The sequence below is a fragment of the Manis javanica genome, chromosome 5 (genome assembly GCF_040802235.1).
Source record: "Manis javanica isolate MJ-LG chromosome 5, MJ_LKY, whole genome shotgun sequence".
Lineage (NCBI taxonomy): Eukaryota > Metazoa > Chordata > Mammalia > Pholidota > Manidae > Manis > Manis javanica.
The window spans coordinates 82736902-83890334 of NC_133160.1; the positions used below are offsets into that span (position 1 = coordinate 82736902).

General features: G+C 37.8%; 5 protein-coding genes, 5 long non-coding RNA genes, 3 other non-coding genes and 2 pseudogenes across 27 annotated transcripts; 8 read left to right on the top strand and 7 right to left on the bottom strand.

Annotated features, from left to right (window-relative positions):
- Positions 1-8635: 8635 nt before the first annotated feature.
- On the top strand, positions 8636-9906 carry LOC118967425 (uncharacterized). Its single transcript, XR_005054445.2, has 2 exons — positions 8636-8716; positions 9360-9906. It is a non-coding gene; the product is annotated as an uncharacterized lncRNA (long non-coding RNA).
- Positions 9907-10533: 627 nt separating this feature from the next.
- LOC140849726 (N(6)-adenosine-methyltransferase non-catalytic subunit METTL14-like) lies at positions 10534-35050 on the top strand (annotated as a pseudogene).
- A 23707-nt stretch (positions 35051-58757) lies between these two features.
- Positions 58758-170039, bottom strand: SEC24B (SEC24 homolog B, COPII coat complex component). Of its 7 annotated transcripts, none has more exons than XM_073237179.1 (24): positions 169742-170039; positions 148793-149539; positions 133761-133937; positions 119746-119850; positions 106656-106736; positions 100985-101208; positions 85624-85805; positions 82513-82615; positions 78736-78862; positions 77921-78030; positions 76099-76211; positions 71570-71688; positions 71164-71219; positions 70716-70922; positions 68603-68726; positions 68052-68210; positions 67180-67353; positions 66379-66489; positions 64742-64917; positions 64013-64150; positions 63180-63284; positions 62271-62363; positions 59863-59966; positions 58758-59642 (listed from the first exon to the last, which is right to left on the bottom strand). In XM_073237179.1, exons 1-24 carry the CDS (start codon positions 169866-169868, stop codon positions 59528-59530), a joined length of 3777 nt encoding a protein of 1258 aa, XP_073093280.1. In that variant the 5' UTR covers positions 169869-170039; the 3' UTR covers positions 58758-59527. The 7 variants fall into 7 exon arrangements, 6 of the variants coding, with proteins under 6 accessions (XP_073093280.1, XP_073093279.1, XP_073093284.1 ...); XM_073237178.1 differs by having other exon boundaries at positions 85624-85808; XM_073237183.1 differs by lacking the exon at positions 169742-170039 and adding an exon at positions 169516-169616 and having other exon boundaries at positions 85624-85808.
- A 205-nt stretch (positions 170040-170244) lies between these two features.
- LOC140849579 (uncharacterized) lies at positions 170245-183331 on the top strand. Its single transcript, XR_012131627.1, has 2 exons — positions 170245-170930; positions 175755-183331. It is a non-coding gene; the product is annotated as an uncharacterized lncRNA (long non-coding RNA).
- Positions 183332-207421: 24090 nt separating this feature from the next.
- Positions 207422-207529, top strand: LOC118972729 (U6 spliceosomal RNA). Its single transcript, XR_005061811.2, has one exon. It is a non-coding gene; the product is annotated as a U6 spliceosomal RNA (small nuclear RNA).
- A 71858-nt stretch (positions 207530-279387) lies between these two features.
- COL25A1 (collagen type XXV alpha 1 chain) lies at positions 279388-736837 on the top strand. Its single transcript, XM_037020206.2, has 37 exons — positions 279388-279684; positions 280759-280828; positions 510496-510540; positions 512574-512581; positions 553852-553869; positions 577737-577763; positions 577905-577931; positions 613227-613298; positions 614036-614143; positions 616642-616677; positions 631636-631662; positions 633729-633773; positions 650475-650528; positions 652491-652517; positions 654802-654846; positions 661338-661370; positions 661792-661827; positions 666478-666522; positions 678261-678323; positions 682205-682273; positions 683390-683434; positions 684865-684909; positions 685860-685937; positions 691455-691478; positions 692096-692140; positions 695531-695575; positions 697001-697081; positions 697936-697998; positions 698621-698671; positions 707576-707602; positions 715290-715343; positions 719844-719897; positions 721329-721355; positions 722305-722358; positions 726345-726422; positions 728247-728285; positions 731718-736837. The coding sequence occupies exons 1-37, from the start codon at positions 279388-279390 to the stop codon at positions 731718-731720; spliced, it is 1965 nt and encodes a 654-aa protein (XP_036876101.1). The 3' UTR covers positions 731721-736837.
- LOC108405553 (small ribosomal subunit protein eS1-like) lies at positions 299778-300545 on the bottom strand (annotated as a pseudogene).
- Positions 668018-751534, bottom strand: LOC118972722 (uncharacterized). Of its 2 annotated transcripts, none has more exons than XR_005061799.2 (3): positions 750913-751534; positions 688421-688492; positions 668018-670785 (listed from the first exon to the last, which is right to left on the bottom strand). It is a non-coding gene; the product is annotated as an uncharacterized lncRNA (long non-coding RNA). The 2 variants fall into 2 exon arrangements; XR_012131628.1 differs by lacking the exon at positions 668018-670785 and adding an exon at positions 682461-683380.
- Positions 751535-762011: 10477 nt separating this feature from the next.
- Positions 762012-827927, top strand: ETNPPL (ethanolamine-phosphate phospho-lyase). Of its 8 annotated transcripts, none has more exons than XR_012131630.1 (15): positions 762012-762231; positions 764630-764748; positions 764991-765150; positions 766964-767038; positions 769797-769887; positions 770796-770912; positions 772819-772901; positions 773509-773734; positions 774575-774729; positions 775388-775477; positions 775699-775829; positions 777038-777105; positions 778938-779115; positions 781137-781293; positions 826162-827927. XR_012131630.1 is itself a non-coding variant. In XM_017660770.3 (14 exons), the coding sequence occupies exons 1-13, from the start codon at positions 762176-762178 to the stop codon at positions 779097-779099; spliced, it is 1533 nt and encodes a 510-aa protein (XP_017516259.1). In that variant the 5' UTR covers positions 762012-762175; the 3' UTR covers positions 779100-779115; positions 779292-779572. The 8 variants fall into 8 exon arrangements, 4 of the variants coding, with proteins under 4 accessions (XP_017516259.1, XP_073093299.1, XP_017516261.1 ...); XR_012131629.1 differs by lacking the exon at positions 826162-827927 and adding an exon at positions 782327-783178; XR_012131631.1 differs by lacking the exon at positions 826162-827927 and adding an exon at positions 782327-783178 and having other exon boundaries at positions 762013-762231; positions 778949-779115.
- A 10581-nt stretch (positions 827928-838508) lies between these two features.
- On the bottom strand, positions 838509-847771 carry OSTC (oligosaccharyltransferase complex non-catalytic subunit). Its single transcript, XM_017660768.3, has 4 exons — positions 847571-847771; positions 843969-844062; positions 842264-842461; positions 838509-839044 (listed from the first exon to the last, which is right to left on the bottom strand). Exons 1-4 carry the CDS (start codon positions 847707-847709, stop codon positions 839026-839028), a joined length of 450 nt encoding a protein of 149 aa, XP_017516257.1. The 5' UTR covers positions 847710-847771; the 3' UTR covers positions 838509-839025.
- Positions 847772-868779: 21008 nt separating this feature from the next.
- Positions 868780-873345, bottom strand: RPL34 (ribosomal protein L34). Its single transcript, XM_017660767.3, has 5 exons — positions 873278-873345; positions 871889-871962; positions 871707-871806; positions 871281-871384; positions 868780-868915 (listed from the first exon to the last, which is right to left on the bottom strand). Exons 2-5 carry the CDS (start codon positions 871951-871953, stop codon positions 868831-868833), a joined length of 354 nt encoding a protein of 117 aa, XP_017516256.1. The 5' UTR covers positions 871954-871962; positions 873278-873345; the 3' UTR covers positions 868780-868830.
- On the top strand, positions 873325-884765 carry LOC140849580 (uncharacterized). Its single transcript, XR_012131632.1, has 3 exons — positions 873325-873593; positions 876994-877095; positions 883868-884765. It is a non-coding gene; the product is annotated as an uncharacterized lncRNA (long non-coding RNA).
- Positions 884766-946944: 62179 nt separating this feature from the next.
- LOC108397374 (uncharacterized) lies at positions 946945-959764 on the top strand. Its single transcript, XR_001853172.3, has 4 exons — positions 946945-947002; positions 957768-958054; positions 959276-959365; positions 959468-959764. It is a non-coding gene; the product is annotated as an uncharacterized lncRNA (long non-coding RNA).
- Positions 959765-1058093: 98329 nt separating this feature from the next.
- Positions 1058094-1058231, bottom strand: LOC140849808 (U4 spliceosomal RNA). The gene has a single exon (XR_012131998.1). It is a non-coding gene; the product is annotated as a U4 spliceosomal RNA (small nuclear RNA).
- Positions 1058232-1076963: 18732 nt separating this feature from the next.
- Positions 1076964-1077092, bottom strand: LOC118972732 (small nucleolar RNA SNORA31). The gene has a single exon (XR_005061813.1). It is a non-coding gene; the product is annotated as a small nucleolar RNA SNORA31 (small nucleolar RNA).
- Positions 1077093-1153433: the final 76341 nt, after the last annotated feature.

Here is a 1153433-nt window from a genome sequence, read left to right on the forward strand (position 1 = left end):
AAACGAGATCCCTCCCACTTTATTCTTCCTTCTCAGGTTTGCTTGGGCTATTCGGGTTCTTTCGTGTTTCCATATGAATTTTTGAACTATTTGTTCCAGTTTGTTGGTAATTTCATAGGGATTGCATCAAATCTGTACATTGCTTTGGGCAGGATGGCCATTTTGACGATATAAATTCTTCCTAGCCAGGAGCATGGGATGTGTTTTATTTGTTAGTGTCCTCTTTAATTTCTCTTAAGAGTGTCTTATAGTTTTCAGGGTATAGGTCTTTCACTTCTTTGGTTAGGTTTATTCCTAGGTATTTTATTCTTTTTGATGCAATTGTGAATGGAATTGTTTTCCTGATTTCTGCTTCTATTGGTTCATTGTTACTGTATAGGAAAGCCACAGATTTCTGTGTGTTAATTTTGTATCCTGCAACTTGGCTGTATTCTGATATCAGTTCCAGTAGTTCTGGAGTGGAGTCTTTGGGGTTTTTTATGTACAATATCATGTCATCAGCAAATAGTGACTGTTTAACTTCTTCTTGACAATGTGGATTCCTTGTATTTCTTTGTTTTGTCTAGTTGCTGTGGCTAGGACCTCCAATACTACGTTGAATAACAGTGGGGAGAGTGGGCATCCCTGTCTTGTTCCCCATCTCAGAGGAAAAGCTTTCAGCTTCTCGCTTCAGTATGATGTTAGCTGTGGGTTTATCATATATAGCCTTTATTATGTTGAGGTAGTTGCCCTCTATACTCATTTTGTTGAGAGTTTTTATCATGAATGGACTTTGGATTTTGTCGAATGCTTTTTCATCTATGGAGATGATCATGTGGTTTTTGTCCTTCTTTTTGTTGATGTGGTGGATGATGTTGATGGGTTTTCGAATGTTGTACCGTCTTTGCATCCCTAGGATGAATCCCACTTGGTCAAGGTGTATTATCCTTTTGATGTATTTTTGAATTCAGTTTGCTAATATTTTGTTGAGTATTTTTGCATCTACATTCATCAGGGATATTGGTCTGTAATTTTCTTTTTTGGTGGGGTCTTTGCCTGGTTTTGGTATTAGGTTGATGTTGGCTTCATAGAACGAGTTTGGGAGTATTCCCTCCTCTTCTATTTTTTTGGAAAACTTTAAGGAGAGTGGGTTTTATGTCTTCTCTGTAGGTATGATAAAATTCTCTGGTGACATCTATTTAGTCTTCGGACTGCTCCCATCTAAAGCAGTACCTCTAAAACACCCTGTAGAGGTGGTTTATATGAGGCAAATTCCCTCAACTTTTGCTTTACTGGGAATTGTTTAATCCCTACTTCATATTTAAATGATAATTGTGCTGGATACAGTATCTTTTGTTTCATTCTATTTCATTGCATTAAATATATGATGCCATTCTCTTCTGGCCTGATGATAGCCTGATGGGTTTTCCTTTGTAGGTGACCTTTTTCCTCTCTCTAGCTGCCTTTGAAACTCTGTCCTTGTCCTGATCTTTGCCATTTTAATTATTATGTGTCTTGGTGTAGTCCTCCTTGGGTCCCTTCTGTTGGGAGTTCTGTGTACTTCTGTGGTCTGATCAATTATTTCCTCCCCCAGTTAGGGTAAGTTTTCAGCAATTATTTCTTCAAATACACTTTCTATCCCTTTTTTCCACTCTTCTTCTGGTACCCTTATAATGCGGATATTGTTCCTTTTGGATTGGTCACACAATTCTCTTAACATTATTTCATTGCTGGAGATCCTTTTATCTCTCTCTGCGTCATCTTCTCTGTGTTCCTGTTCTCTGACTTCTATTCTGTTAATGGCCTCTTGCACCTCATCCAGTCTGCTCTTAAGTCCTTCCAGAGATTGTTGCATTTCTGTAAACTCCCTCCAGACTTCATCCCTGAGCTCTTGCATATTTCTCTGACTATCCATCAGCATGGTTATGACCTTTATTTTGAATTCTTTTTCAGGGAGATTGGTTAGGTCTATCTCCCCAGATTCCTTCTCAGGGAGGATGTCTGGGTTAGTCTGGTTTGTATCAAATTCTTCTGCCTTTTCATGGCGATAGAGGTAGTTGTGGGGACCTGGCGTGTGTGTCAGCTGGGAGAACATCCCTTCTTGCTGGTTTGTGGCCTTCCTCTCTTGGGAGAACAGCAACTCCTAGAGGCTTGTGATGGGCAGCTGTGCGCAGACGGGGTCTCTGATTCTTGCCCAGCTGCTGTGGAGCTCTGCAGTTGCTGTGGGCATGGCCATCCTCAGGCTCCTGCTCCAATATGGCAGAGCCACGTCAGAGGGGATGCAGGCTGGAGGCTGTTTATCGCTGTGAGGGGCCTCCGAGCTGCGGTGCTGCTCAGGAGGTTTGGGCGTCTGGAGTTCCCTGGGATTCCCATCTGCTAGGCTAAGTGTCCCGGGACACTTCCATCCAGCTGTGGGGTCACTGTCCCTTTAAGACTTTCAAAACGCACTTGCTTTTCTTTGTCCCAGGGGCACCGGCTGCGGGGACCTGCTCACAGGTTTTACTGTCCTGTCTCCCTAGTATCCAGCACACCACACACTCTGTCTGCACTCTGGTGTGGATGGCTAGGGCTGGGTATTTAGCAGTCCTGGGCTCCCTCTCCCTCCTTGCTCCGATTCCTCTTCTCCTGACTGGAAGCTGTGGTGAGGGGCGCTTGGGTCCCACCTGGCCGTGGCTTGCATGTTACCCCCTTCACGATGTGCTGGGTTCTTGCAGGTGTAGATGTAGTCTGGCTCTTGTCCTGTGTCTTCTGGTCTCTGTTTTAGGAATAGTTGTGTTTGTTGTATTTTCAAAAATATATGTGGTTTTGGGAGGAGATTTCCACTGCTCTACTCATGCCAGCGTCTTGTCTCCACCCCCACATACATTTCAACTGCTCAGTAGTCTACATAGCTAGCCCCTACCAAATTAGTGCAGGTAGCTCATTTCTATTATTGAAGAAAGTTCTTTTGATAGAGATGCCCTGGAGTGGGTGAGGACTTGATAATATAACAACATAACACAGTTGAGCCACTGTGTTGTGTATTTGAAACCATCATAATTTTATGGTTATATATTTGTACACTATGGTTGACTGTGTATATCAATGATACTTTAATAAATTTAAAAGAAAGGGAAGTTCTGTTGGACTTAAGGAAACATGTAAAAATTTTAAGCAGAGTTGGAAATAATAAAATTATAATTTTCCACAAATCTCTAGGAAGAATTTGATAGACTGAAAAAATGGTAGGGCAATTAGGATATAAATCAGGATCCATCCACAGGTTGTGGTTGAAGAAATGAAGAATGGCATCTGTGTGTGTGTGGCAGGGTGGATCAAGGGCAGAGCTACAGTCACAGAGTAGGTACCAAGAGGATGTGCGTGGAGATGAATTTAGGTCATATCCATGTGAAGTCTGATCTTGTGAGGGACATTCTAATAGAATGTACAATAGGCAATGGGATATTTAGGTTTACAAGATATTTACAAGGTCATTCTCAAGGAGATTAGGGAAAAATGCGTAAATAGTTACGTGGATTCCTTGAAGTGCTGAGAAGTGAAATTGCTTTTCCAAAAAATATGAAATACACGTGGGTCTTCCCAAATGTCTTCTACTCACCACTGACACCCCCTAGTGGCCCTTACGTAGCTGTAATGAATAGATGTTACTGATAGGAATGTATAGCACTCTACAGGTGTGCTGATGTGGTTTGAAGTTTATAATTCATTGGTTGGGAGACAGATTTCAGAGTTATATTCCACCCCACTCCTGTGTGTGTGTGTGTGTGTGTGTGTGTGTGTGTGTAACCTGTAACAACTCTCTGGGGGTTTCCAGTGGTTTTATAAATACTATAAAGTAGTCCACATGTGCATCCTGTGTGTGTGTGTGTGTGCATGTGTGTGTGTGTGTGTGTGTAACCTGCAACAACTCTCTGGGGGTTTCCAGTGGTTTTATAAATACTATAAAGTAGTCCACATTTGCATCTTTATCAATCCATGTTCCAGGTAGGAAAGCAGAAATTATTTAGAGTTCTAAATGGATAGCGTTTGCTATGCAGAAATGTTTACATGGATGTTTAAGGCTAGAAAAGCAAAAAGAGAATGGTGAGATTAAATGAGAAATGCGTAACTGCAGAAAGTGGCTGTCAGTCCTGGAGCTGGCAGAACAGAGAGTGGGAGTGGTACTACCAGGGCCTGAGAGGAAACTCACTGCTGGGGATGCCACACAAGTGTGTAGAAAGGGACGGGAGCCCCAGGGAGGGGCTGCAGCAGCTGGCTCTGGGACTTTGTAAAGACCACAGACAGAGTAAGACAGAAGGACAATAGCTTTCCTGCGCTTTGCCTTCCAATTCCTGCTTGTGCCTCCTCTTGGCAGCATCTTACAGGAAGCCATTTGACAAGGAAGGCTAGGAAATGTTTGCAGACTCCCAAGCCAACCATCACCACAGAGCAGTTTAGGTGAGTATGGGACTCAAAGACAGCAGACTGATAACCTGCACTACACTTTACCACGAAAAATATGTTCCTCCTTCAGATAGTAAACTGCACAGAGAAAAACTGACTTGGTTTTGGTCTTTGGTAGACTTGAAAGACTCTAAAGTCTATGACAGTGACTGCCATATAAAATACTCAATATATACCAATCAATATTTGAGTGCACAAATACCTAGTCCTTCATTGAAAAATAGTTCACATCAGTAGTCAAGTTACATGATTAGCAGGTGATGCAACAGACTTTTAAAGAAACATATTTTATATCATATGTATAAATTAGCATTGTCCTTAATTATAGGCTCCTTGGATATTAATATGCCTTTTCAAATAGTGCTGTTACTCAAGGGATTTTTACAACTCTTTCCTATTTACCTTTCAGAGCTAATTCTTGAGAAATACATGATAATTAGTAGAATCTAGTTCTGCCCACTTTGGCCTAGCCCGACTCACCTGGTTTTGATCTGGAGAGTTTAATAGTATTTTCAAAAATTAATCCATTCTCAAAGAATAAAAACCTGTACTAATGATGGTAAGTACTTGCCACAATTTCTAATTAAACTTGAGGCAACATTATTTCATTAATCTACTTCTGCCACTTTGAATTTGGAATAAGATGACAAATACGGTGGAAAAATACTGGTAAGAACAAGACTCTGGTCTTTGCTGCCTTCCTATGAAGAGAGGAGGATCACCCGGGTACTTTGAATAGGCTGTTTCCACATCCAAGGGTTATTTCCCGCTAAGACAAAAGTACAAGCACAAAAAAGGGGTCCCCTACCCTCTGACTTCTAGGGCATGAACCAGACACATTTTACTATCACCCGTCCACTTCCCTAAAGGGAAGAAGCCATAAAATGCATTACGGTTAAAAGTAGGAAACTTCCCAAGGTTCAGTTAAGTGCAGCGGTTGATCCCTGCCTGAAGGGAAGAGTAGGTAATAGTGAAAACCCTAATGAACACTTCCACGGCGCTGTGTGCCAAACTGCTTATGCTCAGTCTTAACAACTCTGTGAGGTAGGCACTCGTGTTGTGCCCATTTTAGAAATGAGAAAAGAGGCTCACGGAGGTGATTATTTAGCCAAGGCCACTCAGGTAGTAAAAGGCAGTCCAGGGGTCAAGCTGACAATCAGGCTCGAATTTGCGGTTTAGTAAAAAAAAAAAAAAAAGAAAAAAAATGGTGTTTGGCAATTTTTGAAACTTCAGGACTGGCAACTGGGGAATTAATAGAAAAGGGAATCAACAAAGTCCACACCTCGGAGACACCGCAGGAGCCTGATTTCTTCAGAACGAGAGCGAGAGCCAGACGCCAGGCGCCGGGTGGGCCCCGCACGGCCACGGCGGAGGGGTTCCCGACACTCTCCGCGGCCCGGCGCCGCAGCCTCCCTCCTTGGGCCCCTTCCAGGCGGTGTCAGATCGCGAGCGTCCAGGAGGGGGCGGGACTTCCGGGCGCTGTCGAGCCAATTATTGCCGCGCCGAAATAACTATTGAAGAAAGGATTAAGGATAGAGGCAACCTCAAGTTCCTGACGGATCTTGTGTTCCACACCTGGGAAGGAAAACTGCGCTGGGGTCATCTGTTCACTGCCAAGTTTTCGGGGTAGTGGAAACCAGTTGGGACATGGACAGCCGCTTGCAGGAGTGAAGCTACGGCGACATCTGGCGCTGCAGGTCTGCGACCCAGCGAGAGATCGCGAACGCGCGTGCGCGCCCGCCCTCTTCCCTCCGATTGCCCTTCTCTTTTCCCTCCCTCCCTTCCTGCCTGCCGTTCCTACGGCAGTCGTCTGCCCTGGACCTACCCACACATATCGCTAAAAATTCCTTAGTGTCCCGAGTTTTTTCCATTTCGTGCCGCGGTTATTGAGGTAGCGCTAAGCCGAGCGCCTCCACTGGTCTTCAGCACCCTTTCTGGAATACCCGCCAGTGCCTAGCACCATGCTCAGTGATGGGGATGCAGAGAGGAGGTCTTTGGGAATAAGGTACCTCAGTTCACGCAGGCAAAAGTGACTTCTTGTCCTCTAAACCTCGCTTCACTGTTTAAAAGGTCTTCTGTGCCTTGCCTTGCCTTGTTGTCAGCGCTCATTTCTGGAGTTTGTGGCTTTGTTGCGAAAAGGTTTACAGTATTTTCTTTGGGATCGTGCCTCAAGACTGCATTGGGAGTAGCTTGAGTATAAATTTTAGATGCTTCATCTTGTGTGTTACAGTCCACTTGCTATGTATAGTATTCTCGTCATCACCTAAAGCTAATATTTGACTTCTTGGTATCAGTCACCTCAAACCTCTGAGAAAGGCAGTATTATTTACACTTACCGGAGAATGAAACAGAGGTTCTAGAGGTTAAGTAAATTTTTCCCCAAGTCACTTACCCCAGCGCCAGAAAATTGAACCCAGGTTTGTCTCACTAAAGCTTGTCTGCTTCATGTGTATGAATGAAAACATTTTCAGATCAGTAGAGTCACATGCGAATTTGCGGATACCTTCAAGTCAGAGGCTGTATTTTCCATTCTACCATTAAGATCAGTTAAAGTGATGGAGGTAATGTTACTGCTATTTTTCCCATAATAAATCTTGTTGTAAATAAAAATCTGAAATGTATCCTCTTTTATGACTTGATGAAAAGTTCTATGTTGTAGTGTTAAAAATGTGGGAATTTGGAATCATCTGTTTTGTCCCTTTGGCATTCTGATCTTACGCAAATCAAGAATCTTTTCCAAGCCTTTTTGCTCACTCACTTTACTATATTACCTTCAAAAATGTTCATTTTTTTTACCATCAAGTAAATACTCTTAAGTTTTGAATTCAAACCTCTATTTGACTCAACATAACTTATAAACAATTATTTGTTGAGTGTCTTACTATGTGCTAGGGGCTCTGATAGGCATTGGCAATTCAACTATGAATAATAGGTAGTCCCTACCCTCAAAAACCATAGAAAGTACATAAAATTTAATAATGGCTGTCATTTTAAAGTCCCTTGTATGTGTCAAGACTCTGGTAAGCTTTTTATGTTCTGTCTTCACTTGTGTAAGTCAGATGCTATCTGCATTTTATAGATGAAGAAAATAGAGCTCCAAGAATTTAGCTAACATTATGAAGGCCACAAAGCTGGTAAGTTTGCATGCTGCAGTTTTAGGTCTGTGTTCTTTCCAGTATACCTCGCTGCCTACTGGTCTTCTAATTGGATAAGTAAGGATGTCTGAAATCAGTGACAGGCTTCCACTTTACCAACTAAGGTTTTCTTTCTCTTACTTTTTCCCATATGAATGAGACAAACTGGTTCATTTCCCTCCAGAATGTGGTTTGTGCAATATATACTTCATGATTTTTTAAAAAAATTGTCTTCCTTCCTTTCTGATTTCTGTTTATCCTGTATGGCACAACTCAGGTTAAAACTTAGTGATGAAACCTATTCTGATCTCCCTGGCCTAGGTACTTCTTCCTCTGAGCTTTGATTGTCCTTGCAATCTGCAACTTATTGTCATACCAGATATAAGCATTCTGAGTGCATTATTTGCATTTAATTCCTGTTGGGTTAATCTTCTACCCTAATTTTGTTTTTTCCTAAAGTAAGCTTTAAATAAACATTTATTGATCGATGAACTACCAGACTAGAACACAACTCAGTCAGTGTGTATAATTTGGTTGATTTGCCTTTATGTGGCGGATGATTGTATTTTGCAGAATAATTCCTGTTGGGTCAATCTTCGACCCTAACTTTGTAGAACTGTCAACTAGAATTTGCATTACCATTTTTTAGGTATTAGTAAAGTTCAAATTGTGTGTATAATAACTGTATAAAGACTTGGCTTGATAAAACTGGATAGATACTTATTAAAGCATGGGAGAAGGTATAAGGCACAGGCTGATGGACATGGTGTTTGACATAGTGCCTGCCACATTATAAATGCTACACAGTAGCTGCTTTTTTTTTTGTTACTGCTACTACTAAATTGTTTTATTATTTACTTTAAAACTAGAGGATTGACTAGTGTCTTAATTTCAAATATAACTGAAACTGTAAGATGTTTTTCAGCTGCCAAAATCATTATTAACATGGTTTTGTTCTAAGGTATTTACCACTTTTCCTGCAAGGTAATTAATCCATTTGCCTGCTGAGGTAAAACTGGAAAGCTGGAAAGGCTGTCCCATTGCATTGTTACTTAAGTTTTGGTTTTTGCTTTTTCTCCATTGGGAGCTGAAAGTGCTGACAGCATTGGTGCTGTGTTAAACAGTAAAGATGAGCAGAGAGAAATTGGTGAAACGTACAGGTCTGTTGAACAGGTTTTTTTAGTGACAGGACAATATTGTGAAATGATTGTTGTTTTAATATATAATCCTATGTATGAAGTATGTTGTTGTAACAAGCATCAAAATAAAGATCTCAGAAACACTGGTTCTTACTGTTCATCAATCAGAAAATACTTATTTCCTGAATAGTAAGTTCTCATTTATAAAGTAGTTAGGAAATGAAAAATTAGAGTAAGAATTCACTTATATACCACAAATAATTATATTTTAAAATTTCTTATAAAACACATTTTACCCTAAAAATTGTATTCATAATTAGTTCATAAAGCATTTCATAGTTTTTCAGTATTCTAGTAATCAATTTGATTATCAGTTTTGCTTAAGACTGATTAGAATGATAGATAATATAGGAGTTTCTTTTTGCCATATAGCCATTATGAAAGCTTATTTTCTCATTTGGTTGCTTACTAATAAAAATAAAATGCAGAATTATCAATCAGGTTTTTTGATATTAAGATTTGTAAACTGAGTGAATAGATGCTGTTTAATCAAGAAACAAGTGCCTTGTTCTGTTTTTATAACCTGTTATTTAATATTGTTAATAGATGAATGTCTATATCTTATATAAATATTTCAGTGTGATAGTTTAGCTTTAATTTTCAGGGCTTCCTATGATACTTCTGCTCCAAATGCAAAAATGCAAGTATCAGGTTGAAGAAGAGACAGAAGAAGACAAAGTGGGAGAATATAATGCAAGTAGAGAGTGAGGCGATTTTATGGTCATGAAAAATAAGTCCTTACAATAATAGATTCTTATGCAGGAAAAAAATTTAATGGAAAGCTGAATTTTAAAATGTCTAAAATAATTGTCAGTAGCATATGTATAATTTTCATGTAAGAGGTGTGTGGATTAAATTAGGCAACATATAAAAAGCACTTAACATAATGCCTACTCAGCAGTGGGCAATAATATTCTTAAATAAAAGTAATGAGGAGTTAGGTGTATCAGACAGTGGATAATTGGATTAACTTTCAAGAGGCTACAATACTATCTTTTTTGAGTTGTGTTATTCACATAGGGTAATTCAATTAAACTATTTTAAGAATTCATGGGCCAGACAACTGTAGAACCATTCTGAAAGAGGCCCAAGGAAGAAACCCAACTTCTAAACTTGTAACTGTAGTATTTAGTTGAAAAGAAAGTACTGTGGACAAAAAAACTAATCTCCATATTTTCAAATTAATTACTGTACAACTGTAGTTAATAGAGAAGAAAATACATAGTTCCAGTAATCTCTAGGAAGTTCAATGATGTAATTACCTAATCCAATGAACACTGTTTTGTGTAGTGCATTTTGATATATGCTAATATGTAACTTAAATATTTATGATTATTTTAGGTCAAACCATGTACAGTTCCTGATACTTTAACATTTTTGACCTATAAAGATGAACAGTTTCATGATTTGATCTGACAGAAGTAAAATTTTCCCCTTGATGGTCATAGCTTTTATGATTTGAGCTAAGTTCGAATATTTATGGTACTCGATATATGAGATAATTCGCAACATCTCAGTCAACAAAATTAGTAGTTATAGGCATTATTAATGAGAATGAAATGGAAATTTTTATTTTAGATATAAGTAGATCAAATGATGAGAAAGCAAAGACTTCAGTGTTTGACTTTAATGGTAATTTGAAAAAATGATGTCTTAGGGAAATAAAATATTTATAAGGAGACTTAAAAACTCAAGATAACAAAATACATAAGAGATTCCTCCTCTACATATATGTAAAATGTCTACTTAATCTTCCTTTTTGAATGGATGAACTAGAAATGCAACAAGAAGAGAATTTGAAGAAGAGATTTACAAAGATTTTAGAACTTTTCTAAAGGTAAATAATTTTCAAATCTTAAAACTTCACATTTCAGCTCTGTGCCTAAAAACATTCTAAATACTTGTTTTCAAGATTTTTTCAGTTATTGAGGGATCATTATTATAAGATACAGATCATTTAAAATTATTTGTGAACTCTTCTTCAGATACTTGGCTATTTAGGATGAGACAATACTGTACTAATGTCTAGCTGCTAAAGAGTAATACTATCATTTTAGTTGTGGTGTTTTCAAATATTACTAACTTTTTAAATCTATCAATCAACATTTCTTTTGTATGACCTCATAATAAGAAAGTAAAGAGTTAGTGTATCTGCCATCAGAGTGAATGCTATTAATTTAATTTTGACTTCTTTTTTAGGGAACAGAGAGTTTAAATGCCCATAATAATTACTGCCAACATTTTGTAGACCCTGGACATAGATCTCAGAATTTTATCAGAGATGTAGGTATGTCTGATTTGTTGGGAATATGCTGTTGCTAACTCTCTATTATGTACATTGTATTTATTCATTTTTGTGGATTATTTCTATCAAAGTTATTTTTGGGGGCTTGGCTTCCCCTTTTCACTCTCAATAGTTCTAGTACATCCTCCTTTTCCCTCAAGCAAGGTTACTCTTTTCCTTCCTTTCTTCCCTTCCTTCTCCAGTTTGATTCTGTGACTGTCCCTGTATTTCTATTTTACCTTTACTTATTCCTTCTTTGCTGTTCTTCCTTTCTTTATGTAGATCTGACTTTCTGACCTATATTAATTTCATCCTCTCTAGAGAATTTCTTTTAACAGTCTTTCAAGTCAGGTCTATTGGCAACAAATTGCCTCAATTTTTGTTTAAGAAAGTCTTTGTTTCTCTTTCACTTTTGAAGGATAATTTTGTAGAGTACAGAAATGTTGTGGTTTTTCTCTTTAAATATTTCATTCCACTCTCTTCTTGCTTTTGTGTTTCTAAGAAATTGGGTATATAATTCTTTTTTCCTTTATAGGTATAATGTTCTTTTCCTCTGGTTTCTTTCTGGATTTTTTCTTTATCTTTGATTTTTGTGGTTTGAAAATGATATGCCTAGGTGTAGTGTTTTTTTTTGGCATCATCTTCTTTGGTGTTTTCTGAGTTTCCCAGATCTGTGGTTTGGTGTCTGATGTTAATTTGGGGAAATTCTCAGGCATTATTGTTTCAAATATTTTTTCTGTTATTCTCTTTCTTCTCCTGGTACTTCCTTTACATATGTTACATCTTTTGTGGTTGTCTCACAGTCCCTGGATAGTCTGGCTTTTTTTTTTTTTTTTTTTTTGAAAGTTGATATTTGGAGCTTTATTACAAAAGTAGTGCATGAGGAAAAAGAATCTAGACTTTCTTGTATACATTTCTCTTCTCCAATAATAAACAGTTACCTTTCATTTATATTTTCTTGATAAACTGTGTTTTAATTTTTTTTTTTTTTTTTTTTTTTTTTTTTTTTTTCCGCAACATGGCCTTCTTTTATTTATCAAAACTTAAATGATTTAAATTGTTATTTTATAGTGGATGCATTAAATAAATTATGGTATATGCCACTTAATATGGGGAAATGTTTGCAAAGTAATGGAAAAACTTTGTAAAATAAGATGCATAGCGATGCTAATTACAAATACGATTGAAAGAAAATACATCAAAATAAGTGGTTATTTTGTGATGGTATCATGAATTTTTTGCTTTTTAAATATTTTCTGATTTTCTACAATGTCTTATCATTGGGAAAAAAATTTTTAAAGTCCATGCATGCTATTTGATCTAATAATTTCTCTTCTAGCATTCTATTCTGAGATAACAAATGTAAATAAAGATCTTACACAAAGATATCCATTACAGATTTGTAATAGTGAAAATGGAAAACAACAGTGCAATATTGTAGGAATGTTAAATACATTAAATATATGGGCTATATTATAGACACTAATAATATTTTGGAGGAAACTTTAAAGACATGGAAAAATATTTCCATGGCTAAATGAATACAGCAGAATCTAAGATTGCTTACACAGTATAATCTCAGCTATTCAACACAGTTTCTGTTTGATTCAGTGCTAACTACTATGTCACATTAAAGTATATTCTCTAGGACAGTTCTTCTCAAACTATAGTAAAAAATTACTTTAAAAAATTTCCATTGTATTGATATACCACCTTTTGTTTATCCATTCATTCTGGATGGACATTTGTATTATTTCTGCTTTTTGGCTGTTATGAATAATGCTATGAATATTTGTTTTTTTTTTTTTTTTTTTTTGAGAGGGCATCTCTCATATTTATTGATCAAATGGTTGTTAACAACAATAAAATTCAGTATAGGGGGGTCAATGCTCAATGTACAATCATTAATCCATCTCAAGCCTAATTCTCGTCAGTCTCCAATCTTCTGAAGCATAACGAACAAGTTCTTACATGGTGAACGAATTCTTACAGAGTGAATAAATTCTTACATGGTGAACAGTACAAGGGCAGTCATCACAGAAACTTTCGGTTTTGATCATGCAATATGACCTATAAACCATCAGGTCAAATATGAATATTCATTTGATTTTTGTACTTGATTTATATGTTGATCCCACATTTCTCCTATTATTATTATTATTTTTATTTTTAATAAAATGCTGAAGTGGTAGGTAGATGCAAGATAAAGGTAGAAAACATAGTTTAGTGCTGTAAGAAGGCAAATGTAGATGATCAGATGATCAGGTGTGTGCCTATGGACTAAGTATTAATCCAGGCTAGACAAGGGCAGCAAAACATCCACGGATGCAGAAGATTTCTCTCAAAACAGGGGGGGTGAGGTTCTGAGCCTCACCTCTGTTGATCCCCAAATTCTCACCTGATGGCCCCCCTGCGACTGTGCCTGTCTTAGGTTGTTCCTCCCTTGAGGAATCTTACCCGTCTCTGGCTAACCAGTCATCTTCCGGGGCCATACAGGGAAATGTAAAGTTGGTAAGTGAGAGAGAAGCCATATTGTTTGCAAAGGTTAGCTTTTTACTTCTTTGCAGATTTATGCCCTGTGGCTTCTATGCCCAGCACTTGTCTCGAGGTATCTTTACCACCTGGAGGAATTATGATACTCGGTAAATTCGATATGAGGCACGAATTCTATTTAAAGTTTGTAATTAGGAAGGAAGAAGAAAAGCTATAGATGTAGCATATGAAGGAAACTTGGGAGGATTGATTATTTCTTTGACATATCTTCTTGTATAGTACCTTAAGTATGTATAGGTTTTAAACTACTAACTAATTTGCACACACATATTGACATAATAGGAATACGGTGACATAAACAAAGCAAATCTATAATTACCAGCCATCTCCAGTGAAGCCAAGAAAACCATTTAGGCACCCTAGGCATTTGTGAAAATTTATCTATGATATGATGGATATTTTCCAACTGTACTTGAACCATCAGACAAATTAAAGCAGCCCATTTCTGGGATCTGTTCACATCCCATATGTTCTTTTAACCATAGATAGTCTATAGTCATGAGATTTTGGGGTGCTACAACTTGCACCCCTCCCAACTCCTGGTTGAGTTCCAACAGACAGATCCGGTCAAATTCGTTGTCTCACTGTATGCACATGCCAGCCTAGACATCTCCCTCCTCCTTCTCATGGCAAGTCCAGGAGATGGTGGGCTGGATGCAGCCACAACCGCAGCATCGTCCGGATCCCTGTGGAGGCTTTTTGATGATCATCCCCCGGCACGAGTCCTCCAGAGAGTGCTGATGCCGGAAGCTCCTCCTCATATCGTATCTTAGTTCATTTTCTGGGTATCCAAGCTAGGCCTTGATCTTCTGCGTAGAAACAAACAGACCCTTTGCCCACACTTTGACATGCCCTCTATACCACTGTGCAGAACTCATTGGAGGTCAGCACACAGTAACTGCTTTTTTTTTTTTTTTTTTAATTAAGAGAAAGGAATATTATCAGAAAAGAGTACCTCCATAGCTGATCATCTGACACCCTTTAAGTGATCAACATTAAGGATATTTAAAGCATGCGTTGATCTTTGATTTACCAATAGTTTTATCCTGTTAAGGAGTAATCCCCCTTTTCTTTCTTTCTTTCTTTTTTTTTTTTTTTTTAAATTTTTAATCTACACTTACCTGAAGAATACTATGTTTACTATGCTCTCCCCTATATCAGGTCCCCCCTAACAACCACATTACGGTTACTGTCCATCAGCTTAGCAAAATGTTGTAGAGTCACTACTTGTCCTCTCTGTGTTGTGCAGCCCACCCTCCCCTTTCTCCCTCCCCCCCATGCATGCTAATCTTAATACCCCCCTTCTTCTTCCCCCCCCTTATCCCTCCCTGCCCACCCATCCTCCCCAGTTCCTTTCCCTTTGGTACCTGTTAGTCCATTTTTGGGTTCTGTAATTCTGCTGCTGTTTTGTTCCTTCAGTTTTTCCTTTGTTCCTATACTCCTCAGATGAGTGAAATCATTTGGTATTTCTCTTTCTCCGCTTGGCTTATTTCACTGAGCATAATACTCTCCAGCTCCATCCATGTTGCTGCAAATGGTTGGATTTTTCCACTTCTTATGGCTGAGTAGTATTCCATTGTGTATATGTACCACATCTTCTTTATCCATTCATCTACAGATGGACATTTAGGTTGCTTCCAATTCTTGGCTATTGTAAATAGTGCTGCGATAAACATAGGAGTGCATCTGTCTTTCTCAAACTTGATTGCTGCGTTCTTAGGGTAAATTCCTAGGAGTGGAATTCCTGGGTCAAATGGTAGGTCTGTTTTGAGCATTTTGATGCACCTCCATACTGCTTTCCACAATGGTTGAACTAATTTACATTCCCACCAGCAGTGTAGGAGGGTTCCCCTTTCTCCACAGCCTCGCCAACATTTGTTGTTGTTTGTCTTTTGGATGGCAGCTATCCTTACTGGTGTGAGGTGATACCTCATTGTAGTTTTAATTTGCATTTCTCTGATAATTAGCGATGTGGAGCATCTTTTCATGTGTCTCTTGGCCATCTGTATTTCTTTTTTGGAGAACTGTCTGTTCAGTTCCTCTGCCCATTTTTTAATTGGGTTATTTGTTTTTTGTTTGTTGAGGCGTGTGAGCTCTTTATATATTCTGGACGTCAAGCCTTTATCAGATCTGTCATTTTCAAATATATTCTCCCATACTGTAGGGTTCCTTTTTGTTCTATTGATGGTGTCTTTCGCTGTACAGAAGCTTTTCAGCTTAATGTAGTCCCACTTGCTCATTTTTGCTGTTGTTTTCCTTGCCCGGGGAGATATGTTCAAGAAGAGATCACTCATGTTTATGTCTAAGAGGTTTTTGCCTATGTTTTTTTCCAAGAGTTTAATGGTTTCGTGACTTACATTCAGGTCTTTGATCCATTTTGAGTTTACCTTTGTATATGGGGTTAGACAATGGTCCAGTTTCATTCTCCTACATGTAGCTGTCCAGTTTTGCCAGCACCATCTGTTGAAGAGACTGTCATTTTGCCATTGTATGTCCATGGCTCCTTTATCAAATATTAATTGACCATATATGTTTGGGTTAATTTCTGGGGTCTCTAATCTGTTCCACTGGTCTGTGGCTCTGTTCTTGTGCCAGTACCAAATTGTCTTGATTACTATGGCTTTGTAGTAGAGCTTGAAGTTGGGGAGTGAGATCCCCCCTACTTTATTCTTCTTTTTCAGGATTGCTTTGGCTATTCGGGGTCTTTGGTGTTTCCATATGAATTTTTGAATTATTTGTTCCAATTCATTGAAGAATGTTGCTGGTAATTTGAGAGGGATTGCATCAAATTTGTATATTGCTTTTGGCAGGATGGCCATTTTGACGATATTAATTCTTCCTAGCCATGAGCATGGGATGAGTTTCCATTTATTAGTGTCCCCTTTAATTTCTCTTAAGAGTGACTTGTAGTTTTCAGAGTATAAGTCTTTCACTTCCTTGGTTAGGTTTATTCCTAGGTATTTTATTCTTTTTGATGCAATGGTGAATGGAATTGTTTTCCTGATTTCTCTTTCTACTGATTCGTTGTTAGTGTATAGGAAAGCTACAGATTTCTGTGTGTTGATTTTGTATCCTGCAACTTTGCTGTATTCCGATATCAGTTCTAGTAGTTTTGGAGTGGAGTCTTTAGGGTTTTTTATGTACAGTATCATATCATCTGCAAATAGTGACAGTTTAACTTGTTCTTTACCAATCTGGATTCCTTGTATTTCTTTGTTTTGTCTGATTGCCGTGGCTAGGACCTCCAGTACTATGTTAAATAACAGTGGGGAGAGTGGGCATCCCTGTCTGGTTCCCGATCTCAGTGGAAATGCTTTCAGCTTCTCGCTGTTCAGTATAATGCTGGCTGTGGGTTTATCATATATGGCCTTTATTATGTTGAGGTACTTGCCCTCTATTCCCATTTTGCTGAGAGTTTTTATCATGAATGGATGTTGAATTTTGTCAAATGCTTTTTCAGCATCTATGGAGATGATCATGTGGTTTTTGTCTTTCTTTTTGTTGATGTGGTGGATGATGTTGATGGATTTTCGAATGTTGTACCATCCTTGCATCCCTGGGATGAACCCCACTTGGTCATGGTGTATGATCCTTTTGATATACTGTTGAATTCTGTTTGCTAATATTTTATTGAGTATTTTTGCATCTACGTTCATCAGGGATATTGGTCTGTAATTTTCTTTTTTGGTGGGGTCTTTGCCTGGTTTTGGTATTAGGGTGATGTTGGCTTCATAGAATGAGTTTGGGAGTATTCCCTCTTCTTCTATTTTGTGGAACACTTTAAGGAGAATGGGTATTATGTCTTCTCTGTGTGTCTGATAAAATTCCGAGGTAAATCCGTCCGGCCCCGGGGTTTTGTTCTTGGGTAGTTTTTTGATTACTGTTTCAATTTCTTTGCTTGTAATTGGTTTGTTTAACTTTTGTGTTTCTTCCTTGGTCAGTCTTGGGAGGTTGTATTTTTCTAGGAAGTTGTCCATTTCTTCTAGGTTTTCCAGCTTGTTGGCATATAGGTTTTCATAGTAGTCTTTAATAATTCTTTGTATTTCTGTGGAGTCTGTCGTGATTTTTCCATTCTCATTTCTGATTATGTTGATTTGTGTTGACTCTCTTTTTCTCTTAATAAGTTGGGCTAGAGGCTTATCTATTTTGTTTATTTTCTCAAAGAACCAGCTCTTGGTTTCGTTGATTTTTGCTATTGTTTTATTCTTCTCAATTTTGTTTATTTCTTCTCTGATCTTTATTATGTCGCTCCTTCTGCTGACTTTAGGCCTCATTTGTTCTTCTTTTTCCAGTTTTAATAATTGTGATGTTAGACTATTCATTTGGGATTGTTCTTCCTTCTTCAAGTGTGCCTGGATTGCTATATACTTTCCTCTTAAGACTGCTTTCGCTGCATCCCACAGAAGTTGGGGCTTAGTGTTGTTGTTGTCATTTGTTTCTATATATTCCTTGATCTCTATTTTGATTTGTTCATTGATCCATTGATTATTTAGTAGCATGTTGTTAAGCCTCCATGTGTTTGTGAGCCTTTTTGTTTTCTTTGTAGAATTTATTTCTACTTTCATACCTTTGTGGTCTGAAAAATTGGTTGGTAGAATTTCAATATTGTGGAATTTACTGAGGCTCTTTTTGTGAGCTAGTATGTGGTCTATTCTAGAGAATGTTCCATGTGCACTTGAGAAGAATGTATATCCTGTTGCTTTTGGATGTAAAGTTCTATAGATGTCTATTAGGTCCATCTGTTCTAGTGTGTTGTTCAGTGCCTGTGTGTCTTTACTTATTTTCTGCCCGGTGGATCTATCCTTTGGGGTGAGTGGTGTGTTGAAGTCTCCTACAATGAATGCATTGCAGTCTATTTCCCTCTTTAGTTCTGTTAGTATTTGCTTCACATATGCTGGTGCTCCTGTATTGGGTGCATATATATTTAGAATGGTTATATCCTCTTGTTGGACTAAGCCCTTTATCATTATGTAGTGGCCTTCTTTATCTCTTGTTACTTTCTTTGTTTTGAAGTCTATTTTGTCTGATATTAGTACTGCAACCCCTGCTTTCTTCTCACTGTTGTTTGCCTGAAATATGTTTTTCCATCCCTTGACTTTTAGTCTATGCTTATCTTTGGGTTTAAGGTGAGTTTCTTGTAAGCAGCATATAGATGGGTCTTGCTTTTTTATCCATTCTATTACTCTATGTCTTTTGATTGGTGCATTAAGTCCATTTACATTTAGGGTGACTATTGAAAGATATGTACTTATTGCCATTGCAGGCTTTAGATTCGTGGTTACCAAAGGTTCAAGGTTAGCTTCTTTAGTATCTTACTGCCTAACTTAGCTCGCTTATTGAGCTGTTATATACACTGTCTGGAGAGTCTTTTCTTCTCTCCCTTCTTATTCCTCCTCCTCCCTTCTTCATATGTTGTGTGTTTTGTTCTGTGCTCTTTTTAGGGGTGCTCCCATCTAGAGCAGTCCCTGTAGGATGCCCTGTAGAGGTGGTTTGTGGGAAGCAAATTCCCTCAGCTTTTGCTTGTCTGGGAATTGTTTGATCCCACCATCATATTTAAATGATAGTCGTGCTGGATACAGTATCCTTGGTTCAAGGCCCTTCTGTTTCATTGCATTAAGTATATCATGCCATTCTCTTCTGGCCTGTAGGGTTTCTGTTGAGAAGTCTGATGTTAGCCTGATTGGTTTTCCTTTATAGGTGACCTTTTTCTCTCTAGCTGCCTTTAAAACTCTTTCCTTGTCCTTGATCCTTGCCATTTTAATTATTATGTGTCTTGGTGTTGTCCTCCTTGGATCCTTTCTGTTGGGGGTTCTGTATAATTCCATGGTCTGTTCGATTATTTCCTCCCCCAGTTTGGGGAAGTTTTCAGCAATTATTTCTTCAAAGACCCTTTCTATCCCTTTTCCTCTTTCTTCCTCTTCTGGTATCCCTATAATACGAATGTTTTTCCTTTTGTATTGGTCACATATTTCTCTTAGTGTTGTTTCATTCCTGGAGATCCTTTTATCTCTCTCTATGTCAGCTTCTATACGTTCCTGTTCTCTGGCTTCTATTCCTTCAATGGCCTCTTGCATCTTATCCATTCTGCTTATAAATCCTTCCAGGGATTGTTTCACTTCTGTGATCTCTTTCCTGACATCTGTGATCTCCTTCCGGACTTCATCCCACTGCTCTTGCATTTTTCTCTGCATCTCATCCCACTGCTCTTGCATTTTTCTCTGCATCTCATCCCATTGCTCTTGCATTTTTTTCTGCATCTCTGTCAGCATGTTCATGATTTTTATTTTGAATTCTTTTTCAGGAGGACTAGTTAGGTCTGTCTCCTTCTCAGGTGTTGTCTCTGTGATCTTTGTCTGCCTGTAGTTTTGCCTTTTCATGGTGATAGAGATAGTCTGCAGAGCTGGTACAAGTGACCGCTGGAAGAGCTTCCCTTCTTGTTGGTTTGTAGCCTTTTCCTGGGAGAATAGCGACCTCTAGTGGCTTGTGCTGGGCAGCTGTGCGCAGACAGGGCTTCTGCTTCCTGCCCAGTTGCTTTGGGGTTTATCTCCACTGTTGCTGTGGGCTTGGCCTGGCTGGGGCTGTTCCTCCAAAATGGTGGAGCCCCGTTAGAGGGGGAGCAGCCAGGAGACTATTTATCTCCGTAAGGGGCCTCTGTGCTCCCTGCTGCCCAGGGGGTTAGAGTGCCCAGAGATCCCCAGATTCCCTGCTTCTGGTCTAAGTGACCTGTCCTGCCCCTTTAAGATTTCCAAAAAGCACTCTCCAAACCAAAACAACAACAGCAACAATGAGAGAGGGAACAGAAAGGAAAAAAAAAAGAAAAAACACGCGATTTTTTTTTTTTTTCCTCAGGTGCCGGTCCCAGGCACCCGCGCACTGGTCCTGCTGCCCTGTCTCCCTAGCACCAGGGTCCCTGTCCTTTCAAGGCTTCCAAAAAGCACCCACCCACCGGTCCCGCAGGGAAGGAACGCTCAATATTCTTTGTCCTCAGGCACTGGTCCCACGCACCCGCTCACCAGTCCTGCCGCCCTGCCTCCCTAGCACCGGGGTCCCTGTCCCTTCAAGGCTTCCAAAAAGCACTTGGCAAAAAGAGAGAAAAAAAAGGGGAAAAACGCGCGATTTCTTCCGTCCTCAGGTGCTGGTCTCAGGCACCCACCCACCGGTCCCACAGGGAAAAATGCGGGATATTCTTTGTCCTCAGGTGCCGGTCCCAGGCACCCGCTCACCCGTCCCGCCGCCCTGCCTCCCTAGCACCGGGGTCCCTGTCCCTTTTAGGCTTCCAAAAAGCACTCGCAGAAAAGAGAAAAAAAAAAGGGGAAAAACGCGCGATTTCCTCTGTCCTCAAGTGCCGGTCTCAGGCACCCGCCCACCGGTCCCGCAGGGAAAAACGGGGGATATTCTTTGTCCTCAGGCGCCGGTCCCAGCCACCCGCTCACCAGTCCCGCCACCGTGCCTCCCTAGCACTGGGGTCCCCGTCCCTTCAAGGCTTCCAAAAAGCGCTTGCCATAAAGAGAAAAAAAAAAAGGGGAAAAACGCGCGACCTCCTCCGTCCTCAGGCACCGGTCTCAGGCACCCGCCCTCAGGTCTCGCAGGGAGAAACGCGGGATATTCTTTGTCCTCCGGCGCTGTTCCCAGGCACCTCCTCACCGGTCCCGCCACCCTGCCTCCCCAGCAACGGGGGCCCGTCCCTCTAAGGCTTCCAAAAAGCGCTCGCCAAAAAAAAAAACTGCTCCGGTTTCTCTCCACCCGCCGGGAGCCGGGGGAGGGGCGCTCGGGTCCCGCCGGGCTGGGGCTTGTATCTTACCCCCTTCACAAGGCGCTGGGTTCTTGCAGGTGTGGATGTGGTCTGGATGTTGTCCTGTGTCCTGTGGTCTCTATTTTAGGAAGATTTTTCTTTGTTATATTTTCATAGCTCTATGTGTTTTTGGGAGGAGATTTCCACTGCTCTACTCACGCCGCCATCTTGGCTCCCGCCTCAGTCTGGCTTTTTTTAAATTCAGTTTTTGCTCATTGCTTTTCAGTGTCTGAGTTTTGTTTTCAATTGAGATTTCCTCAGGTTCAGAAAGTCTTTCCTCAGCTGTGTCCAGTCTACTAATAAAACCAACAAAGATATCCCTGCATGTCTAAAAATAGCTTTTTTAAGATAATATATATACTGTACAATTAACCAATCTAAAGGGTAGAGTTCAACTTTTTTTTAGTATAGCCACAGGTTTGTGCAACCATTACCACACTAATTGTAGAATATTTTCATCTCCCCTGAAGAAACCCAGTACTCATTAGCAGTTAATTACCATTCCTTCCACTTGGGCTTCCACCCCTTGCCCTTCTGTAACCACTGACTGATTTCCTGTCTCTACCATTTTTCCTAGACATTTCACATAAATGGAGTCATACAATATGTGGTATTTTTATGACTGGCTTCTTTGACTTAGTGTAATGTTTTCAAGGGTCATGGATGTTGTAGTACGTGTCAGTACTTCATTTCTTTTGTGTATACATACCACATTTTGTTTATTCATTCATTTGGATTGTTTCCACTTTTTGGCTGTTACAAACAATGCTTCTGTGAATATTCATGTAAAGTTTTTGTGTGGACATATGCTTTCATTTTTCTTGAATATATACCTACGAGTGGAATTGCTGGGTCATGTGATTCTGTGTTTAACTTTTTGAGGAACTGCAAAACTGTTTTTCAAAGCAGCTGTGCCATTTTACATTCCTACCAACAGTATATGAGGATCCCAGTTTCTTCTCATCCTTGACTCATTATTATCTGTCTATTTGATTATAGCCATCCTAGTGGGTATGAAGCGTTCTTTCATTGTAGTTTTGATTTGTATTTCCCTAGTGACTAATGGTATTAAACATCCTTCATATGCTTATTAGCCATGTAAATACCTGTTTTGGAGAGATGTCCAAACCCTTTGCTTATTTTTTAATTGGTTATTTGTCTTTTTATTATTACATTGTAAGAGTTTTTTTAATCTATTCTCAGTTCAATTCTCAACACATGTATGATTGGTAAATATTTTCTTCCATTCTATGGGTTGTCTCTTCACTTTCTTGATGGTATCATTGGCAACACTAAACTTGAGCTTTGACATAATCCAGTTTATTTCTTCTTGTTGCTTGTTAGTGACATTACTCTTAAAGTAGAAATTGATCTTCATGTTTTCCTGAGCAAAATTTAGATGTAGCATTTAAAGTTATGATAATGCTAAGTGAAATAAGCCAGTTACAGGACAAATATGCATGCACTAATAGAGGCTCCTAAAATAGTATATGTAATATGAATACATGCATTCTCATGAGGTACCTAAAATAGTTAAATTCATATAGCAGAGAAAAGAAGTTGTTACCATGGGCGGAAGGGAGGAGAAAATAGGGAGTTATTGTCCAATTGGTACAAAGTTTCAGTTATGCAAGATAAATTGTTTCTAGAGATCTGTATAGCATAGTGCCTATAGTCAGCAATACTGTTGACTATAGTCAGCAGTACTTAAAAAATTTGTTAAGGGGGTATATATCTCATTTTATGTGTTGTTACCATACACACCAGAGAAGCACAAGGAAACTAGAGGTGATGGTACGTCTATTACCCTGAATGGTGATGTTTCCATAGGAGTATGCATATGTCCAAACTCATCAAATTATATACATTAAATATGTCAGTTTTTTGTGTATCAGTTATACTTGAATAAAGCTGGCTTTCAAAAAAAGTTACTGAGTTTTATAACTGTATTTTGATATGAACTTTTCTGCTTTTAAGACACCTACTTCTCCAAGGCGAAGAAAATGTACTGGGGAAACAATTATGGATTGAGAAAAAGTTGAATCTTCTATTTTGTAGATGATTGAGAGCTGACTCCACTGTAATTGAAACCTGACTATAATGAATTCTTCAAACTTGTTTTATTTGAAACTTGACATATAACCACTCATTGAGGCACTACAAATAAAATCTTTCCCTTAAATTTTTGATATTAAAGTTATTAATATTTGTACTTTTGGTTTTTAAATTAAGATGTTTATGTACAAAAAACACATGATCATCTCCATAGATACTGAAAAAGCATTTGACAAAATTCAACATCCATTCATGGTAAAAACTCTCAACAAAATGGGTATAGAGGGCAAGTACCTCAACATAATAAAGGCCATATATGATAAACCCACAGCCAACATTATACGTAATAGGGAGAAGCTAAAGGCTTTTCCTTTAAGATCAGGAAGAAGACAAGGATGCCCACTCTCCCCACTTCTGTTCAACATAGTACTGGAGGTCCTAGCCATGACAATCAGACAACACAAAGAAATAAAAGGCATCTACATAGGCAAGGAAGAAGTTAAACTGTCCCTGTTTGCAGATGACATGATATTGTACATAAAAACCCTAAAGAATCCACTCCAAAACTACTTGATCTAGTATCTGAATTCAGCAAAGTTGCAGGATACAAAATTAATACAGAGAAATCTGTGGCATTCCTGTACACTAACAATGAACTAAAAAAGAGAGAGATCAGAAAAAACATTTCCATTCACAGTTTCATCAAAAAGAATAAAATACCTAGGAATAAACCTAACCAAGGAAGTAAAAGACCTATACTGTGAAAACTACAAGACACACATGAGAGAAACTAGAGAAGATACCAATTATTGGAAACACATCCCATGCTCATTGATAGGAAGAATTAATATTGTCAAAATGGCCATCCTGCCTAACGCAATCTACAGATTCAATGCAATTCCTATCAAAATACCAACAGAATTCTTCAACGAACTAGAGAAAATCATTCTAAAATTCATATGGAACCACTAAAGACCCCGAATAGCCACAGCAATATCCTTCCCTGAGAAGGAAGAATAAAGCTGGGGGGATTATGCTCTCCAACTTCAAGCACTATCTACTACAAAGTCAAATCAAGACAATTTGGTACTGGCACAAGAACAGACCCATAGACCAATGGAACAGACTAGAGAGCCCTGATATAAACCCAATCATATGTGGTCAATTAATATATGATAAAGGAGCCATGGACATACAGTAGGGAAATGACAGCCTCTTCAACAGCAGGTGTTGGCAAAACTGGACAGCTACATGCAGGAGAATGAAACTGGATATTTGTTTAACCCCATACAGAAAAGTAAACTTGAAATGGATCAAAGATGTGAATGTAAGTCATGAAACCATAAAACTCTTAGAAGACAACATAAGCAAAAATCTCCTGAATATAAGCATGAGCAATTTCTGAACACATCTCCTTGAGCAAGGGAAACAAAAGCAAAAATGAACACATGGTAGTACATGAAACTAAAAAGTTTCTGTACAGCAAAGGACACCATTAACAGAACAAAAAGGCATCCTACAGTATGGGAGAATATATTTGTAAATGACATATCCAACAAGCGGTTAACATCCAAAATATATAAAGAACTTACACGCCTCAACACCCAAAAAGCAAATAACCTGATTAAAAAATGGGCAGAGGATATGAAGAGACAGTTCTCCAAAGAAGAAATTCAGATGACCAACAGACACTTGAAAAGATGCTCCACATCACTAATCATCAGGGAAATGCAAATTAAAACCACAATGAGATATCACCTCACACCAGTAAGGATGGCCAGCATCAAAAAGACTAAAAACAACAAATGCTGGTGAGAATGCAGAGAAAGGGCAACCCTCCTACACTGCTGGTGGGAATGTAAGCTAGTTCAACCATTGTGGAAAGCGATATGGAGGTTCCTTAAAAAACTAAAAATAGAAATACCATTTGACCCTGGAATCCCACTCCTTGGAATTTACCCAAAGAATGCAACTTCTCAGGTTCACAAAGACATATGCACCCCAATGTTTATCGCAGCAATATTTACAATAGCCAAGATATGGAAGCAACCTAAGTGTCCGTCAGTAGATGAATGGATAAAGAAGAGGTGGTACATATACACAATGGAATATTATTCAGCCATAAGAAAGAAACAAATCCTACCATTTGCAACAACATGGATGGAGCTGGAGGATATTGTGCTCAGTGAAATAAGCCAGGTGGAGAAAGACAAGTGCCAAATAATTTCGCTCATTTGTGGAGTATAACAAGGAAGCAAAACTGAAGGAACAAAATAGCTGCAGACTCAGAGACTCCAAGAAGGGACTAGTGGTTACCAAAGGGGTGGGGTGTGGGGGGGTGGGAGGTGAGGGAGGGAAAAGGTTTGAGGGGTTTTATGTTTAGTACACATGGTGTGAGGGATCACGGGGAAACCAGTGTAACACATAGAAGGAAAACAGTGAATCTGTGGCATCTTACTACACTGAAGGACAGTGACTGCACTGGGGTATGGGTGGGGACTTAATAATACGGGTAAATGTAGTAACCACATTGTTTTTTCATGTGAAACCTTCATAAGAGTGTATGTCAATAATCCTTTAATAAAAAATTAAAAATAAAAATTCTTTTTCAAAAGACCAATTTCCACTGGAATACTTAAAGTAAGCCCATATTTTGCAAAAAGAAACAAGTGGGACTCCATCAAATTAAAAAGCTTCTGTACAGCAAAGGAAATAATCAACAAAATGAAAGGCAATGGGAGAAAATATTTGCAAATCATATACCAGGTAAGGGGTTAACATCCAAAATATATAAGGAATATACAAAACTCTATAGTAAAAATGGAGACAATCCAGTGAAAAAAAAGAGCAGAGGAGCTGAATACACATTTTTCCCAAGAAGACACACCCATGGCCAACAAGTATGTGAAAAGGTGCTCAACACCACTAATCCACAGGGAAATGCAAACCAAAATTACAGTGAGATATCACCTCACATCAGTCTGAATGGCTATCATCAAAAGAAAAAAAGAGAGAGAAATAGGTGTTGGCAAGGATGTGAAGAAAAGGGAACAATCATACACTGTTGGTGGGAATAAAAATTAATTCAGCCTCTACGGAAAACATCATGGCAGTTTCCTCAAAAGTTCAATAGCAAACTACCATATGATACAGCAATCCTACATCTGGGTTTGTAGCCAAAGGAAAAGGAAATGTAATCAATATTTTGAAGAGATATCTGCACTCCTGTCTTCACTGTGGCATTATTCACTATAGCCAAGATATGGAAACAACCTAAGTGTCTGTCAACAACGAATGTATAAAGAAGGTATATGCAATGAAATATTATTCAGCCATGAGAAAGAAAGAAATCCTGTCATTTGCGGCAACATAGATGAGCCTTGTGGGCATTGTGCTAAGTTAAATAAATCAGATAAAGAAATACAAAAAAAAAAGATGTTTATGTAATTTACATTGTTATGGCTATGTTTCATATGGGGGAAAATACCAAATAAGAACTTTTAGTACTCTTTTAATATTCAGACCTACTTATCCCTGAAGTTGGTTAAACAGGCATTTTGCTGTTTTACCTAAAATTTCCCCTGAGTCTTAAAGATCAAAATATTTTTGAGAACATGGGAACCATGAGTCTACTGATGTTAAGTAACCTTTGTTGGATTTGTAGATGTTTTTCAAGGTCCTAAGTGTAATAAAAAAATAAAATATGCGGGCTTGGTTTATATAGTAATGTGGAGGTGTGAGATCTTTAAGACTATAAATATTAATACAGGAAATTTTCTTAGAGAAAGCAACTTGTCTTGGAATTAATAGTGCAATTTAGATAAGTTATCAGAGTGAGTGAGGTCAGAACTAATCTATTAGGGACTCATTATTTCTTAACTAAATTTGTTCTGGGATTGTGTCTATAAGGCATAGCCAATCAATTTAAAATCATCAGCAATATTTCTCTCACCTCTAACTATTCTTTGTCTCTTTCTCTACCTAATTCACAAAAAAAGGAAATACTCATATCCTCTTGCTTTAGATAACTAAGAAGCTAAATAAAAATATCAGCAATCACTAGATTCTTCAGGAGAACAATTTTTTTTAGCTAAAGAAAGAAAACAGTATGATAGAAAGGCAACTGTTTTTTCTTTTCCTGAGAACAGAATGGGTGAACTTGATGCAATGAGCTGATTATTTAACTTAATAAATATGCAAAATTAAATGGTTTATTGAAGTGGACTTTAGAACCTCTGGGTTTTTGCATGCATGCAGGGTAAGGGTCATTGGGTATGAAATGTATATATGAAATGTTTAAAAACACTCAAAATTAACTTTTTTTAAAAAGACGTGAGAATAAAGTGGTTGTAGTGTAATGCTTTGTTTTCCTGAGAGGGCTTATAATCTTTGAATTCATTGATACGAGCGTCAGTTATATTGAAATTATAATTTCTGTTTTTCACTTAGGTCTGGCTGACAGATTTGAAGAATACCCTAAACTGAGGGAGCTCATCAGGCTGAAAGACAAATTAATAGCTAAATCTATAACACTCCTCCTATGTAAGTGTTTTTTTTTTTTTCCAATTACTTTTATTCCCAATTCAGGCTTAAAATATCAATCTCTTTAATCCTGTAACCTGTCTGTTTGAAAAAATTTCAGCACCATTATAAAGTTAAATACTCTTATTTCTTCATACAGTAAAATATATTTGTTTGAAACTTCAGTGCTGAGTACACAGTAGTATATTCTCATTTAATTTTTTCAGTTTTCCAGATAATTTGCTTATAGTGCCTTGAAATATTCTTTTCTTAGGAAATCATTCATGTTTGTTGTATTGTTGAGCTTCTTAAAATGTTTTTAGATAAGTTCTCAAAAATAATTTATTTATTGGAGAAAGTTTAGAAAACTTAGATGAAGGAAAATGAGCAAATAAAAATTAATCATAACTCAGCATCCAGGGACACTACTCTTCACATTTTGGAATATGAAAATTCAAGCAGAATTCTCTTCCCCTAAACAGAGTAATGTTTTCCTTAAAAATGTGAATTAGTTCTTTGAAATTAGAGAATCTATTTCACATTTAGCTTGTTTGAATATTTTGTACATTTAACTGTTTGCCAAAATATATACTGTTAGTAATTAGAAGAATCACAAGAAAGTCTGAGTATGTGGGGAAAAATATTAACAGGCTCTATTCATCCTATTTATAAATACTCTTACTCATATGGAAGTAACCTTTCAGTAAAGGCTAGTAGTAATCGACATTAAGTAGCCAGAAAAGAATGTTAATATAAACAATTTTACTAATGAACTAATAAAAGAAAAAAATTTAAACTATTTTTTGAGAAGGAGGAATTTAAAACCTACAAATAGATTTCCTAACCCCACTGAACAATTGAGAAGAAAGTAATGTGATGTTCCTTAAAAAATTGAGATGATGTTGGAAAGGGGCTCAAAGACTTACCATCTGGGTACGGCGTTTCAATGAAAGAACATGAGTAGTTTATAGTCCGGAAGTAAATGGGAGAATATTATTTTAGTTTGTAGTGTGCTCATGTCCATGTCCTGGAATAGAATATCGGTAAATGGTTTATTGTCTATACTAAAGAAAGATGCCTTCCTATAAAAAGATTATATTCAGTAATTAGCTTATGATTACTTTGTAATATTTAAGAAATTTCTTTCATTACCATCTGTAAGGTATTTAAAAATCTCTCTTCATGCTTTGATCAAATAGGAACTTACAAGCAGATATAGAAGCCTTTGACATCAGAGAGCTGACACCCAAATTTGATGTGATTCTTCTGGAGCCACCTTTAGAAGAATATTACAGAGAGACTGGTATCATGCTAATGAGAAATGCTGGGCTTGGGATGATGTATGATGAGTTTTTTTTCATCATAATGAATTATTTATTTTTCAAATAAATATATATTTGATCAGAAAGTAAGATGATATATATCATCCCTGCCTTTTTAGGAATCAGAGATAATAGATGTATAGTATATATTGTGGCTAAAGGTCCAAGGTACATTAACAGATATTATAATATCTTTGGTCTGATTTTTCTTTTTGAGGCAAAAGTTGAGCAGATAGTGTGTAAATAGTCTGTAGAAGACTCATAATTCCAGTCTAAGATACCTTAGATGTATGGCTAGAAAAGAGTAAAAACAGAAGGAACAATTAATAACTTTTTTGTATTTAGTTAGTGTTAGTGCAGATCAATGTATAAATACATATATATATGAAACATGGTTTCTACTCTTCAAGGAAATTAGAAGATAATGGATAAAAATGATATATAATTTCAGCATTATATAATTGTGATAAAGTTGTATTTTCCCAAACAAAATTAAGCAAACTGATAACTTCAGTTACATAAAGTCATCTGTTTTTACTGATTAGTAACAAAAATAAATATTTATCGAGTCACTGTACTAGGTCCTGTGCTAGGTACTAAAAATGTAAAGCTGAATAAGAAGACTTAGTACTTAGCCTTAAGGAGCATATTTTGTCATTTTCTTAGTTCATTAGGAGGACTGCATAAGATGGTCTGAAGAAAAGCTGACTAAGCCTTGGAAGCTGGGGCACGTGAGCAAAGAGGAAGTGGTGATGCATGAACAATATGAATGAATTAGTTGAGGTTGTTCAGATAAAGAAGGGTTGGGACAGGGACTCAAAGCATAAGGAACAGTAAGAGCATAAGTGTTGAAGGCAAAAATAATCTGATTTGGGGTGCGGTGGAAGAGGGTGTCCTATGCTCATTGATATTGTTAGAACACAGATTGGAACTGTCTTGAGATGTCTTCTTAGAAGCTTGGAGTTTTATCCTAAAGACATTAAGGAGTCTTTGAAGGGCTTTAATCAGTAGTGAAATGGTCAGATTAGTGTGTGGAGGATGGACTAGAGGAAGAGGTCTGGAGAAGGGACAGCAGATAGAAGACTTGCAGTAGCCTAGCTACGAGATGAAGGGATCCTGAGTTGGGGTGATGGTAGTAAGAATAGAAGGGAGGGGATTATTTAGTAATGTTCAGTAAGTACTTTCGGTGAGATCTAGTGATTGAGTGAGGGTACAAATTAAGGATGACTCAAAGATTTGAGTCTTGGGATAAGTGGGTTATCACCAGTTGAGAAGAGTAGATTTAAGAAGCAGGATTAGAGGGATTAGATAATATCGAACACGTTGATTTTGAGGTGTATGTGAGACATGCAAGTGGAGACTGTGATAGGAATGTGAAACTTAATGGACAGATAGATCTGGTCCTAAAATATGGATTAGCATAATAAACCTATGAGAATAGAGGAATTTGTCCTGAGATAGTGTCTCAAGATAAAATGTGGATTGACAGTAAAGCCTCAAAAAACTTGCACATTTCAGAGGCACATGTGAAAGATGTGAAAAGAATGGAAAGAAGACTAAGAGGGTATGCATGTCCTAGAAGCCAAGGGAATAGGGAGTTTCAGGGAGAGAGTAATCAGGAGTGTTGAGCACAGAAGAGAAGTAGGGAAAGCAAAGATGGGAGTGTTTTGGAAAAGTGCTTTCAAACCTCCCCTGTCCTCCTATTCTTGTTAACAATATTCATTCTTCAAGGTGAACCTCCAGTTTTTCTTCCTTAAATCTTTCCTACAGGTTTCAATACATCTGGTACTTTTATTTACATTGTTTATGGCTCTTACCACTTAAAAAAATTTTTCCTCTCTGATGATATATGTGATCTGTGCTTATGGTTGAAATTTAGAAAAGTACACAATATATAGTCTTCCCAGAACTTAATGTTAAATACACAATGCTGTTGATAATTAATGCTGATATATTTTCCAAATAGGTTGTATGAATTTGTTCCCTCAGTAGTGTGTAAGACATATCCATTTCACCAGATCTCATCAAAATTGATTAATAACATAAAAGCAATCTTGGTCAGTTTAGTCAAAAGAAAAGCAAACTGAAAAAATAAATCTCATTATGTCTTTGATTAGTAGTTAGGTTGAACTTTATTTTCTTTAGCCAATCTCTGAGGTTTGGTCAGTGAAGCACAAGATCTTCAATTATATGTAACAAACCAAGAGTTTTCAAATACAGGAATTTCATTTTATATGTATATTCTTGATTTCAGTTTAATTTCACTGAACAGCTCTGGCTGGCATATTTAAAAGTTTTGTCTGGCCCCATAGCCCTAAGCTCTTAATCTTTATGTGATAATATCCTAAAGAAAGTACCAATAGTTAATATAATAAATAAAATGTAAGTAAGAAAAGTGTTTGGATTTCACAAGTATTCTTTTTCACATTAGAGACCCAGTAGTGGTCAGTGTGTTTTGGTTAAGAATATAAGCACTTACTTAAAATACCAACACTTAGCATTTAAAATTGCAGTCAAGGGAGAGTACCTTGTTTAATGTTCTTCACTAAATGTGGGTCATCGTGTATCTTTATCTCTATCACATAAATGTATTTAAGAATACATGTGTGTATTGTGTATTTATTCATATTGCTATGAGAATATTAGATAAGGAGAGATTGAAGACTTAAAGAGTCAGAAGTATAAAATAGGTTTGCATATATTGTAACATTTCCATCATTACTGCCAAATAATGTTTCTACCTAGATTCAGTTAAAGATGATCTAGTTATAACTCAAAAGGATTTCTTAGTCAGGTAGATGTTAAGATTATCTTACTAAATGAAACTTGAAAATACTTGGCTGAACTGTGGCCTCTGAAACTTCTTAACTGTGACAGACAGCTGAAAGAAAAAGAATACCATATAAAATTTCTTTTACATTCATTTATATGAGTATATGGTATTCCCAAAATTTAGAGATGTAATTATTCAAGAGCTTTTTTTTTTTTTAATGTGACACACTCAACACATAAAAGGCAAACAAAATTACAGACTATATTTTTTTGGCATTTCAGAGTTAAGGTAGTCTGAAATTTTATTTTATAATAAAATGTGTTGTTTTGTAGATACTGGAAATCAAGTCCTCCCTAGTTGTTTTATTTCATTTTAATTTTGCCCCTAACTTTGGAATAATTTAATCTCTCTTATTTGAGTTTCTTTTTCTCTAAATGGCTAAAGGGTTTCTCTCAAGCTACATCTTATAAAATTCCATAATTCTATAAATAAGGTTTCCTATAATTTCTTTCCCTGTACATGTACATGTATAGTGTCTTAAAACAGAATATGAAAACAATAGTAGAACAAGTTTTAAGGATAAAACTTATTTTCCATTATATTTCCTAATGAAAATTAGTACATTTACAGAAGACATCTACAAAATGTCCTGATAAATCTCTGGTTGTTCTTTTAGATTTAGGATGAATGGGAAACAAATACTTTTGTGCAATATTGTTTTGGTTTCTTATAGATTATGAAGCTAGAAATTGATGAGATTGCAGCACCTCGATTATTTATTTTTCTCTGGTTCTGGGGAGGGACTGGACCTTGGAAGAGTGGTAAGATGATGTTTTCTAAAGTGGATTTTTAAACTCATAAGAAAAATAAGTAACACAGTATGTTGCATAAGAAGTTTGAAGATAAATGTTATTAATATGTCCTTTGTTTCTTAAATAATACTAAAATATTCAGGTGAAAAAACTGTCCAGGAAAGAATTGGCAAAAGGCAGCACCCCTTGTTCACCAGTACTCGGGATGAGTAATTCAAAGTGTTATGTAGTACAAGGGCAGGAAGAAAACAGTTTAGAGATTTGAAACCAAATTAAAGCTCAAAAACCAGTTGCTTCGTGTCACTTACTATGCATGAGTAGTATTCTTCTGAATAACATTAACATCTGAATTCCAAATAGAAGCCAAATCAACTTGGAAAAATAACAGCATCTGGAGCATAACAGTTTGAATGAAAGAGAGTGAGAAAGTTGTAACACTTCAATTTATTTTAAGTACCTTACACTTACTGTATTTTAGAACTTGGCTCTTTTTGATTGGAACATTTAGATTTCTAATAGGAAATAAAATAACATACTTTCCTATCCAGAAATAATGGGAGCATTGTGGCTAGGTATTAGAAGTCTTCACTTCTGGTCTCAGTTTTGGTGTCCAACAGTGAAAGTTTGGGTGAAGAGATACTTAACTCTACTGGGTTTCAGTCTCCTCACTTGTTACTGGGTGATACTTTCCATTTTTAGGACATGCTGCTTGCTATGTTGCTATGCAGCAAATGATCTCATTTAATCCTGGTAATTTTAGAAAGTGTCCATTTGACAGGTAAAGAATTCAAGTAGGATTATATTGAGATAAATTTGTGCTCAAATCTTGAAATTCTACAGTTACTTTGTATTCTTTGTATCTATAGTAAATTTGAAACTGTTGAGTGAAATCATTGTTACTTTCATTTATTAACTTCTCTTTTTTTGCTGCTGCCTCCCTTAGATGCTTTTCAAAAGCTAAGAAAATGGAAACATACTGTATGTTTTTATAGGTATGTTGGTATTTACCTTTATTAGCTCTAATGTGTGTCTTTGGGCTTTCTTCCCACCCCCAATTTAGGTTGAAAGTTGATCAGGAGGTTTTATTTTATTTATTTATTTATACACTCATACTGGTGAAAGCAGATTTTGGCCAGAAATGATTATAAGAATAATTCAACGTGAGAATACTCATGAGCTTTTGGTAGATTGATTAGGGCATGTAGGGTTTAAGCCCTTGTGACGTTTAATGAACATCAAGTACAAAACAAATATTTGGCAACAGGAATAGATACTGATCTTGATTTTCAAGATTTTAAAATAAAAATCTAAGTCTCATTTTGATGTGTAGCTCAGTTCACACATTGAGAGCATTCCTGAATATTGCCTGCGTTTCATGCTCTATTTTTCTATGTACTTGATCATATTACCAACAATATTGTACTGCACAATTTATTTATTTCTCCCTTCTTTGCTCTTAAGTCAGTTGGGGTAAGTAGGGTATTTTTTTCATGTTTTTTTTTTCCAGCATGTAGCCAGCACCTACAAATGGTAGGCCTTCAAAATGCTATTCTGAGCATTGTAGATTACATAAAGATAAAAACAAAGCTTTATACAATAAAGAGACATATATAACCATTTTAAGTCTGATTTTTTTGAGGTTGTTAATATTAAATACATAAAAATAACAAGACTCTTTTGAAGTTGGTAAGTGGAACATTCTCAAAAGTTTTTAGTTTTGTGAGAGTATAGGAAATTGCGGTGGCAAGAATCAAATTATCTTTTGACTTGTTTTATGAAAAAGGGACTGATTTAAAAACTCATTTTCTATTGAGGACAATGGAAGGTACTATTAAAGAATTAGAGTATTATATAATCCTTTCTGTGTTTTGATATTTAACTCTATATATTATATTAATATCCAAAAGGTATCTGTATTTCACTTAATGACTATATAAAGACTAAAATTTCTTTTTTTTCCATTTCTTCACTAAAACAAAATTACCATGACACCTTGGAATTTAGTGTCTCAAACCTTCAGAAAGCTTTTAAATGCTGGCTGGTTAAAGTATTGTTAACTTCTTTTAGCTAACAATTTCTTTTTTTCTTTCATTTTTAGGTTTTACCAAAGTGGGGTTACAGAAGATGTGAAGATACTTGTTGGATTAAAACCAATAAAAACAAGACTAAGGGGGGAAGACTAAGACTTCAGATGCAAAGGCTGTCTTCCAGAGAACAAAGGTATTACCTTTGCTCTTTTGTTTTCTTTTTGTTTTCATTATTTTCTCTCAGGCTTTTCCAAATGTCTGTTTATTGTTTAATTATGGTGGAAAGGTCCTTTTCTTAGACTTACAAATGGCATTGAGCATTACAGTAATACATCCAAATGAACTTTAAAATATTCAGTATGTTAGATCAACCTCCACTGTGCTGGAGAAGGTATTCCTATATGGCCTAAATTGCCATAATTTTATCAGATATGAGGTTTTGGTACTCTTGATCCACCGCCAGATTTTTTCCTTTTGTCCGAGCCCAAAAAAAGAGATGAAAACCAGACACATAGCTGGCCAGCTTAGAGGCAAGTTTCTCTTCTCTTTCCTTCTTTTTCCTGCATAAGAACCCCTGAGAACCTCTGCATCATACAACTGCCCTGCTAGTATCAGGATTTAACAGTCTATCCTTCAGTCTTTTACTCTTTAGGGAGCCCTAGTAGGAGGGTCTTTCTTACTAATTTATTTCTTGGACTGGTTCTTTTGAAGGGGACAACCTAAGCTATCCTTGCCGCTATTGGTTTATGGAGTCAAGTGAGGGATTAAATTTATTTAATCCATACCCCTCCATCCGAGGTAAATAGAGAAGGTAAAAAAAAACAAAAAAGGAAAATTGTTTGACTTTCACATTTACTTACGTTGAGTGTTGAGAAGTCTATATCCAGGCTTTAAGTCCCCTCTCTATATAAAAATGCTTACCCTTATATATATATAGTTTTGATCTTAGATCATATGAGGCCTCATAGAACAACATTTTTTTCTTTTTTTAATTTATTTTGTTATCATTAATCTACAAATACATGAAGAACATTATGTTTACTAGGCTCTCCCCTTCACCAAGTCCCCCCAACAAACCCCATTACAGTCACTGTCCATCAGCGTAGTAAGATGTTGTAGAATCACTACTTGTCTTCTCTGTGTTGCACAGCCCTCCGCTTTCCTCCCCCCACATTATACATGCTAATCGTAATACCCCTTTCTTCTTCCCCGCCCTTATTCCTCCCTACCCTCCCATTCTCCCCAGTCCCTTTCCCTTTCGTAACTGTTAGTCCATTCTTGGGTTCTGTGATTCAGCTGCTGTTTCGTTCCTTCAGTTTTTCTTTGTTCTTATACTCCACATATGAATGAAATCCTTTGGTACTTGTCTTTCTCTGCCTGGCTTATTTCACTGAGCATAATACCCTCTAGCTCCAACCTTGTTGTTGCAAATGGTAGGATATGTTTTCTTCTTATGGCTGAATAATATTCCATTGTGTATATGTACCACGTCTTCTTTATCCATTCATCTACTGATGGACACTTAGGTTGCTTCCATTTCGTGGCTATTGTAAATAGTGCAGCGATAAACATAGCGGTGCATCTGTCTTTTTCAAACTGGGATGCTGCATTCCTAGGGTAAAATCCTAGAAGTGGAATTCCTGGGTCAAATGGTAAGTCTATTTTGAGCATTCTGAGGAACCTCCATACTGCTTTCCACAATGGTTGAACTAATTTACATTCCGACCAGCAGTGTAGGAGGGTTAACCTTTCTCCACAACCTCACCAACATTTGTTGTTGTTTGTCTTTTGGATGGTAGCCATCCTTACTGGTGTGAGGTGATATCTCACTGTCGTCTAAATTTGCATTTCTCTGATAACTAGCGATGTGGAGCATCTTTTCATGTGTCTGTTGGCCATCTGAATTTCTTCTATGGAGAAGTGTCTGTTCAAATCCTCTGCCCATTTTTCAATTGGATTATTTGCTTTTTGTTTGTTGAGGTGCGTGAGCTCTTTATATATTTTGGATGTCAAGCCTTTATCGGATCTGTCATTTACAGATATATTCTCCTATACTGTAAGGTACCTTTTTGTTCTATTGATCGTGTCCTTTGCTGTACAGAAGCTTTTCAGCTTGATATAGTCCTGCTTGTTCATTTTTGCTTTTATTTTCCTTGCTCAGGGGAGATATGTTCATGAAGAAGTGACTAATGTTTATGTCCAAGAGATTTTTGCCTATGTTTTTTTCTAAGAGTTTTATGGATTCATGACTTACATTAAGGTCTTTGATCCATTTCTAATTTACTTTTGTGTATGTGGTTAGACAGTGATCCAGTTTCATTCTCTTACACGTAGCTGTCCAGTTTTGCCAGCACCATCTCTTGAAGACACTGTCATTTCCCCATTGTATGTCCATGGCTCCTTTATCATTAAATAATTGACCATATATGTTTGGGTTAATGTGTGGAGTCTCTAATCTGTTCCACTGGTCTGTGGCTCTGTTCTTGTGCCAATACCAAATTGTCTTGATTACTATGGCTTTGTAGTAGAGCTTGAAGTTGGGGAGTGAGATTCCCCCCCACTTTATTCTTCTTTCTCAGGATTGCTTTGGCTATTCAGGGTCTTTGGTATTTCCATATGAATTTTTTTAAATTAATTTTATTTTGGTATCATTAATCTACAACTAAATGAAGGACATTATGTTTACTAGGCTCCCCCTTCACCAAGTCCCCCCCACATCCCCGTTCACAGTCACTGTCCATCAACATAGTAAGATGCTGTAAAATCACTACTTGTCTTCTCTGTGTTGCACAGCCCTCCCCGTGTCCCCCCGCCCACACACACTATACATGCTAATTGTAATGCCCCCTTTCTTTTTTTCCTGCCCTTATCCCTCCCTTCCCACCTGTCCTCCCCAGTCCCTTTCCCTTTGGTAACTATTAGTCCATTCTTGGGTTCTGTGCTTCTGCTGCTGTTTTGTTCCTTTGGTTTTCTTTTGTTCTTATACTCCACATATGAGTGAAATGCTTTGGTACTTGTCTTTCTCTGCCTGGCTTATTTCACTGAGCATAATACCCTCTAGCTCCAACCATGTTGTTGCGAATGCTATGATTTGTTTTTTTCTCATGGCTGAGTAATATTCCATTGTGTATATATACCACATCTTCTTTATCCATTCATCTACTGATGGACATTTAGGTTGCTTCCATATCTTGGCTATTGTAAATAGTGCAGCAATAAACATAGGGGTGCATCTGTCTTTTCCAAACTGGAGTGCTGCATTCTTAGGGTAAATTCCTAGAAGTGGAATTCCTGGGTCAAATGGTATTTCTATTTTGAGCATTCTGAGGAACCTCCATACTGCTTTCCACAATGGTTGAACTAATTTACATTCCCACCAGCAGTGTAGGAGGGTTCCCCTTTCTCCACAACCTCGCCAACATTTGTTGTTGTTTGTCTTTTGGATGGTAGCCATCCTTACTGGTGTGAGATGATATCTCATTGTGGTTGTAATTTGCATTTCTCTGATGACAAGCGATGTGGAGCATCTTTTCATGTGTCTGTTGGCCATCTGAATTTCTTCTTTAGAGAACTGTCTATTCAGCTCCTCTGCCCATTTTTAATTGGATTATTTGCTTTTTGTTTGTTGAGGTGTGTGAGCTCTTTATATATTTTGGATGTCAACCCTTTATTGGATCTGTCATTTACGAATATATTCTCCCATATTGTAGGATACCTTTTTGTTCTATTGATGGTGTCCTTTGATGTACAGAAGCTTTTCAGCTTGATATAGTCCCATTTGCTCACTTTTGTGTTTGTTTCCCTTGCCTGGGAAGATATGTTCAATAAGACATCACTCATGTTTATGCCTAAGAGATTTTTGCCTATGTTTTTTTCTAAGAGTTTTATGATTTCATGACTTATATTCAAGTCTTTGATCCATTTCGAATTTACTTTTGTATATGGGGTTAGACAGTGATCCAGTTTCATTCTCTTACATGTAGCTGTCCAGTTATGCCAGCACCATCTGTTGAAGAGACTGTCATTTCCCCATTATATGTCCATGGCCCCTTTATCAAATATTAGCTGACCATATATGTTTGGGTTAATGTTTGGAGTCTCTATTCTGTTCCATTGGTCTGTGGCTCTGTTCTTGTGCCAGTACCAAATTGTCTTGATTACTGTGGCTTTGTTGTAGTGCTTGAAGTTGGAGAGTGAGATCCACCCCACTTTATTCTTCCTTCTCAGGATTGCTTTAGCTATTCGGGGTCTTTGGTGTTCCCATATGAATTTTTGAACTATTTGTTCCAGTTCATTGAAGAAAGCTGTTGGTAATTTGATAGGGATTGCATCGAATCTGTATATTGCTTTGGGCAGGATGGCCATTTTGACGATATTCATTCTTCCTAGCCAAGAGCATGGGATGAGTTTCCATTTGTTAATGACCTCTTTAATTTCTCTTAAGAGTGTCTTATAGTTTTCAGGGTATAGGTCTTTCACTTCCTTGGTTAGGTTTATTCCTAGGTATTTTATTCTTTTTGATGCAATTGTGAATGGAATTGTCTTTCTGATTTCTCTATTAGTTTACTGTTAGTGTATAGGAAAGCCACAGATTTCTGTGTGTTCATTTTGTATCCTGCAACTTTGCTGAATTCTGATATTAGCTCTAGTAGTTTCAGAGTGGAGTCTTTGGGGTTTTTTATGTACAATATCATGTCATCTGCAAATAGTGACAATTTAACTTCTTCTTTACCAATCTGGATTCCTTGTATTTCTTTGTTTTGTCTAATTGCCGTGGCTAGGACCTCCAGTACTATGTTGAATAACAGTGGGGATAGTGGGCATCCCTGTCTTGTTCCCTATCGCAGAGGAAAAGCTTTCAGCTTCTCGTTGCTCAGTATGATGTTGGCTGTGGGTTTATGATATATGGCCTTTATTATGTTGAGGTACTTGCCCTCTAGACCCATTTTGTTGAGAGTTTTTATCATGAATGTATGTTGAATATTATCGAATGCTTTTTCAGCATCTATGGAGATGATCATGTGGTTTTTGTCTTTCTTTTTGTTGATGTGGGGGATGATGTTGATGGATTTTCGAATGTTGTACCATCCTTGCGTCCCTGGGATGTATCCCACTTGGTCATGGTGTACGATCCTTTTGATGTATTTTTGAATTCTCTTTGCTAATATTTTGTTGAGTATTTTTGCATCTACGTTCATCAGAGATATTGGTCTGTAGTTTTCTTTTTTGGTGGGGTCTTTGTCTGGTTTTGGTATTAGGTTGATGTTGGCTTCATAGAATGAGTTTGGGAGTATTCCCTCCTCTTCTATTTTTTGGAACACTTTAAGGAGAATGGGTATTATGTCTTCTCTGTATGTCTGATAAAATTCCGAGGTAAATCCATCTGGCCCAGGGGTTTTGTTCTTGGGTAGTTTTTTGATTACCGCTTCAATTTCTTTGCTGGTAATTGGTCTGTTTAGATTTTCTGTTTCTTTCTGGGTCAGTCTTGGAAGGTTGTATTTTTCTAGGAAGTTGTCCATTTCCCCTAGGTTTTCCAGCTTGTTAGCATATAGATTTTCATAGTACTCTCTAATAATTCTTCGTATTTCTGTGGGGTCTGTTGTGATTTTTCCTTTCTCGTTTCTGATTCTGTTGATTTGTGTTGACTCTCTTTTCCTCTTTATAAGTCTGGCTAGAGGCTTATCTATTTTGTTTATTTTCTCAAAGAAGCAGCTCTTGGTTTCATTGATTTTTGCTATTGTTTTATTCTTCTCAATTTTATTTATTTTTTCTCTGATCTTTATTATGTCCCTCCTTCTGCTGACCATAGGCCTCTTTTGTTCTTCTTTTTCCAATTTTAATAATTGTGACATTAGACCATTCATTTGGGATTGTTTTTCCTTCTTTAAATATGCCTGGATTGCTATATACTTTCCTCATATGACTGCTTTTGCTGTATCCCACAGTAGTTGGGGCTTTGTGTTGTTGTTGTCATTTGTTTCCATGTATTGCTGGATCTCCATTTTGATTTGGTCATTGATCCATTGTTTATTTAGGAGCGTGTTGTTAAGCCTCCATGCGTTTGTGAGCCTTTTTGCTTTCTTTGTAGTTTATTTCTAGTTTCATGCCTTTGTGATCTGAAAAGTTGGCTGGTAGGATTTCAATCTTTTGGAATTTACTGAGGCTCTTTTTGTGGCATAGTATGGGGTCTGTTCTGGAGAATGTTCCATGTGCACTTGAGAAGAATGTGTATCCTATTGCTTTTGGATGTAGAGTTCTGTAGATGTCTATTAGGTCCATCTGTTCTAGTGTGTTGTTCAGTGCCTCTGTGTCCTTACTTATTTTCTGTCTGGTGGATCTGTGCTTTGGAGTGAGTTGTGTGTTGAAGTCTCCCAAAATGAATGCATTGCATTCTATTTCCTCCTTTAATTCTGTTAGTATTTGTTTCACATATGTTGGTGCTCCTGTATTGGGTGCATATATGTTTATAATGGTTATATCCTCCTGTTGGACTGAGCCCTTTATCATTATGTAATGTCCTTCTTTATCTCTTGTTACTCTCTTTATTTTGAAGTCTATTTTGTCTGATACTAGTATTGCAACACCTGCTTTTTTCTCTCTGTTGTTTGCATGAAATATCTTTTTCCATCCCTTGACTTTAAGTCTGTGCATGTTTTTGGGTTTCAGGTGAGTTTCTTGTAAGCAGCATATAGATGGGTCTTGCTTTTTTATCCATTCTATTACTCTGTGTCTTTTGATTGATGCATTCAGTCCATTTACATTTAGGGTGATTATGGAAAGTTATATACTTATTGCCATTGCAGGCTTTAAGTTTGTGGTTACCAAAGGTTCAAGGTTAGCTTATTTACTATCTTACTGTCTAAGTTAACTTGCTTATTGAGCTATTATAAACATGGTCTGATGATTCTTTATTTCTCTCCCTTCTTATTCCTCCTCCTCCCTTCTTCACATGTTCGGTGTTTTGTTCTGTGCTCTTTTTAGGAGTGCTCCCATCTAGAGTAGTCCCTGTAAGATGCCCTGTAGAGGTGGTTTGTGGGAGGCAAATTCCCTCAACTTTTGCTTGTCTGGGAATTGTTTAATCCCTCGTTCATATTTAAATGATAATCGTGCTGGATACAGTATTCTTGGTTCGAGTCCCTTCTGTTTCATTGCATTAAGTATATCATGCCATTCTCTTCTGGCCTGTAGGGTTCCTGTTGAGAACGCTGATGATAGCCTGATGGGTTTTCCTTTGTAGGTGACCTTTTTTTACTCTCTGGCTGCCTTTAATACTTTGTCCTTGTCTTTGATCTTGGCATTTTAATTATTATGTGTCTTGGTGTTGCCCTCCTTGGATCCCTTGTCATGGGAGTTGTGTGTACCTCTGCGGTCTGAGAGGACATTTCCTCCCCTAGTTTGGGGAAGTTTTCAGCAATTATTTCTTCAAAGGCACTTTGTATCCCTTTTTCTCTCTCTCCTTCTTCTGGTACCCCTATAATGCGGATATTGTTCCATTTCGTTAGGTCACACAGTTCTCTTAAAATTCTTTCATTTCTGGAGATCCTTTTATCTCTCTCTGCATCAGCTTCTCTGCGTTCCTGTTCTCTGTTTTCTAGTTCATTAATGGTCTCTTGCATCTCATCCATTCTGTTTTGAAGTCCTTCCAGAGCTTGTTTTATTTCTGTCTTCTCCCTCCTTAGTTCTTGCATATTTCAGTGCAAGTCCATCAGCATTGTTATGTCTTTTGTTTTGAATTCTTTTTCAGGAAGCCTGGTTAAATCTATCTCCCCAGGTTCCTTCTCAGGGGAAGATGTAGAAGATGTCGAAGCTGTCTGGGTTAGTCTTGTCTGGATCAATTTTTTTTGCCTTTTCATGTTGATAGCTGCAATGATGAGGTATTGACTCGTCTGTCAGCTGGCAGAGCCAAGACTTTCCACTTGCTCCTGGCCTTTCTTTACTGGGACAACTGCAACCCCTAGTGGCTTGTGTTGGGCAATTGCATGTAGACTGGGTCTCTGTATCTTGCCCGGCCAGTATGGAGGAAGCTCCCTTGCTGTGGGCGTGGCCAGCCTCAGGCTGCTTCTCTGCTATGGCGGAGCCCCGGAGGGGTAATGGACAGGGGGCTGTTTGGCTGTTTACCTCTTTGAGGGGTCTCAGAGCTGTTGCCCAGGGGTTTAGTGCGCCCGGAGTTCCGTGGAATTTCCAGCGGCTGGACTGTGACCCGGGATGCTTCCGTCCAGCGGTGGGGTCCCAGTCCCTTTAAGACTTTCAAAAAGCACTCACTTTTCTTTGTCACAGGGGTGCCAGCTACGGGACCCGCTCAAAGGTCTTACTGTCCTGTTTCCCTAGTATCCAGGACCCCACGCATACACTGTGTGTGCGCTCTGGTGCGGATGGCTGTGGCTTGGTGTTTAGCAGTCCTGTGCTCACTCTCCCTCCTGGCTCCGACTCCTCTCCTCCTGCCAGGAGCTGGGGTGAGGGGCCTCAAGTCCCACTGGGCTGCGGCTTGTATCTTACCCCTTTCACCAGGCGCTGGGTTCTCACATGTGTGGATGTAGTTGGGCTGTTGGCCTGTGTCTTCTGGTCTCTCTTTTAGGGATAGTTGTATTTGTTGTATTTTCAAAAATATATATGTTTTTGGGAGGAGATTCCCACTCTCCTACTCACACTGCCATCTTGGCTCTGCCTCCTCCGTATGAATTTTTGAACTCTTTGTTCTAGTTCTTTGAAGAATGTTGTTGGTAATTTGATACGGATTGCATCAGACCTATGTATTGCTTTGGGAAGGATGGCCATTTTAACGATATTAATTCTTCCTAGCCAAGTGCATGGGATGAGTTTCCATTTGTTAGTGCCCTCTTTAATTTCTCTTAAGAATGTCTTATAGTTTTCAGGGTATAGGTCTTTCACTTCTTTGGTTAGGTTTATTCCTAAGTATTTTATTCTTTTTGATGCTATTGTGAATGGAATTGTTTTCCTGATTTCTGTTTCTATTGGTTCATTGTTAGTGTATAGGAAAGCCACAGATTTCTGTGTGTTCATTTTGTATTCTGCAACTTTGCTGTATTCTGATATCAGTTCTAGTAGTTTTGGAGTGGAGTCTTTAGGTTTTTTTATGTACAATATCATGTCATCTGCAAATAGTGACAGTTTAACTTCTTCTTTACCAATCTAGATCCCTTGTATTTCTGTTTTGTCTAATTGCCGTGGCTAGGACCTCCAGTACTATGTTAAATAACAGTGTGGAGAGTGGGCATTGCTGTCTTGTTCCCAATCTCAGAGGAAAAACTTTCAGCTTCTCGCTGTTCAGTATGATGTTAGCTGTGGGTTTATCATATATGGCTTTTATTATGTTGAGGTACTTGCCCTCTAGACCCATTTTGGTGAGAATTTTTATCATGAATGGACTTTGGAGTTTGTCGAATGCTTTTTCAGCATCTATGGAGACGATCATGTGGTTTTTGTCCTTCTTTTTGTTGATGTGGTGGATGATGTTGATGGATTTTCGAATGTTGTACCATTCTTGCATCCCTGCGATGAATCCCACTTGGTCGTGGTATATGCTCCTTTGATGTATTTTTGAATTCTGTTTGCTAATATTTTGTTGAGTATTTTTGCATCTATGTTCATCAGGGATATTGGTCTGTAGTTTTCTTTTTTGGTGGGGTCTTTGTCTGGTTTTGCTATTAGGTTGATGTTGGCTTCATAGAATGAGTTTGGGAGTACTCCCTCCTCTTCTATTTTTTGGAAAACTTTAAGAAGAATGGGTATTATGTCTTCTGTGTATGTCTGATAAAATTCCGAGGTAAATCCATCTGGGGGTTTTGTTGTTGTGTAGTTTTTTGATGACCTCTTCAATTTCCTTGCGGGTAATTGGTTTGTTTCTTTAGATTTTGTATTTCTTCCTTGATCAGTCTTGGAAGGTTGTATTTTTCCAGTAAGTTGTCCATTTTCTTCTAGGTTTTCCAGCTTCTTAGCATATAGGTTTTCATAGTATTCTCTAATAATTCTTTGTATTTCTGTGGAGTCTGTTGTGATTTTTCCATTTTTGTTTCTGATTCTGTTGATGTGTGTTGATTCTCCTTTTCTGTTAATGTTTGGCTGGAGGCTTATCTATTTTGATTATTTTCTCAAAGAACCAGCTTTTGGTTTCATTGATTTTTTTCTATTGTTTCATTCTTCTCAATTTTGTTTATTTTTTCTCTGATCTTTATTATGTCCATCCTTCTGATGACTTTAGGCCCCGTTTGTTCTTCTTTTTCCAATTCCGATAATTGTGATGTTAGACAGACTATTTATTTGGGATTCTTCTTCCTTCTTTAAATATGCCTGGATTGCTATATACTTTCCTCTTAAGACTGCTTTTGCTGCATCCCACAGAGGTTGGTGCTTTGTGTTGTTGTTGTCATTTGTTTCCATATATTGCTGGATCTCCATTTTAATTTGCTCATTGATCCATTGATTATTTAGGAGTATGTTGTTAAGCCTCCATGTGTTTGTGTGCCTTTTTGCTTTCTTTGTTCAATTTATTTCTAGTTTTATACCTTTGTAGTCTGAAAAGTTGGTTGGTAAAATTTCAATCTTTTGGAATTTACTAAGGCTCTTTTTGTGGCCTAGTATGGGGTCTATTCTGGAGGATGTTCCATGTGCACTTGAGAAGAATGTGTATCCTGTTGCTTTTGGATGTAGAGTTCTATAGATGTCTATTAGGTCCATCTGTTCTAGTGTGTTGTTCAGTGCCTTCATGTCCTTACTTATTTTCTGTCCAGTGGATCTGTCTTTTGGAGTGAGTGGCATGTTGAAGTCTATTAAAATGAATGCATTACATTCTATTTCCTCCTTTAGTTCTGTTAGTATTTGTTTCACATATGCTGGTGCTCCTGTGTTGGATGCATATATATTTATAATGGTTATATCCTACTGTTGGACTGAGTCCTTTATCATTATGTAATGTCCTTCTTTATCTCTTGTTACTTTCTTTATTTTGAAGTCTATCTTGTCTGATACTAGTACTGTAACACCTGCTTTTTTCTCTCTGTTGTTTGCATGAAATATCTTTTTCCATCCCTTGACTTTTAGTCTGTGCATGTCTTTGGGTTTGAGGTGAGTTTCTTGTAAGCAGCATATAGATGGGTGTTGCTTTTTTATCCATTCTATTACTCTGTGTCTTTTGATTGGTGCATTCAGTCCATTTGCATTTAGGGTGATTATTGAAAGATATGTACTTATTGCCATTGCAGGCTTTAGATTCGTGGTTACTGAAGGTTCAAGGTTACATTGTTTACTACCTTACTGTCTGACTTACCTCACTTACTGAGCTGTTACAAACAGTGTCTGGTGATTCTTTATTTCTCTCCCTTCTTATTCCTCCTTCTCCATTCTTTGTATATTAGTTGTTTTATTCTGTGCTCTTTTGTGTTTCCTTTAAATGCTTTTGTGTGTAGTTGATTTTATTTTTTGGCTTTAGTTAGTATTTGGTTGGTCTGCTTTCTTTGTTGTGATTTTATTTTCTCTGGTGACATCTATTTAGTCTTAGGAGTGCTCTCATCTAGAGCATTCCCTCTAAAATACCCTGTAGAGGTGGTTTGTGTGAGTCAAATTGTCTCAACTTTTGCTTGTCTGGGAAGTGTTTGATCCATCCTTCATATTTAAATGATAATCGTGCTGGATACAGTATTCTCGGTTCAAGGCCCTTCTGTGTCATTGCATTAAATATATCATGCCATTCTCTTTTGGCCTGTAAGGTTTCTATTGAGAAATCTTATGATAGCGTGATGGGTTTTCCTTTGTACGTGACCTTTTTCCTCTCTCTGGCTGCCTTTAAAACTCTGTGCTTGTCCTTGATCTTCACCATTTTAATTATTATGTGTCTTCGTTTTGTCCTCCTTGGGTCCCTTCTGTTGGGAGTTCTGTGTACTTCCATGGTCTGATTATTTCCTCCCCCAGTTTGGGGAAGTTTTCAGGAATTATTTCTTCAAATACTCTTTCTATCCCTTTTTCTCTCTCTTCTTCTTCTGGTACCGCTATAATGCGGGTATTGTTCCTTTTGGATTGGTCACACCGTTCTCTTAATATTGTTTCATTCCTGGAGATCCTTTTATCTCTCTCTGCGTCAGTTTTTATGCGTTCCTGTTCTCTGGATTCTATTCCATCAATGGCCTCTTGCATCGTATTCAATATGCTTATAAATCCTTCCATAGGTTTGTTTCATTTCTGTAATCTCCCTCCGGACATTATCCCTTTGCTCTTGTATATTTCTCTGCAGCTCCGTCAGCATGGTTATGACCTTTATTTTGAATTCTTTTTCAGGAATATTGGTTAGGTCTATCTCCTTCTCAGGGGTCGACTCTGTGATGTTGGTCTGTATCAAATTCTTCTGCCTTTTCATGGTGATAGAGATAGTTTGTGGAACTGGCATGTGTGATGACTGGGAGAACGTCCCTTCTTGCTGGTTTGTGGCCTTCCTCCCCTGGTAGAACAGTGACCTCTAGCGGCTTGTGCTGGGGAGCTGTGCACAGACAGGGCTTCTGATGCTTGCCCGGCCGCTATGGAGTTAAGCTCCACGGTTGCTATGGGTGTGGCCTGCCTCAGGCTGCTCCTCTGATATGGCAGAGCTGCGTCAGAAGGGAAATGGCCGGGAGGCTGTTTATCTCTGTGAGGGGCCTCCGAGCTGTGCTGCCGCCCAGGGGTTTAGGGCGCCCGGAGTTCCCTGCAATTCCCAGCTGTTGGGCTTAGTGTCCCAGGATGCTTCCGTCCAGCTGTAGGGTCACTGTCCCTTTAAAACTTTCAAAAAGCACTCGCTTTTCTTTGTCCCAGGTGTGCTGGCTGTGGGGACCCGCTCACAGGTCTTACTGTCCTGTTTCCCTAGTTTCCAGCACTCCATGCACGCACTGTGTGTCTGCGTTCTCAGTGCGGATGTCTAGGGCTGGGTGTTTAGCAGTCCTGGGCTCCCACTTCCTCCCCGCTCTGACGCCTCTCCTCCCACCGGGAGCTGGGGTGAGGGGCGCTCAGGTCCTGCCGGGCCGCGGCTTGTATCTTACCCCCTTCATGAGGTGCTGGGTTTTTGCTGGTGTGGATGTAGTCTGGCAGTTGTCCTGTGTCTTCTGGTCTCCCTTTTAGGAAGAGTTGTATTTGTTGCATTTTCAAAAATATATATGGTTTTGGGAGGAGATTTCTACTGCTCTACTTGCGCCGCCATGTTGGCTCCACCTCTGATATAACAACATTTTAAGACTCCATGGAAGTGCCATGTTTCCATTACTGGTGAAAAGTTATTATCAAGTGTTGCAGAGGAAAAGAGTCCATGTTGACCTCATTCTAAAATGACACGGCTTCAAGTTTAATACTCTTGTGTCTAGCTCCCCTTGTAACCTTCCCACATTCCAAGATCCAGGTCTTCCTGATGTGGTTTTTGCCCATAGAAATATATCCCAAAGATTCAGAGAAATGAAGACTGTTTTGGAATTGGGAAGATTAGAAATGTAAAATGGTATGAATATGACTGTTGATGAAAAGAGGCATTGGTCTGCTCTCATTGTTACTCAGGAACACTGCCTTATGGGGATCAAAGGAACTGTTAAGCGTAGCACAGATGGGGACTTCATTCATGGTAATGTTGACATTGACTTGTTTATCACAGAAGAATCCAAAATTGGCAATACAGAAAAACCTGTAGAAAATTTTCATATAATTGAACATTTTTGTCTCGGTAGAAGATGCCTTAATCTGTTTGGAAGAGACAGTACAATTTGACTAGTAGGTCAAGAACATTTTTAAATTTTATGCTTGTTTGGCATGTAGGTGTCACAAAGAACAGTACACAGTGCTGTGTAAAATAAAATTCTTCTGATGTGTTTAATTCTTCTTGCTGTATTTCAAATATGCCAGGCTTATTTTTGTCTCATTATTCTTCCATGGTCCTCTCTCCTTTCATTCAAGTATCAGACAGGCCTTTTTTCACAACCCTGTGTAAACTAGCCAACTTCCACTCCAGTCCCTCCTACTGAAACTCTTTTCCCCCTTTATCTGCTTTCTTTTTCTTCATACTACCCATCATCTGAATTACAGATTCATCTGGGCATATGTTTATAGCTAGTCTCTCTAGCATGCAGTCTCATAGAAGGAAAAGATTGTCTTATGCCTTTCTACCCAGTATTCAGATCATTCAGTAAATAATTGTGTTGAGTGAAGAAATGCATAAATGAATGATTGAATAATCCTGCAGAAAACGACCATACATTTGTGAAGTACAGATCTTGCCCTTATTAGCAATTAAAATACCTATCTTGTTTCCTTACATGTACAGTGATGTTGTTTTTTCAAAATTTTAACTTCTTGCTAAATCAGTGTAATGTGAATTTACTGTTTTCAAAATACTGGAGTAGAAAATAATTAGGCTATTGAGGAATAGGATTTTCTTTTAGAGGGCACATCTTTTATTTACAAAGTATTGTTGAATTATCAGTACATTCTGTTTATTACGTTCCTCAGAAAACATCAGAGTAACTTTTAACATTGCATCACTTTAGTCACAATACATAAAATCAGTGTGTTTGGCCTTACCACGTCAGCGGTACTGTTTAAATATGGAAGAGCCAGAATCTTGTTTATTTTAAACAATCTGCAATTTTAATAAAAAAGTAAGAGAAGTTGAAGAAGTTACAGTAGAATAGTTGGCTTTGAACGTACCTAAGAATTTAGAAGAAACTCTGATGTTCATTCTAAAAAAAGCAGTCTTTAAAGTTGTCTAAATTTTATGTACAATATAACCCATTCCTCTTTGGCTTCCACCACCCACCAGGTATTTCTTTGTGGGTGTGCTTTGATGAACACCATAACTTGAAAATGTTTCAGTTGTAGAAACTGATACTCTCAAATTTCATAAAATTATGTAAAATAATAAAGAGAAAAGTAAAACTGAAGTCCCTTTACCAATATATTTTTTTCATGTGAAATGTATATGCTGTACATTAGGCATTTATACATTGGCTTTAGAGAAAATGTTCCCTGTATTTAAGTGTTTTTTTCTCAAGGCAGTTTTTTATTCAGCATTGTTACTTAAGTTATCATTTTATTGCCTGTTGGCTTAACGTTATAGTCAAATAACATACACTATAATATTTCACTCATTTGTAATTTGTTGGTTTGCTTTTGACCCAGTTTAGATAAATGTTCCAGGTCCAGTTGAGAAGAATGTGTATTATTTTGTGGTTGGTTTTGATATTTTTTAATTGTGTGCTGTTTATGTCAGCCATGTGTTCGCACTTTTAACTACTTGTTCATGAGAAAGGTCTGTTAAAGTCTTTTATGATATGGGTTTTTAGCTTAGTTGTCAGTTTATTTATATCTGAGGTCAGTTGTTAGGTGCATATAAAACAGAATTTTTATTCCTTCCTGGTAGATGACACTCTTAATATTATGAAACATCCTTCTTTAGCCAGTGATTTTTACCTTAATTTCTACTTCATCTGATACTATGGTAGCCATTCCAGCTTTCTTTTGGTGTGTGTGTATATGGTTTGTTATTTCCATCCTTGTACTTTCAGTCTTTCATATCCTTATATTTAAGGTGTATGTCTTGTGAACGAATGTGTGGTTTTTTCTTCCAGTTTATCTTTATCTTTTAATTGAACTGTTTAGTTAATCTACTTTTAATCTAGTCTTGATGTATTTGGGCATAAATGACCATTGTACTGTTTGCTTTACATTGGAGTACCACCTGTTCAGTGTTCCTTTTTTTCTCATTTCTTTTGGATTATTTTATTCCATTTTTCCTTTTTAATTAGCTTGAGCTTGTAAGTTAGATATTCTCTTCTTGTTCCTTCAGTGGTTATCTTAGAGATTGCAGCATTCATCGTTGAATTATTTAAAGTCTAAATTAAAATAATATATTGATTTTTGAAGGGCGGGAATGCTCTGGTTTTACATTATATTTCCTTAACTTTTTAAACAAGTTTTTCTTAATATACATGTAGTTCATGCATATATATGTATTTATAGAATGAGCTTTGAGTTTAAACTTCTGCACATATACAGGAGCATCTTCTTTAGAAGTTTTGTGGATGATTTTGCTTTCTTATCAAAGTAAGAATATTTTGGCAGTAGAGCTTGTGGCAAGCAAATGTTTCCTCTTCACTGGCTCGAAAAAAGTAACATCGTCAGATAAAAACACTGGCAGGTATGTTTTTTAGAAAGTGTGTATGTCCATATATATTGAATATCAAGATTATGGCTCCAGTGTTTGAGGAAATAAGGGACATATTTTTCTTCCATCATTAACCTGTCCTACCCAAAAATAGCTCCAAATCTGGAAACAATCTCCAGTGGCAACAGGTCTTCAAAGGATGTAGAAAACCTTAAAGGAAAAGGAGAACCTTTTGAAAAGTAAAAGCAAACATCAAACAGATAGTAGTCTTAACAATAATTGAAAAATCAGTAATAACAAAGAAAATTTTGAAGGGGAAAAATTTATTATCACTATCTTTAAGAATTATTTACATCTTTTACAAAGTAATTTCCGGTCCTTCTGTGCACACAAGTCTTTACCTTATAATTATAGTTATCATTTTGTATTTTTCTCAGTATTATGTCAAATATACTTCTATATTTGAAGCAATTATTTATAATTATTTCAATTTCATTTTTATAACATTCTTTTAATTAATGTTTTTTAACACAAGTAGATGAACCTAAGGAATAGAGCAGATGACTGTTAAGTGTGGTTATAGGAATAAGCATAAACCACAACTAAAATAGAGATTTTGCCTGATACCAACTTTTATTTATAACTGTAATATTCAGTGGGGTTTCCATCCGTGTAGCTGTGACACTTTACCCACTTGAGATTATACATTACACCTTTCATACAGGATATCCTTCTATTTCTGTCTATACCAGTTGAACACAGGCTTAGAGGCACAAATTTTATTTTTTTCTTGTAAACTACATCTGATTCTTTACTCTTGCCCATTCTTGCAAATGTTATTTTTATATTAACTATACATAGTAAAATACAATTTAGGAAGGAAAATCTGCTTGGGGAAATTATAGATAATTAATATACATGGTTAACCACCAACTAAGAGTAGGAACAATGGAGAGAGGTCTCCTCTACTCAAGAGGCTTCATTTTGGGGGGTTGAATCCTCACATAAACTTCTTCCTCAAGGAGGTAGTCTAAGGTATATTAATAGTACTTGCCATTGTTTTGAAAGGTTTAAAAATTGCTATATGTGTCAAATACACTGAGGCTCAGCTATTTTAAACTTACTTGGTTCTTTGAAATACCTTTAGAAATTATGATAAAACATTGTTGGAATTAAGAATTTGTATAGGGGAGGCAGAGTCCCTTATAGTTTAGTGTGTAAAGATTTGAATGTGTTAGGTATGTAAAAGGTAGTAAGGCATGAAAGAGGCATGAAAGAGACAGCATTAGCTATTTTTCATCTTTAAATTTTCTTCTTTCCCTTTGTTGGTGTGTTGTGTCCCACAATACCACACACATGCCATAAAACTAGAAGGGTGCAAGTTAGAAATCTTACAAATTAAGTTGTTGATGAGACCGCACAGGTGTCTAATGTGCTCTTTACTCTGAATAGGTACTTCTCTACTTATCAGGGTATCCACTAGATAATATAAAAAAGACCCAGAATGATTAATCTGTTAGTTTTTTCTTCAAATATTAAAAATTCTGTTGTAATCAATGCACTGTAAGATACTGATTTTTTAAAAGGATGAACAAAGTATTGTGCAGAAATGGCTACTACATTTTAGAATGTGATCCTAGTAAAATATTTTGCATTTTATGACGGATCTAACATTGTAATAAATAACCTTGAGGATGATAAAGCAGAATATTTTGAACCGAATTTTTCAGTTGAAGAGCCTGATTCTTGGAGATTATATGACCTGTCCTAAAGCAGCCCTTGTCTCTTAGCGCACTCCATACACGTTTCCAGTGTCTCCCCCAAAAATGTGTCAGTTAAAAGAATCAGCACACCCAGGATACTCCAAAGCATAATGTCTCTGTTGGGCATTTACAGATAATCCATGGTTCCTCCCATTTCAGACACAGTTTAATCAGTAAGAAACAATCCTCATTATAAGCAAAGTTGTCTAGTAATGTAGTTCACAAAAATACCTTTTTACCTATAGAAATACAATGTTCAGTGGAAATTCTGAGAAATTATTTTTATTTCATGCAGGATGTATATTTAAGTTCGATATTGAAGGGTGGAATTTTCATCATGTTGACTGGATAAAAAAGAAAACAGGCTCAGAGGTGGAAATTAATGTGGAAACACTTTTTGTAGTGGTTTACTCAAATGCAGGTGTCATGAAAAGTGAGAAATGTGATTGGAAAGTTAGTTCAAGCTTCATTATAAAAGACCTTAGATTCCATATTTATGAACTTGGGCTTTGTGGAAGGTGCTAGATGGCTGCTCAGAGAAGTACCATGTATGAAGCTTTGCTTTAGGCTTTTCACTTTTAGAGTGAGGATAGGTTGGGAGAGCATTTCAGTATGTATGTACATCTGTTACATGTGTAGGGCACTGGCCTAATAAAAGAAGTAAAGAAATTTAAGGGTGGTAGTGGAAATGGCAAGATGGGGTGAATGGGCGCAGCATTGTAGTTAGGGGTTGGATTTCTGGGACCTATCAACTGGGTTATTGTGATTGGAGAGTACAGGTAAAAGTTGGTACCATTGCCACGAGTAGGAAGGTTACGTAACATTAAATTTTCACTGAGCCAAAACTCAGTGTACTGCATACTTTTTTTTTTAAGTGCTATTCTCACAGATTGTGAAACATGGATAGAGTCAATAAGAAAGATATATTACAAAAGTTACAGTTTAGGAAGAAAAATAAGATAAATACATAAGAAATCTTTATGACCATGATTAAATGTCTTGCATTCTATAAAAAAGATCAATATTGTTGATAGGGACATCTTTAAGATTTGAAATTGGTCCTAATGGACAAATAAGAGAGAATTGAGAAAAAAAAACGATAATGCTTCTTTCCCCCTTCAGGCTGGCTTACAGTTGAATAGGGGTCTAACAAATAGCAACTACAATGCGGAAACATAGGCATCGTACTTCAGTCCCCCTGATTCCTACTTGGCTGGATGTACAGAAAAAATTGACAGAATTCGACCAAAATCACCTCGCCCCAAATCTAAGTCTGACCGGGGAGGTGGTGCTCCCAGGGGTGGAAGAAGAGGTGGAACTTCTACTAGTCGTGGACGGGAAAGAAATCGATCTAACTTCCAAGGAGAAAGAGGTAGATTCAGGGGGGGCCGAGGAGGAACACACAGAGGTGGCTTTCCACCTCGATAATTTTTTAATTCACTGGCCCTGTTAATGCCCCGTATCATCTTTATTGTAGTTTGAATTTCAGTTAGGAGACTTAGTTTACAACTCAGTTTCAGCTTGCACTTAGATTTAATTTCTCTAAGCTGCAGAATTATCTTAGCCAACCTGCCTTGTTGTTATGCACACTATCTAGTTTTGTTCCAGGATAAACAAATCATCCTGCCTTTTGTCTGTCATGTGCATGTAACCAAACAGAATGGAACAGTACAGATAACTTCACTTTCAGAGACTGACTTTATTCTGATTGATTCCAGCTAATCAGAAAGGCTCTTAGATTTTAGAAAAAAAATAGTATTCCAGTGCTGACCGTAATGGGCATCCTGACACTGCTGTCAGAGCAAATCGGAACCTGTTGGGGAGCCCTGATAGAGTGGAACTGGGACAGATGGTAAATTTCTCTCAGGGTTTTAACATTTTCTTGAAACAGTAATAAACAAATCGTATATAAACTCAGATATAATTTGACCTCAGAAGAAATTGAGAGACTTTAAACAAAAATCACCTCCCAAATCCAGATCTGACAGGGGGAGATGGAGCTCCCAGAGATGGGTAGAGAGAGAGGTGTAGCACTTAGTAGACAGACTTAAAGAAAAAGCTCATCATAATCTCAGGTGTGACCACAGATGAGTCTTCATCATGCTTCCTAAGAAGCAAAGGAGGACAGATTACTCCAGTGCTAAAACTTTGGTATGGATTGAACTTGGATTTACCTTCAAAGCAGTTTCATATTCCTCAGCAAACTAAAGGTGACAACATGACAACATAGACACCTGGTTTAAAGATTTTGGGGAATAAAGTACTTGGTGATGAGGAAATGTCATACATCTTAAATTTGTTGTGAAGAACACAATGTAAAAACCATTTACAGAAAATCTTCTCTTAACATGCACTTTGCTGTGTTCTTTATAGCCTCACAAACTGGCAATAGCAGATTCATACAAATAGCTTTCAAATAATTTTCAACAAATATACATTAACGTATGACTAAAAAATAAAATTCTTTGTTCTTCCACTGATGGCCCTTCATTTGTGCTATAGATGCATTCCTTAAAAGTAGTATGTAAAAAAACATTTCTACAAATTAAATTATATGTTCCTATTAAACAGTGGTTCTAATAGGATACTAGGAGGTTTTTCACATCATCTGGAATCCTTTGTAAAGTACATCTTTCTGGTGAACCTCTGCTCAGGTGCTGAATATCAGATTTGAGGGTGAAGAGATATTAGAGAAGCTCTGCGAGGAAATTCTCATCCCATCCCCACTGTAAACAGTAAGAACCACCTAAACAACAGTTTCAATTAATTGAAGAGGAGCTCACAGAACTCCTGGTAAACATTCTCCCTCCTCCTGTCATTTCCTGCCTCCCAACACCAATCGCCAGAGACTCGTCCCATAAGGAAGCAATTAAGAATTGGTCATACATCTCTGTAAGGATTAATCTTAATCATGCCTACACTTTGGTTGATGTCAGTCTCTACATACTCTAACTGAAACTTGGCTGTCTTCTGAAAACACTACCTCCCTTGCAGACCCCTCAGGAAGTGGCTGTTTTTTATCTCAAACCTCAGGTAGGCATTCCCCCTGTCTCTCATTTGTAGACATCCAGATTTCTTCTCTTTGCCTAACCCAGGTCCTCTGAGCTCATGCCATCACACCAGAGCAGGTGCCAAGCCACCCTTATTTACAGCCCCTATGTCTCCATTACTATTTGTTTTTCTCAGCAATTTGAATAGCCAAATAAATGATCCATCTAAAACCCTGGATTCTAAGTTCTGACTTCACCTCCAGTCGTCTTTTACACCACCTCAACCTACTCCCACAGACATCCTAGATGTTGACATTACTAATATCTAAACTTCCTCCTAATCCCAGTTTCAAGCATCCCATAGCCTGACCACCAGTTCCTATCTTTCCAACTCATTCCCTCTAGTATCCATACTCTTAACAGCTCTTTGACCACAACAGAACCTCCACACTAAGCCCACTACCTTTTTTCTAACTATCATCCATGTTGTGCACGTTTTGCTTAAATGACAGGTGCTCCCTTGTATACATCCTCAATTGTCTCTGCTCCTCGTACCTATGCTGCTTAAATCCAACTTTCCACCAAGCACCTGAATGTGGCCAGAGCAGAGAGGCACAACTATGCTAACTGGTTTCTCGTTAAGTTCATGGCTCACATCCCAGGATGGGCCATCAGTGCTGCCTGACAATTCAGTATCTAAAGCTCCTAGGCGACTATTTCTTGAAACCTCTCACACTCTCTCCCCATTCTCAGCTGGTAAGTCTGGTACTTCTTTTACAGAGAAAACAAACAATCAGAAAGTAACTTCCACATTCACTTACTGCATGTTCCCTTACTTGAATGGCTCTTCTGGATATCCACATGGCTTTAGGTCTCTGCTCAACTGTCACCTTTTCAGAAGGGTCTTCCCTAATTACAATCAAAAACAACATTCTTTATTCCCTATAAAGCTTAATTTTTCTTCATAGCATGACACAGATATATGTATTGTCTCTTACCCAGTCCTTGACCCTCACATGATGCTGTTGAGGTTTTATCTGTCTTGTTCCTAGAACAGTATCTGGAAGAAACCATCAACAAAAGGAAAAGGCAGCATACTGTATGGAAAAATATATTCATAAATGATACATCCAGTAACAGGATGATAGATATGATACACGAAGAACTCAACACTAAAAAGACAACTCAATTATAAATTAGGCAGAGGATCTGAGTAGATATTTTTCCCAAGAAGACATACAGATGGCACATGAAAAGATGTTCCACATCACTAATCATCAGGGAAATGCAAATCAAAACCACAATGAGATATCACCTCACAGCAGTCAGAATGGCTGCTACCCAAAAGAGAAGAAATAAAAAGTGTCGGTAAGGATATGGAGGAAAGGGAACCCTCCTGCACTGTTGGAAATGCAAATAGGTGCAGCCACTATGGAAAGCAGTATGGAAGTTCCTCAAAAAATAGAAATACCATATGACCCACTACACTCCTAGGAATTTGCCTGAAGAAAACAAACTCTCTGATTTGGATATATGCACCCCTATGTTTACTGTTGCATTATTTACAGTAGCCAAGATATGGAAGCAACCAAAATGTCCATCGATACATGAATGGGTAAAGAAGATACAGTACATAACACAATGGAGTATCACCCAGCCATAAAACAGAAAGAAATCCTACCATTTGTGACAACATGGATGGACCTAGAGGGTATCTATCCTGCTCAGTGAAATAAGCCAGGCAGAGATATACAGCTACCACATGATTTCACTTATTTGTGGAGCCTAACAACAAAACAAAACAGAATGAACAGAACAGCAGTAGACTCATCAACACTGAGAAGTGACTGATGGTTACCATGGGGGAGGGTTTGGGGTGGGTGGGCAAAATAAGTGTAGGGAATAAAGAGGCACAGCAACTTAATCATAATATAAATTAGTCACAGGGATACTGTAGTCAAAATTCTGTAACATCATTCTGTACTGACAGAACTACACTAGTTGTGGTGAGCATCTAATAATGTAGACAACTGCTGAATCACTGTGTTGTATTGAAACCAATATAATATTGTATGTCAACTATACTTCAATAAAAAAAATCTGGCAGTAAGTGCTCATAAATATCTACTAAATAAAAACAAAATAACCAAACACAAAAATTTTTGTCTTTCTCAAAGTAGAAAGTATTTAGTTGCCCTTAGAGCACTGCAGTTTTTCGTAATGTTCTGTAAGCTCCTTCCTTGCTGGAGTGGCGTGGTATAGGGACAAGTAGAGTCCTGTCGGGTGGCAGTGGGATGGGAGTAGATGGGGGTTGGGAGAACATTGGGCTTTTACTATTAGCTTTGTCATTAATTAGTAATGTCATTTAGGGTGAGTCATTGAAACTCTCATTTCCATTAGGGAATATGAGAGAATATTTTAATTTTTATGTAAGGAAAACAGATCCACCAAGCACTAAAGCAGTAAAAATCACTTACAACACACACATAAGAGTCTTTTTCCTTACAAAGTTTTCTGATGGGACTTTTATAGTGTATCAAATAAAATCCTACTCCAAATCTCATGGAATATGAATAGTTTCTACAGTAAACAAGCTTCAGTGAGTGAGATTCTTTTCATCAGAATAAAACCCCTCTCAAAATTTAAACTGGTAATATTAAGGTCAATTACATAGGATAGTCACATATGTTAGTTACAGAAGTTTCCTTGTTATCAATGTGCAGAAAAAAATGCCTAGTTTAACTGAGAAAGACAAATTAAGATTACACCTAGTCAATAAACATTTTTATTTCGAAAGGGGCATGTGTATGAATAAGTACAAACAGAATAAGTACTTGGTAATGTCCACAAACTAATGAAAACGTATTCATATGTTACTAACTGAAATGTAATCACTGCATTTCTCAAAGTAATAAATTCAGTATATCCTATATGTAAAAATACTACCAACTCCCCTCCCCCCACACAAAAAACACCAAATCATACTGTCAAGCAAAATATTTTTAATTAGTAGGCTGATCATAAATAAATCCACATAAAAGATTTAACAGGATTACAAAGAGTTGTATTTCTTTTGTGGACTCAATTCATAATATGCAATTAGCCAACCTCATTCTCTAACTGCGACAGAAAGTTGTCATCTGACACGGCAGCACAGTTTAAGCAATTCATATTCTGTAGTTACATTTTTACATTCTCTACAAATGTAACATTTATGTACATCATATATATTTTTTTCTATAGTTCATGTGCTGAAACGCTATTGTTTTTACAGGGAAAATATTGAATTCATTTAATGAATACAAATCATTCCTTGTTAAAAAGTAATTCATATAAACAAATAACATGGTACCACTGCCTTTTGGCATCTCTTGTCAGAGTTCAAGTCCAAAATTAATTCTAAGAAAAAGGGATTTATCTAGTTTTACATTACATCTCATTCCACAGAGCTATTTTGCCAGCTTGCAATGAACAGAGCACTGTACTGCTGCACTACTAGAAATGTGTAGAAACCAATTCAAAATATACTTGGTAAAACAGCATCATCATAACCATTAATTTAGACTGAAGAAAATCTGTCACGTTCTTTCTTCCCCTTTACCTTTTGCCAAAGCCTCAGGCAGGGTGCTATATGTTACAGGCAGGGTGCTGTGTCTTGTAACAACAAATCCATCACTTTAAATTTCCTGTGTGCATCTCTGACATATGCTTTACCTAGGTTGTGGACCTTTTTCTTCTTATTCAACTTTACTCCACTTCACTTACAAATCTGCTGCTGAATGTGAAGCAAAAATTCATAGTAAGAGAGAGCGGCTTCCGTCCTGTCTTCAATCAAATGCTGAAAAAATTCCGTTTTGGCAGGACTCTCATCTCTGAAAAAGAGAAAAGAATATTTATCTAAAAACGTATATTACTTAAAAGAATAATTATACATTTAAAAAATTACTAATACACAGGGATATTATTCAAGTAACAGCATTCTACTACTAGCATATATTTTGGTATTATTTAAAATTTGCTTTGAAGACAGGCAATTTCAGAAAGATTGCACAGGGTAAGCAGTTTTCATAAATAAGTTACAGAAGTACTTACTTTACCACATGAAGAATTGGACTTAACGGTCTGTTGTCTCTAAGCCAAGTTACGAAGGATCTGGCTCTTTCTGATGAAAGTGTGTCTAGCTCTGGAAGATGTGTCTGGTAAAAGAAACGTAACTAGGAAATTACTTTCTTTCTCATAGACTTTAACAGAATTAGAACTAAATCATGACGCTCACTGCCGCCATCAACCAGCTGCAGACCTGCACTCCCAGCTCCGACATCAGCGACCAAACAAACCAAATTTAAACTGTCAACGAATGTTTACATTTTCCTGAATAAGTCAGTGGAACATGTTTAATGACAATATGTCACTGATATTTTACCTGAATATTGTACTTTTTATGGATTAATCAATAAAACATTGCCAGTGATATATTAGTTACTGTGTCTGTGCTACACTTTAATGTTTCGTCTAAGGGAAATACTCAAATGAAGGCAACTACCACTAAGTACAAAATTCACTTAACAATTATACACAATGACCTAATCTAATAATAGCCCTTCCCTGAAAATTATGCATTTCCTTCAGTCCTTAAAATATAAGGGCAAGGAATTTTAAAGTACAAGTGTAAATTACACGTGGATGTGTAAATATATTTAAAAACCGTATGTAAGACTGTTTTTAAAAGACCTAAAGTCTACTCTTATACATATATAAAAACTCATACACATACGAGTTTTATTTATATATACATATATATATATATATCTGAAAACTTTTGGGAAAAATTTTTTTCAAAGCCAACATAACAGTAAACTAAATAGCTCATGGCATATTAAAAAATTTAAATGGAAAGATTTGGGTTAATCAGTAGTATTTGACAGGCATGTTGTCCTATACCCTGTGCAATTATTGTCTATTACCAAAAAAACAGCTTTGCCAATCTGATAAATGAAAGAAATGCTAAGCAGTTATTTTGTTTTCCTAATTATGAGTGAAGCTGACATTGTTTCACATGACCACTACTTTATTTTGCCCTATAAACTGCCTATGCAAATCCTTTGTCTATTTTTCTTTTCCTTTTTTTTTGAGGAAACAGGGGTGCCTTTTCCTTAAAGATTTGTGAGAACTTTTTATATGAGAGAAATTAGCCCTTTCCAGTCATATTAGCTACAGATGATCTTCCAATTTTGTTGTCTTTTGGCTTTATTTACCTTACCAGATAAAGAAATGCTTTCTTTTTATACTCTCAGATTTATCAGTCTTTTGCATCACTGACTTACAAAGGCATTATTTTTCTAATATTCCTTCTTTTTTCACAGTGATTGGAAATGCAATTTTAACACCACATTCTCTTTTTCATGAATTAGAGCCATTTTTGAATCCTTTTCTGTCACTAATGATATACTGGGCCAATATCACAGTGCTTAAATAACTATAGCTTTAAAATAAAGTTTACTATTTTATTTAGTGGGACTGATTTTTCATATGCTTTTCCTGTTAGCTGATATTATTCTTTCTTTTCAAGCTTTTCCTTATTTTCCTCATTTGTTGAGTCTTAGAAATGAACTCAAGGATTGATATGTCAAATTCAAAGGAAAAAACCCATAAATCAATCAAACAGCAGAATGTGGTAAAAATAACATTGACTTTAATTTCACAGGACAGGACATATTTACAATATCCTAGAATAAGGTAAGCCTTTCTATTAATTTGAGAACTGTTTTCAAAATTTTCTTTGGTATTGGTTAACAGACAGTAGAGGCCAACTGAAAAAAAATGTTTATTATCAGCAAAGTAACTTACATCACAAGTTAAAATTATTGGAAAACAGTTTTGGCAGGTCCTCAAAAAGTTAAACACAGAGTTGACCATCAGACCCAGCACTCCTTGGTATGTACCCAAGAGGGACTAAATGCGTATGTTTGCACAAACGCTTGTACACAAACTGTTCATAGTAACACTATCCACAGCAGCCCAAAAGTGGAAACAACCCCAAACTTTCATGAATAGATGGCCAGATAAACAAAATGTGATATAACCACACAACAATGGACTACTATTCAGTCATAAAAAGAGAATGACGTACTGATACATGCTATAACATGGGTGAACCTGGAAAACACTGCAAGTGAAAGAAGCCAAACACAGAAGGCCATATATTGTGTGATTCCATTTATATGAAATATCCAGAACAGGCAAATCCACAGAGATAGAGTAGATTAGTGGTTGCCAGGGGAAGGCAGGAGGGGAGAATTGGGGAGACATGTTTCTTTTTGGGGTGATGGAAACACTCTGAAATTAGACGCTGGTGATGGTTGTACAACACTGTGAATATACTAAAAACTAATCATACATTTTAAAATGATTAAAATGGTGAATCTTACGAGAATTTTCACTTAAAAAAATTTTAAACAAACAAGCACATAAGAAGTTAAAGCTGTATAAGAGCTACTGACCATTTTCTCTGGTATTGATGCAAAATTAGGGTACCCAAGTACATCCTCTATGAAGTTATTGTTGCAGCTTTTTCCAATCCAAATGTAAAAAGTCTAAAAACAAAAACAAAATATTAAAGCTCCCTAATCAGAAACCCACTATAGCTAATATTCTCAAAATTATTAAGCATAAAAGAGGTAAAATACACTACCTCAAATTAGGAACAAACATAAAAGTAAAAAACTTGCAATTGGAAAAACCTACATTTCAATTACATTTGGAAAAAATCTACCTTCAGAAATCCAGAGCAGTTCGTATCTTCTTTGCTTAAATTTCAAGGCTTCGTATAAAATAGATTTTTTCCCAATAGGAATGTGATGCTTTAACCAGGACAAATGACTGATACATTCCTATCCACTTTAAATTACTCTGTTTTAACTAGTGAGCTCTTCCCACCCCCATACTGTGGCTTATCCAAATCCTTTTTCCGCTCACAACATTTATGAAGCCGTCTGGACCATATGAAATCCTTCCTCCACCCTGTCCAGTGACTTCTCCTGGACTCCTAATCATCAGGAGCATTTCAGACAATGGATAAAAGTTGAACTACATAAATGCTTGAGGTTCCTTTGAATTTTATGATTCTGGATGGTTAAAGTCCTTCAAGACAGGAATTTATCTCTTTACTTCCTTTACCAAATGTGCATAATCTATGACAACAAATACTCCACAATAAAATTCATTACGTCTATGACAGTACAATGATGTCCATCTAGAAAAGTTTAAATTGACCTCTGGTGTAGGTACCAATTTATTGCCTCTTAGCTCATAATCCACCTTTCACTGCTTGATCAGTGATAATGTAGCTAGATCCTGTAAGGGTTTTCCTTTTGCCGGATGGAACAGTGTTAAGCTTTGTTAGTGCTTACAGAGCCACAGTCCATAAGGAAAGCACCTTCTCTTGTCAGTTTCTCTGCAGACAGTTTTTGAAGAGGTGGTTGAGGTACAACTCTGTCATTAACATGTATTGCACCCTGGAAAGAAAAAGATGGAATGTAAGTAAGCTTACATTACTATCATTACAATTTGGAACCTAATGGCCCTAGCTCTTGATGAAATACTGAAAGAGGACACTTATGAATTTGTAGGATGCAAAAAATTATTGACAAAATACATTGCCACCTTGATGGTAGAATCATGACATTTAAACATACTCAAATTAAAAAGATAAAAACATGAATACATAAAACATTATAACCATATCCTTCCCTTCTGGGATTAATATGTATTAAAAGTATGACTATTAAATTTCCTGCAAAGCAAGCTACTTTTTTACGTTTCTCTAATAACAAAACAGAAGATTCCAAAGAGTAAGAGTTTTAATACAAGGACGAAAGAAAAGACACATATTTGCATATTAAAAATACTGTTGGATACCAAATTTGATTTACTATATAATCAAAAATACACTCTAATCACATCAGTACAGTCAGTATCTACAAGATATAAATGGAAACATCCACCCTATATCTTTGCTTGTAATAAATAGTATAACCAAACCCACATGGTGAATTATTGCCCATATGAAACTATTTTTTAAAACTATAACCTACATAGTATCTAATAGTTCTATCATCTAATCAAACACATAGCTAGTATCCTTACTGGTGTTAATAATACATTACTATCCTCGCTACAGAATCAAGAATATTTAAAATATATTTAAATTTAAAAATGTCAAAGGCTCTAAAAGAGATCATACCTCATCTGTCAATCTGTCTATCCTGTATAAGTTGGGATGAATCATTTTCATTAGATGAACAAGTGGCTGACACTTTATCTGACACATAGCATACACACGATCGTCGAGGCGTGTGCTTGTACCGGTTCTAAATGCTTTCTAAATGAAAAAAGATAAACGTTTTTCAAGTAAAACAAATATACTAGACAATATTAAACAGATGTATACCATCAGTCATGGAAAGACCTTGACCTTCAAATCAGACGGACATGCATTCAGTTTTCAGCTCTGACATTTAATAGATACGTATGTGAGCAAGTCACTTAGTTTCTCAAAGCTATATTGTCATCATAAGAAAAACAGAAGAATACTACTTCCCTAGGCTGTTATAAGGATTAAATTAGATGATACGTATATCTATATAACACCTATAACAGTGCCTGAAACTTGGAAAGATGTTCAACTAACAGTGGGTCCTTTCCCATAGCACACATTGAGAGTGCGCTGTCTGAACAGCATTACTCAAGCTGCTCCCACATATTAAAGAGGGCATATGCTTCCACAAGAGTCATCACGTATTCGTATAACTTCATTTTCCATTAACCTTTACCATTCTTCAAAACTCTTCCTGTTACTTGCAAGTCACCTAAATATTTTTTTTTAATCCAGAAAACCTAGATTTCATCTCTTCACCTATGTATCAAGAATTGTAAAAGAAGTTATTAAATGTAACAGTGTATAAAAAGCTACCTGTTTGAGAAGGGCCAAAACATAGAGAGGGAACAACTTGAGGGAGCTGGGTGCGACCAATGCAGAGTGCTGCGCATTTGAGACAGCTGTGCCATATGCAGACAGCGAATCCACCACAGCATTCACTAAAGCATCTCTTGCGTCTGAGAGACTTGATGACATAGATCGATCCACAGCTGGGAAGCAACCAAAATGACAATGTATTTAACCACTAGATCCTAATGAAAGCTATAACAGATAAAATTTGTATGCATTATTTAAGAAATCAACAAAAGCTACATTTTGAGGACAGAAATATATATGTCCCCTGCTCCCTCATTTTTAAAAGTATCAGCTCATTACATAATTTTTCTGACCTGATCTGATTAAATTTGATAATCAGAACAAATCTAGACTGTTCTGCACCTTTTTGTTTTAATCTTGTTAAGTCTAAAAACACTTAACCACTATTGGTCTTAGAGAATGTATATAATCCATCTACTTCCGAGAAAGCTCTGGGAATGTTTCCAATATCCAAGTAGAAGTCACATGTATAAAGTACCATTTTTTTCTTCATCAACAATATAAATTATGCAATCTGAGTAATCCTTGGTGATCCTCCAAAATCTTCTTTGGCAAAGCAATCCCATGTCAATAAAAAAAGAGGCAAACTGCACACAGGTTCTCATGCAGACACTGAACAGCCAGATATTAATGTGAAACTTAATTCTTCCAAGTACATATTTTATTAAAATAGAGATCACTTTATACATATGCCCAAGTATTAAAAATAAAATTATGTTGAAAACTATCAGTAATGGTATAATTAATTTGAAATACAGACATAAAATGATAATAAAAACACTGGGAACCTTTAGTAAATATAATTTTTCCCAAAAAGAGTAATAGTGAGTATTTTCCCCAGGACTACATGGTAAAAAGAAAGGTTCATTTCATGTCTAAATCATCTAAAAGATAAACTCATTAAAAACAAAACACTCAGCACTATATTAATTCCCCAAAGAATTTTTTTAAACTTACATAGGGTAAAATTTACTTTTTTGACTTTAGTTCTATGGTGGCTATACATTAAATGTACAGATAGCCCTGTAATTACGACCACAATCAAGATACACAATAGTTCCATCAACCCAAAAATATCTACTTGTGCTGCCCCCTTTACAGTAAAATCCCCCCCTGCCCTAAACTCAGATAATCACTGATTTATTGTTCATTCCTATAATTTTTTCTTTTCCAGGATGTCATATATGTAGAATCATATAGGTAGGGAGCTTTTGCATCCAGCTTCTTTTCACTTAGCATAATGCCTTTGAGAGCTATCATGTCTGTTTACATATCAACAGTTCATTCCTTTTTGTTGCTGAGTTGTATTTCATTGTATGGATGAACCAGTTTGCTCATACATTCATCAGCTGAAGGACATTTGGGTTGTTATCAGCTTTTAGTGATTATGAACCCCCTCCAAAAGATTTTTAAAGTAAAGAATGAATAAGAATTGTAATAGTCAAACACACTGCTGTAAATGAAAATGTAAAGCATACACTTTTTAAATAAGGTATTCTAGGGTAAAAATGCTAAGGCTTCCGTTTTTAGGATAGAAAAGTACATTTCACCTGCTCCTTCACTTTTTTACTCACCCATGTTTGCCAGAAGGCAGATGGCAGCTTGTACATCCACTCCTGCATAAACATCTGCTAGTGAAATTACTACAGGCAAACAGAGAGTATGCACTCGAATTCTCCGCTCACCTAAATGAAATGATGAGTAACTGTCACTGCAAAATACGTTAGACCAAGAAAAAAAAAAGCAAACATATTTTTTATGATTTTTCATTTTGATTTTTAAATTTTTTTAGTATTTTAAAAATATTTTTAAACATTCAAGTTGTTATTTTGATTGGATTTAATCACTAACAGGACTTTGAAGTGCAAAAACGAAGTTTCACAATTAACATGCTTTAAGGAAAATTAAATACTCTTGAAATCTGAAGACAGACTCAATATATATTTTGTATGCAGTTGAATATTAGGCTTTATTTTTTATTTTAATATAACTCATTTTAAATTATATCCAACATAGTAAAATGTTAAAAAACTTAAAGACTGTCAAATAATAAATGCAGGCTTTAAGTGCTTTGCAGAATTTTTTATTTTTTATAGGGGCAAGAAATAATTCTAAGGATGGCATGGCACAGCTGGATTTAACATGAGTTGTTTACAGGACACATACGATTCTAGGAATATAAGTCTTCCATGAGTCAAAAAAAGGTATTATTTAGAGATTGAAAAAATGAGTTAAAAAAGAATGGAACACATATTTGATTAATGCAAATTCCATTACTTCAAAACCGTACGTTCCTTCTTTCCCCCATTTTCTCCAGCATGTGAAAGGAGAGGGAATTACTGCTGCAGGTTGTATCTCATTTCTGTAAACATTACCTTTGCTTGATGTATATAGTAGGGCTGTTTGGAAGCACACTAAGGAAGTATCTGTCAAACTTTCTTCAATTGACAGCTGTACTGCAAATCCAGCATCAGGATTGATGTTGGCGAGAGATAACAAATCAGTGGAACGGACAAAGAAGTTTCCATGAAAAGTGTGCATTGAAAGACCTAGGGATGAGAAAACTTGTTATAGAAGATGGGGTAACAGTAGCATCTTCACTTCAGGCTAAAGCTACATTTCAAAGTAAGAAAAAGTCTCTGATCCTGAATCACAAGGATAACGAGAGAGTAGATTGGGGTTTTGGCAGGTGTTCTAAAATACTGATTTAAAAAAACCAATGCAGGTTATATAAAAGGAAGACTACATGTTTCACAAATTGGTATTAGTATTGATAACTAATCTTATAATTTTCCCATGTGATTTGAAGTCAGACAAACATACAAAATTAAATGAGGGATACTGTTCCACCATTTAAGAATTAAAATGAGGGATCCAAATCTCTCCAGCAAACATTCACAGAAAACAGAGGTAATGTAAATTGAAGACTATTTGAATGATTATGAAGGTGAAGATTAGTAATTTGACCATTTTCACTTAAGATCTCTCGTAGTCCTCTAATTCTCCTTCTAAAATCACCCCCAATGTGGCCTTTTCTTAAGTTCTTCCTCATAAATCACAATATTACTTTTGCCCATTTATTCAGATTACTTTAAAAAATTGGTGTTGATTATTTAATACCTGTACATATTTAAAACAGGTTACAGCTAACTGAATCAAGCAAAAAGTCCTTTATGGTGAATGATCTTTATAGGTAATCACAGGAAGTTAATTTTGATGAAAGCATATAATTTCTATAATTTCATACCTTTAGTGCACCTTATTCTCATTACAGCTTCAAATCCAATTTTTCTTGTGAGATATCGCTTTAAGTCTTTTTGTAACTTTTCTGCTTGTGAAGGATTGTGGGTGTAGTGGAAAGATGGATAATAATAGATGCAACCTGCAGAATACTTGGACATGCAAGCTTGAGAGAGAAATATAAAAAGTATCAGCTACAGAAATAATAATATTCTACTTGTCCAACAGTAGTACAGATTCTATATTATGATGCAATCTTAGTCATAATGGGAAAACCTAACCTGTCAAAATAAGAATATATAAATCTGAGAAAACATTTATAAAATATAATGTATGATAAGGTCTATTGTGGAGGAGAATAAAGGGAATTGGATTTAAAAACAAATAGTAAAAGAATTTTATATTTGCATAGTGTTTTAAAGTGTACTGGTAATTTCCATAGATATGATGTATATAATTCACGTGCCTTTCTCCCTCAAGTGTTGAGAGCTATTACTAAAGAGTTCAGATTTAATTATATACTAAAAATATTTATGTAAACAGATAAAGACTCCTTACCTAGAGAAGCAAGATCAGAATACTGTGAACTCAAAAGGAACAGATCCACTGCCGTCTGCTGCCCTGAGCAATCTAAAGCAAGTTTCTTATAAAAATCAGTTGCAGGGCCAAGATGCTGTATAACCTAAGTCAACAGGTCATTAAATAAGAGAGAGAAAATTTTAATTATGCACATATTCCTACAGCTCTCCTAGAATGAGGAGGAGGATATCCTCTGCCCCTATCAAGCTGAAAGTTTTAAAAAAAACTAGGCAGGAAAAAAAAATCTAGGCAGTTGGTACAGATTTCCTATAAGAGTAATATTTGCTTACATTTATAAAGTGCTTAATGTGCTAGCATTGCTCAAGTGTCTTATATACATTAAATTATTTAACCCTCATAAAAACATGTATCTCATAGTGTTATCTACATTTTACAGATTAGGAAACTGAGGCAAAAAATTAAGTAATTTAACCCATATTTATTGGTGGTGTCTGAAATAGAAACCCAAGAAGTCGGGCTCCAGAGTGAGCTATTAAGTATTATTATTTACTATTATATAGCAGCATCAGCGTTCAATAGATTAAGGAAGGTTTTTCCTATTGGTGTGAGAACACTTGAGCTGAGAAGGTGCCACTGGAGATCACGTTAAAATTCTAAGAACCAGGCTCCAAGTTCTTAATCACTGTGCTGCATTGCACAGCAAAAGGTTTCAATACTCTTCATTATAGAATTTAATTATTATACTAGTTTACTGAGATTCAAAAGAACACATAAACCAGAACAAATACTTAAGCTTTTGAGTCCCAGCAGGATAGAGAATATTTCTGATGATTAAAGGAGAGAAAAACAAAACTATCAAAGAATTCACTAAACATAAAACACCGTCCTGTGTACAAAAACACCTGAGTATTCTATAAAGGACTGCAATGGATCAATGAACAGAATGCTAGCTGTACTTTTTGATGAATTTAAAAACTATCATGCCCCAATTTATTTTAAAATTGGTTTCTCAAAAGTACCTTAAAAATACAGTTTCTATAAAAAGTAAAATAATACCGCTATTTTTCTCCAGCAAACTGGTGAAGAATAAAGCAACAATACTTAATGGTGGCTAGAAGATCAAAGTCCTTAAGAGAACAGGTTGATAAAAAAACTCCAATAAGTAAAAAACATTAATATCTGAATAAAAATATGCTTTTTGACCCAATAATTTCACTTCTAGGGATTTATCCTGATGAAAAACTGAGTATGTTGCTAAAGGTTCATGACGGTATTAAAATTGTTTAATGCATACTCATTATTAGTTGTAGCATTTTCTTATATCTAAGTTGAGGGCAGACAAAACATATACAGAACAAAAATGATTGTTCTATTTCATTTATTATTTGAAATAAGAGATTAAAATACCCTGACCAAATCTTCATATAAGACCCAAATAATATTCAGCCTCATATTCTTTTCTTTTAAATAGTGAAAACACTTGTGATAATTATTCAGTAGCTAGACGGTGATTAATTAAATCAAGTACTTAACACATTTACAGAAAAATATTTTTTAAAGATAATTTTTAGGAATCTCAGAAAATGTTCACACTAAACTCTCCAATGAAAAGTCAGTTAAAAAATAAAGTATCTATGTATGATGCCCAATTATGCTTATTTGTGTGTGTTTGTATAACTAAATGCTCTTATCTTGAGGTTAAGATTTGTTTTATTTATTTATATACACGTTTACAGTTTGTATTGCCTGTATAACTTAAAAGTTTATTAGTACAAGCATGTTAAATTATAGTATCTCAGATTTACTAAGTATTATCACTTGTGTAATAGAAAAAAGCACCAAAAACAGAAAATCAAGTTACATCTCTACCACTGAAGTTATTTAACCTTTGGCACGACAGTTTAATCTGTTTCCTCATCTCTAAAATGGAGTTAGATGATATCCAAATTTCTGCCCTACAAATAAGGTAATGAAGAGAACACACTGCAATACAAAGCCAAAGCAATAATTCAAGTTAAATTCTTACTAAGCTTTTTGCTATTAATGAAATAGAAAAGTCGAATAATTACACAATTTATAGAAATACAAAATACCACTCTGAATATTTTGACAGAGAAATAAAACAGAATACCTTTGTGCTCGACCTCTGATTAGGATCTTCTCTAGACTGCAGAAGCCCTGCACCCAAGGAAGGTAACTGTGTCTGAAATACAGACACACGGCCGCCTGTTGGAGACATTAACTTAAAGGCAGCCTGAAGTGCGGGACCAAGGGCACTGTGTGTTTCTCTTGTGTTGGTGAACATATTTGGTAATGCATTCAGTAGGTCCTTTATAAGCTGGGAAAACAAAGATTAAAAGTTGAATTACTGAGAAGTCAAGACAATACTCTTCTTCAAAACACTGCAGAGTATAAGATGTGCCACTACATTTTAGGGGACTATAAACTGAGAAGTCCACAGATATGTTACCTATACTGTCTACTGCTATATTATTATACTAAGTAAAGAAACATTAAGCATTTTAGTAAACAGATGAAATAACATATATTTTACAACTTTAAGAAAAGATCAATCTCACCTCTTTACTTTCATATAGATTCACAAGTAAGCTATCCGGTGTAGGTAGAAAAACATCTATAGGGAAAACATATTTTAATCAACAGATAAGTCAAAAGAATATAATAAATTAAAAAATCTTAGCTTTTATCAAGCCATACATATAATGGGTACTATAATATTGCTTTATTAATTATATATACTCTGTATGTATTATACACATGTGTATGCCTGTGTGTGTGTGTGCATACAGAAGCACACACAGGTGTAAAAATCTTAGAATCAAGTGTCTTTAAGTAAGCTATTATTTTTTTAAAAAAACAAAGTGAACTAAATTATCGTTACAGCATTATGATATATATTGTCAAATAAAGTTGTCTCAATTCCAAAGTCCACAGCTAGAAAGTCTTATTTTATTCACTGCTTACCATCTATATCAGATACAATCAACATTTGAGGCTGTGATACTCCTTCTTGTAAATTGTAGAAATGAACAGTGCTATCAAAGGTCATGAATCCTATTCTTGTTCGTGAATCTCCAGGGAGCCTAAAGATAAAAAATGACAATTTTAAATTCAAAGTGCTCAGTCAACACATTTACAAAAATAATGAAATAGTAAACTAAGTCTAAGAATAATTACAAATGCTTTAATATAGAAGACAGTGAAGTTATCCCTATCAAAACCAGTATATATCTGAGAAGAACAAAAATGGAGCATTACATTTTCAGATAAAACCGCTGACGTGTTTGGAGTTGATACTTCAGAAAACTTAAGTAGTAAGACAAAACTAAAAATGATGATTAAAAAAAAATCTGTGCTTAACTTTCCTTTGAAACACACTCCTTTAAGTGAAAAAAGACACATATTTTCAGTCAGTATTACAAAAATAGTGTATCTCATTTAAGAATTTTAAGGACAGAGTAACAAATGAAAGACTGTTATATAAATCAGATTTTAATGTGCAGAATTTTAAATAAAACTGCACTTAGAAAGTGGAGACATTTTATCAATCATCAAGGTTTATTTTTGAACTCAAGTATAGTTGACATTAATACCTTCAGGTATACAACAGTGAGTCAACATTAGTATATATTACAAAATGCTGATCATGATATATGTAGTTACCACCTGTCACCATACCAAGTTACTAAAATATTATTGACTATATTCCCCATTCAGTACCTTCATCCCAGTGACTTATTTATTTTGTAACTGGAAGTATGTCTCTTAATTCCCTTGCCCTATTTTGCCTATACAGCCATCTCCCACCTCTCTGGCAACCGCCGGTTTAGTCTCTGTATTTATGAGTCTGTTTCTAGGTTATTTATTTGTTGTTTTGCATTTCAGAATCCACATATAAGTAAAGCCATATGGTATCTGTCTTTCACTGACTAATTTCACATAGCGTAATACCCTATAGTTCAAGCCATGTTTTGCAAATGGCAAGATTTCATTCTGTTTTATGGCTGAGTTAATTAATACTCCATTGTGCAGACATGCCATATCTTTCTTATCCATTCATCTGCCGATGGACACTTAGGTTGCTTCTATATCTTGGCTATCCAACTTTGCTCTTATTTCTCAAGATGGCTTTGGCTATTCTGGGTCATCAGTGGTTCCATACACATTTTAGGGTTATTTGATTTAGTTCTGTAAAAAAATGCCATTTTGATAGAAAGTGCACTGTACCTGTAGATTGCTTTGGGTAGTATGGACATTTTCACAAAATTAATTCTTCTCATCCATTAGGAGAGTGTATTTTTCCACTTACTTGTGTCATCCTCAGATTCTTTTATCAATGTCTCAGTTTTCAGGGTATACACCTTTCACTTTCCTGATTAAGTTTATTCCTGGTATTTTAATCTATCTGGTACAATTGTAAATAGGATTGTTTTTCGAATTTCTCTTTCTGCTAGTTCATTTTTAGTATATAGAAATGCTACAGATTTATGTATAAAGATTTGGTATCCTGTAGTTTTATTTAATTCATTTATAAGTTTTGGTGGATTCTATTTGAGATACTTTCTACAACTAGTATCATGTCATCTGCAAACAGTGACAGTTTCCCCTTTTCCTTCCCAATTCGGATGCCTTTTCTTTCTTTTTCTTTGATTGCTCCCAGTACTGTGTTGAGTAAGACTGTTGACAGTGGGCATCCTTTTCTAATTCCTAACCTTAGAGTTTTACCGTTGAGTGTGATGTTAGCCATCGGTTTGTCACATATGGCCTTCATTATATTACATTCTGTGCCCTCTATAACCACTTCTTTGGGAGTTTTGATCATGAATGGATGTTGAATTTTGTCAAATGCTTTTTCTGCATCTATTTAAGAGGATCATATGGTTTTTATCCTTCCTTTTGTTAATATGGTGTCACAATGATTGATTTGAAGATGCTGAACCATCCTTGCCTTCCTGGAATAAATCCTACTTGATTGTGTTAAATGATCTTTTCAATGTATTTTTGAAATCAGTTTGCTAATATTTTGTTGAAGATTCTTATACCTATGTTCATTAGGGATATTTTTCTGTAAATTTCTTTTTCTGTAGAGTCTTTGCCTGTTTTTGGTATGAAAGCAATGCTGGCTTTGTAAAATTAGTTTGGAAGCATTCCTTCCTCTTCAATTCAAACTGCTGCTTTTGTTGTAAAAGCTCACACAGACTGACACAGCATGCCAGTCCTCCAAGAGTAGAGATTTGGCCTCCCACAGACCCTCCGGCTCTCTCGGAGTTAAGCCCCAATGATTTTCAAAGCCACGTATTATAGAAACTCATGTTTCTGGCATATCCCAGGGCTGGGTGTTTTAATATCCCACCCTCCATACCTCACATACTCCCACTTATGGGTTGGGATGTGGGATGGGGGAAGAATTTGGATTCCAAAAGAGGAGGCTCTGTCCTCTTTACCCTTCTCAACATGGCCTCTTTGTTGAAAGGTTTGTGAAAGGTCTGTTCTGCTGGTGGTCAGGTCTTTTTCAGAGTTTACCGGTTTACATGTAGTTGCTGCCTTGGTGTACATGGGAGGGAGGTTATCACAATGACCTCCTCTTCTGCCATCTTCCCTGTCTATTCTGTCATCATTTTAAACAAATTTCCTGCTAGAGTTAGGTATTGAGAAGAACTGAACATTCATTGCCCATCAAGCATTCCTTATTGATAAGATGGATGCCTCATCTTACAAAAGTGTGTTTCTAAGTACCACCAACTATGTCAACTGCTGTTATGTAATGTACTATTTTAGCAATGCCTGTAAAATATTTTTGAGTATTATAGCATTATAACTATTAGGCATGATCGATCAAGCTGTTCAGACACAGTCTGCAAGCTAAGTCCAAAAGCATTTCAGGGTACAGAATGCAACAAATTATGTGGGTATTTAGCTTACCAATACTGGTCAATATTTACAACGTTTCTACAGAGTACTCCTCACTCTTTGAGATTTCTCAGGCTCCATTAGAATGGAGACTATTACTGACTCTCTGAAGCTCAAAATAGAGCTGATCTGAAACTGCTCCAGTATTAAATTCCTCTTTCTCAAAGTTATATCCATAGAGCTGTTTCCAAAAAACATGTTACTATATTGCTGCTATCCTATCACCTTTACTTTGTTTGACTTTCCTAATGCTTCTATTTTCTGCTGTAATCAAATATATATATTTTTAAAAAATGACTTTCTGTTCCCAATTTCATCCCTTTGCTTTGGCATAGTCTATTTAATTTACAAACAGTCACCCAACTTTGTTGGACTGTCCTATCTGTAGGGCTATATCCGCACACTCCTCAAGTAAACTAACCCTTCTGCCTTACAAATGACTTCTTTGCAGAGGATCTTCCATTGCCATTCACTGCTAAAGCTGAATCTGAATTAAGCTTTTATGACTAAAAACAGGCAAATGCTTCCGTTAAGAATAAAAATATGAAAACTCTAAGTTACCAACAAAAACCAAGAGCAAATCATTTATTATCTCTGGATGTTTTTATCTCAAATGTCTCAATGTTATCCGTTTATTCGCAGGCCAAAATCAATGATACACACATTATGGTGACTAGAGCTAACATTTATCAGCAAGGACTTTCATACTCAAATGGAAGATGTGGGGGAATGTTACAGAGTCACCAAGAGTACTTCTAACAAAGTATTCACACAGACTCAACCACCCCCACACCTCTATACACATCATGAACCACTGCAAAAGTGAACCGCTCCTGCTAACAAGCTTAAGTCACATCTCCTGTGGGTGGTGGTGTGGAAAAACTAATATACACACAACTTTATTTTCCAGAGATTTGTAAGGTTCCATTTTAAAAACAGTTGAGGGTCTCCTTCAAGACTAACATTGGTAGACACATAGGCAGGACTTAGATTCAGCTATACTATATAAGCAACCAATCCTATACTTTATTCTCACCTCCACAGCACAGCTAATTATTAATGTGCCAAAACGAAGAGTTCAGTTTCTGGCGTCCTCCAATATTCAGCACCAAATCAACTCCCCTCTTTCCCTTTATTTGGCTATTTCTCTCATTAGCACATTTAAAATTATCTTATGAAAAACTCCGTGCTCAGGAATTACAGCTAAATTTTTCTCACCTAAAGTCTTGATACCCTAGCTCTGATACCCTGGCCAAGTCAGGTTTTCTGGGCCCCAGTGCTCACATCTGTTAAGTCAGAGGAATAGTGAGGTTAGATCTAAATTCCCTACCAAGTATTAAAACTTTTATGATTTTATGATTCACATACCAAGTCATAAATCATAAATCATAATAATCCAAGTAGCAGGATCCTTATTCTAAGGTGGACAGCAAGAACTTTTTTAGTAATAGATGAATGAAATCAAACTTAATAAGAACCAAATATGCTGTTAATAAACACTTCATGTTTACATAAATATACATGTATATGTATACACACACACACACACACACACATATAATAAATTTTAAAAAAATTCTTACTTGTCCAGATTTTCTAACAATGACTGGCACAAAATTGTCAAATATCCAGCTTCCACTGCATTATGAGACACATCTAAAACAAACAAGTAAACTGCAGGTTGAGGAGGACGAAGCTGAAAAGAATAAACATAATGTAATTTATTTTGTAGGTATAATTTATTCTTTTCATACCTCCCTTTCTGCTGTATATTAACTAAGTATATTACACCAAAAAATATACACAAACAGTATTAATGTTTTCTAAGACCTTATGTGGTAAAGAAAATGACATTCTTTTCACCTTTTTCATATAAAGCTGTTGTGGATCAAGCATGGTAAGGCAGCTACTATACAGTAATGGTTAAATAGATGGGCTTAATGTTTCCCTGATAGAAGGTTGGCTGACATTTTTCAAAGGAAATTACGCTTATTTATTATTTAACACTCACCTCCACATCCCTTCCCTACTCCTAAGAAAATTCTTTTTATATTTATTTTTTTTAACCTAACAACCATTAGTACTAGCTATTAGGTCACCTGCTGGTGGCTAAATCTCCAGGGTTAAATGATAACTGTAAACAAAGTCCCTGAGATGGTGTTCTATGTATGCTGTGTCCTTATCTGCTAGACATACATATGGAAGTATGGGTTAAATGATATGATGCTGGGATTAGCATTTAATAAACTCCAGGGTGAGTGAGGGGGAAGGGGGATAGGATGGAATGGGAACAGATGAAGTACATTTAGCAAAGTGTTGTTAACTGATGAAACTCAGTGATGGGTAAATGATGGCTCATTACACTGTTTTCTACTTTGAAGTGTGCTTGAAAATTATTGTTATAGCAACTTAAAATGAAAGGATATATAAAGTCTTTTGTATTAAACATGCTAACCAAGGATCATACAGCAAAAATTAAAGATTACTTCTTGCTTCACTGCTTCAGTTAGCTTTAGACTCCTAAGGAGCCAGAACAGAGTTGGGAACATAGTAAATTCTAAAGCAGGCAAGAAGTTGAGAGCAAAAGTGACCAAATGCAAATTCACTGTAGTTGATACAGAAACAGGAAAATAGTAGGTAAGTGGGCAGTTACTAACATGGACATAAGGGACCATAAACATTACAAAAATTAAGAAATGGGCCAAACACCAGGAATTTAATACACATTAGCTATCTCTGTTTACCTTTCCCTACAAGCAACACTACATTTTTGCAGGTAACAAAGATTAGAAATGAGGATACAGAAGAAATGTAAGTTATTATAAATATATTTAAAGTAAGTAGATGTGATCAAGAAGATAAGCAGAACTTAGGCCAAGAATTCATTTTTGTTAAGTGGAAAAGACGAATGAGATCTTACAGTCCGTATATCTAAAGAACAGGCAGAATTTTATGATGACTGGAAAGAGAAAAGTTAGAGTGCAGTCAGTATCCATTTGTCTTGCATCTGTACCAGGTAAACCAGTAAGATGGTGGTCTCTTTAAGAGCCTGAAAACTGCAGTTTTGGTAGAAATATAAATTTTTCTGTTTGAGGGTCTTAAATAATACATGGTAAAAGAATATGTTCATTCCATGCAAGTATTCAAATCAAAATATAGCAACCAACTGTATATGTTATTAGTGATTATCATAGAACATTACTGAAGTTTCTCAGTAATGTAACATTTTTCTTGGTCAAGTAACCTTTACAAAGAGTTTTTTATTTGTTAAGGTTAAACTCTCAGCATTATTTTCAAAAATTCATACTATAAACAATTTCAAGATTTTGACACTTCACTTAACAACAAATTACAAATGATCAATACAACTGCATTCCATGACTGATTTCAACGCTGAATAGTTACCATGTAATCTGAAGAAGCAATGAACTCCACGGTTGAATTCTGAACTTCTGGTCGTTTATGAGGCTCTCCGTAAGATCGAGTAAGGGGGTTATACATAAATTCTTCAGGAACTAGGCAGGAATTAGGAATCCAGTACAAATTTAGTAATATGATTTGCAACTAAATACACATACACATGCCTAGAAATAAACACCTGTATCATCAATATTTATATGAGGTTTATAATCTCATCTGTGAACATTTCATGGAAAAACTAATACCTTAAGAGCTCTTCAAAAATATATCAGAAGCATAAAAAGACTTATTTTCTGAAATCAGGAGAGAAAAGCAAGTAAACTTGCTTCTTAGGCTTGTTTTTCCTAGTGTATCACATGAAATGGATGATAGAAACACAAATTTGAAAGCAATTACATTAAAAGGATCTAAGAAACGACCAAAGGGGACAATAGATAGATACACACACACCTTAAGTGTCCATACTGGCAAAGGTCTACACTTAGTTGAGTGAACTAAATGTACAAACAGAAGACAACCTTAACATGTCAGGGTCACGCAGAATTAGTCTGCACGACCTATACTGCTTGTTTTATGAATACTGAATACTTTTTTCACTTGGCCCTTGTCACTCTCCTCATTATCAATCATCTTCCTGCCCAGCCAAAATTAAGTATCTGTAACCTAATTCTATTCATTAAATTCATTAAGAGGGCCATGAAAGTTTTAAAAGCCATGCGGGGAGAGAATAGATAATGCCAAAAGTGTCAAAATGTTTAAACTAATATTAAACACACTTATTTTAAGAATCTGAAACTTACCATCATTAACTCTATAGCACAAATTGCATTTCCACCTACGTTGATCAATGAAGGATACAAAAGGATTGATATATGTTCGACAAGATCGGCACCTCACAATGGTATTTGATGTTATCACTGGTAATTGCTAGGAAATAAAATAAAGATACTGTAGAAGAAACAGCACTTCAGGGAATAATAAAATACATACTGCTCTGCTTGTATACAGAATAGAACCTCTAACTGAGCTTTGAAATTAAAGCATTTTAACAAAATCCAGTGATGTGCTGAGCAACACAAGTAGCTACCACAGTTTCTTCTTCTTTCGTCACAAACTTTAACACTAAAATAAAGTCAAACCAAATGTAATGAGACTTACTGGCTGAAAAAAGGCCTAGTTGGAAAAGAAAATAATGTAACTCAGAGCTCATCAACAAGACACATGAAATAATAGTGAGATAGAAACATCTACCATGTAAAAATGCCATTGTCTTTGTTCCTGCCTGCGCCTAATCCTAGACTATAGGGCCCTGCTCACAGACAGTCACAACAGTCCTGATGGGAACCGAGGCCATAGGAAACCAAACACAATATGCCTTTAAAAAGCATACGTCTCTCTTTATGCTTAGTTTGGGAAAGAAATTTTAATTCAATTTTAAGAAATTTAGAAAATATGAAAAAAGAAATCACATATTATTCTATTTCTCTAAATTAACCCCTGATATTTTGGTATGCTTCCTCTGGTTTTTTCCCCCTTTCTATAATATACATAAACAGTTACATCTTTGTATTTAATTTTTCTCACACATTTAATCTTCATCACATAGTACATATCATTTGTGAAAAAAATCAGAAAAAAGCTATATGAAAATGAGAAAATAAAAAATTACTTGGAATTTTACATCCCAGAGGAAGCTACTGTTGCCAATTTAGTGTACATGCTTCTAGAAGATAATCATATATATATCCTAGTAGGAAACTAGGCTCTACGAGAGAGCCTACTGACCTTGGTATCTCCACCATCTAGCATGACAGGTAGTCAATAAGTATTTTTCAGATGAATGAGAATAAAAGAAACTCAGTAATAATAAGAGAATTAGAAAACCACAGTAGTAAAAAGGTGTGAGGGAGAAATGCAACTCACAAAGTATAAATAAAATGTGCCTGGATAAACCTTCTGAAGTCTGGAAATTTTAGTTTAAATATAATATACTTACATGAAATACCATAAGTATGTGTAAAATTCCTGCAAACTATGTATTAGGCCACACAGACTATGGAATCTTAAGCAAGTAATATTTTAATTCAACAGACTTGAAGCATTTGAACTGCATTATTACAAAGGTTATTATTTGTTTAATACAGTTAGGAACAATCATATAGTTTTCCTTCCTAACTGGCATCGTGGTTGGTGTTTGCTTTATATTTAATAAAGGAATCTTCAAGTTTATCTATCCTCCATAGCATTTTCAACTTCCAAAACTATTAATCTTTCAAAACCCAACTTAGACCTAATTAGACTGGTAGAAAACTTCTGCTACTGAACCCAGAGGGGATCACTTCCCATACTGCACTCAATACCTAAGTACCACACAGAATTTTGTTAGTTACATGTATTAGTTATCTTTCCCTGTAATTATTTTTTATATCTTTATCCTGTTAGATAAAAACTTCTTAGGGACAAGGTCAATGACTTAGTCAACTCTGTATTTACTAGTGCTTAGTTTATGGTCTTCCACAGAGCAGGTGCTCAGAAAATGTTTAGTGAATTGAATTTGAAATAAATGATTGCTTCTAATTTCAAATAAAATTCCAATTAATACACAGCAATCTGTTGTGTTCCTATGTACTAAAACAATGAACTAGCAGAAAGAGAAAACAAGAAAACAATTCCATTTACAATCGCACCAAAAAAGAATAAAGTACCTGGGGATAAACTTAACCCATGAGAGATATTAAAGACACAAATTAATGGTAATCTATCTCATGCTCATGGATAGGAAGAATACTGTCAAAATGGCCACACTGCCCAAAGCAATATACAGATTCAATGCAATCCCTATCAAAATACCAATGGCATTTGTCAATGATCTAGAGCAAATCATCATAAAATTCATACGGAATCACAAAAGACCCTGAATAGCCAAAGCAATCCTGAGAAAGAAGAAGAAAACTGTTGGATTACACTCCCTTACTTCAAGCTCTATTACCAAGCTACAGCAATCAAAACAGTATGGTACTGGCACAAGAACTGACCTATAGATCAACGGAACAGAACAGACAGCCCAGAAACAAAACACAGGCATTTATGGTCAATTACATACAATAAAGGAGCATGACTATACAATGGAGAAAAGACAGTTTCTTCAATAACTGGTGTTGGCAAAACTGGACAGCTACATGCAAGAGAATGAAACTGCATTACTGTCTAACTCCACACACAAAAGTAAACTTGAAATGGATCAAAGGCCTAAATGTAAGACATAAAACCATAAAACTGGTAAAGAAAACATAGGCAAAAACCTCTCGAAGATAAGCATGAGCAACTGATCTCCTCGAGCAAGGGAAACAAAATAAAATAATGAGTAAGTGGGACTACAACAAGTTAAAAAGCTTCTGTACAACAAAGAACACCAACAACAGAACAGAACAAAAAGGCAACCTATAGTATGGGACAATATATTCATAAATGATTTATCCAATAAGGGGCTAATGCCCAAAATATATGAAGAACTCATATGCGTCAACACCAAAAAACCAAATAAGCCAATTAAAAAGAGGTGGAGGACCCCAATACACATTTTCCCAAGAAGAAATACAGATGGCCAACAGGCACATAAAAAGATGCTCCACAATGCTAATCATCAGGGAAATATTAATCAAAGCCACAATGGGATATCACCTCACACCAGTTAGAATAGCCACTACTCAAAAGACAGGAAATAACCAGTATTGGCAACGATGTGGAGAAATGAGAACCCTCCTACAGTTGATGGGATTGTAAACTGGTGAAGCCACTGTGGAAAGCAGTATGGAGGTTCCTCAAAAAACTATGCATAGCAATACCATGTGACCCAGTAACTCCACTTCTAGAAAGTTACCTGAAGAAAACAAAATCCCTGATTTGAAAATATATGTGCACCCCTATGTTTACTGCCATATTATTTACAAGAGCCAAGATATGGGAGCAACCAAAAGGTCCATCAGTAGATTAATGGATAAGGAAAATATGGTAAAAATATACAATGGAACATTATTCAGCCATAAAAAAGAAAGAAAACCTGCCATTTGCAACAACATGGATGGATCTAGAGCGTATTATGCTCAGTGAAAAGCCAGGTGGAGAAAGACAAATACCATATGATTTCACTTATTTGTGGAATCTAAAAACAAAGCAAAACAGAATGAACAAAACAGCAGTAGACCCACAGACACTGAGAAGTGACTGTGGTTACCATGGGGGAGGGGGTGGGTAGGTGGGGAGCGTGAGGGAGACAATAGGAACAAAAATTCTCAATTGCAACATAAGTTGGTCACAGGGAGAATACAGCCAATGATTCAATTAAAATCTTCCTATGTTGATAGACAGTAACTGTACTAGTGGGTGGTAAGGATTTAATTATATGGGTAACTGTTGAACCACTGCGTTATCTATTTGAAACCAATAGAAGATTGTATATTAACAATACTTCAGTTAAAAACACAAGATGAAAAAATTCTAAGAAAATATATGATCTAAACCCTGTACATAAGCACACATATCAGTACTCACAAATATTTTAAAATATGTCACTTTACCGTTAAGTCTCTGAAGGGATGTAACAACAATCCTAAAGGAAGCTTAGCTTTATTCAGTAAAGCCTGTGTCTGTGGAATATTTGTCAAAGTACACCGAAATGAGCTGCAAAAAATGCAAACACAAACTATGTCAACTATCATGAAAATACACTAAAGTAGGTATTTGTTGTAGATAATTAAGAACACTCAGGACAAAAGTAAAAATCATTTGGCTATGTTAACTATAATCGGAAAGTCCTGATTACTTTAAGCACCCATATATGTAATATATGTCACAAGATCTAAATTAAGGGCACAACATTTTTATGGTCGAAAAGTACAACATATTTCAGGGAAAAACATTATCCCATTAGGACCAGCATGTACAGCATGAACAGGGGAGTAGAAAACATGAGTCAAAATGCATACATTTGCATCTTTAATGATGCTGTTCCTGCTTTACTGCCCATTTTTCACCTGTCGAGCTCCTTCTCTGAGACTCATCAAAGTTATTGCTGCTTCTGAAACCAACTCATCTCTGATCCTAAGTCAGAAGGAATGGCTTCTTTCTCTGTGCTCTGAGATCTGTTTATGTTTCTATGGCATCAGTCTGCTTTGCTTTAGTTGGCATGTACCTTGCCTGTCTTTTCCATTTAAAATCAGAGATCATTTTGTCCTTGTGCAACTTTAGCACCATTCCTTTCACAGAGAAAGTGCTTATAATTTATTAAGTTATATGTTAATGTCAGTAGACACAGAATCAATAAAGGAGCAACCAAAGAGGTAACAAGCAGAAGTACTGAAAACCATGAAAGGAAAGTTTTAAAGAGTGGTTGACTAGAAATATCCCGATATGTATGGGCTCTAAGCTGGTGGTGTTCCTTGAATGCACCAGTCTGATTCCAGCTTCAGGACTTCTACATTTACTGTTCCTTCAGCTTGGCATACCCTTCCTAGGGAGTCACATGGCTTTCTCTCTCACTTCAGATTTCTACTCAGATGTTAACTGCTTGGCAAAATCTGTCTTGATTCCTCCATTAAAAATAGTCAAGCTCCACCCCTTTTACTCCCTACTTCATAGTAATAATCAAACACTGTATTATATAGACGATCCCTGACCTACGATGGTTCAGCTTACGATTTTCAACATTACGATGGTATGAAAGAGATACGCATTCAGTAGAAAATAAATTGAATTTTGATCTTTCCCCAGGCTGTTATATGTGGTATGATACTGTGTCATGATGTGAGCTACAGCTCCCAGTCAGCCACACCATCACAACAGTAAACAACCAATACAGTTACAACCATTCTGCACCCATACAACCATTATGTTTTTCACTTTAAGTACAAGTATTCCATAAATTACATAAGACAGCCAACACCTTCTTACAAAATAGGCTTTGCATTAGATGCCTTTGTCCAACTGTAGACTCTAAGTGTTCTGGACCCGTTTAACGTAGGCTAGGCTAAGCTATGAAGCTCTGTAGTTTAGATGTATTAAATGCATTTTCAAGTTAATGATATTTTCAACTTACAATGACCAGACATAAGTCAAGGAAGATCTGTAACTCATTGGTTTGACTTTCAGCTAGAATGTGTTCTCTATTATGATATATACTGCATGAGATTGGGAACTTTATTTTGCTTCCTTCTTCATTCTCAGCACCTACAAATAGTGCCTGGCACTTAGAAGGCATTCACTAAATATTTATTGAATAAATTATTTACCTTAATATGCAGGCACCAATTGTTTCTGTTTTACAGTTGGCAATACTGAAAATTTGAAAGGTTCTAATGATTTGCACAAGTGTTAAAGTTACTTATCAGTAGAACCATGGGAATAACCTAGGTTTGTCCAACTCTAAAGCCTGTACTCCTAATTATTCTGCTTTGCTATTTTGATAAGAGAGATTTTAACAGAAAACACATAACTGAGAAGAAACATATATACCATTTCCTATCTATGGGATCTCTTTATACATACACATAAAACTATAGTCACCTCCTTATAGGGCACCTAACCATGTATAGTACAAGGCTGGAATCCACACTTACTGACCTAACAGGGGTTTATACTCAGAAGGATGAGGAGCTGTTTCCAACCTAGAATCAATAATTATACATTTTTATGGAAATGATCTTGGCACTGCCTTAAGCAGTGATGGGGAGGGGGCAAGGGTTGTTGGTGGTGTGTAGCAGAAGGGGGCAGCTCCATTTTCCGTTTCTGTATTAAAATCTTTAAAAAATTTTGACTGAACAAAGAGGACCTTAAAGTTTTTCAAGAGCTAAAACACTATTTTAAAAAAGGAAAATATTAGTTCTAAAGAAGAACACTAATTCTCCTAATGTAAGAAAGAAGACTCTCTTGCTCTGTGAATCAGAGCTTACTTTATGAGGAGGAGAGATTTCAGCAGTAGGAAGGTGTCTTCCAGAAGCACCTGGGTGCAGAGGAATATCCTATTCTTAGGAAGTACTGAGAGCAGGTAAGAACAAATAAATTTTGGTTTTGGAAGCACTGTGAGGTGAGTAACAGAGCTCATCCACCCAGAGGACACACAAGAGGTTGGTGGCTACCAGACACAGGCTGCCAGCTAAACTTCTCCATGAAGTGAGTAGATACTCAAAAAATGAGAACCAAACCAAAATACAGTCTGGATGAATAAGCTGGGGGTTAGGGGTTTCACATTCTCTCGTGAGTGGGAAAAGAAGACCTGTTCTTGGGAATACATACATGAAGTCTGTATCGTTTTCAAGCAAAGACTGAAGGGTAAAAACTTGAAAGATTCCACCTAATTTAGAAGACATCACAAATTATTACTGGTGAAAAGTGGGGAAGAGAAATGTAAGAAAAATACAGTTAGATTTGGGTTTTTGAAACCGTTCCCTCAAACAAGAGAAAAATCTCCAAAGTATGAGGTGACAGTGAATGAGACTGGATGGAGACGGGAACAGGTGAGCTGAATTGAATTTTACATCTGGAATTTCCATACAAATTAAAATAGAAAAGTCCATGATAATAAAACTTCCAATCAAGGTATTACTATCATAATACTTCTTTTATTTTTTAAAGTCATTCAATGTTTTTGACAAAGTGTATTACTTACTAAAGATTATAAAATAAATACTTACTCTGGGCTACAGTTTAATTTCTTGAGGTCTAAATTCAAGTTAGGTACAGGTGCCCAAACAGGAGTCATGGGTAAAATATTCCTCTCCTGTGTTAGGTTTACCGGTCTCAGGCTTTCTGGTTGTGGAGAACTCTGAAGACTCAGTCCTCCCAGACTGGAGGACAACTGGTTCACACTAGGATACTGCTGAAAGAACAGAACAAAACACACACACAACGAACATTAGTAAAATTTATTATACTATATATAGGATTTTAACATACAGTTAAGCAAGAAGAAAATTTTAAACTGGCTTGAAAATAGCAGAATGACTTCACAGTGCAGCTGAATATAAAGCATTCTCAAAAAAGCAAAATAATGAATAATAAATTTAAATCTCATTATTACCATTAAACCTCACAACAAAATTTCAGCAACAATAAATACTTTTTAACATCAAGATTTTGATTTCTCTGGATAGAGTTCATACTGGAAAGGCCCAATAAATGCTCTTATTTCGGGGGTTTTTAATTATGAATTTTCAGAATAATGATCCATAGAAATGAACAATGATGTTTAATGAGTTTCGATTTGCTTGTATTTTGTTCCTTTTGCTGTTTTTTTAGTGTTAAGAATTGGAGGCTTTTTATTAACTCAAATGATACAATGAATTATAGTTATTACTCATTTTGATGCTCAAACTATACAGTCTTTGGCCAGGGAGAGCCCCTTCAAGGTGGCCCAAGTGTCCTTTTGATGTGAACCGACCAGTCTTAGTTAGCTTCCTTTCTGAGTATTCTACTTTTCCTTCAGACCTCAAATTAGTCATTGATCCAAAAAGGAGTCTTGGTTCCTTTCAGGTAAGGATGGCATCTAGAGACCGAAATTTGGTTAATAAGAGTGTCCATGCTAGTGTGGTGTTATTATTCCCAGACTTTTAAAATACATAGAGATAGAAAATGTGTATTTTTAAATAGAGGAGGGGGAAACTGAGTTCACATTGACATTTCCAATACAAATTTAAGATGATGATATACAAATTTAACTTCTTTGTTGTTCTACCTGTGTATTTCTTTTTTCTTTTGCTGAAAATCTTGATTCTTAATGGTAACAGCATTACTTGTTTCATCTTACAATACCCTAGTGTCAAAATAACAATACCAATACCATTATAAAGGTAAGATAATTAAATTAAATGTAAGATTTCTTTGTAGTTCATATTGTCCTTATATCGTAATGAGAATGTACAAAATACTGGGTTTTAAGATTACCTAGAACCATCTTTTTCTCTGTATAAGAATATATGCAACTTGATAAACAGGTTTATTCATTTTTGTTTGCTTTTAATTTTTAAGGATTATTTTTTTTGACTTAATGTTTTTTGAGTAAATATAACATTTATATAATTCTAATGTCAAACCTTCACAACAAGGAATATTTAAAGGGACTGTGTTTCACTCTCCATCCCTCCACCTAGAGTTAACTATTTATATTAGTTTTTAGGTTAATCCTTCCATTTTTAAAATTTATATATATAAATTAATACATATAGTTCTCTAAACATGACCCTTACTTTCACCTAAAGAAGTCCTGCTATAATAACTCTATATCTACATAGAGATTTTACACATTCTTTTTCAGTTACTGAGCACTCCATTACATGAATGTATTGAAGAATTCCAGCTAATAAATGCAGAATGATACTTTCAGGAAAATCAACATTTTACAACCCATAGTGAAATAAATGATTCAGGTAATTAATGGTCATATGGAATAGATAACAAATAGCTATCCACAGATGACAAAGCTACTAGTGGAAAGCTTAATGAGAAACTTCACAATGAAGGGATGAGGCCATTACCATATGAATACACTAATCAACCATAGCACAATTAAAGTGAGACAACCACACATTATAAGGTGGAAATATATATTGTTTTGATTATAAAATTTTTATAAGCCGAGGGCCTCAAAATGGCGGTGTAAGTAGCGGCGGAAATCTCCTCCCAAAACCATCTATATTTTCGAAAGTACAACAAATACAACTATTCCTAAAAGAGAGACCAGTTGATACAGTACAACAGCCAGGCTACCTCTACATCCGCAAGAACTCAGCATCTCATGAAAAGGGTAAGGTACAAAGCCATGACCTGGCGGGACCCGATCATAGCCCCCACCTCAGCTCACGGGTGGGAGGAAAAGAATCAGAGTGGGGAGGGAGTGGAAGCACAGGACTGCTAAATAGCCAGCCCTAGTAATCTGCACTGGGAGCAGAGACACACACTGCATGGTGTACCGGATATGAGAGAAATGAAAAAGTAAAATCTGAGATGGAGACTGTGGAGCGGGTCCCCACAGCCAGCTCCCCTGGGACAAAACTTTTTAAAAGTCTTAAAGTGACAAGGCTTTAACAGCTGGACAAAATTGTCCTGGCATACTCAGCCCAGCAGGCTGGGAATCATAAGGAACTTCAGGTGCCCCAACCCCCTGGGAGGTAACGCAGCCCCGAAGCCCCTCACAGCAATAAGCAGTCTGCCATTCATTCCTCCCAGCTGGTGCAGCAAGCAAACTGGCTGACCCACCACAACTGCAGAGCAGCTGGAGAACTGCCCCACCCACAGCAACCACACAGTGTCTTCTCCCACCACGCAGCTAATGGGGACAGACCCAGAGGCTGCCACTGGCGTACAGATACCCGACACAGAGGAAGTCGGAGAATGGTCCAGAAGGCACAAAGGGGCACCATTCTTGCAGGAGAACACACCTGGTGCATCTGCAACCCCCTGCAGGGCCTTGGCTATCCGGAGGGACACCGAGCCCATGGCAGCTCAGGAGATTATCCTAGATTGTTCCCTGTGTGCAGGTAACTGAGAGAGGCAGGGGAGAAGGGCAAGGTGACCAGCAAGCAGGAAGGGAGTTTGTTCTCCAAGCTGACACATGCGCCCCCTGCCAGCGACTACTTCTATCACCATGAAAGGCAGAAGAATCTGGTCCAGTCAAGAATCACTCAGACAATGCCAGAGAGAGGCCTTGGGGAGATAGATATAACCAATCTTCCTGAAAAAGAATTCAACATAAAAGTCATAACCATGCTAATGGACCTACACAGAAATGTGCAAGACCTAAGGGATGAAGTCCAGAGGGACATAACAGAAATGAAATAATCAACAGAAGGTCTTAAGAGCAGACTGGACGAAGTGAAAGAGACTGTAAATGGAATAGAAATCACAGAGCAGGAATACAGAGAAGCTGAGGCAGAGAGAGAGAAAAAAATCTCCAGGAATGAGAGAATGTTAAGAGAACTGTGTGACCAATCCAAACACAACAATATTAACATTATAGGGGTACCAGAAGAAGAAGAGAGAGAAAAATGGATAGAAAGTATCTTTGAAGAAATAAGTGCTGTAAACTTCACTAGCTGGGAAAGGAAATAGTCTCTCAGACCATGGAAGCCCACAGATCTCCCAACACAAGGGACCCAAGGAGGACAACACCAAGGCATATAATAATTAAAATGACAAAGATCAAAGACAAGGACAGAGTATTAAAGGCATCCAGAGAGAGAAAAAATATCACCTACAAAGGAAAACCCATCAGGCTATCATCAGACTTCTCAACAGAAACCTTACAGGCCAGAAGAGAATGGCATGATATATTTAATGCAATGAAACAGAAGGGCCTTGAACCAAGAATACAGCATCCAGCATGAATGTCATTTAAATATGAAGGAGGGATAAAACAATTCCCAGACAAGAAAAAACTGAAGGAATTTGCATCCCTCAAATCACCTCTACAGGATATTTTACAGGCAGTGCTCTAGATGGAAGCACTCCTAAGGATAAATAGGTGTCAATAGAAAAAATAATATCACAGCAGAGAATGCAGACCAAACGAAAGCTAACTAAAGGCAAAAAATAAAATCAACTATCCACAAAAGCAGTCAAAGGAAATACAAAAAAGTACAGAATAAAACACGTAATATATTAAGAATGGAGGATGAAGAATAAGAAGGTAGAGACAGAATCACCAGACTGTGTTTATAATTGCTTAATAAGAGAGCTAAGTTACATGGTTAGATAGTAAAGAAGCTACCCATGAACTGTTAATAACCATGAATCCAAAGCCTGCAATGGCAATAAGTACATATCTATTGATAATCACCCTGAATGTAAATGGACTGAATGCACCAATAAAAAGACACAGAGTAACAGAATGGATAAAAAGCAAGACCTATCTATGTATTGCTTACAAGAGACTCACCTCAAACCCAAAGACATTCACAGACTAAAAGTGAAGGGATGGAAAAAGATACTTTTCGCAAATAATAGGGAGAAAAAAGCAGGTGTTGTAGCACTTGCATCAGACAAAATAGACTTCAAAACAAAGACAGTAACAAGAGATAAAGAAGGACATTACATAATGATAAAGGGGTCCATCCAACAACAGGATATAACCATTATAAATTTATATGCACCCAACACAGGAGCACTGACATATGTGAAACAAATACTAACAGAATTAAAGGAGGAAATAGAATACAATGCATTCATTTTAGGAGACATCAACACAGTACTCACTTCAAAGGACAGATCCACCAGATAGAAAGTAAGTAAGGACACAGAGGCACTGAACAACACACTAGAACAGGTGGACCTAACAGACATCTACAGAACTCTACACTCAAAAGCAGCAGGATACACATTCTTCTCAAGTGCACATGGAACATTTTCCAGAATAGACCACATACTAGGCCACAAAAAGAGACTCAGTAAATTAAAAAAGATTGAAATTCTACAAAACAACATCAAGCTCTACTACAAAGCCACAGTAATCAAGACAATTTGGTACTGGCAAAAGAACAGACCCACAGAACAGTGGAAGAGAATAGAGAGGCCAGATATTAACCCAAATATTTATGGTCAATTAATATACAATAAAGGAGCCATGGATATACAATGGGGGAAATGAGAGCCTCTTCAACTGCTGGTGGTGGCAAAACTGGACAGCTACGTGTAAGAGAATGAAACTGGATCATTGTCTAACCTCATACACAAAAGTAAATTCAAAAGGGATCAAAGACCTAAATATAAGTCATGAAACCATGAAACCTTAGAAAAAAATACAGGCAAAATCTCTTGGACATAAACATGAGCAACTTCCTCATGAACGTATCTTCCCGGAGAAGGGAAACAAACGCAAAAATGAACAAGTGGGACAACATCAGGCTGAAAAGCTTCTGTACAGCAAAGGACACCATCAACAGAACAAAAAGACATCTTACAGTATGGCAGAATATTTTCATAAGCAACATATCTGATAAAAGGTTGACATACAAAATATATAATGACCTCACGCACCTCAACAAACAAAAAGTAAATAATCCAATTAAAAAATGGGCAGAGGAGCTGAACAGACACTTCTCCAAAGAAGAAATTGAGATGGCCAACAGGCACATGAAAAGATGCTCCTCATCGCTAATCATCAGAGAAATGTAAATTAAAACCACAATGAGATAACACCTCACATGACTAAGGATGGCCAACATCCAAAAGACAAACAACAAGAAATGTCGGTGAGGATGTGGAGAAAGGGGAACCCTCCTACACTGCTGGTGGGAATGTAAATTAGTTCAATGACTGTGGAAGGCAGTATGGAGGTTCCTCAAAAAACTCAAAATAGAAATACCATTTGACCTAGGAATTTACCCTAAGAATGCAGCAGCCCAGTTTGAAAGATATATGCACCCCTATTATTATTGCAGCACTATTTACAATAGCCAAGAAATGGAAGTAACCTAAGTGTCCATCAGTAGATGAATAGATAAAGAAGAAGTGGTACATATACACAATGGAATATTACTCAGCCATAAGAAGAAAACAGATACTACCATTTGCAACAACATGGATGCAGCTAGAGGGTATTATGCTCAGTGAAATAAGCCAGGTGGAGAAAGACAAGTATCAAATGATTTCACTCATCTGTGGAGTATAAGAACAAAGAAAAAAACTGAAGGAACAAAATAGCAGCAGACTTACAGAACCCAAGAATGGACTAACAGTTACCAAAGGGAAAAGGACTGGGGAAGATGGGTATGAAGGGAGGGATAAAGGGGAAAAAGGGGCATTAAGATTAGCAGACATAATGTAGTGAGGCAGGTGCATGGGGAGGGCTGTACAACACAGAGAAGACAAGTAGTAACTCTATAGCATCTTACTACACTGATTAAGTGACTGTAATGGGGTATGTGGTAGAGACTTGATGATGGGGGGAGTCTAGTAACCATGTTGCTCACGTAAGGGTAGATTAATGATACCAAAAAAATACATATAAGCAAATTTTACTTATAAAAACAATATAAGGTATATTATATTTTGGCTTATTTTGGCTTAGGTAAATAAATAAAGTAATAAACGTGAAAATAATCAAAGCACTAGATCTAATTTCCAATTCACAGAAATAGAACAGAGGAACAAGGTAAATGACACCACAAGAAGCAATGAGCCAAATGTGGGGTATTCTATAGGACAAGAGACCCAGTTTTTTCAAAAGGTCAAAGGCATGAAAAAATGGGGATGGAGGTTTCTTTGAAAATTAAAGAGAGAATTAAAAGAATATAACTAAACACAATTCATAAATTTGAATCTGATTTGAACAACTGTAAAAGAGAAATTCTGAAACAATCGAGCAAAACAAAATTTGGGCTAAATTTCGAGTGACATTTAAAAACTATTAATTTTTGTTGGAGATGATAGTGGTATTGTGATTATGGAAGTAATGCTTTTTCCCCTACTCCCCTCAATTTCCCCTTGCCTAGGATTAACTTTAAAATCCTCAGCAAGAAAAGCTGGAGGGAAAGGCAGGATAGCTGAAAACAAGTAGCAAACTGCTGACAGTAACTGAAGCTGGTGATGTTAACAAAAAAACAACTGAATAAAGAGGAGTCTTTGGAATACAAAGGAGCCAAGATGGCAGCATGAGTAGAGCAGCAGAAATCTCCTCTCAAAACCACATATATTTTTGAAAATACAACAAATATAACTCTTCCTAAAAGAGAGACCAGAAGACACAGGACAACAGCCAGGCTACATACACACCTGCGAGAACCTAGCACCTCGCAGAGAGGGTAAGGTACAAGCCCTGGCCCGGCAAGAACCGAGAGCCCCTCACCCCAGCTCCCGGCGGGAGGAGAGGAGTTGGAGCAGGGAGGGAGAAGGAGCCCAGGACTGCTAAACACCCAGCCCTAGCCATACGCACCAGAGCGCAGACATAGTGCATGCGTGGGGTGCTGGAAACTAGGGAAACAGGACAGTAAGACCTGTGAGTGGGTCCCTCTAGCCGGCGCCCAGTGAACAAAAAAAAGCAAGTACTTTTTGAAAGTCTTAAAGGGACAGGGACTCCACAGCTGGAACGGAGCGTCCTGGGACACTTAGCCTAGCAGCTGGGAATCCCAGGGAACTCTGGGCACCCTAACCCCCTATGCAGCAGGGCGGCTCAGAGGCCCCTAATGGAGATAAACAGCCTCCCAGTCGTTTCCCTTCCGACACGGCTCTGCCATATCGGAACAGCAGCCCGAGGAAGGCCATGCCCACAGCAACTGCGGAGCTAAATTACACAGCAGCCAGGCAAGAATCAGAGGCACAGTCTGTGCTCAGCTGCCCAGCACAAGCCCTTAGAGGTCGCTGTTGTCCCAGGAGAGGAAGGCCACAAACCAAAAAGAAGAGACGTTCTCCCAGCCATCACTCACCCCAGCTCCGCAAACTATCTCTATCGCCATGAAAAGGCAAAATATGAGACAGACAAAAATCACAGAGACAACACCTGAGGAGATAGACCTAATCAGTCTCCCTGAAAAAGAATTCAAAATAAAAATCATAAACACGCTGACAGAGCTGCAGAGAAATATGCAAGAGCTAAGAGATGAAGCCCAGAGAGAGATTGCAGACGTCCGGAGGGAGATTACAAAAGTGAAAGAAAGTCTGGAAGGATTTATAAGCAGAATGGATAAGATGCAAGAGGCCATTGATGGAATAGAAACCAGAGAACAGGAACGCATAGAAGCTGATGCACAGAGAGATAAAAGGGTCTCCAGGAATGAAACAATATTAAGAGAACTGTGTGACCAATCCAAAAGGAACAATATCTGCATTATAGGGGAACCAGAAGAAGAGAGAGAAAAAGGGATAGAAAGTATCTTTACAGAAATAATTGCTGAGAACTTCCCCCAAACTGGGGGAGGGAATAGTTGCTCAGACTATGTAAGTACACAGAACTCCCAAAAGAAAGGACCCAAAGAGGACAACATCAAGACACATAATAATTAAAATGACAAAGATCAAGGACATGGACAGAGTATTAAAGGCAGCCAGAGAGAAAAAAAAGGTCACCTACAAAGGAAAACCCATCAGGCTATCATCGAACTTTTCAACAGAAACATTAAAGGCCAGAAGAGAATGGCATGATATATTTAATGCAATGAAACAGAAGGGCCTTGAACCAAGGATACTGTAATCAGCACAATTATCATTTAAATATGAAGGAGGGATTAAACACTTCCCAGGCAAGCAAAAGTTGAGGGAATTTGCCTCCCACAAACCACCTCCACAGGGCATCTTACAGGGACTGCTCTAGATGGGAGTACTCCTAAAAAGAGCACAGAACAAAACACCCAACATATGAAGAAGGGAGGAGAAGGAATAAGAAGGGAGAGAAATAGTCATCAGACTGTGTTTATAATAGCTCAATAAGCAAGTTAAGTTAGACAGTAAGGTAGTAAAGAAGCTAACCTTGAACCTTTGGTAACCACAAATCTAAAGACTGCAATGGCAATAAGTACGTATCTTTCAATAATCACCCTAAATGCAAATGGACTGAATGCACCAATCAAAAGACACAGAGTAATAGAATGGATAAAAAAGCAAGACCCATCTATATGCTGCTTACAAGAGACTCATGTCAAACCCAAAGACATGCACAGATTAAAAGTCAAGGGATGGAAAAAGATATTTCATGCAAAAAAATAGGGAGAAAAAAGCAGGTGTTGCAGCACTAGTATCAGACAAAATAGACTTTAAAACAAAGAAAGTAACAAGAGATAAAAAAGGACACTACATAATGATAAAGGGCGCAGTCCAACAAGAGGATATAACCATTATACACATATATGCACCCAATACAGGAGCACCAATATATGTGAAACAAATACTAACAGAATTAAAGGAGGAAATAGAATGCAATGCATTCATTTTGGGAGACTTTAACACACCACTCACTCCAAAGGACAGATCCACCAGACAGAAAATAAGGACACAGAGGCACTGAACAACACACTAGAACAGATGGACCTAACAGACATCTATAGAACTCTACATCCAAAAGCAACAGGATACACATTCTTCTCTAGTGCACATGGAACATTCTTCAGAATAGACCACATACTAGGCCACCATAAGAGCCTCAGTAAATTCCAAAAGACTGAAATCCTACCAAGCAACTTTTCAGACCACAAAGGTATAAAACTAGAACTAAATTGTACAAAGAAAGCAAAAAGGCTCACAAACACATGGAGGCTTAACAACATGCTCCTAAATAATCAATGGATCAATGAACAAATTAAAATAGAGATCAAGGAATATATGGAAACAAATGACAACAACAACACAAAGCTCCAACTTCTGGGGGACACAGCAAAAGCAGTCTTAAGAGGAAAGTATATAGCAATCCAGGCATAGTTAAAGAAGGAAGAACAATCCCAAATGAATAGTCTAATATCACAATTATCGAAATTGGAAAAGGAAGAACAAAAGAGGCCTAAGGTCAGCAGATGGAGTGACATTATAAAGATGAGAGAAGAAATAAATAAAATCGAGAAGAATAAAACAATAGCAAAAATCAATGAAACCAAGAGCTGGTTCTTCAAGAAAATAAACCAAATAGATAAGCCTCTAGCCAGACTTACCAAGAGTAAAAGAGAGTCAACACACATCAACAGAATCAGAAATGAGAAAGGAAAAATCATGACGGACCCCACAGAAACACAAAGAATTATTAGAGAATACTATGAAAACCTATATGCTAACAAGCTGGAAAACCTAGGAGAAATGGACAACTTCCTAGAAAAATACAACCTTCCAAGACTGACCCAGAAAGAAACAGAAAATCTAAACAGACCAATTACCAGCAACAAAATTGAATTGGTAATCAAAACACTACCCAAGAACAAAACCCCTGGGCTAGATGGATTTACTTCAGAATTTTATCAGACATACAGAGAAGACATAATACCCATTCTCCTTAAAGTTTTCCAAAAAATAGAAGAGGAGGGAATATAACCAAACTCATTCTATGAAGCCAACATTACCCTAATACCAAAACCAGGCAAAGACTTCACCAAAAAAGAAAACTACAGACCAATATCCCTGATGAACGTAGATGCAAAAATACTCAACAAAATATTAGGAAACCGAATTCAAAAATACATCAAGAGGATCATACACCATGTGGGATTCATCTCGGGGATGCAAGGATGGTACAACATTCGAAAATCCATCAACATCATCCACCACATCAACAAAAAGAAGGACAAAAACCACATAATCATTTCCATAGATGCTGAAAAAGCATTTGACAAAATTCAACATCCATTCATGATAAAAACTCTCAACAAAATGGGCATAGAGGGCAAGTGCCTCAACATAATAAAGGCCATATATGATAAACCCACAGCTAACATCATACTGAACTGCGAGAAGCTGAAAGCTTTTCCTCTGAGATCAGGAACAAGACAGGGATGCCCACTCTCCCCACTGTTATTCAAGATAGTACTGCAGGTACTAGCCACGACATTTAGACAAAACAAAGAAATAGAAGAAATCCAGATTGGTAAAGAAGAAGTCAAGCTATCACTATTTGCAGATGACATGATATTGTACATAAAAAATCCTAAAGACTCCACTGCAAAACTACTAGAACTAATATCTGAATTCAGCAAAGGTGCAGGATACAAAATTAACACACAGAAATCTGTGGCTTTCCTATACACCAACAATGAACTAATAGAAAGAGAAATCAGGAAAAAACAATTCCATTCACAATAGCATCAAAAAGAATAAAATACCTAGGAATAAACCTAACCAAGGATGTGAAAGACCTATACCCTGAAAACTGTAAGACACTCTTAAGAGAAATTAAAGAGGACACTAACATATGAAAACTCATCCCATGCTCCTGGCTAGGAAGAATTAATATCGTCAAAATGGCCGTCCTGCCCAAAGCAATATACATATTCGATGCAATCCCTATCAAATTACCAACAGCATTCTTCAATGACTGGAACAAATAGTTCAACAATTCATTTGGAACCACCAAAGACCCTGAATAGCCAAAGCAATCCTGAGAAGGAAGAATAAAGTGGGGGGGATCTTGCTCCCCAACTTCAAGCTCTACTACAAAGTCACAGTAATCAAGACAATTTGGTATTGGCACAGGAACAGAGCCACAGACCAGTGGAACAGAATAGAGACTCCAAACATTAACCCAAACATATAAGGTCAATTAATATACGATAAAGGAGCCATGGACATAACAATGGGGAAATGACAGTGTATTCAACAGATGGTGCTGGCAAAACTGGGCAGCTACATGTAAGAGAATGATACTGGATCACTGTCTAACCCCATACACAAAAGTAAATTCAAAATGGATCAAAGACCTGAATGTAAGTCATGAAACAATAAAACTCTTAGAAAAAAACATAGGCAAAAATATCACGGACATAAGCATGAGTGACTTCTTCATGAACATATCTCCCCAGGCAAGGGAAACAAAAGCGAAAATGAAGAAGTGGGACTATATCAAGCTAAAAAGCTTCTGTACAGCAAAGGACACCATCAATAGAACAAAAAGGTACCCTACAGTATGGGAGAATATATTCATAAATGATAGATCCGATAAAGGGTTGACATCCAAAATATATAAAGAGCTCACACACCTCAACAAACAAAAAGCAAATGATCCAATTAAGAAATGGGCAGAGGAGCTGAAAAAACAGTTCTCTAAAGAAGAAATTCAGATGGCCAACAGACACATGAAAAGATGCTCCACATCGCTTGTCATCAGAGAAATGCAAATTAAAACCACAATGAGATATCACCTCACACCAGTAAGGATCGCCATCATCAAAAAGACAATCAACAACAAATGTTGGCGAGGTTGTGGAGAAAGGGGAACCCTCCTACACTGCTGGTGGGAATGTAAATTAGTTCAACCATTGTGGAAAGCAGTATGGAGGTTCCTCAGAATGCTCAAAATAGAAATACCATTTGACCCAGGAATTCCACTTCTAGGAATTTACCCTAAGAATGCAGCACTCCAGTTTGGAAAAGACAGATGCACCCCTATGTTTATCGCTGCACTATTTACAATAGCCAAGATATGGAAGCAACCTAAATGTCCATCAGTAGATGAATGGATAAAGAAGATGTGGTACGTATACACAATGGAATATTACTCAGCCATAAGAAAAAAACAAATCATACCATTCGCAACAACATAGATAGAGCTAGAGGGTATTATGCTCAGTGAAATAAGCCAGGCGGAGAAAGACAAGTACCAAATGATCTCACTCATATGTGGAGTATAAGAACAAAGGAAAACTTAAGGGAGAGAACAGCAGCAGAAGCACAGAACCCAGGAATGGACTAATAGTTACCAAAGGGAAAGGGACTGGGGAGGATGGGTGGGAAGGGAGGTATAAGGGCAGGGAAAAGAAAGGGAAAAAAAAATCATAATGATAAAGGAAAGTTGTACCAGCTGTGCTAAAGGATGTAATAATTATCTGTGGTCATTATTTCACAATCTTTGTGTAAGTATATATATAATTCATATGTATATCTCTATATAAGTTGTATACATTAAACATGTATATTTGCCAAGAAAAAGAAAAAAAAAGAGGAGTCTTTGGATTTTCAGTAGAGTTGTAAAGGATAAGAGAAAAATGATTGTATGTATCACTAACAGTATATAACAGAAAACTAAACACAGACCCAAGTTTATGAAAATTTAGGATATTTAATAAAGGTGGGATATTTAATGAGCAAAGATAGATTATTTAAGAAATGACAGTGAACTTGTAGCTAATTATTATTAAGAAAATGAGATTTATTAATTTGCACTATGTACCAAAATAAAATCTTAAGTGGCTTAAGGATGCAAAACTGAAATCACCAAAGAACTAAAAAAACAAGAGCTAAATATTTTCCTAAACTTAAGGCTGAAAAAAACCTTTTAAAGACTACCAAAAAAGGTAAAGACAAATTATAATATGACTATATAAAATTTAAACATTTGTCCAGTATGAAAGTAACACCATTAAAATTGAAAATGAATGTCAATTTGGGAAAAAACCGCAATATATATAGATAAAAGGTTAATATACTTATTACACACAGCTTTTACAAAACAGAAGGATCTGAGCAGAAAAATGGTGAAACAGTATGAAAAGGGACTCCAGTAAAGGAACACAAATGACTAAAAATTATGAAAAAGTTTTGCTTATAAAAAATAATTCTTGGTATACTTCATAATATAGAGAAATGACAGTCATATATACTTTGCTGGGAATATAAATTATGGCATTATTTCTCCATACCTGATCAGCAAATATTGACCTGTCTGACATCTCCACTTAGATGTCTATTAGGTATTTTAATTTAACATGGCCAACTCAATTTCCATTATCACAGCTATTCCTTTGTCTTCATCAAGTAAGTGAATATACTACCTTCTACCCAGTTGTTCTGCCAAAAACCTAAGAGCTATTCTGGATGCCTCCCTTCTCTTACTTACCACAGCCATTCCATCAGCAAGTCAAAAGATAGCCCTTATCCATCCACTCTTCACTACCTCCACTGGTAGGACCACTTTAGAACAAAGCATAACTACCTATTTCTGGCAAAGCTCTTTGTCTCTCTCCCTGTTTCCATTTTTGTCTATCCAAATACTTCCATCCCTTATCCATTCTTCACACAGCAGCCAAAATGATTCTCTAAAAATGTAAATTAGATATCATCCCATTACATAAAATCTCCAAAGCCTACCCTTTGCACTCGCGGTAAAATCCAAGCTTCTGACTATGGTGTTTACTTAACTCTCGAATCTCATTCTGCTATTTTCCATTGCTGAGGTCCAGACACACTAGGACTTTATTCCTAAACATGTCAAGGAAACCAAGTAGGCCAAAAAAACCTTTGCCTTATAGACCACACACTATTTCAAAAAATTCCTTCCTTGCCCAACACTTCATCCAAAAACTAGATTCTTTCTTTGAACTTGGTTTTCTTCTCATTAAAATGTAGAAATAAATTATATATTATGATCCCAAGTAGCAATTTGCCTAAACACAAGAGTCAGACAAGAATGACTTAAAATACGAGTTTCATGAGGACCTTTAAAGCCATAAAGAAAATCTAATAAAATGGAAGGCAGGGAAATCTGTACTAACCAACCATATTTCTCCAGTACCTCTCCTAGCTTCCAGAAACAAACAATTTTCCTATTGTCCTCTAATTTTCATTCTTAGTTTAGCAGATGTTGTCTATAAGCTTAGTCTATAAGAGCACTTTTATTATAAGTAGAATGGTTTTGCCATTTTAATCACTTGCTTCTATTTTATTTTCTTATCAATAAATGTAAAATACTTACCATTCTGTATTATTAAATTGATGTGGTATTTAAGAGATGACTTCAAAAAACGTCATGTCAGAACAGGTCATAGATTTAGTGAATGAACGTAAGTACTGATGAGCATTTATGTGTGTGAAGGCTATGACCCATTTCAGTCACATGTCATGCTGATTTCTTCAAGTTAAGAGTTAGAACAAAAATCACAAACCACATTTATATCATGCCATATTTTTTGAAGTGAAGCCAGCTTAGTAATACAGAATTTTAAAGTAACTTAACATTTATTTTACTTTCCTAACTATAAAATACCTGCAATTGGAGAGACTGTGAAAAATGAAGTACAATGAGGAAAAGAAAAATCACAGCTAATATCTCCCAACCCTTCAGCAAGGTTTTACTGTAAAGGCCTAGATAGTAAATACTTTGAGCTTTGTGGGCCTCATATGGGTCTCTGTCTCACCTACTCAGCTCTACACAGCAAATATCTTGATTCAAGTTTAACCTCTTTAAATATATGATACTTATATTTTCTTTTACCTTTTTCTATGCACACATAAAAAAACTAGAACAAATTCATGTATGTTTGATCTAGGCTTATCTGTATTTGTACCAATGATCCTCCTGAATCACCAGGATATGTTCGAATTGACAATGATTTTCATAATTTTTAGAAATGCAGTTTCTTTATATGACTAAATACATACTTGAGCATACTGCTGGAATCCAGAATACGCTGGGCTACTGGATGGTACTCCAGAATTAAGTGGTGCTGTAGCATTCTGATAACCAGGCTGAAGAATTGGATAACCATATCCAAATGGCTTAGCCATTTTTGAAGGCTGAGGAGCAGTGGGAACTGGAGCCGGGGCAGGGTCAGGTTCAGGAGTGGGATCAGGAGCAGGACTGCTTGCTGATGAAGAAAGCATATCTAACAAAGGGAAAACACGGTGTTAACACCTGCAAATCAGGACTTTCTAAAGACTTGGCTCCTGGATGAGCTGTAACGTTTGGCATTTTTTTTCTTTTTTTACCTTTTTATCACTAGAAAATTTGAATATACACAAAAGTAGACAGAATAATGAACCCCTATACCCATCACTCAGCTTTAATAATCATCAACATTTTGTTAATCTTGTTTCACATGTTCCCTTTCTTATCTTTTGTTTACAGAAGTACTAATAAGAAAACCCCACATTCTGTATCATTTCACTGACAAATACTCAGTATTTCTAACAGACAAGGTCTTGATATAATATAAATATTCACAAACATATATATAATAATTTTCCCTTTTATTCATTCAATAGGAATGAGGCTAAGAAGCAGAAAACAAAGCAGAGCAATAAAAAGAAGTCAACTGCTCTTTTCTAACTTGCCTTTTGTCTGTCATCTATTTAAAAAGCTCACAGAAAAATACGGTATTGCCACAGTCCCTTGGAAGTCTGCATTATTTGCAGAGGCAAAACCATGAACGTATGAAAGACAGTGCCCAGAATACTGTCCAGCTCCTAAGGCAAGTCTGCTATGTAACAGATGCCAAATAAAATTTAATGAATGAATGTTCTGCTTTCATTTAAATTTAAAACTAAACACTGATTGAAACTGTGAAAAACACTGAAGAAAACTGAATCGTAAGATTAACAACAAAAATTAGTCCAGTACACATAACTAGGATTAACATTTTTATATACGATTAATATATTTTTCATATAAAATATTATAATTCTTCACCAGCAATCAGACTCTGCAAAAAATGTTCTTAAAAGCATGTGACTTAATAAAATTTATTTTTAAAAAGTATCTGGAGGAATCGAGTATTTCTGACTCTATTGCTTCTCATTTGGAGATATGTACCTAGATATTCTGCTATCATCTTGTGCTAATTAGTCAAGGACTGGCTTACTTAAAAGGACTAGGGCTTCAATGCAGTGTCATATCCTTACATCTCCTGCTTGTCCTTCCTCAGGAATGTAAATGGAAAGGTCTCCTTACATTCCTTACACGCTCCTTACAACAGTCATCAGCGTACGGAAGAAGAAACTGGAGTCATAAATATGGAGGTCTAAATCTTCTCGCCTTCTTTAGGAAAGGGGTATTATTTACATTTCTATAAATCTAAGATTTATCCTACTACCTGCCATGTAGTGACTTTCAATTCATTTAATTTTACTGCTATGGATATTCACACCTTTCCTTGATTTTGGTGTAGTATATAAAGTTAAAAAACTTGCCCAAGGTCACTCACTTACTGTCAAAGCACAGTTGATAATAATATTAGGATTAGTTGATTAAATGAATTCAGAGAAAGCCAGGTCTAACTCCAAGGCCATTTTAACTATAACAGAGAGGACATTTCACTTTAGGTTAATTTGAAGCTTCTGAAGTACTGTATAGTTGTTTTATTCATGTTTTAGTGAATTTTTATTTATTTATTTTTATTAAGGTATCATTGATATACACTCTTATGAAGGTTTCACATGAAAAAGATTGTGGTTACTACATTCAACCACATTATCGAGACCCCCCTCCACCCACTGTAGTCACTGCCCATCAGTATAGTAAGATGAACAGAGTCACAATTTGACTTCTCTGTGCTACACTGTCTTCCCCATGATCCCCCCTACACCATGCGTGCTAATCATAATACCCCTCAATCCCCTTCTCCCTCCCTCCCCACCCACCCTCCTCCACCCCTCCCCTTTGGTAACTGCTAGTCCCTTCTTGGAGTCTGTGAGTCTGTTGTTTTGTTCCTTCAGTTTTGCGTCATTCTTACAGTTCACAAATGAAGGAAATCACTTGGGATTGGTCTTTCTCCACCTGGCTTATTTCACTAAGCATAATACCCTGTAGCTCCATCCATGTTGCTGCAAATGGTAGGATTTGTTTTCTTCTTATGGCTGAATAATATTCCATTGTGTACATGGACCACACCTTCTTTATCCATTCATCCAATGATGGACACTTAGGTTGCTCCCATTACTTGGCTATTGTAAATAGTGCTGCGATAAACACTGGAATGCATATGTCTTTCTGAATCTGGGATCTTGTTTTCTTTGGGTAAATTCCTAGGGTGGAATTCCCAAGTCAAATTATATTTCTGCTTTTTGTTTTCTGAGGAACCTCCATATTGCTTTCCATATGGTTGAACTAATTTACATTCCCACGAGCAGTGTAGGAGGGTTCCCCTTTCTCTGCATTCTTGCCAGCATTTATTGTTCTTAGTCTTTTCAATGTTGGCCATGCTAACTGGTGTGAGGTGATATCTCATTGTGGTTTTAATTTGCATTTCCCTGATAATTAGCAATGTGGAGCATCTTTGCATGTGCCTTTTGGTCATCTGAGTTTCTTCTTTAGAGAAGTGTATGTTCATATGCTCTGCCCATTTTTTAATAGGGTTATTTGCTTTCTGGATGTTAAGGCATGTGAATTCTTTATATATTTTGGATGTTAACCCCTTGTCAGATCTGTTATTTTCAAATATATTCTCCCATACTGTAGGATGGCTTTTTGTTTAGTGATGGTGTCCTTTGCTGTACAGAAGCTTTTTAGTTTGATGTAGTCCTATTTGTTCATTTTTGCTTTTGTTTCCCTTGCCTGAGAGGATGTGTTCATGAAAAAGTTGCTCATTTATATTCAAGAGGTTTTTCCTGTTTTCTTCTAAGAGTTTTATGGTTTCATGACTTACATTCAGGTCTTTGATCCATTTTGAGTTTACTTTTGTGTATGGAGTTAGACAGTAATACAGTTTCATTCTCTTACATGTAGCTGTCCAGTTTTGCCAACACCAGCTATTGAAGAGGCTGTCATTTCTCCATCGTATGTCCATGGCTTCTTTATTGTATATTAATTGACATATATGCTTGGGTTTATATCTGGGCTCTCAATTTGTTCCATTGATATCTAGGTCTGTTCTTGTGCCAGTACCAAATTGTCTTAATTACTGTGGCTTTGTGGTAGAGCCTGAAGTCAGGAAATGTAGTCCCTGCAGCTTCTTTCTTCTTTCTCAGGATTGCTTTGGCTATTCAGTGTCTTTGTGGTTCCATATGAATTCTAGAACTATTTGTTCTAGTTGTTGAAGAATCCCATTGGTATCTTGATAGGGATTGCATTGAATCTGTACACTGCTTTAGGCAGGATGGCCATTTTCATAATATTAATTCTTCCTACCCAAGAGCATGGGATGTATTTCCATTTATTGGTGTCCTCTTTAATTTCTCTTAAGAGTGTCTTGTAGTTTTCAGGTATAGGTCTTTCACCCCTTTGGTTAGGTTTATTCCTACGTATTTTTATTCTTTTTGATGCAATTGTAAATGGAATTGTTTTCCTGATTTCTCTTTCTTCTAGTTTGTTAGTGTATAGGAATGTAACAGATTTCTGTGTGTTGATTTTTTATCTGAAACTTTGCTGAATTCAGGTATTAGTTCTAGTAGTTTTGGGGTGGATTCTTTAGGGTTATTATATACAATATCATGTCACCTGCAAATAGTGACAGTTTATGTTCTTCCTTACTCATCTGGATGCCTTTACTTCCTTGTGTTGTCTGATTGTCATAGCTAGGACCCCCAGTACTATGTTGAATAAAAGTGGGGAGAGTGGGCATCCTTGTCTTGTTCCCAATCTTGGAGGGAAAGATTTCAGCCTTTTGCTGTTAAGTATGATGTTGGCTGTGGGTTTGTCATACATGGCCTTTATTATGTTGAGGTACTTGCCCTCTATAACCATTTTATTGAGAGTTTTTATCATGAATGGATGTTAAATTTTGTCAAATGCTTTTTCACCATCTATAGAGATGATCATGTAATGTTTGTCCTTCTTTTTGTTGATGTAGTGTATGATGTTAATGAATTTTTGAATATTGTACCATCCTTGCACTCTGGAATAAATCCTATTTGATCATCATGGATGCTCTTTTTGATGTATTTATCTTTAAGTGAATTAAGTCACTATTCCAGAATATTTTCATAATAGTGATTGCTTTTGGAATGGTCCACAACTTCTCTCACACACACACACACATATACATGTCCCTAGGAAAATAGTCCATATAACAAAAGACTGAGTAGCTTATTCAAGTATTCTTGAAATATTAAATGGGAATTCTATACTAAGCTGAGAAGATTAAAGTTTTCTACTAATTCATAGCCTATGATAGCAAGAGAGTGGATTAATGTTAAGGCTAGCACACTGACACTTTAAGTAAGCTCCATCCTGGATTATTACTAATATGATAAAAAATAAAGAGAAAGGCAAGACTACTTGTTCTGCTAGTTCTAAAATTTGGAATCTTCAGGAAAAGGGAGAGAAAGGGGGAAGTCAGGTGTTGCTGTCAGGTTATTGGTAATAAGAGATAGGCAAATAAGGAAGATCACAGTACAATTACAATGAAATTATTATTAATTATAAAAGTTAAGTTTGTGTTTTTTAAAAATACTATCCACTACTCCTACTCCTATGTAACAACCAAAGTTATTTTCCAATATGGTTGTAAGTAATGCCTCCAGAACCTATGACCAAACTGGTTAATCTATCTACTGGTGGAAGCAGCCAGGAGTCATGAGGGGAATAAATAGTCAAATACTATTCATATGCAGAGGCTAGCTAGAAGGAATTGAAGGACCTAAGCATGAGAACAGAAATATAAAATTTACTTACGTAGTTATTAGCATAAAAAAGGGAAAAGAAATAAAAAATGTTTCAGTCTTAGAAAGTCTTTCAGAATGAGGAAAAAGGTATAGTGTGATAAAAATAATAAATTTCCTTAGGCCTCCCAGAAACAATGTTCACAGTTGTGTGACTAAAGGAAACCTCATTTAAACAGAGTTGGGAGACCAGAAAGGGAAGCTCTCACACCGTACCACTCCTGGTCAAATGTAGGCCCCAACAAGAAGCCTATACTTTACTAACACAACAGAGGGAAGAAAGATTTTCTCCTTGTCTGGCAACACTATCACAACTCAGCCAAGGAAAAGCCACTGCACTTTTAAGCTCCCACTTTAATTCAATGGACATGTAGTTTATAACAGCCCCTCTAAACTCCCCACTTTCCTCTATAGTAAGTTTACCTCTCTTGTTCTCTGGACTTGCTTATAGTTTGCCATAGTTTGCATATCCAGAGTTGCAATTCCTCTGCTATTCCTGAATAAAACCATTTTGCTAGTAAAATAACTGGCTGTTTTATTTTTGGGTCAACATTTGTTACATGACACTTAACTCCATTACGTAAATAAAGGCTGAGAAATACCAGGAAATACCAGAAAAAAAAGTCCCTTCTTGCAAATAAAAAATAGTCTGCCAATCATGTATAATATATTTTTATATTTGAAAGCAATTATGGTGACTTTTCAAATAAATATGAAGAAGCAGAAAACAAATTACCTGGGTAGCTGCCTCCTTCTAGGGCCTCGTAACTGTTAGGCACTGGAGAAGCACTGCTTGTGGTAGAAGAGCTGTCAACACCTACAAGGAAAACCAAAATATCCACTGAGTTTAAAATGACAATTTATCTTAGAACAGCCTTTGGCAATTCTGAAAAAGACTTTTGCTGAGCTAAGAAAATGCCTTACTTCAGTAAAAATATAAAATGACATTTTAAAAGTCATACATAAATTTGTTAATAAGAATAAGGATAAGAGTGGGGAAAATATGGAGCTGATGAGTGGAATAAAATTTAATAAAACACATATTCATATTACATGTCTTAAAGAACAAGAGATATCAAAGTACTACAAGTAGTCAAACACACAACTATTAATTCTAGATTGACAGACATGTTAATATAATCACACCTCAAAGACTGCATCTACCAAATCTCAAGTTATTAAGTACATTTTATCAGTATTTTTTAAGATAAATTTTAGCGACTTTTGTAACATACCTTCCTAAAAGAGGAGTCTACTGCTTGGATTGCTACCTAGGATGTTACTAAGCTTTTCTATGCCTCAGTTTATCCATTTGCAGAGCAGAGATTAAATAGTACCTGCCATATTTAATAGGGTAACATAAATGAAGGCACACTAATAAATATAAAGACTATAGGCATATTATGTGTGTTCATTCAAAACCTGTTAAGATTAATAGTAATATTCAATTTCAATTTATGGTAAAATTTAGTGAAAGTTCACATGGATAGGGGAGCATACAATGTATTTCTTTAATTCATTTATTCAACATATATTTTATTGAGAGTCTACAGTCACCCTAGGTATATATGCTAGAGTACATACCGATGAATAAAAATAAATATGCACATGGGTCCTCTCTTACATAGAGATCTTGGTCTTTTTCACAGTAAGACAACATTTTATGTATAGAGGTCACTGATCCCTTGCTCTTAACACCAGTATTATAACTGGGGCTTGAACTACATTTTAGGTTAATTTTCAACTCTGATATCAAAGGGATAGGTATGCATAATTATCTTTCACTGAATACTTTTGGGTAACCATGAGAATTGGGTATATTGACTAAGGCCGTAACAGCCAAAGCTTTTTGCATAGGAACATTTTACTATCAGCAAAGAACTTGATTTGGAGGCAAAAGATTGCAGTTACATTAGACTCTGTTATTTACTTGTTATATAACTTCTTAAGTGACAGTTACCAACTTGTCTTCTGCAAAATAAGAGCAATTTTTAAAATGCCCTCTGTGTGCTAAGATCTTAATGTTCTTGTGAGGCTTAGATGAGACCGTGGATATGAAGCAACTTATAAAATATGAGGGCTATAAAATAAGTAACAGGTGGAAGACACTATTAATTTGCTAAGTGCTTTCTTTGTAATAAATAGAAAATTTTGTATATATTATGTCATTACTCTTAATTAAGAATGGGAAAGTGATGGCTCTTCCTTTTTTGTTTCTTCTATTTGTGAATTTATGAAAAGAATACTGTAACATAAAGTCAAAGTCTTGAATAGCACTAAAAACAATATACCAAACCCAAATACTATACAATGGGTTATTATTCAAATACAATGGGATAATATACAAAAAGGAATGAAGTACTGACTTATGCTACAATGTGAATGATCCTTGAAAAAACATGCTAAGTGGAAGGGGGTGAAGGGCTATTATGACTGGCACATATAATGTAGTGGGAGCATGAGGAAGGCAGTATAGCACAGAGAAGACAAGTAGTGACTCTGTAGCATCTTATGCTGATGGACAGTGACTGCAATGGGGTATGTGGGGGGACTCTGATAATAGGGGTGAATGTAGTAAGCACAATGTTGCCCAGGTGAAACCTTCATAAGATTATGTATCAATGATACCTTAATAAAAAATAAAACATGCTAAGTGAAAAAAGCCAGACACAAAAGGTCACACATTGTATCATTCCATTTATATGACATATCCAGAATAGGTAAATCTATAAAGACAGAAAGTAGACTGGTGGTTGCAAAAGGAAATGGGAAATTACTGCTTAATGGGCACAAGGTTTTCTTCTGGGACAAGGAAAATATTCACTTCTATCTAGTTCAGGACACTCATAGTTAGAACTAGATGAAGTGGTGATGACACAACCAAAATGATAGCATTAGAGGTGGTAGCTGCACAACTAAACACCACTGAATTGTATACTTTAAAATGGTTAACTGTATGTTATGTGAATTTTACCTCAAAACAAAACAATACAAGAAGACATTTCAATGGGAAAAGAATATTCTTTTCAACAATTAGTGCTAGAACAACTAGATATCCATTTGCAGAAGAATGAAGTTAGACCCCTTCCTTAAACTTTATACTAAAATTAACTCAAAAAAGATCACAGACCTAAATATAAGCATTAAAATTCCTAGAATATAGGAATAAATCTTTATGACCTTTGATTAGGCAATGGATTCTTAAGTATGACTTCAAAGGTATAAGCAATAAAAGAGAAAAATATGTAAACTGGACTTCATCAAAATGAAAAATTTTTGTGCTCTAAATGATCCTAGCAAGAAAGTGGAGACAAATCTACAGAAAAGGAGAATGTAATTGTAATTCATATATCTAATTAGGGTACTATAGTACCCAAAATATATAAAGAACTATTACTCAACAATAAAAAGACAAAACCAAATTCCAAATGGGCTAATGATTTAAACAGACATTTCTCCAAAGAAGATAAACAAATGTCCAATAAGCACAGGAAAAGATGCCCAGCATCACTAGCCATTATGGAAATGAAAATCAAAACCACAATTAGATACCACCTCACATCCACTAGGATGGTTATAATCAAAAAGACAGATAACAGCAAGCTTTCACAAGGATGTGGAGAAATTGGACTCTTCCTGATATTTTAAAATAGTGCAGCCACATCAGAAAACAGTATGATGGTTTCTTAAAATGTTAAACATAAGAGTTACTCTATGACCCAGCAATTCCACTCAAGATGAATGAAAACATTTCCCCCATAAAAAGCTATACATGAATTTTCATACTACCATCATTCGTAATAGCCAAATAGTGGAAATAATTCCAATGTCTATCAACTTATGAATGGATAAAATGTGATATATCCACACAATGGAGTATTACTCAGCAATACAAAGGAATGAAGTGCTGATACATGTTACAGTAAGGATGAACCTTGAAAACATCAGGCTAAAAAAAGCCAGTCACAAAAAACCCCACTTTATGTGATCTATTTATGCGAAATGTTCAAAACAGACAAATCCATAGAGATAAAACACAGATTAGTTATTGCCTAGAGCGTTGTGTGTGTGTGTGTGTGTGTGTGTGTGTGTGAACAGTAAATGACTGTTAACAAAAGGTTATGGAATTTCTATTTTGCAGTACGTTCTGAAATTACATAGTAATGGTTGAAGAACTTTATTAATGTAGTGTTTATGCCAAATAGTACAATTTATATGAATGAATTTTATGGCATGTGAATTTAAAAAGCTATAATTAAAAAAAAATATCATAGCACACTCTCTGATCAAGATTTCCAAATGTAAATATCAAGAAATAGTTATTGAAAAAAACTTAAGACCAAAGATAAAAGGTTCTTATATACATCAAATTATCTGTAAGAACATAACACTACTTAATTATGCTGCTTAGCTTCTTTCATGTAAAATCAAATATTAATGCTTAAAAATATTGCCCATTTTAATAATGCTATAGCTAAAAATTTTTGACTCATTTTATAGAAATGTGCTATGTATTTATTCAACAATTTGAAACTTGCTAGTTTACTTTAAAGTTCACTTTTAGAAAAAAAGAAAAGTCAAGTCTCTGTTTTGGACTTGTTAAAATATCAAAATAATAATAAAAGTTATAAATCCAGATGAACCACTAAACTAAACACACAGACTGAAACTTCGTTAAAATTTACTGTTCAGATTTATTCTAATGAGGTCATGACATCATTGCTGACACAAATCAAAAAACTTTTTCTAAAAAAGGAGTGTTATGAAACTTGTTAATATTCTGAACATGCTTAAAAGCGCCTTACAGAATAAAGCCTAAATGCCTTTGTAGTATCATAAAAGGAACTTCAAAATTTGGCTTCCATTTGTCCTTTTCACCTCCACTTCTTACCTGTTCTTGTACAATCTTCCCTCTTTTATCATATGATAGTCACACTAAACCCCTAATTCTTTACCCAACACACCATTTTTTCTTGTGTTTATTATGCACTATACATATTGAATCTGTTCACCTTAATTTCCTTCCTTCACGTGGCAAATTCCTTCTCATCTTTCACACTGCAAATCCTCCATAGCATGAGCATATCAGAAAGGTTTCCTTTCCCATGTAGGGACATTTTCTCAATCCTGAAATACCGCACTTTTCAAGTTGTATTGTAGTCATATATGGTATCTGCTTTCCAATGGAGACAGCTATGCTATTGTATTGAGATTTGGAATGATAAAGCAGGCAAAATACTGCTTTCTGCTTAAAAGCTAGTATTAGTTGAATGAATAGCTTTGATATTTGTTTCCACTCTTAAAGCTTAGATAGGTCCAGTTTGCCTCTGTCACTTCACACTACAATCTGAGATAATAAATACGCTGAGATCAAATGTACTTAGGAAGCATTTTCGCTCCTTTTACTAGCTCTATGTCATAGGTTGAGAGAAGAAAAGAGGAAGGAGGAAAAGACGGGGAATAGAAACTGAGGAAGTAAGGAGAACAGATCAAAAGAAGAGCCCAGAATCTGTGAAACTGGAGAAGAATATAAGCATGCATTTAAGCCTTCTAAAAAACACTTAAGTTGTTCTCTCTCTCTAAAAGACAAGCAACATGGGTCAACAAAGTATAATGCATTCTAATTGCTCAAATGGAAATTAACCAGATAATTTGAAATTTTACTTCCTCTTATATTACACAGAAAATGGATTAAGAATAGGTCAAATTCCATCTCCATCACTTACCAGTTAAGAGAAAATGGACAAGACGCCTAACATCTCTGGGCCACTCCTTATTTGGAACAACAGATTTTATAGCACCTACTTTATAAGGGCTACTGTTAAAATTAAATAGATATAACAAATATAAACCAAACAGACACTAGCTGGAGACTCAAGAAATGTTAATTTTCTCTCTTCCCTCTCTATATCCTCAAACAGTACTACAGATAGAGGGAAAAAGAAAAAAGACAAGAACCTCCTGACTGAAAAGCCAACTGTTCTGAGACATAAACTAACCTTTCCTTAACATCTGTCACTGCTGACCCAATTACTTTTGATTTGCAAACTAGTTTCATTTTTTTGCTAATACTATGCTACACTCCCCCTCTCCAATCTACCTGCTATCTCAGTCTAAGAAGTTATTTTTCTAACCACATTATTCCAATAGCTTCTAGTTTCAATACGCTCCAATCAATTCTTCTGTAAAGGACCCTTCTAAAATGCACATTTGGTTATGTTATTTTCCCATGTAAATTCCATCAGTAACTTGCTACCTTCAAGACATAATCCAAACTCATTAGTATGAAACACAAGGTTCTTAAACATCTCATCCAGCCATCCTACCCAACCTCACTCAACTCAATTCTTCTTAGTACTATTCTTTGCAGATAATGTCCCAAACTCACTAAAGTTCTCCAATTGTGCCATCTCTTCTCAAGCTTCCTGCTTTGTTTTAAAAGTGCCTCTGTCCATAAGCAAAAATCTCTTGGACATAAACATAAGCAACTTCTTCATGAACATATCACCCTGGGAAAGGGAAACTTAAGCAAAAAAGAACAAGTGGGACTATATCAAACTAAAAGGCTTCTGTACAGCAAAGAACACCATCAGTAGAACAAAAAGACATCCTACAGTATGGGAGAATATATTCATAAATGACATATTCGATATGGGGTTGACATTCAAATTATATAAAGAGCTCACATACCTCAACAAACAAAAAGCAAATAATCCAATTAAAAAATGGGCAGAGGAGCTGAACAGACACTTCTCCAAAGAAGAAATCGAGATGGCCAACAGGCACATGAAAAGATGCTCCACATCCCTAATCATCAGAGAAATGCAAATTAAAACCACAATGAGATATAACCTCACACCAGCTAGGATGGCCAACATCCAAAAGACAAACAACAAATGTTGGTGAGGATGTGGAGAAAAGGGAAACTTCCTACACTGCTGGTGGGAATGTAAATTAGTTCAACCATTGTGGAAAGCAGTATGGAGGTTCCTCAAAAAACTCAAAATAGAAATACCATTTGACTCAGGAATTCCACTCCTAGGAACTTACCCTAAGAATGCAGCAGCCCAGTTTGAAAAAGACATATGCAACCCTATGTTTACTGTAGCACTATTTACAACAGACAAGAAATGGAAGCAACAAAAGTGTCCATCAGTAGATGAATGGATGAAGAAGAGGTGGTACATATACACAATGGAATATTATTCAGCCATAAGAAGAAAACAAATCCTACCATTTGCAACAACATGGATGGAGCTAGAGGGTATTATGCTCAGTGAAATAAGCCAGGCGGAGAAAGATGATTTCACTCATCTGTGGAGTATAAGAAAGAAAGAAACTGAAGGAACAAAACAGCAGCACACTCACAGAACCCAAGAATGGACTAACAGTTACCAAAGGGAAAGGGTTTGGGGAGGATGGGTGGGAAGGGAGGGATAAGGGGGAAAAAGGGGCATTTCGATTAGCACACATAATGTAGCAGGGTGGGACACAGGGAAGGCAGTATAATGCAGAGAGGACTAGTGATTCTATAGAATCTTACTACACTGATGGGCAGTGACTGTAATGGGGTATGTGGTGGGGACTTGATAATAGGGGAAGTCTAGTAACCATAATGTTGTTCATGTAATTGAACATTAATGATACCAAAATAAATAAATAAATAAATAAAAAAGGTTACTCTGATGACAGGATCTGGGAGGGAAAGTTATACTAACACAAGGCAAGGGACTGGTGTTTTCACTCTAAGTCTTATAATACAATTTTCTTTTTAACTGCACAGTTGTATTATTTAAAGTAAAAAAATGTTTTTTTTTTGAAAGAAAAAAAGAAAAAAGTGCCCCTGCCCATCTCCAGATCCTCTGCCTGCCTAATTCAAAGTTCTCCTTTCATATTCAGTTCAGATCCCCCGCCACAACCACCTTGGGACTTTTTTCTGTCATCCCACCCTGTCTGATTCAAGATTCTCTTATGTTTTCCTATAAGGCACTATGACTAACATAGGACTTACTGTAATTTTGTTCTATATTCCAAGCTTAATTGTAAGCTTCTTGGGTTTTTAATGAAGTTTACAAAAGAGGCATTATTAAACAATGCGTCTATAAATTTTTCAGAACTCAGAATACTTTTTTTCAGAGAAATAATGAAATAATTGTACTGATTTATACCAAGTTAGTTTACAGACATTTACAAAACCCACAATCCATATTACTGATTAAATGGTATATACTTGGAACAGGTTGGAGAAAACAGAGTATTTATAAATTTAGAATTGCAGTTAATTAGATTTGGGGCTAGCCTACCAATTCAATCACCATTTGAACACTATTTCTATTGAAAATACCTTGTGAATTCTAACTCTTGGACACTGGTACCAAATCATCTTCCATTGTCCTAAACTGCCTCCTCTCACCGTATAGGAAGCTGGAGTTCAGCTGTAGCAATCATGTATACAGGATGTTTGCAAGCTGATGTTCACGTAATGGGTACTACCTACACGTACATTACCATATTTTCTTTTAATGTGTATGAATACTTAATACCCCAAACTAATGTTTTTCTTGATGGCATTATCTTTTTATATCCTTCACAGACCCAGGACATTGTTCAACTTAAACATTTAAAAACTGTATTAAAAATGTATTGAATTGAGTTGAAAGATATTTAATTGATGGATTATCTTATTATTTTAATAAGTAAAGATACATTTGAATCCTTTTAAGGATTCTGTTTGGAGAGGTATGGGAAAAAGGGAGAAGCTGGTCAGAATACAATCATCCAGTTTTAAGATGAGTAAGTTTGAGGGATCTAATGTATAGCATAGTGATTATAGTTAAAAATACTGTTAATAATTATACTTAATACTTTTAATTTAAAAAGAGAATTCTTTTTGGGAGTTAGAGCTAAGTGGCCAGTACTGTCTTGTTATCTACAGGAGTTGACTTAACTTGTTTTCTGTGTCAAAATACGTTACCTTTTAAAATACTCAAGCAAACCATAAACATATCACTATTTCTGATGCAATGCCTGTATGAAAGTCAAACATGAACTGACTAGCACCTTAAAACTCATTATGAAGAACTCAAGTTTTTTCCCAACAAGACTTACAAAATATAGTATTAAGCTATCACATTACCAAAGCCATGGGAGAAAGCTTCCTGTTGTCCTCTGGCCTCTTCCCAATGTGAAAATTCCCTGGAGGAGAGGAGACTGGGTATATGTGTAACACGGAGAGAACACTAGCGGACAGTGTCTTCCAGGGCCTGGGGCTGATGGCAGCCTGCAGTCAGAATCGTTCTTTTCTTTTTTCCCCTTTCACTTTATTTCACACATCAATTTTTATTTCACTGCTTATTCACTTTTACTCCCATTTTCAAGTCAGTAGTCCTTACTCATACAACGATGACAGTACTTGTGTGCAGTACTGTTTTTAAAACTAATGAAATGTCCACTCCAGCACTAACTGAAGAAGTGAGTATTTGTGACTGAATACACGTAGGGAGAATAATTGAAGGTATAACCAGGAGAGGACCTGATTGCTTGCTATTTGCTCATGTTTTCTTTAAGGTTTTTATCTAACAATTCTGAACTTTGAGACGCTTCCAACAAAATATAATACTGCCCCTCGCACAAAATCCTATTTCAGTCTCCAAGTATACATTTAATGAGGACTTTTAAAAAGGAAAGCCTATATATGTAGCATGTAATTTAAAAAAACATAGATAGTTTAACATAAAATTGGAACTGAAATCAAATAGTTTTCTTTTAAAACTTTCTGAAAGTTTGAAATAGGTATTCCTGTGTTTGACTGTTGGATAGAGATGCCACCAAGGAAACCATAGGCTTTAATAAATGAAGATCTAGACAGTGACTGTAATATGGGGGTGGTGGTGAGGACCTGATAATATGGGTGAATGTTGAAACCACAATGCTGTTCATGTGAAACCTTCATAAGATTGTGTATCAATGATACTTTAAAACAAAACAAAACAAAACTGAAGGAACAAACTAGTAGCAGACTCACAGACTCCAAGAAGGGACTAGCAGTTACCAAAGGGAAGGGGCTGGGGACAGTGGGTGGGGAGGGAGGGAGAAGGAGATAAAGGGGCACTATAATTAGCACTCACAATATAGGTAGGTCACAGAGAAGGTGGTATAGAATGGAAAATACAAGTATTGACTCTATACTATAGCATCTTACTACACTAATGGACAGTGACTGCAATGGGGGGGCAAGGACTTGATAATATGGGTGAATGTTGAAACCACAATGTTGTTCATGTGAAACCTTCATTAAGACTGTGTATCAATGATACTTTAAATAAATGAAGAGCTAGAACAGGTAGGTAAGTTACTTTAAGTATAAAGAGGAATATTACTGATTTACAAACCTATTAGCTGATATTTCATTATTTGAAATTAGAAAACAGTTCCATATAAACTTAACACACTAAAATCTTATGAACATACGGAATGAATACCACTGGAATGCTTAAAAAGTAGAACACTGCAAATCTCTACTTTATAGAAGATACTTACATGCAATCCTCACAATTTGGGCCCCTTTCTTTTACCTCTTTACATATGAGAAAACTACTGTAACTGAGCACATTTTAAAAAGCAAAACTAAATAAAATTCTTTTCTTTCCCAGTTTTTTCTTCTCCCTCACTCAGAAAATTCCTTTACTTTACAATCAAAGACATCATTATTTTTTTAACAAACTAAGAACACCAGGATTCTAGTAAAAATGTCCACAGAATATTCTTATTATTCTGCTGCACAGTAAGAAAGACACAGGAGGAAGATTTCATCTAAGTAATACTTTAGTGCCTATTGCCACACACCCTTTGGTTCCCTTCTACTGCAGTGCTGTTTTCATTAGGAGATGGAGACTTCCTTTTCATAACTTTCTGCAAAGACCTCAGTTTGAATCCCCACTCTCCTACTTAGTAGTTGTGTAGCCACAGACAAATGTTAGTTAACTTATTCACAATTTGTAAAAATCAAGCCAATTATCTTCACAGGATTACTGAGTTAACACTGAGATAAGAGCACAGTCTCAATGTTAGTAATAACAGCTAATCTTTTTGAGTGTTTACTATTTGCTAGATACTGTTCTAAGCTTTTTACAAAGAATATCTTCAATCCTCAAAACCACCATATATAATTATTATTATTATTCCCATTTTACAAATGAGCAAATTGTGACTCAAAGAGTTTAAGAAACTTGTCTAAGGTCACAAAGTTAGTAAGTGACAAAGTCAGGGTTTGAATCTAAAAACACTGGCACAAAAATCCAGGGAGACATGTTAGTTCTTCAGCCAGTATCTATAGCAGAGATACTGCCACACAGTAAGTCCTCAAAATGGTCAGGTATTTTAATATCTAAATGCCATGACTAAAGAACTCAGAAATTTTTAATCTGTAATATATTTTAAAAAAACGTAGTCAGTTAACCAGATAACCCAACAGGAGAAAAGTCAGTAACACTACATCTTTCTGATTTCCCAATTTTTTTTTCAGTCTAAGGAAATAAGACTGAATAGAACTACACTAACTGCAAGCAGAACAAAAATAAAAGCAGTTTAGGCTGACAGGTAACATTATACACAGTAACACATTCTTGAAATGTATAAAATAAGGATCATGAGATAAAAAAAGTAGATGTATCTAAGGATCAGAATAATATACACATTAAATAATAATAATAATTGAGGGCCTGGGAACAATGGCCCATCAGTAGCATTATAATCACATTACAATCAGATCTTGGTTTCTAAAATACTCTTCTCCATTAAAGGAACCAGGACTCCTTGAAGAAATGGCTCAGTCCAGGGTTGCAGCAGTACAGATACAAGATGAGCTAGGAACAGCTTACTGAGGACTCAAGGTACTTAAAATATTTAAAGATCCATGGGAATATTTTAAAAACATAGTTTGAAGGAATTACCAATGGCCAAGTAGTACAAGTTTCTATCAAAATAACTAATGAGAGCAATGGATTATTATCCACTGAATAAAATAAGAACCCATGAGTCAATATGAACCTAAAGAAATCAACACAGGAGAAGGAAAAGCTCTTCTTTACAATGAAACATCAACTTATAGAAGGAATGCTGGAATTAGAAAATCATCAATAAATGCTAAATAAAACTAATGAGTAACAGTTTAATAAAGAACAGGATACTTACACAGTATCAAAAAATCTCCCCATAAATTACTAATTTTAAGGGGAAAAGTAGTAACTTTACAGCATAGATACATGGCAGACACCATCTAATCAAGTCATCAGTTTTCATTTCGTCAGTACAGGAACAAATGAACATCATGTGCGTCAAACAGGATGCACTGAGCACACATTACTTCAGTGGTAGTCTTACCAAAAATGCATGATTTGAATCTGATCACAAGGATATATCAGATAAACCATAGGGACAAACCCAGAGGGACATACTACAAAATAACTGGACTGTATTTTTCAAAAATGTCAAAGTCAAGAAAGAGAAAGACAGGTTAAGGGACTGAAGGATACTGAAGGAGTCTAATAGAAATGATGACTGATTTCAATGCATGACTCTGGACTGGATCCTAGACCATAAAAACAACTATAAAAGATCTTATTGAGACAACTATTGAGATTTGACTATGGATTGTGTAGTAAATATTATTGCATCAGTGTTCAATCTCCTGGTAACTGTACTGTGTTTATACTATGTAAGAGATCATCCTTATAATCAGGAAATACTTACTGAAGTATTTGGGGTAAATGTTCAGGCTATCTCCAATTTATTTTAAATGATGTATGAAAAAAAAATACATACATAGAGAATTATAAAGGAAGCAGGGCAAAGTGGTTTACCTGGATAAAGTGAACATAGGAGTTTCTTGTACTCTTCTTACAACTTTTCTATAAGATTGAAATTATATAAAATAATTACAAAAAATTCAGGAAGATAGGATGGGTATTTTACATTTTTTAAGTATGAAAAATTAACCATCTAGAGCCCTTTAACCCTCTCAGAAATCATGCATAAGGATTTGAGTATTTTAGAAATGCACAGGAAACAGAAACTTTTAGTTAAACAGATTGTTTATAGAGCAAATCCTTCCACTCAATAAAAAAGATAACAGAAGGAGAACCATGGTCACATATAACGTGAAAGATCATCACTTCTTACTGGTTGTCTTAAACTAGTAGAATTAGTGGAGGAACTTAATGTTCAGCAGTTCAAAGGCAGAAAAAGATATCAAACAGACTGCAATACATGATCATATGCACAACTTCTTCAACTAGCAAGATGTGAACTATTACTTCATGAAGCAGGAAAATAACTACAAATTTCGGGCCTTCTAAATATGTAACAACAAGGGCCAAAAAGACCTGAAAGAAACATCGTCCTATTTCTCTACCACTATTACAAAATCCACATGGTTCACTTTATTAGACTAAAGTAACATGCAAAGCAGGAAAATAAAACATTACTCCTAAAAGGGTGCTAGAGTAATCATCAGCCAAAAGCTTCGGTCAGGGCTTATTCTTTCGCATGTGACATAAGAAATGCATTTCTGAAAGAACGTATTCTATCATCATCAAAGACACAGTGTTACTTACAAAACGGTAAAGATGTTTAGAAAAGGAAAAACAAAACAGACAAGCACAACACCTCATATCAAGTGAACCAACCTTCTGTAACCCAAACCAGACAAGTTCATTCAGCTAAATCTGCAAAGACACTTTTTGTAAAGGCTCGTAAGTAAGATTGTGGACACATATTGAAAACTTGAGTAGGAAAAGATCAAGAACTGGTGTAAAGCTAAAGCAGACCTGCTTCCTCATCCTCCTCCTCCTCTTCCTCATCATCGGAAGTTGATGACAAGGGAGTTGGTGCGGAGCTAGCTTGATTATTAACATATTCACCATACTGCATGCCTGTAAAGTGGAAAGCACAAACATAAGAGTCAAACCAACAGGAAAGATGAGAAATAAATTTTGACATTGCATTAAAAGTGAGAAAGAACTCTGATATTCCAAAGAACATCCCAGCATGCATTATTAATATTAGCAAATTTATTATCAAATATTAGAAAATCTCTGCAAAGCAGTTTAGTAAAAGCAGCTTTAATATGAACTAGTTTAAGTGTGAAAAAAATACCATGTATTATACTGATTATGAACATTAAGGAAATTATAATGATATTCTCTGAAAATTTTTCTGAGCTCTATACATGTTTACCTCCTTTGACCTTAGGGCCGTTGTGGTATACTTCCTTTGGGACTGTGCATTCTTGGTGAGCAGTGATCATTTCTACTGAAGTGAATTTATACAGTAGAAAACACACATATAAACACTTAGTACTTTCCTTCTGCTAAGGCCTTGATGGTAACTCAGTTCTCATATTGGAAAAAGAATGACAGTTAAAAGAATTATATTCAGCATTGTTCTCTGCTTACAGCAGATGTTACAGGAAAAAAAAAACTTATTAACTGTAGCCCTATCACCATAACAATCACAGAAAAGTGAATTTTCTGAGATGGCACATCATCTCGGCTTCAGCCTATTGTCTACATGAGTCTAAAGTAGGTGAGTGAGACTGGTCCTCTGTATGAGATACACCAAGAGAAGGCAGATTCTGTGGAAAAGGCACAACTGGTAACTGTATAATATTGCCTTTAAGAAAAAAGTTGACTGAGCATTTTTATTATTTAATTAATCTGGTAAAATCAATGCTTAAAAAAAACCACAATATTTTTAAGAGGGAAAATAAAATAATCTTAATTAAAAATGAAAACACTAAGAATAAACATCCCTATAAGAAAATTTTAGGGCTCAACTTGAAAAAAAAAAAACAAGAGAAAGAAAGAAAAACCCAGAAACACAGTGTGGATTTCCAGGAACATTTCACAATACTGGAGGCACAATGAAGCCTTGCCTCACCAAAATCAAACGGTAGTCCTCTCATGCTCTCTTCATTGTTTTTTTTCAAGGAACTTTTTGAATTAGCATGGATAGACACAACTGATATTTATAGTAAGAAAAAAGGTATTAAAGAGTAAAATTTGAGCTTAGAAGAGAGGAAAGGTTAAACTGTAGATGAGTGAAGCTTTGATCTTCCTACTATGACTAAAGAAATCAGGGAAAAATCTGCAAGCTTTGCTGAAACATCTTTTAAATATAAGTAAAAGAGCATTTATCACAAATTCATCTTAGAAAGTAAAAATCAATGTAAAATAAGTACAGGTAATACAAGAAATAAACTTGATACCTTGAAAGACCAAATTCAGAGTGGCATGTTCCTCTAACAAAAGCCTAGTTAAAATGAAAATTTGACTAGTATTAGAGCTTAAGTTTAATATACTAGTAAGTTTACAATTAAACATTGATAGTAAAAAGATTTTATAGAAAAGAAAATTTCAATTTAAGGAGTTCTTTAAAAATGAAGTACTTTCTCAAAATGCAATTAGCATTGCACTTTAAAAAGTACATATATGTGCATGTATATAATAAGAAGAAACAAAGAGAAGAAATGAAATTCCACTTATTGTGCTAAGAAGCCAACATACAGGAAAAAAAATCAGAAAAGAATCCATCCTTTTCATGACTGACTCAATATGCAGATTTCTGACTCTGTAACTAATCAAAGGACCAAAGTACAGGGTGAAACTATTAAGTATTATAAATATTTCCCTCTCTCCAGATTTAATGAATAAAAACAGACTCACTTATTGGAAAAATATCCAATGATCAATTGGAAGCAAATGAGATGACTATACAATGATTCAAAAAATTATAGAGCAACTAATTAACGCACTGAAAGAAACCTATGAGTAAGACAGAACACAGTGATATTACTTATTACAGTACCATTTTAGATTACACTATGGTTGTCAATGTACTATATTAATAGAATGTCACTCAACATACTCAAATTTTGCCTGAAAAAAAAAAAAATACAATCCTTTTTTGAGAAATGCTGGAGATGAGTGTTAAGCCCTTCCCCAACTGTGACTCTCAATATGCTCAGAATTTAGCCTTCCTTTGCTTGTTCAAGTAAACTTTGTAAAAGCTTGGAAATGTTAATGCCACAAGAAAATAACATTTTAATTAATTCAAGAGGATTAGTAAGGGTCCAGGAATAACAATCAATCCATATTTAAATGCCCTGTTCTAGGTTAGGTAAATACAAACTGCAACAAATGGGAAGTTATGGCCCAAAAGGGTTTGACAGCCAAGTCATCTTCTCTATATGTGAATGATTATGAGAACTTCGTGAGTACCTTTACTCAGACCCTTTTTAAGAGCCAGAACCTAGGTATGAATACACAGATTCCATAGATGAGTTGGTAGAATGTAACATATTCCAGAGCTCAGCTTGAAACCCACTGTAGAAATGTACATACATGGAGTGTCTCCCACCCCAACGACACCACCCCACACCAATAAATGGAATGCTACATCCTAACTTAATCTGTCTTAATCAGTACTTTCAAGGTATGAATTTAATAAACCAAGAGGCAAGACACACTTTGTAGACAGAATCTGACATAATGAAGCACTCTGTTATTAACAGGGCCCCATATTTTTAAAAAGGATGTTCAGTTTAAACTACCTATCATTAAAGTACCATCAGGCAAGTCTCCAGGAAATCAAATCCTTTGAACTGCTTAACAAAAGACATCTTCACTGTTCTCTAGAAACATCTACATTGGGAATAAATAAACCTAGTCGTAAGAGAACAAATCCCTTGTAGGTGACAGCTTTTTTAAGTTCAGACATTAAACAACTGTTATCTTTTCTAATCCGGTCTTTAAATTAGGTACATATACTAAAAGACTTTCCAAACGTTCCCACAAAAGAGAATGGTTTTAAGGGAATCAATTTCCATAATGCTCTCTTTTCTAAAACTTACCCACCTAAGAAAGTAGCCGTGTTAACGGCTTTTCTCTCAATTTACAAAGAAAACACACATCCTTAACTTACCCTGAATCTTAATATACGTTGCCCTGATGTAAAACAATGTGTCTAGCACTAAAAGGAAAGCCACCTACTTACTGAATGATTGATGAAGTTACCCTAAATCTACAGCCTTTCTTTTATTTTGCCATACATGTTTCAATTAAAGATGAAATATGTCAGAAATAAGACTGGTTCTCACCAAAACATTCTTAATTCAGAAATACTGAAAAGCAGAGTGGTAGAAATGGCAAATTTTTTTTTTTTTTTTGAGAGGGCATCTCTCATATTTATTGATCAAATGGTTGTTAACAACAATAAAATTCAGTATAGGGGGGTCAATGCTCAATGTACAATCATTAATCCATCTCAAGTCTAATTCTCGTCAGTCTCCAATCTTCTGAAGCATAACGAACAAGTTCTTACATGGTGAACGAATTCTTACATAGTGAATAAATTCTTACGTGGTGAACAGTACAAGGGCATTCATCACAGAAACTTTCGGTTTTGATCACGCATTATGACCTATAAACAATCAGGTCAAATATGAATATTCGTTTGATTTTTGTACTTGATTTATATGTGGATCCCACATTTCTCCCTTTATTATTATTATTATTATTTTTATTTTTAATAAAATGCTGAAGTGGTAGGTAGATGCATGATAAAGGTAGAAAACATAGTTTAGTGCTGTAAGAGGGCAAATGTAGATGATCAGATGATCAGGTGTGTGCCTATGGACTAAGTATTAATCCAGGCTAGACAAGGGCAGCAAAACATCCACGGATGCAGAAGATTTCTCTCAAAGCAGGGGGGGTGAGGTTCTGAGCCTCACCTCTGTTGATCCCCAAATTCTCACCTGATGGCCCCCCTGCGACTGTGCCTGTAGAAATGACAAATTTTTAAAGTAAGTTTGTATTTATGCAGTCCCCAACCACTACTGTCAAAGAACTCACTCCTTTCGACAGAGTCCCATGAAAACAAAGCAAAAACAGTAAGAAACATTGAATAGACAAGCAGCAGGATGCTGTGGATAAAGATGGGAACTCAAGGTTCAAGTCTAGGTTCTAACACTTACTATTTCTTTGCCCTTGGGCAAGTTACTAAACTCTCTGTTCTTCATTTATATCATATGTAAAATGGGATGGTAACTACCTCAAATTATTGTGTATGAGGATTAAATTAATAGATTTCAGAGCTTAGAAGGGTGCCTGAAATATACTACTTTTAAGCATTAGCTATTACTATATTGAACTTTGAAAATATGTTTTTGTGTATATTTAATTAAAAACAATTATTTTCAGCTATTCTTATTACTTCTCCCTAGGGTAAGTTATTGGTTAGAAAAAAATAACCTTCCATCAACCTGAATAGTAGTCTTAGTAATGTTAAATCTTTTAAAGAAAAGTAGAATGTTTTCTAGGACTATCAGTTTTTTTCAAGAGACACCGGGAAAAACCCACAGATAAAAATTACACATGACTTCTTTCAGTCAATATGAAATGTTCAATGAAATATTTTATAACCAATTTTATCATAAAATATTTATAATTGTTTCTCACCTATTTCACACAATATTTAGTTCTTTATATCTCCTTTAAACAAAAATAAATTTACAAGCAAGTGAACCTATTAGTACTTAGCAGTATACGTTTTTCTTTTTTTTATTAAATACATGGGAATAATTTTTATTATTACATCTGATGAAATTGGTTTTTGAACTTTATTTCTGTTTAAATATATATTTTTTTATTTTGGTATCAGTGATCTACAATTACATGAGGGGCATTATGTTTACTAGACTCCTCCCACCACCAAGTCCCCCCCCCACATACCCCATTACAGTCACTTTCCATCAGCGTAGTAAGATGCTGTAGAATCACTACTTCTCTTCTCTCTGTTGCACAGCCCTCCCTGTGCTCCCCCACATTATACACGCTAATCGTTATGCCCCCTTCCTTTTCCCACCCCTTATCCCTCCTTTCCCACCCATCCTCCCAAAACTCTATCCCTTTGGTGACTATTAGTCCATTCTTGGGTTCTGTGATTCTGCTGCTGTTTTGTTGCTTCAGTTTTTTCTTTGTTCTTTTACTCCACATATGAGTGAAATCATTTGGTAATTGCCTTTCTCTGCCTGGCTTATTTCCCTGAGCATAATACCCTCTGGCTCCATCCATGTTGTTGCAAATGGTAGGACTTGTTTTCTTCTTATGGCTGAATAATATTCCATTTTGTATATGTATCACATCTTCCTTATCCATTCATCTACTGTTGGACACTTAGGTTGCTTCCACTACTTCACTATTGTAAATACTGCTGTGATAAACATAGGGGTGCATCTGTCTTTTTCAAACTGGGCTGCAGTATTCTTAGGGTAAATTCCTAGAAGTGCAATTCCTGGGTCAAATGGTAAGTCTATTTTGAGCTTCTTGAGGAACTTCCATATTGCTTTCCATATGGTTGAACTAATTTATATTCCCACCAGCAGTGGAGGAGGATTCCCCTTTCTCCACAACCTCGCCAACATTTGTTGTTGTTTGTCTCTTGGATGGTGGCCATCCTAACTGGTGTGAGGTGATATTTCATTGTGGTTTTAATTTGCATTTCTCTAATGATTAGTGATGGGGAGCATCTTTTCATGGGCCTGTTGCCATCTGAATTTCTTCTTTGGAGAAGTGTCTGTTCAGGTCCTCTGCCCATTTCTTAATTGGATTATTTGCTTTTTGTTTGTTGAGGGTGCATGAGCTCTTTATATATTTTGAATGTCAACCCTTTATCAGATCTGTCATTTATGAATATTTTCTCCCATACTGTAGGACACCTTTTTGTTCTGTTGATGATGTCCTTTGCTGTTCAGAAGTTTTTCAGCTTGATATAGTCCACTTGTTCATTTTTGCTTTTGTTTCCTATGACCGGGAGATATGTTCATGAAGAAGTCGCTCATGTTTATGTCCAAGAGACTTTTGCCTATGTTTTTTTGTAAGAGTTTTATGGTTTCATGACTTACATTCAGGTCTTTGAACCATTTTGAATTTACTTTTGTGTATAGGGTTAGACAATGATCCAGTTTCATTCTCTTACCTGTAGCTGTCCAGTTTTGCCAACACTAGCTGTGGAAGAGGCTGTCATTTCCCCATTGTATGTCCATGGCTCCTTTATTGTATATTAATTGACCATATATGTTTGGGTTAATGTCTGGAGACTCTATTCTGTTCCACTGGTCTGTGGCTCTGTTCTTGTGCCAGTACCAAATCGTCTTGATTATTGTGGCTTTGTAGTAGAGCTTGAAGTTGGGGAGTGAGATGCCCCTCACTTTATTCTTCCTTCTTAGGATTGCTTTGGCTATTCGGGGTGTCTTGTGGTTCCATATGAATTTTAGAACTATTTGATCCAGTTTCTTTGAAGAATGCTGTTGGTATTTTGATAGGGATTGCATTGAATCTGTAGATTGCTTTAGGCAGGATGGCCATTTTGACAATATTAATTCTTCCTAGCCAAGACCATGGGATGAATTTCCATTTATTAGTGCCCTCTTTAATTTCTCTCAAGAGTGTCTTGTAGATTTCAGGTTATGGATCTTTCACTTCCTTGGTTAGGTTTATTCCTAGGAATTGTATTCTTTTTGATGAAATTGTGAATGGAATTGTTTTCCTGATTTCTCTTTCTGCTAGTTCATTGTTAGTGTACAGGAAAGCAACAGATTTCTGTGTATTAATTTTGTATCCTGCAACTTTGCTGAATTCCGATATTAGTTCTAGTAGTTTTGGAGTGGAGTCTTTAGGGTTTTTTATGTACAATATAATGTCATCTGCAAACAGGGACAATTTGACAACTTCTTTACCAATCTGGATACCTTGTATTTCTTTGTTTTGTCTGTTTGCTGTGGCTAGGACCTCCAGCACTATGTTGAGTAAAAGTGGGGAGAATCGGCATTACTGTCTTGTTCCTGAACTTAGGTGAAAAGCTTTCAGTTTCTCGCTGTTACGTATGATGTGGGCTGTGGGTATGTCATATATGGCCTTTATTATGTTGAGGTACTTGCCCTCTATACCCATTTTTTTTGAGAGTTTTTATCATGAATGCATGATGAATTTTGTCGAATGCTTTTTCAGCATCTATGGAGATGACCATGTGGTTTTTTTCCTTTTTTGTTGATGTGGTGGATGATGTTGATGGATTTTCGAATGTTGTACCACCCTTGCATCCCTGAGATGAATCCCACATGGTGTATGATCCTTTTGATGTATTTTTGAATTCGGTTTGCTAATATTTTGTTGAGTATTTTTGCATCTATGTTCATCAGGGATATTGGTCTGTAATTTTCTTTTCTGGTGGGGTCTTTGCCTGGTTTTGGTATTAGAGTGATGAGTTCATAGAATGAGTTTGGAAGTATTCCCTCCTCTTCTATTTTTTGGAAAACTTTAAGGAGAAAGGATATTATGTCTTCTCTGTATATCTGATAAAATTCAGCGGTGAATCCCTCTGGCTTGGGAGTTTTGTTCTTGGGTAGTTTTTTGATTACCGATTCAATTTTATTGCTGGTAATTGGTCTGTTTAGATTTTCTGTTTCTTCCTTGGTCAGTCTTGGAAGGTTGTACTTTTCTAGGAAGTTGTCCATTTCTTCTAGGTTTTCCATCTTGTTACCATATTGATTTTCATTGTATTCTCTGATAATTCTTTGTACTCCTGTGCGGTCCATCATGATTTTTCTTTTCTCGTTTCTGATTCTGTTGATGCATGTAGATTCTCTTCTTCTCTTAATAAATCTGGCTAGGGGCTTATCTATTTTGTTTATTTTCTCAAAGAACCAGCTCTTGGTTTCATTGATTTTTTCTATTGTTTTATTCTTCTCAATTTTATTTATTTCTTCTCTCATTTTTATTATGTCCCTCCTTCTGCTGACTTTAGGCTTCACTTGTTCTTTTTCCAGTTTCGATAATTGTGACGTTAGACTATTCATTTGCGATTGTTCTTCCTTCTTTAAATATGCCTGGATTGCTATATACTTTCCTCTGAGAACTGCTTTCACTGCATCCCACAGAAGTTGGGACTTTCTGTTGTTGCTGTCATTTGTCTCCATATATTGCTTTATCTCTACTTTAATATGGTCATTGACCCATTGATTATTTAGGAGCATGTTGTTAAGCCTCCATGTGTTTGTGTGCCTTTTTGCTTTCTTTGTACAATTTATTTCTAGTTTTATATCTTTGTGGTCCGAGAAGTTGGTTGGTAGAATTTCAATCATTTTGTATTTACTGAGGCTCTTTTTGTGGCCTAGTATGTGGTCTATTCTGGAGAATGTTCCATGTGCACTTGAGAAGAATGTGTATCCTGCTGCTTTTCAGCGTAGAGTTCTGTAGATGTCTGTTAGGTCCATCTGTTCTAGTGTGTTGTTCAGTGCCTCTGTGTCCTTACTTATTTTCTGTCTGGTGGATCTGTCCTTTGGAGTGAGTGGTGTGTTGAAGTCTCCCAAAATGAATGCATTGCATTCTATTTCCTCCTTTAATTCTTTAGTATTTGTTTCACATATGTTGGTGCTCCTGTATTGGGTGCATATAAATTTATAATGGTTATATCCTCTTGTTGGACTAACCCCTTTATCATTATGTAATGTCCTTCTTTATCTCGTTACTTTCTTTGTTTTGAAGTCTATTTTGTCTGATACTAGTACTGCAACACCTGCTTTTTTCCTCCTTGTTGTTTGCATGAAATATCTTTTTCCATCCCTTGACTTTTAGTCTGTGTATGTCTTTGGGTTTGAGGTGAGTCTCTTGTAGGCAGCATATAGATGGGTTTTGCTTTTTTATCCATTCTATTACTCTGAGTCTTTTGATTAGTGCATTCAGTCCATTTACATTTAGGGTGATTATCGAAAGATATGTACTTTTTGCCATTGCAGGCTTTAAGTTTGTGGTTACCAAACATTCAAGGTTCACTTTTTTACTATCTAACTGTCTAATTTAACTCGCTTATTGAGCTATTATAAACACAGTCTGAGGATTCTGTTCTTCAAAGACACTTTCTATTTCTTTTTCTCTCTCTTCTTCTTCTGCTACCCCTATAGTGTGGATATTGTTCCATCTGGATTGGTCACACAGTTCTCTTAATATTATTTCATTCCTGGAGATCCTTTTATCTCTCTCTGCATCAGCTTTTCTGCATTCCTGTTCTCTTATTTCTATTACATTAATGGCCTCTTGTACCTCATCCAGTCTGCTCTTAAGTCCTTCCAGAGATTGTTTTATTTCTGTATTCTCCCTCTGAACTTTATTCGTTAGGTCTTGCAAATTTCTCTGCAGCTCCATCAGCATGGTTATGACCTTTATTTTGAATTCTTTTTCAGGAAGATTGGTTAAATCTATCTCCCCAGTTTCCCTCTCAGGGGTTGTCTGGATTATTTTTGACTATCAAATTCTTCTGCCTTTTCATAGCGATAGAGGTAGTCATGAGCAGTTGGCACGTGTGTCAGCTGGGAGAACAAAGTCCCTTCCTGTTTGTTGGTTGCCTTCCTTTCCTGTGAGAACGGCAACCCCCAGCGGCTTGTGCTGGGCAGCTGCACCCCAACAGGGCCTCTGAGTCTGGCTCAGGCAGCTGCAGAGGAGGCTCTGGGTGGTTACTGTGGGCGTGGCCTCTCTCATGCTGCTCCCCTGCTATGGCAGGGATGCGCCAGAGGGGGAATGGACAGGTGGTTGTTTATCGCCTGAGGGGCCTCATAGCTGCACTGCCTCCCAAGGGGCTGGAGCCCCTGAATTTCCCCGGGATTCCCAGCTGCTGGGCTGAGTGTGCTGGGATGATTCCGTCCAGCTGTGAGGCCCCTGTCCCTTTAAGACTTTCAAAAAGTACTCGCTTTTCTTTTGTCCCAGGGGTGCTGGCTGCAGGGACCCGCTCACAGGTTTTACTGTTTCCCTAAAATCCAGCACTCCACGCAATGTGTCTGCGCTCCCAGTGCGGATGACTAGGGCTGGGTATTTAGCAGTCCTGGGTTTCCACTCCCTTCCCACTCCGACTCCTCTCCTCCCACTGGGGAGCTGGGGTGTCAAGGGCGCTCGGGTCCCGCTGGGCCGCGGCTGGTATCTTACCCCCTTCATGAGGCGCTGAGTTCTCGCAGATGTGGATGTAGCCTGGCTGTTGTACTGTATCTTTTAGTCTCTCTTTCAGGAATAGTTGTATATGTTGTATTTTCAAAAATAAATGTGGTTTTGGGAGGAGATTTCCACTGCCCTACTCATGCTGCCATCTTGGCTCCTCCCATAGTGTCTGTTTAAATATTTTTAAACAATCAAATACAGAGTTTGATACACAAAATGCATATACTTGCCAAAGAAATATAATGCTTTTCAAGATAATTCTTGCTTCCTAAGTAGAATATTAGTGGGCACATATTGAACCACTTCATTTCATATTGGCAATGAGAAACAGTATACTAACTCGTTGCCTAGGTTTTATAATCTAGTATAAAAAAGGATAAATGTATCTTTCACACAAATTTGACTCCTTTTAGTAATTTGTCTTAGAAAATATAAGGTGCAATTTATTTCTCAATGGATTTACAATACCCCTTGAAACTATAGGAACACATATCCTTGGATGAAAAAAATTAGACTTTCTGACAAATAATAAAGTTTGTCTCTGTGTTATTAAGGACTGACTTTGCCAATTAGGTTATATGGAGTTACCATCCATAAAATAAATGACCTACATAACAGCTTGAAGTTTTTGATAAAAATAAATTTTAGATGTGATAAGATGGCATTAGTAATGATATAATGAAATTCACAATATTTTAAACAATTGCTGATTCAGCAGAACAAGCACTAGGTTTGGAAGCAGAAGATCTATGCTGGGACTTGGCACCCCTCCTAAGGAGTTTGCATGCCTTTGGGTAAGACAGTTAACCTCTCTAAACTTCAATTTTCTCATTTATAAAAGGTAGAAGAAATATGGTGATCACAAGGTGCTCAACTGTGACAATAAAAGTTAAAGGTATTTTAAAGTTGTCAACTACTACATGAAGGGAGTAATAATGTTACCAACTATCTATGACCAGGAAAATAAAATTTTAAAACTACAATAAAAATTTCTGACCTATAACTTGAAAGGTTATAAAGGTTAAAATACCCAAATAAAACTTCAATAAACTGTTCCAACACCATTTCTATGTACATTATGTGAACAAAGTTTCTCAGAAATGTATGTATGAAAATAAAAACTCTGAATGAAATTTATCTAACAATTGTATTATTCTAATAATGAATCAACTGCAACTCAGGTACAAAAGCTATGGTGGGATGTGGGGGAGAGCCACTCAATTCACTGAAAGATGTATTTCCAATAAAAATGTACTTTCCATAAAAAAAAAATTCATGATGCTTATGTTGTTTTGACCAACTTAAATACTAATAATAAATGTACTGATAGCTCAATCCAGAAGAAAAAATTTTACTGCTTAGACACTTATGGTCACAGACAGTAAAACAAATTTTAAAATTTCAATTTATTTGATTATGACAGAAAAGTACAGAAGAATATACTATATTAGTACATTCAGGGGAGAGGGATGACATTTAAGAGAAAAAGGAAAACTGTAAACTTTCTAAATGTTAAAGAAATGCTCATTTGGGTATTTTTTAAAAGGATGATAGTAGGTATCACTCCAGTGGATATAAAGAGTAACGTAACATCTTTGTTTTAAAAGTCAACATAAGCAATATATAGAAAATTACATAATTGCAACTACTTAAACTTTTGGTGCAAAACTTTAGATGTCAGTCTAAAAAGTGATCAGGTAATTAAGAGTTTTTTCAAAAAATTCTTAGTAGATATAGAAGCAAAAATTTGAAGCCTCCTCTCTAAAACCCAATAAAAAATGCTGAGTCCTTGAGAGAATAATTATCTTGGAAGCTGGGAGAAAAAGACTAATCTTTTTTATGTATTAATATTTTAGTAGTCATATCAGACCCACAGCATACCCTAAGCAGGTCGTACACTGCACAGCTACAAGAAGCACCATCCACACAGACTACAGCTTACACAACATACATGGTAGCTGTAACTCACACAAATAATCAAGTTGTGTACCACAGATCTATCCAAAAGCAAAGAGGCTGCCACAAGGCCAATCTCCTAGTTAAGAAAAAGGAGTAATAAAACCTACAGTTCAAGTATCTCCCGTAGTATCTTTTTTGTTACTTATTTAAGGAGTGTATCTGAGGAGAATCAAGAGTTTAACAGCCAATAACAACGACAAATCAGCCTCTCTTCATAGAAAGAACACCAGATAGAAAGCTCTGAGTTGAAAATCCTTCACACTGCTACTTACTAATTTATAATCTTGGGCAAGTTATCTAATCTTTGTGAATCTCACTGTTCTCGTCTGTAAAACAGGGATAATGTCTCCCTTATAGAACTGACATGGGGATTAGATAATAACTACAAAGTACCTGGCATATTGTAAGTGTTCAATAATCACAGCTACTTCTCTTTTCAAATCTATCTTATTAGGAAAAAAGGAAAAAATTATGATTCCTTAGTGGAAAAGTGTTTACAAAAACGTTACTTATAGTAAGATGGCAGGATAGTATTTAAAGTAAAATGGCTGAAAAGAAAATATAATTGGAAGAAAGAAATTAGCAGGGGCAATATAAAGGGTCAAAACAAGCAAGATATGTAATGAAAGGCAGCTATCAATGTAAAGGAAAAATATGAAAAGACACTGTTCATTTAGTTAAGCCTCCTAGCTACCTTTAAGTTTTTTCTACTCATGATAAGCAAAACCTACCTACCAGCCCTCACTTTGAAGGCAAATGCTAACAACTAGATTCATTCCCAATATACCCACTGGCTTGTTGGGAATCAATGGACACCCCTTGTTGCAGCAGTTGGTTTTTCCATAAAAACCAAGCAAGAAAATTTATAAAGTCTGAGCATATGATATAGGAAGCCTCTGTGTACCACATAAACACTCAATAGATACAAGCAGTGAGATCAGCCTTAGGATTTATGTTTTTTCTGAGTGTTAGAACATGAGAGAGAGAGTTCTTTATACTCAGGGTCAGGAGCTATCATTACATAGTGAGTATGGTCCCTGAAATATTACTAATGGTTGCTCTGAAAATACAGACTATATATTCCTAAAACCAATTACCTCTCATCAAATGAAAAATACAATATATTAACCTAAAATATGAATAGATTTGGAATGTTAGCTAGACAGAAAATAACCAAGAATACTGAAAAAACAAAAGGGAATGTGGGGAAAACAGGGTCAAAACAACACATTTTAGTTACCTGTCACTTATTTAACACACAGAGAACATTAAACAAACAAGCCATTATTGTTTGTCAACACTGCAAGAGTATAGGTTACTATTTCATTTTCACCCATTCGTTCCCAAAACAGGGTCAAAAGTTACTTTCCATTAACAATAATGACAAGCAAAGAAATAATCAAACAGGATATAGACATTCACTAAATAAGGAAATTCTGGGCGCTTTAATCCTAAAAAAACACTTCAATAAGCTGCAAAAAATAGGGAATAAATGTTTCATAATAAAGAAAGATTAATTACATTGATACAATGAATTATTAGCCATGAAATGAGCAGACTATGTAGATACATGAAGAACTGTATATAATTTAATAAATGTAAAAGCAAAATACAAAATGGTATGTAAACTATAATTTTAATCATGTAAGTTATATAATCAGAGACTATATAAGTTAACATAGGTAAAAAAAATTCATCTTTAAGATTATAAATTATTTTCACATTTTCTATAAATTATAATTACACAGTTGGACTTTTCAAAATCAGCTGTCTGAATTGGCATATCTATGTACATATATATATGTGTGCTACATATACACTAAAATGAATTTCTCAAATACCTTTCTGCAGTAGGAGCTCTGACGGCTGCGTTCCTGAGGCCACAGGCTGAATGGGGGCTTGATTTGCAGCAGGAGGCATTCTGGCCAATGAGGCTCCTGACAAAACAGTGGATACTACTGCGCTGGACTTGGGAGGCTGAACATTTTGTATAACAGGACAGGATAAAGACTCTGCAACTGAAGACAAGAAACAATTTTATCCATAGCAACAAACTTGAAATATGTCAAAATACATTAAGCTTGAAATACATTAACATCATACAGTTTGAGGTTCTTATAAAAACACCAATACCACCATATTTATCTACTATATCTATACACAGAAAATAGTGGCCCAAATAAAACATTTTCCAAAAAAGTGAACAGTTACTCACCAAATGTTTTAATAATTTTTAATGGCAATTTTTCCTGAAACATTTCATAAGCTTCCTTTTTTCAGTGATGAATAATTCTTTTTAATTAAAGTATCATTGATATACAATCTTAATAAGGTTTTGCATGAACAACATTTTGCTTTCAACATTCACCAATATTATCAAGTCCCCTCCACCCCACTGCAATCACTGTTCATCAGCATAGTAAGATGCTAGAGTCATTACGCTTCTTCTCCGTGCTGTACTGTCTTCCCTGTGACCTGCCTATATTATGCATATTAATCATAATGCTCCTTAATCCCCTTTTCCTTCCCTCCCCACCCACCCTTCCCAAAGGCAACCACTTGTCCCTTTTGGGATTCTGTGAGTCTGCTGCTGTTTTGTTCCTTCAGTTTTGCTTTGTTGTTATACTCCACAAATGAATGAAATTATGTTAAGGTAATGGATATATTAACTGACTCTACTATAGTAATCATTTTGCAATATATATGTTTATCTAATTATCACATTGTATACCTTAAATTTACACAATATTACATGTCAATTACATATCAATAAAGCTGGGGAGGGAATCTATGGCAAAAGACAGTAGTAAGTAGCAAATAGTACTGAACATATACATACATGTATGTGTATGTACATATACAGAAACATGTGTATGTGTATAAATGTATTATGTGTTTGTGCATGTGTATATATATATAAAAAAAACCTTAGGTCTAAGACCAAAACAAATGTAGGAATATGGTGATAGAACAAAATGTGTTATATGTCCTATAGTGTACAAATGATATAAACATGGGAAATGAGAAAGAAGGTGTATCATAGTCTAAACATGCTGATTACATCATCATTTTTTGGAAGGACAAACATCACTGTGGAAGACAGTCACAACAATTTGCAGTTCTTCTCATTAAGAAGCTGAATCTATTTTCCCACCCCTTGAATCAGTGCTAACCTTGTGACTGGCTTTAATCAACAAAATGTGGCAGAAGTAACGGTGCAAGTCCCAGACATCAAGTCTCAAGAGGCCCTGCTGCTTCCGCCTTTCTGCTCCTGAAATGCTGTCCTGAGATGATCATGAGAGGAAGTTAGTGTAGTCAAGTGGAAAAACACTTGGGTACCCCATGTAACAGTCTGCAGTAACTACTAGACATGTGAGTGAAGCCCTTGGATCTTTCAACACAGTGCAGTCAAGTCATATGAGTCAGTCCAGGGAAAACTGGCAGGGGAACTGCCAACCAACCCATAGAACCATGAGAAACAATACATCATTTTTTATTTAAACCAGAATTAGATAGTTGACAAAGTCATTAAAACTGTTAATGTAACAGAATGATAAGGATATTTAACAGTATAAAAACTATGTAAGACATACTCACTTAAAATTGAGTGTTAGAGAAGAGGGAAGGGGAGTGGAGATAAATATACTAATTTTATCTCTGCTCATAATAGGAAATTAAAAGCCACTGTCTAAAATACAGAGGTTATTTCTGCCTGTGGTGATGATGGGTTAGGTAAGTAGGACCAAACCTCTTACTAATGATAACTTTAAAAGCTGTATTTAAAAGCATCTTCTTAAAATCATCAAAGACCTAACACAATATTAATAAATTTCTGGGCCAATATCTATAAGAAATTGAAAACTCTGAGAAACAAGCTCAACATTCAGAGTTGCTTTCACCCCCTAGGTATCTGCTGCAAACCTGATCTGCTGTTTTCTGTCACCTTGAAGGGCATGGGAAACAGAAGGCACAGCCCAGGACACACCTAGGATGGGGAACCTGATAGGGCACCCCATATCTCCACTTTTAAGATGGTACCCTGAAGGGTTATAACCTCAGGATAAAGATAAAAGAGGAAACTAATCCTTACAAATACCAGCAGCTTAGGTTCAGAACATCTACACAGTCCAATAAATCTGGAGTCTTGGACTTGGACTAATGTGACTACAAGCTGGTAGCACCTGGAGGCAACGAGAAGAAACATAAAACCTCTTTGGAGAACAATGCCATTATCCTACACCTTAAACTATTCCCACACTGTTTCAAAAACAGTTCCAAACACAAAGGCAAAAGATAAGTAGTTTAGTTCTGAACAGGGTCTCTCTCTGTTCTAGAACATTACAGCCAACCTCCAATCTGATAAACAGCATCATCATTCTGCTTATAACCCTTCAATATTCTGCCAGTGCTTGATGGTGCAGACAAAACACCAGATCCTCAAAACTTCTTAGTACTGTCAGTAAGGTCCTGGACAACCCGAAGTCCCTCGAAGTCCCTATCCTCATCCTAGCCCAAGGTTTTCCTCTAGCTTCACTGGTCTTTTTTCAATCCCTTGAATTTACTGTTCTCCCCATCAAGGGTGAACGTACCAACTCCCCCTTTGATGTAATGAACTTTTCTCTTTGATAAAGTAATTGAAACAAGAGAGTTTATATGATACATATGTGTATGACCATAGATATACCTATGTCAAAGCATAATAGAAGAAATACTCATGAACTCAGCATCCAATGGTGAAAATATGTCCAATACTGCTGAAGCTGAGCATATTCCTCACAGAAGGCATTCCCTTGCCTCCCTCCTGAATTGTGTTTATTACTTCTTTTGGTTTTTAAATCGCTGACTACATATAGAAGTATTTCTAAATGCTATTTTTACTTGTATTTTAAGTTTACAACAATAACATACTGCGTGTATTCTTCCATGACTTCCTACACGACACGTCTGGGATTCATCTGTGGAAATGAATACAGCCCTATTTCATCATTTTCACTGCTGTTCAGCAGTTCATTGGATGGATGCAATTTATCCATTCTACTGTAAGTAGACTTTGGGTTGCCAATTTTTTATTTTCACAAACAGTGCTGCCATGAGTATTCAAATATATGCCCCTGGTGCATATGTGCAAGTTTCTCCAGGGCAGAGCTTCTCAATGTGTGTGCCACAGCTCAAATGGGTACAGGTACACAGCAAGGGATGCAGAATCCCCTTAGCCCTGGGACAGCCTGTAGAAAGTAAGCTCTTTGGCTAGGACACAGAGTAGTCCCTTTAGCCTAGAATCCCAAACAAACAGCACTAGTTGCTGTAAATGTGAATTATCTCAAACAGGAAGTGGTGCTCTGGGGCCTTCAGATTTGAAGTGTTGTCTATGGGCTAACAAGGCCTCATGCAAACACTTGATAAAAATGTAATCAGGCCAAGCCATAATAGACCTGGTCAATCAGAACCTACATGAAGAACCCAGGACAAAATTTGAGAAGGACTTCTTAAGAGTATATAGACCTAGGATAGCTGCATTTTAGAGTATGGTTATCTTCAATTGCACTATGCCAAATTTTCTTAAAATACTGAACAAATACAGCCTCCTATCAACAGTGTCTAAGTTTCCTGTTCCTCCACATTCTCACCATCCCTCGGTACGGTCACTTTCAAATTGTTACTAATCTGATGCTGGGTATAAAAAGATATCCCATAATCAGGAAGACGCTCTTCCCTGATTATTAATAAGGCTGAGTGTATTTTCATTTTATCCTCTGTGAGATGCCTGTTCATGTATTTTTTTCTTGGGTTGTTAGTCTTCTCCTTATTAATTTGTGTTATTTGTATATTCTGAATAAATACTGTAAATATTTTTTCTCCCAGTTCAAGCTTGTCTTTTTGTTTCCTTTATGTTGTCTTTCAATAAAGAAGTTCTTAATTAGAAGTTAGTTAAGTTTATTATGCTTATCCTTTAAAGTGAGTGCTGTGCATGTTGTCCTTAAATCCTTCCTTACTCAAAGGTTCTGGATAGTCTTCCATATTTTCTCTGAAAAGTTTTAAAGTTTCACCTTTTTGCGTTTAAATATTTGTTGCACCTGCAATTTATTTTATACATGGAGGACTCATCCTTTAGATTGCAGCTCTACTATCAAATATTAGGAAAAACTTCCCTAAGCTTCATGATTAACAAGAGTATACTTGCCAAGAATCATATATCTCTGCTTCATGATACTTAAAAAAAAACACTGCCCCTTTCACAGGAGAATTTGACAGAAAAGTAATATACAAAACTGGCACTGTGCAAAATGAACTGCTGTTCTACTGTTTAGTTTATGGGAAGTTTAGAAGGAGAACCCACAATTCAAGAATTACTCTTTTTTTTTTCATTAACACAGTTCACTAGTTAGTTCTTAGTAGCTCCTTAGTAATTGTTTATACAATTCTTTTGGAACTAGGAAGATCAAATAAATTAAACCCATTCAAGTTGTTCTAGTTGGAAAATTTTGAAGTCATCTTTTATTCTTCCATTTTCTTCATAAACTATAACAACAAATCCTTGATTTCTGTTATCTGTCTTCTGCTTAAATGAATCCCAGCCCACATCATCTTCCTTAATCTAAATAACTGTAGTAATTCCTTCCTAACTAGTCTTCTTGCATCCCAAGTTCTTCCTCCAGTCTATCTTCCACGATGCTCACAGAAGAAAATTCTGAATCATCAATCTGTTAATGTCACCACCTTGCTTAAAAACTTGTAATGGCTGCTCATGATATATAAGAACAAGCTTTTGCTTTCCCTTCACCTCTCCCCTTTCTAATGCCACGGGCCCAACAGAAACTGGGAAACTGACATGCTGGAACAGGGATAACTGATAAAGTTCTGATAAAGTTTCAAAGGAAGTGATCACAAAGATGACACCTTATCTTCTAAGTTTGGAGAAAGAGTAAGCGTAGAAAAATTTACAAGTGGGAAGTTCAAAGTAGAGAAAAGACAATAAGGTTCAATTGTTGCTTTGGAAAAACTGAAGGAGTAGGACAGTAATAGAGCAAAATCATGTTACTCCCATCTTACAAATCGGCAATCACAGAAGTTTCCAAAACTGAAAATAATCTCTTTAGTATACTATTTGTACTTTCAATGTAGTTTTCTATTTATTTCTAACTTATATTTATTGGCCTAGATAATAATTTCCTATGGAGTATTTTATATTGCTTTTCTTCAGACACATCAGCAACCTGAGATGATCCTGATGTCATATAAAGTCATAGATTTTTATACAGGATTATACAAGTGATTATGATTTTTTAAAATATAAGTAGCTTTTTAAATGCTTCCTGTTTTATAAAACTGTACATAGTATGACAACATTAACCAGATGGTTTATATAATATGCTATTAATATGTAATTCTTAATAAGCAAAAAGAGTAAAAATAATTTGGATAAAAATAATTAATTTTTCTGGCAAAATTCTACATCTTGGCAAGAAGATTTATCTTGTTAATTTAAAAAATTACCTGCTTTTCAAAACAAAGGAATAGCGAAAAAAAATTTTTTTTAAGAAAATAACTTTAGTGAATCTCAGTACTGATCTTGCCATCACAAATGGGTATCTATAGTATCCCGAAGTCACACATTCAAATCAATTTCACATCAATTAAAAATGAGTTCCTAGGAGATCACGGGAAGATGGCAGTGTGAGTAGTTCAGTGGAAATCTCCTCCCAAAAACATATATATATTTATGACAATATAATAAATACAACTATTCCTAAAAGAGACACCAGTGGATGCAGTACAACAGCCAGGATACATCTACATCTGCGAGAACTCAACATTACATGAAGGGGGTAAGATACAAGCCATGGCCAGGCAGGAACTGAACGCTCCCCTACCCCGGAAACCAGTGGGAAGAAAGGAGTCAGAACGGGGAGGGAGTGAAAGCCCAGGACTGCTAAATAACCAGCTCTAGAAATCTGCACCTGGAGCGAGCACAGACACAAAGTGCATGGGGTGCTGGATATTACAGAAACAGAAAAGCAAAACCTGCGGGCAGGTCCCCAAAACTGGCACCCCTGAGACAAAAGAAAAATGAGTGCTCTTTGCAAGTCTTAAAGTGACAGGGACCCCACAGCTGGACGAAGATGTCCTGGTACACTTAGCCAGCAGCTGGGAATCCCAGGGAACTTTAGACGCCCTAAGCCCCTGGGTGGCAGCACAGCTCTGAAGCCCCTCAAAGCACTAAGCAGCCTGCCAGTCGTTCCCCCAAATGGCACAGACCCCGACACACGGGCCCAGTAGTGGGAGAGTGGCAGCGCACGCCGCAGGGGACCAGGACCGGCCCGTGCGAGACCACTGCAGCGGCGACTGAGCAGCCTGGGAGTGGCCCACACGTGCCAGTGGCAGTGGCACCAGAGGAGCTCGGGAGAGGTCCATGCAGGAGAGGCCCATGTGCACCTGCAGCGGTGCCAGAGGAAGCAGCTGCAATCCCAGCAGCCGACTGGAATCCCAGCCCAACGCACAGCCGCCCGGGCAAGACCCAAAGGCTGCTGCTGGCACACAGGGGCATCGCTATTGTGGAGGAGCACATATAGGGTGCCTGCCACTCCCTGCAGGGCTCTGTGCTGCTTTGACAGAAACCCCGCCCACAGCAGCTTAGAGGATTAACCCGGTGGCTGCTTCAGGAGTGCGGGTCTAACACAGGCAGCAGAAAAGGGCAAGGCATCCAGCAAACAGGAAAGGACTTTCTTCTCCCAGCTGACACACCTGCAACCTGCCTACAGCCACTGCTATCACCACGAAAAGGCAAAAAAATTTAGTCCAGTCCAATATAGTTCAGAAAACCCCAGAGAGAGGATCTGCAGAGACAGACCTAACCAGTCTATCTGACAAAGAACTCAAAATAAAAATCATAAACATGCTGACAGAGCTGCACAGAAATATGCAAAAGCTAAGGGATGACGTCCGGAGGGAGAATACAAAAATGAAACAATCTCCGGAAGGCTTTTTAAGCAGAATGGATAAGATGCAAGAGGACATTGATGGAATAGAAACCAAAGAACAGGAATGCATAGAAGCAGATGCAGAGAGAGATAAAAGGATCTCCAGGAATGAAACAATATTAAGAGAACTGTGTGACCAATCCAAAAGGAACAATATCCGCATTATAGGGGTACCAAAGGAAGAAGAGGGAGAAAAATGGATAGAAAGTGTCTTTGAAGAAATAATTGCTGAGAATTTCCCCAAACTGGGAGAGGAAATAGTAGCTCAGACTACGGAAGCACAGAGAACTCCCAACAGAAGGGACCCAAAGAGGACAACACCAAGACACATAATAATTAAAATAGCAAAGATCAAGGACAAGGACAGAGTATTACAGGTAGCCAGAGAGAGAAAAAAGGTCACCTACAAAGGAAAACCCATCAGGCTATCATCACATTTTTCAACAGAAACCTTCAGGCCGAAAAGAATGGCATGATATATTTAATGCAATGAAACAGAAGGGCTTGAACCAAGGATACTGTATCCAGCACAATTATCATTTAAACATGAAGGATGGATTAAACAATTCCCAGACAAGCAAAAGTTGAGGGAATATGCCTACTACAAACCACCTCTACAGGGTATTTTAGAGGGACTGCTTTAGATGGGCACTTCTAAAAACAGCACAGAACAAAACACCCAACATATGAAGAAGGGAGGAGGAGGAATAAGAAGGGAGAGAAATAATCATCAGACTGTGTTTATAATAGCTCAATAGGCAAGTTAAGTTAGACAGTAAGGTAGCAAAGAAGCTAACCTTGAACCTTTGGTAACCACAAACTTAAAGCCTGCAATGGCAATAAGTACATATCTTTCAAGAATCACCCTAAATGTAAATGGGCTGAATGCATCAATCAAAAGACACAGTGTAATAGAATGGATAAAAAAGCAAGACCCATCTATATGCTGCCTACAAGAGACTCACCTCAAACCCAAAGACATGCACAGATTAAAAGTCAAGGGATGGAAAAAGATATTTCATGCAAACAACAAGGAGGAAAAAGCACATGTTGCAATACTAGTATCAGACAAAATAGACTTCAAAATAAAGAAAGTAACAAGAGATAAAGAAGGACATTACATAATGATAAAGGGCTCAGTCTAACAAGAGGATATAACCATTATACACATATATGCACCCAACACAGGAGCACCAATATACGTGAAATAAATACTAACAGAATTAAAGGAGGAAATAGAATGCAATGCATTCATTTTGGGAGACTTTAACACACCACTCACTCCAAAGGACAGATCCACAAGACAGAAAACAAGGACACAGAGGCACTGAACAACACACTAGAACAGATGGACCTAATAGACATCCACACAACTCTACATCCAAAAGCAATAGGATACACATTCTTCTCAAGTGCACATGGAACATTCTTCAGAATAGACCACATACTAGGCCACAAAAAGAGCCTCAGTAAATTCCAAAAGAGATTGAAATCCTACCAACCAACTTTTCAGACCACAAAGGTATAAAACTAGAAATAAATTCTACAAAGAAATCAAAAAGGCTCACAAACACATGGAGGCTTAACAACATGCTCCTAAATAATCAATGGATCAATGAACAAATTAAAATAGAGATCAAAGAATATATGGAAACAAATGACAACAACAACACAAAGACCCAACTTCTGTGGGAAGCAGCGAAAGTAGTCTTAAGAGAAAAGTATATAGCAATCCAGGCACACTTAAAGAAGGAAGAACAATCCCAAATGAATAGTCTAACATCCCAATTATCGAAACTGGAAAAAGAAGAACAAATGAGGCCTAAAGTCAGCAGACAGAGGGACATAATAAAAATGAGAGAAGAAATAAATGAAATTGAGAAGAATAAAACAACAGAAAAAAAAATCAATGAAACCAAGAGCTGGTTCTTCAAGAAAATAAACCAAATAGATAAGCCTCTAGCCAGACTTACCAAGAGTAAAAGAGAGTCAACACACATCAACAGAATCAGAAATGAGAAAGGAAAAATCATGACGGACCCCACAGAAATACAAAGAATTATTAGAGAATACTATGAAAACCTATATGCTAACAAGCTGGAAAACCTAGGAGAAATGGACAACTTCCTAGAAAAATACAACCTTCCAAGACTGACCCAGAAAGAAACAGAAAATCTAAACAGACCAATTACCAGCGACAAAATGGAATCAGTAATCAAAAAACTATCCAACAAAAATACCCCCGGGCAAGATGGATTTACCTCAGAATTTTATCAGACATACAGAGAAGACATAATACCCATTCTCCTTAAAGTTTTCCAAGAAATAGAGGAGGAGGGAATACTCCCAAACTCATTCTATGAAGCCAACATCACCCTAATACCAAAACCAGGCAAAGACTTCACCAAAAAAGAAAACTACAGACCAATATCCCTGATGAACGTAGATGCAAAAATTCTCAACAAAATATTAGCAAACCAAATTCAAAAACACATCAAAAGGATCATACACCATGACCAAGTGGGATTCATCGCTGGGATGCAAGGATGGTACAACATTCGAAAATCCATCAACATCATCCACCACATCAACAAAAAGAAGGACAAAAACCACATGATCATCTCCATAGATGCTGAAAAAGCATTTAACAAAATTCAACATCCATTCATGATAAAAACTCTCAGCAGAATGGGAATAGAGGGCAAGTACCTCAACATAATAAAGGCCATATATGATAAAACCACAGCTAACATCATACTGAACTGCGAGAGGCTGAAAACTTCTCCTCTGACATCGGGAACAAGACAGGGATGCCCACTCTCCCACTGTTATTCAACATAGTACTGGAGGACCTAGCCATGGCAATTAGACAAAAGAAAAGAAATACAAGGAATCCAGATTGGTAAAGAAGAAGTCAAACTGTCATTATTTGCAGATGACATGATATTGTACATAAAAAACTCTAAAGACTCCACTCCAAAACTAATTGAACTAATATTGGAATTCAGCAAAGCTGCAGGATACCAAATTAACACACAGTAGTCTGTGGCTTTCCTATACACCAACAATGAACTAATAGAAAGAGAAATCAGGAAAACAATTCCATTCACAATAGCATCAAAAAGAATAAAATACCTAGGAAAAAACCTAACCAAGGAAGTGAAAGACCTATACCTGTAAACTACAAAACACTCTTAAGAGAAATTAAAGAGGATACTAACAAATGGAAACTCATCCCATGCTCCTGGCTAGGAAGAATTAATATCATCAAAATGGCCATCCTGCCCAAAGCAATATAAAGATTCAATGCAATCCCTATCAAACTACCGACAGCATTCTTCAATGAACTGGAACAAATAGTTCAAAAATTCATATGGAACCACCAAAACCCCGAATAGCCAAAGCAATCCTGAGAACAAGAATAAAGTGGGAGGGATCTCACTCCCCAACTTCAAGCTCTACTACAAAGCCACAGTAATCAAGACAATTTGGTACTGGCACAAGAACAGAGCCACAGACCAGTGGAACAGAATAGAGACTCCAAACATTAACCCTAACATATACTGCCAGTTAATATACGATAATGGATCCATGGACATACAATGGGGAAATGACAGTCTCTTCAATAGATGCTGCTGGCAAAACTGGACAGCTACATGTAAGAGAATGAAACTGGATCACTGCCTAACCCCATACACAAAAGTAAATTCAAAATGGATCAAAGACCTGAATGTAAGTCATGAAACCATAAAACTCTTAGAAAAAAACATAGGCAAAAATCTCATGGACAAAAGCATGAGTGACTTCTTCATGAACATTTCTCCCTGGGCAAGGGAAACAAAAGCAAAAATGAACAAGTGGGACTATATCAAGCTGAAAAGCTTCTGTACAGCAAAGGACACCATCAATAGAACAAAAAAGGTACCCTACAGTATGGGAGAATATATTCATAAATGACAGATCCGATAAAGGGTTGACATCCAAAATATATAAAGAGCTCACACACCTCAACAAACAAAAAGCAAATAATCCAATTAAAAAAAGGGGAGAGGAGCTGAATAGACAGTTCTCTAAAGAATAAATTTAGATGGCCAACAGACACATGAAAAGATGCTCCACATTGCTTGTCATCAGAGAAATGCAAATTAAAACCACACTGAGATATTACCTCACACAAGTAAGGATCACCATCATCGAAAAGACAAACAACAACAAATGTTGGCGAGGTTGTGGAGAAAGGGGAACCCTCCTACACTGCTGGTGGGAATGTAAATTAGTTCAACCATTGTGGAAAGCAGTATGGAGGTTCCTCAAAATGCTCAAAATAGAAATACCATTTGACCCAAGAATTCCACTCCTAGGAATTTACCCTAAGAATGCAGCACTCCAGTTTGAAAAAGACAGATGCACCCCTATGTTTATCGCTGCACTATTTACAATAGCCAATGATATGGAAGCAACCTAAATGTCCATCAGTAGATGAATGGATAAAGAAGATGTCATACATATACACAATGGAATATTACTCAAGCCATCAGAAAAAAACAGATCCTACCATTTGCAACAACATGGATGGTACTAGAGGGTATTATGCTCAGTGAAATAAGCCAGGTGGAGAAAGACAAGTACCAAATGATTTCATTCATATGTGGAGTATAAGAACAAAGGAAAACTGAAGGAATAAAACAGGAACAGAATCACAGAACCCAAGAATGGACTAACAGTTACCAAAGGGAAAGGGACTGGGGAGGATGGGTGGGAAGGGAGGGATAAGGGCAGGGAAAAGAAAGGGGGCATTACAATTAGTATGTATAGTGTGGGGGGAGCACAGGGAGCACTGTGCAACAGAGAAGACAAGCAGTGATTTTAGAGCATCTTACTACACTGATGGACAGTGACTGTGAAGGGGTATGTGGGGGGGACTTGGTGAAGGGGGAAGCCTAGTAAACATAATATTCTTCATGTAATTGTGGATTAATATTACCAAAAAAAAAAAAGGGCTTCTAATCCTTGAGAAATTTACATACAGTAGTTTAAAAAGATTTTAATGACCCAGAAAACAATACCTTTTAAACATCAGTCAAAACTTTACTCTGAGTTAGCAATTAAAGACAGCACCCAAGATATACATACTTGCGGCAGACTTTTAAATAAAATAATCTGAAGTTCTAGTGCTGAAATATGCTGACATCTTTTTCTAAAATAAAATATTTAAAGGTCTCTTTTGTTCCAAGTTTCTGAATATGAACGCATCACTGCCTAAAAATAACAGTCTGTGGACATCACTGTATTTTTGGTAATCAAAAATCAAAACTTAACTCACGTTTATGCTTTTGGATCTCCTACCCTTTACAAATTGTCTGAGAACTTTTACTATACCCAAAAATAAAAGTAGTATAATTAAGTCATAAGAATGTAATTATTTTTGCCAATTACTCCATGGCTGAATTTCACACAAAACTGTTTAATACCTAAGGTTCTCATTTTAATGTTACAACATAATTTATCAGTGTCCAACTGTCTGTCTCTCTAGAAAATTTCAATCAACACTCCATGGTTCCCAAACCTTGTACCTAACATCCAAGTTACCCCTGCAACAAATGCACAACAAAAGGTAAAGGGATGTTTTAAATTTTCAAAAGAAACACAGTGATATCTGTCAAATGCCTTATGAAGTAACTACTAAGTTGCTTGGGGTATCATGAAAAAGTATTGACAAACATCAACCTGACTGAGAAAGCTTGAGAATTTCTGTAATATTTAATTTCAAAGTAGGTTTTAAAGGTAACATTCATTTCTTTTGAAATGGTGGAGCACATGTATCAAATTCACCTGAGAAGTATTTAATTTGTTAATCTTTGAACTGTAATTAAAAAGTAATGTACCAATAAAAAGACAAACAAAAACAAAAAAAACCCACTTCTTAACATTAATTAATTTCATAAATTAATTAAAAGAATGGACATATACCCCATCTCTCTATGAAGAGGACCAATTACCAGTTATTCAAATAGAAGGTCATTTTGTAATTATTCTTACTTTTTATTCAATGTTTTTTCAGTGAAAAACCCTTCCCAATTAGGTGTTCTGTTCATTAGCCAAGTAGCCCCATATTTCCCTGATCCTACATCTGAGCATAAATTGGTTCCATATAGAGTTCCAGTCCCATCTCAGAAATAAGATAGGAATTCCCTGTATTTCTTCTTTTTTTGCTCATGAAAGCCATAAAATCCTTAAATCAGAGGAACCTTAGGATAAGCTGATCTGTAAAAGGACGACTGAACAAGGAGAGAAAGAAAAAAGAGTTTCTAGGGAACAAAGAGCCCTGCTTCTGGAAAAGGTAGACTGAAGGTCAGAAGAAACAGCTCCAGGACAAGCTCTGTTTCTAACACTAAGGACCACAGGCAACCCAACCTGGACAGCTTTCCTTATCTGTAAAACCAAAGAACTACAGTAGAATTTCAATCTGTTACTAGGTATCATGAGATCAAGTCAGAAACCCAGATTCTCAACACCATTCTGGAGAGTCTATTCTAGCTTAGTAAAGTGGGGTTGAAGATTACAATCCATGCAAGTGACTCGGGTGCACAGATTTGGGAACTATGACAGATGCTTTAAGTTGACATACCCAAGACCCAGGCAATGCTAACCCCCTTCTTTCTTGCCTGCCTCTACCATGGAGGCTACAAAGCTAAACATACATTTTCTAGACTTCCCTAAAATTAGGGATGGTCTTTTAAAACAGCTATGGCAAATGATATGAGAAGTCTGTGAATACCACCACCCATCTCCTTTCCTCTCCCTTCTTCCTGATTTTAACTCTGACTTCATATCTGCAGGGACAGAAATTACCTTGTTGCTATAAACCGACATGTTAAAGATGGCTGAACGGAAAGAGAAAAAGACACTGAGGACATCTGATCTACTGAATCTACGTAGGTTTCTTGTTATGAGAGAAAAATACCACCTTGTTTAAACACTTAGTTGTTTATAGCTAAAGTGTTTCTAAATAACATAGCAATGACAGAAAATATCTCAAATGTACAGTTCAAGTCTAATATTCTAAAATCCAATTTTATATAATCTAATTGTCCAGAGAAGGATACTTTTCTACAACATCCTTGATCTATGGCTATCCAGACTCTGATACATAATCCAAAGACTTCATTCAGAATACTACTATAGCTTTACCAATTCCTGTTCTCTACATACATTTTCATTTAGTTTAAGGGCATATTTTGTTAAGTTTATGTCCACAGGTTGAATTAAAATGAGTACATCCTATGGAAACCCCACACTAAAAGACATATACCTTTATACAAAATTTTTAAACCAATAAATTAACCACATTTTAGTTTTGGAAGGTCAGAAATACTAACTTCAAGGGTATTCTTCATGCATCTTTCTTCTCTTTCCCCATCTCTTTCTCATTCCAATTTGGGAATGAGAAAATGTCAGCTTTAATAGGTCAGAAATCTCTTTTATCTATTCTGTGAAAGTCTATGAAATATACCTTCTGTAAAAAGGGTTCACTTAGAGAAACCAGTGGGCATTGCAGGTCATCATCTTTTCTACAATGCCCTATACTTCATGCACATTAAAACAACTATTGAAGAGGCATAAAACACATCAATAAATATTGTCCGAGATCCCAACGATGGCAAGAAACCAGGCTATCCAAGGCAGATGTTTGGGTGACTAACTGTGAATAGGGGAAAGGTTCAGAGAGATGCTGCAAAATACCACAATAAATAAAGCAAACAAACTGCAAAGGTAGGCTAATTTCCAATTTATCTATTAGGCAATTATCATCTTTAACCTTCATGCAAATAAAAACCCACTTGGAAATGCACTGATTTTCCACCATGCTTTGGTGAACTTTTCATTCAACCTACCAGTATTTGTTGGGTTGCTGTTGGCTGTGGCTAGAGAGCGAGGGTGGTTTCTGATGAAACTGTCTTGGGTTGATGGAATGCCTGAAGCCGGCCACGAGGGAGCACTGTACCCTGAAAGGCTTTGCTGCTGGTGGTACTGGTGTGACAGCAGAGGCGGAAGTGGTGATGGATGGCTGACAGCTATATTTTGACCAGAAAATGAATTATCTCTAACCGGCCTTAAAGTTGGAGCATTCTGTGAGGTAAGCATTTGTTGCCCAAATGGATCACCAGCAGGCAAAGGATATGAAACAGTAGGATATGCAGTATTAGAAACAGTTGACATAGCATAGTGACCACATCTAGAGGGAAATCCCTGAGAAGCAACGGAAGGGTTGGCAGAGTACAAGACTGGACTATTGTAGTGATTCACAAAAGAGGAGTATGGCTGGGAGGCACTTGTATGCAAACAGGATGCTGATGACGTGGCACCCTGGAAAGATCCTGGGGCAGATCCCACAACCTGAGGGGCAGGAGGATCCGTGCCATACATCTGCTGTGCTCCTGATTGTTGGTTGGCTGTGTTAGGAGTTACCACATTCTGTGCTGGTACTGTACACAAACCAAAGTAGTAATCAACACTCTGGCCACCCAATGGCAATGAGGTCACTTTCGCAGGTCCTTGAGAGTACTGTCCTGAGGAAGCAATATAGTTTTGAGGATGCAATCCATACCCGGATGGAACTTGCATTTGATTCTGTGCTGGACCTGAAAAAGAAAACCAAGTATTTTTAGGGATTGGCAAGAAGGTAAACTAACTTCTAAGCATAGTTCCCATATAAATGTTGCCCAATTTAATTCTCTAGAATCCCAAATTGTCACAAAGGATAATATACTGTTATAAACCCCCTGTGGTAGTTAGCTTCCAAAGATCCCCACCTCCTGGTTACTGATACCCTCCCACAATAAAACAGCATTAGTCTCTGTGACCAATGGCATATAGCAGAGGTAAGGATACATCACTTTCAAGACTAGCCCTATTTTGCATGCTGGTTCTCTTAGATCATTCAGTCTGGAAGAACAAAGCTGCCAAGTTATGAAGAGCCCTATGGAAAAGCCCATGAAGTAAGGAACTGAAATTTCCGGTCAAAGCCAAAGAGAAACTGAGGATTGCCAAAAAGCACATGAGTGAGCTTGGAAGCCAATCCTTCACACTCAGCACAGACTTGAGATAACAAGGGCCCAGAGGACAGCCTGAATACAATGTCATGAGTCCCTAAGCCAGAAAGACCCAGCTAGGCTGCTTCAAGTGCAAATCCCTCAGAAACTATGAGATTAAACATGTGTTGTTTAAATTGCTAAATTTTTAAAATTTTGTTATGCAGCAATAGATAACTAAGATACATACCTAGCATAGAAGTTCAAACCTTTTTTATTAGCTTTTTTTTAAACAATAAAAGTAACAGTATACTCATTAAAAAAATTTATACAATGAAGAAAAGAAAGTGAGAAGTATAAGTCCCCTTCCATCCCTGGTAGCTGACATACCTCTTACCAAATAAAGACAGAAGTTAGTTTTTTGTGTGTCCTTTGTGTGTGTATACACACACAAGATATACATAAGCACATATATGCATTTTTTCAATACACAAGGATCCCTAATACCGTTCTGAAACTTTTCTTTTTTTTACTTGATATATCCTGGATATAGTTCTGCTAGCAAATATAAAACTTCACTATTTTTAATAAAAGTCTATATAGTATTTCATTGTAGAGATGTAACATTATCAAATCTTCATTGATGAATATATATTTCAGGGAGTGAACTACTTTACATTTATAAGATCGGCTCTATGATGGCTCTGTGGAATAAATTCCTAGAAGTGAAAATTGAGGTTCAAAGGGTTTTTTAAATTGACCATTATTAAAGAGGGGTCCAAGATGGCAGTGTAGGAATAGCCTGAACTCACCTTCTCCCATATACACACAGAATCTACATATACATATAGAGCAATTGCTCCTAAAGAAGAACTAATTAAATAACTTCTGCGCAACAAAAAACAGACCACATGGAGAACAGCAAGAGAGATGGAGACAGGGTACAAGAGGAACCCTGTCCCCGATTACTACAGTAAGGAAGGCTATCCCTGCGGGATCCCTGCACAGATTTGCCTGCCAGAAAAAAAACAAACTGTGGCTTAAAGGGCAATTAACATATAAATGAAGTAAATAAATGTTGCTATTTACTAATACCAAGACATCCGAAAAACAGCAGGGGCACTGGAGGAACTCCTGGGATCAGAGGTGATGTGAGTACCATCACTCATGTTCTCCCTTCACCTTGAGAATGTTGAAAGGAGCATACTATGTGCATGCTAACTGGACTGACACTTCAGCGAACCCTGGGCCCCTAACCCACACCAGCTCCAAATGACCCCCAACAACATGCTCAATGGAGCTTCAGCAGTCCCCAAGTGACACCAATGCAGCACACACCATGACAACCCTAGGAACCCCCACCACCGGCCACAGCCAGCTTTTGCTACAGCTGTCCCACCAGAGCACCCTCTGCCCAGAGCACCCCAGGAAACCTCAGGCTGTATCTGCTTCAACTCCAGCTGTTCCACATGCACAACCCTGGTGCAGAATGCCCAGGGACCCCAAGCCCACATCTGTTATAGCTCCAGTCAGACAGCCAACCCACACTGCCAGGCACATGCACTCTACCCAGGAGCTTTCCTACACAAGGCCACTCATTCAAGACTGAGAAAGCTAGCTATTTTGTCAAATTCATAAAAACAAACACAGAAAAAGTAAAAATGAGGAGCCAGAAGACTATGCTCCAAACAAACAAAAAAGACAAAACTTCGGAAAAAGAATTAAACAAAAGAGAATTAATAAATCTACTTGCCAAAGAATTCAAAGTAATGGTTGTAAAGATGCTCATCAGACTTGAGAGAAGAATGGATGAACTCAGTGAGAATTTCAACAAAGGGACATAAATTATTTAAAAAATCAATCAGACTTGAAGAATACAATAACAGAAATGAAAAATACACTAGAGAGAATCAACAGCAAATTAGAGGATGCAGAAGATCAAATCAGTGATCTGGAAGACAGTGTAATGGAAAATACTCAAGGTGAACAGCAAAAAGAAAAAATCTTTTTTAAAAATTAGGATAGTTTAAGGGACCTATGGGACATCAAGTATACCAATGTTCACATTCTAGGGATCCAAGGAGAAGAGAGAGAGAAAGGTGAAGGAAACTTGTTTTAAGAAATAATAGCTGAAAACTTCCCTAGCCTGAGGAAGAAACAGACATCCAGGTCCAGGAAGCACCAAGAGCCCCAAACAAGATGAACCCAAGGAGGTCCACAAGAAATACATGATAATTAAGATATCAAAGATTAAAGGTAAGAGAGAATCTTAAAAGCAGTGAGAGAAGAGCAACTAGTTACATACAAAAGAAACCCCACAAAGCTATCAGCTGATTTTTTAGCAGAAACTCTACAGGTCAGAAAGGAGTAGTATATTCAAAGTGCTGAAAGGAAAAAAAAAAAGCACAATCAAGAATACTCTACCCAGCAAAGTCACTATTCAAAACTGAGGGAGAAAAAGTTTCTCAAACAAAAGTTAAAGGAGTTAATTACCAATAAACCAGCTTCACAAAAATGTTAAAGGGGAAATGCAAATTAAAACCAAAATGATATATCACCTCACACCAGTAAGGATGGCTACCATGCAAAAGACAAATGACAACAAATGTTGGCGAGGCTGTGGAGAAAGGGGAACCCTCCTACACTGCTGGTGGGAATGTAAATTAGTTCAACCATTGTGGAAAGCAGTATGGAGGTTCATCAAAATGCTCAAAACAGACCTACCATTTGACCCAGGAATTCCACTCCTAGGAATTTACCCTAAGAATGCAGCAATCAAGTTTGAGAAAGACAGATGCACCCCTATGTTTATCGCAGCACTATTTACAATAGCCAAGAATTGGAAGCAACCTAAATGTCCATTGGTAGATGAATGGATAAAGAAGATGTGTACATATACACAATGGAATACTACTCAGCCATAAGAAGAGGAAAAATCCTACCATTTGCAGCAACATGCATGGAGCTGGAGAGTATTATGCTCAGTGAAATAAGCCAAGCGGAGAAAGAGAAATACCGAATGATTTCACTCATCTGAGGAGTATAAGAACAAAGAGAAAACTGAAGGAACAAAACAGCAGCAGAATCACAGAACCCAAGAATGGACTAACAGGTACCAAAGGAAAAGTAATTGGGGAGGATGGGTGGGCAGGGGGGGATAAGAGGGAGGGAGAAGAAGGGGGTATTAAGATTAGCATGCATAGTGGGGGGAGGGAGAAAGGGGAGGGAGGGCTGTACAACACAGAGAGGACAAGTAGTGATTCTACATTTTGCTATGCTGATGGACAGTGACCGTAATGTGGTTTTTAGGGGGGACCTGATATAGGGGATATAGGGGAGAGCATAGTAAACATAGTATTCTTCATGTCAGTGTAGATTAAAGATTAAAAAAAAAATCAGTTCCTGTGTGCTGACCTCCAATGAGTTCTACACAGTGGTATAGAGGGCATGTCAAAGTGTGGGCAAAGGGTCTGTTTGTTTCTATGCAGAAGATCAAGGCCTAGCTTGGCTACCCAGAAAATGAACTAAGATACGATATGAGGAGGAGCTTCCGGCATCAGCACTCTCTGAAGGACTCGTGCCGGGGGATGATCATCAAAAAGCCTCCACAGGGATCCGGGCGATGCTGCGGTTGTGGCTGCGTCCACCCCACCATTTCCTGGAGTTGCCATTGGAATGAGGAGGGAGATGTCTAGGCTGGCATGTGCATACAGTGAGACAACGAATTTGACCGGATCTGTACTGTTGGAACTCAATCAGGAGTTGGGAGGGGTGCAAGTTGTAGCGCTCCAAAATCTTATGACTATAGACTATCTACGGTTAAAAGAACATATGGGATGTGAACAGATCCCAGAAATGGGTTGCTTTAATTTGTCTGACTTCTCTCAGACTGTTCAAGTACAGTTGGACAATATCCATCATATCATAGACAAATTTTCACAAATGCCTAGGGTGCCTAACTGGTTTTCTTGGCTTCACTGGAGATGGCTGGTAATTATAGATGTTTTGGTTATGTAACTGTATTCCTATTATGTTAATGTGTGTGCGCAATATAATTAGTAGTTTAAAACCTATACAGGCTTAAGTTACTCTACAAGAAGATATGTCAAAGAAATAATCAATCCTCCCATGTTTTCTTCCGTCTGCTACTTCTATAGCGTTTCTTCTTCCTTCCTAATTACAACACTTAAGTAGAATTTGTGCCGCATATCGAAAATTACCAAGTATCATAATTCTTCCAAGTGGTAAAGATACCTCAAGACAAATGCTGGGCATAGAAGCCACAGGGCATAAATCTGCAAAGAATTAAAAAGCTAACCTTTTCAAAGAATATTGCTTCTCTCTCACTTACCAACTTTACATTTCCCTGTATGGCCCCAGAAGATGACTGGTTAGCCAGAGACGGGTAAGATTCCTCAAGGGAGGAACAACCTAAGACAGGCACAGTCACAGGGGGGCCATCAGATGAGAAATTGGGGATCAACAGAGGTGAGGCTTAGAACCTCACCCCCCCTGTTTTGAGAGAAATCTTCTGCATCCGTGGATGTTTTGTTGCCCTTGTCTAGCTTGGATTAATACTTAGTCTACAGGCACACACCTGATCATCACTTTAGTGCCCTCTTACAGCACTAAACTATGTTTTCTACCTTTATCTTGCATCTACCTACCACTTCACCATTTTATTTAAAAAAATAATAATAATAAGGGAGATATGTGGGATTCACATATAAATCAAGTATAAAAATCAAATGAATAATCATATCTGACTTGACTGTTTATAGTTCATGATGCGTGATCAAAACCGAAAGTTTCTGTGATATGACTGCCCTTGCACTGTTCACCATGTAAGAACTTATTCACTATGTAAGAATTTGTTCACCATGTAAGAACTTGTTCATTATGCTTCAGAAGATTGGAGACTGTTGAGAATTAGGCTTGGGGTTGGTTAATGATTGCGCATTGAGTCCCCTATACAGAATTTTATTGTTGTTAACAACCATTTGATCAATAAATATGAGAGATGCCCTTTAAAAAAAAATGTTAAAGGGATGTCTTTAGTGGAAGAAAAAGGCTTTAGCTAGAAATAAGAAAGTTATGAAAGGAAAAAACTTCACTAGTAAAAGCAAACGTAGGAAAGGTTGTAGATAAATCATTTCAAAGCTAACATGAAGGTTAGACAAAGGTAGTATAATCAGTTATATCTTAAAAATTAGCTAAGGGAAACACAGAAAGATCTAAATTATATCATATACATAAAACACAGAGGACAAGTAAAAATGTAGTGCTGCTAAATGTATTTGAACTTAAGTGACCATTACCTTGATAAAGACTGCTAGACAGTAACAGAGTGATAGTAGGGTACTTTAACACCCCCACTTACATCAATGAATAGATGGTCAGCCAGAAAATCAGTAAGGAAACAGCAGCATTGAACGATATATTAGATCTGATAGATTTAATGGATATACACAAAACAATCCACCCAAAAAAGTAGAATTCACATTCTTTTCAAGAGTACATTGAACATTTCCCAGGATAGGTCACATCATTGGCCACAATGCAATTATCAGTAAATTTAAGAAGACTGAAATCATACCTAGCATCTTTTCCAACCACACACTATGACACTAGAAATCAATTATAAGAAAAAAATATGAGAAAAAACACAAACACATGGAGGCTTTAACATTTAGTAACATTAGTCACTAAATAACCAATGGGTCAACAAACAAATCAAGAAGAAATTTTAAAAAATACCGGGAGACAAATCAAAACAGAAACAAAATGGTTCAAAATATTTGGGGTGCAGGAAAAGCAGTTCTAAGAGGGAAGTTTATAGTGATACAGACTTACTTCAAAAAAACAAGAAAATCTCAAATAAACAATGTAACTTTACATTTAAAGGAACTAGGAAAAGAAGATAAAAACAAGGCCCAAAGTTCCTAAAAGCAAGGAAATAATAAAGATCAGAATGGAAATAAATGAGATAAAAACTACATAAAAGAGAAAAGATCAATTAAGAGCTGGTTTTTTGAAAGATAAAACAAAATTGATAAACCTTTAGCCAGACACAACAAGGAAAAAAAAGAGAACTCAAATCAGAAATGAAAGTTACAATCAACACCACAGAAATACAGAGAATTATAAATGATCACTATGAAAAATTGTTTCCCAAAAAATTGAACAAATGAAGAAATGAATAAATTCCTAGAACTATAGAATCATTAAAGACTGATTCAAGAAGAAATAAAATATCTGAGCAGACCAACTGCTAGCAACAAACTGAACCAGTAATCAAAAAACTCCCAACAAACTAGTCTCCAGGACCAGATGATTTCATAGGTAAATACTACTAAACTGTACTTCTCAAGCTACTCCAAAAGACTGAAGAAGGAATGCTTCCAAATTCAAATTACAAGGCCAACATTACCCTGATATTAAAATGAGACAAAGACACTGCAAAAGGAAAATAAGATCAATGTCCGTGATGAACAGAGATGCAAAAATCCTCAACATATTAGCAAACAAAATTCAAAATACATTAAAAGGATCATTTCACCACAATCAAAAGGGATTTATTCCAGGGATGCTAGCATGGCTCAGTATCTGCAAAGCAACTGATGTGACACATCATATTAACATAAAGAAAAATTAAGACCATATAATCATTTCAATAGATGTGGAAAACACATGACAAAATTCAATATCCACTTATATGATAAAAATTCTCCATTAAGTTGGTACACAGAGAATAAACATCAACATAATAAATGCCATATATGACAAGCTCAGAACTAATATCATACTCAGTAGTGAAAAGTTTTCAGCTAAGATACTCTAAGATCTTTTATCTAAGATCCAGAACTAGACAAGAATGTCTATGCTCACCACTTTTATTCAACTTAGTTTGAAAGCCCTATCAATAGCAATCAGACAAGAAAAAGAAACAAAAGGAATTCAAACTGGTAAGGAAGAAATGAAACTGTCACTATTTGCAGATGACATGATACATAGAAAGCCCTAGAAACTCTACCAAAAAAACTATTAAAATACATAAATGAATTCAGTGAAGTTGCAGGAGACAAAACCAATAATCAGAAATCTGTTGTGTTTCTATACACTAAAAATGAACTAGCAGAAAGAGAAATTAAGAAAACAATCCTATTTACAATTGCACCAAATAGAATAAAAGAACCAGGAATAAATTAAACCAAGGAGGTGAAAGACCTGTTCTCGGAAAACTATGAGACACTGACAAAAGAAACTGAAGACGACACAGATAAATGGAAAGATATACTGTGCTAACAGATTAGAAGAATTAATATTGTTAGAATGTCCTTACTACCCAAAGCTATCTACAGGTTTAGTACAATCCCTATTGAAATACCAATGACATTTTTTTACAGAACCAGATCAAAATAGTCCTAACATGTGTAAGAAACCACTAAAGACCCAGAGTAGCCAAAACTATCTTGAGAAAGAACAATGGAGTCTTAATTTCAAACTATCGTACAAAGCTACAGTAATCAAACATCATGATACTGGCACAAAAATAGACACATATATCAGTGGTACAGAAAAAGGAGACCAGAAATAAAATCATTCATATATGATCAGTTTGTCTATGACAAAGAAGGAAAGAATAAACAATGGGGAAAACAGAGTTCTTCAATAAATGATGGGGGGGAAACTGCACCACTTTCTTACACCATACACAAAAGTAAACTCAAAATATATCAAAGGCCTAAATGTAAAGCCTAATATCATAAAACTCTTAAAAGAAAATATAGATGTTAAACTCATGGACGTCTTCCTGAGCAATCTTCTGGATATGTCTCCCCAGGCAAGCGAAACAAAAGCAAAAATAAACTAGTGGGACTAGGTCAAACTAAAAATTTCTGCACCGCAAAGGAAACCATCAACAAAATGAAAAGGCAACCTACTGAAAGGGAGAATATATTTGCAAATGATACATCTGATAAGGGTTGATATCAAAAATATATGAGCTCATACAACTCAACACCAAAAATAATAATCATCACCATCTACTTAAATAATGGGCAGAGGAACTGAAGAGACATTTTTTCTTAGAAAAGAGACAACAGACAAATGAAAAGATGCTCAACATCACTGATGATCAGGGAAATCAAATCAAAACTATGAAATACCACCTCATACCAGCCACAATGGCCAAGTTACAAAAAGATAAATAACAAGTGTTGGTGAGAATCTAGAGAAAAGGGAACCCTCGTGTACTGTTGCTGAGAATATAAACTGATGCTGCCATTATGAAAAGCACTATGGTGGTTTCTGAAAAAATGAGAAACAGAAATACCATATGACCCAGTAATTCCACTTCTGGGAATTTACCCAAAGAAACAAAATCACAAATTCGAAAAGATATATTCACTTCTATGTTTATCGGAGTAGTATTTACAATGATCAAGATATGGAAGCAACCTAAGTGTCTACCAACAGATGAATGGATAATGAAGATATGATATCTATGTATATGATGGACTACTACTCAGACATAAAAAAGAATGTAGTCTTGCCATTTGCAACAACATGAATGTAACCTAGAAGTTATTATGCTAAGTGAAATAAGTCAGAAAGAGAAAGACAAATACCATGATTTCACTTATATGTGGAATCCAAAAAGAAAAAAGAAAAAACAGAAATAGACTCATAAATATAGAGAACAAACTGGTGGTTGCCATAGGGATGGGGGGATAGGTAAAATAGGTGAAGGAAACAAAGAGAAACTTTAAAAACTTTCAATTATAAAATAAGTAAGTTTAACAGTTGAAAAGTATAGCATAGACCATATATGAATGGTTTTATTTCTGGTCTCTTCTGTACCACTGATCTATTTATTTCTTTGTTCAATTGTTTCACAATTTTTCAGAGTGATCATTTGTAATCCTTTGTATTTCTGTGGTGTTGACTGTAACTTTCATTTCTGATCTAAGTCTTTTTTTCCTCCCTTGATGTGTCTAGCTAAAGGTTTATCAATTTTATCTTTCAAAGAACCAGCTCTTAATTGATCTTTTCTCTTTTATTTAGTTTTTATCTCAATTATTTCTGCTCTGACCTTGATTATTTCCTTTCTTTTAGTAACTTTGCACCTTGTGTTTTCTTCTTTTTAAGAAGTAACAGGGCTAGGATTTGAATCAAGTAATCTGGTTCATGTTCATGCTTTTCAGCGAAGATCTGCTGCCCCTCACGACCTTAATATCTGGCTGGCTTTCTTTAGCCCAGCAAACAGCTAACTGTCTCAATGTAATTCATCTTGGTTCTAGCTAAGGGCAAAACTTTATCCTAGAATATAATTCCCTACCTAACTTGTGGAAGGGAATAGGTATCTGTGCCATACCTCAAATGAAAGGATAAGAACAACAAAAATATACACACATACACACACACACACACACACAGACATATTCACAATCTGTTTCAAGTTCACTGACACAAAAGTACCATTGTATTCCTTATCATAATTTATAAAAATCAAAATCAAAAAAGGTTTATAAAAGATGAATAAAGCTTCTATTCCTTTACTGTTTCCAATTTCAATTAAGTAATGTAGTGGAATCTTAATTTTTGCTCATATAAATACATACTCAATAGCAGGCACAAAGGGAATTTACACAATCAAGCTGTAAGGGAAAAAATAAACCCACACTTCTGTAATTCCAAGAAGTATACAAAGAACGAGTACTTGGGGAACACTGTTTTACCAGGTGTATAATTACCTTTTTTATAGGACATTTTACATGGTCATAGTTTACCTGATTTATTTACCAAAGTTCACAGAATTTAGTTACTAAATGTATTTATAGTTTACAATTTATATAGTTATAAATTTATTTATAGTTCCCAGAATTTATTTACTAAAAAGGAAAAAAGTCTAATAGGAATCTTTCATTAACATGCCAAAAGAATGTAAAATGTTCTTGTACAAGTTGATATTGTGGACCCATGATACAATATAATAAGGGCACTTCGCCTCTGTGGTATTCTTCTTAAGTCTTAACTCCAGTCTAATAATTATTAGAGAAAGTATCAGTAAACCCAAAGTGAGGAACTGTTTGCAAATAACTAACCAGGCCTATCAAGATCCTAAAAAATGAAAACAAAAACAAAACTAAGAAACTGTCAGAGACCAGAGGAGCCTAAGCAGACACGACAACTAAAAGCAACATCACATCCTGGACTGGATCTGGGAAAGAAAAAAGGTTACTGGAAAAACTGGTAAAAAATAAACAAATCCGTAGTTTAATTAATTTTATTTCACCAATGTTAATTTCTCAGTTTTGATATGTGTACCATAGTTATAAGGTGCTAAGACATGAGAGAAACATGTAGTAAGACTTTAGAGGAAGCTGAGTGAAGGGTATTATTGCATTTTCTCTGCTATCTCTGAATCACTTCTGCAAATCTAAAATTATTGCAAAATAAGACATTCTTAAAACATCAATAGAAAAAGATATTGGAAATGACCTACTAAACTGATTATATGACACAATTTTTTTGACAAATGAGTATAGCACACAAAGCCAGAATGTTTTTCCTAAAAAGCAAATCTGATTATGTTATGTCATTGTTTAAAGCGCTAATGGTTTCTCCTGCCATCAAAAAAAAATTCAAGTTCATGTCTCACATCACCTGTGAGACAGTGGATGGCTGAATAGGCCTTCTCCCACCCCATATGTCCATGTCCTAATGCTTGGAACCTGTGACTATGTTAAGTTACATGGCAAAAGGAAGCTATGGTTGCAGATAATATTAGGGTTGTTAATCAGCTGACCTTAAAATAGAGACCGTATGCTCTATTATCCAGATTGAGTGCAACATAATCATAAGAGTCCTTAAAAAAGGAAGAGGGAGGTGGAATAGAGTCAAAGAGAAATGTGACTATACAGAAGACTCCTCTGAGAGATGTAATGCTGCCAGCTTTGAAGATGGAAAGACGGGGCCATGAACAAAGGAATAAGGGCAGCCTCTAGAATCTGGAAAGGCAGAGAAATGGAATTTCTTCTAAAGATTCTACAAGGGAATGCAGCCTTACTGTATTTTAGCTCTAAACTACAGATAATAAATTCATGTTGTTTTAAGCCACCAATTTGTAGTAATTTGTTACAGCAGCAAAGAGAAAACTAATGCAAATGCCCTTCATGGTCTGACCTCTCCTTACTTCTCCTGCTTCATTGCTCAGGACTCCCCTTTCTAATGATTTTCAACAGTTATGCCTTCCTACTGCTATACATTAAGTCTTTCATGCAGGTCTGCCAAGTTTGATTGTACAAAGTACAACTACGGATGCCTATTGTTATTGTTATAGAGAAGTGGGACTATGACCTGGTAGGAAGAGGTAGACTTGCCACAAAAAAAGAAGCCACAGCACATCAGGACAGATTCTATGCTGGAGTTCTGCATCCAGAGGCCATCAAAGAGGTTGGTTAAGGCAGAATACAGTTAGGCTGCCTTGTAAAGGCTTCTGAGGGAGTTGGGTAAAAATATGTGATACTTTCTTTACACACAACTGTTCAGTTTAATTCCTTTAAGAATGCCACCAAAACTTAGCACTGAAGTAGCCACGAGTATGAAAAGGCTGAGAATTACACCATTCCACACACACTCTAACTTACCATGCTAAATTTTCCTCAAGCCATGCTGCTTGTTCCCCTATGGCCCTTCATATAGGCTCTTCCTTGTACCTAGCATTTGGAAACATCCCCTCAGCCCCTTCATCTGACTTATTCCTACTCGTTCTTTGGATTTCAGCTCAGCTCTTCCTCTAGAAAACATTCCCTAACCCTGCAAGTAAATCCCTGCTTAATGTTGCACCTCCAGTATCTTGGACCACTATGACAGCACTTTTCACAAGGAGTTCTAATTGTAAGCTCTGTATAAGTGAAAAACATGGGTCTAGTGTGCCTCAGTTCTATTATATCCCTAAGGCTTAGCATACAGTGCCTGGCTCAGTGTGAACTATGACCATATTTGAAAAAATTAAGCCTAGTAAATAATCATAAAATATTTTTGTACCAGGCATTTACCTCATCACTATGTATCAACAGGCCAATATATTAAAAGAGACAAACACAAAACTTTAGAAGCTTCTACTATATAATTTAAACCCTAGTACAAGAACAAATAAAGGTTATAAAGGTATGAATTTTTTTTACTTTGGTTTTTTACACATTTTACTCTGTAGTATTTAAATATAAGAGCAGCATTTAATACAAAAGGGATGTAAAAATCTACTGTATTTCATTACATCTAAGTTGTTTTGATGACATTTTTAAAAAAATCATACTAGATGTATTAGTTTCCTATTACTACTGTAACAAATTACCACACACTTAGTGGTTGAACACTGTGACACAAACTCAATCCTTTATAGCTTTGCAGGTCAGAAGTTCATAATAATTTCACCGGCCTAATGTCAAGGTGCCAGACAGGGCTGGCTACTTCTGAGGTTCTGAGGACAGACTCTATTTCCTTACCTTTTTCAGCTTCCGGGGGAATGCCTGCATGCCTCAGCTAGTGGCCCCTTCCTCAAAGATATGTGTGATGTCAAGCACATCACTCCAACCTCTGTTTCCAGGGTCACATTACTTTCTCTGCTGGCTGACTCCTCAGGTTTCCCTTTAATAAGGACTGCTGTGATTATATCAGGCCTACCCAGATCTAGGATAATTTCCCCAATTCTTAATCACAGCTGCAAAAGTTTCATAGATAAGGATGGGGACCTATTCAGGGGACATTTCTTCTGCCTATCAAATTGATTGTCAATGGCAGCTTCCACACAACTGTATCATGACTTCCACTTCACTGAAATCAGTTCTAAAATTCCACCAATTCTAAGAGGCACCCCAATTTCAGAGGTAAAATGTGAAAAAAGTGTCTTAAAATCAATAAAGTAATTACTGCATCCACCAAATAGTCAAATATAGTGCCTCACAAAAAAGCTTCAACAAATAAACCATCAAAAACAAAAATTCAGGGTAAATACAATCTCTGAAAGAATTTTACATTCTTAGTTTAAGTGAGGTATGTCTGTAAAAAGTAAAAAAGAGGGAAACAGATTACTCCAACACATTATCAACTCATTTGACCTAAGCTACCAACGTGACTTAAGTAAAAGATTTTTAACAGATACTGTATATACCTTTGCAATGGAGCTACTTAGCTGTTTGAGCTAGTATCATCATATACCAGCTAGAGGTAGTCTCTAATTTTCTATAAGCATCTATGCCTTCCTTAGTGAGACTATTATCACAAAATCTACCCAAAGGACTTATCTGCCTCAGAAACATAACCTCCTTCCAGAGACTAGATTCCCACCAAAAGAAAACTGATTCCATAACTGCTTTATGCAAATGTAAATTGAAAATCAAAATGTACAAAGCAAGTATCTTATGCAATGTCTACTCATTATACAAAAGATTAATTATAGGCTCTCTTTAATAAATTAGTTTCCTTATTACCCTGGCCCTCATGACAGAGAAGCAAAATTTTTAATATCAAGCGTATTTGTTTCAAAACAGAAGTAGATTTGAACACAGAGTACAAACTGGTAGCTGCCATAGAGGAAAGAAGGGAGAGGGATGGGTGAAACAGATGAAGGGGGGAAAATGAATGAGAATGTTTGATGGTTATCTGTATGATGGGCACAAAAGACTAATGAAACAAATATTTTCTTTATTTTTAGTGTACAGCCCAATGAATTTTGATGTGTATACACTCATATACCCATCATACAGATAACCATTAGCTTTCATTCAGATTAGCTTTCATTATCTTAAAAAGATCATCAATAATATGAGTAAATGTATGAGTAACCACATTGTTTTCTCATGTGAAACCTTCATAAAAGTGTATATCAATACCTTAATTAAAAAATTAGTAAATACTTTTTAAAAAAGATAATCAAGGCCAGCAAAGTACAATTTCCTTATCTTATTCAGATACATTCACACTAACTTGGAAAGGCAGATTAAGATCTAAGAACGTAATTCATTCATCACTGAACTACCAAGATGTGGGTTGATATCCAGTTAGTGTGCATTGTAACAATCATCCTTGTTGGAAATAATAAAATACTTCTGAACCAGTTGGTAAATAGTCATCCCAGACACTGCTTCTGTATTACACCCCACTATGCTGGCCCCTTGCCCCAGACCACCAGGACCTCCTCATGATCCAGCAATTAAAGGACTAATGCCGATCAATGCCTGGCACATTACTGTTGGCTTACAGAATCCTGCTCTAATGTCAAGGTGGTTATCCATTCAGTGGTCAATATGAGTAGTACTTGTTAAATACAGTACTTATTAACTGAACATTTTGAATATGCCACCCCTGCCAATAAAATATCAGTAATATTGCTAAAGTACAGATTTTTTTATGAACATAAAAAAAATACATATACACATACAAAGAGACAAACACACCCCTAAGGAAATCTCCAATTAGAAATCTTAGTAATTTAAAAAATGGAAAGTCCCAATCACATCTGGATACCCAGATTATTCTTTTCAAACGGATGGAAGTCTAATAGCTACAAAGGTAACTTCCCAATCACTCCTGGCAGACATAGCCTACAGACACAGCCTATGCAACCATTTGGGTGCAATTTCACTGCAGTAAGTACGGATTATTCCTGCAACTACATCAGTTGTCCTCTTCGGATGCCATCATAATGATTGTTGAGAGTGAAGGGGCAAAAAGAAAACCAGTATTAGTTGAAAAGCTACGACTTTGCCAAATACTTTGCTTTTCTGTATATAATCTTATATAATTTTCACAACAATCCTATGAAATATCACTGCCATCATTTTACAGACATAAAAGGTCACTAATTCATACGAATTCAAATAGCTGGTAAGTACTGAAGTCAGGCAGTGCAGGTTCCAAAGTTCATTTCACAGTACCCATTTCTCAGAAATACTAGGAAAAACAAGCAGGTTAAGACATGGCCACTGCCTAGGCAAGGCATTTTACTATCTTCACCTTCCTACTTCATCCTGCATTCCCTTAGCTCCCATTATGAGCAGCTTTTGGCATACAATTTTAGAAAACTTGAAACTGATTAAATCCACCTTCCAGCAAGCCAGCTGGCTGAGGTAGAGGGCCTATTACAGGAAACCTTCCAAGAGTGCGGGAAGGAGAGAGGGAGGGCTGGTCAGTGTAAGAAAATAATAAGAAGACTAAAATAGTGGTTGAGCCATAAGTACAAGAAAGGGGCAAGGATTGCTGGCTATACACAGATCCTTTCATGGCTAGTCTTCAAAAGCAGAATGAATATGAAGCCAAGTTCACTTACGCGCGCCTAAGGCAGGCTCCCACTGGGAACTGTTAGTACCAGGAAGGGTGATGACCAGAAGTCAGAAAAGAAAATTAGTGAAAAGTTAAAGCTATTGTCATTGTGAGAAGGAAAACTCACATGGGCTCTGGTGTCCTAAGCATTTATATCCTGGTGTTCTGCAGGAAATGGGACTCATTTTGCTAAGCATCTCATTTTGCTAAGTACCAGGTGCTTTAAAAGTAGTACCTCATTTACTGTAATTCTCTCAACCCTACAAGGAAAGTAAAATTATCCCCTGAAGCTCAGCGATATGTAACTTTCTCCACAGAACCCCAGGCCTACAACCTTTTCATTAGCCCCTACCTTCTGACAATTCTGAGTTTGCTTAGCCTACTGGAAGCAGTGGCTTCCCCAAGGCCTGAATATATATAACATGACTGTGAAGATGCTCCCATTTCTAGGAAAGTCCACTGAAAATTGACTCAAAATCTGTTCTATTTCAACATCTTTAGCATCAAAACCTCAGGGTTTACGGATGAATTAGAAAGATGAAGTTAGCTGAAATTCTAGATCAGTGGCTATGAATGTGGTTTGTAAAAATTATTACAGATAATCTCAGAAACCTGGGGAGGGGAGAAGGGAGTGGAGTAGGAGACACTTTAAATTACTAAGCAATACATACAGCAACAAAAAATTAAATTTACAGCCAGATAAAAGATACTTATTTATATAGGAGTGAATATTTTTTAAGATCTTTGAGATAACTAATCAGGTTAGAAGGAAATTATGGATCCAGATACTTTTACCACACCACGGTGATATTTTCACAGGAGGACCTGATGTTTCTGGTTAACTATAAAGGCAGGCTTGAAACCTGAGACACTGATGCAGCTCTGATCAAAAGGAACTTAATTCAGACACACTAGAGATAGTTGTATCATTCTAAAATTTGCATGTGCTCTCACAGTTGAAGGGTTTCTATAACTGATCAGATAGCATTGCTTAGTGGATGACATATTTGTTTACATCTTCCACTACAAATGCTAATAATTCCCATTACTATCTCATCTTTCTTGTATTGTTGACAATTAAAATAAAACAGCTAGTAGTATTATTCTTGGAAAAGACACATGAAAGGAAGAAAACACACTTCCAAAATAAGTACTATTTGCTTCCCAAAAGGAGTATTAAAAAGCAGCTGTTTGCTGTTAAATCTGGGCAACCCCCAGGAAAAAAAAAAAACTTTAGAAATACCCCTTTCAATTTAAGTCAACTAGGAAAAATTCTGGAGTTACACGTCATTACCAGGATATTATTTCACTCAATTTTCTCAGTTTTGGAAAGACTCTCAAAAGGCAGAGTAAAAGTTGAAAAATACTTAACTAATGCTTCATCTGGAAATACAAATAATTCTAAAAGCCCATATGCTACTCAATAAAAAAACTGAAGTATAGAAATACAACTCCAAGGAAGGAAGTTTAAAGGAAATATTTCACACTCAAAGACGTCAAACTGTATTTTCAAATAAGCGGGAAAAGCATGTTAAACCTAGAGACAAGAAAAAGTGATAATGAAGTCTTAATTTTCTGCCTTGAACCTTTCTATTCCCTAACCCTTTTCAAACAATGTCGAAATTAGTGTCTGTTAACAGAAAAAGAATTGGACATGGAATTAGGAAGACTGAATTGGGCTTCACTTAATAAATGTTTACTGAACACCTGTAACTTGTTCCAGGCCCTGAATATATAGCAATGAACAAGAAGCACACAAAACTGTACCGCTCACAAAGCTCACACAGGAATAGTTGAAAACATACCCTCTTAACCTTTCTGGATCTTGATTTTATCTGTAAAACTGGAGAAGTGAACTAAGTATTTTTCAGACTGCGTTCCAAAAACACCAGGACCTCCATCTCTGTTTTAGCCTCTCTGCTTTTTTTCCCCACTATTTCTCTAATGGGGCTCTATACACAACTTTTTTGGAAAAATGTTTGATAGCCACTGAAGTAAGAGATCTCAAGGTGCCATTTCAATTTTACAATTCTGTCTTCTGTGATGTTTCATACTAATACTTCTGACCTGTATCTTTTTCACCATTTATGGAATTCCCCAAAGATACATTAAAAAGGCAAACTAGTTTACGTAGGGTTAAAGAATAAATCACAAACCCAAATGACTGCTCAGTCTTTATCTACAAATGCTATTACCATGTAGCAAAAAATCTTTTTTTCTAAAATTAGCAAATGAAATAAAACAGATTTAATCTTAATTCTCTACTTAAGCTATTTCCTCCCACAAAAACAACAAAGAAACTGACCTTAATTCTTTATCTTTTTTGATAAAAAGATATATTTGATAAAAATAGGTACATTATATTAGTTTCAAGTGTACAACTTAATGATTTGTTATTTGTATTTCTTTAACATCTGTCACCACACATAGAGCTTTTTCTTTTCTTGTGATGAGAACTTTTAAGATATATACTCTTACCCTAGCTCTTTATCTTAATTTCCAAATTCCTTAGCATGACATGTAAGGCCTTTTGGCCACCGAGTCCCTTTTAAGTATTCCTTTCCGATTCAGTACTTGGATTTTCCCTCCACCAGCACACTTACTGCTTCTTGACTGCTTAGTTTCTGAAAATGCCTTGCATTTTCACACTACAAGACATTTGTTCATGCTTATAACCTCTGACCCAAGACAGTCTTACCTTCCTACCCCTACACACCAAATCCTTCAAGGTCGAACCAACTCGAAAGTCACCAAAATACAGGTCAACCTAGGAGAAAGGTAGGGATTCTGTCCTATCTACCAGGATAATGAAGCACCCAAATGGTTAAGTATGCAACAAATGTTGAAATGAATTGGTTATGTTAAAGGCAAGTAATAAACTGAGGAAATCGGGCTTCATCTGTATTTGGCTTTGAAGTGTATTAACTGATTTGTTCTTACTCATTTAACATCCTTATTATAACTGATATTCTGGCATTCTTTGGGCATTCACTACATTTCTAAGGCTAAGATAAATATTCGCCACTTTAAAAATTGTTCACTGAGACAATGCATACTTAGAAAATCAAGACAACAAGATCTTTGGACCACTGTTAAACATGGGTTTATGATATTCTTAAACACTTGGGATGGCTTCCTAAGTTGTGTGTGTTCTAGTTCCTTCACACACAAAGCTGTTAAAAAACAAGAATTTACGGTACGTTTACAAGAACAAAAACTGCTAACAAATAAAATCTTTATATATGTTCAGGACACAAGTGTAAAACCAATAACACTACTGACATTCAAAACCCATTACAAAAACAATGACTATTGGGAATAAAGCATGCAATACTGACAAGCATGGCTGATCCAAAGGATACTAAGCTGGGACTTATGAACAAATTCAAACTCTGATTCTCAGGATTAAACGATAAACTTCATGTTTGAAACGCATCAGTTTTAAAAATTCGACGTTATCTGAACTGATTTATTAAGCCCAGTAAGTTTTCAGGACAAACTAGATAAAACAGGTCGGTCCGACAATCGAATGAAAAGTACTAGTGTAGTTTTGTTCTCTTATAAACACAGGACAGACATAATTTTCTCAAGTAGTCAGTTACTTCTGAGGGCTCTCAATTGAAATATTATCAAGTCTACGAAGAGAGACCCCCACCTCTACCCCGCGGCCCCATCCACAAACATTCTGAATCCCAAGATTAGGGAATAGATAGATATCCTGGAGATGATCATTTTTCAACTGAAACTCCTGCATACTCAAAGACTGCGACCTTTGTATGAAAGCGGCCTGCTTGCCTGTAAAAGGCCTTGCCTCAAATCAGGGTTATCTCCGGCACGTTTTTTTATTTCTGAAAGTGAAGCTGGAATAAAGAGCCACAGAGATCTAAAGGAATTCGTTTAAATCCGTTTGACATCTGCTCCCTTTCAAACACGACAAGCAAACTCCAAACGCTCGAGCAGCCGCCGCAGCAGCAATGGCAGATCTTGAGGCCAAACTGGGTCAGGGTTACAGTTACACTTACGTTGCATATCGACACCCTTTTGTCTACAAACTTGAGCACTAACTTAAGTTCCCTTCAAGGCAGCGTGCTCGCTGGGCCGCAGAAATCAAAGCAATCTTCCCAAGACGGGAAGGGCACTGCCCACCCGTGCACAGCAGCCCTCCCCAGACCTCGCGCTCCGCGCCCCGGCTTCCTGCCTGTCTCTCGGCGCAGGGGCTGCCGGCGCCCCGGCAGGACCGCAGGGGTTTCAGACGGCACCTGGGCTCCCGTCCGCCGCCCCCGCGCCCCCAGCGACCTCGGGCCTCGGGTCCACCACAGAACCAGCCCCAGCCGCGCTGCCCCCGGCCGGCGCCTCCCATTGCGCCTGCACCCGCCCGGCCCCGGCACGCCCCCACCCAGCCGCCCCTCCCGGCCCGCCCCGAACGACCGCGGAGGCTCCCCGCCGGCACTAGGCCCCGCGCTACGCCCGGGCCGCCTGCCTCACCATTCTGCTGGTGCGGCGCCGAGCACGGGGCCGCGGGCGCGGCGGCTCCCGAGGAGGCGGCTCCGCCAAGCTTGGGCGGGATGCGGGCGCTGGCGGCCGGATGAGGGGATCCGGCGGGGACCGACATGACGGCGCTGCTGGCGGCGGCGGCTCCGCTTCGGGGAGGTGGGCGGAGGGAAGGGAAGGCGGGGCCGGGGCGGCGAGAGGAAGAGGAAGGAGCGGGCCTGGCGTCACTGAGGGAGTCACCCGGGATCGCGGCTGGAGTGCCCGCGCTCCCCCGCCGAGCGCCGGGACCCTAGCCCGCCCGGCCGGCCCCTACCGCGCGCCGCGCGCCCCGAGCTGCCAGACTCCCACCGGGTCGCTCCCCGCACGCGCGAAGCCCGCGCCGCCGCCTCAACGCCCCCTGCAGGCCGAAACCGGCGGTCAGGCCGGAGGCGGGGCCGGGGGCCGCGGCCTGGCTGCCAGCCCCTGACCACGGCTCCGGCCCAGGAGGAGCCATCGTCTCTTCGAGGCGAGAGGCATGGACCTCGGTAGGAGAAGGGAACCTGGGGCCCGCTCCCCGCCGCGGCGGAGGCCGGACACGCGGCGGGCCTGGGCCGGCGGTTCTGGAAGGAGATTCTACGGCTGTGATGACATCCGGAGCCCAGGGCAAGGCCCGACCGGACTCATCTCGCCCTTAGATACTGGGTTTTGTTTTGTGTTTTAATATTAAATTTGTCGCCCTTTAATATTCATTCCAAAGGAAATACGGCATTCAGCCTTCCAGTCTGTAGGGAAATTATAATCCTAGATAAAGGAAGAACATTTCTGTACGTTTAACACAAGAATTGCATTATCCAGAACTTTTCCCACTGACTTAAATCTAGGGAAGGGGACAGAGAAAATGGAGGAATGGAGACTGGAAAACAAACTTCATCTTCCTCATGAATTTTGCCAAGGGTTGGCCCGTCCTGTTGGTATTTAGAACAAAAACAATAACATCCAAAGCAAAAAACTCAGCTTGCTTTGTCTACATTAGCGAAATGTTTGACTCTCTGACGTGTCCCAGCAGTCTAATTGGCTATCAAGTCCTGGACTATATTGCTGAAGTCGTTTTGCCATCTTGGAATCCTGAGTGTGCCACAGTCACTCTGTGTTAGCAGTGAAGTTGTTCAAGAACATTGAATTCGGATTGGCATCTCACAAGATGGTATTTCTGGAGCGATACTTCTACTTTGAATGAGTTCATAGCATAAACTGCGTTACTGCGTTGTGGAATAATGCAATGCTTTTAGGGGTTTTTTTTCTTTTTCTTTTTTTGGTATCATTAGTCTACAATTGCATGAGGAACATTATGCTTAATAGACTGCCCCATTGTCAAGTCGCCTGCACAAACCCCATTCAGTCACTGTCCATCAGCATAGTAAGATGCTATGGAATCACTACTTGTCTTCTGGCCTCCCCGTGCCCCCACTACATTAGGTCTACTAATAGTAATGCCCGTTTTTTTCCCCCTTATCTCTCCCTTCCCACCCATCCTCCCCAGTCCCCTTCCCTTTGGAAACTGTTAGTCCATTCTTGGGTTCTCTGAGTCTGCTGCTATTTTGTTCCTTCAGCTTTTTTCTTTGTTCTTATACTCCACAGATGAGCGAAAGCATTTGATAGTTGTCTTTTTCCACCTGGCTTACTTCACTGAGCATAGTACTCTGTAGCTCCATTCAAGTTGTTGCAAATGGTAGGATCTGTTTTCTTCTTATGGCTGAATAATATTCCATTGTGTATATGTACCACATCTTCTTTATCCATTCATCCACTGATGGACACTTAGGTTGCTTCCATTTTGTGGCTATTGTAAATAATACTGCAATAAACATAGGGTTGCATATGTCTTTTTCAAACTGGGCTCCTGTATTCTTAGGGTAAATTCCTAGGAGTGGAATTTCCAGGTCAAATGGTATTTCTATTTTGAGTTTTTTGAGGAACCTCCATACTGCTTTCAACAATGGTTGAACTAATTTACATTCCCACCAGCAGTGTAGGAGGGTTCCCCTTTCTCCACATCCTCACCAACATTTGTTGTTTATCTTTTGGATGGTGGCCATCCTACCTGGTGTGAGGTGATATCTCATTGTGGTTTTAATTTGCATTTCTCTGATGATTAGCAATGTGGAGCATCTTTTCATGTGTCTATTGGCCATGTGAATTTCGTCTTTGGAGAAGTGTCTGTTCACATCCTCTGCCCATTTTTTAATTGGATTATTTGCTTTTTGTTTGTTGAGATGTGTGAGTTCTTTATATATTTTGGATGACAACCCTTTATCAGATATGTCATTTATGAATTTATTCTCCCATACAGTAGGATGTCTTTTGTTCTATTGATGGTGTCCTTTGCTATACAGAAGCTTTTCAGCTTGATATAGTCCCACTTGTTCATTTTTGCTTTTGTTTCCCTTGCCTGGGGAGATACGTTCATGAAGAAGTTGCTTATGTTTATGTTCAACAGATTTTTTCCTATGTTTTTTTCTAAGAGTTTTATAGTTTCATAACTTACATTCAGGTCTTTGATCCCTTTTGAATTTACTTTTGTGTATGGGGTTAGACAATGATCCACTTTCATTCAGTTACATGTAGCTGTCCAGTTTTGCCAACACCAGCTGTTGAAGAGGCTGTTATTTCCCCCTTGTATATATATGGCTCCTTTATCATATGTTCATTGACGGTATTATGTTTGGGTTGATATCTGGACTCTCTATTCTGTTCCACTGGTCGGTGGTCTGTTCTTGTACCAGTACCAAATTGTCTTGATTACTGTGGCTTTGTAGTAGAGCTTAAAGTTGGGAAGCAAGATTCCCCCTGCTTTATTCTTCCTTCTCAGGATTGCCTTGGCTATTCAGGGTGTTTTGTGGTTCCATATGAATTTTAGAACTATTTGATCCAGTTTCTTTGAAGAATGCTGTTGGTATTTTGATAGGGATTGCATTGAATCTGTAGATTGCTTTAGGCAGGATGGCCATTTTGACAATATTAATTCTTCCTAGCCAAGACCATGGGATGAATTTCCATTTATTAGTGCCCTCTTTAATTTCTCTCAAGAGTGTCTTGTAGATTTCAGGTTATGGATCTTTCACTTCCTTGGTTAGGTTTATTCCTAGGAATTGTATTCTTTTTGATGAAATTGTGAATGGAATTGTTTTCCTGATTTCTCTTTCTGCTAGTTCATTGTTAGTGTACAGGAAAGCAACAGATTTCTGTGTATTAATTTTGTATCCTGCAACTTTGCTGAATTCCGATATTAGTTCTAGTAGTTTTGGAGTGGAGTCTTTAGGGTTTTTTATGTACAATATAATGTCATCTGCAAACAGGGACAGTTTGACAACTTCTTTACCAATCTGGATACCTTGTATTTCTTTGTTTTGTCTGTTTGCTGTGGCTAGGACCTCCAGCACTATGTTGAATAAAAGTGGTGAGAATGGGCATTCCTGTCTTGTTCCCAAACTTGGGTGAAAAGCTTTCAGCTCGCTGTTATGTATGATGTGGGCTGTGGGTATGTCATATATGGCGCTGAATTTTGTCGAATGCTTTTTCAGCATCTATGGAGATGATCATGTGGTTTTTGTCCTTCTTTTTGTTGATGTGGTGGATGATGTTAATGGATTTTCGAATGTTATACCATCCTTGCATCCCTGAGATGAATCCCACTTGATCATGCTGTATGATCCTCCTGATGTACTTTGAATTCAGTTTGCTAATATTTTGTTGAGTATTTTTACATCTATGTTCATCAGGGATATTGGTCTGTAATTTTCTTTTTTGATGGGGTCTTTGCCTGGTTTTGGTATTAGAGTGATGCTGCTTTCATAGAATGAGTTTGAAAGTATTCCCTCCTCTTCTATTTTTTCGAAAACTTTAAGGAGAATGGATATTATGTCTTCTCTGTATGTCTGATAAAATTCAGCAGTGAATCCCTCTGGCTTGGGAGTTTTGTTCTTGGGTAGTTTTTTGATTACCAATGCAATTTTATTGCTGGTAATTGGTCTGTTTAGATTTTCTGTTTCTTCCTCGGTCAGTACTGGAAGATTGTATTTTTCTAGGAAGTTGCCATTTCTTCTTGGTTATCCAGTTTGTTAGCACATAGATTTTCATAGTATTCTCTAATAATTCTTCATATTTCTGTGGAGTCCATTGTGATTTATCGTTTCTCATTTCTGATTCTGTTGATGTTTGTAGATTCTCTATTTCTCTTAATAAGTCTGGTTAGGGGTTTATCTATTTTGTATATTTTCTCAAAGAACCTCTTGGTTTCACTGATTTTTTTTCTATTGTTTTATTCATCTCAATTTTATTTATTTCTTCTCTCATCTTTATTATGTCCCTCCTTCTGCCTACTTTGGGCCTCATTTGTTCTTCCTTTTCCAATTTCAATAATTGTGACTTTAGACTATTCATTTGGGATTGTTCTTCCTTCTTTAAATATGCCTGGATTGCTATATACTTTCCTCTTAGAACTGCTTTCACTGCGTCCCACGGATATTGGGGCTTTATGCTGTTGTTGTTGTCATTTGTCTCCATATATTGCTTGATCTCTGTTTTAATATGGTCATTGATCCATTGATTTTTTAGGAGCATGTTGGTAAGCCTCCATGTGTTTGTGAGCGTTTTTGTTTTCTTTGTATAGTTAAATTCTAGTTTTAAACATTTGTCATCTGAAAAGTTGGTTGGTAGAATTTCAATCTTTTTTAATTTACTGAGGCTCTTTGTGGCCTAGTATGTGGTCTATTCTGTAAAATATTCCATGTGTACTTGAGAAGAATGTGTATCCTGCTGCTTTTCAGTGTAGAGTTCTGTAGATGTCTGTTAGGTCCATCTGTTCTAGTGTGTTGTTCAGTGCCTCTGTGTCCTTATATTCTGTATGGTGGATCTGTCCTTTGGAGTGAGTGGTGTGTTGAAGTCTCCTAGAATGAATGCATTGCACTCTATTTTCTCCTTTAATTCTTTTAGTATTTGTTTCACATATGTTGGTGCTCCGTGTTGGATACATATAAATTTATAAGGGTTATACACTCTTGTTGGACTGACCCCTTTATCATTATGTAATGTCTTTCTTTGTCTCCTTTTACTTTCTTTGTTTTGAAGTCTATTTTGTCTGATACAAGTACTGTAACACCTGCTTTTTTCTCTCTATTGTTTGCATGAAATATCTTTTTCCATCCCTTCACTTTTAGTCTGTGTATGTCTTTGGGTTTGAGGTGAGTTTCTTATAGGCAGCATAGAGATGTGTCTTGCTTTTTTATCCATTCTGTTTCTCTGTGTCTTTTGATTGATGCAGTCAGTCCATTTACATTTAGGGTGATTATCGAAAGATATGTACTTATTGCCATTGCAGGCTTTGGATTTGTGGTTACCAAAGGTTCAAGGGTAGCTTCTTTATTATCTAACTATCTAACTTAGCTCTCTTATTAAGCTATTATAAACACAGTCTGATGATTCTTTATTTCTCTCCCTTCTTATTCTTCCTCCTCCATTCTTTGTATGTTAGGTGTTTTATTTTGTACTCTTTTGTGTATCCTTTGACTGCTTTTATGAATAGCTGATTTTATTTTTTGCCTTTAGTTAGTATTTGGTTGGTCTGTTTTCTTTGCTGTGATTTTATTTTCTCTGGTGACATCTATTTAGCCTTAGGAGGAGTGCTTCCATCTAGAGCATTCCCTTTAAAATATCCTGTCAAGGTCGTTTGTTGTAGGGAAATTCCCTGAACTTTTGCTTGCCTGGAAATTGTTTAATCCCTCCTTCAAATTTAAATGATAATCGTGCTGGATTCAGTATTCTTGGTTCAAGGCCCTTCTGTTTCATTGCATGAAACATATCATGCCAATCTCTTCTGGCCTGTACGGTTTTTGTTGAGAAGTCTGATGATAACCTGATGGGTTTTCCTTTGTAGGTAATCTTTGTTCTCTCTCTGGCTGCCTTTAATACTCTGTCCTTGTCTTTGATCTTTGCCATTTTAATTATTTTATGTCTTGGTGTTGTCCTCCAGGTTAGAAACCATCACAAAGCAGGAGAAGAAAATTCTGTTGATAAAGGCATGCTGAAAGCAGCAATCACTATTAGTTGGCAGAACAAACAAAGGAAAGACAAGAAAACTGGAAAAATGGAGGAACTGAAAATGCACAGCAGCTTGAAGCAATTAGCTAAATTGAACAGCCCTATATATTCCACTAGGAATATGATAAACAGCTCACAAGTCTCTGCCATCTGAGAATTTCTAATCTGGTATTCTGAAGAGAACTGGATTTCAGGGAGCTCTCATTTACTGAGCACCTACTGTGCAACTTGAAAACTCTTAAGGAAATACCTGTCTGTATATATGCCTATAAGTATATAAATATATAAGCACATACATACATACAGATAGTCATAGCCTTGACTCTCTCAATTACAAAGAAAAACCAAATTATGCCCTTCATTCTGTTTTAGGAGACAGTGAGGATATACAACCCGTTTTTGGAACCTTAGAAACCCTTAACGCACGAGGAACAAGTTATGTTCCCAAAGCTCCATTGTTCTTTAAGTCCCAATATTTGCAAGTCCAGAATAAGTAGATAAACCTACCCTCCTAAGCCACATAAGCAAGTTCACAAACAAAGGTGAGCCAGTTTTTTGAAGCTTTAGAACCAAGCTTGCCCTTCTCTTTTTTGCTTACCTTTAGTTGTGAAGTCATGCCTCTCAAATTTTAATATGCATGTGAATTATCCAAGGAGCCAGTAAAGTGCGTTTGTTTCTGATTTGGCAGGTCTGGGATGTTCCCAGATTCTGCAGTTCTAATGAGCTCCCAGGCGATGCTGATGCCTGATTCATGGGCCACATGTTGAGTAATGAGGTTCCAAAGGGCACCTTGTTATTTACATTTGAAAGTCCACTGAAGGAAAGAATCAGCCTTCATGACCCTATGGGGACCACTCAGCTGCTGCAGTGGACCCACCTGCCGCCACGACTCCTGTCGAGGTGGCACAGACTGAAGTGGGCCTGGCCTTCCCTGACTTTCTGCAGCAGCAGGGCTTTCTTAGGCCTTTAAGGTACTGACCCACGTCCTACCAATGGTTGATGGGTGCCCAGTGTTGACACTGATCACCTTGCCACACATTCAGCAATGTTTCCATTTTGTCAATTACCTTTCCTCTTGCTGATTATTGTTTGCTGTAGAAAAATAGGGTATTAGCTGTGACAAGATACTATAGACTGGCCGTTTAGATAACAATTACTTTCTCTCAGTCTGGAGACTGGAAGCCCAAGATCAGGGTGCTAGCACAGTCAGGTTCTGGCGACAGCCTCTTCTGGTCTGCAGACCACCCCCTCCTCACTGTGCTCACACTGCGGAGAGAGGGGCAGCTCTCTGGTGTCTCTTAGAAGGCTGCCATTTCAGTCAGATCAGAGTCCCACCCTTACGACTTCATTTACCCTTCATCACCTCCCGAAAGGCCTATCTCGGAGACAGTCACATGGAGGGGTAGGGCTTCAAAGTAGGATACAGTTCAGTTCATTGCAAGTGGCATCTTCATTGCAGCATGGTTGACTCTTTTCCCATTAGAATTGTTTCTACTTTCAAATGCTGTGTCCCATTTCACAGTATATCTCATGATTATGTTTCCAGTCTTAAATCTCTGCTTTTACCATCTTCTCATTCAAAATGCCTTCAAAATTCTCACTGCTTTTTCACTGAAATAAATGTTGGAATTAATTTGTATAAGATACATTTAAAAATTAAGGTAATAATAGGTTACAAATTAGTAAGAAGATGACCCAGATCAGAATTTCCCCACCTGCATGGTAGGCCCCCAGTGGGCTGCAATGCATTAAAAGAGGTGACAAAATATCAGTCCTCCTTAGATGGTGGGACAGCTGAGGGGGCCTTTGGGTGATCCCCAGGCTAGGCAACTTTGGCAACAACACCTTTGCCTATTTACCCCACAAAAATACTCATATTCTAGCGTGCCATGACATGAAAGCTGGGAAGCACCCATCTAGACTAAAATTACTACTCACAGTCTTCAGTGCCATCTGCTGGCAGCAGGCAAAGTTGATATAGGAAATAGATTTATTTTTGTTTATGAAACTGTTAAGTTCAAATATTCTAAAAAGGATGTTTCTGCATTACAGAGGATTTAGTTACTTTTTTTTTTACTAGTTGAAAAAATAAATTTTCAATCACATGAAAAAATCAACTGTGTGAAAACAATTCTCTCCCCCAAAAATGCCAGATTTAAAAAAAGTCAAACATAGGAATTCAGTTAGGGATGACACTGTGATGACAAGATATTTAAAAAACTTGTCATAAAAAAAAGTCCAGAAATTTGAGGGGTTTTGAACTAGAGAAGATAACACCATGAGAAATGGTAAACTCCCTAAAATATTTGAAAACTTTCTACTGAAGAGTGGTAGCTCTGTTGTTTCAGATGTTAGAATAAGTACAAATGAGTTTAATTAGATACATGAGATATGTTCAAGTATCAGATTCTGGGAATCCTGAAAAAGGCTTCCTCACATTGAGAGGGAAGTTCAACTACACACGCTCTACACTTTCTCTCAATTCCAGATTCCATAACTTGTCATTTTATTTGCCATTTGGATTTCATTTGTTGTGATATTTTTAATAACTATAAAAATTTTATTAATATCCCTAATGTCTTTAAAGGCACATCCAACTAAAATGCCAATAAAATGTAAATCTCTGTTCAGGGCTGAACTGTGTCCCTTCATAATTGGCATGTTGAAGTTCTAACCCCTAATAACTCCGTGGTGTCTTTGGAGACAGGACCTTCAAAGAGGCAATTAAGGTACAAGGAGTTCATATGGATAGGCCCTAACCCAGTGTGACTGGTGTCCTTGTAAGAGAGGGTATTAGGATGCGCACATATGTTCTCAGAGGAAAGACCTTGTGAGGGTATATCTAGAGGGCGCCATCTGCAGCCTGAGAGAGATGATTTGGAGGACCCCAAACCTGCTGACACTTTTTCTTGGGCTTTTAGGCCCAAAGACTATGAGAAAATGAATTTCTATTGTCTAAGCCATCCAGTCTGTGGTATTTTGTTATTGCAGCCCTAGTCAACTAATACAATGTCCTTCCTGTGGAATTCTTTTCTTTCCTCTACATTTTGTTCAAGGACTGAAGAAGATTTTCTTCATTTTCTTGGTTCACAGTCTCTTTCAAAAAGGTTTTTTCTTACAACAACTTTCTCCTTCACTAATGAAAAGTAGAAATCAAGTTGATTCTTGTACACAGTTATTATGTAATAAACTAAAACCAGCCCTTATCATTACTCTCACAGACTTATACAACATTATGGAGCTTGAACTATAGGAAATTGTTATGGGAGAGGGTTATTTTAAACAGGAATTTCTCCCATGAGATTTTCTCCTTTTAAGTATAACAAAGTAGGGAGTAGTATTCTGTGGAAATTCCCTCTGAGAAAATTTCTCTGGAGAAAAAAATGCAGGAAGAGAGGTATACATTCTAAGGGTCGGCACATGCTTCTTACCAAAGAGAGAAAGGGTAGCCTTTGGTGTCCTCTATATGTGGTTGGTGTGCAGGGACACAAGAATGGATAGCTTTTCAACTTTTACACCACGTGGGATGAAGATGATGAACAAAGTAGAAGCAAAACTGTGACAGAACAACAGGGACTGGGAGATGGAAAGAAGAGGTGGGGAATTTTAGCTCTGAGTAGGGAACTTGGGAGAGAGGAAGGGTAATATAGAGGTATTATAGGAAGCTTTACTTCTGACTTTTTCTGTGAAAGACCTCTGTATTACATCTTTAAGGCAACTCATAATAGAATATTGTTTATCAAATTAGTCTCATAATCACTGAACGGGGCCCCCCTGAGACACCGGATCCCATGGTGCCCAGCTGTAGATTACACAAACAACCTGAAAGGCATCTCTAGGCCCATTGGTTCTTGTTTCTTGCATCTGGGAGATTTATGATATATAAGCAAAGTCGGGATTTCTTGTCTACTTTCCAAGACAAAAAGAATTCTTCCTTTGTTTTCCATGGAACTCCAACGGAGCTGTAACTTGTGGAGCTGAAACCAGGTCATATAATCCATATATTTTCTCTATAACTAAGGGCAGAGAAAGTTAGCAAGTTTGGTATCTATTAATTTCTCCCTACAACTAGAATTTGGAAAATATGTGTTTTGAGGCTTACTCTGGATTTAGGTAACATTTCTTGTGTGTGTGTGTGTGTGTGTGTGTGTGTGTGTGTGTGTCTGTGTGCATGTGTGTATTATGCTGTAATCAGCCAACCAGGTTAAAGCAGCTAAAAACTTGAATGGTTGCAAATACATGAGTTCTTCATAGATAAAAAATAAAGACATTTTCATAGTTTATTTGCACGTGTATAAACTAATGTGTATTGTTATAATTTTGTTCATGATCAATTAAGCACAAATATTAGGAACTGTACAGAAACCACTATAATTAATAACATGTTCACCTTTAAAATAAGGTAAAAGTTGGAGGTAAAAATAATAATTGTTGCCATTTTTTGATCACCTCCTGTGTGCCTGGAATTGTTTTAGGTACGTTTTGTTCTCACAGAATCGTAGGTATTTAAAAAATAATTCACTGCATGAGAACTCTGAAATGCAAAAAGATTGAAACCCCCAAGATCCCAGTTATCTCAGTAATTCAGTGAATAGGATGAGAAATAGGGGCAGTCATAGAGGAAGATGAGAGGGTTACCTAAAAGACTCCAGAATCTAGGAGTAAAGGTATGTGGTCCAGTCTCCAGCAGTTGATGATCTCCACTAAGCATTTTCCTTCGTATGCCTTAGCTGGATTCCAAAAAGTGTAAGACCTTTTAGCACATTGAATGAAGAAGGCCACTTTGTGTTTCTTCCCCAAGTTAAAAAACTTCAATAAGCAGATTACTGAGAACTTAAAAAAACATAGCAAACTCAACCCAGGCAGTGGTCTTTCACTGCCATTTTGTTTCATTAAAAAAATATCACCAGAAAATGTAGTCTAATTAGATTACTAAAAACACTTTGTCATTAACGTGTCTTTCTGAAAGTTTTTTTTATTGGGCTTTTTAAAAGCCCAATATCCGAGGCTGTAAAATGCAACTGTCCTTTTCCAATTAACACTGGTTTAAAAACATTAGGAAGTCCCACCTCCCTCTTCCATCCTGACTAATTTTTCCTCCTCCTTTGTGGCGCGGGTGGGCTTCCATCGCCATCTTGTGGACAACGTGAAGATGTGCTCCGACTTGAGAAGACTACAGGACATGAAGAGGAGTGTGATTAATGAGAAGAGTTTTATAATGGTGCAATTAATCTGAAAGGAATGCATGGGAGTATAAAAATTAAATGGATGAAATATGGTTTATTTCTTAGTAGTTAGAAAAAGCAAGATATTTTAAGTGTTAGTTTACAAACTAGGATGATTTGGAACCAAAGTAATTAAAATATTCCTTAACCAATTCTAGAATCCTTCCGGTCCACACTCCCAGTATATAACATTTCACAGACAACTCCAGCACGGTGCGCCAACTTAAATAAAGACGTTTATCCATCGGTCTCATTTGAGGGGACAGGGAGTTCTGTATCTACATCTGATGGTAGTCGACAGGGTTCCTCTGAACCTGAAATCTGTCATAATGGATGCAACCTTTGGGAGGGCTGCCCCTAGAAATGATGGAGAGAAGTGGCGCTCACGCTGAGGGATGTGTATCTACACTCATGTGGTAATGGAGGCACCACCACAGCTGCTGGCCACGTCGACCCCGACCCGTGGCCTGAACCAAAGGCTGCTGCTGCTGCCACTGCTGTTGCTCGTGCTGCCAGCTGGAGCCTGGTCACAACTATGGAAAGGAGCAGAGGTCTGGGTCACCTTGATAGAAGAGCAACTGGCTGCTGTGTACCATGCCTTGTTGGCTACGGAGCCCATCAACCAGCTCTGACCAAGGTGATAACTACCTATCCCATCACAGGGTGCAAGACTGGACCCAAAGGCCATGGAGTGGCATGGCACAGACACCTGAGTATCATGTGACTGCCCATTTGCTTTAGGCATCCCCAGGGAGTAATGAAGCAGATGCATTGGCCCAGGTGTGTTGGCTAGAAGGAAAGCCTGCCTCTGATGTGGCCCAATGGCTTCATCAGTGTTTGTTGCACATAGGGCAAAAGACAATGTGGACTGTAGCCCGTCGGTGGGGCTTGCCATTGACCTTTGAAGAAGTCAGCCAAGTCCAGAAGGAGTGCCCTGCATGTTGTGCAGATCAGCAAACTACCAAGAGGAGCCTAGAGCATCTCTTTGCAGCCTATGGCCGACTGCAGGTGATTGAGAGCAATCAAGGCACCCACTTTACTGGACATGGGTGCAGCAGTTAGGAATAAAGTGGAAATTGCATGTACCATATAATCCTACTGAGACAGGCATAACAGAGAGGTACAATGGTTTGTTGAAATCTGGCCTTAAGTTGGACACCAATAGTCTACAGGGTTGGTCAGTTCACCTATGGACAGTGCTGCAGCGTTTGAATGAGAAGCCACCTAAAGGAGCTTTGAACCCTGTGGATATGCCTCTCCTATACAATTGTATGTCCAAACCAAAGAAAAGTTATTGAAGCCAGGATATGGCCAGCAGAGTAACATCCTGCTGCCAGCCCCTACTGCATTAAACTCTGGAGACACTATTGAATGGACGTGGCCCTGGACATTTCGACACATGGACCAGCAATGGCTGGCACTTCTGGCACCTTCGGGAAAAGGCCTGGAAACTGGCTTTGTGTGTATTCCTGGAGTAACAGCAGTGGCCCCCAAAGATCACGGTAGTGTACCCAAAATGTCCAGGAGCTAAGAGCATCTTGCAAGGAAGTTTTGTTTTATATTTATGGCCAGTGCATGTACCTCTCGACCCATCTGTAACTCCCACAGAGAGAGGGGTGAGAGTCTGGTATGCTAGACCAGGATGAGATCCCATTCCTGCCACTGTTGTATCACAGGACCACTCTTTGCATGTATTCTACCTGATGGACAAGATTTGCCTATGCTGGTGTTATTAAAACGTGTCTTATTGCCCTTAAGGTTATTTTCCCCTGTAGTCCTTGTGGCCTGAATGCACCCCCTGGCTACAGCTGCCGCATGATGGTTGCTCTGAACCCTCAGCTGCTGCCTGCCTTGGAATGGACGAGCTATGGACTTAATCTGCGTAAGACTTTGAACCTAGCTGAATCCTCTGGCTTGAGGATTATCATTATTTTATTGCTGTTGCTACTGTATGTCATTAGTCTGGTCGCAATGCTCCAGTTTTCTAGCCCAGGGACCATTGCAGAAGAGGGGGAACGAGTAGATTGTAAGGCAAGATTTCTGGAGTGATGGGCTGTGGGTAAAATTTCAATATTTACAGAATATCTCTCCTGGCTTTAGTGCATTTGCATATCCTCAAGGGTGGAGAGAAGTTCATCTCCATGTCAATAGGTAATTACCTGGGCAATGGAGGGCTTATTTGTATCTGAGAAGTGAGGGGAAGAGCTGGTTTTGGTTCTGCTGGAGCAGGAAAGAGAAATGGCCCTGGACTGGTTTGTAAGCAATAAATGGATTTTAAACTTTATTTCTCCCTTTGACTGATTTTGGTTTTAGAGGTATTTTGCCCCAGGATTTCCTTTCCCCAGACTTACAAAATCCTTTTCAATTTCTGTAATCCCACTTCTACAACCAAAATTTCAACATTAAGGATCTATTACTTCCTGATAAGATTGTCCTATTTTCTTTAATTTTGAAATATAGGTGATTCTCATTGGAATAACACATCCCTGAAGTGTTAAGGTGGAGATGTGTTTGGGGAATGTGAATGGCAGAGGAAAAGCAGTCTGTAGTTCTGGTCACCAAGTAGCTCCAACTCTCCATCCAGCATGTGGTTAGGTTACCCTTGGTGGTTAGATGGCCATGGGACCCTTTCTAGTCAATAAGTTTTTGGTTAAGATTTTAAAAGTCCATATGATTATGTGAGAGTAAGCAGTTGACAATAGACAGCAGAGAGATCAGAAAATTCAGGGATCTTCATAGGAGGGAAGGGGGTCTAATTTCCTTTGTCATTTTCTACTAGTAAGACAAATGAGGCATTTAATATACAGCTTGCTCAATGTCATCTACAATAAATATATAACAAATGGTATGAGATGTAATGAAATATAATGAAATGAAATTTTTTCATACTTACCAAAACATATTTAGCTACATAAAAAATGCTTTCAAAACAGTCAGTTTGGTTAAAGATATGCTACCAGTACACAAAACACTGGAAAACATGAGCCTCCATGTGTCCACAGCCCCAATGCCTCCACCTGCTGGCCAGGCCTCACGCATTAGTAAGCCAGTACCAAGAAGAATGGAGCTGCCTAAAGAGCCTCAGCCCCGTAAGTGGTCGTAGCTGATGTGACTAGGGATGAGTTCTAGGCCCTTCATGTCTGCCAAGTCCTATCAAACCTGACCCTACCCAGTCTACATTGTATTACTGACTATTACATTGAGGCCAGCCCCTCAAGACATTTAAGAAGGTTTCCTCCTTCTAAAATGCTGGCCAGTGGCTCTGTGTAGTGGACATTGTATTAAGTTCCTTCTAAGTTTATTTAGTTTCCATTCCTTCCTAACCTGTCCTCTACTCCCCTACCCTCATAGTTACAGGGATGACTGTTAGCCATGCTCTTGCCACATGACCCTACAGTTGCCTGAACTAGGAATAGGCACTTGACAGAAGTTGGGTAAATCAGTCCCTTCATTCTCATTTAGGGACTGAATAAAAGAATCTAGTCTCCGTGGGGAATCTCTCTTGAATGCCTCCATTCACGCTGTAAATTCTGGAGCTCTAGGGAGCTATCTTCAACCTTAGGGAATGTTTATCAACAGAGCTTTCCTCTGCCTGTAATCCATCATTGTTACCAGGCAAGAAAAGAAAGGAGGAAAAGGATGCAGGCCACTCTGATGGGGGAGCTAAAGCAGAGAGGTCGTGCAGAGGGAGCAACAGAACACTCCTACCAGTGAGGAAGGGCCTGATTCCACTCATTCCAGAGTTTCAACAGCCGCCCTACTCCTTGCAATAAGAAATTGCCCTATCAAAGCTAATTTGTTTCTTGCAGCCAAGGTTTGTTCATGCCTCTAGATAAAGTTATTAAAGGAAATGTCCTCAGAATCAGTTCACATGCCGATCGCTGAATCTGTTTGAATGCATTATAATGGGCTTTCATGAGTTTGTTGACATTTAATACAGCAAATGTGAAAATGCCTATTCTGTGCAGTGCACAGTACTTGTCAGCATAGGAATGCAAAGATTAGTAGCCAATACTTTCTTTGGGAGATGAAACAACACAGACAATAATAGGTAATAAATTCAGTGACAGAAGTGTGAGTAAGTGGTTTGTAACAGAGCAGAGTGATTTACTCAGATTGAAAAATAGCTTTATCAAAGGCTTCAGAGCTAACAACCTGCTGAGTAGTGTGTTAGATCTGGAGAAGTGATGCGGAGGAAACATGACCTCTTGCTTCAAGGAACTCTGCTGTCTTCACAGGGTGGGCGCCAGCGCCTTTGGCAGCAAAGGGCCGCCTAACCACACTCTGCGGTTTGAGAAGGAAATTGGAAGAAGTGCCATCTGAGCTGGTACTGGAAGGTATAAAGCTTAAGTAGGATTTGATGAAGATGGGCTAAAAGAAGAAAAATCTCAAACCACGAACAACAAAAAACTGGTGTAGAGACAGTTCTCTTAAGAGCAGTAGACATTAACTCGCAGATTCTGTTGCGCTCTGTTTTCCTGGTTTTCCTCTTTACTTGTCTGGCTCCTCAGTGTTTTTGGTGCTGAATTCCCTCCCATGCAAGGAGTGTTCTGACAAATGCGGATCATGAGTCCTGAGCTGTAGTAGGTGAGTCCTGTAGACCAGCTGAGGTCTATGGCCTCCATCCAGTTTCTCTCTCACCTCCTGGGGGGCTGCTGTGGCTCATGTCCCCCAGCCATTCCATTGTGTCCCCAGCCAGCAATGGGCTCCTGTGACAGCCACATCTCCCTGGAGGACTGAATCTCAGGCTTGGTGGGAGAGATGCCTCCATATTTTGAAATTTCCTTCCTTGTTCGCCATCCCTTGGCTTTAGGGGTCATTGCTGCCATCTGTAGTTGCTATTTCTGTATCTCTTAGGATTCTCTTAGAATCTTTTTTAGTAGTTCACTACACTTTACTATTTAAGTGTTTCTATTAAACTTTTCTGGTGAAGTATCTGGTGTGGTTTTTGTCTCCTAATCAGACCTTGGCTACTATGAGGAGGCAGAGTGAGGGGCTGGGAATGACTCCACAATAAGCACAAATCTCACCAAAAAAAATGACATAATTTGACTTCATGAAATAAAAGACTTCTGTTCTTTGATAGACACCATTAAGAAAATGAAAAGGCAAGTGAGTCGAGTAGAAAAATATTTGCAATAGATATTTGTGACAAAAGACTTACATACAGAATATAATAAAGCATCTCAAAAATAGAAGATTGTTTTAGTCTACTAGGACTACCATAACAAAATGCCACAGACTGGGTGACTTAAACAACAGAAATGTATTTTCTAACGGAATTCCAAGAGCAAGGTGTCAGCAGGTTCGGTGCCTGCGAGGCCTCTCTCCTTGGCTTCAGATGGTGCCTTCTCCGTGTGTCCTCATGTGGGCTTTCCTGTGCATTCACATGTCTGCATCCAGATCTTCTGTTCTTATAAAGGCCATGGAGACACTTACAGATCATAAGGTCAGAGCAGTCTCTGTATTGTAATAGTCCTCTCCTCCTAATATAATAATCCTTTCAAATACAGCCTCTCCTTCCTCATGTCCAGATTTATTTTTATTTGGCATTTCCATCTGCTTACCATGCATTTAGCAGTGGGGCAATCTAGTAGGAATTAAGCAAGTAAAAAAAAAAAAAGGCAATTACAAGCCAGTAAGAAATGTATTATGCAGGGCCTGCTACATAATTTTTGGGATCCACTGCAAAATGAAAATGTAGGATGTCTTGTTCAAAAAAGCAGGGGAAAAGTGCCTCCTGGAGGTGTTGCTCCAGAAGGAGGGGGTTCCCTGCCCTGGCAAGTTCCCTATGAATTCAGTGGAACCAGTTCATAAAGGTAAGGGCAAGAACTTGAGCTTTAAAGGGGGTTTTATTCTCAAGGCAGTAGTTCTCAGTCTCTCGTCTTCTCTGGCTTCCCCCCACCAGCCCTGTTCTCTCATAGTCTTCCCTCCAGGCTTCCCTGCTCCGCTTTCCAAGCTCCCTGCTCTCAAGCTCACACCACTCGCTCCTGAGCCCTCTACTTCCCCGCCCCTAGCACTGTGAGGAATGCTGTGGGCGGGTCTCTGGTGACTGACAGACGCCTGACCAATTACATACCAGGAACTCTGGAGAGGTGAGAATGGGTGTTTCCTCTCCACCTCCTTCCCTCCATGACTATCCAACCCCTCTGTCGATGGTAAACATCCCATAGATGTGCAAACAAGCTTTTATATATATATATATACAGTGGGTGCTATTAAGGCCAGGCAGAAATCCTGGTCAGAAATTCCCATTTTCTCCACAGAAGAACTAAGAGGAAAAGTAACTATGGGTTTCCCTGTATTTTCCTCTCCTTTTATGTCATCATTTTCATCAATAAGTAATTGGCCAAAACCACAAATTTATGTGACTAAGAAAGGACATGATAGGGCTCCTTGGTTGTTTGTGTTTCTTAAAATGCCATTGTCATTTTTTCTGCATCCTGCAAAGCAAATTCTTGTTTGAAAAAAGAATGTAGCTTTTTGGGACTGTAAGCACCTCCCCTGCCCAATCAAAGACCTAACGTGTTTCCTGCATACTGGCTTTGCGTCTTGTTGAAACCCCGTCTCTTCCACCATCACCAACTCTCTAATGCAAGCTATGGTCTCCCACGACCTGAACTGCTACAGCAGCCTACTGACTGACCTATCTGCATCCGTTCTTGTTCCTGTAAACCATTTTACTCACTGCAGCCAGGGGGAGCCTCTCAAGACCAAATCTGATGATATTATCTCCAAGAAAAAAACCCTTTAATGATTTGAGAGTAAAGATAAATATGATTTATAGACTCCTGCGTATCTTGCGCTTACATTTTTTTCCAGTCTCAGTTTGCAGCATACTCTATACAAACACTCTCCATTCCTCAACACTGGCCTTGCAGCTGTTTGATCACTCCATTTATCTTGACCTTTTCCTAGAGAACTCTTCCCCACTCCATCCCAGCCCCTCCTTCACCTAATTACCCGTCTGTTAGGCAGAAAGATGGCATGAGCATCTGGGGAAGGGAATGATAAGGTTCAAGGGGAAAAAACTGCCCAGACTGCCCACGTGGGGGTCCCAGTGAAGAGTACAGGCTTTGCAGGGAGATGACTTCGGGACCAGGCCAAAGTGGTCCCAGCCAGGTCCCAAAGTGACACAATGGACCAAAATTAAGAACCACCAAACTACACCTCCTCATATTCCCATTAAAATAAAAAGCCACGGGCTTTTCTGTGCACTAAGAGGACTAGATTTCTAAGTAGAACTGTCATCAAATGGTCTCACCCTGTCAAGCAAAGGAAAAGCCTCCCCTCTAGATCAGGGTAATAGACGCTCCCCTTAAAGTTCAAACTTTCCCTCTGTTTCACTATGTCTCTGCCTTTAAATTCTTTGTTGCAGGGCAACCCTTACCAATTCCATTCAGCTTTCAGGTGAAACTTCAAATATCCCTTCCTCAAGGAAGCCATCTCTTATCTCTGACAAGTTCTGATCTTCTAGTGATTCTGTCATAGAACCATCTACCTCTCCTTTGCAGCATGCATAACAGTTGCAATTTTATGTTTGTTTTCGCAGTTATTTGATCATTATCTTTTCCAGTGTATAAAGGAAGGAGAGGAAACCCTTTCATTACATATCTTTTGTTTGTGTTCATAACTCTTATATAGGTATGATTGATCATTTATTCATGAGGTTATCAAAATAGTGTGTCTTTCATGCAGACCTTGTGTGTTTTGTCTACTGATATACTCCGTACACCATCCTCACCTAAAAGCTTTCCTGTTACATAGTAAGGAGTTTAACAACGAATCATTGAATGAATGGTAGCAAAATTGATCAGATTTTTCCTTTTAAATTCCAAAGAACTGCTGATTTCAATAAGTGCTTATGTACCATTGCAAATAAGCACATTCTCCTGGTATCTGAACACTCCCTCCTTTTCCTTTGCCTCAGAATTTCACCTTAGTCTCTTTCAAAATCTCATTTGCAGATGGAGGTGATCCGCTGATCCTCTAAGGCATGGAGTTTGAAGGAGTGGCATGATTTCGCTTTAGCGAGCTCATCAGTTTCTCTCCTTGTCCCCTCACTTAGGGGGCCTTCTTTTCCTCTCTGTTACTGACCATCCTTGCTGATATCTCCTCCTCCTTTTCTTTCTCTACCAGTCATGTAGTGTTTCCAACATCTGTTATGATTCAGGGGACTCTTGCCTGGAAATAGAAGTTCTTTCCAGGCCATGATATAAAATTCTAGTAAGAGCAAATGAATGCATATATAGCAAGAAACATTTCACAAAAAGTTGCCCTGGCAGTGGACTGTTGTAGTAAAAAGAGGCATTTGCCTGTTATTTAGTCCCCGTAGCCTGATCATTCCTACCCAATCAGGACTTTTCATTATGCGGTTTGCTGCTCAGGCCTCAGCAGACTGTGGGGATTACAATATGTACATTGGCACTTGTTATAGAGCAAGTGCAAACAGCTGGGTTTCTTGCTGTTCCTCCAGTGCCAAGATATTATTCCTCATAAGGCCTTTTAACTGCTTTTGCATTTAGTAACATCAGTGACTGGGAAATCAAACATTTTATCTAGTGGTTTGTTAACTTAATACTATTTTCCAGATGTTTTCTAGAGCTGTTCCTCAGATGTTGATTTGCAGTGGCATTCATATTTTCTTTCTTTAGCATTTTATTATTTTTGAGCAGTGATACTTAATTTACTTACGGGAAATGTCTTTTCCCAACTCTGTTTCTGATGACACACAGATATTTTGTGCCTCCTGTTAATCCCACAAACTAAAGGTCTTGGCTCGATTATAGACATGACTAGACAATAGAAGCCTTAGAAGCACCGCTGCACCAGACATTCACTTCTGTCAAGGCTACTAGATACACTGAGAGAGTACAGGCCAAGAGCATTTTAGGGCTGGGGGATTACTTACTCTGATCCCCTCTTCATTCATAAAACATAATGAACTCGTAGATGCTAAGTGAATTTACTCTAGGCCAATCAGTGGGTTGTTAGTAAAATCTGTACTAGAACCCAGAACTCCCAGATAGAGGGAGAGGAAACAGTTTTTTCTGTGCATCTCACCTGGAGATGTACATGTGGTTTTGCTTGCCACCTTCATTGACCCAAGAAGTTGGCAAAGGCGGCTCAAGACAGCATTCTTGAAGAGACTGCAAATTCCTGCTGCCTGTCTACAGGAACAATCACTCTTCCTTGGTGAATAGCCCGCAGTGTGGCACTCTGCCAGCCCTCTCTTCTTACAGGCTTGCCCAGAGCCATGTGGTTGCAGCGACTCTCAAGTAAAGCCATTTTGCCAGGAACCATTTCTGTGTCTCTATTGTCCAATCCCTCCTTTCTCCCCACAGGCTCCCTCCTACCACACAAGTCCACCAAGGGCCTCTTAAAGCTTTATGATCATTTGTCCTCTCCATAAGGAGAGACAGAAAGAAAGAATCAAGTTCAGTATGCTGTAAGACAGAAAAGTTTTGAGAATTTGACAGCAGTTTATAAATAACTCAGGATAGTTGCTGCTGATGATGGGAAGTATATAAGGGAAGTGCCATCACAGAAAAATGTATTCTGTGAAGATGCAGAATGACAGCATACAGTCCAAACCCCCAAAAGCTTAACAGAAATTCTCATGAAACTGTAGGTAGGCCTATATTATATTACATAAGTTTTAATTCTGGATCTGGGCTGAAAACATCACCTGCTTTAGGTCTTCAGATAGACACTTCAGCTACAGAATAAAACACTTGACCAGCAAGCCACTTAAAGATTTGGTTGTAATCTATGGACTGTCAACTTGAGGGTAACTGGTAAAGTAATTTGTGGTCTCTTTTTGTCGGTTTTAATTTGTGATATTTCTCTGCAGTGAGCTTTACAAGAGAAATTGAAACACAGCTGTGCCATTGTAAATCCACAAAGTAAAATAATCAGCGTCTGGTGAACAACCAGAAGGCCCTCAGCATAGCTGCTCTACCATCCTGCTTGCTTCCTTTGCTGGAGTCCTTCCTTGTGGGCTCAGTGATGACTTATGCACTGAAGACCGTAGGACCTGGGATTCAAAGGCACAGGAGGACAGAGGGAGGCCATCAGCTCAGCTGGGAATTGGGGCAGATCACTCAGCAGCAACAAAGAAGTCCTGGAATAAGAGCCCCCAAATCTGAGTCAAAACTCACCCCCTTCGGAATATACCTGGTGATTCTTACTTGATTAGGTTGGCTCTTTTACTGTTAGGTATTCTTTCAGCATGTATGCATTTAGATTTGTTAGTATCGTTACCCTGAAACATCTACCAATCCAGTTTTTTGGGATTTATGGCCAGTTGACTGTGGCTTTTCAAACTGGTGTCACCCTTTAAGGGGCTCCTCTCCCACTGGCAGGCCGGGTCAGATGTCATCTCCCCAAGGACCTACTCCCCCAGCTCAGCAGCCCAACTCACCAGCTCCAGAGCCTGCACATTCTCTCACCCCAGGGCTTTTAACCCAGTGCCTCTCTGGGCTTGGGTCCTCGCCCTACACTCTCAGCTCAGGGCTTCCTAGGACCTTTCCGGGCTTTTGCGTGTGTTTTCCCTCCAGCCCTATTTTCACCCCTCTTCTTTGTCTTCAAGCATTCACAGACCATCTCCGGGTAACAGTGGCCTTCCATGCTTGGTGTCACTCTTCAAGATTTACCAAACCATATCCTACCCTTTGGGACAGCCTCATTTCAGTGAAGTCCAGATATCTTAAGAAGTGGTGGTAGTGATAGCATATTTTTTAAAAAGTTTCCTACTTGAATTGGTTGAAATAAAGAGAGCTTGGATATATAAAGGGAGAGTGAAAGAGTGGGCACCTGTCTCACCTGAGGGCTTCAGCCCCAGGCAAGTTCACTATGTATTCAGTGAGACAGGAAATGACAACAGATGTTGGTGTAAAAAGGAACTCCTTCAAGACACATGCTGGGCATAGAAGCCACAGGGCATAAATCTGCAAAGAAGTAAAAAGCTAACCTTTTCAAACAATATGGCTTCTCTCTCACTTACCAACTTTACATCTCCCTGTATGGCCCCAGAAGATGACTGGTTAGCCAGAGACGGGTAAGATTCCTCAAGGGAGGAACAACCCAAGACAGGCACAGTCGCAGGGGGGCCATCAGGTGAGAAATTGGGGATCAACAGAGGTGAGGCTTAGAACCTCACCCCCGCTGTTTTGAGAGAAATCTTCTGCATCCGTGGATGTTTTATTGCCCTTGTCTAGCTTGGGTTAACACATAGTCTACAGGCACACACCTGATCATCTACATTTGCTCTCTTACAACACTAAACTATGTTTTCTACCTTTATCTTGCATCTACCTACCACTTCAGCATTTTATTAAAAATAATAACAATAATAATAATAAAGGGAGAAATGTGGGATCTACATATAAATCAAGTATAAAAATCAAACGAATATTCATATTTGACCTGATTGTTTATAGTTCATAATGCGTGATCAAAACCGAAAGTTTCTGTGATGACTGCCCTTGTACTGTTCACCATGTAAGAATTTATTCACTATGTAAGAATTTGTTCACCATGTAAGAACTTGTTTGTTATGCTTCAGAAGACTGGAGACTGACGAGTATTAGGCTTGGGGTGGATTAATGATTATGCATTGAGCATTGAGTCCCCTATACAGAATTTTATTGTTGTTAACAACCATTTGATCAATAAAAATGAGAGATGCCCTCTCAAAACAAAAAACAAAAAACAAAAAACAAAAAACAAACAAACAAAAAAAAGGAACTCCTACCAAACTTTATTCTCACCATGGCAGGTCAAGCTCTAGAATCACGTCCGCCCATGCACAGCAAGCCTGTCTCAGTCTCTGCCTTGGCTGCAGCCTGTGCCCCAGGTGCTGCCTCCACTCCAGGCTCTGCCTCTGCTCCCCAGCTTCTGCTCTATTCTCTAGGCTCCACTCTTAGCACCAGAGGAACTCTTTTCATAGTAAAATCCTCAGTAATGGCTGATTGCCAACGGGTACGCAAGCATGCGCCTGCTCAGTAGGCTAAGTACTGCCTCATTGCATGTGCACAATGGTATCAGGTGAGGATCCTGGCCATGGAACTTCTAATTTTTTCTACACTCACCAACTCATATCATATTACTAAGCTATTAAAAAAAATTCATTCCTCAAGTGTTCTGAAGGAATATAATTTGGTAATGTTAATATGTAGCTATATTAGAATGTTCTGTATTCATTTGCTATATATATTACATTTACCTATTAAACTCTTAGCTTCTTAAGGGCAGTGAGTGAATTTTCATTTCTTAATTTCCTTGATGAATAGGCCCTCATTTTTTTTTTTATCTTTTTTTTTTTTTTTTGAGAGGGCATCTCTCATATTTATTGATCAAATGGTTGTTAACAACAATAAAATTCAGTATATGGGGGACAACGCTCAATGTACAATCATTAATCCATCTCAAGCCTAATTCTCGTCAGTCTCCAATCTTCTGAAGCATAACAAACAAGTTCTTACATGGTGAACGAATTCTTACGTAGTGAATAAATTCTTACATGGTGAACCGTACAAGGGCATTCATCACAGAAACTTTCGGTTTTGATCATGCATTATGACCTATAAACAATCAGGTCAAATATGAATATTCGTTTGATTTTTGTACTTGATTTATATGTTGATCCCACATTTCTCCTATTATTATTATTATTTTTATTTTAAATAAAATGCTGAAGTGGTAGGTAGATGCAAGATAAAGGTAGAAAACATAGTTTAGTGCTGTAAGAAGGCAAATGTAGATGATCAGATGATCAGGTGTGTGCCTATGGACTAAGTATTAATCCAGGCTAGACAAGGGCAGCAAGACATCCACGGATGCAGAAGATTTCTCTCAAAGCAGGGGGGGTGAGGTTCTGAGCCTCACCTCTGTTGATCCCCAAATTCTCACCTGATGGCCCCCCTGCGACTGTGCCTGTCTTAGGTTGTTCCTCCCTTGAGGAATCTTACCCGTCTCTGGCTAACCAGTCATCTTCCAGTAGGCCCTCAATTTTTTTACATGATTAACTGACAGATTGACCAAGCCAAGGCCTGCATGCCAGGAGGGTGAGCTGTTGAACTGTGCACAGATGTCATCATCCACAGGAGGACAATGCCTGTGGATTATAGATCTGGTAAATCACACTTTGTGCACATTATTCCGTCCACCTCTCCACTCAACCCCCAAACGTTGACATTTTTATTCATATCAAAGAGCAACTTCGTCAAAAGAACAAAAATGGGGAACTTCAGTCAGTAAAACAGATGCGTGTGTGCATGTGTGTGTTGGCACAAAGCTGGGAAAATATTAGAGTCACAATGTCAAGAAAAGGGAATATTTAGCCTGAAGGGCCTGTGGAAGCTGGAGGGACTGTGGTTGGCTGACCATTTACCCTTCCTGAGCAAGCATGGGCGTTGCTTGGTTAACAGGGAAGGAATGTCGGGTGGAGACCTAAACAGGACTCTACATTTCTGTCTACTACTCCGTTCTCACTGTCTTCTCTCTAGTTTAGATCATTATCATCTGGATCATTGTTAATAGTCTCTTAATTTATTTTCCTCCCCTAACTCTCCATTGTCTAATCCATGCAATACATCCTTGTCAGATGAATCTCCCCAGAGTATCTGATTGTGCCAATTATGAATCACAAATGCTCGGTCACATTTATTTCCATTCTCTTCTTCCCTTAGTTCAGCACTGGGCACCATCCACAGCCTCCCTCTAACTGGGGTTTCCTGCCAATCCCCCAGGACTCCCAGCATGCACACTCTCTTGCTCCAACACCCCCGAGGCTTCTGCCTCCAAGCTGCTTCATAGCTGGGCCTTCACCACTGTGACATGGTCTAAATCTTTCCCATCTTTCAAGAGCCAGTTTAAAAGCTGCCTTGTCCATGAAATGTTCCCTGAACATCCTTCTAGAACCCTAACCCTCTCTTTTTCCACAGCATGTTGTGTTTTTATGTTCTGTTGCTTGAGAAACCTACCACTTTCTGCCTTATGTTATCTCATCCACATACCTGAACTGAGTGATTAAGGGCTCTGGGTCAGACAGCTTAGGTTTGAATTCTAGGGCTGTCATTTATGTGATCTTGGTTATTAACCTTTTTAAGCCTTAGGTTCTTCATTGGAAAAATTGATGATACTCATAACTATCTCATAGGTATTTTGATGAAAATTAAATGAGATAATGAATGTGATACACTTAACTCAGGGCTTAACACACAGTAAATGCTCAAAAAGTGTATTGTGTTTGTTATTATTGTCATTATTTTACATTCCTTTCTAGATCCTAACTTCTCTGAGTCTTAAGTCCCTTTATAGAGCAGGCATTAGTAGGCTTTTTCTGCGAAAGACCTGAAACCTTTCTAATTTCCTGTGTGGCAGGAGTGTCTTTTTTCTAATGAGGTGACTGAGTAGGCTCCTGGACGGTGCCTGGATGGGGGCTGTTCACCAGAAAGACCCAGCCATTGGTTGAAGTTTTCAGCCCCACCAAGCCTTCCTCAGAGAGGGCAGAGGGGCTGGAAGTAGAGATAATGATTGGTAGTGCCTGTGTGAAGAAGCCACCATAAAATCCCAGTAGTGTGGGGTTTGGATTGCTTTCTGGTTGGTAAACACATCCACATGCCAGTAGGTGACACAGCCCAACTACAGAGGAACAGAAGCTCCTGAGCTCAGGACTCTCCCAGACCTCGCCCTGTGGAGCTCTTCATCCGGCTATTAGCCTGTATCCTTGATTACATCCTTCAATAATTTGGTAAACAGAGGTAAGCATTTCCCTGAGTTGTGTGAGCTGCTCTAGCAAACTCATTGAACCTGAGGAGCGGGTTGTGGAAACCTCTGACTTGCAGACCAGCTGCCCAGAAGTTGAGGTAACCTGGGGCCTACCCACTGTGATCTACGTCTGAAGTGGAGCAGTCTCCTGGGACCGAGCCCTTACATGTGGGGACTCTGATGCTATCTCCAGGCAGATAGTGTCACAACTGAGTTAAACCACAGGACACTCAGCTGGTATCAGGGGGAAAAAACACCCTAAGTATCTGGTGTCAGAGGTGTTGCAAGTATGATAGTAGTGTGATAGTAAAGGAGACTCCTAGGGAAAAAATTGAGTTTTCCTAATACACATTTTTTATTTCATTTTTTTCTCTTTTAATAACCTTTGAAAATACAAAACTCATCCTTAGCTCACAGGCTGTTCAAAAACAGGCCACATGTTGGCTGTATAGTCCACAGTGCTTAGACTAGTTCTTTGTGGACATAGAAGCACACTGCAAAATGATTAATTAGATGAGTGATTACATGACTGAGCTCTATAGGAATGCCTCTGGATTTTTTTTTTTATGTTTTGCAAATGACTCCATTTTGTCCCTTCCTCCTGCACCATTCATTCTAAATCCTAAATTTTCCTTGTGAGTCTGATCCTAGGAACAAGCTGATGGCGCCCCATGGAGCAGGGATGGGATGCCCTTCCCTACAGCTGTGCCCCTCTGGGTCTCTAATCCCATCCAGCAGGAGAGCTAGAGGCGTGAGATTAAATTATTGCAGGGAGGAAAGTGGTGAGAGTAGTAGAACAATATTAACTACTGTATACTTGCATTTAAATGGCAGCTATTTATGTTTCTCCATGAATGTGTAAAATCCTCTCTCCCATGCTGGTTTTAATTGGATGTCTGACAAATCCAGCTTCACTGTGCTAAAAGAAAACAAGAATGTTGGTATTAGCATCGGGCTTTTCCTTGTTAACGGTATTTACATATCAACTCCTGGGACAGCATACACTATTTTCTCCTTTGTGCCTTGGTTTTATCACAACAGCATCCCTTACCTCTATTAAGCATCTTTCCATAGACCTATAGGAATGTGAACAAGAATGAGTGGTTTAACTCTGAGAATTTTTATTACTTGCAATTCAGGCATTGGCTCTGCTTCACTTATGAAGTCTATTTTAGAAAACAATTAGTACGACATTCTAAATTTGAAACAGAATAAATGTGTATCTTCACACATTTTAAATACTCTTAACCTTAAATACTCAATAATTGCGAGGCTGATTGTCGTTCTTTACATTAGGTGAACTCTATAAGGGCAAACTTTTGCTTGCCAGAGCAGTATGAAGGAATAGAATCATCAGTAATATCTGTACAAATTCCATTCCTTAGCCAATTTCACTACCTTGCATACTTTCAAAGGTAGTGAAAAGGTACTTCTCTGAGAACAAAAACGTCCACTAGGTGTTACTGTTGTACACTGAATGAGCCTAAATAAATACAAAGTCATAATTCCAACTACAAATTTATCATACTAGTTTAAGCAATTATCATTGGGAAGACAAGTACGAAAATAAAAGGTATATAACTTATTTCTATAGATTCTTGAAGATGCTGTCATTTGCAACTTTTGTTTCATGTATGGAAAGAAAATGTCTTAGGAGAAAAGCAAGAAAGTCAATACTAACATTTATTTTTTAGTTAAACAACCAAGAAGGACATATAAACAGAGAAATTTTAGGGAATGCAAAAAAAAATCTGAGATTAACTTCACACATAGGCTTTTGACAATGTTATGTTGTTAGCAATATTGAAACGTTTTTGATTAATATAACAATTATTAATATGGAAACTGGGTAAAATTCCATAGCAATCAAGCTAAGTCTTGAAACAAAGAGAAAACCTTAATTTTGATTATGGTTCAAAATTCAAGCCCCATTCATTTTATTTCCAGACTTATAGAGAAGTGATAGTTGCCAAAATATCAACCATAAACTGTACAATTTATGAACCATGCTTTAATTTACCTTTAGGATTGAGATGTTAAAGTTCTGTGGTGGTGCTGGTTATGGCCATACTACCCAAGACTAGCTCAAGAAGGCTAGGAGGCAAAAGATCTTGCCTTTTCTTAGCACAGACCCTACAGTTGTCATAGAAAGGTAAAGTTGAAACCATGTGGAATATTTCTCTTTTAACATTAGTTTCCATTTTGTGCCACCTATGGGGAGGGGGAGTTATCCAAACTTCAGACTGGGCGCCTTTTCCCTTCAGAGTAGCAAAGCCCACAGTGAGAGTATTTCAGCCGCTTTGGTACTTTGCTCTTATGGAACAAATGTGCAAGGTCTGTGGCAGTGATTCATAGTTCAGGAAAGACACACCTTTCAGAAGCAAAGATGAAGAAAGAAGGATATTATATGTTTAGTCTTTGCTATTTTTACCCTCTTGGTTTTCAGAAATTGTGACTTAAAATCATTTGGTTATGGTGACCCATTAATTCTTAATTCACCAAACAGAAGTTCCATTTGAGTCAAAGACTCCTTTTTTTCCAACTTAAAAGAAAATGAGTCTCTATGTTCTCATACTTTCCCTATAGTATGTGCAAAGTCTTACCAATAGGCCTGGATCATCTTGAGTAAAAATTTAGTTTCACATGAATAGATAAATAATGGTTAATATTTTCATTAAAGATGAAAATTAGAAAATTGTTTTTTTTTCTGGTCTTTTCAATAATATTCACTAAAAATTACTATTGTGCTTATGAAATATTTTGAAGATTGAAGCTGACCTTATTTGCACCTTCTGGTTGTATCATATGGCAGGGACCTGTGCCATATAAATATACCATTTATATATTTAATTATGCAGAATTTCTTTAACATCTGCCTGCCTCTCCCACTGAACTATGAATACCCCAAGAACTGTTTTGTATGAACAATATCTATGCAATGGGTGCTTAAACATTTCTGCAGAATGAACTAGTAAATGAGTAAATGTAAATATTGCTGAGTTAAACAAATATCAGCCAAGGCTAAATGCTAGTTCAAAAATAATTTGTGAACCCTGAGTCAACCAGAATATTCCTAAATCTGTCTGCAGGGGAGGCATTTAAGATGCTAAGGAACTTACCGTCTTGGTTGTTTCCTAAAATTTCCAGATCCTCCACACCTCTTCCAGAATACAGTTTTCAGCACCTTGTTTCTTCACTCTGCTATTTCATGATGATTAACCTAACACTTGGATAACAGAGAGCTGCATAATACTTTCTGGTTTAATCTCTGGCCTTCAGTCACACTAGATAAGCCAAACCCATGAAAAATCTGAATGGTTTAAGTAATGTCAAGTAAGTATTTATTACACACTTTCTTGTGCTTGGTTCTATGCTATATTCTATTCACACCATGATGTTTTATTCCTTTGTGCCTTTGCTAATGGCAATCTTTTTATCTGGAATATTTGCCCTTCCTTCTTCATTTGTGTAACCATTACTCATTTGTTTAAGTCATCACAGGCATCATACACCCTACAAAGTCTTTCCTGAGCCATAAAGCTGGGATCCCATAAGATACAATGAATATCTGTATTAAAAGAAGTTAGTCCATTTTATTTTAGTATAAATAAACATTATCTGTTTATGTATCCATATTCGCCAATGAGCTCCTCAAAGTAAAGCAATCAAAAGTAATCTGAAGAGAACTAGCTCTTATTTCTATTATCATATATATCAGTTACTTATATCTGTACCCAAATACTCTGTCTTACTTCCTAGTAAAATGACTGGACTGCCATTGATGTATCTAAGGCCAATTCATCTACTTTGGGCACTTCCTTTGCACTTGATTTATAGTTTGTCTAAACATAAAATTCTAGTTTGGAAACAATTTCTTTTAGAATTTTGAAGTCATTCCTCCATTGTCTTTTTGTTTCCAGTGTTGCTGAGGAATCCAAACCATTCCTACCACTCTTTTTTTTTTAAATTTCTGTATTACAGAAAATGTTATATCTCTATGAGAGAGAATAATATAATGAATCCCCACATACCTATCACTGGGCTTCCACATTATCAACTCATAGCTGATCTTGTTTCATCTACAACCCATCCCACACTTCCTATCCAACTTCCAGTTATTTTGAATCAAAATTCAGACATCATACCATTGCATTTGTGAATATTCAGTATTTATCTCTACAAGATAAATATATTTCTGATCCTTTGTATGTCTTTTGTTTTATTTCCTTTGAAAGTTTTTAGGAAATTCCTTTTCTTCCCAGAGTTCTGAAATTTTACAATGATACGCCCATTGTGCCTGTTTCTGTGGGCCCTTCTGCCTGTGAGCTCCTGTTCTCCAGTTCCAAGAAATGTTCTTAAATTGTTTCATTGATAATTTCTTTGCTTCATTGCTCAGATGCTAGACCTGGAATGGCTCTCTAGCTTTCTTTTCTTTTTTGTTTCTCATTTACTTTTTGTTCTATTTTCTGAGAGATTTTTCTCAACTTGATTTTCCTATCTACCTATCAAAGGTTTTCATTTCTGCTATTGTATTTTTAATGTCTTAGAGTTCTTTTCTAAGTTCTCTGAATGTTTCCTTTTAATGACATCTTGCTTTTGTTTCATGGGTATGATATAATCTCCCTCCCTTTTTCTTTAATGAGACAGTTTTGAGGATTTTCTCTCCTCCACACTTGTCTTTTTTTCTGTTTGCTGATTTGGGTTCCATCTTCTGTGGTAGAGGCTTTCTGTATTGGACTTGTAGGCCCTTGATGCTCTGCTCAAGATCAAGAAACCACAAGACTGAAAAACTGAATTACCCACTGAGACTGTGGAAAGGACTTTTCAACTTTGAGCTTCACTGAGTTGGAAACTGGGTGGACCATTTATAGGGGGAACTTCTGAGGTCAATGTCTTCAGATCTCGTTCTTGGACAGGTCAGATTCTGTGGGAAAGAATTTTTCACTTTCTTTTCTGGAGGATCAATATCTGGCTGCTGGCCTGTTAGGAGTTGTGTTGGGGAAGATGGCCAGGGATGTCTGCATTCAGCAGTTTACTGGACATGTGGCTCATGGCATCCCTCTTTCTTTTCTAGGTTGGAGTAAGGGACCTGAGATCTTACTGTTTCTCAAACAGCTTTTACCCACAGCTTCTTATGTAGGAACTCTCTTTCACACTTTATTTCAGATTTTACTGGTGTTGCCAATATCTGATCCTTTTGAGATATGGTGCAAATTATGTAGATTTTGAACTTTCCTTGCTGCTAGCTTGGGATTTGGATTTCTCAGGGATGCTAAAGCAGTTATCACACATCCATCTGCTTTCCAACTTCCAAAATTTTGTCAGTTATTTCCTCTATTTTCCCCACACTAGTAGGTTTAGATATTAAATAAAACTAATCTATTATACTTCCATGGGTTTAAGCATATAGAAAAATTGAGTGTGTATTCACATCATCTTAACCTGGAAGAGTAGCTCCCTTCCCCTTTTTTTTAACTTTTTTTTTTGGACCATTAATCTACAATTATATGAGCAACATTATGGTTACTAGACTTCCCCCATCGTCAAGTCCCCACCATATACCCCATTATAGTCACTGTCCATCAGCGTAGTAAGATGCTATAGAATCACTACTTGTCTTCTCTGTGTTGTACAGCCCTCCCTGTGCCCCCCACCCCCTACATTATGTCTGCTAATCATAATGTCCCCTTTTCCCCCTTATCTCTCCCTTCCCACCCACCCTCCCCAGTCCCTTTCCCTTTGGTAACTGTTAGCCCATTCTTGGATTCTGTGAATCTGCTGCTATTTTCTTCCTTCAGTTTTTTCCCTTGTTCTTATACCCCACAGATGAGTGAAATAATTTGATACTTGTCTTTCTCTGCCTGCTTATTTCACTGAGCATAATACCCTGTAGCTCCATCCATGTTGTTGCAAATGGTAGGATTTGTTTTCTTCTTATGGCTGAATAATATTCCATTGTGTATATGTACCACCTCTTCTTTATCTATTCATCTACTGATGGACACTTAGGTTGCTTCCATTTCATGGCTATTGTAAATAGTGCTACGATAAACATAGGGTTGTATATGTCTTTTTCAAACTGGGCTCCTGTACTCTTAGGGTAAATTCCTTGGAGTGAAATTCCTGGGTCAAATGGTATTTCTATTTTGAGTTTTTTGAAACCATACTGCTTTCCACAATGGTTGAACTATTTTAAATTCTCACCAGCAGTGCAGGAGGGTTCCCCTTTCTCCACAACCTCACCAACATTTGTTGTTGTTTGTCTTTTGGATGTTGGCCATCCTAACTGGTGTGAGGTGATATCTCATTGTGGTTTTAATTTGCATTTCTCCGATGATTAGCGATGTAGAGCATCTTTTCATGTACCTGTTGGCCATCTGAATTTCCTCTTTGGGGAAGTGTCTGTTCAGATCCTCTGCCCATTTTTTAATTGGATTATTTGCTTTTTGTTTGTTGAGGTGTGTGAGCTCATTATATATTTTGGATGTCAACCCTTTATCGGATCTGTCATTTATGAATATATTTTCCCATTCTGTAGGATGCCTTTTTTTTCTATTGATGGTGTCCTTTGCTGTACAGAAGCTTTTCAGCTTGATATAATCCCACTTGTTCATTTTTGCTTTTGTTTCCCTTGCCCGGAGATATATTTTCATGAAGAAGTTGCTCATGTTTATGTCCAAGAGATCTTTTCTTATGTTTTTTTCTAAGAGTTTTATGGTTTCATGATTTACATTTAGGTCTTTGATCCATTTCTAATTTACTTTTGTGTATGGGGTTAGACAGTGATCCTCCCCCCTTTTTTTATAATCCTTAATATTTTACAGCCATAGTTTAATGTAAAGGCAAAGCCTGCTCATTGCAGTGGGCTTATTGGTAGAATTTCTGGCAGCCAGAACATACTCCAATGCCTCTCAGTTTTTTGGATTTGCAGTGACCTAGGTCGGTTACAAGCAGAGTCTGATCATACTAGATGAGATGCTTTTGGTCTCTTTCTTGAAGCCTCATCCATATATTTCTGGTAATAGACTACCAGGACTTCGGAGATGGATTGGCAGAATGCACAAATGTGACAACCTTCCTCCCAAGGGCACAGAATTCTACACAGGGGGAGCTCTCTTTGAGCAGAAGCAGAATGGACTCCAGGAGTTTATGTCACAGTGTATGGCTCAGTCACCTCCAGGGGTGGTGTGTTCACCTTGATGAGGCAGTTGACCCAGCTGTGGTACACCCAGGATATGGCCATCTTCTTGCACCCCAGAACCTGCATGGAGTGCAGCAGGCTCTTGGACAGCATGGCTACTGGGGCAGATAAGAGCTCCTCAACATGCACCTCCCAGCTGGAAAGGAAGAGTTTCCTTTTGAAAATATCTTCTTCACTTCAATTCTGGAATACTCACTTCCTCATTTTTGTTTTTTCCTTACTTTGCCATCCAACCAATGAAAAGCATTATTTGAAAAATGTTTTTTGGAGTGTTTTCTAAATACTGGGCACTGTTTAAGATGATGGCAAACAATATTGAACAAAACAGAACAGGTTCTGTCCTCATGGGGCATCTATTTCCATTTTCTTTTGGGGGGATAATCCTTTTTCTGACCTCTAAGTTATGTAGGACCCCAGACTTGTTCCTTAGACCTCTTTTGTTTTTCCTAAGTGATCTCATTCAGCTCCATAGCTTTGAAAACATCTATAAAATGGTAACTCCAAATTTACATTGCCAGCCCTGACATTTCCCTGAATTCTAATCTTAGATACCACTGTCCACTCAACCTTATCTCTTGATGTTTCAAGTGGGCTGAACAGTGGCCCTCAAAAATATATCTATGTCTAATTCCTGGAACCTATTACTTTTACCTCATTTGAAAAAACAGTCTTTGTAGATTTAGTTAATGTTGAGGAGATCATCCTGCATTATCTGGATGGAGCTTAGATCCAATATTAAGTGTTTTTACAAGAGACATACAAGAAGATAGACACAGAGGAGGGGACAATGTGATGATGGAGGCAGAGCCTGGAGTGATGTGACTACAAGTGAGGGAGTGCCAACATCCACCACCAGTTGGAAAAGGCAAGGAATACATCTTTCCCTAGAGATTTCAGAAGGTGTGTGACTCTATTGAACCCTTGATTTTGTACTCTGGCCTCTAAAACTGTGAGAGAATATATTTCTGTTGTCTTAAGCCACCAAGTTTGTGCTAATTTACTATGGAGGCCTTAGGAAACTGATGTAATGTCTAATAGGCCAACAAACAAATATCCAAAATAGAATTTTTGGTTTTGTATAGCTTCTTGATTTCAGCCCTATTTTCCTTCCTGGTTCCTTTTGAATTCTTCTCCATTCAACAAATTGGGTATTCCCTCATGATTTTGATTTTGAAGATGTTATTCCATTGATTTTTTTAAAAAGAATTTTTATTTAATTTCAAATTTATAGTCTTGCAAAAAATAAAAACACACAGAGAGAAAGACATCAAAAAAACTATAGACCAATGTTTGTTATGAATATAGATGCAAAAATTCTCCACAAAATAATACCAAATTCAGAAATAAATATAAATGAATATACCATGCCCAAAAGGGATTTATCCAAGGAATGCAAGGTTGGTCCAACATAATGAAAATCAGAGTAATATATTGTATCAATACAATAAAAAATCTGCATAATCATCTGAATTTATATAGAAAGAGCATTTGACAAAAACCAATATCCTTTTATGATAAAAACACTCAACAAAACAGGAATAGACAGGAAATTCTTCAACCTAATAAAAGGCATCTATGAAAGACCCACACCTAAGATCATACTTAATGGTGAAAGACTGACTGCTCTCTCCCTAATATTAGGAACAGTGTAAGATTTCATTTGCCATTTCTGTTCAACATTGTACCAGCAGTTCTAACCGGAGCAGTTAGACAAAGCAAAGAATTAAAAGGCATCCAGATTAGAAAGGAAGAAGTAAGACTTTATTTGTGGGTGACATGATCTTGTATATAGGAAATTCTAAGGTCTCTACTAAAAACTACTGTAGTTAATACAATTCAAGAAAATTCAAGAAGTTCTCAGTATATAAAATCCATTATATTTGTATATCCTAGCAATAACACTCTAAAAATGATAGTATGAAAACAATTCTATTTATAATAGCATCAAAAAGATGCAGAGAAAGGGGAACCCTCCTAAGTACTGTTAGTGGTAATGTAATTAGTTCAGCCATTGTGGAAAGCAATATGGAGTTTCCTCAAAAATCTAAAAATAGAAATGCTATTTGACTCAGTAATTATACTCCTAGGAATTTACCTGAAGAAAACAAGATCCCTGATTCAAAAAGACATATGCACCCCTATGTTAATTGCAGCACTATTTACAATACCAAGATATGGAAGCAACCTAAGGGTCCATTAATAGATGAATGGAAAAAGAAGAGGTGGTACATATACACAATGGAATATTATTTAGATGTAAAAAGAAAACAAATCTTACCATTTGCAACAATGTGGATGGAACTAGAGGGTGTTATGTTCAGTGAAATAAATCAGGCGGAGAAAGACAAGCACCAAATGATTTCACTCATTTGTGGAGTATAACAACAAAGCAAAACTGAAGGAACAAAACAGCAGCAGGCCGACTCACAGACTCTAAGAAGGCACTAGAGGTTACCAAAGGGAAGGGGTTGGGGAGGGTGGAAGGGGATGGAGGGAGAGGGGCTGAAGGGACATTATGATTAGCACACACAATGTAGCTATGTCACGGGGAAAGCAGTATAGCACAGAGAAGACAAGTAATGACTCTACAGCATCTTACTATGCTGATGGACAGTGACTGCAATGGGGTGGCGGGGACTTGGTAATATGGCTGAATGTTGAAACCACAATGTTGCTTATGTGAAACCTTCATAAAATTTTAAATTAATACCTTAATTAAAGCAAACAAGCAAAAACAAACCCTCAAACAGAAAAAAAAGAATAAAATACTTAGATATACATTTAACAAAAGAAGAGCAAGCCATGTACACTGAAAACTATAAAACATTATAGAAAGAGAGTTGTTTAAATGGAAACACATCCCTTGTTCACAGATTGGAAGGTGACATTATTTTTAAGGTCACATTATTCTCCAAATTGTTCTATAGATTGAAGGCAATTTTAACCAAAATCTTAGCTGTTTTTTTCTTTTTTTTGTAAAAAATTGATAGGCCAATTTAAAATTCATATGTAAATGAAAGGGAGTCTGAATAGCCAATCTTGAAAAGAAGAATAAAGTTGGAGGACTCACATTTCCTGGTTTCAAAACTTACTGCAAAGCTACAGTAATTAAGATGTATAGTCCTGGCATAAGGATAAATATATACATAAACAAAATAGAATTGAGAATCCAGAAATAAACCCTTATGTTTATGGTCATTTGATTTTTGACAAGGGTATCAAGACCATTCAATGGGAAAAAATAATTATTTTCAACAAATGGTGTTAGGACAACTGAATATCCACATGAAAAAGAGTTAAATTAGATCTTTATCTCTTACTATAAATAAAAATTAACTAAAAATGGAACACTTACATGTAAGAGCTAAACTGATAAAACTTTTAAAAGAAAACAGCATAAATTTTCATTACCTTGGGTTAGGCAATGCACAAACAACAAAGAAAAAGTAGATAAATTGGACTTCATTAAAATGTAAAACTTCTCTGCTTCAAAAGACTCCATCAAGAAAATGAAAAGACCATCCACTGAATGGGAGAAAATAAGTGCAAACATATATCTGATAAGGGACTTGCATCCAGAATATATAAAGAACAACTCAATAATAAAAAGACAAATAAGAATATTAAATGGACAGAAGATTTGAATAGACATTCTGCTAGGCAAAATAGTGACCCCCTAAATATGCTCATGTCTCAATTCCTGGAACCTGTGAATATACTAGAAAATCTTGAATTGTACATTTTAAATGGGCAAGTTGTAGAGTATGTGAGTTTGAACTCAGAAAGCTGTTTTTCTTTAAAAGAATAGTTCAAATAACTTCCATATATTCTTCACCAGTGTTTTATATTTTGCTCCATTTGCTTTGTCATACTTTCTTTCTATTTCTGAATGTAAATATATATGTATGTATATATATATGTATATGCATATATTTTTTCTAATGCATTTGAAAATCATTTGATTTGATTGTTGGAATTCTACTCAGCAATAAAAAAAGTGAACTTTTTGGACATATACAGCATACGTGAATTTCATAATAATTATGCAGAGTGAAAGAAGCCAGGCAAAAAAATAATATGTGTGGTATGTTTCCATTTACATGTAACTACAGAAATATAAACCAATCAATAGTGACAGAAAGCAGATCTCTTGTCTGGGGGATGGGATGGGAGGCTGAGAAGGGTAAGAAAGAGGGATTACAAAAGAGCTCAAGAAAACTTTTTGAGGGTGATGTGTATATTCATTATCTTGATTGTGGTAATTATTTCATGAAGGTATACATAGGTAAATATTTATCAGATCACATACGTTAAATACGTACAGCTTATTGCATGCCAAGTGTACCTCAATAGAGCAATTAAAAACTTTTCATGTTGTACACTTTAAATAGAAGCAATTTAGTGGTCACTTCTGCAGCACATATACTAAAAATTGGAATGAAGCAGAGAAGATTATCAAGGCCCCTGCTCAAGGATAGCTTGCAAATTCATGAAGCAGCCCATATTAAAAATAAATAAATAAATATAAGCAGTTATTATGTCAATTATATCTCAGCAAATCTGTGAAAAGAATCAGAAGACAAATGAAAACTAAAAAAAAAACTTTTCAATCATAAGCAAAGGTCTAATTTCCTTAATATAACATCTCCACTAAATCAATAACAAAAAGAACAAAACACAACTGAAAAATGACTTAGGATATGAGCAGTTCATGAAAAAAATAAATATACCTGGCTCTTTACCTAAAGAAAGGTATTCAACTTCACTCATGAACAGAAAAATTCAAATTAGAGTACCACTGACACTATTTTCCACTCTTAAGTGAGCAAATATCCAAAAATTTCATAGAACACTGTATTGTCATAAATGTGGGGAGACAGGTGCTCCTCACATAGATGGTAAGTGTATGGATTGGTGCCAACAGTTAAGAAGGATAATTTGATAATATGGATCTCATTGGTGTATCATTCTAATATAATAGCTCCACTTGTTGGGATTTTTTCTACAGATACACTTGTGTGAGTGCAAAATGACCTTTGTTCAGTGTTATTAAAGCTTTATTTGTAGTAGTTGAAGATTGACAACAATCTAAGTGCTTGTCTATAGGAAACTGGTGACATAATTCAACTATTAAATGGAGTACTGTGCATTGGTAAAGATAAAGAAGAAAGTTCTTTATAAGTAGGAATGAAATAATCTTAAGTGATAAAAGCAAGGTCCAGAATAGTGTGTATAGTGTGTACTACCATATGAGTTAAAAATAAGTCTACAAATGCATATTTGCTACCATAAACATAAAACCTTGGAAGAGCACAAAAGAAATTGGTTAACAATCATTGCCTCTGCGGAGTGGTTTGAGGAAAGGTTTGGGAATAAGTCTTTCCCCTACCTCTTTTTTTTTTTTTTTTGGTAACACTTGACTTTTGAATCAGTTGAATGTATTTCCCGTGTTTTAAAAAAGCCTCTTGATTACTGATCCTAGAACCCCTCCTTAGGACTGCTGATGCTGTAGCTCATTAACGAATTTTTGTTTTACAGTTCTTCTCACTCCTTTCTTTCCCCCCATCCCCAGTGTTTAAAAAGTAAGCTTATTTTTCAGTCCAACATTTCTGGGTGTTTTGCAGAAGAAAAATATTTTGTATTTTCAGGTTACAGAGTTCATAAAATTTCTAGATATTAAGTCCTCATTATTTCTCAACATATTTCTGGAGGTGGAAGCTGGGTGAAAAAGGTCTAACATTTTCAACACTTTGGAGGCATATTGTTAAATTGCTCCTTGGAAGATTATACCTATTTACATTCTCACCTAGAAGGTAACAGAAGTACCCCTCTTTAACTCTGATTGGTGCTTGTGCTATCATTTTCTAAAAATTCCAATCTGCTCAGCTAGACTTGTGTCTCATTGTTTTAATTTGCACATTCTAAATTGTAATGAGTTTGAACACTTTCAAATTTATATTGTTCATTTGAGTTCTTTTTTTACTTTTTAAAAATTATGTAAGTAATACATTGCATTTTCACAATATATGAGTCAAGCCATATTGAAATATATAAATGTATGTTAATATATGGTGTAAGACAAGGAATCTAACCATATTTTTCCAGAGTTAACAACTTTTTAAAGCAGTCATTTATTAAAAGTCCACTCATTCTGTATTGATTACAAAAGTGCTCCACACATTTTAAATCCTTCTATGTTCTTGGGAGTGTCACAGAATTCAGAAACTATTTCACTGACCTATGTGTTTAGCAACATGCCAGAACTACATTGTTTAGCTTAAGTGTTTTAGTTCCAGTCTTTATTGTTTTGCTACATAATTTTGGAATTGGAACTTTAAGTGGAATTACATTAAACTTGTAAATGAAATTTAGGAGATTTGAAATGTCACAATGTTAATTTTTCTATCTGAGAAAAAGGTATTTTACTCTATTTAGGACCACTTTTATATTCTCTAGTAAAATTTTGTATTTTTCTTTATGTCAGCACTGAAAATTTCTTGTTGAGTTTACTCCAAGGTATTTGAAATTTATTACCCCTTCCCAATGATTAGATTACTTTATTGTGTTCTTTTGAGTGTGTCATATTATATCACTCAGCATCTCTGCAGCTCCCGCAGTCCCCTGCTTTCAGAGTAGTTGACAGGTGCTTTGAATGCCATAGGTCTGGTGGATATTATTTATTCTTCTTGTGCTTGAACTGGCCATCTCTTAGTCTCCTTTTATGGCCTGTAGAGAGTTTACACTGACCCACTGCTGGATCAAGAACCAGAATGTGTAGTAGCCCCGCTTCATTAACATAAACAGCTAACTGGATGACCGTCAGCTTTTTTAGTGCCACCCCACAGAGAGTACACCACTTGGGCTTCTGATTCCTGCTTGGATATCTGATTCCAGGCACTTCCTTCCTTACAGGGCTTATACCCACCCAGGGCCTCCTGAACAGCCCTAGAAAAAAGCCAATTGCTTGTTTCCATTTAAACCCAAATAATTGTTCCTGTATTTCTTAAATACCTATATGAGATTGCAAAACATATAAGAACCTAGTCCTGAATCTGACAATTTTAAAAAGAAAAAGACAATGATAATAACTCTTTCTAATATAGCTCTCTGCGCTTTGCACTTTCAAGTGTTTTTTATTGTAAAATAAAAATATTTTGTTAAAAAATTCCATTTCTATTTTTTCATTTTTTTTATTATTGTAAAATACAGATAACAAAATTTACCACCTTAAACATTTTTAAGTGTTCAGTTCAGTAGTGTTAAATAATGCACACTGTTGTGCAATCCATCTCCAGAAATTTTTCATTTCACAGAACTGAAACTATACAGCTGTTAAACAACAGCTCCTCATCTCCCCTTCCCCAGTCCCTGGCCACCACAGGTCTACTTTGTTTCTATGATTGACTGCTCTTGATACTTAGTAGAATATCCTCAAGGTTCATCTGTGTTTTAGTATGTGTTAGAATTTCCATCCTTTTTTAGACTGCATAATATTTCACTGTGTGTATATATGACATTTTGCTTATCCATTCCTTGACATTGGTTCTACCTTTTGGTTCTTCTGAAAAATTCTGCTGTGAACATGAATATTACAAATATCTCTTTGAGATCCTGCTTTCAATTACTTTTTAAGCACTTCATTTGGTTTATCTAATTTGATCCTTACTACACCTTTATTAATCAAGTACTATGAATATTAATATCCCAGTTTTACAGAGGTTATGTAACTAAGTAACTCTGATTCCAGAACCCTCATATTTAACCCCACATGATACTGTTTTTCAAGAGAGACATTTAGGTGTCTTGCACAGGAAATGGAAAATTAAAAAAAAAATCATGTTTGCATTGGCTGTCCATGAAAAGTAAAAGCAGACATTAATTTTTATCATTCACTGTATTCAAAGAATAGTATAGTAAAAATTATACTCAGGCTATTTCTATTCTGAGAGACAGAATGAATTATAAAGTGAAGAGTGGATAGCTGCTTTTATGTGAGTAATCTCATAAGGCTATTTCATATTTTCAAAAGTAAATGAACTCTCAAGTTCCTGTTTGTATAATACAGCCATAATGAGCTAGATAAGATAAAAATTAAGAAAGAGGATGACTTGTCTGTGAAAATCCCATGAACTGTTAATATCCATAAGTATTACTTTTAAGGAATATCTTATACACTAAAATAGCTTATATAATGATTTGAAATTTTACTCTAGGAAGGAACTTTTCATAGTTAAATAGCCAGTGTGGGAGTGGAAAAACTGGTGATGGTGGTTATCCTATGTTCTACATTCCTGGACCACTGATTTGACTGTGGAATAACTCGCATATATTACATTTTCGCTTTGCAGTATAAATTCCAAAATCTCATGACAAATGTAAAAATGTGTTTTGAGGAATGTTTTTCAATGGGCTGTCTTTATGGTAAGTGTGTGTGTTGCATATATCTTGATTTTTTTCCCCATTTTTCTCAACTTAGCTGTACATTAAAATCATCCATCTTTCTTAGGTCTCAAAACACTGCTCTATTCTCAGGATCAGGAAATAAATTTATTTTTATTTCCTGCCCACCCCAAATACATTATTTGAGTTGTTATTTTTTAAGCAAAATTGTATTTTACTTCTTTTGAGACTTTTTTTTACCACCAGACATCTTTTCCGTTAGTGTAAAATTTATACCTAACAAACACGTATTTTTCAGAAAATATAAAGTCCTCCCTGGAGATAGAAATCATTGAGTACTTTTTTTCACAAGATTATCATCAAGATAGATGGAAAATATTTTAAGTTTGATGAGTTTTGGTTGTACAAAGATATATGTAGTATTCGATAAATAAAGGACATTTTGAGGAAGTGACCTCAATTTAAAAATAAATAAAGCAATACCCTGCCACGGAGGGAAATACAGAGGTTCCAACTGAAGTTTTTGTGATTGTTACCATACTTTGATCATATTTATATGATGGGATTTTAGGGTGAAAGTATTGCTATCTCATTATAGGGATAGAGATGATAATATCTCAGTAAGTTTAATAGTCAGATTTCTTTTGTTTTCCATGAGACTTCTAGATGTTTTACACCAGGGAATGGGAAATAAAGAAAATATCATATTTGCATTGGTTGTACGTAAAGTAAGAGGCAGGCATTACTTCTTACCATTCACCATATTCAAAGAGCAACATGATAAGTCATGTTCAACTCAGATTTGTTGAAATGAACAGGTGATTTTAACTGCTCACTGAATCCAAGAAAAGGTTGAAGAGGCAGAGCTGGGGCCTGGGCCTCAGAAGAGCTGGACCTAGAGCTTCTATTGCTGCTACTCTCCTCCTCTCTGCAAGGCTGCTTCCTTCTCATTTGCCCTATACCAGACCCTTCCACGTGGCAGGAAGCTCAGGCCACTGCAAGTCCTTTAATTTTCCGCCATTAGCTGCTGTACCAGATGCTGCTACCCTGGCCATGTCCCTGCAGCCCATCCACAAGGCCCCTACAGCCGGAGAATTGCTCTCCTGTGTGTCCCAGGCTTCTTACGTCAAGCACCTGCATCTTTCAGCCTGAGGCCATTGACTGGGATAACGGGCTGGATAGCAGGTAGGACAGGCCACAAATGCCAGGTGGTTAGTATACCCAGGAGTAAGCTTCAGCCAAAGAGGGATGGGAATTGGTACATAAATACCTCACTTCCTTCATTCTTCAGAGGAATAATTCTGAGTTTTGTACTGTGGGTCTCTGAGAGGGTCCCCAGGAGGATTCCACAACTTTTATTACTGTTTTCTTCCTTTCCCTGTCTCACTTCCACACTCTCCTAACATGACTCCTGGATCATCTCCCAAATAAACTACTTGTACCGAATCCTTGTTTTAGAATCTTTTGGGAAGAATCCAAACAAAAACAATCATCAAAGAGTAATTGAATAAGTTTCCTTTGTGACCCAGTGCAAAAATCATGGAGAAATTCTTAGATTGGCCCATCTTGGGTCAAATGCCTACCCATGGCCAATCATTTGCAGTCACGGGGACAGGGACATGGCAACTGTCATATAGCTAGTAGAGCACACAAACTACACAGAGTCAGGGCTAAAGAGAGTGGAGAGAAGGAACAGGTCTAAGACTCAGGTGAGTATTATTCACAGAAGATAGGGTATATGTTGGGATGATGCATTTGTTAGGTCTATAAAGCAATAGTTCTTTACCTGTAAAGTGGCTAATAGCATACTTTATAAAATGCTTGTTCTGGGACAATTTCTTTTGTAATTTTTGTTTTAAAATAATTTCAAACTTACGGAAAAGCTACAAGGATACAATGAGGAACTCTCATATACTTATTGCCCAGATTTGCCAATAGTTTCCTTTTTGTCCCATTGTTTTTATAATATTATCTCTCTGTATTTTTATATATATATATATCTTTGTATGTATAGGTACATATATGTATGTACATAGGTATAGATACATACTCTATATGTATGAGTATATACATTCACATATTTTTTTCTCTGAACCATGTGAGATAACATTAGAGATACCATGCCTCTTTACTCCTAAATACTTCCCTGTATAATTACTAAGCACAAGGAGTTCTCTTATATCATTCAAGTGCAGTCATAAACTCAGGAAATTTATAATTGATTTTATACTATTATCTAATCTATAGCTCATATTTAAATTGTATCAATTATTTCAATATTATTCTTAATAGCTACTTTCTTTCTAGTTCTGGATCTAATCCAGGAGTATACATTGCATTTAACTCTCAAATCTCTTTACTCTCCCTTAATCTCCAGCAGTTTCCTTAACATTTCTTTGACTGTGGCATTTCTGAAGGGTACAAACCAGGTATTTTACACAATATCTCTCAATTGTGAAACCAATATATTTTTAACTGGTGGGTATGTAGGAAATAGAGAAAGAGAAAGCAGTGAACAGGGCCTCCACCGACAGCCTTGACGGTCAGCTCATTAACTTTGAAGTGGTTCCCATTCTACTTTACATCTTGCTCTGGAGAACCTAAAACATGAGAGAGAATGGTCATTGATTTCAGCTAGACAGTGCTGTCTTATTGGAACACGCTGGAACATGTGGATGTAATCAAAGTGTTTATGATGAATTCTTTGAATCATTTTTTTAAAATAATACTGTTTGAAGGTGGTCTTTAACCAAAGCTTCTGTACAGCAAGTGGATATGTTGCGCATATCATGGAAATTTATAGCTGAATGGAGCTAGATATTATTTATTGCATTTCACAGAACAAGAACTTTAGATTTACTGAGCTTAAGAAATGTGACTATGGTTGTCGGTGGAAAGCCAAGAGTCGAGCCCACATCATCCTGGCTCCTTGGCCAGGGCTTTTTTCTGTTCTGCCCCAAGTGATCAAATGCTGCTGCTCACCACAGTTGTCATCTCGAAAGCCATTTGTGATTTGGTGGCAATCCAAATTTTAGTATATTTGATTTGTCTCATTATGAGATAAAACAAATGATGCTTTATCAGGAAAGTTCTCATGTTAAGGGCTAACATCTAAGAATTGTTATTAAAATGAAGTAGCAATTTTGTACCTCAAAAATTCATTCTGCCAAAAAAAATGCCTCTATAGCTAAATGAACAACTGTCTTAATATATTAATTTAGATGCTTAGACATTTATGTTTTAGTTACTGTTTTTAAGTAGAAGAGTCTCCATTTGTTGTTTTAAGAAAAACACACCTAATGGAGTAGAGGCTCATTCCTCACATTAGTGCCAAAACAATTTTTTTTTGACAGAGCTCTCCCTTCAGTGATGAGGAATGTGTGAAAGGCTGTCTGGTGTAGTGGGAAGAGCATGGAATTTCAAATTCTGCAGCATTCAATACTAGCAGTATGGCTTGGTTATGGCAAGTGATCTTTCTGAGATTTCAATTTCTCATCTGTTTAAAGGGAAAAGTAGTATCAATTATTTGGCTCTCTGGTATTGTAAGTACTTACTCTTCAGGATGACAGAAATGTATTTTAAAATGTCTGATGTGGTGGAAGTGCTCAGTTGTGGTTATTTTCCACTGGGTAATTGCCCAAGTCTTGTGCTGTGAGTAGGTACTAAGGGGTATCATTCATGATAGGGTGAGGAAGCTCACCCGACCAGCCGGAGCTAAAAATAATCTGAGATGGCCATAAACAGCCCATACAGTTATCCTTTAAACTTGCTTTGCCCCATGTTTGAAGCTAGCGGTTAGCAATAATTTTACCCTTTTCCATCCCACTTTTCTGGAGGTTAAGTACCATTTTTAAAAAAGGCAACTTCTTTCTCTCTTCAAGTCTGCCCCAGATTTTTATTTTCATCAGGTTTCACCAGCATAAAAATGTGTTGGGCTGGGGTTCATATAGTAGGACTTTGGCACTCCCCTTGGGGGTCAGGGAACACTGCTGTATTTATGTATCCTTTTCTTGATGATAGGATCACTCATCCATAGTATGTCAATGAAACTAGACATGGTAAAGAGATTTCTAGAAATTGTAAATAATCTCTATGTCTTTTGTTTTTCTATTAGTTTTCTCATCTCTAAAGCAAATTGTTAAATAAATTGCCTTGTCTTCCATAGGAATATTTCTTTCCCCATTAGTTAGTAATGTCAAGTTAGGCATGCATTACAGAGTCTGAAAATGGGACTTATAATGGAAACTGCAACTCAACCATGTAACGACAGTATTACAAATGTGAAGCTGATAGAGGCTCGGCCTCCGCCTGAATGGATTTCTCTTCTTTCAAGTCCCTGGGATTGTGCCTCCCCTTTCTTCTCTTCCTGTTTGAACAAAAAAGATACCATAGTAATAGTGGTTATCTTTATGAATTAACTGCCACTGAGTCTGCCAATTTAAAAGCAATTTGCCCAGCACATGAAGATCGTAGAACTGCTAATTTGAGAGAAACAGAGGAGGAGATCACGAGTCCAACTTCACAGTGCACAGATGGCCTACCAGGCTTTTTATCATTCAAAATGATAAAAAAAGTCATCCTAAGGCAAAAGGTGAATTTCTGTGTTTTGTGCTCCATAGTCTTTTCCATTTCATTTCAATCATTGTCTTCCAGAAACACAAAAATGAAAGCAAACTAGAATACTATATTAAAAAATCTATATCTATCTGTACAGTTGGAAGAAGACATGGTATTTCTTCTTTTTTTATTGCATTACTTTTTATTCTGTATTTTAATGGCATATAAAAACAAACACACACACATGCCAGTAAAGAATACACACACCATTCAGATACATTACTTCAGGCCACCTCAAATTATTTTTGTAAGAGCAAGTAAAATAGTAAATAAACCATGGTGGTGAGACTTCTGAGCCTGTTAATGAGGACAGGATGTTTTACATTTGGTGGTCATGCACTAGCCCCAACAGCGTCTCATCCCCAGGTGAGTTCTGCCTGCTCTTGCAGGGAGCTCTCAATCACCAGCTTCCCTCTCCTGGTGTCTCTGTTCCAAAAAGAGCCCAGCAGATGAAGGGAAAGCTGTAACAGCTGAAAATAGAAATAAACATGATAAAAAAAAGAGTACAAGCAGATTGCTGGTGGCATATTTTATGTTTTATTTCTTGGTAGAATTATAGAGTAGGAAATTTTCTTTTCTGCCTGCTTTTTCATCTGTCCCTTGGGAGACCCTTTGGTGCTCAGTCCTCATCTGACGCTTGGCCTGCCGTTTCTGTAAGTGCCTCCTTGTACACAGAGATGGTGTGTGTGGTGGACAGCGGGGAGGGAACAGCTGTCTATCACATAGTAAACAAGGGCGGCTGCAGATCAAGGCCAAGCCGGATCACATGGCACGCTGCAGGGACAGAACAGAGCTGCTGAAAATTGAATCCTTCCTCTGAGCTCCTCAGCCTTTCAAATCACAGAGCCGGGGTTATTCTTACGAAGTTAGAGTGCCTAACTTTTATTTTACTCCACAAGTTTGCTTATGATTTTACTAATAGTAGCCAAAAGAAGGCCAGAAAAGCAGAGATTAATATTTCAGGAATCTGAGTGCAAAAGTCTCCACTGAAACCTTACTTGTGCTAAGTGATGGGTGACATGGAATTCAGTTATATTTTCTACAGCTTGAGTCTTTTAGTGCTTGCCTCTAGAATGAATGCTCTAAGGCTACCTTGTACTAAACATTGAGCCTACCTTACAGTTTATTATATACCAGTGGGTCATAAAAATGAAAGATTAAGGTCACTACATGTTTACTTGCTTTTGGAGATGACTTTTTAAAGAAAGCAAACTCGGTGGCTACAGAAATGAAATGTTTAGTCATTCCTGAGCGCTGATGTGATCAAGGCAGCGTGTTTTCCAGGTTTTAGACACTAACTACTTTCAGGACTCAAGAAATTTTAGCTATTAATGCTTGCTTAGGGTTTTTCCACCTACTCACAGGGCGATTCTATCCATCAGTCATGGTTTATTAATGAATTTTTATGTGCCAAGCACTCTACCAGGTACTTGGGAGAATTACAAAAGAAGCAGAAGACGCACATTACATTGTAAACTCAGTTTGAGAGAACCAGAGAAAACAAAAATAGAAACCTGTAAATATAATGGACAAAACAAAAATCAGCCCTATTCCCTGTAGTGTAGTGGGTATCTGTATCAATAGATGTATTACTCCTGTGCCGAGGGCCCTAGTAACACATACTATTGGGTGTTCAGGAAGTAAAGCCTTCTTAGTATTTTTTTCTCCCTTGCCCTAAAGGTGGTAAATGTAGTACCAGAGTTCCATAGCTCCTAATTCAGAAAGTGTGCAACACAGCTTTGACTGAGAAATGCTAATGTTCTCAAGTATCAGAAATGATGCTTGAATTTGGCAGTGTTCAGTTCTAGGCAGGCAGTGAGCATACTCTGTTTTAGGACTATGACCAGACTTGCACATGTGGGGTTATGAGGCTAGACTTTCTGATTCTATGGATCCAAACTAGGCTTGTCAGTTCAGTTAATTCATTCAAGAAATATCTGAGTGCCAACTACCTGCCCAATATATTCTTCTAGATGTTGGGGATTTATGAATGAGCAACAAGGACGCCTTTCTCTCAGTGAGCTCATAGGGTGGGTGGGTGGGTGGGAAGGAAGTGTGGGTGGAGAACAAGTAAGCAGAAAATTACATTAGCATTTGGCAATTGCTATAATGATTTTTATTTTCTATTTTTGGATTTTGTAATGGGGTACAGGCAGTTAGTAACCGTATTGGTACTAAAATGTCTGGGGGAGGGGGATTGTGAGATGGTGGTGTTGCTGCATATGGGTGTTGAGGGTCAGCAAAGTAAGGAACCAAATAGAATTATGCTTACTGATGGAATTCTGCTTTTCTGAGGGTAATGATTTCTTGGGTATGACTATAAGGTGGAAGAGAGTCTGTAACAACCATTTGACAGTTTGTCTGCCTTACCATTGTAGTAACTATTGTGTCTGAATCCCAGTGATATGAATGAAGGTTTTCTCTTCAGTGTGGGCAGGCTTGGCTATACCAAAGAATTAATGCCCTCTTCTCCTGACACCCCACCAATACCTCACAGGAGGAGCACCATAAATACCCCAGTGCCATCACTGCCCCAGTGGCCTGACGGAGACTTGACTCAGAGTTCTACAGAGTGATTAACTGGTGGAACCTTTTAGGTGATTCTAGATAGTTGGTGAAGGTACTTGCATTAACCCATCTCCATCTCTCAAACCTCTTTAACCAATCCCATTTTTCTTTCCTCCACTGGACCCAAACGGAATCAGGATCTTCCACTGGTGGATGTCTACTGATGAATATTCATGTTCTGAGGGCTAGCCTACAGACTCCTGCTGAGCAAAACTGATGTTCAATCTTTTTCCACACCAGAGGAGTCTTCTCGTTCCCAGACTCCATCTTCTTGAAAGCTGGCTTTGCTGTGGGTCCTGTCTGTCCATGTCTTTGGAGTCTAACCTGATTTCTTCTCTCCTGGTGTTTTACCGTTATTGCTAGTATTTTACAGCAAACCTTCATTAATTAATTAAGGAAACTCATGATGAATTTTTTTCATTTTAAAGGTAACACAGAGATGGGAACATGGAGTTAAAATTTCATTTTTAACAGATAAAGAACCTGAGAGCTAGTGAATAAAAGTGACGTTTTTAACAGATAAAGAACCTGAGAGCTAGTGAATAAAAGTGACGTTTTTAACAGATAAAGAACCTGAGAGCTAGTGAATAAAAGTGATGTTCTGGTGAAGAGCAAATCCTGATTCCAAACTCACACTTTAGACCCCTCCAGAGCAAACACTAGTAACCTCACTTAAAAAAGACAGTATATCCTTTTTAAAATTAATCTGTTTGATGTTTATTAGGCCTATTTTTTTGCTGTTGTCATTAACGACAATGTGTGTTTGTATCTGTTTTTATTTCAGTTCTAGGTACATCAGTTCTGCTGATGTGCTGGTAAATGTTTAACAACCTGCTGTCGGGAAAAAAAGGAAAGCTCTTATTTATAGGATTTGCTAATTCCTATGATGTGAATACGTACTGATGTGCATCACTGAAAATGGGGCTGGGAAGAAATATGGAGTCAGGAAGAGTGAGCAGCGTTGATTCACAAGCCAGTACCGGTACCATTGATCCATTTTGATTCTACACATTTAAGCACAAAGCCCAGGACATAGCTGTACTTATATGTTTGCTGAATGAATTCTGAGAGAATAAACTAAGGCTGGAATTTTATCTATTGGAAAAGAAAAATTTAATGTGATTGAAGACTTTAATTAGCATCTCCTCCCATTGCTCCATGATTTTAATGACTTTCATAAAAGAAACAACAGAAAGAAAACAAATTAAATATGTATTTATTTAAAATATATCCTTTAAATAGCTCTCTTTATTACATAGTGCAACTAATCAGGCTATTTAAATACAGGCCATTTTCAACATAGCATTTTATGGCAATAAAACACTTTGCAAATCAATTTTATTGTTCCTTTCTGCAACCTCAAGAGGTAACAGATATGAATTCCCTATTTTTACAGATGAAGAAAGTAAGGCACAAAGAGATCTTCAACATTCACATAGCGCTTTAATAGAAAAACTGGGATTAGACTCGAGTCCTGGAATTTCCCAGCCATGGTTTATTAGGTTATATTTTCTGAAATGTGAATAATTTACAATGAGACTCTAATTGGCTTTGGTCTACAGGGGTGGCTATGATTTCTGCTGGTACAATGCCCCAGCCTGAAGTTCACCTTGATGCTTGCTATGCCTCTTCTTGCCCTCCAGGACCTGCCCATGGTCTCTGCCAAGAAGAACCTCGGAGGGCCAGGTTTCCTACCACATTCCTAAACCCATCCATCCCCCAAACCATAGCTGCCTGGATTGGGGGTGGACACCAGGCCCAGGGGTGGCCAACTAATAGTGACCTGTGGCCTAAACAAAGCAGGACAATCATCCTCGTTCTCTCCAGAGCTTGGAATAACAAAGGATAAGAAAATGAGCATGGAAACTAGAAGTTAAAAGGTATGATATAAAGACATGCTGGAAAGGCTGAGGTGATTTGTGGGTATGTAAAGTTATGGTAGCAACAATTACTAGTAAGTAAAATGTTTGGCTTAGAGGATGGATGTAGTGATCAGATAAGGAAGCAAATAGAGAAAGGAAAATAAATACATGTTCGGGAAAAAAATACACCATGAAATACAGAGCATGTAGCCACTGCGAGAAGAGGAGAGGGGGCAAGAGCAGCCAGCTTCTAGGCCTGCTCTGGTGACTGGCAGCTTTCTGGCTTCTATCCATATATGTGTGTAAGTTCTGCCACGTGGAACAGGAACTCTGCATTAGTAGCTTAGACTCAAGAGGGTTTTGTCGTCTTTACACAACAAGAAGTCTGGAGGCAGGCAGTTCAGGGCTGGAGCAGTGGCTGCACATCATGACATATGAGGCTTCTCTAGCCTTCCTATTCACCATCCTTGCCATGCAGCTTCACCCTCACCTTTGCCATCTCATGGCCTCCAGTATCACACTCATTTCCATGGCAGAAGAAGGAAATGATGAAGAGAAATGTGTTTTCCACACACAAATATCAAAGCTTCTGCTTTTGTCTCACTGGCCTGAACATGGACTCCCAGCAGCAAAAAGGATAGAAAATACAGCCTTTCTTTCCCCTCCCTCCCTTCCTTCCTTCCTTCCTCCCTTCCGTCCTTCCTTCCAGCTGAGCACATTGCAGCAATGTGCTAAATCCAAGTCATAAGGAGGAAGGGAGAACTGGGTAAGCACCTAGCAAAAGTTTGCCCCAGAATCCCCATACTTAGACCCCTACCAATTGGGTAACTTGATTCAGTCTTGAACTAAACTGGGACAAGCATGGAGGTAAGAGATGCTTAGTTGGCCCAGGGGAAGCATTTTGGCCATCAGCCATCATAATTCTCTGTCTCCCACTCCAAGCTGGCCCCTCTAGGAGAGTGCTATCTTGATTTAAGGTACTTAGGAAAAACCCAAAATGTGAATTGTTAATGACAGTATGGATTTGTTCCCAAGTCTTATAAAACTAATTACATGACTTAACAAACATTTTTTAATTGAAGAGAGAAATTCTGTAGATACAGAGTGTCTAGCTTTTATCAAGGCATTTAGTAAACTCTTTTGCTGTCATTGCAAAAAGATGGAGAAATTTAACTTGATGGTGGTATCTAAACTTAAAGCTGTTTAAATATATTTACAATATATCTAAATATATTTAAATAACATTACATTTGTATGTTGACAAATGGATTAAATTTAATCTGCAAGAAGCATTTAGAGGTGAGCCAATAGACTCTGCCCTTGACTTTGCCCTGTTCAGTATTTTTGGTGGTGGCTGGAAAAAGAAAGAGATGTTCACTGACCCAAAGTTGGAAGGATAGCTATTATGATGGATGATGGAATGAAAATACATGGATAGAATGGCCTTGTGTTCAGAAAAAAATCAATCGTACAAATGTAGCAGAGAGGGGATCTGATCTAATAGAACTGTGGGAGGAAAAAATGAGGACAACATTCAATCCAAGTTGACTGTGACGATGCATGGCTTGTGTGCCCCGCCTCCCTTTCTCTCCCTCACTGAACAATCCACAGCCCAGGTGAAACCCAGTCCTTGCCACCTAACTCTTGCACTTGTGTAGCTGAAAGTGGCTGGAAAAAGGTGCAGCCACACTGGGAGTCCTCACTTCAAGCTCGGGACCAAATAGGCCCTGAATGCTGCCAGTCGGTGGGACCATATAAACACTCGGGGTGCACTAGGACTTGTCACTGTTTCAATCTGCTGAAGGACCATCTCACCCACTGTCTTCTCTCCTCAAGTCCTCAGCATCTCCTCCCTAATCCTCCTGAGCTGATGCCTGTGCCCCCTACTTAACTGGGAAAACTGAAAAATCAGGAAAACGTCCAGGGTGCTAACTCCTTAGCATCGCCAGTACAGGCCTCTGTTTGTGCCCTGGACCCAAGTCCTGTCTCCACAGAGACCCGGCCTGAGCAATTCTCCCTTCCTCACCTGCATCACCCACTGTCCCCTCCTTTTGGCTGACTGCCAGCAGCAGAGACAAGCTTTTATTACCCTGTGAACATTTCTGGCCTTGTGTGATCTGAGAGTCGTTCGTTCCTCTTCTCCCTTCTGTGGTTCCTCCCCAGGCCGTGGCGAGTTTCCTCTTTGCAGGCACGTGCTGCGCGGCCCCCAGCGGAAGCCCCCTGGCAGGAAGCCCGGCTGACCACCACAGCCCTTCTCCCGGCAGCCTCTGCGCTGCGCTTCCGCCCGGAGCGGCCTTACCCTGCCTTGGGGCTCGCTGGATTCTCAACACTGTCTCCACCGCTCAGGGGCCTGTGAACTCCGGGCTCCCCCTTCCTATGTTCTGCCGGACACGGTCTTTAGGCAGTAAACTAGGGCAGGACAGTGACTGCTCTCCTGTGTTGCCTGTTTTCCAATGTTTGGAAAAGTGTTAGTTCACATATGTTCTTTTAGGCATTGAAGGCGGAAGGTAAATCCAGGCCCTAGTGCTTCGACATGATGGAAGCAGAGTGAGACTTCTGGCCCAGCACGTCTTCGGAACCGCCTCGTCTGGGTCATCGCTGATCTCTAGGTGGTCAAATCCAGTTCTCAGCCCCCACTCCCCTGGGCCTGTCGCAGCCTCCGGTACATCTGACTGCTGTCTTCCACTGGCTGCCAGGGCTGGCGTTTCCTGACCTTCCCCGACTGCACCGGTGCTCCTCTCAGTCTCCTTTTGGATTCCCGCCGCTTCTCTCCAAGCCAGCTCCACCAGCAGCCTGCCTCCATTGCTGACAGCAGTCCCGCCCTAGCAGTTGTTCAGGCTAAGAACTTCACTGTAGATGACTCCTGCCTTTTTCTCACACCTCATAGCTCATCCACCAGAAAATCCTCATGACTCTGCCCTTGAAATATACCCAGAGTCTGACAACTTCTCATCTCCCCAACTGCTGCCAACCTGGTCTGTGTCACCATTGTCTTTCTCCCACAAGATGGCAATAATCTCCTACTTGCTTTCTTTTCAGCTTGAGGGAAGGGAATCAATATTTAAGTCTTTCAAATCAGCATTCAGAATAATTTATTTAAAATACAACGCAGATCACTGACTGTATTGGATGACCACCTCTTGGCGACAAAGTTCTTAAGATGCAAGTTTAGACTTGCCTTTTTACATTGCAGATTTTGAAACCTGCAAGGCTACAGGTTTCCCTCAAAGTAAAGCCGCCCCCTCATGGCTCTAACTGATCTGCCCTGGTGGCTCTGGACTTCCTCTGTTACGGCTCTCCCCTCATTCACAGGCTCCAGCCACAGCGACCTTTTGTTCTGGAACATGCCCTGTGGGCCCACCTTAGTATCTGTGCACTGTGCTGCTCGAACACTTTTGGCTGATATACCTACGCCCAGTTACCTCCCTCGCTTCAAATCTTTGTTCAGACATCACCTTCTCAAAGAAGTCTGCCCTGAGGAGCCTACTTAGTACAGCACCCTCCAAACCGCCTGTCCCTCCACAAGCTCACAGTAGGAACGTGATAAATAGTTGTTGAATGAAAGAGTGAATAATGTCTGTTAAGAAAGCAAATGGAATTTTTGCCTACTTTAGTAGAGTCATAATGTCCAAACAAGGAATGTATACTCTTGCTATGATCTGGATTACTGATAAGAGTTTGACTCTTTGAACACTTCCTATGTGCTTTATATACATTAGCACACCACATATTAATAGCAATAGTATAAAGTAGTCCTCTGTTTTGCTGATGAAGAAAATGGGACACAAAATGGTTGAACAAATTCTCCCATTCATACAGCTAAGAAATGATGGAACCAGGATTCACACTCTGACTTTAGAACCCTATTTTTTTAAATTTTTTTATTAAGGTATGATTGATATATACTCTTATGAAGGTTTCACATGAAAAAACAATGTGGTTACTACATTTACCCATATTATCAAGTTCCCCATACCCCATACCCCAAAGCAGTCACTGATTTTGGCAGCAAGTTGCCAGAGATCCACTATGTCCCTTCTCTGTGATACACTGTTCTCCCTGTGATCCCCCACACCGTATGTACTAAACATAATACCCCTCAGTCCCCTTCTCCCTCCCTCCCCACCCACCCTCCCACACCCCTCCCCTCCCACACCCCTCCCCTTTGGTAACCACTAGTTCATTCTTGGAGTCTCTGAGTCTGCTGCCATTTTGTTCCTTCAGTTTTGCTTCATTGTTATACTCCACGAATGAGGGAAATCATTTTGGCATTTGTCTTTCTCCACCTGGCTTATTTCACTGAGCATAATGTCCTCCAGCTCCATCCATGTTGTTGCAAATGGTAGGATTTGTTTCTTTCTTATGGCTGAATAGTATTCCATTGTATATATGTACCACATCTTCTTTATCCATTCATCCACTGATGGACACTTAGATTGCTTCCATATCTTGGCTATTGTAAAAAGTACTGCGAAAATATAGGGGTGCATATGTCTTTTTGAACCTGAGAAGTTGTATTCTTTGGGTATATTCCAAGGAGTGGGATTCTGGGGTCAAATGGTATTTCTATTTTTAGTTTTTAGAGGAACCTCCATATTGCTTTCCATAATGGTTGAACTAGCTTACATTCCTACTAGCAGTGTAGGAGGGTTCCCCTTTCTCTGCATCCTCGCCAGCATTTGTTGTTCTTAGTCTTTTCAATGCTGGCCATCCTTACTGGTGTGAGGTGATATCTCATTGTGGTTTTAATTTGCATTTCCCTGATGATTAGTGATGTGGAGCATCTTCTCATGTGTCTGTTGGCCATCTGAATTTCCTCTTTGGAGAACTGTCTCTTCATATCCTCTGCCCATTTGTTAATCGGATTATTTGCTTTTTGGGTGTTGAGGTGTGTAAGTTCTTTATATATTTTGGATGTTAAACCCTTGTTGGATATGTCATTTACAAATATATTCTCCCATACTGTAGGATGCCTTTTTGTTTTGTTGATGATGTCCTTTACAGTACAAAAACTTTTTAGTTTGATGTAGTCCCATGAGTTCATTTTTGCTTTTGTTTCCCTTTCTCGAGGAGATGGGTTCAGGAAGAAGTTGCTCATGCTTATATTCTGGAGATGTTTGCCTATGTTGTCTTCTAAGAGTTTTATGGTTTCATGACTTACATTCAAGTCTTTAATCCATTTCGAGTTTACTTTTGTATATGGGGTAAAACAATAATCCAGTTTCGTTCTCTTGCATGTAGCTGTCCAGTTTTGCCAACACCAGCTGTTGAAGAGGCTGTCATTTCCCCATTGTATATCCATGGCTCCTTTATTGTATATCAATTCACCATATATGTTTGGGTTAATATCTGGTCTCTCTATTCTATTCCATTGGTCTGTGGGTCTGTTCTTGTGCCAGTACCAAATTGTCTTGATTACTGTGGCTTTGTTGGCCTTGAAGTTGGGAAGCATAATTCCCCTGCTTTATTCTTCCTTCTCAGGATTGCTTTGGCTATTTGAGGTCTTTTGTGGTTCCATATGAATTTTAGGACAATTTTCTCTAGTTTGTTGAAGAATGCTGTTGGTATTTTGATAGGAATTTCATTGAATCTATAGATTGCTTTAGGCAGGATGACCATTTTGACAATATTAATTCTTCCTATCCATGAGCATGGGATGTGTTTCCATTTATTGGTATCTTCTTTAATTTCTCCCATGAGTGTCTTGTAGTTTTCAGAGTATAAGTCTTTCACTTCCTTGGTTAGGTTTATTCCTAGGTATTTTATTCTTTTTGATGCAATTGTGAATGGAATTGTTTTCCTGATTTCTCTCTCTGCTAGTTCATTGTTACTGTATAGGAATGCCACAGATTTCTGTGTATTAATTTTGTATCCTGCAACTTTGCTGAATTCAGATATTAGATCTAGTAGTTTTGGAGTGGATTCTTTAGGGTTTTTTATGTACAATATCATGTCATCTGCAAACAGGGACAGTTTAACTTCTTCCTTGCCAATCTGGATGCCTTTTATTTCTTTGTGTTGTCTGATTGCCACAGCTAGGACCTCCAGTACTATGTTGAATAGAAGTGGGGAGAGTGGGCATCCTTGTCTTGCAGAACCCCTGTTCTTAACCACTCCCTAGAGCAGGAGTGTACCTAGGGCAAAGTGACTGGATTCTAGAAACCATGTCATGTGATTGAAGACTGAAGGAACTAGCATTTTCCTCAGGAAAAAAAAAAACACTTGTGGGGACATGACAATTTTCCAGTGTGTGAAGGGATGAGGTGGGAAGAGGATGACATTTTTATATTGCTATAGAAAGGGAAACCAGAGTTTATGATAGAGACAATACAGGGAAGCAGATTTTAGCCTAATATTAAGAAAGAACATCACAACTACTAAAGCTGTACAAAATTAATATGGTTTGCTATTAATAGTGACTTCTTCTCTATCACAAAAGTTCATGCAGACCTTGGATGACCACCTCTCAGGGACAAAGTTCTTCATGTGCAAGTTTAGATTTGCCTTTTCAACTTGCAGATTTTGGGATTTACCTGTCCTTTACCTGGTGGCTTCCTTAGATGCCCAAGGAAGGGCAAAGAAGAGACCAGTGTGAGCCCAGAACTGCTTCCCTAAGGTAGAGAAGAGAATCAATTGATTAGTTCAGATACACTTGCATTCCACAGGCACCCTGGAGACAGGGAAGGGACTGTCTCAATTTCCTAAAGGTAAAATTGTGTTCCCAATATAATGCAATGAGATATAAACTTACATCACATTGTACCTTGTCCATATTTGGAAGCAGGAAATATGTTAACCGGACCCACAAGAAGGCTTGCCATTGCTTAGACTGGAGGAAGCTTGATTAAACAAATCATCTAGTTTATTTGAAAGGAACCCAAGGAATCACTGCTGACTGAATATCTCCAGAGGGTGAATGGTAGGAAAGGGGTGGAAGGATGATGGGGGAACAAGAATGGGAAGCTCAGAGCACCAAACACCAAATTTTCCTATGTCACATATATTCCAGATCCTGGGACCTGCTTTATTCCTTATCCTTAGTCTAGCATGACATAATCAGCAATTTGTTTGGGTACCAGTCAGATCTGAGTTCTAACCCTGCTATTCCATGTCCTAGTGGTGAGACTGTGGATTAGACTCTTTATTAACCCGAGTCTCAGTTTTGGCATGTTGATTAGCACCTACCTCAAAGGGTTGATTTCAGAATCAATTGGAGAGAATATGGACAAAGCTAAGGATGGTTTTGTTGCCTAAAAATGTTAGTTCCAATCTTTCTTCTGGAGCCAGGAAGCAGAATCTTCTATAGTCATGCTGCTCAAAAGGTAATTCAGTCTAGTCCATGACTGTTACAGCTAGAGATGGGCTCACACCTTAAGCCAGGATGTAAATCAGGTGCACTACATCAATTTTTCAGAGAAGAGAAAGAGGTTCTGTGGTTTCCCTAAAGGAAGCAGATCTGTTGACCTCTCTCATCCCTGTTGATTAGAACCAGTGATCTCTGGTCCTTTGACACTGCTTATCTGCCACCTGGTCCTCTCTCTACACATAAACACCACCAGGGACAATCTTTTGTGAATTGGTTTCCAGAATAATTAATACATTTTCACACTTGTAAAATACTAACATAAGAACAATGAGTTAAACACTTTTGTTTTAAAGTAAACACACACTGGTGAATGCTTTTTCCTATTCTACAAATAATTCTTCCAAAGAGTGAAATGTTGATTCTTCAATTATTTATTAAGTGAAATCAAGAAAGAATTAAAATTTAGGGCACTGTCATCCATGTGGCCCCCACACACAGGAAAACCAAACCTGTAGTTTTTCAGGGCAGTCAGAATGTGTAGCCATTTGGATCTGTGTACATTTCTGCTAGATAATCCACCTTGCTAGTCCCATATGCTTCTACATGGTCAGCATGAATAATATCCATCTTTGCCTATGTAGTCAGTGTCTTAGACAATCTGTTTTTGTATATTGTCCTTTTGGTACAGTACTTCATTTACTTGGCTTGGTTTGGTTTTCCTGTGTGTGTGGGCTATGTGGATGACAGTGCCCTAAATTTTAATTCTTTTTTGATTTCACTTAACAAATAATTGAAGAATCAACATTTCACTCTTTGGAGGAATTATTTGTAGAATAAGAAAAAGCATTCACCAGTGTGTGCCCTCTCCAAACATATCTTTTCCTCATCATTTAAGGCAGGAACTTGAACTCTATTCTGGGTTCTCACAAATGACTCAAGCCTTAAAATATTACTAGAATTGACAACAGACATCATCAATCCATCTTAAAAATGACTTTTTGTATATTTTTAGAGAAAATGGGGTTGTTGATGTCCCAGATGTCACTCTTTCACTTTATTTTCTCTACTTCCACATCTGAGCTATAGGAACTTTTACCTACAATCAAATGAAATGACACGTTGTCCTATTAAAAAGTGTGCTTTGTGGGGTCACTTCTTTCTTGTCCCACCAGTCCCTTGGGATTGCAGGGCTAAGTTTTAGGAGCTGACAAGATATTATTGGGCTAGATTTTTGCTGGTTTTTGTAACAGGCTCTGCTGGCTTCTCATCGACTTTAGCTTTTATGATGTTACGAACATGATCACTAAGTAACTAAATAGAGTTGATCCTTGGACAATGTGGGGGTTAGGGCGCCAACCCTCTGTGCTGTTGAAAATCGATGTGTAGCATTGAATTCCCCCAAAACTTTACTATTAGCTTACTGTTGACCTTACTGAAACATAAACTATTAATTAACACATACTTTGTATATATATTCTATACTATAGTCTTACGATAAACTTAAAGAAAATTATTTTTCAAATTGTCACAAATTTTCCAATATTTTTATTGAAAAACTGTGCATATAAGTGGACCCATGCCATTCAAACCCATGTTGTTGAAGAGTCAACTGTACTTTTTACAAATCTGTTCACTGGACTCACAAAATCATGTATTTCTGTGATTCCCAGTAATATTTCAAACTAACATTCGAACCCAGAATGCCTGAGAAGCAAAACAAGACAATTTTAATGATGAAGTCTGACATTAGGAATACATACTCATTTGGAAGTTGGGTCTAAACTTCCATTCATGCCCTCACCAAAGGTTCAGATGATACCAAGGAAAGAAGTACAGATAATCCTTTCTTGTAAAATATGTTTTTTTCCCATGTGTGTAATGTAGAAAGTGCTTTGAGTCTTCCTCATATCTGTCACCCAAATGGAAAACTAAGATAACTGAGACACAACATTGAAGACAATATTGGCTGTGTTTTGAGTGGAATAACCTCTCTTCCACAATTATACCTATGAGACAATTGTTGAGACCTGGAGTCTTCTCTCTCCTATATATCTCCCCTACTCTAAGTCCACCACAGTTCAGTCTATCCCCAAGTCCTCATAACACCACCAGAGTAAATTCTTGACTCCCTCCCGTTTGCTCCTCTGCATTTCTGCACTTCAGTCCAGGTCATTTTTATCTCCAGACTGGTTCTTGCAATGGCTTCTGACTGATCTCTTTGTCTCTAATCCTTGCTCCATACTGAGGCAAGAGTAATCTTAGGAAATGAAGATCTGATGGTAACATCAGCCTGCTTTATTCCCCCGATGCCTTCTTACTGTCTTTAGGGTAAAGTCCAAATTCCTTAGTGTGTTTAAAAATCCGTTGCAGGCCTGGCCACTGTCCATCCCACAGCATCACCACCTACCACTCTCCTCCTTACACTTGAGGTTTGTTACTTTCTCAAATTCACTTCATTCTCACATACTGTTTCCTCTGATAGGACCATTCACCTTCAGCTTTCACTTTGAACTGCCCTTCAGGTCTCGGCCTAAATGTTTCTTTATCATGCATGCAGACACTGTAGATATCTTGCTATAGTGTTTTCATAAATGTTTGTCTTCTCTACTAAACCATAAATTTCATGAGGATAAGGGCCATCTTTGCCTTTTTAGCTCCTACTTACCTAGAACTGAACCCATGTGCCTGACACACCAGAGGTGTTAAAAAATACTTGGGAAATGAATGAATAAAGTGATTAGCACATTGCCTGGCATATAGTAAGTTTTAATGAATGGCAACTATCTGCATCTACCTCTATATCTATATCAATGCACACATTTACACACATCTGATCAATATTAATAGTCTTGTTGTATGTAATAATAGACTTACAATGAAGACTGTGATAGGAAGGGTACAGTCTATTTATTTATTGAAATTATCAAAAGTGTATAAATTGGCTTTCCACCCAAACTGGAAAATAATCTTATAAATAAACATGTGCCAGTGCTGCTAAGACTTAAATTTGAATGAGCTTTCTGTGCAGTAGAGGTGGTAGAAAAGTACATGTGTAGTGAAGTTTTAGTAGCCTGTATTATTTGAACACACAGAGTTACAATGAACAAATGTTTAAGCTATTACTGTTTAACGTGGTCATGTAGTGATGAGTGCTCACACTGTAGCAGGGTACAGTGTATAATTTAAAAGTGGATGCGCTTCCTTGCCAGGTGGAATTACTATGTTTACTATGTTCTGATATAGGAAAGGATATAACAGTTTTGGGTTTTGTTAACTCTAAGCTTTACTACAAAGCTCCTCCTAGCTTCCTGGCATATGTTAGAACTTCGTGGCATTAGAGGTGAAGGCGATGGTGAAGGGAGAGGTGATGGGGAGTGTGAAGTGAGGGAAGTAGTGGAAAAGACTCACCTTCAGTGGCTGGCTCCCAGGGATGACTTCCTCTCCAAGGGAAACATTGGTATATGCATGAGGAAAAACAAATTAGGGGGTTAGAAAAATCACAGCTGGTGACATTTCCATCATTTTCCATGACTAAAATGTTGAGAACTGAAAAGTGACTTTCTTTAGCTGAGTTCTCATTGATAAGCTCTGTTTTAGGAATACATAAACTCTGTGGGTCAATGAATCTAATTGCTTTCCTTTATTACTTTCTGATCTCAGTGTCAGCAGAATAAAAGTGTGTATTGAGAGGCTCTCTAAGTCTACAGTTTGTTTTCACCAAGGGACACCCACTTTGAACCTCTGAAAATATGCAAATATATGTTTTCCTTCCTAAAAATTAGAATTTTAAAGATCTCTAAAGATAATGTGTATCCAAACTGGTGCCTATGCCCTGTTTAAGTATCTGCTCCCCACAACTCTATGCCATAGTACTTCTGTGTTAGTAGGCATGATATGTCTCGTTTTAGTCTGTCTACTGGTTCTTACTGTTCTCTTGTATTTAAACTATTCCAGTGACATGGTATACTGCCCTTATTATATGTGGCTTGAGCATTGTTAAGAGATGTGAGAAGGATGTCCTTTCAGGAATCCATATATGTATGATCAAAATTAATAAATTTAGCAAATGCAATACCCAAGAGCCACATGGTGTTGTAGTATAAAAGACAACTTTCTCTTTTCTTCTTGAAAGTGTTTGACCAGATAATTGTTTTGCAAAGTTGTTTTTTTAAGAAATGCACATGACAGTATTTGTTTACAACAGGGGCAGTCATAGAACAAGGAAAGTGTGAAAGTATTCCAAAATGTGTGCCTGACTTGCTCACTGTACCCCAGCAGTGACACAGTGGCATTGCATGCTGATCCACAGCTGAAGTAAGGTTGATTCTCCGTTCCCCAGGGGCAGTTTTTAGATTCCAAAGGAATTTTGCCTTATGAGTGTAAATAAGTCCATTCTTTGATTTTAGACACAAGGTTTGAGGTTATGTAAAATATCTTTATACAAGTATTTTTCTTCCAAAGAGTTAGTTCTTTTTTTTTTTTTTGGCATATGTCATAATCATTTTCTCCTATTAATGATCTGATAAAAAGATAGATATGTTTTAAAATATAATTTAAAATTAAACCAAATCCACTAAGGATTTATATATTTTCAAAAAATATTAGTTATTAAATTAATGGTGTATGAATATGCATTTTATACAAAAGCATTTTATTTCCTACTCTAGGAAAAAAAAGTCTATATTAATGACATATGTAATTGTACATATTTACTTCTTATTCATGAGACTAGACTTAATTTACTAATATGATGCTTGCATAATTATGACTGTGACTATCTCTCTTCTTTTTTCATTTTTTTTTTCGGGAGAGCATTACTTAAAAAATGAAAACCATACCCAGTGATTTGAATAAGAAAGCAATTCCTAAGAATATGTGTAATGGCTGTTCATAGTCCTGCACAGCTGTTATTTTATTTAAATATCACAATTTTAAAGAGACGCTGTCATCCTGAGACATATGATGCATGCACACGTAGTGTATAGCTGCTCTAGAAAGAAGCAAGGCAAATCCCATTTTTATGGCTTTAGTTTTTAAATCCCAGAAAGACTTTACAGAGAGAGACTGACACGAGGGACAGGTGGATATTGGCTCCAACTTGGTGACAAGTTTTCAACCTCAGCTGCATTCTTACAACAGGGGAGTGAAGAGCAGCTGGCAGCCTGGGAGCCACTGTTCTACAGATGGAATTCTTGTGGCAGAGAGAAGAATGTTCTATCTGGCTCCCCATGCTCTGTGAACAAAGAGCACAATTTAAGAGATTGAAACTACTGTTTGATCTAAATGGTGAAGCTTTAGTCCCCTTCTCTCCCTCACATATTTTATATTATAATCCTAGTGATTTATGTTTAGAAAATAACATAAAATTTCCCGGTTTATTGTTAGTGATTTCTCTGAACTCAATATATTCTTGTAAAGGCCCACCACTCACATTTGTGAGGCTTGGGGCAAGAATATAAAGGCTCACACATCTTATATCCAAATATTTATAAGCTATAAATCAAGTTAGCTTAACTTGGACTTTCCCACCAGAGCAGGGAGGTGTGAAGGGCACCAATCCTTCCTCTTCTTCCATTGCTGCCTCCGTCCCACAGAGCAAATGGCTTCACGCCACCTGTGTGGACACCCCAACTCACATTTCCCTGCTTCATCCACAACCCCTTGCTGAGAGCTGCTGGCTGGTCACCTTTAGGCCTAGAAACTCTGAAATCAGATTGAAGATGATTTGGATGAGGAATTCTGTGGTCTTAGAATTCAGGAGGTGGTCCAGAAGGGAACTGCAGGCTCTGAGTAGGCACATCCCCTTCACTTGCAACACAGAGAAGGGTTGGGCTGGAAGAGAGCCCCAGTGGGGTCCTTACCAGCATGAGGTTCAGGACAAGGGTCCTTTTACCTGAGTTTAAAGACCCTACTTTCCTTTCAAACCACAAAGTATATAATATTGTTCCTTGTATGGCTAAATAGGAAGATTTTGTGGTTAACTTCTAAGTTCTCCATTTAATTAAGAATAGTTAAAGCCAGTAATTATTTACCTGGTGTTTATGGGAATGATTTCAATAAGGGCAAGGTAAACTCTTTACTGCTGCACATAAAATATGAAACCTGATGGTTCAACGTGGAGATCATTCTTCCCGTGCATTTCCATAGCCTTTGTAAGGATGACTGCAAATGTGTAATGACCTCCTTCTAGTCAGTTATATTTGAACAGGATTTGGTCTGAAAGGTAAAAGGCAACCATTATTCTAATCCTATAAATAAGGGAACTTGGAAAAGCCTTTCACTTTATGGTTACTACAAATACACAATAAACTACGAGAGGAGACGGCAGCAGATACAAAAGTTTTACCTGTGCTTAGAAATCAGTGAAATACAGTTTGAGATAGAACACAGAACCAAAAAGATCCACATAATACTGCCTTTTGGTAAATCTAATAGAAATGTAAAAGAGCCAAGTAAGAAATCTACATTTGCATTATTCACAGAATCACCCATAAATTAGTGGCACAATATAGGTGGAAAACCCCACATAGTGTTAGTCAGAAAGCTAATGTTACATAGATTTTACTTTAAGCTCTAGGGGGACCCAGCCAAGTGGAAAAATAGCTGCGTTATGGTGGAAACCAGTCACCTTGTTAAAACTGAACAACCAGGTGTTTAGGAAAAGAATGGTATGAGAGACTGGTTTCTTTCCTGCTGAACACAACCATTCACTGTGAACGCAGAGTAAAGGAATCTTTGTTACAAGCATAGAGGAAGATAAAAATGTGTGTGTGTGAATGTTTAAACACTAGCCTGTGTCACAAGTCCATGTTGGGTTTTACAAAATAGTCAAGGAGAGCTACATTTTTGAGATATATAATTATGCTCTTTTCCCTGGACCAGCTTCAGTTGGGGTATTTGTTTCAGCATGTAGCTTTTTTAGCAATTTAAATTAAATTTAGCAAATTAAACTGGGATTAATTTGTGTGTAGTTCTAGGATACATTCACTTTCCCTAGGTGATTTTTTTCCTTAAAGAAAAGTGAATTTAAACAAGTGAATGGATACACAGATCATTCTCATTCCAATATAAAAACGTTTGGTGAATATTGTGACAGTGGAAGAGAGGTTCAGAGTAAAAGAACACATATCTTGGCTTTTAAAAAACAGTATTACCAAAAATACTACTAATAAAATTTGATCTGAAAAATATAAAGAATATTTATTTCATAAATATAAAGTAAGTGCTCTTGAGTGGCTTCCTGTTGTGTTGGGTGGGGATAAAACCCTGCATGATCTGGCCCTCTCTGCCTACCCAGCTTTGTTCCCTAGGGCTCTCCTTGCTCTGCACCAACCACCCTGGCCTTCTCTTTGTCCCTCCAACGTGTGCTCTCTCTCATTCACAGGGCCTGATACTCTCCCAATTATTGGCTAACCCCTTCTCCTTCTTAACTTAAATGCTATTTTTCCAGGAACCTGTCTCCATTTTACCAGACTAGTTAGGCCTTTTTCTTAAACACTTCCATTAAACACGGCACTTCTCCTTCTGTGCAGAAATAAAAGTTTATGTCATAGGGTGATTCTGGCCTTTTCCCTGTCCACTGCTAAAGAGTGTGCTAATTTGTTTATTCTACTGTCCCGCCTTCCAGGAGGATTTTGGGATACAGGCAGAAAGAGGAAGTGGTGAAGAATCCAGGCAGATGGAAAGTGGGGAACAAATAGAAATAAAGGGAGCTATGTGCCCTCAGGCTAGAGGATGAGAGGTTCTGTGGCTCGGAGGAGTGAGGGAAGTAACAGAGGCAGTCTGTGGAAGTGCTGCAGAGGGTCAGTGTTTCTGTCCCCTTGTTGGGCAGAAGGACCTGTTGGTCCCCGGAGGGCATTCCAGGCAGCAGCTCTGAGGCTGGGTCACATGTGTCCTGGGGTGAACGATACTTCTTGAACGGTACTAAAAAACCACATTTTCTAATTGCGCAGTTGTTTGTGTAATTGTTTCATACTCTTCTTCCCCTCTCCCAAGGTCAAGGGCAGGACTCATGTCTGTGTTGTTTATAGCTAAGTCCCCAGGATCTGGCCCATGGAAAACACCCAGTAAGTGATTACTAAGAGGATGAAAGAATAAATGGCTGTGTCATTCCATTCCGTTTTAGGTTTCTAATCTCTAAATATCCTCTTTGGCCTCAGTGGCAAACTTAGGCTCTCCTCAGCCAAAATTCTCTTAAAGAAGGTGGTCTGAGCTGGTTTCCAAATGCCTATAATTAGAAACTCTTAAAATAGGTTATTTTTGTTTTCACCATATTCCTGTGATATTAAGTAGTATAAGGATAAAATATTGATATGATTCTTAAAATTGAAATGAGACTCATTAAATATCTGTACTCTTTTCAACTCTTGTTAAAATACTTGCTGAAATAACCATACACATGTTAGCTGGGAGTTTCTCTCTATTGAAGGGAAAGATAAAGCCAAATAATTGCTGCCAACTATTGAGAATTACTGTAGTTCGAGCAGTGTGTTGTTGCCTACACACAGAGGGCATCATTTAAACACATAAAGGAATAAATAATATTTCGAGGGAGGAATTAGTTTCTTATTTTACTGATCAGAAGCTAAGGTTGAGTGGCTTGCCTGGGGCTCCAAAGTTAAGAAGTGGAGCTGGGGTTCAAACCTAGGTCTGCTGAGTCCCAGTGTTGGTGAGCAATGTTTATTTTCTAATTTTGATGAATAAGCTGCCTAGTTTATTAAGAGTTTATTTAACATAAATTTAACTGAGCTCACAGTTCTACTCTGCCTCTCTTTCCCAGGAATCACCTGCCCTCATCCTGCCTCCTGTCTGCAGTAAGTTCTGGATCCTTTCTATTATTTATTACATTGTTACATAAAGACCATGCATAGCTAATATATTTCACAAGGAGTCTTATGTTGGTTGAGCAACTTGACAGAAAAAACCCACTTTAATCCAAGAATTTCTGCTTGCCACTTCAGTCTAGCAGCTGCTCCTCTGAATCAATTACCTGTTGAGGTTTATTTTCACTAAAAATCCATTTTGGCTTTTGCTATTGCATCTCTGTGTTCATCTAGACCATCTAGAAAATTTTTTCCACATGGAAAGGATCACCCCATCCTCCTTATAAAGGTTCATGGAACAAAATATATAAATCGAAGGATGCCATAAATTGGTCCCAAGAAAGAAAGAAAATTCTTCATTATGTACACACACACACACACACACACGGTGAATTCTTATCATTTGTGGTAGTTATGTTCCATAAAGTCACAATAAGCACTGAGTCACTGAATACTGAACCCAAGGGAAAAAAAGTGTTAGGATTCTGTGAGCCTTTGGTCACAACATTCTCACCAACCAATCAATACATAACCTTGTTTACGTGGCTTTCTATTTATAGATACTTTATTTTATATGTAATTGGCTCATTAACATTGAATTCATGGCCAACATCGCTGTCATTTATGCCTGAATAAAGCTTCTTTAAAACACATATTTCCTCTGCAAGGCACATGGTCTGCCTGCACTTAGGAAGACTCGGCAGCTCTTCATCATGATGCCTGGGGGCTGTTAATCAGCAAAAGCACCAGCAAACTGCACCAACATGTGAAAGAGCCTGAGAAAAGGAGACTTGTTTGCAGTCCGAGAGCTAACACTTGAAGGCAGGGCGTCACTCTGTCCAACTCAACAGGGAACGTGCGCAGTTGGCGATTTAGAACGCCCCCGCTCTGCCTGTCGGCAAGAAGTGACTTTGGGTTACAAATAAGACGACGTGAATTTGCAAATATGGAATCAATGAATGAAGAAGATTGACTGTATACATATTTCATATTAGTTAACAATGGCTGAGTGCTTGCTTTTTAAAATGTTGAAAATCAGCTTTACTTCTCATTAAAGTTCTGTAAGGTAGGTATTATTTTCTCTTGTTTTACATATTACAGAGAGAAGGGAATTTTCCCAATCCACAGCTGGGAGGTATCAAAGCAGGCACTGGACCTAGGCAGAGTGGTTCCAGAACCCACAAGTTTGTCCACAATGCTATGCTTCCTCCTTTTGGGAAACATTACCCAATTAATAATATTTTTTTTTAAAAGAGGGTGTTTTTACCATGGCTCATACATTCATTTCTTTACTTAGAAAATGTTTTTTTCTGTACCCATTCTGTGCCAAGCCCTGTAAAGATTCAGCAGTGAAGAAAGACATGATCTCTGCTCTCATAGAATTTATAACTCAGTTTATAATTTGAAAAGATAATAAACAATATAGTTAGGACTATTATTAGCTTCATATAATTTTTAAAAATACAAATTAACAGTGATTTAAGCAGGATGAAGTTTATTTCTCTTTCACATGAGCAAAGCCTGAAGGTAGATGGCCCAGGGCTGGTATGAAGACCCCACGGCCATTAGTGAGCCAGGCTTCTTCTATACGGCTGCTCTGTCACCTTGCATGCTGCTTATGGTCCAAGACAGCTGGTCCAAGTTCCAGGCATCCTTCCTGCATTCCAGCCAACAGAAAGGAGGGAAAAGAAAGAAGGCACTCCTGCCTTGTCTTAAGGAGACTTTCTGTACACTTTGCACTTAACTCACATCACATTTACCAAGACTTAGTCACCTGCCTATACTTAACTGCAAAGGAGGCTGGGAAGTGTACTCTGTTAGCCTAGTGACTACATCCTTAGCTATAAATCATATTTCTAGCCCTATTTCTAAGGTAAAAGAGGAGAATTATACTTGGGAAACAATTATCAAGCTCCCATGTATATGAAAATATTTTCTAAACTGCAAAAAGCTTTATATGAGTAAAGACTTATTCAATAGAGTTGGATTATAGTTGCTTCTCCTTGATGTTGAATCTATTGTCTAATAGTCTTCAGTCTTCTGTCTTGGTGATTTTTTTGTTCTTTAGAGCCTCAGGTTTTCCTTTGGTTTCTTCTGCAACTCAAATATTCTTGAATTTCTGCTCATCTTCTTTTATGTGTTTTGGAAATAGGAAAGCTAGATGCCTTCATATATTTTAGCTAAATTTTTTAAATGTAATGTTTTCTTTTGGCATTATACCAAAATGAAATCTTTCAGAACGCCCTCAAGAGTTGAAAATAATCTTTTGGAGGCTAGTTAAAAATTTAATATTATAATTAAGATATTTTTAAGAGCTTGTATAAAAAAGCTGGGAAAAATAAAGCAACTGTTTTGAATGGAATTTATTCTTGAACTGTTTAAGCATAAAAGAAGTAAGAATTAAGGTACTTTAATTACATGAACATTTTGAATAGAAATCTCTTCTTATTTTTTATTCTTTTTAAGCTGTATAAACCAGAGGTTGCCTTACTTCATGATTTTATCACTTGTACATGTATCAGTTATTGTCCTGGCAGGGAGCAGATAATACACTCAAAGGATTAATTCAAGAAAGTTTAATGGAGACTATAGAGACATGGATGCATTATGGATGGAATGTTTGTGTCCCGCTGAATCCATATATTGAAGCTCTAACCTCCAGTGTGACTATATTTGGAGACAGGGCCTATCAGGAGTAAAAGATTAAATGAGATCATAAGGGTGGGCTCTGATTCTATTGGCTCTGTGTCCTTATGAGAGACACCAGAGCTCTTACATTTCTCCCTTGCTTCCCCAGAAAAAGACAAGATCACGTGAGCACACAGCAAGATGGTGACCCTCTGCAGCCAACAGGGAGAGCCCTTACTAGAAGTCGAACCCTTTTGGCCCTTGATCTTGGAGTTCCCAGCCTCCAAAAATGTGAAAAAATGAATTTCTGTTGTTGAAGCCACTCAGTCTGTGGTACTTTGTTAGGGCAGCCCTAGAAAACTAACACAGCATGGTGGAGAGCCAGCAAGGAATGGTGATGACCCAGGGACTGTCGTCAGTGGGAAGCTATTACAGGGGCAGGTGGAGGAAGTGATTTTACTAGAAGCTGATGTGAGCTGTAGTCATGACACAAGGACCACTCAGTAGGAGCTGTGGTCTTCCACAGAGTAACACAGTCATTGTCAAAGAAGAGCATGGCAGAGAGGAAGAGGGAGTAGGTTAGGAGGGGATGTGGAATGTATACCCTCTGGTTTTTCCAATCCTCCAGCTCTCTCTGATCTCCTCCTATTACAAAATGGATCTGTAAGGAAAATGAAGAATAACTAGCACAATGTAAAAGGTGATTGCAGTTATTTGAATAGACCCACATCTCAGTCATTCACATGAATTAACTAATGCTTGCTGACATCAGTGTTATGCACTAATATTCCCAACCTGCCTGCTGTTTAGCTTTTCAACTGAAGATTTCAGATACTTATTTCTAATTTTAGGATATGCTGTTTTCATTCTTCTGATATTGGCTATACTTGACCCTGAAAATGGCCAGTTTTAAAAGAATCTCATGCCAGTATACAAACTTGCTAGAAGTAGAACAAAACTCACCTGATCTTTTCAACTTGACTATTAGGTTCAGTTAGGTTTCTAGTTTTGAGCCCTTCTTCTGTCACTTCAGGATGTTAACTAGGAGTTGGAAAAAATAGTGACAGTTGACTTAATGCCATTTCAGAAAATTCTCTAAAATTCTGCTTTCAAATAGTTGTCCTGTCTCTTTTTTGCCATCATCTCCTACTGGTGTGATCCTCCCATCATTAGATACCACCATTCTGGACCAGAAAATGTAGAAGGAAGCCCTTGATATGAAAAAGGAGGAAAGAGAGACCTGTTTACCTTCTTCCATTAGCCAAGGGTTTGAGTTCTTTTCCTATTACTTGGTTTTCTTTTGATATGAACAATGAAACAAATACCAAGGAATTTTGGACAGGCACGTTTTAACGTTTGGGATAGAGAAAATAAGCATAGGCCTAGGCCAAAATGAGCTGGCAGTGTGAGTGGCCTGGAGAATTGGAGAAAAGAGATCTGAGTAGGGATTTTTTTCACATGAATTATCACACTTTCTTTATTTGATCCCCATCACAACTCATTGGGTTAGCTAGAAAATAGACGATCTCTTTTTGAAAAGATTAAAGATTAAAAAACAAACAAAACAAAATGGAGGCCCAGATAGCTTTAAATAACTTAGCAAGACAAAATGGCTCAGGAGGTCAGGCCAAGAACAGGAAGCTATAGATCTTCACCATAATTATTATATGGCCAAGCGCAGACCATGCTATCTGTGGTTCATTTCCTTTTCTTCTTCATGGTATCAAGAAGTCTGAGAAATACAGTGAAAAGTTCTAGAAATCCCTTTTAAAAACAACTTTGTATCAAATATTAATAACCCAGCTTTCCAGTCCTTTGGCTTGAGTCAGGACTCAGCTAAGGCTTATTTTTCTTTCCCTTACTTACCCTTGGCAAAAGCAGCAAGAAATGCAGAACTGGGAGAGAGTGATGGTAAGGAAGAACATGGAACCTGGGAGAGAGTGTGCTTACACACTCTTCCAAGGACCTCTGCACCTTCTGACTCCTGGACTCTACTGGTGGGGTGGTCAATCATTCCTATTTTGCCAGGACAGGGAGTCTCCCCAGGATATAGAACTTTCAGTGCTAAGACCAGGAAAGTCCTGAGCAAACTATGGTGATTTGGTTGCCCTATTCTTGTTCTCCCACTTTTTTTTTTACACAAGCTAATTTTCAGTGTTCTCTCCATTTCTAGGAAGATCAGTGTTCCTTCATTAAGAACCACATGCAATAGTTGACATACATTTAGGGGTCTGTATGAAAAACAGGTATCTTTTAGTAATAGACTTGTGCCCAGTATGTGCCCGCTTACAGTATGTGCAGAGAGAGGGTCAGAAACAGAGTATATCCTAGGAAATAGCAAATCCCACTAGAGCTCACGCTTGCACTGGGTCGTAGATTCACTGACAGGCATGCCATGCAACTGCAGGCATTGTTTAAATTGTTTATCTTTTCATGACCCCACCCCTCGCTCCATAGGCATGTGAAATTAAATTCACATAAATTAAATACATCTACTGAAAGGGGCATTATATGCAGAAGACTGCTCCAGCAGTTAAAGACTTAAGGGTATGTGGAAAGTGGCTTGGAAGTAAGCAGTTTTTACAAACAAGTGTGACAGAATATCAAGTAGGACACTTGAAATCATAATTTTGTCTAAGGCTCCAAAGGCTGGGGATGAAACAATACATGCCAGTCAATACCATGTGCCAAGGAGGTGCTGGATTGCCCCATCAGGATATGCTACTTGACGCAGATCAAAGAAGCTGGGAGAGAAGATTCTTTGGGAAGACTTGTGGTATGAGTAACCAGTCCTTCCACGAGAGAAGAATGAGAAGGAGGTGAAGCTACAAGGGAGAGCAAAAGCTGACACTTCTCATCCCCTTCCTCTTTGTCCAACACACAAAGCTCTCTGGTTCTCAGGATTTCAAACTGGGATAGAGAGAAATCTCTGCATTAGATGAAAGTTGGAAATTTTGATGATTTAATACTACTGGATATTTTAATTGCTCAAAAATACAACTTCTTGGGACGGAGTGATAACCAGGAAAATTTGGAAAAGTCACAGGACCAGTTCATGATTTCATCTGTGGGAAAGGAATAAACAAATTCTTAGATTCTGAGTTTAAAGGGTGTGTGTGTGTGTGTGTGTGTGTGTGTGTGTGTGTGATTTCATCTGTGGGAAAGGAATAAACAAATTCTTAGATTCTGAGTTTAAAGGGTGTGTGTATCTTTGTGTTTGTGTGACAGTGAGACAGACAGAGACCTTACTGAGTTCAGCCTGTTTAACAGGCTGTGTAACTGGCATTTACATAATGCTTACTATGTGCTTGGCACTGTTTCATCTGATAAGTCACTGAATGCTCACAGCAACCCGAGAAACAGGTATTAATACCCTCATTTTACAGATGGAGAAATTGAGACCCAGGGAAGTTAAATAATTTGCCAAGGTCACACACCCAGTAAGTATAGAGACTAGAGTTTAAACCTAGGATATAGCTCAGGAGATCTACTCCTAATCACACTGTTTTTGCTTCTTCTCTGAGAAAATGGGTACAAAAGGATGCTGTGAGACTTGTAGGAAAAGGGTTTTTGAATGAGCTAATTAGAACAGTGGTCTGCAAACAGCCATTATATGGTAGGAGGCTGCCAAGTGTCATCACTTCCAAACGCCCCCTGGAACTTGGGTGCTTATTCTGGGGCTGCCGTAGATTTTCACCCCCAGCAGACCCAGGATGGTAGTTAGACATGGATTCACTGGGGGGCTTTCTTTCTGAATATTAGCCAATCTGTTTTTTTTTCTCCTTTTTAAGTATTTTGCTTCTACTCTGGCCCTCACTATCCAGGCTCCTTTCTCTTCTTAGTTATTAAAGGGCTCAGGCTAAAAGCCATTACCTATCATGGTCCTCCTTCAACTCCAAGACTGAACCTAAAAGCTTTTCTGATTAGATGAGTATTAAGTAAGTATCATTTCATGTATAACACTCACCTTTGTATGCAAGGACTCCAGACATCACAGCTCCAGAATGTGCTCTAAACTATTTGATCTGATTAATTATTATAACTAAGCTTAATTTCTGTAATAAATAAGACATCATGGGGAATATATCTACAAAATGTGTAGATACATTATTGCAGAGCTAAAAATTTCCAACCTTGAAAGTCAGAGAATTCAAAGTCATAGTTTCCATGAGCTCTATTACCTTCTCACACTTTTTGTATCACCACAATACAATGAAGTGATTTTATTGCACATTTTAAAGCCCAAATAATCAGGTTGCATTGGAGCTCACAGCAGGAAAACTAAGGAACTTGTATGCTTTTTCGTATTCCAGTCATTCTTGTCATACTACCTAAAGTTCCCCAACGCATCCTGCCAGTCAGCTGTGAGAGAGGGTGGAAATAGTGAGGGATCAGGGAAAGAAAGGGAAGATTGGGAGGTCATCTTAAAGTCCCCTAGGATGGAGCTGAGTTCGCCTCTTTCTCCTTATAATCTCTTATCTTCCAACTCAGAGCTGAGTTCTTAAAAAAGAAAAACTTGGATTAATTCAACCTGAAATTCAAGTTCTAAATTAATTTTTATTTTTATCAAATTAAAACATGTACATAGTTAAGATGCAAATCATTCAATTCCATGTAACACTCTAAACTGAGTCCAAAAAAATTCAACTGGGCATACTATGGGGTGGCAGTATTGTGAAATTACCAGAATAACTAGAGTGAGTCTAGTACAGAGCATAGGAATCAATCACTAATTCATTCAGTTGCACTGGAATTCACTGTGGGATGTGTCACTGGGGAGTTTCTGTAGTTCTAACACTCATGATAAAAACAGCAACCGCCCCCTTGCCCTTTCATATCCCTACTTCCAGGCCCCAGACAAAACCTCCTTCAACATTGTGAGTTGTTCCTGCTGGTACTGGCATTTACATTTTTAGGTAATATTGGGATCAATGTTACATTATTGTGATATTTAAATATTATTCACTGAACAGTTAAGTAATAGACTCTGGTTCCTTTTGCCTATTTTTTAAATGAACTTTTACTTATTTAGTTTTTTGTGTTTATCTTCAGTTCTTTCCACATGCACCATCAGATCTGTCATATATAGATTTCATTTCTAAGTGCTCTAATATATCGGAATATCGTCTCTTTATGACGTCAGGTTTAAGCTTCCCTTTCGAGAGGTGATAAATCAACAGCAGACTTGCTGTCTTCTGGCATCACACCAAACACCGAGTGGGGAAACAACAGAGACCAGTCAGGTGGAGAGTTTTATTCCATTAGACGATTGGAAAAGGTCCATTGCTTGATGTATATTTTTACTACCTTTGAATAATTACTCTTTATTTTTTATTTTTTGAAAATAGAGTAAAAATTAAATTCTTGACCTGAAAGAGACTTTTTTCACTCATTTATTTTTTTTCTGGTATCATTAATCTACAATTACATGAGGAACATTATGTTTACTAGAGTCCCCCCATCACCAAGTCCCCCACACATACCCCATTACAGTCACTATACATCAACATAGTAAGATGCTGTAGAATCACTACTTGTCTTCTCTGTGTCGTACAGCCCTCCCTGTGCCCCCCAAACATTATACATGCTAATCATAGTGCCCCTTTTCTTCCTCCACACCCCTTTATCCCTCCCTTCCCACCTACCCTCCCCAGTCCCTTTCCCCTTGGTAACTGTTAGTCCATTCTTGGGTTCTGTGGGTCTTCTGCTGTTTTGTTCCTTCAGTTTTTCTTTGTTTTTATATTCCACATATGAGTGAAATCATTTGATACTTGTCTTTCTCTGCCTGGCTTATTTCCCTGAGCATAATACCCTGTAGCTCCATCCATGTTGTTGTTGCAAATGGTAGGATTTGTTTTCTTCTTATGGCTGAATAATATTTCATTGTTATATGTACCACATCTTCATTATCCATTCATCCACTGATGGACACTTAGGTTGCTTCCATTTCTTGGCTAGTGTAAATAGTGCTGTGATAAAAATAGGGTTGCCGAAAACATGGGGGCGGAGCCAAGATGGCGGCGTGAGTAGAGCAGTGGAAATCTCCTCCCAAAAACACATAGAGCTATGAAAACATAACAAAGAAAAATCTTCCTAAAATAGAGACCACAGGACACAGGACAACATCCAGACCACATCCACACCTGCAAGAACCCAGCGCCTTGTGAAGGGGGTAAGATACAAGCCCCGGCCCGGCGGGACCCGAGCGCCCCTCCCCCCGGCTCCCGGCGGGTGGAGAGAAACCGGAGCGGTTTTTTTTTTTTTTTTTTTTTTTTGGCGAGCGCTTTTTGGAAGCCTTAGAGGGACGGGCCCCCGTTGCTGGGGAGGCAGGGTGGCGGGACCGGTGAGGAGGTGCCTGGGAACGGCGCCGGAGGACAAAGAATATCCCGCGTTTCTCCCTGCGAGACCTGGGGGCGGGTGCCTGAGACCGGTGCCTGAGGACGGAGGAGGTCGCGCGTTTTTCCCCATTTTTTTTTTTTTCTCTTTTTGGCGAGCGCTTTTTGGAAGCCTTGAAGGGACGGGGACCCCAGTGCTAGGGAGGCACGGTGGCGGGACTGGTGAGCGGGTGGCTGGGACCGGCGCCTGAGGACAAAGAATATCCCCTGTTTTTCCCTGCGGGACCGGTGGGCGGGTGCCTGAGACCGGCACTTGAGGACAGAGGAAATCGCGCGTTTTTCCCCTTTTTTTTTTCTCTTTTCTGCGAGTGCTTTTTGGAAGCCTAAAAGGGACAGGGACCCCGGTGCTAGGGAGGCAGGGCGGCGGGACTGGTGAGCGGGTGCCTGGGACCGGCACCGGAGGACAAAGAATATCCCGCATTTTTCCCTGTGGGACCGGTGGGTGGGTGCCTGAGACCAGCACCTGAGGACGGAAGAAATCGCGCGTTTTTCCCCTTTTTTTTCTCTCTTTTTGCCGAGTGCTTTTTGGAAGCCTTGAAGGGACAGGGACCCCGGTGCTAGGGAGGCAGGGCGGCGGGACTGGTGAGCGGGTGCGTGGGACCAGTGCCTGAGGACAAAGAATATTGAGCGTTCCTTCCCTGCAGGACCGGTGGGTGGGTGCTTTTTGGAAGCCTTGAAAGGACAGGGACCCTGGTGCTAGGGAGACAGGGCAGCAGGACCAGTGAGCGGGTGCCTGGGACCGGCACCTGAGGACAAAAAAAAAAAAAAAAAAAATCGCTTGTTTTTTCCTTTTTTTCCTTTTTTTTTCCTCTTTGTTTCTGTTCCCTCTCTCATTGTTGCTGCTGTTGTTTTGGTTTGGAGAGTGCTTTTTGGAAATCTTAAAGGGGCAGGACAGGTCACTTAGACCAGAAGCAGGGAATCTGGGGATCTCTGGGCACTCTAACCCCCTGGGCAGCAGGGAGCACAGAGGCCCCTTACGGAGATAAATAGTCTCCTGGCTGCTCTCCCTCCAACGGGGCTCCACCATTTTGGAGGAACAGCCCCAGCCAGGCCAAGCCCACAGCAACAGCGGAGATAAACCCCAAAGCAACTGGGCAGGAAGCAGAAGCCCTGTCTGCGCACAGCTGCCCAGCACAAGCCACTAGAGGTCGCTATTCTCCCAGGAAAAGGCTACAAACCAACAAGAAGGGAAGCTCTTCCAGCGGTCACTTGTACCAGCTCTGCAAACTATCTCTATCACCATGAAAAGGCAAAACTACAGGCAGACAAAGATCACAGAGACAACACCTGAGAAGGAGACAGACCTAACTAGTCTTCCTGAAAAAGAATTCAAAATAAAAATCATGAACATGCTGACAGAGATGCAGAAAAAAATGCAAGAGCAATGGGATGAGATGCAGAGAAAAATGCAAGAGCAGTGGGATGAAGTCCGGAAGGAGATCACAGATGTCAGGAAAGAGATCACAGAAGTGAAACAATCCCTGGAAAGATTTATAAGCAGAATGGATAAGATGCAAGAGGCCATTGAAGGAATAGAAGCCAGAGAACAGGAACGTATAGAAGCTGACATAGAGAGAGATAAAAGGATCTCCAGGAATGAAACAACACTAAGAGAAATATGTGACCAATACAAAAGGAAAAACATTCGTATTATAGGGATACCAGAAGAGGAAGAAAGAGGAAAAGGGATAGAAAGTGTCTTTGAAGAAATAATTGCTGAAAACTTCCCCAAACTGGGGGAGGAAATAATCGAACAGACCATGGAATTATACAGAACCCCCAACAGAAAGGACCCAAGGAGGACAACACCAAGACACATAATAATTAAAATGGCAAGGATCAAGGACAAGGAAAGAGTTTTAAAGGCAGCTAGAGAGAAAAAGGTCACCTATAAAGGAAAACCAATCAGGCTAACATCAGACTTCTCAACAGAAACCCTACAGGCCAGAAGAGAATGGCATGATATACTTAATGCAATGAAACAGAAGGGCCTTGAACCAAGGATACTGTATCCAGCACGACTATCATTTAAATATGATGGTGGGATCAAACAATTCCCAGACAAGCAAAAGCTGAGGGAATTTGCTTCCCACAAACCACCTCTACAGGGCATCCTACAGGGACTGCTCTAGATGGGAGCACCCCTAAAAAGAGCACAGAACAAAACACACAACATATGAAGAATGGAGGAGGAGGAATAAGAAGGGAGAGAAGAAAAGACTCTCCAGACAGTGTATATAACAGCTCAATAAGCGAGCTAAGTTAGGCAGTAAGATACTAAAGAAGCTAACCTTGAACCTTTGGTAACCACGAATCTAAAGCCTGCAATGGCAATAAGTACATATCTTTCAATAGTCACCCTAAATGTAAATGGACTTAATGCACCAATCAAAAGACATAGAGTAATAGAATGGATAAAAAAGCAAGACCCATCTATATGCTGCTTACAAGAAACTCACCTTAAACCCAAAGATAAGCATAGACTAAAAGTCAAGGGATGGAAAAACATATTTCAGGCAAACAACAGTGAGAAGAAAGCAGGGGTTGCAGTACTAATATCAGACAAAATAGACTTCAAAACAAAGAAAGTAACAAGAGATAAAGAAGGCCACTACATAATGATAAAGGGCTTAGTCCAACAAGTGGATATAACCATTCTAAATATATATGCACCCAATACAGGAGCACCAGCATATGTGAAGCAAATACTAACAGAACTAAAGAGGGAAATAGACTGCAATGCATTCATTGTAGGAGACTTCAACACACCACTCACCCCAAAGGATAGATCCACCGGGCAGAAAATAAGTAAAGACACACAGGCACTGAACAACACACTAGAACAGATGGACCTAATAGACATCTATAGAACTTTACATCCAAAAGCAACAGGATATACATTCTTCTCAAGTGCACATGGAACATTCTCCAGAATAGACCACATACTAGCTCACAAAAAGAGCCTCAGTAAATTCCACAATATTGAAATTCTACCAACCAATTTTTCAGACCACAAAGGTATGAAAGTAGAAATAAATTCTACAAAGAAAACAAAAAGGCTCACAAACACATGGAGGCTTAACAACATGCTACTAAATAATCAATGGATCAATGAACAAATCAAAATAGAGATCAAGGAATATATAGAAACAAATGACAACAACAACACTAAGCCCCAACTTCTGTGGGATGCAGCGAAAGCAGTCTTAAGAGGAAAGTATATAGCAATCCAGGCACACTTGAAGAAGGAAGAACAATCCCAAATGAATAGTCTAACATCACAACTATTAAAACTGGAAAAAGAAGAACAAATGAGGCCTAAAGTCAGCAGAAGGAGGGACATAATAAAGATCAGAGAAGAAATAAACAAAATTGAGAAGAATAAAACAATAGCAAAAATCAATGAAACCAAGAGCTGGTTCTTTGAGAAAATAAACAAAATAGATAAGCCTCTAGCCCAACTTATTAAGAGAAAAAGAGAGTCAACACAAATCAACATAATCAGAAATGAGAATGGAAAAATCACGACAGACTCCACAGAAATACAAAGAATTATTAAAGACTACTATGAAAACCTATATGCCAACAAGCTGGAAAACCTAGAAGAAATGGACAACTTCCTAGAAAAATACAACCTCCCAAGACTGACCAAGGAAGAAACACAAAAGTTAAACAAACCAATTACAAGCAAAGAAATTGAAACAGTAATCAAAAAACTACCCAAGAACAAAACCCCGGGGCCGGACGGATTTACCTCGGAATTTTATCAGACACACAGAGAAGACATAATACCCATTCTCCTTAAAGTGTTCCACAAAATAGAAGAAGAGGGAATACTCCCAAACTCATTCTATGAAGCCAACATCACCCTAATACCAAAACCAGGAAAAGACCCCACCAAAAAAGAAAATTACAGACCAATATCCCTGATGAATGTAGATGCAAAAATATTAGCAAACAGAATTCAATAAAATATTAGCAAACAGAATTCAACAGTATATCAAAAGGATCATACACCATGACCAAGTGGGGTTCATCCCAGGGATGCAAGGATGGTACAACATTCGAAAATCCATCAACATCATCCACCACATCAACAAAAAGAAAGACAAAAACCACATGATCATCTCCATAGATGCTGAAAAAGCATTTGACAAAATTCAACATCCATTCATGATAAAAACTCTCAGCAAAATGGGAATAGAGGGCAAGTACCTCAACATAATAAAGGCTATATATGATAAACCCACAGCCAGCATTATACTGAACAGCGAGAAGCTGAAAGCATTTCCACTGAGATCGGGAACCAGACAGGGATGCCCACTCTCCCCACTGTTATTTAACATAGTACTGGAGGTCCTAGCCACGGCAATCAGACAAAACAAAGAAATACAAGGAATCCAGATTGGTAAAGAAGAAGTTAAACTGTCACTATTTGCAGATGATATGATACTGTACATAAAAAACCCTAAAGACTCCACTCCAAAACTACTAGAACTGATATCGGAATACAGCAAAGTTGCAGGATACAAAATCAACACACAGAAATCTGTAGCTTTCCTATACACTAACAACGAATCAATAGAAAGAGAAATCAGGAAAACAATTCCATTCACCATTGCATCAAAAAGAATAAAATACCTAGGAATAAACCTAACCAAGGAAGTGAAAGACTTATACTCTGAAAACTACAAGTCACTCTTAAGAGAAATTAAAGGGGACACTAATAAATGGAAACTCATCCCATGCTCATGGCTAGGAAGAATTAATATCATCAAAATGGCCATCCTGCCGAAAGCAATATACAAATTTGATGCAATCCCTCTCAAATTACCAGCAACATTCTTCAATGAATTGGAACAAATAATTCAAAAATTCATATGGAAACACCAAAGACCCCGAATAGCCAAAGCAATCCTAAAAAAGAAGAATAAAGTAGGGGGGATCTCACTCCCCAACTTCAAGCTCTACTACAAAGCCATAGTAATCAAGACAATTTGGTACTGGCACAAGAACAGAGCCACAGACCAGTGGAACAGATTAGAGACCCCAGAAATTAACCCAAACATATATGGTCAATTAATATTTGATAAAGGAGCCATGGACATACAATGGCAAAATGACAGTCTCTTCAACAGATGGTGCTGGCAAAACTGGACAGCTACATGTAGGAGAATGAAACTGGACCATTGTCTAACCCCATATACAAAGGTAAACTCAAAATGGATCAAAGACCTGAATGTAAGTCACGAAACCATTAAACTCTTGGAAAAAAACATAGGCAAAAACCTCTTAGATATAAACATGAGTGATCTCTTCTTGAACATATCTCCCCGGGCAAGGAAAACAACAGCAAAAATGAGCAAGTGGGACTACATTAAGCTGAAAAGCTTCTGTACAGCGAAAGACACCATCAATAGAACAAAAAGGAACCCTACAGTATGGGAGAATATATTTGAAAATGACAGATCTGATAAAGGCTTGACGTCCAGAATATATAAAGAGCTCACACGCCTCAACAAACAAAAAACAAATAACCCAATTAAAAAATGGGCAGAGGAACTGAACAGACAGCTCTCCAAAAAAGAAATACAGATGGCCAAGAGACACATGAAAAGATGCTCCACATCGCTAATTATCAGAGAAATGCAAATTAAAACTACAATGAGGTATCACCTCACACCAGTAAGGATAGCTGCCATCCAAAAGACAAACAACAACAAATGTTGGCGAGGCTGTGGAGAAAGGGGAACCCTCCTACACTGCTGGTGGGAATGTAAATTAGTTCAACCATTGTGGAAAGCAGTATGGAGGTGCATCAAAATGCTCAAAACAGACCTACCATTTGACCCAGGAATTCCACTCCTAGGAATTTACCCTAAGAACGCAGCAATCAAGTTTGAGAAAGACAGATGCACTCCTATGTTTATCGCAGCACTATTTACAATAGCCAAGAATTGGAAGCAACCTAAATGTCCATCTGTAGATGAATGGATAAAGAAGATGTGGTACATATACACAATGGAATACTACTCAGCCATAAGAAGTGGAAAAATCCAACCATTTGCAGCAACATGGATGGAGCTGGAGAGTATTATGCTCAGTGAAATAAGCCAAGCGGAGAAAGAGAAATACCAAATGATTTCACTCATCTGAGGAGTATAGGAACAAAGGAAAAACTGAAGGAACAAAACAGCAGCAGAATTACAGAACCCAAAAATGGACTAACAGGTACCAAAGGGAAAGGAACTGGGGAGGATGGGTGGGCAGGGAGGGATAAGGGGGGGGAAGAAGAAGGGGGGTATTAAGATTAGCATGCATGGGGGGGAGGGAGAAAGGGGAGGGTGGGCTGCACAACACAGAGAGGACAAGTAGTGACTCTACCACATTTTGCTAAGCTGATGGACAGTAACCGTAATGTGGTTGTTAGGGGGGACCTGATATAGGGGAGAGCATAGTAAACATAGTATTCTTCAGGTAAGTGTAGATTAAAAATTAAAAAAAAAAAAAAGAAAGAAAGAAAGAAAAGGGGGATTACTCCTTAACAGGATAAAACTATTGGTAAATCAAAGATCAACGCATGCTTTAAATATCCTTAATGTTGATCACTTAAAGGGTGTCAGATGATCAGCTATGGAGGTACTCTTTTCTGATAATATTCCTTTCTCTTAATTAAAAAAAAAAAAAAAAAGCAGTTACTGTGTGCTGACCTCCAATGAGTTCTGCACAGTGGTATAGAGGGCATGTCAAAGTGTGGGCAAAGGGTCTGTTTGTTTACCACTTCAGCATTTTATTAAAAATAAAAATAATAATAATAATAGGAGAAATGTGGGATCAACATATAAATCAAGTACAAAAATCAAATGAATATTCATATTTGACCTGATGGTTTATAGGTCATATTGCATGATCAAAACCGAAAGTTTCTGTGATGACTGCCCTTGTACTGTTCACCATGTAAGAATTTATTCACTCTGTAAGAATTCGTTCACCATGTAAGAACTTGTTCGTTATGCTTCAGAAGATTGGAGACTGACGAGAATTAGGCTTGAGATGGATTAATGATTGTACATTGAGCATTGACCCCCCTATACTGAATTTTATTGTTGTTAACAACCAGTTGATCAATAAATATGAGAGATGCCCTCTCAAAAAAAAAAAAAAAAAAAAAAGTGAAAAAAAAAAAAATAGGGTTGCCTATGACTTTTTCAAACTAAGGGTAAATTCCAAGGAGTGGAATTCCTGGGTCCAATGGCATTTCTATCTTGAGTTTTTTGAGGAACCTCCATACTGCTTTCCACAATGGTTGAACTAATTTACATTCCCACCAGCAGTGTAGGAGGCTTCCCCTTTCTCCACAACCTTGCCAAGATTTGTTGTTGTTTGTCTTTTGGATGGTGGCCATCCTTACTGGTGTGAGGTGATATCTCATTGTGGTTTTAATTTGTATTTATTTGATAACTAGGGATGGGAAGCATCTTTTCATGTGTCTGTTGGCCATCTGAATTTCTTCTTTGGAGAAGTGTCTGTTCAGCTCCTCTTGCCCATTTTATAATTGGATTATTTGCTTTTTGTTTGTTGAGGTGTGTGAGTTCTTTATATATTTTGGATGTCAACCCTTTATTGGATATGTCATTTATGAATATATTCTCCCATACTGTAGGATGCCTTTTGTTCTACTGATGGTGTCCTTTGCTGTACAGAAGCTTTTCAGCTTGATATAGTCCCACTTGTTCATTTTTGCTTTTGTTTTCCTTGCCTGGGAAGGTATGTTCATGAAAAGTTGCTCATGTTTATGTCCAAGAGATTTTTGCCTATGTTTTTTTCTAAGAGTTTTATGGTTTCATGACTTACATTCAGGTCTTTGATCCATTTCAAATTTACTTTTGTGTATGGGGTTAGACAATGATCCAGTTTCATTCTCTTACACGTAGCTGTCCACTTTTGCCAACACCAGCTGTGGAAGAGGCTGTCATTTCCCCATTGTATGTCCATGGCTCCTTTATCGTATATTAATTGACCATATATGTTTGGGTTAATGTCTGGAGTCTCTATTCTATTCCACTGGTCTGTGGGTCTGTTCTTGTGCCAGTAAAAAATTGTCTTGATAACTGTGGCTTTGTAGTAGAGCTTGAAGTTGGGAAGCAAGATTGCTCCTGCTTTATTCTTCCTTCTCAGGATTGCTTTGGCTATTCGGGGTCTTTTGTGGTTCCATATGAATTTTAAAACTATTTGTTCCAGTTTGCTGAAAAATGCTATTGCTATTTTGATAGGGATTGCATCGAATCTGTAGACTGCTTTAGGCAGGATGGCCATTTTGACAATATTAATTCTTCCTAGCCAGGAGCATGGGATGAGTTTCCATTTGTTAGTCTCCTCTTTAATTTCTCTTAAGAGTGTTTTGTAGTTTTCAGGGTATAGGTCTTTCACTTCCTTGGTTAGGTTTATTCCTAGGTATTTTATTCTTTTTGATGAAATTGTGAATGGAATTGTTTTCCTGATTTCTCTTTCTGCTAGTTCATTGTTAGTGTATAGGAAAGCCACAGATTTCTGTGTGTTAATTTTGTATCCTGCAACTTTGCTGAATTCAGGTATTACTTCTAGTAGTTTTGGAGTGGAGTCTTTAGGGTTTTTTATGTACAGTATAATGTCATCTGCAAATAATGACAGTTTGACTTCTTATTTACCAATCTGGATTCCTTGTATTTCTTTGTGTTGTCTGATTGCCATGGCTAGGACCTCCAGTACTATGTTGAATGACAGTGGGGAGAGTGGGCATCCCTGTCCTGTTCCCAATCTTAAAGGAAAAGCTTTCAGCTTCTTGCTGTTAAGTATGATGTTGGCTGTGGGTTTGTCATATATGGCCTTTATTATGTTGAGGTACTTGCCCTCTATACCCATTTTGTTGGTAGCTTTTATCATGAATTCATGATGTTGAATTTTGTCAAATGCTTTGTCAGCATTTATGGAGAGGATCATGTGGGTTTGTCCTTATTTTTGTTGAAGTGGTGGACGATGTTGATGGATTTTCAAATGTTGTACCATCCTTGCATCCCTGAGATGAATCTCACTTGATCATGGTGTATTTTTGATTTTGATTTGATGTATTTTTGATTTTGGTTTGCTAATATTTTGTTGAGTATTTTTGCATCTATGTTCATCAGGTATATTGGTCTGTAATTTTCTTTTTTGGTGGGGTCTTCGCTTGCTTTTGGTATTAGAGTGATGCTGGCTTTATAGAATGAGTTTAGAAGTATTCCCTCCTCTTCTATTTTTTGGAAAACTTTAAGAAGAATGGGTATTATGTCTTCTCTATATGTCTGATAAAATTCAGCAGTGAATCCATATGGCCTGGGGTTTTGTCCTTGGGTAGTTTTTTGATTATCACTTCAATTTCATTGCTGGTAATTGATCTGTTTAGGTTTTCTGTTTCTTCCTTGGTTAGCCTTGGAAGGTTGTAGTTTTCTAGGAAGTTGTCCATTTCTTCTAGGTTTTCCAGCTTGTTAGCATATAGATTTTCATAGTATTCCCTAATAATTCTATTTCTGTGGGGTCTGTCATGAGTTTTCCTTTCTCATTTCTGATTCTGTTGTTGCGTTGTAGATTCTCTTTTTCTCTTAGTAAGTCTGGCTAGGGGTTTATCTATTTTGTTTATTTTCTCAAAGAACCAGCTCTTGGTTTCATTTATTGTTTTCTATTTTTTTATTCTTCTCAATTTTATTTATTTCTTCTCTGATCTTTATTATGCTCTGATCCCCTTCTGCTGACTTTGGGCCTCATTTATTCTTCTTTTTCCAATTTCAATAATTGTGACCTTAGACTATTCATTTGGGATTGTTCTTCCTTTAAATAGGCCTGGATTGCTATAAACTTTCCTCTTAGAACTGCCTTCGCTGCATCCCACAGAAGTTACTGCTTTTTGCTATTGTTGCCATTTGTCTCCATATATTGCTTGATCTCTATTTTAATTTGGTCATTGATCCATTGATTATTTAGGAACATGTTAAGCCTCCATGTGTTTGTGAGCATTTTTGTTTTCTTTGTACAATTTATTTCTAGTTTTATACCTTTGTGGTCTGAGAAGTTGGTTAGTAGAATTTCAATCTTTTTGAGTTTACTGAGGCTCTTTTTGTGGCCTAGTATGTGGTCTATTCTGGAAAAAGTTCCATGTGCACTTGAGAAGAATGTGTATCCTGCTCCTTTTGGGTGTAGAGTTCTTATAGATGTCTGTTAGGTCCATGTGTTCTAGTGTGTTATTTAGTGCCTCTGTGTCCCTACCTATTTTCTGTCTGGTGGATTTGTCCTTTGAAATGAGTGGTGTGTTGAAGTCTCCTAGAAGAAATGCATTGCATTCTATTTCTTCCTTTAATTCTGTTAGTATTTCTTTCACATATGTTGGTGCTCCTGTATTGGGCACATATATATTTATAATGATTATATCCTCTTGTTGGAGTGACCCCTTTATCATTATGTAATGTCCTTCTTTATCTTTGTGACTTTCTTTGTTTTGAAGTCTATCTTGTCTGATACAAGTACTGCAACACCTGCTTTTTTCTCTCTATTGTTTGCATGAAATATCTTTTTCCATCCCTTGACTTTTAGTCTGTGTATGTCTTTGGGTTTGAGGTGAGTCTCTTGTAAGCAGCATATATATAGGTCTTGCTTTTTTATCCATTCTATTACTCTGTGTCTTTTAATTGGTGCATTCAGTCCAATTACATTTAGGGTGATTATTGAAAGACATGTACTTATTGCCATTGCAGGCTTTAGATTCATGGCTGCCAAAGGTTCAAGGATAGCTTCTTTAGTATCTAACCATCTAACTTAACTTGCTTATTAAGGTATTATAAACACAGTGTGGTGATTCTTTATTTCTCTCCCTTCATATTCCTCTCCCTCTATTCTTTATATGTTAGGTGTTTTATTCTGTACTCTTTTGTATTTCCTTTGACTGCTTTTGTGAATAGTTGATTTTATTTTTTTGCCTTTAGTTAGTATTTGGTTGGTCTGCTTTCTTTGCTGTGATTTTATTTTCTCTGGTGACATCTATTTAGCCTTGGGAGTGCTTCCATCTAGAGCAGTCCCTTTAAAATTTTCTGTAGAGGTGGTTTGTGGGAGGCAAGTTCCCACAACTTAGGTTGTCTGGGAATTGTTTAATCCCTCCTTCATATTTAAATGATAATTGTGCTGGATACAGTATTCTTGGTTCAAGGCCCTTCTGTTTCATTGCATTAAATATATCGTGCCATTCTCTTCTGGCCTGTAAGATTTCTGTTGAGAAGTTTGATGATAGCCTGATGGGTTTTCCTTTGTAGGTGACCTTTTTTCTCTCTTTGGCTGCCTTTACTACTCTGTCCTTGTCTTTGATCCTTGCCATTTTAATTATTATATGTCTTGGTGTTGTCCTCCTTGGATCCCTTGTGTTGGGAGATCTGTGTCCTTCCATGGTCTGAGAGACTATTTCTTCCCCCAGTTTGGGGAACTTTTCAGCAATTATTTCTTCAAAGGCACTTTCTATTCCTTTTTCTCTTTCTGGTACCCCTATAATGTGAATATTGTTCCGTTTGAGCTGGTCACACAGTTCTCTTAATATTGTTTCATTCCTGGAGATTGTTTTATCTCTCTCTGCCTCAGCTTCTCTGTATTACTGTTCTCTGATTTCTATTCCATTAACAGTCTCTTGTACCTCATCCAGTCTGCTCTTAAGTTCTTCCAGAGATTGTTTTATTTCTATTTTCTCCCTCCTAACTTGATCCTTTAGCTCTTGTGTATTTCTCTACAGGTCCATTACCATGGTTATGACCTTTATTTTGCATTCTTTTTCATGAAGATTGGCTATATCTATTTCCCCAGGCCCTCTGTCAGGGGTTGTCTGGGTGATTCTTGACTGGACCAGATTCTTCTGCCTTTTTGTGGCAATAGAGGTAGTAGTAGGCAGGTGGCGTGTGTGTCAGCTGGGAGAATAAAGTCCCTTCCTGCTTGTTGGTCACCCTGCCCCTCTGCTGGCTATGTCAGTCACCCTCACACCAGGGACAGCTTCCGGGTTAATCCCCTGAGCTGCTGTGGGCGTGGCAGCTGAGGGCCCTGTGGGGAGAGGCAGGCACACCGGTGCCCCTTCTCGCCCTCCTCGGGCTTCGTCTGTCTGTCTTTGCTGGGCAGCTGCACACTGGCGGCAGCCCCAGGTCTGCCCCGGGCACCTGCGCACTGGAAGGAGACTGTGGGCAGCTGCTGTGGGAGCAGCCACTCTCAGGCTGCTTGGCCACTATGGTGGGGGCGACACCAGAGGGGGAATGAACAGCAGGCTGTTTTTTCAGTGTGGTGCTTCAGAGCTGCGCTGCCTCGCAGAGGGCTCGGGTGTCCGAAGCTCCTCGGGATTCCCAGCCTGCTGGGCTGAGTGTGCTGGGACGATTCCATCCAGCTGTGAGGCCCCTGTCTCTTTAAGACTTTCAAAAAGCACTCTCTTTTCTTTTGTCCCAGGGAAGTGGGCTGTGGGGAACCTGCTCGTAGATTTTACTTTTCCATTTCCCTAATATCCAGCACACCATGCACTGTTTGTCTGCACTCCAGTGCGGATGGCTAGGGCTGGGTGTTTAGCAGTTCTGGGCTCCCTCTCCCTCCCCACTCTGACTCCTCTCCTCCCACGGGTGAGCTGCGGTGGGGGGAGCATTCAGGTTCTGCCAGGCCACGGCTTGTATCTTACCCCCTTTGTGAGATGCCAAGTTCTCACAGATGTAGATGTAGCCTGGCTGTTGTACTGTATCCTCTGGTCTCTCTTTTATGAATAGTTGTATTTGTTGTATTTTCAGAAATATATATGGTTTTGGGAGGAGATTTCTGCTGCCATACTCATGCGCCATCTTGGCTGCTTTCTGCATCTCATTCATTTTTTTTAAAGGGATGTTTTCAACAGATATTTTCCAACACTTATTTTGATCCACCAAAATGGCATTTTCATGGGGTTCAATTTAATTCTGTGTGTCTGGTACTCTACTAGCCACTTGTCATAGTAGTGTTATCCAGTCCCTCATTTTACAAATGAGAAAGGAAAACAGAGCTGGCTTGTGAAGTCCATTGATAAAGCTATAATAAGAACAATAAAGAATAATATGTGTCTGAGAGCTAAACAAAAATATAATTGTTAGCATATGCATTGGAGATAGAGTCTTACTTCCTGCGGGTTTATGGTTCCTACAGCACAGTTTGTTTTCCTGTTACTTTACTGTTCTAAATTTGAACATGCTGCTGAAGTCCTATATCATAGGTGCTTAAAAAAAATGAAGGGAAAAAAACTCCCTAAATTGCAGACAAATAAACACATTATGAAGTGGGAGAGTCTGAAAACATGTCTATTTATTTTCATGTTAAAGTGGAAAAATCTTTAGCCTCCTGGGTAAAGATTCATTATCTTAATTGACTTCTGGCTAGTTGAGTCTTCAGGAGGATAAAAAATAGTCTGTGAGTTAAATATATATGCTGGAAACTACAGGACTGGAACGAAAGCAGCATCTGAATTCCACTCTGAAAGCAGAAAATCTAATACAGTAGTAATGATTTAGTCTTGCTGCTTTTTCCAGGAATGATCAATAAAAGAGGGGAAGTCAAGTCCTACTTTGAGCACTGGAGTTCAATAAAGAATAAAGTGTAAGGGCTGAAAAAGAAATCAGAAGTACATTATTTGGAAGCACATACTGGTAAGAGGAAGGCCAAACAGAGGAGTGTGAAAAGGAATGGAAAGAAACAAAACTGTTCCATTAAAAAGGTGTTTAAGGGGCTTATTCTCCCTCAGCATGCATGCATATAAATTCCATTAGTGTTAATAGGACCTAAATGCCTGACTCAAGGAGAGAATAGAGTGGCTGGTGTGTATGTGGTTAAATGAAGTCTAGGAAAAGTCAATTAAAAACCACAAATGGTGGTTTAGGAATCTAATAGACTTACAGATATCTGCAAGAGAGGCATTTCATTTTAATCAATGGAATGCTGTGTTTTTCTTTTGCTAAAGACAAAAGTTATAAAAATGGTAAAGGGAAAATAAGCCCCGATTTAGCTCTCGAAATCATGGCTTCAAGTTAAAGGATATATTCTTGCACTCCAGATGGTAAAACTGACCCCTTGTGAAAGACTTATAATTTGCATTCAAACTGAAATACTGAGTTATATAAGAAAATCAAATCTACTGCCCATTTTTCCTAGCTTTCACTGTCAGAAAGGAGAGAGGAGAGTGGAAAGGGGAAGGGGGTGGGGAGAGAGAGAGATTAATCAGCCACAAAACTCTGGCCTTTGGTTATTTATAAAAGGGAGCATAATCAAAGCAGATTTTTAAAAAATGCGTAATTGTACACAAACTAAGAGATGGAAATCTCTTAATCAAGGAAGAAATAGTTTCTGGAAGAACAATTTGAGATTAGTTTGATCTGCAGCTCCAGTGAACAATAAAATTCTTTATCCAAAGTAGAGAGAAAAACTAAGCATGTTTTCCTTTATAGATAGAAGTTGGGGGTTACAAATAAAGATTTTCCTTATGAATATTTATTACTTATGTCTTATAAGCCGTAAGTTATTTGAAATCAGGCATGTTGTACTCCTCTACTTTATTCCTCATAATTTTATGTGTTTTAAATAGGTGCTCAAACATTTAAGTAAAGACGAATGCATGAACATGAAAGTGTATTTGAAAAAAAACACAATGGCTTACCTGAAGTGTTTTCTTTGTCATGTCTCATCTGTCCCCTGATTTTGGAAAAAGTTGAATTTAGCACTGAGAAATGCTTTAGAAGGAAACTGAGTACATAAGAATTTGCATGATCTCTTTTCCAGTAAAAGAACTACATTTAGGAAGAAGAATGTGAGTGAATTCTCTTTTGGCTAAGTTTAATAAGAAGCAGATCTTGATATCCCATACTTGCATTAAGCTTTAATCCTTTATGATATCTCCAATATTATAGCATTGAAGTCTTACTTTTTGCTGTAAACTAGGAAGTTTCTAACATTGCTATGTCTTTCCCACTCACTTTATATTTAATCATTTTAAAGCATTTTTTATATTTTAGGGTCCAATACTGCAAGAATTTTAAAATAGAAGGTTTATAAAGTTTGCAGATTCACAGGACTAGTACCAGGTATATATGTCCATGACTGTTAATATCAACTAGCTCCAAGTTAGGAAATGTTAAATATGGGACACCTAAGAAGGCTATTATGATGTGCAACGTTGTTTCTTTACTAATAGTGCATATAAGGTGTCTCCTGAACCAGATGGACGCATTTAGCTGTGCATATTTATTAGTACAGTGGTACTCCTGAGATGGGGTTGCTGGGGATGTAGCGGTGTAGGGTTAACGGGAAGCTGAGAACTGTCTCAATACAGTGGGAGGTGGGTGAGTTGTGCAGAATGAATGAAAGGGAATTAAAAAAGGGCTCTGCAATACCAAGTGTCAGGGAGGATGTAGAGCAACTTGATCTCTCATATGTGACTAATGGGAGTGTAAATTATTGTGATCACTTGGAAAAACTGTGTGGCAGTATCTATTAAAGTTAAACATTTGCACATCATATGGACCAGCCTAGGTACATACACAACAGAAATATGTAGATATTTACCAAAAGACTCAAGCAAGTATGTTAGAGCAGCCATACCTATAATAGCCAAAAATTGGATCCAACCCAAATATCCACCAATAGGAAATGGATAAATATATTGCATTATATCAAGCAAAGACATACACACAGTAACAGGAATAAATATGCTTGCCGTATGCAGCATATGAATGAATCTCACATAGTATTGAGCAAAGATGTTAGGGTAGACAAGTCTGTATTGTTTGATACCATTTATAGAAAGTTAAAAAGAAACAGGTCAGTCTAAACTGTGCTTTGACTATAGTTCTTTAATGGGGAACAATAGAGAGTTGTGACTTTCTTAATCTGGGCATGGGGTACAGAGTTCTCATTTTGTAAAAATTTATGGAGCTGTACACTTGATGATTTGTGCAGTTGTCTACTTTTGTATGTGTGTTAACCTCCAATAAGAAGTTTACCCTCCTTCTCAAGTATGTATAGGTCCTGTGGAAGCTTGGGAACTAAGGCCATAAGGGAAGAACTTGAGGAAGAAAGGGTGGGTGATGTAGAGCTCAAACAGGAAGAAAAGTTGGGAGGTTGGTATGATCAATGCATTCAGTCTATAATCACTTAGGGGAACAGAATTGGTATTTGGGTCATGACCCCAATCTTAGGTCATGATAAAATAACAATGTGGACTGATCATGAATATTCAAAAGATTCTGACTCAAGCTTGAGTCAGAATAGATACAAATATGGGTTACAAATGAACAAGACCCCAAGTAGGGACAGACTGGAATGCCAGAGTTCAGAAGCAAAACTATTGAGCTGTGTATGAGCAGTGAATCACACAGTAGCTTGGAACAGGCGGTCAAACCCTGCTTGGGTTTAAATTTCTCTTGCCCATTAGTAAAGTCTTGGCAACTTTCTACAATTTGTATAGAAGGTAAGAGAACAAAGCTACAAGACTTAACCATTTTTTTTTTATAAATCACTCATATAGTCATGCTCTGTACTTGTACATTTTCCCCCATTTTTCAAATTATGCTCTGACTTCTACATGTAAAACCTGTTGTAACAAGTACACCAGTTTTTATCTGTTCCCTTAATTCCCAGTCTCTCATCAATGCAGGCATATAATTAAAACTAGCAAAAGCTGAAAATAAGATTCTTACTGATTTATGGATCGTTTGTAAAGTGAAGCAACAGTAAAAGCTAACAATTACTGAGCACTTGCTGTAGATGAGGCAACGTCTGCAACGCTTTACATATATTGTCTTGTTTGATGCTCACAGCTATCCTGAAATTTAGAGCACAAGGCACCCAGCGATGAGGGGAGAGCCAGGGTTCCAGGCCAGGTCAGTCTGACTTCAAACTCTGCTGTTTTATCCTGCCAACTATATTTAACCATCAGACATAAAAACACTTTGAGACCTCAAAGAAAGTACCTGCAAGTCTTTCTTAGTTCAGCCCTCACCAAAAAGAGAAGGCCACCTTCACCACCCTGCCAGGCCCCTTTTTTCAATTATAGGAAATGAAGCCTAACCACAGGAAGTACTAAGGACATAACAGAGTGGAGACGGTGGGAGATTTTTCTTCTGGAAAGGCCACGTGATCAGCTGGCAAAGACCCTGCAATACAGCCCCTGCGTGCTTGAACGGTGCCCCTTTGGCAGACACTCCCTCTGCACTGCTGGCCTTTGCTCGCCCCACTCCCTCCACGAAGGGTCCTGTTTCCCCTTTATCATTCCTCGGTGTAAGCTGTATTCTCTTCTTTTCTTTCCCTAATAGCCTATAAAAAATAAAGCTGCATCTTTTTCTCTCTGTGGAAGAAGGAGTGGTGAATCTCTAAATACACCATTTCTTCGTCTCCTTGGGGACAAGATCAACACAAAGAGGTCATAAACTCAAATACCCACAGGAAGGATATTTAAGTGACTGGAAGTGGCAGTGGTGAGGCCTTATTGTCTCAATTTTTTATACAGAAAAATGGGGTAAGTGTGTGTGTAGGGGCTGTGCATTTGAAAGCTTAAAATTTGCTATCTGATTCCCAGGAGAAGAGCTGGAAGCTGCATTTATATAGTGCTTTTCATTAGACTGAGAAAGTAAAACATGCCGGGTGTGAAGGACGCTGGTGGAGGACTGATGGGAAATGTGGTGAATTGAAGAAATTAAGCTCTCCCGAAGGAGGCAGCTTCTACTTAGCTCCAGCTGATGGTTGCCAGTTGGCAATGAAGACAGTCGCCAGATCTTCTGAGTTTTCAGAAGATGGAAATCCAGATTTTTTTAAATGGGAAAACTCCTATTTTTAAAACACTGTGTGGGCCAAATCAAATACGTTTGTGGGCTGTATTCAGTCTGTGGCCTACCATTTTGAGACCTTTGATTTATAGTTCTCACAAAACATGACATTTCTGTTCCAATTTGTAAGCTCGAGGCTTGTTACTTCCAGACTTAGTTCATTTTCTGTACTTCTACCTTCCTCCTTCACTTCTTTATTATTTACACAAATGTCTGATTCTCCTCAGGATTCTACATGGTCTTGATGGCACAACTTGCATCCATTTATCAATTTTGTATTCTCTAAAGTTTACTATAAGTGTTTAAAATAGTGCAACACTTGGTAAGTGCTGGCTAAATAGCGTTTGCTAAATAATGCATTTTCAAAGCTGGTCAGAAGAAACTTGAAACTCTACTTGGGGTCCTCTTACTGAAACACAATTTGCCAAAAAAAAAATAACTGAAAACTATTTTGGGCTTTCCATCTCCAGAAATAGTTGACTATAATTCAGCCCAACTCTCTTGCAAAGTAAACTAAAACATCCAGACAAACTGCAGCAAATATCTTATTAATAGCATCAAAGACCTAACATGATAGTGAAGAATTGCTTTGAGAGAACAGGGAGGGCATAAGAGCATAAACTGGTGGTAAGTCTTTTATCCTGGGGACATTTGCCATGCATGGGAGGTGACAGAGAAGAGGAGGAAGAGATGCCTAGGTAGGTAGGACTGGAGACTAAGAAACGTTAGACACATATCCACTGTCCTTGCTGCCCCATATTAGATATGTGACCTTTCTGGGGAAATAGCTGAGTGGTGCTTCGGGCTTTAGAGGGACAGGAATAGGTGCTTGGAAACTTCTGAGGTGAGAAACGTCATGGCACATGTCCTTTGTTCTGGGACAGGTTGGTGACTTGACATTTCCCATCCAACTTCCTTATTTTGTTACTCACTCTAATAAGGCTAATTCTGAATGAAATGATTCTCAAACCTGTAGTCAGTAAACTGTTTGAAGTCAGTCAGAAGCTCTGTCAAGTGTAGGGCTTCACCTTTTGAGAGGCCATGTTTGGATCCTCCTCCAGCGAATCCCCTCTCCAGAAAGTCAGTGGCCCACTGGGCCAAGGACATGTGTCCATCTGGTGCTGTTTCTGGGCTCTCTCCCCATCCCCCAGCCATGCTCAGGGTAGGGGACAGTGAATTTCCCTACCAAATGGTGCTGAGGCCCAACCGCCAGAGGGCATAGCTTAACATTGGTGTGTGCATCTCTAGGCCCCAAAAGGTGGCTCAGGGTAGGTTGTATATGTGTGTGTGTTGGGGCGGGGGTAAGTGGCGACAGATCCCACATGGTCCTTGATCACAGGGAAGTTACTGAAAAGAATTAAGTCATTCTAGGAACTTTGTGAAGTTACGAGCTGTATAGGGTTCCTACAATTGGACTTCTTGCCAGGATAACATGAGAGCAGCCAACTCATGTTCACGAATTGTACTTAATATCAGTCTTACTGTGCAAGTTGGATTTCCAAATCACAGAAAGTTTCTATTAAGGTGCAAGATGTGTAATAGATGTCTATGTTATGGGTGGTCTGGAAAAACTTAATAAAGGAGGTGATTAAAATATATAGGCTTCCTGGATCTTTGCCTACAGCCCACTGCCAGAACCCCCCCAACCCATGCCACACTCTATCTGCTTGTAAAGATTTTCATCTAACACTAACTTTTGGGAATTTACTTCATCACATCTTAGATTCATACATATTAGTGACAAGAGTAAGAGCATATACATCATGCTAGCAAGGAGCTAAATATCCCTTAATTATAGTACATGACATCTCAAAAATTGAAAACTCAAATATTCCTTGTGATGTCAACATGCTCTAGGAAAAATTAGATGCTTTTCACAAACAAGTACTTTTACCTTTGATAATTATTTAGAGATGTTGGAACAACTTGCCAACACAGCGAGTTGGGACAACTGAACAAAATCTGTTTTAAAGAAATTTTCCCTGAAGAAACTAAAAACTTTTAACTGCATATATTCTACTTCAATTTTTATACATGTCTGTGGTGGATACATTGTATGAATGAGTTGTTAAAACTTGATTTGAATGTTCTCATTCTGTTGAATACTTGGTTTTATGGAAAGAGGCTTAATAACCAAGTTTTTTCTTTTTTTTACGAAATGAGGTAAATTCAGAAAGAATACAATTAACCATTTTAAGGTGTACAATTCAGTGGCATTTAGTAGATTCACAATGTCATGCAACCACCACCTCTCTCCAGATATAAAACTTCATTGCCCCTGAGAAAAAATCCTATATCCATTAAGTAATCACTTCCCATTACCCCAACCACCACGTCCCCGTAACTACAGATCTGAATTGGTCTCCATGGATTTGCCTATTCTGGATATATCAAAAAGAGGAGTCATACAATATGTGACTTTTTGTGTCTGGCTTCTTTTACTTGGCATAATGTTTGAGGTTTATTCAAGTTGTTGCATATATCAGTACTTTGTTCCTTCTTATGGCAGAATAATATTCCATGAGATGTATATATACCACAATTTGTCCATTCATTGGTTGATAGGCATTTATGTTGTTTCTCCTTTTTGGTTATTACGAATATGCAATAAACATTCATGCAAACATTTCTGTGTGGATATATTTCATTCTTCTTGGATACATACTTAGGAGTGGAATTGTGGTATATGGCAATGCTATATTTAACTTTTTGTGGAGCTGCCAAAGTATAACCAAGTTTTGTATACTCTTGACTACCTTTGAATTTTAAACAATGTACTATATCTTTTAACAGTTTTACTGAGATATAATTCACATACTATAAAGTTTACCAATTTAAAGTATACTGTTGAATGGTTTTTAGCATATTCACAGGGTTGTACAACCATCATTACAATTTTAGGACATTTTTATCACCCAAAAGAAACTTTGTATTCTTTAGCAGTTACCTCTCTTCCCCTCCATTAGTCATAAGCTTAGGCAATCACCAATATAGTTTCTTTATATATGGATTTGCCTATTTTGAATATTTTATGTGGATATTTTAGATATTATAAATGGAATCATATAATATGTGGTCTTTTGTGATAGGCTTCTTTCACTTAGCATAATATTTTCAAGGTTCACCCACATTGTAACAAGCTACCTCATTCCTTTAATGGCTGAAAAATATTCCTTGTATGACTATACCATATTTCATTCATTCATCAGTTGATGGGCATTTGCAATGTTTCCATTTATTGGCTAATATGAGTAATGCTGGCTTAAACATATGTGTACAAGTTTTGTGTAGATGTATGTTTTTAATTCTCTTGGGGATATACCTAGACTGGAATTGCTAGGTCAGATGGTAACTCTATGTGTAACTTTTTAAAGGACTTCCAGACTCTTTCAAAGTGATTGTACTATTTTGTATTCTACCAGTAGTCTATGAAGGTTCCAATTTCTCCACATCCTCAATAATTACTCTTCTAATGATTATCTTTTTACTTATAGCCATCCAAGTGAGTGGGAAGTATTTTGTTGCAGTTTTGATTCACATGACCTTAATGGCTTAATGATGTGCATCTTTTCCTGTACTTTTTGGCCATTTGTGTATCTGTTTGGAATTTGCTCCCTTTTTTTAATGGGTTGTTAGTCTTTTTATTATTGAGATGTAAGAGTTCTTTTTATTCTCTACATGCAAGTCCTTTATCAGATTTACTATTTGTAAATATTTTCTCCTGTTTTGAGGGTTGTCTTTTTACATTCTTGATCTTTGAAACACAAAGGTTTTAAATTTTGATGAAGACCATTTAACCTATTTTTTTCTTTCATTGTTTGCTCTGTTGGTGTTGTATCTAAGAAAACATTGCCCAAACCAACGATCATGATGATTTACTCCTGATTCTTTTAAGTGCTTTACAGATTTAGGTGTTTGATTATTTTGGGTTAATTTACTTCATGTCTTAGATCCATACATATTAGTGACAAGAGTAAGAGCATATACATCATGCTAGCAAAGAGCTAAATATCCCATTAATTATAGTAGATAACATCTCAAAAATTGAAACCACAGTGTGAAGTAGGGTCCAATTTCATTCTTTTGCATGTGAATATCCAGTTGTCAAAGTCAAATTATATCCTTACATTGTTTTCTCTAAGAAGCTGAACTTTTTCCCTACAGATGTTTTCTGCCATATTTCCCCATCTCTGCCGTGGTACCAACACTCCTCCATAAACTGGAAATTTGGAGTTAGTCATGCTCTTTCCTTGAATATGTTAGCCCTGGGCTCACTACTATCACTACTTTCTTTGAAATTTTTTATGATTTCAATGTCCATGCAGATGATTATTCCAATACCCTGGTGTCTCAGTTTTTTATTTAACCAGTGATCCTATAGTACAGCTTACCTCAGCCTTTTCCCTGCAAGGTCATATTCTAGATCGGTAGTCCTCAATTAGAATTAGAATAGGCTGGGGAACTTTAAGTGATACCAATGACAGTTCTCCTCAAGCTGAATTATATCCAGATCTCCTGGGATACAACCCAAGCATCATTATTTCTGATGTGCCACCAGGATTGAGAAACACTGCCCCTGATGCCGTGGCCAGTTAACTTTAATACTTTCCTTATATCAAGTGTTCCAATCTCCAGTTGCCACCTCTTTCCACCTCATTGCTTTGAATGGACAAACTCCAGCAAATTTTCCACTGGGATCTACAATCCACTTATTTTAGCATTTTTCATGGGCCTTCACATCCCTAGTGTCTATACCTCCCTTATGCAGTATTCTGTTACAGTGATGGCCCCCAGTGATTCATGCCTTTGAGTTGGTCCCTCCACTTTAAATAGTGTTAGCTGTATGACTTGCTTTAACCACTAACGTGGTGGAAATGACACTGCTTCTTGAGGAGAAGCCCAGCTACCCTGTTGGAGAGACCATGTAAAAAGACCACACAAAGAGAATAATAGAGCAGGAGAGGGAACATGTAATAGGATCAAGGAACTCAAATGACAGTGAGAATCGAGGCTCCAGGCAGTCCAGGTGATTTCAGTGTGCAGTCTAAATTGAGAAACACTGATTTATATACTGATGATTCCCAAATATGTATGTTTATTGTCCAATAGAGCTTTCTGTTGAAGATAAAGAAAGTTCTATATTATCTACCCTCTACCCCGTCATCCCTCTAACAATCTCTACTTCTCTCCCCTTGCTTACTATACTCCTGTCACATTGACCTTGCTTTTCCTCAAACAAACTGGGTATACACCCCTTTCAGGACCTAAGCTTCTTTCCACTTTCTGTAGTACTATTTCTCCAGATAGTCCCATTTTTCACATGCCTCACTCCATCATTCTCTTCTGGACTCTGTTCAATGCAATGTAGTAAGTGCTGCACTGAGTTAATTTTGCTAGTCCTGCTGAAATGTCAACTAATAGATTTATTAAAATATGTGAAGACAAGCAACTAATAAAAAGTGTTACAGTTCCCATTTTGGCAAGAATGTGCAGAGAGGGAAACTGTTATATATTGATAGTGGCTGTATAAATTGGTACTACAGCTTTGGAGAGTAATTTGACATTATCTGGCAAAGTAGATGTGTATGTCCTATGAAACAGGAATATAGCTCAAGTGATTTAAAAATTGTGTCTATAGATTCTCTGATACCCGTCCCTTGTATAGGTGGGGTTTAATTCTCCTCCCCTTGAGTAGAGGCTAGACATAGTGACTCACTGCTAATGAATAGATGTGAATGAAAATGACAGTGTGTGACTTCCAAGAGTAGGCCATAAAAGGCATTAAAGCTTCTTTCTTACCCTCTTTCTTGGATCACGTGCTCTTTGGGGAGGCCAGTTGCTATGTCATAAAGACACTCAAGCAGCCTTTTGGAGTGACCCTAGTGGCAAAGAAGTGAAGTCTCCTGACAAGAGTCAGAGAAAAATTAAAACATGTCAAGAACCATGTGAGTGAGTCATCATGGAAGAAGATTCTCTAGCCCTAGTCAAGCCTTCAGATGACTACAGTCCCAGTTGACATTTTGACTGCAACTTCCTGAGAGATCTTGAGCAAAAGGCATCCAGCTAAGCCATTCCAAAATTCCTGTTCCACAGAGGCTGTGAAATAAATTATGTTGTTTTAAGCTACTAGGTTTTGGGATAATCTGTTGTACAATAAAAGATAATTAATATAACAGCCTAAAGAAATTCTGGCATTTGTGAAAAAAAAAGTAGTGTACAGAATGCTTATAGCAGCATTGCTTGAAATGGGTGGGGGGTGGGGGGGAAAGAAAAAGACAGAGACAACCCAGAAGTCTATCAACAGAAGAATGATTAAATGCCTGTGGGATAGTCATACAATGGCATGTGAACAGCAGTAAAAATGTTGAACAGAATTACAACTTAAATAAATCCCTCACATACAATGCTAAGAAAAAAGCAATACATTAATACGAACAGTACATTTATATGAAGTTAAAAAACATGTAAATCTAAATAATAGGTTGTTTATGAATATATATATGGTAAAATTAAAGAAATGCAGGGGAAATTAACCATCATATTCAGGATCTATTGCTTAAAAATTAATTATCACCAAAATTGGTTTAAAACAATAAATATTTATTATCTTGCAGTTTTTGTGGGTTGAGAATTTGGGAGCAGATCAGCTGGCTATTTCTGGCTCTAGATCCCTCATGACGTTTCATTTAAAACACTGGCTGGCACTGCCGTCATCTGAAGGCTTAAGTGGAGCATGAGGATCCACTTCATCAATATGCTTGGCAAGCTGGTGCTGGTTATTGACAGGAAGCTTCACTTCCTCCCCACATGGGTTTCTTCTTAGGGTGATTGAATGTCTTCATGATATGATGACTTACTTTTCTCAGGAAGAACAGTCCAAAAGGGAGAAAAATACACATCTTCCCCTAAGGCCTCCAAATGCTCACCTCTAACAGCATCAGTCTGAAGTCAAGGATCTCATCAAGTCCAGGTGTGAATGAGGCTCTTCAGTTATGGTTACTTGATTATGAACCTTAAGTGCCTCAAGTACAATTACTCTTTATATAAAGACCTGTGAACTAAATAGACATGTTATTTGCCCCACATCTATCCAAATTATGATAGTGGGGCAGACATAGGATAATGCCATACTCATTCCTGTTTAATTAAAAGTGGGGAAAAATATCACAAGGAGTTACTGGTCCACAGAGCTTCTGAAATTTGGCTGAGCAAATGTTGGAATGATTAGGGCTGAGGCTAATTTCTCCCTGGTAATGATTCTCCCTAATTTTTGGCTCTGCCTTCTGGCCCTTTGGTTCTGTGCTCTAAGTTAGCTTTTCTTTTCCATGAAATATCACCTGTGTTACATATTCAGCAGCTCCACAGTGTTCTGAGTCTGCTTCCTGCCTACAGAGGTTTCAGAGTCCAAAGCCTCTCCTCCTTTTGAATGTCTTTTAGTTCAAGCTGAAGCTTTTGCCAATATAATTTTCCTCAAAAGTTTATTGGTTTCTTATAAATATTATTGGGGCTCACTCCACTGAGATAAGCCATACTCTGAGTTTCTGCTGAGATTACTGAAGGACAACATCCTAAGCTTTTTATATGCTCTATTATTTGATTAAACAGTCCTTTGAGGTATCGGTGTAGATATATTTGAGATCTGAATGAAAGATTTGAGAGTCATACCCTCAGCTTTTCTGTATTTCTTTTCTGAGAGTCTCTGGATTTGATTGTGCCCAAAAAGTCATTTCTTAGTATTAGTATCAACTGTCATCTGCAGAGGATAGGAATTTTCAAACCCAACTAACTATTCTTGGCTTCTTTTTATTTCAACTTTTATATTTGACTACACAGAAGAAGAAACCTGTTGCCACCTTCAGTGGTCTAAAAGGAATCTTCTTGGCAAAGTCACATGGTTCAGTAAGTATGCTTTCCTACTTTCCATGTTACCACAGGCAATAATGTTGCAACGTCTGCCCCTTCATAGCAAGAATCTATATCTTTGTAATTCCAAATGATGTTTTCCTTACTTTCCTTTAAGCCCTCATCTGAAGTCTCCTATGAGACCATTTTGGGTCTACTAATGGAGGTCTCTATGCTGTCAGACTTTCACTGTTATTCTCTTCAAAATGTTTCTACAAAGGATTTGTGTTACGTTCCATTTTACAGATAGTGTCCAGCAGCTTTCCAAAATGCTTGTGTAAATTTCCACTTCAACAAGCAGTGTGTGAGAATTCCAGTTGCTCTACATTTATTATATTTGCTATTGTCTGTCTTTCATTTGTCATTCTGGGAGGTACACAGTGGTATAATATGGTGGTTTCAATGTGCATTTTTCTGATTATTTATGGGGCTAAACACCACTAACAGTGTTTATTGGCTCTTTTTAGTTTTCCTTTTCTTAAAGTGCTTATTCAAGCTTCTGCTCACTTTTCTATTGGGTTGTCTAGATTTTTCTCACTGCTTTGTAGGAGTTCTTACATATTTCAGATAATAAGCCTGTTCAATTCTACAGTAGGCAAATATAATTTCCCAGTCTGTGGCTTGTTTTTTCACTCATTTATGACTTTAAAATAAAATGAGGGCTCTTAATTAATGTATTCCAATTTTTCAATCATTTCCTCAATGTTAGTGCTTTATGTGTCTTATTTAAAAAACCCTGCCTAAAGTCATATTCTTCCATATCTTCCAAATTGTTTATGTTATTATTTTTAATATTAGGTTTATATATACAATTTCCTCTTAATCCTTACTTACTCTATGAAGAAAAAATTCAATCTCATTTTATTCTGTATGAATACACAATTATCCCAGCATAAATGATTGAGAAATCCATTTTTCACTCACTGTTCTTCAGTGTCTTTTCCTTCCCATAGTAATGCCAATGTGTGGGTTTGTTTCTAAGAGTCTTTATACTGTTTCTTTGGTTTAACTTCTGTCCCTTCAGCAAAGCCAAACTGTATTGGTTAGTATACCTTTATAAGATACCCTCATATATTTTGGTAGCTGACAGATCCCAGTCCTTGTTTTGTTCTTCCTTATAAAAAGTATCTTAGTCATCTCTGCATTTTATTTTCTAAACAACTGTGAGGTGCTTGCACAAGAGGCGATGCCTAGTCGGGGTGAGCCAGGCCATTGTAGCTCCAGAAGATAACAAGAACTCTTCCTGCCAAAATCAGGCCGGATGCAACCTGAAACAGGATGTGAATGGTTTATGAAAAGAGCCAATTACACAAGATGAGTCTACGAGCTGCTCAAAGCCTCAACTGTCAAGGGGAAGGAGAACAGAGCAAACAGCAGGACAGATCTGTAAAAGAGGGTATTATGTCAATAACACAGTGGCACAGCACAGGACAAGCCTCCCCTGGACACAGAGAGGCAGCAAAAGTCACAAGGACAGACACAGGGGAACATGGAGCAACAGCCTCTAGCATGTCACCATCTGTGGACCCTTCACCAGGAGGCAGCAAAGAGAGCTTAGGTATCTGCTCCCATGGTGCTCCCTATGGGATGCAGTGGAGGACAGTGATAAAGGCGCAGCTCCTTTGTAGTAACAGAGCTCTTCTGTATCGTGATGGTGGTGGTGGTTAAACAGATACATACATGGGAGAAAACTGCATAGAACCCTCCTGCCCCCCGGCCAAACATGCCTATAAAAACTGGGGAAGGCTACATAGGGTCTGTAATTTAGTCCATGGACTATACCAATGTCATTTTCCTGGTTGTGACATTGTACTACAGTTGTACAAGCTCACCAATGGTGGACGCTGGTGAAGGGGTCACTGGACTCCACTACTATTGCACATTCCTATGAATCTGTAATTATCTAAAAAAATTTTTTTTGAAAAAATCTAAATCATCTCTAAATGAAAAAAAAGTATTCTTTATGGTTTTTGAAATATACAAAATATAAAACTTTTCATGAATATTCATAGAAGTTTCATTTGTATATCAAAAAACTGGAAATAATTCAAATGTCTACCAACAAGTGAATATATAAACAAGTTGTTGTATACAATGGAATGTTACTCTGCAATAAAAATAAAATAGCATTATATTCAACACCATGGATAAATCTCAAAAACATTATGTTGAACAAAGGAGGCCAGACACACAAGAGTACATTATCTATGCTTCTATTTATGTGAAGTTCTAGAACAGGCAAAACTAATCTAAAATGACATAAAACACATTAATGGTTGCCTGGAGCAGGGAATTCTCCAAATCACCTAATAGCTGAAAGGTTGCCCTGATATTCTATTCTTATAAACAGAGACAGGACTAATATCATGATTAAGATATACAGCTACCCCATAGTGTAAGAATATACCTTTGTTGCACTTTGGTGTCTATGAATAAGTAAATTGACACTTTTAAATGCTAACAGCACCAATAGAAGCTAACATTTATATTGCATTTAATATCTACCAGGCATTGTAATGCTTTATACTAGAAATCCATTTATTCATCACAAAAAACAACAAAGGGTATATTATCTTTGTTTCATAGATGAGAAACCTGAGGCACAGAAAAATTAAGTGAGTGACAGAGCTGGATTATGAAACCAGTCAGTCTGACCTTTGAGTCTATACTTGTAACCATGATCTGAATTAATGCTACAAATAAGTTATGTCTATGTAGCATTGAAACAAAATGTTGATTTGGTATGTTTAATGAAAAGTTGTTTCTTGTTAGAATTAGCAAGATGATTGGAAAATTTTGGTTAAATCTATGAAGTGGGGTTATTACCTTGTTATTAAAAGTCTGAGAAAAAATTCACTTCTTCCCTGCACACAAAACAAAAAACAACTAACATAAAACTAACTCTGCAAAGAGGAATAGGATTTTGAAGGGCTTATATTATACAGATTATTGGATTTATACATTTGTAAACTCCTTGTTTAACCAGGCTTGTGTAAATGGGATCAGTTCCTTGATCTGTCTGAAAGGGATTTTTTCAGCCTGTCACCAAGAGCCAAGTTCTTTTCTATTCCTAAGAATATTTATAATTTGTGATTAATTGAAATTTGCCTGGCTATAGGAGAGCTACATCTTTTAAGTTCACTTCACTCACTGCCTACTCCATTCTATTTGAGAAACTTTGTTTTCTTAAAAAATGTTTCCCTGAGAGCACATTTGCATCTAACGTTTATGAAATAGCATGCTCAATAAAGCACACAATTTATTTTAGCATTTTCTTTATTTAGGTACTTAGTGAACACAGTGGGAAATTGTGGGTATACAAAGATGGCCACAAATCCCTTTATACATTTGCTTCTGTTTGATAGCTCTGATGGTGAAATTTGGTTAAATTTGTGGTTTTAGTAACTAAGTAGCCTCAAAAATTAATGGTGCTATAAAGATATTTTCTAACCAAATTAAAATATTTTTCTGTCATGTAAGTAATACCTAAAAAACAGAACATGTTTATCTCAACTACTTAATTTAGTCAGAGACTCCTTCTAAGTACATAAGACATTAAAATTTTGAGTATGTGTTAGCACACCTTTATGTTATATATTCTCCTACCGATCTGCCTCTTAGTGGCATATAGGAGTGGAGTACACCTTTAAAAAAAAATTAACACTTCTATCTACTTAAAAAGTTCATTCCTCTTATCTCCTTTTTGCTTTCTGTATCTTGTTTTTTCTCAATCATCTTCTTTCTCATTTTAACTTCTAGGCATGTCTCTTTGTCAGAAATCTTTATCTCTTTTTAAAAAATTGTTTCTAGGGCCTGTAGATTAGTAACAGTAGTGCTAGCAGTAATGCTAAATCCTGGGTCAGGATCCTGTCTAGGGTAGCATTGTAGGGAAGAGAGATGAGAGTAGTTGTACAGCTTAACTGGCTTACTGTTTTTGAGTTGCTCTAATGGGAGTCATCAAAGAAATAGAGAATATTTTGTTCAGTTTAATATGCTTCAGTGGGGGGCATTCTCATTTTACACGTACATTCCCAATGGGCATGTCAGTAAAAAAGCAAAACATCAACATTTGAGAGACAGGGATTGTTCTTACAGGGTCTGCTTGAATTATAGGGTATTACGGTAGTTCAATGCCACTTATGATGCTGTTGCATATGAAGACTGATTTCTTGAGGCTGTGATTCTATTAGTTTTTGTGGTGCTGTAACATATTACCATGAAATCAGTGACTTAAACAACACAAACTCACTCATTACAGTTCTGATGGTCAGAATTCCTAAACTCAAAGGGTTGGCACGTTTGCATTCCTTCCAGAGGCTCTTGGAGAGAATTTGTTCCTTGACTATTTCAGCTTCTAGTGACTGCCCATATTCTTTGGCTTCCATCTTCAAAGCTACTATTCACATCACACTGACCTCTGCTTCTACGGTCACATCTCCTCTCACTCTGAGAGCCTGCCTCCCTCTTATAAGGTCCTTGTTACACTGGGCCTACCCACATAATCAAAGAAAACCTTCCCATTTCAAGATCCTTAATTTAATCACCTGCAAATCCATTTTGTCAAGTAAGGTAGCATTTCTCATTTACAGGTTTAGGGATTAGAATGTGGACATCTTTGGATGTCCACTACTCTTCAAATCACCTGCATGTTCTACCACCAGCTATTTGCCTTTTACTACTATTGATATTCTTAGGTAGTTCGGAGTCAGGTGGACTGTACCATATTTCGTGCTATTTTTACTTTTTGAATCTTTCTCCACAAGGAACCAAAACAACTGTGCTCTGATGGATCTACAGAACATGGGTTCAAATCCCCAGAGCTTTCTTGATCCATGCATTTCTCTGTGCTTGATGCAGAGAATCTACTGGGTTTTCAGATCTTAGTGCTAAGGGCCAGTGCATTTCTGGGCTATTGTGCCCACCAAAGAAATCTTTATCCTCTGGATAAAGATTCTAAATCCACAAAATGCCAGCTCTATCCCTCTACTAAGATCTGACAGTTCTGAGAGCTTGCAAGAGTGCTAATGTACCTCCTCATGGCCTATTTCTATAAAACATGGCATAAGAACATGCATCATCCAAATTAAATGCATGACCTACTGTTAGCATCAGTCAGCACAGAAAATTGCTTTTCTACTAAAACTTTGAAAGAGCATGTCTTGCCCTAAAGAAAAGTTCTTCATTCTCTTTATCTCCATACTTTCTTTAGAGACACTGGAGTGGACAATGTCAGGGAAAATGTGAGCAATGAGGAAGGTGAGATGACACACCAGGTGATGACTTGTAAGACATAGGATTTCTATCCTAAGGACAAAAGGAAGTATTGAAGGAATTTAGGTAGATGAGGAAAGGAAGGCGACACTGGAGGATGGCAGCTCCATTTAGTGAGATAGGAAAAAAAGGAGGAAGAGCAGGGTTTGCAGGTAAGATACAGATTAAGTTGGGATTTCTTATGGGACATCCAAGTGGAGATGACAAACAGGCAACTGGCTATATAGGTCTAAGTCTCAGGAGAGAGATTTGGGTTTGCAATATGGGTTTATGACTTATCAGTGTTTAAGGACAGTAACTGAGAGCACTAAGATAGTGTACAGAGTTAGAGGCATAAAATAGAGACCTGAGGAAACCCAACATTCTGAGGACAAGGAGAGGAAAAGCCTGCAGAGGTGACTAAGTAATGGTTAGAGAGGTTAATCAGAAAATCAGAGGTGACATATTAAAAAAATTCATAACCATTCTTTAGATGCTATTATTGGAAACACATTTAATTACCATTTAATGTGACTTGAAAATTGCTTCTTTATGTATAAAATGAGGCCAATAATTTCTTACTTGCAGCACAGTTATGAGGTTCAAATAAAAAAATGTATTTGAAAATATTTTGTGAAGTATTAACACCAGTGGTTCTCAAACTTCAGTGTGTATCAAAATCATTAGGACTTGTTAATAACAGTGCTTGTTTCTGACTCAGCAATAGTAGTAGTTTCTGATTCAGTAGATGTGGGTGGGTCTCCAGAATTTGAATTTTGCATAATTTCTTAGTTGACGCTTAAGTTGTTGGGTCTGGGACCACCCTTTGAGAACTACTTCCTGTCACAAATGCAAGGAATTATGCTTTTGATTTTGTAGCAAAATTCACTGAGTTTTCCTCTGATGTTGCATCGGTTTCATCCCTGAACATTTTTTATTCCTGTTATCTTACATCAATTGATGTGGTTGAAATGTCTACACTACTTTATACCTACTTCATATTTGTGTACGTCTGTGAAAGATCAGCTTAGGGCAGCAGTATGTTGACTGCTTACATTAATAAGCAACAAGTGGTGGTTAGTTTGATTAAGGGTAGATTTTTGGTGTTTCCTGTGGGTAGGAGGAGGTAAGAACTCTGGAATAAGAGGTGGGATTTTTCCCCCCAAAGTCAAATAGACGTAGAATACTACTTTCAAAAATCCCATTGGAGAACTTGTAATTTGATCCAGAGGGAGCAACATGAGAGTCAGGTAAGAGGAAAAATTGACCTCATTCTTGTTTTTTCCTAAATCCTGAGAGATGTGTGTACCTCAACGCTCCCTTTTGCAATCCCACAAAACAGGGAATCAGGAAAACGCATTAGCACCCTAGTGGAGACTAGGATCCCAGAGCCGGGAGGAGACTCGGCGCGGCCAGGACAGACGGAAGCGGGGGAGGGGGGCGAAAACTTCCCGTAGTCGGAAACTGCAGGGCGGCAGTGGAAAGAGAAGAAAGTGGGGACAGGTACCTCAGGCGTCAGCCGGACACGTTGCCTCCGAGCATGCGGGAAAGAGAGGGAGAGGGAGAAAGGCTGCAGTAGAGCCAGCCCACGAGCTCCTGCCGCTGCTTCAGAGTGGAGGATTCGGGGCTTTCTGTTTCCCTTCTGAACGCCATTTCTCCTTATTTCACAGAGATGAAAGGGGCGCAGGGCCGACTCAGTAAGCGCCAGAGTCGCCGCCCTCCCTTCGCAGACCTCGCCGCGGCCCCCAGCCCAAGCCGGAGCAGCAGCCCTAGGGGGGGGGCGGGAGATACTCTGCAGGGGTGGGGAAGGCCACCAAGCTCCTCTCCAATCACGGTGGCCGCTCCAGCTATTTGCATATATTATGCTAATAAGACCTCCTGCGGCTCCCTCCCGCGCTCCCCGCCCGCTGGGGGATTCCCCCGGGCCTGGTCCGCTGTCTGGGCGAAGGTGAATGTATTATGATAATGAGGTGGGCTTCCACAGCGGCCGCGGGAGGTGGGGTGGCGTCGCGCGGCGGGAGCCGGGGGCCGGGGGAGGGACGCCGCGCGCGGGGCGCGCGCGCACTCAAACACTCGCACACCAGCATCCCGGGCGGTATTTAAGGCTCGCGCACGCGATGCTGCGGAGACACTTCGGGCTGCCGCGACTTCAGCGTTGAGACTCGCGTTTGCTCGTTGGGTTATTTCGTTTTCGTCTTTCTTCTCCTTAGCCACCCTTTTTTGCGCTACGCTCGCGTGGTCTCTCTCACCCTCGTGCCTGGAACTGAATCCATGTGGGAAACAGGTCGGCGTGCGGAAAAACACCGAATAGGTAGAAATAAGGCAGATTAACAGACGCAACAGGTCCGGTGCTCCGAGGCGAGGGAGAGCGGCGGCCCCTCTCAGCGCCTCTCCCGCTATCTCTTGGACCCTGCGCGGCCGCTCTCGGGACCCTCGGAAGAGGTGTCCATCCTCTGAGGGGCCAGGAGGGCCATCTGGCAGGGTTTCATTATAGTTTTTAACCTTATTGCCACCAGTCTCCGCATTGGGGGTGCTTTTCACTCCCAGCTGGGAGGGGAGGATAAAGCGGAGGATGGTCCACGTCTGCTGGTCTCGGCGTTGAGGAAAGCGGAGCTGCATCTCCGCGCTCCGGCTCCGACTCCGCCAACTAGTTGTGCAGCCACCGGGACCGAACTTTGGAGGAATCGTCCTTTTTCTTTCAAGAATATTGGAAGTGGTAGAGGGTGGGAGGTGAAACCGAGGCAGCCTACCCAGCCACGATGCTGGTGAAGAAACACGCAGGGAAAGGAGGGGGCCGGGAGCTGGGTGCCGAGGGCCCCGGCCCCATCGGACAGCGCTGTGCCCGGACCGTGCCCCCGTGCGCGGCCCTGGCAGCCCTCCTGTCGGTGGTGGCCGTAATGTCTTGTTTGTACCTGGGGGTGAAAACCAACGATCTCCAGGCGAGGATCGCCGCTCTCGAATCCGCCAAAGGGGACCCTTCCGTCCGTCTGCTTCCTGATTGCCTGGATCAGCTCAAAGCAGTGGTGCATGAGAAAGTGGAGCGACTTCTGGCTCAGGTGTGAAAGGCTAGGGTACTCTGCATGTGGATATCATCTTGCACAGGCGTGATTCTTGTGCACGACCAGCCTCCACCCTTACTCTATGCATACTTGATGTGGCTGGCTGTGCATATGTTAGGCGACCAGCTGTGCTCACTGTAGCATATCTTTGTATAGGCACATCCGTTTGTAGCACCTTTTCTGTCTCTATGTCATCTTCCCTCAGTCTTCTGAATGTTTGCATGCTAAACATATATGGAGGACATACAAAATGCGGAAGGGTGGCCAGAATGGCAGGCTGGCATTTTATCTCTAAATTTTCTGGAGTCCAATGTTAATCTTTTCCCATTATGTAGAGAATATTCCTTGCAGAGATAACATCTGCTGTATCCTTCAGGTGTTGTAAGAAGGTTAGGGCCATAGGTGTTATTAATATACAAACCATAACACTCTTGAAGGTGGAATAACCCTGTATATGATTTTAAATCAATCGCACATTGAATGTTTTCAAATAAGACGTTTAAAAAGAAAAAACAGTAAGTTAGTTTTTATAAAGAATGCAGTGTCAGGGTTTTCATGACTGCAGAGCCATTGGAGTTGAGAGTTGAAAGGAATCTACATTATGTCTATCAAAACCAGGGGTGGCTTCCACTAGAGTCAGGGGCTTTTCTGGAACTTTCTCTTCCTATAGGGAGGCTGTTTGGCAGTAGCAGCAGTACATGATAAGCAGTTTACCTTGATGTATATAAAATATTGGCTGTTAAAAAACCCATCATTTACCTAGAACTTCAACGTGTTAATGCCTGTTTTCTACATTGACTACTTATGCCTGAGTTGAGGAAGAGAGTGGTGGTAGTTGAAGAATGGGGAGAGATGTTCTACAAGTCCAGCAGTCTTGATGCCATGTCAACAGTCATTTTCTTTTTTTAGAATTTGGGTACTATTACCTTTTGACTTAAGTCCAAGGACATATGTATATGTTACTTGTACAGGCTATCAAACGCTAGCAAATCAAGCATATGGCCGGAAGTCCCTGAAGAATCCTTTTCTCTACAATGCTGTTGATGGTTGATAACTCTTCTTTTTCTGCAGAAATCCTATGAACATATGGCTAAAATAAGAATCGCAAGAGAAGCACCTTCAGAGTGCAACTGCCCGGCAGGTAAAATGGAACTTACTTAACAAAGGTTTCCTCCATAGCAGAGCAATTTCCTCCATAGCAGAGCATCTTAAACAAAGGTTCCCTGTCTGTCAAAGTCTACTGGTAGTAATAGTAAAGAAAGAATGCCGACCCAACTTAATTGAATGAAATCAACATGTCTCAGTCAAAAGAATGGCAAATAAAGCCCCAAATACTATTTTAAGTAGCATACTGTTATGGAAAAGCAAAGGAGATAGAGATAAACACCAAGGAAAATATGGGCAAGGTGATGTACAAAGGTGAAGTTCTTAGATTCACAGACTGAAAAAATATTCATTAATCTCATTTAATTTCAATGTCTGGTGAAAGGACTGCAGAACACCTTAGATTCTGACTTCTCTGGTGGCTAATGTTCATTAATACAGGTTTCCATTTGTTCCCTTTGATATATGATTATGTTAGTAAACAATCTTAACTCCTCTGCCTGCTTTTATTCTTTTCTATCAAAAAGGTTCTCTCTCCTATCCCATAGTTAGCAGTGAGTAATGAAAGGAAATTACTTCTTTATTTGAGCTGCTTGTTACAAACTATAGTATTTTCAATGACTTCTCAGAGAAGACTCTTAGATTTTTACCATTTTTCTCTGTAGTTTTAGGGAACTGTATTAATGACAGCATATTAGTAGAAGGATGGAGAACAGACACATCAGTGAATTTAAAAACCCTGGGTAATTATTAAATCTTCATTCATAAACTTCATAGACTTGGTAGTTTATCATCTCTTGACCTAACAATTTAGAAGTGCTTGAAATATGTCCATTGCAAAACATCTAGTAGATCCAGCTGCTAAATGCCATGAAAAACTCCTATGAATATTGAGGCTTTTATTTCAGATAATTGTTGGTAATGCATTTATAAAATTTAGCGTCTTTTATGATCACCAATGGAAAAGTGAGCTCCTACACTTTAATGTTCAGGAACATGTTACTTAGATACTCATATATATGGAGAGGCTAGTTCCTGTATTTTTCATGTTCTAGGGATTTTTTTCCCTCATGATAACTGGTTTTGACACAGCTAAGCCAGACACCATGTTTAGAAAATTCAAATGTTAAATCCCGGTTGTACATCATAAAATTTTTATTGTTTATGTTCTGCTCCATTGTGGACCATAATGGAGCTGTATTTTAACTAAAGCCCTTTCCATTGAGAAGACATATTCCTTAGGTAACAGGAAAACAAAGAGTTAATGTTTGACATCCATAGGTTTCATTCGTAGTTGTTTTAAGTTGGGAAAGACTTCAGAACTCAGAAATTCAAGGAAGCCACTTTTCTAGTGCAGGAATTAACTTGTAACAACCTCATCAGCTTGCAGAGATTATTTAAATTCCCAAGACAGTTGGTACATGACTTCACTGATCATACCACTTAAAGTCCAGTGTTTTCTGTAGACAGTACTGTTGCTAGCTGTGTGAAAAGTAACTTGTGTTTAATTAGTAAAGTTTTTAACGTACTTGGTAAGAAGTGGAGAAGTGACAGCCACAGCACTGAATTCGTTTTTTTGTGGATTTATGCATGTTTGATGTAAGCTTATTGAGGTTCAATTTGTATTCTGAAAGAAAGCCTTCTTTCACTTAGAGTTTACCTTCTATTATCTAAGGAGATCATTGTGAACCATTTTTCTTCTTAACATATTGATTTAATAATAAATGATGATTTCTCCATAATAACAAATAAATACCAAATGGGGATTTCCTTGGCTTTTTTGTTGACTCAGCGATGGCTGCTTTACTTTCTTGCCACCACTAGAGCTCCACATTACATCAGTTTTCTCCAGGTTGCTTGTGAGGTGACTGAAGGTGCACATTCCAATACACAGAATCAAAGTGGTTTCTTACTGATAGATCACTGTTATAGCAACACCCTCTTCTGCTTGTGGAATAATTAGACATCATTGAAATAAATTATGTTGAAATTGGTATCTTGGGGGAAATCTAGCTGTTTTGTTATGGTCAGTGAGGTATTGTCTTAGGGAATGGCCAAGAGGATTAGAAAGGGGATACAGTGCTTCCCACCTGGTTTGGCTCTAACTCTGGTTTGCAGTGACTAAGAGTTGTCACCCAGACATCTGTTTCTAGGGCAGAATGAGACAAGTCTGTGACCTCAGCTCAGTTCCTGTGGACGGATGCCCACCCCTTGAAGTTGACACTCTTGTTGACAGTGTCTATCACAGAGTCCTGAATTGATAGCATAGGACTAATGCTGTGTTGTTTGTGTTCACTTGAATCGCTTTTGATAGAACTCAGTCCCAGTGAGGTTTGTCCAGGTAGGCTACAAGGAAGTCAAGGAACTGATAGATTTTTTTTTTTTAACACAGGAAGGAACTTTCGTGGGAGAGAGACGGGAAAGACTATTATTATTGAATGGTTTCTAATTGTAGGAGAAGCACACTCTTACTTACTTTTCACAATGATGCCGAGAATTAAGTATTAGTAATCTCATTTTACATATGAAGAAACCGGACTCAGAGAAGGTGACTAACTTAAGATAGTAAAGGCAAGGTCAGAAGTCATGCCCACATCTGACAAAATCAAAAGCCAAGAATCTAATGAGGAATAGAGAATGAGTATAGGGTTTGGAGGTGGATGTTTCTGAGGTGGAATCCTGGGTCTGCTACTAAATAACTTTAACCTTGGCCAAATAATGAACTTGTCTATGTTCCAGTTTCTTCATCTGCAAAAAAATCCTACTTTTGTTGTAGGTTACTAATTTACCCACATTCTGGCATGTTAATTGCTGCTAATTAGATGATAGCAGCTACTACCCTTTTTTTTTTTTTCGTGATATGATGGATATTGTCCAACTGTACTTGAACAGTCTGAGAACTACTACCCTTTTTAATATATTATGTGCTACTTAGCTGTAATCTTGGCCAGGGGGACAACTTAGCTGTAATCTTGGCTAGGGGGACACATGATGTAGGTAGGAAGACAGATCTGGAGATGTATAACTTGCTCAAAACCGAGTGGTTAATTGATGGCTATTTCTGGACTAGAATACTGTGTGTGATTAAACAGTTGTCTGTGGATCACTCATGCAGATAATCAAATAAGTCACTATCTCATGGTGCTATAGCAATGAAATTGGTTATTTATAGATACTTATATTAGTCCCTTAAAATATTTTAGTCCCTTAAATTAGTCCCTTAAAAATTACAGGAAAAGCTTTTGACCTTGTAGGCAAACCATGATGGTAAATAGAACCAGTAAATAGAACCTGGGCTTAAAAGAGTATGGGGCTATTATAGAATGTCTTTATAATTTTGATACCAGATATTTACAAAAAGAAGTACTTAGCTTTCTGATTAATTTTCACACTTATTTTTAAATAGCTCTATTGAAGTATAGTTTATAATTACCCATTTTAAGTGGATGTTGTAAAGGATTCTAAAATAAATTTGTGGAGTTGGGCAACCATCACCACAATCAAATTTTAGATCACTTTCATCACTCCAAAAATTCATGTTTGCTTTTTTCATGTGCTCAGGAGAGGCTCTGTTTTTTGAATATTTGCTTTAAAGGATCCTAAAATAAAATTTAAAAACCATACAAATTGGAGCTCTGTTTAGCAGAATATTTGATTTAGCAGTGGCTGAACCATGGAAATTCAGCTGGCATTTGTGGCTTGGCCTCTGTAAAACTTGACCTTCATAGGAGAGAAGAAATTGGTTCTCTGCTATGGATGTAGAATTCTGTTTTTGGTTCTGTACTTGGAGTTCTACATTACATACATATAAACCAGGCACATTTGTGGGAGCGTTTCTATGTTCCAACTGAAAGAGAACGCTGTGAGCCAGGCAGCCAACCTACAGCTCGTGAAGTTTGTCTACACTTCACTCATTAGTAGGGGGTAACTGCCCAGGGTATTAGATGCAAGAACCACTGTTGAACAAGGGACAGAGAAGGTGAATGGGCAGTGAAGAATATGGAGTTCTAAACCTGGCTTTGTCATCAGCATGTTCTACAATCTTGGCAAGTCATTTCCAAGAATGACTTTTACAGACTCTACATTCGTATCCCCAATATAGGAGTATTACTAGAATGACTTTTGAAAGGCATTTGTTAACTGTTCTCATTGAGTCTACATTTCAGTGAAGATGACAGACATTTATTTAAAAATGACATGAATTTACAGTCATGATAAATGCAACCAAAAAGAAGAACTGTGTGCTTTGGAGTACATGATCAGAATTTCTTCCATGTTGTAAATACTAAGGATTTTTTGTTTTCTTGGAGAGGATAAGAGAGAAATTCATGGTAGGAGACACCAGAATATGAGAAAATTTCACTTCTGATTACAAATAAGACTCTAGCAATGGATATAAACTGATTTGTATAGCTTTACCTAGTTTTTCCCTTTCCAAAAACTTAAGGTGAGATGAAGGGAAACGCAATACCTGATCTACCTACGGTGATACCCAACTGAAACAAAAAAGGGGCTTTAATATAAGAAGGGTTGTGGTAGATAAGATAGTGTTTGTTCTTCTGCATTTCTCCTGAAAACAGTGAGATTCAGGTTGAATAAGAGTAGAAACTTCCTCCCTGGTGATAACAGTAGCAGTGGACCTAGTTCTTCTACATTCGTAGAAACTTCCTGCCTGGTGATAACAGTAGCAGTGGACCTAGTTCTTCTACATTCTCTGATGACAATGAAGTATATAGCGCAGCTAGTCATCTGCTTGGAGAGTTTAGCCAGAGATAAAAAAGATGCACTAGATAATTTCTGAGGTCTCTGCACACTCTCCAAGTCTGTGAAAGTGATACAAAAAATATATCTATATAGGCAAGTAAAAGTACATCTGATTCATAAGTGTGATACAGCTTTTGGTGACTGGGTTGGTGGCATCTTCTCTTTTGGGTGGAAAGAAATGTTAACCATAGCTTTAAGGTTGTGCACCCTTTCCCATTATATTAGAAGACCTATAAGTCACCTTCCTAACATAAATTTGCTTTATCATATGAAATATGTATTTCCTACTAACATGGTTTTTCACTTATACTGTATGTTTTTTCCTAACCAGCTGCACACAATGAAGGGAAAAGTGTATCAAGTATGGCATAATAATGTGTAGATGTTCAATTCTGTACGGTAAAGAACAGTCAGAAATAGTTTGCAGAAAGAAAGCAAATTAAAATGCTATAAATGTTATTTAAATGGAATAGCAGGCATTCCCTTCCTCTTGTAAGGCCAAACAATACAATGTGGTATCATGTGCCTCAAAGCATTCATGTTAAATGGTTTTCAGTCCTAATGAATACAACAGTTTGGGTGTAACATTTTGAGTTGGCCCACTAGTGACAGCTGGCAAAATGGCCTGTCCCCAAAGCAGTGGGGACAAATTGCCTCTTAAAACAGTGTTCTGTCTAAAAGTTATTAAGAAGCTAATTCTTCAACTGTCCTTTTCTTTTTCTTACCTTTGTACTTCTCTTTTTCCATGAGCTGGGAATTATTTAAGAGAAGAGCATAAATTCTGCATAAGGGTTAATGCATTCTAGCTCATCTGAAGAAAGTATAGGTACAAGGAACCTCTCAGAGCCATAATAATGTATTGTGATTCTGGTTGGATTATAACTGCAAAATCGAGTACCATAGCATTAAAAAAAACACACTTTGAATGTCAAAATTAGGTTTAGGAATGGAGAAGGAAGGTATCCTCTCATCAAGATGAGGTAAATGGAGAGATGGTGGGGAAACATGCTAGAATCAGACTGTTTTACAGTCTGGGGGGTGTCCTGCTTCAGGGGGAACCTCACTAGACACTTATCAAAATAACATCACTCCATGTTACCTTGAGTGGAAACCATCCAAACCCTATAATGAAAAAGTGTTTTAATACCATCCTACCACTTATTACTTGGTGGTTTGATGGAAGCTGAGAATGTCAAAACAATGTATGAGTTAGTCTGGGCTACAGGCTGTAGCCCAGTGTGTGACTCCTAAGCATCAGAGCACCCCCTCTGGTTTGCCAGTATGGGTAAGGTTCTATGAAGTGGTTTAATGTACTATGATACTTAACAGTCTTTTTCCAATTAGTGTTCGAAATAACTGTGGTATACCTGCATACTGAATCCTTCAACATGCGTAATTTTTATTTGGGATGCGCTCAGCCATCTTAAAATTAAGGAGTGTTTTAAATTGACTTTTACAAAGGAGGAAATGCAGAAGAATGGGAAGCAGAAGTAAGTGGAATTCACTTAGAAATTAAAATTGAGGACTGTTCACTGGTATATGTATTCCTTCAAATGACTGTTCTGTGTGTCATTTAAATGATAGAATTTCTTGATGAATGCCACCAGATGGCAGGCACCTTTGTTTAGTGACTCCAGAGAGGAGCTGAATAGTGGGGCTGCTTCTGTTTTGTTAGCTTCTTCCCTATTACATTCCTAATGGACTTCTATCTCTTGACTTCCATTTGCAGTGGAAGAGATTAGTGGCGGCAACAAGTATTTTCTTCCATATATTTGAAGGCTAGAATGTCCTATCAGCTTTAATATATTTAAAACTAGTAAATTTCATATTTGTGTTAGTCAAAAAATTAATTCAGTAGAAAGACTCACAGATGTGAACTTGAGGCCAGTGTTTCAATGGCTGGCATAAATGAACTAAATGTAATTAAACTTACCACTTGGGGATTTTGTGTTCATATTTTGTCATTTCTCAGACTCAAGGGTCATTTGGAATCACTATCATGATTTTGACATCATTTCATCTGGAGTCTCCTTTTTTACTTCAGTTACCACATAATGTGATAGTTGAAATGCCGTCTTTATTTTTTCATATTGTGTTCCTTAGTCTGATCTGCCTGGAATGCCAAAAACTCTGTTCATTTGGATATTAATAATTTATATTTTTAGGAGTTGTTAGGCTTCTGTGTTATGTACATAAAGTTTTTGTTCTTATATTCTAAATGTGGTTAACACATATTTAAATACAATTTTCACATTTAGGCTAAGTGGCTGAGTAAATCGGATGAATTGTAGACAGCTCTAGTTTATGTTATGATAATATTGAGAATCAGAATGTCTAACTAGAAGTAGCCTGGACATGGCACAGATAGAGTCTATTTTTCTTTTCTTTACCAAGGAGTTCACATGTTAGGAGAAGAAAAAGCCACCCATATCCCATAATCTCTTGGAATCATATCTCTTTACCTTCATACTTGGTAAACCTGGTATTTTAGAGTTTCTGTTATAATGTGAATCTGGACTATGGTTACAGAGTCAAAGGAATTCTCCATTATAGCTCTGTCTCTGATACTCCCTTTTGTTCTTGTAGCAGCTAATGTGAAAGGATAATCTCTTCGAAGTCCCTCCTTCAGGCCTATTACAGGACTGCAGGGGTGTTCTTAAATATGATCCTTAAGATGCTAGAATTGAGTATGACTGGAAAATTGACACAGCTCTCTCCCAACATTCTTGTATCTTAGGAATTCTGGCAGCTCTCAAAGTTAAGTTGTTTGTAATACCCATTTAGGAATAATGAAACTCCATTTTGTATCTCAGGGGCTTCAGAATCCAGCTGGCATTTTTTAGATGTACATGATATGATCATAAGATAAAACATTTCCATAAACCACATACAAAAACCAACCTTTTCACTTTGAAGTCATGCTCGAAATGCTGGCAGATTCTAGGAATAAGTTAACTTTGGAATACTAAAAATAGTTTTTTACTAAAAGAGGGCTCAAGGTTAGAGCTGATGAAATTGGAATGGAAACAAATTTCTTAAATAATTGCTTTTCTGAGGATGGTCATCAGCCTAGTTGGGGGTCAGGTGAGTTAAGTGGGTCAAGGATTAGGTGACCCTTCTGCGCTGATCCTATCCCTAGCTGCTAAGTGGACTTACAGACTAATTATATTCCATTTCCTGAGGGAGTCGGTTGGGAGTCCAATTTTACCAATCTTATTTATAAGCTCCATGGCTGAGGTTCTGTTTTGTATCTCTGTATCCCTAAGGCTTATTGCAGAGTTCTGGATGGAAGGTTTTCCATAAAACCTCATAATGAATATAATGAAAATCTGTCAACTTGACTTGGTTGAGGACTTTTATTGTGGTTTATCTCTTTACATGTTCAGTTAACTCATCCTTGTGGCTTTTTGACATTTTCTTTGAGGACTTTGTGAGCCATAACATATTAAAGCTGATACAAATCTTGGAGATCAAGTAGTTGAGTGTTTTTCCAACATTTCTTAAAGAGACCAAACCTTTTGATCTTATTGGAAAACCCAGTAAATGAAATTAGGTACATTTGTTAGCTATCCTGATGGACCTTGAAAGTCAAATGGGACAGAGGCCAGCACCCTATATGCTCTTCCTTCTGTTGTTCCCCTCTCTCCCCTCTAGTAGCCCCTGATTATCACCAAAGAACCTTAGGACTCCATGGGATACTGTTAGAAAATTCCTGAGAGTCCAATCCCCAGTGTGATTCCAGCTTCATGTCTAGGGATACCATATACTTTTCAGCACAGAACTCATCTCCAAAATTCTGTGACTAGGAGCATTGCCAGGAATGAAGGAAGCAAAATTATTTATTAGAATGGATGGAATCCAGAAGTGCCTATTAGTGTAAAATAGTCTATTTAACAGGTTATAGTAGTCTAACAAAGGAGATGTAACCATAGTGGTAGCAGTGGAAAGTTGGGAAAATTCACTTTGTAATCGAGCATGGTACTGTTCATCAGAAAGTTAACATTCACTTCATCCTTTTTCTTAAAGTTACGTATTTTTTAAGCCTTGAAGTTGCAGTATTGTTTCTGTTTTTTAATGATAGTTTTCTGTGTTTTTTCAAATTTCTTTCTTTGTATTTTTTTCTTATTCTATAATTCTGGATATTAATGTGGGGCCTTACCATCAAGTTATACCAATCCATTGCTTTGTAAAATATATTTACTTAAAGCAGTTGATTTTTTAAACTAATAGTTAATAGTTTTCAAAATGGTATATGAAAAATAACTATCCCTCAAGTTATTTAGAGAAAATTTATGTTGTGAGAAAACTGTTATCAAAGATGCTTCTAAGATCTTTGAGACTTCATTTGATTTTTGTTGTGTCAAACTGATGATCATTATTGAAATTTAACTTGACAGTGCAATGAGGATATATGAATTGTGCATCTATTTTTAAATAATAGAAGGAAAAAACTTCAGGAATTGATAGCTAACAGGGAGTGATACACAGTACATTTCAGGAAAGTGTAAATCTGGCTACAATCATACTGTAAGAAGTACTGCAGAAGGAAATTTGAAAGACAATACTCTACCTCCCATGGAAACGAATGTCCACTGTCAGCTGCAATGACATTTACTGTATGAGTAGCTGGTTGTGAACAGTAGTTTGGCCAAGCACAACACTTTCCTCAGTAGTCTGGTTGGAGGGCAGTAGAATGACACTACCTCTGTACATGTTACTGAGCTTCCGTGAGCAATTTATTTTCTCTTTAATACTCCAACTATGGACTTCCAGAAAGTCTGGGAGAGAAACTCTTCATTTTTAAACTACTTCAGTTACTTGGCCTTCTGAGAGAAGATAACTATCACTGAAGCAGCAAAGATTGGAAGGTGGAGCAAGTACTAAAGACTGGAAAGATCGTAAATGCCACCCAAAGTTTATCATAAGTTGCAAAAAAAGAGGTTTAACCAAGCAAATATCCCTAAAATTAATTGCTAAACCATGTAGATATACTGACAACTTCCCAGGAGTTTAAGCAGCAAGACTGACAGGAGTGGCTTAGTACTACTATACTTGTTATGCATCTGGAAGTTTTTAATAAAGGAAAAGCTCTAACATGGTGAAGTTTCATACATAAAGAAACCAGGGCTTGTATGTTCAGGTATAGTTTCCTTCTGTGCGGAGTTATTTAATGCTCTAAATTTCAGCTACTTCTGAGGATACTTGTCTGAGTATTGGTTTGGCTCTGCCATCAAGTTCTGTGTGAGGAATGCTAAGTGTTGGTAAAATTTATGTTACTGTTGTTGAAATATTAAATAAAAATTAATTTACTTTTATGGCAGAAAGTGTCTTTGAATTGAGAGCTCAGAGGTATACTTTCTGTTTTCTATGTGTGAGCCCATAACACATGTTAGACTCAGAATGTGTTTTGTTCATAAGAACAGAAGCTTTCATTTGTTCGAGCAAAAACCCTTGCTTCTAATATCAATCCTTAACAAGAAATCCCAGAGAAGAGTTCTGTGGTCAGTCACATTTACCCCCTATGTATATATGTGCACCATACATCATTCTTCTCATCCTTTTTGATTTTTACAAGTCTCCATTTTGTCTAACTGTAGCCATGTGCCACTGGCATTTTGAACATTACAGGGCTTTCTCAGTTATAGGGTATGATGAAATGACTCATATTCATTGAATCTCTGAAAACTGCATGACCACAGCAAACAACCATTGACAGAGAAGTGATTCTCTGCCAGGCTGTCAATGAACAAGCCTCACCCTAATACAGTTTGTTACTGCAGAGTAGACAGGATTGTGCTTGGGATGCAGCCATGTAATCTATGAATCTACAAAAACGGAGGATCTCCTGTACCCCTAAATAAAAACTCTCATGCTAGTCAGCCCACTTTTCTTACTCTCCTCCCTCCCTCCCCTTCTCTAGCATGAATATAAACTCTCTTTTGCCTCTGTGCTGTTGATGACACTACCTGGCTCACTGTCCACCTCTAATTTGATCAGTCAGGGGCTTTATCACCCTTTGTCACCCAAAAACCCTATGCCTTTCCAGGGCAATAGCTATTCTTAGGATTACATACATCAGCAGCATAATTGAGAAAACATCAGTGGTACATGTCAACACTTCTCCCACATTTCAGCAAGTAACTAATTATCTCAAAAATTACTGTTGAAAGGTAACTTTCAAAAAAGGTGATATCTATAGTTTCAGAATATTGAAACTGATGTATTAAATGGAGGCAAAACAGGATTTTCCACAGTGAGGGAGGCAAGTCAGAAAGAATCACATTCAGAAAGAATTTGCATGTCTACAGAGAAGAGTTATTTTGCTTTTTTGTTAGTTACCTACAACTTACAGAGTATTAAAATAGCTCCCAAAGAATCAGAATCAGGTAAGGGGAAAGGAAGCTTTAAATGATGTGTAGCTTTCATTGGAGCATGTATTTCCCCTGTATTACTGAAGCAACTTCACAGGAAAAAATTCTTCAGGTAAGCAGAAAAAATATTTCTTTCATTCTTTAGTGTAATAATGGTTGTTTATTATTCTGTCTTCATCCATGTTCCTATCTTACCAGTTACGTGGTACTTAATTTTCTTATTGTTGATAAAATTAGTTATTTTAAGGACAGTTACATTCAGTTTGGCTTTATATACCAGACCCACAGGGGTAGTGATAATTGCTATCCTGTTATTGGCATGCTTTACGTAAGTGGCCTTTCAGATCCTAACACTGAAAATTTGTTGAAGGTGGGGACTGCTTTGGGAGACTCAGCTTTCTATATTTTGGTATCAGTGAGTAGTTGCACTACTGTTAAAGAGAGTTGCTGACCTTGCCCTCATGCTCTGGGATAGGCTGCCCAGGTGGGTAGAGTATGTACATGGGCCACACCAGCCTCTGTGAGCTTGTGGTTGCCTCTGGGATTTTGTGCTATTTTGGCCACCTTGGCTTTGACTTCACATCCCTTATCTTCTAGTTTGGTTTTTACTTGGGTACTTCCATCCAGTTCCCATCACGTTCATCATGTGTTGCTCCTTCAGACAACTTGTCTTTAATCTCTACTCTAAGGTTTATTTGCCTGTTCTTGGCCAGTTGTCTCTCCCAGTAGCCCGTCGCATTTGATCTTGCGCCTCTACCACTTACGTCCCCACAGCGTTCACTTCATCAGCACTACAAGAGGCTCAGCCTCAGATGCCCAGGTATATGTGTGCTTTTCTGTGCTCCTCCCTGTATTCTGTTGCTTCCACCTCCTGGCTCTGCCCCCTGAGATTTTGGCAGAAGAATGACTGAAGCAAGATAATGGCCCTGCCCATACATTGTAGGAAGAAAGAAAGAGTGACAGTTGAGGGCAGGTGGGGATATGCATTGGAACTACATCCAGATTGGTGGTCTCTGTAGGGAACTATTCCCTTTATTGAGAACCAGCTTATGTTCTGGCAGTCTCATTCTCCTAGGTAGACAAGAGAGTTAATTATAAATATTAAATACTTTGAATATCAGTATCTAAAACTTACATATTTTTATATATAATAATGGGTGGTAATTGACCTTTGTATTACCCAGCGCCTGTCAACTCTGGCAAAGGTGAGAGGATCATGCGTATCATAGTCTTTTAAAAATCTTTTTATTCCATCAACTAATAAAATATTTATTGTGATTTACTGTGGATAAGACCTTGTGCCATATACATTAGTATTTAAAGAAAGAAGTAGGCTGAAAGCTCTTGTCAAGGAATAATGGTGTCAAATATGCAGACTGAAGTCTTCAAGAGAAGTAAAAGCTACCAAAGAATAGGTTCTAGCCAACTGTCCAGTTTTAATGGATTTAAAACTATGATGAAAATTGGTATTTGAACTCATAATTCCAGTTCATTTACTTTTTGTACTTTCAGTGGTAGCAACATGTTATTAGAGAAGATGGTATTTGAATTCTTCCTTTTTTTGAAGGAAAAGTACGAAGTTCTCTAATGAGTCTTATGATTCAGTGTAGAAATGCTGGTGGTACACCAGTTAGATGGTTTTTCTGAAGAAAAATAATTTCTTGTCAGTTAAGTGTAACATTTTCAACCCTTCCCCAGGCTACCTTCATGGTAATTGTTTTTAAGGAGACTTGCTGGCTCTCTTAAACATTGAATCAGATTCTACGGCCATGTTTTCTAGTCAAGACAGAATCTCTGAGTCTTAGCTAGACTCTTGGGTTGTAAAGAGTAGCCGTTCACTCAAGTGACCTCAAATAACAGTGTTGCTGGGATTCGCAGCCTCATCACTGTTGGCATTTTGGGCTGGCTGATCTTTGTTGTGGGGCTGTTCTGTGCATAGCAGGGTGTTTAGCAGCATCCCTGGCCTTTGTCCACTAGTTGCCAGTTGTACCCCTTAGTTTCCACAGCCAAAATGTCTCCAGACTTTGCTAAATGTCCCTTAGGGGTCAGAATCAACCCCAGTTGAGAATATTTATTTTAAGGATACCCAGTGAATAAGACATTGGGAACATCAACTCTGCAGGCTCCCCTAGAATTGAAACAGCGCCCAGTATCCAATCTCTTTCCCAGATGACGCTTGTGTTCCTAGTTGTTATGTATCTTCCCAACACAAATGATTCACATTATTCTTTTTAAAGGCCGTAGAATAATTTTATTGTACAAATGTACCATAATTTGTTCAGTAAGAAGACAGATCACTTTGGAAAGTTCAGATAGTGCCTCTTATTCTGGTTTTCCTGTTTCTGAGGAAGAGCCCTTTGACTCCTACTTATATTCCACATGATCTCAAGATGGATTTGTGGGAGCTTAATAAATACATGTTGACTAAATATATTACTGGTTGACAAATTTTCTACATCCTATCTCAGAAAAGCACTGATTTGCAATATACTTGCAGATTTTAAAGATGTCAGTATTCAATAGGGTCAATTTCAAGTTAAAGTGACATTAGGAAGTGATAACTTTGAATATTTATTAGCTTTGTGTTTACTATATAATTTACTTCATTTTATGTTTCTATAATATAAATTTTGATAATAATATTGTGTTTAATAATGGGCTTGCAAAATCCTAAAAACTGAATAGTCAGCCCTTCCAGGTCAGCTTCCAGCACACACTGGCACTGATACCCCTGCTTCTAAATAGAGCACGTTGCTTATTCTTGATAATGTGTCTCCGAGTGGTAATGCTGCCTCTGATGGTATTCAGTACCAGGAGGGTCTTTAAAAAGTTACCTGGACTTCTGCTACATCTGATGCTTGAATTCCCTCAGCGGCATTCTGGCTAAATGGCATTCAGTTCAAGATTATCCCTTGCATAGACCATTTCAGACCACTCAGTCTTTGGACTGGTTTGTTAAAACTTTTGTCTTTTTGGTTGGTTGAAATTCACCTCCCTGTGAGTACACACCATTTGTTTTTGTTTATCATCCCCACCCTACTTCATAAAAAATAATTGAATACTTCTGTACTATGACAACTCTTCAAATGTTTGAAATCACCTATTAGATTTCCTGATTGGTGTTTTTGTTTTTGGAATAAATGGCCTTAGCTTACTCAGGTATTCCAGTTTTCTACTTCTTTCTTGAAGAGTTGTACATTGATTTGCATAAAGCTCCACCTAGTTCCTGACTAGCAAATAAAAGAAGGGGAGAGAAGAAAACTTCACGAGTTCTAGAGACTGTGCTGCTAACTAATGCAGCCTGAAATTACAATAATTTTCATACTGGTCCCATAATTCTATTGACTATCACTGAATTTAATGTTGATAAAAACCCTCAAGTGTTTTTCATATATGTTGCTAAGTTTTGTCTTCCTCACTTTTTATTGTGTGGGTTGTTAATTTTTTTGGAAGGCTGAGGCAAATCAAGACAATATTTTTTTCACCAAATTTTCATAGTTTTTTACAGAATCCAACTCCAGCTTTGTCAGGATTTGTTGGAATCATGATTTTCTTCAGTAACTTCTCAACTCCTTTTGGCTTAATATCATCTGGAAATTTGATGAACCAACCAATAGTGTTTTCTCCTGATTCTGTAATGAAATGCCTGAGCATGAGAGAGTTCCAACCCGGCGGCTTTCTAGTCTTTCTGTTTTGGTTGCCATTCATCTATGTGTGGGCACCTTTGGAATTGTCTTTTTACCAGTGATCCGTCCATTAAGTTATCTTCTGTATGTAACTGAGTCCCACTGGGAACACCATTTCTTTTTCATATAACAAATGTTCTGAGGAATAGAGTTTTTAAGAACATACTGGGTTAAGTGTATAAAAGCAGATGCATTTATTGTAGGATTTGAGTGTTATGGATCTCCCAAAAGTGTATATAATGTGTCATGTTTTCTGAACATTTTTGGTCATGGAACACATTTTTCCCTTTAAGGTAAAATGATATGGCTAAGAGCAGATTGTTCTGTGGATTGATGAATGCTTTCCATCAGGGTAAAATATGGAGAAGCAGTTTGGAGGTTTTTAGAACTTAAGATTGTCCAAGGTTAATTAGGAAAGTGGTTGCTGGCTTGTATGAGTTGAGTTTGATGAGTCTGTAGAAGAGGACATGGAGGAGGAGAACAACCAGGGAGTACTTCGTGTAGGACTTAAGTCTAAAGCCAGAAAGCAAACTTTAATGCCAGGAAAATAATAAACGTGTGAGGTTTGTTAGATTAGGATATCCTGTCATCAGATTGGAGTGTAAAACCCACCTAAAAACGTTCAAATAGTTTTTTAAAGCACTTTGCCAGGCAAAGCAAATCTCTGGATGTGTTTAGTCTGGTCTAAAGGCTGAACTTCATGATAATAGCTGCCTAACTTAACTACACACAGAGATACTCCTTTCATTTTTGGAGAAAAGTTAAAGAACTTACATTTTATATAAATTTCTTCCTTTTCAATACAATTGTCCTGCCAAGTTAATGCTGTTTAGTTTTCTTTGTGACACATTCCAGGTATATGCAGACTGTTCTTATGTTGACTAAGAATATTATAATATTTTTCTTTACTTAAAAATAGGTTTTCATCTTTTGTTTTTTCAATGCTCCACCATGAATAGAGCAGTAATAACAGAACTTATATAGCAACTAGACATAATTAGGTATAGCAGGTATGTAAATTATATCAAAGCCTTTTATGTAGAGTCTGAATCAAGTAACCTAATAACATATAACTCAAGCAAATATTCTCAAGATTTAAGTTTGTCTAGAACACAGCAAACTTAACATTTTTTTCTTATGAAAGGAGAAACAAATAGTTTCTTTCTTATAAAGGTAGTAAGCCCTCATTGTAAAACCATGCTGAATCTCTATATAATATTCATTTCTTATAATTAACAATTTCTCTTTTTACACCTATAGATTGCCATAGCCTCCACACATAACTTTGCAGTGAATAATCTGATGTAAAGGCTTTATGTGCATCACTGCTATTACCTGTAAGTGTAATTGGTTATTCCAACATTATGAACATTTGTGCAGTGCATAATGCAAACAGTCAAATTACATGTTTGAAAGGGAATGAAAGTACTGATAACCCTGGCGTTGTAGGGAGTTCTTGAAAGGGACACCATGTAATTATGGTATGAGAAATTATCAAATGATATTTAAGAATATTTTAAACTGTTTTTGATTCTGTACAGTGTTAAATGAAATCTTCTCAGATTCCTTTCAAAGTCCATTCCTTTTTTTCACCCTTGAGTTCCAATCAGTAATGTTTTGGGGGGATACAGTCTTTATGATCTTTTTTCCCTCTCATTTAATGCACTGTTAGTTTTTTTCCCACTTTTTGTCTCCTGGTTCAGTTTCTGTGCTGTAGAGGGAAAAATGTTGTAATCTAAATACAAAAGAGTTTTCTAATTATAATAATCATTCTTGAGGTACTTTTGCTATTTGTGAAGTTTTGTCCTGAAGACTTTGCAGAAACTTTGCTTTCTGTTGCTCTTATTCCTGGGAGAGTTGTGTTTAAAGCCCAGCCAGAAATCCATCAACATTCTACTGAATTTTTGCAGTAGCTGAGGAATTGCTTAGTGTGAACTTCAGTGTTCATATAAAAACACAATTTTATTGAGAGATGAGCCAGTTTTAAAAACATACTTGAAGCAAAGATATAATTTAACTGTGTATGATTCACCAGTTTCCCCATTAAATTGTTTTTCAGCTGCCTGCAGGATGGTTTATTGGCAGACTCTATAAGCTCAGCTGGGAGAATTTATTATATTAATGACAGTGCATTTGACTATAACTTAGAAAGAACAGTCCCTGTTCTAGGAGTTTTCAAGGAGTGAAGTGTTTTCTAGGAAGAAAGTATAGTAGAATAACTAGCTTATATTGCTGTAAAATAAACCTGTAGTCTTAAAAGAAAATAACGTCTGTAGTGGTCTTTAGTGTTGCTCCTTATTAACTAGACAGATAAAATTTTTTAAACCACTGTTTTTTTTGGGGGAAATAACCAGGTTAATAACCATTACATAGCCTTTTAAGAACTTGGAAGTAGCTTTTCATGTTCTTGAACGCTACTGAACTTATTGCAAGTAGAATATGATTTCGAGTAGATTATTAGTAGTTAAACACCACTAAGTTATCCCTTTAGGTCACAACTAACTCATATCCACATGCTTTCTTGGATGTACCATCTGGCCACCTAAACATTTTGAAAGCAGCTTGTGAGAGGTGGAGTGCTTGCAACATTGAAATTTCTACTGTTTGATTCAGAAGAAACCTGAAATGTGGAAATAACAACTCTTCTCATCTCTACAGCCTTCTGAAATACCTTACTTACTTGGAATATAAGTTTTTCTTTGCCATTTTTGGAAAAGACAAGTATTTAAAAAATACAGCAACTTGATGTTGAGGATGTGTTCAAGATAGCAATTTTCAAATCATGAAGTCAATTCATAGCAACCTCGTACTTTATAGTTGCTTGATTGCATTCTTAATAACCAAAGAAGTTAAACAATGTCTTGAAAATTTTTAGAGTTTTTCAGCTTTATTGAGATATGATTGACCAAAAAATCATATGTATTTAGGTAGCACAGTGTGATATTTTAAAAAAGTATGCAGTGTGATGATTTAATACACAGATACATTGTAAAATTATTACCACAATCAAGTTAATTGATGGTTTTAATTTTAATTGTAATTTTATTCTTTGAAAACTAGTGAATGGCTTAAAAATTATTTGTAGTTAACTATACTTCTTTAGAGGCACCCTTATGTGTACCATTTTGGATGAAAGTGGAGCTTATTGTCTTACAGAAAAACATTGTAAGATGTTTTCTGGTACTGTCTTAATGAATTAGTTAATTTCTTTTTCTGTTTAATATCCAAATTTAACATTTCCCTGTATGTGCTTTCTTTATCTATATATTTAAATTTGTATAGCTATCATTATGCATGTATATGTTTTGTTGAACCATTGAATGTAAGTTGTAGTTAATGACACTTCATCACTAAATATTTCAGTGTAAATTTTCTAAGTGTAAAGCTATAACCACAATACTGTTATCATACCTGAGATTAATAATTTCTTAATGTCATCTAACATCCATAGATTATATTCAGATTTCCCTCATTGTCTTTTTTTTAGGTGGTCAAACTATCTTGATTTTTAAGAACTTTCACCTTTTTTTAAAATTATAAAAACAGCATATTTCCATTAAACAAAAATATTAGAAATAGAGAAAAATATAAAGAAAAAACACAATTCAATCCATAGATATGATTGAGACCCTTCTATTATTAGGCCCATATTTTATGTATGAATTTGTACCCAACCCATTCCTATTAATATTATAAAAATACCATTAATTCTAAACTGTACTATTCTATGTTTTAGAAGCTAGTTGCAACTATTATTACTAACAAATACTTTATAGTATGCAAGTACTGTAATTCTTTTAAATATTTTCTTATTGTATTTTTAGATCAATTCCAGTTTTCCATGATGAATATGGTTTGACTGAGAATGTCTTTCATAGCTAAGTGTTTTTCCCCAACACAAATAAAAATTAGCTCAAGATTTATATGTTGTATTTGGTTGCCAGACTCTTTAGTTCCTTTTAGGGTAGACTTTCTTCTGTTTTTGTTTTTTTAAATGACTACTTGAAGAGAACAGGTTGGTTGTCTTGTGGAGTGTCCCACATTCCAAATTTATCTGTTTGTGCATAGTGTTATTTCACCTGTTTCTCTACTTCTTAGGTTTTCTGCAAACTTATTTTTCCTCCCAAATAAGACTTTTTATTTATCACAATTAAAAGTCAGAATTTTAAACAGGTTCTTCGACTGGTTGCTCATATCCATCAGCTCATTTAATTTTAGCACATGTCTCATCTCCCGTAGCTTTTCCAGAACTACGGATTTCACCAAGAAGCTCCATGAGTTTTCCCAATTCCAACTTGGCCTTCTTCAGCATTTTTGCGTTTCTAATGAAGACATCATGGAGAGGATAAGTAGATTGGCAAGCCATTTCTATGTCTCTTCCAGTGCTGTCTGGAATCAATTTATTGACCATGTATTTCCAGTCATTTGTCTGCACCTACAGGGGCGTAATTTCTATCATCTTCTTCCAGACCTGGCAGACCTACTGGTGCTGAGTGTAGGAGGTCTTCTGAAAATTATAGAATTTTTTAAACAAAACCAACGTGGAAGAGACAAAGTAAATAATCCTTGGTAGTCTTGATCTCAACATGAGCTTCAGTATGATCTGCCATTTTTTTTACTATGGAGTGTATTTTTTCACGGGTGAGATCCATGTCGTGGAAATTAGGCAGTTTTTTCCTGAAACATTCTCAGTAATTTGCTTGAATTTTCTTAATGTAACTTCATTCTGCAGATTGGAAGGCTTACTTCAAAAATGTGACCCTTGAGTCCATCAGAGGCAATTTCAGTTCCTTCAGTTCTTGTGAGTAGTGTTTTTCCAGTACGCCTGATACTGGTCATAACTGGTGCCTTCTCCTCATAGCAGTCTTACAGAATGGATCATCCCCTTTCTTCTTGGCTCCCTTTTTGTTGGCTTGTTCTTGCCAACCGCCATGGTGCTGCTCCAAGAGCTAAAAGGGTGTGTCACCTTAAAATTGATAAGATTCAGGTTAAGCATTTTCATGAAAATGTTTTATAAGTGATACTGCTTTAACATTATCTTTTGTTGCTTTAACAGCTGACTAATATCCAATTGAATGGATGTGTAAATTGAAAATACTCTCAATGGATGGACATTTGGGTTGTTTCTCATAGTAAAACCTCTTTTAAATACATAGTAATTCACTTTGGTGAAGAGATGGAAATAATCAAAATATGCTCGTATTTTCGTTTTCCTTGTTTGGTCCTGTCACAGTGCTTAATATTTATATGGTTTCTTTGGTACAGTAGCAGACCCAGAGAGTTTGCATTCACTTGTGTGAAAGACACTAGTATAAGACTAAGGCAGGTACTTGGATCTTAGTGTGGTTATTGCTCAAGCTGTTACAAGGATTGTCACCACGTGGTGAAGTGTTTCCTCAAGGCTTCTGTGAGGGTGTGCTTGCTCTGGAACTGTGAGTGCAAATCAGCTTGGGAAGAGTTCTAGGAAATCTGGCTTCCTCACAGGGTGAGGTAAACCGTTTGCTTCTCCTAGACCCTGCCCCATCTTTTTGTGCCCCTGGGATCATTAGTGGTATTTCTTTAGTAGAGCAGACTATTCATGTTTGAACCCTTAGGTTTTCAGAACTGGTCTGGTCCACAAACACGTTTTATAGAATATCTTTTTGTGGTTACTTGCACTCATATACTTTTTACTTTTCAAAAAATCATGGTTTGTTGATAATTATGAGAAGGTGTATTTTCAAAAACAAATCAGTTACCTTCTTAATGGCTTAACACCTAATCGGTTGCATTCTTGATCCTTGACTATGAAAATCTCAGCTATAATTAAGGCAGAATTTGAATTTGAATATTAAACCAACTGTAGCAAATTGGAGGGTTAGTTTACCTAAAAAAATCATTTGTCGAGAGAAAGAGTTCTTCAAGTGAACTCTACATTATGTTCAAGTCACTAAATTCTTCATGAACAGAATGGAAACTGAAAGGTGTTACATAGGGACAATATTGTTATTTTAACTACTTCATTAATAGAGGGCAATTTCTCTCAAGTAGTTGGACTTAAGTATTCAGTGTAACATTGTAAATATTCATGAGAAATGCATTTCTCATATATTCAGAAGTATGGATTCTTCAGATTACTGTCAGTGCTGATAAATGGCCATTCAACTGTAACAAATGCAACTTTCATAAGCAATACATAGAAAACATTTCCCAAAGAATTATAGGACTAAATTCAGTAAGTTAATAGTTTAAAACATTCAGCCTTTTTCTTTGATGACACTGCTAATTGTTTCTTCTTTTAATACACCATTATAGTACATAAGAAATATAAATACTAAACAGAAGATATAGTCTGTACTACATCTTTGCTACATAGTTGCATGCTGTGTGACTAGTAAGTAGATTTATACTGGATTCGAGATTATATAATAAAGTTCTACTGTGCTGCAGAGAGGTGGCCTGAGCTGATGAGCTGATTAAACTCAAGTTCATTGAAATAACTGCACAAAATTGTGGTTTTAGAAATGAGAAAGAGTATTCACATGCAAGTCATGATGTAACATAATAATAAAATTTATAATTGGGCCAAAAAACTAAAATACTGGGCTATAAAAGCAGAGCCAAATACATGGAACTATATAATCTTTTGAAAGATTCTCAAGGTATTTACTTTTGAGTGACATTTTTATGTGATCTAGGTGCTAATATTTTCAACAAATACTCTGAATTATTATGTGAAGTGTATGAAGAAAGGGTTTTCTTGGGACATTTTTCTATATTTACATGCAGGAAAAATCCAAATCAGTTGCTAGATACTTTGAGAAAAGAAATTTTTTTTATTATAGTGTCATTGACATCCAATCTTATGAAGGTTTCACATGAACAACATTGTGGTTTCAACATTCACCCATATTATCAAGTCCTTACCACCTCAATGCAGTCACTGTCCATCAGCGTAGTAAGATGCTATAGAGTCATTGCTTGTCTTCTCTGTGCTGTACTGCCTTTCCTGTGACCTACCTATACTGTGATGCGAGTTACAGTGAGTGGCTTCCTTTTGATGTGGTGGGCTCTGCATCATTGGGAGAGTCCTAGAATTGTAGTACAAATAGTTTAATTAAATACCTACTACATGTCAAGGACTGTGTTACGTGTACAAAATAATATGATGTAATCTTTATCCTTGATAGCTCATCCTCTTGTAAGAGGACACACACATGTACTAAGAATAAGCATAATAACGTTATCAGTTGAGAGCAGTGGATGTGGAGGAGTGAGCCAGGAAGACATCGTCTTTAACGTTGAAAAGTGTGTAAGTGTTTGCCCAGTGGGGTGAGGTTGAGAGGAAGGAAAGCACTTATGTGACTTCCTATCCAAGACTTTTGTAGGCAGGCTTTTACCACATTGTTGTCAGTGGGTCGGGGTGGGTAGATAAATCCCAAAGGCCTGTTACAACTCTCAGCTCTACCAAGTGATTCCCTTCTAAAAAAACTTTACAGAGAGAAACCTAACATTGCATTCTATTCTTAATATTGCCTGGGGTTGAATAGAAATGGTCATTTCTATTAATATATCCTGAATAAAGAGTGAAGGAGACAGAATCATTAAAACTCTTTGGGAAAATGCCTGTTGGCATTAAAGAGCACTTGTTTCCTAGTGAAGACAGATTCCCTCTCCTGTCCTCTTTTCTTCTCCCTCAGGCATCTCTCCCTGTTCTGTAGTTGACTGCATTCACTGTTCCCTATTTTGTGTGGCAAGATGTTACAAAGAGGGTCACTCATATCTCTCTCTTGTTTTGTGTCCAGACACACTAATCTTTTTGTTAGGCCATGGTTGGTCACCTCAGACTAAACCCTCTGAAACTTCTGGGGAAAAGTGGCTTGAGATGAACTTTTTGTGACAGACAGACATCAGTTCAAAGCCTGTGCAGTGTCAGGGTTGAGGGAAACTACAATGGTCCTTGAGAAGAGGCTCACAGGGGGTCTTTTTCAGGGCAAAGGACAGATGGTTTTCTCTACTTGAGATCACACACAATACACAATAGCTGCACAATTTGTTTCCCAACTGTGCCGCGTGCACGCCTTCTTCATGATGGGAACATGCACTTTTTATAGACCCAGTGGGGAGACATTTACTCTTTGCTACAGTTCTTTTCAGCTCTTTGGTTGGTGGACTAAGACCGCCCTTTTGTAAAGTGACAAAAAGGGGATTTAGTAACATTGGCTCCATAAAGAAGGCCATTGTGTATGTACCTTCTGTGTAAAAACTAATTTTGTATTTTAAACACAATCAAGGGAAAGTTCAACCAGCAGTCTCTCTGGGTTTCAATTATTTGTGGTAATATATAATCAATGGTTTTTACTGTGCTAACACATACTGAAAGTTGTCATACAGGAAGTTAATCATCTGTGTATTATATAAGGTACACAGTATAATGTTCCTATACTATTTGTAAGTATTACATTCATATGTTCTGCACCAGGCTACTTAAATATCCAGTTTTACTTGCTGAACTTAAGTTTTTTTCCAATTATATATAGAATATGACTTCTCCATTAATATTTTCTAGAGTCTTAAGAATCTAATTTAACTTTAAAAAGAGATCATTTTTTTTATTTCTCTGAATTCTGAAGCTATTTGTTTTGACAAAAATTAATTGGCAAGATAATTTTTAACATTTTTAAGTGATTGCCTCTCTCTCCTAGGATATTTTGGCACCTTTCCCACATATTCAAAAATATTAGTATCAAATATTAGAGAAAAGGATCTTGATTTGTATTCATTATATGGAAGACAGTAATCTGCTTTCCATAGTTGTCAACCAGTCTGTCGGAATGATTTAAAATGAATAGTTGTTAACTTACTAAATCTTACTACATTACGTATTTTTCTTCTCATTTCTTTACGTCATATCCAGAATTGGAAATTTGAGATGAAAGTAACCTGTCCCCAGGAAATTAGATTATCTTTGAAGAATCAGAAAAGTAGGTTTTGAATTGAGTTATGATTATCAAGTTTTTTATAATAAAAAAATGAATAGAGCATTTGATTGACAGGAAAATAAAAGATGCTTTGAAAAATTTGGGAGTGTGCAGTCAGTGTTCTATACAAAAAATGTAATAGGTGATTGAATTTTAAAGTGAATGGTACTAATTGTGTGCTGTGAAGTCAAAGGAAGGAGGGTTCAGGTCTCTGTGTTTGGTAATTTTGCTTTTTGCCATGTAAAGAAGAAATGCCCTTTTAAAGTCCTTTAGTTTATTTTTATAGTTTTCTTCTTACAGTTTATAATTGATCTCACATGAGTTATGTTATTTGAACTCTGCAGTAGTCTGGACAGCACATATGACAGGTATTACTCTCATAATTTTTATATAAGAAAACTGAGACCTGCAGGAAATGCTGCTTGCCCACGATGGAGGTGTTAGCCTTTTCTTTTTCTAATTCCTAGGGTAGGTCGTCTGCTGGTGTGCTGAATGCTTATTTCCTTAAAATAGGATTGCTGTTATAATGAGGAAGATGGCCTTTAGTACTTTGGACAATACTGGAAACCACTGGGTCAGACATAATTGTTTTCAATCAATTATATCTATTCAGAAGTAATCATTGTGTGAAAACATCTTCTTTGGAATTTGGCATCTTACTATTGCCCAGCAAACAAGAAGTACAAAGTGCAAAGTACATTAATTTTCTGTGTGTTAGTGACTATTCAACAGCCCAAGTTGCTGATGTAGTTCAGAGCCAACTTTGTCCTTGCACAGGACTATGAAAGGCTCTGCATGGCACTTAGCTAATTTGAATTAAATTAAAACTTTCAATTATTAGCATCTAGTTTTATTAAAAATTGGGGATTTATTTCTTACACAGTTAATTCATTTTTAGCTTAAAAAATCTCATTACTTTTTATTGGAAGACTTCTACTTACTAATGCAGATAATTACAATAATCTTTGTTTTTGTATAAACTGAGACTCTGGTAAGCATGAGGTATGTTGTTGGGGCAGTGGGTGTCGGGGGTGACAAGAAGTAATCCTACCCATGGCTTCTGATCTCTCCTCATCCTCTTTGTCGTGGACTGAGTTCAGATAGCACCCTGTCCTCTCTCATCCTACCTCCCCCAGTGGTTGTTCAGAGGGTGTGGATTGGTGTACATTTCTAAAATACAAATCTTATATCATGCTTACATATCTCCATTCACTCCCATTGCTTTTAGGATGGAGGCCACCGTAGTGTTTAGAATGAGGCCATGGGAAGCCTTCACTCCTTCAGACATACTGGGTTCCTATGCTGTGTCTTACTTCCACTGCCTGGAATGTTCTCATTCTCATTTTCTGCCTGGTATATGTCTACCCATCCTTTGAGACTCACTCAAATTATCAGTCCGCATGCTAAGCCTCCCACCATCTTCTCAGCATAGGTTGAAGCTCTCTGATGACTTGATGTTGTTGCACCCATAATAATACTTCTTTGCACCTCAGTTATTTATTTCTGGGCCTGTGTGGCCCACACAGTGCCACCTTCATAGTACATACTCAGTATACATTTGATGGGAAACCGCTGTTTTAAAAAATTTTATGAAGAGTTGAGAAACAAATACAGATATTGATGAGCCCATATTAAAAAGGAGATTATTTGGCTAATTAATCCTAGATAATCCTCTCATAATTACTTCTGTTTCTACATCCTTTAAATAATGGAGCTGCATTTAAATGATTTCTAAACTATGTTCTTACTTTAATGCTTGACCATGTAAGGGTAGTATCAATTTGGTGTATTTTAATGATAGCATGCAGAAAGTGGTAGTTCTTTTATACATATTAATGAAAATCTTCATTCTGCATCCATCATGATTTTATTGTGATACAGCCAGAAAAAGGCTTCTTGATTCTTAACTAAACTCAAAAATTTACAAAAATACCCTGCCTGCATGCCAAGTTGAGTGAGAAGTTCTGAGTAAAGTGTGTACAATGCAGATACTGATGGAATTTTTAGAGGATTTAGGATTTTTTTCCTGCTAATTCTTTGAAAAAGTTTAGCATGAGTGCTATAAAAGTTACATACTTTCCCCCAGGTTCTCAACCCTATCTAAAAAATTGAAGTAAAAAGGAACTCACTCATCAGTTTGAAAAATAACTAAGGTGTCCAGGGTCGAAGTTTTCTGTATAAAGAACTCCCTTAAAAGGTGCTGGTCAAATTTCTCTTCTGCATAGTTCATAGTATGTAACTGGTACTCAATAATATTTAATATAATGAATTACAGAGGCTTTGAAAACTTAGGCCTCTGAAGACCAAATCCAAGATGGTAGATGGGATTTTCACTTTCCTGTGAAGACAAGGTAGAAGTTGACACAGTTGGTCCCCTGGGGGTGCTTCATGACATAAGTGAAAGAATTATAGTCGCTTAATTTATTTTAGCAAGGGAAAGACTATTCTCTTTAATAGCCACTTATTTAAGGCCAAAGAGAAAGGAAAGCCAGAGGAAATAATATCATTTTCAGCTATGTAAAATAGAATTGAGTACACTAAAAAATTTGGCCTTTTCTCTCCCAAATTCCTTTAAAAGCCACCATCAGTTTATATGCTTTCATTAAATTTACATTTTCACTTTCCTTTTTTGTGTTATTAGGAATTTTGCATTAAAATATTTTTGAGAAAAATAATAATAAAACATAGCACTTTATTCTAATCAATGCAAAAAAGGAATGTTAGTTGTTTTCTACTGAGGCAGCCCTGGCAGCCAGCGGGAGGAGCTCAGGCTTTGGGACTAGACAGAGCTGACTTCTCAACTCTTTGGCCTTGGGAAAATTCTTCAACTCCTTTCAGCCTCAGTTTTCTCATCCATGCAGTTGGAATATTAATAGGAAGGTGTTTAATAAATGGAATGAAATAGTTGTGCTGGCTAAGTCTTTTTTTCAGTGGCCAACACCTAACATGGCCTGACACATAGCAGAGTTTTGATAAATATTCACTGAGTAAATGAATTACTGTGATTTTGTGAAAAGAGGGCTTGGTCACATAGTCTATTAGTGTCATGTAATATAACACTTGGGCTAACTCCAAGCCTCAGATAAAGTCAGATTTTAGGTTGTTTTATATTGTGTTATCCATAAAGGAGACTAAAGAAGAAAAAACACAAAATATGAAGAGTTAAAATTTCTTGTTTTATTATTATGCTTAAAATTTGCAGTGGAATTTTGTTTAGTTTGATCAGGGACAGTGAACATATTCTTTTAATTAAGTAATTTTCTATTTTCTTTGATTTTTTTGTCTTTCTTAGATCCCTGAATCTTTATAAATACAGTTACATAGGAAAGAACTTTTGATGTTTGAATGTGACAGTGTTTTTTGTTCCAATGATAGGTAAATATGGGATTTAACCTGATTTATTGGCCATTCTTACTTTGCCAGTTTCAGGAGTGAGAATTTGTGCTTTTGTCATCAGCAGTGCTAGATGAATTTGTAAAAGTGACTAAACTGACCCTCTCCCCACCCCCCTAGAAAATCTCTGTAGACTGTTCCCATCTGGTTTTAAGAGCTGTAGCTTTGCATTCACATTCATTAGCTTCTCCACCATGTGATTTAGGATGATCTCAGATTCCAGTGATGCAATTTAATCTAATTAAGACATAATGCAGAATAAGCTTGGAGTGTAATAGCAAAAGCTCTCGGAGGACTATCAAAGAGCTGACAGCACAAAAGTCAGGGGTTGAGTTTATAACTGTAATTGCTACTTGGTTTTCACTTGAAAGAAACATGTAATTCAACTGTACAGAAAAAGGTTTGTATCCACATTTTTCAATTCATTTTTTTCTATGGTTCTCTTTTCCAACACTGAATGCTTTTTTAGATGGTAGTAATGGGTATAAACATTACAAACTGAGAAGGTCATGCTGACTGGTCAGGAGAATAATTCATTTATGAAAGAGGTCCTAGATTATTACTATATTCTTTCCTGCTCTCCTTACTTTGATAAGTTTAGTGCCAGTCACATAAACTTATCCATAGTTTTGGGTCGATGGGGCATTTTTACAGTTCTGGAAATTATGCTTACGGCATAAGCTTGATACTGGCTTCTTTCTTCAAACCATTCTACTATCCTGTGTAGATTTCTGAAGGTCATTCATCTTCACCTCATTATTTCCAGAGGATAATTATAGCTGTTTATCTTTGCCTTCCAAGCAAATAATAAAAATAATAGCTTAATAGTCATTATACCAAATACCAAGTATTGTTATAAGTCTTTTTCCTGTGTTATGTCAGTCAGTCTTTACAACAACCTATTATCTCAGTTTTATAGATGGGATAAATGAGCCCCAAAGAAGGTAAAAATCTTTAACGTATCATGTAACTATTGAAGGGGAGGTTAGCTTTGTCTTATCCCAGAGTACAGGCCTCAAATTCCTGAATATTACACCTGTTACTCCTGAAAAGAAGACTATTAAAAAAGCTTTAGTGAAGGAAATATTTGGAGATAGGATTAGTAGCAGGAAGAAAGGGGAGGGAATAGAAAAGTACTGGGAGAAGTGAAAGACTGGAAAAGCATTATATCAAGATGACAGAAACCCAGAGAAAGGCTGATGAGGGAGTTGTAGTTTCTGTTGTTTTGAAAATGTATTCTAGCAAAATTTGATACATCATTTAATTCTTTTCTTTTTTTAGGTTACCTTTCTTAGTGCTTTATCTTCCTAAGGTTGCCTGCCTTTAATTGCCATATAGCAAGGAGATAATCAGAAAAAACAGGTGGACTCTTCTGAAAGTAAAATTTAGGAAGGTCTGATGGTATGTAGCATAGGGTCACAACAGTGTCTCTTCTGGAGAAGAATCCTGACATGGGTATTATGAAGTTGTTATATCTTTAATTCACATGGTTCAAATGACATAAAAACACAAACACTGCCTGCTTCTCGTTAGCATGTTCTGTTATTGCATCTAGAAAATACACGCAAGGATGGGTGTTTCTTTCTTTAATTTTAAGCCTGTTTTCATGAAAAAGCATAAGGAAAATTTCATTGTTGATTGAAAATAATATTTTCTCTTTAGTATTTCTTTTCAGTGTGATATTTAGATTGTCCTTTGTCTTTCAGCTCAGAGTATTTATTGCAGGTATAACTATTAGTCCAAAGCTTTAGCTCAGGCTGAATACTTTGCAGTCTGTCAGTTTTCTAACTTTAATAGATAGGCTAATAGAATAGAGAGTTGAACCCATACAACTCATGGTTTGCCCTGAAAAGTTGAGGATTTTCTAATTAAATACTGGATGATCAGTGAGCTTTGCTCTGCGTACTATATCATGAATTTTTCCATTTTAGTGACATGGTTAAAATTGGAAATGTCAGAAATGTCTGAACAAGATTATGATTCATGGGCTTGAACCTGAACTTCCTTTCAATTTTCTTTATTAAAAAAAGACGTTATACATAGAATTAATTAGAAATTATAATCTATACCTGTTAACCTGTCTTTTAGCAAGATCATGTTTCTAGGTTGGAAAACATTTACTTCCTTCCACAAAGGTTATGTTGGTCTGTATAAAATATAATAAAACTAATTATGCAACATTAGAGGTGGAAACTACATATAACCAAATAACAGAAGTGGGAACTCAATAGTGTGATCAGTGGGATTGCTGAAGATGTTTGTGACCCTGGCGGTGCCAATAACACGTGTTGCTGGATTTCATTTGAAATCTCCTTAGGGGGATTTGATCAGCAGGTCTGACCTCTAGTTGGGCATCTCAGACTCTGAGTGGCTCAGAGGTGAATTTACTGCTGCCCTTTCCCCACCTGATTTGCTCCTCCTCTGTGCCTCTGTCTGTGCATGGTGGTTATTGTCCAAACCAGACACTCGAGAACTATCCTTGACCCCTCTGTGCTCCCTGTAATATCCCATTCACTGAGTCCTGCCCAGGCCCCTAGATTTCTCAGGTCTACTTCTGTGCTCCTGCCCCTGCTTCTCTAGTCCCGCCCAGCGATGGTTTACCTCGGTGGATGGTGGTAGCCTCGTGACTGGTTTCCCCTACTCCATTTATTGTTCTCCTCTAGTCCGTTTTCCACACCACAGCCAGAGTGCTCCCGCTAAGATGAAATCTGGTAAATCCTGAAAAGGACCCAAATACGTGACCAGGGCCAATAGGACCTTTGACAAGGCTTCAGCTCTCCCCGCTCCCATTTGCCCATTAGCCATATTGCACTATTTTCTGTTCTCTCCTGCCGTGTGCTCTTTTTCAACCCCTTGGCCTTTACCCATGATGTCATGGGAGACTCTTCACCTTCTTCAGCCTTCAGTTCTACCTTAAACTCCTCTTCTTTCCTGAAGCTTACTTTCTCCTGCTTATGATGTTTCTGTTTGGATTCCATAGAACTCAATACTTAAAAAAAAATGGCACTTTTAATCCTTTTTTGTTAGATGGTTTGTCTGCTCTGTTAAACTCTTAAGGTACGTGTAGGAGAAGACCCTCTCTTGCCCCCATTTTATGCCAAGACTTTCTCATGGTGCTTGGCTCATAGAGGACATTTAACAAATATTTACTTAATGAATGAATGATTGAGTTGAGGTGTGCCTTTTTTTGTATTTTGGTAGAGCAGTGTCTCTTAGGCTATTCTGCAAAGTACATTTTCAAGGTAACAAGAAAGAAGAGAGCTTAAAAATGTAAGTAGAGGCATAGGGCTCAGAGATAGAAAATGAAGCAGTTATTTTTTATTATTGATGCAATGAAAGGATTACTACTCTTTCAGGGCTCATTATGTGTTCTTTTGAAATACAGCTCTAGCGAATATCCACATGATATATTGCGGAGGATTTCATAGTTTGCAATTAAAAAATGTTATTGCCCTTAGTTTGAGAGGTTTTGATGGACAAGTTGCCAGAAAATAATTCCTTCTAATAAAACACTGTTGTAATTAAAGAGCTTCAAATCACCTTGTGGATCCTTGGAAATGTTAATATATGTTCCTATTTCAGTGCTTTGTCCAGATTGGGCTTAATTATGATCCTTTTGTCAAAGAAATGCTTAGAAAGGAATGTGTATTTTGCAAATTGGATGGCACTCTTCTTTTGAAATTAATAACTTTTGCTAATAATTAAGAGCAATGGTGGTTATAAATATATAGTATGATGCCGTATTATATAGTACAATTTTTTGTAATAAATATAGATAAACTTGCTTATGGCTAAGATCAGGGCATTTTAGAGCTTGCATTATATGGTGCATTTAAGAATACAGAAGGCAAATATATGGGAGAACGGGGAAATGACCTGAAAACGTACAGGTCAGAACTCAAGGTCATGCTGATTGTAAAGGCACGTTCTCCTACCAGTCATTCTTATACTGAACAAAAGGGAAATACCCTGGGCCAAGGGTATTTTAAGTTACTATACATTAAAATACTAGATGAGTATACCGTTACTGCCTCAGTGGTGAGAGCGCCTTCACAGGTGCTTACAGAGATGCTCAGTGGGCAGAGGCTGCCACTTTCTGGGGAACACAATTGATTTCTTTATATTTAAAAACTGATTTCTCAAGAAGTATTTATTTAGCACCTATAATGTATCTAGCATTAAACTGTGTACTGTGTGGAATGTACTTAATTTTTTTTCTTATGATGAGAACTTTTAAAATATATTCTCTTGACAACTTTCAAATATACAACATAGTATTGTATAATTTGTATTCCAAATTAAGGAATCAGTTTATTATGAAACTCTCTCTTCTCTAGTCCCCTATTGCCCAACATCTTCAAAATGTTAACAGTGGACAGTTTTGTATAAGAAACTGGGTTAGACTGAGGGTTTTCTTGCCTGTTCTCATTTTGTACCTGATGTGGCTTCTCCTTGAGTCATAATTTGAATTCTAGCTGTCCAAGTAAAAATTTCAGATGGCATTCATTCATCTCTTGTTAGTCACACACTTAATCTTTATTTTTGAGGCTCTCCCTATGAGTGCATGCAGTGCGTGAATGATAAGGCAGCCTCTGGCTGTATGGCTTATGCCTTTTCCTTTCTGTTTTTCTTTTGTTGTTGTCTTGAAACAAGCATGGCTTTAATGGGATTAAATGGAGAAAGATGCCAGAAGTAGCCATAAAAAAATGAAAATAGAAGGTAGCTTTCTGGTTGCAAACACATCAATGATTGTTTATATAAACATGAATACTTAGCAGTAGAAACATGAGTACACATCTCATGCGAATTGGTGCTTTTGGTAATCCTACTGCAATTCTTGGAGGCTTGGGAGGGTTGTGTCCAAAACTGTTGGGAAGACTCTGCTGTTGTAGTTAAATGTAGCATTCCTGCTACATCAGCACTAGGCTTATGCCTTATGTCATGAAATTTATCAACATAACCTTTGGGCTTTATATATTAAATCAAAATAAAAATGTAGGAAAGGAAAATGCCATTCGTTTCAGTGACAGAATTGTAGTTACTATCTATAGACCTTTTCTTTTAGTCAACTATGTAAGTGAAGCTCCATTTTTCCTGTAATTAAGAAGTGTCAGCAGTATGTTTGGAAGAAACAGATGTAGAAAGAGACAGTTTAAATGAAAACTGATTCTTTAGAAATTGGCAAGTTGTTTCTTAAAGAAAAGCAGTATTTAGTATCTAAACACCTTGGATGATTCTTTTCATTCTGAAAATTAGTTTGGTTTCTTAGTGTGGTGAAACTGCTGGCACCTGGGTAACTGACCCCCATGCAGACTCCTTGCAAGACACCATACTGGGGTGTGCTTAGGGTATGTAGAAGTCTAAGTCCCTGTGCCTACCCTCAAGGGCCGTAGCTGGGGAAATAAAACACAAGGAGCTGATGTATTTGAAAGTGATTTGTAGATTTTAAAGTAATATGAAAATACAGCCTGTTATAATTCTCACTAAAAAATTTAACTATAATGAATTAATATGTCACAAGACTGTAAAGACAAAAAGTGCAAATAGATTAAAAATTGGTAGAGCATAACTTTTGGCTGGAAAACTCAGTGAAGATATCTTGAAAACGGTAGTAACTGGACTGGATTTTTAGTGATTATATTTAAGAATTTGACAATTTGAGAATAGGAAGAGCCTTTAGATAGAGGAAGCAGCAAGAATACACATTCATAGTTGTATTTTAGAGGCAGTAATCCAGTCATTTCTTCATGACATCACAACATAGTCATTGAAGCATAGCTCTAGAGCCAGATTACATGTGTTCAAATTTTGGTGTCTCCACTGTTGTTATTATTTTCATGATTGTTAATAATATTTATGTTAGGGTATTGTACAATATTTAGCAGAAAAGATAATAAAGTTTTATTATAAATATTTTAATAAAATGAAGTAATTGCTGTTATTTATTGAGCACTTATTGAACAGTACAACCACCTTTTCAAGTTTATTATGTGCTAATTCATTTTATTCTTAAAATAATTATATGAGTAAGCACTATCATTCCCATTTTACATATGATAAACTGAGACACAAACTAACTTGCCCAAGCTCAAATAGCTGGAATAATGGTTACAGAATTTATTAGGTTGACTAGGGCCATACTGTGGAGCAGTTTACTATTTTCTTCAACTCTTTTAAAAATTTTTAATTTTTTTCTAGTTTTATTGAAATGTATCAGCATAACATGGAGCAGATAAAAGAATGCATATGGATAATGGGAAAGACGATGAAGATGAATATTGTATGGTTAGTGAAAAACCATTTTGATTTCTGCACTGCAGAAATATTGTCAGATAGTGGTTTAGGGAGATTAAGCTATCAAGTATGAAGTATGCACACAGACTGGAAGCTGGAAGACCAAGCTACTGCCAGTTTTCAGCTGAAAGTGAGAGGGTCTGAGGTTGGTTGGTGGCAGGAAGACTGGAAAGAGTGCTAGAAATGAAACTTCAGTTGGGCTCTGTTACTGATTCGTGAGGGAGAAGAAGGTGTCAGTGATGATCTACAGGTGTTTTACTTAGTTTAATGGTTTCAGTAACAGGTAGTCAGTCCTGATACATAAGTAACTACGCAGGCCTAACATTTCAACCAACCCTCTTTTGAAATTCTTTCCTTTATGTTGGTGACTGTTGTTAGATCTTGGTCCTTCTGTTACATAATTTCTCCTTCAGAGTTCTTTCCTATAGTGCACAGTCCACAAAGTCTCAATCTGGAACTCATTTATTTTCCTTTTCCATGCCCACTTCATTACAAAGTGTGTGTGCTGTCCAGTTACCTTTAGTCTGGAGGCAGCCTGACTGCCTGGAGGGAGACATAGCTGGGTCTGAATCCCAACTACACATTATTAGCTGGAATAACAATGTCTTTGATCTTAGTTTGCATATTTATAAATGGGAATAATCCATACCATATGGAGTTATTGTGAGCACTAAATAAGTCTAGGGAGATGGCTCAAAACACAGTAGTCCCTTACCAAGTTTTATTTGCTTCTTTTGTTCACTTTTTGGTTTAAGTGCTTCCCTGAGGGGCCTCTTTCTATATCAAGAGAAATAGTCGTGATTTTCTTTTGCTTGCCAGATGTTAAACTGTACATTATCATCATTCATGGATAAATAGGATAGTGATTGTCTTAAACATGCCATGAGTTAATACTCTAAAAATACAAGATATGAACTACAAAGAGATGTAATAATAAACTGGTTCTATGTGAAATTACATTTCAGACTTGGGCTGAAATTTATTGTCAAATTGAGTTCTTAGGTGCAGTATGAAGACAAGTTGTTGGAAATACAAAATTTTCCAAACCCTGTACATATTTAGAAATTTTATTTGTACAGATGTTATGAATGCTATGATGATTGATTTTTTATGTAGTAATTAGAATAGGAGTTTCCTTTGATAACAGATGCTGTTGTGAAGAGAATGTCTCTCAGCAAAATACTCACACAGAATGATAGGAAGCACCTTTTTTTGGTAGATAAATGAGCCTACATGATATTTGCTATGGGGAACTAGTCAGTGTAGTCAAGTTAAGTTCTTATTAGGGATTTGGATATGACTTTTCCCTGTTTGGACTCCAATATCTCAAGGGTAGAATAGTACAATGATTTCAGAATATATAGAGTAGGAAGAGGTTTTGGTATGGTTAAGCTCAACCACTTTGTTTTAGAGAGGAGGAAATTGAGGCCTAAGGATCAAAAGGGACTTGACCAAGACTCCCGGTAGTGGTACTGGCAAGTCAGAGATCAGACATGGGTCTCTTAATTTCTAGTACTCTCATCACTTTGTCACAGAAGCCTCATGAGCATTAACATTATTTTAACCAAAGACTTATTTAGAACTAAGGCTTCTGTGAAATTGGAAAAACATGGGTAGTAGGACTTGGAACTAAAACTTCTTTTTCTGTATGCTATAGTATTTTAAAAAAATTTTAAATAATCTCTTCTTGAAGTATAGTTGATATATAATAGTACACTGGTTTCAAGTATACAACAAAGTGATCTGACAGTTGTCTACATTATTAGATGCTCACCCCAGTAAGTGTAGTTACTGTCAACATAGAAAGATATTAGAGTATTATTTACAATATTCTTTATGCTGTACCTTCATCCCTGTGAATAATTTATATTATGATTGAGATTTTTGTTGCTCTTTAGCCCCTTCACCTCTTTCATCCCCCCACCTAGAGGTCCTCTCCATGTAACCACTAGTCTTTGTGTCCATGAGTCTATTTATGTTTTGTTTTTAGATTTCACATGTAAGTGAAATCATATGGCACTTGTCTTTCTCTGTCTGGCTTATTTCACTGAGCATAATACCCTCTAGCTCCATCCATGTTGTTTCAAGTGGCAGGACTTCTTTCTTTTTTTATGGCCAAATAATATTCCATTGTGTATATGTGCAACATTTTCTTTATGCAGTCATCATTGATGGACACTTTGGTTGCTTCCATATCTTGGCCATTGTAAATAATGCTGCAATAACATAGGAGCGCATTTATCTTTTCAAATCAGTGATGTTGTTTTCTTTGGGTGAATTCTCAGAAGTGGAATTGATGGGTGTGTGGTATTTCTATTTTTGAGGAACTTCCATACTGCTTTCCATATGGCTGGGCCAATTTACATTCCCACCAGCAGTGTAGGAGGAAACTAAAACTTCTTTAATCTTTGTCTCTGTTGGTTCTTTCTACTCTATATATTTCTTTTAAAACAAATTAGAAAATCTTTAAGATCACAAAAATTCAGCTACTTCTCAAATATTTACCTGAAATAGGTGCTTCAGGAGTGTGCATCATGTTGGTCCCTGTGCACTGATGTTCTGCTGTGAAATGTGAGCTCCAGTTTGAGAAGGTGCCTCAAAGGTCACTTATGAGCTAGCTAGTTGCAATCATATGCATTTGCCCAAGATGATTTAGTCTGAAGAGAATTAATGTAACTGTCCACACATACATTTTTCTGAATGTAAAACATCTTAAACATTTAACTGTTGATTAAATTTTACTTTATTTTGAAAATTACTGGAAGCATAGCACAAGAAGGTCACTTTAAGAGAGTTTTGTATACTCTTTTGCTTTCTTCCCTAGGTTAAATCCATACCATACACACATACCCAGATAATGCTTGAAGCGTTCATATGTGTGTCTAGTTTCTTTTTCTCTTTCTGGTGGCTCCTTTCCAAAACGCTTCAGGTTCACGTGAGAGGGGGTGATATTACCCTCGATGAACAATGTGGGAACTTTGTATGCTCTATTCTAATGCCCAGTTGTGACTTCTGGACTGTCGCTTAAAATCTGTAAAACACTCATTTTACTTAACTAGGTAAAGATAGAAGAGCAGAGTGGAATAGAAAGTTTGATGTGTCCAAAACTCAGAGCAATTTTCCTTATAACAGATGTGATAATCATTGTGAGTTAAGTAAATATGTATGAAATTGTCAGAAAGCATCCATATTTTGAAGTTACAGATTGTTGAATGAGGGGAATTTATATGTTGTTGCTATTTTAATTTTTTATCAGCCTCTTCCTTCTGCTTGCCTGGATTAGGGGAACACCAGAATAAAGGTAGAGAGGTTTTTAAAACAGTCTAGTACATAATAATAAAGGTTATTTGAAAAAAGTGAGTGAGCAGTGGTTCTCATTTGGGAGGGGGTGTAGCTGAGAGGAGGGAAAGGGCTTCACGTAAGATCCTCTAGGTAGCCTTCCCAACCGCAAATAGGCATCCTCTTCCCGTTCTGAGACACTCTGCCTAGGGAGAACTGTGGCTTCGGGGCAATGAGTTAAAAGTAAATTTGGAAAGCACTCAAACCATGGGGCCTGTAGGCTTTTCACCAAATTTTCAACTTCAGTGCAGTCTGGGTTTGTTTTAGTAATGCAGCACTCTTTGGTTTGATGATTTAAATTTTATTTTTAAATTAAGTTGTAGTGTCAGGTGAAGTTACTCTTGAAATATATGAGTTTAAATATTATAATTTATGAGCAAAATAACTTTTCATTATAGCTAAGCTAAGCATTTTTGAAAAACTGCAGAAGTCCTATTCTTATTGCTCCAGGTGACAGAGCTCTCCCATCAAGTAAACTTCCATTGAGAAGAGGTATTTCCCCACTCAAACAGGATACTTACTTTTTAAAATAGTTTAACTGCAAGATTTTGCCTCATAGAAAAAGACAGGATTTTCTTAGCCTAGTGACTCCAATTTGTTCTCAACAGATGATATTTTATAAGCCTCGTATTAGCACTTTTTGAAACTAAGTGAAAGCACTTAACACAGTGCCTGGTGCCTGGTGGATGCTGAAGAAATGTTAATTTTATCTTTACCCTTTTCTTTCTTCTCAAGAGATATCTAGACATGTACAGAATTCATTTTAAGGAATTAATATATTCACTGGTTTGGAAACCCTGTCAAAAACTTAGAAAAATCTCTCTGCTGGGCACTGTGTCTAATTTTCAAGTATATTGATCAAACCATAGAAACAGTCTAGCTTCTTAAAGGAATTTCATTTGATTCAGCTCAATTTAACTAAAATTTATTTACTATGAGCTATACACACATACCAGGAAACTTGTGTATGTGTTGTAGGGAATGGAAAGATGAGTATAACATTGTTCCTGTGTTCAAGGAGTTTGTAATCCAGGGTTGATGAAAAGGAGGGGGCATATATACACTATATTATATAGACACACATATAAAGGACCTGCTTTAATGAGTATGTAATACTCAAGTAATTAATGTTCTAAAATACTGAAAAACAACTCAAAAAGTTTAAGTAGGTCATGAATGTCTACTTTAGTCTATTTTTTTCATATATACACACACACATATTGGCATATATGCACGTAAATATGTATATATATGTAGCACCCTGTAGAATCCAGGTTGCCACACTTCTAACCCATCATTCTTTTCACTTACCATATCCCTCTACTACTGGATGCCCAGCTACTTGAGAAATAAAGTGGGTTTTAATTCCCACCTCCCATTCATTTAGCCATGGTAGCCCATAAGTACTTCAGTATAGCTCTGAAACATTAAGCTTTCTCTAAGAGTATTTGAAGGTAGCCTGTGTGGATTAGTAACCTATGTAAATTATAGATTATTTGTAGGTAAGAATAAATTTAAAAGATATTTCAGGTACATGCAGTCATCCAATTTCCTTGCTAACAAATGTTTTATTGATAGAGGAGAGTAGAAGTCTTGGTGGGCCTGCTTTAATAAGTATGTAAGACTCAAGTAATTAATGTTCTGAAATAGTGAAAAACAACTCACTTAGAAAGTTTAAGTAGGTCATGAATATCTAGTTTAGTCTATTTTTTTAATTTTAATAAACCTCTTTTAAAATACATGCAAATAGGAAATTAAATCTTAACTTCATCAAAGTATGATAGATTCAATATTATTGGATTGGAATTATGATTATTGCTGGATTGCACTCATATGTATATATGACCATTTTGTTTATTTTGTCTCTCTATTTAGATTAAAATTTTTTTCCAGTGTCAAAAATAAAATGTTTTCTTTCAAGCATCTAATCTGTGTTGAGCTGTCATGCACAGCAGGTAGCTGATGAATATATTGTATTCATTATTCAAGGAACTGCATTATGCTCTGAGGAATATGAAGATGATGAAGATAATGAGCTGATGTGAATCTTGACTTCAAATTACTTACAGTCTGTTAGGAGACAAAACGTGTAAATACTTACAGTGGGGGATGTCATGTCTGTCAAAGAGATCCAAGTAGAATGCTGTGAGAATTTAAAGAGAAGGGTAGTTACTTTTGCCTGGAGACTCAAGGAGACCTTTCTAGAGGAGTTGGCATTTGAGCTGGGCTGTTAAAGGTCAGGTTGGATTTGAACAAAGGGAAGGTATTTCTGGATCGTTTCTCCCATGCATATGAATTAGTCAAGGTGGCTAAAATATCTAGTTCTTACTGGAGTCTAGTAGGTGCTCAGTAAGTGTATGCTGAATAGGTGCATGAACCACAGTTAATTGTATGCCCCTGGCCCACTGTCTTGTATAAATGCTGTCAGAAAAGTAATTGGAAAAATTTTGCCCAGGTGCTGACTTGAGCAGTGCTTTTGCACTTAGCAAGGGCTTTAAAAGCTTAGTTTCCCTACATTCATCTTCTCATAAACATTAACCATCATGCTTTGTCTCTGAAAAATGGTGCAGCTGCTTGGAGGCTGTTTCACCCACCCCTCACTAATCAGCTGTTCACCCCCTGCTTGATGTCTGACACAGATGATAGTCTGCAGGGAATGAGGGGGGAAGGGTAGCCCAGCAGCTGGGAAGTGACTCGAGCTCTGGCTTGGCTTCATTGCACTACTGGGTGGAAACTGATGGCTACTTATTTTCGAGCCAGGTACAAGGGTAGGGAGCTGCTGATAATTTTGTGTGGTACAGCTCTGAAGTTCTGTGTTCACATAGGGAGGCAGTCCCTAGTACAGCGCTACTCACGATTCACGTGTCCTCACTGCTGCTGACTCCCTGCTAGCTGGGTCGGGGGACTTGCCCAATATAGCTGTCCCAAACTGAGAAGATTCCAACCTCCCTGTAGGGTCTGGACATACCTGTCTGCAATATAAACCTTTGCCATCATTGAATATATACATGTTTACTGGTAGAAATGATGAGAATCTGAAGAGGAATGATTAATCACCTTTTGATTAATTATAACTCTGAACAAGCTATATGAAAAATAAAAGGTTGCCAGTTACCCTGGCTAAGGACTAGAAAATAACAGTAACTACAGTCAGAGCAGTAACTTTATATAGGGCTATGTAGACAGTAAAGCATTCTCTTACATCATCTTGATTGGAGAACAAGAGGGCCTGTTCTCAGTTTTCCTTCTTTTCAACTTTCTAAGCCTTGACTCTGTTGAGTGTACCTCCTTCTGTAAACTCTTTCCTTGCCTTCCATGACAGCTCTCTTGGTTCTCTTCTTTCTCTGATCTCTTTCTTCTATATCTTCTTATTTCTCCTGCTGGCCTAGAGTACCTCATGATTTTTCACTTGGATCTTAGCTTCTTCACATTCTTTCTCTTGCTGTCATCTGTTCTGGTGAATCCCATAAACTCACTTTTAGTTCTGGTATTCTGGGCTGAAGCCCCATGTTCTACCTCCCTGATGGTTCTCCCACACAGAATGCCATATTTACCTCACACTTGGCATCTAAGAACTTCGTCTGCTAAAGCTGCTCCTCATGCTGTCTGTGTATTGGTTTTTTGTTACTGGCAACAGGTCTTCCTTAAACCCCTTATTCAGTAGTTGTACTGTCTCTGCAATTGTACCAAAGCAGTATTACAACTGCCCTAATTCAAGCTCACAGTGCCAATTGTAGGCTCCTTTAATCATCTTTGAGCTGATCATAATTGTTGTCTGCTTTGCTATATAAAAACTTCCCTTCATCGTTCCTTATCTGCTATTTCTGAGCCTCCCCTGATTAGGTCCCTTCCCACCTTCAGGCTTATCTCTCTTACTTTCCCCTGTACCACCCACTCCAGCTTATCTAGACACTTTAACATGCAATTCCTCAAACATGCAAACATCAAGCCTTCTCATTTTGGGGCTTTGAATCCATTCTTCTCCTTGATTTCTATCTTCTAGAGCCCTTTTCCAGTGCAGGTCTCCCCATTTAGAAATAATTTCTTCATCATCTGAACTTTAGAGCACATACTCTGTTTCATTTTAATGGCAGTTATTATAGTCTGCCTTGCATTCCAGTGCTTATTTATGTGCATTTTTCCATGTAAACAGCTTCTTGAAGTTAACCCCTATGTGGTTTCATCTTTGCATCCCTCACAAATTCCAGAACAGAGGCCCCTTTCTAGGAGGTTTAACAAATTTGTAAAACAAATAAATACATTAATGAAGAAGTTTAACAGAGAGAATAAATAAGAGAAAGTGGGTAGATTCATGTGGAGAAAAATGAGCACAGTAGTATCAAATCTGTAGAAAAATTAAATTGTAATACAATTTATCCTGAACTATTTATACAAGTTTAAGATTTGTTGAATGTTTATTAAGAAATATTTTGATTTAGCTCTAAAGATACAATATGTAGACATCCTAATTATTATAAATATGTTAAGCAAGTTCACACAGTGAAATCTCAAATCGTTTCTGAAAAAACAAGAATGCCTTGAGATATGATGGGGTATTCATTCGTCACCAATTAAAATACTATTCCTTTCCATACATTATTTGAATATCCAGTGGTCAGAATTTCATTGATGCAAATGACAATGATTAATCTCTAAAGCTTACTTTTACTTTAATGATTTGTAGTAGTTCTGTAGCTCTACTGTAATGCTTACTACATAGATTTATCATTTGCATTTACTATCTCTGCTTAATTTTACTTTAAGATATAGGTCTATATTTGTGTAGCAACATCTTAAGGACAATCCAAATATTGATCATTATAATCATCACTGTTTTAAAATGTTGCTTTTGAGCAGCCTTAGATAATTCGAAATTCCTGCTTATGATAGTGTCTATCTTCCTTCTTTAAAAATGATTTCTTACTACTTTGGATGACTTTATTGCTGCTGGTATTTTAATTTTGAGTGTTACTTATACCTTTTCAGCAGAATATTTTTGTTGTTTAATAAAATTCAACTAGAGGATCTTCTATTAAAAAAAACTGGTAGCTGTCAGGCCCAGCCTCTGCATACCTCCCCTCTCCACGGCCACAGTTCTTAGTATAAGGCTACTTTATCTTTTCCTTTTAGATTTAACCTTTTATGCTATAGTTTTGGTAAACTATTATCTGCTGTGTTTTTACCCAGTGTCCTGTGTTGGTAACCACCACTGTGTTCTACTCCCTCAGTCCCTGTAGCCAGGGTTGACATAGTAGATGTTCATTTAGTATGTGTGCAGTGGTTGGATTAATGGCTCCAGCTTTTGAATTCCAGTCACACACGATGCTTGCTGATTGCATTCCCTCCTTGTCTGAGTTTTTCTTGCTTTTTCTTTGCACCACATGTATGGTGAGACACCTCTGTTATTTTTAGGTTGGGCTTCCATTATTGCTGGCTTACCTAGAATGACCTTTTGATAGATGCTTTGACCTTCAAAATAAACTTTCTGTCTACTCCTCCATACCAGTTAATTATGTCCTGCATTCCAGTCCCAACCCAGATGGCCAAGTCCCTGGAGACCTTGCAGGCTTCTGTGTTTGGCTATAACAAACTGGATCATGTTGCTGTATGATAGGATTGTCCACATTTCTGATTTGCTTAGAAACCATTCTGGTCTTCGCTTGCTGTTCTGGTTTAATTGTTAATAGAACTGCCTTCACTCTCAAAAGTATGTTAGTTGGGGTAATAAATTACATAATAGGGTCATCTAACCTCTTCCTAAGGTATGATAGTAATTAAACTTTAAAATTTTGTCATATGTGGGTCAATTTTAAGGCATATTGAGGAACTTTGAAGTTTAGTTTTGTATGATTATCTAAGATATCTAGTTTATTAATTGATTTTGAGTAGAGATAATAAAATATAAGGCTATCAAATGGACAAATCATGGCACAAAAAAATTTTCACAAGGCTCACACACTTACTGTATATTACATTACCATAGGCTTAAGAATTCCTGGGAAGCCAATTTTTAAAGATATGTTTTCATCAAAGACTCCATAAAGCAACACATCACCTCAGACATTTAATTTGGTGTGCCTATAATTGTATATGTTTAGTTATGTAAGCTCTATGGGGGACCACATAACAAGTGCTTGTTATTGAATCACTCAAGTGAGGAATGATAACAATCTAAAAATACCACATCTTGGGATCAAAAAAAAAAATATGATAGCATGCTTTTCATGTGCCATGTTGCAGAAAATGACTAGGCCCTGGTAATTATTCTCAGGGCTGCTGTCTGTGAATTAAGGCTTAAATGCCTTGAATTGCAGATACCTCAACTCCTTTTTATTCACTTTGTAAAGTCCCCTGCAATTGTTGCAAATTACTGCGATAGGGAACAGTGAGATCTAATGAGTGCATTTAAATGAAACACAATCATAGTAAAGCCTACAAAGTGACACAGCACTTTCTCTGATAAATTCTGTGAACTTTATTATTGTCCTACTTTTCTTAGTATTCAGTGGCTAATTAGATACTGGTAAAAAGAAAAAAGATAATCTGTAGTATAACACTATGCTTTTCCTTTGTGCATGCTAACTTACCTTGATTTAGAAAGTTAAATGTTTATGTTTGGGATGTTTTTCATGTTGAGGGAAAAAAAAAAACCCTGCTTTTGTTTTTCTTCTTATATCTTTCTGCCTATTCCAGGATAGGTCAAAAGGATGGTGTTTTTGTATGATTGTAAGATCAACAAAGCGAGTTTACTCTGGCCTAGGTAGGGCTGCTTTGCGTAAGGTCTGAGAATCCTTTAAGCAGGAAAGAGCCTCTATCTCCCAGAACAATTTTGACTTTGACATCTAACTTCATGCTTCCATAGGGGGAAAATAGAAGTTTTCAACCAGGATTCCTGCCTGGGTCTTGATAGTGCCCATTGTATACACGTAAGAGCCTGTTTTGCACATCAGTGGGAGTTTACCCAGGGCAGAGTTGCTGGTCTGCCTGGGATTGTGGTCTGGAATAAGGAGTGGAGAGGAGGCACCCATTCTCTCCTTCCCTCGGTTCCTGGTAAGTAATTGGCCAGGTCTCTGCCAGTCACCAGGGACCCACCCACAGAGTTCCTCCTGAGGCAAGGGGTTGCGGGGAAAGAGAGAGCATAGTGGCAGGAGAGCGAGCCTGGGAGCCAAGCAAGATGGGGAGCCCTCAGGCGGCACTAGTGGAGAGAGCTGAGCAACCGGGGTTCTGGTTGAGGAGAGACTGAGCTGTGAGAATAAACCTTTCATCTTCAACCCCGCGTCATTGTTTTCCTTCAGTCTCATAAGATTCATAGAGAACTTGCCCCCGGCAGGGAACCCCTCCTCCTGGAGCTACACTCCAGTATTTTTTTTTTACATAAATAATTGTGTATGCAAACAGATGTAAGAGAAGACTCAAAAATCATAGATTTTATAGTTGTGGAAGGGACACAAGAGGGTTTATCCTCCTTCCTTTAGTGCTGTAACTCCCATCTCCAGGAAGATGGTCGTCTCTGTCAGACTTGAAGACTTTTAGAGGATAGTCCGTTCCAATATTAAACAAACTTGCTCTCTGAGAAACCTTTCTTAGATCTAACTAACCTAAGTTCTTCATATTGGAACTGAAGGTTATTTTCTTTGGTTCCTTATTGTAGGTAGAGAACAGCTGGTCACTGGAATAGCCTTATGAATGTTATTAAGTCATTCATTAGTCTTTCCTTCACCAGGCGCAGTGAGCTCAGCTTTTTAATCTTTCCCATAGATATTACTTTTCAACTCTTTAATCATCTTTGTGCCTCTTTTCCACTTTAGTAGAATAAAAATTGAACCCTACAAATTGGGTACAGATTTTAAAGAACTGTTCCTTTTAGAATAAGGAGTAACTGTCTGACCCTACAAAGCTTTTGGTAGAGTTACAGCAGAGTTGGTTCCTAGACCTTTTCCTTCTAGGCTCACAGAATGATTTTCTGTCTGTGTGTTGATAGCATGATGACCCATGGAGTCAAAAAGAGATGAAGTCTTAATTTTAAAGTAATATTCCTTCTGACTCCTATTTTGTCTCCCCTCCTACACTGAAAAATTTTATTTAGTTTATGAATATGACTATTAGTTGCAGGAATATTTTGAGTAGGAGAGTTAATATTGAGAAATTGAAGATTTTAAAGATATTGTCAACTACTTAGGGAAACCATTTTTTAAAAATTTAATAAGAAAAATACAAATATGAACAGTTATTGTGTGTAGAGAGCTTCTCAAACTTTGGAAGTGAAAGTGTTAAGAATGTTTTAATGAAATGAAAAAGCCAATCCCATTTACTTCCATAAAAGTGTGTCTAAGTATAAATAATGTCAATATTAAGGTACTTTTAGGTACAAGATTAGTTTAAGTAACAGGGAAGGATCATTCAAATATAGTATATGACTTCTGGTCTACTGGGATTATACATAAACCCTGTCCAGTTCAAACTCCATCTTATGAACACTAATATTGGCTAGTCTCCCAGAGTATAAAACTACCATTCTTCATTTGACCTTCAACCCTACCCCTTCACCTCTTGAAACACTTTGACAGATTGTGTGTTGGTGTGTGTGTTTATTGCGGGAATGAAGTGGAGTGCATATGGGTTAAGGACATTTATTATTCCAAGGTTAGGGTTTACCTTAAAAAAAAATGAGGCTAATTACTTTTGAGCAGAATAGACTATTAGAAAAATTGCTGGTAGAATGGACTTCTTGTTATACAAATGATACAAAGCTGAGGAAATGTGACTGTGAAACACAGCAGCTATTGGAGTGTTCGTAGGAAAAACAGGATGACAGGCTTACCAGCACATGCAAAGCAAGCAGTATTCTGCTTTATAAAAGCTCAGGACATTGATATCACAGTTAGAGAATGTGGCTGTAGGAAAGGTGAAGCCGGTCAGCCATTAATATTCCAGATCCAGGCCTCTTGGTCTTTGTAGTCAGCTCCCATTACAAGTTTGACACAACTCAAGGACACAAGGTGGAAGCAAGACAGGACTTGATATGGTATCTTTCTGTCAACTTTTCTTTTTTTTAAGTTTAAGTGCAATGGAAATGTATTATACTTGTAGTAAAAAAGACTTATGAACACATAGGAATCTGTACAAATGAATTAAAGTCATGGAGGTAGTTGTCAGAGGGTGAGATTGAGGTTAGTAGGTTCCACTAACTCTACTTCAACAACAAATTCTAAATGTTTCCTGTGTTGTAAATTAGAAACTACTTGTTTTTAATTAAGACCATCTGTGAGCTCAGAAGGCCTTGGGGACTAATGGAGTGCCAAGGTGAAAACCAGTGGTGTTTATGTGAGTCGTTTTATTACTCAGGCCAAATGATTTTTGCTAGGCAAACATTTCATAGCTTTGAGTTAGCACATGGCCTATTTCCTCTAAAGGTTCCCCATTAAGTGGCAAACAGGTAATTTAATGATGTTATGTTCAGAAACCATCTAGGAAACAAGACCACCCTCCTTGGTGTATATATGACTTAATATAATTTTGTTTTATTAAGGTATCATTGATATACAGTCTTATGAAGGTTTCACATGAGCAACATTGTGGTTACAACATTGACCCATATTATCATGACTATACAATTTTTAGCAATAGATTTTTTATTTTTTAGCAATAGATTTTGATGATTAAAACAAGGTATCTATTATCTTGGGGATTGGACAAAGAGGGTGTAAATGAAGAGACATGGCACTCCGGAATATACAAGCTGCATAGGTGACATTTTGGAAAGAGGGTATTTAAGCAAGAAGGCAATAGATGTTGCAAAGCTAAAAGGAATAGCCTCAACCTAGAGCAAGAATGATTTGGCTCTACTGGATATTAATGGTTTCTAGAATATGAGTATTGAAAGAAATATTAGAGGTTATATAGTTCAATTCTTCAAATTGGTTGATTAGAAACAAAAAAACCCTGAGTTGCAGAAAAGTCTTCCCTTTCTTCTGTCTTTGTATTCTACTGAAAGACTGGTGGGATGAATACTAATGCCATGAACAGCTATTCGAAAAACAAACATGGGAGGCGTTGTGTACTATTTTGGAAGAATTAATCTCGATTCAAATTAGCAAATAATAACATTGACTTCAGGAAATGCAAGTAAGTGCTCTCAAGGATTTACTTTTTTATAATCTGCATTGTTTCAGAAAGGTTTTATAATTTAATATGGATAAAAAAATAAACAGATATACAAATTATCACAATATAGCAGTTATCATTGAATTTAAGGGACTGCCAGACTACTGGGCAGACAGCTTATATGTAGTGTCTCATTTGATTCTTGCAGTGGCCTTATAAGGAGCTCTTACTGTTATCCGTCCCTATTTAACAGCTTAGGAAATTGAAGCACAGATAGGTTAAATCATTAGCTCCAGTGACAACATCAGGGTTTGAACTCAGGTCTGTCTTCAGAGTCTGTTCATTACTGTGACATCACTGTGCTTCTGACTATACAAGGAAAACTGCTAATGTACTGCAAGAAAGGTGAGTATGGACCTATATATGGAATTCAGAGCCTGGAGAAATGTCACTCTATCAAGGTGGAGAAAAAGGTTGGAGGTTGGTCTGCTGTAGATGGTGGCCCTGGTAATGGCCTCTGAAGGATGATAAGTTTTAGCCAAATATGAAAGATGTGTGTCCTTGAAAGTTTAAGGATGCATATTTTTTTTTTAGCAGTGATGGAGTGGATTCAAGAATAGTTGGTTCAGAGATTGCCATTCCACCATCCCTTTACCAGTGTATTTTCTGTGCATTAATATGAGTGGAAGTTTGCCAATTTTGGCGTTAAATAATCCATAGGGTATCTCCCTTGTTTCATATAATTTTTATTTCTCTTTTTTACTGCCCTGGTTGAAGGTTTATACCCTTGTAAATTTTGCATTTGAAAAGTTGCATCTGGGTGAACCCTAATTTCCCCCCAGAATATGCTGAGTTCTGAAAGAGAATTCTTCAGAATACCTCAACATGATATGTTTTATTCATCCATTGGCAGGTGGATTGCCCCCGCTTTCTTTTCCTCAGTTGTGTCACTTATTTGACCAGTCACGTCTCAGCACTTATTTTGTGTTATGTGTAGATCACATTAGAAATGTTTATATATTTCCTTTCTGGTGTCCATAAAGGACAGCACGGAACTACTACTGGGATGCTGGGGTAATATCCAGCATTTTTATGAATGTCGCACCCAGAGCTGCCCAGTCTGTGCCAAGTAGGGGGTTACTTGGAAATAACACTGCCAGGGCCTATTGTAAATTTTATCTTGTGTATATAATTGGTTCAGATCTTACTTTCTTAGCTTTTTAGCACATTCAACTGGCTAGTTGGTAGTGTAGTTGCTTAATGAAAAAGATTTCTTTATGGAACTTTAATTTTACATGTTTCCCAAACATGCTGAATGAAGCCTTTCCTTTGTTATCAGTGATCATTCTACATAATTTAAAACTACATAACAATGTTTCTAGAAATTTTTCCTTTTACACTTAAAAATTTTTTTAGAGGAGCAAGGAAGTACTGAAGTCTGGCTATCTTCCATATCAATTCCTGTTGAGAACCAAATACAGTAGAAAGGATTAATATCCAATACTCATAGCTTTTAACATGGTCTATAAATTGATACTTAGGAAATATAAATCTTTAGGAATATTAAACCAAAGAATGTTCTCAAAACAAACAATAAACATGAAGTGTTGTAGGATAGTAAAAAACAAGGCATTTCTAGAAAATAGTTATTTGGAAGAGACTTGGAGTTAAAATGCCTTTCTTGGATCAGGATAACTTTTTCAATATAAATGATACCTAGCAATCAACTATATTTTGTGTGAGGCTTATAGACTGAACATGATTTATTCATTTCCTGAAGTATTGAATGGGGGGAAGAACCATTTGTGGTTGTACCCCTAAGTTTTATGAGAGCTTTTAAGAATGAACTGGAGAAGTTACAAGTATGTGGGCAAAGACTTTGGATTTCATCCAGTCAGGACTAATACGTCCTGCCAGGTTCTATTGCTTCTGATGCCTGGCAAACTGGAAAATTCAAAATAGCTATTATTTAGGAAAAAAATCTGCCTTAGTTTCTTACTGAGTTCATCTTGCTTTATTCAACAGATATATTCTTGAAAGATTTTGTGCATCATGAAGTTTTGTAAGTTAGATGTTTTAAATACATATTGGGAGTTTTAATTTAAGTGATATTACAGAAGTGAAGAAATCTTTGGCAATGAGCCATTTCTCCAAAGTTTTATATATACACATGCACATATATACCCAAATTCTTGTACCTTGGTGATTTTCTTGAGTTGTTACAACTTTACAATAGGATATAACTTTTTTTTATCTTTAAACAGTTGTATGAGGAATACAAATGGAATGGCTCTAAGTGTAAGCAATATACAAGAAGTCAGTTATATATTAAGCAAAAACAGTGTGTTCAGCTGTGTGTCCGGTCCCCATAGGATGTACAGATTGTGCCCAGAGAAGTTACACCCAGAGCTGCCCAGTCTGTGCCAAGTAGGGGGTTACTTGGAAATAACACTGCCAGAAATAAGTAATAAATATTTTTGCCATAGTGGAGGCAAAATCGCAAATTTTCTGCCACACAGTAGATTACATTGAACCTAATTGCACGATTTGTGTCATAGATTGGGTTTCACCTATACCTTGCTGTTTGTTTGTTTCATGGTCTTACTGAATGAATTCTGTAAGATCTGATTCTCTGTCATGTGCTACCACTGTATCTCTGCTCAGTTAGGTCGGTGGTCAGCTAATGATGGGGCAGTTTTCCTTAAAGACCTTGAACCAGAAAGTCTCCTTTACTTTAAGGCAGATTTTTCTGTGATCCTAGATGGCTGCCAGCAGCAGCTGGGGCAACGTATTTCCTGGGTTTTTGCCAAGGGACAGAGCTGTGATGGTGGGGTGGTGGTGGTGGGGGGGAGAACTAGCTTCTCTGAGTGAACCAAACTGATACACACCGACTCTTCCCCTGAAACGAATGTTAATCACTGATGGGGGAGGAATTTCTCATAGTTGGCTTGATGGAAACACTTGGACATGGAATGAATGCTGGAGAGGGAACTATAGTACTGGAAGGTTACTTCTGGAGACTAATGTTAAATAAGGAGAAGACACAGTCTTACAGAAGAAAAAGAGCTCAGAAAGGACAGACTGGTGACAACAATCGAGGATTCTTGCTCAAGCCTGTCTTTAGTCTTGCTTTCATCTTTATTTTTGCAGAATGCATTTTGACATGGGAAGAATATTTACTAACACTATGGAATAATGAGAAAAGTCTATGTAGGCTCTACCCACTTAATTTTTTTTTGTAACACAGTAAGACTGAATGAGGTTGCTTTGAGAAATTGAGTGGGATAGTTGGATGGAACACTAAGAAAAAGTTTGTAAGAAGCTGAGTGTGTAAGAAATGAAAATATACTTGAAGGTGGGAAGCACTGTATTGGATTCGCATTACTCAGGTTGGGGACCTTGTTCAGAGTGCATTGTTATGTTTGGAGGCAATAGCATGATCTGCAGAGCATGAAATTACTCAGTAGCTGGAAAAGGACAACAGAGTTGTACCTATCAAGTGGTAGTAAGTCTGGTACATTATGTTCTTTGGCTCTGAGCAGCTTATAATTACCCACTGCAGACCGCTGCAGCATGAGCGATGGAGCTTCATGTTCCGTGTGGTACTGTCAGATGGCTTATTTATTAGTCATTCTTCACAATATCTTTGTGAAGTACATCACATAGATAATTACAACAATGAAAGTATTATAATTACCTGTCTCCTACATGATGAATGAATTGAATCGCAAAAACATGACTCACATTCCCAAAGATCACACACATAGCTTACTTCATGAGGAAGTGTTTGACTCAGTTCTTCCAATGTTCATTTAGTGCTGTTCCACTAAGTTTCCTAAGCAAATGGACTTTAATGTGATTTTTTTTCTCACAGTCAGAAAAAGAAAAAAAAATCTATATCTGTATGCTGTTTTTTAATATGCTCTGTTTCTTAATGTTCATAAAGTGAGATAGTTTCAGACTAGTTGAACCAGAATGAATATAGCTCCTCAGGGCCCGATGGAGAGAAACCTGAGGGTACTTAACTTGCAGAGAAAAAGAAAGAACAAGAGAAAGAACGCGTAGATTTAGTAGCCTCCAAATAATGTTATAGGTGTAAATAATATATTTATTAAGTACTTAATTATGAGAGTGATTATGTTTTCATTTGGCAACACATTCCTCTGTCTTGCTAGGTGAATTGGAATGCTATACAGCTGATGAGTCTTAAAAAGCAGTGTCTCTCCCTTAAGGAAATAATAACAGCCTCAGGTCCTTCAATTCATAAATGTAGGTTAAAACCATATTTGTTAGAAAGGAAGCAGGCAAAATTCATTAAGAACCCAGAAGGCAGTTGTCGCTGACGTTTGGTCTAATTCCAACATTTTGGACTTCCTCTTTTCCACTGCAGATAGCAATTATCACTTTTTAATGTGGCTTTGAAATTTTAGAACAGAATCCTTGTGAAGTGCATCAAACATTCTTGAACTGTTTTCAGAACATTCTTTTCATGGAGCCATGGAACCAGCTGCTCTTCTGCCTTAGTCAGTTAGCTTTTTGTCATTGATGCTTTTAAGAATGTGTGTATAATAAAACAGAATCTGAAACATTGATCAGGTTGCAGCTATTTTAAGGAGGCAATTATAGCAAAATGAGACACTGATTTATAATGTATTGTTCCCTGGTCTAGACTAAATTTCATAATTTGTCACAGAGGTTGTTACCTATGTATATCAGAAAAAAAATTCTGTTGATGTAACTGCAGAACAATTAATTGTCTTTTTTTGCAGTGAGGGAGAATGCAGTCATATATTCAGGGAATTATTATGGGCTAAGGTTCTTGATATCTTTCTTGATAGCCACACTAATGCATTGAAATGATGACACAACTATTAGGATGATTCAGTCTGAAAGTCTTCCAGTTGAAGAGAGTTTTATTGTCTATATGTTCAAAAGGTGAATTAAAATTTCAGCTAAAATTATAGGAATATTGCTTAGCATGAATGCTTTGTGATTGAATGTTTAAAGTCATTTTTAAAATTTATTGACTGAAATGGTAATACTTAGCTATCTTACTTCTTTATCTATGTGCTATGCTAACCAATCAGTTGGTATGATAAATTCTGAGTGTATTGTGCCGAAGACCCAGAGGGAAAAATTATCAGCTTGGATTGTGAATATGTTCTTTTGCTCATTTCATGTCTTATTGATAAAGTATTGATGTACTTATGAAAGAACATTTTTCTCTTTTTACCCACTTACTGTACAAATTATATATATAATTGGGTGACTTCTGAAATCAACAGCAGATATATTTGGATTTTTGGTAACATCTGGGCTAACCCAAGAAATTGAGGCCATGACTTCAGAATTCTCTGATGTGCCAAAGAACTACCATGGATTAAGTAATTACATATAATTAAGTTCTATGCTAGATGCTGTTTATTTAACCTGTTTAGTTTTCCCAACACAACAACTTGGTGTACTAATTTAATTTCCTTATTTTGCACATGAGGAAATTTCTAACTTGCCTAAGATCATACATTTAGTAACGGGGGGAGCTGAGGTTTAACCAGGTCTGTGTGAGTTGCAATGCCTTTCCATTGTGTCATGGTGCCTCTCAGCAATAAAGAAACATTTCTCACAGTAAACACTAATAAGACTGTTTAGAAAATTGCATTTCGTTTGAATGATCAGGATAAAATTCACAGTAGGTTAAACAAAATAAAGGAAGCAGAGCTCATCCAAATAGACTTCTTTTATCGCATCTCTGACCGCACACCTCATGTCATGTAAAAAGAGCTACTATCTCCCTCCAGTTGTCTTTCTTGGATTTCTTTGTGAATCTTTGTCCTCTTTGATATATAATATCCCACAGCTCAAACAAGAATGTGGTGCAGCTTGAGATTGGCTTAAGCTGAGCTGGTAGTCACTAAAGTCTTACTGTAAAATGGGGAAGTTAAACTAAAGGCTTAATCTTGGAAATTCTAAATTATAGAATTCTAAGATATATAGACTAATTTATCATATAACACAGGGCTTGATGGAGTATTTGGTGATTTTTGAGTACTGAAATGTAATCAGTAATTAATAGCAGTAGTTGCATTAAATCTCATGGCCATGAGCAATTTTACTGATTGACTTTTAATTTTTATCAACTATTTTGAGTTTATATTTTTGGTAATAGAAATATATTGCTATCATACCTAACCTTCATTTCTCTCTGTACTATTGATGAAAGCAGTCTGTTTGAATGTACTTTTTTCATCTTGCACAATTTTTTGATCAAGTGCTTTTGAAATAGAACCTTTGGATTGGCATACTGACACTGGCAAAGGTGCTCCCCTTTTGCACAATTTGGACAGCCTGTGTGTGACTATTAACATGTCACTGGTAAATTTTGTTGCATCTTTTGGGCCCTTAAACACTTACAGTGTTAAACATGCCTGTGATTTAGACTGTGTATTAGAAACTTTTGATGAAATGCAACAATTGTTGATTTTCCTGTGGCAGGAAAGATAAATTACTGAAAATGGTACAAATAACACATTTATGGTAGAACAGTACATTTAATTGCAGTATTATATCACTGAAAAAAGGACCTTAGGAAATGCTGCTAGGTACCAAACCTAAGATAAGGACTTTCACCTTCATAGTGAAAGCACAGTAGATGCTTGTTATTCACAGATTCTGTATTTGTAGTTCACCTACTTGCAAAAATTTTCTGAAAACCCCAAATCAATACCTGTGGCACTTCTGCAGTCAGTTGTGGACATGCAGAGAGTGTAAAAACTTTCCAACATTCACATTTCCAACTGAGGTTCAAGAAGTCAATGTCTGGCCCTGGTTCAACTCTAAAACTACAAACAATGTCCTTTTTCATTCTTTTTAATGCCACAATTTTTTTGTATCATGCTTTCTGTTGGTTGTTTCACTGTTTAATTTGTCCCCAAGGAATAGTTCTGTCTAGTGCTCCTAAGCACAGAAGGCTGTGATGTGCCTTATGTTGAAATTATGTGTTAGAGAAGCTTTATTCAATCTTGAGTAATCATTCCATTTGTTGTCCATGTGTTCAGTGTTAATGAAACAGAAAATAAGATGTCTTTAAATGGAAACACAGGTAAAACAATATTATGTGTTCAATAGTTGACAGCAGTGTCATCAGAGGCTCACAGGAATGCAACCCTGTGTTTCCCTTAAGAGCGATGGTTCCAAGTTCACTAATTTAGTGTGTGTGGAGCCTTTATAGAAATTGACTACCACAAATGCCAAGAATAGACTATAGTTAGAATCACAACATAATGCCTCGAAAATAAGTAGGATGACTTTTCAAATGTACTATTTAGAAGTCAGTTTTTCTTAGGGGAGGGGCAACGGTACAACTTAAAGCTATGTTATGTTTTTGCCGGATGCCACTCCTGGAATTTTCCTTAAGATGTTAGTATTATTCTTGTGTAATTTTGTTCATTCTTACTTTCAAATTTTACTACTTCTTTAGATCTATACTGTAAATTATTGTGTAATTGTACAGAAATTACATTTTCTTAGTTATGTAGTTGGGCCTATTTTGTTTAAAGAAGGATGCAGGAAATGCTAGGATAGGCTATTTATAAACAAAGAGACAAAAAACCCCAACCCTTTGCTACATCTTATCACTGTACTATCAGGAATTCCTATGCTGAACACTTTAGTGGATCCTGTATGAAAAGGGATCCTCCTGCATTTGGTTCTTGTTAAGAAGGGGATTGTAGAGTGCTGAAACAAGTTTTCATATTACAGAAAGAGACTGGGTAGAATTCACTTTCACCTGCTCTAATGGTCTACAAAGAAGGGAAGCCCTGAGATTTTTCTTGGGATTGGTCGAAGGTAAAGCTTGATTAGTATTGAACATACTAGTTTAATATGTTCTGAAGGGATTGAATGGCACTTTTCATTAATCTCTGCTACTTTTTTTGTGGGCAAGTTAATATTAAGCATGTATTTTACTGAAAAGAGCTCTGTTAAAAGAATTAGAAGGTGGCTCTAATACCATGGTGGCTTAACTAATTTCTTGGTTTAAAAATATAAGCATGTACATGCCTCAAAGGTATGAAATTGAATGCTCAGGACAACCAGCCACAGCCAACTATCTTTAAGCTATAAAATCAATAATTTTCTTCTTTGCTTCTGCCTTTTCTCTATCAGAGTCTCTCCTGAAGCTCCTGTTGGCAGAGGGCTGCTAACCACTTCTCATTTAGCCCAGTTAGAATGGATTTTTGCTCACATAAACTCTTAAAATTTTAAGTATGCCTCAGTTTATCTTTTGGATTGATTTTAGAAATGGTAGCAGGCACCTACTGATGTGGTTATGTAATTGGAAAATCTGACCTTCATGATAGCTGATTGCTGGTTCAAGGTGTGGTTCCAAGGCTGTCTGTGTAATGATCAGCGAGGGGATTAGAAAATTGGCAGATTCCCTAGGAACTTACTCCATACTGATTAAATCAGATTTTCTGGGAGTGTGGCCCATGTATCTATTTTTTAACACCCTATGTACACTGCAGTTTGAGAGGATTACTTTTCTACTGAGTTGGTGAAAAACTGGAATTTCTATTATATTTTAGTCAAGTAATGTATATTCTTCAGCTGGAATAGATTTGATTTTTTAATTTCTGAGGAGTATAGTTATAGCCCAAATTAAGTAAGCTAAATATGTGAAAATACAGACATCTTACAGTGGGATTTTAAATTAAAATGACTGATATTTAAACATATGTTCCAAACTTAAAAATATAAATTTCAATGCAGTCATGTGAGGGACCTCCATATATGGTTCTTTCACATGTCCTTAAGAGGTTCCACACATATTTTAGTGGGCAATTTCAGTGACTTTTTTTGACATTTCCTTTCAGAGTTTTTTAGAACCTGATTGATAACACCCTACAACAGTTTTATTACTTTTTCTCCTCTTCCTCCTCCTTTCTTTTTAAATACAAATGATGCTATCCATGAGGTACATCACTGTTATCACCAGTCTGGACTCAGAATAACTGTGACTATTTCTAAAAGTCATATGCACTCTTAAAGGATAAAAAACACAGGAAATACTAAAAATACTAAAAATTCCCAAATGGACATTAATAATATGTTTAGAACAATGAAATAAATGTCAATATAGCATCATAAGGTGTTTACTCAGAAGAGGACAATATAAATTCTGAGCTATATTTCAAAATTAATACACACAGATATACTTCCTAATATATAATTTATATATATTTATTGATGTCAGTGTCTTATCCTCAGCACTAGTCACACACTAATTTTTACGCCGAGCCTGGCTGTAAAAGACATCATTTGGTAATAAACATGGAGGACCTGATCATTTAATACCTTTACTGATATTCTGCTAGGTAGATAGAAGACATTTTGTTAGGCAGTAGATTGATTAATAAGACTTAAGTAGTAAATACAGTGTATAAACCATAGTTCCCTGTGTTCCAGGGAGTTGAGTCTAAGGAGCTTATCGTGCCATAAGAAGAGAAAATCTTTACTGAAATAAAGATAAAATTTAATTTCCGGAATATTTAGGAGCACTAAAAGTTGGGGGTAGGAGAGGTGCCCCACTCCCTTTCTGTCAAAAAACTTTTTTGTGACTGTGTTGGTTGTTAATAAGTCTCACCACCCAGTTCTCCATACTTCTGAACTTTGGGGACTTCAGGTTCTAAAGTCAGTATGTAGGACACGGAAGTGTCATAAGTACAGTTTTGTTGGTGAATTTGGAATGTAATAATAGTATCTGATGATTTCATGTAAAAATGCACCCCACATTTCTAAGGGAAAACTTAAGAATAAGATTGAGGCCTGTCCAGTTGCAGCTAATATGTTAGAGCAGTAATATTTATTTTTGGGTAAAGTCTACAATGGTGGCCTGATTTATAGGCTGACTTGGTTGGAAAGTTGCAAATATCTATGATAACATACTATTAATATTTTAATTTCTATAGATCATTAAAAATTATAGCAGGAGGAGATGCAGGCTGGGGACAAGAAGCATTTCCAGATAGTAAATAGACTTAAAATATCTTTAAGAAAAGATACTGAGATATCACTCCTTCAAAACGTAATTCTTAGCCTATTTGAGTTTGTTTATGTGTAATATCAACTGAAGGCAAGACAATCAGCTCCTGTGGCCCCATTTAGCCCCCTGAATACAACACTCCCACACTCCCACATGCCATGTACACACAGCCACTCATTGTAATTTAGTTTATTCTAATCATTTTTATTTAATTAATGAAACTTATTACATTTCTTTCCAGTTATATACAAGACAGAGCTATTGGAACAATAAAGTGGATTGGTAGAAAATCTGTGTAGCCAGGGAGCTATTTAGAACAGTGCAGATCCAAACACAACAGTGCAGCTTTCTCATCAGCAGTACAGATTTACTTCATCTTGATCCCAGGACCGACAGCCCCCTTTGGGATACGTCTGGTTTATAGCTGCGAAGACAGCATGACCTCTTAAAACTCTTTTGGTCCCTGAGGAAGTAACTGACTAGGTGTGTGAAGTAAGGAGTCTCGATTTTACATTTAGCATTAATGTAAAGGGAGATGGAATTTATAAGTCAACATATTAAAATATTTATGTAGTAATTATTAAATAGTTTAATATTAATTATTGAGAACATAAATTCTTAGAACCTACTAAGCAGAGGCCCAAAGCGTAGAAAGTTGAGTTTTTAATTTATTATGTTTTTCTGAAAAACAGCTTTTTAAAAATATAATTGTTTCAAATGTTTACAAGTATTAGAATCAAGTTTAAAGAATAAAGTGTTGTTTGGAACACTATGAGTTATAAAACACAATTGCAAAAACATGATTTAATGATTGATTTTATTTTTGGATTTTATTAGTTTCTCTTGGAGCATTTATGTCTATTATGCTACTTGCACCATTTTATTCCTTTCTCCCACTTTATAGGTATAATAGCTTCAACATTGGTCCATGATTTCTTTTTCTCATACTGAAGTCCTTAAAATTTATAACATTGAAGGATACTGACATAAAAGGAATGTTAAGATACAGTAATTGAATAATACAGTTTTTACATTTCAAATGTGATCCTGAGACCATACATTTAGTAAGTTGATCAGAGAAAGGAAGGGAAGGCCAGGACAGCTGAGTGTTTAGTAACAGGCTTAGAACCCTTCCTACAGCAAGTATGAATTGGATCTCCTGAGTGTTAACAGTGCCCTCAATCTGATAAGCAAAAACAATATTGCTTAAAATAATAGAAGTGTTAAAAGAGTTATTTTGTATTTATGTTTCAATTGCCTTCTAACCCCACTTCCTTGTTGTAACAGATGTGAATTCATGCTTTTGGGTATTAAAAATGAAGTACTTACATATAATGTGTTTTAAGCGACAGCAGGCTTCTGTGTACTCTTACAAATGTTAACCATGATTTCATCCATTACTGTTTCACAAGTTGAGTGATTTGATGTGATTCCTGCAAGTACAGATTTTAAAAGCTGGTTTGACATTTTCAGAACTAATCAGAGAAATTTGTGTGAATTTTCATATTACTCTGATTTAGTTGGAAATTAGATAAACTTGAAACATTTTGGAGTTGCCTCAGTTTTCAGTGAAAATTTACTCACATAAATTGTAGTATATATAGATTTTCCCCCTATTTTTTTTATCAGAGCTTTAGCAGTCATTCACCACAAATTATTTGGTACTTGATATGGATAAGACATTATGCTAGGTTGGGAAACTCTTGGTTCCTAGGAATGTTTTGTTCTAAAGACCTCACATTCAGTTGGCCCATTATTCAGTCTTGGTTCTATATTTCAGCCATAAATTTTCTGAAAAGTATCCACACATACCAGAAAGATATTTGTCTATTTTATATTCTTTTCGGAGGAATTATAGATGCAGAAAGCTCATAAACAATGTGACACTGAAAACAGTTAAATAACAATATTACAGGAGATAAATCAAATTATGTTTGGTTACTAAAAAGGAAAGAAAATTGTTTCCATGTGCTCTAAAGGAATTTGAATTTAGTTTCCAGAACTTAAGTTCCAGTACTTTTGAACTTTTTTCTATAATGATAATCTTAGTGACATTATTCCTGTGGTATGAGTTGGTCTTAATAACAAAACACATAAGTATATCCCATATAGTATAAAAAAATTTCTACTCATTATGGATAGTGCTATATACATATATTAAAAATATTATTGCCATACTTGCTACACAGTACAATTTTTCAGTCTTCAAATTTGCATGAAAAAATAACATTAAAATTCTCTGCGTTCCATTGTGGGTATACACGAATTGCTGGTGAAAAACCTTAGATGGCCTTTGTGTGTAGTTTGAGCTCATCTTGTTCATCAGAATCTGTTAGTTATTTCTGAATATCTCATCAGCTGAGACAAGACGCAAGTACCTAAAGTGAACTGGATGTCTGTTTAATCTCAAGGAATCTTTAGGGTCAGAAATATGAGTTTGCTGAAGAGCAAACTCGGTTAATCTTTAAAATAAAATGCAATGAACCAGTAAAAGAACCATAGTTTGAGTGGCTGACATCATACTAAAATGTCTCCAAGAAAACAGAGATTTTTCTCATAGTATGATTTTGATGAATTTTTCCCTTATAGAATATACAAAGACTCAATTGACTGAGAACTTGAAACAACTGATGGCTATGATATGGGTCTGTTGCCTTTATTAGATTAACAGTAAGGCTATAAGTGACAAATGTTACCTTCTAACCTACGTTCAAATTAGAAAACAAATAGTATGTGTAGATTTCCCATCACTTTACTGAACAGTTATAAACATGCATGACTTGTTTTTCTGGAGATTATAATAGTATAGAAACAGTAAACATAAAACCATTTTTATTCCAACATCACTCTTTGTTCAGTAGAGTACTGAAAGAGTTGATTTTATTGGAAGCTAAGTTGACATTTTGTAATTTCATAATGTCACATAAAAGGCCATCTCAAGAAGAAACTAAAATTACAGCTATAGCTTGGACATCAAGGAACTGTTAGCCTTTCCCTTGAGACTAAGCTAAGCTAACGTATGCAAAGTCATAGGAGGCTGCTTGTGCTAGGATGTGTAATTTCCTCTTCAGCTCAATGAGAGGGACAGACAGGTATTAATGAAAATAAAGGTGTGGCTAGGAGACGGGAAGAGAAAAACTAAAAACTCATAACCAAACTTCGTTTCCTTTTGGAGGGATGACATACATAGTGATGGTTCAGGAGGCTGGAGGGTGGGCAGAGGTGGGGGGGAAGAGGCAGTGAATAAGGAATGGAGATAGAGGTAAAACTGGTAAGTAAAAGACTTAAGTGATTGTTCTCAGTTATTCTTTCTTTTGTTTCTTAAAATGAAATGAAACAAAGCAAAAGAAAAACAGAAACAAAACAAAAACTCATTCTCTGTGTGACCATTAACAGTAATGGCCTCAAAACACAAGCATCTGAGAAGTGAGAAACAGCATGAATTAATGGATAGACACTTGACTGGAAGTAAAAGACCCCAGAAATCTAGTCATGTGTAAATCAGTCTTCTGTAACCTCAATTTTATCACCCTAAAGCAACACATTTTTAGATTATCTGTACAATTTCTTCTAGTTCTGTCTAACTTTGATTTGATGATTCTATTGATAACAGCTTCTGGAGACTGGTTTCCTTACTTTTCTACTTGCAAGATTCCAACTATGAATTATAGACAATTTGTCCAGGAAAAAATTTCATGAATTCTTTAATATAAATTTGTTTTCCCCTAATTTCTAGAATTTAAAACTGGCCAGATTCCTCCTATACCTAGGTTGACAGTGCAAAATCCTTTGGATTACTGAAGTCTTGTTAGGCATCTGAGTCCTGTGGAAATGTTGGAACTATGAACCTGCTTTGGTAGCAGATATTGTAAGGGAGTAAGAATGATCATTTTGGTCTTAAATTCCAATCTGTTTTGGATTTAAATGGTAGACATCAGTGTTTTTCATTAGGTCAAAAACTTGCATGAAAATGATGGGTGCCAATTTGGTCATTTTTGCTAGATGAGTACAGGATTGACATATTCAGAACCACATGCTTAAAGGGGTGAATTTTTTTAAATTAAAGAAGATGAAAATTAGTGATACATATATTAGATTAAAACCAATAAAGTTCAAAAGCAGGTCATCGGGTTCAAATGTATCAACATTTTCTTGAAGTTAGCAGACTTACAATGGTTTCTGGAACACAAGCTGAGAGAGTACAGAACTGCATAATTTGAACAGGGACATGGCAGTGACAAACTATATCAAAAGCTGAAATGGGTGGAGGCAAAATCTAGACAGAGTCTGGATTGTCCTGAGTTTTGACAGAGTGGGGTTTTTCTTGTGTAGCTGCCATGAAGAATAAGTTTAGTTTAAAAGCCAAAGAAAATGTAGCAGTTGATTCTGCAGAACTTTAGAATTTAGTAACACTTCCCACTGTAGAACACTAATAGACCATGTCTTCTAATCTACAAAGTACTGTGGAGCTTTTGAACTTTTATTGGTTTTAATATATACATCACTAATTTTCATCTTCTTTAATTAAATCACATCTTGTCAAACAGAACAACCTGTGTTACAGGATTTATCCTAAAAGCTAGTGTCATCTTCATCATTATTGACAAATGAAAAATGATTTTAGTGTGTAACTTTTAGTTGATCTATAGTACTACTGTCGGTTATTTGTATGAGTAACCTAGCTTTGGGAAAAGCATGTACTTACAGAAAGAAGACTTGCATATAGAATAGAGCATAAGGGCAAAGGCTCTGGAGCCAGGTCACCTGAGTACAAAGCTGGGTCTACCATTTCCTAGCTGTGGAAATGTACACAGAGTTATATGTAACTTTCACATGACTAAATTTCTGGCTTATCAGATCCTACTTATAACCAAGTAGACATTCTTGAGACCTATTGCATTAAACATTTCAAAGCTTTAATGTTTCTTTCTGCTTAATTAGGAAATTAATAGTGTCTTTCTCTTTGGGCTGTTATGAGGCTTAAAAGACTAATTCACAAAAAAGGGCTTACAAGTGGGTCTAACATATTGTAAGTGATTTAAAGTATTACTATTATTATATCTTTTGTATATTTCAAATAAATATTACTAATGGTTAGGTAGCCAAAGGAACAAACAGAATTAGTCCTAAAATATGGTCAAACTAAGAAAATCCAAATCTCATTTCAAAGAAATGTAGAGTACTGATTGTTACAATCATTTTATGTACAAGTCATACTAAATAATTACTTTTTAAAACAAGTCATGGTGGCAAAGCAGAGTAAGGAAGGCTGTTTCCAAGCACAAAAGAGAACTTCATGTCAATTGTGGTTACATTGCTTGAAAGAAAAAAGTTCTTTTGGTAGTAATCACCTTTCATGTACTTACTGGCTATATGTATAATGTATTTGGAGAAATGTCTATTCAGATTCTTTGCCTATTTTTAAATTGGATTGTCTTTTTATTACCGAGTTTTAAAAGTTCTCTATTCTCTATTAAGTCCCATATCAGATGTATGATTTGCAAATATTTTCTCTCATCTGTGGGTTATCGTTTCATCTTCTGGTGAAGTTCTTTAAAGTACAAACTTTTAATTTTGATGGTGTCTAATTTGTCCCATTTTCCTCTTGTCTTTTGTGCTTTTGGTGTCATTTAAAAAACTGCCCAATCAAAGGTGATGAAGATATGTTTCAATTTTTTCTTCCGAGAGTTTATAGTTTTAGCTCTTACATTTAAGTCTATGAGCCATTTTGAATTAATTATTGTATATGGTGTGAGGTAAGGATTCAAGTTGATTTTTTTTTCCATGTGGATGTTCAATTGTCCCAGCACCATTTATTGAAAACACTTTTCTCCGATGAATGGTCTTGGCAACCATGTCAACAGTTGTTTGACTATAAATGTGAGTCCCGTATCCTTTTTCAATCAGGACTTCAGTTTGTTCAAGTTAAATGTAAAACTGAGTGTGATTTTTTTCTTGAAGATACTTCATGATTAAGTGTTTTTTCATTCAGTTGATAAATCATCATTATTGGCAGTTTCTTTGTTTTTACTATACCAATTTTTTTGTCTTAACTAATTTTCTTTTGTTTCTGTAAGTCAAATAACTGTTGTCCTCTGTGCTGTATATTTCTAAATTAACCTTTTATTTAGATGTTATTACATTTAAAGGACAAATATTAATCTGACTGTACATTTTTGTGGCTAGCAAAAGGAGAAATTTGAATTATAGATTCATAGTATTTCTAGTTCTTTATTATTTGTGGTAAACTCAGCTAAAATTTCCATGTGTCATAATCATTTGGAGCAGTGTAGTTTTCATAAGTGTGAATTCCTGAATTCTTTTTTCTTTACTTGTGACCTTTCCATCTAGTATACTCTTCTTTTCTTACTAATACCTCAGTTATATGGATTATATCTTAACCTTACCCTAAAACTTTCAAGCTTTTTAAACTAAAGAATTAGCATAATTGAATTAGAATAATTGAATATTTGCTTGTATGGGATTGGATAAGTAAGATGCTGAATTTTGTAAAACAAACAAAAAAAGGAAAAAATAATCCTTTCCAACAAACAACAAGAGGAAACACTTAGAATATATTAACATTAAGATGAAAACCAAGATATTTTTAGTAGCCAAACAGGTGAATACTGTATAAGTAAAGAGACATACGGAATAATTCTAGAGTTAACAAAATTTGAGATTGGGAGAACTTTCATAGCTCTCAGGGTAAAATGCATTTAAAAATTGGTATAATTTCCAAAAGAAAATGAAAACTTACATTTCTCCATTGCCTTTTCTGTAAACACCACTACATTTAAATTGCAGATTTACTAGTATTCCCCCAGAGTACATTTTTATGAGACACTCTCTAATCTAGGCTCTGCAGAGGCTATAAAACAAGCCACATCTGTTTGATTGACTTGGTTGCTAAAATTTTGATAACACCTTTTTGATTTTCCAGCTTTCCCCCCTTGATCTTTTAGGCTTGCCAAGATCATAGTACCAATTAACAATCTTAGCCTCTAATACCTTCATGTCATGACATGCAATGCCATTGCAAAATCTACATCAGGTATTGAGATTTTGTGGGGACTTCGAAAAAATGAAAATGAAATCTGAAAGGTAAGTTAACTTTCTTCCTATTAGAGAGATCAGTGAAAAATCTAAACAATATAAAATTTGCACACTCCTCTCTTTGTTATCAATATCTTGTAACTATTAGATTATAATGAATTTTATTCAATTAAAATTCATTTCCCAAACTCCCTCCTTGGATTTGAAGAAGCTGGTGTTTAAGTATACTCAATGACCTCATTAGCTAGAGCTAAATGGTCCCAGAAATTTGGTTCTCCAGTTTCTCATTACAGCCTTTATTTTCTCTTAGGAGCTCATGTTAATTATCTGAATAACGGGACTGGCTTGAACACGTGTGTCCAGTTCATGTTTGTACCTCACTACATATAATAGCCATATTCCTGGATATATTGCAAATTAAATTTTGTAAATAGAATAATTTTGAATACGTCAGTGGAATTTACCACTCTGAGATTACCATTATAAAATGAATTGCCTTTTATAAAGCTAACCACCTCCTGATTTATTTATTTAGGAATATATTTAACTTTTAAAAACAACTGATAACAGAGACCTACTATTTTTACCAGGTAGTTTAAAAAATAATATATGAATTTATTAGTCTGGGAAAAGCTTTTTAATGATTTAACTGAACATAACTTTAATGAGATAATATGTCTCCAAGTTAGGGATCTTTTCTTTGACAAATTAATAATAGCAAAATAGAAAAATTAACAGAATAGTAAAGTAACAACAATTAAATATCTGTAATATGAAAAGTTACAGTTTGTAACCTAATGTAAAATATTAGCTTATTGATAAGAAATTGAACATCAGTGTCACACTTCTCTACTTGTTAAGATCTTGGGAACCCAAGAAAAAGCATTTGTTAGCCAAACATTTGCAGTAAAAATTATATTTTTTACAAAGAGAGATTTAGTTAATAAACCAAGAAAAACAATGTTTAAAAAGAATAATCTGTTGCTCTTTACTTTTTAAAATTCTTAGTACCTAGTTTTTTAATTGTTTACAACAATCGTTTGGTTTAATATAAATAAAAAGGTTTTAGGAAAACAAAATTTGTCCTTAATATCTTCTACTTTTTTGAGACCCCTTTCTTCCCTTAATATACCCAGTTGTATTAGTTTCTTAAGGTTGTTGTAACAAAACACCACAAATTGTGTAGCTTAAAACAACAGAAATGTATTCTTTCATAGTCTTTGAGGCTAGAAGTCAGAAATCAAGATGTTGGGAGGACCACATACCCTCGTAAGCCTTTATGGGAGGATCCTTCCTGGCCTCATCCAGCTTTTGGCTCCAGGTGTTCTTGGCTTGTGGTGGCATCGCTCTAACCTCTGCCTCCATCTTTACATGGCTGTCTTCCCTCTGTCTGTCTACGTCCTTTCTCTTTTTATAAGGACAATAGTCATATTGGATAGGCCTTGCTCTAATCTAGTATGACCTTATCCTAACTTTATTACATTTGCAAATGCCCAATTTCCAAATAAGGTCATATTCACAGGTACTAGTGATTAAGGCTTGAATATTTCTTTTTGGGAAATATAATTCAACCCGTAATACCCATGTATTATCTTTAATTTCCTGAGCTCTTCTGCAGCAGTCCAGTGAGGATCTTATTTTCTGTTATTTTGGATCATGTTCATCCACTCATCCATCCATCCATCCATCATCCATCCAACAAACCGAATGAAAGATGCTGGATATTGTCATACACACTGGTAATGCAGGATAGAATGAAATAAAATCCCTGCACTACTCTGCTAAACAAATCTATATGAACTGATTGCTAGTTATCAGTAAACCAGCATGTTAACACACTCATGTAATACATTAAAAAGGTCTTTCCTAGAAATAATTCCTTTAGCCACAAGAGTGGCTTTATATAGATTTGATATTAGAAGGTAGAAAAGGTGGCTTGAGGAGCACCTCTTGCTGTGTTCATTCAACTAATATGTGCTAAATGTATTCCGTGTGCCAAGCACTGTCCTAGATGCACGGGATGCAAAGTTGTGAGCAAGAAAAAGGTAGCTTCCACCTTCATGGAACTATATGTAATAAGGCTGCTTCTCAAAATCCTGATACAGTGCAGAAGCTGTTCTTGAGTGAAAAAGAACCAGAAGCTGGTTGGTATATGGGAAGGAGTCAGTTTGAATATGACATTACTTATGTCTTTCCTGATGATCTCTAGGTAGAAGAATTGAATATAATTTCATTAGTTGTTTAAAGACATTTTCTAAATACTTATAGCTATTGAATAAGGTCATCTATTAAAATTATAGGGAAGTAAACATAACAAAATAGTATGAATATTGATGGTTGACCTTAGATAAACTATATTATTTTTCTTGGTTTTAATATGTTTTAAGTTTATTTTTATGGTGGAAATACTGTTGTGAACTGCATAGCTCAGACATGAATTATGAAAGCTGGTATGGACCAGATTTTATTTGATGATTTGTTTATTGACATTTACAATATAGGATAAAAGAAATCATGCACTTTCATTTAAGAAAACAAATCTTCATTTTGCAGAGGACAAATCAAAGTTTTCTGAGTAGCTCACTAAAAAATGACCCAAGTTGTTACCCTGATTTCCTGTAGACTGTGTATATCTGCCAGCTATTGTTTTACTGAGATGAATGAATCTCTGCCAAAGGATTTAAAAGCTCTTTTAGAACTATAAAATTCCTTAGTGTCCAGAAATAAAACTTGCTGAGCTAAATGTTCATCAAAAGACAATGCATCAAACTAAGGGAAGAATCTCCAGGCAGACTGTACATTTAGATTTTCTTGTATATCATGTTTAAAGCAAAAATTATGGAACATATCTATTATGAGTCCGAAAACCGGATTAAACCAGAATGGAACCTGATAAGAACTGTCTTACTAGTTCTATGCCAGCCATGGCACTCAGCACTTAGTAGGGCTCCTACCTGGCACCTTCAACAGACTGACATCTCCAGTCGTGATGCTCTCCAGCTTTCCTGAAGCCCAGGATAGACATGTCCTTGCTTCCCTTTAGTGGGGTGTTTTATCCCATGTTAATACTTTTTTCCCTCCCCACTTGGCTCTCTTCCAAATGTAATTTTTTTACAGATATTTTTATATCCAAGCTGAGACTGTCAAAGTCCTGTTGTTAGGAAATAAAATGTATGCATTTAAATAACTGTAAACCTACTGTTTTCATTTTTCTAACAGAGTTGATAATCTAGGACCTGTCTTTATCTTACTGGTCTCACACACAGTGTAGATGGATTCTGTGACCACTCCTGGTTTCCTGAGACTGACTATGTATATGAAAAATTAATTATGAAGTCAAGGAATATTACTATCTAGAATTTTTTGATTTACTACAGTGGAATCTCATTTTAATGCTGTTTTATGAAAAAGACTGGTTAATATTATGAAATTTTCTATGTATTTTGGTATTACTTTTTTTGGCTTGGGATAAAGTGGGTTAAAATGGGCTATGTATGAGGCCAAGAAAACACATCTGCCTCTTGTGAGTTTGAAGTTTTATTCTCTTTCATGACCACACACTGTTCCTTTCGTAAAAGATCAGCAATCTCACCAATATGTGTCACTGATTACAGAGAGAATCCAGGCAAAAGGATGAGGATGGCTTGAGGCTAATCCGTCATGACTGTGGGACACCAGCTGCTTATGTGTGATGTAAGGTTACTTTCAGGGATGAAGGTTATTGTGTAACGGACACTACTTTTCCTTTTTTCCCATTTACGTGATAGAATGCCATATTATAACAGAGTTCTGTTGCATTTCTTGTCATCAAATAAAATGGTAAGTTAGGTGATGAAACTAACTCGTATTAGATGGAACTCTTTACTGGGGAGCAAAGGCAGTATTTAAAGTAAGCTTACGGTTTGGGCAGTTGAAATTAGGATACTGTTCTACCGTCTGTTTTTGTGTGATGAGCCATTCCTCAAAGAGCAGCAGTCATTTAATTTGCTCACAGGTCTGCAATTGAGCCTGAGCTTGTCTTTGTTACACGTGGAGTCACGTGGGAAAGCTCAACTGGGCCTCCCTGATCCGTATCTAAGATGAGTCACTCGTGGCTGGCAAGCTAGAGCTGACTGTTGCTCGTTTCGGAGTTTAACTGTGTCTGTTGACCAGAGTTTTTTAGTTCCTTTCCACATAGGCCTCCCCACTGGCCTTTTGGGGCTTCCTCAACAGCATGGTGGCTGGGTTCCAAGAGCAAATATTCCAGAAGACAGGAAATAGTAGATACCAGCATATGAAGGCATGGGTCTGGAAACTGGATCATTATCTCTTGTGCCATATTCTGTCAATTAGTGGCAGAGCTACTCATATTTAAGGGGAGAGCATATAGGCCTCACCCCTTAGTGGGAGGGGTGTCATATAATTTGCAGCTATCTGTAATCTACCACAGACATTTCTTATAGTGAGAAGACAATCATTGTGTTGGAAAAAATATAGGTACTTGGGCAATTCTGTAGCCTTAGATAAGAATCTGTCAGTCACACTCCAAAACAATAAAATGAAGTCAATAGGTGTCATGATTTTAGAGTTAGCTTTCTGAAATTCATCCTAGCTTTTTTAATGTGTTTCTGTTTCTAGGAACATACCAACACATGAATCTTGTGTAAAATATTGTAGTAAACTTGAGGTCATCACTACTTCTGGCCAGGTACAGGCCACCCTTTATTAGTGGTCCCAAATGTTTTCAATTATGCATCTTTATTATTATGTGTAAAATAAAGAGTAATTTTCTATTTATATGGTGAAGAATGTTTAATAGAGACTTACATTACTAATTCCTATACTCTTATCATTTCTGCAGTGGAGAACACATAGTTCCTTGCCCCTACTTCTGTTAATGAAATATTTTGAACATGTACCATTCAGGCACCAGAATACTAATAATTTAAGTTGTAAAAATACACATTGAAAAAGTAAAAGATTAAAAATTAAGAAGTTACAATGCTTTGTTGCCACGTACCAAAGTTTGTGCCATCATTTTTGTGTCATTCACTATTTCTTTCTCCCTTTCTGGCTTCTGTTTTCCTTCTTATCCGTTTGTGCCAGAGAGTCTGAAACAATTACCTTCTCTCTGGAAGTAAGCATTCTGCTGTTCATGGAAGGGGTGTAGAGTTCCCCTCCCCTTTGATCTGGGCTGGCCTTGGTGATTTGCCACCACTAGCATGTGGGGGAAGTGATGTGGGACTTTGGAGGCTAGATCCTAGGAAGGCTTACAGCTGCCCTCTAGGCCTTTTAGGATGTTGGCTCTTGGGCTGCTCCCTTTTGGGACTCAGCCTGTGTGTGGTGAGAGTGCCAAGCCATACAGGCAGTCTATGTACAGATGCTCCAGTTACCAGTCCCTCTGAATGCCCAGCTGATACCAGCATCAACTGCCATCCAGGTGAGTGAACCATCTTGGATGTACAGTCCAGTTAAGCCTTCAAATGATTGTAAACTCAGCCATTGTCTCTAACCACAGGAGAGGACCACCCATCTGAGTCCCCCATAACCATGAGAGAAAATAAATAATAAATTATTCTTTTAAGTCACAAAGTTTATAGGTGGTTTCTTATGTAGCAATAGATAACCAGAACACCATTCTAACTTATTCTTCATAGTAGGTCTCCAATTTATTAATGCCCTTCTCTGAGTCAAAACTAGAGAATTCTCATTAGAAACATTAAAATTTGTGTATTATTTTATAGACAAGGAAACTGAGGATCAGAGAGGTTAATCAGTCTCCTCGAGGGCAAACAGGAAATAAATGGAATTCAAAATGCATATCTTTTAGATATGAAAGCTCATATTCTTTCTAGTATAGCATTCCTCAGGTCAGACTGCATGCCACTGTGAAATAATACTAGGTATTATTTGACATGGTGGCCTGGGATGTTAAACAGATATACCAGGTAGAAGCTCCAGTTGGATCTTTGGGTTCCTCAGGGAAAACAAACAGCCAGATTAGAAATATATTTGGCAGGGTCAGGGATCCCAGCAATAGGAGTGTCTCATGCACACTCTGCAAAAGAAAGAACTTTTATACATCTTCTAGGTTCACAGAGTGGGTCATGGAGCCAACTTACGACAATGCCATTTAAATAGTGTTCTGCTACCCATAACCCCTTCTTTCTCCACAATTAAGATCACCCTTCTCCACTTAAACCACCATTCTGGAAGGGGGCAGAATGAACAGCTAGAAAGGGGATAAGAGGTGATCTGGCCAGAGAGAAGTCCCAGTCACCCCCCTCCCAGGTGGAAGTCTTTGTGTAGGAAGAGATGAAAAGGTTGGACTATGGAGTGATGTTAGCAGCCTTAGTTATAATATGGAATGAACTTTTTAGGTATCCAACTGATATTTTTCAACTTGAAGAAAATAGAGGCATTTTTATTACCCAGGAATCATCAAAAATGTTATGATTGTCTGAGTTTCTATCCAAACCAGGGGAAAAATTTGACCCACTATGTCAATTCTAAAGAGACATTTTACATGTTTGAAGAAAAATTTTACCTGTTGAATTATGCTGGTTCAGCTTGCCTGTCGTGTAGGTTATCTTGCAGCAAGACTACACTGTGCAGTGTTTTGTAAACTGAGCACAAACCTAAAAGAGCTAGTGTTCTGAACATGGTTACACTATGATCTCTTTTGGAATAGAAATGATTCTAAAATCTTAAGTGAAAGAAGATTCCTTTAGTGGAAATAACAGAGACATTCAGATTCTATACCTTGTTATTAAAATTGTGAAAATTTCAGTATAAAATATTTATATGTAATCAATATAAAATAAAGTTTTCTAATGACTATATTACTGCCCTGCAACTTGTTTCGATGATTGTACTATGAGGATGAGGCTTTCATCTCCTAAAGTGATTTTTCTAAGGCTTTTCTCCTTTATGTTGCACCCTCCCTTATTCCCTTTCTGAAATTAGTCCGTCACTGAACTATAATAAAATTAATATCAAACAGGGAACATATGTTATATGTTAATATTTACTCTTGAGAGCAAGTGTTTCTGTTGACTAGTATTAGTAAAGAGTGGGAGCATCATATAATCTTTCTAGTGAGATAGATACATTTTGTAGAAATGCTCATAATTTGTATTGCAAAGATAATAATTGTGTTTTATTTACCAAAGGTTGTTGAAAGAAAGCAAATTTATTAATGTTATTAATGGTAACATTTTCTATTCTTTCTTATAGATTTGTAAATGAAGTATTTTCCCCAAAGACATTAAAGTGCTCTGATACATATATAGAAAGAAATAGAACTTATCAGTTAATCATTCTGTTTTATTTTACATTTTAATATTGGCTTTATTTTTATTGAATAAGACACTCTTGATTTGGATGAGATTTTATCTCTGTCAGAGTTCACTGGCTTATCCAGTCAAATATGCATGTAGCAGGACTTCTCATGTTTTTTTGGCATCATCTCCTATCACCTGTTCTGTATAATAAAAGTAAAGTCTTTACCATTCAGTATTTTTTATGTGATTAGCCTCACCTCCTTTTGGAAACAGAAATATACTAGCTTATTCTGAATAGTGGAACAACATATACCAATGTTCTCTGGCCATCATGGCCATTCTTTGTTGCAAAGCACTCTCACTTAGGATGTTAAATTCACTTGAAAATATTAGTAGGTCATCTTGCTAAACAACAGATACCTAGTGGAAGAGGATCTGCAAAAAAAGATGCCTCTACTTAACATCATTTTTTATCCTAGAAATGGGAGAAATATTCACTGAATATAATCAACAGTGCAATGATAAAATATTTCATTTAGTTAATTGCTGTTCATTATATACCACCTATTTTCTCGAGACAGTGCTAAGAGCAGGAGGTAGGTGTCAGAAATAGTAAAATTTTTGTTTGTGTGTGTAAATGAGAATAGAGGAGATGGAGTGGAAAATGATCCTGTTTGGGGCACTTCGTAGTCTATGTGAGATGTTTCTGTCATGTCTGTATCTTAGTATTAATGAAATCCAATATGGTGTGCTGAAGGAAAGCCGTGTGGACTCATGGGTATGTGTGCCTTCTCTCCAAAATGGAAATAAAAATATTTGAATTTGCAGTTTTCCCCACAATATGATTCTTTATAGTGTCACTAAAATTAATAGTCTTTTTGCAAAACAGTATATTGGAGTCTCTAAAAAAATCTTAAAATCACTACACTGCTTAGCTTTGGAGAAAAAATTCCTGTTTTTAAATATCCTGAATGAAATCTAAAGATGTAAATTTTTTTTTATTGACTAGTATTTTCTTTCTAAAAAAAAAAATTGGCCTTCAGGGGTCTGCAAGGTCTGCTGGGCAGGGTGACGTAGGGGCTGCAACTCAGTGTGAAGCAGTGTCTGCTGAATAAATGGCTTGGTATGTTTGTTGAATGATTGCATGTAGACCAAAAGAACATGCTGTGCTAAGTGATTTCATTATTTTTGGTGTACCTTGTTGCCCATGTTCAGAAGCATAAGAGCTAGCTAATAAAGGCAGGTGGAACCCATTTCTCTAGTCAAAGCAGTTTGCCCAGACTTTTGCATGATAGATAAACATGTTCACTCCAGATTATATATATATTACTATATACATATATTATTTATATTTTAGCTGTTCCAGTGGTATGATTTTTGTATTATTGCATGTTATACTCTAATTAGCTTAGGGCACACGAAAACGGTATGTGTGTGTCTCTTTCTATAATGCTCTTCTATGCTATAAGACACCTAGTTTTATGATCACTGGGAAAAGTGGTGATTGCAATGAGCCTGCTTTAGAAAGACTTAAGCAAGCCCTTTCCATGATTTTGGAAAGAGTTTAAGAAAGTCTTAGGAACTGGGGTTATGATGTCACATTGGAAAGCAGCTCTTTACTAGAGCATGCTCTGCTCTGATCGGTAGCACTGTGTAGGTGGGACTGATCTGCTAAACATAAGTCTTCACGTCTGTTTGAATGAATTGTAAAGTAAATACTCATTTTCATTTTTTCTAACTGTAAGTCTGGGGAGAGGAAATCCCGGGGCAAAATACCTCTAAAACCGAAATCAGTCAAAGGGAGAAATAAAGTTTAAAATCTGTTTATTGCTTAGAAACTGCAGTCCGGGGCGTCTCTCTCTCCTACTCTGACAGAAGCAAGCAACGCCCTCCTCCTAACCTCTCAGGTTCAGATAAACCCTCAGTTGTCCAGGTAAACCCATTGACATGGAGATGAACTTCTCTCCACCCCTGAGGATATGCAAATGCACTAAAGCCAGGCAAGATAAATATTACAATCTTACCCACACCAACTTTTTCAACATCTTGAAGATTTTTTTAGTGAGCAAAAACAAGTGTGGTTAGTAATCACTAATTCATTGTAAATAAAATTACGACAAATCTAGAATTTGGGGCAATGTTTAGCGGTTATTTCAGAATAGTAGTTAGCCTGTTATTTCTGTTTTCTTGCACATTATCTAAACAGATAAGCTGTTTTCTCCTTAGCATTTTCTTAAGGAAAAACTGTGCAATACAAAATTACCATTTTGAGAAATAGCAGTGAAAAGTGACATTCAACAGCTGAGCTGTATCCTAAGTGTTTTGTCAGTGATAGAAGCCTCAGTGACAAGCCATCAAGAGTGAGAACGTTCTGAGGACCACAGTGATCCTGCAATTCACTCACTCTGATTTTACCTTACAGCACTAAACTGTGCCCCAGGAAGACTGCCAAGATGTTAAAGTTTTCCCCTGCAGCCCCCAGAGCAAATTGATGATCTGATTATGGGATGCCTTGACTCAGCCATATCAGTACACACATTGTGAGGTCCAGAGGCAGCTGGCATATTCATTGCTGATTGCTTCGTTTGGCAACTTCCTAGAGCAGCATGGGGCCACAGAAACACTTGGCATTACAAAGACGAGAAACAAAGACATTTGTTAGTTAACTCCAGCGTGTGGGTAAACAGGGTATTAACTAGGGTCATTACTGTGTTGGCTGTCAGGTTAAGGAATGTAATTTATGGGTTGGATTGGTAAACTTCTGGCTCTTTGGTTTGCCATCATAAATTTTTATTTCCAAATTCTCTGCAGAATTTACTTACCCAGAGTAGATTTTGTACACAACTAAGGAGTGTCAACTAAAAGAACACCATTTGGCTGAGTTCAAGGCCAAGTTCAGCTGACTGGACGGGTCCTTGGGGGTCGCTGATGTATTACAGCAGACAGTAGACATGAGGGAGTTGTCAGACTGCCACCGAGGCTTTCCTTTTCCCTCTTATCCCCTCCTGGTTCTTGCCAAATCTGCTTTGCATTTGAAGTTGATTGAAATGGGTCTCACTGTTAACCTGTCAACTGAAACCCCAATGATTTAGAGGGCATTTTGCTCATTCCATTGGTGCAAGAAATTGAAGTGAAAAATCTGGATCTTTTTAGAGCATTAGAGATGACCAAACAGAATAGCATCTGGACTTACCCACAATTAATGGAAAAGTGTTCTTAGGTGCAAGGGATGAAATTTTTTTTAGAAAGGTGGTCCTATGGTGCAAAAAGTTTGTTGTGGGTAATGACCTCTCTGGAACTCTTCAGAGTGTACCTGGAACACATTATAAAGAATTATACCATCTTGGATTTAGGTGCAGTTATTCTTCCTGAGAACACCAAATGCTTTCATATATAGGTTATCTCATTTATCTTCATAACATCAGCGTGAAATAGTGGCAGGTATAATTATCCCTTTTTTATGGAGAGAAATGGGCTGCCAAGGGAAACTACAGAGCCACAAAATGTTTATGTTTTGTAGTGTTTTTCTCTCCAAATAGGTGAAAATATTCTATAGATATCTAAACCTATCTTCATTACATGTGGAAGTTATTTTTTATGTGTGAATTGTGTACAGTAGAAGAAAATTAACCATTTTGTGCCATAAGATAACTAGGGAAAAACCATAAATTGCTGTCTACTAAATCACCTTTCCTATATATTAAGTCTATTTTTTGGTGAATTGAAAGGACTATGAATGAAAATGAATTTGCTTGAAAAAATGGGTTAAAATAATCTTGTTAATGGTCTTTGGAAACTGGAAGTTTAGTTTACCCAGCAGTAATGAAACAGAACCAGATTGTTATTTTCTAGGGTAGAAAGCAGCCTGTCATGAACACCTTGGTCATAGAATTTGGGGATTAAGCCAACTTTAGAGCATTGTTACTCTATTACATCAGAGATGCTGTGAAGAAAAATGATGAAAAATTATGGAAAGTGAATTGGACTCTAAAAAAAGGTGTTTGGTAAATTAAATATGTTGTAAAGGGCCCCAGATTTATTTTGAAGGAAGTGTTAGGTGGAATTTTATTAGATAGGACACAGGGTACAGGGTTTTCTGAGGCAACAGAGAATCTAAAAATACAGTAACAATCAAGACAGTAGTATTTACTGCCTCTTGTAAGTCTGGACAAGTGGTTAAGTTGGTCTGACATCTTGGCAGTATCTGAAGCCCAGGATCCTTTTGTCTTCAAACCTTTCATTTAATGGCCTGACTGTTCTTTTTTCTCTTATCGTGTCAGTATTTCAATTGGTGGGGAGAGGCCGAAGAACAATGGAAAACCTGCTCCCTACTTTTGAGTGCACCAATTAGAAATGCTACAGATCAAGGCTGTCGACGATCCATTGGCCAAAACTTAGTCTAATGAACACATCTAGTTTCTGGAGAGGATGGGAATGTACGCTTTAGCTAGGTAGCCATATGCCCAGCTAAATTGTGAGGAGCTAATTACAAAAGCAAGCAGGGGAGAATGGATATGGAGGAAAAATGAGTAGTCTCCAGTACGGAAACATATTGTGGGAAAATTTTAATCTATTTTAAGATATGTCAATTTTATCATTGTTTTAGCATTAAATGCTATACAGAATACTTTCTATACAGTATTGCTGATGAATACATATTCTCTGATAGATTTTCTTTAACTTATTTGGAATTTATGATGTAGCTAAATCATTAAGATCATGAATTATGCATTTCTTATATTAAAAGGGTAAATACAAGTTCATTATTTTTTGCCATGTTCTTTAATACTCTTTGTATTGTAGTAGTAGAATATCTTCCCAGATTATTTGGGGAAATACATTCCTTAAACACACACACACACACACACACACACACACACACACATTAAGATAGTAAACTTTGGGATACGGATGTCACCAAGATGTCAAGCAACGTAGGTCGTTCCTGACTTTGCTCCCATCAGGAGAACAACTAACAGCTGTTAATGGAAAAGACACCACTGAGAGAATCCAAAAACACAGGAGCGAGGCTGAAGCACCCCCATCCCACCCCCCAAAACCACAGATACAAAGACAGAAGTCATTAGAAAGAAGTACAAGATAATCTTCTTTGGAGGAATATAATATCAAATAGAGGTACAAATTGTCTCTATAACCTTTCACTCAACATCTATGACAATGAATCAAAATTTCAGAACTGTCAAGCGACAGAATTTCATGATATAAACCATATTAAAAATGGATAATAGAGACAGTCAGAAGATACAGGTTTGAATTTATCAAACAATTTACAAATGACTTGTGATTAATAACCTCAGTAAATTAGGTCAATACAAGTTTAATTGGAAAGTAAATAAAAAGTATCCAGTGGAAATTCTGGAACTGCAACATATCATGAATTAAAGTGTGGAAGAATCTAAAGGAAAATTAGTTAGCTAGAAAATAGAACAGAAGAAAATCCCAACTACAACACTGAGAGAAGAGTGACAAGTAGAGGTAGAGTGTAAGATATATGTAAGATATAGTGAAAGTTTCTGACATACATATACTGTAAATCCAAAGAGAAAAGAAGAGGGAGAATTTGACAAAAGTAATATTTGGATAGATAATTTAAAAATTTTCAGAAATATGAAGTCATAACTTCAGAATAAATACAAAAACCTATATCAAACATATGTGAATACAACTTGCAAACACCAAAACAAATAAAAAATATTAAAGGCAGACAGAGAAAAAAGTGTTCAAAGAACATTAAAACTGTCTTTGGCCTTCTCAACAGCCAATAAAAGGCAGAAGGAAATGAAATGAACATCTTCAAAATTGTGAAAGAACTTTAGAATGAGTTTGTCCATATATAGAAAATAACTTGCTGAGATTTTGATTGGTATTACATTGAATCTATAGGTCAAGTTGGGAAGAACTGACATCTTAACAATATTGAGTTTTCCTATCTATGAATGTGAAATATATTTATTTAGTTCTTTTATTTCTTCAGAGTTTTGTAGTTTTACTCACATATTTCTTGTACATATTTTGTTAGATTTTTACCTATCTCTTTCTTTTATCTTTCTTTTTTTTTGGATATGTGAAGTGTTTGTTTTAAATTTCACATTCCAGTTGTTCATTGCTTTTACATAGAAAAGCAGTTGTGTGTGTATATTAACCCTGTATCTTGCAACCTAGCTATACTTGTTTATTAGTTCTAGGAGTTTTATTGGCAGTTCTTCGCTATTTTCTACATTAACTATCTTGCTATCTGTGAAAAAGACCGTTTTATTGCTTTTTTCTCAATCTCTATACTTTGTATGTCCTTTTCTTGTCTTGTGGCATTGATTAGGGCTTCCTGTATGATGTTGAATATGAATGATAAGGGGACATCCTTGACTTGTTCTTCATCTTAGAAAGAAGGCTCTTATTTTCTCACCATTAAGTATGAAGTAGGTGGGTTCTTTTTGTAGCTGTTCCTTGCTACATTGAGGAAATTCCCCTCTATTCCTAGGGTTCTAGGAGTTTTTATGATGATAGGTGTTGGATTTTTTCAGATGCTATTTCTACATTAATATGATCATAAGAATTTTTGTTGGCCTATTGATGTGGTAGATTAAATTAATTGAATTTTGAATATTGAACCAGTCTTATTTATTATTCATAGCTAGAATAAATCCCGCTTGGTTGTGGCTTGTAATTCTTTTTATACATTATTGGTTTCATTTGCTCTGTTGTATTTAACTCTGTTCTTTATGATAAATTACTGGACCAAATCATACCAACAGAAAATTGTAGTTTTTTTTTATAGTAGTCTTCTGTTAAATTAACATTAAATATGGATAGGATTTAGGAACTGATTGAATGTGATTACGGAGGAAGAGAAAACTTTTGAAGATCTCTCTAAACTGTTGAGAATTGCTGAGAATATTACTGGAGAAAGAAAAGAGGAGAAATAAATATTTGAAAATATATATTTTTGAAGATATTAAAATACATTAAAATGTGGTTCTAGTAGTATGACCAGGGGGAAATATATGTATGTAGTAACTGAGAAGCAGGAAACAAGTTAAAGTGAGATAATTTTGGGAATCATCTGTATATCAGTGACAGTTGAAATGGTATTGAGTGGATGATACTGTTAAGGGAGAGGTGAGAAAGAGATGAAAGATCTGGGGAATACTTCTACATAGAGAAAAAAAAGAGAAATTAGAACCAACAAAAGAGACTGAGAAGATACATATTAAGGGAAAACTCAAATGATACAATATCATAGAAGTAAAAGAAGAAATTGCAGGGGTCAGGGATGGTAATCAACACTGAATATGAAGGAAAAATTGAAAAGATGGGGACAAGCAAAGAGCCATGGATTTGATAATTTGAGGTTCATTGATAGACTTTTTTCCTTAACGTACAAGGAGTAGAAACAAGAATGCATAAGGTAAAACAGGAAGTAGAGGCAGCAGTCACAGACTATGCTTTCAGAAATGTTGACACAGAAGAGAGAAGTTAACTCAGAGACATATTGAAGCTGAAGGAGGTATCTCACCAGCACTGAGGCATTAACTTGTCTGATTGCTGTGTGAAAGTAGCCGTTGGAGAGAAAAATACTGAAGATTCAAGATGGAGAGGGAATAATAGAATAAGTTTACTATTTAATATGTTGGCCTCAAAATAAGCTAACATTTATGTTACTGGTTACTGAGTGATTTAGATGTCCTTTAGAAAGCTTTATACCTTAATATATAAAGGTGTCTTTCAGGTAAGGCTAGGTTGTTCTGCAATAAGGCACAATCCCCAAATATCATCAGCTTAAAATAATGAAGGTGTATTTCTTGCTGACACTTTCTATATAGTATGTTAACAGGTCAGCTGGGGGTTTTGCTGCAGTTCACTCTCACCCTAGGATCTAAGTAACAGTGTAGCCCTCTTCTTGAGCATTGCCAGTCACCCTGGCAGAGGAAAAGGAGGCACTGTGAATTATGTACACTGACTTTTAAAGCTTTCAACTGCAAGTGACTCACTCACAGTTCATTGGCCAAATCAAATCACATGACCAGGGGTGGGGGAAGTATAGTCTTAACATGTCCATGAAGGAGAGCTAACCAGAGTATTTGCACACATCCTTAATGGATGCCAAATGGAATATAATTACTTGCATTATTATATTGAGGTACAGTTAGATAAAAATATCTAACATTTTTGTTCATTTCTATAAAAAGTTGGGCATTAAGCTTTCTTTCAGGATAATAAACCTATATTAGAAATTTGCTTCTAAGGGGGAAATATGATTGAGTCATAACTCATTTACAATTTCAATGCCGTTTTTGGAAAAGTGATTCCAACTATGTAACGGAAGTGCACAATGTAGTGGTAGAAATGTGGACGGAATACCTACATTTTATCAGTTATCACTTTAAAACTAAAGTTAGAAATAATGAAATTTGTTAAATAAGTTACTAACATTTTTCTTAGAACTAGTTTACAAAGATCCTTTCCACTCTTTAAAAATTCTGGGTAATTCTTTAAACACTGTCAAATGCTATCAAGGAAGAAAACAGAAGATGAAACCAAGATCTGAACTTGGCTGCATTGATCAAATTCTCAGGCTAACATTTCAGCTTCCTCTAACTGTTCAGTCACAGTTTAAAACACTCCCTGCTATTCAAACAGGATACATTTTCTTTGTACAAGTGCTCTGTACCTTTGGTGTGGTGTGTGTGTGTGTGTGTGTGTGTGTGTGTGTGTGTGTGTGTGAGTGAGTGAATAGGTGGAGTCTGATGTGGTTAATAAGTATATTTTTGCAGTTCAGCATAAATCAGCCCCAGTTGCAATTTATAAATGCTGTACAGGGATGTGTTTAGTGTTCAAAGTAAGAGCTGTGCTTTATTATCTGGTTTCCAGTACCAGCATGATCTCATGAATCGGACAGTCTTCACAAATGTACACAAGAAGTCTTCAGGGATGCATCCTAGACAGTTGTAGCATTATTGAGGATTTAAATTGTAAACCATTTTAGATGTGGGTATGGCAGGAGTAGTTTTGTAGATTTTGAAGCTTTTTTCCATCACAGGTGAAACAGATTCAACCATAACACTTTGCTGTATCTGTTAAAAAGTGAGGTTCCCGGGCTAGTACAGAATGCAGTTCAGGGCATTATGACTGACAGGTGACAGCCACTTCCTTGATGTCGCCTACAGTCTTTCAAGAGCCTCTCTATGAATTTATTGTTCAATGAGTTTTACCTAGTTATCAATGAATCTAAGAGGGAAAAGGAGTCTCTCTACAGTGCTAATCAAGTTCCTTTGGAATATTAAAAAGAGTGAAATGAGATGTCAAGAAGCCTGCCAGAGAGAGAAAATGTAGTGTGTCTGAAACATTGGTTTCTCTTGATTAAGCACCTAGTATTAGTTGCCACATCAGTTTTGTGTGTGTGTGTGTGTGTGTGTGTGTGTGTGTGTGTGTGTGTGAGTGAATAGGTGGAGTGTGATGTGGTTAATAAGTATATTTTTGCAGTTCAGGGCACTTACAAAAGATGAGTTTTTACTGAAGAGGGTCTTCCTGGTCATTGTTGTGTTGGGTTAAAAAGGCTAAAAAGAAGTAAGTATTGGCCAGAACCCTGCACACTCAATTTTGAAATGACTGGAATAAAACAAAATGGAAAAGATTCAAAGTTTATGCAAACAGTTGATACAGCAGTGCAAGGAAAAATTGATCTTAAGACATATACAAGCCAAGAAAAACAAAAAATCTTTTCATTATCAAGTATCAGAGCTTGTTTAAAATAGATTTTTATTAATGAGAGACTGAATTGGATGGATATCTCACTGGGAACATCTTAAAGTTTCATAGTATTGTGAATAATCTGAGTTTATATTAGAATGGCATTCCACTGTTACTTGTTAATTATTTTATTTCATGAAATATAAAATATTTTGACAGGGTGAATAATTTACTCATCTGATGAACTGGTCACGTTGAATCCGTGATACTACTGGGCATATTATCAGGAATTAAGTCTTAGAAATTTTTGTTGATTTCAAAGATTCTGGATTAAGGTGTTGGTCTGATATTTAAATAGAATAAAGGTTTAGAAAATAAGATACTATTATATTAGAAAGTAAGATACAGGCTTTCAGTGTAGCTGTTTCCTAACAAGTGTTGCAAATTTTAATGTGAAATTTAAAAGTGACTGTAATGTGGTATGTGGGGGGGACTTGATAATGGGGGAGTCTAGTAACCATAATGTTGTTCAAGTAATTATACATTAATGATATCAAAATAAAAAAATTAAAAAAAGGATTGTCATATTACCTTAAATATTTGATATCTGAGCATATATTTTGACTAAATATATGTGTTTTGGTTAATAGATTTTAAATGGATCATATGTAACAAGAAATAGCAATACTATTCATCCAAAGTCTCTGAATTTTAACATTACATGAAAATTGTGTTAAAGACTAGCCTTTCTAAAATAACTTTGGCCCCTATCAGCATCTGCACATTGATAATCCAGATGTCTCAGCAATTGATTGATTTTCTGTGCTGCTCAGGACACCACAGCTTTCTTGTTAAATCCACTAAAGAGGTAGTAGTTTTGATGTGTAAGATATTTAAGATTGTCTGTTCTTACTTTTACATGCAGAGAAGAACACTTTGAAATGACTTCACTTTACCCATGAGCTGCACTAAATTTTTATAAGTAGCATGATAGACTCCACATTTTTGTAGATAATTAAAAAAGCAACAACCACCTAAAAGGTCTGCAGTGGAGAGAGCTGTCATATTCATTGTACAGAATCCTGGTAGATTGGCAGTTGAGGATACATGATTTGTGTCTGTGTTTATAATGATGTAAGGGTAAACACATTTAGCATATACAAAATATTTGTGTAATACATATGTATGTAGATGTATAAATACTCACATGTATACATATATTATAATATATAATATTTTAAAATATTTTTTGTACATTCCAAACTGTAAAAAAAATTTCTCCTCTTTTGCTTAGCCTTTAAATAGTCAAAGAGACTGTGTACATATCTTTAAATGTTGCTTGGGACTTACAGAGGAAAGGAGGTTCTCTGAATGAGTTTCCTTTCAACATTGCAATAGAAATTTGCCAAAGGTCTCATCTCTCTGTAGTGGAGGTACATCATCTTCTCTCCAGCTGATCCCAACAACCTGTGTACAGTGTACACAGAACATCTTTGTATTAGGTGTGGAGTGTGAGTCCAAACCTATTACACTAGGAAAGACACAACATTTACCCTCAGTGGATTATTTCCTTTACTTCTGTTGCTATTTCAGAGACAGGACAGAGGGTAACACTGGGTTCTCTGTAAGTATGAAATTAAAAAGAATAGCTGGAAGTCCCAATGCTGGGAACCAAGTATACTATACCACATTCACTTCCTGTATAGAATACAAGAAAATGAAAAACATATGGGATGTCTTGTTGAGCCGATTTTTGTTCTATACTCTATTTTTGTTATGGATTTATTTTCAGAATCAAACATTCTGAGTGCTTCTTGGTGGATACATGTGGGTTTGAAAACACCACAGCATGTGGGACCCAGTAAAAGACAAATTTCATTTATTTTCCTTGGCTTCTGTATGTCATGATCTGTTCAATATGACAATCTGGGAAACAGTAAATTTTAGCAAGTCATGAACTTCACTTGATTAGGATAAGAGTCTGGTAATGGGAAGTAGACTGATATTCCATGTGGTTCTTCCATTTATGCAATTCATATTATTGGATTTTAGTTTCTCACTGTTGAGATTGGAATTAATTATATGTCCAGGAACATCCTGCCATAGTAATTTTTTACTCCATGTGAAGTGTCTGTTCTGTTTTATCAGATAAACAGAGTATTAAGATCTGTTAAGATAAGTATATATAAAATTGTATTAGTCAGGTGTTGTTACAACAATGCTTTGTAACAAGCAACCATGCTATCTCAAAGACATAAAACAAAAAGCATATGTTAAGCTTATGTGTCTGTGGGTCAGATGGAGGTCAGCAGCTCTAGACTGGGCTTATCTAGGGCAGCTGGCTGGGTTTATTCTGTTCCACATTTCTCTTTTTTCTTTTGGGACGGTGACCTGGGCCTTACATATTCTTCATATGGCAGTGGTAGAAATAGAAGAGGGCAAGCTCAAACATGCATGTGCACATCAGTGTTTTAAGTGGGGGGTTACATTACATTCACTGCTGTTTGGTTGGTCAAAACATTTCACATGAATAAATCCAGAGTCAACAAGCAAAGAAATATTCTCATTTTCTTTACTGGAGGAATTGCAAAGTACATGGATACAGAGAGTAGTAGAGAATCGAGGCCATTAACACAATATACCACAAGAGTTATTACTCATTTTCATATTCTTGATGAGGACAGAGTAGATTGATAGAACCAAAGGGAGTGGTTTACAAAGTAATTCATCCCAATCTTTTACTTGACTGGGTATATAATTGCCTGATTATGTATCTTTCTCCTTCTCTTGCTTCCCCTAAACACTCTATGGAATAAGGATGATGTATTACTTAATTCATTTTATTCCCAGGATCTAGAATATTTCTTGGCTTGAAAGCTCAGCATATATTACTGCAGTGACTTAGTGAACTATATCTAAAGCTAAGTGTCTCCCAAAATCAATTGAGAGAACTGATTAGTTGATAGTAAAAAAATTTTTTTTAAGGTATGATTGATATTACACTCTTATGAAGGTTTACCATGAAAAAACAATGTGGTTACTACATTCACCCATATTATCAAGTCCCCACCCATACCCCAATGCAGTCACTGTCCATCAGTGCAGCAAGATGCCACAGATTCACTATGTGCCTTCTCTGTTCTCTCCGTGATACCTCACACCATGTATGCTAAACATAATGCCCCTTAATCCCCTTCTCCCTCCCTCCCCACCCACCCTCCCACACCCCTCCCCTTTGGTAACCACTGGTTCATTCTTGGAGTCTCTGAGTCTGCTGCCATTTTGTTCCTTCAGTTTTGCTTCATTGTTATACTCCATGAATGAGGGAAATCATTTGGTATTTGTCTTTCTCTGCCTGGCTTATTTCACTGAGCATAATGTCCTCCAGCTTCATCCATGTTGTTACAAATGGTAGGATTTGTTTCTTTCTTATGGCTGAATAGTATTCCATTGTGTATATGTACCACATCTTCTTTATCTATTCATCTACTGATGGACACTTAGGTTGCTTCCATATCTTGGCTATTGTAAAAAGTGCTGCAATAAACATAGGGGTACATATGTCTTTTTGAATCTGAGAAGTTATATTCTTTGGGTAAATTCCAAAAAGTGGGATTCCTGGGTCAAATGGTATTTCTATTTTTAGTTTTTTGAGGAACCTCCATATTGCTTTCCACAGTGGTTAAACTAGCTTACATTCCCACCAGCAGTGTAGGAGGGTTCCCCTTTCTCTGCATCCTTGCCAGCATTTATTGTTCTTAGTTCTCCTGTGCTGGCCATCCTTACTGGTGTGAGGTGATATCTCATTGTGGTTTTAATTTGCATTGATTAGTTGATTTTTAAATTTATATATATATATAATTGACTTAGAACATTGTATTAATTTTAGGTGTACAGTGTAATGATTTGCTATATGTACATGTATAATCAGTGAAATAGTGAAATGATTATGATAAGTTTGGCTAACAACCATTACTACACATAGTTATATAATGTTTTTAATGTGTGTTAGTAGAATTTATAAGATCTACTCTTAGCAGCTTTCAAATATATAATACAGTGTTGCTAACTATAGTCACCTGCTATACCATACATCTCCAGAATTTATAACTGGAAGCTTGTACTTGTTGATAATTTTTCACCCATTTCACTTAGCTTTCTTCTAGTAACTACCAGTCTGTTCTATGTATGTATGAGTTTGCTTTTTTTTAATATTGCACATATAAGTGAGATTATGCACTATTTGTCTTTCTCTGTCTGACTTATTTCACTTAGCATAATGCCCTCAAGTCATCCATGTTTCAATTGGTACGATTTCCTTTTTTATGGCTGATTAATATTCCATTGTATATGTATACAATATTATCTATTCATCTGTCAGTGGATACTTGGGTTGTTTCCATGTCTTTGCTATTGTTAATAATGCTGCAGTGAACATGGAGGTGCAGATATCTTTTTGAGATAGTGATTTTGTTTCCTTTGAATAAATACCCAGAGTAGAATTGCTAGATCATACAATAGTTCTATTGAAAAATTTTTAGGAACTTACAACACTGTTTTTCAGGTTTGCTGTGCTAGTTGTACACACAGCAGTGCACCCGGGATCATTTCTCCACAATCTTACCAACATGTGTTTCTTTTCTTTTCTAATATAGCCATTCTAACATGTGTGAAGTGATAGCTTATTGTATTTTTGCTTAGTGTTTCTCTGAAGATTAGTGATGCTGAGCTATCTGTCACATACCTGTTGGATCATCTGTATGTCTTCTCTGGAAAAATGTATACTTATATCCTCTGCCCATTTCTAAGTAACATTGGTTTTTTTGCCATTGAGTTGTATGAGTTCTTTATATATTTTGGTTATTAACCCCTTATCAGATATATGATTTGCAAATATTTTCTCCCATTCAGTAGCTTACCTTTCATTTTGTTTCCTTTGTCATATGGAAGTTTTTTAGTTTGATGTGGTCCTACTTGTTTATTTGTGCTTTTTGTTGCCTTTACTTTTGGTGTCAAATCCAAAAATCACTGCCAAGATTGATGTCAAGTAAACCACTGTATTTTCTCCTAGAAGTTTTATGGTTCCAGGTCTTACATTCAAGTCTTTAATACATTTTGGGTTGATATTTTTGTCCATGGTATATGGTAGGAGTCAGTTTCAGTTTTTTGTATGTAGCTAGCTGTCCAATTTTTCCAACATCATTTATTACAGAGAGTATCCTTTACTCATTCTATAAACTTGGTTCCTGTGTCATAAATTGATTAATCATATATGTGTGGGTTTATTTCTGGCCTCTCAGTTCTGTTCCATTGATCTATGGGTTTGTTTTTAGGCCCATATCATGCTGTTCTGATTACCATAGCTTGAAAGCAGGCAGTGTGATGCCTTAGAGTTTGTTCTGCTTTCTCATGATCACTTTGGCTATTTGGCATCTTTCATGGTTCATATAAATTTTAGGACTGTTTGTTCCATTTCTGTGGAGTATAACATTGGAATTTTGGTAGGGACTGCATCGAATCTGTAAACTGCTTTGGGTAGTATGGACGTTTTAACAATATTAATTCTTCCAATCCATGAGCACAGAATATGTTTCCATTCATTTGTGTCTTCTTCAGTTTCTTTCATCAGTGTCTTATAGTTTTCAGTGTACAGGTTTTTTACCTCCTTGGTTAAGTTTATTCTTAGTTATTTTATTCTATTTGATACAATTGTAAATGGGATTGTTTTTAAGATTCCTGTGTTAATTGATTTGTAAACTTTTATCCAACACTCATGATATATAATACACGGTGATTAACACTGTGTGAGTTATGACAAGTCATAACCTCTGGTCTCACAGAGAGGAGATAAGATACATGTGCAGATATTCATTTTTTTGCTTTGGTGTATGCCACCCAACTCCTCTCTTTACAGTTTATGGAAATGCCTTGCAGGATGAGGAGTCATGGCTTTACTGCAAGCAAAATATTTCCCTCTTGGCCAAATATTTGAGATCTCATCCTTAAGGAGTCTGATATTTAAGTAACAAAATACAGCTAGGATACTTTAACAGTTAATGCTTAAACAAATTGCTTGTTTGACATAAATAGTATAACTTTTTTAAAGAAAGAAAATGGTATTAATCAAAGATGTTCATCAATTAATATTTTTATTCTTCAGAACTCTTTCCCTTGTCAATGGTTTCTTCCCTTAGTTGTAAAGAAGGATCAAGTTTATTATATCCTAAGTCTTTGATCTTCTGATTTTCTAGGGCCATACCATTTCTCTTCTTTCCATTGCCAGATTCCTGAAGGCATTATTTATACTTACAGGTTTTTTCTAAATCTTCAGTTTCCACCTCTTCTTTTGCCTTTCATATTTCAGATTCTGACCACATTTTTGCCACTGCTTAGTAAGGATCAAGTTTCTAATCTTCTCCTAAGGTATGTCACCCCTGACTCTCTGGAATGATGGACAAAATGACTATCCCTCGGACCTTTTTCATTCTGCATATAAATTTATTAACCACTTCTTATGTCCTCAACACTATGCAAGCTTCCTGGAATAAATAGATGAACAGAACACAGTGCTTGGCTTAAAAGGATTTGCAGGTATAACTAATTTATTGGGGCATCACAGTTTTGTGGGAGTACCAACATAAAATGTAAAAAAAATTTTGAGTCACTACCTTCAATTTTCTGTTGAATTTTCCTTTTTACAAATTATCATTAAGAACATCATTTCTTAATAATAACTTGAAAAGATACTGCAATCTTCTGGTTAACTTCATTTATTGAAAATCCAGTCCAGGGTAGAACTTTAATCTCAAGTTTGATTTAAATCTTAGCCCATTCCTCTGCCTGGGGCTGACCTGAAGTGGAAGGAGGCTATCATCTGCTTTTTATTCCACTTCTTCACCTTGAGGTGGTGGTGGGAGGGTGTGGTCTGACCCTCACCAGCTCCACCCTTCCCTCTTCTGAAGGGTGTCCACAGCTGTCATTCTTACTTTGTTGGTGTAACTGTTTTTCTGACTAATACTGACTGACATTTGCTGCTGTGCATGTAGCTAGGCCTCAGATGTTGGCTGTCTTCTGGGAGCAGGTATGAGTTTATCTCACCACCCACCTTGAGGTGAAAGATTCAGATAAATCAACCTCTCCTATTCTTTTGCGGATCTCACCATCACAGCTGCCTGAGGTTCGGTACCCATATTTTATGTTGGTCTCTTCCCACAAAGTTGTGACTCCACAATAAAGTAGATTTTCAAGCAAATCCTTGTAGGCCAAGCACTGTGTTCTCTGCACTGTTTATTTTAGGAAGCTTGCATAGTGTTGAGAACATAAGAAGTGGTTAATAAATTTATATGCAGAGTGAAAAAAAGTGTAAGGGATGAGGTCTTCTCTTCTAGTAGGTAGGCCTCTGGGACAGGAACCAACAAGGTGGCTCAAGCCTACCTACCTTTTTCAATGTCCACTACACTTTAGGGGGAAGTTACACTTTTATTTCCACTGTAGATGGTAGGAGGTCCAGCTGCTTCTCTGGCTGCCCCTCTCTGCCCTGTGCTCTTACTCTAGGTCTCTTTGATCCTGTTTGGATCGGCACAGGTGAGGAAGATGGTCAGGTCCACTGTAATTGGAGAACAGAAAAACAGTCTCCTTTTATGTTAGGGTACCCTCAGGCTTATCCTATGGTACTCTCAGTGGAGGTGGGTGGGGGGTACCTTCTTTCCTTTCACCATAAACACTGCTTTCCCTAACAAGGTGGGTGACTCAGCTCTTGCAGATCCCTTCTATGCGCCTCACTGCCAGTTTTCAGTTTTTATAGATAAGTGTGTGTTGTGGGGGTGTCTGTTGGGTATAGTAAGGCTGGTTCTACAACTCCTGAGTAAGTCCAGGGGAAGATATCTAACCCTAATTGTGCAAACTGCGACATTCTTGGTGCCTCTTGGGCCTTAAACTGTGAGCCTACTCAGGAGACCCAGGTATCTCCCACTCAGGAAGAGGTGAACAAAGGCACTGGAATATTACAGGTTTCTGACAAATTTGTACATCAGAAGAACAAAAGTACAAAGTAGAAGTGATGATTAAGTTCCTTCTGTATTTTGCTGCCATAAAACCAGAACATTTCTGCTGAGATTACTGACCACTTGCTTACTCTTTTCTCTCGACCCCCATCTCTTCATTTTGCTTCTCCTCCAAGTTGTGTCTTCAGGTTCCTATTTTCATTTTTTGTAATCTTACTAAACAAACGTGTGTATTCCTATAGCCTCAACTTCCACTTGCATCAGGATGACCCCCAAGTTTAACTCTGTGGCTACATTTGCAACTACTTAATTTACACCTTTGTAAATATCTTGTCCCAGTTCAAACTTATCCTTTTTCAAACTGAGTTACGTTTTTCCTCAAACCAGTTTCCTACAGTTCTGCTATTTCTTTTGTCCTGGCTGCCTGAACTCACGTCTTGTTTCCTCTCCCCTTCTTCCTTCTAGTTGTTTGCCACTGTTCTGAAGTGATCCTTCCCCAGATGTCCACATCTGTCAATTCTTACTTCTGTTAGGTTGCTAAGACTCCATAATAGCTCAGAATTGGTGGCTTACACCACAGAAATTTGTTTTTTCATAATTCTGGAGGCTGGAAGTCAGTCTGAGATCAAGCTGTCGCTAGGATTGGTTTCTCCTGAGGCCTCCCTCCTTTGCTTGTGAGTGGCCACCTTCTGCTTGGGTTTTCTCGTGGTATTCCTTCTGTTTGAGTCTGTTTCCAAATTTCTTCCTTCTGTAAGTCACATAATAATACCAGTCATATTGGATCAAGCCCCCCCCCCCCGCAATGACCTCATTTTAACTTAATTACCACTTTAAAGACCCTATCTCCAGGTATGGTGACATTCTGAGGGACAGGGAATTAGGACTCAACATACGAATTTGGGGGAGGATACAACTCAGTCCGTAACACTGCTCATTCCTACTGATACCCTTTTGTCCACTTATTACTTCTTGCCTCGGCTGTTGCAAAGTCTATTCTACTACCCCACCCCACCCCCATAATTTCTGCCTTTATTTTTTTCACCATTTTATTACACATGATCACTACATTAATCTATCTAGAGCAAAACTTTTTTCATCAGTGACACCTTGATCCCTCCTGGCCTGGCATATATGGCCCTCCACCCTGGCGTTGCATCTCCCTTTCCAGGCTGGGCTGCCCACTTCCCCTTACCATGGTCTCTGCTCTAGGCAAACTAAATTACTGCTGTGTCCCAAGCAGAGCCTCCATTTCCCTTGGCTGACCCTCTCTATTTCTAGTCCTACCTGCCCTTCAAGACTCAGCTTAAATTGCTGCTTAATTTATGTAGTTCTCCCTGACACTCTGCCTGAATGAATTCCTCTCTGATTACTACTCCTGTTACACTTAATTTATTTCTCTTGGAGAAGCTGCCATATTCTCCTGTGAAATTAGTAATTGACATGACTTTTATTTCTGGTACCAGTTTGTGAATTTCAGTTTGTAGAGATTGAATCTTGTGTTTCCCATAGTGCTTTCACATAGTTGGCAGAATATAAATGCTCTTAGAGGTTATTTCCTGTAATATCTTATTTAGATGTGTAAGTGCTTCTCATGGTTCTTTTTGCTATCAACATTGAATGAACCATTTAAACTATAACGCCCATTTTTTTGGACAATAGATACTGGGTTTTTAACCCTAAGTGTGTGGAGACTCTTAAGACTGAATGCACTTTCTTTTAGATGGTAATACAATTTTCAAATTTAAATTTAAATTTTAGGAGAGTTTTATTTTATTTTATTTTAACTTTTTTAGTTATCTGCATTATTCAACACTCACCCACCCAGTATGGAGAATACAGAGTCCTCAAAGCTGAAGGTGGCTGGCCCAAGTGAGAGGCTTTCAGAAACGTGGCTGAATGCAAGTGGCCTACTAAGCTCCTCAATATTTTTGAGCAGCTGCTGAGCTCTCTGTGTTTTGCGTGTCCCTTTCTTATGGATGACAAGTACCAAATCTCTAAGGCATGCAAGGGAATGAAAATGAGAGTTTGGGGTTCATGGCCTCAGCTGTTCGAATTTGTCACCCTGGACAAATAGCACAAATTCTCTCCTCTGTTTTGCATTGTCCTTCTTGGTTTCCCAGAAGCATGTATTTTCTCCAGCCTGACAGGAAAATGAATAATTTATTTCATCACTGAATTTACTATGAAACCAGTTGTTTTTATAATGTGTGGAACCAATGTAAACAAAACCAAGAAACATGGTTTGTAGCTTATGTAAAATACTGCTTTCTGTGTACTATTCCAGCAAGCTGTGTGCCTCTGTGATCTGGTGTGTATTAGCAACCTTGTAGGAAAATGCTGAAGCAATTCCCTTAAAAGAAACACTACTATAGCCCAGAGGGTGATATGTTATATGTGACCAATGGAAAATAATTTCAGAACACAAGTTAAGGCCATTCTCAATGTCTTATTTTGGATTATATTTTGCTTCCTTACACAAAACAGCAGATGAAAGATGTCTTTCTGCAGCTCTAAATGTCAGGTTTGATGTGTGCACCCAATTTTATTAACTTTGAAACCTATAGGCTAATAAAAAGAAAAAGAGATACAAATTATGAAACAGTAATGTAGTTGCAAGGATTAGAATATTTAGGCTCTCCTAAGTGACTGATCAATTCTTAATATATCCATCTATTCCATATTTTCTTCAAGAAGAAATTCAATCAGTTGATCAGGTACTTTCAGTCCTATAAAACTTTGTTACTTAAAAAATTTCTATAATTTCTATTCATATCATTAAGTTTGTTAACATCACACATGATTTTCTCTTTGACACTGACCAACCAATTGCCCTACTTACAACTTCTCACCTGCTCCTGCTAAAGTTGCATTGTTTGTGTTCCAGAGAGTATCAGGTGATCCCCACATTGTAATTGCTTAGATCATAAGGGTGTGGCTATGTTTTTGTGTTGTGTGTATTTATCTATGTGTCTTCCTCCCTCCCTCCCTCCTGTCTCTCCCTCCTAGTTTTTCCCTCCCTCCCTCCCTACCCCCACCCTCCCTTCCCCCACCCTTCCTTCCTTCCTCCTGATTTGAATGCTTAGTAAATATTTTCCATATTCTTGTGATTAAAATATTTGTCAGTGTGTGTCTTGGCATTGGTTTCTTTCTATAGATTTTGGCTACAATATGATGAGCTCATTTCTTTTGAGTATCTGGGATTTGTTTCAGTCCACAAGAGTTTTTCTTTGATTATGTCTTTTATTATTCTTTTCATTCTGATGGCTTTGGTGAAGTACTACAGTAATTGTCTGTCTCTATATTCTTTCATCCATAAAACATATCTCTCTCATTTCTTTACCCACTTGTGTTCTTTTCTATTAATAGAGAACATCTCAAACTTTTCTTTCATATTACTAATTTTACGAGGCATAATTTTTTCTCTTTATTGCCTTTATGCTCAATTCATTTTATCCCTGCCCTTTTTTATATGAAAATTTAAAATGCCACTCATTTAAAAATACCACAAATTGAATGGAAGGACAAAAACTTGATGGGGGAAAAACTCCACAAACATTAAAGGATTTAATGTAAAGAAGCTCTTTCAACTGAAAAGAATATCAACATCTACACGTTTTTAAAAAAATCCTACAGTTCTTCCCTGTTTTTCTCCTATGTGTCTCCTTTCCTACTCACACAGAACAGTTCACTTTCGACACGTCTGGTCACCAAATGTGTGATGGCTTTCCCCCACCAAGTAATTCTCTGTCACAACAGCTGGGTGTCCTTCAGTTTAACTCAATTCTGACACTCTCTACATAGAGATAACTTCAGATCCCACAGGTTAAGGACACAGTCCTTTAAGACTGCTTCTACCCCACTTCAGATGCCAATTGCAAGTCCAGGTTGTAACCTATGCTTCTGACTGATGATGAGTTGGCTATACATCTGAGGTCTTCAAACCCCCTCCTGGGATTCACAGAACTCAGGGAAACTTGCCTATGTTTATTCTTAATAAAGGATGTGGTAAAGGATACAGATAAACATCCAGATGAAGAGATACATAGTGTAAGATCTGGGGGAGACCCAAGAGCAGGACCTTCTGTTTCAGTGGAGTTGGGGTGCATCACCATCCCAATATGTGGATGTGTTCAGCCTGGTAGATCTCTGGACCCCATGGTATCAGCCTTCAGCACCTAGGCATGATTGATCTTTAACTCCATTATCAGCCCTTCTCCCTTCTCAGGAGAACGGGGACGGGGCTGAAAATTCCAAGCTTCTAATCGTGGCTTGGTCTTTCCAGTAACCAGCCCCCATCCAGGATCCCACCCAGAGTCACCTCATTAGAACAAGAGGCATTCCTATCACTCAGGAAGTTACTAGGATGTCAGGAGCCCTATGTCAGGAACAATGGAGGTCAAAGACCAAATGTCAGAGCAAAAGATGCTTCTAATGCTCTTATCACTTAGGAAATTATAAGGGTTTTAGGAGTCTGTCTTATGAACTGGGAGCAGAGACAAATATATACTTTTTTTATCCTTTCACAACACCCTAAGAGAAAAACTAGCAGAGGCACTTGCAAGCTATTTATGGAAGATGACAAATACACAAATATAGGACCAAGTGCTCAACCTAATTAATAAAAATTTTAAACCAACATAATACTTTTAAATAGGATATTTCAAAATTAAAAGTTGAGTGCTGATGTATATTTGGTTGACATGGATAATCACAATACTTGTTGGTAGGAGAGTGAACTTCAGTAAACTTCCTGAAACCAATTTGTTGATACCTATCAACAATTTTAAAAAGGAGAAAATTCATTGTCTCAGCATTCTTACTTGTGAGAATTTATCTTAAAGAAATAAAGTTATTATGAAAATTATAAGGACAAGGATGCTCATTATGCTTTAAAATTGGGAAATTTAAAAACCTAAATGTCCAACTGTAAGAGAATCATACATGTAGAATACATATGTGATGTAACATTATGCATCTTTTAAAAAATCCTGTTTTATTTCTTTTTAGCAAAGTCTTGTTTGTGTCTCGATGTACCATTTTCAGCACTTGTGACTTTTGAGCTGTCTGTGCACAGCGCTCTTCCTTATGAAACAGAGACTTGGACCAGGCTGTCGGGAAAGCCATTTTTTCTCTTCATTGCACAGCTAATAATGAAGTAAAACAGAGATGAAACTTTCTTTTAAAAATCTATAAGGCCAGACTTAATAAATTAAATGCCTTATTCCTAGAACCTGCATCCGTAGGGGCTACATGTAGATTTTAATGTTTTAAAGAGACTGAGAAATTAATTTATGGAAAAGTGATAAAAAGGCAGATACATTTATGAAACTAAAGTAAAGCTGTATTGTGGAGCAAATTATATTTAAAGAGTTCATTAAACCTTAAATGTATGTTAAAAGCAAAGAGACTTTAACCATTTCTTTCTGAGAGCAATAATGGTTATTGGCCCTGGCCTAGGATTTAATTTTCTAAGATGTATCACCATTTGTGAAAAAAAAGAATATCGAGTTGAATCTTTGTTATTTTTACTTGGACTGTTGCTGCAACTATGCATTGAACAAATAAAGTGTATTTATTTACAAAAAAAAAATCCTGTTTTAAAAGAGAGTTTAATGATGTGGGGAAAACATTCTCTTTTTTTTCATTTTAATGTTAACTGAATAAAATAAAAAGTGTACATATTCTTGTTACCTAAATAACTTCCTCTTTTTACACACACACACACACACACACACACACACACACACACACACACACACACACACACACACACAGAGGATATTATTACTATTTAGTTCATCCCATCTTTTAATCACGCCCAATTCTCTTCTGGATTTCTCTTTTTTCATGGAAGGCATTCTATGTCTTCCTGTTTTGCATCCTGTGGAGGATTTCCTGTGGTAAATAATGTCTGGATGTCTTCTTATTCTTCAAATTGATGGTCTCTTTACTTTGTTTTGCAGTACCTTTTTCCTTAGGTTACACATTTGACTTTTTTTTTTACCAGTCTTGATATGGTAGGCCAGTCTATGATTGATGATTGCCAGTGAGTGGCTTTGGCCTCATTTTTGGACCACTTGGGTGGGATTCCATTCTCAAATCTGTAGCTCCCTGGAATTTTGATACATGTATCTTCTTGCCCAGTATTTCATGTCTAATTAGCTTTCATCTAGTATAGCTGGGCTAAAATAGTGATTTCTCTTTTGTTTCCCCCCTGCACCACATTTCTCTGGCATTGTGAATAAATGAATCATGAAGAACTACAATATGGAACTCACTGCTTGCAGAGAGCTTCTTGTGTTACCTCACTTACAGGATGTAGTGTACCACTACTTCCCAGCCTCTTGTTCCCAATCTTGTTGCCTAATTATTTCTAGCTCAGTTTCTATAGAAGGATAGTTATTAAGGAGAGAAAAGGGTAGGGCAGTATCCTAGGTGGCTTGAGAAGCAGCTAGGAGAAAGGGTAGCTGACCAATATTACGTTTGTTGTAGCCCTTGTGTTTATAAACCAAAGCAAAAATGGTAGGTGAAGAACATGGCTCTGTAGTCCCATTTTAGAGCTGACACTGCTGTTTTGATCAATTGATTGTGATTGCTGACTAGTTTTATTGTATTTATAATTTGTGACAAATTATTCCAAATTTTTGTCATAGGTCTCCCACTACTCTCATTTTTTATCATGTGACTTTCCTCCTTTTTAGGGGTGTGTCCATAGGTGCTGTATCATGAAGTTGGTAAAGATTGTTTCAGGGGCTTCTTAACAAAATACAATTTTAAGTAGAAAGAAGGAGAAAACGTTTTTTCAAAATCTTTAAACCATTTTTCTTCTGTTGATATACTTTACTTGCTATAGTATGAGAGAAGAGATCAGCTTGGGCAAGGGGTATAGGTGATTTTAGCAAAATGACCACATGTCTCCATTGCATTTGGTTTTGCCACATTATGTCACTGCAGTCGAAGAAGGTACTAATCACAGAGGGTGGAGAAAACATGGGTGTATGGAACTATATAGTAGCTTCATTTTGAAACTATGCCATGATGTCTAAGTATGAATTAATAATGCTAACTAGCTACTGTAGCTCTTATAGTGTGCCAGATACTGTCTTAATTATATATTAACTCATTTAATTCTCCCACAAATGCCATGAAGTAAGTATTCTTTTCAGAGTCTTACTGATGAGGAAACTGAAACACAGAGAAGTCAAGTAACTTGCCCTAGGTTTTATAGCTGATAAGTGTCAGACGTAGAATTTGTAATTAGGCAGTGTGGCTCCATTATCTATGCTTTTAAGCATTATGTTAGAAAACCAGAAGCTAAATGACTGAACTTTTTATTATAAAATCCCAAATTCAGGTATTTTTTGAATTTCATTAATTTAAACAGAAGAAACCTGGAGATCTCTTTTAACTAAGAAGACCATGGAAAATTTCATTAAGTATCTATATCTATTATCATATCCAGATCTATATATCTGTTTCTATACATCTATATCTATCTGTATTTACATCTAATCTATATCATATATCCATATCTGTATATCTGTATTTACATCAACATCTATCTTTATATCTACATCCATCTGTATTTATATCATCTGTCTACAGGGAGTATACATACATATACACACACACACAGAAACACACAACTCCATACATTAGTATTAAAAATGTAGCATCCCACTACAATAATTTCTGTAGTTCCTCTTTTTTTTTCAAAGTAGTTTTAATAACACTCCTTTTTCGGTATATAGAAATGATACCAATTATTTCCCAGTATCATATTCTTAACAGTTTTTCCTGATAACAATGATAAAATTGCAGTGGTTTTATTTTCTCATACTAGTTTTCATATACCATCAGTAGTTTGAATTTGTAAGATAGATGAACACAGTTTTGGGTCTAGTTTTTGGCCACAGAAGAGAGCAAATCATACACTAATGTTGAATTCATGATCTTGGATCTCCTCAGAAACTTTCTCTAATCATATCATCTCCTGGGAGCAGATTATTTACATCTGGAAGGCAAGCATTATGTAAATGCTTCTTCTTCCCACATTTCTTTAGAGGGACTCAGAATTATGCCCAGTTGGGGAAGTCTACATTTTATTGTCTCCTGGGTGTAGTAACCGTGTCTCATTTGTAAAACTATGGAATGAGCTACTCTTCTGGAGGAGACCACTTGAAAGGGCTATCACAGAAGGTTTCCATTGTTTTGGGTAAGCCTTTTTGCGTTTTCAAGATTCCTAAATCTGCTAGGACATTCTTAGGATGCTTTTTAAAAAAATTGTGTTGGGATGTTTTTATCATCATAGAATAATAGAAAAGAGGAGGCCTGGCATGTATTCACTAACAAAATGAACTTTAAAGCTATAGATCTTTTTTTTTCCTGAAAATCTCTACTATTTATAACAAGTTTTTCTTCAAAATTTTTGCCTTTAAGATAAAAAAATTAACAAATATCTAAGAAAAGAAAAAAGTGGAATAAATATGTAACAATGATGAGGAAATGAAGAACTTGGAAAAAGTTTTGTTTTCATGAATGTAAGACAATGAAGTGTTAGAACTGAGGTCTCCAATGTACTGAGAAGACTGAATCTCAAAGTATTGAAGTGATTTCTCTAAAGTGACACAATCAGGACATGGGCCACGTGAAGACGTCAGCTCTCTTGTTCCACCAGATCACAGTCACCTGTCAGGAGGATAATGCAAGGTCCTGGTGAGAGATGCCCTTTTCCCATTCTTCCCTCATGTATTTGGTTGTGGCAAATGGCAGAAAGCCCTGGCATTAGTTTGCTTAGGCTGCCATAGCAAAATGCCACAGACTGTGGAGCTTAAACAATAGAAATGACTGTCTCATGGTTGTGGAGGCTGGAGATCCCAGATGAAGATCTGGCAGGGCTGGTTTCTGGGGAAAGCTCTCTTCCTGGCTTGCAGCTGGCCACCTTCTCACTGTGTCTGCACATGGTGAAGAGAGAGCGTGAGCTGTGACTCTCTTATGAGGACATGAATCCTCTCAGATTAGGGCCACACCCTTATAACTTCATTTAATCTTAACTATTTCTTTAAGGTCTCATCTCCAGATAAAGCCACACTGGGGGTTAGAGCTTCAGTGTATAAATTCTGGGAGGTCACAAACATTCAGTCCATAACAGACCTATAGTATCTTTTAATTATAAAGAGAATAGAGAACACTACAGAAACATTTTTTTAATGGACAAGGGGGTTTGTATAAGCAAAATAAATTTAGGTTTAGAATCAGATCTGGATTTGAACCTGGGACTCTTCTACTTAGTACCTATGTATGGCTATGGATAAGATCTTTAAACTTTCTGAGTCTTTGTTTTCTCACTTGTAAAATGGGGATGGTAATGCTTCAGGACTATTGTATAAAGCCCCTAGCACACTGTTGTTCATATGGTTAAGTGCTCAATGTATGAAAATGACTATTGTTATTAGTCCATAGATTCAGTATAGCCCAAGAACTCCATTAGTCTTGTTCAAGTAAAACTATCATAAACAAAAATTTCCTAGTGTTTGGCTGTCTTATGATATAAATAATCATAGAAGTAAAGCTATTACCAGTAAGTGTGTAAATAGGGAAGAAGCAAAACTGTGTATATACCTTTTTTTAAAAAAGTGGTTTAAAAAGCACTCTCTTTAACAAGATTCTTGACTGCTTACAACACATTCTTTTACTCTACAAATGTGAATCTCAAAACATCAAACCAGTCTGTATCAGTGAAGATTTTCCACTCATTTGTTCTGGGGGAACTAGAGGGCAGAATCAGGATCAAGAGATGGGATTTCCCAGGAGAAAGATTTAATCTCAACAAAGGAAACAATAGTGGAACAATCTGAGCTCTCTGAATAAGGAATGAGTGTTCCCTTGAGGTGGTGAGCTCCTCATCTCTAAACCAGGGTCAGTTGGCAGGAATATTGTGGTAGGGTTCTAAGAAATGGACAGAAAGCTGCTATATGTGACCTCAAAGATCTCTTCCACACTGAAATTCTGTGATTACAGAGCGTCACTTTCAGGAAATCTCTTACTTTATCAAAGGATGTACAAATGGAAATTACCTCACTGTCTGGCTTCTGACTTAGAAAATAGAACTCTGTGTGGGCAGTCCTGGAACTGGAAGTTCTTTCAGACTGTACTTTGATTAAGTCTTAGAGCTACTGACCATGACTGTGGAGCTAAATATAGTCCAGAAAGTACCACTGTGTATCTGACACTAGGAGCCAGTGCAGCAGACTTGCTTCTTACCTTGGTGTCTAACACTTCATTAGACTCTGGACAGGATCCTTTTATTTGAAGCCAGCACAAGCATTTCATTACAGATTCAGGAAATGATGAAGAGATAAATGTTAAAAACAATGTTTCCAAAGAAGATATTAATGGAGTGTTAATGTATCTTACTCTCTTCCCAGAGTAGAATCCTCTAGAGGGTTTTGGATTTAAGGGAATAAGAGTTAAATCCATGCCAATAGAATCCTTAGCTTCATTTAGCTACAAAGTAAATGTGAATATTAATTAAAATACCTGGTTTAGCACTTCCTTGTAAGCAAAATTCCTTGAAAACATTTCTTTGGACCAAAGCCATGTGCTTGCTCAGTCATGGAAACCTAGAGCCAAGAAAACTCATATGTGTTTTTCCTAGCTCTGAAGTGCAAGACAATAATAACATTGTAGTCTCCAAGGTGAAGAATTTTTAGACAGCAGCATTTTCTTCTCCAAACCGGCTTCAAAGGAGACTTCTGAAAGAACCTTTGAAAGAGTTTCCGGCACTCAATCATGTTTTAAAGCCGCTGTGTGTTTTAAAGGTATTAGTAGTATATGGGCTTCATAAATACTGTAAGTTTAAAAGTCACTTTATTCTTTACCATTTCAACTTGGACACTGTAAGTAACAATGCTATTTTGACTATTCTAGCTGTCTTATTAAAATCCAGCAAGGAAATGTACATACAGGCATATGTATTATACCCTTTTTGAAAATTTTGCTTTTCAGTTTTGTATTTATTTCTGATGACAAAGAATTCTTCAAAGTACACAGCATTTTTTTTGCATTGTAGTTTTAAATGTTCTCAAGATGCCCAAGAGAATCTGAAATGCCTCATTATAGTTCTTGATTAATATAAAGATAAAAAACTGCTTGATATCTCTGACTCATCTTTGACGTGACCTTATATATTTGAAATTACTTGAGGTAGGAAAAAGAAGCCCAGAAAAGTGAAGCTTGTAAAAGGAAATAAGTCTTTGCATTTCTCTCACTAACTACAAAATACATGCTTATTCTTTGCTTCTGATATGTGGTTGAGAAATGGAAACCTATGAACTTGAGTTTTTGCTCACCATTTGGTACAGGCGCCAATCTTTCATTATCAGTTTTTTTCCCTTACTCTTGCCTTTGATTCCCTTTTTCTCCTTTCCAGATTTGTGACAGATGGGTGTGGGAGCAAAGGATCAGAATCCTTGATACTGTACAATCAGGAAGCTGATGGAAACAAATAACAACCTGGTTGTGTTAATTTATTTTATAACCTCCTTTAATACGTTTTTGTTGGCATGAGAGAGTGAGGAGCTTCCTTCTGTATCACCATACTACTTAGGTTAAATAGTCCTACAAGATTAATACATGATAGTTTTAATAGTTGCACATAATGAAAGTAACTAATCCAATACCTGACACCCAGGGAAAACAGGTTGAAATATAAATGAGCAGTGAAGTGGGGACGAAAAAGATTTTGATAAAGCTAGGCTGGTTCTGTTTTTTTTGTGTTTGTGTGTGCTGTGACCTCTATTCTTAGAAAAGCAGCTTGAAGGGCTAATAGGAGATCTTCTGTATTATAATACAAAAAGTTTGCAGTTTGTCCTAACACCTGCTGGGGCATGCACCAGGGATCTGAATCTGCTTCTGATTCTAATGGCTGTATGGTTTGTGTGACTGTAGTCACGTGCCCACAAAGTGAGTTAATTCTAGTTTTACTTAATAGGATATTTTTAAATAAATTTATGTAGCTTAACAGATTGAGTTTTTAAAGATGAAGACTATCTTACTCAAACACTCTTATATATAGCTTTTGGGAGCAATATAATCAGATGGTAGTTTAATCTTTAGGTTCCTTTTAGTTAGTGTTGAACAAAACTCTCCCCCTTGCTTGTACTTCCTGCTCTGCACTTCAGTCACTCAATTTATGATGATAACAAACAGCTTTGAAAGTAGTATAATATATTGTGCTTGGATATTTAGCAATTGGTCTCCACTTTCAAAAAGATAGCAGTATCTCTAATATAGATAATAGTATACTCTCATGTAGAAATCAAATCTATGTTAATTATATGTAAATGATGTTTTCATTTAGGCAAATGATGTTTTGCTAAATTTCTAAATTTAATTTCAGGGTAATAATCAAATAATCACAATTTGGAGTTGAGAGTTTGATGGATGGAACTATGATCCGTGAAACCCCAGAAATTGAATGCAAAATGATATGTGTACATGAATTTTCTGAGGAGAGGGTCCGTAACTTTTGCTAGATTCTCAAAGAAGTCATGTCCTCTACCCCTACCCCCACACATATAGATAATTTAAGAAGCAGAGAGTTAATGTAAAATAGAAGGAGCTGGCAAAAACTTGGTGGGCTGTTTAATAGGAATTTTTTTTAAGGATTTATTTTTAAGATTGCTGTGATTAATGACCTGGAGCTCAGTGATGAAGTGCTTCCTGGTGTCTAGAACTCACTTCCCTCACTACAGTCATTCCCAAGTGCTTCATGAAAACTTGTGCAGATGACTTAGTATTAAGAATGATGACAGTGTGTGTTCAATTCTTAATTCTCCTGAAAAAATACATCTTTAGAAATGTTACAAACATGTGTCAAAGTATTATTTGGTAGCACATTTTACAAATATTAAAAAATTAGACAATCAATATTTTATTTTTACATTGAAAGTTTAACTTGCAAAAATTTCTTTTATTTTGAAAGATTGCAGCCCTTTATAATGTCATTTCAAAGGAATCTCCAAACTTCAAAAATAAATTCGAAGCTTAGTTTATAAACTTCTTAGTGGGACTCTTCTTAGTATAAGAGGTTTTAAAAAAATCTTTGAATCCTGAAAGCCCTCTGTATAGTCATCACCAATGCCATCTGTGCTAGGCCCCACTCTAAGTACTTTTTATATATTTATTCACTTAATTATAATAATCCTAGGCAGTTGATACTACTGTTAGCCCCGTTTTACAGAGGAGAAAACTGAAGCAAAGAGAGGTTAACTTGCCCAACATGCTCTCTCTAAATAACTTAAATGAGTGAATAAACAAATAGTTAAATTTCACTGTCCCTGTGGTTTTTCCTTATTCTAACAATATACGTATATATATTTTTTGAGCAGAGTTGACATTTTACCAAACCCACATGGCACTTACTGCATTTCTGCATCTATTTGACAAAAGCCTTAGAATGCAACAATTAAAAACACAAATCTCTTCATTATGAGCTGATTGTATAGTCCCAGCTCCTGGAAGGGCCCTGTGGATTTCCAACAAGAAACATTTTGTCATTACATTTTAATTGTTGATTAAATAACAAAAAATGTAGAACTTTCTAAACCTCTATTAAAAAAAAGCAACATTCTGATAAACTCTTCTAGAAAATTTCCAAGTTTCCAAACTCTGATAAGACTATATTAACAAAAATACAACCTGTTACACCTAAGTATGTTAAGATAGGCATGGGCCTTGTTAGAGTGAGGCCTTCATTTTAGTGCAAGTGTTTAATATCTTGCTCTCAGAATTTATTTACGTAATGGAAAATTTAACAGACAGACTAAAATGTAGGTTAAGTCATTAACTTAATTAGTAAAGACACACAGATGCATAAAACCTTCATATAGTCTTCCAGAGGATCTGGGAAAAATAGGTAGGTTTGTAACATAGAAAGTAGTAAGATGGGTGTTTTTTAATGCTTTTGTGATGGGTTATGTCAAGTAATGAGATCTGTAGAACAGATAGAGATGAATTGTTCCACAGTCACATGGAAGCTACCTTTCTCTACCCTAACATGCAAAGTTTCTAACAAGGAGCTTGGTTTCTGAAATTTCAAGAAATTGAAGTAAGGGGCAAATGTTTAGGATCATGAATGTGTATCTGAAGTCTCAGGTGACTCATAGTTAAGGCTCAGGTCTGTGAGACCAGCAGCTCTTGTGGGAGCTTCTGCAACGGTAGTTGTGTCAGGACCGAGGGGGGAGGTGAGGACACTGGCAGGGTGTGTGGGAGGCTGGCTGTGACTCCAGGGAGGATGCGCTGCTTTTGCCAGTTAGGAGGGATCTCCGAGACAGTGATTTAATGGAGTGGGACACAGGTGGCAACTGTCACCTTGAAGGTCCTCCTGTCACTGGTGGCAGATGATTCCCTGTCTTCAGACTTGGAAGTGAAAATACTATGTCCTGAATTCTTGTCCTTGGTGGCACATGAAAATCGGAAAAATATTTTGGGGTGTTTATTTTTTTCTTGCTTCTTTAAAATGGAAGTTTAATATTGCTTAAGCGATATATTCCTTAATGTTACCTGCTTGAGTTACTACCCTGCTGTCCTATTAAGGCCTGTTGCCACAGGATATCTCCTATGTACAATATTCCATTAGATTTGAAGCTCAGAGGTTGGCTAGGTATTATAATATCTGTTTGCAGATGAAGAAACTGAGGGATAGAGAGAGGACAGTTTGTCATTAACCTCATCATAGCTAACAAATGCAAAGTCAAATGTAAATGTGAATCACTGGGCTCACATTTGGCTCAGTGCTCTTTCTGCAATACTAATAGCCTCTGTCTAGATGGAACATTCTCATTATTGTTATTTTTCCTTTAACTCCCCAGTATTCAGGCCAAAGAACCATGTTTTAAGTAACAACTTACGGGCCCATAGTTAACAAAGCCTTACCTAACACAATTGAGAAAGTTTGAGTTTCAATTCCTTAGAAGACAGGTATTCAACAATTCCTTCTTTTAAGGGATTTCAGATATTTGAATTTGTTATATCTTATATGAATAATTGGCATGGGAATGTATACAGGAGGGAATGTACACTGCCAGAATGGTAAAAAAGAAACTTATTTAAATAGATAACTGAATGAGGGCAAGAAATTAAAATCAATTCCCTAGAAATCATATCAATCTGTTCTTAAGCCTACTGTAATAAAATGAAAATAGATGTTTTACTTGGGTTTAATTCACTTATACATTCTGAAGTACTGCATTTGTAATACTACTTGGCTCTTTATAAAGCGGCAGTTTGTGAGAGCCTAGGCCAGCTTTACCTCTGCTGTCTTTCCTCACAAGATTAACATGTCTCTATGCCCTTTTGCATTATTTATATAGTTATTTTTGATTACAAGCAGTTTGTAGTCACTGATGTTTGCTGTAGAGGGACCCACAGAGGCAGATTTAACTGGGACTGTAATTATGCAATGAATCCCATTATCTGGCAAATCATGCTCTAAAACTTGTAAATTATTCAAAAACGTTTTTGTTGTGTGTTCTGGCACAACCTAATTAGCATGGTGCTGGTCAGTCAGGTTGAATTGAATCAATCACGCAGAGAGAATTCTTGTCTTGCCAGGCTTGTCACCCCCTGTTAACCCACAAGATAATCTTAACCCAGAACTCATCTTGGCTGGGAAGAGTGTAGGCTGTATCGAGAGCAGATGGTGCCCACTGCATTCGGCCTAAAGGTTCAGCATCCAATGGAGGCATAGGGGATGGGGCAGATCTTAGGAGGAAACCTGTGGGAATAAAAGTTTTGTGGCCCACTTTGGTCCCTGGAATAATCTAAGATCTTCTATTTAATGTTTCTGAGTATAGAGTTTTACCAGCAATCCCCAAGTGCATTGAGGGGCAGGTGGCTCTGTAGGCTATTGTTCAGGTTTTGTTTACACTACATTTTTAACTGTTAACATTTTCTTCCTCAGTCTCACTCACTGTACATACAATGAAATTGAAGATCTTAGAGGAGTGTGCTGAAGGGACTTCCGGTCAGGGCCGACACAGACTCCTCTGTGTTCCATCTCTTGTCACGGAGTAGAAGGTTATTTTCCAATCTGATGTTTTATCCAACTTAATGTTGTTTCTGTATTTGTTTCTGCTGTTTGTCCCCAGACCGGCAAACCTATACACAGGATTAGTTTCCTAGAGCTGTTGTTAACAAATTACCACAGATTTGGTAGCTTTTAACAAAAATTTGTTCTCTCATAGCTCTGGAAGCTGGCAGTCCAGAACCAAGGTGTCGGCAGGGCCATGCCCCCTTGCAGTTTTAGGGGAAAATCCCTGCCTCTTCCAGCTCTTGGCAGCCCTAGGCCTTCTTGGCTTGTGACAGCATAGCTCCTCCCACCTCCCTCATCACGTGACCTTTTCCCCTGTGCTCCTCCTCTGCCTGTGTCTCCTCTTATCATAAGGACATTTATCATTGGATTTAGAGCCCACCTGGTTAATCCAGGGTGATCTCATCTTGAGACCCTTCATTAATTATTCTGCAAAGACCCTTTTTCCAGACAAAGACTCATTCATAGGTACTTGGTTTAGGACTTGGACATTCCATCTGGGGGGCCAAAATTCAATCCATTATACTATTCTTAGGCTATCTTAATTGACTTGGCACTCTTCTCTTTTTATAGGAACTTTCTCATTTTCACCTTTTTTAAAATTCTAACCTGTGTTTATTGATCCTTTCTAGTCTCTGCAACAAGCATTAATTATCAGCACTTTCCCTGGGTCCTTTACTCTAACAAGTCAAGTCCCCTTTCTAGATTCTATGTGAACTCCTCTGGTTCAGGGGCTTTCTATTTTTATTTCATAACTTCAGTGGTTGGCCCTGGTGGGAATCCAATAAATGTTTGTTGAGTAGATGAATCACTGTATGACAATTAGTAGAACTTTCCAAATATTTATGTCCTATTATGCTACTCTCTAATGATGTTGCATCTAACAACATCATAAATATGGGGACTGGATCTTACTGGAAAAGGCATTGGGAACAGACACTTGGTAGGTCATGAAATAGAAGCTGAAAATAACTTAATGTAAGTTAGAAAATACTGATGCCATGAACCGCCTATAAGGATATAGATAAAAACTTATTAGATGCAAATGATATCTATAGGTCTTCATTAGACAGGAGTTGACCTGCATTTTTAACTCTACCATGACATTTTGTGTGACCTTAGATAAATCTATTGAATGGCCAGAAGTTCAATAGATGTTGAAGTATTTTATTCTCAGAAAAATTGGGACAAATTATTTGTAAAAACTAAGTATCTTGGGATAAATAAACAAATAAAACTTCATGTTTTCTGAATATTGTGTGGTTGACTTTATGTACTAGCAGGGAAATATTTACCCTTAAAAGATATGAGGAGAAAAAACCCCCACATATTTTTTAGATATAATTACAATTGTGTATTTTGTATGAGGAATTCTGATTGGAATACTTGCGTAGTTCATTAATATTGTGGTTTAGTTACACAAAATTCTCCTAAACCTATGCTAATATAAACCTAGTTAAAATTGGTTATATAATTACTTCATAGAATAGTCCTCGAGTGGTATGAAGATTCATTCTCAGAGCCCCAGTTTTCACATTAAAATCTATTAGCTGCATAAAAGCCTAGGTTTGGATTTGTTATAAACTATTTGCTTTGCAATGTGAGAAACTTGAGGTCATTTTTCATGACCTTGACCATGAGTAGCAGCCCCTGGAAGCTTCCATATCCTTTTCTGACAATACATTGCTTAACACTTAATGAAAATGATGGTCAGTGTGAATGAAAGGCAAGTATGTAGTTTTGCACTAGATCACTCCATAAATTTGCTGTTTTAATTGCCTCCTTTTCACCCCATTGGTGAAGGAAGGATTCCTGCTCTAAGGTTACAGGGCTGGTTACACACAATACCTGACACTGGGCAGATGAGATGTATAGCCGTTTCCTAGTCACGTATCATCAGAGCTGGAGGAGTAGGGTGCCACATGCCATGCAAGACCACACAGGGGTTACATAACCAAAGGCTGTGAGAGGCAGGCTTCATAGTATCCAGAAGGCACTATGTTCCTGCTGCCCATAGGAGGATGTGATCTTGCTTGAGAAATTCTGAGGATTGACAGGGACTGAAGCCCTCTCTCAGGGATAAGGAAGAACTGTGCCTGCTGACTAGGGGACTTTATCTGTGGGAGCAGCATGGGGAGGGGAATTTGGGATTAGGCCAGTTGAGACTTTCCTGGTTTCTCCAGATGTCAAGGCAGCACATAATATCAGGCCTTAATTTTAGTCCTTATACCACACTCATTACTTATGATTTACAGGTTTTTAATGTTTTTAGGTACAGAGATATATTCATTTCTCATAGACATCAGAGATGTAGAAGGTGGTAAACTTTTACCTGCAGTCTGTGGGCAGATTTTAGAGAGTGGCCTAAAGGTTATGTTCTACATGTGCACCTCTCTCAGCATTTAGTTTTTAATCCTTATAAAACTAGAAAATACAGCAACACTGAATATATAACAATTGTATCTGACAGCTACATTTTTTAGTTTAAGAGTGATTGATCTTAAACTTACTGTAGTTACTGATGTATTTTGGAACATACTAAGCTCTCATTCTGTGAGAATTTCTGTGATTGAATTTCTTCTACACTGGTATTTTTGCCAGTTTAGGCTTGCCATTTGGTGGCTCAGAGAGAAGAAATGCTCACAGACTCTGAAGTCTCATAGAGAAGTAATCACTTTAATTTACTAGTAAGGGTGTAACCACATGCCCTCATGCAGTAAAATGATACACTTCTTCAATGCAATTTATTAATGTAGTCAAAATATTTTCTATAATATAATTAGGACTCTAACTGAAGGATATTTAATTGATCAAAAAAAAAAATCTCCTGTCTCACTGCATGGTTTTACCATGTTCAGTATTAAGAACCCTAGCAACTTATAGCAGTACCTTCTGAAGGATCAAGCTTTTGTACATTGAAAGCTACTCGATAGAATGTTTATATACTCTGAAATTTTAACTGCTTAAATATGGCATTTAAAAAAATATCTGTATAATATCTTGTATTTGTAGATTGCTGATCAGGCAATCATGTTTGCTGCTTACCCCACAATCATCTTTCTTTGAATTTGTTTTCCTGTTCAATTTAGGTACACCGAGTGTTTGAAAGAAGGAGATATGTTTGGCTTAAAGGCCCACAAAACCTCATATTGCTCTTCTTAGCCTTGAGAGATCCTAGGAAGCTGCTTCCTCAATTGCATTAAAGAAACTTTTGAATGTTGGCCTCAGAAAGGGATTCTGGATTTTAATCTCCTAATAGAGCAAAAAAGGAGTCCAGTCATTAGTTGGAGAATTGAAATAGTTTGTGGCAAAGTGGTATAATCAAGATGGATTATAATCAAGATGGATTATGGTCCTGTAGGCAGGACACTTAGAAAAACGGGACAAGACAGATCAGGTCAGGACATGTATGTGTATCCAGGATTAAGTCAATGAAATTCATCTTCAGGTCCCAACCTTGGCATAATTACCCAAGGGATACTTTTCCTACCCCTAGCCCCTCTCCCTGGGGTTGTGTCCTTGCCAAGTGCCGTATTCTTTCTCTGTTCTGTTTTATGCATTTTATTGTATTTGCTTGCAGTCTGTTTCCCCTGCTAGACTATGAACTTTATGAGGGCAAAGGCTATAATTGTGTAGTTTATTGTTTTTATTTCCATTCCTTAACACATTGTGTCACACTATAACTATTTGCTGGACAGCAGATGAAAGGAGGAGCAAAGGGAGGTTTAAGTACCAGAGAATGTTTCAGCGAGCTCCGGAAGCAAACTGCTCCTACCTAGGCTGAGGCTTTCAGAGCTGGTGGTTCAGGTGACTCTGAAGGACATATTAGGCCTTAAAATGCCAACAGTTATTACATCAGGTCCTGATCTATTGAGGGGAAACTTTTTATTTTCATTGCCTCAACATCATTGCCATTTTGTGATCTATCCTCTTAGCAGATTACAGGTATATAATATTGTTAACTATCATTGCCATATTGCATATTTGATCTTATGCAAACTTATTATCTTGCATAAATGAAACTTTGTACCCATTGACTGCATCACCCCTTTCCACTCCCCTAGCCTCTGGCAAAAACAGGAGTTCTCACTGGATATAAATGTGCAGATACCTAAATGGTAGGTAATTGCATAGTCTATATTAAGCTGTAATAAATTCAGCTCTCTACTTGAAATGAGCAAGAGAGCTTATAAAAGATGCTTGTTATAGAATGTTTTTAGAAGGACCTGATATGGATTTCTGATTAAAAGTTGTTAGCATATAAACAAAATTTTATCTGTAATCTTCATCTTTCCTGTTAGGGAATCTTCCCAGATACTGTGTAATTTCCTCCTTATTTGCATGTTTTCCTATGGAAAACAAAGTACTAATTCATAAAATTATATGGGGTACACCGTCAGTTCAGATTAGTTCTGTGACATATTTATGTTCCTTTGAACTAACATTTATAGTTAGAAATACCAAATCCTTGAATTTAACATTTACTGATTTGTGCAGTTAATATGGAAGTTAATTCATCTATTATATAATACACCTTCTTATAAATGAATATATGAAATAACACAGTTTTCAAATAAGTCATGGAATTTTAAATATTGAATGTGTAACTCTTATAGCTAATTAGACAATATCAGTATAATGATATACTGCAGAGACATGCTATGTAATAAGAAAGTATAAAATGTTTGATTAGTCTCTTTTGTTCCTTACCTTTTTGGAAAGAAAAACAAATATTTGTATGATGTTAGATAAATTTGAATACATAAATCCAAGTAAATAAGTTGAAGGAAAGGTATACTTCATTATATCATTATGGGCACAAGGTGTTATATAGACTAATTTGTGTTATTTAGTCCTAAGTGAAATCTGTAGAGCTGTGATAGAGTCTGATCAGCTTAGCCAAAACGGTTCGACTCAGTCTAAATATACATTTAGAAAGTTCCTTTATTCAGCTGTCATTGAGCACTTCCATTATGCATCAGGTGGGTGTAGACAGCTATAGATACAGATATATGTGCACATGCAGAAGATAATTAACACAGCTTTGCCCCTAGAGAGGGTGAAGGCCACAGCAGGTGAAGGATAAGGAACAGAGGCCAACATGAGCCAGAGGTGAGCAAGTTAACAGTGACAATGCTGTTAACTGTTCCTGGCTAAACTTAGAGGTTGGGAAGTTTTCCAGGCAGAGAATGGAGGGAAAGGAAAATGTAAGCAAAATAAACAGTATATACCAGACAGGATTTACTGTGAAGCACAAGTGGGCAGAAGTGAGGTATTGCAGGTGGCCAGATGCACTGAGTGAATGCTGTAGCGTAGTAGCTGAAGCTGGATGGGTAGCTTGGGAGTAAGTTTGTATAAGGATGTTTTTGTCAAGTTAAAGAATGAAATTGTATCCTGTAGAGAGTGGGGAGCATGTAGAGGCCTTTAAACAGGAGGATGACACTCTCAGATTTTTATCTAGTGTGGAGGAGAGAAAAGGTGGGGAGAGTAGAGACACATGCAAGAGAGAAGCTGGAAGCTAAGCCGCTAGGTGTGGGCACGGAGAATGGCAAATGTGGACATTCCAGTGGCTTCTCATTAAGAGATTATAAAGAGATTTTAAGAAAATTTTAGTTTAAAAACCCTTGACTCTCTCTAGGATGGTTAATATTTCATTTATTTTATAGGCTTATGATACTAAGTAAATTTTTGTAGTAGTTTGAAATCACAGCTTGGTTTAGTTTTGTCTGGTTACAGATTAAACTTCTGGCACAGCCCTGAACTAGCATCCCCTGCAAGGAAACTTTAATATGATATATAACAGCTCCTGAGAGGCGTATATGTCAACAGGAAATGGAGCTTCATAGGCATATTCTGAGTTTAGCAAAAGATACACTATAAATAATACTAAAAATGTGTAAATCTTTCACAACTGAGTATTGCTTATGTATATGTGTGTTAAATGCATGCAATGAAGTGCATTGGCATGATAGAATAATTATAATAATTATATCTTCCTATTTGTGAATAAAAGAATTGTAAGTTGTAGACAAGCTGTAAAGCAAGAGAAATATGTTACATTTCCAAAGTGAGCTAGTATAAACTCCCACTCTCTCACTGGTGCTTGCTTTTGATCGCTCATATGTTTTTGGTAGTATTTCTTCAGCCCATTACAGTGAGCATGCTGTATAGTAAGTCCACGTAAAATCCTCAGCATTGTAGTCAGAATAGAAAGCAAGAATGTGGAGGAGTAGTTCAGAGGGTTATCAATGAAATTTCACATACCTTTGAAAATAATCCTGGCCAGAGGGCCATTACAGCTCATTTAATTTTCCCTGAAGATGCAGAACCTCTGTGGGAAGAAACGATGAGCCATTATGGGGGAGTTGGATTCTCAATTCTTAGTTTCTCACTCTTTCTTGGGATCCTCAGAAATGGCCACCTAAAAGCTCAACTACTGACTGCTAGCTATCCATACTCTGCCCAAATTTTCTAGATTAAGGGAATTAAAGATATATATTAATGGAGGCCAAGATGAACAAATTTGACTGAATTATTTCTGTTGTTCTGGAAATCGTTAATCAATTAACCTTCCACTGCCATCTGTCTGAAATCACTGATAAGCTGTTGTGTCACAATAGATGATCCCTGTTACTTGCTCTTTAACATTTGAAACTTCTCCTTTTATTTTTACTTGATCAATGATGGTCTTTTCTAGTAGACTGTAAAAGAGACTGTTTCCATCTTGTCAATGGGGTATATCCAGAGCTTACAGGCAGTGCCCAGCCCAAGCTAATGCACATTAAATTGTCTGAAAAGAAAGGGAAGGAGAGAGAAAAGAAGGAAAGCTGCTCTTAGAGAGTAGAGAAAGGGATAAACTCTAAACTCTCATCACTTCAGTTACAGTTGCAAATGTAATTATACTGACACTATTCTTAAAGTGCAAAAAACATTATAATGATACATTTTTATGAATAGTGACTGGCACAATAAGTATTTTTTGTGAATGTTTTCAAACTTGCTCTTTATCCATTCAATAAGTCATAGACAAAAAGACTATTTTGTGCTACATAGGTGGAACTCGTGATTGAAAATATAGAGGAGTTATGGGGCATAACTCAGAAAGAACTTGGCTCAAATCTTGATGTGTCCCTTGCCTCACTTTGCAGCTATATATTGCCTAGGATTTGCACACATGTTATCCTGAATGGGACTCTTGAGAGAGAAAGACGAGTTTTATAAAATGTATTTCTGGTTCAATTTCAAGGATTATTTAAACCTACTTAAGATGTTATACAAATTCCTATAGGGTTTCTTTTCCTCCTGCAAACTTGTCTAACAGGGGAAAGTTATCATTTTCCTTCCATTTTATAAAATTCATAGTATGTTTGTTAAAAAATTACTGCAACCTCATTGAGCATATCCATTTTCTAGAGATTTGATTAAAATTAATTTTCCAATTTCAGAGGCGCATTCTTTATGTGATACTTTTCTAATACCTATAAATAACTTGCAAATTCTTGCAAATTTCCCAATCACCACCTAAAACAGAAAAAAACTGTCAGTTAAATCGAATTCAGTAGAAATGTCCAATATCACGCAGCAATAGTAACAACAAGAATTCAGACATCTTGAGGAAACCTTCAGTCATAATCTGTAATTTGAAAATCTGATTCATAGTCACTGAATGCATTGTTTGGCATTACTTTCAACAGACAAAAAAACAATGGCAAAGTGCAATATTTAGAACCTTAATAAGTAAGACTTGTGTTCTCACAGTGCCAGAAAATCTTTTGGTTGTAAATATGTTCCTTGGACCTATAAATTGACACAGATCAGTAGAATACAAAGCCCATTTCACAAATATTTTGATGTTTAGGCCCTAGGAAAAAATGACACCTGTTTCAACTCTGAAATGCAGAACCCAAATAAACAGCAGAGTCCCAGCACCATTAGAAGATGGCTGAATTGTTTTTATTTCTGAGCCAAGGTAATAGGGAAGATAAGAATTCTGCACACCAGATTTGTTGGAAAGCTGATTCAGTTGAATTCCCGGCCAAAATGAGAGCAGAAAAATGACATTTATTTGGTTGAGGACGTAAAAGGAGAGGGAAAGGGACAGAATGAAAGTTAGATTGGCAGAAAGGAGCTAATGAGTCCCAGCTGTATTTAAAAGAAAAGCTTTAAGGTTTTTTAAGCATAAATAGTGATGGAAGAAAGGAGATTGGAATAATTGATCTACCAGACATGCCAAATGATATACATTTGTTTTGTGGGGAATCTGGAATATGCCACTGAACACCTTTGGCTCATCTAATGAACTGTAACTAAATATACACACACCTTTACACACTCTAGATAATTCACATTGATACAGACTGCACTGATTTGAAATTCAGGTACTACGCGTACGACTCTTACTAAGTAGAAAATTCGAACAAGTTTCATCCTTTGTGCAAGGTTTTTAAAATGTAAAAATGGAAATCTAAGGATTGACATCTTTTAAAAGCAAGGGCTCAAGAAGTTAGAAATTTTTTATGTGAAAATTCCAGGTGCTTCAGATGCTGAGGATGTTTCAGCTCAAGGAACTTTCATATTGAATACCTATTTATGTATAAGTCCTCTTCTTGAAAGAAATATTTTTATTATATTTAATTTATTTAAAAAGTGCCTAGAGTCATGAGTCATGGAAATAGGATAAGCTTAATATGAGTTGTAATTTTCTCATCAGTATACACGATCATGACTACTAATCATATTTTTTTAACAATGTAGAATGTCCAAAATTCCTTTTAAAGATCTTTAAAATGTACATGTATGCACTAATTTTAATTTTTCTCCATGGTTTCTTTTTTCATGTTGATGTTTGGAAGTTACTAGAGATGCTTCTGATAACCAGTTTGGGTCTTGACTTTTGTCTGATAGAGTTGGGAAGTGTTTCTTACTTAGCCTAATACGTAAGTGACCTTGTGCCTGCTTTACATAAAGTTATAAAACTTTATTTCAAAAAATTTAAAAGTTGCCTTTCTTATTAACTGTTGAAGTTAAAACCTAAACTTAATGTATATGTTTGAATGCTTATTTTTGTTTGCTCAGAGAACATCCAGTCTAGTTCTATGAGCAGGTGGTGTTACATGACTATCATCATATGTTGTTTTTCCATTTGGAGGTAATGGCTTTTGTTGTAAACATTTGAAAGACATTGAACTCTCTGAGTTCAGGTATGGAGTCTAAGCCACAGAAAGAAGTGAAGCTAAATGGTTCAGGGGTCATATATCTCTGAGCCAGCCAACCAGGTTTAGTAATAAGCAAATTACTAAAAAGATGGGAAATACTGACATATCAAACTGGATCTAATTCTGATTATTCAGACAGAGACTGGGCTGAAAGTTTCCTATTGCTAATTAATACCATAAACCAAATTGTTGTGGGAATGCTTAAAATACTTAAGAGAACAAAAGCATCCCTATATAATATAGAACCACTTAGAGAAATTGATTTGCATTATTTTATTTGGTCTCATCTGTTCATTAACATGTGATCCCTAAAGACCTGTTGATTAGGTGAATGAATGAGCTGAATAATCTTTAGTAACTAAATGAGTGTTGTTGACCTAGTTTAAGTTATGAATCTGAAATTGGATTGCAGTAGTAAGAGTAGGCTCACTGTTTTAAGAAGCAATTCTCCTAAATCCAGTCACATAAACTTGTATATTTCTTGCTGAGATCACACTCCAATATGGGGGATGAAGATGTGGGGTGGAGGGGTTGTCTCTGCTCAATGAATCCTTTCAGGAATCCAGGATCTTTTCACTGTGTCTCTGAACTAACTTCTCCTTAGGGCCTTGCCTTCATTTTTTTATCAGGCAATGGGTAGGAAAAGAAAAATCATGGAGGATTTGCTTAGAGAGTTTTAAAAATTGAATTACAGTTAATATACTATATTATATTAATTTCAGGTGTGCAGCATAGCAATTCAACAATTATATACATGATGAAATGCTCATCATGACAATTGTAGTTACCATTTGTCACCGTATGAAGTCATTACAATATTACTGACTATATTCTTTATTCTTGACTTCTATTTCTTTTAACTGGAAGAGGAATGGGCATACTTGATGAAGGGAATGAATAGGTATAAAGGGCTTTTTGCACAAGCTAGGGATAAAAGTGATCCATCTTACTCTTGCGCACATTCCACCATGTGCCCAAGAGAAAAAGGAGGTAGACTTTGGTGAATACATAGTATTCTCTTCCATAAGCATTTCCTAAGAAAACATTTTGCAATTCATAATTTTTGCTAATTAAAACTGAACCATACCACTCGTTATTCTGTGTTATTTAGTTTTTACTAGTTGGATTAGGTAATTACTTAGCAGAAGTGTTGAAGCAATTTACAAGTCTGTGATCATCAACACAGACCAGTTTCACACTGGCTCCAAGCTGAAGGGTCAGGAAATCCCCATGAATTATTTATTTTACTTGTATAATTAGAAATGATTCTTTGGTGTATTGCAACAGATCAGAACCAGAAACGGGCAGGATTTGATGAGCAGTTACAGGTGGCTTTTCATAATGAACCTGATATGAGGAATTTGGAGCAGTTCAAGAGCTGAGCTGGCTTCCAGGTGTTCTTGTTCTCAAAGTCAGACATTAGCTACCTGCCAAAGAAGTAAAGCCTCATTCATCAGAAAACATCTTTAGTCATTTATGATGTTTAGGCTTCCAAAGACTGCTGTGCGTACTCGTAGCAGACTTTCTTGCTGAGGGGAAATGGTTGATCTTCAGCAATTAGTGTCCTTTAATTTCCCCATTGCTTCTCTTCTGTATGTTGCTAGCCCACGTTGTTTTCCCCTCAGTTCCTTCATATCCCATTTTAGTCATATGAAACAAAAAACTCTGGAAAATGGATTGCTATGTGGTTGCAACAAAGGCCACTGTATTTGGTAGAAACAGTTTTGTGCTGATCAACTGGCAACTTAAGTTTGTGTTGCTATTTTAATAACACTGTACACAACTCTACACTTTGCTGGACTTGCTCAAATAGATTGGAAACTTACCAGATAGGATTTTGTTATCCTGGGATGCCCAGGGAACAGGCTGAGTGAGATGCTTATGTGCCAGCACTTTACTGGGGAATGCAAACCCAGGGAAGCAACAGTGAAGGGAAAAGAGTAACAAGGCAGTGGGGTAGAAGAGAGGTGAGTGAGTGCAAGTGGGCGTGTTTCCAGCCTGACCACAGCTTCCTAACAAGCTCCCAGAAGATTGCTTGGTCTCCCAGGTCAGCGTCAGGGAGGACATCGGAACTACTGCATGTCCAGATAGTCTCTCTGGGAGGAAGAAGAACGGATCCACTGTCTCCCTCCTGTTAAAATTAGTTTAAGATCCCCCCAATCCAGAGAGGTGGGCATTAACTCCTCTGCTCTTTCAGGTCCTGTTACTAGGACCTAGGAGGCTGCCTGGATATCCGTTCCGCACAAGTGCCGTCCAGCCAGCGTCAGAGCCTCGCAGGGCCAGTGCAGTAGCAGCGCTCTGGCTCCAAGATCTCAGGTGTTGCTGAGGCTGCCCTGGCCACAAAGCGATGTTCCGAACTAGGGTGTGTGCCCTGAACCTACATGGTGCTTAGGGAGACAACGAAAGTCAAGTAAACACGTAAATAAAATAATTTCAGGGAATAATAAGTGCCATGTAGGAAACAAAACAGGGTGATTGTTTTGCCAATGGGTTTCAACCCCAGGCAAGTTCACCCTTGATTCGGTGAGAAAAATGACAATGGAACATTCTTGGGTGGTAGCATTTATACTCAAGTTTATTTCCACAGGGGCAGGTCAATCACTAGAATCCCTTCCACTCAGAGCGAGTCTGCATGCAGCAAGCCAGTCTCTGCCTCTGGGCATCTCTGCCCCCGCAGCCATCTCAGTCTCTGTCCTCGGCGCTGCCACCACTCCAGCCTCTGCTCGTGCAGCTGTGCAGCCCAGAGCACTGAGCAGAGCTCCATATGTAGAGTCAACATATTGTCCACACATGTGCAGTGAGCCAGCCAACCATGGCTCAGTGAGAATCCTGGCCACAGGAACCTTCATTTTCTCCACAGTGATGCATGGCCATTGCAGGCTCCCTGAGAGTCCATACAGCTTGGCACTTAGAGGCACTCAGCCCGTTTCCTGGGCATCCCAGGATAACAAAATCCTGTTTTAATTAAAGTATAGTTGACATACAATATGAGGTTGGTTTCAAATATATAACAGTGGTTCAGCAGTTAGACACATTATTAAATCCTCACCCCCTCTAGGACAGTCACTATCTATCAATGTAAGATGTTACAGAATCATTGACTGTATTCTCTGTGCTGTACTAACATCCCTGTGACCAGCCTATATTGTGACTGTGAATTATCGTGCCCTTTTATCCTCTTTCCCCACTCCCTCCAGTCCCTCCTGCTTGGTAACCACTAGTCCCTTCTTGGTGTTTGTGAGTCCACTGCTATTTTGTTCCTTCTGTTTTGCTTTGTTTTTATACTCCACATATAAGTGAAATTATTTCATATTTGTCTTTCTCTGCCTGGCTTATTTCACTGAGTGTAATACCCTCTAGATCAATCCATGTAGTTGCAAATGGGAGGATTTCTTTTCTTTTTATGGCTGAGTAACATTCCATTGTGTATATGTACCATTCATCTACTGATGGACACATTCCATTGTGTATATGTATCCATTCATCTACTGATGGACACTTAGGTTACTTCTTTATCTTGGCTATTGCAAATAGTTGGCACTTAGAAGCTTTTACCAATTCTGTTTCCTTCTGCATTGGCTTGCTAATGTTAGCAAATTCATTTCTGATGACTCTCCAATATGGTCTCCCTGCTCCAGAAACTTTAAACTGTTTGCAATCATCTGAATTTGATTTGCTCATTTCTATTTTTGGGCCATTGCATGTTCTAGTCCTTGAATAAAAATGCCCTCCATCTCTTCTTGATAAATTTTCCCCCTGTTTATCCTTCAAAATCTGATTAAAAACTCACCTACAGAAGCATTTTCTCAATACGCATTTCCCCTAATCTATCTTCAATGGCCTGTTTTACCATTTTATACTAATTTGTATACATTAGTATAATATAATACAAAATTGCCTATTTTAATAACAATTTTACCATATTATATTTCACCATATTATACTAATTTGAACTGAATTCTATGTTACCTTAAAACTTCACCATATTATACTAATTTGAACTGAATTCTGTTACCTTAAAAATGTTCTCAAGTCCCTTTCAATGTTCTTTATTCATTGTTTTCCCGGCCCCATATGCAGAGCCTTGGACCAAAGTGTTGAAATGACTGGCAGAAACCACCCAGGAAACTTCAGAGCTCTGTAGAAAGAAGATGCGCTGTATGTTGCCTATTGCCTAGGGTTTGGACTGAACCACTTCTTCATAACTTACACTAATTAACACAAGATCTCTGGTTAGGTCACTAATTGGTCTGGGATCTCAGGCACTTCCTATCTTGATTTTCTCATTTATAAAATGAGAGAGTTTTATAATTGAACTCCAATGTCTTTTCTAACTTCAGTATAACTTATTTTTTTTTTGAAATTCAATTGTTCTACTTTTATTCACTTATCCAGTAGCTGGCCTAATAGAAAGGTTGAATGGCCTATTGAAATTCATTTTATTTTTATTTTTAATTAATTAATTAAAATAGAAGTATCATTGATATACAATTTTATGAAGGTTTCACAAGAACAAAATTGTGGTTTCAACATTCACCCATATTATCAAGTCCTCACTCCTCTCTCCCATTGCAGTCACTGTCCATCAGCATAGTAAGATGCTGTAGTCATTACTTGTCTTCTCCGTGCTATCCTGCCTTCCCCATATCTTCAATATAACTTTATTAATGTTAATATAGTAACTGGAATAATGTGTCTGTTTTTGTTTTTCTGAATGAATAGCCTATAACTTCTAGAATTGAAATGTGAAAAAAAACACTTCATTATGTAAAACACAGAAAATACTTCCTTTTAAAATTTAGAGTACAGGAGAAGTAGTAGAGTCAGGATTTATGTTTAAATTCCCTTATCCTTCATTAACAATTCAGATTCAGTATCAAGGGTTCAGGAAGCTTATGTTTAAACAACCCTGGTAATTCTATTATAGGTATAATGTTACTTGATGTCAGTATTAAGGGATAAAGGAAGAAAGAATTGATGTACTAGCTTATAAGGCAAATCAGTAACAAGAATTTGATTTTCTGTTATCCAGAACAACATTGGTACTATTGACATTTTGGCCCCGTAATCGTTGTTTTGGGTGGCTGTCCTGTGAATGGTGGAATGTTTAGCAGGGTCCTGGGCCTTTGCCAACATGATGCCAGTAGCACCCTCCAGTCACGAGAACCTGTTTCCAGAGATTGTCAAAGGTCTCCTGGGGGTATTTTGTCCTGAATGAGAACCACGAACCAGAACATGCTCTAGTTGAAATCCATGTAAAGGAGTTGAGATATGTAAAGTATTTTAACTATTTCTTATATTGGTTATATAAAATGGCCAGAGTCTTACAATATTCTAATTTGTAAAATAGAATGACTTACTATAATGAAAGGAAATTACTTTATATGTATGGTATGTATATTATATATGGTACGTAGGATGGTAAAAGGATTTTGGGTACGCTTATTTAAAAACTTTATTTTTTGAGTTTGATAAACAGTGAATCCTAGTGAGAATTTATAGTTCTTTTCTCAGAGGTCAGGCCAAAAGGTCACTGGCTGTTCCCTGAGGTCAGTGGTTGGGTCATACAGTTCTTCCTGCTGACCTCTGGCTCACTGACTATCTCTTGGGCCAACAATAAGCCACTCTTTTAGTAATTAGAACAAATGTGCTCAGTTGTTCAGATGGACAGACCGTGGTGGCAAGAGAACTTTTAGGTGGTAGTGGCTCAGCCATGGCAGATTAAAGCAGGGCAAACTTAGATACAAAAATATAAGATAAGCAAAAGCCTCCTTTGCTTTTCTTCAATTTAAAGAAAATTTTTATATCCTTAAAGTTGAGTAGCATAAACTTGTGATAATATTTATAATTTTGGGTCAATTATGGCCAATATCCAAGATAATTTTACTTTCTTCTAACAGTTTGCTCTATTTATAAACAACAAAATTTTTGCTTGACTTCATTTTACTAACATTGCTTCAAAGGTGGCTAAAATGAACCAAAGAGATGTTCTCCTCAATTATACACATCTGCACAGTTTTTAAGAACTTCTCATATGTTTCCAACAAGCTTACTTGTTTTCATACTTTTGATAATGTCAGTTAGCTCAGGAATATTTCTTCTGTTACTGAGGATTCCACTCCTTCACTTCCAAAATGCTAGAGATGGTCCCCAGTGTTGATAATATGCCGAATCCACTGTTATTCCAATCCAAAGTCCAGAACCCTGTCTTGTGAGTTTAGAATACCTGAGACTGGGGCCTTTTCCTGATAGTTTTCTTCCCAGTTAATGCTTTCCAAAGCTCTTTCTCTTTTATTTTGCACTACACACCCTGCTTCCTACTATCCAATTACTTAACTGTTAGTCGTTGTAGTTATTTGGCAGAAAGCCCAAGGGGAGGTAGTGCAGTGGAGGCAAAACCTAGCAGAGGTCGGAGGATGCTGCTGGGAGGCGAGGAAGTGGGCACAGAAGAATCCCAGTCATGCTTTAGTGTTGTCATGCATGCCATTGTGAAGAAAAGTGAGAATTGACTCAGTGTGCACATCATCTTACTTCTTTAAAAAATTGTCACCAAAATGGCCACTGTTAGCACTGGAACCATTTGGTTGGATTGTAGTAAGAGCCACTTGAATAATATTTTCAGCTGAACTGGTGACAGAAAGTTTAGGTTTAATTAAAGCCTCATGTACCAGAGAATACTTTCTATGATATTCTTGCCATTTTCTTTTTTTCATCTGGAATGTGTCTTATATTTTCTTGTATTTTGTTTCCGTTCATTATCTTCTTCTCTACTTTGGAATACTGTGAGAAATTTTAGCATGTTTAACCAATAAGAGAGATTTTTCCTTGATAATTTAGTGTAATTGGAAGTCTGTTTATCTGGATCATTGTACTTACTACAGAGTTGCTTTTTTCCTCTCGGCTTTACTGGGGTATAACTAACAAAATTGTAAGATATTTGAAGTGTAAATTGTGATTATTTGATGTACATATACACTGTAAAAAGATTCCTCCCATCTAGTTAATACAACCAACTAGAGCTGCTTTTAATTGTGTAATAAAATGCATAATACAGCAATAATAATCAGTTATAAAATACAGCAGAACCACAAGCATGTCATTGGTTGCCAAAGTCTTTATTAATCCCAGAAGCAATATGTGGGGTATTGTTAGAAACTCCTATGTTAACACTGGCTGTTGATAGGGAGAGCAGCTAGGTGACTAGGGACAGATGTGGCAAGGAAATTTCACCATATAGCCCTTTGTTCCTTTTGAATTTGAACCTGGTAACTATATTACCTATTTAAAAAGTAGTATTACAACTTTAGAATTTAGAATTAAAGAGTATTCTCTTTAGAATTCTCAAGCCTGTTCCCTGTAAAGCTTTCCATAAATCACTGAAGCAGAACACCATGTACATACTTCTATTAATCCACTGATTACATTTAATTCCAGTAATTGTCCAGATCTCTGTCTCCTTTATAAATAGTTTTGAGGCCATGACTCATTCTTCTTTTTATCCTTGGAGCCCAGATTTGTTACTAGAACACTGTATACTTAAATAGTTCTTTGTTTAATGAATGAATAAACATCTTGTTTTTCTTTATGTTTATTTCTACCTTGCCTTATTACCATTGTGCTGTGTATTCAACACATTCTGAATAAAAGACTATATGATATAGCAAAGTGCAACTTTTTGATAGAATTTCCTAGAAACTTTTAGTAGGGAGAGTTGAAGGTATCAAGAAAGTGCTTAATCTGTTTTTTTTTCATTAACTTTAGAACATTGAAATTCATAAGAAGGCACACAGATTAGTAAATAATAGGATAGCTCCTCCCACCCCTCCTCCCCCTGCCTGCTTTAAAGCATTTTGATGAGCTAAAACTTAAAGCCGTAAATGGTCATGACTTTCCATATTTGAAATAGAATATATGCATTGAAAAAAATCAAAGAGCACATTTTATAGGAGCATACAGGGAAAAGTGGTGCACAATTTATTTTTTTCTTCACTCCAACAGGTGGTGTGTCAACATCCGTGTAATATTATATAGGAGCATTGGGAGGCTTTAGCACTGTAGAGGACGGCATGCCAGCTATGTGCATGCCTCGGGTCCCATGTGCACTTTGGTGGTGGGCATAGCACGGCACTCTAGTGGCTGCCGGGCTGTGTGCTTAGTGGCAGCTAGGCTGGTTTCTTAGGTCAGCAACGGCTTTCCTGGGCGGGCACAGGCAGCCATACTTATAAAAGACGTATGTTTTATGTACTAGATGGTTGTCTTATTACCAATAGCCTTCCAAATTCTTCTGAGGCAGGATTGATGATTTTAAAATAAATATGAAATAAAATTGAAGCAATGGTTTTATTTGCTTCCGTTGGTTGTAACTAAGAATATATATCAAGAGCAGCTAGAGTATTAAAATGCTTTTGAATTTATTGCCATTTTTCTTCAGGGAAGTTAAAACACATTGTACATATTGTCTTCAAGGTTCCCTTGAGGAGATATGAAATAGTACAGGTGAATATTTTGGGAAACCCCACAGGAAGCACCAGAACTTATTTTGTTGACTAAATTATGGAACAGCTCGACTCTGCACTGTACTCTGGAGGTCATCTGCCAAGGATAGTTTTCTAAGCTGAGTTAATTGAAAATTGTCATGATCTTCCTGGAGTATGCTCTTTGGATTTTGGCTGTCTTAACTCATATTTTTAAATTGAGACTTGATCCTAAAACTATGAAATTAAAAAAAGAAAATCCAGTAGTTTTTGTTGAGTCAAAATTCACTTTTAAGAATGTTCATCTCAATTTCTTCATCAATTTAGAATACCCACAATACACAGCTCCTCTCGGCTTCTGGTCACTAGGCCCTTTCTGGGAATACCTTTTGAGTTCTTTAAATTCAGGAGCTGAATGAAGGCAGTGGACTAGCAGTTAAAAACTCGAATGCAGGTGGAGATCTTGCACGAGGTCTTGTGCTCTTGTTCCCTACAGTGCTTTTGCTTGGCCACGCTGAGGTTGAAAATGAAAAAGGTGCTCCAGATGTCATCACAAGCAGCCAGAATCCACATGCAAATTCACATAAATTTAGAACAGTGGTTCTTGAGTTTTAGTGGTCACAGACTCCTCTGAGAGTCTCGTGCAAGCTATGGTGCCTGTACACAGAAAAAAGTACGTTTGCAAAACTTATTGCATGTGGTCTTAAGAGATTAAAGGATTCTCTGGAGTGCAAGGAACAGCCTTTGATCTGCAGTTCAAGAACTGGATGAAATCGAGTGAAATTTTGTTTTGTTTCATCCTCTTTTCTTTCTTCTCTGGGATTTATGATTGAAATCCTAAATTGTCCTTTTTTTCCATACCTTGTATGTGTTACATCCACAACCAGGCCCTAGTTTTTGTATCTCACTGGATCATTTTGCTGCATAGTTGTTGTAATACCAAAATAGTATATAGATTTGGGGGTAATTCCAAAAGAAATTGTCAGTGATGGCAAATTTAGATAGAAAGGCAACTTTACAATCACTTACAGATGAGTTCTTTTTATTGCTTGCTGCTTGACCGCTAAGACTTCAGCATTTTTAACTAGCTAGTTTGGCTAGAATGTGACATACAGCTTGTTGTGGAACTGCTTGGTTTTCACAAAGCATATCAGCAGGCATGGAAAAAAAAAACAAAAAAGAGCCAGCTTTCAGTGTTTTAGTTGTTCTCATTCTAGTCCAGGGAGACATACTTCAAAAACTGGGTCTCAAAGGTCCTTAACTTTTATCTAGAACAGACAGCGTGCTTGAGAAAGGTTCTTTAGTTTTTGTTTCAGTTGACACTGACACACTGGGTCAGACTTGTCCCAAAGCACCACGTCTAACCAGCTTCCTTTCTGTGTTTCTAATTGGGATTCTTTCTCAGGAGGGTCAAATGAGAGCCCCTGTGATGGGAGCTCCAGCCCTGGCAGTTGACAGCATCAGCTCAGTTCTGCGTCTTGAGACGTGTAAGACAGCCACTCAGAGTTTGTTCCTACAGACTTTTGACAAATGGCCCTGCTCTGGCTGTGTACCTAATAAGACATTTTTTTTCCCCCTGGAGCACTGCCAAAACCATGGCTTTTCCTTAAGCACCTTATTTGTTTTGTTCTCTTTGCTTTTTTGCCTTTTGTTCACCACGATTCAGTTTGTTCAAAAGCATTTGCTCATTTGCTTTTTATGCAGCGTATCTAGCATACTTACGCAATGGTACCTGGCTTAACCAACCTCCTGAATTTATTAACCTCTTAGGAAAATTCATTGTGCCTTGAGTGAACAAAACAGAACTTTGAGCACTTGGATTGTTCTGTTGCTCTGTTGATGAAGATAATGTGTGGTAGATTAGGCAGTGATAATATATATTGACATTATCACAACCCAGATTAATTAATTAGCAAAGAAAGGATGTGATCCAAGACTCCTTCAGAAATTCATTAATTCATTGATTACCTACCATATACCAGGACTTTTTAAGGAGATGTTTAATACATTAATTTTAACCTTATTTCTGTAGCATTCTATACAGATTTTCTATGATTCCACTTTGGGTAACTTTGAAACAGGAAGCTTTTATAAAGATTTTAAACTGCATCATACATCTGAGTTTAGTTACTGGAATTTAAGTACCTTACAGTGTCCTTTTAGAATCCAGTTGTTTTAAAGCCTGAGAAGTAATTTATGACAGCGAAAATAGGAGTGATAAATTGGAGACCAGTGTATGTGTTGCTTTTTCCCATTAGCCTGAGGGGTAACAGGGGCGGTCAGACAACTAAAGTCTGTTTCTCTTTCTTGGGTTTTGTAGTGTTCTTGTAGAAGAAGGAGAGGAATTGTTTCTAAACAGCGGACTCAAGAGTGCCAAGGGACTCTTATCTTTAAGTACTGTAAAGTTTGATTAGCATTACGCTCCCTTGACTAGAGTTGCTTAAAAAGGGAAAATTTAATATATGAATATACTTAACACTAAACTTCTGTGCCTTGCTTTGAAATACTTTGAGTGATATCAGAGCTTCCTTTGTGGGGAGAAAGACAGGGCGGGGATAGGGGTGAGGGGGAACAGAGGCTAAGAAGGGTATAATAGGCTCATCTTTTTTTCTGCTTGCTAGCTAAGGATACATTTGCCAGGCCCTTCTCTTGTCTACTATGGAAAGAAGACAGAGTATCTAAATGTTAGAAAGGAGTTCTTCTGATTAAAATCTCAAGAGTAGGGAAGTTAAATTAAAAGAAGAGAGCCTTTCTGTATACTTTACTTCAGTTGACTCACCTTGAGGCTTTAACTCCTCACAGAAGATGTTTTTCTTTCTCTGCCATTTCCTATTGCTTTTTTGCATCTGTTTCCCAGCGGTGATCCTGGATGTTTTCTTTCCCACTCACGTTGAGTGTTCTTTTCATGTCATTGCTGATGAGGGAGCCACGTAAGGTATGGGGATGAACAATTATCTGATCAAGGACTCCTTTAAGTTCACACAGTGCCCCCCAATCATGGCCCTATTCCATCACATAGCCCCTTACTTTGAACTCTCTATCATCTGTCTCCAGAACTTTTATCTTTCGTAACTTACAACTCTGTATGCATTAAACAATGACTCCCCATTCCCTGCTCCCCTTCCCCCAGGCCCTGACAACCACCATTCTACTCTCCATCTCTATGAAGTCTATGAGATCACACACTGTTCTTTGTGATTGGCTTACTTTCCCTAGTATTACTTCAGGGTTCACTTTATAGTGTGTGCCAGAACTTTCTTCTGCTTCAAGGCTGAATAATATTCTGTGTATGTATGCACCACATTTTTAAATCCATTCATCTGTCCCTGGACACTTGGTTTACTTTAACCTTTTGTCTAGTAGGAATAATGCCACTACATATTTGTTTTGTTTTTTAATAGCCTAATAGGCACCATTTATACTTCACAATATGACAGTTATGGAAATCCTGGTTCTTTTACATTTAATGTTATCAGGGGGGAAGAAATTTAAAGAAGAAATTTGCACAGTAATCCAAGTACTTCAAAGTATATAGTATCTTATTTTTCATAATTAGTATGTCCTAATTTTCCCTGACTGGCTATAGTAAATCATATGCTGATGAGTTTGGGTAAAGTAAACCCATCAGAATTCAAGTATAGTTTTTGAAATTTACTAGTTGTGTTTTACTAAGTTAAATTTTGCTCCATTGTTGTTTTATTACAACAAATATTAAGATTACTAATCTTCTCTTGGGTTCACTATTGAGTTTTTCCCAGTTATATATCAATACATTTGAAATTAAGATTCCCTTCTCTCCTTTTAGTCTAGGGAAAATTCTGCTTCCTTTTGATTAAAATGTCATACTTTCTCTTGAAAATTAACTGTTCATATAGAGAATGGTAAACTTGAAATTGCGGTTCTTTTAGGTACATACATTTCATCTAGGAACATCATTAGGTAAAACTGGACTAGATCTAGTCAATCATCCAAGTAAGTAGAAGTTTAGCAACTAGCTTAGAATCTTAGATTTTTCAGCACAATTCATTGCAATGAATACTTTTTAATGCAGGCTAAATTAGTTTCATTCACTGGATAGTAACTTTTTCTTTACCCTTGGCCTGTATTGCCTGATGTAATCAGATCAAAGTTATTAGAAATTAGTTATATATCCAGATATTAAAAAATCAGATATGAGTTATATATACAGCACATCTTTAGAAACATAAAAGATCCTATTTTCTAGAAATCAGTGAGAAATTAGCCAGATTTAGAGTAATTGAAAGAGTCAGGGAATGATGGTTCATGTATCCCAAGAGTATGAGATTTTATTTCCAGTATTTGTAGGGTTCATAGGAATAACCTTGAGGGCTTCTTGGAACCAGCTGATATTAAGTAGAGAATTTTTTATGTTATTGCTGGACTTAAAATTTCTTTTCAGGAAATCAGTGCTTTTTAAAAATTAGAGTACTAGATATATGTGTGTGTATATATTTTACACAGGTTATTTCTCCACCAAAGAATTTTAATAATGATAATGCTGAAACTGTAATGGACATAAAGGAATTGTTCTGTGATTATTCTATAGTTAATGTCAGTTGTGTTATTATGGGAAAATTGATGAAGAGAATGTCAGCTAAGTCTAGTATGACTTAGACACTGAATGGTTGGTAATTCTAGAAGGTTCTTTATAGTTAGGAAAACATCATTAATTAGATTGTTTATTTGTAGGTAAATTTCAACAGTACAGAAAAGACCTCTAATAACATTCAAACATGTTTTATTGAGGTGAAATTCACATAAGATAAAATTAACAATTTTAATGAATTCAATTCATTGGCATTCTGTACATTCACAATGTTGTGAAACTACCTTATTTTTTACTAAATACTGCATAATATTAACTATGGCATTCTGAGTATTTTTACCAAGTTAAAGATGTTTTAAAGAAATTTCAAATTTTTCTTTTTGAAGGTCATACCTCCTTTTCAACCAACGAAAATAGAAATAAGGAAAGGAGGAATTGATATTAATAATCATTTTCTTTTGCATTTGCAGAGCTAATATGATTGGAATTATTAAATTAAGAAATGAATAGAGAACATCATTTACTTTTTCAAAGCTTCAGTTAAAAAATATTAAAATTAAAATTTTAATTAATTTAAAATTCACAAGAAATTTAATGACAATTTGTAGATCATTTGTAGATCTAAAAATGATCAGATAGCAGAATGGTAAAAAATACAAATGTGTATGTGATATGTTCCAGTATTGAAATTTGTCACTGGACATAAAAGTTCTATGTCAAATTTAATTCTTATAAAAAAGAGTTGTTTTTTCCTCTTTAACTCTAGATGCAATTTTCCTATCTTATATAACAAATAATTATATTAATGATAATTAATTTTGAAACATGCTGTTAAAATAGATTAGGTAGGTGGTAGGTGCAAGAAACTTTTCACTACATCTCTGTATTTCTCCTCTTCCTATTCCCTCCACATCGAAATAACTTGCTATGTAACATCCTTGGGGTTTATTCAGAGTATAAATCCCATTTTCTTGACAGTCTAGAAATTATGAGCACAGTTTTTACTCATCTCATAAGTACCCTTAGGAGGTATTACTTGATTAATAGACAGTAGAGAACTGCCAAAGACCTTAGAAACTTAAGAAGCCTAATAGACTCTCTTTTTAAGAATCACAATGGGGTGACAGCTTTTAGAAAAATGGCTGAAAATGTATCAGAATGTGATCGTTCATTGTATTTCAGTGGCCTATGTGTGTGGCTTTACTTTCTGTATCACAAAGTAATAGCAATCAATTTGTTTGAACTAACTTAGAAAAGTTAGAGACTCTGTGTGTGAACTTTACATGTTTATTATACCTTCTTATAAAACTAATTCCAGCAGGCTATCAATCCAGAAACCTTCATGAAATATGAAAACTAGAAATGGCGTCCTGATCATTTATATTTGCCTATATTATCATCCATCTAATTCTGTAGAACGGCCAGCTATTGTATACTTCACATCATTTTTCATCCACATACACATACATACATACATACATATACATATACATATATATAATATATATTTAAAAATGCTACTTATTTAAAAAAGAGGCTGCAAATAAAATAAAATAGATGTAGCGTTGAGCCAGATATTTCATAATGTTCTCAGGTCAACATCCATATAGATGTCTGATTTTCTGTGTTTTCTAGATTCATTTATATTTAACAACTCCTAACCTCAGTGACATAACATATATCATCCTTATGGCTTACAATCAGCTGTGTATGTTACCAGTGTCATAATTTTAGATTTTAAGTTCCCATGGGCAAAGGTTGTATTTTATTAAGGTTATTTAAAATCACTTCAGTGCACAGCACTGTCATGCACTTTAGAAGGCTCAGTGTTCATTGATGAACATTTAAGGATAGTGTAGTTTTCCAAATATTTCAATATTTAATTTCTGAAATTTAATATATATTAAATTATTCAATATTTTTCAACTTTTTTTCAGTGATGGCAGATGACCCAGTAGGAAGTCATTTCTGAAATGGCTGTTAATCTTGTCTGTTGGCATTTAATGGATTCATTGCCAAAGAGTTTTGGTTCCACAAACATTTATAGAATACTGACTGTATGTAAGCACTTTAATGAAAGTAAGGCTATACAAATAAATAAGCAGCTCATGATTTAAGGGTAGGAGAAGTTGAGATTGAAGGTATTTCAGAAGGGTAGATATAATAATATAAATAAATGTGCTGTGATAATTAACCATGTGGAAGAGCAATCAGTTGATTTATTTTGTGTCATTTTTGAAGAAAAACTTCATGAAGGAGGTGAAATGAAGATGTGAAAATATCTCCATTTGGAGATAGTGGTTGGAGAAGGGGGAGAAGAGAAGTGGGTGGGAAGAAGATTCTGAAAGAGGGAGAAACGTGTCTAGACGTGGAGCCATGGATATTTGTGAAATGATGAGAAGGCTTTCATCTTCTCTCCACCCCAAAATGTGGGTGGAGGGGGGGCAGCAGAGGAACTGGTCAGAGGTTAAAGCCAGAGTATGGAAAGTCCCTGAATACCACGCTAAAGAGTGGTGATAAGGAGCCACCAGAGCTCGAAAAGCAGGGGAGTGATGAGATCAAAGCTGTAAGTGAGAAACAATTACTGCACCAGTCTGGAGGATGCGCTCACCTGAGCAAGGCTGGTGGCAGGGAGGCAGGTGATGAGCTCCTGGGAAAGAGCAGGGGCAGGGAGAATGGGGACCAGGTGGCAGGCTCTGGAGACACTGTCTGTAACAGATGAGCAGCTATCCAAGAGAATTTCATTTCTTTCTGATTTGGGCACTGGTGAGATGGTAGAATGGATATGTGTTTTGGATAAGTTGATTTTGAAGTTTGTAAAGGTAAGAACAAGCTGTTCTTTTTTGCCTGTAGAATTGATTGCAAAATACAGAAAGTAAAATCAACTTCTGTTGGTGTTTTTAAATGTTGTCAAATCTCCTTCCTGTAAGTTTAATTTCTTTATCTGGAAAATTGGTGGCTTGAGAATTAAATGATCACTAAGATTTACTAAGATTTTAAATTCTGTGAATATATACTGTTGATCTGATTTATTTGAACTGAAACATTCCCATACTAGAACAGTAATAATAAGACTGGTACGAAGTTCAGATTCTTTATACTTACTGATACTTTATCTCTACAGTATTTATTTTCACTTAATTTATACTTCCTAGGCTCTTTTAAAAGTACGTAGTGAGTGAAGAAGCTTACCCTAACAACCGGTTTAAAAAAGGGTTAGACACTCTTGACCTCTATTAAATTAAAAAATCATTCATTAAAATTCTTCATGTTAAAGAACAAAAGGAAGACTTTATTGAGGGGGACCATCGAGAAAGAAATTGGGGACCCCTGAAATGGAGTTTTGTAATGGGGAGAGAGATTGAACTTAACTCCAGATACAGCAAAGAGGAGTGTGGGATTTATAGCCAAGGAGCAAGGTCGAGGTCAGTAGATGGAAAATTATTAAGAGGAAACCTCAGGCTTAAGGCAGGTCTGGCAAAACCAAACTGACGGGATACTTGCTGTAGGCAGGCCTGAGTGACCATACATCACCTGACAGGTCAGCTACTGGGGGGAATCTGGTATAGAAGATGGGGGTGGCCAAACCAGCTTAGCGTGACTCTTCTGAAAATTGGACAACACAGAGACAAGTGTGGAAGCCCGTGAGGCAAGGCCTGCTTTCAAAAGTGCTCAGAAGAGCCTGACCAAAGTGTGGTTGTGGAGAAAATCGTTGTCACCTCTTGGCTCAGAGATCCTGACCCTCTCCTGCTATGGTAAAAACAATTTCTTCTATCAACAATTTGGTATCAACAATTTTTTCTTTCAAGTAGTCCGTTGATAGAGACATTTGTGTGTTAAGAATAATTTTTAAATATAAAATTAGAAACATTCTACTGAATTTTCAGTGGATTATCAGTACAGATCCAAAATAAGATGAACTTAAGAAGAACAAACCTGATTACAAATACTTTCTGCGAGCAAACATTTGAAAAGCAGCCTCTCCTTAACTAATTTGCCTGGCCCAGGGAGGGAGTTCCCTGGGCTCCTGGATAGCCTCCCAGTGGCACAGTGAAGCCTCTTTTTTTAGTGCTAGTGGGTCTTTAAGTGGGAAGCCCGAGAGCCTCATGTCAGGTCTCCTTAGGTTGGAAAAGAGGACTGGATTTCACTGATTTAGTGTTAATCTGTGAATATGTTTGCAATTTAGAAGTCTGCATCTAAATTCTGTTAATCATTGGGTATTTTAAATTGAATAACAATCTGCGTTGTAAACTTGGATTACAATTAGGAAAATGCAGGCAGGAAATGCAAATGTTGCCAAAGGTCTCCAAGTGCTTATCATTTCACCCCTTCTCTTGCTGTGGCCTGCAGTACAAAGAGAATCCTGCAATCTCCTTCTCTAGGTGCACACGGTTTGGGGTTTCACAGTTTCACAGCCCTCCTTCCAGTCTTTGTCAGGCTCCTGTGAAGTGATTTATTGCCTATGTATATAGGTTTGGTCTGAAGACGTTAGCAGATTCTAGGGACTCACTGACTCAACATTCTTAAGCCCAGTAGTTACACTGGTATAAAATTTGAAGGTCATTAATTGAAATGAAATAATGGGAAAAGGAAAGTGCATATTCTGCAGGAGTGGAAACCCACTTCTCTGTCTTTAAGGGAAATTACTGCAGGCGGACATGGACTGCATCACTGCTGCCTCTTGACAGGTTCACCTTGGAGAGACACAAATGAAATCCTTTCAGTTGCTGTTTTGAAGCTAAAAGTGTTTGACCGGTTCAGCCCCTGAATGGTGTTTAAGGAATAAAGAGAAAAGAGCAGGAAGTTCTAATTGGCAAATTACTCCTTGTTGTTTAGTTTGGCTTCCAAGTTGGACATTCCAATAATGAGGAGCTTTGTGGGACTTGCCCTTGAGCAGAACCAGGGGGCTTTTTGTTCAATTACTATTTAATGTGAAGATATTCAAGAGACATATTGTAACATTTAAGCCATCACTTTTTATTAAACAAATATTGTTGAATAATGATTTTTAAATCTCTCTCCATGGATGCTTTTATGATCCTGAACCATCTAAGTGAAGTGTAAATTACAAATAAGGCATAAATGGATTTTTCTTGTTAGGTGGTATTTATAGGGATGTTATTACTGAATGACAGTTTTCCAAAATATTAGAAAATAAATGTTTACCTCCTTCATTATGGTTATTGTAATCCTGACTAGAAAAAAAAATCAAAAGTTTTTTTTTAAGTCATTCTAAACTGAATTTATGGTGAGATGAACGATTCTTTTTAATGCTAATATTTCAATGTGTTAATGAATTTATTGGATTGTTTACTTAGTTACAGGAGACATTTTTGATATTAATTTTGTGAGGTGAACGATTCCTTTTAATGCTAATATTTCAATGTATTAATGAATTTATTGGATTGTTTACTTAGTAAGTTAGAGGAGACATTTTTTTTTTTTTTTGAGAGGGCATCTCTAATATTTATTGATCAAATGGTTGTTAACAACAATAAAATTCAGTATAGGGGGGTCATCGCTCAATGTACAATCATTAATCCATCTCAAGCCTAATTCTCGTCAGTCTCCAATCTTCTGAAGCATAACGAACAAGTTCTTACATGGTGAACGAATTCTTACATAGTGAATAAATTCTTACATGGTGAACAGTACAAGGGCAGTCATCACAGAAACTTTCGGTTTTGATCATGCAATATGACCTATAAACAATCAGGTCAAATATGAATATTCGTTTGATTTTTGTACTTGATTTATATGTTGATCCCACATTTCTCCTATTATTATTATTATTTTTATTTTTAATAAAATGCTGAAGTGGTAGGTAGATGCAAGATAAAGGTAGAAAACATAGTTTAGTGCTGTAAGAAGGCAAATGTAGATGATCAGATGATCAGGTGTGTGCCTATGGACTAAGTATTAATCCAGGCTAGACAAGGGCAGCAAGACATCCACGGATGCAGAAGATTTCTCTCAAAGCAGGGGGGGTGAGGTTCTGAGCCTCACTAGAGGAGACATTTTTGACATTAATTTTGGCAAACACACTTGAACTGAAAAAAAAAAGGGTTTGGATTTGCAGAATTACTTTAGACTAATTAATAATGTGGCATAGAGAGTTTTTTTCATATTTGGAAATTTATCAAAGTGGTTAAAAAGATTATTTTTTACTTTCTGTCTTGATGGAATCTCTGAACTTCAGTAGTTGACTTTGTCAAAAATTTTGAAAGCAATGAAGTAGAGTTTTCCTCAATGAAAGGCAATTTTTAGGATAAATGATTATGTATAATTTTTCATTAAACTTCACAAAATGTGTCTACATTATTTAGAAAAATAAAAGCTGAGATTTTAGTTGAAAACTTCTGTTTACTTTTATTGCATAGATAGGATCAGGCTTTTCCTTTCTTAATTATTGGAACTTTCCATATTCACTTAACAGTTAGTTACCTGGAAAGGATTTTTATGACATCAGTGTTACTTGAAACAATTGTGGAGTTGAAATGACTGAATTAATTACCAGTTTCCTTTTTACTATTAAATGTCTCACATAGGAACAATTCATATAATATTTTTGGAAATGCTAATGGCTCCTGAGGTACTAATCTTGTCTTGTTTCTGAATACTTACAAAATTGTGTCTCCCAGAGTGGGTCGTCAACTTATGGAGTTGTGAAGTGCTATACATAGAAGTGTCAAGTTGGTTAATGGAATAGTTTTCTCATGGGATGTGAGTCTGAAAATTTTCCCCAAATGTATCTGGCTTCCCTGATAAAAAAGAATGAACTTGCTTTATTTTCTCCTAGTATTTTAGCTTCTCTAAATTGGCGTGTATATCTGAAAGTAATGATAGCATTGGAAAATGCTTCAACATTGTAGCTCTTGAGATGCATGTAGGACAGACTTAGTCATTGATTAATGGGTTCAGCTGTTTTAATCTGATGAAAATTATACTAAACTCTTTGCAGATTTTTTTGAGAGCCTACTAAATTAGGAGTCTTATACTCAGGTGTGGTTTGGGAGATGATAGAGAAGAGGCAGGAGCCATGCCACTGAAGTATTTTTATGACTTGCCTAGTAGCATAAATTATTTCCTATCATCTCATGAGGTATAAAGTGTTAAGTCTTCCCTTTTATGATCCCTGTAGCCTACCTCCCCCACCTTTTTTTGGCATTGAGGGGGACTTGGTAGTTTGGAAATACATTGGAAGGGCACCAGACTCTAGGTGGAGATGATTAGGAGGGTTTTGCTAGTGTTCTAGGTTGGAGATAATAGAGGCTTAAATTGAGGCAGTTAGCCAGTGTATCTGAAGAGGAAGAGGGGAGATTCTACAGTTTTTAAGAAATTAATCAGGTTAATTTTTCCTCTTTTTTTAAAAATTGAAATATAGTTGATATATAATATTCTATTGGTTTCAAGTATACAACACAGGTTCAACAGTTAACCACATTATTAAATCCTCACCCAGAATAGTGCAGTTACTGTTTGTCAACATAAGAAGATGTTACGGAAAAACTGGCTATATTCTCCATGCTCTACTTCCATCCCTGTGACCAGCTCATATTATAATTGAGATTTTGTGCCCCTTTATCACCCTCACTCACCCCACCCACTCCAATGATAACCACCAGGCACTTCTCAGTGTCTATGAGTCTTCTGTTCTGTTTATTTTATTTTGTTTTGTTTTTAGACTCTGCATGTAAGTGAAATCATGTGGTATTTGTCTTTCTCTGGATTACTTCACTTAGCATAATACCCTCTAAGTCCACCCATGTTGTTGTAGATGGCATGATCTCTCTTTTTTATGGCTGAATTTCCATTGTGCCTGTGTTCCACATCTTTATCCATTCATCTACTGATGGACATTTCAGTTGCTTTTATATCTTGACTACTGTAAATAATGTGGCAGTAAACATAGGGTGTGTGTATCTTTGAATCAGAGATTGTGTTTTCTTCAGATAAACTCCTAGAAGTGGAGTTACTGGGTTGAATGGTACTTCTTTTGTCAGTTTTTTGCAGACCCTCTATACTGCTTTCCATAGTGGCTGCACCACTGACATTCCCACCAGCAGTGCACAAGGGTTCCCCTTTCTTCACTCCTCATCAACACTTGTTATTTCTTGTCTTTGGGTTAGTGGCCATTCTGACTGGTGTGAGATGATATCTCATTATGGTTTTGATTTGTATTTCCTTGATGATTAGCAATATGGAGCATCTTTTCATGTGCCTGTTGACTATCTGTATTTCTTCTTTGGAAAAATGTCTGGTAAGGTCCTCTGCCCATTTTTAAAAAAATGTATGTGTCAGTTGATATACAATATTATGTTGATTTCAAGTATATAACACAGTGGTTCAATAGTTACACACATTAAATCCTCACCCCAACTATTGCAGTTAATATCTGCCAACATAAAGAGATGTTACAGACCATTGTCCTCTGCCCATTTTTAAATTGGATTCTGTTTTTTTGGTGTTGAGTTACGTGAGTTCTTTATTCTTCATATATTTTGGATGTTAACCCCTTATTGGATAAATCATTTATGATATATTCTCCCATACTGTAGGTTGCCTTTTTGTTTTGTTGATGGTGTCCTTTGCTGTACAGAAGATTTTTAGTTCAATATAGTCCCACTTCTTCATTTTTTCTTTTGTTTCCCTTGCCTGGGGAGAAGTGTCAAAAAAAATTGCTCATGCTTATGGTTGAGAGATTTTTGCCTATGTTTTCTTGTAAGAGTTTTAATGGTTTCATGTCTTAAATTTAGTTGTTTAGTCCATTTCAAGATTACTTTGGTGTGTGAAGTTAGACAGTAATCCAATTTCATTTTCTTGCATGTAGCTGTCCAGTTTACCCAATGGAATTTATTGAAGAGACTTTCCTTTCCCCATTGTGTATTGATTGCTCCTTTATCAAATTTAGGTGACCATGAATGTGTGGGTTTGCTTCTGGGCTCTCAATTCTGTTCAATTGATCTATGAGTCTGTTCTTGTGCCAGTACCATACTGTTTTGATTACTGTAGCTTTGTGGTATACTTGAAGTCAAGGATGATAATATCCCAAGCAGGTTAATTGTTAACTAATTAAATTGGGAATGAGGTAAAAGTTTTATGTAGGATGCTGAGCTTTAGAACTAGAATTTTATAGCAGAAACTGTTACTTACATTTGCTTTCATTAATGGTTCCAGATTATTCTGTAAAGCTTACTATGGCAATTTTTTGAATGTCTAAAATTACACATGGGGACATTAAATGTTCTTTTCTGCTTAAAACCCTTTAACAAATTCTCAGTCCTTTAGGTTAATGCTCAATACGATTCCTAAACATGGTGTATTAACTATCTATTGTGTTAGCAGATTACCCCAAACTACAGTGGCTAGAGACAACCCACATTTACTGTGTCACAACCCACACAAATTACTGTGTGGGGAATTTGCAGAAGCAATTTGCAGAAACTCACTCTTGTAAACTCCAAAGGACTGCCTCATGATATGGTACTTGGCTTACCCCAGAGTGAGAGATTCCTGAGTGATCCAGAGGGACAGGGAACACCCAAGAGAGCAGCAATAGTCCTTTTATGTGTAATCTTGGAAGTGACAGCCCATCGCTCTTGCTGTATACTGTGTATTAGAAGTGAGTCAATAATTCAGCCCATACTCAAGGCTGAAGGCTACATATATTGGGGATCATTACAGCCTCCTCAGAGGCACCTCCCACATGTGGCTTAGATCATTTGCATCCGAATACCCAGCTTTCCAGTTTCATGCCTTGCCAGGTTTGCATTCACATTAAATTCCAGCCAAATCAAACTTTTTTTCAGTTCCTGTAATGCTTCATGTTTTCTCTTGCCTCCAGAACTTCTCTTCACTTGACTCACGTGTGGTTTTTAGATTTCAGCCTAAGTATTACTTCCTCAGGAAGCATTTCCTTGCTATTGTTTCCCAATTTACCAAATTAGAGTAAGAATCCTGCTCCTTCTCCAACTTTCACATGTATAATTATAATTGTGTGACTTTTCTGTCAACTGTAGTCTTTATCCTTAACACTAGGGTCTTCTACCTGAAATAACACTAGATACTTATTAATATTTGTTGAATGAATGGTTAATTGAATACCCAGATAGATAAGATATGGTCAGTGTGAATTTTAAACTGTGTTCTTATATATATGTGTCTATCAGAGGGTCACTATGTGTGACTTCCTCTGAATATATTTTATTGAGCCAGGTGTCAAGTGTTTATTTTTGAAAAAACAAAACAGAGTTCTGTTTTATATAACTATGTTCTATTTTCTCTTCTCGCTTTTATGAATTAATATGTTGACCTGTGTTGCCTATCAGATTTGGAGTTTAGACAGTAAGATTAAGAGAAAAAACTTTGTTTAAGCGAGGCTTCAATTGGTAGAAACCAGTCCTTGTTTTGACTTAAACTGCCCTCATTTATTTTCAAAGTTGATAGTTACAATAAGTTAACATTAAGAAGAATCAAAGGAATTTACCTTGAGCATGGTGTATTTGCTTTCAATCTAGTTGGGGTCTTAGGTGGTATTAAAATTTTTGCATTGAAAATGCAGACATCATAGTTTGTTTTTCCTGGCTTCACAATTGGGGTAATTTTATGTAATTGTGAATTTCTTTTTTAATTAAAAAAAGAGAATGATAAATTATTTTTCATGAGTAAACAATGTAGCAGTGCAGTAAGAAAGATTTAATATATTTTAGCTTATTCAAAGAGTAATCTCTTTCCACTTTAGTCATTTCCTCAATTCCTACTCACTCCTTAGTCTGATATAACCTGTCTGCTACCTCCATGTCTTCATGGAATGTCTTCTGGCAAAGCTCACCAACACCAGCTTACTGCCAAAGGCAGGGGGCTCCAGGTACCTGTCTAATTGTACTCTTCAATTGCATTCACTCTTGATTACCACCACCACCCCTTTTCGGAAACTCTCTTTATATGAGGGTTTCAGGGTACTACTCTCCTGGTGGTGATTTTCCTTCTTCCCCCCCCTCCCCTCCTTCTCCTTCTACGTTTTCTTTCAATTTCTTCTCAACTGTCTTCCTAAGCTCCACTTTGCCCATTCACTAAGGCGTACTTTTCAGGTCTTATTTCTTCTTGGTCTACAAGAGATTCCTTTTCTTGCATTTTATCTCTCATCTATGTTCTGATGTCTTCAAATCTCTAGCTCATACTTTTCCAAATCTCAGACTTTTATTTCCAATCTCTGTTGATCTTTCCACCTGGAAGTTCTGCAAGCACCTCAGCCTCTAAACTTGCTTCTCTCTGCATCTTCTTGCCCACCTCAGCTAATGGCTGTATCATCCATCAGTTCACATAATGATTCTAGATTCCTCCTTTTCCATAATCCACTCCTCTATGCAATTATTTAATTATCATATCCTGGTGATTTTACCTTCTAACTATGTGGTTCTCAACCTTTTCCTCCCCTGAACATCTGAGAGCTATGACACACTTACAGACGTTACAAAGCCAGTGGTTCTCATTGGAGGAGGAGGTACACTCCTTAGAGGGAGTAAAGGGGCTAAGGGTAGTTTGAAATATACCTCTACTTGGTTTTCCTAGACTCTAGGGATTGAGAATTGCTGTCCTATCTAACATTGTGAGAATCAGATTCTTTCTTGCTTGCAGATGCTATTGTTTTAGTTCAAGTCCTTATTAAGCCTCTACTTGATGACTGGAACACCATTCCACCTTCAGTCAAATCTATCTTTTACATAATTGGCAGAGCAGATATCTAATATAAACCTGTCATCTACTGGAGAATTTTAAAGGCTCCCCATTATCTTTAAGAAAACAAAAACAAGTTCTACAATCTGGCATGTCTCCCTTTCCAGCTTTCTGCCTTTTATTAAGTCCTTAAATCCTTTCATTAAAGCCATGTGGAACTTCTTTCTGAGTATCCTGTTCTTTTTCTCATCTTTGTGATTCCCTCTATCTGAGGTGTTCTTTCCTTTGTTTTGTGTTTGATGGATACTGTTCATCATTTAATACTCATTTCTTTCAAGAAACATTTTATGACCCCCATTCTCTCCCCACAGTCCTCCAAAGATATGTTTAACGTGTGCATATAGAATTTTGTGAAAATTGGAATCATTGAATTTGCCATAGGTAATTGTTATTATCTGTTTTTTTCTATTTTTTCCATTGATTGAGAGTTTTTTGAGGTTGAGGACCATGTCTTATTCATCTTTATCTCTGGTGTCTAGTGTATGTAAAGTCTATATTGTATCTTTTTATATGTTCATAAATATTTACTGAAGGAAAAGGTGAATTAATAGATCTAAGCAGTTTAACCATTTCTTCACTTAAAAAAGTACTTATTGTGTATCTGCTGTATGTGCCAGCCACCATCGTGTATACAGTGTTATAATAATACTTTTACTTATTAGGTGGAGTTGTGAAAAAAAACACTCTATGTCATAAAGTAAAAACTAGACAGTATTGAATAGTATTAAAAATTTTATTAAAATAGGGTCTAGTGTTTCAGTTAAATTTTTACTTCCATTGTATCACAGCAGCAAACCTTTCTTTACTATCATATAATTATAAAATTATTTCTCCAACAGCTGCACAAATTAAAATTGTAGAATTAGTTTCCTTATAGATATTCATCCTAAATGTCACATCAAGAAAGAGAGGAGTTATTTATTATATGTTACCTTTGAAACCAGGAGTGAAACCTTTGACAGGGCCATAGTTCTAGTCTACTGATAGTAGAAGTTGTCTTTCTAAACAACAATGAATATAATAATTTTCTAAAGGAAAAATCAGCTCAAATCAAGTATTTCAATAGGAAAATGAATATGTAAAACTAATACTCCCATTTTGTCTCATGAATTAATCCTCATAGCTTGCAATACTGCTATTTAGTATTTGCAAGTGGAAAAATCAAAACAATTTATTTCCATAAACTAATCAGATCCTGGAAGGTTTAAAGAATTATATTATTAGAAGAGGCTTTGAAAAACATCCTTTCCATTCTTACATCTCCTAAGAATTGAAAAATCTGTTTCATTAACTCCTTATCTTCAAAGGATAATGCATAACTGCAGAATATGTTAAATATACTGTATATGTTATATATGTATATATATAAATACACTGAATATGTTAAAATGTTTATTTTTGGTTCAATAAGTTTTCCTAATAGTTAATAAAAATTTCCCCTTTCACTTTAAAAAATAAATTCTGTGTTAAATTAATGTTGTGATGTAATTGATTTAAAATGTGGCAATTGAACCAAGTTACTAAACAATCTTTTGAGGTTTTATTAAAACAAAAATTCCTTTACATATTGTCAAGAATAAAAGCAAATCTTAGCTAAGACCCTTATTTCATATTTATCAGTCATAGCTGGTCTGGCAGTATGTGGTTCCAAGAAGAGTTAGCTCTTCAGGGGTCTTGGAAGTAGCCTCTTTGAAAACTTTTCTTGAGAGTCTGGGAGCAAAACTGCACTAACAGACTTATACACATAGTATGTATCTGCACACATGTATATTGTAGTATATAAACATATGTAACAAATAAACATATGTTATGTACACACGCACACACACATGTATTGTTGGACATACAGTAGAGGCTTCACTATTTAAAGTCAAATGACTTTTCCTCCCTGAGATTCTACTCCTTGAATGAGCACCATTGTTTCTCTCTGGAATGCTGTTTATTGATGCATTTGTGACTAGCGATCCCTCTATACCCCCATTCTTTTTTCTTTTCAAATCTAATGTTTTGAATCTTAAAATTTCACTGGCACTTTTCGGCACCATGAGTATCCAAATCTAATTATGATGAACCTCATTAGTGACCTTTATTTCTGTCCAAGGAGAGTGCACCCTCCTGTCTGACTGCATGGTAGCTTGGTGGCCAGGGTGGAGCGGGAAACATCACTCTGTATTCCAGGAAATGGTGCTTTGGCGAGTGTGTTGACATCCAGCAGTGGCACATGCCCCCACCTGGCCCTGCTGGGTGTCTGGCCGTGCACTGTCACTGTTCATGTGCACTGGCTGAGTACACGTGAAAGTGGAGGCCAGGAGGGCTGGCTTCTGTGGTGGATATGCTGTGCTGTGTGCTGCCCTGCCCTGGGCGTGCTGTACTCCACTTATCTCCCGAGTACAGATTGTATCTGGATAATGAGGTCTAAGAGGGAGGACTTTACTGCCCTGCTCAGCAGTATCTTGTCCACGTATCTGTCATATCTCTGTGCCACACTCATGAACTCTTTTCATCGTTTTTCCTTGTGCATTACTACTGAAGAGCTCTAAAATATGTGGTATTAAAAAAAATATATGTACCATAGATATATATGTATATATATACACATAGTGTGTGTGTGTGTGTATATATAGTATATACTTATATATATATATAGAATACCCATATATGTATATAAGTGTATGCATACTATGTATATAAAGGTAACCTGGTTAAATCAGGCAATGAATACAGCAATTTCTTTAAAACTTTATTCAGAATAGTCTTGCTTTCAATCTTTTACATTTCAGGCACTTCAGTATCTCAACAGTGCTGGCCAATGGAAATGCAGTGCTAGCCACATATGCAATTTAAAATTTTCCAGTAGCTACATTTAAAAAGTAAAAAAAACAGGTGAAATTAATTTTAATAATATATTTTTAACCCAGTGTATCCAAAATATTCTTTACAACGATCAACAAAGCCATTATTAATGAGATACTTTTCCTTCTTTTTATATTACTAAGTCTTCAAAAATGGCAAAGCCACCACATTTTTTATTTCCTTTTAGGTCCTGTTTGTCATATATACTGTTAAATGTGATTGTATAGTCAGATAATTTTTGCTAAATGATCTTAAATAAGCCAAAATATTGTTGGAAATATGAAATTTGATTCACTGCCCTTACGCTGTAACTCATCCCCAGTAGATATACTGGGGTGTACTTGAGGTGTTATGTAATAATGATATGCAATTATGATTAGCAAGATATTTAAAATTATTTTTTATTTCTTTTTTATATCACTCTCAGTTTTTTCATATGAATTGCAAACTAATCACTCAGTAATGTATTTTCTAAGTAGCTGTAAATGTATGATGAATGCAGGGTCAAAATTGGAAAAAGTGCATGACGGAAAATGTTTGATGATCATTGGCATACAGGATAAAGTACAAGTATTTTAGATTAGTATTTAGGGTCCTTCACGCTTATCCACATATTAAGCCTATTGAACTACCACCACTTCCTTGTGTGGTTCCTCTAAATTAAGGCCACCAATAAAAGCCAGATTCTCTTTTGTAACTTGGGTGCTTGAACCCAGCACACATTTCTCATATCTATGATTTGGCTCAAGCTTGTTTTCTGGTTTGTTTCTCTCCTTCATCTTTTCAGCTATAAAAAATATTTATCCTTCTGTACTCAGCACAACTTCCACCTCCTGAAATTTATACCCAAATGATCCCTCCATCCTATATTTCTAGCTTTCTAGTGTGAATTCTTGTATTCTTTTTTCTGTGCCATTCATTTTGACATCTATACACTATCTTTTATTATTATTAATCTTCTTTAATGTGTACTCTGTTTTCTCAGTGACATTTTAAGTATTTTGAAAGCCAGGACTTTGTATGTCTTGTGTGACCTCTTAGTGCCTATTACAGTGTAGAGAGCTACATAATATTAAATAAATAAACACTAGCTGAAACAGAATTAAGATTTAAATACTCGTGTGTTTTTTACTTTAATCTTCTTCATCAATATGACCTATCTTAGTCTCTGTGGTCTAGAGGGATTTTATTGATTAATTGTGCATGTTCTGTGGAAAGATGTGTTTAAAAATAATTAATTGCTTTGTGAAGTCAAGGCATTTTCTTTTTTCAGAACTCCACAGTACTTTATTCTTAAACGGTTTTGTCTTTGCAAGAGAGAGGGACAATTTAGATTTCTCTGAAGGGCTTCATAAACTTGGTGAACTCTATATAATCTCCCATAACTTTTTATTTTAGTATGACAGTCTAGCAGGAATAGAGATATGGCTGGTTTGTTAGCAGAAATGCTCTCACACTATGAAGGTGAAAGATAGCATTTGACATCTGTCAAGGGAATGGGACAAATTTCACAAGTCAAAGCCCAGTGTGTCCCAAGTTTTAAGGTCACCACATCATATAATCACCACTTAACTCTTATTTCACCCATGTTAATCATAAGTTGTCCTATCTGAATGTTTTTGGTTTGTATCCCTAGAACAGTTTTTGTTTTTCTAGGTTTGAAGAAGGGAAGTTATTTTATAACATATGTTAGATTTGAATGCAGCAACTGGGATTTGAGTGAAAAATTACAGAAAAATTATAGAAATTATTTGACAAAATAAGATACATTTAAATAAGGGGAATGGGGAATTCTTTTTTAGTAGGAACAGAGTTGTGGTTTTGCAAGATGAAAAGAATTCTGGAGATGGATGGTGGTGATGGTTGCACAAAAATGTGAATGTACCTAATACCACTGAACTGTGCACTTAAAAACAGTTAAGATGGTAAGATTTATGTTGTGTGTATTTTACCACAATTAAAAACAAAACAAGATGAGGGAAAAAAAGATACAACTAAACAAAAACATGCCTTATTTCACTTATTCCCAAACTTGATTGTACATTGGAATCAGCTGAAGAGCTCCCATCAGTGCACATCTGCAGGCCACCCTTGAACCTATTGAATCAGACAGACTCTCTTTAGACTTGGAATCTGGATTTTATAATCTCCTCAATTTGGAAATCTCCTGTTCCTCCTGATCCCAGTACATGGTTACAGCACAAAGTACTTCTTACCATGGTTTGAAAGATCTGAAGGTAATACTGGTTGGGGCAGACAAGCCAGAGGGATCTTGGATACCAGCTTTTCTGATTCTCTTCTCCAAATGAGACAGTTCCTGAAGTCACCATTGTGAGGTTTCTTCCAGTGTACCATGATCCCTTGTTTTAGTCTTCCGCTAGTGGCATCACTAACCTATTCTGGAATGCGCAGCAAAACAACAGCCTCTTCATGATCTGTTTTCAGGACTAGCTTAACTCTCAAGCTCAGGTGGATGTTCCTTTGTCAAGGCTGAGCACTTAACTATAGGTGTTCAAGAAGCCAAACACCATTTGGCATATAGCGGACTGCAAGGCTAAGTCCCTACTATGATTTATTGACAGAGATATTCCTTGGAGAGATGGGGACGCAATTGCTAAAATAAAATGTAGCATGTCTTTAAATACCAGAGCAGTCATATGAGAATAACTATCATTCTGTATCATTTTTCACAATTTCAGTTCTATTTAAGTTTCTTTTACACAAGATTTATTTATTTATTTTGTTGATATATCTTTTATTGAAGTAGAGTTGATTCTTTTACCCACAATTTAAAATCACTGAAAATGAATGACACATAAAGTATGAGTGTTGCCATCCCTAGCTATTTGTGTGCACAGGTGATGGGGGGCGTGGCTAGGTCTGGTGTGTACAAGATCAGCATGCACGCCTCCCCGCCCAGATGCTGATCATGGCCGCCACACTGCCGTCATGTTCAGTGATATTTCTTTACTAACTAGAATTGACTATTTAGTAAGTACTAAGTGAGTTTTAGTCCATTTGGCCCTCATACCAGTCCCAAGTCGGTGTTCTGTTCTGTTTTGTTCTTTTTTCTTTTTTTCAGCTTACCAACAAGGAACCTAAAGTTCATAGAGTAAATTATCTGACATTACCCAACTAGTCAATGGTAGAGCTATGTTTAATGTGCATACATGTTCGAATCCAAACCCAATGATTTTTCTACTTCAGCATACTGTTTCAACTAGAATTTACTTATGTATCAATAACTAAATCACTCTTTGAATATAGGAAAGAAAATGGGCCAATTTATGACCAAGCAACGTTGAGGTTTCTTTATGCCTTATGAATGTTTAATTCAAGCAGCACATACTAAGGAATGAAGATGCGGTCCTAACACTCAAATGTATCAAAGTACTTGAGGATATTTTATGGCTAGACATAATATGCCAAACCAGTGTAACGTTCTGCTTGGTCACGAGTGATTCTGATTCAGCCTTTTGAAGCTTTTCTTTCTGTTCTGTTATTGCTCTCATCCTACGCTTCAGTGCATGAAGAAATGAGTTGCAAAAGTGAGAATGTCAAAGGGGAGTAAAAGAGAGATGTAGCCTGTGAGGTAGGATCCCATAAGTTTTAAAATAAAAGTTATCAGGTCATCTAATCTAATATTTGGAATAAATATAGTAGACATTGTGTTAGATTGTAGCAGATGTCTGATACAGTTAGTGTCTTTTGTCCTTAAAACAAGAGGAGTTGCTATACTTTGGAACATTATTAAAATGTGCATTGGCTTAAGTTTATATTACAGTCTAATATTATTGTGTTTTGTTTTTACTGTCAGTACAGGACACAGTGATATGGTAATGAAATATTCTTGAATCCTTTTTTCAAATCAGAGCAAACCATATTAGCAAGCAAGCTCTGTCTACTTTCTTGTTTCCAGACATGAATTTAAGATGTCAGTCTCATTTTTTGCCAATACATTGATTCCTTGAACATCTCGATTTGAAAGAAGGTGTATACAAAATGAAGTAAATTAGCCTCTAATGACTCAATTTGTTTTGTTTTAGAAAGAATGCCATCAGTTTCAAGAGAGTCTGTTTCTCATTTGTGTGCTTTATGTTTCTTGTTTAGCATAAGACTTATGAAAATACTCTGGATTTTTTAAACCTCTTTTCATTTCAATTAGCAAAATAATGAAAATTTCCCCACATATTTTCTTTCTAAAAAAGAACACTACAGCACAACAAAGCACATAGAAAATAATGAAAGAATTTGGGGAATGAGAATAAAATTTTGTGTTGAAATATGAAGTGGAGTTATTTTGTGCATCTCTTCCCAACTTTTTGCTTCCTTCAAAGGAGTCACCTTAAATAGGTGGTATTTTTAGAGTCACAAAATATTGCTTACTTAATAGTCTTACCAGACAAATGGCCAATGTTGTTTTCATTTGATGTTGAAATCATGTTCAATTACTCATTTTTTCTATGTTTCTATCTACTATCAATTGCAATTTTCATCTTACCAGCCCTCTGGGGGCTTCAGAAGTAGGACAGCTGTCATTTCCTACCAGAGTTGTTCCATCTCCAGTTTACTCTGTCGTGATACCAATGTACTGATGCCAACCAAGTGCTGCAAATGGATGATGAGTGCAATCATGTTATAATCATGTAATTATATCAAGTAATAATCATGTTAAAATGGCTTTTCTGATAACTGCTAGCCTTGTGAGCCAGTGATCACTGGCACAAAGACGTTAGGATTAATAATGTCATAGAGGAATGAAGTGAAATATTGACAGTTTTAGACTGCAGAAATACTTTGTTTCAGATAAATTGAAATTGTCTCTGTTAATCTCAATTTTTGAAGATTCAGTCAGGGCAGCTTTAGACTGAGCATAAAAATATACCCACTGAAAGAAATCGGATGTTCAGCATCCTGTCAGCTGTACTTCATACAAGAGTTTCTGTAATTTAGAAGTGTTGCTTCTTGAGAAAGCTATCTTCCCTTCACAGGGGATAAATCTGTGTATTGAGTGGGCTACCTAGATTATAGCAACTGCCTTGAAAAAAATGCTGGTAATTATTAGTGATGTAATATCATCATGGTTTGTTCCCTATGAGACAGCAATCTGCTACCTGCCTTCTCCTGCACGCATGCATTGTATGAGTAAGGTTTACGCATCCTTTTTATAGTTCTTAGGAAAGTAGTTTCCCATCAGTAGATATAGGCTCTATTGGGAAGTAGGGTCTTAGTTAGAATTACATCTCAAAATACTCTGGTTAATTTGTTGCTGTTATCCTAGGGGAAAAAAATATTTTTTTGAATTGTATAAAGACTCAGCAGTCATGATAAATAAATAGGTTACCTCAAGTTTTCAGGGTACTCAGGCAAGTATTAAGCACAGTTAAATATATTTATTGAGAAATTCCAAGTCATAGTAAAAGGCAACATAAAATAGTATTTTTAATTTTTTGCTATGTTTTCCTATACAAAGATGATCATGAGTTAGTAGAACTGAAACTGAAATATTTAGCTGTATAAGTCTGTGTTTGCTTTTTGATTTGGGGTAGAAATCTTCCTCTCTAGGAATTAGGATGACTCCAGTTGAGATGGACTGTTTTGCATTTATTGTTGAGTCTCTCCTGCAGAAGAAAAACTTTACTATTTTTCGATGTTTAACACACACTTTTGTTTTTTTTTGTAAAGCATGATAACTATTCATCCTCCACTAGCAATGAAGGATTAGACTCTGGAAGGAAAATAAAACTTCTCAATTTTTTGGTCTTTCTTTGTGAGCTCATGTTCTCTCGTGATATTCTGTTAAAAAATATTTTTAGAACAGAAAAATAAAATAAAAAGTTTGTATCATTAAGGAGAGGTTGTAGCCAGAATGGAAAATTTCATGAAATCACACATTTTAGATGTTTATTTTAAGAGGATGATTATAGCTGATAATGTCTAGCCTCGACTGAGTACTTTGCCCACATGATTCCATGGTATAATTTAACATTATATTTTAGGACATTAATTTAAGCCAGGATAAAATGTTGAAAAATATATGGCGGTGGGAGTGGAAGCTGAATCATTATCTTATTGCATAAAATTAAACACTCATTAAATAAGGAGCAGAGATTGTCTAAAATACCATCTTGCACAAAGTAAAATGCTAATTTGATATGTTTTAAAGTCAATGTCAGTGCTTGAAATGGCATGATAAAGATGATCATAGAAAGTAGTCTTTTCCCTCTTGTATTTCTAGTTTTGCATTTTGTGAATTTCTTGTTCTTCATGAATTGAACATGCTCTGAACTTTTAAGGTAAAGTCGTCAGTGTAATACCTGGTACTGGGCAGAATGGATTGAAATAGCATGTAAATTTTATGTATCTGTCCCTCAGCTTACATAAACTTACCTTGCTGTTTGTGTATCAAAGGCATTGAGCAGGGATCAGTAGATGCAGGGATTTCAAGATGAGGGAGAAATCGTAGGGAGGCAGAACTAATCCGTGATGGTTTTAGGGCCCAGGCCTATGTCCAAGAACAGCAGCTGGCTCCATCAAATGTCTCGGGCAATTATAATACATAAATGTGTATTCTTTACACAAATGTGAAAATAATTTCATTTTTCAATTCCAGTATCATCAGTATTCTCTCTTTGTAATTGTGAAATGCCTTATTTCTTAATCTTTGGCCCCAAAACAAACATATTACTACATACACATTTTGTTAGAGAGAAGTTCGGTATACTTTATTGTTTATACTTCCATGTACTTGTTGATTTATGTAAGACCTATGTTTTAATTTCTTATTTCTTGATTTAATATGATCAGATTGTGAAAATAATGAAAAATAAGTTTTCCTTTAGAAGGACCATAGGTAAGAGAATATGATTTTGCTTTGTTAATTAAAGATCTCCAGATATAAATTGAAAGCAGTAATTCTGTAATTTGGGGCAGTAAATAACATTGGATCCTTATTTTTCTAGCTGCCATTCGTTTGTTGAGGAGGGAACACAGCCTTACCAAAGTTCTTGTTAACAGAGAAAAGTTGCAACATCCCCACACACCAGTTGTTACACTCTACCCTTGAAAACTATCAAAACAATATTGTTGGGCTTTTGGGAGAAGTTTCACAGCCCTTAAACACTGGGCTTAATTATAAGAAGATTTTACTCCTCTTGCATAGCCTTAGAGAGTCTGCAGTGGTTAAATTTAACTTCTTTTATTAAATGAGCTAATTTCAGATAATACCACCTGAGTATGATGCACATGAGTAGTGATGAACAGCATGTGGTGAAATCTTTCAGAAATCTTGGCTGTCATGGTGCTTTCCTACTCTACCCTCTTTTATTACAATTGCCTTATTTTTGAGGACTGTGAAAATATGTGAATAAACTCAAGGAGTATATTTCTCTATGTTCATGTTTCACATATTTTTCCTGGAAAGTCATTGCTCAGTAGATTTAGTTTCAAATATATTTTTTGGTATTTCTAAAAATCATGCATATATTTCCTTTTTTTTCCATCATTGATATATTAGCAGCCCAAAATGCCTCTCAGTTAGAAATATGAATAATTTCCTTTGAAAAATTCATTGGGAAATCTTCAATTCAGAGTCCCATAATTAAAGTTGCTCTAGTTATATTTGTGTATTACAATGTATAAATAATGTCTTCCTTTTGTAATTCCCATAGTGTTTTCTTTGTGGGCATGTTGAGCACATCTCATATGCCATCTACTTTCACTCCTGAATTTATGTTTCTTTTTTTTAATTTAACAACTTTATTTATTAAAGTAGTCTAGAGCAAAATTTAATGTAAAATACAGAGGTTTCCCATATACCTTTGTCTACCCCACCCAACCCCCACTATGGACATCAGGCTCCAGAGTGGTACATTTGTTGTTATAAGTGATGAACCTACATTGACACATCATAATCACCCGAAGTCCATAGTTGACAATGGAGTTCATTCTTGGTGTTATACATGTTTTAGTTTTTGATAAATGTATTATGATCAGTATCTGCCATTGTAGTATCATACAGAATAGTTCATTTGCCCTAAAAATCCTTTGTGTTCTGCCCGTTCATCCCTCCCGCCTTATAACCACTAATCTTTTCCCTTTCTTATTAGTTTTGCCTTTTCCCAAATGTCATATAGTTGGATCATACAATGTGTAACCTTTCCATATTGTCTTCATTTACTTAGTAATGTGCATTTTTCTACATGTCATTTCATGACTTGATAGTTCATTTCTTTTAGCCATGAATAATATTCCATTGTCTGGATGTACCACAGTTTATTCTTTCACTTACTGAAGGACATCTTGGATGTTTTCAAGTTTTGACAATTATGAATAAAATGGCTATAAAGATCCCTGTGCAAGTTTTTGTGTGGGCATAAGTTTTCAGTTCATTTGGGTAAATACCAAGAAGCATGAAGCTAGATCACATGGTAAGGATATGTTTAGCTTTATTAGAAAGAGCAAAAATTTCTTCCAAAGTGGCTGTATGATTTCACCAACAGTGAATGACAGTTACTGTGGCCCCACATCCTCATCAGCATTTAATATTGTCAGGGTTTTGGATTTTGGTTGTTCTAACAGGTAGTATAGTAGCATCTCATTGTTGTCTAGTTGCAGTGCCTACTGATACATGATTTTATATGCTTACTTGCCATCTGTATATCTTTGGTAAGGGGTCTGTTCAGGTTTTTAATTGGCTTTGGCCCATTTTTTAAATTAGATTATTTATTTTCTTGTTTTTGGGTTTTAACAGTTCTTCGTATATTTTGGATAATAGGGCTTATCAGATCTGTCTTTTGCAGTGTATTCTCCCAATCTGTAGCTTGTCTTTTCATTCTCTTGACATTGTCTTTTGCAGAGCAGGGGCTTAATTTTGCTAATAATCACTTTTTTTTCTTTTTCTTTTTTTTTAAAATTTTGATATCATTAATGTACAATTACTTGAACAACATTATGGTCACTAGACTCTCCCCACTATCAAGTCCCCCCGACATACCCCATTACAGTCACTGTCCGTTAACATAGCAAGATGTCATAGAATCATTACTTGTCTTCTCTGTGCTATACTGCCTTCCCCGTGAACCCATGCCCCCCTCACATTATGTGTGCTAATCATAATGCTCCATTTTCCCCCTTATTCCTCCCGCCCTTTCCACCCACCCTCCCCAGTCCCTTTCCGCTTGGTAACTGTTAGTCCATTCTTGGGTTCTGTGAGTCTGCCACTGTTTTGTTCCCTCAGTTTCTTCTTTGTTCTTATACTCCACAGATAAGAGAAATCATTTGATACTTGTCTTTCTCTGCCTGGCTTATTTCACTGAGCATAATACCCTCTAGCTCCATCCATGTTATTGCAAATGGTAGGATTTGTGTTCTTCTTATGGCTGAATAATATTCCAATGTGTATATGGACCACCTCTTCTTTGTCCATTCATCTACCGATGGACACCTAGGTTGCTTCCATTTCTTAGCTATTGTAAATAGTGCTGTGATAAACATAGGGGTGCATCTGTCTTTTTCAAACTGGAGTGCTGCATTCTTAGGGTAAATTCCTAGAAGTGGAATTCCTGGGTCAAATGCTATTTCTATTTTGAGCTTTTTGAGGAACCTCCATACTGTTTTCCACAATGGTTGAACTAATTTACATTCCAACCAGCAGTGTAGGAGGGTTCCCCTTACTTCACAACCTCGCCAACATTTGTTGATGTTTGTCTTTTGGATGGTGGCGATCCTTACTGGTGTGAGGTGATATCTCATTGTGGTTTTAATTTGCATTTATCTGATGACAAGCGATGTGGAGCATTTTTTCATGTGTCTGTTAGCCATCTGAATTTCTTCTTTGGAGAACTGTTTGTTCAGCTCCTCTGCCCATTTTTTAATTGGATTATTTGCTTTTTGTTTGTTGAGGTATGTGACCTCTTTATATATTTTGGATGTCAACCCTTTATCGGATCTGTCATTTATGAATATATTCTTCCATACTGTAGGGTACCTTTTTGTTCCATTGATGGTGAGACCATTGATGGTGTCAAATTACTTCCATTTGCTGTACAGAAGATTTTCAGCTTGATATAGTCCCACTTGTTCATTTTTGCTTTTGTTTCCCTTGCCCGGGGAGATATGCTCATAAAGAAGTCACTAATGTTTATGTCCAAGAGATTTTTTGCCTATGTTTTTATCTGAGAGTTTGATGGTTTCATGACTTACATTCAGGTCTTTGATCCATTTTGAGTTTACTTTTGTGTATGGGGTTAGACAATAATCCAATTTCATTGTAATAATTGTTTTTTTTATTGAAATGTAGTTTATATACAAAATTATATGGTTTAAGATGAACAATTTGGTGGATTAAAGATGGCAGCATGAGAGGAGAGACAGAGGCTTCCTCCTAAAACTGGATACAATTAGAAAATATAGTTGGCACAACTAATCCTGAGAGAGCAACAGGAAAGAGCACGGGGTCAGACTGCACACACCTGGAGAAAAGAGCAGACCTCACTTAACAGGGTAACGTACCAGAGCTGTGGCTGGGCTGGACCCGAGCTCTTCCCCCACCCCAGCTCAATGGTGGGAGGAAGAGAAACGGAGCAGGGAGGGAGTGGAATGCTTGGGACTGCTGAATACCTAGCTCTGGAGATCTGTGCTGGGAGCACAAACCTACAATTCATGGTGCTTCTGTAAGATTCGCATGACTACTGGGTTAGAAAGTTAATACAGGCAGAGTTCCTGGGAAGACTGGGATTCCGGCTGCTTGTGGAAAGCAGGGATCCATATCCAACTGCTCTGGGACAAAAACTTATACCTATGTGACCGGCCCACTGGCTCAGGCAGTGGAGACAGACACAGCAGCCGGGAGGCGGGGAACAGCTCTTTCCTCCCCGCAGGCACCAGTACCGCTCCCCTGCGACCCCCAACATTGCTTCAGGGGCTGAGCGGCTCCAGAATAGAGCTTCTGGACACTAGAGGGTGCCGTATACAAACATGAAACACCAAAGAAACCTTGTGCAGAGTAAAATTATTAATACAACTCTTGAGAAAGATTTAAATGATATGGACCTCATGACTCTTCCTGAAAGGGAGTTCAAAATAAAAATCATCAACATTCTAATGGAGGTACAGAAAGACATCCAAGAACTCAGGAATAAATTCAGGTCAGAGATCCAATCGTTGAAGAGCACACTGGAGGGTATTAAAAGCAGGTTGGATACAGTGGAGGAGACAATAAATGAAATAGAAATTAGAGAAGAGGAATACAAAGAAGCTGAGGCACAGAGAGAAAAAAGGATCTCTAAGAATGGAAGAATATTGTGAGAACTGTGTGACCAATCCAAGTGGAACAATATTTGCATTATAGGGATACCAGAAGAAGAAAAGAGAGAAAGGGATAGAAAGTGTCTTCGAGAAGGTAGTTGCTGAAAACTTCCCCAGTCTGGGGAAGGAGATACTCTCTCAGGCCATGGAGATCCACAGATTCCCCTACACAAGGGACCCAAGGAAGACAACACCAAGTCACATAGTAATTAAAATGGGAAAGATCAAGGATAAGAACAGACTGTTAAAAGCAGCCAGAGAGATAAATAAGATCACATACATAGGAAAGCCCATCAGGCTAACATCAGACTTCTCAGCAGAAACCTTACAGGCCAGAAGGGAGTGTGGTATGATGTATTTAATGCAATGAAGCAGAAGGGCCTGGAGCCAAGATTACGTTATCCAGCAAGATTATCATTTAAATTTGAAGGAGGGATTAAACAATTTCCAGATAAGAAAAACCTGAGAGAGTTTACCTCCCACAAACCATCTCTACAGTCTGTATTAGAGGGATTGCTATAGATGGAAGTGTTCCTAAGGTTTAATAGCTGTCACCAGAGGTAATAAAACCACAGTAAAGAAAGTAGAACAGCTAATTACAAAGCAAATGCAAAATTAAATTAACTATTCCCAAAGTCAATCAAGGGGTAGACAAAAAGTACAGAATTTGATACCTAGTATATAAAGAATGAAAGAGAAAGAAAAAGGAGGAGAAATAGAAAAGAACCTTCAGATTGTGTTTATAACAGCATACTAAGTGAGTTAAGTTAGACTCTTAGATAGTAAGAAAAGTAACCTGGAACCTTTAGTAACCACGAATCTAAAGCCTGCAATGGCAATAAGTACATACCTATTGATAATCACCCTAAATATAAATGGACTGAATGCACCAATCAAAAGACATAGAGTCACTGAATGGATAAAAAAACAAGACCCATCTATATGCTGCTTACAAGAGACTCACCTCAAACCCAAAGACATGCACAGACTAAAAGTCAAGGGATGGAAAAAGATATTTCATGCAAACAATAGGGAGAAAATAGCAGGTTTTGCAGTACTAGTATCAGACAAAATAGACTTCAAAACAAAGAAAGTAACAAGAGATAAAGAAGGACATTACATAATGATAAAGGGCTCAGTCCAACAAGAGGTTATAACCATTATAAATAATGTATGCACCCAACACAGGAGCTCCAGCATATGTGAAACAAATACTAACAGAACTAAAGGAGGAAATAGAATGCAATGCATTCATTTTAGGAAACTTCAACACACCATTCACTCACTCCAAAGGACAGATCGACCTGAAAGAAAATAAGTAAAGACACAGAGGTACTGCACAACACACTAGAACAGATGGACCTAATAGACATTTATAGAACTATACACCCAAAAGCAACAGGATACACATTCTTCTCAAGTGCACATGGACCATTCTCCAGAATAGACCACATACTAGGCCACAGAAAAAGCCTCAGTAAATTCCAAAAGATTGATATTCTACCAAATAACTTTTCAGACCACGAAGGTATAAAACTAGAAATAAATTGTACAGAGAAAGCAAAAAGTCTCACCAACACATGAAAGCTTAACAACAAGCTCCTAAATAGTCAATGGATCAATAACCAAATTAAAATGGAGATCCAGCAATATGTGGAAATAAATGACAACAACAACACAAAGCCCCAACTTCTGGGAGATGCAGTGAAAGCAGTCTTAAGAGGAAAGTATATAGCAATCCAGGCATATTTAAAGAAGGAAGAACAAACCCAAATGAATAGTCTAGCATCACAATTATCAAAATTGGAAAAAGGAGAACAAATGAGGCCTAAAGTCAGCAGAAGGAGGGACATAATAAAGATCACGGAAGGAATAAATAAAATTGAGAAGAATAAAACAATGAAAAAAATCTATGAAACCAAGAGCTGGTTCTTTGAGAAAATAAACAAAATATATAATCCTCTAGCCAGACTTATTAAGAGAAAAAGAGAATCAACACACATCAACAGAATCAGAAACGGGAAAGGAAACATCACGATGGACCCAACAGAAATACAAATTATTAGAGACTGCTATGAAAACCAATATGCTAAGAAGCTGGAAAACCTAGAAGAAATGGACAACTTCCTAGAAAAATACAACCTTCCAAGATTGACCAAGGAAGAAACACAAAATCTAAACAAAACAATTACTAGCAAAGAAATTCAAGTGGTAATCAAAAAACAACCCAAGAACAAAACCCCCGGGCCAGATGGATTTACCTCGGAATTTTATCAGACATACAGAGGAGATATAATGCCCATTCTCCTTAAAGTTTTCCGAAAAATAGAAAAGTAGGGAATACTCCCAAACTCGTTCTATGAAGCCAACATCACCCTAATGCCAAAACCAGGCAAAGACCCCACCAAAAAAGAAAATTACAGGCCAATATCCCTGATGAACGTAGATGCAAAAATTCTCAACAAAATATTAGCAAACCAAATTAAAAAGTACATCAAAAGGATCATACACCATGACCTAGTGGGATTCATCCCTGGGATGCAAGGATGGTACACAACATTCGAAAATCCATCAACATCATCCACCACATTAACAAAAAGAAGGACAAAAACCACATGATCATCTCCATAGATGCTGAAAAAACATTCGACAAAATTCAACATCCATTCATGATAAAAACTCTCAACAAAATGGGTAAGAGGGCAAGTACCTCAACATAATAAATCATATATGATAAACCCACAGCCAACATAATACTGAACAGTGAAAAGCTGAAAGCTTTTCTTCTGAGATCGGGAACAAGACAGGGATGCCCACTCTCCCCACTGTTATTAAACATAGTACTGGAGGTCCTAGCCACGGCAATCAGACAAAACAAAGAAATGCAAGGAATCCAAATTGGTAAAGAAGAAGTTAAATTGTCACTATGTGCAGATGACATTATATTGTACATAAAAAACCCTAAAGACTCCACTCCAAAACTACTAGAACTGATATTGGAATACAGCAAATTTGCAGGATACAAAATTAACACACAGAAATCTGTGGCTTTCCTGTACACTAACAATGAACTACTAGAAAGAGAAGTCAGGAAAACATTTCCATTCACAATTGCATCAAAAAGAATAAAATACTTAGGAATAAACCTTACCAAGGAAGTGAAAGACCTATACCCTGAAAACTGTAAGACACTCTTAAGAGAAATTTAAGAGGACACTAACAAATGGAAATTCATCCCATGCTCTTGGCTAGGAAGAATTAATATGGTCAAAATGGCCATCCTGCCCAAAGCAATATACAGATTTGATGCAATCCCTATCAAATTACCAACAACATTCTTCAACAAACTAGAACAAATAGTTCAAAAATTCTTATGGAAACACCAAAGACCCTGAATAGCCAAAGCAATCCTGAGAAGGAAGAATAAAGTTGGGAGGATCTCACTCCCCAACTTCAAGCTCTATTACAAAGCCACAGTAATCAAGACAATTTGGTACTGGCACAACAACAGAGCCACAGACCAGTGGAACAGAATAGAGACCCCAGATATTAACCCAAACATATATGGTCAATTAATATATGATAAAGGAGCCATGGACATACAATGCGGAAATCACAGTCTCTTCAACAGATGGTGCTGGCATAACTGGACAGCTACTTGTAAGAGAATGAAACTGGATCACTGTCTAACCGCATACACAAAAGTAAATTCAAAATGGATCAAAGACCTGAATGTAAGTCATGAAACCATAAAACTCTCAGATAAAAACATAGGCAAAAAATCTCTTGGACATAAACATTAGTGACTTCTTTATGAGCATATCTCCCTGGGCAAGGGAAACAAAAGCAAAAATGAACAAATGGGACTATATCAAGCTGAAAATCTTCTGTACAGCAAATGGAAGTAATTTGACACCATCAATGGTCTCACCATCAATGGAACAAAAAGGTACCCTACAGTATGACAGATCCGATAAACGGTTGACATCCAAAATATATAAAGAGGTCACGTACCTCAACAAACAAAAAGCAAATAATTCAATTAAAAAATGGGCAGAGGAGCTGAACAAACAGTTCTCCAAAGAAGAAATTCAGATGGCTAACAGACACATGAAAAAATGCTCCACATCGCTTGTCATCAGATAAATGCAAATTAAAACCACAGTGAGATATCACCTCACACCAGTAAGGATCGCCACCATCCAAAAGACAAACATCAACAAATGTTGGCGAGGTTGTGAAGTAAGGGGAACCCTCCTACACTGCTGGTTGGAATGTAAATTAGTTCAACCATTGTGGAAACAGTGTGGAGGTTCCTCAAAAAGCTCAAAATAGAAATAGCATTTGACCCAGGAATTCCACTTCTAGGAATTTACCCTAAGAATGCAGCACTCCAGTTTGAAAAAGACAGATGCACCCCTATGTTTATCACAGCACTATTTACAATAGCTAAGAAATGGAAGCGACCTAGGTGTCCATCGGTAGATGAATGGATAAAGAAGATGTGGTACATATACACAATGGAATATTATTCAGCCACAAGAAGAAAAGAAATCCTACAATTTGCAACAACATGGATGTAGCTAGAGGGTATTATGCTCAGTGAAATAAGCCAGGCAGAGAAAGACAAGTACCAAATGATTTCACTCATATGCGGAGTATAAGAACAAAGAAAGACTGAAGGAAGAAAACAGCAGCAGAATCACAGAACCCAAGAATGGACTAACGGTTACCAACAGGAAAGGGACTAGGCCGGAGGGGTGGGAAGGGAAGTATAAGGGCAGGGAAAAAGAAAGGGGACCTTACGATTAGCATCTATAATGTGGGGTCGGGGCATAGGGAGGGATGTGCAACACAGAGAAGACAAGTAGTGTGTGTACAGCATCTTACTACGCTGCTGGACAGTGACTCTAATGGGGTTTGTGGGGAGGGACTTGGTGAAGGGGGGAGTCTAGTAACCATAATGTTCTTCATGTAATTGTAGATTAATGATAATTAAATGAATAAAAAAAAGATGAACAATTTGGTGATTCATCAATGATATACACTGTTAAATGCTCACCATGATAAGTGTAGTTAACATCTATCACTATAGAAGGATATTACAATATTATGAATTATATTCTCAGTGCAATACTTCCATCCCTACGACTTAATTATTTTATAATATGAAGTTTGTGCCTCTCTATCCCCTTCACCTCTTTTAACCATCACCCCTCCTCTGCCACCCCCATGCTGACCAACCATCCATTGTGTTTATGAATCTGTTTATGTTTTGTTTGCCTGTTCATTTGTTTTGTTTTCCAGATTCCACATACAAGTGAAACCAGAAGGTATTCCTTTTTCTCTGACTCGCTTATTTCACTTAGGATAATGTTCTCTAGGTCCATCCATGTTATCACAAATCACAGGATTTCTTTTTTATAGCTGAATAATATTCCATTGTATGTATGCATCGTGTCTTTATTTATTCATCTATCAATGGACACTTTGCTTCCATATCTTGAGTATTGTAAATAATGCTGCAATAATCTTTTTCAATTAATGATTTTATTATATCTTTTTAAATTAATGATTTCATTTTCTTTGGATAGATTCTTAGAAGTAGAATTGCTGTATTGTATATGGTATTTCTTTTGACAAACCTCCATACTGCTTTTCATGGTGGCTGCACCAATTTGCAAACCCACCAGCACTGTACAAAAGTTCTTTTTATTCCATATCCTCACCAACACTTGTTATTTCTTGTCTTGTTTTTGACAATAGCTATTCTGATTGGTGTAAGGTGATACCTAATTGTGGTTTTGATTGGCATTTCCCTGATGGCTAGTGATGTTGAGTATCTTTTCATGTGTCTTTTGGCCTCTGTAAGTCTTCTTTTGACAAATGTCTATTCAGGTCCTTTGTCCTAAATTTTAAACCAGATTATTTGTTTTTCTTTGTTGTTGAGTTGTGTGAGTTCTTTATATATTTTGGATATTTGCCCCTTATGAGATATATCATTTGCAGATTCATTCTTTCATACGGTAGGTTGCCTTTTCATTTTGTTGGTGGTTTCCTTTGCTGTAGAGAGCTTTATAGTTTGATAGTCCCACTTGTTTATTTCTCTTTTGTTTACTTTGTGGAAGTTTTAATTTTAAGGAAATCCACTTATCAGTTATTTCTTCCATGGATTGTACCTTTGGGGTTAAATTTTAAAAGTCATCAGCATACCTAAGGTCATCTAGGTTTTCTCCTATTTTATTGGATTTATACCTAAGGAGTTTTATAGTTTTGAATTTTACATTTAAGTTTGTGATCCATTTTGAGTTAACTTTTGTGAAGGGTGTGAGATCTGGGGCTATATTCATTTTTTTTGCATGTGGATATCCAGTTCTTTAAGCACTATTTGTTAAAAAAAAAAGTCTTTGCATCATAGTTTTTGCTTTTGCACCTTTTCAAAAAGCAGTTCACTGTCTTTGTGGGTCTATTTCTGGGTTCTCTATTCTGTTCATTGATCTTTTTATCTATTCTTTCACCAATACCAAACTTTCTTGATTACTGTAGCTTTACAGTAATTTTTGAAGTTAGGTAGTGTCAATCCTTCAGTTCTGTTTTTGTTTAGGAATGAGTTGGCTTTTCTGGGCCTTTTGACTCTCCATATAAACTTGCGGCTCTGTTTGTTGATTTCTGCAGAATATTGCTGGAATATTGATTGGGATTCTGTTGGCTCTATGGATCAAGTTGGTAACAATTGATATTTTGACAATATTGAGGTTTTTCTTTTCATGAACATGGAATATCCCTTCATTTATTTAATTCTTTGATATCTTTCACCAGCTTTGCAATGTTCTTTGTATTGGTCTTGTGCTTATTTTTAGATTTATACCTAAACATTTTGAATTTTTAAGGTGCAAATGTAAATGGTAATGTGTTTTAATTTTAAATTCCATTTTTTTGTTACTGGTGCATAATAAAGTGATTGACTTGTATATTAACCTTGTATCCTCCAACCATGCTATAATTGCATATTCTAAAAGTTTTTTGTTGTTGATTCTTTTGGATTTTCTACATAGACAGTCATATCATCTGCAAACAAAGACAATTTTATTTCTTCCTTCACAATCTGTATACCTTTTATTTCCTTTTTTTGTCTTTTTGCATTAGCTGAGACTTGCAGTATGATTCTGAAAAGCAGTGGTTGGAGGAGACACCTTGCCTTTTCCTGTTCTTAGCAGGGAAGCTTCAATTTTCTTACCATGAAGTATGGATATTATCAATAATTTTGTAGATATGTTTTTCAGGTTTAGAAAGTTACTCTCTATTCCTGGTTTTCTGAGAGTTTTGATCATGAATGGGTAGTTGATTTTGTTAAGTGCTTTTCTGCATCTGTATGATCATGTGACTTTTCTTCTTTAGCCAGTTGTGGTGGATTATAGTAACTGATTTTCATATGTTGAGCCAGTCTGTCTTACTTGAGATAAATCCTACTTGGTCATGGTGTATAATTCTTTTTATACATTGTTATATTCAATTTTCTAATATTTCATGGAGGATTTTTACATCTCTACTCATGAGAGATCTTGGTCTGTGGTTTTCTTGTAACATCTTTGTCTAATTTTGTTAATAGGGTAATGCTGGCCTTACATAATGAGTTAGGAAGTATTCCCTCAGTTTCTGTCTTTTGAAAGAGATTATAGACAATTGGAATAATTTCTTCCTTAAATATTTAGTAGAATTCACCAGTTAACTCAATTAGGCCTGGTACTTTCTGTTTGGGAAGGTTATTAATTATTGATTCTTTAATATAGGCTTACTTGATTGTGTATTTCTTCTTGAGTTTTGGCAGATGGTGTCTTTTAAAGAATTGGTCCATTGTATCTAGGTTATTAAATGTGTAGGCATAACGTTTTTCATAGCATTCCTGTATTATCCGTTTAATGTCCATGGGATCTGTAATGATGTCCCCTCTCACTTTGCTGATATTAATTTGTGTCTTCACGTTTTCTTGTTTAGCCTGGTTAGAGGCTTATCAATTTCATTGATCTTTTCAAGAACCAACTTTTGGTTTTATTTATTTTTCTCTATTGATGTCTTGTTTTCAATTCTATTTTTTTTCTTTTGATAACTTTGGATTCAATTTGCTTTCCTTTTTCTATTTTCCTAAGGTATAGAAGCTTAGATTTTAAATTTTAGATCTTTCTTCTTTTCTAACATCTGCATTCAGTGCTATAAATTTCTCTTCCAGCACTGCTTTCTATCACATAAATTTTTGTAAGCTGTATTTTTAGTTTCACCTTAATTAAAAATGTTTCTTAAATTCTATTGCAATTTAATCTTTGACCCATGCGTTATTAATAAGTGTTTGTTTTAGTAACACTTTATTTTTTGAGAAGTTGTAGGTTCACAGCAAAACTGAGGGAATCCTCCCATATAACCCCTGCATAGTCTCCACATTACTAACATCTCCCCTCCAGAGTCTTACATTTTTTACAATTGGTGAACATACATTGACGTATCATAACCACTCAATGTCCATAGTTTACATTATGGTTCACTCTTGTTCTGCATTCTATGGATTTGGACAAATGTGTATTGACATCTATTCATCATTATGGTGTAATGCATAGTAGTTTCACTGCCTTAAATAGCCTGTGTGCTTTGCCTATTTACTCCTCCCAAGTCCTGGCAATCAGTGATCTTTTATTGTTTCTATAGTTTTGCCATTTCCAGAATGGTATAACCTTGGGCTCTTACAATATAGAAGTATGTTTTTTAATGTCCAGGTATTTGGGGATTTTAAGCTATCTTTCTGTTACTGATTTCTAGTTAATTCCATTATGGTCTGAAAGCAAACATACAATTTCCATTTTTTAAAATTTGTTAATGTATATTTTATTATCGAAAAAGTGTTCTATGTTGGTAAATGTTCCATGTATGCTTGGGAAGAATGTGTAATGTGTTATTGCTGGGTAAAGTAGTTATAGATGTCAGTTATGTCTAGCTGATTGATGGTGGTGGTAAATTCAACTATGTCCTTACTAAATTTCTTCCTGCTGGATCTGTGTTTCTGATTGAGGAGGGTTGTTATTAATATTTTGATCAAGTTTTTATGTTAGAATAATTAAGAATATGAAAAACAAGTTTTTATTTTACCTTCACTTATTTCTCTGATACTTTTTATGTAGATTCAAGTTTTTGAACTATTTAATTTTCTCTCTGTAGAACTTCTTTGCCAATTGACATGTTTACTGGTGACAAATTCCCTCAGTTTTTGTCTGTCTGAGGGTTTTTTCTCCATGACTTTTGAAAGATACTTTCACAGCATACAGAATTCTAGCTTGATGAATGCCATCTTAAGTATAATTTTGCAGAGTACAGAATTCTCAACACTACATATTTTACTTCACTGCCTTCTTACCTACATGGTTTTGAGGAGAAGTTGCATATAATTCTGATCTTTGCTCCTCTATAGGTTAAGTGTTTCCCTCACCACCTTTTACCCCTGACTTTTACAAGACACTTTATTTACCTTTGCTTTTCTGAAGTTTGAATATGTTATACCTCGGTGTAGTTTTTTTGTTTTTGATCATTTATCTGGTGGTGTTCTCTGAGCTTCCTGGATCTGTGGTTTGGTGTCATTAATTTGAGGAAATTCTCAGTCTTTATTACCTTAAATATTGCTTCTTTTGCTTTCTCTCTTTCTTCTCCTTTTAGTATTTCCATTAGGCAGATGTTATCCATTTTGCAAATGTCCTATAGTCCTGTTTGTTTTTTTCATCTTTTTTCACTTTGTTTTTCGGTTTTGGAAATTTCTATTGTCCTACACTCAAGCTCAGGCATTTTCTTCAGACATATCCAGTCTACTAAAGGAGCCCATCAAAACATTCTTCATTTCTGTTACAGAGGTTTTGATCTCTAACATTTCTTTTTGATTATTTCCTAGAATTTTCATTTTTCTGTTTACATTATCCATCTGTTCTTACATGTTTTATACTTTTTATATTAAAGTCCTTAGCTTATTAATCATAGTTTAAGGAAAATCCTGGTCTTATAATTCCAACATTCCTGCCATATCTGACTCTGGCTCTGATGCTTGTTCATTCTCTTCAAACCGTGTTCTTTGTCTTTTCATATGCCTGGTAAATTCTTGTTGAAATGTGGACATGATGTACTGGGAAAAAGTGTGGTGCACAGGCCTTTAGTGATGTAGTGCTAAGGTGTGGGGCAGGGGTAGTGTGCTCGTCCGACCATGAGATCTGGGTCTCCCACTGAGCCTGCGCTCCCAGACCAGGGCTTTCACCAGGGCCCCTCAGTTTTTCTCAGGCTGACAGGAGGGGCCTGGAGTTAGGTAGTTTCTATCCCCAGTCAGTTAGGCTCTACTATAACTCTGATACATTTTGCTGTGATAAAATGGTTTCTTCTGAAAGCAAGTATTAAGAACAGAATGCCCTGGTGTATTTCAAAGTGGTTCCATTTCCTTGCCCCTGCCAGTATTCACTGTGAGGACCTGGTAGAGCTCCTGGAGGTCATACCCACAGAAGTGTGGGAGTCCCCATATAACTACTCCCTCTCCCCAGACATTTTACCTCTCATATTTGTCCACACTGAGTGTCCAGAAATTCATCAATTATAGTCTGGATTTCCCCCTGGCACTAATTCTTGTGGTGGTTTCTGCTCCAATAAATCATGGAAGTTGTGATTTTTGCCTCTCTCTCCAATTTTGGGGGCAGCAGCTTGTGTTGTGACATAACGTCTCTAAAAGAGTTAAGAAGAGTTGTTGATTTTTCAATTTGTTTGGCTTTTTATTTGGACAAATATTTGTTATTTTTAAATATTTTTGTTAGCTTTTTATTAGGACAAATATTTGTTATTCTAAGCTCCTTAATTGCTGGACTGAAAGCCAGAAGTTACTTATGGCTTTTTTTAAATTTTTTTATTTTGGTATCATTAATCTACAATTACATGAAGAACATTATGTTTACTAGGCTTCCCCCTTCACCAAGTCCCCCCCACATACCCCTTCATAGTCACTGTCCATCAGTGTAGTAAGATGCTGTAAAATCACTACTTGTCTTCTCTGTGTTGCACAGCCCTCCCCATGCTCCCCCCACACTATACATGCTAATCGTAATGCCCTCTTTCTTTTTCCCCACCCTTATCCCTCCCTTCCCTCCCATCCTCCCCAGTCCCTTTTCCTTTGGTAACTGTTAGTCCATTCTTGGGTTCTGTCTGCTGCTGTTTTGTTCCTTTGGTTTTCCATTGTTCTTATACTCCACATATGAGTGAAATTATTTGGTACTTGTCTTTCTCTGAATGGAAAAAGAAGATGTGGTACATATACACAATGGAATATTACTCAGCCATAAGAAAAAAACAGATCCTATCATTCGCAACAACATGGATGGAGCTAGAGGGTATTATGCTCGGCACTATTGACTTTTTGATGCAATTATCCTTACCCTGGCTTCAGGGGAGGGGTTATGTAAAAAAATCACTATTCTCTTTATGGCCTAATGCTTTAAACTTCTCCCCAGTGACCCTCCTCACATCTCCACACAACTTTTTGTAGTTTTCATTAACTCCTTCCAAAGGATGGGGTGATTAATGATGTTAGGGCAGAAGAGAATAGATAAAAAAGGTTATGACTATCCTCCTAGTTCAAACAAAAAGACCTGAAAAATTTAAGCCCTAACTACTTCATTTTCTAGCTCTGCTCTTTGATTTGAGGCCTACCCTTGACTTTTGAGAGAACTCTTCAAAAACCTACATTTTGATTCTTTACCTGCCCCCCACTCAATCCCACCCCATAGAGTTTGGTCCCCTTACAATTATCTTCCTTATTACAGGAAAGTCTTTAAGAAGCATGAATTCTACAGTAGTTCCCACATACTGAAATGTTCAATTTAGCATGAGAGAGGGAATATTATATGAAGTGGTGAAGCTCTGGCAGAAGGGTCTGGGTGCACTTTTCTGCTAATTCTCGACGTCTTTTAGGTCTTCCTACTAATATGAAGTTGACTCTGCTCCTTCGTCTTCATGATGATCAAGTGGACAACTTTTGGATCAAACACATACACATGTGCACACATATACACTCACACAGACATCCTTCCTATAAAAGTGATTTTTATTGAAGAGCAGTAGAGATCCACACTAAACAAGTATATTTCCCTAAATATAACTTAATCTGCCAATTCCTATGCCCACAATCATCCTACTACCATTTTGTACTCAGAGGTCAATATTACAGAAGGAATGGTCCAATACAATGCTCTTTTCAAAGTACCAAGCTAATAGATTACCTGCCACTTGATAGCTGCTCCTTGGCTATAGAGTACCTGCCACTTGATAGCTGCTCCCTGGCTCTCTTGGCATGGTCTAGAAATTGAACTTTTCTGTAGCACATGCAATCTCCAAATCTGTGTTAATGTGTCATGTGCAATAATCTCTAGAAAGGGAAAGGAGAAAAATAAAGAGATCAGTTTTCTTTCTGTTCAAGCAAATCCTCCAGAAGTGGGGGTGGGGGTATTCTTTCAATTGATATTTAAAATCTAGCAGGTAAGATGATATATAAGAAGCGTTTCTGATGTATAATTTTATGATTCTAAGTAGTATTATAAGAATATTATACCTAACTCTAATTAAACATGTGATTTTGATTTTGGACAAAAAACATTTCAATGCATTTTGTTTCTATTTTACAAGTATTTCATTGGATGCCTATATTCATTAATTTCTAATAATATCTGCTTCCTACTGTTTTAGCAATTAGTGGTCTAGCTGTCTAATTTGGCAGAAGTTTGATTTTTTGCCTAAACAAATACTTCGTTGAAAATATTCTTTACTATGCTGGTAAAATTTTTTGAGCCTTAAGTATATATATCCCCTCCTTTCTTCAGAGACTAAAAAAATTGGGTGTCTTAAGGATGTAGTAATATCACAATTTAAATTCAAGAGTAATTTTAGCACTTTATTTGCTACCAGTATTGCACATGCCTTGTATAAAGACCCACATTTCTAACATTGGCAACCTTACACTCTTGTACCTGCCAAAAGTGAAATTCCTATGTGTCGTATTGATATTCTTGGTAAATGTGTTTGAGTCCTATGCTCCAGCCTTATTGACGCATTTAAACTCCCAGGACACAGACTGCTTTCTGTGTCTTCATGAATTTCACACATTGCATCCATAGCCTAAATGTCACATTCTACCTCTCAATCCCATTTTCCATCACCTTCTACAACTGTGTAACTCCTTATCTTTCAGAACTCAACCCAGATGTGATATCCTTTGGGAAGCCTCTTTTGATTCTGTCCTCTCCTTCAAGTTTGGACTGAATGTCCATACTACATTCATACTTACACATAGTTATTTTTTTTGCAAGTATATAATTTTGTAAATCTCTGTCCTGAATTGTGAACCTGTTGATCTTAGAACTATGCCATTTATCTCTGTATTGCCAGCATATAGTAGATGGCCACGTAATGTTTAATGACTGTTGGGAATATTGTCTGTAGATACTTATTTGACTATTCATTCCAGTTTTTCTATTATACCTGCATCATGTATGCAGAACTTACTGTTATATTGACATAGAAAGGACTTTTTCATTCATTAACATATTTAGATCTTATTCTAGAACTATTATTATTGCTGCTGTTATTTTTATTTTTTGTGAGGGATGGACATTGGCAATTATTGGTTTTCTATTGTATGCCAGACCTTCTGCTAGGTGCTTAGAAAATTTTCTCATTTAATGTTTATGATGATCCTTTAAGATTGTTTTTTATCATCTTTGTTATATAATTGAGGAGCTAGACACTATGGGATGTTAAGTAATTTGCTCAATTTCCTATCTTCCAGGTGGCCAAAGCCTGAATTTGCATTCTAGGTCTACCTCTTATTTATAGCTCCTACTTATTATACTACATGTATTTATTTAGATGCATATGGAGTGCTTATGAAGTGATTATGAAAGGCTACTATAAGAACATTTTCATTTATGGAAATGCCATTAACGAGTGACTCATGAAATGGGTAACTCAGTCACCAACTCTCCCTCTGTTGTCCAGTTTACCATAAATAGCTATTTAGTTTTAAATATGTTTGGCTTGAAACATGCAGATTGAACATTTTCAAAAACTATATTGGTATAAAAATAAAGTCTCTTGGATACCTTGAGAATTCCAACAAATTAATAATGCTTGAACTAAAACCAAAATTATATTATTATCACACACACATACACACTCACACACACAATCCATACATGCTAAGCCATTAAGACAGAGTTTTGTGTTAAAAAAAACAACTCTTGTGTTATTAGAGGATCACTTTGGAATTCCCTAAACATGTGATATTCCAGCTCTGCATAGTGTCCAGGATACAAGGTCTGGTTTGCACATTTGTGACAAATCTCTTCCCGACCTGCAAAACAATTTGTTTCTGTCATCAGGGGGTTAAAGAAGCAGTTTTCTTCCTGTGCTGTTGAGAGACTTTTTTTTCCCTAGGAGATCAGGGAAATACATCAGAAGAGGAGATTATTCACATTTGCCCCAGTACTACTAAAACAGTTGTTTGTTCTTTCTGTCTCCAATGTAGAAGCCTTTCCTACTTTTCACTTTTCAAAGAAATTGAAGAACTCCTCCTCTGTACTGCCAGAGCTGCTGATTCAGTTCTTTGGTTTTATCCGTATCAATCAGATTTTAACTTGACTGTACAGGGCTCTTTAGTTCAAAGCTCAGCTGAATTTGGTGGTCCTTCTTAAGACTTTGTGGACGTTTGCCAATTTTGTAAAACTGCTATAGAGTTCAGCCGACTTTTGCATTCTTGGCAAGATTCCACCACAAGAGATCTGGGATAAGAATAGAAAGAACACTATATAGAGAATAGAAAAACCTTTGTGGAAATGTGATGGAGTAGTTTATATCATATACTTACTCATTTTTTTCTGAACTGATTTGAATTTTTCAGGTTATATTAAATGTTAAATTTACATTCTTTGGAATGAGTCATTTTTCTTACTTTTTTTGAAGGTAAGATTTTTAATAAGGAATATTTCTGTATTTTACTTAAAAAATTAATATAGATTGAGAAGGTATATTCAAGGAATAAAAAATAAAATTCACTCTTTTATAGGTAGCAAAGCAAAATAGAAACATTGGCTTTTATAATTCATCCATTCATTTAAGGTAACCCTTAAAGGCATCAAGGAGAAAATATTCTTAAAGTTTTATAATTAAATTCATTAATGTAATAATGACAGTAGTAATTTTAACGAGCATTTACTTAGTTTTTATAAATAGGAGCTCTTTTCAGTGTTTTACATATGTTGTTTTATTTAATCTTCACACAAATCTTGCTAGGATTAATGAACTTTTATTTACCTTTTACAAAAGAGAAAAATGAAGCACAGAGAAGTTAAGAAACTTTCCTATGTTCACACAGCATTTCAGTTAGTGTGCTTTTGATGACAAGCAAAAGAGAACAAAACAATAAGGACATTTATTGTCTTACCTAACAAGAAGTTCAGAAGTAGGGCTGCTCCAGGGTTGATTAACTCAATATCATCATCAAAGAGATACTTTCTTTCCCTCTTTCTACTTTGCTCTCCTTAGCAAACTGTCTTGTCCTTCCAGACCAGCTACCTCTAAAATGGTTACTGTATTTTCAAGCATCATAAGCATAAAACTTTGTCAACAGACAGAAAAAAGAAAAAAAAAACACCCTTTTCTCAGTTCTCCTGTTAGGAGGAATCCTTTGCCAGAAACTCCATAAGCTGTCTTCTGATGTCTCAGTGGCCAGAATCACATCATATGCTCAGGCTTAAACCAATCACCAGGGAAGGAGAAAATCACCACTGATGGTCTTAATCCAATAAAGATTCACTACTTGGAGGAGAGGGACTTAGTTAGTTTCTCTTTGAAATAGACCCTCAGAGGAAAGTGAACCGAATGGGACTTTGTTAGCAAGGAAGATTTGTGAGGGTGGGAGGGAATATGGCTGTTGGAGAGGTGGTCAACCATGTCTGTTACACTTGGCCAGTGAGTTGTGGCCTGAAATCCTAATTCAGGCCCTGTCTCTTCTTAGCCTGTGTTCTTGACCACCTTGCTATGAAAAGTTTGATATTAGGCTCGTATGCAGTTTTCTATAATCATTTGCAAAATCGTATACTCTGAAAAGCAAACAAGCAGCTTTCAAACAAGGAAGTACTTAGGGTAAAGAAAAATTTTGCTCCATCATTCACCACATTTATTATGGACAGACAAGCTTTAGCTTAGAAAAGATATATCTGCCTTCATGTACCTTCAGAAAATAGACTGTAGTCAAGTCACTTTTTTAAATCCCATTTGTAGTAAATCACTGCAGAATGGGCTGAGGAGATGAGGAGGAGTCTCAGATGTCATTTAAATATCCTGAAGAACAGTTTATTGCCCATGTTTACTTAAAAGAAAATGGAAATAGAGGTAATTTTATCTGTACTACTAAATGAATTCAGTCATTCATTTACTGTTTCTTTAATTAAACTCAATAAATATTTATTTAGTGCAAATAAAAACGAAGACAAAGCAAAAGGGAGTAAGAGATAAGAAGGTAAACAGAAACGGGAGAGAATCATCAGAAGCATAGGGGACTGTAATCTTTGTCCAAAAGATTAAATGTGAGATTCTTTGAATGTATTGGAATATAAATTTCTTTAATCTTAATATACACTGGAGAAGATTTTTTTCAATCATTATGTGATTAAACATTAAGCATCTACTGTATTCCATGATATTTTTTGATACTATTGATAGAAAAAAATACCATATTCTTCCTTTAAAGGGCTTATAGACTAATGAGAGAGAAAAATAGTTAATTATAACAGTATGAAAGCTGTATAATGGAATTTATTCAAAACTTCAAAACATAAGACTTATTTACACTGGGAAGGTCAAGGAGGCCTTCACAGAGGAGTGTGAGCTGAGACTTAAAGGATGAGAAGAATTTTACCAGGGGATCTAGCTATTATGCAACTGGCTGGGGCCAAATCTAGACTGGCAGCATTGGGCTACCCACCGGAGTGTCCATGGAAGAAGTTCTAGGAGAAGGATTCTAATGCCAAGACAGAGAGGGCACATTACTGTCAGTTTGTGCTGGAGCAGAAAAACATAAACACGCTGTGACATAGGAGGTGAAGTATTGGGTTATGGGCTACAGAATTTGTAAAGCATGAAACAACTATAGATAGAGGACTAAATGTAAGAGGGAAACCAGAGGCTATATTGGCACTTCAAATCCAGAGCAAGCTAAGGACAACTGAAGAGTGACTGAGCTATAGGCTCAGTCCAGCACACATCTTCCTGGACTGGATTCTGCCTACTCGTTATAAAGCTGTCCATTCCTGCTGAAAGCAGAGAAGTGGAAGGCAAGACATTCCATATAGAATAAACAGTAGTTGCAAAACCATAGCATAGTACATTGAGGAATCACAGTTTCTGGCTGAATAGATTCTACATGTAGATATACAAGGAGAAGTTAGAGAAAAATATGGAACAGCAGCCAGGGAAAGATTTCGAAGGACCTACTGTGCCATGTGGAGTTTGAACTGACCCTATAGATGAGGAATCCTTGAAGGATTAATGTTATCAGCTTTGAGTTTTAGAAAGGTCACTCTGGAACCTCTTTGGAGGAGAATTTCAGGGAGGTGAGATTGGAGCCATTGAGACCAGGTAGGATGCTACTGCAATAGTGTGGTCAAGAAGAGATGGAGGGCTACACTGAGGTCACGGCAGTAGATGTGGAAAGGGGGAAGGGAAATAAGTAGTATCCAGATTTTGGAGGTTTAGGAGTCCTGATTTATGATGTGATACAGAGGTAAGGGTCAAGGATAAATCTCAATTTATTGGTAGACAGTGGCACCATTACCCATGACTGAAATTAGAGGATGAATTGGAGCAGGATGAATTAAGGTAGTATGAGTTGGGGGCAAGGAGGAGGGGAGGAGTGAAGGCTTATTCTAAAATAAATTCTGTTTTGTGCTAATTACATTTGAAGCATTTGGAGATATGCCCCTGTGAAAACGCCAATATTGACTTGAAGATCAGGAATGATAATTGAGTAAAAGCTACAGATTTGGGAGGCATGAATATTTAGGTTGAGCTGCTGAAGTAAGTCAACTCCCACAAGAAAAACAGTTAACAGGAAGAGTGTAAAGGATATGAACTTCGAGAAACAGTAACATTCCAGGGACAGTGAGAAAAAGTAGAGTCTGTAATTAACAAAATGTGGTTATGGAAACCAGGAGTAAATAAGTTTCAAGGAGACTGCAAAATCATAAGCAGTACAGATGGTGAGTAAAGCTCCCTGGATGACTACAGCTGAGTAGCGAGCCTGGGGGAGATACCAAAGCCACTGATTTGGAACCTTTATGGGAGCACCTGGTTACCTCCACCCTTGTGATTCAAGAGTGGCAGGAAGCATGGCCACTAGTTATTGTGAAAAAGATATAATAGTAAGTAGTATGTTAATTTAAAAATCATCTTAAAGAAGGATAGAGGAAAGGAGAGGCGTTATTTGTAGTACAGCAAAAAGGTCCAAGTTGAATAGTGCTAACAGTTCTTTGGTCAACAGAAAATAAGTCGCAAATAAGGACAGGTCAGCAAGAACTGAGAAAGTGAAAAATGAAATGGGTGCTCACTTGAATCTCTGAGTGTTTCTGTAACAGGGCTTGCTGTGACTCTGTCCTTGGGATGTGGTCCTGAGCATTCTCAAGAGCAGAAGCTCATCACTGACTGGTAGAGCAGGGAGTTTCATTTGATTTGTACCCTAAAGGAAGCTGGTATGGCTGGAAGGACAAGATGTCATGGATACATGTTTATCTTTGACATTTCTGTTAATCAAGAGCTACTACCCTCTTCCACCCTGGATGATAGTACATTCCCAGAAACTATAAAGGAAAACTGTAGAAGAAAAGATCTTCCTAGCATTTATTTGAATCTATAACACACAATCAATCTATATCTTCTTATATTATTCAAGGTGTGTCTGTATCAGAAATAATCATTTGGACTTTGTAATACTTTGTACATATATTTGAATGTTTCTATAATTTATGCAAATGTATGTATTTTCTGGATTAGACTGTGCATAGTAATAAATATAACCTAACACAGTATTTCATTTCTTTGTCCACAGACAAATTTGGCATTTTTTAAACATGAAGTGTAAAATTTTTTTAAAAGGCTTCCTACCATATGCTATAAATTGTTATCTGTATTTTCACTTAAGATATAGATTTTATGAAAACTGGCCATGTACATAAATAGGTTGTGCATAAATAGAAAGTTTGTATTTTCAGATTTTTATTTAAAAAATAAAAAGAGTGGGAAGAGTTGATGAGAGTTGATCATATGGAATTCAAAGTTAAATGGATTCAGAAAAAATGCTGTCATACATTGATCCCTTCCTCTGTTTAGTAGTAAGCTGTGTATCCTTGAGTCTTCCATGAGGTGAAAGAGAATTTACTTATTAAGTGTGTCTTTATTTTAGTAAGTCTGTAGTAGTCATATTTGTGGTCCTCTTTTGCTTAAAGCCTATCCTTTTCTGATATTTGTTAGTAGGACTTCAGAGATGCCAGCATTATTCTCTCTCTGACAGGGGCTGGTAAAGCTCTCTGCTTGCTTGCTTTCTTTTAGCTGGAACTGCATGGTGAAAGGGGAGGGGTCCCTGACCCTCACCTCATGTTTTCCTCTAGTCTTTTCTTCTCCCCACGCCCCACCATTTCCAAGTTTCACTTGTCAACAGTGAAAAACATTCTATTATCTTACTAAATGATATATAGTTAGTTTTCTCTTCTCAGTAGAAATAGATGAAAAATTTTGTATTAGCTCAAGGGAACTATAATGCATAAACTCATTTCTGAGTTGTTGAGGTACAAACTTTAAAATATCTAGTCATCTTTGAGGGTGAAATAGGGGAAAAAATCTGTAAATATAGACTTTGTGGAAAATAACTCTTGAGGTATATTTAGAAACATTGAAAAAATCTTTCCTTGGGTATTTCATGGAGGCAGGGAAAAATAGTGTTTTTAGTAACTGCCTTATTTTCTTCAATAGCACTTTTTATCTAAAGTGTCTCTTTGGGACTTACAGTTTGTACTGAATTTATCATTTGGATTTACAGTCAACTATTTTTGCAGTCCAAAAATTTTTTTTTGTTGTCAGAGCGATTATTAAATTTCAAATGGATGTTGAGAATTATACATACATATAGCCCCAAAGTGATATTGTTAGGCTGAAATTTTGCTCAGTTTTGATAAAAGTTTTTAATTCCTATTCTTACCTGCTGTAGTATATTCTGTCCACTGTTAATAAGACATAGGGACAAATCCTTTTAATCATATCTTCCCTTACTCTCTCTTTAGCATTCTTTATTGATTTTCTATAGTTTCTGAGATAGTTGAATATCTCTTCAAAGTATTCATGTATCATGAATAATACTGTAAGGTAGCTGTGATAAAAAGACGTATCAGTTTTTACAGCCAGTTTGTTATATAAAAAATAAATTTCAGAATTTCCTAGACTGTCTTCCTTTTTGACAAATTTTAAGGTATAGAAAACACCGTTTGCACTCTTAAAGTAAACATCAGTGCCAATCTATTAATAATTACCCATAATAGGAAATTGTGGGATGGAACTGGGAAGACAGGGAAGAAAGATAATAATATATATTTAATTTCTATGTTAAAAATTTGCTTCCTATATGGAGATTAAGAATGTACTCATCCCAATTGTATGAGAGATACCAATTCATAGCAAAAATAAAGAAAGCACAAACAGTTCATTAATGTAACAGAAGATTATGTCTGAATCCTTAGTATTAACATGTTCTTGAGTAAAAATTGCCAATTAGGGTTGATATAAAGTAGCTTTGGCAAAAAAGTTTGTAACTTCAGAATTAACCATATTCAATGAATGAAAATAAAATTGATGGGTTTTATGAAGGTAGCTGAAGTGTATTTAAAAGGAAAAACTGTTGCTTGGTACATTAAAGTGTGCTGAAGAGGATTTGAGGTTTTATTTAATATCTTTACCTTCTGTTTCCTTGAGAGAACCAGGCAGGCTTAAAGACAAGTATCAGAGCTCTTCCTATCGTCATTTTATACTATTCAAAACAAGAAACATGGCATATTTCCAAACAGTAGAGACTTATTTAATAGTTCTCCATTTCATTTTTTCATAGCACAGCATTTTTCCTGCTGTTACATAATATGAAATTTTCACAAATAAAATTATCTGAATTTCTTCCAATTTCATTATCATTTAGTTTGAATAAAATGAGAGAGAAGTTCTTTTTTTAGAATTTATTTTTTATCATAGACAATTAAAAATGCCAAAATATTGAGACTAGCCTAATGGAATCAGTTTGTCGTCAATTAACCTAAATAGTGATAAATATATGGTCCCTACCTACTTTCCTCTACCAACAGGATTATTTTGAACAAAATTCAAGGTAAACATCATTTCACAGACAGATATTTTAGTGTTTATCTCTAAGAGTTTAGAACTCTTTGCCACAATCACAATACCATTATCACACCTGACAAAAAGCAGTAATTTCTTAATATTATCAAATATATAAACAGCATATTCATTTCCATGATTGTGTTACGAATTTTTAACATTTTTTTGTTTGAGTCAGGACCCAAACTTCTTACAATTGGTTGATGTGTCTCTTGAGTTTTCCTTTATCTATAGATTGCCTCTTTCTTTTTTCCTTTTTCTGTTGGTAAAATTAGGTAATTTGTCCTGTAGTTTCCCAGAGTCTGGATTTTGTTACCGCCTTCACAAAGGTGTATTTTAATGTGTCCCTCTGTTCCCTGTTTTTTCTTCAAATTGGTAAAGCTGAAATCTCATTCAGAATAAAGTTCATGTTTTGGCAAGACTATGTCAGAATGAGAGTCTGGGGCTTCTGTTAGGAATAAATAATATCCAGGTTTTGCTCTTTTTCATTACCTTAGATGAACATTCACTGGAGCTGTTTATTAGGGATTGCAAGAAAAAAGTTATTTTCTAGTTTTAGTATTCCTATTTCATTTGTTAGCTGAAATATTTCCATGAAGAGGAACTTCTCACCATCATCATCTATCCAACTCATATTGAGCTAGAGTTTCTATACTAAAGAAAGGATTGGTGCCTAATTCTGTCCCTTTATTGATTAGTGTTCAAAATAATGAGTTGGTTTCTTAGCATCTGACAAAAGCGATCAATGTGTGTTTGTTTTAATATCACTAAAAACTCATGAATCTAATGCATCAATACTTTGAAGTTATTATCTTTATTAGTACTTCAATTGCCCCATCTTTATGTAAGTTGACTCCGGAGCCCTTTGAAAGAACTCTGATAGTCTTGATAGCTTCCTTAGTATATAGCATGACAACGTGCTTCAGGTTTATTTCATTTCTACCCCAGACTTGAATTCAAACATTTCTCCAGGAATCCTAGTTGTCAAATGGTATTTTAGTACCACAATTCTGGGCATTTAAAACATTTTCTAAGAACAGTTACTTTGAAATTTGTTTACTACTTTAAAAGAAAGTAGATATATGTGTATGTATGCAATTAAAATGTTGGTGCTTTATAGACATGATCATATAACTTCAGTGTAATCCAAAAAAGTAAGTGGCAAATTAATTTTTATTTTAATAATGGAACAACTGATTAGCCCAAACACCAAGTGCATAATATAAAGTAAATCAGAAAACAGAAGTATTTGGTAATGCCACCAAAAGGAACATAGACTGTAAAACCCCACTGAATTTGTCTAGAGAGTTCACATTTTTATATGTAGATTTGATTTGTGAAACCATGATTTAAAAGGTACATTTAGATGCTAAGCAGAAGAATGAATTTTCTGTGAAAATAAAGGTTAAGAAGAATCACAAGGTAATTAAATAGGTTTATCTACCTGTATAAACAATTATTTATATATTCATAGTTTTATCTGCCACATTTTATGTATAAATATACATGTACATACATTTAAAGTTGAAAATTTCATACATGTTTGAGCATAGTGGAAATGAACTAAAAGAGTTGAATGTTACTGACTGATTTCTGTAGGGCAAACATGATAATCATACTGTGGCTCTGTATGATGGAAAATGCTCTTCATAAGGAATTTATTCCCAAGAGGAACAAAATATCACACAAATATAAGTTCAGTACATTTCATGTTACTCATTAAGCTTTTTATTAAAATTATAGCCTGGGTAATGTATGATGGGTTATTTATTTATAGAATAGAGCTCACTGAACTCTTAGTTGTGGGTTTTCATGTGGCAAGAGGAAAAACATTTTAGTAGAAGTAGCTTCAGGGCATGTGGAGGGGAAACCTGACAGGTACTGGAGGGGTCTTAGCTTTGTGAAAGAGACTGCCACATGTCAGCCTAAAGAGTAGCATTTGTTTTCCATCCTGGGTAGAGTATGTTATGAATGAGATCATGAACCTGGAAAAAATTACTGAGAAAGGCAATTGGAGGAGAGCATAGATGAATTCAAGAGACACCTAGACTTGTTTCTGGAGAAAAGGAATCAAGTATTATGGGAAATCTGGAGGGTTTTATTAGCTTCTGCAAAGTGGTCATATTAAAAAGATGGGGGGTGGGTGGTTTGTACACTTACATTTTTACATATGTTGAAATCTCTGTTTTAAGGAATACCCTTCCCAAATCACACTGTTCTTTTACAAACAATTGTTTTTCAACCTTATCTTCCAAAAGTTCAGGTACGCTTAAGCTTCGGGCACCAAGAACTATTTAATGTAGCTTATTTAACAAACTTTGCTGCTACTAACTACAACTTTTTATTCATTAACCTAACCCTTCCCTTACCCATCATCACTGATGGTTCAGCTGCATCTGTCCATTCCTCCTCAACTCGACCTTTCTGATCACTGTTCTGGCTAATTACAGTTTGACAAAGTATGTTGATTATTTATGGTTCCTCCTGACTCCCTTTGAATTTTGTTTTGTACTGTTTTCTAATTGTTCCAGAACAATTCCATGACATAAACAACATAGTCTTATCACACTTTAAAGGGATAATTTTGAGATGTTGTGTCTTATATTCTACCTAGATCTTCATTTAAGGCCCTGTTGAAGTAGCCACTTTTCTAATTTCCTTGCAATGCTGACTCTAGAATTATGAGACCAGAAATAGCTTTTATTAAATTTGTCAGAAAAAAACAACCTAAATGTGAGTCAGGTAACCTTTTAGTAGTTCTCACTGTGTGGTTTTCTCATTTTCAGTTCTGAAGTCTGATTATGAGGCAGTTGAATTTGGGAGTAACTTCACAGTCTCTGGGATTGCAATGTGTAGCATACAGTGTTCTCCTCCAGTCTTCCATTTCTTGGCTATTGTGAATAGTGCAGCGATAAACATAGGGGTGCATCTGTCTTTTTCAAACTGGAGTGCTGCATTCTTAGGGTAAATTCCTAGAAGTGGAATTCCTGGGTCAAATTGTATTTCTATTTTGAGCATCCTGAGGAATCTCCATACTGCTTTCCACAATGGTTGAACGAGTTTACATTCCCACCAGCAGTGAAGGAGGGTTCCCCTTTCTCCACAACCTCACCAACATTTGTTGTTGTTTGTCTTTTCAATGATGGTGATCCTTACTGGTATGAGGTGATATCTCATTGTAGTTTTAATTTGCATTTCTCTGATGATTAGCGATGTGGAGCGTCTTTTCATGTGCCTGTTGGCCATCTGGATTTCTTCTTTAGAGAACTGTCTATTCAGCCCCTCTGCCCATTTTTTAATTGGATTATTTGCTTTTTGTTTGTTGAGGCATGTGAGCTCTTTATATATTTTGGATGTCAGTCCTTTATCAGATCTGTCATTTACGAATATGTTCCCCCATACTGTAGGATACCTTTTTGTTCTATTGATGGTGTCCTTTACTGTACAGAAGCTTTTTAGCTTGATATAGTCCCACTTGTTCATTTTTGCCTTTGTTTCCCTTGTCTGGGGAGGTATGTTCATGAAGAAGTCACTCATGTTTATGTCCATGAGATTTTTGCATATGTTTTTTTCTAAGAGTTTTATGGTTTCATGACTTACATTCAGGTCTTTGATCCATTTGGAGTTTACTTTTGTGTATAGGGTTAGACAGTGATCCAGTTTCATTCTCTTACATGTAGCTGTCCAGTTTTGCCAGCACCATCTGTTGAAGAGACTGTCATTTCCCCATTGTATGTCCATGACTCCTTTATCAAATATTAATTGGCCATATATGTTTGGGTTAATGTCTGGAGTCTCTATTCTGTTCCACTGGTCTGTGGCTCTGTTCTTGTACCAGTACCAAATTGTCTTGATTACTGTGGCTTTGTAGTAGAGCTTGAAGTTGGGGAGCAAGATCCCCACCACTTTATTCTTCCTTCTCAGGATTGCTTTGGCTATTCCGGGTGTTTGACGGTTCCATATGAATTTTTGAACTATTTGTTCTAGTTCATTGAAGAATGCTGTTGGTAATTTGATAGGGATTGCATCAAATCTGTATATTGCTTTGGGCAGGATGGCCATTTTGATGATATTAATTCTTCCTAGCCAGGATATAGCTATGTATTTTAAGATTTGATGACAAGAATAATGAATTTATAATTGACTGAGGAAACTTTATAGCTCTATTGAAGGATGAGGGTGGTTCTGTATAACTGAAATATAATTAAACTTAAAATTTGTTGTAAATAGTCTTGATCCTCATAGATATAATTATATAAGCTGTGTCTTCTTCCAGAATGATTCCTTTATTATCTCAAATGTTTCTTTCATGCTGTCATAATTTCTTGATATTTTTCCCACTATTCTTTTTAGGACATTACATATAAAGATTCCATTTGTAATGTAGCCAAAGCATCATTTCCATGGAAGTTAAACAGAACATTTGGTAAAAAAAGAATATTGTGTTTTTGCCCTGTCTTCTCTTTTATATGAAAAATAGCTGTATATAATATTAAATATACTGCTTGCCTCCTGTCTAGAAATTCAGATACTTCAGCTGGAATGTAAACTTTAAAGCTGGCTTTTCCAAGTCAGTTTAATATAACCTTTATGGTTTTGTTGATTTCTAGTTGCTCATTTATTGTTGAATTCACCTTTTCCCAAGGAAAGCAGTGATTACTCTATCTCACTATGAAATTCTACAGAAGATTCAAGTTGGTAGTTTTGACTTCACTATATTTTTCCTACTGTACACAAAACCTCTTCAAGGAAGGCATCTTACTAAAGATATTTAGATTATTAGAAAACAGTATAAACAATAGTAGAGTTAACATTGATCATGCATTTGTTGTGAGTCCTGTACGCCCTGAATGCTTTAAGTGGCTTACCTCCTTTGAGTTTATCTTACCACAACCATTTTACAAATAAGGACTGAGCTTTCACAGATTGAGTAACCTATCCAGTATCACAAAACTAGTATTTAAAACTGGAATTTTAGAATGCTGGAGCCAGAAATTAATCAAGACAGTCACATTTCAAAATACGCACTTCTGATCACTATCTAATATGGCTTCTAAATCATTTCATTTGGTTTTCTAATCTCTCAAATTTTGCAATTAAAAGTGATTATCTTAATATCGTGTGCTTAAAGTAGGTTGGGGAAAAGGGATCATTTTGTTTTCCATCTTCTTGATGAATTGTGTTTCTTGCTATCAGGTGAGATGATCTGAGCTAGATAGTGTGGCTGTTTAAATTAGTAAAGAAAACTAATGTAAACAGAAGATTGATTAAAAATTTAATGATCTAAGATCTAAGTTTTTTTCTTGTGAGAATAAGAGGGTACAATTATCATTCTGAGAGTGAAATGATTCATAATATCCAAGGTACTTGGATTATACTTAAATTGCATCTACCACACAGGAAATATTTACTCAACTGAATACACCGGTTTCTATCATCTTATCCAAAACCTTATATCTGCTTGGATGTGAAGCACCTCACTTAAAGCAGGTGCTGGTATCAAGAACAGAAATATGCCCTTGTCTACAGGTGTGGATCTTGGTCCTCAGTTTCCCCATTTTAGAGCTCTCTGCTTAACTGTCACATTGTGCATCAGGTCACTCAGGCCCTTCCCCTGGCTCACAGACAGTTACTGCAAGACAGTGTGCATCTTATCTTAGAAACTGTGTACCAGCTTAAGCGATTTAGCACTTCCATGTCTGCTTAAAGAAAAGTAGCACACCATAAATAAGTTTATAGGAAATATCTGATACTGATGGAGAGTCAGAAAAGTGGGCTGTCTAGAACAACAAAAAGGCCTTCACATATATGCATTCAGATAGTGATAGACTAGTGTACCGAAGCAAAGGCTTTCACAAAGTTGATATGCCATCTGTCCCCAGTGAATGTTATTACTTCATCATTTCAAATGATTGTTATTTACATTTTAAGAAGTGAAATTTGTTGTTACCTAAGATAATAGAATATCAGTTAATATGGTTCACCTGTCAGCAACTTCTCCCATATTCAGATAGGAGAAATAGCTATTAGGAGCTCTTCACCTAAGTGCCATTCTGTGACAGGCCTCCTTACTTGCTGTTGGGTTTATATGCAATTAAAAATAGAAGAAACTGAACTTGTAAAAGCTTCTATTATTAACAAATTGGCAAAGGGAATTTTAAATCCATAGAACTTTTAATAATGACATAGTCTTTTGGTAATGGATTGTAGGGGAAAAAATGATAATAGGGCAAAGTTTATTTATAACTAATACTATATATTTTTGATATGCATGAAGAAAACATGCATTAAATTTTAGAAGATAATGACAATTTTCATGTGATGATCATGTCACCAAGCCATTGTCTCTGTAGCTAACCCTTTATTCCAGTTCCACACACTTTCACTCTTATTTCTATTCTCTAAATGTTCATTCAGTTAATGAATTAATCTTTAATTCTGTACAAATTTGAGTCTTAGGGTATGCAAAGATGAAATTTCTACTTTTGATAAACAGTTTCTATTGCTACCTTTACATGATTAATTCTATGATGGTCATGCCCTCAGGGTTTGCCAGAGATAATATGACAGCTCCATCTCCACTATCATTTCTAGATAATAGTAAGTATTCAGGTCACCTTATTATGTCCAGCTAGGCCTTGTTTTACAAATAGTCTGATTTCTCACCCCCATCATAGCTCATTTTATTGTTGTCTTAACCAGAATAATACTTTCAAAGACTTTTCTCAAGGCAGCTGATTTTCAAAGTCTGGGAAGGTTTGGTTTTGGATTCTCCAAGCTTTCCCAAGAGATGCATGAGCTGCTAGTCCATTGTCTCTGCATGATCTCTTGGTATGAAGCCTCTGGGCCCAGACGTATTGGCTGCACATGAGCTGCACTCCAGTAACATGCACTTAGGAAGATAAGTCAAAGAGAACCCACAATCTCTGTCCATTTCCTGGCATTTTGGTTTTGCATCATTATGCCTTCTGCCAAAAAAGAATAATGGGGTAAGTTTTCTTTGTTCCCCAAATCCTGTCTGACCACTAAATTTTCAGTATTCCAAGGTTAAAAAAACCCAGCATATTTTTAGTAGAGAAATATATATATCATCTACTTTGTTCTAATGGAAGCTGAGTCCTCAGAAAGTGTGTCTGGTGTTCCGACAAATGTAAAATAGAATGGATTCTCAATGCATACTAGAATCACTTATGAGTTATTGTCAGTATAATGATAGTATGCCCATTTTCACTATCATCTAAAGAAGAAGCTGAGGAATATTAGAAATTTTAATTCATCACTTTGAATATTTGAGTAACTCATTTTATTACATGTACTTGAAATTTCTAATGTATTGCAACAATATTCAAGGTGAAAAGTTTTGAGTTGTTTTACCACATTAACAATGAATGGTGGTTGAGTATATGGAATCAGCATTAGGTGTGTGGTATTCTTTTAAAAAGCCTTAAAAAAATTAGACAAGGCAGAAATTTGGGCCACTGGTTCTAATGCATGAATAATACATACTTAAGCTGATATGTTTTTGTCTAATTGTTGGAAGGCTCTGCTTTACCTTCTGTAATTTTTGAAAAACCTGTTTTCAAAAGTAGTCTTTGTAACTCAGATGACTAAAAAGAAAGACTTACTTTTACTCTTGGAAAGGATTTGCAAACTAATAATCAACAATCCACATTTCCTCTGATGAATGTCTGAAATCCTGAAGTTTTCAGACATGTGGCATTGAAGTATATTGCCAAAATGTAGTATCTTAATGCTGTGTGATATAAGTGATTTGATTAAGTTGACAGTCAGCTACCAAACATAAGAACCTTCTGTCAAGTATTAGGTATGAGTATGAATCAAGCTAAGTCCAAAAGAAAGTTGCAGTTACAGTGAAGTAAAGGAATAGACAATCCCTAAGTTAGTAAATGTAAAGCCACACATTATCTTTGAGGAATCTTTTTTTTGTTGTTGTTGATTAATGATTGTGCATTGAGTCCCCTATCCAGAATTTTATGAGGAATCATTTTTAAAGCTTTAAAAAAAAAAAAGAAGGAAAGTAAAAAAAGTCATGGTACAAAGTCAACTTGAATGTTCAAGAGGATTATATTGATATATTTAATAGTTCTCTTCTGATGGGGTTCAGTGTCTGTGCCAAGCAAATATAATGGAAATGAGGAAAATTAAATTCAATAGTTTGTCTTGTGGAACCTCAGTTCATCTGGCAGGACCTGAATGAGGACTTGTTTGACTAGTCAGCCCTAAGTATTATCTCTTATCCAACATGTGCCTGTGGTTTGGATGGATTTCTGTTGTATTTTTGTGCAGCTGGCAATGGAAAAAGGAAGAACTCACTGTCCCCCACTAGAAGGAGATTTTACATATGTAGAAAGATTTCCAAAACCGGGAAGACACACTTTAGTCATGGTGCATCCACTCATTCATTACTTCATTCATTCATTTATTGTATCATTCAACAAACAATTATTGAAACACAGGTATTAGGCTGAATTTGAATTGACAAATAACGTAAAAAGAGTAAGGCCTTTAAAATTATGACTTCTTTGATTTGTTATAGATGTTTTCCAGATAAAGTTCCTTCAAGAGTTAAAAGCATTTTTTGCATGAGAAATACTGAAAGAAATCAGTAAGCATTGCCTGGGTGGATTTAGAAGAAGGCAGTCTTTTGATAATTTTGAAGTAGACAAAATGTCATCATCTGGATTACATTAAGAATTACTATGACAACATGCTTTTAATAATTTTGATCCTGATATGCTCTGCCTCAGGTATTATTTTATAGGATTATCATTAGTTCTGAAAAATTTTCTTAGTCCTTAAACCACAGAATTTTATTTTAAACCTACTTTTTGCCTGTGTGTATTTTTTAAGAGGAAGGATTAAATTAGTTGATGGCAAAAGATTTTTAGTTGTAATTCACAAAAGGATTGAGAGTTCCATTTTAGACAAATGGGGGATAGGAGAAGTGATATGTAGTGTTATTTTGTCTTTTTCAAAGCATTATTAAAGTCATGTCTGATAGTTTCCTGTGTATTATCCAAGCTCTGTATGTGCCTGGAAGATTACCTAAGTCTAAAATTTCTTGTTTTGTTCAGGTCCAGAGGAGGATTATCTGACCAATGTTCAGGGTAATTTCCCCAGTAACGATAAAAAAGTGATTATAATTTTACATTAATTTGTGAAGTGTTTGTCAGAGTAAAAAAAAAATTTTTAAAGCAATAGTTCATTTAACCTTCAACTCTCTGAATCTCCTATGAACATAGGTTACTGTCATCCTCCTTGGGAAGTCTGGAGTTCATACAGGTTGAGTGAGTTGCTCAAGAGCACAAAACTTCAGCTGAACTGGGACTCAAACTAGCTCTTCCCATGCCAAGTTGTTTGCTCTTTTATCCAAGAGATTTTGATAATGAATTTAAAATGCTATACCTACAGGAGGTACTAGAGTAGTCTTATAAACATTATTGATTACCTACACAGTTATCACATTAACACTTTTGTTTTCAATTGACAGTATAATAGGGAGCAAGTTTTAACAGTTTTGTTTTATCTATCATTTAGTACAAAAGTACCTTCTGGTTTAGTACAAGTAACTTCTAATACCTTAAAATTCAAGGTAGCTTCTAAAAGATTAAGAGGGTATGGGAAGGAATCTTCAGGATTGCTCCAAAAGGAAATCTGTTCGTTGCTGAAAGCAATAGTTATTCCAGAGAATATGTGTATGTGTGTGCATGTATTTTAACTTCTTTTCAGGCTGTGTGCCTTAGTCTCAGATCTCACTGTGGACCAGTGGTAGTGGCCCTTGTGTTATGGCCACTTTCTCTGGGTCACACATAGCTTTCTTTATTACATTAGAGGGCTATAAATTTTTCGTGATCCCAAGCTGAGTTTCAACCAGTCACCTCAAGGTGAAAAAGCTCAGTATCACATTACTGTTTCCTTGGGCTGTCATCCATTGGCCCTGACCAACATGTCATAAATGTTTTAAAAGTATGCTGCTCTTTCAGCTTTGGGCTTGGTTCTAATCTGAGGTATACAGCATGGGCTCACAGCTCAATGAAGTTTGGAAAACTTGCTCCTGCATTTGTGTGTTTATGCAGAGCAGACAGACTCTTTAAAATAAGTGATGATGTGTCCTGGCCTATTTCAGATTAAAATGGATTCTCTCTGACTCTAGTGTAAGGGACCACAGCATTGCACAGAGCTTTTTCCACTCTCAGAGTTACTAGTCAGAAACATGAGCCACTCCTCATAAGCAGGAAAAGGAAGAATTGTCTCGGAAATGCTTTGGCTGCCCTCTGAAAGAGCTCTCAGAAAGAGATACAAGCTCTGGAGCACTCTCTTGTGAATGCTGTGTTAAATTTTGTGAATGGTATGAAAGTATAGGACAGACACACACATGTGAAGGCCATTTGGATGAAAAGGACTTTTTAAGCCACAGAATAGGAATGCATGGGAATTAAGAATTAAATTGTGTCGACAATTGCTGCAGGGTTTGAAAGCAGAGGGAGTACATCCTTAGTGAAATAGTTGGAGTTGTATCTTAAAAGAGTTATCGCATTGGAGGGACAAAAATAAGACAGAGGGTATTTATGAGCAGAAACACACAGGGGAAAAGGGAAAGCCTTCTAGGGGAGTCGGGTCTGATTGGAGCAAAGAGATTACAGAAGGAGAATCAAAGTAAACAAGGGAGAAATCGAGGCCCTGGGCCAGACAACAGAAGCACTTGGCTACCAAGCTGAAGGATGAGACCTTATCCTGAAGCATTTAAAAAAATGCTTCCACCAGTTTCCTGTTCAACAATTTTTATGATTTTTTGCCTTCCAGGGATGTTGCCAAATTTGTGTTTTGCCCTTCACAGGAGGGGGAAAAAGAAGGAAATCAGCAAATTTAGATGCCATTGTTGAATATAAAAAATACAGGCTTTGCTGAAGAGAGGACTATTTCATTTCTTAGACCACTTCATTTCAAAAGAAAGTTGTCTCCTTGTTTAATCCAGGCTGTAAACATTAGCAACCTTGATTTAACTTTGGTGATGTGCATTCATCCTATAAAGATGTCAATCACTAATGCTTAGTCTAAAAGACAGTTTCTTTTGTTGTCGCATCATGTCTGGTGACTCACTGTAGTTCTCAATGATGTTAATTCAGAAACTAAACTTTCCAGTGGAATTTAAAAGTGATATGTTCTACTTGGCATTCTGATCAAGACTAAGTGTATGAAACCTAAGACATAAAGAACGTTTTGTTTTTTAAAAAAATAGCACTTTAAAGTATATTATCTTTAAAAAGATATTTATACATAACATAGCTATATTTCAGCACTTGTAAGAAATTAGTAGTTCTGGTTGATATAAGTTCTAGGATTGTGTATTTTAAGTTTAAGTTTTGAGAACACTTTCAGAGTTTTCTATCAACTTCTTGAATTTTTGCTAAATGCAATGAAATGACTGATGACAGATGCCTTCCTCTATGTTTAATTAAGACTCAAAGTCATTACTAAAGTAACAAAAATATTATGTGAAGATAGAATGTAGAAGAAAAATAAAGAAAACGTATTAACAATGAAATAGTAGGAGGTAATGACTCAAATTAAATTTTTATGGATAAAAATTATCAAAGGCTTGTTATAGAAGCAATTGTATAAAATTATCAGTTCCTTATGCCTTTTTTAGTTCAGGTGTATTAATTTGAACTTCAACTCTTATTTATAGAAAAAGTAATTGGCTTAAAAATTACTTCATTTTATTGTGAAATAGTAAGTTTTTACACTTATGTAGAATTTTGTAAGCTCAAACTTCATGCAGAATACAGTGCTTCATATTATGTCGGTTCAGTTGAGTCTTTGAAAAAAATACCTATTCATCAATTATGGTTATAAAATATAATCAAATAAGTCAATATAGTAGGTATAACTGTCCCAAATTCCTCAAGTAGGTCTGACCTCATTATTTATGATCATTCATATAAGAATTGAGGTGCAGTTTACCTTTGCATTTTTTAATGAAAGAACAGAGCAAATAAATTCAGTACAATTATACAAAGAATTACTTCCAAACACTTTTGAATTCTCCATTTTGTAGAAAGGAAGAGAAACTAGTATTTATTAAAAAGAGGTTTGCCATGTTCGTTCTTTCCTTCTATCCTGAGAGGTAAGCAAGCTAGTGAAGAAATTGTCAATCAGAAATAAAACTGGCCTGCCCAAAATGGATTCAAATTGTTTCATTGGAAGAACTTTTCTTTCCTGACCTTTTAACAGGCATGACTTCATTGTCTTTTCCTATTGAATTCTGCCATGGAGAAGGGGGTGGTCACTGATTTATTTATTTATTTATTTTCTTCATAATGATCTGCGCTTTTTGCCAGAAGATTAAATGATTCTTTATCTGTAACTTTTAGGTTATATCTCCAATTTGATTGTTTTGTGTCATCTTTCCCTGGGACATAATAACCCTCCAATTCTTCCTTCACTCAGACTTCGTGAACTACTACTTCCCACTCCCCCTCTGTGCTCGTCCAGCCCCATTCTTCAGGAGCCATTCATGTGCAGGCACAGCTGCCTTTCCAGGCTTCTATGAAACTTTATTAATAAAGAGTTGTTAAGTTTCATGAGACTAAATTAAATGGGACGAGGTTCCTGCTCTCTAGAAGTTTACAGATTTATGGGGGAGCAGACAGGTAAATCAACCATTTTAGTACAGTATGATTCTAGTGATGATAGAGATCCCAGTGGGTTCACTGGAAGAACAAACATCTCCAATCTATTCTGTGACTATCCTGAGAGTTTTTTATTTTAACCTATTGATAGTCACTGTTGTTTTTAAAACAGACTTAATTTTCGTATCTTCAGTGCAAAAGAGAACTATATGCTGGTCCTGAATCTGCCCCCAAGTTCTAACGTGATGAATTAATTAATCTATTCAGAAGTATTTACTCATCTTTAGCATGGGGATAAATACTTAGGCTGTCCTAATTTGAGGGATTATGGCAACGTTAAAATGAAATATTTGAAAGGTTGAGTAGTACTCTTTAATGTACCTTAATGCTCTCCTGTCATCAGATTCATTACTATTCTGTTTCTAGTGGTTAGGGGAGACTGAGTTGGCATATATTTGTGACTTTTGTAGATAATGAATGTGAAATTTAGCACAGTGCCTGGGACATTATGAACAATAAATATGAGCTGTTATAAAATGTACTTAAAATTAGTAGTATTTTCATGAAATGGTAGAATTCTTTACCATTGATGCCTTTCATCTAGATTCTCCCCCATGGAATTTGACAATGCAAAATTTTCTTGTTTATGCAGTTTGAAGGCTGTATTTTTTGATCAATTAAATTGGGAAAGTAAAATTTGGTCTTGTTTAATAGTTTCTTCTTTATGAATCATATTCAGGGTGAAGTCTTTATTGGCAGGCTGGGGATTTTCTTTTATATGTGGATTGAAAACAATCCAACCCTCTTACTACTAGAAAGTTCTAGGAATTTATAGTTTCAAGTGGACTTTTAAAATTTGAGCTGATTCTTGTACCTTGTAAGAGGTTAAGACTTCAGAACCATTGACTTGGACATGACTTTGGTTTGACCACAGTTGGCATCAGAACCTTAAGTTGTACCCCCATGTCTGACCCTCATTGCAGAGCTTAGAATTATACCAACTCTTAAGAAGTTCAGAATTATATTTGTTGTTTAATGATACTAGCAATGTAGACTCACAAAGCTGAGAAAATAAAATATGTTTTCAGTTTACTTTTGTTTACATTTAACTCTTTCATTTGGGACCTTCAGCTTGAATTTATACTTAACGCAGGCTAAGAAATTTTTTAACAACACATACCTATTTCCTATTTTTGAAACAATGATGAGGTTACAAAATCTATAAAGCAAAGCCAGATATTACCACTAACTTTGATAATTATGGGTTAGATAAAATATCTCTGACGTTAATTAAATTTCGTGGTACACATCATTGCCCTAAATGCCTTTTAACAGGTTTTAAGAGTTAGTGTCTAAGATAAAATATTTTCTTTTAGAGGCATCATCTCTAGTTTAGAAACCATCTTCTCTTTCTGTCTGTAGACTAGTGTTTTGGTGAACACCTGTGCAGAGTACTATGTGAGATGCTTTTCAGAAATTAAACTCAGCCCTTTAACTGTGTTAAATAACATTCTCAAGTATCACAAGATTGATAAGATTAAAATGCCTTCCCATTTGTATTGATTGTTTTAAAAATATTATTTCAAGGTTTAAATATGTTTTTTGTAAAAATGTATTTTCAATTTAAAAAAAAAATTAGAGTCTATTCATTACTCCAGAATTTATGGAATATTAAATTACTCCTGTACTAACTTTTTGGATGCTGGTCAAGTTGTGTGTGTGTTTTTAAATATAATGATATGAATAGTGTATAGAATGAAAAATAATAATCAGAGAACAGTGTATGTCTCAGTCCACTGTAACTATCTGACCCAATATTTAATTATTATGGGATTCCAATTATTCAAGAAAAAATGCAGGTAAGACATACTATGCAGAAAGCAATAAATTTGTGTGAGGACTGTATATGCTAATGTATATACTTGAATGTCTGTATTTAATAACAGAGCTTATTAAAATAAAGATGGCAGAATGAAAGTAATATGCCTTCCTAGATGTATAGCAACCACGTCAGTGAGAAATGTGTTTAATAATGTGAAACCTCAAGTAGTTTAAAAGCACTTAGAGCCACCCAAATGTGAACTGAGGATCTTGCACATCATAGAAGTGTCTGTTTCTAGGTTTATATGTATAACTCCACTTCTACCATTCAAGCAAGGACCATACATTTATCCCTTGAGAGAAGGCTCTTAGTCTACAAGGTATAGGTTAGGTGGTTTTGTTTCTATGCCTGGGTCTGTTTTGGTAGGGTGGGATTTGGGGTGGGTAGGTGGGCTGGAGGAGCTGGGGGATAAGTAGTGTAGGTAAATATATGTTATAGGTGCAGAATCCCTATTTGCTCTGTCCAATTGAAAGGCTTTATATAAACCTAAGGCTTCTAAGATACTTGTTATCTAAATGATTTATAGCTGTTCATGTTGACCTTTATCATCCTGCATATGCTAAATAAATAAAAAATAATGCTGCAGCGTGAATACTAACAGAAGTATTACTAAGGGCTGGGATTCAGCCACAGCTCTTGGATTACTTGATGTACATCTTCATTAGTCCCTTGGATCATTTTGCCCACATACTGGGGGTTGATAGGTCCATATTCAGCCCTCATTATACTCACACCCACATTCTGAATAGGAGGAATTCTGCACAGGCAAGGTGACAGCAGGTGTCCCGTTATTCACTGTCTGTTAGACACTTTTCCTGTCTTGCCTCCCTGCCCCCAGGCTCTTGTCCTGCTGGACCACATAAAAGCACCCTATGTCGGAAGTGCTTGCAGAACTTATTTGTGGCACTTTAATTTAATTAGTAGGCTTAATTTTTTAGAACAGTTTTAGATTCACAGAACAAGTGAGCATGTAGTACAGAGTTTCTGTACACTGCACCCCACTTCAGTTTCCCTGTTATTGACATCTTACATTAGCACAGTGTATTTGTTAAAATTAATGAACCATTGATTCAGTAATACTAACTGAAGTCCATACTTTACTAATATTTCCTTAGTTGTACCCTAATGCCCCTTTTCTGCTCTCAGATCCCATCTAGGGTACCATTTCTTAACTTAGTCATCATGTCTTGTTAGCCTCCTTTTGGCTGTGAAGGCTTCTCAGACTTTCTTTGTGTTGGACAACTTTGACTATTTTTGAGGATTGCTTCCTGATTAGATATTTGTAGAATGTCCTTCAGGTGGGATTTTTCTGATGTTTTTCATAATTAGACTGAGGTTGTGGATTTGGGGAGGAAGAACACAGAGGTAAAGTACTATCCCTTCATCACATCATCCTAAGGGTGCTTACACTCACATGACTTATGACTATTGATTTGACCATGATTGCCTGGCTGAAGTACTGTTTGTTCGGATCCTCCACATTTGTGGTATTTTGATAATGCTTTCAGCACTTCTAAGAGACCCTTAGCTAACTCTTTAAAGGTATATAAAGGGAGGTTCATGCATTGAAGCAGTAGCTTTTCTAGGCTCCTATGAGCAGGAGGGGACTCTTCTGAAGAAGAGTTAACAGGAATTTAATTTGAATAGCCAAGTGCAGGTGATGAATAATTTTTTTAACTATATTAAGGTATCATTGATATACAATCTTATGAAGGTTTCACATGAGTAACATTGTAGTTACAACATATTATCAAGTCCCCCCCACACCCAAGTGCAGTCACTGTCCATCAGAGTAGTAAGATGCTATAGAGTCACTGCTTGTCTTCTCTGTGGTATACTGCCTTGCCTGTGCCCCTATGTGTACTAATCATAATGCCCCTTAATCCCCTTTTCCCTTCCTCCCTACCCACCCTCCCTAACCCCTCTCCTTTGGTAACTGCTAGTCCCTTCATGGAGTCTGTGAGTCTGTTGCTGTTTTGTTCTTCCAGTTTTGCTTTGTTGTTATACTCCACAAATGAGTGAAATCATTTGGTACTTATCTTTCTCCTCCTGGCTTATTTTGCTGAGCATAATATCCTCTAGCTGTATCCATGTTGTTGCAAATGGTAGGATGAATAATTATTGATAGTCAAGAAATGATTCCAACAGTCAAGAATAGACCAGGTTATAATATTAATTTCTAATTTAGAAGAATTAAGAGTTCCATTTATTATAAAGACAAAATCAAGAATGCCAATTAGCAACCTATACAGCTTTTAAAATTTATTTTTTAATATTTTTAACATTATATGGTTCAAAACCTATCACAAAGACCTCATTACAAAACATATCTCTAAGTGAAGATAGCAGAGAGGGTATCTGCAATATAGTCATTTAAGGGCTGACCCATCCTCCTGGGTTCTTCCTACTTTATCATCATTATTAGACAAACTGGCATCTATTCCTTCAGTTTTCTGGATGTTGAGAGTCAAACATGCAACATGTGTTTTAATTTACCAAGTAAGATTCCTTTTCTTTTGGTACCAGAATGTTTTTGAGTTGAGCATTCAGCATCCTTTGGCTTGTATGTTAATTATGCATTATTCATAGTGAAAGGTTCAAATTTGTTATGCTGCAACTGTTCAGTCCTTGACAAATGACTCTGATAGGTCACACCCATTTTTAAGTAAATATAGAGCAGCAGGAACTGAATTTCATCTGAAAAATGTGTAGTACTGGGAGCTTCTTTGGCAAGTTACCATTTGCCCTTTAACTTTAAGTCTAGAAAAGTCATATGCTTTCCAGCAAGCCTAATGATATTTCAGGGGGGTTCCTCTAGGGGCTGCCTTAGTAGCTTCTACTCCCAGGACTTATTTGACTTATTCTACTCCTGAATGTAGTAAAGATTACAGTAACTGTACCTCATCTTTATAAAATATACTGGATATGTTTTCAGGGTAAAAGACCATATATACTATCATTTATTTTCTTAAGAAATATTTATTGAACATTTTTATGTGCTGGACAGTGTTCTTGGTGCTTGCCTTGCAAAGATGAACATATTCACTTGGAGCAGGCACAAAGAAGATTTAGCAAGTCCTCTCTGCTAAAATGCTGAATACTCACAGAGAATAGAGAGAGATAAAGTTGGAAGAATAGTAGGTATTGCAGAAGACTCTGAATGCTAGAATAAAGTTTTGGTATTCTATCCCTTGATGCCCTTTTGTGCAGTGGAAATATGTAATCAGAGATGTCCTTAAGGAAGATTAATTTAAGAACAATATGTTTATTGTATTGGGGAGGGGAAAGAGGCTAGGGGTTCACTTGGAATTTTACAGTTGTTCAGGTAGATGAAATTGAACACACAAATTGAAGTGAAGTAGAATCAGAAGAATTAGTGTAAGATATATTGCAGAACAGATGAGGGAAAAAGATAATAATCAAAGTTTATAAGATTCTAACTTGAGAGACAGGAAATATAGTACGGTCACGAATAGGAATGAGATACAAGTGGGTACATCTGAGGGGGAAAGTTCTGTTTCAAAAATGTTGTATTTGAGGAGTTTGAAGGTTATTTAAGTAGATGTTTGAGACAATAGAAATGCAGCCTTGCATGTTGTAAAGGGCCCAGGGCTGGCTTTTGAATGTAGAACTGGGTCAAGTAGAGATGATGAAGCCCAAGATACAGAAAATGAGAAAGTAGACAGAGAAGATAATGAGAAAAGGACAAAAATAGGGATAACAGGCCCACTGATAGCAAAGAAGCTGAGCACAATGGTTGGAGAGGAGTGGAATGAGAACCAGGATAACATGATGCCACAGAAGCCAAAAGGAGAAGTAATGATGTTACTGTGAAGTCTAAGCATGGGGGTCGAAGAAAGAAAGAGGCCATTGAGTTTGGAAAGTTACTGGTGAGTTTTGAGGGAGCTCTTTTAGAATTGTAGGGATAAGAAGCAAAATACAAAATGCAGGAAAGAGTAATATATAAAAATGTTACTTATGATTACTCTTTGCAAAAACAGAGGAGCACTAAGCCGTATATCCTAGAAAAAACAAACAAGTGAACAACATGAAAAAAAAACAATGTGTAAGCCAACCAGGCAGCTCTCACATGTGAAAACTGCTGATTTATACAAAGTGAGAGACTGGTATTGCATTATAAATGAATCATGCCAGGCTACACAACATAATGGAATATGGGCTTGGGTATTGAGTATAAAAACCTGAAATGTGTTTCTTGGTACAACATTGCTTGTATAACAACATACCAGAATAAATTCTCAAGGAATTCAATTTAATGTAGAAAATGGTTTAAGCTCCCCTGTAGTGTTTGAGAGATTAAATGTGTGATGTGAAAATAAACATTCTTCAACCATCTGGGTTACCAGGAATTATCCTATCTGAGAATCTGCAGTGGAGAATGTGTTTTTTTCCTACTTTATGTTGCTGATTTTTTTTTCTTTTTGAAAAATCAGTTTCCTTTGTTACAGTTCTGATTTTTAAATTCAACTTTTGAGAATAATATTAATCTTGTGGCCTTAATTAGGGAAAGGCACACTTGTAATATGTTCCTTTGTTTCTATTTATTACTTTTCTCTTTCAACAAGCATTACTTAGTGAAGTCCCTTCCAAACTCTATAGCACTAAGAAATTAAAGGTGAATAAGACATGCCCCTTGCCCACAAGGAACTCCTGGTCCTGTAGTAAAGACAGTTAAACAAATTAATGCCACAATCAGCTGTCCTCTGAGACAAGCATACATATTTCAGGAGGACGGAAAACAAGGGAAAACTCTGTTCTACTATAGAGGCAGGGTCATCAGGAAAAAGCTTTGGAAAGTTTGTGACACTTAAGATGAGTCTAGAAATATGGGGTGGTGGATTGTTCCTCTCTCTTAAAAAAATACATAGACTCTTTTTCCTTTCATGTAACTTGTTTTTCTACTGTTGAACTTAAAAGAATAGATGATACAAAAGATGGAAGGGAAATGACCTGAAAAACTGAAGAGAGATGAAAGCTATTTTTTTTGTCCCCTTACTTTATATCTGTATGGAAGATTCTTACAGAAATCTGTCTGTACTGCATAAAAGTATTTATTTTAGTATGAAAATTATTGGTGTTGCTTTGTTTTGGTCACAGTGAATATATAAAGAGGAAATGAAGCAGTCTGAAATGTGTGGAGTGACAGAAATTGTTATACTTCCCTTTAGAAGTTACTTTTCATTTTTTTGACTCATTTTTTAGCTACAAGCTAAATCACATTTTTTTGGGGGGCTTTTAGAAGCAGTAACCAAATAATTTATATAAGTAAATCAAGCAGGTGACTGTTATGAAGTTAATAATATAAAGAATTCTTAGACTAGACTTATTCTGCAAACATTTGGATTTGTTTCTCAAAAGGTCCTGAAAAAAATGAAAGCTTCTTTGTTTGGAAGTCCTATTAAATTTTCATTACAATGTTATATTTTTAAAATTGCTTGTTTCCTTTAGAAAATTTTATTTTGGGAATGTCTGTGTTAGAATTATTTTATATACCACAGTTTTCACAGATTTCTTTCATCATATTGTATTTTTTCATCCAATAATATTCCGAGAGAGTCTTCTTTAGGGCCAAACATTGTTTTGTTGAAAATATCAATCCTGGAAACATGAAACAATTCGATGTGTTTGGATTCATTGCTAATGCTTACTAAATATTATAACAGCAAGAAATGAAAACAAATGGTATCCGTTTTTTTAAATCTATCTTTAAACTTCAATGACATTTATTCAGAGTCTCCCTTTTTTTCTGTATAAGTGATCCAGAACATATTTATTTGAGATGAAGCAAAAAACTCTGTTGTGTGACAGAGTACTCAAAGCTAAGCCATATGGTGTAGTAGATTGGATGGGCCTTGTGTGCTTCTAACCTGTAGCAAGCATGTATTGATCAATTCCTGTGTGTGAGGCAGATGGGCTACACAGTAACTTTAGACAGTATCCTGGGAAAATACGGAACACACATGAAATGGTTTTGAGTTCCTTCAGCTTTCTTCCTCACCAGTAGAGTGACCTTGGGCAAATTACTTAATCTCTCTGACACTTTTCCTACCTCTTCAGGGTGGATACTTCTACTCGACTCAGAACCTGTATGGAGCTTAAGTGAGATAAATATATTATGCTTCTAAATCAGTGAGTAGCACACAGTAGGAGCTTAGTAATTTAAGGGAGTTGATTGCAGTAATTCAGTAAGAGATGAAAGCTGCAAAGAAAGTACTTTCATTGAGGATGAGAAGGAAGGGATATATTTAGGAAATACTTGTAAAACTTAAGAGATAAATATCTAACTGTAGTCTAGTTGTGAAAGAATAGTAATACACAGGGGCAGAGTCTGAGATGTCTAATGGGCATAAAACATATAGGAATCCCATAGGAAACTCAACTAGAATGCTGGGTTTAACATCTTTTGGTAATTATATTAGAAATATGGCTGCTCATCACTGTCCTTAAATTTAATGAATAACATTTAAAAATTACTCCTAATAATTTGGATTTACTTAGGTGGGAAAAAACAGAAGAGTTTTTAGAAAAGAACTCATCAGTTTTTGCAGTGTAGCACAGACATACAGAGCCCCAGAGGTGATTGGTTTCTTGCTTCTTGTATATAAACCTAACTTTTTTCCTATTAAGGCGAACTCTTATTGTGTGGTATGTATAAAATTATACATAGAAACAGTTTAATCTAGTGATTAAGAAACAAGACTGGAGCTAGACTGGCTGGTTTCATTTCCTGGCTCTACTACTTACTATGTAGTTAAGAAGTTACTTAACTCCCCCATGCCTCAGTTTTCTTATCTGTAAAATGAGAATAACAATAGTACTTATCACAGAAAGTTGAGGGAGAGGTTGAGTGAGTTGGTATTTGTAATAGCACAGCTCTCGGCAGAGTGGCTTGTGCTGTGTGTGTGAGTTGTTGGCTTGGTGGTGGTGATGAACACAATAGTGACACCACAATTTTGTGATGATAATGTACAAACAGAAGCTGGAACCATACATTTTTCTGGAGTAAAGCAAGCACCCACCTGCTGTGAGTGTAAACAGCTCTCTTTTGACCAGAGAGAAAGCCATTTGACTCACTTCTCTCTTCTTTCCCTTCTGTGATCTGAGTTTAAATTCCATTTTGATACCTATTCCACATCGCCCCTGTTGTCTCTAGTTATTTCAGTAGATGTGGTAAAGTTTTCTCAAAACTACTAGCTTTAATTCTTGTCAACTCTTGGAAATATAAAATAAGACTTTTTAGGAAAATTGTGACACAAAAATTAGTGTGACAGTTCCAACATGCAGAAATAGTGTGCTCTAAAATAAAATACGTTGTCTTATTTTTTGTGATCAGAAGCAGACTTTTCCCATCCACTGCCCCAATGAGACAGGATTGATTCCTTTTACTGTGTGTACTTTTTGGCTCTCTGGACTTGAATTTTTTATGTCTCTTATCATCATCTTATAATCTTAGTTGTTTGTATGTCTCCTTCCACATGTTGGAATCCTCCAGTGGAAAAATATGGGACATACATGAAGTGGTGTCAGTTTGCAGCTTTCCATCCCAGGGTGTAGCACAGCACCCAGCCCAGTTAGTGCCAACATTTTTTGTTTTTGTTGAATGAATGAATGTCTGAATCAACCCGAGAAGATTGCCCAAATAATTATAAAGAACATTTTCAACTGTATTATACACCCTCCTTTACATTTAAAATGGATTAATAGTGAATAATGGAGAATATTCTTCAGCAGAACAATGAGAGCATTCAACTGACTAGCGAGGGAATCTGTCTGGACACCAAGAACAAATGAAAACAAATGAAAATCTTAGATTGAAGAAAATCCACCTGAAAGATTGTAGAGCTTTGCTTTAGTTCAATCTGAGTCTTGGGATTACTATGAAACTATATTTCAGAGTAGTCTGTCTTATTTAACACCATTCTTTCATTCACCTTCTGGGGAAAAAAACCCCAGAAACATAGTAACCTAGATCATCAATCTGTTTCCAGGACCATCAGCAGAAATTATAGGATTTGTCTGACCACGAGGCTCTGTACACTTGCCAGTGAAAACAAGCATGTTTCCCTTCTTGCTTTTTGTGTTTGGTGTGCCATGGAGTGAGCAGAAACAAAAATCAGGTTTCAAAAGCTCTGTAGGCTGCTCTTCCCGCAACATTTGCCTTGAGAACTGTCCCTGGGAGCCAGCATGCTGCAGCTGCGAACACACCAGGGGAACGTTCAGGATTTATGACAAGGGCAGGTAGGAAGAATACCCCCAGGGTTTTGGCAGAGGGTTCCCCATGCGGCGATCTGTGAAGCTGAGCTGCAGGTCCTTTACAGCGATGTAAGCACTCTAGGGCTTCCTCTTCCATCACCTGAGTCCGCACTGCGCTCCTGTCCCATGATTCTTCTTGTTTTTTTTCCCTGCGGACTTTCACATTTCACATTCACTTCCGCATGTTATTAGGCCTACTTACACATTTGAATGGGTTTATGGCACATGGTGTCTTTTTTTCCAGAATCCATTTGAATCTTGATCCACTCTGTTTCGGTAAATGTATGATTCAAATCTGATGTGAAAAGCAACTTTACAATAAATGCTTTTTAAAAATGTGCTTTATTAGTCTTTTGTTTTGTGAGGAAAGCTTGCTTGGTGGTTCTGAGGATGCAAATGTTTTGTATCTTTTAATGCATTCAGTTTAAAATATACAGACTTGAGAGTGTCTGGCAATATATGACAAGTAGATAACCTCCAACGTTATATCTGGGAATAAATGCTAAAACCTGCAAACCAGTGTGACTGATTTAAGCTCACTGTGATACGTGCTCTAAAGGAGAATCACAAGTACTGGAGGCTACTTTTAAATAACACCGAGGTCCCTAATTATTGTTTAAAAGGCAAAGCAAAACAGAAGCTTCCAAATCATTCTAGCAAATAAGTTATAGGTGCTATTATTCCAGTGTTTCTTTGTGTTCTGGAGGGTGTAGGAAAATCCACAGAAAATTAGTTTAATAGAGAAACTCAAACACAGCAAAGTGCTTTTTGTAAAAGACAAAACAAGTCAAGAGGTTACCTGGACGGCCCCTGGAAATGGTGATGTTCCAGAGCCATACAAGAAGACATAAGAACATCCCCACCCCCACACACTGCTGCGAGACGCGTCCATCCTCTCTCCCTCCCAGAATTTCCCTCTGTGGGTGATGGCCGAAGAGTTGAATATCTATCGATCAAACTACTGTAAATGTGAACATTTCTGCCACCTAAAACACAGTGAGTGGGGAGAGTACCCTTGTCGGAGTTATAAATGATTTCCTCACATTGCAGTTTGCCTTCTTCTCCAGACTTAGCCTTCGGGCACTTGATTTTAGCACAGCTTTCAACACCATTGATTATGATACAGTTTGAAATGCTTGAGGGAGTTTGCCTTTTTGTCTGTTTCCGTTTTAAAATGGTTTCATTCTTGCCCTTCAGACAGTTGACATCATATATCAATGGCTGCCCATTGTTCGGTGGCTGAGATGAGGGAGGCTGGTGTTCAGTGGGGCTCTAACGTGGGCCTATGGCTATTTAATACCCTCAGTCTATCTTCAGAGGCTAGACACAATAGTGGCTGTCAGTGTTAGCCAACTGTTTAAAGATAATGTGGCTGCTTTTGTTCCTTGGTGGGAGGTGGGGAGAGAGGCAAGAGGTGGGAAACTGGTTGTTTTAATGGAATTAGGAAAATGAGGTCTGGAAAGAAATTCCACAGGCTGACAGTTTAGCCCATGTTTGCTGGAGCAATGCCTTGGCTTTGTGTTTAAGTATTGCCACATATAATGTATTGATTCCTCAATCTCTTGCTTGTTCTCTAGTAGATTTCTGTTCTAAACATTAATTGTTTTAACATCTTTTCTTTGTATGACTTTAGTGCTTCCTGAGTTGGTTTTCCATTTTTGTTTAGCCCATGGTCACTTAGCAAACTTCACTTGTATGTGGCAATGTACCAAATAGTTTATCTGTTGATTTACTTGAAACATAGCAACAGTGAACATTGCAGGACCCTTTGCTCTACCTGTTAACATAAGAGGTATTCTTATTAGGAACTAATACGCAAAATGGTTTCATTTTCTCAACTAGAAGGCTACAGAACCCAAGGGTGAGACACATAAAAAGCACTCAAAAAGTGCTGAGTAGGTTAATAAGTGAGTAAGTTTCTAGGATTTATAAAAACTGACAGTGGAGCAAGAGAGCAAGTTCTACTTAAAGAGAGAGTTACCGTTTTATTGGGAAGTACAATGCAGGTATTGTTCACAGTTTCAAACTCCTGAAAAATCATAGTCATGTGACCCTCCCATCTAGGAAATTCTACTAAATGCTTAGAATATAGATATATTTGTTGTGAGGGTTTAAACTTTAAAATTTTACATTGTCAGAATTCTCGGGAAGCATGTTTTGGTCTTTATATGTGCTTTCATGCGAGTGTAAGATTATGCAGATTGTGGATTTGGCTAAGTCTGCACAGATTATGTGGAGGGTAAAATATACACAGAAGATGTGAAAAGATCAAATTCATGAAAAATTGGGTTTTAACTTACTTTTGCCTTCTGTCAGTTTTGTCATTCTTTTTCAGATCACGTAATCCTTAGGATTGTCCCTTCCAGTGTGATTCTGGTCACGTGTTGACTTCAGTCCCATATTTATGAAATAACATTCTTTACTTGTTAGTATGTACATCTAGTTCCAAAACGTTTTCTATTTTAAAGTCTATAAAGACAACTTGTCTGGTAATTAAGTATTTTATTGCAATAGGATAAAAAGTACCTGTAAATCTCTTGTAAATTAAATTGTAAAGAACAAAGTAATGAGACTATTACTGATATTCTGTTTGGGTTATTGAGACTGCCATGATAGATACCAGCAATTTGGTAAATGTTGGTGTTTTCTGGATTTTGAATTGATATTTTTCATATACCATCAGAAAATGGAGAGGTGATGTTGCCATCAGGGAATGTTACCAGCCTGTAGATACCTATCTGTATCTATTATTGAGAAACTCAATCACCTTTTTTTTTTTGGTAAAATTACTAATTTTGTTTTTGGCCTGTTTGTTAGGGATACACATAAGAACAAGCTCACCTTACTTTAGTATTTTTTCTGAGGGAAACTATTTCAGGTAGAAATATATGAGTTGGGATCACTAGGTTTTCAAAGTTATGTGCATGCTCCTTTCAGCCTTATTAAAAAAGAAACTGTGCTTTACTAGAACCTAAGTAGTATGAGTGGCACACTAGTAACTTTGCTCTAGTAAAATTTGCTCTAACAAGTTCCATTTCCTTAAATAAAGTATCTATGATTTTCTTGAACTGGAAGGTTCCATTGAATGCCTCAATGATGGCACTATTGTAGTGTAAATCATTTAATCATAGTCTCATAATTAGAATAATGTTAATTTCATTACTTAAACTAAGTCACATCATAAGGAATCCACCTGCCTGTAAATTAGATTTGGATGCAATTTAATTCACTTGGGAGAACACTTTGGAGTTTACACATTAGCTAACCCTGTTTAACTTTGCACCACTTGGCACATCACTGTTTTGTGCGTTGTTTTCCATGGTGGCTGTAGGAATTTTGAAGAGTAGTTGCTTATTTCCTCTTCAAAGCAAAGAAAGCCAGTGATACTGTGTGTATGGGGTGTGGTTGTGATGGGACTAGAATTGGTCATATTCTCTGGAGCTACTTTGATTCATTTTACAAGTGGTCCAAGTAGCCATATAATATTGACTGTCAACCCTGCTTAGACAATCTACATCTTACTGTTTTGTGGGTTTGAGAATTAGGGTCTGGGCAAAAGGATATTGTTGTAGTTTTCCTTTCTGTAGATTAAACTACTCTGTTTAGCTGTGGCTATTGTGTCATAGAAATGGTACTGAAAAATGAGTAGAATCGAAGAGTGAACAGGCAGGAAGTAAAGGCTTAAAGATATGGTCTGTGAGAAGATATTAAACAATTGAGTGTTGTCAGCCTTGATGGAAAACAACCAGGAAAGACATGATGGCATCTTTAAAATAAGTTAATGCTAGAATGAGTAGAAGAATACTAATTATCAGTAGACGACACAAAAAAATCAGATAAAGCTGCAATATTCCAAGGGATGTATTTTGTCATGGTTCAGAGCTGAACCTTAAATATCTAGCAATCAAGAGTGAAATGCTATATTATGAAGCCAGAATGCCAAAGGACACTATTAAAGATTTGTCACCATTGTGTTTTTCTTTTGAATAAATACATACCAGGTGGAGTCAGATGAAAGGATAAAAATGAGTTTTGTCCTTATGGAATCTCTGGTCTAACAGATCTCAGTGTTCTCATGATTTACATTATTGAGGTTATCTCTAGAGTAATTTCCAAACTCTTGAGAGGTTTTTAATAAAAGATTAGCAAGATAAATCATGTTCAGGAGTTAAAGTGTTTATTCTGAGATAAGAGACCCAGGCCTTGGTTTCTCTCCTTCCTACACCAGTCTTCTCCTTCTGCCATCCACTTAACACTTACACACACACACACACACACACACACACACACACACACACACACACACGCATGCAATTTAATAGAGGTTCTCTGGAATAGCTCACTCAGACTGTGTGTATAACAGCACAGTGACACCATCTGGAAACATATTGATAATGGGTAAATCAGTTCTCAGAAAAATTTCCAACCTGATAAAACTAGATAGCAGGTACCAGGTCCAAACACAGTAGAGAAATATAGGAAGCCCTTAAATTCTATACCATGTTGCTCAGCCAGGGGAGCTTGTGTTGAGGGTTGGAATGGGGTGGTGCTGAGCAGTATAGTTTAATGTGGGCCCCCGATAAACTTATGTAACTGATTTAACACATCTGGGCAAGGAATAGCTTGGCAGCTACAGTGCTGATTACAACATTTATTATTGAGAAATAAGACATCTCAGTGAGATTGGGGATCTGGAGTGGTCATGGTGCTTGTCATTTCAGAGTAATCAAAAGGTTTCAGAGAGAAGACAGAAAACCCTCAGGGGGTTTTATGAGCTGAGACTGTGTGTGGGTCTCTTTTACAGACTTCAGGAAGGATGAAAATGGTGAAATCACTATCAACCACCATATTTTAGAGATCCATATTGATCCTATAATAACAGGAAGAGCAATCAGGGATCCTTGTAAAATAACTGTATTTTACTTTAGACTGGAAATCAAACTTCAGTGATAATAAAAACCCAAACGCTGATTTTGAATATAACACATGGACTGTCATTGTTTCACTCGCTCTCAAAACTCACCCATACAAAAGACATACATTGACTTTATATGAGAAGAGGTACAACTAGTAAAAAGTAATAGAAAATATTCATCCCAATTAACAGAAAAAGAAATATGAGTTAAATTGAAGTAACATCTTCTATCTATTAACATAGAAACTTCAAAATTAAAGAGATTGTCCAGTACTGGCATAGATAACGGAGACTGGAGCCATCATGTATTTCTGGTCAGTTTTCACAAAAAGAATCTTTGGCTCCCTCAGCTCAGGAGTCATATTTCTGAGACTCCATTCCAAGGAAATAATTTTTATTAAGAAAAAGGAAACCCACCTATCTTAGTCTGTTCAGGTTGCTTATAACAAAATGCCATAGAATGGGTAGCTTATAAATAAGAGAAATTTATATTGCACAGTCTGGATATTGGACGTGCAAGGTGTTGGCACCAGTACAGTCAGGTTCTCGTGAAGGCCCTCTTACGGACTGTGGGCTGCTAATGCTGATTTCTGACTGTGTCTTCAAGTGGTGGAAGGGGGAAGGGAATTGTCTGGAGCCTCTTTATAAAGGCACTAATCCCATTCATAAAGATGTCTCCCTCATGACCCAATCACCTCCCCAAAGCCCCACCTCCTAATACCACCACCTTCTGGGTTAGGATTTCAACATATGGATTTAGGAGGATACAAACATTCAGACCATAACAAACCACATACCCAAGGTGTTCGTCATAACATTGTTAATGGTAGTCAAGATGTGTGGGTGACAAAATGTTCAACTGGATCGAGAATTAGGTAATTTACCCTAAAATGAACATCTACTTAACCAAATGTGTTAGAGATAATGATTAGGAAGACTGATATAATATGGAAAATGATTATTATGTGGGGTTAAGAAAAGAAAAAATGTTATGTATATACAATAAGTATATCAAATATATGGTCATGAAAATATACCAAAGTCAGACCATGGTTGTGTTAGGGAAATGAGGGTTTTTTTTTATTGCGTTTCTTAATTTTCTAAATTTCTTGTTATATAATTATCTTGCTTTTATTTTTAAAAATTGCATCTTTTAAAATTTAGTTATTTAAACTAAGCAGAATTAGGCCTGTTTTATAAATAAATATGGAAAATAGTTTTCCAAAACTTAGAAGCCAGCAGTTTCCACATCTCCTAGCCAATCGTAGTTCTCTTGTTTTTCCCCCAGAAAAGAAAATAAAGTCATATTTATATATGAGTATTTCATTTACATAGAGCCCAGGAAGTGTGCTTATTTTGTACAAAGTGCCTTAATCCCTTTCTCCCTCCCTTCCTTCCTTCCTTCCTCCTTCCCTTCCTCCCTCCTTTCCTTCCCATCCTTTCAGTCTGGCTGTCAGAAATGATAAATCTGTTGCATGTGCACCAGGTCCTTAGACTAAATATCCTACTGACCCATTACTAGTGTTTCTTCATTGCTCTTATCTTTTCATTCAAATATAATGTTGTGTTGAGTTTGGGGAGCCTTTAATATGTCATTAGGAAGACCTTGATAAAAGAAAAGGGCAGGTGTCCCACCTGTGAAAAAGCAGTAAGAGAAGGGATTAGTTACCCAAGTCCAGCATGGGGCTTTACTGCACTGGCCAGCTTCCAAGCTACTGAAGATATGCACAGCTGGCCTTGGAAGAGCCACGGAAAGCAATGACACGTGCCCCAGTAGACCTCTGGGTATTTCGTAGAATAGGAACTAAACTGAGACGACAGGTTTTTGGTTTTAGATGATTGTTGGACATTTACTGGGACATTGCTTTGGGCATCAGGCTAAAGAATCTACAGTGTTGTTTACCTGTTGAAGACACTGTCCCAATAATTTGTGTGTTTTCTTTGGATCTGAATTGCCTGTCAATTTCCTAAGACATCCTTTAATTGTGTTGAATTCAGTTGGGAAAAAATTTCACCTCTCTAATCCCTGTTCTTCCATCTTTTCCTTCCATTCCATTTTGCTTCTTTCCCTCCTTAAATCATTACCATAATCTTGGCCTCGAAAAAATCAACATAAGCCAAAGCCAGTCTCATAAGGGAGATATTACTTTCATGTGTGGCCTAAACATAGCACATAAACTTCTCCCTGGAAAAGAAAACAAAAATTATTCACCAGGAGATGGAGAATATATTTTCCTGTAAAGAGATTTTTCCACTATGCTTCCTGATATCCTAAAAGGTCCCCAATGTGATGAAACAAAATTTAGGTTCCCGTCTGGCAACAAAGCATTAAAAAGATTCTGTGACTCTAATTCTAAAATACTGTGAAGATAAAAACATGTTCATTTTTTTTCCTGAAAGTTAAAAAGTTACACTGTTTTATCCTATTAAAGCCTGGGAGGGAGATCTGGGGGTACATGGAGTCGCTCAGGAATTAAACACTTTAGAAAAGTATGGACATTTGTAGAACACAAGTTCTAAAGATGATTTCTGTAGTGAGTCAGATGAAAGAGGTTTTAAAAAAAGTTAAAAAAATTTTTGTACTCGTAGGATTGTCTCATTACATTTTCTGGAAAGTTGCAGGAGTAAGATAAAAACCACAACTAACTTAAAAAAGAGGTACCTCGTGGGATTTTCAGTTCATCATTGCTCTCTCTCTGTGAAAGTGAAAGATTTAAAGGCCACGTGTCTATAGGGAAATCCTTACAAGAATCACAAATACTGTGCAAGAATGATAATAATTTTAACTGTAGATGTTATATTATCAGAGTGACATGATGAAATTTGATTTCTATAGCTCATTTACTTATAGATTCACCAAACAGCTAGTAATACTGTATCATTCTTCTAGGTACTAGGGCTCAAAATGAATTAGACTGATTGGCTGTACCCTAGATGGAAGCCTACTTCTACGTGGATAATTGCTATACAGCCTTGGTGCTACAATAGTGATGACGGAGGTGGGCAGTGTGATCTTTAAAGTATTGACGAAGTGGTGTGGTGCAGGTACCAACACAACAGAGTAGATACCAGAGTCAGTGCTGGAATGGATCTCCTGCTGGGCCAGCTCTTCCTCCTTTGGTACCCATTTGTGTGGAGTCTGGGGGCTAGGGGAGGAGGGGGAAGCTTCAAGGAAGAGACCAGAAAGGTCAGGATATTTAGAGGAGACGTGCTTGGGGGAGAGGTGCCTTCAAAACTGGCTAACTAACAGCAGGGTGGTAGTGCTGTTGTGTGCCAGCTGCCGATCTACTGTGGATCTTTAGCATTATAATTCATTTAAAACTGAATGTCCAGATAGTTCAATCACTATTATTCTAGATTGCTGTCTATTTTAAAATTCATTGAGTTCATTGCTGCAGCTGTCACTGAGCTTTGCTTCCGATGATGTATGTGTATCACCCTAGGGCAGGTGGGACATGTAAAGACTTTGATGGGACTCTGCTCAGCTTGAGGTTCTGGGTTTAAATGACTGATAGCATGTGTGGAATCACCAAAGATATTACTGTTACAAAAGGGTAGTTATGTGCTACCTTTAATCTGACCATATTGCATTTCATCATTGGTGGCTGCAGTGAAATGAAAACCTTAGCATACAGTGAATACTTTAATCTGTCCTCATAAAGAAGGCCTTGTCAATCTTGCCTCAAAAATCCAAGCTTAATGACCAAACTGAGGTAGTCTTTTAATAAAAATAGAGGTTGTTCAGCACTTATCTTTGCATGATTTCCTCCAAATTAATATAAGGTATTTTTGGTTATTTCACCCTATAGAATAAAAGTAAGGAATAAAATTGAGAAGAAACTTAGTCTCTAAACACAGTCACATCTATAAAGCACAAAAAAGGTATTTACAAGCCATTCAATGTTATTTGGGTACTGCATCAATATTTTATAGCACAAAAAGACAACTGAGTGCGTCAGGTAACTAGGGAAGACAGTTCCGTACATTCTTCTGGAATGTAGAATTTCTCTGGGTAGGTTATAATTGACAAAGCTAGATGAAGACTGGCTATTGATTTCTTACAACTTGTGATGTGACTGAATGGAAGAGTCCTACTTCCGAACGTTTCTTCATGGGGGATGCAGAGTCTGTGGCGAGATCAAACAACTGTGCTTCATGATTGTGTACTCAGGCCGAATGGTTAGGGCTCCAGAGGGATTTGTGTGCCTGCATCACGCCCTGGGCACTTCCCCTCCTCAATCCCTGTGGAATTTCTCAGCTGCAGCCATCAGTCCTAGGGGTTGGATGAGACTGAAAGAGCAGATCACACTGCTCTTGTTCATTACCACACCTAGTTCTTGCCACACTTCTTCTGAAAAGCCAAAGAATTGTGAGTTCTGGCTGATCTCCCAACCATTGCATTAGATACATCATCGCTCTTCTTCTACCTTCAACCTCCTCAAGGCAGGGCCTCCAGATTTGATACAGAAAAAAATATGACTGTAGCTGCTATCATTACATCCACGTAATGATAAGCTGGCCTGTTTGATGTGAAATCAGTTGTGTCTACTTTGGTGGACCCAGAGTTACTACTTTTATAGGTGCTAGAGAGCAGGTGTAGCCATTAGGAAATGAACTATTATCTTTTATTTCTCTTAGAAGCTTACTGTGGGAAGAAACTCTAGTAAAATCTTTTCATGTTACAGATAAGAGATCTAAGATTGTGCAAAACTTAATGTTAACAAGGCGTGGGAGGTCTCTTAATCCCCTAATCCTACTGTCTCCTTATTTCAGGGATAAGTCAAGACAGTATCCCACTTGATGGAAATCCTGAATTATTTTATGTGAGTTGAAATAGTAGAAGATGTTTTAGAGTGAATCAGTAGAAAGATATAAATAACCCTAAAAAGTTTGGCCTCAGTTTTGCAATTTCTTGTTACAAATTATGTAATATCATCATCAAGTTATTATATATTTTACTTGGGCAGAACTTTGTAATTATGTCTGTAAAACTGACCTTGAATGCTATAGATGTCCAAATAAAAGAGCAATGCCTTCCAAATTTGGGGGTTTACATGTTCAATTATAAATTGCATTACATCTTGAAAGAAGAAACTCCGACTGCAGAGAATCTAATTCATATTATCATGTCAATATTCTGATGCTGTTTCCAGGCCCTTGGCTGACATCTGACTATTGTGTTAATGATAGAGGGATATTTTGTTTAATCTACCCAACATACGTAAATAGTACCACCACTTTTATTCTATAAATCCTTGGAGCTGTCTTTGACTTTCAACCTCTCCTGTTCATCCCCAACATCCAATTAAGCCTCCTAGTTGGATTGTTCTTTCAAAATTACTTCTAGTATCTCATTTTTGTCCTCATTGCTACTATATTCTTTATTACTTTTTGCCTTATCTTTTGCTAACTCCTGACAGGTTAGTCTTCCCAAAATACCACTTTCTTCATGTCATTATTTCCTAACATTTTCTCTTGCCAGTTGAGGCCTTCTATTATCTAGAACCACCTTACTTGAAACAAATACTCATTTTCCAGTGAAGGTGGTCTCATGGTTAGCTGACCACCCATGGCTGGCTGCTTTTATTCATGCCTTCCTCTCTATCCTACCTTATCCTCCTTTTATCTACTCTTTAAGTCAAGCTAAAGTTTCACCTCTCTGAGAAGCCTGTCCCAGTTCTCTTCTCAGAGCTTCTGCGCTATAACCAATGTACTATTCAGTGTAACACTCTGCTACATACTGCTTAACGATGTTCTCTAAGAGCATGAAGAAATCATACATACCTAGTATTGATAGCAAAAGTCATTTTTGTCTATTCTTTGATTTAAAATAATTTAAAAGTCAACAATTGTTTAGTAAACCCACCTTTATCTCAGCATAAAATATTCATAGAACAATCAAATCCAACCAGGTATCTAGGGGATTTATTTTATTTATAGGAATCCTTTTTCATGCTGAGTATTAACCAGCTTCAAAGTTCTACTGATATAGAACTTTGATAAAGAACTTTTGATCAGTAGAACTTAAGAATTTTTAATAATGATTGTATAATGAGGAGGCTGAATAGGGAGAATGATTAATGAGGCATGACCTAAGGAAGCCATACATATTCCCAAATATGCATGTGGATAGAGTATGGGTGGTGTCAAAATCAACCGAGATCCTGATTGCCTCGTTCTTGGTTCACACTCAAATATAGATAATGGAGAATCCCTATAAATGAAATTTATTATATCGAACATTTTACACAAAGACCTTTGTATAAGAAATTTATTTTACTTCTGTTATACAACAGTTTTTTTTGAAGATACCATCTTTTGTGTTTTGAAAGATACCTACTAAGCCACTCATTGGCACATTAAAAATATGAGTCACTTTACTAAGGAGCATAGAACAGATTTCATAGTACCGATGCCACTTCTGAGCACCATGGTTCCTGCTGCATTTACTACAGTCAGAATTTCCCTGGAATGTTTTCACTGTAATGTTACCTGGTATCATAAGAAAATGCCATACTTCAAAACTGTTCTGTTGTATGAAAAGTTCACATGAGAGCAAGTTGCAAATATAAGAACTCAGATTCTATGTGGAAATTATCCTCTCTCTTACAACCTAAAGTTGTAACTGATGAACTTTCACCCTTGAGAGTTACTTCCCCAGAGCTCCAGGGCTGCTTTATCAGGGGTGTTTCATGTCCTTTAAAGTTGATTGGCATTTGTAGTTAGGCTTTAGACATATTACTTATTGGCCTCTGACACACATCCAAACCTTGGCATTCTTTGAAGTTCCCCTCTTGGTTAGAACAAAAGGTGATAGATTAAAAAAACAGTAAGATTTTGGTGTATTTTTAAAATTATTATTTCAAGCCATAAGAGTGTATACCAAAATAAAAGCCTTTTAAAAAACCCACAACTTTGTATTAGTTCCTAGAAAACATAGAAAAGAAACTAAATTTCCAAAGTTATTGTGTGTTTTGGATTGACTCTTCTGCAGTTTCACTGGAGAATGTTTGCTGGCCATGTGATGGATATAGCAGCAGTAAAGTGCCAGAATTGTGAAATCATATGGGAAAACATATTCTTCATAGAAGTCTACTCGTAATGGTTTTGTATTTTAGGGGAATTTACCTGTCATTATGAATCTGAGGTTTAACTGTAAGGAAACAACTGTGTTTATTTTGAAGGAGGCAATGAAACTCTGTGGGGTGATTTGGAGATTTCAGGTGTCTTTTTTAATGGCCAAATGGGACTTCAATTTCTGGTGAAGATCACCTATATTAGCATTTTTCTAGGAGGCCAACTGTAATCCTAACCTGCACTACATTTTGTCTCAGTTAGTTTAACAAGGTCTTGATTTGACATTTTTGTAGACACTTTTCATATGCATGACGTTTCATATACATCACAGCATTGAGCAAATTAGTTTCTGTATGGACAAATAGCAGCTCCTCCTTAAGCCATGTTTTTAAATATGAAATACCACTCCTATTCCTATTTAGAAAACTGAGAATAATGGCAAAAAAAGAATTGTGAATTTTACTTTATTGTTAAAATGTTTATTAAACTAGTAATGATAGTGCAAGAAGGCAGAATTTATATTGCAATTGAATCAAGTCATGGATATTTTGAAAAAAAGATCAAAGGAGAAAAATGGGCCAAATACTTGGTAAGGGAGAGGAGATTATCACTCTTATATTCCATTTTCTTGAAGTTAAACTTAAGTAAGGAAAAGACAAGAATGATGAAAGATCAGGGATTAGCAAATATTAGGCATGGAGAATTGAGGTTGAGAAATACTTTGTTCTTGGGCCAGTAACTACTTCCTCTCATATTTATATTGAAGTTATTGATCATGTATTGATCAGAGGAATTGAATAATGAAATATACTAAACTGATTATCCTTGTACTTGTATACAGATGGATTTGGGAGAGATCAGTAAGAATTCAGATCTTAAAAGAACCAAATGAGATAGATGTTATCTATACTTTGTAGATGAAGAAATGGGTTCTACAAGGTTATCCTAAACCAAAGACACAGAACTAGTGTGTTGGAGAGTCTGGTTTAAACAATGTCTCTATGGCTGATTTCAAAAATTGTGCTAAGCTGTTTTTTGTTTTTTAACCAGAAGAAATAGTACAAAACTGTTATTCTTATTTTGGGTTTTAAAAAAATAACCAGCCATTTAACTAACATTTATTTATGTGCCAGGTGCTGAGAACACAATAGTGAACAAGGCACTATTCCTCTTTTCTAAAAGACCAATAATTTTCTTACTAGTCTCATTCTAAACACTTAAAACTGACTTGTTAAAACTGATGTGCATGCTATAGTTAACAATGCTGTATTGTACACTTAAAATTTTGTTAAGAGGGTATCTCATATTAAGTGTTCTTACCATCAATAAAGTTAAAAAAACTGGCATGCATGTGTAACAGTATATTAACTGAGCATATATGTAAATAATGCTAATCATTTCCCCTAGGTTAGCCTGGAGTGTTTTCAGTGTATGAAGAGAGTGCAGTTCCTTTTAGCTTTGTAAAATAAAGGTTTCACTTTTGGCTAGTAATTTCTCATGATTATTTTACCTTTAAAATAAGAAACTAAAAAAAAAAGCCTATAAATGAGAATTGTAAATAGAGGCTTTCAGAAATACTCATGAATATATTCTTTTTAAGTTTATTTGAAACCTCTCTTTGCCTTAATGGCAGCTCTGTGTGTTTGTATCAGAAAATAGAGTGATCATGGTGTGCTTAGAAAACCAGCAAGTCTTCAGTTTTTGAATTCAGAATTTAGGAGTCAGCATGTCTGGGTATAAATCCCTAACCCACCACTTACTAGACATGTGACACTCTCTATATCATCACTCTCCTAAAATGCATTGAGATCATTCAACTAGTATAAGTAAGTGAAACGGTACATGGTGAGCGTTCACCCCAGTGCCAGATGGGTGATGAGCACTCTTAAACGTTAACAGTCATCATCCCTTCTATTATATCTTAACATTCGGTATTTTACCCCCTTGACGCTGTGGCATCTTTGGGTTCTCTGACTTCGACAGACAGCCATTGTTCTCTCGCTCCTGCTCTCATTGCTTTGGGACCTTCCTGCCTTCACGCATGTCACCTCTTCCATGTCTAGGAAGTCAAAGTCCAGACTTCCATGCTGCCTGTCCCTCTGAAGTACTCCTGCTCCTCTTCTGATGGTTTCCTTGTAACTTTTTGCTCACTCGTTTTCCATCATTAATTTTTAGTGTTAGATCAATTCTGTTAGGATTATTTTTCCTATTGGTGACTAATTTTGGCAATAGGCAAGCTAAATCATTTAGTACCAGCTGAAAGAAATGTGGAACATATACATGTGTATAATGGTGTATGTGGTGCTGCTGTGTTTAAGTCCTCCATAAGCTGTTTGCAAAATCATTAATGAAAACAAATCCAGATTCCTATTAGCCCACTTGTTTTCCATTTCCCATAAGGAAGATTGTTTCAGTCTCTGATAAATTAAGAATCAAAGTTATTTAATTTATTGAGTAGAAGACAAACTACATTCAACCATTGACCTTAGTTTTTTTCCCTTAGTTAAGAAATTCTTTTATCTTTCAAAGATCTGTTTACCACTTCATTCCATTAGAAACATGTAATCTAGAGAGCTCATTTAAAGTTTTCCACAAGCTTGGGAACTAAACATTTTTAATGTTAATATATTATGTTGTATATATATATATAATAACCACTTATTATATATTATATATAATTATATGTTATATATTATTGTATATATGAAAGCCACTCTTTATATAGCATATAATCTCACAAAGAAACAGGCACATCTTTCTTATTTCCTAAATCGACTCTCTGACATCTTGAAGTGCCCTTACCAGCATGAAGAAACAGAAAAGGCTGTCATGACAAATCCCCTATAGGATCATGGGGTAAAACATTCTAGTACCATAATAATGAAACACTTTATGTGGGCGAAGAATGATAGAAATAACAACTGTGCCACATCAGACCTCATTAAAGTCAATGAGCTGCAACACCAGGCTATTTGTAGTCTCGGACAGTTTCTGTTGAATATTCTACTATATTTATTATCTAAATATTGAAAACAGCAATAAAGAACAACTCCCCATTTGCTGGAAATCCATTTCTTGAACAAAGCATCCACATAAAGCCCAGAAAATGTTTCATTCCATTTGGTTTAAAAACCCCTTTTATTTTATAAGTGCAGTGTTTTCCAGTATGTTCTCCAAAGAGTCCCCTATTGTCTCATAAATGTGGCCATTTTTCTCTAGTCATAAAATTTACAAATATCAATTAATTCACAGGTAAACTTGAAATGCTTCATTTAAACCTAGCACGAGCTGGAACTGGGTTTACACTGAGATAACTGGGAAGATGGTTAAGACGGCAATTTTCGCCTATTGGCCTCTCTCCACAAGGAACAGAGACTCAACCAATTTAAAAATAATTCTTATGATCAAGTAATATTGTGAATTACATTCACCACAATTCTGATGTAAGTTACTTGTATTTATTTAAAACATTTTAATAGCAATTGTTAAAATGTCCACCGTATTTTAAATTGGAGAAATAGAGAAATAGATAAAACAAGAGTCCAGTTTTCAGTGTATTTCATGAGAAAGATAAAAACATACTTTGCCTGAAGGGCCTGCCTTTCTGTTTAAGAAATCTCCTAATGAGAAGTATATTCTGGAATGACCAACCCATTTTCTTCTAAACTAGTGGTTTTTAAACTGTTTGACTACAACCCCAAAGAAGTATTGCTTTTTCCAGTGCACACATACGAATTCATCCAGTTGGCTTTAGGTGGCCTAATGTGTAACACAGTTAATGTGCCCACATTTATTAGCCACTGTAGGGAGTTCTTTTTTACTTTCCATGAGTCACGTTGTTTTATCCTCATTAACTGAACACAATATCTGCACATACTTTATGTTTCATGAGTTTTACTTGAAATTATCAAAAAGTTCCTGGCATAAAAACTAGAAAATAAGCATATTTATTAAAGGAATATTCATAAACTTACCTTAATAACTTGGCATTTTTATTCGATTTTTAAAATTCCCTGTAGGAATTTGCCAAAACAACTCTAATTACTAACCTTAGGGGGCCAGTACATTATAGATATTCATAGCCTTATTAAAATTATGGTCTGGCCTAGTTCGGGTATGAAAACAAAATTTTAGCAACTTTATTTTTGTTGTTTTTAACTTAAATAGTAATGAACTATTTTTACTAGCAAACTATTCATTTTTTATTTTTATTATTATCATAACTTGTAAAATAGAATCCCTGAGACATTTTTAATATGTCTGTTGTGCTGTTTTAAAAAGGGAGAAATTCTTGCACAACTTTTATATTGAAATCATTGCTTTTAAAATAAAAATTGTTTATCTGATGAATAATACTACTCTCTAGTGAGGTTTGTGGAGCTTGGCTATTGTAAACTTAAATGATTACCTATTATTTATTATGATTAGCTTTGTTATGTAAACCAACATTCCACAGAGATTAGAAACTTGAGGAAATTTGAAACGAAACACACACAGAAAGATATTTAAAATAAACAAGGATGTATTACATATAGTGGAGTACATGTTGATTTAAAATATATTGAGGCATGCATCTCCCAAATAAAGAAGTCATTTCTTTAAAACTAATGTGGTAGGAAATAATGTTGGCATGCATCAAGTAATCCATAGGCAGTGTTCCTTTAAAGGCTCATTGGCTGATGAGCCCCATGCCAGTTGCTAGAGATGCAAGGATGAACAAGAGAATCCTTATCCTCAAGTGCTTACAGTCTGCTACGACACTGCAACACGTAATAATACATCTGCCTAGGTAGTCATGTTAAAAAAATATAAGGGAGGCCATGGATAAAATGGAGCAGTTTGGAAAGTTTGCCCTGATTGTGTCCAGTCTTGTGGCCTATGGAAGGTGAGTTCAAAACGAGAGGCAGTGCAGTATGTCAAAGAGCACTGAACTTGCAATGGGGAAGCTGGTGTTGCAATGGGGAAGCGGGACTCTGGGCAGGTTGATTTCAACTGTCTTGGCTTCAATGTTACATCTGCAGAAATATGAGTCATTGATTCATAAACTCATTGTAATCAATGAATTTATACTGTAAGTGGCTGCAATTCAGTACGGCAGATTGGGCTACCCTGGTAGTCAGGTGTGATGCATAGTGAAAACCTTTGGGCTGTATGACCTCCTTTTTATGTTGTGGTACAGACAATTTTTTGAGTATGGAGAAAGTACATTTTAGCTAATATTCTACTTCTACCAAGCGTTTGCTATTTAAGCCTTTGGTCTATGTTGAAAGAATTTCAGGCATTAGGCAAGCAAGCAGGTGGGAGGACTTGGGGAAGGCTCTGAAATTAATCTGTGCCTACTTGTAAGGTTAATCCAGCAGCTCTGAAGGTAAACCTGGTTTCATTTTCTGAAAGTAGCTGGGGGATGGGGGTGCATGGTTGAGAAAGAATGACCCGCCGTCTCCTCTGTGCCCAGACAGGTTCCTCCCTCCCAAGAGCCTTTTGCAGCTGTTGGAGACCTATTCCTGGGATCCATTGGGGTGGAGAAGTGTCCTAGATTTGCACACGTTTCTCCTGTAGGCCTCCCTACCCTGGCATGCATCTGCACACAGAGTGTCTCCATCTGTTCCCTGCTGCTTCTTTCTCTTTCCCTCTCTGACCACAGGCTCAGTTTCTTTGTCTTTCCTTTGCCTCAACACTTGGGGTTTTCTGCCTCTGCAACTCTTTAGATAAGAGTATTTGCTTTATGGATTTATCAGCAAAAATGCTGTAGAATGATTGATGCCATAAAATACCTCAAACAACAGTAAATATTCCAAAGAGCATGAGCCTTCCCTTTGTTCCTTTTTTAAAATTCCAGTTTATTAATGTGTAATTGACATGCAAAAAGCTATACATATTGAATATATCAACTCAGTGTATTTGGGGATAAGTATACATCTGTGAAGCTATCACCATCGTCAAGGCTATAGACATACCCATTACTTCCCAAAGTTTTCTCTTGCCCCCTTTATTATTATTATTGTTGTTATTATTATTATTATTTATTATTATTATTATTATCTTGTTATAAGATTTACTATTTCAGCAAATTTCACATATACAGTACATATCAGTAGCTGTAGGCACTATGCTGTAGGTCTCCAGAACTTATTTATCTTGTGTAACTGCAACTTTGTACCCTTTGACCATCACTTCCCCCATTTCCTCCTCTTCCCAGCCCCTGGCAACAACTGTTCTACCCTCTACTTCTGTAAGTTTGACTATGTTAGGCTCAACATATAAATGAGATCATATGGTATTTGTCTTTCTGTATCTGGCTTATTTCCGTCAGTTTAATGTTCACTAAGTCTGTGTTATTGGAGATGGTAGGTTGTCCTTCTTTTTTAAGGTTGAATAATATCCATTATACATGTACACCACATTTGCATTTATTCATTGATGGACATTTGGGTTGTTTCCATATTTGGCTATTGTAAATAATGCTGCAATGAATATAGGCATGTAGGTATCTCTTTAAGACCTGATTTCAATTCCCTCAGATAAATAGCCAGATTTTTGGATCATATGGTAGTTCAAGCTTTAATTTTTGAGAAATCTCCATACTCTTTTCGGTAGTGGCTGGACACATTTATATCCCACCAACAGTGCACTGAGGTTCTCTTTTCTCCACACCCTTGCCAATACTTGTAATATTGTTTTTTTTAATAATAGCCATCCTAATAGGTGTGATACTGTGGTTTTGATTGGTGATGTTGAGCATCTTTTCATGTACCTGTTTGCTGTTTGCCATGTCATCTTTGGAGAAGTGTCTTTTCAGGTCCGTTCCCCCTTTTTTAACTGGGTTATTTGTTTTTGTGCTCTTAAGTTGTAGAAGCTCTTTATATATTTTGGATATTAACATTTTATCAAATAATATTTTGCAAATATTTTCTCCCATTCTGTAGGTTGCATTTTTATTTTGATTGTTTCCTTTGCTGTGCAAAACCTTTTCAGTTTAATATAATCTCACTTATTTTTTGCTTTTCTTGCCTGTGCTTTTGGTATCATCCAAATATCATTGCCAAGACTGATGTCAAGGAGTTTTTCCCCTGTGTTTTGTTCTAGGGATTTATAGTTTCAATTCTTATGTTTAAGTCTTTAATCCTTGTTAAGTTGATTTCTTCCTTTTATTTCTATTCACCTTGTTTCTTCTCTCCAAAAAGCGACACAGCTAGAAATGTGTGTTAAAATAGAAAGCAAGAGGTAAACAAATGCAGCCAATTATGAATTCTGAAGCTTTTCTTGAACACTTCATCCTTTTTTTTCCTATTGGACAGACAGGATACGACTTTATATCTTTTTTTTTTTAATTGAAGTATCATTGATATACAATCTTATATTGGTTTCAAGTATAGAACACAGTGGCTTAACAGTTACCCATATTACTAAATCCTCATCCCAACTAGTGCAGTTACTATTTGTCCACTTAGGAAGATGTTATAGAAACATTGACTGTATTTTTCATACTGTATTACTATGCCTACGACCAGCTTATATTATGATTGGGAATTTTTGTACCCCTATATCCCTTTACCTTCCCCACCCACTTCACCCCTTGCCCATGGTAACCACTAGTCACTTCTCAGTGTCTATGAATCTACTGTTTAGTTTATTTCTTTTCTTTCATTCTTTTTTTATTATTTATTTATTATTTTTACTTTTTATTAAGGTATGTTTGACACACACTCTTATGAAGGTTTCACATGAAAAAACAATGTGGTTACTACATACACCCACATTATCAAGTCCCCACCCATACCCCAATGCAGTCATTGTCCATCAGTGCAGCAAGATGCCACAGATCCACTATGTGCCTTCCCTGTGCTACACTGTTCTCCCCATGATCCCCCACACCATGTGTACTAAACATAATACCCCTCAAACCCCTTCTCCCTTCCTCCCCACCCGCTGTCCCACACCCCTTCCTTTGGTAACCACTAGTTCATTCTTGGAGTCTTTGAGTCTGCTCCTATTTTGTTCCTTCAGTGTTGCTTCATTATTATACTCCACAAATGAGGAAAATCATTTAGCATTTGTCTTTCTCTACCTGGCTTATTTCACTGAGCATAATGTCCTCTAGCTCCATCCATGTTGTTGCAAATTGTAGGACTAGTTTCTTTCTTATGGCCAAATAGTATTCCATTGTGTATATGTACCACATCTTCTTTATCCATTCATCTACTGATGTACACTTAGGTTGCTTCCATATCTTGGCTATTGTAAAAAGCACTGCAATAAACATAGGGATGCATATGTCTTTTTGAATCTGAGGAGTTGTATTCTTGGGTAAATTCCAAGCAGTGGGATTCCTGGATCAAATGGTATTTCTATTTTTAGTTTATTGAGGAACCTCCATTTTGCTTTCCACAATGGTTGAACTAGTTTACATTCCCACCAGCAGTGTAGGAGGGTTCCTCTTTCACTGCATTCTCACCAGCATTTGTTGTTCTTAGTCTTTTTGATGCTGGCCATCCTTACTGGTGGGAGGTGATATCTCATTGTGGTTTTAATTTGCATTTCCCTGATGATTAGTGATGTGGAGCATCTTTTCATGTGTCTGTTGGCCATCTGAATTTCTTCTTTGGAAGAAGTGTCTCTTCATTTGCTCTGCCCATTTGTTAATTGGGTTATTTGCTTTTTGGGTGTTGAGGCCTATAAGTTCTTTATATATTTTGGATATTAACCCCTTGTTGGATATGTCATTTAAAAATATATTCTCCCATACTGTAGGATGCCTTTTTATTCTGTTGATGGTGTCCTTTGCTGTACAGAAAATTTTTAGTTTGATGTAGTCCCATGAGTTCATTTTACTTTTGTTTCCCTTGCTCGAGGAGATGGGTTCAGGAAGAAGTTGCTCATGCTTATATTCAGGAGATGTTTGCCTATGTTGTTTGTCTTCTATGGTTTCATGACTTACATTCAAGTCATTAATCTATTTTGAGTTTACTTTTGTGTACAGGGTTAAACAATAATCCAGTTTCATTCGCTTGCATGTAGCTGTACAATTTTGCCAACACCAACTGTTGAAGAGGCTGTCATTTCCCAGTTGTATGTCCATGGCTCCTTTATCATATATTAATTGACCATATATGGTTGGATTTATATCTGGGCTCTCTAGTCTGTTCCACTGGTCTATGGGTCTGTTCTTGTGCGAGTACCAAATTGTCTTGATTACTGTAGCTTTGTAGTAAAGCTTGAAGTGCCAATCTGGATGCCTTTTATTTCTTTGTGTTGTCTGATTGCTGTGGCTAGGACCTCCAGTACTATGTTGAATAGAAGTGGAGAAAGTGGGCATCCTTGTCTTGTTCCTGATCTTAAAGGAAAAGCTTTCAGCTTCTCGCTGTTAAGTATGTTGTTGGCTGTGTGTCTGTCATATATGGCCTTTATTATGTTGAGGTATTTGCCCTCTATACACATTTTGTTGAGAGTTTTTATCATGAATGGATGTTAAATTTTGTCAAATGCTTTTTCAATATCTATGGAGATGATCATGTGCTTTTTGTCCTTCTTTTTGTTTATGTGGTGGATGATGTTGATGGATTTTCAAATGTTGCACCATCCTTCCATCCCTGGAATAAATCCTACTTGAGCATGATGGATGATCTTTTTGATGTATTTTTGAATTCGGTTGGCTAATATTTTGTTGAGTGTTTTCTCATCTGTTTTCATCAGGGATATTGGTCTGTAATTTTCTTTTTTTGTGGTGTCTTTGCCTGGTTTTGGTGTTAGAGTTATTCTGGCCTCATAGAATGAGTTTGGAAGTATTGCCTTTTCTTCTACTCTTTGGAAAACTTGAAGGAGGATGGGTATTAGGTCTTCACTAAATGTTTGATAAAATTCATCGGTGAAGCCATCTGGTACAGGGGTTTTGTTTTTAGGTAGTTTTTTGATTACCAGTTCAATTTTGTTGCTGGTAATTGGTCTGTTCAGATTTTCTGTTTCTTCCTTGGTCAGCCTTGGAAGGTTGTATTTTTATAGAAAGTTGTCCATTTCTTCTAGGTTATCCAGTTTGTTAGCATATAATTTTTCATAGTATTCTCCAATAATTCTTTGTATTTCTGTGGTGCCTGTAGTGATTTTTCCTTTTTCATTTGTGATTCTGTTTATGTGTGTAGACTCTCTTTTTTTCTTGATAAGTCTGGCTAGGGGTTCATCTACTTTGTTTATTTCCTTGAAGAACCAGCTCTTGCTTTCATTGATTCTTTCTATTGTTTTATTCTTTTCAATTTTATTTATTTCTGCTCTAATCTTTATTATGTCCCTCCTTCTACTGACTTTGGGCCTCATTTGTTGTTCTTTTCCTAGTTTCATTAATTGTGAGTTTAGACTGCTTATATGGAATTGTTCTTCTTTCTTGAGGTAGGCCTGCATTGCAATATACTTTCCTTTTAGCACAGCCTTGGATGCGTCCCACAGATTTTTGCAGTGTTGAATTATTGTTGTCATTTGTCTCTGTATATGGATGGCTTGATCTCTGTTTTTATTTGGTCATTGATGAGTTGGTCATTTAGGAGCATGTTGTGAAGCCTCCATGTGTTTGTGGGATTTTTCACTTTGTTTGCATGATTTATTTCTAGTTTCATACCTTTGTGGTCTGAGAAACTGGTTGGTACAATTTCAATCTTTTTGAATTTACTGAGGCTCTTTTTGTGGCCTAGTATATGATCTATTCTTGAAAATGTTCCATGTGTACTTGAGAAGAATGTGTATTCTGCTGCTTTTGAGTGTAATGTTCTGTAGATGTTTCTTAGGTCTATCTGTTCTAATGTGTTGTTCAGTGATTCTGTCTCCTTACTTATTTTCTGTCTGGTTAATCTGTCCTTCAGAGTGAGTGGAGTGTTGATGTCTCCTAGAATGAATGCATTGCATTCTATTTCCCCTTTTAATTCAGTTAGTATTTGTTTCATATATGTAGGTGCACTTGTGTTGTGTGCATCGATATTTATAATGGTTATATCTTCTTGTTGGATTGATCCAGTTATCATTATGTAATGTCCTTCTTTGTCTCTTGTGACTTTCTTTGTTTTGAAGTCTGTTTTGTCTGATAAAAGTACTGCCACTCCTGCTTTTCTCTCTCTATTAGTTGCATGAAATATCTTTTTCCATCCTTTCACTTTTAGTCTGTGTATGTCTGTGGGTTTAAAGTGAGTCTCTTGTAGGCAACATATAGATGGGTCTTGTTTTTTTATCCATTCAGCGGTTCTATGTCTTTTGATTGGTGCATTCAGTCCATTTACATTTAGGGTGATCATCAATAGGTATGTACTTATTGCCATTGCAGACTTTAGATTCGTGGTTACCAAAGGTTCAAGGTTAACTTCCTTACTATCTAAGAGTCTAACTTAACTCACTTAATATGCTATTATAAACACAATCTAAAGGTTCTTTTCTTTTTCTCCTTTTTCTTCCTCTTCCATTCTTTTTATATTAGGTATCATATTGTATACTATTTGTCTGTCCCTTGATTGACTTTGGGGATAGTTAATTTAATTTTGCATTTGCTTTGTAATTAGCTGTTCTACTTTCTTTACTGTGGTTTTATTACCTCTGGTGACAGCTATTAAACCTTAGGAACACTTCCATCTCTAGCAGTCCCTCTAATACAGACTGTAGAGATGGTTTGTGGGAGGTAAACTCTCTTAGCTTTTTCTTATCTGGAAATTGTTTAATCCCTCCTTCAAATTTAAATGATAATCTTGCTGGATAACGTAATCTTGGCTCCAGGCCCTTCTGCTTCATTGCATTAAATACATCATACCACTCCCTTCTGGCCTGTAAGGTTTCTGCTGAGAAGTCTGATGTTAGCCTGATGGGCTTTCCTTTGTATGTGATCTTATTTCTCCCTCTGGCTACTTTTAACAGTCTGTTCTTATCCTTGATCTTTCCCATTTTAATTACTGTATGTCTTGATGTTGTCTTCCTTGGGTCCTTTGTGTTGGAAGATCTGTACATCTCCATGGCCTGAGAGACTATCTCCTTCCCCAGATTGGGGAAGTTTTCAGCAATTATCTCATCAGAGACACTTTGTATCCCTTTCTCTCTCTCTTCTTCTTCTGGTACCCCTAAATGTGAATATTGTTCCATTTGGATTGGTCACACAGTTCTCTCAATATTCTTTCATTCTTAGAGATCCTTTTTTCTCTCTGTGCCTCAGCTTCTTTGTATTCCTCTTCTCTAGTTTCTATTTCATTTGTCGTTTCCTCCACCATATCTAATCTGCTTTTAATATCCTTCATTGTGCTCTTCAATGATTGGATCTCCGACTAATTCATTCCTGAGTTCTTGAATATCTTTCCATACCTCCATGAGCATGTTAATGATTTTTATTTTGAACTCCCTTTCAGGAAGAGCCATGAGGTCCATGTCATCTTTCTCAGGAGTTACATTAATTTTACTCTGAACCAGGTTCCTTTGGCATTTTATATTTCTGTATGTTGCCCTCTAGTGTCCAGAAGCTCTACACTCTGGAGCTGCTCAATCTCTGAAGCAATGTCGGGGGTTGCAGGGGAGTGGTATTGGTGCCTGGGGGGAGGAAAGAGCTGTTTCCTGCTTCCCAGCTGCTATGCCTTTCTCTACTGCCTGAACCTGTGGGCTGAGCACACAGGTATTAGCTCCTATGCTTTGCATTTGTAGTTGCTGTAGATAGATCTTCCCTCTGGCTGGCTTAATGCCAGGGTATGGTTTGCCAGTTTGCGAGGCCGGTGGGGCTAGCTGGGAGAAAGGTGCAGTAGGCTGCCTATCACGGAGGGGGTCCTTGGAGCTGTGTAGCCAGCCAGGGAACTGGAGCACCTGGACATTGTGAAAGCTCCCAACCTGCTGGGCAGAGTGCACCTGGACAATTTTGTCTACCTGTCCTTTCTTCTGAGCATTAAGCTCTGTGCAGTCCTTGCCCCTTTAACAGCCATCTTGCTAAGGGCTTCCTTATTAGGAAGTCTCTCAGGCTGCCCACCTTTCTTTTGTCCCAGAGCAGCTGGATATAGATCCCTGCTTTCCACAAGTGGCTGGAATTTCAGTCTCTCCTGGAATTCTGCCTTTCTTAGCTTTCCAATCCCCTGATCACAAGAGTATCATGAAAGCACCATGAAATGTAGGTTTGTGCTCCCAGAGCAGATCTCTGGATTTAGGTATTCAGCAGTTACAGGCCTCCACTCCCTCCCCACTCCATTTCTCTTCCTCCTGCCGGTGAGCTGGGGTGGGGGAAGGGCTTGGGTCCTGCTGGGCCACAGCTTTGGTACTTACCCTCTTCCATGAGGTCTGCTCTTTTCTCCAGGTGTATGCAGTCTGGCGCAGTCCTCTTTCCTGTTGCTCTTTCAGGATTAGTTGTATTAATTATATTTTCATATTATGTGCGGTTTTTGGAGCAAGCCTCTGTCTCACCTCTCTCGCTGCCATCCTTAATCCTGTTTTGTTTTAATATTCCACAAATAAGTGAAATTTTGTGGTATTTGTTTTTCTCCACCCAGCTTATTTCGCTTAGCATAATACCCTCTAGTTCCATCCATGTTGTTGCAAATGGCAGGATTTCTTTTTTTAATGGCTGAATAGTATTCCATTGTGTATATGTACCATATTTTCTTTATCTATTCATCTGTTGATGGATACTTAGGTTGCTTCCACAACTTGGCTATTGTAAAGGCAGAAATAAACATAGGATGCATATATCTTTTCGAATCAGGGGTTTTGTTTTCTTCTGGTAAATTCTTAGAGATGGAATTACTGGGTCTATGGTATTTCTATTTTTAGTTTTTTTGAGGAACCTCCATATTGCTTTCCACAGTGGCTACACCAGTTGACATTCCCACCAACAATGTAGGAGGGTTCCCTTTTCTTCACATCCCTTTCTTCACATTTCTTGTCTTTTAAATGGTGGCCATTGTAACTGGTGTTAAGTGATACCTGCTTGTGGTTTTGATTTGCATTTCCCTGATGATTAGTGATGTTGAGTATCTTTTCATGTGCCTGTTGTCCATCTGTATTTCTTCTTTGCAGAAGTGTCTGTTCAGGGTCTTACCATTTTTTAATCGGGTCATTTGTTTTTTGGGCATTGAAGCATATGAGTTCTGTATGTATTTTGATGTTAACCCCTAAGAGATGAATTAATTATGAAAATATTCTCCCATACTCTTGGTTGTCTTTTTGTTCTGCTGATGGTGTCCTTTGCTGTACAGCAGCATTTTAGTTTGATATAGTCCCACTTGCTCATTTAATTTTGTTTCCCTTGTCTGTGGAGCTGTATCCAGGAAAAAATTGTTCATGCTTATGTTCAAGAGATTTTTGCCTATATTTTTATCTAAGAGTTTTATGGTTTCATGTCTTACATTTAGGTCTTTGATCCATTTCCAGTTTACTTTGTGTATGGGGCTAGACAGCAATCCAGTTTCATTCTCTTACATTTATCTGTCCAGTTTTGCCAACACCAGTTATTGAAGAGTCTGTCTTTTTTCCCATTGTATATTCAGGGCTCCTTTGTCATACATTAATTGACCATATATATGTAGGTTTATTTCTGGGCTTACTATTCTGATCCATTTATCTATGGGTCTGTTCTTGTGCTAATACCATACTATTTTGTTTACTGTAGCTTTGTAGTATAGCTTTAAGTCAAGACAGCTTGGACACTTCCTGTTTGTTTTTGGATACTTCCTCTTTGTTTAATTGTGTTTATAAGAGATAAAAACATTTTAAAAATACAAGTAAAATCCTGGTAAAAATTTTTTTCTCAGACTTTCCTAAAGGCTGTATTTAAGCTTAGCCTTGAAATACTAGTAGTTGTGGAGAAGAGAGGACAGATTCAAGTATATGGAGTAGAATTGACAGGTTTTGGTAATTTATGTGACAAAGCAGATAAAAAGAGTATTCCATATACCTTCAGTAATCACTTAGCTCCAAGATTGTCCTGCAGTAATCACTTAGCTCCAAGATTGTGGAAAGACCCATATGTAGGCATATGTTTACTTCTAGACACAAACCTAACCTTAGAGAGGAGCCTTACCACAGGTTGTACATCATTAGTGAGGAGTGTTCCAACAATATTAGTTGTGGGACAGAAGAACTGGCATGGCTTAAAACACCTTGCTATGATGTGATTTGATGAACTATATATGTCTGCAATTTGACTTGTCAACACTGGTATTTAAAGTATTACCACTATGGCTAATTTTTATTAATGTCTGTCTCAGACTGACAGTTTGCATCATCCTTCAAGCAAAAACTCTTTTGAAAACATGAACAGTACTGGTCGTCATGAGTTTTCTTATCATGAAGAGCAGTCTGGTTTTATAGCTTCCCTCTGTTTTCTATAATTTATTCTTCATTTCATGAATTATCTGTTTGTAACTTCTCACTTCCTCTGTTGCTGATAGCTTCTGCTCTTTCTCTTCCCATTCATATCCTTGAACCATATTTTTTTTGCAGTCCTGTCTTTCTGCTGATAGAATTCACTGAGAATTTCTGCTGCAAGGATCTGGCAACTTCAGTGAATAAAGAGTCATATTCCAACTTCTATATTTGTTCTTACAGCTCATGCTTGGCTAACACTTCATCACTGGTTTTGGAATGGAGATAGTCACTATCTTTTTCAACTATTGTTAGCTTCAGTTTTGTCTGGGAAGCATCTATAATTTGTCTTTTCTGATTTTTTCATTTCATTCTGGTGATCTACCAGCTGCCCATTGTCAAATTCATCCTATCTGTATCATTTTATAATTATTTTTACCCTTAAGTTCAGAAGCAATATCAAATAGTATCATTTGCACAGTAGACTTTTTCAAAATTTCTATTTGTTCTCTTTATAAGCAAGCTCTTTATGTCTTTCTGAAAGTTTTGTAAAATTCATTAGTTCACTAAGCTCAGTAAAATGTTCAGTCTTCTGTTTCTCATAGTAATTATAAAAACTCTAACTCAGATATAGTATTTTCTTTGGAAATCCAATGGAGTTTAGATTTCCATCTTCTCATAACTTAGTTTAGCTTCATTTTCTCTTTCAAATACAATTATCCCTTGAACCACACAGGTTTGACTTGCACAGGTCCACTTAAATGTGGATATTTTTCAATAAATATATTGGAAAATTTTTGGAGATTTGAGACAATTTGAAAAAATACTTTCTTTTTTCTAGCTTACTTTATAAAATAATATAGCATATAATACATAAAACATATAAATATGTGTTAGTCACTATTTGTGCTATTGGTAAGCCTTCCTGTCAAAAGTAGGTTATTAGTAATTAATTTTTGGGGAAGTCAGAATTTATATGCAGATTTTCAACTGTGCAGAGGTTCAGCACCCTTAACCCCATATTGTTAAGTGTCAACTGTATTATGACATTCTTTGTAAACTTCATCTTCAGTAGGTATAGTTTGCCAAATATATTTGCTGTTTCCTGAGATTCTATTCTTTTTTGATTCTCAATATAACAAGCATATTTCCTACAGCATTTGACTCATTTCTTTAAGTCTTCTGATTGAATATTTTAAAGCAGACTTGTTCAGAAATATTCCAGCTTTGCTTCTTGATTTCTTCAAAGATATCATTGCTTCTTGATCATTTTTTCATAACCTGATATCTATTAAATACTTTTTTCAAATTATATATTAATATTAATGCAATTTATTTTTATTTGATGAATTCTGCTACTTAAAAGGAGCATTCTTCAGGGGGAAAATGACAAACTAATTCCAATTAACAAGTAATAGTTATAGGCTTCTTAGATTTGTCATAAAGACCAGGACTGGGCTCTTCTGTCACCTTTGTTGTGGAAGAGACAGCAGTCAGTTTAAGTACCTTCCACTGTAACTTTTCCTCCAGCAGTTCCTAACGTTTTCTCCTTACTTCTGAATATTCCTACGTCTAAGTGTGATTTATTCGTATTGCCTCTTGGAATATAAGTTCAGTCTTAGGACTCCTATATTCAATTCTGGGAAATTCTCATCTTATCTCTTAAACAAGGGCTTCTCTACTATTTCTTTTGAGTTCTCTTGGTGATGCAAGTAAAATTTTGCTTCTTAGCATAGATAGATGATAGATAGGCAGACAGATAGATACTATCTTAGTCTGTTTAGGCTTCTATAACAAAATACCACAGACTGGGAGGCTTACAAAGAACAGAAATGTATTTCTCACAGTTGTGGAGGCTGGGAAGTCTAGATCAAGGTGCTACCATTGGTCACCTTCTGGGTGAGGGTCCTCATCCTGGTTCATAGTTGCCATTTTCTCTCTGTGTTTTCCTATAGGGCTAGGGATCTCTGCTGGGTCTCTTCTGTAAAGCACTCATCCTGTTCATGAGAGCTCCAACCTCAGTCTTAAGCCCCTTCCAAGGTCCCACCTCCAACTACATCATCTTTGGGGGTTAGAACTTAACATATGAATTTGGGGAGCACATAAACATTCAGAACATGATAGAGATAGGTAGATAGATAGATAGATAGATAGATGGATAGATTAGATAGATTAGATAGATATATAAATGATGATAGATAGATAGATAGATAGATAGATAGATAGATAGATTGATAGATGATAGATAGATGATGATAGATAGATAGATAGATAGATAGATAGATAGATAGATAGATAGATAGATAGATAGATAGATGGATGTTGCATCATCTCTGGACTGCATTCTGCATCTTCCACCAGTTCTCTCTTCAGATATATCCAGGCAAGCCTTTAAATTAGTTTATGTATTTTCTAAAAATTCCAGTAACTACATTTTTTGTTTTCAATATTTCTGAAGGGTTTTCTTTCAAATCTACTTGTTCTTTTTAAGATTTAAAAAAAATCTGTTTACATTTAAAATCCCTTGCTCTTTAATGAACATTACTTCTTCATTTATTCCATGAGAATAATTAACATACTGACCTTTGTCTGATGATTTCTTAAAATTAATTTTACCCGGAAAGAATTCATGATCCTATTGTTGAGTGCTGCCTTTCTTAGCATTTTGCATTTTGTGTACTCATGATGAGTAGGAGGGTGTGTGTATATATAGGTCTCTCTTATGTATGTCTGCCTGTCTTTTCCCTGTCTTCACCCTTCTTTACTTCACCATTTTATATTATCTGCCTGACCTCCCAACCCTCTAGACCAGACTGGGCTTAATAACACCCATCCCAATTGACGGGTATATCATGGAGTTACGCATCAGAGCAGCGGATGCTCACTTAAGCTTCAGATGGAGAGATTATGTGTGTTCCGCAGCCTTTAAGCCAGAGAGTTTGGGTCTTTTTCAGCTTGTCTTCAGCATTTCTAAGCTGCTGGCTTTAAAAAGTGAGTCTAGGTCTGGTTAGAGAACTTTTATATGTTCTCCAGGAATAGTACCTGTGCCCATCATTTCTACTTCTAGAACTGGAGCCCAGCAGGCCTGTGGCTTTATCTGTACTTCCTACTTTCATTTCTGGTCCATTTCTGTCCTGTAGACATGCCCTTTTTGAATACAGATTCTTTTAAGAACTTTCTCTTTTTATAGCTGACTGTGTGTTTGAAGTAGAAGGAACAAATTAGAGAGTAAACTCGTTGTGCCACATTCATAACATGCTACAAATGAATTTTCCATGTGTATTATTTTAATTTTTCCAACTTCTCTGCCTCTTTAGGAAAGGTACACATTTTGTATATAACCTATAACCCCTACTGTGCAGACTGCAGACATCATAAGTATGTAGTCATTGCTAAATCCTTCTTAGTTTATGTGATTTTCTAATAAAAAAGAATCTGATTCCTAATCTTACAAACATTCTGTATTTCAGAATATGTCAATATATATCTGTGTGTGTATGTTTCAGGGTATGTATAAATACATACTTTTCATACCTTTTAGGGTCCCACTGGGTTTATTTACATATTTATATAATTCTCCTGCCCTCAATCTGGTGAAGAATACCTTGAATATGGCTAAAACATCTCTTTATTCCAGAGTACAGAAAAAATTCTGGAATTTCTAATGACAATTTTGGACTCTGCCATAAAACTTCTTTTCCTAGTATTTTAAGTTCATTTTATTGCTTGATTGTTTTTAACCTCTCACAGAACACAGATGGCCAGACTTATTCTGTGTAAGGGCTTGAGGGGAAACTAACTGGCCCACTGATGTTTTTATTTCTCATGATAGTGTTTCCATGTGGAAGTCAGTAGCTCAGTATCACATTGAAAGTATACTGGATATGAAGGCCTGTTTGCCTGTGTCTTGAACTTTTTAGAGTTTGGAAGTCATCAGTCAAACTTAGCAGCTCATTCTTTAAAGCCAAGTTGTTCTGTATTTTCCTTGGCCTGTTTCTTCCAGCAAATATTGTAAGACCTCAATTTTCATTGTGGGCTAATTATTCTCTTCTGTTTGCCTGAACCATAATTCAATGGGAGCTCTTCCTACCCCAGGAAATGAGGGCAGAAATTACATAATTGAGAATAATGGCTTGAAAGACATGAATGTCTAGAATCTTGTGCTAATTCTGATACATACTAGCTTGGTGGTCTTATAGAAAATTCACTGGAAAAAAAGGTTTTCCTCCACTTTTAAAGTAGGATCCTCATAGAGACTAAATATTTATTGAATGACAATCATGATATAGCTCCTTAGAAAAATGAGATCTGTAGTGACTAGTTACACACTTTCCAATGAAAAAAATGTGATTTTAACTTATCTGGTTCTCAATTAGAAAAATTCCAATGTATGAAAACTAACATTTAATAAAATAGAAATATTTTAAAGATTATTGACATTACTAATACATACATTTAGTTACATTTTATACATTTAATATTTTCAAGAGAATCATGAAAGGCCAGACTCAAGAGAAACTATAGTGTACTTAGTACTTTTAATTATTAATTTACTGAAACCTTCAAAAAAGTTTTCCTAAGAAACATGAAATCTCAACACCACCAATTTGCAGTTAAAGTCTTCCTTTATTGAAGATATCCAAGCAAGGTGAACAACAATTCTTAATCTTTAATGTTCCTAAGTAACACTAGATGATTAGACATCTAGCATAGCTTTTATAATTAAACGAAGCTTAAATACTAAAGATAGTGCTGGCCTTTACAAATACCTGGTCCCTTTTTTTGAAGTTGTTAGTTAAAAACAATGATAAAATATATGGAAAGTATTTACTAGCAATTTTGGAACCAAAAAAAAAGATGTTAAACACATTAAAAAAATTATTCTTTGTATTTCAGGCCCTCCGGGGAAGCGAGGTAAGAGGGGCCGAAGAGGAGAGTCTGGTAAGTCTCTTTCAGCTACTCTGTGTCATTCATGTTTTGATGAGGCTCCCCGTCTGTTCCTCCTAATTATTATGTTGTCTTGGTGGAGGTTGCACATATGTGTGTGTGTGTGTGTGTGTGTGTGTGTGTGTGTGTATTTAAATCTTCTTGGTGAGACCTAGAATATTATTTTTCTCTCATCTTATTTCCATCACACCTTAGGTAGAAGTTTGCACAGTATTGCTAATTACAGTTTAATAATGACACTGGCACCTAATTTTGGCTTATTTACTGTGTCAACTTAAGTCTGTCCTTTCTGTGTAAGAAACCCAGCTGAGGATTTCTTAGCTGCACACACTGTCGCAACCATCACCCATGCCTCCATCACCATAGGTGGTCAGTAAATGCAAGTTTTTTGTGAAAACATCTGCCTTTGACACAGGGGCACATGTCTTGGAAAGCTTTATTCTTATTTTACCCAACTGGTACAATTTTGTCATGCTTTTTGCTCTCATTCTTTTCAAAATTTGAGAATTTTTATTCCTCTTGTATAACCCTAGAGTTTTAGTGATGACAGTACCCAAAGTAATCAATCCAGCATTTTTATTTTGTAGTTGAGGAGCTGGAGGCCCAGAGCAGTCAAGTGATTTGGCCAAGGCCATGCGGTTTTTTATGAACAGAACTTGAAACAGAATCATTGTCCTAACACTCTCTTCAGTGAGTTTTTGCCTTCAGGCCAAATCCCTATGTGTACCTTCCTCATATCTGGCCAGGAAGAATTGATGGCCTGATGAGATTTCATGTGGTCATTGACATTTTTGAAGTCTTAGACTATAAAACAAGTAAAACAGTAAGTGAACACACTTACTAGGATATCTTGGTTTCAAAAAAAAAAATCTTCATTTGACTTTTCTGCTTCCCTTTGGAAGGTAATTTACGGTTTGATTATAGGGTACTAAGAAATGTTATTTTCCAGTATTTTTCTAAGTATTTATCAGTATTAAAAACAACCAATTGCTAGGTGTTAAAACAGCAAAAATTCTAACCTGTCAAGAAGAGCAGACAGCAAACTGATTTTTATTTTAAACCCCTTTCCTCTTTCTTTTGGAATAAAACTGTCAAAGTAAAACAGGTTTATGAAAATTCAATAATTTGGGCAGTGTAGCTGCTTAATTCCTTTAAGAGTATTTTCAAACCTTATCTTCAAACCTCATTTAATCTAAATAATTGGAAATTTGTGTGCATATCACTTTCACAAGGTACACAGTTTTATACTAGAGGGTATGTTATAAATTTGTTTTGAGGGAAAAGAAATGATAAAAATTAGGAAGTCAAATAGTCACTGAATTGATTTCTGTGTCAGAAGAAAGAGGATTATGTAAAAAAGTGCAATTTTATAAGTTATAATTATAGATATAAATTATAGAAATTATTATAGAAATATAGAGTTACAGAAATTTTAAAAGTCATTTTCCAACTTCCTGGCTGCTTACAACTAGTGTTTTCATTGAGCACATGGTATGTACAATATTGAAATTTGCTTAGCCTTTGCCTATGTTTTGATGAGAATATATAGTTTTAAAGAAACATAAACATCAGGACAGTCTTTTATATATTGACAATGCTACTAAATGGAAGTATTCTTAGAATAAGTAATGGGTACATTTCTGATTTAGCCATTTTACCAAACTCAAGAAAGTTTTATATCAATTTTCTATAAGTGGTCTTCTGATTCATATTTTGTCTTAATATTTAGGCATATAAATTAGACAATTTTTACTTAAGATATATGAACCTCTCAGCCATTTATAAACAAGCCTCAGGGAATGTGAGCATTCATTGAACTTTTATGTAAAATTGTGTGTGTGGTTGGATGTAAATGCATATTCCTGCGTGGTCCCAAAGGGTTCATGACCTAGAAAAAGGTTACATCTGTGTCCTTTGTATTGCGCTGATGATTATGATGATACTTTAATATTTTATTTAATCTTAATATTTTGCATATTTACTAATTTCTCTCTCTTTTCTTTTTCTCTCTACCCCCACCCCTATAGGTCCTCCTGTAAGTATATTCGCTGCATTTTGGCTCTTGTACATTAATCAGGATCACGTATGTTGTATGTTAAAACTTTATTTAAAACACCAAAATGTAGTCTGTATTTCAATTAGAACCATGTTACTGACCTTTTAAGAGTGCTTACCTTTGGGAAATTACTTTTTAAGTATACTATTTTGGATATGTTGAAGTGCACTGTGTGTTGGTTTAAAAAAAATCTTTTATTTTTAATGTGATCACAAACCAATTGCTCCCTTGGGACTTTTGGCGTAACTTACGAGCTCCTGATATTAAATGCTTTTCCTGGAATTCTGAGGTTTCTTTTGCAAGCAAATCTCCCAGCGATTTCACACTTCTTTTTTCATCTGTTTAAACTTGTATCTGAAATACTTGCATTTGCCAGTCCACCAAATGTAGATGGCAATGCAGTCATGGAAATGATACCCCCCAAGGGCTTGGTCTGGTGCTGCCTCCTTAGGCTCCCTTCCCTTTGAAGTCTGCTAGCATTTGCTGGCATGAAGAGCATGAGATGGAGCCCCTGGAGAGTTGCACTTTCTTTTTTCTTCCCTTGAGTAGGTCATAGCTGCAGCATTCCAGTCTGCTTTGCACTCACAGAAACAGATTATCTTGTCAGTTTTGAGCGGATATGTTTTTGAGAAATATCCTGGATGTGTTGTCTGACCCCAGTGTTCATACTGTGCACTGTGCTTTTACGGTAGCGATGATCATGGCCCTTGAGATATTTTCTCATCCCGAATAGCCAGTTTACTCTGGGGTTCACAGACTGCACCTTGGCAACTTATCTAACAGGCCAGCATGGTCCAGGGAGATAGGCTTAGCAAATACTCGCTTATTTTATTCAGAGGAAGCATTGGCTTCCAAATATCTTTTGCAGTCTTCCTGCCATGTTCAAGGATGGAACATAAATCATGTTAGAATGACTTTGTTTCTGTAACTGACTTTTAGCTCCTGCTTAATGCTAGGCAGATGGCATGCGGAAGGTCTAGGAGCCTTATTCTTTGACTTCATATTTAAGCCTTTGTCTTTAAAACTAGAAACAAACCACTACTACCAAGAGGAAACTCCAGGGGTTACAGCCAGAATAGAGTATTCAAAGCATCTTTTTTGTGGATGTAAGAATTAGCCCAAGAGGCAGTTAAATCTCATTTCTACATTATGGTGACATTTGGGACTCAAGTGCTTCCTATTTGGCCTTTCAAAAATCAAGGAAGCCATATAGTTCTTGCTTTCACAGGGCCAGGGCCAACTATTTGTCCGTGTTCTCTACCCTAAGATTTTGATTGGCCTTTTCTTTTTATATAAAAAAGGAAATAGAAGTAATGTTTTAAGCCCCTAGTATATGTCAGGCAGTATTCTAGGCACTTTACCCACATACTTTTTTCATCTTGTCTCAAAATGATCCTCTGATGTGTTCGTTCCCATTGTTCATTGGGGAAACTGAGGCTCATAGAGGTTAGTTATAAATGGTTACACCATTAGAGAGGGTTTGCAAGGTTGGAATTCAATTAGATATGTCTGATTTTAAACCCTTTCTGCTTACCACATTGTCCCTATTCCTTATGAACTGTAAGTGTGTTATAACATGAGGCATTGTTACACAGGTTTGGCAAGCCAGGGGTTAAATCATATTTCTTGATACAAATAAATACATATAATAAAAGCATGACCAAAAAATGAAAAGTAACTAATCTATAAAACAAGCATTAATACTGCTCCACCTCAGCTGCATTTAAAGCTGTTACTTTAAGTTTCTTGCAAATTGCATCAAATCTGAGAAGTAAGGTATGACCATGAGTTTTCCTACTGACTAAAACATAATTCAAGTCATGCACATTTGATAAGAAGAGAAACCATTGATTGTGAAAAAGAGAAAAAATATATATTCATTTTTTTATCTTGGTTAATACAATGGAGTCTTATGACACTTGGTACCCCATGTCATGGGAGTCATTTTGGATGAAATACCTTATAATGAAATCCTCCCGAGTGTCCAGTTTCTAAACTGCCATATATGATTTTCAGGGAGTATTTGCCTTTCATCAAATTTCGCTGTAGAGCAGGTGGCTTTATAAAATATTTGCATTATATTTCTTACATCTTAATAAAAGTTAATTAACAGTGGCATTACTGTGATTAAATGGGTTTATCAGTGGTGTATTTATTGAGATGCAATATCTAATTATTAACAATTATAACTTGTAGTGAACATATTCTTCCTATTTTAGCATTATATAATAATGTGTATTTTTTCTTTCCACTGCTTTACTACAAAGTGAAATCTGAAAGTTTCTGTAGTATCATATTGGTGGAAAATTTTCCCCTAATTTTGTGGGTTTTTAAAAATAAATTGTCTAACTATCTCCACATATAAGATATTGGATAAGATATCGAAGCTTATGCTGCCATTTTAATGGCAATTGCCCTTGCCTCCATTCTGTAAATTAAACGTGAAGCACAAAGTTAGTCCAAGAAATTAAATAGTCTTCCTTCTGGCGAGCAATCTTTGACACAGTATCAAGTAAATTCCTCAAGCTTCCTTCTAGTTATGAGCTTCTGTGGTCTGCTGGCTTCATGTAAACAGAAAGATTGTGAGGTGTAACCTGGTGTCCTGATGTGTATTTTCTTGTTTACTTTTACTTTGTTGTGAAATATGCTCAGTAATGCAAAAGAAATCCTTGGGCACTCATCATAATAAACAAAAGAATGAAAGATTGATTGGCCCAAGGGACAATGGCAGATCTCTGAATACTGTGAGTCACCTTTCATCAGCTTAAATACAACTTGACTTGGATCCCACATATCAAATTACTCTTTAGGAAGCTGTTCAGCTTATTACTCAGACTTATCCATTTTGACAAAAAGATGTTGCTACCATAGGAATCTTCACTATAACAGGCTTCAAGGGAGCAATTATTTGATAATGTGTGTAATTTCTTTTTATGTGAATATCAGTTACTTTTTTCTGTTTTCTTTCTCATAAAGGTAACATGTATTAAAACATTGCTCTAAAGGAATCCATGAAAGTGCTTGAGTTTCTAGCTCTGATATCACAAATGTGTTTGCTAGAATGATTTGCCTGATGACCATTGTGCTACCTGATCCCATATGGCATGAAACTGTATCTTCTATTTTGGATATCTTAAAAACACATTCATGTTTCAGTAAGAAACAGGGAGTATGATCAAAACTTACAAAATGGCTTCAGCGTTTCCAAAGGTAGCAAATTTTGCACTAATTTTGACCTTTTTTAGAGTCAGTGGGGGGTGTAGTTTCTCTGACCTTTTGTCACAAAAGGAAGGAGCCATTCTAATATTCACAGGTAACAGAGTCAAACAAGTCCTATAACTGTTGACAGAAAAGAGTTGGGAGACGTTTCAAGTGGCTTTTTTATTTGTATCCTTCTGCCAAGCCCTGTAATTGTGCTTGACTGACAGAGATACGGTGTTATTGTTGGTAGCATGGACTCCTCTTGGGTGTGAAATAGGATGCTGTTGTGCAGCTTGTTCTGTTTATCTGCCTTCAACAATTGTCACTTCGATTTGAAGCCCAGAGTCCTGTTGACTGATGAATAAAGCAGATTTAGCCAAGTTAAGCTTACAGTGCTATTTCTGCCGGTGTGGTAGATGAATTAGGAAAAGAGATCTTTGTTGAACTTTTAGATGACAAACTCTGTTATCTTTACTTCATATTGAAAAAGCAATATGACTTTTAAGTCACTAGTAAATCTTTTGCAGATATACTAAGAAGTACAATTTCTTGTGACTACCTACCATGTGTCACTTTACATACCAATTCTCATACCAGTCCTATGAACTAGAGATTGATTATACCCATTCTACAGAGGAAGAAACTGAGGACTGAGCAAGTCAAATAATTTGCCCAAGCACTCACATTTAGCAGGAGGCAAAACAGAATTTGAAACCAGATCTCTCTCTTCAAAGCCCGTTCCCCACCCCTCCTTACTTCAAGAGATGTTTTTCAGGCAAGTAAGATTTAAGTGTGACCACCTTTGTAAGTACCTTCTTTGTTTATCTTATCGCAGCCCCTATTATCTATGGTTCACTTTAAGCTTTTCTGAGTTCCCTGTAGATTTCCCATCTTCTGTGTGCTCTTTCATATTGCCAGTTACTCAGAACAGATTTGTAAATCATTTCATTCTCATGTAATGGAAGTAAATTTTGTGGAGGTAGGAGCTTGACTGTTGAGTCAAGAAGATCGAATATAAAATTGTCATGGAGTATTTCAGCAAATGTTTCTTTAATTGCTCTTTGGTTGTAGTCCTGCTTAATTATTAAAATATTATTTCTATTTGGGTTCAAAGGGTGTGCTTTTGAAAGTGTAGCGACTTTTACTTTTTCTATAATAGTAGGGTATTAGTGTTGGGGCGGGGAGCAAACCATTTATCTTATGCAAAGCAGTATCGCTACAGAATACCAGGATGGCTAGATAAATTCAGATGTACTCGCCATAAGAAACCAGAGAAACAAACAAAACAAAACTGCAGAGTTAATTTGCACTTAAAGACTGGGAACAGAGCTGGACTAGAATGGCCTTAGGCTGCTACAGACAGGTTGTTCATTTTGGGATACTACCTTTTGTCTCATGTAACAAAAGGTAGAAAAAGAGAATGTAACTGTAATTCTTACCTGGAATAGATTCCCCATGGCTTTTTAGGTCTTCTGGTTTGAGTAGCTCAGGAGCCATGTCTGAAGAGGGAACTGTGCTCGCTGGTGATTTGATTCACTGCAGTCTCTCATGTTGCTTATATAGATTTAGTGCCAGGTTAAGCAGAGCTTCAGAATTCTTGAAGGGGCAGAGAGAATGGATAAAGACCCACATTTAAGATAAATAAGGGTGTTAGAGTTAAAAAAGAAAATGAAGGAGGAGGAAATAGACATAACAAAAATATTGACTATATTCTTCTTTACATTATTTTTTTCTTGGCTGTTTCTGGATACCATCTGTTTTAGAATTTTAGCTCTTAAAACAGACAAACCCTGAGTTGCTAGTGGCTTACCACTAAATAAATTTATTCCTTCTACATTTTGAGGGGCCATGCTTCTTTCAGGTACAGACTAATGAAGACTCTGCCATCTTTTACATTTGCATTCCAAGTTTATCCTGGGCTTAGGTATGCAGCCATTCGAGAAGATAAATAAGGAAAGAGAGTGCAATCATAGACAGATTTTTTGGCCAGCATTAGACATACACGATTTTATGGTTTATGTCAGTTGTGACCACATTCCTTTTGTGAGAGTCCAGTAACATTTTCACACCTAACTCAAGGGAGATAGAGAAATGTAGCTATGGGCTCAGAAGAAAAGGTTAACAAATTTTGTGACAGATAATCTCTGCCACCCTGTCTGGAAACACTTCCTTAACCGAAAGAAACAGAAATCCCGGGACAAATGTATCTAGGTATGTCACTTGGGTAAAACGTGATCTCTGTCATATTGTAACAATTTAGAGAAGAAAAACATTCATCGATACTGTTATCACTAGAATCGGTGAACACAGAAAGAAGAAGGAAATTTTTTGTTTATTTGCGTTTTAAAGCAATATAAATGCCAGGAGGTAGTTTGTAAGAAGAGTAAGATTATCAGTGCCAGGCAGTGAGCTCCAGGCCCCACGGATCACTTCATAACCTCAGTGATAATGAAGACCTTTTTTTCTTTAAGCAATCACATCATCTTTAAGCACCAAAGAGGCTTCTCTTTCTTCTCTTTACTATTTCTCATGCCACTCGGTGACTTCATTCCCTTGTATCTTTAACAGTATTGGTTCCAGGGTGATCTCCTCAACTGGGAACAATTCTGGTTGTCTCTCATTTCATATTCCTGATTGTTTCAGGTGGAAGCTTAATTTTTAGTAATATTTCTGCGGAGAAATAACGGAAACTTTCAGACTGAGTTTTATGAGATTTGAAAAGTGAGTAACTGCCATTCTTATGGTGGGAAACAGGATCAAAACCAAAGAGAGTCTGGGGATGGATGGGTCCTCTCTCTTCCAGAGATAGGTGGTAGATAAAATAAGAGCTTAGAGTGTTTCTTTTTAGGTTAAAAAATAAAAAAACAAACAGGTGGCACAAGGCAGTCACAATTACTGAAAGAGGAACCTCTCCATTTTAAAGTCTTTGCTGTTGGTTGTGATTCAACACTTGTAAACCTTTCTAATATCCAGTCCACAGCCAAATGGGGCGTCATGTCACTCTTCCTGTTTGACTTTGTTGTGACCAAATACTTAGTCACATTGCTGAATTCCTAGGATATATATATATTATGGGACAAATTAGGGAAGCAATTATATGACTTCTGTGGATTTGTGAGGCAGTAACTAGCTGTAGTCAAGAAAGCCACTCTGAAGTGCTTGTTAGAAAGCAGTGTGGACACACTTTGAATGTTATTATTTTGAACAAGTTCTAATGAGTGCTTTAAGGGTACATTATTATTTCTTCATGAGTGACTAAGCAGTAATCTTTGGCAGCATATGATTACAGAGTAGGCTTCAATGTCTACATTCTTCCAAACTAGCTATTTAAAATGCTATATAGTGTCCTCTTTTACAAAGAGTGGCTCTTGTTTAATTTTTAATTGTGTATTTCTAATTTCTAATTTCTAATTTCTTAATTTCTTAATTTCTAATTCAGTATGTGGTCACCATGAAACTGGACTACATTTGGCCTAGAGTTAGCTAAGTGACCTGTTTGATCAGACCTGTTAGGTCCTGAACTATAATGTAGAAAGAATTACCTCCTTTGTCTTAAATGAACTTTATTTAGTTCCTGCTTTGGTGGAATTAAAAAGATATCAAGGCTAGGAATCTAAAGTGTCCCAGACTTACCTAAATGTTCTTAGGGTTTTTCAAACATCATCATAGTGACATTTTTAATGCACTTTTTAAAGCACAAGCCCTCATGCTTAAGACTTACTTAGGGTTCAAATAAAATAAGCCTTTTTCTTGGTTTCTTACTTGCTAACACTTTCAATCTCAGGAATACATATGTACATCTCTAGCTTTTATTTCCACAGAATTTTTTACTAGGAAGTGTTTCCCTATGGTCAAGGGAATGAATAAAGGATAGAATCATATGATATGAAGGCAGGAAGAGAATTTTAATAATTAGTTCAAACAATTATTTAAAATATATTGCCCATTTGTTCACTAATTTATTCAGTAAACTCATATTAAGTGCCTCATACGTGCCATGCCCTGTGTTACATATAATGGGAATAACATAGGAAATAAGACATAGCCACTATCTTCAAGGACCTTGTAATGGGAACAAAACCCCCCAAAGCATAGCAATATCTTATAAGAAGTACGTTCAGGTCACGTCGAAGTACAATGGGAAAGGGGTAAATAATCCAGATTTGGGTGGGGAGAAGATCAGGCATTTCTCTGGATCTAAGTCATGGTGTTGTGAATGTGAAAAATCTAAGCAGTGAGGTGTTTTCAAGGAGGGTAGCATTTTCAAGGCCTTTGAAGCATAAGAAAGAATAGTTTTTAGGAAAACTGAACATTAAATAAAGTCAAAGTGTAAAGTTCAAGGAGGAGATTAGGAAGTAAGTAGAGCAGAGATTGGAATAGGATGAGGCTGTGAAGGACCTTGTGTGCCATATTAAGTGATTACCCTAAAAGTATACAGAGTCTGAAGGATTTAAGAAGGGGGTGGTATGGTCAGATGAATACTTTAGGAAAATCATTCTTTCTGAAGGACAAGAAGAGGACAAATGGGAAGAGAGAGATGATTAAGGTATTGTTACAGTTATTTAGCTAAGAAATAAAATAGCCTGGAGAGATGTGGAGAATGGGATAGAGTCATTCAGGTGGTATTAGTAAGCTAGAAATGGCAGAAATGTGTGGCTAGATGTAGGGGTGAGGAGGAGCTGGGGGTGATTCCCAAGGTCTTGCCTGAGAGATAACAGTGCAGGCCACCGGGATAGAGAATAGAGAGGAGGAGCAAGACAGAGCAGCGGTGATGCTGAGGTCGAATGTGGAGTTGCTGAGTTACAGGTGCAGTGGAACATCCTGGTGGAAACACCTGGTGGGCTGTGTTGGCATTCCACTCAGGGAAGAGGTCAGCTGGAGTGAGGGCTTTAGGAACAATCAAAGCTTAGCTGGTTGTTGAAGTGATTGAAGCAGATTGGGCTACTCAGCTCATGAAGATGAGGTTCTCCCCTCAGCCCCTTAATTGTTTGTCATTTAAGAAATAACTGGACAAATTGGAGCTCATAAAGAAGAATGTGATGGAGGGCATAGAGAAGTGGAAGGGAAATTAGGACACATGACCATTATGGGAGACAAAGGAATATGTCTCAATATGAAGAGAGTGTGTCAAATGCTACAAGTTGGCAAATAGGATAAAACAAAAATTGTCCTTTCTTTACCAATAAAAAGGCCTTGGTCCTGCTTTTCAGAGCATCCCATGTGTATTCATTAACTTTGCTTCTTTTCCTGACTGGTCTATCAGCCAGGATAGACTGTAGTCTGTCATCCATTTTACCCAACCGGGGTTGGGTAAATGGATGTAATATAAAACAACCACAACTGGAAGACCCTTGTATCCTCAGGATAGTACCATGTATCCTCAGGACAGATAATAAAATATCTCTTTTGATCATTCCTATAATGTGAAATAAGAAATATACATTTGGATAGAAGACACACAGAGTGCCAAGTTGCAGCTGATAGCTTGTGAGCACAAAGGGAAGTCTCCCATTTAGTTTCTTGCTCCCACCTTCTCTCATTCCTTAAATTATTTTTAAAATATAGTCCTTATCTCAGACTTTTAATCTAGTTGGAGAGAACAGTGTTCACCTATGTTTACTTTCTATTAATAATACAAATCATTTTATGCTTAAATGCCAAATGAATAAGCCAGGTAGTCACAATGCTAGTTCAGAGTGAGGACCTTTCATTAAGCCTGTGAATGGCTTGGAAAATTGGAACTTGACTTGAGACTTGAAAGATGGGAATTAACTGGATCAGTAAAGAGGAAGAGGGTGGCCTAAGATTGGCAATGAGCTGTTGCAGGGGCCATGGTGTCTGGAGGGGACAATGCCTGATAAAATTAGTAGAGGTTTTCCTGAGAGGCTAGGTCAGGATTCCATGTAGAGAGCCTTGAATGCCAGACTTAGCAGTTGTATTTCAAATTTAATAGAAAAATCTATGGGCAATTGATGAGAAATAAATGAAAGCCTTTTTAGAATAATTGGTCTGAGAGTGATTTCAGGGTAGCTGCTGGAACAAAGTCTGTGCTGGGTTAAAGGCATGCAGAGAAGAAAAACTACTGAAGAAGAGTTGCAGGATTTATAGAATGGATGGGAGGAGTGACCCAGAGGCACAGTGGAGGTTGATTCCACAGTGGAGACGGAGTAGGACACTGCAGGAGCAGCAACTCTGAAAAAGGAGTCTTTATGGGGGAGAAAGATTTCAGGGTTGAGTATATTGAGTTTGAAATGTTGGTAAAATATCTAAGTGGAGATATTTTTTACTTTAGAAGATACCAAACTCTTCTTATTGTGACCCAAATGAGCACGCACTTGGGCTATATTCTCTCTGTAGTGTACTTCTGACATGGCTGGAGTGAAGAGGCTCCTGGTAAATGGCAAACAAGGTACAGACTGAAGAGAACCCACTGGGTTTTCTGGTAAAAACAGCTTTGGTGAGTGTATCACTCAGGTTCTCCAGAGAAACAGAACCAACTGAATGCAGAGATTTATTTGGGGGGGAATTGGCTCATGTGATTGTGGATGTTGGTAAGTGCAAAATCTGTAGGGCTGGCCAGCAGGCTGGAAACTGAGACAGGGTTTCTATGTTACCATCTCGAAGCAAAATTACTTTTTCTCCAGGAAGCCTCAGTTTTTGCTCTTTAGGCCTTTGACTGTTTGGAAGAAACCCTCCCACACTGTCGAGGGTAATCTGCTTTACTTAAAATCAACTAATTGTAAACATCAATCACATCTTCACAGCAACATCTAGTGTTTGACCCAACAGCCCAGTGCCAAAGCCAAGCCGTGTTGACACAAAATGAACCATCACAGTAATGCCTCCTGATAAGCACCTCTTTAAGCTGTACTTCTTCAGATCCCTGCTGCATGGGCACAGGGGCAGCCTTACACCTCTCCTTTATTGATGTCTCCTCCCTTCTCTGTAAATCCTTCCTCCTCTCTTTCCTTGATTCAGCTTTCATAGCCCATATGCATAGCCTCGTAACTTTGGCTGTGATGTGTGCATAGATATCTTTAGCATTTTTGGCTAGTAGTGATGCAGTACACTCAATTGGAAATTAAAGATCTAAAGCCCTTTCATATAGATCATTTGGTGTTACAACCCTGCAAAGTGGACCGCGCTAATAGTATTGCTCTTGTTTTATTTGTTGGCTATACGTGGAGCTCAGAGAAGGGGAGTGACATACTTGTGACATATTGCTCATAAGTGGCATGTGGGCAGCCCTGAGCTTTGGAATGCTTGTATTTGATTTCCCTGTAGCAGATAAATACAGATTCACAAACCTTTTTGACGATGACAGCAAAAGAGTCTTCTCTACTTTATATTCTTAAAGATGAACTTTCCTGGAAAACTGGCACTTGACCCTACCTAAAAGAAAGGGTGTTTGGTGATGGCGCTTGTGCTGCCCAGAGCCCACATCCAGATTGAGGGAAAGGACAAAAATGGAGCAGCAGGGACTGGCCAGGGGCTGAGGTGAGACCGAGTCAGGAGGGCCGATGGGGAGGCAGCCTGGGCTGCAAACCAAGCCCTGAGGCCAGGGGCTTGCTCTTCCTCATCACAGTGCACTTTCCCCTCTTCCTGGCTTTGGTCCCCGCATATTTTACAGTGTTCTGTGGAAGGAGAGTAGAGATAGGAAAATTAGGGCATCTATACCAAGTGCCTGCATCACCACTTCCTTCTGTTAATAAACAAATGAAATCCGTATTTGTGTAGCAGACCCATGGAAAAAGAAGGAGAATGTTTGGCAGGAACCGTGGAAACCCAATCTGGAAACTACAAATTTAAAAATAATTACTTTAAATTTCATATCACAAACTTCCTTTTGGAGGCTTCCGTTAGCTACATCTATTTGGGATATTCTTCTGGGAGTAAAAATATAAGCACTCCGAGCTTTGGGCTGTCCAGAGCCACAGATTTTTATAGGACATATGAAAGCATGCTTCAGTTCTGCACTGCAGACACGGTCCTTTGTTCTGATATATAATTTCATTCAACAGTAGTAGACACACATACTTTGTCTTCTGATTTGCAGTTTTGGGAACCATTTCAACTCACTCCCTTCTAGAGCACATTATTAACAACCAATTGGCATACAGTTTCAGGCTTTTTCACAGGTGAAAATGAAAATTGAAAGAGTGGATTAGGGAGTTCTCTGCAGGCACCCTGGGTGATTTATCGCCCTTCTGTTGTATTGGCTGAATGTATATATCTTTCACCGTATGTAGCCTTCAATTTAGACTTCTAATAATGGGAAAGTATAAGAACTGGTTTTTAGAAACCCTTCCTTGGAGTGGAATTAATCAGCTTGTGGGTTCCTTTCAGGTACCCTGACCATTATCCACTCTGCTTTCTATCTCCTCAGATAGGAAACGACCTGTACTTCCACTTCCTGTTGTGTGGGTTATTTATCCTGATGCCCCCCTCCATCACCACCCAATCTGCTGCTTTGCATGTTAAAATTAAGCCTCTGATCATTGAATTTTCATGTCTGTCTGGAAAGTTGATCTGGCATTGCCATTACACACAAACTTACTTTGTACATTATGTGGCATGAGTTGAAAAGAAACTATTTTTGAATTCTTGTATTGTTTACCAGTTTCAAAGTTGTGTGAAAGATGAGGATTTATTCTGTCGCCTGATGAGATCCCCTGCGTTTTATTTGTTAAGAATGTTATTTTCCCATAGGCATTAAATCCCCAGTTTAGAGGGGGAAAAAAATCCCTATTTTATCTTTGGTTTAGTTGATAGAGTATAGGAAGAAAGACTTTGGAGGGCATAAGTAAACTGATGGCAATTTCAGATCGTTGGAGTATTTTGAACAAAATGAAAAATTGCTTGACCTTTTATTCTATTGTAATTTGTAAGACCTGTGCTATAAAAAATTGCATATTCCCTGTAATATGAAATTTGCTATATGCTTATATTTAATCAAAACCATGGGACAAAATAAATTTAGATTGGGAAATCTCCTCCCTATTTGTCATTGTGAGGAGGAGAAGCTTTTATTTTGTCATTAGAAAGTACCATTAAAGATTAGGCAAATTCTTTCATTCCTGTCATTTCTAGAACTTCTGGTACTTTCTAGAAACTGTAATAACTGAAGCACCTCAATCATTTTCTAGGCTTGTGTTCTGAAAAATATAAATTAAATAGAAAGCTTTTATTCTTTCTATATTTCATGTAAATTATTACTAGAAATGAACCTGTCTTACCTCTCCGTAGTATAGGAACTCAATCTATTGGCCTAAAATACAGTGATTACCAAGAAGAAGCCTACTTCAATACTTTCTGTGATTTATAATACCCTTTTTATATGGTCAGTAAATAAGGCTTCATGGACAATATAAGCATTTCTTTTGGGAAGAGTTTTGATAATAGTCAAAGAAGATGGTTTAGAGTAGAATGTTTTTTGTTTGGGAACTGAAGTCAGCGTCATTTCAGGTGTGCAATGTTTCCTTACTACCTTGTGCCTTTGCTCACTGATGGTAGCTATAGCAGGTGGCTTATTACTGAGAACATGATGAATCTTTTAGAAAGTGACAATTCTTTTGTTGTGTACCTGTTCTCACCTCGTCCTACTCTGCCAATTAGCCTTCTCGATACCTTAGGATACCAAGAATGGCATCTAAATAGTGTCCTGAATTACAGATCTTCAAACGTCTTAGTTTTGAACTATAACCAAAACTAGCTAAATGCCATTTAGGGTATCATTGAAACCCAGTAATGTGAATACTTGTATTATATAAAACTTCTATTCAAATGTATGTGTTATGGGATACTGAAGGTCCTATAGTAGAGTATTAAGTTTTAGTATTTGGGATTTATAGACTTCGAATTTCCTTCTAACAAATTTGGAAATGATGCATCTGTAGCAGTTGACCAGTGTCGCGTGCCCTGTCCTCGCCGGCAAGAACAGCATGCAACAACAGCAGGATTCTTCTGCAGAAAGCTTTATTCTTCAGCTCTTTGTGAAACAAATGAGTTGGGCAGGACCCAGAGGGGAAGGAGAGGCTTGCTTATATAGTTCTCATGCTCTGACCTGGTTGGTGCGGCTCCATATGCCTTATTAGCATAACCATTTGGTGGGTCTCATTGGTCCTTATGCCAAGGCGCAATTAGCATGTAGTTTAGTGGTGTGGGATGATTTGTCATTAGGAAGTTCGGGGCCTTCCGGCTGCCCTGCATGGGGCGCTATTTTCTGAGCGCGGCTGCCAACATCTCCCCCTTTTTTGTCTAACAGAAGCTCAAGGCGGAACTTGCCAGCAGAGGCGGAGACAGAGGCCTGACCTCCATCATACTTCCTGATGCCCCCTTTTTGGAGAGGGGTTCTGGGCATCTACCCCTATGCAGTCAGGCATGCCTCTCAGAGGGGTCCAAGACCTCTTGCAGTGCTTTGCCTCGCATCCTCTGGCTGGCGTTGGGACCGCTTGGTACAAAGGGTTTGGACCCTTTTTCTCAACCCTCTTGCACCATGAGCTTCTTAAAGAAAGCTGTGATTAAGCATTGAGGTACTCGGGCCTGGTGCAGTGCCACATGGGCTCAGGGTGCAAGAGCTACCTCAAGCTAAAGCCGAGCTTCCTTCTTAAGCATGTTGAGCCACACTTGGGGAGAGGCGCCAACGTCTATCGCCATTAGGGCTTGAGCAAGGATCACCTTGTCCTGCTTATGTTGGTTGCGGAGTCTGCATAACAACCAGAGTAAGAGCATGAGACATCCAAGCAGGAACACGCCCATCCCAGCCATGCCCGCCCACTCCTTGACGTGGGAGAGAGCTCTGAGGAACCAGGAAGAGAGTCCTTCCGCTACGGAGATATCTAGACGGGTGGAGTTGATGTGGATAATTTCTCGCCGCAGCTCTTCTAGTGTCCCATCGAAGTCTTGGGACCAGTTTCCTGAAAGATACTGGGACAGGTCTCGTGACAGATTAGCTGCCCGTGTAAAATTTTTATATTGAATGCTAGTGATGCAGAGGGCACGATATTTCCGCTCACATCCCAATTGGGCCATTTGCCAGAGCACCTCCATTTGTTCCTCCACGAGATCTATGCGTTGATTGAGGATCATTATTCCTCCTTTCAGTTTGCCATCAAGTGTGGACTGTTGGTCCAGGGCAGAAGCTACTGAGGCTGCAAGGTTATTGAGCTCTGTAGCCGATTTGATGGAGGTGTCTAAAGCTATACCAGCGGCGGTGGCTGCGACCGCGGTCGCGGAGATCAGGAGCACTATGGCGGCTGTAACACCGAAATCGCGCCTTTCTCGAAACAGAGTCATGGTGTTAGGGGCGTCTACGGGAACAGGGACCCAACGGGGGATGCGGACTACCAAAGCATTGGTAAAGTTACGCGCATCCCAACACTGAGACAGAAAGCAGGTTTCATTGGAGCAGGAGTCAAAGCTACTATTGGATAAGATAAACAGAAATGGGGGGTATACGCATACTGGAGAAGGTGGAAAAAGGGAATTAGGTGACTCTGGACCTGATTTTGCTGAACACGTGTAGTTCTCGTTGTTATGGGTCATGATCATGTTCCAGTGTGCGCGCATGTGGTTATTCTCGCACCAAAAGGTGATATTTTTTACACCGATTCCCCCACCCTGGAGGGCGGAAAAGGGGGAGAGGTCGGTACACGAGCCATTGACCCCACACAGCATCCATTTATGGAAGGGGTTCATGCTCAGCTGCTGACGAAACTCGCCTTCGAGCACTTTTACTGGCCACCAAGCCTCATTGGCTGGCCGTCCCTCCATATCTGGGGAGATGGTAAACTCCTGCCTCTCAGTTGCCCACGTTACTACAGTTGACTGACAGTCAGTCCAGGGCCACAGCTCCCCCTCATAGTCGCCCACACAATGGGAGGCATATTTGGGTTGACGAGGCCTGTCGGTGGAATTGTTCCTGGGAGAGTGTACAAATGTGCCAGTGATCCAGAGAACCATCTGGTGGATAGTCATGTTCTTATAGGACGGGCTCCCTTCCTTATTAGGCCCTTCAAATTTAGCTGACATAACGGGGAGGCTACTGGCCTCTAGAATTATGTCACTGAACCATCCGTATTTCCTCCGTTTCAGGGAGATACAGCCAGCTAGATTCTGAGTGGTGAAGCATAATGACCCATTAGTTACGAAGGATCGGTTTTCTCCCAGGGGAGCTACTAGGGTGTCTTTAACTAAGTAGGGCAAGTTCATACTAGTATTGGTAGTGAAAAAGCGCGGAAAAACGGCTGCATTGAAACGGACAGGCATAGGCTTAGGAAAGGCAGACAGGATTCCCCATCTCAATACTCCCTGAGTCGGGGTCTCCAGTGTCAGGAGCAGGGTCAGGAGGTACAGCGAAGTCATCTCCTTTGTTTAGGACTTTCCTCGTTAGGCGCTCCGGGATCCAGAAGGGATTTTCTTCACCCTGGGGGAAAACACACACAGCTCCCCTGGATCTGATTATGATTGGATCCGGGCCCTTCCATTGGTTAGATAACACGTCCTTCCATTTTACTAGTTCTTGTGGGTCTTTTGGCCACTGATTATGGCGATCCGCTGCTGTATGGCTTTGAGCATCCAGATTCAAAAAATTTATAGTGAAAAGTGCTAGGGCTATGGCAGTTTTTGGTGTGGGGGGTATATCTTCAATTCCCCCTTTTTGTTTAAGTAAATAGGATTTGAGCGTGCGGTTCGCGCGTTCCACAATCCCTTGACCCTGTGGGTTGTAGGGAAGGCCAGTGATATGTTTTATCCCCATGTGATGACAAAATTGAGCAAATTTTGTAGAGGTATAGGCTGGGCCATTGTCTGTTTTCAGAATCTGTGGTAACCCCCATGCGCTCCAAGCTTCAAGGCAGTGCTGGATGACATGGGAAGCTTTCTCTCCTGACAATGGGGAGGCAAAGATGACTCCTGAACAAGTATCCACGGATACATGTACATATTTCAGTTTCCCAAAAGACGAAATATGCGTCACATCCATTTGCCAAACTTGTAAAGGCCTAATACCTCTGGGGTTGATCCCAACATGAGGTGTGGGAAGGAAGCTGCAGCAATGTTGGCAGCTAAGGACAATGTTCCTAGCTTCGGCCCTGGTTATGCTAAACCGCTTGCGCAGTGTTTCGGCAGTGACATGAAATTGTGTATGGAATTTTGAAGCTGTGGTGATAGGGTCTAGCAGGGGAAAGGCTATGCTTCTGGTTGCGAGGTCTGCCAGGTGGTTGCCTTGGGTCATAGGCCCGGGAAGGCCTGAATGTGCTCTGATATGAGTTATATACAAAGGAGATTGCCTATGAAGTAGTGCTGATTGTATCTGTTTGAACAAAGTGGCTACTGGGCTGGACGCTTTGATTAGCCCGGCCACTTCTAGAGATTTGACTGCATTAACTACATAACAGGAGTCAGACACAATATTTAAAGGTTCAGGAAAGATTTGTAGGACCTCTAAGACTATGCGACATTCCACTATTTGTGGAGTGTCAGGCGTGTAGCCTTTTGTCACAACTTTGCCATCATGGACATAGGCACCTGTGCCTGTCTTAGACCCGTCCGTGTAAACTGTTTTTCCATGAGGCAGCGGGGTTAGGCTAGTGACCCGAGGAAATACTAGGAGATGATTTTTGGCGAAGTTGATGAGGGGATGTTTAGGGAAATGATTATCAAAGGTTCCTGAGAAACTGTAAGCAAGTATGGCCCAATCATCGTTCATAGCACATAATACTTGTATCTGTTCTACGCTGTAAGGGGTTATAATTTTAGCTGGAGCCTCTCCGAAATGTGTCATGGAGGTTTTTACTCCTCTCAAAGCAAGTTTGGCCACGGCTGCTGGATAGTACTCTATTGTCCTAGCCTGAGAGGCTTGGGGATGAATCCAGATCAGTGGGCCGTGCTGCCATAAGACTGCTGTTGGCAGCTCTGGGGTGGGAAGGACACACAACTCAAAGGGTTCATTCGATTGCACTCTATTTAATTGTGCTGTCATCAAAGCCTGTTCTACTTTGCGAATGGCTTGTAATGCCTCAGGTGTGAGGGAGCGCGGTGACGTTAGTTGTGGGTCTCCTTCTAGGGTTTTAAATAGTGGAGTCAATTCAGTGGTGGGTATCTTTAAGTATGGGCGCAACCAATTAATATCCCCTAGGAGTTTTTGGAAGTCATTCAAATTTCGCAATTGATTATGTCTTATCTCAAGCTTTTGGGGGCAAATTACATCTGTGTAAATGGTTGCTCCTAGGAATTTGCTAACACTAGATTTTTGGACCTTCTCGCTTGCTATATTCAGTCTCCAATTTTCTAGGGATCTAGTGAGATCTATATATGCTTCTTCTATTTCCGCTGGTTGTGGGGAGCAAAGAAGGATGTCATCCATGTAATGGATGATCTTTAGCGTGGGATAGGTCTTATGAATTGGGTCTAGCGCTCGCTGAACGTACAGTTGACATATGGTGGGGCTATTTGCCATTCCTTGAGGGAGGACCTTCCACTGAAATCTGGCATCGGGTTGTTCATGGTTAATAGCTGGCAAAGTAAAAGCAAATCTTTCCCTGTCCTTGGAGCTTAGAGGTATAGAAAAGAAACAATCTTTAATATCTATTATGAGCACTTTCCATTCTTTGGGTAAGGCAGAGAGGAGTGGCAGTCCCCGTTGTACGGGTCCAAGCATTCTCATTTGAGCATTTACTGCTCTCAGATCATGAAGCAACCTCCATGATCCTGACCTTTTCCTGATTACAAATATGGGTGTGTTCCATGGGGACACAGAGGGTTCTAGGTGTCCCACTTGGAGCTGCTCTTGCACTAAGCAATGAGCTGCTTCTAATTTTTCAGAGGATAGGGGCCACTGAGGAACCCATACGGCCTCCTCTGTGAGCCAAGGTATGGGCATGGCATCTTCAATGGCCCCTATGAAAAACCCAGGCCGTGACGGTCATTCTTTACTTTGGGCAGGATGGGCTCTATGTGTCCCTGTTGGTGTTTCCCCAGCCCCTTGCCAGGGATGTATCCCATGTCCATCATCATGCCTTGGGCGGGGATGGAGTATTCATTAATGAGTTTGAGGCCTAAGTCTCTCATGACATCCCTCCCCCATAAATTGACCGGTAGAGGGAGTACATAAGGGGTGACTGTACCCTCTTGTCCTTCAGGGGCTCGCCATTTCAATGGTTTGGCACTAATTGAAGGGCTTGACTCATATCCTAAACCTTGTAATGAATGTGAGGATTGGGTCACAGGCCACTTGGAGGGCCACCAGGTTGCAGAGATAATACTTTTATCTGCTCCAGTGTCTAGGATTCCCTCAAAGCTCTTTCCCTCTATTTGAAGAGTTAATTTTGGTCTGTCTGCTAAATCTAATACTATGAAGGCTGAATCCCAGTCAGAGGAGCCGAAGCCCCTTTCTCCCCTCTCCGTGTTGGTAGCAGGATAATTGGCGTGGAGACTAGGTAAAACTAAGAGCTGGGCTATGCGGTCTCCCGGGGATATAGGATAGATTCCTCTGGGAGCCGAACACATGATTTTTACCTGTCTTTCATAATCTTGATCTATGACTCCGGGATGAACTACCAGGCCTTTCAATGCAGCAGAAGAGCGCCCTAGGAGTAACCCAATGGTATTTGGTGGTAGGGGGCCTTTAAAGTCTGAAGGGATAGGCTGAACTCCCATCTGTGGAGTCAACACTATTCTGGTGGTGGCACGGATGTCCAATCCCGCGGAACCTGAAGTGGCTCTCCTTGGGGGGCCTGGTTGTTCCCGAATGACACTTGCGTGCTGGTTGCCCCATATATTTGCGGGCCCTGGTGACGGGGGCCCCTCTGGGCGTTTTTTGGCAACTCTAAGGGTTTCCCTTCTATATCTTTAATAGACCGGCACTCATTAGCCCAATGCCTGCCTTTCTTACACTTAGGGCACAACTCAGGGGTCTTTTGGGTTGTTTGTTCTGAAGCTGGGCTCCTACACTCTCTCTTTATATGTCCTAATTTCCCGCATTGAAAGCATTTGATACTTCTGTTAGTGATCCTGGCTTGTTTGTGGCTCTGTAATATGGCCGCGGCTAGGCCCGCATTGGTGAGTGGCCCTCCTATTTCTCTACAGGCTTTCAACCAGGCATGTATCCCTTTTTGTTTCCAGGGTGTTATCGCCTGTCTGCATTCCTTGGTACATTGTTCAAACACTAATTGCTCCACTAGGGGCATTGCTTGTTCCTGATCTCCAAATATTCTGCCTGCGGCCTCTATCATACGAGCGACAAAGTCAGAAAATGGCTCGCTCAGCCCCTGAATAATTTTTGTCAAATTGCCTGATACTTCTCCTTTGTTGGTGAGGGCTTTCCATGCCTTGGCGGCGCACGTGTTTATTTGTGCATATACCTGTAAGGGGAAGGCTGTCTGGTCGGCTACCCACTGTCCTTGGCCCGTCAGCATATCATATGACCATGCAGGCTGTCCTTCGGCCGCGTTTGCGCGTGCCTGGGTCATGCTGATATCATGCCACAATGCCTTCCATTCTATGTATTGCCCCATACTAGAAAGGCATGCCTTAGTTACATATTGCCAGTCTGCGGGTGTCATGGCTGTCTCTGTTAATCTCTCAACTTGTGCTATGGTATAGTTAGCACTGACTCCATAAGCCCGAACGGATTCTGCTAACTCCTTAACTTGTTTATGGCTCAGGGGCTGGTGAGAGCGTACACCGTTATCCTCAAATACAGGAAACATTTGTCTAATTGCCTGAAGAGTATCTGGGTGGCAAAAGGAGAGTGCGCCACTCACGTAAGGTGGCGGGGCAAAGGGCGTCGGGGGACACCCTGCTTTCATTTTTTCCTTGGTCCGCTTTTCAACTTTGCTGGTTCCCTTACTTCTACACTCTGCGGTTTTATTTTCTTCCCCTTCCTCTGCGGATGCTAATTCCTCCTCAGATTCCCTGTTGGAGAGTTGGAGGTCCCTCAACTCTTTCCAGGGGTATTTACTATTTTCTCCGAGGCGATCGTCACTCGCTTCTCGGGGCTCTTTCGCTTTTGCCCTAGGCAGGCTTTCTCCCTCACTCTGAGGTTTCTTTACCTTCGTTTTTGTGGCCTTTTTTCGGCCGCGCGCGCTCTCTGTTTCCCGTTCCGTTTCTGACATGCTCTCTTGGATATCTGTCAATGCTCTCTGACCTTCTTTTATTACCTTTTCACATCTCTCATCTTGCAGACAAGCTCTAATCAGTTTCCAGAGGGGCCTGGTGCCTCCCCTCAGGCTACCCTCCTCCTCCTCTCTATCAAGATCTTTCCCCAGTTTGTCCCAGCTCGGGATTGAGAGGGACCCTGAACAAATGAACCAGGGGGCCACACGGTCTATCTCCTTCACAAAAGATCCTAAGACTTTGCTGGAGACCTTCAAGTTTCGCTCTTTGAGAGCTGTCTGCAGCGCCGTGACTAATGACGGTGCATTCCCCATGGTGCCTCCTTATTTACAGAGAACCATCAACCATCATCCTAAAAAGCAGGGGCCTCTCGGAACTTACCCCTCTGGGCTTTCTTCTGACCTGCAGTTCTGAATCCTCTCCAGATGTCTGAAGGGTCCTCCCTGTGCCGGTGATGTTCTGGTTCCCGGGATTCGGCACCACTTGTCGCGTGCCCTGTCCTCGCCGGCAAGAACAGCATGCAACAACAGCAGGATTCTTCTGCAGAAAGCTTTATTCTTCAGCTCTTTGTGAAACAAATGAGTTGGGCAGGACCCAGAGGGGAAGGAGAGGCTTGCTTATATAGTTCTCATGCTCTGACCTGGTTGGTGCGGCTCCATATGCCTTATTAGCATAACCATTTGGTGGGTCTCATTGGTCCTTATGCCAAGGCGCAATTAGCATGTAGTTTAGTGGTGTGGGATGATTTGTCATTAGGAAGTTCGGGGCCTTCCGGCTGCCCTGCATGGGGCGCTATTTTCTGAGCGCGGCTGCCAACAGACCAGGATGATGACTCTACAGTCAGAATGTCTTGTAACTCAAACTTTTCTGCTAAGTAGAAAAAAATACATCTGACTTTAGAAAAAGGATCTTTTTCTGAGATTTTTATCTTCAAACTGTGAAACATTTCAGAGTGCATAAATACAAAAATCTGAGGATTTTAGTTGGTTGGAACTTTGGAATTGAAGTGCAAGTTTTCTCTTGAGTTTTTAAATTAATGAACTGAAAGTGGAGCCCAAATAGGAATTTGAAGGAAGACTATTACATTGACCCAGAAATATTCTGCAGTGATGAAAATGGACATATGAATAATGTTATATACTGTGTGTTCTATCTAAATTAATTCGTTTCTAAGGAAATATATTTTTTAACGTTTCATATTTTAAAAAGTTCAATTTGTCAAAATCAACATGTCACATCTGTTACAAAGATTTGTCTCTTGCTGAACTATGGCCAACTAATTTTCCAGAAATGATATTTTTCACAGTTTATTATGTTCTCATTATCATGGCACAAACCACATCAAATGTATTTCTTGAGTGACACTCAAGATGTGTTAGCCATGTACATTCTGTGTCTGCACGTGGAGGTTTCAGTGTTTTAAGAGAAATAAGAAAGATAACTTTCAGGTTTCAATCACCCATAAAATTTAACATTTTTTTAATACTTGTGTGGTTAAGAAATAGTACAATACCATGAAAGAAATCTATATCCTACTTTTAAATAAAGCTGTCTTGTATTTACTTGGGTTAAACCTTAAAGCTGTTACTTTTTAAATGCTTATGTTTTACGTTAATTTAAGTGAAAATAAGGTTAAGAGAAAGTTTGGGAATCTATTATGGAATTAAATTAAAATATTTGAGCAATTTGACATTTATAAACTTTTTTTTTGCTCTTTTGTATTCAAATCTTATTTAGACAATTCATATCTGTGCAAGTGAAAGAATAAAAATTTATTATGGGGTAGCATAAGTTTAACTGGTATGTATGTTTGTTGTAAAGGATATTGCTGCGAAAACAAATGAGTGTGTTTTTCTACAAAGGTTAGAAGAAACCATGATTCTACATCATTGTTAAATGGGCTTAATATTTTTCATTATTCTTTATGTACTAGAGGTTCTTCATGAAAGGGAGATGTTGAAAAGAGAATTTGGGAATGTGGGAAATTTCTACCCCAGGAAGTAGGCAGGTTAAACTCTATTCTCTAGGATCCCAAAGTAAAGAAGTTTCAAATTTATTGTTTCCTTCAAAAATTTGAAAATGTGAATCATGGTTTGGTTGAGTTGCTTGACCTCTGTCTTCTGATTGGGACTACCTTCCACTTTTTTCCTGCCTGCTACTTCAACATGTCTACATAAATAAGGGGACCAGATTCCATTGTACTACAGATTGTTCATGTGGGAATATACACAGGAGCCAAAGGAACCCGGGATTGCACTACACCTGCCCTCTGACATCGGTGAAAAATCCTCCCTCTGCTTAATGGCAGAACCAGGTTCCTTGACTTCCTTTATGAATAAGGATAGTGCTACTTAACTCTGATGTCCTAGTTCATGCTTCATATACATATGTATATATAGTATGTGTGTGTGTGAACTGAGCTGAAACTTCTCCCTGAACTCTCCTTTCAATGAGAAAAAAATAAATGGCTGAGGTTTGCAGTTTGTCAAAAGCTTTGAAAAGATTGCTTTAGCAGCCTTTATTTCTGGAGGTTTGTACTGCCTTTCCACTCTTAAGAAGGACCTGGTGGGATAGCCTAATTTACTTCATGCACACCAATTATTAATACAAACGTCTATCTCGGCCTACTTCCTTTCATTTATGCGATTTCAGGGATGGCCAGTCAGCCATGCTCCAGGCAGGACATAGAACCATTCATGCACTGGAGTCTGTACTTTATTCTCTCCCCAGTAGGCTCCACACATGCTGTGGCTGCAGCCCATGCATGCTATCTTTTATCCCTTGGCAGTTATTTAGAATCATTCAGGAAGAACCTGCCGAGCCTCATCAATAGAGGTAATTTAGCCAGTGGCTCTAAAAATGCTGAGTTACATTCCTTGTCTCACCTGAGAACATTTATTTTGAGAAGAAATAAAATGTATTCAGTATACTTTTGAAGACTACATTACAGTATCTAACTTAGTTCCAGCATCACTAACTGTATAAAGTTATCTGTTAAAATAAATCAAGGTGACTTATTTTTCCATACCATCAATTTTATTGCAGTGGGAAGTGAAGACTGTAACTAGTTTTCACAATTTGGGTCTTTGTCAAAAGTTCTTCCAGTTGTTTAGGAAGAAAAACCCAAAAAAGAATCTGAAAATGTATTAATTTGTCTGTCAATTGTAGGAAAGCAGGCAAGTGGTTGTGATGAAGGGAAGTCCCTAAAGCCGGTTGGGATTTTTTGGAGTGGAACGGGCAGGGGCACACCAGGCTGATAGGAGAGCAGAAAGTAGGGTATGCCAGGGGTCAGGAGCCTGTAGCGATTGGAGGGAGGCCCTACTGGCTAAGGGTCTTTCCAGAAGCTAAGCCAGTTCTTTGACCGCCATGTCTTACTGAGCCTTGACTCAGTCACAATGAGATGCCATTACCTTTGATAGAGTGAAAGTGAAGCTTTAAAACAGTCCTTCCTTCTGGAACTGCCTGAAGGTGCTAAGTGTCACATTTCTTCCTCTGGCATTTCAGCAGCACTTTGCTTACATAGGCGCTCTGACTTTTAAAGTTCTGTGATTTATATGGCTTTGTTACAGAAAATGTAGGGATTAGTGATTCATGGAAATTCTGTGGAGGTTCATCATGAGCAATGTCTAAAGACAGTAAGGATGATAGAAAAATTCAGAGTATTTTAGACAACATATTTTGCATAATTATACGTCCAAATTGAATCCTTATTGAATAAATACAGATAAAATTATTAGTATACTATGTTTTTGAGACTTTATTCCTACAATTAAGCCTAAAGAGAAAGAAATGTGAAATAACTAATGTAAAAACCGTGTCTTTAAAAACAGTTAAAACAGTACTGGTAAAAATGATCATAGATAAACACAGCAGACACTCTAAATTAAAGTGATAAAAGCATCAATACAGTTGAGCTTATTAAATATAGTCTAGTGAATATATCACAAAAATAATGTCACAATAATAAAAAGAAATCTGACAGAGAGATGGATCCCACACCTCCCACATCCTCACTTTCCTCTTAACAGTTTAGATGTTACCGTCCAACATTTTAATTATGCTCTTGCATCCACCTGTACCCCCTTCACCCTCTCTCTCTCCATCCCAGCCTGGGGAAACCCCAAGCTTAATTAAACACACCTCACCACTACGTACCTGCACCCACGTGTGGTGATGCTATAATCTGGTTTCATTTTAAATTTACAACCACTGATCTCAAGAGGATCCATAGCGCTGCCCAGAGCCCAAATCCACGTCTGTAATCCAGTCACTGCCTTGGTTTCTGAGCTATGTCAAACCTTCTCATTATTCTTGAACCCACCAGCCTCTCTTCCCTATTTAACTTTGTTGTTGATGACTTCGTCTCTTATTTCCATGAAAAAAACAGAAGCCATCAGAACATAACTTGTAGAAATTCCACCTCCAGCTCTGTTAATTTACCCCATGTGTCCTTTCCTCCTGTCACAAGGGATGAACTGTCCCTTTGCCTGCGCAGCTGAGCCCATCCCCTCGGCCTTGCTCCGTGACTGCTCTTGCAATCTTCTCCCTCCCTATCATTGAGTTTCCCTCTCTATTGGGTAATTCTAGTCACATAACATGAAACCATAATATCTTCCATATTTTAAAATGAACAAACTGCCTTGACCCCGTATCACTCTTTCCCTGTCACTGTTGCATTTGTTTACTCCCACCACCCTTCACAACAAAACTCCTAGGAAGAGTTGTCCACAGTCACCAAATACTGTTTTCTCATTCTCTCTTGAATCTAACTAGGCATTCATCTCTACTGCCCTGCTGAAAACATTCCCTTCAGGGTCACTAAGTACTTTGACCATGACAAATTTAGTGATCAGGGTTTGGTTCAGATTTTACTGGACTATATTCAACACAGTTGATTGCTCCCTCCTTCCTGAAACTTGCCTTGCTTGTCCACTGCTTGTTTTCACTGTTGGGGTGAACCCCCCGGCTCCCCACCAGCCATCCCTTCTCAGTCCAACTAGTTCTTTGTCTTCTTCACGGACAGTAAATGTTGGAATGCTCAAAGGCTCCATCTTTGGACCTTTTTCCTTCTTTATATTTACATTCACTCTCTAGGTGATTTTCATATAATTTTACGGTTTCAAATATATTATCTAGGTGTCAAAGGCTCCCATATTTCCATCTCCACCCTGGACTTCTCCTGTGAACTCTGGGCTTGCATATCCAACCATCTACTCAACTTCTCCATGTGGGTGTTTCATAGACATTTCAAACCTAGTATGTCCAAAACCAGAGCAGCCCCCTAGGGTCTCCTGTCCAGCAGTAAGCCACATCCCCATTCCTTTGGTTGCTCCAGTCAAACCTGGGAGTGATTCCTGACTCCCCTTTCTCCTCATGCTCCACTTTTTGTCTGTCTGCAAATCTGGCACCACTTTCTCCATGATATATGCAGAATCTAACCACTTTTTAGCTCTTCGCCGCTATTTGCCTGGCCGCCCATCTCATCATTCATCTTTTACTTGGATTGTTACAAAAACCTCCTATTGCCTTCTTACAGCTTTTTTCTCACAATTAATGATCCTTTTCAAATTTAATTCAAATTATGTCACTTCTCTGTACAAAACCTCCTCCCCGTGGTTTCCAGCTCACCCTGATTAAAAGCCAAGTCCTTAACATGACTTACGAAGTTCTCCATGTTTCTTCCCTCCACCTCTCTGACTTCACTCCTTACCCATCTCTTCCTCTAGTCGGGACGTGCTGTCAGTGACTTAAGCACTCTAGCTCTGCCTTGTAGGACACTCCCTCACTGTTCCTTTTTCCACTTTTTCTCTGTTAAGAGTGTCTTTCCATAACCAGTCTATAAAATAGCACCCTCCTGTTGAATCGCTCAATTGCCTCTTTATCACATACATTTTTCTCCTTAGCTGTTGTTACTACCTGCCACATTATTTGTAAGCATTCTTTCCATCTGTCTCCCCCAAGAAGAGTGAGAACAGGAACTGACTTAGTTTTATTTACTATATTCCCAGTACCTGCAGAATGCCTGGCCTGGAGGTCCTTAACAAGTATTTAGTTGAATGAATAAACAATTCACCTTACCCTTCCCACATCCATCCCACACCCAGCAGACTCTTCAGAGTCCCCTGAGATTTAGGGCATGGGATACTGCCATTTCTGCTCCCTGCATCCAAATATGTCGGTATTTGTCCTCACTTTCTCCTTTTCTCATACAAAGCAATGTCCTGTCTCCTACCCGTTATTCCCTGATACCACTTCTGTGTTCTCTTACAAATTTATTTTGCTCTGCAGTCTGTTTCTTTTCTCTCTGTTAACAGTTGTGGCTTTGTCTGTTTGTGAATATTTTCAAATCCTGCCCACCTTATGATAAAAACAAAGAAACAATTTGTTTTCCTTAACCCTGTATCCCTTTTGGCTACTCTCCTATTCCTTGTCTTCCTTTCACAAACAGTTACTCAAAAGAATTGTCTACTAAGTTTGGCGAATATTTGGTGCACATACTTTCCGCTTTTTGCCTCCTGTAGACATTGCTGATTAATCCCAGTGCTCTTTCCCAAAGCCTGTAACTCAGCCTCAGAAGCTGCATTTTCTGTGTGAATGAACACATTATCCAAGGCAGACACTGGCCACCGTTCGGAGGCACTTCAGATGACACCTGCTGGCATCTTTGGAGCTTCTACTTGTCTAGTACCCTCGCCTTACTGCTCAGGCAGTTACAGTAAAGATTCTGACTTTCTATTTGTTAAATACAATGAACTCTTTGAGGTCTTCATTTAAAATTCCCTTTTTGAAATTCTCCCTAATCTTGACTTCAATAACTCTAGGTTCTTGCCATCTTTAATTCTCCTCCTCCTCAGTTTCCTCTTTAGAACACTCTTCCTCTCTTGCTCCTGAAATGTTTATATTTCTCTACTCTGGGTTTCTTGACTTAGAGTGAATGATTTGCTAGAGAATACACGGATGGACTGAAGGTTTTTATGTGTGTGCTCAAGTGTCTCATGTCTGGGTATTTCTAACTAGAACAACTATAGCTTTTATTCAATTCAAAAAAGGGCTAAGAATCACTGATGATTACTTCTTTGGGGTGATCTCTCCCACACCACAGCATCTGCCACCAGCATGATGGAAGTGAGAGCACAAAAGCGTTCAAGTCAGACAAATCCATGTTCATAGTCCAGCTGTCCCTTTTAGAAGCAGTATGACTTTGGGAAAGTGACTCTCAGAAACTTGGTGTGATCAGCTACAGTATGATGGAAACAACCCTTATTGTAACAGGGACGTCATTTGTAAAGCTCCTGGTGTCTTGCGGTAGTCAGTAAGTGGTAGGTAATGTGATGCAACCCCAAACATCTTGGTCCCTAAAGCACATGTTTCTCAGCTTGCAGAGCCTGTTCTCCCCAATTTTAAAATAGATTTCCACTTTTTAGGGTTCCACTTCACTGGTGCAATAAGCATTATGTGACTCATGCATTATGAATTAATTGACTCTGCTGGCACACATTTATTAAGGCAAAGCATCTAGGATAAGTAGCTGTAGAGACCACTGTCAAGTTCACCTTTACACACAATATTTAGAAAATTGGAACTGGGCACTTACATAAATTTCATCAGCCTGAGAGATGTTTATAAAGTGGCTTCCATGATTTATCTAGCGTACTTTTAAAGATGTTAATAAACATGGCAGAAACCAAATTGTTCACTATATACAATAAAAATTGGCAGGGCAGTAAAAATTGCCTTTGCATTCTTTAAAGTGAACATGTTTTTAAAACTATGGAGGCTGAGCAGGTGTCTTTTCTTCCATGTATTCCATATGTTTATTGTATACTATTAAACACATTTGTGAAATTCATCATTTATTTATACCTTGATAGCACTTACTAATCCCATGCTAGTGGGTGAAACGTTTGGTACACACTTACAGAAAAAAAGGATAACTTCTTTAAATAACATCATGAAATAATATACCTAAATCCCAGAACCAAATATTGTTCAGAACAGCAAAGGCTCCCACAACCAGCCTGGCAGGAATGCCGTTCCTCATGGAGCCATGACCTCTTCTCCTTGGTGCTCGACTCTAGAACCCTCCTGCCTCTCTCTGTCTCTACTCCTAATCCACTCCTAAAAGTGATGGGGGGATATAAAAAAGTAAATTTGAAACCTTTGTGTATTGAATTTTGAAGAATAGTTTCAAAAAATTTTCAACATTCTTCCAAGAAACTAAAAACACCTAAATTGGGAAAAAGTTGGAAAATGGAATTTAAAATCATTCATCCAAATCTTTGTGTGAGTGAATCTAGTATAGAAGAAATTAAAAAATTTAATTAAGGTTCTGATTAAAAGTTTTCTGCAGTGAACTAGGTATCAGGTGATAAATATTTTTATGATCAAGACAGCAAAATTTTGAAAAATATGGGAAACATTAAACCTAGAAATAGTTCCCATAATTCCACCTTTCAGAAATAACCATTTTCATACTTTTTCTCTCTTCATCCCTTCCTCTTTTCCCCTTCCTCCCTCCCTTTCTTCTCTTCATGTAGATTTACAAATATACATGTGAATACATAAGTATCCGTATATAAAATTGTATCCCAGAAAATCTATAACCTATATTTTATATATGACAAGTAAAATATATGAACTTTATAGTTGGAATAACACTGCACTTTCAATATATTATATCATAAGGAAATAATTAGAGGTATAGTCAAATATTTGTATAGAAAGTATAAACGTTATTTATAATAGAAAAATCTGAGCCAACCTTAGTGAAATATTAGGCATCCAATAAATTTTAATGCTGTAAATTAATGCAGTCTTTCTTATGTTCTGTATGTGAAATTTTTAATGACAAAAAATGCACATTATAAAATTCTTTACTTATGTTCCCATTGTGAACATGTAATCATCATAGAGACAGTATAAATATGGCATTGTTAGACTATATAATAATATTTTTAATTATTGTGTGGAGGATGTGTTAATCTTATAAAATATAGCAGTAAGTCTTCAGATAAGCTATGTTATTTATTTATGAAAGGCAAATATCATGGAAGTTTTCCAATTTTGAATCAAATTCTATTTACTTTCATTGAACCCAACAAAACCATCACTATGTTTGCTGTCACTCTGTGACTTTCTCAAATTTTAAAGAAGACATATCCACCAGGTTTGAGACTATAGCTATATATTTTCCTCTAGAATAATGCTGTTTCCTTCCCAGAATTAAAACCAACAAGGGTTAAGTATTTTTCAAAAGAAAACCTTAAATTGAAATGCTGTTATCTAAGTATTATTATGCAAGTGAGGCTAAGGTAAGAATTATTAATGTCTATCCTGTAGGGAAACACAATGGGCAATATAAATTATGACTAATGTTTGTTTCAGTCAAGCATGTAAGAGTCCTTGGAAGCATGAGCAGTTTACAGACAGTGAGAGGATTATGTAGTTTTTATAGCCACTTTTAAATTAATGTACATAATCCATAATGCTTTATTTCTTTAATTGCTTTTTCTGTAGCATACCATTTGCATATTAATTTGTTTTTTAAATTAATAGAAAATTTTTATCTACATTTTAATTAGTTTCATGAATTGTTGATACTGGTTTTATAGCCTACTTTAAATTACCATGCTATATTTGTGTAACATTTTATAATTTACGAAGTGATTTGATATAATATTCTCACTTTTATTAGATATGGAGGCATAATCAAACTAGGGAGTGATTTGTCTTCAGAATAGAGCTCTCATGCTTTTTGTTCTGTGGCATGTGTATATAATCCTCCACTGAAGTCTCTGCAGGCGTCTGCCTTAGTTCCACTTCTATTATTGGAGTAAGATTCCACGGAGGGGGTGGACTTCCTCTTTGACATAGATGTGTTTATTCTTCAGTGAACAGAAGCCAAGAGAACACTTTCTGGGTTACTAGATTGGGAGGCTGCATTTTGAAAATATAGCCCTGTAATATAAGAATAGTTAACTTCCAAAATTGTTCTTTAAAAATATTGTAAACTCTCTTTGGACCAGTTAAAAATATTCTCACCTTGCAGCCATTCAACAGTTGTTATTGAGACACTTTGTAACGGGCATAAGGATATTGGGGATTAAATGTGAACAGATTCACTGTGCAGTGAGGATGCGCAAGATTCCTGCCTCCTGGTGCTGCAAGCATAAAGTGCATTTGTTCATGTTCTGGCACAGACTCTAGGACTGCAACTCTTGAAAGTTAAGGGATTCTACTGAGGTGGTTTCATGATAGGATTCCTATGGGTCCTCAAAATATCCTGCCACCAAGACAGTCTTGTTGCTGCTCGGAGTTTCTAGGATGTCGTTATAAAGCTTTAATTGGATGCCCACTTAAGCTGCTATTTTCATCTAAAAGGAAAAATGAGCTTGACATCTGAATGTGTAGATTTGAGAATTTTCAAGAGATAACGAAGTTATAGTAATCATTTTCAAATGACCTTGTTAGACAGTGTTCCAAAATACAAAACATAAAAATGATTTCGAAGTATTTTCTTTGAACTCAAGAGAATGAAATAAATCTGAATCGGAGGGTATTAAAAGTAGTAGTCAAGGTTCGGTTTCTCACGGTGAGTTTCTACGTTATTGAAGGATTTTAATTACCTTGAAGCAGAGGCAGCACCTTTTAGAGTTCCATGAACAATACTAATATTCGTTCAGGTTTCTGTAAATGAAAGTGTTTTTATTTAAAACTTATCACAGTAAAGATAAATGTGGGTCTGTTATCCTAATCAGTATTCAAAGTGAGATTGCCCTTTAAAAGTACAAATTTTGTGTGCCTATCTGTGCAAGTGTTAATGGGAAAGCAGCATTTATCCCATCTGAAAAGGAATGACACAGATTTACCATCCATAAAAAAGTGTCATGTAATGAAAATAATTGCCTCAGTTGGAAATCTAAATGACTTTTTGATTTAGAGAAAAGTGTTAGCACTTCCTGGCAACCATAACTGTGATAATAGCCTAACAAAGAATGGTTGATTTTGCTCGTTAATTGCCTGAAGTAATAATACATACTCCAGTGATACGTCATCTCATTTATCATGCTCTGTTGTGGTTTACTTGCCTCTCAAAACTTTGAACTTGCTTTGAACACTTTTCTGTCAAGCATCAGCTACTGGCTGATGGTTTTCCACCATACTGCTCTGATTACCACTCTTTAAAAGTCAGCTTCTCCTGCTGTTTCTTTTTCTTCACGCTGGTGCCTTAGCTGCCTGGAGGGCATTGCATCAAGCTGTTGACGTACAGTAAATCAGCAACTCAGAGCACTCACATTCTCCATCTTTACATGTGTGTTCTAAAACTTTAGTAATTCTGTGATTTAGCTATTTCTCTTGGTATGGCTCTTGATTATGCTAGATTCAGGTTTTTTATTTATAGGAACAGTTTGGTGATTTGCTTAGAAAAAAAGGCTTTTCAGGAATTCCATTTTAAAAAATGCAACTTAAATTGCCTTTTGTAAGCTTTAATCATAACGTATAAATATTCATTCAAGGTGTTTTTTAGAAAAGCAAAAGAAAATAACTTTCACAGTTGATTATTATTAATGGTCACTACCTATAAATTAGAGTAGAATAGAAAAATATCCACTAATGAGTGAAAATACTTCTGCTTCTCAATGAAGGACTCAGAAGCAGCTTAAAGAAATTCTGAGATTCTTTCAGCGTTTTCCTGTGAAGAAGTCTTCATCACCAAGTGCGCTCAGTCACCAGGAAGTTTCAGAGATGCTCTTCATTCCTGGTCTCATGTCTACTCCCCTTCTGTATTTGGCATTCCCATGGGGAGACTGGCACTGCCATGCGCAGCAAACCTCTCCCCTGATCTCTTCCCCCATTTGCCCAGTTTGGCTGTATTATGTTGGCTGTAAGACTCCAGCTGCTAGACTGTTCTCTTTTGATTTTATTGGACTAAAGTTGATGTACAACATAATATTGGTTTCGGATGCACAACATAGTGATTGGATAATTATATACATTACTAGATGCCTGCCACTGTAAGTGTAGTTTCCCCTATTTCCAAACCCACGTATTATATTGGTTATATTCTATATGTTGTGCTTCCATTCCTATGACTAACTTCTTTTTACAATTTGCAGTTTGTATCTTTTTATCCCCTTACCCTGTTTCACCCATCTTCCCGCCCCCACCTCCTATGGTAACCAACAGTCTTCTGTCCATATTTATGGCTCTATTTCTTTTTTGTTTGATGGTTTAGAATTTTAGATTCCACACATCATTGAAATCATATGGTATTTGTTTTTCTCTGCCTAGCTTATTTCATTCAGTGTAATACCCTGTAGGTCCATCCATGTTATTGCAAATGGTAAGATTTCTTTCTTTTTTATAGCTGGATAATATTCCATTGTGTATATGTACCACATCTTTATACATTCATCAATTGAGGGGAATTTAAGTTGCTTCTGTATCTTGGCTATTGTAAATAGTGCTGCAGTGAACACAGGGGGTGCATATATCTTTTTGAATTAGTAATTCTGTTTCCTTCAGGTAAATTCCCAGTTGCTGGGTCATATAGTATTTCTTTTTTTGAGGAACCTCCATACTGTGTTCCATAGTGGCTGCACCAGTTTACATTCTCACCAACAGTGTAGGAGTGTTCTCTTTTCTCCATGTCCTTACTCACACTTGTCTTTTGGATATTATCCATTCTGACTGGTATGAGGTCATACCTCTTTGTGGTTTTGATTTGCATTTCCCTGGTGATCATTGATGTTGAACATCTTTTCATGTGTGTGTTAGCCATCTGTATGTCTTCTTTAGAAAAATGTCTATTTATGTCCTCTGCCCATATTTTCAATTGGATTATTTGTTTTTTGGTGTTGAGTTGTATGAGTTCTTTATATATTTTGGATATTAGCCCCATATTGTATATATCATTTGCAAATATTTTCTTCCAACAGTAGGTTGCCTTTTTTGTTTGGTTGAGGGTTTCCTTTGCTGTGCAGAATTTTTAGTTTGATGTAGTACCACTTGTTTATTTTTACTTTTGTTTCCTTTGCCCATGGACACATATCCAGAAAGAAATTTCTCATCTTGAGGTTCATGAGATTCTTGCCTATGTTTGTTCTCAGAATTGTATGGTTTCATGTCTTACATTTAGGTCTTTAATCCATTTAGACATTATTTTTGTGTATGATACAAAACAGTGGTCTAGTTTCATTCTCTTCCCTGTAGCTGTCCAGTTTTCCCAACACCATATATTGAAGAGACTTTTTCCCATTGTATATTCATGGCTTCTTTGTCATATATTAATTGGCCATATATATGTGGGTTTATTTCTGGGCTGTCTGTTCTGTTCCATTGACCTGTGGGTCTGTTCTTGTGCCAATATCATATGGTTTGAAACACTGTAGCTTTGTAGTAGTTTGAAATCAGGGAGTGTGATACCCCCAGCTTTTTCTTTCTCAGGATTGCTTTGGCTATTAAGGGTCTTTTGAGGTTCCACATAAATTTTAGAATTATTTTCTCTATTTCATTGAAAAATGCCATTGGTATTTTGATAGAGATTGCATTGAATCTAAAAATTGCTTAGGGCAGAATGGCTATTTTGACAGTATTAATCCTTCCTATTCTTGAGCATAGGATATACTTCATTTATTTGTGTCTTCAATATATTGCATCAGTGTATAGTTTTCAGAGTACAGGTCTTTCACCTCCTTGGTTAGGTTTATTCCTAGGTATTTTATTCTTTCTAATATTATTATAAATGGAATTGTTTTCCTGATTTCTCTTTCTGCTAGTTCATTGTTACTATATAGGGACACAACAGGTTTCTTTGTATTAATTTTGTGTCCTGCAACTTTGCTGAATTCATTTATTAGTTATTAGGTGGAGTCTTTAGGGTTTTCTATATATAATATGTCATCTGCAAATAGGGACAATTCTACTTACTCCTCACCAATTTGGAGACCTTTTATTTATTTTTCTTGTCTGATTTCCATGGCTAAGGCTTCCAGTACTATGTTGAATAAAAGTGTGAGAGTGAGCATCCTTGTCTTGTTCCTGATCTTAGAGGAAGAGCTCTTAGCTTTTCACCATTGAGTATGATGTTGGCTGTGGGTTTGTTGTATATAACCTTTATTATGTTGATGTATGTTCCCTCTTTACTCACTTTATTGAGAATTTTTATCATTAATGGATGTTGAATTTTGTCAGATGCTTTTTCAGCATCTATTGAGGTGATCATATGGTTTTTATCATTTCATTAATATGGCATATCACGTTGAATGATTTGCAGATATTGTACCATCCTTGCACCACTGGAATAAATCCCACTTGGTCATGATGAATAATTGTCTTGATGTATTTTTGAATTTGGTTTGCTAATATTTTACTGAGGATTTTTGTGTCTGTTCATTAGGGATATTGGTCTGTAGTGTTCTTTTTTTGTAGTGTCTTTGTCTGGTTTTGGTATTAGAGTAAATAAATTTGGAAGTATTCTCTCCTCTTCTGTTTTTTGAAATACTTTAAGAAGGATAGGTATTAGCTACCTTTGAATGTTTGGTATAATTCACCTGTGAATCTATCCAGCCATGGACTTTCATTTGTTGGGAGTTCTTTTCATTACCAGTTCAATTTCATTACTAGTAATCAGTCTGTTCAGATTTTCTCTTTCTTGGAAGATAGTGTGTTTCTAGGAGTTTGTCCATTTCTTCTGGGTTTTCCAATTTATTGGCATATAACTTTTATAGAGTTGTCTTATAATTCTTTGAATTTCTGTGATATTGGTTGTAACATCACCTTCATTTCTGATTTTGTCTATTTGTGTCCTCTCTCTTGTTTCCTTGATAAGTCTTGCTAAGAGTTTATTATGTTTGTCTTTCAAAGAACCAGCTTTGGTGTCATTGATTTTTTTCTATTCTCTTGGTCTCTATTTTATTTATTTTTGTTCTGATTTTTATTATGTCCTTTCTTCTGCTAAATTTGGGCTTTGTTTTTTTTCTAGTTCCTTTAATTGTAAAGTTAGATTGTTTATTTCAGATTGTTCTTGTTTCTTGTGGTAGCCTTGTATTGCTATAAACTTTCCTGTTAGAACCGCTTTTGCTGTATCCCACATATTTTGAACCACTGTGTTTGTTTTCATTTGTCTCCGTGTACTGTTTGACTTCTTTTTGATCTGTTCCTTGTACCACTGATTATTTAGAAGCAGTTTTGTACCCTCCATGTCTTCATGTTTTTTCCAGGTTTTTTCTTGTACTTGATTTCTAGTTTCATATCATTGTGGTCTAAGATGTTTGATACAATTTCAGTCTTCTTAAATTTATTGAGACTTGTTTTGTGTTCTAGTATGTGATCTGTTTAGTAGAATGTTCCATGTGTACTTGAGAAAAATGTGTATTCTGTGGCTTTTGGGTAGAATGTTTTATATGTCTGTTAAGTTCCTCTGATATAATGTATCATTCAATACCTGTTTCCTTTGTTATTTTCTGTATGAATGATCTCTCAATTCATGTAGGTGAGGTGTTAATGTCTCCCACTATTATTATGTTGCTGTCAAATTCTCCTTTAGGTCTGTTAGTATTTGGTTTTATATATTTAGGTGCTCTCTGTTGGGTGCATAGATGTTTACAATTGTTATATTCTCTTGTTGGACTGATCCTTTTATTATTATATAATGTCCTTCTTTGTCTCTTATTACTTTCTTTGTTTTGAAGTCTATTTTGTATGATATAAATTTTGTAACTCCACCTTTTTTTTAAAATCCCTTTTTGCATGGTATATTTCTTTCCACCCTTTAGTTTCAATCTGTGTGTATCTTTAGGTCTTGAATGAGTCTCTTGTAGGAAGCAAATAGATGGGTCTTTTTTTTTCATCCATCCAGTCACCCTATGTCTTTTGATTGGAGAATTTAGGCCATTTGTATTTCAAGTAATTATCAATACACATGTACTTACTGCCATTTTGTTAAATGTTTCCTGTTGTTTTTGTTGTTCTTCTTTGATCCTTTCTTCCTCTCCTGCTCTCTTCTCTTGTGTTTTATGACTTTCTTTAGTGGTATGGTTGGGTTACCTTCTCTTTTTTGTGTATATATTATAGGTTTTTGATTTCAGATTACCACGGGGTTCTTATATGACACCCACTGAATGTAATAATCTATAATAAGTTGATGGTCACCTAAGTTCAAAAGCATTCTTACAGCACTATATTTCTTACTTTCTGTCCCCCACATTTTATGTATAGAATATCTTCTTTTATAGTGTTTTATTAAGTGATTCCCTTAATTAATCTTTAGATGCACTGCTTTTACTACTACTGTCTTTTTACCTTCATACTAGTTTTTAAGTAACTGACCTACTACCTCTGCTATATGTTTGCTGTACCAGTGGAAATTTTTTCTTTCTTAAGTTTCTTGCTTCTATTTAGTGTCTTGTCTTTTCCTCTTAAAGTCTATTTAACATTTTGTGTAAGACTATGTTAGTAGCAGTGAACTCTTTAAACTTATGTTTAAACTTATGTTACCTTTATCTCTCCTTCAATTCTGAATGATAACCTTGCTGGGTAGAGTATTTTTCGTTGGAGGTTTTTTCATTCAGCACTTTGAATATATCATGCCATTCCCTTCTGGCCTGTAGAGTTTCCATAGAAAAATCAGCTGATAACATTATGGGATTTATGTAATTTGTTGCTTTTCTCTGACTGCTTTTAAAATTCTTCATCTTTGATCTTTTACATTTTAAATGTGAATCTCTCTTGCTGTTTAACTCTTTGGGTTCATCTTGTTTGGAGCTCTTTGTGCTTCCTAGACCTGTTAGATTGTTTCTTTCCCCAGGTTAGGAAAGTGTTCAGCTATTATCTCTTCAAATAATTTTTCTACTTCTTTTTCTCTCTCTTCCCCTTCTAGGACTCTAATGTAGATGTTAGGATGTTTGATGTTGTCCCAAAGCTTTCTTACCCCATTCTCATTCCTTTTAATTCTTTCTTCCTTCTGCTGTTCAGCTGAGTGCTGTCCATCACTCCATCTTCCAAGTCACTGATTCGTTCTTCTGCATCCTCTAGTCTAATGTTCATTTCCTCCAGTGTGTTTTTTATTTCACCTATTTAATTCTTCATCTCTGGTTCTTTTTTAGGCTTTTTATCTCTTTCACCTCAAGTTGTGCTATTGTTTTCTCAAGTCCAGTGACTATTTTTATAACCATTGCCTAAAACTCTTTAGCAGGTAGATTGGTTAATTCTGTTTCATTTAGTGATTTTTTTTCCCCCCAGGGGTTATTTCTTGTCCTACCATTTGGAGTATATTCCTTTGTCTCCTCGTTTGGTATGACTTTCTCTGCTTTGTTCTATGAATTAGTTGAAAGGGCTTGATGTTCCAATATTGAAAGAATGGCTTTGTGTAGGAGAGTTCCCTGTAGTAGACTGTGTGTGCCTCATGGTTTTGGTAAGTTGACAGCAGAAGAAATGTGAGACAGGCTTTTCCTGGTGCTAGGGCTCCCAGGACATGGTCCTGGGGTTGTGGCATAGGGGGCCTGTTGGAGGGGATCCTGGGAAGAAACCTGTGGGTTTTGTGCTGGTTGTGGATAGAGTGGTGGGCCAGTGGCAGGTTGGAGGTCACTCCAGGTAAGTCCCTGGATTGGTGCCAGCTGAGTCCCCTGTGCCTTCTCAGCCATAGGCCTATGCATACTGTTGTCTTCTCAGGACTGCTCTGGGGAATTCCTGCTTTGGGTGCCTGTCACGTCCCTCTTGCTGTGTGAAGTTCTCTGTGCATGTTCCACCTCAGGCCCTATCCAATCTGTGCTATCCTGGGAATTGTTACATCAGTGGCTGCAGGCCTGCTGGCATCTGGGATCAGGCACCATGTGTATGCAAACCTTAACCCATGGCCCCTGTGAACTCTCAGCTGCTGTGGAGAATTTCTATGGAGGCCGGGATTAGACATTGTCCACATTTGTTCCCTCATGGCCTCTGAGTGTTCTGGGCTGCTCCAGAAAATTTGCATATTGGCACCCACAGGTTCCCTGGGGGTTAGAATTAGACACTGTGTGGGCATGGTCTCCTTGTGACCCCTGTGTGCTCTGGGCTGCTCCAGAAAATTTGCATATTGGCACCCATTGATTCCTCTGGGGGTTGGAATTAGACATGGTCTCCCTGCAGTCTCTGGGTTCTCTGGGCTATGCCAGGGACTTCCTGCAACTGTGCCTGCTAGTTCCAGCTGGTGGCGAATGGTCAGCCCTGCTTGTGTGTTCTGCCACAGTGCTCTAGGGAGTTGTCCTACTGGCGCCAACCCTCAGCTTCATGCACCCTCCCTGTAAATGTGTGGAAGAGCACAAACAGTGGTGCTGACTAGCTCCTCCTGTCACAGATTGCTTTCCAATGGCTTCCTTGCCAATCAGTGGGATGTTTAGTTCTGGAACTTAGATCTTTCACTTATGATCTAGTTGGACTTTAACCTGCAAGGCTTTTTCCTGTGCATCAGGGCAGGGGTCCATGCCTGGCTGTCCCAGCCACACCCTGCCCCTTGCCTGTTCTGGTTGCTGTGCTGGTGGTGGAGTTCCTGTTTCTCTGTTCTGTCTCTTCTGCCATTTATGGGTTTTTATTGGGTCTGATCTTTCTGTCCCTTCTTGTATAGAAGATGTTCCCTTCAGTACTTGCTCTTCCTCAGGGTGAAATGCTCTATGCATAGGTGCAGATTCTGTGTGTAGGTGGAAAAAGGTAGGTTCAGCCTCTCTCTAGTCTACCATCCCCCCTGCTTGACTTTTCCTTACAGGTATTTGAGGGGTCTGCTAATGAATACTTTGCACATTGAATAAGAAGTCTTGGTGTAGGTAGTCCTGAAAATCTTGTGTAAGATTTGTAAAGCTTGCATTGTATAATCATGTTTTAGGGAGTGTTAACCAAACTTGTCATTTTTCTGTGAAGCCTGTTTACTAATCCACTTCCATCTCTTTTTCATTCACCCCCACCCCCATACACACACCTGAAATTTATATCTCACAGTAGGGTCATCTGAGTTCCCTTGTGCAATATACCTTACAGTGCCTATATAAAAGTCAACTCTTAAATTTTAACATAATTTACTATTTGTCCTCCCTATTACTAACATAAAATTCACAGTGCAGTGTGTATTTCTATATAGCAACATATGAATGTGTGGAAATTTTGCTACAATCATTGTTGGTTCAGTGTAATGGCAGAAATGCCACACTTTAAAGATAGACAGGAAAAGTCTGACATAGGCAGTACCTGGTGAAATGGTAAACCCAGAGAGGGGCTAAGAGAGAGAGAGAGAGAAGGAGAGTCTTCTCTGGGAGTTGTATTAGCTCCATGCTTTTCTATTTAATACCCAGTGGCATACAGCCAATACAATAAGATTGACCATAGGAATCAAAAGTTCTTAGCAATGATGCTAAAATATGTTCTTCTGAAAAAAAATTCTTTCTGATTTTAAAGACTCCTACATTTTAGTTTTCACAAAAAATTTCATATAAGAGGTATAATTTATTCTGGGATTCTATAAAAGATACAGGTTCACATTTTTGAGATTGTATTAATTTAAAACTTCAGAAAGATCAGAAGCTTAAAGCATACAGAGAGAGAGAGCTAGAGTGCAGGCAAGAGTGAGCCCATATTGTAACTTCATCCATTACATGGATCTGGGAAGAGCCATCTTTGAATGTAGGTGGAGAGCTCTGCCTTGATAGGCTCTCCATTTTAGAGCTGATTTTAGGGCTGTCTATTACCCCTGAGAGCCTTGGCTGACCTGGCTACTATACTTGTATCAGTTACCAGGTGGAGTGCCTGTTGGTCCTAGGTCTGCATCTGCAAGCATAGATTTATACTTCTGCAACCTGGGAGTGGTTAGGATATTGAGCGTCCACTCACTTGAAGAGTGCTTTAGTACCATCATTTATCTGAACAAGTTTGTGTGCAGCTGTGAATTTAAACTTCCAGAATGACCTCATGGGAAATGCATGAACTTTGGAATGAGAATTGTGTTTAAATTCTGGCTTTTCCACTTCCAAGATGTGCGATTTTTGCTTATTTCTGTGAACCTCAGTTTCTTCATTTGTAAAATGAAGAACAGACTCTTCTCTGAGAGTTGTATTAGCTCCATGCTTTTCTATTTAATACCCAGTGCCATATACAACTGATACAATAAGATTGTCCATTATTAATTTATTTTTTAATTCCCTAACTTGATGTGAACTTTTTCTTTCATCCCATCTTACACAAAACTCAACTGGAAGTTTTAAGAAGGTGATGTTTCAATTTATGTTATGTGTGTTACAATTATGCTGATTTGAAATTTTTATCAACCTAAGCAACAAGGAAGTGACATTCAAAATGAATTAGATTGGGGGTAACATAATCTATTGACTGAGTGTGGAGTTTAGATGTACTCTAACTGAGCCAAAGCCCTCTCAGTTTCTTTTAAAATGTCCTTAGGTTAGATTATGCAGAGTAAAAGATATATGTTTATTTTTTTTTAATTGGCTGAAAATGTTATTGAAACAATGAGAAATTCAAAGACTCAGTAAGTCCTAGAATGAAAATATCTGTCTCTGGTTTCCTTAACTCTGCCATCTTTGTTTTGTAGCCCATGGTTATAGTCCCTTTAAGTAGCCCCCTTCCTTGTGAAGTGTAGTTATAATGTGAAGTGTAGTTCGCTTCTGCCTTCCCTTAAAGTCTCTGGTTTAATTATGGAGCATATGAAAGAAAACCTTTGACTCATTTTGGAGTTACATATAACAGACTGTAATATCAAGATTTTAGATAAATAGCATAGAGTGAAGATATTACGATAGAATACTCTTGTCTAAATTTGTCAGTAGTTAGGTATTATTACCCTCAGGAATACTTTGACAAGATTTTCAGAAGTAGTTCAGATTTTGGTCATGAAAACATTCATTTAGGAAAACAGTTCTGTAATTGTTTTTCTTTTTTCTTTTTTTCAATTTCAGGGTCAGCCTGGTCATCAGGTAAGTGAACTCTTTACTAACAAATTAATTTCAATTTAGGATTTCCCCGGAGTGGAGGTTTTTCTGCAGTTCTTTTCAAAGGATATTAAAAAGCTAGGAAGCAGTAATCATGACACCACACAGTAGACCCAAATATTTCCCAGGAGTAAAGCTTTGGGGCCTCTCCAGGGTTGAGTGAGCCACATCAGCTGTTGGACCAGATGGCAAGTTTAACAATGTACCATCATATAAAGCAAAACTCTTAACTGATCTGAAACAGTGTCACAGGACTTTCATGTAAGATAAAATGACTTAGTAGATGTCAGGTATGAATGGGTTTGCATTAGGTACTGATTAATCATGTACTAATAGTGCTGTAAAGCCACGCAGACTCTGATTATTTAGACTGTGATCCTACCAGCTACTTTTGATTCATTATATATAGATATTGAATTTGTTCTACACTTTCAATAAAAGCCAACTGCTGAAGACATGACTTATAATTAAATATGAAGGAAGTCAATGGGAAATCTTTTCAGCTCTAAATCATTTTTAATAAAATGAGGATGTTTTAGGAAGGGGAAGAGTACGTCTAAAGTTGAAAGAACAAAAGAAAAGAGTTGTCAAAATGAAGAGTTAATAAAAAATGGCAAACTCAATATTAATACTTACTCTAGTCTTGGGAAGCTAGAGAGAAGGAAATGCCATTATTAATGTTTTACTTTTAACACCGCAATATCTATTGACATAATTGTTTACTGTGTCCCTTTACATCTTTTTCTTAAATGCTACTTCTGTCCTAGGTTGTTTCATAAATAAATGATTTTCATGATATCCTTTTGTAGTTGATGTCATTGTCTATTGTTTGTTAATTCTCAAACCAGACCATGAGTATATTATTCGGTTTTTATGAGCTCTGTGTATAAGAATGTCTAACAAAGAAAACCAAAGACTCCACATACTTAAGAAGAGCAATCTTTTTCAGACTACACATGAGAAACATTTGATGTGTAATTAATTCATGTTCATATCAGAATACTCTCATTATTTGTGATTTTCACTCTTATATTCTAAGCTGGCTGAAGGTAATTATTGGAGGGGAAAAAAACCCGTGAAAGAAAGTTGTAGCTTATCTCCTAAATTTGAAACTTCTACATTAAAACGAAGACAAAATAAAAACTGCCTTGCATGCTTTATCTTACTTAATGCTTACAATAGCCCTGCAGAGTACATGCAGGATCAGAAGAGATAAATTGCTCTCATGAGGTAACACCATAAAAGTGGGAGCAGAAGTCAAGTCTGTCTCTCAAACCCTCATGCTCTGTAGCACTCAGCTCTCCAGAGAAGAGTAACAGGTGAGATAATAGATGGTGAAAGGAGTTGGAATGTTCGTTTTGAGAGATGATTATAATCCTTAACATATTTTAAGTTTTAATAGGACCTCTGTCTTAGACTGCTCGTCCTACCCCAAAGCAGTCCTGAAGATAAGGATTTGGGTACAAATAGTTTATGTGGGAGATGATACCAGAAATTTATGCACTAATTTCCTTTCCCTCATTGTTGAGAGTCAGGCCTGGGTGTGACCTCGCTGGCGCTTCTGGCCCCAGGCTGCAGCTGCTGGAGGAATGGGGGCAACCGCCGGGACTGGGGTCCTGTATGGCAGCACTGTCTTAGAGGGAGGCAGTGGCACGGCTTGGCACCTACATCTGCCACAACATCCAAGTGCAAGTGTCCTGTAAACAAAACAGAGTGAGAAATTCAGATCTGGATATAAAGACTTGGAAATCTGAATAGTAAGACAGCATTAAAAGCATATTAGTTAATGGGATTTAAAGGTTATAACTGCAAAAAGAAGAACATGGTCATAATAAATCTTGAGTCTTACAAACACAGTTCATGAGCAGAAGACGATTAACCAGCCCAGGAAGCCAAGAATAGACAGAACCAGGAATATCATGGATCACTCTTGCGAGGATTTGAAAGGGTACCATGGCACTTTATCAAGTCTTATATTTACTATGGCTCTTCAGAAAAATAAGGTCTATCTAATTGTCCATGCCTGAAAATTTTGGCAACTTTAAAGGATAATAGGACTGGCATTTTCAAATGGTGAGGTGCTATGGTTTTTTTTTCATTTGTCTACTAGTTTGCCTTTAGTAGACCCTCAGATCACACGATCTTTTCAAAGTTCAAAATGCCTACTTCAGGTCACAGAAAAGTGAGAGCAGTGGAAGAGTAGGTCTGATGGGAACTGTGAACCAAGAAATACCCTCATGTTGTCTTTTCTGTGGCACAAAAATAGGCAAAGAATTTTGTTGCTATGTTCCTAAGGAAAAGTCTGACCTACCTCTTATCATTACATCGCTATCATTTATATTTTTCAAAAGAAAACTCCACTGTTAGATTTTAAATTAAATAATTCTTAATGAAGTTGTTCATTTAGTACCTGCTGATTATTAAGTTCGCTCTGAGATTTTTATAATTACAGATAAATTTTCATATACTAGCTTCTTTCCATCTATATTCTTCAGTTTCCTTACTACCTGCTGCAGTCTGTTACTTTTCCAGCCCCTAATCTGCTCTTGGGAAGTTTCTTTTGAAAAAATTGGATCTTAAATAGGCTATTAACTCCAACAACAAATTTTATCTATCTAAAAATTTAATACTCAGGAATGACCTATGTAGTAGCTATAATTATCAATATGTGCTGCAAAATTATAGTATTTTCTGCAATTATATCTTACATTAATACCATAAATCCATTTTTTCCTTGAGTAAATTTATATAAACTCTACATTAAATCTGTTTATGACAGATCTAGAATTTACACGCAGTGAATAAGCAAGTAATGTACATTTAAGGTTTAAATCAGGAAATTTTTATGGGTTCTTAAATAGTTGAAAAGTTTCTTTTATTTGATCAAATTTCTTATACAATTTTCATGTTCCATTATTCAGCTCACTAAAAATCATTTTATTCACAAACAGTGTATTTATAATAACAAGAACTTACAATTTGGGGCACATCCTCCTATTTTTCCTTCATTTTTTTGGTGACTTAAAATGATACCTACTTTTTTCTTAAAATGTTGACTTCCTCAATTTTCCTGTTTTTGTAAGATTTCTGAGCTAAAACTCTTCATAACATTTTTTTGTTATTTATATATATGATTCAATATAACTGATTTACTTACATTTCTTCCCTGCTAATCCTTTCCTCCCTCATCCCTGTATCTACAGAGTACACACTGTTAACTGTGGGGACAAAAAAGGGTGTGAACATTGCAAAACTTTGTCCTTACCATCTCTCCCCATCTCCTTTTGCAATTAGTCAAGGGAGAGAAAGGAAGAAGTTGCTACCTAGACAAGCTTTCTCCAAACAAGTTCCCTTAACTAGTGCTCAGACCCAGATTTCCTACCTGCGCCCTGAGCCATAACCGTGTCACCCAGGGACGAATCTTAGCTAGACTATCTACTCTGTTGAAAATCCATACTCCCTATGACTGGGCAGTATGAGAGAGAGACTTCTAAAATCCCAAAACCCAACTTGCAATGGATTTTCCATTAAGACAGCATTACCAATAGTGTTTCTGTTGTACAATATGAATTTTTTTTAGGTACATTAGGGATAGGCATTTGTGAATTGGGCTGGAAAAATAAACTATATTTATATTATGATTCCTGTGGGAAGATATAATCAGATTTCCAAGCAACTGACTTCCAAAAAAGAGTTGTAAATGTTTGAGTTGGGATATTGCACATTTTTTAAGGTTTATTAAAAGATTTGGGCAGAATTGTAATTGGCAACTTGTTTTTCATGTGCAAATGTTTATGCCAGTGAGGGTTTTCTTGCATATGTTGAACACTCCCACATCATCTTATTCACAGTTTTAACGCAGAGAAAACTCTTCCTTAGTGACTTGAGAAACTCAGGTCTGCTTCTTCAATACCACACATTCTGTAGTAAGGACTTCCAAATTAATAAGGTTTTATTTTGCAGACCCAGTGGTAGAAGGAGCAAATGTCTATTATTCAGGGAGTTTTTCTGATAATCCTCCTAAAGTTGAAGACAGCTTAGATGGATTTAGCTTAGACATAAAAAAATTTTCCAAGACTGGTAGTGAACTCTGTTGCAGTAATAGTGTGAAATTGAATACAAAATAGGCCTAAGGGAAGAGAGATGAGTCTTTGCATTTACCTAAATGGGTGAGAAAATGGTTCTTGACAAGGGAAGTGAGATGGTGAAAGGGTACTAGAAAGAAAAAAGACAATTCTTGCAGCTGTGGTTAAGATGGGAAAGACGCAGGGAAATGAATAGAAAGGAAGTGGCTGTGGACCCACTGAATCAAAGGAAATAAACTTCTTGGAGAGGAAAAGGGATGGGATAGAGTAAATGATGTCACAGAGGCTTAAAAAGAAAAAAATAACAAGTGGCAACACAGAGTAAGTGAAGGAAGAAGGAAGAAAGGACACTTGAAAAAAGGAGAACATTTGACTTCAAACTAGAGGTAATGAAAAGTAGCTGGGGTGGTGGGGCATGTGGGAAGAATTAATCTATTGAAATGAAAGTCACCCTGATAATTGTTCATTAATTCATAAAAACATAATTTAATAATTCAAAGCTTTATTTAGCCCCTACTATGTTCAAGGTGCAGTGAAAGGCAGTGAAATTGTAGTAAATAAGACCGACTCCATCTCTGCTCTTTTGATAGTTCTTTTAATGTTAATAGTCAAGTAACCTATCAAAGTTTGCTCAGTTCTTGTAGACCCATCATTTCGAGGATGACTTGAACTCCATCTAAAAGTCACGCCCCTGCACCTAGCACACCTCAGTGAACCCCAGGTTCAGTCAGGGCCTTAAATATGAGGCACTTAAGGCAGGCTTTTTCTAGTGTGCAGGTGACTCAGGGTCAATGCCAGTGCTCAAAGTGTGGTTCCGATGCCACACTCTAGTTCTAATAATTAGGTTTCTGTCCAGATCTAGGCACCCTTGTTCTGGTAACTAGTCCTTTCCTGGCCCCCCATGCCTATGTTCCTTTTCTACAGTGCTCTGTTCATTCCAGGTCCTACTTTTTGTTCTCTCCCTACTACCAAGTATTACAGTCATCATGTTAATGTGTGTGCAACCTTGCTAATGGCTGGTGGGACAGTTGTATACCCTGGCTCACTGCCTTCGTGACAGGATCCCACATTTTTTCCTTTTGCCCCTGAGTTCCCCATTGCCATCTGTGTACTAAGAAGACATGCCTGTCCTGAAAGTTTTCCAAGACATAGAAGAGGAGGGAATACTTCCAAACTCATTCTATGAAGCCAGCATCTCTCTAATACCAAAACCAGGCAAAGACCCCACCAAAAAAAGAAAATTACAGACCAATATCCCTGATGAACATAGATGCAAAAATACTCAATAATATATGAGCAAACCGAATTCAAAAATACATCAAGAAGATCATACACCATGATCAAGTGGGATTCATCTCAGGGATGTAAGGATGTTACAACATTCGAAAATCCATCAACATCATCCACCACATCAACAAAAAGAAGGACAAAACCCACATGATCATCTCCATAGATGCTGAAAAAGCATTCGACAAAATTCAACATCCATTCATGATAAAAACTCTTAACAAAATGGCTACAGAGGGCAAGTACCTTAACATAATAAAGGCCATATATGACAGACCCACAGCCAACATTATACTTAACAGCAAGAAGCTGAAAGCTTTTCACCTAAGATCAGGAACAAGACAGGGATGCCCACTCCCCACTTCTATTCAACATAGTACTGGAAGTCCTTGCCATAGCAATTAGACAAAACAAAGAAATACAAGACATCCAGATTGGTAAAGACGAAGTCAAACTCACTATTTGCAGATGACATGTATTGTACATAAAAAAACCCTGAAGACTCCACTCCAAAACTACTAGAACTAATATCTGAATTCAGCAAAGTTGCAGGATACAAAATTAATACACAGAAATCTGTTGCTTTCCTATATACTAACAATGAACTAGCAGAAAGAGAAATCAGGAAAACAATTCCACTCACAATTGCATCAGAAAGAATAAAATACCTAGTAATAAACCTAACCAAAGAAGTGAAAGACTTATACTCTGAAAACTACAAGTCACTCTTAAGAGAAATTAAAGAGGACACTAACAAATGGAAACTCATCCCATGTTCTTGGCTAGAAAAATTAATATTGTCAAAATGGCCATCCTGCCCAAAGCAATCTATAGAATCAATGCAATCCCTATCAAATTACCAACAACATTCTTCAACGAACTGGAACAAATAGTTCAAAAATTCATATGGACCCATCAAAGACCCCAAATAGCCAAAGCAATCCTGAGAAGAAAGAATAAAGCAGGGGGGAACTTGCTTCCCAACTTCAAGCTCTACTACAAAGCCATAGTGACCAAGACAATTTGGTACTGGCACGAGAACAGACCCACAGACCAGTGGAATAGAGTAGAGAGACCAGATATTAACCCAAACATATATGGTCAATTGATAAACAATAAAGGAGCCATGGATATACAATGGAGAAATGACAGCCTCTTCAACAGCTGGTGTTGGCAAAACAGGACAGCTACATGTAAGAGAATGAAACTGGATCACTGTCTAACCCCATATACAAAAGTAAATTCAAAATGGATCAAATACCTGAATGTAAGTCATGAAACCATAAAACTCCTAGGAAAAAGCATAGGCAAAATCTCTTGAACATAAACATAAGCAACTTCTTCATGGACATATCTCCCCAGGCAAGGGAAACAAAAGCAAAGATGAACAAGTGGACCTATATCAAGCTGCAAAGCATACCATCAGTAAAACAAAAAGACATCCTACAGTATGGGAGGATATATTCATGAATAACCTATCCAATAAAGGATTGACATCTAAAATATATAAAGAGCTCATGCACCTGAACAAACAAAATGCAAATAATCTTAAAAAATGGGCAGAGGATCTGAACAGACAGTTTTCCTAAGAAGAAATTCAGATGGCCAACAGACACAGGAAAAGATGCACCACATTGCTAATCATCAGAGAAATGCAAATTAAAACCATAATGAGATATCACCTCACACCAGTAAGGATGGCCACCATCCAAAAGACAAACAACAACAAATGTTGGTGAAGATGTGGAGAAAGGAGAACCCTCCTACAGTGCTGGTGGGAATGTAAATTAGTTCAACCATTGTGGAAAGCAGTATGGAGGTTCCTCAAAAAACTAAAAATAGAAATACCATTTGACCCAGGAATTCCACTTCTAGGAATTTACCCTAAGAATGCAGCAGCCCAGTTTGAAAAAGACACATGCACCCCTATGTTTATTGCAGCACTATTTACAGTAGCCAAGAAATGGAAGCAACCTAAGTGTCCATAAAGAAGATGTACATATACACAGTGGAATATTATTCAGCCATAAGAAGAAAACAAATCCTACCCTTTGCTACAACATGGATGGAGCTAGAGGGTGTTATGCTCAGTGAGATAAGCCAGACAGAGAAACACAAGTACCAAATGATTTCACTCATATGTGGAGTATAAGAACAAAGAAAAACTGAAGGAGCAAAACAGTAGCAGACTCACAGAACCCAAGAATGGACTAACAGTTACCAAAGGGAAAGGGACTGGGGAGGATGGGTGGGAAGGAAGGGGCAAGAAGGAAACAGGGATATTACAATTAGCAGACATAATGTCGGGGGTGGGCATCATGGGGAGGGCTGTACAACACAGAGAAGATAAGTAGTGATTTTACAGCATCTTACTTCACTGATGGACAGTGACTATAATGGGGTATATGGGGGGGACTTGATGATGGGGGAAGTCTAGTGAACATAATGTCGCTCATGTAATTGTAGATTGATGATACCAAAATAAAAAATAAGTATGTAAGTAAGTAAGTATGTAAAGTAAGTAAGAGATGCCTGTTGCCTGGCCAGTAAGTCAGGAAAGGAAACATATGCCTTTTTCCTGTCTCTATAGTGGAGACATCAGAGGTTAGGATAGAGTGTAGCATCAACCAATATCATCCTGTATGTGTCTGTCAGATAAAATTTTTCTGTCATGGTTCTGATTATGTTGATCTTCTGAACCCAAAACTTTGAGTTTCAATGTGGTTACCACTTAGAGTGCAATAAGGTCTAGTTCCTTTCCTAACATTCAAATCCTTTAATTTGGTCTGTTTTTCTAGCCCTCTGTGCCCCTGATTTTTCACTAACACTCTCTCTAGACACTATGCTTCATCCAAACCCAAAAAAAACCATTTACCTCTCTTCAAATCTGTTTTTCTTCATTTGTCTTTTCTTAGAATCGTCTTCTCTCCCATAGCTTAATGCAATTTCCTCCTTGTGCACTTTTTATGTACAGGTTTTTATATTACTTTACACTTAAAGCAAAGGGGCATAGACAGTGAAGCCAGACAGATCATAAGTCAAATCCTAGCTCTTCCACTTGAAAGCTCTGTGATCTTGGGCAATTCCTCAGTCTCTCTGAGTCTCATTTTCCCCATCTGTAAGGCAGAAATAACAACGTTGTATCTCAACAGATCATGTGAGGATTAAAATAGAATAATATATGTATAACTTTTAACATGATGCCTAGTACATGGCCGGCACTCAGTTAATATTAATTATCTTCCTCTCTTTTCCTCTCTCTGTTTTATCATATTGTTTATAAACATCCTTTCTCCCTATATGACTAGCTTTTACGATCTCCAAGAGTGGGAGCTATGCTTTCATCATCAGTGGCCTCCCCAACATCTAACTTAGTTTCTTGTACACAGGGGAGGTTCAACAGCTGCTAATTGAGTCACGAGTGGTATATTCAAGAGCTTAAGCAAAAGAAGAAGAGCAAAAACTGTGAGCTTTTCATAGTGCAAAGGCCCCAGCAATACCATGTTTTATCTGTAATGCCATTAAAAACATGTCTCAGAGGTTTCTAAGCTTTGAGATTTTACTGGACATTATCAATTTCAATAACTCACTTCCACACATTTTGGAGAGTTTGGTTACTTTTGTTTCCTTTCATGGTAGTAGTTTATTTATATTCATATTTAATCTTTGGTGAAAAATAAGAAGATAGCATTAACCACGGGCCATTCTTATGACATATTAATTTATTTGGTAACAATTTATTTGTAGGGTTCAATCCTTGGCTTTGATTTTTAACAATCAAGACAGTTAACAGGAACTTTTTCCCAGTGGTTGTCTATAATGCCACATTGCTTAAACAGTAATATTGTCCCACCAATAAACAATTTAATAGGAATTGTAGAAACTAGTTGTTTTTAAAAATAAAAAGCTCATTTACTATCTTGTACATTTTGTTGCTACATATTGGCCTTTTGTTGCTCCAGATAACTCCCTGAGTATATTAAATAGAAGACAGTGAAATGGTAGCCCTTCCATACTAAGGGCATTTCTTTTGCATAAACTTTTTTGAATTTCAAAGCCCTCCTCATAACATCCCTTTGGAGTCGCATGTGAACATAAAGGAGATATAATTCCCTTAGGAATTTGGAGGACTAAAACAGCGTGCATGTTGTAATTCTGTATTACTCAGTGAGAAAAAAATGTAAGAGAAAACCGCAAGCAAATACCATCAAACAACTGCACATGGAGGCGTGTGGCTTCCATTTGTATTTTTTCAGATGCACTTGAAAAAAAGTGGAAGATGTCCCTTTGCCTTTTTTCCCCCAAATACCTTTTTGCCCTTTTTTTTTTGATGGTTCTGACATTGTCATTCCCATTTCACAGCGTTTTACTACAATTTTCAAAGATCAAGTTGTGTGTGTGCCTTGTAAGGAATTATCCCTAAATAAAATACTATATCTTAGTGCAATATTTTTCTGCTCAGATGTTTTTAATTATATACTAAGCTCCTTCTAACCTAACACTTTAGCAACTCCCATATTTCATGTTTGTGCTCCAGCCCAGCCCTTTTCAGATCCAAATACCCTGACTTGGGGGCAGGGGGAAGCCATAGACATTCTTCAAGAAATTTGAAAAGCATCCATCCGTGTGTGCATGTGTGTGCGTGTACGTGTGTGTACAGAGAGTATTTATTTCGCTCAGATATAACAACTGTCATATTAAACTAGTAATGTATCCTGTCCTGAATGAATCATGCCTGATTGACACAGTATTACCATTGCCTATTATCTATATTTTATGTGGTGGTTATATGAGAAAGAGAATGATTATAAAAGTCTTAATGTTTTAGGTTTTCTGGTATCTTTTTAAATAAGTGGTTTATAGGATATGAAAGGTGCCATTGTACTTCAAATAGCTTTTATTTTTAAAAGTACGCATTGCGCAACAGCTTATTTGTTTTACTATAATCCATATTTCTTTATCTTTGCATGGCTGCTTGTGAATTAAACTGGTATAACATCATCTCAAGGTTTAATTTTAGCTTAGAATTCTTTCCCACTGAAAATAATCGAAGAACTTCAATTGCCAACCTTATGCTTTATTATCTATCAAATGTATTCCATTTAATTACATCTGAATAAAAGTGCATAACACATAACCTTTCATGAATTATTAAGTTAATCTGGCATTGATTTTTTATCATTCACTGAATTTACTGTTTGTGTCTCAGTTTCTTTATATAGTGTTGCTATATAAAAAAATGCACCATGAGTTTTTGTTAAATAAATGTATACACTTAACAATTCAGATTTAAATTTCTATTCATTTGATGATGAGATGACTGAAACAACCGAAAATATCAGCTTCCAGCAGCCTCTTTTTAAAACAATTTATGGAATACATTGAACAGGGCTAAGGGGATGGGTTCCACGGGCAAATGCCTGGGCTTAAATCTTGGTCCCCATATATTATGAACTGCATGACTTTGGGCAAGCTGTCTTTTGTCCATTTAGTTTTTCAGTGTCAAATAAAGATGATTGCTTTGTCTTAAGATGTGACTTAAGCACTTAGAACAGTGTATGCACGTATAAGTGTAATTATTAAAGGCTTATTTATGAACATGAAAAACCTACATAAATACCTTCTTACATAAGCACTCACACTGAGACAGAGCCATAAACATATTACCTTTATAGTGGTACTTGATCCACCAGATAAAAATCCAATCAAATAATGGCCTCAAAGCATATAGAGGTTTAGGAAAGATAGTTCAATTTTAAAATTAAGAAATTCATGAAAAGTGATTTTCAACATTGGATATAGTTATAGGATTCTCTATCTAAAACAAACATTTATGCGCACCTTTGTAAGTGTGTCTAATCCTGACTAAAGATGGCAGAGTTTTAGTTGGAAATAATGTTCTTCAGTGAAGTAAAATTCCGTTTGAAAATGTTTCAAACTTTAAAAATTTCATTTGTAAGTTCTCTCAAGCATATTATATATGTATATGTAATTTAATAAATATATATATTTTTATTCTTTTGATAATTTTGCTACCCTAATCAAAATTCTTAACAGGCTAAGGGAAGGTGGGGAAAGGGGAAAGGCTCCTTATCTAAATTTATAGAGTCTCAATTTGGGCCATTAGGACCCTGAATGAAGTAGGTGCGGTCTACTCTGAAGAAAGCTGACCAGAGTCTTAGTGGCGGTCACCATGATCCGAGACAAGGACAGTGCATCCTGCCTGGAAGAAATGTGGAGTGGGCAGTAGGCACAGTCCCAGAGAGAAGCCACAGCTGGGTATGGAGTAGACAGAGTAGCTGCAACTGTGGAAACTAGTGGGATGCTCAGAGTAGTGTGTAGAGGGGAAGAGAAGCAGGTATGGGTCAGAGACATGTCAGTTATGAGGAAGAGGTAAAGGAAGGTCTCCTCCTGGAAGGAGCAAGGAGAGGACCCCGAAGAGGATGCTGCCCAAGGAGCTGACAGAGGAATGGTCAGCAGTGGGGTCTGTTGTCCTAGGTTTGCGATTTCGGGGTCACTTAGTGACTTTGATACTGTGGTGGTTTTCTAATCAATGTTGCCATGGTTTTAGGAGTGACTCAGTATTGCAAATGTAGGGTGAGTGAAAACAGAATACGTTTTCTAGAAGTTTGGAGTCACAGGGAGAAGGGAGACAGGAACCAAAAATATCTGCCCATGTCTGAGATGTGAGGAGAAAAATATTTCATTGAATAGAGTTTATCTCATCTTCAAGAGACTGTGCAAAATTGTTTTATTTTTTTTACTATCAATCTTAACTCTTCTAGAGGCATGAGTCATCAAATGACAAGTTTAGGATTCCAAAAGGCATAATTTCTAACTGTGATCAAATATACCCATATAAGCATTAATTGGAAGCATGTTGGGCATGTGAATATCTGTGACTGTTTGATTGACAACAGGCTATTCAGGCAATACTACTTGTGGCCCTGATGTTTTGTTAGAGACCTCTGTTGCAGGACATCTGATATATTTATTGGATACTTACCGTGTATAAGGTACAAGGCTACACATTTGAATGACGAAGAGAAGAGGAGAAGGGAAACACTATTTTCAGAAGACATATGTTCTTTTAATTCCTATCTGCAACTCCCATGCAAAGTAAATTACTGTTTGTTCCATCTTACAGATGTGGAAACTGAGGTTCAAAGAAGTTAGGCAATCTGCCAAAGGTCATATACTGGTACATATGAGAGCCTTCAAAGTCAGGGTTTGTCACACTTCCCCATACACCTCTTTTCATGCTCTTAAGGGCCCTGATAGTTTAGCATGAAGCATAAATCTTCTATTTACCAGGGTGAGCTAAGTTTTGTATAAGAGTCATAGGTGCTTTGGGAGTTCAAAAATAGGGAGAGAACATAGGAAAAGGGAGTCAGGTAAAACTTAGGGAAAAGACGTCACCGGATGAGCTGTCTGTTAGACAGTGAGGATGTGGAGATGAGACTTCTACTACAAGGAATAACCTTTCTTTCAGAAACTCAAATACTACTATGTTTATATTTTTTCCATGTAGCTTCATAGCTCAGGTTGCCAGTGAAGAAGTTTCAAGAAAGGTATGCTGTAATTATTCCAAGCAAAATGGTAATTGGTGATGTTTACTCAGTAGACAGAATCACATAAGCAAATATACAGAAAGTGACAAGAATGAGGGGCATTCTAAGAACAGCTGGTATTCAAGGCTGCTTGGAGGAGAGGATCCTTACGCTGAAGCAGTCAGGGATGGGACAGAAGATAAAGAAGAAACAAAGTTAGGAGCAGATTATGGAGGACTTTGGACGCAGGCAGAGGTTAACACTGTATTTTGTAGGAATCTGCAGCGTTGTCTAAAATACATTTTAAAATTATATAACTACTTCTTTTTGGACTTCTCACTACCCAGTTTCATGAGTTATCAATGGCTTCAATGAATTATCATTGTTTCATGATCCCCTTCCCCTATATTATTTTGTTTTTCTTTTTCTTTTTTTTTTTTGCATTTTTTGCTGGTGTATTTAAAAGCAAAACCTAGATATCATGTCATTGCATCTGCAAATACCGAAAATATGAATCTCTAACTGATAGGGCCTTTCTAAAACATAACCTTCACTTCATTATTAACCCCAATAAAATTAATAATACGTTCTTTATCATCATACCCAGTTCATATCAAATTTCCTCAATTGTCTCAAAAATGTCTCTTTAGAGATGGTTTGTTTGAATCAAGATGCAAAGCCCACACTTGGCATTTAATTGCTGTAACTCTTCAATTTCTTTTACTCTATAGCCTCTTCCTTCCCTATTTATTTTTTCATGTCACCATTTTTTTCCAGGACATTTGGCCTATGTGTAGAATGCCCCACATTCTGGATTGGTCTGGTTTCTTCATGCTGCTGTTTAACTCATTTGTCTATCTGGTTTTCTTATAAACTGCATTCCATTTAGAGATTTGATTAGGTTCTACTTTAATTTTTAGTAATAATCTCTTATAAAGGTGGAGAATACTTCCTAATTCATCATATAATGTTTGATTGATCAGCAGGTCAGGTGGTACTGACCTGATTCCCCATAACCTTTCACCGAACAGTTTTTGCATCCATGGAGGATCATTGCCTATAGCAACCTTTTCTTGTGGATTGCAAATGGGCCCTTAACATTTTTTTGAGCTGAGGAATGGTATGTTCAGAAATGTGTTTTAGAAATAATTTGACAAAAGTATGTAGGATGGAGAGTAGTTAAAGGGGAGACTGGGAAGGCTGTTTTCCAGGAACAAGGTGCTATCAATAAACATGGAAAGATGGATTCAGGCGATTTTTGTGGAGAATGAAATCTATAGACTGGGCAATAGATTGCATTTACTGAATCAAATATATCACTGAGCTTCTAGGCTTGGAGGAGGAGTAGTGTGTTTAACAAAAATAGGAGTTATGCAGGCTTGAAATAGAAGTTGATAAGTTTGGTTTGAGAATATTGAGTTTGAGCTGATGATGGCATATCATGGCTTAGATATCTAGTGAGCAGTTAGGAATGCAGGATGGTAGCCTGGAAAAGAGTTTAGGACCTAAGTCAGGTGATAAAGTCTTGAGGCTGTATTTGATAGATGATGAAGGGAGTAAAATGAAAAGACCAAAGGTTTAGACACAAATTTGGGCAATCAAGACATTTTCGGACTTTGTCAACCCTTCGTCCCCAGAGATCCAGTTTATTTAGTTTTAGTTTAGCCAGGGTCTGTCCTTTCCAGGGCCCACGAGAGTGACTCAGCAGTTTCCCTTTCCATAGCTCAGCTTTCTTCTTCCTAACAGAAAGAAATGCCCCCAAGACGAATATGTATTTCAACTCATGTTACTTTATTATTCCCAAAACCAGGCTGTAAAAGCATGACTTCTACTCTGCTTCCTCCTTTCTCTTTCTTTGTATGACCAGTCTATTATTTAGGGAAGTTTAGTGGATACAGTAAATTGATAAGACCTAAATGAGGGAATAGAGGACTAAGGAAACTTTTCTTCTCCTTGACTTTGGGAGAGGGCAAATGAACGTGCTAGGAGATCCAAGGAAAGAATCCCAGGGAACCACAATGCTTGAAGAGACGGGTGAGAGCAGCAATAAATAGCAGGGCAAGGTGGGGAGGTGGCAAGAGGTGAATAGGCACAATATTCCCTTCACTCCTCAAAGAGAGGAGAGTGAAGGTAAAATCGGGAGATGGAGAGCATGGTAGTTATAGAAGCTTACATTAAAAGCTTTTGATCTTTTTAGCTATCAACTGAGAGTGGGAGAGATTAGGCTTCTAATGTACATTGGAACATGAGAATCATAGACAAACCCTGACATTCAGGCTCTCTCAGCCTCTTCTGACAGTGATCTTTTTTTAAATTTCTTCTGCATGTTTTAGTTCCTTGTGCATTTTTAAAGGCACATCCTGCCCTTATCACTGTGTTGTGCTCAGTTGCCCTTCACAAAACTTGCATTGCTCTAGAAGACTGCAGTTGGCTCTCGAACAACATGGGTTTGAACTGTGCAGGTACACTTACATGTGGGTCATTCTCAGTAAATATATTGGAAAAGTTTTGGAGACTTGTGACAATTTGAAGAAACATTTTCTTTCCTCTAGCTTACTTTATTGTAAGAATACAGCATATAATATGTATAACATACAGAATATATGTTAATTGTCTGTTTATTGGTAAGGCTTCCAGTCAGCAGTAGGCTATTAGTGGTTGAGTTTTTGAGGAGTCCAAAGTTATACATGAATTTTTGACTGTTCACTGGGTTGGTGCCTCAAGCCCTGTGTTGTTCTGTTGTTCAAGAGGCAACTGTACAAATGAAACAAAAAATCACACTTGACCTACAAACCAGGCATTCTTAAGGAGCCTGGGAAAAATTATATTGGGACAGTATATTAGGAAACATGCTGAAATAGAGGATTGCAATTAAACCAAAGGTCTAAAATGGATCTATCTCTGAATACATTTGAATTACATTGAGGACAGTAGGAGTATTGTGGAATAGCTTCTGCCATTAACTGTAAAATCACAGGGGCTACTGTGGACTTGAGAGAGCAAGCTGATACTTTCTTTCGACAAAAGGAATGTTTGGGATTCCAAGTCTTTCACCATGGAGCTCATTTTACTTGACCTTTTAAAAATAAGCAAAAAAAAAAAAATTCAAAGTTAAACAAAAATGTTTTAGCAATCTCCCAAAACGTTTAGATGCAAAGAACAATGCTAGAAAGATGGGACCCTTGGTTTTGATTGGCAGGGGCAGTAGTTTGGCTGTATGTAATTTGTATTGTGTTAGAAAAGAAAGGCAGAGTGAGCTTCCCCTATTCCTGCTGTTTTATAAGCCCTTACCTCCATTGAGCTATATCAATCAGTCTTACTTTTGAGAGTCCTTTTTAATGCTTGGTTTTTCTAAATATTCTTTTAGTGGTAGACCCCACTAATTGTTTCCTTATGGCAGCTGCTTTTGATTTAAGACTGATCCTGGGCACATATAGTCCCTTGTTCAGGGCTCAAAGTGATATCACAAAAGAACTTATTATAGTTACACTCTCACCACAGAAAATAACTGCAAAAATTAGTTTTGCAATAAGTGGGGCTGGTTTTGACATTTTAAATTGTTTCTCTCTACCCCCTTTGTTGCTTGATCTTTTTTTAATCTTCAGTGAAAAATAAAGGTGTAAAGTCTGAAGCTATAAATCTGTTTATAGGTATCATTCCTTTCCCCAGCTTAGCAGAGTTTGACACTGTAATAAACACAGTTCTTCTGCAACAACATTGAATCTGGTTCTTGTATAATTCTTTATATGTTGCTGTTTTGAATATGGAGAGTTTTACTGCATTCTTTTATTTTTGGTGTTTCTAGTCAGCAAGAATTAATTGCACCTACTATATGCTAGGTGCTATGAGGCAATTTTACGGCCTAAAGTTTAGTCTTAGTTTGTCATTAAAGCAATGTGGTTAACACTATGGTGAAGTGTTTCTGTTTCGCTTTGTGTGGTAATAGCTCTTCAACACTGAGGTAAACTATATTAAATATGCATGTTCTCCAAATATTTTCAACTCTCCAGCTCTCATATTGCTTACCACATGGCCTTTTGATTTTAGGAACTCAAAAAGCTTTTCTTTTCTCAGGAAAAGTATCAAAGAAGTTTTATTTTATGTTTACCAAGATTAAAATATTAAAAATATTGAGTGTATAATTAACAATCACTACCATTGATAAGGTAGATTAGGCATTTCACAAATTGCTTCATGGACAGTGTTTCATTTTAGTCTAACAGTAAGCATTGTTTTCCCCATTTTACAGATGAAGAAACTGAGACTCAAAGAGGTTAATTAAACTGCCAAAGAGCACACAAGTGATCAGAACTAGAATTTCACTCAGCATCTGTTTGACTCCAAAGCTTGAGCTCTTAACCTCCAAGATACATTGTTTTATGTACTATATTTTAAAGTAATTCCCCCAAATTATATGGTTACTTTTTATTTTGTACTTTTTTTCCATAGCATTTGTATAAGGAAATTATACACAAGCATACATACACACAGACACACTTTAATCTATACTTATATATAGGAGCTCCTACATTTTCACATCAGGTTTTGCATAAAAAGTTAACAATTTATACATTACCAGCTGAAGTTTTTTGCAAAGTTGAAGTCTCTGGAACAAAATATTTGTTGATTTAAGAAGAAATGTCCCTAAAAAATATGTTATGCTAGTAAAGCAGAAAGCTATTTGTATGAGTTCAAGTTGAGGTATGTACTGGAAGAGCACAGGTTCACATTTTAGTTAGGGGTGAACCTATGCTAAGTGCATAAAACATTTTATTCAGAAATAGCATAAATTAGTCTACATGTAAATAGTTAAGTTCCCTATTTTTTCAGTAAACACTAAATTTTTCCATTGTTAAAACTTTTTATAATAGGATTTCATGCACTTTCAGATACCTGCTAAAAATGATGGTACCAAGCCTAATTTCTTCATGAACATATGGTTTAAGAGTATTTATGTCAATGGCACAGTGGGCCAAGTTAGTGATGCAGTCAGGAAGTAGGCAGAATCTTACAAACAGTAGAATTGAGGCTTCTATGCTACTGAACAAGGGAAAACTGGTTATTCCTTGTTTCCTTTCTCCCTGGGAGACTGTGAATGTAGCTGAAGTATGGTTTGCAAGAGTGCCTGTGTGCTCAGACATCAAACGTGGTGGCCACCAAAGTGCTTCTCCTGCAAATGGCCAGGACAGCACATGTCTGCACAGGACTACAAATGTCGTCTTTGTCCTTAAAAGACTAGGGAAATTACGGCTTTTAAAATACAGCGAACCGTGTTACAGCTGTGGTCTAAAAAGTAAAGGAAAGGAAATGTTGTAAAGTTATACTTTATTCCTAAGAGCCCGGAAGAAGGATGGCTTCTGCGTGATGGCAGCCCAGTATGGCTGCCATGTGTCACGTGCTCCTTTTATCCAACCGTGTTGTGAGAATTCTCTCTAAGCTATTTCTGATGAGCTCAGCTGAAGCTGCCAAAGATCTTTTTGTATCTGAAATACACCCCTAAAACCAGGTTTAAACCTCTGATGATTCAGTTGGTTCTGAAGCTGCTGTTTATCAGGGTTGAACAGGCTCAGGGCAACGTAGCAAATAATACTAAATTGTGAACTTTCAAATCGGTAGGACTTCATAAACCACAGCAATGATCTGTCAGTGGCTCCCCTGTCCAGTCAGTTAACTGGTCTTGTTGCTTCTACCTCTGAACTGTCTTCTGAATTGAGAACTTGCCCTGTGTTCCCACTGTCGCAGTCTTAATTCCGATCTTAACTCTCTCTCTCCTGGACCAAGGCAAGAGCTTCCTAAGAAGAACAGCATTTCATGCTCTTTGGCTCCCACCAAGCACGCTTGGCCTCACCACTCCCTTGTTAAATCGATGACAGGCTCTGGCCTAGGGACCTGGTGTTGTTAGCCAGCCTTCCACATCTCTCCTACTCTACCCCATCTCTCCTTGCCATACCACATAATGTTCCTACTACTCAGAACTCCTCATCTTTCTCTGATAGCATGATGCCCTCTCCGCTCATGTAAACCTTCGGCCTGAAGTGCTTCACCCCCTTATCTCTGGCCAACTATCAAAAGCCAGTTCCAAATCATCTTTCCAATTCCAGCTCTCCTACCCTCTTTCCTCTCGGCACTCCCACAACACAGTGTTTATTCCTTGATTATAATTGTGTTTACACATGCCTCCTCTAAACTCAGAGCAGACGGCCTGGGTGATACTTGGCCATAAATCCTTAAAAAATGAAACTTGCTTGTCCTCATGATTCTGTAGTAGTAAAAAGATTAATCAGAAAAAGGCTTGTTATATTTAAAAAATAAAAACAACCTACACTTTCCTGAGATAGAAATCATAACTCCATTCTTATTCCAACAGCAATAAATAGCTGCCAAGAATTACCCGGATTTGTCCCTTTTCCATTTTTTTTCAATCTCTAGTGGATTTTAATTTTGTTTTCATGATTGCCATCTTTTAAAAATCTTTCCTTCTCTAGCTCTTGCCACTTCAAAGTAGGCACAATTTACAGTTCTAGTGAATCAAAGACCTTTATTGGGAAATCCAACCCCTATGAATATGTTCTGCCTTTTCTGGCTATATTTCAATTACTTCTATACGTATTGAAATCCATTATTTTCCTGAATCTCATTTATTGTGCCTCTTACTCATTGTGCTTTTGGTTTTATCATTTAATTGAAATAGGTAATAGAACATGGAAAAAGAGCTAAAACCTTAGCTATTTGGATAGAAATGGATTAGGGGAGGCTGAAATTGGTACAGACCAAGACCCACAATAAAGGCTTGGCACAAATGGAAGGACTGTTACCATGAATTCTAAATGTGAAGTCATTTGAAAAGAGGCTAATTTGATGTTTGCCTCTGATATTTATTGATACTTTGGTAGAAAATTAGTAACACCCTAAAAATTTCTCAAAGAAATGTTCCAACTACTGAATAACAACACTAATAATAAAAACTTGTAACAACTTTAAAATTTATGTAATCCTAGTAAATTACATAAAACTAATGAGAAAGATCATTTCATATTTTCATATTTATTTATGTAAGTGAACATTGTAAAAGGTCTGACTCTAACATACTGGACCAGACCAGAAAGACAGGAATCCCAAAGAAAACTTACATAAAGCTGTCACTCACTGTTCACTTATTTATGAGCACTAATTTTACCATATTTACTTCCTATTGACCTCAAACTTATTTTAGCAACAAAGTTTTATCTTCAAATAGCTATCCATCATCCACTGATAGCAACACTTGAACAATAAGTATGTCCACTGAACAGTAGGTTGTTAGCTTGCTATAGTTGGAAACAACTTGCCATTGCAAAGTACTCTGTGATTCAAATAATTTATTAATTTGTATCACTGCCTATCCATTGATTAATACAAGTAAGGTTTTTTTTACTCTAAAGACCAATAAAATAAAACACTTAATGACCCAGCTTTAATTTTTAAAGTTAGTAATCAAAAAATCTTACTTTCATATGTAATGTTTTGACCTAGAAATGAACCATGGTTTCCAAATGTTGAAGTACTGTCTGTGTTTACTAAGGTAGCCCACGTGTTTCTTCTAATTCAACCCATATTTGCATTAAAGATGGTTCAATTCAGAAAGAAAAATGGGATTTCAATCAGAGCAGAAGAAAACACCTGCCATTAATCCCAAGAGCACAAGTGGGGTCTGGAGTGTCCGAAGCAGCCACCACAGCTGTGAATGGAGGTTGACCTCTGCTTCGGTTTTGTCTTGAGCTGGCAGGTGCCAGGACGCCATTCTGTCTGCCCAGAAACACCCACTTTTGAAGCAGCAGTATTTATTGCTCAGTTGTGAATTCAGATTTTCATGTGTTCATGTAAGCATCCTTGCTTATAGTAAACTGTCTAAAGAGTGCTAGTTGATGTGTGTGGCTTTGTCTTTAGTAATTGTACTTTTAGAAAAAGAGTCATTTCTGTTCCCCACTGTAAAATTATTTCAGAAAAGCTTTGACTTCAAACATGCCATATAACCTAATAAAGTGCCTTTAGAGGACTGGTACAGTGAGAGACTTGGCCTCTGGAGTCTCACCAGCAAAAGCAAACAATTTTAAAGAAGAGAAGCTTTCAATGGGGAAGTGATGAAGAAGGTAGCAGTCTACAGTAATTGTAAGTGACCTTGCAGTAGCTGGATTTTCTAGGGATTATTTTTCTTAATGCTAGTATATGGGAAGTGTTTGACTGCAGCAATAGACTATTTGGCTTTTCCAGAACAGGCTGTTCAACTTTTCTGAATCAGCTTCTCCCACCATATTCTCCACCAGTGCTTAGAACATTGCCAAACTCTTTATATGCATTCAACAAACGTATATGAAAATCAAAATCGAGTTAGATAGCATGTTACTTAAATGAAGACTAGAATTGCCATTGTATTTCTTAAATTTGATGGTAAAATTAAGTATCCTGTCATTCTTTTCTTTGGGTGTCCTGTGTCTCACCCAAAATAAAATCCTACTTGTGGAGTGTTAGTGAGCATTTTGCATGTGGTAAAAGTAACCAAATAAATTTCTTAAACTTAATTTTGCAGAGGTAGACAGAGAGACTGAACTAATTACTCACTAATTCTGATGCACAGAAAACATAAATAAAAACATAATTTATTGAAAATGTTAAGAAAAATAATTTTCTTAGTGTCCCTTTTTCTTTAATGGCAAAATTACTTTTTGAGTAAGAGATTAAAGGGTTAGCTTAGCTGATTCCATTATCTTAGTCCCCCCACTCCCTCACCCTTTGATCCTCTCAATTCCTGTTGCTCACATCTTAAACTTGAGATCTTGGGGGTCACTGCTCAGAGCATTGTGGGAAATTCAACTGGGAGGCATTTTGGAAGGCACACAGTCATCACTGTTTCTGAGAACCTAGTTCTAGAGCTGTGTCCCAACACTTGGCATCCCAAACCACTGAATATAAAGTCACACAGACTAGGTTAAAGTCCTGGCTAACTCAAAAGAGGTCTTGACAATCTTTGAGGTTCATTTTTGTCACCTATAAAAGGCGTATCATAACACTTTCCTCATTGCATGGGGAGAATATTAAATGCAGTAATGGGTGAACTTTCTTTGTTGATGGCAAAAATATAAGATGACATTATTGTTACTACGAATTTCATGCTAACCTCACAGCTGTTACCACGAGTGTCACACCTGAGGATAGGAATTTGGTATAGTTCCTGTGTTGCTGATACTTAGCAGGAGCCACTTTGGTAGGCAGAGCATTCCTACATCCCCACCTGAAGTGACATGCCTCTCCCCACCGGGCCTAAGACAGGGTTCTTTACCTGAACCTCAGCTCTACTTCTGGTCTACACTTGTCCTTGTCTCATGGTCCTGGTAAAGCAAAGGTGACAGATTGAAGGTAACTCTGACGTGCCCCATTTCCTCAGTTAAGCCAAGTCCTAAAAGTCAGCTTCATATTTAGAGCGGGGAAAAGAAGTATTGATGCCTGTAGAATTGGTACTTCCTGCTAGTATTCTTCTTGTTGTTCAAAGGTAAAGAAAATCTCAGTGTGGCTCAACAATAGACAGCTGCCCAACAAAACAGAAATTCCTAAAAATGACCATATGTATGGTCATCTGATTTATGACAAAGATACCCCTGTGCTGCAGTGGAGAAAAGATGCATTTTCAATAAATGGTGTTGGGTTAATTTGATATCTACATGGGAAGAAAAAACGTCTTGAGTTTGACCTCATATCATGCACAAAATCAATTCTTCATTAGTTTAGATCTAAATATGAAAGATAAAATAATAAAGCTTTTAGCTTTTAGGAAGAACATAGAAGAACCCTTGTGACTTTGGAGTAGGCGAAGATTTCTTAAGTGGAACCAATCAAAAGGACAACTCAATAGAAATCTAAGAGCAAAAGATGTGAACAGGCACTTTATGGAAGAGGATGCAAAAAGGCCAATACATGCATTAAAAGGAGTTTAACTTAATTAAGTGCTAGCAAAATGCAAATTAAAATACAATGTAAAACTACTATATCTCCCACTAGCATGTCTAAAATGGGAAAGATGGAAAATAGCAATTATCGATGACAATATAGGGGAACTGAAATTCTCCTACATTGTTGACTGGAGGGAAATAGTTAGAACCACATTGGAGAACTACTTGGTGGTATGTACTAAAACTGAAATATGTATTTCTGTAACCCAGTAATTCTACCCCTAAATATACACCCAACAAAATGCATATAATATTTAATCAAAATAAATATACGAGGATGTTTATAACAGCACTATTTTTAATAGTCAGGATCCAGAAACTCCTGAAAATAAATGGTCATTGACAGTAGAATAAATAAATAATTTATTTGTGAATAAATAATGATTTATTCATATGGTGGGATATTGTAAAGCAATAAGAACAAATGATCTACAGCTACATAAAATTTGCATGAATTTCATATATATTGAGCAAAAAAGGTCAGACACGTAGTGTAAGTTACCATTTACATAAAGTACATAAACAGACCATTCTGTCTGAGGTCAGAAATAGTGGTTACTGTTGGTTGGTTGAGAATAGTGACAAGGAAATGTCACTGCAAGTGCTTCTGAGATTCTTTGGCTGGGTTCTGCTTGCACGAGTTGGTTCAGTTTGTGAAATGCATTCAGTATATTATGTACTTATGACACACATACTTTTTTCTTTGTATGTGTGTGTGGTATAATGGTATAACTAAATATACAACCATTGCATCATATATATAAAATAATATATATGTATATATTTACTATTTTCACATTCAAACTGTAGAACAGTTTAGAACCCAAAAACTCTTGTGAAAGCTCTATGTTCTTGCATGAATCTTACAACTAACTCTAACTAATCTATTCAAACTATAATTTTGTGAAATATATTTAAAATTTTTTTTCTCTTTTTCTTTTTTTCAGGGCCCTCCTGGTCTAAAAGGTGATAAGGTAAGAAAATACATAGCAGAAACTAATAAGTTAGTGGAAGTCCATTGGCATGACCTCTATTATATTTTGGTCTTTTATAAGAAGGATCACGTGCAGACTTTGTGTTAAAACTATCTATCATCTCATCTCTCTACTCTACAGGGAGAACAAGGTGATCAGGGACCTCGGGTAAGTTATATTCTTCCAATCCTGGGCAGAGGATTAGTTTTCAGCTCCCAACTTACTGAGTTAAAGTAGCCCTAGCTTTGTAACTGCCTTTGTGCCTACCACTTGTAAATGAAAGTGCCTTAATAATAACTAATGTGCCTATCCTGTTGCATTATCTTTACTTGATACCTGCAGATACGACACTCTACAATAATTAACCCTACTGACAAAGGGCCAGAGTCACTGCCAGAAGTCAGCAATAACCACCTTTCCAGTGGCTGGTGGGTCCTTCAGGTTTACATACATTGTATTGCAATGTAGAGACCATTTGGATTCCTGTGGAATTTGGCCTTTCTCAGCAGTTGAACTTTATGTGCTATTGCATAAATACGTTATCAATGAATATATTAATGCATTTTATATTTTTACTCTTCATCGTAAGTTCAAATGATACTTATTTGAATTTATTTTTTACAGATTTTCAAGCAGATAAAAGATGCAATATAATTTAGCATCCCAGGGACGAGGAATATTCTTGTATTCTTCTCAGATGTGGCTCCTTTAGCCATTATAACACAATGGTGAATGTGTTGTTGTTACCTTGGTAGTGCCAAGTTCCCTGCCTCACATCTGTGCCTTATTACCCAAATGTTCAGACATACTGTTCCAATGATGTAGTGGCTCCGTTCAGACATACCTCTCAATTTTCTCATGTCACTATGCACAAAAGCGAGTATTTGGTTAAAGAGTCAATTTTTACAATGGAAAAGCACATTTAAAACTTGCAGGTTGAAAACAGAAATTGTAGGTTTTTGTAAAATGTACTGTGCATAGTTAATTATTGAATTAGTTTATACTGCAGTAGAGGTTTATTGCGAAAGATGCAGTTGAAAGGTTTATAGCATTATCTTCTCATGTTTCCTAAGCCAAATAAACATTATGCTATGAGTCACTTTCCTTATATCAGCCATTTCTTCATATAGAGATAATGATAATGCCTCAGAACATTGGGTTTCTTGTGGCAATGCTGATGACTAACACCTACCTAAAAACTTGTCTTAATGGCCAAGGAGATTAAACATCACGATACCTGTCATGGATGTGAATGGAATAAAAATTTCATAACCTTGCACAATGAGAATATAACCACTTGTGCTGTATGCAGTGATTATTTCACATGGCACGTCTCCATGTATTGAGTATCACTTCTTTCTACACACAGTATCAAAATCACTCCACTTGCCCTTTCCAGGTAAGAGGGAAACTGTTTCCATTCCGAGAAATCTTTTGGCAGAGGAAGTGAAAGGGTGGTTCACAGCTTAGCTGTCATCAGTATGCATGCAGTCCTCATTTTCAAAAAGGTGTGTTGGCTTTCATCGTTCCAAAAAGTGATGATTGATTATAAAGCTAGGCCAAATTTTCAGGGTGAAACCTGAAACCATGTGAAATTCACCTGGTTTCACGTTGCATTACAAACTAAGACTTGGGCCAGGTTCCTTGCTAGTTTGGCCAAAGTTCATGAACTACTTTGAGAACCCAGACTGCCTTTCATACAGATTTCAGCCAGTTTTCACACTGACTGGGGCCAAGTTTCACACGATTCAGGAGCCATTTAGCATTTCAGGTGGGAAGTGTCGAAAATTAATTCCATTTTCCCCTGGATTTTGCTTTGTATTGAAGGAATTTAGATTGAATTCATAATTCAGGATGAATCTCCTTGGATCAAAATCCGATGTCCTGGGAAGTATGTGAGAAAGAAAATGAAAACCTGCCAGATTGCCTGTTCTTCCCTCAGATTCATAATTTAGAAACAAGACAGGTCACATTCAGTGCTCCTAGATTTTATAAACACTATTTTCTGGTAAAATAGTACTAGCTACTTATTAGGAAATTTATCATATCAAGATAGTAAAATAAAGGTTTTATATTTCCAGAAAAAATCAAAAGTAAGTTAGAACTAGAAAAATCTTCAGCTTTAGTGAAAATTATCTTTACCCACATCCTCCATATGCACACTATCCCAGCTGATGCTTACAGAGACTCTCTTTTTTAAAATGTAGATCTTTGTCTTTGAATACCCTGCCCATTTTCAGCCTATCACAGGTTTTGAATCCTGCTCTTTTCACCTTGTGTTGCAGCTGATTTCTTTCTTCCATCATTAGCTTAACAGTATGGCCTTCGTCATTTCAGTGCTTTGTCAGCTGGCTTTCCATTGTGTGATCTGAGCCAGTTCCTTGAATATGAGGTGCTTTTTGTTATTTGGCTCCCTGCATGTCAAAAAGGAATATATTAAACCATATGTGAATCAAAGCAGGAAAAAAATTAAAGATAATGTAGAAATTAAGAAGGTGACACTATTTTGGAACATTCGGACATACATTTATAGTAATATATATTTTTAGCATCTATCAGGTTCAAGATACCATGCATAATACTATATATACTAAATGTGTCCATTTTCTTCTTCTTCTGCCAAATTCAACCTATCAGTCTCATGTTCTTGATTATTAGAGTAGTCTTCCAGTTAATCTTGCTTCCACTCTTGACCCTGTATGATGCATTTTTCTACACAGCAGCCAGATCATTTTACGTTGTATATTAGATCACGTTACTTGCAGTTTTAAGCCTTAGAATGAAATCATAACCACCTTGCTTGGCCTCCATGGACCTTCAAGAGCTGGCCCTTGCCTACCTCTGTAACCTCATCTCACACTGGTCTTCCCCTCCATCCATGATGCTTCAGCCATCCTCTCCTCCATGTGTACTTCAAATACACCACCCTCACCCCCAACTTGATGACTTTCCTTATGCTCTCTTCTGGTCTTCTTGTGATTGGGTTCTTCTTATCATTGAGATTTTATCTCAAATACCTTCTCTGGGAGAATTTCCCTGACTACCCCATCTAAATTTGACATTATTCTATTTTGTTCATTTATTTACTTCCTTTTTGTCCATAAAACATGCTCCTCCTTAAAAAAAAAAGACTCCATGTGAGCAAGGACCTGGTCTGTCTTGTTCATACCACCATCATCTACAGCAGTAAGGGCTCAATAAATATTTGTTGAATGTTAAAATAAAATATTATTACAATCATTACAACCTCCAAGAGCTTATAATCTTACAGCTGCCTAAATAAGAAAACTATATGGTTGTGTGTTATGTCTTAATTAGCTATACCAAGAGATGCTAGATAAGTGTATATTCTTGCATTTTAAATAATCACTGGACACTGGAAGAAAGGACACTTGAGTTAGGACTTATAAATGGGTAATCTTTAAAGGTTAATAAGAGCAAGGCATTCTAGAAAGAAGAAATAGAAAACAATATTATGCAAGGAGGGAAATGACAGGATTCATTTAAGGACAATAATATTCCATTTGCCAAGGATACAGGTTAAATATAGAAAACTTGTATAAGGCTGAAATTTTTCATTGAAGTTGTCTTACGGAGCATTTTGAATGTCCAGTTTGCTAGGCAATAGTGAGCCGTTGAAGATTTTTTAGTACATCATTTGATGTATATTACCAGCAGACTATTTGGTGTTGTTACCAGATGTTCTTTATGAAAATCTATTTGGTGATAGTGTCTAGTATGGAATGCAGGGGAAGAGACCAAGCAGACCAGGAAGATAGGTAAGTTATCCCTGACAAAGTCATAAAAATCTGGGCTATAATAAGAATGTCCAGTTCTTGTTGGAGAGGTGAGCAGAGAGGATGGACTGGCTCCTTCTGAAACATCAGGTACCAGTGAAGGTAAGGGGCCATCTTACAGAGAAGACTCAGGGTCAGAATAAGAAGCTCAGCAGTGGGGAGGGGGGTGAGCCAAAGAAGAAATTCCAAAGGGTCCACCTAAGTCTGGGGGAAACCTCTGTATTTTCTGTGAGGCCTGGGATAGGAGTTTATTTTCCTCACATAGTAAGAAGTTCAAAGAAGACTGTTGATGTTATTATTTATGTACTTCAGTGATGTCAGCGTGGAAGTCTCTGAATCTCTTGGCCTTTCCCTTGATCATTGTAAGAAGGCTACTTCAAGTCCAACATCACATCTAAAGCTCTGTCAGTAAGTAGGATAAAGGAAAAAGGGTCTGTATCAAGAAAACAAAAATTTCCCCATGAATTTTTCATAGCAGACTTCTGCTTATGTTTCATTGGTCGGACAGTGTCACACAGTCACCTCACAGCTGGCATGAGCCGTGGAGAATGGGCTTGAAAAGGAAAGTTGGGTCATCTCACCAATAGGCTTTGCTACAGTGCCAGGCACAAACGTGGGCAAATGAGAAGGCCAGGGATGACACTGGTAGAGGGGAAATTAATTGAAAACAAGCCTTAAAGCAGGAGGTGGGGGATGAATTCAGTCTGTATTGGATTTATACCCAAGATCTGTGGCCACGGGTGGTATTGTGGCAATGTTAAAGTTAAAAAAAAAAAAAAAGACAGGGAATAAAATGGAAAATACTGAGGTGAAAATTCAGCACAAGTCTTGGAGCTAATTAGATGTAGGGGCCAAAGTTGAAGAAGAAGATAAAGATAAGCCTGAAGTTGCTGACTTGATAAAATTGGTCAGAAGAAAGTCAGGAGGATAAATGACAAGTTGAATTTTAGTTGTGAATTTGTGATCTTGATGAATTATTTCACTGCAGTAATGTGGCAAACAGTTGGAAAAATGACACTGGAAACCTGAGGTGGTATCATAGCTGTGAGGAAACAATTATGTAGCCAAACTGACACAGAGTGAGAATTGAATTTACCCAAGTAGAAAAATAGTGGGTAAAGAGTGAAGCAAGAACCACGTAGAAATACTCACATTTGGGGAATGGGGCCAAGGGGAACACTCAGAAAAGAGAGTGAGCACTCCCAGGAAACACCAGGGTGCGGCAATGTCTGAACACTCAAAAACTGCTTTTTACAAAAATGAAAGTGGCCAACAGAATGTTCTTAACAATAGGAAAGCCACAGGGATGAAGTCCACAAGCTTTTGGATTTGGTGTTCTCGAGTCATGGTATATCAAGGGAGTGCATTTTGTTAAGTAGTGAAAGTTGAAATCAGGTTACAAGCAGTTAAAAGGTAAAGGTAAAGGTAGGAAGGTTGACCATCTTTGAATACTGTTGATGCATATGATTTAATGCAGAAGAAAGTGGGCTAACATTTTTGGCATGAGCTTTCTGTCAATGAACGTTGAACCAATTTTGAGCTTACAGTTTTAGGTATAATATAATCATAGGTATCATTTGGTTTTATTCTACAAGACACTGTGTTAGATTTCCACAGATGAATGCATCCTGACATTAGAATTCCACTTCCCTCTTTGCTTCTTGGGGAGATGTCATTACAGATTTGCCATTAATCTACAGTTCATTTTTGCAGTCAGACATGGCACTTGAGTAGCTAGGCCTTTAGGCTGTATGTTGGGATGGTGTTTTTTCTATGCTGTCAATCACCATGCCATGCTCAGTTTTCTTCATTTCATCCTTACAGGTTTGTATTACAGAGTTTGGAGGCTAGGATTTTACTCTGTATAAAGCAGAGATGGGAGGGAACTGTAGGGTCATTCATTCCAAGACTGTATGAACATTTGACTAGGATGTAATATCTCACATAATTGATGGCTAATTACTTAGAGTCTTAACAGTTTGCTGAACACCTTTCTGGGTAAGTTGCACACATCATCTCTAAGCCTTCCTATAGCTCAGCAAGATAGGCTGTCAGGGAAGAAAAATAAGAAAAGTGAATGCAGCAGTTAAGATGATTATATCCACATGGGCTGGGGTCAGGCTGGACAGGGATTAAATTCTAACTCTACCACTATCTGTCTCTGTAGTTATGATAAAGATTAAATAAAATAGTGTATGAAAAATCTATAATAAATCCTCAACAGATTGTAGCTGATAATTCTCCCCATATTTCATATGAAGAATCTAGGGTCAAGTAACTTGCCTGAGTTCACATAATTTGTAAGTGGTAGAAATGGGAGTCAAACCCAGATCTTCAGCCTCTAGTCTGTGCTGTTCCCACAGTCTGAGTCTGACTGCTTCCCTATCAGTAATGTGGTTATACTCACCAACCCCAATGTGAAACTACAGGGGTTGCAAAACTATCTATGGCTCAGATAATAACAGTAATAATGCTCTATAATTGTACTGAGTTCTTAAAATATGCCAGCCACTTAATGAAGATATGTTATTTCAACAATCTTATGAAATGGTTACTTTTATTATCTCCATTTAATAGATGAAGAAACTAAGCTTTAGAAAGTTTAAATATTTTGTCCAGGATAACAGAGCCAAGATTTTAGCCTAGGTACTTAGAAGTTACATTTTCTATGTATTTTCTCATTTATCGTTAAAAGTAACCTATGAGCTAGAAACCCAAACATTAATGTGACCTTTTTTTTTTCTTCCTGAGGAGACTTGAGCTCAAGCAGGTTAAATGACTTGTCTGTTGTTTCATACAGTTCTACCAAAAGACAATGCTGGGAGGCAAACCGAGGTTTCAACTTCTGTTCTCTTGCCGTAATACCAAGCTGCCTCCTGAAGGCTGCTGGGACACTTTTCAATTTTAAGTTTCCATGCCTCTGTGAATAAGATTGGAAAAGCTGGGGAACGTGAATGCAAATAGGTGCATCTTTTTTCTTTACAATTATAATAGTGTCAGTCTTTACATTCCATGCACTGTCAACCCTCCAAAAAACTAAAATAAGTGTTAATGTCGCCGATTAATGCCCTAGAGCCTCTATCTGGAGCTTGGGGAGGCCGGGCAACACCGGTCCCAGGCCAAGGGACATCAGATTGCCCAATTAGCTTGTTACAATAAAATTTTACTTCTCAGCTCCATGGCACCAATTTGAAGATTGTATAATATCAAGATCCTGGTATGTTTGTTGTTAGTGACTTTTTACCTTCAGGATAACGAGGTACATGAAGTCTGTGTTCTGTTCTGTCCTTCGTAATGCTGTTTGCATGTTCTACAAGGTTGTTTGTTGATTGAGCTTTTGTTCTGAGTCAATCTTTACAAAAGATTGAATTGTGTTTCTTGACCAGTAACAGAACCTGAATGTCAAGTATAAAAGACACAAGACTTTTAAGGCTTTTCTTACTGTCGTCTGCAGCCACTTCTACTACCTCTACGGCTCTTCATTATTCAAGAGAACTCCTTGTTTGCCCAGTTCGTAAGGGCCTCTGCCCTGGTCATGAACCACAGCCCTGGGAATCACAGTGGTACCCAGGGCTTTGATGTTATGGCTCATATTTCTTTTCTCTATTTCAGTGATTTAAAAACATATCTTTAAAAATAAGCAAAACTACTTTAATGTTTAATACTGTCTTTTTAAATTAGGATACTAGGTCCTGAAACTGTGGCAAATTTTTTAATCAAACTTAGGCAATAAAATGAACAAACATCATAAAGTTATCTTTTGACGATATATTAATCTTCTAATCAGTTGGCGACCATCACCTTGCCAAATGACATGGAGGCCTGATAAATAAAAGACTTAATGGTTATTGGTCACAATATCATCAGCCAACAGCTGGTTCTAAATGAATCTTGGGCTCTCACAGTTTCATTAAGCCACCCAAGAGCTCTGCTCTTTTTCATAGAATTTTCATAGAAATCTTTTCTCTTCCCAGTGTATTCAAGGAAATTTTCATAACAGCTGGGCCTATGCAAAACTGATAGCATCTTAAAAACATCTTTGGCAAGACAGATTAAGTTCCAGAAAAGGAAAGCATTTAGAAGTTTATTTTATTATCTTAACCTTTGTTGACTTGAATGATTAAACAGATTCTTGGCTCTGCTAAAACATTTAGGCCAGGATATTAATTTCATGTTCATATTTACTTTAACCCTTGCCTTTCTTTTTTAGTCCTAATGAATATCCTACTCGTTTGGGAGTGACTGCATGGCCTGTGAAAAGGGAATGAATATAACACAATGGAAAGAAATAAATTGTGAGAAAATGATTTTAATGCTTGCCAGATTGAGCAAAAGTTGGCATGGAAACAGCAAGCTTGTTAAAATTTGCAAATGTTCTTGTTGTATTTTATAATCAGGGTTCTCTTTTGAGTGTTATCTATCATATTTCAAACCACTAAGAGGGGATACTGAATTGACCCCAGGAACATTTGTAAATTTGTCTTGATGTGGGTCAATTTAAAAAATGAATTATTTTTACAAACAATTATTCATGTGTAGACAATACTTCCCTTGGAATTCAAAATTGTTAATTATTTCTCAGTTAGCAGTTGTATAGCTGAGTTCATCAAATAAGAAAAAAGATACTAAGAAGGGTTAAGGAATAATGACTCTACCTACTGCACATCCCTTTAAATCTTGTACATTTTTCTCTGATGTGAAAGATTATATAAGCAAACGTGTAAATATAGTAATCCAGTAAGGTAAACTCTTCTACAAAATATCTGGAAGTAAAAAAAGTAAGTGAACATTTTACAAAACCCCTATATTAAAACAACAATGACATAATAGTGAAAAGTCTGAGATTTGAGCCCTTAATTGAAAATTCTACTAGTTTCAACAGATGTATTAAAAGAAAATAAAAATCCAATCCTGAGCTTATCTCTCACAAGGAATTCTGGAGAATGATGCCAGCCAGTTTAGCCACTGGACTTTCATTTAGTGTTTTAATGCAGTGACCTTTGTAAAATAATTACTTATTCTACTTTATGAAGTAAAGGGAAGATTTCATTTGTCTATATTTTTTTATTCATTGCTTATTTCAACTGCAATATTTTTTTTACTTTTCTACATGATTTATCTATAGTCTTTTCAGGATAATGTGAATCATTTCACATTTTTCTTGAAAATGAGTGGAATGAAAGATTTTAGATGAAAGAGGTTATATAGAATAATAATATATGTTACTCAGTTTACATTTATTTTGTTTGGATTTTTACAAGTGCTGCTTTCTGTAAGAAATTTTCTAAATAATTCAAAGAATTCCTTGATAATATTAATGATCCTTGGTCAAACAAAACCGTATAGTAGATGGATTTCTCTTTGTCTCATATTTAAGCAAGCTAATTTTCACTTGAATTCAAACATAAGAGTCTTATATTTATTAGTACATATAATATGGAGCTATGATTGGCATTAATGCCTGCACTGAAGTATATAGTAAAATGTAGAGGGAAAGATAGATTTGGGGTTGGTGACTTACAATATTATACAAGGAAGAAAAGGTAAGGTCTTAGGTAAATACATTAAAATCTGTATTTGAAATGGACAAAAAAAATCAAACACACTGTAGTTGGTGGTATCTGTGAATAATGAGCATATTATAAATAGGAAATACAGAGATTTATAAGCAATTTACACTAACAGAATCCAATACAATTACTACCATTCTTTTTCCATCACTCCCAAATGCAGAAGCATAGTTGCAACATAATGTTAATGAGGTAGATTAACCAAACCAAAATTAAGAAAGTATGAAACAGCAGATTTGTAATGGTATATCAAGATTTACAGAGGAGAATAGAAGGCAGAGATGATATTTTTTATTCTTCCCTTCAGAATGGGTGGAATAATGGCTTATGCATTGACAGAACACGTTTAGGGAGAACAGTTCCTGTAGGTCTGAATGAGATGGGTCTCTGGAAAGTCATTCAGTGCCAGACAGCAGCATCCTTTCATAAGCATACCTGCACTTATGTGTCCAGCAGTTCCTGTGGCAGACACAGCCTGTAAATCATGAGTGGCAAACAGACTGGCTTTGTGGGAAAAGGATGTCAGTCGCAAGGTCCTACTTCAAATAGCAATTCTATAGTGGCTTCAGAGGGAGTCAGGAAGCTTTGATTTTTCTCTCAGACATCAGCTAAATTTTGTTTGAAAAGTATTGATATTCAGAGAAACCCTTACCACTACTTTTTTTATTATCACAAATAAACTTTTGAGTGATTTAGCACAAACATTAATAATTATAATAACAGCAATAATGATGATGATGTAACACCATTGTTTTCATAGTCTCACCAAGAAAACTTCTGGGCATTTTCATGATGCTTTAGCTTGTGAGTTAGCATGATTCTGTTGATAAAAGAGCATTCGTGATGGAAAAGGTATCATCCAAACCCTATAATGTAACATTCAAAACATCAAGAACTGGTAACATAGGACATTCTTTCCAGGACAAGAACTTTAGTTAGCTAAAGGCCTAGGAATTTATTAGAATTAGGAATGAAGATAAGGAATGATGGTGAATAAGCAAGAGGAGAGAGAAATTGGCATGGCACGGTGTCAGTGCTGTTCTGTTTTGCAGCCTGTGCCCCATGGTGTGTCAGCAGGAACTAACTCTAACCTAGGAAGTGCAAGGGAAGGTCAAGTGGGAATTCCTGCCTCATTTACCATGTCTTCCAAAGCACATGTTAGACTTAACATTCTGAGTTTATTGTTGGGGAGGAAAAAAGCTTTATGAGACACTACCAGAATTTTACTTAAGAATACATTCCATTGTTTTAAAAAATTTCTTATTCCTTGAGCTTGTTCTTAGAAGCCAAGTTAATCTGTTTATCTAGTCTATTAAAATTATAACCCAACCCTGAAATAGCTCACCCAAGTCTTGAGCCCAGACATTAGAGAAGGTTGTCACTGTCTAAGAGTTCCAGGACTGCTGAAGGGAAATTCTTCCATTGGTGAAGGAGGAAATAAAGAATGAAAGATGTGACTGAGGGAACCACACCCAGATCCAGAACACACTAAAGAATCTTTTAAAACATGCCTAGTTCTAAGTTACATATGCCATGTTATTTTGTCTTTTCAAGGTTTGCAAGTTGTTTCTCATGTTAAGAATTATCAAACACTTGCTTTTTATACAACCAATCATTTAAAATATACTGTATATCATTCTGTATGTAAGTGTACATATATCACTTCTCATTAAAAGGAAATATACCATCTATAGAAATACATATTATAGCAATATTTTTATGTATTTGATAAGTATATACACATATACCTGTGTGAATATTTACTTAAAATTGCAGTTGCACATAGTATCTTTGTGAAACAGAGTTCTCCATGAGTATGGATTATTATCCACACATACAAAATCTAAGAACACTCTCAGAAGTGAACCTGCTCTTGTATATAGTCTAATTTATATTAAGAAAAGATAGGCAAGAAATAACAGGTATTGGTGAGGATGTGGAGAAAAGGGAACACTCCTACGCTTTTGGTGGGAATGTAGACTGATGCAGTCACTATGGAAAGCAGTATGGGAGTTAATAAGAAAACTGAAAATAGAAATACCATGTGACCCAGCAATTCTTCTGGGAATTTACCTGAAGAAAACAAGATCTCTAATCTGAAAAATATATACACCCCTGTGTTTATTGCACATTATTTACAATAGCCAAAATAGGGAAATAACCTACATGTCCATCAGTAGATAAAAGGATACAATAAAAAGACGTGTATACATGGTGGAATATTACTTAGCCATAAGAAAAAATGAAATCTTACCATTTGTGACAATATGGACGGATCTAGAGGGTACTATGCTAAATGAAGTAAGTCAGAGAAAGACAAAGCCCATATGATTTCACTTATATGTGGAATCTAAAATAATAAATGAACAACCAACCAAAACTGAAATACACTCATAAGCATAGAGAATAGACTGGTGGTTACTGAGGGGAAAGTGGGGCAGTGGGTGGTGAAATAAGTGAAGGGGGAACAATTAATGGGAATGTTTCATACCTTGATCTGGGCAGGGAGCAATGGTTACATGAGTGTATATACATGTCAAAATTCATCAAGCTGTACACTGATATTTGTGCATTTTATTGTACATACTTCAATATAAAAAAATTTAAAACAAATTTTTAATGACAGCTACTCAAAGCAGTCTGAAGTTTTTAAAATAATTTTTAAAAATTCATTTTGTTATCATTAATCTACAATTACATAAAGAACATTATGTTTACTAGACTCCCCCCTTCACCAAATCCCCTCAACAGACCCCATTACAGTCACTATCCATCAGCGTAGTAAGATGCTGTAGAATCACTACATGTCTTCTCTGTGTTGTACAGCCCTCCCTATGCCTCCCCCACATTATACATGCTAATCGTATGGCCCCCTTTCTTTTTCCCTGCCCTTATCCCTCCCTTCCCACCCATCCTCCCCAGTCCCTTTCCCTTTGGTAACTGTTAGTCCATTCTTGGGTTCTGTGAGTCTGCTGCTGTTCTGTTCCTTCAGTTTTTCTTTGTTCTTATACTCCACATGAGTGAAATCATTTGGTACTTGTCTTTCTCCGCCTGGCCTATTTCACTGAGCATAATACCCTCTAGCTCCATCCATGTTGTTGCAAATGGTAGGATTTGTTTTCTTCTGATGGCTGAATAATATTCCATTGTGTATATGTACCACATCTTCTTTATCCATTCATCTACTGATGGACACTTAGGTTGCTTCCATTTCTTGGCTATTGTAAATAGTGCTGCGATAAACATAGGGGTGCATCTGTCTTTTTCAAACTGGAGTGCTGCATCCTTAGGGTAAATTCCTAGAAGTGGAATTCCTGGGTCAAATGGTATTTCTATTTTGAGCTTTTTGAGGAACCTCCACACTGAAGGGAAATGAAGATAAGGAATGATGGTGAATAGCAAGAGGAAAGCAACCACTTTCCACAGTGGTTGAACTAATTTACATTCCCACCAGCAGTGTAGGAGGGTTCCCCTTGCTCCACAACCTCGCTGACATTTGTTGTTGTTTGTCTTTTGGATGGTGGCGATCCTTACTGGTGTGAGGTGATACCTCATCATGGTTTTAATTTGCATTTCTCTGATGACCAGTGACGTAGAGCATCTTTTCATGTGCCTGTTGGCCATCTGAATTTCTTCTTTAGAGAACTGTCTGTTCAGCTCCTCTGCCCATTTTTTAATTGGATTATTTACTTTTCGTTTGTTGAAGTGCATGAGCTCTTTATATATTTTGGATGTCAACCTTTTATTGGATTTGTCATTCCTGAATATGTTCTCCCATACTGTAGGGTACCTTTTTGTTCTATTGATGGTGTCCTTTGCTGTACAGAAGCTTTTCAGCTTGATATAGTCCCACTTGTTCATTTTTGCTTTTGTTTCCCATGCCCGGGGAGATAGGTTCATGAAGAAGTTGCTCATGTTTATGTCCAAGAGATTTTTGCCTGTATTTTTTTCTAAGAGGTTTATGGTTTCATGACTTACATTCAGGTCTTTGATCCATTTTGAATTTACTTTTGTGCATGGGGTTAGGCAGTGATCCAGTTTCATTCTCTTACATGTAGCTGTCCCGTTTTGCCAGCACCATCTCTTGAAGAGACTGTCATTTCCCCATTGTATGTCCATGGCTCCTTTATCAAATATTAATTGACCAAATATGTTTGGGTTAATGTCTGGAGTCCTATTCTGTTCCACTGGTCTGTGGCTCTGTTCTTGTGCCAGTACCAAATTGTCTTGATTACTGTGGCTTTGTAGTAGAGCTTGAAGTTGGGGAGTGAGATCCCCCCCACTTTATTCTTCCTTCTCAGGATTGCTTTGGCTATTCAGGGTCTTTGGTGTTTCTATATGAATTTTTGAACTATTTGTTCCAGTGCGTTGAAGAATGCTGTTGGTAATTTGATAGGGATTGCATCAAATCTGTATATTGCTTTGGGCAGAATGGCCATTTTGACCATATTAATTCTTCCTAGCCAAGAGCATGGGATGAGTTTCCATATGTTAGTGACCTCTTTAATTTCTCTTAAGAGTGTCTTATAGTTTTCAGGGTATAGGTCTTTCACTTCCTTAGTTAGGTTTATTCCTACGTATTTTATTCTTTTTGATGCAATTGTGAATGGAATTGTTTTCCTGATTTCTCTTTCTATTAGTTCATTGTTAGTGTATAGGAAAGCCACAGATTTCTGTGTGTTAATTTTGTATCCTTCAACTTTGCTGTATTCTGATATCAGTTCTAGTAGTTTTGGAATGGAGTCTTTAGGGTTTTTTATGTACAATATCATGTCATCTGCAAATAGTGACAGTTTAACTTCTTCTTTACCAATCTGGATTCCTTGTATTTCTTTGTTTTGTCTGATTGCCATGGCTAGGACCTCTAGTACTGTGTTAAATAACAGTGGGGAGAGTGGGCATCCCTGTCTTGTTCCTGATCTCAGAGGAAAAGCTTTCAGCTTCTCGCTGTTCAGTATAATGTTGGCTGTGGGCTTATCATACATGACCTTTATTATGTTGAGGTACTTGCCCTCTGTACCCATTTTGCTGAGAGTTTTTATCATGAATGGATGTTGAATTTTGTCGAATGCTTTTTCACCATCTATGGAGATGCTCATGTGGTTTTTGTCCTTCTTTTTGTTGATGTGGTGGATGATATTGATGGATTTTCGAATGTTGTACCATCCTTACATCCCTGGGATGAATCCCACTTGGTCATGGTGTATGAACCTTTTGTTATATTCTTGAATTCAGTTTGCTAATATTTTGTTGAGTATTTTTGCGTCTACATTCATCAGGGATATTGGTCTGTAATTTTCTTTTTTGGTGGGGTCTTTACCTGGTTTTGGTATTAGGGTGATGTTGGCTTCATAGAATGAGTTTGGAAGTGTTCCCTCCTCTTCTATTTTTTGGAAAACTTTAAGGAGAGTGGGTATTATAGCTTCTCTGTATGTCTGATTAAACTCTGAGGTAAATCCATCTGGCCTGGGGGTTTTGTTCTTGGGTAGTTTTTTGATTACCACTTCAATTTCTTTGCTGGTGATTGGTTTGTTGAGATTTTGTGTTTCTTCCTTGGTCAGTCTTGGAAGGTTGTATTTTTCTAGGAAGCTGTTCATTTCTTCTAGGTTTCCCAGCTTGTTAGCATGTAGGTTTTCATAGTAGTCTCTAATAATTCTTTGTATTTCTGTGGGGTCCATTGTGATGTGTCCTTTCTCATTTCTGATTCTGTTGATGTGTGTTCATTCTCTTTTTCTCTTAATAAGTCTGGCTAGAGGCTTATATATTTTGTTTATTTTCTCAAAGAACCAGCTCTTGGTTTCATTGATTTTTTTTCTATTGTTTTTTTTCTTCTCAATTTTATTTATTTCTTCTCTGATCTTTACTATGTCCCTCTTTCTGCTGACTTCAGGCCTCATTTGTTCTTTTTCCAATTTCGATAATTGTGACATTAGACTATTCATTTGTGTTTGTTCTTCTTTAAATATGCCTGGATTGCTATATACTTTCCTCTTAAGACTGCTTTCACTGTGTCCCACAGAAGTTGGGGCTTTGTGTTGTTGTTGTCATTTGTTTCCATATATTGCTCGATCTCCATTTTAATTTGGTCGTTGATCCATTGATTATATAGGAGCATGTTGTTAAACCTCCATGTGTCTGTGGGCCTTTTTGCTTTCTTTGTACAATTTAATTCTAGTTTTATACCTTTGTGGTCTGAAAAGTTGGTTGGTAGGATTTCAGTTTTTTGGAATTTACTGAGGTTCTTTTTGTGGCCTAGTATGTCGTCTATTCTGGAGAATGTTCCATGTGCACTTGAGAAGAATGTGTATCCTGTTGCTTTTGGATGTAGAGTTCTATAGATGTCTTTTAGGTCCATCTGTTCTAGTGTGTTGTTCAGTGCCTCTGTCTCCTTACTTATTTTCTGTCCAGTGAATCTATCGTTTAGAGTGAATGGTGTGTTGAAGTCTCCCAAAATGAATGCATTGCATTCTGTTTCCTCCTTTAATTCTGTTAGTATTTGTTTCACATATGTTGGTGCTCCTGTGTTGGGTACATATATATTTATAATGGTTATATCCTCTTGTTGGACTGAGCCTTTTATCATTATGTAATGTCTTTCTTTATCTCTTGTTACTTTCTTTGTTTTGAAGTCTATTTTGTCTGATACTAGTACTGCAACACCTCCTTTTTTCTCCCTGTTGTTTGCATGAAATATCTTTTTCCATCCCTTGACTTTTGGTCTGTGCATGTCTTTGGGTTTGAGGTGAGTCTCTTGTAAGCAGCATATAGATGGGTCTTGTTTTTTTATCCATTCAGTGACTCTATGTCTTTTGATTGGTGCATTCAGTCCATTTATATTTAGGGTGATTATCGATAGGTATGTACTTATTGCCATTGCAGGCTTTAGATTTGTCGTTACCAATGGTTCAAGGTTAATTTACTTACTATCTAAGAATCTAAGCTAACTCACTTAGTATGCTGTTACAAACACAATCTAAAGGTTCTTTTCTTTTTCTCCTCCTTTTTCTTCCTCTTCCATTCTTTATATATTAGGTATCATATTCTGTACTTTTTGTCTATCCCTTGATTGACTTTGGGGATAGTCAATTTAATTTTGCGTTTGCTTAGTAATTAGCTGTTCTACTTTTTTACTGTTGCTTTATTACATCTGGTGACAGCTGTTCAACCTTAGGAACACTTCCATCTATAGCAGTCCCTCCAAAATAGACTGTGGAGGTGGTTTGTGGGAAGTAAATTCTCTCAGCTTTTGCTTATCTGAAAATTGTTTAATCCCTCCTTCAAATTTAAATGATAATCTTGCTGGATAACGTAATCTTGGCTCCAGGCCCTTCTGCTTCATTGCATTAAATACATCATACCACTCCCTTCTGGGCTGTAAGGTTTCTGCTGAGAAGTCTGATGTTAGCCTGATGGGCTTTCCTTTGCATGTGATCTTATTTATCTCTCTGGCTGCTTTTAACAGTCTGTCCTTATCCTTGATCTTTCCCATTTTAATTACTATGTGTCTTGGTGTTATCTTCCTTGGGTCCCTTGTGTAGGGGGATCTGTGGATCTCCATGGCCTGAGAGAGTATTTCCTTCCCCAGATTGGGGAAGTTATCAGCAACTACCTCTTCAAAGACACTTTCTATTCCTTTCTCTCTCTCTTCTTCTGGTATCCCTATAATGCTAATATTGTTCCGTTTGGATTGCTCACATAGTTCTCTCAACATTCTTTCATTCTTAGAGATCCTTTTTTCTCTCTGTGTCTCAGCTTCTTTGTATTCCTCTCCTCTAGTTTCTATTTCATTTATTGTCTCCTCCACCATATCCAACCTGCTTTTAATACCCTCCATTGTGCTCTTCAACGATTGGATCTCCGACCTGAATTCATTCCTGAGTTCTTGGATGTTTTCTATACCTCCATGAACATGTTAATTATTTTTATTTTGAACTCCCTTTCAGGATGAGTCACAAGGTCCATATCATTTAAATCTTTCTCGGGAGTTGTATTAACAATTTTACTGTGGACGAGGTTTCTTTGGTGTTTCATATTTGTATATGGCACACTCTAGTGTCCAGAAGTTCTATTCTGGAGCTGCTCAGCCCCTGAAGCAATGTTGGGGGTCGCAAGGGAGCAGTATTGGTGCCAGGGGGGAGGAAAGAGCTATTCCCCACTTCCCAGTTGCTGTGCCTGTCTCCACTGCCTGAGCCAGTGGGCGGAGCACACAGGTATAAGCTTTTGTCCCAGAGCAGCCGGATATGGATCCCTGCTTTCCACAAGCAGCCGGAATCCCAGTCTCCCCAGGAACTCTGCCTGTCCCAGCTTTCCAACCCCGTAATCAGAAGAGTATGATGAAAGCACCATGAAATGTAGGTTTGTGCTCCCAGCACAGATCTCCAGAGCTAGGTATTCATCAGTCCCAAGCCTTCCACTCCCTCCCTGCTCCATTTGTCTTCCTCCCACTGGTGAGCTGAGGTGGGGGAGGGGCTCGGGTCCCTCGGAGCCACAGCTCTGGTATGTTACCCTGTTCACTGTGGTCTACTCTTTTCTCCAGGTGTGTGCAGTCTGGCGCAGTCCTCTTTCCTGTTGCTCTTTCAGGATTAGTTGTTCCAACTATATTTTCTAATTGTATCCAGTTTTAGGAGGAAGCCTCTGTCTCTCCTCTCACACCACCATCTTTAATCCAGCCTGAATTTTTTTTGATGTATCTTCTTCAGCTGTTTAAAAAAGCATCTTTCTATTCATTGTGGCATTAGAGAATTGTTAAAAGAGAATCTAAAGTAACTTTTAATAATTTAATTATTAATTTTTCTTCTTGATGTCTTAGCCTCCTAGCAAACCATTCTCAATGATCACAAAGTTAGATGGAAATAATCACAGTAACAGTTCTAGTTAAGAACTCAGTTGCCGTTTCTTAGGTATCTTATTTTTATATGTCTTAGTGTTAACAGAAGTTTCTAGAATGGAAGCACCAGGCTTTTATTTTAGGGATGTAAACTTTTTGATATGGAAGGAACTCTTAACACATTCAATCATTTAACATGAGTTAGAGCAGCTCTTTGTAAAATTTCAGCCTTGCTTGTTCCTTACTCTCAATTCATTTTATCCTACTGAACTGTTTTTTGAGAAGGTAAACATTGGAACAATTATAAACCATTTGTATGGTTTCATCAGTTGCTTTGAGAATTAGAATCCATTATTTTGTGATAATAGCATGGCTATTATCCACAAAAAGCCAAAAGCCACCAGCTACAATTTAACTATTTTTATTAATTGTTTTTACATTTCTTTGATATTATGTCTTGTTGTTTAAAGAATTTATAATTGATAGGACAATCACTATAATTTTGATGATGAAAACAATAGTAATGAAAATTTTAGCTGGTAATAATATGTTATTCTTCCTCTGCCAAGTAGATAACTACTGTATTTTAAGAACTTCACCCCATACACACAAGACTTTCATTTTCTGGCATAGATAAACATACACTATTTCTACTTCAATAAAGTGAAGTTGGTGAAGGAATCTTCAATTTTAGGACATTCTAGAATATAACATTATAAAGCCATTCTTTACAAAGCCATTTTTGTTACCTTTCTTGCTTAGTACAAAATTCCTTTTTGGTCTTACAAACTTTTGTTTAGTAGTCATCCACAATTATTTAATAATATTGTAAAAGGAAATTAATTCTGAGGAGTTACAGGAAGAAGGGAATATCTGGAGATCTATTAGACATTTTGGATTTGTTCAGAAAATTAATGTAGAGATTTACAACTTCACCCTTCATTTTACACTTTTAGGCAGAAAAGTCAAAATCGAAATGGAGAAAGCTTGCTATGTCACCAGTACAATGCTGAATGTTAATGCTGTAACTCTATCCTGGTCTGTGGTATTATTTTGACTTTGGAGCCCTGTCTTTCTAATAAAATGTGTCAGAGAAGAATGCAAAGTTTGAGTCATGGTACCTACACAGAATTTTATATGGTAACTATTACAATAATTCAAGATTTTTAGAATGTGTCAAATGAAATGGCATGTGCCAACTGAGTTGTAGCTTGAGAAACTGTTGCAAAATATATGGGATTTCTTTTTAGGGTAGTGAGTAAAAGCCTTGGTGTAGCAGGGGAAAAAAAGTTCAATGTCTTTATTTTTCCTTATTTTTCAAATATATACACTATTATGTGCAATCTTCCCTCTGTGTTTTGAACTGATGATTCTCATGAGGCAGCTTAGAGGCTACGAACTAGTAGCTATGGGCCAGATTCTGAGAGGAGATAAATTTTATTTGGTTTTCCCAAATTAGTTGCTAACATTTTGATATAGGACAATTTCATATAAATCTTATTTTTTATTCCTCTTGGAAAATGGGAAGGTCTGGCACCATTGGGTGCACATTCCTTTGTAATAGCAGCTGGCTGAAGCTGAACAGACTCTAGCTGCTTTCAATGGAGCATGCCTTCTGCATTGTGCACAGTGACACCCAGCCCACTTCATTTAATTACGTATGAACACTGTACCTATTGGCACCAGAGTTGCAATACCTGAATTAGATATTAAAATGATTTTGCTTTTGATATTACTATAACAAAGTCCATCAAAATGTGCAGACACTCAGGCAACAAAACAACTGATGTCAGGTCGTTTATTTTCTTGAAAGAAGGTTGCATTATTGCCTCTAATTTAATTTATATACCCCTTGTTTTTAAATTAGAATTCTTCTTACATTGGTGATTATCAGTCTATGGTACTATAGAATTTTTTTTACTACCATACCAATTCTGTTAAAAGGTTAAAATTTGTATTAGTTGAAACATGGTAGTTTTTTAAAATCAAGATGCCAGTATAATTTATGCTATCTTTAAGAATTTTAAATCATGTTGAAATATGAATTGTAGAGTAAGAGAAATATTTTAAAGTTACTCAGTTGTATAATACAGAATAGTAATTAAATAACATGCAAATAATATTTTAAAAGTAAATTTTAGTCCTTTAGTTTCGTATGCTTAAAATAAAAAATAATCCAGACTTAAAGACTTGCACTTCAGAGTCACTCCTTTGGGAGAAAAATGTGACCCCAAATTTCAGAATTTCCCCTAGGTTTTTCTTAAAAGTATGTATGTTGGTTTATTCCATAAGTTGATATAGCTTAGACACCTACATAGGTTGTAGGTGAAGTTCATAGATATTTATAATCATAATATAAATTTAGTTGCATATGTTTTTTTTTGTCAAATCCAAATAATTTCCTTATAATACGTGTCAGTATACTTCTAGAAACATTTATCTTTGAAGGTACTATATATATTTTCTGGGGTTTGTTGCTGGAAACAGCTCCCCTTATAAATATTCCTACCAAAATTGCCCTGATGTAGCACCAATAAAAAACAATTTTATAAATTGTTTGGAATTTCCTTTTTTAGCTATACTGACAAATCTTAAGGAAAAAAAACAATTCAGATTACTCTAATTTGATCCTTTTTTCCCTCTGTGTCCTCCATGATATAAAAATGAATTAAAACCTGATTTCTCTGAGTGCAACAAATACAGGATCTAAGGGTGTGATACAAACGATTTTTAAAAAGGTGGTTTTAAAAGGATCCTATAGATTGTATTTCCTCTTATGGAATGAGTTGCATATGTTTGAAATATTTTTTTCTTACAGTGTTCTCAACTGTTGGGTAATATAGGATCTAAAATTGGCTTTTTGTGAAAATTATAAATCTTAGGGCAATGGGCTTCTAGAATAAATCTTGATTGTTCTGTTTTAAAATGGCAGTGAGGGGGAAGATAATATGGGTAGGAGAACTCACTTGCTGATCTATCATATATTCTCGTGTAACTGCAAAATAAACCCATTTCATAGCCAGACTGTTGCCTAAAACTCACATAGGACATCCCAAGCTCATGGTTCTTGAGTTTTATTCAAACACCTCTGATGGCAAGGAGTTCACTCTCATACAAAGCAGACTAATAATTACAGACAGCTCTAAATATTACAAACTAATTAGTCATTCATTCAACAAAGATTTATCGCCTTCTTTTGGATCAGTATCTGCTGTTCTCTATTTCCTTTATCTTTAGTTTTAGTTTTGCTTTCTAAACTAATGCCTCTTCCACGTGACAATCATTCAGTGATTTTATAGAAACACTGATGAAGTTCAAGGTTAGAATGAACCCCAAAACCCTTGTAGTCCAACCCCTCGTCCACTATATCCCTCAACAAGTAAAGGGTCCACATAAGCCTGAATCTGCCTTGTGGTGGTGGAGGTGGTTATGTGTTACATGCAGTTCTGAGCCTATTTAAAGTAGCTCTTATATCCCATCTCATCTTCTGCTTTAACCCCAGCTCCTTCATCTGTTTCTCACATGACAGTTTTGTGTTTTCTTACTATCCTGGGTGTTCTCTTCATATGTTCTTGCCCATATTCCCCTTAAAGGGTAAAGCCCCCGAATTAAACATACTAGTTCAGGCATAGCCTAGACTACACTACCTGCTTATGTTTCTGTTTATGTTAACAGCCTGGAATTAGATTGACTTTAAACAACACTGGCAGTCCTATCATATATTGATGTGTAAGCTTATTAGAAGTTTAAATTCTAAAGTCTTCTTTTCCTCACTAACCATTAGCTCCTCGATTGTGTCTTCTACATATAGCTGGTTTATCGGATCCAAACACTGTTCATTATCTTTATTCCCATGTGCTTGGCACACTCTTTCCTGTTGCAATCCTTTCTAGAGTCTGATTCTGCCGTACAGCAACAGTACATCTCTTCTGATGACCCATTTTCTGGAGATTTGAGATTTAGGTAGAGAAACACAGACAGAGAAAAATCATTCCCAGACCCTAAGTTTGAGAAGGCTAATTGAATCTCTGATACAGATGTTGAATGGATCAGGACTGAGAACGTGAACTACTGAGAACGTGACTAGTTAAGTAGATTGCCTCTGTAGATCTGCTGAGTCAGTTATAAATCCACTATATTGGTTTTCAGTTCAGTATCTAAGGATAATATAAGAAGCCTTGATGTATCTCTTGCTGTCATCTGGTTATATGTGTATATCCATCTATAATAACCCTTATAAAAAGGAAATGAAGATAGTATTTTTAAAGTGAACCTTTTTTTTTTTGCAAAAACCTCCAACAATCCTTTTAGTAATCTATTCTAGTTTTGACTTAAGTCAATAGAATTTTACCTGTCTGTCAATATTTTGCAAAATTTGTCTTCCTTATTTTTTCTTCTATTTTATCCACAGTTCCTGAAAAATGATGTGAATGGTCTGACAATTTTTTGGCAAATGCTCAGCATTTTGAGAGGGATTTCTTTAGACTAATTAGATTCCCAAAGTTTTTGCTAAGAGTTCTTCATTTTCTTGGCACTTTATACTACCAATATTCTTGCCAGTTTTTATCCAAATATCTTTTTTTTTTTTCCTGTTTAACAGGGAATTAGAAGCTAAAGAGGAACTGGCTACTCTTGCTTTCTATCAACTATTAATATTTTACTCTCAGTTGACTGAACAGAAGAAAAAGAACTATACTTTCATTATTCTTTTTCTGATTCTAACTGAAAATACTTTTCTTGCCCTTAGTATTATCTCCCAAACTCAGTGGGGCCTTAGTGTTTCTAACATATACCCTAATGTCCCATGCTATCTCCAATATTAATTCTTAGCTTGACTTTCATTCCTTTTCCTTTCCTTCTTTACATCTAAGTATGATTGTCATAACAAAGGAAATCCTATGAAGAATAGGAGAGTGGAAGGGAAATTAAGAGCTTAATAATTCACAAGTTGGGTAATGATGCTTTGTGCAAAAGTTGACCCTGGCAGTTCCTTTGAAAATATATTTTTTTAGTCACGTTTTTTTCATGCCATTTCCCAAACATTTAATAATTTCCCCAAACATTTTATAAGTCAAGAAACATGGGAAATTATACTGTTAATGTTTATGAAGCTTCACTGCAGCCGTATGTAATGTTATGAAGCTTCATCCCAGACCTGGAAAAGGATAAATTTTTCTTCCTCAGTTTTGTGTTCCATAATTGCTAATATCTCATATCACACAAGGAGAAAGAACTGACAGTACCTTATGTGTAAATAAGTAACTTTAGTTTCAATAATGATATGATAAACATACATCTTGTAATTTTTTTAGCCGCATATGGGAATCATAAAAGTTGCAGCTGATGAGGTGGTAGAACTGGTTACTTATCTGACTAAACCAGATACCACATGGGTTTTAAAACATAAACTTTGTTCCTTATGGGTGCTGAAATTGGAGATGCACTGATGAAAAAATAAGACCTGTGAAATATGTTTGTATTTTGCAAACTAGACCATTGCTTTTAGATCATTTACAACATCAGAGGAATATTTTTTCCCTTGGTCTTACTTACATTTAATCCCATCACTTCGTTTGTTCAAACAGACAATAGTTATTTATGGTTGTTTTTTCTCTATTATTTTACTGGTAAATAGGCAAACATTTCATTTAGTGTTTACTAAATTAAGAGATCATGTTGTACTTTGAATTAATTCTTGTAATTACAGGAATGAAAAATCTTGCTTCTGTTATATGTGACAAGTCCTTTGATAAACAGAATATTAAGTGTATTTAAGTAAAGAGAGAACTGACCACATCAGAAATTGTAGCTACAGCTTATTTTGAGCCCTCATTTTCAGTAACTCACCAAGTTAATCTTTCCTTTTAACTGTTTTTGGTCAGCTTATTACCATCTAAATATTTGAAACTGGGAGGTATAAAAGGAAATTTGAGGTTAAAAAAAAGTTTGATTATTATCAGTGTAATTCTTTCAAGTAAATTGCATATTTGAATAAATGTCACTTTTAGAAATTAAATATAATAAACATTATAGCATGTTACAACTTAATATTTAAAATGTACTACATTTCATTAAATAACTTAATCATCAACCATAGCCAGGAAATTAAGCCCAAAAAGTAGCAAGTTTATAGGGTTCCTAATATCCCTGTCATGATAAAGTTTGGATTTCATTCCACAGGAGTCAGGGAATTCTGTTCCGAGACCTCCAGAGAAACCCTAACTCTCACATAGATCACAATATCTCTCTTGCGAGGAGCTCAGATTGTGGGCACCCCCCCCACACAAGGACCCAGCACTGTGGGGCACGACTCCTCCATTCCTGAAGGGAAGCACACCTGGTTCTGTGTGTCCTCCTGGAGTCCTGTATGACAACGAGACTCCGAGGTTTTTATGATCTAAGAACCAGTGTTCCGAATTACAGCATGGGATTGAGGCAACGAAACCTCACAACCCTTTCTTCAAATGTTGATACAACAAGATAAACTTGCTTCAGTGGGCTGTTACTGTTTCCTCTTTGAAGCAAAGCCCGTCTACATATGTCTTGAATTCAACATTCAAAAACACCAGATCAGTAGATTTTTTTACTGGTTGTCAGTGAGCTAAATCCTCCCCTCAAATGTATTTTTGTGGACTGTAAAATGTGTTAAATTTGAATTGGTAACAGATATTTAAAATCTGGAGCATTCATAAAACTAAAAAAAACCCAAAAACCTACATGTCCGGCCTCTCCTGAAGCCCGTGGAGATGTGGCAGACCAGGGCAGCTTTCCCCAGAGGCAAATTCAGGTTACCTTATAGCCCCACCATGGCTCCTTTTCCACCAAGTCTCCCCGCTTTTATCTTAAACTGGCTCTCTTCTTCATGTTACCTACCGGGTCCTTATAGTCATTTGAGTTGACTCCTTGTGCACCAGTGACATCAAATATAAAGATAATTATAGGGCAGTCAAGCTTATCCTAAATTGCAGTCGGTATTTCAGTCCTGCCCGGAAGCATGCACATTTTGGGGACACTTTCAAGCCACTGAGAATTTTACCTAGAACAGACCCTAGGGAGACACTAAAAATGTGGGATGTGGACTCAAGGAAGCTATCAGAGAATAGGAGCAGTTACCTGGTGGAGGAAGGTACCAGGAATAGTATTACTCCAAGTAACGTTACTCTCCCGTGAGCTCTTCCAAGTACTTTTTTATCCTTTTGTTGCTAGGATCATATTTGAAGTGTTCCATTATTCCAGGAGGCTCCCCAGCATGTTCTGAGGACTCAGCTTATTTATGGGGGAGGGTGAACTTCAGAGGTAGAGTAGGATACACAAAGATAACTGTCCACCCGTTAGAGCTGAGCCCGTGGGATTCTCACCAGCCCTTTCAGAGGCTGGCTTCCAGCCATCTACCTCTTCTGTGAGAAGAAAAGAGGTCACTGTCCAGGGATTACATCCCAAGGAACTTTAGAGCCAACTTGATCTACTAACATAGAAAAGAAGTTTAGCAAATACCCAATAAGCCAGACACTAAATAGAGTTTCTAGGAAACAACAGGACACTTCTACTTTTTCTCCCAGAAGAATGCAAAAAAGTTGAATTTTTCTCACAGACTGCTGAACAAATGCATATTTTCTATTTTCCCTTCAGTATAAGATGCCCTGTCAGCTAATGAATCCCCTATTTTCTTGGAACTGTTCCTTACTGATCCATGCTGTGCCTCTTGGCTCAGATGTAGACTGTTTCCTTTGAGAAAATGGGTAAGGTGTATTCAAGTTGAGGCAAGCCCTTAAGTTGAGGCAAGCCCTTGAACTGGGAACCTCAGCTAGAGAGCACTCCTGGTTTTGTAGAACTGTAGGTGCAAAATATTATTGTATTGTACACTACCATGATACTATAGCATCTTAGATTCCTTGAGGATTAAAAGATTCTCAGGTTGGGCTCCATAATTCACAATTTTTATTTCAAATGCAAATTGCATGAAATTCAGATGAGGTGGAATTAAAGCTTCTTTTTGCTTTTTTTCTTTTTAAGGTGGGGAAGTTGTTAAGCAAATTATTATTCAGTGTTTGGTAATCAAATTGGATGTTCTCAATAAGACTTCTGGAAGGTTGTTTTTTTAATTTCCTAAAAGAACAAAGTTTTCACAGGTCTTTTTTTACATTTACTTGCAAAAGATAAATGCTAATTATAATGTGCTTATTTATTCTTAAAGCAATTAAAAGATGTATACTACTAATAATTGTTAAGGCTGGTTCTGATTAATATATAAAATTGAAATCGTATAAGTAAATTTATTTTTAATTACTATTAACTAGTACAAATTTTGATACATAATTGAGATTTCTGTTTATTTAGACAGGGCATTAACCAGACTAGCCTTTATTAACAAGTGTAATTGTTCAAAACTAAATTCATTGCCTTAACTTCAAAACTTACTACTCTTCTTATAAGCTTCAATTCTGCTAAAAAGATCTTTATCATCAACTTAGAACAAGCTCACAATCTTTTCCTAAAGCAATCAGAGTCAAATGTGTTTCAGAATCTAGAGTTTTTAGGCATTAGAAAGTTAATATTGCTCATACACCACATACTGTCTGACACCCTTACTGCCTGAGACACCCTGTAATCAAACCATCCATTTCTGCAGTGAAACGCATACATGTTCACACTAAGGATTATTAGTGACCACAGATGTCCTCATATCTGTTCAAGTAAGTTTTTGCCACCAAATGAATTTACTGAAAACTTAGAAAAACCTTCAGTTAAACTTACAACGAAATATTTTATTTTCAGGGACTTTGGATTTTGGAATCGCAGATAAGAGATCATAGACTGTATCTTGAAATTTTTAATCTATTCACAGTTTTACCAGGATTGTCTTCCTCAAATCCACAGAAGTCTTCGTTATGTAAGCATCTTTAGAGCTTCCCACTACTTCGCCTTCAAGCTTCTCTGAAGACCTCCTACATCTATGTCTTAGCAACTTTTCCAGGCTCTTCCCTAAGATGTGCTTCACCCCATCTAAACTCAGTTAACCAGCAATGCTTGAGTATACCTTCCTCCTCTTTGCTCACTGTGCTTCAGACCGGAATACCTTCTTCCAGAAGCCCTGAGTCCACACCCGACCTCATACACCATCGCCCTAGGCATCCTTCCTCACCTGTCTCCAGTCCTGCCTTTGCAGAAGCCTGACTCCATTCCTCAGTCTGAATGTGCCTAGGTAGTGTACTGCCTGCTCCTTTAGTTCCAGCCCTAATTTAGCATATTTTCCATTTGAATTGATGTTCATGGGATACCGACCCCTCCTCACTGGGTTTAAGTCCCCACTGCTTCTTTCACTGTGCTTGGCAGGTAACATACATAAGGGACATTTGATATAGAAGGGGTAGAATGTTTTCATTCATCTCTCTTTTAAGCTCATGGATCTGACCTCCCGCAGGAATCATATACCCCGTAATCCTTACCCTTGCCCTTACTCTAACCCTCCCCAAACAGAGAAAGGAGTCTAGGTCTCAACGGAGTGCCTAGAACAAGACCTGATCTTTGTATTCCAAGTGTAGGTTCAATATTCTTTGGAAAAGGAACATATTTTATTCTTGGTTCCAGTATTCATCTTGATGATACCATCAGGAATGAAGGGTGGCAGTGCCCTTTGAGAGAGGCCAGGCACCAGCGGTCTGTCAGACTACTCCATTCTGCAGGTCTCAACTTCAATATCACTTCCTTGGGGATGTCCTCCCTGACTCGCTCTCCTGGCTGAGACCCCCATCTGTGCACTCCCATAGCTTTTTTTTTGTTAAAAGTCATGATAATTGCTTTTGGGATATGATTCTTGATTCAAAACCTGAGGTAAGAAATAGGACAACTTTCTATAGCGATCTGACTCTGAATCTTATCTTCCATTCCTTTGAGCTGACAGAAAAAACCAGCCTTGGTCTTCATAGGATCACCACACTTTCCTCTTCCTTTTGGCCTGCTTCACAGTTCTGGGGTCCTACAGTAGCAAAAGGTTTAGAAGCGAGAATTGAGAGGCATCTGATCTTTGACCATCAAACTAATGGTTTGCTGCTGAGTAGAAAGTGTGGCTTGGCTGACCTGCATGGCCTTTCATATTCAGTTTGTTATTGCTGTATGTATGGGACTTTGGAGACTTTCTGCTATATCTGTGCCATGCTTCAGATGGGGAATCTTTTGCAGGGCTGCCTGTGGTCCCGAGCATCTAGACATGTCACTTGGCCATTTTCCTTTGAGGAATCGCTGACATCCTAGAAGTGCTGCTGGGAAGTAGGGCTTAGGCCCTCTCTACTCTCGGGGACCACAGATCTCTTTCCTCCCTTCCATTTTGGGGGAGCATCTTCCTAGATGTTTTTGGTTTCTAGAACTGCGGGTAGACAAGTTTTGTTATCCACCCTACCTCCTCCTACCTTTCCTGAGGCAATAGCAGATAACCAACTAAGAATTTGATTGAGGGGCAAAGGAAATGGGGAAATTTAAGGGAAAAAGAGCATAGCTAAATATATCAAAAGAGATCCCAGCCACATTTGTAATTGCTTGTTTAATGTCTACCTTTCTTGATTATACTCTAAGCTCCATGAAGTGAGGGAGAAGGCTTTCTAATCTCAATGTCCAAATATTGCCTTGTTTATGGTAGCATCTTATTAAATTCTTCTTGATGAGTGAATAAATATCTGGGAATAAAATTCAGAGTCAGTGAAGGATTTGTGGAAAGTATAATGGCTAAGAGCGTAGACTTTGGAACAGGTGGCCAGGGTGTGAATCTTGGCTCTGCTACTTACAGTTAGGTGGGCAAAACCCTTAACCACTTCATGCCTCAAATTCTTCATCTGTCAAATTGTTTTTGTGAGGATTAAAAGAGTTAATATTTGTAAAGTACTAAGAATAATACCTGACATATAGTATGTATCATATGAATAACTACTATCATTACCACGATCATCATCATTTATTATCTTTATTATTATTAAGACACCCTAAGACAGGAATGTTCTCTTGATGTCCACTTAGAAGAGTTCTGATTCAATGAGAGCAGTATTTTTGTGCAGTCTCCTGACTTATGAAGCTGTTTCTGTGTTCTCCCCCGTGTCCTGTGTCTACAGTTCTCTGGTTCCCTCAGGGCAGTACAATGCTTCTTCAGGAGGCCTGCTATTTTCATGGGGTCTCATCTTCTGTTGTCCTTTCTTAGCTTTTCTTTAGGAAGCACTACAACCATCCAGGGAATCCTCTATTACATCATGTATAAAAATAGAGCCTTTTTCAGTATGTGTATTTTAGGCATTTTTTCTTATCCTTTGCACTTGCCAGTGTTGAAGTTTCTCTGCCATCTCTTTACTTATTCATGGATCTTTGGCAGTTTGTCTTTACTTAGGATTTTAGTAGCTACAGTATTTCATGACATTTATCAATGTAGAAATTGCGTTAGTCTCCTTCTCTTCTAAATAATTTGTAAATTCTTATTTATGTTTTTTAAAGATAAATAACATTTATGAGCGAACACAATAGAATGGAACTTAGAGTACCTATAAAAAATAGAAAATAACTTTTTGAGCCAATATATTTCAACTACAGAAAGCTAGTCCTTCCTCTAATTAATACTTCCATAAGGCCATCTTTTTCAGTCAGTTATAAATTCTGATTTTCACAGGCCCCGGTGTTCAAATTATTGGTTGTTCAAAGAATTACTGTAGCTATTTAGCTTCCTGATTGATTTTTCTATTTGGACAGATTATATATATATATATATATATACCATCTACTACAACACGGAATAATTTAGCAGCAAATTTCTTTCTCTTAATTTCTTTTCTCTCCCTTATTTCACCTTTTAATAGTACCTGCTGTTAAACTAAAGTTACTCTTTTACCTAAATAATTTTGCATTCTATTACAACATTTCCCCATCTGGTCTCTCTTAGCTAGAAATCATCTTAACAATTTCTAGGAATATTCACCTTTATTTATGCTGTACACATACCCATTGTAATGCATGATATATTTGGGGCAAACAGAATCGTGACACAGTTACATTATGAGGAAATGCAGGGATTTTCATTTCTGAGCATACCAGATATTTTTTTCTTCCAATAAAGATTTGCTGTTGGGGTCCCTTGACTGTCTTATAATTAAAATAATTGCTTTTCTTTGTCTTCTGTCCCTCTACAACCTCCTTTGTGCATATCAGTGAGCATCCATGGTTAAGGACACTGGCAGTTGTTAGCCTCCAGATTACCTGTAAGTGCAAGAGTGATGGAGGAATCAGTAGATGCTCAATTCAGTTTATGTGCATTTATGCAGCACAGCTGGTGACATGGTTTTCATTAGTAGTCATTTTGAGTCATTTGCCTGAAGAGAACTTTTGTGAGGTGAGCTCGCCTCCCTTCTGCATTGACAGCCACTTTCCATTATTTCTCTTTGTAGTTGCCCCTTCCTCTGCTCATTCCTTAAACCAAAGTCTTTCCAAAGGCTCTGTCCTAGGTCTGCTCTCTCAACAGCTCCCCTAGATGACTTTGGGCAGCCCTATGATTTGTGAGTGCCCCCTCTCTCCAAACTATTTTTATGCATATCCATCTGCTGCTCCTTGGGTGTCCATAGACACCTCAAATTCAGCAAGTCCCTACCTGACTTTTTCATCCAGAACCCCCTACCTGCCCCGGAAAGCCCCTCTCTTCCAGCTTGCCCTCTATGCTCCTCCACTGCTCAAGCTAAAGCCCCAGCAACACTCTCGGCTCCTCTTTCTCCTCCAGGTTCTCAGTCAAGCTACAAGTCCTGAAAATCCCCCCTCCTTAATATCACTCAGAACTGTAAATTTGTCCCTCCTTTAGTTTTAAGACACGGTCCCTCAACTAGACGACTGTAACATTTTCCTAAGTGGTCTCTGTCTTTGGTTTTCCTCTTGCCGTGCAAATTCCCCTCCCCTCCCCTCATTCACCTGTCTTGGGCAGTTCTCCCATGACTTCTCAAATCTGGCAGTAGGTACACGTTTATTTCCTTTGTAGCTCCTCTGCTTATCCATCATAATGGTTATCATTCCATATGATTACTGCCTGCTCATTTTCCCTATTTCTCCCCAGACATTAAACCCTGTATGCTTGGGTCGTGCTCACCATTCAAGCTCCAGGACCTAACAGAGTAAATGCTGCATGGAAGGCACCAAATAAATGCTTCCTGAATATTGTTGAATGCTAGTTTCTAATATTTAAACTAGAAACTAGAAAAGAAGTAGAGAGAAGTTATAAAGACATAGATTGCTTGATGACAAAGTCTGGAATTAGAAGTTCTGGATGAAATTTCTGGCTCTATCACTGTCTTATTATTCAGTAAGAATATAGAAAACAAATAGAAAACAAAATTTTTTCACTATAATGTAATCATATAACACTTATTACTGAATACACAATAAAAATGACAATAGCATCTTGAATTTATGGCTTCTATGTAGTTAGAAGCATTGCTTATGATATATTTATTCATTCAACATCTCTTAAGGGAACACTTACATCTTCCTTTTTAGGAGGCAATGAAGGGACATAAACCTTCCTATGATGGTGTCAAAACACTGGTCCTGAGATGTTACCTACTTCACAGAATATTAGGAAGGTTCATGAAGTTGTCTACATATGTGCTCAGGAAGAAAATGGGTTGTATAATGTAGTTTTACACTTTTGCTCATCCAGTTTCTTAAGAATTCAAAATATTTAGGAGTGAAAATTGTACAAATTATTTCAGTATTTCAGCTTAACCCTGGACTCTTTCTCCATGTTTTTCTGGAGACACATTTTTTTTCCACACCCACTCAAACCATCTGTGTACCAGGCAAGTTTTCCAAGATGTTAAACCAAGTGAAATATGTCCATTCCACTTATTTAGACTCTAATGACTAATGATACTGTGGGGAAATGGTATCATTAATAAAAAAGTGTGTTCCCTGCATGAACAGCTAGGGAAGCCTAACAGTTATGGCCATGCAAGGCCATGACCTACAGATCAGTATTCAGCACCTGTTTTTCAAACTTATCCTCCAAAGACTTCCTGCAGGAAGGGGAGAGTCAGTTCAGTGTCCACCTGTGTCCCCTGTGAAATGAAATTCTCTACCACCATCAAATGGTAGAATTTTAAAAAATTTGTGCAGAGTTTGCATTCAATGCTGCAATATGACAATGCTTACTTTACATAAAAATGTTTCAAATTCTTAACCACTAATTAAAATTGATTCTTCAGGAAGATATGCCATATTTATTATTGCCTTTAAACACTCCCCCAGGACACTAGCAGGTACCTTCAAACATTAGACCAATTTGAAAAACACAAGGTCCTAGGCTAGTGCATCCCAAGCCATGAGATCTTTGGGAGCATTTAAGAGAATTCTTCTATTATGTTTCCCTTCTACTTTGCTACATGTAAGCTCCTGAGGTCCTTTTGCCTAGCTCACTAATGAAATCTCTAAAATGTAGCTCTAAGTACCTAATTGGTACTATGTCCACAGTTAAGATGATTGAGGACTATAAAGCCAGCTTCCTCAAATAGTGGTTTTCTTTTTGAAGAAAAGGATCTGTCTGAGGTAAGAATTACCTGTTCACTTCCCTCTTTAGATCTTGTTAACAGTGGAAACCAAACTAATAAGTTATAAAATGTAATGCATTTTTTTGGTGAGCATTTAGAAAATATGATCAGACAGCAAGCTGGTCATGCTCAGATATGAGTACAAGAAGTGACTTATTTATACATTCAGATTTCAAAATACTTGTAAGGCCTACCATGTGTGCTGTTAAAAGCTTTTAATTTTAAATTATTTTTGTTAGATAATCCCGTTTAAAGTGACATTATGATTAATCGCCACTAATCAAGATTCTGATCCCTCATAGACTTCTTGTTTGTATCTGTTTTTGTTCTTTGTTACATAAATATGAGGTTTATATATAAAATTCTGACTGTGTAATATAGGGCTAATGAGTCACAGATGGAAACATGCTGGCACATTACCATCTAATAACATTTTAAACTCATATTCCATAGTAAAACAAAAGCAAATTGTACACATCTGTTTTCCAACTTGTAGCATTTCTGAAGTATAGAGTCTGTGTTTAAAGGTCGTTTACTTAGGGAGAAGAAAAAGAGGATACAGGTAACTTCAAAACTACCTAGCCACTTCATAGCTTTATCAGAAAGGATTTGGCCAAATAAGATTTCCTCTGCTTTGTTTCCTGAGAAGTTCCAGTGCCAGAGGAATGAGAATTAGAAGACGCTTGGGCTAAAGAGATGTCTTCCTAGAACAAACATAAGTTTATTGGCTCTCTTAAAAAGAAAAATATATCCCTAATAAAGGGGAAATAAGGGAGAAAATAAATAAACCAAGACTAGTAAGATTAACAAACTAGAAATTTTCTGGCCTTGACGAAAAATATCCTCAAACTAGCTTTGGGTGGAAGGCAGGAAAGGGCAGAAAGGAGCAAACATCTAGGAAGCCTGCAGAAACTTGAAGGCCGTGGATTGCTGTGGTTGTCACTTAATTTTCTTTGTATGATAAACATGTTCTTTGTGGGAGAAAAAAATGAAATAAAAGGCTCCAGTATCACATGTTGCTGGAAAATAAATAGAATAAAGGCAAAATTTTTCTCTCACACCTGCAATTAATAAGGCCTGTGAGGACAAGTCAGTGCAAGTTAGTGAAGTATGTATGGGTCCCTAAAACATCTCTCCCCCATTCTCCTTGGCTAAAGAATTCAAAGCCACTTTTCTGCTTGAAGGGGTTGTGTGAACTGTCAAGTTCTTTTGGAAAAGTTATGTGACAGGAGTGATTACTGTGGAGTGTGACCATAAATCCCCCTGATGTGAACTACGCACGTTACAAGAGACAGGTTTCCATCCACCAGATCTGCGGGAATTCCTGCAACAGGAAAGACCTGAGACTCATCATCTGATTAGAGAAGAGAAATTTTGATATGCAGGTGGTAAAACTGTATTTTTTGAGGCATACTGTGTTTATTCTGAGGAATACTCCTGATCTAATTGCAAACTGCTGTTCGCTGTTGTCCAAAAGAGAATTAATACACGTATTGTATATCCTGAGTTGTAAACAGAATGTCAATAGAAGGAAATTACAGTTTTGTTTTCATAACAGTGTCTGCAATTATCTCCATTTTGTACTAACATTTTGTGTGTGAGATTCCAGAAATGTCCCAAGTGTATACACAGATCCCAGTGTACCTGCCACAAGCAGCAGTTCCGAGGAGCTCTCAATCTGACCATGCCCTTTCAAAAATGGCTTATTTTCCTGGGGGCCTTGCCTTGTGTGTCTGACTTTGTTTACAGTGTGTCAGACACAGTAAGACTTAGAGCTGGGCCAGGGTGGCATTAGGTACGTGCTTGTTTTGTTTGTCCATCAGTGAATGTCTGTGTGACGTTCTGTGTCGTGTTGTTTTCGTGCTGTCCCGTGTCCGTAGGGTCTGCCAGGCTTCCCCACAGTGGCCGCTCTGCACAGTAATCAGATCCTCACCGTCAAGGTTTGTGGTTGGCACCCATAGTTGCTCTGTCAGGGCCTGCAGTCAGCATAAGAGTGAGCAAGGACACTGAATTGGCGGAGCAGGTGGCCGGGGCCAGTTGCTCTCTTTCGTTTTATGCATCAAGTTACTGGCTTCTTGAGACCTCCTGTCCATTAGTGAGCTCAAATATATAAGAAGGAGAATCCTGAGCAAAATGAGAGGAGGATATTGATACTGAAGTCGAGCAGACAATGAGGAGAGGCAGGGACCTACCTAGGCCCGTGCCACACCTCCTCGGTTTAATTTGCATCCATCCCAATGCTCTGTGATATTTTTCTGTCAATTAAATAACCCTAAATACTCTGGACTTCAGGCATTTATAAGATGACAGTCGTGTTCATGCCACATTATGCTGGTTGACAAGCCTGACACATTGAACTGGAACTTTGTCACTGGACTCTCTGCTTAACGTGCAGGTTGCAGGTGACAGGAGCCTACCTGCTTCTTTAACGTGCTACATTCAAAAGGCCCAACACCCACAGCAAAATGATGGGACACATAAGAGACCCATTTCTAACTAAAAAACTGATCCAACCATCCTGTTCCAGGGCTGTATTTCTTTCCAGACGAGCTAGAGCGTCTAATGTCAGACACAAGTACCAGTTCTGTTTTGTTGAATGGTCATTATAAGTCTAATGTGTATATCTTTATTTCTTTCTTGGGGCCTTCTGATGTCTATTCTTCAACTCTCTCATCTCTGAACTTCACCTTTGACCTCACCTGACTGATCAGATGGTGTTTCCTAAAATCAATCATGGGTTTCTCTCTGCTGATCAGCAGCTCATTAAACGCCGCCTGATTAAGGTAGTGCTTATTCTTGCTCAAGTCTGCTTTCTTCTTTACATTCAGTTATTACTCTGCATACTGGGCCTTAACCATTTATCTCTCACAAGTGGGAGTGGGGTTGGTGGGCATCTACTTGGAAATGTACTGCGGCAAAATTATGTTTAGTGAGCTGCATTTTTTTGAAATGTTGATGAAAGTACCAAAATTAAAAAGAATAGAGAGCCTGTTTTTTCTTAATTGAAAAAAAAGAAGGCTTAAATTATATCTAGTCATAGATCCGGTTTCTGAGGCCATTAGCTTTGGTAACTTATAAATGATTATACAGTTTGACAAAAAGCACTGTATGCTTAAATTTATAGGTTATGAAAAAGTGAACACATTTGTCCAAGTGCAAATGCAGCCATTTTATTAAACAAGGTGAATTAACTGATGCAGTATTGTCATGGATAAAGTTATGCAAAAGTTTTATACCAGCTCTGAATACAGTGATAACATACACGCTATTTCCAAGAGCTGAATGTATTGGTTCCTGAGCTGCTTTGATTTTAATAGCATCTACTCAGCTCACGCAGCATGAATATTTATTTGCTCTCTGCTGGCAGGCAAATTGCCTGCAGGCTTCACATTTCTGGTTGTTCTGGTTCTTTCCATAGTGTACATGTGGATTAGATAATACAGAGTTATTGTGTTGAAAAGAAGACCTGGGTCTTTTATCTTGCTTGGTTACTTTTGGTCTGTTCCCTTCTCCATTGTAGGGTGACCAAGGGCAGGCTGGTCCTCCAGGCCCTCCAGGCCCTCCAGGCCCAAGAGGGCCTCCTGGGGACACAGGGAAAGATGGCCCCCGTGGAATGCCAGGAGTGCCCGTGAGTAGCTTTTTGGATCAATGGTTCTCACAGGTTTTGTTTCATTTTAAGGGCTTAGAATTGGGATGGAGTTGGAGAGTTAGGGGGTCAAGTGAATGGGGTGGGTCATAGAAAGTGGGATGATAGGAGAGTCCCCAAGCAGAGAGAGCATTGTCAGCAGGATTCTGCTTTACTGCTCAATCCACGGGAAGCACACACAAACCACGAGACGCAGACAACAGCTAAACTCGTTTTCAGGTAAGCCTCAAGAAGTCTGTGATTGGAGATTCCTGATCTGTATTGTGTCCTGACTGCCTCAGAGTACATCAGTGCCTTTGGTTTAAATGCAGATGAGCTTGAAGAACTAGATGGGAGATTAATAACATTTTCCAAAGGATCAATAGCAGTGATAATAGTGCTCCTTATGATTTATGGAAAATAAAGGAGATAAATATTTCCAGTATTTAACTCCCTGTTAATAACTTGACCCCCCCAAAGAAAAATTGCTAATAAAGCAGTAAAATTAATGGTTAAAACATCAATGGATATGGTTCAAATAGCATTTGTCTTTTGTATTGAAGCTTCCTAATAGAAATGACTTAAAGGTGATCTCAATACTTAGATCTAAGAACAAAGTTGCTAAGTACTTAGTTACTAAAATTGGTCAAGTGTCAATAACATAATAGTTCAGGACACAAGATAAATGGTTTGGTTTGGCAGAGGTAACCCAGCAATTTAGAGACATACATGGAAAAGGTAAAAAAAAAATCCATTTATATTGTGACTTTAGGATTCAAAATACAGATTTAGTGCCAATTAAATTACTTGTTTACTGTATTGCTTTAACTTAACTCATTTTCATTAGTGTTGTCATAGAACAAAACAAGGAAAATACCCCCAAAGAAAGAAAATTTGAAATAAAAACAACCAAAAAAGTAAAACTAAAAATCATCCAGTCATTAATGTTTTGGTATATTTCATTTTATATCCATACATTTGTGCATTTTTTCAAAGACTAATTCTCTTTGTAAGAATGTAGAGTACTTTAAAACTTTTCTGAGACAACCTTCTTACAAACCACATTTCCCTTTCTGAAAGGTGCTGTAAATTTGTTATATGAAATGAGGAATTGACTTTCCACATAGGATTTGCTGGTTGTTTGCATTGCTTTCACTGAACCATCAAAGTAGTGGTTTCATCCTAAAATTGTCTTCTACTGTCTTACCTTTCCTTGGGGTGACACTCCAAAGGAGAGAAAGCTTGAGGGATATTGGAAGCTCTCCAGTTGATTGCTGCTTGCCAACAAAGATACAAGTGTCCCCTCAAAGGAGAGTAGTTAAAACCACTTTGTGGTACAAAATTAGTCAGATTATTGGGCATTGTATACTCTAAGGAAAATTCGAGGTACACATTACTTTCAAGGAACAAGATAAAGGTAAGGTGCAACAAACTGTAAACCGTCCAAATATTATGTCATCCTTTAAGGGAATACAGTTTATTCATCTAAGTAAGAAATGGAACTCTATATGCATAGATATGAATCATTGATTTTGATTCCACAAATGTAATTTAAACAGGATTTGTAGCCCAGAATTAATTTTTATACACTACCTAACCACTAGGAAAAGGTTTTATAAAAATAAGTTGAGAAAGGTATTACAGAATCACTGTCTATATTCTCCATGTTATACAAACCATCCCTGCGACCAACTTATATTATGATTGAGAATTTTCATGCGCCTTTATCCCCCTCACCCTCTCCATCCACTCACCCCAGCCTCTAACTACTTATTTTTAAAGATCAACATCTACATAACTTGGCATTACAAGCACAGTTCTTCAAAAAATATCTGTAAACAATGACTCTCTTTACAGTAATATGACAATAAAACATGACATAAAATTCTATATGAATCTGAGTATTAGAAAATTATGATAGTGGTATGATGCAGCACAAAATCCTATTTTAATAAATGCTATTAATTTTAACAAAGCATGCTGCTTCAGCCATCATTAGTCCAGGAGAACCAAAATTCAAAATCAATCTCTGTTCATGCTGTTATTTAACTCCTGCAGTAAAAACAGTTGTCTTTCTGTCCTATATATGGAAGTTCTGAGTTCTCATTCAAGAGCACCATTTCATCATTTTTATGTCATCATAAACAGGATATAATAAATGAAATGCTAATGTAGTTACATTAAATATTTTTCTAGGACCATTTATTGACTTACAATATAATCACTCCTACTGGTTTTATTTAGAATACATTCTTGGCATAATTCTTAAATCTGTGCTGTAATTTAAACTCATTAGCTCCTAGAATGTTTATGAAATGAATTTGAAGAACAAATATCGGCTCTCTTTTCATTTCATTGTGCTTGCAATTCTCTGTTTTGCCTGAAAAGCCTATTTGACATTTATGCACTCCAGTGGGTATTGTGAAAAAGAAAAAAGAAAAGGTTGAAATTGATTTTTAATGTTTATAGCATTAATAAAATTATCACTATTCTTTTTTAAGGGTGAACCAGGGAAACCAGGAGAACAAGGCTTGATGGCAAGTATCTTAATTTAGCCTTTCTATACTAAAAATAATGGAAGTCCAGGTTGTTCAGAACTGTGGTCAAGTTTGTGTATAACAAATGTGTGTGTCACATAACCTATAACAGAAAGAGTGAAAATCAGTAAAAGTTAAAAAGTGTGGCCTATGTATTATATGACAGAGGTCACAAGACAACAGATCTACAAAACTGACACAGGAGAAGAGGGTGGAAATTCCAGGTGGGTGAGCGATAGAGACACACTGAGGAAGGTCAAAGGACAGAATCTGCTTTAAGCAGCTCTGCTGTAAGGGAGACTAAACTCAGGGATATGCCTCTTAGCTTAAATAGAAACGAGTGTTCCAAAGGATCTGGTGTGACTAACTGAATTAGCATAGTAAACCTTCCATAGTGATTCAGAGTTTTTCTTTTGTTGAAGGGCTCCAGCCAAAGAGAAACAGTTGTGCCCTCTTGATCTCCGTCACTAAAAACAATCATGACTATGCTTTAATTTTAAAATAAGAAAGAAAAAAGAAATTAGTAAGAGAGGTGTTAGATTAAAAATCTGTATGCAAAAGTAAACTGCATTTCTTATACCCACAACAAATGGCTAAAAATGTAAATTTTTATGATACAATTCAAAGCACCAATAAACATTTTTTAGATACCTAAGATTTTAAAAAAAAGATCATGAAATGACCACGTGGACTCGCCCATAGACATGCAGGTCCCATTATTCATGATTTGTTGGTCCTTTGCCAGTGAAAGACAAGTTGGGGCACCTTGCTGAGCCTTCAAGAGTAGCGTTCTTCTGACCTACCTCTCTGTCTTTTCCCGTCTGTCTCTGGGGCCACCTTTCTGACCTGTTTTATGACATGAACAATATTGGGGAACACAAGGCAATGTTATAATAACCCAAATTTCAGGAGACAGCTGTGTCTCACACTCATCCTGGATGCAGTGAGCTCCATCAACTTGATCATGTCCATTCTGTGCACAGGGTGGCAGGCAGCATGCAGGTGTTCACAGTCTAACATTTATTTTAAAAAAATAGTGAGCTAGGTCCTGGAGAAACCAACATGCCAGCAAAGGAATATGACAGTTGGTCCAGAATTAAAAGGAATGTGTGAATGGATTTAAGGTCAAAGTCTTCTCCCCCAGTGGAGTGCCTTCAACAGCTGTCCTGAGGAGAAGCCCACTGGGCTGTGGTCTTCACTGTACTGTGGCTGCCTTCAAAGCTTCACCGGGGCGATGAAAGTGCCCTGGGACCAAATCTGACCCACCACCTGGAAATTCTCTATTCCTGACCTATAATATCAAGATAGATTATTGATACAGATAATTTAGGGAGGACACTATCATGAATTCTTTTAAAAGAATAAAATGAAAACAAAAGACCATATGTAAAAATGAAAACCTTTGCCATCCGTGGTAAAAGCATACAAGTGCAGCATTAGCTTTTAAGGGCTCCAGGGGGTGAAGCATTCTTAGAAAACAACAGCATAAACTTCAAAATCACTTTAGCAGTTGAATACATCTGTAATTTCTATCCTGGATGATAGTCAAAACATACTCCTCCCATGTGTTCTTATATTGAGGGAAACAGGATTCTCAGGAATCCTCGCATGTGCCCCTGTAGGCACATCCTCCTCAGGATTTTATCATTGCTAGTGGCTTTGTACCCTGATGTCCAGTACAGAATCCTAATACACAGAGTTCTAAAATAAAATGGATATTATTTAAAAATTATAATCTTCTTTAAATTCATATATATAAAGTTAGGGATATACTATGTGGGTAACAACTGAATCCCATTTCCCTACATCATTGCTTAATGTCATTAAATACAAATGTTCACCTAGTACTAAAAGAATTATATTATTGCCTTAGTTTGCTCCAGTTTCCCATTTCATGTAGTAACCTTTCAGATGAAGATGATCCTGAATACTTCTTCTATAAACTTTTTCTTCTCTCTTTGAAGTCTTCAATTTGGTTCATAGTCTAATTTTTTAAATGCAGCTAAAGCACTTAATGGAAATCACAAATGTTCAAAGAATATGTGTAATGTAATGATCTTCTAAAATGCATCATACTGTTTTTAAAGATGTCAAAAGAAAACTAGAATATATATAAAGTAGACAAATCATAAGTATCTTGATGAATATTCACAGTGAACATAGCAATGTAACCACAAACAAGTCAAGAAATAGAGTGTTATCATATCCCAGAAACCTTCCTTTACCTTCCAGTCACCATCCTCCTCTTCCCAAAGTTCACCACTACTCTGACTTCTGCCACCACAGATTATTCTGCCTGCATTTGAATTGTACATTAATAGAACTGTGAAGTATGTACACTTTTGAGTCTGGCTTCTTTTGTTCAACATTATATTTGTGAGATCATCCACCTCTGTTTTAATAGTCTTCACAGCTGGTTTAAAAAAATTAAGAGGAAAAATCATACTTCCTTGACTACTCTGTTAAAACAACATCACTCAAATGGCAGTAAATGAATGAATAGTTTGCCTGACCTCGGGCAAGTTGCTTAACCTCTCAATTTCTCATCTGTAAAGAAAAGCGAATAATATCCCATCTGCTTCCTTTATAAGATTGCCAAAGACAAATGTAATAAATTAGGGGAAAGCACTCTAAGATACATAATGAAGAACTATATGAGTATGTTATTATTATTATCACTCAGTTGTTCCCTCTAGAGTAAATTACAGGTGAGCATGGATTTATATAACAGATGTATTCTTATAAAGTTCTATATGAATCAGATTTTCATAAATCAACATATCTTAAATGTTCTGGGGAATTTTGCTATTTAAAGCAATACTATTCAGAGTCTTTTTGTAAAGCTATATAATCCCCTAATTCCTCTTCCCAGCAAACTGAATTTTTATATCTTATATTTGCTTAAGTGAAATATTCGTATGATTTACAAAAAAACTATTTATGTTTGTTAACTTAAGTAGCATCTGTATATTTTAACCCATCTCAAAGAGGGGAGAGAATACTGGAGATATAACAGTTTTCATGAGGAGAAAAGATGCCTTAAGTTTTTTCTTTTTTCTTTTATATTTAAATATTACGTGTGTGTGTGTGTGTGTGTGTGTGTGTGTGTGTGTGTGTGTGTGTGTGTGTATGTGTTTTGACTCAAAGTCTGGTAGGGAGAAAAGTACATTGTACCAGTAGTTCTGGCCTCAAAACTACTTAGGAGTGTATGACTAAATCTGTGATCCTTTTAACTAATCAATAAAAGATAGGCAGTAATTCTTATTTACCAATCTCCCTGGGGCATGGTGAGAAGCAAGTGATATAATAATAGGAAAATGCTTTCTGAACTACAAAGAGTTCCATAAGTGAGTAGTATTGCTGCTAAAACGGATGCCCAGTGACATAACTCTGCATACAGAAAGACTACTGTGTGAAACTGGAGGCTAAGGCCCTGTGGCGACAGCTGTCAGTCAGATTACAGGGTGGTCAACACTGTGCTTGGTAGTGTGACTTACTCTCTTTGCCTATTTGTTGTCAGTGTTTCTCACCTTTTACATATTACATCGTCTTATGTTATCAGTTTTTCGTAACACTCCCCATCTCGTCCCGCAGTTAAAGCAAGGATAATAAAAACCACTGCTCTCATCTTTTCCATGCACCATTTATTAGTTTGTGCCATGCAGTATTTGCTTCCATGAGGGTCTTGAGAGGGTTAGGAGAATTTTTAAAAATTTAAAATGCCTGTGATGATGAAATTTAAAAAAAACTAGAAATGATCTAAAATTAGCTCTTACAAAACTGTTTATGAGTGTGTCAGGTGGGGGATTACTTTTCATAATCCAGGATATATATTTTATATTGCAAAAATAATCATCTGAATATTAACAGCGTCTCTGATAGAATACAAAAGAAGACCTACAGCTCAAGCAGTTCCATATTTATTTAATCCTGCTGTGCATCTATTCTGTTAACATGCCCAGATTTTCTGAGAGGTTCAGGATAAGATTTTAAACAAGAGACTCTTGAGAAATTGGATTCCATCTAAATAAGGAGAGAGTCACAAAACTAGACCCAAGAGTCAACCCGTGGACTGAGCACAGTTGAGAGTGCTAACGTTCCGGACCTTAGCACAAGTGATCTTTATTTTTCAGGTCTTCAGAAGTTTAAGTAGTTGTTAACATAGCAGATTTAAAGGTGCCTTTCCTTTTTATAACCTTACTATTTCTTTCTTGGACAAATAAACTACAAGTTCTCAAAAGCACAAGAGAGAGAGAGATGATATCTGTATATATGCATTTATTTAATATGCCAACTAGTCCCAGTTTCCTGGAAGTTATTTTTTTGTTGTTCAAGTGTCTATATCCAAGGTTTCATAGATGAAGTCCCTTTCCCAACTCTGAAACTCTTTCTTCATTTCTCTCCCTTCCCCCAAATATATTCAAAATCACAGCATATCTGTTCATCTCTCACTGAATTATGAGTATTTAGTATATCACTCATTGGACCCTGGTGGTGTCTGAGTGTTAGAAATTCAGAGAAATTTTGTTGTTACTGTTCCTTAAAGTGAAATTTGGACTTGTGTCTGAAGATGTTACAGATTTTCAGTTTATTTTAGTTTCTGGTTTAAGCACATTTAAAACATTTGGGTCAAGTGAATATAATGCAGTTTATGTTAGCTAGTAACAAATGCATAAGTAGTTGTTTCTGCTTCATTTAAAATAAAATTGAAATAACCAACAGATAAAGATTTCCTTGTATTTAGTTAAATGCATTGCTATTCGGCCGATTTGATAAAACTCAGAGTTTAACTTAATTGTACTTTGCTCTGCCAGCTCTCTTTCTCTTTATCAGCAGGATGGCAGGCCTTCTCAGACAATGGCAGGCTTCTCTTCATGATTTTAACCTGGCAGAGAAAGCAAAACCCCAAACCTTCAAATCACAAATAACAAAAATGGCTCAAATCATCTTAGGGTATTTAGTATTAGACCGAATTTTAACAATGAAATCTTGTTTGGTGAAACTGCATGTACTTCAGTTGTGCCCACTGCCTCCTGGGGTGCCTTAGCAACCATTAGGAGGCTTTTATCCCCACTCAATCTGATTGTCCATGAAGGACTTAAATGCCACATTGGCAGAGTCCTTCCCACCTCCTCAGTGCTTTCGTCCAGAGCCTGTAGTGCTTGGCTTTCCAAATGCACCAAGAGAAGGTACAGTAGTGCTGCCTGCTGCTGCTACCCTGCTGCCCCGTCCCGTTGCCCAGCTCAGGGAGCTCCTCTGTGTGGACATCTGCGGGCATGGACTTCTGTAGAGATTTCTGCAGGTCACTTCAGTGTGGAAATAAGCAACATTTGTCCTTTAAAGATGGTTTGCTGTGGTATGCAGTAGCAATTTAAGAGCACAATCAAGTCTGTATGAGCACACACACACACAAGAACACTTGCACACACCCAAGAGCACTGAAGCATGAAACGATAGTCTAGAGGCCAAAAGATGACTGTATTCATCTCTCTCTCAGTTTGTTTTTCTTAGCGACCTCTAGGCTGTGAATCAGCTCTATTTTTAACTCTCTTATACTGGTTCCAATTAAAGATCTGATAAGCTACATCATATTGGACAAATTAAAATATCAAGGCTTTAGATTCCACATTTACAAAAGTGGTGAGACTAAACAATATCTGAGTCCCCTTCCAGCTCTCAAGTCCTGTTATCCTACTATGTTTTCATTATAAATGCACAGATATATATTATATAGCTATTTATCTGTTACATATGCATATCTATGTATTTTGTAAGTAGTACAATGAGCAACAGTTACATACTAAGTTTTAAATGGAAGAAAGCCTTAAAAATTGTCTCCTTCAAATGTACTATCAACTTCTCTAGGTATTTCTTTTAACTTTTGAATCCAACATACTGTAGAGCAATATACTGATGCAAAATGTCATTCTTGTTTGAGGATATTCATGAAATTATAATTGATCTCTTTAAAAAATTTCTCATATCTCATTAGATTATGAAGAAATATTTCTAATTAAGTTGGGTCCCTGTAAGGTCTGTGCCTTACATCTGCATATTAAGGACAAACATACAAATTTTAGGGCAAGATGGAAGCCTTTACATAGTATGTCTAAATATTTAAAAGGTAGAAACCAAACTATTAAACTGGTCCTCTGACCTTCAGAGATATGTGCTCATAATGACTTGGCAAATTCAAGTGCAGAATCGCTACACTCGGTGGAGACCCAAACCAAGTGAGGTGGCGTAGGGGGAGCTATAGCCCCGCCCCAGCCCCTGGCCCTGGCCTGCTCCCTTTCTCCCCCACACCCACTTCACCCATCAGTGTTATGAGACTGGACGCTCATGTAGATATTCTGGGATGGTCACAGGTCCAGATCTATCCACACACCTCAAAATACCCACCTCCTGCCTCCTCCAGTTTATTGTGGCACACTACGATGGCATGGCTCGCCTTTGTGAAAACAGACCAAAGTAGAAGCAACTTGGAGTCCTTGAGGTGAGCTCCAGGCACAGCAGCAGAGAACCCCGGACACCCCCCACCTGGGGCCCACACCATAGTCTGAGCTCAGAGGTGGCTGCCACAGGGGCAGGGTGCAGCCAGGGAAGAGCTCTCTAAAGCATGGGCTCCAGAGCAAGAGCCCTCTTGCCCAGAACTGAGGGCAGTACAGAGTCCATGTGTCTCAGTGGATTCTTAAAAAAATAAACTTCTGCTTTGGTGACCTCGTTCAAGAAAACTTCACGCACCTTCACACACTCACTCACTTACACACATTCACACACACACACCCCAAGATAAGTTAGAAGTTGTTGTCTCCCTCCTCACAACATTTACCACATCATCATACAATAATTGTGCTTGGTTCTTAGCATGTTCAACAAACTGAATGACTCTATGGTGTGAATCAATGAATTGGTAAACTAGGTAAAAATACAAAGGAATCAGCTTTATATTTTTCTTGCAAATGATGTCATGCATTCCAGGATTAAGATTAGGCAGGACCAGTCCAACAAAACTGCTTTTTCTCCTGCATTTTCTTCTATTCATTCGTGTACTACAGGTTATTTGGAGTACATGTGTGTCTGTGAATATACATGGTATAACTAAAAGGCTGATTTTCCTGAGCACAGTGGAGAAGTAATTGTAATTTCTTGTCATGCTGTGTGGCTATTTTTAAAGTAGAGCATAACAGATGTGTAAGAAACCTTAGGTAATAGCGAGTTTATCACTTCACAAACAGAGAAACAGCATCAGAGTGATTAAACATCTTGACCAAAGTCACAAGGCAGGCAGTGGCAGCTCACTAGAATCCCGTTCACCTGATTACAGTCTGACACATTTCACAGTCTGGTCTCCTACATCTGCACTTCCCAAGACAGTAGCCGCTAGCCATATGTGGCTGTTTAAATTTCTGTTAATTAAAATGAAATAAAGTTTAAAATCCAATTCCTAACAATTGTACTAGCCACATCTTACATGTTCAATAGCTACATGTGGTTAGTGGCTACCATACTGAATTAAGCAATACCGACCATTTCCATCATTCCAGAAAGTTCTGATGGACAGATAGAGAACAAATCTGAATAGTAGATGAGTATATCTATCACCCTATATTTAAGTCCTCCTCCTGCTGATCGTGCAATATTTAATTTTAGCACCTAGTGTTCCTCAGCGTTGTTGATTTAAAGTAGAAAAGGCACTTGCACTTAACTCAGTAAAAATATTTTTTACAGAGTGTGGTGTAGGATGATGGGCCTTGGCGAACCATAAACTTGTTTCCTTTATGGTACACCAGGGAAGTATGTTTAATCACAGAAGGCAGAGGAAGCTTGTTAATTTTTCTTTCTTTATGGGTCATCTCCATTTTGGGTTCAGCAACAAGAAACATTTATTAAATATTTAGAAGAGATGGAGTGAGCTCATTTCATCCCTGGGTATCTGGTGAGAGGTGGTAAGGGTCTCTGTTTGGGAACTGAATCAGAACATAGATTCTCCAGTACCTAGATCTGTCTTTAATCTGCTGGTGGTATTTAATGCTCAAAAATCAGTCTTGGATCCTGGTTTTGTCAAGTGGTGAAAAATATATTACTTCTTTAATTTCCTGAGCTTTAGGAGACCTCCCTTACAGAGGTCACAGCTTAATGATTTGGAGAAACACCAATACTTGACTCATCCTTTTTTTCTCCAGAAAGTCAGCACATGAGATAGAAGTCAAAAGGAATTTACTCTTTTTAAAAATAATTAGTCCATTTAAAATGTTTTTCATCAAATATTCATAAATTAATATAATGACATACCATCTTCTTGACAGACTCTCAATGAAACCTGTTGTAAAGGAACATCCTCAAATAACAGAAATTACATGGAGTGATATTATTGAAACAAAAAACTCAGGTGGTTACACAGAAACAACTGCCTCAAAACTGGGAACTCTTTCCAGGAAGAGAAGTTTGATAGCTGAGTAGTAAAATGATGGTGGAAATCTAGTAAATGGGATTTAATAGTTTTTGTAGTCACTATTTCGTTGTTTCAGTTTGTTCAGTAATTATTTATTTGTTAGGCAGTGACCTGGGTACTGAGTGTAAAATATATGGCCTGAGGAATTTGCTGCCTAGTCAAGTAGATTTTATAAATATTTAAATATTTTAAAATATAGCCAGTTAAAATGTGCTAGAGAAACACAGAGGATAAAAACTAGCTCATCCTGAGTGCGTGGAGAAGACTCACAGAAGAGGTGAGTTATGACTTCTGAGCCTTGAAGAATTATTAGGAACTTCACAGGAAGACTAATAGGAGATTCCTTGGGAAAATATAAATGATTAAGTGTGACTGAAAACAGAGTCCATGCAAGACTCGAAACAAGATATAAGCCTCTCCTGTCTCAGCACTGTCCTGCTCTTTGCTTGTTTATGCTGTGTTCCTTCATACCCCGTTCAACTAAATCATTGGATTTTACTTTGAAAGCATTTCAGCACAACACTCTCTTATATTCTAAACATTTCCCAATAGTTTCTAGTTTGGCATTCCCATACACTGAATCTAGGAAATCTGAATCTTGTAAAACATTGCTAAATTAAACTCCAGACATACATATAATAGTAGCTAGAGTTTATGTTTCTTGACCCTCCCTCATCAAACATCCAAGCAGAGCATGGAATTTTATATAATTATGTTTTAAATGAATCCTTCTTGAGCAAGACAAATTTCCATTGTTTATTTCAAATTTGCCTCCTTCTCTTTATAAGCCAAGCTAATATATTTTCTGACCTTGTGATGCATTTGACCAGAGTAATATCTTTCAAAAAGTTGTAATTAAAGTCTGTTGCACCAAATCCTGAGGAAAGTCTGATACTAACATTTTATGACTCCATAGGTTAGGTTATCATTATGCTCTATAGAACCAGACTTTAAAAACTATTCTCTTCATTTTGCCTAGCTTTTATGAAATCATGGGAAACTTCCCAACTTAAAAAGGAAATCATTTTATGTGTCTTAATAGTTTGGGGCTTTTATCCTCCCCTTCACAGATGGACCACCTCTTTTTTGTTCCCTATGTTTTTTTATTACAGAAGCTGGGTTGTATATTCTTGTGTCCAGAAATGACCAGCAGCTTTCAGAGCTTCAAATTTTACTGTTAGCCATCAGGGACAGAACAGGAACTGTGTCCGCCCCCTGCTCACACAGAACATCATTTCCTAATAGCAGGCAACCATAACTTGCCTTAAAACACCTCCCAAGAGGCATCCTAAAGCACATCGTTCAGAAACTCTGCATCCTGTTTAAGCAATTAATACTTCAATCAAATTTATGCTAACATCAGTAATGTCAGGAAAATTCATTGATTTTTTTCCATTCCATGAGCTGTCAAGCAAAACACTTTCTTTAAAAAAGGTTGTTTTGTTTTTGTTTTCTGTCATTACAGGCTGGAAAGTACTGCCAATGCATAATGGTTGTAAAAGCATCCATTTCCTAACTGCCTGCTTTGAAGATTCACTTGGGTTGATCATTCTTCCTACTGTTTGCATAATGGCTTTCTAAAGTGCATTAGGGACCTTAAACCTACATTCACATCTCTCTGTGTTAATGAGACTGTGTAACTAAGATGATTTTTGCTTGGCTGTTTTAATATAAAGGCCATGTACTGAATTCCTTCAATCCCTTTTGCAGTTAGATAATCTAGAGGCTATTAGAATAGGCAGTAGTGTTAGATGGACTCAGGTGAATGCAAAGGTGAAATGTCATCTTGTCATTCCTTTCTTGAAGACACTGTTGTCTAGGTGCAAGAAAAAACTCGATTTACTTTATGTATTCATTTTTTTGTTCCTATTGTTTTTAATCATACTCAAAATAAACATCATTGTGCTTATAAACCCCTGTAAGGCCATGCAAGTATGATCTCCCTTTCCTATCCTTATCACCAACTTCTGCTACCTACCTACGGCCTCTTTGGTGTTCTTTAAACACACTTCACTTGTGCCCACCTCTTGGCCTTTGCACTTGCTGTTCCCTTGCCTGGAACATTCTTCTCCCTTCTATATGCCTGGCTCCCTGCCTGACCTCTCTCCATCCACTTTATCACTGAGGCCTTTCCTGATGCCCTAATTTAAAATGCTACCACATCTACTTCTCTTGCCCCATCCCCTCTCTGCTCTAGCACTCACCACTTGACACAACTTTATATTTTACTTTTTTGTTTACTGTTCTTCTCTGCTCACTAGAATATGAAGTCCAGGGTGCCATGCATTTTTGTTTATTTTGTTCACTGCTGTGTCTCAGTACACCTAGAACATTACCTGACACTCAATGGGCATAGAAAACTCTTAAGTGGATGAGTTAGTGAATGAACTCAAAAGGATTCACTGAGCAGTTACTATGTGCCTGGCACATGGCATAAAATACAGAAATTTAAAATGAAAAAGAAGACATAACCAGACAATTACAGTGCTGTTGGTAAATTCTGTGAAAGAAGTGCTGTCACTTCTAGCCCCAAGGACAAGGACACTGAGCTCTGATTAAACAATCACTGGAGGGGAAAGGACCAACAAGAAAAAGCCTACTATAGAGACAACCAGCCAGAGGTACAAAGGTGTCAAGATGTGGAAGCATGGCTTCTGTGTTGGGCTACAATTATTACGAAGCATGGCCTTTTCTCAGAAGCTATGGAAGCAGTAAAGGATTTTTCAGTAGAGGAAAGGTATGGATCTATTAGTCTTTTAGAAAATTCACAGCAGACTGAAGAGTGGCCCTGAGGAGATTTCTCACATTAGCTGAGAGAGAAGAGGCTGGAAGAAGAGTGTGGCACCACGGCAGGGGGACTGGACTGAGTGAGTGGTGGGCTTGAGAAGGAGGAGTGAGGATCACTCACTCTCAGGACTGAGCAGCAAGCCTTTCATAAAGGCAATCGCCAAATGGGACTATCGTATTTCTTTAACTTACTTGCTCATCATATTCTACATAATATTTTACATTATCTTTAGAATTGAAATCTAGCAGAAGTCAGTCAAAGGCAAGGAAAATTGACTTCACTGTGTGATTTCTTACTTGTCTATAAGTTTTAACTTTGCATAGTTCTCCATGGTCTTTTCCAAAGCATCATGAAAATTTGGTGTAAAAGTTTATTCACAGATAAGTGATGTTGTTACTCCACACTTAAGATTTTTCTGTGACTCATTTGGTTTTTATCTTTTGAATAAAGTTATGTCTATTTTGCAGGAACTTTCAATTTAAAAAGCTCATACATTTTTATATCACCCAGAACCTGTATTGAAACGAGTGTATTTTAAGGTTCAAATTATAGTTAACACTTCCGGAGTTAAACTTAAAGAAACACAGCTTAATATGTTGAGGTTCTAAATGTTGTACACTTTTTAATCTTGAGACATAGAAACAATTTGAAATATAAAAGAAACCAAATTTTTCCCATCTTAATTGGTGGAATACAAAATATATGCAAATATAAAGATGCCTGCCAAGAAAATGTCTAAGAAAGGAACAATTCATTAATAAAAATGGACTGAAAAGACTGACTCTGGTTTGGAAAACTATTTGTCCCTAACTTTTTAAGTCATGGGGATAACAATAACGGAATTACTTGAGAAATCTTGGAACACTAGAACAATTAACTTTAATTTCAGTAATAATAAGAAGCCCTGGTTTGACTAGTGAATAATGAACTTACGGCATTCTTTATCCAAGTCATTATTCACGATTTGAGCAAGCTGAAAATATAAATAAGCTTAAGAAAAATTAAATAAGTTAGTGAACAGTTCTATGGCATTTCCCCATTACTTCATAAATTTATATTTGTATTAGAAACCACAAGACTAATCAAATGTAGACATCTTAATTAACCAGTAGCAATATACCTTAACTTCAAAACCAAGTTTGGAATGGTGAAGCCTTCATTTGTAAGCTGAAATTTAATGGCCGCAATGTCACAGATATGTAATAGGATAATTAATCTAAGGCTATGCAAAACACATACATACAAGCAAAATCTTGATTAGTAAAATAACCATTGTGTGTGGGTGTCGAGTATGTGTGTGTGTCTGTACTTACTTGAATGTATATCTGTATTTTATAGTCAACTGCTTTATTCTCAGTCCCCTCCTAGTAATGGATGACATTATCCTTGGCTTGCTACCATTTTTCCTGCCAGTGAGATCAAAGGAATATATGCACATTTTTTGGCAGCTGAGAATATATCCTTGGCAACATAGTTATGAATGATCCATAAGACATATATTCACAATTCAGATTCATGTTACATCCTAAATTTTTGGAGTTTAGCAAAAAAAACCAAAGCAGTTTCCCAACAATTAAGAAAAGTACTATATTTTCTTTATAGTTATCCTTTGACTTTCATTATATATTGTTAAAATATACAATTAATGTGATTTTATAGATTTCAGAGTTTAAATTAGTCTTTTTCTCTGATTTAATGTGGTCATACATGAGGGACCAAGTTAGAAAATATCAGATATGTTAGTCTATAGGTAAAATAGTTGATTTAAATTTGTTCTTATTTTTGTATGGAGTAGATTACCTTCTAGAATTATATACATCAGTGAAATGAGCTATCCAATTTTAGTCAACAGTGTTTTTCCAAGTGGCAAATTTAGGCTTATAATGGGAAACAAAAGCTTTTTGAATTGAGCATATATGCATTCTCAGTCTAAACACTGAATTAATGTGCTTTTTGTTATATGATATCCTTTCTAACATCAATATTTTAAGAAGTGAAAAGTTTGGAAAAGTAGGGTCACAGAGGTTGTAAAACCCATCTTTTCTTCACACTCAGATCTCCTATCACTACAACTTCCAAATTCTGCCTCTACTTAGCATTAACATTCCCCCAAAAAAACAGTTTACCCAAGTGAGGAAATGATTAAACATGTTTATGTGCTAAGGGAAAGAAACTAGTGGAAAATGGGCACTCTGATACAAATGCAGGGAAAATTGATGGAAAGAGCTCCCTGAGGACAGAGGCAGGGATGGATTCCAGCGTCTACTGGTTGTATTCACCCCGCAGAGACGACTGCTTCTCCTTCCTCTGATATTGGACGAGGTCCACATGGGTTTAAATTGGTGAGAGACATGATATTGAGGGAGTTTACACCTGAGAGCCTCTATTTGCTCTGCAAAATCTAAAACAGAATTTTAAATAGGAGCAAGATGGGTAGGGATAATGTGTGATCACACAGAGATGGCAGATAACTAGTAAATTAAGAAGTTGGTTATCTGAGTAAATCAAGAAAGAAATACAGGAAGGTGATATTGCACAGTGCACTTTCAGTAACCTAAAGCTGATTATATGAGGAAATTGTTAGTCTTCCTGTGAGGATTACAAAATGATTTCTGAGGAACAGATTCTCTTAAAGTTCCCAAACATTGTGTATTTTTAATTTAAAAAATCATGCATAACCAATTGTTCCTCTAATGACCACTCTAGTGCTTTATTTAAAGTTACAGAGTATGAATATAAAATGTTGATTAAGCGAAGTGCTGCAAATTGAAAATAAGCTAGCTGTAAGTGTAATGGGCTAAAAAGCTTTCAAATGAAATGATACAGTATAACTTTGTTAAAATACTTTGAAAGGAATTGGAAAAAAAAGTGCCTAATATTTTCATTTAAAAATAGACGTGAATAGTAAGAATGATGGCTGTATCTCTCTGTGTCCTTTTCCACCACCCCAAAGCTGTGCCTTGTTCTAGATAAGGCCAGCAGAATACCAACACTGCCTTTATGGTTGAAAAATGCTTAATCTCAAAACTGCCACATTTCTATTTTATAGTAAATATTCCCATTCATCTTCCTAAAAATTACATTACCCTCTCAGCCTCCTCTGCCAGTACAACAGTTTATGCAACAGCTGACAGCATCTTTTGTTCTGCTTTCTGGCACACACTAGGTGCCTCATTGACCTGAGCATCCCATAATTTGTAAACAAGTTTTCATGCAGGTCAATTGGCAACATTTCATAAGAGCAAGAATAGAACAAAATATGTCTTTTGTACTGCTGTTCAGTTAATGCCTTTGCAAATCTGCTTACTGAGGTTTTGCCGATGCAGAAGTCATGTGATGTGTCAATTTGGTGGGAAACTGTATTGCTTTTTAACTGCTGCTCACAGCAGCATCTCAGGCCCTCTAAATGAGATTGATGGGATAGCTTTGTAGGTATTTGAAGAAACAGATGTGCTGAAATGGCAAAGATCCTTTTTTTTTTTTTGAGGAGATATCAGAATCCTACTGCATATGCTGAATATTTGTCAACAGAGAACAAGAAAGAAGAAAAGACCTACTGTGCATTTGCAACCACAGATCTTCATTTTTCCTGATGTATAAAACATCAGCCTATTTCAGTATAGCAAAGAGAACCCCACAGAATAAGGACAGTTTTAATTGGTCATTTAAATGGTTATAGTATTGTGTTAATTGAATTGTTTTTCTTTTTTTTTAGGGTCCTCTGGGGCCTCCAGGACAAAAGGTAGCGTATAAACAATACTGTGGGAGTAATTATACTCTCATTGCCTAATGGCTAGCATGAGACGTGAATGGAATTAGCTACTGTAAGCCCGTGCTGAGGCAGTCTGGTTTGTGCATTCTGCTTTCTAAAAATACCATCATTTATTGTGAACCATTACATTTCTAATCGGCTCCATTACAGAAAATTCAGTAAATCCGGAGCAGACTCTTTTCAAGCTGTCTGCCAAACATGAAGGTTATTGAATTTTTAATTCAAACTCTGGTAGAACATTTGACAGAACTTAGAATGTGATGGGTCATACTACATGGCCAGCTAAATGCATGGCCTTGTCAAACATATGATCACCAAACAACCCACAGAACTGGCCAGAACAAAAGATGTGCTTGTTGCTTGATGGCCTCGTTCACGTGGCCCACTGATGTCCTCCTTTGTGGAGGTAACCTGAAAAGTGACTTCCTGCTAGTCATTTCAACATCATCCACAGTCATCAGAACTGACCATTACATTCTGATGGAAAGGGTCTAGCACTTCTAACATTACAGCAATACTACAGTAGTAAATACATCAATACTAATACTACAGCAGTAAATATATCACTAACAGGTAAATGGCTGCTAGCCAACAAAATATCACTGAGTCCCCATTCCCTGTTCCACCTCCCACCCCACAAGGGGGAAAAGAAGATTATTTAACCTGCAGAAAACTAAAGAAAACAATTGTATTACAACAGGTGGAAAAGTGATTATTCTTTATCTTTGGAATCTATCAAAGATAGACTTTTTATCCTCCAAGCACTGGGCATATGGCATCTGTTGAAACATAATCCTACAAACCAACTAAAAGCCAATGAGTTGTGAGACAACTTGTGTATAGGAACACTTTGTCCTTCGCAATAATGTCTCTATTAAGCATGGTGTGAAATTGTAAAGCTACCCTAATCCACATGCCACCAGGATAAAATTACTGCCTCAGGCTTCGGAAAGTCATTTAATGACCTGCCCCATATAATTACCTAAAGCACTGAGGGATTTGCTGTCTCAATTTGTGTTGCATATAGTGACTATATTTTTGATACACTAAATTTTTGTAGAGAAGTTTTAGGTGTACAGTTACTCTTTTAAAAAAAGTTTCCCATTATTATTAAAGAAATTTAAAAGCATACATCTCCTAAGAAAAGTCTGTTTTCTAGAGCTAGACAAAGAATAAGCATATTTCACTTAAAAATGGTTTCTCCAGAGCCCAAAGGGGAGGTGTGAGGAGGGAAATGACATACTATTTGAAAACATTTGTTAATGTTTCTATATCCTGTTGAATGTCATAGATTTTCTCAGGTAATAATTAATTTTTTATTCTCCACTGATCCTACCTACATTCAACCATTCATAATCACTCCAGCATGCATGTGTGCTCATGTCCAAGTGCATGTGCATGCACACACCCACCCCCACACACACACACACTTAATATTTATGCACAGTTGTGTTCTAGTTGGTGTTTAACATTTGTAACAGCTATATGCAGTGTGCTTTGAAAGACATTCACACTCACGTGGCTTAAATGTACTCCCTGAAAAACCAGGAAAAAATCCTTCAAATATAACAAATTTGAGTTTACATCATGGTTCCTATATTTGACTTGTGGAACAAATGGTTGTCATTTTAGTTACCTTTTGTTGCATGATATTTAAACTCATGAAGTTCAAGAGTTCCTCCTACTACTGTTTTTTCCAGGTGGAGCTAAGCCTATTTATTTCTTAAAACACTTCAGTTTAGAGCCATGTAGCCCTTTGATAGATATACATCTCAATTTATAATGTGAATTGATTTATAATTATGTTGTGATTAAGTGGATATTTAGAAACATAGTTACATAATTTCTGGGAAAGCTTGATGAACCTGCTTACATTATTGTACATTTGAACACAGTGGAAAAGATTTGAAAACACAGTCTCCCATCATGGTTTAGCAAGGTAAAGTTATGGCCAATGTAATTAATATAATACAAATTTAGAAATGAAATATTCTATGATTATGATACCAACTTCATTTAATCATGTGTCTCCTTAGGGTTCTGTTGGAGCACCTGGAATTCCAGGGGTAAATGGGCAAAAGGTGAGTTCTACAGAATACAGTATTTTTGATCATTTGGAGAGGATTAAAATTACAGTTATTCTAGTCAGTAATGTTAGTACAAAACAGTACATATACTATTGAAATATAGGGAAACTGTGGAGTAAATAATCAAATTAGTTTAATTTTTAAAGCTGCATTAAATCATTAGGAACTCAGAAATTTTCCCATTTTATTTTGATAAGTTATGTAATGAAATACATACTGTATCTTTCTCATACATATATACAGGGTAGGGAAAAAGCTATATTTAATATGAATTGTGATTAACAAAATGCACTCTATTCTCAACATGTCAAAAGTAATATGTATTATTTCTTTGGTTAACAAAATTTATTCTTACAGAGGGAATCTCCTGAATTTAGCAACCATTTTGCTTTTTACTGTCAAGCAAAAAATGGGATTTAACTAGACTTGCCAAGCTCTGGTAGTACACTTCTATTGTACTGTTAATAATGAGGGGAAAAATAAAATCCCCACAACTCAACATAGGTCTAACTGTGCGCATGTGGACATTGATTACTGCAGTGTACTTGCTAGTTGGACGAAGCATCTGTCCCACAGGAGGGTCTGGAAATCTGTGCTCTCCAAAAGTCCTGTCTGACTCTTCATACTGGAACCTCTACAGAGACCAGGAAAGCCGCTGTGGCAGCTAACAAAGCCACTAGCTGGGCCAGTCCAGCAGGAGCCAGAGAACTGAGCTGGGGGCTTTCCTGTCTCCCTCAGAGCTTCTGCACTGGCCCTGTGAAATCCTGTGCCCATTTGTTTGTCTTCCCAAGAATTTTAAATCCTACACTCTGGACTGAATTCTGAAGTCATAAGGGGCCTAACCTTTACAGGCTGAATATACCTGAGTCACCTTTTCCATCTTCTTCAATTTTCTTCTTTTTTAAGACATAAACCATCACAGTTTAAAACGTACTGCAAGGGTAGCCAAAGGCACGAGCCTGAGGTTCAGAGGCCATGTGAATTTTGACGAACTTCCTGAGTTCTCTGGCCTCAGTTTCCTCACCTGTAAAAAGGAGACAGTAACAATTCCTACCTGTTAGGGTCAACTTGAGGATTAAATGGTAAGTAGACACAATGCCCTTATGACAGTGTTTGATATTACCATTAAGCTTTTCCTTCATTTCATTTTAGTGAAATGCTGGAAATTTGGACAATCTATATTTTAAAAGAGGCTGCTTCCAGAATTGCTCAATTCTCAAGCAAAATTAATGTTCTCAAGCAAGTTTTATGGGATCCTTTAGTCCACAAATCAAACATAGCATACTCATAAATAGTGTCCTGCCCATGCCACAAATCTGTTTCCCACTTAGTCAAATGCATATCCATCTGCTTCGCAAGTCCTGGTTAAAGAGAGAGTAACTTTCTGTTTAGAACATTGTGGAGGAAACAGAAGCAAAAAGTTCAAGGTATATACCTTCTAAATTGGGTTTGAAAATTATGTAAGTCAAGATAATATTTAGAGAGGACAAAATATGGATTCAACATAAACATTTTTAAATTTGGTGAAAAACTAAAGCTGTGCACCTAAGGTTAATGTTTTGCATTTTCTTCTTTGCTGCTTTTCTTTTTTCATCTTTGAGACAATCATGAAAATTTATAGAAACCTTTGACCTGAACAAAACAACTTTAAAACTGTCACATACATGTTTAGGAAGACTGCATATTCTTTATTTTTGGAAAGGAAATATGCAATTTCCTTAGTGAGAAAAAGGAATGTAACATTTTCTTGTCCTTGTCACTGAATGTAAATTCTGTTTCAAGGAAATAGACAGTTAATATATGCAGTTTGATGTCTTGTTATACATCTTTGTGGCATTTTTAAGTGTTTTCTATAAAACCTAGAGAAGCTAGATGATTTTACACTTTTATGAAAGAATTGTCAAAGTGTAAGTTAAGATTGTGTTTCCTACTCCTAAGCCTGTAACTTTGTGTATGGAATTTCTGATAATCCTAGTCATTATCTAACATTTGTAGTATTTGCTATATCGTTTTTAGGAAAATTAAATGCAAAAACCCCAAGTCCTCTTTGCTGAAACAGTAAAAACAAAGTTGAAAATAGAGTAATAATAATTCTATACTTAGAGCATATGAAATGTGTCTTAGATTTCTAGAACTTGTTTTTCTAAGAAAAGAGCTTACAAAATGGCATAATCGTTTTTTTTAAGCACATAAATAAATATCCTTAAACTATCTTGAGACAATGTTTTTTCTCCACATTACAACTTCACTTTTTCCAAAGAAGAACTTTTTATGCTTAGGAAATAGTTGTCAGACAATGGTTAAGGAAGAGCGTGATTTCTAAGCCATCAGAAATACGGCAAATAACAATTAGAAAATCCAAAGAGTTTTCTCTTATTAAAAAGAAAGAAAAGGAAACTATTTTAAGAAAATATTGTGTTTGTTTTCTGCTAGAACGTTTTCCACCCATTCAGATTGACAAAATTGGTCATAGGCTTTGGTCAGTAAACTTAGTGATGACATTTTTTTACACTATTTTCCTTTAAATATTGGTCACCTTGACTGTTAAGCTGAATATTTTTAATTTTTGTAGTGGTGTTCCAGTTCTTCAGATTGTGTCAGGGAAAAGCTTTACATCAGCAGTAACATGGCATTAAACTCCAGTCTGGCTTCTTCTGACATCACCATCTACAAAGGGCTACTAAGCATCCTTCTGTGAAAAACGGGAGGCAGCATGTTACAGAGGGAAGAATGTGGACCCTGCAGTCAGGGAAAGAGTGCTGCAAGTCCTTGTCCTCATTTGGGCAAGTTACTTAATTTTTTAAAGGCATGGGTATAAATATAAATGCAGATTTTGCAGTATTAACTAGATAATATCTCCAAAGTGCACGTGGTGTAATAGGTGCACAAAAAATGTTATCAAGTGTCTTGTAATAGTAGGTATCGCACTTGCAGAGCTTCAGCAAGTGAGCTCTAGGCATACCCTCCAGCAGGGGCAGAAGCCAATTGACTTCAAGAAAATGAAATGCCAGATTACACATGAAAGTAAAATGCCTGTCTCCTGGCTCTCCCTGCTTAGGCGCCCCAGGGGCGCAGTCCTGGAGTCAGGGTGCCCAAGCTCTTCCTCCTCAGGGGCAGTCTTTCAAAGACCCATTTCCTCTCTGGGCTGAAGGCAGCTTCATTTGTAAAATGAGAGAAGAGAATGTAATAATTTAAGTCTCTAAGAGATGCTGTATATCCACAAAAAGTCACTCATGTCTCATTTCCAATTCAGCCAGCTTCTAGCATCCTCTGTTCCCAATTCTGAAGGCTGTTGTTTCCATAATTTGGATTTGTTTCCAAGAGTCGAAGCAGTGAGGGCAGATTTGATGCTCTCTTACCTAAAAATATGAATACTACCCTCCTCCCTCTTCTTCTTTGCCTAATTGTACACAAAACTTTTGTAGTTCTCATGAATAGATGTTGCTGATTTAAAGGTATAATTAACATTTTTAGTTATGCTCCATGATTCATTCGCCCTCTCTTTCCTTTCTCTCTCTCTCTCTGTCTCTCTCTCTCTCACACACACACATACGTGCACACACATGTGCGTGAAGAGGTGTATATCTGAAATATTTGTCACTAAAACCTTACTTCTCAGATATACTGGAGAAGTGGAAGATTTGAAAAACAATTTTGTGGTAGAACTATTTTTTAAACTGAAAGATTCTTTCACAAAATAAATTATTGTCTACAAATTTTATATGTATATATATATATATACTATATATATAAACACATATGTATTTTGACATATTTATGTCAGAGCTTTAAAAATCTCAACTCTTAATAGGTATTATTAGAACCCTATATTTTTCTAGCCTTTCCACATCTTCAGATTAATTGCCCTGCATAAGTACAAATCATCCAATGACAATTTATTTGAACAGCAGTCAGTGCCCAGTACTGGGCAAATACCACCGAAGAGGAGATTTGGGACAGAAATAGGGTACATTAGAAATCTAATGCGTGCACCTCATAGTTCACATCTTTGCTTCTTTGTTACTATGAAATAATGGTAAAAGATTTTTCCAAGATTAAAAACAAGTTATTCTGTCTAAGCAAGTGAGAATATTTCTGAGGCTCCAGAGTGATAGGGATTGATTCCAAAGCAAAAGAGAAATATAAGAGGATTTTGTTTCATGTATTTTTCGAGTATTTTCTAGAATTCATTATTTTTAAAATTCCAAAATATAAATAAAAAATTGATGTTGGTATCATCTGTGAATCTATCCCAAATAGCTATGTGATTTTTAAGTAACATTAAATTTTAATTAGCTTATAGTTATGGTATTAAGCGTACCTATCATCTCTTACATAATTTCATAGTTCCTCACTGACATTAATCCTCACAGCATGCTTCTAGTGGCATTTTTATTATGAGTATATTTAAAGAGCAGATAAATTGAAGCTGTCAGACTTCCAAAGGTCAAGCTATTAATTTGAGTCTGTCTAGTTAGCTACACAATAGATTCAATAATTTTTATTCTTGATTCACTTACTCTAACAGCTAAGTACACTTTTCCTTTGGCTACCTTGACTCTATCATTCAACAGTCTGGATTCAATCCCTGAAGAATTTGAATATATTTATTCCTATTTGTTTTCTGGTGCATTAGCTTAAAATTTTCCTGTAGCAGAATTTACCCAGCTATTTATTTACCCAATGTATTTATAACATTATGATCTTTAGACTTAGGAAAATATATTGAGAGTAAATGGCATGATTGATTTCTGATTCCAGATTAATTAATAGTTCAGGGAAAGTATCTTAGAGCAATTCAATTCTTTTGCTGGTTAAAGCTGAGAACTAAATTATTTTTATTTTCTTATCTTTTAAAGTTATTGATGTGTATGTTAGAACTCTAAGAACACATGACTGTAGTAATAGGATGCATTCCTTCTCTCTAAAGAAATACTATTTTCCTATTACAGGATATTTCATATAGTCAAATCACTACACCCTGCAAAATGATTCATATATTCTCAGGTATTCTTATATACAAATTTCTCCTAAGGAGACTTTTCCCTCAGTTTTACTTTTTAAGTGGAGCAGTGATATTTCTATTCTTTATGCAATTAACTTTAGTTCCTTTAGAGAGGAATGAAGTTAGTTCAAAAAGGTCATTTAATGCTGGTTTGAAATAAAACAATTATAGTAAGATTCCTCTGACATCATTTACGCATGTTAGTATAATATTTGATCTAGTTATCATGCTATTAAGTGAGACTCTTTGGAGGGGGAGACGAAAAAGTTGAAGGAATAGTATTATTGATGGGCAGGGGGATGTGAGGCAAAAGCTGCTCACAGGTGTTGCAAAACAAAGCAAATGTGTCTGAGTGAATTAGGACATTATCAAGTTCATTTGTTTTCCATATTAACTGAAAAGACACTATGTTTTATAAAAGGGACCACAAAAATACTGATTCACTACATCTGATTAAATTACATACATAATCTGGAAAAGATTTTTTTTTAAACTTCCATTAAATCTATAACATGGATTCACTTACTGATTTCTTCAAGTATCTCTTCAACACTTACTGCTAAGTGCCAAGCACCATCTGAGCACTGACATTAAAGCTGTCTCTGCCCTCTTTTTTCCTATTACAGGAAAAGGAGATTTGTAATTTCCATCCTAACTGGGGCTGGGGACAGTAAATGAACAGTTGTACTAAAAATCTGCTAAATAACAGTACTGTTAAGTACTGTGGCAAAAAAGCCTGGTGCAAAGGGTCAAGGAATGCTGCTCTGAATACGTAGGTGACTTTAGGTGAGACTTGAAAGATGAACAGCATTTGGTAAGGGGAAGAGAAACTGCTATGTTGCAGTACTTAAAAATTAAATTACAGACAACTGTGGTCTTAGAAATCTGTTACTGAAACACCAGTATTATCAGCCATATAGGGATTTTCTATCCATCATGGAGTACCTTGATGTGCTCAGTGCAGAGAACAGCAGAGTGCAGTATGTGACAGTTACTGGCACGCATTCAGCATTTCCTGTCAGGCCCTCTCCTAGGTGTTCTATGCATATCAGCTCGCTCACGCCTCGTGGCAGTCCAAAGAAGCAGGTGTTAGTTTTAGCTCCATTTTAGTAATGAGAGAACTGAGGCACAGAAAGGATATTTTGCCCAGGGTCACCAATGTGTTAGTGATAGAGTTCAGCTTCAAAGCCAGGCAGTCTGCCAGCACTGCCTAAGAGTCGGCTTCCACTGCGGAGAGTGGGGATTTTAAATTCAGGTTATGCCAGCGGTGCTCTTAGTATTTGTATGACCTTGGACAAGTTACTTACCCTTTCTGAGCCTTAGTTTCTTCATTCATCAAATGAAGATTATAATATTTGCCTCAAAATTTAATCATAAAAGGTAAAGGGATAAATGTAATTGTTTATAAAAATAAATTATTATTAAAGAAGAGCACACTCTTTTCCTCTCTGAATCAGAAGCATTAATATCTCTGTAACTCAGAAATCTCCTGGGTATCTAAGTAAATGTTAAGAACTATTATGTCTTTCTACTACTCTTCACTGATCTTAAGCATTACTCCAATTGAACTTAACTATTTAACATTTCTATTAATAATCAGGCACATTCTGTTCCCAAGAGAAAAGATAATTTAGCATTGAAACTATACATAGATTTATTATTAAGAACTGTGCTTCAGGAAAGAAGAAAGGAGCTGGGTTTTAAAACTTAAAAAATGGATGTGTTATCAAGGGCACATTTTGTTGCAAACATAGAATACTTAACAGAAGTTTTTAAAATAAAGGTATTTCTTGGTCATGTAACTAATGCAGGCTTCAGTTCTGCTTTGCTCGGGCAACTAAATCTCCTGGCTAAGAACTCGAGTCTTTCTTGTTTCATCCTAGTTCCTGCTCTCCTCTTGGTCGTTAGGTGCCAGTCATGCCCCGGGCCTCATTCTTTCCGGTCTACATTCAGAGAGTGGAATGAGTGTCTTTCCCCAAACAGCAACAAAGCTTTTGTGTTCCTCTGTAATTGGATACCCAGCGGCCTCCCCATCCTTCCCTTGCAAGGGGAATGCTAGATACTGATTGGCTAGGGCCTCTGTCGTTGCTTTCTTAGCCACCCAGCCTCATGGGAAGTTGCCATAAACCCTTGATCATCTAATTTAGAAGAGATCTGTGTAACACAAGGGAGCTGGACCACTGTGTCGTATCTGACTTGCTCTGGTTCTAAGTTCTGCCATTTCACATAACTCCCTTCACTCATTTTGATATTTTGTCTTCCTAAATCATAAGTCTTTGTTCTGACTTTTGTTTTCCATTAGAGAACAATTTTTTATATTCCAGAAAAGAGAACCATCTGTGGCTTCCTGCTCTTTGGCTGGTTTTCATGCACTTTGGCCCCTTTCATAAGTTATTTTAAAAAGAAATACTGGATAGTGTTTCCTTTAGACCCAGGCAAGCAGATGAGGACGTCTTGCCTCCTTTGTCCTCTTGTGCTGTGACCCTCCCCCTCACAGGGTGAGGCGTTCATAGGGCTAAGGAGACATGCTTACTTAAAGTCTGGTCTCCCCACTTCTAGGTCACATCCCAGGTAGTTATCTCAGGTATGACCCAAGAATTCCTGCCTCAACTGTCTAGATTCTACTTCCAGCACCTGTTGGCCTCTTCCCCTGGTCCATATTCCCAGGGGTGAACCGCACAGCTGGTGTGTGCACCCCTAATCCTGTAGGTGACCTTGCAGCAGCTATCAGTGGGCAGCCATGGGCAAAGCTTCCAGGCTGTGATGCTCACATGCAACCCCTACAGCCCTTTCTGGAGAATAACAGGACCCAGGTTGGCAAGAGAAGGGAGGACACCAGCATTGTGGGGTGGGAGGCGGGTCATCTATGTGGGCTTGTACCCAGACCTTCAAATTTCAAGGGTGTGTCCAAAGTCCAGAAGAATTCTCCTGTGTGTACATTCCACCCAGATAAACCCAGCTTAGCTATTTTCTGTGATTCCCTAAATTTTTAGATATCCCTTTGCTTTTGAATTTCTTTGTTCAAATTACGTTCTCTACATTTTGTACTGACCAGCAGACTTATTTCTGAAACATTCCATACCGTAATATTATTGCTACAGCTGTCATGTTTTCTTATTTTACATGTTTAGAGGTTTTTTTTTTAAAAGCATAATAAAGGTTAAGTTACTAGGTTTAGTTTAGTTACAACTTTAATCAGTATAAGACCCATTTCAGTCAATTATCTGAAATAGGATATTTTTATTAAGTTCCTGGCTGATAGACCTGTTTTCTTTTCTACTCATTATTATTCATATTACCAGTGTAGACAAAAAGATTCTAATTTTAAGGAGGGAGCTTGCTGATTAGGTAGACAAGACCAAGTCTACCAGGGTACCAGCTCTCAGATGCATGACCAGACCTAACTCCAGGTTAAGGGTTTCCTTGTTTTCCTTTCATGTCACAAAGCACCCCCTGCCTCTTGGATGGAAAGAGAAAAAGAATTAGAGATTGGTATGCAAGGAGAAGCTTTCCAAAAACTATGAAATTGCTCCAAGTAAGAGAGAGTGAAGCTGAATTCCAAGGATGGTCTAGGAGGAAGGGAGAGAGGGAAGAAGGTGAGATGGAAAGGGAGGAAGGAGAAGCCAGTAAGATGAAGAAAGACTGCTGTGACACGACACCTTCTCAAGAGCACCAGACATTCCACCCTGAGCTTGCAGAAGGCCCAGACAGAGTGGGGTTCTTGAGGCAACTGGTGAAGACCCAACTGACTGTCTGACCTGGGCTCAGGCAAAACAGAGATGACGTGCATAGATGCAAGAACTGAAGCCAAGGGGCCCAGGAGAGCAGATCATGGACTTCCGTACCTGTGCAGCTGGGACTTGAGCCCGGTTTAACCATATGTCCGACGACAAAGGAACCACTGGATGACACTGCTAGTTCAACAACAAATAATCGCATCATTATGTGGTATCATGAGTTTAATAAAATTGTGTCAGTTCTTATAAACAGTAATAAGAAAACCAAATCTTAATCCTTTAGAGCCAAGAGAAAGCAAGCATTTAACCCCACATACTGCACAAAAGCGAAGCCAAGCCCCATAGCAGCTCCAGTAATTTGCTCTATGTTACAGGATCACAAGTGGAAAGCCTGGGATTGGCCGGAGGCTTCCTGAAGCCACTTTCCTATTGTATGTCCAAATCAAACAGCAAAGAAACATAATAAAAATGAATGAGTTTTTAGACATAAGTTTCACAAGACGGGGACTTGGAAGACTGGGGCTCTAATCTCACATCTGCCTCTTTGCAGGTATTTGCCTCTGGAAAAGCCGCTTTCCCTCTCTGAATGTTTCTTCATCTGCTAAGAATGACTGGCTTGGTTCCTTTCAACTAAAATATTTGTGAGGGCTCCTGCTTAGGGAAAAGCAGATGTTTGTTAGAGTTCATGAGGTAAACGATGACACGTGTAAATTCTGGAAAGGCTCTTTTGGGAACAAACTTGAGATGACATGATAATGTACATAACTAGCATTGTCCCAGCTACTACATGCCCCTCACCTGAGGCACATAGGGTGCGGGAAGGAGCAGACAGAAGAGGGGAGATAACCAAATACACAGATACATTTATAATGGCCCAGTCTCTGTACCCACAGGCAGAATTGTTAGTCTTTAGTCCTCTAGGCAGCCACTCTTTCCCCTGACAAGAGTCCTGGAGGGGCTCAGGAGCTTTTCTGGGAAGTCGTGAAATTTCTGCTCATTCTTGGCATCCTGCCCTTTGTGGGACTCACCCTCCCACCCACTTGGCCCTCTGTTTGTCCCACTCTCTATTTACATTCTCTATTCTTCAACTCTAATATTTTAGACTGACCTGCCTGACCTGGAGGTGTCCCTGCTGGGATAGTCTCTCTCCCATTTTCTTCCTTGGTCCCCTGAGGTTTCCCACCCATACCTGCCTTGCTGTAGTTGAGACGAAGAGCTCTGTCTTGCCCCATAGTTACAGGTCTGTCCAGTTGCCCAGGAGAGAAGTCTTGTGGTCTCAATCTCTACCAGACCTCCAAGGGCTTCACATCTTCACGTGGGCTTATTGATTGTTTCTCCTGTATTGTCTCATTTCTCCATCATATATATACTCAACAATTATGACGTGTGAGGTACAGTTTCTAGGCAACATGGAAAGGGGAGTGAACAGAATAGACAAAGTTCATATTCTAGTGGTGATGAGAGAGTGCGGGTGGGAAATAGGGTCACCAAATAAAATATAGGGTGCCCAGTTAAATTTGAGTTTCAGATAAACAACTCAGTTTTAATATGACTGTGTCCCACCTGGGATACACTTAACTAAAAAATTATGTCTTATTTATCTGGAATTAAAATTTAGCTGGGTGTCCTATTATTTCCCAAATCTGGAAGCCCTAGTTTGGGAGACAGAAAAGAAACAAGAAATTATGCCTTACATGATAACTAGTGCGATAGACAAAAAAAAATCAGGTAATGGCTGTAGGGAGGGGTGTTGTGGTGGTGCTGGGGCACTGGGGAAACCCCTGTGGTAAGACCTTTGAGCCAAGCTTCCAGAGGTGAGAGGGTAAATCCCTGCAGAGAGAGAACCCCACGTCCAGAGGCGCAGGGCTCTTTCCTTTTAGCATCTTGAAACATAGAGGGTAGTGAGACTGCAGCGTGGGTGAAGAAAGCAGCCAAAGGTGAGGTCAGGGAAGCTTCAGGGACAGACCACGAAGAGGGGGCTCTTATAAGGATTTTGGCTCCTGCTCTGAGCGCAGGGGCACGGCCTGAAGAGGGCTGAGCAAAGGGCCCTCTACCTGACTTGTTTTTCAGAGAACGTTGGGGACGGTGGGGAGCAAGCAGATGGGTTAGGAGGTCCCCAGATGAGCCTCTAGCCCGTGTGCTGAGGCCGACGGAGGCTGTGCCGCCTCACTCGCGGGCCTCACTCTCCCGCCCCAGCTCTGCCCTCTGCCCCCCACACGCCGCCGTCTGTCGGCGGAGTCCTGTGGATTTTACGGGCGGTCCACTCCCTGTTCTGAAATCTTGCGGTATGTTGACTTTCCTTCATCCTGATTGGGCGCTTTCCCTGCTTTTAAAGGGTTTTGGTTCATGTGTTTTCTAAATTATTAAAGAATTTTATGCTTTAAACCAATGCTGTTTAATAGAAGTTTAGCACAAGCCCCAAATACAAGTCACATAGCTAATGTGAATTTTCTTAGTAGCTACATTTTAAAAAGTAAAAGCAGGTAATATTAATTTGAACAGTGTTTTATTTAATTCAATATTTATATAGAGCTGTCATTTCATTATATAAATTAATACTTCAAGATTAATAATATACACACTATTGATGAGATATTTACTTTTTTTTCCCTTCTGAGTCTTCAATATCCATATTTTACATGTTTCCAGCCACATTTCCAGGGCTCAATAGCCACATGTGGCTAGTGGTAACATATTAGGTAACACAGGTTTAAACTCTGCTTATTTGCCCTTATCACAGTCTTTAGAGCCTGGGCACACAGAGTCAGCAGTTTTAGAGAGAAAGGGAAGTGGGAAAATTGTCCAGGGAACAAACTATATCAAATAATGTGGGAATGAGAACATTTTTCCATTTAGATTCCAAAAACATTGGTGCCACACATCTGTAAGATGATTCATATATCCAACAACAAATAAATTACTATTTTTATGGTTATTCAATTAGTTTGCTTAGTGTAAGAATCTAATATGGACTACTCCAATTTTCCTTATGGCTCTGTGGCTCAATTTTTGGTTTTTAATTCCAACTTGTCCCCCTTCTTTGTGCCATTTTAGTACCAGGTTGTTCAGTCCTAAATGTGTTTAGCTATAATGTTGCCCAGGATTTTCTTTCTTATTGAATGCAAAATTAACAATCTCCAGTACACAAGTGGGTTATGTTTTAGATTTCAAATATGTACAGATAACATACATAGAAAAAACTGTTTCCAAGGATGAATAATGTGTCAGGCCAACCCACACAAACTTATTAAAAAGTGGAGCTAAGTTGTAGTATTATTACTGTGAACTGGCTCTCCCTTAAGTCAAACTTCTTAAAACTGGGGTGTCTAGGGAGTTCAAAGAAGTGCAGGAAAACAAAAGAAGCAGAGGATTTTTCTAGAGCATTAAGAACATGTGAAAATTGGAGCTGGAGTTCTTACCTTATTGTGTGGTAAAATTCCACGTTTCTGTACATTTCAAGGTAAAATATGTTGGTCACCATGTACCTCTTACATTCACCCAAGTTTATGTTCATACCCATCTTCCATTAGGGGACTAGAGTAAAAAACTAAACTGGAGAGAGAATAAATATGAATGGAGAGCAGAAGCCTCATTTTCAGGACTTTTCCCCAAACACTTATATCTGGAAGTCGCTGTTGGGTGCCTCACTGCTTTCAGAGAGTCCTCCTCTACCAAGTGTCACTTACCCAATTGCTACCAAAGCCTCTTAGGCCTTACAAAGGGACACCCGCCGGGCCCCCATGACTGCCAGCAGTAGAAGAATGACTAAAGGCCAATCCTGCTCAACACTCAGGCCACTATGATCCTTTTATGCACTGTCGCCTTCGGGAAGAAAGACCCAGTACACCCAACATTTTAGAGAGCTACCAGTGATCAACAAGGCCTGTCTTTAGTCTTTATTTTATTGCACATCCACACTGACACCACCATTTCCAAGGCCGGGGAAGAACAGCCTTAAGTCTCATGCCTTCTGATGCTCATTACCACTCTGTCCACCCACCGCTGGTCTATGTTCCTTGTAGTTATTTTCCTCTTCTGTTCGAGTAAGTTCTTTCTGAAAATGCAGTACTTATGGGAAACAAATCCATTTTGACAAGTGAACATAAAATTATATTATACTGAAAATTTTAAGCTATGATTCATTTTAAATTTCAATTGCCAAATGGAAAACAATTGTGATTGAGTGATAGCAAGCAACATTACTGCTAAATGACCTGTTTCCCTGTAGCACTCAATTTTGTAAGAAAACTGCATTCCATTCTACCTTTAAGTATTTTTTCAAGTGGTCCCTGAACAGCAGTCTGGGAACTAATTGTAAAAGCCTTGAGTGAAGTTTTAGGTGAGAGTTCTAAGGTGTTTGGTTTAAGAGCAAGGGAAGGAAGGGAGGGAGAGAGGAAGCAGCAAACATCCTTCTTAAAAGCTAGTCCACATTATTCTCAGTTTAAATAAAAAACAAACTGTCACTTGGGAGCAATACAATTGGAGTAGCATTAGAATTTAAAGAACAGTGGAGAAAACCCCATCAATCTACCTGTGGTTAAGATGTGCACTGCTGTTTTTCTTTATTACTATCTTTGGATGTCCTTCATTATTTGTGACTATGAAATGCATGAGAAAGAGATGGATGGATTACCTAACAAACTTGAGACTAGCTCTCCACACCCATGAAACTTAATTCCCATCTTTTTGGTCTGCTTTTCTGATACATTTTTCTGTGTATGTACATTTTTACTACATTGTGTGGTAATAGAATATCGTTGTAACTTTTATTTGAAGAGACCTCATGATAATATTTTGTTCTCATAAACCAGAAAATATTAATATACTGAATGACATCTGGTTCATTCTTCATTAAGATTTCCCTTTGTTTTTCTGTTTATTATCCCTCCTTTGTTCATAAAGTGCAAGAAAATGGCTTAAAAAAAAGTTCTATGACCTCAATTAGATGTCCTCAAGTTATTTGTGTATTTATCTTTTTTTAATCACTCAAAAATAAGCTCTTTAAGCACAGACACCTCTCATGTCTATTTCATCATGATATCCCATGAATACAAAGCCCAGAGTAGAGCATACAGTAATTTTCACTAAAGGCTAATTAAATGAATTAATGCCTTCCAGAATCCTATAGCCTGGCTTAGTACTAAGAGTTGTACAACATTTTATCTTTAACATACCTTTCACACAACCTGAAAACTAAGTTTGGATAATAGAAGAATGCTCCAGAGCCTCCAAGTATTTGAATAGATTTTTCTTGATGTAACTTCTTAGAAAGGTAAAATGCCAACAGTCATTTCTCCTTTTTATCCTGCTTTGATTCATTCAGAAAATAGTTTTGTTCACATTTTAGCTTTAAAATTACAAACATATGAAAAAGTATTTACCCTTACAAGTGATAAAATTTAAAACTGAGCAACAATAAACTTGTTTGTGCTTATTAAAATAGCCATAAAAGTAATCAAAATTGTGATATCCAATGCTAATGAAATTGTGAGAGAGAATACAGATTGGGTACCTACAAAAGCAGATAAAACTCAGAACTAGTTTGGAAAGCAATTTAGTAATATTTACAGAGGTATTTATTTTAGTTTATCTTTAATAACAAAATTGAGAACAACCTAAGTATTGGACAATTTAGGACATATTAAGCAAATAATCACACCTGACATTGATAGGCGATAAACTATCCACAAGACTATTATGAGTGAAAACAATGTGTGGCATAAGTTAATAAAAACATTAGAATGTCAACCTTTGTAATAAGCTTACAATTATTTGAAAATATGTTAGCATACTTAAGAAAAACTAGAAGGAAACAGGACAAAATGCAAACAATTATAATGGTGTGATGGGATTATGAGTGCAATTTTTGTTTCTTTTTACATTAAAACATTAACAATGTATAAAATCAAAGAGAAAAAAGAATCAAGTTTTAATCCCTCAATATTCATGTATTAAGGAAGACATTCTGCAGATACCTAACAAACATTTATCTTGCTTACTTCAAAATATCAGCATATATTTTTTCCAGTCCAGGGTTTTATTATTATTCTGGCTGCCATGGTTATTCTTTGAAAGTCAACAAAGCTTGTATTGTTCTCTGGCAGCATCTCTTGTTTGCATTAAGCCATGAGTTATGATATTAGGGCATCCTGTTGGAGATTCCTTGAAGAAAGCAGACTTGATAGCTCTTTTTCTGGTTGCAATAGTAAATGATAGTCATCTTTCAGGGCATATTCTATTTCCAAGTTCTTACCCTTTGCAGTGCACAAATGGTCTATCAAAATTTTTCTATAATGGCCATCGTTATTCTAAGTCAGCATTGTTGCCATTTTTACCAAGGAAAATGCAAGAGTTGTGATTATAGTGTAACTATATGTAAGAAGTAGAATTTCTTCCAGGAATTTAAGACTAACAATTAAAATTATACAGTATAATAGTAAAACTTTTTTTTCGGCTCTTCTTGAAAAACACAGTAAGGTTCACATTGCTTAGTTATTCTGTAGCTGTATATAAATTATGTAAATTATATTTAATTCAGATTTCTACTCCTTCTGAAAGGTCACTTATAAATATGGAATATAAACCAAATGATAACGAGTATAGAAATACTTATGATCTACTCTCTCCTAATTTCTAGATGCATTCATTCATTCAACAATGTATCATATCTTTAAGAGCACAACCTCTTAAGCCAGATCATGTTCAGATCTTGGTTAAAGTTGTGTAAATCTGGAAAAACTACTTACCCTCTCTGTGCCTTAATTTCTTCATCTGTTAAATAGAGATAAAGATAGTACTTAACTAATACAGATTTGTAAGAGTTAAGTGAGTTCATGAATGTAAAACTCCTGGCACTTAGGAAATGTTACTGTTATTATTAATGTACCTGCTTTTAAAGCTGAGAGCCCAAGTATAAAAATAGCACAATCCCTGCCCTCCAGGTAACCGAAAACATGCTTAAAAATCAAGTTTTCTGTAGAACCCCAAATTGCTCTAAAAATAAAGTCTGGGATTTTTTTTTTAAATCAGCTAAGAAGCACCTTTATGATCCTTAGTGGAAAGAAGAAAGTTGTCCAGGAGTTGGAGCGCACAGTTAAGAGCTTTGGGGATGTTCTTAAATGAATACAAAATTCTGGTTGATGGAAGTTGGAGCCACATGGAGGCCCTGAGAGCCAGAGTTTCCTTCCTTTGCTTACAGGCACTTGAAGGGACATCTCCTCTTTGGAAACAGTTGCTGGGTCAGTCTAGAAAGACTGGCATGCATCTTCAACTTCCTGGAATGGGAAACTTTTCTAACCTAACAGCCATCATCTTTTCCCCAAATTCCTTATCATTCAATGTAACAATGAAAGCCACAAGTCTGAGTGTTTTATTCTAATTATTTTTACAGTGAAATTGGAAAAAGAAACCAAAGCCATTTTTACTTTTAACTTTGGAGCCAAATGTGTCTAAATGAAGTAGGTTGGTATTCACAGATGTGTATGTTCTTCAAGATTTAGATTTGAAAATTCTCATTTGATTAAGTCTAACAAATACAATAACTTAGTCTTTATTTTCCTGAGATGATGAGTCACTTAAAAATGCTCCATCAAGAGGGTCTTATGTTTTCAGATGTGCCTTTACTCATTCAACAAATATTTATTTGATGCCTGTGCCTACATTGTACCCAACACCGTACTAGATATGCATTTCCACTGGTAAGTTGCTGCAGCTTTCTTAATGGAGAAAAGACTGAATGAAGGAAATTAACCTGTGGAAAGTAACCAAAGGAAATTTTCTCCTGGTCTCTTAGTACATAGAATTTTGGACGAAACAAGCTATCTTGTATTTAAACTAATAGTCATTTATTTTCTATCTAATTCCAGAGCATTATCAGATGGCTATATCTGCTAATGATCTATGTAACGGTTTGATCTTATCTGTTTTGTTTAGTAGTATCTTTTTTATTTTGAGGGTGAGCTTGGGTTGCCTGGAGCAGGAGGACAGAACGGAATACCAGGACTAAAGGTAAGTAAAAATAAAACCAAGCAGTATCATGTAAGACATGAGTTTTCATGAAATTTTAAGCTAGTACAATTTTTGTTTATATTTCACTGGCTTAACCTGGATGGCATTTTTTTTTTGTCAGTCATATAATATGCTACAGTATACAACTTTGTGACTAATGAATAAATCATGTTTGTGATTTTTGTTAGCATTAAAAATGCAGAAAAACAAATAGGATATGATTGTCTAAAAGTCTTTATTCTGGAATACTTACATAGCATGAGAAAGTCCATGTTTCAAAAATGACTGTTGTTATTTTGCCACATAATAAGCATATGAAAATGTCGGCCATGTCCATACTGCCTAAAATTTGCATGACATTTACAAGACTTACTAAAGATGATGTTTACAGTGCCACTGTGGCTTTTCCTCAAAATTTGGCCCCCACCAACACTTATACCACATAACCAGTTAATAAAATGAAGAGAAAACTAAAGATGTGTCATGTTTAAAATTTTAAAGTGGATGTAGTCTGAATTACTAAATAGGGAAAAAATGTAATGAGGACCTTTCTGGGGGGGGGGTCAGGGACTGCAAGTTTTCTTTGTTTTTGGAAGAACAAATGATTCTATTAAATATAAAAAGATTGGTGACAGTTTAGTTTAAACCACACAGGCACATAAATCCCAAATCCTTTGATGAGTGAACATCCCTTGAAGTACAAAACTAATGTCTAATCCCATCAGCTGTGCTGGTGTGTATCCTTACACACAGATGCCTGTCAGCTGATTTTACAGATCACATTGCTATTGACAGGCGCCTAGGACATACTTAAAATTTATAGACCTGTCCTGTGTCCTCCAGGAGGGGAAAGAAAATGTTCCTTCTGGGATACAGCCATTCTCCTGTCTTCTTCCCTCTCTTGCTCTGTGCTAAAAAGCCAAATGACAGGAGTTAATGCTTAATGCATGTTCTCAGTGCTATTCTTCTGTTGCCTAGCAACCATCAGGATGGATGTTCAGCAGAGAAAGGTAGCCAGAAATTCAGAAAGCCAAAGGGTCAGAGTTCCAACAAATGAAGAGTCTTGCCTCCAAACTGGCTTCTACAGTGGGTCATAATTTTTAAAAAACACTATAATCACCTTAAACCATATTTTAAAGCAGCTTGATCTGATGCCAACACTTACTCATGCTTTGCATAAGGAGAATATTATCATAGTATATATGAGTTACTTTAGAGCTCTCCCACTCCATTCCCCGTCCCTTCCTGGGTAAAGTGAGAATGAGATTCTTTTCAGAGGACAGTTTTGCATTTCAGTCCTGATACTGTCCTGGTTATCATTTTAAGTAAAGACATTCTCCTAAACTCACTTTGATTCTGTCCCATGTTAGTGTCTTTCCTGAAAGTACCAGTGCCTCCTAAAATATACCTGATCTGGAACATGCTGGTGAGCAGTGGGCTAAAGAGAATCCATGACACCATGGGAGGGTCCGAGTTCAGGACCAAGTTTATGGTCATGTCAGGGGGACACAGACTGGGGGGCTGTTCTGGGATCCTGGCTGCTGAAATAACCCAGGCCCCAGGGGCTGCTGTATATAAAAGACTTCATGGAAGGGCGTGTTAGCTCACCTTACTGCTTCTGAGTTTGGGCAGAAAAAAAGTTGTAGACAACAGAGCAGCTCAAGACAGTGAGTTTTCACCACACTGTTCTCCTTAGTGCCCCAAAAGCTGGGTTTTAGATGGTAATTTTTAATGTCTTTGTTTTGTCCTTTAAAAGCAAATATTAATATTATATTTGATGTTGATATTCATGCCCAGTTCTCCATCATTTTACCATTTGTTTTCATGTAGCAGCTATGTATTGTCAAGATAGAAAGTATCATGTATAATTTCCCTAATATGTTCAATCTGCCTTTGTTTGGTGTTCCTTAACTAGGTGTTTTATAATGTAATGTGTCACTCAATCTTTGTTCTTTTGCCCAGGGAGAACCTGGAGAACAAGGAGAAAAGGTGAGAATGATTCTGCCTGTGTGTATCTTTTTTTCCCAAAGCTGTGCCAAACTGAACTATATTGTAAGTATGGATGGATAGATGCAGATATAGAACTAGAAATAGATGCAGATACAGAGAGATATAATAACAACTGGTTTTTTCAAACAATCAATTTGTGGAAGGAGAAAATAATGTAATTCCTATATATGGACAGAGGTTTGGGGGAAAACACTTAAGGAAATGGAAGGACAAGGAGCACATTTAAACATTCTATGTCAGACTTGTAAATAGCTTTGAAAATCCCTCTGCCCACAATATTTCTGTTCTACTTACTTGCTAATGCAACCTGAGTACTTCTCTGAGCATCCGCATCTCTCTCTGCTGCTTCTTAGGTCAAGTTAAAGGCATACAGATGTTTACCTGCAGCAAATATACTGAAAGTTGCCCCACAAAGAATTCCCATAAAAACCAAAGAGAAATAAAAGCAGGGTGCCCTATGTGAAATTTCTCTTAGCTCTCCTTCTTCAGTACTTTGGGGCATGTCCTGAATATTTGTAGACTCTTGGTGCATATTGTGATGCTAATTTTCCTTACATAATGCTCTTCAGAACCGATCTGATCTATCTGACAAGTCAGTATCACCACCTGTAATCCCCAAAGAAGTATATCGAAAGATCCAGCAAACTTGATGCATGTAACTGTGTTTTTCGGCACTATGAAACAAAAATTAGAAAGACATTTATTTAAGCAGGACAGCAAAACAGAGTAGGCTTTGCTCAGTCAAACCCTTCATTTCGTGACTGCTTTGAGCCAATTCTCCTAATAAGAAAGTTTGTTTTGTTTTTTAATAAAGGGATTTCCAAGCAGTTTTTTAAAGTATGCTAGTAAGCTGCTAATCAAAGTTCCCTCATAACATATTCTCAGTATGTTTATTTGGCATCCAACTAGTTCGTTGTGATGAACTTGAAATTAATTTTCAGCCATCAGATGATTCTTTTGTGAAGGAGCAGTGCCAGCACTATTCCAGGGTTCATCAGACAAAGCAAGTCTGGCTCCCAGGGCTGGCTGTGGTGTGCCCACCACCTTAGACAAATTCCTGAGCAGGTTAGCTTCATGCATATCTGAAACAGGAAAAGAAAATGAAGAGAAAAAGTGAAAGTTCCCCCTCACACACATTCCCCACCTCTCCCAGGGAAACCGTTATCAATAGTTTCTCTCTTATTTTAAGGAAATTTTTAAAGAATAGATAATGACCTCTTATGAAGCTAATCAGAAGGGCCTTCCAGCTTAAGGAATATATGAACAGTAACTCGTTGTTGTTAATGGCTGTCATTAACAGCTTTTGATGTGGCAGTCAGTGTCCTAGTTGCTTTATGCACAGTGTATTGTTAATTTCTAGTAATCCCATAAAGTATTCTTGCCCTTATATTACACAGGAGACCTGTGATGCGCAGAGCATTTCATTTGCCCGGTAGGCACTGGAGCTCGGCTCTCGGTCTTTCTGGCTCTAAAGTCCTGATGTTTCTGCTGTAATGTGCCGTAAAACTTAAATTAACAAATTCAGAATTCAAAGAAGCAAAGTATGGATAATAAATGAATGCTTTTTTTCTTAATAAACTGCTTTGTGGGTAGAAAGGAGCCATCCATGAGATAATAGGCATAGAAAAATCTCAAAAATAACCACAGAAGCATCAACTCCCCAATTTATTTTACTGCAATTTTTTTTAAGAGTTTGCTAATAAAATACAAAGCATTCATTTCACAAATGCAGAACAGACAGGTGCAGATAAATCAATATTCGGCCCACAGGTTGTGAGGATCATGTCATGCACTTGGAGGCTCTAGAGATTTGAGATGGAAGTGAGGACAGAATAGGACTTACACAGACGGAAGGGAAAGGAGTCAGGCAGCAGGAAGTGGCTGGGAAGGGCCCAAGGCAGGAAGACCCAAGGTGTGACAAGGAAACGGTCAGGAAAGAGTGTCTGTCACACTGGAGTGTTGTTGAGCTGAGGAGAAAAGAGTTAAGAAGACTTCAAGTGCCAGAATAAGCTATCAGAGGGCAGAGAAATTTCTGTTAATATCGTGGAGTAGTTTCAAACTCTCAGCCATGTTCATTGTAATAAACTTTATCTAGACTAGTTGATATCAGGCAGCTGCCCAAGTAAAAGTGCATTGGCTCCTTAGAACATGTATGGCAGATGTTAATGCATATAGTGCTTATGAAAGAATACAAAATAATGAATGATACCCTTTGAGTAATGTCGCCAGTGTATTTTACATGCGTTGCTTTTCCCCTCCTTAGGGAGATGCTGGAGAGGATGGCCACAAAGGTGATACAGGCGAAAAGGTACAGTATCATGAAATATGAAAGAGGATGTGTGGGGCAGGAATATTACATATATATGAAACTGGGAGATTTTGAGAGAGTTTAAGTAAGTGGTTGGTGGTAGCTTAGTATGATAAGATCAACAAGTTTAGGAAAAATTTAAATAGTCAGTTTATGAAAGGTGATTATTCTATAAGGTCCCAGCTACAATTTAAGTATTTTAAAAATAAAATGGTATGTCACAAATTCTTGAAAAGAAGTAGCTACATTTCCAGTAATATGGCTTTCAATGAATATAAACATTTATATTCATGGATAAATAGAACAGTCCCTTTATATGCAGAAATATAAAAATAGAGTTCTTAAAGTGATTACATTTGTCCCAATTTTAGGACAGAACATGTCAGAGAACTGGGGTGAGATTTCAATCTTTGAAAGGAAATGTCACTTGATTACAGCTTCTCACGCAGTCTTGAAATTTGCCTCAACTTGAAAGCACCTAAATCAGGATTTTGTCAGCCTTTGGATTGTCATTTTTCTCATCTTATAAACCATTACTAGCTTTTATATTACAGTGGTCTTGTGGATCATCTGCCACCACCTCTTTTTTCCCCTAGTCTATCATTATAGCTTTTGCTTAGATTCATACTTTACAGACATCTCTGACATAAGAAGGATATTTTACTTCCCTTGTGCTGTGTATGTTAAGAATTAAAAGATCTTTTAAGAGACCAAAATAGAATAGGCAGTCAGATTTTAATTTAAATCAAGCTAAGTAATTGAGTGCTGAAAAAAAGAAATATTCATTTAGGCTGAAAATTATTACAGTACAGATGGATAATGGTTAGTCATAAAAACATACCATGAAATAAAGAGAAATCTATTTTTCCCATCCTTATAAATATTAATATTAATATGGCATGGGTGGTAGGAATGAATGAATGTCACTAAGTAGCAATTGTGTTTGCATTCAAGGAGCAGTCGGGGGCCTAGAGTGGGCTCTCAGTTTCTTGGCAGCAGTGTGTCCTGCCCCCAGCCTCAGGGCTGCTGACACGCTGGGCCAGGTCATTCCCTGCTGTGGAGGCTGTCAGAGGGTCAGCCTCATTCCGGGCCTCTGCCCACGTGGAACCAGGAGCACCCTTGAGTTGTGAAAACCTCACCTGTCTCTGGATACTGCCAACTGCTTTTGGTCTCAGTGTTTTGACCCTGGGGGCGGGGTGGGGTGGGGCAAAACTCAGGGTTTTTGTTGTTCTCACCCCTAGTTGAGAACCACTGCTGTAGACCCATTTTACCTGTCAAATTTAATTATCGTGCCATCAAATAAGGCATGACAATGTTTAGCGCTAATGAGACCAACAATATACCTCAGTGACTCTCCAAGTCAAAATTACAAACCCCAGATATATATAAATAGGGACGTTATATTTAACTTTCTTGTTTTTGCTTAAAAGCAGAGGTCAGCAAACTTCTTGTGTAAAGGGCCAGAAAATAAATACTTTAGGTGTTGCAGGCCGTGTGGTCTCTGTCACAACTACTCTACTCTGTCATTGTAGCATGACAGCAACCAGAGACAGTAAGTACACAAACGAGGGTGGCTGTGTTCCAATAAAACTTTATTTCTGGATGCTAAAATTTTAATTTCATGTAATTTTCACGTGTCATGAAGTGTGATTGTCCTTTTGATGTTTTTAACCATGTAAAATCGTAGAAACAATTCTTAACTCATGGGCAACACAAAAACAGGCGGCTGGCTAGATTTGGCCAGTGGTCCACAGGTGCCAACCTCTGCTTAAAGAAAGGAAATCTTCTAAACAGGCAGCAGTTTCTTCAAGGGAAAAAAAAATGTGTGCTAAGTCTGAACTACACCTATGTGGATTTCTGTAGAGAATTTACTCTTTAAAAAATGTATTTTTAAAGCTTCATTTTTGAGAGTTAGGCCAATAATTGTTTCTTTGATCACACATTTTTAAAATTTAGTTTTCCAATAGTACAACAATTTTTTTTCTTTGAAAGACCAAGTTTATCTCAAAGGAATACTGCTCTTATTTTTTATGTTAGTGCAAATCATTTACTATACTGACACACACACTAAATTCTTAATAAATGTTAGCTTTCTTACCACATGGATATTGAAATCAACTACATCGGTCATTCTTTTTTATCAAAAAATTTTGTAAGTCATCTGAAATTAAGTACAAAAAATGCTTCATTTAAAACAAATTATTTCTATAAACTTTCAGTGGGTCTAAACAGGGAATTGTAAATAGGAATCTGTAAGGTCTAATATGTAATCTGACCTGTAGCATTCATCCCTGAGAATGCTCTAATTAGAATATAATTTTTTATGTGTTTTTTTAAACATTTCCTGCTTCTGTCATTTGATTTGTTTCCAGCATGTTGGAAACACTCCTCTCATGGCCTTTGGGTTTAGTATGTGAAATTCATTCATCATTTACCAAGTTGGAGATGTAAAATCAAAAAAAGCTTCTTTTCTGCCATTGATGTAGTAAATTATGTCATTGACTGATTCATGTTAATAGGATTTTCTTCCTTTTGCTCCAACTCAGTGTCTTTGGATGGTAAAGCAATCTAAGCCTTTCCAGACTGGTCATCTGGAAATGCTGTGGAGCTAAGGAAACCGTTCGGCTGGGTTTCTCTGTGGCCAGCAGCTTTGGCACCCTCTAGGTTTAAGAGTGACCCACCACAGATTTCAATCATGTGACAAGTTACTGTGGACAAATTATGTTCTGCTTTTTGGAATGTTAATCCCACCAACAAATGTAGAAATGGATTCTTATCTCTTTCCTTCCATTGAAAATAGATGTGTGTGCAGCACACTGAAAGGTTAGATCATGCCACTTGATCATTCATACTTTTCCGTGGATTCAGAAGCCCCACCTTCACTTTCTTGGGATTACCTTCCTGGGCCTTCACTTCCTGTGCTCCTGCAGTCTCCATTCCCGTCAGTACATTGCCATCTTAGCTTATGCCTATAAAACATCTTTGATTTGCATCTTCTGAGCCTTTCCAGAAGCCATATCCAAAGTTGGAGGAGCCACCAGTCGAATTGTCTTCTTTTCTTAAAGTCACACATGAAGGCCTTTCCCAGTGGGCACTCCCATCCTAGTCAATGCAGGGCCCTCTCTGACTTAACAGACGATTCCCTTTGCTTAGAAGTCTCTTGCTCTCTGTACACCTCACTGCCACCTTCTAATCCTATTCTTAAATTCACTGAAACCTTAATGTATAGTCTAGTCATTTCCCTGGGACAGTCTTTCAGTCTCCTCTGAATTGGTCAGGTTACCTACTGCGTGCCTCAGCAGTCTTTAAAATCCCTTTCATAACCTTTCTCATATTTATCATAACTCCTTGTTTAATTGGACATCCAGCTCACTGCTAAAGAAAAAACAAACAAACAAAAAACAATATGGTGCCAAACTGTTCAATTCCCAGCACTGATCTAAGTTCCTGGCTCAGAGTTGGAAGATAATAAATATTTATTGAATGAACGTTTTTAAAAAAATTTTTTTTACTTTCAACTGTTTCTCATTTTCATTGAATGGTAGAACTTTTTCCTGTACCATGCATTTGCTTATGGTGCCTTCTGTGTTTATAGAGTGACACAGAATTTCCCCAAATGAAGATCTCTTCCTACCATAGACTTCTTTTAAATGGCAAAAAATAAAAAGAATATTTTCATGCTTTTCATCAGTATTTGTATATTTTAAGATATTAGTAAATGTTATCATGAGCACAGGACAAGAGCAGGGATTGTAACTGAATTGTTCACTGTGGTCTCCCCAGCTCCTGGCATCTCTGCATCCAGAATGTGGCTGCCACATACTTGGTGCTTAGTTAATATTTATTGAATGAATTAATGAATGATAGAACGTCAACCACATTCATTTCATTTATCCACATAGACTTTATTAATACAGAAATACAATTACATACCAAATGTTGTGTTTGCAAATAATCACAATAAAAAGCAGAAACTCTTGATGCTTGAATGATCAGTAGTGCAGTCAAATTCATTTATCTCAAATATCTTCGCCAAGTATTTTCCCATTTATGACTTACCCTGTGGAAATTTTTATTTCCAAACCAACTGACTTATGAAGCTAAAAGTATACTTAAGACATTGCTGAGGGTTTTTTTCCTAGTTTAATCCTATATTCATTTTCACTTTTAAAGGAATGAGGATTATAAATAATGAGTGTTTTATTTCCACTGTATGCAGCATTATCCTTTAAAATGTTTAACTTATGAATGGCTTTCAGCAATTGCCTTGCCACTTAAAAGTTATAAAAATTCCTTGAGCTATCACAGTTCTAAGTTTTTAAAAAGAGAATTAAAATATCATTCATAATTGTCCATTAAATAAAACTGCTCTAATTTCCATAAATAAACCAGACTTTCAGACAGCTGTCCTTTTCATTCCAACCACTTTCTGTGAGAATAAAACTTTGTCCTTATTCACATGAGTGGATCATCTAGCCACTTTCCATTAAAACACTGAAAAACAGTTTTTAAACTACAATTAATATAAGCAAGTTCCTTTTATTTACAACTTACTATAACCTTAATGCCCTGTTGTCAAAATGAAATAAACCAATAATTCTTTTCTTATTCCAATAAAAAGAACATGGCAATAGAATTTCAGGAATCCAAATTCATTGAACTCTAGTTGCTTCTTTATCTTCATCTGTTAAATGAAATAGTAATGTCTGCCCTGCCTCATCAGGTTTTGTGAGGTGCAAATGAGATGAACAAAAAAACTTAGCGAAGTCAAAATCGATTTTTTAAATACAGAGGTCTTATTATGCAGAATGTCACAAACCTGATTTATTGGTGTTGATGGCTTTCAGACTTGATTTGGTAGAAATAGAAATGCGCGCTGTTTTAGTGGCCACATTTATTTCACTTCCCATTTGGAACTCAATTGAATGTTAATAATTAGAATGAGAAATTAGTATTACTCTACAATAAGACAGAATAGCAGTCCTCTTTTTTATATTTTGTCATGTTTTAATTTTTCTTTGGATAATAGCAATTACAGATGTCAAACTATATATATATATATTTCCTCAATAAACAAATTTATTATTTCCTTCTCCTTCCTAAGCTATTTTTCCTTTCTAAAGGTTTTTTCATTTTGACTGCTGACATGCTGAACACATTTGCTTAAGATTTGTGCATTCATTCACTGCATGTTTATCAAGCATGTATTAGGCAGTAGGCACTGGATAAAAGTAGACATAGATTCTGCCTGCATTGAGCTCTGTGCGTAGTGGAGGGACAGACGGTGAATAGGTAGAAACAGATCACAAAGCGAGCTATACAGGTCATGAACAGAGCTCACTGATGCACAATGAGACATGTAGTTGAAAGGGCAAGTGGCTAGGTTGGTTGCTGAAGTGTACTTTGAGGCAAAGCCACTTCAGTGGAGACCTCAAGAAAGTGGAGGTGCCAACCATGGGAAACAGGAGGAGGAACTGAAGGAGGGGACAACTCCTCTATGCACAGACACCTTAGGCTTTATGTCTGTCTCTGAAAGGGATGGATGAGCAGCTTCCTAAATCTAGAACAAGAAAATAGACCCCAGGAGCTCCTTGAGCACTTGCACAGATAAGACAGCTGAGGAAATCCCCGTATGTGCCTTCCTACTGTGGCTGCTTCTGCCTTCTTGACAGTCTCAGATGACTACATTTTCTCACTTTCTTTGCTTTGTAGCATGTTCGTGGGACAAAGGATTAGAGGGAGCTTGAAAAGTCTCAGCCCTTCTCTGGCCTCATTTTGGAAATAAGCAACAATCTTAGCTATCCTTCCTGTTCTTTGCCACTAGTCCCTGGCTGCTTATTTCATAATATGTGCTTCAGGAATGTAGTCTCCCTTTATGAAATTGGGTGGAATACAGTGCCTTTTAGAAAACTCAAGACTTCTCTCACATTTGCCATGTGTCCCTGTCACCCACAAGTCATCCATCATCTATCATTTTCCAGAGACTGCGTTGCAATGAAATAAATGTGCAGGTAGAAAAAATGTGCCGGTAGTGCTGTGTGGCTTTTTCCAACTCCACATTAACCCTTTGACTTCATCTGTTGAACCCTGACTTCCCAAAGACCAAAAGGGTCAGGGAACTTCTAGTAAATGATAACCAGTGACATTAATAAAGTCCAGAAATAGAGAAAACCAAATTCTAGATCCAAAAATTATAATTTATTGCTTTAGAATACAGTGTTAGCACTGGATCAAGGAGATATGTATTAATACATTTATTCCAAGGAATATAGATGTTACATATTTTGCATTCAAAATAAATCCATATTTTTTACATTGTTTATCTTGGAAATGTTGACATCTTGACAGCTGACACATTGGTAGGTTCTTAGGCAGCCTAGTTAGGCCTCTTAATTATGGGGTTCCCTTGAGTGCCCATATTGGTAAATATGTATTAGTATGTTTTCTGTTCCCATAAATTGTGGAGTAATTGCTCATGGGTTTCATTGTAGGGTGACCCTGGATCGTCTGCTGCAGGAATTAAGGTAAATAGCCTTACCAGGCTTTGAACCCAAGCAGTTGCAGTTTTGATTTTGATATGCCTCTGCTTCCTTTTCCCTTTTACCAACTTTGAGGGTTGTAACCATTTGTATTCTCCTGCAGCTTTTGGCTTCCAAACACAACAGGATGTATCTGCTGGAAATCTGATAAAGGTTTAAATAAGAGGGCTTGCCTTCTCTTCCCTTTATGATTGGTGTTTATGGAAATGTGGATTTGTGTATGAGCTGTAGGTATATGCACAGCAAAAAATTAGGCTGTGTCTAGTGACATGTAGAATAAGAGAATGCAATGAAGGAAGTGGCCATCGAGGAGTCTGAGCCACCTCCAAGAAAGTGTCCAGAGGCCTAATGGTTTTGGAAAACTCTTCTAAGACTGTCCTTTTCATCTTTGGCTCTTTTCATCCAGGGAGAACCTGGAGAATCTGGCCGTCCAGGGCAGAAGGTAACATTTCCATTCTGTGTATTCTTTGTACTATCTCATTTTCACCATTTTATTTCTACTATCCAGTGTAACAGAAGAACGGTTATTGAAAAAATGAGGCCATTTTCATGTTTGCATGCAGAATGATCTTGATTGTTTCACCTTTTGAAAGGGTTGAAGTTGACTGTAGTAAAATGTGGAAGCACCCTCTATACATGCAAAAGGATGCTGTATGTATGAACTTGAGTCTGTGTATGCTGAACCGTGTGAGACTAACAAAGGTCTTTTGGGTTGGAATGCCAACAGCTCACCGTGCATGTTTAAAGACATTCTGCATGTTTCTGTCTTTCCTGAGAAGAAATGAGTATTTGCTAAACTGTCTCAATGGGGACTGATGGACAGTTCTTTTAAAATTGTATTCTTTTTCCTTTCATTTTAAATATCTCCCTGGTGATAATTTTTTATGTGAATCATATCTACCTGTGAATGTTATGTTATACAAAATAGATTTTTGTTAATAAACTATATTTTAATTGAAGATTAACCAACCTACAGATGCATACATTAATTTTATCAGTTGTGCTTCACTTCAGTGATAAATTGAAGGACATGCAATGAGTATCTTTAGATTCATATTCTCATTTGAGTCTGAGGCAGGAAACAACTGTTAGCAGTTTATTGTCAGAGCATGTGGATATCAGTGCCCCATGCAGTCAGATTTTAGGTAACAGATACATTGTAGCTGACAAGTAAACATGAATTCCACATTAAGCTAAATCTTTTAAGATCCTTACTCTGCCTTTGTCTAGCAATAGCTGATGTTGTAGAAAAAATATTAATAGAAGCATACAATGTACCTTACTAATGGAAAGGAAAAGAGAATAAATCCCATTGTAGTAGTTTGGAACCTTCAGACATGATAACATAATGTTCCCACGTTCTTTAAGTCATTGAGAGGATCATAGCTTTGTTTTCAACGTTTAGGATTAAAGTAATTTTTGAGCAGGTCTTTCATGTTCTTTTAATGTTTCTCTAAGTTAAAAATAGATTTTTCTCTTGAAACTAAGAATCTAATGGTAATGATTCATCAGGCCCCGTTTCAGGTAAAACTGAAACTTTTACAAAGAGCCCAGCGGAACTCTCCAAGTTTTGTTGCTCAATTCCTAAGATTTCCTACTGATGCTTCATGTAAAACATTTGAAATTAGTGGGATCTTCTAAGAGCCATGGTCTGCTTTGGTTTGAAAAAGCAGCTAATTGTCTCAGATCATCTAACAGTAGCTCCCATAGTCTTTAAAACTTAAAGGCTAAGTTTAAACTGTTCTCTGAATCTGTGATATGCTAAAAGAAATGTCTGCAAAGACTGGTAGGTCTTTTTAAAAAATATAATGAAACAAATTTGCTATAGGCTTGTACAGGTTCCTCAGTTTTCTGAGTGGAAGGTCCTAACTGATTTTCAGTTGCTTAATAAAACATTGCCTTATCATGATTATATTGAAATACAGTTTAGATTCATTTCTGGGAGTTTATAGATTTATGTATGCATGGAAACGTTAGATTTCCTTGGTATTTCATTAAAAACCTGTTTTAAATTATATTGAGAGAATGGATAGATTCATTAAAAGCTTATAATCTATCTGAATAAATATGTGCCCTAAAATAAACAGCATCTTTTTCATTAATTTTAGGCCAGATTCTGCCCTTTGATGCAATCTCACTTTCCCACAGTATTTATGACTTCCTTGGTGTAGTATCTGAATTTGACAATACTTACCCCAAGACTGATTTAAAAGTAGACTATTTCCATACTTGCTGCTTACTTATATTAGAAATGATAAACAAAACTGGGTACAGAATCAATTCAAGAGATTTCCGTGGCATTTTCCTCACCATTGCAGAACTGTGTTGTAGATTCACTGGCACTTAAGCTACTGTGTTAGGGATGTTCCCAAAAAAGCAGAGGATATCATGACAGAATGAAAACCCATTGATTAGCTTTCCACTGTCTGGTATTTTCCAATATGAAAGTTTATTAGAGTAAAATTCATAATGTAGGGGTGTTTTTAGAATAGTTTTTTTTATTTTTAGACTCAACAGTGAAGTGTGTGATTGATACGTGAGTTAGAATGTATATATGTTTGTAAAGTGAGTGTGCAGATTTATAAAATAGGTATTGTGTTTCATCACATTCTTTCCTACCTTCTCCACATCTTTTCAAAATATGCTTTTTATTTTTAAAGGGGTAAAAAAAATACTTGATCCTCCACTGGAAGGGACCCTGACAGTTGAACTTTATCTAGACATAGATGACACTGTAACAAGGGTGTGGGGTGAAAGCACAGTCCCAACTTGGACAGCAGACAAGGGTCTCATGTAATGCACAGTAAAGCATGAAAGAAAAAGAAAAAAGAAAAGTATAATGTATATATCCAAAGTTTAATCTACTTTGGCAAGTTTTCTTCAAATGGAAAAATAAAATAATTCTTAATTATGACCCAGATCTTTGGACCATGCATGCTCAAGAACTCAACTCAGAGAAGCTCCTGAGCCAAGTAATAGGCAAGACTAGAGGAGGAAGTAGCTGAAAAACTCTCTTAATTGGAAGATAAGCTTTCATGGTAAAAGACAGGAAATTTATATAGGTAGAAAGTCTTCCTAAAAATGTTATAGATATTCCACAAAGAGTAACATTAAATATTGCATAATCTTTCATTATGTCTACTACTACATTAAATAAACATAAATTTGGAAAGATCAAATTTATAAAAATCCGAGACTATGAAGTACGAATTCCTGAAACATTTGTTCATTAAAAAGTACATTTATAGGCTAATATGCCTACATACATACATATTGATATAGGGAACAGCTCAATGCTCAAAGTCTCTGTAAGTATTCAATCTACATTATAAAATATTCTGCAATATCATCTTCATCTTTCTCAAAGCTGGAAAACATGGGTGTGTGTCTATGTATGCATATATAAATAAATATCTTCTTTTTAAAATAATCATATGAGCCTTTTAATTTCGTTGGAAGACATGGGTGTGGTGAAAAATCCTGCAGGCCTATGTATTTCCACATGTTTCAAACAGGATGTCCTGAGTTTGGGAGGCCTTTTCTAAAATAATACAAAACTATGGATTTATCACCAGTATGTTCACTTTTTTTATTGTATATTCTACTGCAATTTACTGTGTATTCAAGGGCCTTGCACTGAGAAAACCTGAGAATTTTCAGTAAAATATGGATGTTAGCCCTATTTACTGGAACTTCATAAATTTATTGATTGAAGAGAAAAAAGGTAAAGGAAAAAATCAAATTTATAATATTGTGTAAAGTGTAATCTACTTGGACAAGTATTCTTTGAATGGACTATCAAAGCCTTCATAGTCATCCTTTCTTCTCTGGTTTAATCTCATCTTTGTCTCATTGTTCACAGTGGAAACTTTCACGTATATAATTTCATCCAGAATAGGTTTTCTTTTGCATTCCTGAAGTACTTTTGACCTAAGCCATACAGCTAACCATACAGCTTAGTAAACAGTCTCTGAAGTCATTTTGTGATAATATCAGAGCACATTTTGACTCTTCATAACTTGAAAGTAGTAACATTAAAGATGAAATGGCTGGTTGTTCTTAGTAGCTTTTCCTAGGAATGAGGATTGTTAAAGCATTTAGATTCAAAGAAGTGCCTCTGTCTGCCACTTTTACTGGTAGTTGATGCTATCTTTCAATTATCATCCCACTGTCTGCCCATTTTAAAACGGCATGCCCCTTTTACCTTTGAATGTTATTTCCACAAATAATAGTCACCTCAGTCCAATACAGGAAGGACTGTCATTTTCTCTGACAATCCCTTTATGCTTCTTTAGTAGGATTCAGGAGATTTTCTAAGCATTATGACCTCTTGTCATTATACTTTGTACTTCAAATAATGTAGACAATTCTGTGAAAATGAGATTTAGCTTGACTCCAGTGTGCTCACCCAAAATGTACCACTTAATCTCAAACCTGTATTCAGGAACAGCTGCATGGTACCATTAGCCCTAAAGTGCTAAGCAAGGTTACCCAGACTCAACAATTGTCAGAAATACGGGCTGTAGTTAAATATAATCTTAATCATGCATTTATCTTCTCATCATTCAGGAATGGAAAAGAAATATTACTATACTTTTAAGGGAGCAAGACTTTTAATGTATATCATCTTGATGTGACCATCTGTTCACACAGCCAACTCTTGATTATCTGAGGTGAGAGAGCACTGGAATAGGATGTGTTATTGAAATGCACGCATGATCCACATTTCAGCAAAATGCTTCAGCCTCCCCAGCAAATCATTTATGAGGGAGTAATAAAACATAGGAGTTCCTTCTCCTTTGATTCCTCTTTCTCATCTTCTGGTAGAGATACCAATGAGCAGAGAACTGGGAGGAAGAATGAAAATTCTGAAAAATCTGCAAAATGGTCAAGCAATCCCTGAATCAAGAGTTGACTGGACTGTACAATCTCACCAAACTTGAAACCAGACTATATATATATATATATATATATATATATATATACACACATATGCAGCAAGTACTCCACTGGGAACATTTGCCATGTTTTTCTCCAGATACTGTGACTGTGTGACTATTGCTCTATAATGCCATGTGATTTTCCTGTGTAGGGTGAACCAGGGCTTCCTGGGCTTCCTGGACTTCCGGGGATAAAGGTAAATACTGCTCTGACAGTTTCAGTTTCATAGAACTGTAATTGTGAGGGTCACAAAAAGTGGAAGAAAATAGGGAAAAAAATGAAAACTAAAAATGTAGTGCAATTCTTTAAATACTCTCCAGTCATCTCAACCAGTTAAAAAATTTTAATTGAAAGTTAAGCACAGGCATTGCTAACATTTGCCATTGCTACCTGGACTGAATATTCTGCTATTTAACCTCCTATACCCCTTAAATAAATATACATGTGCCACTTGATTTGAAGTCACTGGAATTCTTCAAGTCTAGAATGTCTCCTTTGACATTTTAATTTTATTCTTAAGATCCTATCAGATTTTGACTAGAATTGGTCTTGGATCCCATAAATCTAACATTCAGGCAGCTGTCTTTGTGATTCATTCATTAAAATAATCCCTCTAAAACATTTTTTCTTCTACTTCCTGTCAGTAATTCTCACTACAAAGTACAAATCATGTTACTAAAATATTTTAACCCCATATACTTTTCCCATAAGCTTTCTATGCATCTTCTGAAATAATTACTTAAAGCTTACTTTGAAAGTTTGAAATTTTTCATGAGGCGCCTGACTGGACTTACAGTTCTACTGCCTTAGCTGCAGTTACTCCTTTAAAATCAGCTTATTTTAAGGTTTTGTTTTGTTTGGCTTTTAATTCTAGAAGTGTTTGATGGAGTAACATAATGCAGGTAGATTTCCTCTTACATTGTTCTGACAGAGTTTGAAATCAATCTGTGGTGTGCATTAGACCCTTCTAAAATTAATATTCCTAGTTTCAGTATGAGGGTTGTGTATACTGTTTAATGGAGTATGTTACATGAAATCATAGAATCTTGGAATAAACATGTTTGATTGAGTTCCTAGACATCATATGGTATCATACGTAATATTTTATGGGTATATTTGGTGTAATGAAACCAGGAAAATGTGAAATATATATATATATGGAAATGAAATATAATGAAAGACATGAAAGCTGTGTCTTCCAGGTTGGCACTCAGAAATTTTGGTTCTGCTTTTTGTTTGATGTTTCTAGATTAGTATCATAGACACTTAGATAAGTCCTTTTGGTATATTTTTAGTCTTTGGCTTCTTCAGTGAAAAAGTACACTCTCTGACAGCAGTTTACTAAAGAATCAAAGTCATTCCCTTATTGTCTATTTAGCAAAAATAACTTAATAAAATTAATATGTGACTTCATAGTGTAGAGTTAATTTATGGCAGTTCCTTAGTAATTCCCACAGATTAAAAAAAAGCATTTTACAAATGATTGGAGGATCATAGATTTTTACAACAAATTTAAGAAAATTATATTCAGCATTAGTGTAGAAGAACCTGGTAGCATTATAAATAAGGGGGGAAGCATTTGGAAGGAGGCAGTTTGGAGGTGCTGGGCAGGGTTTTCTTTAGCTGTGTGTGTAGGTTAGCAGGGCTAACCACCCCTGCTGGCTCGTGGGCAGGGCCCTTGGTGCTGTGTGTTAAAATCCAGTTTTCCCTTCTCCTGAGCATTAGGCGCTTTCTTGGTGAGAAAACGTACTGAAGAGTGAAGGTTTGGGAGTTTTTTCCCTTCCAAAACAAAAAAGCCAAAAACAATTTCAGTTACTGCTATTTGTTGTCATTATCTTTTATTTATTTTATGTCACCCATGAAAAATATCCCATAGCATTTCCCCAGCCATATGTGAACTACTGAATGTTTTGAACTTTTTGAAGTTAGAAAGATGGTGGTGATTTGCCACCTCCAGTGAATGCTTTTATTCCTCTGCTGTAGGAAATTGCCAGATGTATTTTGTCACAATAGTACAGGTGATATTTTCCTTTGTTTTTCTAACTTTGACTAGTGACTATAGTGACAATAAGCAATCAATTGGCAAAAGCCTTTTCATATTCACTAGAGATACTTTTCTGTGTGATTATCAAGTACTGTTAAGTAACTATCCAGTATTTGATTTAAATCACAGATTCTGTTTTTGGTGTAATTAGCTTGTCTTCTTGTTCTCTTTCAAGTTGTAAGCAATATTCTTTCCATACAATGTGGTAGGTGCTCAGTATAATTAAATAATTTTTTAAAGGAGGCAATTTAAGACATTGTCATTAGTAGTCAGTGGATATTTATAAATGTGTTAAAACTTTATGATTTTATGATATAGCTTCACTAGCCTGGGATGTCCTTTATTCCTTTATATACCTCACTTTTATTAGGTTGCTAACCACAGGACAGTTACCCATAATTTTATAGTTTGAACGAGTAACAATATTTAGAGAGGGAACCACCATGTACGGATTTAGAATATGTGGTAGCAAGGACATTACTCATAAGCTTCCTAGACTTGTGTGTTTGTTTATGCTGTGGAAATACTTCCTGCTGCTATTCACCTCCTTATCTGCTGGTACTCCAGAGAGCATGCAAAGGCCATCATTATTTCCAAGACTTGAGGAACCCAGCCATGGCATACCAGGGAAGCTTTGATCCACCACCTGTTGCTCTAGGAGAATGGTTGGAAACCTAATGAGCATCCACATGCTTTCCACACAGCTCTCAGGAAATGAGCAAAGTGCCTAAATACAGACAGCAGGCTCATCTATCTATCACCTCAGAGTCCCACTCAGAGAAAGTGCTAATACCTTAGGCATACATAATAAAAGTCACTAAGAACAGGCACAACTTAATTTCAAACTACTCTTCAGCTTCCTGCACAAGTATTGGAATATTCTCTTTCCATGTGGAAGACATTTGGAATTTCTATTTCATGCATTCATGGTTCATATATTGTCAGAATGTTCAACTGGGAAAATTAAATTGTGTACCATGTACCATGCAGACATTGATCTTCCGGAATAAGGTTTGAGCTCAGAAGATTATTTTTATAAACAAGCCTTCAAATAAATTTTTCATGGACAAAACATTGTAACTAGCTTTCTTGATATCCCATAAAAGGGAAAGATTCAAAGTTCCTATTTTGTTTTAATTCATGTCTCCACAGTTATTTTGAAAAATGTAAATATGTTACTTACCCCTTTTTATGATCATATTACTCTAGTAGTTAAGCAGTCTAGAGCAGTGATCAAGAGCCTTACTTTAGCACCAGACCATCAGTGTGCAGATTCTGCTTCCACCCCTCGCCATTTAATGAAGCTATATCATGACATTGAGCAAGTTGTGTAATCTTTCTGTGCTCCTGTTTATGAAATGGGCATCAAATTGTCATTGTACATAACTCAGAGAGCTGCTGTGAAGACTACTTGAATTAATGTGCAATTCCTAAAATATTGCCAGGCACATAATAAATGCTATATAAATTTTAGCTATTGTTATCTCTTTCTGTTGGAGCAGCTCAGAATATTGGAAACATTGGTTATGCACCTGTTCCTTATAATCTTTCCTTGTGTGACTGATTTAACCTACAGAACATAAATCCATTTACACTCTATAGGTCAGTAGATGTAAACTCTGAAAACTCCTTTGCAGTGATTGGGTAAATGTTATCTTTAAGAGCCATAAGATAACCTACTTTCTCATGAAACATGACATCACACTATTGCCCTTTTCTTATAATCAAAAAATGTTCCAGAAACAAAGGATGAGGGAACACAATGTTCTGAATATAAGACTTGGTACTGTTGAAGTTCTCCTTCATGACACTGCTCACTGGAAGAGCAAACCAAGAATAGGACATGTAATGATGGAAATCATTGCCTGGGACATTTTTTACAAATAAAGATTTTCAGTGCTTGCTTTTCTCCTTTCAACACAGACCACCATTTATCTCATCATATTCAGAAAGTAAATGGGAAAACATTTGCATAATACAGAAATATTAATACAGTAAGGAGATGTAATACAGTAAAAAATACCACAAATCTGAAAAAAATCATTTAGGTGGTAAATAAATTTTTACAGTATTTTCCCTCAAAATTTGGTATTTTTGCTCTGGCTTCTACATTAGTGAAAATTTGACATTCAGGTCAAGAATTTGAGTATAGAGAGTATAGAGAGGGTATGAGACAGTAACTATCCCTTGTTACATGAAATCATCCTTGGCACTAAATCACATAAAGACTAACTTTTACAGGTGGCAGAAACATGTACTTTGGCACTCTTAAGATTAATTATCGTGTTCAGTAATCTAGTAGAAATTTATCTTCTAAATCTGCTGGGGATGAGCTTGCTTCCTCAGAAACAGCAAATCACATTTTAAAAATAGCAGAAGAAAGTTTCTGGAAGTAACAGGATATGAAATGAATTCCTAAAATAAAAAAGAAAAGACATACTGGTTAAAAGGATAACATTGTTAGTGTTACTTATAATTATTTCCTGCTTGCACAAAGTGCGCCTGAGCAGTTGAGTAATTTAAGAGTCCTATTAGGAAATTCATACAACCAGAAATCAGAGATTTTTAGCAGCCGTAAGGAAACCTCCGATAAATACACCAAAATGAGCTTGCATGATGTCATTCTATTTTTAAAATAATCAGAAAAGTATGTTTTCTAAGTTTTAAATAAACCTGCTATCATAGTTCATTTTCATCATAGCCACCAAGATGTTTTAATTTGTACTCAAATTTGATCCTTAAGTTTGGGGGACAGACTCTTCTTACTTTCTCATTCTTTTTTTCTTCCTCAGTAATTTTACAAATCAATCATTACAAAAACTGGCTGCGTGGAGGTTCTTATTACAACAAGTTTTCTTCTTGTAATCCTTAAAAGCAGGTATCATGCTGACTTGAATTCTAATTAGCCTTTAAGCAAGAAGAATATTGTATGGCTAATGCATTCAATGTTAGGACACATTAATCAAAATTACGGTGATGTATTTTAGCACCCAGGCAAATCAGCACATATTTTTTAAGCCCTGTTGTACTATTTTTTGGGCAATGAAAATTGGATCTGCTTGGGAAGTGATAAATATCATGGAAAACCTGACTTGGTTTAAGGTGGTATATTAGATGTTCTTTTTAGACAGATTAAAAAAAATAGTATCTCTTCCTGCTTTAATTGATAATAACTTGTAAAAATAAAACAAGTGGTAATAAATGAAAAACCAGAGATTTTTCTGTGGGCAAGCGCTAATCAGTTAGGACTTTCTGACCACCATTACATTTAGCATATGGTAAGTTCTGGAAGTTTATAGGGAAACACCTGGTGAGCATTTCTGTGTAAATGAAACTGTCTCTTCCTTTCTTACCTTGACTATTAATCTATATGAAGGACATCTTAATCTATATGAAGGACGTCCTTTATGTAAATTTGACCAAAGAGTGTTATGTGAACTGTCCCAACTGCCATCTAAAAGAGAAAGTAAGGTCATCTGAAATACTTTCTTGCTATATATTAAATGTGGACTTAAGAAAAATTAGTCCAGATTTTATTGTAGAATTCCAAGGCTTAATGAGACCTTTGATGGTCATTGTTAGATTTCAGAAAAGTCATGCTCTTAAAGATTTTCCTGGTTTTCCCTTGCCTTTCTGTAATACAGAAGGCCCATTTGTTATCCTTTTGTGTTGGTAAAGATGGTAATTGTTTGCATTGTTTGGGGGTATTTTTGTTTTGCTTTTCCTGGGTTTTTTTTTTTTTTTGGCCAGAATACATAGAAGTTAAGCTATCTCAATAGGCTGTTTAAATTTTTAAAAAGTAATAGTAAATGAGTTGAGCAAAAGTGGCTTCAGTCAGAAATCTTATCTTTGTGGTATCATGTCATCTTACATAATGAATAGATCCCACCTTCCTCTAGAAATCTTGTAGTTTACTTCATTTCTCTGTGTACATGTTGCTAATTTATGTGAGAAAGCAAATGTAGAAAGAGAACTCTAATAATGACACTCTAATCAATAAGGGAACTTTTTGCGTGGTGCAAAACCATGATAATTTTCAAATACAATACATATTCATTACTCTGACTTATTTTCCTTGAGCTTAATATGACCAGCTCAAAGCTGTGGCTGTAACTGGAAAGATCAGTGTGAAACCATTAGGCCCTCCAAAATTGGTCGTGAGAAGATACGCCCTTGATTTCAGCTGTATCTTTTCACCTTAGACTTGCATCATTATATGCCCTGGCTGTTTAAAGCTTTCATTCAAATTAGCAACCTGTGTCACATTCTCAGATGGGTCTGCTTGCTCCCAGTAGCTTGGTAGGAGGCCTGTTTTGTGCTTTGCCCTGAATTAAGCGCATTTCTCCTGCCCACCTCGAATCCCAGTTTAGTTGCCAAAGCCATCGCTCTCTATTATTCTTTCCTATCAGCTCAACACAGGGAATAGATGTGTTACACTCGTGGTGGTGAGACCCGGTTTTTGAACTTATTGGTGGTGAGCTAACTAATTAATGTTGCGAATAAACGAAGGAGAGAACTCATGAAACAACTCAGGAGGATATCAGACGCAGTATCCAAGACAAGAGCAGAAACTCTTACCAAACTTTTCTTCATTTTAGAATTTGATGCCATATTATTGCCTTATTACAATAGCACTAATGGAGCTGAGATTTCTCTGACAACCATGTATTCTCTGGTTAGCCTTTGGCCTGGGTAGCAGGCTATGCTGCCAGTTATTAATTGTGTTGTAGCAATTAAAATTTTAGATAGTATTAAGGGTTATGACAAATAGTGCTGTATGTATTTTACCTCCAGGCTTTAGTTCAATCATAGCCCTGTGTTTATTTCAAGAGTTAGATATTATATTGTTTATGTTTTTCTATGTCTGTCCCATGGGTAAATGTATGTTGGATGTTTCCAGGACCAGTGAAAACAAAACAACCAGCGCAATAACAGATTAAACCTGGATTTAATTGTTATGGTCATGGTAGAGGAACAGAAAATTTAAGATGCTTGTTCCTTTTCCTATTTCCTCTCTCTTCTTGTCTTCCTCCCCATTTCTCCTCACCCCGTCCCTGCATTCCTCCACTGTTCCTTCTCCTTCTCTCCCTTCTTTTTACTTTTTACTCTCCCTGTATTTCAGCACTTGCTTCGCCAGCAATGACATCTTCAGGCTGGCAATCTGTTGCCTTCCCTCCTGATTCCCTTCCACACAGAATCAACAGGACGGATATGAATAGAATCCCAATTGACTTTGCAATCTTGTTCCCAACAATAACAAAAGTAACCTAAGATGCTATTTCAGTTGAGGTGGTGAGTGAATAAAAAGAAAGGTGGAGAAAAATTTAGAATACACGTATGAAATGAGAGAAAAAGATATATATGTGAAACTTGAGAGAAAAACAGATTAAAGTGGCTCTGAAGTAATTAACACTCTTCTAAACTTACTCTTACATTATTCCTTGGTGCCCTGGTGTTCATGACAAACCAATGTTTAAAGCCTATGTCTTTTCTCCATTCTTCTTAGACTTTGTGTTCATTAAAAAGAAAAGCACTAACACATCAGAAACCAGAAAGATTAACATTGTTTCAGAAGACGTCATGTTTTATTGTTTCCACTTCAGTGGTAGAGCTATTTGCCTTGCTGTTTACCTATAAATCCCACATTTCCCTGGTTATGATGGCCAGCATCTGCCCTTTTCAAAGGAGCTCTGCCTTATAGTCCTATGATATTCCTAAAATGTTCATGGAAATTATAATTTGAATTTTCTAATTCATGTAATTGCCTTGTAAAAAGGAAGAAGAAAAACAGCTCCAGGTTTAATTGTTCCTTCGTAAGAGCTTAATTCCATTACAGTTCCCATTTCCTCTACTGCCTCTCTCCCCCACCTTGTTTACTCCAACAAATACATGTGAATTATTTCCAATTTAACAATCTCTTATTTCCCATTGATTAAATGAGATTTGTACAAATAGCTCTGAGGATCACTCATTATATAGTCCAATACAGACAGTTTAGAATAATGTAGGTGAACCATAAGTGTTTGTTATCACTGTAGCCCTCCTGTTTATTGCCCTGAAAACTTAGGTAACCTAATTTTTGTGTAATCTGATTCACTCCAAAGACAGTTTCCCAAAAGTGTTTTGTGTTTAAATCCTAATTCAGGTGCTTTCTGTTACCTTCCCATGACCAAGTCTCCTTCTATCCTGGTTAACTAGAATTGTTACTATAGTAGAATAACCACTTGCTATTTTTTTTATCACATTAAAAAGTATTTATAGAGCCATAGGTTGTCATAGCCTTTCGAGACATTTCAGGAGATTCTTGAACCTTTAAGTTCTACATCAGTCCATGTCAAAGAGGCAAGATTTTTTTTAAGGGTTACATTTATTTAGGGAAATTCAATAGGAATGACCACTTTCTCTTTCCCTTCCTCATGAGATGAAAACTCATTCTTAATAAACCTGTCTCCTCTGCCCTACACACTTTGGGTTTGTAATACTAAATGCTCTGGCAGATGGATATTCTCATAAAGTGATGCTATATTCACATGAGAAAATTTAAATGCAGGGCTACTTCTTGAAAGAAGTTGAAACATTGAGTATAGCCCCATATAGGTTGTAAAGAAACAGGAAATCACCTCATATGTCACCAGCTAGTTACAGAGAGATGTAATACTGATGCACTTTGAGAGCCCTTGGTATAAGGTTAGGAAGGTTAAAAACAGCCCAGGCAGCTCAAAAACAAGTTTTGTTTATGCCTTATTTATTCCAACAATTGTCTTTCAAGCCTGAGCCAAAGAAGAGACCAACGACTGTTTCCTCCCCTTTCTGCCAAGACACAGAGGGAATGGAGATAAGATCTCCAAAGGGATTGAGAGCTCTGGAATTAAATAAACATAAAACTATCCTCCTAAAGTTATGTATGCTATTTTTCCCCTCTAAATAGGAAGTGAATGTATCAGTATGGTAGATGATTTCTTAGAGTGTCATGATAAGGTACAACTAAACATACTCAAAGCCTTTAAAATTAGCCAGTGCTAAAATTGTTGTGACTGTTAAATGCATTGCTAATTTTGTATCTGAAAATAAAAATTTTCCCCCTGAATATTCTATGTAAAGGAACTTCATGTACACTTGTTCAGGAGAATTTCATATCTGTTCTATTTTTTAAAAAGAGAGATGCAACATTTTTGTCACTGAGGTCCCAAAGCCATATTTATTTATTTGTAAATTATGAAACTGCATGCTTCATCTTTTATAAACTAAACACTAACCTGAATAAGAAATATGTTTTTGCAACATTTACCCTTTCTTCTTCTCTTTTTTAGTATACTTTAATGGTGCTTCTATATGCTTTGCTAAACAGTGAGATAATTTTATTTCTACTTGAAGATGTGCAAGATTCTTGTCTGCATGTAAACTTTCAAACTATTAACTTGCATTATATTTTCATGACAGAAAGTCACTAATGATATGCATTGACTTTAATACAGATTTTTTCTTGAGGGTGGAGAGAGAATATTTATGTATTTGTATATATGATTTAATTGGAAGAAATGTCTTGTAAGTAAATGTATTCCTTTAAAATAACAAGTCAGACTCTTTTACAAGAAGTGGAATGGTTATTATTAATTTCTAAGAATATAATTTATTTTCACTTTAGAGTACTAGGAGATCCATGCAAAATTATTTGTTCAGATTTTCCTTTACATTACATATAGGGATGGGACAGGTGGAATATAGTTAAAGAAATTTCACGATGGGAAACCTAAAGCATTAATAAAGTTTTATATAGCATGTTTTAGAAACTCACTTATTTCAAAAATATTTGATGACATTTTAACACTTCTTATTAAACATCCTGTCTGTATCTTCCTGCTTAACTCCAAGTATCAAGAAACAAATGTTGAAATATTGCTACCTTAGAAAAAATCAAATATATCAAACAGCATTAGCAACTTCAGAAATAATCCAAAGGGTAGAGGTGGGAGGGTGGGGTGTGGTGAGGAGGGTGGGCGAGGACAGGAAATGCAGAAACAGAGCCATTACAGGTTTGACTTTAACACTTCACTCTAATTTTAGGAAGTTAGACTCTTACAGTTGAGCTCACAGTCTTAAAAAAATTTAACTTTATGAATATTCAAAAAAATGTGAAGACTGATCATTAGTGTTTTCTGACACCAAATTCAATACAAGGAGTCTTTTCCAACACCAGTTCTCTGATTCTCTGACACCAGCTGCATGTCCTATTATTCAGTCCTGTTATGACACTAACTACTTGAGGACAGCCTCAGACTCCTCAGGGCTCCATCTCTCACAAATCTGCCCTTGCTTCAGACCCCAGTCCCCAGTTCTCATCCCCCCATTACCTGCATTTCTGTCTGAATTGGCTACAAATTAAAGAGTACTCACAACCATCCACTTCCACCCCCACTCAAGTTTGATAATTTGCTACAATTACTCACAGAACACAGGAAAATACCATACTTACTGTTACAATTAATTATAAAATATAAAAATAGCCAAATAAAGAGGTATATAGGGTCAAGTCAAAAAAGGGTCTTGAGTGTAGGAGCCCCTGTTCACTTGGAGCTGGGGTGCACCCTCCTGCCAGCACATGGATGTGTTCATCAATTTAAAGCTCTCTAGTCTCCACTGTCGAGGGGTTTAATTGGAGGTTCCATTACATAGGCATGGTTGACTACATCATTGGTCATTGGTGATTGAACTCATCTCCAGCCCCTGTTCCATCTCTGGAGATGGTGAAAAAAGGAAAGGCCAGCCTTCTTGTCACACCCTCCATCCACAGGCTGTCTGGGCCTGCCAAGAGTCACCTCATTAACATAAACTATGACATGTTTGAAAGGGGCTTGTTATGAATAACAAAAGACATTCCTGTTACTTTCATGACTCAGGAAATTCCAAGGGTTTTAGGAGCTCCATGCAAGAACCAGGAATAAGAACAGATATGTTTTTTATTACACATACTGGGTTTCCTCCAGGTAGTGGAGAAGTAGAGAAGAGTTACAGAGGTATGGCAAGAAGAGGTATTTTTCTTTTCATGCTGAACATTCCTGAATCTCTTCCCTAGCCACATTATTTATCAGTTATTTATGCTGCCTGCCACAACTGGAGTAGCTTAAAATAACAATTGACTGACTGTTTTGGAGAATTAGGAATTTGAGCATGGCTCAGCTAGGTGTCTTTGGTTGTGTCTCCCATAAGGATTCAGTCAAGCTGTCAGTAAGTCTGTGGTCTCATCTGAAGGCTCTACTGGGGTGGAGCCTCCACCCCAAGCTCACATTTATCACTGTTGGCAGACCTCACACCTCACTATGAGCATCTCCCCATAGGATTGCTCACAGCATGGCAGATTGCTTTCCCCACAGCAAGTAATCCAAGTAAGAGATTATGGGAAAGAGCCCCTGAGATGGAGGCCATAGTCTTTGAATGACTTAGTCTCAAAAGTGATATCTCACTACTTCTGCCATATCTGTTTGTTAGATATGAGTCAGTAAATCCAGTCTACTCTCTAACAGAGGAACTGTATAGAGGCAGGAATACTAGGAGGCAGGATCAACGAGGCCTGTCTTCCAGTCTACCTCCCACACCCACCCAAACAAAATGGATTTTAATTTGATAAATGATAAGAAACACTGGACAAAAGATGAGAAAGGAAATTATAAAGAATTTATCTGGTTTCTTTATCTCCTTGACCTTCTAAAGTTTTGTTCAAAGTATTTTCACTGATCAAAACCAAATCTGATTAATTTTATAGTCAGTAAATGGATCTCAGCAAGTAAGTTGTATATAATTAAAGGAGCAAAATTCCAGTAGAGAGAAATCAGTTCGACTTTACTTAATTACTGTTAATGAATAATAATCTCATATGCCCATCTTTTTTAAAGGGAGAACCAGGTTTCATTGGTCCTCAAGGAGAACCAGGCTTACCAGGGTTACCAGGAACAAAGGTAAGTAGAGTCAATTTTCCTTTATTTTCTTTCTGAAATTTTTTTCATATAATTTTAATCCATTATGTTGAAAAAGAGGTGGAGTGACTTTATTATTTAGGTGATCAGATATTTTTGCATAGAGAACTAAAGCAACTAGTCACCCATTACCAACACTGCTACTGGGAATGCCATGTTAAGTAAGTAATAGGAAGTTAATTCCAGAAAGCCTTGGGTAAGACAACAGGGTGGTGGAATATATTAGTTGTTCCTGTTGTCCCCCAAATTGATAGGATGCTATTAGTCTCCTGGCCATATGGAAAAGTAGAGGGATTCTGAGAGGAGAGAGAGACCTCACTAACTCCTGCTCCTTATCACTGATTTTAGGACATACTTGTAAATCAAGCTTTTATTGCTATTCTCCCAACATTCCCTAGATTTCAAAGGCAAGAACTGATGTCATATAGATTCCTAAGTGCCTCATCCCAAAAGGCTCCATCCTGAATAACGTCTGCAGAAAGGTTCTGTAATGAAAACCATCTCATGATCCTTCACCTGGCAACCCTAGAGAGGGCCCTAAAAGCAAAATCTATATACCACCATATAAAAAATTGTGTTGCTACAAGTACAGTTAGGCCCATCGTTCTCTTTTTATCTACCCAGTAAGACATAAAAAGGTACAGCTCTGAGGATGGAACTTTGCTCATGACAGACTCATGAATCAAAGAAGGGACAAAATTAGATCAAACTGCATTCTTTTATTTTTAAACCATACTAGTCTTTGCCTCAATGTGTATTGCATTCACCAGAAATAAGCCAGAATGATTTCCAAGAGCTAGAGAAATATGTTCATGGTCTGTTCTGACAGAGGGGTCCTCATTTCCGCTGATCAAGAGAAAATAACTGTAATCCTAGTAAATGGAAACTATGTGTGGCCTAAGGCAGACTGAAACCCAGTCGAATTTATGCAAAATTGCAGTTTTCTCAAGCAATTTCTTTTTCACATAATGAGCTGTCAGGCTTATTAACAAAATATGAGGAATGCCTGTTTTAGCTTGAACAGATTCACACAAGAAATGTACTTTCTGGAATAAAAAGAGAGAAAGCAAAGGAATAATGAGCATTCGCTGTTCATTTAAGAACCATTGTGTTTATTCAGCTTGCAGCCTCAGAGCCAGGTAACGAAAGAAGGAGCCTCATGGATAAGCACAAAGAAATGGGAAACCTGGTCAGTACTGGAGAGAACCAGCCATGACTTAGATCTCTGAGTGTTTGTGTCATTTTGTTTGCTAACCAAGGGAAAATAGAAGAAACACAGGCAGTAGAGAATGGAGTTTATACTTAAATATCATTTTAGTTCATTTATTTTAAATTATTCCACAGTTTCAAAAAAATCCAGATGTAAAGTCATAAAATCAACATTAATTACTGTTCATGAAGAATCCAGCCTGATGTTATAGACCAAATACTGTTATAACAGATACTACTCTGAACTCCCAGTAAAAGCACAGAATGTACTCTACCTGTTTTATATTTCCACAAGAAAGGATGTGGATAAGAAATTCATTTTATTGACAATCTTTTGAAGTTGATTTTCAGCTAAATTGCCTATCTGACAGGACTTTGGTATCATAATGGAGAAGTAATGATTATTTTAAAAATCTCTCTCAGCTGAACACCAGTCCTTTTCCAGTTGTGTAGGCAGTTGGGGTGTATACCACTAAATCCAGATTTAAAAAGTAAACTAACACTGCATATTTTACCACCAACACAATGAAGAGAGATCATAATGAAGGAAGGTGGATAATAGCATCTAAAAATCTGTTCATATGCTGCTGTTTCCTCATTTTCTGTATCAGTGCCTGGGAGAGACCTATGTCAGTCTAAGGAAATGGAGTTTTATTATGAGTAATTTAGAATGCTTTGAGCAATGCTGTTTTTTCATTAATATAACATTTTTTTTTGTCAAACATTTTTATAGTATTTGAGAATGGAGAGTAAATGCAACAAAAACAGTCCCTACTCTCCTAGTTTACATTCCAGAGTGTGTGAGAGAAGGAAGAAAATATAAACAATATGACTCCAAAGAGTGATAAGCAACTAGTTAGGGGCATTGTGGTAAAAAAATGATTCCAGGTAAACATGTAAAGACTCCACTCCTGTGATATGCTACAGACAAATGATTTTCTAAGGTTTTTGTTTTTCTCTAAAATAAGCATATAGTTACTATTTTAGAATTCTTCTGTAAAATATTAAAAGAAGCACCAAGTATGGTACATTTTGTTTTTTAAAAAATAAAAATTCCATATACCAACAGAAGCCTTCAGTGTCTAATCCCCAGAAGAATCCCTTCTGGAACATCTTTTCCATCTCCTATGTCCAGTCAGGTCCCTTGCTTTTTTCCCATCCTCTCCATTTTCCCACCTACTCTTCTAAGTTCATGCTGAGAAACCAACTAGTGGTCTTTAATCCTTGCCTCATCTATTTCACCTGCCCTGCAAACTACAAAGGCTTCCCAGAGTGGGCATTATGCAGATAAAGATCTTCGAATTTAGAGCCCAACCTCACCCATCATGGGTTCAGTCCTATTTTCTTCTCCTTTCCAAGATGATTGGTTCCTTCAGTGAGCAGGGTGCCATCCTCACATTTTCTCATCCATAAACATGTTATCACCAGTCTGAATTCCAAACTTTTTGATTATTGAAATCTACCCACCATGCAGGAAGCCAGACGTTGCTCTGTGTTCAGGGGGTTTAAAACAGCAATACCTTCCTGGAGAGCCATTTGGCAAGCTTTTAAAATGTTAATACTTTTGACCCAGCAATTCCCCAACTAGGAATTTGTCCTAAGAAAAATGACCAGAAATATGCAAAAGATTTACATACAGAAATATTTTTGCAAAAAATTAAAGATTGAGCACAATCAGTTTTAAATTACAGCTTTCCCATTTTAAAAGCTTTGTGATTTGGGGCAATTTTTCTGAGCTCCAATTTCCTCATGCATAGAGTATGGATACTAACCTTTCTCATTCTTCTTGAGGGTTGAATAAGATACTGCATGCAAAGTGTTTTGTGCAGTTCTTGCACTCACCAATAGCACCATTGTAAACAGTGATTATAAAATCACCTTATCCATCCATCCTCAGGATGGGACTCAAGTTTCACCTCCAGGAAATTGATCTGGACCATTCAGAACCCTTTGGGACTTTATCTTCTCTCACATATAGCCTTACATTGCTCCATAATTCTTAATTATTTTGTTCATGTGGATCTTGTTTAACTAGATCACTAGTTCTTTGAGGACAGTGACCATGTTCATAGTTTGTAGTGCTATGAATATAGTAAAAAGCTGTAACACCTATGTATCTTGCTCTATTGTGAGTACTTTACAAGTTACAACATCAGTACTATAATTTTCTCCATTTTACAGAGGAAACAGACTTTCAGAACTTAACTAACATTCCAGAACACAGAACTGGTAAATAACAGAGCCAGGATTAAAATCCAGGATATCCGATTACAAAGCCAGGCACTTAACCACTTTACCCTGCTTCTTCCCAGTAGATCTTAAAAAGTGCTGGCAGAATGAAAACTATGTCTATGCCTGCCTCAAAGTATAATGATGGCCCTTATCAAGTCATTCTCCCTACCAACACACATATCTGACAGGCATTTACCAAACCATTTCCTTGTCTTTAAAATGGGAGTGACAATACAAGCATTGAATAATTTTTATGATTATTAAATGAGATAATCTGTGTTGAGATTTAATTCAGTGCTGGGCACATGATAAATAAATTGTAACTCTCTTCTTTCTTTGATTTTATTCAACTCAGTTTACAAGGACCAGCCTGAGGGCTGGGGAGGGGCTGTGCCATTTATTTGTTTTTTGATTTGTGGCAGGGTGAACGTGGGGAGGCAGGGCCTCCTGGAAGAGGGGAGCGAGGGGAGCCTGGTACCCCTGGACCAAAGGTCAGTTATTCTTGCATTGGAAAATAACATCCTGTGGTTTGTAAATGTGTGCCACTTGCTTTAGAACATGAAATTAAAGCAAATTTCTTCAACAGGTATTAAAACAGCCAAAATCACAAATAGTTTATTGAAATGCATACCAATAAGTTCTTCTCAAAGGGGATTTTACAACTCAACCTTTCCAGTTTACTCTGTGCTATTCCACGAACATATTTAATAACTTATCCAAATGTAAAGGTGGAGATACTTCATATTAACACACTATCACTCAGTGTATATTAAAACTTACTGAGGAAAATGTTGATCCATGGTGTGTTCATTTCTGCAGTAACTTGATGGTGTGCAACACCTTGAAGATATTAGAGCTAAAGATTTATTTGACTTTCAATCTTTATTCTTTTAAATTTCCTGCAAACTAATATGGTAACACTTTATTTTAGTAACCTATCCAAGAGACACAGGAAATGATTTATTCTTTGATGAAAAATTCATGCAAACAATTTTGAGACTAATGAGACTTATTCACACTACTCTTCCCATCCACTGATGGGTGAGCAGTCTTCAGAATTGTAGTGGAGTGTAGGACCATAGAGAGACCAGGGAATAGACTAATGATATGACAGCACAGCAGACCCTTGAACAACATGGGTTTGAACTGCACAGGTCTGCTTATATGTGGATTTTTTTCAATAAATATATTGGAAAATTACTTGGAGGTTTGCAGCAATTTAAAATAAGTTTCTTTTCTTTAGCCTACTTGTTCATAGGAATATAGTGTAGGCTATATATAACATAAACAATATGTGTTAATTGGCTGTCTGTGTTATCGATAAGGCTTCTGGTCAACAGTAGGCTATTTATAGTTAAATTTTAGGTGAATCAAAAATGGATTTTTGACCATGTGAGGTCAGTGCCCCTGAACCCCATGTCGTTCAAGGGTCAGCTGTACTTATATGTAGTGTTACAATAGCTATGATATAGTACCATACATCGAGGTAGTTAAAATAAAGTGTTTTCCATTTTTCTTCATTATTCTGAGTCACTGCTAATTACTTTTTTCTGTTCTTATCTCCTCTGTCATCTTCTCTTTTTCATCTTCACATTCTCCTATAATAGGGGAAACAAGGTGAATCAGGAACTAGAGGCCCAAAGGGGTCAAAGGTTAGTAAACGGGTAACCATTTTAATGTAACATGAAGACTTCAAGAGCTGTGCCTTTGGCCTCTTCCTCAGAGAATCGTGTTTGAGATTAAATTCTTTCACACACTGAGATAGCAATAAATTCATTCTTATGATGATATCATAAAACAATTAGTCAGTTTTGTCTTGTTTGTTTTTATGTGTTCGTGTGCTTTCAGACTATTCTTTAAGAGAAGTTGTATTTCTGTTTCATAATAGCCGCTTTGGAAAAAATTCAGTGTTTTACTTAATTTAAATTATTTATGGTATAATTTAATTTTTTTATTTCCTGGCTATCCTTGTAATAAATGTTCAAATTATGCTTTGCTTTTAAGTTAGTTCACTCCCTTCATTGCATTTAAAATTTTACCACCAAGTGAAATTCTTTCCTTTATCATGTTCTTTACAGTATCCACAATTATCTGTACACTGTTGACAGAAGGCATGTTATTTAAGATGCTGTTAGCTAATAACATGGCATAATGGGTGCAAAATGAGGAAACCACCAGAAAAACTTTAATCCCTTTTCCTGCTATCTTCATTGGTCCTTACCCAGTTTATAGGAATATGTAGAAAGACATTAAAAATGCTTAGAATTCCACTTAGGAAGAGGATCAGTAAATTTAAGGCTATTTTAAAGAACCTTCAAATCTACTCGCATTCAAAGGTTCTATTTAGACTTCTGAGAATTTTTAGTGTTGCCTCAGAGTGATGCATGTGGAGTTTGATGCTTGGACTGTTCCTGGAGCCTCTCCAGGTGGGGTAATAACATCATAAATGGAAATTTAGAGAGTTTTCATGTTGCACTGAAAAAAAAGACAGAGGCAGGTTTGCCCTGCCCGTGACCTGCAGCCCTGCCAACCTGTTCCAGCCAGCTCCTGTCCACTCCCAGTGTTATAAGGCCTATACCTCTAGAAAACCTTTTCCTTAGATCCTATCATCAGAAGGAGGCTAGCTGATTAACTTTCCCTCCTAAATCTCTCCAGAATGAGCTCTCCTGGTTATCTGCACTTCTCAGAGAACAGACAACCCAATAAGTTGGCTCTAGTTCCCCTTGCCCCAGATCTCTTCACATAAAGGCAAATATGGCTCAGCCTGAGATATGAAAGCTTACTCTGGGTGTTATAGAAACCACTTTGCTTTGGAAGATTTCTAGTGAGAGAGTTACCATATATATAGTTGTTCCAAGATACTCTGCCACCCGAAAGGAGAATTTTAATTCGCTCAAAGATGCAACTTAAAGATGCATTTTGCCATGTCAGTTGTTATTGTTTTTCTAGTTGTTATTTTTCACTTCAGTAGTTCACTTTAAAGGTGTCATTATATTATATTAAATATATCCCTAGATTTGAGATATTTCTAGATGTTGGTGCCACTGCTAATTATGTGTTTTTCCCTTTTTATGGGGGAAAGGGTGATCGTGGAGACAAAGGGGACTCTGGAGCCCTGGGACCGAGGGTGAGTGTGAATCTCATCTAAGCTTTTGGTCCCTGCAAGCCCAGATTTGACATATGTATCCATGTGGTTTTTCATAAGACACTGAACTAAAAATACCCAATAATAGCCCTGGAGGTAGACTACCGTAATTACTCCTGCTAACCCCCTCTTTCCTTTTATTTTTTATTTTGGTCACCAGGATCAATGAATGTGTAGGTTCAACATCTAGAATAAGTTCCACAGGAAGGTCTAACAAACTCTTTCTACTTCTCTTTCTGCTAAATAAGCAAGCCCATAGCCATCCAGCTAATAAAACTTTCCATTTTTCAATTAATTCAATTATTTAAAAAGCAATAGCCCATATATTTTAAAAGCCTTTTTAAAACTCAGGCAGGGTATTAGTTGACTACCTTCATAACTAATGGGAATTCAGTGGCAAAGTGAATAGGGTAGAAATATTTAAATATCTTAAAATATTAAAGATCTTAAAAATATTTGTTCCCTATTTGGTTTAATTTTAATGAAATTCTATTTCTTTTGGCAAATCAAGCATTTCCTACAAAACTGTGTTCTATCTTCTTAAAGAATGAGGAGTAATCTGTGAGGTGTAGATGAGTAGAAGAAAGTCAAGGGTTGCTTTAATAAATATGGGTAAAGCCTACAAATTTTGCAAGTCAAAGCAGATGAGCCTATATTTTATAATTTTCAGAGAACAGTTTCAGAGATTGAATCATGTCTCTGTTTTATCACATTTCATATCTTTAACCTGCACAGACAGGAAGTTAGAAATGGTTTGTCTTCTTTGAAACAAGAACAAAATTTGAACATGATTATTTATTCTAAAACTGCAGGTAGGCATTACTAGGAAATTGATGGTCAGAGAGAGACGCATGTTGTTATTTCTGTTTTTGCAAGTCCCCTTTACATCCTAGCCTAACCTTCTGATTTTCCCTTGGGTGGTTTTTTCATAGGGCCCACCTGGCCAAAAGGGTGATCAAGGAGCCACCGAGATCATAGACTACAATGGCAACCTCCACGAAGCCTTGCAGGCAAGTGACTGCTCCCCGCCCTGACCCAGACACTGATACTGATGGGCACCCAGGTAATGTGTGGAAATGTTACCTGGTTTGGATCTCAGAGGTTTCCACAGCTCAAAGTGCACCTTCTCCCTGATCTCCTGGGCCCATCCCCTTCTCTCTACCCCTGTTTATCCTCTTTATTTCCTAGCATTTTTCAGTCTTCCCTTTTCTTTCCCTTCTGCCTTCAGATATGCTTTAGTCTCATCAGGTTAAACCTTGTGTTAGTCAATATTTGTCCATCTTTGTCTTCTTGCTTGTTCAGAGTTCTAAGGTTCTGGAATTAGAGCTGCCTGGGTTCATATCTCTTGCTTACTAAGTGCATGACCTAATGCAGTCATTTAACTTCTCTGTCTCAGTTTTCTCATCTGTTAAATGGGGATAGTAGTAGTAACTGCCTTATAGGGTTGTTGTGAGGCTAAATAAATATTATACACTTAGAATGGTGCCTGGTGCTTAGCACATAATAAATTCTCTATAGTTATTTTTTATGACTGCTACCATTTAATCCTTTTTCTTCCATTAAGTAAAAACCCACTGAGTATATGGCTTGTCCATCACCTTTGTTTCCTATTCATCCTTTTCATGCTTAGATGCCTGCATTCTAGCCTGTGTCATCACTCTGTTGTAACTGCTCTTACGAAGGTCAGCAACAACCTCCAGGTTGAGTCCATTGTACTCATTACCCTTGACTTTGCTGTGACTTTTATACTAAACCACCTTCCTTTTGTAACTCTTTCTTTCTGGTTTCTCTTACCTTCTACTCTCATTTCTTCCAGTTTTCTTCTTTGATGGAGCCATTCTGTTTTAATGTTTCCAATTTCTCTGTCCATCTTCTGATTTTTGGTATCCTCAAGTCTCTGATCTTTTCTTGGTTCAGCCATTCCCTCTGTATTCTTCATGTTCTGGCTTCCAAATCTTTTATCTCAGGACTCACTTAAACATATCTCCAGCTGTCTGAGAACATTTCCAACGGATACACCATTGCTTCAACAGCTGCCAACAGGATGCACAGTCTTACTGGTTACCTTTTCCACTTACCAAATGATTCCCTTCTTTAGCTAACCAGTTTCTGTTAGTGACACCATAAGTCTTTGAATTTCTTGAGATAGAAACTTTAGAGTAATTTAAAAATTATTCTTCATTCTTCTTCCATTATATCTCACCAGATGCTGCTATTTCCTTTTTCAAAGTGGCTTCTGAGGTTGCCCCATTCTCTCCATTCCCAACATCTTCTTCATTTCAGGTTTAGCACTGCAACAAGCCCTTGACCAATTCTTCTGCCCCAAGTGCTTCCTTGTCCTTCTAATCCATCTTTTATATCATTCCAAAGCTCAGCTATTACTGTTTTGATGGCTTCAGTCTTCTCAGAAACCTAAATGACCTCCTTGCCTACTCTATCAAGCCCTAACTGCTCCATCTGACTTTTAATTCTCCATAATCTTGCCTTTCCTGTACAGATTTTTCTATTTCTCCACAACACACATTTTCCCCTAGAGTAGTCACATGATCATATCTATAAAAATCCCCTCTCTTTGCCAGTTCATCCCATTCTTCCCCTCCCTTTCATCCCCTTAAATCCTATCCAACAATCCCCGGCTGCCACCCAGATGGGTTCTTCCTTCTAATCCTTTTACACATTAGCAGCCAAGGCCCAACAGTTTCATATTTAATTGTTCTCAAATCATGTAACTTATTTTAGTTTTGCCTTTTACCAGATTGCAAATTTCTTGGTGACAGAAAATGTGTCTTAGGCTTATTCCATTTCCCCCAGTGTGTCTTGCACCAGGTCTGAGTATGGAAATACTAATAAACTGTTACTGGTTGAATGAGTGAGTATAGTCAGCTCATATGTACAGTTTATTCTTTGCCTGAAAGCCAAAGTCGTTGTTTGAAATATTTGCTATTTTGGATTTGTTTGAATTTCTTTCCCATCCTCATGATTTCACTAATATTATCTAATTATGGTAGGTCTACACTTCTATGGGTCCTTTGCACACCTTCCATTTTTAACTAGTAACACATTCATTAGTTTTATAGAATGTGCCTTCAGCTTAGCTTGTTTTTCTGTTCTACTCAATTCTCTTTCTTCTGGTAAAATGCGGGGAGGGATGCTCACTGCTGGGAGAGAGGTTGATTGGGCAGTATGTCCAGTCCACAGCCTGAATTAGTGCTCCTCAGTGCAAGTGGGTCAGACACAAGCAGTAGCTTCTAGGCTATTGTCAAGTTCTAGAATGAGTTTTCTGAATCGTTCCCTTTTCCCCAGAAATTGATAACTGTGTGTGGAAGAAAAGAGAGAAAGAGAACAAGAAGTTTTGGTGTATGTACCAAGTTTTGGTGTATGTACCATGTTAAAGTTCTCACTTATAAAATACGAGGACATTTAATTAAACTTAATTTACTAGCAATGTTATAAATTGCCCTTGAACTGCTTTCAATGGTGCTCTTATTCTTACTGTCACTTTTAAGAGGTATCCATTCTCTTATCTTCCAAGAAATGTTCCAATATTACGGGCCATGGCCATTTTCTGCAAAAATTATAAAAAAAGCCTTTTAGAGCATCCTTTGCATGAATAACCTAACATGAAGCAAGCTACTGTTAGCCTAAAACTGAAATCTGTTTACCTCCCCTCTGTTATTAACTAACTGGTCATTTTGGTGAAATCAATTAATGTATCAATATTTCATTGATCTTCTCTGTAAAATGAGGATATTTTTGAAATATATTTTTTTAGTCCATAAAATCTAATATCATACTTAGGGCTGTTTTTTCAGGTGCTCCTAAACACTCTGCTGTTATGCCTAAATACATTGAATGTATTTTTTTAATTTGACATCTACAGCTTGATGTAAAAGGATGTATGTGCTTAGTTTCTTTTTTCAAGTCAAGTTCTATATGACTGTAAACCAGTCAATATCTATCATAATCAACTAGTTCATGTTTGTATTTCAACCTAAAAAGTTGTTACTCTTATGGAGTTGTAAGGGCAGCTGTATGTTGTGAATAGTTTATAGTTATTTTTTTTCACTTCAAAACTATTTATTTGTTTTCCTAATGTAGTACTTCAGTGGATTAGGGGGTCCCTAGTAGAATCAATCAAACTAAGTAGCCATTAGATTAAGAATAAGTGGTAAACACTTAATTCTTCTAATTCTCTAGCCAATGATAGACACTCACAGGTTTACCAATTCTCTAGCCAATGATAGACACTCACAGGTTTACCAATTTCACTTCATTATTGCTTCCTCTAAAAAAAATCTGTAAACAAAAGTCTAAGTTAATTAGATAATAGAGGTGTTTTACCTTAGAAATATAAAATTATGCTATTGCCTCTATTAAAAATTGTTACTCACATGGACATTTGCCATTAGCCTTTTATTTTTCTTTAATTCGGTTAAGTTTCCACAATTAGCAGTGAAACCTCTCCATTTCCTAACTCAAGGTTTTAAAAACTCTCAACACTATCTAGACTAAATCTATTCTCTAGTGTAAATCATGAATGATTCCCTGCTTGCATCATTATGAGAAATGAAAGAAAATAACCTTCAAATCTAAAGAGATTCACATAAGCATCTTGGGGAATAAATCGCAAAACAGCCTGCTAGGCTTCAGCCAATTTCCCATTGCTCTAGCTCATGCCTCCCAGGTTACATCATGCCTAACTGGAGAATGACGTGTCTTACTCCATCACTATCAAAAATTCTGATTTTCAATTACTGGAGTTTAAGAGAGAGCACTGCTGAGTGCATACAGGTTTAACGCAGAGGAGCCAGATTCAAACAATCCAAAGTGAGCCAACTTTCAGACATCTTTGTGCGTCTGCATGCTGGTGTTTCTGGAGAGTGGTTAAAGCTGGGTTGTTAAGAAGGCAGCTTAGTTTACTGCCATCTGTTCTTTTACTAACTGGATGGAACCTACCCTGCACAATTCTTGGGTATCACAAATACAGTTATTTAACAAGATCATTTAAACCCCTTTGTTAGATAGTTCAGTTACCATTAATTATACTCTTTTATTATACAACGCATTATGAAACATGTTGTTACCCTTAAATTGCAAAAACTAAAAATTAGTTTTATGTTCTGGTGGCAAATGGTCTCCCATATGGCATATGTTGGAAAACCTCAAAGAGTTAAAATTGTAAACTCCCTTCACTTTCTAAGGTTTTATGATTCTGCTTTGTAGTTAAAAATTTAATACATAATTGGAAGAGAATGATAAATTGTTTCTACTCTATAATATTCTAACAGCCTTTTTTAAATGACTCATCTACCTGTAGGAGCAAAGTATAGCTTTCTCATAACCATAAATCCAACTCTTGATCTCAGTGAACCCCTTAAGAATAAAGTAAGTGGTCCCTTATGTTACACAGGTATGAAAACCTGGGCATTGATTTATTTTTTTAACCTTGCCCCAGTTTGTTGTCATTTTGCATTTTGTGTTAGAAGCACCAGTTGTTGTTTTTCCTACTATGTTTTCAGTGAAGCTTTAATGACCACATCTGATTTTATTGTAGAAAACTTTAACCATTTGTATACACGCTTAAAGACATTGTTTTCTAAGGAATGATGATACCATGTCACTAGAGGCTCAAGTGTTTAATGTGAGATAGATAATGTTAAGATTATTTTTTACAATGATAATAAAAACACAGCACCAACCTGAATCAGAAATTGGGTAGAGTGATAGAAAACAACGGGATAGTGTTAAACCAATATTCACAAGTTTACATATAACTGGATAATGTTTCTCTATGACCAGACTTATCATAATGGAAAATGGAAAATGTTCTCACCTCTGTGATCACATGAAGTGGGTATAGGCCTTATAGAACTTTTGGCACAAGATTTAGACTAGAAAATGTCAATAGCAAAATGATTCATGAATTAGAGATCAAGTGCTTTGGAGATTCATACTTTGAGGAATTTATTTTGTTACAGTACTCCAGCACTTTAATAAACTAGATGAATTCCATGTCAACTCCCATCTTTAGTCCTGGTACCAAAAATAAAAGCTACAGACTAAAAGAGAAAAAAACCCATTACTTATAAAGTTGGATATTTTCATTTTCTCTAACTGAAGTATTCTAGAACAGAGTTCCTGTGAATAGCAGTTTCTCAGTTCAGTTACACTTTGACAAACCCCTAGTGTATACTAGTTTCATGTATAAATTTTTTAATCAAGTGGATTAAATTTTAAACATTTTCATTTTTCCTGATCCATGTTGTCTTTTTAAATATAATTCTAAAAAAGATCTTCATTAGGTGGTGAATAGAGTTCTGACCCCTCCCCAAAAATCTCTACAACTATACTGTATTCATGTGGCGGTAGGATAGTATGTCCTCAGTATCTTACTAATTCCTTATAAGTCATCTTATAAACTTGCCCATACATAATTAAAAAGTTAATTATTTCAGAAGTATATTATTGGACTTTGGCACACACAAAATAGGTAACTCTTGTTTTTGTCAATACATTTTTCCCAACAGAGGATTACCACCTTAACTGTCACGGTAACTGCTACTGCATGATTTCTGTGGTTTGTGACTTTATATCTGGTGTCATGCATGCCAGTCATAATGGTACTAATGTAGCAGTTGTTTTTTCTGGTATTTAATGTTTCATTGTATAAATAACCTTTTAAAACAGGTTGCCCCAGTTTAGTCTCTTTGTCTGTTTAGTGAAAAAGTCAAGGAAAAAGTTGCTATTTTTCCTAAAATCTTTGGCCTTATCTAATAAATAATGTAACTTTGTTCTTTAGTATTTGGGGAATCAAACCCTTTGTGTGTGTGGCAGGTGGAGGTGGGGGGTGTCTAGAAACACAGGTAATACCGCTAAGCTAATTCATCCCAAGAAGATGAATGTGGGACATGGCAGCAATTATACATTGTCTTAGTGAGTCAACTCAAAAGCATATTCAATATTATTTTAACTTAAATGTATTAATAGTTTTGCATGTAAGTAGGTAGTTTTTCTAATTATTTAACTGGTGAAATTTGTCCTCATTGCCAATCAATATTGGAGGATATTTGATTACAATAGAAATAAGGGAAGTATACTTACTATTTAAAGCATAAATTTTTATACTTACACTTGCCACTTTTTGAAACTTTGTCTTTTCTTGACTTAGGGTCCCCCTGGACCACCTGGACCTCAAGGACTGCAAGGGCCAAAGGTTATTCTTTATTTTACTTGTTTCCATTTACCCCACATGGTGCAGAGCATCCCATATTAAATATTTGTATCTTTGAAGATCATTCTTATGAAATACTGTAGAAACTAAGATAAACAACATTGCTTAAGAGAGCCAAGAATGGAAACTGAGGAAGAGGGATCAGAAAAAAAGAAAATTAGGAAAGGAGGGAAATAGAAATGGCATTACATTTAGAGGAGGACATTAAGTAAAACAGAGAGCATTAAACAAGGGAAAACAAGTTTTATGGAAATTATAAGCCTAAAGAAATACTAAATGTGGTATATAAAAAAAGAAAAATATTTCAACAGATCCATCACTCCAATTCTTTTGTAAGAACAAGGCACACTTTAGCATGATGCTTTCATAAATGACAATTTGAGGAATTGTTTTTGAGTCACTTTTTTCTAACACATGCAGTAATTGTATGTACTCATTCTGCCATGTAAGTCTTATCTAAGGAGCTTAATAAAACATACCAACTATGACCAACAGAAATCTAGAATTCCTTGATTATATATCAGATTTACTGGTGGTTTTGCTTTCTACCTTTCTGAAAAAAAAGCTTACTTATTCAACCACATTAGATCAATTAACACTTGGCCAGTGACTCTGCCTTTTGAGAGCTGAGCTACACATGCTGAAATATGATTTTTGTCACTGGGTTTTTGTGGGAGATTTAAGTAGTTTCAAAATTTATCTTAGGTTATGCCTCTTAAGATAGTTTATTTGCTAAGTCTGTCTCACACATGCACACACACAATCAGCTTTGAACTCTTTCAAATACTTAGAACACTACCATATAGAAACAGTTACTTTTCTATTATAAAAAGGAGTATAAAGTAAAATGTTACTCAGGTCCTTGCCTATTTGAGATATATTTAGAACATAGACCCTAATTTCAAACAGATTTAATGTATAACATTAATATAAGATTTGGGGCTTTTAACTTCCTATTCCTCCACCACATTCTGGCCACTAAGTGACGTAACAGGTGCCCCAGTCAGACATAGTCTTTATTCCTGGTGAGCAAGTCAGCCTGAATCCCTAGTCTTTAGTATCTTGGTGAGCTGGACTAGACAACCTAGGAGGAAATTGGCAGATTCCTTTTCCCCCGTGTAGAGACTAAGTTGCTTGCTGGTTCTCCTCACTTGACTAAGTCTGCTGAACCCAAATTGTCTCCAGTGCTACACATGTACCGTATTCCTGCAAACCTCAAAGCTTCTAGGACTTTCCTCTTCTTCACAGCCCAAAGGCCTTCAGAAGCCAGAAAGGTGTGCATCTTTGACCTAACGAGACAAAAAGGAACCTAGCCAATAAGGCTATATCATCAAAACCTATATCCCCCTTGTTTTCTAATCCAACTGCTATTCATTTACTAATCCAATTGTCCAGGAAGTAATGTTTGAAGCCTCTGCTCTGTGGTAAAGATGAATATCTAGTAAGAATACTAAGACATAGTAAGGGGCTTCAACAAGGAGCTTACAGCCTAGGGAGGGAGATAGCCAGGTAAAGCCACAATTATTAATAAATAAAGTAAGTGCTTTGATTAAAAGCCCATACTATGGATGTGCATATGAGAAGGCCCTCTCAGTCTTGGCAGTCAAAGATAACTCCCTGCTGAAACTAAAAACTGGATGAAGGTAGCCAAATGAAGTCTAGGCAGGTGGGGTGCGGGATGGGGATTGGTCATGCTCCCTTACCTCTTGCTCCTGTCCCCTTCCCACTGTGCTGTCACTCTACTCCATCCCACATGCCCCACAGTGATCTTGTAATTAAGATCTTGGGTTAATTGATATAATCTTTTAACATTTCCCGTGATCTCTTCTTGAGAAGGTTGGGAGAATTGTGTAAGATGTGCCTCTGACCACATCGACAAATGCACCCATGGAGTCGAGCATGGAACCCATTCTCCCTGGGAGCTCACAGCCTCTGCTGAATGGGAACCTATTCAGTCAGCGTCTCCCCTTCCTTTATCAAACAAGGATTGTTTGACTTCCTACACATCAGCTAACTCTTTACAAACTACACTTGCTGGGTGAAGGATAAATTAATAGCTCATGAATTATGTTTTTCTTTTAAACACTCAGAGGTCCCATTTTGAAGGCAAAAGCTTAACAAAATAATCATTATTGGACCCAGAGCACTGACAGGTATTCAGACTGAATAAAACTAGTGCTTAGCCAGGTGCATCCAACCTCAGCAGACCTGTTTGTGGCAACATAAATTTTGCTGCTCTTTGTGCTGCTCCTCTCTTTTTTCCTTTTTTAAAAAAAGTTTGTCACATCTTCCTTAAACGTTGGGAATCTAAAATTTCATGCTTTTGCTGTTAGCTCCTAAAGGTTTTATCTGGGAAAGGAGCTCTAGCCATTTCAATATGGTGGTTTATGACATCACCAAGGAAACCCTTTTAGAAGAAGACAGCCTCAAGTCACCTCCCTTGAAAAACTGTCTGGGAGGCAGCCCACTCACACTCCAAAGAGCTGATTTTACAAAGTTTCCATGGTGTGGGAAACAGGAATATTTGTAATGGGATCTACATAAACGATTCACTGATATAAAATAATATCTTGCCTTTCAGAGAGTTTATTAGTACCTTTCCAGCTGAAAGGTAACTTGACATTTGTTGTTTGAAAAATCTCCAGCACGCTATTAAAATTTGTTTTTAATGGAACATCTCTAGTTAAGAAAAAAATCTCTAGTTAAAAAAACTTCAGGGCTTGTCAAGGGTTCTAGTACTTCACAATATCAATAGTAAATTTTAGTGCATTCCAGACATAGTATAGGAAATTGAATTGATCTAAAAGTAATTTCATGTGGATTAAGATAGTATCTGATTTATTACATCCTTCAGTGAAGCTGATCTGGAAATAGCACAACAGTCAATTCACTGTTCAAATGGTGCCAGTTAAGATATTGTAAACTTAGGGGGCTTTGCATTTTGTTCTTTCCTAAGCTAGCTGTCATGATTTTACTTTGTCCTTAAATTGGAAAAGCAGAGAAATCATAGAGATTTTTTAAGAAGAAAAAAATTTACCTGAGACATATAGGTTGTTGTTATAAGATACAGTCAGCCCTCAAATGATCTCTATCCATTTTCTTTCTCCAATTTTTACTTTTAGCCCGCATCTTACACAGGGAAGAAAGTGAAGACTCTAGATCTTAGCTACATATAAGTAGTGGTGTATATAATCTTCAAGAAATTGTGATTTCATGTAGTTTAGACATGTGGCATGAATAATAGAGTGTTCTTGGGCTATGATGCATTTACCAAAAGTCAAATTGTACTGTTCCCAGCTGGTATCACTTTTATTTCGTGTAGTATGCTACCAATGATAAATGGAGGCAAGCCATCACTTTCTCTCTTAACAGGGAGAGCCAGGATCTCCAGGAATTCCAGGAGCTGATGGAGAGCAGGTAATTTTCAAACATATATATTGTCATGTAAAGCATTATTGATCACTACTTTTACTATAAGTTTGAAGCCAAAAAGGCATGAGTGTTGATATATGTATGATGTCCTCTTTTTTTTTCACCATCTGTTCTAGAGACCACATTAACTCTAAAAAGCAATTGGCTTTAAGTTAGATGTTGGTTTTCTTTGCAGAAACACACAAGCTATATAATGCTCTAATTTTGTCTTAATATTCCTTATCAGTCTACCAAAGACTAAGATGACTTGCTGTTACCATTCAGAGATCACATAAGAATTTAAAAATCTGGTTGTTTACTTTTCCCACTACTATTCATTACAAATAATTAAGTTGACGTGCATAATGACATACTACATAACCCCTATTTTTTTCTATAGGCTTTAAAAGGTCTTCTTCCGCTACTAAGTCCAGTGGGTTGGCTCTCCTGCTTCTCCACATCACTAGATTCTTAAAACCAAGCAGGGTCTGATTACCCAGTAGGATCCATCTACCCATTCAGGCAACTGCCCTCTCACCCACCTAGTGGTAACATGAAGTAGGAGCAATGAAATAGGTATAAGTAATGAGAAAAGACATGTTCCTGTCCTCAAGTAATTCTTAGTATAGAAAGGATGAACAGGTTTGTGTAGCCTGGGGGGCCCTACTTTAATAACCGTGGTCACCTCTGCTGAAGAATGACCCATCTGGTGATGCTGCAGTGAGGTTCCTTGGATGAAAATGCTCAACAATATAAATTAATTTCAGTATTAGTATCACAAAACTCAGTTTTGTTACCTTTAAAATACACATTTAACTACTTGATCACTGTAAAACAAGAATAAAAATAACATTTGGAATTGATACCTCACAGAGATGTCTAAGCATTGATTGATTGACATTGGTGTGCAGTAAATGACTTCCCTGTGTGCATATTGGACCAGTGAAAATTGGTGGTGACTGGAACTTCTGCCTACTTATAAGGAGAGTAGGGGTGTAGTGAGTGGAGATGGGAGAAATTTATTAGATCCTTTGTTAAAACTAGTCCTCGTGAAAAAATATATATTGTACTGTTGAGAATTAAACCCATTAAATTGTTCTCAGGACTAGTAATACAGAACCAACTGCTGGGAAAAGATAATGAAATCAGAAGAGATGACGTCAACACATAGGGCCATATTTTTCATACTTAAATTGCCGAAGTTAATCCTTTCCTTTACATGGAGAAGTACTATTGACTCAATGTAGAACAGTATTGACTCAAATGGTATTGATTTAATGTAAAAGAAATAACTGTACCTTAAAATGGAAATCAGAATCATCTCAGCATAGGACCTGCCTGTTGACAAAATTGATCTAGAGTTCTGTTTTCCCTAGGATGTTACTATCAAGGATCAGTACGATTCTTACATGCAAACCATATCATTTGTAGGGACTCAAAGGCTCAAAGGGAGATACGGGGGACCCAGGTATGCCAGGTGAAAAAGGAGGAATTGGACTTCCTGGGTTACCGGTATGTTTATACTTTTTTTTGATGTGTTCATATTAAGAAAAATTACATAGTTAGAACAGCTATATTATTAGCTGTAGTCTTATCTAGTGGTTCATATTTTTATTTCTAAGGATTTGAGGTATTATTGGTTAATTACTCCAACTAGAGCACTAAAACAAATTTTAAACCGTCTAATCAAATAAATCATAAAGTAAATTTTGATGTTTTCCTGAATTGTTTTCACTAGAAAACAGTAAATAAATATAATTGATTTATTTTAGTATGTATTAGATAGTGGTAACTGATCATTTTTAAATGAACCATAATAAAAAAATAAACAATATAAAACAATTAAAAAACAAGTTATTCTGGAAAGTGTTTATTTGTGTGTATGACATTATGGGATGGTGTTTTATGGTTTTTCCCTCATAATTTTTACTGAGAATTTGGAGGGAGAAATGTAGAAAAATGTAGGAAAAAGGCAGAAAATTTCACTGCCCTAGATCTATTTTAAAAGAAGTGTGTAAATAAATGTCAGTGAAAACTGAAGTTAAAAGACTGATCTTTGCTACTTAAAGAGAGCACCACTGTTAAAAAGAAAAAAAGAACATTAACAATCTAAGGTATTTAATAATGTATCAGTTTAACCCATCAAGCCTAACCTAGTATTTTATTTACTTTATCTTTATTTCACATATCACGACCATGCTAGGGATTTGGGGAAGCTTAATGTTTGGGGCTAAACCTTCTTTTGTATATCACGGGCATGATATTATGAAAGTTTCAAGAGGATATTGGGTTTGGGGAAGAAATTCAGTTATTTCTTACACTTTGGAAATAACTTTACAGCTCAGCTGTCTTACGGTCATTTGCAGGGTGCCAATGGGATGAAAGGAGAAAAAGGAGACTCTGGATTGCCAGGTCCTCAGGGACCTTCCGTAAGTCCATGGTGGCTGAACATCCATTCTTCCCCAAGAACTCTGAAAGAGGCCTATGAATTACCTAGGTCACCTGTGCCAGGTGGCTCATCAACAGTGGAAAGACAGTGCACCTTTCAGTTTGTCCGATAGCAGAAATACCTGTGGGCCTTGTACAGTGAGAGACAAAGTGTCTCCAAGGTCTGAGTCCCAAGCAGTTTTTCAGAGGACTGTCTAATCCTGAGGTGAAAAATCAGTGGCTCTCCCAAAACACCCATGGATAGAGCTGTATTGTGAATACGGAACATGTTCTCTTTCTCTCTAGAGCCCTGTTGTTGCTTAGTGAAATATTTAGAAATTTAATAATGATGGTGGCATTATAGCATTTCTTGGTAATTAGTTGTTTCCTTTTCCTTTAATGTATTTTTATTTATTCTGGCTTTTGTAGAACAACTGTATTTTTTAAAACTTCTTTGTTCTCATGAAGAAATTTCTAAACCTATAGAATCAAATGCTTCACTTCTTCCAGTATCCTTCTTCTTCAGCTATTAATAGCCTTAGCACAACACCAGCACAGCATTCAAGCCAAACTGCCTTATGTAAAGGAAGTAACCAAATCTGTGTTTATTTTTTGGACATACAGATCATAGGCCCACCAGGCCCACCAGGTCCCCATGGCCCACCAGGCCCCATGGTAAGTCTCCCTTCTTCCAAAATGTAATCATTTATGAGCATGGTACTAGAGAAAACACAAACACATCCTTCAAAACAGCCAGCTTCTATTTTGTACTGCTCACTGTAGAATGGACAGAAAATATGAGGCACTTTGACATGTACTGACTTTTGTGTTGTCTTTCTCTCCCCCTACACACATCTCTTGTAAAGAGATAGAGCAATTTTGTGATAGGAGATTTGAAGATAGACTGGCGAGCTTTACTCCAGCCTTACAATCACTGTTCTAAGCCATCAGTAGCATAACAAGATGAATTACAGCGGTTAATGAACGTTTGTAACCACCTTTGAGGACTGAGATCCCTTAATGAAATGTTCAATGAGAACATTTATAAAATAATACTGTAAAAATTGAAGCCCACTTCTACAGATGACATATATTGTTGATCTTTTCATTTTAATGGCACTTTAATAGATACAGTGTTTACTGTAGGCACCCCTCACTGACCGATGGAGACAGTGTCCATGCCTTCATAGAACTTACATCCAGTGAGGAAGGCAGCCATTAAACTAGTGTAATTCTCAAAATGGCTACGTAATTACAGTTGTGTGAAGTCTAAGCATAGAAGGCTTTTGACTGGGACAGGATGGGGACAAGGCAGGCAGCCTTATCTCTAAGGTCACATTCATCTCTAAGGTGAATATTCCATAAGCCATGTGTCTTCAGTCATACAGATTAAAGAAACTGGGAGCCACTCTTTCTTCTCCTGTGCTCAAAGAAATGGCATCATTGGAATGATCTAAGCAACAGAGGGTTGTCCCAGACCCAATCATCTACTTCTTAATAACTACCATTTCTATTTCATACCACAAAACAATTATAATTAGGCTTATTTTTTAAAACTAAACAGTTTATTAAGAATTAATGAAATGGCATACTGTTGGCTTTTTTTTATATACTCCCTCCACTTAAATTAGAAGATTAAAAATTCTATATCCTATTCAAATTATGCTGTAATTAAAGGACTTTTAAAACAATTTTAAACCATTACTAAAGTGAGATAAGATAAAGTAACAGCTATTTCCTGAAAATATTTCTGCACAGCATCTCTAAAGGGAAAAAATTATTCCAGTGTAGACATAGGTAACACATATCTATGTATTATTTGATTAAAAAACTTCTACTGTTGTATGATTTCACAAATGGGTATTTAAATACTCCTTTCTGAAAATACAGGCAAACATTAGAGATATTGGGAGTTCAGTTCCAGACCATTGAAATAAAGTGAACATTGCAATAAAGTGAGTCAAATGGATTTTATGGTTTTCCAATGCATATAAAAATTATGTTTGCACTATACTATAATCTATTAAGTGTGCAATAGCATTCTGTCTAAAAAGCAGTGTACATACCTTTATTTAAAAATACTTTATTGTGGAGACTTAAAGATGGTGTCATGAGAGGTGAGACAGAAACCTCCTCCCAAACCACATGTAATATGAAAACATAGCGAATACAACTAATCCTGAAAGAGCAACAGGAAAGAAGGTTGTGGCAGACTGCCTACACCTGGGGAAAATAGCATACCTCAAGGAAAAAGGTAAAGTACCAAAGCCATGACCTGGAGGGATCCAAGCCCTTACCCCATCCCACCTCACTGTCAGGAGGAAGAGAAATGGAGTGGGGAGATGGTGGAGGCCTAGGACTGCTGAACACCCAGCCCCGGAGATCTGCTCTGGGAGCATGAACCTACATTACATGGTGCTCTGCAAATTACTGAGGTTGGAAAGCTCAGACAGGTGGAATACTCAGAGAGACTGAGACTCCAGATACCGGTGGAAAACAACTGGCCACTCTGGGACAAAACAAAGGCGGGCAGTCTAAGAGACTTCTTAACAGAGGGCTGCCAAAGGGGGCAAGGGTTGCACAGAGCTTGCTGCTCAGGAGAAAGGACAGGTGGACAAAATTATCAGGACACATTCTGCCCAGCAGGTTGGAAACTTCAAGGAACTTCAGGCACTCCATCCCCCTGGCTGGCAATGCAGCTATAATGCCTCCCCACCACTGTACATAGCCTGCTGCTCCCTCCTCCCAGCTGGCTCTAGCTCGCAAACCAGCTGCCCCTGCCTTTGTGCCAGCCCATCCAGAGGTGGTCGGCCTATGGCAACTACAAGTGCAAAATATAGAGGCTTCTTCCTGTGCATTTGGCCAACTGGCCCTAACAGTGAAGACAGGCATTGGAGCCAGGAAGCAGGAAAGAGCTTTTTCTTCCCAACAGGCACCAGCACTGCTCCCCTGTGACCCCCACCATCATTCAAGGACTGAGCAGCTCCAGAGATTATAGCTTCTGGTCACTAGAGCGTCCCACCTACAAATATGAAATATCAAAAGAACTTGGTTCAAACCAAAATCCCACAAACATCAGAAAGAGGGCCAAGTGAAACTGAACTCATCAATCTTCCTGAAAGAGATGACAAAATAAAAATCAAACATGCTCACAGACCTACAGAAAAATATTCAAGAACTCAGGGAGGAATTCAAGAAAGGGATGGAAATTTTGAGAAGTACAGAATCCAAAAGAAAACACAACGGAGGGATTTAAAAGTAGATTAGATGAAGTAGAGAAGATGGTAAATGAAATAGAAATTAGAGAATAGGACTACAAAGAAGCTGAGGCACAGAGAGAAAAAAGGATCTCTAGGAATGAAAAATATTGAGATCACTGTGTGACCAATCCAAACAGAACAATATTCTCATTATAGGGGAACCAGAAGAAGAAGAGAGAGAAAAAGGGATAGAAAGTATCTATGAGGAGGTAATTGCTGAAAACTTCCCCAGTCTGGGAAAGGAGATTATCTCTCAGGCCATGGAGGTACAAAGATCTCTCAACACAAGGGACCCAAAGAAGACAATACAAAGACATATAATAACAAATAAAAAAGATCAAGGATAAGGACAGAGTATTAAAAGCAGCCAGAGAGAGAAAAATCATCAGGCTATCATCAAACATCTCAACAGAAACCTTACAGGCCAGAGGGAGTGGCATGATATATTTAATGCAATGAAGCAGCAGGGCCTTGAACCAAGAATACTCTGTCCAGCAAGATTATCACTTAAATTTGAAGGAGGGATTAAACAATTTCCAGATAAGCAAAAGCTGAGAGAGTTTCCATCCCACAAACCATCTCTACAGTGTATTTTTGGAGGCACTGCTGTAGATGGAAGTATTCCTAAGGCTAAATAGCTGTCACCAGAGAAATAAAACCACAGTAAAGAAAGTAGACCAATTAATTACTAAGCAAATACAAAATCAAATCAATACCTAAAATATAGAGAATGAAGGAAGAAGAAATGGAAAAACAAAAGAACCTTTAGATTGTGTTTATAATAGCATACTAAGTGAGTTGAGTTAGACTGTTAGATAGTAAGGAAGTTACCCTTAAAACTTTGGTAACCATGAATCTAAAGCCTGCAATGGCAATAAGTACATAGCTATCAATAATCACCCTAAATGTAAATGGACTGAATGCACCAATCAAAAGACACAGAGTAATAGAATGGATAAAAAAGCAAGACCAGTCTTTATGCTGCCTACAAGAGACTCACTTCAAACCCAAAAACATACACAAACTAAAAGTGAAGGGATGGAAAAAGATATTTCATGCAACTACTAGGGAGAAAAAAGCAGGAGTTGCAGTCCTTGTATCAGACAAAATAGACTTCAAAACAAAGAAAGTCACAAGACACAAAGAAGGACATTACATAATGATAAAGGGGTTAGTCCAACAAGAGGATATAACCATTATAAATATGTATGCACCCAACACAGGAGCACCTACATATGTGAAACAAATACTAACAGAATTAAAGGGGAAAATAGGATGCAATGTATTCGTTTTAGGAGACTTCAACACACCACTCACTCCAAAGGACAGATCAACCAGACAGAAAATAAGTAAGGAGACAGAGGCACTGAACAGTGTATTAGAACAAATGGACCTAATGGACATCTACAGAACACTGCATCCAAAAGCAAAAGGATACACATTCTTCTCAAGTGCATATGGAACATTTCAAGAATAGATCATATACTAGGCCACAAAAAGAGCATAAGTAAATTCAAAAAGGATTGAAATTGTGCCAACCAGCTTCTTAGACCACAAAGGTATGAAACTAGAAATAAATTATGCAAAGAAAACAGAAAAGCCCACAAACACATGGAGGCTTAACAACATTCTCCTAAATAATCAGTGGATCAATGACCAAATAAAAACAGAAATCAAGAAATATATGGAGACAAATGACAACAACTCAACACAAAATCTGTGGGGCACAGCAAAGGCCATGTTAAGAGGGAAGTATACTGCAATACAGGCCTACCTCAGGAGAGAAGAACAATCCCATATGAGCAGTCTAAACTCACAATTAATGAAGCTAAAAAAAGATGAATAAATTGGTCCCAAAGTCAGTAAAAGGAGGGACATAATAAAGATTAGAGCAGAAATAAATAAAATTGAGAAGTATAAAACAATAGAATCAATGAAAGCCAGAGCTGGTTCTTCTAGAAAATAAACAATATAGATAAACCCTTAACCAGACTTATCAAGAAAAAAAGAGAGTCTACACACATAAACAGAATCAGAAATGAGAAAGGAAAAATCACTACAGACACCACAGAAATACAAAGAATTAGGAGAGAATACTATGAAAAATTATATGGTAACAAACTAGATAACCTAGAAGAAATGGACAACTTTCGAGAAAAATACAACTTTCCAAGGCTGACCCAGGAAGAAACAGAAAATCTGAATAGATCAATTACCAGCAAAGAAATTGAATTGGTAATCAAAAACATACTAAGAACAAAACTCCTGGACCAGATGGTTTCCTGCTGAATTTCATCAAACATTTAGTGAAGACCTAATACCTACCCTACTTAAAGTTTTCCAAAAAGTAGAAGAGGAAGGAATACTCCCAAACTCATTCTACGAAGCCAACATCACTGTAATACCAAAACTAGGCAAAGACACCACAAGAAAATAAAATTACAGACCAATATCCCTGATGAACATAGATGCAAAAATATTCAACAAAACATAGCAGATCAAATTCAAAAATACATCGAAAAGTTCATTTATCATGATCAAGTAGGATTTATTCCAGGGGTGCAAGGATGGTACAATATTCAGAAATCCATTATCATCCACCACATCAACAAGAAGGACAAAACCACACGATCATCTGCACAGATGCTGAAAAAGCATTCAAGAAAATTCAACGTCCATTCATGATAAAAACTCTCAACAAAATGGGTATAAAGGGCAAGAACCTCAAAATAATATAGGCCATACATGACAAACCCATGGCCAACATCGTACTTAACAGCAAGAAGCTGAAAGTTTTTCCTTTAAAATCAGGAAAAAGACAAGGATGCCCACTCTTCCCACTTTTATTCAACATAGTACTGGAGGTCCTAGCCACAGCGATCAGACAACACAAAGAAATAAAAGGCATCCAGATTGGTATGGAAGAAGTTAAACTGTCACTGTTTGCAGATGACATGATATTGTACATAAAAAAACCCTAAAAGAATCCACCCCAGAACTTCTAGAACTAATAACTGAATTCAGCAAAGTTGCAGGATACAAAATTAAAACGCAGAAGTCTGTTGCATTCCTATATACTAATGATGAACAAGCAGAAAGAGCAAACAGAAGAACAATCCCATTCACAACTGCATCAAAAAGAATAAAATATGTAGGAGTAAACCTAATAAAGGAAGTGACAGACCTATACCCTGAATACCACAAGACACTCATGAGAGAAGTTAAGAAGATACAATAAATGGAAATAGATCTCATGCTCATGGATAAGAAGAATTAATATTGTCAAAATGACCATCCTACCTAAAGCAATCTACAGATTCAATGCAATCCCTGTCAAAACACCAGCAGCATTCTTCAATGAACTGGAGCAAATATTTCTAAAATTTATATGGAACCACAAAAGAGCCCGAATACCCAATGCAATCATGAGAAGGAAGAATAAAGCTGGGGGCATTATGCTTCCCAACTTCAAGCTCTACTACAAAACCACAGTAATCAAGACAATTTGATACTGCCACAAGAACAGACCCATAGACCAATGGAATAGACTAGAGATCCCAGATATAAACCTAGCATATATGGTCAATTAATATACAATAAAGGAGCCATAGACATACAATGGGGAAATGACAGCCTCTTCAACAACTGGTGTTGGCAAAACTGAATAGCTACATGCAAGAGAATAAAACTGGATTATTGTTTAACCCCATACACAAAAGTAAATTCAAAATGGATCGAAGACCTAAATGTAAGTCATGAAACCATAAAACTTGTAGAAGACAGCATAGGCAAACTCTCTTGAATACAAACATGAGCAACTTTTCCCTGAATGCATCTCCTCAGGCAAGGGAAACAAAAGCAAAAATAATCAAATGGGACTACATCAAGCTAAAAAGCTTCTGTACAGCAAAGGACACCATCAGCAGAACAAATAGGCATTCTACAATATGGGAGAATATATTTGTAAACAACATATCCAACAAGGGGTTAACACCCAAAATATATAAAGAACTCACATGCCTCAACACCCCAAAAGCAAATAACCCTAATAAAAAATGCACAGAGGATATGAACAAACACTTCTCCAAAGAAGAAATTCAGATTGCCAAAAGGCACATGAAAAGATGCTCCACATGGCTAATTATCAGGGAAATGCAAATTAAAACCACAGAGAAATGCAGATATCACCTCATGCCAGTTAGGATGGCCAACATAGAAAAGACTAGGAACAACAAATGCTGGGAGGATGCGGAGAAAGGACAAAGGGAATCCCTCCTGCACTGCTGGTGGGAATGTAAATTAGTTCAACCACTGTGGACAGCAATATGGAGGTTCCTCAAAAAACTAAAAATAGAAATAACATTTGACCCAGGAATTCCACTCCTAGGAATTACCCAAAGAAAACAAGATCTCAGATTCAAAAAAACATTATGTACCCCTATGTTTATTGTAGCACTATTTACAGTAGCCAAGATATGGAAGCAACCTTAGTGTCTATCAGTAGATGAATGGATAAAGAAGATGTGGGTATATATACACAATAGAATACTATTCAGCCATAAGAAGAAAACAAATCCTACAGTTTGCAACAACATGGATGAAGCTAGAAGGTATTATGTTCAGTGAAATAAGCCAGGTGGAGAAAGAGAAGTACCAAATGATTTTCCTCATTTGTGGACTATAACAATGAAGCAAAACTGAAGGAACAAAACAGCAATAGACTCACAGACTCCAAGAAGGGACTAGTGGTTACTAAAGAAGAGGGGTGGGGGAGGAAGGGTGTGGAAGGAGGGAGAAGGGGATTCAGGGGTATTATGATTGGTACACACGGTGGGGGTGGGGCCTGTCACAGGGAAGACAGCGTAGCACAGAGAAGACAAGTAGTGACTATGGCATCTTACTACACTGATGGACTGTGACTTCAGTGGGGTATGGGAGTACTTGATAATATCAGTGAATGTTGTAACCACAATGTTTTTCACGTGAAACCTTCAAAAGAGTGTATATCAATGATATCTTCATAAAAATACTTTATTGCTAAAAAATGCTAACAATCATCTGAGCTTTCAGTGTTTCATAATCTTTCTGCTGTGAAGGAGATAGCTTCAATGCTGATGGCTGCTGATTTATCAGAGTGGTGATTGCTAAAGGTTGGTTTGGTTGTGGAATTTCTTAAAATAAGACAACCATGAAGTTTGCCACATTGATTGATTCTTCCTTTCACAAACGATTTCTCTGTAGCATATGATGCTCCAATAGCATTTTTCCCACAGTAGACATTTCAAAATGGGATCGGTCCTCTCCAACCCTATCACTGCTCAAATAAGTTTATGTAACATTCTAAATCCTTTGTTGTCTTTTCAACAGTCTTTACAGCATCTTCACCAAGAGTAGATTCCATCTCAAGAAACCACTTTCTTTGCTCATCCATAAGGAGCAGCTCCTCTCACATTCAGATTTTATCATGATATGCAGCAGTGCAGTCTCCCCTTCTCATCTTCAGGCCCAAGGTGATGGAGAGAGAAGGGGAAGGCTGGTCGGTGGGGCAGTCAGAAACCACACATTTCTAATTTATGGGCATGGTTCATGGTGCCCCAAAACAATTACAAGGGTAATACCAAAGATCACTGATTGCACATCACCATAACAAATGCAATATTGCAAGAATTACCAAAATGTGACATGGAAACACAAAGGGAGGAAAAGCTGTTGGAAAAATGGCACCAATAAATTTGCTCTGTGCAGGATTGCCACAAACCTTCAATTTGTAAAATACACAATATCTACCTGTACTTCATTTAAGTCAGTTAAAAAGTTTAAAGCAATCCACAGTAATTTTTAGTTAATTTAGGTTGACTAGTCTCTATATTTAGGTTTTCCACAAAATACAGGGAAAAGGCCCTGATTCATTTGTACATACTTCCTTTCATTGGTAAGCAATTTTACAAGAACCTTGAAGAATTCATCTTTGTAAAACTAAATGCATTCTAAGTAATAATGCTTAGCACTTTCATGTAAGAATCCTTCCCATTGTCTTATGTAATTGATGTAACAGGGTTCCAAACCTGACTGTCATCTCATTTTGCTCCTCTTTTAGATTCCTCAGTACCTGGGTCTAAAGCCCTTAATAATTGAAAGGTCTCCTCTTTGCTGGTACTGAAAGTCTGGAACTTTAGCAAATTTCTGTTTTTGAGGACTTACCTCAATTTCATATAACTTCATCAAGTATCTCACATTTGCCACATGTATTTTTTAAAATGGAGCTTTGAGAAACAGGAGTAGTGTGGGTTCACAATACTTTTTTTTTTCGGTTTTTTAGGGACCCCATGGACTTCCTGGACCAAAGGTAATCCGACAAATCCCTAGATTATTTGATTTGTTTCCTTGTTGATCGTGGAGAAGCATGATGGAAGCATGTCTGTCCTGTCTTATTTGTCAAGTAATGTTGACAATCTTTAAGCCTTTAAGTATCCAGATGTTTAAATCTCACAACACACAGTGACAACAAATTCAACTGGTATCTCCTGGAGATCAATTAGTCATCATTTTGTCTTTTTCTGTGGCACTATGTATGTTTCTTTGGTTATTCTTCATAATACACTCAAAGTCAGCCATTTAGAAATGAAACTGATGAGATTCTCAGACTAGGCCAGGTGCTCTTTCTTATTATGGTATCTTTAGCTTTATACTTAAATATTATTGATTATTCTTGCTTGTCACTTAGCAGCACTGCATCTAGATGCTTTGAGTACTCTGCATCTTGATTTTGTACTTTCTCAGAAGGCAGTGGTCTAAAATGAGACTGGTTTATCAGGTGTGCTATACTGAAGAGAAGATTGCATCACATATATGTACTGCATACTCTGGACTACAAGAGAACAATGGAGAATAGCCCCTCTTTGTCAGAATTAGTGCAAGGTTGTATTGTGAAGATGGTTTCCATGTGTAGAATGAGAGGACATCTTGAAGGATTAAAATGAGCTCTGAATGACAAGTTCCTTCTTCCAGGAAGCATATGCAAGGAGGACCTATGGTCTAATCTCAGCTTTGCTACTGATAGGCTGTGTTTCCTTAGGTAGACTATTTACACTCTCTGATCCTTCATTTACTCAACTAGTGTTGTCATGATTTAATAAGATACGATTATAGAACACTTAGCAAGATACCCAGTGAAGTTGTTTAATAAACACTGAATAAATTTCAGTTGTTATTGAAGTCTTGTGATTTCATCTGGGACTTTATGCTGAACAGAAAAATTTAGCTAGTCCTCAAGGCTGCTTAAGAGAAGGTTCAAGGATTCTTTAAAACTTCTCAGTAGTGAGTTGGTGCATTTAAATGTGAAGGATGAGGGAACACTTAAATGCAATGTTGGCACTAGTTATCAGAAAGTTGAGAGGCAGCCTCCCCTCCCCTCCGGGAACTCCCTCTTGCCCACCCAACTTTGGGGGACTGCAGATGTGGGGGGCATGCAGAGTTATTGGTCTGACTCCAGAAACCTGAGTTTCCTTTTCAGAGTCAGGCAAGTGACTCACCCAAGAATGGGAAGAATTCATGCCTCCTTGTTCTTAGAATACCCCACCTTCTGATAAGGCCAGTGAGAGACAGTGTCTCAGAGGCATGGATTATACTTTGGGATAAGAATGTTGTCTGGGGCTCAGAAGAGAAAGCCCATCTATCAGCTTTGTGGTCTTGGTAGTTATCTAACCTCTCTGGGCCTCTTAGCTTGCTCTGGACTAAATAGTTTCCCTCTGTTGGCTTCTCCTTGGATTTTAAGGCACCACTCAAGCTAAAGTCCCAAGACTGCTTTTAATTCCATGAGTGATTCAGATACCCCATCACCATTAGATTGATAGATGTCCAAGATCCTTTTGATATCTAAAATGCACTGATTTATTTTGCCTACTTAACTTTTTATTTTATTAACTATTTTGCCAACTTAACTTCAGTTGTTACTTAAATCATAGATTTCAGAGAATTGTAAGGTGGAAAAGACTTCACAGATTACCTATGCTAGGTCCTTGATTTTGTAGATGATCAACTGTAGGTCCAAGAAATTTAGGTAATGTGCCCTAAATTGCACTGTCAATTAAATGACAGATCTGGGACTAGAATTTAGGTCCAGAGTTGAAATTTGGTCTTTTTGCCATTGAATTTGTTTTTTATAAATTCACCTTCTCAAATAATGCTCACTCCCCTCAAAGAATTTCATAGCCTATCAAGGTTTCCCTGCCTATTCATCATGTCAAAAATCATTTGCTACAAGTTCACATACACGCAAAGCCATCCACCTCAAGTTTGGACCAGTTGACTGAAGTTGACTATTGAACTTTGACTTTGTCTCACACTGATTAGCTCTGTGACACTTCCAAGATCATACTTACTAACCGTAGCCCATTTGGAATTCCTACAGTGGCAGCATTGCAAACATCCAATCTTTAGAATCCCAAAAATCCATGTTTATTACTTTTATGACCCTTTTGAAAGTTCAAATATACAGCATGGTTTCATGAATGAATCTAGCTTAGTGTTTCCCAGAGTTTTCTGATGAGAATAATCACTTGAAAGGCTTATTTTAAAAACCCATTCCTGTGCTAAAATGGTCTAGGGGGGCTCTGTATTCTTTACGTTTAACAAGCACCAGACTCATTTCATCATCAGCCAAATGAGGGAAATACTGTCCAGGTTAATAATGCCTCCCACCAGGTGAGCGTAATCTCTCCCCTCTCCCACCCCACCCAGCAAGACTCTGTAGGTCATTTGAGACTGAAATTATCTTCCTTTCACAAGTCTTTCAAGATTTTTTTTTTTTGATGAAATGAATGTCTGTACTTAAAAGTTGTAAAGTGAACAGGTCAAAACTATCATGATGCTGCTGATAGAAAAATAGGTGTGCTGTATTTTAAAAAACAAAGAGAACCCATCACTTATGATGACTTTTGTAATGTCACCTTATGTTAAAATCAAAACCTCTTTTGTTCTAACATTGGGCAGACAGACAGTTACAAAACTACACTTCAGTTCTGTGATCTTCATGTTCTCTTCTGGGATTAGCTATTTGTTGTCTATTCTATTGATTAATCCATGTAGGGAGCTGAGCTGACTTGGCAATGTCAGTGAATGAGAACTCACTACATGGCATTACTTCAAACATCAGCTGTTACATTTTTAGCTCATTCTTCTGGGAAAGATGCTTAAAGGCTTAAAATACCTGTATATAACACTGTCCTGCATATTCCAGTTTTCCATTCCAGCAGAGTGGGTTTTTCCTCCTGAACCTCCCTCATTACCCACCACTCTTTGATTTGCTTGATTACAAGAAATGGGTTTCACCAATTTCCTTGAGGTAGAACTGAAAAATTCAGGAACTGTATCATATGTATTTTCATTGTAAGGAACACACTTTCATAGGAGTTTTGCTTCCTAGACTATTATTTAAATGTCAGTTTCAGTTTATTAACTGTTAAAAATTTATTAGTAAAATTTTCACAGTTTCATTAATTTTGAACTTATGCAAGACAAATCCGGCCTGACTCTGCTGCTACGTAAAACTGGAATCTGCAACCGTTTCAGAGACTGGCTCTCTTCTCTCGCAGTTGAAACACCCATATAGCAACCAAAATTGGCATTTGCTTTTGCATTTAGGGTGAACCAGGGTTAAATGGTGTTAAAGGATTGAAGGGTGAACCAGGTCAAAAGGGTGACAGAGGACCCCTTGGTCTTCCAGTAAGTAAAGAAAACTTTCCATTTCAGTGCAAATCTCAGACTTTTCTTTCTACCCTAGTAACAACTCTGGTTTACTCAGTAACTATCTTACCATTGAGATTTCTGTAATTGAGAAACATACTATGTTAGAGTAGAGCCCAGCCCAGTTTTGTTTTCTCTGATATCTGCTTTCGTGTCAGCGGGACACCCTATAACTAACAGGGCCATAATGTTCTATCACTCAATCACATACATGCCGGCTTTCCTCTCTTAAGGATGACAATTCCATCACCCTCCGCCTTTAAAAAGTATTGCACTGAAAGATTAAAGATGGCGGCGTGAGAGTATATATCAATAATACCTTAATAAAAACAAAACAGAACAAAACAAAGCTAGAAAAAAATGTATTTATACTTAGCAAAATAAATATAAAATACAAAAATAAAAATAATAAAATTCAAAAAAATTAAAAGTATTGTACTGAGTTATTTCAGAATTTCCCCAAATGTTTTTATACAGCAGTGCAATTTACTTTACAATTCTCCCTCAATTTTTTGGTTTTTCTCCTTCAGTACCAAAAAATATAGCCTTCTGTCAATAGCAGATAAGCAAGTGCCATTGTTGATGGATGGTGTGAGGTCTGTACTGTGACTCCTTTTTAATCAGTCACATCATGGTCTCCATGTCGCTTGTTGTTTGTTTTGGAAATGCCCTCTTGAGAGAGCCTTATGGCAATAGCGGAGAGGCTGAAGTATTTTGCAGTAGTCTAGAGATTTTTATTTTTAATGAACAGGGAATTTTCACCTTTCATGCAGTGTATGCCAGTCTTCTTTCCACAACTCTAAAAAGTGTCATTTTTAAAAAAATTATTAAGTATGATTTTTTAGTTTCAAGCTTTTAATAGGCTATCTATTCAGTGACTGCAGATGAGAGTCACTAAAGAACATAATAGATTACATTATTAAAAGATCACAAAATTAATAGTAGAAATAGTTTCTACACATATTTTACACATCAAAAAAGTTGTTGACCACTTTTATTTCATTTTTCCCATGGGTACTCTATTTTAAGCACCAAAGTGTTTTACTTGATAAGCAATCCCTTAAATAAATCAGGCACAGTTGCTCAATATGCTCAATATGTAGCTGCTTGATATGTATTCATTTAGATTGAATGATATAGGCCTTTTAATAGAAAATAGGTTAAATCATACCAATCAGGTCAATGAGCCACATGCATAGGACCTCTGTAACATATGTGAATCATTAATTCACACTCAGGTAAATACAGCATTACATCATTGGCACAAAAATTCTGTCATCTCCCTATTCATCTTTAAATGTAATAATGGTGACTGAAGAAAGTATCAATAGGCCAAAGAAAGTTTGGATTACATTTTATTTAAATCTTCAGTCTTACTCCTTAAAGTTTGCCCTATTCAAAGTTAGGGCCAGTGATAATTTTTACACAACAATTTAGCTTAGAGCTCTACATACAGTAGCATTAAACAACCAATACCAAGTTTTAAAAGTTTTTGATCATTGCTAACTAAAGATATACTTGTAGTTATTGTCTGACTCATAATAGGAAGGGATTGTAAAATAAAAAACTGAAAGTACCCAAAATATATATGGTATAGCATCACTGTTAGTATTTGCAGCTGGAACAAATTTTTTCTTCCATGTTACATTATTAACTACATCTGAAGCATAAAATGGGGAAATAGTTTTCAACCTTGCCAAGAGAACTTAGAGACCTAGAGCATTGTCTTTCTTAAATACTCATTGATCTAATCAATATTTGTAAAGCACCATAAATATTTGAGTTTTGAGATACAAGAGCCAAATTTAAGAGTAACTGTCCTTATTCTTGAAACATGCATTGCAATGTCGCCTTTTAATCATACACTATGCATAGGCTAGAGTTCAAGGTAAAGAGAAGCTTGCATTGCCTGAGAATGCCATTAAGTTTTTAAAGCATTTCTCATTTAGGTTTTGATGCAAGGATTATTTGAAGTGAATTGAGGAACGACTTTTTTTGGAATAGTTGTTTTCTGTTTGGACTCATGAAATTTTTCTGGCTTTTTGCTGTTACTAGAAGTCCCTCTAGTGGTGACTAAAGTGAACGCAGTAAGAACCACCCAGAAAACAATGAGTATTGTTCATCCACGTTAAAATTCTGCATTTGTTGTTCCTAAGTGTTGTTTTAACAAGCAAAACTAGAGTTCTTTTCTTCTCTGAAATTCTAACTGTGGTCAGTCATTATAATGAGCCCTTTCTTAGGCGTTTGGCATTATTGTTTCTTTGGAACCTAAGGAAATATGTTGTAAATGGTATACAGTCTTTAGAAAATGAATTTCAAAGAGAAATTAGCAGACTCTCACTGTTACCAGTCACTCGTTTCAAGCCCACTTTATAAACCTCATTATCTAGATTTCTAAATAATAATTTGATGAATGGAAATGTCATTAAAATGCCATCATCTGTGGGGTGTTAAGCGTCGTGTGTTTTGTTTTTGTTTTTGTTCTTTTTTTTTTTTGAACTAACAATTTGTAGCAATGTGATATTTATCCCAGAACCCTGTGGCTGCATATTTTGTTTGAAGTGTTGCATTTGTTTATCGGTACCTCATACTAATCTCTGTTCTTGTCATTCGTGTTACACCCACCAACTCTGCTACCAACAAATCACACAGGGAGCATCTGGCTTAGACGGAAAGCCAGGATCCAGGGTGAGTCAGTACCTCATCTTGCTCCAACGTGTTTTGTGGCTATGAATTTTGTGCTTCAGTACAGAGCCTTTTGCCTCACTTACTCTTCTCACTTGATGGGAGGTACATAGGACTGGAGTGAGAAAAGGTGGACAAAAGTAGTAGCAGGAGCAAGAAAGGTGGACAGAGCGTGGGTTGTAGCTCTGTTTGACATACAGCCTAGACTGCAGAATGTCTTTCTGAAACCCAGGTCTCAGTCTGGATAACTCAAGTGGGAAGAATGACCAATCTAAGTGGCTTCATTGTCTTAGAATCCTAGACAAATTTTTCTATAACCAATGGATATTTACTATAATTTCAAGAGAGGGGCCTTCTGAAGGGATTAAAGTAATAGGAATTTATTTTACCTTGTTTTTCTTTTTATGTTTTTGTCCATATTAAAAACGTAACTTCTTTTTTGGAACTAACTTTCAAATCTCTGTTCATCAAAATGACTTGTCTGTCTTCTGTCATTTTTGTCTTTTTTCTTTGGTCCTTCACAGTTCCATCTCTTAAATTTCAGCTGCAGATACTCATGTTTAGAAATCTTCTTAGTTTGAGTTCAGGTAGTAAGAAAAATATCAGTTAAGATGACGAGACTTCACCAACTTTAGAATGAGTTTAAAATCCTAAGTAATTTCATGTCACAATGCTTTAATAGACTCAACAAGAATAGTAGAACAGAAAGAAGAATACTATAAAAATCATGCTGGGATAGTTCTAATGTTTGAAAATACTATAATAAATTATTTGCAAATCAAAGCAGTCTTCCTAGAAATGAGCAAATATACTTCAAGTCCTTAGTACATTTTTAAGACTCAAAAAGAAATCCCAAATTCTTCAATCCTAAAAACCCGCTTCAGGCAGTCACTGTTTTCGCTGGACCTCAGTGTTCTATGCTCATTCAGATACTGGCTCTTCTGCCAAGAAATCCTAATCCTGAACCAGGAGGCCAGAGGGCAGTTATGCCATTAAATCATCCAGCTGCCTGGCTTGTACCTTGTAAGCCTGGTGACTTCAGCCACTACAGCAGAACCTATAAGAATAATTTCTTCCCTCTAAGCTCCCTGCTGCTCCCAACAGAGCCAAAGAAAGTTTGAACAGTTACACACTGTTCTCATTTGTTTAATATTTTTTCTACTTGTATAACTGTTCAAGCCTCTTAAACATCTGAAAACAGGGCATTAGAGCATTCATGGCCAAGGAGAGGAATGGGGGCACATGGACGTGAGAAGAAGTGATGCAAAGAAGAAACTGTTACATTTTTCTCAGGATTATACGGACAAAGTGAAGATGTTCCATTTAGTCCATTTAGAGAAATATATATTTAAATATGATGTACAGCTTTTTGTGTGTGCCCTTTGTTGAAATATGCAGTTATATAACTCATCCCTTTTGCATGCGTTTCTTGAAAACTACTGGCCTGAAAGGAATCAAGTATAAAACCCTTTGAAAGGAGATGAGCAGACCTACTGACATTCTAAGGCATCATTCACCCAGGAAAAATCCAGGATAAATTATAACTGCTTTTATTACAGCCCTTAGGATATGTCTCATGTTATCTTATTTTTATCTTCTTTTAGGGTACAGATGGCCCTATGGGACCCCATGGCCCTGCAGGTCCCAAAGGAGAAAGAGTAAGTTGCCCCTGAGGTTATTAAGCTGTAACCTAAAGAAAACACAGAGTGTGGCTTTTCCATTTTAGTTGAACTGAACTGTTCGCTGTCCAGAAGAAATAAAGAGCCAGCTAATTACATAAAAATAGATACCATCTGAAGTTCTATTCAGACTCTTCACTTGGAGAGAAGAGAACAGCAGAACATTAAAATAGAAATGGCTGCCTTCATAAAAAAACAATAGGTATATTTACATAGATAAAATAAATAGCTCAGCCCCTGCCTCCTTAACGCATATTTTCATTTGGCCTTAATCCAGAGAGTTGAAGTCAATGGAGCTATATTTCCAGGACTACAAATTCTGGTTGATAATCTTTTATATAAAGCTACTGTGTTCATTCAGAGTAAGTTAGGACTTTTTTTTAAAGGAAATGAAAAAGCCTGAAGTATTCTCTGCACAGTTACACATGCGTCATTTTTTTTAAAGCAAAAGAATAGCCTGTTTTTCTTGAACCATAAGGAAATAATTTCAGTGCATTATAAAACGAAAACCTTTCCCTAACCTTTCTATTGCTAGGCCATGTTTCCATATCCTTTGGAAAAAAAAAAAAGACATTCGTGTGGAAGATAAATACCTGACACGAAAAAATGTCTGCAGCATCAGCCACTCGTCATCTGTCTGGAACTTCTCTCCCTCTTTCTGTTTTTCTCCCACTTTTTCTTTTCCACACCTTGGAAAACTCAGAGGGTTTTTTGTGTGTCTGCATGGAATTGTGTCATCAATTTCTTCACCATCCAGGATAGGATGTAAAGAAAGTATCCTGATAGTGAGGGCTCCAAGTGTGGGAATGATTCATTGTGCAAGTTTGTGGTCTTTTTAAAACTAGGCAGGGTTTCATCAGGCTGGAATAATTTGCTCTAAAATAGAAGGCCATGTAGTGAGTTCTTTGGTGTACATCCCTATTCCATAATTCTGTGTTCTATAAAGTGAATTCATTTATTCAGTAAATATTTATCATGTGTTACTATGGACAAAACATGGTGTTATTCCTGATGTACACTGGAAACACTCTCCCCCACTATGTAAAGTCAATTTTGCTAATTTGATCCACTGAATTGAGTAATATCATTATAATCAATTCATCACCCTATAACTTTTTATTATTACACTGTATATATTTACTCAATACTGTTACAGGATCAGGGAATTGCAAAAGAAGAAAATATCTGAAAGCAATAACCAGATGAGGCCAAAGCAAATACAAATAGTGCAGGCTGTACATATGATGACGAGGACGGCTGACTTTCTCCAGGAATGTTTCTAGACAGAGACGAGTCCTAAAGGAATAAATAATCTAGATCTTCAATTGTCTCATTTCTAAGATCAAACCAATGACTTATGAAGATCATCTTAATTAAAAATATTTAAAAGCTAAGAGCTTCATGCTACTGACGCATTCAGGCATTGTATAAAGAAATCCAGTACATGTACTAAAAATGGAGCAGCAAATCTCAAGTAGTCTTTTGGCAGAATGCCCCGGGGCTCAAGAGGGTTTACCATTCGGTAAATCAGCTGCTACTTCCGAAAGCTCCACAGTGTCACAAGAGTATCAGGTCTCGATGCTGGGTCAGGATTAACCCGAAGAGCAGATGAAATCGCTAAGAATTTTTGAAGACATAGTTTAAGTCAAATGGTGTGCAGTGTAAAGTGTTACACTTGTATTTCCTCAGCATGCTAACTATCTTAACTGGATCGTGTATCAGTATCTCCAAGTGCCCCTCACCCCAAGTGCTAAACTGGAGTGTGATTCTCAAAGTTAATTGATTGAGGTGCCATCTGGACTCTCTTGAAAAAATTTCAAACTTTAAAGAGGGAGGAATCAGGAAAGGGGACCATTCTTGAAGAATTCCTCTGTAGACAGGCGAATTTAAGAGCCTGAATGAAATTAGACCAGCCTGAAGGAAACCAGGCATTTGACAGACAGTGTCATTCAGAAATTGTCAAATACATGACTGACAGCATTAGTATTCAGCTCTTCAAGAACCTGATGATCCTTGCCTTCAGCTGATTTCTTCATCTGGCCTTGTAACTGCTTAGGAACTTTGTAGAGGGTGTTATACTTGAAGGGTTCAGAAGTTCTTTTGAAATTGCTTAATTCAGGAAAGGAAGTTGTACATTCAAATCCCTGGATGAATATTTCATTCCTAAAAGTTTTCAAGCTGGGACAATTAGAATGCTTTTGGCTCTCACTAACAGAACCCCAATCCTTGCACAATAAAGAAATGTATTATTTTACATAATAAATTATTCAAAGGAGGGTCTCTAGGCTTTACTTCTGTGCCCTTTCCAGTGCGGACCATAAGCAAGCTGGTCGCAGGGGTTCCCAGCCTCCCCTCCAGTGAGGCATCCACAGAGGGCAGTCTGTCTCCCCAGTGTCTCCTCCACGGCGGGGAGGAAATCTTCCCCTCAGCGTCCCAGCTGACCTCCCCTGCCACCTCATTGGCCAGGTGGTCATATGTCCACTTCCGAAGCAGTCTCTGGCAAACTAGGGGGAACTGTCATTAGTAGCTTAAAGTAATTGTTTGGGGGTGGGCAAGAGGAGTTCCACAGACAAATGTTTTAGTGGCAGCTTACTTCGAGTAAGCCATGGTATATTCATTCTAGAAACAGAATAAAGCCAAAGTACCCAATCAGCAGAGGGCCAAGGGAATAGACATATCAAAATAATCTGTAGAGAGTTTTCAAACAAAATCTACTCTAATCTGTTTTTTCAAACCAGATTTCCTCCAGGTTACGTGATCCCTCCTTCAATTCCCCAGCTCGCACTACACACACACACACACACACACACACACACACACACACACACACCACTACCACCATTTTAAAAATTATAAATTACACTGTCAGATCAAACCAAAAGCACTGTATTTTGAATTAGTGCTCTTTAGGTTGCCGAGCCCTCTTTTTGAAAGACCTCTAGTGGTACCATCATAATGATAGCTACTATTTGTGGGACATATTATTTGGCTACATATAATTTCACATTTTATAAATCATACTGAATCTTCAGAAAAATTCTCACAGAGTATGTACTACTATTCTTATTTTATAGCCAAAGAAACTCAGGCACAGAAGGGTTAAGAAAGTTACTCATGGCCACAGAGCCACTAAGTGCCAGAACTAGTGGCCAGATTCAAATTTAAATTGGTTTATTTCAAAGCCTGGGCACTTTACCAAATGTAATTGCTGCTCTTTCAACAACAGACCTAAAGTAACAATGAGTAAAAGCTCAGCAGGCTTTTATCGTACTTATTTTCAGTAATCCTACTATACTGTATGTGCTTCTAGGTGACAGGACTAATGAGGTCCACTAACTCTTTAAGTTTAGATTAGAGAAGCATGTTAACAGTGACTTGAAATTTGCTCATGCAGAAACGTAGAGGATGGAGAAACACAGCATACTTGGACCCACATGCAGTTATCTGCTGACCTTGGCATTTTACTCATGACAAACATTTGCCAACCTTCACACTTCTTCAGGGGTTTGATAAAAGAAGGTAACAATTTCTGTTCAGTCACTCATGTAAACATCAGCGTTACTCCTAAAGTTCACACTGTTTGCATTCTGAATACTGACACACACTTTAATTTTGGAGATGGCAGCAGGAAAAAAACCCTATTCAACATACAGAAGATCTCTTTCTTGCCACAGATATTTCATATTCATGGGACCACCTCTGATTACACTTATTCTTTATAAACACTCAAGATTATCATTTAAGCCAGGCAAGCTATTTAGTTTAAGTAGCACATAGAGAACGTGATAAGTGTAATATGTATCTACCTCATTAGGCATTTAGTAGAAGGTCTAAAAGATTTAAACTCCCTTTTTATGGAAAGGAAGTAAAACGTGTATGATTGTATTTATTGGCTTCATTCACTAATTAAACAAATATTTACTGATGTGCCAGACCCTTTTGTGAGGCATGGGAATGCAGGAGGGAGCAAAGCTGGAGGCCCTGGCACCTCGTGTGCCTATTCCAGTGGGGGCCTCAGCAGAGAAAACACAGAGGGTCACGTCTGAGTCTCCTGGTGTGTGAATGCCAGGAGGAGCTATGGCACAGTTAAGGGTCCGGCGGTAAAGGGCAAGCAAGGAAAGGTTTGCAAAAGAACATATGATAGGGAGGAGAAAGGAATTTTATTCTTAACATTGAAAAAAGGTAACTTAAAATAGCGACAAATAAATGTTTCACACTAACGCCAGAGAAGCCCAGGTGCGAGGGCATTTGCACAACCCGACAACCGCAGTCTTCCTCGCCGCCGCCCAGAGGGAAGTGGTGGCGTATGCTGGTGTGGGTTTCTCCAATTCTGTCCCTGGCAGCAGCCCTAGAAGAATCTGAATCCTTGGAATTTGATAGAATGAGACTTCAAATAGAGGCTTTATATGCAAGCTATCAGGGAAAGTGTGTGGTTATAGGTGCTTGTGTGTGGTTTGAACTTTCTGCCTTTCATTTTAGGGTGAAAAGGGAGCTGTGGGAGAGCCTGGACCCAGAGGGCCCTATGGTCTGCCTGTAAGTTCTCTGTTCCGTGCATGGTCTCCACCTTCACCATGCATGAATGTCCTGTCACTGGCACAGTTAACTAATCACTTAAGGGGAACAAGCACAGTGCACAGTTCACTAATTCTCTACAACAGCGGCATACCCATGTCCTTCCAAGAGAGGCCGTGTTCGTGTCATATTCCCCCACTCATGTGCAGACACACCCACACACGCCCCCACATGGGGAGGCTCAGAGGTCGCACTAACCTGAGCGCAGGATTCCCACCGTCAGTGAACGCCCTTCCTCCGCCCTCTGACTGGGTGCCCCTAGTTGGCACTTCCTCGGAAGGTCACTGCACCAGAAGTGGGTGTGGAAGCTTTATTAAAACAACTTTTTTCAGATTTTGTTCTCATATGTTGCTTACTAAAGCTATTCTTGCTAATAAAACTTATTTCTCAAATTGATGTTTATGATGACTTTGATGTTTCTAACCTTTCTAAAATTACTGTGATAACAAGCAATCTTCAGAACATAGAATGTTAATGGTGCTCTGTCTTCTGAAATTTTTCCATTACACAGACTTCACATTGCAGTTTTGGGTTTGCCTCAGAACATTATCTTTGGGAGAATTATAAATGATTCAATTGGGTAGGGTAGGGCTACAGTGGAAGCATATACTATATTCAGGTTTTTAACCCCTGTGTACCTTCCAGTTTTTATGAACTGGAGTAAAGTTAAGCCATTCACTGCTAAAAGAGATGCTCATTTTGAAATAGATTTCAAAATCTGATGGACGGAATCAAAGCAACAGCCTATGTGTACTTTGGGTGGATCGTTTGTGACACAATAGGGTCATTGCCCTGAGAATCTGCATGGGGGGGTGACTATATCATCCTTGTACAACAGTCTTATGGCTGCTTTTATATTTAGGGATCATTCACTTACAAAGCTTACTTACAAAGTTTTTAAGTTGTGACCTTCACGTCCTCAATATTTATAGACAAGGTGCACATCTAGCCAAATTGAAACTATATTTAACAATAAACAGTTTTCACATTCTTCTCATTTATGAGCTAACTACTATGTTACCAAATTAAAGTAGCATTGAATTGCATACTATGTTGGGGCCAGTGTGTTTTTAAATCAACTAAACAGTATTTTTGCTTTCAACTTGTTTCTGGATTGATTAGTTGGATGCCAAGCATTAAACTCTAGCAAAATATCAAACTACTTAACTCAGTGTATAATAAAAAATGTTCATGACCCTTAACTAAAACATTAAGTCACGTCACTTGATTTAGTGGAAGAAATTTGTATTACTAATCAATGGAGAATCTTTGTCACATTTCTGGAAAAAGTGTTCTAATACCACTGTTGCATGTCCAGACAGCCTTAAGTAAAACAATAACCCACTCATGAAACTGAGGAACACTAATGTAGTTACTGTGGTTCTTTGGCAGGGGAAAGATGGAGAGCCTGGTCTTGATGTAAGTAATATGTACAATAAACATCTTTGTATTATATATTACAATGCTGATGGTCTCCATCATCAAGTACAGCAAAAATACTTATTTTTTCCTGTGCACAGTTATGTATACACCGTAAGTTGCTGTACATGTGGACAGCAACAGAAAATACATCACTAGCGTCTGCACAAGACAAACATAAAAGCAAAAGATATAATGATGTCATAAAATTAATAACTGGCAGTTGATCATAGCACTTGAAAACACCTTCTCAAATTAGGGACACTCTTAATATCAACAGTTGAACCACTTACTTAAAAGTATGCATAACATTGAAATATCTTTCACATCCTATCCTTAAAGAATAGTATATTATGTTTACTCTCAAATGTGCAGTATTTTTTCCTTTTAGCATATATCTTATAGTAACACAATTCTATAAAAACAGAGAATGTCAAAGTGAATGCCTCTTGAAATGATGACTGCCTATCCTGTATTATGTGAATAATAACAATAGCAAAAGTAACAGTAGTGACTGTTTATTGAGCATCTGTTATGTGGAGGCATCGTTCTGGTACTTTATATACAGCATCGCCTTTAACACACACAACAGTTGTGTTGTAGTTAACATTTAACCCCATTTTATGGTCAAGGGACTAAAATGCTGTGAGGTAAGTGAATTGTCCAAGACCACACAAATCAGTGAACTTGCCAGGATTCAAACGTGGATCCTGACATCCTCTCTAATGTACTTTTCTTAGGAGAAAAATCAAGAAACCTATTATATGTATAACTGAGATGTTAGAAAACTATTATTTCTAAGTGCTACTTTACCTAAGTTTTGAGATTTTTGGGTATGCCATTTTTGCTTATATTTGGGTTCAGAAACACAAAATCTTAAAATTTTTTTAAATATAATTTTGCCACCATTACAGTAATAGATCTTTGTGGTTTCTGTTTTATCCTGTAGGGCTTCCCTGGTCCACGAGGCGAGAAGGGTGATCTCGGAGAAAAGGGAGAAAAGGTGACCTCTCCGTCCTGATATGTGCCCGTTGGATGTTTCTCGTGCTGTCTGCTTTGCTGTTCACCCTGTGTGATTCTTTCCTACATCTAATCTTTCTACATCCTGTGCTCCAAAAACACCCTGATGATGCCTGATATAGGAATCAGGCCTTTTCAGAAGGCCACATGCCAGAAATAAGGGCACTGTCTAGTATAAAAGAAAAAAATTATATCCCTAGATAGCCAGGCTACAATCTTTCAACTATCTGACACCAATTTATTGAAAGATATAATATCAAGGGATTCTTTTAAAAAAAGGCATTTATTACATTAAAGTAAATTAAATAGCATAGATCTGCAAAGGTCTTCAGGCAGAACTCACCTCACGCTGGGAAGCCAGTATCTCATGCACTCTCACATCGTGCCTGGTAGAGACAAGTCTGTCCTGTAAGCTGATCTTTTGATTGAAAAATGGAGGACAAGCCATGTGACTGTTAAACCCCAGTGAGTCCATTATGCAGGGAGTAGAACTTAATGCTTGCAGATGCTGTAGATATCTTTAAATTAAGATGTTGGTGTATTTTATGAGGTTGGTGTGTAGGATCTATCTCAGGACCATCAGCTCCAGGGCATATAGGAGCCAATATCAAAAATTATTTTATGTCTGAAAGCAAACTTGGTTTATGGACTTTTTAAATCATTTGTTCCTTTCCTCTTCCCTCTGCTTGGGCCTTTGAAGAACAATTTTTTGCACTGGGCACAGCAAAAGGAACAAACAAAAACTCAGCCCCCAAAACTCAGCACCTCAGTTGAAGAGTAAAAACCTCCAATTGGCCGAAATTGCACTTTGAACAGTTCAAATTTAAACTAATTATATTTCTTAGATTAATTTATGTCCTGCTCTCCTTAGCAACACACTGTTTTCAAAACACTAAATTCTCTTTAGTGGTGAAATCCTTAGCTGCTGAAAATCAAAGCCAAATGAGAGCTGTCAAAGAAAGCGGGGTAGGCCTGCTGTGTATTCTTCAGACCTTAAACATGACGTAGCTTCCCATCGGTGAGAGAGTGCGTGTGAGTCGCTGTGTAAAAGTGCCATGATCACCATTATCATCATCATCACATTCCGGGAACACTTACCATGTGCTCTCCCAAAGTTTTACGTATGATACATCTTGTCATCCTCATAACAATCCTGTGAAGTTGGTGCCATTATTGTCCCCTTTCATAGAAACGGAAACAGAGGCATAAATGTATTCTTTTATTCTGAGTTATAAATTCTAACTATAAAATGTACTTGTTTTGAGATAAACTGTGCATGCAGCCTTTTAGTCCAAGGTGTGCCTTTAAGATTCTAAGCATTTACTTTATGTTTATCTAATGGATTGTATAAGTCTAAAATCTTACACACTCAAAAGTGTTTCACCATTATGAGGATACTCATTTTAATGATCTTTTAAATAGAGAAGAAAAATTACCAGTATTATAACTGAAGACATAAAGCTGCACATGTAATATTCAGAATAATGTTTGTCACCCATACAAAAGTATTCTGTATTTTAGATTCCATAATTAGAAGTTGTATATTTAGGAATATTAGATAAATGTGAACACTTTATATCATTTTTTGACACGAAGAGAGGAAAATCAGCAGGACTCCTGTGCTCACACCCACGATGACAGATGGTTTTGTGTTGCACAGGGAATTGCTGTTACAAAAGTACATTGATTGATAACACTGATACATAATGCATTGTACAATGATGCCTGTTTAGGAGATGAAAGAAGAGATAAAGCTTGAGATTCCCTAAAATATTACTGAAAAATGATTCCCATAGCCTGTTACAGTCAGCCTTCATAGGACAATACTTTTCTGTTGAGTGATTAATCTGAGTTGATTCCCCAATCAAATAATGAATTGTAAATTAAAGTGTCAGCCACATCTATGTGAAGAAGAGTCCCCTGCCTCTAGGATGGGAAGAGGTCACCTAAACCACTTTAAATCAATTTCATGTCATAGCCCTGAAGTCACTGGCTGAGGAAGGATGTTGATTCTTCTTGCCTGAGTGACACTTTACTCCAAATGCTCCTCCCATCTTACTTCCTATCCCACTGACTCTCTCGTTGCACCCGGGCTTCTTTTTGATTCCGAGCCTTCTGATGAAGTCTTTTTGGCACACAGGAGATAAATGGGGCGCTTTCACTCACACAGAATGAATGCATTAATTTGAATGCATATCTCATATATATCTATTATGTAAATGTCTTTGGATATTCATGTCGGTTTGCTTCGAGTTCATTTTTATTGTAACTGCCATCCTGATTGCAGTGAATACACTAATTTAAATATGTATTGCATAGTATTTTGTATTCCATATGGCACCAGCTTCTTGTCTATAAATATGCAGAGATATTTATGTGAATGTGAAACAGCTGAGGTGCATTCCTTCTTTCTCCTCCTTTTGCCTCTTTTCCTTTATTCCTCCATTGCTGTGATCCATGCAGACTTCCACAACCTTTACCTTGATTCCTAAATACTAATTTCCATGGCTACATTCCCACTGTCATTATCCTGCCTACCTCATTTTTAATGTTAGCTCAACTAAGTCCAAACTGCTTTTCTTCTCTTGAACAGAATTTGGTTTGGGTTTTGGTTTTACGGGCTCTCGTTATATTGTAAGCTGGAAACCCATTTACCATTGCAAACACCTGGCATGAGATCAGTAAGAGTGAATTAAAAAACATCCTGGGTTTGTGAATAAGTCCTTTTCTCCAATTGGCATTACAGAGAAGTATTAGTACTTTTAAAATTGGTTTACCTGACTTAATAAAGTATTCACTTTTAATTTCCTGAGAAAGAATGTTAAAAGATACAGAAGCATATTTTTAATACATTGAATATTTTTTAATAAGAGCTAGAAAAAATGTCATAAAATTGGATGCATACCTAAAAGGTAAAAGCTGTTAATATTCTTCCCCTTTCCTCTGGTTCAGTGTAGCTTCCATCTGTAACAGGGTTACCAAAAGGAGCAAGCTGACAGGTATTGAAAATGGGGTGAAGTACCCATGACTTCTCTGAAATTCCCTTGCCGCTGGCTGGCTTCAGTATGGTTGGCGTCCGGCGCGCGCTGCAGGTGCACGGCAGAAACCCCTCGTTCACCAGCACAAGGCACTGCGCTCCGGGGCAGCGCTGGCCCTCCCTTCCAAAGCGACGGCCTCTTAGGTTTGCTTTCATCTTGTTGAGCTTAAATAAAGTCCCGCGTGTATCACTACCCAGAATCCACTGTCGCTCAGAAAGTAAAAATTACTTTTTGTAATTTCATGCCTAACCTAAACCAAAAACAGTGGTAAATGCTCTTCCAGACTTGTATTGGCTAAACCATCTTTTGAATCGCCATTATTTCCCCCTAAATAAAACCTGTCTTTTATTTAAACCCTTGTATCCACAGGGGGAAAAGGGAAAGAAAGGCAAAAAGGGGCCTAAAGGGGAGAAAGGAGAACAGGGTGCTCCTGGATTAGATGCACCGTGCCCGTTGGTATGTCTGACTCATGGACTCTGTCTCCGGATGTCACGTGTGAAGGGCTGAGTGGGAGAAGAGCAAGCTGGAGGGACCCGTAACAGTGGGGGTGCTGACTGGGGATAGCAGAGACGTTAAGATTCCAGAAACGTCTATCTTAGGTTCTCCTCATATGTTCCACACCTTGTGTCAGGCCACTGGCTCTGCCTGGTTTCTTAACACTCAAGTGTTGACGTGCACCTTGATTGTGAGTGTAGGATCCAGGGAGGAGCCGGCGCTATGCCATACCACTCAGAAGAGGTCTTTGTTACAGACAAGCCCTAATGATAGTACTATGTCACACTTTTATTTTGTCCAGCTTCACTGAATGTTACTCTTCCCTTCAGAGTTGCTCCTCTCCCAGCCTTCTCTTACTGTAGTTATTTCTTTAGCTGAATTTGTGCTTCAGTGATTTCTTGTGTTAGTAACATTATGAGTTAATCTTTACAAACAGGGATTCCGTGGCGTTAAGGGGGAAAAAGGGGAGCCAGGCCAGCCTGGCCTCGATGGGCTGGATGCCCCTTGCCAATTGGTACAGTATTTCTCTTTCCTACCACCCTGCATGCAATTCCTTTGTTTCTTACATATTCATCTCTATCAGTGTAAAGTGATACTTCTGGAGCAAGCTTTACATGATAAACATACTACATGCATGTGTATGAATAGCTCCTTCAGCAACTCTGCAGAATGAAGAGAGCGAGCATGCATTTCTGTAATGACTGAAAATTAATCTCCTGACGTTGTTCTCACAACTGATAGAACTGCCTTGTCTGTGTTCTGGGGAAATTCACTTATTCAATAAGTATTTAAAGAATACATTTAAATTACATTAATATGTTTATGTATAGGCACTGCTAGGCCACAACCTTGGATTTTACCCCTGAATTCAGCTTCTTTTTTTTATAAGCTTTCTCTAAAAGAAGTAAAGGCATTTTTGCCTCATCCACTAAATTTCCTTCAAGCTGTAAATAAGGCCAAACTACAGAGCTAAGCTTTTGTGGTCAAGATTTAACCATTTCAAGGGAATGCTGCTAAGAGACCGGAGGAGAGAAAACCGAACTTCTCCAAGCTTCTAAAGATGATAATAGTCTGCAGCCCAAACCCTCTTCTTTGTCACATAACCTTTTCAATTTAATGGTCCCTCCTTTTGAAACTCACTTTCCCAAAGTAGACAGAACTCCCCTATCTCCATTGGCATGAACCCCAAATCCTCCTTATACTAAAATCTAAAATTCTACTGGGTGATCCTTCCTTGTACCAATCTGGCATTGCCGAATTTTTCCCAATATCTTGTAAAGCTATTTCAAAGTGGTTTTTTTTTTTTACATTTAAAAAGAAAGTACGTTCATATTTTCTGGGGCACAAAGAAAAACGTTTTATGGTTGTGTTGGTAGTTACACTTGGTGTGCATGTTCTTACATTATTTTTCAGTGCTGAGCATGGTTCTTTACAGATTGCTATGTTTCTCAAGTCTTTTAAGGATTGTATTTATAGAAAAAAAATTTCATTCAGCCAGGAATTACAATTAGAAATTCTCAATATGCAGTCCCCAGTCTTTTATTTAGTTTGCTTGTATTGATAGTAAATAATATTTTACAACATTTGGTTAGGGGGAAACACAAGTGTGCCTCATAATACACCAACTCCCCCTGCCTTCTTTGTATCATTTGTATCTGAAGGGTGCTTACATTTTAAATGAAAATAAACTTTGTAACATTCTTGTTTATTCAGAATCTGTTAACCAGCCTCTGAAGAATTTCAATGAAAAAAAATTACAAATGCTGTGGATAACATTTTACTGTAAAAATAGAGAGAAGCCACCTATCTTTTAATTGAATATGTTCTCCTGTATCTGCTTTCAGAATAGAAAGTGAAAGATACTGGCATGTGAAAAGCTATAAACTTCAGAAAGAAATGGTTCATCACTGATTATTCATCATTATCATGCATTCAACCGTAGACCCTAGTGACCAGGAAGAGATGTTATTTCAGTTTATTTAATAAAGATAATTGTAAAATGTGTTTCAGTGAAATTAAGGGGAATAGCACAGTTTATTATCTAAAGGTGGAACTGAGTAGATTGCTATGCTTTGTAAATTGCTTTTTCAAAACAAGGCATAATTTTTTCTATACTTTATGTTTTCAAAATGTGTGCTTACCCTGGAAAACATTTGCATTTTCTTCATTTTAACTAACTTTGGGTATCCTATTGGGAGTTGATAAATAGAAAAAGATGCCTAAGACTAAAGCCACCTAACAGGTAGAAATCCATTTTTTAAACCTCTGTGCATGTAAATTATGAAGTATGATCTCTTTTGTGGAGCCTCAGGAATTCTTATTCTTCTCTTTAAATCAGGGGCCAGATGGATTACCCATGCCCGGCTGTTGGCAAAAGGTAGGCTTTATGGAATTACTTCTAAAAGAAGCACTCTCCCTTTCTCTTCACCTGGCTGAGCCTTTTCCATTTAGAACCAACCTTTTGAATTTGTTTGGTCATTAAAAAGCAAAGGATTCCATCTCCAGAATATATTTTGATTAATATGTTTAGTGCTGATTTCTTCCTAAACAGAGAAGTGAAAATTTTTTAGCAAACACTGTAATTTGAAACCTTCCCTTATTTAATCCCTTCTTTGGAATAGAAAGGGCCAGTGCATCTTGATAAGGGTTTGCTTGTCTTTCAATAAACTTCTTGTCATCCTACTATTTAATACTATTTCAATTGCTATTCTTTTTCTGTTTATATTCAGTTACTTAGGCAAACATGCAAATACATGGTAGAACTCTGTCAATATTAGTCACAAAGCTGAGAAAGCAGAAAATGTCAGCATTTTTTTTTTCTTCAATGGCATCTTGATTTATTTAGGAGTGTCTGGTTATATTTAAGTTGGCATTGTTGGTGCTTATTCTAGCCTCTTCATATGGCTACCCATGGTTGCTGTGTATATATCCTTCATAGCGAACCTTCTGTGTACAAAGGCTGTGTACAAAGGCCTTTTCATATAGGGGATGTCATTTTATTTAACCCTTACAGTAACCCTATAGGGTATTATCCTGGATGATGCTAATAACAAAACTGAATTTCAGAGAGATTAAGTAACTTAGAAGGACACAGAGCTAGTATGGGACATGACGAGGAGAAGCAGACAATGGAAAGCCATGGCAGAAATTGATGCAGGGAGATCTGCATGCGCTGTGTTGTTAGAGAATGCCAAACCTTTACACAGTCATAGGGGGACCTAATTATACAAGACTGCGTGTATGCTACTGAAGGAGAAAGGAATTCCACCAATGTAAAAATGAGCTAGGAGAAAGTATATATGCTTTTGAAATTTTTTCTCTAATACCTTGTGGTTTATTCAGTAATTTTTGACAGGCATGCTTCACTGGCAAAACGACACAAAACTAAGATTGCAGAAACATGGAGAGAAACATGACTCTCCTAACTGCGCTCAGCAGCTTGTTTGGTGAGGAGGTCCTGCGTAACTCACTCCCTTGCTCAAGTCCTTTCACCCACTCAGCCAGGGAAAGGAATGCCTTGTCCCTCAGTAGTGTCATTTATTTCGCAGCTTCCCACACAGCCTGTGTAGCAAGGAGCCCAGCCACAGCTGCGGTCAAGTGGCTCTCAGGAAGGGAGGCCTGCCATCCTGTTCTTCTTCACCTGAGAAAGGTATCCTTTCACCATCCTAACCCTGTGCTCAGAATTTTTAATACCATCCTGAGCTGGGATTACCATTTGCTCTTTAACCTTTGCCTTGTAATCTAAGGCTGTAATGATTTTTTAATAGTCCCTGTATTAGATACATAGAGGGAGATGTAAAAGGCTTACTTTATCCAGCCTCCTGACCTACTCAGAACTTGGGTTCACATCATTTTTGGCCACTTCTAACTCACTTTCATTTTGTGAAGCATAGTAATAATGGCAACAAGGAGAGGACTTACCATGTTTTTGTTTCATAAAATGGCCAAACCTAGTAATGATAAAAGTAGCAGAAGAAAATCAGGACTTTCCCTTTTCACTACTCATTTTCCCACATGATAGATACTATATTCTGTGTAAGATTAAAGATCTTTTAAATCTAGCATCTTCTTAAATAAGGAATAATAACTCAAAACTTCAGTATTGCTTACTATATTCCACAACACACAAATGATATCATTGTGATCAACTTCTCCTAATACCTCCTTTCCCCACCTAAAAAGAGAAGAAAGAAACAATTAGGAAAACAAAATGTTCTAAAATGGTTTATGTGGTCAACTCAGCTATCTCAAATACACTCTTAATTAAGTCAAATAATTAAATCAAATTATTTGTAAAATGATATTTTAAAAAGAAGGCCAATAAGTTACTTTTATTTAGTCCTGTTTTATGTGGACCATCCTTTTAAACATTGTTATATTTATTTGCCTCTAGAGCATGGTGGTTTTTGACTGAAAATTCAGATTGCAACTGCAGTGTAAATCACTGTGATTAATGAGCAAGTCCCTTTGGTTATGCTACTCTGAATAATAATTTTGTCATGCAAAACCATTTGATCTCATTTACATTACTTTTCTTTCTAGATAGAGTTCAGCTTTTTAAGTTTTGAAGACTATGATGTGTCAGTTCACACTTTAATTTGTACAGTGAGTAAATGACAAATCATGGTTGAAAAAATTCTTATAAGCTATTAAAGTCATCCATCCTTGTCCACAGATTAAAAACTAATATGAAAAATCCCTATAGCCTTCATATTTTTTAATGTTTCCCTAAATTTTATTTTTCCAGATAGTGCTGACAGGTTTGCAACAGATTTGCAACAGAACCTTTCCAAAGCAAGATGACAGGATTTTAAAATTAAGTTTTAAAATCCAGGGGATAAAGTAGATCTTTAAAGTCCATAGAAAACCAAAAAAAAAAAAGTCTGTAGATTATTTAGAAAACATTGGTACTCAAAAATACATCTATTTGAAATTTCAGATAAGTCAGAATTTGGAGAAAGAAAGACTCCCTATACGTGCATTCTCTGGTGTGGCCATGACACACATGGACATTGAGTGAACTCTGTCTCTAAAACTCACAACATATCTGCCCTCATATCATACTTAATATAGTTTCTTGGAAATTGAAAAAGAAATTATTAAACTGTATACTTTTCTTACTGGTTTTTTTTTAAATTAAAGTAACATCTCCAAGATCGGCTCCATATGCATATACCTGGAAAACCACTATCCCTCAGTTTTCTCAGACTTCACTTCAGTTGTAGGAAAACCTTAATAATTATGGCTGCTCAAAATGAGGAACCAGCAATTTATGTATCTCAAATCATAGTGGAACCTACAATACAGCCTGAAGGCCTGACAAGCAATGCAGGACTAACAAAGGAAGAGGAAGTGAGAGCCAGAGGAGAGGGGAGTATTGTAGTCAGGGTTGGTGATGTGAGCACGCCCCAGGTCAGAATCCTCAGCCTTTTCCACAGCATGCCTCAAAACTTGGACAAGATTAGGTAACTTATAAGCAGGACATTTACTTTGATTATGGCACATAGTTGGTAAAATCCCAATTTTCTGCTTTCCCAGGAGAGTTACTAAGATCAAATACCACATGCCTCTTGGTGGCAAAAGAAAAATGTGAGTTGAACCTAGGATGTAAATTATGATGACACCCTGGAGTTCTGAAAAATAACATATAGGACACATATCAATTGGCTCAATGATTAAAAAAACAACAACAACAAAAAGACTCTATTGAGGGTTCTACCAGTTTCCTTAAAATGAGTGTGACTTCGGAGTTTTTATCTAGACCACTAATTCTTTATATTTGTCTTTCTTGTTGTTTGTTTTTCTGCAGTGATGACTCTAACCTTCCAAGCATGAAGTTGTGTGTATATAATGGTCCACTTTTTATATTTATAGTTGAAAATCAATTACAGATTTTACAAGTCTGAGATATGTTTACATATAGCCGCTTCTTCCTGTTTGCAGTAGTACACACGTCCATCCTTTCTTCACTTACATCTGAAATTGGACAATATGTGAAACCAGTGAGAAGCCTGCAAAAAATGTAGATCAGTATCTCTATCTTATGGGAAGATACGTATTTATATGGACGTATCAGTGATAGAGAATGGTTGTTCTTGCTATTTTCTTACTTTAGGCTTGTTAATTGCATGGACAGCAAGTGCCGTGAAATAGTTTACATGAAATTGTGACCAAATATGGACTCAAAACTATGGAAATGTACTATACTAACTGATTTTAAAGAATATCATCAGATGCCTCCTCACCTTCACCACTAGCTTCACGCCCACACCACCCACTGAAACAGACTAAAAGCATGGCTGTGTACCAGACCTGCTTGCTGTGAACCTCAGATGCTAGCATGCTGCTTGCTGAGTCCTTTGATCACATCTGAGCTTTTCTTTCTTTTGTCATCTCAAGGGGGTTACACCGTGGCTTATTGCCAAAAAGAGATAAGGTGGTGGAGAGCGCACACACACATGGTCTTGTATTTTGAGGGAGTTGCAGCCCCGACTGCAGATGTACGGCTTCCAGTATTGTGGGCTCACAGGGCCACCTTGGTTGAAATATCAAGGGGTTGAGCTGGTTGCCGCTGCTAGTTTCCCCCGGCTGCCCTTGGCAGTGAAGACAAGGGAGAAGGACTGGTTTAGCATCCTGTGCTGTCTCTCCTGTGACCAAGTAGGAAAGAGGTTTACAAATGCGGGCACTCAGAACTACAGGCTGTCTTCTCTTTCATAGACTGAATTCCAGCAAGTGTTAATAAGGGTGCTTTTGGAAAATGACAGAGGTATACAGCACTTCTTTTGGGTAGGAGATCTTGGAAAGCCAGCCCCTATTCCTGAGGACAAAGGGTGTGTACCTCCCACCCCCAAGAAGAGGTCAGCCGAAGTAACCTCTGAAGAAGTAGGGGGCTCACCCTACCATCTCTACCGAAGCTGACATGAGAGCTTCCCTTCCAAGATCCAACCCACTGCAAACATTTTCTACAAAGTTTTAGAAATAGAAAAATATTTGACGTTCTTTTTAATACGTTTTCTTTTCTGTTTTTAGTTTCAGGAATATTATGAAACGATTTGTTTCAGTTTTTATCATATTTGTTTTGAACGATGTTTTTAAGAAAAGTCTTCACAGCCTAATAACCTAGTACCAACAATCAAGATGATCTTTCACTAACTTCTCTCTTGTTCTGAATAATTGAAAAGACTATAAGAGAAGCTCCACTTACAGTTCAGTCATTATAAAGCATTGAAGGCAAGCAATTTAAAATTTTTAGTACTTTTTGACTGTTTTTCATATGACTATAATATCCACAGTACTTATCACTTAAGATAAAGTCAAGATTTGGTCATATTTGATAGTACAATTTATTTCTATTTCTTGTAGTACTGTTTAGGTCTAGGTTTTGTCTATATTTAGATCTTATTATCTTTTTTTTACATTTCTGTTTGTCTTATGAATAGACCAAATCTGAGATCTCAGAAAGCTGTGAAATATAGTTGCCATAAAGAATTTTTTTCCTCTAGTTGCTCAAAATTACCTAATTGTATTAGATTGAGCATTTCTTTGCACAGGAAAGTGTTGGTAGCATGTTTTGAAATGGCTTATTCAAGTGGAAGGGTTACATTAGGAGAAGCATCATCAATGAGGAGTAGTCACTTTTTCAGCTCATGGAACAACATAATCTCTCTCCTGACAAATGCCATTTTACGGGAAAATTCCTAGTTTCATATGTTGGTTTCCACCTCCAGAAGGGAAATTAACTAATCTTTGGCTTATGGAGACAACAGTTAAGATATAAGACATGGATCCTAAGGTCCTTATGATCTCTTTCACATTATATAACCAAATGCTCAATTATACACTGCCCTTTTTAAATTTCCATTAAGTTTTCAAGATTAGAAAAATACTCGAACTATTAGATCAATCTAATTGGTAACATTTCTAGGAACATTCCACACTGCAAAGCCAATTTGGCATTTTTAAAATAACAGGGCATTTTCTAACCATCTTTTGTATGACATGGTTAGGATAAGGTATTGTTAAGTTTCTAAAACAGTTTGTCTTAAATGGTTTGGAAAAATGAACTAAAGCAGTAGAACTACTGTCTCTTCAGGAAAACAAATAGTAGTGTCTTGAGAAAAATCTGGTGGCTATATTTCTTCCCATCTTTCTACTCCTCTAGTAGAAAGAGGTATTGAGATGGATCACTATTTAACACTTGAACAGCTTCAAAACAGAATAGCTCAACATCAAAGAGAAACACTTTACATACAAAAAATTTTTTTGAACACACTCATTTAAGAACACTGTTCTGTCTTATGTGTATATTGGGATTTTGCTCTACAACTGATTTGACAGCACTGACTTGAATTCATAATTAAAGGAAGCTATAAACTTCCACTACATTTATTTCCTTGAGAAAAACAAAGAGGTAATGATACTCTTTTTTTGGTGGAATTACTTGGGCTTAACCATAGATAATCTCAAACTTTTAGTTACTAAAATATTTCCAGCCATCCGCTTTGTCATCAATATAGAGAAACCAAATAATTGCCAAATGAACTAAGGAACTATGTCTGCTAATATACATATTGGTGGATACATATTTTTCTTAAAGGTTTCCTTCTTTTATATTATATTGGATAGAAGGTTGAGGAAAAAATACATGGAAGACACATTGGAAATAAATCAGGATCAGGTTCTATTTCTGATATGCATGTTTTAAGGATGCCAAATTGCTATGTGTTTTAGCTTTAAAATTGTTTTTCCATTCATGTTGGTGCTAATGTATTTCTTTTCTTTTTCTTTATGAACAATGCAACTCTACTATGGATAATTTCGTTTCTGTATTTAATAGCATTCCTAAATGGTTAGTGTGTGATTTTGTTTTTAAAGTTCATGAATTTGCTCTAATTATGGTTTGATGACCAGTCTTTTTTAATATAAGTCAGAACAAAACAGTGCTTCTATAGATGATGTGTGTCTACTTGAGTCATGGATCCTCTTGTTTCATCTTCTCTTCATATATTATATGCCTTTATCAACTTTCATTCTCATTTTTTCACTTATTTAATTTGATGAAGCATGGCAAAACCAGTATCACAGAAGTCTGCACACATTCATAGAGTACCTGACACACAAATATGCCTAAATTTTTCTTCTCGTTTTCATTTTTTTTTATGAAAAGCAGTCTTGGAGGACTTTTCTTTCTTACTTGACTTTATAGAAAACACGAAAATATCTTGAATTTCTACCCCCAAAAAAAGTCTGTCCTTGAAATTGCTTTCTGTGCATGATATTCTGTTGAGACAGTAAGAACTGTCATCCACGAGTTCATCCTGCATGTCCTTGGTCTACTACATATTTCTATCATATCTGCTGGTTTGGGAAACGGTCAAGTCAGTATGTCAGTACCTTTGGAAAAAAAAATTGTCTGGTATCTTATATTTTTATCACTTAGAAAATACGCTTAATTTTCCAAGTGTTTTTTTTAATGTTACTATTGCAGCATAAGAAGTAGATGCCACTTTCCACCCTTTTTGTTTGTTTTGCCACTGTATATTATCTTACCCAGAAATAATGGTTGTAAATTATGCTTGTATGGTGGGTGGTGTTTTAATATCTTCTAATAAGTGATCGTAGGAATATGCAAATATGTTGGTATTTGAAACCTTGTTTTTGTTTCCTGATAATCAAATTATAGTAATAATTAACATTACCAAAAATGAACTTGGTAATTTGTACCCCCAAAAAACAAAAATGAAAACCCTATCTCTGATAGTCAAGTCCATAGCAACCTAATCTTATTTCCTCAAAAATAATGACTGGGAACAATCACATATGATTCTGGCTGATAAAATCATTCATTCCTAGTGGAATTAATACCAATTATGATTCCGCTAAATTATTTTAGAATTTAAGGACCTTTGGTCCCTACTTTTTCCCACTTTTTTGAAATAAGCTTCACATTGGCCCTATTTACTCTTTGCCAAAGCAGAGATACCCTCTCAACTTAAACTTTTAATGAATTTTGTTTTTGCCAACCCAATACTGAAATATTTTAATGGCATTTCTGATTTTTTAATGTATGTAAATGTATAAGATTCCCTATGCTGCTTATTGACAGAACTGTCCTGTTGGGAATAGGAAGACTTTTTCAACCTTATATGTTATATTTGATGTACTGATAACAAAATTCCAACATTTCTCAAAATGCAGTAGATATTCTCACATATCTCAGATATATTAATAAGTTGAATTCACAAAAGAATGTCTTACGTATGGTTGACATTTCTGTGAATATTCTTTATACTGTTGTAAATGTTCCATGCAACATTTAAAAAAGATGTATGTATCTGATTTTCCTTTAGAAAATATTATATTTTTATTTGTATTTTTTACATTTTAAAGGTCACCTCTATGTGCAGCTATTTTTCTATTGCCAGAAAACCATGTAAATGCAAAATAAGAGAAAATGCAAAAAAAAAAATATTTTGGCAAGCATTACACTGCATATTTTTCTTAGTGTTTTGTGGGCCAATCTCATGTAACTGATTATTCTAAGAATGTGTTGTGTCTTATCACTGTAAATATGGCACAAACCTGTTTTTCTCAGTCGTGTAAATAATTGCAAGATTGAATTCACCCTGTTGGATTTCTTACTTCAATTTCATTGTAATTTCTCCAGCTGACATTGCTGAATCAAAAGATGTGTGTGGTTTTGATTTGCAGTTTGGAGATAATTACGTTGTGTTCAGTTTCTAACTTGTTTTTATTTGCTTTTTCAAACTTGTTTTCAGGGCTCCTAGTTTGTGAGAAGTTGATCTTCAGAATTATTTTTACACTATTTATGACTTATTTTCATAATGTAAAAAGTGTGTAATTATTACAATATTAATCCAAATAATGGTAATGAATTGTATTGTTATAAAGCTTTATTGATGTTCGTGAGAGCCTTGGCCTGTTTTATCTGATTTAAGCACAGTCCATCAAGAATTTTATTCTACCCCTCTACAATATTGTAGTGCCACTGTTGAGCTTAGTACACATACCTAGTCATGGTTATTTTCTTAAAAAAAATAATAGCACTTTCTATTAGGTAGTCACAATACTGTCTGTTACATCAACTTCTCTTCAGATTGTCCTAAACACATTTAAATATATTCAGTTATCTTCTATTTTTATAAAAGCTTTTCCTCAATACCATATACCCTTTTAACTGCTGCCCTCTCTCTTTCCTGCCTCCCCTTCAAAGCTTCTAGAAAGCCAATTATATCTTTACCCTACCCACTGCTACACCTCCCATTTCCTCCTCACTTCACCAGTAAGCTCTGCCCGCCCCCACCACTCCACCAAGCTATAGTGAACCCCTCATAGTGAACCTCTCATAGTGAACCCCTAAAGCCCTATGAACTCAGTTACCATCAATATGTCCCGATTTCTCTCCAAACTCCAGCTTTGACTGCAGCTGCATACTTTTGGATATGCAGTAGGCATGTCAAACAGCGTGAGCAGAACTAAAGGCTCCTGCCCCGTGACTATGTTCTCCCGCCTCTGCCCAACATCTCAGGGAATGGTCATGCCACTCACATAGTTGACAAAACCAAAACATAGCCCATGACTTCTGACAACCCTCTCCCTCATCCCCATTCATCTCCAGGGTCAGCTGATTCTCTTGGCTCAAGATACACTAGCCGTATCATTTCACTACATTTCCATGGTAACAGCCTACGGCCAGGTAATTTGTATCTCCTGCCGGGATTACTAGAGTCACAGGTCTCACAATAGTTGGTCCTGCCTTACACTGTAGCCAGAATGATCTTTCTCTGGTTTGAAGTCTTTTAATTGAAGAACTCTTTTCTCTCAAGATAAATTTCAAATTCCTTACTTTGCTTTATAAGATACTTCTATACTTAATCCCTCTCTACTTCCCCAGCTGTAGCTCTGTTTTCTCTCCCTTTACCTAAACAACCACAGCACTTTTCAGTTCTTCAACCAGGCTCTGCTCTCTCTCTCCCAGATCTTACTTCTGCCACTTTTTCATCCTTTCTTTACCTAAAAAACACACTTTACCTACCCAACTCATATATTCTTCAGGTCTCAGTTCAGATATTCCTGCCTCAGAAAGTTTCACTAGATCCTCAGATCTTGGTTAAGCACCTGCCCTCTGTGCTCCCTTGGCATCTGTATTTCATGTATCCTAGCACATTTTACATGGCATCTGTCTATGGAGACAGAGGTATGTCTGTGTTGTTTGCTCTTCTGTTCTTAATGTCCACTGCCATGCCTGGCACATAGTTGGCACTTAATAAATATTTTTGAATAAATAAATAAATGGAAGTAATTACCCAGAAGGACATAGAACAAGCTGCCCAATGATGATATCAGCAACTGGGTATGAGAATATGAATGCAACACGGAGCATAATTCATGACAGAGTTCGCATGACTATTCCATTGACTCAGGTGTCATAACAAGGAATCCCTCAGTAAAGGAACATCATTTCATAAGCATTTTCCTTTCTATTTTTCAAATCATAATTTCAATACCAAATAGTGATAGCAAAAATCCTAGGGGGAGTATTCCTCACTCTTTTCTGGACCCAAGTTGTGTTCTCCAGAAAACAAATGTCCTATGAAATAGTAATGGGTATTTGCACAATTAAGGCCATGAAGTATAAGAATATAAACTGGAATGCCTATGAAAGGGATAAAGGATACAGTTTCCATAAAACACAGGTTGGAAAAGTCTGCTGTACAGTATTATTTGATCTAATTCATTCAATACATGCCACAGCTCAGGTCTGCAGGCAGGCAGGATACTCTGTTGCTCGGTCAACATTCCTATCCCAGGAGTTGTTCCAAGGAGTGATTCCATTCAAAGCTTTCTTCCTTGGTAACACCTCACTCTTGAGCCTCCTTTTCACCTCCTTTGCTGCCCCAACCCCTCTCATATGTCCACCCTAAAGTGTACTAGGGTACTTAGTTTGAATTGGAAGTGATTTCAGTGTCAACCCGAATCCATCATTCAAGGGCATTGACAATATACAAAACTGATGAAGTCCCATTTGTGAAATGTGTTTCCCAAATGTACATAATAAACTGTCAACAAGAAACCAAGTTGATTTGTTTATGAGTTTGTACTCACAAATTAAAGAGAAGGTAAAAGTATGAGAACTAGAGAGAAGGTGAGCCACATTTATATAGAGCCAATAAATCAAGTCACTGATTGAGAAGATAGGAACACTGAGATGGTTAGATTGTGGAAGAAGTAGTTATTGACTCTATGGCTGACGTGTTTGAGAGAGGGACAAAGAATCAAACATCTTTGCCATTTGGAGGTTGAGTAATTTTGGAGTTTCCTAGACTATTCTGTCTTCCAAAAGTAAAAAATAGCCCAGAGAAGGCAAATAGTGAATCTGTGGCATCTTACTACACTGATGGACAGTGACTGCAATGGGGTGTGGGTGGGGACTTGATAATATGAGTAAATATAGTAACCACAATGTTTTTTCATGTGAAACCTTAGTAAGAGTGTATGTCAATAATACCTTAATAAAAATAAATAAATAAGCATAAAAGCAAGTGATATTGGGAAAATTGTGTGAAGCTATTTAACAAGAGAATTTAGCATTAGATGGTTTTAGCCACATAATTTGTTGTCCATAACTTACTTCATTAATAAGCTCTCACTTCTCTTTAACTCATCTAAAAATCATTGCTGCTCTGAGAATGCTGCAACAGTAAAGGTATATTCTCCTTTTGGGGCTAAAGGATTCATTAATTTAAGAACTACTTTCCTTATTCACCCTTCCCAAAAATACAATAAGGGGAAAAAAGCCTAATTACATTTTTGCTTTTGATACCAAAAAAAAAAAAAAATGGAGGAAATACATAAAACAGAAAAAGAAAAATTAGGATATAACATTTGATGAAAATTCAATAGGTATTCCTGGCAAAAATTGAAATGGAATAGAGTTTCCTTAACCTGATACAGGAATGAATATATTAAAAACCCAGAGTAAACATCTTTTTTAAAAACACTTTGTTGAGGCATAATTGACATACAAAAAGCTGTCTGTAGTTAATGCTTACAACTGGATGAGTTTGGAGAAAAATATGCACCTGGGAAACCAGTCACCACAATCTACAAACATTTTAATAGCAAAAAGTTGGAAATGTTCCCTTTAAAATCAAGAACAAGAAAAGGATATTTAATATCACTGCTATTACTGAATAATACTGAAAGTGTCAGTCAATGCAATTAGAAAAGAAAAAATAAGGTAGAATGTTGAAAGAAACAAACTTCCCATATTAGTTTTCTATGGTTATCTTCAAAGCCAGGCTCTGGCTCCTCCTGGTGCTGCCATTGCTCTGGTCCTTCCTCTTCTGCCTCCCTCTTCCTCTTTAAAGGACCCTTGTGATTACATTGGGCCCAACTGGAGAATTTAGGATTATCTCCCTACTTTTAGGTCAACTGATTAGCAAACTTAATTTTTCTGTAAACTTAATTCTCCTTTGAGCATAACATATTCACAAACATAGCATAACGGGTTCTGGGAAGTAGGACACGGACATCTTTGCGGGGGTCATTATTCTACCTACCACATTGCTGTTATTCACAGATTATTTGTGTATATAGAGAAGCTTAAGGAAACTAAAAATGATCAGATTTTGTAGTTTTGGTATCTAAATAATTTTAAGTAGTTAGCATCGATATTTTTGATAAAATAGAGATGCTATTCATGTCATATATTTCACATGATGTGCCACTAAGAACTCTTCTTGTCATAATATTTAAAATGTATTGACTTACATTTATCTTCAAAATACTATGGTGTGTGGTTTTTGTTGTTACTGATTTCAACTGGAAAGCTATTTTTTCTTTGTTTTGTTTTGTTTCAAGCTATTTGAGGATTTCCTGAGAGACATATGACAGGATACCACTATTACATGCTGTCACACTGAATCCTCATAAAACCAAAAAGTAAATATTATTCTCTTTTATAAACAAAAAAACTGAGACCCAGAGAAGTTAGATCACTAGTTACCCAGTAAATAAGTGAATAAATGAGCAGGGATTTTAATGCAGGATGAACATGACAGCTCTGGAAAGCTCTACCACTTCATAGCTCCAACAGTCTGCCCCCAGGCAGCACTTGGTGCCTCTACTATTTCTTTCTACTATGAGATGACATAATTCCGTATTTGACAAGTGACAGTAAACAACAATAATACCACTTTGTGTTTCCACAGCACTTTATTAAATCATATATAAGATGAAAAACAGTGTATTAATATTTTCATATGAGTAAAGGATTCAAAGAGGATGAATGACTTAGCCAAGATGACACAAAGCGTGGACACAGAACCTCCTAATTCTTCAAGCATGCCCTTTTCACCAAGAAATAGAGCATAGCATGAAAACCCCAAAAGCACACAGTGCTCCAAAAGCCTTTTAAACATCTATTTTCCATGAGAGATTTAGGGTAGGGAAAAAATATATTCTAAAGTCTCATCATTTTCTTGTGAATTAAGCTCTTTCCTTTTTTTTCCTGTAGTATTAGGAACAAATTGTTTCTGGAATGTTCATATTGGTGTTTGCTAAGTCTTGGTATCCAAAAGACAAGTCATTTAGTATGTAAGAACACAGTTACTGGAGCCAAATAGTCTGTATTTGGATCCCTGTTCAACCATTACTAAGGAAGGTTATCTGACCTCAGTGGGCCTCAGTGCCCTAGTTTGTAAAATGGGAATAAAAACGTACCGACCTGAAGGTTGTGAGTTAATATATCTATTCAGTGAGATAATGCATAGCATGCCTAGGTCGGAGCCTGGCCCAGTCAGCACTCAAGACCACTAGCTATTCTTCCCTTCAGGACTAAAGCCCTGCATATCTTTTATCTTAGTGGTAAAGTTTGTAGTGATTAGAAGGTTCCATTCTGGGTTAAGAAATTGAGACATTTGTTCTTAAAAACTAAATGCTTTACCTTGTATTTCAGTGACCATTTTACTCTCCCCAAAGCATAGCTAGCTATACACCATGTGTAACAGGCCCACCTAAGTATCAGTTCTGATAGGAAAGCTAATGAGGGAAGATAGGTAGTTTTCTTCTTCTTTTTGCCAGCTTTATTGAGGTATAATTAACAAAAACTGTATACATTTAAAGTGTACAATGTGCTGTTTGATATACATATAGATTGTGAAATGATTGTCACAATCAAGCCAATTAATATGTTCATCCTTTTACATAGTTACCATTTTTTGTCTATACATAGTGAGAATACTTAAGATCTACTCTACCAGCAAATTTTAAGTATACAATACACAGAGTATTAACTGTAGTCACCATGCTGTACATTAGACCTCCAGAACTGATTAATTCTAAAATAAATAAAACTTTGTACCCTTTAACCAAAACCTCCCCACTTTCCCCTACTCTCAGCCCCTGGTTACTGCCATTCTACTTTCTGGTTTTAGGAGTTCAACTTTTTTAGATTCCACGTACAGGGAGATCCTTCAGCTTTTGTCTTTATGCATCTGGCTTACTTCACTTAGTATAATGGCCTCAGTTGCAACCACATTGTTAATAGCAGGACTTCTTTCTAAGACTGGATAATAGTAGTTACATATTTTTCGTTATCCATGCATCCACTAACAGACACTTTGGTTGTTTCCATGTCTTAACTGTTGTGAATAATGCCGCAGCTTAATTTTCTTCTAATAACTTGAGCTCAAAATGCAAGTGATACCACCTCCCAAGACACTATGCACGTTTCCTTGTGTAAGGATGGTAAACTATTGACAGGAGAAAGAATTGGGACTCTCAGGAATGAACAATTAGAAGGAAGCCCATCAAAAGAGAGCTGCATTGAAATAGAGGCATTTTACTCTATTTTCACCCACGTTTGCATGGCCTTGTCAAACCACGGGACACACTAGAACTCTGAGTGTCTTTCCAAAGCAGTTCCAAGTGCTATAACATTTATATAGCCCTGAATTTCTGTGTTCCAAGTCTCACACTACATGGTATATTATAAAAAATTAACAAAGGCAGAGATTATCAACACTGAGCTTAGGGTAAAGGGCTTTTCATGAACTAGTCTATTCCTGTTTAAATTCAGTAACACAAAATTTTATTCACATCCACTAATGGTTAACCCATAAAAATATTGTCACAGATAACTCCAGCACTCTTTTTGCTGTCATATAGCTTCTTGGCAATTCAATGTATGGCTGTGTTTTCTGAAAGATATTTGCACTTTGACTAAACTAGCTGGCATTGAAGGGACAGCAAGAAGCCGATAAGTAACTCTGGGGATGCTTCCTCTACAGCGGTAACGCCTCCCACTCACGTGCATCTGAGCTGTTTGCTAATACCAGAGGTAGGTTTGCAGTGAACCAAGAAAATGCTCTTGTTCAAGGTCCTTTGAGGCCAGTAGCATGAGTTGAAGCAATCTAACCATCCCCAAACCTAGCTAGTTCCTTGGCTTTATATAACATTGACCCTATGTGACCAAACTCTAACTAATAGATTCAGTTCAACAGTCACAGAGAGCTGCTACCAAGCTCTGTAAAAATAAGGCACAAAAGGAATTCATAATCTATGCAGGTAAAGAGGTGAGAGTAGCATGTCATTTAATGAATGCTTAACCACATACCATTTTGCTAAGCCTTCACATATATTACATGTCTTTTAATCCTTACAACCACCCTGTAAATTAGATATTTTATTGTTCTCATTTTACACATTGGAAAACAGAAACTCAGAAAGGGTAAGTAATTTCCCCAAGCTCACACAGAAAGTAGCAGAGCTACAATTTGAAACTGAGCACTCATTCTACACTCTCACCCACAATGCCTTGCAGTCAGTGCAAAGTTAGAGGTGGGTTCAGAGTATGATGTGGCTTAAAGGAAGAACACTTGGCCAACCAACTCCATTTCTTACTCTGTAACTCAAGAATGCTAAGGCTTGTGGCTGGATTCATGGGGGGAAGCTACAAATGCACCCAAGACCCTCTGGGTCCCCAAATATCTATTCCCAACAACTGGAATTGATCCACTGGGAAACAGAAGGGTGATCTTCCCCCTCCTAAGATAAGAATCAAAATTGGGAATCATGATACTTGCTAAAGATGTTTCCTGTCCCCTCCATCACACATATCAAATCCCATATTAAATTAGGTCACTCTCTTTTGATGAGTTTCCCATGTTTAAAAGCTAGTCACAGGTCAGTACACCTCTCTTTCCATCTGATATAATCGATTTTCTTGTCAAAGTAAATCTGAGAACAAGAAGCCAAGTATAGTGGTTAAGGTGACACAGACTTCAAATGTAACTCTGGACCCACACATCAAGTGCAAGCATATACGTAAATATACATGTAAATACTGCATGTAAATATTTGGGTCTCAGGATAGCTAGAAACACAGCAAGAGCCAATCCTGGGGTGTAGAAGCAACTGATCCATATTCCAAAATATACAAGCATAAAATTAAGATATAAAAAGTGAAGAACAAGTCTCACTACATGATGAAGGTACTGCTTTTGCTGTAATTACTGTACTCTGAGAATATTCAACCATTTTTACCAAATTCACTAATGAAAAATCTAAACCAGATAATGACAAGGGATGCCTGAGAAAAAAAAACATAATCAGAAAAAATTTATTTAATGTTTAAAATATTCTAAGTTAGAACATTTTGGGGTGGAGTGATCCTAATCTCCTCAACTAATCAGCCTTTTCACAGTGAAAAAGGAGATCGGAATCAAAGAGCTCATGTAATTGCCATGTGTCATGTGAGGTTGGTCATTATAATAAAAGCTTCCATTTAATAGTGCTCAGTGGTTGAGAGCCATCTCCTGAATAATACCACCGAAGAATTATATTAAATTCATAGTGACCTTGTCTTCTGAAGTGCTGTGGTCACCTTCACATATAAATTGTAAGCAAACAGAACCTACCTGGGGACAAGCGACAGAGTCAGTGAAATGTAAGCAGGAATTATTTGCAGTGTCTTCCAGAACACTAGTGAATGCAACATCCAAAAAAACAAAATCTGACTCATAGACAAATGGGAAATGGGCGGTAAAAGATACCATTGGATGTCAAGAGTACACGCAGGGAACCACGCAGTGAACATGCAGACAGAACTGGCACGGTGGTGGCTCAGAGCACTAGTTTCCGTTCCTTCGTGTGCTCCTTGGCTAGAAGGTGCCGGTCGTCCTATGTCTTTGCATGGTCTTCTCTCTGTACATGTCTCTCTCTGTGACCAAATTTTCCCTTTTTACAAAGATTCAGTCAGATGAGATTAGAGCCCACCCTAATGACCTCATCTTCATCATCTGCAGAGACCAGTACCCTCTCATATCACCTTCACATGTACTGGGGGTTAGGACTGAGACATCTTTGGCTGGGGCAGGGGGAGGCATCATTCACCCAGAATAGGAGGATAGAACAGAAGCAAGTAAGTTGAGTATAGTACAGGTATAGCAGGTATCACCCTGGGAGCTTTGCTTTCCTATCTGGAAAATCATGGTACCCAGCAAACTGCTCAATAACTGGAAGCCATTTCCTACATTTTCCTGCTTTTCTGTGAGTGATGCTGATAAAAATAGGGCTTGCCATATAGCACATTGTTTCTGCTGGGTGCTTTTTAAAAAGACAGGGCTTCATTCAGACACTTTGGTTTTGGTAGTCCATGAGGTTGTTTATTGATAACAAATTCTTATGTAGCTAACACAGGAATTTACTTATACTTCAGACTTCACATATGTTTACAAGATGAACAACTCACAGCTTGGAATAGGAATCACCAAAGACAATTTTTAAGTTATGAAAATATCAACATGTAAACCCAGTTAGGCTCCTGAGCCCACTCATAGGAGTAATATATTAAAATATGTTTTCCTTCTCTAAGACTCCTCACATATATTAATGTTTAATACAAAAAAATCATGAGAACAAAAGAATGCAAACTAGTACATAATCTTAATATTTGTTTGATGATGCATTAAACTTTGTTTTAATGAAGTTGTAAGCTTTGTTACATAAAGTTGTAACTTCATTGTAAATTAGAAACCCTTCAACTGGCAGTATTCTGCAATGAATTAAAAAACTTTGTATCTCAAAATATTTAGAGTCTCATTAATTACTAACAAGAGCACTGGTTACTATGAAGGAGTAACTGGTATACAAAAAGGACCAAGGATACTTATGTCAAGTTAAATAGTGTATTAGGCACCTGGAGGGCAATGGAGTGGGCCTTACTCCTGCTTCAGTAAGGGTGTACAATCTGTTGTTTGATTCAAGATTTCAAAGTAGGTATTCTTCTAATGTGACAGTGAAAACTGCCCATCATTTGCCTATTTCTCTTTAGTGTTCCTCCATTCCTTCTTTCTGCATTAACTACAAGTCCCAAACTAAGAAAAATTATAATCTGATTTTGAGTTCTTAAGGGGTTTCTACCATATTCATATCTGACTTCCCATAAACACTAAGTCTAATCAATAAAATGTATTTCAAACTAGTGCAGAATTCTGAAGAATAAAGGCAACTTTTATATAACACATTTCACCAATAGAGGGCAGACCCTGAATGCCCAGAAAAGTTATGTATCCTTAAATGCCACTGGGCCCAGTTTACAAACTCTGACACAATAAAGAATTATAGCTGCAAGTCCTCTGATTATATTAGTGACCCTAAATCTAATTCACTGATTTGAAACATATTTCCTTTATACACACATCTTATCTCTTAAATAATTTCCTCTTGTTTTTAAGAAAATGGTATTAAAAAGCAAAGGTATAAGCATGTAAATGTTTCTACAAGTCCCAAATGAAAAAACACAGGATTAGAACAAAGCTTTAGATAACAGCTAGCAGGTTTTCCTGTAAATCCAAGGAGAGATGTGTATTTGATAAAATTCAAGAATATCTGTGCTAATTAATATGAAGATTTCTATTCCAATTGGAATAAATAACATTTAAACAAAATATTTGCCCCAGAAATGCCCACGTATTTGAAAATTGACAGAAGGATTTGCCTGAGTGCTACTGAATTCTTCATTTTTAAAAATTGAATAAAATTATGGGAGTCCTTTTTAAAACAGCAATATTACATTTTGAAAGTCATTATTGAATTGATAGCCAGTTCTAAAAAGTCAATTAATATAAAATTATTTGATTATGTTCAAAAAGTGAAATCTGTTTAAAATTTTACCCTTTGTATTTTTCTCAATCTATCTGCCCATACCCACACTTTATTCAAGTCAAAAACAGTTTAGTGCACAACATATACAAAGCTCCAGAATAAGATGAACAAAAAGAGGGTCCTACCCTCAGCATATTTGCAATCTATATAAACAAAATCAAGCCATAGAGTGCCTGGCCAGCATAAAATAAATTCCACAGTAATGGCACAAAGAAAGTGTTGTTGGGGAAGTCAAGAAGAAATATTAAGTAATTCTTGAACTCATGATTATAAACAGAAAAAAAGTGCTTTCATAATATCTTCATGGTTTTTAAAGCCTGAATCAGTCTTTTCTTAGCAAGTGAGGACATTCTGACTTGAGGTTAGCAGAGGATCTGCTACATTGCAAATGAACTTGTTTCTGTATATAACCTTGTCTATAAAAACCTTTTATATAAGAAAGAGATATAAGGTACAAACTTCCAGTTATAAAACAACTAAGTCCTGGCTATGTAATGAACAACATGATGACTTTAGTTAATAATACTGTTTTGCCTATTTGAAAGTTGCATAGAGAGTAAATCTTAAAAGTCCTTACCACAGGAAAAAAATGTGTAGCTATGCAAGGTGACATGTGTTAATTAGACTGACTGTGTTGATCATTTTGCAATATATACAAATATTGAATTATTATGTTGTACACCTGAAACTAATATTCAATGTTAAATACACCTCAATTTTTTTAAGTCAGCCATTAGAGTGTAAAACATGTTAAATTTGCTAATTCATGAAGAATTACCAAGTAATAAAACATATCTGTATTGGTCAATTAAAAAAAAAAAAAAGAAGGAAAGAAAAGACAATATACTCCCTGCCATAGTCCCACCACTGAGTAATTATATGACCCTGGGGAAGTCTTTCTACTTTTCCAGACCTCAATTTTGTTACATGTAATGTCAAAGAGTTGAAATGATACAGGGACAATTGCTACTCATACGGAATCAAAGTAAAATATCTACCTCATAACATATAGAAAAGTAACTTCCAATGATGTGAATATAATAGTAAAACTCTAAAACTTATGAAAACAAAGCCACTGTAGAAGCGTATCTGCCTGGCATTGGTTTAGAAGAATTTCCTTAACAAATGTGAAATGAGCAAAAGCTGTAAAGGAAAATACCTGACAAATACTGTCTTTTAAAACAAACAAACACCCAACCTGGATGAAGATATTTATATCTATCCAGAATATTAAAGAACTTTTCCAAATCTATTAGAAAAACATGGACAACCCAGTAGAAAATTGGTCAAAGTATATGAAACAATTCACAGAAGAGGAGAATGACTGATAACTTGTGAGAAGATGTTCATATCACTAAAAACCTCAGAAATGTCCATTAAAAATGACAATGAGATTCATACCCAGCAGGCTGAAAAAAACTGAAAGGCCTGGTAATACCGAGCTTTGCCAAAGATGTGTTTCCACTAGGACTCTCACGTGCTGCAGACAGGAATGTGAATTGGTGCTGTTAATTTGCGGGAAGACTTGGTGATATGTAGTACTTTTCGTGCTCTTGTGACTCAGCAACTCCCTTCTCACTACACATACAGAGGTAGACAAATACACTTCTGGCAGCATTATGTGTTATAACCAAACATTGGAAACAACTAAACTGACCGTGCTCAGTGGGTGGAGAAAACCTGCACAGTAGCATAGTAATGCAACAGTGTATCATACAGGACTACCCTAGCACAGGCTAGGATGTAATCATGCCACGGAGTCCTCTGAAGTACTTAAAACTAATTCACTAGCTCTACATGTAGCAACATGGCTAAATCTCAGAAATATAATTCTAAGGAAAAACAGAAAACTTACATGTTTTGGATGATGACATTGGTATAAAGTTTAACACAAAGCAGTACTACATTGTTATGGATGAGAAATGTAGGGAAGTAAAAAAACTGGGCAGGAAGGACTATCTCTGAGCTTCAGATAGGAGTTTAGGTCTGGGAGTGGGAGGAAGAAATGGCAGTGGGGAGCGTTTGGGACAAAGGAGGCTTCAGCTATATGGGAACCAAAAAAGAAAGAAGAGAAAGGGAGAGAAAGAAACAAGGAAGGAAAGGGAAAGAAGGAAAAGAAAAACACTACTGTCCTAGGGCTGGGCGGTGAAACCAGATGTCAGTAGGCCATGAATGACCCTCAAGATAGAGGAATTTTAAGGGGGGCTCCCAGCAAATGGAGCATCTGATAGTTTCATACAAACTTACAAACACTCCAGGAAAGAGTTTAGTTAGACTAAGGAGAAGAGCATGTCCTTTCTCCCTCAAGGTCTGCTAACTACTAGGTGTATTTACCCAAGTGCAAATAAGAAAGTGGATCAAGAATTCCAAGAACAAATATTTGAAAACAAAAGTGTGTTTTCATTCATTTCTGTGCTTGAAATCAAGGATCTATAATATAGTGCCATAAAATAAGCCCCTTTTAAATACACCCTCCAAGATGATCCAATTTAAAGCACAGCGACATTTAACTGCACAGGATAATCCCCCCTAAATCACTATCTTCCTTCTTCAAATCATTTACTGTGGCTAACAATTAGCCAAGGTGAACTAATATGCATTTTACAAACTTTCTTATGTATAGGACCTTTCTTAAATGTTACAACCACTGTAAAAGGGAAGAATGGGATGCTTAAGATCACCCACAGTATGACTGAAAGAAGAAAGTCAAGCTATAGGTAAGCCTGAACATTTATTTATTACTATAACCATTATTGTCTAAATATTACAAAATAACACATTTTTCTAACATTTCCCAATTTAAAAATCATTTTGCATTGCTTGTTATTGAGCCTTACAAAAACTACAAAAACAAGCTCCAGAAAGTGAATTCCTGGCTGTGAATTCCGGCAAAGTGAGGAATGGGGACTAGAACCCAGCTGCAGGCAGAAAGGGTTTCAGATGCCTGATGAGAGCTCTGAGGAGCACTGAGGCTGCCAAGTGTTAAGGTGCCATGACGCTACTATCAGGAGATACTGAGCCATTTTAATTCAAGATTATGACAGTGTGCAGGGTGGTGTCTATTCAGGGCTGGGAAATACCACCAACCATCATCAGCCCTAAACCCTACCTGGTAATGCAGTTATTTCCTCAGCTGGGGATGGGAAAGAGTATGTTTTGGAGCCTGGAGTCATTCCCTTAGTATCCTAGCAAATTAACAGCAAGAACCAACACTTACGAAGGAGCATTTACCAAATGTCAGGACTCAAAAGATAATTTATTTACCTTCCCTCCCTCCAGAGTCAGATACCCAATTTTACTTGAAGAAAACGAAGAGAAAATTTAAATGATTCAACCAAGGTCACAGCATAAGCTCTGAGCTAGAACTTGAAAACAGACCCTCTAACATTGAAGCCCGGACTCTCCCACTAACCTGTGCTAGTCTTGGAGGGCACCTCACAAGCAGAGCACTAAACAGTCCTGCTCCACAGTGACAAGGAGCTACAAAGCTTACTTCTCCAGAACCTGCTTTTAAAAATCCTTCCTTTAATATGGCATTCAACATCCTGGCATGTGGATATATGCTGCAAATACAATGGAAAGTTGATAACAACCTAAAGCAATAGTAGGAAACAAATTTAAACGTGAAAGAATTGAGGAACATTAAAGGTAGAGCATACTCTCCACAGGGAGAGTATGAACACTGGAGATTCAAATTACAAAAAAGATTGCTGAAGTGCAAAGAAAAACAGGGTATATTTCTTAGAACTGACAGCATATTTTACCAAATAAAATGAGCAAAAGCTGTAAAGGAAAAATACCTGACAAATACTTACACATAAACAGCACTTTTCAATCGCTTTAGTCAGGGGTCTTCATAAAGGATGAAGTGATGGGAAAGATGTTCAAAGTTTCTATGAACCTTCATAACTGATGTGTGTCACAAACTGATTCTCTTTCATTTAATTCCTCTGGGAAAAAGAGGTATCATAGCATGGGAATTGCCAGATCTTTATTTCTATAAAATTAAACACAATACCAAGATCAGACATTTTACATAATAATAACAATAGTGGTTAACACTTATTAAACACACTTGCTGTAATGCCAGGAACTATCCTAAATGCTTTACTTTATTATCTCATTTGATCCTCCCAACAAACTACCATTTGCCCTATTTTCCATAAGAGGAGGTTGAATAACTTACCCCCAAATCATACAGCCAGGAAACGGTAGAGCCAGGATTTTAATCAAGCAATTTGACTCTAGGCTGTTTGACTCTAAGCAGCTTGAACTCTAACCCATGATGATATGTCATCTAATTTAAACCTCCCCATAATCCTATGTCTTGTGAGATTCTTTTCATGGCCAATAAAATTGTGGCTCAAATGGCTTAAACAGTTGAAACAGAGCATTGTTTCAAATTCAGGTCAATCTATCTCCAAAACCCTTGTTCCTTCTACCATGGCTTCCCTGAAAGGAAAAAAGTTGCCAAAGATGATAGGTGACAGGTCTGGGAAACAAACTCTACAGACACACCCCAGATGTCAGAGAAGGTTTCACCTGCCTGTCAAAATCTAGGAAATTGTGTCCACAAACCCCTTTGTACATTTTGGGAGAAGTCCCAAGAGTGCGTCAAGGGCACTGTGTTCTTCTGGCCATCTCTGCCCTGTTTCCTACCTCTGCTGAATCCTAGTTCCCATTCTCCACTGTGGACCCAGGTAGGGAATTCAGCCCTGGGCCCATGATTTACACAGCCAGACCCAGATGTATGTATGGAACAGCCCTGTTGTTGAAAAAAAAAAGTGTTTTTAATTGTCCTGGACCTTTCCTCCACTCAAGCACCAGCCTCCCCTTACAGCCTCGTCTCTCTCTTCCTCCCCTCCTGACTTCTCCTTGAGCCCTCCATCTCCGGAACAAGAATTCCTTCCCCTTTCCCAGGGAGAGCAATTCAGTTTCCTGACTCCTATTTAGGACCCTACTCTGAGGTCTTCAATTACATATCCAGAAATGTTCTCAAGACGCTGGGCTTTCCATGATGGCTCTCTTTCCCACGGGAAGCGGAACTCTGGCCTTTACAGTAGCAATCTCCCTGCTACAAAACCTACCAAAGATCTTTTATAATCAGGAAAACTATGCACTGGGAAATAATGGCAAGACTACAAAAACTGAATGTCATGAAAATCTCAGTATACTTAACTCTTTTTAAGTTTATAATACCAAACAAAACATATAATATTGAATTAGATGCCCCTTTACTTCCAATTTTAAAATTGAGCATACATCTTATATAACTCCAGCTGCTACTGGCCTACCTCTGTATCCCTCAGTCCCCGTGGTAAGCCAGGAAGAAAGGAATCTCACTGGCCTAGCACTTGGCAGTCACATGGTTCCTAAGCCTGCCAGCTCCCCGCAGGGAGGCTGTTCCCTGGCAGCCTTCCCAGAGGCCTTGGCACTCCCATATCCCATGTGTATTCTTGCAGTGTCACCCACATTGTGCCTAAAGAAACTTACTGACATTTCTGGACTTTTTCACAGGAAAGGGAGCTAACACATTGTCTGAATGTTGCTACATGGATGGTTTAAAAACATTTCTATTCGGTTTGAGTATGACCCTGAGACACAGACTTACTCCAGGAAAAGCAGCTGATGCTACAGTTCTAGCCAAACCTGCAAGGAGTTATCTTAACCCAAGATAGCAGAGGCTAGCTTGGCAATGTGGAAAAGAGAATGAACACAAAATCCTAAGAAAGAAGTTTTGAAAAGAGGATAGGTAACTATAGTACACAAGGTAGCTCGCCAGGCAGTCGGGTAGAATGAAATGGGCATGGACTTTAGACCTTGTCCTTTACGTCTTGTCCAAGATCTTGTCATGGGCTTAGATCTTGTCTCTACTCCAAAGCAGCTCTGTGGACTTGAGCAAGTCACAGGACTTGTGAGTCTCAATTCCATTCTATGCAAATGGAGATAGTAAGAGCTACTATGCTGGTACGATGATTGGAAGGATGAAAGTCAAAGCACCTAGTATATTCCAACCACCTGGTGGAGGGGGCAACAAGTTATAGCTCGGATTGCTATTATATTACTTACTAAACTTGATATTTAAAACAAAATATTTATTGAGTACTTACTATGTGCCAGGCCCTGGACTAGACAATAGGGATATAGTGGGGAAAGGTCAGGCCCAGTCTCTGGCCCATGGAGCTTTAATTCTAGGGAGGAAAAATAGTCCTTAAACACATAATGACACAGCTAATTAATTATAATTGTGACAGTGCTATAAAGGGAAAGTATGGGGTCTTGTGAAAATACTCAACAAAGAGAGGCTGGCTAGAGTCTATTTCCTTAATGGGGCAGTGGGGGGAAGGCAGGGGGCAGGGAGGCCTAGGGGGCTTGTGAAGCCACCATGAGCAAGCAGCAAGGAAGCTGAGACCTGAGTGGAATGGGAACAGGTGGGGTGGGTGGGCACCATGAGAGCTTCAGGGCCAAGGAGCCAGAGGAGATGGCTCTAGGGAGGGCCAGTGGCCTCCCCTTGTGCTCAAGCAAGAGGGAGAGAGCAAAGACATGGGGCTTGCTCAGGGTCAGGGAATGTGTCCCTGAGAAGAGGGGGAAATCACTGAGGAGTTTTTGCAGGGAACGGGGTGATCCAGCTTTCGTATTCAGCGTGTCACTCCAGCTGGTCTGAGGATGAGGCCCTGGAGGGGGACCCAAGAGGAAGCCTGGAGCTGTATTTAAGGCACTGTTAGGATAATGCAGGCAATGGCTGGTGATATCTTAGAGTAGGAATTGTAGAGATTTGAAATGGTCCATGGCTCTAGCCTATCTCCTATTACAATGTTTCTCAGACTTGCCTGGTGACAAGATGTATGAAGTCTGTTAGAGATACAGGTTCCCAGGCTCACTCTCTGCAGACTCCATTTCATTGGGTCTGAGGCAAGGCCTCAGATCTACACAATCTGTACTTAAAATAAGCTTCCCTGGTGATTCTCCTCATTAGGCAACTTTGTCCAGTGCTACAAATAGACCTTCCTTTCCCATGTACACTAAACCGGTGCTCCTGGAGATGGCGCTTCTGCTGGCCCCAACCGGGGGAGATCCCAGGGGCAATCGCATAGTTCGCATATGCTTTTCCTGCTTCTAACTAAATTAAGTGGGGGCAAGGGATAGCAAAAGGTGACACAGCCAGAGTGACACATTCAGTACAAAAGCTGCCTCCTCCCACTCTCCTGTGAATGCTCCTTAATGACTTCCCGCTCTGTTTATGAATACAATCCACAATCCTGAGCACAGTCTGCAGGCCTTGTGACCACCAGTCCCACCTCCAGCTCTCTCCCTCTCGTTTGCTATAATATTTCCAATGTGAAGATAATCTAAATTGGTGGTTTTTTTACAGTGTGTTCCTTGAAATATGGGTGTTTTGAAATAGTGATGGATGCACAGCTGGCAGGAAAGGCAAAAGTGGGCACTCCATAGCTGCAAACACTGCCAGGAGAAACTAGCATAGAGCAGCGGAGGGCAGATCCTTCTGGTTCCAGTCTGTGAATGTCCTGCAGAGCTCACTGCACCTACCAGCCCATCAGCTGGTGAAGTTCGGACTTTGTTACTTGCCCTGTGCCAGCAACTCCAGAAGAAAATATCAAGATCCTACCTACATGGATTATGTCCTTGGAAAATTCTTTTCTGTATTGGGCTCGTTGTATGTTATCCAGGTGGAGGAAGAAGGAACATTTTGCAATCTGTGCACCCAGTTATCCTCTGCATCAAGCCATCGTAGAGGGGCAGTCAAGTACAGTGGGTGAGAGAACAAGCCTAAGAGTCAGATCCTTAGAGTTTAAATCCTGGTTCTTTTAGTCATTACCTGGAGAAATTACTTAATCTCTTTGTTCTTTCTCATCTTAAAAAGGAAATAATTCTGATGTATGAGTTTGTTAGGGCTATCATAACAAAGTACCACAAATTGGATGATTTTGACAACAGAAACTTATTTTCTCACAGTTCTGGAGGCTGGAGGTCTGAGATCAAGGCATCAGCAGGGTGGTTTCCTCTTAGGCCTCCTCCTTGGCTCGCAGATGGCACCCTTTCTGGGTCTTCCCATGGTCTTCCCTCTGCTCAGGTGTGTGTCCTAATCTCTTCTTATAAGACCAGTCATATTGGATTAGGTCCCAGTCTAATAACCTTATTTTACCTCTTTAAGGACCCTAACTCCAAATGCAGTCCCATTCTGAGGTATTGAGAGTTAGAACTTGAATATGTGAATTGGGAGGGGGGCACAATTCAGCCCGAATGAGTAATATCCATCCAATAGGGTTATCATCAGGATTTAAAAACCAAATATATGAGCCCAGCATATAGTAAGTGCCCAATAAATGTTATTATCTACACAAGCAACTGTTATGCATACGGTACTATGGCTGAAGTGCTGGGCCTGCAGTGAAGAACAAGATTGTAAGGTAACATTCTTACCTTCCTTGGGAAGCTGACATTCTATTGAGGGCAGACAAAACAGGTAAACAAAAATGGAGCCAGTGAGGTGTTCTGTGATGAGACTAAAACATAGTAATGCGAAAGAGCAAAAATGGCATACTTACTCTGCAAAGGGCCAGAGAGTAAATATTTCCAGCTTTACGGGCCACTATGACAGCTACTCAACTCTTATGTCATAGAGCAAAAGCAGCCATAGACAACACAAAAACAAATGAGCAAGCCGGCTGCCAATAAACTGGAATTTGGGATGCTGAAATCTGAATTTCATATAATTTTCATGTGTTATGATATATTCTTTTTCTACTGATTTTTTTTAACCATTTAAAATCGTAAAAATGATTCTAACCTCATGGGCCATATGAAAACAGGCGATGAGCAGTTGGCCCCTGGGTCTTAGTTTGTCCCTTGGAGGCCTGTGAATTAAACTGAAAAAAGACAAATTAGCAGAAGAAAAGACAAATTTGTATTCATTTTTGGGGAAGCACACAGAAAAATGTGACTCAAAGGAACAGTTAGAATTTGAAGTTTATGCACCATCCTAATAGGGAAGGTGGGAGAAGAGCACCTAGGGGAAAGCTAATGACTTTTAGGAAAGGTGAATGCACCTTTACGAGAATAGACGACGCATATGATGGGGCCTCTGGGACTGAGTCTGTTCAGGAGTCTCATATCCAGATAGGTGATGGGACACAATCTTCCACGGCTGTGGAGATGAGACGATTTGTGGCAGTGGGGTTCTTTCAGAAGGCTCTGCTTTAGACAGATAAAAGGAATTCAAGAGAAAAACCTCTTCCTGCATCTGTTGATTCTCAAATGCCTACAGCTCAAAATAATTTTTGTGCCACAGTGGCATACTGTGGACTCCTTTAACACCAGAAATAAACTCACTAGAAATAAACTGAAGCCATATTCTAGATCTGTGTCTGCATCTGGAACATCACAAGAGTATGAGCATCAGTGGTCAGCATCTTGAGTTTTCTGTGGTTTCTGGGCTGACTACAGGTTCTAGTAAAACTAAGATGAGCCCAGTGGTATTTAAAATATAACCGTACTGCACCACCATACACCCCTCAGAAGTTTCACACACACACACACACACACACACACACACACACACACACACAAACACAAATCTGGAGGTCTCCTTCAGGATGGAAGGAGGAGACAAATAGGTTTGTATGACCCTGATGTGCCATCGACATACAGTAGGGACACAGACACAAATCATGTGTGGTCAAACGGCTCCTTTAAAGGGGCTATGAATTCCTAGGGAAGGGAGGGCCTCTCAGGCTCCTCTTGATGTGAACTTGGAGCTGTGCCCAATTATATGCATACATCAACATCAGCCTGGACTCTTCAGGGAAGTTAAGACATGTGACCTGCACACTCACCCAAGAACTATCAGGGGCAAAGGTGACCCTCTGGTATCATATGTCATGTCAGAAAAACATCACACCCAGCATTTGTCCCAGATTATGTATGTTTTCAGAAAAGTCAAGTCCCTGTGAAGTGTAGGGTAGGTCAAGTCAGGACAGGGTAACAGGAAATAGTGAGGAACTAGTTAAATGCCCACTTCCCATCCTGAGTTTTGGATAATATGCTGCATGTCCTCTGTTCTTGGGGGCATGCCATTCACTCACCTTCGCATGTTTCTTCCTGACAAGAAAATTAAAGCCTGCTGTGTTCAGACTCTTCTCATAGGACTATTGAGTGGGATTCTTATCTTCCCAAGTTCAAGTGGGCTGTGCCTTTTCATTTCAGCTGTGCAAAAGTATGGTTTGCTTGACCAAACCTAGATTATTGGGAAATCTGTGACCTTCAGGTCAGAACTGACTCAATAGGGTGAGCCAATCAATAGGGTGAGAACCAAAACGGAGCAAAAGTCTACTTCTGGAAAGGAAAGGCCCCCTGGCATCCACTTTACCAAACTCAGACGATGGAGAAGTACATGAGAAACACACCCCAAAACACCTTAGAATTTGTGTTCTGACAAAGCATTGTATAGAACGAACTGTTAACTTTTATCCATCTTTATTTTGATACTATTGTGTGTCCATTCTTTATTTAAAGACTGTCCTTGGACTTAGTTAATATTATATATTGCACATTGTGAAATAAGTTAAACAATGGGGAAATAATCTTCTTGCAACAGTAACTTGCTTTCCCCTAAAAGATAATGAGTCTGAGTATCTCCCTGAAGAAATCGTTAAAATATAAGTTGGCAGTCACCGGTACAACTAGAAGGAGCAGTTTCAAGGGCTATAACTTGTAGGTACTTAGATCTTCAGTGCAAGGTATTAAGTCTTTAAATGTGTCTTGCAGTCAGTCAGTCAGTCAGTCAGCCAACAAATATTTATTGGTCTAACATGTGCACAGCACTGTGCTAGTGCGGGGGTACACTGAGAAAGAAGACATGTAAAGACCAGAAAGAGGATTAAAACAGAAGAACAGGGCAACTGAGAATTATCTGAGATGGAGTAATCAAGAATGACCTCTCTGAGGCTGTCTGTGACATTTAAACAGAAACTGAAGCAGATGCAAATCTTTGAAGTAACTAAGGGCAAGGAATACCAGTGTGGTGGGTCTGTGTTGAGGGTGGCAGTGGGGAGTGGGGGTGGGGATGGGGGTGGCTGGAGAAGAAAACTGGAAGTCATTGATGGGTTTTAAGGAAGGAGAGGATAAGACCATCCTTCATAGGGTGGGAAGGGGAAGCAAGGAAATTAATTACAGAGTGCTTTTGCATTAGGTCTCAGGAGAAAAGCAGGAGGCTTACATAAGGTGGTAATAGATAGGGTATATTTTCAAAGAAGAATCGACTGGACTTAAAAAATAATTTGACATGGGGATGGGGTTGAGAAAAAGATAGGAATTACCCAAGATTCCTACTTCTGGTTTAGGATCATCTCCCTTAGTTTATTTCCTTCAAGTAACTTACCACAGTGAACACAGTTGAAGCCATTACCTTCTTAATTTGTTTGTTTACTTGTTTATTCTTTCCATCTAGAATAATGCTGGCTAACAGAAAAACAATGCAAGCCTCATCTGTAATTCTTAATTTGCTAGTAACCACATTCAAAAGGAAATATTAATTTTAGTGATATAGTTTACTTAATTCAATATATCCAAAATATTATCTCAACAAGTAACCAATATAGAAAGTAATGAGAGTTTACATTTGTGTGTGTGTGTACTAAGTCTCCAAAATATTGTATGTATTTTACACTGACAGCACATCTCAATTCAGACTAGCCACATTTTAACTCCGTAGTGGCTAGTGGCTATGTGCTGGTATGAGCCACTGAGGGTGGGTCCATTCAGTCTAGTTCATCGTTTATTTTCAGCAACTGCAACATTTAGCGACATACAGGGAGCATTTGATAAATTTTGAATGAATGAATAAATGCCTGGTGATGAGAGCCTTTTTGGAGTTATTCATTTTAGGGGTGGGGATCAAAGCTTCCATTTTGAACTCATTCAATCTGAGGTGTCTGTGAGACCTCTAGTTGGAGAAGTCAAGAAAGCATATGGATAGGAGAGCCTGGGATCTGGATAAAGACATCAGTTTGACACCTTGATGCAAGGGGATTATTGTGGATTATTTTGGGAAAGAGAGCCAAGAAAAGAAAGGGCCCAGACCCTACCCTCAGTGATACCAACATTTAAATGTTGAGTGAGAGAAGAGGAAAATCAGGAGAATGTGTGGTGTTAAGACATCAAAAGAGTTAAGTTTCTCAGGGAGAAAGGAGCAGTCAACTGCTAAGAGGTCAAGTAAAAATATATACCTCTCTGAGGTTGCCCACACTCCCCTTTCTCTAAGTGCATACTTTTGCCTTAAATAAAGACTTCTCATTGCTCTGTGTTTTGTCTCTGTGCTCTTCCAGTGGTAATCATCTTTGTTACTTTGCTATTTCATTCAATTTTCTAGACTTAAGCACAAGTCTTCACTCTTTCTGTCCTACTTCAGATGAGAAGGGAGGGGCTACTGAGATCTCTGATTTGGGCTTGCAGATTCCCTTTGCCTGAGGGACTCAGACAGACTGCAGCTGTATGATCATGCTCTTTAGAAGCCTGCCTGAAAATCTCCTTTCTTTGCCTTTGGGAAGTTCTCAGAACATAATCTTACTCCATCCAGTGCTCTGCGGCTCCCCCAGATCCTGCGGTGGTAGGGGCTTAGTTCCCACACAGTGCAAATCAAGTGGACACAGAACACCAGGTGATCCTGACTTCAGGAGTTGGCAAAGGATCTGCCCTACACTGAGAAGGAATTAAGTGAACTTTCCTTTCCTCCCTTTGCTCTTCCTTGCACTGTGCTGCCTGCATAGCTGCTGCCATTCACTGCTTCTCTCACTTTAATAGTTTCTTTCTTACCTACACTCATCTGACCTGTTCAGAATTCTTTCTCATCAGAGTCAAGAACCCTCCTCTCCTGTCTGGGTTGAGTTCTCACCTAGTGTGCAGGGAAAGACCTCCCCAGACGCAGCTGCCTGACAACACTACGAGGAACAAGGTGTCAAAAATTCTAGGTGTTATAATTGGAGGTCAAAAGGCACTGAGGAAATTTGCAATAACCCCCAGTTAGGTAATATTGGCCTAGTTCCTTACTTTAAAGATGATGCCAAATGTCTATTAATTCTCAAACCCCTGGTAAAGTCACAGATACTCATGCTCCTTCCATGAACCTCTATGGTCCCATGTTATTCCCAGTGCTTTAAAATATATTCTTTAAATAATGCTGGACTAGAGTTTTGGGTTCTAGATCTGCCTCTTCCATAAACTACCAGGTATCTTGACCTTTTGAAGGCCAAATTTCTTTGTATTTCAAAAAAAAGAGAGATCTCTCTCTGACTTAAGTATTACCGAGGGCTTAAAGGATATAATTGTGAAAAGTGTGGCAGGAATGTTAAGATCTCAATGTGCCTATCTTCTTAGTCCTTTAAAAAAAATTTTTTTAAGGCCCACTTAAGGTCTTAGGATGCTGTCTTTAAGGTTTTCGTGAATGGGGCAAAAAGCTGGGGGAGGGGGAGGCGGTGTCCACTGAGAGGCATTATGTCACCATCCACAGTCAGTCCTCTAGATAATTCTGTAAGATAAATTTAATACAAGCAATTTATTGATCCTGTTCTCCAAGATAGTGGTTACCCTCAAGCCCTGGGAGCCTATCATTTAGGACTGCTTGCCCTGCCTTAAGATAGATTGTTAGCTGATTACCAAAGAATATGTTAAGAATCTTACCTCCTAACTCCCTGGTTTTTAAAACGGAATCTGAGTCTTAAGATGGAGTTCCTCCTCTTCTTACTATACTATTTATCACATTTTTCATCATAGGCAGGAAAAATTAATCATGACGCTTGTCTCATGTCCCTGCCCTACCCCAGTAGGACTCCATTTCCTCAATGCAGTTTTACTACTCCTACAGTGCCTTAGTGTAAATTAATAACAACTTTATTCAAGAGAAAGGTCATTTGCTAACATTTTTCAAGTGTGTTGTTATAGGTAAATTAAGTTTCTTTATTGCCTTTCAAAGCACATAAAGAATGGCATAATCTAGTTTAAACTCTGTGGCTAAGTAGTTGTGTGACCTTGAATAAGACTGTATCTTTCCTGTGCTTTCCTGCATCCTTATCTACAGAACAGAGGGGTTAAACCAGATGATATCTAGTTGTTAAAGTAATTTATGATTTAATGTTATAGTTAATTAGGGTTAACTCTGTCCACATATTTAACTTCAAATTTGATCAGTGTGCAAAGGTCATCCTAAACAAAATCAAGAAACCTAGGAATGAATTCCAAGTGCACCACCAGGTAGAGGTATAATTGTGGATAAGAGGGGATAACTTCACTTTTCCCCTGTGTTAATAGGATTATACTCATGCTTACCTTTCAGGATTGTTTTGAGGACTGAATTTTTCTGATCTGTATTTTACTAGAGAAATTAGAAGTGCAACTATTGTTAAAGTAGATGTTTGAAACACTGTATATATTATCACTCCCAACAAATAACAGGTGAAGGATAATAAATAAGGATAAATAACTTATTTATCCTTAGGGCATACAACTTGTTACATTTGATGAGTGGCCACAGATTATGGCATTGGAATACTCTCAATGTGAGAATGAAGACAACTGTAACCTTGGTATCTCCAGAGAGCACCTGTCTTTGAATGTTTACAAGAAAATAGGGGCATACAGTAAAAATGAAACAAGAAAATGGGAAGGAAAGAAATCACAAAAAAAGGAAGGCGCAATTAGGAAATTAAAGGCGAATTAGAAGAAGCAGCAGGGACGGGGAGGGGAAGCTGGCATCAGCAGGGCAGGAGCGGAGCCAGTTAGATTGGGGGCAGAGGTAGGTGGCGAACGAGTGGCTAGTCCAGTGACTTGCCAAGGAGGCACCGGGCCGAGGAGGAGGGAGGAGGGTGGGGCTTGGCAAAGGGCAAAGGCAGGACAAGACTTAAAAAGGAGATGACTCTAGATAGTTGATGCCACGAGCGACGCCCAGGGCAAGGAAACCCAACGAGAGATCACAGGAGGAAAGGCCCAGCACGGAGGCCGCCCTCGGGCTCGCGAGGAGCGCGCAGACCGAGAGCAGAGCTCCTGGGAGCGCCGCAGCCCGGCACCATGTGCGAGCTGTACAGCAAGCAGGACACCCTGGCACTGAGGAGCAGGCACATCGGGTAAGGGCTCCCTGCCCCGAGGGAAGGCGCAGAGACGGGGAGACGGCGAGAGCGGGGCGCGCCGGAGCTCCGCGAGGACGGCTGCCGCGGATGCAGGACGCGCCGCCGCCGCCCAGCCGGCTCCCGGGGCTCCCCGCGCTCCGCCGCCCGCCGACAACAGGCGGCTGCCGGTCAGGAGGGCCACCAGCCCGAGGAGTAAACACCCGCCGAGGGTGGGCGCCGGCAGGGAGGCGGGTCGCTCTTCGCCACGCCCAGCGACGCAAAACTTTCAAAACTATGAACGCAGAAGTATTTTTGATGATGGCAATTTTTGAACACAAACTGATACTTGACAACTTTTGTTTAAAGTGAGCTTCCTCTTCCTGCATGTTTGGTTAAGAGGTAAAGGGTTAATCCAGGAATAAAAAAAAACAAAAAACGTTGGAACCTCTTTCTTAAGACTAAGATGCTTCTTACCTATCCTGGTCTGTCAAACTGTGCCCTCACTGCAATTCGACAAGGCAGTATCCCTCTTATCTACTTTTGTTTTGCGCCTGTTCTAAACGACTTGGTCACACCCTGGTGAGAGTACAGGACTGAACGGTAAATCAGACCTGGCCTCTGGTCCTAGCGGGCTGTCATGTTCCCTGTGTGACCTCTGTCAAATTTAATGTCTTCTTCTATGAAAGTTTGCAAAACATTATGCTTCACAGGAGCGCGTGAGAGTGAGATTAATAAATGTGAGTACGTTTTTAAAAAGGTAAATGTAAATATGAATGATGATTGTAGCCACTGGTGATCCCTTGCCACCAAAATCAAAGACCTGCATTATTTACGTGTAATTAATAAGCGTTCAAGTGGGTAGGTGTGAGAAAGGACTGGGGGACACAGGAAAGAAAAGAGCCAATATCCTCTTGGAAGAAATGCTGGGGAGTCTCTCATACTGATCTGATCTCAACCTGGTAGGTTTCTAGATGGTTTAAGATAGTAGTCAGATCTCTGTCCAGCCGCGTGTAACATAGAATGCTCAGATTCCTCTCTCACTGCCTGATCCCTCCCTTACTTTTATCTAATCACCACTCCTCTCTGTTAATTTTCGATCCTATCTGGTTAGACTCCAATGAAATCTAATAATTTCTGATGTGAGCAGAACAAATTCTGTACAAGGAGGAGTGTAGCCATCGACTGGAATAATAATTTTACCTGAAGTCTGAGTGGTCAGGTAGAAAGGATGTTAACAAGGCAAGGTGAAGTCTGCAGTTTTCAGCCCACGCTTGTAACAAAAGTTTTCTCTGGATTTTAACTCATACGTATAAGTTAAAGCTGAGTTTGCTCACCATTTTAGGGGGTGATTCTTAATTTTAGGCAATTTTAAAATTTAAGATTGTTCACAATAATCAAAATACTTCCTAAACAGTTGCATATCCATTAAATAAATAGGTATTTAATTATCCTCTAAACTAACTCCAATATGTATGGCATTTTTGTGCATGCAAAATAACCAAAATAAAAATGATATATGCAGCTTTAATTTCTAAATGTCCATAGAGCCAAGATCAAAAGCTTTTGTTGATGTTACTTTGTTGCTAAAATTTATACTCCAGATGTTCATCCAAATAACCAAAAACATGAATGACTTTTTATTATGCTCAAAAGAGTGGGGTTAATTGTTAGGAAGAATTAGATTTCATTATTTAAGAGGAGAAAATCCATTTGATTCAGAACAGGTACCACTGACCAGACATGGAAATGAACTATAAAATCTTCACAATATTTAACACTAGGTTATTTGTATTCAGCTTTCAGTGCTATTCGTTTCTTTATAAATTAGATTAGAAGGAGAGAGAGAGAGAGAGGAGAGAGAAAGCAAGCACTATCTTGGGACATGGTATAAGACAATCTACTTTCAAATTCTGGTTTTCTCTCTTACTGGCTATGTAATCTTGAATGTTTCCTAATCTTGTCTGTGCCTCAGTTTCCTCTCTATAAAAGTAAAAATGTTCATAACCCCATTATGTGATTATTGGGAGTATTAAATGAAATAATACTTGGAATACTGTCAGCTCCTGACACATAGTAAGCCCCCCAAAATGGATCAGGGGGTCCCCTGAACAGAATTTCCCAAAGGAAAATTAGTCATTGGTTTGTATAATTAGAGCCATCAGAGCAGTTGACCCAAGTGCTTCTGAGTTGGCAAATCATGGCAAATTTAGGATAACAAGCATAAGAAATGTGAGCAGTGTCACAAATAGGGGATTAAGGTAAAAGTTTCCAGTCTAATATGAAATGAAAAAAAAAGTACGTTGTTCTTTCCCTTTCCTTTATGCAGTTGTAATATTCCACTGATCATGACCTTCATTGAGAAGCAAAAGCACAGATCAAACTACCAGACCAAAGTGTTTCCTTTCATTATTTCTAGGCCCTCATGCAAAGTTTTCTTTGCTGCGGATCCCATCAAAATAGTGCGAGCCCAGCGGCAGTACATGTTTGACGAGCAAGGTGCACAGTACTTGGACTGCATCAACAATGTTGCCCATGGTAAATGTTCTTTGTTGCTTCTTGAAGGATGCATTTAGGCAAGAGTGAGACTTGGCACCATTAATATTTATCCCAGGAATTGCAGTGGCTGTGAGTCCTTGGCTGAACGGGGGCAGCAGTCACAGCAAAATGTGGGAGAGAAAGCAGCTCATCTATTTTTTTGCTTGCTTCAGGATCCCCCTCACTTTCCAGGCATTTCGAACTGTAGCTCATTTGAGGGGTTTGTGTTTTCTAACTTGTAGTGGGACACTGTCACCCAGAAGTGGTCAAAGCTGCCCTGAAACAGATGGAACTGCTCAATACAAATTCTCGATTCCTGCATGACAACATTGTTGAGTATGCCAAGCGCCTTTCAGCAACCCTGCCGGAGAAACTCTCTGTTTGCTATTTTACAAATTCAGGGTATGTTTCAAGTTTCCCCACCCACCCCCATTCCCACCAATCTCTTTGTTTACTCTCTCACACATACCTTTCTTTTTGATTCGTGATGGAGCACAGATGGTGAAAAGGTTTTTTGAGATTTTTGCCTTCTACTAAGTAACTACACACTGGAGACTTGACGGTATTGGTTTTTCTGCTCTACTCTGTGAGCGGATTGTAGATAGGATGCAGGACAGAGCCCATCACAACAATCTGATGATCAACATGTGCATGCAACTCAACTTATTATTGCCACGGATTTCTTGGTGAAAGACCGGGAAAGCATACCTTTAAGTATCCCTAGAGGATAGGTACTTGGATCATAACCATGGTAAAAAATATTCAAGTCTGGTGTTCATGTGAGAAAATCTAACTAGTCAAATGACACTCATCTCTTCAGGCAGAAGTGTAAGTAGCTAAAGAATTGATCATCCTAGATAGTTCTTTCAAAGCAAGAGTGAAGTATTTTAGCAAGGAAAGAACTACCAAACAAGCTCTAACTTTTGTAAGATTTGTTACTGATTTGTTTTCTTAGGCAATTAAGCATATTTCCCCAATACAAACAGAAAGAAAGGAGGAGTAAATTCAAGTGGATAGGTTCCAACTTTTAAATTCTGTGAATTCAAATTATTATGTATCTGTTTTATGGAATATTTTAAAGACGTTAAAAAGTATGTTTTGAAAATGCCTGCTTAATGACATGTGGAAATCTCACAGTGCAATGTTATGTTGGGAGGAAAGCTGTGCAGCCAGCATAAACTCATGTTTTAAAAATGATACATATATGTACATGTATTAAAACTACTAGAAATTCTTTAACATAAATGTTCCATTATATGATTCTTTGATTTACTTTTCTCTTTTCAATGAGATATTTTAAAACCAAATCTATAACCAGAAGATGGTTCTCTTTTTCTTTGTAAAGAATCAATCCTAATATTTTAGGATCTGATGTGTTATAAAGCATTCTTGCCTCAAAAAATTAAATATAGTATTGGATTTTTTACTTCTAAAGAATCTTACATTGCCAAAGAAGGATTAGTCCTAAAGAGCACTGCCACCAAAGACTGGAGGACAAAGAATAACCGTGGAGTCAAACAGGCTCCAGTCTGAATGCTGGCTCTACCTCTTATTAGCTGTGAGAACTTACTCTGGTTGTTTAACCTCTCTGAGGCTGTTTCCTCATCTATAAAAGGTAGTTGGCAATACTTGGCTGGCAGAGTAGCTATGATCATAAATATAAGCAAAACACTCAATATGATGTCTGGCAGATAGTAAACATTTAACAAATGATTATTTTCTTCCTCTGTGTTTGAATGGTATGTTTAGACTCCCTAAATGAGATAGAAAAATCATGATATTCATTTTATAAATAAGGAGCTAATCAAATACCAGGTCAGTCAAACATCATTTAATAGCCAAGTTAATGGGTCCTTGTCACACCCCATTCCTCCATTGAGATCAGCCTTCCTGCAGGCTTCCTAGCATCCTCAGCGTTTGTCACCTACTGATGTGGCTCAGCTGGAGAGAAGTGTGAAATGAGCAGCTCATCTTTAATTTGTATAGGGTTTCCTCTGCACATCTCATTCTTCACTGAAGATGTTTGGGGAACATGTATTGGAAGAATGAAGTGAGTTTGCTCAGTGGGCAAGACTGAAAGGACGAGAGAGGAATTCAGCTAATTTCTTTATAAATGTCTGAATAACTAGAATCTTAAAAAACTTTTGTAATGAACATTTTAAAATATTTTGAGAGGCACTTACATCACATTGACTCTTCTATTGTATCTTTATAGATCTGAAGCCAATGACTTAGCCTTACGCCTGGCTTGGCAGTTCAGAGGCCACCAAGACGTGATCACTCTTGACCAGTAAGTCTTGGACTTTTGCAAGACTTCTAAGCAGGAGCTCCTTCAGAGATGAAATTATACTGATCCTATCCATACTAACACCATAAGCACATATGGAGGAGGGAGAGTGTGTGGCACAATGATTTTTATTATGTTTTAAGGGATCAAGGTCAGATTAGGTCTGGAGGGTACTTAATTCTTCTAAGTACCTGCAAACAGGGGAGGGCCTGCTGGGGGCTGTGGTCATGGCCTCATGGGTTTTACATGAATCGGGGCCTGCTTTTCATACATTAACTATTTACTGAGCCACTACAATGTGTAAGTAACTCAATATTTTTTTAAATAAAAATAAAAAAAATTAATTTCCTAAACATCCAAGCATTCATGTCACTGTTGTGATTACCCAATGTAACTAATGTACAAGATACAATTTAGAGCAAATTTTAAAGAAAGCAAGCACCCAAATAAAAGATAGTATTTCCTCATTGGTGTGTGACTATTAACAATCACTATTAATCTTATCTCCCAAACATGAATTTTTATTACATTTTAAACAAGAACTCTGACAAGTATTATCTTCATTAAGGAGATTTTTTTCTTAAATGTTCTGTGTACCTCTCCACTCCACTAATCTCAGGCACAGGACTAAACTGAGCACGTACCTCATTTCTGTTTTTTTTCCCTCAGCAATATTTCAAGACTATATTACTGGATTTACATCTATTCTTCTAATTAAGTGCTGTCTTATAGGAATATAATATGAGCCACATAAGGAATTTAAAATTTTCTAGTAACGATTATATCCAAAATAGCATCATTTCAACATATAATCAATATAAAAGATACTGATAATCTTCTTTTCTTTTTTGTATTAAGTCTTCAGAATCCCACATGTGTCTTACATGTACAGCACATCTCAATTCAGGCTTGCTGCATTTCAAGTGCTCAGGAGCTGCCTGTGAGGGGCGGCTGCCACGGGGAACAGAGCAGCTCAAAGTACTGAATGTCATGCCTTTCAGTGATGGATGCAGCGACCGCCCTTTGCTCCAGCTACCACAATAGAGCTGCAGTGAGCATTCTTGCACATGCGCTGTTATAGACCTTCCTGAGGACTTCTTTGGGATAAACACCCAGAAACAGGATTGCTAGGCCACAGGGGTACTATGAACATTGTTAATTTGACCACCCCCAGATCAGTCTCCAGAGTGCTTGCAACACTCCACACAGTGCATAAAATTGCCCATTTTCCCATATTCTCACCAAAACCTAACAGTATCTTGCTTTCTCATTTTTTCCCTATTTTCTGCCGGTCTAATAGGTATAAAATGATATCTATGTTGTTTTAACTTGCAATTATATAATTTTAATTTGCAATTTAATTTACTAATCATAAGTTTCAGTATATCTTCATATACTTATTATGCATTCATGAATTCTCTTCTGAGAATTACCTGTCCATATTTTTTGCCCATTTTAGTATTGGAATTCTCATCCTTTTCTTGTTGGTTTATGGTGGTTTGTATAGCCTAGATCAGAGGATCTTAACCTTGACTGTGTTTTAGAAATACCTGGGGAAATCTTTTTTCAATGCCAATTCCCCAGCTCCACCCCACACCAATAAAAAAGAATCTCTGGAGGTGAAGTTTAGGAAACTGTATATTTTTAAGTTTCCCAAGTAATCATAATATGCAGGCAGAGTTGAGAACCACCATTTTGGACATTAATCTCTTTAGCTAGAGACATTTCAATATCATTTCCTAATGTGTCGTCTGTCTTTTGACTTTGTCCATGGTATCTATCCTTCAACAGAAATCTTTAATTTTGATCAAATCAAATAAGTAAAATTTTCAGCTTATGGTTTGTGTTATCTAAGTTTTGTTAATATCTTTTCCCCAACAGCCATCCTACCTGCTAGATCATGAAAATGTTCTTCTTCATTTTCTTCTACTACCTTTATAATTACTCCTCATATTGAATCCACCTGGAATGTACTGTGTTACTGTTTATGTATGGATGTGTCTCTAAGCTCACCTTCTGTCCCAGTCATCTCTTTGTTCTTATCCAAACAGTACATAAGTTTTATTACAATGGCTTTGTAGCATGTTTTAATCTATGGTAGGGGAAGTCCTCCCTCTTTGCTTTTCCTATTCATGGTCCTTTTATAATTTATTTTCCAGATCTCCTAATTATATTTCTGGGCAAGGAACAGAAAAGGGAACATCATAGCCACTTGTATTTTAAGTGAGAAAAAGGAATTTCATAGCCACTTGATCACCTCTATTCTTAGTTCTTCTTGAAGAGACCAACTTGTATTTGCTGAATACATGCAATTGGACACCCCTTAGAGACCATCCTGAACATAAATACAGTCCATTTTATGATATAACGTTGTTTATAAAATTTAGTGGGATTTAACTATCACATCACTTTTAAAGAATAAATGCACATCACTTTTTTATGAAGCTATAGAAAATAATTTTGTGCTTTTCAACAACCTGATTTAGCAGATCTAATATAATCCAATGAAGTTAGGGTTTTTTTGTCCTGCTAAAAAAAAATGTTCTGTGAGGATACATACTTGGCTTTCTATGTGTTTTCTTACATGAATCAGAACTGGACAAATTAAATGGGCAGTCTTGCCAAGAAAAATTAGATCCCGTACAGTTAAATCTGGCACCAATGTTGAGATTCTCCCTGGATGATACACAATGTTATGTTTCATGTACCAGAAAAGCATTCTTCTTTGAGTGTTTTTGGTTACTGTTCTTTTTCTTCTCAGTGCTTACCATGGTCACCTGTCATCTTTAATTGAGATCAGTCCATATAAATTTCGAAAGGGCAAAGATGTCAAGAAAGAATTTGTGCATGTGGTAGGTATCTTAGAATCCAAGAATCAGAATGTAGGTATTGGAAGAATGCCTAATGATAATCCAGTCCAACCCGTTCATTGAAATGAAACCATCAAAAAGAAACTAAGACCTAGAACAGTTATGTGGTTTACTAAAGTCAGAGAGTTCCATGACAGGGTGTGGTTTAAAATCCATTAATGACTATCACAATGGACAAGTTAGTATAGTGGTTTGATAGATATCATTCACAGTTCTCATTTTATTTTTCTTGCCCCAAGATCTTCAACTGCTTTTCCTATCACTGATGTCAGCTGAAAATTCAGAGTTGAATCAGAAATTCAGAGTTATTGTCTTAAAATTAAATTGCTTTATGCTAAATTAATTTATAGATTTACTGGGTGAAATAAATAATGAATAAAGAAAATAAAACCAATCAAGCTGCAGAAAAAGTAAAACTCATTTGGTTTAATTAGGGGTTAGTAGACTTTTTAAAGAGAATCATTAATACCTTCCTTCACGTTTTTAAGATCTGGAATCAGTGCTAAAGTACTCTAGTTTCCTAAGTGATTGCAATTTACTATACAGTTATCGAGTTGGTTTTTTTAGTATACAATAGTTAATATAGTTTCTATTCAGTGAAATTTTCAAATAATATAATCACACTTGTTGATCTGAATTTGCCCCTTTTATGAATAAGGAGGCAGTCTTGAATTACAAGGGTCTAGTAGGTAATCCAAGTCCTGTTCACAATGCTGAGATTACAGTTCTCACAGAATTCAGAAATGTTAAGGAAAAGAACAAAAGAACTTAGTCACTTAAATCCACATGCTCACCTTTCTAATATGCTCTTATGAAGAAATGCCTTTTTTTTTAAGTTCATTTGTTCAAGAGTCAAATCCATGAGACACTGTATTATTTGCTGTTTTCAGGCACCAAATCCAGATACTTACAGAGGAAAATACAGAGAAGACCATGCGGACCCAGCTGGTGCTTATGCAGATGAGGTGAAGAAAATTATTGAAGAAGCTCATAGCAGTGGAAGGAAGGTTTGTATTTACAGCTTTGGAAATATTTTAACACCTTTTCTAAAATGGATTGAAATCACTGTGATACACTGGAGAGGTGGAAAAGGATTACATTCTTCTCTGGTTACATTTCCACTTGGTTCATATTTCAAAAATTCATTATCATAGTCATGCCTCTAAGACTATCTCTTTTTATTTATCCTGGAAATGAAATCACCATGCCCTTTCCAGAACTGGTGGCCTAATTTTGACCTTCCCAGTGGAACGTAGTCTTTGGTCCAAAGGGGTGGAGGTGGGGGAGGATTGAGGAAGGTGCTAGCCCACGAACAGACTATTCCAACAGAGAGTAGCACAAAGGGCCAGTGCATGGGGAAGAGAAAGGAAGGGGTGGGGTGGAGTGGCCCTGGGGCCTCACGACCAGTGCAGACTCCCAGGCCCAGAGTGCCCTGGGGCTTCCCTTGAACTGGTTCAACTTTCCTAAAGCTGCAGAGCCTGGGTAGTCCAAGGCAAAAACTGTTCTCCCAATTTGGACCCAGACTCCTAAGGCAGAACCAGATCCTCCAGAGCAGGAAAAGGATTTCCGGTTTCTCAGTCTTCACCCTGTCTTCAGCTTAACATTAAATTCTTGCCCACTGGGAGGTTACTCAGGTGGAGCTTTAATGTGATTTGACACATGCTTTGCCTTCAAACTAGCTTATGGCATTTACATGGCTATAAAAAAAAATCTTAACTGAGATGAAAATAAAGCGTTCCCTTTTTTTCCAATTCAAATATTTTTATTTTAATGACTGGAAAGTCATTTGCATTTCTGCATTTCTGAAGTGTTTCTTCCTTTTCTTCCCATCCCATTCATTTGTCATATCTTCTGAAATGATATCTGTGCAGTTGGACCTACGCTCTACCTGCTGTGGGGAGCTTCATACTCTTTTCCTCTTCAGATGTAGCCAATCCTCTTTTCACGAACCATAATTCCTCTGGTGAAACAAAGTTTACATTACCAAGACCATATCATCTTTTTGCTGCTAAAAAGGCTTGGATAATTTTTTGAGGACATTAGCATTCAGTGCTGATTGAATTGATGCTGTCTTGATGACAGTGCTGAAGGCCATGAACTCTGTGAGTTGGATTCTTCAGTATATTAGATGTGCTAACAAAGTCATGGAATTTTAGAGGAGAAATCTCTTGAGTCTAATGGCCTTACTTTATAGCTAATAAACAAAGTGTTTAAAAGTGGAGAACTTAAGCCAAAGTGATACAGTTACTAAGAGCTGATCTGGACCAGAACCTTCGTTCTCTTGCCTTTGTATCTCATACTATTTCTATTCTTTCTCTTCTTAAATCAGTGTTATTTATTTTCTACTTCTCCTTTCCTATACTCCAGAACACTTCCTCTGTAGTTCCAATGGTGAACTAATTCCTTTGAGTTAAGCCTGGTTCAAAGAAATACAGCAAAGTAGTTAAAGTGTGTGGCCACAAGTTACTCTCCCATTTCTTTAGTGCAAATTTGAGGCTAGGCTGTCCTGTTTCACCAGCCTGAGGAAACAGACACCCAGTTTTGTGTTTAGAACCTGGGTGATTTTTTAGTCTTATCAAAGACTGATCAAGCAATCAAGCCACTAGTCCTATATAGTTGGTTCTAATGAAGACACAGCATTTAAATGAATCATGGAGAAACAGGAGGCACCCGCTCTTCCATTTCTTGTGGTGGGTTCACTGGTACTTTAGAAACTCAGAAATGAATGCTTCAGATCAGGTGCTTTTCCAGCATAGACAGCTTTTCTTTTCTTTTGTATCAAATGACCTATTTGCCATTTGCCACACATCCATTCCTAATCATTTGTTAAACAACCCACTCTATAAGAAGTCCTCTCTTTTAGGGAGTTTGAGGGGGCCCTAATGGACTTTGACCCCATCTTTTCTTGTATAGATTGCTGCCTTTATTGCTGAATCCATGCAGAGTTGTGGCGGACAAATAATTCCTCCAGCAGGCTACTTCCAGAAAGTGGCAGAGTATGTACTTGACTTGGGCATCCTGGGTCATATTTCAGGCACTGTGACGATTATAGGGCCATACTGGTTGCTAAAATAGTGAAGTACTTCCAGACTAGCTGGTAAATAGCCACTTGGTAGTGCCTGTCACCTCAGGACTCCTAGAACTACTACACCTTCCCAAGACCCAGCAAATAAAGGGTTTGCACATGGTCCAGCAGGGGCACCTCAGCTCTCTGCTCCAGTCTGCAGCCTGGCATCCTCACTGATTGGCTGGTGCCCAAGCCTTACCAATTATTAAAAATTTGAAGACTAACCCTGCTAAACACTACTTCTTATTCACTCCTTATTCTTCCCACTTAAAATACTTTAAGTACAGCTTACTTTAAGCAGCACAAACACGAATAATGTACAGTATGTCTAATCTAGAAGTATGTGTTTAGATTACAAAGTCAGTAACATCACAAAGATGTCACTGGGGATTTGAGCACTGAAATGTTTTTAAAAAATATTACAAACTTCAGGTTAACAATATTTGTTTAAATTCTCTATAATCTGTATCTTTGTGGGTGGGTTTGGGAACTCTTCAGTGACCTGAAAACATTAGAACTGCCCTTTTGCTTTTCAGATATGTACACAGAGCTGGGGGTGTGTTTATAGCTGATGAAGTTCAGGTAGGCTTTGGCCGAGTTGGGAAACATTTCTGGAGCTTCCAAATGCACGGTGAGGACTTTGTTCCGGATATTGTCACAATGGGAAAACCAATGGGCAATGGCCACCCAATGGCGTGTGTGGTAACAACCCAAGAAATAGCAGAAGCCTTCAGCAGCTCTGGGATGGAGTATTTCAATACGGTAAGTTTTGGCCAATGTAGTACAAAATAAAGCTCAGTATTGCCAGTTACCCAGCCTAGCCAGACTTTGATCTAACTATATGTCATTCTATCTGGCATTATTCTCCTTGTATTTCCCCTTATAGGTCTTTCCTCATGCTAAAATGTCCTTATTAATTGTTTCAGTGATAAATGGCTGCCCGGCTAAACTCTAGAGGTTAAGCTATTTCATTAACAGATAATATGACCTGCTTTGTTTTGCATCACACTTAAATTCCCCAAACACTTCTGAAGTGTTTAGATGACTGAGTACTATAAATGTTCCTGTCATAGGAAATACTAAATTTATACTTTTGGGAAATGTTGTTTCATTGGTTTTACCCCCCAAAATCCTAAGCCTTAAGTGTGGAAAAATTATTATGACTTGTGAAGTATGTATAATGGACTTCTTAACAGCTAATAGTAAGATTCAAATCTAAGGACATGAACTGATTGGAGATAATGTCATTGTTTAGCTGTTTTCACAAAACTGTTCAAGGGCAGAAATCCATATTTCTGAACCACACTTGGAAATCCTTAATTCCCAAACACAATGTCTGTTTTTTGATTAGATGAACTAATAAGTTGCCTGGTAGTCCTGCATACCAGTTATCTGGCATGGAGAATATAATTGAAATGAGTTTTTTCTCAATCCTAAATGAATAGAATCTGGCTATATTCTAAATCTAAAATGCTAATATAACAAGAGAATGTTTTATTGAAGTTATATCTTTACTTGCTTATGTATGAGCCAAATTTCTCATAGATGAAGCAAGGCCACTAATTCAACTATTACGTTTTTTCATTGATCTTTCTGCTGTAGTATGGAGGAAATCCAGTGTCTTCTGCTGTTGGTTTGGCTGTCCTGGATGTAATTGAAAATGAAGACCTTCAAGGAAATGCCACAAGAGTAGGGAATTATCTTACAGAGTTACTGAATGAGCAGAAGATGAAACATACTTTGATAGGAGATATCAGGTATGTTTATCATGAAGGTGTCACAGAGATAGCTTTCATTTTCATTTTTCCAAAGGAAAATAGCTTATATTTTATCTTATATTTGATCTTATAAATTTAAAATAAATTACATAAAACTAAATCTAGAAAACCCTGAAAAACATAAAGAACAAAACTCGTTCTTAACCCAGAAGCCAGATATCCATCACCCCTGTTAACTTTTGATGTGTATCTTTCCTGACTTTTATACCTAAAAAATAAACAAATAAAGCTGGAATAATTTCAGCACCTAAAGATGAAAAGAAAGAACTTAAAGTAACTCTGAATGATCTATTAAAAATTTTGACAACCTGGACACTTGATTTTTTTTGTAGCTATGTATAAACATCAAACATTTATCATCATTAATGTCCTGCATAACTGAAGAGCATGAGAAGGTTGTATTTAAGCCTTTTTCTTTTATAATTAAATGAAAAATACCAGATGACAAAAACTAGCAAGAGCTCTGGGTGCTAGTATGTATGTTGGAATCTTGGATTAGTTAGAATCAATAACAATTACCCTCAAAGGGAATCACTCAGCTTCAAATTAAACTGAAGTTTGGGGACAGTGTCAGCTTTCTATGACAATGCTTCATACAGTATGTACCAAATTTTCTTTCTCCGTCTCCCTCCCTCAGGGGTGTTGGCCTTTTTATCGGCATTGACTTGGTGAAGGACCATCGGAAGAGAACCCCCGCCACAGCCGAAGCTCAACACGTCATCTACCAGTAATCACACCCCCACACCTTTTTGATGTCTTGTCTTGAAAGATGTTCACCCCCTTGAAAGCTTTTTTACTTCCTCCAACCCCTCCAAATAAGGGAAGTTTGAGACACGTGCAGTTTATAAATGTGGGCTTCTTGTGAATACTACACTGTTCTACGTTCCCATCATTCTCAAATGATCTTAGTTGTCATTTGTACTCACATGTATTTTCTGTGCTAATTAGGATGAAAGAGAAAAGAGTACTTCTCAGTGCTGATGGACCTCACAGAAATGTGCTTAAAATAAAACCACCTATGTGCTTCACTGAAGAAGATGCAAAGTTTATGGTGGACCGACTTGATGGGATTCTAACAGGTCTGTCCCCAGATGGTTAAGATACCTTCCTGCTCTCTACCGTCCTCTACCATCATACACAACTGTGCACCTTGTTACTGATGACAGAGGTGAAGGGCAGTGAAAATGAATATGTAACTTGGTGGCTAGAAGTAGGAAAATACAGCTGAAAAATGGCAACTACATGAACTCTTAAATTGAAATTTTCTGTTTGTACTCACACAACTCCAAATCTAAGTTTTTACTGAAATGACACATGGTTTTATTTTTGTTATTTATTTTCACTTTTAAAAAAAACTGCATGTCTGCCTTGGACCATGCACCACCAATGCTTACTCTAATATTTCTGCATTGTCCCATGAAAATACATGAAACATTCTTAATAAAAATTAAAGGCTATCGGTTAATAGTTATTTGCTGTATGTTATATCATTTGACTTTATGTGTATTTCACATATTACAGTTTAATTTTTGAAGACCTTTGTTTGTCATTCAGAATTATAGCCATAATTTACCTTTTATTTGCCTGTGTTACATAACTGGTTTAATGTGCTTTTCCATTATGAGCATAAATTGAGATTAAAGAGGAAGCAACAGTGTAAAACCACATTGGAAAACATAAAACACTGTCAAATGTTACATCATTTTTGTGGTTGTTTCAGTTATATTTTTAGGATTCAACCTCTCTGCTCCCTTGTCAGTCTTCTATTAGGATAAGGAGGATAAACCAGAATGTAGAGCAGGGTAGCATACAAAACAGATAATTAATGTTTGGAAACTTGAGTTTCCAAATTATTTGTAATATGGTCACCATCTTTGGACCAAGAGTATGTTCACACCTAAACCTGGCAAACTTCCTTACACACCTGTGTTTGCTCTGGTCCCCTTGAAGGGCCAGGTGGAAGAAAGTATAGGTTGGGGCAAATCTGTCACTATTACCTAAAAGCCAAGTCAGCACTTGAGCATTGTTAATAGTGGGCTGAAGATTTCCTTTGAATAAAGTGACCGAGGCATAGCTAACAGAGGCTCAGTACCACTTGTAAATGACAATAATGAAAGGCTACAATAAAAGTTTAAAAACAGCAAGTTGAATAGCAGCACTTTTGAAACACATTACATTTACTTCTTTATTCTTCATTAAGGATATTACTACAGATACCAAAAATTTGTGTGTGTGGTATTGTTTTTAAGATTTTTATGTTATTCTGTCTTCTTCATTGTGTCTTCAGTTTTAGAAGAAGTCATTGGAGCTCAAAATGAGAGTGTGATTTCTGAGAATACTCCATGCAGAACAAAGGTAAGAGTCTGATACTTTACTTTTGGGAGAAAGTTTAGAGCTTTGGGATTTCGAGAAAAAGTATTGTAAATTTTTTAAAAATTGTACAATGATATCTAGAATAAAATCTGCCTTTGCTAGGGTTGACTGATTGTTGCAATTTTGAGTTCACAATTAAATTTCAAGTCAATTGTCACACCGTTTGAAAGGAATAAAGCCAAGACCCATTCTTACAGGATCATGCCCAGACCCCAAAACACCCTTAGATCTGCAAAGAGGACCTTCAAAAATATAGAAATGAAAATAAATGTCCTTCCTCTTTGTCTGAGGCCACCTGACACTGCCTTGGATTCCCACACACCACCCCTTAAAATCAGCAGAAGCAAGCAGTGTGGCTCTAAAATGCCAGTTTGGTCCTGAAGTGAACCATGTATAAACTTCGAACGGCAGCCAGAGCCTGCGAACTGTCCGGCACCCAGTGTCCTAGTTTCTGCATTTGATGTGCTTCCAGCAGAGGGCCTTTCCGTTCGCCCCAGGGTGTGAGAAAGAGCTCCTTGAGCCCAGGGAAACAAAGGGCAAAAAACTTGAGAGGCTTTGTTGCATAATTTGTTATTTGTTTATGACTGGGTTGCATAAAGGAACACTCAGTGCCTCCCACATGTCCAGTGCAGTCAGCTAAGTCCTTCTCCTGATTGAAAAACATTAGGCCCTTTGAATGATAGCAAATGATTTGCTAACAGGACTGCTTCTGTCTCTTGGTACAACACAACCAATTACAGAAATCAATTTTTAACTGCTCTTCAAGTAGCTTTTCAAGTCTAGGACAGAATCCCAGCTGTAAGAACTCAGCAAGCATTGAAAAGGAGCTTACAAAGGGAGCTCACCATGGGAAATCCCACTTTACAGTTAGCAAAGTTAGTGTACATATTTCTGAAATTTTGGCTTGGAGTCCCAGATTTAATGTTGACATCACATTTCAAATGTCTATGGAGGATGTCAGTCAGGGTTAGAGAGGAACAGGCAGCATTGTTGTGTCGTGTTGTATTCTGTTCTGTTCTCCCGTGGGTCGTGTTTGGTATTGGCCTGTTGCATCAGCATGTGGAAGCTGGACCGGTTTGAGGTGGAGGGCCCACTACGGTTTGTTCGCCTGTCTTACAGATGGCCAATGAAGCCCACTCAGAACTGCTCAGTGACAGCACCCCAGACTCCAGAGAAAATCCCAGCCAAAAGAGAAATGGATTGTGCACAGATAGACATACACTGCTCAGTAAGAGGCTGAAGACATGAGAGATCAGAATTTTAAAGCAAGATAAATGTCCAGTTATAGAGAATTAATTAAAATGTCTTCAGTTAATAGCTGTATTGTACCCTGTAAAGGTAGAATTTGCAGTCCAATTAGAAGTGCAAATAAATAGGTCCCTGGGTGATAAGAATGAGCCAGATGATAATCAAACCATGTCAAGATTATTCACTCAGCCTCTAGCCTGTTAGTGCCTTACGAGATTCCTGAAAGTACTTCATTTAGTCTGCTAATTTAAGCATCAAAACTGAATTTTCAGTTGGCAGTTTTATGCCTCACATTTTAATGTTTGAAATGGGAGAGTAAAAACAGTAGGTTCCTTAACTTTGGACACTTAGTGCCTTATAACAAGAATGAATCATTCTTTAATGACTTAATTTATATCTATTTATGGACTAAAGTAAAATAAAAGATGATGTAAAACAAAATGTTTTTACTAGAAAAGTGTTCACTCTTCTTTTGCAGAGAATATTAGGATTGGGGTGGTAAAATCAAAGCCATTTGGAACAAAAATGATGTATAGCAAATGTTAAGAAGTGCATGAATAATTCAGACTTTTGGCAGGGCAATACATCAATCAAGATTGAGGCTTTGCAGGTGGGGAGGGACAAGGAGCAGACCCAGAAACACTCATAATGATGTCGCTGAGCAGCAGCAGGAGCCAAAGCTCTGTGGCCATAAGTCAGAGACCTCAGCTCTGTCTCTCAGGTGGTGACACCTCGACAAGTCTGGTAAGAAATTAACTTTCAACCAATTACCTTCCCTTCTCATCAAGTTTATTGTCACCTCCACACACTCCCTCACACACAAGAGCAGGAGTGCACACACACACATGCATTTCTAACCAGACATTGACAAAGGGGAATGAGGAAACTTACAACCTCAAAAATCTCTTCCTTACATGCAGGTGCCACTTGGAGGCTAGTATATGAACTGGAAGAAATTTGAATTTCAGTACTGACTTCTGGTTATCTTCATTGCCTTCCCAGCAGCTATTAAACTTTTTGTTTTGGTTTTTGTTCATAAAGAAAAGAAAACAATTTGGCTATGTCTATGTCATGATAATTGAGAGGGATGTTGGGAGGGGAGTTAATTGTAAAAAGCTTCCTTTCTGAGTTGGTCATAAATTAAAATGCTATAAAAAGGCAAGACCTCATTATTAAAATCTTTTTGCTCCTAAAAGTATAACTGACTCTGTGGATCCTGCTTAGATAATGCGGAGGTTGGCTTCCAGGAGGTGACAAAGAAGGGTGACTACAGAAGTCTCTGTGGTTTGCTTCTAGGAAAACACTTAGGAGCTGATCAGCCCCTTGGCAGTGCGGGTGAGCCCTCTTGTGTGCAGCCCACGCTGGCGTACTTGGAAAGTGCTTGTCTCCTTCTCTTATTGGAGCTGGTTTATATGCTGAGAGAGGAAGGAAAAACCCACACCTGGGTTATAAGTTTTCCAAGTATAAAATAATAGAAACCAAAACACTTTATTCTTCAGTATGCTTCACTCTTCTTCATTACCTGTAAGTTGGGTTTTTATAAGGAGAGATATAGAAACAAGTGACTCCTTCCTGAACACAACAGAGACAACCTGTGGGTGAGGTTCCTGGCAGCTGCCTCATTTCTGTGATGCCAAATAGAGGTTGTATCAGTTTGGATCCCCTGGGACTCAAGATAGAGTCTCGAGATAGATTAGAAGCTCAAGAAATCAAATAGGGGTAACGCCTGTGAGGATGAAGGAGCCAGGAAGCAGGAGGAAGCAGGAAAAGTGTTTGGGTCTGACACCTGTGACAGAAGAGCCCCACACTCAGCACAGCACTGAGGAGGTCCCAGCACGTCAGGGAGCTCAGTGCGAAGGCTGCCCCTCCAGGAGGCTGCGCTGGGCAGAAGGGCAGGCCCTGGTATCCTTGCTGACTTTCCTCACTGGCTGGCAGATCCCAGCGACAACACCCTGGGCTTAAATGCTGCCGTGGGCCTTGGAGGCCCTGAAGCTGGAGGCCGCCAGCTGACCGCACTCCTCACCAGGCTCCTCTCAAGTGGAGAGCAGAGCAGAACACCCCCCGGGGGCGGCCGTCGTCACCCCTATCGCCACACAGGTCCATCTCCCCACACACTTGGGGGAGCAGCTCTTCAGTGGTCCCCACGGGTTCTCTCTTCCCGGAGGGGAGAATTGAAAGAACGAAGTTAGTGAAGCAAACAGCTCCTGACACAGCAGACAGTCTCAGGGCCACAGCTGGGATTCATCATCTCCCTGCTCCACGTCTGAAATTATACTCACCCTCAGCAATCATTTATGGATGTCCTAATGATAGTAGACATTATGATTTCTCCCACTACTCATTCCTACTAGGAGTGTGAGCCATTGGAAAGAACGCCTTTCTCAGGCCAGGGCCGAGGTACTTGTCCACTCAGGTCAAGTAGTACCAAGAGACACTGAAGCCTGTCATGTGAGTTCCGCATGTATTCCTGTCTTTCCCACTTTGAAACAGCATCCCTACCTCCTTCTGCCGATCAAGCTCAGTTGCCATTATGGTGACCCCACCTGCTGCTTCCTAGATGCAAGGAGGCCACAGTGCTCAGTTGTCAGTTGTAGCTTATAGTTTAACAGGAACCTTGTTTTGTTACTTGGCAAAAGTCCATCCCTGTGGGGACCAGGGCCTCCAACCCTGCAGATCCCCAAGCTGTAGGGATGGGAAGAACAAAATTCTCCGCCGAGTCGTTGATGGTAAGAGGGGCCATTCCTGCATTCACCTTTTGCATCCAGGACCCTGTTGGGGGCACAGTGCCATCTGGAGGTCCCTGATTGAGTACAGATACTGCATTTTGAAGGACTGCACCCCATCCTTGCAGAGTATTACCTCTGAGCTGATGCTTCAGCTGCATCTTTCGGGAAGGTGTTCCAGTGACAGCTTCTGGATGGTGTAAGTATAATGCAGCCAATCAATCTCATGGTTATGGGCCTACCCTGAACATCTTCACTGTAAGGTGGGTTCCCCCTTCTGAGTTCCCTGGGGGATTCCTTGCCCGTGGATCAGACATAAGCCCTTGGTTTGTGGTTCTGGCTCAGGCCATGCAAGTAGGAAAAGCAAAGACAAACCCATATTCCAAACAGAAGTCTGTTCCTGTGCAAACAGACCATTGGTCCTGCCAAGATGGAAGGGGCCTGACGTAGTAGTCAGCTTGACACCAAGCAGCCAGTTGATCTCAAGGAATAGTGTCATATCGGGCACTCAGTGTCCATCTCGATTGCAGGCAGATTAGGTACTCGAAGGGGCAACAGCTGGATCTGTCCTGGTGAATGGGAATCCACACTGTGGGCCAGTGCATTGCGCCCTTCTCTGCCACTGTGGTGGCTCAGATGGTCCAGATCTCTTCTGACCAGTTACGACAGAGGGCAAGAAGAGTTAACATAGCTCTGGAGCAAAAGTATAAAAATTATTGTTGTCTATTCCAGAGGAATTATTTTCTTTTCTGATTGCTTAAAAATAAGTGTATTCTTCAAATTAGTAACCACATATCCTGTACATGAGGCTTTCCTAATCTGCCCTAGCAACATGCTCCCTCCAGCCCTGCAGCTGCAGTTGGAGCTACTGCTTGGTTGAACTTGCTGTAGTGTACAGTCATTTTCCAACTGTCCCCAGATTACACAGAAGCCAAATCAGCTACTTAGGAGGAGACATGAGAGAAACAACCACTCCTGCATCCTTAGATTTTTAGGAGAGGCACTGTTTTCCACCATTAGTACTCAGAATGTAATATGGTCTTTGATTTACCATTTTGGTTGGAGAGGGTAAGGGCAGGTGGGTGGAAAGGGGTTTCAGAGGCTTCCAGTTCTTCCACCCGGGCTTCTCTGCTATGATGGCTCTTCCTCCAGACCAAGGACCCAGTGGGGGGGGAGGGGGTGTCACTCAACTGCCACATATGTCCATCCTGATCATATATTTTGGGAACTAGGGAAACAAACACAGGTGGCCTTTACCAGTGACGGCTTGAAGAACACTGAATTTTCCTGCCTACATCCATCTAAGAAGGCTTGGCGCTCACCTGATGAAAAGGGAAGGCTTCCTTTGGGGCTGCCTAGGGAGCAGAGCTTATACTGGGCTCTTTATGAATAGGAGATGGAGGGGTATTCCTCAAGGAGAGCAGTTTTTAAAAACTCAATTTCCAAGACTGGACATCTATCTTAGCGTAGAAGTGATGACAATTCAAGATCTCTATACTGTTTAGAGACAAGGAATCTATGCCTTGATGAGCCTATATCTTGTTAGATTTATTCAGAGGTATATGATACATTTTGGTGCCACTATAAATAGCATCTTTTTCAAAGGCTCATTTTCCGGTTGTTCTTAGTGTTCAGAAATTCAGTTCATTTTTGTCTATTGACCTTGATTTCACCAAATTCATTCAACTCACTTGCAAATTCCAAAAATTTGTCAATTCTTTTAGATTTGTGCATCTATATTTATATCATCTGAGAAAAATGACAGCTTTAGTTGTTCCTATATCTTTTATTTTTTTCATTTTGCCAGGACCTCCAGTATGATCATTACCCTTGTTACCAGTTTCAAAGGGAAAGCATTTAACATTTCACCACTAAGCATAATATTTGCTGCAGATTTGTGTGTTGTGAATATCTTAATAACATTGAGGATAATACCTTCAATTCCTGCTTTGCCACAAGTATTGATCATAATGGATGATCAATTTTACCAAAGGATGTTTGTATCTATTTAAATGATTATGATTTTCTCCTTTATTCTGTCAGTGTGTTTATTATAATGATTTTCTCTTATTCTAGCTTATGATCCTTTTCTTAATAACTGCCTATCAATCTTCTAGTTCTCTCTCTGAGGAATTCCTTTCATTATGTATTCCTTAAAGCCACTTTACATTGTCCCTTGGATTTCACTGTTAATTTTCTTCACATCAATAGCTGCTTTGTGTTTTGTTATATAATTTTTACTGTATTTTAAATTTTTTCTACATGTTTCCCCATGTTTTTATTTTGAAAAATTGTAAACCTTTCACATAGTAGTGCAAATTCCATGTATCCTTCACCCAGATTCATCAAGTGTAGTATTTTGGCCCATTTACTTTCTTGTCTATGTTGCTACACACACACTTTCTGGCTTCTGCTAAGGCTTTTGCGCCATTTGAGATTTAGTCACTGGCATGAAGGCTATTTAATCTAAATATTTCACCTTGTCTTTCCCCAAAACAAGAGCATTCTTGTACAAATCAGTTATCTTGTTAGGGACATTTACCATTAATTTATAATATTATCTAATATATAATTCATATTCAAATTTCCTAAATTGTGTCAATAGTGTCCTAACAGCCTTTTTAAAAAATTCTGAACCCTAACAAACCTGCAAAGCATTTAGTTGTCACTTCTGCTCAGTCTCCTTTGATCTAGAGTATTTCCCTGTCTATCTCATCACACTGACACTTTTGAAGAGTCCAAGCCAGTTGGACTTTCACACGTGAAAATAAATCTGAAATTAACCCAACTTGGTCATGATGCATTACATATGTATAATATGTAATATATAATTATATTTTGTATATACACAAAGATTCTAGCAAACCAAACCCATATTCATTAAAATCCAATATTAGAATATTAACTGGGAATTTTATCTTCATCCTGGTCAATGCAAGGACTTTAGAATATTTTTGTTTCATTTATCCCCCTCTGAATGTTACTGTTTTTTATCTTAAGCCTGTAATTTAAGTTCTCTCTCTCTGAATGTATATATATATAAACATATGTATGTATATATGTGTGTGTATATATACATTCTAATATATAATTCATATATATATATAGTTTTATATATATACTTCTTATTGCTCTTCATTATTTCTTTCTATCTGGAATTACTTTCTTTTTTTCTTGAAGAACATCCTTTTAGTATTTGTTTAGAGTGGGCCCTCAGCTTAGCTCCCCTATTTGACTGATAGAAAAACAGGCTGTATTTGAAGATGGATTGGGTGAGGTGCCCCACATCTTTAGAGGCAAAGCTGGTACTGGCACCCAAATAACTGACTCCTAGGCCAGTGCTTTTTCCTATACATCATTTTTAAATGTTTGGGGTCAGAGACATAAAAGAGTAATCAACTGACATGGATGATTGAATCTACTAATGAAATGTTATAAAACCAGTTATTCTGATGAATTGGCTATAAACTATAAGCATGCAAAAGTAAAACAGTTTATCAGCCAGTGGCAGACACAAAAATATTAATTAGAAAAACTCACCCAAGTGACATAGTAAGAAATACACAATAATTCTACTAGGTCATATTGACCTGAATGTAATGAAACAGTGGCCACTACATGCTGATATATGCATCCTTGCAACCTTTTATGCCAATAACAGTATCATCTGTGAACTGAAATAAATAGTTACCCCAAGGAAAGCAGAAATCCAGAATGCATTCTCTATCCCCTGGAAAGAAGAAAATTGTGACAATAACACACAGTTTGAAGTGGAATGGGACTGTGGGGGCAGAAAGTACAGATTTAGAAAGCAAGAATGATTTGCAGAGAGCCATGGTTCCCTAACATTTGTTCCTTCAGAATACCCTGAGACTCCCCAGTTGTAACCATGCCCACTCACACCTCACACATAGCTTATGTTCTTCTTGGTGTGATAAGAAATTAAAAAGGAGAAAGAGAGAAGAATGAGAGATAAAACAAATCACTCATTCCTTTCATATATTCAATAATTTAGTTTTATTCTTCACTATTCCCAAAATATTGCTCTGTAATATTCCTGAGATTCTCAACCTGGGATGTCTATCTTGGATTCCAATTTGTTTCTTTTCTTTTATTCCTTCCTAAACTGATTCTTTATTGAATTCCTCTTTTCTAAAGGGTTTCAATTATACAGATTGCTTTTATAGAAATACAAACTCCCCCTGATGTTAAGATTCAATCACTTAGTGACTCCTGTCAGTGCCCAATGGGGTGATGAAAAAAGTGGCCATGACAGAAGGGATAGAGGCTATTTACACATTGACTCTGCTCTATGCACCACCATTCACTGAACTCAATCTGGCTACAGCCAGAGGGCCTGAGTGCCCAACCTGCCAACAGCAGAGAACAATACTGAACATCCAGTATGGTACCCTTCCCCAGGGGATCAGCCAACTGTGAAGTAGAAGGTTGATTAAACTATCCTGCTTCAACCAGAAAAGGGGTATTGCTTTGTTTTTATGGGAGGAGATGGTTACTCTGGGTATTTTCCTTTTCTGCCTGAAATGCTTCAATCAAAACTATCATTCTTGGACTCAAAGAATAATCTACCATTGTCATGAAACTATATACCAATAACTTCTGACTGATGAACTCATTTCCCAAAAAAATGAAATGTGGTAAAGTGCCCATGATCATAGAGTTAACTGGTCTTCCCATGTTCTCCATTGTTACAAAACAATTAGCTTGGATGAACAAAGGAATGGCTTTAAAAAATTTTTTAAGGTATCATTGATATATACAATCTTATGCTCAGGTTTCACATGAATAACATTGTGGTTACTACATTCACCCCTATTATCAAGTCCCCACCGCATACCCCATTACAGTCACGGTCCATCAGCAAAGTAAAATGCCTTAGAGTCACTACTTGTCTTCTTTGTGCTATACTTCCATCCCCATAAACCCCTTATATTAGGTGCACTAATCATGATGCCCTTTAATCCCCTTCTCCCTCCCTTCCCACCCACCCTCCCCAACCTCTTTCCCTTTGGTGAATGTTAGTCCATTCTTGGGTTCTGTGAGTCTGCTGCTGTTTTGTTCCTTCAGTTTTTGCTTTGTTCTTATACTCTACATATGAGCGAAATCATTTGGTACTTGTCTTTCTCTGCCTGGCTTATTTCACTGAGCATAATGCCCTCTAGATCCATCCATATTGTTGCAAATGGTAGGATTTTTTTTCTTCTTATGGCTGAATAATATTCCATTGTGTATATGTACCACCTCTTCTTTATCCATTCATCTACTGATGGACACTTAGGTTGCTTCCATTTCTTGGCTATTGTAAATAGTACTGCGATAAACATAGGGGTGCATATGTCTTTTTCAAACTGGGCTGCTGTATTCATAGGGTAAATTCCTAGAAGTGGAGTTCCTGGGTCAAATGGTATCTCTATTTTGAGTTTTTTGAGGAACCTCCATACTGCTTTCCACAATGGTTGAACTGATTTACATTCCCACCAGCAGTGTAGGTGGGTTCCCCTTTCTCTGCATCCTCGCCAGCATTTGTTGGTGCTTGTCTTTTGGATGTTGGCGATCCTTACTGGTGTGAGGTGATATCTCATTGTGGTTTTAATTTGCATTAATGATGTGGAGCATCTTTTCATGTGCATGTTGGCCATCTGAATTTCTTCTTTGGAGGAGTGTCTGTTCAGATCATCTGTCCATTTTTTAATTGGGTTATTTGGGTTTTGGGTGTTGAGGCATGTGAGTTCTTTATATGTTCTGGATGTTAACCCTTTGTCAGATATGTCATTTACAAATATATTCTCCCATACTCTAGGATACCGTTCTGTTCTGCTGATGGTGTCCTTTGCTGCACAGAAGCTTTTTAGCTTGATGTAGTCCCATTTGTTCATTTTTGCAATTGTTTCCCTTGCCCGAGGAGATGTGTTCAGGAAAAATTGCTTGTGTTTATATTCAGGAGATTTTTACCTATGTTGTCTTCTACAAGTTTCATGGTTTCATGACTTACATTCTGGTCTTTTATGCATTTTGAGTTTACTTTTGTGTGTGGAGTTAGACAGTAATCCCATTTCATTCACTTACATGTAGCTGTCCAGTTTTGCCAACACCAGTTTTTGAAGAGGCTGTCATTTCCCCATTCTGTATCCATGGCTCCTTTATCATATATTAATTGGCCATATATGCTTGGGTTTATATCTGGGCTCTCTAGTCTATTCCATTGGTCTATGGGTCTGTTCTTGTGCCGGTACCAAATTGTCTTGATTACTGTGACTTTGTAGTAGAGATTGAAGTTGGGAAGCATAATCCCCCCAGCTTTATTCTTCCTTCTCAGGATTGCTTTGGCTATTCAGGGTCTTTTGTGGTTCTATATGGATTTTAGAACTATTTGCTCTAGTTTGTTGAAGAATGCTGTTGATTGGGATTATAGTGAATCTGTAGATTGCCTTAGGCAGGATGGCCATTTTGACAGTATTACTTCTTCGTACCCAAGGGCATGGGATGTATTTCCATTTATTAGTGTCCTCTTTAATTTCTCTCAAAGTGTCTTGTAGTTTTCAGGGTATAGGTCTTTCACTTCCTTGGTTAGATTTATTCCTAGGTATTTTATTCTTTTTGCTGCAATTGTGAAGGAATTATTTTCCTGATTTCTCTTTATGCTAGTTCATCATTAGTATATAAGAATGCCACAGATTTCTGTGTATTAATTTTGTATCCTGCAACTTCACTGAACTCAGATATTAGTTCTAATAGTTTTGGAGTGGATTCTTTAGGGTTTTTTATGTCATCTGCAAATGACAGTTTAACTTCTTCCTTACCAATCTGGGTGCCTTGTATTTCTTTTTGTTGTCTGATTACTGAGGCTAGAACCTCTGGTACTATGTTGAATAAAAGTAGGGAGAGTTGACATCCTTGTCTTGTTCCCAATCTTTGAGGAAAAGCTTTCAGCTTTTCACTGTTAAGTATGACATTGGCTGTGGGTTTGTCATATATGGCCTTTATTATGTTGAGGTACTTGCCCTCTAAACCCATTTTGTTGAGAGCTTTTATCATGAATGGATGTTGAATTTTGTCAAATGCCTTTTCAGCATCTATGGAGATGATCATGTGATTTTTGTCCTTTTTTTTATTGATGTAGTGCATGATGTTGATGGGTTTTCAAATGTTGTACCATCTTTGCATCCCTGAGATGAATCCTGCTTGTTCATGATGTATGATCTTTTTTATGTATTTTTGAATTCAGTTTGCTATTATTTTGTTGACTATTTTTGCATCTAAGTTCATCAGGGATATTGGTCTGTAATTTTCTTTTTTGTCATGTCTTTGCCTGGTTTTGGCATTAGAATAATGCTGGCTTCATACAATGAGTTTGGAAGTATTCCCTCCTCTTCTAATTTTTGAAAAACTTTAAGGAGGATGGGTATTAGGTCTTCTCTAATTGTCTGATAAAATTCATCAGTGAAGCCATCTGGTCTGGGGTTTTGTTTTTGTGCAGTTTTTTGATTACTGACTCAATTTCATTGATGGTATTTGGTCTGTTCAGATTTTCTATTTCTTCCTGGGTCAGCCTTGGAAGGTTGTATTTTTCTAGAAAGTTGTCCATTTCTTCTAGACTATCCAGTTTGTTAGCACATAATTTTTTATAGTATTCTCTAATAATTCTTTGTATTTTGGTGGTGTCTGTAGTGATTTTTCCTTCCTCATTTCTGATTCTGTTTATGTGTGTAGATTCTCTTTTTTTCTTCATAACTCTGGCTAGGAGTTTATCTATTTTGTTTATTTTTTTGAAGAACCAGCTCCTGGTTTCATTAATTCTTTCTATTGTTTTATTCTTCTCAATTTTATTTATTTCTTCTCTGATTTTTATTATGTCCCTCCTTCTACTGACTTTGGGCCTGGTTTGGTCTTCTTTTTCCAGTTTCAATAATTGTGAATTTAGAGTGTTCATTTGGGATTGTTCTTCCTTCTTTAAAGAAGCCTGAATTGCTATATATTTCCCTCTTAGCATGGCCTTCACTGAAGTTGGTGTGTTGAGCTGTTGTTTTCATTTGTCTCCATATATTGCTTCATCTCTGTTTTTATTTGGTCACTGATCCATTGATTATTTAGGAGCATGTTGTTAAGCCTCCATGTGTTTGTGGGCTTTTCTGTTTTCTTTGTGTAATTTATTTTTGGTTTGATACCTTTGTGGTCTGAGAAGCTAGCTGGCACAATTTCAATCCTTCTGAATTTGCTGAGTCTCTTTTGTGGCCTAGTATGTGATCTATTCTGGAAAATTTTTCATGTGCACTTGAGAAGAATGTGTATGCTGCTGATTTTGGGTGGAATGTTCTGCAGATGTCTGTTAGATCCATCTGTTCTAATGTGTTCTTCAGTGCCTCTGTCTCCTTACTTATTTTCCGTCTGGTGGATCTATCCTTTGGATTGGTTGGTGTGTTGAAGTCTCCTAAAAGAAATGCATTGCATTCTATTTCTCCTTTAATTCTGTTAGTATTTGTTTCACATATTTTGGTGCTCCTATGTTGGGTGCATAGAAATTTATAATGGTTATATCCTTTTGTTGGACTGACCCCTATATCATTATATAATGTCCTTCTTTTTCTTTTGTTAATTTCTTTGTTTTGAAGTCTATTTTATCTGATACAAGTATTGTAACTTCTGCTTGTTTCTCTCTAATGTTTGCATGAAATATCTTTCTCCATCCATTCACTTTAAATCTGTGTAGGTCTGGGTTTGAAGTGAGTCTCCTGTAGGCAGAATATAGATGGGTCTTGCTTTTTTATCCATTCAGTGATTCTATGTCTTTTGATTGGTGCATTCAGTCCATTTACATTTAGGGTGATTTTCAATAGATATGTACTTAGTGCCATTGCAGGCTTTGGATTCATGGTTACCAAAGGTTCAAGAGCAGCTTCTTTACTATCTAGCAGTCTACCTTAACTCACTTACTATGCTATTATAAACACAGTCTGAAGATTATTTTTCTCTCCCTTCTTTTTCTTCCTCCTCCACTCTTTATATGTTAGGTGTCATATTCTATACTCTTTCTGTATCCCTTTACTGACTTTGTGGGTAGCTGATTTATTTTTGCATTTGGTTAGTAATTAATTGGTATACTTCTTTTACTGTGGTTTTATTTTCTCTGATGACAACTATTTAGCCTTATAAGCACTTCCATCTAGAGCAGTCCCTTTAAAATACATTGTAGATATGGTTTGTGGGATGTAAATTCCCTCAACTTTTGCTTATCTGGAAATTGTTCAATCTCTCCTTCAAATTTAAATGATATTCTTGCTGGGTAGAGTATTCTTGGTTCAAGGTCCTACTGTTTCATTGCATTGAATATATCATGCCATTCCCTTCTGGCCTGTAAGGTTTCTGTTGAGAAGTTTGATAATAGCCTAATGGGTTTTTCTTTATAGGTCATCTTTTTTCAGTCTCTGGCTGCTTTCAATACTCTTTCCTTGTCCTTTATCTTTGCCATTTTAATTATTATATATATGTCTTGGTGTTTTTTCTTTGGATCCTTTGTGCTGGGACATCTCTGCACTTCCATGGCCTGTGGGACTATTTCTTTCGCCAGACTGGGTAAGTTTTCAGCAATTATTTATTCAAAGACACTTTCTATCCCCTTTTCTCTCTCTTCTTCTTCTGGTACCCCTATAATGAAAATATTGTTCCGTTTGGTTTGGTCACATAGTTCTCTTAATATTCTTTCATTCCTAGAGATCCTTTTTTCTCTCTCTGCCTCACCCTCTTTGTATTCCTGTTCTCTAATTTCTAATCCATTTACTGTCTCCTCTACCTCATCTAATCTGCTTTTAAATCCCTCCATTGTATGTTTCATTTCAGGTACTGTATTTTTTAAAGTGTCTGTCATCCCTTAGCTCTTGAATATTTTTCTGTAGCTCCATTACATGCTTATGACTTTTATTTTGAATTATTTTTCAGGAAGACTGGAGATTTCAGTCTCACTGAGCCCTCTTTTTGGTGTTTGAGGGATTTTGGATTGAACACAGTTCTTCTGCCTTTTCATATTCCTATCGGATAGTGAGAAATATTAGGCTTGTGTAGGCAGTGACCTCTCATGCCCAGAAGCTCTGCTCTTCAGAGTTGCTCAGTACCTGGAGCGATGGCAGTAGGTGCAGGTGAGCAGTGCCAGTGTCTACCCTAAGGATTGAGCCCTTTTCTGCTTCTTGGCCACAGTGCGTGCCTCCGCTGTCAGGTCCAGTGAGCTGTGGGCAGGGAGCAGCCTCTGGGTTAATCTCCTAAACTGCCATAGGTGTGGCTGCCCTCCCACTGGCCTGGAGTGGATGGAGGGTTTGCAAGCGAGTAGTGTGGTGCCTGCCAGGAATACAGAGCCCTTTCTGCTTCCTGGCTGCAGTGCCTGCCTCCACTATCAGGACCAGTGAGCCATGTGCAGGTGGAAGCCTCTGCATTAAGCTGTGTAGTTGCTGTAGGTGGGGCTGCTCTCAGGCTGTGCTGGGGCAGCAGGTTTGTGCACAAGTGCTGGTGGGGAGGAAGAACTGGCAGGCTGCTTATCATGGTGAGGGGCCTCGGGGCTGCATTGCCATCCATGGGGATGGAGGCCTTGAAGCTCCTGAAAGTTCCCAACCTGCTGGGCTGAGTGCCCTGGGATGATTTTGTCTACCTGCTCCTTCTCCTGAACCCTTGCCCCTATAGCAGCCCTCTCACTGTTGGGAAGTCTTTCAAAGCACCCACCTTTCTTTTGTCCCAGGGCAGCTGGTTGTGAGAACCTATTCACAGTCTTAGTCTCTGACTTCGATTTTCAGCCCCTCTAATCTCCAGAGCACTATGCAGTGTGGGTTTGTGCTCTTGGAGTAGATTTCTAGAGCTGGGTTTTTAGAGGTTCTGGGCTTCTACTCTGTCCCTGCTCTGATTCTCTTCCTCCTGCTGGTGATCTGTGGTGGTGGGAGTGCTTGGGTCCCACCGGGTTGCAGTTTTATTAGTTTACCCTTTTCCATGAGATATTTTCCTTTTGCAGATGTAGACTGGCTGGTGCAATCTTATTTCTGGTCACTCTTTTAGGAATACTTGTATTTGCTGTATTTTTGTATTATATGTGGTTTGGGGAGGAGACTTCTGCCTCCCTTTTCATGCTGCCATCTTTTTCCCTCCTCTGAGGAATGGCTTTTAAAGACTGAAATGTCATCCACATCTTGTAAAGCTGAGAAGTGCCCTCCAGAATGCAGTAAATGATCTAACGTAGTGACCAATACATTGTGCTCTTTCCTATAGCCAGGATTCATGGCACTGGGAATCACAGGATGGAAATGAAAGTGACTCCTCACTATTAACTGCAGTGACCCAGTAGAACAATTTTGTTTCATATCCCTTTAGGCTTTGTTGGTCTACACTTGGTTCCAAAGTGTATAATCCTTCCACTGGAGTTCACAGCAATGATTCCTCTTAGAAACTGAGGCTGCCTACTGGCCACTTTGGGCTCCTTAAGCCGGTGAATCAATAGGCAAAGAAAGCAGTTACTTTAACTCATTGAAGTGATTGATCTCTACCATTAAGGGAAAATAGTGTTTCTAGTTCACAATGGGGTAAGGAAGAGTATGTCTGGAATACAAGACAAAAATACCACTCAAAAACTAAAATAAAGGAGAGGGGGAACTTTGTACCCTCTACTGAGGAAAAGCATGTGTGTTTTGATTGTATGTATCATGTTAGGTGAAAATGTGAATTTGTTATTATCTTTCTTTGGAGATTAGGTATGGTGCAAGAAAATGTGATGGGTTCCAGGTTGCTGTAGGAAAACCTATGGTGGCTTTGTGATGTGTCAGCTCTCCTCGGCTGAACTGTATTTCCAAGAATTCCCTTTCCTGTAAGTTTTAGGTTAGGATGAGCCACAAGAGAGATTCAGGCTTGAGACTTGGAGAGAAGAAATGAAGCAGCAGTCCTCTGTAACTAACACCCATTGTCCCTGATGTGCTGACCCACCTTCTTGGTGTGAGGCAGTGACTGGACTGTGATTGCCTCACCCTTCCCCGAGTCCCCTCAGCTCCTCCAACTCCTGGACCTGAGTATGTGTTTAGTTCCATGACAAAGGGTCCAGCTGGTGCATGACACTACATTACTAGGGTCAGAGGCAACAACTGATAAGGGTTTCAGCCTGTCCTCATGGGCTCCAGATTATTCTTTGGATTCCAGCATCTTACTCTCTATAATTTACATCCATCTTCCCTTTCCAAATGCTTGCTCTGCCTTACAGAGATTGTACCACGTTTGCATAAGATCCAATCCCTAACAAATCCACATAAATATAAATATAATATAAAAATAAGCCTATGTGTATGTTAATGAAAAATAGAATCACTGGGATAGAGATACCTAGTGATACATAGATATAGATATAATCTCAGTAGATATTATATAGCTATATATCTTAGTGTTTCCACTTTCATTATTGAACCCTGACTGATACATGATACAAAGCACATTATTTTATCATAGTGCAATAATTAATCTCTAAGCCCATAACAGAATGATTATCAGAAAATTTCCAAACACAAGAAAAGTCAACACACTTCCAGATCATGGGTCAAAGAAGAAATCTCAAAGGACATTAGAAATGGTAAATGTTGAACATCAAATACACCAAGTCTTTAATGCTACCCTATAGCCCCTGGAGTGCACTAATACGTTCTCTACTAATTGAAGGGTACTTAGGTGGGGTTCCCTAAAGCAAAGCTTGAGACAGGTTCCTGTGCACGTGATTTACTGGAGGAGCTCTTGGGAGGAATGAATGGGGAAGTAAGGGAAAAGGAGAGGCCAGGGAAAGGAAGGAAGCTAAAATATCCTGAGCAGGTACCCACCAGGATCTTCAGAATACAAATGACACCAACAGTTAACCCCACTTCAGGCAAGGACCCTGGCCTTTTCTGTATCAAGCCATCATTGGCTGCAGGCCAAGGAGGGGCCAAGTTTCACGATATCCCTGGATAGCCAGGTCTCTGGGCAGAGGTCAGTTTTCCTGAGCCACCAGCAGCTAGCACTTACTAGCTTGATCAAAGGGGTCCGTCTCGGAGGGGCATCAGCAGCATCCATTGAAAGGGATTTCATCTTTTAAGCACAGGAGAAATTTATTTTATTGCGCACTCTCTAGCACATTTTCTTCTATTTTGAGACAGAAAGGCATGATCAATCCTTCACTAAAGTGTCTGAGCATGTAACAGCCTTTTAAAACACTATTTCCTTTGACAGTCAGAAAAAACAACACTAAGGAAAAAATCTTCAGGAAGAGGAGAGTTGTGGGACAGGAACCACAAGAAATCTGGCTTTACAATTAGGCATGCATCTGGTGTTAGGCAGGAGACACGGAGGTGCGCAGCCTCCATGCCGGTGAGGCGAGTCCCGGAGGCCCCAGCACAGGGCGGGGCCCCAGGACTCTGGCCCAAGAGGCCACGGAGGCCCCAGCATGTCCCTTGAACCAAGGGGAAGGCAGAGCTTGTCTTCAGCTCCACCTCTTGATCACCTCGTGACCTTGCTCAGTAGCTTGTTTTGGGGTATCTTCAGCTGTAAAATAAGAAACACCACGCCTGTGCTCCCTGCCTCCGAGGGGGTTGTGAGAAAGAAATGAGCGTGCCCTCTGCAGCACCAGGCTGTGCCCCTGCGAGCTCTTAGTCCCGGCTTGGAAAACACCCACGAGCCGACCTGGGTGCGGGACAGCTGTGGATTCCTTCACCAAAGGCTGAGGTTGCGGAAACCACAGAGAGAAAACAGAGGAAACCCCGAGGCTTCCCAGGGGTGGGTGTTTGGGACTTAGTGTCCGAGGTGGGGGGGGGGGGTCTGGGAAGGGGGGCGTCCATAGTTGGTTGTGAAAGGAAAAAATGGGAGGGAAAATTGCTGGCCTACTTGCCTGGGGACACACAGTGAATTGAGACCTCAGCTCCAGGTGTTCTTTAAACTGTTTTAGTTTAAAAGGTCAGAACCAGAAATGTAGGTGGGAACTAACTAACCTCAGGCGGTTGCTTTCCCACCTCTCCTACTCTGCCAAACCCTCAGGGCTAGGAATTAACTATCTCAGCGGCTCTCCCTCTTCCATCTGCTTGCCCAGGTGGTAAAGCCTGGAGGAGTCTCTGTGAGGAGTAGAAGTGCTTGCCTAGATTTCTGAGCCTGCCGCTCTCCACCTCAGGGCTCTTGCACCCCGCACCAGGCAGCAGCCCCATCCCCTGAGCTTGAGGTCCTGAACATCCCCCAAACACTTTGCCCCACTACTGTGGATATTCTTTTACAGGTCTCCTATGGCAGCAGGGTCTGCTGAGTGGGCATTTAGGAGTGGGACTGCTGAGTGCTTTAGGGTCTGTGAATGTTCAGCTTCATTAGGTAGAGCCCAGCTATTAGCCTAACTAGTCACCCCAATTTATATTCTTACCAGCAATTTATAAGAGATCCTGCAGATCCATGTCTCTCCACTATTTCGTATCGTCAGCAGTGCAGCTCCTGATAGTGAAAACCTGGAAACACACAAATGCCCCTCAGTAGTTGAGTGGATTAATAAATAATGGAATATTTACCAAGTGCAATAAAATATAGCACTCAGTAATGGGGTAAGAGTGGGGACAAGAGTGGAGAGGTAGACTGTCCCTTAGAGGGGCAGCGTGGTGGTGCAGTTACTGTGGTCTCCAAGGGCTCATAATCTGGTCCCATTACTCATTAGCCATGAAACTTTGAGAACGTTTTTTGACCCCCTCAGTGGAAGTATAGATTCTGGAATCATAAGTGTGTGATAACCACACACTGAAAATAAATGAGTTTTTCAGTGTGGAAATGTGTAAAGGAAAAAAAAAAGATAAAAAAAAAAATACATACAGCCCTCAAAAATTAGGAACTGCAATGCCACACAATAATATGAATAGATCTTGTAAATACAGTAAGTAAAACGTCTAAAAGATTACAAACAGCATGATACCCCCTATTCTAACTTTTTCTAAGCTTTTTTTTTTCTCTTGGCCCTACTAATTTTTTTTTTTTAGAGGGCCTCTCTCATATTTATTGATCAAATGGTTGTTAACAACAATAAAATTCTGTATAGGGGGGTCAGTGCTCAATGTACAACCATTAATCCATCTCAAGCCTAATTCTCATCAGTCTCCAATCTTCTGAGGCATAACGAACAAGTTCTTACATGGTGAACGAATTCTTACATAGTGAATAAATTCTTACATGGTGAGCAGTACAAGGGCATTCATCACAGAAACTTTCAGTTTTGATCACGCATTATGAACTATAAACAATCAGGTCAAATATGAATATTCGTTTGATTTTCATACTTGATTTATATGTGGATCCCACATTTCTCCCTTTATTATTATTATTATTTTTATTTTTAATAAAATGCTGAAGTGGTAGGTAGATGCAAGATAAAGGTAGAAAACATAGTTTAGTGCTGTAAGAGGGCAAATGTAGATGATCAGGTGTGTGCCTATGGACTAAGTATTAATCCAAGCTAGACAAGGGCAGCAAAACATCCACGGATGCAGAAGATTTCCCTCAAAACAGGGGGGGGTGAGGTTCTGAGCCTCACCTCTGTTGATCCCCAATTTCTCACCTGATGGCCCCCCTGCGACTATGCCTGTCTAAGGTTGTTCCTCCCTTGAGGAATCTTACCCGTCTCTTGCTAACCAGTCATCTTCTGGGGCCATACAGGGAGATGTAAAGTTGGTAAGTGAGAGAGAAGCCATATTGTTTGAAAAGGTTAGCTTTTTACTTCTTTGCAGATTTATGCCCTGTGGCTTCTATGCCCAGCACTTGTCTTGAGGTATCTTTACCACCTGGAGGAATTATGATACTCGGTAAATTCGATATGAGGCACGAATTCTATTTAAGGGTTGTAATTAGGAAGGAAGAAGAAAAGCTATAGAGGTAGCATATGGAAGGAAACATGGGAGGATTGATTATTTCTTTGACATATCTTCTTGTAGAGTACCTTAAGCATGTATAGGTTTTAAACTACCAACTAACTTGCGCTCACATATTAACATAATAGGAATACGGTGACATAAACAAAGCAAATCTATAATTACCATCCAACTCCAGTGAAGCCAAGAAAACCATTTAGGCACCCTAGGCATTTGTGAAAATTTGTCTATGATATGATGGATATTGTCCAACTGTACTTGAACAGTCTGAGAGAAATCAGACAAATTAAAGCAACCCATTTCTGGGATCTGTTCACATCCCATATGTTCTTTTAACTGTAGATAGTCTATAGTCATAAGATTTTGGAGCGCTACAACTTGCACCCCTCCCAACTCCTGGTTGAGTTCCAACAGTACAGATCCGGTCAAATTCGTTGTCTCACTGTATGCACATGCCAGCCTAGACATCTCCCTCCTCATTCCTACGGCAAGTCCAGGAAATGGTGGGGAGGATGCAGCCACAACCGCAGCATCATCCGGATCCCTGTGGAGGCTTTTTGATGATCATCCCCCGGCACGAGTCCTCCAGAGAGTGCTGATGCCGGAAGCTCCTCCTCATATCGTATCTTAGTTCATTTTCTGGGTATCCAAGCTAGGCCTTGATCTTCTGCATAGAAACAAACAGACCCTTTGCCCACACTTTGACATGCCCTCTATACCACTGTGCAGAACTCATTGGAGGTCAGCACACAGAAACTGCTTTTCTGTTGTTGTTGTTTATTAAGAGAAAGGAATATTATCAGAAAAGAGTACCTCCATAGCTGATCATCTGACACTTTAAGTGATCAACATTAAGGATATTTAAAGCATGCGTTGATCTTTGATTTACCAATAGTTTTATCCTATCAAGCAGTAATCCCCCTTTTCTTTCTTTCTTTCTTTTTTTTTTAATCTTTAATCTTCACTTACATGAAGAATACTATGTTTACTATGCTCTCCCCTATATCACGTCTCCCCTAACAACCACATTACGATTACTGTCCATCAGCTTAGCAAAATGTTGTAGAATCACTACTTGATCCTCTCTGTGTTGTGCAGCCCACCCTCCCCTTTCTCCCTCCCCCCCATGCATGCTAATCTTAATATCCCCTTTCTTCTTCCCCCCCCTTATCCCTCCCTGCCCACCCATTCTCCCCTGTTCCTTTGCCTTTGGTACCTGTTAGTCCATTTTTGGGTTCTGTAATTCTGCTGCTGTTTTGTTCCTTCAGTTTTTCCTTTGTTCTTATACTCCTCAGATGAGTGAAATCATTTGGTATTTCTCTTTCTACGCTTGGCTTATTTCACTGAGCATAATACTCTCCAGCTCCATCCATGTTGCTGCAAATGGTTGGATTTTTCCACTTCTTATGGCTGAGTAGTATTCCATTGTGTATATGTACCACATCTTCTTTATCCATGCATCTACCGATGGACATTTAGGTTGCTTCCAATTCTTGGCTATTGTAAATAGTGCTGCAATAAACATAGGGGCGCATCTGTCTTTCTCAAACTTGATTGCTGCGTTCTTAGGGTAAATTCCTAGGAGTGGAATTCTTGGGTCAAATGGTAGGTCTGTTTTGAGCATTTTGATGGACCTCCATACTGCTTTCCACAATGGTTGAACTAATTTACATTCCCACCAGCAGTGTAAGAGGGTTCCCTTTCTCCACAGCCTCGCGAACATTTGTTGTTGTTTGTCTTTTGGATGGCAGCTATCCTTACTGGTGTGAGGTGATACCTCATTGTAGTTTTAATTTGCATTTCTCTGATAATTAGCGATGTGGAGCATCTTTTCATGTGTCTCTTGGCCATCTGTATTTCTTTTTCAGAGAACTGTCTGTTCAGTTCCTCTGCCCATTTTTTAATTGGGTTATTTGTTTTTTTGTTTGTTGAGGGGTGTGAGCTCTTTACATATTCTGGACATCAAGCCTTTATCGGATCTGTCATTTTCAAATATATTCTCCCATACTGTAGGGTTCCTTTTTGTTCTATTGATGGCGTCTTTCGCTGTACAGAAGCTTTTCAGCTTAATGTAGTCCCACTTGCTCATTTTTGCTGTTGTTTTCCTTACCCGGGGAGATATATTCAAGAAGAGGTCACTCATGTTTATGTCTAAGAGGTTTTTGCCTATGTTTTTTTCCAAGAGTTTAATGGTTTCATGATTTACATTCAGGTCTTTGATCCATTTTGAGTTTACCTTTGTATATGGGGTTAGACAATGGTCCAGTTTCATTCTCCTACATGTAGCTGTCCAGTTTTGCCAGCACCATCTGTTGAAGAGACTGTCATTTTGCCATTGTATGTCCATGGCTCCTTTATCAAATATTAATTGACCATATATGTTTGGGTTAATTTCTGGAGTCTCTAATCTGTTCCACTGGTCTGTGGCTCTGTTCTTATGCCAGTACCAAATTATCTTGATTACTATGGCTTTGTAGTAGAGCTTGAAGTTGGGGAGTGAGATCCCCCCTACTTTATTCTTCTTTTTCAGGATTGCTTTGGCTATTCGGGGTCTTTGGTGTTTCCATATGAATTTTTGAATTATTTGTTCCAATTCATTGAAAAATGTTGCTGGTAATTTGAGAGGGATTGCATCAAAAATGTATATTGTTTTGGGCAGGATGGCCATTTTGACGATATTAATTCTTCCTAGCCATGAGCATGGGATTAGTTTCCATTTATTAGTGTCCCCTTTAATTTCTCTTAAGAGTGACTTGTAGTTTTCAGAGTATAAGTCTTTCACTTCTTTGGTTAGGTTTATTCCTAGGTATTTTATTATTTTGATGCAATGGTGAATGGAATTGTTTTCCTGATTTCTCTTTCTATTGATTCATTATTAGTGTATAGGAAAGCTACAGATTTCTGTGTGTTAATTTTGTATCCTGCAACTTTGCTGTATTCCGATATCAGTTCTAGTAGTTTTGGAGTGGAGTCTTTAGGGTTTTTTATGTACAGTATCATATCATCTGCAAATAGTGACAGTTTAACTTCTTCTTTACCAATCTGGATTCCTTGTATTTCTTTGTTTTGTCTGACTGCCGTGGCTAGGACCTCCAGTACTATGTTAAATAACAGTGGGGAGAGTGGGCATCCCTGTCTGGTTCCCGATCTCAGAGGAAATGCTTTCAGCTTCTCGCTGTTCAGTATAATGCTGGCTGTGGGTCTATCATATATGGCCTTTATTATGTTGAGGTACTTGCCCTCTATTCCCATTTTGCTGAGAGTTTTTATCATGAATGGATGTTGAATTTTGTCAAATGCTTTTTCAGCATCTATGGAGATGATAATGTGGTTTTTGTCTTTCTTTTTGTTGATGTGGTGGATGATGTTGATGGATTTTCGAATGTTGTACCATCCTTGCATCCCTGGGATGAATCCCACTTGGTCATGGTGTATGATCCTTTGATATACTGTTGAATTCTGTTTGCTAATATTTTATTGAGTATTTTTGCTTCTACATTCATCAGGGATATTGGTCTGTAATTTTCTTTTTTGGTGGGGTCTTTGCCTGGTTTTGGTATTAGGGTGATGTTGACTTCATAGAATGAGTTTGGGAGTATTCCCTCTTCTTCTATTTTTTGGAACACTTTAAGGAGAATGGGTATTATGTCTTCTCTTTGTGTCTGATAAAATTCCGAGGTAAATCTGTCCGGCCCCGGGATTTTGTTCTTGGGTAGTTTTTTGATTACCGTCTCAATTTCTTTGCTCGTAATTGGTTTGTTTAACTTTTGTGTTTCTTCCTTGGTCAGTCTTGGGAGGTTGTATTTTTCTAGGAAGTTGTCCATTTCTTCTAGGTTTTCCAGCTTGTTGGCATATAGGTTTTCATAGTAGTCTTTAATAATTCTTTGTATTTCTGTGGAGTCCGTCGTGATTTTTCCATTCTCATTTCTGATTATGTTGATTTGTGTTGATTCTCTTTTTCTCTTAATAAGTTTGGCTAGAGGCTTATCTATTTTGTTTATTTTTCTCAAAGAACCAGCTCTTGGTTTTGTTGATTTTTGCTATTGTTTTATTCTTCTCAATTTTGTTTATTTCTTCTCTGATCTTTATTATGTCCCTCCTGCTGACTTTAGGCCTCATTTGTTCTTCTTTTTCCAGTTTCGATAATTGTGATGTTAGACTATTCATTTGGGATTGTTCTTCCTTCTTCAAGTGTGCCTGGATTGCTATATACTTTCCTCTTAAGACTGCATTCGCTGCGTCCCACAGAAGTTGAGGCTTTGTGTTGTTGTTGTCATTTGTTTCTATATATTCCTTGATCTCTATTTTGATTTGTTCATTGATCCATTGATTATTTAGTAGCATGTTGTTAAGCCTCCATGTGTTTGTGAGCCTTTTTGTTTTCTTTGTAGAATTTATTTCTACTGTTATACCTTTATGGTCTGAAAAATTGGTTTGTAGAATTTCAATATTTTGGAATTTACTGAGGCTCTTTTTGTGAGCTAGTATGTGGTCTATTCTGGAGAATGTTCCATGTGCACTTGAGAAGAATGTATATCCTGTTGCTTTTGGATGTAGAGTTCTAAAGATGTCTATTAGGTCCATCTGTTCTAGTGTGTTGTTCAGTGCCTGTGTGTCCTTACTTATTTTCTGCCCGGTGGATCTATCCTTTGGGGTGAGTGGTGTGTTGAAGTCTCCTAAAATGAATGCATTGCAGTCTATTTCCTCTTTATTTCTGTTAGTATTTGTTTCACATATGCTGGTGCTCCTGTATTGGGTGCATATATATTTAGAATGGTTATATCCTCTTGTTGGACTAAGCCCTTTATCATTATGTAGTGTCGTTCTTTATCTCTTGTTACTTTCTTTGTTTTGAAGTCTATTTTGTCTGATATTATTACTGCAACCCCTGCTTTCTTCTCACTGTTGTTTGCCTGTAATTTGTTTTTCCATCCCTTGACTTTTAGTCTGTGCTTATCTTTGGGTTTAAGGTGAGTTTCTTGTAAGCAGCATATAGATGGGTCTTGCTTTTTTGTCCATTCTATTACTCTGTGTCTTTTGATTGGTGCATTAAGTCCATTTACATTTAGGGTGACTATTGAGAGATATGTACTTATTGCCATTGCAGGCTTTAGATTCGTGGTTACCAAAGGTTCAAGGTTAGCTTCTTTAGTATCTTACTGCCTAACTTAGCTCACTTATTGAGCTGTTATATACACTGTCTGGAGATTCTTTTCTTCTCTCCCTTCTTATTCCTCCTCCTCCATTCTTCATATGTTGTGTGTTTTGTTCTGTGCTCTTTTTAGGAGTGCTCCCATCTAGAGCAGTCCCTGTAGGATGCCCTGTAGAGGTGGTTTGTGGGAAGCAAATTCCCTCAGCTTTTGCTTGTCTGGGCACTGTTTAATCCCACCATCATATTTAAATGATAGTCATGCTGGACACAGTATCCTTGGTTCAAGGCCCTTCTGTTTCATTGCATTAAATATATCATGCCATTCTCTTCTGGCCTGTAGGGTTTCTGTCGAGAAGTCTGATGTTAGCCTGATGGGTTTTCCTTTATAGGTGACCTTTTTCTCTCTAGCTGCCTTTAAAACTCTTTCCTTGTCCTTGATCCTTGCCATTTTAATTATTATGTGTCTTGGTGTTGTCCTCCTTGGATCCTTTCTGTTGGGGGTTTTGTGTAATTCCATGGTCTGTTCGATTATTTCCTCCCCCAGTTTGGGGAAGTTTTCAGCAATTATTTCTTCAAAGAGACTTTCTATCCCTTTTCCTCTTTCTTCTTCTTCTGGTACCCCTATAATACGAATAGTATTCCTTTAGGATTGGTCACATAGTTCTCTTAGTGTTGTTTCATTCCTAGAGATGCTTTTATCTCTCTCTATGTCAGCTTCTATACGTTCCTGTTCTCTGGCCTCTATTCCTTCAATGGCCTCTTGTATCTTATCCATTCTGCTTATACATCCTTCCAGGGTTTGTTTCACCTCTGTGATCTCCTTCCTGACACATCTGTGATCTTCTTCTAGACTTCATCCCATTGCTCTTGCATTTTTCTCTGCATCTCATCCCATTGCTCTTGCATTTTTCTCTGCATCTCTGTCAGCACGTTCATGATTTTTATTTTGAATTCTTTTTCAGGAGGACTGGTTAGGTCTGTCTCCTTCTCAGGTGTTGTCTCTGTGATCTTTGTCTGCCTGTAGTTTTGCCTTTTCATGGTGATAGAGATAGTTTGCAGAGCTGGTACGAGTGACCACTGGAAGAGCTTCCCTTCTTGTTGGTTTGTGGCCTTCCTCTCCTGGGAGAATAGCGACCTCTAGTGGCTTATGCTTGTCAGCTGTGCGCAGACAGGGCTTCTGCTACCTGCCCGTTTGCTATGGAGTTTATCTCCGCTGTTGCTGTGAGCATGGCCTGACTGGGGCTGCTCCTCCAAAATGGTGGAGGCCCGTTGGAGGGGGAGCGGCCAGGCAGCTATTTATCTCCATAAGGGGCCTCTGTGCTCCCTGTTGCCCAAGGGTTTAGAGTGCCCAGAGATCCCCAGATTCCCTGCCTCTGGTCTAAGTGTCCTGTCCTGCCCCTTTAAGACTTCCAAAAAGCACTCTCCAAACCACAACAACAACAGCAACAATGAAAGAGGAAACAGAAAAAAAAAAAAAAGGAAAAAACACGTGATTTTTTTTGTCCTCAGGCGCCGGTCCCAGGCACCCGCTCACCGGTCCTGCTGCCCTGCCTCCCTAGCACCGGGGTCCCTGTCCCTTCAAGGCTTCCAAAAAGCACCCACCAAAAAAAAAAAAAAAAAAGGGAAAAATGCGCCATATTGTTTGTCCTCAGGCACCAGTCACAGGCACCCGCCCACCGGTCCTGCCGCCCTGCCTCCCTAGCACTGGGTTCCCCATCCCTCCAAGGCCTCCAAAAAACACTCGCCAAAAAAAAAAAGGGAAAAACGCACGACCCTCTCCGTCCCCAGGCGCCAGTCCCAGGCACCTGCTCACCGGCCCTGCCGCCCTGCCACCCTGCCTCTCTGCCACTGGGGTCCCTGTCCCCCTAAGGCCTCCAAAAAGCACTTGCCAAAAAGAAAAAAACGGGAGAAACGTGCGATTTTCTTTGTCCTCAGGTGCCGTTCCCAGGCACCTGCCCACCAATCTTGCTGCCCTGCCTCCCTGGTATTGGGGTTGCCATCCCTCAAAGGCTTCCAAAAAGCACTCGCCAAAATAAAAAAAAAAGGGAAAAACGCGATTTTTTTTGTCCTCAGGCACTGGCCCTAGGCCCCCTCCCACCGGTCCCGCCGCCCTGCCTCCCTAGTATTGGGAAAAACACGCGATTTTCTTTGTCCCCAGGCGCTGGTCTCAGGCACCCGCTCACCAGTGTTGCTGCCCTGTTTTGCTGGTATTGGGGTCCCTGTCCCTTTAAGGCTTCCAAAAAGCACTTGCCAAAAAGAGAAAAAAGGAAAAAATGCGCGATTTCCTCTGTCCTCAGGCGCCGGTCTCAGGCACCCGCCCACGGGTCCTGCAGGGAAAAACGCACGATATTCTTTGTCCTCAGGCACTGGTCCCAGGCACCCGCTCACCGGTCCTGCTGCCCTGCCTCCCTAGCACCAGGGTCCCTGTCCGTTTAAGGCTTCCAAAAAGCACTCGCCAAAAAAAAATCCACTCTGGTTTCTTTCCACCCACCGGGAGCTGGGGGGAGGGGCGCTCGGATCCCGCCGGACCGGGGCTTGTATCTTACCCCTTTCGCAAGGCGCTGGGTTCTTGCAGGTGTGGATGTGGTCTGGATGTTGTCCTGTGTCCTCTGGTCTCTATTTTAGGAAGAGTTTTCTTTGTTATATTTTCACAGATCTATGTGTTTTTGGGAGGAGATTTCCACTGCTCTACTCACACCGCCATCCTGGCTCCGCCCCTCCTTTTTCTAAGCTTTTATAAAGTTAAAAACTATACACACATGCACACACACACACATTTTTTTTAACAATACATTTAGATACCCCCAAAGAAAGTATATAGAGAGCAAACCAAGGTAATGATGAATGCAGGAAGATGGTGAGGGATAAGAAAAGGTGGTTTGATGGAAGGTGCATGTAGTTAATTGTCAGTTATTACCAAGAGACTAGTTTCTAATTTAGGTGTTATGTTCTCAGGTATTTATTGTAGTCTTTGAAGTATATGATTAAATAACTGAGCAAAATGAATAACCTATGAACCAATGATAAGGCTATATTACCAAGGATTTTGTTAATACAAGTCTGTGCATATGTACATGTAAATTTTTTAAATGGAAGAAAGAGGAGAAGGAAGGAGGGAAAGAAAGATGGATAGAAGGAAGAAACTGAGGTAGGGCAGGAACATGGGACAAGCATCCCAATTAATTTTTCCTGCCTATGATGAAAATGCCGAGATATAAATAGCATACTAAGAAGAGGAGGGACTCCATCTTAGAGCTAATATTCCATTTTTAAAAGCTGGGAGTTAAGAGGTAAGATTCTGAACATATTTTATGTTAATCAGCCAATAACCTACCCTATCTTTTCTTTTTTTTAGATTTAAAAAAATTTTTTTATTGAGGTATGATTGATATACACTTTTATGAAGGTTTCACATGAAAAAACAATGTGGTTACTACATTTATCCAATTCAAGACCTCACACATACCCCAATGCAGTCACTCTCCATCAGTGCAGCAAGATGCCACAGATTCACTATTTGCCTTCTCTGTGCTACACTGTTTTCCCTGTGATCCCCCACACCATATATACTAAACATAATACCCCTCAGTCCCCTTCTCTCTCCTTCCCCACCTGCCCTCCCACACCCCTCCCCTTTGGTAACCACTAGTTCATTCTTGGAGTCTCTGAGTCTGCTGCCATTTTGTTCCTTCAGTTTTGCTTCATTGTTATAATCCACAAATGAGGGAAATCATTTGGCATTTGTCTTTCTCTGCCTGGCTTATTTCACTGAGCATAATGTCCTCCAGCTCCATCCATGTTGTTGCAAATGGTAGGATTTGTTTTTTTCTTATGGCTGAATAGTATTACATTGTGTATATGTACCACATCTTCTTTATCCATGCATCTACAGATGAACACTTAGGTTGCTTCCATATCTTGGCTATTGTAAAACGTGCTTCGGTAAACATAGGGGTGCATATGTCTTTTTGAATCTGAGAAGTTGTATTCTTTGGGTATATTCCAAGGAGTGGGATTCTGGGGTCAAATGGTATTTCTATTTTTAATTTTTTGAGGAACCTCCATATTGCTTTCCACAATGGTTGAACTACCTTATATTCCCACCAGCAGTGTAGGAGGGTTCCCCTTTCTCTGCATCCTCACCAGCATTTGTTGTTCTTAGTCTTTTTGATGGTGGCCATCCTTACTGGTGTGAAGTGATATCTCATTGTGGTTTTAATTTGCATTTCCCTGATGATTAGTGATATGGAGCATCTTTTCATGTGCCTGTTGGCCATCTGAATTTCTTCTTTGGAGAACTGCCTCTTCATATCCTCTGCCCATTTATTAATCAGGTTATTTGCTTTTTGGGTGTTGAGGTGTGTAAGTTCTTTATATGTTTTGGATATTAACCCCTTGATGGATGTCATTTACAAACATATTCTCCCATACTGTAGGATGCCTTTTTGTTTTGTTGATGATGTCCTTTGCCGTACAAAAACTTTTTAGTTTGATGTAGTCCCATGAGTTTATTTTTGCTTTTGTTTCCCTTTCTCAAGGAGATGGGTTCAGAAAGAAGTTGCTCATGCTTATATTCAGGAGATGTTTGCCTATGTTGTCTTCTAAGAGTTTTATTAACCTGCCCTATCTTAAGGCAGGGCAAGCAGTCCTAAATGATATGTCTCCACTGCTTGAGGGTAGCCACTATCTTGGAGAAGAACAGGATCAAGAGATTCCTTGTGTTAAATTTATCTTACAGAATGTCTAGAGGACAGGCTATGGACGGTGGCATATCTCTCACTGGAGAGAGACATCATGAGACCATATGTCAAGCCTATGCTCCCCCTACTCTGCCCCTTTCTTGAAATCCAAAGGAATCCTAAGCCTCTAAGCACACCTATTATCTGAGGTTGCCAGCACTCCTGTTTGAACGTGTACAGTCTTATGTAAATAAACTTCCTTATTGCATAAGTCAGTTACATTTGTCTCTGAATTCTTTTCCATGATAAAAACAAGAGCTCTCTAACCAGACTGTAATTTTACTTCCTTCAGATGTGGAACAATTTAGCTCTAAATACACTTGTGATAACTGGGTTTATAAGGTATGTGCTCTTCTTCCTCCATCATCTCATTTTTTACCATGATAAATCAATACTCATTGAGCTGGTCTGAGCAGGGAACTCACGATTATCTGTTAGTGCTCTGATATGTGGTCATCATCATAGAAGAATGACACGGGTTGGAGAGCAAGCCTTGTGGCTACAATCACTCACTGCAGAATGAGAAGGCATGGCACATGAGTCAGGGCATATGAATAAGTGTGTCTGTACATCCACTATCTCAGGTCTGTAACTTGATGTTACACAAATTTAGATATACACTAAGGGACTAAGTAAGGGTCTCCAGAATTTACTAGTTGTGGGATATTGGCCAAGTCATAACTTCTCTAAGACCCAGTTTACTGATCTGTAAAGTTGGGGATAAAAATTATTCTTGTTACTACATGAACATTAAATAAAACCTAACATGCTAAGCAAAATGATTGGCATATTTAACGATCACTCAAAATAGCTTACCTGTTATTGTTTTAATTTTTATTATTAAGGGCTAACCTTGGTGCATAACTTCCAAGCTGCAAAGAATTAATCTATATATATATCTAATCTATATAACAAAGGCACTTTGTGGTATTATTTTAAAGGGATCTCAATTCAGAATGAATTATTTTTAAAATCCACCACCATTTGCTGGCAGTGTTTACCAGTAGGGGTCAAAGGTTTAGGTTCACTTTCTTCAGAGCCAAGGTCACAGTGGAAGGGGTGGGGAGAAGCCCATTGCCAACTGGTGACTGGCATAAGGCTGGTCTAGAGATAAGCATTATTGAACAAGCTTCACTTTGCCCTACACCTAAGGTGATGAAACTGACAAATAGCATGATTTCAAAAAAAAAAAGCAGGAGATAACTGGACTGTCAATACTCCTCTTGTACAGGACAAAGTGTAAGTCCAAGGCTGTGTGCCAGGGGCTTCTGAATACATAACCTTGTAGAGTTTGTCCTTTCATCTCAGGCTGATTCCACTAGAGTTTGCTGGAGAAGGAAGAGAATATCAGAATTTTTATTATTATATTGCATGTGCTAAACACTGTATTATATGTGTTTGAAATGTAAGAGGAGACAAATCTGTGATGCAGGTATGAGCTTCATTTTATAAATGGGAAAACTGGAACTCAGAGAGAGAGAGAGAGAGAGAGAGAGAGAGAGGGAGATTATGTAAGAACACTAGTGTGACAACTGGCAAGAGGCAGAGTTAGAATTTCATAAATATTCTATTATTAAATATACATAGGAAAATTAAGGGAATATGCACACAAATTTTAGTCATTATAAGGCAGACACCCATATCACTACAATCAGGTCAAGAAATAAAACAGGGTTCCTTAGGTATCTCTTTGAACTCAAAGCCCCTTACTTCCCCCTTAGCAGTAACCACTCCACTGACTTTTGTGATAATGGATTTCTTACTATATTTTAAATTTGTCAATCTCTATACACTTTAGATTAGCTTTTCTTATTTTTTAACTTTATATAAGTGGAAGCATACTATATGTATGTCAATTCTCCGAGAATTGACTTACAGATTCCATAATCCCAATCAAAATTTGAATGATTACTTTGACAAGCTTACACACAGAATAATGTAGACAGAAATACAAAGGGCCAAGAATCAGTGAGACCATCTAGAAGAAAAAGAACAAGGTAGGAGAACCTGTTCTACCAGATATGAAAACTTATAAGCCATACTGACTAAGGCAGTATGGTGTTGCCCCAAGAATGGACAACTAGACCGATAGAGGCTGAAGCACACCCACACTCAGATGGGCACTTGATATGCATCCAGGTGACACTGTAGACCAGTGGAGAAAGGGTGGTTTCTTCAATAAATGTTTCTTGAACAGGTAGGAAAAAAAAGCAAAGCCATACACAAAAGTCAATTCTTAATGGATTAAATATTTAAATGTGAAAAGCCATAAAGCCTTTAGAAAATATATTGGAGTATATCTTCATTAATTGGAGTTGGGAAGGATCTTTAAAGACACAAAAGCAGAATTAGAACTAGACTGATGAGTTCCAAAGTCCGTGCTCTTTTGACTATGAAATACTTTAACAGAGGAACAACTATACTTGTCCTGTGGCATTCCTTGATCCTGAATTTATATTCTTGGAAGAAAATAGGAAAAAAGAATTTGATTTAGAAAATATAAAACAAAATCTTGAAACAGCCTTGAGAATCAGGCTATTCTCTTAAATAAAAACAAACACCATCCAGTTTATACATTTCTGACTAACTCCACAAAATAGCATCTCCTGTGTACAAAATCATGTGGAATGGATTTAAATCTGCTCCCTGGCAAGTAATTCTCAGTAATCTGATTGGGATTGCTGTCCCCAAAACCCTCCATCTGGAAAACCACATCTATATACCTCTATTTAGTATATATGTATAATTCTAGAATTATATGGCCATCTTTTCTAGTTATACTGAAGCCCAGAAAACAAAGCAGATATTTTGATGAGATAAATACTAAAAATGTTTTGAGTAGCATTAAGAAGAATGCTGTAATAAATAGGTCTTTCTTGTTATTTATTTATTCATTCACATGTAGTCAGCAAGGAATAAATTCATACCTGTTAGGAAATGTTAGCTTCCAAAAACGGAAAACCCAATTCAAACTAGTTTAATGAACAAAAAGGATCTTTTGGCTCACTTAACTGGAATGTCCCAAGGAAGAGCAGGCTTTCGAGATGATTTGTTTTCAGTGGTTCAACAATGTGATTTTCTCCATAGAGGTATTACTTTTAACCTCATGTGGGCTGCGTGTCTATAGATTTCCAGAGTCACATCCTCATACCAGGAAAGCTCTTCTGTTCCAGCATTCATCCTGCTGGGAACAGCTTAGGCCAATAGTCCAGGGTCCGAGGGCCAAGCAGTGGGAACTACTAATGACCACACCGTGTGTATGTGCATGTGTGTGTGTGTGTTGGACACCTAATTGAAAGTGTAGGTCTGTTAAGATGAAGGAAGGAGAAGGCAAGTTGGGTCAGCAGACAACAAACGTGTAGCATAGAATGTGTGCTCCACTCCATGGGAGGTAAAATACATGTCAGAGCAAGTAGTGAGTGACCTCAAGGACCCCCAAGGGAAATGGTTTAGATGAGATATGTCCCCTGAATACCTACACATCCATGTGCTTTCACTACAGTATCACCTAACTCTGATGCTGTTATCAGAGTCTCATGAGAGAGAACACGGTTATGATTTGCATTGACTCATGGACACTGTCACCCTGGAATCATAGCACTTACATAATGTAAACACACACACACACATGCACAACTGTAAAGAAAGCATTGGATAAGAAGAAAAGAAAAGAAAAGCTAGAGCATCAAAATAGTAATTCCTTTTGCCTGAGTGTATTTGTTAATTGTTCTTTTGTAACAAATTTCTCATTCTGCCTTAGGGAAAAGAAAATGAAACATCAAATTCTTTCTTCCTAGACCTCCCTTATTTTAAGATATTCCCATGTATTTTAGGGATTAACTTGATTTGGCTGTCACCTGGAAACCATCACTGTGGTAGACTGAGTAGTGGCCCCCCAGAGATGTCCAAGCCTAACCTCTGGAACTGCAAATGTTCCCTTCTATCCAAAGGGACTTTGCAGATGTGACTAAATTAAGGGTTCTGAGAAGGGGATATTATCCTGGGTTATCCAACTGGGTCTGAAATAATCACAAGGGTCCTAATAAGAGGGTGGCAAGGTCATAAAAGGAGGAGATGGGAGGGCAGATAGGAAAGTTGGAAGGATGAGGAGCAAGCAGTGCAGGTGGTCTCTAAAAGCTGGACAGAACAAGGGAACAGCCCTGTGCCTGGAGCCCGCAGAAGGAACCTGTGCTGGGCTTCTTAGCTCCCTGGGATTCATTTTGAACTTCTGACCTCCAGAACTCTGAGAGAATAAATTTGTGTTTTAAGCCACTACATGTGTGGTAATTTGTTACAGCAGCAAAGGAAACTAATAATCACAGCACCCCTTTCCCTGCTCCCAGACTCACCTCTTTACTCTCCACCTTACAGCTACCACAGAGAGATCTTTATAGGATGCAGATTTGTTTGCTTAAAGCTCCTCACAGGCCCCTTATAGTTTAGGAGATAATGTCCCAGTTCCTTTACAGGTTGCCTTCACAACCCTTGTCTTCCTTCTTTCCTTTCTCTCTCCTCTTTTTGATTCTTACTCTGGACCCTGGGCTTTTAGCTGTTCCTCTGTCTGGAAGGGAGTGTCTACCCTTCTCTGTCTGATAACTTCTTTCTTTCAGCATCTCCTGGACTATGAAGACTTCAGGACTGCCCTGGACAGAGCTGAGTGTTCCTTTGCAGTGTTCCCATCACACTCTCCATGCACCTTCATCATGCAGGTGGAGCACATACTACACCCTGTGCTGTCCTGCTCTTTGCATCTACTGCTCCTAGCAGGGGACGACAGAAGAATCCAAGATGCATTAGCCAAGGCTTTGACCATCACGTCTGTGTTCCCCCACCTGCCTGCAGGTGTCCAGGTTGCTGTGCTGCCTCCCCTTTTTCCTCCAGAGCCACGCAGAAGAGCTTTAAAGTGGCTCCTCTGGGCTAGCATTTACCAAACAGACCCACATCGAAGTCATAGTCTTCCAAGCCAGACAAAATGCTCCAGAGGTGGCTGGGGTGGGGTGCTGGGCCAAGAGAGGGACACAAACACAGGAAAAGCAGCCCAGCATGGGAGTATTTTTAGGAGGGAAGATAGACAAAAATTCCAAATCATGAGAAGCTAGTAAAATTAATATTTAACCTTTAACTAATAATGTCAGAGTACTTTGAAAAAAGCCCCCCAAGAGGGTGGTGATTGCCTCATTATTGCTTTCTGCCTTGCTGCTCACTTGCCCACAACCTCACTTCTGCTTCCTGGGATCAGCTCCAAGGCCAGCTCTCTGTCCCCAGGTCCTTGTCTCAAGATCTACTTTTAGGGAAATCCAAACTAAGGCACTGTTTGACATCACATGGTTACTCATTAGTGAAAGTCAACATTTTATGACTTAATTGTGAGGGTGTGGATAAGACCATTTTCCGGCCCTTTCATTTTGAAGTCTCACTGCCTCTCTAATGACCTGGCAACAGAGGATAAGCTGCTTCTCTTTCCCCTGACTGGCAGCAACTCCCTTTGCAGGGGCCATGGCAGTCTGCACTCCCAAATTATAACACCCAGAATCAAGCCAGATCACATACAAGGCTAATGTAAGACTATCTCATGCAAACATGCCATAAAACAAAAAGACTGTTTTCTATCATTCTTGGACTGGTCCTGTGAAGCTTTCAAAAAGACACATGGAAACAATCACAATGAAAGGTTTCATGCATCCTTGGAGCAAAGCTTATTTATTAAAAGTATCTTCATATTTAGATCCCATCTCACTGGAGGATTTTAGAGCAACCCTTAGGTTTTATTTTCAGAGATATAGATTTCTTATTTAATAGTTTAATACTACTATTATTATTATTATTTGGTAGATAAAAAAATGACTCAGATGAAGGGTTCAGTTAGAATTTTGCACTAGTCTCTGGAGATTTTTCCTGCTGAATATGTAAATCCATTCTTTTGTTTGAGGATCCCAAAGTAGTTCTTGGTAACAAATGATAACTTTTCACATTTTCATGGAAAGGGCAATTACATGTAAAGTGCCAACTATAGAGGTTTTGTTCTTTATTCTAATGCATCAAAGCCATCTTGACTTTTCTGAGTTTTGTTTTTATAACTTTGAATATCAGAGAAAATTCATCTTCTTGCTCCTTTGAAGCAGATGCACCAGGACTTCAATAGTTAGAATTTAGAGGATTAAATTAACCTCAAATTGTCATGCATCAGGAATTCCAAGGGCTGGGAGGCCCTAATATTCTGAAGAATGTTGACTTTTGACTCACAAGTGATCACTCTGAGAGTAATGTGGAGTCTCAACTTGATACCCTTTGATGTGAATAGAGGTAAGAAAACACCTAGCTCTTGTGTTACCCACAAAAACAACTGACCCTCACTTTTCCCCATTAATACTTGACTACAAGCAAAGAGTGTCTCCGAACGATTCTGTAGAAGTAAAATCCCTAACCTCCCAAACCTATTATAGGTCTGAAGCTTTGAGCCAGAAATACACCCTATGGTTATGCAATAGACTGAACTTATGCCCACCCAAAATTCATATACTGCAGCCCTTCCCCTAAATGTGATGGTATTTGGTAATGGGGCCTCTGAGAGGCAATTAGGTTTAAATGAGGTCATGAGGGTGGGGCCCCCATGATAGGATTAGTGCCCTTATATAAGAAGAGACACCAGGGAGATTGCTATCTCTCTCTCCTTGTCCTGTGAGGATGCATTAAGAAAACATCTATCTGCAAGGCAGGAGGAGAATCTCCACAGAAACCAGCCATACTTGTACCCTGGTCTCAGACTTCCAGCCTCTGGAACTGTGAAAAAATTAATTTCTGTTGTTTAAGCCACCCAGTCTACAGTATTTTGTTGTGGCAGCCAGAGCTGACTAAAACAGAATATAAATTCCAGAAGCACCACTTGGGTATGTAAAGGACTCAAATATCCTCCTTACCACTCCCTTAGAGACTTTTCATTAAACATGCACTTCTCCTGAAATCAAACACACAGACTATAAACCCAAAAGAAGAGGTTGTAGTTGCTTTCATACTCTTCATTTATGTTTGTCAAATATGAAGTTTATAACTGTCTGTATTGACAAGATATGTTGACCCAAGACCAATAAGATCCTCTGCTGCAAAATTTGGAATCAGAACAGAGTGGTTTGAGTCTCTTTGTTTAGCTAGAAATTTAATGCATAAACTCAGGATCTATGAGGGAGCAATATGTCCCATACCCAGAGGAACAGAGAAATCTGTTCATCAGAGAAAGAGCAATGAAACAGGTGCAAAAAGTAGAAAAACAAGGTTAACAGAAAGAGCTCTGAGGACTCACTGTTCCTCATTCCAGCCCTTCCTAGAACTCACTGCACACCAGTCCCTAAAATGTCCCGTTAATCTTTTTTTTTTTGGTATTTGTTGACTGATTGATCTATTAATATATTTTTTATTTTGATATCATTAATATACAGTCACATGAGCAACGCTGTGTTTACTAGATTCTCCCATTATCAAGTCCTCACCACATACCCCATTACAGTCACTGTCCATCAGCATAGTAAGATGCTGTAGAGTCACTACTTGTCTTCTCTGTGCCATACTGCCTTCCCTGTGCACTCCCCCCGACTCCCACATTATGTGCTAATCATAATGCCCCTTATTCCCCTTCTCTCTCCCTTCCCACCCACCCTCCCCAACCCCTTTCCCTTTGGTAACTGTTAGCCCATTCTTGGGTTCTGTGAGTCTGCTGCTGTTTTGTTCCTTCAGCTTTTGCTTTGTTCTTATACTCCACAGATGAGTGAAATCATCTGAAACTTGTCTTTCTCTGCCTGGCTTATATCACTGAACATAATACCCTCTAGCTCCATCCATGTTGTTGCAAGTGGTAGAATATCCCACTAAGCTTTTAACTTGCATCCATATTGGTTGGTTGCATTGTCAGGCAGCTGCGTCTGGGGAGGTCTTCCCCTGCATGCTCAGTGAGACCTCAACCTGGACAGGGGAGGGTTCTTGACCTTGATGAAAAAGAATTCTCAGAACAGGTCAGAGTAGTGCAGGTAAGGAAGGATGGGGGTTGGAGGGGTGGGCGTGTAGGCTTGACATATGGTCTCATGATGTCTCTCTCCAGTGAGAGACATTATGTCACTGTCCATAGTCTGTCCTCTAGATATTCTGTAGGATAAACTTAATACAAGGAATCTCTTGACCTTGTGCTTCTCCAAGATAGTGGTTACCCTCAAGCAGTGGGGGCATATCATTTAGGACTGCTTGCTCTGCCTTAAGATAAGGTAGGTAATTGGCTAATTAACATAAAATATGTTTGGAATCTTACCTCCTAACTCCCAGCTTTTTAAAATGAAATCTTAGCCTTAAGATGGAGTCCCTCCTGTTCTTCCTACACTACTTATATCTCAGCATTTTTCAGCATAGGCAGGAAAAATTGATCATCGTGCTTGTTGCATGTCCCTGCCCCACCTCAGTTAGCTGGGTGGTTTTGTCTAGAAGTAGTTCAAGTGGACAAGAGGGGTTTAAAAGGAGAAGTCCCTACTTATTACAGTAAAACTAGTTTTAAGTAACAACTATCTATTAAGCACATGCTGTGTGCTATAAACTGCTTTACATTTATTATCCCCATTCCTCAGTTACCCTGGAGTTTTTCTAGCTGCTGAGACTAAAATTCAGGAGGTGAAGTATCATCACTGAGGACAAACAATGCCTAAGTCACAGAGTTTCTATCTTCCCTGACACACCAGTGTTTCTGACTTTTGTGTGCACCACAGTCCCCAAGCATACTTGCTAACAATGCATTCCTTGGCCCTGTCACTTGGGAATGAAATTAAGTAGGCTTAGATTGGTTCAAATCTTCCTCCCAAATACCCTGGTTTAGTCTGATGCATGTGGTGCAGTGTCTGAGAGGGTCCTGACCATACTGTTTCCTCTAGCACAGTGTCCAACATAGTAGCTGCTAAAGAAAAAAATTACCAGAGGTGTTATAGGACCCCCAAAGACCAGATTCTTGACTTTCAATGTTATAAAAATAAACACTGAACTCAAAAGAAACAAAGCAAACAGAGGTTATTAGAATTAGCTTGGATACAAGGGAGCCAACAGGAAAGAGGAATGTCAAGCTGGATGGAGTTGACACCTGAGGGAGGTTGTGCATAGGCTTATAAAGGCAGAGTTTCAGAGGGTGAGGGGTTTTGGAAGGAGTCGTAAGATCAATTTCTTGCCTGGTGATTGGAATGTCATTATCTGTGGTTTCAAGGGGGATTCAGGAGAAATTCCAGAATTTCAGAAAGGTCTAGGGCAACATGGAGGGAGAGGTTTAACTTTTCAGCTTGTTTCAAAATTGAGCAAGTTAGACTTTGTTACAGCCTCTAACACGGAGGGAGGGAGGGAGGGAGGGAGGGAGAGAGGGAGAGTGGGGACATGGGACAGGCATCATGATTAATTTTTCCTGCTTATGATGAAAAATGCTGATATATAAATAGTATAGTAAGAACAAAAGGTACTCCATCTTAAGGCTAATAGTCCATTTTTTAAAAGAAGGGAGTTAAGAGGTAAGATTCCTAATGTTTTATGGTAAACAGCCAATAACTTACCCTATCTTAAGGCAGGGAAAGAAGTCCTAAATGATATGTCCCCACTGCTTGAGGGTAACCACTATCTTGGAGAAGAACAGGATCAATAAGTTTCTTGAGTTAAGTTTATCTTACAGAATATCTAGAGGACAGACTATGGATGGTGACATAATGTCTCTCACTGGAGAGAGACACGATGAGACCACATGTCAAGCCTACCCACCCCCGCTCCCACCCTTTGCCCCATCTTTGAATGTCTTAAAAGACAGAATCCTAAGCCTTTAAGCATGCATCCTTTCTGAGGTTGTCTGCAGTCCCCTTTCTTCAAGTGTGTACTTTGCCTTAAACAAAGCCTATCACTGTTCCAAATACTGCATCTTGTCTCTGTGCTCTTCCAGTGGTAAACTGGAATTTTACCATTCCTAGTAAAAATTCCCATACCTAGTAACAAAGTGGTAAACATCTTTGTTACTTTGCTATTTCATTCAATTTGCTAGACTTAAGGGCAAGTCGTCACTCTCTCTGTTCTCTTCAGACAAGTAGGGAAGGGTTGTTGAGAGCTCTGTTTGGTCTTGCAAGTTCTTATCACCTAGGGGACCTGGACAGGCTTGCAGTTGTAACATCATGTTTTTTAGTAGCCTGCCTGAAAAGTCTCCTATCTTTGCCTTTGAAAAGTTCTCAGGACATAATCTCACTCCATCCAGGGCTCTGCAGCGACCCCAAATCCTGGGGTGGTAGGGGCTTAGTTTCTATACTGCAGATTCAAGTGGGCATGGGACACCAGGTCACCTTGGCTTTAGGAGTAGGCAAGGGATCTGCCCATGCTGAGCAGTTCAGTGAGCTTCCCCTTCTTCCCTCTGCTCTTCCTTGCTCTCTGCTGCCTGCAAGGCAGCTGCCATTCTCTGCTACTCTCACTTTAATTAGTTTCTTCCTTATCTACACTCATCCCGCCTGCCTGATCCTTCTCTGTCCAGGTTGAGGTTTCACCTAGTGCACAGGGAGAGACCTCCCCAGACGCAGCTGCCCGGCAACAGGAGGACGGAAGGAAAGAAGGAGGGAGGGAGGGAGGGAAGGAGGAAGAACAGACTTGGGATTATAGCAATAACTGAGTAATAATAATTGAGCAATGATTATTAACTGAGTCATTATTAAGATGACTGTGATACAATAGTTAAAAATATTAAGGGATGCAGTTCACATTTCTGTGGGGCTTGTTTGTCAACCTTTCCTCCCACTTGATGTCAAAGAGCTCAGATGAAAAATGCTGAAGGTCGGGGGTTTACAGGCAGAGAAAGGGCAAAGCCAGCAGTTGGATGTATTCTTCACAGGGTGGATATATTCTTCTGCAGAGCCACCAAGGTGGCCCAGATAACAGCAACAGAGGCATCCAGTTCTAAAGACAGGTCTTTTGAGCACAAAGATGTTTTCTTGTCCACATGTCTATTCTATTTAACTTAGTTTTGACACCATGAGCAAAAACATCCATTAAAACACATGAAATTACACAGGGTCAAGCCTGCAATCCCAGCTGGCATTTCAGCTCTGCTTAATGAAATAGTACCATCCAGCAAGAAAGATTCCCATATCTAAGGCAAGGTGGCAAGAACAAAATAGATCTGGAGGTTAAGTGACTCTTCCTGTACGAGCAGGAGAAAATCCCTCTAAGTCGTATACCATCACCACCCAAAATATCTGGATTGCCAAAGCAATAATTACCAAGCCCTTGTGGCATATAATATTTTATCTAACCACACTTGTGACCAATAAAGGAATCTGGGAAGTCCCTCAGAGTGTTCACTGCCAAGGGCAGAACTATTCTGTAATGTTGACACAAGCCAAGCCACATCTTTTCCTGCTTCTCTCTCTTTCCCAGTTCTCTTCCACCATCATAAATTGCCTGTCAAACCAGTGAAAACAGCTGAACAGGGACCCAAAGATAAAACTTCAGTAAACATTTCCTCTTTCAAACAAGCATATTTGGACACAACTGCCCTGTGATGGACTTTCAATATGTGTTTGTTGAATGAATGAGTAAATGAAAGACTTAATTAGCCTGAAGACAGTCTGGGAATCATTGTAAAAAATGCTGCATGCCAGGAAAAAGACAAATGCTTGGCATTGACTCAGAAATGCTGTAGTAGTTGCTCAGTAAGTGAGTGTTACATGACAGGAAAAAAAGTACTCTGTGTGACTGAGACCCAGAGGAAGCATATTTACTCAAGACCCCAGAGTCATGTTTCAAAAATTCACTTCATACTAAGAAGTGTCTAGCTTCTGGTATTTTTATTAAAAATACAAATTCCCCAGGCTCATGCTATGTAGATTCTATTCCTGCAGATCTACTGCAAGGCCTGGAAATCTCTTTGCAGAATTCCTAAATACCCTAGGGCCAGGGGCTTAAGGAAACTTGCTATTTTTATTCTATTTAGTTGGAGATTGACCTATTCATTCATTTGGCAAACATTTATTGAACTTCCACCCTATACCAGACACAGATTTAGGCTCTGGGCACGCAGCATGACCAAGAAAGAAATGGTCCCTGTCAGTGTGGAGCTTACCTTAAGGGGAATTTGAAACTCAGTAGATGGAACAAGATAACAACTCAATAGCATCTGAGACCAACATAAAAAAAAACCGTGTTTATAAAGTTCCTGGTCTGGTGAATGAATGAGGGGAAAGGATAAACAGAAAGAAACCTCTCTAAATTAAAATTCAAAGTTCAGGAAGATGCTGGTGTGTTTGTGCAAATGCCGACTTTCTCATCATTCCCAGCACCCAGGTGGTATGGTCTGAGAAGGGAAGCATTCCAGTGGTTTGCCCAGGGTCACTTCAGTGACCAGAGGTGACAATGGGGCCAGGGCAAGCACCCTGCGTGAACTCCAGAGCATGACTGTGTCTCTCCCCAGGACCTATGGGACTTAGAAGAGCTTCCATAAAATAAATGTTGTAATTACTCCAACAAGTAAGTGGAGCTCTCACTGCTTTGTGAAGAGCAGTTGTGGTGAAGGGCTCCCGGGGAGGCGGTGGAGAGCCTGGGGCTATGTGTTTTTGCACCTTCATCACCAGGAGAAAGTAGGAGGGGGGTTATAGGGCTGACATACAAGCACCAGTTTTGGAGTTAGGGAGAATCCTGGCCTCTCCACTTATTTATTGTTGGTCCTGGTAACTCCTTGAGCCCATCTTCTTGTCCCTCACAGAAGCTGTGAGAATGACTTACTGGGCCACAGCAGGCAATCAACAAATCATTGCTATTATAATTTTCAGAGATGTGCAAAAAAGGATAGCACAGATATCTTGTGTGTATCAAAAAGATATCTATGTGTATCAATTTGGGGCTGTTGTCTTGGCAAGTTCTCTACCTATGGAAGCTTGGAGTTTCCACACTTACCTTGCAGGTTTTCTACATACAAGGTATTCATCAAAGCTTTCCTCATTCAAAGGGTGTAAGCCTGATGACCTAGTGGGTTTAACACCTTCAAAAGAGGACCCCTAAGAAAGACATAGCTGAAGATACATTTCCAGGGACTCCATTTTTGCCTCCTTTCCTCGCCAAGTGAGAATTGTTCCTGGTGGGCAAGTTTTGACTTCAGGTGTTAAGGATTAAATCATTAATGGTATTGATTTTCAGCTAAGGAGAGAATAGGAAGATGGTTGAGGGTGTCGGTGGGTCATAGAGCTTAAACTCTGAGAGAAAGAGGGTTTTTCAGTGAGTGAAAGAAAGACCTAAGGAGTTGGGAACAGGATGAAAGCAATGGGGACTCATAAGGAGAGTCCCAAAGGAAGTGCCACACAAGAAAGAATGAGCAAACAGAGGGCAGATCTCCTCAACTAGGACTTCGGGGACTTTGAATATTGCCTGGGTCCCACCTTGACTTGGATCCTGCTGGGTCATTTATCCACTGGTTCATTCATTCATTTATTCATCAGGTATTTATGATGGGCCTAATATGTAGTTGCTCATCATGGCAGGTACATAGTAAATTGCTCAATTGGATTATGAGGCTGTGCCAGGTAATGGCTAACTTTGGGCAGTTACTTTATCTCCACGACAGAATTTACTGATAGGTAAAATGAGTATAATAGTAGTATTTACCTCAGAGGTATGCAAAAAAGATTAAATTAATGCACATAAAGTACCAAGAAGAGTGCCTGGAAAATGGTAAATTCTCAGTAAGCATTAGCTGTTGCTTATTATTCAGGCCATTTTGGAGTCAAATTAGGAATACCATTTTTAGAAGATTATCAGTCTTTCTGTCACCTGCCTCACCCCCAACACACACACACACACCAGTTCTAGATCCCATGGTTTATAATCAGTTCAGCTTTCCCAAATTTCAAAATATCAGAGCTTTTTCCTTTTCCTTCCTTTATACACCTCACATAAGATTCTTTTTTCACCTTATTCTCATTCCTTTCTCAAGTTAAAGGCCTTAGAATTCCTGTTTCTGTTCAGAGTATTCATTTTATTCATATACTTCTTGCACTCTCTAATGAGTCCTTGTTTCTCTAACACCTGTGACTGGAGACAGTTTAAAAGACCCAAATTGAAAGTGCTCGATTGATTTTTCTTTTCTTCCTCCATTGTTTCTTCCAACATGATTTTCTACTCTTGAGATCTATGATGCAAGTTAAACATGATTGGTTCATCTGAAGGTGATTAACAGACTTTAATTCATTCTTCTGCCCTAAACTGATGACTCTCAGAGGAGTCGACACGAGATTTGTTTATATTTGAGCTATGTCTACAATTTTCTCCAAACCTCCCTGTCTCCTTTTGCCCACCATGGAGAATGGAAATCTCATCAAATTCCTGCTGACCCCACAGGGGTATTATAAAGGTTAATGAGACAATTTCCCAGCAGTTCTTTGAGTGCTGAGAGTGTATGAATATCATTATTGCAAGATTACTGAGGACTTTCAATGCTTATAAAATAGCAGACATTCTCCTCAGACTATTAGATAAGAATTCTTAATTTTAATTTTTCAGATTTTAGTGAACTCTTTCTTTCATCTTTAGGGTTTTGTTAAACATTTTATTGATATTTTCATAAGATGGAATTCTTAAAGTCTTATATAAATTAGAATATATATTTACAAATACAAATACTTGTTTGTATTTATATGTACACATACTTATATTTTTATACCATATCAGCAATTTTATATATAATTCTAAAAAATCCTTCCAAACGTAAGTTTCTAAAAGAATAAACACTGAAGACTTGAGAAAGGAACATTTAACCCTCACTCCATCTTCAATCTAATAGTTGAATTACACTTAAGACATCATGATAAATGTTATCCCATGTATACTTAAATCTCTCCATTGACAACTTGTTCCATTTTATATACTTCCTAACATGTAGAGAATTCCTCCTTTGGCCACGAAAGGGCTGTTTCATGTCATCTCCTCTCCCTTAAATTTCTAACTCTTCCTCCATCCTAATCCAGTGAGCAATCTTGCTTTTGGCTTTGTGGAGGAAATTGAAGTGCTCAGAAGAGAACTTCCACAGTCTCCCATTGCCACACGTCCTGCCTTCTCCCCACTTTCTGAGGATGGATGAACTGTCTGTGCTCCTAGCTAAGGCCACCTGCTCTCACCTACTTTAGGACAGTGCACCACTATTCTCTCTGTCATTTGTATAATTCATTTTTCTCTCTCTACTGAATTATTCCCATCAGCATATAAGTATATTGCTAATTTGCCCATCTTAAAGTAACTTTTTAAATCCCACCTGTCCCTTCAGTTAATACTCAATCTCTCCATCCTTTTTTGTCAAAAACCCTTGAAAGCTTTGCATGTGCCCTGGTCCAGTCTCTCTTCTCCAGTTCCAACACCCCTCCCTCACCCCAACCAGTTCTCAAACTGTTCGTCTCAGGGTCATCAGTCACCTCCACATTGCTAAGCCTACTGATCATTTATCAGTCCACATCTCACGTGACCAAGCAGGGCATGGGACCCAATAGCTCACTCTCTCTTTGAAATATTTCTTTGCTTGGCTTCCAGGACATCCCCCTAGCCTGGTTTTCCTCTGTCTCTTCTAGCTGCTCATTCTCAGTATCCCCATTTGTTCTGCCTTTGACATATATAACTGCTAGCCCCACCCTAGCTGCCACAAGCCTTGTCCAAGCTACTGTCATCTCTCACCTATATTTTTTCAACTTGCCTCATAACTGGTCACCCTGTCATGCTCCTACAGCCTATTCTCATCACAGCAGGCAAACTGATCCCATTAAAAGATGTCAAGTTGAAAAATAGAAATACCACATGACCCATCAATTCCACTTCTGGGATGAGGAAAATCACTGATTTGAAAAGATAGATGCACTCCTATGTCTATTCCCACGTTTTTTAAAATAGTGAAGCTATGGAAGCAACCTAAGTGTCCATCAAAAGATGAATAGATAAAGAAGATGTGGTACACTTAAATGCAATGAAATATTATTCAGCCATAAAAAAGAGAAAGAACTCATGCCATTTGCAACAACATGGATGGACCTAGAGGCTATTATGCTTAGTGAAATAAGCCAGGTGGAGAAAGACAAATGCCATAGAATTTACTTACATGTGGAATCTAAACAAAACAAAACAAATGAACAAAACAGAAATAGACTCATAGACACTGAAAAAGACCGGTGGTTACCATGGGGAAGGGGTTGGGGTGGGTGGGTGAGATAGGTGAAGAGGATAAAGAGAAACAAAATCTCAATTATAATATAAATTAGTCACAGGGATGAAACTATAGCATGATAAATATAGTCAATAATATTGCAGTATTACTATATGTTGATAGAGCATAACAATGCTTGTTGGAGCATTTAGTAATGTGGATAACTATTGAATCACTGTGTTGTACACCTGAAACCAATATAGTATTGTATATCAACTATACTTCAGCTATAATTCAATAAAAAATGTCAAGTTGAATCATCTGCTTAAAACATTCCATTGGCCTCCCACCCCATTTTAAATAAAAGCAAAGTCCTTACTATATCCTACCAGGTTCAGCGTGATGTGATCCTATGTTACCTTCCTAAGCTCTTCTCTCTCCTACTGCTTTCCCCCTTGTTTACTCAACTGTAGCCATGCAGGCCTTCTTACTGATCCCTTCAACTCACTAGGCCCACTGTGACCACAGGGCCTTTATACTTACCCCCAAATCACCTCACCACTAGCTCCCTCTTTTCTTTACTGCCTTACTTAGGTATTACCATCTCAGTAAAGCCTTCATTGACCATCCAGTCCAAAATTGAAAGCACCCCCAAATTCATACTCCATTTTCTGCTTTTTTTCTCTCTCATCATTTCTTATATCCACCCATACCTCACTCATTTGTTTATCATCTGTCTTCTAACACTAGAAGGTAAACTCCATAAAGGTAGGGTTTTTTTTTTTTGTCTATTTTGTGTACTGTGTCATTCAGTGTCTAGAACAATGTTTGGAAAATAATAAGCATTCAATATAAATATTTGCTGAAAAAATTATGAATGAAACAGAAAAGTTCATTGTGCTTGGTAAATTGTTAGCAAAATAAAAATCAAACATTAGTATCAATTCACCTTTTTGCTATGGACTAGACCATTCTGGGGGCCCGTCCTGGTGTTGATGAAACATCTGACTGGATGACCCTCACCTCAACCCTACAGCAGCACGGGCTGACAATAATCTCTGCAGAAGCTTAGTAGGTGCCCAGAGAGGACTGGCTGTCCACCAGAAGGGGTTTGTCAAGCTTATCACTATGAACTAATTAACAGAGGCAAATAGGATTTTGCCCTTTTTCAATATTCTGCTAAGTTATCAGATCTCATTTCTTGGCTTTTGCCTCTTAGTCCTGTTCCCAAATCCAGCTGGTGAAGATTTCTATTCAAACTTAAACTCCTATGGAACTGGCTGTATTATGATTTTCTGCTCCTCTCATTTGTCTCTCAGTATCAGCCTGAGTATAAACATTTAAGTAATATATCATTCATTGTTCCATAAATGTTTATAGAGTTATAAGCTTCCAGGTACAGTATAATGGATGCAAAAATAAATAAGTCCCAGTCCTTTCCTTTAAGGAAATCAAAGTCTAGAGCAGGAGGGAGACATAAAGAATAATTCAACACCACGCCACAAGCCCAGTAATGGACAAAGGTTCATGGGAACACTTGAACAGGGAGCAATGAAGTCTGTGAGGAGAAATGAGCTTTGAAGGATGATAAGGTGTTTGCTGAAAAAGGAAAGTGCATTATAGTCAGAATAACTTCAGGAGATTTTCCCCACCCACAGTGATCTCTGCTTCACCTGACATGACACAAAGCCATGTCCTGCTTGACTGGAGGGTGAAGAGTACTCCAGTTAGAAATGGCTTGATTTTAAGATGTACAAGCTTCCAGTTATAAATAGGTCATGGAGATGTCATGGACAACAAGGGGATAGAGTCAACAATAATAACTTTATGTGGTGACAGATGGTAACTAGACTTAGAGTGGGGATCATTTTTTATGTTTAAAAATACTGAATCACCATGATATATACATGAAACTAATAAGGTATTGGGTGTCAGTTATACTTCAATAAAAATAATAACTTAATTCTTTATAAAATTTTATATGTTTCATATTCATGTCACTTGATCTATCTGCAGAAATTCCCATCTGTTGTGATCATCAGACTGAGTAAAGGACTGTAGGATAAAGCAATCCAAGGTGCCTACTGGGTAGGTCTTCCATCTTGGATCCACAAACTAGCAGAGCTGTGATCTTAGGGACTGGCTTTGCCCAAGTTTAACTCTCTCCCTTGCTGGGGGAGCCAAAGCTCTGAGAGGGTAACTGCCCTCGCCAGGTGTGTTCAGTGAGTGAGGCCACCCTGTCTCTCAGCAGGACCTAATATGAACACATGTCAAGTGAATGAATTGTGTCTTGCAACTTATTTCCTCCACTTTCCAAGCCAGTCTTACTGCTTTCCAGACCTGAAATAGGCAACATGGGCTCTGACCTATTACCCCTCCCTCATCGTCATTTCAGTTGCAAATGGCCTATGCAGCCAGGAGAAGGCAGTGCCAGGAGCTCTGACCTGACTGCTCTCCCACAGCTGAACCATCCCTCAGTCACCCCAAGCTTGCCTTTGAAAGGCTCTGGAGCGGTTTGCAAGAGCTGTGACTGAAACTACAAACCTAGGTCTTTGTGGGGGTGTGAGAACCTAGCACATCTCAGCATTGGATATTTTTTCAGATTCCTAAAGGTACCAGATGCACCAGGTATTATAATACAGAAAATCAATACTCCAGGTATTCCTCACTGAACCAGATATCCCAGAGTTTGTCCTGATCTCCAACAAAGAGGATGAGAGAATGACATGTTTCCTGCTCAGTGCTTTACCTCCTCTACCTGCTCATGGCTCTACAGAGGACATACACACAGCTGTGTGTAGATCAGCATCTACACGACATTTGTCTCTTTCAGCTTCAGTTAATAGGGAGTTATTGTAAAGTTCCAAAGAGAAATGAGGACGGGAAGCTGTCTTGGCAGTCAAATAATCGGCCTTGTGAGTCCCTCGGAATGCCACGCCAACCTGGCAGTCCTGGGGTTCCCGAGTCGCGGTCATCTAGTTACCTCTGCTCTGTCACCTCTTCCTTTCCCCTCCCCTCTGCCTTCTTCTGTGAATTTTATTAAGGCTTTAGCTGCCTCTCCTGCTGCAGCCAGCCATCGTTTAAACTCTGATTCCATCATTTCCCACAGTCTAATGCATATCATTTCTGTTAGTCATGATACAGGTCACTAATCAGTGTCTGGGGAGCATCTGTGGATCTGCAGAGATCAGGGCTGCCAAGCTACAAGATTCAGGACATGGAGACCTGGGCTTAAAGAACTGCCTGTGATCAATTATCTCAGGAGGGGAGAAGTAAGTGACAGACCAAATGGCCTGTCCGGTACACATAGTTTCAAACTTTTTCATCTTTTTGAACCACTGCATGAAAAACAGCACCCTTGAGGAACAGCATGTAGAAGAAACTCCAAAAGCTTCGAATATGCATGAAGTAGACAAAGAAGTTCCTTATCCTTTTCAGTGTTAGCTTCTTAAAACCTGGGCTTAAAACACCAACTCATAGAACTATTTGAAGGATTTAAAAGTGAACACAAAGCCAAGTACATTGTCACCATTTGACATGAATGATGGTTGCCTTCCTCCGAAGCTAAGATCACTCCCTCCTAAGCTAAGGGCTGGCTGTGCCTTTGGACCTAGATTAAGGGATGCAGTAATAACACCTAGTGCTCACTGAGAGCTTTACCGTGTGAACTCCTTTCACCTCCATTCCCTTACTCTGATTCATTTTCCATCATAACATTTGTCTATATACATGATGTTATGTTTATTTGTTTGGACATGTCTCCTCCTCTAGAATATAATCCCCGTAAGAACAGGATCTTTATGGTGTTTACTGTTACATCACCAGTGTCTGGAAGAATATCTTGACATTAATAGCATTCTTTAAATATTTGTCGAATAAATAATTTAATCCCCTAACAACCTATAACACGGGTACTATGATTACCTCTTATTTCAGGTAAGAAAGCTGAGGCACTGAGGGGCCAAGTAAATAGCTCAAGGTCACACAGTACTTCGGCTGCTGAGGCCAGGTTAAAACTCAGACGGCCGCCAGCATGCTCAGGCTCTGCCACTGTGCCTACTGCCCCTCGGCACACTGCCCGGGCACTCTGGAAGGGGGAACTTCCTTTCACCCCCTGCCTACCTGAGTCACACTCAGACGTGGTTTAAAAAAGAAAAGTAAAACTTGTTCCCCTTGGAACTGATGCTATTTACGATCATCATCAGCGCACCTTGCAACCCCCGCCGGCAGGGGGAGCAGCATGGCGGCACCACGTCAAACACAGGGGCTCAGCGGCCATTCCCGGCCCAGCGCACCAAGCCCCGTGCAGCCTGGGAGCCTCCGCTGACCGGGTGCGGGTCAGAAACCTGAAACAGGTGGTCCTGCGCAGTGCTCACCCAATGGGCTGTAATAGGAACTATTGTGCAAAGAGGACCTTTTTGACAGCTGATTCGTGTTTTTCCAAAAGATGAACCATCAACTGGTCATAAACCCCACCATGGTGTGCTGATTGAAGAGTGTCAGGCTTGTGTCACTCGCCACCTGTTGGAACTGCCAGGCCACGACAGTTTCAGGACGAACCTTCAGGCATGTCTCAGTCAACATAAAACCTTCAAAGAACAGAAGTGGCTGGAGCCGAAAAGTGTTAATAGCTATGCAGGAATATTTTTGTCACAAATAAACATGTCAAGAGAAGAGTAGTGATAGAGTTTAAATAGGATCATAATGATCCTGAGCTAGACTTAATACCACTTACCTTTCACTACTTCCGAAGTGTGACTGATGCTTATGCAATCTGAAACGAATGCTGTATGTAATTCTGGTCTAATAGCTATATTCAAATACATTTATATATTCAAAAAAATTTGCTTACCAACAAACATATATCTCATTATCTGGAATTCACATCAAATTGATCTGGGATGGGAGCTGGGGTGTGGGGTGGGCGTCAATGAACCAAGACTGGCCATGAGTTCCGAACAGGTGAAGCTGAGCAGTGGGTGAGGTGAGGCTTATTATATTGTTCGCTCTTCTTTCGCCTATGTTTAAAATTTCCATAATAAAAGTGAAAATATGAACAAATAAAAAGAGCAAGTTATACAGAAGATTTATTGAACCTCTCCAATGTGTATAGCATTATGCTATGTGCCATGGAGTGTGTGAGAGAACGGGTTCTGCTTCAAGGAGCTTAAAGTACTAGCAAGGGGAATAAAGCCAGCCCTCAAGAAACCGAAATCCCAAGAGAGCATTAGTACCTTAAGAGATCGGGAGGGAAAATCCAAGAGGGTTCCAGTTCTAGTCTCCAGGTTAGTACTGTGCTTATTGAAACAGCCCTGTTAAGATTTGAAATACTATTCCAACTTAGTGCCCTTGACACTAGTCACATAGAATAAACCATCTGTTACCTTACTTGTCATGCGATATGGAAGAAATTAGAAAACTAACTGTTTCCTGGACAGGACAAAGCTGTGCTCAAGTATACTATTTTAAATGAAATGCAAATATTTAGCTTGGAAATATTTGGGGTTGTAATGATGAACACATAGATGTAGTTGGGATAGTGTGAGATGGAGAAGATTTTACAGTGATTAGGTGATCCTAAAAATGTCTCGCAAATTTGAAGTACTTTCTCCTCATTTGAAATCCTCTTGCCAAACAGGCCAAAATAATCAAGTCTACTGGCCAGTGGTTTCTTCTGTCCTGGACAGGTCAGGAGAAATTTTGCCAACTGGTTTAGAGGGTTTTCTTTTTCATGGTCCAGGATGATCCACCCACAGACCAGCCACAGTACAAGTGAACAGCTCTTCAGTGATTACACCAGGACCCCCTGGATTGCAGTTGTGTTCCCAAATTTTCAGTTCTACATTTAAGTTTTTGGTTTATAATCCAAGATCACCAACTACCTCTGTCATGGGAATCTCCTTCTAGTTTAATAGAAGTGCTTTCATTTTCCATTTTTCTAAGTCCTTAATAGCTCACCTCATTGCTAAAGCCATGAACCATCTATGTGAGAAAATTACTGGATTTATTCTGTTTTCATGCCTGAATTTAGTCAAATGAAATGCAGAAGCTACATTATGAAAAAGAAGTAAGGTACATATGTATAATCTGGTGCATAAAATTTGTGTAGAAATAAACATACTTTCAAAGAAAGATTGTATAAAAATATGGTTTTCTAAATTCCAACAAAATGAAGGCTGTGCTAAATATCTGCAATTAGTAATAAGTGGTACAATGTACATATACTTTGTTAACTTTAAAGCATTCTCCCAAAGTTATTTCTATTAAGTTCCCTATCATAAACCAAGCTCCTATGACATGCTAAGTTCCTTGTACATTTCTCGATGTAAATGAGTGAGAATAAACTGATAAAATGTAATTAGTGCTACCACAGGTGAACATAAATACACAGCAAGAGCTGTGGTGCAGGAAATCTGTAAAGAAATGAATAAGAAACAGAATCAGATCCTGAACTCAAGCAATTTCCAATCTAGTTGACTCTTATAAGCATTAAAAGGTTCATAATCCTTTGAGGCCAAATGAAGACACTGTCCTGGACCCCCTTCATGGTGGTTAAGAGCAGAAGCTCTGGATCCAGACTGTGGGTCCACCAGCTAAGATCCGTGCAACCTTCGGCAAGTGACTTGACCTCTCTAAGCCTCAGTTTCCTCATCTACAAAATGGACCTAATAGCACTACCTCATAGCATTGTTGTGAGGATGCAGTAAGTTAATATATGAAGAGAGCTTAGAACAATGCCCGGAGCACAGTAAGCTCTCAATATACATTAAGTACTTTTAATACCTACACTTTCTTGAAAAACAAAGCTTTCAATAATAAAAGAAAATACTCTCAAGCACAAGAATTAGGAATTTAAAGGGTTAAAATCCCTAGAGAATCCAGTGCTGTACTGACTAGTAAATCAGCACTTTTCTCTCTCTTGTTTATTCCCTGTCTGTTCAGAAACCCTGATTAACCTGCTCAGAAGAAGAGATCCTAGATAAATTTGAATGGCAAGCAAAACAAGAAACCTTCTTAATACATGGGCAATTTCCTTATTAGAGTTTTATTTTAGTAACAACCAGGTTATGTGACATGCGGGGAGTTGGAGGGAAGGGAGAGAGAAAGGAAAAGCAGACCTGCACATACTAGACCCAGAAGACCCAGAGGTACGGTCCATATCCTGCCTTTTCTGGTATGTTGGTCTGTTCTTCTCAAAGTGCTGACAGCAGTGTCACAGGCCAGAGGACACCCAGACACATGACGAGCTTATTGTGAATCTGGTTGGTTACTCCACCTCTGGGCACCTCAGGGAACAGGTGCTTATACGAGGGGGGGACATGATCTTGCATGAGGGGATGCATGTGACATGTCCCAGCTTAGTAAGTAGAAGAATTTGTAGTAATAGTAACTTTGTCCTGGTCTACCTTTGAGAAGTTATTTAAATATTTGGCTGATCTTTCATTTGATTGTTGAGGTTTTAAGTGGTATTGCCAGCTTAAATGCAGCTCCTGTCTTGAGACATCTCTTACTTAAAAATGTTAAAGTACAATATGACCACCACCTTATAACTGAATGTGGCTGTTTACAAATTAATAATAATTCATATTGGAAAATCATAAGAGAACTTTTCGAGGAACAAAGGGAAAACAAAGTTTCAGAAACATCTGGATTTTTCTGTGTCTTGTTTTGAACCATCATTTAGTTGGTACCTAGAAAAAAAGATACTAGTATTAGTATCCACTTACAGATGAAAGATATTAGGTATTAAAAATTTATGTATAAATCAAAAATATTATTGGAATCCCATGGCTTCTGTATCCTATTTGTGATCACATCATCTTTAACAAGATAGTTCCCTGCCCCTGAGTTCTGGGGTATATTTGAGGCTGCAGAAGAGCAGACATACCAGCTCCTTCACAAACGACTCGCGGACTCCTAGAGTCACTGTACTCTGGACCTCAAATCATGGCCCTTAAGCTTTGGGAGATGTGTCACTAATCACTTAATCCAATTTTAAGCCAAGTGCTCCTTTGGAACCTATACCACTTATGAAAACTATAATTTGAAATAGGCCTGAGAACATAATTACATTAATCTGAAGCAGTGGCAGGGTCGGGTTTAGGCCTAGGCCTGGCACCTAGAAAGTGTGCAAGAGAATTCTTCTTATTCAGTTACCAAGAGCTCCATCTGCTGGTCAAATGGAATTCGTTCATAGCCCTGAGGATACTAATTAGAAAACCTATGTGTCAGAATATTAGGAAAGATAAAAGAAATAAAAAAGGTGAAAGAAGCATTACAGATCATCTGATCCAATCCATTTATTTAAAAAATGAAGATTATTACAGCACTGGCATATTCCTAACAAGAAGAAATAAAGTAAAATAATTTGTCAAAGTCATAGTTCACATACAGTTAGTTTGAAAAATACTGACTGTGAGACAGAAGGTATGAAATCTGATAAAGTGAAATAAATCACATATTGAAGATTCTTTCTGGTTTAAAATCGCTACCTGCTCTTCTCAGGGAAAAAAGGTAAAATGGGAGGTTGGGCTTGGAATCAAACTAATGTTCGAAGCAAGTTTCCATCCCTATTAGCTGTTTCTTGGTTGAGATATTTACCTTTCTGTCTTAATGTCCTTCATCCCTAAGTTGTGAATCACAATGCACGGTGAGGATGAAGGGTCACCTACCTAGAGCCTAACAGTGGGCACGCAACAGGAAGCCCAAAATGGAAGGAGAAGGAAACAGAAGCTGCTGGGTCAGTGAAAACCTGTGCCTGGCACTTCTGCCATCTTCTGTCAATCAAAGTAGTCACCAGTCTGACCAAGCTGCAAATGCTAAAGGAATCATCTCCATCATTTGACAGGGAATGGCAAGGTCCCTCTGTGTACAACAAGTGGGGCAAAAGCTATTGTTGCAGCCATCTTTGAAAACTGAAATCTGCCCTTTAAGGATTAAAAAAAAATTCTATCAATCCAAAAAAAGGTGAGAGAGGAAGAAAAAGAAGCACTGAAAAAGTAAGACAAGTAGTACAGTAAGGAAATACAGAAAGTCCAAAAATGTAGTAATCACAATTCCTGAAAATAGACTACTCACTCATATAAAGACAAAGATTGTCAGAGTGCAGCAGAAATAAGTAAAGCTTCCTGATACACATAACAGACACCCCTAAAACAAAAGAACAAAGAAAGGTTGAAAGAAAATTATGGAAAAAAATGCACGGCAAACTCTAACCTGCAGAGAGTTGAGTTAGCTGCATTAACATGAGACTACATAGACTTTGAGAAACAATATTACTTTCAAATCTGAAGAGGATCACTACATAGGGAGGAAAACTTCAATTCACCAGAAAGATATGACCATCAAATTTTGCAAAATGGAAAATGTATTTTAAAGCTATGATCCTAGGGAAAGATACCACACACAACTTTAAATTATCTACGTGTTAAGCAGTAACTCAAGAGCCAGCAAGACTAAAAATATATTAAATAGTCATGCAAATGTGGTAACACTATTTTTTAAAGAGCAAAGAGGTGATAAACACAAAATTCAGAGCAGTGAATGTCTAAAGGAAGGCAGGGGAATGGATAAGAGTAGAATACAAAGAGACTCAATGGTATTGGTAATATTTTAATTCTTATATATGGGTTTACAGGACGTTATTCATCTTGCTGTGCTTCCAATTTACATGCCTGTTTTGTATATTCCTTTGAATATATTACATATCATATAATAAAATGTTAATATGAAAAATGACATGCATCAAGCTTTATAGAGGGGTCAAAGGAATGTAAGACATCAAAACCATAACTTCATTAATGATCTGAGGTTTTCCATAGTCCAGTCACTTTCGAAAAAATTTCCTGTCATTTTTTTTCAACCTGAGAGTTCTTTAATCGTGTCCACGGATGATGAGCTCCAAGAGGTTCATGAACTTCCCAAAATAACAGGCAAAATCATGTGTGTGCACGTTCTGGAGAGGAGAAGAGGAAAGAGAAGACTGCATTTTTTCATTCTTTTTTCAAGAGTGTCTGGAGAAGAGCAAAGTGCAGTAGTTCAGGGGGTGGGTTTGGGAGGCAGAAAAATTGGGGTTTTTGACTCTTAAACATTCTTTAGTGTGTCATCTTGGTTGAGTTGCTTACATCTCTGAGGTTTGGTTCCCACATCCATAAAATCAGAATAATTACGTCCACCTCACAGTGTCGTGGTACAGATGAAAGGAAATGATATATATAGTTTAGCACAGTTCCTGATACAGAATCTATATGCTTTATTACCCTTTTTGTAATTTTAATCAAATCCCAATTGGTCTATGACCCAAAAGATTAAGCAACACTCTTAGAATAAGTAATACTTTCCCTTGATTCTGTGTATTTGGATTTTATTCATCCATTGTAAATAAGCGAAACACACATGGCTCACCTTGTCCACTACATCAAACAAGCGTGTCAGATTCTGGGGATAAGGAAAGAGCTCTCACTTTCAAAAGAAAAACTAGTTTAAGAAAAACTTTTTATTGCAATATAAAATTCATAAAGCACACAAATCCTAAGTGTACAGTTCAATGCATTTTCCTCAAGTGTACACACCCGTCTAAGTAGTGCCCAGATCAAGAAACATTACCAGCAAACCCCAAAGCTCTCATGTCCCTTTCTGGTCACTTCCGCCACTTCTCAAAGTAACCAGTATCCTGACCTCTAACAGCATGGGGAAGACTGAGTTTTAAACAGTAAAGGAGAAAATAGGACAAAAAGTGTATGATGTCCTAGTAGAAAGTACAGGGATTTATAGCTAGGCTCGCTTCAGCTCAATCCCAGCTGATCCCCAAGAAATAGAGACAATACTACCTACTAGACTGAATTGTTTGTAAGGGTCCCTAGCAGGGTGCCTGCCTTTGTCCACTCAGCCTGCTCTTTCTTTATATGAAACAAAGAGGCCTGGAAGATGGTTGGGCATTCTCGTTAGGATTAAATGAGATAATTGATGATGAGGGCACTCTTAAAAGTTGAAATATGTTAGGCAAATATCCAGTGTCATGTGAAAGCATACAGTACTTTTGCTATGTGGGCTTAAAATTGTTAAATAATTTCCTGCCATCTTGTTTAAAGTAGCATGGCAGTTCTGGGACTCTGAATTACAACTCTTCCAACCTATTAACCTAGTCAAGACTTGAATGCTCTGTTTAGATTGGCGCCTACACTCTGCTCTCAAGAGAAAACTCCTTTTCTGAGGACGAGGAATTGCCAACATAAGCATGTAAAGGCATGTGTGAAGATTCATCCTTGACAGGAGCCATCAGAAGAGGTGGACTTTATGGAGAGGAGATGCCATCCATTAACCAAAGGCAGGTCCTTGGCCTTCAGTGGAGTGCTGGTGTCATGCTACATGCTGAGTAGAAACTGTTTCCACATTGCAATGGCTACAACATAAATCATGAAAACATTGTTTTAAATAGACATAAAAATAAAAGCAGATATTCCATGCTTCAACTATATTTATCACACATGCCTGTGTGTGCATGTTTCCACAACTCCCATCCCCAGGAGAGAATGTATAATCATGCATTAAATAAAACTACAGAGTGTAAAGGGAAAAAATAACTAAAGGCAAGTACAAAACATTTCTGGAGTACCTAATATGTTCCAGAATTTATGGGTTATCTCATCTAATTCTCAGAACATCCCGATGAGGTACATATTATCTCCACTTTACTAAGAAGAAAATGAGGCTCAGAGAATCTAAGAAAGCGGTCCATGGTGACACAGCTGGCAATTGGCAGACCTGGAATAGGAATCCAAATCTGATTGATCCCGAGTCTGAGCACCTAGTAACTCATGGTATTGTCCATCTATATCAATAGTAACAATTGCTGAAACCCTGATATTATTAGTATAGCTTATAAAAAAATAGTTTATGAGAAGTGTGTAGCCACCAAAATGACTATATCAAAAGCAGTCCATAATCTGTTGGAGAACTTATTTTTAAAGGAAAACAGACATCCTAGAGGCAGTGGGAGAAGGATCAGAAAGGAGCCATACCCCATTTCTGAGCTTGAAAAGCTAGAAATGGTAAGCCTTAAAAAATGGAGCCTCATCAAAGGGTTTTAATATTTCAAATGCTGGCTGTCATTATGTAGTATGGTTAAATATGCCTAGATACAGACACAAGGGGTGGACCTAAAACCAATGAACTAAAGCAAAATGGAAAATAGCTTTCTAAAAGACAAAAATATCTGAAAATGGACTGCCTTGAAAGGTAAAAAGATCCCCATCACTGGCAGATTCAACAGAAGTGAGAGGACACCTCATCATGGATAATGAGGTTAGGACTTGAATTGTCTCGCATACTTTATAACAAATTATGTTAACTAAATCTCATAAACCTGATAACAACTGGACTTTGGGTAATCTTGTAAAGAGGTAGTTAGACAACTGGGTGCATTAGGGCTGGGGATGGGGTAGGGAAGGATGGCTAATGATGAGGGAAGAGAGAAGTTTTTATTCAAGGAGGGCCCTTAAGAATTATTGAATCAAGGAATTTCCTCTAGAGTGGCTGAAGCTGTCAAATGTAATGATCAAAATAGGTTGGCACCATGATTCCCACTACTCTGAACTAGAGTAATAGCAGTAACCAATTTTATGAAGAGAAAACATGAAGCACACTCATAGACTATGTCAAAAATAAACAATGGAGTCCTTATAGTACCATATTCTCTGGTCTGATACTCCTAATGCTGAGCAGAGCAGAATCTGTCTTGTGTATCATGACACTCTAATATTCCAACAAATTATTCTTTGCTGAAGATATAGCTTCAATGATTTTTCTCTCACTTGTAACTTAAAGTCTTCGTACATAAGTAAAACAAGGAAAAAGAAAATAAATTTTAGAAAAAGTATATTTGTACTTGAAACTTTGAGCAGATTAGTATCCCATCATCCCAACAAAAATTTGAAACCATCCCTCATTCCAAATCTGGGTTTTGGCACTCCTCTCAGATGCTCCTATAGCAAGAAAATCGGCCATTTGTGTATATTCACTAGATTATAAATTCCACATGAACAAGAGTTGTATTTTTCTTGCTCACTGATGTAACCCAGCATCTGGCATGATGTCTTTTATAAATAAGTGTATGCTTAATTCTCTTTTCAACAACTGATCTTCTGTACCAGAAAGTAGCAGCACAAAATGAACACACTTAGTCTGCTATGCAGAAGACCTGGGTTCTAGTTCAAGCTCTGTAGCAAAAATGAGTCTGTTTACTTACTGAAAAAATGGGAAAATACCCTTTATTCCAGCTTAACAGTTCACGAATGTACTATTTACTGAGAACCTGTTACCTCAATTTCCCAATTAAAATAAACATTAAAGACAATCGTGTAGTACAATCTTTCTTATAAATAAGCAAGATGTGTATGGGCTTTCATCTAATTTTTTTCCTATGAAGGCTTTTTTTTTAAAAAATAAATCTGTGTTAGATATGATGCTCAGATCCCCCTGAAGGACTCAGCTCTGCTTAGCTGCAGAGTGGGACTAGCTGATGGCCTCCAGTTGTTAGCTGTAACTTGGGGGTAAAATATGTTCACAGCCTGGGGCAATTACCTTTGAAGCTGAAACCAGGAAAAGGGATAAATAAAGTGGGAGAAATCATTTATTGTTTACAAGCAGTTGTCCACTTCTGCTCACTCATGTCTCTCACAATCTGATTGCAAAAAGGGACCTGAACAAACCTCTCCAGTCCAGGTGTGCCCTCGCTTCCCACCCCTGTGTAATCACCTATTGATATGGAGATGGCTAAGGTCAGGAGAGATATTCTGGAAATACTGCAATTTTACCCACATTAGCTATGTTAGGGTTCACCTTAGCTTTCTAAGCAAGATCACATTAATCTCGAGGTGGCCCCAGGTCAAATCAAAGACCTGACAAGACAGAGGTACAGGGGTCTAGCCATTCCCCCCTCCCACCCCCACCCCCACCTCCCCCGCCTGACAGGCAGTCCTTGCTCTGCAGCTCATTAGGCCAACAGCAACTTTGTAGGCTCTTCATCACAGAATGACAGCTTCCCTGGGCTGATTTTGTATGCTTCCTTTACCTCTGACTGGAGTTAAGTCTCCATTAAATCATTCTACACTTCTAATTCCATTTTACCATCCACTTCCTGCAGAATCCTGTGGTAATATCAAAGGCTAGTTTGTTTCCAGTCTATTATTTATTCTCTCATTTACTTAACCTCTGCTGGTGCCGCTTGGCAGGCTTTCAGGCCGTGACATTTCAGTGTCCCCAGAGTATTTTAGGTCTAGTACCAGGTACAATTTTTTTTTCACAAAAAACATTGCTACTTTACCAGCAAAATTTCTTAAACGTATTTCATTGTATTTAGTAAAGCTATGCTTATCTAAAAGTTCAAAACCAACCCAAAAAACCCTAACAGCTGTTACCGAAAAACATATCAAACCTTAATAGCCCCATCTGGTGGTGCTTAATGGGAACTGTTCACTACTCAGCTGGTTAGGCAAAGAGCTTTTGAAGCCTGAAGACCTTTGTTGTCTTCTATCCAGTTTAACTAAAATTTTAAAACACCGCCAAATAATGAAAAATGTAACCAAGGTTAAGTTAAGACTTTAGGGTTTGTTGAGTGTATACAGGTCATGTTTTCCTTTTCAGACCTCTGGAGTTTAGCAACCTCTTCTTATCGTCTCTCATCACTATAGTACAGACCATTAATTTTTCTTGATTTTCATTTGTAGCATTTATCAATGTCTGACATCATATAAACATTTTTTATCTTTTGTCTGGACTCCCTACAAGAACACAAGCTCTATGAGGGCAGAGCCTTTCTCACCCTAATCTTCAGTTGCTGCCTAACATGTAATAGGTTCTCAAGTTTTTTATAAATTATTTTAAATTTAATGGCTACATGGAGATCAACCTTGGAAACAAAAAAAAATTCACATGAGAGGACATTTTGCCATAACCTTAAAGATCATCAGATTAAGAATTGAGCCACTAATTGGGGTGGCTCAATTAGTGACTGCAATGGGGTGGGGGTGGGACTTAATGATATGGGCGAATGAAACCAGTGTTGCTTATGTGAGACCTTCATAAGATTGTTTATCAATGATACCTTAAAAACTGAGCTATTAGAGAAGTGAAGTTCACAGCTAGTCAGGGAGAACTGAAAGGGTTGTTAGAAGAAATTAAGGGAAGCCCATACTGGTCTAGAGGTATTTTTAGGTATGTTCAGAATTGTGTTAATTACTGAAAATGAATGCCTAAAGGGAACTTTTTATCTATCACAATCACATTTACAACAACTCCAACATAGATATGCAGCCCATGCTTGAATATTTACAGGGATATTGAGTTGCTACTTTATAAGGCATCCTACCAATTACATTTTGGGACCACAGAATGCCAACAGTAGCTTATGTCACAGATGGGACTGAGTAATTATAGACCAAAAGGTTAATGCCACTAGTCAATTAAAAACCACAGAAAGTGTTAATTAGAAAAGTTATTTACTTCTGCTCCTTTCATACCTCTTATTGTTCAGCAAACAGTCTTACAAATCTGAAATAATGAACTGTCACCCACTGTTTAAAGACAAAGCACCACAGGGAGTGCTCATCAGCCATCCAGAGTTCACAGCTTACAGGATCTCACTTCCTGATTTTACATTTATTTCTTAAAGTCTGAAATGTCATCTCCAAAAAACATGAAGGGGGCTGTAAAAAATAATCACTTTATTCAATATTGTAGTTGTAAAAATGGAGGATATTTTCTTTAAGAGATGAAAAACTAAGAAGAAATGCCACTTAGCATTGTTGGTACAGGCCAGCAGGAAAAAATACTGTGATAAGTTTGTCTCTGATACCAAGAAGACATTCTAGTTCAAGCTTTAATATGCTTCCTTTCTGCAGCTTTTCGTCCTTTTCCATATCAGAGCATTGGTGGCGCCTTTAAAACTTCATTAACAGGAGCAAATCCAGTATCTACTCATTTCTTCTCAAAAGGCACTCTAACCCATCAGATAGCCCCTGTAGAAATAAAATTTATAAATACAAAAAGTGAAAAGGAAACAATATTCCAAAGTGCACAAATTTTATGATGAATAAAATGACAATATGAAAATATAATTACTCCTTATGGTTTTTATTTCACATCTTACCCTCCCAATATATACATACATTTCCAGGCCTCAGTTTTATTATCCTTCTCCTCAAAGGGTAAATTTACAAACCAGTATGTTAACAGAAAATGAGGGAAAAAAGTAAAGAAAATATTATGCAGACGTGAAAGAGTCAGATTCAATTTCCTTTGGACTCTCACAATTGCAACAAAATTCATAAGCCTTTTTATAGAAAGAAGCTGGTTTGGATTTTCTAAATTAACCTAATATTACCAAAGGAGAAGGTGGGAGGATCAGGAGCTATTCAAGCCGGGGAGGTGAGCCCTTGTACCCTCAAGGAACATTGTGCAGAGCATCTGCCCTGCACCTCTATAAAGGAATGTCCAGACAGCAGGCAGGGGTGCTAACTATGGCTGTTAAGAAGGTCAAAATTCATGTGGATCAAATAGGAGATCCTTTCGCTAAATGTACAAGTTAAGCCCTGAAATCCCCTTTAAAGTATTGTTTGGTTTTCAGAGTTCCAATCTTCTTCTTTTGCAATAAATCCTTGCAACTATTATTAATTAAGGATCTGCAGGATGAGGAGAAAAACAGGAAAGTTGTGTAAAACTATCCATGGTAAGAAAGAGTTCAATACACCCTGCCCCCACTGATGCCTTCAGAACTTCTCTCCTTTGACCCTGCCACTAACACTAAACTGGGAAAACCTCATTCAGTTTCCTCATCTGTAAAAGGAGCTGTCTTAGGAGAATCTATAATAGAGTAATTGCTACTCATGGTAATAAGCACTTGACAAATGTTAGTGGCTACTATTAGTTCAGTCTCAAGTCTTCAAGGTCGGGAATAAAAAACTACTTCACTGGGTTGAGATCTACCACCGTGCCTGGAACACAGCAGACACTCAAGCATGTGGTTTCCTCCCTTCCAGCTTCTGGACTCACTTGACTCCCACAAGGCTCACATCTATGTGCAGCCAATGCAATCTCCCTAGAACTTATCTGCACTTTTCCTTCTGCTGTACCAGCCGGGCCAATCCACACTGAGTACAGAGAGAACTTCCACCTCTTACAACAACCTTTACAACAACTCTGACACAACCCCATAAATACTTCTCAACCTTCTCCCAAAAACTGAATAAAAAAATAAAAAGGCTCTTAAGAGATACACTGACTTTGAAGACTTCCACATACATTTGCTACTATAATACCTGATATTTGACAAAAAGCATACTATAAAATATAAGCTTCACAAGAAAAAAAAGTTCAAGATTTTAAGGAAGTACCTACTAATATTTACTCTAGTGGAAGTTACTCAGTTTACACTACAAAACAAAAATTGCAATATTGTTGTTTCCATTTCTTTTCTAAAACTGTCCATCATTTCTCCCCATTCTACCCTCAAGATACCAGGCATCAGAAGCTGTCGTTGAAAAATCATATCAAAGGAGTCATAAATTCCTTCCTCCTAAAAACAGAAACTCCAGATTTAGTTGCATGACAAATTACAGAAAGAAGCAATTTTCTCTTTAGACTATTGTTCTGCTTTGATTACATCTAAACATAATCTGCATCTCAATTTCAGAGAGTGTACCCTATTTCCTACTGTTGATCCGGTCAACAATCTTGATACTGCCCTACAGAATAGGGACAGGAAGACAAATGTTTACATATATAGTTGCAAAAGTTGGAGGTAACCCAGAGAATTAATACTTTCCAAAGTGTTTTTGTAAGGAGTAGACAGCCCTATTATTCTACAAGTCAAATGCCAGAGGTAAAAGAAAAGCACACATCCTAAGGAGAGGGCCTAACATCATAGAATAGGAAGCATAGGTAGAATGAAAACAAATCTGGTTACATGGGCAAAACCAGCTCAATTTCATTCTGCTATATTCATCCACAAGTTGCTCTGTTTTGGTTGTTAATTTTTAATAGACTCTCTCTCCTCTCTGGGAGCCTCCTCTTTTCTTGTTTTATTATGGAAAACTCCATCCTCTTCCATATCAGCAGACCATTTCCAACAAAGGCAGAAAAAAGAAGAACAAGAAGAGGAGGCTGGAGTACCTAGGTCTTAATACATTTTAACTAATGCCCAAAATTGTTTTCCCTGGGAAAAAATAAGAGGCTCCCATTAGCAGGGAGCTTTACAGTCACACAGATATTTAGCTGAGGAAGAACACTGTGCTCACTTTTCCCAACCAGCAGGGTTAAGACGGGAACATGACTGCAGGAAAAGTACTTCTGACTTTCTGGGAGTCTGTCCATTCTATCCTGATGCGTTACAGACAACAGACAAGTTAGGCCATAGAACAAGTGTATCTGTGAAATTCTAACACATTCCTGGGTTACTTTTTTGTCTTTTATAATGAAATAAGGAACATAAGTCCTAAGAAATCAGTATAGGAGACCTTGATGTTGAACATATTCCCTAAAAAATGAATTTACTAAGAGCTAATCTTTGTATGATATGCTTGCTCAAAGTTCCTCTAATTACTAACGTCCCCACAGGTGAAGTCAGAATATAGAGAAATGTGATCAGACTTGTCTACATTTCAAATGAAAGACCTCAAATGGAATTATAAAAGTTGCCATAAAACCAATTTATTTTTGTTCTAAAGATAAGGTAAACTTTTTCAATCAAAATGATCATATCTATCTATCTATCTGAAATCCTTTTTCCATGTTTTTGAGGAGGCAATAATTCTCCTTTCCTGTCCAAGCCTTAATAGATTTTTCTCATACCAATACTCAAAGAACAGCAGCAATTAATGGCTTGAAAATATTCCCCTACTGTGACCATTACTACTGGAATCCTGTATGTTATAGATTAACAAAAGGCACTTTAGAGAAACAGCATCTCCAGTCAGTGAGGCTACATCAAAATAGATGACATTTTCTCATAAATATGCATGGAAATAGGAACAGTTGGGAAGACCTAGTGGTCTCCATTTTGCAACTAACTATAGCAATAACTCTGAGCAAGTCACAAGTTTCTTTGGTTCTTTGACTTTTCACCTACCTGTTTAAATGGTAAAATTAAATATCCTATGATTTTAAGTGATCCAAGTAATTATTTTACCATTTGCAACAGAAGTTAAGTTGCTGATTTCAAAAAGTACTTAATAACTTACGGCAGTTTCATTCTCATGAATACTCTAGCCATGAAAAAACTCAACAGGACACAGACGAATCCAATGAATAGAAGAAGAAATCTATTGAGTTTTGGGATGTTTGGTGCATTGGATCGGTCTAGGATTATGAAACCTAAACCTCCCATCGTAAACAGGAAGCTGGATGCAAGTCCTTCCATAATATATTGCCCATTTACTCTGAAAAAGAAAGACCAATGCGAAACAATAAATGAAAATGCCCAGAAAAATAAAAAGCTTTTTCCTTAGATTGAAATTCCTATTTCTCCTAAAACATTTTTGTGCTAATTTTTCATTCTTACCCTTACAACTATTTTACTACATTTTTGGATATTCATTTCAACAAATATTTACTAAGAGCCTATTATGTATCAAGCACTGTTCTAGTTTCTGGGGCTACAATAATGAATAAAGCGGACAAAAATCTCTGTCTTCATGGAGCTTACATTCAAAAAAGTTTTAAATCTCAACTAACACAACTGTCTATGTAAAATCAATATTCTTATTTACTAGCTTAAAAAAACCAATTATTTGTATATATATGTACTCTCTTTACCCAAAATTTTATCTTTTAAAAGTTACGCTATTTAAGCTTCTATCAATTTCAAATTAATTTTGAATTGGTTAAAAATATTTCTTGAAGTTTTATAATAATTAATAAACCTCTTGTTTCAAAGGAAAAATTTTAAAGCAAGCATTCTTAACTAAGGCTCATGAACCCCACTAGGACCTCTAGCAATCTATAAACCCTTCTAAGTTTATGCATATTTTGTATATATGTGTGTCTGATTTTTCTACAGGTACAGAGCTTTCAGAATTCTCAGTTTATGGACCCTAAAAAGCACATTTCTCTGTTAAAGGGATGATTTATACATAGGCATATATAAAGAGGGTACATATGTTTTATTAACTAATTGCTTTAATTTAAAATGCAATACATACACCAGGTTCAGAAATCAAACTACACAAATGACGACACTATGAAAGGTCTCCCTACTGTCAAGACCTTCTGTCATCTAGAGTCCCTCCTGTCATCTAGAGTTCCTCTGCAGAGAATCACAGTAATCTTTCCAGGAATACTCTATGCATGGGATACCATTAACATAAGCATAAATACAAATATATAGGTATGTTTAGATAGTTATCAAGTGGATTTTAGAAAGCAATATGATGAGCATTGCTCCAAACCACACTGGAATGATGTTTCCTTGTTGAAAAGTCACAAGTCTCAAAAAATACTTTTCTTATTTAACAGTATAGTCCAGAGATCCACAAATTTAAATGGCCAGAGAGATACATCCTAGGCTTACAAGCCATTTGGTTTGTGTCACACCACTGCAGCTTGAAAGCAGCAACAGGTAGTGTATAAGTAAATGGACATGCCTTGTTCCAATAAAACTTTGCTTATGAATAAACAAGTACCAGTGGTTTGGTGATTCCCAGAAGAGTCTATAAGTGTATTTTAAACTGATATCCTCCTTTAAATAAGTGATATTATGAAATATTTTTTCTAATAATAAATGAATAATATACTTCTAGTCTTGTCTACTTCCTGACATCTTCAAATTTAGCATTTTAAAAAGCTATTGTCTATAAAACCCACAGGATTCACTGTATTTTTAAATAAGAGGTATGCCCTGGCAAACTTCTTTCCCAACATCAAATCATTCAAAAAGGTATCTTTTACCTGTAGGCCAAGAAAGCTACTGGTCTCTGATGCCCATGTTCATCAGTCATAGAGCCAACACTTGGAGGTTCAACAATAACATCATAAATTATTCCTATATGAAAGACAAAAGTATAGATTAGACTGGACTCCTAATTTTAAAAATAGGACTAGAGTTTACATCCACCTCTATATATAAAGGTTCATTTATATTTAAATAGCACTGCTTTGATGCATTATTATAATCAAATCAGACCCAGCTAATCTCCTGAACTTCAGATAAACCATTCAGAAATCCAACTCAACATTTTAGAATGATTCATAAAACAGTATTATTTCCAGAAGAGGTATTTCATAAAAGAAATATTCAATCAGTAACCATTTCTAATACTCAAGAATGATTCCACAATAAAAGACTTAACATTAAAGGCTGTATTTTAGTTCAAGACAATGTTCCACAAATGCTTGGGTTTGTTTGTATGAACTGAGAGGTAGCTAGAGAAGTTTTCTTGCTTACATGCAAAACAAGGAAACATTATTAAATCACACCAATAGGCAGACTGGCAATACTAGAAATTACCATTAATGTTATTTAATGTCCATCATTTTGCCATCATGTCATTGTGATTAATGTTAATGGTCCATCAACATTAATCTCCCACTGTCAACAATTCTTTATCTTCTCCACTGTTCTCCAACATCCACATTTTCAGCTTTTCTTAAGCACAGCAAGACTGTGTTCCCCTCCCCCTCCCACAAAGGAGTTCTCTAATCTCCCTCCCACCCCCAAATCTATAAACCAGTACCTGCAGCCATCCTCTCTTCCTTCCCTCTAGCTCCAAGGGAGGAAGGGTCTCTCCTCCTATAAATGTGGGATCCCTTGTGTAATTTTCAGGACTTGCCTTCTCAGACTTTGTTCCTTTGGATAGTTCTCTTCCCTCCAGGAGAGAATTTTTAAGCTCTCCTTCCTTACATCAACCTTCCCATGACTCCAGACCTCCTACCATCTTATTTCTATGTCTCCTTTTAGAAAAGGAGTCAGAATTCCTCTGGAAAAAAATTTGGCAAACTTGCTTTCTCCCTTTTCTCACATACCCTTCATTCAACTCATTTCCATCTGGCTTTGGCCACTACTACTATTACTTTCACTAAGGTCACCAATGACCTTTGTGTTGTCAAATTCAATGGACTCTTCAGTTCTCATCAAGGAGGATTCCCAGCAGTCCAGTTTAGTAAATCCATTTTCCTGGGGGGAAAAAATGGCTTCTGTGATACTCCTGTCCACGTTTTCTTGCTGTCTAGCTGAGCCTCCTCTTCTATAAACCCACTAAATATTGGGAGTTCCTTAGGGCTTGATCCACTGTCCTCTTCTTTTTCTATGTTCTCTCCTGAATTGAACTCACTCCTTCCCAGGGCTTTCAGTTCTATGTCTAATGACTCTCAATGTGCCAACACCTGTCAAATTATGTAACCACTGTTAGAATTAGATGTAAGTTTAAGAACGGGGACTTTGTCTATGGTCTTCAATATCCAGCTTATGGGAGGAGTTCAGAAGACATTTGTTACTGATCAACATAAGACTCGTATCTGCAAATGTGACATATCCAACTAAGTGGAGCTGCTTAAGTTCCAATTATATCCCAGTGACCTTGGGTTCACCATTTCCCAACAAAAACCTTCACTTCTTCTATCCATTTACTCAAAATGCTGGTACCAGACACCAGTAGATTCTGTCACACTTCATTCTCCTCCTGCACCCAATCAATCCATCAAGACCTACTGAATCTACTTCCAAATATCATTCATTGTTTTTTCCTCCATTTCTGTTGCCATCAACCTAGTCTAGCCAAAGATACTACAATACCCACCTAATTGGTCTCCCAGTCCCATACTTGTCAACTTTTCACTCTGCCTAGTATAGCTTTCCCCTCAATCCTTCGAATTTTTGGCTAACATGTCATTTCCTCACACACTCCAATATAAATGATGTTCCTAATTCGCATTATTTTTTTATAACCTCTATGTTCTTTTTCTTCAATGCATTCGTGTCAATTCATAATTGAAAAAATGTATGTGATATTTAACACATCTTAACCATGACATAAGCTTCAGGAGGACAGGGTCCTTACCTGTTTCATTCACTGTTGCCCTCACTAAGTTTCATTCACTACCTAGTGCCTGGAACTTAACAGAGACTCAAAACATTTGCTGACTATTTCTCAGCAATATTTTTTATATGTAAAGGTACACTCATAATTTTTAGAAAAGACTCCTTCCTAGTGGCAAAACTGATTCCATGTATGAGATACCTCATGGCCTTTCCCATTAAAAGATGTCCTTTTCACTTTCCCCCAAGGGTTGTTGCAGAGTTATCTCCCCACTACAACAATGAATGCTGAGGCTTTTAGAAAAGGCTCTGGCTCCAAGAAGTAAGAGTTGCAGGAAAGAGACTAGCAGATGAAAGCAGGTGAAGACTATTATAAAACAAAATTAAACAAACAAACAAAAAAACCCACATGCACTTTTAAATTTCATCTATTCAATACAGTACCTATTAATGTGCTGAGCAATGCTAGGATAGTATCTTACCAATATAAACTTGAGATGTAACTTATTTAAATTATTTTAAGTTAACTGTCACTATTCTAGATTGGGGTGGAAGGTAAAATCAAAGGCACATTTTAGAACTAAGCCTTCATAGTTTCAGATTCTTCCCTCTTCAGTATCACCTATTCTTACAAAACATCTGTGAAAATTAAGATGTCTATATGACTATTTCCTTAAAAGCAGAACCATTTTTGCTGTTCCTAATCTGTGAAGCTTTAATTTCATAATTTTCAAATTAAGTACCCCTTCCCAAAATCTGAAAGTAGTGTAGCAAGGTCTAAGTCATGGAACTGTGGCTTTAAAGGGTGGTGTCTCTGAAAAACCTAGAGCTGGACTGCCAACTCACCACTATACCAAGCAACGCCCCTTTTGCAATTTTTTATTTGAAAAGTACAGCATAAGATGATAATTCGTAAGTGTTTAATATTAATGCTATTTTCCTACCCTTTTAAAAGTTCTCAACTTCTCCCTCAAACACAAAGCTTCTGCAAATCTATCTTCAATCTCAAATATGTATCAGAACTGTGGTTTCGGAAAATTCCATTCGTATTTATTGCTAATCGGGAAGAAAATCAACACTGGTCCCTTAGGTTTGAGCTAACTTAAGAATAGGAAGAGGTGTAAGTACCACACCTCTTAACCAACCATGTTAAGTAGAACGGGCCAGACTAAACTTTTCCAGGATCTTTGTCAAATAACTATGGGAAGCAATAAAAAGAGCAACAATCTGGGCTTGAAAAACATATTCGACTCGGATCCCTAGACTAAAAGGCTAGAAGAGAAAAAGGCAACGGGAATGAGAACACAGGTCCTCTCCAGATACAGGACAGGGCGTGAGGGCAAATAAACTTTTGGGCCATTAATACTTTGGACCGCAGAACTCTTCTCCACCCTCCAGAAAGTCGGAGAGCAGAGCGATGCTTTCCCCGGGACTGAGAACCGGCGGAACGGGCGCGCCGCGGCGAGAGCCGGCTCTCCGTGCCCCAGCTCCTCTCGGGCCCCAACCAGCCCGTTACCTCCGGTGATGAGGAAGTAAGACACCACCACCAGAGCGTACACCGTCATGGCCGACGGCATGTGCACCCAGGGCGGCTTCTTCAGCTTCAGGTTGGGGCATTCGAGCACTAAGAACGGAACTCGGTACAAAGTCTCCATGTTGGTAGCCGCAGACGGCTCCGGGGCTCTAGCCCCACGCGCCACCGGAAATAGGCCCGCCCTCGCTTTCGCCGGCGCCTGCGCGGGGAAGGGACCGGCAGGTCCTCAACGCTCGGAAGAGTTTTACACCTATTGAAGAAAAGAAGAAACTATAGAGAACGGATAAATGACATGATTTAAAACTATGTATTATTAAATATTGTTAAGCATAAACTTAAATAAGAAATTCTATTATTGCCACTGAATAAATTGTGATTTATATACCTTCAATGACCTGCAGGGCTTAGACGTGGCCCAGCCTGAGCTGCAAAAGGAACGAGGGTCCTTTCACCTGAGCCCCTCCCTCTTGCTGTCGCTAGAGACTTGGTAGCTGATTGGACGCGGGATGCCCCAGGTTCCCAGAGCTGGAGAATGAATGGTTCCGTTTGGAAAGCCCTGCCTTTTCTATTAGCGGTTTTTTTAAAGAGCTTGAGGAAGTTCTAGGTTGCTGAGCTTTTACGTCACTACGTAGTAGTGGTGATAGTAACAATTGTCATTAACACTTGCTAAAATGGTATGTTATCAAATTATTAAAAATATCTAGTCCAATGGAAGCAACCTAAGTGTCCATCAGTTGATGAATGGATAAAGACCATGTGGGTACATATACACAATGGAATATTATTCAGCCATAAGAAGAAAACAAATCCTACCATTTGCAACAACACGGATGGAGCTAGACAGTATTATGCTCAGTGTAATAAGCCAGGCGGAGAAAGACAAGTACCAAATGATTTCATCTGTAGAGTATAACAACAAAGCAAAAACTGAAGGAACAAAACAACAGGAGACTTACAGAACCTGAGAAGGGACTAGCAGTTACCAAAGGGAAAGGGGTTGGGGAGGGTAGGTGGGGAGGAAGGGATTAAGGGGTATTAGGATTAACACACATAATGTAGGGGGTCATGGAGAAGGCAGTATAGCACAGAGAAGACAAGTAGTGACTCAATAACATCTTACTATGCTGATGGACAGTGACTGTTATGCGGTATGTGATGGGGACTTAATAATAGAAGGGAATGTAATAACCACAATGTTGTCCATGTGAAACCTGAACATCAGATTGTATATCAATGATACCTTAATTAAAAAAAATCTAGTCCAGACCTATCACACATGTCAAGAGGACATTTCCATAGGATATCAAGAGCTGATACCTTGATGTGACCAAAATGCTATTTTTAAAAATTGGAATATAGTTGATATACAATATTATATTGTTTTCAGATATACAACATAGTGACTTGATAATTATATACATTACTAAATCCCCACTTTGGTAAGGGTGGTTACCCCATTACCATACCAAGATGTTACAGTAATGTTGGTTATATTCTCTATGTAGTATTTCCATTCCTATGATTACCAAAATACTAATGCTGCATGTCCTCCCCTTCATTTTGCTCCACCTTCAGCCATCCTTACCTTCTTAAATGCTAAAATCTTTCAGGCTGAAATATTTGAGGCTATGCTGGTTTCTCTCTTCAATAAGCCTCACATCCAAAATAGCAGGTCTTTTTGGGCTGTACTGCCAGAAATATCTTTACTTTGTCCTCTACTCTCCATTCCATGCCACCATCCCATTGGGAGCCACTATCATATCTTGCTTGGGCTACATTTACAATTCAAGTAGATGAAATTATATGATGGAGAATGAGTCTTTGGGGATGGACAAGATGGCCTAAAAAGTTCTCTGTTTTCTCTTTCTTTTTTATATACTCTCTTAAAATTCTGCACATGTCCATTTCCTTTTGAAGTAAAAGTTAAACGTGACTGATGATATAAATCCATAACAGACTGATACCTTTATTATTGATCCAATGTTTTTGTTTTTTGTTTGTTTGCTACTGAACCCATAGTTTTTTACAGGATGACATGAACTGATTCTGCACTTTTAGTTAATGACTCATTATTGAGAAACTTTAAATACTGTAATGATAAAAATATTTATAAAACATTGCAGCATCTAATTCTGAATACAGGTGAGTTTGCTGCTCTTACTGTTCAATAGTAAGAGACTCCCCAGGGTTTTACTCAGCTGTGTCTTACAAAAGGCACATTAGTCTTAGCTTATGAAGGTGGTCACTAATAATAGCAGTAATGAAATGTGTTTACTCCAGAACCAGCATTTATACATCAGAGTTTATCTGGGGACTATAACACAGAATGTCGATGAAATTCCCATAGTTGTATAAATCAAGAAAACTTTGGAACAATTAAAAATATGTTGCCTTGAAAATATAAGGAAAAGCTTAGCAATTAAAAGCTTTTGAGCATCCTTTATAGCTTCAGCAAGAAACTAACATTAACCACTGCTTGGCAGATACTTTGTTAAGTGATTTACATTGGTTTTTATTTGATCTTCATGACAATTCTATTGATAAATGCGATTAACAGCACTTTACATATGACAAAACTGAAATTTGAGAAGTGAAATTCAAAAAGTATAGTCTGTGTGATTAGATGAGACCTAAAGGCAATTGCCCTAACGGTAAAACAAGATTAGGATGTTTAAGGTAGAATAAGTTTATGTATTTATCCTTCTTCCCATATATTTTGGGGCCAAATAATTCTATATACACTGTTGAAAAACATGGAAGTTTTAAAAATATAAATTTGTATTAAAAAATAAATCTGCTAAGTCAGAATGTATCACAGTCATCTATATATTGAAATATTACTGTCACACTTTTACTCTGTTCCAAAAAGTAAGTTTGTTTCAGGAATCAATTCATTATTATTTTTAACATCTTAACTTTTGAAATATTTTCCAACTTGAGTTTGTACTATCCTATAAGCCAGTTATAAAAGAAGTCATTCATGAATAAATACACACATCTGTTATCATCTGTGTCCTAACCAACAATATTCCTGTAAAAATGTTTTGTTTAAACACAACAGAAACTCCAACCAAAAGAAAGAATGAATATAATAACCATGGGCATTAGAGCATGCCCCTAAGTAAACATAGAATCTAATCATTCGTGGGTGGCTATTTTATATAGAGATGAAGGATAAATGTTGGAAGAAACAAAGATTTAAAACATTATATACAGAGGAGCATATCATTTTAAGCTACATATACATAAAAACAAAATGACTAATTCTAAGCAAATCTATTCTCTAGAAAGAAAGGAGCATAAAACTGATATCTATCAAAATTTTCATGTTTAATGTAGAAGATCCTAATTAAAAAGACTTGAAGTCAGGAATGGCTCTGCCAGCCAAATGAGAAGGAAAACCCCATAAATAAGTTTTTAACTAAATTCTAAACAAACTAGAGCTAACAAGGCTATTAGTGATACTGACTTCAGTTTATTAAAGTAAGCATTAGTGAAGAAATTACTAGCTTTGGGGGTTTTCTGGACCATATAACAACATAACATTTTAACCTAGATTTATTTACAAAGACATTTTGTAGTTTATTTGACAGTCTGTTGACTGCATTTTCCCTCCGGATTCTGTATAAACATCAATATGTTTGTTTCCCCGGTTCCACAAATATTTATTGGGTGGCAACTCTTCCAGGCACTGTATGAGGCACCATTCTGTCATGATATAGCAAATCCTTTTTAATGTAATATTAAATTGTGGATTTTGTTGTTACTTTTTAAATTTTGAAAATTAAAATTTGCAGGTAAAACATCGGTACATGCCCATTGTCACAAGAGAGACACACATAGAACAAGTTTCCTTTCACCACTGCTCTCATTTTAGTTCTTCCTCCAGAGGTAATGAGAACCCTGGGATAGTTCTGGAATGTACGATTGTAATACACATACTCAGATACCTAAGAATCATCATGTTCGTTTCCTGGTCCACAGAGTGAGGTCTCTTATGGTAGAAAAGGTTAAGTGGGACCAACAGAACTACCTTTACCTACCAACCCAATAAATGAGAAGTGACTGCAGAGACTGGTGCCACCATCAAGCATTTGAAAGATGCAGAGTAGAAATTCTCACATTCCATTCATTTAGGCAATTTGGCCCTTGTAAAAAAATGATGGATTTTGGAGAAAAATTTAATCATGTAGTGGCCTCATTTGGTCATGCTATTCCAATATATTTAGTGAGTAATCCAAGAAGCTGTTAGTTTTGAGTGGGACCCAGAACATGCAAAAGCTCTAAAAAGGGCCAGCCTGCTGAGCAAACTGCTCTGTCACTTGGGTCATATGACTCAGCAGATCCAATATCACTTGTGATGTCTGGGGCAGATAGGGATGATCTATGGAGCTTTTGACAGACCCCTTCAGGTGAATCATAGCACAGAATCCTGGGGTTTTGTAGCACACCTATGCCATCCTCTGCAGATAAATAGTCTCCACTAAGAAATAGCTTCTGACTTGCCACTGGGCCTCAATAGAGACTAAGCTAATGACCATGGGCAGCAAGTTACCATGACCCCTGAGCTATCCATCACCAACCTGACATTATCCGACCTACCAACCCACAAATATGGGTGTCCACAGCAGCATTCAATCATCACTTGAAAGTTATGCAGGAGCTCAATCTCAAGTCATCCTTGGAGGTACACATAAATTGCATAAGAAATAATCCAGATGAGCATGGCTCACATTCCTGCCACATTGTCTCTTCTCTCTCAACCTATACATATGGCAGGATGAAGAGTCCCCTCAAACCAGTTAACTGAAGAAGAAAAGAAATGGAGGCCTGTTTTACAAAGAGTTCTGCAGAACATGCTGGCACTACCTGAAAGTAATTGTCTTTGCACCACAGCCTCACTTGGAAGGAGCCTTGCTTGAAGGAAGTCATGGAAGAAAATCTTCCCAATGGGCAGAACATCTGCCTCGTTGTTCATTTTTCCCAGAAGGAGTGATGGCCAGAGTTACAGGTCTATAGTAATTAATGGGCAGTAATTAATCATTTGGCTGGCTGGATTACCAGAGAATTAAAAAGAACACAATTGGAAACAATACGAAAATTATTGAGGAAGTCTGGAGGAGAGGCATGTGGACAGACCTCTCTCAATATGTTCCAAGTGAGAAGATATTTGTGTCCCATGTGAATACTCGCCAAAGAGCAACCTGTGTAGAGAAGGATGCTCATAATCAGGTGGCTAAGATGACTCATCCTGTGGACAGCCATCTTTCCCCAGGTGCTCCTGTCTTTGCCCAGTGGGCCCACAAAGTGGCCATGACAGCAGGATGGAAGTTATTCATGGACTTTCACTGATCAAGGCCAATCTGGCTGGAACCACTGCTGAGTGTCCAACTTGCCAATAGTAGAAAACAATGAACTGATAAAATGGCAGCCTTCTCTCCAGGAGGACTAGCCATTCACATGGTAGCAAGTTAATTATGTAGGAGTAATTCCAGCAGGCACTTGGTTCTTACTGAAATAGACACACTCAGTACAAATTTTCCTCCCTTTCCACAATGCTGCTAACAAAATCATTATTGTGTGGACTTAAGGAATGCCTTGTTCATTATCATGGTATACTACACAGCATTGCTTCTGGCAAAGGAATTTGTTTGACTGCTAATGATTTGTGGTGATTGGTTCACATTCATGGAATTCACTGGTCTTAGCATGTGCACCCTCACCTTAAAGAAGCTGTGTGGAATGGTGGAATGGCATTTTGAAAATTCAGTTAAAATGCCAGCTGAATACCAACCATTTGGGGTTTGGACAATGTCTCCAAAATGCAGCATATGCTATAAATCAGTGATCAATCTATGGTGCTGTTTCTCTCAGAACTAGGATTCCTAATTCCAGGAATCAAGTGTAGAAATCAGGAATGGCCCCTTTCACTGTTACTTCTAGTGACCCAGTAATAAAAATTTGGCTTCCCATTCCCCCAAATTCTGAGTTCTGCTGGTCTAAAAGTTTTAGTCCCAAGGGAGGAATATTTCCACCAAGGGACACATCAATGGTTCTATTAAACAGAGGTGAGACTGTCACTCTCCAGTGTGTTCAGGCCAGTGACTCAGAAAGCAAGTAAAAGATACTGTATTGACTAAGGGGATTGATCCTAAGAGTCATGATAAATCTGTTTGCCACTACAAAAGAGAAGTAAGGAGGAGTATGTCTAGAAGGCAGGAGATCCCCTGAGGTACCTTTTATTGCCCCCATATTCCGTGATTAAAGAAGTGACAGGAATGTTAATGGCTCAGCCTTTCAGGAATTAAGGTTTGGGTCACTCTGGCAGGCAAGCATCCTAAGGAGCTAAGATTTTTGCTAAAGGCAAAGGGAATATGGCATGGGTAGTGGAAGACTGTAGTTATAAATATCAGCTATGACCGTGTGAGCAGCATAGGTTATGAATATTTCTTCCATATTTTGACATGAATATATTTGTACATATATTAACCAATTTTTTTCTGTCTTCCATTCTTCTATCATATATAGTATAGTACTTGTTGACAGTACTTAAACTCTCAGTATTTAAGTTATTGGATATCAAAGAAAGAACACTTCTTGTTTATCACTCAAAAATGAATAAAAGGACTTTGTTTCCTTTTTGGACAGAGCACATTACAGTTGTATGAGCGATAGTTGTACTATGTTAGGAGGAAGCATATTGCTGCTATTGTCCTTGTTTGACAACTGTTAAACATAGTTCAGAAGGTAATATGGATACAATGTTGACAAGGGATAGACTGTGGTGGCTTTGTATCGTGTCCTGTTAGGTCAGCTGGAACTGTATATCCCAGAATCCCTTCACTAGATAGTTCTGAGTTAGTGTGGGCCCCAAGAAATATTATTATTTTTAAGAGACATTATTTGTTAAGCTAGTGAAATAAATTTCTACCTGACCATCAGTTTCTTCTGAAACATTGTAAATAGTGGATATGAATTATGAACAACCATATAGTAGAAAACCATACAACCATTAAAAATGATATGTAGAAGTTTATTTCCTGAAATGGACAGATGTTCACAATAATTAAAAAAAGATGAAAATCAGACCACAAAATTGAATGTGGAGTATTGACCCATTTTTTATTGTGGGCATTTTCTAGGCATTGTACATTAAAAGAAGTCTGAAGGGACATAAAGGTGATTAATACCTATGTGATGAGATTACAGACTTTCCTCCTTTCTTTGATACTATGTATTTCCTAACTTTTCTATAATAAACATGTTGCTTTTGCAATTAAAATAAAATTTTAAAATAATATTTTGTTGGAACATGGCAGATACCATCTGTCTGGTCTTTCATTGGCATATCCATCTCTCTGCCTAGGTATTGCTCACTGTTGTATTCTGTGAATAATGCAGCAGTGAATACGAATGGATATGAATATATAAGGAATGGATAATAATGCTCCCCAAATTTTACATCCTAAGTAATTGTAGGTGGATGTTTTATCACCATGTACCATTAGACAGTCAACTATCGTATTAGACAGTCATGTCTTGAAGTCAAGGATGATATTTTCACCACTGCATTCCCTGCCCCTCTACAGTGCTGGCACATAGTAGGCACATTTGCAGTCATTTGTTCTAAGAAATTGAACAATTCTCATTATGCCAATCAAGACTGGAGAGAGGTAAGCAGCTGGATAAAAAGCAATATTTGGTTTGCTTTTATTCATTATTATCTTTTTCCTTTTCTAGTTCATAGATCCTTTCCATATTTACTACCTGTTTTGTGAAAATTGTGGATGTAATCTAATCTGCCTAATCTCACATCCTCTTCCTTCCTCAGGAGAGATGAGGACCAATAAAGGCAGGCAGGAGTGCTGGGATGACGATGTTTATCATTCACTTCTTACTTCACTCACCAAGCATTTATTGAGCATCTAGCAGAGACAAGCCCTGTTCCAAGCAAGAAAACCAGTGCTTGATTTCTGCATCAAGAAACTGTCATTCAAATCAGGGGAGAAATACGCACATATGATCAGTGGCAGAGCTGAGAAGTCCATGCTTATTGGAGTCTGGACCAAGTGCTTTAGGAGTCCAAAGAGAGTAGTGATTCATTCTCTCCGGTAGGAAAAGACAGGCTTACAGAAGAGTTCACATTTGAGCTGAACATTGAAGGTGGAATTAGATTCCTTAAGTGTTGGGGAAAGGTTTTCAGGCATGAGGACCAGCTTGAACAAGGACAGAGATGGAAAAGTCCAAGGAGTGATGAGTGGCTGTGTATGGCTGAAGAGGAAAGCAAGAAGGTGGGGGACAGGACTCAACAAGGAAGGCTGGAGCTGAGTACAGAGGACCTTTCAATGATATTTAGGTTTTATCTACACTGAGAGACTGATAACATTGAATGATTTTTAAAATTGAAACAACTGGTTGTGTGTGTGGAAGATAGATGGAATAGCAGAAAGATGGGAGGCAGAGAGACCTCTAGGATCTTACTGTGGAAGTCCAGATGAGAGATGATGAGGGCTTGGGAGAGACTGTGGGAATGAGGAGAGCAGGGAGGCTGGTGGTAACAAAAAGGTTAGAAAAGATCTTTTGCAGATAGAATCAGTTGAATATGATCAACAATGGATATGAGGCTTGGTTACTCCAGAAAGAGAGGGCTCTGATAGAAGTGAACTGTGTAATAATTCCTCTAGGCAACTTTGCAGCTGTGCACAGGAGCTGGACTGAGGAAGGCTTTTCCTGAAGCAGGAGGAGGAGACTGGGGAAATGGCAGGGTGACGCAGTGCTTCAGTGTGTACTTAGAGCCAAATTGGAGCAGAACTGCTTCCATTCCGGGATTCTACACCCTGACCGACCCACAGCCCACTCATCCTCTCAGGGGGAAAAACAAGGAGCAGGAGGCTGAGGTTCTGCCATTTGCCCAGTTCTAGAAGGACCTCCGGGCCCCTGGTAGGTTTGGGAAAGAGGCCCGGGTTAGAGATCCCAGAATCAGTAGCATCTGAGTGACAGTGGGAGTCATATATCAGTGGGTGAACTTGCTGAAACATGAGAAAGAGTAGGCAGGGTGTTTGTTTGCAGGGGTCACAGGCCTCTTTGCAGAGCTGATAAAAACTTTGAGTTTTCTTCCCAGAAAAGTCCCCCCACACCCCCTCAAGTGTAGTTATAATTATAGGAGGTTCATAGACTAAACTTAAAAGAGTGAGAGGTAAGAGAACTGAAGAGGATGTCTAGGGAATCACCCGCACGATTTAGAGGATATCGCAAAGTAGATACAGTAAGATCAAAGGAGAAGAGCCATGGGAGAGCAGAGGCAGAGAAGGCTCAAAAGGTGGAGTTGCCAGCAGTCAGATGGGGTGAAACTGAACAGAAGCCACTGGAAATGACAACTGGTCATTGGTGAGTTTTGACCAGAGAGTACATTGTTAGGTACATGATATTTGAATGACTTGAGTATGGACCTGATTCCATGACTAGACACAGTCCTAGGACATGGTATCATGATCAGTGCTCATAAATGCTTGTGAATTAATGCATTAATTTTAGTAGCATGGTGGCAGGAGAAGCCAGATCACAGAGGGGAGAAGTGAGTGAGAATTTAATAATAATACTAGGGCATTAATATGACTTTATCCCTCACAACACAGCTGGATATGAGAAGAAGAGGATAACTAAGGTCGTACGTTTGAAGGACAGTGGGACTTAGGCATGTTTTATATAAGATGAGGGAAGAAAATGGTGGAGGGGGGGCACTAAAGATGGCAGAAGGAGGAGAGGGTGCTGATGGAACAAAGTTAGGGCTATGTGTGTGCATGGAGCCCATCAGGGGTAAAGTTGCTTTGGAAAAGATTCAAGCAGTCTTCTGAAGAAAAAGAGCAGAAAGATTGGAAGCATAAGGCACCCAACACTTCGTATCTATTGTGCCATACAGGAGTTGTATTAGGTTGTCTTTTTTAATCCATCCAATAAGTGTATTGATTCCATTTTTCAGATGAGGAAACTGAGGCTTACAGATGCTGGCCAACCTGCTCAAGCTGACACAGTCAGAAAGTGGCAGCCCCGGGGCTGCTGATTCCAAAGCCCATGCTTTTACATAAAGTTTTTAGGTAACAAAGAGGAAAAGGAAGTTACAGAAGTTCACATCTGGTGGTTTCTATAATTTCAGATATTATTATACCTCTTGGAGTGAGTGTTGGATTGGAGAGATAGGTAAAGACTTTGAGATAGCCGCTGTGAAGAATGGATTATTATGCAGCATTAGGGAATCCAGATGTTTTTTTAAAATCACATATATGTATATGTATATACATATATAATATTCTACAACATTTGTAATATATATATACACATATGTTCTTTTACATTTTTAAAAGGAAAATAACTAATCTGCACTTTTTTTTTTACCTTTCCTGAAAGCAGTTTCAATTTAGCTGTTTTTCTGATGGCTGTTCACATGTAACTCTGGTCTGTGGTCACAGGAGGGCAGGAGTTCTTTCTAGGAATCACAGTCTGTACAATTTTAACTTCACCAAAATACATTTTTGATACTTTGAGATTTACAAGCTATATTCACAAACATAGTGAAAAAGAAAACTTATTTAAAAGAAATCTGCCTCAATGCTGTGATCAAATAAGCGCAATGAAACATTACATAAATGGAAAATGCTGCTTCCCATGGCAGTCAAGCATATCTTTAAAATGCAAATGGTTTACTCTTTCAATGATGAAAGAAAAATCTTGTGAAAGCAACATTTTCAGATGAATAAAATATCAAACCCAGGATATTTTTTTAAATATCTGCCTTGCAAATCATAGAGACTTATGAAAGCAAAAAGAGAAGTGTCTATTTGGCAAGTTTTGGTTATTAAATCTTAAAAAAAGAATTTCTACTTAAGTTTTTTATCATACTTAAGCTTTTTAAAATAAGCTTATTAGATTTCATTTTTCAATAAAGAAATTTATAAAGAATGAATAACAAAAATGGCTCCAAACATGATCATATAGATGATCCCTGCTGTTTTTAAAAAATAAAATTACATGTTCAGAGTACAGAGTACAAAGGATAAAAATATGAAAATCAGATGCCATCCTCCCCTTATCAACTTCTCCTCCCCTTATATGCCTTCTTCCTGAAAGCAACCACTGTTAGTAGATTCTTATGATGAAGAGTATTTTTCTAAAGAATGTTTTAACCCCAGATTAGGAATGGTATTTAAAACAACAGACTTTAATCTTTTCAAAAGAATTGGAATGAGAACCCAGATTGCAATTTGGTTGCACACGTGAAATGCGGCAACAGCCTCAGAACCAGAAGCTTGTGTAAATGGCCAGCCATCCCACCACCACCCCACCACCACTTTTCAGAGTGAGTAAGAAATCGAAGTGCCTTCCCACCTCCAGGAATGATCTTTGCAGAGGTGGTGTTGGGGTATGTTTGGACAGCAGCTGCTAGTGTTGTCTGCCAGATGCTTGGAGCAAAGACCACTGTCTCCAGGGCTGTCAGTCTGGCTCTTTCATACACAGTGAAGTTGATTTAACAAAACAAAACAATTCTAGCTTAGAAATGGTTCTTTAAGACATTGATTTATCTGTATTTGTACACATTCAGGAGAACAGTATGTTTTATATATATACTGAATAAAATATCTAACTTTTTAAGAATGTTGTAAAATATTTCCATATGTACATTATATCAAAGTACTCTTCCCCCAAGTTTTGTTGAAAGGAAATACTCAGAGCATTAGGTCCATTAGAATAGATGTCTCCAGTTGTGGTTTTCAGATGCCCTAATATGCTTCTCCCCAGAACTAATCAAATACAGCTTGGCACTTTCAGGGAGAGAGAGAGAGAGTGAGTGAGAGAGAGAGAGAGAGAGAGAGAGAGAGAGAGAGAGAGTGTGTGTGTGTGTGTGTGCTTGTAATTCCTTACAAAGAGAAAAAGTTATTTTTGAGTGAAACATTATATAGGAGGATAAGATATCAACTTTTTGCTTTATTTCCAACATTATTACTTGTCTTTACTCATTCAAAATAAGCAGACTCCATCATGACTACCTTGATGCACTTTGCTTCTCTGTAAGTATATAAGCAGGAAGGGGTCATGCATTCTGTGTTGCGGATAACATAGGATATTTAACTCAACCCCTAGAACCTCTGAAGTTATCTTCATTTTATAGGTGAGGTGACTAAGACAGGGTAGAAAACCTCAAAGTCACCTAACTGGTTAAAGGTAGACCTAAGATTAAACCCATATTTGTCTAACACCAAATCATACTTTCTGTATGAAAAAGCAGTCCAAGATCCATCTCTGTGAGAGTCCATTAGATCTCATTAAAATACAGGTTCTTGGCCTGACTTTCAGAGATTCTGACTGAGGAAGTCTTAGATGGGCTCAGGAATCTGCATTTTAACAACCTCCCCAGGAGAATCTTCAGTAAATCTAAAGTGTTAGAACCACTGTCTATTTCATAATGCTCAGATTGTTTAAACAGAAATGGAAATTTCATATGAAAACCTCATTTGAGCCCCTGACAAATAGAGCCCTCTTTTTGTAAAGAAGTGGCAGCCCCAGTGTGCTCTTCATAGTTGACCGTGTCCTTGACAGTGATCTGCTAGCTTTGCATTTATATTTTATGGAGCGATCCTCGTCTCCCAGCAGAATGGATTACCAGCTTTACCTGCTCAAAATTTCTTCAGCAGAAGTCAGTCTTTCAACGTACCATCAGCAATTATGAAGCTAAAGTGTAAATAGTCCTAGAGGGAACACACTGACTCATGCTCACACAATGGCTGATGGCAAATGGGTTCTAAGATTATGTTTTGAGGAAGCATGCAAAGGGACCCAGAGCTAACATTTATTAAGAACCTACTTGGTGACAGGCACACTTACTCTTTGTAACAATCTTGGAAGATGGATATTTTTATACCCATTTCAGGGATTCACAAAACAGAGACTCAGAGATTTTAAGTAACTTTTCAAGGCCACATAGTAAGTAAGTAGTGGAGTCCATGCTTTGTTTATTGTACTAAGCCACATGCTTGCAATTGTATGGAAAGACAGGGCAAGGAAAGGAGACTGGGAAGATGGGAGACTTCGTGTACTCCAGAAATTCTTCCCAGGGTGAATGCCAGCATAGTACCTGGTATACACCCAGGGCACAGTTAATGCCTGTTGGATGAATTTATGTCCTCAAAGAGAAATTTGTAAATGGGAATGCACTTAAAACCCTTTGGTGTCTTCCAATTGCCTATAACAGTGGTTCTCTAACTTGCTAAAAATAAAGCACTTAAAAATCATGGTGCTTTTTCAGAACATGATATAGTTAAACACTATGCCACAAACTAATTTATTTGTTAATCAGATTTTGTGTAAACAAAAATTTTAAGGAAAAAATTTAAGAATTAAGAAAAGTGTAAATCAACACATTTACTCATATTTATAGATTTTTCTAAACATTGGGAATCTGGGATTACCTTGCAGACCAAAGTTTTATGGTTTATATTGCTATTTCTTTTTTCCAAAATAATGAGTTTCTCCAGATAATGTTCAGAAGAGAAATATAACCCCTCTTGTTTTTATTTTCCAGTGCATTCCTGGAAAATTCAGTATTCATTAAAACTATACAAAAAAGTACTTGTTTGTTTATATTTAGATGGAGTTTACCAAATCTTAGATAATAATAAACAGGTTTCTCACCTACATAAAAATCTGATTAGATATTGGAAAGTCATGTAGGCCTCAGGATGATCTGTCGAGCAGGGCTGTCCCATACATTTCAGATTATAGTGCACCAATGCCCCAACAAATTCCAAAAAGCCTCATAGGAACCATTGACTTGGACTAATCTACCAAGAGTCGTAAGTGGCTGAGCTAAACAGCTAGACTGTGGGCTCCTAGAGGACCCAGGGAGTTTCACATTCGCTCTCCAAGCCCCTTCAGGTGGCTGAAGCATAGCAGATGTCCAGTTCATGCCAGGACAATGAAAAGAATTAATGAACCCATAAATGGGAGACTTTGATCATTAATCCAATCTTTCAGGGCAGGTAAGTGACTTACCCAAGAAAACAGAACTAGTGAGTGGCAGAACCAGTACTTAAGTCCAGGCCTCTTTGTTTCTAACTGGAGGCATATAAAATTTGAGGATAGTCAACAGACAGTTTTAAATGCTGGGGTCAGCAGAGCCTCCTTCCAACAAAATACCTGTAATGGCTTCTCATCCATTAAAGAGCCAAAGAGTGCCCATAACATTTGCAGGACTCAGCATGGGTGTACAAACGGATGTCAAATGCCATATCCAAACACTAAAATAGTATAAATGAAAGGCAACAAATGGTTCAGTAAGGAAAGTTCTAGCCCTCCACTTTGACAAACATTTCTTCCACAGGTGTTAAAGGCCGAATTAGAATTCTAGGGCTCTTCAGAGCTTTGTGTCCAAACATGGTGATGTAGGACTAGCCTGTTCCCTGCCCAGTCCCATCTTCCTGCCTTACAAATAGTAGCTAATTATAAATAATGCTTGATTTTCAAGAAATAAAAAGCGAGTGGCAGGACTTTGTGTATTTGCCTTAAATGAAAGGGAAAGGTTAGACAATGGAGCAGGATACCCCGGCCCACACTGTGGTGACCTGAACTCAGAAGTCATGGGGAATGGTGACAATTTTTGTTTAACGTCCTCGCTTTTCTCATCTTCCCCTGACTGTCAAGAGGGGATCATGCCTGATAGTCCCTTGAGAGTGAAGCAAGGAGAACCCGGATGAAAGGGCAATGACACGGTATCTTATCCAGAGGACAAATGGGTGGCAAGACTCCATGCTTCTCCTTTGCTTTTTCTTTCTTAGAATAGAATTGTGGGAATTATCAATTAGGAAAAGACTTTCAACATAAAAACACAGCTTAAAATTCCATGGAGGAAATAGAAATGGTAATATGAGTCAAGAAGAAAAAGGAAGAATATAAAACTTCCATGTGTTAAAAGAACCTATTCATGTCATTTAAAAAAAATGGTTGCTATGTAGCTTCTATTGATATATTTAAAAAGTGACAGAACCGTTTAAAACATTTTTTAAATTAAAGTATCATTGATATACAATCTTAAATTGGTTTCAAGTAGACAATGCAGTGGTTCAAATTTTTTGCAAACAATTATGTAATCTTTTAAATGAACCACATTTTTAAAGATTTACTCAAAATTATTGAATAGCTAATATTTTGGAAACCAGAAAGCATTTTTTGATTCAGAATTATTGTGGATTATATCTCTTAGAAAGGAAACTCATGAAGATAGTCAACTTTTCTACGCCTGGGCAGAATAGTTACCCACTGTCAACATAGGAAGATGTTACAGAATCATTGGCTGTATCCTCTTTGCTGTACTACCTACCATTCCCGTGACCAACTCATATTGAGATTTTTATCTCATTTTATCTCCCTCATCCTCTTCACTCCAACCCTTCCCCCATGGTAACCCCCAGTCACTTCTCAGTGAAGTGATAGAACAGTTTTAAAAAAATTATTCATATCCTTACTATGCTAGTAATTAAAAAAATTTTAATATCCTTACTATGCTGTATCTTTTGCAATGACTTAAATTTACAATGAAAAGTTTTAGATGCTAATCTTAAAGTGTGCAAGGGTCTACATAGCTTTCCAAATCTTATAATAGATATGCAAGCAAAAATACATGTACAGACTATTGCACCATACTGCTTTCATGGTGTATTGGTATGTAACAAATCACCTCAGAATTTAGTGGAATAAAACAACCATTTTATTTTTCTCATCATCTTTTGGGTTTAGACTAAAGGCAGTTTTCTGTTTGGTTTCTCATGCAGTTGCAATTAGTGGCAGCTGTAGCTGAAAGCAGAGGTCATCTAGAGCAGAGAGCATCCACAAACTGTTACCTGCAAGCCAAATCCAACCCAATACCAGTTTTTGTAAATAAGCTCTATTGGAACACAGCTATCACCATTCATTTAGGTATTGTCTATGGCTGCTTCCACGCTGCATCTGTAAAGTGGAGTAGTTGCAACAGAGACCATCTAGGTTACACAGTCTTTATATGACTTGCACTAAGCTGCAATAAGCATTTGAATTTTCTTCAAGACCATCTGTTCTTTAGGCATCTCAAACTGTAAGCTTATTCCCAGGGATAGGGGCTGAGGGGTGGGGGAACTTGTAGAGTTAAGAGGGCAGAGCCCTCAGGCTATTTGCACAGGCCAAGAAATATAGAAGCTGAATCTGAGTATCAAGGAAATTTAGTCAATAATTCTGACCCTTTTCCTCTTTAATAGGAGGCTGATGCCTAAATCACCTAGGGGATTGCATAATGCAAATATCCTCAATGCAGAGGAGTGTCTCTTCTCCTAAGATAAACAGTTGAGGAATACTTTTCTCCCACTGGTCTCCCTTAGTTAGGAAAAGATGGCACCAATCTTTTGGCTCTGGGGCCACGTAGGTGATTAAAAGCTACGTGTTAACAGGAATATCCCTTCATAGTGATTAATCATTTATTCGCACGTTTTAGATTTACTGAACGTTGAGAGTAAATTGGCTTGCATCAATTACTTTTTTTTAGTACAAGCTGCTTAAGGCATTTGCATATGTTGGTGATTTTTGAAACGTTCTGCCTACTTGTCAAAAAGCTAACATCTACTTATCCTTGCTCTGGGACTAAACATCGCTTCCTCAGGAACACCTGCCTAACCCTCCGTGTTTCACAGCACTGTGTATTTTCCTTTTATGATTCTTATTCCAAAGTGTGCAATTAAAAACATATTTGTATCCTCATTTAACATAGTCTCCCCTATGTACCACGAAAGCAAGAGAAGAGTCGCTTTTATTATTGCATTAATATTTACCTAGGAACAGTTTCTGGAACATAGAAGTTTCTAATAAATATATGGAGTGAATGAAAGCTAAAGCAAATTATAAAAGAATGTAAATGTATGGCAAAACATTTATGTAATCCTTTAAATTAACCAGATACACTTAAGATTTACTCAAAATTATTAACTAATATTTTGGAAACCAAAAAACATTTTTGATCCACAATTATGGAGGATCATATCCCTTAGAAAGGAAACTCATGAAGATAGTCTTTTAACTTTTCTGCTTCTGGCTTAGAATACAGTGCATATCATATCTAGTTTTCATTGTTTAAATAGATGAAATTTACACCTGTGCAAGACTTTTGTTCTCCTCTACATTCACAGAATTGGGTTTAATGAAAGCTTTGCTTTATATTTTATAAAAGCAAATCTCAGAATATTCACAGAATCAAAGTACTAATTAGCATTTATTACAAAAATTATAAAGTGCAAATTATTATGAAGAATGTACCAGATATATGTAGAGTTCAATATCACATTTAAGTTGTGATAATAAACTTGTCACTTGAGTAATGTTCTGTGGCTTGCTGGGAATATCTAACATCTAGGTCCTGGGTGTGAAAAGTGGATTTTGTAGCATTTGCTTATTTCTCAAGTGTGCATACTTCTATCATGTCAATTTCAAGGTACTAATGTTACACCAGTGAATGCATTGCTGGAAAGAGAGGCATACAATTGGCTCCCACATCCAGGATGAGCTGCTTGGCTTCATAATCTTACTCCCCAAGAATCATATATGACTTGTTGGTGTGATAACATAAATGGTTTACAGTTAAAGCTGGACATAGCCTTGACTATCAAAATTCTGGGAACCCAAACTCCCAATCATCGGGGTAAAACTTTTAAGTATGTTATTGCACTGTTGAAAATAAACTTGACTTAAACATATGGAGATTTACTGCTGTTAAGGGTAAAAGCACCCACCCCCCATTCTTTCTAATAGAATTTATAACCAAACCAATGGAAGGAGAAACACCAGACTTTAAAAAGAAACCACTGACTACACTCAAATGTCTTTTTAGGAGCCTGTCAACAATACTTTAGGTCATACACACTGAACTGGATTCAATAAAAGCTTCACTTTGGTTTTCACAAAATCAAAACCAAGAACAGCACAGAATCCATTTTGGTTACTTGGACAGAGTTGGTACTGTTCACATCAATCTATGCTCTTCTCTATCTCCAAACCACAGGACACTCTGCACTTCTTTCAGTGTTGAGGTTGGGGAGGGAGCTGGAGTGGACAGTGTGAGAGGGTGCGGGGAAGAGGACGCCGCACAGGGAGGGTGAAGAAGTACAGCCTGTGGTCAAGAACTCAAGTGGCTGAACTAACACAGGTGAAGAAATGATCACGAAACAGGCACAGGTCACACCCTTAGTGTTATGGACTGTATGTTTGTGTTCTTCCACAATCTGTATGTTGAAACCTAATCCCCAGTGTGATGGTATTAGAAGATGGGGGCTTTAGGAAGGCAATTTTAAGTCATGAGAGTAGAGTCCTCATCATGGCATTAGTGCCTACGTTAGAAGAGACACACAGGAGCTTACTTTTCTCTTGGCCCTCCACTGTGAGGATACAAAACAGCCCTTTGTGAACCAGGAAGAGGACCCTCACCAAGAACTGAAATCTGCCAATACTCTATAATCTTGGACTTCCCAGTCTCCAGAAATGTCAAGTGTTTGTTGTTCAAGCCACCTAGTCTATGGAATTTGCTCCAGCAGCCTGAACTAACCAGGACACTTAAAAAACATCATTATAACTCCAATAATTACACTTGACTATTGAAGTACTGTATTTCAAGGGCAGCCTATGAATTTAGAAAACTATCAGCATAAAAAAATCAGATGTATAAGAATGTTTACAAGTATTAAGATAGAGAAAAATTATAAACAGCCCAAATGTTCAAGAGATGATTTAAATTATGGCACATAGATTTAGTGGCATATGCAGCCACTAAAATAATTTTTCAAAATAAATATATTCACAGGGGTTTAGAGGGGAAAAAGATTTGAAAATTCACATATATAGTACACTTCCAGTTTTAAAATCTTACACATAGAAAACAAAATGGGAAGTTATCAAACTGCTGAAATTATCTCCATGCTGAAATTAAAGTGATTTTTTAATTGTATTTTTCCTTATTTTCAAATTGTCAACAAAGACATTGAAATGTTTGAAAAACATTTCAAGCCTTTCAAAAACTAGTCTACAAACAAGAAACAATTTAAGGCACGTTGTTTTTGAGCATGTTACTAGTTTAAAGAAGTCAATTTTTAGACTCTTGTACCGAACAGTACTGTAGGATTACAAAACACATCTGTGCACTGTACATCAGGCTAAATGATGGAGAACTGAGATGTAAATCTACCTCGGAATCCAATGTTTCAATTTTATCTGCATAAAAACCTTTTCAAATTGTGATTAAACATTACACAAGGTGACTGCATTGTCCTGGCTGCTTAATGATCCTCAGGATTGGCAGGCCTTTGAGGAAACCTAATGGAGCCCAGCCACGTGAGACTGAGAATGTTAACAGGGCCCTCAGCTATCACTTCTTGTGCTAAAGCATGTACTGGGGATGCTCAGTCATTTATCTCGTCACTAAACAAACCATTTGCAAAAATTTTAGCAACACAAATGCTTTGGGCATTCCACCCTCTGTGTGCCTCAGCTCACCTTTTTAAAATGGGAATAAAGGTGCCACAGGGTTGTTCTGAGAGGATAACTTTTGAAGTGCTGAGGAATCCACCCTTGGCTGTTACAGAGATGCTGTCAGGCAAGGTCATTAAAAAGAAATTAACTGCCTGAAATCAAATGCCAGCTTAGCCACTTATTATCTCTCTTGCAGAGTTGATTAAAAATTGTGTCTATCAGTTGTTATATGTATCACAGTGATACAATAAAAGACTGAGGTCAGAATTCTGCCTTTTTCCTAAGAAAAGGTCATTATAAGGAAACGCTCCCCGGCTTAAGACAAGTATTTAGGTAACATCATGCCAGTAATAGTAATGTCTAAGTTAAAAGATCAAAATCAAAAGAATTTTCAGCTTCCATAAGTTTTAGCTTGTGCACTCTGCCCTTTATTCTCCCTTGAGATTGGCAATAAATTTGACACAGCTTGAAAAAACGGTGTTGAAAGGTTTGGACAAGCTTTTATGCAAGTAGAATACTTAGGACAGATGCTTGGTACAGACTAAGCACTGTAGAAATGAACTATTATAAAGTCTTTATATATTTTTGCATTGAGTTGTTAAAAATAGTATTATATAGTTTACAAAGGTATAGTCAGGTTCATTATTTTAATGTTCTGACCAGGATTATAAAACCCGTGTAAATCAGAATTCCAATCTCACTAAGCCCATGACATCGTTGTATACGAGTTTATTTGCTGAGTATGGAGTTTTGAGCTCTCCAGAATGGATCATTTTTGATCTTAAGTAAACTAAGGTAATGGAATGTTTAAAGATGGAGTAAAAAAGGTTCCATTCTGAACATCTTGTTGGACGCTATGGTTTGTCCTATTAATTTTGGTGAAATAATATGAAAATGATCAAGTGGAACTGAACACTTGGATATAAGGGTCACTCTTCTCAAACTGGGGTTAAGTCTTCTAGAGCTACCATAAAAAAATTCTAGCAATCACTGACCTCCAATTACTTTGAGAAAAAAGTGAACAATAAAAATTGTTGAGTCCCCAGATACCACTTAGAAACCAAATCTGTATACTTAACAAATCAGAACAGAAATAACAGGACCAGCCTTTTATTACTAAAAAAGCTTCATTTTAACACATCGAGGGTAACTTGCCATTTTCTCAAGTGGTGGTGGTAGGAACCTGACTCAGGATTCTACCCCCATTAGGCTTGTCCATAGCCCATGCCCTGACAGATCATGTCCAAATCCAGAGTAGACGATCAGTTTATATGCACATACTGCTTTAGGCATGTTTGAGCCCATGTGAGCAAGGAGGGGAGGCTCACCCCACAGGCTCTCAGGAACCACCACCATGTGACCTAAGGTCAGAGTGTCTAGGTTCCACCCACTGAGGGAGTGAGATGCTGAGGCAAGTCAGCTTACAGCTGTTGAAGTTTTAGACAGAAGGTGTGGCCTGATTAAACTGACAGGTTGGAGAAAAGACTGGAGGGGGCCCAGGTGAATGCAGGGACACCAACTGTAACTTACTCAAATGAGAAAGATGAATGGTTTCAAGAGATCAGAGTTAAAAATCAACATGAGTTGGAGATAAATAGTAGGGTTCTGTTATTAGAAATAGTGTTATGAGTTAGTTTCTGCTGTGTAACAAACCACTCCAAAACTTAATGGCTTAAAACAATAAACATGTATTATTTCTCAAAAAAAAGCGTTTTTTATTTAGCTTTCTGACTCTGTGCTTGTGCCTTCAATACTTTCACAACAATTTTCTGCTCCTCAATAAGGAAAGCACGCTTGATCCTAGAAAGAAAAATATTGTTTAAAAAAAACCATTGATTTAACACAAGCAGTAAAAGTATAAAAGAACTGAGCAAAGCAATCAGGGAAGATAACCAGAAAAGTAAATGAAGCAGATTAAGAACTTAAAAAGCTGAAATTGTATGACCAGACCCTTTCAGCCTACTCTCCTTCCTATACTGGCATTTAAAACAGGGCAATTATTCAATTCTATGCTAGTAATACCTGCCTCTCCTCTTCTGAGACATGATGAACTATAAAATCACCCCACAGTAGACTGCTCTCTGAGGGTTCATTTAACCTTGTTTCATTATTAGGATCCAGGATAATTACTTGATTTGCAAAATGCCTTAGAATGTCTTAACCACATTATTGAAAACTTCCAGTGAAACACAACATAGAAAGGGGCTGCATACCAAGAACCAAATGAAGGGGTAATAATCAAGAAGCACTTTAACAAGAGCATAAACTCTTAGAGCCTGACTGGGCCCAACTCTACCACTTGGCTGCATGATCTTGGGCAAGCTATTAAGGTACAGGAATGATTTCATACCTATTTCACAGGGTTTTTATAAAGATTAAATTTGGAAAAATTTGTAATTTCTGTATTCACACCTTTACTTGACAGGAAGTGCATTTTATTGATCACTGTTACTATAGCACATACAGCCTGGCAAACAGCAGGTACTCATTACCATTTGTTGTATCAAAGTTACCTCCAGAGATAAAGCACTCATTTAATTCCCACAGAAACCTGTCCCACCTATGTTCCCTATTGGTAGCCCTGGTTATCTAGTAACCTAGCCTCAAATCCCTGATTTGACTTCTTCAAATCTCCCTGATATAATCACATTACAAAAATACAACTGATACCACTCTTACTCAAGACCTGAAAAATTCCCTGAACTTATATAGACGGCCATCCCAATCTCCAGGAGCTGGGATCTGAGTATTCTAAGTGCCTGTTTGATTATGTTTAGCAAAGTCTGGGAACCAAAGTTTGGTAAAAAGCCAGACTCCACCAGCTTGAAACTAAGGCTTCCTTTAAAGGTATTTCCAAAGTACCTCTCCTGTAATTTTTGTCCTCATTTCACACCAGTCTATGTGCTAAATCTAAGCAACCATTGTGCATTCCTTGCTTGCAATGCCCTTTCAACCTCTTGTCCAAAACTTACCCATCATTCAGGTTCCACCTCAAATAATATTCCCAGATTCTCAGCTTTTTAAGTCACTTCTCTCAACTCCAATCACAGTTAAGTTTTCCTGTTATTTCATGGAAGTTATTTCTCTTGTATTTTTATTACTGTAACTTGCCTTCCTATTTCCTTACAAATCAATTCCTGAAAGACAGAATGAACCTCCAAAGTTTGGTGTCAGATTTGGTTTAGAAATTTAGCTAGACCACTTTACAGAGCTAGCTGAATAAACTGGAGGCAAACTCTAGACCAAGTACCTCTCAAACCCTTCCTCGTAGGTCTTTGGAGGCAACTTAATATACTCAGTAGGGCCAAGAGCAAGGATCCCAGTAAATCCTGGGATGAACCCAAGTGCTGCTTCCCACCAGCTATGTGAACTTAAGCTATTCACAAAGAATGAGAACAGAAACTCTCCCATGGGCTTTTAACAGTGTTGATTATAAAAATTCTGAGTAATTATTATAATCACAAGTTCCACTGCTTCTACCCCACCCACACCACTACCAATCCTTCGCACTAGAAAACCCTGTCCTGGAACATTCACCTGGTGACCCTCCCCTCACCCAGCCTTCAGGTCTTGATGCAGGTACCACTTCTTCAGGCTTTGCCTTAACCAAGTAGGGAAAGCATTTCAAATATTCACTTTTAGTGGAAAGAATGACTTCGCTATCCATCCTGCTGCACTTTTTGTTTCTGGGATACCAAAGGTCTCCCTGCCCTGCTCAAAACCCATCAATTGTCACAATTTTGTGGATAAAGCTAAAAATCTGTCCCAAGGCCCTTCACAATTTGTGATGTCTACCTTTCTTCTCTATCAAGTCCTACAATGCTCTGCTCCAGCCAAAAGTTCATATTACCATATACACATACACATTCCTATGCTGTTAAGACCATCCACCTGATGAAACAATAGTGCCTTACCTATCTCACTCACAAAACCAAGGGCAATAAAATTTCTCTATCTAGCATAAATATGTCCCCAAATCTTAACTGAATTAATGAATTACTGTATTTTATTAGTTTGGACACACAGATTATCCCTAGTCTAGGAAGGATTATACAGTACTCAATTTTTGCTTAGATAAATTACTTTTTCACCCATCTTCTTATAACAAATATGTGGTACAAGACACACACACACGTTTAAGAAAACCTGTTAGAGTTATGTTTACCTGTCACGGACACATTTAGCACACATGGAACCACCATAGGCCCTGCTGACGTGTTTTTTTGTTTTAGACAACCTCATAAGAACTTTAGGTCTTACAGCACGAACCTGCACAGAGAAAACATTGAGATTATTTTGTGATGCTTTAACAGAAACAGAAATTGCCCTAGATTTTTGATAGGTGTTCAGTGTAAACATTACACCAGGTCACAAGGGAAGTGGTGTACTGATACAGCTGAATGGCATTTCACTGTTATTTGTTACATAGGTTTTAAAAGTCTATGTTCTTGGCAGATTTGGATCACAGATGCTTAGTAGTAATTCTCAGCCTTCCTAACGGTGACCTCTCCACCACTCACTCCCTTACCAAGGAATTAAGTGCTCAACAGCTCCATCCTTGTTATTTTTTTTCAAGCAATGTATCACTTACTCCTCGAAGTCGGCCAGGGCACACACCACAAGCGGATTTTGGTGCTTTCCCAACCTTCTTAGTATAAAGATAAACAATTCTATTGCCAGGGGTTCGGGACCTAGGGAGCGAGAGAACAGGCAGTAGCTCAGCATTTTGCAGAGGAAATGACAATATGTATTTTCAATTGCAGAAATACTTACAGCCTAGTTTTGTTAGAGGCTGTATTGTAGGACAGCCTACGACGATATGTCAAACGCTGAACCATTCTGAATGCCTAAATTAAGAAGAATGGAGTAAAATTGTATTGCGGAAATAATTCACACCATAAAAAAACATCACCATGTGATTTATAATTTAGTTATATACAGACTCATATACAATACCCTGACATTAAGCTAACTGTGAAAAGATTTCACATTTTAAAACTACTCATTTTTAAAAGTGACTGTTAGGAGTGTTAAGAGGCAATGTTTGCTTTCCTGATGGTAATCAAATGTGACACTTGGTTAAAATTCTAGTTATCAGGCTTCTTCCTCAAGTCCATTTGGAGCTGTGTCCAGAAAAGTGCTACAAAGAGGCAAGTTAGAGGAACTCTCTTTTTAAAGGAAGAACAAACACCTGAGCATTAAAGTTGATTCCTCACCTATGCCACTTAGGGGCTAGCTTCGTTGTCTCTAAATTAGAATTTTTACTTAGTTCATAGAGCTATCATTAGGATTTAAGGAGGAAAACTATCCTGCCCAACATACTGTGCAGCACATAGTAGATGCTCAGTTTTTGCCTCAAAGCAGCAGAGGGGTCAAGTGTCATTTAGTAATAGTTTTTGATATTAGTACAGTATCTTTAAATTATGGCATCAAGCTGGAGTTTGTTTTTTACATTTATCAACTGGAAATTATACTGGATATTACTTAGCAAATCTGATGGACAGACACCTATATAAACGACTTCGTTTTTCAATTAACTACCAAAAGAAGGAAGAAAAAAAACGCATTTTTTATCCCAAGTATGGTAACCATTTCATCAGAGAATGTTTTTGTTATAAGCTTCTTACTAACATTGCACTAAAATAGAATGGTCAGACACTAAAGCTGATATCGCGAGGGATAAAATCAGCAACTATTCGTTTGCATCTCCACAACCAAGGTAGAAAACTCCCTATTAACACATTTTTATCTCCTTTGCTATTGGCCTCAGAAAGCGTTTTGAAACAACCCGCACATCTGCCAGTCGTCCGCCCTCCCCAACCCTAAGAACATTTACAGGCGGTGTTAGAACGTAGGCGTAAGAGAAAACGTTCCACGATTTCGCAGCCTAAGCCAGCGGGACCACAATTCATCGTCTCCAAACGCCAGACTTCGACGGAGGTAAAGCCCTGGTCGGCCACTCACGGCTACGGGGAGAGGTACGGATCGAGGGGTATCTTAAGCTAAAAGCCGAAGAGTAGTATACCAGTAACATTCCTCCTGAGCCCTTATCTCCACCCTAACTCAAAAGACTGGGCCTGAGGGATCCCGGCTGCCGCAACTCCCGGATGGCAGCCGATTGTAAAAGGAGTAGCAACGTGAAAAGGAAAAAAGCAGCCATACCTCTCGACACCGTCCACGGAAGAGGAAAAAAAAAAGGCGGTGGCAAGTTCAAAGGTCAATACGACCGCGCAGGACAGGAAGTTACCTCTGAACAAGAGCCGTGGTGGCTAGAGCGCCGCCATGTTGTACGTACGCCACGCAGCGCCCCTCCGTGGGCGGGAAGCATAGCGCCGACCTGTGGTACGACCACCGATGTGCCGCCTCTCTGAGGGGCCAGGCTGTGCCTCAGCGTTCCACAGCGACGCCGCACAAAGATTTTTTTTTTGCCTCGGTGTAGAGATAAATGCAAATGACAAAGGAGCTGCAAAGGGCAGAGGTGGGATAAAATCAATTTTTTTCGATCTTATGGGCGCTGTGACACTTTTAACCTAAAGAGCGCCGGATCTGGGGTTAGACCTGGATTTAATTCCAACTCTGACACTCTCTGTAAACTGCCTGTCTTTTTCCTCGTCTTTCATTCAAAGCACAATTTTTGCAAATTGGGATTTTAACACAGTATCGGCTAATTGTTAGTTGTGTTACTTTGGGCGAGTCCTTAAATCTCCAACAGGAAGACAATAGTGACCGCTCTGCAGAGTCACTTCGTGATCACAGGCATCATGAAGTACTCAGCGCAGGGTCAGTGAGTGCTCAGTAAATGGTGGCTAATCTCATGACTGTGTATAAAGAGCTGCTTCAGGTTTTACTTAGGTGGTAAAGTTTGACTTGGTCCTTAAAGATGAGGAGAAAATAAAAATAAACCCTTAAAAGAGTATGTAAAAGTTTACATTAAGTGCCAATGTGTATTTTTCTGAGAAGAGAATCCTTAGCCTTCTTTGTCAAAGGGGTTTGTGACCTCCAAATGTGTAAAGAACATTGTCTGGGCTCTAAAGAGAAACACTGAAAAGGGCCTTTAAATTTTTTATCTTAATTAGGCTCCCTGGAAATGTACCAAGAGAGAGTAGTATGCTGGTGTATGGGGGCATTTCTTAAAAAATATTTCTTAAAAAACATAAACTTAAGGAAGTGAGGAAGGGTAGGAGCAGGCGATCTACAATGTGGTTGCAGTTGAGGTCTCAGCTATTCCAACAGGGAACTCTGGAATTAGGATGGCTCAAGTAGTTGTCCCAAACAGGCTAGGGAACCGGGCCCTTTACTCTCACATCAGCTAGTCCTTGGCCTGTCTGTTCCCTGGCCACGGGGTGAGGCAGGCTCCTGAAGCAAAGAGCAATGTCCAGTCAGGGAGGACAATGAGCCAGCTGCACTGACCCCAAAAAGAGGATTTGAAGAATATCCCCGTATCTACTCAGGTTCTTTTCTAGGGTTTCTCATCCAACTGCCAGGTAAGAAAGCAGGCAAGTGACTGAGGGCAGGTGCCCTGTTCATACAGAGATCTGTCTTGGACCAAGAGGACTGTTAGCTTCATTCGGCCTCACATCTTTGTTACCACACCAGGCTCTGGTTATGTCCTTCCCTTCACTCACTCTCAGTAGCCCCTTCTCCCCTGTCTTAGTCATGGGTTACTTCTCTCCTTCCCAGTCCTTCGCTTTTTGTCCTCTGCAGTCTCCTTCATCTCTGTACCAGGCACTGAGATGGAGGCTGGTATAGAGAGCCACATGTGGTTTTCAATGAATGAACAAATTCATGTATTTACTTGGAATATATTCTCTGTATTTCTAGAGAGACTTTGCTCAGTTGATTACAACAGGACATGGGAACCCTTCCCAGCCTGCTGCATTGTTTATTTATCTTTCTTTCTATGCCCCTCTCCACTCTAGTCAGTAAGAACAGTGGTCTCACTATCATAGTTTTTCTTTATTATACTTAACTCAGTTTTACACTGTGACATTCCTTCTCTTTCAATCTGTATTTCCTTTTTTTCCTTGGATCAGCCTTGTCAGAGATCTGGAGATCTTATTAAACATTTCAAAGAACCTCATTTGTTTTTATTAATCTTTCTCTCTTTTAGTTCTCTGTTCATTGATTTGTGTGTAGTCTTACAAAACTTTTGTGAAATTGAAATAAGGTGAATCTACCTCATACTTCTTCTCTGGCTTGAACTGGGAATCTTTGAGGTTTGAAATTCATTTATTCAAGGGAAGTTATTAATTTTAATGTCACATGTATCAAACTTTGTGCTTTTTCTGTTTTGTTTTAAAAATCCCTTTCTGCTCAAAGGCCAAATTTATCCATCTATATTTTCTAATGATATAAAGTCTTGTTATTGCCTCATTTAAAGTCGGTTTTTGTCTATAGCGTGAGTTAGAGATACATTTTTCTTTATTTCCATATTTATTACCTTATTTTTTTTCAACTTCATTTACTGAATAGACCCTCCTTTCCTCACAATCTGATAGGTTACCTCTGTCATGTACAGAACCATACACATGTGGGCCTGTCTGTTTCTGGCTCCCTATTCTCTTCCACCAGTCACTTTGCCTCTTTGTCAGTCCCACACTCTAAATTCTTTGGTAAATCCTAACTGCTAGCAGGGCTAATATGCATCAGCTTTTCTTCCTTTCTTCTGTGGAAGGGGAAATCTTGAACTTATTCTCTTCCAGATACATTTTAGAGTCAGCCAATCTGAATTTTGTCTTTCTATTTATTCATCTTTTTTTTACAGTTTTACTCATACAGGGTTTCTTATTAAATTTATTTCTAGGTATTTTATCTGTCTTGTTGCTAATGTGAATGTTCTTTTTTCCATTACTTCATTTTAGTGTTTTCTTTTTATTAAGGCTATGATTTTTTATTAATTTATATCCTGCTACCTTACTGAATTCTCTTAATATTGGTATTGAATTTTTTATTAATTTTTTTGGTGGGGGTTCCAGGTATATTATATTACTAGTCATTTTGCACATCAGTGTCACATCTTGTGCTTTCCTAAATGTTTGTTGTGTTCTTGGGGGACCTTCTTATCCAGGTGAATTTCCTATTCCTTTCTAATTCTTATGCCTCTTGTCCAGTTCCATTAGCTGAACTTCAAACAATAAAAAATAGTAGTGTAGGTAAAGGAAATTTCTGCCCTGTTCCTGACTCTAGCAGGAAAGCACCCAGTATTTTTCCACTAAGTCATGTGTTAAGAAAGTCGCCATTGATTACTGTTTCTTAATTTTTTTTTCACCGTGTCAGAAATGTGTGTTGAGTTTGTTAATTTCCTTCTCAATATCTGTCAAGATGATAATTTGAATTTTCTCATCTGATCAATTAATGTAGTCAGTAATATTTGGGGGTGGTGGAGGGAGGAGGGGCACTTTTTCTAATCTGCACAAAGACATCACGGTGTTTCTGTTTCACTGGATATTCCTCTGCCTCTCATTCCTTTACTGCTTCTCACTAGGCTACTTATTCAGGAGGCCTTTCCTAACCATCCCATCTAAATCACACATTTCCTGTCCTTCATTGGCACTCCTAGCCCTCCTCCCCAGCCCTGTTGTATTATTTTTCCTGGTCTATCACTTTCTAGTGTACTTTGTATTATGTTTATTATATGTTATATATTATTTATATACTTATGTAATATTTATATAATCGATTATATATAATGCATATATATTACAAATATATAAATATAATTATTTATATAATATATAATATTATATATTACCTGTTTCCACTAGAATTATGCTCCATGTGGTAGGGAGTTTTGTCCTTTAAAAATCTTTTGACCAATATGTTTTCAATGCCTAGAGAATACCTGACACACAATAAGCATGCAAAAATATTTTTTTAAGGGAATGAATGAGATTGGAGCCTATCAAGGAAAGGTGAGAGGGAGCATTGGATGTGAGCCTCCTACTGAAGAAATACTTGAAAAATTTTTGTATTATTTCCAGGTGAGTTTATATTTAAACTCATTGAGAGATACAGGAAAGAGATTAAAAGACTTTCATTGTCGAACTTGGACACTTTGTCCCATTACTGGATGACACAGCCTGTAGTGCTCCATGAATTAATACATTTTATTGATCCTGTGATTATTTGTGAATAGCTCAATTATGTTTTACTGCGTTTTGTATATTATTGTGCAATGTCAATTATTTGTAATTCATTTGTGCAATGTAAACATTTAAAATATGTCACAATTTTTGTAATCTTGCTTTGGCGTGTCTTCATTTTAAAATTCATACAGATCTTCCTCAGTTTACAATGGGGTTATATCCTGATAAACACGTAAGTTGAATTGTTATTCAGAATGCATTTAATACACCTCAGCTACCAAACATCATAGCTTAGCCTAGCCTACCTTAAACTTGCTCAGAACACTTACATTAGCCTACAGTTGGGCAAAATCATCTAACACAAAGCCTATATTATAATGAACTGCTGATTAGCTCTTGTAACTTATTGAATATGTTCTGCAAGTAGGAACAGAATTGCTGTGTGGGTTACAGAATGGTTGTTAAGTGTGTCTGCTTTTTACCCTTGTGACCACTTGGCTGACTGGGAGCTGGGGCTGCTACCACTGCCCAGCGTCATGAGAGGATCGTACTGCATAGCACTATCCCAGGAAAAGATCAAGCTCAGAATTTGAAAGTACTCTTTCTATTGAATGCGATCACTTTCGCATCATTGTGAAGTAAACAAAATTTAAGGCAAAACATGGTAAGCCGTTGACCATCTGTACTAAAAACCTCAAGAAAAATAGCAGAAGTAGCCCAAGCTTTTCTCCGGCTCTGAGAGCTCTGATAGAGACTGAGAGCCAGCCTTACACTGCAGCTCCATCTTCTCCTGAACTACTGTTGAGCGCTTTCGGTAAATGTGTCACCTGCATTGCACTGCCTTTCTGTGCTGAAGCTTAGAGATAATTTTTGCTACAAAGAGTTAAAATATCAGAACATTTTAACCATTCTAAAATTGAGAAATAGGAACTTGAGACAAATTAGATTTTTCTAATAAAAATGTTCTGAGCTTAAAGCCCTAAAGGGGAGTAAAGAAACCAATTAACTTTAATTTAAATAATCATATCTTAAGTAGCAAATGAACCAAGTTCTATTGTTAAAGAATAACTGTATTAAATCCCTGAAAGGTTAGCTTCAAAATGGCATTAATGCTGTGGTTTCATGTCTTACTAATGAAATAAATTTCTATTGGTTACTATAACCTCTGTTGTCTAAGTGGGCATTGTTACTGAGAGTAGAGGAAGGGAAAGATTGAGAGCAAGGATGGAATAATTGTGTGAAATTCCCATTGATGTTCCTATTGTTAGTAACTTATTTTTTATGCAACAAACAAAAAAGCTAATTTTATTATTGGGAAAAAATAATTCATGGGAAGAAAATGTGAGAAAAATTTATTTTCTTATCCTAAAACTTACATATATATGTATAAATATATAAATACAAAATGTGATTTTCTGTTTGTTACAAATATATTCAATAATAGATTATTATAGATGTTATAAATACATAAGTATTAGTATTTGTAATATACATACAAAGCTTACATACATACATATACAAAAAATACGAGTTTCTATTTGTACTTGCTATTTAAAACTAATGTATGATGACTGAGTTCACTATTTATAACTACAATGACTGCATTTCAGCCAAAGTCTATAAACATTAAGGCAACCATCAACAATGTGTCGATAAGGTGTATGTTGTACTAACATCTGATTGTGGGTTAACGCCTGAAGATGTATTTTGGGTGAATTTATGTAATAGAGTAGAAAGAACATGAGTTTGGCAGACAGCTTGTTTGAAGCCAAATGATGGAAGGCTTCCTGTGCTGTGCTCAAAGGTTTGAACTCAATTCTTTTCATTCTTTCTCTATTTCTTCCTCCTCAGGAGCTACCTTTGGGACCTTAGGAAAGCAGATAACCTCACTGAGATGTCTTATCTGTAATATAGGAATAATAATCCCATATTACAGATATGCTGGGAGAGTTAATGGAGGTAAAGCATGGACTGGCACACTGTGGAAGCTTAGTCTTAGTCAGTACTGGCCTTGGTATTATTTTCTAGAAATACAATGCTGCTTTCCTTACTCACTCCCTTACTAGTTATTTTGCACATCAGTGTCACATCTTGTGCTTTCCTAAATGTTTGTTGTGTCCTTGGGGGACCTTCTTATTTCCTTGTGGTATTTTGGGGAAGAAGTCTAAAGAAACCACTGTGGAATTTACCAGGATGGAAAATAGCATGAATTGACAGAAAAGGGCAAAAAAAGTTAAAAGCATTGGCATATCAAAGCCTTGACTTTCTGAAGATACTTTTTTCTTCAAAACAGCCACTGCCTTTGCTGGCAATATGACCTGTGTCTTGTTCCAATTATTTATGCAAATCAAGATAATTCCCTTTTTACTGTGAAGGACTTGGTGAAATGATGGTACAGAAAAATTCAGTGCATTTCTGTTATTGCTTGCTCAACAGTAATACTATTTTATGGCAAGAGGAAAATGTTTTTGCACAATGTTCTTCCATCCCCACATAGAAAGTACATAATATCATGTTTGTGTTGAAACTTTTTCTTTGAAAATGTCATAACCCCCTACGAAAAAGAATTAAAATCCCCTTATTTTAATTTACATCTAGCCACAAGATAAGTAAAGTCATCATTGAAATTCTAATTAAATGGGATGATTGACTAAGGTAGCACATCAAAGAAGAGAAGTGAATATGATAAGTCAAAGACTTATTAATTAGTCTGCATGGAAGAAATTCCAGGGATGTCAAGCTGAGCCTGCTGCAAGGAGAAAAAAAGCAGACAAGAAAACATTCATTTCTTTGAAGTTAGGAACTGTGATAGTGATGGAGGTAATTGTGTCTGACTGGACCCAGTAATGAAGAGCTGTAAATCAGACCTCAGAATCGAAGGAAAGATTCAAGTAACGAATGTGGCTGTCCCCCCAACACCCACCCCGCTGCGAAGAACAGAATGCAGAGTGCACTAATTGACCCGTCCTATTTCCCAGTAGTTCTCTGTTATTATTTATTAATTTTTAATTTCTGAATTATTTACATCCTGGGAAATTATTCTTGACAGCCTGTTAGGCGTGCCAGAGTTAATGGAGGATGAAAGGACTGGTACCAAAATTAGCAGGGATGTAGTCACAGGCTACTGGATTTAATGATTTTGGAAAAGAACAATTGATTTCACACAGCGTGTCACTTTATACTACTTTAGGGATACATCAGCTATTTGATTAATTGTAGAATAACCAATTCAAAGTATATTTGAAGTGTAAATGAGTCACACTGCTCAGCCGTTTATTTTTTCCTCTTTGTGAAAGATCTGAATTTTCTTGAAGCTCATGATTAAAAAATGATGAAGACACACTTGCGTGCTTTGAATGCACACCTGTTTGATTCGTATTAAACTCAGAAGGGAAGAAAACCCTGAAATACAAGAGAAAATATTTTCACTTTTTTCTTTCTCTTCTAATCTCTTCATGTGATTTCTTACTGCAGCCTGTGGTACAGCAATGGTTGCAGTCTGCACCCCTTAAGAATAAGTCTCAAGAAAATTTCTCATTTGTTTTATGGCCTGTGAGCACAATCAGAGAGAAGTGGTACTTGCTTATGGGTAGATGGAACAAATACAAGGAAAATGTATTAAAAGAAAATAATAACCTTTATGAATAAAGGAGGAGGATTAATCTATTAGAATATGAGCAAGGCACAAATATGCCATCACCATCCAGCTAGAAGCTTTGTGTCATGCATGACTTCTCCCTTTTTGACCACCCTCATTAGCCTTGCTGTGTCTACTGATGCCGTCATTGTTCATCTCTCTTGGCTAATCCTCTAATTGGTCTCCTTAAGTCAAATATTCCTCTTTCACTGTGTTGTACATCAGTGCTTCTCAGAGCTTAATGTGCAAACTGATCACTTTGGGGGCTTTCGCTACTTTGCAGGTTTAGATCACTGTAGATCTGGGAGAGCCTGAGATTCTGCATTTCTGATAGATTCCCAGGTGAGGCTCATGCTTCTGGTCCTCAACCAATCTTTGAGTAACAAAGTCCTACAAAACTCTGACAAACTCATTTTTTAAAAAACACTGCTTTTAACCACATAACTCTCTTATTTAGAAACCTTTAGTGATTTCCAGCATCTACAATTAAACAGATTCCTTAGCCTAGTCTTTCAGACCTTCCTAATATGATCACAGCCTGCCTTCCTGGGCATGTCTGACATTTTCTAGCTCTGTGCTTTTGCTTATGCTATTTCTTCTTCCTAAAATGCTTCTGATTTTGGAAATCCTACCAGTGCTTCCAGGCATATTTCTAATAACCACATCCCTGATGCTGGCTATTCTTTTTTTTTTTCAATTTTTTATTAAGGTATGATTGATATATGTTCTTATGAAGATTTCACATGAAAAAACAATGTGGTTACTACATTTACCCATATTATCCAGTCCCCACCCATACCCCAATGCAGTCACTGTCAATCAGCGCAGCAAATTACCAGAGATCCACTATATCCCTTCCCTTCTCTGTGATACACTGTTCTCCCTGTGATCCCCCACACCATGTGTACTAAACATAATACCCATCTTAATACCCGTCAGTCCCCTTTTCCCTCCCTCCTCATCCGCCCTCCCACACCCCTCCCCTTTGGTAACCACTAGTTTATTCTTGGAGTCTCTGAGTCTGCTGCCATTTTGTTCCTTCAGTTTTACTTCATTATTATACCCCACAAATGAGGGAAATCATTTGGCACTTGTCTTTCTCCACCTGGCTTATTTCACTGAGCATAATGTCCTCCAGCTCCATCCATGTTGCTGCAAATGGTAGGATTTATTTCTTTCTTATGGCTGAATAGTATTCCATTGTATATATGTACCACATCTTCTTTATCCATTCATCTACAGATGGACACTTAGGTTGATGCTGGCTATTCTAACCTTCCTCTGCTAAACAAGACATGAGTTCTACAAATTTTTTCTCTCATACTTTAGTTTTACCTCTTTTTTGTCATGTGTTATCTTCAGTTTTGTATCATTATTATAATTATTAATATGCTTACTTTCCTTATATACAGAATTATGAGTTAGATAAGGGTGGAGACTGTGCTTTTGTATCCTTCCCAAATGCAGGTGCAGAGCACAGGGTATATATCAAATATATTTAACAAATATTTAGTTAAACTGAACTAGGTGAGAATATTCCTTACCCTTGGAAATTTGTAGCATCTCTGGAATTCTTTAACATAGCTCATAAATTTTGATTTTTTTCTACTTCATTTACTCATTCATTCACTTACCCATTTACTCATGAGCACTTGAATGTTCTCTTTTTTTCAGGAGTAATGCCAGGGGCTACAAGTAACAGAAGTGAAATAACAGTTCTTGCTTCTCAAGATTCCCCCCAAACTTCTATGTCCTGCTTTACCACTTTTATGTTTCCTAATTCCAACCCCAAAAGTATAACTTATCTAAGCAATCTTTACTCACTTTAATTTTTTTAAAAAAGCAAAACTCTTCTTGACATTTCTTAAAACTGTTATAGGCCTAAGCATCATTACCTCAGAACATGGGCTGCTGTGAATCTGGAGGAATTTTCTGCTCTAACTAGCCTTCACATATATTCATTCTCCCTTCCAAAGTATTTAAAAATCATTAAAGCTTTGGGCATTTAACCATAGTTCCTATACTGTCCTCCCCAATACTCATTTTTCAGCATTGTAACAGTTCTCAAGCCATAGCTTCTACCTGTCCTAGACTCCTTAAGAATGAGGTTCCACAGCAAATTTAATGACTTGTCCCAACACCAAAATCATTTTCATATTCTTTCATCTTCTCTCTTCTTTTTTTCTGTCTTTTTGTGTATCTCATGCCCTTGCCCTGCTGCACTTTCCATCCTTAACCTCTACACCCTACCAGAGGGAAAAAGTATTTTTATAAAAACCTAATTTTCTATCTACCATAATGATTCAGGCAAAAATAAACTACCACAAACAATTGTGTCATGAAGTATATGACAGGGAATTGTCCAAGAGTCGAACTATAAATAAAAAAAGAGACAAGGAAAATTAGTGGCAAACAACAGAAACCAACTTTGGCTAACAAGCAAAAGAGAAGAAGGAATCAAAGGTCCCTCAGAGAATAAAAGGTAGAATTTAATGGAGTTGAATTAGGTAAGTAAGAATTCCACTCAGTAAGAGACTGATCCCTTGGTGTCCATGCTAGGAGGACCTGCTTGAGTCTAGATTTCTTTGAAGAATTAACTCATAAGGAGTAACCCAAAGAGGGAAGAGTATTGGAGCTGATCTGTTCCTCTTGGGAAGACTGGTTATTGATTCCTATGAACACAGAGCTGTCTTGGTTCCAGTTCTTGAGTCCTGGCTATTTGGCATTTTATTCAGCTGCATGACTCACAGCCAAGGAACTCCAACTGCTAGAAGAGACAGTTTACAATAGCAGGTGCTCAGTAGAGGTTTGTTCATCTACATGGTGTACCAGATAAGAATTTTATACACTTTATAGGGACAACTCCCTAGGCTGTCACTACACAGGCATTTTACCTTTGTGCCTTTGCTCAAGCTTTCCATCAGCCATAGAGAAAATTCTTTATATGGAGTGGTTGAGCCACAGCTGCCTCATTCCTTGGAATCGTCTTTTAGTGAATGCAATAATTTTGAATTTACTTCTTTGTCATAGGTTGTTTTCACTGACCTTTGAACACAGTATCAAAAAAAGTTGGAAATTGTACTAGTTGGAAGACTGGAGTCTCGAGGATACCCCTGAAGACCTGTGGCCATTCACTGTTAATCAAGCCCCTGCAGAAGTCTTATATTGAGAGAGCTATTTACTGGGTTATGGGTTACAATGCTTCAAGTATTATACAGTCTGTTAAGCTCATGAGAGTAGATAATTCTGTCTAAAATGAACAGGCAGATGTTTAATGTTTAATAGTTCTTAGATACTCACTGAGAAAACCTCCTTACAGGCCAGTTAAAGGGAGTCCTAGTGGCAGTATATAGTAATACTTCAAAAGCCAAAACCTGTTGCTGATGAAGCAAAGGGAAAGTACAGAAACTCTTTTGGTGGGATGTTTATAGCTGTTATTGGCATAGGAATGAGGAATGATTGGAACTATAGTTATTAAAGAATATTACAAAGCAAAAACTAGTATGGAACAGAATGAAGGACAGATCTTTATATATATGGGACTTTGATATAATAAATATGGCACTACCACAACAAATGGAAAAGGATGCCTTTTTTGGTATATGGTATTAGGAAAACTGGCTCATCACCTGGAGAAAAAGTTGGACTTTTGACTTACACCACACAAAGATGAACTCTAGATGGATTAAAAACTAACTGAGCTAAAAATACAGGGCCAGTAGAAGAAAATAAACATTATCTTTGTGAAGTGTATCAGATCATGAAAGTACAAATCATAGATGAAAAATTGATGATTTAACTACATCAATATAAAGGGTTTTTTTGGTTGAATGAAGAAAACTAAAAAAGTTAACAGACATGGAGAGAATAACTGGAGAGCATTGAAAACAAGGAATCAATATTTAGATCAATCATGTCCACTAAAATATTATGTGAGCCATATATTTAAAATATTCTAATAATCACATTAAAAAGAAGTGAAATTATTTTTAATCATATATTTTAACCAGTATACCCGAAATACTGGTGTTTCAACATGAAATCTGAAAAAAAAGAGATATTAAAATATTTTTCATGCTAAGTACTTGAAATCTTGTTTGTATTTTGCACTTATAGTACATTTCAATTTAGAGAACAAATTTTCATTGGAAGTTTATGATCTATCGATATATTTCATAAAAAGTAGGCTTGCGTGCCCCAGTTCCAAACATACTTAAAAATTTCCAATAAATATACTGATCTCCAAAAAACTTTTCTTCAGTGATTTGTATCCCTGTTAACAAAATTGATTCATCTTTTAGAAGATGAATTTAGAAGAATTGATTTGACTTTGAAGCAAAAGCATATCAGCTTTAAAACTACACTAACTGAAGCTAAAAGTAAATTCACTAACTCTTGTGTTAAATTTAATCACTTAATTTAAATCAATTTAAATTATTAACATTGAGTTCAAAGGGGTATTAGAAACTTTGAAAGCAACTCTAAACTTACCAATATTGACAAAACATTTTTCAAAATGTTCTTGTGTTATAGCATCTTACTATGCTGATGAACAGTGACTGTAATGGGGTATGTGGTAGGGACTTGATAATGGGGGGAGTCTAGTAACCATAATGTTGCTCATGTAATTGTACATTAATGATACCAAAAAAAAATCTTTTTGCATTTTTTTCTTCTTTGCAATCAAATTACATAATCTTGTTGGTTGCTGTTAGAATCTCCTGCACTCTGATTCATATTAGAAAAATGTGTAAAATCATTATTACTGATTTGTGTTATGAAGAGTTTCAATTTCAACTTAAAATCTTATACCTGCTTAGCTAGATCAAGAATAACTTTTTTTAGAGTTTTTAAATGTTATTTGTTCATATGTATTTAGGTATCTGTGAGAGTAAATCACACTGTTATTCTCTGTCTTTGATTATTAAATACTTAGCAAACATTCCTTACATTTCAGGAAAATCTTAAATTGGACCTTATATCTTTTTAAAATCCTTCCATGACTGTCAATGAGTGCTGGCAATGAACGTGAACAATATCACTAAAATCATGGTACTCTATTTCAACAGTTCCATAAGCTGGCAATAATTTATAGTATTTGTACATATATGCCAAATGACTTTTAAACAACTGAATACCTATAACACTTTTATAGAGTCTGCTTCAGAAAACTGAGCACAGGTATTTTCTATGTATCATAATTTGGAATTAAGCAGTAAGGGAAACAGCAGTCCCTTATTCTAAAATTCCAATAAATCCAGATTTTTAATCTAGTAGAGTTGGACCATGATATGTCCTGTTAGAAACACATTTTTAATAAATAGCTGAAATTCTTTTTGGCTATAAAAGATAAAAAATCTGCACTGAAAATTCAAATTTTTTCCCTTTGATTTGATTCCACTTCATAAGTTTGGAAGTCCTTTGAGAAACAAATATACCAAAGTATTATGTCTTATGTCAATGTCTCTGTCACATGACCCATCTAAAGCTAAAAAAAAGCACTTGCCATTTTTCAGATTATGAATCACTTGCTCTTTGATATTAGTAGAAAGATAATGGGCAATTGTTTGATGGTTTAGTTTAGATCTTTAACTTTTTGTAAAACGTCTTTTCTTCATAATTTTCTAGCATAATTTCCATAACTGAAAAATTTCTTTTACCATCTCTGTCTAAAATGATTTTTTATCGATGGATTGATTGGTTGATTGATGCAAGAATCCAAAACATTTTTTAGGTGGCTAAAATTAGAAGCTCAGATCCTGTTAAAACCATTAAGAGTTTTTTGCTAGACATTTAATTCCCATTTCAAGCTAATTTCATTGATTCCTTTTGACTATTGAGGACAAATTTCTTATAAATTCATTATGTATTTGCTTAAATTATCTCTTAATATTGTCCAATTTATTCACTTAAAAAATTTTTTACAGAAAAGTTTTTTTTTGCTGTGCTGCAGCAAATTTCATTTTCCACTTACTGTATATTTGTGACGTACTTAACTTTTAGTCCCCTCTTTAAAAAATTGATCCAGCTCTATTATTAGTTTCTGTTTCCACTTGATACTGCATCAATAGTATGCCTTCATTTTATGTTTTAACATAGGTTCACTTGTTTTTTAAACTGTTAAAATGACTTAGTTATATTATAATTAGGATAATAAGTATTTAAATTTAATTACCTCTAAAAGAGAAAATGAGAATTTCTTGCCACCAGATCTACCTTTAAATAATGGCTAAAATAGATTCTCTAAAGGGAATGTCTTGGACTAGAACTAGATCAGGCCTGGAACTTCAGAAAAGTAGAAAGATAAGTGGAGTGGGTAAAAATAAGGTTAAGTATAATAGACTGTTCTTTACCTCATGAGTTTTTAAAATCATGTTTTATAGTTTGTATTAGATTTCTATTGCTGCTGTAACAAATAACTACAAGTGTGGCTTAAACAATACAGTTTCTAAGTGTATTATTCCTTAACAGTTTCTAAGGTCAGAGTTCAAAGTGGTCTCACTGGCCTAAAATCAAGGTATCATCAGCACTGTATTCCTTTTGGAGACTAGGAAAGAATTTATTTTCTTACCTTTATGACCTTCTAGAGGCCACATGCTTTCCTTGTCGTATCTCTGGTTCTCTTTTCTGACTCCTTCTTCCACTTTTAAGGATCCAGTGACTACATTGGGCTCACCTCAATCATCAGGTATAATCTCTCTCTCTCTTCAGGTCAGCTAATTGGCAACCTTAATTCTATCTGCTACCTTAATTCCCCTTTGTCTTATAACCTAACATATCCACTGGTTCTGGGGATTAATATGTGAACATCTTTTGGGGGAGGTGACATGATTCTGCTCAATGTATGTACAGGAAATACTGAAGAATTACATTTAAAGGGTGGGGAGGGATACATTTCTAGAGAATTATGCTGGGAGAAAATAGCCAATCCCGAAAGTCATATACTACGTTATTCCATTTATGTGCCATTTTAAAAATGAAACAACTTTAGAAATGGAGGGCATATTGTCAGGACAAATGGTTGCCAGTGGTTAGGCATGGGGGAGTGGGTTGAGGGAGGTGAATAGGTTATAAAAGGGCAGTACAAGCATTCTCAGTAACTGTTGAATATCTTGACTATGGTAGTGGATACATGAACCAACACAGATGATAAAATTGTATAAAATGTAATAATGTAAACACACACATACAAATACCTATAAAACTAAGAAATCTGAGTGTGATCATTGGGGTGTATCAAATTCAATATTCTGGTTGTGATATAAGGGACTTAAAATTTAGTGTATATCTCAAACCTTTTAATATTTTTTATCAACTACTTTTTTGGGAGATGGGAAGTAATGAGTTTAGTTTGTATATTAATCTCAGTTTCTCTGTGGATAGCAGGATATTTTAGGATATTGATCTTTTTTTTTAGTCTAGGATCTTAAAGAGTGGCCACCAGAGGCAGGAGGGAGAACTGTGTGGTTATTAAAGGTCAACATGAGGATCCCTTTAGTGGGGACTGTATAGAGTATCCTGTGATGGTGGGTACACAATTTTGCACAGGTGATAAAGTTACATAGAACTCAGTACATCATACATTCTCAAATGAGTCCAGTGGGGAAATGTGAATTCAATCTGTGGGTTGTATTAATGTCCATATCCCTGTTGTGATATGCTATAGTTCTGTAAAATGTTACCATTGGGGGAAATGTACAAGAGATATTTCTTCATTATTTCTTAAAACTGCATGTGAATCTACAATTATCTCAATAAAATTTTGAATTAAAAAAAGAGAGAATAAAAATGGCAGTGATATTTCTACACTTCACTCAAAGTGACAAAACATCAACACTAGTAGACTGATAAGTTATGCATGTGTATTGTATTCCCTATAACAACCATTAAGAAAACTATACAAAGAAATATACCCCAAAATACTATAAAGAAACTAAAATGTAATTCTAAAAAATGTGCAAGTAATCCTTAGGTAGTCAAGAAAGGGGAAACAAAGGAAACAGTAAACAAATAATAAAATGGCAGGCTTCAGTCTAGCATATCAATAATTACTCTAAATGTTGGTCTAAATGCACCAATTGAAAGAGATTGGGAGAGATGATAAATTTAATTACCAATTATTGTTTAAATAAATAGATATCACTGTAACTCATGCTGTTTGCATAAAATATTCAGTTAGACACATTAACGATGTTACAGAATTGTACAGAAAAAAATCACTCAAACTTTTGGCATCAATGACAATGATACACTGGTGATGTGTTTATATATAAGAAATGATACGTGCCCAAAATGTTCACTGTAATAATACAATAATGCTAATGCTATTATAAATGATGCAATGAAGTGAAATATACTTTTACTCAGAAGTAGTATAAAAAGGTTCAACTCACACTTACCTGGCCAAAGCAGTCTCTTGGCTGTATCTGTCTTCAAGGTCTAAGTCACTAAGAAGTATAATCTTATCATGTGTTGAGGAATAAAACAGAAAATATTTGGTGGATGGTACCATTGACTACTGTAGATTCTACAGAAAGATATTTTTTGTTATGTTAGTGAAGTGGGAAATTGGAAGCAATCTAGCTATCCAGGGAAATGGCACTTTAAATTTACATTTATTATAGCTACAGATTGAGAGCTTCATATACCACTCACCAATCTAAGGTTTTGTATTTATTACCACATTTAATCAACCTATACATAAAGTAGATAAAATGATATTTCTTTTTATCATATAACAATAAAGGTGGGTTTTTTTGCCCCAGGGTCACCCCTCCATTTAATGGCAGAACAAAAACTTGAACCCATTGTTGTTCAACTTACATAACCCATGCTCTCTTATCCATTGTGCTGTAGCCTCTTTTGGCCTGGTTGTCCTTTACATGGTTAAGTATGATAATGAAGGCTACTGTCATGATTATTATTTTCTCTTTGTCTTCTTAATCCTCTCCTACATTCTTACTCTTTCTCCCATGAGTGTAGGAGAGGATTAAGAACGCAAAGAGAAAGTGAGGGAAAAACATATCTATGAGAAATGGGTGCCAGAATGATTACCTTATGGGTGATCCCATCAGAACCCGTGGCTCACCTGGCTCTCCTGTCCTCCAGATCTGTTGCTGATGATTCTCTTTGGGTAAAAACAGCCATAGGGCATGTGAACCTGTGATGTAATCTATAGAGGTTGGCCTCCAGTGACTTAGGTAAAGTTACAGAAACAGCCTTTTAGCCCACCATGTGTCATCCCCTTGATTTTTTTTTCTTTCATTTTGGTGGGAGCATATCCTCACTAGCTTCTTGAGAAAGAGTACATGGGAATTAAGTTCTTGAGACTTTTTTGATATCTGAAAATGTCTTTATTCTTCTCTCGTATGTATTTGATAGTTTGGATTGTAGTAGGAATACTTTTCCTTTTGAATTTTGGAGGTCTTTCTCCCTTGTCTTGTTGCAGTTAAAAAGTCTGAAGTCATTCTGATTCCTGATCCTTTGTATGTAACCTGTCTTTCTTTATGGAAGCTTATAGGATTTTCTCTTGGTCCCCAGGGTTCTGAAATTCCACAGTGATATTCCTTGACATAGAACTGCTCAAATTTATTTTATGGGGGGCCATTGGTGGCCCTTCCCAGCTGGCAACTCAGTTCTGAGAAACTTTTGTTGACTTATTTTATTGATGATTTTTCCATTTTTGTTTTCTCTGTTCTCTTTTCCTGGAAAAAAACATCAGTTACTCAGATGTTAGACCTTCAGCTCTGTTCCTTCTAGTTTCTTATCTTTTTTCCTACTTTTCATTCTTTTATGTCTTTTTTGTTTTACTTTTTCAGAACTTTCTTCAACTTTATCTTCTAATTCTATTGAATTTTTTCATGTTTGCTTGTTTTAAGCTTTCAAGAGCTCTTTTTTACTTTCTGAGTTTTCCTTTTATATAGTACCATTTTCTAGTTTCACAAGGGTAATATTTTCTTCTGATTTCTCTGAGGATACTAATAGTTTTGTTGATGTTTCTACTGTCTCTGTAGTCTCTATTTTCTTCAAGTTGTTTTCTTCTTTTTATTGGTTTTGGCCTTTCTCTGTCTTCCATGTTAAAGGTCTTCCTTAAATACTTGGTCATCTTTTTTATATGTTTATGAGTAAGAATGAGAAGCTGAAAACCTGACTGGGTTGCTCTGAGACCTTTTCTGAGGCTTGTTTACTTTGAATGACACTCTCAGGTGATCCAGATGGGTTGTGTGTTGGGGAACTACTGATGCCAGTATTTTTAAGTCTCTCCTCTTAGGTTGGTTATATTTAGCAGAAAAGAATCTTCCAATCTCCTGCCTAGAGGGAAATGGTCAGGCTCCTGGCATGCTGGGGGCCAAGTCAGGGAAGAGATAGATGTTTTAGGTACTTATCATTCAGTCATGCATTCTGTCTGTGTTTGGTATGATAATAATACATATGCCTTCAATCTGCTCTCCAGATTCCAGAATTGTACTGCTCTTGTATTGTGTTATATTCTCTTTCATATGGGTTTGTGCCTTTTAAAGAAAATCTCCTTTCTCAAAGTTTAGCTGCATTGTACAGAGTAGTAAAATTAAAATGTGTAGTTCAGTCTACCATCTTTACCCAGAAAACCATTTAGATCTATGTTTGCTTTTTTAAAAATGAGCAATGAAGTAGAAGTTTCAGTTTATTGAGATAAAGACCAATCAAAGGGTTCTTCTGTCTCCCTTATTCTCTATCCATGACAATGTGAAACAATATTTAGATTGACAAGTGTTCGTTTAAGCCCTCTGCTTTTGAGAAAACCAGTTTTGAAAGTTTGAACAGTCTGAGCAACCACATTTTGGTTCACGGAGCTGACTCCAGAGCCCATGCCCAAACCTTATGCATACAGTGGCTGCCTATGTTAAACAGGGGACATCTCATTACCTCTCCTGGGTCAGAAATGATGGGTTCCATTGAGAACAAGTTCATACTGTTTTAACTCACTTGAGGGAAGTTCCTTGTCCAGATTTTCTCTAATAAATACATTAAACAGTAAGGACGTTTAATTTCTGAACAATGAATTTTTCTTGTGTTACTTTTTATACAATTACATGTGTTAATTATAAAATATGGATCAACTGTCTTCTGGGATGGTTCACTTGGGACTTAGTATGAAGTACCATAAATTTAAAAAATTAGAAGATATGAATTCCATTCATTTCCCATAAAAAGTGAGAAAGACAATTTTTTGTATTATAACTGTTTTGGATATTTCTGGACTATAAGATGAGAATTGTGCCAAGGGTTTCCCAGTTTGACCTTAATTAACATTCAGCCTGCCTTCCTTTCTTCTTTCTTTCCCTTGTTCCTTCTCTCAAACATGTTTCTTGGTTCCCAGTATGTACAAGGTTCTGCACTAGTTACTGGAGCTCTAGCTTTGAACAAGGCAGACATTGTCCTCGCCTTCTTGAAACTATCCTCCAGTGGAAGGGAGAAGCATGAAACAAGTAATTACCACATGAATTAGTGTGTTAAGACTATTAAAGAGGAGAACTTGCCCCGATATCAAGTGTAATGTTTGCAGTGAGACCTGCAAATAGTAAAAGATGTTGATTAGGCGAAGGAAAGATACAGTGGGCCTAGGAAAGCATGCCAGACCTCAATAACAATTTGTGTAAATGCCCAGTGGCATTCCTGGACAGCCAGAACTGAGAGAGAGAGGGAGACAGAGATCAGAGATGAGACTGGGCAAAAAGCAGAGTCCACATCATGCTCTATCATAATATGCCCTCAGAAAGAAAAAAATTCTCACAGCAGAAACACTGAATTTACTTGCTCAACAATTTAAATGGTCACCCTGCTTCAATATGACAACACATTTCAATGAAAACATTTTTCTGAGTACAACTTTTCAAAAAAATATATATATATTTTAATGGTTTAGACTTTTATTATAATACAAAATGGGTTTTTTAACCAGTGAACAAGAACAGGATCTATTAAAAGAGTACCCAATACCACCTGTTATGTTATTTGCTAATCACAATTCAGTTTAAAAGATAAAGCTTTTTTCAACATTCACTATTTCTCAGTAGCTGAACGCAAGTGCTGTCCTAGATCATGAGGTTAGTGGTGCTTATTTCAATATTAAATAAAAGGATTCATTTTTATTGAAACAAGCAGGGAATTAAGCTTACAACTTCAATTACCAATAATTAATTTCTCGTACTGCAAGCCATGCAGTTTGCATTTAAACTCCCAAAGCCCAATGGGTAACAAAAATCGATTTTGATCACTTTTTATTTTCATTATTTAAGGAGTACATCTTATTTCAATTAGGCACATGCACTTTCAGATTATAAGAGAACAAATACCCCTTGTAAAAAACTAGGCGATTGGAATGGGGGAGAATTCTAAGCATGATGAAGACATTTTGGGATCTTTTAATTTATTTTCCTTTATTGAAGGAGTGCCTGTATTGTGTAGAATTAGCTATTTCATATAAACAAATCTATTACTTATAAGCAGATGGATAATTTCTCTAAATTTACCTTTCCTTATGAATTAAGTTATCCTTTGGTAGCTTTTCAATATCTGAGAAAAAGAAAGCAATTGAGCACATGATTTAAAATGAGGCAAAATTAAGTCCTAGTCCAAAGCCAACCCTGCCGTCTCAGGCAGCAGGCATAAGAATCTGAACAACTCTTCAGAGAGGGAGGCTTGACCTGGAGATAGATAAGAGCCTGAATTCATCAGGATGCTCCATAGTTTTTTGACAAATCCTGAGCTACAGATACCCACCAGGGTATCTGTTTTTTTTTTTGAAAGGCAGACCTTTGTGGCATGCAGAACATAAGCCCTAGGAAGCTTCATCTTTCACGTTCTAAAGACATTAGTTTTCTCCATGTTTGTAAGTGTTAAGTTTGCCCCAAATAAGTCTCAAAATTCATGACAGAATTTGCCATGTTATAGTAAAATCTCATTTAAGACTAACTCAATGAAATAAAACCATAAACTAACTGGAATTTCCTTTTACACTGACTTACAGAATTCTCAGGAAAAGAATCTAGTGTCAGTCATGTAATAAGAAGTAATAGCTAGAATGGCAAGTTTTATGGTTGGTACATATCCATCCCAGTCTTCAATCCATCACTGTACAATGTCTAAACATGTCCAGAATCTTGATTCCCTTACCCAGAAATTTCCTTAATATAATAGTAACACACACAATTAGATTCAGTGCATTATACTTTTCATTTTAAGAAAATAATACTCAATATTAATATTGAAAACATTATCAACCAATATATTTTTTAATGATTCTATTAACAAGGGTTGAGGCAAAAAGGATATTCTGGAAATGTGACTCTTAATGATTAAAAATGACAATAGCTATTAAGCCTACTATTGAAGCATTGTGAGTAATCAACTTTTCTCATTATTAAGTAAAAATGTATACTACATTGAAAGAGACCTCACTCTCAAATAAAATTTAACCAAAAGAGTTTCCAAATGCAAGGAGGAAAGGGAAGGATTTGCTGGATATTGGCATACAAAACAAACAAACAAGGAGAGATACCATGCTCCTGGAAGCCAAGAGCCACATCTACCAAAACCATTTAAACACAGAGACTCACCACTGGCCCTGCTTAATGCATTGTTGCTATCACAGCCAAATATTTCTACCCTAGGAAATCACATCTAAATGATCTAATACATGATTTATTTTCACATGACAAACTTAGAGAAAGCATTAAAAAATTTTTTTTAATTGCAGAGTTTTTGTTAATGAGTCAGTACAATAAAGAAGTACTTTGGTTTGGAATGAAGAGCAACTCCATGACATTCATTTCTTTGTTTCTGTTTTCATACTTTCAAGGTCATCTCTTCAACAATAAAGGTAAGTCACTCATCTTAGACTCTTTGTTAGATAGTCTTTCTGCTCCACACTGTCTATTAGACACAACTTCTCTCTTACTGTTCACAAGAAAAAATTTAAGACTCTGCCTCCTTTTCAATTGTCTGCTGATGTTTTTAGTACAGACAAGCAAATTTGACTTAGGAATTTTATTGTGGTACCACTCAAATGTAAGTTTCCAAGCACAATAGATATTAGTAGCCCCAAATATCCCTTCTGGACCACACAGTTCTTGAGAGCTACACCCTGGTCATAGATAGCCACAGGGAACAAAGAGAAGAGAGAAGCCTCAGATTTGTTGGAAAGACAGGACAACCCTGGAGGTCTGTGACAAGGAGCAGCTGAACACTTGACAGATTTGCTGTTACACAGCTGTTCTTGCCTGAGAAGAGGAGCAGGGAAAATTTGTACCTCTTTCCAAGATTTTGTAAATGATGAATTTCTGAAGGCAGCAGCATATCACCGAGTAAGTATATGAAAACACAAAGCAGACTAGATCAGAAAGCCAGTTCTCAGTTGGAACCAGAAGCTATCATCATGTTAACAGTCAGTTAGAGTTTGGAGATGTGCTGCTGTTCACAAGAAAAAATTACAGTTTATGACAATCCTCTGTCACCTATGCATTTTTGAGTTACTTTTCCACTGGAGATGATGATCTCATATTCCAAATGTTACCAAATTAGGAATTTTACCAAATTACTCTCTTTGAAGTGAATACCTATTTAGGGGTGCAAACTTTGGCAGTACAACACCAACACTTATGGTACATGCCCAGGGAGTTCAAATTAAAATTTGGTTTAAAATTAATCAAGGTCACAAAACTGGGTGATAACTGAACACAGGCTTGAACTCAGATCTCTTATCTGCATACTTCAGAACTCTTTTCACTTTACCATGCTGGCTATATAAATCAATCCAGTGTTTAAGATAGATTGCTATCTATTCCTCACTGTGATGGGTGGAGCAAGCCCCCACCGTCATCTCCCAATGTCCACACTCTAAACCTTGGAACCTATTAAAATGTTTCATTACATGGAAAGAAGAATCAGGATTGCAGATGGAATTAAGGTTGCTAATTGGCTGAGTTTAAAAATAAGGAGATTTTCCTGGATTATGAGGATGGGTCCAGTGTAATCACAGAGGTCTTGAAATGTGGAAGGAGGAGGTAGAAGTGTCGGTGTCAGAGTGATGTAATGTGGGAAAGACTTGGTTGGACATTGCTGGCTTTGACAGTGGGGAGGGACCAAGCAGCCAAGGAATGTGGGCAGTTTCTAGAAACTCAAATGGCAAAAGGACAGATTTACCCCTAGAGTCTCCAGAAAGGCAGTGCCCTGACATCTTGATTTTAGCCCAGTGAGATCCATTTCAGATTTTTGAGTCCAGTACTGTAAGATAATGTATTTGAGCTGTGTAAACCACTATATTTATGGAAATATGTTACAGCAACAATAAAAAACTAATATACTCTCTAAAGTATCTAAAAATAAGAATATGATAAAACTCAATAATGCATCATATTATTTTTAAAAAGCATCTATTATTTATTTGAGGTTTGATCTTTAACAAGTTATAACAAGAACAACAGCAAATATTCAAGTATAATAGCAATTATGTGTCAAGAACTGTTCCATATGTTAGATATATTAACTTATTTAAACCTTTTGGGAACATTACGAGGTGGGCTCAATTGTCATTCACACTTTATAGAGAAGAGAACTGAGGCACAGAGAAGTCATGCAATTTTTTCAAAGCCACAAAGCTGGAAGTTGGGGAAGTGCCACTGAACCCAGAAGGTCTGGTTCCAGGGTCTGTCCACTGTGGTATTCCACTTCTCTTAGTGGTAGTGGCCCAATAGATAGCACCCTTCCAGAGCTGAATATGGATGATCTTATCTTTTACCCAAGAGCTAAACAAAATTGCCTATACATATTTTTCTAGTTTTCTAGTTCTGGATACATTTTTTCTAGTTTTCAGTTTTCTAGTTCTAATCTAGTTCATAGATTTTTCCTTAGAAATATTTTTATCTTTTTCCTGCAGGCCTCCCATACTGTTACTTAACCTTTTCTCTCTTCTTAGCACTGAGACTTGTTTTTTATATGTTAATCATCCAAAATTCAGTCTTGCAGATATGGATTATTCAAAAATTTATCAACATGTCTGATTTCTCAGCTCAGTTGCCTCTGTTCCTTCTTGCCTCTTGCCCTTTTCAGGTACATTACCCATCTTCTAGTCTACATGCTGTGAAGGGCAGAGGGGCTGAAAATAGAATGTGCAGACTTAGTTACTTGTCAAAAGCTCTAATGAAAGATGCTTGTCCATGGTTGCCTATCGTGGATTTTTTTTCTATTTGTTTTCAGCTGAAACTTAAGCTTCTTGTTTTCATATGATGTCTGATATTTAGACATCATTTTCTTTTAAGTCTTCATTTCTAAAATAGGCTTTTGCGTTTTGTTAATTTAATTTGTTCATATTACATCATACTCTCCATTATCACAGATGATCAAGAATTGCCTTTAATCATCTTGTGCTTTGTTTTTTTTTTTTTTTCTGTTCTCTAGGAAAAGAAAATCAAAATCAGTCAAAATCAGTTTGTTCTTTCTTCAAGACTTCCTTCCCATTTAAAATATGTCTTAACTCTCTGCAATAGCCCATGAATGGGAATGGATCAGTAGTGGCTGATAGATCATCAGGGACTGTCCAAAGTAGTTTTGGAAAAGATTCTCTGAAGAAGTCTGGGCTCTGTGGAAGAGTTCAGTGATCTCTTAGCTGATGGAGATGTTCATTAGTAGGTGCAGATGTGTATATTAGAGGTGAGCTGGGCATCGCCACAGCCACACACTTGCCGTGCCTGCTGTAGTGAGTCAAGAACCACTTCACTAGAAATTCTTACTGAGTTCCTGTGTGGAAGGACTTGGGTCTGGGGAGTGCCAATTGTTCCAACATTATCATTTTTCTGAAACCTCAAAGAGGTTTCAAGAATAAGTAATTGGAACTCCATAAAACCACATAGAAGATAATGTATAATTCTCTAAATACTGCCTAGAATGAATGGAATTAAGATTAAATTAAAATGCAGAGAGTTTTAGGCTTCAAATAATACTTAACCAACTGGAAGGATTGTTAGATGTTGTAGAAGTGCATTGACAGCTGGCATGAACTTCCTTTTTAAAATGCCAGTAGCTACCATTTCTTGAGTTCTTTTGTTTGTAAGGCCCTTTGTTTAACTTGTTTTATCTTTAACGTATTTCAAAATAAGTTAGTTTAAATTTAACTTATTTTATCCTCATCCAAACCCACAAGGCAGTATTTTTAACTCCACTTTGTGGAAGACAAAACTGAGGTCAGAGGTTAAGTAACTTTCATTTGGTCCCAAAGGAATCTCCCTGGGCAGGCTTTGGTGGAGGGTTACATCCTACAGAAGAAACAATCTAGACAGATGTCTTTTGAGAGCACCTAAGCCCAGAGATGAACCCATTTCATATGGTACCCATTCGAAAAAGTATGAGTTACCAAAATAGAAATGTTGAGCAATATGTTTGAAGTTATCGAGGGATTAGACAGGGCCAGATCCCAGAAATATCTGCCTCTCAGGACTGTGTTAAGATGGAACTGTCTCTCTCAGTTCCTTTTATCTCTGCCTCTCAGGACTGTGTTAAGATGGAACCGTCTCTCTCAGTTCCTTTTATCTCTTTCTAGGTCAGTCCCTGCAGGGTTACAATCCTGTCAGTTCCTCTTTTCTACATTGCCTATTATTTGCTGTTGTGCTCTGGAGTTGTGGTATCTAAAAGAAGGTACAAATCAAAACTGTGACGTTTTGCCTGAATTTCCTGGGTACTTTCCTAAATTTTTTGCTTAATTTAGATATATAATGGGTGTATTTCCTTTTGCATTAGAGATCATTGCAGAAAGTTGGGAAACCTTGGGATTTAATAAAGACTCATGAAATCACACCTCTGGCAGGAACTTAAACCGAATGAGGTATCACTTGAAAGACTGTTTGCATGTTCTGTGAAGGCTTTGTCTAGGTTAAAGCTTTCAAGAAACTTAAAAAAAACACATAGCTTCAGCTTCCAGTGGGTTTGTGAGGTGTGCCTTTTAAAACATTGACTTGGGTTACATAAACCAGGAAAAACAATATTTGGGTGATATTTAATTTGATTCACTCCAGCTTTCCAGATTAAAGAAGTTAAAGTTACTGTGTCTACAATTTTTGACAGCCAGGTGATTAAGAAAATGTGAATCCATGTGCCTTGAAGAGGCAGCTAGGTCAAAGATGATTAAATATATGTAAATGGTTACTAGTTACTTAAAACCTTTTAGTTAGAACAGTACTTTCAGTATTACTACATAGACTTTATATTTACTATTTAATTTAAAGACTAAATGATAATCTCTTTTGTTATAAAAGCAATGGTGAGATTAATATTCCTTTTAGCAAGTTCTGTTGAGGGTTGTGGTAGGATTGCTATGTGTTCACCAAAAACAATTTCTTAACTTCTGGATGGAGAGCTAGCCTAAATTTCCCAGCACTTCCTTTAGTTAGTTTTGACCACATGACTAAGTTCTGATCAGAAATGTATGTGGAAGTGATTATTTTCTGGGCCTAGGCTCCCTTCTTTTCAAACTACTGCAGTACTCTTCAGACGCCCTCTGATGTCCATTTTCTGACTATATGACCCAAGAAAGGACTCTGAGACCCTCATTATTTCGAATCCACAAGATGGAGTGACCACATTGGACATTGTGTATGAGAGAGAAACTTACATTGTCTTAAGCTATTGAAATCTTGGGGTCTGTTACAGCAGCTACCATTCCTTATGCTACCTAATAAAGAAGTGATTTTTGCAATCAAGATAAAAGATAGTGTTATTATTAGCAGGTCTGAATAAAACTGCATCACTTTTATATCTGAATTAAGATCTCAAAATCTATATTTTTCTTACTGCCATAGCATATAATACCAAAAAACTAATTGAAAATTCAGTACATTGATGATTGTGTTGTTATCATTTGTCTCATATTTAAATTAAATTAACAGGTATTTAAATAACTGATTTGCCTGACATTCAAATTAAATTCAAGAAGCTAGTTGTTTTGGTGGCTAAAAAGTTTAAAATTCTCACTTCTTGCTTATGTTAAGAACATGGAAATTTAATTTTTTTTGTTTGTTTTCAACAATAGTAAGAGTAACTGAATTTTTCTTATCTTTAAAAATCTTCAGCTTATCTGAAGGCATTTCAATATTCAACTTAAGGTAACAGTAACATTTATTTATCTTAGTATCTCAGTGATACTTTCACCAGTCTAGTTTACTTGTATACTTAATCTTTTGTTTCCTAGAGAAATGTTCAAGTAGGTCTAGAATCTTTTTGGGGAAAAAAGTGATATAAAACAATCAGTTCTTTATTTTAACATTTGTTTTTAGATATCCTGTGAAAAACAAAGTAGTAACAGGACAAGTAGTAATGAATAAGTGAGCTTTCAAAAACTTAAGATATGATAGGAGAAAGAGATGAAATTTAAAAAATAAATCTCAGTGGTAGAACTTGGATGCCTTTTGGAACACAAATGAGAAGCTACTTATTAAACCAGGGTAATTTTTTCTGGGTCCACACCACAAAATGTCTTAAAGCATTTTAAAAGTAGGTCATTTGAGTTCTCCAAAATGTTTGGCATATGGCATGGCATATGGCAACTTTCTTTAGCACATTCATATGATAGTGTGTATCCCAATAGCATCCTTGGGATTTCTGACCATGTCAAAGCATCATTAAGGAGCTCTAATGAGACAGTTTGTTTAATTGAAATGCTTTACATTATCATATAGTGCAGCATGAGAAAAATCATTATTTTCATTAGCTGAACTATTTCTGCTAGCTCCAAACTTAAAGTTTTAATACTGAAATAAGATACAATAAATGCATTGTAAAACCTGTTAAACAGTAGGTCACAATGAGGAATTTAAATAGAAGAATTCATCTAAAATAACAGGGTTTTACCTTAAGTTAAATAAAAGGGTTCCTTTTATTGCCAAATTTACCAACCCAGAGAAAATATCAACCAGAAATAGGCCCCATCTATACAAATAAAGAAAAACAATAATTGTGGTATCAGCGTTTGGTTAGTTTTTTAATCTTTGCTGGCAATATAGCTGTCATATCAGCACACAGGCAGAATGGGTTGCTTTAGACTTAGTCCATTTAAGACTTTTTGAGTATTTTTATTACTGAAGGTAAGCTTATTTCAGCTTAAGAAGAACTCATCTATAGTCAAGTGGGGATTGTGTCATGATAGTCTTCCCATTAGAAGAACTGGCTAACAGCAGACTATCAGAGTGAAAATTTCCACTTGGCTAAAATAGGGCTATCTCAACACGAATCACTTTGGTTTTAAGAAGCACAAAAAGTATCCTAAGAATTGTGCCCCTCACACAACTGACCTGTATCATGAGCTAGAGAGAGAGGATCCCATGGGAATGGACAGTGTGTGAAAGAGGATGTGTAACAGAGAGGGGGGGGTCTCCTCTGTAGGCTAATCAAGCATCACCTAAGGGTACAGTTTGCTTTAATATATTAGTCATAACTTAAGAAGAAAAAGAACAAGGCTCAAGTCTTGTGACTGAGAAATGGTTTAAGATGGATTTTAAAAATTAAATGCAGAGTATTAGCAATAGAAGAGAATTTTTTTGCTTTTTGAGATCAATTACAGAGGTTTGAATTACCTGTTTTGTGTGAAGAAATAGGATGAAAAACACGTCTTTTTCATGGCTTAGGTCTATGGATGTGATTTGAAGAATTTATAAAATGATCTTTCTGTAATTTTGTGGGATGTTAAGCTTGCTAGTCTGTTGTGTTTTGTGATTAAGTGTTTAAGGTGCTGTCGTGCTAATCTTCATCAAGTTCAAACATTTCTCCAAATTCATTCAATAAATAACTATGGACAAGGAGAACTGGACCCAGGAATCTTTGTTTCATTAGTTTCCTTATACTTTTGACATTTGGTGTGCATTAAGTATATGATTTTAAGGGCTCTCTTTTAGGGACCCTGGAGGAACTCCCACAGAACAAGTATTATTGTATTAATAGACCATGTCAGTTATTTTTTCTAACATACTATAAATTAGAAAGTTGAATTTTCCAACTTAAAAAAAATTGAGTGTTTTGATCATAAATCTCTTGAGTCCTGTTCTTGGTTGGAGTTTTATTTTCCTGTCCCTGACATAGTCTGAAGTTCTTTGTCTGCAATTCAATCTCTGTGGCTTTAATCATTTTGGATTTTACCAATGGCTTCTCAGTAATAAAAGAAGTGGGGAGCCATGCTTGGCATGGGACAGATCTCTTCAGCTGGAGTAAGATATTACATATGAGTTGTCTACCCACAAAGGGCCCACTGTCAGATTAAATTAATTACCTGCATGTTTTAATCATTAAGGTAATAGCAACATGTGGATTCTTTGCCTCTGTTTCAATCATTTCTGTGTTTTTACCAGCTAGATCATCAAATACGTTCTTTTGAGAAGTTCTATGCAGGGCAGAAATAAGTGCTTCAGAGTCCCAACAAATACTAAATAGCTTTACACATCAGGATTCAGTGACATTTTTATATCTCTTTGCCCTTCAGTGCAGGAATTTAGAAGGACAAGGCTGTAGCCACCATTAGCAAATGGAACCAGCATGGGTCCCCATTTACAAAGAGCTGAAGTGAAAGAGGTGACTCATAGGTCTCTGCTGCTGAGTTGAAATGGATTATTTTGTAGATCATGGGCAGCATTTAGACCAGGTGAGTTGAAAGAGATACAGCTAAGCCAGCGGGTCTCTGAACGCTTTGCCTCAGCTAGAAATTGCCTTACGCAAACTTTCAACATGCAGGCTGGTATCTGCTCAGCAAGTGTTGGCAAGAGAACTTCCTGTTCTCAGGAGAGTCCATGGTGAGCAGGTCAGGACATAGCTCCTCAAGCTGATAGACCTGATAAAACACATTCAGAAAAGGACGTATGTGTCTTATTTAGCACCATTTATGTTCTTCTCAGATATTTAGGCTATGCCCAAGTGAAACCTAGAGCATAGGTTCAAAAACAGAAAAAACCCAATATATTAGTTAAACACATGTCTTAACTGATTTTTCACTGAATTGGCTAAATTAAAGCAATCATGTTGTGAACTCTGGAATTACTGCACTGTCCTATGTGTTACCACAGCAATTGTTCGTAGATTGAGCATAGTTTGTCTTTATGTGTTATAGTGAATTACACGACTCAACTGTGAGCTTCTGCAGGGCAGGGCCAGTAACATATATCTGTGGGTCTTCAGGTCTTCACATACAGTTGATGCCCCATAAAAGATTATAGAACAGAATTGATGGTGTAGGTCAAGTGATAAACAGAATTCCTGATTTCTTTTCTGGACATTGGGTGGATACAAGAAGAGACAGGGGAGGAATAAGAAATGTAAAATGATAGATTAAAAGGGTCTCAAAGATCATATAGTTCAGCACCTTTAGTTTGCAGATGAGGAATGTATGGTGCAGAGTGATCAATGATTTCATCAAGGTCATTTAACAAGTGGCACAGAACGGATAGAGATGATATAACATTTATCTGAAGCTGCTATAGGCTGGGAATGTAGTAGACCTGCCCTGTTTAGTATGATAATGTTTAATTCTCTGGAGAAACAGAATGTGTGTGTGTGTGTGTGTGTGTACATATATAAAGATTTATTGAGAGGATTTCGCTTGCATCATTATGGAGACTGAGAAGTCCCGTAGTCCACCATCTGCAACCAAGAGACCTGGGAAAGCTGGGGATATAATTCAGTCCAAATCCAAAGGCCTGAAAACTTGCAGAATTGATGGTATAAAAATCAGCCTAATGGCAAGAGAAGATATGTCCCAGCCTTACTACTTTTTTATGAGACTGCTAGCTTTGCAGGGAGAGTGAGATGATGAGATTAAGGCACTGAATTTCAAATTTTACTTAACTGTAATTTGAATAGTGAAGAAGTATAAAATATTTTTCCATTAGAGACAACTTTATTGCTTTGGTAGAACTACATTTCACATCAATCATTGAAAGTTTAGTGTCTGAGTCGAGATGTGCTATTGACGTAAAATACACAATGGATTTTGAAGACTTAACATGGAAGAAAAGTATAAAACATCTTGTTAATAACCTCTTATGTTGAATGTATGTTGAAATGATAATATTTGGGATATATTGGGCTAAATAAAATATCGTATTAAAGTGACACTCATTTGTTTTACTGTTTTTAGTGTGGCTACTAGAAAATTTAAAGTGACACATATGGTTTGCATTATATTTCTATTTCTATAAATGAGAGATTCATTCTTTCATTTCTTTTTTTTTACTCTGGTATCATTCATGTACCATTACATGAGCAACATTATGGTTACTAGACTCCCCCCATTATCAAGTCCCCCCCACATATCCCATTACAGTCACTGTCCATCAGCGTTGTAAGATGCTATAGAATCACTACTTGTCTTCTCTGTGTTATACTGCCTTTCCCATGCCCCCCTACTTTATGTGTGCTAATCATAATGCTTCTTTTCTCCCCTTATCCTTCCCTTCCCACCCATCCTCCCCAGTCCCTTTCTCTTTGGTAACTGTTAGTCCATTCTTGGGTTCTGTGAGTCTGCTGCTATTTTGTTCCTTCAGTGTTTGCTTTGTTCTTACACTCCACAGATGAGTGAAATCATTTGATACTTGCCTTTCCCCACCTGGCTTATTTCACTGAGCATAATACCCTCTAGCTCCACCCATGTTGTTGCAAATGGTAGGATTTGTTTTCTTCTTATGGATGAATAATATTCCTTTGTGTTATATGTACCACATCTTCTTTATCCATTCATCTACTGATGGGCATTTAGGTTGCTTCCATTTCTTGGCTATTGTAAATAGTACTGTGATAAACATAGGGGTGCATATGTCTTTTTGAAACTGGGCTTCTGCATTCTTAGGGTAAATTCCTAGGAGTGGGATTCCTGGGTCAAATGGTATTTCTATTTTGAGTTTTTTGAGGAACCTCCATACTGCTTTCCACAATGGTTGAACTAGTTTACATTCCCACCAGCAGTGTAGGAGGGTTCCCCTTTCTCCACATCCTCACCAACATTTGTTATTGTTTGTCTTTTGGATGTTCATTCTTTCATTTCTATTCACTGTCTACTTCATAGGAAAAAAAATGGGAGAGTTCTCTCAGCTGGCCATTGAAAAATGTAAAATGGCTAACCTTCAGGTTCCAGGGTTCTGTTCTCCATGTGTCATCTTCTAAAAATTGTGAAAACCAAGCATATATTCAATTTATGTCAGGAAATTTTCTTATACTGTGTTGGTGTCAATTTTCAATGCTTTTTAAAAAAGTGTTTCTAACCCAACAATTGTGCTTCTGATTAAAATCATATTGGTGTATCCTGTTTTTTACTGATTTGTACATTTTCTGTGAGAAGTGGGTCATGTTTGGAAAAGGACTAATAACATTATTTGGAACTAAAATTATTTGAAAAAAATTAAATCAAATTGAGATTAAAATTAAATATTTTTGTTTAAAAAATTAAAAAAACTAAATTAAAATAAATTAACAAATTAAATAAAGGTTATATTCTATTATTTGCTTTATCCTTATTTCCAGGATAGGTCTGCTTTTTTCCCCCAGCCAGGAAAAAAGTATATAATCTGATAGCTCCATGTGGAGTGTGTCTTTTGCACAAAGAAGTTTCCCTACTGTCGTTTGAAACTTTGAAGTTCTAATCACAGTTTTCCTCTGAGTTCTAACATTGGCCAGATGTAGATGCTTAAAGATGTGGCAAAAGAGTGGGGATGCATGAACCCATAAACACCACTTTTGATAAAAGAGTAGTTAGATTTTCCCAAAGACCATAAATTGACCCAGAATATGTATTTGTAGAAAGACCTGCAAATACCTTCCTCATTGCTCTCCTAGATAGAAAATATTTGGTGTAATTTCAGTGCAATTAAGTTTACTATCAATAGAGGGCGCCAAAGGATTGAAAAGTAATTATTGGCGGCTTTGGTTTATTTCCCCAGCTCAAAGTGTTTTGAAAATTAATTAATTAAAAAAAACCTTTGAAAGGTCATCTTTTCATCTTGAAAAAGGAGAAATCAGTACTGCTGTCCATATGTGTAATGTCATCTCTGCGAATCCAGGCATGGCCAAGATGAACAGAGCATATATCCTGGAGCTGGGGGTTTGGTGCATGGGTGGTCTCAGAAGTGGAGAGAAAACTGCTTTCAGGCTCTTTTACCAGAGAACGTGTTCACTGTTTCCCCAGTTGGGATTCTGTCCAGCAGTTTTACTTGTGCTGGTCATTTACTTGTTAGCAAATTAGGATCTTCGCTGTAAATTGACTCTTGGCAACTATTCTAGTTTCTGCCATGTGGCAGACACTTAATTGGTTTCTAGGGAAATCAGGTACTAAAACAGCCCTGCCTGCATGCAGCCTACAGTCAGCTGGGCAACAGAGACATTAACCAAACAATCATACAGACATACAGTAAAATATTATCTTGACAAAGTGATATTTGAGATCTGAAAACTGAACGGGTGTTAACGAGGTGAAGTAGGGAGGGTCGAGGAAGAAGATTCCAGGCAGAGAGAACAGTGGTATCCATGTCTCTGAGCCAGGAGGGAGCACAGACACTCCAGGAATTGAAAGCCAGAGTGACTAGAGCCTGGGAAATAAGAGGAGGGACTGGAGGGAGACAAAGAGGTATCATGCAAGGACTGATGGCAACACCGTGCAGGGAATTGTATGTGCAATGCAAAGCCCTTGATAAGTGGATGTTAGGATTAGATTTATGTTTTTAAAAAGATCATTCTAGCTGTTCCGTGGTGAATGGGGTAGAAGAGGACAAGATCATGAAGAGGCTACTGCAGCAGTTCAGTTGGGAGATTTTAATGACTTGGACCAAGATAATGATGTTGTAAATGGAGAGCCAGAGCAGAGAAGGAGATCAAATTGGTTGGACATAGTTGTGTATCACAGTGGGGAGGCATATGATGTTGTTAAGGGTAACTTTTAGGTTTCTGGCCTGCAAAATGCTCACAGGATAGGGTTTTGAAACTTAGAAAATATAGCTGGCAGTATTTGGGAAGCTTTATCTTACTGATGTGGGTGGAAATCAAATTTCAACAGTGGGCAAAGTCAGTGCAGGTTATTGGTATTCGCATCTAATCTCCAAACCTTTTTGTTATTAAATGAACATTTCATGAAGTTCTGGAAATAACCAGAAACATTGTAATGTGATATCTAAATACATAGCCAATATCAATATATACATATGTTTATACACAGAAAAAATTCTGGAAGAATATAATCAAACTGTTACTGTAATTTTTGGAGGGATGAGAGAAATCATCAATTTCAAATCTAGATGTTACTGTGTTGTCTAAAAAATTTTAAAGTAAGCCTTAATTGGTCTTCTAATTAGCAAAACCCATAAAATCACCATAGTTACCACTGAAAAGCTTTTAGGCTGGAAAATTTAAAGCCCTTTGTAGATCCCCAATAATTTCCCACCTCGATTAAATCTCTCTCCTGGAATCTAGGGAGCCTTTCCATTTGGGGAATTTTTAGCCCCAGAGAGCATAGATTTGTTTTGCTGCAGCTCATTAGAGATGCTCAGAAAATCTGCATGGGGACTAGCTACAGAAGCCCTCTTCCCACCGTTTGATCTTTTTAGTAGCAAATATGTCATTTGCAGTACAAGGGTCCAGTTCTTTCTGAGGCTACAATAAAGCCATTCTGAGATGCTTTTGAGACTCCCCAAACTCCAACTAACTACCAGTCTTTCTCCCAATTGATGTATCAGTTCTGCTATATCCCTGGGGGCATCATTTCCACTTGGTTGGTAAATAATTACCCTGGCTGCCTTTGGCTATAAAAAGGATTATAAATATTTTAGGCACTGCAAGTGCTTGAAACCATATCTGTTTAATTTCATCTATGCCTGCAGTGCTTAAGGTGAAAATTTATCTCCAAGTAGGAAAAGTCTTTGGGCAGAGAAATGTTCTAGGTGTGAGAAGAATAAAGTGTTGTTTAGGTCACTATGGTTTGTGGCTATTCAGAAATAAGCTAGAATAAGCCAGTACTTTTGAATCTTTCCAATTTTAGTTTACACCACTTTTCTCCCAGTGAGAGAAATAAATGACCCTGCTTCTAAAAAAGAATATTTTTATGTTTGTAAGAGTTTTTAAAAATATAGATTTGAAAGGGGCTGATATCCAAAATACATAAAGAAGTCATACAACTCAATAGCAAAAACAAACAGTATGATTAAAAAATGGTCAGGAGACCTGAATAGACATTTTTCCATGGAAGATATGCAGATGGCCAACAGACACCTGAAAAAATGTTCAACATCACTAATCATCAGGGAAATGCAAACCAAAACCACAATGAGGTATCACCTCACACCTGTTACCATGACTAGTATCAAAAAAAGCAAGAATAACAAGTGTTGATGAGAATGTGGAGAAAAGGGAAAACTTGTGCACGAAATGTAAATTGGTGCTGCTGTGGAAAACAGTATGGAGGTTCCTCAAAAAAAAAAAGATAGAACTGCTACAGGAACCAGCAATTCCACTTCTGGATATGTATCCAAAGGAAGCAAAACACTCGCTTGAAAAGATATCTGAACCCCCATGTTCATTGCATTATTTATAATAGGAAGACATGGAAATGACCCAAGTGTCCACTGATGGATGAGTGGATAAAGAAAATGTGTGTACATCTGTGTGTATATATCTAACTATGTAAAATGGAATATTATTCAGCCATAAAAAGGAAATACAGCTGTTTGTGACAACATGGATGGATCTTGAAGGCATTATCCTAAGTGAAATAGGCACACAGAGAAAGACAAACACCATATGATGCCACTTATATGTGGAATCTAAAACCAAAACCAAAAACACTCACGGATATAGAGAACAGACTGATGGTTCCCAGGGGTGGGGGTGATGAGTGAAATGGATAAAGGTTGTCAAAAGATACAAACTTCCAGTTATAAAATAAATAAGTCCTGTGGGTATATTGTACAGCATCATGACTATAGTTAATAATATTGTTTTTTAAAGTTGCTCAGGGAGTATAGTGTTCTTATCATAACAAAAAAATTTGTAACTATAGTGATGTATGTTTGATTTATTGTAGTGATCATTTTGTGATGTATACATATATTAAATAAAAAATATATTTGATTTTTTAGAGCAGTTTCAGGTTTACTGCAAAACTGAGTGGTAAGTATAGAGTCCCAATAACCTCCTGCCCCCACACATCCCCCACCAGAATGGTACATTTGTTACCAATCAATAAACTTACATTAATCCATCTTTATTACCCAAAGTCTTGGTTACATTTTTCACTCTTGGTGTTGTATATGCTATAGATTTGGACAACTGTATAATGACATATATGCACCATTATAGTACCATATTGAGTATTTTTACTGCCTAAAAAAACTTTCTGTGCTCCACCTGTTCATCTCTCCCTCCACCATAATCACTGGTCTCCATAGTTTTGCTTTTTCCAGAATGTCTTAGAGTTAGAATTCTTATAGAAATTTAAAAATTATTACTCTTATGTTGTTATAAGAATATAAAAGTTTGCATTAATATAATTGGTTTCAATCTATCATGAATTCTTTGTGGTTGCTATGAAAACCCAATATCCTATCTAGATCACACCTGTATCCAACCAGTGGTACAGGGACAACCCAGTGAGACCTGTTGCCTTACCCCAGGAAGTGGGAGTCAGGAGAAGAGGACTGGTGCCTCAGTGTGGTTTATCCAGCACCCTGCAGAGTATTTGTTCTCATCTCTTTCGATGTGACTTCTGATGAAAATAGTAGCATGTGGCTATTGATTCACAAAGAAAAAACACTACAATGATGTACAAAGTAGATGTTGTCCATGCTCATACCCCAAAGATAACCACTGTTATTAATACTATAAATGAGCTCATACTAAGTATTTAACATCATGATTTTATTAAACAGTGTATCACAGGAAGCTTTCCATGTCATTTCATGAAGTTCTTACCTTTTTTGTGTATGGGTAACTGTACTTTCAATGGAATTGGCTATTTGTTTATTTTTTAGACATTTCTTCATTCAGTCCAGTGATTCTCATCTAATGTACTCTCATCTTTCACAGGTACGCCGACAAATTTGAACCAAAATATTCAATGTACAACAGAGTCACAATTTTACTTTTTTTTGGGTTTATGCAGTATCCTGTTTATTATTTTTATTCTTTTTTGTTACTTTTTATTGAAGTATAGTTGATATACAATATTATGTTAGTTTCAGGTGTGCAATGTAGTGATTCGACAATTTTATACCTATTAGGAAATGCTCATCATGGTAAATGTAGTTACCATCTATTACCATACAAACTTATCGCAATATTATTGACTATATTCCCTATGTTGTATTTTTCATCCCTGTGACTTACTTATTTTATAATTGAAAGTTTGTGCTTCTTTATCTCCGTCATATATTTTGCCCATCCTCCCAACCCTTCCTGTCTATGGCATCTACCCATTTGTTCTCTGTATTTGTGAGTCTGTGTCTGCTTTGTTTGTTCACTTGTTTTATTTTTGTAGATTTCACATGTAAGTGAAATCTTTTGGTATTTGTCTGACTTATTTCACTTAGCATAATACTCTTTAGGTCCATCCATGTTGTCACAACTGGCAATATTTCATTCTTTTTTATGACCGAGTAATAGTCCATTGTATATATGTTCCACATTCATTTATCGGTGGACACATAGGTTGCTTCCATATCATGATTATTGTGAATAATGCAGCAATAAACATAGTATATTTATATTTTGGAATTAGTGTTTTTTTTTAGAGTCCTTATATATATTTTATTTTGGTATCATTAAAATACAATCACATGAGCAACATTGTGGTTACTAGATTCCCCCCATTATCAAGTCCCCCCCATGCCCCATTACAGTCACTGTCCATCAGCATAGTAAGATGCTATAGAATCACTACTTGTCTTCTCTCTGCTATACTGCATTACCCGTCACCCCCCATGTTATGTGTGCTAATCATAATGCCCCTTATTCCCTTTCTCCTACCCTTCCCACCCACCCTCCCCAGTCCCTTTCCCTTTGTCAACTGTTAGTCCATTCTTGGGTTCTGTGAGTCTGCTGCTGTTTTGTTCCTTCAGTTTTTGCTTTGTTCTTATGCTCCACAGATGAGTGAAATCAGTTGATACTTGTTTTTCTCGGCCTGGCTTATTTCACTGAACATAATACCCTCTAGCTCCATCCATGTTGTTGCAAATGGTAGGATTTGTTTTCTTCTCATGGCTGAATAATTTTCCATTGTGCATATGTACCACATCTTCTTTATCTGTTCATCTACTGATGGACACTTAGGTTGCTTCCATTTCTTGGCTATTGCAAGTAGTACTGTGATAAACATAGGGGTGCATATGTCTTTTTGAAACTGGGCTTCTGCATTCTTAGGGTAAATTGCTAGGATTGGAATTCCTGGGTCAAATGGTATTTCTATTTTGAGTTTTTTGAGGAACCTCCATATTGCTTTCCACAATGGTTGAACTAGTTTACATTCCCACCAGCAGTATAGGTGGGTTCCCCTTTCTCCGCTTCCTCACCAGCATTTGTTATTCCTAGTCTTTTCTGTATTGGCCATTCTAACTTGTGTAAGGTGATATCTCATTGTGGTTTTAATTTGCATTTCCCTGATGATTAGCAATGTGGAGCATCTTTTGATGTGCATGTTGGCCATCTGAATTTCTTCTTTGGAGAATTGTCTATTCATATCCTTGGCCCATTTTTTAGTAGGGTTATTTGCTTTTTGGGTGTTGAGGCATGTGAGTTCTTTATATATTTTGGATGTTAACCCCTTGTTGGATATGTCATTTACAAATATATTTTCCCATACTGTAGGATGTCTTTTTGTTCTGCTGATGGTGTCCTTTGCTGTACAGAAGCTTTTTAGCATGATGTAGCCCCTTGTTCATTTTTTATTTAGTTTCCCTTGCCTGAGGAGATGCGTTCAGGAAAAAGTTGCTCATGTTTGTATTCAAGAGATTTTTGCCTATGTTTTCTTCTGAAAGTTGTATGGTTTCATGACTTACATTCAGATCTTTGATCCATTTTGAGTTTACTTTTGTGTATGGGGTTAAACAATAATCCAGTTTCATTCTCTTGCATGTAGCTGTCCAGTTTTGCCAACACCAGTTGTTGAAGAAGCTGTCATTTCCCCATTGTATGTCCATGGATCCTTTATCATGTATTTATTGACCATATATGCTTGGGTTTATATCTGGGCTCTTTAGGCTGTTTCATTCATCTGTGGACCTGTTCTTGTGCCAGTACCAAATTGTCTTGATTACTGTGGCTTTGTAGTAGAACTTGAAGTTGGGGAGCGTAATCTCCCCTGCTTTATTCTTCCTTCTCAGGTTTGCTTTGGCTATTCAGGGTCTTTTGTGGTTCCATATGAATTTTAGAACTATTTGCTCTAGTTTGTTGAAGATGTTTTGTTTTCTTTGTATAAACACCCAAAAGTGGAATTACTGCACTATATGGCATTTCTATTTTTAATTTTTTGAGGAACATCCATATTTTTCCCAGAGTGGCTACATCATTTTACAGTCCCACCAAGAGTCACTAGGGGTCTCTTTTCTCCATATCCTCACTAACACTTGTTATTCTTGTCTTTCTGATAGGCACTCTTAACAGGTGTGAAGTGATACCTCATTGTGGTTTTGATTTACATTTTGCTCATGGTTAGTGATACTGAGCATCTTTTCATATGCCTGTTGGCAATCTGCATATCTTCTTTGGAAAAGTGTCTGTCTATTCAGGTCCTCTGCCCATTTTTTAATTAGATTATTTGTTTTTTTGGTGTTGAATTGTATGAGTTCTTTATATATTTTGGATATTAACCCATTTTCAGATATATCATTTGCAGATATATTCTTCATTCAGTAGGCTACCTTTTCATTTTGTTTATGGTTTCCTTTCCTGTGCAGAAGCTTTTTAGTTTGATGTAGTCTCCCTTTCATTTTAGCTTCCATTTCCCTTGCCTGGGGAGACATATTGCTATATCAAAAGTGGATGTTCAAGAGCTTGCTGCCTGTGTTTTCTTTTAGGAGTTTTATGGTTTCAGATCTTACATTTAGGCCTTTGATCCATTTTGAGTTTATTTTTGGATATGGGGTAACAAAGTGCTTCAGTTTCATTCTTTTACATATAGCTGTCCAATTTTCAAACACCATTTTATTAAAGAGACTTTTTCCCCTTTGTATATTTTTGTCTTCTTTCTCATGTATTAATTGACCATGTATGCATGAGTTTATTTCTGGGTTTTCTATTCTGTTCCATTGATCTATGTGTCTATTTTAATGCTAGTACCAAAGTGTTTGATTACCATAGCTGTGTAGTATAGTTTTAAATTAGGGAGCATGTTATCTCCAGCTTTGTACTTTCTCAAGATTGCTTTGGCTGTTCATGGTCTTTTTTGGTTCCATAGAAATTTTAGGATTATTTCTATGAAAAATGCCATCAGTATTTTGACAGGGATTATATTGAATTTGTAGACTGCTTTGGGTAGTATGCCATTTTAACAATACTAGTTCTTCCATTCCATGAACATGGGTATCTTTCCATTTATTTGTGTCATCTTTAATTTCTCTCATTAATGTCTTATAGTTTTCAGAGTACAGGTCTTTCATCTCCTTGGTTAAATTCATTACTAGGTATTTTATGCTTTTTGATGCAATTGTAAATAGTATTGTTTCCTCAATTTCTCTTTCTGTTAGTTTGTTACTAGTACATAGAAGTGTAACAGATTTCTGTATATTGATTTTGTATTCTGCAAGTTCACTGAATTAATTTATTCTAATAGTTTTTGGTGGATTCTTTGTTTTTTCTACATATAGTTATGTCATCTGCAAATAGTGAAAATTTTACTTCTTTCTTACCAATTTGGATGCCTTTTATTTATAATATTTTTCTTGCTTTAATTAATTAATTAATTAGAACTATAGTTGATATATGATATACTCATTTCAAGTATACAACACAGTGGTTCAACAGTTACACACATTTTTAAATCCTCACCCCAACTAGTGTAGTTACTATCTGTCCCCATAAAAAGATGTTACAGAACTACTGGCTATATTCCCCAAGCTGCACTTCCATCCCCGTGAACAACTTATATTATGATTGAGATTTTGTGCCCCTTTATCCCCCTTACACACCTGACACACCCATGCCAACCCCTCCTCCATGGTAACCACAGGTCACTTATCAGTGTCTATGAGTCTACTGCTGTTTTTTTCATTTCATTTTGTTTTGTTTTTAAACTATACAAATAAGTGAAATCATATTGTGTTTGTCTTTTTCCACCTGGCTTATTTAACTAAGCATGATACCCTCTAGGTCTGTCCATATACTCACAAATGGCAATATTTCTTTCTTTTTTATGGCTCAATAATATTACATTGTGTATATGTACCACCTCTTCTTTATCCATTCATTTAGTGATGGACACTTTGGTTGCTTCCATATCTTGCCTATTGTAAGTAGTGCAGCAATAAACAGGGGTGTATATCTCTTTTCAAATCATGGATTGTGTTTTATTTGGGCAAATTCCTTGAAGTGCAGTTACTGGGCTGTATGGTGCTCCTATTTTTATTTTTTGAGGAACCTCTATACTGCTTTCCACACTGGCTGTACCAATTTACACCAATTACTACCAACAGAGTAGGAGTTCCCTTTTTTCCACATACTTGCCAAAACTTGTTATTTCTTCTCTTTTGGAGTGGCCATTCTAACTGGTATGAGGTGATATCCCATCGTGGTTTTGATTTGCATTTTCCTGATATAGATGCCTCTTATTTTGTTTTCTTGTTTTATTGCTGTGGCTAGGACTTCCAGTACTATGTTGAACAAAGGTGGTGAGAATGGGCATTCTTGTCTTGTTCTGATCTTAGAGGAAAAGCTTTCAGCTTTTTACCATTGAGTATGTTACTGTGGACTTGTCATACATGGCCTTTATTATGTATGTTTAGTATGTTCCCTCTATACCCACTTTGTTGAGAGTTTTTAATTGTGAATGGATGTTGAATTTTGTCAAATGCTTTTTCTGTGTCTGTTGAGTTGATCATGTGGTTTTTATCAAGATCTTATCTTTTTAAACATACACAAAAATTTATTTAACCAATTCTCTATTAATGGCTACCTGGATTATTTGCAGATATTTGTTGTGAAACACCAACAATGAAGACTTATATACTTCTTTGCACATTTGTTTATTTCCTTAATATGAATTCTTAGAAGTTAAATTGCTGGGTCAAAAGGTAAACACATTAAAATGTTCTAATACATACTGCCAAAAGTATATGAGAATATACTCTTCTACATCCAAGTTAAGAAAAAGAATATTAATCTTTCATCTTTGTCAATTTGTTAGGTAAAAAAGTTAATTTTTATTTATTTATTGAAATATTAATAGAATTGAATTATTTCAGTGTGGTTACATGGGTGTATTTAGTTTGTCCAAATTCAATAAGCTGCATATTTGTGATAGTACACTTTTTTGGGGGTATTACATATTGGATTTTTTGGAAGGAGGATTTCTTATGTATCTGTTAGGCTACTTAGGGCTGCAAGTAATAGAAAAGCCCAAATCAAATATACATGTATTCTCTTATATAACAAATATTCTGTAGCTAGTGTGGGGCAGAGTTGATTAATTCAGTAGATGGGTGCATCATCAGTCTCCCTCAGTACTTTTGCTTTTTTTCCCTCACTGATGTAAGATAGCTGCAGCAACTCCAGGTCTCACATGAAAATGCCACACTATCCAGTGAGAGGAAAGAGACTTTCTTCCCATCTGTCAATCTTTGTCATTGAGGAAAATCTCTCAGAGCTTTTCTTCCTCCCCCAAGGTTTGTTCTCAGATCGAGTTGGTCAAAATTCCTTTGTATGTCCACACCTTAATTAGTCAATTGCAAGAGGAATGGGAATACCGTGGCTGGTCTAAAGGAATAATGATACACCCCTTATGGCTGGGCTCGGGCCCACCTCCCTACAGTTCATGGCTGGTGAAGGAAATCAGCAGTGTTTGCTGGTGACTGAGTGTGTTTAGGAGACCAATTGGAGACTAACTAGGATAGGCAAGTAGGACAGGATTGGAACAGACCTGGGCAGACAGGATGGATTTGAGGGGATATATCACAGAGCAAGAGAGCTATTAGAAAGCTACTTCATAGTCTACAAAATAGATGGTTGAAGTTAATATTTATTGATACCCTGCTGTGTTCCAGATAATGTACTAGGAGCATGTGAATACAGTGAAGACAAAAACAGACTTATTGGACATTATAGTCCAGCAACTTGACTGAAGGAGGTTATGATTGATTCCATTGCATTAATGGGCATAAAAATAGCACTAATGGGGGGCTCTCTTGTCCCCTCCAGGCGTGAGCCAGGAGCTCTGTCCTCTCGTTTTCTCTCTAAATAAAGCCTCTGCTTTGCTCTCCTAAAAAAAAAAAAAAAAAAAAAAAAAAAAAATAGCACTAATGGTTAAGTTACTTAGAGCTTACTAAATCTGGCATTGTTTTCAGTTCTTGTGTTAACTCATTTAGTTCTCACAATAACTTTAGGAGTTAGGGATTATTTTCATCTTATTTTAAAGGTGAGGAGACTGAAGCACAGAGAGGTGAAGTAATTCACCCAATGTCAAAGGGCCAGCAAATGGTGAGACAGAAATCCAGCCCAGACAGTGGGACTGCAGTCTTCACCATTCACTATTCTCTCCACAAACCTCACACATCAAGAGTTAGAATGTTAGTAACATGAGCAGTGGGCTGAGCTGAAGCAGTAGGAATGGAAGAGGAAGTAGCTATGATAATATTCGTATCTTATAATTATTGAGCACTTACCATCCAACAGGAACTGTGTTAAGTGCTAGTTATATACGATCTTACTGAATTTTCAGAAGTCTTTAAAATAGGCACTGTATTTCACAAGTAAGAAAACTGAAGCTTTGGGATATTGAGTCACTTGCTAAAGGTCAATATTGTATTTGAACCTGGATTTTTAAGACTCGAAAGCTTGTGGAATTACTTAATTCCACTGTATTAGTATGAAAGTTATTTTCCAAAATAGAAAACAGAGAATTCTGGAAAAAAAGCACTATGGCATGTAAAGACATCCTAATGAATGCCCCCTTTTAACTGAAGAACTTTAAGAAAATAAAATTTTAAGTGTATGATTTCCCTTTGGCTGGTTTGAGCCAGCTTTCGCATATGCTGTGGTCCTGATCTGTTTTACTTTAGAATACCTCCATTAATTTTTTTCCTTGAAGTAACCTAAATCCCTAATACAGAAACTTTTTCCACACATTTTCTCATGAAAAAGTCATGTATTTTATAATTTTACTGTACATAGTCTTTCAGTAATACTATTGTGTATATAATAGGTACCTTGAATTTACCAATTTTTTCAGATGAATGCAAATTAGTTTTAATTTGTATAACCAACCAGCCTTACCACTGCTAACTATTCTCACAAACCAGGAGCTCCACCCCACCCAACCCCACTCAACCATGCTGCACTGGGAATTAGGGAGCAACAATTACCTAAAGGGTTCTTTCTTTTTCTTTTCTGTTACCAGGGAAATTCCCTCAAGCTCTTGTCCAGATGTTAATGTGGCACATGTGGTGTTGAAGTCCTCACTTTTCAAATCTTCTTTTCTTTAGTAGAATGACTGGGTGGAGCAAAGGAAATTGTTAAGGGATATTATGGTTTCTTTCTCTTCTAAGCTGAGTTGAATCCAGCCAACATCATCAATGACCAAAGTTACTGCCATCTGTCAGTTGTGGGTGGCTCAAACTACTAGTCTCCTTATTTTCCCAATGGACAGGTAACTTGCATCTGAAAAACTAATACATTACATCTGGAACTTACTGGCAGATTCAAAAGAGAATTAAAAAGTACTATAAGTCTCAGAATAGAACGCCCTGCTTTTTCTTGGAGCTGGTATCTGTTGGGTTCAGGGTTGTGGCATATGGGTAGAAGGACTCAGTAAAGTCTTCCAATGGTACAGGCCAACTGAACATACTTTTCTGAAGCACAACCATCTACCAGAAATGGAAAGGAAAAAAAAAGCCCCAAACTAAGCACACCCAAACCAACTTACTCCTCTGGTGTGCCATATAAAATAAAATTGCCTGTTGTGAGGATATTTGAATTTAAATTGTTGCCAGTTCTAAGGAAAAGGTAGGGCTAGCTGCTTGAGAGATAATCTGCGTTTTAACAAAGTACCCAGACCTATGCTATAATTAGTAAACACAGGTGGTACAACTTCTTGCTTCCTCTTCCTTAAATGTATTAGAGATTACTCGGGGGAAAAAGAATGACAGGATGGGGGAAAAAATAGAAAACATGTAAGGAAATAGCTTTATAAATAGTCAGAATACGGTTTTGCATTAGAATGATAAAAATAGATAAACATCTTTTAAAAATATTATTTTATGTTGCAATATTTTGTGTACATATAAGCGTCTGTTTTATTCATGTTAGCATTTACATAGCATTGTTCTTCATAAGACCTCCAGTTAGCAATATACATTCAATTTCAAATATAAACCAAAGCTGCTACTGTAAGAATGTTATAGAAATAGTAAAGAATTTGGGTGAGTGAAGGAAATGGGGAAATGGTATTTGATACTCTGAATTATCCCTGGAGAGACTGAATAGGCAGAAGTTGTTAAAGGAATATTTGTCCAGCAGTCAGCCTGAGGCTTACATAAATTTCTCTCCAGAGCTTTGTGCATTGAGTGGAGTGCATGTCAGGTGGGAGAAGTTCATGAGCTCTGGCTTTAGACAGCCCTCGATTTAACTGTTGACTCTGCTACTTGGTAGCTGTATGACTCTGGGCAAGTTACTTAAATTGACTGAGCTTTAGTTTCCTCATCTATGAAATGAGTTGTTGACACCTTTCTGGTAAATTATTTGTGAGGATTAAATAAGATAATGGTATTAATGCACATAGGGCATAGCAGGTGCTTTGCCAGTGTTTTTCATTTCCTCTTCTTTCTTTGTAGGTGTAGGGGGTCACTGTTATCCACATTAATGTGGGTTTTTCAGACACAATGGTGGTTTTGGCAGAGTGGAATCTGGTCATTTCTGCTTTGCACTCCTTTTTTTCTCTTTTCCTTTTTTTTTTCTAATGATAGTATAATTACATAGTCCTCATGGAAGAGCTGATTCAATCTTAATGTTCCTTTTCCTTAGCCCAAAAGTAAAGCCTACAGTTTTCACCTTTGATGAACAAACCTTTTCCTAACTGCTAGAAGAAATTCATAAGCCAAAGGGCTTGATTTCTTCCCCTCCACCAGAGTATGAATGAGAAAACGACAGTGAGGAAGTTTGCCTCAAAGTTATTGAAGGTCTGTTTGGAATTGCGCTTGTCCATATCTAAGTCTGGGTCCTAGTCTATCTCAGAGTGATTCAGAATCAATCTAATACTGCTTCCAAATTACCGATTATGTTTGTCAGGATTGGAATAATTAATTTCCTTTCACATGTTAACACTGTGCCATCATGGACCCCTGAGTATGTATGAATTTTTCAAGGTATGGGTCAGTCTACTTGTTTTGTAACTTTCATAATGCCAACTCCACATCTGAGCATCCAGGAAGCAGCTGATAAATTCTGAATGAACAAGCACAAGAATGAATGAAAGAATACCTTTAGAATAATATTTCTTCACTTTTGAAACCTATGCTACCTTTTGATTAATACCTCCCACCTCCAAAATACATATTCTTCAAAAGAGTCCTGCCGCAAAGACAAAAAACTGTATTTTCTGCATATCCCACCAGTTAAAACTTCATTGAACTCCACTTTTTCTATTTCCTTCCCCTTGCCCTGAATTACGCATTTAAAAAAAATACTATTGGACCTGCTCTGTCCTGCCCAAGGTTCTGATATTTACCCCATTTCCCCAAATTTATCTGCACCATTTTAGAGCAGAGGCCCCTGAAAGACAGGGATAGGCTTATTCAAACATCTGCCATGCATAAGATATGTTAAAAAAAGTGCTTTTGATAACAGCAAAAATGATAGCCCTGGAGAAGCTTTAGTGCTCTACCATCACCGATTACATGTAACAGTTCAAAACTGGGTTTAAATGCAGACCTCCCAAGAAGGGTCCCACTAGCCAAGTCTGAGATGGAATGCATGGTATTCTTCAATCTCTTTTCCGTAAAATCTGCCCAGTTTATGCCCTTTCATGTGCTTCTGAAGTAGAAAATAATTGTATCCTCTACCAAAACTTTTCCTGACTCAGGCATTTAATATGATTAATGAAGACCGAATGGCTGGGGTTTTAATTTTTAAAATTCTTTTAGCATGAACTACAGGAGTCTAGGAGCTGAATGTTTGTCCCATAGTAGCTAGTGGCCTGCCTATAATTTTGGATGCATGATTATAAAATGAGAAACAAGGGGAGTGGAATGCAGTTTTACAATGACCAAATACATGGTTTTTCCCTTTCCTATGGGAAGAAAACTCCTTCCTGTAAAAACTAAGGTTATGCCCCTACTTGTGAAGCCCAAGTAGGGACACTTTGATGTGAAAGAGGATCCTGGTAGAGTAACGGATACAGAAGCCAGTGTGGGAATAGGAGGAGCCTCCAGAAACAGGAAAAGGCATTGTCCCAAGGAGGCGTTATTTCATCCCTCTCTGTCGTCATTTGGGCTGTCTGGTTTATTTCCTCCCCCAGGTTGGTGTGAGTTGGAAGGAGAGTCCTTTGTCAATGAGGTCAAGAACAAGACTGCCCATTCTCTGAGGTGGTTAGGCTGAACTTTCAGATTTCAGATTTTATGGAAAGTGACCAAGAATAAAATTAATTTGGGCTTCATTAAGCAATGCCAAAGCAACTGGCTAGGAAGTGCAAACTCCAATCAACTGGTGTGGTTAAGCAACATTAAACAACTTGGTTGGATTGATTTTCCAAGGAAATGCTTCAACTGGCTAACAGTGTAGATATTAAGTACGTATTAGACTAAAATTCTGCCCACAGCAAAGTTCCCTAAAACCAAAGATCTGGTAAAATAAAAATTTTATTTTAAGACTTTCGTATCACAATGAATAGCTGCTGGTCAGAAGCACTGATATGTAGTACAAACCAATGCTTAGAGCTGGGAACATTCATCAACTTGTTTTCTGGAATGACATTAACAATGCCCCTCTATGAGTCCCGTCTTCCTCAGTGGCTTTCCCAGCACATACCAGACTGGACCCTGCAGCTACCTTTGGGAACATTGATGTGTGGCAGAATCTTCAGCCAAACCTTTGTCGTCTGGGAGCAGTATGGGAAAGAATAGCCAAGGCGATTCCATTTGGAATAGGACCAAGGCTTCTGGCCACATTGTTTTCACTATACTTAGCATTGAAACTTTTCAGAGTGATTGGGAGTGCTTTGTACTTATTACCTTTGTATTTGGTCTTCACACCAGTCCATGCTGTAGAGGAGCTTTAATATTAGAGTTCCCATTAGAGACCAGTGAGCCAATAATCAAGAGGCTTGAGGGACTTGCACATCATTACTCAGAAATGAGTGTTAGGGCCAAGGAAAGGCTGCCTGTATATACATGTGGCTCTGATGGCTGCGTAGTCCACAGAGCGCATTGGCCTTTGCTCTCAGAACTAAAGAGAATCTCCTTCTCGGGTGCAGCCAGTCATACCTCAGGACATGAACTTAGTATGAACCACTTGAGGCACTATCTGAGCTGAGTTGGGCTGAAGCCAGCTCTTTGTTTCAGGTCACACACAAAGACCCATGAGGGTTTACAATGAGGAGGATTGTTTTCTAATCTGGAGTTTTAGTACATAAAAATAAAACCAAAGTGCCTTCGGGAGCATAAACTGAATAATAAGCCAAGGCTGATCTTATAAGATCATTCGATTTGATACAGCAGAAGTGTGAGACACACTCCACACACAGGATTCACAGATGAATAAAAATAGTCCAGACTCTGCAGGAATTCACAGTCTTCCGAGGCAGACAAATAGATGCATACCTATGTATACTACAAGGCAGACCATGTAATTGCTACAGTGAAAGAAGAAACAAAATATTAGGGGTGTCCAGAGGAGGAAGGAGACATTGACTCTGACCAGAGAAATCTGGAAAGTTTCTCAGAGATGACAATTGAGCTCGACCTTAGCAAGTCAGACTTGCAGAAGCAGAAATGGCTTCTGAGGTCCAGGGCAGTATCACTTACCCAAGATCAGAATCAGTTCATATCCATTCTTCCAAACTGCTTCAGAACTACCATCCTCATGCTATCAAGGAGACATGGTGTACTGAGAAGTTGAGATGATTTTATTCTCAGCTCTATTTTGTTCAAAGAATCGAGGATGAGTCAGTGGCAGAAATGACCCATTTTTCTCATTTTGCGTAATTTTGTATTTAAATTCTCACTATTGGGGACTTTCATAATAATGCGATTTATCCAAAACCTTGTGTCAGTTTTAAAGAAGGACTTCCATTCAGAGGAAAGTTTTCAAATAGATCAACCATGCATTAAAATCCACTTATGTTTCCTATGTTTCTAACTGGCATTTCCTGAAATATTTGCTAATTATAAAATTACTTTAGCCAAGATTGAATCCCCTGGTTTTTCTACTTATTTAAGTCAGGAACAAATGAGTAGATAAGACCAAATCTATTGTCTCTATGGAAATATATTAATAGGTTATAAACATAGGATTAGAGTTAACTATAGTATTAAGTAGGAGAAACTGGTCATAATGCGTGACAATGAGTTTTTTCCACATGCAAAAATAGCATACTAGTCAAAGCTCCTGGGTATTACACTGAGAGAGGCTTTGTAAATTCTTTCTATTAATACCTCCCCTTTAAAAGCGATTTTTTTCCCTGAGAAATGCATAATGTAAAAAATTAGCCAGTTCAGTTGGACAGATATAAATGTGCTTTGTTTTCAGGTATCTGCTTGTGTGGAAGTTTCTGCTTAAAACCAGTACTTACTGCTCAAACTTTAGGATATTAAGTACATGTGAATCTGACAGTAAGAGTATATATTTGATTCTGTCCAAAAGCTTATTATGTCACAACAAGTGGTTTCTTTTGGCTGAGACCTATACAATCCTATTCTAAGGCTAATTCATTCATTTGATTAATCATTATTGAGCACATATGATGGGACTTGAATTAATTGTACTATATCAGGTAGGCAAGTCAGCTGTGGTCTCTGCTCCAAGAAGCTCAGAGTTTTATATGGTAGACCAAATGTAAACATGTAGACAAATTAACACTCAGAGAATGTGATGAAACTGTATTTTGTTGACTAGAGATGCCACTGGTTATATGATATATGATTTTTAAAAATCACTTAAAAGGAAAGGCTGTGGCCAATTAAACTATGATTTATCCCAATTTCAGATATGTTAATATGTGGGGAAAAATGTGTATCTTAGGATCACTGAGATGCAATACTCTCAAGGAAAAAAAATAGGGGCTTGTGATAGACTGTAACCCAGGGGATCTTTAAATAGGGATGGATTCTCTAATGAGATACATTTTAGCTCAGACCTGAAGAGTAAGAAGTTGGTCCTGCTACTACAGCCTAACAAAGAATATTTCAGGCAGCAGGAACATTCTCAGGACACAGAGGCAGGAAAGCACATGGCATACCTGAGGTGCCTAAATTCTACCTTATAGGTTTGATAGCAATTGTCTTGGGTTTCCCTAAGCCCGCACTTAAGTGTATTATAGAATTCTAAACCATGGAGGCACTCACTCCCTTTCCACAATGCCCTCTGTGGTGGTTATAGTTTTCCTGCTGTTATGGGCTCTGCTTCCTCAGCTGCTCACCACCCCATCTCCTCCCACTGCTGCTGTCTGCTTGGACGCAGCTCTCTGCTGCCTAACTACCATACTAGCCTATGGCCTGCTTCCTGCTGGAGGAGCCAACCTCTCAATCAAAGTGAATACCACTCTTTAGAAATCTTGGGTGGTCTGACCTGATATTTTAGTTTAGTGGCCACAGATATTTTAGACCCCCAAGAGGTAATTTTACTGGCCCCACTATTTAAGGAACTTGGAACAGTATCCCCCAGGGACTGGTCTAGAGGTACTGTTGAATAACACCACAGTGTTTTTCTTCCTCCCCACAAAGGACCAGCTGGTGCCTCAAGACCAAGCGTAAGCTTTTGGTGCTCTACTAACTCAGAGAGAGAAGTCTGTTTTCCTTCAGCATCCCTACCCTTCTAGGTCAGGCAAAACCTTCTATTCCTTTGTTGTTTAGGACTTTGACTCTTGCTGCTTCTGACTTTCTTACCTTTCTTTCCCTGGAGAATTCAATGCACTGTGCCTTGCTATTATAAGACCAGCTGTGGATTTTCAGATTAAGTCTCATTACACTATTCTTCCCTCCACAGAAATATAGAGGGAGGAGACAGCACTTGAAAATGGCATTATTGCTCACTTCCTTATCCACAGCCTATATAACCACATGTTGGGGCAGCTGTCATAAGCCCTTATACAGCTTTTCTCAGGACAATCTCCCTGAGGAAGTGCTTTAACTACCTGTATTTAGGTAGGGAGGAAACACAGGACATTTGCAAGATAATTTCATGATACATTTGAGTCAAATATTCTCAGGAAAGGATTTTTAAAAACAATATCAAATGTCCATGAACTGTGAATGGATAATCATAATGTGGTATATCCATACAATAGAAAGCTGTTTAGTGATAAAATGGAAATTTCGATAACCTGGCTGAACCTCAGAAATGCTGTTTTAAGTGAAAGAAGAAAAAGACTATGTATTTTATGATTTCATTTATATAAAATGTCCCAAAAAGGCAAATCTGTAAAGACAGAAAGTAGATTGATAGTTGTCTTGGGCTTGAGTTGGAAAGGCTATGATTGCAAATGGGTATGAGGGATTTTCACAGGAAGATGAAATGTTCTCATACTGGATTGTGGTGATGGTTACACAACTCTGTAGATTTATTTAAAAAATCATTGAATTGTACATTTTAAATGGGAAAGTTTTATGGTATGTAAATTATACCTCAAAACAGATGTTAGGAAAAAAAGAGCATGATGTATGTATGACTTCCATTATGATATCAACCAGCCAACTCGAACTCCATTAGTACTCATGGCCTGTGTACTATGAGGCATTTCACCAATTTAACTAGATTTCAAAAGACAACATTTACTGAGCCCTGTGTACATTCCAGCGATCATGTTCAGATATATCCCTTTATAATTATTGCAAAATTAATTTGACTTGGAATGGAGTAGGAACAGGCTCTCATTTTAGATCATACTATCTGTGCTTAGAATTGAAAATAGATCAAGAAAAAAGAAAAAATTTAAATATAAAGGAAAAAGAGAAAGTGAACCAAGCCATAATAAACCAAATGTAACTGCTGTATCTTCTTACACTATTTATGCTCAAATAATGCATCAGTAATAACAAAGTCTGGAAGGGCAACACATATCCCTCCACAACCCCAAACTTGGCTTCTATGTCCATCAGGTATCCGTGAGTTCATGGGAGTAACATGAGGAGTAGGTCCAGTTGGTTCTATGTGTATGCTGACTACAGGCTGTTGGCCTTGAGGACTTCCTCTAAAGCACAGAAGCTGGGGTAAGAGGGGTCCAGTGATAGGACTTCTCAAGAATAGGCCAAGTTCAATGAAGAGGGTTCCCAACCCAAGTGGCCAGGGCCCTTAGGGGCAAAACTTTCCCAGACTGCTAAGCAATCTCAGGGTAAAGCTGATGGGTTTTGGTTTTGATAATTATCACTAGGTTGGTGGTAGCAGACACCTGGCTGCCTTGATTGCTCATGCTCCTAGGTTGATTCTCTCTACTGAGGTTGATTGTAGGCTATTTCTGAAGGTTAAGTCAGGACCAGGACAGTAAGACTAAGTCTGACTGGGACCAGGACTAAGCATATAGAGACAAGACTTCTCATTTACAGAAATTTTTCAAGGGGAAGTGTTTTTACCTTGGGTTTTGCCATTTACAAGAGAATTTCCAGCCAGAATCTGACTGATGCCTTACTGTTACAGTTCTTAGCAACCATACCTTTTTGCTTCACACCCACACTGTTTATAAAGGGGCAAGGTCAATCCAGATTTGGTAGATCAGTACTCATCCAGCTTTCTTCTATTCATACCCAGAAGTATCATCATATTTACCCTTTCTCTCACTGATCCTATCTCACTAGACATGGGATAGCTTTTGGATCAAGTTACCACAAGTCACCTTGATATTTTCCTAATTACGTATCTCTAAGAAAAAGAGTGAGGATGATTGGGTCCTTTTTTCCTAAGGGAACCCTAACTCCTTATCCTATCTCCACCCACTTCTTAAAATCCTATTTTTTTCTATCTCCTAATATTACATTCCTCCTTAATCTACTCTACTATAGCTTCCATTCTCACCAAGATTTATAGGGATACCAGCTAGCCAAATACAATGGCCAACATTCTTTTTGATATCATCTTACTGACCAATCAGCACATAGCCACTCTTTCATTCATCTTTTTTTTTTATATTTAGTTAGATGCTTGCTTCCATTCTTCTTTATTGAAGTATCATTGATATACAATCTTATATTGGTTTCAAATATACAACATAGTGGTTCAACAGTTACCCATATTATTAAATCCTCACCACCTCCAGTGCAGTTACTATCTGTCAACATAGAAAGATGTTACAGAATCATTGACTATATTATTCATTCTGTACTGCTATCCCTGTGACCAACTTATATTATGATTGATAATTTTTTGTGCCCCTTTATCCCCCTCACCCTTCCAATGGTAACCACTAGTCACTTCTCAGTGTCTATAATTTTACTGCTATTTTTTTCATTCTGTCTTGCTTTGTTTCTATATTCCACATGTAAGTGAAATCATATGGTATTTGTCTTTCTCCATTTGGTTTATTTCACTGAGCATAATACTCTTTAGATCCATCCATGTTGTTGCAAATGGTAGGATTTGTTTTCTTCTTATGATTAAATAATATTCCATTGTGTATATGTACCACCTCTTCTTTACCCATTCGTCTATAAATGGACACTTCAGTTGCTTCCCTATCTTGGCTATTGTAAATAATGTGGCTATAAACATAGGGGTGCATATATAATTTCAAATCAGGGATTTTGTTTTCTTTGGGTAAATTCCTAGAAGTGAAATTAGTTGTTTGAATGGTATTTATATTTTTAGCTTTTTGAGGAACCTCTGTACTGCTTTCCACAGCAGTTGCACCAATTTACATTCCCACTAACAGTGTACGAGGGTTTCCATTTTTTCACATCCTCACCAACACTTGTTATTTCTTGTCTTTTTTGGTTAGTAGCCATTCTAACTGGTGTGACATGATATCTTGTTTTGGTTTTGATTTGCATTTCCCTGATGATTAGTGATGTGGAACATCTTTTCATATGCCTGTTGGCCTTCTGTATTACTTCTTTGGAGAAATGTCTGTTCAGATCTTCTGCCCATTTTTAAATCAGATTGTGTTTTTGGTGGTGGCATATGAGTTCTTTATATATTTTGAATGCTAACCCCTTATTGGATAAGTCATTTATGAATATATTCTCCCATACTGTAGGATGCCTTTTTGTTCTGGTGATGGTGTCCTTTGCTGTACAGAAGCTTTTTAGTTTGATGTAGTCCCACTTGTTCATTTTTTATTTTGTTTACCTTACCCAAGGAGATGTGTTCAGGAAAAAAATTGCTGATACTTATGTTCAAGAGATTTTTGCCTATGTTTTCTTCTAAGAGTTTTATGGTTTTATGTCTTACACTTAGGTCTTTGATCCATTTCAAGTTTACTTTTGTGTATAGGGTTAGACAGTAATCCAGTTTTATTCTCTTGCATGTATCTGTCCAGTTTTCCCAACACTAATGGTTGAAGAGTCTTTCTTTTCCCCATTGTTTATTCATGGCTCCTTTATCATTTATTAAGTGACCATATATGTATTGGGTTTATACCTGTGCTTTCTATTTTGTTCCATTGATCTATGGTTCTGTTCTTGTGCTAGTACCATACTGTTTTGATTACCATTGCTTTGTAGTATAGCTTGAAGTTAGGGGGCATAATATACCCAGCTTTGTTCTTCTTTCTCAGGATTCCTTTGGCTATTCATGGACTCTTGTGGCTTTATATGAATTTTAGAACTGTTTGTTCTAGTTCATTAAAAAGTGCTGTTTGTATTTTGATGGGGATTGCATTGAATATGTAAATTGCTTTGGGCAGGATGGACATTTTGACAATATTAATTCTTGCTATCTATGAGCACAGGACAGATTTCCATTTATTGGTGTCTTCTTTAATTTTTTTCATGAGTGTCTTATAGTTTTTAGAGTACAGGTCTATTACCTCCTTGTTTAGGTTTTTTCCTAGATATTTTATTCTTTTTGATGCAATTGTAAATGGAATTGTTTTCCTGATTTCTTTCTGCTAGTTCATTGTTAGTATATAGGAACACAACAGATTTCCATGATTTAATTTTGTATCTTGCAATTCTGTTGAATCCAGTTAGTTGTAATAGTTTTTTGGTGGCATCTTTAGGTTTTTCTATATATAGTATCATGTCATCTGCAAATAGTGACAGTTTAACTTCTTCCTTACCAATTTGGATGCCTCTTATCTCTTTGTCTGATTTCCATGGCTAGGACCTCCAGCACTGTGTTGAATAAAAGTGAGAGTGGATATCTTTGTCTTGTTCCTGATCTGGAGGAAATGTTTTCAGCTTCTCACCATCAAGTATGTTAGCTGTGGGTTTGTCAGATGTGGCCTTTATTGTGTTGAGGTACATACTCTCTATAGACATTTTATTGAGGGTTTTTATCATGAATGGATGTTAAATTTTGTCAAATACTTTTTCAGCATCTACTGAGATGATCATGTGGTTTTTATCTTTCTTTTTGCTAATGTACTGTATGATATTGATTGATTTACAAATATTATACCATCCTTGCATCCCTGGAATTAATCCCACTTGGTCATGGTGGATGATCCCTTTGATGTATTTTTGAATTCAGTTTGTTAATAGTTTGTTGAGGAATTTTGCATCTATGTTTATCAGGGATATTGGTCTATACTTTTCTTTTTTTGTGGTGTCTTTGTCTGGTTTTGGTATTAGAGTGATGCTGGCCTCATAGAATGAATTTGGAAGGATTCCCTCCTCTTCTATTTTTTGGAATACTTTAAGAAAGATGGGTATTAGCTCCTCTTTAAATATTTGATGGAATTCAGCTGTGAAGTCATGTGGTCCTGGACTTCTGTTTTGGGGGAGTTTTTTGATTATCATTTCTATTTCATTGCTGGTAATTGGTGTGTTCAGATTTTGTTGCTTCCTGGGTCAGTCTTGGAAGGTTGTATTTTTCTAGGAATTAGTCTTTTTCTTCTAGATTGTCCAATTTATTGGCATATAGTATTTCATAGTATTCTCTTGATAATTCCATCTATTTCTGTTGTATATGTTGTGACTGTTCCTTCTTTGTTTCTGCCTTTGTTTATGTGTGTACTCTCTCTTTTTTTCTTGATAGGTCTGGCTAGGGGTTTCTTTATTTTATTTATTTTCTCAAAGAACCAGGTCTTGGTTTCACTTTTTTTATTTTTTTATTCTTCTCATTATTTATTTCTGCTCTTATCATTTTATGTCCATCCTTATGCTAACTTTGGGTTTTATTTGTTCTTCTCTTTCTTGCTTCTTTAATTATGGGTTTAGCCTGTTTATTTGGGGTTGTTCTTGTTTCTTGAGGTAGACTCTTTCATTCCTAAAAGACTTGGCTTCCCTGGCACTATATTCTTATTTTTCTTCTATACCATTGACAGAAAAACTTTTGTTTTCCTCCTTTTGGATGTTCTTTTTTTTTGCTTAATTCCTAATTTTTGAGCATTCCAAAGGCTTTGTCCTAGTTTCCCTATTCTTTTCTATGACCTTATTCTAGGCAATCTCATCCATTACCTTGATTTTACAAACTACCTGAATGATGATTATTTCAAAATTTATTTCATTAGCTCCACTGAGCTCCAAATCACATATCCGACTTCCTCCTTGATATGAAATTTGATAACTAATAATCATTTCAAGCCAGACTTTTGGATTCCCTTTCCAAGTCTTTTCTTCTCTTTACCATTTCAGTGAATGACAACAGTATCCACACTGTTGTTAAAGTTAAAAACCTAGAAATCATCCTTGACTCCTTATTTTATCTTATTCCTTTGTCTAATCTATCAGCAGATATATTCAACTCACCCTCCAAAATTGAACTTGAATCTGCCCATTTGTCTTATTCTCTACCTTTACTCTCTTAGTGCAAGTCACTGAATGAAGTAACCTTCTAACTGGTCTCTCTGCTTCCATGCTGGTCTTCTCACAAGTCATTTTTATACAGCAGTCAGAGTAACTTTTAAAAATCCATTTCAGATCATGTCCCTTCCCTGTCATTTGAATGAAACAACCCAAATTGCCTTACTTAGTGTAATTTAGTCTTGTTACACAAATTTCATTGATTTGGTTTCTCTTTATTAGATGTAAGGTAGATCCTTTTATCTTTCATTAGATCCTTTTACTCTTCAAATCAATTTCAATCTTGTTAGCAACCAGAACAACTCTTGGTCTATTTAAGAACTGGTTTAGTGCATTGGGAGGGGAGTATATTTCTCTTCTCCTTGAATCCGGACTGGCCTGTGACTTCTTTGGCTAGTAGAGTATGGCAGTTTGAATCCTGGCCTTTGAGAGGACTGGTAGCTTTTGTCTTGTATTGGAAGGAACCATGTAATTACTCTGACTAATCTGAAGTTGTCCTGCTGTAAGAAAACCTGAGCTAAATGTATAGGAAGGTTACATAGGAAGGAAGATATGCTTGGTCAACCCCCAGATGTTTGAGGTGTCCCATCTGAGATCTCAGATATTGAGGAGCAGAGACATTCTGTCCCCTCTATTCTCTGTTCAAATTCTTGGAAACATAAGATGTAGATGTTCTAAGCCACTAAGTTTTGAGGTAGTTTGTTATGCAGTGATATAAAATTGGAATATGTGGGAAGTAATCTGAGAACCTGAATGTCTTAAAATGTCATAATTCTATTTATTACTTGTTTAATAGTTTGGCTGGGTATCGAATTCTTGATTTGAAGATTCTGTCAGAACTTTGAAGGTATTGCTCTATTGTTTTCCAGCTGTGAAAGCTGCTATTGAGAAGTGTGATGACAATCGGATTCATTCATATATATATAATATATATATATAATATATATATGTATATTCTTTTTTATTTTGCTATTATTAAGGTACAATTACATGAGCAATATTATGGTTACTAGACTCCCCCTATTATCAAGTCCCCACCACATATCCCATTACAGTCACTGTCCATCAGCATAGTAAGATGCTATAGAATCACTACTTGTCTTCTCTGTGTTATACTGCCTTCCCCGTATCCCCCCTGCTGCATTATGTATGCTAATCATAATGCCCCTTTTCCCCCTTATCCCTCCCTTCCCACACAGCTTCCCCAATTCCTTTCCCTTTGGTAACTGTTACTCCATTCTTGGGTTCTGTGAGTCTGCTGCTGTTTTGTTCCTTCAGTTTTTTCTTTGCTTATACTCCACAGATGAGTGAAATCATTTGAAGCTTGTCTTTCTCTGCCTGGCTTATTTCACTGAGCATAATACCCTTGATTCATATATTTTTGTATGTGATTTGTTTTGTTTTTTTCCTTTTCCCCTGTGGAGATTTTAGGTTTTTCTCTCTGCCCCCAGTGTTGTTAAACATCACTATGATATGCTTTGTTGTGCGTCTTAGGACTCAGCTTCCTTTAGTTCACTATGTTCTTCTCATCCATCTAAATTCTATTTTTCAAAATTTTTATTGCTCTAGTCCTCTTCCACTACCATTCTTTTGCAAGTGTATGCTTTTCTAAACCATTCACTGTAATATTAACAGGATTTGGTGAAGCCTAGATTGTGATTGAATATACAGCTTCCCCAAACTCCTGTTTTTTTCATATTATTGTACATTTTACTATGTACATTTTGTACATATTATTTTATATTATTTTTCTGAAATTGTTCTCATAGAACTGTAAATTCCATGACAGTTGGAACCTTTTCCTCTTATTCACTACTTTATACTAATCTCCTTGTACAGCACTTGAACACATAGTTGCCATCTAATAAAATATCTGTTGAATGATAAATAAAGAAATACCTAAGGCAGGAGGCAGGAAAGGTGGCAGGGGTACACACATCAAAAGCAAACATCACAATATACCTTTTCATTTTGTGCAGGCCAGTGACTTTTTAACTGAGGGTGATTCTGTCCCATAGCAGACATTTGCAATACTTGAAGGCATTTTTTAAAATTAAGGTATCATTGATATACAATCTTATGAAGGTTTCACATAAGCAACATTGTGGGTTTAACATTCACCCATAATACCAAGTCACCCCATTGCAGTCACTATCTATAAGTGTAGTGAGGTGCTATAAAGTCATTACTTGTCTTCTCCATGCTGTACTGCCTTCTTTGTGACATACCTATATTGTGATTGCAAATTATAATGCCCCTTAATCCCATTCTCCCCCCCCCCCAGCCCCGCCCTTCCCACACCCTTCCCTTTGGTAACCACTAGTCTCTTCTTGAATTCTGTGAGTCTGGTGCTGTTTTGTTCCTTCAGTTTATGCTTTGTTGTTATACTTCACAAATGAATGAAATCATTTGGTACTTGTTTTTCTCTGCCTGGCTTATTTCACTGAGCATAATACCCTCTAGATCCATCCAGGTCATTGCAAATGGTAGGATTTGTTTTCTTCTTATGGATGAATAATATTCCATTGTGTATATGTACCACCTATTCTTTATGCATTCATCTACTGGTGGACACTTGGGTTGATCCTTGCAGGCATTTTTGATTATCACAACTGGGAGGGGGAACAATTTGCTAGTGGCATCTAGTGAGTAGTGGTCAGGATATGCTAAACATTCTACAATGCACACTACAGCCACCTACATCCACCTACAACCACCTACAACCAAGAATTATTCAGTCTAAAATGTCAGTAGTGCTGAGGTCAAGAAGCCTTGGCCTAATTCAAACTGTAATACAGTTAATGTATATAGTTGGGTCTCAAATACATAGCCCATTTCCAAAATACTGTACACATGTGTCAAAACTTTGGTATGCCCTCTTTGGTATGTGGGTTGAGTGGAAAAGTACTAAGTTTGAATGGCCTATGGTTCACCCCATATGGCATGTGTTTAAGTATTTAATATATTCACTTAATTTTTTGAAAGCTGGGATTAGTGGATAAAAAGGGAGGAGGAAATAAATTCACAGAATCCCTATTTAATCCATTATTTTTCTTTCTAACATGCAATGGTAAGTGGATTTAATGGTGTCTTACATTTTTTTTCTCAGATGCTTTCCCACCTTCTCAGAGGAAAGTACCTATCAGGCTCTTCACAATGACCAAATAGTGTAATCACTGCACTACAGGGCTTAAAGGGGCCTCATTTTAAGATAAAGTGATTGTGCCTCATGCTAGCTTAGTACAGAACTAGAATATGAACTCAGGTCTGTCCTGAAAGGTAGCTATATTCTGTTCTAGCATGTTCTTTGAATTAAAAATAACAACAACAAAAACCCCTTTGGCTACACTCACTTTCAACAACACAATAAATAAAATTCTTACTCTTGTCTACTTTCATCAAAACTGAAATCACCTGGGGCAACCATTCCATGTCATCCGACCATACCGAATGCTACACCACAGACACAGTTGATTATGACCTTGCAAACAAAGCATGGATTTATAGTTATATGCTGTGACATGCAACCCATTCAGGAGCCTTGCATAAGCCACATTTTGATGACAGCTATGTTTGTGGAGTGAATTCACTCAGGCTAAATTCAGCAATTAGTCATGGTTGGTTATTTACCACTCCCTAGCTCCACCTCTCACTCCTAACTTCTTTATTTAGGCCCAAATTTCAGTTGGCACAAAATGGACTCTCTGCTGTCCCCTCTGCCCTCCTTGTTCCACTAATGATGTGTGATACATTTTAAGCAGTTAACCATTTTGCTTTTGTTACTCTTTGTATAGAAGCTGGATAATGGCTCTATTCTTCACTTTCTTCTCCCCAAAATTTCTGAAAGTTAATAACACAGTAAATGTTCTTTGACATCTTCAGATAAATGAAACCTTTGAACCAAATTTCTGTTCTCTGCCTGGTTCTCCCTTTACAGCTCTGTAGGATGAGTTCCATCATCCTATTCTTTTCCTACCTGGCCTATAGGTGTCTTCTTCTTCCAGGCCCTGCAGGTCTTTTCTGAGTCTGAATGTTTAACCACACCTCAGGCCTGGGTTTTAACAGAAGTCACCCATCCTTCTCAACAGGCCACAGACCAGAGTGGATAATCCACTATCATCAGTGACTGTGGCATAGATTTAAAGCTCCTTTCATCATGAAGGGATATCTGGATACTAGCTGCTTCTCTGTCAGTCCCCACTTAACACTTCCCTCCTTTTCATGTATCAATTATGTGTATGACTTTCCTCCACTAAACTGTGATTCCTTGAGAGTAGGGACCTATCTTCTTTTTATATTTGCATTGATAACATACTGCTCCATCCCCCATGACAGCCCACTCTGTGATTTGGCCCTAATGAGTTTTATTAGTATTTGCAGTGGGTGATACGTAAAGCCATACCTAGTGTACTCTATGCCATAGTCCTTATTTACTGATTTGCCTTTCTACCTGGCGACTTCCCTATTTGGGCAGCTCAACTAGAAGGAATTCATTTCTTTAGGAGTTGTCAGTGATGGTATCAGAAAAGAAGAAAAAATAAGCAAATTCTTGGCTTATAATATCAAAATCTTTGTCCTGAATGATAGGAAACATTGTAAAGAACAAGCAAATAGAATCTGTTTTTCTCCCGACTCACCCTCCTCACCAGATAAAGATCCCAGGGCTTAAGGATGAGGGAAGAATGTGGGAAGAACAAGGCGGCTTCAGAAATGAATCTGTTCCTGGACCTTGCCTCCTGTCCCAACCCCCAGAGAGCTTCGTGGCATCCCGCTCAGCTTCCCCTGGGCTTTGCTGATCCCATGGAACCCATCTATACCCTAAATAAAGACAGCAGAGATGGTGTTGAGGGGTAGGAGCAGCAGTGAGTGCCTGGGACGGTCCAGAGTCCTTTGGGGGCCCTAGGACTGGAGAAGACTAACCTTCTTCTGGTTCCATAAGAAAAGTTTTGGAAGTTAGGGAGAGAGAGAAAGGTAAGAGGAGGAGGGAAAGAGAAGAGGGGAGAAAAGGGAAGGGGGGAGAGAGAGAAAAAAAGAGAAAAGGAAGGACTAGAGGACTTGTAGGGGAAAAGTGGAGAGAAAAAGGGAAGGAGAGTTAAAAAAGGAGGATGGATAGAAAGAAAGGATTGCCTTCTCTGCCTGTCTGGCTTGAGCTGAGATTTCCTACACACTAGCTAAAGGTCCTCTGAGACATAGGTATTAGGTCAAAACTTTTTTTTTAAAGTTTATTATGATAGAACACTTAACATGAGATGTATCCTCTTAACAGATTTCTAAGTGTACAATACAGGATTGTTATCTGTAGGCTCTAGGCTGTATGGTAGATTTCTAGCACTTGCTCATCTTGTATAACTGTAATTTTTTACCCCTTGACTAGCCACTCCCTGTTTTGTAGATCTAAAATGGTTGGTTCCTAGTAATTTTGTATCATTTAACCTATACAGTTATGACTTTAAAGAAACCTAATACAGTTATTTCCTTTAAAGAAATGAAAAATTGTATTTTATGATTATATTGGAATAAAGACAAATTAATTATTATATATTATAATATGTTCTTCAACCTGAAATTTCATTTTCTTCCCCTGATTGTTAAGAAATAACATTTTCATGGGCTTCTAAAAGTGTTGTGTTTTCTAGGCACTATGCCCACTGTGCCTGCTGGGGTCATCAGCCCCGAGGACAGGACAGAACTAGGCTAGCGGGCCTGGAGCTCTGCCCCTGGGAGGCCCCCCCATTTCCCTCCATGCTTTTGGAGATACCTTCCTTCTCTGGAGAGCTAGGCTTCTCTTGCCTAGGACTTTCCACGGGTGAATAAATCCCTACAGTCTCCAACCCCAGTCAAAGTTCTGCTTATGTAATTCATAAGGATATTTCCATTTCAACCGGGAACTAACTGCAAATGCAGTGCTTTGCTCTGCTATGTAAATTAGCCTATCAGATTGAGAGCTCCCCACTATAATATTAAAAACAAACAAATGAAACCCCCAAAGCATTACTCTCACTACCTAGATACTGAGCTCCAGACCACCATCCACACTGTCCCTACTGACTTTGGAAGTGAGCTAACAACTCATCTTTGTAGCAGGTACATTTACACACTGCCAAGGTTTCAGGCTTCCCACCCCTTTCCCCCTCCACTAACTGCCCTTCTCAGATTGTGGCAGAAAACACACTGGCTCCTGCTTTGAAAATCCACAGGGGCTTGTGTGAATGAATGATATGTCATTACTCTGCCCTTTAGAAATTAGTCTCCGTACTGTCATGCCCCATGGAAATTTATCTATTTCTTCCTCAGATGTCAACCACCCAGATTTCAAATAATGCTGGAGAATGATGTGATTGGGGTGATTTGACTTTATGGAGATCAGAGCTGTCTCTGGGCAACTTGGTAGGCCAGGGCTCTGTGGCTAGAAGGAATTGTGGATTAGCAGATAACTTGGGCCAACATCTCTGCTCAAAGATTAATCAGCAGATGACCTTTGAAGACACTTCCTCTTAAGATGTGGATGGAGGTTTTACCCAACTGAATAAGAATAATTCTCAGCTTTTGGAGTACAACTCTGAGTCCCCTAATTCCTACCCTACATGGCATGCTTATATATATCTTTTTTTTTGTTATCATTAATATATAATCACATGAGCAACACTGTGGTTACTAGATTACCCCCATTTTCAAGTCCCCACTACATACCCTATTACAGTCACTGTCCATCAGTGTAGTAAGATGCTATAGAGTCACTACTTGTCTTCTCTGTGCTATACTGCCTTCCCTGTGGCCCTCACCCCAACGTTACGTGTGCTAATCATAATGCCCCTTATTCCCCTTCTCCCTCGCTTCCAACCCACCCTCCCCAGTCCCTTTCCCTTTGGCAACTGTTAGTCCATTCTTGGGTTCTGTGAGTCTGCTGCTGTTCTGTTCCTTCAGTTTTTGCTTTGTTCTTATGCTCCACAGATGAGTGGAATCATTTGGTACTTGTCTTTCTCTGCCTGGTTTATTTCACTGAGCGTAATACCCTCTAGATCCATCCATGTTGTTGCAAATGGTTGGATTTGTTTTCTTCTTATGGCTGAATAATAGACCATTGTGTATATGTACCACATCTTTATCCATTCATCTACTGATGGACACTTAGGTTGCTTCCATTTCTTGGCTATTGTAATTAGTGCTGCAATAAACATAGGGGTGCATATGTCTTTTTGAAACTGGACTTCTGCATTCTTAGGGTAAATTCCTAGGAGTGGAATTCCTGGGTCAAATGGTATTTCTCTTTTCAGTTCTTTGAAGAATCTCCATACTGTTTTCCACAATGGTTGAACTAGTTTACATTCCCACCAGCAGTGTAGGTGGGTTCCCCTTTCTCCACATCCTCACCAGCATTTGTTGTTCCTAGTCTTTTCTGTGTTGGCCATCCTAACTGGTGTGAGGTGTTATCTCATTGTGGTTTTAATTTGCATTTCCCTGATGATTAACAATGTGGAGCATCTTTTGATATGCCTGTTGCTCATCTGAATTTCTTCTTTGGAAAATTGTTCATATCCTTGGCCCATTTTTTAATAGGGTTATTTGTTTTTTGGGTGTTGAGGCGTGTGAGTTCTTTATATATTTTGGATGTTAATGTTAAACGTTTGTCGGATATGTCATTTACCAATATGTTCTCCCATACTGTAGGATGCCTTTTCGTTCTGCTGATGGTGTCCTTTGCTGTACAGAAGCTTTTTAGCATGATATAGTCCCATTTGCTCATTTTTTATTTTGTTTCCCTTGCCCAAGGAGATGGCGTTCAGGAAAAAGTTGCTCATGTTTATATTCAAGAGATTTTTGCCAATGTTTTCTTATAAGAGTTTTATGGCATGCTTATATTTTTAAAACAGAGAATTAAATTTGATTGTTTCAAAGTTGAAAATTTTAAGATACCTTTTTAAAGTATTTGCAACATTGCAGACTTTTTCAAAACCAAGGCTGGAATTAAGTTTTCTAGCTCTTTCCTGTCTTTGAGTTTAAGAACTCTTTGCATTTGAGTTTAAGAATTCTTTGCATTTGAATTTAATGGGTGATTTTTGAAACCGTATAGAAACTTTAAGTTGATTAAATATTTTAATAAAAAAATGCATAATGGAGATTACCAGTCTTTAGGAATTATTATAGAATATCTTTGACAGTAAAACTATGTTGAAATCACTATTTCCTTGATGATTATGAAGATATTGTCTGATCGCAAAATTATGAAAATCATTTTTCATTGTGATATTGATGTGACTGATTTCCAGATCAATGGAGAGTTCTGGAGACAGAATGATAGATAAAGTAGATCTATGTTTCACTCTGGGAACCATAACATCTGGAAATTATGTATATATTGTTAAATTAAGTGAAGTAATGCATATCAATGAACTAAGAACAAGAGTTGACATACAGTATGTTTTCAGGCAATGAGAGTGAAATTTGAATATGTAATTATTTGTATACTGGGGATTAACTTCTTAGAACTATTTTTCTAAACATGTCTTCTCTATCAATTTCACTTATTCAACAATACTTACTAAATAATACTATTATATTACCTCACTTCTCAGTCAGACATTTATTCACATTTTGTAAACTTGAAAATTGTGGGACATTTTAACACTGATGGTAGCTTACATTATGGTCAGCCAGAGAAACCATGGTGTACTACTTGGCTAGCATTTGCTGGCACTACTTGCTGGCACAGATAACTTAGCACTTTATATTTTCTGTCCATTGGCTTTTTAAGGACCATTTAAAGAAGGCACATGAATTGTGATAGTTTGAAATTTAACCTTTGGGAAGATCAATAAGGCATTGGCTCCAAAACTTACAAAATGGTGAATGTCAATTCAATGGCTTGGCAGAAAATCCCAAGAACAGAGTAGACCACTCTTGAGAAATAGTAACACCAACTCTTGGGATGGCACAGGTGATATTGTGGGAAAGATCACAGACACTAATCACTCTGACATGAAAGGGTAATTCAACAGAGCTAAACTGAATATGAAGACATTTAGGAAATTGAATCAATTCATTTTGCTTATGTTTTCCTTTTTAGGTATGTGTGAGAGAGATGATAAATATCTATGACTAAATAATTCTCTTATGTTAAATAGAAAAATATCTATGTAAGAAGAAAACCATAATGTGATAGTTTCAGTAAGCATTATGTCAAAATTTTTGGAGGTTTTTTTCCTGTTTCTTAATGGTATATACAATCATGATGCATCTCACTATCAGTGGTGCCATAAATTCAATGAATTTTGAGTATCTGCTAGATCCTGTGCTATGCTTTCCAAGTACAATTAATTAGTCAAATATTTATTGAATGCCTACTATGTACCCCAGACTTACTACATTCTGTGAATGGGCCAGACAAGCTCTCATGGAGGTTTCCCAGGCTAGGAAGACAGACATCATGCAACATCTTTCCAGAGAGGGATGAATACTCTGAAAGGGAAAAAATCTATAATGTATTTTGAAGTATGTTGCCATTAATTTAGACACTGATGTCTGAGATACAGTCCCTATTCTCAAGGAATTTACAATCTAATGTCAAAGAAGGAAATTTCAGCATGATGTATTAAATGCCATGAATTCCTGAAAAGTCTGGAGGAAGTAATGAACTGTCCTGGAAGGAAAATAAGTACTAACTAGCTGAAGAGTAAAGGAAGGATATTCCAAGTAGGGCTATCATGTTTAAAAGCCAAGGAGTAAGAAGGAGCCTGGTGAATTCCTTGAACTGTAAGGAGTTCAGCTGGCAGTGCTCATAGTGCAAGGGGCAAAAGATGAGCCTGGACAGGTACATAAGGCTTGGAAGATCTTGAAGGCTAGGGTGAGTCTTTTGGTCTTTATACCAAGGGCAGTGGGGTTTATGCAGGGTACAGGCATGATAAGACTTGTATTTTAGAAACATCACTCTGGAGTGTAGAGAGTGGATTAATTTTTCTCCCTTCCTCTTCCCTGTCAAGCAAAGAAACAAATTTTTGCAGTAATTCAGGAAGTTAACTGTGGTAGCCATGTAGTTTTACAATTTTCCCGTCTTGATTGAATCTTTATCCTGCTTGTATGTGGGCTTTGTTATAAAGTGTTGACTTCAGGAACCTCTGGTCACTGCCCAAGGGGAGCCCAGTTACAGACACTACAATCATTTTTAAATGAAGCCCTGTCAAATTACTTGACTAGGAAAGCAGATTAATAAACCCACTAATCCAATGAGCAACTGATCAATAAAAATGCCACCTCAATGCATGATAAAGTCAAAAATCAAAGTGTTCAGAGGCTCTCCTGAGCATCTGTGGGACTGAGGAATTTTCATCTGATATTTATCAAAAGGTCTTGAAAGCCAAAGAATAGTTTAGATAAAACTCATTTGATTTTATGTTTCTGCCAAAACTCAGCTTTCTACGGGTCACAGCCTGTCAGGTATAAAAAAATCATAATTTTACCAGGTCTTCCTTTCATGGTTTAGAAGGGGAAAGGCCCCAGCAAGTGCTGGACTGATAAACACTGGTCATGTGTCTCTTTAAGCAGATGTAAATGAAAATGCCAAAGGCTCAGATTCAAAGGGAGGGATCTATACCTAGGAAATGTTGCTTTATGGAATTCCCAGTTCTTTGGAAAAGTACTTGGCAAAAAGGTTTTTAAAACACAAACAGAAAGGCACTGTTGCAGTGCATTCATGCTTCTCTCAGCCTGCAGGATCACTGCCCTTCCTTCTTAGAGTCCATGTGGGGCTACAACACCCAGAGAGAGATGAGCTGTTATTTACTGAGCCATCCTGGAATGTTTCAGATCCAGGGAGAATGCTGCATCTATTCTTTTGAACAGTGTCTTGCCAATGGGTTTCACCCCCTGGCATGTTTGCTATGGATTCAATGTGACCAAAGAAATTGACAGAAAGTTCTTGGGGTGAAAGGGTTATACCCAACTTTATTTCCAGGTGGCAGGTCAGTCACTAAAATCCTGTTCACTCAGAGCAAGTCTGCGTGCAGCAAGCCGGTCTCTGCCTCTGGGCCCCTCTGTCCTCACAGCTGTTCCACACAGCCATCCTCTGGACCTCTCAGCACAGTCATCCCACACGGCCATCCTCTGGGCCTCTCTGCAAATTTGTCCTGCACAGTCGTCTTCTGGGCCTCTGTCCTCAGAGCTGCCACCACTCCAGCCTCTGTTCTGCTCTCCTGCAGCCTTGCAGCCCTGCCACCGTGTAGTGCCCAGAGCACTGGGCGGAACTCTTTATATCAAGTCAATAGCCATGTATTGCCCACAGGTATGCAGTGAGCTAGTCAACCAGGGCCAGGTGAGAATCCTGGCCACAGGAACTCTTATTTTATCCACAAACTATGTCTTTGAAAGGAGTTGCATTTTCTAAGCAAACTCTTGCAAGGAAATTAGGGTGGGCCAAACAAACCACTCTAGACATTTTATCCTCATGCTCTTGTATTTCTGAGTGTTCGTAGGCTTACCCCTGCAGGAAACCATTTTAAAAATGTAGGTAATACCTATCAGTGTTGTGAGTCACCCTGTCAAGAGAGTATGTACAACCATGCATCCTTGTAAGTTATTTATCATACCCTGAGGCTTAATGGAATACAGTTCCTTGATGAAGAGATAAAAAGAAGCAACATAAAAGCAAGGTAGAAGAAGAACACTTCATTAAAACTGAATCTACCTTTTGGTCTTAACTATTTTTCAGGGTTTTTAAAAATTAGTATTACTGAAATTCATCATGACAAAAATTTACTTTGTAGAACTTCTTTTCAGAAAATAAAGAGAACAAGGAGGGAGGGAATATGGTTGGAAAGGAAGAGAGAGAGAAAGGTTCAGAGACAAAGAGGAGAGAGAGGGACAAGGGTAGGGAGAGAGAGAGAGAGAGACTACAGAAACCAACTTTCTTAGAACTGGAATATGAAAATACAGTTAAAGGGACCAACCCAGTAAAGAATGGAAATAAACGCCTCTAAAAAAGTCACAACTTTTTGCTGTTAAAATTAGTGGGAGGAGTTTGCAGAGCTGGACAGAGAAGACCATCCCCCTTTCCCACCTCACTCCCAATGGAGGCTAAAAAAGTGAGGTAAAGACCAGGATTAGTAATCAGGAGCAATGGATTCTAGCTGGAGCAAAGTAGAACTCCTCCGTAAAACAAGGAGGTTGAAGCAGAGGTTTTTAAGGGCCGTACAGTTCTAGGATTCTGTATGTATCAGGGTGGGTGGGGTGGCATTGAGAAGTAGTGGATTGGGGCCAAGAAAGGGTGGAGAAGGGAGATAATGTTTTATTCTGTGTTGAAATTTATTTCAAATTCTAGTTTGTTTATGCTCCTCCAGTTTCTCTACTCCAACAGTACTTCAGGAATAAATAAGCTGCAGGAAAAAAAAAATAATAGTTGATTTTCAGAATAATATTAAGGGCATATTAGGGGTTAGCTAAATAGAGCAATGTAAATGTGAATAAAATGAGAGTTCCCATGGCCAGGATTCTTACCTGGCCCTGGTTGACTAGCTCACTGCACACCTGTGGGCAATACTTTGTTATTGACTCTATATGAAGAGCTCCACCCAGTGCTATGGGCACAACACGGTGGCATGGCTGCAAGGCTACAGGAGAGCACAGGCTGGGGTGGTAGCAGTGCCGAGGACAGAGGCTTAGAGAATGGCTGTGCAGGATGGCTGTGCAGGCAGAGAGACCCAGAGGATGGCTGTGCAGACAGAGGGGCCCAGAGGCAGAGACAGGCTTGCTGCATGCAGACTTACTCTGAGTGAACGGGATTTTAGTGACTGACCTGCCACCTGGAAATAAAGTTGGGTATAACCCTTTCACCCCAAGAATGTTTTACTGTCATTTTCTTTGGTCACATTCGATCCAGAGTGAACTTGCTTGGGGCTGAAACCCATTGGCAAGGCAGTAAGAAAGAAATGTTTTAACCTCAATACCATGACTGTTTAAAAAGACTTAAATTTGAACTATTTAAATAATATGTGGATACAGTTTATTTGTAAAACATGAAAATATTAATATAAGGCTAAACTCCCCTTTCACACCATTCTTAATTTCAAATCTTCCTAAGCAACCTCTTGCAAAGAAAAACTTGGGAGTCTTTCATCAGCTTACCATGTTTCCTTTACAGATCTTCTAGGTAGAAACTATACAGTATTGTATGTGTTAAAGTGTGTTTTTAATATAAATAGTATGGTTTTTTAAAAATAATTTATTGAATAAACTTCGTATGTAACATTGTATAAGTTTAAGATGTACAGCACCTGACTGATACATTTATGTGTTATGGTATGATTGCATTTGTACTGTTATCACATTACATAATTATAGTACAACACTATTGTCTATATTCATTACATTGTGCATTGGATCTCTGTGGCTCCTTTCATACCCATTACAAGTTTGTATCTGTAAGAACCATCACTCTTATCTCCATTACCTGGTAACCACTATTTTACTCTGTTTTTCACAGGTCTTTTTTATATTTTATGTCAATGATATCATACAGCACTTATCTTTCTCTACCTGACTTACCTCATTCAGCATAATGTGCTCAAGGTCTGTCCATGTTGTCACAAATGGCAGGATATCCTCCTTTCCCACGGCTGATATTCCATTACATATATGTCCCACATCTTTTTTACCCATTCCCCTATGACTTAGAATTTTATGATGTCCAGATTGCTGTTTGTTTTTAGCTACTCTACGTAAATGTTGAAAAGCCATGTGAGTGTTTCTTTAAGGTCAAAATAATTCTGCTTCTAGCCTCTGGGTCTTCAGATCTTACAAAGGCAGCTTGAATTCAGCTACATGCCACAGAGGGTTTGAAAAATTGCCTCAAAACTGGAGGGAAAGGAAGAGTTATTCTACTTTAGCAAAACATTAGCCCATTTACCAGCTACATAAAATGATGATTATTAGTTTTCCAGTCTTGATGATTGACTGTCAATTAGGAATGTTGCACATGGCATCACCCTCCAAAATACTACGTTAATATTCTCTCTTTTATAGCTTGCATGTTGAATCTGCATTTCAGGAATAAAAAATAACCATTTTGTATTTATATGAAAACATGTAAAAAACAAGACTTTCATCATAATGCAGAGTCACTCTGTAAGAATATATCTTTTCTCTTACTAAATGAATGTTTAGTGAATACAAGAGATGGGAAAGAAAGAAAAGGGAATCATGTCGTAATTGGAAAGCACAGTTGTTTCTACCTTGTGCCGTCTATGCTGGCAGCATCAGGATCAATCTAGTCACAGATCCTTTGAGCAGCTGTTTGTATGCCATTGCCTAATGAGGCTCTTTGAGTGGTCTGTTATTAATGTGATGAAGTGGTAGGGGGAATAAAGAAAGAGTGGACCAAAGGAGAGCCATCCTAAAGAGAGACTCCCTTTCCCCAGCCACTTGTGGAAATCCATTTCAGGTCGCCTGGGACCAATTGTGAATTCAGGCCTTGGGCAAAATTCCTCTTTGCAGTCAATAAATTAATGGGTGACACCTTGAAATGCTTTGGCTTTAACTGAATTAATGTCTGATGTGGCAATCTTTCCTCAGGCCAAATTCCCACTGAAGTTCTTAGGAAGGAGCTGATTGAAGAAATGGCTGGATCTCTGAACTTCTTTTTCAAAAAATCACAACTAAAAAAGCAGAGTGCTGAATTCTGGCACTAACATTTTTACTCTCCTGCCCATCCTCTCTGTAATTAGCGTGGAAGAATTCCTGAGATTCATAGATTTGGTTGGTGCAGAATTCTACAATGTATGGAGTTCTTTAGCTGGCTGATTCTAGTTTAATCTGTTTCCTCTAAGGAAGTTGTCCATAAGGCCAAAGAAGGAACTGCTCCTTTACAGTAGCTGCTTTTGAAACTTCCAGGCAGCAGGAAACAGAGAAGGCCGCTCTGTTGGTTCAGCTGGCTTTTACAGCTGAAGATAACATGAAGCACAAATCTGTCGAGGTTTGTGTTTTCTTGGAGGGGGAGGAGAATTCAGAGAGCAAAGTAAAGGAAAGTTTAAGTTTAATACTTCATAACTATGTTCTCTTTTCCAGGTTTTATTTCTGTAATATTCTCTGTGTGTGGTCAGGCCCTTCATAACACAGCTCTGTTGAAGAAGGAGAGGGAAAATGAAAAGGGAAGAAGAGGTGGGGATAAAAACTAGCTTTGGGCAGGGGCGGGGGTGGAGGGAAGACCGCTGCTTTTAGGTACCAACCATAGCCTTAGCTCCCTGTAGTCAAGGTCTTACAAAACTGAGTTGGTCATTCGATTCTGAAAATAGGATAGGGGGTAAGTGTGGATATGGCATTTATAGTGAGGCCAAAAGAGGGAAGTGACCCATTCAGAATCTTTTCTGGAAAAAAAGCGTTCCTGAGGCATCAGAAAGTTAATGGAGTTGAGAACTTTCTTTTCTCTGAGAGTGTATTGGGTAATGTCTGCTGCGGAAAAAAAATCTGAGGAACCAAGATGTTTGAAATATTGGAGCAAAATCTTTTTTGCATTTTGAAATCTTTTGTGGAAAAAAATAGGAGAAAGATTTTTTAAATCTCTGGAAAAAGAACAAGCATTGGCAAATCCATTTTATGTAAGCAACCCTATCCCTGCCACCAGACTGGGAGTCCAACAAGCTTAGCTGCTTAGAGGTATATATATTTTTCAGGTTGGCCAAGCTATTTCCTACCTTTGAGGCAAAGGCCAGTGCAGTTCCTGTCCCTTGACGATATTTTTTCTTTCTGAATGTCATAACCTTTTAAATAATAAGAATGCTGCTCCTTCAAGGGCTCTGAAAACATGGGTAGAGAAATACAATAGCACTGTTTTATCCCTTCCCTTAAAAAGAACACCTCTTTCTCTCAGCCTGCACACTATCACTAGGGTTTTTTAATGTAAATGTAGAAGATGACCATTGTTTTGTTCTTGCAAGAATAAGAAAACATAACCAAAACACATAGTAGTGATTAAGTCTCATAACCTGCAGAGAGATAATGAAAACAGGGCCAGTGATAGGTTCTGGTCTGGGTGGGGGTCCATCAAAACAGAGCAGGGTGTGCAGGGCAGGGCAGAGGACAGGTGGGAAAGCAGTGGTGCCATGATGGACGGGCTCATGGATGGTGTTTGGCAGTTCATGTTCATTGATGAGTATTTCTTCAGTGCTTAATCATAGAGCTACGAAGACCTTAGATTTCATATTATCCAAGGCCCTCATTTTACTGAATGACTTGCTTGGGTGAGGGGCACTGTCAAGCCAAGACTCTTGGTCCCTTGTCTCCCAGGTTGGTATTTTTCATTGCTTTGAATTGGGCATTTTACCATTCATGTCAAAACACAGAGTCTCTGTCTTCTAGTAGCTGACAATTTAAAATGTCTGTTTCCCAGAAAAAGAAGTCATTTGGAGAATGAATTAGCAATGAGATGACCAGAGAAGGTGCTTATTCTAAGCCTGTGTCGCTGGGTGACCATAAGGAAACCACTGATCTTGTCTGTGCTTGTGAGTGAACCAGAGAGAAAGTAGGGACTGGGTAGCCTTTTAGCATTTTTTTAAGAGTTAGTGGTTCTGTATTAAAGCATGTAGAGTCTTCATTTTGCCATGAGGGATATGGGAGTGATCAGACATGCGGTCAAAGCTCTCATTTGAGCGTTTGATATTGGAGTAATAGTACTACCTATCTCTGTATCAAAGGTCAGTGTGGATTCTCAGTGACATGAAATGCCCTGGCTCTGTACTTCTTTCTTTCCAAACAGGCACCACACGTCAGCTTCCTGACTGACTTCTGGTAAATCATCCTAAAACGATTCCTGGCATTCACCTCAGACAGGGTTAAAACTTCCTCTCCCAAACCAGGGGCTGCACACTCAGGAGAGAGACTACAAAGGAAGGTATTGTTGATTATTTTATACCAATTAGGACAAAATGCTGTGGTATAATTTTGAAAATCTAGATTCCTAAGAAAAAATTTTAGAGGTTTTTTTTTAATCCATTTTTTCCCCTCTCTCCTCTCCTCCCCTCCTCACCTAAACCATCCCTAAATGTTCTTACTCAAGTGAGAAAAAACATTTATGCTGTTGTAGTATGTGTTGAAACTCAGGAACAAAAAAAAAGCTTTGACCGTAGGTGGCAAAGATAGGTGTTAGTGATGTTGACCCACTGGATTCCGGCGTTGGCTCTGGAGAGGCTGAGAGGCAAAAAAATGTTTCCTGTAGGGCTGCTTCCATCCTTCAGGAAGGAATGGTAGAAGAATACGATGGAGGTAAAAAGGAGCCCCCCATCTCCCATTCCTCTGCTCCATCTACTTCTCTTGAGAAAGAAGAAGAGAATTCATATTCATTAATGACTGAAAATTCCTGGAAAATGACAGTGAAGTATAGTAAACCTATGTTGTTGGAGAACAGGGAGAAACCAGGGATGAAGGGTTAGGTTTAACACATAGCGAAGTGGAAAACTGCAGTATTTTCTTTAACAAAGATTTGTGTTTTAGCCTTTTACGAATATGGTGCTGGCCAGTATTACATCTTGCAACTTTTTTTCTGATGTTATTTTTCAGTGATGGAATACATGTAATGAAGAATTCATTTTAGTGAAAAAAGAATGAGCTGCTGGAAACTTTCATGCTAGTACATTAAGATATGCAGGCAGCTGATACAGGGCATGTTTAAACAGTCCAGAATGAGACAATATTAAAAATATTTATTCTGAGACCCAAACTAGGTGTTGGCATGTATATGAAGGGCATGCAGACCCACCCAGCTGTCTTTCTGTGCATGGCCATGCTGTTTAAAAGGCCAACCACCTTTTGAGAGTTAACATGCTTTATTTACTAAAAGTAAAAATTTCTTTGGTCGCATTTTTCTTTTGGGGGTAAAAAATAATTTATTAGCTGTCAAGACAGGAAGAAGGAATAATGGGTTCCCCTCTCCTTTTTAATATGCTTTGATGATATGGTAACCTAATAACTAAGTAGTGCATATATACTCAAGGTACTCAGACTCTCTACGGTGGGGCCAGGTCATCAGAAGTTTTCTGAATCTCCTCAGATGATTCTGTTGTACAGACAGGGTTGAGAAACTACTTGTCTGAAGTCTCACCAGTTTGAACTGGTATTAGGAGGAAACTTGGCTGGAAAGGGAACACTAGGAAAGGCAAACATGTAAATGAGCTAAGAAATAGAAACATATTACTTTATGAAGTGGTTCATCAAATTAAAAGCATGGAAAGAACTTTGAGAGTTCATTATTTCATTCATGTGCATCCAGATAGGAACATACTCCAGGAATTGATAATCAGTTTTTAACAACTTTCGGTGTAGGTATCCAGGTATCTTTCTGTAACCCATTCTTAAACATCACGAGGGATGGAAAAAGCAAGTAGATCAGTAGGATAAAGCATTCTAGAAAGAGCTTATTTTTACAGAAAATTAAAAGGAAGTAAAAGGTAAAATCAGGATTGCTTTGAGACTACACTGTGGGTGAGTTTTCATTTTTGCATATTACAAATGAAAGTGATTTTGCAAAACCAATTTATGAATACTTTTAGAACTTTCTACCAAAATTTTTCTTAGGTAATGCCAGAAAGGGTGTTTTAGTAATTTCTCTGATCTCCTGTAAAGGTACTGGTCTGGCTAGATTTAGAGGTAATTTCAAAGATATAATAGCAACAACTTATAACTTACCTATATTTAAAAACTGTAATTGGAGGAGAAAATTAAAGGTGGACATTTTACCATCATTGAAGTACAAGACAATAGAAAATCTTTATAAAAAGGAAATACCAAAATGTGTGATATAAATGTTGAGGTTGAAAATATAGGGTCTGTTTTCTTAATGCAATTTGGGCACACATTATAGTTAAGGACTGTTTTCTCATACCAGCTAAATAGGCAGTCAGGTAGCCTGAACTGCAAGTCTGATGGTCTCCCATCTTTGGTTCTTTTAAGGCCTGCACCCAGGAGGCAAGTGGAGATCCTTAGGGAAGGTGTGGGTGGCCATGCCTTAAGACCTCAAGGTGGGATTCCATTCATGTGACAGCAGGTCCTCATTGTTTGTGTGAAGTGTTGTTCTTAACTCATTTGGGAAAGTGCTGAGCACTAGGAAGGAAGGCAATCACTGAACAATGATGAATAGGGTGAAATGGGAGATGCAAAACCAAAAAGGGAACAATTCCTTAGCTGTCTCACTTTATGAAACAGTAAGATGTTCCTTACTCTGCCTGGAATCCAGCCTAGACTTCCTTGAGGGCCCTGTTAGAATTTTTTTGGGCCCTAGGCACTTTTGCTTTTGTAGGCCCCTTCCTTCATAAAAGAATTACTAAAAATTATATTTTATGACTATGTTGGTATAAAAACAAAAATACTAGTATTAGAAGTTAAAATACTGCCTTTAACTCAGAAATTTTTTTCTTCTGTTATTAAAAGAGATTAAAAAATTGTGTGGACTCCTAAAAGTGTTGTGGGCCTATAGCACCATGCTCAATGCCTATCAGAGAAGTCAGCCCTGACTGGAACAGGGAAAGTGAGAAAGAAACTAGCAGAGTACATGAGAATAGTAGGAGGGGGACATATTTAGGCTGTGGCACAACGGCAGGATATTGGAGTATTTTCATAAGTGAGATGGGATGTTTTTGAGGGTGTTGAGCACAGAAGTGATATGACCTCAGTTATATTTTAAAAGGATAGTTTTATGGAAATATACTATAGGAGGTAAGAAGAAAATTAGATCAGTTAGGTGCTATACTGATAATCTAGGCAGGAGAGGATGTGGCTTTTACTAGGTGATGGTGGTGGTGGTAAGAAGTGGCCAGATGATGAGTACAAATTAAAGGTAGAAGCAAAAAGGATTTGCTGATGGACTGAATGTTGACTTTGATAGAGGAGATAGGCTGTTGCTTGAGCACTGGAAGAGTGAGATTTATCATATGGAGAGATGGGGAAGGTACAGGGAAAGCACATTTAGGGAGGAAAATCTGGTTCAGTTTTGGATATGTTAAGTTTTAGGTGTTTTTTAGACATCCAAGGAGAGACGTCTAGAGCTTGGAAAATGGTTCAGGCTAGAGACAGAAATTTAGGGAAATCTACCTATAGGTGTATTTAAAGCCAGAGAAGAGGATGAGATCAGAGAGGGAATGATATGTAGATACAGTATAGAAGAGGCCCAATGACTGGAATCTCAGGTATCTGATAGAGTTTGGGAACATGAAGAGGAAACAGCAAAGGAGACTTCATAGGGGTGGCCAGTAGAGTAGGAAGATGTCTAAGAGAAGAGCGGTGCCCTCTTAGAGACCAAGGGAAGAAGCACCCAGGTCTGTATGAGCAGTTGCTTTCAAACGTTGGCCATCTTTGGCTGCTTACCACCACATGAAACGATGGTAGGCCCACAAGCTTCCTCCCTGAAACAGGAGGAAACCAAGTTCCCACTGCCAAAAGTGTGATGGAAAATCAATCTAATGACAATTCCCCTGCTCCCCAAATGATTCACCACAAATAAAGAAAATTTGAATATCTTTCCTGGTTCAGTTAAGACACAAATATCCCTCAGAAGTTAGAATAAGCCCAAGAAGTAGAGAAATCTTTTCTCATGATGGGAGAATCCTTTCTAAAGATGGATGACCTATTCTGGTCACATTTGAAGAGACATTTTCGTCCTAGAGACCTAGAGATTCAGCATGTATCTGATGTTGCAGAAGAAAGTGATGAGAAGTATGCACAGATAGCAGTGGTGAGGAATCCAGTAGTGAACTCTGTCGTGGGTGTTGACATGATGGACACATAGACATGATGAGAGAGGAACTCAGAAAAAATAAAGGCATAGCTCAGATCTAGAAGGGAAGAAAACAAATGCAATCAGAAAAAAAAGGAAAGAAAAAAATTTTCTTTGCTCCAAATAAAACTTCACACAACCAACAAAAGTTGCATTTAAATATGACTGTCACAGATTTAGTCAGACATCGATCACAAGTCAGCAGCAGTACCCAAGGCTGTTTTTATAGGGTTTCAGAAGATTTTAAGAGTATACAGTAGAAGAAAGTCTTGGGTTACATGTTATTCTGGGATACAGCTTTAATTTTTACAAAGTGTAGGAGAAGGAAAACATTTCCATTACTAAGGGGGAGGTAAAAGGATGTATCTGAAGTTTTTAAGTAATTTAGAAATAGAATCTTTAAACACTCCTGCTTCTGAGACTATGTGCTGACACTAGAAATATAAAAACTGTATTGTGTTCAATGGAGTTAAAATTATAAAGGGATAAAACAGAAATGATAATATGCTTAAAAAAGATGTGTATATATAAATACATATATAAAGCATAATCTTATTTGTGTTTTTATAATCTATATGCCAGCCTAAGGTAATATAGTCACATTACAAAACTTTGAAAACAAAGAAAAAAGAATTACAGTACATCAAATTCTCCAGTTATAACTTTAAAATATATATATTTTTGTTATCTTACTTTTTTCCACAAAGAATTAAGACATATTTTTTGAATGTGAATAACTGCCTTTCTAAACTAGTATTCCTTACAGTAGGATCTCACCTATCTTTGGGCTGCAACTCTTTCATTGCTCTGAAAATTATTCTCCACCAGCATAATGACAAAAAGTCTGTAGAAGATCCTGTTGATCTCTGCCACACAGTAAATTCTCTTTTCTCTTTGCAACCCAAATCCAGGTATTCCCAAATATTTTCACATCCTTTATTGGTATCCACTCCTAATTCCAAAATGATTGGGTTTAGCCCATCCTGATGATCTATTCCAATGGTATAAGCATGTGCTCAGTTCTATCTGGTGAGATGCAAGGGGAAATCTGGAAACAGTTTTTATTTATTTTTATTTTTATTTTTTGAAGAACATTATGTTTACTAGGCTCTCCCCTACCCCAAGTCCCCCCCACAAACCCCATTACAGTCACTGTCCATCAGCATAGCAAGACGCTGTAGAATCACTACTTGTCTTCTCTGTGTTGCAAAGCCCTCCCCTTTCCCCCACCCCCAACATTATACATGCTAATCATAATACCCCTTTTCTTCTTCCCCACCCTTATCCCTCCCTACCCTCCCATTCTCCCCAGTCTCTTTCCCTTTGGTAACTGTTAGTCCATTCTTGGGTTCTGTGATTCTGCTGCTGTTTTGTTCCTTCAGTTTTTCTTTTGTTCTTATACTCCACAGATGAGTGAAATCATTTGGTATTTGTCTTTCTCTGCTTGGCTTATTTCACTAAGCATAATACTCTCTAGCTCCATCCATGTTGTTGCAAATGGTAGGATTTGTTTTCTTCTCATGGCTGAATAATTTTCCATTGTGCATATGTACCACATCTTCTTTATCCATTCATCTACTGATGGACACTTAGGTTGCTTCCATTTCTTGGCTATTGTAAATATTGCTGTGATAAACATAGGGGTGCATCTGTCTTTTTCAAACTGGAGTGCTGCATTCTTAGGGTAAATTCTTAGAAGTGGAATTCCTGGGTCAAATGGTAAGTCTATTTTGAACATTTTGAGGAACCTCCATATTGCTTTCCACAATGGTTGAACTAATTTACATTCCCACCAGCAGTGTAGGAGGGTTCCCCTTGCTCCACAACCTCACCAACATTTGTTGTTGTTTGTCTTTTGGATGGTGGCCATCCTTACTGGTGTGAGGTGATATCTCATTGTGGTTTTAATTTGCATTTCTCTGATAACTAGCGATGTGGAGCATCTTTTCATGTGTCTGTTGGACATCTGAATTTCTTCTTTGGAGAACTGTCTTTTCAGCTCCTCTGCCCATTTTTTAATTGGATTATTTGCTTTTTGTTTGTTGAGGTATGTGAGCTCCTTATATATTTTGGATGTCAAGCCTTTATCGGATCTGTCATTTACGAATATATTCTCCCATACTGTAGGGTACCTTTTTGTTCTATTGATGGTGTCCTTTGCTGTACAGAAGCTTTTCAGCTTGATATAGTCCCACTTGTTCATTTTTGCTTTTGTTTTCCTTGCCCAGGGAGATATATTCATGAAGTAGTCACTAATGTTCACATACAAGAGATTTTTACCTATGTTTTTTTCTAAGAGTTTTATGGTTTCATGACTTACATTCAGGTCTTTGATCCATTCTGAATTTACTTTTGTGTATAGGGTTAGACAGTGATCCAGTTTCATTCTCTTACATGTAGCTGTCCAGTTCTGCCAGCACCATCTGTTGAAGAGACTGTCATTTCTCCATTGTATGTCCATGGCTTCTTTATCAAATATTAATTGACCATATATGTTTGGGTTAATGTCTGGAGTCTCTAATCTGGTTCACTGGTCTGTGGCTCTGTTCTTGTGCCAGTACCAAATTGTCTTGATTACTATGGCTTTGTAGTAGAGCTTGAAGTTGGGGAGTGAGATCCCTGCCACTTTATTCTTCTTTCTCAGGATTGCTTTGGCTATTCGGGGGCTTTGGTGTTTCCATATGAATTTTTGAACTATTTGTTCCAGTTCGTTGAAGAATGTTGTTGGTAATTTGATAGGGATTGCATCAAATCTGTATATTGCTTTGGGCAGGATGGCCATTTTGACAATATTAATTCTTCCTAGCCAAGAGCATGGGATGAGTTTCCATTTGTTAGTGTCCTCTTTAACTTCTCTTAAGAATGTCTTATAGTTTTCAGGGTATAGGTCTTTCACTTCTTTGGTTAGGTTTATTCCTAGGTATTTTATTTATTTGATTCCTAGGTATTTTCTTTTTGATGCTATTGTGAATGGAATTGTTTTCCTGATTTCTCTTTCTATTGGCTCATTGTTAGTGTGTAGGAAAGCCACAGATTTCTGTGTGTTAATTTTGTATCCTGCAACTTTGCTGTATTCCGATATCAGTTCTAGTAGTTTTGGAGTGGAGTCTTTAGGGTTTTTTATGTACACTATCATGTCATCAGCAAATAGTGACAGTTTAACTTCTTGTTTACCAATCTGGATTCCTTGTATTTCTTTGTTTTGTCTGATTGCCATGGCTAGGACCTCCAGTACTAAGTTAAATAACAGTGGGGAGAGTGGGCATTCCTGTCTTGTTCCCAATCTCAGAGGAAAAGCTTTCAGCTTCTCGCTGTTCAGTATGATGTTGGCTGTGGGTTTATCGTATATGGCCTTTATTATGTTGAGAAACTTGCCTTCTATACCCATTTTGCTGAGAGTTTTTAGCATGAATGGATGTTGAATTTTGTCGAATGCTTTTTCAGCATCTATGGAGATGATCATGTGGTTTTTGTCTTTCTTTTTGTTGATGTGGTGGATGACGTTGATGGATTTTCAAATGTTGTACCATCCTTGCATCCCTGGGATGAATCCCACTTGGTCGTGGTGTATGATCCTTTGATATATTTTTGAATTCGGTTTGCTAATATTTTATTGAGTATTTTTGCATCTACATTCATCAGGGATATTGGTCTGTAATTTTCTTTTTTGGTGGGGTCTTTGTCTGGTTTTGGTATTAGGGTGATGTTGGCTTCATAGAATGAGTTTGGGAGTATTCCCTCCTCTTCTATTTTTTGGACAACTTTAAGGAGAATGGGTATTATATCTTCTCTGTATGTCTTATAAAATTCCGAGGTAAATCCATCTGGCCCAGGGTTTTTTTTCCTGGGTAGTTTTTTGATTACCGCTTCAATTTCTTTGCTGGTAATTGGTTTGTTTAGATTTTGTGTTTCTTCCTTGGTGAGTCTTGGAAGGTTGTATTTTTCTAGGAAGTTGTCCATTTCTTCTAGGTTTTCCAGCTTCTTAGCATATAGGTTTTCATAGTAGTCTCTAATAATTCTTTGTATTTCTGTTGGGTCCGTCGTGATGTTTCCTTTCTCATTTCTGATTCTGTTGATGTGTGTTGATTCTCTTTTTCTCTTAATAAGTCTGACTAGAGGCTTATCTATTTTGTTTATTTTCTCAAATAACAAGCTCTTGGTTTCATTGATTTTTTTCTATTGTTTTATTCTTCTCAATTTTGTTTATTTCTTCTCTCATCTTTATTATGTCCCTCCTTCTGCTGACTTTAGGCCTCATTTGTTCTTCTTTTTCCAATTTTGATAACTGTGACATTAGACTCTTCATTTGGGTTTGTTCTTCCTTCTTTAAATATGCCTGGATTGCTATATACTTTCCTCTTAAGACTGCTTTTGCTGCATCCCACAGAAGTTGGTGCTTTGTGTTGTTGTTGTCATTTGTTTCCATATATTGCTGGATCTCCATTTTAATATGATTGTTGATCCATTGACTATTTAGAAGCATGTTGTTAAGCCTCCATGTGTTTGTGAGCCTTTTTGCTTTCTTGGTACAATTTATTTCTAGTTTTATACCTTTGTGGTCTGAAAAGTTGGTTGGTAGAATTTCAATCTTTTGGAATTTACTGAGGCTCTTTTTGTGGCCTAGTATGTGGTCTATTCTGGAGAATGTTCCATGTGCACTTGAGAAGAATGTGTATCCTGTTGCTTTTGGGTGTAGAGTTCCATAGATGTCTATTAGGTCCATCTGTTCTAATGTGTTGTTCAGTGCCTCTGTGTTCTTTCTTATTTTCTATCTGGTAGATCTGTCCTTTGTAGTGAATGGTGTGTTGAAGTCTCCTAAAATGAATGCATTGTATTCTATTTCCTCCTTTTGTTCTCTTAGTATTTGTTTCACATATGCTGGTGCTCCTGTGTTGGGTGCATATATATTTATAATGGTTATATCCTCTTGTTGGACTGAGCCCTTTATCATTATGTAATGTCCTTCTTTATCTCTTGTTACTTTCTTTGTTTTGAAGTCTATTTTGTCTGATAATAGTACTGCAACACCTGCTTTTTTTCTCCCTATTGTTTGCATGAAATATCTTTTTCCATCCCTTGACTTTTAGTCTGTGCATGTCTTTGGGTTTGAGGTGAGTCTCTTGTAATCAGCATATAGATGGATCTTGTTTTTTTATCCATTCGGTGACTCTATGTCTTTTGATTGGTGCATTCAGTCCATTTACATTTAGGGTGATTATCGATAGGTATGTACTTATTGCCATTTCAGGCTTTAGATTCGTGGTTACCAAAGGTTCCAGGTTACTTTCCTTACTGTCTAAGAGTCTAACTTAACTTACTTAGTATGCTGTTACAAACACAATCTAAAGGTTCTTTTCTATTTCTCCTCCTTTTTCTTCCTCCTTCATTCTTTATATATTAGGTATCAGATTCTATACTTTTTCTCTACCCCTTGATTTGCTTTGGGGATAGTCAATTTAATTTTGCATTTGCCTCGCAATCAGCTGCTCCACCCTCCCTACCATAATTTTCCTACTTCTGGTGACAGGTATCCACCCCTAGGAACACTTCCATCTTTAGCAGTCCCTCCAAAATAGACTGCAGAGATGGTTTGTGGGAGGTAAACTCTCTCAGCTTTTGCTTATCTGGAAATTGTTTAATCCCTCCTTCAAATTTAAATGATAATCTTGCCAGATAAAGTAATCTTGGTTCCAGGCCCTTCTGCTTCATGGCATTAAATACATCATGCCACTCCCTTCTGGCCTGTAAGGTTTCTGCTGAGAAGTCTGTTGTTAGTCTGATGGGCTTTCCTTTGTATGTGATCTTATTTCTGCCTCTGACTGCTTTTAACAGTCTGTCCTTATCCTTGATCTTTCCCATTTTAATTACTACGTGTCTTGATGTTGTCTTCTTTGGGTCCCTTGTGTAGGGGGATCTGTGGGTCTCCATGGCCTGAGAGACTATCTCCTTCCCCAGATTGGGGAAATTTTCAGCAACTACCTCCTCAAAGACACTTTCTATCCCTTTTTCTCTCTCTTCTTCTTCTGGTATCCCTATAATGCGAATATAGTTCTGCTTGGATTGGTCACACAGTTCTCTCAATATTCTTTCATTTTTAGAGATCCTTTTTTCTCTCTGTGCCTCAGCTTCTCTGTATTCCTCTTCTCTAGTTTCTATTTCATTTATTGTCTCCTCCACCGTATCCAACCTGCTTTTAATACCCTCCATCGTGTTCTTTAATGATTGGATCTTTGACCTGAATTCATTCCTGAGTTCTTGGATGTCTTTCTGTACCTCCATTAGGATGTTGATTATTTTTATTTTGAACTCCCTTTCAGGAAGAGTCACGAGGTCTATATCATTTAAATCTTTCCTGGGAGTTGTATTAACAATTTTACGCTGGACAAGGTTCCTTTGGGGTTTCATGTTTGTATATGGCACCTCTAGTGTTCAGAAGTTCTATACTGGAGCTGCTGAGCCCCTGAAGCAATTTCAGGGTCGCAGGGGAGCGGTACTGGTGCTTACGGGGAGGAAAGAGCTATTTCCTGCCTCCTGGCTCCTGTCTGTATCCACTGCCTGAGCCAGTGAGCCGGGCACACAGGTGTAAGTTTTTGTCCCAGAGCAGCCAGATATGGATCCCTGCTTTCCACAAGCAGCCGGAATCCCAGTCTCCCCAGGAACTGTGCTGTGTTAACTTTCCATGCGAGTCTCATGAAAGCACCATGAAATGTAGGTTTGTGTTCCCAGAGCAGATCTCCGGAGCTAGGTATTCACCAGTCCCAAGCCTTCCACTCCCTCCCTGCTCTGTTTGTCTTCCTCCCGCCGTGAGCTGGGGTGGGGGAGGGGCTCGGGTCCAGTGGAGCCACAGCGCTGGTAGGTTACCCCGCTCATTGAGGTCTGCTCTTTTCTCCAGGTGTGTGCAGCCTGACGCCGTCCACTTTCCTGTTGCTCTCTCAGGATTAGTTGCACCAATTAAATTTTCTAATTGTATCCAGTTTTAGGAGGGCCTCTGTCTCTCCTCTCACGCCGCCATCTTTAATCCATCATTAATCGGGAACAGTTTTTTATTATTAAAAGAATCATGAGGAAGAGATGATCCTCTTCTACCACTGGACATTGTCAAGCCTGCATGGCAGCAAACTCTGGAACTCTGGAAGTCATCTTGCAACCAGGACGAGAGCTAGCTGAAGACAAAGCAAGGTATTCTGGGGTTGGCAGAAGGGAAAGAAGGAAGCAACTGAGATACAACCCTGGTATTTGCACTCTATTTAACATCCTACTTAAATGTTTTTCTTTGCTTAATTTGATAAATTGAGGTTTTCCTTTACTTTTAATCAGAAATATGTGCACTAACACTGAGCTCCTGCCCTCAAGCTTGGTCCTCTCTCACCATTAGGAATTGACTCTTACTTGGGTTGCTCAGAGAGAAGGGCCCCACAAGGGGTTGCCCTTGGCTCCTGATATTGCCCAAGATCTTGGCATATTGTAATTATTATTCATTTTTCTCTAAGCTCTACCTTTTCCCATGCCCTTAAATGTCTCTAGGATCTAATATTAAATGTTAGAAATCTTATATTTGGTAATAATTCATTCAGTGTGTGTTTGAGCTTTTTCTTTGGTCCTGAATGACATACTGTAAGTACAAATAGCAACGAGGCATACTATCAATATTGAGGTTGGTCAGTCAATATATATTGCCAGTCATGTGTTAGATGCTGGGGTTATCACAAACACCAGAGTCTGAGTAGAAGAGATAGACACATCCCTTCAAACCTAACTTCAATATAATGTACTATGTGTTATAACAATGGCATAAATAAAATAGTCTAGTAATCAAAAATTGAAGAACGACCCATTGTCAGAGTCAGGAAAATTTTCAAGGAAAATTACAAATGAAATATTATTAGATTATGATGTGCTTTGGTGCAGAAACAAAATTTGGATTGGATACTGAAGAATGAATAAAAGTTTTCCTAGTATAGAAGTGGAACAAGAAAATAACCTGATGCACCAAGCTAAGAATTTGTTTATCTTTTAAGGAAGTAAACTTGTACAATAGGGGGACATAGGGCATCGCACTAAACATGCAAGTGAGGCATACGATTTATTTGAAGTCATGTGGCTTATTTGAATTCATGTGAATTTTGCAACCCTACTCCATAACATATCTATGTTTGATATTATACACTTACTGTATTTTTCTAAATCTTCAAGTGAAAGTGATGGCCAAGGAAGATACCTCCAGTTTATTTTATGTTTTAGACTCCAGCCTACTGCCCCAGTCTTTGCAGGGATGTATCCCAGGTTAAGAAACACTCTATAGGCAATGGGAAACTAAAAATTATTTTTAAGAAGAAGCGAAATAATAGAAGCAGTTGTGTCTCTCCCCTGCCCTCACCAGAAAAGTATCTCTGGTTTCAGAATGAGACATGAACTGGAGGGAGACTGGTGACATGTGAATGGAGAGGAATCACTAAGTGGTACTTGGTGAGAAGGAAGATGTAAGCTCAAGTGAGTATTAGTTGTTTGTCTCCCCAACATCCATTTTTCCTCTTTCCATCAACAGCCCTGGTTTTACTGTGTGCATCTGCTCCTCTCCCACTTTCTACTTAGATGGCTGTATAGGGCTCTGTGTCCAGACCCTGGAGAAGAACACATGACTCTGCCCTCAGCCAGTTACAACACTGCATTTCCCTGACCACAGAGACTGATTCAGGGATGATTATGTGACCCAAGTGTGTTCAATCAGAACAAATAGAAGGGAGTATGCTAAAAATGCTGGGAGAAAGACATTTGCTCTTTCTTCTGAATCAGAAGCTGGAAAGATGCAGCCCCATAAACTATTGGAAGTTCTGATTACTTGGGCCCAGAGAAAGGAATAAGAGAATAGTAATCCTGGCTCAGTTTGGACATTTCAGTTATATAAGCAAATAAATCTTTGTTTGAACAAAATTGATTTGTATTCTCTGTCACTGACAGCCAATAGAATCCTAACAGAATTAAAAGAAAAAAAAGTATTCCATTTCTAAATGTTGCATTTGTTGAAAATATATCATAGGTCAAGTTCCATGAAGAATTTAGAGATTTGAAGAAGCGTATTTTTTTTGCTTTACTTTTCCTTGTCTCCAAATAATCTCATTTTTCAGCTATAGTAATAATACAAGCAAAAAGAAAAGGACCATGTTCTTAAAATTAGATACTTAACAGGATACAATTTTCAAAGGCTATGCTGGGGATCTCTTAAACACACACACACACACACACACAACTTCAGTTGCATGGGGAATTTTTGCATAACAGTGGTTTGGTGGAAAACTAAGTGAGAAACAAAATCATATACAAGGTGATTCTTCTCTGGTAAGTACATTGAAACCTACTTTTGAAGCAACTTGTTTAAAAAAAATCCACTTTCCATGCATCAAAAACCACAACTGAATGCTGGAAGTAAAATAATAAAATTACACATGGACTAATAGTCTGTTGGCTATTACTGAGATAGGCTGAGTCTGGTTTAGGAATTGGAAGAATTAGTCTGGCATTTATTGCTTTAGCAAGCCACAGCTGCTGTTGAGCTCACTGCCTCTATTTCTTTGTTGTTTGCCCCACTGATCCAGTATGATCCTGGGTTTTCTGTGTTAATCATTTGGTACCCCATATGGAAACCTATCATCCAGTAAACAATTATCAGATCTTTGGTCCAGACATTTCAAGTTGGAAATGTATTTTCAGCTCTGATAGAATTAACACATCAGATTTCAGTTTACTACTATAAGACCACCTCAGAAAGCTCAGAAAACTTCTGTCCTTCTCGTGGTGGGTGTTCCAGACACCGAATATAGTGTGGCCAACAGTAACTAACCCCCAGAGAAACAGACCTCATTTTTAGGATTCTGTGGAACAGATGGATAAAATTTCCTCCAATAAATGCTCCAAAAACAGACATAGCCTTTAAGAGCATTAAAAGATAAGTGTTTGGGGATGGTAACTTTAATAGCTGTGTGGCAGATGAGCTAAGTGAGGAGAGCTCTGGAATAGCCCAGATTAAGACTTGAATGCAGAGGTAATGGGTATGGATATATGAGGTTTACGGAAGATGCTTAACTTTGACTAACTGCGTACTGTGTACTAGGCATTGTGGTTGGGTGCTTTACACATACATTAGAATGTAAGCTCCGTGAAGGCAGGGATTTGTCCATCTTGTTAGTTATTTGTTGAATAAATACATGAATGAATGGATGAATTACTTGGTGTACCCAATTCTTATCCTGCTCTCCAATCCTCTTCCCATAGTAAATTTTAACTCCTAAAAATCAAATGCCCTTTCCTCAGACTAGACTATATCAGCCTGTTGTAGGTGCCCAGTGTCCCCTGCACTCTTCCTTTATAACACTCATTGTACTACTCAGAGTCTGGTACACCTATAAGGTTGTAAGTCCATGAGGCCTGGAATCATGTCTGTCTTGTTCACTGCTGTACCTAATAAATGAATGAATGACACAATGCAAATCTAAAATAAGTCCTCTTATCCCCATTTTACATATGAGAGGTTCAAGTCACCAGGAACCTAAGTGATTTGTATAAGTTAATAAGGTGCCTCTTAGGCTATATTATAGAATTACATGGATACGTCTGAAGTAGACTATTCTGAGAAAGCCTCCAAAAGTTAATTTTTTATTTCTAGGCGATTTTCATTATTTTTCTGGACACTTACATATTTAAGTACAATTTTAAAGGTGTGTTGAATGCAAGAAATCAGAACATGCACCCACTCACACACACATACCTGCTGGTGCACTCCACTTTTTGTTAAGCACTCTGTGTGTTTAAATCTCTGTCAGTGATTGACTTTTAAGCCTCAGAGTGTTGACTTATAAAAGAGAAGGCCTAGCAAAGTACTATATGAACCCAGTATAGCTCTTAGGGGAAATAAAACTATCGTAAAATAAAAGCCAAAATAAAAACCTCACACTCCCAACCAAATGAGAGCAATAAAAATGTAAATAGCAGCTAACTTTTATTAAGCGCTTGAAATGTGTCAGAACTGTGCTAAAAACATGCCATTCACTCTCATTCAAAGCTTTGTAGCAAAGTCAGGTGGTAGACCTGCTTTCTCTTCTTTTTTGGTAGAAAAGTAAACCCTTTAGAGAGGTTAATAATTTTCTCAAAGTCACTTGGAGAATCAGTGGCAAAACTGAGACTGAAACATGGATCTGTCTAGCACCCAAGCCTGTCCTCTGGAGAGAATAAAACACTGGGCGCTGCACCACACAAAAGGCTCTTTAAAAGCACCTTTATTAGTGAAAATCATTAGCCTAGGAGCAGTAGAAATGGGCAATTTCCAAATATGCTTGACTCAATTTCAATATTGTTGATTTAAATCACTTTTTAAAAAACTTATTTTCGACATTTAGAAACATGACTAAACAAGTCTTTAAATCCATCATTTTTTTATGGCAGCAAAACTGGTTTAAAATGAATGCATTTCTTCTTCACTATAAAAGGAATTACATCAGTTTTCTCTCTCACTTCTCCTCCAGGGCAACTCCCATCAAAGTAACTAAATTATTGGTACAAGTGTGGTCAGGTAGTTTCCAATCTTGATTATGGATCAGCATCACTTAGGGAGTTTTTATATTTGTTTTTTGTACTATTATTAATATTTAAGGTAAAACAATTCAGCAGCAAAGTTAAAGAACAACAAAATAAGTACTGTATTAAGCATGTTGCCTTAACTTTCTCATTTAATCCTCCCAACAACTTTATGAATTAGAAATTAGAGGAATGCAGTGTAGAAAGATTGTTATTTGCTGAAGTCACACGGTTGTACGTGGCCCATGCTTTTCAACACTGGGCTTCATGATTTCCTTTTACTGAAGACACCAAAGCCATTTCCAAAAATAACCCCAGCTAGATCCTCCCACATTAACTGATGTTCTCTTGGTTTATTCCTTCAGATGGTGAAGTTCACCCATCTATAGAAATCCCATATTTCCATTCATAGAGGGCATTCTTGTTCCCATTTTTTCTAAATTTTTGTCAATCCAGAGCTCCTATGCTAGAAGAAAGAGTGAAGTATATTTCGTTGTTTTTATAGAACATTATGTAATAAAATTATCATTCAAAGAGGCCTCAAAGATTTTGCAGTTAAGAGAGTAGAAAAAATATTGTAGAAGTATCAGGTAGTTAATAAAGTTATTCTGTTAATCTGGATTTTGCAATGTTTATAGTATTTATCACCTCTTTGAAATTATTCTTAAATGTTTACTTTTTTACATAATTGTAATGCTGTGTTTTATTTCTTAAAAGAGTTCTCCAAGTGGTATAAACATTAGACCTCACAGAAGGGGATCTGTCCCTGGGGAGGGGAAATCCCATTCATGATCTTGTTCTCCTAACATTATGTTTTAACTAAGGCTTTAACCTATAAGTAGAGGCAACATATAACTATTATCATCTTTAGGGCCCCTTTGCCATACTAGACCTGGATTAGAATGTCATGGATAATAAGTAACTATCTTTTCAGTTTATATTAGCGGCCACACTGTCCTACCAAAGGGAGTCTGAGACTTAGTAGAAAGTAAAGAATGTCCAGTTAGTGCTCATTTGTCCCTACTTGATTTCAAAAAGGAAACAGCCCCAAAATTAGTCATGAAGTAAAACTGATATGACAGGAATATTGGAGCATCTAATATGTCATTTTCGTAGATTGTTGTAACAGTTGAATTGGACCTTTTTAATATTTTCTATGTGAACAAGTATTTTGGTAAACGTCCCATAACCAATGGTATTTTAAAATCTGTTGCACTTAACTAGTTGAAGGTGACTTATTCAGCCACCTCAGTTTTCTGGAAGACATCTGATAGCTCAGGATAAAGTGGAAAAAGACAGTAAAAAATGTCACAAATTCCATTAATTAAAATGGATACATTTTACCCATAGATGAGCCATTGAGGGTCTCACTCTTAATTTAGACATGCTTTAGTAAATTTAGTTTTATGATTGTCTAGCATTGAGTTTCAAAGAAGTAAATAATGAAGAAATGTAGTACAGCATGGTGCTACAAGAAGGTAAAATTACTGGAAATAAGTAAGAAGGAAGAAAGGCTATGAAAAGAGGACACAAGAACAGGAATAGGAATCTTTTTGTGGAAGGGTAGCGAGTCCCACACATCACTGTTGTTCCTAAATACCTTGTATAGTACATGATGTTCATAATAAACAGCTCTGAGCCACACATAAGTTTAATTTTCTTCAGTATTCCTCTGAGAATAATAATATTAAATACTATGGTACTTAAAATTTCATTTATCTAAAATTTTTTTATATGTACATATAAGTTCATTTTACAATAATATGTTTTTAAAGGTAATAAAACTATAATAAATGGCCATATTAGAACAGCATTCTATTTATCTAATTTTGGTGTGCTTTGTGATCTTTTCCCAGGCACTGCTTGCTTTGATTATATGAATATTATTTGCATTCCTGCCCTCACATCAAGAGATAGTTGAGGAGTCAAGTATTTCAGGTTAGAGACAAAGTAAGATTAAACAGTTAAGATTAAATATTTGTTGTGTATAATTCAAAATGTGTATAATCCACACAAGGTGAATGGTGAGTGGCTGCATGTCATCTGTGGGGATGGACATAAAATACTCTTCTTTCTCGTACTGAGGACCAAGCTGAGCTTTCTCAATATTAGAGTCGCACTGGAATCCCCCACTAGATGGTGCTGAGCAAGCAGGGAGGACTGGACCCAGAAGCCTTTCTTTCTTATCTGCCTCCCCCATCCTGACCCTCACCTCTGGTTCTGTGTGCTTGATGTTCCAAGAGAGTGATTGTTCAGGAATGTCTAATGATAACAAAACCCCTTTTAAACATTAGACAAACACAAGCTGAGGTGGGTAAACATCATTAGTGGACTTCTTTGTCTTTAAAAGGGAGTGAAGCCTACTAGTCCAAAATGCAATCTGGTGGACTTTCAGTTATCATCTCAATAACAAGACATCTTTTGAAATACATAGATTATCTGTTTAGGGTGGAAGAGAGTCAGGGGGAGGAGGCACAGGGTAAAAGCACATTTAAAAAGTGTGTGTGTTGCGGTAAGAAATGTGAATTTGCATTTTATAGCAAAGTGGAAGACTCAGACATGAGCGACGTTGAGTCAGATACCCTTGTGTTCAGACCTCAGTATTTATTGTCAAAAAGAAAGGGGAAGTTATTTATGAAAAGCTGAAATATCGTACACTTACATGGATAACTCCTTGTAGCAATCATTGACATATATGTCAAGACAAGAAAGCAATTTTTCTTTCTGATTAAGACCTTTCAACTTAATGCAGAGAGAATGCTCCTGGCTTCCTTAAATATATTCTATTAAAACAGAAGTCTGCACTTAATCGCTGCTTTTTAGAACATGAGTCTGATTTCGAGCCAGGCAAAAACATGGAAAAAATACTTTTTGGAATAAAGTAATCTTTGTTTCCACTTTTGCACTGAGAAAAAGCATGAACATTTGATTCATGTTGATACTTAGATGTTCATTTTAGAGCAACTTGGGGGATCCAGTGAGTTGAAACTAACTTATCTTAAAAATTTCAAAGAACTTCAAGTTGAAGGAATTTAACATAAAATAATGGTGTCAAAAAAGGAAGCTAAACACTATTGCTTTACATTATTATTGCCAAACCAACTAAAGCAAAATTTCTTGACCAAGACCACAAGTCTACAATAGTTCTTTCTACTATTGACCAAGACTGCTGTAGTGCTTTCCTACTGCTTTCCTTGTGTGGAAGTGTGTGCTCTACTATTTCTTCCAGAGGACTGTCTATGCGCCAGGAAATGTAGTGGATCTGGGTGGTGAGACTGTGTTTGGGGAAGCAAAGGGGAATAGGATGTATAGTACCAGCAGCAGGGATAAGGTCATAATTGTAAGCAAGCGCAGCTGTGGGCCTGCATAGGCAGGAAGGGAGAAATGTCTAGGGAAGGAGAATGCAGTTGGCAGTAGGTGTAGGCACGGATGTGTTTCCAAGCTGTCCTGTGTTGGAAGGTGAACTTTGTTTTAGGGTGGAAGTTGAGAATGAAAACATGTTGGGAATTGGGTAAGGACACGCCAAACTTTATGCCTGTAGCAAAGGTCAAAGGACACAAAAAGTTGTCCTAGTGCATTTTCACCAAGCACTGTGCTGTGTAACCACCATTGGGACATCAAAGCAGCCCGATGGGCAGCTTTCCAGCAGCTGGGCTGTGTGATCTCTGATGCCAACACCGAGGCACCTCTCTGGGTGCCTACCTAAGTAAGGATCAACGTAACAGCAAGGCTTTCTGGTCATGGGGTCACACCTTGAAAGGGAGAATGTTGCAGCTCTCTCACCAATGGCTCCAAGCTGCTGGGGCACTTGCCTTTGGCAGGTGGCCTTGGTGAGGCAATGATGAGAAGCAGGGAGGCCCAGTGTTAGAGTGTTAGGTATTTATTGCTGCATTAAAATTACCCTAAGACTTAGCAACTAAAAACAAGAAACATTAATTATCTCATCCAGTCTCTGTGTGTCAAAAATTTGGGAGTGGCTGAGCAGGGTGGTTCTGGTTCAGAGACCCTCATGAGGTTGCAGCCAACATGTTGGACAGGGCTGCAGTCACCTGAAGGCGTGACCTGGGCAGGATGATCTCCTTCCAAGGTGCTTCACTCACGCACCTGGCAAGTTCTTACTGGCTGTTGGCAAAAGGCCTGAGTTCTTCATCCTGTGGCCTTCTCCATAAGGCTGCTTGAATACCCTCACAACATGGCAGCTAGCTTGTCCCAGGGAAAATAATGAGAGAGAGGGAGGGAGGGAGAGATCAGGGGAAGGAAACCACAATGCCTTTTATGACCTAGTTTGGAAGTCACATATGGTCACTTCTGCCACATTCCATTTGTTAGCAGCCAGTCGTTAAGTTTTGTTCATATAGAAAAGGAGGGGAATTAAGGTCCACCTCTTGAAGAGAGGTGTATCGATTTGTGGACATATTTTAAAACTACCCTAAACAGAGAAGGTGGCCATCACAGGTTATGACTGGATGGATATCTCCCAGATGGCTGGGGCAGAGTGAGTCTTACAGCCCCTGGAAGAGTGGCATGTTGTCTCAGTTTTGGAACTTTCAAAAGAAATGCCAGTACCCGAGCCCCAGCCCAGACTAATATAACAAGACTCTTGGTGGGGAGAGGGGTGGAGCCTGGGAGTTGTATTTATAAAGCTTCTCATATAATTAGGAGCACGGAGAGGTTTGAGAATGCCTGTTCTAGACCAGCAGTGCCCAATGGAAATATAATGTAAACTGAATATGTAATTTAAAGTTTTTTAGTAGCAACATTAAAAGAATAAAGAGAAACAGGTGAAATAAATTTTAATATATTTTATTTCCCCCAATATATACACACTACTATCATTTCAACATGTAGTCAACATAAAATGAGATTAAAAAATATTTTTTATACCAAGTATTTAAAATCCAGTATGCATTTTACACTTACAGCACATTTCAGATTAGCCACATTTTAGATCAGTAGCCACACATATCTGGTAACCATCACATTTATTGATCAATGCAGGTCTAAACTATAAGTTCCATGAGGGCAGGACCATGTCTATTTGTGCTATGTACTCAAAATTATTTGTTGAATAGACTAATAATGTGCTGATATGAAATTAAGTTATAAAATATTCATTTAATATGTAATATTTCCAAAAGATTTCAATGATTTCATAGCTTTTTTTCCCCCCAGAGATTGAACTTTTTCCCCCTATTATATATAATACTGAAACTCCTTGCAGGAAACCTTTTTGGAGCCTTATTATTTGTTGGTCTGGTGTTCAATCTGGAAATCTAAATCACTTTATAATCTGTGTGTGTGTGTGTGTGAACTGACCACTAAAGCCTACATACACTTCTCACATTCTGAACATAGCCTGGGTCTATCCCTGTCCCAGAACCACCTGTACTACCCTTTCATTTCACCTCAGCCCATGTCTTAGCTCCCCGCCGCTCCAGATCCATTATACTGCCACATTTCAGGGTCTGTAGCAGCAGATGCATTGGAGCATAGAACCAGCCACGTGGCCAAAAAGCCAAATCCCTTAATCATCTTCTTGAGAATCTGTCTGCCTCAAGAACAATTCCAGCACACTAAAAGAAGCTCCTGGCTTATTCTTTTGGGGTTTTTTACTCTTCAGAATTGGAGGCGTTTCTTGGAATTACAAAAAGTCTGAAAATATTGATGACACACAGACACACAAAGAGTAGAACTGAACTTCAACAGATCACAGATTTTAAGGATAATATCCAGAAGCTAGAGAACTAATACTTCTAAATTATAAATTCAGAGACCTGTTTTTGTTCCAAATTGTAAATGTAATACTTAAATCAATAAGCTCAGTATTTTAGAAAAAATATATAGAGAAGTATATAAAAGTCAGTATCCCAAATACTTCCACTTATATTTTTTCTATTCACTATATATATGAACACATTTGTCTTAAGCAGGAACTTACTTTACCTACTGTTCTGTATTACTTTTTTTCACTTGACTGCATATCATGACTGTGTTCTCATGATTCCACACAATAATTTACCTCATTGTTTTTGGTTGAATGCATAACATTTCATGGAAATGTGTAGTCTTCTTTTTTTTTATTGGGGTTTCACATGAAAAACATTGTGGTTACTACATTCACCCATATTATCAACTCCCCTCCACATACCACATTGTCCATCACTGTCCATCAGCATAGTAAGATGATATAGAGTCACTACTTGTCTTCTCCGTGCTATACTGTCTTCTCCATGACCCCTCTACATCCTACATTATGTGTGACAATCATATTACCCCTTAATCCTCTTCTCTCTCTCTCTCCCCACCCACCCTCTCCACTCTCTTTCCCTTTGGTAACTGCTGGTGCCTTCTTGGAGTCAGTGAGTCTGCTGCTGTTTTGTTCCTTCAGTTTTGCTTTGTTGTTATACTTCCCAAAGAGTGAAATCATTTGGTACTTCTCTTTCTCCACCTGGCTTATTTCACTGAGCATAATACCCTCTAGCTCCATCCATGTTGTTGCAAATGGTAGGATTTATTTTCTTCTTATGGGCTGAATAATATTCCATTGTGTATATGTACCACTTCTTCTTTATCCATTCATCTACTGATGGACACTTAGGTTGCTTCCATTTCTTGGCTATTGTAAATAGTGCTGCGATAAACATAGGGGTACATATGTCTTTTTGAATCTGATCATTTTCTTTGGGTAAATTGCTAGGATTGGAATTCCTGGGTCAAACAGTATTTCTATTTTCAGGTTTTTGAGGAATCTCCATGTTGCTTTCCACAATGGTTGAACTAATTTGCATTCCCACCAACAGAGTAAGAGGATTCCTTTTTCTCTGCATCCTTGCCAGCATTTGTTGTTCCTTGTCTTTTGGATGTTGGCCATCCTAACTGGTGTGGGGTGATATCTTATTATGGTTTTAATTTTCATTTCCCTGATGATTAGCAATGTAGAGCATCTTTTCATGTGCTTGTTGACCATCTGAATTTCTTCTTTGGAGAAGTGTCTGCTCAGATCCTCTGCCCATTTTTTAATCAGGTTATTTGCTTTTTGGGTGTTGAGGCATGTGAGTTTTTAAAATATATTTTGGATGTTAACCCTTTATTGGATATGTCATTTATAAATATATTCTCCCATACTGTAGGATGCCTTTTTGTTCTACTGATTGTGTCCTTTGCTGTACAGAAGCTTTTTTTTGATATAGTTCCATTTGCTCATTTGCTTTTGTTTTCCTTGCTTGAGGAGAAGTATTCAGGAAAACGTTGCTCACGTTTACATTCAAGAGATTTCTGCAAATGTTTTTTCTTCTAAGAGTTTTATGGTTTCATGATTTACATTCAGGTCTTTGATCCATTTTGAGTTTACTTTTGTGTGTGGAGTTAGACTGTAATCCAGTTTCATTCTCTTGCATGTAGCTGTCCAGTTTTGCCAACACCAGTTGTTGAAGAAGCTGTCATTTATCCATTGTATATCCATGGCTCCATTATCATGTATTAATTGGCCATATATGCTTGGGATTATATCTGGGCTCTCTAGTCTGCTCCATTGGTCTATGTGGGTCTGTTCTTGTGTCAGTACCAAATTGTCTTGATTACTGTGGCTTTGTAGTAGAGCTTGAAGTCGGGGAGCCTAATCCCCTCAGCTTTATTTTTCCTTCTCAGGATTGCTTTGGCTATTTGGGGTCTTTTGTGGTTCCATATGAATTTTAGAACTATTTGTTCCAGTTCGTTGAAGAATGCCGTTGGTATTTTGATAGGGATTGTATTGAATCTGTAGATTGCTTTAGGCAGAATGGCCATTTTGACAATATTAATTCTTCCTATCCACGAGCATGGAATTTATTTCCATTTGTTGGTGTCTTCTTTAATTTCTCTGAGTGTCTTGTAGTTTTCAGGGTATAGGTCTTTCACCTCCTTGGTTAGGTTTATTCCTAGGTGTTTTATTCTTTTTGATGCAATTGTGAATGGAATTGTTTTCCTGATGTCTCTTTCTGCCAGTTCATCATTAGTGTATAGGAATGCAACAGATATCTGTGTATTAATTTTGTATCCTGCAACTTTGCTGAATTCAGTTATTATTTCTAGTAGTTTTGGAGTGGATTCTTCAGGCATTTTTAATGTACAGTATCATGTCATCTGCAAACACTGACAGTTTAATTTGTTCCTTACCAATCTAGGTGGCTTTTATTTCTTTGTGCTGTCTGAATGCCATGGCTAGGTCCTCCAGTACTATGTTGAATAAAAGTGGTGAGAGTGGGCATCCTTTTCTTGTTCCTGATTTTAAAGGAAAAGCTTTCAACTTTTCACTGTTAAGTATGATATTGGCTATGGGTTTGTCATATAGGGTCTTTATTATTTTGAGGTACTTGCTCTCTATACCCATTTTGTTGAGGGCTTTTATGATGAATGGATGTTGAATTTTGTGAAGTGCTTCATCAGCATGCATTGAGATGTTCATGTGATTTTTGTCCATCTTTTGATGGATTTTTGAATACTGTACCATCCTTGCATCCCTGGAAGAAATCCCACTTGATGATGATGGATGATTTTTTAAATGTATTTTTTATTTGATTTTCTAATATTTTGTTGAGTATTTTTGCATCTATGTTCATCAGGATATTGGTCTGTAGTTTTCTTTTTTTGAGGTGTCTTTGCCTGGTTTTGGTATCAGAGTGATGCTGGCCTCACAGAATGAGTTTGGAAGTATTCCCTCCTCTTCTACTTTTTGGAAAACTTTAAGGGGGAACAGGTATTAGGTCTTTGCTAAGTGTTTGACAAAATTCAGTGGTGAAGCCATCTGGACCAGGGTTTTTGTTCTTAGGTAGTTTTTTGATTACCACTTCAATTTTGTTGCTGGTAATTCGGTCCATTCAGATTCTCTGTTTCTTCCTGGGTCAGTCTTAGAAGGTTGTATTTTTCTAGAAAGTTGTCCATTTCTTCTAGGTTATCCAGTTTGTTACCATATAATTTTTCATATTATTCTCCCATAATTCTTTGTATTTCTGTGGTGTCCATGGTGATTTTTCCTTTCCCATTTCTGATTCTGTTTATGTGTGTAGATTCTCTTTTTTTCTTGGTAATTGTAGCTCAGGGTTTATCTATTTTGTTTATTTTCTTGAAGAATGAGCTCCTGATTTCACTGCTTCTTACTATTTTTTTATTCTTCTCAATTTTATTTACTTTTGCTTTGATTTTTATTATGTCCCCCCTTCTACTGACTTTGGGCCTCATTTGTTTTTCTTTTTCTATTTTCATTAATTGTGAGTTTAGACTGTTCAAATGGATTTGTTCACCTTTCCTGAGGTAAACCTGTATTGTAATATATTTCCCTCTTAGTACAGCCTTAGCTGCATTTAACAGATTTTGCGGTGTTGAGTTATTGTTTTCATTTGTCTCCATATATTGCTTGATATCTGTTTTAATTTGGTTATAGATTCATTGATTATTTAGGAATATATTGTTAAGCTTCCATGTGCTTGTGGGCTTTTTTGTTTTCTTCGCATAATTTATTTCTGGTTTCATACCTTTGTGGTCTGAGAAGTTAGTTGGTACAATTTCAATCTTTTTTGATTTACTGAGGCTCTTTTTGTGGCCTAGCATGTGATCTATTCTGGAAAATGTTCCATGTGCACTTGAGAAGAATGGAATGGTGGGGGTTGCAGGCAAGCACTCCTAGTGCCTACCAGGGAGGGAAGACATTTTTCCTGCTTCTAATTTCTATCCTGCTGCTTTTGGGTGGAGTGTTCTGTAGATGTCTGCTAGGTCCATCTGTTCTAATGTGTTGTTCAGTGCTTCTGTCTCCATACTTATTTTCTGTCTGGTTGATTTATCCTTTGGAGTGAGTGGTGTGTTGAAGTTTCCTAAAAGAATGCATTGCATTCTATTTCCCCCTTTAATTCTGTTGGTATTTGTTTCACATATTTGGGTGCTCCTATAGTAGGTGCACAGATATTTATAATGGTTATATCCTTTTGGACTGACCCCTTTATCAGTAGGTAGTGTCCTTCTTTATCTATTGCTACTTTCTTTGTTTTGAAGTCTATTTTGTCTGATACTAGTATTACAACTCTTGCATTTTTCTCCCTATTATTTGCATAAAATATCTTTTTCCATCCCTTCACTTTCAGTCTGTGTATGTCTTTGGGTTTGAAGTGAGTCTCTTGAAGGCAGCATATAGATGGGTCTTGCTTTTTTATGCATTCTTTAACTCTGTGTCTTTTGATTGGTGCATTCAGTCCATTTACATTTAGGGTGATTATCAATAGGTATGTACTTATTGCCATCACAGGCTTTAGATTCATGGTTACTGGTTCAAGGGTAGTTTCTTTACTATCTAACCATCTAACTTAACCCAACTTAGTATGCTATTATAAACACAATCTAAAGATTCTTTTTTTTAAATCCTCCTTTTTCTTCCTTCTCCCTTCTTTATATATTAGGTATCATATTCATGTTTTGTACTCTTTGTGTATCTCTTGACTGACTTTGTGGTAGTTGATTTAATTTTGCCTTTGCTTTGTAATTAATTGGTCTAGTAACTTTATTGTGGTTTTATTTCCTCTGGTGACAGATATTTAGCCTTAGGAACACTCCTATCTATTAGCAGTTCTTTCAAAATACACTGTAGAGATGATTTGTGGGAGGTAAATCCTCTCAACTTTTGCTTATCTAGAAATTGTTTAATCCCTCCTTCAAATTTAAATGATAATTTTTCCTGGTAGAGTATTCTTGGTTCAAGGCTCTTCTGTTTCATTGCATTAAATATATCATGCCACTCCCTTCTGGCCTGTAAGGTTTCTGTTGAGAAGTCTGATGATAGTCTGATGGGTTTTCCTTTGTATGTGATCTTTTTTTTCTCTCTGGCTGCTTTTAATACTTTGTCCTTATCCTTGATCTTTGCCATTTTAATTACTATATGTCTTGGTGTTGTCTTCCTTGGGTCCTTTGTGTTGGGAGATCTGTGCACCTCCATGGCCTGAGAGACTATTTCCTTCCCCAGACTGGGGAAGTTTTCAGCAATTATTTCCTCAAAGACACTTTCTATCCCTTTTTCTCTCTCTTCTTCTTTTGGTACCCCTATAGTGTGAATATTGTTCCATTTGGATTGGTCACACAGTTTTCTTAATATCCTTTCATTCGTAGATATCCTCTCTTCTCTCTGTGCCTCAGATTCTTTCTATTCCTGTTCTCTAATTTCTGTTTCATGTACCATCTCCTCTACTTCATCTAATCTGCTTTTAAATCCATCCATTGTATGTTTCATTTCATATACTGTATTTTCCAAAGTATCTATCTCTTTCTTGAATTCCTCCGTGGTGTCTTCAATATGTTTCTATAACTCTGTGCGTATGTTTATGATTTTTATTTTGAAATCTTTTTCAGGAAGATTGGTGATTTCAGTTTCACTGAGCCCTCTTTCTGGTGTTTGTGGAATTTTGGTTTGTACTAGGTTCTTTTGACATTTCATATTTGTAAAAATAACTTGGTGTAGGTGGTGCCCTCTAGTGCCCAGAAGCTCTCTTCTCTAGAGATGCTCAGCTCCTGGAGCAATGGTGGGGGTTGCAGGCAAGCACTCCTAGTGCCTGCCAGGGAGGGAAGACATTTTTCCTGCTTCCCAGCTGCAGTGCCTGCCTCCACTGCCAGGGCCAGTGGGCTGAGAGCACAGGGATGATCCTCTATGGTATGCCCTTGTAGCTGCAGTAGGCAGGTTGCCCTCTGGCTGGCCTGGCCCAATAGTAGGGGCAGCCAGTTTGCAGCTGGCACTGGCTAAGAGGAAGGAGCAGCAGTCTGTGTGTCCTGGTGGTGGTCCTCAGAGATGCATTTCCAGCCAGGCAGATGGAGCACCTGAAGCTCCTTCAAGTTCCCAACCTGCTCGGCTGAGTGTGCTGGGACAATTTTGTTCACCTGTCCTTTCTCCTGAGTAGCAAGCTCTGTGCAATCCTTGCCCCTTTAGCAGCCCTTTCTCTGTTGAGAAGTCTCTCAGACTGCCCACCTTTCTTTTGTCTCAGAGCACCTGGTTGTGTGTACCTGTTCTCCCACCAGTGGCTGGTATATCAGTCTCTCCAAGTTTTCTTTCTGTCTTAGCCTTCCAAACCCACTAATCTTCAGAGCACCATGTAATGTAGGTTTGTGTTTCCAGAGCAGATCTCCAGGGCTTGGTGTTCAGTCATCCTATGCCTCCATCCCCTCCCTGCTCCATTTCTCTTCCTGCTGCTTGTGAGCTGGGGTGGGGGAAGGGCTTGTATTCTGCTGGATTATGGCTTTGGTACTTTACCCTTTCCTGTGAGGTCTGTACTTTTCCCCCGGTTTAGGTAATCTCCTGCAGCCTTCTTCCCTGTTGCTCTTTCAGGATTAGTTGTATTTGCTATATTTTCATATTATGTGTGGTTTTGGAAGGAGGTTTTTGTCTCACCTCTCATTTTGCTATTTTTCAAGAAGTCATGTGTAGTCTTATGATCATGTACAATTATAAATGTTACACTAAACATACTTGGGGAACAAGAATAAAAGGTGTATAAACTTGGCCTCAATAGCTAATACCCCTGAGCATGTAAAGAATGAAGGAGAGCTTGAGTAAAACTTACAGATTTTAATATTACATGGATGAGGGTGTTTAATACAACACATGGCAATATCCATTGTACACCTTACACTTTCTAAACATCTTCAATTATTTCTAGGAGCCAGAAATTCCATGGGTGGGTAGAATATTCTGACGATTACTGAATTAGGAAAGGTATTCCAAGTTCTCGGGCAAAGTCATCAGCCAAGTGTTATACTGACTGATTCCAAACAGAGTAGCAATCAAGAGTGCATCTGGCAAACAACACACCTGGCTTGCTTTCTAATGTGAGACTGACTCCTCACTTACTGGATATCTAGGTCCAGAGTTCCTTTTGAGGGCATTGGTAACACCAACAAATGGTGGAATGGCAGGTAGAGGTGACTTAACACAATACTCACTCAATTTAGGGAGAAAAGCATACTTTAGGACTAGGATAAAGAATAGTGATTCTATGCTGGTAGCCCTTTAGGAAGTACTCCATACTCCCAATTTTGTAGATTTTAAGTTGCAAAGACCTCAAAGCAAATATTTCTTAGTGATGTGATACTGGGCAAGTCACTTAACTTCTCAAACTTAATTCTCTCACTTAAAAAATGAGGATTATAGCACCTGGTTATTAGAGCTTTAGTGAGAATAGGACAAGATAATCCATGCAAAGAGTTTAGGATAAGATCTGGCACATAAAACATTCAATATCCGTTAACTGCTGTTATTATTTAAAAGAAGACCTTATCAAATCTAAATAGTGTTCACACAAGACAAGCATATTCACTGATATATCAAAGTCAAAGAATGTACCTGTAGGAGGAAAAATTGGCCCTTGATTTAGTGGGAATAGTTTCCCACCAAATCCAGACTGAAATAATGTTCTGCTTCAAAAACATGATGCAAAACCAAAGCAGACATCAGATAGGGTGCTGAAAGTTGCTGAAAACAATAGTTTACCTCCCACATTGATTCCATTCAGCTCGTTAAGTACTAAAAGTCAGATCACGGTTAGGTAGTGTACCTTTTTTCTGCCCCTGAGGGCATGGTAACCAACCAGGGCACCTGGCCATGAGTCAGTGATCTGTGTTGTAACGGCAGCTCTTCCATGGCATCTCTCCAGGGATGAACCAGGCGTTTTCATTTCCTTCTAGTTTCTTTCACATGGGTGGTGATTATTTATGGAGTCACAGGAGGTGATTTTTTTTTAGTTTGAGCAACCAAATGTGGGTTTTGAGGGTCATTCCTTAAATAACAATAAGACTAATACTTCGATTAACCTAAGTTACTCTCTTTGTATTTGCTGTGTGGCCACTGAGGGCAATATTGGCATTAGGGTCATGTCACAAACATAGCTCCCCATGCTGTCCTGGGAATGGTCCATAGGATTCTGTCTGATGTTCCCAATTTCACTGTTTGCAGCTAGTTTCTGCAGCAGTTTTCTATCTCTTCTACTGCAATTGGTTGCATGTGGCTATTGGCTTCTCTGGCTTTGCTCCCATTACGTGGACTTGCTTCCCCAATTCTGTCATACTTCTAAGTTTTCTTAGTTTACTTTTGGCTCTAACCCCTGGGGATCAGACTTTTCTTTGCAAGCCAATGCACTTGACTTTAAAGCTGTAAAAAACAGATATTTCTCAGTTGTTCCTGGTGTGATGAGGTGCATTGCCCAGCTCGAATTCCTTTCTTTCTAAAAATGGGTTAAAGAGTCTCCAGTAGAATCGCCTATCTTCTTTAGAATTTTCTAGAGTCAATGACCAATTGAGTGTTGCTAGCCAGACAAGGTCTTTCTGTTTTAGTCCATGGTGGGAAAAGGGGGCATCTTAAAGGTCCATTGCTTTCTTTTTCTTAATTAATTAATTTTTTATTGAGGTATAAGTTACATACTATATTAGTTCCAGGTGTATAACAGTGATTCAATATTTGTGTAATTGTCAAATGATCACCACAATAAGTCTAGTTAACATCTGTCACCCTAGTTACAAAACTTATTTTTCTCATGACAAGAACTTTGAAGATTTTTCCAGCAACTTTCAAATATGCAATACAGTATTATTTGCTATAGTCATCATGCTGTATATTAAATTACCATGACTTATTTTGTAACTGGAAGTTTGTAGATTTTGACCCCCTTTACTCATTTCTCCTCTAACCTTCTGCCTCAGGCAACTACCAGTCTATTCTCTATATCTATGAATTTGGGTTTTTAGTTAGTTTGTTTTAGATTCTACATGTAAATGAGGTCATATGGTATTTGTCTTTTCTTGACTTACTTCAGCATAATGCACTCAAGGTCCATTTATGTTGTTGCAAATGGCAAGATTTCTTTCATCTTTATGGCTAATATTCCACTGATATATATATAAATATCACATTTTCTTTATCCATTCATCAGTTGATGGACACTTAGGTTGCTTCTGTATTTTGGTTATTGTAAATAATGCTGCAGTGAATATGGGGGTGCATTATATCTTTCTGAGTTAAGTCTTTTCATTTTTGGGGTGTAAATAACCAGAAGTGGAATTGCTGGATCATATGGTAATACTCATTTTAATTTTTCGAGTCCCATCCATACTTTTTTCCATAGTGGCTGTACCAATTTACATTCCCACCAACAGTGCACAAGGGTTCCCTTTTCTCCACATCCATACTAACACTTGTTATTTCTTGTCTAATAGTCATCCTAGTAGGTGTGAGGTGAAAACTCATGTGATTTAGATTTGCATTTCCCTGATGATGGTCCATTGCTTTCTTATATCCACACAGCACAGGCTTAAGGCAGTCAAGTCACATGGATCTGACTGCATACATAGCCTAGATTCTGGACAAGAAGACACACCATATCCTTATTTATGTATTTATTAAATATTTATTCCTCATCTCAATTTGTATATTTATTGGGTTCCAAAATGAGTGAGAAGAATGAAAAGAGCAACCTGACTAAATGGATTGGAAAACTTGGAATGATTAAAAAAATATATTTGAAGGTAGGGGCTATGTTAATTTCACTCATGTTTAAATCCTAATTCAGATGTAGTGAACACTGCATTCTTGGTATTTATTCCCAAATTCTCCCCTCTCAATAGGACCCATTTGCCATTTGTAGATAATGTGGCTCCAGAGAAGCTGACTACAACTGTGGTTTCAGGGGTGACACACATGACTTGGGTTAAGCCAATCATTGTATTCCTTCCTCTGGTCACAGTATTGGCTTAAAAGTGTACATGTGATGTACTGTGTACATCAGATGATCCAATCACAATGAATCTCAGAATTTTGCTTGGAATGATGGGCCAAAGAAACTCTCTGAGAGCTTCTGGTAGCCATTTTGGGAACAGGAGGGGATGAGGCAGAAACTACAGAAAGAAGAGCAGAAAAATTAATGGCAAGAAAACAGGTTCCTTACTTGGCTTGTTGAGGTCCTGGATCAAGCCCAGCCAGAAACTAGCCTCATCTCTGCACTTTTCAGTTACATGAGCTAAAACATTTCCTTTATTTTTAAGCTATTTTGAGTCATGTTTATTTGTATATGTAAATAAAACAAAAGTATGAAAGTACCCTTTTTTATATGAAAGTATCCTCACCAATATATATAAATGATGCCTACCACATAATAGGTACTTAATACATATTTGTAAAATGCGTAAATGATTGAACAGCTATACCACATTGAAATTTCAATGAAGACTGAAAATATCTTTGTTTTATCTATACTTAAACAATGATTAAAGCTAGAAAAATTAGAAAATCAAGACTAGAGAAAGCCATTGATTTACATGAAGCATTTTGATAGTCGTGTGGTGAAACCCAACTGAATGGGCCTGTGGAAGTTCTTCTGGATGCTAACCATGATAACCTTTTAACCAGAAGGATGCTACATAACGGAAATAAATACCCAGACCATCTTATCTAAAGTTACACCCTCCCCTACAACAGTTTCTAACACCTTCCTTACTTTATTTTCATCCATAGCAATTACCACCATACAACATATGTATTTCCTTTTACTTATTTTACTCAGGTGTATATATGCTCTGTTGTCAGCTCTATGGGGTTGGGGATTTTGATATCTTTTTCTTCACTTCTGTATTCCCAATGCCTAGAACAGTGCCTGATGTGTAGTAAGCAATTGGTAAATATTTGATGAATGAATAAAGCTTAACCTTCCTTAGCAATAAGCAAAAATGACAGATTACACATAAGAATTATCACTTAGAATAATATAGGGTCTTCAGCTTCAGGTTAGCTAGGGTAGTTTCTTAAGACCCTGAGATACCATAGATCTAAGTTTAAGGGAGTTTTAATTCCACCAAAGATTAGACGGGAGGCATCAATTTCATTTTGTTCAAAAACCACAGAGACACAGTTGGGCAAGACATCTCTGTGTCCTCTTATCTATATTGTCACTTCCATCTCTGACAGGTCCTACTTTGAGTACCCAGGAGCCAATATAAGTGAATCTAAAAAGATGAAATATTTTGAGGCTGATAAAATACACACAGACAGGTAAGTTCAGAATACCAACATTTGCATTTTACTTTCAGAGTAAACAATTCCTTTAATTCAGCTGACATTTTTTCAAAATAATCAAGTTATGTAGCAAAATTTAAATAAGGGTTTTTGTTCTCAGGAATTGTTTTATCAGATTCATATAAAATAGTTTAGGGATGCCCAAATGTGAAGGTAGAATCTGTTAAATAAATTTATATCAGAGATATACTCAACAATAACCTGGAAATCCTTTGATTTCCCAAACCAAACCAGGAGGTATGTTTTAAAACAGTGCAAGAATTTACTTGTACTGCATTTTGTCTGGGCATTTCTAAGCTTTTCTGACATTAGTGACATTCTTGTTTCTATAGAAACTAATGTACCTTAAATGGAAAAGTAAAGGAGAACTTAATGGCCAAAAGTAAACAAAATGAAAAAGCTGTGTGACAGAAGTTAAACATAAGAGAATTGAGCTCATCACAATTTTCCCTTAATTTAAATAACTTGATTGGAGAAAAATATCTTCAAGGAGTAACTCATGAATAGTTAGTTTGTCATATGTTAATGGTCATGAATTAGTTTTCCCTTGAGTTTTAAGCATCATATCATGCTGGAAGCTGGGGTAGGATCAGGTGAAATGGAAAAGATGACTCTTTAATTAAGCAGTGATAGGCATTTAATTGTGTTATTATCACTACTTAAAGGCAAATAAAGAATTTATTTAATATAAACTCAGAGAGTAAGTCCTGATGTTGTATTACAAGGTAATAGGTATTATCTGGTAAAATCTTACAAATTTGCAGCAGATTATTTAGCAGGATCAATGAGATGATTTAAATTATTCTTTCATGACAAAGAAACTTACTGTAAAAAGTAGTTACAAAAATATACATACATACTGAACAAACACACATGCTTATGAAAAAAGTAGGTAAAGAAAATATGCCCAGAGAAACTTTGCAGCTTTGGAATCTAACTACCAGTAGAGATTCTTATGGCATTTCAATTAGTTCAGGGGCATTTCAGTGCAATGCGGGTCTATGGGACAAGATTGATCAGGAGCAGACTGCAGATAGGCATGAGTGCAAAATAGTGTCACCCCTTAGCTGTGACTTGTCACAAATGGGCACTTCTTGCAATAGAATATCCTGGGCTGAATCTGCATTCCACAGTTTTCAGCAGGAGACTGCTCACTCGAGTGGGGCTGAGAGAATGACACTCTACAGTGTACAAAGACCCTGGGTTCATGTGAGCAGAGGGAATTGACCTAAAAGATCTTTGTTAAGTTTTTACCTGGAGGAAGGTAGGTATACACTGGGAAGTTAACACATATTTGCACAGTAAATTAACATCTACATCTTGGTTGACTGACTTAGTGAAAACAACAAACTCTCAAACCAATATAAACAGAGGAGACAAAGGAATGCAGTTATAAGGAAAGGGTAGGAGAAGAATTTATCTTATCAAGACAGTAGCCTTACAAAATTTTTACAAAAATACATTATAATCTAAAGGTAGTAGAGATAGACTAATTCAAATTAGTCAGGTTAGGCTAAACCATGCCATGGTAAGAAATGAACCCCAAATCTCAAGGGCTTAACACAGTAAAAGTTTGTTTTTCACTCACAGCAAGCTCTGTGCCAGTTGGCAGGGACTCACCTCCTCCCAGAGACTTGGGAATCCAGGCTCTTGCCACTTCATGATTCTCTTGTCTCCACAGGTGATGCCCAGGGTTGCTGGGTAAGAGATGGATGAGGCACTCTGGTTTTTAAGTGCCTCACCGTGAATATGACATGTGTTATTTCTGCTTGCACAGCCATATTGCCTCAACACACCCTGAGGGGATCTGGGAAATGGAGAAGAGCACATGAATAGTCATCAAATATTAGCTGAATTAACCACAGACACTAAAGAAAATGACAGAAAATGGGTGAGTAAAGGAAAAGATAAATAAATGAATGGGACTATGGAGGAATGTGAAGAAATCTGGAGTAGGAAACCAAAACCCAGCCTCTCCTCCATGGCATTAATTGTGTGATGTAGGGTTGACTTCAGTCTTACTTTGTAAACAATGCTTCCCTCCCAACTTTGATTACAAAATAATGCATGTGGACATTTAGGAAAAAAATTTTTTAAATAATGTGAAGATCCTATGTATAATTTCACCTACCAGCCCCTCCCCCTGTACAATTATATCATGGTTATATAACTTTTCTTCTTTTTTTTTTTGATGATCCCCTCAAATATTCCCTCCTAGAAAAAATTCCTTATTCTCTCCACTGGGAACACACTGCTCCTCATTTTTATAGGGTACTTACTACCTGGTTGAACTCAAAGCCTGTCTGTTTCTCCTGCTGAACTTGAGCTCTTGGACACCTTTGTTTCCTCAGGGTCTGGCATGGATCTGGCAGAGAGCTGAATAAATGAATGCTGGTCTGTGGGACAAGACAGATCAGGAGCAGACTGTAGATAGGCATGAGTGCAAAATAGTGTCACCCCTTAGCTGTGACTTGTCACAAATGGGCACTCCTTGCAATAGTATATCCTGGGGCTGAATCCGCATTCCACAGTTTTCACCAGGAGACTGCTCACTCGAGTGGGGCTGAGAGAATGACAGGTATAAGTGAAGGAGTGAATGGATGGATCATTTACTTGCTCTTTATATACTATGATAGGATTAGATATTTTCATGCCCTTCTCCTCTGAATTCTGTAGTAAAACTTCTCATTCTTACTTCTTCAGAAGTCTTCAGGGTACCCAGACTGGTGGGAGGCTAGGATGTATGGAGGTCTAAGTTTGTAAATGCTCTGAACTACACAACATTGCTAGGTGTCTTGCCAATGGGTTTCAGCCCTGGGCAAGTTCACTATGGATTCAATGTGACCAAAGAAAATGACAGCAAAGTGTTCTTGGGGTGAAAGGGTTATACCCAATTTTATTTCCAGGTGGCAGGTCAGTCACTAAAATTCCATTCACTCAGAGCGAGTCTGCATGCAGCAAGCCGGTCTCTGCCTCTGGGCCCCTCTGTCTGCACAGCCATCCTCTGGGCCTCTCTGTGCGCTGCCACCACTCCAGCCTCTGCTCTGCTGCAGCCTTGCAGCCATGCCACCGTGTCATGCCCATAGCACTGGGTGGAGCTCTTTTTATAGAGTCAACAGCCATGTATTGCCCACAGGTGTGCAGTGAGCTAGTCAACCACAGCCAGGTGAGAATCCTGGCCACAGGAACTCTCATTTTATCCACACTAGGACATGCCAGGCAGGATGGAGCCTTTAAATATTGTTAATGACTTATTCACATGGAAATAGAGGGCCATCTGCTAAAGCAAGGAATAAGAGTGGAAACTGGAGGCTTTTCAGAGGGCAATAGGATAAGAAAAAGAGTAAACAGTGGGGTGGGAAGATCCAGAATGACTATGACTGACATAGGGCTCTGTAGAGATAATGGGACTATTCTGAATCCCAACAAATGAGAGACCTGTGGGCAATTTCGAAAGGCTGAGACAGGGTCCATGAAGTCTCCCAGAAGAAGGGTTTGTTCTGAAGCTAAGTGGACTGATGTATTGACCAGATAGACTATGCCCTTGTTTTTCCAAACAAAATAGAGCCTTGGATGAAAGACTGAAAACCTTTGCAAGAATGAAGACAGAATAGGGAACACAAAGGACTAGGGTTTGAGATTGGGCAGAGGGACAATTGGGAGAAGAAATCAGAGAGAGCAAGGGGCTGTTTCATGTTTGAGTGGAACCAAATGCTTTAAACCTGTGCCAAGCTAATTGAGTAATGTGAGGCTATGTGCTTCTAACTCACATAATCTCTGTGTCACCTGTACTTTGAGATTCTCTCGTCTTGTCATATAAACAGTTTGTACACCTAAACTGATTGTGTATTCTAGTTCAGTGGCTGCAGTGTGGAAAGGACATGACTGCAAGAGAAAATAGGGGAGAGTCCAGAATTCCAGGAAGTATTCTGTTTAAAGAAAACTGCCCTGATTTCTTCAGGTGATGTTAGGAGAAACATTCTAAAAAATGACAGAGGGAACCCAGAAGACCATGCTTTCTGCTTGAGGGTTGTTTCAGAGGAAGTCATCTCACCTGCTCTTCTTGTGAGATGCCCTCTGTTCTGTGGAAGTGGCCTGATCCTCACTTGGCTCCATAGACTTGGCTTTTCAGACCTGCTGAGGTGAGTCACTGGTGGTGCTTACATTATTCCAAAGCAGGAGGGAGAAAGATTGTGCTAGTCCCTGCTACCACCATGAAACTTTGGATGGTCTCTAGTTAGAACTTCTTGAGTGCTATCAAAAAAAAGCAGCCAACTGGAATGTCCTTCCAAAGGAATTCCAATATTCATCAAGAATCTGGACAAGATGAGAAATTAAGCAAACTTATTGTCAGTTCAAATTTAGTAAGGCTGGTTGAAGACCCCATGGAAGTGGGGAATGGGAGTGGGTAGGGGAATTTCTGCCAGTGGGAACAAACAAGTAATTGAAGGCAGAAAGTTCATGATCAGAAACCCCAAAAGTTTAGAAATCAAACACTCTAAATTTATATTGTAGCATTGTAGAGAATCAGTCCTTATAAACTTGAGACAATTACAATAATACTATTAATAGTGAGCTGACATTGACGTTACAGCATATCTAACCCAGTAACTGAGAAAACTGAGGGTTAAGAAAGCGGTCACACCATTATTAAAAAGGTGGCATAGCATGTTAATGTATGCAAATGACCCATCAGTATGCTGCTCTAGGACTCCTGCTCTTTATAAAATTGAGGATGCCTTTCAATTGAAAGACAGCCCCCTAATGAAAACAAATAATCCCACTCCCAAACTAACAAACATGAATAAAACCCACCAAATGCAAATAGCAACCACTCAAAGTGTATCATCACAAAACAAAACAAAGAAACTTCTTGAGCCTTAGGTTTAATTTTAGAAAAGAGGTATTATGACATAGACATTGGCAAAAATACATGAGAGGGAGAGAATGTGCCTCTCTAGATAGGAACCCATCTGAGTCTTAGCACTTGACTACACCCAAATATTAACATTATTTTACTTTCTAGCATCCCCTGAGCCAGGGACACAATCTTAGGTAGAACCTAAAATGGAGCCTAAAGAAGGAGTGAGGGAACCTCCTGATTCCTTCCCTTTTGGTGACTTCAATATGTGCCAGGTCTTTGACTAATTATCCTCCTTAATCTTCACAACAGCCTGTGAGGTACTTCATCTGTCTTACAGATGAAGTTGCTGAGGTTCAGAACACTAAGTAACTGTCAATTCACTTAACTAGTGAATGCACAAGCTGAGATCTGAACCTAGATCGCGTTCTTTCCACTATGTGACTCTCCTAGTCTTAGCTTTGCTCACAGCTACGCAGTCTAGGACACAGTCTAGGAGTCTGGGATTCAGCTTGGCTGTTTAAGTCCTCAAGTTGCCCACATGGGTGAAAACTTAAGGCCCAGTTGTAAGAATCATTGTCTCCATTTGGTGGCTTTTTTCTCCTGCAAGGCCTTCCTGTTACTCACTATGGATTTCCCAGTGTTGTGATAGATCTTCCCATAGAAATGACCTTGTTTATTTGAAAAATAGCATCTGGTCTGGTGTGATTGGTTCAGAGGCTTTAGCCACCAGTTCAACAGCCCAAGCTCTTTTTGCATCAGACTTACCAGCCACCCAGTGGTTCTCCTGCAGGCCTCCTCTTAGGCACTGACTCTGTCCCTAACAAGCACCATCTGAGCAGCAGGGTACAGATGAAGAAGAGAGCACACCAGGGGTAAGAGAGGTCAAGCTTGCTACCAGAGAACCTCCCCACTGAGTAGGCTGTCCTTCCTCCTGGCCAACTTCAAAGAGACAGTACATGCGGTGGTTAAGGTCTCAGGGATTCAAGTCACTTGTATGTTCTGATCACCACCTACTTGCTTTGTTGGTGAAGGAGGGATCCTCTGTTCAAAGTAGTACAAGATGGCTGAACACATGACAGCCAACACTGATGGATAAAATTAACAGCAGTTCACTAGTCATATATACTCACAACCTGAGGGCAGAGGACACTGCATGCCACACATGGGAATTGCACTTGGGAACAGAGTGAATCAGAAGGGGCTGTGGGAGGCAGGCTTTGTAATAAGAGGGTGCAGTGCTCCTTAATTCCCATGAGAGGATTGATTGGCTTGTTTGAATGATTTTGTAAGCTGGCAGGGTGATAAAACCAGTAGGTTGAGGACCAGAAAGGGTGCAGCTGATCCAGCTAATAGGGAAACCAACCAGGGAGGAAGCCTTTCCAACTGGATCAGGGGATAGGGCATATCTGGTGAGTGCAGTGGGTATCATGTTTAGGCCTTTGAGACCATGAGAGGCTCAAAGATGTTAAAGCAGCTCTTGAAATTTTAGGCCCTACAATGCGAGGTCTCACATTTGTGCTCCACCATGTTCTGGTCATTTGGCCTTAGGCCAGTTATCCTGCAACTTGTTCTCCCCTGAAAAATACTGTGGAGTACTTATCTCCCTAGGACTACTATGAGAGTAAATGCTAAGTGCTTAGCACAGTGCCTGGCACATAAGAAGTACAGAGTAGATGTCAGTTATTGTCATCATCACTGGAGATAGGAACAGTAATGGATGGTTTCCTGCCAGTGTTCATGGGTGAACATGTAGCTGAGCAAGGTCTTGCTTTTAGTTGTGTCATTTAGTCACCTTATCAGTCACATGGTAAATGAAGACATTACTGTGTTCACATTGCTGCCTTGACTTGACTTGGGAGCAAATACTTCGCAGCATTATGAGGCAGATGTGGAAGGGGTCAGTAAATGGCTTAAAAGGTTGAGGGGGAGAAATAATAACCAAGGCCTTCTATAAAGCTCAAGACTTAGACTGTTTATAAATTCTTTCCTTTTACTGCCTGAAATTTTTTATTTTGGTCAGAAATGAAAGTGAAGGGATTAAAGTAATCAGAAGAGCGATTTGTAATTGGTCTCCAGACTGTACTCCTCTTTCCATTTGTCAAGAGCAAGCTGATGAATAAAACTGCATGGAAGGACTTTATTAGCAGTAGCTTTCCTCCTGCAGCTGGGATTAGAGGAATACTTTAACCTTGACACATTCATTTTATGATCACAAAGCCCTTCGCCTTTCAGTCTATTTTCCCCTTTTCATATAGCCCTGATCCTGGCAGAAGCTTTTAAAATTACCAGAGAATGGTTCTATATTTCTCTCTTTCTCTGTCCCCCTCTCCTCCTCCTATTCCACAAATGCACCCAACAATCTTTGTTAAGACAAAGAAAACCAAACCCTCAAGGATATATGTGTGACAATATTTTTTACATGTATTCTAGAAGGCTGCCAATAGGGACAAAAAGTATTGCCCTCAATGAAGAGCCAGTGCATATAGTATTGATTTCCAAAAAGAAATTTATTGAAATTAACAGTTTTCCAGGGAAACACAAAACATGTATGAAAAATGCATTTAGCTGTCAGCTCATATGCAAGGAACAAAGGAAATCAGGAAATTGTATGTCAGAAAAATATGCATGAGACATCTCATCCAAATGGTGATTATGAAAAGGATGTACAGATATATATCTTGTTTTAAAAATCCATTTACAGTTGGTGTGTGGTGGTTGCCACTGAAGTGTATAAATTTCTGAGGTTCAAATATACAGTTGACATGTGTGTTTCTTAATAGATCTTTAGTCAGAGTTAAATGTGAATTGAAAAACACTTGACTAGTATCCTAAAGATACAGCTATCTTTGTTGTTTGACAGGTGGAGAAATCTATCCACTGGGCACAGATTTATTATGATTATGGAGTTTTACTTTACTTTTTTCTTTATCCAGCAACATTTTTGACTTGTTTTGAGGCATATGTCTCATTAATTATAGTATTTAGTTCTCAGCGTGTAATTGGTCTCTGGTGCTAACTCACAGAGCTCTTAGTGTCACTGTTTCAAGGGGGCCTGATGAATTCGCCCGAGGTAAACTAAAGTGGAAAGTACCGACTTCTCAAATAACTTAAGACGTTTCTTGTAGCTTCCAAAAGTTAAGATTGTTCCAGCACGGGGGGTGGGAGTTGTTAAAGGTAGGTGGTACATCTGATTAATCTTCAATCAGAGGTGTAGAGATAGGGGCTCTATATTACTGGCAGGACTGTATGCCAAAATGTAATCAAATAGGAAACTGGGTGCCAATGGTAATTTTTTGAAATGTGCTTTTATGACATCCTCCACAAAGATGAAAGCCGTGTTCCCTAAAACAAACAAATAACACCGGACTTGGGCTAAAGCTCTGATAGGAAATTTATTTACGTTTCACCAAACCCGACTTGAAAGTAATTGTACATGATTTGAAACTTTTAATTGTTCTTGTTGTTTCTCTCTGCAAATAAGGAAATCCTGGCTTTCTGTAAAAAAACCTCTAGATCCTGGCTATTGGTTTTTTTCAAGGTTCTGCCACACTAATTGCTTTTTGTTTGATTCTGTGCCCTTCTGAAATTGAAGGTTGCCTCGAGGCAGGAGCCAAGCTGCTGTGGTGACTTGTGGGTTTGGGGACTGGGATAACCCACAACTGTGGTTACAAGTCAGTCTCATTATCCCATGATTAGATGTGGCAAACCAGGGGAGCCATTTTACTGCTTCAGATCTGAGCCTATGACTAGAAGGGTTAGAATCTCAAAGCTTTCTCTTTGCATTATTTGTCATTTCTGACTGATAACAGCACCACTTTCTTTTGGGAACCAAACACTGGTCATTACGGTTTTGTCTTACTGTGGTATTTGGTGTTGCATTTCACTGTTATTCAACCGCAGATTTACAAACTGGGAATATATTAAGGGATATGTGTCTTGCAGGAAATAGACATTTCACTCCTTTTCAGAGATAATATGACTTTATTACTTCTACACCAACATATTGCTAATATTGCTATATGATTGCTTCCTTTAAGTTTTTCTAAACTGTGGTGGTGAAAGTTACGGTGATTTTATTGGTGTCTGAGAACATGTATGTGTTAGATGAGGTCAGAAACAATTTCATCAGTTCTGTGACTCAGCAGTTTTGTAAATGGGATTTCAAAATCATAAATTCAAAGTATTAATAAATAAATTGCTTAGTTATCCAGACAGATCTACTCGGTGGGGTATGTAGGCATCCTTGCTGAATGAAAAGTTTTCAGAAAGTGGTAGTTAACAGAGAAGGCTATGGGTCAGACTACCTGGCTTCAAATCCCAGCTCTGTCACTTTCTGGTGAGGAAACTCAGTGGATTCGATTCTCTGTGCCTCAGGTTCTCATATGTCACCTGAAGGTTTTAATGTTATCTGTGACTCAGGGTTGTTAGCACATGCCTAATGCTTTAGAACAATGCTGGGCACTTGGTAGTGGCTTATAAATGCCAACAGCCATTATTTTCCTAAAACGTGCCAGTACTTTTTAAATTGTGCCTATTAAATGTAATTTGGCCTTTTCTTGCACACTCTTGGCCATCATGGGGACTTGAGTGACCTCAAGCTGATGCCCTTATGGGCCCCGAGGCTATCTAACCTCCTGCTCTCCAGGTGGCACTGCTGTAGCCTTAAGCCATTGGCTGGGGTCTTCCTGCTCCTGCTTACTGTCTGTCCACCACACTGTGGGCCAGCTGGGGGTTTTTCTTGTCTTCTCCCTCACAGCTCATTCTGTTTGCTGCCCTCACTGCTACCCACCAAGCCCCAATTAAAACTCCAGTTCCTTATGCTTCCCTTTCATCATAGTCATCCTGCTTATAATGATCACAGTCAGTCTTTTTTCCCATTAGCCAGTAAGCTCCTGGAGTCTAGGGACCACTCACCTGTCTGGTCCCATGCTCTCCCCTAGGGCTTTGGGGCACAGGCTCCTGAGAGCTAGCACCTACTCTACTTGAGCATGTGCTCCAGAGGCCAAGTCCCTAAGTTCAAATTCTGGTTTTACAGTTTGATGACCTGTGTGATGGTGAGAAGGTTATTCAGACTCTCAAGTTTAAGCTTTAGTGACCTCATTAACAAAAAAGGATAGTAGTACTGCCTTCTCAGTATCGTTGTGGAGATTAGATAAAGTGAACTAAGTGGAATGACTAATGTATAATAAATGCTCAATTAAAGTTAGCAGTTATAATTGTGGGAAGCTGAGAAAATAATCTATAACCTCCATCTGTGTATCTCCCCCATCCTCTGTTGTAGAGGTGGTGGGAAATATTGCATGAAATTCCAACACGATGGAGAGAATGGAGTTAAAGAGAATAGTTTTCAGTGTATATTGTGGCATTACAAAATGACAAAGCAGGGAGTTAAAATAGATATTCTGTTATTTCAAATTAAAACTAAATATCATTGTTTAGCTCATAAAGCAACATGTTTCACTTTCTAAGAGGCACCTACTATCTCATTTTATCTTTGCATTAAACTTCTTCTGGGAATTAACTATTTGTCTCTGTGGCTCAGATTCACTAGATACCTAATTGCAGATGTAGCCCCAATGGCTCTAACCACTATTCTGACTAAATTTCAATAAAACTAGTCCCTGTGTTATCTCACTGTAATGATATGATCTAAGCAAATAGCATTTTTGTCTTCAGGACACGTTGGTCACTATCATTCTGCATTGGTTGTAGATCATAGATTCGCAGGGCGCCCAGACATGGAAGAAGCATCAGCGGCTACTAGTTCAAACCCATTGTTTTTACAGGTGATGATTAGGAGGCTCAAAGAAGTTAAGCCACTTGTCTAAGACCACAGAGCTGATTACTGGTCATGGGGCCAGAAGACTCCTATCTCCTATTGGTTGCTCTAATATTTGTGAGAGCACAGGTGCTTTGACTTGTCCATAAGCACACTTCCCACTTTTCACTTTGCTTACAGGTTTTGATTTTTTAAAAACCCACATTTATGGAAAGGGCACTAGATTGGGGATCAACAAACCTGGCTTTTCTGATTCTATCCCTTACAAGCTTGGGGAATGACACTTATTCTCCAGTCTTCGCCTATAAAATGAGAGAAACAGGACACCTGCCCTACCACATGTGCAGGGTTGCTATATGCTCATATGAGCTAATGGAGGAGAAAGTACTTTGAAAGAAAGACTAAATGGACACTTATAAGAGCAAAGTTTTGGGGTCAAAACATTCTGGTCATGAGCCATATAACATTTATGTACCCTTGCAGTTCATAAGTGGGAATAAACCTTATAATCTTACTAAATCTGGAGATTTAATGAAATGGCATATGAAGTACCTGACACAAGGTAGACTCTCAAGAAATGGTAGCTATTATCAAATCATTAAGATACCTGACAAAAACAATGCATCATTATCTGCTTTGAATTTAAAGTGCTGTGACCAATTCCTGTTCAATGCTGGCCCCATGGTAATAGATTTCACTATCTGATTTTTGTATATCTTCCACACTGAGAACAGAATTACAGTCAACACTAGAAATGCATGATGCATTTATGTTGTGCTGAATTGAGTAAATTCAAAGTGTGTTTATACTTATAAAATGGCTTGTTAGAAACCTTACCTGTAGAATTTATGAAGGAAAAAAATGGCTATTTTGAGAATCAGTTCTGAACTTACTCAGGTTGTTTTCAAAACAATGAATGGTTCCATTTATTCCAGTTAAAAATCTAGAAAACAGTGTGTATGGGGAAATAAGGTCCAAATCACAGAGTAGGAAGGCTTTGCATCTTCAAATGGCACTGGGCCAAGTCATCGTCTTCACATACAGTGTGTGCTTGTGTGCAAAGGCCAAGAGCCATCAGGAGGTAACCAAAAAGGCCTGGATAGCAAGAGTGCACCAGGCCCAGGCCTGTTAGGAGAATGGAAACTCCATGTGTAGACACTTCCCTACACAGAAAAGCAGGAAGGGCACCCTTATGGCTCTTTTAACTTACACCACTTTTACTTCTCCATTTAAGGGGAAGAAGAAGGATTGAAAAATTAAGCTGATGCATAGTCATAAAGTCCTCATTAGAAAGTAAAACCACAGGGTGGGACTGATCAAAATAAATTATATTGTCATAAAGCAATTAAGAGAAAATCAAGCAATCATAAGGTGATAAAAGCTTATTAGTTAAAGTGCCTGGAAAACACAGCGGGTTATAAAAAATTAAATTCTCACACATGGAAAAAAATGCAAATATATGCAATTGTCTCTCTGTGGCAAAGAGTCAGGTTACTGATGTGTGTGAAGAGTTAAAATAAAAGCCTTGAAAAATGTGAGGTGCAATTTTATTTCTCATCTGTGCTTAGATTTGAGGATTTCTGTCTTATAAATTCTTTTCTTTCCTTCACAATATGTCTTATAAAATACCTTTGTTCTCTGAAAATAAGATATATCCTTTAAAATGAAATGTAAGAGCATGTAATGAATTTCACGTAAGTTTCTACTCTTCAACTCATTGAGACCATCCTGGAATTATAGTCTTGAGATGTCAAAACAATCTAATTCTAATGCTGTTGCTAGAAATGAAGAAAATGAGGCACCAAGAGGTTAAATCCAAATTTCCACTTAGCTGGTAAGTTAGTTAATGGGAGCAGGTCTGATTCTAGGGACTAGCTCACCTCTCTTTTCCCAGAACAGAGCTCTTTCACTAAGCTACTTTGCTTTTCTGCTGTGATGGTAGCACTTGAAACATTTGTCTGTATTAGAAGTTAGCAATTTTTTTTTCTGTACGGGGACAGATAGTAAATATTTTTGGTTTTGCAGGCCATATGGTCTTTTTTGCAACTACACAACTCTGAGGGTATAGTGCAAAAGCAGCCACAGAAAATACTTAAACGAGTAAGCATGCATGTACTCCAATGACCTTATTTACAAAAACAGGCCAAGGGCCAGATTTGGCCTGAAGGTGGTACTTTGCCTACAGGTGGTAATTTGCCCTGGCATGTATTATTCTTTCAATAATCATTAAGGAGGCCTTAAGGGAATTTGCCCTGGCATGTATCATTCTTTCAATAATCATTAAGGAGGCCTTAAAAGAACCTAAAAAACATTTCTGGAGGTTATAAGGATGTTTCTAATGGGAAGATTGACCAGTTCCTGGTTAGGTGCGTATTCTAAGCACTATTCTCAGTTCTCTGAGGCCGTCCTCAACGAGCCCAGCCCTTGGTACTATAAGTGGCAGAAGCTCCAGTCTTGGATTAATTTTACCCCTTTTTTTCTGTTTCAATAGCAGGTGATCACACAGCATAGACTGGTGTCAGTACACAATGACCTGGTAGGTGTCCCAGGAGAGGGCTTTCTCTTTGTTCACAAAGGCTGATTTGAGCTTAAGGCAGGGATCTAACTACTTTTCTACAACTGCATTAACAATTGTGCTAACACTTCCAAGTAATCTGTCTTTTGGCACTGATTAGAAATGCCACATTTATCACTATGAACTTTCCATATGAACATGAATCTGGATTTCCACTTCTGTTTTATTAGTCTATTCATCCATTTCTTGATGAATCTTTGCAATACTGTATCTTCTCCACCAGGGAAGTCTTCATCCAGATTTTCTTTTATGTTTTTTAATAAGAATGTATAGTTTGCTTTATATTTCTTGTACATTTTCATGTTGGTTTTTACATAAGCTTCATTTCACTGATTTCTAAATTAGCTAACAGGAATACAGTGGCTGAAGCCCATGTAGCGAAAGCATGAAGGACTGAGCTTTAAGCAGTTGCCAGCAGAGAGCCTGGGAGTGCTTTATCATTTCTAAAACCTCTTTGGTACTGGAAGTGACAGACTGGAGTGCACCAAAACAAGAAGATAGAGTGGACAGAGCCAGGAAGAAGACAGAAAGCCAGGCAATTTTATAAAGGACCTGAACCCATTCCAGGAGCAAGATGGCCTTGCCGGGTTGGTGAAAGGTCTCTTCACCTTGCTCATGAGGAGGGATTGGAAGATCCCCCAAGGGCAAGGACTGCAGGGACTCTGGAACATGCAGCACCTTCCTAGCAAGTTGCACAAGCTTTTAGGTTTTAGTTGGATGATACAGATTAGTCTGCATTTACCTTATTCTTCCTTCCAGATTTCTGCTTCCCCCATTCTGTCTGATTGGCCCCAGTTCTTGTCTTTTGCCTATATTGATTCAGCCCAGCCTGCCTTATTTTCATTACTTGCTTCTCATTCTTGCATTCACTTCTGTACATGTGTTTATTTAACCTGATTTATTTGGCATCACCTGCATTCACTACCTGATTCTAGTCTACTGACTTTTTACTTTGCTCTTAGAATGATCTCCATTTGGGCCATTTTTGTCTTCTGTTCTTCCATTCCTGGGCATCTCCCTGCTGCTCTGGCAACCACATATTTCCCAGGAACATCAGTACCTCAGAGCCTGTGGGCCTTTTGGGTGAGACTCCAAGCTAACCCAATGCCTCTATCTTCCCCACAACTCATTATTGTTCTAGTTTGTACTGGTAGTTTGAATTATTCCTGTGTGTGTGTGTATGTGTGTTTCTGCACTAACTATTTACTGAGAGATATCAAATGCATTCCATAGAGTAGGATCACTTCTCACTAATTCTCTTGTTTATTTTATAAAGTCCTGTGTTAAATGAAATGCTACAGGTATTGTTGAAGAGGCTTATCTAAACCAGATGGAGCCAATCAACCCAGGGAGACGCTGTCCTGGTGAGTATACTGGGCGGTGCCCCTTAGACTAAGGTGGACGCTGCCTTGATTGGGTTATTGTTGTAGGTTTTGCCACTCCAGTGGCATATTATTTGATGTTTGTTCTCATGTGTAAACATTCCTATTGTACAAACTGAGATACATCTATACTAGCAGTCTCAACCATGGTCTTAGGATTATTTTGGCAAGTTTAAAAAGATATAGATGCCCAGGCCCTACTCCAGACCAAATGAAACAACCAACTCAGAATTTCTTTGGGTGGGGCCCAAGCATTGGTATTATTAAAATTTTCCAGATGATTCTAACATGCATCCAAAGTTGAAAACTACTGGTTTAGCAGAACTTTTGGCAGCACCAGCTGTTCTGCTGCCCCCCCTGTTGTCACCAGATCTCTCTCTTAAATGTACAGAAAACTTATAGGAGCCTCATCTATGATTTAGGTCATTCTATCTACCTTAGAATCAAACCATGGATTTCTTTTTGTACTGTCTCTGTTGTGCTAATCCCAGAAAGTGATGTATCAGAGAGAATTATTTATAATTTTTAAAAGGGTCACAGCAATGCCCAAACCCCATGGGTTTGTCTCCATAGGGAAATGGCTGTGGTATCTTTGAAGAATCTGATAGGAATTTCAACAGAGTGAAAAGTTCATTGAATATTAGTAGAATGCAAGCAAGTGCACAGTAGGATACTATTGTTGAAACAACTTTATTTCAGTCAGTCTTTCCAGGACATGCTATAACTAGTCTAACCAGAAAATTAATTTATTAATGACAGGTTGCAGGTAGGAGGACTGCCCAAACCCTGCCATGTGATTGCTTCTATGAAGTGCTGCCAGTGCCATTGGAGGTCCAGACAGGGCAATTCACCATGAGGATCTGGGGCCAGACCCCTGGAAGTCTTTGTGCAAGATTATGCCCAGTTCTGGGAAACAGTAATTTTTTCAGTACTGGGGAAGTAAGACAGATAGGGCAAATTCCTAAAACATAGGAAGGCTGTTAAAAGATCTGGAGGGGCCTCAAAGAATGACGCTCTGTGCTCTTTCATTTTCCTTAGCAGGGGTACCCTAGTATGCAATCACTCCTAATAAAAACTCCTTGGAAAACTCCTGATCTGTATCCCTCATCTGTATTTCTATGTGAATCTAAAACTGGCATTCTCTCTCCCTGGATTATGTGTACTTTGTCTCATCTCTAATGATAAAATGGAAGAAAGGCTTTGTACTCCGCTAAAGACGTGCATGTTATCAGTGGTATTGGTGGGAAGACAGTTGTAAATGATGTGTAAAGAGGACGAGAAGAATCTCCCTTTTAAGTCTATCCAAAAAAGTCAACTCCAGAAGAGTTCTCTGTCACTCCGTGATCTTTCATTAACACAGAAGTAGCCCCTCAAGTCCAGAGTTGGACTTCACAGTTAAGAAAGTTTACTATCTACTTGATACAAATTTTGAAACTGCTGCATTAAACTACTAATAGAAAATTAGAGTTATGGGGAAAGGGTGGTAAAAAAATGCTGAGAACATGCTTAAAATTTTTTTTAAGTACAATGGATTTTATGGAGAAGATGGTACTCTTTCCATCAGGGAGAGGGTGTAAAAGGAATTTTTAAATTATAGAATAACAGGAGGGGTTTTATTTAGACCAAAGGAACAGTTCCCCAAAGTGTTACCTTTAGGGAACTCAGTGATTCCCCTGGCCCTTCGGTAGAGGCAGTTCTCATCTAACACAGATGGCTTCCAGGATTTGCCTAGAGGCAATATAATGACCCAGATAATCTCTTCAAGTCTCTTCCAGGTTTTGATGCTGTTAAAGAGCTTTTTCCTGGTCCTCCAGTGGACACCAAATTGGTGTCTTCAAGCACACTAGCAAAATTTGTACAGTCAAATGAAGCCTCTGGGTAGTTAGTGGAATAAGTAAGTAGATACACATCTGAGAATCTGCCTGCCCAGTGATCAAGCCTCACTCTCTCCTCATAGTACAAGCAGTTTGCATTCATCTGGTCCCCTGTCCTCTTATACAGTGTGGCCCTTTGCTTCTTGAAAAGAAAAAAAAAGTCTGAAACACAGACTTCAAAGACAAAAGGAATTCTATTTTAGCATTTTTATTTCATTACACTGGGACCAGTCATGAAAGGTCATCAGTAAAGAACAAATAAGATAAGCATTGGTCTGGACATCTTCCAAAAAGGCTGAGAAAGGAGTGACTTCCGAGCAAAGCACAACATAATTAAATGTGTGCTGGCTGCTGATGGTACATATTCAGTTCTGTTAGCACACAGGAGGGAGCAGTTTTCTATTACAAGCATTTGTTTGGTATTGGTCCAGTTCACCAAGGGAGAAAAATTGCATGTTGGAACATTTACTTTGTTTTCCAGCTATGTAATGATGTTACCAGTTCTTGCACTTGCAGATTCCATTCTGTTTCTTGCTGTTGGAAGCCTGTTGTAGTTGCTAAAGGATGGTCAAAGTGTAAAAACGGGACCTAACATTTCAAAAAATACATTTGTTTCTACTAAAATTATTGAAAAATGAATGGAAACAAAATTATATTGGTATTAACATCTAGCATTTATCTATCTACTAGGTGTTGGCAGCCGCGCTCAGAAAATAGCGCCCAATGCAGGGCAGCCGGAAGGCCCCGAACTTCCTAATGACAAATCATCCCACACCACTAAACTACATGCTAATTGCGCCTTGGCATAAGGACCAATGAGACCCACCAAATGGTTATGCTAATAAGGCATATGGAGCCGCACCAACCAGGTCAGAGCATGAGAACTATATAAGCAAGCCTCTCCTTCCCCTCTGGGTCCTGCCCAACTCATTTGTTTCACAAAGAGCTGAAGAATAAAGCTTTCTGCAGAAGAATCCTGCTGTTGTTGCATGCTGTTCTTGCCGGCGAGGACAGGGCACGCGACAAGTGGTGCCGAAACCCGGGAACCAGAACATCACCGGCACAGGGAGGACCCTTCAGACATCTGGAGAGGATTCAGAACTGCAGGTCAGAAGAAAGCCTGGAGGGGTAAGTTCCGAGAGGCCCCTGCTTTTTAGGATGATGGTTGATGGTTCTCTGTAAATAAGGAGGCACCATGGGGAATGCACCGTCATTAGTCACGGCGCTGCAGACAGCTCTCAAAGAGCGAAACTTGAAGGTCTCCAGCAAAGTCTTAGGATCTTTTGTGAAGGAGATAGACCGTGTGGCCCCCTGGTTCATTTGTTCAGGGTCCCTCTCAATCCCGAGCTGGGACAAACTGGGGAAAGATCTTGATAGAGAGGAGGAGGAGGGTAGCCTGAGGGGAGGCACCAGGCCCCTCTGGAAACTGATTAGAGCTTGTCTGCAAGATGAGAGATGTGAAAAGGTAATAAAAGAAGGTCAGAGAGCATTGACAGATATCCAAGAGAGCATGTCAGAAACGGAACGGGAAACAGAGAGCGCGCGCGGCCGAAAAAAGGCCACAAAAATGAAGGTAAAGAAACCTCAGAGTGAGGGAGAAAGCCCGCCTAGGGCAAAAGCGAAAGAGCCCCGAGAAGCGAGTGACGATCGCCTCGGAGAAAATAGTAAATACCCCTGGAAAGAGTTGAGGGACCTCCAACTCTCCAATAGGGAATCTGAGGAGGAATTAACGTCCGCAGAGGAAGGGGAAGAAAATAAAACCGCAGAGTGTAGAAGTAAGGGAACCAGCAAAGTTGAAAAGCGGACCAAGGAAAAAATGAAAGCAGGGTGTCCCCCGACGCCCGTTGCCCCGCCACCTTACGTGAGTGGCGCACTCTCCTTTTGCCACCCAGATACTCTTCAGGCAATTAGACAAATGTTTCCTGTATTTGAGGATAACGGTGTACGCTCTCACCAGCCCCTGAGCCATAAACAAGTTAAAGACTTAGCGGAATCCGTCCGAGCGTATGGGGTCAGTGCCAACTATACCATAGCACAAGTTGAGAGATTAACAGAGACAGCCATGACACCCGCAGACTGGCAATATGTAACTAAGGCATGCCTTTCTAGTATGGGGCAATACATAGAATGGAAGGCATTGTGGCATGATATCAGCATGACCCAGGCACGCGCAAACGCGGCCGAAGGACAGCCTGCGTGGTCATATGATATGCTGACGGGCCAAGGACAGTGGGTAGCCAACCAGACCGCCTTCCCCTTACAGGTATACGCACAAATAAACACGTGCGCCGCCAAGGCATGGAAAGCCCTCACCAACAAAGGAGAAGTATCAGGCAATTTGACAAAAATTATTCAGGGGCTGAGCGAGCCATTTTCTGACTTTGTCGCTTGTATGATGGAGGCCGCAGGCAGAATATTTGGAGATCAGGAACAAGCAATGCCCCTAGTGGAGCAATTAGTATTTGAACAATGTACCAAGGAATGCAGACAGGCGATAACACCCTGGAAACAAAAAGGGATACATGCCTGGTTGAAAGCCTGTAGAGAAATAGGAGGGCCACTCACCAATGCGGGCCTAGCCGCGGCCATATTACAGAGCCACAAACAAGCCAGGATCACTAACAGAAGTATCAAATGCTTTCAATGCGGGAAATTAGGACATATAAAGAGAGAGTGTAGGAGCCCAGCTTCAGAAAAAACAACCCAAAAGACCCCTGGGTTGTGCCCTAAGTGTAAGAAAGGCAGGCATTGGGCCAATGAGTGCCGGTCTATTAAAGATATAGAAGGGAAACCCTTAGAACTGCCAAAAAATGCCCAGAGGGGCCCCTGTCACCAGGGCCCGCAAATATATGGGGCAACCAGCACGCAAGTGTCATTCGGGAACAACCAGGCCCCCCAAGGAGAGCCACTTCAGGTTCCGCGGGATTGGACATCCGTGCCACCACCAGAATAGTGTTGACTCCACAGATGGGAGTTCAGCCTATCCCTTCAGACTTTAAAGGCCCCCTACCACCAAATACCATTGGGTTACTCCTAGGGCGCTCTTCTGCTGCATTGAAAGGCCTGGTAGTTCATCCCGGAGTCATAGATCAAGATTATGAAGGACAGGTAAAAATCATGTGTTCGGCCCCTAGAGGAATCTACCCTATATCCCCGGGAGACCGCATAGCCCAGCTCTTAGTTTTACCTAGTCTCCACGCCAATTATCCTGCTACCAACACGGAGAGGGGAGAAAGGGGCTTCGGCTCCTCTGACTGGGATTCAGCCTTCATAGTATTAGATTTAGCAGACAGACCAAAATTAACTCTTCAAATAGAGGGAAAGAGCTTTGAGGGAATCCTAGACACTGGAGCAGATAAAAGTATTATCTCTGCAACCTGGTGGCCCTCCAAGTGGCCTGTGACCCAATCCTCACATTCATTACAAGGTTTAGGATATGAGTCAAGCCCTTCAATTAGTGCCAAACCATTGAAATGGCGAGCCCCTGAAGGACAAGAGGGTACAGTCACCCCTTATGTACTCCCTCTACCGGTCAATTTATGGGGGAGGGATGTCATGAGAGACTTAGGCCTCAAACTCATTAATGAATACTCCACCCCCGCCCAAGGCATGATGATGGACATGGGATACATCCCTGGCAAGGGGCTGGGGAAACACCAACAGGGACACATAGAGCCCATCCTGCCCAAAGTAAAGAATGACCGTCACGGCCTGGGTTTTTCATAGGGGCCATTGAAGATGCCATGCCCATACCTTGGCTCACAGAGGAGGCCGTATGGGTTCCTCAGTGGCCCCTATCCTCTGAAAAATTAGAAGCAGCTCATTGCTTAGTGCAAGAGCAGCTCCAAGTGGGACACCTAAAACCCTCTGTGTCCCCATGGAACACACCCATATTTGTAATCAGGAAAAAGTCAGGATCATGGAGGTTGCTTCATGATCTGAGAGCAGTAAATGCTCAAATGAGAATGCTTGGACCCGTACAACGGGGACTACCACTCCTCTCTGCCTTACCCAAAGAATGGAAAGTGCTCATAATAGATATTAAAGATTGTTTCTTTTCTATACCTCTAAGCTCCAAGGACAGGGAAAGATTTGCTTTTACTTTGCCAGCTATTAACCATGAACAACCCGATGCCAGATTTCAGTGGAAGGTCCTCCCTCAAGGAATGGCAAATAGCCCCACCATATGTCAACTGTACGTTCAGCGAGCGCTAGACCCAATTCGTAAGACCTATCCCATGCTAAAGATCATCCATTACATGGATGACATCCTTCTTTGCTCCCCACAACCAGCGGAAATAGAAGAAGCATATATAGATCTCACTAGATCCCTAGAAAATTGGAGACTGAATATAGCAAGCGAGAAGGTCCAAAAATCTAGTGTTAGCAAATTCCTAGGAGCAACCATTTACACAGATGTAATTTGCCCCCAAAAGCTTGAGATAAGACATAATCAATTGCGAAATTTGAATGACTTCCAAAAACTCCTAGGGGATATTAATTGGTTGCGCCCATACTTAAAGATACCCACCACTGAATTGACTCCACTATTTAAAACCCTAGAAGGAGACCCACAACTAACGTCACCGCGCTCCCTCACACCTGAGGCATTACAAGCCATTCGCAAAGTAGAACAGGCTTTGATGACAGCACAATTAAATAGAGTGCAATCGAATGAACCCTTTGAGTTGTGTGTGCTTCCCACCCCGGAGCTGCCAACAGCAGTTTTATGGCAGCACGGCCCACTGATCTGGATCCATCCCCAAGCCTCTCAGGCTAGGACAATAGAGTACTATCCGGCAGCCGTGGCCAAACTTGCTTTGAGAGGAGTAAAAACCTCCATGACACATTTCGGAGAGGCTCCAGCTAAAATTATAACCCCTTACAGCGTAGAACAGATACAAGTATTATGTGCTATGAACGATGATTGGGCCATACTTGCTTACAGTTTCTCAGGAACCTTTGATAATCATTTCCCTAAACATCCCCTCATCAACTTTGCCAAAAATCATCTCCTAGTATTTCCTCGGGTCACTAGCCTAACCCCGCTGCCTCATGGAAAAACAGTTTACACGGACGGGTCTAAGACAGGCACAGGTGCCTATGTCCATGATGGCAAAGTTGTGACAAAAGGCTACACGCCTGACACTCCACAAATAGTGGAATGTCGCATAGTCTTAGAGGTCCTACAAATCTTTCCTGAACCTTTAAATATTGTGTCTGACTCCTGTTATGTAGTTAATGCAGTCAAATCTCTAGAAGTGGCCGGGCTAATCAAAGCGTCCAGCCCAGTAGCCACTTTGTTCAAACAGATACAATCAGCACTACTTCATAGGCAATCTCCTTTGTATATAACTCATATCAGAGCACATTCAGGCCTTCCCGGGCCTATGACCCAAGGCAACCACCTGGCAGACCTCGCAACCAGAAATATAGCTTTTCCCCTGCTAGACCCTATCACCACAGCTTCAAAATTCCACACACAATTTCATGTCACTGCCGAAACGCTGCGCAAGCGGTTTAGCATAACCAGGGCCGAAGCTAGGAACATTGTCCTTAGCTGCCAACATTGCTGCAGCTTCCTTCCCACACCTCATGTTGGGATCAACCCCAGAGGTATTAGGCCTTTACAAGTTTGGCAAATGGATGTGACGCATATTTCGTCTTTTGGGAAACTGAAATATGTACATGTATCCGTGGATACTTGTTCAGGAGTCATCTTTGCCTCCCCATTGTCAGGAGAGAAAGCTTCCCATGTCATCCAGCACTGCCTTGAGGCTTGGAGCGCATGGGGGTTACCACAGATTCTGAAAACAGACAATGGCCCAGCCTATACCTCTACAAAATTTGCTCAATTTTGTCATCACATGGGGATAAAACATATCACTGGCCTTCCCTACAACCCACAGGGTCAAGGGATTGTGGAACGCGCGAACCGCACGCTCAAATCCTATTTACTTAAACAAAAAGGGGGAATTGAAGATATACCCCCCACACCAAAAACTGCCATAGCCCTAGCACTTTTCACTATAAATTTTTTGAATCTGGATGCTCAAGGCCATACAGCAGCGGATCGCCATAATCAGTGGCCAAAAGACCCACAAGAACTAGTAAAATGGAAGGACGTGTTATCTAACCAATGGAAGGGCCCGGATCCAATCATAATCAGATCCAGGGGAGCTGTGTGTGTTTTCCCCCAGGGTGAAGAAAATCCCTTCTGGATCCCGGAGCGCCTAACAAGGAAAGTCCTAAACAAAGGAGATGACTTTGCTATACCTCCTGACCCTGCTCCTGACACTGGAGTATTGAGATGGGGAATCCTGTCTGCCTTTCCTAAGCCTATGCCTGTCCGTTTCAATGCAGCCGTTTTTCCGCGCTTTTTCACTATCAATGCTAGTATGAACTTGCCCTACTTAGTTAAAGACACCCTAGTAGCTCCCCTGGGAGAAAACCGATCCTTCGTAACTAATGGGTCATTATGCTTCACCACTCAGAATCTAGCTGGCTGTATCTCCCTGAAACGGAGGAAATACAGATGGTTCAGTGACATAATTCTAGAGGCCAGTAGCCTCCCCGTTATGTCAGCTAAATTTGAAGGGCCTAATAAGGAAGGGAGCCCGCCCTATAAGAACATGACTATCCACCAGATGGTTCTCTGGATCAATGGCACATTTGTACACTCTCCCAGGAACAATTCCACCGACAGGCCTCGTCAACCCAAATATGCCTCCCATTGTGTGGGCGACTATGAGGGAGAGCTGTGGCCCTGGACTGACTGTCAGTCAACTGTAGTAACGTGGGCAACTGAGAGGCAGGAGTTTACCATCTCCCCAGATATGGAGGGACGGCCAGCCAATGAGGCTTGGTGGCCAGTAAAGGTGCTCGAAGGCGAGTTTCGTCAGCAGCTGAGCATGAACCCCTTCCATAAATGGATGCTGTGTGGAGTCAATGGCTCGTGTACCGACCTCTCCCCCTTTTCTGCCCTCCAGGGTGGGGGAATCGGTGTAAAAAATATCACCTTTTGGTGCGAGAATAACCACATGCGCGCACACTGGAACATGATCATGACCCATAACAACGAGAACTACACGTGTTCAGCAAAATCAGGTCCAGAGTCACCTAATTCCCTTTTCCACCTTCTCCAGTATGCGTATACCCCCCATTTCTGTTTATCTTATCCAATAGTAGCTTTGACTCCTGCTCCAATGAAAACTGCTTTCTGTCTCAGTGTTGGGATGCGCGTAACTTTACCAATGCTTTGGTAGTCCGCATCCCCCATTGGGTCCCTGTTCCCGTAGACGCCCCTAACACCATGACTCTGTTTCAAGAAAGGCGCGATTTCGGTGTTACAGCCGCCATAGTGCTCCTGATCTCCGCGACCGCGGTCGCAGCCACCGCCGCTGGTATAGCTTTAGACACCTCCATCAAATCGGCTACAGAGCTCAATAACCTTGCAGCCTCAGTAGCTTCTGCCCTGGACCAACAGTCCACACTTGATGGCAAACTGAAAGGAGGAATAATGATCCTCAATCAACGCATAGATCTCGTGGAGGAACAAATAGAGGTGCTCTGGCAAATGGCCCAATTGGGATGTGAGCGGAAATATCGTGCCCTCTGCATCACTAGCATTCAATATAAAAATTTTACACGGGCAGCTAATCTGTCACGAGACCTGTCCCAGTATCTTTCAGGAAACTGGTCCCAAGACTTCGATGGGACACTAGAAGAGCTGCGGCGAGAAATTATCCACATCAACTCCACCCATCTAGATATCTCCGTAGCGGAAGGACTCTCTTCCTGGTTCCTCAGAGCTCTCTCCCACGTCAAGGAGTGGGCGGGCATGGCTGGGATGGGCGTGTTCCTGCTTGGAGGTCTCATGCTCTTACTCTGGTTGTTATGCAGACTCCGCAACCAACATAAGCAGGACAAGGTGATCCTTGCTCAAGCCCTAATGGCGATAGACGTTGGCGCCTCTCCCCAAGTGTGGCTCAACATGCTTAAGAAGGAAGCTCGGCTTTAGCTTGAGGTAGCTCTTGCACCCTGAGCCCATGTGGCACTGCACCAAGCCCGAGTACCTCAATGCTTAATCACAGCTTTCTTTAAGAAGCTCATGGTGCAAGAGGGTTGAGAAAAAGGGTCCAAACACTTTGTACCAAGCGGTCCCAATGCCAGCCAGAGGATGCGAAGCAAAGCACTGCAAGAGGTCTTGGACCCCTCTGAGAGGCATGCCTGACTGCATAGGGGTAGATGCCCAGAACCCCTCTCCAAAAAGGGGGCATCAGGAAGTATGATGGAGGTCAGGCCTCTGTCTCCGCCTCTGCTGGCAAGTTCCGCCTTGAGCTTCTGTTAGACAAAAAAGGGGGAGATGTTGGCAGCCGCGCTCAGAAAATAGCGCCCAATGCAGGGCAGCCGGAAGGCCCCGAACTTCCTAATGACAAATCATCCCACACCACTAAACTACATGCTAATTGCGCCTTGGCATAAGGACCAATGAGACCCACCAAATGGTTATGCTAATAAGGCATATGGAGCCGCACCAACCAGGTCAGAGCATGAGAACTATATAAGCAAGCCTCTCCTTCCCCTCTGGGTCCTGCCCAACTCATTTGTTTCACAAAGAGCTGAAGAATAAAGCTTTCTGCAGAAGAATCCTGCTGTTGTTGCATGCTGTTCTTGCCGGCAAGGACAGGGCACGCGACAACTAGGTACAGTAAACACCTTATCTCAACTTTACCTCCATAAAATGCCTATGAAGTACCTATTGTTGAGGAAATGAGGTTCAGAGATGTTAGGGAATTTGTTCATAGTAAAAACCAGATTTTCCCACAACCTTTCCATTTGGCTACATGGCAACCTTTGGCAGACTTTGCTGCAGTTGGCAGCTGTTGAGTGTTGTAATGGACAGTGTCAGTGCCCTGCCATATCTTCATACCCTTACTACTTCAGTACATACTGTCCAACTTCTAAGTTGGCAGTTCTTTAACTGAAGACTTCCTCAGGCTCACTTCAGAGCCCATTCTGCCCCTGCAGCAGGTCCTCAGTATCCTTGCATAAGGGCTCCACTTCTCCCCAAGTGGTTGTCAACTATTGACTAAGTGAAGCTGGCATATAAATATCCTGAGTCCCTCATTCTTCAGGTGGGGCCACTTTAAGGGCTTATATTCTATACTGACTTTGAGTTCCTCAGTAAGAATAATCTTCAGTTATCCATAGTGGGAACTTGCTTGCAGTCCTCCAACTTCTGTATTCATGCCTTTTGTAATGTGAGTTTGCAGCTCCTCCCACCCAGAGATGAAGGGTATTTTGCCATCCTTTGCATCTGTGTTGGCCGGCCTTGAAATGTGCTTTGGCCACCAGAGTGAGGCAGAAGCGACCATGTGCCAGTTTTGAGCATCGGCTCCAGGAGGCTTTATGTACTTCTTTATTTTCCTCTCACTCTTGTTCTCATTCTCAGATGTCTTCTACCACCATATAAACTAGTCTAGGCCAGTGTGCTGGAGGATAAGGAAACACATAAGTAGAGCTCCTGAGAGCCTGCAGCCATCTGAGGGCAGCCAGACATAGCTGATTCACAGTTGACCCCATACGCATCAGTGAATCTAGGTACTTTCAGCCATGTCTGGCCCAGACCAGCAAAACCGCTAAGCAGACCCAGAGACTTAGGGGCAAAAATAAAATTTGTTGTTGTATGCCTCTGGTCTTTGCTGTGCAGCACTTCTGTGGCGATAGATAACTGCTGCAGTTACTGCAAGCACTTCTTATTTCTGCTGTTTCCACTTGTTCCCTTTCACTATGCCTTTTTCATATATAGTCACTTTCTCTGTTCCTCTCAGCTAATGTTTGTAAATATATCAATATTTACTTCTGACCACTAATGAAGCTGGAATTGCTCAGCAATGTGCAGTAGACTCTGACACTAATTTTACTGTAACCTAAAATTCCAGATAATCTTTTTAGGCCTTTCCTTCAGTTACCCTGATTATTACAGGTTGAATAGCTAGTCTATTTTTGTTTAGTATGATTGTAATATACGGAATCATCTAAAGAGTGGTAGAGGCTGAGACAACATAGAGACCCTCAGAAGACACAATGAGGAAGGAAGATTCTCTCCAAAACAATTTTTTAAAAACAGAAAAGAGAAGATGGGAAACAGGACAATGCTTTATTTCTCCATTCTGTAAATAATTGAGCCTCTAATATGTGCCAGGCACTGTTAGGTGCTGAAGATGTAAGCTTGCATAAGTACTTGGTTTCTGTCCTTAGAGAACTAAGATTTTAGTGGATGATTGTGCTAGAAAAAATGAATATTATGTAATTCTCCATATTCTGGGGGCTTGAGAGGGGATTTTTTAAATGTGTAATTTCTCAGGCGAGGACAAAGTTTAGACAAGTGAGAGAGTTCTGTGAGGCCAGTGGTATCCCAGACTATGAGGCCAGTGGTATCCCAGAAAGCAGCTTGAAGGAGACCAAAAGCCTGAGGGTCTGGTGGGTGGGACCAGCACTAGCAGAGAGGAGCGAGGGTTTGACAGAGAACAAGTAAGGGAAATTCAGTGCCACTACCAAATGTGCAGTGAGGTCCTGACAACCTGGAGGCTGATGATGGGGAAGTACATCCTGAGGGCTCTCCTGCCTGCTTAGGAAGAGAAATCAAGCTCCTGTGGTTGCTGAGGGAAATGGGTTCTGTGGTCACTCAGTAGTTCACAGATAGCAATCAACATGTCATTTGGCATTTGTGTTAATTAAACTTTTTAGTAGAACTTTGGGTTAAGAGTGCTTATCTCATATTTCAGACATCCTAGGAGTGCTTAGAAAGGAGCTCAGAGTAGGGAAAATATGCCATTTGGCAATATTCCATGAAACTAATTGCCATAAAGAAATTGTAAAAATTTGCACAGAAGGGTTACAAACATTTGCATCAATTCAGAAGATAATTTACTTTAGTTTTGCCAGATTCTCAATATTTCCAAGTTCTTTACCTCTCACATGAAAACTTGTGAGAGATTCTATCACTTTACCTTACAAAGATTCCAACAATATGAACTGGTCCCTTAAAATCTGACTTACTCCTGAGATCCCACAGAAGTCTACATGCTAACACCATAGGAAAATATGTTTTTCTTTGCTCTTTATAACAATCACCTACATGAAATAGTCCACGGAAGCTTACAGTTCAGTACAGGCTCTCTGTGTCATCTTGTGAGACCAGAAAATGATAGCACTGTGTCAGCAACTTAAATGTAATCTCTTTAAGGGCAAGGATTTTATGAGTTTAGTTTAGCTTAGCTGTATTTCCAGCACCCTATGTATTTATCCAATAAAATAATAAAAAGATTAGAAAGAGAGGGGGAAAAAGATGGCAGTGTGAGAAGTGAGACAGAAATCTCCTCCCAAAACCACATATAACATGAAAATAAAGCAAATACAACTAATCCTGAAAGAGTGACCAGAAAGAAGATTGCAACAGACAGCTTATGTCTGGGAAAAAGAGAAGACCTCATGGAAAAGGGTAAAGTAGCAACTCATGTACTGGCAGGATCCAAAGCCCTCCCCCCACCCCAGCTCACTGGTGGGAGGAAGAGAAACAGAGTGGGGAGGGAGTAGAAGCCCAGGACTGCAAATTACCCAGCCCTGAAGATCTTCTCCAGGAGAATGAACCTACATTGCATGGTGCTCTGGAGATTAGAGGGGTTGGAAAGCAGGGACAGAAGGAATACTCAGAGAGACTGAGATTCCAGCCACTTGTGGAGAAAAGGTAACCACAACAGGCTGCTCTGGGACAAAAGAAAAGTGGGCTCTTTGAAAGACTTCCCAATAGAGAGAGGGCTGCTAAAAGGGCAAGGATTATACAGAGCTTGCTGCTCAGGAGAAAGGACAGGTGGACAAAATCATCCCAGCACATTCAGCCCAGCAGGTTGGGAACTTTCAGGAGATTCAGGGGCTCCATCCTGGTGGCTGGAAATGCAGCCCTGAGGCCTGTCACTGTGACACACAGCCTGCCACTCTTTCTTCCAGGCCAGCACCTGCTCTCAAACCTAGTGCCCCTTTGAGCCAGGCCACATTGGAGGCAGCCCCACCTACAGCAGCTACAAGGACATATCAGAGAGGCTGCTCCCTGCACACTCAGCCCACTGGCCCTGGCAGCAGAGGCAGGCACTGCAGCTGGGAAGCAAGAAAGAGCTCTGTCCTCCTGGAAGGCACTGGAGCCATTCACCTGTGACCCCCCACCATCGCTTCAGGTGCTGGGCAGCACCAGAGATTAGAGCTCCTGGGCACTACATGGCGCTGCCTACACAAAGTTATCATTCCATATTATTTAGTACAAATGAAACAGCAAAAGAACCTTGTTCAATCCAAAATCCCTCAAACACCAGAAAGAGGGCTCAGTGAAACTGAAATCACCAATCTTTACCTTCTTGATAAATATTTCAAAATAAAAATCATAAACATGCTCAAAGAGCTACAGAAAAATATTCAAAATCTCAGTGATGACTTTAAGAAAGAGAGATTTTGAAAAATACAGTATTCTGAAATGAAATGTACAATGGAGGGATTTAAAAGCAGACTAGAAGAGGTAGAGGAAATGGTAAATGGAATAGATATAAGAGAACAGGAATACAAAGAAGCTGAGGAAGAAAGAGAAAAATGGATCTCTAGGAATGAAAGAATAAGACAACTTTGTGACCAATCCAAATGTAACAATATTAGCATTATAAGGGTACCAGAAGAAAAAGAGAGAGAAAAAGGGTTAGAAAGTGTATTTGAGGAAATAATTGCTGAAAATTTCCCCAGTCTGAGGAAGGAAATAGTCTCTTCAGGCCACAGAAGTGCACAGATCTCCCAAGACAAGGGACACAAGGAAGACAACACAAAGACATATAATAATTAAAATGGCAAAGATCAAGGATAAGGACAGGGTATTAAAAGCAGCCAGAGAAAGAAAAGATCAAATACAAAGGAAAACCCATCAGGCTATCATCAGACTTCTCAACAGAAACCTTGGAGGCCAGAAGGAAGTGGCATGATATGTTCAATGCAATGAAATAGAAGGGCCTCGAACCAAGAATACCCTATCTGGAAAGATTATCATTTAAATTTGAAGGGGGGATTAAACAATTTCCAGATAAACAAAGTTGGGAGAATTTACTTTCCAAAAACCATCTCTACAGTATATTTTGGAAAGACTTTTCTAGATGGAAGTACCCCTAATGCTAAATAACTGTCACCAGAGAAAATAAGACCACAGTAAAGAAGTAGACCAATTAATTACTAAGCAAATGCAAAATTAAATCAACTACCACCAAGTCAGTCAAGAGATACACAAAGAGTACAAAATATGATACCTAATGTATAAAGGGGGAGAAGAAAGGAAAAGGAGAATTAAAAAAAGAATTGTTAGATTGTGTTTATAATAGCATACTAAGTTGGGCTAAGTTAGATGGTTAGATAGTAAAGAAACTACCCTTGAACCAGTAACCATGAATCTAAAGCCTGTGATGGCAAAAGTACATACCTATTGATAATCACCCTAAATGTAAATGGACTGAATGCACCAATCAAAAGACAGAGTTAAAGAATGCATAAAAAAGCAAGACCCAACCAACAGACACATGAAAAGATGCTCCACATTGCTAGTCATGAGAGAAATGCAAATTAAAACCACAATGAGATATCACCTCACACCAGTAAGGTTCGCCACCATCCAAAAGACAAATATCAACAAATGTTGGTGAGGATGTGGAGAAAGGGGAACCTTCCTACACTGCTGGTGGGAATGTAAACTAGTTCAACCATCATGGAAAGCAGTATGGAGGTTCCTCAAAAAGCTCAAAATAGAAATACCATTTGACCCAGAATTCCACTTCTAGGAATTTACCCTAAGAATGCAGTAGCCCAGTTTGAAAAAGACATATGCACCCCTATGTTTATCGCAGCACTATTTACAATAGCCAAGAAATGGAAGCAACCTAAGTGTCCATCAGTAGATGAATGGATAAAGAAGATGTGGTACATATATATAATGGAATATTATTCATCCACAAGAAGAAAACAAATCCTACCATTTGCAACAACATGGATGGAGCTAGAGGGTATTATGCTCAGTGAAATAAGCCAGGCCGAGAAAGACAAGTACCAAATGATTTGACTAATCTGTGGAGTATAAGAACAAAGAAAAAACTGAAGGAACAAAACAGCAGCGGACTCACAGAACCCAAGAATGGACTAACAGTTACCAAAGGGAAAGGGACTAGCGAGGATGGGTGGGAAGGGCGGATAAGGGGGGCAGAAAAAGAAAGGGGGCATTTTGATTAGCATGTATAATGTGGGGGTGCATAGGGAGGGCTGTGCAACACAGTGAAGACAAGTAGTGATTTTACAGCATCTTACTACGCTGACGGACGGTGACTGTAATGAGATTTGTTGGGGGGACTTGTTGATGGGGGGAGTCTAGTAAACATAATGTTCCTCATGTAATTGTAGATTAATGATACCAAAAAAAACCCACCTCAGATAATAAAAAAAGAATACAAAAATAAAAAAAGCAAGACCCATCTATATGCTGCCTACAAAAGACTCATTGAAACCCAAAGACATGCACAGACTGAAAGTGAAGGGATGGAAAAAGATATTTCATGCAAATAATAGAGAGAAAAATGCAAGAGTTGTAATACTTATATCAGATAAAATAGACTTCAAAACAAAGAAAGTAACAAAGAAGAACATTAAATACGGATAAAGGGGTCAGTCCAACAAGATATAACCATTATAAATATCTGTGCACCCAATATAGGAGCTCCCGAATATGTGAAACAAATACTAACAGAATTAAAGGGGGAAATAGAATGCAATGCATTCTTTTAGGAGACTTCAACACACCACTCACTCCAAAGGACAAATAAACCATACAGAAAATAAGTATGGAGACAGAGGCACTGAAAAACACATTAGAACAGATGGACCTTCAGACATCTACAGAACACTCCACTCAAAAGCAGCAGGATACACATTCTTCTCAAGTGCCCATGGAACATTTTTCAGAATAGATCACATACTAGGCCTCAAAATGAGTCTCAGTAAATTAAAAATGATTGAAATTGTACCAACTAACTTCTCAGACCACAAAAGTATGAAACTAGAAATAAATTATGCAAAGGAAACAACAATGCCCACAAACACACAGAGGCTTAACAATGTGCTCCTAAATAACCAATGGATTGATGACCAAATAAAAAGAGGTAAAGCAATATATGGAAACAAATGAAAACAACAGCTCAACACCCCAATTTCTGTGAGAAGCAATGAAGGCCATTCTGAGAGGAAAGTGTATAGCAATACAGACCTATCTTAAGAAAGAAGAACAATCCCAAATGAACCATCTAAACTCACAATTAATGAAACTGGAAAAAGAAGAACAAATGAGGCCCAAAGTCAGTAGAAGGAGGGACATAGTAAATATCAGAGAATAAATAACTAAAATTAATAAGTAGAAAACAATACAAAGAATTAATGAAACCAGGAGCTGGTTCTTTGAGAAAATAAACAAAAGAGATAAATCCCTAGAGAGATAAAAGAGATAAAAAGAAAAAAAGGAATCACAAACAGAATCAGAAATGAGAAAAGAAAAATCACTATGGACTCCATAGAAATACAAAAAATTTTTAGAGATTACTATGAAAAATTATATGCTAACAAATTGGATAAACTAGAAGGAATAGACAACTTTCTATAAAAATAAAACCTCTCAAGACTGACTCAGGAAGAAACAGAAAGCCTGAACAGACCAAATTACCAGCAATGAATTTGAACTGGTAATCAAAAAACTACCTAAGAACAAAACTCCTGGTCCAGAAGGCTTCACTGCTGAATTTTAACAGATATTTAGAGAAGACCTAATACCTGTTCCTTCTTAAAGTTTTCCAAAAAGTAGAAGAGGAGGGAATACTTCCAAATTCATTCTGTGAAGCCAGCATCAGTCTAATATCAAAGCCACGTGAAGACTCCACAAAAAAAGAAAACTACAGACCAATATCCCTGATGAACATAGATGCAAAATACCCAACAAAACATTAGCAAACCAAATTCAAAAATACATCAAAAAAATCATCCATCATCATCAAGCAGGATTTATTCCAGGGATGCAAGGATGGTACAATATTCAAAAATCCATCAACATCATCCATCATATCAACAAAAAGAAGGACAAAAATCACATGATCATCTCAATAGATGCTAAAGAAGCATTTGACAAAATTCAACATCCATTTATGATAAAAACTCTCAACAAAATGGGTATAGAGGACAAGTACCTCAACATAATAAAGGCCATATATGACAAACCCACAGCCAACATCATACTTAACAGTGGAAAGCTGAAACCTTTTCCTTTGAGATCAAGAACAAGATAAGGATGCCCTTTCTCCCCACTTTTATTCAATATAGTACTGGAGGTCCTAGCCACAGCATTCAGACAACAGAAAGAAAGAAAAGGCATCCAACTGTTAAGAAAGAAGTTGGACTGTCCCTGTTTGCAGGTGACATGATATTATTCCTAAAAAGTTCTAAAGAATCCACTCCAAAACTACTAGAACTAATAACTGAGTTCAGCAGAATTGCAGGATACAAAATCAATACCCTGGAATCTGTTGCATTATTATATACTAATGATGAACTAGCAGAAAGAGAAACCAGGAAAACAATTTCATTTACTATTGCATCTAAAAGATGCAGGAATAAACCTAACCAAGGAGGTGAAAGATCTATACCCTGAAATCTATAAAACACTCATGAGAGAAATTAAGGAAGACACCAGTAAATGGAAATACATCCTGTGCTCTTGGGTAGGAAGAATTAATATTGTCAAAATGGCCATCCTGCCTAAAGCAATGTACAGGTTCAATACAATCCCTATCAAAATACCGACAGCATTCTTCAACGAACTAGAACAAGTAGTTCTAAAATTCATATGGAACCATAAAATACCCCAAATAACCAAAACAATCCTTAGAAGGAAGAATAAAGCTGGGGGGATTAGGCAGGCACCCTGACTTCAAGCCCTACTACAAGGCCATAATAATCAAGACAATTTGGAACTGGCACAAAAAAGGACCCATAGATCAAAGGAATAGAATATAGACAAACACATATATGGCCAATTAATATATGATTAAGGGGCCGTGGATATACAATGACAGTACCTATTCAACAACTGGTGTTGGCAAAACTGGACAGCTACATGTAAAAGAATGAAAGTGTATTATTGTCTAACTCCATATACATAAGTAAACTTGAAATGAATCAAATACCTGAATGTAAGTTATGAAACCATAGAACTCTTAGAAGGAGGCATAGGCAAAAATCTTTTGAATATAAACATGAGCAACTTTTTCCTGAATGCCATCTCCTCAAGCAAGGGAAACAAAAGCAAAAATTAAGAAATGGGACTACATTAAACTAAAAAGTTCTGTACAGCAAAGGGCACCATCAGTAGAACAAGTAGGCATTCTACAGTATGGGAGAATATATTCATAAATGACATATCTGATAAGGGGTTAAGATCCAAAATATATAAAAAAACTCACATGACTCAACACACAAAAAGCAAATAATTCGATAAAAAAATGGGCAGAGGATCTGAGCAGACACTTCTCCAAAGAAGAAATTCAGATGGCCAACAGGTACATCAAAAGGTGCTCCACATCTAATCATCAGGGAAATGAAAATTAAAACCACAATGAGATATCACCTCACACCAGTTAGGATGGGCAACATCCAAAAAAACAAGGAACAACAAAAGCTGGCGAGGATGTGGAGAAAGGGGAACCCTCCTGTACTGCTGGTGGGAATGTAAACTAGTTCAACCATTGTGGAAAGTAGTATGGAGGTTCCTCAAAAAACTGAAAAGAGAAATACCATTTGACCCAGGAATTCCACTCCTAGGAATTTACCCAAAGTAAATAAAATCACAAATTAAAAAAGACATATGCACCCCTATGTTTATTGTAGCACTATTTACAATAGCCAAGACATGGAAGCAACCTAAGTGTCCAACAACAGATGAATGGATAAAGAAGATATGGTACATATACACAATGGAATATTATTCAGCCATAAGAAGAAAACAAATCCTACCATTTGCAACAACATGGATGGAGCTAGAGGGTATTATGCTCAGTGAAATAAGCCAGGCAGAGAAGACAAGTATCAAAGGATTTCACTCATATGTGGAGTATAAGAACAAAGAAAAACTGAAGGAACAAAACAGCAGCAGAATCACAGACTCAAAGAAGGGACTAGCAGTTGCCAAAGGGAAAAGGTGTGGGGAGGGTGGGTGGGGAGGGAAGGAGAAGGGGACTAAAGCATAATATGATCAGCCTACACAATGTAGTAGGTTCAAGAGCAAGGCCGTATAGCACAGAGAAGACAAGTAGTGCCTCTGTATCATCTTAGTACGCTGATGGACTGTCACTGCAATGGGGTTTGTGAGGGGGACTTGATAACATGGGCGAATTTAGTAACTGCAATGTTGCTCTCATGAAACCTTTATAAGTTGTATATCAATGATACCTTAATAAAAAAAAAGAAAGAAAACAGAAAAATGAAGGAAATAAAATAACAAAAAGAAAGATTATATACCATTTCACATCCAAGAATAGATAACAAAACCAATTAAAAACAAAAATGAATACTAAAAATAACACTTCGTCTCTGGGGACATGAAGAAGCAATGCATTTCTCAATATATGAATTACCTATACAGAAAGTATAGGTAGAAATTACCTATACAGAAAGTATGTCTATATGGCTGAGGATGCAAAGAAGCCTTAGAATAGTCCAGGACAAATGTCCCAGTTCTTATAATTTGAATCTCTGGGAAGCTTCCTCTATATCTATTCTGAACCACATGCTGCCTATCTTCCCATGTTTGGAATCAGGTTTGACCCATGATGGTGAGTATAGAGGGAGTCCCCTGCTAGGCCTTAGCCTTGGAAGTTTTGAGTAACAGAGGAGAGGGGGTGGGACACTGAGAATGAAAGCATGGGGTCGTGGTTCATAAAAAAGATGGGTCACAGCTTTCTTTTTCAGGGTCTTTTGTCTAAGTTCTTTGATTCCATAAAAACCTGATCATAAAATACTAACTTTATTTTTGTTGTTCTTCAGATATAATTTGTCTATGTGTCTGCAAAAGGCCTGGGACTTGCTTTGCAAGTGACACCTGGTAAAAAATTCAGTGAGGCCCACTCAAATACCAAGTCTGTGACTCTGTTCACTTGTAAAGTCCCAAATGTCAGCCATGTACTGACATGCAGAGGAAAATCATTTTGGGTAAATGATTTTGTTTACTAAAAGCCTATAGGTATAATTTTCTGGATTTCTTCTCCAGAAGACAAAGATGTATTTGATACATAGTTTTGATAAACATCAAAAGCATTTGACTTGATCTTAACTTTGCCCTCTTGGGCTTCCTTTGAGATCAGCAAGAAGTGCTTGAATTGAATATCAAGGGATGGATTGAGGCCCTGCGTGATATTTATTACTGTGGGAGTATAGTTCATGCTTTGCTGGATTAAGGAGCAGAGAAGGGGTCATCAGCAAATGTGCCCCCAGGTCTGTGTTTATCAGTCCTGGACTAGAGTCTCAGAGTTGGAAAACACTCTTATCAGTTCTAGAATCTAACCACTCATTCTGCACTCACATCCCAACTATGACATGTTGCCCATCTCTCCTCTCCTCCCCTGAGATGCTCATTCCATAGAACAGAGATTACAAACTGGCAGCCCACAGAAATGTTTTGTTTAGCTTTCCTGACATTTAGATGTTTTTTAAATTTAGCTTGTAACATTTAAAAGTTGGAAGAGTCCTAATAGATGCTTGGAACTTTAGCTTCTCCTGAAAATCAGTTAACTACATTCGTGCTGTATTCTTGTGGACACCAATAGCCTAGACTATGGTAGCTATCCTTCTATTTAGGCAAAGCATATGCTTTCCAGCTTACCACTGTTTCCACCCAGACTGCTTTCCACATATCCTGTTGCCTCTCTGTGCCTTGGAGTCTCTGACTTCTGTCCTCAGATCCCCTATTCACTGCTTGGCACCATAAGAAACCAACTCTAATCAATGTGAACATCCATGTATTGTTTACAAAGGAGAACTCACTTCTTTAGTTATAGTCTTCCTATTTTCTCCACTCTTTTAGTTTGCATCTCCACAAGTTACTGATACTCTAGTTCATTTGAATCAAATATTGTCTGGGCTCTCACAGGGTCTAGCTTTTTTAATAGGTCCTATATAGCTGGCACAGTAACAAGAAAATAATATAGTCTCTACACAGGAGTTAATGGCTCCTTTAGACAAAAGGAAAAAGGAAATTTTTGTACATGAATAAATAGATCAGGATGAATTCTCTCTTCCAGGTGTGGAAACCTTCCCACTTGCAGAGAAATTCATCTTATTCACCGTTGGATAGTTGGTTCTTCCTAGATGAGAGAACAACTGAGGCCCTTTAGAACATTCTGTGCTGTTGGACATAACTTGAAAGAAGCAGAATGTGTAATTGTTCATGTGGGAACTGAGTCTGATATCTTTGTCTGATTGCTAATATCATCAAAGCAAATTTCTTAAAGCTCCTATGATTTCTCTGGATTCACTTGGTGTTTATTATGCTTAGCTCAAATCATGTGAAAGCTAACATTTACTTTACATTCTTATTCAAAATATATTGGCATCATGATTGCTTTTGGGTGGTCTAAATGCTCTCTCAAACTTGGACAGGGCTCACCTGGCTGTTAGGAGAGTGATTACCTTACTTCTAAATGATCAGATTTTCACTAATGATTAATAATAGGACTCCCTTCAATGGTACTTCTCAGGAATAAATTTTGTTAAATATATATATACACACATTTAAATGCATACATAGTTATACAGAGAGATAAGAGAAACAAGTGGGGAAATTGTAAATGTTGAAAAGATTAAAACCACTTGAAATTGATATTTATATCTCCTTTGTCATAAGTAGTGAGTATATACTTCCATCTTACTGAGCATTTCTGTGAAGTAGAAGAAGCTGGTCTTTCTCACTACCCTGCCCCAGGTCCCCAGCTGTTTCATCTTAACAGACAACAGCACAAAGCACCTACATTTACTAGGCAAATGCACTGTTAGGTGGGAGGAAAGGGAATCATTTCAAGTAAAATAAAGTACAACACAAATTTTTAACACATTCAAACTTTACTCCGATTTCTGCAAGTCTAATCTATTTAACAGTTTAATGGTGTCTTTTTAAACCTTAACCTTGCAAAGAGTGACTTAGAACTGACAATAACACCGTCATAACATGCAAAAGGTTTTTTTCCAGCACTGTTTTTGACTGGTTGGACACTGGAAGCTTTAGAATTCTACTACCTAATTTTTTTTGTATCATTAATATACAATCACATGAGCAACGTTGTGGTTACTAGATTCTCCCCATTATCAAGTCCCCACCACATACCCCATTGCAGACACTGTCCATCAGCATAGTAAGATGGTATAGAGTCACTACATGAGTTCTCTGTGCTATACTGCCTTCCTCGTGCACCTCCCCCCCCATGTTATGTGTGCTAATCGTAATGCCCCTTATTCCCCTTATCCCACCCTTCCCTCCCACCCTCCCCAGTCCCTTTCCCTTTGGTAACTGTTAGTCCATTCTTGGGTTCTGTGAGTCTCCTGATGTTTTGTTCCTTCAGTTTTTGCTTTGTTCTTATGCTCCACAGATGAGTGAAATCATTTGGTACTTGTCTTTCTCTGCCTGGCTTATTTCACTGAGCATAATACCTTCTAGTCCATCCATGTTGTTGCAAATGGTAGATTTGTTTTCTTCTTATGGATGAATAATATTCCATCGTGTATATGTACCACATCTTTATCCATTCATCTATTGATGGACACTTAGGTTGCTTGCATGTCTTGGCTATTGTAAATAGTGCTGCAATAAACATAGGGGTGATTATGTCTTTTTGAAACTGGGCTCCTGCATTCTTAGGGTAAATTCCTAAGAGTGGAATTCCTGGGTCAAATGGTATTTCTATTTTTAGTTTTTTGAGGAACCTCCATACTGCTTTCCACGATGGTTGAACTAGTTTACATTCCCACCAGCAGTGTTACTGACTATCTAATTTTGTCGGATTTTTTGCCTAGTATTGAGGCCTGTGTGTTTGGATAAAGGAGAAGTCTATGGTAACATCTCAATACATACATTTTCATATAAAAATATCATGAGAAAAAGAGAGAAAGGGAAGCTGCAAATGCATTAAAGAAAGTGAAACAATTCAGTTTGCCTTAGACATGCTAGGTAGCAAATGGAGTTACTCAAGTTGAGTCCACATAGTGAAGGGATTGACACTTATGTCCACTCTGATTGTGGTCATTCAATTCCCTGAAGTCTCCAGAATGGCAAAGTTAGGGAGAGTACCACAGGACAGTGGATCGTACAAGAGAGGCTTGGGGAATTTACCCAGCAATCATTGAACCATTCTTTGAGTTGGCATAGGGTTCTACAGGAAGTAGAGTGAAGTGAAACCAAAATAAGAAATATCAAGATCTGGAGAGAGAAGACTCATTGGGATTCAGATAGAGCCTTCACTAGTAAAATGAAAACCCCTTGTATTGAATTTTGGTGCCCTTCAGTTCACAAAATGACCTTATTGCTAAGAATTTATTTGTAACTGAACAGAAAGGGATTTGGGGAAAGGGATTCCTATTGGGAAACAACTGAAAGAATCCTGTGTGATTGTTTTTTAAGTTTGAATTTATTTATGATGAGATTTCTTAAAGAGGGCCCAACTTGTTTATGTATTCAAGTGAGTCACTTGAAGGGCAAAGTTTATGCCTTGGTTAATGTATTATTGTTTATCTGTTTTGTGAAGATATTCTTTCTACTTTATTTATAAAATCCAGTTAAGAACTGCTTGTTATTCATTTGGCATCATCGCTATTGTGTAAATGAGTTTATTTTTGAATTTTAAGAATTTCCTTTGTGGAGTATGGCCTCAAGATAAGAGGACAAACACTTAACTCACACTCCAATCACCATCATCAGGAGCAAGAGGGGGGTTTCTTTGACCTGAATAGAAAACACTGGGGGGTAGGGAGGAGTTGGCAGGTCATCAACATAATTAACAAACATTCTTTAAGAACTTGTTTTGATAGACTAATTCTGCCTTTCGAGGAAGACATGTGAAATCCATTCCTCTAAGCATTTCCTTTGGAATCACACCATATGACTATTTTTTAATTTCCTTTCAGCCATAGCTGTTGACTCAAGGAGATGGCGTCACCTGTTGTCTTTCCTGTTGCAAACATCATTTGGCTGTTAAGCCATCTTTCAGGACTGGACACCTGAAGATGGATGTAGAAAAGAGGAAACTGGAGACAGGCAGGCATATGAGAAGTCAGCCTCCCCAAGGCCAGGTGCATTAGGAGTAAGGAGCAGGCCCGGACTTGTTTCCTCTGTAAGTGTGCCATGGCCCAGTCACAGCAAGGCTAACACATCATCCATCCCAGATAAGACCCAAGAGGTGCTTTCAGGTAAGTGAATGAAACCTCTTATTTGTTTGGTTCAACTAATCCTCCATTATCTGACAGAATGAATAGGAGGGAGAAATACAAAAGAGAGGAGGAAGGACACCCACCCCATTTAGAAATACTTCTTTTTTCAACTTCCTCATTTGTAAAGTGACAACAATATTATTCATCAGAAGTGATATTGGAAGGCTAAATAAAATTAATGTATTTAATTAGTGGGCCAAGATTCTGGCCCACAGAAGATACATAATCTGCTGGTATGAATCTAAACCACCCCTTGGTGCCCATGCTAATCCCAGGCTATGGTGGGAAGGGGCAGCTCTGAAGCATATGTGGTAAGTCCATCAGCATTTAGAAATACACCAGCTCTGGCAGTCAGATGTATGATCCTGTGTCCACAGTGGCCATCCTTGCTAAATCTAGTGTGCTGGTTACTGAACAATTGCCTCTAAGCTTCCAATCCATTTTCCTCTTCCAATCCAATCCAATCTCTTTTCCAATCCATGTTCTCTGAGAACCAGCCAATAGAGAATACTAGAGGAAGACTGGAAGGCAGGGAGAGGAGAGCATGGCATTACAATTTGTTCCCAACTCCAGCTTGTACATGTACTCCCAGAACTAGTCTTAATGTCCCTATCCCATTCCCTCACAGACAACAGTACCAGCCAGGTGGTGACCTTTCTCAGATGTCTGAGTCCCAGCTCTGTGGAATGTCTCTTTTAGTTTCTATGTTCTGATAACCCCAGTGTCCTCCCTGTGTTTTCTTAACTTTAGAAATAAGGGGAGTTTTTATAGTTAATATTGCTGCATTATCTTGGTGCATCCTTTTTGACTTTTTAGTTCTTTGACACTTAGAATACTGTACACACTCTGATACACCTAGTTTTTTTCTTGTCACAATCTATCTTGTCAATATTATGCATAGAGGTCTTCCCCATTTCTTATATGAGCTGCGTAGTATTCCTTTAGACTGAGGCATCATAATTTATTAACTAGTTCCTTGTTGTTGGACTTCTGGCTTATTTCAATAGTTAATTGAATTTTATATTTCAATATTTATTTATGTGGCACATCAAGTGGAGTTGTCCAATGGGAAACTGGTGGGTACAGCTGAGGGAGTTGAGGTTCAGAGAGGACTGGGAGCCACTGGTGTCTTAAGGATGGCTGAAGCCAGTGAAGAAGATGAGGTCACCCAGAAAGTGAATAGAGAGAAGAGGACTAGGACTGTGCAGTGGAAGCAGAGCCAGCAAAATAGACCAGAGTGGGAAAAATCCAGGAATATGAATGCACAGGCCTGGGAGATTTAAGTTTCAAGGTTGGGGTAGGAAGGGGCAACAATAGGCACCTCTAAAGGGGGTCTCATAAGCCAAAGCCTGAAGGAGGGCATGGGATATGGAAAACCACTAGAAGATCCTTGGTAGATTGTTGAGGACAAGATCTGGTTGACAGTGAGGGCAAGGTCTCAATGGGGCAAGAAGCTGGATTTGGGGCAGAGAGAGTAAAAAGTGCATTTTCAGAAATAAGAGAATGTGCTCATTGGAAAGATTTTGTTTTGCTTGCTTGTTCATTGGTAGGATGCAGTATATTTGAGGACCAGTGGAGAGGGAGAGGACTAAAGAAATAAAGCAATAATTTAGAGGTCATCGTGTTAGAGGAGAGGGGAGGGGACATGATCAGAGACACAGGTGTTTCACCTTTGGGAAGAATTGTCCTCTTCAGGATGAAAGTAGTCAGTAAGGATGGAGACAAATGTTTGAATATGTTGGGGAGTGAAGATGGAGGAGTTCTTGCCTGATGACCTCAATTTCCTCAGTGAGGTAGTAGATTATCTCATCTTCCAAGACAGCAGGTGTGAAGGTTCAGAAGTGAGTGGAGAGTTTGGAACAGCTGCTTTTGAGAATGGGAAAGGGAGCCAACCCATGTCCATGTGATAGCAGGGAGAAGACGGAAAGCGCACCAAAATGTGAATGGGAGGGCTGCTCCTTATACATCTGTAGCTCACTAAGAAGACTGTTGCTTCCTAAAGGGTCCTCATTTGATACACATCTGCCTTAGCTCTGGGTTTAAAAAGTGGTGTAAGCAGTGCCTGGAAGTCAGCATGCCCACCCTGTCTGACAAACGCTCCACAGATGGACAGCCCTCTGGCCCCTCTGACGAGGCCAATGAGATGCTTGAAAAGTCAGGCTCACAGAGACCCATTGGCATGTCAGAACCCACAGAAAATGTTCCTCCTGTGCATTATTTATGACTTTGCTGCATTTATATAATATCCAGCTTCCTGAAAGTAATTTGGTTTGGACTGTGTAGTGCTGGGCAGCACATCAAAAGTATGCTAAGCAGTGGTAATAAAACATTGAGGTTTATGGTCACTGAGGTATTAAATATTGCTCATAAATTATAGGGTGAGTATTTTAAATGAGCTATGGCTTGGAGAACAGTAGGCGCCCCATCTCTGCACATATTAATTGCTAGTGCCTGGCTTATTATTAATTATCAATAGTTTCAAAGGCTTTTTTGCTGTTCTTTTCTTAAGGAACCATTCTGTGGCCTTTCTATGGTTCTGTGTGTGTGAGTGGATGCGTTGTGTGCATAAGCTGGTATTAAGCATAACAAAAGTGTGAGGATCCTTTAGAAGACTGTAGCTTCTGGTAGCCTTTCGCTTAAAAATCAAGTATCCATCTGTTTCAACCACAGGCACTGTGGTAGCTGTTTCCTGACAAGGCGGGCTGCTTGCTGCTTTGCACTCCAAGTGGCACAGTCAGAAGGACAGTCCAGATCTGTTTCACTTCTGGTTCTGATCCGTTTGGCCCCTCTGGTTCTACAGCTCTAGCCCAGCTATTCCTCACCCTTTTCTATAAATCACACCTCACCAGCATCTAAATTTCACAGGCTCCCTTTCAGTTTGAACACTCTAGTCCATCTCTGGCACTGCTTTATCATCATAATCTCCATAGTACTACCTTCATTTCTCTGCAAGCCTTTGTGTATTTCTTCTCAAATGAGTTCCTTTAGATTCTTTTTTAATTGTCCAATCCAGAAACTACCAAGGAGTCCCAGAGGACACCCAAGCACCAAACTTGGAAAGAGCCTGGTGTTTCAGTAGAACTGAATGGTTCACACTTTGGGAATTTCATCTAAAACAGACATTCTAGATATAGAGTCAACCCAAGGGCATGGAACCTTGGAGGGTTCTCACCAGCTTTGTAAAGTGGGAGGCCAGAGCTGCAATGGGCAGTTCAGAAGTTTAGGAAGTAGGTGGCTGAGCATATCAATCAGGCTAGCCCCCTGTCATTAAGTGCCCTTGACTTGTGCTAGTCAACACACACCTTTCACTGCAGGTGGCTCAATGTGCCTACTTTTTTCCAGCAAGACCATCCATACTTTTTTAGTTTGATTTTAATCATATGAAACAAGGAATTCCAGAGAGGAAAAGTGGGAGTTATAGTTTCTTACTAATACAGGTCAAACCTGCTCTGTCCAGTATGGTACACAAGGGCCACCTGTGGCTCGTGTGCTCTTGAAATGTGGCAAGTAAGACTAAGGAACTAAATCTGTCATTTTATTTAATTTCAACTAATTAAAATTTAAATTAAAAAACCAATACTTGATTTAGTTATTAGAAAACTTTTATGTATATTTGGAACAACTTGAGTGTTGAATTTATCATTGCAACTCTAGATTTTATAAATCTAAATACAGAGCATGTAATTCTAATGAAAATTTAGCATCCAGATGAAGATGCATTGTGTCAAAGGCACACCAGATTTTAAAGACTTGGTGTAAAAAATACTTAAAATGTCTTATTAAAAATTGAATTGATTATAGGATATTTTAAATATGTTTAGCTAAATAAAAATCTCTTACCAAATTAATTTCACCTGTTCAGTTTTATGTTTTTGTGACTACTAGAAAAATTTTTAATTTCATATGTGCCCCACTTTATGTTGCCATTGCACAGCTTGGGTTAGAACAAATATTTCTTGGAGAGGTGCAGGGACCCTTGGAGCCCGTTCCTACCAAATTCTACAGAAATCTCAATTGTAGCAATTACTTAGCATTAGTTGGGTGAAAGTTTCAAGAAAGTGCTGAAATGCTAACTTAAGAGAAACTGCTAGGACTAGGAATTTAGACTCTAGACACAGATTAAGAGTTTGAATCTCTCTGTAATAATAATCACTGTCATCTTTTGAGTATTTTTAAACTTTACATAACTGATGTATGCCTCCACAGCCTTTTTTCTTTTTTGTCCTGAACATGATATTTTTTGAGAGTTTTTCATAGTGATCCTGAGTGATACTTGTAGCCCCAGTTAATTCAATTTCATTGTCATATAGTGCATGGTATTCCATCATATGACTTCACTTATTGGCCTCCTTTTGAGGGACATTTAGATTCTTTCCACCACTTAGGTTATCCCTTACCATTACAAACAAATGGTCCTGTGAGTGTTCTTGGTTCATATTTCCTTGAACACACGTGCAAAGGTTTCTCTAGAGGGCAAGTTTGCAAGTAAAATGTTGAGTCTTGGTGTATGCACATCTTCAACTTTATTAGAATAGTATGAAATGAATCACCAGGCATTATATCAATTTATACTCCCAACAGCAGTTCCTTCACTCTCTTCTCCACATGTAATTTCTTTAGATGAAAGTGTTTTGCAACCTAAAGTGTGAAACAGAGTTTCATTACTGTGATTGTTTGCATTTTTCCGGGCATTTTCTCATGTTTTTTGGATCAGTTAGGCTTTCTTTTTTGACATGTTTATTCATAACAATTGCGAATTTTTCCACTGGGTGATTTGCCTTCTCATATGCAGGACTCTTCCACCGTCATTCTGAAACAGATGCAGAGGTGATGGCTGAGCTGTTCCGTATCTCACTGTTGCTCCTTTCACCCTATGTGTTTTTCCTTTTCTTTAAGATCTTAATCTTTTAAGTTTGGCATCTGAGATCAGAGAAGGACCTCCACTTTCTAATTCCCCACTACTTCTGCTGTTTCTGACAACTATAAGGAGTGGAGTGAAAAGACTGTAGCAGTGAACCTTGAACACCAGCAGAGAGAAAGCAAAGCAATCTACTTCTTCACCATAGTCAATAGTGTTCTTCCTATATTATAGACAAAAGCTGCTGTTCACAGGAGAAAAAAAGATATAACTATCACATTTAGCATATTAATATTGAGAAGGTTCCACTGAGACTGCAATTAGATAAGAAAAATGAAATAATGTGAAGATTGCAAAATTACCACTAGTTTAAAAGGAGTGATAAAAACTAGTGTAAAGATAGCAACCATGCTTTAAAAAGCATCTTTTGCATCTACAGCTATATATCAGGTTGAATTCATGAGACTGCAATTTTTAAGCTGACAAGAAGACACAAAACTCAATAATTCTAGTTTATGTCTTCACAGACTCTTGTGAAGCAGGCTTGTAAAGCTTTTCTGTGGCCTGTAATAGCTTTTGTTTTTTAGGACACTTTCTATCGTAAGTATAGATACAGTCATTAAATGTTAATAGTGATACCTAGTATTTACACAACACCTTTCATCCAAGACCTCAAAGAACTGGGCAAACATTAACTAATTCTCATAAGAGCCATGAGGCAAGAGTTATATTCACTTTATTGATGAAGGAACTGGGGCATTGGCAACTTAAGTAAGTTAATTTACCTAAGGTCACCTGGGGTGAACATTATAGCTGAGAGTAGGTCTAGAATCCATGCTCTCTGTTCATGTTTGTCTAAAAAGTTATCTACTTGTTTTCAAGATTTGTGGTGTTTTTTTCTTTTCCCTTTCTATTCTAATGAGTTTTGTTAAATAAACAGTTATGAACAGGAAAAATTTTCAAGGCTTAAAAGCAGATTTCCACAGGACAGTACAATGTCCTAATTTTGGAGATGTGACAAAAGAATACAGGTGTGTGGCAGAAGAGGACAAAAAGATTATATAAGCTGTATCCACTGGTTTCTGATAAAAGAACCCTAAGTCATTCTGTAAAAGAAATTGCCCCTCATTTCTTTAAAATTCACAAAGAACATACTACCATTTCAGCCACCATTCCTTCTTTAATGAGAAGATTCATTCTTCTTTCTGCCTGACAAATCATAAGGACCCTCATTAGTTCACTTGTAGCCCATTTTATTAAGGTCTGAATTTCCTTTTATATTGAATTGACACCTGACCTCATTGCTTTTAGTCCAACCCTCTGGCATGATGTAGAACAAGCCTAAACCCTCTTCAACATGACAGACCTTCAAAGCTTTGGACGGAGATTTTTTGTTTCCTTTAAGCCCTTTCCCTGGAGCAACCAGTTTCAGCAACTGTAACTCACATGTTGCTGTTTCTGGGTACATTCCCATCATGTTCACCCCTATCTGACACACTCCAGTTGATCAAGGTCTCCTTCAAAATGTGGTACCCAGAATGAAACATAATATTCCAGATGTGGTCTGAGATTGGAGAACAGCTGCTCCCACTAACCACACCATAGTTCTTCCTTTATTTCAAAACTGTGGGTTAGTCTTCCTGCAGTCTTTTCTTCTACAGGCAAAACAAAACAAAACAAAACAAAACAGAACAGCAGAACAACCCAATTTACATAGCCATTTCTCAACTATTTAGTTTTCATTATTTGAATGATTTCTAAGCCTATTTCCTAACTCTTTTTTTCTAATGTATTTTTAAATTTCATAGAAGTTGACTTCAAATAACACTTTTAAGCTGATTAAAAATGGTGAGCCTCAGTTTAAGTAGATCTTAAATTTTTTCTCAGCTGTTAGGCTGTAACCTTGAAATTTGGGTGTATATCTAATATTTGTCATGCAAGTTATATTCTAAATCTGACAGGAGGTTTATTGTTTGTTGTATGTGTCTGTTACATGTATTTCTGATTACAAAAGAAATGAAGTTTAGCACAGTGGTTAATAACTCAAGGTCTGGAATCAGATATACATGGGTTTGAATTCTGTTCCTACAACTTAGGAGTCCTTGAACAAATTTATTTAAACTCTTTAAATTTTAGTTTCTTAATGTGTAAAGTGAGGATAATTACAAGACCTCTCTCATAGGATTATTGTGAAGATATTGTGTAATAATAAACATAAAAGACTTAGCACAGAACCTGACACAGAGAAAGCACTCAACAAACATACACTATATTTATTGTAGAAATATTTGGAATATTCAGAAAGGAGGACATAAAGAAAAAGTCACCTATAACCTCCAGTTTATTCCAGAAGTAACTTAAAACATATTCTTCAACATTTTTCTATACTTGCACTACTTCTGAGTAAAAGGAATTCTTGCAGAATAAGCAAGGTTTTGAAAATTGGCAGTGAAATTTCTAATGTATCACGATAAGCACTAAGATAATATCAACATTTTTATGATAGATTTAGCTTAGAACTATAAGAAATACATATATACAAATGCTAAGTTGTTATTACAAATTGCTTAAAAATAATACATAATGGATCAAATATTCTGTCTTTTACAAAGCAGATCAGAAGTGGATATTATTGATATAACAGGTATGTTTAAAGAAAGCTTCTGAGGGCATATGCACATATACACCCATGTCTTAGACAGGAAATGTTAATGAGGGGACCAAAGAGCATCAGGTAAATTGTTCTCAGAATCTTCTATGATTTTATATACCCAAATTAGAGATTAATCAAGTTTTGGTGATAATATAAAAGTAATACTTTGAAACTAGTAATATCATTAGGGGATTTAATTTCTAATCTGCAGTTCATTCAAATTTACTTATGGGATTTATCTTATTGGTAAATAGATTTAAACTTACATTAAACTGATTCAGTTCTTCCTTTCCCCTAATATTCCTTCCTGTAATATAGTCTCTAGTCTGTGAAAAAGGATCTATGGTTTCCAAAGCAATTTTATTTTTGGCTTCTCTGCTGTGCCTGTCATGTGTGAGTGTTGTTAACACGGGACCACACTTGTTCACCAGGATGGAGCGTCCAATTTCATTTCACACCCACTTCACACAGCCTCTTGCAACTGCTAATAATATCTGGTCATTGGGCTGGATTCCAGCCAAAGTGGGGAGACTCCCAGCACCAAAACCCTGAGGCACTCTTTCCCATCCCTTTCTCAACCCCTTGAGCCACACCATTCCCACGTAATAAAACTTCTAAGCCAGGCACTAGAGCCAAGGGGGGTGGCATTGACTCAGGCTGGCCCTCTGTCTCTCCAGCTCCTCAGCCACAGGTTGGGCCAACAACTCCAAGGTGGAACTCTAGCCAGACAGTACTGGGAGCTGTAAAGGCCTCCCGAGGCTTGAGCAGATGCCAGGCCAGAAGAAAGTAGGGCCGGTGTGGCATGGGAAGGGGAGCAGAGCCAGTGACACCACCGTGTTCTGCAGTACAGTGTGATCGGCACAAAGGTAGACTGCTGTGGAGGCTGTACAAACAGCAACCTGTGACAGACCAAAAGGGTGTGGACTCTGAGTCACACCCACAGGTGTGTTATTACCGAAGTGATGTACGGGGTCTGGAATGTGACTTAAAAGGCCTTAATGAGACATTATCCATAAATACATTAACTGCTTCAAGTAACAAAAGTAAGAGCAACCCCATTCTTAAGAAATCTGTGCTCTCAGGCCACGAATGAGCAAATTCAAGTGATGCACTCAAACAAAGTAAGTGAAAGGGACAGGGTGCCACTTCTTTCTGCAGGAAGCCACAGATTTCTTACTCTCTATGTTCTCCTCTGCCCATTTTCCCAACATACTTTTCATGACTAATATAAACACCTTTCCAAATTTGATATCCCATTAGTTCTTAAGAAAATCTTACCCTTTCTTGTCATCCTAACGTAAGATGTAAAGCCTTCCTCTTTTTTTGTAGTGTTAACTGACTTCACACTAGAGAACAGGGGTCTTTCAGGATGGTAAGAGATGTGTTTACTAATCACTTTGCAAGTACAGAGACTTCCTCTGGCCTGGGGCCCTGGATGTATTCAGTAGTGTTTCCAGTTTTACGATTGCTGACTGTAATCCCATGAGACATGCAGTGACTGTCTGCAAAGCTGGCTTCCACTAGCCAGTGTGGCGGACAGGAAACTAGACCAGGCTCCTCTGAACTCTACAAGCCTGTTGCCATCTATCAACCTAGCAACCTCACCTGAATGTCCTCAGGGACCCCAGAGAGCATCTTATCATTACCAAAACCACACTGGCAAAAATAGATTCAGTTGCCATGACCAACCTGACCTCTAAACAGGATGGTTACCTGTTTCAATTTTTCACAGCATATATGCTTCTACTTTCTGTTTCTCTGCCTGTGGATTAGGATAGTTTACAATTGAAACCTGCTTCACCTTGATGCTACTTGACTTTTTCCTTTTAACAGTGTTTTATCATCAATAATACTACTAATACTAGTACCTGTATTTGCACATACTTGTTACTTTTTCAGTGTTTCTAATTGCATATTATCTCATTATTATTAATTTTTCATAATAATCTTATAGACAGTTGATTATTTTGAATAAATTCAGTACACTATAAAGAGTATCAATTTTTTCTTAAGATAATTTACTCACTGTCTTTGTACAAAAGACATTAGACACTGTCTTCATATACTAGCTCAAATTTTAGCTAATGTCCAATGTAAGAGACTAATTGTTCCCAAACATACTTTTTGCTTAATTGAAGGCATTTTTCCTCATTAGGAGAGAGGAGGAAGAAACTAACATTTATTGAGACCTAATACAAAATGGTACCTTTTCATAGCTAATCTCATTGAATTCTCCACTGACCCTAAGAGAGAGCTCTTACTATGTCTGTATTCTAGACAAGAACTTTGGAATATTGCCCAAGGTCACAGAGCTAGTAAGTGTCAGATCCAGAATTTAAACTCAGAATTTAGAATTCCATCTGGCTCAAAATATTCCAATAATGAGCCTGAATTTCTTATGTTAAATGTTAACTTTTAGAATCACAAAACCATAAGTACTCAGCATTTTAGCTTACTTGATAAAACCAAATAATATGAAATCCAGTTGTAAATACAGAGTCCATAAGCTAGAAATAATCTTGCCAAAAAAAACTGCAAAGAAAATACACATTTTAAGCTTAATTATTTACTAAGGACTTGCTTTTCAATTATATCACATTAGATTAAGAAAAATCTAAATAACTGAAGTAATGTTAATAAAGGGTTTTATTTCTACATAATTTACATACTTCAGCTTATATTTTCTAAATGATTCACCTGTATTTCTATTCTGTTTTTTAATTAAAGATTCTGAGATTTTATTAGCTAAATTATTCTCACTGCCAGATAATAGCCATCTCTCTACTGGTGAGGTAAATGTAGACAAATGTTGAGTAAATACTAACTACCATATTGTCTGCTTTACACTTCCGCTGCACTGGAAATTGGTAGCAAATCTACTAAGTATGCATCTTAAATTAAAAATATAGCTGGAAATTAAGCTCAGGCTGTTAGAGGAACACTGCAACAGTCTTTTACACTTTAAAATGGGTATCTGTTGTTTGTGGCCTTAGGCAGATCATTAGACCTTTCCGCATCTCAGTTTCTATGCTTGGAGGCTTGGAGGATGGGGCCAGATAATTACTGCAGAACCTTAGTTCACTAAGTTCTACTCTTGCTTCTCTGTCTAATTGTTGTCAGGGCTGGGTATCTGCTCTTTGGGATGGCCTCCTCCTCTTGGAAAGAGCACCTGCCCCCACTCTTGCTTTGCCAACTGCTTCTCTCTTCCCAACACCCCAACAATTACTTGTCTTGTATTTCTGGTGTGACAGCTACTTGGGCCCTCTGTCCACCCGATCACAGGGAAGATCCAGTGGTGAGCATGTGAGCTAAGTAGGGCCAGCCCAAGCCTCTGTCTGAGATTTTCCATAGTGCCTAGAAAGGAAATTAATCTTTTCCTTTTGAAAGTCTAGTCATAGGGTGTATGCTAGAGCCACCTGTTCTCATGTCCCTAACATGTGAAAGAGCCAGTGAGCAAGAGGCCAGGCCTCAGGCAGAGGCCAGGATGAGAGACACGGAGTAGACAGATTCCTGATGGGGTTCAAGGCCCTGGATCTGGTTGACACTGAGGTCAGCTGCATGGCCACCTTCCTGTGATTAGATTATGGGAATCTATAATGACCACTTCTTTGCTTCAGTCCTATAAGCCTTTGTGTCTGTCACTTACAAGCAAAAGGATCCCAAGCAATACAATTCTCCACCTCCTTCCAACTACCAGTATTCTATGTTCCAATTCAGTTAAATTTAGTAAAAATTGTTTTTATGATTCCAACAACTTTACAACTCATCATGTCCTCAGAGCTTTTGTTCTGAGGTGGTGCAAACGACAAGATTTAGACTGGTGTGATTTCAACTTTTGAGCACTGAGTTTCTAAGAGGTGGACACCTTTAATCATGAAGCAAAGAAATCTCTACTTTCACAATGACATCTGAGACCTTTAGTATCCTGATTTTCCAAAAGGGGAAATTAAGCAAGTAGAAAACATCAAACAAATTACTAAGTCACTAGATAGAACTTCTAGGATGAAATTCAGGGGCAGAGGATGTCCTCTATCATGTAGGATTTGACACTAGATCAAGAGGCAGTAGGGCCTTTTCCTGGTGGTACATGTAGGGGAACAGGAAGAGAGAGGATGGAGAAGCCACACTGGCAGGTACCTCTGAAAACTGATTTTCTATCATGGAGATTTTCTAGTCAACCCTGGAGACATCACTGAGCAGTGTATCCTATGTGAAGGCCCACAGCAGTCTTGGCTCCCTGTTGCAGGGGAAACTAGGGATGCATGTTTTGGGGGAGTATTTCAGCACCTCCAGCAGTATAGAGAATATATAGGGACACTTCCTTAATGACAAGGAAGAAAATCACATAAAAGAACTGTTATCTATGGCTAAAAATACAGGCTGGGAGGAGAGGTCATTTTGCTCCACTAGTAAGAAGAACTCTAGAAAACCCAGAGGAAACTGCCAACCTTGTGTTTAGTGCATGGCAGAGCTGGTGAAGGGCAGGTGAGAAGCCACCACACAGAGGCCAGTGGGCGGCTGAGAGCACAGACGGACTCTGCAGATGGTGGGAGATGGCTCCTGAGAGGGAACTGACTGGAGCAGCCGCTCTCCACCACAGACACTCAAAGATAAACAAGGTCGTTTTCCATTGTAAGTACAATTTATTTGCTTTAAATACAAGTAAACCTGAATCAAACTGCAAGATGACGTGTAAATCCCAAGACTTCAATTCCCTTTTTCTTCTCATACCATTGTCACAGTAAGAGCAGTATGTAGTCTCCCTAGCTGAGGTTTGTATCACATGAATATAATTAGCACTGCAGCATACTACTAATATTTTAGGAATTAAAGCTTTAACACTGCCACAAAAGATTGTATAGTAAGTTACTCTAAGCACCACAATTTTGGTCACTGTAAATTCAACTTTGATGGGTTTATAGGACTGAGCACTCCACATATATTCTCTGTGCCTCCACTGCTTTAAGCATTTTCTAGTTATACATTGGTGCTGGGAGGTGCCATTAACATGTCTGACCTAATCTCCTTGTCTTTTGAAGGCCAGAACACTAAGGCTCAAATAGATGACATGACTTGCTCAGGGTCTCGCAGGTTGTTAATAGCAGAGCCACAACTAGAAGCCAGGTCTCTAGAATACCAGGTCCTGACTCAAACTATGGCTCCATGAAGTCTTCTACAGAAGATGGACATCATGACAGGAGTTTCTATGAAGAAATAAACGAGACAAGCAAACCAACGAGAATGGATTTGACAGAGCAGCTCAAAATTGTGGCAACGTAAAAACAAGCATTTACTTAAGTGAAAATGACCAGGTACTTATTTTTTATCTCAAGCAAGATGTTGAAAAGTTAAATAACTATAATTGCCTTTAAGGCTTGGATGGTAGCTAACCTTTATATAATACCTTTCATCTGTAAGTTCTCAAAATACTGTAAAACTAGCATGATTAACTCAGTTTTGCAGATGGGGAAGCTGAGGCATTGGGTGGAATAAAAACTTGCTGAAGTTATACAGAGAAACAAGAATGGAACTTTGCCTATGACCTTTCTTTGAACCATAGAATTATGGAGTTTTGAAATGTCCATAGTAATTATCTAGTTCTACCTCTGTGTGGAAACTGAGTTACAGAAAGGTCTAATGATCTGTCTAAGGTCACAAAGTTAGTTAGTAAGTGAAGTGCAATAAAACCCAGGCCCCCTGCATGCCAGGGCTGGGCTCTTCCCGTGTTCACACAGCAGTCTTCTCATGTAGTCCTGCTCATGAGTCCCAGAAGGGGCTTCCTAATGAAGCTCTCTAGCCACAAGGTTGTACTTGTTCCCTTGTTCCTCCAAGGGATGGTCAGCTCTAGGAGACAACCTGTCCTTCCTCTGGGGCTGTGAAGACCTAGAGTGAAAATAAACCACTGATTCAGGAAGCCTGCCCAGCAGCCTAGTCTCAGCGGATGAGCAGCAGCTCCTAAACTGCTCAGCTGTATCCACTGCCACAAAGGTCAGTCACCTAACTAGAGGTCAGTAGTTGCCACAGTGGCCTTGGCAGCACTTGATGGCTACTGACTGGACTTGTTGGTTCCATTAGATTCTTAATAGTGTGTTCTCCAACTTGAAAACATGTAGGATTCTTCCCCTTACAGGCCACCTCTAAGCAAAGAACACCCTCTTATTTTTCCTTTAAATATTCTTTTGGCAACCACAAGACATGGCATCTCTGCTACAGTTGAAAATCTGCTCCACATCAAAGCCACCTTTTCTTTTCACAGAGCTTTTTATTCCCAGCCCTCCTGAATACTCCAAATGCCACCAGTGTTTACATTTCTGTCCAGCCTACACGTCTTTTCCTGCTTAAGAACCATATGCCCTATCACTTTAGTCATGTGGCTAACACACCCTGCTTCCTTCCTTTTTCCTCCAGCTCTTCTGGCCTCTGACTCAGTTACACCCATCCTGGCTAATGGTAGGGAACATTTAAAAAATACTGGTTCTTGCTAATGCCCTCTGACATGGTTCTCTTGTTCAGAACTGAAAATACTGCAGCCACTCAGTAAGCCACCAGGGTTCCTCAGTACTGGTCCTGTCCTGCCAAGTATTTCAGTGAATGTTCTCTTGGTGGCCACTGTAGAATATTTTTTCATCTGAAGCCTATTTCTGCTGTTCTTTTCTCTAGTGAACAAGAATCAGGAAGTAAGTTAGTGATGACTAGGTTTGGGAAGGAGATAAAAACCAAACAGGTTGTAATCCATATCTTACCTCAAAGTGAAGATAGAAACCCTGGTCTTCTCAGTGACACTAGGTGGAAAAAAAGCAACAGCTACATTCGGGGTAGCAAAGTCATTAACAATCTCCTCTGATCCTATTAAAATGTGGGGGAGTGAATTTTCCAGAGAATTCTTCATTTTTTCAGAGGGAAAACCTTTAAAAGGTTAAATCATGCCATATTCTTAGGTCATAGCTGGGCTTATTAATTCAGTCATTGAACCAAGTATCTATGAACTACCATGGTGGGAGGAACTGTGCTAAATTCTGGAGATGGAGTAGTAGTAGAACTCATATGATGCCTGCCCCGTGGAGTTTACAGTCTAGCAGGAGACTGCATTGGTTTCCCACCTTACCCAATGCAGTCTCATCAGTCAGTTGACACCTTTGTAAATTAAATATCCATGCAGTATAGGGAAACACAGTATTATATGACAATATAGACTGTTACACTGTTGAGACATTTAGTAGTAAGTCCTGCTAAATCTGAAAGATGCAAAACTTCCCAGCCTTTGGGTCAGCTGCCTTGCCAGCAGGGGGCACCATTTTGCACTTGACCAGAGAGTGCCCCAACCTGTGAGTGCCCTCTAGGAATGGGTGCGCAAGACGAGACTGCTCACCTGCTGTGAGCTATGGAGCACTCCAGGTGGGCCCAACGCTCTGTGCTACGAGTATAATCCAGTTTACTACTCACAATTACCCCCTCAACCCTGTCAAGTAGGTTTTGTTGTTTTCAACTTTGTGGAGAAACTGAAATTCAGAGAGGGGAAAATTACTCATTCAAGGTGAACAGCTACTGTCAGGCCTGAGCTCAGATATGTTTACTCCAAAGTTCTTGATTCTCTCCCGCATGACACACTCTTATAACATAGAAATTGAGATCTACAATGCAAAAACTCAAAACTAAAGGTCTGCTAAAGTCATAATTTGTATAATAGAGGAGATATATTTTTACAAAGAAGCTGTTTGACCACTGGATCCATTGACTTCTCTCTTTCTTATCTGGGGGTCTTTAACTACAGAAACATTCAGGCTCTGTTGCCCTATATACATATATATATGCCTACATCGGTTTCAAAAGATGTAGTTCACATCTGGATCTATTATTTCATTCTTTGCCCTAGTCTAGACCACAACAAAAACACCAACATAAAAACATGAATAAAAGGGAAATGCTGCAGGAACACTCACATGGGAACTGTTATGTAGAAATCATGTCCCTGAGCTCCACTTGTTCTGCCTTTCAGATCCAGTTTATCCCCAATTCTCAAGACAATGTAATAGTTTGTCATACCCTGAAGGGGAACAAAAAAAAAAAAAACAAAAATTGTACTTCAAAGCACAAAAAACTCCTTACTAACTTAAAAGAAATGAACAAGCAATTTAATATGAAAATGAGTCAAACTTACTAAAAAAAACAAACAATTTGAAGCCTATTGAAAGAAGCAAAAGAAATAATTAGTTTTTTGTTTTTTTTTTAAAGCAGATTGTTTTGAAAGGAAATCAGGCTTTTCTAAGAAACCCTATGCTTGTTGATTGTGGTCAGGCAGTTGCAACAAAGACTTGGAAATGTAGGATTCATGCTTCCTTCTCTAAATTGTGAATGTCTGATGGACTGTAAACCTCCAGAAAGGCTGTTTATTTATTCTGTGTTGTTGTTTGTGTGTCTATAGCATCAGTAGGGCTATTACAATATGATTTTTAAAACTATTGATCCTCATAGGATTGTAGGAATTTCCAGCACAAAAGGAGTCATCCTGCCATGATGTGGTCTGGCAGGTGGAAGGGCACTGTGTCATGAAATAGTGACCAAGGGGACACCAGTGAGAAAGAGATATGTGTATTTACATCAGTGTCCATGGGAGCTCACATGAAATGGGTCACTAATAGCATGTAACCCAAACATAATGGCACAAAGTCATATTTTGGAAGGAGCTAAGGAAGGAGGTGTGTTATATAATCTGAGCTGTAAGCTGATCTTCAGGAAAAATACAAAACCTGTGTTACAAAGATGAGCTGGCTATATAAAGGGAACAATGAGGAGGGGATAGAGACCAAGGTTAAGAGTAGGAGTGATGGATGAGAGCGTTTGGGAAAAGATTCTTCTCTCCACATGAGTGAGGGCAACTTAGCTTTGTTATTCATTTACAAGTACCTCCTATACAATAGAGTCAGTACTAAGCATAAATATGACATACTCACTTTTAAGCCAAGGGCCTCCAACTCATGGCTTGTTAATTAATACCAGTGATAGGGTCTCAGCTATGACAGGAACCAGAACCAAGAACGATTTCCCATGTGGGAAGGAGTAGGAGAGCAGTAGCATCAGGCACGTGTCACAGAAATACTGGGAACCTTATGAAGTGTAGGCACCCACTGGTAGGTGGGGAAGGCACCCTCGCTAGAGTAATAAATAGTAAATATATCTCAGTTAAGCAGAGTTATTTTCCCAGTTAAGCAACTGCCATGCCATTGAGAAACTCAAATGAGTTTGATTGGAGATGAACTGTGTTTTTGCTGAGTGATGGACTGATTGATTGAGTGCATTTACTGATTTTGTGCACTGTAGTGATTATTAATCTCACCTACTACATACTTCTCTGAGTATTCTGGGAATTATCATTTAATGGATCCTTGAGTGAACGCATATGATACTGGACAAGAAAAGGACAACATACTCAAAGGGAAACATTTGGATGGCCAGAATAGGTCTTGTTGGGACTGCTGATACAGATGCCTAAGTTTTTCTTGGAATTCTGGGTCATTCCCTCTCTCTGGCCATTTCACATCCTGTGGTCTAACCAGCACTCAGGGCTTCTTTGGTTGAGCACTTTGGCCCTGTTTCCTCCTTTTGCTTGGCTGGCAACTCTCACATAGACTTCAATGGCTAAACGCTGTCAACAGTTCATAAAAGGATCAAACACCTTAAGATGTTGTATACAAGTCCCAGTGATGTTTTCAAATACACTTCCTTTCCTAGTTCCTCACAGATAACCTTTTGGCATGCAGTGAAGTAATTTGGAGGGTGGATAGCCAGTCTAGATTTGGGGGAAATTTTTCCACCCCTAGTTGTCATCATACGGGGTTTGGTTGGAGAGACATTTCATCAGTGGAATCTTGTGATGTTCCTGTCAGCAACCTTCCTCTTCTTGAGGAACAGAGGTCAAGGAAAGGCCTTTCAAAAGAGGCCAATTGTAAAGGCCTGGGCTTACTTTCATGTCTGCCATCACGGCTCTCAACCATTCCTCCCCAAAGAGAAGCAAAAGAAAACACAGCTTTCTATGATGTCTTTTCCTTTCATGCCAGCTTAGTTCATAGTAAAAGAGCTTCAAAATGAAGTTAAGGTTGCAGTTTTTTTCCCTGGTAACTTTCCAGCTCTGAGGCTAAATGATGGTAGGTAGGATGTTTAAAGAGGACTTAGAAGATAAAGAGCAAGTATTTTGTGGGTATCATATCATGGCTAGTGAGGTTTTCTTGCTTTCTGTGGTTGGAAGGAATAAATGGATTAACTGGCAAGGGAAAGGTGAAACTAACCCATTATGCAGAGAATCACAGTCTCTGATCAGACTGTGAGAAACTTTTCCTAAGGCCACCTTTTAGTTTTCTCCTTTGGGATTCCTCCTAAGAACGACAAAACAGAAAACGATTTGAGTGACTGTTTTCTCTACTCTCCCAAGGATGGCAGAGATTTAGTGCCATCCTGGAAAATGCATAGCAGTGAATTCCATTTATATAATGGATACCTCACAGCAATGAGGGCTTAATTCCATATATGAACTGGTTGAGGAAGACTGTTAGAAGAAACCAAGGCCCAAGCTTGGGTCAGAAGATAACAAATTGCCACTCCAAGAAGCACAGGTATTAAAGTGGTTTAAAAATAAATGCACGTACTTGAAATTTAACTTCAACATAGTCACAGAGTTCAGATGAATCCAAGATTTGGATTCAAGTGACCAAAGGTGAGCATGTTTTTCACAGTATTAACCCCTGTAGCAACTCATTAATTCCTTCTTCTTTCCAACAATAAGCAAACATTTTGTTGGGCACTAGCTGGGTGATGGGCATTAGGGGCCCATTAAATATTTCATCTGTAAATTAGACACTGTCTCTTGTCAAGGTGCCCACAGTCAGTGCAGAGAGGAGGGCAGGCAAGCAAGATGGCCTTGGCAGTGAGAGACCAGAGATGGACTCGAGCTGTGGTGGAAACAGCATTTTTTTGAGTTGGTAATAAGCTGTATTTGTAAGTTAAAGGAAGGGGCTAATTTGGGTGGTTGGCTTTTACCCCTGGCCTTAAACGGGAAACACATGAGGTACAACTGAGTTGTTGCGGTTGTGGTGGTTGTATTTTGTTATTGTCATGTGCATGGTGGGCGAGGTGTATTGACAAGCTTAGTGTTGAAAGAATTTGAGGTTTCAGTAAGGCATCCAAGTGAAGGTGAACAAGTGAACAGCTGGACACAAACACATGGACTTCAGGAGAGAGATCTCACCTAGAGCTACAGATCTGAGAGCTGTTAGAAGTTGTGGAATATGTTCAGCCCATTTGTGGAAGATGTGTTTACTGAGGAAAGGAAAGGTCTTCCTTTTTGATAACTTGAGAAGAATAGCTATATTTTTGGTAGCAGCTTCTGTCCTGCATATTCAAAAGGTAATGTAAATACAGTCATCAGTGAATACTTGGGCTTGACTTTGACCCAAGGAAACCTTTGCAGGCTTGCTGCTTTAGGTACCAGATTCAACAGCTTTGACACTGTTTTCTTGGATACAATTCCCTGTTCCTATTTTAAATACTATACTTTTTCAGTTTTCCCTAAGCACTTGACTTCCCTGAGAGAGACTAAAAAACCATCCGTACTTCCATATATCCTCTTTGGAAATCCATTTGATTATGCTGCTCATTGCAGGAGGGGATTAAATAGGAAGATTAGCTACTAGATTTTAATGTAATTAGTATCTAAATAGCCGAAGTTTTGCAGATTCCTAACAGCTTAAAAATACCTATATCAATTCTTATGACAAAAGAGACAACTATGATGATAAATTTTAAATACTGACTTCTGTCTATAAACCATCATACAAAAAAGTATGCATGACAAATATTGAAACACTGCATTTATTGAAAACCATTGAAAATATTATAAGCTGAAAAGCAAAATTCTGCAGAGTAAAAGTGAGAGGTAATAGTATAGTTATTTCACCTAAGTAAATGAAGAAATTATTAGTGATAATATTCAAAATTATGTGTAATCATTTATTGACACAGAAAAAGCAAAAGTCATGTAGATTAAAATGGCAATAATTTCTATAAGAAATTAAATAATTAACTCCAATATCTTCATAAATGTACTGCACTTCAAAAAGATTTTCTTACTGCTAGGTGGACCCCAATATTGTGTTGTTCATGGAAGAAGAGAAGAAACAAGAGTTTTGTGAGAAGTCATACACATCGGTGGTTAGGAAGGTAGGCAATGGAGTCAGACTGACTGTATTCAGATCCCTGCTCCAGAGCATGATCTTAGGAAAATTACCAAACTTCCCCAAGTACCTACTTGTTCAGCTATAAAATGGGAATAACATTAGAACTTGGCATTTAAGGCCCTTGATACAAGGAATAAATGAGACAACAGAGAGTCCATGTGTAGTAACTGTTCAATAAATCTTATGATGCCATGATGATGGTGATGACTGAGAGGGGTTTTGAAATGAGATGTGACTGAGAACCATACTTTATTAAAACAGAATGTTGAATAATTTTATGAAAGACACTATTTTACACTCTGATACAGAGGGAGAGTCAGTGCTGCTGTATTCAGCTGCATAGTCTGTGCACTGCACAATTCCAGGGGCTCAGTTCACAGAAATGGTGACAGCACAGCTGGCTTTATGCTGGTTCTAGCAGAAATTAAACCACAAGGATAAGAATTTCCCATTTCTTCCCCCTCTTGAATTAAAGAAGAAGTTGCTTTGTCATCATTTAATCTCAGAACTCCTAAACTTATACATAGTTCTTCACTTCTGCTCCCTTACCAGAATCAGGGACCCCATATAAATGCCTCTAGGGGCCAGGCAGTTAAAGAAACATGTGAACTGAACTTGCTATTGTCAAAACAGAGTGGAGGCCTCACCTAAAGGTATTTATGTTCAAATGTTTTGAAACACTATGTAGCTCAAATAAAACACAACTTGATGACTTAGCATACTAACCAACTGTGTGACCTTCCTTGAATCATTTAATCTCAGTTGTCTGAATGTAGATAAATGAAAGATGGGACAGTTCTTTCACTGTGACTCAGAAATGATCATGGAAGCTCAGGGATTCAGCTCTTGTTCAGTCTTCTCAGTCTTTCTTCAGAAATTATTGTTTCCTGAGTTAGACTAAAGATGTTGGTCTGAAAAAACAGAGCCTCTATTCTCCCATGAGTAGCCCATCTCCCCTCTTCCAACTTCTGTGTTTCATGGTCTCCTGTTTATTTATGTGAGTATAGCCTTTTAAATTATTTAAGTAGTATCTATTGATTGCAAAATACAGCATTTGAAAAATACAGAAAAGCAGAAAGGAGTACAAGTCACATTTCTGAATATATTGACACATACTTAGTTTTCCTCTAATAGATACTCACAGATTAGTTGTATGAAATTGGGATCATTCTGTACATGCTCTTTTATAATATGTCCTATGTGATTAATATTTTTCTTTAATATGTTTTTAAATTTAAATAAATGTTTCATTTTAGGAAAGTTTACAAAAAAGTTGTAAAAACAGTATGAGCATTTCTGTATTGCTAGAGAGAATGTGGGAGGCCCAAGCCCTTCGGTCTCCATCACAGCAGAGCATTCTTGGCTATGCGCAGGATAGAAATCAAGCACGGGCAGGAGGTACAGCATAAGGCAAACTTATTGAGAGGTAAAAGGTATAGAGCATGCAGCAATGCAAAGTGGGCTATTTCATAGACAGAGTGGCTCCTCCCTGGTGGCCTGTTAGTGCTTTTGTTGGAAGTGCAACGAGCATGTGAAGTAGAGGGCTGAATAGCTATGATTTCTCTGCAAGATTCTTAGAAGAGTGGGGCTTTTCCTTATTAGGTCTCTTGTGGGGGGTGTCATGGCAATTGTAAGCTGTCATGGGTTGATGGTAAATGAGATCTTAATGAAGTTAGAGGTCGTTTCTCTGTCAAATTGGATGCCATCTTGGTTTGATTTAGTTCCAGCCAGTTTCTGTCACATCTTGCTTATCAGTCTCAGGCTGTTAAACAGTATCTGTTTAAACAGATCCCTGTTGCTCCTGTATCTTGCTAGTCAAGCTAGGTCAGACTTACTGTCTGCTTCCCCCTGCTATCCCTTCCATCTCACATATACTCTGCACCCATTTCCTCGATTGCTAGCATCTTACATTACTATGTCACCTTTCTCCCAAGTAATGAAACAACATAATACATTACTATTAACTGAACTGCACACTTTATTCAGATTCTGCCAAGTTTCCTAATGTTCTTTTTCTGTTCCAGGATTCTCTTCAGGATAGCACATTACATTATGTTGTCATGTCTCCTTGTTCTCCTCAAAGCTGTGACAGTTTCTCAGACTTCTCTTGTTTTCCATGGCCTTGCCATCAAAGGAGTACTGGTCAGGTCAGGTATTTTGTAGAATGCCCTCAAAGTTGGATATGTCTGATTTGTTTTCTCATGGTTTGGCTAGGATTGTGGGTTTGGGGTGGGGAAGACCATGAAGGTGAAACCCCATTTTTGTCCCATCGTATTGGGAGTGCATGCAATTGCCACGACTTATCACTGATAATAGCAGCTTTGATCACCTGGTTGAAGTAATGTTTGCCAGGTTTCTTCACTGTGAAGTTACTTTCCCCCTCTTCCCATAATCTTTTCTTTGGAAGCAAGTCACTAAGCAAAGCTCACTTAAAGGGTATGGAGTTAAGCTCCACCAACTTGAGAGAGGAGAACCTACATAAGTAACTGGGAATTTTTCTGTATGGGAGATTTTTATCTTCATTTATTTACTTGTTCAGTCATTTATTTATATCAGTATGGACTCAAGGCTATTTTATTTTAAACTTTGAGTTACAATCCAACACTATCTTAATTATTTTATTGCTCCATCTTTTGCAGTTTTGGCAACTGCATGCTCTTTCATGTTGGCCCCTGTGTCTCTTTGACATGCCTCCATCCTTTGGCTTTTTTGAGCACTTTCTTGTTTTCTGGCACTAAATATGTTCCAGGATTGTTTTGCATATTTCCTGTCCCAGATCTAGAATCAATCATTTCTCCTGGGAGCCCTGGTTGGAGAACAGTATTAGAAAATAAGAACTGGATGATAGGTGTGCTTATTGCTACTATAGTGCCATTGCTCCTAGCCACTTTCAGCAGACAGATATGGGAAATGTATGCACATATACTAATTTAGGTATATGCACACATCTATAATTGTTCCTGTATCTACTCATCTGGATCTATGTATTTGTATCTACACTGAGCTAAGTATGAGTTCATATTAATGTCTCCAACTCTAGTCAATTACCATATGACTCATTCTAGCTTTCCCTCTTTGCTTATCTGTTACTTCCCCCTCCCACCATAAGAAACCTGGCTTCCTTTATCTTCTATCCATTTGTTTGTTTGTTTGTTCAAATCCCGTAAAAATTTACAACTATTTCAGAAGTGTTAACCAAATTCTGTGAGAAACAACTTTACCAACCAGAATACAGTGCTTATGCTCAGTTTCTTTTGTCTTTTGTCTTACAGTTTCCAGTTAAAATACAATTCTTCAATGTTACTTAGGTCAACACCTTTTCCTCTCCATCCCATTCAATGATGTTATGTCACATGTTTGTAAATACAGTTATATTCTCCTGTCAGAGTCTACATTCTATCCTGAGGTTTCTTGACCTCTTAATTTTTAAAAATTTGCATATATTACAGTTCACTGTAAGTTCTCTTACCACAAAGTTCTTCGGGTTTTGACAAATGCATAGAATCATGATATACTCCCATAGTACCACACAGATAAGTTTTTTAATCCTAAAGAATTCCCACTGCTTCTCCTACTGTAATACTTCCTCTTCCTTATACTCTTAGCAACCACTGATCTATTTCCATTCCCTATAATTTGGCCTTTCCAGAATATCATATGAATTGATTCATATGGTATACAGCCTTTATGGTCTGGCTTCTTTTGTTTCTAAAACACATTTATGATTCATTCATGTTGGTGTGTGAAATAATAGCTTGTTCTTTTTTATTGCTGAATAGTATTCCATTGTACGGATATATCCATCATGCCTATCCATTCATCTTTTGGAGGACATCTTGGCTACTTCCAATTTTTGACAATTACCATAAATGTCAAATTTATTATCAAATAAATTGTCTCCTGTTATAAACATTTGTATGGAAGTTTTATGTGGGCATATAGATTCTTTGGAATTTCTATGTTGACATCTGCAAATAAAGACAATGTTATTTCTTTCTTTCCTATCTGTATGCCTTTTATTTTTCTTGCTTTATTATACTGGCTAGAATATCCAGTATGATATTGAAGGGGAGTAGTAATAGAGGACAGCCTTGCCTTCTTTCTGATCTTAAAGGCCTTCCTCAGTTCTCCCATTGTTCTGGACCCAGAGGTTTTTTTCCTTCAGATTAAATCATTTGTTTTTTTAAGGGAGAGAGGGGGAAGGGCCTGGGTGGAGTTAAGTTCCCCTTCAGCAGCAACTGCTTTCCTGTCCTCCAAGCCATACCACAAAGGACACTTTGTTAAAACATTCTCCATTCTTTTCCAGGGAGCACCTGGTGAGTTTTGTGGAGAAAAACCTGAAAAGGGTGCCAGCTCCCCCAATTTCAATGACCCAAAGTGCTTTCCATTCTTACACCAGTATCCCCTTGTCCTCTACCACATCCCAACCACACAGTCAAACTCTTCTTATTTGTGTTGAATTGTATCTACCCCCTACAAGCCAGTGCACAGATCTCTCTCCCTGCAGCTGTCTGTTTCTTCTTGGACTTGGGGCCAGTTAGTAACCCTGTGAATTTAACTACTTGATGGGGTCAAAAAAACTTGTGAAGGTGCAGTTTGTTTGGCTTTGTAAGGATAAGAACAAGACTCTTTCCAGCTTTTTATATCCTTCAACAGAAATAAAAATAACTTAAAAATAACCAGACTTTTTGTCCTACTCACACAGAGATCCACATAGAGCTAGGATTCCAATAGCCTCTCTCATTGTGGTTCAGTGGAGGTACAGATAATTTCCCAGCTCTGCTCTTTTTTCTTAAGGCTTTATTTTTTAGAGTAGCAAAATTGAGAAGAAAGTACAGAGATGTGCCCATATATCCCCTGCCCCATTATCAATATCCACTGTCTGAATGGTACATTTGTTAAAACTGACAAACTTACATTGACATATCCTATAAGGTAGATACTTTCTCCCCATTTTAAAGATGAGGATACTGAGATGCAGACGGGTTAAACATCTTGCCCAAAGTTGCAGAGCTAGGGAGTAGTCTGTATCTCTGTGAGACCATGATAAGAAGGTTGCTGGAACCCTAGTGTTTTCAGGGTAGAAGAGGACTTAGAGACCTTCAATGTCCTTATTTTGAGAATAGGAAACTAAAACCCAGCGCCCGACATCACCCAGTTGCTCAGTTATTTATTGCAGAGCCAGAACCAGAGCTCGGGTTTATTTACTCTTAGGCTAGTGCAACTTCTACAATTCTACAGATACTGTTTGAAAAGACTGAACAGATAGACGTCAGCAGAGAGTGAGATTCACTTCCTATTGATTCCTGTTGATAATGTATTTGCCTATGTCCTAAAGGTAGACCTGTAGCAAACCACATACAAGTGTGCCTAAGCCAGTCTTTTTCCTGAGATGAACCCCAGAAGACCCCAAAAGACTCCCAGGCAGCCAGTTTCAATTGGTCACGTAGACTAGTCCTGTTGTCCATATATCCCCCCATTCCCTGAGTTCTCTCTATCACTGCCCCTATCCCCTTCAGGTCCTCTGAGCAGGAGGTTCAAGGAAAAGAGGAGGATGGAAGGGAAAAGTAAAGTAGGTAAATAAGACAGAAAATCATTCTAAAGGAGAATATCTATGACTACCCCAAAGGCAAAGGAAGTTAAAAACATGTTCTGAGCATGGATAACAATGTTAAAGTTAATTTGAGGCTCCCTACAAGGCCTAGTGAAAAGATTGCACTTATTTGGGTGTTTATAGTCTCGCATGATTCTCATTACTTTATAGTTACACATCCTATTCATTTCCTTTATAATGTCAAATAAAAGAGAAATAATAACACCTTATGTTTGTATATTGCTTTACAGCTTACTAAGCACTTTTACAACCGTGATCTCATTTGATCCTTGCAGTAATGTTGTGAACTGGCCATGGAAGGTTATTATTAACTCCACTTTACAGATGAGGAAACTGAGGTTCAGAGAGATTAAATGAATGTGATCCACATCTTAAGCTAGGAAGTAGGGGCCAAGTCTGAACTCTAGGGCTGGGGAGAGAGTACTACTCTGTGAGGGACTGCCTAAGCACTAAGCATGGCCAACGGTAGGAAATTTTTCTACTTCATGGGATTCAGGATTCAAATCAAGTCTTAAGTTTAGGTGCTGAAAGAGACTTTGAAGGCATATGGACATGGCACAACAACTTGCAGGTGGATCAGGAGGTGAAAATTCTCTGCAACTAGGAATTAGGTTATTATTCCTAGCTTCAAGGCAGATATAATTTTTATACCATCACTGCTAGAAAAGTGAAGCAAATGCTAGTGAAATGGAAGTCCAAGAAAGCTTTAGAAAGGCTGCAGATAGCCAAATAACTTGAACTCTGCTTTTGCCCACTCAGGAAAAAAAAAAGAAAAAAAGAGAGGAAAATGGAAATGAGGAAAAAAATAGTAAAACAGAAAGACACTCCTGGAACTCTGTCTACCAAAAATAACCAAGTATTTCTAATCTCCCTGTAAAATATACACAAATAATTTCAGAAGAACTAAACACACACATCTTCTAGGCTAAGCTATTTGTGAATATTTACATAATTTTGGAGTATAGGAAGTTTTCTAAGCATGACACCAAGACAAAAATCATAAAGGAAAAGATTTATAGATATGATTATACAAAATTTAAACATTTCTCTCTCAAGTCTAAATAAAATGAAATGCCATAAACAAAATTATAAGTGAAAAGAACAAATTAGAAAAATATTGGAAAATATGTTAATGTCTACATTTTTAAACATCTCAAACAAATTGATGATAATAATAATAACAAAATGAGCTTTCCATTTGAAAAATACGGGCTTGGAACATGAATAGGAAATTTAAATCAGAAAAAATACGTAAGTCAGTAAGCTTATGACAGTATGTTCCACCCTTATTTGTAATCATATCAGTTCACAGTAAAATAAATAAATTTTATTGATTTGGGAAAATGTTATAATAAATATATAAAAGAGATTACTAACTTTTATTTTCAGTATTGTTCTTTTTTTATACACATCTAAGTTCTGGAAGAATACTTTTTCAGTGCCCTGAAAAGGCATTGAGATATGAACAGTGGTTACCTCTAGGAGGAAGGATTATGGATATTTTAAATGTAAAGTATTTTTTTTCTTATTTAATTTTTAAGTAATGAACATGAATACTTTTGTAGTAAAGAAACCAAATTGGCCATTACACCTATAAGCAAAGACATAACTTCCTATTACAGTATTGTTTCTATTTAAAAATTCATATTTGGCTTACAACACTTGAATTTTCAACCCCCATTTCAGGAACATAATTTGCCATGAAATGGAAGACTTTGTACACTCCATTTGAATAAATACTTTGAGTTGGCTTGTTCCACACCTGGTGTTCTTGCCCTTCAGGGTAATTCACATAGTTACCTCCTAGCTTCCTAGATATAATTACCCTACTAGGAAAATAAACACCTAGATTATTATATAAACAAACAGAATAATCATAAATGGTGTCTTCTGGAATTGGGATGTTGCCTATTTTTCTTTCATAGCAAAAGTAGATTTATGTATATTTTCTGTATGCTACATCAGAAACTTAGAACTTTTGAATACATCATCCATAGTGGTCCAATGTCAACTGTAATGCAACAGATTTCTTCCTTTAATTTTCAGTAATCTTACCCCAGGCATCCTCATACACGCAGCCCCATTAACAAGCACAACCTGGTATGCACACCATTGTTTAACCAGATACAGATAAAGAGAATGAGAAAACATTCCCACAATCAGTCAGAAAACAATGCTAAGACTCTGTAAGAGGCAGTTTGCCAAGGCTTTACTTTCTGCCTCTAAATAGCCCCTAAATTCAGATCATGCTCATTGGAGAAGGATGATCTGATATATTTTAGGAGACTGAAATTCTGAGAATGTTGTTTTACATGGCCTGTCATGAAAGAATTTGATAGAAGTACTTATCTTAGTGAAGGTCAAGATAGCAGATAGATTTTACATACCGAACCTGCTAATGTTTTTTATATCACAAAAATAAAGACAAAAGTTCCCTGTAAGAAGACATCATTAGTGTCTATGTTGTACATCATGAATACATGTTTGAAGTGGAAATAACTGGCTCTGCTCCTGCTTAATCATATGCAAAATAGACTAACTACTTTGTATATTTGGGCCACTGGTCTCTGCCCCTTCATTGGCAAATCCCCTGACTACCATCACTCATAGATAGAAAGGACCCTTATTCCACTGGGTCTGTGTGTGTGTGCTCATGGGCGTGCACACATGTGTGCATGTGGGGGTGGTGAGGGTCTCATTTGGAACCCACGTTGAAATGTTCTTTTGAGTCTGGCAGAAGCTGCCCCCCAGTAGCAGTGGAAGATATTTCATAATAATAATGATGATACCACCTCACACTTTTCATCTTCAAAGCACTTTACCAACAGTAATTAATTCCTGTAATACTCATGAGGTAAGTAAGTAAACACCATTATCCCCATTTATAGATACAGAAACTGAGGTGAAATAGCTGAGCAAATGGCCCAAGGCCGAAAGGAGACAGTGTCAGAGCAGGGATCAGAGGGAAGAACCTCCTGGCATCTGCTTGTTCCTCAGGTCACAAACCCCCAGCCTTGCGTCAGGGAAAAGTGACCATAGAGCTGGAGGGAGCTGGGGACTGAGGCAAGGCAGGATCTCCCAGCAGGCCCAGCTCTGGCCTCACTGCCCTGGGAAATGAATGCTGCTATTCATTGTGTGGGCAGTTTGTGGGCATTCACTTCAAGATCCTTGCAGAATAACAACAAAAACCCTATTGAGGCTCCTTTCTCCTCGGACCACATATTTCCTGAGTTTTTCCTTGAAATCAGGGGATATATGGTACATACACGCCCTCAGGAAGCAGAATTATTCAGCCCACCCTACGATTCTTGGGAGGCTGTATTCAGAAATGTGACCACAGACCAGGCTGCACTGCAGGAACCTTTTCCTACAGGGTTTCTGGATGAGCTCCTTTGCAAGACATTGAAGAGCCATCTGGCTGGCTTCACACTGTGCGACCCCAACACCCTGTGTTCAAGGTAGCCAGCAGGTAGACTGAAACCTTCTATTAATGCTGAAGGGCCAGCAGAAAACATGAATTGCAATGAAATGAAAATGGCTTATCAAGGCTTACCTAGTATCAGGGCACTAAGAGTTGCTGACCCAACTCCAAGACCACCCTGCTAGACAGCATCGTGGCAGTCCCTCCCTGGCCCCAAGGACATACCGAACATGCTCTTCCATTTTGTTCATCTGCCAAAAGATGCAGCTACTGATTACCTACCCTGCATCTCTCCTCCCATCACTTCAACCTGCCTTCAACAGCCTAAACATTGTCATAGCCACCCACTCCACATTTGTGTGGCAAATCTACAAGCTGCTGCTTTAAGCATTATCTAGAGTGTCATGCCTTGGCCCCTAATTGAAGCTAATCGCCTTTGAAGTGCTGAACTAAACATAACAAATAGTTATACCATTCAGCTCAATTCTCTCACTTTGGCTGCACGTTTTGCCTCCCATTTGGCAACGTGCATCCTACAGAGCTTCCGAGAAAGGGAACTTTCTCTCTGCTGCTCTCCCTGATTCTGCTAGTAGAGCAGACCTCGGGAAGTTTGGAAGGTCTCTCAGAGAAGTTCTGGCCCAGAGAATGTGGTAACAACAGCCAGGAAAACAGTGGGGCAGATGCGCTGTCAGATCAGACAAGCCCCCAGCCCTGCCGGAGAGAGGCCTTTGTGTGGTACCTCCGGTGGCGTCTTACCGGCTGACAATGGATGACAGTGTGTTTCTCCAACCCACCTCATTCACTTCTAACCTGTTGTTGAAACAGGTGGGGCTCACATAGATCGCAGGTTTACACGTGTCCTTCCAACGAAAATGAAGTCCCTCCAGGCAGCAGACCTGTGGGGAAAGAAGCCCTCACAACTGAGTAAGGCCCATATCATGAATATGTAGATGACATTAACCAGACAAGAAACACTGAGATCAAGAGTGGCCTTCTCCTTCCACATAATTGCAAAAATTGGACAATCATAAAAATAATCCAGAAAGCCTGAACAACGTGGTTACAATGTCTTGATCTTTGGTTTCCAGGCAGGCACAGTTCTCCCCATCTGACCAAAAGTAAGCGAAGCCCACAAGAATTCTCTGCCCTGCATGGAGTCCACATCCCCCTCACACAGTGAGATCCCCTCCAGCCCTGTGGCTGGGCACGTGCAGACCCAGGCATTGCACAAATGTTGTACCCTCCAAGTGACACACTCCAGGTGAATGCTGGAGAGGAGGGCAGAACAGAGAGGCATAGCTTCTCACCACATAAAAGACAGAATCTGGCTTTCTGCCAGAGAGCCTGCTGAGCAGTGACAAAGCACGTCACATCTTGGATTTTGAAGTTCAATAACTAGATCCACAATGTTGATACTTCAGGGGAGAGGTGGGTGGGAGTTGAATTTCTATTTCTCCAACTCTGTAATTAATTTATCTAGCAACAAGGCTATAATGATGCCAGGAAGAGAAAAAGAACCCCTGTGGGGCTGTCTGTGGCTTTTCCTCAGAATGACTGGGTCCTGTTGGGATGGGGCTGCAGTCTAGTGTAAATTAACTCAAAACACTGTGTGTGTATGTATGGTACATACAATATGAGGTGAAGGAGTATGTGTGTGATGTGATTGTGTTGTAGCGTGTGTTGCATTTATGTCTGTAAAATGTGTGTGTGGAACATACATGTGTGTGATGTATATATATGAAGAAGGGTGTGAGGTTTGGAATGTGTCCTGTAGGGTGTGTGTGATGTATTTATGTGTGCAGTGTGCATGTGTGATGCAAGAGTATGAGGGTTGATGTGTGTTATATGAGGTGTATGAGTATGTGTGGTGTACGTGTTGCATGTGGTATGTAGGAGTGTGTGTGGAGTGTATGTGTGTTATATGTGGTATATATGAGTGTGGTGTGTGTGTTATATAGTGTATACATGGAAGTGGAGCTGTGTGTGTTACACGGCATATGTGAGTATATGTGTGTGTTATAGATGGTATATATGAGTGTGGAGTGGCACATGTGATGTATATGTGCATCAATGATACATGGTATATTTGAGTGTGTGGTGTGTCTGTATTATGTGTGGTATGTAGGAGTGTGTGTGTGGTGTGTATGTGGTGTGTAGACGCGTGTGTGTGTGACATGTGTGCCCGCTCAGCCGACCAGCAAACACCTGTGCAGACAGGCCCGGCCCTTACCCCTTCGATGTTAGCAGGGAGGCAGCCCCACGCAGCTGACGGTATCCCTATGCTGCCGCTCTGAGAGCCAAACCGCAGCCCAGGAATAAAGAAGGCACCGCTCAAACACCACACCTCTGGGCCTCTCGGCGAAGGGTTTGAAGTCGAGAATGTTGAACTCGGATTCTACCAAGCTTCTGCCTGTCCCTTGGGCTGCACTGCGGAACGCGGGTCTTTTTGTGGGAGTTCAGAGGGCGCGTCGCGGCCAGGGAGAAGACGTATGTCACCTGCCCTGCTGAGCCCCAGGTTCACGCCTCCACCTTGGCACTTGCCGGTAATATGGACAAATCAGTTAAGCCTCAGTTTTGACATCTGTAGAAATAACAACAACGTGTTCTTTCTGGTATGAGAATTTCATAAAATAACAGTACACTGTGTCTGTGGCATCTTACTACACTGATGGACAGTGACTTCAGTGGGGTATGCGGGGACTTGATAATATGGGTGAATGTAGTAACCACAATGTTTTTCATGTGAAACCTTCATAAGAGTGTATAGCAATGATACCTTAAAAAAAAGATAAAGAGATGGAAAAGAGAGAAAAGTAAAGAAAATTAGAGGATTAGTCTAGGAGATCTAACATCTTACTAGTGAGATTCCAGTAGAAATCAGAGGAAATGGATAGAATAGCATAAGAAATTATCACAGAAATAATTCAGTATGTTTTCCCCAAATAGAAGGACATACATTTCTAGACTGAAGAATCCCAGTAGGTGATCAGCACAGTGGATGGACAGACCCACACTGAGATGCATCAGTTTTGGAACACTGGAGATAGGGAGACACTTCTCAAATTTTCCAGAGAGAAATAACAAACCAAGTATCAAACATCAAATGACATTGAACTTCTGAAAAATAACTGGAAGCTGATTAATCATGCTTTCACAATCTTATCACCTACTCTTTTTTTTATTGAAATGTAGTTTTGTATACCATTTTATATTGGCTTCAGGCATACAACATAGTGATTCTAGAATATATACATTACTAAATACCTCAATAAATGTAGTTACTACCTGTCAAAAAAAAAAAACACAACACTGCACTGTGAGTTACTATTTCCCACCCTCGTCTTCCTTGGGGGTGTGTTTCCTCTGGAATCGGGTTCCTTGGCTTTCTTTTGGCTTTGGAGGTTTTGGTACTCACCTTATACCTAAAAATTCCCATCTGCAAAGCTCAGAACTCTGGCGAATAATATAGCTCATAGTTTGCTGTCACCGTTTTCTGTTTCTAGCGCCTGTGGATACTGTTATCAGGTCTGCGGACAGTAACTCACCTTCTTCATCTGGGGAGTGGGAAGGGAGGGAACATAAATTCAGTAGGAAAGGAAAGAACATAAATTTCCCGAGCCTCTAATTCAAACCAGACACCTTGGCCAAATGCTTTGCCATGGGCCAGTATTCAAAGTAATGGTTGAGGGCATAGACCTGAAAGTTTCTGCCTGTCAACTTCTGTGTGACCTTAGACAAATTACTTAACTGCTCTGAACCTCAGTGTTTTTAAATCTCTACATTAGAGGTAATAGTAACTAAGTTTCATGGGATTATTTGAGGGTTAAATGAGATAAAGAATAATAAACTCTAGCACAGTACCTACCACATAGTAAGCAGTAAATATGCTTTACAAAAAGAATCCCCTTATTCCCCTATTCAGGTATCTATTATACCCATACAGAAAGGGGCTCTGATGAGTAAAGCAATCTGCCCAAAATCACACAGCTAACAAGTGGTGGGCCTGGCTGTCTACCCAAGTCCATCTTCTAGCATACTGCTTGGACATGTTCTTTGCCTTCTATTTCACCACATCAAGCTCACTGCTCTTGCAGCCTTTAGAGATCTCTCCATGAGAGACTGCTGAATGCCAGAGACACTGTCATCCAATTAAGCTCTAGTCCTAAACACATCAGGAAGAGGCCTAGGAAGAAAGAAGAAAGTGCCATGGACTGGCAAAGGACATTACTTCCCTCGGTAGGAGCTGAAAAAGAGTCTGGCCTGTGTTTGTAGAAAATGCCCTACATTATATTTTTGGGATGGAGAATTTGTTGCTGAGTAAAAGCAAACCTGATAACTAGATACCATGACTATTCTCACTTATAACAGAGCCCACTATGATCTTTCAGGCCTCATGCCTTTGCAAAGGCTATTCCCTCTGAAAGGAACACCCTTCCTCCTCCCTCCCTACCACTATCTCTCCCACCCAACTCTGCTCCCATCCCACTGTGAATATACCTCTCCCATCCAACTTTGAATGTAGTAGTTAGCACCTTGCTCTAATTATTTGTTTATATGTCTGCTCCCTGCTCCTTGACTATACATACTCAAAGACAGGTGCCCTGTTCCACTCAATGGTTGTTTCCCCAACACCTGGTACAGGCATCTGATGAGAAAAAGCATCATCAGAGCATGGCACATACCCATCATTTGTTGATGTAACACCCACAGTGTTGGTGAGAGACACTGATGTTATCCAGACTGCTGACATTACCCAGGTACTGTGCTGACATTCTCAGTACAGGGAAGAATGAGACATAGGCTCAGGTATGTGGGGTGTACATCACCAGGACTCCACAGAAAATAGAAACCACTCCAAGTGTGCACAGCAAAGGGGATTTAATGCAGAGAATTGGTTTCACAGGTGCTGGAGGGCCTAAGACACCAAGGAGAAGAAAGGAGAAACCAGAAATTAGCAATAGAGGGGAACCACTGCACTCCTAGGCTGGAGAGACAAAGACAGGAGGGGGTTCCCAGAGCCTGAGCAGAGGCTGCCTGACAGAGGACAGGACCAGAGAAGGCCTGTCCGGTTGGGTGATGCCACCAAGGAGATCCAGCCATAGGTGCACAGAGAACATGGGGAAACAGAGGTTTCTCCTTCTGCCTTCCACTCTGTGGTCAGTGCCCCACTGGCCTATCGCAGCTACAAAGCACCTGGGGGAGGAGCTGCAAAGTGCCTCCTACAGGCTCAGTCACTCTCCAATATAAAGCAGAGCCTGGAGAGGAGAGGGAATGGATCTGAAGGTAAACATACCCAGGATCAGCCCACACGGTTAATATTGCACTTTGTGGGAAAAGGGCTACTTTTGAGAATATTCAAAGCCAGGCTGAGAATGAGTGGAAGGGGTGAAAGTGAAAGTCATATAAGTTCACTGGTTTCAGAGCAGTAGGTGGGTCAGGTGGAGTAGTTGCTGTGTAACAACCACAAATTTAGTGGCATAAAACAATATACCTTTACTATCTTCAGTTTCCCTGGGTTGGGAGTCTGAGCATGACTTAACTTGGTTCTTGCTCAGGGTCTGAAGAGGCTGCATTCAAAGTGTTGGCTGAGCTACATTTTCATGGGTAGCTCGACTGGGAGAGCACCCACCTCAAAGCCACCCAAGACTGTCAACAGAATTCACCCCTGTGGCTATACAACTGAGGGCCCAGCATTTTGCTAGTTGTCATCTGGAGGCCATCCTTAGGTTCTTGAGCTGCCCATGGTTAGCGGCTGAGATAGCTTCTCCAACATGTCCACTGACTTCATTAAGCCCACAAGGAGAGTTTCTAGCTCAACTCTGTGGAGAGGGAGTCTTCTGTAACATAACTCAATCATATATATAACATCCCAGCATTGTTCTGTATTCTGTTGGTTAGGAGTAAGACCCAAGTGGTGCTTGCACTGAGGGGAGGCGATCACACAGAAGCGTGAACACTAGACACAGAGGTCACTGGGGGAAACCTCTGTCCACAACAGTACATCTCTTACTGTAGCTTTGTGTACCTCAGCTTTGATTTCCTTGTGCAAATTTGTAATTTTTAGAGTACTCACTAAAGAATAAAATGATAGGAGCAGTCTTGTGACTCTATTATCATTCAACTCAGAAATTAGCACTAAAATCCGTGGATATTACAATTAGTGAAAGCTCGGAGATACCATAAAAATTTGCTAAAGCAAATTCCATGCCAAATTATCCTTAAATTTTAATTTGGGCTCTCCAAATACATCTTCAAAGCTTTAACGTTTTGCAAACTCTTTGAACAAGAAATTCCAGTTCTAGAAATTTATTCAAGGAAAATTATCATGAATGTGTGCAAAGATTTAGCTACAAGGATGTTGACCACAACATCACTTATTTGAAAAAAATTTAAAAAACCCCTTAAACTGTAAACAACCTATTGTTTTACAATAAGTTATTGCCTACAGAAAGCTATGGTGCAGTCATATAATAGCATATGATGACCCTTTTGAATATTGAAGTACATGTAAAAGTGTTTACTATATAATGCTAAAAAGAGGGAAAGATCTTAAAAGAGCACATACACCATGATCCCATCTTGTTTTTGCTTTGCTTTGTTTTAGCATATAGAGTCATGGATAAATGACTGAAAATATTTATACAAAATTGTAGCAATGATGCCTTTAGATAATGGGGTTCAATGTGATTTTTATTTTGTCTTATTATATTTTCTGAATTTTTTATCATAAACACTTATTACTTTTATAATAAGAAAAATGTTAATTTTAAATATTTAAATTTTCATGATCAAATATTAGTAACAAAGGGTACATTGAGAGCAACCTAAAAAATTGCTACTTTGCAGCTTAGTATTAGAGAGAGAGATAACTGTGGGTCATGGTTTTCTTATTTGATAACTCTGTTGCCCCAAGCAAATCAATCTCACTAACCTTGTTTGACTCATGTGTAAAAGAAAATGACATTTACTCTACTAATAGAAGTGTTTACTGTTAATGATTAAATAAGATGTGTAAGAAAGTGATTGTCAAATTTTAAAGCCCAAATAGCAAAGTGTTTTTCCCTTTGACATTGAAATTAAGATATATAATACAGAGAGAGGAATGAGAAAGGATCTTGTGGTTAAAGTTGGCATCAACCATATTCTGTGGCAGGATTTTCTCCACAGCACTGCATTCAGTTATAATCTCACTGGCATTTGGGGTCGCTGTGTCGGGGTGTGTGTCTGTTTAACATTGGCTAGCTGCACGGTCTTGAGAATATCAGCTACCTCTCTAACTTTAGTTTCCTACTAAAAGATCGTAAGGCAAGCATTATGTTAGGTTTATGGTTTCTTACCAGGCCTGTTTCTGCCAAGATACTGATGCTCTCTAGGGCTTTTTCCAGCACTGATATTCAATTATTAGGGGAAAGTATGTTTTCATGGGTACAGCATAGCCAGAGGGATCCATCAAAATGGAGAAAAATGGGAGTCAGGGTTTTCCACTTTGAGGAGATTGGTTTATCACAGTAAATAAAAGATGAGCAGATATTGGTGACATATTATATCAGTGGTATAATATCCCCAAGCCCTCCCAAGGCTCTGCTGCATTGGTGAGAGTGGTGGCATTGAAGAATACAAAGGACGTGGGCTCTGGCATCAGATTTGCCTGGGTTCAAATTCTGACTTGATCTTACCACCTGTGTGGCCTTAGCAAGTTATTTCATCTTTCTGAGCCTTGGTCTTTAGCTTTAAATCTCATGTGACTCTTGCCTAACATGGTTTTGGGAGAATTAGGAACTAGTACAGTGCGTGGCGCATAGCATATGTCCAGTAACCAGTAACTTTAATTATTATTTGGAGTTCATTGAAATAAAACAATCAGAGAATATTCTTAATATAATCTAGTTGTTCATTTCTCCCAGGTCAACAGAATGACATTGCCATCTAAGATGTATCCTTGTCATGGTTCAGATATCCTTTGGTGATGCCCAAGTCTTCCAGGGTAAGCTTTTTAGTCACTGACTGCATTTGAGTATTCAACCATTAAATTCCAAATTTATGTGGAAGGAGCATGTCAAAATACCATGTGGCTCTAAGCATTTCCAACAGGGCAGAGTATGTTTCTTTCAACTTAAAAGACATTTTCTTGAGCTTCCCAACAGTATTTCCATTTAAGCTTTCCTACAAATACTGAGAAGATGTAAAAGTCCCAAACCTATTGCTACAAACATTAAGCAATGAATCAAATTCTACCCTCATTCCTTTCCTCAAAGCTGTGAATCAAGTGGAGAACCATGACAGAAAGTTGTATTTAGTGGCCTAATGTGTAAAGACAGAATATGATGTGACTTCCATTAGTAAATGAAGTTGTATGTTTTGCCATGTCACCTATACCCAAAAAGGTTTGGCCTAGCATGGGGCAGGAACAGTTCTTCTAAGAGGAGGACAGTCATGATCTCCTGGTTACCTGGGACCAGACTGACTATATCAGCTTCCTTTCCTGTCCCTTAGCAGGGCTGTTCCCAATGGTTAGGGTTTTCTCAGGGATAGCTGGGCACCCAGTTCCTTGGCACTAAATATGTTGTTTTTTCATTTTATTGATTGTTTCTTTTGCTGTGCAAAAGCTTTTTAGTGTGATGTAGTACCACTTTATTTTTGCTTTTGTTTCTTATGCTTTTGGTGTTATATCCAAAAATCATTGCCTAAGACCAATGTCAAAGAGCTTTCCCCTTTGTTTTCTTCTATGAGTTTTACAGTTTCAGGTCTTAATTTAAGACTTTAATCCATTTTGAGTTACTTTTTGTGACTGGTATAAGATAGGGGTCCAATTTCTTTTGTCTGTGAATATCTAGTTTTCCCAACACTATTGAAAAGACTCATTTACCCATTGAATATTCTTGGCCCCCTTGTCAAATAGTAACTGACTGAATATATTTGGGTTTCTTTCTGGGCTCTTGACTCTGTTCCATTGGTCTGTATGTCTCTTTTTATGCCAGTTATATATCATAGTTCAAATTTTGGTGTCCATGTATGGACTAGTATATAGAAATACAATGGATTTTGTATGCTTATCTTTATCTTCCATTCTTGCTGAACTCACTTATTGGTTCTAGGCAGTCTTTGTAGATTCCTTTGGATTTTCTATATAGAAAATCATGTCATCTGAAAATAGGGACAATTTTATTTCTTCTTTTCTGGTCTGTATGTCTTTCCATTTTTGCCTATGGCACTGGCTAGAACTTCCAGTACTATATTAAAGAAGGGTGCTAAGGGTATACATCTTCGCCTTGTTTCCAATCTTAGGGTTAACTCCCATTAACTATAATGCTAGCTGTAGGTTTTTTGTAGATGCTCTTTATCAAGTCAAGGGAGTTCCTGTTTATTCTTATTTGGAGAGTTTTATTGTGAACAAGTGTTGAATTTTGTCAAATGCTTTTTTGGTATCAATTGATATAATCATGACTTTTGTTCTTCAGCCTGTTAATATGGTAGATTATGATTGATTTTCAAATATTGAACCATTCTGCATCCCTGGAATAAACCCCACTTGTCATAGTGCATAATTCTTTTTTACATTGCTAAATTATATTTGCTAATATTTTGTTAAGGATTTTGTGGTTTTCTTGGTTTTTTTTTGGTACTGATGTTGTCTGGTTTGGGTATCAATGTAATACTGGCCTCAGAAAATGAAATAGGAAGTGTTCTTTCCTCTTTGGTGTTTAGAAGAGATTATAGACTGGTCTTAATTCTTTTAAAAATGTTTGGTAGAATTCTCCATTGAAACCAGTCGGGTATGGAGATTTATTTATTAGGTGTTTTAAAATTGCAAGTTTGGTTTTTTTTTTTTCAATTAGCAATAATTGCACCTCGGATAAACCTCATTGGCTACGATACTGCCACTGCACAAAGCTGCAAGTTCAGTTTTTTAACAGAGGGCTATTCAGATTCTGTATTTTGTACTAGTTTGTATTTTTCAGGATACAGGCCATTTTATCTAGTTGTCAAATTTATATATGTAGAGGTATTTGTAGTATTCTTTTATTACCTTTTGTTGTTTACAGAGTTTTTAGTGATATCCCTTTTTTCATTCCTGATAATTGTTTGTTTCCAAGTATTTGGTTATTTTCCTGTTATCTTTCTTTCATTGGTTTATAAATTAATTCCATTATTATCAGAGAATATATTTTGTATGACATATCTGGATTCAATAAGAGAAACAGAACCACAGAACCATATAACTATGCATATACTTATATTTATTATCATGTTTTATATATATTATATATGTAGGTTTTTAAATGTACATTTTTATAAACCTATTTTAGTGGGTGATCTCAATATTACACAATCCATATATAACTTCTCACAGTCTACTGGTGTATAGAAACATTACTTCCCTTTACAACCCTTCACTTACATTTATATCGTATTTATCTTAAATATTTTCTTTATACACGTTGAGAACTACATAGAGTGTTATCCTATTAGTTTCAAATGTCAAACATAATTTAGAAAATTCAAGAGAAGAAGGAAAGTCTATTATATTTACCTCCATTTTTGCTTATTTCTTGATTTTTTTCTTCTTAATTGTCTAAGATTCTTTGTTTTACCCCTTTATTCCTTCTGTTTTCCATGGTTTCTGAAAAGAAGTATGCTGTCATTGAAATTGTCTTTCCTCTATAGGTAAGGTTTTGTTTCTCTCGTGCTATTTTGGATTTTTTTTTCCTTTCTTTTTTTACTTTGTTTTACTTTGTTTTCAGAATTTGACACTGATGCGTGTTAGGTGTAGATTTCTTTGGGGATTCTAGTTGAGCTTCACTTTTTTAAGTCTACAAATTTATATCTTTTGCCAAATTTGGGGAGTTCTCATTCTTTTTTTTTCTGAGTCTTTTTCAGCCCCACCCAGTTTCTCCTCTCCTTCTGCAACACTGATGACAGGAATAGTAGATCTTTATTTATAGTTTGACAGGTCCTTGAGGCTGTTTGTTTTTCTTTTTCCAGTACGTTCTCCCTCTGCCGTTAGGCTGGCTCCTCATGTTTGATGGCTTCATCCACTGGTGTCCCTCCTGTCCTCCCCGTTCTGCTGCTGAGTGGTGGTAGTTGTTGGCAATTGTATTTTTCATTTCTAAGTTTCCGTTTGGTTCTTCTTTATATTTTTTATTTCCTTGCAGAGACTTTTTATTTGTTATTGTTTTAACCATGTTCCTAATGACTCACTGAAACATTTTTATGAAGGCTCCTTTAAATACTTGTATAATGTCTAACATCTGTCATCTCAGTGTTGGCATCTATTGATTTTCTTTTATCATTCAGTTCAAAACCTTCTGATTTTTGATACCATGAGTGATTTTCTATTAAAACCAAGACATTCAGGGTATTATATTATGAGACTGTTGATCTTCTTTAAACCTCTATGTTAAGCTACCTGTGGTACCCTCTGGCAGGTGAGGAGCAGAGCATTGCTTATTACCAAGAGGTGGGAGTTGACACCCAAATTGTTTCTTCCCCTCTTGGCCTCTGCTGGCATCCAGGTTGGCCATGCTCCTCATTACTGCTGGGCAGAGGTGGGAGTTGCGTTCCCCACTAGACCCCCACTGATCCTGGCTGAGAGAGGTAGGAAAGCCTCCCACCACTCTCCATGTGGCTCCACTGGTACCACAGCGGGCAGTGGCCTTGTGTCCTCTGGGCAGTGGTGAGAGTGCTGACTCCCTACTTGGCCTTCTTTGGCACCATCCTGGCACAGGGGTTAGGGCACCTCATTATAGCTCAGTAGTGTAGGAATCTATGCTATCATTCAGCTTCAATAATTGTGGAAGAGGGTGAGGCCACAATTAATTTTTCTGTAATTTTTGCTAAAGTAGAACAGCTATTATTTACAAGTTTTCTGAGTTGCTACATTGCTCCATTCCTGGTCCATTGGTCAGAGAAAGCCAACTTTTGTGGGGGCTTCTTTTTGTCTGTGCCCTTTGGTGTTTCCACTTGGCAACTTCTTCAGCTCCAACTCTAAGATATGCTCACCTCTGCGCTCTTTCTGGGGTCCTGAACTCCTTAGCTGGTTTGGCCTCTTGTCTCCACCTTTCGGGGTCTTCCCATATCCCCTTTATATGTAATACGGGGGTTTTAACTGTATTCAGTGGGAAGATCAGGGAGAAGTGCATCTGCTCTGTCTTCCTGGAAGTGAAGGCCCATGGTTTACTTTTAACAGAGACTCAAATAGTAGAAGTTTTCCCTTAAGCAGTAAAGCATTCACTTTGAGCAACTACAAAGAGCTGATGTAAAACTACAATTAATGAAATATTTACTCTTGAAATTAGCTAGATAAAATAATAGTGTCTGTATATTCTAATTCATAACAAAGAAACTGAATGCCTGTGTATGGAGTCAGAAGAGCCCGATTAATATTTTAAACCATGAGTGTAAATCGAAGTTTCTTATGAGGTGCCAGACCCATCAAAATGAAATTCATGTATTTTATTGCATGGAACCCATCTTTTTTTTCTTTCCTTTTTCTGTTTTTTCTCCCTCCCTCCCTCCTTCCCTCCTTCCCTCCTTCCTTCCACTGTCTCTCTCTTTCTTATTTTACATTCTCCTTCCATCCTTCCTTCTTTTCTTCTTTCACTTTTCTCTTTTTATTTTAAGACTTTGTCTTTTTTCTTTTTTTTTGTCTTATACTGTTGATTCCTTCCCTTTCTTTCTGAGTCTGCTGTTAGATTCAACTGCCCAACTGGCTGTAACTATCATTTAGAAAAACGTCATTAATTTATGGACTTTTCTGGACTAATCATGAGAACACTTTAGCCAAGGATAATTCTGTAGGCTTCCTCTGAATGGTGACTTGGAATAGTACTCCACAGTATTTTGCTTTCTGACTGTTCTACAAACCCTGTTTAGAACAGCATTTTCAAACTTTATATCCCATCTCCACAAATTGGGCCAAGTTTTCATTCTACTCCTAATTTTTACTTTAAATTTTTCTTAAATCAACTTTTTAAAACCTTATTTAAGAAGAAAATTGAGGAAAGAAGAAAAGGAGAGAGAAAGAAGGAAAGAAAGAGGAGAAAACATAATTGTGTTGGCAAAGTTTTTTCTTAAAAAAAATAGAAAGGTACCACCATCTGCCATGGTAAACAAGTTCATATCTCTTAAATTTTAGAGCAAGAAAGTTCTGTGTGATGTCCAGTCTGCCTTCCTATCCCTGATGTCCCTTTAAATTCAGTTCTGTTGGTTTTATGAAACTAACTCTCACCAATGCACTAAATACATGACCCATAGTAGAGGACAACACTTAACTTTACTCTTGTCTTGCCTTTAAAATTTGTCTCATATACCTTGTCTCCTTTAAAACCCATTGCCCTGCCACTTGATGAAAACTCAGCAGACCATGGCAGAGGCTTTGTAGGGACTCCTGAAGCTTCAGCATGTTAAGCCCTGGCCCTTTCTCTGGAACAGAGTCTCCCACTATTCACATGTGTGGCCATTGAAGTAATCCTCCCATCACTTTCATACCTGTCCAGGTAAGCAGTCAAATAACCTGTGTGTGGATAAAATGAGAGTTCCTGTGACCAGGATTCTCACCTGGCCATGGTTGACTAGCTCACTGCACACCTGTGGGCAATACATGGCTGTTGACTCTATAAAAAGAGCTCTCTGTCCAGTGCTCTGGGCACAACCTGGTGGCAGGGCTGCAAGGCTGCAGGAGAGCAGAGCAGAGGCTGGAGTGGTGGCAGCGCCAAAGACAGAGGCCTGGAGGATGGCTGTGTGGGACAACTGTGCAGAGAGGCCCAGAGGGTGGCTGTGCAGACAGAGGGGGCCAGAGGACAGCTGTGCAGACAGAGGGGCCCAGAGGCAGAGACCAGCTTGTTGCATGCAGACTCGCTCTGAGTGAATGGAATTTTAGTGACTGACCTGCCACCTGGATATAAAGTTGGGTATAACCCTTTCACCCCAATAACGTTTTACTGTCAATTTCTTTGGTCACATTGAATCCATAGCGAACTTGCCTGGGGCTGAAACTCATTGGCAAGACAATTGGTGTAGTCGGCAGCATTCACTGTTGACCAAGGAAAAAGACAGGCTGCCCTTATGGGAGGGGTGCTTCAGCAGGCTGCCCCTGTGAATGGGGAGACAGTGGAGTGTCCCCCAATGGGTACATGGTCTGAGGTGGCTTGCCTCCTAGAGAACTGGGCCCCATCCCAGGACTGGAGGCAAGTGGAGGTGACACCTGAGGCAGTAGTGGTGGCCCTTGGTGTAATAAGTAGATCCTTTGAGAAGCAGAGTGCCTGTGAGGCAGTGGGGACTGTGGGTTGGCTGCTTCTCACAGTCTTAAAAAAGGTCTACAGAGGAGACCCAAGAAATGGTGGCACGAGAATGTGAGCTGCAAACCTCTGTGGATGCCCTGAGGAAGGAGATGGCATTGATGCAGGAGGAGGCAGCACGAGAGCGCCGGGAACAAGGTGCCATTGGAGACGAGATGGCAGCGCTGCCAGGTGTTCTGAAGGAGGAAGAGGCCATCAAGGAAAAGGACGAATTCCTGAGGGAAGCACAGGGGAAGGTGGCAGGAGAACGTCAGCTGTGAAGCATTGAACTGAAGGTAAGAGACCTTCTGAAGACTGAGCTGGCATTGTTGCAAGGCACTGTAGCAGAGGAGGCACTTGGGGGAGAGGAGAGAAAGGTACCTTCAGCCCCAGAAATGGAGGAGCTGGGGAAGGATGAAGGGGTGGTGCCAGAGGCACTGGCCCCTCCTGTATTGAAAGCATGCCCAGTGGTTGTAAAGAAAATAAAGACCCAGCAGCTGAAAGTTCCCCAAAGAGAAGAGCAGCCCTCTCCCCAGGTCGTGGAGCACTCTATGGTCTGCCCCTATACTCAGGCTGAGGCAGTGGCTGTGGGACTTAGGGGTGGATGGAATTGTTCTGTCGAGATCAGAGATGGGAAAGCTGTCCTCCCTGACAGTGCAGTCCACCTTGAGGCAGCGATTACAAAATGCAAGGTGACACGTGCAGTAGCTGAAGCAATCAGAACCTGGAAAGAAATAAGACCTGTTACTCACAGGAGGAATTTGAGGGGCTCTGTGAGGGTCACGAGGACCCAGATGTGGGTTGATTTGATACGGGCAGGAGTAGATGGAAGGAAATTAGACAGGAAGTCAAACAGGATCTTTCTGGAGCCATGGCAACAACTGAAACCAGAGCAGCAGTTCCAGCCATTAAGACCAAAGAGGCAGAGGTCAGAGACAGAGCCATGAGTCCAGCCTGTGTGTTTACAAAACTATTTGCTGGAGAGGCTGGAGAACAGTGTTCGAGCTTCCTTGCACAGGGACCATTGCAGACGACTAAGGGCACACAGATTGAGAGGACAGAATCCTGGAGGGGTGGAGTGTGGATAAAATGAGAGTTCCTGTGGCCAGGATTCTCACCTGGCTGTGGTTGACTAGCTCATTGCACACCTGTGGGCAATACATGGCTGTTGACTCTATAAAAAGAGCTCTGCCCAGTGCTCTGGGCACGACTCAGTGGCAGGGCTGTAAGGCTGCAGGAGAGCAGAGTAGAGGCTGGAGTGGTGGCAGCACTGAGGACAGAGGCCCAGAGGATGGCTGTTCAGGATGACTGTGCAGAGAGGCCCGGAGGACGACCGTGAGGGACAACTGTGAGGACTGAGGGGCCCAGAGGACAGCTGTGAGGACAGAGGGGCCCAGAGGATGGCTGTGCAGACAGAAGGGCCCAGAGGCAGAGACCAGCTTGCTGCATGCAGACTCGCTCTGAGTGAATGGGATTTTAGTGACTGACCTGCCACCTGGAAATAAGTTGGGTATATAACCTTTTCACCCCAATAACATTTTGCTATCAATTTTTTTGGTCACACTGAATCTATAGCAAACTTAGCCAGGGCTGAAACCCATGTATTGGCAAGACACTGTGTAAGACAGTTCACAAAATAAGGAAATACAAGTGATTGAAATGAATAAAAATTATTTGCCCAGCCTCACTCAACTGAGATTCAATATCTCACCAATCAAATTATCAAAGATTAAAAGTTTGACAGTGCCCATGTGGGAGAGTATGAAGAAATGGGCACTGTCCTGTATTGTTGGGTGGAGTGTAATTGGTGCAATCCCAATGGAAAGCAATTTGGAAGTATCATTAAAATTGCAACTGTACATATGCTTTGTCCAGCAATTTTTCTCCTGTAGGTGTATTCTCACATAAATGATGTATTTAGATTATTCATTGTAGCATTACTTGTGATAGTTTGGAATGTTCAAGAATAAGGGACTGGTTAAATAAACTGTGGGGCATTTAGCCAGAGGGCTGTAATGCAGCTACAGAAGAGAATTAAATATTCTTTTCTGATCTGGAGGATCTTGAAGATATTCTTACATGGGAAAACAAAGCAAGGGGAGACTTCAGTTGGGTACAGGAACAGTTCTTATGTCATGTTCCCATGCAAGCAAATTCCTAGATGGGCAGTCATTTCAAAGTGAGATTCATTAGCAGATACTATGCTCCAGCTGAACATAGCAATCAGGAAATTGTAAGACAAGCAAAAAACCTTAAAAATATTTGCTGCCCCCATGTAGGACTTTATAATCTGTAATCACTAAAGAAATTTCATCTTTCACTTAGTGAATCTAGGGAAGGAAATGATAGGCATATGAATATACATACACATATAGTATATACTATATTTAATATATATAATGACCTAGACATTGAATAAGTATTTGAGTATTTTGCACCTTTATAACAGTAAATATAATTGTGTCCTAAGAGTTAACTCAACCACTGATTGTTTGATGGTAGAATTGTTATAAACTACTTGAAAAATTATATGCAACAAACAGCTATGGAAACATAGCAAACAAGCAGAAAGTATTTTTTGCCAGATAGTGTGCGCTGGAGAGAGGGGGCGAGGTCCTTTTTTACTATAAGGGGCATTTGCTTGCAAATGTCGAAAACTCACTGGTTGAGATTTAAGCAGTGAGCAAACTTATTTAAACTTTTTAAAAAATGTATTTAAAATGTAGTTAATTTTTCAATTTACTCAGTCGTATGCAGTACTTGCAAGGCTTTGAAATTAGACATGCAGAGAGATTTCTTTCCAAGTCATTTTAGCTCCCTTCACAGGCCTTTGGGCAAGCTGACTCTTGCATAACCCGAAGTCCCTTCAGTTGAGGATATTTGATTGCCTGACACAGATGGGCACTGATAATCTCAGAAACTGTTACTGATCACAGATGTGGCTCCCTGGAGGCTTTAAGACCCTTCGGCCAGTTGTAGCCATGAGGGTGCTTTGATAAACGCTTTGCCATGTGGTTGGAGACAACAAGAGGGCAGCCCCTGAAAATGTCCGGGCCTTGAATCCAGAAGGGAGAGGGGGTCTGGGAGCCATGTGTATCCAGTTGAGAATAGGAATAAGCACAAAACAATATTAACTTTAGAAATGAGATGAAAGCCCATGTGTGCTAGCTTTCACACAGAAGGGGAGACCCAGTGAACCCCACACCCCCTTCAGCACTGCTTTTAGATGGAAATCATTTTGTTGAATACTGACACAAAAGAGAGATACAAATGCAGCAAAGAGCCTTAGTGAAGAACAATTACATGCAAGTAGGTTACATGAAAATATAGTCTCAAGTGTATGATATCTTGTGAATATTAATTAAGGAAATTACTCTCAGAGCAGCTAGTGTTTAAAACAAGATCTAATCTCTGCTGAGTGGGCCCGCCATCCTCTCTCTCAGTGTTTAACTTCAAAGGGCTTTGGAGTTAGGGCAAATGAGATTATTATTATTTCAATCTAGAGAGGAAACATATTCTAACCAATTTGAAACTAAATTCTAGAATTACATGTAGCAGCTAATACAAAGAAGAAAAACATACTTCACATTCATGAATGTCTGTGTGCTAAAATGTTTCTTAGCCTTTTTCATATGATCTACTCCATCCCCCTACAAAATTTGCACATTTCAAATATAGAACTGGAGTGGGATATGGGCCAGTTGAACACATAATTTTATTCCACAGCTCTTTTCTTTTGACTTGGAGCCATTGGAAATAATATTACTATTAACAGTAGCTAACACACATCTGTGTGTCAGGTACTAAGTGTTCTCCTTACATCAGCTCATTTAATCTTTAAGAAAGCCCTATGAGGTTTTGCATGCAAACAGAAATGGAGAGGTATTCGTTTGCCATAGCAAAATACCACAGGCTTAAACATTTTCTCACAGAAATTTATTTTCTCACAGTTCTGAAGGCTAAAAGATCAAGATCACAAACAAGGTCAAAGTGTGAGGATGGTTGGCTTCCCCTGAAGCCTCTCTCACCTTGCAGATGGCCGCCTTCTCTCTGTGCCCTCATGTGTCTTTCCTCCATGCTGGCACATCCCTGGTGTCACTTTGTGTGCCCAAATTTCCTTCCCTAACAAGGACACTAGTCAGGTTGAATTAGAGCCTACCCTATCAGGTTCATTTGAACTTAGTCACTTCTTTACAGGCCCTTTCTCCAAAGAGAGTCACATTCTTATCTGTGGGGGATAAGAATGCGTCAACACATGAATTTTTTTAAAGGGGGAACACAGTTCAACTCATTGCAGTAAAGCAACCATCCCATGCTCTCACAACAGGTCAGATTTGGAGCTGGGATTTGAGTCCTAGCACTAGAGACAGATGCTTAATAACCATCATGCTATACCCATAGTTATTTTTGGTGTGAAAAAGGAAATATATACGTATTTCAATCAGAATAATGTTCTGATGACCTGTGTAATCTGGGTAGGAAGATAAAGGCAAGACATTGAAAAACAAACAAACATCTTATTAGACAGGACCAGTAAAACTGAATCATATTCAGATTATTAAGGATATTCATATGAATTTGGCCGATGCATACTTTTTTAAAAGTTTGGGGGAAGATAAGTAATTACCTAATAATAGGATTGTAGCTGTTGGTGAACTCAGTGCTGCTGCCATTCAGCTCTCTTACACTATAAACAGATACTGGGTATGATGGATATTAAAGTGCCCAGATGCTGAATGGATACAGTTACAATGGGATGAGAGATGCAGATGATGAACAGAGACAGAATGACTACAGATGTGGGCTGGAAATGGAAAAAGACAAACATATCCATGTGAGTTCCCCAAGAGTTTTTCTTTAGGCTGCAGTGGTACCACAGCAAATACTGGAGTTCAGTGCAAGTGTGTTCTGCCCTTTTGGGATCAACTTGAGATTTAAAACAGTTGGATTGCACCAGACAGAGCCAGTCTCTTCCCCTGCCATTTGCCCTGCACACTAGCCCAGCAAGCCTACTCCTGGTTTTCCAAATGTACTGGGCAGGGTCCCACCTACACACCTTTAGTAATGCTTTCCCTCTGCTATGAATGTCCTTAATCACTCCCCATCCATCTCTCCAGTAGGTAAACCCCTTCTCATGATTTCTGAGGCCCTCCTGCCATGGAAACTAAGGTTCCTTCCCTTACTGTCCCAGTGATCTTTATTATTTTGCTCTATTCCATCACTTTTTATGTGCTTCTGTGTCTCTCTCCTTCACTTAATGAAGTATTTGAAAACAGGAGCCTTGTCTTTTGCATTTTTATACCTGCTGCCTGCTGACACAGTGCCAGGCACATTGTAGGTACTCGGCAATGATTGCAGAATGTTCATCCCAGAGAAATCTAAGGCTCAAAGATATGTTTTCTTAAAAATAACAATAAACCACTTAAAAAATAATAAAAATGTTGTCAATGTTTACAATTTCAGCGATTTCATAGAAGATAAATGGAGTATTGGCTTCTCTTTAAAAATCAATATATCTACCAACACTAGGTTTGAATTCCCCAAAAAACAATGAGTTGAAATTGAGTAGTGACTGTTCCCTTTGGGCAAGATGTTCAATTTGCAGTTTGCCCCAGTCTCCACCTACCCCTTCCTTAGTATTTTTGCTTTACATCCTGTCCTCTTCCCTCATTTATGAAACCCACTTCACCTGCCTTAGGTGTTTTTCACCTCCTGGTCCCATCAGACCAGGTCTTCAGACCCTCCTCTACTTTTGATTGCCATGCCCGGCATGCGTGTGCTACAGGGGTTTTCTGTCATCGATTTCTGCCATCCCACATCACACTCCCCCTGTCTCCTCTGAAAAGACTAGAGAATTGGGAGAAGGATGCTTCTTTTATGGAATGGCAGCTGAAGGAAAGATCCATCTTCTTCTGGTGTATCAGGTGTTGGCACTGGTGAAAGGCAGGATTACTGGCTGGGGTGCGCAAACAAGTCAGCTGGGAATGGCAGTCCCTGTATTTCAGCCAGCAAACATCTTTTCAAAGCCTACTTTGCATAAGACAGTTTTGCTGACCACATTCAAGTCGCAAGGGAATAGTTACCTGGGAACTTCCTTTCTGCAACAGTAGCACCCTGTTTAAAGGAACTAGGAACGGAATATGATCGTCTCATGTATATGCTGCCATGAGGTTTCAGACAACTGTACTGGCATGAGCTTTCAACACTGAAAAAATAAATGAAAGCTCTGTGGAAATAATGGGAGCACTGTGTCCTGGAACCCAAAGAATAATAATCCCAGGCCGTCAGTCATCCAGACCGAAAACGGTTTCTCCCTCTCTCTTTGGTGTGCCTGGGATGATGTGACACAGACCCTTAGCCCAGGAGTGATATGAGCCCTGGTCAGGGACACAGAAGAGGCTGCCCCATCACTGCTGAAATGCCGAGAAAGACAGGGGGCTCTTCCTTTGTAAAGAGTGAGGGTCACTTCCTGTTTGGAAAGACAGGTTGTGCTTCATGAGCCCCAAATATCTGGACTCAAGGGGACCGTCAAACCCAGATTTGGAGGATCATAGAACAGGAATGTGAAACACATATGGATAATTTACATATTCAGAAGCCCACTAAGTCTTCTCCATGCATGGCCTCCCAGGCACCTGAAACAATAGACTATCCTTACACCCATTTTGCAGATGGCAGTGCTGCACCTAAGCAAGCCCACTAAGCTCATGAGCAGCGGGTTACAATTTGAACCCAGTTTTTTCTTTCTAGCCCCAAAGCCATGTCCCTAGTTATCACTCTGTGTTACATCCCCATTCATTCACTTCACAAATACTTACTGAGCGCCTACAATGAGCCAGGCACTGTTCTAGGTGTTTGGGATACAGCAGTGAACAAATCAGATAAGAACCCCTGCTCTCAGAAAACTTTTATTTGACCCGGCATTTATTGCTATTTAAGTCTACATTCTGCAGTTGTGAAGACTGTTTCCAGGAAGGCCTTTCTGCTCAATATCCAGGGAAAATATGTAAATCTGGGGAGAGGTATGAGCGTAGTTGCTACACATGCATTTTTAAAGTCAAGTCAAGGGGCTAAAAAAGTTCCTGCTGAACTTGAACATGAGGTTGGGGTATGTTCTATCAACTTTTTCTGGAGGCAAAAAAATCCCCCAATTTTAATTCCCGTCTGAACTCAGCCACATGTTGAGATAAGGAGGGTGGGGTTATAAATCAACTCAGCTCCCTTGGGAGAAAAATTATAGTAATAAGCTTTTTAAAAACGATGATAATAGTAAGCTATATGATTTCAAAGTGACTCACCATCAGTCCGCCCTTCTTTTTGACAACTGAAATTGATTTTGAAAGGAAAGGCTGTAGAGATTTTCATAGAATACAATCCAGACGTTCTAAATCTAAACCCTCTCACTGAAGAGACTGCAGGTCTGGAGAGCCTGGGCTCTGTTGATAATGCCCTACACTGTGCCCGACACACTATACCCAGCACCACATGTCCCTCCCATGCCTGAGAGCTCATAGATGGAGGAAATAAAGATGGAATGATATTAAGACTGAAATCAATACAGCTTTCTTTTACATTTCCCAATAGTCTCAATAACTTCAAAGAGGCAGATATGAATATAATTAATGAGCAGAACAAACACCAAGTGGAAAATAAATCTGGACCTTGTTTTATGAGTTCTGCCAGAATGATGGATTTAGAATTACAGACATGTTTTGTTGGCAAATCTGACTGCTCACTCATTTCCAAATGGTAGGGCATTTTAGAGCAGTTGAAGTTCCATCAGCCTGGGTGCCCCTTAGGAAAAATACTTGCTGGAACTACTTGGTACCCAACTAAACAGAGCCCTTGTACTTTGATGCATTCAGCTGCATTAAAATTTATGTTTGAATCAGTATTAGGACAAATCCTCCAACCAGCTCTCCATTTGACTGCTTCTGTGAGCTAATCCTGTTTTAAAATCTGTATATTCTTAGGAAATAGACCAAACTGAGTAACAACAATGCTCAGAGGAAATTCACACTTTTATTTGGAAAAGAAATAAGAGCTATCACTAGGGAATGAACACAAAGCCACGCACACAAAAAACACCCCAAAAATAAATGCTGTGGTCATTCTAACTCTGTCTTTAATTGTGTGGCCTCCTTATAGAAATTCCTCAGAAGTTCTGATCTTCAGTTTCCTCCTCAATAACAGTAGTAGTGATAATAATAATACAAGTGTATTAACTGGGTGTGCACTATATATTAGACCTACACTGTTCTAAAAGTTTCTTAGACTTACCTCTTTCAGCCCTCACACCATCCCTATAAGATAGTTCTGTCACATCCCCTTTTTAAAGATGAGGAAATTAAGGCTGAGAGGGTTGCAATGACTAGCCCATTCTTTCAAGAACATGAAAGCTGACATTTTGAGTGAGGCATTCTGACTCCAGAGCCACCATTCTTAACCACTAGTTGTGTAGGGCTGGCAGTAAAGAAGGTCTCAGGCATGAGTTCATTGACACACCTGAAGGTGGTTTATTCTGTTTCAGCTTCTTGGTCTCTAAAATGATGATAATAATATTTGCCCACCTGACATCCTGAAATTACTCTATTTGGCATGTAAAAGTCAAAAGAAGAGTAAATGAAAAAGGTCCTTCTAATTTCATCTAGCCTACCTACAACATTGTGTGTTACAAAGACCTAGGTACACTAGTTCCTCTGCACCTATACTCTCTAGCTCCTTGTGGCCAATTTAAATAACTCTTCAGGTTTAGTGCGACAGGTCTACATGGTAAAGAGTTCTGAAAGTTCTTCATGAATATAAACTGTGTGAAATCAAACCAAAGCATTCAGGCTTTGGAGTGACTATTAAAAAGCTAGCTTATTAACATTGACTTTCTATTCGGGGTAAAATCTACTAGTTGGTGCTCCACAATTTTGGTCTAGTGTTTGGCCCCAGTGACAACTCTATTTCTAATGTATCTGCCCTCCAAGGAATAGACACATGAATTTAGCCAGAAAATGGCCCAGCAAGCAAAGAGGTCTCTTTATAAGACTTATACAGAGAAAAAGAGAATAACAATTTGTTCTAGTGATTGCCATGGAAAATATACAAATATCTTGATAGTCTTTCGTTTAAACAGATTGTAAAAGTGAAATTGTTTGCACCCTTAACTAATAGTAGGACAAAGACATGTAAATCTTGATCCAACTGGCTGCTCTGTCTTCACGGGGCTGAGGTGAGCATGAACTCCAGGGAGGTGATGGCTCTGCCTGAGGGGAACCGACTGTACTTCCTTGATTCAGGGGCAGAGACAAGTGTGCAGAGGCCATGCTACTTCTCAGCTCTGACCAAGGAGCAGGGCCCTGGATCAAAGGAACATCTTGGATGCTCTGTGTCTGTTCCAGCAGCAGCATGACCGTGACACTTGGTTTCTCAGCCCAGCAAAATTAAAAACACTGGGCTTGGCCAGAGGAGAGAAAAATCCCAACTGCTCACATGAGCGAAGGCTTCATCTTTTTATTTGGTAAGGAAATTTAAGATCTAATCAGTAGCTTAATTGAAAGGCTCGGTGAAGAGGATCATGAAGCTCTTCTTCCTGCTGCTAATTTTCATTTCAGCCCTCTCATGGTGCATTGACGGGAGTGAAGGTGATGCCTGGGCAACAACCATTTTGAATCACAGGGTCCCCTGGAAGGAGGGTGAAGTGCTTACCCCCTGAAATCTGCAAAGCCACTGCAGGGCCAGGGGTGCTTTGTGGTGCTGCAAACGTACACAGAGGCCCCATCCCCTCAAACTTGTTTTCCTTAAGGGCCTTAAGTCTCTTATCTCTGCCCTCTTGGGGCCACACTTCCTGCCGAAGAAGGAAGGCTTGGCCTGTGATCCTCACTCGGCCACCTTTCGTGAGAGGCACATTTGTGAGACTTGGAGGTTGGGTGGAAAGGGGGCGGGGGACATGGATTAGGAGTGGAAAATTTGGGGAAGGGTCCTGAAGATTGGGAGGAGGGCAGAAAATGAAACGATAGAGCAATAAGGAGTAGTGCTCCTCAGGAACTTTAAAGGCCTTTTAAGGGAACACCACCTACTCTTTTTCCCCCTTCATTTTTACAGTGTTGAGTGCTTCTACTAAGTGTTCAATTAGAATCTGCCATAATGCTAATTGAGGTACCACTTTGGTGCACAGGATGAGCTTTCTGTTGTGGAAATTAAGACTTTAATAATGTCTCCTTTGTGCCTTCACCAGTTTAAAGCCAGAGCAAAATGTCATTACCGCGGAGGCTGTGAATGGACCAGGTGGTGGCTGCTGCCACCGCGCTCTCTGCCTGTCTGCCTCTGTTTGGCTCTGCCGGCCCCTGTCGTCTAACTATCTGTTCTTCTTTTTGCTTGATGGCTTTAGAAGTTATCAAGGTATTATTTAAATCCAAATTCAAGTTTTTTTAAGAAAAATGATAGAAAGAGTAGGTTATTTTTAGGAGCATCACATTTCAGTCCAGATGAATTGAATATAAAAGCCATGAAAAACATCCATGGTTTTCAAAAACTGTGAAGCCAAATCAACTCTAGGCCTGCCGTGATGCAGTGAGCATATTCCATCTCTTCTCTACCTCAGGATTTCCATCTGAAAAAAAATGAAATAACCACACATACTAATCTCAGAGTGGCAATTGGTGGATTTAACAGCACCCTGAAAATGAGACTCCTCTGTTTAATGAAGTTTCTCATTCAAAGGTTCATTTGGCTAATAAAACCCCCATTTTTCACTTGTGTTTGAAGCTAGTCCATTATTCTCTTGTGCGTGTTTTGAACCAGTTTTCCATGGTCGCTCCTGAGGATGGATATGAATGGCACTTATTAGGAAGGGAAGAGCTCATGAATTCAGAATTCAGATCATCCTTAATGCTGAAATGAGCTGTAATGAAGGCCTGAGATCAAAGAGCTTGAGGAGCAACAGCAGATGAATGGGCCTCAGTGCTGGGGTCTGGGTTGCTGCAGAAAAGGATTAGGAAACTTCACTTAAGTAGCCAGAAAGGTTTCCACAGGCTAGTCTGCCCTGCATTTAATTGTTCATGGGATACGTGGACGAAAGACTCTTTAACAGATATGTAAATAGTCTTCTTCAGAGAAAATGGTAGTATCAGATATTTTCTACAAGGGAGAGGAAACGCTTTAAATTAGTGGCAAGAAGAAGAGAAGCAAGGTCTTTCTTAACTCAAAAGGAGGGGCTCAGGGAGGGGACCCAAGGGACCAGCACAGACCCAGAAAGACAGAAGGAACGGCAGCCATCAACACCAGCCACCTTCCCTCTAGACGTCAGAATAAGCATAGGCCATCCTGCCAGGGAGAAGCACATCCCTCTTTCTCTAAATACTGAACGTGAGACAAAACAGACTGCTGGCATTGCAGCCAGGGTCGCTCCTTGCCATGCATTCTAGCAACAAGATTCAGGGGGAATCAAAAGCAGATGCAGTGGCAGAAGTACTCCAACATTTTCACTCGTCTTGAAAAGATGTCAAGTATTATTTGTGTTACCCCTCTGGAAAAAGTAGAGACATTTTCTTACAGGATGAATGAAAGATGAGTACAAAGAGTTAATTTGAAACCAGTCAAGTCCCGTGTTCATCTACTGCCTCAGAAATCCTTCTATTTTAACGATGAATTTATTTTCAAAGCAGCGCCGATCCTTTTGAGGGGAATTCCACCTCTCACAGCTGCACGACGTGCCCTGCAGTGTTCAGCTTTCCTGCCCACCTGCTCTTTTTAAAACGCTGTGGATTTCCCAGAGCTGAGAGTGTGCCAACCTGGCTTAGCCCGCTCAAAAGCCATACTCAGCCTGCAGCCACCTAAGTGTCCGTGAATATACCACAAACCCCTGCAAAACAGGCAAAGCGACTCTGGGGAGCAGCCACACAACCACACGGCAAAGCCACACACTCCCTCTCACCTTGCAAAGGACCCTCTTGAATTTTCTATGGTTGATCTGTTAACCTAACTTGGCTTCCCCACTGCCCTGTTCAAAAGTAATTGCATTGAAAATATTATTTGCAAAAATTTTTAAAAACATCAAACAAAATTTATGTTTCATATTCCAAGTACAACCCCTGAAGAGACTAGAGGATTCTATCTGTCTGAACTGGGACCATGTGGATGTGTTTGTTTTGAAATCACACCTAGCCAGGACTTTAAAAGCTCTCCTTAATAGCTTTCGGTTCCTTTTTTTTTTCCTCTTCTTTATTCAAATACATCTAATTTTGATGTTCTGAAGTTTAAATGTGGCTGCTACACATATGGTTATTAACAAAGAACTTCTGCATTAATGCAAAAAAGCACATATAATAGGCAGAATGCTGTCCCTTTGTGCTTTTGAGGGCATTGATAGTTGTCTTAACTAGGAGGATTGTGAGATCTGACTTTTAACAATGAAATGCACCCTGCTCCCCATTTGTAAAAAGATTTATCCTAGTTTGTCAAGTCTTCTGAGGTCCACTATTACTATATTTACTCCGAATGTTAAGGAAAACATAGTGAAGAGGACACATTGGGCCAAATTCCCTATTTTATAATTAGGATTCATTGGAAAAATGCTTGATTGGTTCTAAATTAAATTTAATGAAATACACATGGCAAAACTTTGATTCTTTTCTTTCAGTCTTAATGCCTAACTTTTCATATTTCTATAGTTCTCTCAAAGTTGACCAAGAACCTCAAAATAAGGTGATGAACAATTCATGTGTGTGCCGTGGCAGTGCTAATGACTGTGATAGTAGTAGCCTGAAAGGGGGGGACTGAACTTTATTGAGCTTCATTGAAGAAGATTTGGTATTATCATCCTACAGCACCAAACTTCATGTGTTTTCTTTCTATCGGTCTTTGCTAAGACTGTGGCTAAGCAAAGATCACTGTTTAAGCTATATTATCACATAATGTAGAGATCTATAACATGCAGCTCATGAGCATTACTTAGACAGAAATTTAAAGATTTTCAGGGATATAGCATGCTTCAGGGAAGTAAACAATTTGTCCCTATTGAATAAACAGAACTTGCATATCCCCAGGTAATTGCAAAGAACAGAATCTTCAAAATATCTCCTTTCGCTTTCAACCCCACTTTCAGCCTTAATGTCATGGTGGTCCCAATTAGTGATCATCCTGGCACACAGGCAGGCTGCCGGGGTGGCAAACTCTGCAGATGCAACTTATGACAGAGGAAATCTCCAGCAACTGGGGAAAGGGCCACGTGGCAGGAGCGTTCTCCCCACACTTTCTTTTCTCCTTTGCCATACACCATCTTGGCTAAGACTTGGGTTTAAACACAATGCAATCACCCAAACCAATTATTTAAGTTTGATTTACCTAAATATTAAAAAAGATTCTTTCCATTAGGGGAGTTTAATTGCTTCCAGCTGAAAATCTAAAGCAGAATCAAATGGGAATCTTGTAAATCCTCATTGTGCACCTATTGATTATGCCTCCTCAAATTCTGGGTCTCATAAACAAAATCCACTTGCTGGGTGTATATGTGAACAAATCCTCTGACTCCTGGTGCAATTCCTTCACTGTGCACTGCAGGCTAGTCAATAATTCTAGAAATATCAGAACAACAGTTTGGAGTTTTACCCAACCTCATATTTTAAGAACTTCAAAGTTGTGTTATGAATATTTTAAAGATCTGCTTACGGTTGTTTAACTAGACTGAATTATTCACAGTGATATCCTCAAAGCCTAGAACAGTGTATGGAGCATGGTAGATTGAAGTGGAATTGAGTTGCTTTCCAGCATCCACTTCACCTCTCCTCCATTGGGTAGCAGCTATGCAGTTTGGGATTCTCTTCCTTTCTTCCAACTATAGGGGTGCACCCTAAAGAGCCTGGACCAATCAGTATAATCTTGGCTTCCTATCCACAGTGATAGGCTTAGAGAAGGCACATGACCCTTCTCTAAGAGTCCTTCTCTATGATGTTGGTTCAATAAGAGTGAAACCCAGACTTTTGTTTGCTGATCAGGGGGAAATTCTTTCTTACTCTAGATAGAGCAGTGTCCAGGTATGAGCTTTATAGTAATACAGTCGTATTTCTACTAGGAGACTAACCACCCTAAGAATAAAGGCAGTGCCAAGAGGAGAATCAGGGCAGAGAGAAGTGTAAAGAAACAGAGCTCTGCTCAGGCCATTCTGAATCTTGAAGTAAGCCTGAGCTTTTTCAGTTATGTAGTCCAACAAATTATTTTTATTGCCTAAGTCATCTTGAGCTTCATTCATTTGCAATCAAAAGCTTCTGATTTAACAGAAACTGGTTTAATAAATAACTGTTGATTAATTGCTTCATTACATATATTGGAATTCAGTCTACATAAACATATAAATATTTTCCCCTTTGCATTCCCCCATTTAATCTGGGCTGCCATAATTAAGACAGAAAGCACAAGGGCACTTTTTCTTGCATCTGTAGTGGAAACCTCAGCAACAGACAGTAACTGTTCCTGGTCTGTCAAATAGATGCTTAAAATTTAACAGTATTAATTACCACATTTCTTTCACTGAAGTTTCTATCATCAGCAAGTTTTAGAAATGATTTGAAAGTTGTATTTGTATTTTCATCCATGATAAGAAACCATTGCCTGGTAATTTAATGGACAGAAAAAGGTGCTATCAGTTCTTGAAAGATTTCTGCATGCTTCCATAAAAATAAAACATGTGACATGTACTTACTACACAAATATGAAGTAAGGAACAGAGTTAAAATTGTTAGGGAAAAAATCTTTTAAAAAAATCTCCTGATGGTTCATCATGAGGAAGATAAGAACATCTTAACACAGTGCTGGGTTTGTTCTAGACCATCCACCCTCTCCCTTGGTCTCCCAGTGACTAATGACCCACAGCTGGCCAGGGCACAGACTGGTTCTAAGCCCTCTATAGACATCTCTATGCAAAGTTAGTTGGTCCTCCGCAGATCCTAGAATGTAAGCTCTAAGAGGACTGGAACTTGACTTGTTCCACACTGTATCCCCACACCTTGAGACCATGGTATGTGCCTGCATGCGATCAGTTCATGACACACTGTAAGCTCTCAGCCATTATTTCTTGAGTAAAAGAATGATGACAATTTATGACTTGGGTCTCATTTGCCCTTCTCTTATTCTGAGTTTCATATAAGAAGTAGGAAGAAGCAAAAGACATAATTTAGTTAATTTGGGTTTTCCCCCAAGTTGCTCTTTGATCCTTTTGATACTCATTGAGTTCCTGCATCCATCTGAATGCTCTTCAGGGCACATTACACACCCTCAAGGCATTTTTCTCAACAGAAAATAGACAGTCTGCTTATAAGGAGGGAATTTGCTGAGTGTTTAACATAAAAAGAGGATGGAAGTGACCCTTTTTTGCTGATTGTGAGGTCTTAGGGAAGTTACTTTACTTCTTTACATTTCAATTTCCTCATCTCTTAAAAGAAGAGAGTTGAACTGTCTGAGGAGCTTCCTGAGCTGTGTCTTACAGAGCCCAGGGTATTTTGTAGGCAAAGAGGCGGTGGGATAAGGCCAGGGTCCAGAGACCTCCACTCCCATTCTGCGTAAGAGAGTTCTGAAGCTGACTGCCTGGGCCCAGTTCACAGCCTTGCTCTTTACTAGCTTCATGATCTTAGCTGAGTTACTTTCCTTCTCTGTGCCTCAGTTTCCTCACCTCGAAATAGAAATGACAGTAATATTTCTTTATAGGGTGTTATGAAGATGAAATAAATCAATATATAAAACTTGGTACATGAAAGTGCTGTGTAAATTTTAGATATTGTCCTCTGTTTTATATATTATATTTCCCATGATATTTAGATTTAAATGGTTTAAAGGTCTGCTGCCAACAAAATAAAAATACTTAAATAAAAAAACTCATTCAGGGTCTTTAGTTAGGATGTAATGGGGAGTACTAATTACAAAGGGTCCAGTAGACTGGTGTTAACCTCCCCGGCCACTGCCTCACCATTGCCCTTAGCCCCACACCTCCCTGCTGCCGACCAAATCTTCCACACAGTGCCTACCTTGGTGTAGTGGGCAGCGCCGCTCGTGGGAGCTGGCTTTTTCTTCTGAGGATTATTCTACAGTTCCATTCACATGGCCTCTGCAGGGCTGGGCCACTCATGCCTGGTGCTAGACAGAGAAGGGCTCCATGGCTAATCGCCTGCATTCCTGTGACGACTGAGGGAAAAGATAAATTTCCTTAACAGGCAACATTTCAGGAAAGGCATTTTCTTAACAGAAAATGGTGAATATCCGAAAAGATAGAAACCTCAGGCAGTTTAAAATTTTGCAAGGAAGTTGTGCCTGGCAGTTCAACTGCTTTAAAATTCCTTTTCTGAAGATACCATATGAATCTAAATAAAACTGGAATGATTATGCTAATTATCCACACTAATAACCTTGTTCAGGAACTCCTTTATCTGTGGTTTCACTTCCCCAGCGTTGTAAAGACTGTGAGGCATCTCCTTCTTTCTTTGACCTGGAAACGTAGGTTTGAGTTAATTGACATCAGTCCCGAGAACTGAAAGTATGGTTCAGTGTATTTTTGGACTCACCCAATCTTTCCACACCCTGACCTACGTACTCACACCATCCCCCAGAGAGCCCCATTTTCTCAGTGTGCTCCTCAGATGTTGAGCACACTGAATATATATATTCTTTATACATATTTATATATATATTCTTTATATATATTCTATAAAGAATATATATTCTTTAATATTTGGCCTACATTAAAAAATTTTTAAATATTTGTTTTCCCTCTTTCTCCCTCCATTCTCTGTCTTCCCTTCCTTGAGCTCACTCAGTATAAAGTAAACAAAATTTTTTCCTATTCTTCAGACAAAGGAATAGGGCAGAGCCATCTCTATCCCAGAAATATGCCAAGATTAATCCAGTTTGCAGGGGGATGTAGGAGCTGTAAACGGGCAACAGGGAAGAAACTGATCCAAGCACACAAAGTAGAGGACATTGTACCAGGAAGGGCTAAGTATCAGTGACTCCAGACGTCGCTCCCTGAGTGCCAGGGGTAGTTAGCCCCAGTGCCTCTCTTTTGGGGTGGGAAGTGGCAGGATGGTGGAAATCTCTCCTGGCATCAGAAGCGGTGAAAGTGTTCTCTCTCCCTTACCACTATCTCCGGCCCTACTCCACCAGTCTCTTGGAGGTTTTAGGGACTAATTTATTGGTGAGAAACTTCCCACCCTCCAACCTGCTCATGCCTGGTTTAGATGACTTCCACTTCTGGACAAGTAGGAAACAGATGCTCACCATCTACCTCCCCCAGCCCCCATCCTCTAAACCTGTTAGAAATGTCAAGGGATTCATAGCTTTTTCCATACTTGCTCCCAAGCATACATGTGTTGTTTCAAGGCCTAGGGTTTAAGAAATCCACAGAAAAGTTTCTAGATATTCTCCTTCTTTGTTACAATATTGTCAGAATAATTTAGAAATAAATACATTGGTTTATTGCTAACTGATTTATTGCTGGGAATTTATACTTACAGAGGAAAACTTCCACCACCAAGTAGTCACCAGTGCCTTCCTGCCTTCTGCCAGGAATGGGGAACTCACTATCACCAAAGGCACTCAATTGTGTTAGCCCAGTTTTCTTTAAGAGAAACATATTTTTCAATCAAATGAGTATCTGCTTCCCAATTGCATGTATCTATTGATGTTTTTCCACTAAGATTGCTACTTTGTAGTGCATATTTGCTGGTTTTGCTTTTTCATTTGTTCACATCTGCTCAGAATCTTAACTCTCCTTCTTTTGGAATTATTCTCCATGGTGTGAGTCTTAGAGGGAAGCAGAGCCTAAGGGGACAGGGCATTCCATCTCCTCATCCCCAGACAGCCTGCACATGGTCATATAGCCAAATAGAAGCTCCTCTGAGTAGGATTTTTTAATATCAGAGAGGAGCAGAGGTTCAGGTACATCCAAAGCTATCCACGGAAGCAGAGACGGGTCTGGCCGCTGTGGCCAGTGTGCAGTGGAGGTGATACCAGGCAGCACCATGGCTAGATGGCTCTTGTGGCATGACCGTGGTTCTGTCCTTTGCTGCCAGCCTCACTTGACTCTGGAGTGTTTTCCCCATCAGGTTCTCCAGTCTTCTGATGACCCTTCACATCACCCAATAACCTTCCAACAAATTACTTTTTTGACTAAGTTAACCATAGTCAGTTTCTGTTGTTAGTAATCATAAACCCTGACTGATATACCCTTTCAAATATTTGAAGATATTATGTACTCTTGCTGTCTTTTTTTAAACCTCTTTACTTACTCCAGCACTTATCCAGATGGCTCAGTTTCCTGTTCCCTCACCACGTTCATTGCTCACCTGTCAGTGTGAACCCAGTTATCTCTGCAATCCTGATGAAGCAAGAGTAGCAGAGCTGTATTCTCTCTTTCTTGATCTAAATAGGATAATTCTATTAATATTTATTAATGCTACTGTGGATTTGTAGCCACATCACACTGTTGACTTGTACTGAGTCAAATAAAACCCCAAATTCTTTTTCACACTTGTGTGTATGTGTGTGTGTGTGTGTGTGTGTGTGTGTGTGTGTGTGTGTGTGTGTGTCTGTCTTACTTGGAAGTCCTTGGGCATTAACAGAGTCAGAGTTGCTCTGTCTGGGAGTATCCCAAATTGTCCAACAGTTAAGTTCCCTCCCTTTTTCTCTGATGAATGAGTCTTACTTCACACGCCATTTCCCCAGGGTGAGGTTTTGGCCTGCCCCCTTCCCAAATCTATCTTCTCCCTGGGGGACTGAATAGGCTGCCCTGAGCCTCACATACCCCCAAAACTAAGTCTCCAAATTATGCAGCTGACCATCCCTCATGACAACCACCTGCACAACCACCATGAGTGGCTTGTTCAGTCTCTGCTTCAAATGCACACGCTGAATGCCAGGCCCAGGAGGTGATGGGTGGCTTTAGGCATAGCACCCATTCTTTACCTCTCAGACTGACCTTGTATTCATCTTGACCTTCAGGTTTATGTCTCAAATAATTAAACCCCATATTTCCATGTCTTTTCTCAGTTGACCTTGGACATGGAGGGCTGAGGATAAAAGGAGGAAATTACACTTGCCAGGCGCATATTGTACACCCACCATGGCGCTAGTCACCTTAACAGCTTTATCTAATTGTCTTACCAGCTCCCTCTGATAGATATGATTGTCCAAGTTTTGGAAATCTGGCAACTCCATCTCAGAAAACATAAATAACATCCATCAAGTGGTGAGTCTAGAATTCAAACACAGATTTTCCCCGAACTCTCCTGGCCCAGTTCTGACATAACTAAGGTAACTCAAGTTGTGAATGAGAGAGTGGAGCATAGAGCCCACTGAAGCGTGACACAGGCCCCACTGAATTCATTTCACCACGCCAATAGAGTATGAGTCTTCAGGGTGACACATAGTCTTCATGTCATTTTTCGTAAGAAACGGCTTGTAGCCACCTCAACCCTTTATATGAAAAATGGAGTCAGCATGCTCAGATAATTAATTATGTATGCTGTGTGGTCCTAATCCTCAAAGTACTTTTTATTTCTGAAGTTTATTTCTCCAAATCTATAATGCAGTTTGTGGCAAGAGGATCCCACCTTCAGGCTGCCCTCTGAGGGCCAAAAATGGTAAAATAGCAACAGGCCTAAACCTCTTCTTGGCTTCACCATGGCTTAAGCTGAAAGGAGTGGGGTGACCTGAGACCTGCTTCGCCAAGGCTTTTGATCCCTCTCAGACTTTTCCAAGAGGGCAATGGCACTTATAGGCACACATGGTCTGAAACTTAATTTTGGTCAGTAGTTTGAGTCATTTCTACAACCAAACCTTTTTTATAAAATGCTTACAAATAGAAAAATTGTCTGGATCCAATTTGTTTTATTGATTCTGCCAAATAGGAAGGGAAGCATAAAGGTCTGGGTAATCCACAACCAGAAAACTGGTGTCTGATGAAAGCTAATGGTATCTTGAGGTAACACAATGCCAACAGCATTGGGTTGGTTTTGTTTTGAAACGTCCCATGCTGGAACCACAATTGCTACTGCTTTGGTGGCAGAAGGAAGATGTTTATCCTTCACAAAGACTGCTAGCTGTCCAACCGTTTATGTAATCTCCTGGGCCACCAAGGGGCCAGCCACATGGTGTCTGCAGTTGCAGAGGGAGGCAGACAATTCTCATTCCAAGAATTCCTCCACTGTCCATCCAGCACAAATAACAGGTCACTTCCCCTCCTTCCAGCAGCAGAGAGCCTGAGGCTCCAATACTGACTGCCAGCTTCTCACCCAGGCCTCACGGCAGTTGTACTCTGCTTACACAGACTCTCCCACTCTCTGCACGGTTGCTTGTCAAGTGAGCAGCTTGCTTTTGGTCGCTTGGCTCCTATCTGAAGTCAGCTGCAAGGGCAGCTCACCAAGCGGGACAGAAAGCCAGTGGAAGCCAAAGTCAAATTCTCAAGCACATTGCCCACGCCTTGGCCCTGCCTGTGTCCCGCAAGGAGATTTGTTACACAGAGTTGCTCTCCAGCAGCCAAGCTCCAGTTCCCCATGTGTGGTATTTGCAGCAACAGAGAAATCAACCCAGAAGGAAACACTTTTGATGAGGTGCTTGGGAATTCTGGGCAAATGCAGTGCCCTTATGGGGAGCCACTTTCTTTTGAAAAACTGTCTTCTCTTGAGAGAAGAGACCTGGGAGTGGGGAAAAGAGGTGACAAAAATTTGTCCTAGCTCACACTTCAGGGGTGAAACAAACCAACACACTTGTCAAGTGATTAAGACGTGGTGAGGAAATAGAAAACCACAGCCGATGCTTATTGCCTCAACGGCTGCGACATTATCTCACCACTCATTTAGAACATATGTTCAACAGCAGCATGAGGATTCGGCATCTCAACTGTACTTTGAACACAGAGTGGAAGAGGTAAGAAACAGTGTGTGGGAGAGGCCCATGTGAGAAATCCTCCAGAAATTCTGAGAGCTCCCTCTTTCCTCCCAGTGCCATCACCACCATCTCTATCATATGCAAACATTTTTGTCATCAAGAACCATAATAAACACATGTGGCAGTTCTGGCTACCTGTGTTTGACATTTGCAAAGAGAAGGTAATGCTACCTTACTCTCCTCCCTGAACCCTCCCCCCAATGTCCTCCTCTGTCAAGGAGAAAAGGTGCAGACTCACACTCTTATCAAGCATTCAAGTGATTTCATGGGAACACCACACTTTGTTCTTTTCTGGCTTCTCTCAGGAGGTGCTGGGGGCGGCACATCTTCAAACGCCTGCTGGCTTAAATGGTGACAGCTGCATGCAACGGGCTTGCTTACAGCCCGCCTGGTGCAATAGGAGATAACTGCAGGGTAGGACTTCAAAGACAGACAGACCCACGGCAGCCATTCCAACAGCCTGGGGCTGCCGTCCCCAGTTGGTGGCTCCCTGCATGCAACAAGTGAGCCGAGGGAAACTAAGAAATCGGACCTTTCCCATAGGTATTGTGATCGACGATGCAAGGAGGTAAGAATGAGCCAGACTGGTGTTTGGGGCTTTCTGCAAAGTCCTAAGCACATTTGTTCTAGACAAGTGTTTTTGTCTTAGGTAGATAGTGAGGTGAACCAGATCATCACAGCATGTTAGTTTGAACCACACTCTTATTTTTGTAACAGATTATGCATCATATTTTAAAAATAGAAACATGCAAAAAGTTTTTAATTTTCTATGTGTGTGTATTTCTCTGGTGTCACCAACTAACTCATCTTTGCAGAAATCGTTTATTAAAAGTTGGCTCTCTGTTAAAAGTTCTGGTGGCCTTTGATCTTTGACTGAGAAGCCGTTATGGGAGAAACTGTCACACAGAAGATTCAAGAGATGACTTGAAATCCTCGGTTCCTTGCAATGGGTAGCACAGATGGTTGTTTAAGGAACCACATTAAAGAGCCACGGTGAAAGGTAGTTATTTCCTGTCTTCTCCATCTGGCAGGTCCTAACGAAATGCACCCCAAGGAGCAGACTCACTGTGACACTGTGTAGACATATGTGGCTACTGATGAAGCCATTCATTTTGGTAAATTGCCTCCCTCTGCCCCATCACCCAAGTCAACCCCATTTTTCCTTTCTGCATATTAAAATCCTAACTGAACATGGGCAAGTTTACATAACCTCCCTAAGCCTTGATTTTCTCATCTGTGAAAAGGGAATGAAAATATTGCATAATAAATGTAATGTTTGGCTTCAGTTAGGTTGAGTTGGTTTTGTAACTTAAAAGGAGTCTAATTAGTAAATAAATGATGATTCATTGATATAATGGAATATACGGCATTCAAATGATGAAATATACTATAACCAAAAATGTCTTAAGACCTAGGGAGAATATGACACTGTGATTGTTAAATGAAAAGAGCAAAGGTTTTGAAGAGTAAATGAGAAAATCCATGTAAAATGATTAGTCTAGTGTATCACATGGTCACACTTAGAACATTTAAGCCATGATCACTTTTACCTCTCCTTTGGGTCCAGATCAAATATGATCTCCCTAATGAAGCCTTATCTGGTTGTCCCAGCCAGAGATAATCTCTCCTTACAGCTCCCTATAGTCACCCTGCCTTTGGCATTTATCACTGTATATCTTGGATTATACAAGTTCATGTCATGCTTTATATCACCTTATACTAAATATTCCCCCTTTTTGTTTTGCTTCAGTTAGCTTGAGTTGGCCCTGCAACTTGAATGGAGCCTAGCAAACTGTGGTGTATTCATATGATGTGATGTAATATAACCAAAAATGTCCCAAGACATGGGGAAAATGTGAATTTGTAACTGCTAAGTGAAAAGAATGGCATGGAAAACTGTTAATATGGAATGTTTGTAAGCAATAAAACAAACCCTCCACCCCAAAATTGTGTGCATATACATACACATACATAAAAAAAGCACTGCTAGGAAATATCAGTGGATGTTATATGGGCATAAGTTAGTAGCTGATTTTTTATTGCTTCTCTTCATATTTAAAAAAAAGTTTTGCATTTCTACTAATCAGGAAAACAAAAAATAATATGCTCTTTTTTTTCTTTTTTTAAAATAAATTGTACTTATGATCATTTTAGAAGCCATCTCAGTCCGGCACTCCAGCATAAGGTACATGTTTAAAGGACTTAGACCCTTTTTACTTTAGTATTTGTTCCCTTTTATTTTTAACTTGGTTTATGCATTTTTCATCCCCTGCCTTCCACTACTACTTATTATCACTAAAGACAACATAACAGATGCCACCAGAATACAGCTGAGTTTTTTATTTTTTTTTGAGCAAGTCTGTCTTATGACTTGACCAGTAGTACTGTTGTCTCTATTAGAGACTGTACCTATCACCTCTGCTTTTTGTAGAACTGATTAAAGAGTCATTTTTTTTGTAATTGAAATATAGTTGATATATAGTATTACATTGGTTTCAGGTGTACAAAAGTGTTATTTGACAATTATATGCATTACTAAATGTTGTGTAGTTGCTGTCTGTCAACATGCAAAGATATTTCAGTATTATTGACTATATTTCCTGTGCTATACTTTAATCCCCATGACTAATTTATTTTTTAATTGGGTGTTTGTACCTCTTTGTTCCCTTCACTTATTTCATTTATCACCCCATCTCCCTCCCCTATGGCGTACATATGTGCCACATCTTTATTCATTCATTTGTCAATGGACATTTAGTTTGCTTCCATATTTTGGCTATTGTAACTAATGCTGTGATAAACATAGGAGTGCAAATATCTTTTCAAATTAGTGATTTTGTTTCTTTGGGAAATTCCTAGAAATAAAATTACTAGGTCATGTGGTTTTTCTATTTTTACTTTTTGGAGGACCCTCCGTACTGCTTGCCATAGTGGCTGCACCAGTTTACATTCCCACCAACAGTGTAACAGTATAGGAGAATTCCCTTTTCTCCACATCCTCACCAACACTTGTTATTTCTGGTCTTGCTGATATTAGCCATTATGACTAGTGTGAGGTGGTATCTCATTACAGCTTTGATTTGCATTTCCCTGATGATTACTGATGTTGAGCATCTTTTCATGTGTCTGTTGGTCATCTGGATGTCTTCTTTAGAAAAATGTCTGTTTAATTCTGCCCACTTTAAAATCAGATCATTTTTTTTTGGTGGTATATGAGTTCTCCATATTTTGGATATTAGCCCCTAACACTCTTTTTTTTAAAGGGCAAATTGTGAAATATGACTGTGGTATAAAAAAAGAAAAGAAAGGGGTTAGAGAAAATTTCATGTGTTTCTAATTTCACGTGTTCATCCAACAAACACTTTTACAACTACTGTAAAGATGAGGCTCTAGTAAATTCTGCAGGAGAAAACAAATCTAAGACAAGTGCTGACCTCAAGAGACTTACTGCTTAGTTGGGAAGATGAGACATATAAATGGGAGTAATAGCAAAACAGGGGAGCAGCAGAGAAAGGACAAGATGAGTGATTTTGACATCAGGGTACCTGAGGGAACCTGAGTGTGTGTGCCTTGGGGAGAGGCTCCACAAAGAGGCAGTCTTAAGGACTCCTTAAAGCCAGGACAGGCTCTGTGGCCACGCTCACTCTTACATAATTAAAGAAGTCAGGGATGGAATGATTAAACTACATCTATATATTCTAACATTTTTTATTTAAATCATTGACTTCAAATGTTGCCCCCACTGATTTGTTTCCAGGGTTGCTAGCAAGCAGCGAAATACCTTGAGTGTGAATTGTATCAACTTTTGGTTGACCTATAGTGAAATGCCAAAAAGGCAAGCAGCAGAAAGAGAAAAAAAGCAGGCCTGGATATCCTCAACTCAGGGAGGATTTTTTTCCCCTCCAAGACCATCTAGAGTTATAAAATTTTATTTTTTTAAATGCTAAAATATTTTCATTTTTGAATAAGTTATGGAAGTTAAGCTTTTCTGCATTGTTTCTGAGTAGGACATTTACCTGATTTTCTCTAATCTAATAGAAATAATTTAATCCTCTACTTTGTTCTAGCCAAAAATTTCTACAGTCTCTGCAAAGCATCTTTGTGTAATTTAGTGTGAATATATCCAAATTTACTTCATATAGAAAGGTGAAAAAGGAACAGGTTTACTTTGATGGAAATTTTGTCTGTGTCCAAAGTTTCTAGATTTCTCCATTCTGCTAAGTAATGGAAAAGTTGGTCATCTCAAACTATGGCAAATCCAAATAGTTGGTTATTTCTTTGTAATATGTATAGGAAGGGTGATAAGAAAGAGGAGTAGTAGCCCAATGATACTTTCAAAAGAAGAAGAGATCATATCAGTGTTACCATAGGTGGACACATAAAAGCAGCACAAATATGCAGGTTAGTTAGAAACCTTACCTAACACAGCCTACTGTATCAACTTACTCAAGGATGGCATTTAGGCCAGAAATTTACCTTCAGTGAAGTGAGAGGCTTATTTGGTCAAAGCCAGAACTTTTTGATATTTCCCACTAACTCTCAAAACAGAGATTTGGGCTTTCAGATGTTCTGAGAAGGCTCTCCACATGAAAAAGCTTACTATGAATTTACATATTTCTGGAATCTGGAGAAAGCTAAAGGTCAGTACTTGTATGAAGATGTTGATGTTGCCATTAGCAACAATTTTTATCAGGCTCTTAGATGCAATATTTGATGGTGGGTACTCTTGATTAATTATCATCTTCATATATAGTCAGGGGTCAACAATGGCATTCCAGTGCTGAACTCATCCCAGCCCACAGCACCAAATGGCTTCAAAACAGATTCAGTCAGTGGAGGCCCATGCCAGTAGCAGCTGAATCCTGGCTGCGGTTCAGGACTAGTCCAGCTGTTCTGCCTTCTCTGGGGTTTCCCCAAAACTTCTGTTTCAAAGACAAGGCCAGAGGCTGCCTAGCACTCAGCCAGAAGCTTGGGCAGATGCTGGAGGTGTCTCAGCCCAAGAGAGCAGAGATTTACTCAGCTCAGTCTTATCACCCCTTGATTTACAGAACTGAAACTAGTACCTCCAAGGCAATTTTCTGCAAACATTTTTTCAAGTCATTAAAAATATGCATAATATTATCAGTTACCATTTATAGCTTCTGTATTTCTAGTAACTGGCATTGTTGTTACTTCAGGCAAGCCAGAAAACAAGCATGCCAGGAACTGACATGGTGTGTTATGTCACAAAAACAAAAGAGCTCTGATAAATGTCTGGTTGGCTTCTTTGTGGGTTTCCCTCTTCCTACTGCAAGTTGTAGCTTTTGTTTTCTTTTCCACTCTCAGTATGGGGTGTGTGTGGAGCAATACAAGAATCTGGAGTTTCTTTCAAAGATACTTTCATTCTAAAGATAGTAGGTTTATCAAATGGCCACAACTTAAGCAGACACAAGAACTCTAACCATTTCCTTTGTCTTAGATCTAGTCACCTAGTAATGTTTTTAAATAATTGCTGTTCCTGGAAATCGTGCTCATCTGGCCGCATATTCATTGTGTAGAGAGGAAAAGACATGATCTTTTCTTGTCATTAAAGCCTTAGGCAGTCAGGATTGCTTGAAGGATAGGGAGACAGTAGAGACTTTCTCAAGTAGCAATGAACAAAGAGAAATAGATATTAGTAGGAAACGTGGAAGAGGAGAGGGGGACATAAAACTATGAAAGACAGGGTTGCAGAGAGCCTCTCTCTTTCATTCTACCTACCTACCAATCTCTCCCTGTTGGCATCTGTTTTTACCGGCTGATTTAGTGCCATTACAGACAAAACAGGAAAAGATTCTCTGCTGGGGCCATTTTCAGAGGTCTTGATTTCCCCTAAACATAATATACATTATTACTTTTGTAAACGAGGAGCCAGTATTATTCCTGGGTTGGCATATACATGAGTGTGATTTGTTTATACTGACTGCTGCTTTGGGTAGATGTCCACATACAGCCTAATGTATAAATAAGTGTACACATATGTTAGACACAAACATCTCCCTTCAGTGGTAAAGACTGTTAGACATTTTCCTTTTTTTCCTAGACACATAACTAGAAACACTGAAGAAAAGCTACTTGCTGACCAGGAATACTCACCTTAGACTCTTACTTGAGCAAGAAATTAACTCCTGTTATGTTGAAACCATAATACATCTTTGGTTCTACTTGTGACTGCAGTTTAGCCTAACTTAACAAATACACCCATGGTCACATTTATATTAACATTTACACATGCACGCACATCATATAAGTGCAGGTATCCTCAAAGATCTTTTTCAAATTAGAAAAACATTTAGTTCTCTAAGAATATATCACATCTGAAGACTTTTCTAGCTGTCAGAGCACTTTCATATACATGCTCTCCTAGGATCTTTCTAGCAATTTTGCAGGTCAGTATTGCAGTCTACAGGTGGCTGAAATAGAGAAGTGGCTCTCACAGATTCACACAGCCAGTACGAGAAGAGTTTAGGTAGGACCTGGATCTATATCTCTCTCTCTGGAAAGACCTTTCCCTACTCACCAGCGAATGAACACCTACACATCTTACCATATCTCAGTTCAATCTTCTACGGACTAACCTGGCCACCTCTACCCCAGGTCCAACCAACTATCTGTTCTTTTGTGACCCACTTAGCCTTGTACATACACCCACTAAGGTACTTCCCACATTTTATCATACCTGTTTATTTATATTACATGGACTCCAAGGATCTGGAGTGAAGGATGCAGGTCTTAATACTTCTTTGACCTAGTAATCACATGACTCCAATTCCAACTGTCAGTACACCAGAGTGGTAACTTTCATGGCTCCAAAAGCATGAGAACAATGTGATAAGAGGCATTTTATAATGGTGCAAAAGCAATGTTTCCTTTGATAGAATTTGAGCATGATTAACAAGGCAAACAAATTTTTAGAAGTTACGAATGAATCAACTAGGCCTTCCTAAGTTTGAAAGCTAGCTGGAACACAGATGATAGGCCAGAATTGTTTTAATCTGCTTAAAGTCAGTTTTGACAATAGGAATGGTATTAAATAGTCTTAATAATTCCAAAATGCAACTGTAATGAAGATTAAAATAAATACACACATAATACAGCTAGCCACACATTAAATGGAAAAAGATATAATCTTGACTTCTTTTTTTAAAATCTCATTTTTAAAAATATGTTTCTCTCAAAGGAGCCTAGTGAAGATAATTGAAATTGAATGCTTCACCTAGCCCCACAATCTGCACAGGTGAGGAGCAATCATATTAACCTAGTGTCCACTGATTGTAAGTAAGGCACTTTGGGTTAGGGACTTATTTCACCTCCATGAGCCAGGCAAGCAGTCAGGCTTAAATCTTGGCAGCAGAATTATCAGAAATAACTCTCACATCTTTCTATCAGAGCTCTCAGACTCTGAAGTAATGCTTCAGCTTTATGAAGGTAGATGAAAATGGAGGAAGGATACTTGCCTGTTGGAATTACATGGGAAATGGTAAAAGACCCACCATTTGTCATTCGGAATAAAACTGGGAAGGGTGAACAGAACTCGTGCCAATGTTAGTTTTCTAGAACATGCCTTAGGCATAGTGAGATAGAAATGGGGAGAATCAACTGGTGAGCATTCCTGGCTGAAAGACAAGATTCAAATAAGCTGTTTAGCCTTTGGTTTCAGCGTTCCCAAACATCATAAAGATTTCAGTTCTTGTAAAAGGGGAGCCAGTTGTTTACAATAGACTATTCTGGAGGGAGTGGGTGTGTCTCATGAAGCAAATATTTGCCCATAGGAGGTAATAAAATTGTATTAAGCTCTTACCCACTGCTGTACGTGGTCATCAATGTGATTAGCTCACTCAAGTCTATTTTAAGATCCTGTCAAGCACAAACATTAACAAGAACCTGGCATTTCTCCTTAAGAATATATAACCGACCTTTCAAGTCCGTAATCTCGTTTATCAAAGCGGATGGCAGGGATTTATGCAGAATAGTTTGCACACCTCTTTGATTTCAGCCCCCTGAGAACCCAAACACGCATCCCACCCAATCCTGTTTTATTTTCGCCATATCCTGTGTTGTTGAATGGACCTCTTGTAAAAATGCAGCATAAACCCCCCAATCCAGTTTTTTTCCTAGAGTTCTAAATGAATCTTACATCAGTTTTGTCAAATGTGCAGCTCTCTTATATTTCTCAGGCAGCCTTTAAAGGTCACAGTTCTAAAAAGTTAGGGCAATCTGTTTGTGTGGACATGGACCCACATGGGTAAAAACAAGAAAGCAGTATAATCGACTGCTAAGCAAGCTATACAGTCAAACTCCTACCCCAAAAGATGAAGGATAGAGGTGGGTTGGAGTATACAGATCTGGAGTTTTCTTAATCAGTCATCTTCTACTTAAGTTATATCTTTTAACTAAACCTTCTGGCAAAAAAATTCCATGACCAACAGTACTCTTTCTTCATTTACAGCAACAGTGAAATGCAGACAGAGAACTGTTAGTCAACTACTGAGGATGAACCAGGACAGTGGAAGAGCTGGAAAATGAAACAGAATTTAGGCCTGATTGCCCCCCACTAAAGCTAAATATTGCCATTAAAACTCCCCTTGGCATTTCCAATTATAAGTTTAACAGTTGAGCTCAACCCCTTCTCATCTCATACTAGCTCCCTCATAATCGTGTGACTAATTTTTTCATTAACATCCATAAAACCATGTTTCTCATAAACATCCATGCTTTAACTCTAAATTATCTTTCAAGTCAGTTCAGGTGTTAACAAGAATCCAAACCACTCTTTGCATGGGGCTGAATGGTGTGCACAATCCAAAGAAAGACATCAAGGAAGCCCTCAGCTCTGTTGCTATAAAACTAATAAATAGTGCAATAAACACAGAAAACATTCCAGAGAAAGCCTGTGCTCAGAGGTCGGTTGCATGACTCTAAGCAGCAGGCTCCCAATATCAAGAGTCGTTGGAAGATTGGGGTGTGAGGCTAGGAAAGGGATTACATGTCATAAGAAAAAGGAAATTATGTTGATAATGATTCCTGGAGTTACTGCCAGCAACTTCAGCCAACTTGCCTGCAGCTTCATCAAAATGTGCCAAATGTGGGCCCAATGCTGTCAGGATTAAGAACATTCTTCGCACAGATCAAAAGAAGACCCTCAGAATGTTTTTTTTTTTTTACCAATGTAAATATTGTCCTCCAAATATGAGATCTTCAGACTGTTAGACTTGACATATATTAGAATAATGTTCTCGGTTACTGTATTAATATGAATCAGGGCTAACCCTTACTATCACCTGACACTCATTCATTTGTTCATTCGATTATTGACTGTATTTGCCAGGCACGTACAGGGTGCAATGGATTTTGCTCCTTGTGTACAGCATCCAAAGTTGGGGCACAGGATGGCATTGTGTTTAAAAATACAGGCTCTGGTGGAATTCAGATCTTCGGCTATTCAAAGGGTCATTGTAAAGATTAAATGATAATGTGTGTAAAACATTTGGCAGAGCCCCTGGCACACAGATGTGCCTAGTCCAGATTAGCTGTTATTTAAAACCAAAATTCTGGAGTAAGGGCAAAGTTTCTGAAAAAGAAGGAAAACGTTAGATAGGATGTTCATTCAGATCCTTAACACTCACACATATTCCCTCTTCACACACACACAATACTCCTAGAACTCTCACACTTTTTTCAAGTAAATATTTTCAATTAAGTTTATTCACACATTTGTGCTCAAAATGTTTTTTCTTAAACAGTCTGGAAGAGGAACAAGCAGGGTGGGAGTTTGTGTGGGGCCCACTTTGGACTGGCATTTGAATCCCAACAAGTACCATATTGTCTGTGCCAAAAAGAGACTGCTGCTGGCAGTCCAGGAGAGTGTTGACTTGCCTCTGAATTATACCATTGTCCATCTGAGGAGAAAGTGATCAGCTGGCAAGGAGAAAACAGAGGACATGAAAATAATTCTTTGTTACAGCAGAGATGGTTCTTACACACTCCTGGTGTCCTAAGACAAACAGGAGCCATGGCTGTATCCAGTAATGAGTTTTCTCAGAAAAGCCTTGGGTTCTCAGAGCTGTGGCCTTGCAGAGCTACCTGCAAAACCTTTTCCTGAAGTGATGGACTTGTCCTTTGCAACCAGTTAGCACCTGCTCTCAAAACTTGATCCCTCCCTGATTTGTTTCATGTGGAGCCAGGGGATCAGGACTTAATTAGCAGTGATATATCTCATACTGATCAGTTCCACCCAGTTTCCCCCGGGGCCCCAGATTTGTTTCTGTTTGGGATTCTGAGCTTGCTGGGCGGCTTGTGTTTGCAGTTATCTGGCAGACGTTTCCCAGTGGACTCGGGGCAGGAGCCCACCTCGTGGCAGAGCCGGTGGGAGGCAAGTCTCGGCGGCTGCCACTCAGCCCGAGCCGCGGGCCCAGCGCCCAGCCGGTGCCACGCCCCTTGCCGGAGCTTCCAGCGTTGCGGGGACCAGGCCTCCCGAGAGGGAGAAGGCGGCTGGAGCGGAGTCTCCCTTCCCTGCAGGAAGAAGGGCCATGGAAGTCTTAGCCCCTTGTGTTTGCAAATGGCCCTTGGGCTGCTGAAGAAGGAAATTTTTTCATGAGGGAAACCGCCTCCTGCTCTGTACCAGCTTGAAGTCAAAATAACATGTTTTGGCAACCATTATTTGGCAATTAGGGCCTCAACTCACTGAAAGCATTCTTCCGTGCAAAATATGCCTTGGAAAGAAAACACTAAACCACATCTGAGTGAAAATATAGGAAGTGAACAAAGGGGTGACAGAATAGTGAGAGAAAAGGGGAGAGGCGAGAGCTGGCACCCCTCCCCCAGGCACGCTCGGCCAAGGCGGGTGATGACTGGGCTGTTGGGCATTTCCATAGGTAGCCCTAGCTCCACTCTTGCCCAGTCCAGGGAAGGCCAGGGGCCCAGCATGTTGGGGTCCTGTGTATCTGCCGTGTGTTCGCCTTTCACTGGCCCTCAAAGCAGCTCTTCAGCAGGATGTAAGCAAAGGTTCCATAGAGCAATGGAGCTATGCTGAGATCATATAATCCCAGTGGGGATCATATAATCTCCTGCTGATACCTCCTCCCAGAGAGAGGCACAGGGGGACAGTCAGCCTGGGATGCTCCCTGAATTGAAGCATCCTCCAAGGATGGCAGCTCTTTTCTCCCTTTCAGCCGGGAATCACCCCATCTTGAGGGAGGACATGCAGGAAAAGAGATACTCCTCTTTCCACCATTCTGGGCACTCACATTTTTTAATGAATAGAAAAAGTAATCAAGTAGAATATACTCCTTCGGGATACAATTTGACAGAAATAAAAGGAGGCTGTGACAGAGGGCCCATTGTTCCAGATCAATGTGCAGTATGTTCTATGTTAATTGAGATGTCACAAACATACATGTTGCCCCCTGCTATATAGTCTTCCCTCTAATATGGAGCGTTTTCTTTCCTCCCCTGCCTGGTTCCCCAGGTTTTTTAGTGGAAAACTTAGGGTAAGATTTTGAAGGCAGGAAACTGCCTAGCAAACCTTCCCACACAATAGCACCACTGCACTGCAAGCTGAACAAAACCCTGCATAGGTGGTAGACTGAGTGCCAGGATACTTAGTCTCACCTCTCTTATAACCCCAAATGCCACCTGAAATTATACCAAGTGGAAATGGATTTCACTGGTGACTCTAATATAACCAAACAAGTCATTACCCTGTCAATGTGCATATATCCCATGAATACTGTTTGGTTTAATTTTACACCTGTAAATTAATTTCCCCTATTATGTTAATTTTCTGATAATTTTTCTAATAATACTGAATGTTAGCATAGGAACTTTTTAATTCTGGGTTGCTTATGCATATCCATTGGATGAAACATTTTTCATTTAATCAGATTTATTCATTTCTACATAGCCTATTTCTGTGCAATAATTCACTTAACAAATATGATTTAGTCATGTGATAGCATTTCTGAATTCAGCTTTCATAATACAGGCAATAGTGTTTGCATTTTAAAATCAAAGCATTATTTATTTTGGTTAGTATATCAAATTTAAGGTTTCTAGTGGTCATAAACTAAAATATTTAAATCAAATATGAATAATATCTAGCACACCATCTTATAAATCTTCTGTGATCTATACTTTTGCATAGATTATATCCCCCTGTGCTCAAGTGAATGAAATCAGAATACTATCAACTTTTTTCCCTTTGTGTATTATGCTTTAAACTTACTTAAATATAGGATGGCAAGTTAAACCAGACTGTGTGCACTTGGAAGAAAAATCTAGTCAGCTTGGCACTGGTCTTGCCAACTCTCTATCCCTCTTTCACTGGGCCCCCCTTTGCTCTGTCTCAGTGCCCACAATCTGGAAGGCTTATAGGAACTCGTGGTGTGCCTGCACATTTTGGCTTGCCTTTCATTTGAAAATTTTAGAAAGAGTTCTGCCTGCAACTGAATTTGGACCCTGAGGAAAAGTAAAGTACATAACATTTTCCCTCAGAGCACTTAATAGGAAAAATATTTATCTCCACCACTGAGGTCTCAAGGTTCTAAAAGAGTTAACGTCTTCTAAAGGAGGCTATCAGGACTCCATCCCTTCTTAAGCAGCGACCTACATTCACATGGGCATATTCTACTCTTATAGATGCAATGACTCTTGGAGATCATGTATCTACTGCCAGGAGTAACAGGAAGAACATATGGCAGGTCCAGGAATTTAATACATACATGTTTTAATGTAAATTTCTATTGCCTGTAGAGATGACAGCTAGAATATTATGGCAGAATGCTGCTCCACCCTTGGAAGTGGAAGGAGTTCCTACCCCAGCAAAAATGGAAGTAAGCTCGTTTTTGCCAACATTTGAAAGGATCATGGGAGCAGAAGAGATGGTATAGATTCTATTTAGAAAAGTTTTCTAACATCAGTTGCTCTTTGGATCATCAAAAGCCATGTAAATCCATATTGCATGTTGTAGGAGCTAAATAAACAGTTGTTAAATGAAGAGATAAATATTATAGTCTGACAGACCTCACATACATAGCTTCTAACCCAAGTTTTTAAGGTACTAGATTTTTGCGGGAACATGAATGTCACTGTATCATTGAATGGCATTCTAGTATGCTCATTCCTAACTAATTCAATACATGGGTTAGAAGAATAATGTCTCTGAGCTGATTTTCCTTCTAATTAATTGGCTTAAAAGTAATCAGGAGGTAGGTTACCTAAGTGCAATGCGTTTTTCTTGACATGCTTGTTGGTGGGTTACCTGCTAGGATTTTCCTCTCTGTCGCATCTCACAAGAACATTACCATAATGACACATAGCATGGGTATCATTCCCTTTGCCTTATACCTCTTCGTTGCCTGACAAGTCACTATGCTTTAGGATGACACCATCAAATACTTAGCTAATGAGGTATTATAGTGTATATTAGGATAGTGACAGTCCACAACAGTTTTAAGCATTAAGCGGAAGAACAAAATGAAGGATGAATACAAGATACAGCCAGTGAGACATGGTGGGGATGTGGGTGATGTTTGCCATCTTATGTAACTGTCTGAAATGCAATCAAGTAGGATCTCAGTAAAAGAAGAATCTGACTGGACAGTAAAGAACAGACTGGACAGAATCTTTCTTAGGACAGTAAAGAAATTTAACATGATTGGGAATTGAATTCTTCTCCAAAGGAAGGGCTCCTGGAGAGCCCTTGGTGTGGATCTCTTGAAAATTTGTAACAACTCTGCTTTGCCCTGGGAGAAGCAGATTTTGCTGATCTTGGGTAAATCATTTAACATCTGTGGTTTGCTGGCTGGACTTACAAAGAATAATAATTGAGTAACTCTTCCCAGAGATAGGAGAATGATAAGTGAGCTGTGGTTAAAGCACCTTCAGTGACTTGGATATAACTTCAACATGAGGATATTTGATTAGGAGGTGAGATTATTATTTAATTGATTAGAATTCATATGTGTGAAAAACCAAAACTGCACAATGGTGTTGTACTTAATTCAAAGAGGTTAGTACACTTAGTATTTTAGAGTAGCATTTAATAACCTTTATTCACTGAAAATAGACTTCTTTAATAGTGACTCCATAGTGTCTTTGTGTGCGACCCAAGCTGGTCAGAGCTAGGCAGTCTCCAGCTTCTAAAAGCAAGGGCTTGTCTATGTCTGTATGTGGGAACAGTAGCATTTCAATTTTCTACACAGAGTTTGAGAGTTGTCTCCTTTATTTCCTGTTGACTCAGCTATCTTCTTCCCACATTTTGGGGTTTGTGGTAAATGAAGAATTTGTATCTGGCCACTGGAAACAAGGCCTCTGAATAAGCTGAGAATTGTGTAGACCCTGTGATTTTTCTAAATGATCTAAAATTCTCCTTTCTTATAGATTCATCAACATTAATACAAGTTATATACGCATTTGCTTAAAGTAGGACCTCAGTGATAGGAGAAAGCTTAACTAAATACTATATAAAACACAAATTTAAGATTCCTTACTTCCTTGAAAGTCTTTGAAAAACAAATAAGCCCTTGTGAATGATACACAAAGCCTTGTTGTTTCTACAACTTTTCTCTCTTGACAGGCACTAGGCCTCCACCAAGGGAAGGAATACTTAAATTCATAATGATAAAAAAGAAGTTGTCTGTGCAAATCTACATGTACACTGCAAAAGAACATGACATACATTTGCTCCAATTCATTTAATAATTTTGAAGGGTTTTACACTTTTCTATTTATTCCTATGTTCTGTTTCTTTCTCCTTATTCCTTATGTAGCTAAAAAAAAAAATCTTAAAAATTACATCAGTGTTTACAATTCTCATTTTAAACATCCTAACTAAAAGTATTAACTCATTTTAATTATTTGCCATTTTGTTTCTTTTTTGCCATTTTAGCCATTTTTAAGTGTACAGCTCAGGGTTGTGCAACCATGACCACAGTCCATCTCCAGTTTGCCATTTCCTTGTAAACATCAAAATTTAGAACTGTAATCCAAAAGAATTGTCCTCATGCTCAGTACAAGACTGGGAGCTACCAGATCCCAGGACAGGATTAGGAGGCTTGTCGGAGGCTGGACTGGTTTGGTGTGCTTGAGATTCGGGCCCCGCTGGCAGAGGCCTGCTTGAGCAGGCATGTGGGTGGGCACAACCAAGCCTCTGCCCAGCAGATGAGTAGGCTGTGTGAAGTCTGAGGGATGTGGAGAGTAGACTAAAAGGGGAGAAGAAACGGGGAACCCAATGGCAAGATTCTCTAGGGAGACAGAGAGCAAGGTGTGATGTGAGGTGCACAGGATCAGGAAGCTCTGAGGGCAGATCTTCAGTGAGTCAGCCTCCAGGCGGTCCAGGGGTCTTTCCCCTGGTCATTCTTGGTGTAGCTGCCGGAGAAGAGCATGTGTAGAGATAATGTTGCCAAATGTGTGTTTCTTCTTCACTCTTTTAACTCCCATTTCCCTGACCCAGGTTGACTAGGGAGGGAATGAACTCCTTTCCACCAGCTGGGATTCTGTATTTCCTCATATTCATTGTATTTGGAAACAGAGCACTGGGGTCAGAAGAACTGGTGCCTGGGTTTTGCTGGTGAAGACAGTCCTTCGGCTCGTCTCTCCCCAACACCACGCAGCTTGCCTTTCCGCTCCTGTTAATACACACTGGGTTTTTGTGATTAGTATCATTGTTGGGTAAACAACTGTTGTTGCTTGTTGAAAAGGAGACAGGAATTTTGTGGGGGCTTGGCCAGAGGGGCTCAGAGGGGATGGTGTAGCATTTGTTTCCCCATCTTTCTCATGAAGTCTCTTTTTCATGAACAGGGATAACCAGAAGCTTACAAACTGGGAGACTGTAGACTTAGGAGTTCCATGATCAGGTGTGGCCCAGAATTATGGAGAAAGCTTTCTCTCTGCCTTTGCGCAGGAACTAACATTACCTTGATATCCCAAAGCTGGAAAGTGGCATGGCTCTGCCCTGGGTATTGCCATTCATGGTGGGCAGCTGCAGAAGCAGTGCTCTTCAAAATGGTTTCATGGACAGGAGACATGCACACCTTGGAGCCAAAGGCAGAGAAGAGTGGAAAGGGTATCCTGTGGTGGCAAGATCTGACAGCTTGATTTGTGGGCACAAGTAAGGTACCCCTTTGGGATTTCCACAAGTAACCTATGGACACTTCAAGGAAGAGCTTGAAACCTGCTATCACAAGGGTATAGGCTGTGAGCTAACTTTTGGGTTATTCTATTACTCCCAAAATTATATTATTTATTATGTGCTATTAGGTATAATATATAATTTATCATAATTTTCTCTGCCAAATGGCAAATACACTAGTTATGATCTAAAACATGAAACTTAGTATTCTGTGGGGCAATAATATCTCAATAAAGGTATTGAGATATTTCAGTCAGAAGTACCTTATAAAGATTTCCAAGCCAAAGATATAAGACACTTTATTATTTTAAAGTAGCAAAAATGCTGCAAGTTTTTAATTCAGCACAGGACCCTCAAAAGTTCATTCGTATTCTGAGAATCAGTGAGCCAAGATCTAGGGATAAAACTGTGAAGCAGAGTCTAATCTTTCAACTCAGAGACACAAATTTGAGAATGTTCTCTATAAGACATGAGTTGAGTGTAGGGCCAGAAGAGAGGAGGCCTGGAGAAAACAGTGTTCATGGAGTGGGCAGGGAACAAGTCCCCACAGGGATGCAAAAGCAGCTGGAGAAAAGCGTCCTTCAGGTCCTGGCTCCAGGTCCCCTCTGTGCTTTCTCTTTCTGATGAGGGCACCTGGGGCATCTGGACATATTCCATGCATGTTGTGGGGACTAGGGAAGACCCAGCCTATGTCAGGGCTTCCTTATACTTAAACACAGCGTTTTTTTCTTGATTGTGGCCACTCCACACTAACAGGACCACTATACCAGGAACAGTCTTCTTTCAGAGCCCCAGTTGAGAAGGATTACAGAATTCTTTCCACCCCAGGATTCCCAAATCTCCCTGGGAGATCTCCATTTCTTCCCCCTCCCTCTTGTTCCTCCCCCACTTAGGTTTCAATTCATACTCACATCTCACCTCCCTGGTGTTTCTCTGCCTCTCTCATCAAGTCACATCACCCAGCCCAGACAGGGTTTGTTTTATTTTGCTTTGTCTTGTGGCCCCCTGTAGGACAGGAAACCACCATACACCATTGTCTAGCATTCATCCTCCCTACTCTATGGTTATCTCTGTCAACTATAACCTAGTTTTCTCTTTTGTTCTGCAGATCCTCTCTTCTCTCAACAAAGCCTGGCTCTTGCAAATGAAAATCTTGGCTTTCACATCTGTTTTCCCTGAAATGAGCTTCAAGGGCCGATTTGGAGAAGCTCAACACTGACTCCTTTGTTCTTGGCTGGTTACCACTGCCTTCCCCCTGAAGCAAGAGACACCCTCTGCTTCAGTGGGTGGCAGCAGGAATTACTGGGAAAGGGAAATATATCCAATAATATTTTAAAATATTGACCTATTATAACAGAATGTGAGGCAGCAGCTGAGGTTGGAAACCCTGAATTTGTAGCAGCACTAATCTCATAGATGCATGATTTTCTTTAGCAACATTCAGAAGACTGAGTTTTAAGCAGACAGTTGGACAGAGCCAGACTCAGGTGTTGAGAACCAAGTTCTTTGAAAGACAAGGGAAAAATGAGTTGAGACTTTTGACAAAACAGTGATTATTAGATAATGGAAAAAGTAAAGTCAGAAGGGACCAGAGGAAATGTAAGGGTCAATAGGCTAGAAGTTTCAGTAAATCTAAAGATAAGTTGCTTAGGAAATAACTTAATGGGAGTGAGTGACATTCTTGAATTTATTTTAGAAATGAAACAGTTTATGGAAGCTCAACTCAGAGTCGCACCCAAGTGTGCAGAAAACACCTTGCTGTTCTCCAAATTATTTTACCAATCCCGAAAGCCACTTAAAACCTAGTGCATTATTTTTGGTGTAGAATTCCTCTGTTAACTATCCTGGGTGGTTGCTTCCAGCAGGAAAGGGCTGTACCACAGACTTCCCAGTGTCTGGCCTCTCACAGCTCCCAGAACACCTTGTCCTCACTGTGGGGAGGGTTCTTTAAAACAAAGTCAGGGGAAGAGTAAAATGTGAGCAGCTCCTGTGGGTCTTACACAGCACATTTTCAGTACTTACCTTATGTAAAACAATCCAAACATACAGGTAAAAATCAATATTTATAAAGCATTTTATAATTTACAGAATTATTCTATTGTCTATTTTATTAACCCCCATGTCATTGTAATGCCTATTTTACAGATGAGGGAAACAGAGGTTGGTGAGGTTAAGTCCAGGTTCATAAAGCTAGTTCATCCTCACACCTGGCCCAGGTATCTTCTCCTACCTATCTTCTTAGCCATACCCCACAGTCCATATTGTCCCTGAGCTGCCTTTTGATCTGTATGTACTCTGTACACACCTCTTTCAATTTTGTTATGATAACTCACCTGCGTATATACTGCACCAGGCCCACAGAAGGCCCAGCATCTAGCACAGAGCAGGGCTCCCAACAAGCCCTCACGAGTGGTTCTTCTGTGAAGACATGAATGACCCTGGAAAGAAGACAGATGCTAAAGAGTACCTGTGAGTTACCAATGCTTCCCTTAATCCGTTTGCTGACACCCCTCAAGCTGCTGGGGTTTTCCAGTCTTCATGCTCACAGATTGATTTGTGAAAAGGGAAGGCCTGTGGGCTTGCATTGGCTGGTCCAGGTACACAGCAGATAATACTCCAGGGAGACTGGCATTTATTTAGGAAATGGAAGTTTCATGGGCAAATAATCTCTCCTGGACCTTTGGGTTTGAGGAAGGAAAGGGCAGGAAGGAGAACAGAATTTTTACAACCTTGTATATAAAGATCTCCTTGTAAAACCAAACTTCAAAGGGATAGAGAATATCACTCCTTTCCAAGGAGTCTCATTAATTATCACAGCATATCTGCAAGGAAAGCACATTGCAAGGAATATTTCTCAAATGAGAAAACCGAGTGTAAAATGGCTTGATTACCGGCAAACCAGAAAAATACAACCCAGTGTATTTCCAGATTCCTCTTTTAAAGTGCCAGCAACCTCCAGCAGGCCATTTAGCTACTCATTAAAGAAACATTTATAGAGAACCTGCTTTCTGCCAGGCACCATGCCAGGAGCCAGGAAACACAATCCCTGACCTACAGGATTTCATACATCACCTGATCCTAGTGAAGTTTGCAAATAACATAAACAGGCAAACAACATCTGTGACACAATGTGCTAAGTACAGGGATAGAAGCATGAGCCAAGAGCAAAGGAATTACAGAGAGGAGAGTGATTACCTTTGCCTGAGAAGATTAAGATAGACTTCAACTGAAATCTTTAGTTCATCACAAGATTTTGAAAGCTGATGTTAGCAAAGTTCTGGATTAATACTTTAAATGAAGCTCTTAAGTGAGGACAAGCTCTCCCTCCACAGTAGTATGTTTTCATAATTTTACAGAATTAGTTAGCCACACCCCAACCCCACCAGCAATGGAAATGAACTATGTGGAAAGCTGTCATAATCCCTAATATTCATTCAGTACTCACCATTTTACTATGCTTATGTTGTTACACGAATTAACTCATTTAATTCTCACAAAAAAATCTACAAGTAAAAATATTCATGCCTCCATTGTACAGGTGAAGAAGTTTGGTGGGATTAAGTAACTTGCCCAACAGTTCACACAGAGACAATCAAATTACTGTATTATTTTGAGAACAGTCCCTGCTTAAATTAATGAAAATGATTAGTTGTTTTGGTCACACGCATATTAATTACACAAGTTAGCATTAATTTTTGTGGCTCAAAATTAATAGTAGTCATTTAATTAAATAAAATTAATAGTGACCTTCCTGTACATTTTTCCCTTCTCTTTTGGTAACAACTAAATTGCCCCTCTCCCCAAAACCCTCTGACTATAAATGTAGGTAAAATGACTACTTCCATGTCATATTATGGGCTACAGAGTTGAGATGATAGACAATGGTGCTGCAAGTTCATAACACCTTTCATCTAAGCATTAATGTTAAGAATATAACTTAAAGAGGTAGCTGAAATATCCTTGACTGGGTATGTTAAAACAAAGCACCTAATTAGAGATGGCTTTGAGTAATACCTTTCTTTGTCACTTAATATCCTGTAACCATGAAAACCCAAAGGTTTATACTTCTACCACAGAAACCTCACTTCCAAGGGCAGGATAATCATTCTTCTGGCTTTTAGCCTCCTCACCTCAGACAGTGGGAACTTCAGGATTCATCTTCACTATTCCCATAATGGAAAATTCCAGATTACCTCCCTCTTCCAGCAGAGTTAAGTAGAATCTCCACAACAGATTCATTTAAAGAAAAGTGACTTGCTGACAGATTAATGATTCAGTATAGCCATCAGTGTAGAGTCAGTATTGGTGGTACTTACATGCTCAACATTTAACCTCAATTGTCTGAGTTTGAATCCATTGCCTTTACTTAGTAGCTCTATGGCACTGGCTAGTTATTTAAACTTGCTAACTCTAACTTGCCTCATTAGTAAGATACAGATGATAAACTGGTAGAGATTGCAAGTTGCCTGGAGACCTGATCGTCTGGTTAAGTTTAGTTAAGATTTCAAAGAAACTTGAACACCAAAAATAAAATACTAGTGCCAGGGTTGAAATCCTGTCCGTCTTTTACCACAGCAGTAGAATAATAGCTGAGTACATGGCTGCTCAACTAAATTATGTTTTCTTGTCTCTTTTGTAACCAAGTATGGCTATGACTAAATTATCTTAATGGAATATTGTCTTGCCAATGGGTTTCAGCTCCGGGCAAGTTCGCTATGGATTCAGTGTGACCAAAGAAATTGACAGCAAAACTTTCTTTGGGATGAAAGGGTTATACCCAACTTTATTTCCAGGTGGCAGGTTAGTCACTAGAATCCCATTCACTCAGAGCGAGTCTGCATGCAGCAAGCCGATCTCTGCCTCTGGGCCTCTCTGCACAGCCATCCTCTGGGCTCCTCTGCACAGCCGTCCTGCACAGCCATTCTTTGGGTGTTTCTGCACAGTCGTCCCTCACAGTTGTCCTCTGGGTCTCTGTTCTCGGCACTGCCACCACTCCAGCTTCTGCTCTCCTCTCCTGCAGCCTTGCAGCTGTGCCACCATGTCGTGCCCAGAGCAGTGGGCGAAGCTCTTTATATAGAGTCAACAGTCTTGTATTGCCCACAGGTGTGCAGTGAGCTAGTCAACAATGGCCAGGCAAGAATCCTGGCCACAGGAACTCTCATTTTATCCACAAGTATGAATAGAAATTAGATGGGTCACTTCTAGGTCAGGACAAAGGAATACTGGAGGAGCACTCCTCTATGTACTCTCTCTTTTTCCTGACAGAAGTGGTAGCAACTGCAACAGTTATAAAGAATCACCCACCATCCTGGGTCCCTGGACAACTACATGGAGGACAGGCATATATTTACTGGATTTCTGTGATAAATAGACTTCTATCCTGTTTGATACATTACATTTTGGGTTATTTATACAATAATAATATCTAAATCATAAAATATTTACAAGGATTGAAAAAGACAATGCACATGCTCTTAGCATGTAACATTACTAAACTCCGGCATTAATGTGAGAGGATTACATAGTGGTTAAAAATGGGAACTTGCTATTCAAGAGTGTGTGTGCAAATTCTGGCTATGATTCCTGAGAACTGAGAGATGTTTAAACTGAGAGATGTTTTGTAATAGGGAGAGAAAAAAATGGGAAGTCTCCTCCTATTCAGGATATGTCTGAGAAAACCTGAGGGCAAAGCTAGGAATTCTTTGCATTATCACTGTGAGGCTAATTCCTTTTTGCAGGGAAAGCAAGCTCTTGCGGAGCTCTAAGTCCAGTGACTCAGAAGCCCTTACTTGATCCAGAAAAACTGCAGCCAGATTTTAGAAGGCACAAGGTCAAGGAGATAAGGATCTAAAAGTCAAACAGCAGTCTCTAATTAATGTCAATGATCTGCCCTTTACAACTTCAGTTTGGTCACTAGTTGACAGTCAAATTAACTATAGTTCATTTCCTAGTACAGTCAACTTATAATTAGGCATAATAATGAAGGGAAGTAATGGCATTCATGATTTAAAATAGCAAGTAATACAAAAATAATTCTATTTGACTTTAGAATTGTGTGCATGTAGCTTGTAAATGTATATTCACCATTTTATCATCTACGCAGGAACTTGCCCCCTCCCAAAAGATTTGGGGACAATTTGTCTGCATCTCCTTTCTGTTGTTACTTTTCTATACCCATGATTAACTACACACATAACTAAAATAAAATCATTTGCTTCTTTACTGTGTAATTAGAAAAATTACTTCTGGACCAGTATTTTATTTAAAGTTCAACCATCTTTTAAATCTTACCTAATCCTTCAGGTTTCTGGAAAATGTTCATGTACTCCCTACAGCACAATAATAACCTCTGCAGTGGTTGTGGCTAGAAAAATAGTGTCCAGGATGCTGTATTGTCCATCTACTCCTCTCCACCTTATTCCCCTTCTATATATCTGCTCTGTTGTAAAAGGAACATTAATCTAGAGCCCCAAAATTCTTTAATGAACCATTTTCAGTTTGATTGTTTAATTTTTAGGAGGTTCGTTTTAGTGGGGCTCCTCAGGAAAAAGAGCATTAAGGACTACAGGAGGCTATTTGTTTCCTAACCTTTTGACCCATGTTGAGTGTCTGGTTTTCTCCAAGCACATTTTATTATCAACAATGGCTATACCAGAACCGTAGTGCAGAGGGCTTAATTAGACCTAGGCAGAAAAAAAATAACCTGTGCTTCATGGCTACTGATAAGAAAGCAGCATTGCCTCCTAAATCAGTTCCTGGAAACTCAAAGAAAGTTGGGCCAGTAAACATTATTTAATATATTACCTTCCACTAAAATGCTTCCTCAAACCCTCATATGCTGATGGTGTTAAATGAGATTTGGTGATATCTAATAAAAATGAAGATGTACACCCCTAAGCACATAGCAATTCCACTCCTAGATGTATACCGTAAGATGAGCACTCACATATACAGAAAAGAACATGTACAGCTCTATGTTCATTGAAGAATTATTTAAGAAATAGCCTAATGTCTACAAATGCAAGAATAAAAAAGTAAATTCATGCAACAGAAGTCTATACTATAGTAAAAATCTATCCACTTTGATGTATAAAAATGTATAAGTAAGAATCAATATAAAAACATAATATTGAATTTAAAAAGTCAGTGGTAGACATATGTGTCTCTAATGTTTTATTTCTCAAAAAAATATCTGAGTAATGCTCTAACTGGCAAGATTATTATTTAAATTTGAAGGACAGATTAAACAATTTTCAGATAAGCAAAAGCTGAGAGAATTTACCTCCTACAAACCACCTCTACAGTGCATTTTGGAGGGAATGCTATAGATGGAAGTATTCCTAAGGCTAAATAGCTGTCACCAGAGAAAATAAAACCACAGCAAAGAAAGTAGAAAATTAATTACTAAGCAGATACAAAATCAAATCAACTACCCCTAAAGTCAATCAAGGGATAGACAAACAGTACAGAATATGATACCTAATATATAAAGAATGGAGGAGGAAGAAAAAGGAGGGAAAAAAATAGAACTTTTAGGTTGTGTTTGTATTAGCATACTAAGTGAGTTAAACTAGACTGTTAGATAGTAAGGGAATTACCCTTGAACCTTTGGTAACCATGAATCTAAAGCCTGCAATGGCAGTAAGTACATACCTATAGATAATCACCCTAAATGTAAATGGTCAGAATATATTGGAATACAGGCCTACCTCAGGAAAGAAGAACAGTCCCATATAAACAGTCTAAACTCACAATTAATGAAACTAGAAAAAGAAGAAAAAAATGAGGGCTGAAGTCAGTAGAAGGAGGGACATAATAAAGACTAGAGCAGAAATAAATAAAATCTAGAAGAATAAAACAATAGAAAGAATCAATGAAAGCAGGAGCTGGTTCTTTGAGAAAATAAACAAAATAGATAAACCCCTAGCCAAGAAAAAAAGAGAGTCTACACACATAAACAGAATCAGAAATGAGAAAGGAAAAATCACTATGGACACCACAGAAATCCAAAGAGTTATTAGAAACTACTATGAAAAATTATATGGTAACAAACTGGATAACGTAGAAGAAATGGACAACTTTCTAAAAAAATACAACCTTCCAAGGCTGACCCAAAAAGAAACAGAAATTCTGAAAAGACCAACTACCATCAATGAAATTGAATTGGTAATCAAAAAACTACCTAAGAACAAAACCCCTGGACCAGATGGCTTCACTGCTGAATTTCATCAAAAATTTGTAAAGACCTAATACCCATCCTCCTTAAAGTTTTCAAAAAACTAGAAGAGGAGAGAATACTCCCAAACTCGTTCTATGAGGCCAGCATCACTCTAATACTAAAACCAGGCAAAGACACCACAAAAAAGGAAAATTACAGACCAATATCCCTGATGATCATAGATGCAAAAATCTTCAACAAAGTATTAGCAAACTGAATTCAAACATACATCAAAAAGATCATGCATTATGATCAAGTGGGATTTATTACAGGGATGCAAGGATGGTACAATATTAAAAAATCCAACAACATCATCCACCACACCAACAAAAAGAAGGACAAAAACCACATGATCATTTCCATAGATGTTGAAAAAGCATTTGACAAAATTCAACATCCATTCATGATAAAACCTCTCAACAAAATGGGTATAGAGGGCAAGTACCTCAACATAATAAAGGCCATACATGACAAACCCACAGTCAACATCATACTTAACAGTGAGAAGTTGAAAGCTTTTTCTCTCAGATTGGGAACAAGACAATGATGCCCACTCTCCCAACTTTTATTCAACATAGTTCCGGAGGTCCTAGCCAGGGCAATCAGACAACACAAAGAAATAAAAGGCATCCAGATTGGCAAGGAAGAAGTCAAACTGTCCCTGTTTGCAGATGACATGATATTGTACATAAAAAACCCTAAAGAATCCACTCCAAAACTACTAGAGCTAATATCTGAATTCAGCAAAGTTGCGGGATACAAAATTAATACACAGAAATCTGTGGCATTCCTATACACTAATGATGAACTAGCAGAAAGAGAAATCAGGAAAACAATTCCATTCACAATTGCATCAAAAAGAATAAAATACCTTGGAATAAACCTAACCAAGGAAGTAAAAGTCCTGTACTCTGAAAACTACAAGACACTCATGAGAGAAATTAAAGAAGATACCAATAAATGGAAATACATTCCATGCTCATGACTAGGAAGAATATTGTTAAAATGGCCATTGTGCCTAAAGCAATCTACAGATTCAGTGCAATCCCTATTAAAATACCAACAGCATTTTTCAACAAACTAGAGCAAATAGTTCTAAAATTCATATGGAACCACAAAATATCCTGAATGGCCAAAGCAATCCTGAGAAGGAAGAATAAAGCTGCGGAGATTAGGTTCCCCAACTTCAAGCTCTACTACAAAGACACAGTAATCAAGACAATTTGGTACTGACAGAGGAACAGACTTATAGACCAATTGAACAGACTAGAGAGCCCTGATATAAACCCAAGCATATATGGCCAATTAATATACAATAAAGGAGCCGTGGATGTACAATGGGGAAATGACAGCCTCTTCAACAACTGGTGTTGGCAAAATTGGACAGCTACATACAAGAGAATGAAACTGGGTTACTGTCTAACCCCATACACAAAAGTGGATCAAAGACCTGAATGTAAGTCATGAAACCATAAAACTCTTAGAAAAAAACATAGGCAAAAATCTCTTGAATATAAACATGAGCAACTTTTTCCTGAACACATATCCTCGGGCAAGGGAAACAAAAGCAAAAATGAACAAATGGGACTACATCATGCTAAAAAGCTTCTGTACAGCAAAGGACACCATCAGCAGAACAAGAAGGCATCCTACAGTATGGGAAAACATATTGGTAAATGACATATCCGACAAGGAATTAACATCCAAAATATATAAAGATCTCACATGCCTCAACACCTAAAAAGCAAATAACACTATTAAAAAATGGGCAGAGGATATGAACAGACAATTCTCCAAAGAAGAAATTCAGATGGCCAACATGCACATCAAAAGATGCTCCACATCGCTAATCATCAGGGAAATGCAAATTAAAACCACAATGAAATATCACCTCACATCAGTTAGGATGGCCAACATCGAAAAGACTAGAAACAACAAATGTTGGTGAGGATGCGGAGAAAGGGGAACCCTTCTACACTGCTGGTGCGAATGTAAAGCAGTTCAACCATTGTGGAAAACAGTATGGAGGTTCCTCAAAAAACTCAAGATAGAAATACCATTTGACCAAGGAATTCCACTCCTAGGAATTTACCCTAAGAATGCAGGAGCCCAGTTTGAAAATATTATAGGCACCCCTATGTTTATTGCAGCACTATTTACAATAGCCAAGAAATGGAAGCAACCTAAGTGTCTATCAGTAGATTAATGGATAAAGAAGAGGTGGTACGTATACACAATGGAATACTATTCAGCCATAAGAAAGAAACAAGTCCTACCATTTGCAACAACATAGATGGAGCTCGAGGGTATTACACTCAGTGAAATAAGCCAGGCAGAGAAAGACAAGTACCAAATGATTTCACTCATCTGTGGAGTATAAGAACAAAGCAAAAACTGAAGGAACAAAACAGCAGCAGAATCACAGAACCCAAGAATGGACTAACAGTTGCCAAAGGAAAGGGACTGGGGAGGATGGGTGGGAAGGAAGGGAGAAGGGGAATAAGGAGCATTATGATTAGCACACATAACATAGGGGGGGCACAGAGAAGTCAGTATTGCGCAGAGAAGACAAGTAATGACTGTACAGCATCTTACTACGCTGATGGACAGTGACTGTAATGGGGTATGTGGTGGGGACTTGATAATGGGGGGAATCTAGTAACCACAGTGTTGCTCATGTGATTGTTCATTAATAATAGCAAAATTATTAAAAAATCCAAGTAATGATGGCAAGATATTGAAATTGTCAAAACCCTGTGGAGCATCCAAGAGAATTTATTGTATTATTTTCTAGACTTCGTTTATGCCTGAAATATAGGACTTTCTCAAGTGGTCTCCTGATGGATGGATATGGCTGGATGTCACTGCATCATTTTTGTTTACAACAGGGAATGTTGGTCATTGCTTTGACAGACATTAATAGCTAAGAATAAGCCAGCATATGGTAGGGATAAGGTCCCAAACTATCCTTAGTTGCCATGGAAAAACAAACAGTAGCTAGCAATACCATATATCAAGCATTTATTATGGACTAGATTGAATGCTTAACATGCACTATCTCCTATACTCTTTGCAGCAATTCCAGGGAACAAATACTATTATAATCCCCATTTCATAGATGAGGAAACTGAGTTATAGAGAGTAGTCCTCTCCATAGTAAGTGGAGAAGACAAGAGTCAAGCCAGGTCCCCTGGATTCTTAACCACCACTCTGTAGTACCTCTTCTTGATGGATTTCCACTGTGTTTACAAACAGTTATTTTCTGGATTTTTTAGTTCAAAAGTTCATTGAAGTTCCTAATAGGGGAGGTACAGAAATTACTGTAGCAACCCTCTGACACTGGCTGAGGCTCTATGCAGAAGCATCTCTGCTGCTCACCTGCCTAGCCCAGCTGCTACTCCATACTTGGGACAACACCTCTCTGAACTTGAAAGATGTCCTGTCAACAAGATCTTGGGAGTCAGGTCAGCGGCAAAGTGTCTCCTTATGACAGCTCTGGAAGCAGCAATGTTCACTCACAGTTTAGATCTATTCAGCTGCAGGCCTGAAACAGAGACGTCGTAAATCCCATCAAAATCTCCTCCATTATGTGACACACTTTGTTAGAACAGAATAAGGGGTTCGGCTCTGTTGGACCAAATCAAGTTGGTCTATGTGTAGTATAACATTTCAGATTCAAATCCCTGCTAAACCCCCTGCTTAGGCTCATGGTTAACAATATTTTTATATCTGTCTGTAGAGATGACAGGCAGCCCAGCTCTCGAGTGGGCCCAGCAGCCTTTGCACGGCTGCTTTTAGAGGCAGGCTCCATAGATGAAAGGCAGAAATCCAACCACCCCAGTGTCTCCTGATTAGCCTGGAGAAAAGCTGAATGACAAACATGTTTCCAATCTGCCTGGCCCATGCAGGGAAATGGGGCAATCTGGCCTGAAAAGGGATTTAGACTTTTGTTGTGTGCAAGGGAGGGGGAATGGATAAAAAAGCTGATGTAAATCCATCCACAATGCTTTCCCACTTGGCGATCTCTCAGATAAGAAACAGCCTGGCTGTGGTTCAGACCCCTACCATGCCTGTGCATCTTCTTTCTGCCTGCTTCACTACTAGATAATCTTGCTCCTCTCGGACAAAGTCAAATATTATAGAGATTATTGCAAATGGTCATTTCAGAGCACTTGTTCTTCTGGCCAGAATCTTGATATGTTTGTTGATTAATAAAATTAACCTACAGTAAAATTCTCGGTAGAACTGTCTAGGTGAAAATAAGCATCAGTAACCATGTATACACTACCTATTGTATAAGTGTGTATATTGTAACAATGTATACATTACCTAATATAGAGCTGCATACACTGTAACAGTGTATACATTACCTAGTGTATAGATGTATTCATTGTAACAATGTATTATATTACCTGTTGTGTAGATATATACATTGAAACAGTGTATACATTAACAGTATGCATTCAGTTGCCTAGCTAATCCTATAATCCTACGCTAGTTTTAAAGTCATATAAAATGCTATATAAAATGATCACAAGGTTCATGTGGCAAGTGCTAAGTATTAAATATATGATTTATTTATTGGAGACACTGCATTAAGACAGAATATTTTCCTTTCTTCCCAATAGAAGAGCCCCACAGATATTGAAAGTATACATAGTTGATGCAGGGCTTCTGTTAACTATTTAAGTCAATAAGTCATTCATCACTTTTTATTAAATAATTATATGTTCAGGTAGGCAGGATTTGGACACTACATATTTTTGAAAAATCCACAAGCCACAAAAATGGAAATTCTGTCCTTTAGGAGCATATATCCTGGCTTCAAACAAATACTCTTATTCCTTTATAAGTGCATACACTTGGGCATTGTTAGTATTATGCTGATGGCATAAAGGGCAGGGCTCAGGGAAATCTATCCCCTCCAGAAGTCCCTTTACTAGGGTGTGGATATGAAAAAGCACCTAACTGATGGTTTCCTTCTACATCTCCTGGTCACCTGGCTAAGTCCAGGGCATCTTGCTCTGTTGGCATCAGTACAGTGCTTCTTCAAACACAATTATCAAGACAGTCTTCAGTGACCTCTTATTGCTGCTGTATTTGAGAAACTGCATTCAGATGCAGATTGGCCTAAATCCTATCAGCCCATTCAACCATGTCTGTGTATATGTGTGTGCACGCACACATTTGTGAACACATATCACACATGTATTTCCACTTAAATAAATTCTCCCTAGAGCATTTAAACTCCCAACCTAAAATTTCCAAATGAGGAGAAATGCTTATTTTCCCAGGCCACTTTGTCAATTGCTCCTATACTCTTCTTATAAATATTTCATAGCAAATATTTAACATGATTCTTTCCCCAATCAGATCAGCTTTGAAATGCTCCTCAAAGTGAATTCTCCTCTAACAATAGCTTGATGCAAAAGCTTTTTTTTCTTCTTTCAAGCACAGGGTCTGCTGCCATAGCAGCAGGAGTAGTTCTTATTTAATGTAAAAGAAATACTTTCATTGATTCAGTAGTCCACGAAGGTGGGGGCGGGAGGAGGCACAGCACAGGCGTACCTTGCCCGTACAAGATGGAGGCTTAACCTACCTTGGCCTCCCTTCCCCTCCCCCAGCGCGCCTGCGATTATGACCCGGCCTGCATTAGAACTGTAATGGGAAGTGACAAGTTTATGTAAATGATCCACATACGGATTTTGCTCTTGTAAAACAGAGCAGTTACTTTGGGCTTTCTAATTATTTCATGCCTTGTGGTTCTCTGATGGGGCAGAGATGACTATACTTGAAAAGTACCCTGTGATTGACAGGCTTCTGTCCCCCTGGAGCTCATTAGGGCTCTGGGTTTCGAGGATGGGAAATAACCCTACCAGGCACCAAAAAAGAAAAAAGAATTCACCCAGCACCAGTGATTCTGTAGATTCATTTGTTCAGATTTGTGTTTTGTTGGGGAACAGTGTTATAAGGAAAGGGCCCTATTGCCTTCTTGATTCAAACAGACTCTCTGCTCTGGTGCTTTTGATTTTTAAAACCTGCATTTAGACTCACACAGGCTGTGTGATGTAGAACTTGAAGGGTATGAAAAGCCAGTAGGATTTTTCACAAGGAAGTGGGGAAGAGAGTCAGGTGAGAGGAGCACCATGCCATAGGGAGCCACCAGACTCCAGCCAGACGGGGAGCCACTGCTGTCACTTCGCAGACTCAGTATAACCTATTCCTCAGTCACATCAGCAGACAAATCAATGAAGGGAGCCAATAACATGGAATAATTGGTTAGGAAAGTCTGTCCCCTCAACTTAAATACACTTGGTGTGAAGGAAAAGTGCTGGGATGGGGGAAAGATTGTGAAAAAAAATCATAAAACTGAAAATACCTTAAGGTTCAGCTGTTTTAGTCTTCCCATTTTATGGATTAGAAAATTAAGAGAATAGTCACACAGCTAGACTGTAGCTTTCCATCCAATACCCATTTCTTTGCAGCTGAACCAGGAAGTGGGTACGATTGGGGAAAATCAGGTGACATGAGGTTTCAAGATGAGGAAGCCAAAATCTGTTAGTCCTCATAGAGGGGGCTCATATTTTTATCCAATACACTTACAGGTGTAATAATTGGACATTCTTTATATTTCTATAACTGATTTTGCTTTCAAGCCATGTATCACTGGGTAGTAAGGAAAACCAAGACTTCCTAAATAAAATAAGTTCAGTGTCTCCCAGTTTAAAAGTTTCATTCAGCTTGGTTTATTTTCTTTTGGAAAATAGTCAAGTTCAATGCTCACACTTCTTATCAGGGCTGTTTGTCTTCTTTAGAGTTCTCCAGTCCCTATGCCTATTTCCCCAAGAAGACGTCAGGGTAGGTTGTGTGTCTTTATGGTGACTAGGTTGGGTGCATGTGCTGTTCTCTGGTTCTCTGATGCTCCTTCAGTTATGTCCACTGGCAAGTAAATGCACGTGCAGATGAGCTGGCTTCCCTTTCCCTCATCACCATGAATACAAGTAAGTTTCCCTTGAACCCAAGAAGTCATCTTGGAAACTAAGAGGGAGATGGCAGAATATTTCTTCAAAATGAGATTGTATTAAACTGTAAGATTCTAAGACTTTTTTGTATTTGGCAAAATACCACCACATGCCCTTGTCTACCCTTCCCTATTTCTGTCATTAAGAATGAGGGGCTCATGAGGAAGTCTGAGTCTTTTCTGAAAAATAGTTACCATTAACTTCACATCTGAGCCAAAAGTATACATTTTGACCTCCTGCTATGTGTAAGCAACACAGAGCCAGAAACAAAGGCACAAACCATCAGCTGGAGATGAGGCAGTAAGTCAGGGGCCAGAGGAGCAAGTAGATTGAACCAGGTGTGAGTTAGACAGATGTGTGGAGAGGAAAAGGCTGACCTCCAGCAGAGGCTACAGAACCTCCAAGCTGGAGACAGTAGAAAAGGAGGAAAGATGCCCAACTCATTTTAGAAGGTAAATAAACATTGCTCTAAAACTAGTACGGACAGCACAGGTCTGTTTAACCTATGAATACAGATTAGAAAATCCTATATAAATTACTATCTAAGTGAAGCTAATAATGTATTGAAAAACAAACCCAAGTGAGGTTACCTCAGGAATGCAGTAAGTACTATTGAATGCTACCCACCCACAAAAGTTACATTACAGTCATACATTCATTTGGCAAATACTTATTGAGTATCTTCAATGTGGCCAGTGCTTGTCTAGATACAACTCACCATTTAAGTTTTTTTATTTAAAGTCAGCACTGCATTCTCAAGGACGGTCCCTATCCTCAGAAGCACCTCCCAGAGGTGCATTAGCTGTGACTGTAACTTATTCCATCATTCTGCCAGACTGGCAACTTCTGGGTGCTGCAAGACATCACATGACTGCAGATCCCATGGGTCTAGAAAGTGGATTTTGGTATGATGTGATGTCATTTGAAATCCTGTAGAGGCAAATCACACAGCTTTTCGATTTCTATTCAAAGCTAGTAGCCTTTTGTGTCATCTGATATATGGATCAGAACTATATTCACAGGTGTGTAATATGCTTCCTCCAGAACCCAAAGAGGCTGTGAGGTGTTATGCTTTCTCCTTTGTGGTGGGAGGCACAAGATGCAGTAATTTGTCCCTCATTTTGGAGGGTATTAGGGGATCTTCCCCCATGCCTAGACCACTGAATCCTCAAACACTTTGCTAACGTGGAGGCCTCTCAATCTCTGTAGGGTTTATCTCTCACCGTCGGGAGGGCACGTGTCTCACCAAGAGACCAGTGACTTCTTACTCATTGATCTGATTAGCATGATGTCATCACTCTAATGGATGAGTATGATGTTTGGCAATAAGTCTGGCCATTCAAGACCCTTCAGACTATTATGATAGAGGATAGGAGAGTTAATATAGTCCTATGTCAAGATTGTAAATGTAATCTATTGTCCATTACAAATAGATGTGAATTGTATTTGATTCTCTTTCCTTTGATCAGTGGCCTCATGAGTTTGTAGTCATTTTCCAGCTTCTCTCTGATTTTTTCAGGGGTCAGACTGGTGAAGTAAATAAAGATATGATGGGCTCATCACCTCAGCATCCTTTAGTTTATCAGTATGGCTGGGATGTGATTTTGGTTTTGATTTATTATCTTGGCTGGGAGAGGGGAATGGGTTGCATGGTTCTGAGCTTCCATTTGTTCTTCCCACTATGATAGGTCTTAGACCCAAGGCAAAAGAACCAATATGGGGATTGTGCCAAATAACAAAGTGTATCTTCTCCCATTGCACATCTGGGGACAAAGAAGTGACCACTGGGATGGGCCATGGACCCAGTAGACCCATGATGAGCCACAGGTAAGCCGGGAGTGGGTTTATTACTTGGCCTCTCCATGCCCTCATCATGATGTGTCAGGTCTCTGAGTATCAAAGTTAATTTTGACTCTGTGTTTGGATGTTCTCCTTTCTCTAGTACATGGTCACCAAAGTAAATGGCCATAGGTCTCTTTGCAGAAGGATTGGGAAATCATTAAAATATGTATACTTGTCACGATATTGTAAAATCCTTCATTCTGAGAATGGCACCTCCTTCAGTCAGAGATTTCTCAGGGTTGGAAAAGTAAACAAAAGATGATGACTATATATTGAAGTGATTGCCTTCAGCCTCCTGATCGTCCATCCTTGACCTCTTCTTGACTGAACAATGTAAGCAGCACTCTTGTTGGCTGCCTTTTTATCTGTCCCTAGGGACAATATGTTCTGTTAACCAACTACATAACTTGCTATGGGGCAGGCTCCCTGACCGCACTCTTACCTTGCTGCTCAGTCCTGGTCCCTGATGCTTAAGCACTGCCTTAGCCTCATCCCCACTGTTATCAGTGAGTCCAGTTTGGTAAATGTCTTCTATCATGAGCCTTCACCCAGATGGGAAAGCCACCACTGAACTTCTTAGTGGTGATGGTGCCCTCTCACCAACACATTCTGTAAGTGGTGAATCCTCTGGACTCTCCCATGGAGTATAGTCATCTTACATAGTAGCTATGCTATAACATGCCCACTTCTCTGATCCTTTTAATCTCTCCTGCTGCCATCTGTCATGACAATGCTGTCATTTCTGTCTCAGTATGGACCATTTCTGTTCCATGCTTATAGGAGCCCTCCTAATAGCACATTTGCACCATCACTTAGTGTCCTTGCCAGAATGTTAAATCCTTCATCCTGGGAAAGTATTTTCAAATCAATAAACTTGCCCTTACCCAGCTTTATGTTTCATGACTCCTTTCTGTTCCCCACCCCCACCAACATGCTCAGAAATCAGTTTCTTGTGTACTCTCCCAGCTTCTGATGGTACATGTTAGATTGATCCTATAGCTCCTTTGGGGCATAGTCCCTTTCCTCCTTTATCAGACCCACAGTGTCACTAACCAGATTATGTTGTGACTTAACCCTCATTGTCCTGATGACCAGAAAGCAGGGACAGATTTCAGAGAAGGAGCATGTTCTCTTGCAGGAGAAAGGCCTCTGCAGCATCTTCAAGCAAGGAGGCAGTGCTCATCTTGAAGAGGGAAGAGTAGACTACTTCTACTAGTTCAGAGGTTAGAGGAATCTGAGATTCAAGACTTTTGGGTTCATCAACCCAAATGTCCCCATCCCCATGTGTTAGGAACCTATACATTTCTAGTTTTCCTTCCTCAGTTGAGAATTAAACTTTCTTTAGAATTCTATAATTTTATGACTAAGTCCTGGTCTTGGTCCTTAGCTTTCTGTAACCTCTGGCTATAGAAGACTGGAGAACTTTATAAAACTACCAAGGAAGCTCTCTGGCTATCATTCTTAACATTTAACTGACAGATAATTATTCTTAGCTTTTTATTATCTTTTTTCAAAAGGTCAGTTGAGCTTAGCCATGACCACCCAATTCCACTGGCCTCATTTTATTTCACCCATATTTATTAGCACCTGATACATCTCCCTAGCTGATGCATTTTCTTCCACCCATATCCCATCCCAGTTTGTATCAGTGAAAGCTTTAGTAATGTCCTGCCTCCTTGAGCCAGGGGTTGTCTGTGCTCCACCCACTTCCACTGATGGGTTTCTCATTGCCCGCTAGAGGCAAGTGACCCAGCTCCAAACTTCTTAGCATCTGCTTTCTCGGCCCATTCTCAATACCAACTGTTACAGGTTGTGTTCCCCAGAAAGAAAACTCTGAGACAGACAGTAGCATATGGGAGGTTGATGAGAAAGTACTCTTGGCGTCATGTCTTCTGGAAAGGGAAGTAATGGGTTGGGTAGGACTAGGAGGAGAAGTGGGGCTGCACTTCAGTCCCAGTTGAAGACCCCAACCTACTCCACAGGGAATCATGAAGCTGGAAGCCCTTTAGAATTGTCTAGAGTTTGCAGAGGAGCCTGGCCTTTATTTCCCTGCATCTTCAGTCATTGGAAGCCAGCAACTGATGGAAAGGAGTGTGCCCTTGGGCAAGATGGACAGCAGTTCTAGAGAGAGCTGAGGACCAAGGGCTGTCTGCCAGCAGCCCACAGCTGTGTAAATATGTCTTCTAGTCCTGAAGGGAGATTTGGGTGGTATATCACGGCATCTGTTAAAACAACTTTGGATGAACCAGCAAGATGTAAAAACAGATTAATAAATGAAAAAGAAAAATCAGGTTATAAAAGAGTATGTCTAGATCCCTTCTGCAATGACATAACCAATAGGTTGACAATGGTCCTGTCTTGGTAGTGATGGGATTCTGATTTAGTTTTCCTCTTATTTATCTATATTTTCCAATATTCCTTTAATTGATTATTTATAAAATAAGAGGTCACTTTTAGCCTTAAATTTTTCAGAGGATAAAGTCAGATATTATATGAAAAGTTAGAAATAAGGTATTTTAAATTTCCTTTATGATAAGCTATTTGAATAAAAAGACTTAAGTTGTGGCCTTTATTGATTTAAGTAGTTAAAAGTATAGAAGTGAGTGAAAGAAAATATATTGGATTTTACAATTAGTGAAAATATTCATACTGCCTAGTTCTTCTCAAATTAAAAGTTATATTGCTACCACATTGTGGCTTTCATCTGACCACTCAAAAACTCTTAATGAGAAAGTATTAAAAGTCCTACTTCACTGATGGACAAACAAAATATAGAGAAGTAAAAGGATCCAGACAAAGCTACACAAATTATTGGCAGAAAAGACACCCTTAGCTTCTGATTTGGAATCCCATTTTCTAATTATTCAGCTATCCTTTCTCCAGGTAAAGTTTAGGTCAAGGGCATTCAATGCCCAACTCACTTGTTCTAGAAAGACCCTCTTAATTACTGGTGCTCATTAACTTTATATGTCATTATTAGGGCATGGAGGTAGGGGTGGGGAATGGGAGATGTAAAGGAAACAGGAAGTAATAAATTAATTTCTAACCAAGGTCAGCTGTTGCCCAGAGCACAAAGCAATGGATGGTGCATTGCTCGAGGGGCTTATATTGGTAAAAAAGTTATTTTGACAAAATTTTTAGGAAGTGGACAGAAAATTCTGTCAAACATACAAAATATTCACCAGCTAAAAACTCTAGTGAAAAAAAAGAGATTTGAGTTAAAATGTTTCTCTATAAGTCATTTCTTCTATATGTCTATTCTTTACAGAATAAATTGGAACTAAAGCAACCCATAGGGAAATAGAATGAGACTATCTTAGTAAAAGGAATTAGAAAGAGATCTGCAAGCATTCTTTCAGTTTCCTAGGCAGTTCTGACAAGCATTTCAAGTTTTCTAGTCCTCTTTCAAAGCCATTTACTACTAAAGTCATCAGTAAATCAGTAATTCATCATTCATCAGTTGAAAAGTAAATGAAACTAACCTATTCAACCCAAGCCTAATAATAGTTTGGATATGAAATATATAGATATTTAAGAATAGTAGAATTTTTCTATGTAGTCAGATGCAAAAACTTCACAGATCCTGTGGACAATGACAGGTAGCACTTTCAAAAACTGAAATTGATAAGAATCAACACAAAATACCTTAAACAAGTGATCAAGTTTAATGCAGACTGGCATTAAAAGCCTCCTGATGTAATGAGAAGAAAGACACTCTCACCAGGGTAGTAGTCTTACCAAAGGTTTCACCTGTATCTATTAACAAGACAAGTCTATAATGCTGGCCTGGACTCTCCAATGTCATTATCATGACAGGAAAAAAAAAAACAAAGGTGGGGATGAGGGACTGTTCTCGATTAAAGTTGACTGAAGACATGATTACTAAATGTAATGAATGATATTTGAGGGGATCCTACACTTTTTAAAAGAATTATAAAGAATATTTTTTAATGGAAAAACTTGAATATTGGCTATATACTAGATAATATTTTTACAACAATATTTTATTACCTATCTATAATAATGGTGTTTTGGCTATATAGGTGAATGTTTTATTTAGGGAATGTGTGTGATGTATTTAAGGGTGAAATATCATGATACCTGTAACTTACTTTAAAATGGTCAGGAAATAAAGAAATGTTCATATATAAAAGAGAAATGTTTATATATATATATATATATATACACAGAGAGAAATGTTTATGTGTGTGTATATCTATATAGATATATAAAGGTATATAGAGAGAATATGACAAATATGAACAATGGGCAAGTCTAGATCATATACTGTCCAAGTTTTCCATAGGTTTGACTTTATTTTTTTTTTCAAAAAGAATGAATGTGGATAAAATGAGAGTTCCTGTGGCCAGGATTCTCACCTGGCCCTGGTTGACTAGCTCACTGCACACCTGTGGGCAATACATGGCTGTTGACTCAATATAAAGAGCTCAGCCCAATGCTCTGGGCACGACACGGTGGCATGGCTGCAAGGCTGCAGGAGCGCAGAGCAGAGGCTGGAGTGGTGGCAGTGCAGAGGAAAGAGGCCCAGAGGTCAGCTGTGCAGGACTACTGTGCAGAGAGACCCAGAGGATGGCTGTGTGTGAGACGACTGTGCAAAGAGTCCCAGAGGACAGCTGTGTGGGACCACTGTGCAGAGAAGCCCAGAGGATGGCTGTGTGGACAGAGGGGCCCAGAGGATGGCTATGCAGACAGAGGGGCCCAGAGGCAAGGCGAAAGACCAGCTTGCTGCATGCAAACTCGCTCTGAGTGAACAGGATTTTAGTGCCTGCCACCTGGAAATAAAGCTGGGTGATAAACCCTTCCACTCCAAAGAACGTTTTTCTGTCGATTTCTTTGGTCACACTGAACCCACAGTGAATTTGCCTGGGGCTGAAACAGAGGTGATTATTTATCCATGGAAATGATTTATCCAGCAATGTAAGTGCAAGTGGTTTTTATGTACCGGACACTTTGCATCACATTCTCCCTACCTATGTCCTTGAGTTGCCAGCAGAAGGTAAAGGTACAGGTTGGAGCCCTTTTTAAAGAATTAGAATACATCTAATCATTTTATTTTCACTCTTCGGTCAAAGGAGAAATATTTTAGAACAACTTTTTAATCTATATGAACTGGTACCTATTATATACTCTCTGTTAATTTTAAAGAAATTTACAGAATAAATTGGAACTAAAGCAACCCACAGGGAAATAGAATGAGACTGTCTTAGTAAAAGGAATTAGAAAGAGATCTGCAAGCATTCTTTCAGTTTCCTAGGCAGTTCTGACAAGCATTTCAAGTTTTCTAGTCCTCTTTCAAAGCCATTCACTACTAAAGGAGTAGTAGTAACTACTCCTCTAGGAACTATGTAAGGAGATTTTAGAAATGCATGGCTTATAATCAAAACAGTTTACAATCTGGCTACAGAAATTTTAATTTTGACCATGGAATAAATATCCAAGACTAGTACTGTATTTAAATACACTTTTCTAATTTATGATGTCACAGAAAAATAATTGAATTAGGTTGAACATATGAACTTGATGTTTTTATAGGTCAAGAACAGTTGAGCAATTTTGTATGGTTTGACTTTATACATACAGTGCCATTAAAAATTATTCTAAAAGGAGTTTGTGCAAGTCGTTGAAAATGCTCTCAATTTGTAGGGAATGCTTTAATTACTTTATTTTGAACAACAAAATATTTTGAGGGAAAGACACATTCACCTCAACTAACCTCAGCTAATGCCTACTTTGGGTGTTTTTCATGGTTATCTGGCAGAATCTTCTTTTTAATAAAAAATTTGTTAACAGATTTAGTAGATAATTATTCCACAGGAGTTGATCCCACAGTCATGTTTTATTTTTTAAATTTAATTTTTATTTATGTTGAAGTATATATAACATAAACTTTACCTTCTTAACATTTTAAGTATACAGTTGAGTGGCATTAAGTACATTCACATTTTTGTGCAACCATCACCACCAGCATCTCCAGAACAATTTTCATCTTGTTAAATTGAAGCTCTATAATCCTTTAAATCGTGATTCTACATTCCTTCCTTCCCTAGCCCCCATCCTTTGTGTCTCTATGAATTAGACTATTTTAGGTACCTCACACAAGTGGAATCATAGAGCATTTGTGCTTTTGTGACTGGCTTATTTCACCTAGCATAATGCCTTCAAGGTTTATCCACTATAGCATATGTCAGAATTTCCTTCTTTTTAAGGGCATAATAATATTCCATTGTATGTATATACTACATTTTGTTTATCCACGTATCCATCAATAGACGTTTGAGTTGCTTCCACCTTTTGGCTACTGTGACTCATGCTGCTGTGAATATGTGTGTACAAACATCTCTTTGTGACTCGGCTTTCAGTTCTTCTGGATATGTGCCTGGAAGTTGAATTGCTGGATCATATGTTAATTTTATTTTTAATTTTTTTGAGGAATTTCCATGCTGCTTTCTACGTAGTCTGTACCATTATATATTCCCACCAACAGTGCAAAAGGATTCCAATTCCTCTGCATTTTCACCAACACTTATGTTATGATTTATTTTTTTTGATAGTAGCCACCCTAATGGGTGTGAGGTGGTTGATTTTATTTTGAACAAGAATTTTAAAGCATACTTTTAAATAGTTACTTTACAAGATCAGAAATATATGTCTTCAAAAAGCTTGTGGAGAAAAAAACTTATTAAGTAAACAAGTACCCACAGCTTATAACAAAATTTACAACATCAATCCTGAATTCAAAAATTGATAGATGATATGCTTTGAAAACTGTATTTGAGGATTTAAAAGATGAGTCTATGAAGAAAACAAAATGAATGTCAAAGTTGCCCATGAAGAATCAAAATAAAATTGTTTCATGAAATGTGTAAGTGGAAAAAAGCAGTATTTCTAAATTAATAATTTATGCATATAATTTAAAATATGTATATGTATCTAAGTTAATAAATTACAAGTAGGCAATTGCCTGTTTTAATTATATCCCCAAAGTTTATATAATCAAATTGGCAAAAAAGAAACTGAATTAAAAGTTTTTATATTCAAAACAGCTAAATATATGAGAACAACTTATACTGGGGACCACCTTCTACTCAAGTGTATGCAGAATATGATTTAATTAATTGTTCACAGAGCACCTGTGACTGTCTCTCTCTTTGCAGAAAGAAACTGGCAGCCTGGGCACATCCTGAGCAGAGATCAAAGACAATGTTTGATGAAGGTGAATTTGAAAATGATCAACAAAATTTTTATTGAAAAATAACCCTATATTAGGCCCCAGGAGTCAGACTATGTGAGGATCACAAAATAATTCCTCTGAGGCCAACAGAATGACATTGTTCTAACTACATAATATGCAGAATGATGGCGGTCCTGTACAGAAATAGGGGCAAGTTTGTGGTAGACCACATCACAGGCCTCTGGGTGCAAGTGGGCTAGACTGCGCACAAGAAAAGATCAGTTAAACAGACATGGTTCTTTATTCTCCAAGAGCTTATTAACCTCTGAAACTGGTGCAGACAGAGGTTTCTGAGTTTGCTGCACACTAAAACAAAACAATACACATACAACAATGAAATTACTAAGAATGTGTATGTTTAGTCCAGCAAAGAACTGCTGAGTGCCTACTACATGCCAGAGCTGTGTTAGATGCGAGGAATATCAAGCTAAACAGGACACAGTCCCAGAGAAAAACGATGATAGCAACCTCACTGAGCACTGACTACATGCTAGGCCCGTTCCCAAGCAGTTTATGTGAATCAATTCAAGTAACTCTCACAACAGTCCTTACCATGGCCTGTGAAGCCCTGCATGATCAGGCCCAAAGCTCCATCCCAACTTAATTTCCTGGTGGTCTTCCTACTGGCCTCTCCTCTTCAGCCACGCTGGTCTTGAATTTCCTGACCTCATCAAGGACGTTCCATCCTCAGGCCTTAGCACTTCCTGGTCCCTCTGGCTGGTGTGTTCTTTCCAAAGACTGCTGCAAAGTTCCAAATTTACTGCAGGTCTGTCCTCAAATGTCAATGTCTTACCTGAGGGTTTCAGCCCCAGGCAAGTTCACTATGGATTCAGTGAGATGGAGAAATGACAACAGAATGTTTTGGGGTAAAAGAGTTTATACCAGACTTTATTCTCACAGTGGTGGGTTGAGCACTAGAATATTGTCTACATCCACCAGTCTGTAAGTCCATAACCCACCTCCATCTCTGCTTCCTCCCAGAGCACTGGGTGGAGCTCTTTACACAGTGACTCAGTCAATAATAGCTCATTGCCTATGGGTGTGGGAGCAGTGGCCTAGCAGTAGGCCAATTACATCATCAAGTAGTTTAGCATCAGGTGAGGATCATGGCCATAGGAACTTCCATTTTCCCCACAGTCACCTTATCAGAGAAGCTTCCCTCATCAACCATACCATATAGAATATAGCACATTGCTTCCCACCTACAATGGACGTAGCAATGCACCCACACCACCTTCAGGACTAAAACACTGACTTCCCCCTCAGTGCTGGAAATGATGGCAGTTGATAGCCCTAAGCTCTTAGCTCTCTCTAGAGATTGCCCTCAACTGAAGAGAAGCACCTTCTTAGAGGCAGTTCTTGTCTGGTGGCTGATCAAAGCAGGGGTATAAATGCCCAAGTCCCCAGCCCCAACTTGAGTCAATTCTGAAAGGCCATCTCAGCTTCAGAACTTCCCATGGGTTCAGCTGAGGCCCATCCTCTACCATTTTGCCCCCACAGGGGTTGGTCCTGGGAGTGCTCCCTTACTGAGCTCCCTAGGCACTAGTCTCTCAGAATCTGCTCCCTGAGGAGCAAAACTGCCACAGCCCACAGCATTCTTTCTTGTCGACTCTGCTTTGTTCTTCTTCAAATAACTTAGCACATCAAAACATATTGTGTATTCATTTGCTTGTTTTTCTCTGGCCCACTATACATTAACTCTATGAAAGCAGGTACTTTGTGTTGTTCACTGCTGGTACTTGGAGTAGCACCTAGCACATAGAAGCTCAAAAAATATTTGTGGAATAAATGGATGGGTGGATAATTTAACCAACACCACTAGGAAGTGGATATTATTGTTGGCATTTTATAGTTGAGGAAACCAAGGATCAAAAAGGTTAAATATTTTCCCAAGGTCATGCAGCTAATGATTGGTGAAGTTGGTAGAAAGATTTCTAAATGGGGTGTTTCAATAGAATATAGACAGTAAGACATGTGCATAATGTGCCTAGGAAACTAGAAGCAAGCCAAATAAAAAGATTGATTGGTAGGGCAGAGTTAAAGGAAACATGAGAGAAGTAATTTTTTTGCATCAAAACTTAGAAAGAAGCAGGGTATAAGATTTGTTTTTTCAAAAAGTCTAGAAAGCAAAAAGAAGCATTTTACCACCCTGATGAATTGTAAAATATTCTGGATTCCAACTAAACAACCTTTTATCCATGCTCAAAGTCATCCATAAAGTAGGGGTGTCCTGCCAATGGATTTCAGCCCTGGGCAGGTTCACTATGGATTCAATGAGACCGAAGAAATGACAGCATTTCTTTGGTAAAAAGATGTATACCCAACTTTATTTCCAGGGTAGCAGGTCAATTACTAGAATCCTGTCCACTCAGAGCAAGTCTGCATGCAGCAAGTCGGTCTCTGCCTCTGGGCCTCTCTGCCCCCACAGCCATTTCAGTCTCTGTACTCGGCCCTTCCACCACTGCAGCCTCCGCAGTAGCAACCATGCCACCATATTGCCCAGAGCACTGGGTGGAGCTCTTCATATAGTGTCAGTAACAACATATTACCCACACATGTGTAGTGAGCCACTGACCATGGCCAGGTGAGAATCCTGGCCATAGGAATCACTTTATCCACAAGGTGTTTCTACTAATTTTCATTTTTTTCCCCAAAACAATTAGTCACTTATCATTTAGCTAAGATTTAGTTCTTAATAATTTCTATCAATTAATAATCAAATTGTTATGTCATTACCTGTATTCCTGGCTGTTCCAAGGTGGTAGGGCTTGCTGGGGATAAGAAAGGAGAGCAGTACTTGGTCACACTCACTGAAGATTTCAATTATGCCAGCAGCTGATGGGTGAGAAGGTGATGGAAAATAGATCCTTAGAAAGACCTCTACATTTTTATTAGAAAACTCAGTCTTTAGACAACTGAATAATTACTTAGAAAATCTATCATTTGTCTTTTTATTCTCCTGTAGAAAGAGGAAAAAAAACAAACAAACATGTCCTGAGGTTCTCACAGAGAAAAGTGGCAAAAAGTCACACTGTCAGCAGAACAAAAAGGCATCCTACAGTATGGGAGAATATATTCATAAATGACATATCTGATAAGAGGTTGACATCCAAATTATATAAAGAGCTCATGCACCTCAACAAACAAAAAGCAAATAAGCCAATTAAAAAATGGGCAGAGGAGCTGAACGGACAGTTCTCCAAAGATGAAATTCAGATGGCCAACAGACACATGAAAAGATGCTCCACATCAGTAATCATCAGGGAAATGCAATTAAAACCACAATGAGATATCACCTCACACTAGTAAGGATGGCCACCATCCAAAAGACAAACAACAACAAATGCTGGCGAGGTAGTGGAGAAAGGGAAACCCTCCTGCACTGCTGGTGGGAATTTTTGTAAACTAGTTCAACCATTGTGGAAAGCAGTATGGAGGTTCCTCAAAAAACTCAAAAAAGAAAGACCATTTGACCCAGGAATTCCACTCCTAGGAATTTACCCCTAAGAATGCAGCAGCCCAGTTTGAAAAAGACAGATGCACCCCTATGTTTATTGCAGCACTATTTACAATAGCCAAGAAATGGAAGCAACCTAAGTGTCCATCAGTAGATGAATGGATAAAGAAGATGTGGTACATATACACAATGGAATATTACTCAGCCATAAGAAGAAAACAAATCCTACCATTTGCAACAACATGGATGGAGCTAGAGGAAATAAGTGAATAAGCCAGTGAAATAAGCCAGACAGAGAAAGACAAGTATCAAATGATTTCACCTATCTCTGGAGTATAACAACAAAGCAAAAACTGAAGGAACAGAACAGCAGCAGACTCACAGAACCCAAGAATGGACTAAGAGTTCCCAAAGGGAAAGGGACTGGGGAGGATGGGTGGGAAGGGAGGGATAAGGGGGAAAATGGGGCATTACTATTAGCACACATAATATAGTGGGTGGGGACACAGGAAAGGCAGTATATACAGAGAGGACAAGTGTGATTCCATAGCATCTTACTATGCTGATGGACAGTGACTGTAATGAGGTATGTGGGGGGGACTTGACAATGGGGGGAGTCTAGGAACCATAATGTTGTTCAAGTAATTGTACATTAATGATATCAAAATTAAAAAATTAAAAAAAAGTCTCACTGCTTTTTGGAAGCAAAGCAAGGAGTGTTGGGGACTTGAGTGAATAGCTGTTGGGAGAGGGGATGGGAATGGGGGTTTGAAAGAAAGTGGGGTGTCCCACAGCCAAGAGAGAGCATTGGCTTTCTTTTTCCCAACAAAGAAACACATAGCAGTCACTCTGGCTTTGTGGGGAATATTTCAAAGATCATAAGTAAAAAATTCACAATACAGGAAGTGGAACCATAGAAGAAAATCGGAGAAGAGCACACAACTATCAGTGGCCTGCAAAAGGAAGGATAATGGAAGCAAGGAGACAAAATGAGCTACACCAAAGACCTAAAGGAAAAAATGATGCTTTTACAAGTCTATCAAGGGGAATAAAACCACCAAAGGGAAATGTACCACTAAATAAAGGAGGAAGGGATGAGATGAAAACCTAAACTATTAAAATACTCATCAGACCACACTGCATACTGAAAGCTCTGTGCTCATTAGAAATGTCTAACACAGTATATTTTCTCTAATTATTGATATCTCAAGGTTGACTGTGAAGGAATTGAATTCAGTGATTAAACTGCTCATTCGCCATCTCCCTTCACCAAAGGCTTGTTAGGAGCTGAGCTAGTTTCATATTGAGGGCATCGGGTGTGTGAGCCTAGAAGGCACAACCAAAAGGCACAGCTTTACGCCACTTTCTTCCAGAAGCTACATCCCCCCAGCCTGTCTTCCATCTCCACATTCCCTCAACACACAGTCCCAGACAGGATTACCCTTATCCTTCCATTTCACAGTATTTATTGTCTGCTAAGTACCTGGCACTGTGGCAGGCCTTGAACCAAGGTCAAAACAAACAAGGTCTCTGCTTAACATGGAATCACATGGAGCTAGAGACATTAATGAAATGATCATATGAAGGTTATATTACAAATCATGGTAAATGTTAAAGGATAGCTAGGAGAATGTGCCATGTAGGGTTCAATCCAGCCTGGAGGGTCAGGGGAAGCTTCCCCGAGGAATTAAGGCCTGTGCTTAGAACTGAAGGACAAGCAGTAGGAGCCAGATTTGGCTGTAGGGATGGGGCTTGGAAAGAGTATTGCAGGAGAGGAAACAACAACTGCAAGGGCCCTGAGGCTAACTGGAATGTGGCACAGTTGAGGACTATAAGACGGCCAGAGTACAGATTGCAAGAAGAAAAGTGCCACAACACAGGGCCAGAGAGGTGAACTGGAGGCCCTACCACGTAGGAGTTATAGGCTATTTTAAGGAATTGTGTCCACTCCAAGAATGGTAAGCAAGGGTTTAAAAAGGATGGGGGTATTTGGCATACCAGTTATTTTGATCTATTCTGTTAAGTAGAGCCAGATCAGCTGGGAGTCCATGCAAAATAAAAATGTAGAACTCCTGGTAAAAAAATTATTAAGAACTTCAAGGCTGTGATAATAGACCATTAAATCAAGCATGCGGCCTTCCTAAGGTGGTGGTTCAGGGTGAAGCAGCCCCCGAGTCCCTGGTACCATTTTGGTCCCAGGTGAGTCAGGGCAGTTCTGCGACAGGTCTCAGGCTTGGGGTCAGTCAGGCGCTCTCTGAACTCCATGAGAAAGCAAGGTGGTTCCTTTGCCATGCGTTTTAAAATACCATGCATAGTTTCTGCTCTTCTGATTCTTTAACCAGTAAAAAGAAAGAGTTTAGCAGAAGTAAACAGATATGAGAAAAGCAATGAAGCTGAATAAGTGATTTGTCTGTGAGGTTTTAAAGTAATACAAATGTATCTTTCTCTCTCCATCTTTCCAGGCCAGAGTCTGGAATACGGGGAGGCAAGTAAGGGTCTCTAATTTAAGGAGGCACTTATTCTCAAATTCATGCAAGTGCAGGGTCAGCACCTGAGATTGACTACCTCCGTAAGTCTGCACATTAGTGTCTGGCCTGCCTTATCCTACTCCAGGCCCTGCTCAGGGCCATTCACCAGAATGTGTGAATCTTTGTGACACCAGTAGGCAGCAGGTCACCCTATGCCAGGACTAGATAAAGGCCTGAAGATGAGGACAGGCCATCTTTGGAACACTTTCTAGGATTCAGTAACATGGAGCAGACCTTTGAAGCTGTCCTTTTGCCAACTTTGGACAAGTAGTCTTGAGCCACACAGATCTGGGAAGCCCACAGGTATCTTTGTAGTGTGAGTGTACGTCACGCACAATGCAGTGACCTGCGCAGGCTCTGATCAGTAAGAAACAGTTTGCTGACTTGTCTAGGAATTCAGACAGTCAGCTGGTGATATGGAAACAACTCCACCTGTGTTGGCTCAGCCTTGTTCATCAACGCTGTATTTATTTCAGTCAGACCTCAACAACACACAGGGTCCCACTATTTTATGTGAGGAGAAGTGAAATGGTGATTCTGTGGGTCCCACTTCCTTTCTTTTTCCATTTCCCTGCCAACTCACCACATGTATTCTCTTACTTCCTCTCTCTGTCCCCTCATATAGCTTCCTCATGCCCCGGGGACCATTACAAAGCAGTAAAGGCGGTCTCATCTGAGGGTAAGTAAAAGCCGTCTGCGGGCCCCATCAGAGGCCTGGCTGGGCACACAGATAGCAGGTTCCCCAAGTGCAGACTGTCTTCAGAAAGTACTTGGACCCTGGAACCCTATCTGATTTTGTCTTTCTTCTGTCTATTGCTTTGTCTGGATTTTTGCTCCTCTTTTGCCCTGAAAAGTGCAGTTATACCACAGTGACCGATTTTCCTGGTAGAGGGTAGAAAGGCCATTACTGATTTGTCCTTGCATCATTATGCTTTGCCTCCTTTCATCTTTATTACCCGTCTATGTCTTCCTCAGAGGTCTTGTTTACATAAAACAGGACTCTTGGATGCAGAAAGTGCTTAATGAGTCTCAGCATAACCACTACAGAGCAAACATGGTATACTCACCCTTTATAATTATGAATCATTTGACACATTAAAAAACATCTTCAGCAAATGGTGCCAGGCAGCTTCTTTCTAGATTTTTTTTATTACTATGAAGATCAACCATAAACTAAATTATGAGCTTGGGCTATGATATCTTGGCAGTAAGCTCTAACAGTGAGGGCACGTATCTTGAACTGTGCTCAGATTACATGCTTGACTAATTTGGCTCTTCTTATTCTCCTTCCTGGTGAGAAATGCCTGGGGATTCAAGGAATGACACAAAACAAGGGCAAGAGAATTTCAAGCAAAAGGAATAACCTGAGCAAAAGGAACAGTATGTGAGAGGTCAGTTTGTTCTTAGGTGAAAGGTAGAATGTAGACCCAAACTTTGAGGAAAAATGTGGTAGAAAGATGGGCAGGGATGAGTTTAGGGAAGGCCTTAAATGCCATAACAAGAAGTCTAGGCTTTACCCAGTAGAAAATGGAGATTAATAAAAGGTTATTAACAGTGATACTGTATCAGAGGCATAATCTAGGCAAATATATTTCATCTGGAGAACTTACTCCTTTTGATTTAGTAATGGGTGTCAGGAACATTGTCTCAAAAAGGATTCTGGGCTCCATGAGGAAGAAATAGGTTCATTTATCCATTCAGTTATATAACTAGTCTAATAAGAGAATTTCTTCTATTTAAATACTAGAGAACCTCTGGGAAAACAATGGTTTAATCATCCTTGAGCATATCTCCCTTTTGTTTACCTCAATAAGATCTCAGGAATAGGGGAGCAGCATTCATCAGAGAATTTTATATAAAAGCAATCTTACCTTAATCAATGTAATAGCAGAACTGAAACATCATTAGTTAATAATACCGGCCAAGTCTTTTGAAGTTCAAAAGTACCATAAGCACACTACAAATTGTAGTTAGTAACTAGTGAAGAAGAGACATTTTTCTAGCATCCAACATAAAAGACCAGCTAGTAGATTTGAAACCTCCGCCGGTGGCACTCCCTCCTCTCTGCCCTTACCTGGAGCACCCGTGTCCTGTCCTGCTGGCTTTGTCCATCTGCCTGCTAAGTGATATCTCTTCAAGGAGGTGTTTGTTGCCTAACCCTCCAGGCACCATCTCCTCTCTGTGGCCCTAACACTTAATACATTGTATTATAACTGTTTGTTCAGTAATAATAACTAAGACTTATAAATATCTACTATGTGCTAGGCATTATTTTTTTTCACCATCTTAACAGTGGTTTGTTAAATGTTTAACATGAGCTGCATTATGGTAGGACATTACAAATAGTTTTTTTCAATAAAATGTCAAAGTTAATGTATTTTCTACATAAAGAACCCTCACAAACTGATAAGAAAAGCAGTAGGGCCCCACTGATACTTGGTCAATAGAATATTCACAAAAGAAATCATTACCCCAAAGGGAAAATCTAGCTAGCTGACTCATATACAAACGTGTTGATTCTAGATAATAATAAAAGGAATAATATGAGTTGTTATAATTTTTCAACAATACTATTACTAAAGATTAGTTTTAAAAAAATCACAGTTTATGGTCCTGGGAAGCCCTCGTTTGTTCCGATGATACACACTTGTTCTGATCACAGGCAAGCAGTTTGAATTTGTATCAACATCCTTTTAAAAAACAAAGTCTACATTCAATGCATGACCTGCCATCTGCATTTGCAGGCTTTTAAAAAATTTTTACTTTATTGAAGTACAGTTGACATACAATACTATATTGTTTCCAAATATACAAAATAGTGATTTGACAGTTAACTACATTATTAAATGGACATTACAAATATGATATTCACAACCATCCTACAATATTACAATTATTCTTGGTTCACAGATGGGGAATGTGTGAACCAGAAAGTTTACATAATGTTTCAAAGGTCACACAGACTATCAGCTTGACTATAAACTCGCATCAAAATCTAAAATTTGAACATTGACAGAGTATTTTAAGACATTAAGGAGTTCTTGTTGACTGGTTTTTTTTTTTTTGGTGTGATAATGGCATTATGATTCTTTGTTTTAAGTCCTTATCATTTAGAGATACATTCAGAAATATTTACTGATAAAAAGACCATACAAAACCCATGTCAATAAATCATATCAGGCCCAAAGTATTCCATCAGTGCATATTCCCCAGGATCACTGTAGTAAAGAAAGAACCACAAAGGTTTAGAAAGGGCCAGACCAGGGTCTTTACTTGACATGCTTCGACATAGGATGAGTCACTTCACCGCCTCCTTTGTAAATGAGTATAGATTGTAGTCAGATAGGATCCAATTTGCCTGGGTTTAGACATAATCTTAATCAAGACAATATTCTCTTATTCTATGTCAAAAGTCTTGAGGGTCAAACTTGTTACTTCATTAGTGTTTGTATAAGCTGTAGGATCCTTACTTCAAATGAAATATTACACAGATGCCTAATTTATAAAATGTAAAGGACAGTTGCTCTGGTTTAAACGAGAGCTGAGCATCCCTCAAAATAGCACCCCATAAAAACCCGCTCATCTATACCATCCAGAAACTGTTTCAATGATTTATATTTTTATTTATTAGTTTATCAAATTCTGATATCATTCAAATAAAATGGATACCATTTGAAGATGAGGCAACTGAGGCACAGAGAGATTAAGAAACTTATCCAGTGTCATAAATGCAGGAAGTATCTGAGCTAGGATTCAAACGTGGGCATCCTGGTACTAGAACCTGTACTCAGCCACCACTATACTACGTCCCACTCAATGTGGTTACACATTTATCTTCCATTAAACCGTAGGCTCCTTGGGAAAGAGTCAGGGTATGTGACTTTGTATTCCTAGTGCCCTGCCTATGCCTAGTGTCTAGTCAAGAATAGGGGTTCAGTAAACACATGTAGAATGAATGAAGTTTATTGGACAATTTTCAGAGGTTAAATCAAAGTTCATTAAACTTTGTGGATATGAATGGGAGGCAGAGATCAAGCTAACTCCCTTACTTTAAAGATGAAAAAACTAATGCCCAGAAAAGTTAAGTGATTTGCTTAACATCAGCTTGTTAGTAGCAGAAGCAGAACGAAAACCTAGGTCTCTTGATTAGTAAATCACTAAAAGTATCAAAATCATACAGGAATGGATTAACAAATGCTTATGTCTCTTTCTATCTTGAAGCTATTCTTTTTGGGGTCATGGGATATTGATGATTAGGGGAGTAGGAGACTGTCCCGGTGACAGTAAAGCTGGACCCCTCTAGGGGTCCCCCAAGGTGGGCTTTAGGGGATGTTCTTTTGCAGCATTCAAAATACCCTTAGGTGGCACCAGCTGGCAACCCACCAAGTGTCTACTAGCCAACATTATCATGAACAATGGTGCCCATTTTTCCCAAGTTCTCTCTCTCTTTCCTAGATCTTCAGCTAGAAGACCACAGACTATAGCCTCAGCCCCATTCCAGGCCAGAAAATAATTGGATATAACGTGAGTCCCAATTCAGTATTCAGATGACTTAAGTCCTTAATTCAGTATCAGATGCCTACTCTTTTTCTAACCTCATTCTAGAAACTGGGCTTCTTTCATGTTTTTGAGACCAGATCCCCACATATAACCCAATTCTGGTTGGACTCTTTTTTCCTCATTGGCCTAAGATACAATCTTGATAATGGGCTTACTGCAAAATGCAGGAATAGAAAACACCTGGCTTGAATGCTGCCACTCTACCCTCCAACCTCCATTTCAGCAGACATCACTAATGGGTCATAGCATTCTTTCCAGCAGAGCCTACCAACAATTTGTTGGATGTCACTTCATCATTATGCCCTTAGCAGTTTTCTTTGCTTGAAAAATGAGATTCTTCTACTTAGCACCCACTTACCTGTGAGCTGGAATAAATTGAGGTATGTAAAACTTTAGAGAACTAAAGATGAAACATGTTATAAATAGTATTATTGCAAGTAGCAATAAATCAGGAAAAGAATGTAATATTCAAGTTGGAACACAGACTGGAATTAAACCTCATAAATATAAAAGAACCCAAAGGCATGTGGTTCTTTTATTCTAACAGTAAAATGCTTAACCTAAATTTTAGATTAACAAGGCACCCAAATAGCCACCTCAGAAAGGTATCATTTGAGAAGGTTGAAGCAGGATAATCATCAAGAACATTTTTGAAAAGGTGGCTAATCTGTTGTCTACCTTTAATGTTTTTAAGGAAAATTTATGCTAGTAAAATCTGACAGTTTACTATATGCCAGAGACAATTTCTAAGCTCTTTACATTATTAACTTATTTACTCTTCACAGCAATCCTATGAAGTAAATCATATTATTATTCCCCATTTTAAAGACAGAGAAACTGAGGAACAGAATTCACATATCTAAATGGCAAGGCCAAAGTAAGAATTTAGGCAGTCTGGCACCAGAGTGAATAGTCTTAACCACAATGTTATGTATACTTGGGCTTATATGTTGGTAAATTACTATTTTTTAAAACTCTTCCTCTTCTCCCATTGGCTTATTCTGTTTGTCTCTCTTCTCTGTCCTCTTACCACCATTATCTCTGGCTGGCTTATTATCCAGAACTCCAGCAGCAGGCCAATGAATGTTGCAATAAACTACAACAAAACACCCCTGCAATGACCATGGCCTTTTTATTCTTTTCGAATGACAATAAAATTCCTTTTTATTCTTTCGAATATTAACTAAGCAAATAGATATCAAGGAACCTCAAAATAAAAAGTGAGTCTTTTGCTCTGGCACATAGCGTAACATGAGTATATATATATATATATATCTTTTCACTCAGTGATAGCCGTTGCTCTTTGAAACCTCACATGCTTCCTTCCTCTGGCAATTCTTTCTTGATTTCTCTTATCTGAGAACTCTGCCCCAAATCGATGCCTTTCAGATAACTTTCTCAATGTAATTCCATTTCAGAGTATTTCAGATTTGGTCAAATTCTTAGAAATCAACTAAGTCGATCCCATGAAGCCCCACGAAGTAAGCGACTTGGCCAGCATAAGTCAGTGGGTTAGTGCATAACACAGCTCTGAACCTGGGCCAGACCAGCTCTGGGGCCTGCCTTCCAGGAAACATCCTTGATTCTGAATAGCAAGTCAGAATATGGGCTTTGCTCTCCAACAGACCCTTCTGCCAGTCCCAGTCTCACTACTTACTAGATGTATTATCTTTAAGAATTATTTCATCAGATATTACTGTCAGAAAGAGACTAAAATAAAGTTGCCTGCAAAGGGTATATGACTGGATATTTAGAAAAGGCAAAGAAATTCACTGAAATGCTATTTACATTCATAGATAATCTTTTATATCTGCTGATGTATAATAAACATGCAAAAATTGATGATCTTTCTGTATACCAATAATAACCAATTATGTTTAATTAATTTCTTCTCAAATAGCTACCAAAATTACAAAATATAGAATTAGCAAGTTATGCACATTACTTATATTTTGGGATAATTGGTTTGGTAGAAGAAGAATATTTCTGCTTCTAAATGGAAAAATTTAATGTATAAAGGATGCCTGGTTCTTCACAAAAATATATATCTATAATATAATCCCAATCAAAAGCCCAATGAGACTTTTCTTTGGCAAATTTAAAATATTTGGCAAAATTAATGTGAAATTCATCTACTGAAGCTGTAAGTAAAATTAAAAAATTTTTAAATTATAAATCCTGTGCTGTGTATACTATTACTATCACCATTTTGAGGTAGAGAGAATTTGACTAGTAAGTGAGGAGAGCCAGCTTTCTAACCCAGGTAGTCTGGCTTCAGACTTTTAACTACATGTGGCATTATATTAACTTTTAAGTAGGGGCTAATGGAAATAGATCCTCTCAACCATGGAGGCTTGATCCAGGGCTATAAAAATAACTGAGAAGATTCCAAGGGCCTGTCTAACTGTTCAGAAGAGAAGCAAAGCAGTGGGCTCTCTATGCAGGGTCGCTCTGGCCCTGCTACCCTGCATGCCTCACTATCACTGCCTAAGGCAGAATGAAACCTTTCCTCAGAGGGTAGAGCAAATGACTGAAAACAACCTGGGTGTTCTTTCAGAGGGGCCTGATTAAATAAATTAAATAAATTGTGGCACATCCATTCAGTGGAATAGAACATGGCTGCAAAAGAAAGATTACGGAAACTGTTTATGTACCAGTGTGAACACCACCATGATGTATAGTTAAATTTTTTTAAAGGAAAATACAAAACATCTTTTTTTTTTGTATACATGTGTATAGAAAACATGTGTTTACTTACATATGTATACAATATCCTAGAAGGACACATAATAAAGAAATAATAGTGACTATCTGGGAGGAAGAGGACTAGGTGACCAGGGACAGGAATGGGAAGGAGACCTCTCTCATATTTCTTGAGATTTTGAAAATTAAATAATTAACATTTAAAAGTGGGTGATAGATTTTTCTGTGATTTTCCTTATTTGATTACCTGGGGACATTTTATTTCATTTTGGGTTCATATTTCATTCATTCCCAGAATCTCATAGGCTCCCGTCTACTTACTCAGTTAGAAATCCACTACTGCCTGATAGGCCAGTGTTTAGGGCTTGTTTAATATTAGCTTGTAAAACACAGTTAGGATGGTGTGTGTTTCAATGACTTTAGAATTGTTTTTACATTGTACGTAAATGACTAAATGTAAACAATCTGGAGGAAATAAAAGGCTTATTTTTCTTAGGAAACAGGCTACTTTGATAATTATGGTGTCACATTTATATAGCATTTTATAGTTAATAAAACCCTTTCACATGCACTAGGCCATCTATACCTCACAACAGCATTGAGAAGTAGCTATTATAGGCCCCATTAAATAGATGAGGAAACTGAGGCTCAGAGAGTTCCAGTAACTTGACCAAGGTCGAAAAGCTATTAAACAGTGGAGCCAGGACTGACCCAAGTATTCTGACTGAAGGCCTATGAATTTTCCCCCTGCCTTTTTATACAGTAATTGTAAAAAGAGAAAAATTAATATGCTTTTTAAAAACAGAAGTCTGAAACATCCAAAATCCCATGACTCCAACAAAAAACATCATTAAATTTACATATTATCTTCCAGGGTTTGTCCATGTGCCTACAACTATTATCTAGTTACAATAATAATATATGTGCAATTATGTATTCTGTCTCCTCCCTCCCCCACCTCCCTGCCAACTTTGTGCTGCTATCCTGAAGCATTTTCTGAGTTGCAACATAATTTTCATAATTAGCAAATTAATAGGTTCATATTTCCTCAAGAGCCATAGTAATGCAATCTGCTATTATTTAACATGGATTCATTCGATTCATTCATTCATTTATTCAATAATTACTAAACTCCTACTACGTGCCAGGCCTTGTGCCAAAGGCTAGGGACATGTCAGTGACAGGCACACACACAGGAGAGACGCTGAGGTGCCTTGAAGGTGAGGAAGCAGCAGGTCAGGGATAAGGCAAAGCTCTCTAGGGAAAGTACAGGCTAAGACAGTTAGAAAATCATCAACCTTTTTATTAAAGAAGTATAACACTGCTGCAAGACTTTTGTGATTACAGTCTTTTCCTTTTTAAAGGTTGGTTTTACACAGGTAAATTCCATTTTTATGGCTGAAGTATTTGTGTTCCTTTATCTTGGTACCAGAAATACATGACTGTATGGTTTCATTATGACCTCACCAACAGTGACAATTTTTATTGAAAATCAATGTTAATTTTACAGTTGGAAATGGTTCCCCATTGTTACTTTAATTTGTATTTCTCTAAGAGTGATGTTAATATTTTTCCATAGGCATGTTTATTGTTTCTTTTTGTATGAATTTTATGTATTTTGTCCTTTTCTTAATTATTTCTTAGTCGTATTATTTTCTTGTCTATGTGTGAGAACTCTTTACATTATTTCATTCTATTTATTTATTTTTTTAATTGAGGTACAGTTGATATACAATATTTTATTGGTTTCAAGTATACCTTAGTGATTCAACAATTATATACATTATTAAATCCTCACCCAACTAGTGTTGTTACTGTCAACATAGAAAGATGTTGCAGAACTATTGACTGTATTCTCTATGCTATACTTTCATCCTCATGACTGATTTATATTATGATTGAGATTTTGTGCCTCATTATCCTGTTCATCTATTTTACACGATGACCCCAAGCACTCCCCGATGGACACTACCAGCCACTTCTCAGTGTCAATGAGTCTACTGTAGGGACACCAAGGATATCAAATAGGTCTGAGGTCAATTCCAGCCGGTTGGCAGGGGTGACCTTGGAGCATTATTTTGAGGAAGATTCTGAGACAATATTCTGGCTGGGCAGGAAAGGTTGCTGTGCACAAGAAATAAGGGATTACCAATATAAGGGGGTTTTATTTGCAACCCTTGGAGACTGTAGCCTTCCTTTACCTTTGGGATATGGGAGGGTATTTCTCAACATTTCTTGAATTACAAAATCCTACCTTGCCTCGTCTTTCCCTGAGGCTGCTTATTGTGGTCTTGTCCTTTTTTCCTTGTACTTTCCAAGAGCCACTGGGAGGGCGTGACCAAGTTCAGAGGCAGTGAATAGTGGTTTCCTGATATCAAATACATCAGCATGGAATGATTTTTCTCTTGGTTGTTTGGGCTGAGGCCCAAGTGCCTAGCCCTGTTGCTGTCTTTCATTGGATTCAAGACACCTGACTTGCTCCTAACCATGAAGCAGCAGGATCTGTTTTCCTGAATGAGAGAGCACACATTTTCCCCTTTGTTACTTAGTTGCTGTTACACAGATGTGAACAAATGGCTCTTCACCTTCCACTTCTATGTCAACCTCTTGGAATAAACATAAAGAAAACTACCACTGAAAGCTTCATGCAGAAGAACACAAGAGGAGACAAAGTGGGCCTTATAGTCAAGAATACACTGGTAGGGCTGGTTTCCCATTTGCTCTGCAATTAAAAAGGTGTGTATGGCATTTCTCAATTATTTTTTATTTGCTTATATGCCTCTCTTACAAGAAAATCGTGAGTCCCCACTTAAGATCCATTAGGGTGCACAGCTCTAGGAAAGTTTAAACGAGAGCAGTCGGCTCATGTGGTCAGCTAGAGCTGTACTTAGGAACGTGTGGCGCAGAAAATCTCTTTGCATTTTAAGATATGCAAAAACCCTGAAACTCCAAAGATTTTTTTTTCCAACCAATTTTCTTCAAGAAGAGCCAACATAGAAACATTCCCAAGGGATTTTTCAGTTTATTTATGTTAAGAATATATGGAGATTGTATTTATCTCAGTTTGCTGAAAACAATAGAAATCATTTTTCTCTTCTCCCATAATTGTTTATTTTCCTCCTTTTCCTTTATGTTTTGCCTTAGTTAAATCCAAACAAGTTTGTCATACTTGCTCATCCCTTGATTATTTCAGGTATTATTTGGATCTCCTTTTCTTGGCCTTCCCTTGTAAATATTTCTGCTTTCTTTGTAAGTTTCTTTGTAAGTTTCTTCAGGCATCTCAAATATACTGTTTTTAAACTCTTGTTTTATTTTTCTTCCCACTCATGAAAAATGCATATGTGTTCTGGGGTTATCTGTTCTAAACCCCACCACAAAACAATGCCTTACAACTTTTGTAGCATTGCAAACTGGGAATAAATCAGTATTTCCCACAAGATAATTATAAAACTCTTATGTCTCCACCTGATTGATTCTAGGTTTAGACCACTGTGATATCTGATTAAAAGATGGCCAATTCTCAATTAACCTAAAAATAATGGAAAGGAAGAATACTGTATGTTCAACTAAATCATAGATTACTATTTTTATAATAATATAACTTTCCCCCCTCACCAGAATGCAGAAGAAACACTGAAGAGTAAAATTGGCCTAATTTTTTGTTGTTTGCCTTCCCATCTTCTTTTGAGCAACAAATAGCAAAGAAAAGGGAAAAAAAGGGAGTCAAGGAGGAACATCAAGAGATGTGAAAATGCCATGAACTATCCCTAGAGAGTGAAAAAAAAACGTGCTTTTGTTAGGACTTTCAAGATTGTGGACATAATGCTCCATGTCCATTCACTGGCTCTAAGCACAGCTTTTACAGCCAGTCATAAAATGGAAAGTAAAGGCTCATTGTGAAACAGTTGGCACATATTTTACAAAGGTAAGACAGGCTGGCACCACTGTAATTTATACCCATTAGCATGGGGTTCAGTGGTGATTCCTATGGTAGAGCACATAGCCAGTAAAGAACTTCAAAAGAAGAGAGAACAAATTATAAAATGTAGATTAGTGTAAGCAGTTTATATTTGTAACTATGGTGAAATTGAATTTAACTTGCAAAGATTAGCAAAATCACTATTTCATACAAATAACCCAGCAACTCTATAAATGGATACAGATTTCACACAATGAGTTTTGCCATAAAAAAAGACCCAGTTATTGCATCTAAATCTACACTATTTAACTTTTAAAAGAAATGAAGTGATAGCTCTTGAAAGCACTTAAGGAAGGTTATCTGTCAAACCTGCACTTAAAAAGATTTCCTTGTGAAGACAGAATAACTGCATCATCCCTTTGCCTTGTAATAACCCTCTGTATTTCTAAAAATGGAAATTGACTCCTTAATCCTTACTTGTAGAGTTAAAACAATTCCCTCCTCATCAGCTTTTTCTTAAAGAACCCATTTTCCATATCCTTGATTGTTTGGTTACTTTTCTCTTTTTCCCCACTCACATTTTTCTCTTAAAATACAAAAAGTAGTTAGGTCTCAGTAAAGATTCTTCCAGACCCAATCCAGAACCATTTTCACTTCTAACTGTTGTGTTCTTTTCTTGAATTTGGGCAGTTCCATCAAAAATATAACCAGACACTTCTGAATTCCTGAGAGAAGAGATCTGAACACAAATTAAAGATGACAACTAAACCTCTAAAATCATAACAGCACTAATCTCTCTATTAAGCATGTGGAGTGTCTGCAGACCACATGAGTCGTTTACCTGTGAACTTAACAGCTTTCCTTTGAGATATTCTCTCTGCTCATCTTAGGACTTGCCCGAAGAGCTTATACTGTAATGCACAATACTGAAGGGGGCTGAGCAGAATGCTGTGGTGAGAATACTTAAATCAGTTGGTTTTTATTGCATTACTTTAGTTGTGAGAAAGTTGGATAAGTCAAGATTTTTCTGAGACCCCAGAGATCAAAGAGAATTCAGTTAGGGGCAATGCTTTGAAGAACAACAACTATAGTATTCTTTACCAGAAGTTCTGTGAAATGTAGGTCTGACATACTTATTTCTGCAATTCATATGCACAATTACTGCCAAGGAAATCTGTTGAAAATGTAGGTTTGATCACTTGAAACTTGTAGGATTGGCATTTGGTTTCAGGACAGCAGATTGCACCATGGTGCAAACTGAAGGTGTATCTTGAATTTGTTTACAATGGCCACACCAGTCATGCCCCTCAGAGGTTCCTAAATAAATATGGAATGCTTGGTTGTCAAAATAAAACAGATTTTAGTTTGTTTAACCAGAGGGACTACACTTCAGAACCGAAGGAGTGCTGTAAATCCAAAATGTATAAACCCCTATCTACTTTATCATGTCTTTAGTACCTGACTACTCAAGGTGTGCCCCCCACCCCTCCCAAACCAGCAGCATGAACATCACTTGAGCACTTGTCAGAAATGCAGAATCTCTGGCCCTTCCTCAGATGTTAAATCTGCATTTTAACAAGATTCCCAAGAGATCTATATGCACATTAAAGTTTGAAGATTACTGCTTAATAGATGTCTTTCTTAAAAAATAAATGTTAGCTGTAAAATGATTTGGTCTTCTTATGCTCCCTCACCAGAAAGTTAAAAATACTAATTTAATAGAAATGTAGTGATTACAACTCCCTTGTAAAGCCATTAGCAAGGCCTTCTCTCTTTAGAATCATAGGATGACCTATTTCATCCAAGCACTAAAGCCAGGGAGAAAAAAGAGTTAACAGATGGCTCTTGGCAAAACATCAGATATTCCTTTCCATGTCTTACCTTGCCTAGTGAGGAATCTCCCTAGAACTGGCTCCTTTATTTCACACACTTTTCTACCATTTAGAGGGTAGAAAAACTTCAAAGGAGGACCAGGTGCTCTGAGACTAACAGCTGTTTATTATTTTAATTAATTTACTAAAAGAGTTTAGTTCCATAGCCGTCTGAGGAGATTTTGAACATAACTGGAAGAGCAAGTAGCCTATATGCATACTCACCAGAGATCATCTCTATCTTACAGCTCACAGCAAGTGAACCTTAAAAAGGTGGGGAGGAGGAAAAGATTCTATTACCAGAAGTTCTTCGAACTTTCTCTCACCTGTTCAAATTAACACAAGGTTAGAACTGCGGGGCTCTAACTTGAGGTGGATTGAGCTAACTTGGGCTGCATAAATTCCAAACCAGCTTGTGGTGTGTTTTCCATGACGTCAGGCACTGGGCAGCACTTCTATGGGGAGAACATTTTAGAAGTAGAGGCAGGGGTGTCATGAAAAAGGGCAGATAACTCATAGGTTTCAGAGGATATGGGAAATAATTTCTCACAATTTTAGGTTATTTTTCACTGGGGTCACAGAAGCAGTTGGTGCCATTCTTGATAGTTCCCCAACCTATCCCTTTCCAGAAAGTACTTAGAAATGTTCAGGCACTTAAACGAATCATTTGTAAATGGGCTCTTAAATTTCCCCTTCCTTGTTTTATCTTGTATAGTAAGTGTAATAAGTATAATTATGCACAGCATATATTGTGCAGCCATGTGTCTATAGAGAAAAGTCCAAAGACAAGTACTGTACATGACTCCTTAGAGTTGTGCTTCTGAAAAGTGGACCAGAAGTCACCTGCATCAGAATCACCTGGAGTGCTTTTAAAATGTGGACTACTGAGTCTCCAGATCTAGTAAATCAAAACCGATGGAAGTTGGGTCTTAGAATCTCTGTTTTTAACAGGCTCCTGGCTGATTTTTACATATGTAAACTACTGCTTAAAGTTTAAGCTCCAAAGACAATGAGCAAATGAGTTGAATTTATGATTATGAGAGCACCCCAGCCTGAACAGTATTCCATAACTGTCTCTACCATTGAGGTAAGGTATGAGTGAGTCTGAGGTGTCTTAACATCTTCAGGAATCCTAACCCAGACTAGGTTATTTCTCCACATAGACGTAGGGAGAGAAATAAAGTATACTAGTGCATACCCTAATACACTGAAATTCTTCCCTGGTTATTGAAATTATAGTTTGGTGGATCTCCAACCCAGATCTTCTCTGCCCAGGTAAAAGATGTGTCCACAACCAGCTAGCTGCCAGCAGGTTCTCTCAAACTGTGGAATTAGAACAATCATGGCAGGAGAAAAGTGGTACCTTAGCTAGATGGATTGTAGAAACCCCTGAAGTCCCACCTAGGCTGCCTGGGAACACATAGCATTCCAAGTAGGCATCTAGTTGGTCCATGACTGAACTCACTTTGCAGCTAATTGCTCATACCTTGGATTGTGTTTGAATGTTCAGTGCCACCAGAATTTTGCTCCCAGTTCTTAATTTCTACACTAAGAAATGGTTAGCTTTAAATTTTCCATCAAGATTAGTAGGCAGCTCTGGTTGAGATTGCCTATTCACCAAGCTCTAAATTCACTGTGTTCTTGTCATGTTATTTGTGTTTCCTTTGTCTTCCCCTGGTAGAAAGGAAACATTTATATGAATAGCAGAATAAGAAAGTAATCCAGAGAGAGAACCATCAGAATATTCAATGTTTATAAAGTGAATACTAATACACCTTTTAAGCTCCAAAGACAATGAGCAAATCAACATATACACAATTTAAAGCACTTTTATGGTAAAAGAGTTCTCTCTAAATTCTATTTCTTATCAACTTAAGTTCAGATTTCCACTGAAATCAGCAATGATGTAACAGATTTCTGGTAGGGTTCTCCCATCAACCCATATACCCAGCCCAGATGCATAAACCATCATCTGGACACCTATATGTTATTATCAATAACTAACTGTCTCATGTTTCACTTAATGTGAGATTTCCTCTTTGAGGGCCTGTATTAAAAAAAAATACACAAAGAATTAAGTTTTGCTTCAAAGGAATAAAAAAAGGAATGTTATGCTTGGCCTAATAACTAAATGTTTTCCATCTTCATGAAAAGTAGACAGCCATAGGCATATGACTGGGCTCCTGACAGGTAGCAATCAGTTCTTTTTCCCTAGAAATGACTTGGTTTTGCCCCCATAAGCTGCTCAAAACTAACTACACTCAGAATGAGGTAAGCTTGGCATTTACACGACAGGAAGTGAACCTGTGAGCTTGAGTGGCCCGCCACAGCGCTCACATTTTAACCCTTTGTTCTTTATGCTCTCAACATCATTGATATGTAAAGATTTATTCCAGATGACACAAAGAAACTTTAGTAACCCCAATGAGATACCTATTTAGTGTCTGGTATTTCTGGATCTGAAGTGTCCAGATCACTGGGCAATTCATTTAGAACGTTTTACTATAATTTCATGTGTTCAAGTGACAAAAGGGTGAATGGTATGTGACAGCCAGTCAGAGGTGGGAAAATGGCTCTTTTCAATAAGAGCTTTGGGAAGCCCTTACTCAGTCGGAGGGTAGTGAAGCTGCGGCCTGAGCGTTCATGGAGCTGCCTGGAGCCAAGGTGAGTGTTTCTTCTGAGTTTGTTTTACTCCCAGCAAAGGTGTGAAGTTCTCATGGGTCATCAGTTCGTGAAATGACTAAGGGGTTGTTTGCCTTTAATTTCCTTGAGGATTGGTAGGAAATAAAGTCAAGGATTATCATTCTTTAATAGATCGAAAGCAGAGAGCTTTTCAAATAAATTGAATGATTTGTCTCAAATTATGTAGTAATTCCATACTGAGCCTAGATTAAAACTCAGAATATAGGGAGGCCTGGGAAGAGAACATAGAGTATGTTTTCTGGGCCCATACCTTGTCGAAGAGGATCTCACACCACTCTTACAAGAACCTATGAGGTAACTTTCTTATACCCATTTTGCGTGAGGAAGTAGGGACTTAGTTTAAGGTCATTTGGCTACCTTCACACAGTGGGAAAAATACCAGAGCCAGGAATCAAACACAAGCCTTCTTTCTTCAAAGCCCAGGCACTGTAAGCTCTAAATCTAGTGTTTCTGTAAGTCTAATGTGTGTACCGCTCCTTTAGGTGTCCATGGAAGAAAATTTTACTAATGCAGTAGTTCTCAAACTTTATTCTGAGTGAGAATCACCTGTGGAGCTCGTGAAACTGCAGTACCCCACATCCTCCCCAAGAACCTCTGAGTCAGCACCACCCAGGAGAATCTGGAGTGTTCCGATGGTCTCACTGTGAGAAACTCACTAGGGAAGAAAATGTAATTAGCAGTAGGAACCCACTTCACAGGCATTTTCCTTTTTTAATAAACAGGTAGAAAAAGTGGGGAGAAGTGGATTTTAAGTCCACACACATTATTTTTAAATTTCACTCTATTTAAAGGAAGAAAACACTGAGGCAGATGTGCGAAAGACTGTAGAGGTGGTACTCTAAAGACTGGTAACTGGGAAACCCAGTGCCTCACTGTTCTGAGATGGATGGAAAGGGATATGCCTCTGTTTGCCCAGATATAGGCATAAACTGAAAAGCAAAGACCTGTCTAGGAGCTCAGATGGTGATCCTACCACTGGGGAAAGCGTGGAGATGAGGACACAAGGAAGATCCCTGGAGTCCAGAGAGCAAGACCTTTTCCTCACGTAGCTGAAGTCACAAAGAAGCATCTTCTATTGCCACAGTGGTCCAGCAGCTAGAGGGACATTACAGCTTCAGGTTCTCCTGGGTTCTAAGGTTTCCTGACTGTTTGAGGTCACAGACCACTTCAATCATTAGGAAAAGCTTTGCACCCTTTCCCCAGAGAAATGCTCATACATACACACAAAAATACGTCATACTCTTTCAGGGGCTTCCAAAGCTCTTTGAAGTTCATCCACAAGCTCCAGTTGAAGAACTACTTTTTTATGTGAAAACAAAGAGTTAATTTCAGCTCATGGCAATTTGGTTTCAATTCAATTTTTCATTCCTCTGAGTAAAACATGTTTTAAACCGAAGTTCTTTATCTTACGTAGGAAACTTTTTTAAAAAAAACTTTAATAAATGTAAAATAAAACACTGATAACAAAAAATGCCCACATAAGTATAATATAATGAACTATTATCAGGTGAACAGCCTGTGACCACCACTCAGGTTAAGAAATAACTGCCAGCAGCCCCTCCATGTGCCTCAGCCCATCACAGCCCCCTTCCTCCCTTCACAAATAACCTCTATCCTGAGATTAAGAGCAATCATTTCCTTCTAATCCCTTCTGGTTTTATCACCTAAATGTCCATACTCAGACATTGTCATTTAATCTTGCCCTTTCTTTAAAATCTGATATATATATATATATATATATATATTGAATAGATGTATTCAATCTGTTTTAATATACCAGTTATCCTCCATACCTTATTTTTTTCCTTATAACTTATCATTTGAAAAAATCTCAGGGTATTAAACTATAGAATAGAATTTCCTACAGGCTGGATTTTGTTGATTGCTTACCCTGTTGCAGTTCATTATGTTCTCCTTTCCACGGTTACTTCCTGCAAATTGTCAGCTAGATCCAGCAACTGAATCAGATTCAGTTTGGCAAAGCTCTAGATGGTGTTGCAGTCTTCCATCAACAGACATATAATGTCTGGTTTTCACTCCTTTTTGACATAAGCAGACATTGATTCAATGCCTGGATCTATTAACTGATCAGGAGTTATAAAACTGTGATATCCTAATTGTATCCTTTTGTTTTCATTTGTTAGCTGTATAATTTTATAAGGAGATAGCTAGTGGTATGGTTCACAAAGGAAAGGCAGATAAATGCTTGATTCTTCCCTTTTATCTACTCAGTTTTTAAAGTTACGAATGGGTCTCTGTTATCTTCAGAAAGTGACTAGGGCTATATATAAATACATATATATAATTATAAACTCATATTTAAACATATTTAATTGATTTCAAGCCTTTGCAGCCTTATCATTTTGAAGCTCATATTGGTCATTGGGAGCGTTGTCTTCAAATTGGTTCTCAAGTTCATTAGACATGACCCTTCTAGTCTTTTATAGCTTCTTTGCTATCTGATATCTCAAGATATACCAGACTTGTCTCATATGTCTCCTGTGTCAGACTTGGGATGAGTCATTTTCCAGTAAATCCCTGTTTCTCTTAGAGGAGAATGAAATTTTATGGCCTAGGTACTTCATGACCAGGCTCTAGGAATAGTCATCATTTCTGAGTTTGTTACTATTCTAGACGTTTCCAGTGAGCAGAACTGGGAAATATACACCAGATAAGCTTATGTATTTTTAAAGATATAATACCTCATAGGTTCATACTAATGTTCCCAGAACAAGATTTTTACAGTGTTCATGTAACAATATTTCTTGAATTTTTCCATGTTTATTATAAGGTTTTGTGCCCATTTTCCTCCAAAGTCAGTTTTGCTAGATATAAAATCTTGGCACACATTTTCTTTCTTTGAGTGTCTTAAATATTTTTATACCTTTTTCTTCTGGCATAAAGCATTGCTATTGAAGTCTTATAATAATTGGATTTTCCTTATGTTATATGTTTTCTTTGTCTATATACACAAAAGATTAGAATTTTTTTTTCCTTTTTCTTTGAAGTTCAGTAATTTTATAAGAATTTCTCTTAGTGTGTTGGTCATTTTGGGTCCATTTTCTCATGTTTACAGTGCACTTTATAAAATGTAATTTCATTTTTTTTCTATTTCAGAAACATTTTCTGGAATTTAGTATTTTTTTTTTATTCCCATGCATTGGTTTTCTTCTTTAGGGACTCCTGTTATCTGCTTGTTTTATTTCTTTGCCTGTCCAAATATCTGTCTCACTGTCTTGAATCTTTTTTATTTCTTTCATTAATTCTTTTAGAACTTTAAATTTTTCTCCTTTTTACCTTGTATTTCTCTTAAGGAATTATTTGTTATACTTATTTATGCTCACATTTCTACTAATTTAGTCTTCAATTTTTTTAAATTAATTTTTGTCCCTTACTTCCTGACTTCTCAGTTTTTCCAAGTATGATTTTTCTTGTTCCTTCATGTTTTGAATAATTTTCTTAAAATATTCAGTTTGTTTTGAAATAGTAGACTATAGCTTTTATCTTCCATATATCTTTCTTGTACATTCTATTGCCTGTTGAGATACTATTATGCTTTCAATTCTCTTTTTACTTATAGTAACTTTGTATAAAAGTTGACCTCAATTATTTCTGTTGCCAACTTTTATGTAAAATCAATTTTCCTGAACTTTTAGGAAGAGTTTTGGTTCATACAACTTTTCTAACTTCACAGAGATAGATCCCTTCTCTGGTTTTTTTGTGGATTGTTTAAAATATATATATGGCAGCTACAAATAAATGACCAATATTCCTCAAAGCTCTCAAGGTTATCAAAAACAAGGAAAGTCTGAGACACTCTCACAGTCAAGAGTAGTCTAAAGAGACATGATAACTAAATGTTATCAAACTGGCCTGCTTTGGTTCCCAGTTTCATCTATTTTAGGGTTTTCCCACTCTCATATTCATTAAATCCAGCCCCATTGCTAACCGCTATTTTCTCTTATACAGACAGCAGAAAGGTACAGGTCTTGTGGCTCATATTTTAGGGTTCAGTGGTTTGCCTTGTTCCTGGTTTTTTCTTACATGTTGTCCATGGATTTTACTCTGATGATCTAGTTCCTCTGTTTTTCTCCTTAGTTTAGGATCCTGAGCTTTTGTATATATATATATATTTTAACAGCTTTGTTGAGATATAATTCATATAGCATACACTTAACCTCGTGTTTTTCCTGGGGAAATTTGGGAGAACCAAAAATCATGCTGCCACCATTTTCTCAGCAGTCTAAAACTAACCTTTCAGGCAATCAGCACACTTCATAGGCTATTGAGAGAATGAGGATTTTATTATGGTAGAAGATCCAATGACTCACTTAACTATAGACTGGCTAGAATGTGTTGTGGGTGGTAGAGATATGGTGCTGTATTTTTCCATGTGTTTAAAAGCAGAAACTCAAGAGCTTCCTGTCATATGTGTTATATAACAAGTTCACAGTTATTAGCAGTGCTATGATGGTAGCATTGGCAAGGATATCAATCATCTTATTATATTACTTTATTGCCTGAATTTCTCCTAGTTGATCAGTCTTTGAGGAGTAAAAGGAAGATCCAAATATAGAGAAGTGTAATTTTGCCATTTCTGCCAGGGCATGCATATCTGTGTGGAATTTTCTTCCTCTCACCCAAGAAACACAGCTCTGAGCTGGAGGAGGTCTCAGTGATACAAAACCCAGGCAACATCAGAAGAGTGACACACTGTGAAACAGAACACCTTATTTCAAAACAAACTCTCAAGATCTTGTCGGAAGTTCTTTCTATCTTTCATAATTTGGGGGGCACACAGAGACTGTAATATCATGTTAAAGAAGAGTTTTCTCCAGCCCTATCTGACAAGCTATATTTTTTCCCAGGCATCATGAACTTGATTTTACTGCTATCTCTGACAGACACTTAACACAGTAGTCTATAAACTGCTAATTAAGCAAAATTAAACTTGTTAGAAAAAATCCACTCAGCCTCCCAAGAGTTTCTTCCCCAAGGTGCTAATAAGTTCTCAATATGAAGTTAGACAAATTTTATCTGCCTGCCTTGCCCATTCTTTAGGCAAAGGGCTAAAAGGCTGCCAAGAAGAGAAAGTAATGGGCCCTCATGTAATCCATAGCCTGGATAATCAAGCCCTAAATAAAGCATAATAGGCTTTATAAGGTTTTATTTTAAAACTGCAACTAGACCTTGTTGGGATTAGACAGTGGCTCTTTCTCCCAGCACATTCTAACGATGAGAGGCCACCCTCAGAATGCCACCCTAAAACAAACTGAGCCCCATACACACCACTAGTCATGGTTTGTTTTCTTATATAGAAAAAGTTTATTTTATTTCACTGCTCCATCAAAATTATTTATCTCATTTATCATACAGTTCCTGCCTAGTGTGTCTTGCCAGAACTAACATGCATGAAAATTATGTTAATAGGCCTTGGTCTGGTTTTAATGTACTTCATATAATCAAGAAACTAAACAAGCAGAAAGGGCTCTGAAAGGTGCTCATTCTACTCAGAAGAACCACTTGCTCTTCTAAAACACGTTTTTGAGGAGAGTCACTGCCAAGGATCAAACCAACAGCAGTGCTCTTAGAAAAGACCTGTTTATTCAAAGAAGAAAATAGACTGAGGGACTTATCATTGTATCCTACTCCATCAAGTACCCTAGGTTTCCATTAACCAGTGGTGGTTTCGTGGAGAGAGACTGGGAAGTGATTTGGAAAGGATTCTTAACAAAAAAACTGGCCAAAAGAAAAATTAAGTTTTGATTTTTGAGGAGAAGCCAGCTTGGTGAAAATCATCCATTGCTTGAGGAAATCAGTGTGTACACACAGGGATGTCACTATAATGCTGGCCTGGTGGTCTACTTCCAAAGCATACTGACGTAGGAAAAGTGATATTATAAAGAGCTCTTTCTGCTACTTCTGAGGAATGAATAGCCTAGAATTTAGTAAAAGGTGGACTCAAGTTATCATAAATTTTCTTTCATAGGTCTTATAGAAAAACTCCATTAAACTTTCTAAAGAACTGAAATGTGGAGGAGTTTCAAGTAACTTGTGATAATACTGCTTTGAGTATTATATTCATATGCTAACTTTTTATTAAAAACTGCAAAAAAATTTCTTGAGAGCCAGGAATTGGGCTACTCCCTGGTATAGTACAACAGACACACACACACATACACACACGCACGCACACACACACACACACACACACACACACACACACACACACACACCCCTTATTAACAATGTCAAAAGAATGCTGAAACCAGATAGAATGTGTCTGAAATGAAAATAGACACTGATCTGCTATTTTTAGTCATTTAAATGGATCAGATGGATTGACTGATCAATCAAGCCTATGGAGTTGGATGTAGTGGTTCAAATGGCCAAAATATGAGACCTCAAAAGGACTCTGCAATGTATAAAATATGTTACCTTCATTCTTATCTCAGATACCATTAAGGACATTGGCATCATCTCTGTCCCAGTGAGAGGAGGACCATTGTGAATTTCTCACAGGAAAGCTGGCTTCCAAGGTTTGTTTTCATTATATTTTGTTTTTGTCTAATCTGTCTTCCATTAAGAACAAGAAGTATTTTGCTTCTTTAAGAATAAGAAGGCAAAACACAGCTAGCCGGTCATCACCAAACTCTAAAGAGCAGGCTGCAAATGTGAGAGGAGGCGGAAGGGACAGGTTGCTGAAGCAGGGCTCTGGAGATCGAAGGCTGACAAAAAGTCTGGGAGCAAAATAGGAGCCTGAAACATGATATAATTTAAATAAAACATCCTCCAATAAAGTACCTTCCCAATATGGTTCAACAACAGTTAAAATTCCACAGTTGGACCTTTTGTTCTCTGAGTCAAGTTAAACAAGGCTCTGTCCATGGAAATGAATATATATATACTCCTGAAGAAAGGTGGCACATTACACTCATCATTTATTTTGCTTTTCAACTCAATATGTGAGTCAAATTTCCTTCCTTACTGTTTGTTGTAATAAGCAGCTGCTTGGGGGCAGGGAATGGGGGCCAGAGGAGGCAGTGGTGAGACAGAGAGAGAAGGGGACAGTGAGAGGACCCCTGCAGTGGAAAGAGAAAATAAACCCTGCAGAAGTGAAGCAATAGAAATAGAAATAAAAATAGAAATGGAAGCCAAATCTCAACCATGCACAACCCCCTTGGCATTTCACTTTGGTGTTTCACTGTCAGTCCTGCAGGTAGAACAAGAAAGTAATCCCTCTCTACTCTTCAATTTTTTGACAAATATTAGGCCTATAAATATGCCACATTTTTAAAAGATGTTAACCCACTATTGTACATCCAGTAAAGTATGACTAGGAAGATAAGAATCATGTAACATGTTTGAGGAGATCAAGTATGTTTAGCTAGAGAAGGTTCAGCAGAAGCGTGATAATTAACTCAGAATTTGTGAAGGGTGGGAAAGCAGATAAAGATGTACACTTTTAAGTGTTGCCCTTGATAACACATAAAGGACCAATGAGAAGAGATAAATTTGGGATCAATATACAATTTTCTAGTATTCAAAATTATAAAAAATGAACTGCTTCACAAAATAGTGAGGGCTCTGTCTATAGAGGTATAAAAATCAGCTACTGAGTACTCATTAGAGTTATTATAGAAAGGAATTATATTAGTGAGAGTTCTCAATTGCAAAT

Excerpts from the sequence above, each read along its gene's own strand:
- SEC24B (XM_073237178.1), bottom strand. The coding sequence starts at position 169,868 with ATGTCGGTCCCCGCCGGATCCCCTCATCCGGCCGCCAGCGCCCGCATC. Across the intron at positions 76,212-77,920 it reads TTGCTTCTTCAGATTACATG|CTTCGTCCTCCTCAACCTGC; the intron begins GTAACTATTCAG and ends TATTCTTTTCAG. Across the intron at positions 71,689-76,098 it reads TTGTTAGAAAATCTGGACAA|GCTCCCTGGAGATTCACGAA; the intron begins GTAAGAATTTTT and ends TTTTATCTTTAG.
- COL25A1 (XM_037020206.2), top strand. The coding sequence starts at position 279,388 with ATGCTGGTGAAGAAACACGCAGGGAAAGGAGGGGGCCGGGAGCTGGGT. Across the intron at positions 650,529-652,490 it reads ACGGAATACCAGGACTAAAG|GGAGAACCTGGAGAACAAGG; the intron begins GTAAGTAAAAAT and ends TCTTTTGCCCAG. Across the intron at positions 697,082-697,935 it reads TTGGACTTCCTGGGTTACCG|GGTGCCAATGGGATGAAAGG; the intron begins GTATGTTTATAC and ends GGTCATTTGCAG.
- ETNPPL (XM_073237198.1), top strand. The coding sequence starts at position 762,176 with ATGTGCGAGCTGTACAGCAAGCAGGACACCCTGGCACTGAGGAGCAGG. Across the intron at positions 770,913-772,818 it reads CTCATAGCAGTGGAAGGAAG|ATTGCTGCCTTTATTGCTGA; the intron begins GTTTGTATTTAC and ends TTTCTTGTATAG. Across the intron at positions 772,902-773,508 it reads TACTTCCAGAAAGTGGCAGA|ATATGTACACAGAGCTGGGG; the intron begins GTATGTACTTGA and ends TTTGCTTTTCAG.
- OSTC (XM_017660768.3), bottom strand. The coding sequence starts at position 847,709 with ATGGAGACTTTGTACCGAGTTCCGTTCTTAGTGCTCGAATGCCCCAAC. Across the intron at positions 844,063-847,570 it reads TTACTTCCTCATCACCGGAG|GAATAATTTATGATGTTATT; the intron begins GTAACGGGCTGG and ends TCTTTCATATAG. Across the intron at positions 842,462-843,968 it reads GTAGCTTTCTTGGCCTACAG|AGTAAATGGGCAATATATTA; the intron begins GTAAAAGATACC and ends TTTCTTTTTCAG.
- RPL34 (XM_017660767.3), bottom strand. The coding sequence starts at position 871,953 with ATGGTTCAGCGTTTGACATATCGTCGTAGGCTGTCCTACAATACAGCC. Across the intron at positions 871,385-871,706 it reads GCCCTGGCCGACTTCGAGGA|GTTCGTGCTGTAAGACCTAA; the intron begins GTAAGTGATACA and ends TTCTCTGTGCAG. Across the intron at positions 868,916-871,280 it reads GCTAAATGTGTCCGTGACAG|GATCAAGCGTGCTTTCCTTA; the intron begins GTAAACATAACT and ends TTTTCTTTCTAG.